The following is a 1,153,433-nucleotide window of genomic DNA, read 5'->3' on the forward strand; positions in this document are numbered from 1 at the left end:
GTACAACATCTAAAGTCGGACATAGACATCATATCGAAAATGCCCCTCCACATGGCTTTTGGTTAAATGAGCAGCAGATATTTTCCCCCTTGGGTTCTGGGCTTGGAAGGTATGTAGTCCATGAACACCTCTGAGCAAAATACCCTCAGACCTACTCAGGTCTGCTTCCCATACCAGGAGTCTGAGCTCATGGGGGAGGGGAAATTAGAGGAAGAGAGCCACCATGACATCCTGTGATATTTGGCCTCATGGCAGTCCGTTTTCCTTCATGAGGAGCTGTGATAGGGAATGTGTGACTGGCGTGGTCTTAATGGCAATGTCTCGATTTGGCATTTGACTCAACTTGCTCTGAGAGTCTGGACATACCTTGATGATGTCACCGGTCAACATGAAGCTGCAGTGGCTGCCATAACCAGCAGAAGAAAGGAGGTGTTGATGCCCCTCTACAAGTCATTGGTGAGGCCCCACTTGGAGTATTGTGTTCAGTTTTGGAGGCCGTATCTTCCTAAAGATGTAAAAAAGACTGGAAGCGGTGCAAAGAAAAGCTACAAAAATGGTATGGGATTTGCGTTGCAAACCGTACAAGGAGAGACTTGCTGACCTGAACATGTATACCTTGGAGGAAAGGAGAAACAGGGGTGAGATGATACAGACGTTCAAATATTTGAAAGGTATTAATCTGCAAATGAACCTTTTCCAGAGACGGGAAGGCGGTAGAACTAGAGGACATGAATTGAGGTTGAAGGGGGGCAGACTCAGGACTAATGTCAGGAAGTATTTTTTCACGGAGAGGGTGGTGGATAGTGGAATGCCCTCCCACGGGAGGTGGTGGAGATGAAAACGGTAATGGAATTCAAACATGCGTGGGATAAATATAAAGGAATCCTGTTTAGAAGGAATGGTTCCGTAGAATCTTAGAAGAGATTGGGTGGTGACGCCGGTAATTGGGAAACAAAATGGGAGCTGGGCAGACTTCTACGGTCTACGCCCTGATCGTGACTGAATAGATAGGGATGGGCTGGAGTGTAAATTTTTAGGGGCTTCGATGTTAGCTTCAGAACTTAGTACAAGAACAGTACTGGGCAAACTTCTATGGTCTGTGCTCTGAGAAAGGCATCACATACCATGTAAAATTAGTTTATCTTGTTGGGCAGACTGGATGGACCGTACAGGTTTTTATCTGCCGTCATTTACTATGTTACTATAAAAGAGTGGAGGAAAGGGTCAATGGATATTTAAAGGAGAAATGAGCACATCCACTCCCCCCTATGGCCTCCAAGCAAATGGCTCTTTGTGCTTGTAATTTTGTATTCTTTTTAATATATAATGTCAGTAGATAAATGTAATGCTTTATGCTCTGCATTCCTTTGGATCTTAACATATAGCAGTACATTGAACTGAAGAAAATAAATAAATAGACAAATTACTAAGGTCTGTGCCCTGATTGTGGTTGGATAGTTTTGGATAGGCTGGAGTGGGACTTCAGAAGGTTTAGAACAAGGAGAACAAGGATGGTGCCAGGCAGACTTCTATAGTCTATGACCTGAAAATGGCAAGGAATAATCAAGATCAGATGAAGCATCGCATCATACCTTCTGCTATGAGTTTATCTTGTAGGGCAGACTGGATGGACCATACAGGTCTTTATCTACCATGTCAGGCTCATTTTCAAAAGAGATGGACGTCCATCTCCCAGAGACGTTCAAATCGGTATAATCAAAACCCGATTTTGGACGTCTCTAACTGAAGTCCGTTGCAAGGATGTCCAAATTTCAAGGGGGCATGTGAAGGCGGGACTTGGGCATGCCTAACCCTTGGACGTCTTTGAGCCATAATCAAAAAAAGCAGGGACATCCTAAAGTAAAACTTGGACGTTTTCACCCGGACGTGTTTTTTTTTACGAATAAGGCACAAAAAGGTGCCTGAAATGACCAGATGACCACCGGAGAGAATCAGAGATAACCTCCAGTTACTCCCCCAGTGGTCACTAACCCCTCCCACCCTAAAAAAATCTTTAAAAATATTTTGTGCTAGCCTCAATGCCAGCCTCAGATGTCATACTCAGGTCCATGACAGCACATACAGGGTCCCTGGAGCAGTTTTAGTGCGTGCAGTGCACTTCATACAGGCGGACCCAGGCCCATACCCCCCCATACCTGTTACGTTTGTGGAGGAAACAGAAAACCCTCCAAAACCCACCACAAACCCACTGTACCCACATCTAGGTGCCCCCTTCTCCCGTAAGGGCTATTGTAGTGGTGTACAGTTGGGGGTAGTGGGGTTTGGGGGGGGGTTGGCGGACTCAGCACACATGGTAAGGGAGCTATGTACCTGGGAGCAATTTATGAAGTCCACTGCAGTGTCCCCTAGGGTGTCCGGCTGGTGTCCTGGCATGCCAGGGGGACTAGTGCATTACAAATGTTGGCTCCTCCATCCTCCCACGTCCAAATGGCTTGCATTTGGACGTTTTAACATGGACATCTTTGGTTTCGAAAATCGCCGAAAGTCAAAGATGTCCATGTCTAAGGACATCCAAATGCAAGGACGTCCTTGGTATTTTTGAAATGAAAGATAGACGTCCATCTTTTTTCGAAAATACGTTTTTTCCCGTCCCCGGATTTGGACGTTTTACAAAGATGTCCAAATCCCAACTTGGATGTTTCTTTCAAAAATGCCCCTCCACGTTACTATGGTGCTCATTTTCAAAGCACATAGGCTTACAAAGTTATACAAAAATCTATGTAACTTTATAAGTATATATGCTTTGAAAATGAGCCTCCTTGTCACTTGCCCTTTATCCATCTACTATGGAGGATCTTGTACATATTCTTTGTCTAAATAACTTAGAAGTGGGCTTATGCATTTGTGGTGGGGTCACTAAGGAGATCATTTTCGAAAGAGAACAACATTTAAAAAGTGTTATAAAACAGCATTTGGACGAAAATCTTCTGAAAAGGAATTGGTATTTTCAAAACCTGCTTTGCAAACGTCTATCTATACTGCTAGCAAACTATAAATGTTTCTCTTAGTCACTTTCTGAGAGGAAAATGACGTCAGATCCCCAGTACTATTTCATTCAAGTATTTCTAAAGTACCGCTCCGCTCTGCCGCTGATTATCTGGATTTCAGTGCGGCTGCTGGCGGGCATCCTCCTGAGTCAGTAAAAACCTCTCATCAGTGTTAATTCTAGATAAACCTTTCAAATATACACTATTCTTATATTGGAATAAGCACTTGTCTTGACTTAACTGGGCGTGTTCTAGCGGGTTCGCTGTACAGTGAGCTCCTGTTTTGCTTTAGCTTCATTAGGAGCTGAACCCCCAATCTCTGTGCCCTGTAAAATGAAAGAACTCTTAGTGCTGTGTGGAACAACTATAATGAAACCCATGTACTCACTTACTCGCTTCTATACTGCTTTTACCTCTTGCAGTGTCGGCTTCTTTTCCTGGCTCCACTGCTTCTCTATATGGAAAATGGCGCCCGTCTGTTGATTTAAAAAGCGGAACGCCAACGGCTTCATCCAATCAAAGGATAAGTACATAACTATTGCCATACTGGGATTGCCATACTGGGAAAGACCAAAGGTCCATCGAGCCCAGCATCCTGTTTCCAACAGTGACCAATCCAGCAAGATCCCAAAAATATACAAGATTGACAGATTTAAAGGGAACCTCTACATTTTTAATGGTTCCATGCTCTTCATCTTAAGTGGGAAGTGTCTCTTTTCCCTACCATCTTAGTATTCATAAAAAAGCTTTCCACTCTACCCTACTATTGAGGCCAACTGGGACTAAAGACCCTAATCTGTATATCCAACGTTGTTCTTTTTGTAATAGTTTCCTGTCTCTATCTCCCCACCCCCACCCCGTATCGACTCTGGTATGTGATCTATGATGGTACATTTATATTCACCAAAGTTATGAGATTTCTCTATATTATGTGTGACTATGGGGGCTTCTAGGCGCATGTACTTCAAATTATGTTTGTGATCACTTAAACTCAGTTTTAATGGTCTCTTTGTTTTTCCAACATATATTTTCAGACACGTACACATTAAAATGTAAACCACGTGAGTGGTATCACAATCTGTGTTAAACCTCAGCTGATATTTTTTCTTATCTGATGGATTGATGAAAACATCCCCAGGGGTCATCATAGTACAAAATTTACATTTCTCACAAGATTTATGTCCCATCAGCTTTTCAGTGTACTTCCCTGACATACTCCCTTGTAAAATCTCTCTCAGATTTTGATTCCGAGTATATGCAATCCTTAACTATTGATTTTAAAAGGCTGGGTGCATCTGCATTATTTTCCAATGTTTCCTAATTGTCTGTGCCACCCGACGATTCTCTTGTGAATATCTCAGAACGCAAGTTTCGACCTTCTCATCTGTAATCCCCTTTCTACTCACAGTCTGCAGTAACTGGTCCCGATGGTTATACTTTGCAAGTATATATGCTGGTCTTACCACTTGATCAGGATAGCTTCTGGTTTTAAATTTATCTATAAGTTGTTTAGCCTGCTCTTTAAAAATTGTAGTATTGTTACAGATTCTTCTGTACCTCAATAATTGCAAAAATGGTAAACTTTCTTTCGTTTTCATGGGATGATTGCTGTCAAAATGCAGTAACGTGTTTCTGTTGGTCGGTTTCTGAATACTACAATTTTTAAAGAGCAAGCTAAACAACTTATAGATACATTTAAAACCAGAGGATATCCAGAAAATTAATTTGGGCCTTTGAAGACTGCATAGTGAATTTTATGTTATTAATTTTCTGGATATTTTAATCACACAAGAACAGAACAAGTTGATAACTTTGGTATATTTGAATTAGCACTGATGAGAGGTTTTTACTGACTCACGAGGATGCCCGCCAGCAGCCGCACTGAAATCCAGATAATCAGTGGCAGAGCGGAGCGGTACTTTTCAATAATTTAATGAAATAGTACCGGGGATCTGAAGTCATTTTCCTCTCAGAAAGTGACTATGAGAAACATTTATAGTTTGCTAGCAGTATAGTTGAGAATTGAATTCAACAACAAACACTAGGTGGATTAAACGTCTATCTATGCAATTCATCTGCAGTGCATCCAAATCATAATGGGGCATGTCGGGGTGTTTTGAAGGTGAGATTGGAGCAGGTTAGAGCATGCCTAACATTTGGATGTTTTACAGCCATAATACAACAAAAAAAATGGTCTGGGCAAAAATCTAAACGATTTGGTCTAGACCTGATTTTAGAACGAATAAGGCACAAAAAGGTGCCCTAAATAACTAAACAACCACTGTAGGAAATCAGGGATGAGCCCCCTTACTCCTCCAGTGGTCACTGACCTCCTCCCATACTCAAAAAATGTGAATAGAAATATTACTTACCAGCCTCTATGACAACCACAGATATTATAGCCAGGTCTATTAGAGCAGCATACAGGTCCCTGGAGTAGTCTAGTGGTTGGTGCAGTGCACTGTAGACAGGAGAACCCAGGCCCATACCTCCCCCTATGTGTTTCACTTGTGATGGAAACTGTGAGCCCTCTAAAACTCACCAGAAACCCACTGTACCCACATATAGATGCCCCTTCACCTGTAAGAGTTATTATAGTGGTGTACAGTTGGGGGTAGTGGGTTTTGGGTGGGATTTGAAGTGCTCAGCAGTCAAGATAAGGGAGCAATGGTGAGATGTGTACCTGGGAGCATTTATATGAAGTCCACAGCAGTGCACCCTAGGTTGTCTCATAAAATATATTTAACGTACCAGTTACAGGATTCCTTTTATTTTGAGCAAATATTACTACATAATGCAAAGCTGATTGATAGTCATTCACTGCTACAGTTGAGATTAACAAATAGTCCTTTATTGTAAGGTCTTAATTCCCTCAGGTGGTTTTGGGAACTGGGAAGCATTTGACATAAAGGGGGAGATTCTATATATGGCACCTAAAAAATCAGTGCTGAATTCAGTGCCAACTAATAGTTGATATCTCAGCGCCTAAAACTACATGCATCCATTTACACCAATGAAAATGTGGCGCTAATCCCGTAGCGTAGATTTATGTGCACTGGGCCATATTCTATGACTATGCAAGTAAATTTCAGAACGCTTATGAAACACCCATTTTCCTGCCCACAACCACACCCCTTTCTGCCTGCGCATGTTAGAAGTTTAGCACACTTCGTTTCAGAATATACTTAGTAAGTTGTGCACGTAAATTCTAATCAGTGTCAATTAGTGCTCATTATTGCTTGTTAAGTGCTGTTTTCAGTGCTCATTAGCTTGTTAAGCTTGTTAAGTTATGTGCATTGTTATAGATTTTGTGCCAAAATTGGCACAGATCTCTGGGTGTGCTATATAGAATCCAGGGGAAAATACCAGAGAAACACAAGAAACCACTTCTGCTTCAGTTTTAACTGCTCCAGGAAAAAAAATGGAGAGCTTCACTCTCTACTGACAGCAGGCTGGTACTTCCTGAGCACTGAAAATTCACTTAAGTAGTAACCGTAGAACATTGTACAAAAAATGACAGGACTCTAATGACATTATAGTAAACCCTAAGAGCATTGTCATCTGAATAATGATACAGAATTGCTACTCTTGAATAGAATGTTTATTTTCTTGTTATTGCATCGAACAATATGTTGATCTTTAATATCTTAGCTTATAGTCACAGAAATCAATTTTCTTTGGGTTCATGTCCCTAAATGAAAGTACAATGTGCTAATCCATGGGATGACTTCAGGGCTAACAGTCTCTCTTCTGCAAGAATTTACTATGGATGCAAATAAGCTCCATTCATTCTATAAAAGCCCTCCTACACTCCCCAGCCATTAACCTACACTCCCTAGTAATCAGACAGCTTATTTATTGCAATGCTTTATACAGGACTCCATATCAAAGACCTTCGATGTTTACTGCTGATACAAAATACAGCTATTAAGTTAATCACTGGACATAAAAAATATAAAAATTTGACCAAGTTACCCATTAGTAAAGGTAGCACACTGGCTCCCATTGGCCCACTATATAACATACAAACTACAGTTTCTAGTGTACAAAGTCCATGTCTCTGGTGAACCAGCATATCTATCCCATTTTCTGACCCCTTATTGGCCCTCTGTACACTCAGGTCATCCCAACAGAATCAATTTATAATCCCTACTTATCGTGAAATCAGACATGACTCTACATGACAATCCATCTTTTTAGTCCAAGGCCCTAAGCTCTGGAACAAGCTGCCACTCCTCCATCTCTCAACCTCACTACAAAAATTCAAATCTGATCTCAAGTATTTCTTATATGCTGATGCCTATGGCTAGGGCAGCTAATATCTACACGCAAAGGTCAGCCACTGACCTGTGCTACACAATCCCTCTCCTTTTGTGTTCTATCCAGCTTTTCTATCAAATATTGTATTTCATTTCCCCCGTCCCTCACTGTCTATTGCTCTACTCTCTGTCTTTTTCCTAATTATCCCGAATTGTAAGCTGCTTAGACATTATTCTGATGAGCAGGATATAAGCTCTTAATAAACTTGGAAACTTGGATAACAAGAACATAAGAAGCCCATATTAGATAGGTCATGGAGAAAGCAATTGAGACACCTGGATCAGTACATGCTCAGCTTCTCCTGTATTTTACAAGAAGCTCTTCATTTGGCATATCCAGCCAGAGCTGCAACTTAAAAAAAAAAAAATCCTACGTGGGAAAAAAGATCTTCCCAAGCTCTTTAATAAAGGTTACTTATCCCAGCTTGGAAATCCCCTTTTCCTACCTGGATACCCCATGCAAATTTTGGCTTCACAGATCCATCTAGTCTCACATCCTGTCTGCAAATGTGGCCAATACAGAAAGGTGAATTAGGCAGAGAACACAAATCAAATGCTGGAACACAATTCACAGCTAAAGTAGAGATCTGTTATATTTCACCTGACAAATACAGTGGCCCTTTTACTAAGCTGCATTAAAAAGTGGCCTCCAGTATCAGTAGGGTGGAGCATTCCCTGTGCTGAGGCCACTTTTTGCATGGCTGTAAAATGGCCATACTTCCCATTTTCTGTATTAATGGCTATGAGCTAATTTCCCAATTAGTGAGTGGTCATTAGTGTGGGAGCCCATACTGCCACCTATTTACTAGGTGGTAAGGGCTCCCATACTAAGTACACGCTAGATGGTTAGTGTGCAGCGATGCAGCTGTGCTGATTAGCGCTAGGCATGCCTACTCTCTGCCCTCAAATACACCCCTAGCGCTAAAAAATATTTTCTATTTTTTTAGTGCATGGATAGCGTGTGGTGAACACAAAACTACTACAGGACACCTGAACGTGCTCCGTGGTAGTGGATTTAAACTTGCAGTAAGCACGCATTAGTGCTTACTGCAGCTTAGTAAAAGGGACCCTCAGTCAATAATACCTGTTGTTATTTTACTGTACGTACCATGCAGCAGAATATGATATGTCTGTGTCTGGACAGGTGAGCAGTTTATTGGCAGTCATGTTGCACTGTGAAATCACAGCACCTCAACATATAAAAGGAGCAAGAAATAGCTCACATGCTAAAGATTTTTTATGTTTTTTTCCCTCCTGTGACATGAATTGCATTATTAAAAAGCTCTTTCTAGGTCTGCTCTGTGATGCAGTGCATTAAGGAGTTATATTTAAATGCACTAAACCCGCATCTCAGTGCCACCCATTGTAGTCCCAGTTGGAATGCAGACTTTTGCTGCAAACCAGTTTATTTATTAATTTTTTCAAGATGAAATTACTAATGTTACACATTTGTAATGGAAAATGTGAAATACATAAAGCTACTGATTCACAGGTAGCAATTTCTGAGCCAGTACTGGAGCACCTGCAGTGACAAAACTACATTCCATTAGCCTGTGTTTCACAACTCAGTGAAAATTCAATTTAAGCTGCTGGTGTATAATTGTATTTTAACCTATTGATAATATTTTGGTTTAAAATGAAAATTTTCAGTTTGCATGCATACGACTAAATTCTATAAATGGCACCTAAAAAATCAGCACTGCAAAAAAGCACTAAGCACTATTCTATAAACTGTGCTCAAAGGTAAGCATTGTTTATAGAGAAGCGCTTAATGCCAGGAACTGTGACTACTTTTAGGCATGACCATTTACACCAATGAAATCCTGGTGTAAATTCCCGCACCTAAATTAGACACAGATCCCCTTTATTCTATAACAATGCATGTAAATTAAATGAATGCCCCTGATCCCCCATGACTCTCCCAGGGCCATGCCCTCTTTTTGGACCTGCACGTAATTTTTATGCACACATCTCGGTGTCTAAATTTATGCATTAAAAATTTTAATTAAACCCATTTAGCATTGATAATTGTTAAGGCCCTGTTATCAGCCCTTTTAAAACAATTGTCGTTATTCAATTAAATTGCACATGCAAATAGGGTGTGCACCCAAATTTGCATGCACAATTTAAAGAACCATTTATAGAATTCAGAAGATACTGTCAACAATTCAGTGGCATCATCATCGATACCATACCACTGAAAAACCCGCATGAGCAAAAGACCAGCCTGGATACACCCATCAAAGGTCGTACTTTTTCCATGGTTGACTTCAGAGGAAGCAGGCACATCCCTCAGCAGTAGGTACTGTCAAAATTAACACTGAATCGGGATTAGCTGGTGGGGGTGCACAAATCTAATAACAAATTTAGGGCCCTTTTACTAAGCTGCAGTAAAAAGTGGCCTGCGATAGTCTGAATGTGTGAAATTGGCACACACTAGGCCATTTCTTACCATGGCTGGGAAAAAAAGCTTTTATTAGTGGGGTGGTAAATGGCTGTGCACTAAAATTAAAAGTAACGTGCAGCTATTTACTGCCTGAGCCCTAACTGCCACTCATTGACCTAGCTGTAAGGGCTTTTGTGTTATTTGTGTGGTAATCAGGTGGCATGCACCAATGTTGCTGCACTGTTGATTACCACTGGGAATGCCCCCATGGTATAAAATAGAAAAATATTTTCTACTGTGGGAAACAGCGTGCGCCAACTTCGAAATTTCCGCCGGTTGCCCACGCTACCCCGGCACTAGTGTTGATTAGGCGCATGATACCCGCACATTAGCCCTACTACATCTTAGTAAAAGGCTCCTTAGTATGACATATTTGTGTCAGCTTGATGCTAGACCCCAAGAGACTAATACAGAGGCCTTTACCAAAAAATGGTTATCTTCTGTGTTCACTTTTAGTCTACAATATAAAGGCAGGACTAGGTGGTCATCTAGGGTGGTCAAAGCAAAATCATAGATCCTGACAACCACATCAACTCAAAGGGGTCGATATGCAAAGTGATTTAACCGGCCAGTCAAATCACCTGTCCGAGGCTAACTGGTCATATTCAGTGGCACTTAACCAGTTTGTGCTGCTGAAAATGTCCATTTAGTGCCCAGTGCAAAACTTCCTTTTTTGGTAGGCGTTCTAGGGAGGCAGATTCAGCACTTGGCCGGTTAAATGTCAATACTCCAACTTTCTCCATGGATAGAAGCACTAAGGTGCCATATATATGGCACCCAGTCATAACAGCCCTGACAAAATAGCTCCGACAAAAAAGCCCTGACAAAACAGCCTTGTAACAAAATAACCCTTGACATTTCACACTCTAACAAAATAGCCCTTGACAAAATGGCCCCTCCCACAAAACAACCCTTGACAAAATAGCCTCTACACAAAATAACACCCTTAACAAAACAGCCCCCTAAGAAAAAATAACACATCTCAAAAAATATGATAAACTACAACTGATAAAGACTCCTACCAGCATTCAATTGCATAAAGCATATATAAATAAACAAAATTCTATAGCTACAAACTGGTATTCATGATCTGTTCTGCTATTTAAAACAAATCATTCTTCCATCAACATGCTAATTGAAAAAAAACAATATTGTCATCATTTTCATAGTCTTACCAACCTTATCCTGCTTGGCAAGGTAAGATTATTAGGAAAAAATACAGTCCCAGATTCTGGGCATCCTAATTGGGCCCTTTTGTCGGGGGGCTAACTTGTCAAGGGTTTTTTTGAGGGCAGGCCGTTTTGACAGTGGCTGTTATGTCAGGGACTATTATGTCGGGAGCTTTTTTGTTTGGAGCTTTTTTGTTGGGGCTATTTTGACCAGGTACCCATATATATAAGGGGGGAATGACAGGATTGGAGTAGGGGGTCATCCGTCATAAGAACATAAGAGTATCCATATTGGGTCAGACCAATGGTCCATTTATACCAGTATCCTGTTTCCAATAGTAGCCAAGCCAGGTCACAAGTACCTGGCAGAAACCCAAATCGTGGCAACATTCCATGCTACCAATCCCAGGGCAAGCAGTTGCTTTCCATACCTGTCTCTTTCCGATTGACTGTTCACTTGTCTTTTAGATTGTAAGCTCCTTGAGCAGGGACTGTCCCTCTATGTTAAATTGTACAGCGCTGCATAACCCTAGTAGCGCTTTAGAAATGTTAAGTAGTAGTAGTAGTAGACTATGGTCTTTTCCTCCAGCAACTTATCCAAACCTTTTTTAAACCCAAATACACTAACCACTGTTATCACATTCTCCAGCAACAAGTTCCACAGTTTAACTATTCCTCAAATGAAAAAAATATTTCCTCCTATTTGTTTTAAAAGTATTTCCATGTAACTTCCTTGAGTGTCCCCTAATCTTTGTACTTTTGAAACGAGTAAAAAAAATTGATTTACTTCTACTCATTCTACAGCACTCAGGATTTTGTAGACCTCAATCATATCTCCCCTCATCCATCTCTTTTCCAAGCTGAAGAGCCCTTACCTCTTAAGCCTTTCCTCATACGAGAGGAGTTTCATCCCCTTTATCATTGTTGTTGCTCTTCTTTGAACCTTTTCTAATTCCAGGTGAGTCGCCCCCCCCTCCTGAATCCAAGGAACACTCTGGAGGCATATTGGTACTAGACAAGAGTGATTTTCAGCCAGGTCATGCCAGGCTGATGACTTTTGGAGCCAATATTTGGGCTCAGTGGCGTAGCCACAGGTGGGCCTGGGTGGGCTGGGGCCCACCCACTTTGGACTCGGGCCCACCCAAAATTGTGAAACTCTTGCTGTGGCTGGTGGGGATCCTCAAACCTTGCCAGCTGAAAATTTTGTCTCCTTAAGCAGCCAGTGCTCATCCAAATGTCAGCCAGCAACACTTGCCTTGAGCTGTCGCTGAGATCAGCCCTTCTGCACATGCTCAGTTTTCACACATGCAAAAGCACTGAGCATGCACAGCCTGGACAGCAGCATCAGTGTGAGGCAACTGCTGCCGGCTGCCAGTTGGAAGAGTGCTGGCTGCTTGAGGAGGAGGAGGAGGAGGAGGAAATCTTCAGTTGGCAGGGTTTGGGGATCCCCACCAGTTCAAGTATTTAATATTTGGGGTTTGTGGGCAGGAAGGAGTGGAGAGAGCAGCCAACCAGAGGGGGGCCAGGGAGGGTGAATTCCATGCCCACCCACCTTGGGCTCAGGCTCACCCAAAATTAGCCATCTGGCTACGCCACTGGCTGGGCTGTTTCCGGTGAACACCATTGAATATCCAGTTTATTTTTGGCTGGTTCCAACTTAAATGCCCATTTTTCTGAGGTCACGTGGTGCGATGTGGGAGTGAAGTCGCATTTGTATTAAGCTCCTGCTACCCCCCATCATCTTTTGTATTTATCTAACCCTATTGGGGCACCAACAAACTTTGGCTTGCCTGGACTGAAGAGCTGAAACAGCGGAATGGCGGCAAAACTCCAAAAAAAGGAAAAAGGCAAGATCGCAGAACCCAAGATGGCGCCCGTGCCGCAGTCGCCGAGTTCGAGCGTTTGCTCAACGTGGACAGCTGAGATTACGGCGGAGGTAACGGCGGCTGTAGAGGCGACCTTGGATAAGAAACTACAAGCGATATTTGATCGGGCGGACTCGGCCCACGAACGTTTGGATGGATTCCACCTGGATTTGGACCACATCCAGCAAAGGGTCAGCGATATCGAGGACCGCATGGGGAACACTGTTCAGCCGGTGGAGACCTTGCAGAAAAAGATAACAGCCCTGGAGGATAAGCTTGATGACCTAGAGAACCGGATTGTCTGAGCAGATTAAGGACTCTGAATTGGGCAGTTTTCTAGAGACATGGATTCCAACTACGCTGAAACTGAATAACCTGCCGGGCCCCCTGCGGATCGAGCGAGCACACCGACTGGGGCCGAGGAAACAAGGAGCGGCAAGACCTCGAGCAGTGATTTTGAAAATCCTTAACTATGGCCACAAGCAGGCCATCCTCCAAGCAGTGTGTGCCGGAGGAGAACTCAAGCATGATGGTCAACGAATTCTCTGTTTCCAGGACTATTCTGCACGTGTGGCGGTAGCAAGGAAAGAATTTGCGTCAGTATGTGCGGTACTTCATGAGAAAAAGATCAGATTCGCGCTGGTATACCCCGCAAAATTGAGAGTGCACCATGGAGATACAGCAAAGTTCTTTGAGGACATGACAGCAGCTAAAGACTTTATTCAAGGCTTAGCGCATGAGGAGGCGGACTGAAGGGAATAACAGGGATGAAGAATCCAAGCACGTGCAGTTTGCTGAGCCACGTCTGAACAGAACTGTTAGCTTTTGGGACATCTGCAGACTGGGCCAAGATAATGAGAAATTAACTAGATAGAAAGTTTGCCACTGTTAAAATGTCATTTACAGAGAGTATTTACCATACATACTAACATGGAGGGATGGTGGATGGTGGATAATGTCATGGTACGAATGGGGGTATAATCCTTGATAGAAATCTGGGAGGGCTCCTGAATAAAGAAAGGAATTATTCCAGTTGGGGGCCTGAGCACCTTTGCGTGACGAGTTCTTATGGGTACTCGAGGGAGAGGGATAGGGAGCGGAGGGGGATTAGAGGGGAGAAGATGAGGGGGAGGGTTGTGAAGGAAAGGGGGGAGGGAGGTAGGGTGGGCTGTGATAGGGGAGGGGGAGAATTTAGCCTGAGGGTGCAAGGGATAGAACTGAAAGGATGGAACTGGAGAGTGGTTGCTGTAGTGGTATATAGAGGGGAGAGGTGGAGGCTGGGACACCTTTCCCTTGATACAGATTACACCTGCTTTATGAGTCTGTTTCTGACGGATTATGGTTAAACTGGTTTCCTGGAATGTGGGTGGCATAACCTCCCCGATTAAACGCAGTAAGATCTTGCAAACCTTAAACAGACAAAAAGCCCACATAGCAATGCTGCAGGAAACCCATTTATCTTTGCAGGAACATAAAAAATTATGCAGCTGGTGGGTGGGTGATTATGTAGAAAGTCCATCCTCTAATAGAAAAGCGGGAGTCATTATACTATTTCACAGGGGGCTCCCCCTTGTCAGGAAGAAGGTGATTACAGATCCGAAGGGAAGATATGTCATGGTGGAGGTTCATGTGAACAATCAACCTTTGTTACTGGTGAATGTATATGCGCCGAACCAATATGATAAGCGGTTCTACCAAACCATAGTGAGACAGGTGCACTCTTTTGACCAAATGCCTATAATCATGGGAGGGGATTTTAATTCAGTATTTGATCCGCTAATGGACAGCATGGTCACCTCTAGGATAGGACCAGTGGATATGACGAAAGGAATCCCATGGCTCTGCTCTTTGCTGGACTTAGTAGACGCATGGCGTCTGTTCCACCCGGGGGAGAGGGATTATACCCACCTTTCTAGAGCGCACGGCACATTGTCACGCATAGATTATATTTTGGTTTCAGCTAGTAAAGTCACATCTCTATTACAGGTGGAAATAGGACCGACTCAGGTGTCGGATCACACCTTGGTGTGGGTTTCCCTCTCCTGCGGGGTGGATGGAGGTCAGAGAGCCCGCTGGCGTTTCCCCAGGGATCTATACTACGATGGGCAGTTTACCCCATATATGCAAGCTCACTGGCGGGATTATACAGAATTTAATGAAGATACCTATCAAAGGGATCCGGTATTATTCTGGGAGGCGGCCAAAGCGGTGTTGAGAGGCGCTATTATCTCATACCATGCCCACAAGAAAAGGGCTAGGGATGCAGAGATTCTCCATTTGGGGAAGATAGTAGGAAAGGCACGACAACGGTTTGGGTCCTAGCCCTCCAATTTACATAAATCTCAATTACTAGAGGCCCAGATGGCTTTGAATCAGCTAATACATGCGAAAGCAAAGAAATCTAATCAATATTTTCGATACCAATTATATAAACATGCTAACAAGCAGGGGAAACTGTTGGCCCACCTGGTGAAACAGGTGGGAGGATCACGTTTTGTATCGCAAATCAGAGATGCGAAGGGAGGGCTTCAGCACACCACAGAGGGAGTGAACGAGGTCTTTAAGCAGTTCTATGAGAACTTGTACTCAGTCCCTGAAGATCACGGGCTTCAGGCTGAGTGGTATTTAGCAGGCCAACAACTCCCCAAAATTACAGAGAAACAACAAGAAAGCCTTAATGGGGAAATTACAGAAGACGAGGTGAGCCGGGGTATAAGGGACAGTCAGTTGAACAAAGCTCCAGGAAGAGATGGGCTCCCCGCAGAATTTTACAAACTTCTTAGCCAGGATATAGTGCCTTGCCTAATGGTGGTGTTTAATAGGTTTGTCCAGCTGGGTATTTTGCCAGAGTCATTGCGGAAAGCGCAAATAGTGGTTCTATTAAAGCCAGGTCGGGATCCCCTGCTAGCTGGTTCATATAGACCCATTTCCCTATTGCCCTTTGAAACTACTACTACTACTACTACTTAACATTTCTAAAGCGCTACTAGGGTTACAACTGTTTGCCAAAATTTTGGCAAACAGACTAGCTAGAGTACTGCCAGAGATAGTGGAGGAGTCACAGGTAGGATTTGTTCGGGGTAGATCAGTAGCACGAAATATGAGGCAAATTTTGGGGGCCCTAGAGACCATACATCGTTACTCTACCCCAGCCCTGATAGTTAGTTTTGATGCCGAAAAGGCCTTTGACCATGTCAACTGGGATTTTATGTTTGCCATCTTACGGACATATGGTTTGGGGGGGTTCTTCCATGAAGCCATAAAGGCCCTGTATCATAGAGCTTCTGCGGAGGTTTTGGTTAATGGTCAGGCATCAGGAACTTTTGAGATAGCCCGAGGAACAAGGCAGGGATGCCCTCTCTCGCCGCTCCTTTTTGTCCTGGTGATGGACCCCTTAATTAGGGAAATCAGGCGGACGGTGGAGGTGAGAGGAGTGCAGATTGGAGTAGAATCTTTCAAGATCTCTGCCTTTGCAGATGATCTACTAGTAGTGTTAGAAGATCCCCAGACATCCTTACCATCCTTGATGGAGCTTTTTGCAGAATTCGGGGACTTTTCCGGATTCCGCCTTAATTTAGATAAATCAGAGGCTATGACCCTCCATATGAGGGAGGACCAATGGGAGAGATTACAATGTCCATTTAAAAGAGCTGGTGCTGCGTTCAAATACCTGGGAATCCTACTCACTAAAGACCCTAGTCAACTTGGAGAGATCAACATAGCGTATTTGTTAGCAAGCACAAAAGAAATTCTTGGAAGATGGGAAGGGTTGCCGCTGTCCTTGATGGGACGTATTGCATTGTACAACATGGTACTGTTCCCTAAGTGGCTATATTTCTTGCAAACAATCCCACTATACCTTAAACAACGGGAAATAAAAGCACTTCAAGGCATGCTTTCCAAATTTTTTTGGGCTAGGAAGAGACCTCAGATAAAGTTTGTGTACCTTATGGGGAAAGGGACAGAAGGGGGATTTGGGGTCCCAGATATTAAACTTTACAATATGGCCTGCATATTACATCATCTAGGGGACTGGTATCAACAAACAGAGGCCTACACCCCATTGTCCATGGAAAAAGAATTGTGTAGTTCTCTGAATATATTGTATATACTACACGCGGTTTTGAAAGAGCTGCCAACACACTTACGATCTAATGTTCTGATAGGTCCTATGAGGGCGTTGTGGAGAGATCTGTCGAGGATGTAGTCCTTTGATTGCAGGTGTAGTAGCTTACTTCCCCTGCAGGGAAACGACGCATTCCGTCCTGGCATGGATAACCCCAGATTGCGGTCATGGGAGGAGATGGGGATCCGATTCTTACATCATTTGCTGAGGCCCAATAGACTTGTTAGATCTATGGAGGAACTTAGTATAAATTCTTCAGATTGGGGAGCTTGCTTTGCATATGAACAAGTGAGACACTATCCAGCTTATAATCGAAAGACAAAAACGCCTATATTGCGACCTAAATCGGGAGATAGGCGTTTATCTCCCAAAAACGAATAACGCGGTATAATCGAAAGCCGAACTTGGACGTTTTCAACTGCACTCCATCACGGAAGCGTACAAAGTTGATGGGGGCATGTTGGAGGCGTGGTGAAGGCGGGACTGGGGCGTGGTTATCACCCGAACAGAGATGGGCACCTTTCGCCGATAATGGAAAAAAAGTATGTGTTTGTAGCTAGAATTTAGGGCACTTTTCCTGGACCCTGTTTTTTCACAAATAAGGCCCCAAAAAGTGCCCTAAATGACCAGATTACCACCAGAGGGAATCGGGAATGACCTCCCCTGACTCCCCCAGTGGTCACTAACCCCCTCCCACCACAAAAAATGATGTTTCACAACGTTTTTTTTTCACCCTAAAATGTCATACCCACCTCCCTGGCAGCAGTATGCAGGTCCCTGGAGCAGTTGTTAGGGGGTGCAGTGGACTTCAGGCAGGTGGACCCAGGCCCATCCCCCCCCCTACCTGTTACAATTGTGCTGCTTAATGCTTAGTCGTCCAACCCCCCCAAACCCACTGTACCCACATGTAGGTGCCCCCCTTCACCCCTTAGGGCTATAGTAATGGTGTAGACTTGTGGGCAGTGGGTTTTGAGGGGGATTTGGGGGGCTCAACACACAAGGGAAGGGTGCTATGCACCTGGGAGCTCTTTTACCTTTTTTTTTTGTTTTTGTAAAAGTGCCCCCTAGGGTGCCTGGTTGGTGTCCTGGCATGTGAGGGGGACCACAGAGAGATTTGGGGAAATTGGCAGCTAAGTGGACCGTGGACATGCAGATGGGGGTTTCGTCTCAGGAGCTTTTGAGGGGGCTGAGAGGGATGGGGAAATGGACCCAGAGCGTAGAGCTTCGGGAATGCCAGGCCAGAGTGATCTACCGAGCATACACATCTCAATCACGCCTCTGTAGTATGGGGTACTTGGATTCGGCTCACTGTAAGCACTGTGGGGCGAACCAAAATGATTTCTATCATGCCTTCTGGCTGTGCTCGGCTATTAAGGCATTCTGGTGTAGGGTAACTAGGTTTTTGGGAAGGCTTGGGGGATATCGGGTCAGACAATTGCCAAAATATATTCTATTGGGTTGTCAAACCCCAGTAGAGGGAGGAACAGTTCATCAGAGTGCACTTGCTCATAAGGCATATCTGGTTGGTTTGAAATGCATCCTGGTAAATTGGACTTTGGAGAGGGGCCCCTCTTTTGGCAATGGTGTAACCGCTTTCATGCCTTACTTTTGATGGAACTCCAGAATTCTTTGCTCAATTTCAAAAGACAAAACAACTTTTACTTAACATGGATAGGATATCTTAATGTAATGTCTCCTAAAGCTAGAAGTTATATTCTTAATAAACTTACAGCATTGGCTAGTCCCACTCCAGCAACTCAAGCTAACTAATGAGATCAATGTTCCTTGAATATGAGAGTTGGAGGTTACTCAGGCTAAATGGGGGAGGGAGGGGGGTTGGGAGGTAGTTTCTTCGTGTTATCCTATGTCAGACATTATTGAGAGAGGCACCTTACGGGGGTTGTGGAGAGGGCCAACAGATTTGGGGCCTTCTGTTCTAACTCAGGGGTGTGCATAGGGTAACCAAAAAAATTTTCGGTCACAGTTTGTGGTGGATTGTTGTAATTTAACATTTACATGCTGCTGGCTCCTGGCCGAGGGGCATAGAACTTGGTTTCAGATGACAGGGAAGGAATGATATTGGTAGTATGTATTGGCTATAGGTTATTAATATAGTATTGAGTTTGATATGTTAAAGCGGTCTAGGTTGAGGGTGGGGGGGAATTAAAAGATGGAAGGAATACAAAAATATTAAACACAGTCTGTGTATTGTTTTTGGCATGCATTTCTCTGTATGTGATATGTTCAATAAAAATTGTTTTAACTAAAAAAAAATGCCCATTTTTCTAAGCAGAGGTAAAAAGTGACCTACAGTAGTGTGGGCACTTATTTGTGGTTCACGCTGGGCTATTTTATACCGCAGCTGGGAAAAAAGCCTTTTTTAATGGGGGCACTAAATGCCCGTGCACTAAAATTAAAAGTAGTGCATGGCTATTTACTGTCTGAGCCCTTACCACCACCCATTGACCTATTAGTAAGGGCTCACATGCTACATGCACAGTACTCATACAGCGCATGTAGCATGTGGCTGCACTGCCGATTACCACCAGGAACGCCCCCGCGGTAGAAAATAGAAAAATATTTTCTACCATCAGAAAATAATGTGCCAACTTCAAAATTACTACAAGGTGGGTGCGCTAACTGGGCAGTAGTCTTGATTAGGCGCACGCTACATGCACAGTAGCCCTACTGCCGCTTTGTAAAATGGCCCCTAACTGGCCAAGCTGATATTCAGCGCTGACTGGTTAAGTTGGAAACCAGCCAAAGATAGGCCTGCTATTGATGCAGCCAAATTTGGCCACCAAGCTTAGCAGCAGTGTGACAAAAATCAGCAGATAGCCTGTTACATTGCACAATATAACCAGCTATCTGCTAGGCACTAACTGGCAATATTCAGCGGGAGACAATAATCAGCTACCTCCTGCTGAAAATCGCCAGACAGCCAGCTAAGTACCATTTAACTGGCCAAGTCAATAGGTATTTTGTTCAACTTATATTTTCATTTAGTTATAAATACTACCATTTGTTAGGATTATTTTATTATATTATTAAGTTTAATTTTTCAGATGATTTGAAAATATTATACATTTTTTTATTAGTATTGTAATTGATATGTTTTACTAGTACTTTGTTGTTGTCACCCACTTAGAACTTTTTGGTTAAGCGGGCTATAAATGCCATTATTAGATTAGATTAGATAACATGTTGATTAACTAGTCATATGTCTCAGCTAATGCAGTTCCAGAACTGTACCAACCATGTATCTACAGTGCAAGACTGGATCAATCAAATACCTAATTGATCTGCAAACCATCATAACCTGCAGCTCAATCAGTAAAGTGTACTTGATACTTTGCAACATGATCTCGAAACAATCTAAAAATATAATGACTAAAGTGTGCAACTTGATCAGGAACAGAGGCAAGAAACATTTGCTGAATTCATAACATATGCAGTATGAGCAGTAAAATATGTTATAGGTACAGGAGGAATAAAACTTGCAGTGGAAAGCACATCAATTTACAGGGCAAGTACAATTCACTGAAATTATTTCCCATTTGGTCAAGCTTATGCTAAATGTAGCAAGAAATACTGTACTAAGCTTATGTTCTCCATGACAATCAAATTAACTTTTAGGATTCTAATTCATGTGTTCTACCCTGGCACTCTATTCTCTGCATTCCAAATCTCTTATGTCCTTCAAGTTTCACCCATATTTATGGCATATTTATTCTTTGTTTTAGGAGTAGCCTAGTGGTTAGTGCAGCGGGCCTTGATCCTGGGGACCGTGGGTAGAAACAAAATATGCCGGAGCAGCCCTGCTGGCACCCACCCTTCACCAGATATTGTCAAGAAAAAAAATTACCCTTCCAAACAACAAACCCACAAATCTACAGATTCAAATAAATTTTGACCTTTCATCGTTTGATCGCTGACCGAAGGCAGTAAAATAGATTGGACGGCAGTTTTGGGGAAAATAAATCTATGCCAGCTTTCATACAGCAGCTTCTTTGCGTGTATGAAAGCCGTATACAAGCGCCACTCTGAGCATGAGCAGAGCAGTCACACTTAGCAATTGGCTGTTCTGTGCATTCTCAGGTGACCCCCCCCCCCCCCCCCTATTAAGCTGCTCGCTGCTTTTGCGAGCAGCTCATTTGCTTGTGAGTTGCTTTGGGAATCACTGTATTTTCAAATTGGTAATTTTTACCAAGGTGGAAATACATAGCAATTTTTTATGGGGACTTTTGTGCATCTGGGCCTAAATCCGTTAGCACACGTTAGTAAAAGGAGCCCTAATTGAAAAATTGTTTTTTCAATTAAATTAAAATAAATTTTGTGCAATTATTATAAATACAGGGATATGGCACTTTGGCACTTTTTAGTGCTTTTGCCATCTCAAATATGTTTGCATGACTATAAAAACTATATTATTTTTTTACATTTTAAATGTATATGTTTATTAGTGAAGGTTTTTTGTAGTAAATTTTAATGTGGCAACTATTGAGGATGTATTGTAGGTTGTGTGTTTAACAGCCAGATTACAGTCAGATTAACATGTTGTACTTGCTCCCAGATAATTTGGAGATGGTAAGCACTGTTCCCTCTAAGCTGAGCAGGAGTCCTCCACCTAGAGTCCTGCCAGTGGAGGGAGCTGTTTCGTGATCACTTTTTCAATAGTGAGGGACAAGCAAGCTCTGACTTTCTCTAGCCATTGAAAACACATTATTGAAATACCACCACCTACTGGCAGCAATGCAGTTGGAGGACTCCTGCTCAGCTTAGAGGGAACAGTGATGGTAAGTGGTCTCACGTTAACTGCAGGGTCCTTTTACAAAGCCGCTGTAAAAAGTGGTCTGTGGTAGTGTGGGTGCATCTTTTGGGTACATGCTGAGCTACTTTTTACTGCGGCTGGGAAAAAGACCATTTTTTAATGGGCTGGGAAATCGGCGTGTGCAAAAATTAAAGCTAGCAAGTGCCTATTTACGGCCTGAGCCCTTCCAGCCATTGACTTAGCGGTAAGGGCTCATGCACTACCCATGTGATAACCTTGCAGTACATGCCAATGTACTGATTACTGCTGGAAACAACCCCCGAGGTAGAAAATAGAAAAATATTTTCTTCCGTGGGATTCGGCACACACAAAACTCAGAATTTCTGCTGGGAACATGCGCTACCATGGCAGTAGTGCCGATTTGGCATGCGCCACCTACATGTTAGCCCTCCCGTGGCTTTGTAAAAGGGCCCCTGCATTAACTGTCAGCACCTTCCGTGCCCACTTTGTGCCCATACCATGACCCATGACACAAACAGCCCTCAGGAGTAGATTTAATAAAGAGCACCAAAGATTAGATTGTGCGTGAAATTGCCATTATAGAATAGAGCCTAAGTCTGCATGCACACAACAAACTTTAGGCCCGAGCACTTACGCCATGTCAAAAGCTGGTGTAAATGGTCACATCATGTAAGTGATAATATTCTATAACCTACACATGGAAACTGCAAGACACACCCCTGATCTGTCAATGTACAAACACACATTGTAGTTGTGCGCTAACCCTTAGATTCTACATACAGCGAACCAAAATTGCACATGCAAATCTAGTCATATTCTGGATTTGCACATGCAATTTAATTACTTAACAAGCCAATCAGTACTGATAATTGCCACCTAACAAGCAATTATTGACTGTAATTGGCATTAATTAGAACTGAGGTGCCCAACAAGCTTGGTATATTCAGTAAAGTGATGCATGAAAACTCTAATGTGCACTACCAAAAAGGGGGCATGGCCATTGGTGTGGAATGGGTGGACCATGCACATCCCAAAAATCTATGCGCACAATTATAGAATACACCTGCTCTACACCTAACTTAGGCACTGGTATTTATACTAAGGTTTACTTGGTTTAAATGAACATGCTTAGAATTAGGCATGGGCATGGCTTCTAGGCATATTCTATAAACCGCACCTAAATCTAGGTACAGTTTACAGAACATGCCTAGGTAGAAATATTTTCAATGCCAATTTTTCAGAATCTAGTCCTATAGCATTTAGACACTAATTTATAAAATAGTACCTTGCTGTTATGCATATAACTATGAATTAGTGCAAATTAGCACCAATTAATGCAACTTATGGGCTATTATTGGTACTTAAGGCCAATTTGTGCCTAATTTAAATATTAAGTTAGGTGCACAACTGGCACTATTCTACAACTTGTGCACCCAAATTTGCATGGCAGTCGAAAATTTGGTTATGTGCTAACTGCAAAAATACTGCAAAGCTACTTAATGCAGCTTTGCACTAGCAGTTAACATGGCATAAACCAGGCATTAACCTCGGGATTCTATATATTGTGCCTTAATTTCTGAGCATAAATCAAAGCATATCTATAACAATGTGCATAACTTAATTGTTTCACTAGTTAATCAGTGCACTTAATTGGATGTTAACAAACAATTATCAGCACTAATTGGCATTAATTAAGAATTACGTGTACAACCCACTTAGGGCCCCATTTACAAAGGTGCACTAGCGTTTTTAGCATGCGATAAAAATAAGCATGTGCTAAACACTAGAGATGCCCATACTTTCCTATGGGTGTCTCTAGTATTTAGCGTGCACTAATCATTAGCATGTAAAACATGGCATAAATAGCTGCAACTAAATTTAATCACGTGGAGAGGGGCTCGGTGTATTCTATATACTACATGGAAATGTAAGCCTATTATATAAAATTTAGGCATATTATTGAGAATATGCCTGGGCGTATTTTTTTTTGCGTGGAATTTTCACGCACCATATATAGAATCTAGCCCTAAGTGCTCAATGCAGTTTAGTAAAAACACAGGATTGATCCATCACTGGGCCGTGCAGGAAAAGTGCTTGCTTATCTAGAGTTCAATAGAAGTTACTATATTGTGGATGTCAGTGAGTTTCAGGGAGATGCACAATGGCAGACACAACAAGCATAGTATCACACAAAAAGGCTTTCCCCCCTCCTTTTCTCTCACATCCAGTACATCTTTGTCCAAAATGCAGCAAAAACAGCATGAATTCGGTGAGGGGCAAGATGGTTTTGCCTTCGTAAGATGCAGTTTCGGATCTCTCCACATTTCTTTCATTATCTCTTCTCCCATTGAGCCACTTATGAGATTTTTGGTCTTTCTTTTCTCTCTCTAATCTTCTTCTTATGGGGCTCTTCAATGCCTTAACATAAACGCAGCACACAAGTGTTTCTAGCTAAGGAGCAAATGCTTGCCAGATCAATGGTTTACCCTGTGTCATGTCCCCTACCTCAACGCAAGTGGCGGCGTCAGGCTGCGGGGGGTCCCGACGACACACACACTTGACCGACACTGCCCTGAGCCATGTGTGTGTGTGTAGTTCTTCTCTGGGTTTGTTCAGAAAGCAGTGGTGCAGGCTCCTTAATTGCTTTGCTTCCATGCACCTGTGTCTGCTCTCCCTCTGCCTGGCTTCCCTTGCTTCTCTCCTATTGATCTTCCACTTCCTCCTTCCCCTACTCTTGTCCTATGGCTGTGCTCCTTCTCCCTGCTGATTCATGCTGATGTCAGACGCCAGCACTTTATCAGCTGAGCTCTTCCTTGACTCCATGCTTCGGCTTCTACTTTGGTAGGTGTTACTTGCTCAGTAGTTTGCTTCTTATCTACTTGTCCCTCGCTGCTGACTTTGCCTGTACCGGGATCACTCTCTTGCCTGCTGCCTGCCTATTGACTTTACCTATGCCTGGATTACTCTCCTGCCTGCTGCCTGCCTACTGACTTTGTCTGTACCTGGATTACTCTCTTGACTTGCTGCCTGCTTACTGACTTTCCCTGTACCTGGATTACTCTCTTGACTTTCTGCCTGCTTACTGACTTTGCCTGTACCTGGATTACCCTCTTGACCTGTTGCCTGCCTACTGACTTTACCTGTGCCTGGATTACTCTCTTGCCTATTGTTTGCCTATTGACATTGCCTGTAGCTGGATTACTCCCCTACCTGCTGCTTGCCTGTTGACATTGCCTGTAGCTGGATTACTCCCCTGCCTGCTGCCTGCTTATTGACTTTGCCTGTATCTGGATTACTCTCTTGCCTGCTGCCTGCCTGGCCGATATGTTCACCATCCCGCTTCATAGTAACATAGTAGATGACGGCAGAAAAAGACCTGCACGGTCCATCTAGTCTGCCCACGATAAACTCATATGTGTATACTTTACCTTGATTTGTACCTGTCTTTTTCAGGGCACAGACCGTATAAGTCTGTCCAGCAGTATTTCCCGCCTCCCAACCACCAGTCCCGCCTCCCATCACCGGCTCTGGCACAGACCCCGTATAAGTCTGCCCTCCCCTATCCTAGCCTCTCAACCACCAACCCCTCTTCCCCCCGCCACCCAATTTCAGCTAAGCTTCTGTGGATCCATTCCTTCTGCAAAGGATTCCTTATGCCTATCCCATGCATGTTTGAATTCCGTTACCGTTTTCATGTCCACCACCTCCCGCGGGAGGGCATTCCAAGCGTTCACCACCCTCTCCGTGAAGAAATACTTCCTGACATCTTTCCTGAGTCTGCCCCCCTTCAATCTCATTTCATGTCTTCTCGTTCTACCGCCTTCCCATCTCCGGAAAAGATTCGTTTGCAGATTAATACCTTTCAAAAGGTTTCAGCTCTGTCTCGTAAGTCCTGCAGGCCGCTCACACCTAGGGGCTCAACCTCAGGGGAACAGCGGTCAGTGCAGGTGAAACCTGGGGTTGTCTGGCAGCCAAGCAGAACCTGGTTTGAGTACCAGGCTCAGCAGCGCTCTACTTGGTACAACAACTCACAAGTCTGACACCCTGGATAGCCCTGGTTTGAAGGCATCTCTGCTAGCTATTACTAAACTGTGGTCAAATTTGCAGTTACCTCAGCTTAACGTGGGACTTTACCATACGGTAGCTTCAAATATAGGGGCCTTTTTACCAAGCGGCAGTAAAAGGTGGGTTGTGGTGGCCACATTTTACCACAGTGGGTAAAAGGGTTTTTTTTGTTTTTTTTAAAGGAGGCAGTAAATGATCATGCAGTACTTTAAAAAAATTGCCATGCAGCCATTTACTGCTGGAGCCCTTACCACCTCCTATTTAGGAGGTGGTGAGGGCTCCGGCGGTACCTTGGCGATAAACGGGAAACACATAAAGCTGCCCGATTACCACCGGGCATACCTACTCCCCACCCACCAGCGCTAGAAAATAAAAAATATTTTCTAGTGCCAGAAATTGCGTGCGGCAGACCTGGAACTACTGCCAGGCTCCTGGGCGAGCTCGGCGGAAGGGCCAATTCACCATGCGCAAACCCAGCGGTAGCCTTACTGCCTCTTCATAAAAGGGCCCAATAACGCGGCAAACAATGGAGGCATTTCCAGTATTTGTTTTTACAGGTCCTGCATTATGTTTAGAGTTAGCACGGAAGCATTTAGCTCCTCCTATTTAGGAGACGGTAAGTGGTCCCGTATTAATCACGTTATTTATTGGGATTTATTAACCATGTTTATATTAGTCTGTTAGAATACAGTATTTGCAGCTAACTATAAAACACCTTCCATGCCCATTCTTACCTATGACATGCCCTCTCACACAAAAAGCACTTAACACTTGGTTTACCATAGGCTAACAGCAAAAGTACTACAAATCCTCTTTAATGCAGTCTGCACTAGTAGGTATCTGGCATAAACCATATGTTAACTGCTTAATGTGATTTAGTAAAAGAGTCACTTTGTTTTACAGCAGATTAAGGAGTGGGTTTTGAGGTTATTTTTATTTCAGAGTCTTGGTTTTATCCTTATGTCTCTAGAAAAAAATCATTTCAGAGTTTATCAAGAAGTTCTAAAGAGGAGGTGTAGATTTCTCCATGACATATGTTGCTACCTGTAAAGTTACAAAATTTTGATTATTGTTTAGGAGTCAGATCAGATTATTTTCCATTCAATATTCAGTTGGCAGCAGCCAGTGTTTTTTTTTTTTTTTATGCTGACCACCACAGGCAAAATTAGGCCCCGATATTCAATGCTGGGTCATGTCTAGGCGCCAGCACTGAATACTGGGGTCTGACTGGATTGAAAAGAGCAACTAGAACTTATGCTGGTCTTGACTGATATTCAGTTGGAATCCGCATAAGATACTTATATAGGTCCCAGTTGAATATAAGCTGAGACCTGAATGTGTAGGCCACACATTCCCCTGATCAGCACTGGAACCCCCCTCATGCAGAAGCGTAGCCAGGTGGGGTGCAGGGGGAGCAGTCGCTCCCCTAAACAGCTGTTTTAAAAAATGGCGCCTATGCGCCTCAACCCGATAAATATTTTATTTTTCTGCTCCCTCCCGCGTCCGTAATCCTTCCCTATCTCTTCTGCCTGTCTCTCCCGTCTGCATGAGTCACTTTTACTTCCCTTAGAGTTCTCCCTTGGGCACCGGCGATTCACAGAGTCAGCATTCTGTCAGTGTCAGACCTTCTCCTTCTCCTCAGGCGCGTCCGTCCCGCCTCTGCGGAAAACAGGAAGTTGCTTAGAAGAGGCAGGACCAGGACGCGCCTGAGGAGTAGAAAGACAGACGCTGACACAAGGCTGACTCTGTGAATCGCCGGTGCCCGAGGGAGAGAGAACGCTTCGGGAAGTAAAAAGTGACTCATGCAGACGGGAGACAGGCAGAAGAGGGGGTGAAGCCAATTTGAGTAATCCACACTTCCCCCCCCCCCTGCACCGTTCGGTTCAAAACAAGCAAGGAGATAGGGATACAAAAGAGGGCACTACTGGAAAGGGGGGAGTAGATAGGGACACAAAGGGGCACTACTGGAAAGGGGAAGGAGATAGGGACACAGAGGGGCGAAGGCACTACTGGAAAGGGAAGGAGGAGATAGGGACACAGGGGCACTACTGGAAAGGGGACAAAGGTGGCCCTTGCCCCAGAGCCTACTTTCAAATAGGGCTAGATACTTTGTGAAATAACACAAACCCCTGCAAAAAGACACCCAAAACCTATACTGAAAACTTACCACACCATAACAGCCCTAACCCATCTATGAAAAGACAGTGCTAGAAATATTACAGTGGGACCTTGAGAAGTGTTTCCCTAGGTGGTCCTGGAGTACCCCCTTGCCATTCAGGTTTTCAGGCTATCCACAATGAATCTACATGAAAAAGATTTGCATGTAATGGAGGCAGTATATGCAAATCAATGTCATGTATATTTATTGTGGATATCCTGAAAACCTGACTGGCAAGGGGTACTCCAGAACTGCCCTAGAACACAAAACTTACCACACCATAACAGCCCTAACCCACCTATCAGAAGACAGTGAGATACAAATTCAATAAATAAATAAATAAATAACCTCCCCTAAACTGAGTTTACCAATCTCTCCCCTCCTATCCAGTACATCCAGTGGTGTGCTGGTAAATTTTTAACAACAGGCTCTCTCCCTGGTCCACCTCTGCGCCCCCCCCCCCCCCCCCGTCCACCTCTGCGACCCCCCCCCCCCCCCAAAATTGCAGAGCTGGCTATAGCCGGGGGGGGGGGGGGGGCAATGCATTACTCTCTCCAGGAAAAAAAATTAAATGATCCCAGGTTCCAATCTAATTCATGTTTAATGTGGGATAAAATGCCATAAATAAGTAAATAAATATAAACTTTTAATGTTGAGCACCTGATTCTCAAAGTGAACATATTCCAAACACTATAATGAAAATAAAATGATTTTTTTTCTACCTTTGTTGTCTGGTGACTGTTTTTCTGATCATGCTGGCCCAGTATCCGATTCTGCTGCTATCTGTCCTCTTAACTCCGTTTCCAGGGCTTCCTTTCCATTTATTTCTTTCCTCCTTTCTTCTTCATTTCTGGTCCTCAGCTTCTGCCTATTTTCTTCATCCATGTGCAGTTTTTCTCCTCTCTTCCTTTTCCCTCATCTCATTTCCTTCCTTACTCTTCTCTCCCCTCCATCCATGTCCAGCATTTCTTCTCTCTCCCCTCCTCTCCCCTGCCCTGCATGCACCCATGTCCAGCAGTGACCCTCCTCTCCCCTGCCCTGCATGCACCCATACCCAGCGACCCTCCTCTGCCCTGCCCTGCATGCACCCAGATGTCCAGCAGTGACCCTTCTCTCCCCTGCATGCACCCATGTCCAGCAGTGACCCTCCTTTCCCCTGCCCTGCATGCACCGATGTCCAGCAGTGTACCCTCCTCTCCCCTGCCCTGCGTGCACCCAGCGACCCTCCTCTGCCCTGCCCTGCATGCACCCAGATGTCCAGCAGTGACCCTCCTCTACCCTGCATGCACCCATGTCCAGCAGTGACCCTCCTTTCCCCTGCCCTGCATGCACCCATGTCCAGCAATGTACCCTCCTCTCCCCTGCCCTGCATGCACCCATACCCAGCGACCCCCTCCATCCATCCATGCCCAGCAGGGACTCCCTTTTCCCCCCTGCCACCCCCTTCCTGAGTTGTTTCACGAATTCTTCTCCTCCCTCCCTCCCGATCCGGTCCCTCACCGCCCGCTTGTTTTTTGAATTCTTCGGGGCAGGCAGTCTTGCCTGCCCGCTTCCAGTGCTGACTGTTCTCCCTTGCCGATTCGTGCTTCAAAATGGCCACCAAGACTTCAGCCGAAGTCTCGCGAGGCTGCCTCTGGAAGTCTCGGCGGCCATTTTTAAAGTGCGAATCGGCAAGGGAGGACAGTCAGCACTGGAAGCGGGCAGGCAAGACTGCCTGCCCCGAAGAATTCAAAAAACAAGCGGGCGGTGAGGCGGATCCAGAGGGAGGGAGGAGGGAGGGAGGAGAGCCAGAGCCGGCACCTATTTTCAACAACCGGCTCGCAAGCTGGAAGAAAATTTAACAACCGGCTCTTTCGAGCCCGTGTGAGCCGTCTCCAGCACACCACTGACTGTACATATCTTTTTATTTCTGCACCCCAAGTGCATCACTCTGCACTTCTTGGCATTAAATTTTAACTATCCAAAAATATCACAGGAAAATATAAAAAAATATAATATTTATGTCATATAAAGCATAAATATCCCACATTCATCAAAACAAAAATATGAAAATAAATACAGTTCAGGAAAATGAAAGTATTACAAGCAATAATCTACAAATATCATGCTAATATTTATTATAAAATAGCAATCCACAATTGAATTTTAACTGCCAGATCCTCGACCATTCTTCTAACGTTTGGAGATCCCTTCTGTTGGTTTCTACCCCCTCCAGGGTATCCACTCTATTGTCTATCTTTGTGTCATTCACAAAAAAGGCAAACTTTTCTTTCTAACCCTTCAGCGATGTCTTTCACAAATATATTAAACAGAATTGGTCTCAGCACCACCCCTGAGGCACTCCACTACTTCCTTTCCTTCGATTCCATTTACCACCAACCTCTGCCACCTGTCGGTCAAACAATTTCCAATCCAGTTCACCACTTTGGGTCCTAAGTTCAGCCCTCTCAGCTTATTCATGAGTCTTCTGTGAGGGACCTTATCAAAGGCTTTGCTGAAATCTAAGTAGACCACATCTATCGCATCTCCTACATCTAGTTCTTTGCTCACCCAATCAAAGAAGTAAACCTTGCTAAACAAATCTGATTGACTTATTTGATTGGGTGATTTTCCTTTGGTAAATCCATGTTGCCACGGATATTGTAACCCATTGATTTCTAAAAAGTTAATTATCCTTTCCTTTAGCAGCGATTCCATTATTTTTCCTGCCACCGACATGAGGCTTACCAGCCTGTAGTTTCCAACTTTTTTTCTGTCTCCTCTTTTGTGAAGAGGGACCACATCAGCTTGTCTCCAATCCTGTGGAACCTCTCCCATCTCTAAAAAATCAATTAAATAGATAAGAAGTCCCGCCAGAACTTCTCTGAGTTCCCTCAGTATCCTGGGATCTATCCCATCCGGTCCCGTAGATTTATCCACTTTCTGATTTTCAAGCTGTTTATAAACACTTTCTTCTTTGAATGATGCTATATCTACTCCATTCACAGATATATCCTCGGCAGCCAACCAGGGTCCTTCTCCAGGATTTTCTTCCGTGAACACGGAAGTATTTGTTTAGCACATTTGCTTTATCCTCATCGCTCTCCACAAATGTATCTTTCAGACTTGCAATTCCATTCCTATTTTTTCTCCTTTCCCCAATATATCTAAAAAAGGTTTTGTCACCTCTCTTTGCATCTTTAGCCAATTTTCTGCTTTCACTAACTGTATTTTCCTCTTTGCTTCTTTGAATTTAATCCAGTAATTTTTTCAATGATCCTCTTGTTGTGTTCTGTATTTTTTGAACAAAGCCTCTTTTGCCCTTATTTTTTCAGCCACTTATTTGGAGAACCATATAGGCTTCCTGTTTCTCTTGTTTTTGTTTACTTTCCTTGAGTAAAGATCAGTTGCCATATTTATAGCAGTTTTCAGCTTGGACCACTGCGCTTCCACTTCTCCAATTCCTACCCCTGCCATCAGCTCCTTCTTCAAGTATTCCTTCATTTTACCAAAATCAGTACATTTGAAATCCAGTGCTTTACATTTTGTGCGTCCATACTCCGTTTTTGCTCTTACATCAAACCACATTGTGTGATGATCACTATTACCGAGGTGGGCACCCACATGGACATTGGAAACACTTTGTCCATTTGTGAGCACTAGATCCAATGTTGACCCTTCCCTCGTGGGTTCTGTCACCAGTTGTCTGAGCAAGGTACTTTGAAAAGTATCCACGATATCGCTACTTCTTTTCAATTCTGCTGACGAGTTGTTCAAATCCACATCAGGCAAGTTGAAATCTCCCAACAATAACACCTCCCCTTTTATACTAAGCTTATGAATATCTTCTATCAGGTCCTTGTCCAGCTCCTCTGTTTGTGCCAGAGGTCTGTAGAAAACACCCGTGTGGATACAAGTTCCACCTTCTCTTTCCAGGATGATCCACATAGCTTCTTTCTTTCCCCAAGTATCCTTTATTTCAGCTGCTCTGATATTGTTTTTCACATACAATGCCACTCCTCCACAACTTCAGCACTCCCTCTCCTTTCTAAAAAGATTATAGCTCAGTATGGTTGCATCCCATTCATGGGAATCATTGAACCATGTCTCTGTAATAGCAACAATATCCACATTTTTCTCAAACATCAAGGCTTGAAGATTTTGACCCTTTCTACTTAGACTACAAACATTTGTACTCATTGTTTTCCATGTGTGAATTGAGTTAGGATAGTTTTCGTTATTTACATGACCTTTCCCTCTGCCATCATGATTTTTTCTGGGGATGACTTTCTTAGTTTCCTTGTTTCCTTTTGTCACCCTCACCCGCTAGTTTAAATATCTAGAAACATTGACCACTGCCGTCTGATTATTGGCCAGATTATATTTTTACAAACTTGTGCTAAAGATCTACATACAAGTAAGAGTGATGAAATGCACTCTTCTAAACAATTATATTTTCATGCTTTCTTTTTATTTATTTCATTATGACATACTTTAGAACAACTAGAATGTGGCTGACGTGGTCAGTCAGTGTTCCTTTCAGTTTCTATTTTAAACACTTCTCTTTTGGTGTTATCTTTTCCCAGCCAAAAAAAGAGGAGTAGGGGAAGCTGGCTCTTCTCAAACAATGAAGGAGATGTGTAGATGGATTAAAAGCTTTATTTCATTAACATCAAATTCGACTCGACACAGCAACCGTGTTTTGGTGCCTAAGCGCCTGCTTCAGAAGTCTACAGAAACATGTTAAACATGGAGAAATAACATTCATAAGAACCAGTTGTGATAAACATACAAAAATATTAAAAATATATTAAAATATATATTGTAAAGCATATAATGAACAGCAAAAAAAACAACAAAAATCATCAAGACATGGTAGGAATATGTTCAATACGTATAAAAGAAATTTAGTTCAATACGTATAAGATACATATCATATAAATTATAATAACAGCACACAAAGCATATAATCAGCACAAAATGAAATACACATATATAAAAAGTATGAATTAAAAAAGGTTTTTACATAAAAGGGTATTAGTGAGAATTATAATGTACTAACCTTATGATGTCAGTTATATTGTCAAAGTAGTTAAGAATTGTAGATAAGAAATTTGTACATAAACGGGGTATCAAACTTAACCCGGTAAAAGGAAAACATACATAGCTGATGAACAAGGGGTTAAAAATCAATATAAACAGAAAGAAGTAGAGTGACTGGAAAAGCAGGTGCCAATTAAACTATAAAATGCAGTTTGAAAAAAGGAGCAGGGCACATGAAACGCGATTTTTCTGGACCCTTTTTTCACAAACAAGTCCACAAAAAGTGCCCCAACTGCCCAGATGACCACCGGAGGGAATCGGGGATGACCTCCCCTGACTCCCCCAGTGGTCACTAACCCCCTCCCACCAAAAAAACAGAACTTTAAAAACTTTTTGCCAGCCTGTATGCCAGCCTCAAATGTCATACCCAGCTCCATCACAGCAGTATGCAGGTCCCTGGAGCAGTTGTTAGTGGGTGCAGTGGACTTCACGCAGGTGGACCCAGGCCCATCCCCCCCCCACCTGTTACATTTGTGCTGGTAAATGGGAGCCCTCCAAACCACCCCCAAAACCCACTGCACCCACATCTAGGTGCCCCCTTCAGCCATAAGTGCTATGGTAATGGTGTAGAGTTCTGGGAAGTGGGTTTTGGGGGGGATTTGGAGGGTTCAGCACCCAAGGTAAGGGGGCTATGGACTTGGGAGGTATTTTAATTTTTTTAAAATTGTTACAAGTGCCCCCTAGGGTGCCCGGTTGGTGTCCTGGCATGTGAGGGGGACCAGTGCACTACGAATCCAGGCCCCTCCCATGACCAAATGCCTTGGATTTGTTCGTTTTTAAGCTGGGCGCCTTCGGTTTCCATTATCGCTGAAAACCGATACCGCCCAGCTCAAATCTGCCCAAATCCGATGCATTTGCCCAGCACAAACCGTATTATTGAAACAAAAGATGGACACCCATCTTTTTCAAAAATTCACGGACCCGTCCTCAGGGATAGGCACCCATGGAGATGGGCGTTCGCGTTCGATTATGCCCCTCCACGTGTAATTTTAATGAATGGAAACTGTTTTTTTTTTTAAACTAGAAAACATTTAGGTTCAAGACCGGGGGCGAAAGAGAAAAAATGTGTACAAATCTATTTCTTCTCGTCATTGAGAAAAAGTGAAAAAATATGAAAAATCATGAAAAGATTTTTTTAAAAATTAAAAAATATATTGGAAAACATTTGGGTTCAAGACTGGGGGCAAGGGAGAAAAATATGTGCAAATATATTGGTTCTAGTCATTGAGAAAAAGTAAAAATAAGAAAAATCATGAAAAAAAGTTTTCTTTTGAAATATAGTCTCCATTAAAAGGATTATGAATGAATGCATTTAAATAAAGATGCCATGTACATGAATATATGTAAGTTTTAAGTGATTAAAATCCAATGGAAAATAGCATATTGTAATAGCCTGGTAGCAATCCCACTGAAATTGTGGTCAGCTCACTAGTGCCTCTCCCTGCAGGACTGCAGGAAACCGGGTGGTCAGCAATCCAGCTTCCCCCCTTCAGTGGTCCAATCACAAAGTCTCTCAAGGCAACTGGGCAGTTAGTGAAAGTCTGTTTATTCCTCTGCACCCACATCCCCTTCCCCCCCAACACACAGTTCGCATAAGCAGTTGATATGGCAGTAACTGGTCCCACTCTTCATACTGTCACCACACAAGGCCCTTTCCATTGGGAGGTAAATTTATGGGGATCGGAGGCTGCCAGGCTTGAATTCTCCCACCTTATCACAATATACATGCCCATGTTTAATATTTAAAAAATAAGTTAAACATATATAAATCTTAAGGTATAGAAGCCATCAAATTAAAAGTAGAAATTACTGATGCGCAAGATAAAACCTCGTAAAAAATTACAGATGTGCTAGACAAAACCTTGTAAAAAATAAATAAAAAGAAAAAATATGGCGTTTATGTGTATATGTTAAAACGGAACAGTGAGGACACTGATGCGAATACGCAGAAAAAATGAATAATGATAATTATGGGACTAAAAGTAAACAACCAAAAACAGGAGCTAAAACCAAAAGACCATGAATCATGAACTGAAGCATATGTATTCTTCGAAAAAGAGAAGACAAAGTACTCTCGTAATGCTGTGAACAGACAAATGATAAGGATAAATGTAAATACAATTAGTGATAATCTGACTGATGACAATTTATACACATAAAGTACAGATAGTAATTGGATTATCTTAAACAGATATATCTGTGTCATAAATACTATGGATAAGGTGTAAGATGGGGTTAAGAAGTAATACCTAGATTTTACAGAATGTAGAGACGTGGAGGGGCATAATCGAACAGCGCCGGCCAAATAGATGGCCAGCCATCTTCAGGGCCGGCTCCACAAGGGGACGGAGCCAACTGTATTTTCGAAATATGGTTGGGGACAGCTGAATCGATCACTGGGTTTAGAGGAGATGGCCGGCTTCGTTTTTCAGTTATAATGGAAACCGGGCCCAGCCATCTCAAACCCGGCGAAATGCAAGGCATTTGGTCATGGGAGGAGCCAGCATTTGTAGTGCACTGGCCCCCCTCACATGCCAGGACACCAACCGGGCACCCTAGGGGGCACTTCTAGAAATTAAAAAAATAATAATAAAAATAGCTCCCAGGTGCATACCTCCCTTACCTTGGGTACTGAGCCCCCCAAATCCCCGCCAAACCCCACTCCCCACAACTCTACATCATAACCATAGCCCTAAGGGGTGAAGGGGGGGCGCCTACATGTGGGTACAGTGGGGTTTTGGAGGGCTCAACATTAACAACCACAAGTGTAACAGGTAGGGGGGGTGGGCCTGGGTCCACCTGCCTGAAGTGCACTGCACCGCACCCACTAAATACTGCTCCAGGGACCTGCACACTGCTGTCAGGGAGCTGGGTATGACATTTCAGGCTGGCATACAGGCTGGCAAAAACCTTTTTTTTTAATTTGTTTTGAGTGGGAGGGGGTTGGTGACCACTGGGGGAGTAAGGGGAGGTCATCCCCTTTTCACTCTGGTGGTCATCTGGTCAATTGGGGCACTTTTTTGTGACTTGGACCTAAAAATAAATGGACCAAGTGCAGTCGGCGAAATGCTCGTCTGAGCCAGCCATCTTTTTTCCATTATGGGGTGAAGCCGGCTGTCTCATAACCACGCTCCTGTCCCGCCCCACCCCGCCCCCGTCCCGCCTTGTGCACCCTCCCTTGAAGGTTGGCTGGCTCCGCAACGAAAAGCAGTTGGCACCAGCCAAAATCGGCTTTCGATTATACCGATTTGGCCAGGATCAGGAGATCACCGGCCATCTCCCGGTTTGTGTCGGAAGATGGCCAGCGATCTCTTTCGAAAATAAGCTCAATTATGAATAAAGCAACATCACTGATGTTTCAAAAATGTTTGTATTCAATATCTACATTCAAACCTTGGGGTTCAACAGTTTGTAATTGAAAAATTAATTTCTGCTCCTCTCGTAATAACATGTTATCTGTAACTTTCTACACCAATTGTTTCTGAGGACTCTGAAAACAAAAAATTTGTCAGATATAGAATGTCCAGTTTCATTCCAATGCGAGACCAAAGGAGCAGATTCGACACATCGTTCCAAACAGCTATGGTGTTCAATGATTTGTGTCTTAATTGACCTTTTGGTTTTGCCTACATAGGCATGGGGACATGGGCAGAGAATAACATAGATAACATTTGATATAGTGCAATTGGAATCATGCCATAATCTGTATTCTTTTCCACTACTGGGATTTTTAAAGTGTGTGATTTCTAAAGCATGTTCACAAACACTGCACTTCCCACATCTCGTATGTCCTGAAAAAATGTCTCTTGTATCTTCAGATGTAGTCTCTGGTAAACTTGAAGGAACCAGGATCTCTTTCATGTTCTTTTCCAGGTTGAAGGCCACCACTAATCGCTTGTTCTTAAAACATTCATGTTTTTCCAAGATGTGCCAATGATGCCTGATAGAGTTTCTTATGTGTCTCACCAGATGAGAGAATTTAAGTGTACACACAATATCTGGTGTTCGTTTTTCAGGCCTAGAGGATAGTAATCGATCTCTGTCTTCAAAAACAGCTCTTGCGTACCCATCTTTTACATATTTCATGGGATAATCCCTACTTTGGAATCTACGAGCCATTGTTTCTGATTGGTTAGTGAAATCATCGAAGTCTGTACAAATCATTTTTATACGTAGAAACTGGCAAAGTGGTAAATTATTTTTTAATGTGTGATGATGGTAACTGGTGTAATGAAGGAATGCATTACGATCGGTTGGTTTCCTAAAAAGGGTGGTTGAAAAATGAAACACGTCTTAATGAATAAGCAAATCTAAGAAACTGATTTCTTTTGCATTATACTATGTCTTAAAATGGAGATTCGTATCCTTAGTGTTAAGCCAAGTGAAAAACTCATTCAATAATGTTGCATCTCCTTTCCAAATGAGAAATATATCATCAATATATCTCTTATAGAAGAGAACTTGTTGCTTGAAAGGATGCTCCTCTAGAAATATTTTCTCAAAATGTGCCACATACAAGTTCGCTATATCGGGAGCCATGCTAGAAACCATGGCCATGCCTTTGATTTGCTAATAAAAGTTCTTTTATTTTATTTTTTGTTGCATTTGTACCTCACGCTTTCCTACTCATAGCAGGTTCAATGTGGCTTACATATTATATACAGGTACTTATTTGTACCTGGGGCAATGGAGAGTTAAGTGACTTGCCCAGAGTCACAAGGAGCTGCCTGTGCCTGCAGTGGGAATTGAACCCAGTTCCCCAGGACCAAAGTCTACCATGCTAACCACTAGGCCACTCCTCCACTTATTAGTAAGTGCCATGCTTGCAAGTGTAAGAATGAGCCTTTTGAGGGTGCACTTATAAGTAATACAGTCTCTACATGTTTCCTCTATAATCTGAAGGGCTTCAAATTGAGGGATATTCATGTATAATGAATCAATGTCTAAGGCAGGGGCGTAGCTACGGGTGGGCCCAGGCCAAGCACCACACAACTGTAGCAGCAGCACAGCAGACTAACGTGATGGGAGAGACGGCACCCACGGCGATCTGGCAGCTGATCTCTCCTCTCCACAGGCTCCGATTTCAGGCCCGTCCACCACCCAAGCGCGCACACAGCCTAGCGTACGTCACATCGCGGGCGTGGGCATGGGCACCCGCGCTCAGGCTCAGACATCATCATCGATGATCGATCAGATTCAGCCCACCTACCTTCGGGCTTAGAGAGAGTGCGTCGCCGTCGTAGTTATCTACACATCCATCCTCCTACGCAGTAGAGGACCCGGACGTGGCTGTGCACGGCGGCGTGCTCTCAGCCTCACTCTTGCTCCACTTGGCTCCTCCGCTCGTTCGTGATGTGGTCTGAGGGAGGGCAGGCTAAAAAAATAGGTGCACATGGCCACATGCACGCTCGCAGGGTTGTGCGAGCCTCAGCTTGGCCCTGCAGGGAGGGAGACAAATATGTATGTGTGTGTGTAAGGAGAAGGAGAGAGATATTGTCTGAGCTTAGGTTGGGAATATAAAGGGTATGCTGTTTGCACTTTAGTTTTGTGCTTTTAAAGTGTCATTAAGGAGGTAGCAGGAAATACGCCACAATTTCTGAGCCTGAAATGCCTCTCCTCAGTACTGAAATGGAGTTCCTCGAACAGCTGGATTGGTTGCTGGACAGTTATAAATATAAGCCACTTCCAGAAGCCAAAGACTGCAAATGTGCCTTTATCATGGTTTCTGTGACTTCTGCCCTTGCACGCCACTGGAGAGGAGTGGGAAATATAACCCAAACGCTATATTACCTGCTGGAATCTGCAGCTGCAGCTTTGTACCTTTCAAATAGCTACATGGTAAGCACACACTATTTCTGCCAGGTCTTGTTACACTTGTGTAGCTCTCTGATAATTACATGGTAATCACACACTGTCTCTGCCACTTCATGTTACACATATGTATGTAGCTCTCTGGTAACTACATGTAATCATATGCTATCTCTGCCATCTCATGTTGTACATGGCAGTGGCGTAGCCAAGGGCTCAGGCCTACCCAACAGTAGCACACATTTAATGGTAGCTGGTGGGGATGCCAATCTCCGCCAGCTGAAGGCTTCCTCCCGATGGTAACAAAAACGCTACTCTCCATGCTACTGGCATCTGCACATGCTCAGTTTTCAGCGCATGCCTGCTGCAGACTGCCAAGGTGGAAAGAAGCGTTTTCTCACCAGCTGAGATTTTTTTTGGTGTGGAGGGGAGAATACTTGGTGCCCACCCAGTTCTTGTCTAGGCCCACCCAAAATCTGTTTTCTGGCTACGCCCCTGGTCTAAGGTAACCATCAGAGTATTGTTTAGATCGCCATCAAATTCTTGTAACAAATTTATCATATGTGTTGAATCTCTAATATATGAAGATATCTTAGGAATATAAGGTCTTAGAAAAAAGTCCACAAAAATCAATACCGGCTCAAGAATAGATCCATTCCCTGATATGATAGGCCTGCCTGGAGGCTCAGTGAGAGACTTATGAATCTTTGATAGCACATAGATCGTAGGGATAGTAGGATCTTTGGTGTTAAGGAAGTGGGCCTCTTTTGGGGTAATCTATCCAGCTTTGGGTATAAATTCAACAATGGAATTAATGTCTTTTTGTAAGTCTGTTGTAGGATCAGAGAATAAAGGGGCATAATAATTTCTGTCATTAATTTGTTTCTCTATCTCAGCAACATAATCAGAGCAGTTGAGTATGACTATTCCACCGCCCTTGTCAGCCGGTTTGATCACAATCTGGGTATTCTTGGTGAGACTGTGCATGGCATACCTCTGCTCTTTAGTCAGATTGTAATAACGAGGTCTCTTCTTTTTTTTCAATCTTTAAAAGATCCTGTTCCACAGAAGAGTTAAATGCTTGAATTAGGGGATCTGTAGGGCCTGATGGAACCCAGGTGGAAGGTCTTTTGACCACTAAAGTGTCTGTATTGATAAGTTTTTTTGAAAAGCAATGAATAATTTGTAGTTTCCTCGAGAACTTAAAAAGATCTGCGCGTGTTTGGAAAGCATTGTATGTTGCTGTGGGGACAAATGAAAGGCCCTTCTGTAAAACTGATGTCTCTGTTGAATTGAGAGATATATTAGACAAAATGAAGACTGAAATATTTACCACCAACCATCCCGGCGGTGTCCCCTGTTCCCCAGTATGTATGGGCGGCCTATGCCTTTCCCTCTTCCTCTCCATGCTTCCCTCTGTAGAAACCTGTCCTGTGTCTGTAGATTCTGAAAATGTGGTGGAATCTTGCGAGTGTCCTTCGGACAGATTTTCTCCAAAAAAGACATCTGAAAAGGGGGAGCATTCTGAACAGGTGAGGACCGTATAGTTGTTCTATAAGGTTGTTCTGGTTGGATAGGGGATTCAATAGGGCTGTTTAGAGGTGATCTATAGAGATCTCCCAATTTGCTTCTAATGCTTCTCCTGCTCTGCTCAAAGGGGATATGTTCCCAAGTGGATTAAATGACAGGGTGAGTAGTTAGCTCCTGGGCAGTATTTTTCTTGGTGACATAATAAAGTCTAGCTTTAGAAAAAGGATAGATAAATCCCTTCTTATAGTCACCCTCATCTCGTATAAATTTCCTTTTTTAACTTCTTTCAAATCAGATTTGAATTTATGAAGTTTGTGTTCTATATTTGTGTTAACCATGTCAAAATTATGATCTTCTTTTTGAGTGTACTGAGTTTTGCATCACACTTTTCTTTCAAATTGACACTCTTATCTTTCGCTGTTTCTGCAATTAAACTCATAAGGTCTAAAGCACACTTATTCAAAATACAACACCATTTATCTAAGAATTTTTGATTATCTAAAAACATAGTAGGTTTTTTCATAATTTGAAGACCCTTGGGATCTTTTTTGCCCTACATTAGTTAATCATATAAACAAAGTGTAAATCATTTCTGATAATGTTCTTTTTCTGTTCTATGACATCTTTCCATAAGTCAACTATAGTCTCTTATGAATGAACATCATCCTCTTCTAAAAGATCTTGTATAAGATGATTCAAATACTCATCACTATAAGTAAGTACGTCATCCCACGGTTGGAAGGCCATTGCACTGGTCAATCACAAGGAAAGAAGGAAACCACAAAAGGGGTGGAGGTGCACTGATTCACTACGTATCGCAATCAAAGCCAAAAAAGGAGGAGTAGGGGAAGCTGGCTCTTCTCAAACAATGAAGGACACGTGTAGATGGATTAAAAGCTTTATTTCATTAACATCAAATTCGACTCGACACAGTAAACCGTGCTTCGGCACCTAAGCACCTGCTTCAGGAGTCTACAGAAACATGTTAAACATGGAGAAATAACATTCATAAGAACCAGTTGTGATAAACATAAAAATATATTAAAAATATATATTGTAAAGCATATAATGAACAGCAAAAAACAACAAAAATCATCAAGACATGGTGGGAATATGTTCAATATGTACAAAAGAAATTTAGTTCAATACATATTGTGACAAGGCTACATCCCAGATGTATAGAATAAAGCAACAAGACCCTAAACTACATCTCCCAGAATGCATTTCCAGTCCAAGCAGTGAGAGCCCAGGGGATAGGCAAGCTGGCCATATACCGTCTCTGACCACAAGAGGGAGGGAGAATGAAGGAGCCCAGTTTCCCTGGACCCGCAATCAGTATATCATGCTGCCCACCTGTAATAGGGAGGGGTGGGGTGAGAAGCAGGAGGAGGAGGATTGGAGAGATTGGATGGAAGAGGGGGGTTAATCAGGCTGAGCAGGGAGAAGAAACCAGAATGGAATGGGAGCTTGAGAGCCTAGGGAAGCAGCACCTGAAGGTTTGAAAATCCATATTGTTTTGAAAGTTATTTTGATTGAAACCTGCTTAAAGAGAGAAGCCTGGTTTCTTTTGGGTTGGACCTGTTTGCTGTGGGGAAACCCTGACTGTTGGGGGAGGTTGTTGGAAGAGTTACAAGCCTGGTTCCCCCCAAGCTGCACCCTGATTATTTTGGAAGGACTATGTGGAATCTGAAAGACTTGTTTGGGCAGGAGGGGGAAACCCTGCTTGGAGGCAAGTGCTGATTGTGCTACTGACTTTGAAAAAGAGGGATTTTCAAAGGACTATTGCAGCCCTTCAAGAAAGGGGCAGAGACTTTGTGTTGCTGGCTTGTACCTAAGAGAGGCAGAACAGGCCTGCCTGGGAAGCCCTAACCCAGGGCTCTGGACTGAAGTGTTTGTCATTAACTTGAAAAATAAAAGAATACTTTAAAGTATCCACTGGTGGCAATTTGTGGAGATCTGTCTATTCGTGGCAGGCGGCTTCCTCCCCCCCCCCCCCCCCCCCCCACACATACTGGAACAGCGGGCCCGTTTACAGTATAAGATATGTTTCATATAGATTATAATAAAAGAACACAAAGCATATAATCAGCACAAAATGAAATACACGTATATATAAAGTATGAATTAAAAAACATTTTTACATAAAAAGGTGCTAATAAGAATTATAATGTACTAACCTTATGATGTCAGTTATATTGTCAAAGTAGTTATGAATTGTAGATAAGAAATTTGTACATAAACGGGGTATCAAACTTAACCATGTAAAAGGAAAACACAAATAGCTGACGAACAATATCTACACTGATGGAACAGTTATCATGGACCCCATTTAGAGTTCTATGTACAATTCTGAAGCTTCATCTTTAAACAGGATGGAGTCGGCCCAAAGGGCAGCTATTATAATAGTTAGTGATCTTCAACATAAAGCAATAGTTCCCAAACCTAGTCCTAGAGGCATCCCAGCCGGTCAGGTTTTCAGGATATCCACAATGAATATTCATGAGAGAGATTTGCTTGCACTGCCTCCACTGCATGCAAATCTCTTTCATGAATATGCATTGTAGATATCCTGAAAACCTGACTAGCTGGGGTGCCTCCAGGACCAGGTTTGGGAACCACTGATATAAAGTGTATGGGGACAGTGTTAAAATCTCACCATGTATTCTTGGGAAGAAAGGCAGAAGAGGAGAAATATGATTGAAACATCTCTGTGGCAGGGGCGTAGCCAGACACCCAATTTTGGGTGGGCCTGGGCCCAAGATGGGTGGGCAGAAGAACCCCACCCCATCCCATAGGTGATTTGGTCTCTCCTCTCGCCTGCATGCCATATGGTCTCTCAAATGTCCCTCCTCTCCTGCACACCTTTTAAATTTCAGATTTTCAGTGAGGAGCAACTAATACACACTACTCATATAGGCCCCACATCTTTCCCACTGATGCAGCTTCCTGTTTCCGCATAGGTGGGAATACGTCAGAGGGAAGGCTGTGGGGCTGGTATAAGCAGTATGTATCAGTCGCTGCTTCCTGCAGGCGAAGATCTGCTATTTATAAGGTATGCAGGAGGGACAGTTGTTGGGAGTTTTCAGCTTGGGAATCTCTGCCGGCCACATCATAGGTGTGCTGCTACTGGTGGGCCTGAGCTCAAAGTGGGTGGGCCTGGGCCCACCTAAGCCCACCCTTGGCTACGCCACTGCTCTGTGGTATAAATACACAGGAAACAAGTCTCTTTCAATTGAAAGGAAAGTGGAATGAGGGAGCATAGGATGAAGGTGGAAGAGGACAGACTGAGGAATAATCTAAGGGGATGGGCAGACTGGATAAGCCATCATTTTCAATGTTTCACTTTGAGCTTCAAAATGCTTGGCTGTGTGCATTGCATTTGCTATTCATATATGCAAATATTTAAAACTGATTTTAACCCTCACACCAGCTCTGGGTATTCAGAGGTTAGAAGAATTGAATTGACTTGGTTGATTGTGGTCAAATAGAGAACAGTCTGTTTTAGGATGTACCTGGATAACATTGCACATATTTGGTAGGAATTAAGAGGAAACAAAATGAAAGATAATCTAGTTTTAAGTTCAAGAATAATTCTGTATAGTTTTGAGGAAAACATTCAAGTAACACTAGCTTTATTTAAATAAAGTAAGAGGAAAAGCAGAAAAATCCTATATGGGCAGAGCAAAGACTGACTATCATGCAGCCAAACATAGTATGAAGCCATAATTTGGGGCAAAATCTTATAACTGATGCAATACTCTATGATTTTCTCCTATACTGTTATTACTGCCTCCTCTCAGGCCTCTCCACATGCACTAACATATTGAGTCCCTTAAGATTCTGTATTATTGCCTCTCCTTTTCAATTTACTCTTTAGTCCGCTTGACACTTTAATTCAGTCCACCGGTGTGTCATTCCACTTTTATGCAGATGATATTTTGCTACTCTTTTCTATCACTCATTATAATCCTTCACTTGGTCCTCTCAAAGATTGCTTACAGCTCATTTCTGACTGGCTAGTTGCACACAAATTGATACTAAATAAGGAGAAAACCATAGTATGCTGCTTTTCTGGAGGCATTTCTGCGTCAACTTCACCTTTGGATTTCTTTGGAACATCTTTCCAACCGTTCGACTCATTCCATTAGTTAGGAGTTATCCTCATCTCACATCTTTCATTTGTCCCCCAGATCTCCAATTTTTGCAGAACTGGCTTCTTTATCCTCCATCAGCTTAGAGTTATCCTCTGTTACTTTAGCCTTGATATCTTTCATTCCTTAATTGGTTAGACTATTGCAATATAGTTTACCTCGGTTGCACCCAGGCTAACATTAACTGTCTGCAAACCTTACAGAATATGGCCTTCTGGCTATTATACACTTGATTAATATATTATTATAATACTTGATTACTACTGTAGTTATTATAATTGTTCACACACATATGGTATCTTCAGACCATCAGAGGCGGTACACCGTTTGTTGGCGGTACACCGTTATATATTCTCATACGGTGAATATTTCCCACCTTTCTCATCATCGGTCATGGTATATAATCCAGTTTTGTTCCTTGTAGTTAAGAATCTGCTCTAAATTACCCCCCTCCCTCCCTTTTACAACTGAATCTATAATTCTCCAGCGCATATCGGCTACGGTATGGTTCATCAGTATCCAATGTTGTACCAGTGGAACTTCATCTGCTTGTGTAGAGATCTTTGATTTATGCTCTGTTAGACAAATTTTAACTGGTCTGCTGCTTCTCCCTACATATTTTGTCACAATGACATTGGATTATATATACCACATTTCTAGTGGCACAATCAGTGTTTCTATATACTTGAATTTTATAGTGTGTATGAGGATCAATCCAGCTTGTCCCTTCCATAGTCAAAGCACACCATTGGCATAAACCACATCAACTGTGTTTAGTATCTAATGTCTTTACCATATTATGAGACTTATATTTAATCATTTCACCTACCGTTTTACCACAATAATAGGGTGATAGGAAAAACAAGGATCAAGTTGAAGCACATGCCAATGTTTGTGAGTAGCCCTTGTTACAGAACCGGAAGCATGAGAATATGGCATAATACAAATTAATTTATCCATATTGGCTGGACGTTTATATTGTAGTAAAGGGGATCTATGTACATACCAAGCACGTAAATATGCTTTCTTAAGTATTTTCATTGGATATCCCCGCTGGTTTTTAAACTCATCTAGTGTAGAACATATCCTATGGAGGCGTAAGAATTGACTAATTGGGAGGCTTGCTTTAAGTTTATATGGATGAAAACTATGAAATCACAGATAGTTGTTTAGATCTACATCTTTTGTGTACAGTGTAGTAAAGAAACTTTCAGGTCTCATTTTGGATCTGAAAATCCAGGAAATTAATGGAATTAGTAGAGTAATGTAATTCAAATTGTAAATTAGAATCTAGTTGATTCAACCATTGAACAAACTAAAGTAGTTGATCTTCCGTATTATTCCATAGAAAGAAAATGTCATCTAAATAATGCTTCCAAAGGCTAACATTCTCAAATTGAATAGATCCATATAGCTTGTTCTCTTCAAATTTAGCCATGTATAAAGTTGCCATGGCAGGGGCAACCATTGCACCCATGGCAACACCGTGGATTTGTTCATAGAAAGTTTCCTCAAACCAGAAATGAGAAGCAAAGATGATTCTTGTGGAATATTTGTATATAATGCAGACACATCTAAGGTAGCCATGATAATAGGTTGATCAGACAATCGGTAATCTTGAGTAGTGTCTTGTACAAAGGACTTAATATCTTTAACAAAAAGCTGTAAACAACGGTCCAATAGAATCAATAGTAGTTCTAATACTGAATCTTTTGTGGATACGATAGGTCGTACAGGTGGACATTCTATATTTTTATGGATTTTTGGTAAAAAAATAAATGTACAATATTCTAGGATGTTTACTTATAAGAAAAGTTGCTTCTTTAGTTGTTAGGCAGCCTATATATTGAGCCATCTGTATCATATTCTGAATCTCAAAGCTTGAAATACAGTGATATTTGAATTAAGAGCGGTGGGAGGATTCCAACAAGATTTAGATTTCACCAGGGAAATATCTGGGCCGGAAGGTTTGGTGTCAAAGTAACTCCTCAAGTGTAGTTTCCTCATAAAACGTTTAATTGCCAGCCTAGTTTTAAAGGGATCATAGGCACGGCTCAGGACAAATCCCAAGCCAAGATTTAATACATCATGTTGGTCCTGAGTTAAGCTATATTGAGAGATGTTAATTACTGCTGAATTGTCACTTTCCTCTGATGTGTATTGTATCTTGCTCCTCCCAGATTGTTGTTCGGCTGAAATCTGTTGCCTCGATATTGGCTCCTTCCTCACTCTCCACTGGGAAAAGATGGCTTCTGACCTCTGTTTAGAGCAAATTCTTAACCACAAGGAACAAAATTGGATTTTCAAACTTAATTCTGTTGAACCTAATGGGCTCAATAGAGAAATTGAATGGTTTTCTCTGATTTAACAAGTCCTTTGATTGATTGGTGGTGCCATGTGACCTCAGATTTAAAAACTGTGAGTTAAATGCCACGACCATCTTGACTGAAGGGGTTGAAAGACTAGGTACTCGTTTTTGAGACATAAAGGTAACAGACCACGGAGTTGAAATATAATGGATGATGATGAGATAGTTCCACTGCTTTTTCTGATATTGCACTGATCCAATCTTCTTTTTATAGGGGCACACCTTGAAAAAGCCGAATAAACGAAACACGTGTCTTGGTTTGCAGGCCCGATATCTAGCCTGATAACATACCAAGATCAGTTAAAAGATAAGTAAAGACGAATTGTTCTAGAATTTATTTACAAGTGGCATTTAAAGAAATCTATTTATGAAAATATATAATAAGAAATACATATAGGTATTATATACCATGACCGATGATGAGAAAGGTGGAAAATATTCACCGTATAAGAATATATAACGGTGTACCACCAACAAACGTAGTACCGCCTATGATGGTCTGATGATACCATATATGTGTGAACAATTATAATAACTATAATAGTAATCAAGTATATAAAGCAGTGTATTGTATACACTATTGTGATTACTGAATAGATAATCAAAGTGGGCATTAGACTTGACACTTCTGGTTATTATGCCACACCACACTCAATGACTTGACCATGTCAATCCATTACTTAAGAAATACCACTGGCTCCCATCCATCAGTGCATAATCGTCAAATTGCTAACACTTACATTCAAAGCCTAAAGCAGTAACGTAGCTAAGTTGAGGGCATGGAGGGAGCAGAGAGCAGACTGCTGATGGTGCCCGTGCGTATTTAAATGCAACAGATTGCATGAAAAATAGGCGCCGGCTCCCTTGACGAACCACCTAGCTACACCTCTGGCCCACAGATTTGGGTTCACACATTACTTATTTACTCTTACCATCCCATACCTCTAGTTCATCTCCTTCGATCATTAAATGACCACCAGCTATTCCTGCCTAGTCCTAGGTTTGCCCAACTAGAACTGACATTGTGCATTCTTTTTTGCTGCCCGTTCGTGTTGGAACTCCCTCCCCCTTCACCTCCACACAGAACTTTCATTTAAAAACTTTAAAGCAGGGCTTAAGGCCTGCGTTAAACTCAAGCATTTGATCCTAACAGGGAGTAACCACTAAGCTATCTGCCGATGTCCTGTACGCTATTATCCATTTTCTCCAGTCCTTCCCGTTCCTCCCCAACCTATTTACTCTTCTCCTCTTTCTACTTTACCCTATCTTTACTCTTTGAGCATGGTGTGTGTGTGAATTCCTTTCCTACCAATATATTGTAGTTCCTTTCCTTTTCTATGCTTTTTTTTATTTTGTATACCGCTGCGATCTGTGAGTTAGTCTTAGTGGTATAGCAAATTTGAATAAACTATAAACTATAGCTGTGGTCTGTATACGTGGATGCTCATTGTCAAAGCACATAGACTTACAAAGTTATATAGGTTACTATGGGCTCCTTTTCCAAAGCTACACTAGCAATTCCTGTGTGGCAAATGTGACGAAGCCCATAGGAACTGAATGGGCTTTGTCACATTTGCTGCACCAGAATCACTAGCACGGCTTTGTAAAAGGAGCCCATGGTAACCTATGTAAGTTTGTAAGTTTACATGCTTTGAAAATGAACATTAATGATTGTTATGCTAATACTTTTAAAGAAATCAAAAACTGTCATTTCATTTCACGAGAAAACCAATTAATTGCTGTAATAGATCATCCATCAATATAGCATGAATTAAAAACGTCTTCTTCTCCCAGATGATCCAAAAAATCCAATAATTCCAAGTGTCTGATATTAACCTACAAACAGATTTTTACTCATCTTTAAGAATCGTTCTTCAGTTTTTGAAAGAGCACACTCATTCACTGTTGTAATTATCTGATTTTTACAAATGCACGATGCAAGAAGGAACAAATATAGTAAGCTGTGTTCTACTTTCTATCAGCAACCTGAAAAATAATATTAGTTTAAGAAGACAGCACCCGCAACAGAACCCTTTGATTCCAGGACTTCACTTAAGCCACGACAAGCAAGTATTCCAGTTTCAGTTAAAATATCATTGTTCCGCCAGGCTTGCTTCAATGTTTAGTCATAAGATCTATACAAGAATAACAGAGCCATGGCCTATCTTGACCAACAGCACATAAGTTATTATCTGCAACACAAACACCTACTCTTTTGTACTAACATTTTGGCAGATAATCCAAACATAGCACTTAAAGCTACATCATAATTCTGAGATCTAACTGTGTCATTTTCCTTCCAGCTGGCACCACTAAAAAGTATTCTGTAAGAAAAAAGTAAATGGAACTTTTTTATGAGTTTCTTCCCTCCCCCCACCCCCCACCCCTTAACCCCTATCCCACCCATCCTCACTGAATGACAAAAATGCAAGTATGATTTCAGGCACACACAACGCATTATTCAAGGCCTGCTAGTGGTGATGCTAGCTGAGTGAATTACAGAAAGATTTATTGTTCAGTGGTCTATGTCTAATTTTCCATCTACTGCTGGGAGCTTCAGTTGGCGGGAACTAACAGAGGCGCCTATTATACACAGACCAGGTCCAAACTGTGGTTTTGGTGGAAACTCCCAAGAACAGAAACTTATCACACATTCAAGCAGGGGAACAGGGAGAGAGCCGGTGAAGATAAAACTCACTTCTCCAATGGTTTTCCAAATCTTTGTGTCCCCATGCCTTCTGCAAAATATTGTTTTGTGGTGAGAAGAGCTTAAAAACCAAAGTAGATTTCCCTGTCAAACTGGGGTTGTTTTTAGACTATTTGAAACAAAGCAGCTAATGAATGACCCTGAGGTACTTTACTGAAGTTGGATTTCCTGCTCAGTACACCAAGGGATGAGCAGAGCTGCAGAAATCTTGCAGCAAGAGGCAGGAAGGGTCTGGGGGTTTGGGAGGGTATTCATTATGTTGGGGGTGGGGGGCTAGGATTTTCTGAGGAAGGGTTATGTAATGATTTTACTACTACATTTACTAATCATTTTTATAGTGCTACTAGATGTATGTAGTGCTGTACACATTATATGCAGTTACTTTCTCTGTCCCTAGAGGGCTCACAATCTAAATTTTTGTACCTGGGTTAATGGAGAGTGACTTGCCCAGGGTCACAAGGAGTTGCAGTGGGAATTGAACCCAGGTTATCAGGATCAAAGCCTGCTGCACTAATCATTAGGCCACTCCTCCATTCCCAGGGATTCTGGGGAGAGGGTGAGAGGGGATCTGGTGATGTCAGGAGTGTCTATGGGTGGGGGTTGGGGTTTGTTTGGCCTTTGTACTTGCCACTGGGCGGGTGCAAAAGCCTTTATAGATTTTTTTCTATAAATATGGCTTCCCACTGTAAAATGGGATACCCACATCTATTTTTTTTTAATGAAGTAGAGGGTTTGTTAATGTTGAAATACACAGGACCTTCCCTGACGCAGAATTGAAATATGGTCCATGTCTGTCAGTCCAAAAACTTCAGATAAGTGCAATATATATAAATAAACATTTAGATTGTTGCAAAAGAATTAAAGTATAAATTGAACACTTCAACATGGGAGGACACTTGATTGTAAGAGAAGTTTAAGGATAATATGGCAACCACGAGTAATTTTTGAACCGATGAAGATTAAGGCGAGTCATGAGCTGTACTTTTGTCTGAAACAAGTTGCCACTGATAGCTCAATGTGGTTGAATTACATTTGTTAGTACTGGGATGTTTAACAGTAGACTATTGTGGCCCCTGCTAAAAGATCTACATAAGTACATATGTATTGCCATACTGGGAAAGACCAAAGATCCATCGAGCCCAGCATCCTGTTTCCAACAGTGGCCAATCCAGGTCACAAATACCTGGCAAGATCCCAAAAATGTACAAAATATTTTATACTGCTTATCCCACAAATAGTGGATTTTCCCCAAGTCCATTTAATAACAGTCTATGGACTTTTCCTTTAGGAAGCCGTCCAAACCTTTTTAAAACTCCGCTAAGCTAACCGCCTTTACCACATTCTCTGGCAACGAATTCCAGAGTTTAATTACACGTTGAGTGAAGAAACATTTTCTCCAATTCATTTTAAATTTACTACATTGTAGCTTCATCGCATGCCCCCTAGTCTTAGTATTTTTGGAAAGCGTGAACATACGCTTCACATCTACCCGTTCAACTCCACTCATTATTTTATAGACCTCTATCATATCTCCCCTCAGCCGTCTTTTCTCCAAGCTGAAGAGCCCTAGCCACTTTAGCCATTCCTCATAGGGAAGTCGTCCCATCCCTTTATCATTTTTGTCACCCTTCTCTGCACCTTTTCTAGTTCCACTATGTCTTTTTTGAGATGCGGCGACCAGAATTGAACACAATATTCGAGGTGCGGTCGCACCATGGAGCGATACAAAGTCATTATAACATCCTCATTTTTGTTTTCCATTCCTTTCCTAATAATACCTAACATTCTATTTGTTTTCTTAGCCGCAGCAGCACACTGAGCAGAAGGTTTCAACGTATCATCAACAATGACACCTAGATCTCTTTCTTGGTCTGTGACTCCTAACGTGGAACCTGGCATGACATAGCTATAATTCGGGTTCCTCTTTCCCACATGCATCATTTTGCACTTGCTCACATTAAACGTCATCTGCCATTTAGACGCTCAGTCTCCCAGTCTCGTAAGGTCCACTTGTAATTTTTCACAATCCTCCAGTGATTTAACGACTTTGAATAACTTTGTGTCATCAGCAAATTTAATTACCTCACTAGTTACTCCCATCTCTAGGTCATTTATAAATATGTTAAAAAGCAGGGGTCCCAGCACAGAGCCCTGGGGAACCCCACTAACTACCCTTCTCCATTGAGAATACTGACCATTTAACCCTACTCTCTGTTTTCTATCTTTTAACCAGTTTTTAATCCACAATAGAACACTACCTCCTATCCCATGACTCTCCAATTTCCTCTGGAGTCTTTCATGAGGTACATTGTCAAACGCCTTCTGAAAATCCAGATACACAATATCAGCCGGCTCCCCTTTATCCACATGTTTGTTCACCCCTTCAAAGAAATGTAGTAGATTGGTCAGGCAAGATTTCCCTTCACTAAATCCATGTTGACTTTGTCTCATTAATCCGTGCTTTTGAATATGCTCTGTAATTTTGTTCTTAATAATAGTCTCTACCATTTTGCCCGGCACAGACGTCAGACTCACCGGTCTATAATTTCCCGGATCTCCTTGGAGCCTTTTTTTAAAAATCGGCGTTACATTGGCCACCCTCCAATCTTCTGGTGCCAAGCTCGATTTTAAGGATAAATTGCATATTTCTAACAATAGCTCCGCCAGCTTATTTTTCAGTTCTACCAGTACTCTGGGATGAATACCATCTGGTCCAGGAGATTTGCTACTCTTCCAACTTTTGGAACTGGACACATCTATTTGTTAGGCATGCTCAAACCATAACTCTCACCATGTCCACTTGAAATCTCTGTATCCTAGAAGTTCTAGACATATAAATAGTGGCTTTCCAAATTTACGTTTTGCATGTAGATGCAATATGGATCTGTAACTGGTACCATTTACTAGTGATTTGCAGGCTAAACGTTTACATTGTATTTAATTTCTCATGTTGGTTAGGGAATTCTTCACTATATTTGAGTTGCTTTACACTTTTTTTTTCATTTCAGCAGCAATGACATCAATAGTGTGTGTTAATGCTCAACAGTGCACCCTATTTGCATCTATTGATAAATAATGACCATTGTTGAACAACAGTACACAATGGGGCTCAATTTCAAAGCACATGGATGACTCAAAATGGCCAAAAAAAAACCATCCATCTGCCAAAAAAGTCCAAATTGTAATTTGGAACATCAGGATTTGGACATCTACTCTTCAGTTTGTCCAAATAGCAAGGGAGCATTTTGTAAGTGAGAATAGGAAGGGCCAAAAATTAGGTTGTCCAACAGTGATAATGAAATGAGAACAAGCATCCAAGTCTAAAAAGAAGGATATTTTTATTTAGACTAGGACTGCACATTTAACACGTTAATAAAGTGATTAACGTGTTAAATGTTTAATATGTATTAAAAATGTTAATGCCCATTAACAGCAAGTCTCTCTCTCCCACCTGCAACCATCCATCCAGAACTGCAGGACTGGCTGCCAGGTTGGCCCTGCTGCTATAGTAAGAGGTAGCTGCTGGCAATGTGGGTGAAGAAGGGACTGGTGCAAGGCTCTGGCTGCAGTGTTGGAGCCCAGAAGAAGTGGCCTATGTTCTCTTACTCCTCATGCTGCTTCTACCTGCTCCTCTCCACTTTTGACTTTCCCTTTAATGCAGTGGCATAGCCAGACAACCAGTTTTGGGTGGGCCTGAGCCCAAAGTGGGTGGGCACAACATTTTCTCTGCTCCGCCCTACCTCCACCTCAAAATATAAATACTAGCTAATGAGGATCCTCAAGCTCAGTCAGCTGAAGACTTTCTCTGAAGGTGGCCAGAATTCTCTTTTACCAAGCTTGGCAGGCTGCAGCAATGACCCTAAGCCACTGATGCCAGCACCTCACGCATGCTTAGCTGTCGATGGCTCAAGGATGCTGTTGCCAGAGCTTGGTAGAAGGGAGTTCTGACCGCCTTTGGAGGAGGTCCTTAGCTGGGGATGCCTGGGAATCCTCACCAGCTATACAGCAAGGGTTAGGACTGGTGTTAGACCTGCTTGGGCCCAGGTCAGAAAATAAAGGAGGGCTCCCCTCCCTGATTCCCTCTCCTCTTTGCCTCCCCTCCGATTTCCTACCTGCCATTACTATCACACCAACAGACCCTCACCAAATACAGAACAAGGGATCACAAATTAGAAATAAAAATATTTAGACAAAAATTGAAAGGGAACCCCAAGAAGTTAAACATAGCATTACTGCAACACTGGAGACATAAAACAGAGATGCATTTCCTTTTCTACAGAACACAATACAAAGACATTTGCTATGCACATTTCCAAAAGCTAACATATTCCATTTAAAACATTCAAAATAAAATACTTTGTTTCTACCTTTGTTGTCTGGACATTTTATTTTTTCATCTTGCTGGTTCCAATTTCTCTTTTCTGCTTTCCTCTCTGTCGTCTGCTAATTCTTCTTCAAACGGCTGCAGTCCATTTGTCTTTTCTCCTGTCTGCTCCCTCACTATTCCTGCCTCTGACATATTGATCATTCCTTTTTAGCTCTTTTCTGTCTCTCTCTCACCCTTCTTCATCTCCTTTTTACTTTTCAACTACCTATCAAATTTCCATCTTCTTCTTTCATCCACTAGCTCTCACATTCCCCATCTTACTCCTCCCCATCCCTACTTTCTCTTTTATCTTTAATCTACTCCCCATTACCATATTTCTACCCTCTGTAATCACTATCTCTCATTCATTTCCTTGCCACCCCTTCCTCCCCCTCTTGGCCTCTCCCACTGGGTTCCACCATTCCCATCGTCTTCCTCCCTCCACCCTTCTAACCAGCATCTGATCCCCTCCCCACCCCACCCTGGTAGTCTTATATTTTCCTGCCCCTTCTCTCTTCATTCCTGTCCTCACCCCCATGGCCCAGCATTTTCTCGCCTTACCACCTTCTGTGTACCTCTCCCTCCCTCTCATCCACCCCCATGTCTATCTCCCCCTCTCATTCCCACTGTCCACCATCTCTCTCTCTCTCTCCCTCTCCTTTGTGTTCTGGGTCCAACATCTCTCTCCCCTTCCCATACAGCATCTCTACCTTCCTCCCCTCTACCATCATGTCTAACATTTCTCCCTTCCCTCCATCCCTATGCCCACTATTTCTCTCTCCTCTCCACCCCTATGTTCAACATTTCTCCCCCTCTCACCACCTGTCCCCTCTCTATGCAGCATGTCTCCCTCCCCTTCACCTCATATGCAGCCAAGACTTCTCCCTTCCTCACCCCTCCACCCCTTTGCTGCATCTCTCCCTTCTTTCCCGTGCAGCATCTCCCCCACCCACCATGCCATCTTTCTATCTTCCCTCCCCCCTGTGCAGCATCTTTCCTTCCATCTTCCCTCCCCCGTGCAACATCTTTTCCCCATCATCCCTTCCCCCCCGTGCAGCAACTTTCACCCCATCTTTCCTCACCCTTCTTGCAGGCCCGCCCAGCAGCATTGTTCCTGTAGCTCCTTGCAGCTTTTAAGCGCTAACCCGAAAGCCTCTCCTCTGCCACAACTTCCGGTTTCTGCCCAGTGAAGATGCGGCAGAGGAGAGGCTTTCGGGTTAGCGCTTAGAAGTTGCAAGGAGATTGTTGAGCGGCAGGCAGCAGCATGTGGGAATCGCTGCGAGCCGAGCCTGCGACCGGAATCGCTGTGCAGGAACACTGCTACTGGGCGGGCCTGACCCCAAATTGGGTGGGCCCAGGCCCACCCAGGCCCACCAGTGGCTACGCCCCCGGCTAACTGGTCATTTTCAGCATCACGGAGTAGCCTAGTTGTCAATGCAGTGTACTGTAAACCCAGGGTCCCTGATTCAAGTCCCTCTTTGGCTCTCTTTCTCCCCCCCCCCCCTTAAATTGTGAGCCCTCCAGAAACAGACATATACCTACTGTACCTAAATATTTATGACATCTGCAAGCCTGAGGGCTAATGAGGTGGTATACAGTCAGGTACAGTAGGCATTTTCCTGTTCCTGGAGGACTCTGAATTTAAAATAAAAAGAGTTGTAGGGGAATATGAACCTGGGTGCCCTGGTTTACAGTCCACTGCACTGACCACTAGGCTGCTCCTCTGTTCTGCAAGGATGTCTGTGTGGCCATTTCTGTAAAAATGCAAACAGACGTCCTTGTCCCTGGATTTTTGGCATTCATAATTTGGAGTTTCAGTTTGTAAAATGGCTGTTCATGTTGGACGTTCTCATGTATTTTCGAACAGGAAACCCCAACATATTTCCTGTTCAAAAATGGCTGTTTAGATTGAGGGTTTTTTTTTTTACAATAACCCAAATCTGACTTTGACATCCTTTTGAAAATTCTCCTCAATATTGTGCATTAGTGTATACTATTGACAACAGAAGGGAAAAAAACTAAATTTGCGGGTTTTCCTGTTATTTCAGCTTAAAAAATGATATGGGAAAATTTCTGTCACTTCAAATGAATGCACATCTCTACCATTTGCACATCTAGATGATTCTAAAATAAGGGCCAATGTATTTCATTCTTGTGTATTCCTAATCATATGTATGTGATTGGTGATAAGGGATAATTATTGTCTCTTTATTGTTTATGTGTCTACAATCATTTCAGCTATATTTTGTTAAATAATTGTTATTTCAATGTATCTACAGAAGAATGATGTAAATGGTCTTAACTGCTTATAGGAAACTATGGTTGCAGGTTTGGTTTATGGTGAGTTGCATTTCTCACATTTGACCTAATGTCTAACAATACACTTTAGGTCTGCTTATTTCTAGGATAAGCAGCATAAAATCCTTTTACTCTTTGGAATCTTACCAGGTACTTGTGACCTAGATTGGCCACTATTGGGAAACAGGACACTGGGCTTGATGGACCTTTTGACTGTCCCAGTATGGCAACTCTTACTTTCAATATTTAAAAGACATTACATTCTGCATCCAGCATAAGTACTTTTTTGTTTGTTTGTTTGTTTGTTTGTTTGTTTGGCCAAAATGTATCCATTCAAAGTGGGGTGGAATTTGGCTGCTCTCAGTATAACTTATGTGTTCAATCTGAAAGCAGGGATAATTTTTTAATGAGAAGGAATGTATATATAGTTACATTACCACAAATATTAGGCTATATTCTTATATCCCAAGCAGACTCATATATAAATTGCACATCTATTCAGGATCCTAAAATAAATCTATATCCTTTCTAACAGACCTCAACAGCACAACTCCAAGCTCCACTACTTCATTGCTCTAAGCTTTATGTGCTCTTTCATCATCGGACTTTCAGTATCAGAATTAGAAAAGGTTTAAAGAAGAGCAACAAAAATGATAAAGAAGATGGAACTCCTCTCATATGAGGAAAGGCTAAAGAGGTTAGGGCTCTTTGGCTTGGAAAAGAGACGGATGAGGGGAGATATGATTAAGGTCTACAAAATCCTGAGTGGTGTACAATGAGTAGAAGTAAATCAATTTTTTACTCATTCCAAAAGTACGAAGACTAGGGGACACTCAAGGAAGTTACATGGAAATACTTTAAAACAAATAGGAGAAAATATTTTACACTCAACGAATAGTTAAGCTCTGGAAATCTTTAATAGAGAAAGTAGTAACGGCGGTTAGCATATCTGGGTTTAAAAAAGGTTTGGACAAGTTCCTGGAGGAAAAGTCCATAGTTTGCTATTGAGACAGATACGGGAAACTACTGCTTGCCCTGAGATTGGCAGCATGGAATGTTGCCATGATTTAGGGTTTTGTCAGATACTTGTGACATGGCTTGGCCACTGTTGGAAACAGGATACTGGACTAGATGGACCATTGGTCTGACCCAGTATGCTACTCTTATGTTCTTATGTACTCTTTGGGATTCTGGGATTCCGATATCTTGCTACTCTTTGGGATTCTGGAATCTTGCTACTATTTGGGTTTCTGCCAGGTACTTGTGATCTGGATTGGCCACTGCTGGAAACAGGATGCTGATCTGACCCAGTAGGGTTATTTATACTTATGTTCTTAACTACCAAGACCTGTAACGGCCCCCATTAAACTCCTTACTGAAAAAGAAGGTCTTCAGGACAGCTTTAAATTTCATAAACTAGATTTCAAATGACTGCGCTTTGGAAGTAAGTTTCACAGACGCGGGACGAGAATATAGAAGGCAGAATCTCTAGTAGCATCCCACTGAGCTTTTGAAGTGGAGGGATGAACATGCTGTAAGCAGAATTGTTTTTTTACATAGTTCTGATAGACATGCTCCATGTCTATTGAATATTTCACCTTGAATACACCTCTAGTGTATTGTGCAATGTGATCATGGGGGGTAATTCTATAAAGTGGATGCTAACATGGACATGCTGATGTGCATAAATGTTTAAAATAATGGCATATGTGTGTTCATATTCGCTTAAATGCCAAAATTCCACCAAAGCTATATACTGTAAATATGTACATATCTTACAGGCATATGTACACATGAGCAGAGTCTAGGCGGGGCTCACACGCTTGTGACTTATAGAATACAATAAATTGTGTGTGCATCTTCAGCATTTAGATCACTAGCTCTCTGGGTACCTATACATAGACACACTGTTATAACATTAGCTCCAAAAAGGGTACTGTATAACAGGGTGGCTAGATTCTATGGGATATCAGGTGCTTAAAGTACTAATTGAAAAGGAGTTAACTGGATAGAAACTGCTGCATCTTGGCAGATAACTGGTTATTTTCAGTGACATTTAACCAGCTAACGCTGCTGAAAATGCCCGATTAGCGTAAAAAAAGGTGTGGGAGGTGTGTTTTAGGCGGGACAAGGGTGAGCCCCAAATTAGGATGTCTTTCAGTGGGTGACATCTGTGTGGCCATGTTTGTACAAATGATACCAGACAGACATTTTTGTGCTTTTGTTTTTGGTGTTCATATTTTAGACGTTTCAGTTTAGAAAATAGCTGTTCATTTTGGATGTTTTCAGCACAAGAACATCCTTCTCATGTATTTTTGAAAAGGAAATCCTGACATTTTTCCTGTTCAAAAATAGCTATGACATGGGCAGGGTGTTTGGCTGTGATTTTTTTTTTTTGTTACATTTGTACCCCGCGCTTTCCCACTCATGGCAGGCTCAATGTGGCTTACATATTGTATACAGGTACTTATTTGTACCTGGGGCAATGGAAGATTAAGTGACTTGCCCAGAGTCACAAGGAGCTGCCTGTGCCTGAAGTGGGAATCAAACTCAGTTCCTCAGTTCCCCAGGACCAAAGTCTACCACCCTAACCACATTTCCCCACCTATTTGCAGGCTCAATGTGGCTTACAATGTACCGTTATGGCATTCGCCATTCCAGATTGGAAGATAACAATTGGTGTTACATAGAGAACATGGATGACATAATAAAATTAAACAGTCAAATATAAGAAGAAAACAGTTCCGAATATAGGTAAAAATGGAGATGTTACATTTACAATTATTGATCGTTGTGATATGCCTTGTTGAAGATGTAGGTCTTCAGAGATTTATGAAAGTTAGGTAGTTCATAGATAGATTTTAGATTAAGTGGCAATGCGTTCCATAACTGCGTGCTTAGGTAAGAAAAGCTTGGCGCATGCGTTAGTTTGTATTTTAGACCTTTACAGCTGGGGAAGTGAAGATTAAGGAATGTGCGAGATGATCTTTTAGCGTTCCTGGGTGGCAGGTCTACTAGGTCTAACATGTAGGCTGGGGCATCTCCGTGAATGATTTTATGGACTAGAGAGCATACCTTGAATGCGATACGTTCTTTAAGTGGAAGCCAGTGTAACTTTTCCCTTAGGGGTTTAGCACTTTCATATTTTGTTTTTCCAAATATGAGTCTGGCTGCAGTGTTCTGGGCAGTTTGAAGTTTCTTGATGATTTGCTCTTCACAACCAGCGTAGAGTGCATTGCAGTAATCTAGGTGACTCAGCACCATTGACTGTACCAGGTTGCGAAAGATGGTTCTTGAGAAGAAAGGCCTTACTCTTTTAAGTTTCCACATTGAGTGGAACATCTTCTTGGTTATATTTTTCACATGATTTTCAAGTGTGAGATTTCAATCAATGGTAACTCCAAGAATTTTCAGGGTGTCTGAAACGGGAAGGGACAAGTTTGGTGTGTTTATGGTGGTGAATTTGCTCGTGTTATGTTGTGAGGTAAGTATAAGACATTGTGTTTTTTCTGCATTAAATTTCAGCTGAAATGCGTCCGCCCATGAATGCATGATATGGAAGCTTTGGTTGATGTCGTTGGCGATTTCTTTTAAGTCATGTTTGAACAGGATGTAGCAACACCAAAGGAAGTGGAAAACACAACTTCAAGAGATCAATCCGAGACACCAGGGTGAGATGCTCCAGAAAACAAAAGTTTGTTTTCTGGAGCATCTCACCCTGGTGTCTCGGATTGATCTCTTGAAGTTGTGTTTTCCACTTCCTTTGGTGTTGTTGAATTTTTTGTGGAAACTGCGAACCCCATCTGTTTCTGCGGTTGAACGGGATGTAGATCATTATGTCATCTGCGTATATGTATGGATTGAGATTTTGATTAGATAATAACCTGGCCAAGGGTGTCATCATTAGGTTGAAGAGGGTCAGCGAGAGGGGAGATCCTTGAGGGACTCCACATTCAGGTATCCATGTGGCTGATGTAGTCGAGTTAGATATCACTTGGTATGACCTTGAGGTCAGGAAGCCTTTAAACCAATTAAGAACATTACCTCCCACTCCAAAGTATTCTAGGATGTGTAGTAATATTCCAAGATCAACCATGTGATGAGCAGGACGTCCCAATTCTGACTTGGATGTTTTTTCGAAAATGCCCCACATGAGTGATCTGCGCACCTTTTGTGCACAGAACTCCAGGGGTTATTTTGTAATCAGGTTTCAGGTTTTATTAAAATTTGAAAAACTGCAAATGGATAACCATTTAGGTGGTTCACAACTTGAAAAAAAATTAAAATTGTAAACAAAAGTTTGAAAAGAACTACAAAGCCAATGGGACAGAGAAGTAATACAGGAGGAAGAAGACATTATAGAAATAGGAATAAAATAAATAAGGTTGGGGGGAACAGCAGATGTCAAGCTACTGTGTACTATTCCATGTTGTAATGTATGGTGTCAATGATTATGATATGCATCTGAAAATAGAAATATTTTTAATGCTACTTTAAATTGTGAAAGAGAATATTCCAAATGAAGGTGAAAAGAATGCATATTCCAGAGAGAAGGTCCATTAACACTGAATATTTTACAATGCATAGTTTCAAAGCAAATTTGTTAGTAAGTTGGTACAATGAGACAATTATGTTGTGAGAACAGAGGGATCTGGCTGGTGCATATGGTATTAGATAACGAGAAAGGTAGAGAGGGCGTCTAGAGTGATAAATTTTATAAGTCGGTAGTAGCCCTGAAATCCTTTATACGATTCACACCACAATATGCCCTATTGTCGTTAATGTATTTTAACAGCTCTGTGTCCAGAGATTCTATTTCTCCCAAAGCATGACTAGTTCCAGTCTTGTACAATGACTTTAAAAGGGAACGAGATGTCTGGCTCCTCTGATGGTTGAGAGCATTAATTATTCATGACAAAAGTGGTTATGATTTCAGCTCTTGGAAAGATATTTCTTTATGAAGAAGTTGGTAAGAAAGAACAGCCAAACTATTTTCTAACCAAAAGAATGCAGTGTGGGTTTCATAAAACATTTGATTACCAGCACAGCACTCTGTTGCACTTCATTGAAATGAGCAAATTAATGTAGTGCCAAATCATCAAGTTTATCATATTAGCTGCCTCACTGTTGGAAAGCAGAAATTATCTCATTAAAGGTAACGTAATGTTTGACAGGCGTAATTCAGCCCATACTAGAATACTAAATTGCAGCCCTCAACAGTCAACCACCTTGGAATACTAAGGACCCTTTTACTAAAGGGTGATAGGGCTGCAGCCATATTGGTGCACAACAAATTGGTCTTACCACCGATCTACTGCAGTCCTGGCCTCTGCTGCATTCCAGGGCATACTCGGTGGTAATCAGGCAGTGCCGCATGCTGCCCAGTTACCGCTGGAGTAGCATGGGAGCCCTTACCGCCTCCTCAATGAGTGGCGGTAAGGGATCTCCCAGGAAATGGCCACGTGGCAAGTGGCTCACTTACCGCAGGGCTATTTTCCTTTTTTAAAAAGCCGTTTACCCGCTGCGGTAAAAGGGGGCCTCAGTGCATGGTGAAACCATGCACAAACGATACTACAGGGCCCCTTTTACTGTAGCTTGTTAAAAGGGACCCTAAGCCCTGTAAAAGATGTAATCATCCCAGAAAATCTAGCATTACAAACACCAATAGCATGCACAAATTGATACAATATTAGCACTTGCGTGCGTGATTGGTGCCATAGCTGCTATTAAAACCGTGCACCAAATCACATAGGAGTCAGTATTCAGCCAACAGTAATGAGCATTTTGCTGACCACCGCCAGTGTTATTCCCGGATATTTAATGCCAGGCCATGTCTGGATTTCAGCACTGAATATCCAGTTTACGCAGAACCAATTAATGTATAGCCAGTTAAGTCAATATTCAGAACTTAAGCAGCTACAGGTTACTGCTTAAAGATAGGACTGATTTTTATGCTGTTACCCTGGCCAGTTAAGTGCTGAATATTGATGTTTATTTATTACTGAATATGTACCATTTGAATACAGAACATCAATTTTGGTTATATGCATGTTCTTATTGTAATTTTTGCAAGATATGTTTCCCTTTAGTTGTCCATTCAATCCATTTAATTATTTACTTATTTATTCATTATTGGATAAGCTTCACTCGAAAATAGTATAATAATATTGGTGAAATGCACATATTCTTTATGATTTTAACATTTTTATGTGGTTTTATATTTATTTATGTCTTTATGTTTTTTAAGTTCATTTCATCTTGTTTTGAATATTTTTATTAGACTCCTGAAGCAGGCCTCCACGGCCAAAACACAGGGTTATGTCGAGTCTACAGTTTACCAATAAATTCTTTAATATTGTGGAGTTCTACAGAAGCCAGAGTCCAATTCCCATTATCTCTGTTCCATTCAGTGTTCTTCATAGGACTAGAGTGTTCCTCTGCTACGGCAGACTTTCTTTATTTTATGAAGGCAACATAAGTTCCTATATGCTTTGTTAAAAATAGATTCCCAGATCCTGCTCCTTTAACAAGCCTATTCTGACACACAAATTTACTCCTGCTCCATAACTGGTATAGTGGTGTAGGTATACTTCACATATGCACTCATATTTTATAAAATATGCATGCCCACTGTAATTCCACTCTGCTCTGCCCAAACTACAGAGCAGGAACTGCCTACTCATAGTATATTTACTCTAAGTACTCACCATTTTGATATCATACATGCATAGCACTAAGCAATTGTTTAAAAGGTGTTTTGCATGTGTCAAACAGGCTTTAGACATGGGAAAAGTTTAATAATGGCCCCTTTAACGCAGCATTTCAACATGACTAATTGCAAATGTGAGCTGTGTGCTGAATGTTGTATTGTTATTCACTTTTTTGTCCTAAAATCAAAGCTTTCCAATGCCTTTCTTGGCCAAGAACCTGGGATCTTGCCAGGTTTTTGTAATCTAGATTGGTCACTGTTGGCAACAGGATACTGAACTTGATGGACCTTCAGTCTGTCCCAGTATGACAATGGCTATATTCTTATGTCCCTGACACCATGCTGCTTTAATCTACTCAGACAAAGCAGGAGGATTAAACCCCTTTCTTTAAAACCCCACAGAAAAATAAAAACATTTAACATTATTTCCTACAAACAAAGTTGTATTTATCCCCCATACAGTAGGCGCTGCTAACTGTAAACATATGCACTGTCAGGTTTTGCATACATTGTAAATCCATGCTCCTGGGTAAGCACAAACTTATGCTCTGTGTATGGATGATTTGGCATTATGAAATTTTTCATAGAAGAAAGAGGCCTATATCAAGTTTATCTACCAGAAAAATCTGTTTCCCTTTCTGGTTGACTGGATTCTTGTTCTTCCGTATATCTGGTCTTCCACCTAGATGACAGTTTGGCTAATTGCATTTCAGCCAGTCTGTCACTAGGAAAGATGACAAGTGCCACAATAGTAGATGAGTCTGCACACTGTACCCTAAGAAAATGGGCAAGAGAAGTTGTGAAATAGTAAGAGTGAAAATAAAGATTTTTTTTAAACACTAAGATATCTGATGATCTGAACCATAAAGGTGAAAAATAAAAAAAAGAAAGTGAAAGTTATTTGTGAAACAGTACTTTACCCACAGAAATATTTTTTATATTGCCAGAAAACTTATGCAACCACTGACCACACCTGTTATGCCTATAAATTTATCCAGGAGAAGCATGCAAAGGACTGGGTTACACCTACATAGCTATGTTCACAAATTTAAACATATATCAAAATTAACCCTAAGGGACCCTTTTACAAAACTGCAGCAAAAAGAGACCTTAGTGCACCCTTATGCTTGTCTTTCCCATACGCTAAGGCTACTTTTTGCCATGACTGAAAAATGGCCAATTTTACATTTTCTGGTCATGCGCCATTAGCACGCAGTCATTAGCAAAAATTAGCATGTGAGTCCTTACAGCCACCTATTTTAAGAACATAAGAATAGCCAAACTGGGTCAAACCAATTGTCCATCTAGGCCAGTATCTTGTTTCCAACAGTGGCCAATCCAGGTCACAAGTACCTGGCAGAACTCAAATACTAGCAAGATTCCAGAATCCCAAAGAGTAGCAAGATTCCAGGCTACCAATCTCAATAGCAGACTATGGACTTTTCCTCCAGAAACTTATCCAAACCTTTTTTAAACCCAGATACACAAATCGCTGTTACCACATCCTCCTCATTGAGTGAAAAATATTTCCTCCTATTTGTTTTAAAAGTATTTCCATATAACTTCATTGAGTGTCCCCTAGTTTTTGTACTTAAAGAGTAAAACATTGATTCACTTCTTCTTGTTCTACACTACTCAGGATTTTGTAGGCCTCAATCACATCTCCCCTCTTTTCCAAGCTGAAGGCCTTACATCATATGAGAGGAGTTCCATCCCCTTCATCATTTTGGTCGCTCGTCTTTGAACCCATTCTAATTTTTAGCACATGGGTAGCGTGCGCACATTTGCAATACCGTGGGATGCCTCAGCATGCCCCACGGTATGCTATTTTAAGCTGCAGTAAACATATATTAGTGCTTACCACAGCTTGATAAAAAGGCCTCTAAAAAAATGTGCTTGCCAAAGAGCAGGTGTGAATTTGTACACACAGGGAGCTAGTTATTAAGCTGTGTAAAATATTGGATTTTTTAACACAGTTAATTTATTACAGGATTTACTAACCTGAGGTTAGTACCACAGGTTAGTAACTCTCTCAGTAGAGTAGAGGAGTGGCCTAGTGGTTAGAGCACCAGTCTTGCAATCCAGAGATGGCTGGTTCAAATCCCACTGCTGCTCCTTGTGATCTTGGGCAAGTCACTTAACCCTCTATTGCCTCAGGTACAAACGTAGATTATGCGCCCTCCTGGGACAGAGAAATATCCAGTGTACCTGAATGTAACTCACCTTGAGCTACTACTGAAAAAGGTGTGAGTAAAATCCAAATAAATAAAATATATGAATAATGCAACTTGTGATCAGCCTTGCAAGCTGCTTTATTCTGCTCCTTAGGAGCACTGGGCCACTAAAGTGTGGCTTGATGCTCCTGGAGAGCCTTCTTGAATGACAAATGTGGACTGTCTTCCCTCCCCCTCTGCCCCAGCAAGGGACTCTTCCCCCAAACAGGAACCTCCACCCCACCCCATGAGGGCATTTAGGGGGGAAGTTATCAACATGGGCTACTGTTAAAATGGGTTATTTTACCACAAGTCATATTATCTTAGCACAGGGTCTCATTGCAGGATCTGGGAGACAGGCTGTCAGGAGTGAAAAGGGAAAAAAAATGAAGGTTTGTCAGGGGAGGGGGCTAAGTGAAGAAAATGGGCAGAGGGAGTAGGAGATGGGACTGAAAGAGAAATGGGGCTAGTACAGATTGAGAAGATGAGAGGGACCTAGGGGAGGATTAAGGAAGAAGGAAAAATAGCAAACTGAAGAATTGGATGGAGGATCAAGAGAGTTGAGAGAAGAGAGTGAGCAAGAAGAGAGAGATAGTGAGGAAAGGAAGAGAAGGAAAGAGGAAACCAAAAAGAACATAAGGGACAGAAACGGATGTTAAAATCTTGCAGCCTTCTGCAGGATAGAAGATTTAAGGTTCATCTCTGAAGTGGAATGGTGCATCAAGGGTTCCTTTCCTGTTGAAGACCAGAGAACTGTGAAATTCAGCAGTTTCACAAACTTGTCAGATGACTGCTGGGTTTTTAATGCTGGTCAATAATAAAGTGAATGTTTTTGCAGCCATAGAGCAAGCAGTTTGTCTTTTATTTCTGTTGTTTAAGTTGCCTTGGCAACTTTTCTCTGTATATATTACTGCCAGGTGCAGGCCTAGAAGTGTGACTTGTGACTGCTTCACAGTTTCCTGCCCCTCTTGTGTTTTGTCAGTGGTTACAGGGGTTTCATAATTTCCCAGTCAGTTGTTTGTGACTTAAATTACAGGATTTTTTTTTTTTTTTAAGTGTAGAAGCAAAACAAACTTGGAGTGGACTTTCTCATAAGATCTACCTGTCTATGCAGGCCACAAGGAAGCCAAGGTCCTTCTTTCCTTTTAAGACAGCTAGATCTAAAATTTTCAACAATGAAGCAAATGATCTCAAGTTTGTAAGGGTACTATATACTGGGCCCCAAACTTTATAAATGGCACCTAAAATTAGGAGTGCAATTGCACACCCAGTTATAAAATAGGGTCAGTTATGCGTGTAAAGTAATTAATTGGCACATAATTAGAGATAAATACCAATAATTGGTCTTAATAAGCACTAATTGGCATTAATTAGCAGTTGCAGGCATATTCTGTAAACTAAGGGGATCTTTTACAAAGGCACAGTAGTGTTTTTAGTGCGTGCTAATGATTAGCGCACGTTAAACACTAGAGACACCCATAAGAATATATGGGTGTCTCTAGCATTTACAACACTGTTATTTTTAGTGCACGCTAAAAACACTAGCATGCCTTAGTAGAAGGACCCCAAGTGCCAAATGTTTTTTGCATGTAATTGCAAAGTGGACGTTAACTGAGAATGGCATGGGCATGTCAGGGGCGTTCCCTCTAACCTTGCATGAACTCTATGTAATAGTTGCATTTACACACCCAACTGCCACATTAAGGCATTGCCATCTATGCCAAACATTGCCATAGTGTAAGTAGTCATACCTAAAGCTTGGCGTTTAACTGTGGACTTATGCTATATTCTATTACACATTTGCCCCCCGGATTCTATATATGGCAACTAAGTTGCACACACAAATTTGCATGCACTACATAATTGTTTAACAAGCCAACTGGCGCTGATTTTTGGCCACTAACAAGTAATTATCAGCACTAATTAGAATGTATGCACAATTTTCTAAGCATATTCTGTAAAGTAGTACACATAAATTCTAATATGCGGATCTCAAAAAGAGATTGTGGCAATGGGAGGGGCATGGGTGGGTTGTGAGCATTCCTATAAATTATGTACACTGTTATAGAATATGCCCAATTAGCGCCTGTTAGGCATGGGCATTTTCACCAGGTTTTAATTGGCATAAATGGTTATGCCTAAATTTTAGTCATGGGGCAAGAAAGTGTGCCTAACATTAGATGAGGTTTATAGAATAGCGCTAAGCAAGGGGGGGGGGGGGGTGTTGGTGCTGATTTTGTTAGGTGCCATATATTGAATCTGGTCCTCAGTGCGTAAGTCTGATGTTATAGAATACTAGCGTAATGCCCAGTTTTATGGCACCTAAGTTCTGAGAAAAGAGGACATTTCTCTGGTAAGTGAACGCTACTTTGCTTGTGCTTTGGGAACTTAAAGATTGGGGTTTAAAGGAGGAATTGTAGGTTAGTGTTCGGCAAAATTAAAAAGCAAATTTTAACAGCTAATCTCCATAGTCTTTTCCACTTAGTTTTAAAAACTCTTGGACCACAGAATTAACAGATAGAATCTAACAGCCACTGCAGGATCTAATTTAGTATTCCCCCCCCCCCCCCCCACCCTCCCCAACACCCACCCACCCCTAGGACAACTCCTCATTTATATTGAAATCTGTTTATTATGGAACAAGACATAGCATAACACATCAGAGAAAACATCCACCAATTCAAGCGCACATTGTTGCGATAGTTACAGAACTTTCAGCTGTCTATACAATAATCATCCTGTTCCATACGTTTTCCTATTCCCCCCCTCCCTCTATCACCCCTTTCCCCCCCCACTTCTTCCCTAACCCCCCCACCCACCCTCCCATGCCCTCCGAGACTACTGTTACACAATATTTCTCTGTCCTCCTCCCTTGACATTGTTATAGATTTAACAGGTGTCCCCGTGCTGCTGGCGTTAGCGTTTGCCAGAATGGTGCCCATCTCCGTTCAAACTGCTGTCCTCTTTTATTGTCCAACTGCACTATATCAAATCTCTCCATTCTCATTAAAGTTATCATCTGGGTCCTCCACTGTTGTAGGGTTGGAGCTTTTGATGCCATCCATTCCAGCAGAATCACCTTCTTGGCTGCAAAGACCGCCCTGTTTGTGAATTCTTTAAGTCCTTTAGGTTTTGGGGCCACAATTTTTACGTGGCCGAACAATAGTTTGTAGTCCAGAATCCAGCGAATATCCCACATCTGTGATATATTTGTTAAAAGTTGTCTCCAAAATTTTGCAATATGTGGGCATGTCCAAAACATATGTCCTAACGTGGCCCCAACATGATTGCATTTGGGGCATTCCCCTGCCGGGGACAAGCCTATGTGGAATGCCCGTCTGGGGGCTATATGTATTCGGACTGCAAACTTATATTGTAATTCCCAGCACCAAACAAAGCCTGTAGACTTCTTCAAGTTCAAGACATGGATTTTGAAGATATCTGTTGATAGGGTCGCCCCTAATTCCTCTGACCAGGCCTGAGCTAGCCTTTCATAAGGCAGTTCTGCTGCAGTATCCCGGATATGTCTATGGTAGAGCGATAAGGGAACTTTTTGTTGAGCAGATAAGGAATATGCTGCGGCCAGTTCTTCCTGTACATCTTCAGTCAAGTTTTGCCATTTCAGGCTATCAATGTAATGCTTCAACTGACTATAATGAAAGAGATCTGTATTTGGAAGAGAATATTTATCTTGCAGTTCCTTGAAGGGCAACAAGCGTCCCTGTTCATTTAAAATCTGATACACATATTGAATTCCTCGCTGTTGCCATTTCTTGAAGATATGATTCATATCTTCAGCTGGGAAAGCTGGGTTTCTGCTTATGGATAAAAATGGAGTTGCTTCCGCATTGAATCTATGAAGTTTGCAGACCCATCGCCAAACTTTCTTCGCTGTAGGCATTATCATTGATCGTCCAAGTTCATAAGGCAGGGCTCTCCCTGTTTCATGTAATATACAACTAAAATGTACATTGTCAGTCAGAGCCAACTCCAGCGGGGTGGCCGAGAAATCCTGCGTGTTCTTATTCCAGTCTGCTATGTGTCTCATCCCACTTGCAATTGTCATTTGCCTGATGCTTAAAAGGCCCAAGTCTCCATACTCAACAGGCACCTGCAATGTCTCCAAGGGGAGTCTAGCCCTTTTCCCATTCCACAAAAACTTTTGCAACTGCCTGTTGAGTTGCCTCTCATCCCTATATTTCAAATACAACGGCAGAACCTGAAAAACATATAACCAGCGAGGTACTATTGCCATGTTATATAAGGCAATTCTGCCCAACAATGACAATGGATATCCCTGCCATGTAGTCAGTCTATCTTTTGTATCCCGTAACAGCTTTTGAACATTACTATCATAAAGATAAGTTAAGTTCTGTGGGATATATACTCCTAAGTACTTCAAAGGCGCCCCCTCTGGTAACACTGGTATCTCCCCTCCTCCCCTTTCAGGTGGTATCCCATATACTGGAAGTGCCTGTGACTTCTGTTTGTTCAGCACAAACCCAGAGAGCCTCCCGTAGGATTCTATCTCCTGTAGTAATGCCGGTACGGAGGATCTAGAGTTCTTAAGAAGGACTAGTAAATCATCTGCGAATGCTAGTGTTTTAATTATAGTACCTCCCACGTCCACTCCCATAATGTCTGTCCTGAGGCATAGCCTCCTTAACAACGGTTCTAGGGACAATATAAATAAGAGTGGTGAAAGCGGACAGCCTTGGCGTGTCCCCCTACCTATGTGGAATGATTGTGTTTTAATCCCATTAACTAACACTGCGGCTGTTGGATCTGTGTATAATACTTGAAGTGCCCGAACAAACCAGCCCTGGAATCCCATAGTCTGTAGGGTAGCAAACAAATAGTCCCAGTGCAGCTTGTCAAAAGCTTTTTCTGCATCTAGGCTGATTGCCAAGGATTGTTGTTCATATCTTTGGCATGAGGCCATTCCTATTAGAAGTCTTTGGACATTTCCTACAGTTTGCCGCCCTTTAACAAAGCCCACCTGTTCTGTACTTATTACCCTGGGTAGTATCCTAGAAAGGCGGTTTGCCATTATCTTTGATAATATTTTTAAATCTACATTTATTAAGGATATCGGCCTATATGAGTCTGGGAGTTCCTCTGCTCTGCCTGGTTTCTTTATAAGAACTATTAGGGCTTCATTGGCATGATCCGCCACCTGTCCCTGCTGTACTGCCTGTTCGTAATTTAATATCAATGGCTTAACTAACTTGGCACTTAACCAGTGCTTTTTTTGTGCCGGTACGCAACGGTATGGTGTACCGGCACCTTTTTCTCCTCCTCTCCTCCCCTCCCATTATTTCCAGCGATTCTCCGCCTCTCCCCTGCCCTCCCATCGACGTCCAGCGATTTTTCCGTCCCTCCCCTGCCCTCACCTCTCTCATATCCAGCGATTCTTCGTCCCCCAGCGTCCTCCTTCACTGCCTGCCAACCAGTCGGACTCAGAAGCGAACGGTGCAGGCAGCGATTGGCTGGCAGCGTCGTAGCTTCCCTCTGCAAGTCCCGCCTACAACTTCCTGTTTACGCATAGGCGGGACTTGCAGAGAGAAGCTTCGACGCTGCCAGCCAATCGCTGCCTGCACCGTTCGCTTCTGAGTCCGACGCTGGCTGGCAGGCAGTGAAAGAGGACGGCTGGGGGACGAAGAATCGCTGGATATGGGAGAGGTGAGGGCAGGGGAGGGACGGAAAAATCGCTGCACGACGATGGGAGGGCAGGGGAGAGGCGGAGAATCGCTGGAAATAATGGGAGGGAAGGGCAGGGGAGAGAGAACTGCTGGAAATCAATGGGATGGGAGGGAAGAGCAGCGGAGAGAGAATTGCTGGACATAGGATGGGATGGGAGGGAAGGGCAAGGGAGAGAGAATTGCTGGACATGGGATGGGAGGGAAGGGCAAGGGAGAGAGAATTGCTGGACATGGGAAGGGCAGGGTAGAGAGAATTGCTGGACAAGGGATGGGAGGGAAGGGCAGGGGAGAGAGAATTGCTGGACATGGGAAGGGCAGGGGAGAGAGAATTGCTGGACATGGGATGGGAGGGAAGGGCAGGGGAGAGAGAATTGCTGGACATGGGAAGGGCAGGAGAGAGAGAATTGCTGGACATGGGATGGGCTGGGAGGGAAGGGCAAGGGAGAGAGAATTGCTGGACATGGAATGGGAGGGAAGGGCAGGGGAGAGAGAATTGCTGGACATTGATGGGAGGGCAGGGATGAGATAATTGCTGGACATGGAGGGGAGGGCAGGGAAGATAGAATTGCTGAACATGGAGGGGAGAGAGGAGAATCGCTGGACGGGGAGGGGAGGACAGGGAAGAGAGAATTGCTGGACATGGAGGGGAGAGAGGAGAATCGCTGGATGGGGAGGGGAGGACAGGGAAGAGAGAATTGCTGGACATGGATGAGAGAGGAGAGAGGAGAAATGCTAGAAATGGATGGAGAGGAGAGCAGGAGATAGAGGAGAATTGCTGGACATGGATGGATGGAGGAGTTGGCTAGGAGAGAGGAGAAATGCTGACTTGGATGGAGGAGAGGGGAGAGAGAATTATTGCTTTACTAGTAAAAAAGGCCCGTTTCTGACACAAATGAAACGGGCGCTAGCAAGGTTTTCCTCGGAGTGTGTATGTTTGGGAGAGTGTATGTGAGAGTGACTGTGTGAGAGAGAGAGTGATAGTGTGAGTGTGTGTGTGTGAGAGAGAGAGTGAGTCTGGGTGTGTATGTGAGAATGAGAGTGTTTGCAAGTGTGTATGTGAGACACAGTGTGAGACAGAGTGTGTGTGTGTGTGTGTGCGAGAGTGAGTGTGTGTGAGACACAGATTCTCTGTGAGAGTGAGTGTATGTGACCAAGCGAGTGTGTGAGTGAGTGTGTGGCACATAGAGAGTGAATGTGATACAGTGTGAGACAGAGTGTGTGAGAGTGAGAGTCAGAAAGACATTGTATATGAGAGAGAGAGTGTGTGTGTGACAGAGATACCTCCCTTCCTGTGTCTCTCTGGTGTCAGGCCCCCTCCCCTCTGTCTGTGGTGTCTGAGATTCCTGCCACTGCACCCAAGCAATTGGTGTGCTGGAGGAGGGGGAGGGGGGATGTGTTGGGGGGGTTCAGGTAGAAAGAAGAGGGGTGCGGGGGGTTCAGGAAGCGCTACCAGATGCGAGTGAAAGAGTGTGTGTGTGTGGGGGGGGGGGGGGGGTTCAGGAAGCGATGCCAGATGACTGAGTGTGTGTGTGGGTGGGGGTGGGCAGTGGGTTCAGGAAGCGCTGGCAGATGAGAGAGAGAGTGAGTGTGTGTATAGAGTTTCAGGAAGCGCTGCGAGATGAGTGAGAGTGTGTGTGTGTGTGTGGGGGGGGGGGGGGGGTTCAGGAAGCGCTGGCAGATGAGAGAGAGTGAGTGTCTGTGTGTGTGTGTACGGGGTTTCCGGAAGCGCTGGCAGATGAGAGAGAGAGAGTGTATGTGGGGGGAGGGAGTGTGTTGGGGGGGGCATTGAAGTGTGGCCAAATGAGAGTGAGTGTGTGTGTTTGGGGGGGGGGGTCAGGAAACACAGCCAGATGAGTGAGTGTGGGGGGGCAGGGGTTTCAGGAAGTGCTGGCAGATGAGAGTGTGTGTGTGTGTGTGTGTTGGGTGGGGTTCAGGAAGCGCTGCCAGATGAGAGAGAGTGAGTGTCTGTGTGTGTGTGTACAGGGTTTCCGGAAGCGCTGGCAGATGAGAGAGAGAGAGTGTATGTGGGGGGAGGGAGGTTCAGGAAGCGCTGGCAGATGAGAGTGAGAAAGAGTGTGTGTGTGTGTGTGTTGGAGGGGTGTGTTGGGGGGTGTGTGTTGGGGGTTTCAGCTTGGAAGAGGAGGGGTGTGTGGGGGTGTCTGTAAGTGCTGCAAGATGAGTGAGCGAGTGTGTGGGGGGGCGGTTTATCAAGTGTTTCCACATGAGAGTGTGTGTGTGTGGTGGGGGGCTTCAGGAAGCGCTGCCAGATGAGCGAGAGTATGTGTGTGTGTGGGGGGGGGGGTTCAGGAAGCGGTGCGATATGAGAGACTGAGTGTGTGTGTGTGTGGTGGGGGGGGGGTTGCCACATGAGTGAGCGAGTGTATGTGGGGGGCAGGGATTTCAGGAAGCGCTCTCAGTTGAGAGAGAGAGAGAGAGAGACTGAGTGTGTGTGTGTTGGGGGGGGGGCGTTGAAGTGTGGCCAAATGAGAGTGAGTGTGTTTGGGGGGGGGGGGTCAGGAAACACAGCCAGATGAGTGAGTGTGGGGGGGGGGCAGGGGTTTCAGAAAGCGCTGGCAGATGAGAGTGTGTGTGTGTTGGGGGGGGGGGGCGTTGAGGAAGTGTGGCCAAATGAGAGTGAGTGAGTAAGTGTGGGGGGGGGGGGGGGTAAGGAAGCGGTGCCAGATGAGGATGAGTGTGTGTATGTGTTGTATGGTTCAGTTTTTTGGGGGGAGGGAGGATCCTGCTTTTTAGAAGAAGAAGTAATGAAGCGTGTCCTCCGCGCGATGCCCCCCCTCCAGCCGCCATCCCACCCACAGCGATGCACCCGGTCGCCGCCATCCCACCCACCGTGGCCATCGCACCCACCATCGCGTAGTTTTGCTGGCGGGGGGACCCAAAATCCCGCCAGCAGAAGTCTTGTGTGTGTGCTGAGTGAGTCAGACTCCTCCAGCGATCTTCGGCGTTGCTAGCCTGTGCAGGGCGGGGTTCTTTGCTTCTGACGTCCTGCACGTGCAGGACGTCAGATGCACAGAAGCCCTGGCTGCCTGCACAGGCTAGCAACGCCGAAGATGATGCCGTAGTCAGCAGACAGGACTGCTGGCGGGGTTTTGGGTCCCCCGCTGGCAAAGCAACGCGAAGGTGGGTGGCTTAGTAGGGGGTTGTTGCGGGGGGGGGGTGTTGGACCTCCTTATTTTGACCTGCAGCTTTGGGGGGGGGGTCGGGTCGGGGCGAAGGTAGGCGGATCTATCATTATGTGGGTGGGGCTTCTAGTTTTAGACGTTTTACGTGCGGGGGGGGGGGGTGCTGGATGTCGGGACTGTGGACTCCGGAGCTTTGGAGGTGTTTTCCCTTTCCACGGGTGGGTCGGCAGGGGGAGGAGTAGGGAAACACGCTCCGCGTGTTTCCCTACTCCTCCCCTTGCGTGGGTGCGATCCGGTTTTTTTTTTTCCGCCCTCGACGTCATGACGTTTGACGCGAGGGCGGGGCAGAGACAGCTGGGTGGCTTCACACCACGAACACCACGAACCCTTCAGGGAGTGTTTTAGTGACTTCAGAACGTTGTCCTCATTAGAACGTTCACAGTGCGTTTTATTATATTAGATATGGATACAGAGGAGGGAAGAGAGATGAGAAATGCTGGACATGGATGGAGGGGAGGAGAGAGGAGAAGTGCTGGACATGAATGGAGGGGAGGAAAGAAAAAAGAAGATGCACATGGATGGAGATGAGGGAAAGGGAAGAGGAGAAAAACTGCACATGGATGGAGAAAATAGGCAAAAGCTGGATCCATGTTATACCTCCTCCAGTCAATTCCATGGAGGAGGACCCAGCTTTTACTTATGGATGCAGGGCAACAAAAGAAGAAGAAAGGAGGAAAGTAAAGAAATAAATGGAAAGGAAGCCCTGGAAACGGAGTTAAGAGAACAGGTAGAGAGCAGCAGAATCAGAGACTGGGACCAATATGGATAGAAAAACAAAGTCACCAGACAACAAAGGTAGAAAAAAATCATTTTATTTTCATTTTAGTGTTTGGAATTTGTCTTATTTTGCACTGGGTATACTGGAGCTGTAACAGCTTACAGAAATTATTTATAATGAAAAAAAATCACATTATTTTTTCTCCTATACTAGTATAATATTTTCAATGATGTCTGTTTATAAGGGGTGTGGCTAATGTGGGTATGGCTATAATAGGGGCGGTGCTATGTGTGGTGACCCCGCCCACAATGAGTACCGGCGCCTTTTTTTCTACAAAAAAAGCACTGCACTTAACAATTTGTAGAACTCTCCCGACAGTCCATCCGGGCCGGGCGCTGAATTTAGTTTTAAGAACTTTATGCATTCCTGTACTTCCCTGCCAGTGATTGGACCGTTCAAAGACTCCAGCTAATGTTGAGTTAGTTCTGGCAGATGGGCCTGGCTCAAGTATTGATTTATTGCTCCTATATCACTCTTACTTGGGGTTGAATATATCCCCGAGAAATGATGTCTAAGAATTTCCGCAATCTTTTCACTCGTATGATGTAGTTTCCCTTGGTCATCCTTCAATGCTGTTATTACCTGGTGGTTCCCCCATGCCTTAACCATCCCCGCTAACATTGGGCCCGTCCTATTCCCAAATCTCTGGAGTCTGTATTTGTTATATAAGAGTCCCCTTGTAGCTCTCTCATGTAGGAGGGAATTAAGTGTTACTTGCACCGACTGCATATTGTCTCTATTTACCCCTGTTGGTGATCTTATAACTTTTCTTTTAGCTATTCGTAATTTCATTTCTAGGTCTATAATAGCTTTAGAGATTTTCTTATTTCTACCATTTACATATGCGATCACCTCACCTCTCATCACTGCTTTTGCCGTAGCCCAAAACAAGGCGGGGTTATCTCTATGTTGTCCATTAAATTGCTCATATTCATCCCACTTTGCCTGTATGTATTTTACAAATTCCTGATTTTTATAGAGATAGGCCAGGAACCTCCATCCCCTTCCACGCTGTTGGTAGTGTTTTGGCGCCTCTAAGTCCAACCAAACCATGGCGTGATCTGATATGTCTGCAGCCCCTATTTCCACTGAGGTCACATTCGGAAACAATGAGCGAGTCACTAGAACATAGTCTAACCTGGAATACGTCCCGTGAGCTCTTGACAAATGAGTGAAATCTTTCTGCCCCGGATGCAGAGTTCTCCAAGAGTCAACTAGGCTCAAGGCTCGCATGAATAATGATAATGTCCTAGCCCTTGGGCCTCCCCTATGAGCCCTATTTGGATCTGAACAGTCTTCCATAGGTCGCGCTACCAAATTAAAATCTCCCATGACCATAAGCTCCAGAGATCTGTACGGCCTACAAAATTGTATCAAATGATAATAAAAGTTTTTGTCATATGTATTAGGCCCATAAAGGGCTAGCAGTAGTAGTTCTCTGCCCTGCAGCCATATATGTAATAATACATATCTGCCCTTCGAGTCTACCGTTATTAGTTCTGATTTTGATACTAGTCCTTTTCGTATGAGAACAGTTACACCCCTTTTTCGACCTTCTGCTGGGGAGGCATATACTTCGCCCACCCAGTTCCTTTTTAATTTCTGGTTTTCTATTTGGGACAGGCGGGTTTCTTGGATGCATGCTATATCGGTTTGCTTCCTACGTAGCGCTGTCAGCACTTTAGCGCGTTTGACAGGAGAGGTAATTCCTCCTACATTCCAGGTATTAAATCTAACGGTTTTAGCCATCAACATCCTTTATTAGGTTCCTGTATGAAAAAGTTCTGTAATGGAGGATCGGGCGCCCAGCCTCGCCCTGATCCTTTCTATTTTGTTTTGCCTGATCTGAGGACATCGGTTTGTATTGTGTACCTAAGGTGTTATCTGAAGGACAGAGCCTTCTTTGCTCACTTGAGTTCTTTTCCTGGTCAATTAAATGTAGTCCCTGCCCTCCCTTGCCCCCCCCCCCCCCCCACTCTTTTCCCATCCCTTCCCCATCCCTCTCTCTAAGCTCCCTCCCCTTCCCCCCATAAGTACCCCGAATCTTCCCTTACACCCCTCTTTACCCTTCTCATCTCCCCCTAGATCTTGGGTGAGCATGGGTCACTGTGATAGCCCCCCTGGTCCTCCCCCCGATCCTTTTGCTCTCATCATATGATCTTTGACATTTATAGACATTTTGCAATTACTCATAGTTAAACATGCTAACTTAACAAACACTTTCATGTAACTCAAACTTGAAAACCTTAAGCTTGTTTCATTTACAGTCTCGGCCCTTTTGCTCAGAATGGTATTATATTCCACCACCTCCCAAACCTGGTTTGCGGTGGGGATGGCTGTGAACATGTCTGAGTATAGCTGCCTGCCACCATCCACACTCCTGGTCGCTACCTCTTGGACTCATGGTCTTCCTCCATTGACTGTAATCCGCATGGTCTCCTTTTCCAGGGTACTGTGCTCGTGGATCCTATTTTAGTCTTGGTGAGATTCTGCTTTTACATGCATTGCTTTTTGAAAAACTGCTGCTTCTTTAGGTGTTATGAAAGCATGCCATTTCCCATTATGATGGATCTTTAATGTAGCTGGGTATACCAACATAAATTTATCTTTTTTGGTGTGTAGCGCGCTGCAGATAGGATTGAATTCTCGGCGACGCTGTTGTAATGCCCAGGAGTAATCCTGGAATATCTTCACAGTATGGCCCTCATATTGAAGATCGTCCTTTCTCTGCCTTGCGCCCCGGAGGATTTCCACTTTCTGTAAAAAATTGTGGATATTCACTATTATCACTCTGGGGCGCTGCGCTCCTTCTTGTTTACGGCCGAGTCTATGGGCCCGCTCCAGGCATAATTTTCCTATGCTGTCCGTCAACGCCAGTTCAGCATTTATCCAGCGCTCCAGAACCGCTGACAAATTTTGGTCCGGAACGGACTCCGGAAAGCCCACAAGTCTGATATTCGATCTGCGCGAGCGATTTTCCAGTTCGTCTATTAGTTGGCCCTGCTCCCTTACCAACTTTTGCAGGGCCTGCACTGACGACGCCATTGTTGTCTCTCGATCTTCCATCTCGGCCACTCTGCTTTCTAATTCTCCTGTGCGCCGCACTGTTTCCTCCAGCGTTTTGTCCATTATTGACATTTTTGTGTCAAAAGCACGAATTGCGGTTCTGTCGCGCTCTTAACTGCGGCTATTATTTGCTGCAGCTGAGGCTCACTGAACAATGATGGTTCGGCCCCGGGACTCCGCGCCATCTTGGCCTCGGGAGGCCCGCGTGTCTTCGCTGTTTCTTTTTTTCCTGCTTTGCTTGGCATGCCCGCCTCTGCTCGAATTAAGAAAGGATCCATATACTAGCAAAATGCTAAGCTTAATGTTTCTTCCTTTCCCGTCTCTCTTCGCATTATTTAAATTGGAGAACCGGGAAGGGGCTCAGGAGGAAAGACAACTTGCTGCTGCTCTCCTCTACTCCATCACGTGACTCTCCTGCCACAACTCCTCATTTATAGTCAGCTATTGTAATTAGGGTAACAAGCAAGGAGTGCTCTTACAGAGTTTTAAATACATTTCATTACCATCTAAGAAGGAAATACTAAATAAATCATACAATATACTATATAAAGTAAAAGACACTTTTATATTAGGCTGATATCCTTAATACTGTAGCAAGTTTTAAATTATTGAAAAACTCAAAAAACACTAAGATGGAGTCAGCAGTCCAGCAGCGAGAGGGGTGCTATCCAGTCTTTTGCACTGTCACATGTATGATTATCTCCCAGTTGGTGAGATGTCATATGTTTGCGCCCGATGCAAGGAGCTCCTAGCTCTTAGATAACGTGTCCGTTCTCTTGAGGCTAGAGTAGCAGACTTGGTGGAGCTGAGGGAGACAGAGAGGTACATAGAGGAGACCTACAGGGATGTTGTAGAGAAGTCCCACCTCCAGTCTAGTAGCCCTTGTGCTACCTTGGAGGAGGGAGGTCTCCTAGAAGGAGAGCATCACCCTGGTGAAGTAGGAAGTACTCCTGTAGCCAGGACCTGCCCACCAGGGGATGTACTATCCTCTCGCACTGAGGATATGTCTCCAAGTGCTGCCCGGGAGGGAAAGGTTAGGACAGCTACTAAATGGACTTGGGAAACATCCACAATTCCATACTGGGAAAAGACCAAGGGTCCATCGAGCCCAGCATCTTGTCCACGACAGCGGCCAATCCAGGCCAAGGGCACCTGGCAAGCTTCCCAAACGTACAAACATTCTATACATGTTATTCCTGGGATTTTGGATTTTTCCAAGTCCGTTTAGTAGCGGTTTATGGACTTGTCCTTTAGGAAACCGTCCAACCCCTTTTTAAACTCTGCTAAGCTAACTGCCTTCACCACATTTTCCGGCAATGAATTCCAGAATTTAATTACACGTTGGGTGAAGAAAAAGTTTCTCCGATTTGTTTTAAATTTACTACACTGTAGTTTAATCGCATGCCCCCTAGTCCTAGTATTTTTGGAAAGCGTGAACAGACACTTCACATCCACCTGTTCCACTCCACTCATTATTTTATATACCTCTATCATGTCTCCCCTCAGCCGTCTCTTCTCCAAGCTGAATAGCCATAGCCTCCTTAGTCTTTCTTCATAGGGAAGTTGTCCCATCCCCGCTATCATTTTAGTCGCCCTTCGCTGCACCTTTTCCAATTCTACTATATCTTTCTTGAGATGCGGCGACCAGAATTGAACACAATACTCAAGGTGCGGTCGCACCATGGAGTGATGCAACGGCATTATAACATCCTCACACCTGTTTTCCATACCTTTCCTAATAATACCCAACATTCTATTTGCTTTCCTAGCCGCAGCAGCACACTGAGCAGAAGGTTTCAGTGTGTTATCGACGACGACACCCAGATCCCTTTCTTGGTCCGTAACTTCTAACGTGAAACCTTGCATGACGTAGCTATAATTTGGGTTCATTTTTCCCACATGCATCACCTTGCACTTGCTCACATTAAACGTCATCTGCCATTTAGCCGCCCAGTCTCCCAGTCTCGTAAGGTCCTCTTGTAATTTTTCACAATCCTGTCGCGAGTTAACGACTTTGAATAACTTTGTGTCATCAGCAAATTTAATTACCTCGCTAGTTACTCCCATCTCTAAATCATTTATAAATATATTAAAAAGCAGCGGTCCTAGCACAGACCCGTGAGGAACCCCACTAACTACCCTTCTCCATTGTGAATACTGCCCATTTAATCCCACTCTCTGTTTCCTATCCTTTAACCAGTTTTTAATCCACAATAGGACATTTCCTCCTATCCCATGACCCTCCAATTTCCTCTGTAGCCTTTCATGAGGTACCTTGTCAAACGCCTTTTGAAAATCCAGATACACAATATCAACCGGCTCCCCTTTGTCCACATGTTTGTTTACTCCTTCAAAGAATTGAAGTAAATTGGTCAGGCAAGATTTCCCCACACAAAAGCCGTGCTGACTCGGTCTCAGTAATCCATGTCCTCGGATGTGCTCTGTAATTTTGTTTTTAATAATAGCCTCTACCATTTTCCTCGGCACCGACGTCAGACTCACCGGTCTATAATTTCCCGGATGTCCCCTGGAGCCTTTTTTTAAAAAAGGGGCGTTACATTGGCCACCCTCCAATCTTCCGGTACCACGCTCACTAGCAGTAGCTCCGCAAGCTCATTTTTCAGTTCTATCAGTACTCTAGGATGAATACCATCCGGTCCAGGAGATTTGCTACTCTTCAGTTTGCCGAACTGCCCCATTACATCCTCCAGGTTTACCGTGAAGTCAGTAAGTTTCTCCGACTCGTCCGCTTGAAATACCATTTCCGACACCGGTATCCCACCCAAATCTTCCTCGGTGAAGACCGAAGCAAAGAATTAATTCAGTCTCTCCGCTACGTCTTTGTCTTCCTTGATCACCCCTTTTACCCCTCGGTCATCCAGTGGCCCAACCGATTCTTTTGCCGGCTTCCTGCTTTTAATATACCAAAAATAAATTTTTACTATGTTTTTTTTGCCTCTAATGCTATCTTTTTTTCGTAATCCCTCTTGGCCTTCTTTATCTGTGCCTTGCATTTGCTTTGACACTCCTTATGCTGCTTCTTGTTATTTTCAGACGGTTCCTTCTTCCATTTTCTGAAGGCATTTCTTTTAGCCCTAATAGCTTCCATCACCTCACTTTTCAACCAGGCCGGCTGTCTTTTGGAGTTCCGTCTTTCTTTTCTAATTCGCGGAATATGTATGGCCTGGGCCTCCAGGATGGTATTTTTGAACAGCGTCCACGCCTGTTGTACAGTTTTTACTCTCTCAGTTGCCCCCCTAAGTTTTTTTTTTTTAGACATGTAGATGTGAATCCCATCCATGCTCCATCCAGACTCCAACTATATGAATACCCATCGGTAAAATATGCTTTATATAAGATATGCACTTATTTACAGAATAGCGCATAGGCAGAATTTTGGCATTTACATGCATATGTGCACACATGCCATTATTCTAATAAGTTATGTGCATGAATGTATAGGTATGTGTCTCAAAATTTTGTGAACTTCAGTAAATTAGAATTCTTCTGTTCATTATCTGTTTACATTTATACAAGCAAATTAATGTACGTCAAGTATGCTGGTAATGTTCGGAATCCGTTGATGGCCCATGTTTGAACTTTATCACAGTTGTAAACTTGAACACATCTGATTACATTGGTCTTTAATTTATTTATTTATTTGCTGCATTTGTATCTCACATTTTCCCACCTATTTGCAGGCTCAATGTGGCTTACATTGTTCTGTCATGGCGATCGCCATTCCAGAGTGAGAGATACAAGTGGTATTACATAAAGATCATGAGTGACATAGAGGGGCATAATCAAATGGCGCCGGCCAAATAGATGGCCGGTCATCTATTTGGCCGGCGCAGCAAAGAGCAGTCCTGAACTGTATTATCGAAAAAGATGGCCAGCCATCTTTCGTATCGATAATACGGTTGGGGCAAGTCAAATGTCACAGATGGCCAGGTTTGAGATGGCCGGCATCGGTTTTCGCCGATAATGGAAACTAATGCCAGCGATCTCAAACCCGGCCAAATCCAAGACATTTGGTCGTGGGAGGAGCTAGCATTTGTAGTGCACTGGTCCCCCTGACATGCCAGGACACCAACCGGGCACCCTAGGGGGCACTGCAGTGGACTTCAAAAATAGCTCCCAGGTGCATAGCTCCCTTACCTTGGGTGTTGGGCCCCCCAAATCTCCCCCAAAACCCGCTCCCCACAACTGTACACCACTAACATAGCCCTTAAGGATGAAGGGGGGCACCCACATGTGTTTACAGTGGGTTTTGGGGGTGGGGGTTTGAAGGCTTAACATTTACCACCACAAGTGTAACAGGTAGGGGGGGATAGGCCTGGGTCCACCTGCCTGAAGTGCACTGCACCCACTAAATACTGCTCCAGGGACCTGCACACTGCTGACAGGGAGCTGGGTATGACATTTGAGGCTGGCATAGACTGGCAAAAAAATATTTTTTTTTCGGTGGGAGGGGGTTGGTAACCACTGGGGGAGTAAGGTGAGGTCATCCCCGATTCCCTCTCATTTGGTCAGTTGGGGCACCTTTTTGAAGTGTTTATTTAGGAGTTGTTTTATCCACCCCTCTGTAGACCTCTGTGGAACCCCTTTCCACGGTGAGGTGAACAGGGGACCAAAGGACCGCCTTCGGACACGGAGGTGTAGAGGGGGTGACAGAAGGCGCAGTTCAAATTTAATTCCCATGACCTCGACTTTCTGTCTTCTAGGATCTATGTGAATCTTTGGCCATTTATTTTCCCACATAATGTCTACATGAGTGAAAGATAATTTACTTGTGTGTGTACTATTTGTGTGAGACAGTTCAAAGAGACAAATAGATAATGAAAAGATTTCAACTGAGGCTGGAGAAGTTTAGTGATAAAGATAGTCTTTATTCTCACCAAGTGAAACTGCCGGCTGGTGCACACATCAGTCATATTCTGGGTTCAACGGACCGTAGCTCCGCCGTCTGACTAGCGTTGGGGAAGGACTCCGATTTTAACTCAGATTCACAGTCCTTATATAGTATTTGCAGTCCATACAACTCAATGGAGAAAGACTTTTTTTTCTATTTTTTTTTCATCTGTGAATCATACTTAACCGCAGGTCAGGTGCCCACCTGCCCCTCCTTTCTGATATTTCTTAATAACGTCAATTTCCGGACTTGTAAACATCTCTCCTAATATAGAGAGATCAGTTTCTTTGTATCTTGTGACTCTGGGAGCCATTTTAACTGCAACAGACTCCATGTTCTGAACCAAACTTTTTAGGATTTTAGCCATCAATTCCTTGATCTTGGCTTTTGCACTGCTTTTGAATGTCACACTAAATTCTAATAAGGCTTATCAAGCAGTCCTGCTTCTGCAGGTGCTCAGCAACAAGGCCATCATCAGATTTTTAGGCCTAGTCAGTGCTTTTCAGCAGTTTAAGCTATGTAACTCGGCCTACCACTATTCCAGTGGATGGGTCTCAAGCTGGGACACATATTAACATTCCCCTCTTCACCCTATCTCATAGGGTGACACCAGGGTTATCTTACTATGGTACCATCCATTCCAGAAGGTATCTTGTAAAACTATCGGATTAGAGAGTCTGATTAAAAGCTGGTATGGCAAAGATTTTGGAATTCAGGTCACAACATAGACACTGTTTCTGTTATTCTAACCCTTCTTGGGGCTTACCCATATCTGCGATTAAGTAACATACTATGATTACAAAGATAATATCTTTCAACCTATTAATATGCAGGTTACATCTTGCTTTTACTTATGTATGTATATATATTGCTAACAATCATAAATTCTTTGGTTATATACTGATTATATGCTAAGTATACGTTTGCATTGATTACATAGTCATATTGATTATTGATCACATCATTTTATAAAGCCTTACATCATTATCTTGCATCCCTGTGTGCTCTTAATCGATTATACAGTTGCAGGTACCTCTACAATGTCTCTAACATTTGCATAGCGATTGGTCCATCTCATAGGGAGATAGTCCAATGTGTTGTCTCCTGTGGTATTGGGAAAGAGATTTTCGTACAGGACATATTGTCCTGTGGATGCTTTCTTGGTTATGGCAGTTTCAATTAAGCGTTCTACTAAGCCTCTAGCACACGGGATTATGCAGCATCCTACTAATACAAAAATTGCAACCACTATGATTATGGTGGTGGCTGCAGAGATGATAAATGTCTTCCATTTACCAAATGCTTTGTCCATCCAACCAGTCCAGGATGTATCAACACCCGAGTTCTCAGCCAATTCCTTTGACAGTGAGGTAAGGCCTTTCAAAGCTCTGGTAATTGACCCATCTGGGGCAGTGTTGTTGGGGATAAAGGTGCAACACTGTGTACCTATTTTGCGGCATATGCCGCCGTCTGCCGCTAGCAATTGGTCAAGCACTAATCAATTTTCAAGCGTCATTCTGCTAGTGGCATCTAACTGCGCTGCAATACCTTGAACCGCATCTCTGGTATAATTCACAAATCTCTGCTGATTGTAATATATGTAGTTAATCCAATCTACATTCTTGTTGATAGTTGACCACCAAAAGAAGGCAGATTCGAATCCTGCAGCAATCTGGTTTCTGGCTTTGAACTCATCAGGGACCCCTCTTGGAACTCCAATTGCATCTATATAGACCCGATCATCAAAAGATCCAGGCATTGCATGTCTCTTCACTCGTGAGGAAGAGCTGCTATGAGGAGGAATCAAAGATGCTATAATGATTGGAATTACCAATTTGACTAGGGCACATCTGCCTGTCCAACTTCTGTGAAGTGGATGGTGGATGGTGTGGGTTCCACAATACCACCATACATCGGCTGTAGCCTGTGAAAAGTCTGTGAGGTTCAGACCTCACAGAGCCCCCTTTCCTAGGGTGGTATTGCAATTGGTCAAATTTCCCAGAAACCGTGGGTTTTTAACTGCATGTCTGTCCAGACATGTATGATACCTTGTAGCAGGGTCTGGGATTCTGAATGCAGGTGGTACCCTCAGCCGAGGGGGCAAGTAGGGGTGATGTTTGTCAAGATGTTGACAAGACTGATTAATTTCTTCTTTTACCTGCAATAGCTCTAACATACACCAAAAACCATCTGGATCATTGTAAAGATCTAAAGGAAAAGGGACTACTGTAGGTTCTGCCCTAGCATGGGCGCAAAAATAACAGTTAGAAACGTTCAGACTCGCTGTAGTATAGTGGGCCCATTCGAGCCACAGATTTGTATCCCCAAACCCAGTTTCTAGTGCAACTAAATCTTCGGAGTTATTAATCGGTACAACTTGATAGGGAATCTTTTCTTCTGGGATCTTGGTTGGCATTAAGGGGTTTCTTTCAGGTTGGGGAGGGGGAATAATCTGAAATATGCCAATAGGATCCCTGCCTGTGGTATCTATTCCTAAGGAATAGGTTCTGTACGTAACAGCAGTTACTCCTCTGAAAGTGATAGCCACTTGATTGCATTTGGTCATTGGACAATTGGTAAACACTCGTGGTTTCATAATAGAAATACTCTTTTTAAGTTCTGGAATCTCTTTACCTGAATAGGGAACCCATGTACCTGTGTACCACCATACTTCTGCCCAACTTCCACATGTGGAAAAGGGACACAGGTATATCTCAAAAGCTGACAGATATAGCTGTACAGGATGTTCACCACACGCGGTGTAAGCGCACACATCGAGGGTTATTGTAATCGTCTCTTTAGTCGTAACTAATGTTATTTTGTTATTGGGTATCATTTTCTGAATTAAACTTTCTAGTGTCTGCATTCCTTGTACAATGGGCATGGCGAACACACATAATAGGAGGGCTAGGCACATCATGTTGGCAGTTTTCATGATTAAACACCGTATCAGGACTGTAAGAATGGCAATTGACGAGTAATGAATAGTGTGAGTAACAAAATTAATCCTAGGGTTTTAGCAAGGGCTGCAATTACAACAATCACTATCCCAAAATACACCAAGAACTGATATATCATTAGGTGTTACTTGTGTAAGGGGGATAGATTCTAGTAGCTCCTGTTTCGGTGGGACTACCTGTTTCAAAGAGGCTAAATACCTCCAAAGGTCTTGATCCTACCTCTCTAATAAATAGAAAGGGTATCCAATCAATGTTAAGCACACCGTATGTGATTAACCAGAAATCTACTACCTTACGAGTTCCTGGTCTCACTAGGGGCACTTCAGTCTGTTCCACTTGTAAACCTAAACTTCCTCCAAACAATGCAAGGGTATGAATGACAGTCCGACTGAGGCCAATAGTCCAACTTTCAAGTAAGGGTTCACACAGTGTATGATACCGGGTAAAGGGATCCCAACTGGGATCGTCTTGTGGAGCTGGGTCCCAGTGGGGATATCTTAACCCTCGAAGATCTGAAAAGTGAATCGGGGGTTCAGGAATTACTGAATCCCAGAAGTCGGAAGGTGACAGCGGTGGGAATTCAAGAGAAGGTACTGTTTGTGGCGGTGAATGCTGATTATCTATTCTTCTGTGGGACATATATTTATATGTCACGGGTGTAAACGGACTGCAGCAAATGAACCCTTGCCGTCTGGTGAGATGCAATACTTCTCAAGGGGTCTATTCCCGACTTTTCTGACGAAAAGCCAAGGCAACCAATCTGTACAATAAAGCTTATAAGTGACAATCCAAAAGATAACTTCTTCACCTGTGTGAGGTCTAATGAATGGGAGAGTACCTCGTGCTACCTTAACTGTAACTGCGTTGTTAAGTATGGAGGCAAGATGTTGTACGACTCTGGCGGGGCCTGGACCGGAGGCGTGTAATAGGGGTTCATACAACAGATGATATCTGTAATTGGGATCCCAAAGAATACAATCGTCGGGCGCTGGATCCCAATATCCAGCAACACTATGCTGGGGGTCAATCTGGCTCACATGGGGGCCTATTACACTTAATGAGAGCTTGTGGTAGGAAGGGAAAATTCAATTAGTTTGCTACAATGCCCAGGTTAAGTGGGAAGCCTTCTGAAGGAGATGAAACGGCGAGGTGGTCTGGGTGGGCGTGTATGTGAATCGGTAGCTGGGACTTCGGTATACTGGGTTGTCAGGGTAGTATTTGTGGAAGGAGGAACGCCACTATCAGGCACCAGAGGATAAGAAGGAGGGGTGGGTTGAAGTTCAGGCAAGGTAATATTATCCTCAGAAGTAGTTGCAAAAATGGGGACAATATGGTCTGAGCTACCGTTATTATTGGGAGCACTTGTAGGATGCAGAGTAGGAAAATCAGTGAGGACAGGAGTAGTCTCCGAATTTTCAATTTGCAATGTAAGATTTCCAGCCGGAAATTCAGTCGCGGCAGGTGTGTCTGCCAATGGGGTGGTGTTACTGGTGAAGATAGAACTAAACCTTATGGTCGTGTGGAGGGATGTGCTTTCAGGTATGTGTCTTGGTGTGGTGTTCTCTTTGGGCGTTGTGTAGGCTGCTGGAGTAGTTGCTAGTACAGTGGCGTCTCCAACAGGCAAGGTAAAGTTACCAGATGGAGAGGCACTGAGTGTGGACCAATAATCACTTAGGTTTCTGTTGGTAGTGAAGGTGAACAGTGCAGTAAAAAACAACACCAAACCTATGCAAAATATGATAAAACACACAAGTCCAACTGCAAACAACCGAACAGATGGGAAGCAGAAGAAGAGGGTATACTGATGTACCACCGCGACTTCTGCGGAGACAACACTTGCAGCGGTGCTTCCTTCGTCAGTGTCCTCAATGTCGTTGGACCACTGAGTGATGGTATCAGAAAACTGCTCAGAGTTACACTTATCAACAGGGTAAAGTTCAGTTTTACGTGGGTCAGGTTCCTTGATGTCGTCGAGGGCAGTTAGGTCCTCTGCAGTTGGTTCCTTGCGGAGTACAACACCAACGAGAGAAACTGGAGGAGGTGGTACCACAACTGGGATACACAAAGGCGGTGGTGATGGAATTGAAACCTTCTGCAAGGGAATAGCCTCTGAAGTGAACTGTGGCTTAGGTTGCTGTGGCATTTATCTGGCTTGGTTCGGGAAATACAGATGCAAAATATCGAGCAAGTCGGTGATGTTGCGGTATAGATTCTGCAGGGTAGAATACTCGGCAGACTCTGGTTCACCCAAATCCAATTCTGCCGCTAAATTGCGGATTTGGATGAGACGGATACGGAGATCTACGTAGGGAAGTGGAAATTCTGGAACACTAGAAGGTGGAGGTATGGATGCCCACTCACGGGGAGCAGGTACAAGTTGAGGTGAAAGGAGCGGTGGTGACTCAGGTGTATCTGCGATGTTCTGGACGGTGATGTCGGAGAGATCAATTAACTGCTGGACGGTGATGTCGGAGAGATCAACCAACTGCGACTCTGGGGAAGGTTGGTCAAGGTGATTAAGAAGAGTTGGGTGTGGTGTCGGAGGTCTTGGGCTCAGTGGCGGTGGAGATGGGGTCTGTGATGGGGCTGGTTTCTCCAGGGGCTGCTGGGCTGGCAACATCAAGAAGGCCTGACTCGATATCCGGATAGGCTCGTATATCTTTCAGATGGACCCAGGATGAGTGGTCCTCGAGCTTGGCAGCTGTAGCTGACACAGCTTCAATCTTGAAGGGCCCAATATAGATGGGATCTCTCCAGGTCTTGTGCGTATAATAACGCCGATGCACCAGATCACCCACTTTAAAAGGGGGGGATCTATTGGCATCACAATCCCCTCTTCTGTCCAAGATAGCCTGCGGAATTGAGGACAGAGAGCTTACTATCGTTTGCAAGACATCCCAATATACTGAGTACTGATCGGGCAATAGAGCGTCTGGATTGCCAGGTAGAAGTCGCATAGGGCGACCGGTACATAATTGAAAGGGAGTCAGCTTCAGGGAAGCGGATGGAGCGGCACGAAGGGATAAGAGTGCCAATGGAAGGGCATCAAGCCAATTTTTAATACCATTTGCCATAAGCTGTCGCAATTTGGTTTTTAGCAATCCATTGTACCGCTCAACCAACCCATTATGAAAAAAAAGGGACCAAGTGAAGCAGGTGAAATGCTCGTCAAGGCCAGCTTTCTTTTTTCCATTATTGGGCAAAGCCGGCCATCTCAAATCACGCCCCCGTCCCGCCTTCGCTACCCTACCGACACGCCCCCTTCAAGTTTGGCCAGCTCTGTGACGGAAAGCAGTTGGCGCCTGCGAAAATTGGCTTTCGATTATACCGATTTTGCCGATCGGAAGATGGCCGGCGATCTCCTTCGAAAATGAGCTGTGGTATGCCTTGTTGGTTAGGTTGCGCATTTTTTTTCACGTCAAGTGGTAGTGCATTCCATAGCTGCGTGCTTATGTAGGAAAAGCTGGATGCATGTGTTAATTTCTATTTTAGTCCTTTGCAGCTGGGGAATTGGAGATTCAGGAATGTGCGTACTGATCTTTTAGTGTTCCTGGGTAGTAAGTCTTTGAGGTCTGACATGTAGACTGGGGCCTCGCCGTAAATGATTTTATGAACCAGGGTGCAGATTTTGAATGTAATACGTTCTTTGAATGGAAGTCAGTGTAGTTTTTCTCTTAAGGGTATGGCACTTTTGTATTTTATTTTACCAAATGTGAGTCTGGCTTCAGTGTTTTGTGCTGTTTGAAGCTTCTTGATGATTTGTTCTTGACATCTGGCATAGAGTGCATTGCAGTAGTCTAGGTGACTTAGCACCATTGATTGTACCAGGCTGCGAAATATTTCCCTTGGGAAGAAAGGTTTCACTCTTTTGAGTTTCCACATTGATTGGAACATTTTCTTTGTTGTATTCTTCACATGGCTTTCAAGTGTGAGATTTTGGTCAATTGTAACTCTAAGAATTTTCAGGCTGTCTGAGATGGGAAGGGTATACTTTGGTGTGATTATAGTGGTGGGTTTATTCGTGTTATGTTGTGATGAGAGGATAAGACTGTGTTTTTTCTGCATTAAGTTTTAATTGAAATGCATCCGCCCATGAGTTCATGATTTGGAGGCTGTGGTTGATTTGATTAGTGATTTCTTTTAGATCATGTTTGAACGGGATTTAGATCGTGACATCATCTGCATATATGTATGGATTGAGGCCTTGGTTGGATAGCGATTTGGCCAGAGGTGTCATCATTAGGTTGAAGAGGGTCGGCGAGAGTGGTGATCCTTGGGGAACTCTGCATTCAGGTTTCCATGAAGCTGATGTATTCGAATTAGATTTCACTTGGTATGTTCTTGCGGTTAGGAAGCCTCTGAACCAGCTAAGAACATTTCCTCCAACTCCGCAGTATTCTAGGATGTTTAATAATATTTTATGGCTTACCATGTCGAATGCGCTGGACATGTCAAATTGTAGGAGAGGTATACTGTTACCAGTTGCAATTGCTTGTTTAAATTTAGTTAGAAGAGTGATTAGTACTGTTTCGGTGCTGTGGTTGGATCAAAATCCTCATTGAGATTCGTGTAGAATTGAGAATTTGTTTAAGTAATCGGTAAGCTGCTTGGTTACCATACTTTCCATTAGTTTGGTTACCAGAGGGATAGATGCTACTGGGTGGTAATTGGTTAAATCACTTGTTTTTTTTCTTTGAATCCTTAGGTATTGGGATGAGTAGAATATTTCCTTTATCCATTGGGAAGAGTCCATGTTGTAACATATAGTTCAGATGCATCGTGAGGTCTGTTATGAATCGTTGGGGGGGCACGTGTTATAAGGTTATTGGGGCATATGTCCAGTTTGCAGTGGGATTTGGCGAACCTGTTGATCGCTTGGGTGATGGTATCATCCAAGAGTGTGGCAAAGTTTGTCCAGGTTCGGTCTGCTGGGTGTTCATCAAAGGTTGGGTCTAGACAATCAAGGAATTTTTCATAGTCGGTGGTATTGATTGGTAAAGTGAATCGTAACTTTACAATTTTCTCATTGAAGTATTTTGCAAGGTTGTCTGCTGATAGGGTGTCTGTGATGTTTGAGGTAACCGGTGTGGTATGTAATAATTTGTTCACAAGTTGGAAAAGTTTATGCGTGTCTTTGTAGTCTGGCCCTATTTTAGTTTTGTAGTATTATCTTTTGGTTTGTCTAATTGTATATTTGTATTTTCTTTGCAGTTGTTTCCAAGCGTTGAGTGTGGAATCGTCTTTCTTTTTATTCCATGCTCATTTTAGCCTTCTAACTTGTGTTATTTGTTTTTTCAGTTCTTCATTAAACCATGGTATTGAGTTCTGTCTTCGTGAGGTTCTGGTTTGCAGTGGTGCTATGTTGTCTAATATGCTCCTGCATCTGTTGTCCCATTCTAGGAGAAAGTGTTTCGAGTCTGTTTGTGCTGTCCATTTGTTCTTGAAGATTTGTTGCCAAAATATTACTGGGTCAATTTGGCCTCTTGTGGTATATGTTAAACGTTCTTGATTATGGTGTGGGTCTTTTTTTCGCCATTGTAGGGAAAGGTTTAATTTGTAATGGTTAGACCATGGTATGTCTGTCCACTTTGTATCTGTTTGTATGAGGTTTAAATCTGAGGAGAATTTGCATGTGATGCTGTCAAGTGTGTGTCCTTTAATACGGGTTGTTTGCATATCTGGCCAGTAGAGATCCCATAGTTGGAAGAAATCCTTGCATTCATGTGCATTAGTTGATTTGGGGTCTTCTAGGTGAAGGTTAATGTCCCCTACTATAAGTAGGTTGAAGTTAGATACACATGTGTTCGATATGAAGTCCATGAAGTGTGGTTGGCAGTCATGCCAATTACCTGGTGGTAATAGGCGGTCAGTGGCCCAACTGTTTGGGGAGGCTAAAGGGGGCGGGGTTAGGGGTAGGGCCAGGGGTGGGGCTTACATCCATAATTGTCTGACAACACACAGAAAATAAGTAAAAATAAAATAATCACAATTAATACCTTTTATTAAATTTAGATATTAGATATGTATCATATGTCAAAGAATAAAGTGGTTGCTCAAAGCATATACTAACCACAATTGCTCAACTGCAAAACACTATGCACAATTTTGTGCAAAAACACACTCATAACCTTACTGTACCATAAATATTACACTGGGCAGACCTAATACACCAATATACCACCACACGGAAAATGCAGACCGTCAACAATATGGCACAAGGGATCATAATATCACAATTCTCATGTAGAGCCACAAAATACCCTTTTAGGGTGGATAGTGTTCACAATGAGCTCCTTTTATTAACAACCATATGTAGATCCTTCAAGAGGTAGTGTGTCATGATTTAGGCTCTACACCCTTTCTGATGTTTTGGTGCCACCTCAGGCCAACCATCTGTAGCCCTCTCCCTATCCTTCCTCAAGTTTCAGTATCTGCCCTTAAAGTGTTCCAAACCAGCCCTTAGTCAGCAGTTTTCCCTCCATCCATATCCAGCATTTCTCCTCACTCCCCTCCCCTCCATCCATGTGCATCCACTTCCTGTCTTCCCTCCCCTCCATCCATGTCCAGCATTTCTCCTCTCTCCCTTCCCCTCCATCCATGTGCATCTCCTTCCTAAGTTGTCTTTCCTTCCCTCCATCCTTGTCCAACATTTCTTCTCTCTTCCCTGCCCTCCACTCCATCCATGTCCAGCATTTCTCCTCTCTTCCCTCCCCTCCATCCATGTACATCTCTTTCCTGACTTCCCTCTCCTCCATCCATCCGTCCAGCAACTCTCCATTCTCCCCTGCCCTCTCCTCCATCCACCCATATCCAGCAAATGTCCTCTCTCCCCTGCCACCTCCATTAATCCATCCATGTTAATCAATTCTCCTCTCTCCCTTGCCCTGCCCTCCCCTCCCCTCAATCCATGTCTAGGAACTCTCCGTTCTTCCCTGCCCTCTCCTCCATCCACCCATGCGCGCACGTTTAGCCTTTTTATTTTCAGTGGCAGCAACGGCAGTAAAGAAGAAAGCACCATGCAGCTGTTCATCTCCAGATATCAGACTTTAACGGAACGGGGTGGGGCATCGGTGAGACAGGCTGTGCAGACAGGTCTAGATTGTAAGCTCCTTTGAGCAGGGACTGTCCTTCTTTGTTAAACTGTACAGCGCTGCATAACCCTAGTAGCGCTTTAGAAATGTTAAGTAGTACTAGATGTTCCCTGATACTGCCTGACTTGCTGTGTTCTTGGGCTGAGGCTGTTACTTAAGTCCATCCCACAGCTATCTGTCTCTCCTGCGTGTTACACACTGTAATATGAGTATAGGTGTGGTAGCCCTGTTAGTCCACTCAGTTAGCCAGTGCCAATCATATTACACTGTAATATGATACTAACGCTGTCCCTTTTTGTGGCCTGCACAACAGCTGATGATGTTTCCGGCTTCAGTGCCGAATTCTGTACAGCAGATGCAAATTTTGTATTGCACAGTCGCACAGAATTCCTCCCAGGCGTAACACACTTCAATACATTTTCTTAAGTATCTTCGTCTTTCCTGCTCATTAGACATCTCCTTCCCCTGGACTTTCTCCCTTGTATCTGCTCCCAGACCAATCCGTCACTCTCCCCATTCAAGATTGCTCAGTCTTGAGCCCCTTTCCCGCTATTGTAAAGACTTTCGTCCCGCGGCTGCTTCAGTGCAGAAATCTTTCCCAAACACTAGCTCTTCTCTCACCTGAAGGACTGTATCAGGTGCGCCTCTAGCTTCTCCCTTCCCTCACACAGTGTCCCGTCCGCCTTCTGCAATGACGTATTTCCTGTTTTCGCAAGGGCGGCGCGGGACACTGTGAGAGAAGGGAGAAGCAAGAGAGGCGCGCTTGCAGTGTTTTCTTCTTTTCTGCCCTTGCCACTCGCTGCCACTGAAAGTAAGAGTTAAACACGCGCCGGGGGGGGGGGGGGGGGGACGATGAAGAAGAAGAAGAGAGGAGAGCTGTCAATCAGGGAGCTCAGCTGAGGGCGAAAAGGAGCAGAGGAACCTTCCGAGAGCTGCCTGGCTGCAGCACTGCTGCGCCAGGCAGCCCTGCGTTTGCGGGGGGATACAGCAGCCAGGGGAAGGTCACATTTGAGCCTCTTATATGGGGCGCCTATGCTGGTGGTCTATAAAACAGGACATCATTTAGGTGGTCGAGCAGGTTTGTGTGGTTGATTCTAACTCAGGCGATTTCAAGTTGGGGGGTTATGGATTAGGCTGCTGTTGTTACGGTGAAGTGGGATATGTGGATTACAGCTATGCCTCCTCCTCTTTTTTTCTTTCCTAGTCCAGTGGGTGATTTTGTATCCTGGGGGGCATAGATCTAAAATTATGGGGTCTTTAAGATCATGAATCCAGGTTTCGCTGATGAGTAGAAGGTCAAGATTGTCTATTGTGATCCAGTCTGTTATTGTTAATGTTTTGTTGACTACTGATCTGTTGTTTATGTATCCCACTTGGATTGTTTGGTAGGGATTGGTTAGGTTCGAAGATGTGTTAATTTTTGTTAGTTGTCTAATCTCTTGGAATCTTGGTTTGTTGTGTCCTTTCTTTCCTTTATGTTGATTATGTCCGTATGTGGTAGATTTTCCTTTGAATTGGCTGCTGCTCTTTTGGTGAAGTGTATTATGTCTGGGTGGTCTGCTGGGTTTGTGTACTGTGGGTATATTGGTATCTGTGAGAGGGGTGGTCAGTGTGTGGTATATTAGGGATAGGGAGTAGATTATTAGGAGCAGTTTGGCGGTGTTCATTTTGGCGTTGATTTTGTACAGTGCAATAGGAGCTAATGGAAATCAGTGGTCAGCAGTACAGAACAGTAAGAGCTGATGGAAATCAGTAGTCAGCAGTACAGTGCAGTCGGAGTAGTTGGAAATCAGTCACCAACAGTACAGAACAGTAAGAGCTGATAGAAATCAGTGGCCAACTGTACAGTGCAGTAGGAGCTGATATAAATCAGTGGCCAGCAGTACAGAGCAATAAGAGCTAATGAAAAATCAGTGGTCGGCAGTACAGAGCAATAAAAGCTGATGAAAATCAGTGGTCGGCAGTTCAGAACAGTTAAGGCTGGGGTGGTCAATTACTTTGAGAGATAGGGTGAAGACAGTAAGAACTGATGGAAGTGCAATAAAAGCTGGGATGATCATCTGCTTCGGGAGATGTGATGAGACCCAAGGGAATGGCTGCCAATTCGTCAACGGACTCAGTGAACTTTCTCCCTCGAACTCCGCGGCTGGTAATAATGGTGATAACTGAGGAGTTGTTATTCACTGCTGAGGTCAAGCCATCTAGTATTAAATCAAGTAGTTTCCCACGGCGTCCGGATCCACGTGTAGGATTATATCCGTTATCATTCTCTATCCTAATGGCTGTCTTGCGGTGTTCGAGTCCAAGGGAAGCCAGTTAAGGTTGTCGGTGAAATTTCACGTATGATCTGCTGCACTTAATCTCCCAGGACCAACAGTAAATGGTTTACAGGGAACACCGACCTTATACGACCTGGGCCACGGCCTTTATCGGGGAGTTGCACTGGTGTGACCCTTCAAAAGGATCGTTGTGGCACAATCGCGGGATAATTGGGCTCCAGACTTCAGGTCATTTCCTTGCAGGTTAACTGATTGAGTCATTCATCCGGGTGTCGGCCTGTCTACAACATCTGGCGAGGAGGGAGTCAGAACCAGGTGGGTGTGTCGCAACCACAAGGTAAGAGAAAACCTCAAGCGGGCTACAATGCCGATTAGATCCGGTTAACCCACTAGTAGTCTGGGAATGTCCTCGGGTCGTTCCCTCATGAGTTACCTGATGAAGTTCTGACTAGATGTCAAGGCCGACCAACGGCGTTTGGCATGATGGGGAAGAGGCTGGGTGGAAGTGCCTCAACTACGAGGTATGGGGGAACTTCGGGCAGGCTCAGATGTCGATTAGCTCCGATAGATCTACTGGTAGTTTGGGACTGTCGCGATCCCCTCATTGGACTTATGTTCAGATCATTGCTTTTATTGAGTTGGCTCTGAAAAACTTTCTTGTTCAAAGAACAGTTGACAAAGCCAATGAGATGCTTCTTAACAGCTATTGTCCCAAACATAGGGTTCAGCATGGTGTACAGTAGGAGAAAATATCACAAAATTATACAAATACACTAATAACAATATAGCACAACATAACAGCATATAGCAAAGTCAATACAATAATTAACTCAGCCAAAAAGATATGTTTTAATAACTTATGGAATTTCAAATAGTTCTGTTCTACCCGAATGACTACAGGAAGAGAATTTAATTCAGGCATAATAACTGAAAAAATCATGTTAATTATCCTTAAAAAGTTCGGGGGGGGAGGGGTCTTTTACTAAAGGTTAGCTCAAGGTATCTGCAACAGGGCCCATAGGAAGAGGGACATTAAATTAGCTGATACCATAATGGGGGAGAGTGGAGGAGTAGCCTAGTGGTCAGAGCAGCAGTCTTGACATCTAGAGGTAGCCAGTTCAACTCCCACTGCTGCTTCTTGTGATCTTGGGCAAGTCATTTAACTCTCCATTACCTCAGGAGCAAAATTAGATTGTGAGCCCTACAGGGACAGAGAAATACCCAGTATACCTGAACTTAACTCACCTTGAGCTACTACCAAAAAAGGTATGAGCAAAATCCAAATAAATAAATATTAATAAATGAGAAGTAGAACCATAAACAGTCTGAAACAGCAGACAAAATGCCTTAAACAATATATGTTCAGCTACAGAGAGTCAATTCATCTTAGCTATGAACTTTGAGACACTGGTAAACTTGTTCACCCTAAAGTTTAATCTCAGAGCAGTTTTCTGAATCAACTGAAGCTTTTTAAGATGGTTAGAACACAACCCTAAGTAAAGTATATTGCAGTAGTCCAGATGAGGCAGTATCACCATCTAGACTGTAAGCGAAAATGCCTCCTGAGTGAAAAATGATCATATCAGCCACAGCTGCCTCAACTTAAATAATGTTTTCTTCCACAGATGATTGACCTGAGGGCCATAAGACAATGAGGAGTCTAAAATAACCCCTAATACTCAAGATTCTGTCTCAACAGTAAGTACCTTATTGTCAGACAATACCAAAGAAGAAGGTACTATTAATCTGGTCTTTTAAACCACAGAATCTTCATCTTACTTGGATTCAGTTTCAACTTATTAACAAGTGCCCAATTCTGAATCCTGTTAATTCCTGAAGAGGCAATAACAGGCAGATTTATAATATTAGAGGATACTGGCAAATGGAACAAAGTGAGGGGCATAATCGAACGCGAACGACCATCTCCATGGGCGTCTATCTCCGTTGACGGGTCTGCGAAGGGGCGGGCCAGACCGTATTTTCAAAAAAGATGGGCGTCCATCTTTTATTTCGATAATACGGTTTGTGCCGGGCAAATGCATCGCATTTGGGCGGATTTGAGCTGGGCGGTATCGGTTTTCAGCGATAATGGAAACTGAAGGCGCCCAGCTAAAAAACGAACAAATCCAAGGCATTTGGTCATGGGAGGGGCCAGGATTCGTAGTGCACTGGTCTCCCTCATATGCCAGGACACCAACCGGGCACCCTAGGGGGCACTTGTAACAATTAAAAAAAATTAAAATACCTCCCAAGTCCATAGCTCCCTTACCTTGGGTGCTGAGCCCCCCAAATCCCCCTCCCCCAAATCCACTGCCCACAACTCTACATCATTACCATAGCACTTATGGCTGAAGGGGGGCACCTAGATGTGGGTACAGTCGGTTTTGGGGGCGGTTTGGAGTGCTCCCATTTACCAGCACAAGTGTAACAGGTAGGGGGGGATGGGCCTGGGTCCACCTGCCTGAAGTTCACTGCACCCACTAACAACTGCTCCAGGGACCTGCATACTGCTGTGATGGAGCTGAGTATGATATTTGAGGCTGGCATACAGGCTAGAAAAAAAAAAGTTTTTAAAGTTCTTTTTTTTGGTGGGAGGGGGTTAGTGACCACTGGGGGAGTCAGGGGAGGTCATCCCCGATTCCCTCTGGTGGTCATCTGGGCAGTTGGGGCACTTTTTGGGGACTTGTTCATGAAAAAAAAAGGGTCCAGAAAAAGTGACCCAAATTCTCGCTTCTGGTGCCCTTCTTTTTTCCATTATCGGCCGAGCGCGCCCATCTCGCCTCAGCCGATAAACATGCCCCAGTCTCGCCTTCACCACGCCTCCGACACCCCCCCGTCAACTTTGTCCGTTCTTGTGACAGACTGCAGTTGGAGACGCCCAAAATCGGCTTTCGATTTTACCGATTTGGGCACCCATGAGAGAAAGGCGCCCATCTCCCAATTTGGGTCGAAATATGGGCATCTTTCTCTTTCAAAAATAAGCCTGAGTGTCATCCGCCTTGGATTTCAGCAATTCACCATTGTTCAAACAGATTTTTCCCAGACAAGACATAAAAAAATTAAATGAAACTGGGGACAGAGGTGAGCCTGAGGAACACCACAACCTGGGGACCAATATTTAGAAAACACTTTATTCTGATGCACACAGTAACTGTGGTTCCCCACTGAACCATTTGAGTACAGAGCCTGAAATGCCAATATCACATAACCTAGATAACATAAGGCTATGATCAACGACATCAAATGCCAATGAGATATCGAACTGAAGCACAATGATTTGTTTTCCAGCACCCAGCGAATATTTGCTAGGTTTTTCAAAACACCAGCTCTGGTTATTTTGATTATTTCTTTCTCTTTCTTCTAGTGTATTGTATTTCTTCTATTATTTTCACTATTTAAATTAAAGATGAACACCTTCGATTAAATCCCATACCCTCTGCTTTAAAAGAAAAACCTTTTGTTTATATTTACACCTGCCTGAATGATAGCCACATGGGGTTTAAAATAGCCTAATTTACTGTGATTCTCTCTGCGGAAGCCCTGTATGTTTGTAACATTCTTTCTCTTGACTTGCAATTAAATATGAAGGCTTCTGATAAGTTTAGAAAGATGCTGGACACATCTGTCTCAGACTACTTTTGATTCTGCAATGATGCCTTGTTTTGATATTAGGTATGTATGTGTTAGATATGTTGCTGTAATGTGCTTTTGATTACCTCAAATATTTTATTATAACCAGCCTAGAAGGTTCGACTGGTGCGCTATAATTTATAAATAAAAGTTGAGTGAGAGGGAGAATTTAAGGACAAAATCCCCTTTATTATCTAAATGTAAGTGCCATTTGTATGCTATGATTATCGAATGCTAGTACTTATCCATGTGAATGTAACATTAAGAGGGCCATTTTCAATATGACATCTAATTCCAACTTTAGACGTTTTGCAAAAAATATCCAGAATCTGAATAGGAAAGAAGTTTATTTTCATAAAAGAAAAACGTCTATCTTTTGTTTTCGAAAATATTGTTTCTAACAAGGTTTTATGCTTTGAATACTCTATACTGTATTCTTGGATAATTAAAATCTTGTATGGTATAATCCCTCAGTACATGCTACAATTTATTTGTAGACCAAGGATTAATTTGTTGTAATCCAGTATCCCTATCATTTCCTCAACACAAGGGTATCCATTCAAAGAAATCATCTTCAGCTTTATTTTCTTACCAAGCAGCAAACAATTGGTCCAGTTTGCCTAAAGAAATCAGGCTTTTAACTAATTATAATGTATTTAAAAAAAAGTGATCAAAACATAACTATTTCAGAATTATGTGCTCTAAGTAAATGGTATGTTTAATATTTTATTCGATTACACTGTATGTGTGTCTTTAGGTGAGCGATATTTTTGGCATTTTAATTGATGACGTTGGTATGGCAGATTCTATAATCATAGATAGCACTAATTTGAGGGAATGATAATGATATATATATATTTGTAATTATTCTAGATTATTGTTTTTTTTTCCTAGATTACTAATCTAGGGGCCTTTCTACTAAGGCGTATAGGCGTCTGTGTGCATACAATGCGCGTCAAATTGGAACTACTGCCCGGCAACCACCTGCCCTAGGCGGTAATTCTAATTTTGACGTGCGTTCAAAATGCGTGACAGAAAATAATTTCTATTTTCTACTGCGTGGCGCTAACTGGACGGTAATCGACTGTGTTCGTGCGCTGACAATTACCACCCAGTCAATGCGTGAGACCTTATCACTAAGTCAATGGGTGGCAGTAAGGTCTCAGGCCCAAAATGATGCATGCTGATTTTTGTTTTGATGCACGTCCATTTTCAGACAAAAAAAAGGCCTTTTTTGCAGGTACACTGAAAAATGGACCTGCGCGTGTCCAATACATGTGCCTACACCAGCACGGGCCATTTTTCAGCACGCCTTAATAAAAGAGCCCCCTAGCTTCTTTTATTTAAAATCCACTTTGAACTTTTAATGGCAAATAGCAAAATATAATAGTTGTACCTGTATATCATAAGGTCTTATGCCTGCACGCCTTAGTAAAAGAGCCCCAAAGTTAGGTGCAAAATGAGCATTAAGGTAGTATTCTAAAAAGGATGTAATGCTCCCCGCAGAGAGTCCTTTATAGAATTCTAGTTTAGGGGCCCTTTTGTTATGTGGTGGTAAGCCCACCGCAGGCTTATTGCATGGCAATCTGAAACTACCACCGGCCCATTGTGGGCGTCGGCAGTAGTTCCACCCCTAGCATGTGGCATTTTTTTTCGGTGCTAGTGGAAATATTTCTGCAGGGGGTTACCCAGTGGTAATTGGGTAGCGCTGTTACTGCCAGGTTAGCGTGGGAGCCCTTACTGCCACCTCGATGTGTGGCAGTAATTGCTACCCCCCGCATGGCCACGTGGTAAGTGCTATCTTACCGCATAGCCATTTCTTTTTTCTGCCTTTTTACCTGCTGCACTAAAAAGTACCTCAGCATGCAGCAAAAATGGCTGATGCAACTAGAAGGCGGCCTCTTTTACCACAGCTTGGTAAAGTGCCCCTTAGCATGGATCATCCAGGAACCTAAATTTGGGTGGTGTTCATTGAATCTAGCCCTATGTGCATGCTCAATAGTATTTTATTATGTGAACATGCAAGTTGCATAGCAACAACTGTTGCAAGGGGGTGTTCTCAGGGAGAAGAGCATAGACGGAGCAGGAGTATGTTCTAGAAGTCTGTCGTTTATGGGCTAAAGTGTTATATTTGGGTGCACTCATTTAGGAGCCCCTTTACAAAGCTGTGGTAAGCACTAATGCATGCTAACTGCAGCAAAAGATGGCATCCTGCGGTAATTTTTCCATGTGTGCACACTACCTTCATGCTGAAAAACATTTTTTTATTTTTGGTGAGGGTGTGTGTCTAGGGGCAGGAAGTGGGCATGTCCTATGCTAACTGATTAGCACAGGTTTAGTGTGTGAGTTCCTACTGCCTACAAAATAGGTGGCAATAGGTCTCATATGCTAATGGCCATGTGCTAATGTCAACTTAGCGTATGGCCATTGTTGAAAAATTCAGAAAATCGACCATTTTTCCCCAGCGACAAAAATGGCCTTATAAGGGTGTGCTAAAGGCCCCTCAGTCTGCTATTGAAGTGGAATAAATGGGCACATCTAAAAATTGGCATATAGTAAGTGTATAGTATTCTATAACAGAATCTGGGTGCACAAATGCCTTTATAGAATTTTGCACTCAGAGCTGCATTTTGGCCCCTAAATTTTGGTGCACTCTATAGATTTTCACCCAATGGGGGTCATTTTATAAAGTCCTTTTTGGGTAAATGTGGCTGCACTATGACATGACGGTTCATACTTTGACAGTAGGCATGTACGGAGTGGAGTTTGGGTGGAGTGTGGACACAGTTCGCAAGTGCAGATGTGGATTATAAAATATCCTAATCCAGTGGTTCCCAAGCCTGGTCTTGGAGGCACTCCAGCCAGTCAGGTTTTCGGGATACTCATAATGAATATTCATGAGAAAGATGTGCATGTACTGCCTTCACTGTATGCAAATATATCTCATGAATATTTATTGTGGATATACTGAAAACCTGACTGGCTGGAGTGCCTCCAGGACCAGGTTTGGGAACCACTGCCCTAATCTAATCTATACATGGACTTGAGTAATCTAGGTGCAGACAGTTACACCTGTTCTCACACTGCCTGCAAAGTAGGCATACGTTTTGCTGCTTAAGCTACAATCTATAAAGACACCTAGATACCCTCATGTGTTTGTAAAATAGCTCCTATGTAGGTGCCCACTTGCCCTCTTACACCAGGCACCCTGTTATAAAATTACCCTGCACCTATCAGCACCTCCTCAAGGCTATTATTGATTGAAGAGATGGGCTCTTTATAATTATGTTGACTTTTGTTATCCATTAAAAATAATTAACCACTGTTATTTCTGTAAACGGAAGCTAGTTAAATAAGGCATGTACTAAATAAAAAGAATAGAATATTGATTTCCCTTCTCTTCTAGAAATAGTAATATTAACTACATAAGACTTAGGTGATGCAGGTATATTATTATAACTTATTATTTATAAAATATGAATGATCTATATTGGACAGTCTGTATAACACATGGTAGAAAAAATTGACAGCAAATGTGCTTGCAATATTAAACCAATTTTAATAACATTTCTTGTAAAGTGCACAGTACCCAGAACATTCATTGCAGAACTCACAGTTATTACGCGTGTTTGGTTATTGTCCAAAGACTGTTATTAATAGTTATTTTAACTAATAATGGTTTTAGAGAGATTGGATTGCCTACTGCTAATCTAATGGACCAGAAGCTGCAATGCATAGATGTCTGAAGACAGCATTCCCTCAGAAAAATGAACAGGAAATCCAGACAGGCTATGTAGAAAATGCCACACACAGGAGTCATAAAACAAAATTTGTCTTTAATTTGTAAGTGTCAACAGCAGTACAAAAGATGGAGTGATGGTGAATAGATTAAGGGTAGAGAGGACAGTCTTGAGGTAAATGAGTATAAATAGGCAGTCCTATAGACACTCCCCTGAGGGGCTTTCAGAAACCCCTATCATGGCATATCCAATATCCCACCCAAAGATGGCAAGTCAAAGAAAGCACCTTGTGCAAAAAAAAAAAAAAGAAAAAAAAACATATGGGTAAGGTGCCAACATACACCAGAATCTATAAAGATGATGCTCTCTTTCATCATTGTCTTTCCCATGTCATTACTGAGGCAGAAGATGAAAAGACGTTTAAATGTACCACTGAAAAGTTCATTATTTAATTTATCTCACGTCAATACTGCACAACAAAGTCCAAAATGTCTGCTTATGCAATGAAGCAAAGCTAATAATCATAGCTTTTATTCCATTTGAGAGATTTTTTTTTATTAACATCCTTAGCAAACAGGGTTTTTTTTTTCTTTTTGCACTGCACCATTAAGAGAGTGTGAGAAAGATGTGATGGCATCCTTTAAGTTCATCTTAAAAACTTTACACTGGACTGTACAAGAATTTTTTTTTGATAAACTATTTACATTTTTAGACTTTAAAACATATTCAAAGCAGCAATAGACACTAGATTTTCCTCTAAACGCCCAAATAATTACCAGCCATGGGGGTAAGGTACCTGCATTGTACATAAAATTTCTACAAAGAAAACCTGCCAGTTAAAATCTGCTAGCGGGTGTATACATAGCAGCCCTAGCATCTTAAGAGCCACACCCACAATGTTGCTATAGAAACCAAAGCACAGTACCATGACAACAGAATCTCGGTTGTCCCAACAGCCCTACACAAACTTTACACTTTGAAACAGCAGCTAGCATGTCTGTCCAGCATGTCAGTGAATTGTGCTGATTAAATTAACATTTCACAATATACATCACAAACAAATTACAATGTCAGGAAAAAAAGACTTACAGTAAGATAAGTTATGTAGTAACAGCTTATAAGCTTGTCGTAATGTAATAAAAAAAATTTACAAGGCAAATACAAGTATGAGCGGACATAAATGCTGAGCATTCTATTTTGTTACAAAGCTGGAAAGGGGGTACATTAAAAACTGTGCCTTTTAAAAAAGCAGAACCCCCTCTAACAAATGACGGAAGGAGACAGACAATGCGCACTAGCGGATCTGCAATGTGCAGCTTACATACAGACAGTCAATGTTATTTGCACATTCCCCCAAAAAGCTCCAACAGCACCAAGAGCCTCACTTGTGGTTCTTAACACAGCAAAAATCACATAGCGAGTCCTGCCACTAACCTGTTTTACTGCTTCCACACTGCACAACACAGCAATTCCAGAACTTTTTAAACACATAACGTCACCACCCACATCCAGCTCTCACTACCAAATGTGACAAATATTAGAATACTTTTGTTTCAACACTTTTCTGCAAACACAAATTTGAAAAGAGGGGCATACAGTCAAAAAGACAAGGCTTATATATAAATAGACAAGAGCTTTTAGGTTTCTATCCATAACCAGGTAAAAATAAAAGCGAACAAGCAGGTGGTAGATGATACAATTTCAAACAGCTCACTCAATACATGCGAGACCATATTTTGCATAGCCGGTCCAGATAGAAAAGGAGATGTCCAACTCTGGATGTTCACAATTTACAGAGTAGTTTACAAAAGACTCACTGAACGCAGTCATTTGTAAAATACATCTAAGGCAGCAGGAAAATACATGCATTTTGTAGCATGTCCATAGGAACAACCATTTCACAAGAAAACATGACCAAAAATGTACCGGCACCACTTGGGCTTTTAAATGTGCAGATGCTGGCACTTAAGCATGTAAGCAGTAATATGTGTAAGTGCCACAACTTACAAGCATACATACTCAATTTTACAAAACTAAGGGGCTCTTTTACCAAAGGGTGGTAGGGCTACCACCGGCTTGGCCCCCGGCAAATCGATCCTACCGCTGGACTTGCCCAGGAGCCCAACACCTTTGTATTTTCTAACACTGGGGGTGTGCCCAGTGGTAATCGGGCAGTGCCCTCACCACCTCCTAAACAGGGGATGGTAAGGGCTCCAGCAGTAAATGGCCACACGTCAATGTTTTAATTACCACACAGCCATTTACTGGCCCTTTAAAAAAAGGGCCTTTTTACTGGTGGTGGTAAAAGGTGGCCTCAGTGCATGGCAATCCTATGTGCTGATGTCACCATGGGCCACCTTTTACCGTTCTTTGTTTAAAGGGCCCCTGAATGTTCAAGGGGAGTCAATTACGTAGCAAAATTATAGAACTTTAAATTTTGCAGTTTTGAGGGGGGGGAGGTTAATGCCAGAGAGGTATATACACTTGCACCCCCCTTCACACCTCCAAACCCCAAAACCTGATGCATATTTATCAGACACATTTGGACCTGGTGTCAATATGAGCATGTAGATTTTATTAAGAAGATGTGTATTTCCATAGGCATACTTTTCAGACCCACCTACACCACATCCAGAACTTGTCCCTTGTAAATCTGTGCATATCATGGACATAGACAGGCAAGTCACAGCTTTTCTAAAATCACTACTTAGACATGTTGGGTCATTTGCACATATAAATCTGCTATTTATAAGTGCAACTGCTATGCAATCCTTCTAAAACAAGCTCCTTATCATTTGTTTTAGAGACAAGAGAAAAACACGTTGATTTAGCTCATTAAAAATGTATCACCCACAACTTCATAATCTGTTTGCTCACCTTTGTTTCTACTTATCCAAGTGAACTAACGCAGCAATCACACTATTTAATCATGACCAAAACACAAACTGAAAAATATATATATGTATATTTAAATGAAAAGAAAAAAAGAAATGGTTTACAGCAACCAAAGGGGGAGAAAAGTCAACTGACTACTTCAACGAAATGTAACAAGTGCTTTTGTAAACTGAGGTCAATATATCAGGCTTATTCATACCCAAAAGGCCATACTTAAGTGCCCTACACCAGTCTTAAAAGTCCATGCAGATGTTTGGTGCATCTACTAAATTCAAATTAAAGTAAAAACATCTGTAGATCATCATAAATTCTACCAGATACACTACAACTGTAGCTCTTGATAATTCAGGACTTCCTAAGATAATTTTAATGGGAATATATTTGCCGAGGAGAGTTTTCAATCTTGAAATTTTCAGCAAAAAGACTGGCCAAAAAACCTATGATTTGGGAGGATGGGTGTCATTTTGTTGTGAAAAGATAACTCTTCCAAGAATGCTAATTAATTATTTGTTCTGACCATTTCTGATTTTGATAGTCAAGGTAAAAATAGTCTTCATTCACTTAAAAAAAATCATCTCTACCCTGCCATTTTGATGTTATCACCCACAGATTATTCCAGACTTCTCTATCAGCCTGGCCAGTTTATATTCAGCAGTTTTTTCCTCCTCCACTCAGATCTATACATTGGAATAAAAAGTCCTACTTTACATGAAATATTTACTGTTATCCAGTTATAATAAACTGATCATGTAATTAAAAAAAACAAATATTTGTCCTAGAAGTAAATTTACTTTGCTCTGTTGCCGCATTAGAAACAAAACAATTTTTTGCTGTAACCTCTGTCTGTTTTAATTCAAATTCAAATCTTGACAAATTGCTATAAATATTTGTTGGCATAAAATGGGCGATAATCATTTCTGAAACGTCAGATCCTAATAATAGCATTTGTTGCCTATAGATACAGCATTTGAAAAAATAATTTCTAAGGTACAGCTTGTAAGGTCCTATTTATTAAACTGTTGCAAGGTTTTGTAGGTATCTTACAGCAAATGCTAAAATTAACACACAATAGTTGCAAAACCTCTGCATTAACAGTTGGGGGTTTTCCCAGCATCATGCTGTATATACAGTTAATGCAGAAAAAAAATGAACACATGGTAACTAACTCCACATTAACTGTAATCTCCACTCATTCTTCACTCTGTTCCATGTTAGTTGTTGTTAACATGAAAAAATACCAACCACCAACTGCTAAGGTGCTACATTCACTGTTAGCGTATGTTAATTACTGTTAACAGCTACTGCAGCTTACTAAATAGGCCCTTTAGTGTTCAGTATAAATAGTTATCTGATTAAATCCAGATATGTTCATACTACAAAACATAACACATGCAGAAATAAGAGATTTCCATGATTAAATCTGATTACTAATACAAAGGTTCAGTAATAGCTATTTGATCATCTAACTTATCTTGGACTGAAATAATTTTTCTTTCCCCGTCATAATTAAGCATAGCTTTGGTTTGAATTCCCAACTATGTTGTCTTGAGAAACAGCTAAGACAGAGACCAGTTCTGTGGGCAAATCTGACTGGCTAACAAGTTGGGATTTTAGAAAAGAATAGGTTTGCCTGGGGAAGCACAAGGGGTTGCAGGAAAGGAACAGAGCAAGTGAGGCATTTTCTCTTCCCTAGTGGCAGGTCTAATACTGCTTTCTCATTGGGGAGGGGGGAGGGGGATGTAAAAATTCAGCATCTACATAAGGGACTCTGATCTGTCAGCTATTTAATATGGACCAGCGTACACTGATAAAAAAAAACAACATAAAACGTAAATACATAACTTCACTAAAAACTATCCATGAACAAAAAATAAAATTTCTATTTCCTATGTTATATTTACACAATTTAAAAAAATCTAGACTGAGATGGTAAATTCATCAAAAACTTTGTTTTGAGCTCTGGTTAAAGTGATATTACATTACCCCTCTGATTGTCTTTTGTATGTATGTATGTATTTTTTTCTTTTTTCAATTTTATTTCCACTGGTATTTTAGAGCCGATGTAGGCTAATAAATAAAGTTGAACATTATCAAATGCACAAATTTAGATTTAAAAATCTGTCATTGCATGTTTGTTTTTTGTTTTTTTTTGCAGTATAATAATTCCTCAAGTACTCGAAGGCCACCAAGAATGTGACTAAGTTATGGGTCAGCATCAACAACGAGGCAAGGGTGGAGCTCAAACAAAGTATTCATACATACTGTACATGGACGTTTGTATAAATAAATGAAATAACAAGACCTAAAATTGACTCAAAACCGGCAACTGTGAGGCAAGCCCACACGAGTCGAAAACAGATGACTTTTGTTCATGTAGTTTTCATACAACAGTTTCACATTAGTCAGAAGTGATAAAAAAAACTATCATTTTATATCCAGTGCTTATAACACTTATGAAACAACATGTGTGTGTGTCTTTTCTACTAAAAGCAAAAATCAAGTTTCAGTCCTAAAGAACAGTCCTTTGTTTTCTACCAGCCTGCAGCTACTATTTTGGCATGGTCATTAAAAAATTGTACTTAATCTAAATGTTTGCCTGTGTGTCGAAAAAAAAAAAAATTACATGAAACATAACCTAAGTAATACAGCTTTATACCTAGACAATAAAAACAAGCAAATTAAAAGAATGCTAAAGAAGTGCTGGCAGTGGGGGAAGGGGGAACTGGAAGGTTGAGGTTGGTGGGTAATGTTGACTGGAGAAAAAAAGTAAGACTTTAATAAATATTCAATCTCTAGAAAATAAGACAATGATATTCTAACCACCCTATCCTTCTTAATCTGAGCTATGTGTATTTAAAAAAAAGTCAAACTTCCAAAGAATCCAAAATATAAAAGAAAAAACTTTCTGTGAGTACTTGGATTGGAAGAAACCAAACATATAGGGGTTGCTGAATTCACCAGAAGATTTTAAGTTTTGGGAAAAATCAGCTTATTATTAGGGTTGAGTTGGCATGTACCAAGGGCATAATGGAGTTTAATGCCTGCTTTCTAGTCAGTAAAAGGCATCACATATTACAGTGCCGGCTTGTAGAAAGTGCCATGCATGTAGAAGCTGCTATGTGATGTGCAGAAATTCATACACAAGAATGATTTTTTCAAGGGACAAAGCCATATACAATCCTGAAGCAGGACCAATTTTTTTTCAGAAAGAGAAAAAATACTGCTTGTTTATTACATGGCACAATATTTGGGCCAATTGCAGTTGCTAACAATTGTATTTACCTTGAAAGGATGAATGGCTGAACAAACTAGTTCAAACTTTAAATCTGTAAATCACAGGCTTACAGATTAGAGTTAATTTTGTAATTGGCTGGCCACGTTAATTTTGTAATGTGCTACAGTATGCACATATTGGACTAGATTCTACATATGATACCTAAAAAATTGGCAATGAAATGAAACACACCTAGGCGTATTCTATAAAGTACGCCTAAATTTAGGCGTACTTTATAGAATAAGCCTAAATTTCTGCACAGCATATAGAATACATTTAGAAATGGCCCCATAATGGACTAGGTTCTGTAAATGGCGATGAGGAATTTAAGCGCTGAGAGCTATTCTATAAAGGATAGAATACTGGCTAAGGCGCCTGCAAATATGCCTGCTGAAAGCAGGTGTAAATGCCAGTGCCTAAGTTAGGCACCGATCGGGTCTATTCTGTAACAATGTGTGTAAATTCTGGAATATCCTCGGAATGCCCCCATTCATGCCCCCTTGAATTTACTTGTTATACATTCTGTACACATCGATGTGTGTGCAAATTCCAATTAAGGCAAATAATTGCTTGTTAGAAGCTCATTAATCAATTAATTAGCACATGCAAATTGTCAGTGCTTGCTGACTTGCAGATGCAAATTTAGTCACTATATGTCAGTATATCCATGAAGTTTTGAAAATATATGGATATGCAACGTATGTGTTCACTGGCCCCCAGCAAATGCTTCATTTGCTTTAAAATTTGCCTGACATATTTTTATAAATTATTCACATAAGTGCTGAACTGGAGTGGAGGAGTGGCCTAGTGGTTGGGGTGGTGGACTCTGGTCCTGGGGAACTGGGGAACTGAGTTCGATTCCCACTTCAGGCACAGGCAGCTCCTTGTGACTCTGGGCAAGTCACTTAACCCTCCATTGCCCCAGGTACAAATCAATTGCCCCAGGTACAAATAAGTACCTGTATATGTAAGCCACATTGAGCCTGCCATGAGTGGGAAAGCTCGGGATACAAATGTAACAAAAAACAAAACTCCATCCAACCCTGTCCAAAGAGTCAGGACAGAGAAATGTATCTGTATAAAGGAGGTGTGCACATAGGTATACATGCAATGGAGGCAGTGATTACAAATAGATCTCATACATATTCATTGTGGAAATCCTGATAAACAGGTTGGGTTGTGGACCTCGAGGACTGGATTTGAAGACCCCTGGCTTAGAACATTACCACCTTATGAGTGTGATTTCCAGTGCCAGAAACACTACCTATAGAAATGGGGTTTTATAACACTGCCCCCCCCCCCCAATAGGTGTGTGGGTACTATTTGTTTGCTCATATTATTACCTACAATGAGGAAAGGCATGCATGGGGTTTGCAATGATGCACACACTTCTGAAAATTCTAGCAAATATATATATATATAATGTAAGTCAGAAAATTTGAGCAGCCCCAACAGCAGGTGTAAACATAAGTACATTTTTCCTGGAGTGATTTTTAAAGTGGAAGTATATGAGCATTGCTTTTTAAATCCGCACAGAGAATATGCATGTACTTTTTATCCCCATGCATGCTTGCAATTTTTTAACTGCCTTCACTGTTGAAATGTTCATGCACAGTCCTCACTCTACAAACTTTGTAGAATGTTGCAAAGTACAAGTATTCACATACTTTCTCTTAGAAAATTATCCCAGGAAAACTACCCTCACACAAAGCTCTTTTTCAGTATGGACAAAATTCTCTCAAAAATTCACACTCATGCTTTCTAAAATGTAAAAGTGTGCATGTAGTTCCAAACCCTGCCCCATATCTACCAGCAAAGTGCTTCTGCTATAGTAGGTAAAAGTATGTGCAGAATCATACTACCTGCATATGTTCAGCCACATATATGACTAGCTTACTTATGGAAATGGATTTGAAAATTGCCCTCATATACTTACATATTCATATGTGTATATATGCTTGTGGACATATGTATACACAAGTTTCCCAAATATAAAGGAAAGTTCATTCATCCTTTCAATGGGTAGATACATATCTTCCCATGTCTTTCAATTTCTTCTATATTTCTAGCAATGTTCTTTTGATGTCATCGGGGCACAACATACTAGTTCTTTTAATATCATTATGGTTTATCTACCTTTTAAGCCTAATTTCGTAAGTGTCTAGTAACGGAAATCTTTGCTTTAAGGAGTTATACCACACAGTGTTATTCTACTTGACCAGCTGGGTCTTTCTATGTGGCAAGTTGTGTAAAAGTAATAGAAATCAACTGGACAAGACTATGGATCATCACAAATGACTAGCCATAACAGTGGTGTACCACCTGTTATATATAGGAAGCATAATATGATGTGCTGTGATGATTATTATTGACAATTGCTAAATCTGCAATTAAATAAATACAACTATAACTCCCGATAGGTTGGCCAGCATGGTACAACAGGTAGTTGTTGATGGGGTTCCATTTGGACAGATCAAACACAGCGAAGGTGACACCAAAAATGAAGCTAGATGATGTATAAATCATGCAGAAAGTTTATTCACACATCCAAAGACTTGACACAAATCGTGTTTTGGCCACAACAGCCTGCCTCAGGAGTCTTTAAATTGGATGCTTTCAAAACACTCTAGCTTTCAGTTCTAGCATTAGGTACCAATGCACCTTAAATCATACAATACTGTCTCATAGATAAACGTAACTTCTTGCTCACTCGTGGGTTGTTTTTTTTTTTGCTGCTCATGAGTAAGAAGAAGTTACTTCACCTTCGCTATGTTTGTCTGATTTGTATACGACATGGGGCTTTATTCTTCTGTTTTTTGCTGTCATTCCATTTGGACAAGCCATAGGGACCTAGGAGACTGGATGCTTTTGTGACATCCACACCAGCATGGGTGGCTATTTCATTTCTTAGGAAGCTTTGTGCTGAGACATGGGAAGGCATATTGGGTGAGAACTAAAGAAAGAATATTGTACCCTCAACTACTCAAGATGGTGGGGCACAGAAGAGAAAGAGATATCCTACAAGCAGTCAAGCTTCTTTTGCAGGCTGCTGGGATATATCCTTAGCAGTAAGCCCAGAAATAACTGGGCAGACTGAATGGGCCAGGTATTTTTTAATGCTGTAATCTAATATGTTACTATGATATGAATGATTGAACCACTAACATGTGGCTTTGTCACTTGTGAGTGATATGACATCCATAATACCTCCTTCAGGTGAGGTATTTCAGAAATGAAGTAAAAAAAATACTTTGTAGAATTTGAGTTAGACATTAGATACAACCAATGCCTTCATGTACACAGGGCATGAGTTCAACTTTTTTATGATTTTAGGCATCTGCATGATTAAGTCAAAAGAAAAAAAGCTTCTCAAGCACTTTAATGCCACTAACTATGCTGTAATTGCTTGTTTAAAAATATTAGTTAATTGGACCCTTGGCATTCTGGAATGAATAAATTATTTCATAGTAAATATGTTAAGACTGAATGCAAGGGTTAAAAACAAGGGGTAAATAATGGACTTAGTGGTGGCTTCATGGTATTAAGACATGTCCAGTTCATAACTGGTGATCAGTTTGTTATGCTATAATTTTCTGCAGCAGTTTACACTAATGGCATATCAAGAGGCCAAAGCAATTGAAAGAACAATGCAAACTCACTGTATAAGAATTATCCTGTCTCCACATTCCTGAGTACTTTGCCATTTTGTGGAAAATAAAATTCAGCATCTGCTACTGACAATGCCAAAAGATTGTCTAAGACTCTGTAGTGTCTCCCTTAAGACTTTTTAAAATGTTAGGAATATACCCCCCACCCCATCCCCTAGAAAGATCTGAAATGTTTGGCACATCAGATGTTCAACTATATGTATGATAAAGAAAAAAAAACAGAACTCAGGGACTTGGATTTTACGATTTCCTACCAGGTGCAGAGGTGCACACTTGTGGACTTGTTCAGATTCACAATATGAAAATCCGTAGTTCATTTCTAAAAGAATTCAGATCACAAACACATTCACAACCTGTTGTCTGGCACAGCATACCTGAGTGAGAATGTTTAACACCCCCCCCCCCCCCCCCCCCCCCCTAAAAACAGTAACTCAACCTTTTATCACATCCAAAACAAGGAAAAGACAAAATATTAAGACTTGTCAGACAGCAATGGATTCATAGAAGTTTTCAAGTCCTGATGTCTGATAGTTTATGTGTTCACCTAAATTTAAAAAACAAAAACAAAAACTGGTTCATGAAAAATTGAAGAAAACTAAATCAGTTTCACACATTTAAGAAACATTTAAGACCATTCTGCTGATGTAGTTTGTGGGGCCACACATGCATGCAGGCTCTTTAAGAACATTTTGTTCAAAACCCAAAAAATAGAATTAAAAAAAGGTCAAGAGAATTTTTTCCTCTTCTACCAAAAGTTCTCAGTTTGCACTGACTGCCTCAGGGGCTTCATTTTCACTGCTATAGTCTGATTTCGGGTCATCCTCAAAGTCCTCGTACATCTCCATTTCTTCCTCCCCATTTATCATGTCATTTCCAGTGAGGTTTCCGCCATCCATCTTCATGCCATAAGTGCTCTGGATGACAGGGATGCTGGGTTCTGGGCTGACAGAGGTGCTGGAGCAATCAGATGTCATCTGAGGTGATGGGCTGGTGGTTGCCATACTAATGGCACTGGGATATACGACGCCTGTTGATGTGCTGATTGGAATCTGAGGTTGTTGCCTGCAAAAACAAAGAGTAACAAGAAGTCACTCACCAGGAAGGGTGTACGAGTGTACAGAGTTTGGTGTTGGTACTTTAGAAGCAGGCGTTCAGGTTAGCTGGGAAAAATGAGCATGGAAACTACTACAAACCAGATTCACTGTAATTATACATTTTTGCAGCATACAAATCCTGAAGGATTTACTGATTTATTATAGAGAAATCTACATTGGTTTTTGGTTAAAAGTACAGCATCCTCTGGCCAAGCACTGGTGGAATGTGCCAGGTTAGCCATATTTAATTGTTCCTTTGAAATGTTTGGCATTACCCAAGCTTGCCAATAGTCTTCTATAGATGCCACTCTTCTCAACCATGTAAAAAATATTATATCACCCCTAGCACAATCTATGCTTAACTGAGATATTCTATACATGTGAGTCCAACTCCACCTCCAAATAAATACTAACCTGAATTGCTCTTTCATGTAGCCTACAAAAACCTGCTGCAATATTAATAAGAATCTAAGGGATCCTTTTACAAAGCCACAGTAAAAAGTGGCCTGTGGTAGTGTGGACACATCTTTTTGGTGCATGCTGGGCCACTTTTTATCATGGCTGGGAAAAAGGCCATTTTTTAATGGGCCAGGAAAAGGGCGAGTGCAAAAATTAAAACTAGTGCGCACCTATTTATGGCCTGAGCCCTTACCACCAGCCTTTGACCTAGCGGTAAGGGCTCACATGCTACCTGCACAGTAACCATGCAGTGTATGCCAATGTGGCTGCGCTGCAGATTACCGCTGAGAACGCCCTCTGCAGTAAAAAATAAAAAAAATATTTTCAACTGCAAGATTTGGCATGCGTCAAACTCGGAATTACCGCTGAGTGCACATGCTACCCCAGCGTTAATGCCGATTTGGCGCATGATAACGTGCCCTCCCACAGATTTGTAAAAGGGCTTTGTAATCAATATTACTATGATTCTTTGATATCATATTGATACAGTGATGCATAAACACTTAAAAATATTTGTGGTTTCACTAAACTCATTTTGTCAAACTTTTTCTCAGAAAAATCTGAGTCAAGGCCCTGGAACTGGCAAACCTACATTAGAGTTTGAGCACATTTGTTTGATTGCAAGGAATCAACAGCTGATTTAGGGGGGCAGTTATTAAAATGAGCTACTGTTAAGATGTTTTTTTTTTCTATTAACCCCAGGTATTAGTAACTAGGTCTCATTGCATATAATTGGATCTGTGTTAAAATTGCACAAATTATTAGTAAAATAACCTGACTTAATGGTAGTCCATGTTGATAATTTCCCCCTCCCCCACAACCTTAGTGCACATTCCCACATGGCAAATCTGAATTAAAGTTAGTGAAATATTCCGGTATTCACTGATAAAAATGTCAACAAATCTAGGAAAAATCCAAAACATCATGAAACTCAAAGAAATTGAAACTGGTGGGGTATGTCTTTACATCAGAACTATTTTGCAATTTAGTGGAATGGCCAGCAGGAAAAAGGAGGTGATAATGCTTCAATAAGTGTCTTGTGAGACTTCATTTGGAATACTGTATATAATTCTGGAGCCTGTACCTTCAAAAGGATATAAAGAGGATGGAGTCAGACCAGAGTGCAGCTACTAAACTGGTCAGTGGTTTTTGTCATAAAGTGCATGGGGACAGACAAGGATCTAAGTATGTACACTCTGAAAGAAAGACAGGACAGGGGAAATATGATAGATACATTTAAATACCTCAAGGGTATAAATAAATCCCTCAAGGAGGTGAGATTCTTTCAACTGAAAGGAAGCTCTGGAATGAGGAGTTACAACATTAGGATAAAGGGGATTGACTCAGAAGGTGTGGTGAAAAGGACACTATCTGAATTTAAAAAAGCATGGGGAGAGGAAGGGATTGTAGATCTTAGTATTTGGTGTGGATGAGCAGAGTGTAGGCTATAGATCTTATCTGCTGTTATTTCTATTGGGCCAATATTCAGCCCATAGCGTTCAGTCTTTTTTTTTTAAATGCCAACCACTGTGGTTAAAATGACATCAGATAATCAGAGCTGGTATCTGGATACTAGTTGGCACTGAATATCGGATTTCAGCACTGACCGTGGATGCTATCCAATTAGGGGTGACATTCAAACCACTAACTGGATAAAGTTGGGACAGCCTTTTTATTGTCCCAACTTTATCTGGTGTGTTATCCACTTACTGTTCTGAACATTGCCACTACGTGAATAGCCTCTGGCTTAGCTAAGCCCCACCCACGGACCATCTGAAACAGTCTGGATAGTGCCGAGGCAGTTAGAGGGCATAGTCAGCATCACTGTCTAGTTAGGGCCACCGAATAACCTTCCCGCCAACAGTTATCTGATTAGCAGCGCTTGTTAACCAGGTAAGTGCATTTGAATACTGACATCTATGTTTCTATTGAATTTTGGAACTTTTAGGTATTATATTTAATGAATTGTGGGGTCAATATCCAGTCAGCAGCGATCAGCATTTTGCAATCCACTGCCGACACTAAATCTTAGAAATTCAATGTTTGGCTATGTCCAGGCACTGGCAATGAATTTCTGGGTTTCAGATCCAGCTAACACAATATTCAGATAGGACTGATTTTTATGCTGTCCTATTTATGTGATTAACCAACCAAGTGCCAACTCCGTTCCTGGAATGCCCCCTAAATAGCTAGTTCTCAGTTCAGCGCTAACTGGCTGTTTTCAGCTGCGCTAATCACTCAAGTGTTGCTGAAAATGACCAGTTAGCCAGGGGCGTAGCCACGGGTGGGCCCGGGTGGGCCTGGGCCCACCCAATTTGGGGTCAGGCCCGCCCAGCAGCAGTGTTCCTGCACAGTGATTCTGGCCGCAGGCTCGGCTCGCAGCGATTACCACATGCTGCTGCCTGCCACTCAACAATCTCCTTGCAGCTTCCAAGCACTAACCCGGAAGCATCTCCTCTGCTGCATCTTGAGTGGGCAGAAACCGGAAGCTGTGGCAGAGGAGAGGCTTCCGGGTTAGCACTTAGAAGCTGCAAGGAGATTGTTGAGCGGCAGCTGGCAGGCAGCGTGTGAGAATCGCTGCAAGCCGAGCCTGCGACCGGAATCGCTGTGAGCTACAGGAACAATGCTGCTGGGCGGGCCTGCAAGGAGGGTGAGGGAAGATGGGGTGAAAATTGCTGCATGGGGGAAGGGATGATGGGGAAAAGATGTTGCACGGGGGAGGGAAGATGGGGGACAGCAGCTGCACAGGGGGGAGGGAAGATGGAAGGAAAGATGCTGCACAGGGGGGAGGGAAGATGGAAAGATGAGGCATGGTGGGTGGGGGAGATGCTGCACGGGGAAGAAGGGAGAGATGCAGCAAAGGGGTGGAGGGGTGAGGAAGGGAGAAGTCGTAGCTGCATATGAGGTGAAGGGGAGGGAGACATGCTGCATAGAGAGGGAATAGCTGGTGAGAGGGGGAAAAATGTTGATCATAGGGGTAGAGAGGAGAGAGAAATGGTGGGCATAGGGATGGAGGGAAGGGAGAAATGTTAGACATGATGGTAGAGGGGAGGAAGGTAGAGATGCTGTATGGGAAGGGGAGAGAGATGTTGGACCCAGAACACAAAGGAGAGGGAGAGAGAGAGATGGTGGACAGTGGGAATGAGAGGGGGAGATAGACATGGGGGTGGATGAGAGGGAGGGAGGGAGAGGTACACAGTAGGTGGTGAGGGGAGAAAATGCTGGGCCATGGGGGTGAGGACAGAAATGAAGAGAGAAGGGGCAGGAAAATATAAGACTACCAGGGTGGGGTGGGGAGGGGATCAGATGCTGGTTAGAAGGGTGGAGGGAGGAAGACGATGGGAAAGGTGGAACCCAGTGGGAGAGGCCAAGAGGGGGAGGAGGGGGTGGCAAGGAAATGAATGAGAGATAGTGATTACAGAGGGTAGAAATATGGTAATGGGGAGTAGATTAAAGATAAAAGAGAAAGTAGGGATGGGGAAGAGTAAGATGGGGAATGTGAGAGCTAGTGGGTGAAAGAAGAAGATGGAAATTTGATAGGTAGTTGAAAAGTAAAAAGGAGACAAAGAAGGGTGAGAGAGAGGCAGAAAAGAGCTAAAAAGGAATGATCAATATGTCAGAGGCAGGAATAGTGAGGGAGCAGACAGGAGAGAGGAGAAAAGACAAATGGACTGCAGCCGCTTGAAGAAGAATTAGCAGATGACAGAGAGGAAAGCAGAAAAGAGAAATTGGAACCAGCAAGATGGAAAATAAAATGTCCAGACAACAAAGGTAGAAACAAAGCATTTTATTTTGAATGTTTTAAATGGAATATGTTAGCTTTTGGAAATGTGCATAGCAAATGTCTTTGTATTGTGTTCTGTAGAAAAGGAAATGCATCTCTGTTTTATGTCTCCAGTGTTGCAGTAATGCTATGTTTAACTTCTTGGGGTTCCCTTTCAATTTTTGTCTAAATATTTTTATCTCTAATTTGTGATCCCTTGTTCTGTATTTAGTGAGGGTCTGTTGGTGTGATAGTAATGGCAGGTGGGAAATTGGAGGGGAGGCAAAGAGGAAAGGGAATCAGGGAGGGGAGCCCCCCTTTATTTTCTGACCTGGGCCCAAGCAGGTCTAACACCAGTCCTAACCCTTGCTGTATAGCTGGTGAGGATTCCCAGGCATCCCCAGCTAAGGACCTCCTCCAAAGGTGGCCAGAACTCCCTTCTACCAAGCTCTGGCAACAGCATCCTTGAGCCATCGACAGCTAAGCATGCGTGGGATGCTGGCATCAGTGGCTTAAGGTCATTGCTGCAGCCTGCCAAGCTTGGTAAAACAGAGTTCTGGCCACCGTCAGAGAAAGTCTTCAGCTGACTGAGCTTGAGGATCCTCATTAGCTAAAGTATTTATATTTTGAGGTGGCGGTAGGGCGGAACAGAGAAAATTTTGTGCCCACCCACTTTGGGCTCAGGCCCACCCAAACGCCACTGCAGTTAGCCCTAAACCATCCAGACGTCATTTCTGGCTAGTTAAATCATGTTGAATGTTGACCCCTGAATTTTTATTTCTGCTGTAAGGCAATTTGGGCAATATTTTGGGATATAGCACGGAATGCCAACTCAACAATGTGTCTACAGTCAACTACATAGATCAATTGTACTAACACAAAACAAACTTTGGAGTCAGAAGTAAGTTTTGGGCAACAGTAGGGAAAAAACAAGCAAGTCAATTTGTTTGACTATTTTGAAACAGAATACCTTTCAGCCTAAACCTTATTTTCCTTCAGCTCTGTAAAAGGAAAACTTTATCCAAAGAAAATATGGTACAAGTGACAGTTTAGTAACAAGCTCTGCAGTGGGACTTTTGCCAGCTTGGACAAAAGCTGTGCATCAGGGAAAGTCCCATGGTGCTCTGTGCATAAAAACCTTTTTTGCTTGCAGAATATTTTTTTTTTCCATAGATGTTTTTCCTCATGCAGAAGTTACAGAAAATTAACTTGTCAAGCAAAAGATGTTCTCTTATGAAATGGTCTAAGCAAACCGGCATGCGGACTCTTGGCCCTACTTTTGCCCAAAACTACTGCAAGCATGATTTTTAATCAAGCAGTACTATTGTTCCTTCTTGAAGCAACACATACATTCATTAGCTTGAACTGTGAGCAAAAACAAATGATTCTGATTTATTTTCCTCCAAGTTAGTGATGTCTCTGCTTTTTAGATCTAAGCATCACGTGTCCCATGTTTCCTCCATTGAAAGATGCAGCTTTGCTCATTTGATGAAACTGTTTTCCTCTAAGAGGGCTGTTGACCTTGGCCTCTCAGCTTAAAGACTCTGGTGCAAAGCTGATGAATAGCCACATTAGAGCTGGGCTGTTTTGCAACCTATACTTTGCCAGCCTAAAAGATTAGCCGCAGCTTTTGCTACAACGATCCTCGATTAAGATTTGATGTGTGCACATTAGTAAATCCTATTCACACTCATGCCCCTTAACCCCCTCACCATGTAATGTTTAAACAGAAGTATTTACCTGAAAGCCAAATCTATGGCTTAGCACATGGTTAGAGGATCAACGTGAGGTTGATACATACGTCAACAGTGTCATTTTACATATGTCACCACTATTTGAAATATTCAGAAAAAGACACCTCGAGTTAGATGCTTGTATGATACGCATTAAGCACAAATTCTATAAAGGCAGTTCCACGTGGAACTGGTGTTATAGAAAACTAGCTTAAGTCTTTTTCACGCCTAACTTTAGGCCTGAGCATTTACATCTGCCAAAGGCTGGCATAAATGCTCGTGCCTAGCTAGTGTAAGTTAGGCATGGAAATGGAAGCATTCTATAACTGCATACCTAAATCTTGGGAATGCCCATGATCTGCCCTTGCCTCTCCCCTGGCCATGCTCCCTTAGGAGTTGCACACAAGAGAAGTTAGGTGCTCAGTTTACAGAGTAACTGCCGGATTCTATATACTGTGCCTAGCATTCCGTGTCAAAATCCAAACGTATTCTATAACAACTTGCGTAACTTAATTGGCTTAACAAGCCAATCAGCATTTTTAACAGTACTTAATGAGCAAAAAATGAGCACTAATTGGCAATAATTAGAATTTACACGCATAACTCACTAAGAATATTCTGTAACGAACAGCACCTAAATTCTAATGCACAGAGCCAAAAAGGGGCATGGTTATGAGTGGAGAAATGGGCATTTCATGGGTGTTCCAAAATTTATGCTCACTGTTAAAGAATATGCCCCTCTGTGTCTAAATCTATGCGCCATGTTTCCTTTGGTGTAAATGGAGGCGCATAGTTCTAGGCACTGGGATATTAACTAAGCGTATTTAATATACCGCACCTAAATAGGCATCATTTATATAATACAAGCCGTTAAGCCCATTAAAACGGGCAATAATTTTTATTTCTGACATATAATGTAAAATTTGATGATCTTAATGTGTAGTGCTTGAAAGGGTGCGGGGGAAAGTTGGGGGTACAGAGAGAGTGACAGTGTGTATATGTGTGTGTGTGTGTGTGAGAGAGAGAGAGAGAGAGAGAGAGCTGCTAGGAGTCCCTGTGACAGTGGAAGGTCATTTGCTCCTTAGCCAGTTGTTTGAGGCAGCAAAGCAGGGCTCCTTGTTGAGTAGCCTGCCCCCCTCCCCCATACATGTTCCTGTAACCTATATGGGGTATGGTGCGTTATTGTTGGACTTCAATGAGTTCACTGTATGTGTGGTATGTGTGAGCGACGTGCTTGGGATACATTCTCGGCGTCGCTGTCCCGCTGTGTGTGAGAGAGAGAGAGTGTGTGTGTGTCTGTGTGAAAGAGAGAGAGAGAGTGTGAAAGTGAGTTCAGAGAGAGTTACAGACAAAGTGTGTGTGTGTCTGTGTGAAAGTGAGAGAGAGAGAGTGAGAGTGAATTGTGAGAAAAAGAGAGAGAGCCTCCGAGTTCCAGGCCTCCCTCCCTCCGAGTTCCAGGCCCCTCCCTCCCTCCGTCCCTCCGATTTCCAGGTCGCCCCTCCCTCCATCCCTGTTCCAGGCCCCTCTCCCTCTGATTTCCAGGCCCCTCCCTCCGAGTTCCAGGGCCCTTCCTCCAACCCAACCAGTTTCAGGTCCCTTCCCTCCCTCCCTCCCAGTTCCAGAGCGTCTCCCTCCCTCCAAATTCGCCACTGCCCCTCCCCCGAGGTTGCCGCTGTTGCTCTCCCCCTCCCCCCCCCCCCCCGAGGTCACCGCCGGCCCTCTCCATTGAACTCACAGTGCCTCACCTCCAAAAGCGCAGCAGACAGCGGCAGCTCACCTCCCTTCGGGCTTCCTTTCCTCCCCGTGTGCCGCCCTTGTGTGACGTAACTTCGGCGAGGGCGGGACACAGGGAGGGAAAGAAGGCCGAAGGGAAGCGATCTGCCGCTGTCTGCTGTGCTTTCGGAGGTGAAGCGCTGTAAGTTCAACGGAGAGGGCCTGGGTGGGGGGGGGGGCTGGCGGTGACCTCAGGGGGGGAGCGGTAGCGACCTTGGCGGAGCAGGGTCGGGGCGGCGATGTGTGACATGTCACACATGGGCGGGAGCAGGAGGTGGGTGTGTTCAGCAGTTGTGATCGTTTTTAAGGGGCGGGCGGAGGAGGTGCGTGTGGGTAAGTCTGAAGCGTTGTGTGACGCTGTTCTGTGCATGTGCGGCATGTCGGTCACTCTTCATTTATATAGTAGGATGCTTAGGCAGAAATGTATTATGCATGGAGTTTTCAAGCACCAAATATAGAATCTAGCCCTATGGGCTTAAGTCAGTTATGTGCGCAACTGCTAATTAGTACTTGTTAACACCAATTATTGATCTTATCATCAATTAAGTGACAATTTAGCACCAATTAGCTAATTATGTTATGCACGTAACTGACCCTATTTTATAACTGGGTGCACATTTATAGATTACTTCTACTTTGCATTTACATCAGATAGCAAGGTTGATAAGATCTGCCTCGGCTAATGCTTTAGACATCCCTTCTTTTAAAGCAATTCATTTAGATGAGTATAGAAACTCAGAATTTTATGTGGTAGGCCCTAGGTTGTAGAATGCCTTACGTAAGCATAGGGCCCTTTTACAAAGCAGCGGTAAGTCCACCACGGGCTTACTATGTGGCAATCTGGAAACACCGTCGCCCAATGCAGGCACCGGCAGTAGTTCCACCCCCAGCGTGTGATATTTACGCCACTAGCGAAAACATTTGAAAAAATATTTCTGCAGGGGGTTATGCTGCGGTAATTGGGCAGCCCTGTGTGCTGCCCGGTTACTGCCGGGTTTGCGCAGGAGCCCTTACCGCCACCTCAAGGGGCCCCTTTTACCACAGCTTAATAAAAGGACCCTCATGTGAGAGCCTTGAAACTCTTTCAGAATTAAAAAAAAATAAAACTCTAAAGTCTGTGTTGTTTCAATAGGCATTTAACCTTGTCACTGTATGATTGGTTTCTGTGAGTCTGATGTCCTGCACATACAACGTGCAACGTGCAGGACGTCAGACTCACAGAAACAGAAGCCTGCCCTTGCAGATCAGCAATGCGGCTGCACCTGAGAAGAGGACTTTGGCTGGCGGGGGTTGGCGACCCCTGCCAGTAAAGGTGCCCAACGGCGGCAGTGGCAGGGAAGGGTTGGCGGCGGGAGGGGGGGTCGAAGGGGTTGGCGGGGGGCAGGGCGAAATCTAAGGGGGCCCATGATCCCGTGGCCCCACATAGTAGGGTTACCATATGGCTCCAGAAAAAGGAGGACAAGCTACGCCCCTGCTCTTAGCTATCCATGAGTGAAAACAAATTCCACAACTTGGTCTCTGAAGTCAAACGAACAATTATGGATTCCAATTTACAAACTATCTTTATAAGAGGAACCTTCAACAACTCCCTCATCCCACTGAAGGAAAGTTCTTTAATGGCTCATAAAAAGACAAATCAGCAAAGACACATGAGGCAGATTTCAGCATAAACATGGACTTTTTGCTAGGCCTCACCCAGTAAAAGGAAACTACATTTGCTACTGAGATCTTGTCTTCTGATTTCAGAGGTGCCTTGATACTGTGTAAGCTTAAAGTGCTTAAAGAGTTTCGCTTTCAAGTTTTACTACCTTATAAATGAATAAGTATCCTGTCTTCTGTTCAGAAGAATCACATGCTGTAATTAGTCTTTCAAGCATTTAAGCAATTGACTTGAATCAATTTCATTGTTTTATCAAGGATCATTACACAGTCAAACTGTGACTAATCCCAAATCCAAAGCAGATTTTTTTTTCAAAGAAATCTGACAGCGGTAAAACTTATAACCGTTATATAAAAAATGTAATATGTTCATCATTCTCTTTACTGTTTTGAAAGTTTATTGTCTCTACTTTATTAAATTTGGTGTACTATGGACAAGATAGCAAGATTAAGATACAGGACAGGGACTTGGAAAAGGTAATGCAGAGTTAAAAGTTCCTTTTACCAATCTGCCAAAATACCAGCAGTCTGTTTTTATCAGAAGAGTGAATTAGCCTTCAGGCCTTTTCACAGTTTAAGTGTTTCAGCAAATGCTTGGGGATTATTAACAGCTGCCAGTCTAAGAGAAACATGATGACAGACAGGTTTGTTATTCTTTACAATGATACACTACTGTTCTGTATGTCTGCTTGCTTTTCAGCTTTGTTTCTTAAAACATGCAGCACAATTTCTTTATAATTCTGTAGAGGAAACAAGGGAACAATGGCATTGTAACTTGCACAGAACTGTCATATGTTACAGGCTGAGCATTGAACAGTAAGTTACTCAGCTCATAAACAGCCCATTACATTTCCTCTCCCCACCCCCCTACCCCATTGCAAAATGTTATAAAACTTCAAGTAACGCTACTTCTGGAGTAGAGGGTGGAGATTTGGAATACTTTGTCATGTTGTCTCTACATGATTTCCTCAGCCTTTATGCATTTTGTTGAAAATTTTTATTTTATTTTTTTGTATATTGAAGATCTTGCCTTATTTCTGAGGAATACTTCTCTAATTGTGGTCTTCTGAGCAGACTATTTTAATTATGTCTTATTTCTTTACGGGTCCTTTTACTAAACTGTGTTAGGCACTAAAGCACGTCTAGGGCAGCTTAAAATGGCATATTGTGGGAACTAAAGAGGGCATCCTGTGGTTACTGCCAAATTAGCATGCACTAACCAGGGCGCTAAAAATAGGTTTATTATTTTGGGAGGGGGCATGTCAGGGGGCGGACAGTTAGCCCATCCACATTAGCGCACGCTAACAAAATAGGTGATGGTCCCCTCCGAAGCGACACCACCTTGTAGTGGTGGAGGGGCTTCTGTGTTTCAATGATTCAGAGGGCTATGCTGAAGGGTTACCCATATCAGACAGGCCTCTGAAGAGAAACCAGACAAAGAGTGTCCCAAACTGGGAGAGTGGTAAGATGGCAACCTGAAGTTTGTATGCCCAACGGCCCAGCTGCCCTCTGAAGTTTCGTCTTCTTTACGTAAATTTCCTCTCTGCAATTGCAGTTACCTTAATTGAGAGGAAGGGGACAACCGGCGGTCAGCTGCCGATGGCCAGCGTTTTGTGGGACCGCTGCGCGACAAACTGCCCACAGATGAAAGGGTTGGCGAGTCCTTTGATTAGCGTCGGCGAAGGAGCGTTGACGCTCTTGGACCTGGAAAAAACAACTCCATCTCTCCTGATTATTCAACCACCATGTACAAAGGAGTGGAGGAGTGAGTTAGAGGCATATGCTGAAATGGAGGACGTTTACAGCAGAATCCGAATCGGTGGAACCACTTCTAAACACCTAAGAGAAATCAACTTGGAGTTTTTGGCTTCCATGGAGGTTACATTGAATACCATCTGGAAGGCGCTTTGGGACCTAACGGAGGCAGTAAATAATTTTGTTTCAGAAATAATTTTATTAGAGAGTTACATAGACAATTTAACTGAACCCTTTGAGAGTGAAAAATTGATATAACAAATGATTCTACATGAGCAAGAAGTGGTTATGATTTTGAAAATGATAATAGACCAGAAACTTTAAATAATAAAATTAATTTTATTATAGATGATTAATATTGAGATTATTGTTTTTCCCAGAGTTCCGGGTATGACTCTTAAAGTTTTCCTCAGAAATATTTCCTCAATTATTACTTTAAAAGGAGTGAAGCCTGTGAAAACTGTGATTACTTTAATCAGTGGGATTTGAATTAGAGACTTAAGTATATGTATTGTTAAATAACTTCTGGTTTTTGAAAGAGAAAGAATGTAATCAGATGTATTATTTCTAACTGATATTGGACAGTAAGTATGTTTTCAATGAAATGATTTGACTATACACCGTATTGGCCTTGAAGAAGCCAACCAGATGATCAATGTGGAATAATGAATTAGACGAGTAATATCTGGGGATAATCAGGTTAATACCATGTTTTTTTTTCTGTTTACTGTTTAATTGATCTCCTTGTTTTGTTTCACTCTCCCTATTTAGTGGTCTAAGGAAGAGAATAGAATTACCTGACTGAAATAATTCCTATATATTACTTTCTCTGTATTTCCAGCAAGTTGTTTTATCGCTTATAAAAGTTTAAATGGTTATAAAAAAAATAGGTGGTGGTAAGTGCTCGCATGGTAGCTATTTTTAACTGCCACTTGCTAATGGCAACATTAGCGCATGACCACTGATTCAGGCATTTTATAGCTGCAGTAAAAATGGCCTTAGTGCACGGGAAACACTCTGCAAGGACACACTAAGGCCACTTTTTGCTGCAGTTTAGCAAAAGAACCCTTTAGTCTATTGTAATTCATCAGTGTTAATGTTATTGGAAAAAAATGTCTGTGTATTTCCTCATTCAAGTGATTAATCTTGTAATATTTTATTAAAAGTTTGCATTAAAAAAAACCCCTTCTATAATGGCCCCACACCACTCAAACCTAAGGTGCGCATTTGACTTTGCGGGCAAGGCGTACCATGAAAATGATGTTTCACGTCTGCTCCTGCCAATGAGACCACTGAGGAGTCCCCTTCCAAAATGTGATAACTGTAAATTGTGCCAACAGGAGTATCTCTGACTCCTCTCACCAACCCAATATTTACTCATGTAATGGGCATGAAAATGTTACCATCTATTTTATAGAATTGCTCCCATCATTGCATTGCACCAGAAAATTTTATGCACACAAATTTACGTACGTGCATTAATTTGTAGATAGATGCATGTACAAGCAATTTGCACGCATTATTTTAGGCGAATGCATGCTCAAAAGTGCATGTACTTATTAGCTGTAGCTAAAATGGGCCTTCCCAAGGACAGAGCCAGAACAGGGGAGGGAAAATGCACATATAGGTCTCATTTTCAAGTATACATCTAAATCTTTGATTGAGATCCCTTCATATTGGTTAATTGCGGAGTACCTCAAGGTTCCCCATCATCACCCATACTCTTCATTATAATGATGTTCCCTTTGGCCAAATTCTTATCCAAAGACTTCACTCGTTCATTTATGTAGACGATGTTACAATTTATATCCCCTTCAGACATGACCTTTCTGAAATCTCCAATGAAATCACGTGCTGTCTGAACATCATGGATTCTTGGGCTAACTCATTTCAACTAAAACTAAACACCGAAAAAAACCATTGGCTTATCCTCTCATCCCCATACAATAATTATAAACCCTAAGCATTCCTGTTTATTCTCTTCCTATTTCTGATAACCTCAAAATCTTAGTTGTTATTATTGATAGCCATCTTACACTTGAGAGCAGTGGTGGGAGGGGAGGTAAACGGGGTAAGCATGACTTATGGTGCCCTTCTGCCATGCTTACCTCATTTACCGGAGCCGGCTCGCCCTGCAGAACAACCGGCTCACAAGATGTTAAAAAATGTAACACACCAACACACCACTGCTTGAGAGCCAAGTTAACTCCATTATAAAGAAGATGTTTCATTCTATGTGGAAACTTAAACGTATAAGACCTTACTTCCCGAGGGAAATTTTCCGTAACTTGATACAATCAATGGTTCTGAGCCACGCAGATTACTGCAATGGATTATATGCGAGATGTAAAGTACAGCTTATGAAGAAACTCCAGACAGCCCAAAACACAGCTGCAAGGCTGATATTCGATAAAACATGATTCGATAGCGCTAAACCTCTCCGATTAAAATTGCACTGGCTCCCAATCAAGGATCGCATTACCTTCAAAATCTGCTCTTTGGTCCACAAGATTGTCTATGGTGATGCCCCAGGATATATAATTGACTTGATAGATCTTCCGACCAGAAACAGAACCAGAGCGTCACGTACCTATTCGAACCTATTTTGGGAAGCTCGCCAGGTGCCCTTGGCCTGGATTGGCCGCTGTCGTGGACAGGATGTTGGGCTCGATGGACCCTTGGTCTTTTCCCAGTGTGGCATTACTTATGTACTGTACTTATGAACCTCCACTATCCAAGCTGCATTGGACTCAGATACAAATCAACATATGCAACAAATGTTTCTTACTTAAGTACACAAATGTGGAATGCACTACCAAAGAGTGTGAAAACGATTCATGACCATCAAAAGTTCAGGCGATCATTAAAGACCTATCTGTTTTGCAAGGCCTATCCTACTGGCCCTACTTAAATGCCTCAACTCCGCATCGTATTGGTCATTATATATTCCTTTATTTCCTTGTCCCTTTTTGTACCTGTTTACTCTAAACTTACCTGACCCTTATTTTAAACTGTATTTGTTTAACATCTACCAGACTTGGCAATCGCCTTTACAGTATAATGTAAGCCACATTGAGCCTGCTAATGGTTGGGAAAATGTGGGATACAAATGTTACAAATAAATAAATAAATAAATAATAACTGAAGATGTTCTCTGCCTGATCACCCATGAGCCGATTGAGCAGTAGGGAAGCCAGAAGCGTGCTTTTAGCTGCTGATGCCGGCACTTCCCGCACATGCTCAATTTATGAGCTGAGCATGAGCTGGGGACTGGCATCAGTGACTGCGAACATGCCGCTAGCTTCCCTGCTTTACAGATGGCACCGGGAGGGGGGGGGGGGGCTCAGCCAGAGAACATCTTCAGCTGATGGGGCTTGAGTATTCCCATTGACCATGTGTGCCATCTTCACACAGATACCATTAATAAGTAGGCACTCCCTCTGCAGAATTGGGCCCCTCAGTGGAGGCACCCTCATATATTTATTTATTTATTTATTTATTTATTTATTTATTTATTTATTTATTTGTAGCATTTGTATCCCACATTTTCCCACCAATTTGCAGGCTCAATGTGGCTTACATTATGCCGTGATGGCGATCGCCATTTATAGAATTGCCTCCTAAGTATTGTAACTAAACTTGGTTAGGTTTTTTAAAATCCTTGCATTACTCTTGAGGGAAAATAACCTGTGTCCTGCTGTTTAAATCATGCAATGTGTAAGCCTATTTGTGTTCCTTTTGAGTGTATACTTGAATAAAAACCCGTTTGGAATCTTTAATCCCACAGTGGTTTATATGTGCAGGTGCCCCTAACCTGATCCCTAACCCCCGATATTCAAAGCTAGTTAACTAGCCAGACACAATTGCTGACCAGTTAAATAGCATATTGGCACCTAACCATGGATATTCAGTGGGAGATAGTGAAGATACTTACCTGTTACAGGTACTCTCTGAGGACATCAGGCTTTATATTCTCACAAGCGGGTGATGCCAACCCGCATCGCCCAATTGAGGATTTATGAAAAGCATAAGCAGAGCTTTGTGGAGCACAAGACACACTCCACCATGCGTGCCTGAGTGCCTTCCCACATGCCGTGAGAATGCGGTCTCCTCAGCTTTATACTACAGAAAAAAAGTTAGAATAATAAAGGAGACAACTCCAAGGGGAGGTGGGAGGGATTGTGAGACTATAAAGCCTGCTGTCCTTGGAGAATACCTGCTACAGGTAAGTATCTTCGCTTTTTCCGAGGACAAGCAGACTTATGTATTCTCAGAAGTGGGGAATCCCTAAAATCCAGGTTCACCAAAAACAACAAACATTGATCAACTGGGCCTCGCAATGGCGAGGACATAACACAGATTAACCTGAAACTATATACAATCTGAATGAGAGTGCAGCCTGGAACAGAATAAAATGGACCTAGGAGGGTGGAGTTGGATTCTAGACCCCAAACAGATTCTGCAACACTAACTGACCAAAACCGACTGTCACGTCAGGTATCCTGCTCAAGGCAGTAATGTGATGTGATGTGAATGTGTGGACTGAAGACCACGTTGCAATTTTCTTGGGCTTGACCAGGACTGACAGAGGGAACCCCCAGTTCCTAATGAGGCCTTCTTGGAGAACCTCGTAGAGTAGGACAGTCACAGCCTCCCTAGGAGGAGACATGTAGTCCAGGACTTCAAGCATCTTCGCCCTGGACTCGTCCTCTGCTTTCAAATGGAATGGCATCAGCCATTTCCTTGAAAAAAGAAGGGAATGAAAGGCTCTCCAGAGAAGACTTTCTCCTTTCAAGTGGAGGGGAGGGTTCAGAGGGAATTTCATAGGACTCATCCGAGTAAAAATACCTTGCATCCTCCTCTGAATCCCATGAGCCCTCCTCTTCGGTGTCAGACAATACCTCCTGACTTCTGATGGGAGTATTGAGACCGTATCTGCCTTGATGTGGAGGAGCCGTGTCCTCGAGAATGGCATTGAGGTCGCCTCCCGCCTCGCCTCTGGTGAAGCTTCCTCCACTGACATCGAGGGAGTGCCAGTCGAGACTGGGGATGCGTAAGGCATTGGTGTCAGAGGCCACATCGCAGGCTGAGGGCCAAGTGGAGCCACAATGGGAGGCAGGGTAGGCATAAGCACTCCCGATGCGATTTACACCATTGCATAAGGCCATCCAGCAGCTCAGGGTGCAAGGTCCTGATGTGCTCATCTAGGGCCAACACCGAGAAAAGCTGGAGTGCCAGTTTAGGCACAGTTTGCAGAGCTGCTGCCAGGGTCGATACACTAGCTGGGTCTTGGCTGCTAGGAGACCAACACCTCCTGTATGAAGGGAGAGCGGTCCTCCGGGCGTTAATGCTTCTCGAGTGCCGAATCCTTCAACGCCCTGGAGCTCCTGGCACCATGCATCGAGGGCGACCGATGGCAATGCTTCTTGGCCTTCGCTCGAAGCGTGTCACTGAGGCTCCTTGGTGCCGACAAGGACAACATCAAATCCACACGTCGCCTCTGGGTCGGGTCTGACGATGGACGGTCCTGTGAGCCCTGTACATCAGGAGGCCTCGAGGCAGGTGGATACCCACTCGATGCTTCACTGCTCCTAGTATCTGTCTAGCAGCAGCCATGCTTACCGATGCTCCTGATGCCGATGTGACGCTCAACAGCGATGCCGACGCCTCTGACCTTGATACTGATGCCGACGTCGAGGAACTGGATTTAGCTCCAAAAATCCTCTCTCATTGAGCCTCTCTGGAAACCTGGGTCATCTTCTTCATGCAAAGACAGAGAACACAGTGAGTGGGGCTACGGTCGGGTGTCTTTTCCTGAGATAGTCTGATTGAACCGAGTACAGCGCTTAAAGCCTCTGGGAACCTTCATGGACATGGAAGGAAAAACTTCCATGGTTAAATTTAACAATGTGATGCCTGAAAAAGGGGCAAGGCATGGCAAAAAAATGAAAGGAAAAATCCCAGCTGAAGTCAAGGCATAAAAACAACTGAACAATGATGAAAAAGAAAGGAAACTTAAAATCGAGCAAAATAAACTAAAAATATAAGGGAACAAACAAATGGAGGGGGTTCCACAACCGGGAACACAATATAAGGACAAAAGAAATCACAAAAAGGCACTAAAAAAAACATGCCCTCTCCTCACTGCTGTAGAAAAACAACTGAGGAAACCGTGTTCTTGCAGCGGGCGGGAAGGCACTCGTACATGCACTGTGGAGCGTGTTTCGTGCTCCACAAAGCTCTGCTTATGCTTTTAATAAGTCCTGGACTAGGCGAAGCGGGTTGGCGTCACCCACCTGTGAGAATACATAACCCTGCTTGTCCTTGGAAAGTTGCTCATCGCCTTCTAAATATCCATGGTTAGTGGCTAGTGTATTGTGCAACATAGCTGGTTAGGCGCGGCTGTTTAGTGCTTAACTGGCTATGTTCAGCAGTTAAAATAGGCCACATAAATAGCAGGTCTATCTTTAACCATTAAAAAATTTAGCTCTGCCTGCACCTGGCTGAATATTGGGCCCCTTGTTTATACAAGCTGGTGTCCCTATTCATTGGAAAAAGGATCCTTTTTCCATGAAAATGTTTTGCAGGAGACAAGCTAGGAGACATATTGGAGACAGAGGTCAAATTCGATCTACACAGTGTGCACTGTATTATTCCTAAGCTATCAGTAGCATGTTAAACCCGAAAATTAAATCATAGTAACGTGGAGGGGCATAATCGAACGTCCCCGGCGAAATAGATCGCCGGCGATCTATTTTGGCGGCGGCGCAACAGCTGGCCGGAACCGTATTATCGAAAAAAATGGCCAGCCATCTTTTTTTTCGATAATACGGTTTAGCCCGGCCAAATGCCAGAGTTCGCCGGGTTTGAGATCGCCGGTTTTGTTTTTCAGCGATAATGGAAAAAAATGCTGGCCATCTCAAACCCGGCGAAATCCAAAGCATTTGGTCGTGAGAGGAGCCAGCATTTCTAGTGCACTGGTCCCCCTCATATGCCAGGACACCAACCGGGCACCCTAGGGGGCACTTCTAAAAATTTAAAAAATATATACAAATAGCTCCCAGGTGCATAGCTCCCTTACCTTGGGTGCTGAGCCCCCCCAAATCCCCCCCAACCCACTCCCCACAACTCTATACCATTACCATAGCCCTTATGGGTGAAGGGGGGCACCTACATGTGGGTACAGTGGGTTTTGGGGGGGTTTGGAGGGCTCAACACTTAGCACCACAAGTGTAACAGGTAGGGGGGGTGGACTGGGTCTGCCTGCCTGGAGTGCACTGCACCCATTAAAAACTGCTCCAGGGACCTGCATACTGCTGTCAGGGAGCTGGGTATGACATTTCAGGCTGGCATAGAGGCTGGCAAAAAAGTGTTTTATTTTTATTTTTTTTAGTGTGGGAGGGGGTTGGTGACCACTGGGGGAGTATGGGGAGGTCATCCCCCATTCCCTCCGGTGGTCATCTGATCAATTGGGGCACCTTTTTGAGGCTTGGTCGTGAAAATTAAAGGGCCAAGTAAACCCGGCAAAATACTGATTAACCCTGCTTTTGTTTTTTCCATTATCCGCAAAAGCCGTCATCTGGTATTTATTTATTTTTATTTTTTATTTTTGTTACATTTGTACCCTGCGCTTTCCCACTCATGGCAGGCTCAATGTGGCTTACATATTGTATACAGGAACTTATTTGTACCTGGGGCAAAGGAGGGTTAAGTGACTTGCCCAGAGTCACAAGGAGCTGCCTGTGCCTGAAGTGGGTATTGAACTCAGTTCCTCAGTTCCCCAGGACCAAAGTCTACCACCCTAACCACTAGGCCACTCCTCCACTCCCATGCCTGCCCATGTCCCGCCTTCGCTTCGCCGCCGACACACCCCCTTGAACTTTCACCAGCGCGGCGACGGGAAAGCGGTGATGGTGTCAAAAACACCGCTTTCAATTATACCAATTTTGCCGCTTTTGCGAAATCGCCGGCCATCTCTCGATTTATGTCGGAAGATGGCCGGCGATCACTTTCGAAAATAAGCCTGATAGTAACATAGTAGATGACGACAGAGAAAGACCCGCACGGTCCATCCAGTCTGCCCAACAAGATAAACTCATATGTGCTACTTTATGTGTATACCTGACCTTGATTTGTATCCGTCATTTTCAGGGCACAGACCGTAGAAGTCTGCCCAGCACTAGCCCCGCTTCCCACCACCGGCTCTGCCACCCAATCTCTGCTAAGCTTCTGAGGATCCCTTCCTTCTGGACAGGATTCCTTTATGTTTATCCCATGCATTTTTTAATTCCGTTACCATTTTCATCTCCACCACCTCCCGCGGGAGGATATTCCAAGTATCCACCACTCTCCGTGAAAAAATACTTTATGAAAATGGCCGCATGTTGTAGACCACTATGGCAAGCAATCCAGTGCAGAATAAAAGAACAGGAACTTTACAAAAGCATCCATTGTGTACTGATCAATTCACTAGCATTACTAGATGTACACAGAATTGCATGGCTTGTCCAATGTCACAAGCAGCTGCAGTGGGAATTGACCTGAGGTCACCAGGATCAAAGCCTGCTGCACTAACCATTAGGCTACTCCTCCACTCATTTGAAACCAGGTATAAATCCTGGTACACAAGTTGGGTGCAGATGCCCTGAATTCTATAAGACTGACCCTCCCATGGTCACACCCTTTATGCAAATCAACATGGAAACACTTAGGCGCTATTATATAAATGGGTGCATACGTGTATTTTTGCACGGATCTGCCATTTCTACCTCATTTAGGCACCTTGCAGCTGTTAGAACACTTTCTCATGCAGAAAATGTGGCCCAGAAGTAGTGCCTAATGTTCTGTGCTGTATATAGAATTTCCCCCCATAGCGGCTGCATATCACTACAATATGATAAATAGGCATTGCTGTCAATGTTCTGCCTTCTCTCTACCCAGGCACTAAGGGGCAATTCTATGAAGTGGGTGCTAACACTTAGTAGAGAATCCACAAACGTGGAGAATGCAACGAAGTCCCACGGATAGTCACAACACAACAAAGCAGTGGGTAAAAAACCAGGAGTTCCAGAGTGGAGGAGTGGCCTAGTGGTTAGGGTGGTGGACTTTGGTCCTGGGGACCTGAGGAACTGAGTTTGATTCCCACTTCAGGCACAGGCAGCTCCTTGTGACTCTGGGCAAGTCACTTAACCCTCCATTGCCCCATGTAAGCCGCATTGAGCCTGCCATGAGTGGGAAAGCGCGGGGTACAAATGTAACAAAAAAAAAAAGATGAACCAAACTTTATTAATCAGTATATTGACTCGACACAACGTTGTGTTTCGGCCAAAGGGCTAACACTTATACAACATTTACACTTGTTTATGACTCAAATACCAGCACACACACACATATGTGTGTTTACATACTCCTGTAAATGAGGAAAATCCACTCAGTGCCATTCTGTAAGTACAAACATATCTTACATAGGATGTACTGACAGGCAGATGTACACATGGATAGCTGCCTGGGCAGGAGGAAGAGGGTGTGGTTGGAAGCACACGCTGCAGGCAGCATTTGAAGGAGAGAGACAGAGCACAGAGGGGGGAGTATACATAGACTGGAATTCCTTGGGTAGTTGGTAGATCCTAAAGTATGAGGAGCACATGCAGGCTGAAATTCCTTGGGTATTGAATAGACCCTAAAGCATTAAATCTACCAGGAAGGTAAAGAGGCTGGGAGACAAAAGCCTTTGGGAAAGTTATTGCAGCCTAGAGAGAGAACCTGGAAGAAGGTTTGGGCTGGGCAAACACAGGCAGGCTGAAATTCCTTGAGTACTGAATAGACCCCAAAGCATTGAATCTACCAGGAAAGGTAAAGAGGCTGTGAGAAAAAAAGTCTTTGGGAAAATTATAAAATAAGGCATCAGTTTGAAGATGATTGCAGTGAGGTGAGCTCCGCAACCACTCCGAAATTGCCCTCCCGCTCGGCCCCAAGACCGGTCAGTCAGCAGCTTGTTTTGACTGGACGGAGGCATCCAGACACCTGGCTTCTCACCAGACTTCTAGGGGAACCAATGGGCGCCATTGATGCCGGCACAGCACAACCGAGGGGAGCTCCCTACCACCCTGCACGGAGGCCTAAGCTCTGACCTCGCTGATCCCGAGGCTACAGAGAGCCAGGTGAAGAGCCAGAGAGGGGTGCAGAAGGGCAGCGAACCCTCCCAACCCAAGTGGAGACAGAGAGTTGGTGAGTGGTGCCGAGCGATGGAGACAACTCCTGACCCATGCAAACCCGGGTTGTAGCACCAGGGACGATGGCCTGCAAGCCACACCGCAACACAACCCCAGAGGGCTAAGGGAGATCCAGGGGAATGAGCTGACCTTGTCAACAGGAGGAGTCCTTTAGAGTGGAGCCGGCAGGTGGAGCCAGCAGCACTGAGCGCGCGGACCACATACCTAGGGGAACTGCAGTGTGGACCGGGTAGCGGCATAGACCAGATGGTGAGCACAAAGTGCTGAGCAGTATGGTGAATGAGGTACCCCACAGCTGATTGGATTTCATGCCTGAAGAGACAGTTGAGGAGAGAGACCTAAAGAGAGGAACCCTCCATCACAGAGGGTGAGTCTACCGGCAGCTAGGACTGAACACCAGGGAACAGGAGTAGAAAAAAAAACCAAACAGAAAGGTACCGAGAGGAAATCCAAGTCAGGACCAAAACAGGACTCCTACATGCATAAAAACACACACTAAAAAGACCAAAGGGGATCTCCTACATTACACACACACATGCACCCATGTGCTAAAAAAAATGAAGGAAATTGACAAAAAACAAGGGTAAACAAATAGAGGAACCCACATAAGGTCACAACAAGGACCCTCACACCTGACAGGAGAGCAACTAGAGGGTCCCCATGAGGATACTGTACCAAAACGCAAGACAGAAGAAAAACCAGAGGGTCCCTACATAGGGTCCCCACAAAGACTCTGTGCCTAAATGTCCTATAGGCAAATAACAAAAGGGTATCTAAACAGGATCCACTTTAGGACTTCTGACAGGCAGCTCACTGCGCCCAAATGAACCGTAGAATGGTAAGCCTAAGAACATGGGCTACCTCTTACATGATAATAATATGGATAACAGGGATACTAGCGGCAGCACCAAATGAATGGAGCAAAATCCCCATATGTATCATTGATAAATGAAGACCTCACCAACAATTGGAAGTACCAAAATACAACCCTCACAACAAACTAGAGTCAAAACCAACAACCAACAACAAAAAGTCAAGTCAGAACAACACACAAGATCACAATCCAAAAATAGACAGACCACTCAGAGAACTGCAGACTATCAAACACAACAAAATCAGTTACGATACATACACCCAGATACCCACAGGATATATACACGCACGATCAGCAGTCAACAAAACAGACATACTTAGAGACTGGATCAAAACAGAAGAATTAGGATTACTATTCATAACAGAAACATGGCTACATCTAGAAGATGACCCAATACTGCTGGACCTATACCCTGCAGGATACAAAATGATGCACATAAACAGGAACAAAAAGAAAGGAGGAGGAGTCATAATAATATACAAGTCAACTTTCACCATTGAGACTGTCACTGAAATTTATCCTCAGAGATTGAAATCCTGGCATGCAAAATCATTTACTTAACACTAGCAGGTCAACTATGTATCATACTGTTCTACCGAAACCCAGGCAGCTAGACAAACAATCAAGATGATTTCATGGACTTTGTATCAAATACCTGCACAAACCAACAAAATGTACTACTAATTGGCGACATCAATCTCCACCTAGACAAACAGAATGACACTAACACCAAAACCCTAATCAACTTCCTAAACCAAAGAAACTTCACAACAGCACAAGGCACCACATCTCACACAAAAGGCCACCTATTGGACTTGCTAGCCCACGGGTTACCAGCAAACAACAATCACACAATAGAGAACCACAAATGGGAAGAAGTACCAGGGTCAGATCACAGCAAGCTCATTTTTACACTACAATGGAAAGTGAACAGAAAGAACAGAAAACCAAGCTCACCACATACACTCAAAACCAGAGGGAAGGTGGACAACCATACCTTCTGGAAAACAGTGTTGACTGAACATAGCAACCTAGAACAAAGACATTCACTTTATCAGGAACTGGGATGAAACATGCAAAAGACACTGGACAAAATAGCTCCACTTAAAACAAAAACAAGAAATAAACAGCACCCTAGACCCTGGTTCAACAAAGAGCTATATTGTACATGAAAAAACTGTTCAGGAGACTAGAAAAAAATGGGCCAAAAATAAAACAGAAATAAACAAAGACACATGGAGAAAAGCTATAAGAACATACAAACACAATATAAAGAAAGCCAAAGCGGAACGCTATAACACATACACAAACCCAGAACAGAACAATACGAAAAAAATATTCAAACTCATGAACAACTTACTGAAAACACAGGACACACTGGCATCAACTGACACACCACCTTTAGCAAACAAGCTAGTGTAACACTTCAAACAAAAAATAGCAAAGACAAGATCCAACCTCAGGGACCGCAAACTTCCATCAAAGACAACATACAAGATTGCAAAACCAACAACACCCACACCATGACAGACAGAATTTGGTCCGCATTTGAACCACCCAAAATGAGCACAGTAAAAACACTATTGACTAAATATGCACATGCTAAACGTCGCATATACTCACATCTCGATACTTTCAGCCCACTGGAAATATCTTCAGTTTTGATTGGGAACCCATCATTTTCAGTATCGTGTGTTGCCTTTTAGCATCTCATCAGCTCCCAGGGTCTTCACCAAGTGTCTAGCGGTAGTAACAGCATCACTACACAGACTGGGAGTCCATGTGTTCCCGTATCTCAACGATTGACTGGTGAAGAGCATCTCGGAGGGCGGTGCTCGAGAGTCCATGTGGATGACTATTCGGGTGCTCAAGATACTAGGATTCATTTTAAACTACCCCGTCCCATCTCCACCCTGTCCAGCAATTGGAGTTCATAGGAGCCCTGCTCAGCACATAGAATGTTTGAGCCTACCTTCCAGAAATGCGGGTGAAGAATCTTGTCTCGCTTATGTCCAAGGTTCATGCCTCTCAGCAGGTCACAGCTCGGCAAATATTGAGGTTGTTGGGTCACATGGCTTCCATAGTGTACGTTACACCCATGACACGTTTTCACTTGAGATTATCTCAATGGACCCTGGTTTCTCAGTAGTATCAAGCCACGGGGCATCTGTCATCCAAGTGTCCCTAGAGCTTGTATGCTCCCTTCAATGGTGGACAAACTTAATCTAATTTGACTCTGTGACTTCCATTCAAACTTTCTCAACCAGAAAAATGCTGCTGCTGCTGATGGATGTATCTCTGCTGGGATGGGGAGCTCATGTAGCCATATGGCTTCATGCTCAAGGTAATTGGTCCACCCAGGAAACAAATCTTTAGATCAATCTCCTGGAGCTTCGGGTGATCTGGAAAGCTCTATAGGCTTTCAGAGATCGGCTATCTCACCAAATTGTTCTCATCTAACTTTTCTTGGACTAGAAATTTGTTCAGGGCTCTTAGGTCTAGGATGGCACATATCCCCCCCCCCCCCCCCCCATCTTCATCTGCACTAGGAAGTATCTGGAATAGAATTCCTGCCCTACTTCCCCTGATGGAATGGGTTTGACCGCATGGGCCTTTAGAAGGGTGGAGAGTTCCTCTGCACGTATCTGCCTGTGCTGAGAGCTGAATGAATGAGCTCTCAGTGCGCAATTTGGAGGTTTGTCCCCCCCATCCGCCAGCTGCTGCTGAATAGAGTGTTCAGAAACATACAGCCATGAGAGTCTGCGCATTACTATACATTGAGCAGAGATCCTGGATGCCACATCAAAAGTGTCATAAGTGCCCCTGGCCAAGAACTTTCGACATGCCTTCTGCTGCTTGACCAACTGGCAAAAAGACTAGGCGTGTTACTGAGTGAGCATGTCAACCAAGTCTGACAGCTATTACACTGAATTTTGCAAGTAGATGCTCTTAAAGAGCTGGTAGAATTGTATACAAGAGATTAGAATTGAAGCCTGGTACATCTTCCTCCTATAAGAATCCAGGGTTCTATCTTCTCTGCCTGGGGGTGCCGAGGCATAATCCCTGGAACTCCTGGCTCTTTTGAGAGCAGATTCCATTACCATGAAAATATGAGACAACTGAGGCCTATCAAAACCAGATGTACAGTGGATTCAATACTGGGTGTCAATCTTCTTGGGTATAACAGGGACCAACAGAGGGGACTCCTAGTTCCTGACAGGGACTTCCTTTTGGAGAGGTGCAGTCACATCCTCCTTAAGAGGATCTTGAGCATCTTCGTCCTGGGCTCATGCTCCACTTCCAAAGGAAATGGAATTGCCTCAACCATTTCCTTTACAAAAGATGGAAATGAAAGGCTCTCCGACAGAGACTGTCTCCTTTCAGGTGGACGAACAGGTTCAGAAGGAATACCATAAGATTCATCTGAGGAAAAGTATCTGGGATCCTCCTCTGAATCCCATGAGTGCTCCTCTCAGACAATATCTCCCTATGGGACTGCCGAGACTGAACCTGCCTTGGTGCTGAGGAACTATGTCCTCAACAGCAGTGTCGAGAAGTTGACTCCTGCCTTGACTCTGGTGAAGCTTCCTCCACTGACACTGAGGATGTGCTGGCTTGGGTGACAGTCGACACCGGGGCCGCAAGTGGCACCAGCATTGGAGGCCGCACCACAGGCTGAGAGCCAGGCGGGGCCACAATAGGAGGTAGAGTAGGTGGAAGCACCGCCGATACTGATGCACACCATTGCATAAGGTCATCCAGCAGCTCACGGAGCAAGGTCCAGATGCGCTCATCGAGGGCTGACATTGGGAAAAGCTGGGGTGCTGGCTGAGGCACAGGTTGCAGAATCGCTGGGGTTGACGTGGAAGCAGTATCTCGGCTGCTTGGAGACAGGTGCATTGGCACCTCCTGTGTGGAGGGGTAGCGATCCTCCCGGCACTAACGCTTCTCGGGTGTAAAATCCTTCGACACCCCAGAGCTCCCAGCACCATGCATTGAAAGTGACCGATGACGATGCTTCTTGGCCTTCTCCTGAAGCATGTCACCAAGGCTCCTCGAAGCTCAAAAGAACTACGTCAAATGTTCATGCTGCCTCAGGGTAGGGTCCGACGATGGACTGTTCCGGGGGACCTGCAAGCAGGAGGACTCAAGACAGGTGGAGACCCACTCGATGCTTCACTACTCCCAGTGTCTAAGGGTCTAGAAGCAGCCATGCTTACCAATGCTCCCGATACCGGTGCAATGCTCAATGTCGATACTTATGCCTCCGACCTCCATGCTGATACTGACGTCAAGGAACCGGACTTGGCTCCAAAACTCCTCTCTCTTTGAGCCTCTTGGGAAACCTGGGTCCTCTTCTTCATGTGAAGACAGAGAACACAGTTAGCAGGGCTATGGTTGGGCCCAAGACACTGTAGACACCAAGTATGAGTGTCTTTTCCCGAGATAGTCCGATTGCACCAGGTACAACGCTTGAAGCCACTAGGAATCTTTGTGGACATGGACGGAAAAACTTCATCGGCTAAATTAAATGACTTGATGGTGCCTGAAAAAGGGGCAAGACACAGAGAAAAACAAAGGGAGAGACCCTACCAAAGTCATGGCCTAAAAGCGGCCCAATGATGATGGAAAAAATAATAAAACTTAAAACCGGGCAAAACGATTTTAAAATAAATTGAAGGAAGGGCACATAAAAGATTCCAATAAAAGGAGCCAAAGAGAGGATGGTAGAAAAATAGCCGGAAGGCACAAAATAGCTCTCAAAAACCGAGCGAGTGAGGACAGGACAAAAAAACAGCACCTTCTCACATGGGAAAAAAGAGAACTGAGGAGTCTGCATTTGCACGGCAGGTGGGAAGGTACTCACACATGTGCAGTGGAGCGCGGCTCATGCTCCACAAAGCTCTCGCTCTTTTACTATGGCAAATGCCGGACCGGGCAATGCAGATCGGCATCACCCACTTGTGAGAAGACAGAAGCCTGCTTGTAATCGGAGAAATAAATAAATAAAATAAATTATCTTAATTTTTAAGTTTAATTGTCAAAATCTCAGAAGGAGTTGCTAGGAGCTTCAAAGTTAATGGAAGGAGAGTGTGTGTGCGTGTGCGTGTGTGCATGCGTGCGCTTGTGTCTGTAAAACTGAAGCTTCACACAGGGCACCCTGTACTCTTGCATCAGCCCTATAAGCTTAAGAACATGACTTAGCCGATACATACCCAACAGTGAAGAACTGTCTCATCTCCTGTCTTCGAGACCTCATCAGTTGTTTGTATTCCCCAATACGCAGTTTCTTGCCATCCACAATGCAGGTGCGTTTTGGTCGGGGTTTGTACTTATAGTTGGGGTACTTCTCTAGATGAATCTTACTTAGTCGTGCCTGCTCTTCATAGTAAGGTTGTTTCTCTTGGTTTGACATAGATTTCCAACGTGAGCCTGCAAAGTATTGACATTATAAAAAGTTTAAATAGGTCAGTTTTTCACTTTAGGCATCAAGCAAACTGAAACATAACTATCAGCCAGAATTAGAAAAAGGTGCTACCATGCTACCACTCGCTAATATGCATTAATGTGTGTTATTTACTAAAGGTCCCATATTATGCAATAGGACCTATTTAATAATAGCTGTCTTGGCAGGGTGTGTTGGAGATTGGAGAAATTTGTGGTTCACTAAAGCCTGCATCAAGAAAACCAAGATAAGTGGTTGACTTATGAACATTACATGGAAAATTGTAAGCATTTTGATACATTTTTAGTGCCTAGAGAAAAAAATGGCCTAATGATTAGTCTGAAGAAGCAATAATGCGTAAATTAGTTTTTGCTTCATATATGATGGTCCTTAAAACATTTTCCAAATAGCTTGGTATAGAGAGTTTGAGAGTGGGGTTCTTTGGATATTGGCCTTTATTAAATGGGCATGACATATTTATATACAGTGGGGGAAATAAGTATTTGATCCCTTGCTGATTTTGTAAGTTTGCCCACTGACAAAGACATGAGCAGCCCATAATTGAAGGGTAGGTTATTGGTAACAGTGAGAGATAGCACATCACAAATTAAATCCGGAAAATCACATTGTGGAAAGTATATGAATTTATTTGCATTCTGCAGAGGGAAATAAGTATTTGATCCCCCACCAACCAGTAAGAGATCTGGCCCCTACAGACCAGGTAGATGCTCCAAATCAACTCGTTACCGGCATGACAGACAGCTGTCGGCAATGGTCACCTGAATGAAAGACACCTGTCCACAGACTCAGTGAATCAGTCAGACTCTAACCTCTACAAAATGGCCAAGAGCAAGGAGCTGTCTAAGGATGTCAGGGACAAGATCATACACCTGCACAAGGCTGGAATGGGCTACAAAACCATCAGTAAGACGCTGGGCGAGAAGGAGACAACTGTTGGTGCCATAGTAAGAAAATGGAAGAAGTACAAAATGACTGTCAATCGACAAAGATCTGGGGCTCCACGCAAAATCTCACCTCGTGGGGTATCCTTGATCATGAGGAAGGTTAGAAATCAGCCTACAACTACAAGGGGGGAACTTGTCAATGATCTCAAGGCAGCTGGGACCACTGTCACCACGAAAACCATTGGTAACACATTACGACATAACGGATTGCAATCCTGCAGTGCCCGCAAGGTCCCCCTGCTCCGGAAGGCACATGTGACGGCCCGTCTGAAGTTTGCCAGTGAACACCTGGATGATGCCGAGAGTGATTGGGAGAAGGTGCTGTGGTCAGATGAGACAAAAATTGAGCTCTTTGGCATGAACTCAACTCGCCGTGTTTGGAGGAAGAGAAATGCTGCCTATGACCCAAAGAACACCGTCCCCACTGTCAAGCATGGAGGTGGAAATGTTATGTTTTGGGGGTGTTTCTCTGCTAAGGGCACAGGACTACTTCACCGCATCAATGGGAGAATGGATGGGGCCATGTACCGTACAATTCTGAGTGACAACCTCCTTCCCTCCGCCAGGGCCTTAAAAATGGGTCGTGGCTGGGTCTTCCAGCACGACAATGACCCAAAACATACAGCCAAGGCAACAAAGGAGTGGCTCAGGAAGAAGCACATTAGGGTCATGGAGTGGCCTAGCCAGTCACCAGACCTTAATCCCATTGAAAACTTATGGAGGGAGCTGAAGCTGCGAGTTGCCAAGCGACAGCCCAGAACTCTTAATGATTTAGAGATGATCTGCAAAGAGGAGTGGACCAAAATTCCTCCTGACATGTGTGCAAACCTCATCATCAACTACAGAAGACGTCTGACCGCTGTGCTTGCCAACAAGGGTTTTGCCACCAAGTATTAGGTCTTGTTTGCCAGAGGGATTAAATACTTATTTCCCTCTGCAGAATGCAAATAAATTCATATACTTTCCACAATGTGATTTTCCGGATTTAATTTGTGATGTGCTATCTCTCACTGTTACCAATAACCTACCCTTCAATTATGGGCTGCTCATGTCTTTGTCAGTGGGCAAACTTACAAAATCAGCAAGGGATCAAATACTTATTTCCCCCACTGTATGTATTTATTTATTGGGCTTTATTAACCGCCTTTATGACAAGATTCACCCAAGGTGGTGTACGGCAGGTACAATTTAGCATAAAATTTACAATTTTGTTAACAGCATAACAATAGTAAAATAACCAATAAACATAAATACAAAAAATGAGGTAAACTTGAAAACAGTAAATTGAAACCTAATAATAGAATTACCATGAAACAGTATAAAAAATATATATATTTAACAGAACTGGAATTCAAATACCAGAGATATAATACAATGTTAGCATAATACTAATGATACACCCCATGCATTAAAACATTCAACTAAGATAGATACATGATGCTAAAGAGTTTCTACAATACAACGTATGTGCCTTTGTACCTTGATGGCTTATGTACCCCATTATAAAATTATCTTCCACTTATAAAAAGGGGAAAGGGAAAGGGGATGGGATTTGATATACTGCCTTTCTGTGGTTACAATAAAAGTGAATTATATCTTTTGTACAGGTACCTATTTTGTACCTGAGGCAATGGAGGGTTAGGTGACTAACCAGAGTGCACTAACCACTAGGCCATTCCTCCACTCTTAAATATCATATATAGGTACTTATTTGGTACCTGAGGTAATGGAGAGTTATACAATTGTATAATTGTCTTTGCATTTCTAAGCAATAATTTGCCCCACTGAAACATATTCTTACTGAAAAAACAACTACTTTTTTCAGTGATGTCACATAAAGTTAATAGATCAATATTGAAAAGAACTTATATTTTTGGAGGTTAATTTTATAATAGCTCATCTAGGTTTGGATTGTATGTGGGTTCCTGTTTGGGTTCTCGGTGGTTTTATAAAATTGTAACAGAAAAGCTGCAGAAATTATGACTAGAATGAAGCCATGGACATTTACATTGGCTTGGAAGACTACTGGATAGGGGTCATGGATGCCATTTTGAACCTGGGACCTGGACAGAGCAGGAGTGATTGGGGAATTGTATCTGTTTCACATTAGACACCAGGAACCCCTGGTAAGTGTCAGGAGTGAAATCAGAGGGTGGGGGTCATTGTGAAGGTGGTGATCGGATAGGGTATTTATTTATTTATTTATTTATCAATGTATTTATGCCCCACATTATCCCCACAAACATGCAGGCTCAATGTAGCTTACAAAACCAGAGAGAGAGAGAGAGTTCTCTGGGTGATATCAGAGACAAATTAGAAATGAAGAGCAAAAGTGCAAGAAAGAAAAGACACTTTACATAGAACGGTACAAAAGGATGGGTCCAACCAGAATCTACGTTTGCATGCTTGCAGGGGTTATAGTCCTACATAGGTCTTGCAGAAAATATTTGTGCAAACATATGAGTTTTTAGTGCCTTGCGAAAGAGAAGGTAGTCACTCAGACTGGTTATGGATCTGGGAAGTGCATTCCAGTTTTGCACACTGATGAATGGAAAGCTTGACGCCTGAACAGAGCCATGCTTACATCCTTTCCAGCTTGAGTAATGCAAGGTGAAATATGGATATGGATGGTGGGTATGGATGTTTTAGGGGGGCAGGATTGGTTGAAGCAACAGATATTGGGAATGATCGAATGAAGGTATAGATATTGGAGGGGAGAGTGGAGGACGGTTTGATGTGGGGGTGGTGGTCGAAAGAGATAGACATGTTAGAGGGGAATGAATGTGGGTTTGATATATTGGGAAGACTGAAGATGTGGTGGTGCCATTGGTGATGGGTGGGGGGAGGGTGAGAGCATGGCTGGTTTCAGAAGCATCAATTTCAAAATGTTGCTCTCAAGTTTAAGTGGCATAGTGCTGCAGGTTTTATTTCCCCATGTGTAGCTTTTTAAAATCACTGTTCCTGTGGAACATGGGGAGGCATGGGTGTGCACATAGTTTACAACAGGCTCTGTGTTTAGGAACTTGCCACATGCATTTCTAGACATCTTAATTCCCTTCTGCTTGACCTTTCTAAAATTGGGCTCAAAATCTACTCAAAGAGTCAGCTTCATTCAACAGCTATTAAAAAGCAAACGTTATTGCCACTAAAGTTCATGTGACATCAGCTTAAATATTAATTACTAGTAAAAAAAAGGCCCGTTTCTGACACAAATGAAACGGGCGCTAGCAAGGTTTTCCGCGGAGTGTGTATGTTTGAGAGAGTGTCTGTGAGAGTGACTGTGTGAGAGAGAGAGAGAGTGAATGTGCAAGTGTGTGTGTGTGACAGAGAATGAGACTGAGTGTGAGTGTGTCTGTGAGAGAGTGTGTGTATGTGAGAATGAGAGTGTGTGCGAGTGTGTATGTGAGACAGTGAGTGTCCTCCCCTCTCCCCTCTCCCCCCTCTCAGGTCTCAGGACCTCCTCCCCTGTGGTCTGAGTACCCCCCTTCTCCCCCTCCCAGGTCTCAGGACAAACCCTTCCCCCCCCCCTGGTCTCAGGACCCCCAAGACACATGTTGTGTGTGTGTGTATGTGTGTGTGTGTGAGATACACAGTGTGTGTGTGTGTGTGTGTGTGTGTGTGTGTGTGTGTGAGAGAGAGAGAGAGAGACAGTGAGTAGGCACTCCCTTCCACATCAATTCCCCCTTTTCCCATCATGTTCCTCAACCTCAGTGCATCATCCTTTGTCCTTGTAGCTCCCCATCCTGTCTTCCATTATCTCATTACCTGCTCACCCTTTTCACCCAATCTGCAAGTCCCCATCTCCATCCTCCCAATCAATCACTGCTGTTCCCCCAATCCCCAATCTGCTTTTCCATTCTTTCCTTTCTCTGTCCCCATCCCATGCTCCAGAGACAGTATGTGTGAGTTTTCTTTTGTGGGTTAGCTTTTTTTGCCGCTGCCATTCAGAAGCGGCTCCTGGTCTTCTTTTTTTCTGCTGCCGTATCTCCACTACCGTTCAGCTGTCCGAGAGCAACGTGTGTGCCCGAGAGCAACGTCTCTGCCTTTTCTGTTGCGCTGAAGCGGTTCCCGTGGCTGCAGATCTTCTATTTTTCTACTGCTGTTCAGAAGCGGCACCCAGTCTTTTTTTTTTCTGCTGCCGTGGCTCTGGTACCGTTCAGCTGTCAGAGAGCAACGTCTCTGCCCTTTCTCTTGCGCTGAAACGGCTCCCGCGGCTGCCGATCTTCTGTTTTTCCACTGCCATTCAGCAACATTCTGCCCTGCCCGAGAGCGTCTCTGCCCTTTGTCGCGGCTTCTGCGGCTGCTGGCGATCTTCTATTTTTCTACTGCCGGTCAGCAACATCTCTGCTCTTTCTCGCATGCTTCCCGCCTCCAACGTTTGAATGAGGCTACTTGCTCACGCGGCCCATAGACGTCAGGAGATGGTTACGGTCACAGGATCTCTAGATCATTTATAAATATGTTAAAAAGCAACGGTCCCAGCACAGACCCCTGGGGAACTCCACTATCTACCCTTCTCCATTGAGATATGATAGAGACGTTTAATTATCTCAGGCACATTAATGGACAGTAAGTGAGCCTTTTTCAAATGAAGGAAAAATCTGGAATGAGGAGGCATACGATGAAGTTAAGAGGAACTAGGCTTAGGAGGAATCTAAGAAAGTATTTGTTCATGGAAAGAGTGGTGGAAGTGTGGAATGGCCTCTTGGTGGAGGTTGTGGAGATGAGGACTGTGTCAGAATTTAAGAAAGGGTGGGACAAGCACATGGGATCCCTTAGGAAAAGGAAGAGTTAGTGGTTATGGAGGATGGGCAGACTGGAGGGGCCATTTGGCCTTTATCTGCCATCATATTTCTATTGGACTGCATTTAGCTATATCTATCTATCTATCTATCTATCTATCTATCTATCTATCTATCTATCTATCTATCTATCTTTATCTATATATAAAACAGAAAGCACATCTGTAATTATAAATCCCCCCCATCAACATTTAATGTTAATGTTACACTAATAACAAGACTTGAAACCTGAGCACAGTTTATACATGATGAGAAAAGGTATTCAAATCTGTAATAATGTTTATAAGGAAATATCTAAGCACTTGAAGAGATAGCCTTGTGGGGGATTTTTTAAATGCCGCAAACTGCATTTTCATGTCTCAAGGCATAATAAAACAGTTAACAGCTGCAAAATGATGGGAGACACTGTTCTTCCACCAAGGTCTGTTTGATATTTGCCATTGCTGTGTACAGCAGTTTCATGCCAGGATAGACCACCCTGGGGTTTCTGAGGACATCACTGGAAACCAGAAGACTGAAGGTGAATGGACTTTGTGATGTCATCAGAGTGAGTTGACTGAGACAAAGAGAACTATAGATTTCACTGTCTTAACAGGTACAATAAAAATATTTCAAGTCTGTTGCTGAGCATTGTGATGTCCTAACTATAAACAAGACTGTACTCACTTACTGTCCTATCTATATATTGTACCAGTTTGTCCCACCTATGCTGTAAACTGCACTGAACACTAAACAGGGGATATTAGTGGTATATAAGACCTGAACTGAATTAAATTGAATTGATGGCAACAATGGAAGCATGAAAGGCATCTGTTCATATAACTAACAATTACATCATGGATACAGCACAATGCTTTCAGGAATCACCTGCTTTATGTGTGGTAATACAAGTGAATGATTTTCCCATGGACAACAAAAGTATATTGTTATCATTCCAGTGTATCAAACCATTATGATGCCAAACCAATCTTTTTTGGTTATATGAACAGATACTTTTCAGCGAAAATGGCTGAAATGGCCAAGAAAAATCAAATCAGCTGTCTGATTGCCAGTTTAAGCTTCCCCTCCCCCACTCTGTTCAGTTAGTGGTAGCAAAAGCAATGTCAGTCAGTGCAAGGTCTGTGGGTTTGTGCACACTTCCATGTCGTGACCTTCAGAGGGAGCAGGAATGGAAGCCTTTGAATGCATACAAGTTCAAAACAGATATAGCCTTGGGTTCGCTAGTTCAGGCTTAATGGTAGGCAGCTCTGGCAGATCCAGGGAAATTACAAGGATTGTGCAGAGAAGTAGTCAGTCACAGGCAAGTGCTACCATTGCCTTCTGGCTGCAGAGGGGTGTCTGAAGGGCCCTGGAAATGAGGAAGGATAAGAAAAGGATCCTGGCAAGGAGGGGGCAACATGCAAATGGGAAGAGTAGGAAGCAATGAAGGCAGGACAAATGACTGGAGAAAGAGGAATGAGAAAGTCAGCAAATGCACTGGAGATCTGGGATAGAGTGAGGTGTTAGAGAAAGTAAGCGGGTCTGGAGCAGGGGTGTAGCCAGACAGCAGATTTTGGGTGGGCCTAGGCAAGAAGTGGGTGGGCACCAAATATTCTCTCTCCCACCCCCACAACAAAAAAATATCTCAGTTGGTGGGAAAATGCTTCTCTCCAGTCTCCACCTTGGTAGTCTGCAGCAGGCATGCGCTGAAAACTGAGCATGCGAAGGTGCCAATATTGTGGAGAGCAGCATTTTCATTACCATGTGCTACTGATGGATGGGCCTAAGCCCTAAGTGGGTGGGCCCCGGCCCACCTGTGGCTACGCCACTGTCGGGTAGGAGGGAAAGTTAGAGAAGCTGCATCCAGCTAGGGGGAGGGTTGGAAAATCAGCAGCATTGGAAGGGCAGGAGAGTTAGAAGCAGCATTGGAGGGGGGAGGGTAAGGTTAGAGAAGTAGGATGTGTGGGAGAAGGAGGATTACAGAAACAGCATCAGGTTGGGAGGGGGAGAGGGAGGGCTGAAGAAGAAGAAAAGAGCACAGAGCAGGGTAATGTTGGAGGGCAGGAGGGTGACGGGGGCAATGCTCAATAGATGGAAACCGGGCAATACTGGCTGAGGGAAAGGGGACAATGCTGGATGGAAGTGAGAGAGAGAAAGAGACACACACACACACACACACAACTAGAGGCAATGCTGGATTGTGGGAGGGGAGGAGAGAGATGGGCAATATTGGATTGGCGAAGGAGAGAGAGAGAGAGGCAATGCTGCATTGGAGGGGTAGGAGGAGAGAGATGGGAAGGGAAAGAGAGACAGGAATAGCTCCAACTAGCAATACTGGATGGGAGGGGGGAAGAGAAACAGGGACAATACTGGATGAGGAGAAGAAAGATGGAGCAGTGCTGAATTGGGGATATAGAGAGCTGCATGGGAGTGGGGAGTGAGAAAGACAGATAATGTTGGATGGAAGGAGAGAGACATATATGGGACAATGCAGGATGGTGAAGAGAATAGGAGAAGAGAGATGGAGCAGTGCTGCATTCCAGGGTGAGAGAGACAGGCAGGAGTAATCCTGGATGGTGTTAGGGGAGGAAACAAAAGAGGAGATCCTTGATAGTGTGTGTGTGGGGGGGGGGGGGGGGGGGGGGGTGAAAGACCGGGAAATGGGAGGGCCAGGGTGAGGGGAAAAGATGGAAAGCTGTAGGTACACTCAATAAAAAGTGGGAAATTGGAGACTGAATAATAAGAGTGAATGAAATCTAGACTCAGGCACAGATGCACTAAACTCCCCACAATTACCTCTTACCTTACCAATCCTCGTTGCCACTCACCTATTTATAAAAAACCGGGCATGCACGAAGAAAATCACAAGCAAATGAGCTGCTCACAGTTAGGTCATTTGCATGCAATTTCCTCTATAGAGGGTGAACCCAGTTGGTCAGCTGAGCATGCGTAGAGCAGCCAATCGCTAAGCGTGGCTGCTCTGCACATGCTTCAGAACGCTTTCATTCATGCAGACAAGCTGCATGTATGAAAGCCTTTTTGGGGGTTTTTTTGTTTGTTTTCTGCTCTTTCTGCTTGCTTGTCCTGGAATCCCTTGTCTTCTCATTCCTCCGGACAGGGAACCTTCCACTGCCCCTGATCATAGGTGCGCTTCTGCCAGGCCAGCTCTCACTGCAGCCTTTGCAGGTTTCCTTGCATTGCTCTTTTGTCCAGGTTGCTCCATGCTAGAACCTGAGGCTGAGGACAACAGCTCCTTGGTGACTCGTGGAAGGCTAATAAGAGTCAGGCTGGTCCCGAGCACCATTTCGCCCCAGCTACAGCAAAGCCGGAGCCGCAGCAATTGGCATCCAAGAGATTCCTCTTCCCTTGCAAGGCTCCGGTGCATCAACAGCAAAATCTTGTATTTAGGGAGTCCACTGGCAGAGTTTATGATCTTCCTTATCATCAGTATTATTTGATAACAGCTCCTCTCTCTTTGATACTGTTTTTTTTAACATGACAGTGGAGGTTTCCCTGGCAGGACTGGCCAGTCTACAGCTCTGACAGCTCTCCTCAGCCAGCCACTAGGCAGTATCGGCAGATCCTGACCTCACATTAAATTTTCCACGGTTAAGGTAGGGGCTGCTGATGTTCTTCACTTGGGAAATGGCTGTATATTGCTGTATATTGCTTTGACACCATCCACGTCTGTCAAAGAGGCTGTTTCTTCTTACAACAATACTCTATCCTCTGCCTTAGACACTCTTGCACCTTTGATGACCCACCCTATAAGGCATACAAAACCCCAACCTTGGCTGACTTCTAATATCCGCTACCTACGTTCCTGTACCCGCTCCGCTGAACGCCTCTGGCGGAAATCTCGGGCCCTTTCTGATTTCTTACACTTTAAGTTCATGCTGACCTCCTTCCAATCTGCTCTTTTACGCGCCAAACAGGATTATTATATCCAACTGACCAACTCTCTTGGCTCTAACCCTCGACTTCTCTTCACCACATTGAACTCTCTCCTGAAGGTGCCCCCTCCCCCAACTCCCCCTTCATTATCTCCTCAGACCCTTGCTGAATTCTTTCACGACAAGGTTCAAAAGATAAACCTTGAATTCTCTATCTCGACACCTCTCCCTCCACTAGTCCGTTCCCCTCTCTCTCCTTCCCCTCATTCCTTTTCCTCCTTTCCTGAAGTTACTATAGAGGAAACTACACTTCTCCTTTCTTCCTCAAAATGTACCACCTGTTCCTCTGATCCCATTCCCACCCACCTTCTTAATGCCATCTCACCTGCTCTTATTCCTTTTATCTGTCACATTCTCAACCTCTCACTTTCCACTGCAACTGTCCCTACTGCCTTTAAACATGCTGTGGTCACACCTCTCCTTAAGAAGCCTTCACTCGACCCTACTTGTCCCTCTAATTACCGACCCATCTCCCGCCTCCCTTTTCTCTCCAAATTACTTGAGCGTGCTGTTCACCACCGCTGCCTTGATTTTCTCTCCTCACATGCTATTCTTGACCCACTACAATCTGGTTTTCGCCCTCTCCACTCAACCAAAACTGTGCTTACTAAAGTCTACAATGACCTATTACTGGCTAAATCCAGAGGTCTCTATTCCATCCTCATTCTTCTTGATCTTTCTGCTGCTTTTGACACTGTCGATCACAGCATACTCCTCGATACCCTGTCCTCATTTGGATTCCAGGGCTCTATCCTTTCCTGTTCTCTTCCTACCTCTCCCTCCGCACCTTCAGTGTTCACTCTGGTGGATCCTCTTCTTCTTCTATCCCTCTGCCTGTCGGCGTACCTCAGGGTTCTGTTCTTGGTCCCCTCCTCTTTTCTATCTACACTTCTTCACTTGGTTCATTAATCTCATCCCATGGCTTTTCCTACCATCTCTATGCTGATGACTCCCAAATCTACCTTTCTACCCCTGATATCTCACCTTGCATCCAAACCAAAGTTTCTGCGTGCTTGTCTGACATTGCTGTCTGGATGTCTCAACGCCATCTGAAATTAAACATGATCAAAACCGAGCTTCTCATTTTTCCCCCCAAACCCACCTCCTCTCTCCCCCCGTTTTCTATTTCTGTTGATGGCTCTCTCATTCTCCCTGTCTCCTCAGCTCGAAACCTTGGGGTTATCTTTGACTCTTCGCTCTCCTTCTCTGATCATATGCAGCAGACCGCCAAGACCTGTCGTTTCTTTCTTTACAACATCCGTAAAATCCGCCCCTTTCTCTCTGAGCACTCTACCAAAACCCTCATCCACACCCTTGTCACCTCTCGTTTAGACTACTGCAATCTGCTTCTTGCTGGCCTCCCACTTAGTCACCTCTCTCCTCTTCAATCGGTTCAAAACTCTGCTGCCTGTCTCGTCTTCCGCCAGGGTCGCTTTACTAATATGACCCCTCTCCTCAAGTCGCTTCACTGGCTCCCTATCCGTTTTCGCATCCTGTTCAAACTTCTTCTACTAACCTTATAAATGTACTCACTCTGCTGCTCCCCAGTATCTCTCCACACTCGTCCTTCCCTACACTCCTTCCCGTGCACTCCGCTCCATGGATAAATCCTTCTTATCTGTTCCCTTCTCCACTATTGCCAACTCCAGACTTTGTGCCTTCTGTCTCGCTGCACCCTATGCCTGGAATAAACTTCCTGAGCCCCTATGTCTTGCCCCATCCTTGGCCACCTTTAAATCTAGACTGAATGCCCACCTATTTAACATTGCTTTCGACTCGTAACCACTTGTAACCACTCGCCTCCACCTACTCTCCTCTCCTCCTTCCTGTACACATTAGTTGACTTGATTTGCTTACTTTTTTTTTTGTCTATTAGATTGTAAGCTCTTTGAGCAGGGACTGTCTTTCGTCTATGTTTGTGCAGCGCTGCGTACGCCTTGTAGCGCTATAGAAATGCTAAATAGTAGTAGTAGTAGTAGTTTGCATGCACATTTGTATACTAATTAGCTCATTATAATAGCTTTGCATACAATTTTTGCTAGCTGCTACCATGACAGGAAAAGAGCTCGGAGAACCCTTTTATGCATGTCTTACTGTACTTCTCGTTCACTAAACCGGCTAGAACCAGTGTAAAAACTACGTTGCTGGTTTTGTGCATCTGGGCCAGAGATAGGAATAAAGCTGATAGGAAAAGATCAATATTGAAACTGAATGTAGTGGAGGAAGTAAAGAAGACAAAGGAAGAGCGAACAATGACAAATGGACAGGAGACCCTTTGAAAGACAAGAAAGCAGTAGCTAGAGATCAGGACCAACACAACTGGCAAAATTAAATGGCCAGACAACAAAGGTAGAATACATTTTATTTTTAATTTAGGATGAAGTAATATGGTAGCTGAGTTAGACCCCTTTAAGCATTGATAAAAGAAAAAAATGAAAAATAAAGTGATACCTTTTTATTAGAGTGACTCAATTTTTTGACTAGTTTTCATAAGTCAAAATATCCTTCCTCAGGTCGGGACAGGAAACTGCTTTCCCTCACCATCCAATAGAATGGTATTGCCTTCTTTTCTTTTGTTTGTTTGTTTTGTTAATTTTTTAATGTAGTGAATAGAATGTTTTAGTTTTTAAAATTTACATCTGGTATCTGTATATTTTGCACAAGCAGGACATGCATCACATTGGGCCCATTATTCAAAATGATTTAAACAGCCAGGAGAAGCTCCTGGCCAGTTAAATCTTCTGCCTGGGGCTAACCAGGCATTTTCAGCAGTACTTAACCGGATAGTGCTGCTAAAAATGCCTGGTTACTGCTCAAGGGGAAACCGGTTATTCTGAGGACATTCTGGGGGTGGAGTCAGTACTTAGCCAGACAATGCTTAAGATAGTCACTTAGGGGTCTTTTACTAAGCTGTGGGAAAAAGGGCCCTGTGGTAGCCACAGGGGCCGTTTTTTTCAGCATGCCAGGGCCATTTTTACTGCAGCGGGTAAAAAGCCCCCCAAAATGTCCACATGGAAAGATAACTCTTACCACGTGGCCATGTGGTGGGGAGCATTTACCGCCATCCATTGAGGTGGTGGTAAGAGCTCATGTGATAACCAGGTAGCGTACGGCGATGCCCGATTACTAATGGGTTACCACCACACTAGAAAAAAATTTAAAATTTCTGGAGTGCCGGAAATGGCGCTCACTCAACCCACAACTACCGCTGGTGGACCCATGAGGCTGGAGGTAGTTCAGATTTAGTGTGCGGTAAGCCCGTGTTGGGCTTACCGCCGCTTTGAAAAAGACCCCTTTAAACAGGCCTGCATGAAATGTAATCCTGTCTTTATGTGGTTCTTCATAGCTGGTTAAGTGTTGAATATCACACTTAATCGGTTTCCCTATATTCGGAAATTCAACGCTGGAGCCCAGACATGGCCCAGAATTGAATTTCTGGGTTTAACGCTAATGGCGGTCAGCAAAACGCTGATCACCGCCATTACGGCAAATGTAAGCCACATTGAACCTGCAAATTGGTGGGAAAATGTGGGATACAAATAAATAAATATCAGGTCCATTGTTTCTCTGTCATTATACTGTATACAAGAGTCTGGTTTCTTGGGGATTGAGTTCAGTTTTAGTTTACCTATTTTTAGTTTTGGTTAATTATTCTATATTTAGTAAGGGTCTGTCTGTTTGCTGCATGTGTGAAAGAGACCAGGTATTCTGTTAGCCAGTGAAGCAGAGCGCATGAGTGATTGTTCATACATTTTAGGAGCGTCGCTCACAAATTTTACATTGTTGCTCACAAATGTTTCTTTGTGCTACATATACAGAAATGCATTACTAATACTGGCACTCAAAAATTGTTGGTTTATTAACACTTATTGCTCACACACACACACACACACACAAAATTGTACACATCAGACCACTCCTTAGAGGAAACATTCTGTTAGCATCAATTTTCTGTGTAGAATTGATCTGTATTAATCCAGCTCAATTTTCCTGTAGGTATTTTGATGTACTGGCCACTGCAATGTTTATAATGCAGCATTTCCCTAGGTAGGCCTTTGTGTGACTCCTGGAAGTTAGTGCTTTTATGGTGGTAGTGACTTTTATAGGGTTTTGTATTACCTCTCAATATGCCTGATACTGGATTTTGGATTTGGATTTAAATCAGTGGTAGCTGAAAGCAAGTTACGTTCAGGTACAGTTGGTATCAGTGGCGTAGCCAGACCTGAGATTTTTGGGTGGGCCCAGAGCTAATATGGGTGGGCACGCACTGTCTATATAAGTATGAGTAGTGTCTCTTGGGATCCTACAAAATATTGCCTTAGAATTCACTTGATGCCCAGCAGCTGCCCTGCATCAGTATAACCACATACATACTTAATGGAAAAATTGATATTTTTAAATATAATTCATTATCCCACAATCTCTCCACTGCAAAATGCTATACACAAACTTGTGCAAAAACACACTCATATCCTTACTAAACCATAACAGCACTAATTCCAAGGACAGGACGAGCTACAACCTTATGCTTGAAAAGGCAGAACTGTAATTACACTAGGCTCTAAAACACCAATACACTACCTCGTGAAAAAAAAAAAGCAAAACAAAAAGGGCTGCAAATACTACACGCTAGCAGAATACTGCACCTTGATCACACATGAAAAACACATGACACAACAGACATGACACAAGGAATTAGAAATCAAAAAATATGAAGGAAAAATACTGAACTGGAAAGTTAACTCAAGAAGTCAGACTCAGCATGCAGCAATACCAGAAAAATTGAAACTTACATGCAAAATATCACAGATTCACATTTCCAAAAGCTGACATATTGCAATTAATAAATTCTGAATAAAATACTTTTTTCTACCTTTGTTGTCTGATCTATTCGCTTTGGTCCCAGTGTCTTCTGTTTTTTGCAGTGTCTTCTTTCCATCTGATATTTTTTCTCTCACCATGTCCACCATCCTCCTGTATCCTTATGTGTCCTGTCTACCATCTGTAGCCCTGTCCCTATCCTTCCTTGAGTTTCAGTATCTGCCCTCAACATGTTCCAAACCAGCCCTTAAACTCAGCAGTTTCCCCTCCATCCATATCCAGCATTTCTCGTCACTCCCCTCCATCCATGTGCTTCTACTTCCTCTGTCTTCCCTCCCCTCCATCCTTGTCCAACATTTTTCCTTCTCTTCCCTGCCCTCCACTCCATCCATGTCCAGCATTTCTCCTCTCTTCCCTCCCCTCCATCCATGCGCATCTCCTCCCTGACTTCTCTCCCCTCCCTCCATCCATCCATCCATCCATCCATCCAACCATCCATCCATCCATCCATCAACTCTCCATTCTCCCCTGCCCTCTCCTCCATCCACCCATATCCAGCAAATGTCCTCTGTCCCCTGCATTCATCCATCCATGTTCAGCAATTCTCCTCTCTCCCCTGCCCTCCCCTCCATCCATCCATGTCCAGCAACTCTCCATTCTCCTCTGCCCTCTCCTCCATCCATCCATACCCAGCAAACTTCTTCTCTCCCCTTTCCCCTCCACCAATCCATGTCCAGCAATTTTCCTCCTTCCCCTGCTCTCCGCTCCATGTCCAGCAATTTCTATTCTCTCCCCTGCCCTCCTCTCTATCCATCCATGTCCAGCAACTCTCCATTCTCCCCTGCCTTCTCCTCCATCCATCTCCAGCAAATTTCCTCTCTCCCCTGCCCATCCTGTTTCTTTCAATCCCCTTCCCCATTCTATACCCTCAAAAGAACGACAACGTGGATGCAGCAGCTCACAGGTTGGCTTGCCCTGTGTTTTGAGTGAATGGTGACGGCTGCGCGGGGGAGTGGAAACCAAATCGCTTCCTTCCTTGCAATGGACTAGATGGGCGGGCTGGCTGGTTCACTTCCACTCCACTTCCAAAGTTGCAGCATAAAAGCAGCAAGCAGCGAGCCAGTCTCGACTCCGTCCTTCGCTTCCTGCCCTCACTCTGCGCCATCCCGCCTTCCTCTGATGTCATTTCCTTTCGGGCGGGTGGGACGCTGAGAGGGCAGGAAGCGAAGGATGGAGTCGAGACTGGCTTGCTGCTTGCTGCTTTTACGCCCGCTTGCCACTGCGGGCAAAAAACTAAGTCGTCGTCGTCGTCGTGGAAGGTAAGGGTCACAAAAGACTGGGCGGGCCTGGGCCGAGATTGGGTGGGACTGGGCCCACCCAGGCCCACCCATAGCTACGCCCCTGGTCTGGAGGAGTCTGAACAAGTGACTGAGGTAGACTGAGATGTTGGGTGAGCAAGGGGTTAGAACTCACTCAATATTTAAAGTGTAACTCATGATACACAACTGTTGTTGCAGGCTTTTTAATTAGAAACCCACTGTCATTAGGCATTACTTGTCTATAAGAATATCACTAGTGTGGTTCAGACCTCTCTTCCTTGTACCCTACCCATATTAGCTTTGCCCCCCCCCCCCCCCCCCCATATCTAATCTGGCTATGCCACTGGTTCATGAGCCCTGCACTGACTGCTGCTATTGAGGACCATACCAAGCTGGAAATGTGTGTTGGGCAACATGGCCCCTGGTGTCCCTGCCCCGCCCATTGCATCATCGGGAGCAATTTTGGCAGCAAACAGGAAGCAATTTTAGTGCCTCTTCCTCCTTTGCACTCTGTGTGGCAGCATTGCTCACACAGAGCTTGGTACGGCCCTGCCACTATTGATTGCAGGACAGGAAGAAGGATAAGCATCTATGTGTCTTCCCTGCTAATGCACCCCATTAGAAAATGGCAATAACATAGTCTAGGTTAATGCAGGTCATTATCAAATGAAAATGAGCAGAAAAAAAACATAATTTCACATTTTGTTTGCAGATAATAGTGCACACTTTTTCAAAGAAGCACAAAATATTTGCAAAGAGGGTAATCATGGTGCATGTGGAAACTATCTTGCATGTGTGAACCACTGCATATGCACACTCTGTCAGAAAGAGTGCACCCTCTTTGCACATAGTCCCCCTGATTAGTCACAGAAAATTGTGCCTGCAAATTTAGGCATGGCCCCGATTTGTGTGCACCATTTAACAGAATAACAAGCCAATTAGTGCCAATATTGACTTTTTAACAAGCAATTATTGACACTAAGTAGATTTAATTGGGGCTAATGTGTGTAAGTTTAGGTGTGGGATCTGTGCCTAAAATGTACATGCAGTCCAAGAAAGAATGCGTGGAAATGGGAGGGCATTTTGGTGCAGAACGGAAGTGTGGTTTTGAGTTACGTGCACAATTACAGAATATGGGTGCTCCACACATAAATTTAGGCATGGCCATTTGCACCATATTTTCATTGGTGCAAATGGTGGCACCTAAATTCATGCACAACTTCTCTGCTTAAGTGGTTATTCTATATGTTCTTACTGTACTGTGCCTTCAGTGAATTTCTTCAAAAAGAACGTAAATAAATCCTAATAAATAAATAAACCATGCCGAAGTTTAGGCACGGCTTATAGAACACCGCTTAAGCAGGTATTTTTCATCGACAATTTTTTAAGCGTAATCCCCGGGATAGGATTCTATTTATGGCGACTTAATTTCCACATGGAAAATGAAGCATATTCTATAACAATGCGCATAACTTAATTGGTAAACTAGCTAATCAACTCTGTTGATTGGATCTTAACAAGCAATTATCAGCACTAACTGGCATTAAGATTTACGTGCACAACTCGTTAAGTGTATTCTGTAATGCAGTGTGCATAAATTCTAAGACACATAGTTGGAAAGGGGGTGTGGCCATGGGCGGGGCATGGGCATTTCTAAAATCTGTGCATGTTGTTATAGAATACACCCGCTCTGTGTCTAATTTAGGCATCAGGATTTAAACCAAGTAAAACATGGCGTAAATGGCCATGACCAAATTTGGTCATGTGGAAAGGCGCTCGGCATATTCTATATACCGTGTGAAAATTTAAGCCTATTCTATAAAATATAGGCGTATTTTATAGAATACAACTAGGAGTATTTTTTTCCATGAGGAATTTACAGGCGCCATATATTGAATCTAGCCCAGTGCTCTCTCTTTTAAAACAGTGTGCACTCAACAACTTTGATCCCATAATGAAAAAAATGTCCAAAGAACCCCAAATAAAAGTAATTTTCCCAGAAATGATACAGGAAATGGCACAAATGAAAATTTTCTGGCTGCCCATTTCCTAGTATTTATGTATATCAATATATATTTTATTACTGGCACTTCAAAATAGTCATCTTGAAATTGAACATTTGAATGAATCAACTTGCTATCCCCCTAATAGGTATGCAAATAACAAAGATCAGTTTGCCTGCCAGTATTGAAAAATGGAAGGATTTATAACATGACTGAGAGGCTATTCATGTAACTACTAAATAAGAGACAAAAACAGCAACATTTTAAGAAGAGGACTTCTATTGAACAGTGATTGAAAGAGTGAAAAACATAAAAATGGGGAGGGTAAAATAAAAGTCCTATTTCACTACAAAATGCATTATAAATGGTGTCTATTTTCTCCCCTATGATTTATCATGAATTATGGAACACTGAAAAAAAAATCAATTGTGTACTTCAAAGGGACGGAAGACAAGCACAGCTCCACTCATTCTTCCGTATGTTTCCAATTCTCTTGAGAGGTCAAGAGCTCAAACTGCCTCAAAATTCATTTATTTGCACAGTTGCAAATTACATTTGTTTAGGCACAGTCTTCATAAATGCTTATATGGTTTAATAGTGATCTATTGCAAGTACATTAAAATGAAATTGTAAAGTATACTTTAATTCTACTCTGAATTTAATTTTATAAAAATGGTGTTAATTAATGCTAGAAATGTTTCTTCACCGTGTTTCACCTCTGTAATAGGTTCAACACATGCAGGATTAGTATAAGTACTTTCCCCCTAATTCTATAAACTTGCATGCTCAGGTCAGTTGTACATCTAATTTAATTGAATAATTGACTGTTAATTGGAGTTGTTGAAAGGGGTCCGACTCAGGAATAATGTCAGGAAGTATTTTTTCACTGAGAGGGTGGTAGGTACCTGGAATGCCCTTCCACGGGAGGTGATGGGAATAGACTTCCTGAGCCGGTACGTCAAGCTCCATCTCTGGCCGTCTTCAAATCTAAGCTAAAAGCCCACCTTTTTGATGCTGCTTTTAACTCCTAACCCTTATTCACTTGTTCAGAACCCTTATTTTATCATCCTCACTTTAATATTCCCTTATCTCTTGTTTGTCCTGTTTGTCTGTCCTAATTAGATTGTAAGCTCTGTCGAGCAGGGACTGTCTCCTCATGTTCAAGTGTACAGTGCTGCATATGTCTAGTAGCGCTTTAGAAATGATAAATAGTAGTAGTAGTGATGGAGATGCAAACAGTAACGGAATTCAAAAATGCATGGGATAAACACAAAGGAATCCTGTTTGGAAGGAATGGCTCCAAAGAAGTTTAGCAGAGATTAGGTAGCAACACTGTTAACTGGGAAGCAAAGTCAGTGCTGGGCAAACGTCTACGATCTGTGTCCTGATCATGGTTGGACAGATTCAGGTTCAGAAGTTGGAGAACAAGGCCAGTGCTGGGTAAACTTCTATTAAGATCGGGTATGCATATAAAGTATCACATCACATCACACTATATGCAATGAGTTTATCTTGTTGGGTAGACTGGATGAACTATACAGGTCTTTATCTACCATCATCTACTATGTTAGTATCAGGGTTATTTTCAAAAGGGATGGTCAAATTTCAAGAGAGTGGAGGAGTGGCTTAGTGGTTAGAGCACTGGTCTGGCAATCCAGAAGTGGCCAGTTCAAATCTCACTTCTGCTACTTGTGATCCAAAATCCAAATAAACAAAGGGGATGTCAGAGGCATAGCAGGCATGGACATCCTTCTCACAGAAACATCCAGGCATAGACATCCTTCTCACAGAAACATCACATTTTGGACATCCTCAACTGCCATTGCAGGGGCGGAGGCATAGCGAAGGACGTCTTTCACCCATACTCTAAAAAAAAAAAAAGATGTCCCTGACAAGCACTTGGATGTTTTCACCTGGACTTGCATTTTTCTAAGGTTGTAGATGGCAATTTATTTAAGGTTGTAGACAGCTATTATACACACAGCTTGTCTGCATGTATGAAGCCATCTTTGGCATGCGCAGAGCAGCCACGCATAATGCTTGGCTGCTCTGCACTGGCTTCCCCTCCTTAGGAAGGAAATCATGTGCAAATGAGCTAACAGCGAGCAGCTCATTTGCATGCGATTTCCTTCATGCATGCCTGTTCCTTTCCAAATCGCTAAGGGATCGGTAAGGGAAGGGCTTTTTCTGTTCATTTAGTGGGACCAGTGCACTATGAATGCTGGCTCCTCCCACGACCAAATGGCTTGGATTTGGTCATTTCTGAGATGGGCGTCCTCGCTTTCCATTATCGCTGAAAATCAGAAACGACCAAGTCCTGGGGATGACCATCTCTAAGGTCAACCAAAATTTGCTGATTTGGGCGTCCCCGACCGTATTATCGAAATGAAAGATGGCTGCCCATCTTGTTTCGATAATACGGGTTTCCTTGCCCCTTGCTGGAGCCGTCCTGCAAGGACTTCCCCAGGAAAACTTGGGCGTCCCTTTTGATTATGCCCCGCCACGTGTTATTTTTGGAGTTAGCCAAATATTAGCTACTAGTAAAAAAGGCCCGTTTCTGACACAAATGAAATGGGCGCTAGCAAGGTTTTCCTCAGAGTGTGTATGTCTGAGAGAGTGTGTGTGTGAGTGACTGTATGAGAGAGAGAGAGAGAGTGAATGTGTGTGTGAGTGTGTGTGTGTGTGACAGAGAGAGAGTGAGTGTGGGTGCGAGTGTGTCTGTGTCAGAGAGAGAGTGTATGTGAGAGACAGTGTGTGTGAGACAGAGTGTTAGAATATGTGTGCGATACACAGACTCTCTGTGAGACCAAGAGAGTGTATGAGATCGAGTGAGTGTTTGAGAGTGACTGTGTGACACATAGAGAATGAATGTGATACAGTGTGAGACACAGAGTGTGTGAGAGACAGTGTATGAGAGTGAGAGAGAGAAAGACACTGAAGGAGGATAACCAGTGGGACACTGTCATACCAGGGTTCAAAGTATATCGTAGTGATAGGCTGGACCGGACTGGTGGAGGGGTAGTATTGTATATTAATGAGAGCCTTGACTCAGATAGATTACAAATTCAGCAGGACACAAATCACACCTTTGAATCATTGTAGGTTGAAATTCCATGTATAAAAGGGAAAAGGATGGTGATAGGAGTGTACTACCGTCCGCCTCACCAGGATGAGCAGGTAGATGCAGAAATGATAAAAGAAATCAGAGACGCAAACAAAATGGGCAATGCGATAATAATGGGTGACTTCAATTACCCAAATATAGACTGGGTACATGTAACATCGGGACACGCTAAAGAGGTACAATTCCTTGATGAAATCCAGGACAGCTTTATAGAGCAGCTGGTGCAGGAGCCGACGAGAGAAGGAAAAATTCTAGACTTGGTCCTTAGTGGAGTGCATGATCTAGTGAGGGACGTTATGGTACTGGGGCTGCTTGCTAACAGTGATCATAATATGATCAGTTTTGATATCAACCTTGAAGTAACTATATATAGGAAGTCAAATACGTTAGCATTTAACTTTAAAAAAGGAGACTATGATAGAATGAGAAGAACGGTTAAAAAAAACCTTAGAGGGGCAACTGAGAGGGTAAAAACTACAACAGGTGTGGATGCTGTTCAAAAGTACCATCCTAGAGGTCCAGGCCAAACATTTTCCACAAATTACAAAAGAAAGACGGAAGTCCAAAAGATAGCCGGCGTGGTTGAAAAGTGAGGTAAAGGAAGCTATTAGGGCTAAAAGAAACGCCTTCAGAAAATGGAAGAAGGAACCGTCTGAAAATAACAAGAAGCAACATAAGGAGTGTCAAAACAAATGCAAGGCACAGATAAAGAAGGCCAAGAGGGATTACGAAAAAAAGATAGCATTAGAGGCAAAAAAACATAGTAAAAATTGTTTTCGGTATATTAAAAGCAGGAAGCCAGCAAGAGAATCAGTTGGGCCACTGGACGACCGAGGGGTAAAAGGGGCGATGAAGGATGACAAAGCCGTAGCGGAGAGATTGAATGAATTCTTTGCTTCAGTCTTCACCGAGGAAGATTTAGGTGGGATACCGGTGTCAGTAATGGTATTTCAAGCGGACGAGTCGGAGAAACTTACTGAATTCACAGTAAACCTGGAGGACATAATGGGGCAGTTCAGCAAACTGAAGAGTAGCAAATCTCCTGGACCGGATGGTATACATCCTAGAGTACTGATAGAACTGAAAAATGAGCTTGCGGTGCTTCTGTTAGTGACATGCAATTTATCCTTAAAATCGGGCGTGGTACTGGAAGATTGGAGGGTGGCCAATGTAAGGCCAATTTTTTAAAAAGGTTCCAGGGGAGATCCGGAAAATTATAGACTGTTGAGTCTGATGTTGGTGCCGGGGAAAATGGTAGAGGCTATTATTAAAAACAAAATTACAGAGCGCATCCAAGGACATGGATTACTGAGACCAAGTCAGCACGGCTTTAGTGTGGGGAAATCTTGCCTGACCAATTTACTTCAATTCTTTGAAGGAGTAAACAAACATGTGGACAAAGGGGAGCCAGTTGATATTGTGTATCTGGATTTTCAAAAGGCGTTTGATAAGGTACCTCATGAAAGGCTACAGAGGAAATTGGAGGGTCATGGGATAGGAGGAAATGTCCTATTGTGGATTAAAAACTGGTTGAAGGATAGGAAACAGAGAGTGGGGTTAAATGGGCAGTATTCACAATGAAGAAGGGTAGTTAGTGGGGTTCCTCAGGGGGTCAGTGAAAGGACTGCTGCTTTTTAATATATTTATAAATGATTTAGAGATGGGAGTAACCAGCGAGGTAATTAAATTTGCTGATGACACAAAGTTATTCAAAGTTGTTAACTCGCGACAGGATTGTGAAAAATTACAGAAGGACCTTACGAGACTGGGAGACTGGGCGGCTAAATGGCAGATGACGTTTAATGTGAACAAGTGCAAGGTGATGCATGTGGGAAAAAAGAACCCGAATTATAGCTAAGTCATGCAAGGTTTCACGTTAGGAGTTACGGACCAAGAAAGGGATCTGGGTGTCGTCGTTGATAATACACTGAAACCTTCTGCTCAGTGAGCTGCTGCGGCTAGAGCGAATAGAATGTTGGGTATTATTAGGAAAGGTATGGAGAACAGATGTGAAGATGTTATAATGCCGTTGTATCGTTCCATGGTGCGAGCGCACCTTGAGTATTGTGTTCAATTCTGGTCGCCGCATCTCAAGAAAGATATAGTAGAACTGGAAAAGGTGCAGCGAAGGGCTACAAAAATGATAGTGGGGATAGGACGACTTCCCTATGAGAAAAGACTAAGGAGGCTAGGGCTTTTCAGCTTGGAGAAGAGATGGCTGAGGGGAGACATGATAGAGGTATATAAAATAATGAGTGGAGTGGAACAGGTGGATGTGAAGCGTCTGTTCACGCTTTCCAAAAATAATAGGACTAGGGGGCATGCGATGAAACTACAGTGTAGTAAATTTAAAATAAATAGGAGAAAATGTTTCTTCACCCAACGCATAATTAAACTCTGGAATTTGTTGCCGGAGAACGTAGTGAAGGCGGTTAGCTTGGTAGAGTTTAAAAGGGGGTTGGACGGTTTCCTAAAGGACAAGTCCATAGACCGCTACTAAATGTTGGGAAAAATCCACAATTTCGGGAATAACTTGTATAAAATGTTTGTACTTTTGGGTAGCTTGCCAGGCGCCCTTGACCTGGATTGGCCGCTGTCAGGGACGGGATGCTGGGTCGATGGACCTTTGGTCTTTTCCCAGTATTGCACTTATGTACTTATGACTGTGAGAGAGAGAGTGTGTGTGACAGAGATATCTCCCCCCCCCCCCTCTCTGGTCTCAGGACTCCTCCCCCTCTGGTCTCAGGACCCCCTTCCTCTCTGGTCTCAGGACCCCTCCCCCCTCCCTCTGCCCCCTCCCTCTCCCCCTCCTCCCCTCTCCCCCCTCTCAGATCTTTGGACCCCCTCCACTCTGGTCTCAGAACCACCCCTTCCCTCTGGTCTCAGGACCCCCTCCCCCTCCCTGGTCTCAGGACCCCCTCCACCCCCCCTTTCAGGACCCCCTCCCCCCTCTCTGGTCTCAGGACCCCCTTCCCCTCTCTCTGTTCTCAGGACCCCCTTCCAATGTCTCCCCTCTTTTTTTCTGCATCCTTCCATCCAGTTTCTTCCCTCTTTCTCTCCCCATCCTTCCACCCATCTATCCTCTCTCCTGATCCTTCCATCTAATGTCTCTCTCCCCCTCCTTCTATCCAGTGTATCTCTATCTCTCTACCCTTTTCTGTTCAGTGTCCCTTCTATCTCCACATCCTTCCAGTGTCTCCCCTTTCTCTCTGCATCCATTCATCCATCTCCCCCTTTCTCTCCCCATCCTTCCATCATGTCTTTCTCTCCTCATCCTTCCATCTGTTTTCCCTCTTTCTCTCCTCATCCTTCCATCTGTTTTCCCTCTTTCTCTCCCCATCCTTCCATCCGTCTACCCCTCTCTCCCGATTCTTCCATCCCGTGTCTCTCTCTCTACCCCCTTCTTTCCATCCAGGCCCTCCCACCCAACACAGACCCGCCAAGTCTCCCATGAAACACGCGGCGCCAGCTCCTATTTCTGGCCACTGCTGCTTCTCCTGTTGAGCAGCAGCGGCCAGTACAAAAACAAAAAGAGCTATTTAAAGCACCAAAACTGTTTTTAAAAAGCAGCACCGCAGGCAGCCATCAGGCATTGGCTGTCGGCTCTGCAGCCGCTCCTCTAGCCTCTCACGTCGCTGCGCTCCTCCGGGGTCTGCTCCAGGGGCAATGACGTGAGAGGCGAAAGGAACGGCTGCAGAGCCGACAGCCAATGCCTGATGGCTGCCTGCGGTGCCGCGCTTGCTTTTTAAAAGCATTTTTGGTGCTTTAAATTGCTTGTTTTGTTTTTGTAGCGGCCGTTGCTGCTCAACAGGAGAAGCTGCTCATCAGTATGAGCCAGCACACATAGATGCCTGGGGCAGTAATAGGATTTGATGGCACTCCCCCTTGACAAAGTGAACACGAAACAGGGCCCTGTCTGGGTTTAAGAGCGCACCAACCTGCCTAAGATAAGTGCAGTGTGCATTACCGCAAGTCACTAGTTACACACCTTTTTTGCTAGTAGATTTAGGATGGTGGAGGCTGAGTCAATGATTAAGATATGAACACGAATAAGCAATTCACCTGTTGAGTGAAAGAAATACTATCGTGTATTACATATGAGACTCTTCCTCACCTTAGTTAATAGCCCTTAGGGTTATTATATTTGCATTTATACACTTTGTGCATATTTTTTGTCATTTTGTGCAACAGGAGAAGCAGCAGTGGCCGGAAATGGGAGCTGGCGCCGTGTGTTTCGCGGGAGACTTGGCAGGTCTGTGTTGGGTGAGCAGGCCCAGAGGGAAAGTAGCTGGGCCTGGGCGGCAACCTTGGGGGGGGTGGAGGGGGGAGCAGTGGCTGTAGCGACCTCGTGGGGGATGGAGGGAGAGCAGTGGCGACCTCGTGGGGGGTGGAGGTGGGGAGTGGTGGTGACATCGGGGGGGGGGAAGGGGGGAGTGATGGCGACCTTGGGGGGTGGAGGGGGGAGCGGCGGTGACCTTGGGGGAGGGGCATGCCGGTGAGGGCGACAGGGGCGGGGCCTCATGCTGCTGTTGTGCGGTTGGTCAGTGCTGCATGTGACGTCAACCTGGGCTTCGGAGCCTAGCAGACCAACTCTGAAGAAAGCCACGGACACAGGCAGCCAGATGCATAGAACGTTGGAGGTGAGAATTATTATATAGGATAATTGACCTTAATTTGTGCTAATTAGCAGTTATGTACATAACTGCCCTTAGTTGCTATTTTATAAGTTGCGCATTCAAATTCCAGAGTGCACAATTTCAAAGGGGGAGAGTTACAACTGGGAGGGGCATGGGTGGGTCAAGGGCATGTCAGGAAGTTACTTGCAAGGGTTATAAAACAATCCTAACAGAGCCTGCATAAGTGCTCATGCCTAAAGTTGAGTGTGTAAATGCAGACTTATGCTAGCATTCTATAAAGGTAGTTGTGCGCACAACTGCCGTTAAAGAATTTGCACTTAATGTACATCATCCTGGTACCTAAATTTTGGTAACCTTCGAGAATTTACCTCTAGATATACTAGGTAAATGCCTAGAGCAGTAGAACTTAGGGAGAGGGTGGGAGTTCAAAAAAATTGCTGTGGAAAGGAGGAGAAAACTGGGTTAATTGGAACCCAAAGAAACTATGCTCACCCCACTGCCACAGGAAGGATCAGGTAGGCAGGCTGACCTCAGCTTGAGTGTGGGTGAGAGGACCTGTCTTCTACAACAGCTGATGCAATGAAAAGAAGAGGGATTGCTCATAGTTTCAGTTACTGTCTGCAGCAGTCTTTCCTCCTCATCCTCTGCACTATTCCCTCCAATCAGCAGGAGGAGTCAGTATGCAGTGCCTTTTACCTCCTGCTGCTGTCACCTCTTTTCTTGGCTGCCACTTCCCGAGTCTGAAGTTGGAATGCATCTGAGCAAACAATTTCATGAGAATGTGGAGCCGTACATGGTTCTTAGTTTATAGGGAAGCAGCCTCCAGTACTGTAGAGGAGGCAGCAGCTAAGAATATTGCTTAAGGGAGTCCTCATGCCAGCCAGTCACATATCATAGAGGCATACTCACCACCATATTCTGAGCCTCCAAAACGCATAGAGAATAGCAGTGATATTATTACCGAATCACCATTGGTTCAGCAGAGCTAGAGGAAGATACCCACAGACTTTACACATCTATTTGTTGTTTGAAAATTGCCTCTTGAGGATGTAATTTTGTAATGGGACACAGGCAGGGAAGACACCTAGGTGCATATGCTGTACTGTGACCTACAATCAAGAGTGGCAGTCAGTATGGGGGACTGGGGGCTAGTTATCATGCCAGGGGACTGGGTGGAAGATGGGAATGGTGCTAATAATAGGGGGCAGGGAAATGTGATCATATCAGGGGTGGGGATGGGGGCACCAGTTATAAGGTTTTTCTAACACACCAATTACTTTTGGATTATATCTGAGGATGTGCACATAATCCTATGTTGTAATTCATAACATGTTTATATCTTGCACTTTATGTATATAATCATACTGGTAAATCATATATCATATACTAGCTACATGAACTACCTCAGCTGATAAACTGCTACCACTGCTTAATTATAATTGAGTTCTAATGACCTTTTAAAAGTATGTATTTGGTTTAGTCATCAGTACTTTCGTATTCTTTACATTTTGAACATGTATAGATAGACTTAGGCTAACCATTATAATGACTGCTTTTCACCAGCACTCTCGGCATGTCAGAAAAAGTCCACAATCATCCTGTTACCACAAGTCCCCAAGATTCAAACAACAGAACATTTGGTGTAAATGTAATCAGTCTTTTTAGCTTCAAATATTTTGTAGTCAAGATTATTCATATCTGAACCCACTCTCTGTATACTACTGGGAACAGATCTGGTTTAATGGTTATTGAAAAAAAAACCTAAACTAAAATATAAATTATAAGTCAAGGGTTGCTCCACTGACTTCCTGTGTGAACCCAAGCAAATCACTTCTTCCTGTGCCTCTGCTCAAGCACTGGTAATCAAGTAATAATATCACAGCTTCTTCTCCTCCACCCCTTTCAGAAGCTCACAATGTGGTGGCGAGTATTAAATTGTAAATCACCTTGGGTTTCCTGTTTTCAATGGCAGGCGATGAATAACCAAAATTATAATTACGATGACATGTTCTTTATGTATCAATGTTTTTGAGCCTTTCGACCTATTGTGCAAATATGTTGTCTGTGATCTATTAGTGAAATTATGAGGGGTATGGTAAAAGTCACAATTTTTTCCAAGTTAACTAAAGACTAATTTCAAGGGAAATTTTCAAAGCAGTTTGTGTCGGTAAAATACGAAACATTTTACCATTGTTAATCGCCTATCTAAAAATTGTCCACCCACCATAAAGCATCTAAAAGTCCATATGTGGTTCTACTTTTAGCTGCACTTAGGAACAAAACAACACATTTTTGGTTGAAAGAGGTCCAACAAACCAATATCTGTCCTCCCTCTTCCAAGATTTCAAGTTGCTGGTGTTTTGTTGGACAAAGTATTGGTGGGACAATGGCCTCAATGGCGCAGCCTATTCTGCTGCTTTGGCTGCACTGAGAAGGTGTGTTCCCAGAGGTGCATAGAAATCAGAGGGAGAAAATATGAGGTAATTATCTGTGTGTAAAGCCTGTTTTACATATGGAAATTGACTTTGATAAATTGCATGGCTGCATGTACATGTGCCTAGTTTTACATGACCTGCACACAGTCATGTCCGGAGGTGTAATGTGGAAAAAGCGGAGGTGGAGCTACAGTGTGTATGTATATTTTATAAAATATGCAAGTACACGTTTAGCATACACTTCTAAATTTGCATCTTTTTCAGAGCAGATTTAAATGTGTGCATGAGAATTTGCATGCTCTTGGCACTGGTTCTAGAAGCCGTTTTTATAAAACCACATTGGGGCCTATTGCGACTTTCCTAAATGTGATTAAAATAGGTGCTTTTCTAGACTTCCCGTGTAGTATCCTGTAATAAAATTATCCCTATAGATGATTTTAAAATCCATGTGAATGCTCTTCCAGCAAAATTCTACCCACACAAAGTACCAAGTACAAGTTGCGTACCTTTCCTTTGAATATTAGTGCAAAGACTGCAAGTAAAGAATATGTATATGGACCTTGCACTGATGCAGGCAGTTTGACAATTAACTCATTATTCTTACAACTGAGATGAAATTTCCAGCACTGCAGATTCTACCAGCAATGAAACTTCCTGTCAGTGCTCTAAACCATGACTTGTATAATTTTTAAACTGCTGTCATTCATTGCTAATATTTTTTCTTTTGCACTTACCTAGGATTTTGCTAATGTTGGAATTGTGCATATCTGGAAAAGCCTGGAGAATTTTTCGGCGTTCGTCCTTTGCCCAAACCATGAAAGCATTCATTGGTCGCTTAATGTGTGGTTCACTGGTGCTTCGCCCACGTGTATCCCTGTAGACTCGGGCTTCAGCCACAGTAGCGCCTCCTGTTGGCCAACAATAATACTGCTGTAGTTTAGCTGCAGAGCCATTCATTGCTTTACTTCCTGTAATATCAGGGCAGGAAGAAACGAGACGTGTTGCAATGCATTATTACATAGTTCAGAAAATCACAGTGTCTTTTTCATTCTGTTTTCCACTTGTTTTTTCCTACCATAGCTCTTTGAGGGATATAAGAATTTAAGGCTGACACTTTCTATAGAATTTTCTGAGCCAGCAGCAACTCTCTCTCTCTCTTGCAAGGATGTAAAAGAAGTTGCATTTTTGATCCAATCTACAGGCTCATTGAACTCTCTATTGCATGACAAGTGTTCTGACAGTGCAAATCCACTCACTGCCCCCGTATTTGGCAAAAGAGTAGTTGAAAGAAAATGGTGGAAGAGTGGGTGGAGGTGGGGGGGAAGCAGCAGCTGTGTGTGTGGAGTGATGCAGTGGTTCCATGGAACAAAGAAAGAACGAGGCAGTATTTATGAGGCAGTAAGTGCATCTATGTTATCTGCAACCATTAAAGTCCACACCCATTCCCTGCCCCATAATAACCTATGTAGTTCCTGCATGAATTAACACACATTATCATGCCAGCATGATCATGGTTAATGAAGCTGTGAGCTGTTACCGCATGCTTAGGGGCTCTTTTGGTAAAAGATTCCCTTAAATTCACAATAATGGAGTAACTATGTAGAGGTAGCTCTCATCTAAACCCTCTCAACAAGTTAACCTGTATTTCAGTGCCTAATTTTATTAGCGGCTACTTGAATTTATAAAATACTAGCACAGATGCTACAGAATGCGTGCATACATAGGTGCTAGCAGTGTACCAGCTCGGGGGCTGGTGTAAATGTCAGCACACACTTTAAACAATAATGCATGTAAATGAAGCAATTTTATAATCTACTCTCCTAATGTGGACTCTGCCCGTGCTCTGCCCAAACTCTTACCTATGCACGCCCAAAGTGAAAGTATCCACTTATTTCACACTAATCGGTATGTTCTAAAAGATCATTTACATACATAAGTGACAATTTACATGCATACATGACTAAAGCACTGGCATTTGCATACATTCTTTCTGCCTAAAACTAGGTGACTCCATATAAAATTACCCCCTAAAAGTGAGACCAAAAAGAGGCATGGGATTTGTTAATGATTTTTTTTATTGTTTTTAATAGCTAGCTGAATAACTAAAATGTTCTGCCAAGATACAAAGAAGAGAAAAAATTACCAAAGATTACTCTGCATTCTACACTCTTCTAAAGAGTGAAAATATTCAACCAACACTGCACCAATATTTTGCAGCAGGTACTCAACCTTTTTAAGTGTCACACAGGCAATTTGTTTGCATAAATCTCACAACAGAGGATGAATAGCAAATGTACTGCCTTTTTGTCATCATACCCATGGTACATTAATTTAATTTCAAAAGCACTGACCATACAGGATAAATGGATTTCAGTATCTATGGTTTTGACAACCATCTTTATTGTGCAGTGAAATGTAGTGTTGCTTCAGACTGACAATATCCATCAATGTAGGGCAGTACACTGACTGCTGGACCAGATGGAGGCATACATTATCCATAAAGCGAAACACTCGTTCCAAGGCGACACTGTGCTCCCAAGGATCAACCTAGTAATTTATGAGGCTCACTGTCTCATTACTTAACTACTGACACTGATTCCGCAATTTAAATACTTAAGGTAAAACAAAATATAAGAACACAGGTTTGTGGTGAGTGTTTGATGCAAAATTGTCATATTTTTGGATGGTGTTTTGCTGCTGAACCACTGATTCTCTTCCATGAAACTTCACTCATCTCAGCTTTGAACAGGTAAACTGGTTCAGCTTACAAAGCAGGATGTGCTCTTCGTAGTCTGTGTACAGTCAACCGATATGAGGAAAATAAAGCTGTGTTATATCCTTGTCAATGCCTCATACAAGTTCACAAAATCAAAAATATCTTTCGCAAAGCTCTGAAGACATACTTCTTCAACAAAGCCTACAATGAGAACTGATAACCGATAACCTCATCAATTCACCTCACCAACCCACTCAGTTATGAAAATCCACCTACATAACTCCCAATTTCTCGCTCCCTTCTTCTCTCTTCCCTACTTAATCTCTGCACAATACTAACTGTATCTGATATCTTGTATTGACATTGTTAACAACATTATGTAAGCCACATTGAGCCTGCAAATAGGTGGGAAAATGTGGGATACAAATGCAATAAATAAATAAATAAAAAAATCTGGACTTGATATGATGGAAACCATAGAGCAAGACTTCAATTATGGTCTGACAAACCTCCAAAAGCAAAAGATAGCAAATACATTGTAGCTAAAATTTATAAACACAGCAGACTAAAATTCTATAAATGGTGCCTGCAAAATCAGCACCGGAAAAAATAGCGCTTAGCGTTATTCTATAAATGGTGCTCAGTTAGGCGCCATTTATAGAATAACACTTAGTGTCAGGAACTGCAACTACTTTTAGATGCAACCATTTACACAACAAAACCCTGGTCTAAATCCACGCATCCCCTTTATTCTACAAGAGCACTCATAAAATGTAGGACTGCACCCGATCCACCCACAACTCGCCTATGGCTAAGCCCAGGGCTACCTAGAGAGGGGGCAGGGGGGACAAAATTCCGCAGGCCCGGGCCTCCAAGGGGGGTCCTGCACCGCAGTCCCCGATCTCATCCGCCCTCGGCTCCGTCGATTGTCTGCCACTGGGCCCCAAGCATTGAAATCATCACAGCGCCTCACCTGTCACCTCTGTGACTGAAAGCGCAGCAGCAGCAGATCGGATTCGCCTCCCTTCGGGCCTTCGCTCCCTGTGTCCCGCCCTCATCTGATGTAACTTCCACGAGAGCGGGACACAGGGAGGGAAGGTCCAAAGGGAGGCAAATCCGATCTGCCACTGCTGCGCTTTCAGTCACGTAGAGAGGTGACAGGTGAGGCACAGTGAAGATTTCAATGCAGCCGGTGGTGGACGGAGGGGAGCGGGTAGGGACTGTGGTGCAGCGGCCGGGGAAGGGGGCGGCGGCGGCGACCTCGGGGGTGGGGGCGAGACCCGGCCCAGTCTCTCGGCGGCCCTGGCCATGCCCATTTCTTGGAGCCGGAGTAATATTTACACACAGATCCTGGCACCTCAAAATGCGTGTGTAAATTTTAATTTATGCCAATTAACATCAATAATTAACTGTTAGGGCTCAATTATCAGCACTATTTGGATCGTTATTCAATTAAATTGTGCAAATCGGGTATACACCCAAATTTGAGTTTTAGCACCATTCATAGAATTTGGGGGCGTATATGTCACAAAAGAGGTATACTTATTCATTCACTAGGGATTGCTTGATAAAGTGCTTTATTTCTAATTAGAAAAAAACTCAAGCATCTCATTTAAAGGGTTCCTAAATTAGTGGAAATCTCAAACCTTAGGAATGGATTCATAATTGCAGTTCTTTTAAGGTAGCTATTTTAATCCTGGACAAAATGTGTCTCTGTAGGTTGTGATGGCTTTTAAAGAACCAACTACAAAGACTATGATGCATGACCTTTGAAAACTACACAAAGCAATGGTTCTCCATGTGTTACAGTCTCTTTTGTTAGTCCTAAGAAAAGAATCACAAGGATGTAAATTTCAAATGGAAAATACAATATGTGCTTTCATAAATATCCTTAAGGGAAATTGGTGGGGATATATTTTCTCAAATTGTCAGATCTTCTGAACTTCTTGTGTAGATACAGCTTTACTTCAATATGCTCAGCCTGCACAAATTTAAGAGATCAACTACACAATACCAAAAAGAATCTAGAAGTCAAAAGAATCATTCAGACTAATCTGTATAATGCTACCACAATAGCATTATTTGTTGATGTTCACTGACTTGTGCAATGAATGACTGACTTATAAATAGCTGGGTGGCTGGTGGACATGAGGATCGCCTGGTGACTTGCCTGACTGGTGCGAAGGTGACGGGCCTCACGCTTCAAGATAGGATTTTAGATAGTGCTGGGGAGGAGCTGGCTGTCTTGGAACATGTTGGTACCAATGACAAAGGAAAATGTGGGAGACAAATTCTGGAAGCCAAATTTGGGCTCTTAGGTAGAAAGCTCAAATCCAGAACCTCCAGGGTAGCATTTTCTGAAGTGCTACCCGTTGCACGCGCACGGCCCAAGAGACAGGCAGAGCTCCGGAGTCTCAATGCGTGGATGTGATGATGGTGCAGGGAGGATGGTTTTTAGATTTCTTAGGAACTGGGCAACATTCTGGGGGTGAGGAGCCTATTCCAAAAGGATGGGCTCCACATTAACCAGGGTGGGACCAGGCTGCTGGCATCTGCATTTAAAAAGGAGATAGAGCAGCTTTTAAACTAGAAACTTTCAAAGATATCACCAAAACAGGAAAGATAGGATATCCCGATAGTGAGGTTGCAAAAGTGACCGTTGTATATCAGGTGTCCTTAATTAAAATAAAAATCAGACAAAAGATTGCAATTTAATACTGTCAGGTACTGAGCATGATGTAAATAGGAACAACAAACATAGTTTGAAATGTCTATATGCAAATGCCAGGAGCCTAAGAAATAAGATAGGAGAGTTAGAATATATTGCACTAAATGAAAAATTAGATATAATAGGCATCTCTGATACCTGGTGGAAGGAGGATAACCAGTGGGATGCTGTCATACCGGGGTACAAATTATATCATAGTGATAGGGTGGATAGAATTGGTGGAGGGGTAGAATTGTATATTAAGGAGAGCCTTGAATCAAAGAGATTGAAAATTCTGCAGGAAACAAAACACATCTTGGAATCCCTATGGATTGAAACTCCATGTGTAAAGGGGAAAAGGATAGTGATAGCAGTGTACTACCGTCCGCCTGGCCAGGATGAACAGACGGATGCAGAAATGTTAAAAGAAATTAGGGACGCAAACAAACTGGGCAACATGATAATAATGGGTGATTTCAGTTACCCCGATATTGACTGGGTAAATGTAATACCAAGGCACTACAAGAGTTGATGAGGGAAGGAAAAAATCTAGACCTAGTCCTTAGTGGAGTGCATGATCTGATGCGGGAGGTAATGGTGCTGGGCCGCTTGATAACAGTGATCATAACATCATCGAATTTGACATTAGTTTTGAAGTAAGTATACATAGGAAATCAAATACACTAGCATTTAACTTTAAAAAAGGAGACTATAATAAAATGAGAAGAATGGTGAAAAAAATACTTAGAGAAGAGGCTGCGAGGGTCAAAAATTCACATCAGGCATGGATGCTGTTCAAAAACACCATCCTGGAAGCCCAGGCCAAATATATTCCGTATATTAAAAAAGGAGGACGGAAGACCAAACGATAGCCATTTTGGTTAAAAAGTGAGGAGATCCAAGATGTCAGCATAGCATTTAATTGCACCAGACGCGCACAGTTACCTGATCGAAGCACTGTTGGGAGAGGCTCCGGATCCCCGCAGACAATGGGGAAAAGGAGAGGGAAGGTGCAGGAGAATCTCTCAACCTCCACCGGGACCCAAATCCACCATCAGAAGACCTTGGATCAGTTCAGGTTAGCGCCTGGACCCAGGCAAGCCTCTTCACCCGTCGTCGGAGCCGACACGTCAGCGCTGGCCAGCAGTGTTGACGGGGTCTCCTTGAGCCCCCTTCAATGTGCGGCTCCCCCTCAGCCAGGAAGGGGCAGCGTGGAGTCAACTCCGGCAGCTCAGGCTCTGAATGTAGGGGACCTGGGTGTGCAGAGAGGGAACCTGCCCACGCTGGGAGAAACGGATAGGAGCACCAGGCTGGAAGAACAACTAGCAATACAAACATTGCCATCACAGATAGTGAGTACTTTGAAACAGTCTATTGATGCTCCCCTTCCTGTTTTTTCTTCGGGGACTATAGCAAAACCAGCCGTAGTGACAATGGAGTCATGCTGGGACCTGATATTTAACATTCAATCTACGCTGCCAGCACGCCCCCTTGAATTTTCACCGGCGAGGCGACAGGAAAGCGGCGATGCTGTCAAAAAAGCCACTTTCGATTATACCGATTTGGCAGCTTTTGAGAGATCGCCGGCCATCTCCCGATTTATGGCCGGCAATCACTTTCGAAAATAAGCTTGTTAGGCATCCAAATCATATTTTAGTTGGTAAGTGTACACTTAGAGGTCCTTTTACTAAAATATGTTAAGTATTAATGCGCACTTAATGTGAAAAAGGCTTACTATAAAACATATTGAACTATTTTGCAGTAATTAGCATATAAGCACCCATTATGTGTTATTTTTTTGTCATTTTTTCAGAAGGGGGCATGTCATGGGTGGAGAATGGATGGGAAAGCGTTAGCTAGCTAGCGCTTTCACATTAGTACTCACTAAATGGCAAATGCGGAGTTAACACGGGAGCCTGCATTAACTTTTGTTAATGTTTGTATTAGCATGCAGTCGGCAAAAAAGGCATAATAAAAAGGTTGCAATTATGCCATGCTGAATCTGGTACTAGCACACAGGAAAGTCCCACATTAAAATGCACTAAGAACGCTTCTAGTGTGTTTTAGTAAATGACTCCTTAGGTGCCTGAATGTCATATTCTGTACATTTAGGCACACAGTTGGGCCTAGATTCAGTAAATCGTGCCAAAAAATTGATGCAGAAAAACGTATGCATACAGCACTATTCTATAAATGTTACCCCACTTTATAGAATAGTATCTAATCCGCGCCTACTTAGCTAGCTTATTTTCGAAAGGGAAGGACACCTATCTTCCGATACAAATCAGGAGATGGGCGTCCTTCTCTCAGGGTCACCCAAATCGGCATAATCGAAAGTCGATTTTGAGTGTCCCCAACTGCTTCCCGTCGTGGGGACTACCAAAGTTCCTGGGGGCATGTCAGAGGTGTAGCGAAGGCGGGACTGGGGTATGCCTAATAGAGGGGCATCCTTAAGCGATAATGGAAAAAAGAAGGGCGTCCCTGACGAACACTTGGCCGATTTTACTTGGTCTTTTTTTTATGATCAAGCCATAAAAAGGTGCCCTAAATGACCAGATGATCACCGGAGGGAATTGGGGATGACCTCCCCCTTACTCCCCCAGTGGTCACTAACCATCTCCCACCCTGAAAAAAAACAACTTTAAAAACTTTTGTTTTGTTTTTCTAGAGTATGGGTGAAGGACCTCCTTCGCTATGCCTCCGTCCCTGGGACGGAAGTTGAGGACGTCCTTCGATATGCTCCATCCATGCGACAGCAGTTGAAGATGTCCAAAATGTGGATGTTTGTGAGAAGGATGTCCATGCCTGCTATGCCTCTGACACTCCTTTTATTTATTTGGATTTTGGATCACAGGTAGCAGCAGTGGGATTTGAGCTGGCTATCTCTGGATTGCAAGATCAGTGCTCTAACCACTAGGCCACTCCTCCAATCAACTCCATTCCCTTGAAATTTGGTCATTCCTGTGTGTGTGTGTGGGGGGGCAGTATGCAGGTCCCTGGGGGGGAGGTATGTGTGTGTGTCAGCGGAGGCATAACGAGGGCGTGGACGTCCTTCTTTCAAACATTTTGGATGTCCTCAACTGCTAGCCCCCCCCCCCCCCCCCCCCACAGGGATGGCCAAATTTCAAGGGAGGAGTGGCCTAGTAGCTAGAGCACTGGGCTTGCAAGCTAGAGGTGGATGGTTCAAATCCCACTGCTCAGGGCCGTGCCTAGGGTCTCTGGCACCCCCCTGCAGACTATCAGTTGGCGCCCCCCCCCCATGAAAATGAACACCCCCCCCCCCCGGTGAAAATGATCGCTCACCACTTGCCACACTGACAGGAATTGTCAGCAATATTCTTAGAAACAAATTGCTATACATTGCAAAATAAGATAGCAGATGTAAATTCTCAAAGTGGACATATTCCAAACGCTAAAATGAAAATAAAATGATTTTTTTCTACCTTTGTTGTCTGGTGACTTTCTTTTTCCGATCATGCTGGCCCAGTATTACTACTACTACTATTTAGCATTTCTATAGCGCTACAAGGCATACGCAGCGCTGCACAAACATAGAAGAAAGACAGTCCCTGCTCAAAGAGCTTACAATCTAATAGTATCTGAGTCTGCTGCTATCTGTCCTCTTAACTCCATTTCCAGGGCTTCCTTTCCATTTATGTCTTTACTTTCCTCCTTTCTTCTTCATTTCTTGCTCTATATCCATTTCCAGCAATTTCTTCTCTCTCCCTGGGTCCTGTCCTCCCATCCACGTCCATCCTTGTCCCTTCTGCCCTTCCCTCCTCCATCCATAGCTAGCAATCCTCCTCTCTCCCCTCCCCTCCATTTCCAGCAAATTGTCCTCTCCCTGGGCCCCCATGTCCATCCTTGTCCCTCTCTGCCCTTCCCTCCTCCATCCATAGCCAGCAAGCCTCCTCTCTCCCCTCCCCTCCATTTCCAGCAAATTGTCCTCTCCCTGGGCCCCCATGTCCATCCTTGTCCCTTTCTGCCCTTCCCTGCTGCATCCATAGCTAGCAATCCTCCTCTCTCCCCTCCCCTTCCAGCAATTTGTCCTCTCCCTAGGCCCTGCTGCTGCCCTCCCATCCATGCCTCTCTGCCCTCCCATCCATGCCCTCCCATCCATGCCTGTCTCTCTGCCCTCCCATCCATGCTCTCTGCTCTTTCCTCCGCGCCCTGGGGCCTTTAAATCTTTTACTTCCGGTCGCAGCAGCGTCAGTGAAAGCGGAGCGCTGCCGACGTCTCCCTTCTCTTCGCGCTCTTGGTTCCCTCAGTGTCCGCCTTCTTCTGACATCAGAAGAAGGCGGAACACTGAGGGAACCAATGAGTGCAAGGGAAGGGAGACGTCGGCAGCGCTTTCACTGATGCTGCTGCGATCGAGGTAAAAGATTTAAAGTCCTCGGCGGTGCGGGGCGAGGGTAAACACCGCGGCGGCGCCCTCCAGAGGTGGGCGCCCCCTGCGGCGCTTACCCCGCTTACCACATCGGCACAGCCCTGCCACTGCTGCTACTTGTGATCCAAAATCCAAGTAAATAAAGGGGGTGTCAGAAGCATAGCAGGCATGGACATCCTTCTCACAAACATCCACATTTTGGTGTGAGCAAAATCTTAATAAATAAATGAATAGCAAAGGATGTCCTTAACTGCCATCACAGAAGCATAGCGAAGGACATCCTTCACCCATACTCTAAAAACAAGACAAAAGTTTTTAAAGTTGTTTTTTTGGGGTGGGAGGTGGTTAGTGACCACTCCATGCCTTTTTCCATTCAGTTAGTGCATCAGTTAGTCCACTGCAGTGCCCCCTAGGGTGCCCGGTTGGTGTCCTGGCATGTCAGGGGGACAAGTGCACTATGAATGCTGGCTCCTCCCAGGACCAAATGACTTGGATTTGGTCGTTTTTGAGATGGGCATCCTCGGTTTCCATTATCGCCAAAAACAGGGGATGACAATCTCTAAGGTCGACCTAAATGTTGAGATTTGGGTGTCCCTGACCATATTATCGACAGAAAAGATGGACGCCCATCTTGTTTCGATAATACAGGTTTTCCTGCCCCTTTACCGGGACATCCTTAGAGATGGGCTCCCTTAGAGATGGTCATCCCCATTTGATTATGCACTTCCATGTCACCTACATTTATGCCTTTTGAAACCAGGTGCAAATACTGGTGTCTACATTAGGCGTGGAATGTAACTGCCCCAATTTGACTGCCCCGATCGGACCGACCGTTCACTTGTCTATTAGATTGTAAGCTCTTTGAGCAGGGACTGTCTCTCTTTGTTAAATTGTACAGCGCTGCGTAACCCTAGTAGCGCTCTAGAAATGTTAAGTAGTAGTAGTAGTAGTAACTCATAGGAATAACCCTGAACACACCTCCTTGAAATTACGCACTACAGGAGTTATACACACATCATTGTAGAATGTGATATGTGCGTAACTCACAATTAAGGCCAATAATTGGTTGTTAGCAGTCAATTATTGGTGCTGATTGGCTCATTAATCAATTAATTTGTTTGCACAAATTGGCTATGCACGCTGATTTGCGTATACAACTTTAGCTGCCATATATGGAACCCAGGTTTGGTGCATAAATGTAAGTGACTTGCTATAGAATTGCCCTATTTTAGTCAAGCCACCTCATAGATGTGCACCAACAATGTATTCTAACTTTCATGTTAAGGGCTTAACACACTTTAGTATAGGGGCTCCTAGGTTTCTATGTGGGGAGGGGTGTAGGATATGAAGACAGAAGAAAGGTAAAAATGGAAAAAAGACTAGAAATATTTCACAGAAATCAGCTGAGGTCAAAATTCCAACAAGTTTAGTATAATTTTGGTAACAAAGAAACACTTAGAAGTTAGAATTAAGGAATTCATCTGCTATTTTAATATAATGCATGTATTTAAAAGTCTTTCTTGGTTTTGAGTACTGTCAGTGTATGACATCTGCTAATTAAGAAATATATTTATTTGAAGTTGACATGTTTTGGAAACACCTCATTAAGTTTTGGATTGTTTCACGTGAAATGTAGTTTGTTGACAACTGCATCTGCTGCTCTTTGCATAAAAATAATTAACAAGGAGATTTTTTATTTATAAGGTTGTTACATAACTGCAGGAACAGTCGATACCCCTGTTTTTTTTTTTTTTTAAACCAAAACAGAAAGATCTAAGCTTAATCAAAGTAATAAATTACAAAACACTCTTAGAAACAGTAATGTTGGAGAAAGTAACCACACCTGCGTTAGCAGGTCCACACTTGAAGAACTTCAGAAGGCAGCCAGAAAAAGCCACATTTCTCTGCTTCATTACAAAAGGTGTATCTGTGCCTGGGCTGAAATGCTGTCAGTGAAAAATCTGTGTAAAATCAGTTTTCGCTAATAATTAACAATCATGCACACCCATCTTTAGAAGCTTTTCAGAACTATAAGGACATAAGGTGCATAATGAAGTTATTTACTGCACATCTGACAAAATGAATTGCATTGGGAGTGAAAAAATCCTTCCTCGTTCACTCAAAGGATAGGTAATAACCAATGAGCTACTGCTACAATACAATGTGTCAATGCATTTTCTGCTACTTCTTTGATCAGAAATGTTGTAAACAGGGTATTAGGTACACTAGCCAAATCTTCAGCCTTGCACTTCAAGACACACAGGAATCCCCCTGAGATTTGTTAAGCTCAATAATCATGATCACCTCAATGTTACCTTTATGCTATGTATCCTGTATTTAAACTAAGAGGTCATACCAAAAGATTACGCCAACAACTGGAGGAAAGGGGAATATTGCCACAGCAAAAGCTGCAAAAAGTGACTGATGCAAATTTAAGATCCCTAATTTCACAGATCAAAGAAAAGAAATATGTGAGTGATAACACCTTAACATAACTGAGAGCTTCAGTGGAAGAGGAAATGGGGATATAAAGATTAGACCTAGGTGGGAACATCAGAGCAAGTTATATGCTGAAAAGGAAACAGGAGCTTCAGGGAGGAACAACAGGAGAAAGGGTTTGAAAACAAGCATCAGAAGAAAGGCTGACACACAGGGAACAGGAGGGGATCCAGAAAGGAAAATCAGGACAAAGGTTGATAAAAAGGAGGCTCAGAACGGTGTACTAATAGGAAGGATAAGGTAGTGATAGAGAAGATCCAGAACCTCAACAGAGTGAGATAAATGAAAGACAAGCCAAGATGTCAACTGAAGAGGAAGAAGAAAGGAAGGAGAAAGATTCAGAGGTGAGGAAGAATTAATGGCCAAGTTCTATTTGGAAATAGATAAATATGTCAGGTTCTAGGAGAGGAAAAAATTACCCAAGTTGAATTTAAACACCTAGAGTAAAAACAATGATGAATAAGGTTATAATCTGAATAAAGGGGCAATCTATTAAAATCACAGAAATGAATCAAATACAGTGCTGTGCAGCAAATATTATTACTGGGAAAATTTTACCAATTAGGATGCAGGGGCAGAGGAAGAAGAGAAAGATAAAAACCCCTCTTTGGAAAAAAAATGCATTGAAGGAAAAATAAAATCATTCCAAGCAGAGGAGTCCCTGATAGAAGTGTATCTACAAAGATTAAGATCAGTAAAGATAATGAGAGATTCAAAACATGAAACTGAAACATACTGCATTAACAGAGGAAAACCTTAAATTTATATGGTCCAATAATAAATTAAAATTAGCAGTTGAAATGCAAAAGCTGCAGATATATGAAGAAAATTAAAAAAAAAAGACATTAAAATAAAGTGTTTAGAGTCAAACCCACAATAATTCTGTAGGGAATTGGAAAAGAGCACAGGTACAGTGAAAATACCAGCAACTAACGCTGAAACAGAAACATTCTGTAGAAAATTATACAAGGATCCTGTACAGTATAATTGAGAAGCAGAATGGCCACATTGCATTCAACAAAATCTGGAAAAGGTGAATATCAAAGCTATTGAATGGCCTGATGTAAAAACAAAAGGGTTGGAAAATAGGTAGAAAAGAGCTCCAAATTGGAAGAGCCCTGGTTCAGATGGAGTGATCAATTTGTGGCTCAAACAAGACCTATCCAATTGGTCAGTCAGTCAGACTTAACATCACAATGGTTAATAATAGGCAGAACACTTCTTCCAAAGAGAGATCCAAGTAATGTTCCCAAAATCCTGCTGGAAACCTGTTGCAAAGAGGGGCATGTTTTCTGAGGAGAATAAGGTATAAGGAAATAGATAAGATGAGCAGGAGGCCTGGTGACTGTATCTGATGACACAAGACCAGAACTTTGTAGAGATTTCTGTATGTTACTGGAAGCCAGTGTTCAATCTGAAAGAGAGGGTTGACGTGGTTGAATTTCTTTTGAACATAAAGTAGAATAATGATGGTGTTTTGGACAAACTATAATCTGTTGTGTAGTTGGGTATGAGTCCTAGGAGGAGAGAGCTACAATAGTCTAGTCTAGTTTGAAGATTAAGACTACAAGTAAAATACAGAGGGACCGATGCTCAAAGCCCTAAAGCCCACAATGCAACAGTGCACAAGGCAATGACATCACAAAAGAATAGTTAAAGGATGCTTGAAGCTAATTATATTTACATTGTATGCGTGGTTAAATTGCGCTATGTAACCAAAGAAGGAATGTGCCTGGCACATATGCATAAGGGTTTTGCATTAAGCATAGCTCTTGTATGCATGTCCAGAAAAAAACAGAAGTGCAAGCACATATCGGCGCTGTTCTTCTGTGCTTTTACATATAAGCCTTTCAAAAATTGTTTGCAGTTTAAATTTTTGAAAGACTCATATTTAAGTGCAAATAACCAGGCGCCGATGTATGCCTTCATTTTTGGTTTTGCTTGGACTTGTGCATATGTTTGTTTCTCACTTCAGAATTTAAAACTTGCATGGGCTTGCTTCGGCTTGTAAAAGAGGACAAAACTGACAATTAAATCCAAAACAATGATGAGAAATCATCTCCTGAAAACCTTTAATGCTGTCCCTTATCCGGCATTAATTTTCCAGACTTAGAGTCCATCTTACCATTTTGGCTACCATCTATGCATTACGAAGAAATACTTGCTCACCTATTTACATACATTTAATACATTTCAATACAATTTGCAGCCATCTTTAGTGCTGAAGTTAACACCCGCGCTCAAGCCCTCTGTGCATTCATTGCACATTAACGTGCATGCACGTTCTGCACTAACTGCTTTTTACTGCTGGCATGAGTTTGGAGCACAGCCTCATGTTGAAATAATGAGCATACTGACTGAATCTGCCTGATTATTTTTCAGCCTGTTTGTGCTCTGTCGTACACCTTGATCTATATTCTATGGAGGGGCATGGGCAGGTCAGAGGAGTTCACTAAAGATGCGCACACTGTTATAAAAGTTGGGGAATCCACGCCTAATTTACACTTGAGGATTTATACTGGGCTTCAGTAGGCGTAAAACCTCATGCATAATGTCTGATTTTTGGCCTAATATTATCCAGAAGTTTTTACAATAAATGGATAGAGACACTACACTTTTACCAGCCACTGGGAAGTGTATAACTTCTTTTGAAATCAGGCTATAGATTTGTTTCATGTTCATTGCACTGAATTTCAGTTCCTGAGCCTGCCATGAGTAGGAAAGTGTGGGATACAAATGTAACAAAACAAACAAAAAAATAAATAAATATATATATATCTATATATATATATATCTATATATATATATATATATATATAAAAGCAGTGGAGGATTAGTGGTTAGAGCACCAGTCTTGATATCCAGAGAAACCCAGTTCAAATCCCACTGCTGCTCCTTGTGATCTTGGGCAAGTCACTTAACCCTTTATTGCCTCAGGTACAAAATTAGATTGTGAGCCCTCCAAGGACAGGGAAATACCCAGTGTACCTGAATGTAACTCACCTTGAGCTACTACTGAAAAAGAAGTGAGCACAATCCAAATAAATAAATAAATGCACAATAACATTCAGCTCTTCCAATAACATTCAAGCATCTCAAAAATCTAAACAGCTATATCAGGAGCTACAACAACGATGTGCCCCCAGGTGACAGAAATACCTCTGGTCTGTAATGAATAGTGAGAGTAAAGCATTCGTTGGGTTGGTAATCAGTAGGTTTCTATTCATGACAAGATATATTTCTAAAACAAAGAGAGAAACTTGTACAATAGAAACATAAATGTAGGTTTTCATGCAATAGTACTGAAGAAAATATGAGGATATGAATATATTGATACTACATTATCTTCACTTACAACTATGTTTAAACCATGTTACAGTAATATCTGCTTTAAAAAACAAGTTGTACATCTTTTCAGTACCAAAAAAGTGGGAAACATCTACAAACATATATAAAGTATCCTACTACAATGTAATTTTATTGCACTTACACAAATCTAGTGCAAATCCTAGACATTGCAACCAGCAATAAACAGTTGCTACCATAAGAACATAAGTGTTGCCATACTGGGAGAGACGAAAGGTCAATCATGCCCAGTATCCTGTTTCCAACAGTGGCCAATCTATAAAACTATGTTGCTTATCCTAGAAATAAGCAGTGGATTTCTTCATGTCCATCTTAATAATCTGTTTTTAATGTACACATTTATAGTGTACATTCATCCTCATCTCTTGTTTCCATGCATTTCATAAACAATCATCATGCCCTATTTTAAAGAATGCTTAGCTCAGAGGACCACCTATTTCAGGACCACTAAATAAATTCTCTATCAGTCTGGGGGCTCCAGCAGTGATATGCCCCACTCAGTAGTAGCATCTCAATAATGGTTTATTTACAGAAAGGATGTGCCTTTGTTAGAGCACCTTGGTTATTTAAAGAACTTTTCTTAAAGGGGCTGGAGCTCAACAAATAACAAAGTGCCCCCCCTCCTCACCTGTAGCCTTACCTAAACCTTCCTCAGTCAATCCCTGGTGGTCTAGGGGGTCCATGGCAGGAGTGATCCCCAGTAACTCCTTGTCCTGCCAGTGCCGGGTTCAAAATGGCACCAGCAACTCCTAGTCTCATAGTATTCTCACTTTTTGTCCTTATATGGGGTACCATTTTGAACCTAGCACTGGCAGGACCAGGAATGATTAGGAATTGCTCCTGTCTAGACCCCTTAGGCCATTAGGGACTGATTGAGATAGGCCTGGAGAAGGGGTCAGGAGGGGAATTTTCAAGGGGTGGGTCTATGCTCAGGAACAGGGGGAACACTCTTCTCTTGTTGAGCTCCAATCCCTTTAAGATGGCACCTGGGTGCATCAGACTGTGTGTTAGCTGTTTGAAGCTCCCAGGCAGGAAAAACAATGTCAGCTTTGAGCTGGTATTATTTTTCCACAAATAATGCAGCTTGCAAAGTTCAACCCAAGTTGTGTCATTCGATTTACATAATAATGAGGTGCTTTACATGCTTTGCATCTTACTATGATGCAGACCATGGTGACTTACACTAATGTGCATTTTGGTAAAATAATGCACAGTTTTGCTGTTTAACATACATTAAGAAGCAAACATCGCACATTATCCTCTTAACTATCCCCTGAGTGTGTCTTATGGAAAACTGAGTTCCATGTTCAATATACTTGCAGTGTGAGAGTCAGGTGCTGCTCTAGACTTTTTAAAAAGAAGTCATTACTGAGTACTATGGAGAGAGAGATTATAGCAAGAGCCTTCAACCTTACAGACACCAAGGTCATCCTCAGGCTTATTCTCTTATGATCTAACTCCAGGAAGCACATAACACCCTTTCTTTGACATCTAAATTACAGTAATTCAGGATGTGTCAAAAGATTGAATTTATCCCAGCAATAACCAGAGATGATGTATCAAAGTCATGAGTAAGGTAATGGTTAGCAGAGTGGGGCTAATTGGGATAAGACTCGGTTCATACGTATTATAAAGTTATTTTGAATTTTCCTGTGGAGCTGGATATTGTGAAAATTGCAGCACCCTGATGTGATCATGCTGATGATTTATGGACTTTGACCCTTTCAGTTAAGTAATTGCTGACCTTTCCAACCTTATATCTTAGTAAAAACAATTTTATGTCATTAGAAAAAGTTTTTTTTTAATTTACTTTTTTATAGTGGGACTGATGATTAAACTTACAGAAGAAAGTCCTATGGTAAGGAAGAAGCACTTTGGGTTAAACTGGTAAGAGGGAAAGGAAAATGTATTTACATTGGTGTAACATACAGGTCACCTTCACAGTCAGAAGAAATGGACAGCGACTTAATTGAAGACATCCACAAAACAGCTAGAAAAGGGGAAGTACTAATAACAGGTTATTTTAACATGCTGGACTTCGATTGGGGTGTCCCTGCTGCACAGTCATCTAGAAGCAAAGAGATCTTGAATTCTCTACAGAAAGAATTGTTTCAGCAGTGGGTAACAGAACTGAAGCAAGATGGAGCTATGCTAGACCTGGTGTTCACAAACAAGGAGAATGTTTCTGATGTTACAGTGGGAGAACATTTGGCATCTAGCTGAGATGGGGGAATTTCTCAGGAAAGAATTAGTTGGATGGGAACAGCTGAAGGAAATAGAACAGCAGTAGGCAAAACTGAAAGGAGCTATTTTAAAAGTGGCAAATCTTTATGTTAAAAAAATTACACAAAAGTAAGAGGAAAAGAAGGCCATGCTGGTTCTTGAATGCAGTAGCTGAAAAGGCAAGGGAAAGAAGGTTAGCCTTCACATGTTACAAGAACACTCAGAAAGAGGAAGACAGGGAAAATTACCTGGAAAGTTAAGAGAAGCTGGAAAAGCTGTCAGGAATGTGAAGAGACAAAGGTAGCTGATACGGTAAAATTGGGACACGACATTTTTCAAATATATAAATGACAGGAGGAAGTGTCATAATACCATTGTGAGGCTCAAAGTTGAGGGGAGAAGTATGTGGAAACTGATGGATAACGCTGAACTGCTCAACAATTATTTCTGTTCTGTGTTCATGGATGAAAGGCTGTGGGTAGGACCGCAGAAAGCAAATGCTAATGGGGATGGATGTAAGGTAGACCAGGACCAATTCTCAGAAGACTGTGTTCGTGAGGAGCTAGCTAAACTAAAAGTAGACAAAATGATGGGGACTGATGGGGTACATCCGAGGGTGTTCAAGGAACTTGGAGAGGTTCTGGCAGATCCGCTCTCAGACATCTTTAATCCTTCCTTAAAGTCTGGAGTGGTCCTGGAGGATTGGAGAAGGGCAGATGTGGTCCCTCTGCACAAGAGCTGAAGTAAGGAGGAGACTGGAAATTACAGATCTATCAGTCTGACCTCAGTGGTGAGCAAACTAATGGAAATGCTTCTAATGCGGAGGACTGTGAGGTTTCTTGAATTGAATGGACTGCAGGACCTGAGGCAGCATGGCTTCACTAGAGACAGGTTGTGTCAAACAAATCTGATTGATTTCTTTGACTGGGTGACCAACAGTGCGCTAGATGTAATGTACTTGGATTTTAGCAAAGCCTTTAACATGGTTCCGTTCAGACGACTGATAAATATACTGAGTGCCCTAGGTATGGGACTTAAATTGACTTATTGGGTTAAAAATTGGTTAAATGGGGCTTGCTCTGAGGAAAAGGATATTGTCAGTGATGTACCGCAGGGGTCAGTCATACGGCTGACTCTTTATAAAATCTTTGTGAGTGATATTGCGGAAGGGCTGTCTGGTAACATTTGTCTCTTTGTGGATGATACCAAACTGTGAAACAGGGTGGACACCCCAGAGGGTGTGGATGACATGAGGAAGGACATAGCAAAGCTTGACGAATGGTCCAATATTTGGCAACTAAGATTTAATGCTAAAACATTAAATCTTAGTCATGCACTTGGGTCACAAGAATCTGAGAGAACGGTACAATATAGGGGGTGAAGTGCTTCTGTGTACAAAGGAAGAAAGGGACTTGGGGGTGATTGTGTCTGATGACCTTAAAATGGCCAAACAGGTAGAAAAAATGACAGTCGAAGCCAGAAGGATGCTTGGCTGCATGAGGAAAGGGATGACCAGAAGGAAAAAAGAGGTGATAGTGCTCTTGTATAACTCTCTGGTGAGGCACCACTTAGAGTACTGTGTGCAATTCTGGAGACTGCACCTACAGAAGGATATAAACAGGATGAAGTCAGTCCAGAGGGCAGCTACAAAATTGATATGTGGTCTTAGTCATAAAACATATAGGAACATGCTTAGGAAAAGCGCATAGCACTGGGATCCGAGGTTTTACACCTACTGAAACCTGGTGTAAATTATCGTGTGTAAATTAGGTGCGGATTCCCCCAATTCTTCTATAATAGTAAGAACATCTTTACTGAACACCCCTGACCTGCCCATGCCACTCTCATGACCACTCATCTTTATAGAACAGAATAGAATTTGCTCTTGGAAATCCAATTATTGGTACTAATTGGCTCATTAATTAAATTGCACAAGGGGTCCTTTTTCAAAGCTGTGTGAAAAAGGGCCCTGCAGTAGCGACAGGGGCCATTTTTCCTGTGCACCAGGACCCTTTTTCCCGCAACGGATAAAAGCCCCTAAAAAAATGGCCATGCAGTAAAAGTACTCTTACCGCATGCCAATTGATCAAGTGTTCCTAATTAATTATATTTTTGTTAAAAGTTATAATTTGCTTTTATAAATTTGGCATACAATATGCACTTTTTTGGACTTCTCACAAAGGTGAGCTTTCAAAGACTCAGGCCCCAAAAAGTCTTGAAAGAAAATATTTCTGCAAAAAACATTGTGCAACTTTTGCATGAAAGTGCTAAATTTAAGAACTGGGCAAAAGTCTTTCCACACTTTAATCATAAATTTTTCCTTAGATTCTTTTTCTGTGTGAAATTTCTACCACTCAGAGGCACCAGTTTTTTGCTGGGTGAAAAGGATATACCCTCTCAAAGCAGTGCAGGCAAAGAGATTGCATTGTTTATTTTGAGCCTTACTATTGCTGAAAAATTAAATTCAAACCTATAAGTCTGGCACATGTCAAACAAAGTCAAATTAATTCTGTATCCAGCTATATTATAAGCAATTGTTCTTAGAAGTCCAGCTTTCATTTTTTTCCCCCTGCTATTGCCCCTATCAACAAGCAGAATCAACAGGAATTCCCTCAGGTCAGCTCTACGGAAGTATAAACCACTAATTCAATAACCCCTGCTACTGCACAGTAAAAGGCCTTATTATTGCAACAACCATATGGAGTCAATTGAACAGTAATGACTAATCAATCCCTCCCCTTTTCTATTCTGCTCAGAGTGTCACAAACGCGTTTAGATTATCCTATTTCCTGCTCAGGATTGCTCAAGATGCCTTTTGTTCTTTCAGAGCTGGCCTGATGAAGGCAGCTTAAGCAAACACAGGACCTGACTAGTGCAGGAGTTATAAACTGCCACATGTGCATGAACAAAGGGCCCATACTAAAACCTTTTGTGGGATCCATGAATGTTTTTCCATCTGAGCTGATGCAAAATGAAGGAAATTCTAGCTACTTATATGCTTAGCGTACATTTTCCTGACCCATGTCCTTAGGTTTTGTTTTACAGCAAATTGACATTGGTTAGTTTGAGATAAGCCCATTCCCCCAGATTCTGTATAGGTTGCCCAAATTCAGGCGCGGATCCCAGATCCACATGTAAACTAATTAGTCAATTAGGTGCTAACAATCAATTATTTGAGTTAACAGCCACTTAATTGGTAGTAATTAGGAGTTGTGGGTGGATCTACCCTATGTCCTATTCTATAACATGAATACCTAAACTTCATATACTTAGATGCTCAAAATTCTGGTGCTGTACTAAACAGCGCCGGAAAAATACCGCCACAATGGCATGGTGAAGAAACTCCCTAATGCTCAATGCTATTGACATGCAAATTTAGGCATGTTGTTAGCGTTGAACATTAGGGAGTTCAGTGGGAGGGCAGTGTCTTGTACATGCACTGAAGAGTTGGGCATTAAGCTCTGCTCTTTAGCGCAGGTCCAGCACGCCAGAGAGGACGAAGGAAGGAAGAGGTGCCAGTTGAGAGAGCTACACATAAAGGCAAGCCTTTCCTGCATGTTCTCTGACAAAAGCTTGAGATTTTGCAAAAAAAAAAAAAAAAAAGAAGTGAGACTCCAAAAAAAAAAAAAGAACTCATGGGCAGATCAGAGAGAGAAATACATTCAAGCACCGCAGGTAACTTCATCTTTAGCTACCTATCCAAATAAATGAGTATTTTGATGAAGGCATATAGGTGCCAATGGAAGCAAACCTTTGAAAGAGATGTGTGGGAGATTTGATCTGTGCAACCTCTGGGCATAAGATAGCCATCCTAAAACATGTTTGCATACTAATGCATTTGCTCCTATTCCTCCCAGCAGACAGACCTTGCTGCTGACAACTCTAATGCCAGCTTCAAGCTGGAGTAGGGTTTTCAGCAACAAGAGCACCCTTGTTTGGTGAGCTGTCCTCTCAGCATTGGGGAGAAATAGGGAGTGAGCTGACTAGCATGTATTTGCATGCTCATTGTGCTGGGAGCAAGCGAGCTCGTTGCTTCACACACTCATTGGCTCTCAGTGCTCACATTTGGGGTCAGAGGCATCCCAGAATTTAGGTACGATGTTATAACTGCCATCAGATGGGCACCAGCATTTACACCAGTTTTTGGCAGGTATAAATGCTCGCATCCAAAGTTAGGTGCAAAATGCATGCTAAAACAGTATTTCATAAAGGAAGCTCAATGCAGAGCGCTCTTTACAGAATACTAGCTTAGTGCAGAACATCCCAGTACCTAACTTTGGGTGCCAAACTTTGGGTGCCATTAATTCAATCTAGCCCATTGTTAATAAAATAAGATTGATTGAGAAAAATGGAACCTGCATTATTTAACGTGCATTAAATCACACTTCACAATTAGCAAGTGAGACTCTGAATTTGCTCTGCATAGTCCAAGAGATTATTATCCTGATTGGGCCATCTCACATCAGTGTAATTAAGGCACCTGTAGGCATCTTTATTCTCTTAAAAAAGATATAGACCATCATGCGATGCATTTTTTGCTTATTTTAATTTGAGCAATAATGTGTAGAAGGGTGTTAAAGATGTTCGTTCAATCCATCATCAGACAGGATGTAGGAAATCATCGTATTTTGAACCAGGAATTAATTAATTTCATTTCTGTAGTATTGATTATCGACATGTAGCATACTTTCACCTTATCCTGGATTACAAGGTAGAGTTAGCTCTTTGGCAAGCAGAAGATGGGTTAGGTTATTGGACCTCTAGGGTGTTAAAAAAATGCAGCATGAAAGTGTAAAATGTTTTGCTGTTCATGATAAAACTGCATTAGCATGCCATTCACTAAGTGGCTGATACTCAAGAAAAGCTAAGCATCTAAATTAGTTATTTATTTGGATTTTGTTCCCACCTTTTTCAGTTTTAGCTTAAGGTGAGTTATACTCAGGTACATTGGGCATTTTCCTGGAGGGCTCACAATCTAAGGGCCCTGTTTACTAAGCCGTACTGTAGGTGCACTAACCTTTTAGCACGCACTAATGATAGAGACACCCATTATATGCCTATGGGTGTCTCTAGTGTTAGCGCACACTAAAACGTTTGCATGGCTTAGTACACAGGGCCCTAAGTTTGTAGGTGAGACAATGGAGGGTTAAGTTACTTGCCCAAGATCACAAGGAGCAGCAGTAGAATTTGAACCAGGCACCTTGGAATGTCAAGACTGGTGCGCTGAACCACTAGGCCACTCCTCTACACCTATTTTCAGTTGAACTTAGGGGTTAAGGGCCAGGTTTACTAGAGCTTAGTGAATGCTAAGCGCTGTGCAGCCCATGTTATTCCTATGGGCCATACAGAACTTAAGGCACACTGAACCCCTTTTACAAAACAGCAGGTAAGCCCAATGCGGGCTTAACACTCGCTAAACAGGAAGTACTGCCGGGCTACCTCAGCAGCCCAGAGGTAGTTCCCATCCCCAGTGCACTGTCATATCCGGCGCTACAAAAGTATATTTATTTTTGTAGCACCAGTGTCTACCTTTCAGTAATTGGGAAGTGCCTTGCACTACCCGGATACCATCAGGTTAGTGCGGGAGCCCTTACCGCCAACTCAATGGGTGGCAGTAAGGGCTCCCCCCCCCCAAATGGCCAAGCGGCAAGTGCTTCACTTGCCACACAGCTATTTCTTGAAAAAAAGAAAGATCTACCTTTACCTGCTGCGGTAAAAGGGGGCCTCAGCGCGCATCAAAAACATGAGCCGATGCCAGCGCAGGCCCCCTTTTGCTGCAGCTTGGTAAAAGGGGTCCACTAAGCTTTAATAAACATGGCACTAAATTTTCAATGGAAAATTCATTTTCATTTATTAAATTATTAAAGTGCAGGAAGTTTTTGCACTTACATAAGTATTGCCATACTGGGACAGACCAAAGGTCCATCAAGCCCAGAATCATGTTTCCAACAGAGGCCAATCCAGGTCACAAATACCTGGCAAGATCCCCAAAAATGTACAAAACATTTTATACTGCTTATTCCAGAAATATTTTTCCCAAGTCCAGTTTAATAATGGTCTATGGATTTTTCCTTTAGGAAGCTGACCAAACCTTTTTTAAACTCTACTAAGCTAACCGCCTTTACCACATTTTCTGGCAACGAATTCCAGAGTTTAATTACACATTGAGTAAAGAAAAACTTTCTCTGATTCGTTTTAAATTTACTACTTTGTAGCTTAATTGCATGCCCCCTAGTCCTAGTATTTTTGGAAAGCGTAAACAGACGCTTCACATCTACCCATTCCACTCTACTCATTATTTTATAGACCTCAATCATATCTCCCCTCAGCCGTCTTTTCTCCAAGCTGAAGAGCCCCAGCCGCTTTAGCCTTTCCTCATAGGGAAGTCGTCCATCCCCTTTATCATTTTTGTCGCCCTTCTCTGCACCTTTTCTATATCTTTTCTGAGATGCGGCGACCAGAATTGAACACAATATTCAAGGTATGGTCGAACCATGGAGAGATACAAAGGCATTATAAAGTCCTCATTATTGTTTTCCATTCCTTTCCTAATTATACCTAACATTCTATTTGCTTTCTTAGCCGGCGCAGCACACTGAGCAAAAGGTTTTAACGTATCATCTTCCTTTCTTGGTCGGTGACTCCTAATGTGGAACCTTGCATGATGTAGCTATAATTTGGGTTCCTCTTTCCCACATGAATCACTTTGCACTTACTCACATTAAATGTCATCTGCCATTTAGACTCCCAGTCTCCCAAGGTCCTCTTGTAATTTTTCACAATCCTCCCGCGATTTAACGACTTTGAATAACTTTGTGTTTGCAGCAAATTTAATTACCTCACTAATTACCCCCATATCTAGGTCATTTATATATATGATAAAAAGCAGCGGTCCCAGCACAGACCCCTGGGGAACCCCACTAACTACCCTTCTCCATTGAGAATTCTGACCATTTAACCCTATTCTCTGTTTTCTATCTTTTAACCAGTTTTTAATCCACAGTAGGACACTACCTCCTATCCCATGACTCTCCAATTTCTTCTGCAGTCTTTCATGAGGTACTTTGTCAAACACCTTCTGAAAATCCAGATGCACAATATCAATTGGCTCACCTTTATCCACATGTTTGTTCACCCCTTCAAAGAAATGTAATAGGTTGGTGAGGCAAGATTTCCCTTCACTAAATCCATGTTGGCTTTATTTATTATTATTATTATTAATTACATTTGTACCCCGCGCTTTCCCACACATAGCAGGTTCAATGCGACTTACATAGTAAATAGAATTACAAAGTCTTGAAGGAGAATGTTACAAGTTGTAGTAAACATAGTAGTAGTGGGGTTTTGAGGATATGTAAATTGAGCATGGAGAGGTAAACAACGATAGGATGAGCAAAAGGAGAAGAGATTGGGAGGGGTAAGGAGTAGGAAGGATGGAGAGAAAGAGATTGAGGAATTAGCATAAGGAGATTGTGAGACATGGTCAAAGGTATAATAATTGTCGGGGCAGGAATCATGTGGGTGGGCTTAAAAAGTTAAGTTGGGTCATTAGGGTAAGTTTTCTTGAAGAGATGGGTCTTCAACATTTTTCTGAATGGTAGATGGTCGTTGATTGTTCAGATAGATCTTGGCAGAGCGTTCCAAAGCTGGCTGCCCATAAAGGATAAACTGGATGCATAGGAGGTCTTGTATTTAATACCTTTGCAGTTGGGAAGGTGTAAATTGAGAAGACGATGATCTATTTCTGGTTGGGAGGTCGATGAAGTTATTCATGTAGTTAGGGGATTCTCCATATATGATCTTATGAATCAGAGTGTGGACTTTAAAATGTATTCTTTCTCTGATGAGGAGCCAATGAAGCTTCTCTCGAAGAGGTGTTGCGCTATCGAATCTTGACTTGCCAAAGGTAAGTCTGGCTGCCATGTTTTGGGAAGTTTCTTCAGGATTAGGGTCTTACATCCTAAGAAAACACTGTTGCAGTAATCTGCATGTGTGAGTACTGTGGATTGTACTAGGTTCCGAAAGGTGTCCAGGGGAAGGTATGATTTCACTCGTTTCAAAATCCACATCATATTAAACATTTTTTTTGTGATGAATGTAGCATGGTTTTCGAATGAAAAATGGTTATCAATCGTTACTCCAAGTATTTTTAGGTTGTCAGATATGGAGAGTTTAACGTCTGGTGCTAAGAGTAGTCGAGACAAGTAGAGAGTATTGAGATGAAAGGACTAGACACTGTGTTTTCTCTTTGTTTAATTTCATCTTGAAAGCATTAGCCCAAGAGGTTAGGGTGGTCATGCCTATATTTATTTTATCAGAGATTTCAGATAGATTGGATTTAAAGGGGATAAATATAGTGATGTTGTCAGCATAGATGAAGGGATTAAGGCCATGTTTGGCTAATAACTTGGCTAGGGGAATCATCATGAGGTTGAAGAGTATCGGGGAAAGCAGAGATCCCTGCAGTACCCCGCATTCAGATGACCTTGGGGAAAGTATGTTTGTAGTTCCTTTGTCTTGGTAAGATCTTGTGGTAATAAGGCTTTTTATCCAGTTGATGATATTGCCACCGATCCCAAGTATGATCAATCATGTCAAAAGCGCTGGATAAGTCAAATTGTAGGAGAAGGATACGGTTTCCAATTGCTATTTCTTGTTTGAATTTGGATATTAAGGTAAGAAGAAATGTTTCAGTGCTATGGGCCGAACGAAACCTCGACTGCGATTCGTGCAGGATGGAGAATTTCTGAATATATTCGTTGAGTTGCGAGGTCACTCTGTTTTCATCAAGAAAGATGTCTGCAGTAGAATTGTCTTGAGAAATCGATTTGCGAAGATTGGTGATTTTGTCGTTGAAGTAGTTAGCTAATTGGTCAGCAGAAGAACGGTTTGAAGGTGAAGTTGTTACGTTTTCTGGTTTGTGACTTCAGGTTTTTCAGTAAATTGTTGAACCACGGTGAGGGGTTACGTTTACGTAAAGTTTTGGAGTGTAGTGGTGCAATTTCGTCCAAAATCATTTTGCGTCTATTATCCCATATAGTAAAGAAGAGATCTGAGTTAGGTTGTGTTGACCAGTTATTGGCGTAGATATGTAGCCAGAAATTATCATTATCAATCCGTCCTCTGGTGAAGATCGTTATAGGGTCATGTGATTTGGACTAGCCCTTTTCAAGCCATTGTAAGGTTAGGAAAGCTTTGTAATGGTCGGACCAAGGTGTAGGAGACCAATTAATATTGGATATAATGAAGTTATGGTCAGTGGAGAATTTATAAGAGATAACATCTAGCGAGTGACCCTTGATGTGAGTGGGTTGTGATGGAGGTAGGATAAGGTCGTATAGGTCAAGAAGATCCACACATTCTCGGGTGTTGACAGACTTGGAGTCCTCTAGATGTAGGTTTAGGTCACCTATTAAGATTACATTAGGGTTGTTGATGCACGAGTTAGATATAAAGTCCATGAAGGTAGAGTGGGGGTCTGTAAAATAAAATACAAGTTATGTGATCGCATAGTGTGGGGCTGTGGAGTTTTATTGAGGTAATTTCAATTTGCGGGGTAAAGCTTTCTGAGATGGGTTCAGAGGAGAAGTTGGATCTACAGATTAATGCTATACCTCCTCCAATTTTCTCTTTTCTAGGCCAATGTAGGATTTTGTAGCCAAGAGGGCAGAGGTCAAGTATGATGGGATCTTTGGAGTCACGGATCCAGGTTTCTGTGATGAAGAGCAGGTCTAGATTGTCAGACTTAATCCAGTCAGTGATAATTTCAGCTTTATTGACTGCTGATATATCCTACACGGACGGGTAAGTAAGGTTCTGTTGCATGAGATGACGGGCGAATATTTATAATTTGTCTTGTTTTTTGTATATTAGTTTTAGTTGTTTTAAGCGTTTTTGATGTTATAATATTTGTTAAGTTATCTTCAGCTTTTGTTGAGACTGCTACTGTTTTTAGTGATGATTGGTTGAGTGTTGAAGGATTTTTATGGTTGTGGGCACTTCGTGAAGAAGTGATTATCTTGGTTGTTCTTTTGTGGTAATGAAGAACTGGCATGATGTTGATTTCCGAAGGTAGGGCTTTGGAGGTTGCATGGATAAGAGCAAGGGAATGAATGACAATGAGTATTTTTAAGAAAATCATAGAAAAGGTAGGGGTAATTTGTTAATTAGGTGGGGGTGAGGCACAGGAGAGTAGAATTACAGGAATGGATGGACAAGTGTCACTTCGAGTGAGATGAGGGTGTGATTGTCTTGATAGTCTGGATGAGGTGGATGTGAAGGATGTGGAGGAATAAAAAGGCCAAAGGATTGGGAAAATGGAACGAGAAGACAAAGTGAGTATAAAATTATATACTGTGTATACAGATCAAAACAGACAGTATTAGCATACAGTTATATACTATCTATACAAATCAGTATCTATTAAATATAAAGCATATATGAACTTACATACACAGTAATATGTAACAGTATGGTTAATATTGGTAAACAGATATGAGCTGTGTAAATAAATCAGTATATAAAACAGTCTGAGGTGGGCAGTGATCCCTTATTAGCTTAGAATTCAGATTCAACAGATAGAGGTTATTTTAGTTAGTTAGCAGGTTGGTAGAGCCTCAGAAGCAAGCTGCCTATTATGGGAGGTGCTTTCTGGTATCACCAACCATCTGCCTGGTTTGAAATTATGTTGTGAAAGATGATGGCTGAGGAAAGCCTTCCCCAAGAGCAGGCTACAATAAAGGTTGAAGCTCAGCAGCTCTAATAAGATTGTAGACTGCTGTAAAAGTGAGAGTTTAACAGTTCTAAAGTAAGTGCAGGCTTACAGTGAGAGTGTGAGCTCAGCAGTTCTGATGGGAATACAGGCTCACAGGCTTTGTCTCATTAATCCATGCTTTTGAATATGCTCTGAAATTTTGTTGTTTATAATAGTCTCTACCATTTTCCCCAGCACCGACGTTAAGACTCACCGGTCTATAATTTCCCGGATCTCCCCTGGAACATTTTTTAAAAATCGGCGTTACATTGGCCACCCTCCAGTATTCCGGTACCATGCTCGATTTTAAGGATAAATTACATATTACTAACAATAGTTCCATAAGTTCATTTTTCAGTTCTATCAGTACTCTGGGATGAATACCATCCGGTCCAGGAGATTTGATACTCTTCAATTTGTCAAATTGCCCCAATACATCCTCTAGGTCTATAGAGATTTAATTCGTTTTCTCCGACTCGTCAGCTTTGAATACCATTTCTGGCACCAGTATCTCTCCCAAATCTTCCTCTGTGAAAACCGGAGCAAATAATTCATTTAATCTCTCCACTACGGCTTTGTCTTCCCTGATCGCCCCTTTTACCCCTCAGTCATCTAGCGGTCCAACCGATTGTTTTCCGGCTTCCTGCTTTTAATATACCTAAAAAAATTTTTACTATCAGGCTCATTTTCAAAGCACTTAGCCTCCCAAAGTTCCATAGAAACCTATGGAACTTAGCCTCCCAAAGTGCTTTGAAAATATGCCTGTGTTTTTGCCTCCAACACAATCTTTTTTTCGACGCCCCTCTTAGCTTTCCTTACCAGCGCTTTGCATTTGACTTGACATTCCATATGCCGTTTCTTATTATTTTCAGTCGGTTCCTTCTTCCATTTTCTGCATGCCCGCTCCTTTCCGGATCGGTAAGGGAAGGGCTTTTTCAATTCAGTTAGTGGAACAAGTACACTACAAATGCTGGCTCCTCCCATGACCAAATAGCTTGGATTTGGTCGTTTCTGAAATGGGCGTCCTCGCTTTCCATTATTGCCGAAAACTGGGGACGACCATCTCTAAGGTTGACCTAAATTTCATGATTTGGGCGTCCCCGACCGTATTATCGAAACAAAAGATGGATGTCCATCTTGTTTCGATAATACGGGTTGCCCCACCCCTTTACGGGGCCATCCTTAGAGATGGGCACCCCCGTTCGATTATCCCCCTCCACATTACTATGTTATCAGCGCTTTGCATTTGACTTGACATTCTTTATGCTGTTTTTTTAAATTATTTTCAGTCAGTTCCTTCTTCCATTTTCTGAAGGATTTTCTTTTAAATCTAATAGCTTCTTTCACTTCACTTTTTAACCATGCCGGCTGTCGTTTGGTCTGCCATCCTCCTTTTTTATTACGCGGAATATATTTGGCCTGGGTTTCCAAGATGGTGTTTTTGAACAGCATCCATGCCTGATGGAAATTTTTGACTCTTGAAGCCACTCCTCTAAGTTTTTTTTTTCACCATTCTTCTCATTTTATCATAGTTTCCTTTTCTTAAAGTTAAATGCTATTGTATTGGATTTCCTGTGTATACTTACTTCAAAGCTAATATTAAATTTGATCATATTATGATCACTGTTATCAAGCGGCCCCAGCACCATTACCTCCCGCATCAGATCATGTGCTCCAGTAAGGACTAGGTCTAGAATTTTTCCTTCTCTCTTCGGCTCCTGTACCAGCTGCTCCATAAAGCTGTCCTTGATTTCGTCAAGGAATTTTACGTCCCTAGCATGCCCCGATGTTACTTTTACCCAGTCAATATCGGGGTAATTGAAATCACCCATTATTTTTGTGTTGCCCAGTTTGTTTGCTTCCCTAATTTCCTTTAACATTTCTACATCCATCTGTTCATCCTGGCCAGGGGGACAGTAGTACACTCCTATCGCTATCCTTTTTCCCCTTTACACATGGAATTTCAGTCCATAGGGATTCCAAGATGTGTTTTGTTTCCTGCAAAATTTTCAATCTATTTGATTCAAGGCTCTCCTTAACATACAATGCTACCCCTCTACCAATTCGATCCACCCTATCACTACGATATAATTTGTACCCGATATGACAGTGTCCCATTGGTTATCATCCTTCCACCAGGGGTCAGAGATGCCTATTATATCTAATTTTTCATTTAGTGCAATACATTCTAACTCTCCCATCTTATTTCTTAGGCATCTGGCATTCACATATAGATATTTCAAACTATGTTTGTTCCTATTTACATCATGCTCAGTACTTGACAATATTAATTTGCAATCTTTTGTCTGATTTTTATTTTTATTTAAGGACACCTGATCTACTACAGTCTCTTTTGCAACCTCACTATCGGGATACCCTATCTTCCCTGTTTTGGTGATATCTTTGAAAGATACCTTATCCCGAACCATGCACTTTTGCGTGGCTGTCGGCCTTCCCTCAGTTTCTAGTTTACAAGCTGCTCTATCTCCTTTTTAAATGCCGATGCCAGCAGCCTGGTCCCACCCTGGTTAAGGTGGAGCCCATCCTTTTGGAATAGGTTCCCCCTTCCCCAGAATGTTGTCAGTTCCATAGAAATCTAAAATCCTCCTCCCTACACCATCGTCTCATCCACACATTGAGACTCCGGAGCTCTGCCTGTCTCTTGGTCCCTGCATGTGGAACGGTTAGCACTTCAGAAAATGCTACCCTAGAGGTTCTGGATTTTTAGCTTTCTACATAAGAGCCTAAATAAGGCTTCCAGAACCTCTCTCCCACATTTTCCTATGTCATTGGTACCCACATGTACCAAGACAGCTGGCTCATCCCCAGCACTATCTAAAATCCTATGTAGATGACGCGTGAGGTCCGCCATCTTTGCACCAGGCAGGCAAGTCACCAGGTGATCCTCACGTCTACCAGCCACCCAGCTATGTATATGCCTAATGATCAAATCACCAACTACAACAGCTGTCCTAGCCCTTCCCTCCTGGGCAGCACTTGGAGACATACCCTTGGTGCGCGAGGAAAATACATCCCCTGGTGGGCAGGCCCTGGCTACAGGAATACTTCCTACTTCACCAGGGTGATGCTCTCCTTCTAGGAGACCTCCCTCCTCCAAGGTAGCACAGGGGCTACCAGACTAGAGGTGGGACTTCTCTACAACATCCCTGTAGGTCTCCTCTTTGTACCTCTCTGTCTCCCTCAGCTCCACCAAGTCTGCTACTGTAGTCTCAAGAGAACGGACACGTTCTCTGAGAGCTAGGAGCTCTTTGCATCTGGCACACACATATGACATCTCACCAACTGGGAGATAATCATACATGTGATACTCAATGCAAAAGACTGGATAGCACCCCTCTCGCTGCTGGACTGCTGACTCCATCTTAGTAGTCTTGAGTTTTTCAATAATTTAAAACTTGCTACAGTATTAAGGATATTAGCCTAATATAAAATGTCTTTTAGTTTATGTGGAGGGGCATAATCGAATGCGAACGCCTATCTCCATGGGCATCTATGTCCAAAAACAGGTATGTGAAGAGGCGGGACAGACCGTATTTTCGAAAAAATGGACGTTTTTCAGCTGCTGGACTGCTGACTCCATCTTAGTAGTTTTGAGTTTTTCAATAATTTAAAACTTGCTACAGTATTAAGGATATTAGCCTAATATAAAAATGTCTTTTAGTTTATGTGGAGGGGCATAATCGAACGCGAACGCCTATCTCCATGGGCGTCTATGTCCGAAAACGGGTACATGAAGAGGAGGGACAGACTGTATTTTAAAAAAAAATGGATGTCTTTTTTTTGTTTCGAAAATACGGTTTGTACGGACCAAATGCCATGGATTTGCTCATTTCTGAGCTGGGCGTTTTTTTTTTTTTTTACCGATAATGGAAACTAAAACCAGCCAGCTCAAAAACGTCCTAATTCGAGCCATTTGGTCGTGGGAGGGGCCACGATTCGTTGTATACTCGCCCCCCTGACATGCCAGGACACCAACTGGGCACCCTAGAGGTCAGTGCGGTGGACTTCAGACAACGCTCCCACATGCATAGCTCCCTTACCACGGGTGCTGAGCACCCAACCCCCTCCCCCAAAACCCACTCCCCACAACTGTACACCACTACCATAGCCCTAAGGGGTGAAAGGGGGTACCTACATGTGGGTACATGTCGGCGGAGGTTTGCTCTGGGAGGAAAAATGCTGCTGAACTACAGTTATAAAACTAAGTTTTAGTAAAACCAAGTTATTGTTTGATATAGAATTATTTAGAAGTATATGGGAATTAAAAGCATAATGATATAATGAAGAAATGAAAAGGAAAGATAAAAAGTTGTACAGGTTGATCAATGAGGATGTAAGCAACACCAATAATATTTACGGAGACGAAGTTTCCGGATGGTGGAAGAGTTGTAAATCTGAAGATCCCCGTTTGTTAATCTATGAGGGTGAAGCATTGGGACATTTCTATATGGACATTTGAAATGAAGGAGTGTTTGGGATATTGTTATTATGTAGTTTGAATTAAATCCCCACACCTGTGAGTTATAGGTCTATTTAATTTGATGATACATGTAACACAAGCATTCAACCCCGCCCATAGCAATTAAAAAAAATCCCCTCATGGCACCTGCTCACCCAGCTCTCCTGATGCAGACCTTCTACTATATAACCTCCCTGTTGCAGATCCCCAGAAAATAAAACTACGAGTCAGAGCTGCCATTTTGAATCTCATTACCAGAAGGGACAGGAATAGAGGGGGACTGCTCCTGCACCCTACACTACACTACCAGGGAAAGTGTCTTAAATCTACTCCATGAAATCTTCACAACAAGTGTAAGAGCAGAAAGCAATGCCTATACGGCATTGTTTACTATATAGAATTGCTTTCCGCTCTTGCATTTGTTGTGAAGGTTTCATGGAGCGGATTTAAGACACATTGTTTACTGCATTTGTTTTTCTGCTGCATTTTACAGAATACCTGGACAAGTTCTCAATACTACATAATTCACAATCAGGATTCCGATCCCACCATAGCACCGAAACTGTCCAAGTCACTCTCCTGGCCAAATTCAAGCAGGAGATTGCTACAGGCAAAAGCATACTTCTCCTCCAGTTCGACATGTCGAGCGCATTCGACATGGTAAACCACAACATACTACTACGAATACTAGGCCACTTTGGGATTGAAGGAAATGTACTTAACTGGATCAAAGGCTTTCTAACCACCAGAACTTATCAAATAAAATCAAAGTCAAACATATCACCACCGTGGAAAGCAGTCTGCGGAGTACCTCAAGGATCACCATTATCACCAATACTCTTCAACATGATGATGATTCCACTGGCAAAGTCCTTATCCAACCGAGGCCTTAACCCATTCATTTACTCGGATGATGTTACAATATACATCCCCTTCAGACATGATCTGACAGAAATAACCAACAAAATCAATGATAGTCTGAACATCATGGACTCCTGGGCAAACTCATTCCAACTGAAACTGAACACCAAAAAAACACATTGCCTCATCCTCTCCTCTCCATATAACAAATACAAATCCACAACCATAAATACTCCATGACGTACCCTTCCTACCTCGGACAGTTTGAAAATACTCGGTGTCACCCTCGATCGCAACCTTACCCTCGAGAGCCAAGTAAACTCTGTAACAAAGAAAATGTTCTATTCAAAGTGGAAGCTCAAACGATTAAAACCTTTCTTCCCAAGAGCAACTTTTCAATACCTAATACAATCAATAGTCCTAAGCCAAGCAGATTATTGCAATGGAATCTACGTGGGCTGCAAAGAACAACTCATAAAAAAACTCCAGAGCACCAAAAATACAGCAGCCAGGCTGATATTCAGCAAAACATGCTTCGATAGTGCCAAACCCCTCCGAGAAAAGTTGCATTGGCTCCCAATCAAAGAACGGATCATCTTCAAAATCTGCACCTTAGTCCACAAAATCATGTACGACGTAGTCCCAGGACACATGACAGACCTTATAGACTTACCAATAAGAAACAAAGTCAGATCGTCAAGATCCTACCTAAACCTACACTACCCAAATTGCAAAGGACTGAAATACAAAACAACTTACGCAGCCGGCTTCTCCTACATAAGCGCACAACTATGGAATGGGCTCCCAAAAGCTGTGAAAACAATCCACGACCACTTGAACTTCAGGAAATCACTAAAAAAAGGCTTACCCCAACGACCCCACGTAACCCTCTTCACCTACCAAAACAGCATGACTATGATCGAACAGGACATCATGCAATCTTCATCCATTCCAACGCTCCACTTATATCTTATACGATCACTATACAACTTTGTATTTGTTATCCACCGACTGGGCAAACGCCTTTGACAGTACTATGTAAGCCACATTGAGCCTGCAAATAGGTGGGAAAATGTGGGGTACAAATAAATAAATAAACATTTTGCAAAGTGCTCATTTTGGCCAGGGCTTAATATGAGAAATTGAAGGGTTTAATGGTCTTGAATTGATCCCTTGTGTATTGTTTTTGTATTTAAATAAATATTAATAAAAAGCAATGTGAGGGAGTGAGTAGTATAGTGGCAGGTGTCCTTGAAAACACTCTCTCACTGATGCTTCAGTTAAGCTACCTTACGGCAGGTGATGCTACCCTGCCATGTCAGAGGTTGAGGCAAGATGGTAGGGCCCAGGTTAAATGCCCTGGAGTTGAGTAGTTCTGGGAGGCCCTGAGGGAAGAGGTCTTCAAGAGGACTGGGAGCAAAGGAATCATCCCAAGGTGTTGGCTGGGCTGCAGTACCTGTGGGGAAGCCCCATAGAAGCAAGAAGTGACCGTGTTTCCAAGGTTTGAACCTGAGGTAAAGCATAATTACCCAGGGGTTACAAGAGAAGGAATAGAAGACTGCAAAGGTAAAGAGTTCATTTCTTTATTTGTGAAGACTCAGACCTGAGTGTCCTAATTAGAGCCAGGCCTGGAATTATGCATGAGTGACTTGAACTGTGCTGTAGAAGCCTGACAATAACCTTTTGTGGCTTCCCTTGATAATTGGTGCCTCATATAAATATTGCTTTACATCAGGTAAATATTTCACTTATGAGTACCAGCGCATATAAATGGAAGCTGCTGAGTGATGCTGCTCAATTTTTCTACCTTATGTATTAGAGGGCTAAATTCACAACCTGGCACCTACTCTTTCAACATAGTACTATTTCATGCCTATTTTAAAAAGGCAACGTTGAGGGGCATAATCGAAAGGGGCGCCCAAGTTTTCATGAGGGCATCCTCGCAGGACGGCCCCGCGAAGGGGCGGGGAAACCCGTATTATCAAAACAAGATAGGCATCCATCTTTCGTTTCGATAATACGGTCGGGGACGCCCAAATCTCAACATTTAGGTCGACCTTAGAGATGGTCGACCTAAATGTTCAGATGGTCGACCTTAGAGATGGTCGTCCCCGGTTTTCAGCCATAATGGAAACTGAGGACGCCCATCTCAAAAACGACGAAGTCCAAGCCCTTTGGTCATGGAAGGAGCCAGAATTTGTAGTGCACTGGTCCCCCTGACATGCCAGGACACCAACCGGGCACCCTAGGGGCTTCACAAATTGCTCCCAGGTGCATAGCTCCCTGACCTTGGGTGCTGAGCCCCCCAACCCCCCCCCCAAACCCACTCCCCACAACTGTACACCACTACCATAGCCCTAAGGGGTGAAAGGGAGTACCTACATGTGGGTACAGTGGGTTTCGGGTGGGTTTTGGAGGGCTCACATTTACCACCACAAGTGTAACAGGTAGGAGGGGGGATGGGCCTGGGTCCGCTTGGCTGAAGTGCACTGCACCCACTAAAATTCCTCCAGGTACCTGCATACTGCTGTCATGGAGCTCGGTATGACATTTCAGGCTGGCATAGAGGCTAGCAAAACATTTTTTTTTAAAGTTTTTTTTTTTAGGGTGGTAGGGGATTGGTGACCACTGGGGGAGTAAGGGGAGCTCATCCCCGATTCTCTCTGGTGGTCATCTGGTCAGTCCAGGCACTTTTTCACAGCTTGATCACAAGAAAAAATGGACCAAGTAAAGTCGGCCAAGTGCTCGTCAGGGACGCCCTTCTTTTTTCCATTATCGGCCGAGGACGCCCATCTCCTAATCATGCCCCAGTCCCACCTTCGCTACTGTGCCGACACGCCCCTGTGAACTTTGGTCATCCCTGCGACGGGAAGCAGTTGAGGACACCCAAAATCGGCTTTCGATTATGCCGATTTGGGCGACCCTGAGAGAGGGCCGCCCATCTCCCGATTTGTGTCGGAAGATGGGCACCCTTCTCTTTCGAGAATAAGCCTGATAGGCACCTATGTGACTTTCGGGCTCATTTTCAAAAGGGAAAAATATCCAAAATGTTGCATGTCTGCATTTCAACGTTTTTCTCACAAAAAAACGTCCAAATCAGTATTTTTGAAACCTATTTTTAGACGTTTTTCTCTGAGGTCTGCCAGAAGTGTGTCTAAATCTCAAGGGGGAGTGCCAGGGGCGTGTTCAGGGCAGAATTTGGGCGTTCCTAAGACTTAGACGTTTTTCAGCCATAATGGAACAAAACAAAAACGTCCAGGACTAAAACGTAGTTTTGAGCTAGACCTGTTTTTATTACGAATAAGGAACAAAAAGGTGCCCGAAATAACCAGATGACCACTGGAGGGAATCAGAAATGACCTCCCCTTATTCTCCCAGTGGTCACTAACCTCCTCCCACCCCCCAAAAATGTGATGAAAAACATTATTTACCAACCTCTATGCCAGCCTCAGATGTTATACTCAGGTCCATTAAAACAGCATGTAGGTCCCTAGTGTTGGATGCAGTGCACTGTAGACAGGTGGACCCAGGTTCCTACCTCCACCTACCTGTTACACTTGTGGAGGAAACTGTGAGCCCTCCAAAACTCACCAGAAACCCACTGTACCCACATATAGGTGTCACCTTCACCCATAAGGGCTATGGTAGTGGTGTACAGTTAGGGGTAGTGGGTTTTGGGTGAGTTTTGGGGGGCTCAGCACACAAGGTAATGGTGAGATGTGTACCTGGGAGCAGTTTATGAAGTGCACTGCAGTGCCCCCTAGGGTGCCCTTTTGCTGTCCTGGTATGTCAGGGGGACCAGTCTACTAAAAATGCTGGCTCCTCCTACATCCCAATGGCTTGATTTTGTGCGTTTTGCACTTGGACGTTTTTTTTTTTTCCAAAAATGGACCAAAAAACAAAACATCCAAATCACAAAACGTTGTTCAGAACATTATTTTTGAAAACAAAAGATAGACATTTTTCTTTTTTGAAAATGACCTTCTTTCCTATTCGGATTTTGGACGTTGTCAGACTTAGACGTCATATCGAAAATGCCCCGCCACATAAATTAGGCTCCTACAGTCATTCCCTATAGTACATAAATCCACATCTGCATGCATTTTATACAGTGCATGCTTACATTACAACTGTGACCTAGCTCTGCCCACACTACCAGACTCACCTAAGTACATCTATACTCAAACTGCATAAAAATAGGCACCTACTTTGTATGTGTGTATACCCCTAGATAATTTTTAAAGAGCCATTTCCACGTGCAAAACATGTTTTACATTGGAAAATAAAATTATGTCCTTTGGTGCAATTTTCAAAATGTGTGGGCAGGTATATGAGCAGCCCACACAATGTACCCACATAGTTTTGCATATGCTTTTCCTGAGGCTACATTATTGGACCAAAACTATGCGTAATGTCACCTCCACTGGCCTCATATCACCCCAGGAATGCTTCTGCTAAAATGCAAAAAAACAACATGCATTCTTTTACTCACACACAGGGTGGACAATTTTCAAAAATCCCTTTTACTCAGCTAAGAGGGCAATTTTGAAACTCCCCACAGAGCTGGTAATTTGCCATAGAAAAAGATGTAAAGTATGTCAGTGAAGTACATGTGAAGATTTCAACTGATCATCTTCATGTGTACTGTTGATGCTCCAGATTTGTCCTCACCTGTATTGACAAGTGGTTAAGAGTAAGCGTGTTGGGAACAACACATGTACTTTGAGGTGCGGGGTGAGGGCAGGGCGGAAGCAGAAGCGGAGCCAGGTTGACGGCACGGGGGGAGCGAAAGTGGCGCGAGAGTGGACTTCCTCCGGTGCACATTTTCAATGCAACACGTTGAGAAAAAAATAGACACCGGCAGAACTCCATTTGGGGGAGCAGCTGCTCCCATGGCACCCCCCCTAGCTACGCCACTGGGCGGAAGCACAATTTTCAAGTTTTTTTGTAACTCGTTTTTGCATAAATCCTTCTGAATATAGTTCAATATACTTCCTTCAGTAAGATCACTAATCAGCAAAATGATTCTCTACATTAACTGGATTAAAAACTCATATGTAATACAAAATCTTAAAAGTATAAAAGTCAGACAGCAATAAGCCTACTTGCTGAAGGAAAAGAAGGCTTATGAAATCAGTGTCTGTCTGTCTGTGTGCGTATCCGTCTTTTGACCTAACAACTTTTTTGTTTGCATCCTATGCAGGCCAGATTTCCAGAACTCTGGCAAGGGTGGATTTTTCCATGCCTAAGTGTGAGGGTAGACCTGTATCCATCTTGTTCTGAGTGTAACTTCTTGTTCAAAGTTTATTACATTTTTCTATTGTAATTGCCTTCCGCTGCACTGATAAGCAAAGCAGCAGTTTTTATGGAAATAACACTGTTGTATGTGAGACAGCATATAGGGGTCCTTTTCCTAAACTGCAGTAAAAAATGGCCTGTGGTAGTATGGATGCATATTTTGAGTGCGCGCAGGGCCATTTTTTTTACCGCGAATGGGAAAAAAAAGCTTTTTTTAATGGGTGGGGAAATGGATGTGTGCTGAAATTAAAATTAGTATGTGCTTTTTTATGGCCTGAGCCCTTTCTGCCAGCCATTGACCTAGCAGTAAGGACTCATGCATTACCCACGTGGTAACCACACAGCGAGCGCAAACTACTGATTAGCGCTGGGAACACCCCGTGTGGTAGAAAATAGAAAATTATTTTCTACTGCGGGATTCAGCGCGTGCCAAACTCAGAATTGAAGTGGAGGAGTGGCCTAGTGGTTAGGGTGGTGGACTTTGGGCCTGAGGAACTGAGTTCAATTCCCACTTCAGGCACAGGCAGCTCCTTGTGACTCTGGGCAAGTCACTTAACCCTCCATTGCCCCATGTAAGCTGCATTGAGCCTGCCATGAGTGGAAAAGCATGGGGTACAAAATTTGTGCTACAAATGTAACAAAAAAAAAAAAAAAAAAAAGAATTACCACTGGGTGCATGCACTAGCCCAGTAGTAGTGCCAATTTGGCACACACTATCTGCATATAGGACCTCCTGTACCTTCGTAAAAAGGCCCCATGAAGCACTTTCACTATTTTCATTCTTGTTGGAGGAGGTAACCTCCTAATCTTCATATGGCCTTCAAAGTTTACCGTTCCTCATCTCACTAAATTACCCTTAGCAACTATTGCAAATATTTATGTGTGACAAATATTGGCACCCAGAGGCATTCTTTCCCAAGTTATTTATGAAGCAGTGTCACAAAAGTAGACAATGCTTTGTCATGCATGTACTACCCACTGTTTACAACTCCAGAGGAGAGTTTTAAACAAGTTGCCTCACTGGTTTGGACTGCACTGGGTGTCTGCCAATATTATCCCCTTGCACACACTGCCCTGTTTCTCTTATCTCTTTGCTAAAGGTCAACATTCACCTTCAATATAAGAAAGAATTGGGGCCTGCAGCATAGACAGCTCTCTTTCTCTCTTTCTATATGTCTCTTGTGTAAAAAAAAAAAAAGTATCATATTACAGTAGAAGCGGAACTTAATATTTTGCACAGTTATCAACTGACTTCTGTCTCACCTCTAAATTTTCCCTCCCAGACTATTTTCATACTTCCTATGGAACTGGCACCCATAACATTTACTTTGCACCAGCATGGGAACATGTGCAAAGTAGACATCACAAAGTACACATGGCAATTAGAAAATGAAAGCCCTGTGAATATTTTCACTCTTCTGATCTGTCCCTCAAGGCCGGTTAATTGGGGTAAGCACTGCAGGGGGGCGCCTGCCTTCAAGGGTGCCACTGTGGCACTGCACCGACATACCGCGCCACCCTTGGGGGTTTAAATCTTTAATTTACCTCCGTCCCAGCAGCCGCGTCATTTCAAAGCCCTGCCCGTCTCTAGCCTTCCCTCCCTTCATGAGTTCGTTCCCTCAGAGTCCCGCCTTCTGACGTCATTTCCTCTTTCCTCGAGGGCGGGACTCTGACAGAACAAACTCACGAAGGGAGGGAAGGCTAGAGACAGGCAGGGCTTTGAAATGATGCGGCCGCTGGGACGGAGGTAAATTAAAAAAGACAAACCACGCAGGGTGGCAGGAGGGAAAAGGGAGATGTTGGGGGGAGTCGGAGATGAGGGCAGGCAGGTGGCCATAAATGGGAGGGGGATGGGGGCGAAGGAGAATCGCTGGACATGGATGGGAGTGGGAGGGCAGGGGAGGGGACAGAGGAGAATCGCTGGGTATGGATGGATGGATGGATGGAGGGGCAGGGCCCAGGGAGAGAAGAGAATCGCTGGGTATGGATGGAGGGGGGACAAGGGAGAGAAGAGAAATGCTGGATATGCATGAAGGGCAGGGGAGAGGAGGGTTGCGGGACATGAGTGATAGAGGGGAGGGCAGGGAAGAGAGGAGGGTTGCTGGACATGGGTGGATGGAAGGGAGGGCAGGGGAGAGAGGAGGGTTGCTGGACATGGATGGAGGGAAGGGCAGGGAGAGAGGAGAAATGTTGGACATGGATGGAGGGAAGGGAAGGGAAGACAGGAAAGAGATGTACATGGATGAATGGGAGAAATTCTGGACACAGATGGAGGGGAGGAAAGACAGAGGAAGGAGATACACGTGGATGGAGAGGAAGGGAGAGAGAAGAAATGCTCGACATGGATGGAGGGGAGGGAAGAGAGAGGAAGGAGATGAGATGAGGGGAAAGGTAGAAAACCTACACATGGATGGAGAAAATAGGAAGAAGCTGGATCCACTGGACAGTCAAGTCTGCAGAGGACCCAGCTTTTACTTACGGATGTAAGGCAAGAAATGAAGAAGAAAGAAGGAAAGTAAAGAAATAAATGGAAAGGAAGCCCTGGAAACAGAGTTAAGAGGTCAGACAGCAGAATCAGGTACTGAGCCAGCATGATCAGAAAAACAAAGTCACCAGACAACAAAGGTAGAAAAAAATCACTTTATTTTCATTATAGTGTTTGGAATATGTCCACTTTGAGAATCAGGTGCTCAAGAGCTGTGGAGAAGTGGCCTAGTGGTTAGGGTGGTGGACTTTGGTCCTGAGGAACTGAGTGCAATTCCCACTTCAGACACAGGCAGCTCCTTGTGATTCTGGGCAAGTCACTTAACCCTCCATTGCCCCAGGTACAAATAAGTACCTGTATACAATATGTAAGCCGCATTGAGCCTGCCATGAGTGGGAAAGCACGGGTACAAATGTAAAAAAAAAAAATGTTAAAAGTGTATATTTATTTACTTATTTATGGCATTTTATCCCACATTAAACATGAATTAGATTGGAACCTGGGAGCATTTAAATTTTTTTTTCTGGAGAGAGTAATGCATTGCCCCCCCCCCCCCCCCCCCCGGCTATAGCCAGCTTTGCAATTTTTTTGGGGGGGGGGGCACAGGGGCGCAGAGGTGGATGGGGGGCAGAGGTGGATCGGGGAGAGAGCCTGTTGTTGCACATTTACCAGCACACCACTGACTGAACCGGACAGACTCAGTGTTCAGCACCGTGGTGGAGCAGGCAGAAGGCTGCAGCGCAAATGGTTTCCCTCCGCTCAGTCCGCTTGCGAGTTGCTCCTCCTGTGCATGTGGGTGGCGTGGCCAGCCTAGGCAGTCCCTATCCTATCTGCTAATTTTGTGAACATGAAAGCACGAAAAGCTAAGTGGTTGTAAACCTTCTATTTGTTCAGCAATCCCCCAAAGATGCACTCCATCCATAGGCGCCCGGTATAAGAGACTTGGGGAGGCTAAGCCTCCCCAGCCACAAGTTACAAACAGCAGCAGGATGGCTCCTGGATCCGCAGTTTCTCATTCTCCGACCATTGCCGTCTTTGTTCTTTTCCGTTCTTGCTGCTTGCGCCCCACCGTGGTTTCTCCTCTTTCCCTCCCCCGTGCCAACGCACACTCTCACACTCACTTCAGCTTTCAGGGATGCGCTGCATGATCGAGTCCTGCTGAGTGCTCCCGAGTCCCGCCTTAATTGCTAGCGGTACTGTAGTGAATAGCGATCATCGTCATCTGCTTCGCCTCAGCCAGTCAGAGCCAGCCTTCCCTACCAGGGCTCCCGACCTGTCATGATGCAACTTCCTGCAAAGGCGGGAACACACGGGCGGGGCCATTACTGAGTAGGGAAGGCTCAAGGCTGGCTAAGAATGGCTGTCTGAGGTGTTCCCACTTCCTTCCCAAACCAGAAAAGGAAATTGTGGCACGATTTCAGGAGAGGTAGTTGCTGACTCTGAAGGAGCTCATTGTTGTGAATACTAATCCACCCAGTGTAGCTGTTGAGCTTGAATACTAGTGTTCCCAGACCTAAATTGGATTTCAGGAGAGGTGCTGACTCTGAGGCAGGTTTTATATTATAAGTCAAAATAAAAAAATACATATTTTGTTTCATGCAGATCACTTTTGTTTAAACATAACTAAATGGGCTCTAAGCCCCTAATGCTTTTGGTTTTCTTATATTTTGTTTGTGATGACTTATACTGTGCCAAAACTGAAATTTGAAAATTATCTCTATCTGGTCGTTAATAGAAGGAGCTAATTGTGAATACTATCCACCCTAAAAGGATGTTTTGTGGCCGTACATGAGAATTGTGATATGATCCCTTGTTTCATATTGTTGACGTCTGTGATGTTGTCCGTTTGGGTGGTATATTGGTGTATTAGGGGCTGCACAGTGTAATATTTATGGTACAATAAGGTTCTGAGTGTGTTTTTGCACAAAGTTGTGCATAGTGTTTTCCAGTTGAGCGATTGTGGTTAGTATATGCTTTGAGCAACCACTTTATTCTTTGACATATGATACATATCTAATATCTAAATTTAATAAAAGGTATTAATTGTGACTATTTTATTTTTACCTTTTTTTCTGTGTGTTAGACAATTATGAATGTAAACTCCGCCCCTGACCCCGCCCCCTTTAGCTTCCCCAAACAGTTGGGCCACCGACCGCCTATGACTCCATCTCTTTCAGCTCCTATTTCCTTTGCATCTTGTGCTCCCTCTGCCTGCAGTTCTTCAACTTGTTCTTCAACTTTTAAGGCACTGGGCTGAAAAAGGGGGCAGGGTGGGAGAAGAGGGAGGGAGAAGAGAGAAAGGAGATGCTAGATGGGGGGGGGGGGGGGGGGGGGGGGGGAGAACTGATAGTCTGCAGGGGGGCACCAAAGACCCTAGGACCGGCCCTGCTGTCCCTGTTTAATAGTTTAAAAGATTTGATATACTACCCTTTTAATATAAAATTAGAGTAGTTTACAAATATCATAAAAAAGGAAAAGAACACCATAATTGATAGTAAAGAACATTCACCAATCAAACATACCATCCAAAACTACAGATACACCATTCATTCAAAAATATTTTACAGATCATCAAGCCAGTGCTACCACCAGTCAGTGCCCCGTCCCATTGACCTTTTAAAAACAAAACAAAAAACCTTTTTACATTAAACTGATTAAAATGGAAGTGGATTCTATAAAACTGGTGCGTCATCCACACATACCCATATATTCAATGTTTGTGCTTGGACATGGCCCAGCACTGAATATTGGGGCATAAAACCAGTGGCAGCATAAAAATTGCTGTCAGTGCCTGAATATTTACCCCAGTGTTTATTTAGCAAATGGTTTCCAAAACAGCTTCTAAGAAACCCTAACGCAGTTAGTAAGCAGTTAGCTTAGCGGGATTTAAAAAAAGGTTTGGATAACTTCCTAAAAAAAGGTCCATAAGCCATTATTAAGATGGAGTTGGGGAAAATCCACTGCTTATTTCTAAGATAAGCAGCATAATATGTATCATACTGTTTTTGGATCTTGCCAGGTATTTGTAACCTGGATTGGCCACTGTTGGAAATAGAATGCTGGGCTTGATGGACCTTGGTCTGTCCCAGTATGATAAGTACATAAGTACATAAGCATTGCCATGCTGGGACAGACCAAGGGTCCATTGAGCCCAGCACCCTGTCACCGACAGCGGCCAAAAGAACAAGCAATTTGTCCCGCCCATCCCAGACATAGTGGATTATTCCCACGTCCATTCAATAACATTCTATGGCGGTTTCCTCCAGGAAGCCGTCCAACCCTTTTTTGAAGTCCGCTAAGTTAACCATCTTAATCACTTTTTCTGGCAACAAATTCCAGAGTTCAACTACGCGTTGAGTGAAGAAAAGTTTCCTCCGATTCGTTTTAAATTTACCACACTGCATCTTCATCGCATGCCCCCTTGTCCTAGTATTTTTGGAAAGTGTAAACAGATGCTCCACATCGACCTGTTCCATTCCACTCATTATCTTATAGACCTCTATAATATCTCCCCTCAGCCGCCTCTTCTCCAAGCTAAAGAGCCCCAGCCTCTTCAGCCTTTCCTCATAAGGAAGTCGTCTCATCCCCTGTATCATCTTTGTCATCCTTCTCTGCACCTTTTCCAATTCCACTATATCTTTTTTGAGGTGCGGCGACCAGAATTGAACACAATACTCGAGGTGCAGTCGCACCATGGAGCAATACAACAGCAGAATAATATCCTTATTTTTGTTTTCCATCCCTTTCCTAATGATACCCAACATTCTATTTGTTTTCCTAGCCGCAGCAGCACATTGAGCAGAAGATTTCAACGTATCATCAATGATGACACCTAGATCCCTTTATTGGTCCGTGACTCCTAACGCTGAACCTCGCATGACGTACCTATAGTTTGGGTTCCTCTTTCCCACATGCACTTGTTCACATTAAACGCCATCTGCCATTTAGACGCCCAGTCTCCCAGTCTTGTAAGGTCATCTTGTAGTTTTTCACAATCTTCCCGCGAGTTGACGACTTTGAATAGCTTTGTGTCATCAGCAAATTTGATTACCTCACTAGTTACCTCCATCTCAAGGTAATTTATGAATATGTTAAAAAGCAGAGGTCCGAACACAGATTCCTGAGGGACCCCACTAACTACCCTTCTCCATTGTGAATATTGACCTTTTAATCTTACTTTCTGTTTCCTATCTTTCAACCAGTTTTTAATCCACAGTAAAACACTACCTCCGATCCCATGTCTCTCTAGTTTCTTATGTAAATGCCTATAATTCCAAATACAGATACATAGTAGAATGAAAAGGTCCACCAAGCCTAGCATCCCGCCTCCAACAGTGGCCAACCTAGGCCACAAGCACCCGACAAGATCCCAAAACAGCAAAATAGACCCCATGCTGCTCATCCAATAAACAAGCAGTGGATTTTCCCAAGCCCATCCAACCCTTTTTTAAACCATGCTAAGCCACCCTCCCCCACCACACTCCCTGGAAAGGAACTCCAGAGTCCAACCACATGCTGAGTGAAGAAATATCTCCTAAGACCTGTCTTAAATTCACCAATCAGTAGCCTCACTGCGTGTCACCCAGTCGCTGCACCCCTGGAAAAAGCAAACAAGCCACCTACATTCTCCACTCCACTCCATTTTTTTATGTACCTAAAAATGAACACACTCCCTCACTGAGGAAGCAATATCTAAGGTGTGTTTTTCCTTAGATTAACATGATTTCACCCATGTAAAAGCTTTGATTATTGTGTCCTGCCCATACACACATTAATAAGAAATTAAGTTAGTTATGACAGGTGGTACTTTTATTGTCATTTTCAGATGTATGTGCCAATATATATGCAAATAAAATGACACCACATATAAAAGTACACATACTTGTATGTATGTTTGGTGTAGGCGTGCTCTGGGGTGAAGTCTGAGCAGATTGTGGACAGATTTGTGATTTATAAAGATTGCATGTATTGTAAGTACTTAGTCATCTAGCAATAAATGGAATGCATATGTCAAATTATAGAAACAGTTGATTCTGGCAGAGCTATATGGTGCTACACTTATTGAATACTGTAAAAATGAATATATACCAAGAGGTTTACGTATAATCAAGGAACCCAGACTTTTCCCAGATTATGTATGGTTTATGAATAAAAGGAACTCTATTCTAAACGAATGCTCCCTGGATTTAATAGTTCTTATAATAGAGGACCACTGGAGATGCAGAAACCATGAAGGTCCAATTAGAAGAAATAGACATACAACTACAATTAGATCTACAGACAGAAAAGTTTGATCAAAAACGTTTGAGGTTTAAGAACAAGTTAGAACAGTTTCAAACTGAATTAAAGAGACAAAAATAGAGGATGCTTAAGAAGGATGAGGAAGATTATGCTTAACAGTGAGTATATACATGGAGAAGAAAACATAAAGATGATAAATCAAAAGTAGGAAAGAAGAAATGAGCATTTGAGGGTTCTTCTGAATCAATTGGTGACAAAAATTCTAGCTCTGATGAAGATGGAAAAACAGGTGTTTTTTTAGAAAGAGAATGAACCAAAAGGGGATATCGGAGACGTTATCAGAAATGATTGTCAGAATTCATATCTCAAACCAGACAGCAGAAAAAGAAGAAAATATAACTAAGGATGAAATGGTGATTAATTTATCATATCACTAATTAACAGAGAGACAGGTTTTAGCTAAAAGCTTATCATTTGTACCCACATAAATCTATTACCTCTTTTGTATAAGAGTTGACCTTGAAAATTTTACATCTAAAATAGATCTTCTATAAGTAGTCTAACCCAGAGATGGATATATTGGTAGTAAGGCCAAAATTTATCTGGGTCCCTCCAATACAGATGGGCCCAATTTTACAGGCATTTAAACATCTGGTCCTTAAGGATATTGAGGAAATGGAATCTTATAGAAAATAGTGGAATTGTTCATCAGAGGAACGTCAAGTATTTAAGAAGTTGCGATCAAACTCTGATATAGTATTAAAAAGGGCTGATAAAGACAGAGCTACAGTCTTAATGTACACAATTGATTATATAACTGAGGCAATGTGACAGCTGAAGAATAGGAATTATTACACAGAGTTGACAGTAAGTCCTACCCCAGAGCTACAACAAATGATTAAAAAGATTACACAAAAGGGAGTAAATGAGGGTTTTCTTATGGTGCATGAGCTTCAATTTCTCAATATGCCCTGTATTTCATATACTTTCAAAAATTCATGAAACTTTAAATCATCTACAAAGGGAGACCTATAGTCGTGAGTCATAATTTATTATTAGAGCCATTGTCAATTTTTGTGGACCGTTTTCTACACCCTTTGGTAAAACATTTTTCATATATAAAAGTTTCAACTCCTTTTTTAAAATAAAATCAGAGATATTAAATTTTGGGGTCAACAAGAAATTTGGTTACTCTAGATGTTCAATCTTTATATACAGTGGTACCGTTGGATGGCACTCTTTAAGTACTGGAATATTACCTTAATAATTGTAAAGGTTCATTACAAATACCTACTGGGGCTGATATTTAGACTGTGGGAGGTAGTCCAGCTAACTCCTGTGGTCAGTGGTCAGCCCGGATATTCAATGCCGGGCTGCTTCCATTGACCGGCATTGAATATCCAGTTTATTTTTGAAAGGTTTAAACTTAACCAGCTAAGTTAATATTCAGAGACAGCCAGTTAAGTTTAAACCAGCCAAAGATATTCCAGCTATTTACATGGCCCAATGTGGTTGATTACAATAGCCAGCTATGTGCTGCATATTCGGGAATAGCCATTTATATCACATGATATAGACAGTTATCTCCTAGCCATTAACCGGGAACATTCAGTGGGGGATAGCCAGTCATCCCCCACTGAATATCGCCGGTTAAATGGTTTTGAATATCAAGGGGGGTGGGGGGGAGACAGTGTTTTTGGTTCAACTCACAGAAATAGCAATGAAGAATTAATTTTTTTACAGTGTGAAGGTCATCTATATCAACAGACTTCAGGAGCTGCAATTTGGATTTAGCTTAGACCTTTTCAGTAGTAGCTCAAGCTGTTATATTCAGATGCCTCGCTTGACCGGAGGGACTGGAACAATCCCCTGCAACAACAGCAATCTGTCCAAGGTCTGCCTGACAAAGGCTGCCTTTGGAGCTGCCCTGCATGGTGAGAGAACAAACCGATTCAGCAGTTGATGGTGAAACTCCAGAAGATAACCAAACTGAATGACGTCCAGGACCCATCTTGATGTAGGCCCAGCTCCGAAAGAAGAACTGCAAGCACCCTCCTATGGGAAGGTCCAGAGCCAGGACCTCCACAGCCTCATTGCGCAGAGCGAAAAGGGATGGCAAGGTCCCTGAGTTCCATCCCAGCCCCCATGGTAACTGCCCAGAAAGGACGGAAAGGACTGGGACCAAAACCGACCATGAAAGGACCTAGTAAAATGACCCTGATGAGAATGCTGAGAGTTGCGGTCCCAGCCCTTAAAGGATCTCTGGGACCTGGAACGTGATCTTTTCTCTGGAAATCATGACACCTTGGACTCTCCCAAGTTCTCCACCAACTTTTCCAGAGTAACTCGTACAGGGTATCCACTAAGAAGGCAGAACCCATCTCCAAATTAGCCAGGTCATCAGCCAAATCTCCTGCAACATCCAGAAGGTTCTCTGCCCAACGAAAACAGACGTGAGCCAAGTAGCCACTGTAGATGGCTGTCTGCAGAGCCAAGGCTGACACTTCAAATGAGCGCATGGGAAGAGCCTCCATGCACTGATCTTGAGGGTCCTTGAGGGTGGCTCTGCCCTCTACCAGTACCACCATTTTCTTAATCACCGCAGTGACTAAAGTGTCCACCTTAGGCAACTGAAAATGCTCCATCTTAGCCACCGGAAGTTGATACAGATGAACCATGGCTCTCACCGTCCACATTAGATCATCTGGTCTCTGCCAGTGTGCCTTAACCAGCTCCCTAAGGTCCTCATTAAGGGGAAAACCCCATTGTGGCTTGCGGGTACCCTTCAAAAGAGAATCTCCCTTGAAAGGGACCGCAGGTTGATCCTCCTCAAGACCCAAATATTGAAGAACCTGAGAGGTTAGCCAGGGTAATTCCTGCCTGTGAAAGAGCCTGACCACAGAGAGATCCTCCCCCAGTGGAAACTCTGACTCAGGCTCCAGGTCCCCCAGTCATCCTCCTCTAGGACTTCCTCCTCCAAAAGAGGAGGAGAGGAGGCTGTAGCTTGTTCTGGGACACCCAGTAATGATGTCCTCAGGTGCTTGGGACCCAACAGAACATCCAATCTCTGAAGGCATATACCCGCTTGTTGGGAATGATCTGGAGAAGACGCCAAGGACTCTAAGTTTGTACTTGAGGCAATGGAAGATAATGCAATTTCCTCAGTTACAGTAACGTGTCTTTTGTTTGTTTTTTTGGTACTACATTTTTCATGAGCCTAAGAAGATTGTGTCAATAGCTGGGTACTGGCACTGAATATCCAGGTCATCGGCAATGCCTAGTTATGCGGGTATGGCTGATATTCAGTGCCGTATCCGTATAGCTAACTGGGCAATACTAATTGTACAAGTTAGATGCTTTTGTGCATCTAACTTGCCTGATTAGCAATGTATGCACTTGTACTGACTATTGCCATTGATTTAAACAAGTAGGAGCCTCTCCTGCCCGTTTAAGCCATGTTGAATTTTATAACAAGGCATCTATGATAAGTCACTTTTCTGCTTCTGGTAGTTTACAATAAAGTGTGCTTTTCAGAATTGATAAGGTTCATTCTTGGTTCAATCTTTCAGCACATGCATGTGCTATCACTTTATATTTGTGGTTTACTTAATTTATCAATATATTTCTTCATTTGATATTTTGGCTTCTCTTCCATTCACAAGCTGAATCACAAATCTATATTTGTTGAAATAAGCTAGAGTATAACAGACAACCTAAGGGTCTACCAATTAATTTTAGAGGCTCTTCCAAAATTGGACCTCATAATATCATCAGGTATCTCTAGTATCATATGTTGAGGTATTAGGGGGGAATTCATCAAGCAGCATTAGAGCATTAACATGCATTAAGGGAATTAACACATGATAAATGCTAAGAAGTCCATTTTATATCTAATTCCCTTAAGGCACACTAATGCCCTAATGCCCATGCGAAGGCCCTAATGCTGCTTGATGAATTCCCCGCTAAATTAAGACATTCATAAGCTTGTGATGTTTCATTTGAAAATGTTTCCTTTGCAGATTTGTCTAGCATGAAATGACAATCCTGCTTATTTTCAAAGGAGAAGGGCGGCCATCTTCCGACACAAATTGGGAGATGGCCGGCCTTCTCCTAAGGCCGGCCAAATCGGTATAATCAAAAGCCGATTTTGGCCGGCTTCAACTGCTTTCCGTCGCAGGGCCAGCCAAAGTTCAAGGGGGCGTGTCGGCAGTGTATTGAAGGTGGGACGGGGCATGGTTAAGAGATGGCCGTCCTCGGCCGATAATGGAAAAAAGAAGGCCGGCCCTGGTGAGCATTTGGCCGACTTTACTTGGTCCCTTTTTGTTCACGACCAAGCCTTGAAAAGGTGCCCAAACTGACCAGATGATCACTGGAGGGAATCGGGGATGACCTCCCCTTACTCCCCCAGTGGTCACCAACTCCTTCCCACCCAAAAATAAAAAATAAAAAAACATTTTTTTGCCAGCCTCAAATGTCATACCCAGCTCCATCACAGCACTATGCAGGTCCCTGGAGCAGTTTTTAGTGGGTACTGCAGTGCACTTCAGGCAGGCGGACCCAGGCCCACCCCCCCCCCCCCCCTTACCTGTTGTACAGTTGTGGGGAGTGGTTTTTTTTTTTTTTTTTTGGGGGGGGGGGCTCAGCACCCAAGGTAAGGGAGCTATGCACCTGGGAGCAATTTGTGAAGTCCACTGCAGTGCCCCCTAGGGTGCCCGGTTGGTGTCCTGGCATGTGAGGGGGACCAGTGCACTACAAATGCTGGCTCCTCCCATGACCAAATGGCTTGTATTTGGCCGGTTTTGAGATGGCCGCCATTACTTTCCATTATCGGCGAAAACCAATGGCGGCCACCTCTAAGGGCAGCCCAAATGTTGAGATTTGGCCAGCTCTGCCCGAATTGTCGAAATGAAAGATGGCCGCCCATCTTGTTTCAATAATATGGTCAGGTGCACCGCTATACGGGGCCGTCATTAGAGATGGGCGCCCTTATGGATGGGCGCCCCCGTTCGATTATGCCCCTCCACATGGTGTAGCATTTTGGCATTACAGACCAATGCTGTCATTAAAATGTGGTTCTGCTGTAGTTTGCCATAGGTAGACAAGTATATAAAAATGCATTTTAAACTATTCTCTATCTTCTATTAAAAAGACAGAATTTAACCTAGCATTTTGTATAACATTAGAAAGCAAAAATTGAAACTTGAGTGGTTTACTGTATATACTCCACTACAACTAGAGCCGATGCATAACTCAAGGGCAGTTTTAGACCTAAAAATGGTCAAAAATATGGTCACCCATGCATAAGTCGAGGCTCCTCTCCAACCCTCACCTGAGTCAGCACCTCTCTCACCCACCTCTAGGGTCCAAAATTGCTCCCTCTCTCTGTCCCCTCCTCTCCCCTCCCTCCATCAGTCCGTAGATTCAGCATGTCAATCCCCACCACCCTCACTGTGTACCTTCTAAAGTAGCTTCTATAGAGCTCTGGCAGTGCAATGGATCCTCCTAGGTTGCTTTTGGCTTGCCCCAGAGCACACTCTCTGATTTGTCCCGCCAAACATGAAGTTGAGTCAGTGGGGGCAGGACATGCGTATTTATGTCTGCAATTGACATGGTATATGCACACCTAAACATAACTTATGCTAGCATTCTATAATGAAATCTGGGTGTCCATATGTTATTACAAAATTGAGCTCAGCAAACTGTATCTAGGTACCAAATTTATGGCAACTAGTTATAGAATTGTCCCCTCTTCCATTATCCCATGAGGAAACTCAGAGGGTTCAGAGAGATGTCTTATGTTTTCCTTCTTTATACATTGTACATGGTGTTCTTTTTTATTATCAATGGTTTGTTAATTTACTTTGATTATTCCTGATTGTTGCTCAGATCTTTAATAAAAATGTATTTAAAAACAAATGCTATGTCCCCTATGGGTATAGTTTTTGCTATAATGTATGGTGAATTTATGGGATAGTGGTCTACCATCACCATCAAAATATGGACAATGTGAAGTATAAATACAAATCAAATCTGAAGAAACTTCACAAACACTTATATTACAGCATATATGATGCAGTTGGTACCCTAGCATTGAGGCTTTTTCCTCCTTATACACTATTATTGAGATTAATATAAGTATTTGTTTCTTCAGATTTGATTTGGGTCCTCCATTATCATCATACTGCTGCTATATTTGGTCAGCTGCAGTATGTGCACACAGAGTAAGAATGTTCACAGTAATGTCCTGGTAGGTGTCTCTTTATACAGATCTGATCGTTAGAAGGCTAAAGAGTCATACAAAGATACTATTTTACATAAGCAACTCACCCTCTGCATCCTCAGGCCTGGTGAGGTCAATGACTCCTGGACCCATCTTCACGTCTTCATGGGATTTTCCTGTTAACTGTGAGCCCAGGGTCTCAAAGCGTGTTCTCTCCTAGAAAAGCAAGATATCTTAATATACCTTACTGGATTCCACTTTTGCAATTTGTGCCTTTTTACCTTCTATCAGAGTAAATAAAAATCCTGAGGTTGATAGTCAAAAACACATATGCCATCAATATCAAGTGCTTTGATTTAAATTTCATGGATGCTAAATGAATATATTTCATTTGTATACAGCCAAATTGTATCTGTTTAAATTAGAAGACTCAGAGGCATTCTGAGTCTCGTCTTCTGCCAGGGTCGCTTTACTCATACTACCCCTCTCCTCAAGTCGCTTCACTGGCTCCCTATCCGTTTTCGCATCCTGTTCAAACTTCTTCTACTAACCTATAAATGTACTCACTCTGCTGCTCCCCAGTATCTCTCCACACTCGTCCTTCCCTACACCCCTTCCCGTGCACTCCGCTCCATGGATAAATCCTTCTTATCTGTTCCATTCACTACTGCCAACTCCAGACTTCGTGCCTTCTGTCTCGCTGCACCCTATGCCTGGAATAAACTTCCTGAGCCCCTACGTCTTGCCCCATCCTTGGCCACCTTTAAATCTAGACTGAAAGACCACCTCTTTAACATTGCTTTTGACTCTTAACCACTTGTAACCACTCGCCTCCACCTACCCTCCTCTCCTCCTTCCTGTGCACATTAATTGATTTGATTTGCTTACTTTATTTTTTGTCTATTAGATTGTAAGCTCTTTGAGCAGGGACTGTCTTTCTTCTATGTTTGTGCAGCGCTGTGTATGCCTTGTAGCGCTATAAAAATGCTAAATAGTAGTAGTAGTAGTAGTAGCCTAAAATTTATTTGAAACACAAAAAATGACAGCAGATAGAGACCATATGGCCTATCCAGTCTGCCCAACCATACCACCTACTACCTTCTGTGCTTGTCCCACACTTTTTTGAATTCAGATACAGTCCTCATTTTCACTCTCTCCATTAGGAGGCTGTTCAAACATCTACAACCCTTTCTGTAAAGAAGTGTTTCCTTAGATTATTCCTGAATCTATCCCCTTTCACCTTTATCCTATGCCCCCTCATTCCAGAGCTTCCTTTCAATTGAAAGAGGCCCGCATATATCCCTTCTCCTGCCTTTCTTTCAAAGTATACATATTGAGATCTTAAGTTTGTCCCCATATGCTGTTTTACTAGCGCCCTCTGGAATGTCTCCAACCTATTTATATCTATCTGAAGGTGCAGTCTCCTCCAGAATCGTATATAATACTCTAGGGCCCTCATGATCAAAAGCAAACTCTGGCGCTAGAGGTTGTTAACGCCATACTAGCGCCAGAGTTTGCAGCCGACCCATGATCAGAGCCCTCGAGCGCCTGAAACAGCGCGCTCGAGGGCTCTCAGTGCAAGTAGCATGCAAATGCATGCTAAACAGGGCTTCTAGCGCAATTAGCTTGCAAATGCATGCTAATTGGCGCTTAACGCATTCATCCCCAATGATCAGCGACCAGCGCGCCAAAGATTGGGTCGCTGGCCGCAGCAAAATCAACGCCAGCTCCGAGCTGGCGTTAGATTTTGCAGATCATTGGGGAGGAATGGTGAGCCCTGTCCAGCATGTCCACCCCAAATCCTCCCCCCAGCATTGTCTTTAAATTCTCTGGTGGTCCGTGGTGTCGTGACACCCCCCTGGCTCCGTCCCGGCCCCCCTACCTTTCTGTTGGAGGAGGGACGCAGCCTGCCTGCCTCCCTCCTCTTCCAGTCAGTCAACGACCAAAATGGATTCCCTTACATGGTCTGTAGCCCCGCCCAGTGCATCCCAGGATGCAGTGGGCGGCGCTGGGCACCGCCATTTTGGGCGTCGACTGACTGGAAGAGGAGGGAAGCAGGCAGGCAGCGTCCCTCCTCCAACAGAAAGGTAGGGGGGCCGGGAGGGGGCCGGGAAGGGGCCAGGGGGGTGTCACGACACCACAGACCACAAGGGAATTTAAAGACAACACTGGGGGGAGGATTTGGGGTGGGCTGGAGGTCCGGTGGACCGTCGATGGAAGAACGATTTCTGGGGGTTTCGGGGGCTGGAGACCCACCGGACCTCCAGCCCCCCCCCCCCGACACCACGGACCACCAGGGAATCGAAGGACAATGCTGGGGGGAGGATTTGGGGTGGGCTGGAGGCCCACCGGACCTCCAGCCCCCCCCCCCCCGTCGATGGAAGAACGATTTCTGGGGGTTTCGGGGGCTGGAGAACCACCGGACCTCCAGCCCCCCCCCGACACCACGGACCACCAGGGAATCGAAGGACAACGCTGGGGGGAGGATTTGGGGTGGGCTGGAGGCCCACCGGACCTCCAGCCCCCCCCCCCCCCTGTCGATGGAGCAACGATTACTGGGGGTTTCGGGGGCTGGAGACCCACCGATCCTCCAGCCCCCACCCCCCCACCCCCGTCGCTGGGTGGGAGGGTGGGAGAGGGTTTGGCCGGCGGCGGCGGCCAGGACGTTTTCTGGGGGGTTGGGGGGGGCCTCGTTGTTCGGGCCTCGGGCCAGGCTGTTTGACAGGTTTGGGCTTTTGACAGCCCAGACCTGTCAAAAAAGTGCGGGTGGAACATTAGAGCATTACGCCCGATATTCTGTAAGTTATGAGTGGGAGCCCATCTATACTCCACGCATGCTCTGCCCATGGGTATGCACACTGTCAGATATGGAAGAACACTTAAATGCTAATGTTCTATAATTATAGCATGCAAATGGCTCTTACATTTAGGCACTACAGTTATAGAATAACTGCGTTAACTGTGTGATAAGATGCTGGGCATACCCCCAAGACTTAAAACAGATGCTTTCCGGTTACTGTCCCTTAATTTTGGCCAATAAGGTGAAATGACTGCAACCTTTTAAGGCACTAAGAGGGGAAGTTATCAATATGGACTACCATTAAGATGGATTATTTAACCACTAACTCATATTATTTTACCACAGGGTCCTATTTTATGCAATGAAACCTAATCACTAATAACTGGGGTTGACAGTGCAATAAAATGTCTTAACAGTAGTCCACCTTGATAATCTCCTCTTTTAATTAAAGAAAAATAAATGTCTCCAGAAATCATAATCACTGCTATATGTAATACTAGTATAATAGGCCCGTTTCGGTAGGCAATGAAACGGGCGCTAGCAAGGTAATCCCCCCCCTGCAGCGTCCTTCCTGTCTCTCCTGCCCCCCCCTGAAGCCACCCATCTGGTCTCAGGACCCCCTCCCCACCAACCCTCCTCTGCCCCTGCAGCCACGCATGTGCAGCGGCCCTCCTCTCTCCCCTGCTCCCCCTGCAGCCACCCATGTCCAGCGACTCTCCTCTCCCCCTGCCCCCCCTGCAGCCACCCATGTCCAGCAACCCTCCTCTCCCCCTGCAGCTACCCATGTCCAGCGACTCTCCTCTCCCCTGCCCCCTGCAGCCACCCATGTCCAACGACCCTCCTCTCCTTTGCCCTTGCCCCCCCTGTAGCCACCCATGTCCAGCGACCCACCTCTCTTTCCTGCCCCCCCTGCAGCCACCCATGTGCAGTGGCCCTCCTCTCTCCCCTGCTCCCCCTGCAGCCACCCATGTCCAGCAACCCTCCTCTCCCCCTGCAGCCACCCATGTCCAACGACCCTCCTCTCCCCTGCCCCCCTGCAGTGTCCCTTCTGTCTCCCCTGCAGCCACCCATCTGGTCTCAGGACCCCCTCCCCACCAACCCTCCTCTGCCCCTGCAGCCACGCATGTGCAGCGGCCCTCCTCTCTCCCCTGCTCCCCCTGCAGCCACCCATGTCCAGCAACCCTCCTCTCCCCCTGCAGCCACCCATGTCCAACGACCCTCCTCTCCCCTGCCCCCCTGCAGTGTCCCTTCTGTCTCCCCTGCAGCCACCCATCTGGTCTCAGGACCCCTCCCCACCTCCCTCTTCCCTGCCCCCCTCCAGCCACCCATGTCCAGCGACCTCCCCTCCCCCCTCTGCGCATCACCCAAACCCCTACCCCCCCAGTGCATCATACAAGCCCCTACCCCCCCCCCCCCCGGGCACATCAACCCCCTCGCCACCCGCAGCCGCCAATACTAACGCTGTCCGGCCGCTGCTGCATCTCCTGTTGAGCAGCAGCGGCCGGTACAAAAAGAAAAAAGCCAAAAAAAGATTTTAAACCTGAAACACGGCTCTGTAGACAGCCATCTGGCATTGGCTGTCATCTCTGCAGCCGCTCCACCTCTCCCCTCTGACGTCGCTGCGCTCCTCTGGGGTCTTCCTGCAGGGGCAGTGACGTGGAGGGGAGAGGAGGAGCGGCTGCAGTGACGACAGCCAATGCCAGATGGCTGTCTACGGAGCCACGTTTCAGGTTAAAAATCTTTTTTTGGCTTTTTTCTTTTTGTACCGGCCGCTGCTGCTCCACAGGAGAAGCAGCAGCGGCCGGACAGCGTTAGTATTGGGGGCTGCGGGTGGCGAGGGAGTTGATGTGCCCGAGAGGGGGGTAGGGGTTTTGGTGATGCGCTGGGGGGAGGGGCTTGGGTGATGTGTCGATGGGGGGTAGGGGCTTGGGTGCTGCGCCAGGGCGGAGGGGCTTGGGTGTTGCGCCAAGGGGGGGCACTGAGAGCTGATTGGTAGGCAGGGGGAGGAGTAGGGAAACATGCTCCGCGTGTTTCCCTACTCTTCCCCCTGCCTGACTCGCGGTTTTGCAGGGCAGGGGCTTGGGTGTTGCGCCGAGGGGAGGGCACTGACAGCTGTTTCCCAGGCAGGGGGAGGAGTAGGGAAACACGCTCCGCATGTTTCCCTACTCCTCCCCTTGCCTTGGAATCAGCTGTCAGTGACATCACTGATGTCAGTGCATTCTAAACTGCCTAGCAGACCACCTCCGAGGGAGCCACGGTACCAGGCACATTAGAACGTTGGAGGTGAGAATTATTATATAGGAAAAGTGAACCAAGTACAGGGCAATCAAGCCATTGTGACATCACTGATGAGGTCAACTCTTAGGCATTGGTGGAATGAGGCATTATGACATCACAATATCAGTTCTACTTACCAGAGACTGAAACTCTTCACACTAAGGGGGAGAATTTATCAATGTGGGTTACTGTTAAGACATGTTATTTTACCACTAATCCGTGCTATTTTAGCATAGGTCCGATTGTATGCAATGAGACCTAGATTCTAATAACCTGGGTTAACAGTAAAATAACATATAAATGACAGCTCACGTTGAAAACTTCTCCTCTAAGTGAACAATCTGTAAGCAACCTTTTGTAAAGCATGGGCTTGTACAGAAACAGAAATGTGCAATTTTATTGTGGTTTGCACTGTAGAAATATTGGTTGTAAAAATTTGGAATGCACTTTTTGGCATATAACTCATTTGTATCCTCATAGTCTGTGATATAAAATGTAATGTACTATGACACACCCAGCAGTTTGTCAGTTGACACTCTACCTGGAATTTTATTTTTTATAACCACATTGTACAGATATTTTACTCAACCTATATGCCATTTGTTTTGCTATTTTTCTATAGAGCTCATTCTTTGTGCAAGAAAACAGTCATAGTACTATCTAGACAAAGAAAAAAAATTGGTGGCAAACTTCCGCAGCATTAATGTCCTCGAGGTGAGAATGCAGGTGATTGTATTAATATTGCAAGGCCAACCATTATGTTAAATCTGTAGAATGTTGCACAGTCCAACAATACCCTCTGCCTTTCTGAATCTATCTCCATTGTTAAACAGGAGAAATGGAACACAGGCTTTTTGAGAGCTCAGGTTAATTTTAAAGCCCGTTTTACGAGCAAAACAAAACAAGAGGTCAGTACTAAGGTATGAAAAGGGCAGTATCTAGATCCTTCCATATATTGTTTCCCACAAATATCAGCACCTGAATGCCTCCTTCTATCATATTTAAAATCAGATGTTGTTTCACTAAAATAACCTTTTACATATAGTGAATCAACAAGATTGGCAAAAGTATAACTTTACATAATGTGAGAAGGTATGAGGCTGTCCTATACGATGTAGGCCACTAGAGGGTGCTAGAAATAGGTTGAGGGCGCTAGGACCGGGGAGAGCCCTGGGAGGTCCACAGATGCAGGCGGTTGTGGGCTGGGTCCTGGGTAGCTAATTATCCACTTTATACCCCACCTGAGTGGTGAAAGGAAGGAAGTGAGCTAGCAGCAGAAGAGAGAGCCCCTGAAAGATACTGGCTAACCTTATGGACTTGGGGTGGACTGGGTGTCCAGAGGAGATCAGCAGGCTGAAAGTCCTGGGGTAAGAAGTCCCTAAAGCATTAGTGTTTGACTGTGTGTCCTCAGTACTTATAAGAACTGTGTGTTCAGGGGAGGGACTGTGTGTCCGAATAAGAAAAGCCTGTGTGTCTAGAACTGTGTGTTCAAAGAGGGACTATGTGTCCGAAGAAGAAAAGACTGTGTGTCTAGAACTATGTGTTCAAAGAGGGACTGGGTGTCCGAAGAAGAAAAGACTGTGTGTCTAGAACTGTGTGTTCAAAGAGGGGACTGTGTGTCCAAAGTACTGAAAGAAGCAGGCTGCAAAGCCTGGGGTGAGAGTCCCCAAAGTATTGGTATAGTACTGAGCCCATGTATCTGTGTGGGGAGGCTCAAGGTGAAGATCTATGAAAGCATAAAGTGTTAAGCTAGAAGAAGTGTGCCCAGGGGCTGGAATAAAGAGTTGCCTGAGAAATATGCAGTTGGTGAGACCTGCTTAATTTGCTGAGTGGAAACCAGGTCACCCTGAGTGAGAAGGGGTAGCACACTAATCTGCATATGATTTGCATATTGAGAACCAGGTCACCCTGAGTGAGAAGGGGGATATCACAATAGGAACAGTAATTTTCACAGGGATTTCTCTTAGTAAACGTAGGATTACTAGTGGGAAAGAATCCTATTTGAAAATTTCCTCCCTCAATGGTAGAAGTTTTCACAGTGAAAAAAGCATGCATAATTGTACTTACTGGTATGAGAAGGCAGATCCAGGGCAGAAGGGGACTAGAGAGGCTAGCAGGCTTATTTTTGAAATAGAAGGATACCTATCTTTCGACACAAATCAGAAAATGGGCGTCCTTCTCCCAGGGTCACCCAAATCAGCATAATCGAAAGCCGATTTTGAGCGTTCCCAACTGCTTTCTGTCGCGGGGATGACCAAAGTTCACGGGGGTGGGGGGTGTCGGAGGCGTAGCGAAGGCGGGACTTGGGCGTGCCTAACACATGGGCATCCTTGGCCCATAATCAAAAAAAAGAGCATCCCTGATGAGCACTTGGATGACTTTACTTGGTCCTTTTTTTGTTACGGCCAAGCCACGAAAAGGTGCCTGAACTGACCAGATGACCACCGGAGGGAATTGGGGATGACCTCCCCTTACTCCCCCAGTGGTCACTAACCCCCTCCTACCCTCAAAACATAGTTTAAAATATTTTGTGCCAGCCTCAAATGTCATACTCAGCTACATCGCAGCAGTATGCAGGTCCCTGGAGCAGTTTTCAGTCGACAACACCCTCATGCTCCCCGTCTCATCTGCCCGCAACCTCGGAGTCATCTTCGACTCCTAACTCTCCTTCTCTGCCCATATCCAGCAGACAGCCAAGACCTGTCGCTTCTTTCTCTATAACATCAGCAAAATTTGCCCCTTCCTCTCCGAGCACACCACCCGAACTCTCATCCACTCTCTCATCACCTCTCACCTTGACTACTGCAACCTACTCCTCACTGGCCTCCCACTTAACCATCTATCCCCCTTTCAATCTGTTCAGAACTCTGCTGCCCGTCTTATCTTCCGCCTAGACTGATATGCTCATATCACCTCTCTCCTCAAGTCACTTCACTGGCTTCCGATCAGGTACCGCATACAGTTCAAGCTTCTCCTACTAACCTACAAATGCACTCGATCTGCAGCCCCTCCCTACCTCTCTACCCTCATCTCCCCCTATGTTCCTACCCGTAACCTCTGCTCTCAAGACAAATCCCTCCTTTCAGTACCCTTCTCCACCACCGCCAACTCCAGGCTCCGCCCTTTCTGCCTCGCCTCACCCTATGCTTGGAATAAACTCCCTGAGCCCATACGCCAAGCCCCCTCCCTGCCCATCTTCAAATCCTTGCTCAAAGCCCACCTCTTCAATGTCACTTTCGGCACCTAACCATTGTACCTCTATCCAGGAAATCTAGACTGCTCCCAATTTGATTGACTGCACTTTTTGTCCTTTAGATTGTAAGCTCCTTTGAGCAAGGACTGTCCTTCTTTGTTAGATTGTACAGCGCTGTGTAACCCTGGTAGCGCTTTAGAAATGTTAAATAGTAGTTGTAGTAGTTTTAGTGGGTGCAGTGCACTTCAGGTAAGTGGACCCAGGCCTATCCCCCCCCCCCCCCCCCACCTGTTACACTTGTGGTGGTAAATGTGAGCCCTCGAAAACCTACCACAAACCCACTGTACCCCCATGTAAGTGCCCCCTTCACCTGTAAGGGCTATGGTAGTGGTGTACAGTTGTGGGTAGTGGGTTTTGCGGGGCTCAGCACACAAGGTAAGGGAGCTATGTACCTGGGAGCTTTTTCTGAAGTCCACTGCAGTGACCCCTAGTGTGCCCGGTTGGTGTCCTGGCATGTCAAGGGGACCAGTGCACTACAAATGCTGGCTCCTCCCATGACCAAAGGGCTTGCATTTGGTCGTTTCTGAGATGGGTGTCCTTAGTTTCCATTATGGCCGAAAATCAGAAACAACCAAGTCTAAGGACGACCATCTCTAGGGACGACCTAAATGTCAAAATTTGGGCGTCCCCGACCGTATTATCGAAATGAATGATGGACGCCCATCTTGTTTTGATAATATGGGTTTCCCCGCCCCTTCGCCGGACGTCCTGCGAGGACGTCCTCCGGAAAACTTGGGCACCCTTTTCGATTATGCCCCTCAAAGGTACAGTATTTTTGCATCTGCTTCAAAGCAGATGAATATTTACATGAATGTACTGACAGGGAAGCTTCAGCCTCACAACTGGCCACATTATCAATGGAGTTGAAAATGGACTTGTAGGTTTGTGGCAACAAGGTCTCCATGAGCCTTTGTATGCCATGTCTTGGTTTCAAAATTGCCCCCTATGGAAAAAATATTCTCTACAAAGGTCTGATTGATTGAAGAATCTTTCTCCTCATCCATCTTGATTGTAATGAAAATGTTCTTTTGTTTTTCTTTTATTAAAAAAATGTTTGCAAGGAAGTAAAGAAAGCTTTATGTGACCTAAGCAGTAAGAATAATGAATAAAGTATTTATTTCAAAGTATTGATTTCAAAGTCAGTAGATCAGTTCTAAGTGTACTACTAGCCCAGGACATTAGGTGCACTTTGGCATTTCATTCACTGCCATGATGCTAGATTTCCTTTCATTTCCACTCATATCTAAAATATAGAAAGATGGTACATATGGCAATTTTCATAGCAAATTTTCTTTTTTCAGCATGCTTTATCCTGTTTTAAAAATCCACAGTTTCCAGAGCACCTCTCCATAACAATGAAGAAGTATTTTTCAGACCAAAGGCTGTAATTCTATAAATGGGTTCAAAATTCAGCACCGGAAAAAAAAATCATTGCTAATGCACAGCTTTATAGAATAGCACTTAGAGTGGATTCCTGTGCCCAACTCTGGGTGCCGAATTTACACTAGCTGAAACTGGTATAAATCCTGACACACAAGTTGGGCACAAATCCCACATATTCTATAACACTGCACCCAACATTTTTGGAATGCCCTGACCCGCCCATGCTCCTCCCATGGCCACGCACCATTTTGAGTTACACAATATGGGATTTAAGTGCTCAGCATTATAGAATAGCATACAACCAGATGTGTGTGCAAATCCTTATTGGTGCCAATTAACATCAATAATTAGATGTTAGCCTACAATTATTGCTCATTAATGGCTCTGTGATACCCCAAGCGAGGGTTGAGGGTGGGCCTGCAAAATAACACGGCCGGACAAAGGTATATAGAGGAAAACAAGTATTTTATTAACTGAATTCTGAGGACTGTTACGTCACAGGGCCAAGAACACAAAGTGAAACAGCCTCTGTAGTTCAGTGCATACAATCTGAAGCAGGCCTCTGGTTGGCAGGACCAAAACACAGTGTGTGGCCTCCTTGTGTTGGCTCCCGTACCTGCTGCTTCCTAAAGCAGTCCTTGATTTCGTCAAGGAATTTTACCTCCCTAGCATGCCCTGATGTTATATTTACCCAGTCAGTGGATAGACTAGAAGAGAGGTCCAAGATAGTATGAAGGTTGATGGTGCTACCTTCTAGTTAGTTGTTACAGATTCTGTATGTATTTTCTGAATTTTGTATCAATAAACAGATTTAAACATATTTACCCAGTCAATAATGAGATAATTGAAATCCCCAGTTTGTTATCCTCCCTAATTTCTGATAACATTTCTACATCCGTCTGTTCATCCTGGTCAGGTGGACGGTAGTACACTCCTATCACTATCCTTTTCCCCTTTACACCTGGAAATTTCAATCCATAGGGATTCCAAGATATGTTTTGTTCCCTGCAGACCTTTCAATTTATTTGAGTCAAGGCCCTCCTTAACATACAATGAGACCCTTCACCAATTCGATCCATCCTATTACTACAATATAATTTTTACCCTGGGATGACAGTGTCCCACTGGTTATCCTCCTTCCACCAGGTCTCAGAGATGCATATTATATCTAATTTTTCATTTAATGCAATATATTCTAACTCTTCCATCTTATTTCTTAGGCTTCTGGCATTTGCATATAGACATTTCAAACTATGTTTGTTGTTCCTATTTATATCTTGCTCAGCAGTTGACAGTGTTAATTTGCAAACTTTTGTCTGCTTTTTATTTAAATACACCTGGTCTACTATGGTCTCTATTGCAACCTCGCTATCGGGATACCCTGTTTTGGTGATATCTTGTTCCAAACCCTGAGCTTTTGAATGACTGTTGGCCTTCCCCCAGTAGTTTAAACGCTGCTCTATCTCCTTTTTAAATGTCAGTGTCAGAAGCTTGGTCCCAGCCTGGTTAAGGTGGAGCCCATCATTCCAGAATAGGCTCCTCCTTCCCCAGAAGGTTGCCCAGTTCCTTACAAATCTAAAACCCTCTTCCCTGTACCATCACCTCATCCATGCATTCAGACTCCAGAGCTCTAGAGACTGCCTGTCTCTTGGGTCCTGCGTGTGGAAAGGGGAGCACGTCGGAAAATTCTACCCTAAAGGTTCTGAATTTCAGCTTTCTACCTAAGAGCCTAAATTTGGCTTCCAGAACCTCCCTCCAACATATTCTTATGTCATTGGTGCCCAGATGTACCAAGACAGCTGACTCCTCCCCAACACTATCTAAAATCTAGGTGACCTGTGAGGTCCACCATCTTTGCACCAGGCAGGAAAGTAACCAGGCGATCCTCACGTCCACCAGCCACACAACTATCTACATGCCTAATAATCGAATCACCAACTAAAACAGCTGTCCTAACCCTTCCCTTCTGGCCAGAAGCTCCTGGAGACATATCCTCGGTGTGAGATGATATTGCATCCCTTGGTGGGCTGGTCTTGACTACAGGATTACTTCCAGCTGCACCAGGGTGATGCTGTCCATTTAGAAGACCTCCCTCCTCCAAGGGAGCACAACGTCCCTGTAGGCCTCCTCTATGTACCACTCTGTCTCCCTCAGCTCTACCAAGTCTGCTACTCTATCCTCAAGAGAACAGACTCGTTATCAGAGAGCTAGGAGCTCTTTGCCTTGAGCACACACGTATAACTTCTCACCAGCTGGGAGATAATCATACATGTGGCACTCAATGCAAAAGACTGGATAGCACCCCTCTCGCTATTGGACTTCTGTCTGCATCTTAGTATTATAGAGTTGTTTAATTAAAACTTTTTAAGGTACTAGGGAAATCAGAAGAATACAAAGAACCTTAAGATTATATGGTGTAATATGTAATTTGCTTCTCAGAAACTAATTAAGTGTAATTAATGAAAACTCTCTTCTTGTTGTTGTTCTTGTTGTTGAGTGGAGGAGTGGCTTAGTGGTTAGGGTGGTGGACTTTGGTCCTGGGGAACTAAGGAACTGAGTTCGATTCCTGGCACAGGCAGCTTCTTGTGACTCTGGGCAAGTCACTTAGCCCTCCATTATCTGGCGCATTGAGCCTGCCATGAGTGGGAAAGCACAGGGTATAAAAATAATGAGAATTAACTATAAATGAAGAGTTGAGCTGTGGGTGGGAATAAGGACTGAACTAGGCCCTGCTGTTCCTTCTAGAGTGCTATGGCAGTAAATTCAAGTTTTAAAACTATGGGGGAAAGGGTATGGAGACTAGCTAATAAAGTTTGCTTCTTCTTTTTTTTTTAAACTCTAACTGTGTTTATCGGTATCCTACAATTGCTCTTTTAAACCCAACATTTAAGTTATCAAGCACAGAGCAAAATAATGTCACTTACCAGAGAAATGTCCTCTTACTTAGCGGTCAATTAAAAAAAACAAAACCTAAGTGCGTCAGATAACTAGTTAATTTTAGCCAGTCACCCTTAAGTGAATTTTTAGCTGAACCTAACTAGGTAGTATTTGAAAATGATCCTAAATCTGGCAAAGCAATTTTGTACGGCTGAAATTCACACAGCTGTTTGTGCAGCCAGGGTTGCATGGTTAAACTTAGCTGCTTAGCACTGAAAATCAGTTGACAATCTATCCTTGGAGCTGTTCCTTCATGATATGGCTACATTTTCCTGTCTTTTGAGCTTAGCTGAGGTTTGACTAAGTTCAGTCCTCAAGGGCTGCAGGCCAGTGGCATAGCTACGGGGGGCCATGGGGGCCTGCCCCCCCAAACCTGGATCTGTGCCCCTGGTTTGGTTGGCGGGGGTCCCCAACCCCCGCCAGCTGAAGCATTTTTTCCAGCACTGTTCTCTGGCGCCACCACATTTCCTGCCCTGCTCTCTCTTCCCCTCACATCCGGCACATTAAAATGAGCATGCCGGACATGACATAAAGGGAAGAGAGAACAGGGCAGGAAATGCAGCAGCACTGGAGACCAGTGCTGGAAAATGTGCTTCAGTTGGTGGGGGTTGGGGACCCCTGCCAGCCAAGGCATGTGTGGCAGCAGCGGCGGTGGCAGTGCTTCAGCTGGCGGGGGTTGGGGATCCCCGCCAGCCAAGGTAAGTGTAGCAGCGGCGGCGGTTGGTGGGTGGAGGGCAGCGGTGGGTGGGAAGCAGCAAGGCGGCAGTGGTGGGTGGCGGGGCGGGGCGGGAGACCAAAATATGCCCCCTCACTTTGGGCTCTGGCTCCCTCCCACCTTGAAGTCTGGCTACACCCCTGCTTCAGGCAGACCAGGTTTTCAGGATATCTCTAATGAATATGCAGGAAAAAGATCTGCATACAATGGATGTAGTGGACATGTGGTGAGTGGCTGAATATTGCCATATCAGGCTAAGGGCCCTGTTTACTAAGGCACGCTAGAGTTTTTAGCGCGTGCTAAAAATTAACACACACTAACCATGTACACACCCATAGGAATATTATGGGTATCTACATGGTTAGCGCATGCTAATCCTTAGCACATGCTTAAAAGGCTAGTGCAACCTAAACAGGGCCCTGAATGTTAGCTGGCTCAAAAAATGGATATTGAATGCCAAAGTCCGGACATGGCTCAGCATTGAATTTATGGGAATAACACTGGTGGTGATCAGGAAAAAGCTCACCACCACCGGCTGAAAATCTGCTGGTGTGTGTGTCTTTGAGCTGGTGTAAAACCCTATGGGGATTTTTTTCCCTTTCTAAAATGGGGACTACATGTGTAGATTTTTGCCTTCCAAAGGCATGCTCCCTTGAAATCTCTGTATGGTGTAGATATCCACGTGTAAATAGTGGCTTTCTGAAATTACCATTTGTACATCTACAGAAGCTACAAAATATAAATGTTGCTATTTACACATGGAAATCCTTCTAAAATAACCCCCTTTATGTACACTCTTTTTTTTAGCTGCACAAAAAGCCAAAAGTGCACTAAAGAATAAACATCACTGATGTAGTTTTAACTGGTCATAAACTGGCCTCTATAAACATTTGCCCACTGTTTTACTCTATACCACATACATATTTAATTCTACAACAAAGTCATGTCTGGTTATTTTTATAAAGTCTCTTCAGTAATGCTTCTCTGATTGGATATCTTCTTATAGGTTGTGGAGGAGTAGCATAATGGTTAGTGTAGTGGCCTGAGAATCAGAGGAACTATGTTTAATTCCCACTGCAGCTCTTTGTGACTCTGGGCAAGTCACAAATTAATCATTCATTGCACCAGGTACAAAACAAGTACCTGTATATATAATATGTACACTGCTTTGATTGGAAACATATCAATAGAAATCAAACAAAATAAAACATGGAAAAGAAAATAAGATGATACCTGTTTTATTGGACATAACTTAATGCATTTCTTGATTAGCTTTCGAAGGTTGCCCTTCTTCGTCAGATCGGAAATAAGCAAATGTGCTAGCTGACAGTGTATATAAGTGAAAACATTCAAGCATTACTATGACAGTCTGACAGGGTGGGAGGATGGGGGTGGGTAGGAGGTATGCATGGGGACATCAAAGCATATCACTGATATTCTAACAGGATGGGTGTGGATAGGTGAGGTGTGGGGTGATCAACAGAGACATACAGCTTTATGGTTTATAAAGGGCTAGGAACCCCAGATCCTTGTTAAGTCCTTTCTGTTGGGTGTTAAAATATTCAATCATTCTGACTTCAAAGGTCTTACGTTCTTGTATGGTTTTAAAGTTACCTTTCAGGATTCTCAATGTGAAGTCACTGGTATTAAAACCATACAAGAACGTAAGACCTTTGAAGTCAGAATGATTGAATATTTTAACACCCAACAGAAAGGACTTAACAAGGATCTGGGGTTCCTAGCCCATTATAAACCATAAAGCTATATGTCTCTGTTGATCACCCCACCCCTCACCTATCCACACCCATCCTCTTAGAATATCAATGATATGCTTTGATGTCCCCATGCATACCTCCTACCCACCCCCATCCTCCCACCCTGTCAGACTGTCATAGTAATGCTTGAATGTTTTCACTTATATACACTGTCAGCTAGCACATTTGCTTATTTCCGATCTGACGAAGAAGGGCAACCTTCGAAAGCTAATCAAGAAATGTATTAAGTTATGTCCAATAAAAAAGGTATAATCTTATTTTCTTTTCCATGTTTTATTTTGTTTGATTTCTATTGATAACCTTAAGAGTGGACTAACATGGCTACCCCACTCCTCTACTTAAGATTGGAAACATAGAAAGGCGGTATATCAAATCCCATCCCCTTCTCTTTTATGAGAGAAACCGTTTGACCAAACAAAAGTTACTACATTGCTTCAGAAACTACTCTCTCTCTTCTGCTATATAGAGATATTGAACTGAAAAACAATGTTTTTAATCTCCATGCACAATGATCCTCTTAGAAAACTGTCAGTTTCACAAGTACATTGTAAAATGAACATTGATTTATGGGGCACACAGATTTAATTGCATGTTCCTTTCAGGACTGAACTTCCTCTATTACCTGTGAGAAGATTACAGAAATATCTAGCACATTCTCATTGAATCACATTTGCATATACTAAAACAAAAGCTTTATATATTATAAGAACAGATGCCTGGGTGCTGGACAGGCAGAGTTTAGGTTAACCTAGTTGCAATGCTGACAATTGTAAATTGCATGTCATAAAATTTAGTGACAGTTTCCCAAAGTACAAAATAAAGTACATAAATCAATTTGTGTATAGGACTAGGACTAGGACAGAACTGCCACATAATTACAGAGAAAACTGGCATTGTTCATGCACATCTCAGGCTATTCTGCATTCTAATAAACACAATGAAAGAACAGTTATTTTGGTTATCTGAAAAATCAGATTGCTTTGCCATCCAGGGGCGTAGCCACGGGTGGGCCCGGGCGGGCCTGGGCCCACCCAATTTGGGGTCAGGCCCGCCCAGCAGCAGTGTTCCTGCACAGCGATTCCGGTCGCAGGCTCGGCTCGCAGCGATTCCCACACGCTGCCTGCCGCTCAACAATCTCCTTGCAGTTACTAAGCGCTAACCCAGAAGCCTCTCCTCTGCCGCATCTTGACTGGACAGAAACCAGAAGTTGTGGCAGAGGAGAGGCTTCCGGGTTAGCGCTTAGTAGCTGCAAGGAGATTGTTGAGCGGCAGCCAGCAGGCAGCATGTGGGAATCGCTGTGAGCCGAGCCTGCGACCGGAACTGCTGTGCAGGAACATTGCTGCTGGGCGGGCCTGCGAGGAGGGTGAAGGAAAGATGGGGTGAAAGTTGCTGCATGGGGAAGGGATGATGGGGAAAAGATGTTGCACGGGGGAGGGAAGACGGGGACAGTAGCTGCACAGGGGGGAGGGAAGATGGAAGGAAAGATGCTGCACAGGGGGGAGGGAACATGGAAAGATGAGGCATGGTAGGTGAGGGAGATGCTGCACGGGGAAGAAGGGAGAGATGCAGCAAAGGGGTGGAGGAGTGAGGAAGGGAGAAGTCTTGGCTGCATATGAGGTGGAGGGGAGGGAGACATACTGCATACAGAGGGGATAGGTGGTGAGAGGGGGAGAAATGTTGAACATAGGGGTGGAGAGGAGGGAGAAATGGTGGGCATAGGAGTGGACGGAAGGGAGAAATGTTAGACATGATGGTAGAGGGGAGGAAGGGGAGAGAGATGTTGGACCAGAGCACAAGGGAGAGGGAGAGAGAAATGTTGGACATGATGGTAGAGGGGAGGAAGGTAGAGATGCTGTATGGGAAGGGGAGAGAGATGTTGAACCCAGAAAACAAAGGAGAGGGAGAGAGAGATGGTGAACAGTGGGAATGAGAGGGGGAGATAGACATGGGGGTGGATGAGAGGGAGGGAGAGGTACACAGTAGGTAGTGAGGAGAGAAATGGGGGAGAGGACAGGAATGAAGAGAGAAGGGGCAGGAAAATATAAGGCTACCAGGGTGGGGTGGGGAGGGGATAAGATGCTGGTTAGAATGGTGGAGGGAGGAAGACAATGGGAATGGTGGAACCCTGTGGGAGAGGCCAAGAGGGGGAGGAGGGGGTGGCAAGGAAATGAATGAGAGATAGTGATTACAGAGGGTAGAAATATGGTAATGGGGAGTAGATTAAAGATAAAAGAGAAAGTAGGGATAGGGAGGAGTAAGATGGGGAATGGGAGAGCTATTGGGTGAAAGAAGAAGATGGAAATTTGATAGGTAGTTGAAAAGTAAAAAGGAGATGAAGAAGGGTGAGAGAGAGGCAGAAAAGAGCTAAAAAGGAATGATCAATATGTCAGAGGCAGGAATAGTGAGGGAACAGACAGGAGAGAGGAGAAAAGACAAATGGACTGCAGCCGTTTGAAGAAGAATTAGCAGACGACAGAGAATTTATATTAAAAGCCACTTACCACGGTCACAGTTACATCCAGTAGACACCCCATAGATAACCTACAAGAATTTCCTACCAACAAGAATATTCCAGGAGAAATCTTTTCTTGAAATACAATCAACCTGACCACAATTATTCCTACCTACTTCACCTTCAATGTAAAACATTAATGTAAAATGTAAAACAGGTTACACAGACACAGCCATGGACAAAAAAAAAAAAAAGAAGGAGAAAGAACTGCATGAATACTAACCTAGTCCCAATAAACATTAGCAGGTATGTGCTAAAATTAGCATAAACCAGCAAACAAAAGAGATTACAGTAGATGGAAATGAGGCTTTAGCAGGCACATGTGAAACAGCATGGTTTGGAGGAGTCGCCTAGTGGTTAGTGCAGTGGACTTTGATCCTGGGGAACTGAGTTCAATTCCCACTGCAGTGCCTTGTGGTTCTGGGCAAGTCACTTAACCCTCCATTGCCCTTGATACAAAATAAGTACCTGAATATATGTAAACTGCTTTGAATGTAGTTGCAAAAAACCTTAGAAAGGCAGTATATCAAGTCCCATTTCCCTTTCAGTGGGCTCATTATTTAATGTGCACTTGGCTGAGGCTTGACCAGGTATTAATTGCTTTTAGCATGCACTCTGAATCATGCTAACCAAACTACAGGAAAAGGCCAGGTAGCAAGGGACATTTTATCCCACCAATATAACCCCCATCAAGGTCAGCCCTTTCCGAGACATGGGAAGCCCAAGATCTCCCTTTAAACATCTGCACTCCCCCCTTCAAACTCTGACTGCCATTTCCTTCCTGTCAATCACCCAGACTCCCCTCTTCTCATGGCAAATGCCCCTCCACCTACACTGGAAAAGGTCATTACTGCTTCAGAGGGTCCCAATCTTCATCTAGCAGGAGGAAACTAAAGACCCTTCTGCCAGCACTGTTATAATCCCACTACTGACACCACTAGAAGGTGCTCACCACTATCATCTGTTTCTATACAACAAGGATATTACTTTCAAGTACATTTATGACCATCTCTGGGAAAACGTGACTAAAACAGCAAATCCAAAATGTTGAGAATGCCAATTTTTCATGTCATGGGTCCATAAGCAGTGTGCAAAAGTTACATGTTTGAACTTCTGTAACTAATTTTGGGTTTGGGTTGGGTTTGGACTGTTGTGTTACAAATTGTTTGCTCTAACAGAATTCATAAAACCTAATTTTTTATGAATGCCCTCTCTTCCCACGGGAGGGCATTCCACATATCCCCCACCCTCTTCGTGAAAAAATACTTCCTGACATTAGTCCTGAGCCTGCCCCCCTTCAAACTCAATTCATGCAGTGGCATAGCTAGATATGGCGCTGGGGAACAGTGGCTTCCCCAAACATGTTTCTACAAAAAATGGCGCCTATGCGCCTCTTGCCCAATAGTTTGTTCTGCTCCCTCCCGAACGAGTCTCCAATCTTTTCCTCTGCCCACTCTCCCTGTCCGCGTGGTCAGTCACTTTTACTGCCCTGAAGCGGCGTTCTCCCTCCGGCACCGGTGAATCACAGTCAGCCTTCTGCCAGTGTCGGGGCTCTCCTCAGGCGTGTTCCGCCTACTCGAATGCCACTTCCTGTTTTCCGCAGAGGTGGGACACGCCTGAAGAGAGGCACCGGCGCTGGCAGAAGGTTGACTATGAATCACCGGTGCTGGAGGGAGAACAACGCTTCAGGGAAGTAAAGTGACCACGGGAACGAGGAAGAGAGGGAGAAAGATGCAAAACTCGTGGGGGAGGGGGGGGGGAGGGAATGGAGAATGGAGAAAATGCTGCCGACAGCCGAAGACCAGAGTGGAAGTGAGCCCATCTACTCCACTGTAAGCAAGAAAGCCAATTGTTTCCATTTTCCACCCCCCTCTTCCTCCCCCACGCAGCCCTCATTTCAGTTCACTCAAAACAAAGCGAGCAAACTTATGAGATGCTGCACCCACCTTGTCATTCTTTATTGTTGCTCCATCTTAAAAGGTGGAGGAGAAAAGAAATAACAATTGAATATCACAAAAACAGCTTCAAAAATTATTGTAGCTGGTAGAAACTGCAATTATAAAGTCTATAGTTTGTGCTCATTTTTCTTCACTTCTTATATATACACGTCCAGATTTCAGTGAGGCTATCCTGTTTCCTGATGGGTTCATCTTAACTGTAGTTGTAATCTGCCTTCGGAAGCCTGGTGTTATAAAGATGATAAAATATACTGAAATTAAATGGAAGTAGAATTAAACTCTCCTTTCATTGGGGCACCTGGAATCACATCTTCATCTGTTTTGTAGACGTTTACCTTTTAGATACACAAAGGGATTATTGTGTTTTGAACGTGTTTCAGAGGCAAGTAGTTTTATAAGTCAAAATAAAAATAACTATTTTGTTTCATGCAGATATCTTTTGTTTAAACATAAATGGACTATAAGCCCCTAATTCAGTCCACTGGTTTTCTTACATTTTGTTCTTGTGATGATGACTTATATTGTGCTAAAACTGAAAACTCTTATCTCTATCTGGTCGATAATAAAAGGAACATTATCTGCCCTCAAAAAGTTGTTTTGTGGCTGTACATGAGGAATTCTGATATTGAATAAATAAGTGTATGTTTGTGCCCCTAGTCATGCATCCTACGTTTATATAATCCTTTCAAGAAATCCAGTTAATTGTTTGACATTAGTGGAACATAGCCACATAGGCATGGTATGGTTTCATTTTTAATATGGTAATACTAGGGCCCAGCTAAGAAACAGGTTATTTTAAGTTAGTCTTCACTGGCCCAAACTTGCTTTCCTTGTGCCATCACTATCCAGCAGGATAGGCAGTGTCTTAAAAAGTGGAGGATAAAGGATTTTTTTTTTTAACAATAAAGAGTGACAATGTGGATGCAGCAGCTCATATGTTTGCTTGCTTTGTTTTGAGAGTACAGCAATGACAGCTGTGTGGGGAAGGGGAAAGTGAGATTGGCCTAATTGGTTTCAACATTTTGATGTCACTTGGTCTCCTGTCTATTAAACCTCCTTGGAGCTGCCAGAGGATGGACCATGGGAGCAGGCCAAGGAGATATGTGGCCCCAAGGAGGATGGGGAATGCTGAAAGAGACTGGGAAGAAGGTTAACATGGGGAGAGGGAAGGGTAAATGCTGGACAGGGAGGGAGAAGGACACAGAGTCTACTGGACAGAGAGAGGAGGGGGACATTGGAACACAAAAAGGCAGTGCTGGAAAATGAAGAAATGGGGACACAGGGCACTACTGAAAATGGGGGGGGGGGAGATAGGGGCTCTACTGAAAAGGAGGGGGATAGGGGCACAGAGGGGCACTACTGAAAAGGGGAGGAGGAGATAGGGGCTCTACTGAAAAGGAGGGGGATAGGGGCACAGAGGGGCACTACTGAAAAGGGGAGGAAGAGATAGGGACACAGGGGCACCACTGGAAGGGGGAATGGAGATATGGGGACAATGGTGAAAAATGGGTGAGATGGGGACAAAAAGGTAATGCTGGAAAAGGGAGAAGATGGTAATGCAGGGGTAGTGCTGGAAAAAGGGGGAAGATGGGGACACAGGGCAATGCTCGAAAAAGGGAGAGATGGGGACACCTGGATGGCAGATGCTAGAAAAGGGGAAGATGAGGAGACCAGGTGGGCTTGTGCTTAAAAGGGGGGGATGGGGCACAGAAATGGCAGATGCTGAACTTGGGGGTAGGATAGGGACAAGGGACACAGAAGGGAGATGCTGGGCAGGACAAATAGTGGTGCAGAGGAAAGAAAGATGGTGCAATTGGAGACAGAAGAAATGTCAGATGGTCAAAAGACCCTGTAAAAGCAGAAGAAACAGAGAAAAACAGAAAAGAGACAGTGGGACCAAAGCAAATGAGAAAATAAATTGTTCAAACAACAGTAGAGGGGTCCGAGTGCATTTTCTTAAGTCATTTTGGATGTACTGCAGCACAGATTTTGATGGGTAGAATCAGGGACTGCAAATCTTCAACCAGTGTGAAACTAGGACTGGTTGAAAAATCTCCCTTCTGGAACTGGATCACGTGGCAGCTGTATACACAGCTATTTGATAGTGGGGACGTAAAATGTAAGATCAATGCCAAACAGATTTAGAGAAGGAAAGGAAGAAGACAAGAGGCAAGAGAAGAAATGGAAAGGCCAACCTGGAAAATAATTTGTAAGACTGACTCATGGAACATGTAAAAAAAAAAAAAAGACTGGCACCAGCCAAATTCCCAGACAACAAAGGTAGAAATTTTTATCTAATACGTTGTAAGGACTGAGATGTACCTGCTTTGTAAAATGTACAGGAGAAAATGCATTTCTGTCTCTTTTTTTACCAGTATTGCACTGTCTATAGAGTCTGGCTTCCTTGGACAGAGAGTGTGTGTGTGGGGGGGGGGTCTCTTATTTCAATTTTTTTTGTGGCTTCCTATTCTGTATTAGATTGGTAGAGTGGAATGTTGTCACAATTTCAGTTTCTGCCAGGTGCTTGTGACCGGGTTGGCCACTGTTGGAAACAGGATACTGGGCTAGATGGACCATTGGTCTTACCCAGTATGGCTAATCTTAAGTTTATATAGATGAGGGTCTGTCCTTGTTCTGCATGTGTGACTGAGGTGAAGGATTCTGCTAGCATATAGTGTCTGTGTAGGAATGTGTAACAGTGCAGTTTGTTCCACTTTCCCAATAGTAGGTATATTGGTGCTCCACAGTCCAGTGTAATATATATAGCACTGTCTTATGATAGGTGGGTTAGGGCTGTTATGGTGTGGTAAGTTTTGTGTTCTAGGGCAGTCCTGGATTACCCCCTTGCCAGTCACCACACAAACAAAAGCCCATCTGATTTAAACAAGGTGTCTAGCAGTGGAAGGAATGTGTGTGCTATTCTTAAATATTTTTACTTTGTAGTTAAGAAGACAGGTTGCTTGCTCTGGCCAGTCCAGGGACCTCTTCTGCATCCTGCCTCCTGGTGTAACTTACTGTTTCCTTGTAGGCAGGACGCAACAGAGATAGCCTGTATTAATCATTGCCCGCCATAGCACCTGAGCAACAACACAGACACTGCTGTCTAGCTGACACCAACCGGCGCCTATTTTATAAAAGTCTGCTCCTCCTGAGATCAGAACCTGGCTATGCCTCTGAATTCATGTCCTCTAGTTCTACCACCTTCCAGTCTCCGATAAAGGCAGGGAGGATCTTGACACGGTTTCGCTCCTGCTTTACAGATAAGTTCCCTTGAGAACGCCGTCATGGTGAAACTTGGCTCCATGTCAGGAATAGCAATGGAACACCATTTTTAATACACCTTAGCACTGTCACAAGGGTGTTAACAGCCACAGTCCGATACAATCCAGTGCTGGAATTGAACACGCATAACAGATAAGTGCCGCCACTATTAGTTTCATTTTTTCAAACTCAGAGAAAATAAGTTTAATCTTTCTGGAGTAGGTAGGAAGGCAGGCACAGTGCGATGATGGTTCAGGGTTGTCAGGCTGTATACTGTGATCATTCACAATGGTAATTAAGCACGATAACACACACTGAGCACTGCTTATAAGAAAAATAAAAATATACCTGATTGAAGAATTAATTGAATATCAACATACTGGTGAAAGTGAATTGTCATTATTATATCTTAGACCAGTTATCAATTTATTGAACCAGAAGAGAAATTGTGATCATTAAATTTTAACTGCCAGACCTTCGACCATTCTTCTAAGGTTCGGAGATCCCTTCTTATCATTTCTACTCCCTCCAGGGTATCCACTCTATTGGCTATTTTCGTGTCATCCACAAAAAGGCACACCTTTCCTTCCAACCCTTCAGCAATATCTCCCACAAATATATTAAACAGAATAGGCCCCAGCACTGACCCCTGAGGAACTCCACTGCTCACCTTCCTTTCCTTCGAGTGGATTCCATTTACCACCACTGTCTGCCACCTGTCGGTCAACCAGTTTCTTATCCAGTTCACCGCTTTCAGTCCTAAGTTCAACCCTTTCAGGTTATTCAAGAGTCTTCTGTGGGGGACCTTATCAAAGGCTTTGCTGAAGTCCAAGTAGATTACATCTAGCGCATGTCCTTCATCCAGTTCTTTGGTCACCCAGTCAAAAAAGTCAATCAGATTCGTTTGGGATTTTCCTTTGGTAAAGCCATGTTGCCTCAGGTCCTGTAACCCGTTGACTTCTAGAAAGTTAACTATCCTTTCTTTTAGCAGCGACTCCATTATTTTTCCTACCACCGACATGAGACTTTCCGGTCTGTAGTTTCCCACTACTTCCCTGTCTCCACTTTTGTGAAGAGGGACCACATCCGCTTGTCTCCAATCCCGCGGAACCTCTCCCGTCTTTAAAGATCTATTAAATAGATTCCAAGATGGCGTCTGAGAAGGTCGCATGAACGCCAGCTCCTGCTGCCCGTTGCGAAATTTCTAGCGGAGAACTTACCTATTTTATGATGGGTAAGAGAAAGGGGAAGCTTGGAACACCCTGCTCCACGGGTCAGGCGAATCCCCTAGCCGCTCGCCAAATGACGCTAGAGCAGTCGGGTCTGGTTGTTCAGAGGACCCAGGCCGGCGCTTCGAGCGGTCCAATAGAGATCTTGGACCTTAGTACAGAGGGAGTATCGTTGAGCCCACCTCTGAGGATAACCCCCCGAGACCCAGCCGATGGTGGTATCCGGAAGTGTGACCCCTGCGGCTGGTAGTGGAGACCCCGTTGCTACTTCATCTCCGATCGAAACATCATTGCAGGCAGGCTTGATGCCGAAGGCCTCTCAGCCTGCATGGAATCGAGACGAATCCTCTGTGGGAAATCGGGAGATAGTGAAACCAACGGTTATCACCATGGACTCCATTTGGGAGGCAATTCAAGGGTTAAACGCCACGCTACTCCAGGTAGCAGGTTCTTTGGAGAAGCTATCACAGGCTCAGATCGAGATATCCGGAAAGGTAACTGAGCAAATATCTAGGGTGGACTCCATTGAAACTGAGGTAAACTCTAATAAGAACTTTATTCAAACTTTAATGAAGGATAATAACGTCCAAAGGAAAAAAATTGAATATATGGAGAACCAGCAGAGGAGAAATAACCTTCGGTTTTTGAATTTCCCCAAGTCCCCATTAATCCCTGCCATAGAGATGTTAAAAAAGTATTTTACTGAAATTCTGGGGATTCCCTCAGAAGCTTTTCCTCCATTAACTCGAGTTCTTTACATCTCTGGGGCAGGAAAGGGGATAACTTCTTCACCTCAGCTAAACTTAACTCAGTTCCTTGAAAATTCAATGGAGGTTATCACAGAGAGGACGACACTCTTGGTAACTTTTGCTCTGGAACTGGACCGTAATAACATTTTTAGGTTGTTTTTCCGACATAATTCTACACTTTTTTTGGGCTCGAAAATTCAGGTTTTTCCGGATCTCTCTCGAGAGACTCAAAGAAAAAGGAAAGACTTTTTATTATTAAAAGCAAGGATCCTACAATTAGGTGGGACCTTTAATCTAAAGTTTCCATGTAAATGTTGTATTTCCTTACAATCAACTAATTATATTTTTTTCGAACCTGAAAAACTAAAAATATATATTGCTAGCAAGGAGTAATTTGGTGTTAACTTGAATTGTAATCATCGGCTGCCCCGACTTGTGTTCTCGCCCTTTTCTGATTTCTTTATATTTTTGAGTTTAAATACCTATATCTTGGATCAATAATATGTGGTCTAATATAATATATTGTTTGTTCCTTTCTTTACTTTGAAATTAGACTTTTGTAATACCGTTTATGTTTATGATGTAAATGTAAATGAAAATTAATAAATATAATAATTAAAAAAAAAAAAAAGATCTATTAAATAAATCTTTAAGAGGTCCTGCAAAGACCTCTCTGAGCTCCTTCATTATCCTGGGATGTATCCCATCCGGCCCCATAGCTTTGTCCAACTTCAGATTCTCAAGCTGTTTATAAACTCTTTCTTTCTTAAATGGCGCAGTTTCCACTCCATTCCCAGATATTCCCTCGGCAGCCAACTGCGGTCCTTCTTCAGGATTTTCCTCCATGAACACCGAAGAGAAATAATTGTTTAGCACGTTCGCTTTATCGTCATCATTCTCCACATAGCCACTCTCATTATCTTTCAGTCTCACAATCCCATTCCTATCTTTTCTCCTTTCTCCAATATATCTGAAAAAGGTCTTGTCACCTCTCTTTACATCTTTAGCTAGCCGTATTTCCCTCTTCGCTTCTTTGAGTTTAATCCGATAATCTTTTCCGTGAATGTCTCGTTGCATTCTTTTGTATTTCTTGAACAAAGCCTCTTTTTCTCTTATTTTTTCAGCTACTTGTTTTGAGAACCATATAGTAACATAGTAACATAGTAGATGACGGCAGAAAAAGACCTGCACGGTCCATCTAGTCTGCCCACGATAAACTCATATGTGTATACCTTACCTTGATTTGTACCTGTCTTTTTCAGGGCACAGACCGTATAAGTCTGTCCAGCAGTATTTCCCGCCTCCCAACCACCAGTCCCGCCTCTCATCACCGGCTCCGGCACAGACCCCGTACAAGTCTGCCCTCCCCTATCCTAGCCTCTCAACCACCAACCCCTCTTCACCCCGCCACCCAATTTCAGCTAAGCTTCTGTGGATCCATTCCTTCCTGCTTCTCTTGTTTTTGTTTACTTTCCTCACAAAAAGATCAGTTGTCATATTTAGAGCAGCCTTTAGCTTGGACCACTGTTTTTCCACATCTCCTGCGCCTTCCCACGCCAACAGCTCCTTCTTCAGGTATTCCCCCATTTTATCAAAATCAGTACATCTGAAATCCAGTAGAGTTTTGTGCGTCCGCACTCCGCCTTCGCCCTTATATCAAACCATACAGTGTGATGATCACTATTACATAGGTGGGCACCCACACGGATATTGGAAACACTACCCCCATTCATGAACACTAGATCCAGCATCGACCCTTCCCTCGTGGGTTCTATCACCATTTGTCTGAGCAAGGCACTTTGACAAGCATCCACAATCTTCCTACTTCTTTCCGATTCCGCAGACGGGACGTTCCAAACCACGTCAGACAAATTGAAATCTCCCAACAGTAGCACCTCCCCTTTCATACCAAAGCTTGTTACCCTTTGTTGTAACAAGTTGGAGATATAAAGTTAAACCATGTATAAAGTGGACAAGGGAGAAGTTCTTGTAATTGTTTGGACGTACTGTACCAGTATGAAAGACTAACTCATTTTTTTCTTTGTTGCCTTCAGTGTCTAAGGGACTTAGAAGAGGGACCCAGGTGACCCAGACAGCTTGATGCCTGGGTCATTTCTACACCAGTAGAAAGTGTGGTGGAGGTCACTCCTGATCCTTGGGTTTGATACAATTCAGTCTGATAATGGTCTAAGGATACAATTTGCCTAAAGTCAAATTCATCCAAAGAGACAATTCATCTAAAAGTTAATTAATCCACTGGAAAATTGGACTAAAAATTAAATAATCAAGATAAAGATATGAAGTCATACATTTGTCATGTGGCAGATCACGTTTTTAAAGTCAATAATGAAAATATACCACATGCTTTAATCTAATTAAGGCTTTAACCCTTATGACTGTGGCTTTGAAGTAGGCTTGCTTGTGAATGAGATGAAAACAAAGCTGTGAAATGAAATCATATGTTGCAATTCTATGACAGGTAGAAACTGTTATAAAAGTTTATGTTCCAAGTATAAAATCCAGAACTGCAGTTGATGTTCAGTTAGTGCAAAAAGTAGTGCTTGAGGTAAAATATTTCAGTTAAATCACAACTGTTACAGTGGATATATTAAGGAATAGAGTTTCACGACTTGGTAGTGTCACAGCCCTGCCATGACTCCTGGCTCAACCCCCTGACACACTCACCACTCTGTGGTGCTCCATGGGACGGCATCCTGCAGCTGCGTGCTGACCTCCTAGAGTGCACCTGTGTGCTGCAGCCCATAGTTTCTAGGGCTTGCGGTGGGAATTCCCTGGGGCACACTGGGAGTGACATCACGGGCCTTGGTGCATTTAAGAAAGGCACAGGTCCTCCTCTAGTGCCTTCACAATGAGTCCCATCCATGTCTTGTTTGCCTTGTTCGTCTCCAGCTTTGCCAAGCTTTGTCTTGTCTCCAGCTCTGACAAGCCTTGCTTTGTCTCCAGTCTTACCAAGCCTTGTCTTGTCTTCAAGTTCCAATCTAGCCTTGTCTTAGTCTCAACCCTGATTGTCTCCTAGTTCCTGTGTTGCTGTGTCTCCACTTCTTGCCGTGTATGCCTAGTTGTGTCTGGATCCAGTTCATGCCCTGTCTCCCTTGCCTTGCCTTGTCTGGGTCCAGTCCTAGCCCTGCTTGCCTTGCGTAGCCTTGTCTGGATCCAGTTCTAGCCTTGTCTTGCCAAGTCATAAGTACATAAGTAATGCCATACTGGGAAAAAACCAAAGGTCCATCGAGCCCAGCATCCTGTCCCTGACAGCGGCCAATCCAGGTCAAGGGCACCTGGCAAGCTACCAAAGTCCTGCCTGCTTTGTCTCGTCTCCAGTTCAAGTTCTGCCTACTCTTGTCTGCTTTGTCCATTTCAAGTCCTGCCTGCCTGACTTTTGCCAAGCCTTGCCTTGTACTCTGTCTAGTGCTGTGCCTAGCCCAAGTGACTCGCCTGCCATAACCGGTGCCTGACTACAGTCTAAGGGCTCACTTCCCCTGAGTTTGTGACAGGTAGATTCAGAAAAGGGGAAAGAGAAGTTAGTTGTCCAAGGTTATCTCCTGTGCTTGTAACATAAGTGTAGCAGAAAGATGATGAGAGAAATTGCTTACTAATGAAGATGCCAAGATTGAGACCATAATGGGTCAGCATGAAAATCAAGAACGACCAGCATGGGCACATCATGGGTACTTCACCTAATGGTACACGCAACTTATAGAATACTATAAGTTGTGCACATTGCATGGTGCACTTAGATGTGCCCACGTACGCTTGCTATTGAGATGACTTAAGTTGCCAGGCCTAAATTTAGGCATGTCAAAACAACTTTGCACTAGTATTCTATAATGGTTTAGGTAAAGCTTTAAGTTGTTATAGAATTGGTACTAAGTGCGTACCTTTCTGGCATCTAGCACCAATTTATAGAACTGTATCAGGGCTTATGCAATGATGAAGCATCACACACACAAATGATATACTTTTTCAATAAAAATACTATCTTACCTATCATTGGTGCAGAAGCAGCTGAAGAAGGGACCAATGAAGGTTCAAAAGACCACACTGAATAACATCTGTGTATAATATTTATTTAGAGGGCTAGGGAATTCAAGTAAAAAGCATTCCAAAGTATATGCTAAAAGCTAAGAGATAAGATTTCTACAAAGGCTCAAAGGCATTGATTTCATACTTTTCAAAGCAGGATTTGGTACCTTCCCCATTAAGTTTACTCCCTCTCCTATTAGCCCTCTCTCCCTGCCCCTATCTTTCACATAAAATGATGCTATCACTGGTGGCAATAAGATAAGAAACACCCTTTTCACTCCTTTAAGAAAAACATTTTGTGCTGGGCAGTCCCCCCAAAAACTAGAGGCCCTTTTACTAAACTCTGTTAAACTCTAATGCATGCTTAATGCAGGAAAATGGCCTATTGCAGGATGCAATAAAGCGTTTTGCATTAGTTTTGCCATTTGTGCAAGCTAACTGCAGAATTGGGTTTTTTGGAGGGTGCGTGTCAGGGGTGGAGAATGGGCATGGAAGCACTATTCAGCTAGCATGTGAATTAGTGCACGCTAACTGAATAACGCTGACTTAGTATGGGAGTCCTTTGCGCCTCCTAGATAGGAGGCAATAAGTGCCCCTGCATTAATTTTTTTTCAGTGGCTACTTGTTAATGCTAACATTAGCATATGGCCAGAAAAAAGATATAATTGAAAAAAGTCAAATAGGGACAGACTAGAAATGGGCTTAGTATACGGGAAAGTCCTGTGTTAAAATGTGCTAAGCCCATTTACTAGTGCAGCTTAGTAAAAAGGTCCCTAATTGTGAAAATGTAAGCCGCATTGAGTCTGCCATGAGTGGAAAAGCGCGGGGTGCAAATATAACAAACAAACAAAAAAAAAACTTCTACACCACTTTTTTAACCTACATATGTTAAACACCCCCCACTGGCATTGTGGCCATCGAGAGTTTCCCTTTGAAGACCACCTTGCAGGCCTGTGGATACAAAGTATTTTTAAGCTTGCTAGCACAACTGGCTCCTTGAAAATTATCCTAACTGTAATGGGAATATGACTTAGCTTATTTTCAGAAGTTTCTTAAATGCAGAGCATGCACTGAGAAGCTCGAAGAATTTCCCATGTCAGATGAAATAAAGCCAGCAATGAGAAGAGCATCTCGTCAGTCTGAGGAACTGCAGAACTTATTCCTCTCACTAAGCACCAGATTTCCATTAACTATTCAGTGACACAATTAGATACTTATTCATGCTCTGTCAAACACAAGTATGCAGAAATCATAAACGTTATGGAAAAAAAATGAAAGTCGACTTCTTTGTGCTGCTGGACTGTTGGCTCCCAAAGTGCATTGAAATGATGATGTATGAGGTTGACTTTGCATATTAAGTAAAGATATTTAAATGATAACCTCCTCCCCCTTAAAAAAACTAATGAATGCTAAATGATTCAAGCCAGAAGGTTGAGGAATTCATCATATTTACATATTATCACAGTCAATGACAGAGCTGCTCCAGTGATGACAGATAGAGTACGCGACTATTACCCCTTATTTCTAGAGTCACTGAACAAGCCACTCAGCTCTGCAGGCATTATTTGTTAACTTTGCATCAAATTAGTAACTTTTCCCATCACATCTGTAGTGAGGATTATCAATTCTCTTTTTGAATACATCAGGATAAAAAGAAAAAAAAAAAAGCAAGAAAAGAAGAAACAGGCACTTGCAAAGAAATGAAAGGAACTCAAACTGACCCTCACAGAAAGAATTAGAACAAGAAAACCTGGAAACATATACAGCTGGAAACACATTTAAAGACACAATTTCGGAGAAAACATCAGTAATGAAACCATAAGCACACTTAGATAATGGCTGAATTCTTGTTAAACCCAATATATATTTATAACATTTTATATACTGTATTTTAGACACTTATTGGATGTTCTGTAATAACATGAGAGCTATAGTAAAACTGTTGCTAAATTTATGTGTGTTATTTATATGCTCCCACCTAGTAATGCTTTTTGTTGTAAAAATATTCTGTATATTAATGTAACTTTACAACTACTACAGCCCAGATTCACAGTAAATTAATGACATTTTTATTATTTTATAGTGTCATTAAATTTTTACTGATCATTCTATCAACCGGGAGTGATAAAGACCCATAATGTAAACTGGGACACTTAGATCAAAAAATCAGGAATGCATTCAATTCCATGCAGTCTGAAGTAAACTGCTTGCTATAAACAATATTTATGCCATCTTCAAGAAGGAGAGGAGGGTTGGACATGTTTTGCACAACCTCTTGCAGCAGTACAATGGCTTGTGCACTCAAATGCCAGTTTTTCTTCTATGAAAATAAAGCATTCCATTTTTTTTCCAAAAGCCATATGTAAAGAGATGACTGACTGATTTCTGAAAAACAATACGTGAAATATAGTAATACGCCAGGCACCCTCCCTCCTTTGTGGCTTACCAACAAAGTACAAGGCTGTACTCTTTCCTGAAATCATTTCAATATGCTAACTTTTTCCACATCTGAAAAAAAATGGCTGGGAATGAAATGGAAAATGGTGCGCACACACCAGTCGCTGTGTGAGAAAGATTCCCCCCCCCCCCCCCCCAAGTTTTACAAATAAATACATTTTGTTTAAGTAGGCATGGTTGGACAATGTTGTCATAGCCTTTATTTCAACACTGTAGCTTAGAAGCTCTTACCAACCATTTCTCTGGCTGTTGTTTTGTAAAACCTCGTATCCAGAAACTGACTTTTTAATGGCCACATACACAGGAGCCACAGAGCATACATTCTCTGTGGACAATCATCTAAGTTACAAATGGTAAATGATCACATTTTATCTTGGGGTACAGTTATACTCCCTTATGCCAAACAGGCTTGTTTCTCAATTGCTGCCTACATTTATTAGGACAGGCACAAGTTGTTTAGTGTGGCTGCATCATATACACAAAATTATAGACCATAAATCTTCGTAATTCTATCAACAGCAACGGAACTATTACATTTAAAAGCACTAGCATATCAATAGAATCCAATTTGGAAATGTATTTTATGGATGCTTATGAATAGAGGGCCATCAGTCTACAATACAGAATACTGATTAGCTAAATAGAATATTGGCGCCTAACTGCAGATATTCAGCGGGAGATAACCAGTTATCTAAATATCTGTAGCTAGTGGCTACCTACTAACCGGCTATATCAACTGATATTCAGAGATATTCAGCACTTAACCGGCTATGCTCAGCGGTTAAAATAGGTCGCATAAATAGAAGGCCTATATTTAACTGCTAAAAGATAACCGGCTACCGCTGAATATCAGCTTAACTGGTTAACTTTTTAGTAGCTAAAAACATCCAAATATTTAATGCCAGTCACCATTGAATATCCGGGTTTAATACCGGTGGCGGATAGCAAAAGCACTGCCCGCCGCCAGCTTATTGGGCCCAATGAGTATGCCTGAGATAGATTAGCATATAATGGAAGTACTGCATGCAAATGTATCTCATGCATATTCATCACAGGTATCCTGAAAACCTGACTGGTTGGGTTGACCCCAAGGACTGGGCTGAGAACCACTGGGCAAAAGGAAGCACTAGGACAAAAATGAAATTTATAGCTTTTTATATAAATAGAGTACTGTCTGAACCTACTTCTACCCCCTCCCACCTTCCTTTCATCAACCTCGTTTTCCCAGACAAAAGATGCTTCACATTCCTCACAAAACAGATTTGCAAATTTTTTCAAACCAGTTAAAAAAACAAATTGTCTTCAATTATTTTAGTCCTGATGATATGCTGTGGTTTCCCACAGTACCTTGTACAATGAGTTTTTAAAGAAGAAATGTTCCATTGCATGCAATAGCATTGGAGAAAGCCACTTAATAAGAAATTCTAAGTATATCACTGACTAGAACCAGTTGAAAACTGATTTAAAACTGACCTCAAATACATTGATGGGAAAAGTTAAACAAAAGCTATTATAGAAGATGAAAACATAGAAAGACCTCACAGAAAGTTAAAGAAGGAATTAGAGGAAGTTTGACTTAAATGAGTGCAGATGGATCTCAAGCTTTACAGTTTCAGACCTGGGCCTGCTGACTTAGGGGTTCTTTTACTAAGGTGCGCTAGTGTTTTTAGCTCGTGCTACAAATCAGCTGGTGCTAAATGCTGGTATGCCCATTATATTCGTTCACCTTAGTAAAAGATTCCCTTTGTCATCCCATTTGGAGGCTGGTTATTGATGATGACAATGCAGATGCATATTTTCAGTTATTTTACAAAAATAAAGAGGGGCTATGTATTTCAATAAAATACTAGAGGTAAAAGCGGTGTAAGTTGAAGTTGTGGATATTTATGCCTACTTGGGAGCAGGTGTAAATGTTTTATGTGTGAAGCATGTGAATACACGTGTATTTTATAAACAATGCTTTTATGTCATGATTTCATTTGTGCTCTTATTAAACTCTACCCCGAGTGACATAGTAACATAGTAGATGACGGCAGAAAAAGACCTGCACGGTCCATCTAGTCTGCCCACGATAAACTCATATGTGTATACCATACCTTGATTTGTACCTGTCTTTTTCACGGCACAGATCGTATAAGTCTGTCCAGCAGTATTTCCCGCCTCCCAACCACCAGTCCCGCCTCCCATCACCGGCTCTGGCACAGACCCTGTATAGGTCTGCCCTCCCCTATCCTAGCCTCTCAACCACCAACCCCTCTTCCCCCCGCCACCCAATTTCAGCTAAGCTTCTGAAATTGTGCACCTACAATGGATCACATAAAACTATATACCTTGTCACCATGCATAATTTTATATTTATAACATAAGAATTGCCTTACTAGGTCAGACCAAAGGTTCATCTTGCCCTTTATCCTGTTTCCAAAAGTGGCCAGTCCAGGTTACAAGTACCTGGCAGAGTTCCAAAAACAGGGAAGATTCCATATTGTGTGTCTGGATTTTCAAAAGGCGTTTAACAAAGTACCTCATGAAAGACTCCAGAGGAGTCATGGGATAGGAGGTAGTGTCCTATTGTGGATTAAACTCTGGTTAAAACAGAGAGTAGGGTTAAATGGTCAGTATTCTCAATGGAGAAGGGTAGTTAGTGGGGCTCCCAGGGGTCTGTGCTGGGACTGCTGCTTTTTAACATATTTATAAATGATCTACAGATGGGAGTAACTAGTGAGGTAATAAAATTTGCTGACAACACAATTCAAAGTTGTTAAATCACAAGAGGATTATAAAAAATTACAAGAGGACCTTACAAGACTGGGAGACTGGGCATCTAAATGGCAGATGACGTTTAATGTGAGCAAGTGCAAAGTGATACACATGGGAAAAAGGAACCTGAATTATAGCTACGTAATGCAAGGTTCCACATTAGGAGTCATCGACCAGGAAATGGATCTAGGCGGCGGCGTTGATGATACATTGAAACCCTCTGCTCAGTGTGCGGCGGGGCGGCTAAGAAAGCAAATAGAATGTTAGGTATTATTAAGAAAGGATTGGAAAACAAAAATGAGGACGTTATAATGCCTTTCTATCACTCCATGGTGTGACGGTACCTCGAATATTGTTTATGGTCACCACATCTTAAAAAAGATATAGTCGAATTAGAAAAGGTACCGAGAAGTGCGACAAAAATGATAAAAGGGATGGGACGACTTCCCTATGAGGGAAGGCTGAAACAGCTTGGGCTCTTCAGCTTGGAGAAACAACAGCTGAGAGGAGATATGATAGAAGTCTATAAAATAATGAGTGGAGTGGAACGGATAGACTTACTCTTTCCAAAAATACTAGGATTAGAGAGCATGCAATGAAGCTACAAAGTAGTAAAAATTTAAAACAAATCAGAGAAAATGTTTTCTTCATTCAACATGTAATTAAGCTCTGGAATTCATTGCCAGTGAATGTAGTAAAAGCAGTTAGCTTAGTGGGGTTTTAAAAAGGTTTGGATGGATTTCTAAAGGAAAAGTCCATAAACCATTATTAAAATGGACGGGGAAAATCCACTGCTTATTTCTAGGATATATAACAAAATATTTAAACACACATGAATGCAAGTATGTTTTATACTTGCTTTTTTAATTGTCTAAAGTGGAGTGGTCTCATATTTGTCACACGAAACAAAATGATATTTCTTCACCCAATAACTGGGTGTATTACCCGTGTGTGTATTCTAATCATTGACTCTACCTCCACCAACCTTCACTATTCACTTATTTATATTTTAATTAGTATCTCTATGCCTAAAGATGAACAAACAAAGTTTGTGTAGCACTTAACTTGAGCGGGTAGGTGCTCTCTGAACCCCGACAGGTCCCCGTTTCGTAACAACTTTGTCAAGGGGGAGTCACCAATTCTAAGTGCGAAAGAAAAAGATATACATCTAGTAACTACTTACATACTAACAATACTTGCATTCATTTATTTATCTAAAACGCTGTTGGCTTACCCGGTAGCCGCCTCAAATGCATGTGCAATACCTCTCTGCCTGACTCAAAATGGCGGCGGCGTCCTTTTATTAATGAACAGCCGCGCCAGCTGGTTGAATGACGTCATCCAACACAGCTTCAAGAAAAAAGTCTGCACCAGAGACTTCTATCTATGCCAAAGACTAATGACAAATCTATGAGTGGCTTAAATGTGATCAAAATAAATTCTGAAAACAGACCAAATTGTATTTTATACTTATATAACGAATTCATTCTTAGAGACCAGGATTATTACTACAACTACAAAAGTTATTAACAAAGGATTATTGCATTAAAAAAGTTATTGCTTTTAGAAAAAGTTTTTGCTTTAGAAAAAAGATTATTACATCAGAAAAAACAACTCCACTGAGTATATGTATTAAGTCCCCTGGGTTCGATAGTGTCCAATGTGAAAATCCAAAAGGTCTCACGTTGTAAAATCTTCCTGTTTAGATCGCCTCCTCTGTCGGAGGGGATCACTTGTTCAATCACCATACAATTCAAATCTTCAATGGTGTGTTTTTCGGATACCCAATGTTGAACCATGGGTGCTCCAAAATTTTGAGCTTGGATCCGTGAACGGTGTTCAATGAGTCTGTCATGTAAGGACCTAGTTGATTTGCCAATATAGTATTTCTCGCAGGGACATTTGATGTAATAAATGATGCCCACTGACCGACATGTAGTTCTATGCTTTAATGTGTATGTCCTATCGTTGCAAACAAAATCTGAGCCTTCGATGGTCGTAAGGCATGTTTTGCAACGGGGTTTCATGCACTTGAAGTGTCCTGGATTAGCTATGTTTTCAATAGGAACAGTGGGTGGAACCGCGGGGCTTAAAAGTTCTTTAAGATTTTTAGAGCGCGAGAATGCAGTCCTAATGTTAAAATTTGCAAACACTGGATGTGCTTTGATGATATCCCAATGGCGTCGAATAATGGCCGCCGTCGCCTCACCGCCAGGAGTGTATCTTGTGACAAAAGTCATAATTTGTTCGTCATATTGTGTACGTGGTGTTGGTTGAAGTAACCACTCTCTGTTGTTATGCTTGGCCCTCGTATATGCTCTCTTTATTATTTTATGTGGATAGTTTCTCTGCGATAATTTAGCACCAAAGGTCTCTGAATGTGCTTTGTAGTCAGCATCTGTGGTGCAGATCCGTTTGAAACGAAGGAACTGAGAGAACGGAAGGCTTTGTCTTAAAGACTTGGGATGACAGCTTCCATATTCTAAAAAAGTGTTACGATCAGTACTCTTCACGAAGACTTTCGTGGTAAATTGTCTCTCAAATAAAAATATCTCTACATCCAAAAAATGAATCTTAGATTCTGACCAGGTTAAGGTGAATTGAATCCTGGGGTGTCGTTGATTCAACCAACTTTGAAAAGACTGTAATTGCTCTACAGTGCCGTACCAAATAACGAATATATCGTCAATGTATCTTCTCCATGTCCCTAACTAATCCTGGTCTCTAAGAATGAATTCGTTATATAAGTATAAAATACAATTTGGTCTGTTTTCAGAATTTATTTTGATCACATTTAAGCCACTCATAGATTTGTCATTAGTCTTTGGCATAGATAGAAGTCTCTGGTGCAGACTTTTTTCTTGAAGCTGTGTTGGATGACGTCATTCAACCAGCTGGCGCGGCTGTTCATTAATAAAAGGACGCCGCCGCCATTTTGAGTCAGGCAGAGAGGTATTGCACATGCATTTGAGGCGGCTACCGGGTAAGCCAACAGCGTTTTAGATAAATAAATGAATGCAAGTATTGTTAGTATGTAAGTAGTTACTAGATGTATATCTTTTTCTTTCGCACTTAGAATTGGTGACTCCCCTTGACAAAGTTGTTACGAAACGGGGACCTGTCGGGGTTCAGAGAGCACCTACCCGCTCAAGTTAAGTGCTACACAAACTTTGTTTGTTCATCTTTAGGCACAGAGATACTAATTAAAATATAAATAAGTGAATAGTGAAGGTTGGTGGAGGTAGAGTCAATGATTAGAATACACACACGGGTAATACACCCAGTTATTGGGTGAAGAAATATCATTTTGTTTCGTGTGACAAATATGAGACCACTCCACTTTAGACAATTAAAAAAGCAAGTATAAAACATACTTGCATTCATGTGTGTTTAAATATTTTGTTATATATTTCAAGCTCGACAGAGCGCAGGCACAGTTTTGTTTTGACAATTGTATTTCTAGGATAAGCAGCATAAAATATATTGTATTTTCTGGGGATCTTGCCACGTACTTGTAACCTGGATTGGCCATTGTTTGAAACAGGATGCTGGGCTTGATGGACCTTCAGTCTGTCCCAGTATGGCAATACTTATGTACTTATGTATGTAACCCCAGGGATTAGCAGTGGCTTTCCCCAGGTGTACCTTAATAATGGTCTACGGACTTTTCCTCGAGAAATTTGTCTAGACCTTTTTTAAGCTCAGATACACTAACAGGCTTATTTTCGAAAGAGAAAGGTGCCCATCTTTCAACACAAATTGGGAGATGGGTGTCCTTTTTCCAGGGTCGCCCAAATCGGCATGATCAAAAGCAGATTTTGGGTGTCCTCAAATGCTTTCCATCACGGGGATGATCAAAGTTCACGGGGGCGTGTCGGAAGCATAACGAAGGCGGGACTGGGGTGTGCCTAACACATGGGCATCCTCAACTGATAATGGAAAAAAGAAACTTGGTCCATTTTTTCTGACGACCAAGCCTCAAAAAGGTGCCTGAACTGACCAGATGACCACCAGAGTACAGTAAACAGCCTACTGCAACCCCCACAACAAAACCAGACTGCCCAGTCTAAACTGAACTGCAATGATTTTGCTGCATACTTTGCCAACAAAATTAAAAGTCTCCACCAGGATTTACAGGCAATCCCACCCAGTGCCCAACCAGTCAACCAGGGGTGCACAAACTCGCCCCCTCCTAACAGAGACAGATGGAACACTTTTAACCTAATGACAGAGGAGAGCCTTGACAAAATCCTAAGAAACCTTCGACTAACTACCTGCTCCCTCGATCCCTGCCCATCAAAGATAGTGCAGCAGGCAAATATGGGCCTTATAGAAGGCGCCACAAAAATTGTGAACACCTCTCTTTCTAATGGGCAACTACCAACAGCAATAAAAAGGGCAGTGGTTCGCCCTCTGCTGAAGAAAAACAACCTTGACCAGGACAAACTTGAAAGTTACAGGCCAGTATCCGACAACCCGTTTCTAGGGAAACTCATAGAACAAACAGTCTGTGTTCAACTTAATGAATGGCTAGAAAAGAGTAACTGGCTAGATCCATGTCAATCTGGATTCAGACCTGGTTATGGAACATATACGGTCCTCGTATCCCTGTTAGATGATCTTCACAGAAACCGAGACAAGGGATTTGCCTCGATGTTAGTACTGCTAGATTTCTCAGCAGCTTTTGACACTGTGGATCATGATATCTTGCTAGCACAACTGACAGAAACAGGTATCAATGGAACAGTACTTGCCTGGTTCAGATCCTATCATACAGGCAACAATCCATAATGTTTGGCAGCAACTCATCACCACCATGGACACTGACCTGCGGAATACTACAAGGATTGATACTGTCACCTATTCTGTTCAATATCTACATCAAGCCACTAGCTGAGCTGATTCGGTCAATGGACACTCAGTTCTACATCTATGTGGATGATGTGCAGCTACTCATACCCATTGAACCTGACTTACCTACAGCCTTGAATAAACTGATCACTTGTCTAACATCAATTCAAGAATGGGCTAAACACAACAAACTTTGCCTGAACCCAAGTAAAACTGAGCTTCTCTGGATCCCTAACACAAGTGGATACATACCTGACATCAAAATCCCGCTTGGGAAGTATGAACTCCCCCTCAAATCACTAGTCAGGAACCTTGGAATACAGTTAGATCCAACACTTACTCTGATTCCCCAAATCCTTTAAGAGCTGCTTCTACTATTTGCGACAGCTACGCTGCCTCTCTCCTTACATCGAGAAGGTAAATCTTATCCTAGTTGTGCATGCCATGGTAACATCAAGACTGGATTACTGCAATGCACTATATAATGATCTGACTACAAAGGGCTTGCACCAGCTCCAGTTGATTCAGAATGCAGCAGCAAGACTCATAGAAGGTTGCAAGCAACGTGACCACATCACACCATTTTTGCAAAAACTTAATTGGCTACCAGTACAATACAGGGCTAAATTTAAAACTCTATGTCTGATCTTCGAGGCCCTGAAAGGAAATGGCCCCGAGTATCTGAAGAATAGGATGATTCTCCACATACCGCCAAGGACACTAAGGTCCTCCCAAGGACTTTCACTAACTACACCCTCTCCAAAAGACATTACACGATGTGATACCCGCAAGCGAGCCTTCTCCGGAATAGCCCCCACACTCTGGAATGCATTGCCTGAAAGGCTCCGCTTAACACAAGACTACCTCTACTTCAGGAAGCAGGTGAAAGCTTGGCTCTTCAACCAAGCCTTTAATGGAAGAGGTAACTAACTTGTTAGTCTCACTCACACACACAAGGATTGACTTGGGCTGCACATACTGCAGCGGGACATGTATATCCACTCCTACCCTAGCTGAGATAATATTTAACCATCTCTCTGACATCACGTGAAACTTTCTTCAAAACAATCACCTTACTTTCTAATTCTTCCTACTTCTTACTCATCTATATGTTACAACTTTGCCTTACCCTTCACTACCAATTATAATGTTCTAGTACATATTGTGTAGTCATTGCAAGTAGTATACTATGCCATATTTTGTATTGTTCTTCGAATATTTTTACTGATCTAATTGCCTATTGCTCATGTTTGATCTATTCTTACTGTACACCGCCTTGAGTGAATTCCTTCAAAAAGGCGGTATATAAATCCTAATAAATAAATAAAATAAAATAAGGTAAGGGAGCTATGCACCTGGGAGCAATTTATGAAGTCCACTGCAGTGCCCCCTAGGGTGCCCGGTTGGTGTCTTGGCATGTCAGGGGGACTAGTGCACTACGAATGCTGGCTCCTTCCACAACTAAATGGCTTGCATTTGGTCGTTTCTGAGATGGTTGTCCTCAGTTTCCATTATCTCTGAAAATCATCTCTAAGGTCGACCTAAATTTCACGATTTGGGCGTCCCCGACTGTATTATCGAAACGAAAGATGGACGCCCATCTTGTTTCGATAATACGGGTTTCCTTGCCCCTTTGCCGGGACGTCCTGCGAGGATGTCCTCAGGAAAACTTGGGCACCCCTTTTGATTATGCCCCTCCACGGCACTCATTTTCAAGAGAAAAACATCTCAAAAAAGGCATAAAGTGGCAGATGGATTTTTTTCATGGAAAAATGTTCATGTTGCGATTTTTGAACCTCAGATTTGAGATGGGTTTCTCTGCAGTTCATCTAAATCGAAGGGGATGTGTTTTGGGTGAGATTTGGATGGACCCAGAATTTGGATGTTTTCAGGGATAATGAAACAAGATAAAAATGTCTAGGGCAAAAACTGAGACCTTTTTATCTGGACCTGTTTCAATCACGACTAAGTAACTAAAAGGTACCCTAGCTGACCAGCTGACCACTGGAAGTAATAAGGCATGACCCCATCCCAACTTAATACCCCAGTGGTCACTGATCTCCTCCCACCCCCCAAAGGTGTGACAGTCAAAGTACATACCAGGCCCTGTGACAGCTTCAGATATTATGGCCATTTCTATTAGCTAGTTCCAGGAGTAAACAAGTGGTCAATGCAGTGGACTGTAGAGAAAGGAACTCTAAGTAGTACAGTGGTGGTAGAAATTGTGAGCCTTCCAAAACCCAAAAAATACCAACTGTACCTATAGATAGGAGGCATGTGCAGACCTGAGGGCCTTTGTAGTTGTGTACAGTTAGATACAGTAGGTTGTTTAGGTGTTCCTAGAGGACTCACAGTACAATATATGTGTGTTAAATTGGGATTTGTACCTGGGTCCCTTTATGTGAAGTCCACTGCACTGACCACTAGGCTGCCCCTCTTCTCTGCTGGGATGTCTTTGTGGCCAGTTCACTAGGAATGGTGCCACACAACCATCCCTATGATGTTTCTTTTAATGGTATCTAAACAAATATGTCCTGAACACAAAAATATATGGACAATAGTGATTTTCAAAACAAAAACAAATAGACATTTTTTCCGGTTCGAAAATTGCTATGTTCAGGTTGAGAATTCTAGATGTTTTCAGCAAAACATCTACAATTGGGCATGAACGTCATATTGAAAATTCCCCTCCATGGTCCCTTTTACTAAAGTTTAACGTACTATAATGGACATTAGCATGTGCTAAATGTTGCACATCTTATTTTATGCTTATAAGTCATGTGGCACTTAGCGCATGCTAATGTCCATTAGTTTGCACTAAACTTTAGTAAAAGGGCCCCAAACCGCTTTTACTACTTGCATCGGCAAAGAGTTCCAGAGCTTAACTATATGCTGAGTAAAAAAACATTTTCTCCTATTTGTTTTATTGCCACTATCAGGCTTATTTTCGAAAAAAAAGAAGGGCGCCCATCTTCCGACACAAATCGGGAGATGTGCGTCCTTCTCCCAGGGTCGCCCAAATCGGCATAATCGAATGCAGATTTTGGGCATCCTCAACTGCTTTCCGTTACGGGGATGACCAAAGTTCACGGGGGGGGGGGGGGGGGGTTTGGATGCATAGCGAAGGCGGGACAGGGGCATGCCTAACACATGGGCGTCCTCGACCGATAATGGAAAAAAGAAGGCCGTCCCTGACGAGCACTTGAGCGACTTTACTTGGTCCATTTTTTCTTACGACCAAGCCTCAAAAAGATGCCCAAACTGATCAGATGACCACCGGAGAGAATCGGGGATGACCTCCCCTTACTCTCCCAGTGGTCACTAACCCCCTCCCACCCTAAAAAAAACCTTTAAAAATATTTTTTGCCAGCCTCTATGCCAGCCTCAAATGTCATACCCAGCTCCATGACAGCAGTATGCAGGTCCCTGGAGCAGTTTTAGTGGGTGCAGTGCACATCAGGCAGGTGGACCCAGGCCCATCCCCATCTACCTGTTACATTTGTGGTGGTAAATGTAAGCCCTCCAAAACCCACCAGAAACCCACTGTACCCACATGTAGGTGCCCTCCTTCACCCCTTAGGGGTACGGTAGTGGTGTACAGTTGTGGGGATTGGGTTTTGGGGGACTCAGCACCCAAGGTAAAGGAGCTATGCACCTGGAAGCAATTTGTGAAGTCCACTGCAGTGCCCCCTAGGGTGCCTGGTTGGTCTCCTGGCATGTCAGGGGGACCAGTGAACTACAAATTCTGGCTCCTCCCATGACCAAAGGGCTTGGATTTGGTTGTTTTTGAGATGGGCGTCCTCAGTTTCCATTATGGCCGAAAACCGGGGACGACCATCTCTGGTCGACCATCTGAACATTTAAGTCGACCATTTCTAAGGTCGAACTAAATATTGAGATTTATTTATTTATTGCATTTGTATCCCACATTTTCCCACCTCTTTGCAGACTCAATGTGGCTTACAATAGATCATGAGTAGTGGCAACATTTATAAAGTATACATTTAGCTTACAGGAGGGTCTTGATAACATGATAATGAAAAAAAAAAACATACTAGTAACATAACAAACATATATCGCAAGGCATTTCTGATATTTGTATAAGAGTTCACATCTGTTGGTCTTTATGGCATGCCTTGTTAAAGAAATGAGTCTTCAGTAGTTTGCGGAAGTTAGTTAGTTTATAGAGCATTTTTAAGTTCCGCGGTAGCGCGTTCCAGAATTGTGTGCTCAGGTTGGAGAAGGATGACGCATGCATTAGTTTGTATTTTAGACCTTTACAGTTGGGGAAGTGAAGATTAAAGAATGTGCGGGATGATTTTTTTTGTATTCCTGGGTGGTAAATCTATCAGGTCTGACATGTAGGCTGGGGCATCTCCGTGAATGATTTTGTGAACTAGGGTGCTTATTTTGAACGTGATGCGTTCTTTGAGTGGGAGCCAGTGTAGCTTTTCTCATAGGGGTTTAGCACTTTCATATTTTGATTTGCCGAATATGAGTCTAGCGCCAGTATTCTGAGCTGTTTGAAGTTTCTTGATTATTTGCTCTTTGCAGCCAGCGTACAGTGTATTGCAGTAATCTAGGTGACTGAGTACCATTGATTGTACAGGTTGCGTAAGACAGTTCTTGGGAAGAAAGGTCTTACTCTTTTTAATTTCCACATTGAGTGGAACATCTTCTTGGTTGTGTTTTTCGCATGACTCTCAAGTGTTAGGTGTCGATCAATGGTAACTCCAAGAATTTTTAGGGTGTCCGAAATTGGAAGGTTCAATTTTGGTGTGTTAATGGTGGTGAATTTGTTCGTGTTGTGTTGTGATGTGAGTATTAGGCATTGGGTTTTTTCTGCATTGAGTTTCAGCTGAAATGCGTCCGCCCATGTGTGCATGATGTGTAGGCTTTGGTTGATGTTGTTGGAAATTTCCTTTAAATCTTGTTTAAATAGGATGTAGATCGTTATGTCATCTGCGTATATGTATGGGTTGAGGTTTTGGTTTGATAGTAGTTTCGCCAAGGGTATCATCATTAAGTTGAATAAGGTCGGTGAGAGGGGGAGATCCCTGTGGAACTCTGCACTTAGGTGTCTATGTAGCTGATGTAGTCGAATTAGATGTCACTTGGGCGTCCCCGACCGTATTATTGAAACAAAAGATGGACGCCCATCTTGTTTCGATAATATGGGTTTCCTTGCCCCTTCGCGGGGCCGTCCTGTGAGGACGCCCTCATGAAAACGTGGGCGCCCCGTTCGATTATGCCCCTCCACATATATGTTACTAAGTCTATTACTAGATCTAGGGCTTTTGCACTTCTAGGGCAATTCAATAACGGGGTGTCTGCAAGGAGCCTAGTCTATAAAGGAATGTAGGTGCTTTTCTAGACTACTAGTGTAACTGAGTATATACAGGCCTAAAACATGCATGAGCACTTACTCCAGCCAATGCTGAACATATAACTTGTTTTATTCTGTAAGTTACATGCCTAAGTTTGAGCCCCATCCAAGCTCTCCCCACACGTATTTACATAGCAGTATAAAGTGAATAGTATTTTAGTGCTATTTTATACGATGATATAATTTGGTTTTAGTAAAAGATGTGAATAATAATAAGTATATATTTTCATATACTCACAAATTCCTGTCTTTTGGTCTTGATATTATATAGGTTCTGACATTTTAAGTTTTCATCCTGCTCCGACTCATATTTAACTTTCCTGTTTCAGGTTAGTTTTTTTCATAAAGATTATTTTATATATTTAATACACTTCTCTTGTTCCTTTTTCCTGTGCATTCAGTTTCATTAGTATATCATTCACATAACAGTTTTGTATTTATTGTATCAATCATTGCTTTGTACACAGTTTTGCTGTGATTTTTTAAGTGCTTATTAACTTTATTTTTTTATGTATTTGTTTTATATTTAGTGTGACCCCTAAGGCAGACGGCTGCTTCCAGTTGAAACACGGCCCCATGACAGGTCTGATGTATGAGTGTAAAGACTTGTATATTATCCACCTGGTTGAAATAGTCTCTTTGGTCCACCCCTACGTCTGGTTTGAATGTAATTTAAGCAAGCATTTACAGAGTAGTGCTTAGGTAGAATTTTGACAGTTACATATATATACATACACACACAGATGCACATAAATGCCATTATTCTAAACATGCATATAAATCATGCACAATCATTAGTATCCATGTATTGATTTCCCCCTGTGTAGTCCTATGATATGGAACAGTATTCCTAGTTATTTTTGGCTTGAGAAGGATGAACCCAATATTCAAAAGATTCATGCTCCTAATTTTAAGAGTTATTACTATTCATTTGGATTTTGCTTACACCTTTTCCAGTAGTAGCTCACGGTGAGGTACACTGGGTATTTCTGTGTCCCAGGAGGGTTCACAATCTAAGTTTGTACCTGAGGCAATGGAGGATTAAGTGACTTGCCCAAGATCACAAGGAACAGCAGTGGGATTTGAACTAGCTGCCTCTGGATTTCAAGACTGGTGCTCTAACCACTAGGCCACTCCTCCACTCCAGTTAGGATCCTAAACTGGCCTCTTTGAAATCTGCTGGATTGAGTATCAGTTTAGACTCAAAATTTCACTAAACTCCTAAATTTAGGAGCATAAAACAGATAGATTTAGGGTGGAGAAAAAATGTCAGTAGCTTAGCATTGATTTTAGGCTCATAAGCCAATGATTCCCAAACATTTTACTATAGCAAAGCCCCTAAAATATTTGTTCATACACTGAGGAACCCTTAATTTATATAAACATATATATGTTTATACAAACAGATTCTATAATATAATTTCTTGAGGAACTCCGGAAGAGAGTTCGAGAAACCCTAGGACTCCACGGAACCCAGTTTGGCATCACTGATCTAAGAAAATAAATGGCATAACTTTTATGCTCCTAAATTAAGATTCATTTTCAGTTCAAAAGTTAGAAGTGAAGTTATCGATGTGGGCTACTGTTACAACATGCTATTTTCTACTAACTCATGCTATTTTAGTAAAGGTCACATTTGATGCAATGAGTCTTGAGGGCCCTTTTACAAAAGCTTAGTGCGTGCTAACAGAATAAGCGCTTGCTAAATATTAAGACACTTATATTTATAAAACTGGGCTTCTTGGCATTTAGTGCACACTAGGGGCCTCTTTTACTATACCGTGCTAGCGATTCCTGGCATAGCAGCAGCCCATTCATTTTGAATGGGCTGTATCACATTTGCCGTGCGGGAATTGCTAGCGTGGTTTAGTAAATGAGGCCCTAATTCTGTTAGAACATGCTAAGCTTTTGCAAAAGGGCCCAAATGTTATTAATAATTGTGGTTAACAGTAAAATAACATGTCTTAATAGTAGCCTACATTGATAGCTCCATCCTCAGGCGTTTTTTTTTGAATATCAGGCCTATGTTTAGCCTTTGTATATTATGAAAACATATTATTTCGATCAAGCTCTCAAAAAAGACAGGATAGGAATTACTATTTGCTTTTCTTTATTTTGTGAAGTTAAGACTAGATTAATGTATAATGCCTGTGATTTTATGTATGTTTACTATGTGTGTATGTGGAGGGGGAGAGAGAGAGAGAGAGAGATGTAACATACAAAATTTAATATTTAATTTTTAAAAGTATGATGCCCATTTATGCATTTTTATAAGATTGTTCTGAGAAGGTGGTCTTGTGGTGATAATAATTGTTGAATTTAATTAACTAAGGAGCCCATTTACTATAGCGCATTAACCCCCCCCCCCTTTTTACAAAGCCACGCTAGCGGCTGCTGGTGCGGTAATGCTGACACAGCCCATTCAAAGTGAATAGGCTTGTCGGCTAGTGCAGCTCTGTAAAGGTGGGGGGGGGGGGGGGTAAGTTTTTGCACTTATTGTGCCTTAACAGCAAAACCAGGCAGTAAATGCAAAAGCTGCATGGTAATTGTCGGGGGCGTGCCTAGCATCTCCTCTGAAGTTACTGCACTGAAATATTCATTAGTGCTTGTTAAACCTGTTTGAAATTATCACAGATGTACTTAGCACCAGTGGCGTTCCTAGGGTGGCTGACACCCAGGGCTGATCGCCAATGCGCCCCCCCCCCGTGGGTGCAGCACGACCCCCCACCCCCGGTGAAAGGACACCCCCCAACCCGGCGAAAGGACACCCCCCCGGGTGCATTTTTACCTGCTGGGGGGGGGGGGGGGTGCCGCGCGCCTGTCGGCTTCACTCGTTCCATGCTCCCTCTGCCCCGGAACAGGAAGTAACCTGTTCCGGGGCAGAGGGAGCACGGAACGAGCGGAGCCGACAGGTTCACGGCACCCCCCCAGCGGCATGCACCCGGGGCGGACTGCACCCACCGCCCCCCCCCCCCCTTGGTACACCACTGCTTAGCACCTCTTATTGAACCCACACTAACTGCATAAGTAACACACACTAACTGCAGTATGCAATCCATGCCCATTCTCCACTCATGACCCATCTAGTTCCTTCAACTCTTCCCTCTCCTTCTCTGCACATATTCAGAAGACTGTTAAAACCTGTCGTTTCTTTCTCTATAATATCACCAAAATTCGCCCTTTCCTTTTTGAGCACACTACCAGAACCCTCATCCACACTCTTATCACCTCTCGCTTAGACTATTGCAACTTGCTTCTCACAGGTCTCCCACTTAGCTATCTCTTTCCTCTTCAATCTGTTCAAAATTCTGCTGCACGACTAATATTCTGCCAGTGTCGTTATGCTCATATTAGCCCTCTCCTCAAGTCACTTCACTGGCTTCCTATCCGTTTTCACATACAGTTCAAACTCCTCTTATTGAGCTATAAGTGCATTCACTCTGCAGCTCCTCAGTACCTCTCCACTCTCATCTCTCCCTACATTCCTCCCCGGGAACTCCATTCACTGGGTAAATCTCTCTTATCTGCACCCTTCTTCTCCACTGCTAACTCCAGACTCCGTTCCTTTTATCTTGCTGCACCATATGTCTGGAATAGACTTCCTGAGCCGGTATGTCAAGCTCCATCTCTGGCCGTTCTCAAATCTAAGCTAAAAGCCCACCTTTTTGATGCTGCTTTTAACTCCTAACCCTTATTCACTCGTTCAGAACCCTTATTTTATCATCCTCACTTTAATATTCCCTTATCTCTTGTTTGCCCTGTTTGTCTGTCCTAATTAGATTGTAAGCTCTGTCGAGCAGGGACTGTCTCTTCATGTTCAAGTGTACAGCACTGCGTACGTCTAGTAGTGCTTTAGAAATGATAAGTAGTAGTAGTAGTTCCTGCCCCCTAATACCTACAACATGCAATTAACATATGATTTGCACATGTAACAATTACCAGGTACTAATTCACAAGTTAAGGGCTAGCTTCTATAAATCACATCTAAAAAATCGGTGCCAAAAATATACCTAGGCGTATTCTACAAAACGCACCTAAATTTTGGCACAGTTGATAAAATACACCAGTGCCTGTCTGCATGACTAAATTTAGTCACAGGCAGTTATGCCAAGTAAAACTTGGTGTAAATGCCTTCACCTAAATTAAGTGTGGAGCGGGTGTATTTTAGAACAACACACACAGTTTTAAGAAACGCCATGACCCACCCATTCCGTACCTATGGCATGCTCTTTTTTCAACTAGACACCTTAGAATTTACGTGCACTACTTTACAGAATATGCTTATACAGTTGTGCACGTAAATTCTAATTAATGCCAATTAGTGTCAATAATTGCTTGTTAATTGGCAATTATCGGTGCTGATTGGCTCATTATTTAATTAAGTTGCACACGCAAATCCAGAATACGACCGGATTTGCATGCACATCTTTAGTTGCACTATAGAATCCTAACACACTTTAGTAAAGGAGCTCCTAAAGTTCCAGGGTGGGGGAGGGGGCAGTACGGGCATAAAAGTTATTTGAGGGCCCTTTTACAGAGCAGTGGTAAGCCCAACGCAGGCTTACTGCTTGCTCTTCAGGGACTATCACCGGCAGTAGTCCCACCCCAAGTGCACGCCATTTCCGGAGGAAAAAGAAACCCCCCCCCCCCCCCCCCCGGAAATGGCTTGTGTGCTGCTCGGTTCTGCAGGGTTAGCACGAGAGCCCTTATCGCCACCTCAGTGAGTGGCAGTAAGGGCTCCCCATTGCATGGCCACACAGTAAGAGTTCTCTTACCACATGGCCATTTTGTTGGGGGGGGGGGGGGGGGGCTTTTACCGGCTATGGAAGAAAGGGCCTTGGTGTGTGGGAAAAACGGCCCCTGCCACTACCGCAGTGCCCTTTTTCCCAGCTTAGTAAAAGGACCCCTGAGAGACGTGCAAAGCGGAAAGTTCACTTAAGGCACCTAACATCCTGGCACCGGCCCTGCAAATATTCAACTAACTGAAAACAACACACTGACACAAAGTTGTATCCATGCATACTCCTATTCAGGAGTTTTATACTTGCGTTATCCTTAACCACATTTTATTTATTTCTCAGTGTGTTTTTAATATGGTTTTAACCAATTGTAAGGTTATTTATAAGTTTGCAGCTCCCCAGTCCTTAAAAGTTACAAAGCATTCGGACTTAAGCATATCCAGTTGTGTGGTAACCCACAAACAGCTTTCATGCGGTTTCCAACTTTTTATTCATATACAAAGGCATGATGCATGCAGTATAAAAATGGTTACCCTGAATTCTTTGTTTTAGCAACACACTCAGACACAGCCCTTAATGCAAAGCTGTGAAATTCAATGTAAACATGACAGAGCCCAGAACAAAGCGTGGAGGCTTCCAGTAAATTTTGTAGTATTGAAAAAAAAAAATAGTTTGAATACAAAAGTTAAACAAAATGAATAGTTTCTTATTATGTTTCTGCCTTCTTTATGGGATTAGTTCAATTAAGCACTCTGTGAGGAATTCAGTAAATGGCACGCAAAGTTAGGTGCCAGGAAGATCCGCACTAAGGTAGTATTCTGGAAAGGGCAGAACACTACCTTAGCATGGATCTTGCACCTACTTTGGTCATGACACTTACAGTCCTGTTTACTAAGCCTCATTATAGGCTCGTTAACAATTTTAACGTGTGTTAACTATAGGCGCCTACACGGTTAGTGCGCGCAGGGCCCTTAGTCAGCTGAGACCTGGTGTAAATGCTGATGTACAACTAATGGCAGTTGGGTGCGTATATTACCCTATTCTATAACACTGCACCTAATTTCAGAGAATGCCCGACCCGCCCATGCCCCTCCTATGGCCATGTCCCCTTTTGAGTTGCATGCTATAAATTTTAGGCAATCTTAGACAATCCATAAGTAGATGTCCCACAACACTTATCATGCAGGGGTGTTCAAAACAGATAAAAGTATTCAACCCAACGCAAGAAAGCATTTTGATTAATGGCACATGAAATAACAATTACGAGAAAAACCTCAGCAGTGACTCATTTCATGTCAGAACCACTGCCCGATGACTCACTTATTTCATTACTTATCTCATCATTGGCTTTAAATTTTTCTCACAATGTAACAACTTTATTATCTTAAGTTACTGCAAAGGCCTTACAGAAAAGATGGTTTACTTATCTTAAAAGTTTCAATGAATTTGAAGCACTTTCAGCAATAGACTAGGACCTGCATCAAACTGTCATGTTTCGCTATGTTGCATCAGGGCCACGATCCTTATAAAAATGGCCACATCTCTCCGGCTTCAATGAATGTCTTTCAAGATGCAGCATAGCGAAACATGACATGTTGGCGCAGGCCCTAATCTATTGATGAAAGTGCTTCGAGTTCATTAAAACAATCTTTTCTATAAGGACATTGAAGTGACTTAAGTTAATAAAGTTACCAAGCTGATCCAGATATTCCATGTTGGTGCATTGACATGGCCTAGTGTTGAATATCTAGGCTTAATTAAATCCAGAGCTGTCAGCAGCTTAAAAACAGCAGACCATTGCGGGCTGAATATTGGTCCCGTTGATATTTAAATCCAAAGCTTGGTTTTCTTCCAACGGTTCAACGGTTACGTTAAATTGTCTTCTTCCATGTACAAAGTTGTCACACTATAGAGTTCATGCTTGTCTTCTCTACCAGTAACACTTACTAAACACATAGGTCAGGTAGTAAGTGCTCTGCTTTGCTATGTGGAAAGTGCCTGGTATTATCTCTGATTTGGTTTTCTGCAGTCTGGTTCACCTAAAGCTAGGAATGCTGTAGAGCCAAATGAAGGCTCCTGGCAGCAAGGATAATACTTGTTCTATTTCATCAGGAGACCATCTTAATCCTGTCTATATCTTCAAAACCTATCCAATTTATACAATGTACATGAATGGATCAATATGTAATGATTAGCCTCAAAAACATAAGGAGAAGAGGGATTTTTGCACAATGTCTGTATAAGATTCAGCATTGATTTAATACTATTTCACTCACACTTTGAATCTGAACATACATCTATGTGTTCTGTAGAAACACATGTACACCTATACCTTGAAGTTTCATTGCTGACATAAGCTCTATCTTATTTCGGCGCATACGACACAGCAGCTTCCATTTAGACTCATTGTTTGAAGACGAATATTACGAGTGAATGTATATATTGAACAAAATAGACTCCTGATGCAGGCCTCACAGGCCGAAACACAGCTGTCTTGTTCATCCTTCAATAAACAGTTATTTTTATCTTCGCTGTTTTATCTTACGCGCCTACATTTAGACATGCCAATATGATTTTTTATGCTAGTTTGCTATAACAAAATCTACATCTTAAGTGCCCCTTTATAGAATTGCCCCCACTGTGTGTATTGTTCTTTGTGAACCTATTCTTTGGAAGTACAGAAAACACGAATTAGAGAATCTGTTACAAATGTCAGGCTTTATTCGCCTGCCAATATCAGATCAGCTCCTGGAGATTTGAGAAGTTCTCTTGGATCATTACAAGCCTTTTTGTGGCACCCCTATAAGCATGTATGTTTCGGAAGCAGAGTTCAGCACTTGTACAAATTATTGTAAAGCAAATAAAGAAATGTGCTTATATGTACAAAAGGAACCCTACAATGTTTAATTTATCTACTTCCATTCATTATTACAATATACAGTCATCAGTACCTGACTCATTCCACGTATTAAGACTTTTGTAACAAAGATACAACTGTAAGTGCCTTTCCATACACAGATTAGATTGCTCCTATACTGTCTACTAACACCACACTTACTTTCCCTTTTCTACATGTGCTGCCTCATTTCAAGCTTTCACAAGTTTGGGCTATTGTGTTTTAGCTTCTTATGCACTGGGCTCTTTTGTTGTGTTCAGAGGGAAGTCAAGAACAAAAAAGGATGGATGACAAGAGAACAATAAAGGCAGCATCATTACGACACATTACTTACACTCCACATGTCATGGTCACATTTCTCTCACTGTTCCAGCATCAAGGAAATGTTTCAATTACTGTTTTGAACTAGAAAAGTGAAGGTGTTCATCTGAAAGCACAGTAAGTACTGGATGTACACCTTTTCAAACTACTAATTCATAAAACAAAATTAATCCATTTGAAACATCTCCATTTCTGATGCAGAGACAAGGTGGCCCAAAATTTGTGATCTATAATCTGTGAACCTCCAGTCTAGTGGTTTGTTTTGATTTTTGTGCTATGGCTCTGCAATTGTGACCTAAATTAAGATGTGCAGATAATAAGTCAAATGGAAGGAGAATATATTTTTGGCTATGTTTTTAAGGACAGATACATGAGCTAAAAAATCAAACCTTCTGGCTTTACAATATAGATTTAAAATATGAAAACCAGAATTCCCAGCACTCGACTACCCTCTGTAGAGGCCAATACATAATGGCTTGTAGGAACAGGCTAATGTTGGTGATTCTCCAGGACTGATTGCCCCTCCCCCATAATTAATCTCTTCCATGTAATGGACTTGAATTATCAATAGATTCCCCTCATTCTTTTTCAATCATAAAAGCTCTGATAAACAAGGCCTTCAAATATGACCATAATGACAGAACAGAAGAGGTACAAGAACTAAAGTTCAAGTCATTCTCAACAGCAGTACTCTCAAGACCTAAACTATATCCTGTCACTATCTACCACCCCACCCCTGCAGAGATGGGCCAGCTACTCACCTTGCTCTGCTCGGAGGACAGTAGGTGTCACTGAACCAGCTCCCTGCCCCCCAAAAGGTCCTCCATGGGTCTACTTGTAATTTCCCTGGTGACCTAGTGGCCTCTTTGGGCAGGAACTATCCTAATTGCTCCTGACCCTGCTGGTTCCTCCTTCAGTCTCGCAAGACTACTGCAAGATCTCTTGGCAGTGACTTTGATGGAGGAACCGGTGGGGGCAGGAGTGATTGGGATAACTCCAGCCCCAAAGAAGTTAAAGGTATGCCCAGGGAGGGTTTTTGGATGGGTAGGAGGCTGGCTTAGTAGCACTCGCTGTCCTCAGGGGGCGGGGTGGATGGCAGGCCTAGCCCAGCCTGTCTGGGCCAAGTCTCTGCAGGGGGAGAGGGGGCAGTGGATAGTGGCGGCAGTGGAGGCCAGAGACTGGAGGACTCATTCAGGTAGGGGGAGGGGGAGTTTCAGTTTCAGCCAAAAATGCACTTGCATTTTCCACAGAAACTCAGACTTCAGACCAGTTTCTGTGCCAAAATTGAAACCAAACCGAAATTCAATCAGCCTCTACAAGTGTTCAAGATGTTTAGAGTCATGAGAAGAGAGGACAACAATTCTGAAAAACTGGAAAATTGTTTAATCTTTTCCCATCTCTAGGATAATGGTATCTGAGGAAAGATCCTTTAAATACTAGCATAGGCATAAAATATACTAGACAATACCACTAACTTGCAATTATTTCTGTCTGAAAGGGAATATAATCAGGCTTTGGCAGGTATGCCAAATTTTAGATTAGGTCCCAAAGCTTAGCTTGGCAGTAATGAAACAGTAAAAGGCTTATGGTGTTCTATGCCAAACAGTTTCAATCCTTTACTCCAGAGCTGGACACATTAAGACTATGAATTGGGCAAAGCCTTCAATTGTGGATTTTTTTTATGTATTTTCCATACTTTTGTTTGAAATATGATGCTGAGTGCTCAATATCAATACTGTGGGACTTGACTGATGTAATGGGGCAATCCTTGATTCACATGGTAAAACAACCTATAGGAACAATTCAGTCTAAAATGTTAGTTCAAGATATACAATTTGTGGAGCCACTTGGTTTCAACTTGCTGCCACCACTTCCCTTCCTGTTTCTCAAGATTCATGTTGCTTTTCTGCTGAGCACAACTGAACCCTTTGTATGCCAGTTGAATTAATCTGACAACAAAAGAGTCTCTTTCCTACTCCAGGATAAATCAGTAATTAATATTCAATATTAAATGTTATGTTATGTTATACTCTTATACCACCTTCCTCTAAACAAGTTGGATTCTTAAAATCTCCTCCAGCTACTCCTGCAGACTATTTAAACCTTTTCTTAAGCCCCTGAAAGTTGTCTTTAAAACTATTTGAAATCAGGCTTCCATTAAGCTTTCATACAGATGGTTTCTCAGAAAAAAAACATTTACAAAGAGCTGACATTCATGAATTCATCTTGCAAGTAAATCTTAATTCAGTTAACTTTAACTTCCAAGTTCATTGTTGGAAAAATATAAGAGAAATGCTAAAACATGTTGATAGGCTAACATATTGACTATTCATTATATATTACTGTGGCCACAAGTAAATTCCTATCCACATTGAGGATCCCTTGCACTAAATCGTATTAAACACTCACCCACAAATTCTATTAATGGTGCCTAAGCTTAGGCATGCAGTTACAGAATAGAGCCAATTATGTGCATAACATAATTAACTATTTAGCACTAACTTTGCAAAGAATTAGTAATAACTACCAATAATTGGTGCTAATTTTAAGATGAACATGTAATAGACTTATGCCCATATTCTATAAACAGTGCACTTAAATTCTCTAATGTGCTAATGAAAAGGGGGTGTTAATGTGCGAGGGGCATGGGTGTCGACAAAGGAAACAGAAGACAAAGTTTTTTGTGTAATTAAGGTGTTATATGTATTACTTTTATCTAGTCATGTATATGTGTTTTACATTTATAGTTCTTTATATCTTATTTTCATTGATATGATTTATTATTGTATACAATTAGTTTAAGTATTGTTGATTCCTCTAGCAATGGATGAGGTATATATATGATTTTTGACTGTGTCATTTTTATCTATTTGATATGATTCAGTTATTGATATCAGTTTATTGTCATTGTTACTTTTAGACTCCTGAGGCAGGCCTTTGCAGCTGAAACACGGCTCTTGATGAGTCATTGGAAGTTCTAATAAATTTTTTATACTTTGAACATCGTCTAGTTTCCACTTTATTGTCACCTTCGCTGAGTTTGACAAATAAGGAGGGGCATGGGTATCTCAGGGATATTTTAACTATTCTTGAGCACACTTCACAGAATATTTGCACTTATGCACCCAACTGCCACATTTAGTCGCCAGCATTTATGCCAACCATACATATGGAAAGAACCCAGCCACACCTCTTAAAGGGAGGCTGGGCACAACCGGGCCGATGGCCTGCGACATTAGGGAGGGAGGGGGGAGGCGAGGGGAGGGTGCAGGGAGGATAGAAAAGTAGAGATAGGCAAGCAAAGGGTTAAGGCACGGAAGGGGAGGGGAGGGGCGGAGAGAAAGGAAAGTGAAAGGAAGGGAAGGAAAGGGGAATTTCCTTTCCATTCGGGACAGCAAGGAGAGAGCAGCGCTGTTACCTTTGATCCATCGGAGAGTACCGCTGTTGTCTTTTGATCCCCCGTCGCCGCGTGGGTAGACAAGCAGGCATTTCTAGAAGCGTTGTGGCGCAGCGAGGGGTGCTTGCAGAGCTCGAGGCAGGCAGGACGCAGCGCACGCGTGCCGTTGAAAACCCCGGGGTCGCTCCTCTAGGCAGGCAACGAGTGCTGACATCGCGATTCGCGACGTGGTGAGCGTCTTTTGCAGAGCAACTATGCCATCACAACGCGGCAAGAAGCAAGGGGCAGCGAGGAAAGCAGCCACAAAGGCAGCGTCGCACAAGAAGAGCAAGGCTATCCAGGAGCGAGATGGAGAGGCGAGCCGAGCGATGCCGCGATGGAGCAGTCAATCAGGAACTACGCAGCAGGCGCCGGCACCACAAGCACAACCAGCAACAGACATGGACGCTTTGATGGTCGAGCTCAGAAGGCAGATAGAACAGCATGGCGTGTCCACGGTCACGCAACAATTGAGGGACATGGGAGTACCGGCGTCGACTGAGGCCAGAGCTGATATGGAGCGGGCATCGCAGCTGCAAGATTCCAGGTTGCAGCATCTCCAGGCACGGACAACAGCGCAGACGGCGGCTATTCAGAATGCCCCGCGCACACCCGTAAGGGGTAAGTCGCAGGACAGCGCCTTACTGCACATGGCACAGGGCCAACACACTGCTTTCTTACAGGTCATTAGAAACGCTGTGCATGATTATGAGGCAGCACTGGTCGTTCCTACGGCAACAGTGCAGAGTGGACAAGCAGGCGAAGGTGGTGCGCTGGGTGCCACAGAGTCTGGTGCGCTGCAGAGCGTGCACCCAGCGATGGGTAGCGCGCCGAGCGCCGCAGAGTCTGGGGCGCAGTCAGTAGCTCCACATGAAGGGGTAGGCCAAGTATTCAATCCTAGCAGTGACGCTTTATGTGGGGTCTTTACCCTTTCTACCTGTGTTCCCAAGGCTATGAAAGAGAAAATTTGGAGGAATGAGTTCATCGACATTTTTTCTCTGTTGCTGCGGGATACCGAAGAGGAAAATAGCCTAGGGAAAGACAGCCTGATCCCGCCATGGGAGCGGGAAAGAAAACCAAAAATTTATAAATCCATTAGCAATTGGTTATCGGCTTTTCACATATTTATGACGGTTATAATTGAGAGGGAGCCAGAATTGGGACCATACTTAGTACGATATATGGATACCATTAACAGAGCACATAAGCGTTATGGGGGTTGGGCTTGGCTCAATTATGATATTAAATTTCGTAAGAGTATGGCAGAAAACCCTGCTATCTCATGGAAACACAGGGTATTTGACTTGTGGATGGATGAGATGGCAGTCAATAGACCCTTTGCACAAGACAAGGGCTTCAACATGGCCGATAACACAGGGAATTGGCAGGGGCAGTCCTTTCAGGCATTTCCATCAGGGCAGCGCCAATATAGCGGTCAGGCAGGAAAAAGAATATGCAGGCAATTTAATAGTGGGACGTGTACGTGGCATCCCTGTAAATTCAGGCATGCTTGCACAAACTGTGGGGGAGGCCACCCAGCAACATACTGCAGGAGCACAAAAAATAGGAGACAACAGAACTCCCAGTCAGGACACGGGTCAGACGCAAATGGCACCATCCCCCATCAGGCTTGAGGCCATGGAGTGGTGGTTATCACACTACCCGGATAAGGCCAGTGCGCAAGCCATAGCTTCAGGTTTCAGTTCAGGTTACGTAATTCCTTATAGAGGTCCCAAGCCCATGTCCATCACGTGCCCGAAGAATGCAGCCTCCATTAACACGCATTCACAGGTAGCGGAAGAAAAGATAACTAAAGAGTTGTCGCTGGGTAGAATGGCGGGCCCGTTTACGGACCCGCCATTCTCGCCCATGATAATATCTCCAATAGGGATAATTCCGAAAAAAGAGCAGGGAAAATTCCGTCTGATCCAGAATCTCTCTTATCCGCTAGGAGCCTCTGTCAATGACTATTTGGACCCGGATAGCTGTACAGTACATTATGCGTCAGTAGATAAAGCTATTCAAATAGTTAGGCAGCGGGAAGGGCAGGCCCACCTAGCAAAAGCCGACGTCGAGTCTGCTTTCCGCTTGCTGCCAGTGCATCCAGAGTCCTTTCATTTGCTGGACTTTACTTTTAAAGGCCACTTCTACTTCGATAAGTGCATACCGATGGGTTGTTCAATATCTTGCGTGTATTTTGAACAGTTCAGCTCCTTTGTACACTGGGTAATAGAGCAGATAGCCACAGAGGGAGCGGTGGTGCACTACTTGGATGATTTCCTGTTCTGCGGCACGGATGCGCAGGAATGCGCCGCCATGATGCAGGTTTTCATGCAGGTAGCGCAGAAATTCGGCATCCCTTTAGCGGCAGATAAGACAGTGGGCCCAGTGCAGGTAATTACCTTCCTAGGGATTGAGCTGGACGTGAGAGAACAGTGTTCTAGATTGCAGGTAGACAAAATTATTAAGCTGACTGACGCAGTTAATGCTATGATGCAGGCCAATAAAGCAACATTGAGGCAGTTTCAGGAGCTTTCAGGGCTATTATGTTTCGCCACGAGGGTGATGCCTATGGGGCGTATATTCGCTAGAAAGCTGGCCTTAGCGACCGCTGGAGTATCACGGCCGCATCATCACATCAGAGTAACAAAAGCCATTAAGCAGGATCTGGAAGTCTGGAGGCGGTTTTTAGTAAATTTCAACGGGATTTCATTTTGGCATGATGCCCCCATCCAAGCAGACGCGTTGCAGTTCTTCACAGATGCAGCAGGGGGGGAAGGTTTCGGCATTTATTTCCAAGGGGCATGGTGTGCTGCGCGATGGCCAGAAGCTTGGGTGGCAGCAGGGACCACTCGCGATATCACATTTTTAGAACTGTTCCCGATAATGGCTGCTTTCCACATTTGGGGACACAAGTTAGCGAACAGGGCGATTATTTTTCATTCCGATAATATGGCGGTAGTGCACGCCATAAATGGCTTGTCCGCGCACACAATCCCTACCATTAATCTGATTCGGGAGGTAGTACTGCAGTGTTTGGTACATAATGTGGCCATAAAAGCAAAACACATTGCGGGTAAGGAGAATGTACTAGCTGACGCTCTCTCTCGTTTCAAGTTCGCCGACTTCAGATCCCGGGCTCCCGGTGCGGAACCGTTCCAGACCCCGATCCCAGACAGTGTATGGAGTTTTGGACCACGGACGTCTGGGAATTGATTCTGCAATCCTTGTCAGACGCCACGCGGAGGAGGTACATGGCGGCATTACGGTCTTATGTTAAGCAGCTGAAAGAGATGGGACGCGCTGATTTTTTCACGTCATCAGCAGTAGTGCAATTTGTCATGGCATCTCGCAAACAAGGGCTAAGTAGAACACATGTACTAGTCACTCTAGCTAGCATCGCATTCTTTACCAAAGCAATGGGAATAGCTAACCCAACAAAACATTTCGCAATAACCCAGTTGATGAAAGGTTGGCACAGGACAGCAGGGAAGACAGCTGATAGAAGGCAACCAATTCTGCATCATCAACTGGTTAGTCTTTTTGCTGCTTTAGAGGAGATTTGCCCCAGTGCCCCGGAGGTCCGCTTGTTCAGATGTGCTTTTGCGCTGGCTTTCCATGGTGCCTTGTGCGTCAGCGAGGTAGTAGCAAGATCAAAGAGTGCCAGCCCGGAGATCGGTCTCCTTTTGCGTGATGTCACCATCACGGATTCAAACGTTGAGTTGCTGATACGCAAATCCAAGACCGATCAGTGGGCGCATGGGACCCGCATCCGGCTATGCCGGAAGAGCCAAGACATAACATGCCCAGTATCGAATTTGAAGGTATACTTAGCGGATAGGCCCACAGGGGAGGGTTGGCTGCTGGTTCACGCGGATATGACACCGCTGACCCGCTTTCAATTCACAGCCATGTTGAAGCGGTGTGTGCAATGGGCAGGCATGCCAACGGATGTCTATAAGACACACTCATTCCGGATTGGAGCCGCCACCGAAGCAGCAGCTGGCGGCATGCATCCGGAGGGCATCAGGCAGCTGGGTCGGTGGAGGTCAGACGTGTACAAGCGATACATTCGGCCCGCGCAGATGGCGCAACCGAGGCAGCTGTTCTGATGCGCATGAGATGGCACTGTGTAGGTATATTCGGTTATGCACATGTTAATGTTTGTAAAGTTTTTGGCTAACTTCTCATTCTCCCCTGTGCGTTGCAGGTCACCAGGGAGAGCCACAGCAGATTTGGATATGCGGTCACTCCTATGTACACTGGGCGCATAAGAGGGCAGCAGCAAGACCCGCTGGACTGAATCTGGGTTTTAACACTAATAAGATAGCAATAACGTGGCTGGGTAAAAGGGGAATGTGCTGGGCGCAGCTCATCCCAACCGTGCTGTGGACGTTACGGTCCATCGGGCAGCCTGACGTGCTCATTGTGCACTTGGGAGGCAACGATCTGGCCATGGTTAATAGTGTTCTGCTATGGAAAAATATGCAGCAAGACTTAGCGAATTTGGCATGTTGGTTCCCACGGTTGCGTTTGGGCTGGTCCAGCATCATTCCACGGAGGGTATGGAGAGATGAAAGATCACACAAGGCAGTGGATAGGGTGCGAAAGAAAATTAATATTGGGATGGCTAAGTTTATGATATCACTTAAAGGGCATACGATAACGCACGAACTGATCAAGGAGTCATGTGCAGGATTATACAGGGCAGATGGAGTACACTTGTCAGACATAGGGCTCGATATATTTAATTCTGACTTACAGGGTTATATCGAGGCACTTATGTTATGAGCAGGTCGCAGTCAGGAACAATTGGGGGACCACGGCGAACGAGGTGTCGTTGCCGTGGTCAGTGGCGGTAAGAGGAGAGGTGGACGCAATGACACCAGGGGGTACACAGCAACATAGCAGTAACAGTACTAACTGAGATGCTGATAACAGGGGCAGAAAGACCTCTTGCAAAGTGATAAGCATATGCAACAGTATGGCTGCATAGTGGCAGCAGGAAAATCTGGACAGCGTGTCTCCTGGCTTAGGCGGCCGGGGGGCCAGAATGCCGTTTTGGATATTATGGCTGGGCATCCTTAAGCGGGATGCGCCAGGAGTCTACGGGTGCTGGTAATTGGCACAGGGAACCCACAGGCTGCTTGGGCGGCAACCTGTGGGGCATACTAAGCATTTGCGAGACCCGAAGCTGTGTACCCCCAAGTTATTAATTGATGATAAATGTTAGTTATGTGGTTATGACAATAATTATGTTATAATATGTTATAATGTTGTTCTGAATTGTAATGTAAAACGTTCCTGGCTGCGGCCAAAATAAATCCAACCTTCTTCAAGATGCTTTTGGTGTGGTGTTTGCGAGTGAGGCAGAGCAAGTGCCGAGTGCACGAGTTGTAAGGTTTGGTGTGTGGGCTAATGCTATTAACAGATTTGGTGCATAGCTCTGCCATTATAGAATACTAGCTTAGTACCCAGTTTTTTGGCACCTAATTGTTAGAATCCACTAAACACACTTAGAGGTAGGGAGTGGGAAAATAAATCGACAGATTACAGAACTTCAAACTAATCCCACTTACAGGATAGAAACCCACTCGGGTTCTGAACGAACTCTCCGTTCTGGAAGGAAAAAGGCCTCAAAGAGCTCTCGGATATGCAATCTCTAAACGAACTAACCAGATCAATTCAATCCTCTCTTTATGATCGGCCAGAAAAAACTTTCCAAGTCCTCAAGCATTCTTTTTTTACTTTTTTTTTTTTTTTTTTTAGAAAACTAGTGTTACTTATTAGTGCTGTATTGCTTATTAAATACTGTGTTTAACTCCACAAACTTTTAAGCAGGAAACTCACATGCAGGTTCATCTATCCACAACTGAGAGCACTGGTAATATGCATCAAACACTTATCTTTTCTGTGTCCGTATTCTCAGTAGGCGGCACTCGACTACGGTGCCATTGTCTCTATCACATTAGCACTTAAAAACTCCTGTGCTGCAGCTTGCCCTCTTCACCCTTCTGCCTCCAAGGCCTCAAGCATTCTTTTTTCACTTTTTTTTAGAAAATTAGTGTTACTTATTAGTGCTGTATTACTTATAAAGTACTGCTTCAGGGTTCTTGGCAGTGGTGTTGATATTGGGACAGCCACCGAATCTCACTGCAGGACACTCCACACATGTGGCTGTCCCAATGTCAACCCTGCTGCCAAGAACCCTGAAACAGCAGAGTGAAGTGCTGGCCACCATCGGCTTGGAGGCAGAAGGGTGAAGCCAGCAAAAATGCCTCTGACACCCTCTTTATTTATTTATTTGGATTTTGGATCACAAGTAGCTGCAGTAGGATTTGAACTGGCCACCTCTAGATTGCAAGACCAGTGCTCTAACCACTAGGCCACTCTGCCACTCCTCCATTCTGCTCTACTCCCTTGAAATTTTGCCGTCCCTGTGGGGGGGGGGGGGCAGTTGAGGACATCCAAAATGTTTGAAAGGACGTCCACGCCTTCGTTATGCCTCTCCTGACACATACATACCTCCCCTCCCAGGGACCTGCATACTGCCCCCCCCCCCCCCCCACAAACATACACAGGGATGGCCAAATTTCAAGGTAGTGGATTGGAGTGGAAGAGAGGTGGAGTGGCCTAGTGGTTAAAGCACTGGTCTTACAATCCAGCGGTGACTGGTTGAAATCCTACTGCTGCTACTTGTGATACAAAATCCAAATAAAGAGGGTGTCAGAGGCATAGCAAAGGCATGGATGTCCTTCTCACAGAAACATCCACATTTTGGGACGGAGGCATAGCAAAGGACATACGCTAAAAAAAAAAAGACAAAAGTTTTTGAAGTTGTTTTTTTTGGGGTGGGAAGTGGTTAGTGACACTGGGGAAGTCAGGGGAGGTCACCCCCGATGCCCTCCGGTGGTCATCTGGTCAGTTTGTGCACCTTTTTGATACTTGGTCGTGAAAAAAATGGACCAAGTAAAGTCGTCCAAATGCTCGTGAGGGACGCCCTTCTTTTTTCCATTATTGGCCAAGGATGCCCATCTGTTAACCATGCCCCGTCCTGCCTTCTGTACACTGCCAACACGCCCCCTTGAACTTTGGTCATCCCCGCGATGGAAATGTGTTGAGGATGCCCAAAATCAACTTTCGATTATGCCGATTTGGGCGACCTTAGGAGAAGGATGCCCATCTCCTGATTTGTGTCGGAAGATGGGTGCCCTTCTCCTTCGAAATTAGGCAGGCTAGTTATCTACGTAGGGAGGCAGAATTTTGGAGGCCAAAGTGCAGCTCTAGCTTATGTCTTCCTCCTGCCACTTCTACTGCCTACCTACCCTCTCTCACACTGGCCCCAAAGCTTAAACAAGATTGAGCGTTCTGCAGGCCCTATAAATTCAGGCCCATGCTCAATTGCTACTTTGCTCTGCCCTCCACTGAGGCAGCATATTCTGTAGATTTAGGCACGACATATAGAATATGTTTAGTTGATATCTCAGCACCTAAAACTATGTGCCTCCATTTATACCAATGAAAACGTGGCGTAAATAGATTTACACAACTGGGCCATATTCTGTAACTATGCACGAACATTTAGGAATGCCCACTTCCCCACCCATAGCCATGCCCCTTTTGAGCTGCGTGCATTAGAAGTGCTGTTATCGATGTTGATTAGCTGGTTCAAGCCAGTTAAGTTACACACATTATGCCTGGATTTCAGCACGGATCTATAGATGCACTATATAGAAACCGGCAGTAAGCAGCTAGGTTTAGCGCATAAATGGGACCGCATAAAAGTCTGTCCTATCTTTATGCACTAACTCATGGCCACTTAAGTGCTTTATATTAAGTGGCTATGAGTTAGATGGCTCAAAAATAACTGGTTATTCAAAGCTGAAGCACAGACAGGGCCTGGCTTTGAATATCTAGGAATAACTCCGTTGGCAGTGAACAAAATGCTCACTGCCGCCGGCTGAATATGATTCCCCATAACTTTTAATCTCCCAAAGATGAATTTTCAGCTGAAAACTTGGGTTCCCAAGTTCAGCTGAAAATAGGGCACAAGGATAGGGGTCTAACTTAAAGAGCTTACATTTGTGAGCCATTTGGTTTAATTTTATATGTTTTAATGAGATTGTTCTTTGTGTGAGTGTATTCTTTCCTGTTAATATTGATGGCGTTCTGATTTCTTTTTTCTTCTTTGTATTTGTTATACAAGTATTGTACACCGCCTTGACCTATATTTTCAGAAAAGGTGATATAGCAAGTTTAAATAAACATAAACATTTAGGAGCTCAGCTTTTTTGAATATTTGGGCCATTTTTTTTTGGATTGACTGTGTGACAATTTGCACAGATTTCTTTGCAGATCCTTAACGCGGCATGCAACGCACTAGGCCATCATAAATTATTGATAATATGTGCAAATTAAATCCTCAAGTGGTGATGCAAGAGAATTTACAAATTTCGTGCTCAGTTATGAAAATAATGTAGACTCATTTACATATAAATCCAAGGAATACCTTAATTAACCACATAGCTGCGACAATTAAACTACCCAACCCCATAACATAACCAAAATTTGGAAGGTGGGAGGGACAGTAAAATACCTTTCTCCACAGCCAGCAAATGATGTGAATGGCACCTGAATAACCAGGCAGCTGATTGGCTACTGATTCTTCCAACCACACAGAGCCTGCTGAGCTTAAAATAAGACTAGAAAATATGGGGGATGGGATGTTCCCACCTTATGCCGCCCAAGTTAAATCTTGGGTTTTATTCATATATCTTTCTCAAGAGCAGACTATAGTTGGTTGTTGGAGTTATCCTCCTTGGGGGTCTCAGATGGGCAGATCTTTTCTGAGTTTTACAAACAGTAAGACTCATATTTTACTATTGTTGCTTTCTTGGTTGCTCCATTTGTACTTTTAACTTGTTCATTTAAGACTGCTTACAGTGATGAATGTTGCTCTCTGATTATTTTCAGATAGTTTGTGATTTTTGCAATCACTGCTTTACTGTAGCAATTTTCTTGATGTTATATTTGTTTTGTTTTGTTTTGCTTTGCTTATTGGTTTTGTAAACTGCTCTTGACCTTTTTGGAAACAGAAATATTAAAAACAGTAACAAATTAATATCTGTATACAGAGAGCTGGATAAACTAACCCAGGGGTCCTTTTACTAAACTGTAGGAAAAAGGGCCCTGTAGTAGTGGCAGGGGCTGTTTTTTCCACATGTCAGTGTCCAATGGACATGCAGTAAGATAACCCTTACCGTGTGGCCATTCGGCAGGGAGCACTTACTGCCACTCAATGAGGTGGCGGTAAGGGCTCCCACAGTAACCCAGTGGTAACCAGGCAGCACACAGCAATGTTCGATTACCACTGAGTTAGCACCGCGCTAGGGAAAAAAATTTCTCGGAGCACTGAAAATGGCACAAACTCCAGCCAGAACTACCGCCGGCAGCTGCACTGGTCCAGCGGTAGTTCCGTTTTAGCATACGGTAAGCCCATGTCAAACTGGAATGTGGCTTAGCATCTGACTGCTTCAAGTTTGACCTTGACCCTGACTTTTCTGCACATTTTGAGAAAGGAGCTAAGGAATAATAGCTATGCATCAAGTAAAGAAGTGTGTCCCTTTGCCTTAAGAGAAAAACAGTCCTACAACATGTGCAGAAAGAGGCAAAGCACAGAAGTCCAAAGAAAGCCACATAAAAAAAGAGTAGCCTAAGACAAGATTTTTTTTTTAATAAAGACTCTGCATCATATAAATAGTTAAACAGGGATTGGGCGATACTGGTAGACATGTCACAATAAATAGCATTTTGCACTTACAAACTGTATTTCTTCTTCTGGTTTTAGCTTACTTTATGGTGTCATCTGTGTGTGTGTGTGTGTGTGTGTGTGTGTGTGTGAGACCCTAATAAATTTTATGTTTGGTGTTCTATCCACAATAGGCCTGATATTCAGCTGGTATGGTGACCAAAGTAAGTTAAGTACAAGCCATAGCACAACGCCACAATACATACATGCAGCGGTCACTCTGGCGGCACTATAATGGCACTTCTATAACTGGCAGCTGCATTTACACACCCCATCACCATATAAATTTGCAGAATACTAGCACTTTTGTGGGTAAGTGTACACTTGTGTATGTAAATGCTAGCAGGGTGCATATGCTATTCTGTAAGAACATAAGAATAAGCATACTGGTGCAGACCAGTGGTCCATCTAGTCCAGTATCCTGCTTCCACAAGTGGCCAATTCAAGTCACAAGTACCTGACAGAATCCTAAAGAGTAACAAGATTCCAGAATCCCATATAGTTGCAACATTCCATGCTACCAATCCCAGGGAAAGCAATAGCTTTTCACATTTCTATCTCAATAGCAGACTATGGACTTTTCTCCAGGAACTTGTCCAAAGCTTTTTTAAACCATGATACACTAACCCTTGATACCACATCCTCTGGTAACAAGTTTCAGAGCTTAACTATTTGTTCACTGAAAAAATATTTCATCTTATTTGTTTTAAAAGTATTACCATGTAACTTTGGGCCCTGTTTACTAAGGTGCACTAATGTTTTTAGCGCACACTAAAAATTAGTGCACGCTAATGCTAAAGACATCCATATATCCCTAAGGGTGTCTCTAGCAGTAGTGTGTGCTAATTTTTAGCGCACATTAAAAACACTAGCGCACCTTTAGCGAGGTTTAGTAAACAGGGCCCTTTATTAGGGCACATGTAAGATGCATGTAGTGGAATTCTATGAATGGTGCTCAAAATTCAGCACCAGAAAAAATCAGTGCTAAGTGCAATTCTATAAAGAGCACATGCCCTTTATAGAAATGCGCTTAGTGCCAACACCTAGCTTTGCATGCCAGACTTATGCCTACTGAAACCTGGTGTAATGCTGTCACTCATGTTAAGTGTGCTGAGGCAGTATTCTATAACTTCACGCACAAAATTTTGGGATCCCCTGATATGCCCATGCCTATGCCTCTGTCATGGCCAAGCCCCCTTCTGAGTTACGTGCTAGTAGAGTTAGGCGCCATGCCTTTTAGAATAGTGTGCAGCTAGATACGTGCACAGATTTTAATGGGTGCCAATTAACTTCTATAACAGGCGCCAGATATTGAATCCAGGGGATAGCACATAAATTCAAGGGGGCGGAGCATGGATGGGATATGGGGGAGCTCTCACTTAAGAATGTAATTTACAGAATATTGTAAGTTACACACGTACCTGCCGCACTTATGCAACTGCACTTACACCGACTCTATAGCTGGTATAACTGTGGGCATGTAAATATATGGCGTGCTTATACCAGGTTATACTAGTATTCTACATTGGAACCTGTGCACCTCAATGCCGATACAGAAATAGGCTCTCATTATGTGTCTTCAGGATGCCTACTTATAAATTTGCCTTACACTTCTTTAGGAGGCCTAAACTAAAAGTGTATATTTTCCATTTTCACATTCGTATAATTGTTAACCTCACCCTCAATCTGCGCTATTGCCCATTTTATACAGATATTATCCAGTCATTCAGTTTTGGCCCCAAACTATTTGTATAAGTTTTAAAAATACATGGATAGCAAAATTATATATTTTCCATCTACCAGTGATTCCATAACTTCATTTGAATACTGGCCTGAACAAATTTTCAGGACATGTCGCAAGAATCCTGACCAGGATATTCATTTAGGGGTATTCACATGCTCATTCACATGCCCGGAACCTAAGCACCATTAGTTCTGCATGCAACTTCTGGTTTATCTCTGTATTACACTGCTTTGCTTTAAGTTGTTGGATTTTTTTATTTTTGGCTGTGCTTGCATGCAAACTTTTGTATTTTCTTTTTATTTGTTTCATGTCTGATAATTCATCATTAGTAAAATATAAAGAATTAGAAGCAAGAGTTAGCTGTCTCACTGGAATGTTAATGAAGAAAAATTTGTGTTTTGTTTTTCCCAACTCAGCAGGACAATCCTATCACTTTGGAGGCAGAAAGGCATGATATTCTCCCCAGTACCCTGATCTGTTTGTTCAAATAACACAGCATATTAACAATACAGGGTAACACCTTCAATCAGATATCTTAGGATGACAAATAGCTAATTTTACAATGGAAGTACAGGGTGACATGTCTCTGCGTGTGTGTGAGTGTGCTGACTGCCATTTGATTATTCTCAATAGAAACAAGAAGGTGCCCTCTTGTTGTCACAGGTGCAGAACAGAGGGCGCCCATTTAGAGATCTACTGCAAAAGAACATCTCAATCAGTCATGTTTAAAAAAGAAAATTCAAGTATCAATCACCAGCTAGGGGAGCTGTGCAAACATACACACACCTTATTAAAATAACAAAGCCTTCGGGGTACAAGGGCTGAGCAGGATGAACTGTTTATACACACCCTCCTGAACAACTTGTCCATAAAACGCCTTTCACTTATTGTCCTATAGGACCGTTTGTCTCATGTCTCAACATATCCAGTCATGCAACAATGACTCTCTAAACCTATTGTCTAGAAAAGATTGGGTTGGTCCAGCTATGATGCCAAGCAGCTCCGGCTAGGCTTGTTATCCATGTGTCATAAAAGGGGGCAGTATTTCATCAGCTGAGAAGTCAGGAATGGGCAAGCATCTATGAAATAAATGTTGCGTGTCCACTTAGTGCCTAATTCACTAAAAGGTTTTTTTTTTTCTTCCCAACCCCATAGAAACAAAATGAAAAAGAAGGCTAAGGGGTATTTTATCGTCATAAAAATATCCACTATTTTCTTCAACAAATAATGAAGGCTAACCCTTCAAAATGGACTGTTCACAGAATGAAATAGGAATTTGTGTTTATAAGAAAAGATGAGAAACACAATCTGCAGTGGCCTTGTTTTATGCAGGGAGCAGACTGGAACTCTGCTGTATTAAACTGAAGAGAACTATTTTAGAACTTACTGAAACTATCACACTATAGCAAGGGGTATTTGTTAAAGGACTATATAATCTGTAATAATACTTTATGGCCCTTATTTTGGAAGCGCTATTTGTGATTTACATATGCAAATGCCGGTATTTACAGATGCATCACATTTTAAACAAACACTCAAAATATTGACCTGATAATTAACCATCATCGTGAATTTTATAGCACAAACCAGATGTATATATCACTTTAAAGAGACACAAAATGAACACCCTCTATGAGAATAGAAAGTATTGACTAAGAAAGCTTAGTTATCCAAAAATGTATTGCATTTTAGGAAAATAGTTGCTTTTTATTGATTGGCATGATGTAAAACTGGTACAACAGACACTTCACACCCAGTTGCACTTTGCACCAATAAATGTGTTTCTTCAGTGTTCTTCTGCTTTTAGTTTTACATGTATAAGTCACCGGGTTTATCCATTTCATTTTTCAATGTTTATCTTAGTGAAATGGCTGCTTCTGCTGCACGTGCACTTCTGCATGTACTGTATGTTAGAAAGGGCTCTACATTGGCAGACCGTTTTCTAAAATATAACCCAAACTGGACGTATCAGTACTAGTTTCTACATTCTATCTAAAGTGGGGATGTACATAACATAACATAATCTGGTTCTTATATACTGCAAATACCTCTAAAAGTGGTTCACTGGGGTTTCCAAAACAAAATAAAATTTGGTTACAGTTACCATGAATAACAAATATGAAGAAACTACAGATTAAAATATATTTTAAAAAATTCATTCTCATTCTATAACTATGTGCATGTATTCTACACTTTGATTACATTTAATCTCAGCACTATAAATTATTCATAAAAAGGTACATTCAAACTAATATGGTAACGAGGACCTCGACTGTGACTCGTTTCATGCGAGGGACACAGACCTGCGAATCACATAACTCATCAAACTGAGAAAATGTTTCTGATGTCACAGTGGGAGACTATTTGGCATCTAGTGATCACTGAATGATGTGGTTCAATATTAAGACAGAGGAAAGAGCTTATTTGAGATTGAAGGTCCTGAATTTCAAAACAAATAACTTTGCTGAGATAGTGGAATTTCTCAAGGAAGAGTTAGCAGGATGGGAACAGTTGAAGGAAGTAGAACAGCAGTGGACAAGACTGAAAAGAGCTGTTTTAAAGGCAACTAACATTTATGTTAATAAATTACATAAAGGAAAGAGGAAAATAAGGCTGCTCTGGTTCTTGAACATAGTAGCCGAAAAGGTAAGGGAAAGGAGATTAGCCTTCATACGATATAAGATGACTCAGAAAGAAGAAGGCAGGTGAGAATATCTGGATAAGCTAAGAGAAGCTGGAAAAGCTGTCTGGAAAGTGAAGAGGCAAATGGAAGAAATGATAGTTAATACGGTAAAATTGGGGGATAAGACTTTTTTCAGATATGTAAGCGACAGGAGGACATGTCAAAATTGCATTGTGAGGCTCAAAGCAGAAGGGGAGGAATAAGTGGAAGCTGATAAGGATAAAGCTGAACTGCTTAACAATTATTTCTGTTCTATGTTCATGGATGAAAGGCTGGGGTGGGGGTAGGACCGCAGAAAACAAATGCAAAAGGGATGGATGTATGACAGACCAAGACCCATTCTCGTAGGACAGTGTTCGTGAGGAGCTAACTAAACTAAAAGTGATGGGGGCTGATGGGATATATCCAAGGATGCTCAAAGAACTCAGAGAAGTTCTGGCAACTCTGCTGACTGACCTCTTCAATGCTTCCTTAGAGTCTGGTGTGATCCCGGAGGACTGGAGAAGGGTGGATGTGGTCACTTTGCACAAGAGTGCAAGTAAGGAGGAGGTTGAGAATTACAGACCTGTCAGTCTGACCTCGGTGGTGAGCAAACTAATGGAAACACTTCTAAAGTGGAGAATTGTGAGGTTTCTTGAACTGAATGGAATGCAGGACTCAAAGCAGCATGGATTCACTAGAAGCAGGTCATGTCAGACGAATCTGATTGATTTTTTCGATTGGATGATCAAACAGTTGGATGTGGGAGGGGCTCTGGATGTGATGTATTTGGATTTCAGCAAGGCCTTTGACACGGTTTCATACAGGTTACTCATAAATAAACTGATTTCTCTCGGTATGGGACCTAGAGTAACTGATTGGGTTCAAAATTGGTTGAACCGAAGGAGACAGAGGGTAGTGGTAAATGGAGCTTGCTCTGAAGATAAGGATGTTATCAGTGGAGTACCGCAGGGATTGGTTCTAGGACTGGCTCTACTTAACATCTTTGTGAGTGATATTACAGACGGGCTGTCTGGTAAGGTTTGTCTCTTTGCGGATGATACCAAACTCTGCAACAGGGTGGATGCCCCAGAGGGTGTGGATGACATGAGGAAGGACATAGCGAAGCTTGACGAATGGTCCAATATTTGTCAATTAAGATTTAATGCTAAAATATTAAATCTTAGTCATGCACTTGGGTCACAAGAATCTGAGAGAACGGTACAATATAGAGAGTGAAGTGCTTCTGTGTACAAAGAAAGAAAGGAACTTGGGGGTGATTGTGTCTGATGACCTTAAAATGGCCAAACAGGTAGAAAAAGTGACAGTGAAAGCCAGAAGGCTGCTTGGGTGCATAAGGAGAGGTATGAGGAAGAAGGAGGTGATGGTGCTCTTATATAAGTCTCTGGTGAGGCCCCATTTAGAGTACTGCATGCAATTCTGGAGACCGCACCAACAGAAAGATATAAACAGTATAGGGTGGCTACAAAACTGGTAAGCGGTCTTGGACATAAAACATATAAGGACAGGCTTATGAACCTCAACATGTATATTCTGGAAGAGATGAGGAAAAGAGGAGATATGATAGAAACATTTAAATATCTCAGGGGCATTAATGTACAGGAAGAGAGCCTTTTTCAAGTGAAGGAAAACTCTGGAATGAGGGGGCATATGATGAAGTTAAGAGGAAACAGGCTTAGGAGGAATCTAAGAAAGTATTCATTTATAGAAAGGGTGGTGGAAATGTGGAATGGCCTCCCAGCGGAGGTTGTGGAGATGAGGACTGTGTCAGAGTTTAAGAAAGCATGGGACAAGCATGTGTGATCCCTTAGGAAAAGAAGGTTACAGAGGATGGGCAGACTGGATGGACCATTTGGCCTTTATCTGTAGTCATATTTCTATGTTTCTATCATCGGTCCCCCATTTGGACCAATGATGAGTTATGTGAGTTACGGGGCTGTGTCTCTCATGTGAAACAAGTCATAGCCAAGGTCCTGGGATTTAAGTTTTGGGAATTAATGTAATATTAGTGTTGATTGTCCCCTCTAAGCAAAAAATTCTGTTAATGTTTTACTATTATAGTCTACAGCTTATAAGACTGGTGTATTTTGTAGCTTTGAATGCTGCTATGGAAATGAGTAATTGTGATGGACTGTGAATGTCAGCAACAGAGTCAACCACAATGCAAGGTGGGTGTAATCACTCTCTGTGATCTATGACATATTTCTAACATACAACACCATGCAATCAATCAAGGCCTGATTCAAAATTACATGGCCAGGGTGTATTATATGAATAGAACCCTATCAAGTATCAATAAATTGTCAAAGCTGAGAAACTGGGGGGCCTTCTAACATTTCGCTTCTTTCAGCATCAGAGGCATGTACAGACCATTTGAATGTTGCCTGGTATTATTCAGTAGATTAGGTGTCAGACCTAACTCATACTACTAGGCTTGCCAAAAGCATGTTATTTATTTATTAGGATTTATTTATCTCCTTTTTGAAGGATTCGCTCAAGGCGGTGTACAGCAAGATTTTGATTGTGGGTAGACTAATTTCTTACTACTTATACAGATTTTTCATATAATTGAATACATGAACAAAAAAAAAGATCTTTGTTAGGATAAGAAAGTAATTGTCTTTTTGCTTGCATTAAAGCAGTATCTACGAACTGACCCCCAAGGCTCAATGGCAAACACTGTGTGCTGCCATGTGGAGGATATGGGCATAACTCCCGGGCCAGGACTCTGCTCCCTGGGCCGGGCTGGCCAAGCCTGGGGATTCTGTGAGGGTACTGAGTCCTTGTTATTGCTGAGCATTGACACCTAGTGGCCAGACTGAAGGCTAATGACTGCAGGATTTATTTAAGAGGGAGTGTTAGCATCCTTTTTCAAAGACTGTGAGATATAAATAGGGGAAACCTTTCTCCCTACCTGATATTTGTTCACGGCACCAGGGCCGGTCTTAAGGCGAGGCGACCGAGGCGGCCGCATAGGACCCCCACGCTCAGAGGGGCCCCGCGCACGCCTCAGGTCGCCCCACCCGCCCGAGCTCCAGTCCGTCCTTCCGTCCTCCCTCTCTCCCAATGAATCCGATGCTCGACGGCGGCGTGGTGGGGGCGGTCCGCCCCCCCGATGCCAGCGGGTGGGAGGGGTGCTCCGAGTCGCTGCTCTCCTGTCTCCTGCCTTTAAAAACGCAATTTGGAAGCGCCGAAAGTGACAGGCAGTGCCTCGCATCTGCCCGCCCTGCTACTAAAATCTGTTCGACGTCATTGGGCCTTCCCACATTGAGTCCCGCCCTCCTCTGAGGTAATGTCCAATTACCGCGAGGGCGGGCGGGACTCAATGTGGGGAAGGCCTGAACGACATCGAAGAGATTTTTAGTAGCAGGCAAGACGCGAGGCGCTGCCTGTCACTGTCTCTCCGACGCTTCCAAATTGTTTTTTTAAAGGCAGTGAGGGTGGTGGGCGGCAGAATGGAGCTCAGCTGGTAGGTGGGTCGGGGAGGGGGGGAGGGACTCAGATGGGAGAAGGGTGGGGGGTGGGGGTTCTCAGGTGGGGGAAGGGTGGGGGGGTGGGGGTTCTCAGGTGGGGGAAGGGTAGGGTGGGGGTTCTCAAATGGGGAGGTGGAGAGGGGGTTCACGGATAGGAGAAGGGGTGGAGAGGGGGATAGTTGAAGGGGACCGGGGTTGGGGAGGGGATTCTCGGATGGGAGAAGAGGACAGGTGGGGAGGGGACTGGGGTTCTTGAATGGGATAAGGGGACTGAGGTGGGAGGGGTATTCACGGATGGGAGAAGGAGTGGGGAGGGGAATGGTTGAAGGGGACTGGGGTTGGGGAGGGGATTCTCGGATGGGAGAAGAGGACAGGTGGGGAGGGGACTGGGGTTCTTGAATGGGATAAGGGGACTGAGGTGGGAGGGGTATTCACGGATGGGAGAAGGGGGTGGGGAGGGGGTTATTGGATGGTAGAAGGGGACTGGAGTTGGGGAGGGGGTCACAGATGGGAGAAGAGGACAGGTGGGGAGGGGACTGGGGTTCTTGAATGGGATAAGGGGACTGAGGTGGGAGGGGTATTCACGGATGGGAGAAGGGGTGGGGAGGGGGTTCTTGGATGGTTGAAGGGGACTGGGGTTGGGGAGGGGATTCTCGGATGGGAAAAGAGGACAGGTGGGGAGGGGACTGGGGTTCTTGAATGGGATAAGGGGACTGAGGTGGGAGGGGTATTCACGGATGGGAGAAGGAGTGGGGAGGGGGATGGTTGAAGGGGACTGGGGTTGGGGAGGGGATTCTCGGATGGGAGAAGAGGACAGGTGGGGAGGGGACTGGGGTTCTTGAATGGGATAAGGGGACTGAGATGGGAGGGGTATTCACGGATGGGAGAAGGGGGTGGGGAGGGGGTTATTGGATGGTAGAAGGGGACTGGAGTTGAGGAGGGGGTCACGGATGGGAGAAGAGAACAGGTGGGGAGGGGACTGGGGTTCTTGAATGGGATAAGGGGACTGAGGTGGGAGGGGTATTCACGGATGGGAGAAGGGGTGGGGAGGGGGTTCCTGGATGGTTGAAGGGGACTGGGGTTGGGGAGGGGATTCTCGGATGGGAGAAGAGGACAGGTGGGGAGGAGACTGGGGTTCTTGGATGGGATAAGGGGACTGAGGTGGGAGGGGTATTCACGGATGGGAGAAGGGGTGGGGAGGGGGTTCTTGTATGGTTGAAGGGGACTGGGGTTGGGGAGGGGATCACGGATGGGAGAAGGGGCAGGAAGGGGGTTCATGGATGGTTGAAGGGGACGGGTGGGGAGGGGACTGGGGTTCTTGGATGGGAGAAGGGGACTGTCACTGGGGTCTGAGAAGGAGCCATATGAGGCCTGGGGCTGGTGGGAAAATGGGGCATGCGTGGGTCAGGTGGGAGAATGGTTCTGAAAAGGGGGCCCTAATACAAGGCATGTGGATGAAGGGGGCTGGAACTGGGGGCTGAAAAGGAGGGTAGGTGGGATAAGGGGGCTAGTACTGGGACTGGAGGCTGAAAAGGGGACAGGGAGAAGTGGCTGGGGGGCTGAAGCTCGGGACTGGTGGGATAGTGGGGCTGGAACTGGGGGCTGAAAAAAAAGGGGCGGAGAGAGGGGCAGATCCTGGATGGGGGAGCGAGAGGGAGGGCAAACCCTGGATGGATGACAGAGGGAGGGCAAATGGTGGATTGAAGGGGCAGAGAGAGAGAGGGCTGACAGTGGATGGAAGGGATAGAAAGGGCAGACTGTGAATGGATGGGGGGGAGAGAGAGGGCAGACAGGGGCAGATGGTGGATGGATCATGGAAGGAGCAGAGATAGAGGGCATATGTGGATGGAAGGAGCAGGGAGAGAGGGCAGACATTGGATGGAGGGGACAGCAGAGAGGGCAGACACTGGATGGCAGAGAGAGACCGAAGACAGATGCTGGATGGAAGGAAGACAGTGAAAAGAAGATGAGGAAAGGAGAAACCTGAGACAACAAACTGTAAATAAAATATATATTTTTATTTTTTTGCTTTAGGATAAAGTAGTATTGTAGATGTGTTAATAAATGTTTATAATATAGAACATGTAAACAAGGTAATCTTTTGATTGGACTAATTTTAATACATTTTTAATACATTTTGTCTAACTTTCGGAGAACAAAACCCCCTTCCTCAGGTCAGGATAGGATACTGTAACAGTACTATACTATATTGACCTGAGGAAGGATGTTTTGGCCTCTGAAAGCTAAATCTATTAGTCCAATAAAATGGTATTATTTTATTTTCTATATTTGTTTTATTTCTATTTGTTAATTTGAAAAAGTGGTGATTGGTATTTGTTAGGTTTTTTTTCAAATTTACATCTGCTGTCTTTATATTTTGCACAGTACTAGGGGACATTTTCTGTTTCTGTGGTGTTGCATTGTATGCAGAGTCTGGCATCTTGGGGGTTCAGTTTAATTTTTGTCTAAATAGAAAGTTTTAATATTACTACTTATTATATAGTGGATTAGGGTGTATCTGTGTTTATGAAAAAGACATGGCTTTCACTTGGCATTGACTGTGCAGGATCGACGACGATCTGTACTATTCTGTCTGGTTTCATTTTACAATAGGTGAATTGATGCTCTAGTGCTCACTGTAGTGTTTTAAGATGTTTTCCTTTTCTTTGTGTGATTTAGTAGAAATGGCTGCTTATGGTATGGTAGAATTGCTCTATAGGTCCTGAGTGTTTTGTATTCTGGGCATACCTAATACTGGATTTTGGAGGGGGATGTTAAAAAATGACTGGGAGGGAGGGAGGGGGGCCTTGGAGCTGGGAGGGAGGGAGGCCATGGAGCTGGGGGCCTTGGAGCTCAGAGGGAGCGGTCTGGGAGCTTGGAGGGAGGGGTGACCGGCCCTGGAGCTAGGGAGGGGGCGGAGCTAGGGGCAGGGCTAGGGTGGGGCCCCATCAAATTGGTCTGCATAGGGCCCCGCACTTGCTAAGACCGGCCCTGCACGGCACTATGACTAAACAGAGGAGAGTGCTGATTGCTCTTATTAGGATTGTGCTGAAAGCTCAAAGAAGCAGGAAGAAATTTATGATTCAAAAATAAAAAGCAAATGAAGACACTTAAATAACATCTTGGAATCTTTGTGTGTATCTTAACGAGATGCACGTATTTTGTAACAGCTTCAATGACAATGTGAGCGGGTCCAAAAATACCCATTTTCCCCTGCTGGTCTGCATTTGGATTTATTATTTTTAATCCGCCTTTGTCCATGTTGATCTTCATTTGCAGATCTCAGGTAGAAGGTACCCATGAGTTTCTAGTACCTGTAACAGTTTTAAATTTCCCTCCCCATGCACAGTGATCTCTTCAGAAAGCTTGTGCTTTTGAAGTATGTTTGAAGCAGCACAAAAAAAGTGTTTAAGAACAAATACTGTAATTGTAGCCACACATCTAAATACAAATTCAAATATGAAAAAGTGTTGGGAATATTTACTAAAAATGAAGGCACTGGTCAATGGCTTTAAGAAAGGAGGCGTGTTAACCTCGGTGTCATCTTCGACCCCTCCCTCTCCTTCTCTGCGCATATCCAGCAGATTGCCAAGACCTGCCGCTTCTTCCTCTATAACATTAGCAAAATTCGCCCTTTCCTCTCTGAGCACACCACCCGAACTCTCATCCACTCTCTCATTACCTCTCGCCTTGACTACTGCAACCTACTCCTCACTGGTCTCCCACTTAGCCATCTATCCCCCCTACAGTCCATTCAGAACTCTGCTGCACGTCTTATCTTCCGCCTGGACTGATACACTCATATCACCCCTCTCCTCAAGTCACTTCATTGGCTTCCAATCAGGTACCGCATTCAGTTCAAGCTTTTGCTACTAACCTACAAATGCACTCGATCTGCAGCCCCTCCTTACCTCTCAACCCTCATCTCCCCTTACATTCCTACCCGTAACCTCCGCTCTCAGGACAAATCCCTCCTTTCAGTACCCTTCTCCACCACCGCCAACTCCAGGCTCCGCCCTTTCTGCCTCGCCTCACCCCATGCATGGAACGGACTCCCTGAACCCATACGCCAGGCCCCCTCCCTGCCCATCTTCAAATCCTTGCTCAAAGCCCACCTCTTCAATGTTGCCTTCGGCACCTAACCACTACACCTCTACTCAGGAAATCTAGACTGCCCCAACTTGACATTTCGTTCTTTAGATTGTAAGCTCCTTTGAGCAGGGACCGACCTTCTTTGTTAATTTGTACAACACTGCGTAACCCTAGTAGCACTCTAGAAATGTTAAGTAGTAGTAGCAAGTAGTAGTAGTTAATTCTTGAAAACTTATCTGTGGCTCTCACTATATGGTAAGGAACTATTTTAAATTTAAAATAGGAGTTTGTTAGATTCAGGAGAAGAGGAAATGTTGAATGGCTTTAAGAGGGGAAGGAAATATGAGCAATGGGCGGTGTCAGAAAAGGAGAAGTTACCTTGTCACTCCTGCAGTTGTTTAGCCCCATGCTGTTCAGGGACGGCAATTTTCCATCAGCACCATGTGTCTGCTGGTGCTGGTGCTGGTGCTGGTGCTGTTCTCTCTGGATCTGCTCTCTCATCTTACGTGCCTCCTGAATAGCTTTCATGACTGTGTCCTGGTCCCCAAAAAGGGCCGGTGAGTTAAGACTAGAGAGTATATCTGCAAACGCAAAAATGCATTAAATGTTAGTTATTTTATACCACAACCTGGCCAATGAAGTTTTCTTTAAACAAATCTTAAATTTAGGAGTCTAACATGCTTCTTTCCATACTAGAGTGTGCAGTTTTCACTTGTGGGGTTTTGATAACTTTCCAAGCTGTGAGACAGAAGGCCAAGTGCTTTATTTATGTCACTAGACTAAGAAGACAGAATTCTTCACTTGCAATGTTAACATTTCGGAATAGTTTATTCAATTTTGTAATAAAACGATGTAATTGCATTCCACAGATTAACATGTTTTATGGCTTGTACAGACATTGTATTTATTATTGCAGGTGCTCATTATCATAGTTATTTTGCTGTATATTGTAATCAGATCACCATGTCTCTCAGATTCAGGTGCATTCAAGCACTCTACTTAAATTATATAAAAGAGCAACTCCAAGACCTGGAATACGCAGGGGAGGACCATGTTCAAAAGTCATTTACCTTGTCTGAAAATTACTCAGCCTGTATGTGAATAATAATTGGCACTAGGAGCAGCAATGCAAGTAGAGGAATAGTCTAGTGGTTAGTGGAACTGGGTTTGATTCCCACTGCAGCACCTTGTGACTCTGGGTATGTCACTTAACTCTCCATTTCCCCAGGTACAAATAAGTACCTATATATACTATCAGGCTGATTTTCGAAAGAGAAGGACGTCCATCTTTCGACATAAATCGGAAGATAGACGTCCTTCTCACAGAGACGTCCAAATCGGTATAATCAAAACCCGATTTTGGATGTCCCCAACTGCAGTCCATTACAAGGACATCCAAATTTCAAGGGGGTGTGTCGGAGCCATAGCGAAGGCGGGACTTGGGCGTGCCTAACACTTGGATGTCTTTGACCCATAATCGAAAAAAGCAAGGATATCCCTGACAAACACTTGGAGACAAACAAAGCAGATCAATCAGTGATATGGTTCAAAACTTTATTTTCAGAGATTCGCCCGAACCATATCACTGATTGATCTGCTTTGTTTGTCTCCACGTTGGATTTTGCGGATCGTTTGCCATCTTGTTTCTTAGGTCCTGACAAACACTTGGACATTTTCACTCAGAAGTGTTTTTTTATTTTACGAATAATGCACAAAAAGGTGACCGAAATGACCAGATGACCACCAGAGAGAATCGAGGATGACCTCCCATTACTCCCCCAGTGATCACTAACCCCCTCCCACCCTCAAAATACATCTTTAAAAATATGTTGTGCCAGCCTCTATGCCAGCCTCAGATGTCATACTCAGGTCCATGACAGTGCATGAAGGTCCCAGGAGCAGTTTTAGTGGGTACTGCAGTGCACTTCAGCCAGGCGGACCCAGGCCCATACCCCCCCCCCCCACCTGTTACATTTGTGGAGGAAACAGAGAGCTCTCCAAAACCCACCACAAACCCAATGTACCCATATATAACTGCCCCCCCCCCCCCCATCACCCGTAAGGGCTTTGGTAGTGGTGTACAGTTGTGGGTAGTGGGTTGGAGGGGGGATTAGGGGGCTCAGCACACAAGGAAAGGGAGTTATGTTATTGGGAGCATTTTATGTAGTCCACTGCAGTGCCCCCTAGGGTGCCCGGTTGGTATCCTGGCATGTCAGGGGGACAAGTGCACTACAAATGCTGGCTCCTCCCAAGTCCAAATGGCTTACATTTGGACGTTTTTGACATGGACATCTTTGGTTTCAAAAATCACCGTAAGTCAAAGGCGTCCACGTCTATGGATGTCCAAATCTAGGGACATCCAAATTTATGGATTTGGACGTCTCTGACGGTATTTTCAAAATGAAAGATGGACGTCCATCTTTTTTTGAAAATATGGTTTTCCCCACTCCTGGATTTCGACATTTTTCAAAGACTTCCAAATCGCAACTTGGACATTTCTTTCGAAAATGCCCCTCTATGTAAACCATTTTGAAAGTAGTTGCAAAAAAAAAAAAAAAAAAACAGAAAGGTGGTATTAGCAAGTCCCTTTCCATTTCCCTTTTACCTATGGATAAAAGCAGTATCTCTTGAGGCGAGGTACGGTCAGGGGAAGTAATTTTTTTAAATGGTTATTTATTCATTTAATATATACTGCCAACAAGCCCGACAGTTATCAAAGAAGTGTGGATTCAGTTTTTGAACTACTTTCATCATTTGGAAGGGGAAAATCACCTGCAAAAAAAGCAAGTGAAAATCTCACTGATCTTTTTCCCCTAGATAGTTTTCAAAGGATAAGTACGCCCACACTTTCCCTTTGAGAACCGTGCAGAGTCTGCAGGTTAAAGAACCCATGAATCCTGTAATAATGTGAGCTTTTTTGAAATTTGCCTTCAAAATGATCCAATCAATTTTTTAAAAATAACTATCCAGCTTATAATCGAAAGTTATCGCCGGCCATCTTCCGACACAAATCGGGAGATGGCCGGTGATTTCTTAAAAGCGGCGAAATCGGTATAATCGAAAGCGGCATTTTTGACAGCATCGCTGCTTTCCCGTCGCTTCACCAGCGAAAGTTCAAGGGGGCGTGTCGGTAGATTAGCGAAGGCGGGACATAAGCGGGCATGGGCGTGGCTACCAGATGGCCGGCTTTCGCCGATAATGGAAAAAAAAAGCGGCGTGAAGCAGTATTTCACCGGGTTTACTTGGTCCTTTTATTTTCACGACCAAGCCTCAAAAAGGTGCCCCAACTGACCAGATGACCACTGGAGGGAATGGGGGATGACCTCCCCATACTCCCCCAGTGGTCACCAACCCCCTTCCATACTAAAAAAATAAAACTAAAAATCTTTTCTGCCAGCCTGTATGCCAGCCTCAAATGCCGTACCCACCTCCAAGACAGCAGAATGTGTTGTATCATCCGACAGCCTTTCCCTGGTTGCGATGTGGCTCTCGGGTGAGTGTGACACCTTTTCTGTTAGGTGCCCTGCAGAGTCACATTAGCAATGCATTGTGGTGGGTGTAGGGTACTGGGCTCTACTCCCATGGTGCTTTTCCCCCCTGCTAACTGGGTCAGAGTGTGCCCTGTTTTGTTTCCTGTTGTAGTCCATGCGGTAGTGCCATTTTTGTAAGCCAGTTTTAGTTCCCTTTCCTGTATTACCCACGTTAGAGAATGTAGTTCTTACCTTGAATGGTGCTGAAAGAGGGCATTGTACACCATTGTGCCAGCTCTGACCTACTGCTAATCTTAGTACCAGGGGACTCTTTGCCAATGGGGCACACCCTCTGATCTGCAGTTAACTGTGAGTAAACGTGGTTATTTCAAGAAAGGACGTTTTCAGAGAGATTAGTCTTCAGGTGTGAACTGGTGTGCCAAAGTTATACAGCAGCAATAAGTCCTAGAGGCTGTATGCAGGTCCCTGGAGCAATTTTAGTGGGTGCAGTACATTTGTGGGTAGTGGGTTTGGGGGGGAGGGTTGGGGGGCTCAGCTCCCAAAGTAAGGGAGCTATGCACGTGGGAGCTTTTCTGAAGTCCACCGCAGTGACCCCTAGGGTGGCTGGTTGGTGTCCTGGCATGTCAGGGGGGCCAGTGCACTAAAAATGCTGGCTTCTCCCACGGCCAAATGCCTTGAATTTGGCCGGGGTTTGAGATGGCCGACATAACTCCATTATCGCTGAAAAACAAACCCGGCCATCTCAAACCCGGCGAACTCCACGGCATTTGGCCGGGCTAAACCATATTATCGACAAAAAAGATGGCCGGCCATCTTTTTTGATAATACGGTTCCGGCCAGCTGTAGCGCTGCCACCAACATAGATCGCCGGCGATCTATTTGGCCGGCGACGTTCGATTATGCCCCTCTCTTTCTTATTTTAGATTTATAAGGGTGGCATTGGCAACCTCTCCACGTTTAGGGCCTGTTACTGCAACCATCACACTTGTGTGGCAGCCCCATAAGCCATTCATCATTTGCTGTTTGTGCGCAGTAGGTACAAGAGAAAGAGAAAGATTTAAGATTTATAAAAAAGGGATTTCAAACAAAATATACAGTCACTGAAGCCCAATGTTCCCCTAAAGATGGTTCAGCAAAATCACAGTTTCAGTCATACAGGGCAAGACTCCTAGGCAGGGCTTTTCTTGAGGGGGTACTGGGGGGTACTGAGTACCGGCACCTTTTCCATTGTCTGCTAAAATTGACACATGGACCCCAAGTTTTAATGAAAGAGCTCAGGCTCTACACACCAATTCTATCTTGTCATAGATTCTGTGACTGGTTGCAGGGGGCCTGGCTATTGTGAGGTGGGTTCCTCAGTGATCACCCCACCTCTGAAGGGCAGACTAGCATTTGAGTACCAGCACCTTTTTTGCTAGAAAAAATGCACTGCTCCTAGGGGACCTGCCTGCCTCATATGATTAAAACTATGCTGCACCTCTTCTGACTTAAGCAACACTGACTTAAGCATCATAAGATTCAGGGCTGCTACTGAGGTCTCCTCCCCCTCTCCTTTTCCTTTGAGCATGATGAGTTCATATCAGCAAACAATTATCCAAACATTGGTAGTAAAAGACTGAACTGGTTCCACCTTTCCGGCATGTTCGGTTGGATATATATCATTCTTGTACATTTTACATAGAGAGGGCAGTTCTGTGAAATGCACTACCTGAGGCACTGTGTAAGATTTGTTCTATTACGCAGTTTAGAAAAAAAACGAAAGGCATATATGTTCACTCAAGCATTTGCTGATATTTAAGACAGCTGCTACAATGGAGAATTGTATTATTTAATTGCTGCGGGTATATACTGTATTATGTTTTGTTTTATTAGTTTATGCTAAATTTTGTCAAAATGTTTCTTATGTTTGAATGTTTTTATTATGTATGTTGCTTTGCAAACTGCCTAGAATTGTATTGTAGGATAGAGCAATTTATACATTTTTAAATAAATAAATAGTGTTTCACATTGCCATGGTGGAGACCTGTGTTTAATTCCCAGGACAAACATCTACTCCTCCAGGTGTGCCAGCAGTGGGAACAATGCAGAACCATGGGGGGTAATTTTAGAAAGAAGGTGTTAACATGGGCACAAATGACTATAAGGCACATATGCATATAATTGCCAAATGTCCCACTACATGCTGTTCTGTAAGGAGCCCTTTCACCAAGCTGTGGTAAAAACGGCCTTGCGGTAGCAGCAGCAGCTGTTTTTGCTGCGCACCAGGGCCCTTTTTACCACAGTGGGTAAAAAAGTCCGAAAATCAAAATTGCCATGCAGTAAAATTGCATTTACCATATGGCCATGAAGGGGGGAGCCCTTACTGCCACCCACTGAAGTGGCTGTAAGGGCTCTTGCGGTAACCCAGTGGTAACCGGAGAGTGCACATAACTGCCCGATTACCGCTGAGTTAGCGCCACACTAATAATTACGGGAAAAAGTTCCATAGTGCTGGCAATGGCATATACTCAAGGCGGAACTACCGCTGGCAGGCTGTGTTGGACCAGTGCTAGTTCCGAGTTGCTGCATGGCAAGCTCTTTGCCACACAGCAACCCTTAAGTAAAAGGGCCCCTAAATACATGCATATCTTCCGTCCCGTACATTTAACAGGTAGTCGTATAAATGGGTAAAGTCTGGGCAGGGCACAGACAAAACTCAGACTTATGTGTGTAACTTACAGAATTCAGAAAGTTGTGTGTGTATCTCTGGCAACTAGGCACAAGCATTTACACCATCTCTACAACTGAAGTCCTGAAGCCTAACCGCATATGCACTTATATTCCCAGGATAGCTTAACACAGGCAAGTTACATTGATATAGCATCTTTATTTTTAAAAAAATATGGCATTTATTGTTAAATATTCCATGTTGATCACACATTGCCAGTGATCTTCACCACTATGGCCAGCCCATAGAATGGTATTAATAAATTTGACAGTTCTCACCATGATATGTTTAAATTTCTTCTGACTAGTTCTTTGCCTTTCTTGGACTGTCAGCTATTTCCAAGAAAAGTAAAACATTCATTTTAAAATTAAACATTCTTTTGTCATGTTAACAAAACCAACTTTACCTAAAGAGGATCCCCTTCCCAGGGGTCCACTGACAGGGCTGGGGTTGCTACTTTTGCATGGCAAGGTCACAGGACTGGTTTTGCTAACTGAGAAGAGGTTCTGTGTTGGCGACGTTGGGGACTTGACGGGCTCAGCTGTCTTGGGCCGGTTTGACAAATTCAGTGGCTGTGCCGCTTCATCCTGAAAAAGGATAACGTAAATAATTGTTAAAGCAAAACAAATGAAGCAGATTAGTCCTTAGCACGCCGCAGCGAGTTTGCACCTCCAAGACAATACCACATTCTTTTTGTGGCAATAACAAAAGAAGCTAATTATCCATCTCCTTTAGGATTCTCTGTGCTACACTTCTATTTACATTAACTGAGTCATTGGATGATTCTTTTTTGCCAAATTAAAATTTGAATTAGCTCACATTACAGCTTAATTTCCTAATGTGTTTTCTAAGATCTAAATTAACCTAGGGCATTTGCAAAGAATTATTTAAACATTTCTATCAGCTTGGTTGTGCTCTTTTTCTGCTAGTTCTCTTTAAAACATCTTTGAGCATACAAATACAGAGTGCAAGTTTAAAGTTGTTATTAACCGGGTGGCGTTGGACAACAGTACTGCATATATGCAAACATTTAGCTTGGGGGGAGTACACTTTACCAGATATTTCAAAAGGAAGGACAGGCATCATAGAATATAATAAAACACTCTCTCTGGGACCGATTTGTCATTCTGTGCCTATGGAAAAATCTGTTACACATCCAGCACTAAGTCTCTTTATTATTTTCTTAAATGGCGTGGTTAATACATGCCTGAAACTATATCACTCTATAATGCAGAGGATGCATGTGGATGGAAGAGAGAAAATGAAATATTTCTGGAGACAAATATCTAGTGCATTCCTCTATTATGTCTATGTTAAAGCAACACAGACTATTAGAACAGAATGCATAATATCTTTGAAGACTAGATTTAATCATTTTGGTGGCCATTTTGCAATGTCCATTTTATTTTCAGCATATTCTACCCACACATATGGCATTTGATTTTCAAAAGGAAACTATCTGCACTGTTTCCATTTGGAAATTAGCAGCTGCAAAGCATGCACACTAAAATTACCCATCTACTTTGCCCATTCTTTTATACAGAAGGCTGAACAGAGGCAAAACTGTACATATACAATTGAAAAACAAATGTGTAGGGCAGTCAGTGTTTACCAACATGGGGAATGTTTTTTTTAACCTGGCAAAAAATACACATATCGTGAAAGTCCATGTATAGTTTTAGAAAGGTCGAGGTACAATTTTCTAGCCAGGCCATTTTAGTTGAATAAAAGCTTTGAAAATCAGAAAAAAACTGGTTCATCAAACATAGCACAAAGGAAAGATAATGGAGATAATACAAGGCATGGTTTTCAAACTATGAAGTTACAAATAAGTGAGACTATTGTGCATTGGTGGTTATACTGGGGTTATAAATAAATAAATAATGACTTTTAAATGTGAGTTGCTATTGATTTCTATGAGGGTGAATATGTGTCTGATGATGAGTAACTTTCTATGGATTTGATTTACCCCATTTTTTTCAAAGTCTCTTGAGGTTAAATATCTGAAAACATCTAAATGATAACTGTCATAAAAGCAGGACTTGTAAAGTATTTAGAAAAAAAAAGACACTTATTCCAGTTGCAAAAAAAAAAAAAAAAAATCATATCACACAGGAGAGGGCACCACAGATGTTCTATGCCCTCTTTTCTGCACTCCTGTAGAAATTTTGCACAACAGTGCAACACAGAATTTATGTGGGAAATTCCCTCCCCTGCAGAATTTTAGGTGTCCATAAACACAAAGGAATCCTGTTTAGAAGGAATGGATCTATGGAATATTAACGGAGATTGGGTGACGATGGGAAGCAAGACAGAAAGTAAAGAGGGAAGGAAGGAGAGAGAAGGAAGCAAAGAGCTGCAGAAGAGAAACAAAATGTGGGGACAGGGGGAAAGAAAGTTCTAGAGAATTGAACAGAGTCGGAGAGGGCTGCAGAAAGACATAGAGACAGTGAGGAAAGTGGGGGAGGGAGCTAGAAATAGGGCAGAGAGACAGAGGTGGGATAATCTGAGGGTAGAAAGAGAACTGAGGAGGAGGGAGAGTTTAAGCTTGGGGGAAACAAAGAAAGAAAGCTAGGGGAGTTGGGCCTAAAAGTTGAGGGAGAGATCTAGCTTGGGGGAGAAGGGTAGGTTGAGCATGGGAGTAAGCAGGGAACAGGAAGACAGTGAGCTGGGGGATTGATCTTCAGAAGGGAGCAGAGTCTTATGGCTGGGGAATTCAGTACAAAGAGTTCAAATTTCTGCATCTATGAGTAACAAATGTTTTATGCTGATTGCATTCAAAAATGACTTTTTACTCAAAGTCAATGATTAGTTGTACAAATAGGGGGTAATTCTATAAATGGTGCTCAAAAAATTGGTGCTAAGCACTAACCTATAATGGGCACGTGTCCTTAATAGAATAGAAGTTAGTGCTGATTCCTGTGCCCTAACTTTGGACACCAGACTTACAGCTGTTAAAACTTCATGTAAATGCTGGTGCCCATGTAAGCACGCTGACACAGTATTCTATAACTAAACGTGCAACTTTTTGAAATGCCCCTGATACACCCATGTCCCTCCCATGGCCACACCTCCTTTTGAGATACACGTTATGGGATGTCAGTGCCCAGAATTATAGAATAGTGTGCTGCCAAATACGTGCATAAATTTTAAAGTTTAAAATTTAAAAATTTTAATGGCTTCCATTAAAATCAGGGTCAATTTCAAACCATGGGCCCTGTTTACTAAGGGGCCCTTTTACTAAGGTGTGCCGAAAATGGGCTGCGGTAGTGTAGTAGCGTGTTTTGGGCGTGCGCAGATCCATTTTTCAGCGCATCTGTAGAAAAGGCCTTTTTAAAATTTTTGCCAAAAAATGGATGTGCGGCAAAATTAAAATTGGTGCATGTCCATTTTGGCTCTGAGACCTTACCACCAGCCATTGACTTAGCAGCAAGGCCTCATGCGGCAAACGTGTGATAATTGTCTACGCACGCAGAATGACGATTACCGCCCAGTTTCTGCCGTGTGTCAGAAAATAAAAATTATTTTCTGGTGCACGTAGCGGACGCGCATCAAAAATGAAATTACTGCAAGGGCCACGCGGTAACCAGGTGGTAACTCCAAATTGACATGCATTGGGCATGTGTAGGCGCCTGCACAGCTTAGTAAAATGGCCCCAAGTGCGCTAGTATTTTTAGCACGCGCTAAAATTAGCACATGCTAAATGCTAGAGACACCTATATATTCCTATGAGTGTCTGTAGCATTAGCACATGCTAATTTTTAACGCACGCTAAAACTCTAGCGTGCCTATAGCGTGGCTTAGTAAACACTGGGGACTATGTGTATTTATCTTTAAAATGCTGTACGGTTTGACACCACAGTATATGCAGACTTTAGTGGATCTTCAGCTATGAAATTCAGTCCCAGGGATCAGAGATTACTTACTCCTTCACTTCCCCAGTTACAAGAAGGCAGTTTATAAATCGATTCTCACAGCAAGATTCACTTCTCAGAGCACCAAGTTATGGAATTCCTTCCCAAACAAATCAGATGAGAGAACAACTCCTTGTGACTCTGGGCAAGTCACTTAACCCTCCATTGCCCCAGGTACAAATAAGTACTTGTATACAATATGTAAGCAGCATTGAGCCTGCCATGAGTGGGAAAGCGCAGGGTACAAATATAACAAAAAAAAACTACTTATGTTTTCATAAATTACTTAAAACCTTCCTTTTCAGAAAATATCTAAAAGGTGATACCACAGGCATAGGAACACTAGGCAACATGCATTACATTTGTTCTAAAAGTTAATACTCCTAATCTTGATTTTACTCTATGATCTTGATATAATGTCATCTCTCTTAAAATATTTCTCTTATATATCTGTAAAACCTTGTTATCACTTATATGTTAAATGTTAATGAATAAAGTGTGCCAATTAACATTAATAATTGGTTGCTAGCACCCAATTATTGATGTTTCAGAGCTCTTTTTTCAATTATTTTGAGCACGTATCTCAGGCACAGACACAAATTTGGCACCATATATAGAATCCAGCAGATAGAGCATTCAGAATATTTTTTTGTTGTTGTTACATTTGTACCCTGCGCTTTCCCACTCATGGAAGGCTCAATGTGGCTTACATATTGTATACAGGTACTTATTTGTACCTGGGGCAATGGAGGGTTAAGTGACTTGCCCAGAGTCACAAGGAGCTGCCTGTGCCTAAAGTGGGAATTGAACTCAATTCCTCAGGACCAAAGTCCACCACCCTAACCACTAGGCCACTCCTCCATTGAGTATAGAGTATAGAATATTGAGTATAGAATTCCCCTAGAGTATCTGCCCACAGACTTGCTTACAGTTGCACCTTCACACAAATACATACGCAACTTTAGCTGTGTTTGATAGCTGAAGTTATGATACACGGTGTCCAGAAAAAATGAAACCCCTTACATACTTTCAAAATACTTTGCAATTGTTTAAACATTTAGGGGTCCTTTTATTAAGCCACACTAAAACGTGGCCAGCAGTAGGTTTATCACATGGGTTTCTCACTTTCTTTGGCCACTTTTTAGCGTGGCTCTAAAATGGCAGATTTTTTTATTTCTGCCATTAATGGCCACGCACTAATTTCCAAATTAGCACACGGCCATTACCACCTGAGTCCTTACCACCTCCTATTTAGAAGGTGGTAAGGGCTAACGTGCTACTCATGTGATAATTAGGTAGTGCGCGGTAACATGCCCACACTGCCAGATTACCACCCAGAACGCCCTCTCCTCCCCCCGAACTAGAAAATACAAATTGTTTTCTAGTGTAGGAAACAGTGTGTGGTGAATTCAGAACTACCGCAGGGCACCTGGGTGTGCCCAGCAGTACTGCTGTTTTGCTGCACACGTAGCCCTACCTGCTGCTTTGTAAAAGGGCCCCTTAGTATGACCTTTGAAAATACATTAGTATAATGTTTTTTTCTTAGTTAATTCATAATTTGTGTTCAGTGTTCTACTTCAACCTTGACACATTCATTGAGGGGCCCTTTTACAAAGCCACAGGAGGACTAATGCACACCAAATCGGCATTGGTGCGTGATGAATGCCGTGGTAGAAAATATTTTTCTATTTTCTACCGCTGGGGCATTCCCAGCAGTAATTGGCAGCATGGCCATGTTGGTGTGCGCTACATGGTTACCATGCGGGTAGCGCGTGAGCCCTTACTGCTAGGTCAATGACTAGTGGTAAGGGCTCAGGCCATAAATAGGCACATGCTAGTTTTAATTATTGCGCATGCCCATTTTCCAGCCCATAAAAAAAATCGCTTTTTTCCCAGTGCAGTAAAAAGTGGCCCAGCGTGTGCCAAAAAGACGCGCCCACACTACTGCAGGCCACATTTTACTGCGACTTTGTAAAAGGACCCTTAAGTCTTTGATGCCACTGAGCTGTTAGCTAAATGAATTCTAGGGTTTCATTAATTAAGAGCTCAACTGCTTTGTGAGCTTGATGCTTTGGAGCTCCATCTTGTTGAAAATTAAAGTACTCAGAAATGTCTTTCACTTCAGGTAAAGGTTTCTTTTGCAATAGGATGTTATGGGGTTATTTTGGAAAATGTTGGGTATCCCTTTTTTTCCACACACTCTGTATATGCAATCTGAATGGCAAAACCCTATTCTGTACAGTTTCAAAATTACACATAATAAACTAAGAATCAAGTATTTAAAATGCCCGTTTATTTACATATCGTAAATATTCAATCTAAAAAAAAAAATGTAGGGAAATCCCCTAAAATTTGCATTGGGTCAAGTCAGTAAGAGATGTGGTCTGGTTAACAGAGCCAGAAGGGTCCCAGCAGTCATTCAAGCAAATAGATGCTCAAAATGGTGCAGGGAAGATTTCACTCATTCTGTGGAGATCTGGTTTGGCACAGATCCAGTTTGGCTCATTCACTTTCAAAATGACTCTTGAGAAGTAAAAAGAATTGTCCAGTATACACTATATTTACTGCACTTTATGTCAACATTTCTGTGGAGGATATTTAAAGCAATTCCCTCTCTTCAAATCTACAAAATCTTTGGAACTTTATTTCACCACCTGTGTCTTGATTTTTCATATGTTAGAAATGCCACTGTACTTCTGGATGGGAATTTAAAAAATTGTCTTAGCCTTCACCATAGGATACATTTGCTATCTATTAAGATGTTTTAATGTCTATTGTGTTGACACTGTAAGTAACATACTAAGGGCCCCGTTTACTAAGATGCGCTGTAGGTGCACAAACTTTTTAGTTTAGTGTGCACTAAAGCTAGATACACTCATAGGAATATAATGGGTGTCTCTATCATTAGCGAAGAGTTAAAAAGAGAACACATCAATTATAGGAAAGAGTGCATTCAAACAATAAGAAAACATAAACTTCAAAAAGGAGACCATATAGCACCGAAACATCATGACATACAAGGTGTGGGATGGAAACCTATGATCCAACATGTTATGGTTTTGGCTGGGATCAGTACAAGTCTATGGCCAGCTAGCCAGTCTGCTAGCACATCCAAACAGATTTGTAAAAAAGTAAGATCTGTAGAGATACGTATGGGGGGGGGGGGGGGGGGGGGGGGGGGGGGGGGGGGGGGGGGGGGGGGGTAGGACAAATTAGCAGAATATCACCTGCACAGAAGAAAAACTTGATGTTATGATCCTGTACAAGAGTGTCTAATGGGTTACATAGTAACATAGTAGATGACGGCAGAAAAAGACCTGCACGGTCCATCCAGTCTGCCCAACAAGATAACTCATATTTGCTGCTTTTTTGTGTATACCCTACTTTGATTTGTACCTGTGCTCTTCAGGGCACAGACCGTATAAGTCTGCCCCGCACTATCCCCGCCTCCCAACCACCAGCCCCACCTCCCAACCACCGGCTCTGGCACAGGCACAGACCGTATAAGTCTGCCCAGCACTATCCTCACCTCCCCACCACCAGCCCTGCCTCCCAACCACCAGCTCTGGCACAGACCGTACAAGTCTGTCCAGCACTATCCCCGCCTCTCAACCACCAGTCCCGCTTCCCACCACCGGCTCTGGCACAGACCGTATAAGTCTGCCCAGCCCTATCCCCACCTCACAACCACCAGCCCCGCCTCCCGATCTTGACTAAGCTCCTGAGGATCCATTCCTTCGGCACAGGATTCCTTTATGCTTATCCCACGCATGTTTGAATTCCGTTACCGTTTTCATTTCCACCACCTCCCACAGGAGGGCATTCCAAGCATCCACTACTCTCTCCGTGAAGAAATACTTCCTGACATTTTTCTTGAGTCTGCCCCCCTTCAATCTCATTTCATGTCCTCTCGTTCTACCACCTTCCCATCTCCGGAAAAGGTTCGTTTGCGGATTAATACCTTTCAAATATTTGAACGTCTGTATCATATCACCCCTGTTTCTCCTTTCCTCCAGAGTATACATGTTTAGTTCAGCAAGTCTCTCCTCATACGTCTTGTAACGCAAATCCCATACCATTCTCGTAGCTTTTCTTTGCACCGCTTCAATTCTTTTACATCCTTAACAAGATACGGCCTCCAAAACTGAACACAATACTCCAGGTGGGGCCTCACCAACGACTTATACAGGGGCATCATAGATATTAAAGAGCAGAGGAGATAGCAGAGAGCCCTGAGGAACACCACAATTCAATGAATGTTGAGGGGAAGAAGAAGTAGCAGAACACACACTGAAAGAACAGTTGGTGAAATAAGAAGTAAACCAGTCTAATACAATACCAGAGAGACCAATTTCACAGAGATGAGAAATAAAAAATGGAGTGAGAAACCAGATCAAAGGTGTCAGCTAAATCTAAGGTTACAATGAGAATAATTTTGCCTTCATCAAGGATGGAATGAAATTCACTCAGGAGGGCAGTAATTGTAGTTTCTGTACTGTGGAGAGAACGGAAGTCTGTTTGACGAGGGTGGAGGACAGAGAGTTGATCACAGTGAGATTATAATTGATCAAAAATGAATTTTTCACATAGTTTAGATAAGAATGGGAGATTGGAGACAGGACGGTAGTTTGCAGGAATAGAAGTGTCTGAATCAGGCTTTTTAAAGATGGGAGTGACTACTGCCTGTTTCTAAGGAAGGGGAACAGAACTGATGACAAACTTTCAGTGATGAGCAAGTGAGAAAGTGCTACTAGACCGTGAGTAGAGTAAGAGGGGCATAATCGAACGGGGTGCCCAAGTTTTCCTGAAGCAATCCTCGCAGGACGTCCCTGTGAAGGGGCAGGGAAACCTGTATTATTGAAACAAGATGGGCGCCCATCTTTTGTTTCAATAATACAGTTGGGGACGCCCAAATCTCTACATTTAGATCGACCTTAGAGATGGTCGACATAAATGTTGAGATGGTCGACCTTACAGATGATCGTCCCCGGTTTTCGGCGATAATGGAAACCGAGGACGCCCATTCTCAAAAACGACCAAATCCAAGTCATTTGGTCATGGAAGGAGCCAGCATTCGTAGTGCACTGGTCCCCCTGACATGCCAGGACACCAACCGGGCACCCTAGGGGGCACTGCAGTGGACTAACTGATGTACTAACTGAACGGAAAAAGCCCTTCCCTTACCAATCCCTTAGCGATTCGGAAAGGAATGGGCATGCATGAAGAAAATCCAATGCAAATGAGCTGCTTGCTGTTAGCTCATTTGCACACAATTTCCTTCCTAAGGAGGGGAAGCCAGTGCAGAACAGCCAAGCGTTATGCGTGGCTGATCTGCGCATGCCAAAGATGGCTTCATACACGCAGACAAGCTGCATGTATAATAGCCATTTACAACCTTAAATAAATAACCATCTACAACCTTAAAAAAGCACAAGCCCAGTTGAAAAAGTCCAAGTGCTCGTCATGGACGTCTTTTTTTAGTATGGGTGAAGTGTCGGGCACCTTCGCTATGCCTCCGTCCCTGCGATGGGCAGTTGAGGACGTCCAAAATGTGAATGTTTCTGTGAGAAAGATGTCCATGCTTTTGCTATGCCTCTGACACCTCCTTTATTTATTTATTTGGATTTTGGATCACAAGTAGCAGCAGTGGGATTTGAACTGGTCACCTCTGGAATGCAAGACCAGTGCTTTAACCACTAGGCCACTCCTCCATTCCCTTGAAATTTGGCCGTCCCTGTGGGGGGGGTGGCAGTTCAGGACGTCCAAAATGTTTGAAAGAAGGACGTCCATGCCTTCACTATGCCTCCGCTGACACACACACACCTACTCCCCCAGGGACCTGCATACTGCTGCGATGGACCTGACTATGATATTTGAGGCTGGCAAAAAAAGTTTTTTAAATTATTTTTTTCAGGGTGGGAGGGGGTTAGTCACCACTGGGGGAGTCAGGGGAGGTCATCCCTGATTCCCTCCGGTGGTCATCTGGTCAGTTCGGGCACCTTTTTGAGGCTTGGTCGTAAGAAAAATGGACCAAGTAAAGTCGGCCAAGTGCTTGTCAGGGATGCCCTTCTTTTTTCCATTACCGCTTGAGGATGCCCATCTGTTAGGCACGCCCCAGTCCTGCCTTCGCTATGCCTCCGACACGCCCCTGGGATCTTTGGTCATCCCTGCGATGGGAAGCAGTTGGGGATGCCCACAATCGGCTTTCAATTATGCCGATTTGGGTGACCCTGATAGAAGGACGCCCATCTCCCGATTTGTGTCGAAAGATGGGCACCCTTCTCTTTCGAAAATAAGCCTGTAAGTGAACCATTTAGATGGAATGGGGTCTAAGGAACAAGTAGTTATTTGCATTGAGTGTAATAATTTTGTGAGTTGAGATACAGATGGAAGATTGAATGCACCTCACACTTGAGAACCAAAGAGGGAGCCTGAAGAAGGCATCTTAGAACTAGTAATAGGTGGAGGGGATGAACCTAGAACAGGTAAAGAACTAACCAAGGAGAATACTTTAGATATGAAAAAATTGGCAAGATCTGATACAGAAGAAAGTGCAGAATTAGTCTTGGGAGGACCCTGAGTTAAACAAGATACTACTGAATACAGAGATTTCATTGAGTTTGCGGACTTAAAGAGAAGCATCAAGCTGTATGATTTTTTGCTTCTTTCACCTTGGAGTTATAGAATTTCTGGCATACTCAAAATTTGAATTAAGTAGTTGAGCAGTTTTTACGCCAGGTACTCAGTGCATCTATCTTTTAGAACCATTTTCGAAAAAAAAGCGCACAAGGAAAAAAACACAAAAATCAAGCCATTGGGATGTATGGGGTGCTAGCATTATTAGTGGACTGGCCACAAAGACATCCCAGGAGAGCAGTAGGGCACCCTAGGGAGCACTGCAGTGGACTTCACATAAAAGGTCCAAGGTACACACCTCAAAGTTACCCCCTTATATTGTATGGAGAGCCCCCCTAAACCCACCAGAAACCTACTGTACGCAACTATACACCACTACAATAGCCCTTATGCCTGTAGGTATCACCTACATGTAGGTACAGTAAGTTTTTGGTGAGTTTTGGAGGGCTCACATGATCCACCACAAATGCACCAGTTAGAGTGGGATATGACCCTGGGTCCCCTTCTCTACAGTCCACTGAACTGACCACTAGGCTACTCCAGGGACCTGCTTGCTGCTCTAATAGGACTGGTCATAACATCTGAAGCTGTCATAGAGACTGGTATGTACTGTTTCTTTTATATCTTTGGGGGATGGGAGGGGGTCAGTGACCACTTGGGTAGTTAAGGAGCTTATGCCTTAATCCCTCCAGTGATCATTTGCACGCTTATTTTCAAAAGAGAAGGACGCCCATCTTTTGACACAAATTGGGAGATGGGCGTCCTTCTTGCAAGGTCGTCCAAATCGGCATAATTGAAAACCGATTTTTTGACACCCTCAACTGCCTTCCGTCGCGGGGACAACCAAAGTTCATGGGGGTGTGTCGGCAGGGTAGCGAAGGCGGGACTGGGGCGTGATTAGGAGATGGTCATCCTCGGCCGATAATAGAAAAAAGAAGGGCGTCCCAGACGAGCACTTGGCCGACTTTGTCCATTTTTTTTCACGACCAAGCCTCAAAAAGGTGCCCGAACTGACCAGATGACCACCGGAGGGAATGGGGGATGACCTCACCTTACTCCCCCAGTGGTCACTAACCCCCTCCCATCAAAAAAAAAAACAAGTTTAAAAATACTTTTTTGCCAGCCTCAAATGCCATACTCAGGTGCATCGCAGCAGTATGCAGGTCCCTGGAGCAGTTGTAGTGGGTGCAGTGTACTTCTGGCAGGCGGACCTGGGGGGGGGGGTTGGGGGGCTCAGCACCCAAGGTAAGGGAGCTATGCACCTGGGAGCAATTTCTGAAGTCCACTGCAGTGCCCCCTAGGTTGCCCGGTTGGTGTCCTGGCAGGTAAGGGGGACCAGTACACTACAAATGCTGGCTCCTCCCACAAGCAAAGGGCTTGAATTTGAACGTTTTTGAGATAGATGTCTTTGCTTTTCATTATCGCTGAAAACCGAGGATGACCATCTCTAAGGCCGACCTAAATGTCAAGATTTGAGCATCCCCAACCGTATTATCGAAACGAAAGATGGACACCCATCTTGTTTCGATAATACACGTTTGCCCGCCCCTTCGCGGCACCATCCTTATAGTTGGGTGCCCTTAGAGATGGTCGTTCCCATTCAAAAATGTCCCTCTTGGTCATCTACCTTTTGGTCACCTAGTTGTGATTGAAATAGGTCTAGCCAAAAATGTCTTCATTTTGGCCCTAGACATTTTCATTTTGTTTCATTTTTGCAGAAAAATGTCTATCTTTTTCTGCCACCCATGTCCAGCCCAAAACATGCCCCCAATACACCCCCTTGAAATTTGGACAAACTGTGAAGCAAAATGTCTAAAATTAAGGTGTTGAAAATTGCAACTTGGATGTTTTTGAGAGAAAAATGTCCTTCTGCCACCTTATGATGTTTTTTTTAATGAGCCCCTAAATAAATAGAACTTCAGAGTTTGTAGGGCAGGACTATCTAGTCTCATCCTGATAACCTCCACAGCTAGATAGACTTTCAGAATATCCACAAAGACTATGCATGAGAAAAATGTGTAGAACCTGGAAATCTAGTATATTATTATTATTAGATTTCACATTCTGCCTTTCTGTGGTACAGCCAATGTGGTGCAACCTAAGTGTTGGTACCTGGAGCAATGGAGGATTAAATGTCCAGGGTCACAAACCCAGTTCCCCTCTTTCTTAGGCCACTGCACTAACCATTAGGCTACTACTTCACATAGTCATGGTAACATCCTGAAAACTGGACTGGCTGCGAAGTTCTGCTGTAGGGAAAATCCCATTCAGAGTTGCTGAATTGACAACCTTTAACAACACCAAGATGCACAGTACAGTGCTGGGCTGGCATTTATATGTAAACAAACCAAATTACTGCTTAGTAAAAATCTGTCTATATTTAAGACATACATGATAGACAATTTTTATTTACTTTTTTGGCAGATCTCAGATACAATGAAATGTGGGATAACAGATGGCTGTATGTTGTGAGTACCAACCATGTTTTCTTTGTGGGAAGCCTCCACAAATTGATTTGGCACGCTATTATATGAATAATGTTTGTAAACATACACCGTTATTTAGTAAAATCAATACCAAACAGTTATGATCATCACATGGATATTCGATTAAACCTGAAAAATGAACTGGCGAGAAAGCTAGTCTGCTGTTCTGTGTATACAGTGAACATGTGATGGTCCATCTCCTCCAGAGTAACATTATTCATGGAAACAGGGATATGCTGGAATATTTACAGTGAAAGGAAAGAAGAAAAATGGCAAAAAGTAGGCTTTTTGCATGTGGGTGGAAAAACTGACAAAAAACAATCCACTTCCTGGGTACAAAACAAATTGGTGAAACTTGCAGAACTGACAAATTTCCTGCTTTGTAATCGTGTTGTGCTGTTTGTTGTACACAAATTTCCGTTAAAGTCTATGGTTAAGTTCTGCAAATTTGTAAGTTTTGCTAAAAGTTTGTTAGGCTCTTTGTAAATGTTATTACTTCTCACAAGTCCTTGCCCAGAATTAAGTCAGGAATTTTAAGATAAGACTTCTATTTGGGATGAATAATGCCTGATACCTAGTGCACACATGAACAGGGACTGAGGATCGGCAGATAGCAAGAGGATCAGAGCAGTTCTCAATGCTTAAAAACCAATGCAATGAGCTATTCTGATGGTCCAGTTGCAGTACTGTGCATTATTATTATTTATTATTTGTAGCATTTGTATCCCACATTTTCCCACCTATTTGCAGGCTCAATGTGGCTTACATTTGCCGCAATGGCGGTTGCCATTTCCGGGTATCAGGATTACTAATGGTGTTGCGTTAAGGTACATACATACATGTTAACCTCGATGGAACATCACATACGTGGAACAGATCATGGTATATATATATATATATATATATATATATATATATACTGTATGCTTACATACATGGTAGAGAAGTATACATTATGGTATTGCATGAGGGTTTCTGGGTAATAATTGGATTATATCATACATTAGGTCATCGACTATGGAGAGACCATGTTTGACACAAGGATTGTAGTAATAATGTTTGTTCATTAACGGCAAAGAGGTTAATCAGTCAAGTGATAGGATTTCAGTTGTGTCTAGGTCATATATAGTCTTATTATCTAGTATTTAAGATGGATGTTTATGGTACGCCTTCTTGATCAGATCTGTTTTCAACTCCTGGGTCTGGCTTCAACTTTCCGATGACTGAATGGGAGTGGGGATGCTGCAAGGCAGTGGTCATAGTTCCTAGAAGGGAGAATGGGGGGAACAAGGAAGGAATCCTAGCCACTGCTTAATGGCAATACCCAGATTTAGGGTTCATGTTCCAGAGTTCTGAAATGAGCTGTACTTTGTGATCTTTGGACTTGCAGTAGCTGGGCCAAGAAGGAACAAAGGCATAAAAACTAGACTTACATCTGCAAGTAGTCAGGAATGAAGGCTGATCTGGTGCTGCTCCCAAAAGGCGGGAGTACAGTTGATTTGGAAAACCAAAGATCTGAGTTAAACCAGATTTGGCATCAAAAGAAGAACATGTGCATCTCTACTCTGTGTCATATACAGAAAACAATATAGGGGTTCTCCACCCAGCCCTTGGGACACACCCAGCCAGTCAAGTTTTTAGGATACCCACACTGAATATGCATGAGATGCATTTGCATACAATGGAGGCAGTGCATGCAAATTAATTTCATGCATATTTATTGTGAATTTCTTGAAAACCAAACTGGTTTGGTGTATTCCAAGGACTGGGTTAAAAAGTTAAAATCCCCTGATCTAGGATAAGGATCAATATCTCATCTTGTGTCACATACAGTAGAACTTAGTCTAACAGCTGGTCACAGAATACTGAGTGGAGGAGTAGCCTAGTGGTTAGAGCACCAGTCTTAGATTTAGATTTATTATTTTTAACCCGCCTTTATCCAAGGTGGCTTATAAAAGTACCTACATAAAATTATGTAAACACATACATAAAATCTAGAAAATATACAGTGACATAGTACTCAATTATACTAAGTAATAACATCTTGACATCCAGAGGTGCCCAGTTCAAATCCCACTGCTGCTCCTTGTGATCTTGGGCAAGTCACTTAACCCTCCATTGCCTCAGGTACAAAATTAGATTGTGAGCCCTCCAGGGACAGGGAAAAACCCAGTGTACCTGAATGTAACTCACCTTGAGCTACTACTGAAAAGGTATGAGCCAAATCCAAATAAATAATAACACTGTAACACTCTATTATGTTATTACATAAGTACATAAGTATTGCCATACTGGGAAAGACCAAAGGTCCATCGATCCCAGCATCCTGTTTCCAACAGTGGCCAATCCAGGTCACAAATATCCAGCAAGATCCCAAAAATGTACAAAACATTTTATACTGCTTATCCCAGAAATAGTGGATTTTCCCCTTCAGCTGTGTTACTGGGCTGGTCCCTCTTTTTATTTATTTATTGCATTTGTATCCCACATTTTCCCACCTCTTTGCAGGCTCAATGTGGCTTACAATACATCATTAATATTGGAAATATATAGTAGAGTATACATTTAGCTTTATGGAAGGATTTTGGGTAACATGATAGTGATTTTTTCATTTTTCACCCCAGTAGGTGAGCGTGCCCCTGCTATATTGGGTGGCTGTGGCATTGAGAACATTTTAGCTCCTGCCCAGTGTACCTGAATGTAACTCACCTTGAGCTACTACTGAAAACGTGTGAGCAAAATCCAAATAAATAATAACACTGTTATTATAATAATAACTCTGTTATTTTATTACCTTCAGCTGCGTTACTGGGCTGGTCCCTCTTTTTTCATTTTTCACCCCAGTAGGTGAGAGTGCCCCTGCTGTATTGGGTGGCTGTGGCATTGAGGACATTTTAGCTCCTGGTGATACCTGCATGCTGGCCAGCTGAGCTGCATAAAGTTGCTGCAAAACAGAAAGACAGGACCCAATGTTATGATAGAAAATTCAAGTGGCTAATGTATGAAAGACCTGGCTAATTAATGAATGCTATGAAAACTACTCTGAAAGACTATAGGGCCCTTTCATTACAGTCTGGTAAGCAGTTAACATGGTAGATGTTACCACAGTGCAATCAGATACGAATAGAGTGGCATCCCACTGCAGAAAACACGTCACCAAAAAAAAGTAGTGAGTCCACAAAAAATACAGTCCAGGTTGCAAATTAGAATTTATTAAATTTCAAACTTCAAACCCCAAAATGTTTCAGCTAACCGCCTGCTTCAGGGGTACATCAGAACATCACTAATACACACCAAAAACTGGGTTAAATGAAAGGCACCAGCATCTCCATAGTAGATAGCAGTGCAGCAAGGTGGAGATGTTGATATCTTTCCCTTAATGCTTTTGTTTACGGGGAAGATCTTACACTCCATGGAATTCCTTTAAGATAAGGCCTGTCATGCAGTTCTTTTCTTTGCAAAGGGTCTATATGATAATGAACATTGTTTTCAGTGTGTGTTAGCAATGTTATGATGTACCCTTGAAGTAGGAGGTTAGCTTAAACATTTTGGGGCCAATCTTCAGACCGCAGGAGTTAGCCCGGCTAACTCCCGTGGTCAGTACTAAACCTGGATATTCAATACAGGGCCATTTCCGGTAACTGGCATTGAATATCTAGTTTATTTTTAGCTGGTTTGAACATAACCAGCTAAGTCAAGGATAATTTAGCCAAAATACTATGTTTACTATAGTTGTAATATTCTCCTTCAGGACTTTGTAATTTTATTTACTATGTAAGCCGCATTGGACCTGCTATGTGTGGGAAAGCGCGGGGTACAAATGTAATAAATAAATAAATAAAGGCAATATTCAGACTTAGCCGGTTATGTTTAAACCATCCAAAGATTTCCCCATGTATTCAAGTGGAAAAATATAGCTGCTAAAGTGGGGTTGAAAATCGGCAGACAGCCAGATGTATCTCCCAATATAACCAACTATCTTCTATCTGGAGATATTCAACGGGAGATAGCCAACTATCCACCACTGAACATCATTGGATAGACTGTAATCCTACCACTACTTATCATTTCTAAAGCGCTACTAGACGTAAGCAGCGCTGTACACTTGAACATGAAGAGACAGTCCCAGCTCGACTGAGCTTACAATCTAATTAGGACAGACAAACAGGACAAACAAGAGATAAGGGAATAGTAAAGTGAGGATGATAAAATAGGGGTTCTGAACAAGTGAATTAGGGTTAGGAGTTAAAAGCTGCATCACAAAGGTGGGCTTTTAGCTTAGATTTGAAGACGGCCAGAGATGGAGCTTGACGTACCGGATCAGGAAGTCTATTCCAGGCATATGGTGCAGCAAGAGTCTGGAGTTAGCAGTGGAGAAGAAGGGTGCAGATAAGAGAGATTTACCCAGTGAATGGAATTCCTGGGGAGGAATGTAAGGAGAGATGAGAGTGGAGAGGTACTGAGGAGCTGCAGAGTGAATGCACTTATAGGTCAATAAGAGGAGTTTGAACTGTATGCGGAAACGGATAGGAAGCCAGTGAAGTGACTTGAGGAGAGGGCTACAGAGCCGTAGCGAGGGGAGCTGACACCCGGGGCGGGGTGCCGCTGCGCACCCCCCCGGGTGCAGCACGGCGCACCCTCCTCCCGCTGGAGCGCACCCCCCCCCCCCCGGAGCGCATACCTGCGGTGAGGGACAGGCGGGAGGGCCAATCCGCTCCGACTGCATGTTGCTGGGGTGTGTCGGCTCCGCGCTGGTTCACTGCTCTCTCTGTCCCAGAACAGGAAGTAACCTGTTCCGGGGCAGAGAGGGCAGTGCACCAGTGCGGAGCCGACACCCCCCAGTGGTGTGCACCCGGGGCGGACCGCCCCCCCCCCTTCCTACGCCACTGGAGGGCTAATATGTGCATAACGACACTGGCGGAATATTAGTCGTGCAGCAGACTTTTGAACAGATTGAAGAAGAGAGAGATGGCTAAGTGGGAGACCTGTTGCAATAGTCTAAGCGAGAGGTGATAAGAGTGTAGATGAGGGTTCTGGTAGTGTGCTCAGAAAGGAAAGGGTGAATTTTGGTGATATTATAGAGAAAAAAATGACAGGTTTTAGCAGTCTGCTGAATATGTGTAGAGGAGGAAAGGAAGGAGTCGAAGATGACCCCAAGGTTACAAGCTGATGAAACAGGAAGGATGAGAGTGTTATCCACAGAAATAGAGAATGGGGGAGGAGGAGAGGTTGGTTTAGGGGGAAAGATGAGAAGCTCAGTCTTGGTCATATTTAGTTTCAGATGGCAGCCAGGCTGATACTTTGGCCTGGATTTCGGCTGAGATTTCTGGTGTGGAGAGGTAAATCTGGGAGTCATCAGCGTAAAGATGATACTGAAAACCATGGGATGAGATCAGAGTACCAAGGGAAGAAGTATAGATGGAGAAAAGAAGAGGTCCCAGGACGGATCCCTGAGGTACACCGACAGTGGGATAGAAGTAGAGGAAGATCCACTAGAGTATACTCTAAAGGTGCGCTGGGAGAGATAAGAAGAAAACCAGGAAAGAACAGGGCCCTGAAATCCAAGTGAGGACAGTGTATCAAGGAGTAGGCTGTGATCAACAGTGTCAAAAGCAGCAGATAGATCGAGAAGGATGAGGATAGAATAGAGACCTTTGGATCTGGCAGGAACAGATCATTGGAGACTTTAGAAAGTGCTGTTTCAGTTGAATGAAAGGGGCGAAAGCCAGATTGAAGTGGATCAAGAATAGCTTGAGATGAAAGAAAGTCAAGGCAACGGCAGTGAACAGCACGATCAAGTATCTTGGATAGGAAAGGGAGGAGGGAGATGGGGCGATAGTTGGAAGGACGGGTGGGGTCCAATGAAGGTTTTTTAAGGAGTGGTGTGACTACGGCATGTTTGAAGGCATCAGGAACAGTCGCAGTGGACAGTGAAAGACTAAGGATATGACAGATAAAAGGGATGACAGTAGGAGAGATAGTGTTAAGTAGATGGGTGGGAATAGGATCAGAGGAACAGGTAGTTAGTTTTGAGGAGGAAAGAAGATGTGTAGTTTTCTCTTCAGTGATCCTGGCTGGTTAAATTTTTTGAATATCTGGGGGTTTGGGTTTTTGAAGTTTGAAAATTAATAAACTCTAATTTGTATCCTGAACAGCATTTTTGTGGACTCACTGCTCTTTTTTGTTAACTTGAATTGTTACCAAAATGCCATGACAATAAGTTTGAGCTAATTCCCATGTTAATTGCACACTGTGTTAGGGGATGGGACTGGATGGGTTGCCTGCACTAATCCACAATAAACAAAACAGCTGCTAAAGAACTTTTTTAGTGCAGTAACTGCAGAGAATGTGCTGGCCACACCTCCAGTGGTTAGTGCACAGTCTTCGCTCTTACCATGCAATAATATTTGCTGTGAAAGCATGCTATGTGCTGAAAAGGGAGGGGGGAGAATGGGACTTGATATACTGCCTTTCTGTGGTTTTTGTAACTACATTCAAAGTGGTTTACATATATACAGGTACTTATTTGTACTTGGGGCAATAGAGGGTTAAGTGACTTGCCCAGAGTCACAAGGAGCTACATTGGGGATTAAACCTAGTTCCCCAGGATCAAGGTTTGTTGCATTAACCACTAGTCTAGGTTACTCCTCCACTCCACATTTTAGCATAGAGGCCCCCACATTTATACTCAGACACAGTGGTTAAAGTTTCTCCTGTTTGGGACTTCAAAACAACTGTAGAACACCCCTTAATATAATTAACCAAGCACATTTGTAAGCAAGTCTACAGAGGTTCACAAAATCCTTAATCAATAACAGTCTAAAATGTTTTAGGAATTAATAACAGTGACTTGCAGTGTCTCACTATCTTGTGGAGGCATGTAAGTTAATAAAACATTTCAAGTATTACTGTATACTGTTGACATATAACGCAAACATCATTTTTTTCAAGTGTTGTGTACTATATTTACTAGAATTGGAAAAACACAATGAAAGACACACAGCTGTGGGGCCACACAGATGACTTTGTGGTAATATGGAGCGTTGCCATGCAAGAGATCAGAGTTCACATCCTGCTTCCAGCTTCTGCTCTAGGACTAGCTGGGGTAAAGAGTGGATTTGAATTTTTAGATTGAATTGCTTGCCTTTTCCAAATTCCAGTTCAAGGGGAGTTACATATTTGGGTATAAAAGATAGGTTCCTGTCCAGGTGGGCTTACAATGTAACCTGCAACCAAAGCAATAGAGGCTGAAGTGACTTGCCCAAGGTCACAAGGAACATCAATAGGTGAAATGGGATGCAATTCCTATCTTCCCTTATTCTCAGCCCACTGTTCTAACCACAAGGCTGCTTCAATGGAGGCATTGATATAGGGGGAGAGGAAAATATCCAGTTATTACTCAAACACAACATCTGTCAACCAGACTCATGGTGCAAATGCACTGGGTTCCCTAGGGGGTTGTGGTATGTGGTCCCTGGCCACAGATTGTTGTACTAGAAAGGAGAGAAGCAGGTCATTGTGAATGAAGGCTCATGACATCATACAGATTAGCCCTGATGATGAAGGAGGCCCAAGAAAACTGAAAGAAACTTCATGCTCCACCCCCTACAAAAAAAAAAGAAAATATATACCTCTTGGGGATTTTAACATATATTTGAAAAGGAGAAAGTTAATTACAACTGCTATCTTGATTAGTCTGAAGAGTTTCTCCTGTTAGAGGATGGGAAAATATTTGTGCTAAAGCACTACCGCCTCATTGTTTTAACAGAACAGTTAAGTGGCAAATGGATAGGACTGGCTCAAGGAATTGTGGCACACTGAGCCAACTTTTGCTTTTGTTCCCTCATCTCGGGCTCAGTATTGCAGTATGAACAGTGCAGTTGGCCAGAATCATACCATTAGGATGCCCAATACCAGTTGGGTTGGTCCAGGTATCTCTTTACCACTTCTTCTTGTTGGTTCTCTCCTAAGCACGCTTCCAGATTTCATTTCCATTTCTCTTCTTTCCTGCACCATTTTCTCCTCCCAATCCCCCACAACTGTCTCGGACATTAATCCTTTTGATTAATCTTTTTTTCTCCATTTCTCTCAACTGTCATTTTATCTACACATAAAGATTTCCTTCCTCTGTCCTCCCCCCCACCTCTAGTTTTGAGTCCCCTTTTTTTCACCATTCACCTACTTACCATTTCTTACTCTTATTTTCCCCACTTTTCTCTCTCATTCCTTCCCTAGCCGCCTACCCCCTTCATTTTCCATCCACTTTCTAGTCCCTTGTTTCCACATTCTGTACTTATTCCTCCCCAGCCTCATGTACCTACCTCTGCCTCTCCACTCCAAACCAGCACCAGTGACTTATCCATCAACTTTCTATCACTTCCTTCAAAGATCAGTCAACTTCCTTTGTCTCTCACCCTTTCCACAACTCTTTGTCCTTTTCATCTGCCTCCCAACCCCTCCATGTCCTTCAAACCATCTTCCCTCACCATTTTCCAGCACTCAGTCTTACAGCCCTTTTCATAACAACACCAAATCACCTGGTACCCACTGTCCTGCCTAATCCCTGCTTAGTTTCCCTCCACCTAATCTCCATGTCCCCACTCACTCACAATCCTACCCAAGCCCTGAGTCCCCACTTATACTCTCAAAGCCAGAGTCTGTCTCCTTCTGATCTCCCTCTCAGTCCTAGAGTCTATATCTTTCTGATTTCCTGCTCTCCTGCATCCCTAAGTCCTCAGTTCTGCCCTCCTATCTCTTTTCCTCCTTTCATTGGAATTCATTGACCTGCCTCCTCTACCATACTTATTTCTCTCTTTTCCTGAATATGACCTTGCTTCAACCCTTTCATAGAATATCTCCTCCTCTCTCCCAGACTCATCACCAGCATCACACTCTAGCTTCTCATCCAAATCTCATCAGCCTTCAGCCCTCTTCACCCAGTCCCCAGCCATAGACAGACTCCAGCCCCCTTTTCCCAATCCCCAGCCCCTCCTCACAGCCTCCAGTTCCTTCTCATAGTTCCCAGCCCCAGCTCCAGAAGCAGCCTTCAGCAACTTTCTTCCAATTCCCCAGCCCTATCCTCCCAGCTCCTTTCTCCCAATGCCCAACCCCAACATCAGCCTACAGCCCTATCCCCCAGTCCCTAAGCTCTAACATCTGCCCCCAGCCCCCTTCTCCCAATCCTCCTCCTTCTCCTAGTCCCCAGTCTCCTAGCTCCTTTTTTCCAAGGCCCAGTTCCCCAACACAGCATCAGCCTCTAGCTCCCTTCTCCCAGCCCTACCCCAGCATCTGTTTCCAACTGTTTCTAGCTCACAGCCCCTCTGCTCTAGCATTAGTCTCCTGCCTCCAGTCCAGCTCCAGCCCAGTCCTCAGCTCTAGCATCAGCCCTCAACCATTAGCTCTAGCTCCTATTTGCCCCAGAAGTGTTAACATGTTCTTCCCTGCCATAGCTGTACTGTTCCTCTTCCCCAGGCTGCCAAGCAGGTTTTAAACATGAAGCTTAGATGTGGGAAAGAAGAACATGCTGTGAAAGAACTGCTGTGAAGGGGAGACTGGGAGACTGGGCGACTAAATGGCAGGTGACGTTTAATGTGAGCAAGTGCAAGGTGATGCATGTGGGAAAAAAGAACCCTTATAGCTATGTCATGCAAGGTTCCACGTTAGGAGTTACGGACCAAGAAAGGGATCTGGGTGTCGTCGTCGATAATACACTGAAACCTTCTGCTCAGTGTGCTGCTGCGGCTAGGAAAGTGAATAGAATGTTGGGTGTGAGGATGTTATAATGCCGTTGTATCGCTCCATGGTGCAACTGCATCTTGAGTACTGTGTTCAATTCTGGTCGCCGCATCTCAAGAAAGATATAGTAGAATTGGAAAAGGTGCAGCGACTAAAATAATACGGGGATGGGACGACTTCCCTATGAAGAAAGACTAAGGAGGCTAGGGCTTTTCAGCTTGGAGAAGAGACGGCTGAGGGGAGACATGATAGAGGTATATAAAATATTGAGTGGAGTGGAACAGGTGGATGTGAAGCGTCTGTTCACGCTTTCCAAAAATACTAGGACTAGGGGGCATGCGATGAAACTACAGTGTAGTAAATTTAAAACAAATCGGAGAAAATATTTCTTCACCCAACGCATAATTAAACTCTGGAATTCGTTGCCGGGAGAACGTGGTGAAGGCGGTTTAGCTTAGCAGAGTTTAAAAGGGGTTAGACAGTTTTCCTAAAGGACAAGTCCATAAACCACTACTAATGGACTTGGGAAAAATCCACAATTTCCAGAATAACATGTATAGAATGTTTGTACGTTTGGGAAGCTCGCCAGGTGCCCTTCGCCTGGATTGGCCTCTATCGTGGACAGGATGCTGGGCTCGATGGACCTTTGGTCTTTTCCCAGTGTGGCATTACTTTTGTACTTATGCTTAGTGAACCGTTTTGAGAATTGTTGATATAACAGTATATAAAAAATAAATACACCATAACTTTTCTTCAAAACAATACCGTAGCATAATGCTATTAATAATTTTTGTTTCTGAAAGTTGTTTTTACTGAATAACTTTACTTCAAACTTTCACCTTGGATAATTCTTCAACAATAGGCACAGAAGATCCAAAGCAATTATCCTCACATAAATCTTCTTAACAAACTTTGCCTTACTAGAGTATGACAGGTGGGTTGCATATTATTTCTAACATCACTATCTTTCAGATGGACAAGTAAATATGAATTACAATAACCAAAATCAGATCTTTTGATTCATATAATTAAATGAAAGCTTAATAAAGAATAACTTGCAAGAGCCAGATGTGTCCATGTCATAGTTGTCGCTGTCTTTGGAACAAAGTTTCTACTAAAACAAGCCTTGGAAGAAAAGGAAGTTACACAATATTGTGTGCTCAATGACTGAGTGGTTAAACAAACACATGTGTAGGCTCAAGTTCAAAAATTGGAAAAAGAAGCATTTGGTTTGTTGTCTTTGAATCTTACACTTTCCATCCTTAGTTACGTGGAGGGGCATTTAAAAAGAAACAAAAAATGTCTAAGTCAAGAAAAAAAAAAACCAAAACCCAGTCCTGCTCCTAATGTCCAAAAAACCCTTCCCACCATTGTGGGATTAAAAGGAGGATTAGACACGTTCCTGAAGGAAAAATCCGTTAAAGATTATCAGCCAAGTAGACTTGAAAGAGATATTGTTCATCCCTGGAAATGAAGAATGAGGAACAGATCTAATTTTGGGGATCTGCTGCGTACTTGTAACCTGGACTGGTTACTATCAGGAGACAGATGTGTCCACAGACATTGCTCTGACTAAGCTTAGCTTTTCTTATGTTCCTATGTCCTTCAGAAAATTAACCAGACATGAAATGTCTTGTGGTTCTTATCTGCTCTCATATTCCATATTTGTATGTAAGAATGCAGCATTATAGAAAAGATCTCATTTTGTTGCCATCAATTAGTTTCAACATTTAAAAAATTACAGCCGCTCAAAATTTAAGACTTATGTGGTAATTATTTACTTTCATGCCCCATTATAAACAATGCCAGTGACAGCTACAGTACTTGAGTTCATTTCTCTTTCTGCAAATGAAATATGTTGCGAACAGTACAATAGAAAAAAGGCAAGGAGGGCCAGAAGGATTTATTACTTAGGCTACACAAACACAAAAAAAAACAGACCAGTGAGGCATTATTGTTGACATGAAGAGGATGGGTAAAAGAATAAAAGACAACGGTCTGCCTGATTAATAGAACAATGATTAGAAGACTATGGGCTGAATTGTCAGTGTTGGGCAAACTGAAGGTTGTAATGACAGAGACATTTAAATACCTCCATGGTACAAATGTTCAGGAGGCAGGCTTTCTTTCAATTGAAAGGAAGCTCTGGAACAAGGGTGCACAGGATGAAGGTGAAAGGGGACAGACTCAGGAATAATCTAAGGAATTCCTGAAAGGATAGTGGATGTGTGGAACAGGATCCCAGCAGAGGTGATAGAAAACAAGGACTGCATCTGAATTGAAGAAAGTATGGGACAAGCACAGAGGATCCCTAAGGCAGAAGGAGGGATTATAGAGCATAGCAGATAGTATGGATGGGGCAGAAAGGATAGGCCATAGTCTTTTTCTGCCATCATTTTCTGTGTATCTTTGTTTATGTACTGCTCTAAAAAAAGTTGAGTGATGAAAATTAGAAGTGATACATACAGGTTTATTTTTAAAAGCGAAGGGCGGCCATATTCCGACCCAAATCGGGAGATGGCCGCCCTTCTCCCGTGGGCGCCCAAATTGGTATAATCGAAAGCCGATTTTGGGCGCCCACAACTGCAGTCCGTTGCGGAGATGAACAAAGTTCCCAGGGGCATGTCGGAAGGGTAGCGAAGGCGGGACAGGGGCGTGCCGGGGCATGCTTAAGAGATGGCTGCCCTCGGCCGATAATCGAAAAAAGAAGGGCGGCCATAGCGAAAATTTGGTCCGCTTTTTTTGGACCCTTTTTTTTTCATGACCAAGTCCCAAAAAAGTGCCCGAACTGCCCAGATGACCACCGGAGAGAATCGGGGATGACCTCCCCTGACTCCCCCAGTGGTCACCAACCCCCTCCCACCAAAAAAAAAAAAAAAAAACAACTTTAAAAACTTTTTTTGCCAGCCTGTATGCCAGCCTCAAATGTCATACCCAGCTCCATCACAGCAGTATGCAGGTCCCTGGAGCAGATTTTAGTGGGTGCAGTGCACTTCAGACAGGTGGACCCAGGCCCAAACCCTCCCCCCCCCCCACCTGTTACACTTGTGGTGGTAAATGGGAGCCCTCCAACCCCCCAAACCCACTGTACCCACATCTAGGTGCCCCATTTCACCCATAAGTGCTATGGTAATGGTGTAGAGTTGTGGGGAGTGGGTTTTGGGGAGGATTTGGGGGGCTCAGCACCCAAGGTAAGGGAGCTATGCACCTGGGAGGTATTTTAATGTTTTGTTTTTATTTTTAAAAGTGCCCCCTAAGGTGCCTGGTTGGTGTCCTGGCATGTGAGGGGGGACCAGTGCACTATGAATCCTGGCCCCTCCCATGACCAAATGCCTTGGATGTGTTCGTTTTTGAGATGGCCGCCTTCGGTTTCCATTATCGCCGAAAACCAAGGCCGACCATCTCAAATCCACCCAAATCCTAGGCATTTGGCCGGCCCCAACCGTATTATCAAAAGAAAAGATGGCCGCCCATCTTTTTCGATAATACAGTTGGGACCGCCCCTTCTCGTAGCCATTCCCGGAGATGGGCGGCCCCTTTCGATTATGCCCCTCATAGAAACATAGACTATGACAGTAGATAAGGACCATAACATCCACCCATTAGACTCTATTTACACACAATAAAAACCCTATCATGAAATTTGCTTCAAATGTGGATTGGAAATTGATTGTCTTGCAGTTATTATCACTGATAATAACAAATTAAGAAGCTGGTAAAAACATGGAATATTATCACTGAAGGTTGAAATGGGAAAACAACTTTTAAACATAGGGGCCTAAATATGTGAAATTAATGGATTCATAATTCTGTTCTTCCAAGGGTCACAAGCAGGTCTGGTTTCTAGGCACTGGGGGGGGGGGGGGGGGGGGGGCTGCTTCACTATCACATTTTCAATAGTGAGGGACAGACAAGCTCTCCAGGAATCCATGGAACCTGTCTGTCTCTATCAATTGAAAATGCAATATTGCAACACCATCTCCCACTGGCAAACATGCAGTTGGAGGACTCCCACTCAGTTTAGAGGGAACAGTGTTTCCAGGGTAACCAGAATGAATACTCACTCGTGACCTATATTTGACATACATTGGCTCTAAGAGCCAGTTTAATTTGCATAAACAGACCTGTCTGTGTCCCTAAAGACTGGAATTATGTGCAGATTTTTGAAGTGATGGCAATTCCTCATTACGAGGATGGCTTCTTCCATAGATTCACACATGATTATGAGATGGCTAGGAGTCCGAGGTGTAAACTTGTCCTCATATACTAGAACATTTTCCTTATATATTAACCACCCACTGACTAGGGTTTCCTCTCCATTCCCTCCTTCTTTCTCCCTTTTCAGGGTTATGTTCTTCTTGAAGTGAGCTGCCAACTGATGCCAGATGTATCATTGATGCTGGTTTTTGTCTTTCTCTTCCCAACGTGTGACATCCACTTCTATTATTCAGCATGGATGAAAACATGCCTGTATGAACCTTGAACTAAGACTAGTTTTCCCATCCCTCCTAATTTGTGAAAGGTAACAATTATGTAGTAAGGCTTCCAAATACAGTGTTATTATAGTTTTAGGTCACATCTATCAAGAACAGGGAGAATAAGTAAAAGGAATGGGTATCCCTAACCACACCTTCGCCAAAAGACATCACATGATCCATCAATGAGCCTTCCCCCAAACTCTGGTATGCACTCCCTGCAAGGCTTCACTCAGTGTAAGACTATCTCTACTTCAGGAAGCAAGTGAAAACTTGGCTCCTCTGTTAAATCTTTAATGGAAGAAGCAACTAAGTAGCTAGTCACATACATAAGGACTTACACTAGCTGCACATACTGTAGCAGGCCTTGTTTATCCACTCCTACTTTAGCTGAGATCATTTTCATGGAACTCCATGTGCAACTTGCTTTAAGTTAGTCCCCTTATTTTCTACCTAATTCCTGTTATTCTGCCTTATCTTTCAATGTATTTCACCTCCTTTTACATCCAATGCTGTCTATTAAGATGTTTTATTATGCATTGTAAGTAGCAATTCTATGCATGGGCCAGATTCTGTAAATGGTGTCTAAAATCTAAATGCATTTGATTAACGCGCCTAGTACAATTCTATATAGCATAAGGAATGGATCCTCAGAAGCTTAGCTGAAATTGGGTGGCGGAGCAGGTGGGGGGAAGAGGGGTTGGTGGTTGGGAGGCTAGGATAGGGGAGGGCAGACTTATACGGTCTGTACCAGAGCCGATGATGGGAGGTGGGACTGGTGGTTGGGAGGCGGGAAATACTGCTGGGCAGACTTATACGGTCTGTGCCCTGAAAAGGACAGGTACAAATTCAAGGTAAGGTATACACATATGAGTTTGTCTTGGGCAGACTGGATGGACCATGCAGGTCTTTTTCTGCCGTCATCTACTATGTTACTATGTTACTATGCCTAAAGTTAGGCACGGTGTATAGAATAGCGCATAGGACCAGGGAAAGTACCTATATTTAAGTGTGGATATTTACGCCACTGAAAACCTAGTGTAAATATGGTGTATTCCCACGAATTATATAATCCTAATAAATAAATAAATAAATAAACCATAATCTTTGGAGGTCAGCAAATATAGCTTTTCATTTAAACTGTTTGGGTACAACAAGAAATTCCTACGAATATTTAAAATGTTTAAAGAACATTCTAGTAATTACTGAAGCTTGCTGTTGAATTTGTTTAATTTCCAAAATCCTATCACATAATCCAAGATTATTAATTTTATTATTAAAAGTAATAAATAGAAATAAAACAAAACATAAAAAAGAAAATAAGATGATACCTTTTTTTCTGAGTACCATCTGATAACTCCCTGCTCGTAGTGAACTGAGCTACAAAATAAGAAGAAATCCATACATTCAAAAAGTGACTTAGACGGCAGTGGCCTTTAAAAGTGGACTAACACGGCTACCACATTACTCTAATTTTATTATAAAAGACAAGACAATGCAAACTCTTGAGAGTTTGCTGGGGAACCTTATTTGCCTCTGCTATAAAAAGAACAGAGTATTATTCAGCATTCAAAAGAGTGAGTGATTGGGGTTTCAGAAAAGAGAAATTCTAAGAGGTGACTCTATGACTGCTGAAAATTTGCATCAGATGAGTGGATGTGGTTGATTTCCTGAGCTGCAGTGGTACAGCAGACAAACCCCAGAAAAATCTTTCAGTTTCAGGATTTCCCTGCAGAATGTACAATTATGACTCATCAAGATTTGCATAACTAAAATTAAAAAAGGTACTCCAAATCAGAAAGAAAAGTCTTACAAAAGCACATCCAAAGGAAGAGAAGCTAACTAAACAGTGAAGACATGCTAATTCATACTACATATGAAAAATCAGAGAGAAGCAAGAGCCCCCCCCCCAAAAAAAAAAAAAAGAATAGATTTGCATCTGAAACCTGTATTACACTGGGGGAAGAGGTTTGAAAAGGTTCATTATGTAACTAATTAAAACTAGCCTTGGCTCAATCCTCCATGTATTTCTTTTCCAAAGGTGCTAACTTTACCCCTCACATGTGCCCCTCCTCACAGCATTCACCAAGTTTGAAGAGTGGAAAAGTCTGATGTACCCCAAAGGACATACCTTGACAATTTTGGTGGTTTGGTCCAGCTGCTGTCAAGTTATAAAGGATGGAGGGTGAGGGGGGGATGTATTTTTGGTAATTTTAATTTGTTTTAGCTTATCTTTTACATTTTGTTATTTAACTGTAAATTGCTTTGCTGTGTTTGCTGAAAAGCAGTATATTAATTGACAAACTAAACTGAACACAAAAACATAAACTGCATCATACACACTGAGTACCATCTGATAAGTCCCTGCTCGTAGTGAACTGAGCTACAAAATAAGAAGAAATCTATACAGTCAAAAAGTGACTTAGAAGGCAGTGGCCTAGTTGTATGGTATTTCTTGAAATCTACCTTCTATCAAGCACCAGTACGAATGTCTGCCAACAAAGGACACAACAGCATAATGAAGAGAGGGTTAAAGTATACAGCACAAAGGGCCTTCAAGACTGGAGTAGCTACTGGTACTTTATTCAAAGACCCGAGATGGGCAGTGTTTCGGCATCACAATGCCTGTGTCAGGGGTTACATAAGACCAGCAAAAACCCAAATAATGCCATTTACACCAACAGACCAGCTTGAATTGATGCACAGTGCTTCACAACTGCATTGCTGTTTTTTTTTTCATTCCCCAAAGGCACTATAGAGAGCATTGCTTTTTGCCACTCTGAGCTCTTTCTCTTCCTTCTTCAATCTCATGTTTGGCCTGTAGGGCTACTATAAATGCTTACAGGCCCATGAAAAATTCTGTAATCTCATTGGGATCTGTAGCACTGTGTGTTCAGATTTCAGACTGAAGCTGGCAAAGGAGAAGTGCCACTCACCTCCTGGAGGATGAGAGGATCACGCTGGGGGAGAGTCAGGGAAGGCACCTAGGAGAGTATGAGCCCTATACTTCTCCATTTCTTCCCTCTAAATTTTCCCCTTCCTGCTCTCTGTCTACAATTGTCTGGTTCCCTTGTCTCTCTCCTAATGACCACCTCTTTTCTAGCTCTCTCAAACACCTCCCCTCCAAATCTTGTCCACATTGACTCACTCTTTTCACCCATCCTTCTAATTGCTCCCAACAATTCCCTTCCAAGCTTTCCATGCTCACCAGTCACCCCTCTCATTCTCTCCCGTGCCCTCTGCCTTCTTGCTATCTTCCACCTATTTTATTGTCTTACACCCTTCTTTAACCCTTATCTTCAGTGTTACTCCTCTCCATCTCACCTCTGCTTCATATGCCTATTGTCCTTCCCAATCCTCAGTCACCTCTCGTTTTACATCTTGTGTACCTACCAGCTTTCCATCTACAACTTTCAGGGCTGTCCTCAGAGCTGTGTGAGCAGAGCTCATGGCAGACGGGCACACAAATTGCTCCCTGTCCATTGTTTTCTTTGCTCAGCTGTGGCACAGTGGGGGTACTAATGGGTGTGTCACACAGGCATATTTTGGACCCAGGACACTCCTGTCTCTAACCAGCTCATTTTCGAAAGAGATCCCCGGCCATCTTCCGACACAAATCGGCAGATGGCTGGCGATCTCCTGAAACTGGCCAAATCGGTATAATCAAAAGCTGATTTTGGCCGGGTTCAACTGCTTTCCGTCGCGGAGCCGGCGAAACTTCAAGGGGGCGTTTCAATAGGGTAGTGAGGACGGGGGCGGGATGGGGGTGTGCTCATGAGATTGCCAGTTTCGCCCGATAATGGGGGAAAAAAAAGGCAGGCTTGACGAGCATTTCGCTGGCTTTACTTGGTCCCTTTTTTTTCACGACCAAACTTCAAAAAGGAGCCCCAACTGACCAAATGACCACCGGAGGGAATCGGGGATAACCTCCCCTTACTCCCCCAGTAGTCACCAACCCCCTCCCATCCAAAACAAAAAAAAAAACCTTTTTTGCCAGCCTCTATGCCAGCCTGAAATGTCATACCCAGCTCCCTGACAGCAGTATGAAAGTCCCTGGAGCAGTTTTTAGTGGGTGCTGTGCACTTCAGGCAAGTGGACCCAGGACCATCCCCCCCCTACCTGTTACACTTGTGGTGGTAAATGTGAGCCCTCCAACCCCCCCCCCCAAAAAAAAAAACCCCACTGTACCCACATCTAGGTGCTCCCCTTCATCCCTAAAGGCTATGGTAGTGGTGTACAGTTGTGGGTAGTGGGTTTTAGGGGGGATTTGGGGGGCTCAGCACACAAGGTAAGAGAGCTATGTACCTGGGATCTAGTTTTATTTTTATTTTTTAATTTTTAGAAGTGCCCCCTAGGGTGCCCGGTTGGTGTCCTGGCATGTGAGGGGGGCCAGTGCACTACAAATGCTGGCTCCTCCCACAACCAAATGCCTTGCATTTCACCGGGTTTGAGATGGCCGGGCCCGGTTTCCATTATGGCTGAAAAACGAAGCCGGCCATCTCCTCTACACCCGACGATCGATTTAGCTGGCCCCAACCGTATTTCGAAAATACGGTTGGCTCCGCCCCCTTGCGGAGCCGGCCCCGAAGATGGCCCATCAGCTATTTGGCTGGCGCCGTTCGATTATGCCCCTCCATGCCTCCCGTTTCTCCATCTCTCAGTCTTTCCATGATTCAGTATAGAGATCACTGGTTTGAAATTTGGAAGCATTATGCGGCTAGAAGTGCAATGCAGCTGGCTTTGCTCTCCAGCCAGCTGGACCAAGAACAAGGGAAGACGGAAGGAGAGCACTGGCAGCAATTAAGTCCAGTTGGCCATAGATAGAGTGGGCCGACTGCAGGCACAACTACACTTCCTTGGTCCTGCATAGGGTGGAGATGGCAGTAGCTCAACTCCATGGGCTCTACTGGGAGACAGTGGCTCTTCTTCAACCCAATGACCACATAAGAAGGAGGTGCTAGCACCTCCTAGTGCTTGGCAGTCTGTGTGATCAAACAAGTGGCATATCCTAAAAGCTGGCCCTAATAGATGTCTGTTTTCTTTTTTTTTTTTTTGCTCTCATTATTCATTAACAGGACAATTTTCAAACACCATAGTTGCAAAGTACACAGAGCAAGACCTTGTACCTACAAACTACCAGGTCAATGTTTAAACCCAGCAGTGAAAATCGTGTTTGAACATTGGCCTTGGCAAAGGTAGCTGTATCTATAACAGCAACTCTATAACTGGGTGTCCACACTTATAAGTACATTATACAGGTAAATGTTTACAATACTAGCACTTATGTGCATAAGAATGCACATACCCATATGAGTGCTAGCAGGGCACCCAAGCAGTTTTCTGTAAATACCTACTTAACTTACACAGCACATATTTGCAAGAGAAGGAACATAGGCAGGACATAGCTAGGGTTCCCACTTAATTGTGTAACTTACAGAATATTGTAAGCTAAGCATGTCTGTGCCACATTTAGATGATGTAACTGTGGGTGCCTAAATGTTAGGTGTGCTGGTACCAGGTTATGCTTGTATTCTATAATAGAATACCTATAGGTATTATAATAGGTACCTAGGTTCCATTATAAAATAGGCAGCGACTACATGGTCTTAGGGTGCTAAAGAGAGGTGCCCAGTTACACTGTAGAATTGCCCATACAATGGGGCTCACTTTCAAAACAGAAAAACATCCAAAAAGTGGCACAAAGTGGCATTTGGATGATTTTTCCCCAAAACGTCCAAATTGCTGTTTTCAAAACCCATTTTAAAATGTTTTCTTATGCAGTTCATCTGAAGTGTGTCCAAATCACAAGGGGGCATGTTGGGGGCAGGATTTGGAAATTCCAAACACTTCGATGTTTTTCTGCCATAATGGAACACAGCAAAAACGTCCAGGGCTAAAAGTTGGATGTCTTGAGATAGACCTGTTTTAATAACTTAATAACTATCTCCAAGGTTTGATCTCTTCTGTATAGATACTCATGATCTCACTGTACAGTTGATGTTTGTCCTAGTTATATTTTATCCACAGCCACGGACCTTTTCATTGACATTTTCCATAAATATTTATCTTTTATGCTGAGTAATGGCTCTTTCCCGGTAGAGAATGGTAGTATAATACTAAGTCCTATTCCCTATAGGGAAGAGGAACAATGTGACCAACTGTAGGCCAGTCACGTCTATCCCCTGTTTCTGAAGGTCATGGTAGCCAAACAGTTAAAGGATTACTTATCTCACTTCTCCTTGTTACATAGATCACACTCTGGGCTCAGACCAAATTACAGTACAGAAACAGTGCTTACTACATTTTTCTCTAAATTCAGAAGTGGTGAGTACCAGAAAGAAAATTATTATCTTACAATTTGATATGTCTAGTGCTTTTGATATCATTGATCATAATATATTATCTACATTACTAGATGATATAGGCATCTGTGGAAATGTCCATAAATGGTTTATGGGCGTCCTCAAATCTAAATCGTATCAAATCAAAATGTCAGGATCTACATTTGATTGTGGAGTGCCTCAGGGCTCTCCTATTTCTCCTATCCTCTTCAATATTATGATGGAACCATTAGGTTGGCTCCTTGAAGCCAAAGGTTTCAACTATTTTATGTATGCTGATGATGTCACCATTTATTTACCTTGTGATATCCTTGACACAATCCAAAATCCTGGATCAGATGAAGGGCTGGGCATCCACTTTTCATCTCAAATCGAACAGGGGAAAAATGAATTTCCTTGAGGCCCTTTTACATAGAGGCGATAAGCCCAACGCGGGCTTACCACTCGCTCTTCTGGGACTACTGCCGACCAATGCAGCCACCACCAGTAGTCACGTCCTGAGCGTGCGCCATTTCCGGGGGAAAAACACCCCAGAAGTGGCTCGCATGGTGATAGCTCGGTGGTAATCGGGCATTGCTGCGTGCTGCCCGGTTACACCAGGTTAGCACGGGAGCCCTTATCGCCACCTCAATGGGTTGTGGTAAGGGCTCCTTACTGCATGGCTATGTATGTTGGGGGCTTTTTACCCTCTGTGGTAAAAATGTCCCTGGTATGCTGGAAGAACGACCCCTGCTGCTAGCACAAGGCCCTTGTTCCTGCAGCTTGGTAAAAGGACACTTTAGTTATTTCTAACCCTAATAGCATACATGAGCATAACAGTTTCACAATCAATCAGACAACTTACCATCTGCAGTCTAAAGTAAAAATATTAGAGGTCATTGCCAATCAATTCCTGACTTGTGAGGACCAAGACAACTCTGGATTTGCCAAGGCTTTCAAGACCCTCTGTAGATTAAAAAGAATCAGACCTCTCTTCCAACAATTACTTTCCGTTCACCTGTCCAAATACTTGTGCTATCACAGATAGACTATTGCAATGCTGTTTATTTAGGTAACAAGGAATTTCTAATAAAGAAACTACAAACAACTCTAAATACAGCTGCCAGACTGTTTACAAAGTTTCTAAATTTGACAGGATGTCTCCATTCGTTATTAGATTGCATTGGTTTCCTATCAAAGCTAGGATCATTTTCAAAACTTGCACAGAGAAACATAGAAACATCATAGCAGATAAGGGCCAAATGGTCCATCCAGTCTAACCTTCCTCAGTACCCACTAACTCCTCCTTTTTCTAAGGGATCCCATGTGCCTGTCCCAAGCTTTCTTAAATTCCGATATAGTCTTCGCCCCCATGACCTCCACCAGGAGGCCATTCCACGCATCCACCACCCTTTCCATGAAAGAGTATTTTCTTAACTTCCTCCTAAGCCTATTTCCTCTTAACTTCATCTTATGCCCTCTCATTCCAGAGTTTTCCTTCATTTGAAAAAGGCTCACCTCCTGTACATTAACGCCACTGAGGTATTTAAACGTTTTTAGCATATGTCCTCTCTCCCGCCTTTGTTCCAGCATACATGTTAAGGTTCATGAGCCTATCACTATATGTTTTATGTCAGAGACCACTTACCAATTTGGTAGCCGCCATCTGGACCAACTCCATCCTGTTTATATCTTTCTGTAGGTGCAGTCTCCAGAATTGCACGCAGAGCCTTATACAAGGGCATTATCACTTCTTTTTTCCTGCTGGTCATCCCTCTCCTTATGCACCCAAGCATCCTTCTGGCTTTCACCATCATCTTTTCTACCTATTTGGCCACCTTAAGGTCATACGACACAATCACCCCCGTCCCGCTCTTCTTTCATACACAGGAGCACTTCATCCCCTATATTGTATTGTGCCCTTGGATTCTTGTAACCCAAGTGCATGACTCTGCATTTCTTAGCATTAAATCTTAGTTGCCAATTATTGGACCATTCTTCAAGCTTTGCTAGATCCTTCTTCATGCCATCCACACTCTCCAGGGTGTCCTCCTTATTACAAAGTTTGATATCATCCGCAAAGAGACACATCTTACCAGACAGCCCTTCCACAATATCGCTCACAAAGATGTTAAAAAAGGCCGGCCCAAGGACCGACCCTTGCGGGACACCACTGATAACATCCCTTTCCTCAGAGCAAGCTCCATTTACCACTACCCTCTGTTTCCTCCCTTTTAACCAGATTTTAACCCAGTCAGTCACTTTAGGTCCCATATCGAGGGAACTCAGTTTATTGATCAGTTGCCTGTGCGGAACCATGTCAAAGGCTTTGCTAAAATCCATGTACATCACATCTAGCACCCCTCCCACATCCAATTGTTTGGTCACCTAGTCAAAGAAACCGATCTGGTTCATCTGACATGACCTGCCTCTAGTGAAGCCATGCTGCCTCGGGTCCTGCAGGCCATTCAATTTGAGAAACCTCACAATCCTCCACTTTAGAAGCATTTTCATTAGTTTACTCACCACCGAGGTCAGACTGGCAGGTCTGTAATTCCCAACCTCCTCCTTACTTCCGCTCTTGTGCAGAGGGACCACATCTGCTCTTCTCCAGTCCTCCAGGACCACTCCAGACTCTAAGGAAGCATTGAAGAGGTCTGACAGTGGACCAGCCAGAACACCTCCGAGTTCCTTGAGTACTCTCGGATGTATCCCATCAGGCCCCATCGCTTTGTCTACTTTTAGTTAGCTCCTCGCAAACACAGTCTGCTGATTATCTACAAGATAATTTACAGGCTAGCACTGATTATCTACAAAATAATTTACATACTGGACTTGGTAGACCTTACTGCTCGCAGTGCGACAACGAATGAAAAGACTACCTCATTCTACACTTCCCTAGTTACAGAGCTATCAAGTATAAGTCTGCACTAACTAGAGATTTCTCTCATTTAGGCACCAAATGGTGGAATTCTATTCCAACAGAAGTAAGACGTAACAGCAACTACCTGACCTTCCACAATTTCCTCAAGGTCTTCCTTTTCAATAAGTTCTTACATTAATTATTTAATGCAACTGTCTTAAATGCAAGGATTAAATCTCTCTTTATCATCTATCAACAATGTCTCACTATTTTTCTGTTTACTCTCTTTATATTTCTTACATTTTTATTTGTATGGATTATTACTATTACTGTAGGGAAGGAGACCCAGGACCATAATCAACTCTAAGTGTTATTCTTGTGGTGGAAAGTATGAGCCCTTTAAAACCCACCAAAATTCTACTATAGCCACATATAGGTGTCACTTACAGGCATAAGGGCTATTGTAGTGATGTACAGTTAGGTATAGTAGGCCTTTGGTGGGTTTTGGAGGGCTCACCATACGATATAACAGGGTAATGGTGAGATGTGTACCTGGGACCTTTTATGTGAAGTCCATTGCAGTGCCCCTTAGAGTGTCCCACTGCTCTGCTGGGATGTCTATGTAGCCAGTCTACTAAGAATACTGGCTCCTACTGCATCCCAATGGTTTGATTTTGTGCATTTTTCATTTGGAATTTTTTTCCGAAAATGGTCCAACACTGAGAACAAAAACATATAGCAAATGACAATTAAAAACAAAAGACCCCCCCCCCCCCCCTCGGCGCATCGCCCAATCCCCCCCCCCCCGGCATATCAAACACCCCCCAAGCACATCAAACACCCCCTCCCCCACCCAAAGCACATCAACACCCCCCCCCCCGCGCATCAAATCCCCATCGCCACCCGCAGATGCCAGTAGTAATGGTGTGCGGCTGCTACAACAACAAAAGAAGCGATAAATATTTTTAAACCCAGCCCAAATCATTCGCAAATGCCTGAGTCTTACAACGCAGTCTCTGCAGCCGCTCCTCCTCTTGCCTCCACGTCACTGCCCTGGAGTAAGACCCCGGAGGAGCGCAGTGACATGACAGGCGAGAGGAGGAGCGGCTGCAGAGACTGCGTTGTAAGACTCGGGCATTTGCGAATGATTTCGACTGGGTTTAAAAACATTTATTGCTTCTTTTCTTTTTGTAGCGGCCGCTGCTGCTCAACAGGGGAAGCAGCAGCGGCTAGACAGCATTACCACTGGCAGCTGCGGGTGGCGAGGGGGCTTGATGCGCCGGGGAGGGAGGGGAAGGTCACTGGACATGGGTAGCTAGAGGGGGGAGGGGAGGGTCGCTGGACATGGGTAGCTGCAGTGGGGGCAGGGGGAGAGGAGGGTCGCTGGACATGGATGGCTGGAGGCGGGGCAGGGGAGAGGGAGGTGGGAAGGGGTCCTGAGACCAGAGAGGTGGGGGTGGGGAGGGGGGCCCTGCGAGAGAGGGGGTGGGGGCTCACACTCACTCTCTCACTCTCACTGTCTCTCACATACACTCTCTCTGACACACTCCCTGTCTATCACACTCTATCTCTCTGTCACACACACACAGGCTCACACACAGACACTCTGTCTCTCACACAATCTCTCTCACACAAACACACACACACGCTGTCTCTGTCTGTCTCTCATTCTTTCTATGACACACACACTCCATCTCTCACACACACTCTCTCTCTCAAACATACACAATCTGAGGAAAACCTTGCTAGCGCCCGTTTCATTTGTGTCAGAAACGGGCCTTTTTTACTAGTCTACAATAAAGACTGTTGGTGATATCTCCTGGTTGTCCTTCTTTCCTTTGGCCACCTCCGCTCTTCGTGTGTGTGTTATACAATAGCACTAGTTGTACATCTACATCTGATGACATGAACATGTGTACTTTTATTGTCGACATTTCCAGGGGCATGATCTGGGCAGAGCATAGGCAGAGTTTATAAGTACACGCGTTGATTATAAAATACACTAATCAATGCACACACTTGCAAATTTTATATATGAACATTTACGCCTGCTATTGAGTAGGTGTAAAAATCTGTTCCTGCATTCAAGGCACGATTTCTACCATGCATGCTGCAATTTTATAAAAATACAAAGGTGCTTTATATGTCTTTCTAAAATAATACCTACGTAAGTGCTTACTTGGCCTCTTAACCTTGGTGTCCTGTTACAAATATACCCTCCACATGCACGTGTAAGCTTGTGAAATAGATGTTCCTGCTGCATGGAGTGGCAAATACATGTATATTTACCAGTGTCCTTCCATGTATTTCACAAAAGGCTTCATGTTTGGCAGAGCCTTTTGCAAAATACTGAGGGAACTTTGAATATCCTGTCCTGGACATTTCAATCCCTTCCCAGACATGCTATGTAAAATGGGTCTTTTAACTTATTTGTTATGTATTTATTTATGTATGTACTTTGCTAGCTGGCCTAGGCCTGCATGTCAATTAAAATTTTGATCATGATTAATCACTTGATTAAGTATGTTATTTATTTACTTTTCTTCCCACTGCAGCTCCATGTGACTCTGGACAAATCAATTAACTCTCCATTGCTCAGACTAACAAGGAACTGCAGCCCTAACTATATTAAAGAATAAAAAGTAATGAAAAGATAAGAAATATAAAATACAAATTAAAAAATTACAAATTAAAAAATCTAAAAGAGCATGCAGAATAGCTATAAACAGCCTTACAGTCTTCACAGCCTTCTTCAGAAAAGGAAACCTACTAGCTACAGATTTAATCCTCCTATGTAATTAAGCCCCCAGTGTGGACAGGTAGTATGGCATTTACCCACCATACCATAGGATACTCAGTCTCAACCAAAAGGGCATGAAAGGAACATCTTCCTCTCATAACTCAGGTCCTGCGCTTGAATCTTAGCAACATGCCATATAATGAATACATGCATATCAGAACACTCTTGACATAGCTGGCTTTCAAGATGGTTATACTAAACCTTCATTTTGGCATCTTCTTTTGTCTCACAGTGAGATAATAAAAATCCTAAAAATAAAGAATCAGCCATAAAAAGATAGAAGGCAACAAAAGTTCCTTGTGTATCTGAAATGTGCCAAGATCACTTCCAGCAAGATCCGGTCAACTGAGAGGAGTTCATTTATTATCTTCCACAAGTTGGACATTGTGTGTATAATAAGGTATTGTGTAGAATAATGATAGTCTGTTATCCCAGTACTGAATTCATCAGTCCTTCTTTTCTGCAGAAAAGAACACAATATATTTCCTGTAGCTTTACAAGGAGCTCACTGGAGAAGCAGACGGCACCCATTGCCTATGAGTGTGTTTGTTTTCCACCATTTTTGAAATTCTACTTCTTCTTTTTCACCTGTTTACTTGGTGTAGTTTTAGTAGTTGTGGTACAGTGAGGAGCACTCACTACCTCCTACACACAATCAGCCTAATTCTATAAATGGTACTAAAAACTGCATGTGAAATTTTGGATGCACGCCCAATTCCTGTGCTCAATTTAATTGAATAAAAGTCAATTAGCACTGATAATTGGATGCTAATAATCAATTGTCGGCACTAATTGGCATGAATTAACATTTACACACATATTTTTAGGTACTGGGATCTGTGCATAAGTTTTATATGTGGTTCCAAAAAGTGAGCATGGGCAGATCAGGGGCGTTACTACAATTTATGCACACTGCTATAGAATAAGGGGGATCCATGCCTAATTTAGACATGAGGATTTACACCAGGGTTTAGTTGGTGTAAATCTTTGTGCCTAAAGTTAGGCATGGATCCTGGCTCTAAGCATTATTCTACAAACAGCGCCTAACTTTGAATGTGTTTTTTTGTCGGCGCCATTTATAGGATTGATTTATAGCATTTTTGAAGTGCTATTATTAAAAGGTGAGAGTATTATGTGTTGATTTTGTGGATATATTGTACTTCACATCCTTTGAGGTTCTGATAGTGTAAAAGAAAAAAAAACAGTACACTACAATAGTAATGTCTCTTGCTACCATTTGAAATATGATTTCAAACACCAGACATTCAGCTGAAAACAGCCTATCAAAAGTTGCTCCTTAGAGGTCATTTTACCAAGATGAGTTGAGCGCTAATACACTCTTACCCCCAAAGTTGCCGAAAATTGCATGCATAAATTTGGGCATGCGCCCAATTTGTATGCACAATTTAACTGAAAGACAAGCTAACTTGCATCGATAATTGGCTTTTAAACAACCAATTATTGGCACTAATTGTATTTAATTGGGATGTACCTGTGTAAATTTAGGCACAGAATCTGTGCCTAGAATGTACATGCAATCTGAAAAAGAGGGCGCAGAAATGGGCGAATCATGGGTGTAACAGGGGCATTCCTAAAATGTACGTTTGTTGTTATAGAATAATGGGGATCTGCACCTAATTTAGGGGTCCTTTTACTAAGCTTCAGGAAAAAAGACCCTGCAGTAGTGGCGGGGGGCCATTTGTCCCGTACACAAGGGCCCTTTTTACCGCAGTGGGTAAAAAGCCACTAAAAAATGGCCATGTGGTAAGATAACCCATTGAGATGGCAGCAAGGGCTCCCATGCTAACCCGACAGTAACCAGGCAGCACGTGGTATTGTCTGATTACTGCCGGGTTAACAACACACTATAAAAAAATTTCCGGCGCACTGGAAATGGTGCACACTCAAGGCAGAACTACCGCTGGCAACCATGTTGGGCCAGCGGTAGTTCCGAGTTAGCATGCAGCAAGCTTGCGTTGGGCTTACCTACGCTTTGTAAAAGGGCCCCATCGTAATTATTTTTTCTTATTTGTTTTGAGGCGGCATATCAGGGTGGAGAGCAGGCATTCCTGCACTAACCACTTAGCGTATATACATTACCATGCATTAGCACACAGTTAATGTGGAAGCCCTTACCGCCACCTCAACAGATGGCAGTAAGTGTTCCCACTGTAATTTCTTTTATGGCCATGCGCTAATCATAAAATTAGAGCATGGCTATATATTGAAAAAATGGAAAAAAGCCATTTTTCAAGGCCATGCAAGAAATGAGCTTAGCATGCCAGAAAGACCAGTATAAGGGCACGCTAAGTCCATTTCATAGAACAGCTTAGTAAAAGGACCCCTTAGTGACAAACTTTGAAACTCATCAGAATTATGTGCACTGAATTTGGAGAACTGTTCACGAGTGTACAAGTCCTCTCTTTGTCATGCACACTTCAAAAGCCAGCGCTTAGGTCTCTAGCAGAGCAACACAAGCAGAAGGCCAAAGATTTATTATGACTAGTGTCATAATAACAAAGGCTGTTGTACTGATTAGCCAACGTACTCGTTCATTATGTGCTGGCATATTTATTACAACCTGCCATGTGCAAATGAACTAATTTTCTTTGTTAAAACATAAATGACAAATGTAAAGCTCATGAATGGAGATGGCAGGCGTACAAGCGACTTTCCATTTCTCTATATACCCATAGGTTAGGGGTAGTTCTATGGCCAGTCAATTCATGTACAATGTTTGGTGAAAGTGCATTAAATTATTATAAGGCATCGTGCAAGGTTTCATAGGCAGTGCACTGGAAATGAACTGGGAGAGATTATTGACTGATGCATTGAAAGCATAATTTTGCATCACTTGTAACAATAATATTCTTCCCTATAGTGCTGTTTATTTAGAAAAGGATCCAACATGTACTTTACAAACTTCTACTTCAGATAGAAGCATGCTGGGTAGGTGGTTTAGCACCTGGACTTTATGAAGGCTTTCCAAAAGAAAAATTAAATTTGCAGTCAGTGACAGTTGGGCAGAATGAAACATAGGGAGAAACATGACCAGGTTTAAGATTTTGTCTTCCCATAGGTATTGGGGCACTGAAGGCAACTCCAGCAGTTGGAGAAGAAGGCAGACTTCTATGGGCTGTGCCCTGATAATTGCTAGACAAATCTGGATGGGCTGGGGAATGGGGCTTCAATGACAACTCCAGCAGCTGGGGAATATGACCAGTGTCGGGCAGGCTTCTACAGTCTGTGACTCAAAAATGGCAAGCCAAAAGATAAACAAACCAGGTAGTGCAGGAACTAAACACTACTCAAACCCCTAAAGGTACTGTATGTATCCAGGATATGGATGGAGAGCTCAAAGGCCTGCCCCTTTCAAACAAATGAAATAATATATAATCTATTAAAAAATTACAAAAATTATTTGTGGTGAAGAGGAGAGATTCTCAGAGACTAAACTCACCCAAGTAGACAGCCCACAACGTAGCTTGTCCTAATGGGTGAATGGGGTTTCTCTATCATTGAGTCTCTCCTGAAATTCAATTTGGTGCCCGTAAGTACCCAAGAGCTCCCTTATGCTCTGCAATCCTAAAAACTCAGTAGTGAAACAAAATATTAGTTATCCGTGAAACTAAGTGGGCTTAAGCTCTCAATCCATGCCCTAGTACGAATCCCGCCTAAAGAGTGGTTCCCTACTAAATGTTTTGTGTTATTTTTTGACCAAAGAATGCATACCTATTACATACTCTGTGCCAATAATCAACATACATACATAAATAACTCTCCAACCTTAAGCTGGGCGTGCAGGACGTCAGACTCACAGAAACAGAACGAAGCCTTGCAGATCAGCCATGTTGGGCAGACTGGATGGACTGTGCTACCATGTTACTATGGGGTCGATATTCAGCCAGTGTGCTCAGCATTTTGCTGACCATCGTCAGCATTATACTTGGAAATTCAATGCCAGGCCATGTCTGGGCTCTGGCACTGAATTTCCAGGTTTACAGAGCCAGCAAAACCATAGCTGGTTAAGTGTGATAGTGTAACTGGTTATGGAGACCCACATAAAGATAGGACTATTGATATGGTTACCTTGGCCAGTGCTAAATACTGGCACTCAATCGGCCAAGTACTAACTCTGCTTTCAGAATGCCCCCAAATAGCCAATTTTGAGTTGGGCGTGGACATTTTCAGCAGCACAAACTAGATAAGTGCTGCTGAAAATGACAGGTTAGCCTCAAACAAGAGATTTAACCAGCTAAAAGCTGTTTCTGGCCAGTTAAATTGCTTTGAATACTGACCCTTCTGTTACTGAGTGTGGTGGAAGGCCGAGTAGTGGTCTTCATTCCAGTGGAAGCACATACCACTTCATCACACTATTTGGTGCCTTCAAACTTTGGTGTCTCAGGTAGTTGACTATCAGGTGAATTTTCGAAAGAGAAGGGTGCCCATCTTCCGACACAAATAGGGAGATGGGTGTCCTTCTCGCAAGGTCGCCCAAATCGGCATAATCGAAAGCCGATTTTGGGCGCCCTCAACTGCTTTCCGTCACGGGGATGACCAAAGTTCATGGGGTGTGTCGGCAGTGTAGCGAAGGCGGGACTGGGGCGTGCTTAGGAGATGGGTGTCCTTGGCCGATAAGAAGGGCGTCCCTGACCAAACACTTGAGCAACTTTTCTTGGTCCATTTTTTTTCACGACCAAGCATCAAAAAGATGCCTGAACTGACCAGATGACCACCGGAGGAATCGAGGATCACTTCCCCTTACTCCTCAGTGGGTCACTAACACCCCTGCCACCCTCAAAAAAATCTTTAAAAATACTTTTTTTGCCAGCCTCAAATGTGATACTCAGGTGGCATCGCAGCAGTATGCAGGTACCTGGAGCAGTTGTAGTGGGTGCAGTGTACTTCAGAGCAGGCGGACCCAGGCCCACCCCCCCCTACCTGTTACATTTGTGGTGGTAAATGTGAGCCCTCCAAAACCCACTGTACCCCATGTAGGTGCCCCCCTTCATCCCTAAGGGCTATGGTAGTGGTGATACAGTTGTGGGGAGTGGGTTGGGGGGGGGTTGAGGGGCTCAGCACCCAAGGTAAGGGAGCTATGCACCTGAGACCTTTTCTGAAGTCCACTGCACGTGCCCCCTAGGGTGTCCGGTTACTGTCCTAGCATGTCAGGGGGACCAGTGCACTACAAATGCTGGCTCTTCCCAAGACCAAATGGCTTGGATGTGGTTGTTTTTGAGATGGGTGTCCTCGGTTTCATTACTGCCGAAAACTACAGGTTTATTCTACAGTTTTTTTTTGCAACCACATCCAAAGCGATTTATCTGGGTCGACGGAGGGTTTAAGTGACTTTTACCCAGAGTCACAAGGAGCTTGCAGCAGGAATCGATCCCAGTTTCCCCAGCACCAAAGTCCGCTGCACTAACCGCTAGGCTACTCCTCCACTCCACTCCACTAGGGACGACCATCTCAAAAATGACCTAAGGACGACCAGCTCTAAGGTCGACCTAAATTTCATGATTGGGTGTCCTCGACCGTATTATTGAAACGAAAGATGGACGCCCATCTTGTTTCAATAATATGGGTTGCACCGCCCCTTTACTGGGCCATCCTGCGAGGACACCCTCATGAAAATTTGGGCGCCCCATTCAATTATGCCCCTCCACGTATGAATCCAGGCCTGGAGATAGACTGACTTTTCCAAACTGACACTAACGTTTTGTCCAAGATTTCTGCAACCACAGTTTAGTGCTTCAGCTAACAGAACGCACTTGTCCCTTCAGTGTTCATTCAGTTCTAGTTTTCTTTTAGGAAATGACCACTAGTTAAACTTAAGTGCAACAGTACAAATGAAAGAAAATGTGGTAATCACATGACAGAACCCCAAAGCATTAAAGGGCCCTTATACAAAGCGGCAGTAAGCCCAACACGGGCTTACCGCACATAATCTGGAGCTACCGCAGGCCCAATGCAGGCGCTGGCGGTAGTTCCAGCCCCAGCATGCTCCATTTTCCAAGCTAAGGAAAATTAGCCTGTATTTTTTAGCACCACGCTAACCCGGCAGTAATCGGGCAGTGCCACATGCTACCTGGTTACTGCCAGGTTAGCACAGGAGCCCTTACCGCCACCTCAACGCAGTAAGAGCACTCTTACCACATAGCCATGTCTTTTTTTCAGCCTTTTTACCCACTGCGGTAAAAAAGGTCTCAGTGCATAGCAAAAACAGCCCCCACCACTAGCGCAGGGCCCTTTTTACCACAGCATGGTAAAAGGACCCCTAAATTTGATGCTCCACCCATGATGGCTGCCAAATCCATGGGTGCAGTGGGTGCTTGGTCACTCCTAACATCACTCCTCATGTCACCTCTTCAATCTCTTCTCTCAGCTGCTATGGATCCAGGAGACTGATGAGGAGCTCAATGAGTCAGAGCTGATATGTGGTGTACTCAGGCATACATGGTGCCATGAAGATGGAACTCCCACCCATGATCTTCTTAAACCCATTCTATGGTAAAAGGAAGAACTCTATCAGCTATTATTCAGATCTACATTAGCAGCACTGTGGGGGGGGGGGGGGGGGATCAGGGTAATTCTATAAGGAGGGTGACAAGATTTAGATGCCAAGGATGCACATGCACAACCTGAATACCAGCATTTACAAACATATAAGAATTGCATATGTGTTTGCATGTCAAGTGGTGCTTAGATGACAACTATGGCTGTATTAACTAAGGCCGGTGCTGGGCTGGCTTGTATGGTCTCAGTCCCGAATGTAGCAATCCGGTTTAGAATGAGCTGGAGAGAGCTTCAACGGAAACTTCAGTAGTTTGGAATATGAAGAAAGTGTTGGGTAGACTTGTATGGCCTGCATCTTGCAAATGACAAGACAGATTTGGATAGGCTGGAGTGGGTTTTGACGGCATCTTTAATAGTTGCAACATAAGGACAGAGCCCGGTGGACTTCTATGGTCTATGTCCCAGAAACAACAAAGAAAGACCATGAAATCACGTTCATTCTTGATTTAATCTTGAATTGAGAGTGAATGTAACTTTTAGGCAGACTGGATGGACCATTCAGGTCTTTATCTGTCATCACTTACTATGTTACTATCAGGCTCATTTCGATAGAGAAGGATGCCCACCTTTCAACACAAATCAGAAGATGGGCATCCTTCTCCAAGGGTCGTTCAAATCGGTATAATCAAAAGCTGATTTTGGACGTCCCCAACTGCTTTCTGTCGCAGAAACGGCCAAAGTTCAAGGGGGCGTATTGGAGGCATAGTGAAGGCGGGACTTGAGCGTGCCTAACACATGGACGTCCTCGACCCATAATTGAAAAAAAAGGGCATCCCTGACAAGCACTTGGATGACTTTACCTGGTCCTGTTTTTCTTATGACCAAGGCACAAAAAGGTGGTCGAAATGACCACATGACCACCAAAGAGAATCGGGGATGACCTCCCCTTACTCCCCCAGTGGTCACTAACCCCCTCCCACCCTCAAAAAAACATCTTTCAGAGTATGTTGTGCCAGCCTTTATGCCAGCCTTAGATGTCATACTGAGGTCCATCACAGCAGTATGCAAGTACCTGGAGCAGTTTTAGTGGGTGCAGTGCACTTCAGGCAGGCAGACGCAGGCCCATCCCCCCCTCTACCTGTTACATTTGTGAAGGAAACAGCGAGCCCTCCAAAACCCACCACAAACCCACTGTACCCACATCTAGGTGCCCCCCTTCATCTGTAAGGGCTATGGTAGTGGTGTACAGTTGTGGGTAGTGGGTTTTAGGGGGGGTTGGGGGGCTCAGCACACAAGGTAAGGAAGCTATGTTTCTGGGAGCATTTTATGAAGTCCACTGCAGTGCCCCCTAAGGTTTGTGTCCTGGCATGTCAGAGGGACCAGTGCACTACAAATGCTGGCTCCTCCCATGACCAAAGGGCTTGCATTTGGTCATTTCTGAGATGAGCATCCTTGGTTTCCATTATCGCCGAAATCAGAAACGACCAAGTCTAGGGACGACTATCTCTAAGGACAACCTAAATTTCAAGATTTGGGCGTCCCCGACCGTATTATTGAAACGAAAGATGGACATCCATCTTGTTTCGATAATACGGGTTTCCCCGCCCCTCCATCGGGACGTTTTGTGAGGACGTCCTTAACAAAACTTGGGCATCCCTTTCGATTATGCCCCTCCATGTGCATAAATATCAATATTCTATGGAGCCTAAATGCAATGGTGCAAAGTTTGCAGGTGGGCATTCACATGGGCAAAGTCTGGGCAGATCAAGGGCAAGGCACACATTTATGCATACAGATTATAGAGTACTATAGTCTATGAGCATTCTCTTGAGATTTACGCATGACCATTTATACCAACTCTGGTTGGTGAAAGTGATTGCATTAATTCTAGGCATGTTTTTGACTTGTTCCACTGGTATTCTATAAAGAAAAGTGGGAACCTACTGTTTTTATTGAATTTCTAAGAAGGCTCACTGTAGGTGCCTAAAGGGGGAAGTTATTAAGGAGCAAAAAAGTCAATCTTTTACTGCACCATAAAATACCATGGGATTCAGCAACTTGCAGTATCTTAGTCCCGCAGATTGCTGAATATGGTGGTGAAAAAATAACACTCTTTGTGAGCCACTTTGCAAGCAGTGTTATTCCAGCAGTCCGGGAGCAGAAGACAATCCCCCCAGAAACATGAGCCCAGCGGAAGTTGTGCAAGACTACCACTAGGGGCACCATTTTGATGACAGCAGCAAACTGAAGACTAAAAACCCCATGACCACCAATGATCTAAATGGAGCCTTTTTTGGGGGGTGGGGGTCTGTACCTGAGGGGTGGTGATGCTCTGGAGCCTTTGGGGGAGTTGGGGGTTGGGATCCTTTGCGGGAGTGGGGTGCTTGTGCTGGGGGGGGGGGGGTTAGGTGTCTCAAGTCTTTGGTGGAGTGGGGGAGGGGCATCAGCAAGGGGGTTTTCTCTGCTGGCCTGGGAGCTTTGGGCCACGGTTTTGTGGCTGATGCTTCCAAGACATAAAATATCCCCAGCTAAAAACTGTGTGTGTGTGTGTTGGGGGGGGGGGGTTACCATGATATATGGGCCATAACATGACTTGCGGTGTGCACTTGATACACACCACAAGTCGCATTAGGGTTTTTACATAGTAACGAGCTGCTTCACATGCATTTGTATGTTAAGCATTTCATACTATGTAACCTAGAGCGACTTAAATACTGCCGCTGCATAATATGTCAAGCTGAGTTAGGGCCCTAAGTCCTATTAATGGGCGAATAACATGAAGTAAAGCCCTAATGCAGCTTGATAACTCCCCCCACCCCCCAAAATGTAGATATCCCTTTATAGAATTACCCCTGGGTGTCCAACACAGATTATGCAAATTATGGAAGACCTGCATTGTTTTTGAGCCCTATTGTGTGCTGCATTCTTGCTCTTGTTTCACCCAATGCCTGGCTCACTGGCTGCATATGCTGATGGCATGCTATTATTTGTTTGGTTTTTTTCTTTGCTGCTGATAAAAAATGCAACATTATCCATTGTCAGCCGTCAACTACAATAAATGATTAACATACCTCTTAGAGATACAGTGCACTGAAAGGGTTCACTGCCCTTAAAACCAGTTTGCAATCTGAGTGGGCAGGAGTCACCACAGCGGTAAACATAGGCAGGACTAGTTTCAGCTGAACACTGTGGACGTGTATTCATGTTAACTTACAGCATATATGTAGGTGGAAATTTTAGAGAGAAAATGTCCAGGAATTAAAAGGAAGGGATTAAGCTCTATTATAAGTAGGTGTTCAGAAATATCACACAGGGCCCTAAAACATATCATTTCTGAGCTATACATAAATTTCCACCTTTTTTTATTTATATATTCCAAGGAACAAATATAGAGTGGTGCCCCCTGCTGGTAAAGAGTGAGTGTGGGGTCCCACACTGCACCAGGTCTCATCCAACACATCATAAATTAGAATCTGACAGAAGGCAAAAGTTATGGGAAACTGTTGTACAGAGCTTCTGCTTCAAAAACTGCCGAAGTTTCCAAGTGATTGAAAATTAAAATATAAAGTTTTTGGTTCTTATTTTCCAGACAATCACAAAATTCACCAGTGCTTAAAACTATCCTGCATGTTGGGCTACAAAACACATCTTTTGTTTGTCCCAGGTTAGACCAAAAGAAAAAAACATGGCTGCTCAAGTTTTTTATACTAATTGAACCGAAAAAGATAAGTCTGAGAAAATGTTACCAAATATCAAATGTTTTTTTATATCTATGCACTGCGGTTTTGCACAGGGCTTCAGTATTTTGCTGATGAGAATTTAGATGCATGGATCATAGTGAAGAAGGGTTACAGTAAAAGAAAAAAAATTAAACATGTATGTTTCTATTACAGCCTTCTAATGTAAAAATAACAGCTTTACTTAGTTAAATGAGCTCAGCTCTATCCAGACCATGGAATATTTATGTCTCTCTGGTCTTTGAAGGAGTTGTCCAAGATTTTTTATGCCTATCATAGGTCAGAGGTTCAAATCATCACTTCTTCCTGTCACTCCTTGTATGTTTGACTACAATTTACGGCACAGCAAAAAGACTCATAAAACAAAAGTGTCTATTTTACTTCAGTCACCAATTCCAGCTAATCAAAGCTTTCTCGCAAACAGCCCAGCAGGAAACTGCCTGGAAAATATGCAGGAAACAAAGCGTTTTGTCCAAAAACACATCTCATGATGTAAACACATATGTCTCCTATTGGAAATTTTATCATTTCCACGGTATCGACACACAAAGGAGCATTCTTGTTGCAGACTTGGTGTGACTGTTGAGCCATCGTCATTGGAAACAAGGAGCCAGATTAGGTTCCTGCATAGATATGAATAGGCTTTCCTCTTTCAGGGTAATAATGGCTTCCCCCACTTTTTTTTTTTTTCAAACAGACTTGGAGCTGTGTCTGCAGAGCTAGTGAATTGTATCTACAAAGACACTGGCTACTTCATTCTTCCCTATTCTCTGTACTTTTTTTTTTTTTTTGCATTTTTTTTTGTGTTTGTGTGGATTTTATCTGCTCAGTGACATTCACTGTCCTTTTTACTTCTCCTTTCTGGAATGTCTGAGCTAATCCGCAGCTGTAAAGAATGAAGAAGGACCCAGCAGGCCCCAAGTCTGTTAGGGGTCTCCTGTCTGCTAATAAAGCTGGCAGTCTGCTGGACAGATGTTAAGAGAGTCTGTTAAATAAGTCAGTGGCAAAGATCCTGACCTCTACTGGGGAAAATTTTATTATTCCGGAAAGGCACATAATTGTAAAGCATTAACAATTAGAGGCATGATGTCTGCACTTCATAGATTTCCATTCTTCGCTTTTGCTTTTGGAAGAAACAAACACTTCTCAAAGTTTCAAAGTTGCTTCTGTAGCCAGACACAGTAGGCAGGACTTTGTGGTAATACCTTGGGCGAGTTCTGTGCTACAGATTCATGAAAAATAGTAATCTAACATAAAGGGCAGTCCTGAAAGTTAAATGTAGTCACATTTGTGTGTTTCTGTGTAGTGGCAGCAAATCTAAAACCCAACTGCAGTGATACAACTTTCATTTGTGCCACTTTACAGTTTACACCATAAACTACTTGTCTTTTCAACTCTAATGCTAGGTAAGTTAAAAACTAAAGATTAACTTAAGTTGGACTTTCTTTACAGGGCTATCATTCTGGTTTTCAGTGAGTGTTGGCTAGACATTTTTCATGCTTATATATTTGCCTATCCAATGATATTTAAGTGTATTTATTTATTTATTTATTTATTTTATTTGTTACATTTATACCCCACATTTTCCTACCTATAGCACCCTGAAAAGTACTTTAGGATAATATTTGTCTAAAATATTTGAAACCATAAGTGAATCCAAAAACAAGCTTTCTATTTCTCTATCTTAAGTAAAGAGGTGTGTTAGCCATGTTAGTCCACTCTTAAAGGTAATCAATAGAAAATCAAAAGAAAAATTTTGTTTGATTTCTATTTCTCTATCAAAACCTGCCCCCAGTGGCATAAGTTCATATTAAGGGCCCCTTCGGTTAAAACATCAGAATGAACCCTCAGGAGATGTGGGAGGGGTTATAAATTGTGCCCCTTCCTTCCCTGGTTTCCACTCCAGAATTTACAGCACTGTCTTCATCACACAACTTGACCTGGCACACACTCCTATTTGTTTTATAAAAGGAATTGTGGAGGCATTTTTTGTTACATTTGTACCCCGCGCTTTCCCACTCATGGTAGGCTCAATGCGGCTTACATGGGGCAATGGAGGGTTAAGTGACTTGCCCAGAGTCACAAGGAGCTGCCTGTGCCTGAAGTGGGAATCAAACTCAGTTCCTCAGTTCCCCAGGACCAAAGTCCACCACCCTAACCACTATATTGGAAGGATACAAATAAATACTAAGCTACAGTAAACACTAGTGTATGCTTACCACAACTTAAAAGGGCTTAACGCAGGACGTGCTCAAGTGTCCTGAGATAAGTTCCAAATTGGTGTGAGCTACCCATGCGCTATGAAAGATTTTTTTATTTTTTGGTTGAGGGGGCGTGTCTGGGAGATGGACAGTGGACATGTATGTGCTAATCAGTTAGTGTGTCTACATTTACAAAATGGGTGGAGGTAAGTGCTCATGCAGTAATTGTTTTTAATGGCTGCGCACGGCTGTTAGTTGAAAAAATATAAAATTGGCCATTTTACTGCTGCGGTAAAAATGGCCTTAGCACACAGAAAAAAACCACATAATATATTTCTTTTTTTTTTTTTTTTTCAGTTTTGGTCATTTGCCCTTGGATGCTGAAATAGGTAAGTGTCCAGTACTTTTCAGAATAGTGAATGGATGTGAGCAGTGACTAGAACAACTTTCTTTAAATTAGTCACCTTACTTTCTAACTCTTCTTACTCTCTTACTTATCTATATGTTCCACCTTTGCTTATACCCTTCAATGTCAGTTAAAATGTTCTATTACATATTATGTTGACTTTGTAAGTAGTATACTATGAGGGGCATAATCGAACGCGAACGCCCATCTCCATGGGCATCTATCGCCGAGAACGGGTACGTGAAGGGGCGGGACACACCGTATTTTCAAAAAAAATGGGCGTCCATCTTTTTTCCGATAACACGGTCTGTGCCAGCCAAATGCATCGGATTTGTGCGGATTTGAGCTGGGCGGTTTCGTTTTTCAGCGATAATGGAAGGCGCCCAGTTCAAAAACGAACAAATCCAAGGCATTGGGTCGTGGGAGGGGCCAGGATTCGTAGTGCACTGGTCCCCCTCACATGCCAGGACACCAACCGGGCACCCTAGGGGGCCCTTGTAACAATTAAAAAAAATAATAAAATACCTCCCAAGTCCATAGCTCCCTTACTATGGGTGCTGAGCCCCCCAAATCCCCCCAAAACCCACTGCCCACAACTCTACACCATTACCATAGCACTTATGGCTGAAGGGGGGCACCTAGATGTGGGTACAGTCGGTTTTGGGGGCGGTTTGGAGCGCTCCCATTTACCACCACAAGTGTAACAGGTGGGAGGGATGGGCCTGGGTCCACCTGGCTGACGTCCACTGCACCCACTAACAACTGCTCCAGGGACCTGCATACTGCTGTGATGGAGCTCGGTATGGCATTTGAGGCTGGCATACAGGCTGGCAAAAAAAGTCGTTAAAGTTGGGGGGTTTTTGGTGGGAGGGGGGTAGTGACCACTGGGGGAGGCAGGGGTGGTCATACCCGATTCCCTCCGGTGGTCATCTGGTCATTTAGGGCACTTTTTTGGGACTTGTTCGTGAAAAAAAAGGGTCCAAAAAAAGTGACCCAAATTCGCTGTAAAAACGCCTTTCTTTTTTCGATTATCGGTCGAGGGCGCCCATCTCTCCTCGGCCGATAAACACGCCCCAGTCCCGCCTTCACCATGCCTCTAATCAAATCGGCTTTTGATTATACTGATTTGGGCGCCCACGGGAGAATGACGCCCATCTCCCGATTTGGGTTGAAATATGGGCGTCTTTCTCTTTCGAAAATAAGGGGTATGTCATACTTTGTATTGTAACTTGAATAAATCAAACATGAGCCTAATACTCATGTTTGATTTATTCTTACTGTATACTGCCTTGAGTGAATTCCTTCAAAAATAAATCCTAATTAATCAATCAATCAATAAATAAATAGAACACTTTACCAGGATAGCTGTGAACTTTCACAACCAATCAGATCAATGAATTTCTCCGAGGAACAGTTTCAAAACTGGCAATGCAGCGAGTATGGCTAATTCTGTGACTGCAAGGCTAATCTGGATCTGCTTTTAAAACTTTCACAGCTAATCAACCACTGAATTTCTCCGAGGAATGGTTCCAAGACTGGCAATGCAGCAAGTATGCCAGCAAGTATGTGTGTCCACCTACAAAACATTTTAGAAGCACATACATGTGCATGGTGCATTCTGTAACACAATGTCGTATTCCATTAAGTGCTGAAGCAGTGATTCTGAACTGTACCATCACATGAATTTTCATGTGTCACACAGAGGGGCTTAATCGAACGGCGCCGGCCAAATAGATGGCTGGCCATCTATTTGGCTGGCGCCACAAAGAGCAGTCCCGAACCATATTATCGAAAAAGATGGCCAGCCATCTTTGGTTTCGATAATACGGTTGGGGCCGGCCAAATGTCAGAGATGGCCGGGTTTGAGATGGCCGGCATCGGTTTTCGCCGATAATGGAAATCAAGGCCGGCGATCTCAAACCCAGCCAAATCCAAGGCATTTGGTCGTGGAAGGGCCCAGCATTTGTAGTGCACTGGTCCCCCTCACATGCCAGGACACCAACCGGGGGCACTGCAATGGATTTCAAAAATTGCTCCCAGGTGCATACCTCCCTTACCTTGGGTGCTAAGCCCCCCCAAATCCCCCCCAAACCCACTCCCCACAATTATACACCATTACCATAGCCCTTATGGGTGAAGGGGGCACCTACATGTGGGTACAGTGGGTTTTGGGGGGGTTTGAAAGGCTTAACATTTAACAGGTAGGGGGGTATGGGCCTGGGTCCACCTGCCTGAAGTGCACTGCTCCAGGGACCTGCATACTGCTGTCACGGAGCTGGGCATGACATTTGAGGCTGGCACAGAGGCTGGCAAAAAAATATTTTTTTTATTTTTTTTTGGGTGGGAGGGGGTTGGTGACCACTGGGGGAGTAAGGGGAGGTCATCCCTGATTCCCTCTGGTGGTCATTTGGTCAGTTGGGGCACCTTTTTGAAGCTTGGTCGTGAAAAAAAAGAGACAAAGTGAAGCCGGCGAAATGCTCGTCAAAGCCGGCTTTCTTTTTTTCCATTATCGGGCAAAGCTGGCCATCTCAAAGCACGCCCTGTCCCGCCTTCGCTACCCTACCAACATGCCCCCTTGAAGTTTGGCCGGCTCCGTGACAGAAAGCAGTTGGCGCCGGCCAAAATCAGCTTTCGATTATACCGATTTGGCCGGCTTTGGGAGATCGCCAGCCATCTCCCGATTTGTGTTGGAAGATGGCCGGCGATCTCCTTCGAAAATAAGCTGGACAGTGGTGATGTGAAAGTCAATACACTTCTTTCAGTGCTACCACTACAGCCATACAAAGGTCTTTAAAGATTCGTACTTCTGTACCTATCCCTCTGCAAGTAGACAATGTTGTCTGAGAAAAAAAAAAAATCTATGTATTTGGGAGGCCTGCCTACCTGTAACAAAAAAATATAAAACACAAGAGCACACTAAGGTATTTCTAAAGAATGTTTGGTTTGTGCTTTTATCTTGTAAGTTGCAGTGGTCTGGGGAGGGCAGAGCCTTCCCATGGGTGGTGCAGCTGGACAGGGTGCAAGGGAGATGGGAGTGAAAAAACTGTTCCTTGTCCATTGCCTCCCCTGCAGTGGACAGGGTGGGGGTGATAGGAGACACGTTGCAAAGGGTGTGATTCTGGCTTGGGATGTATTTATTTACCAAGTACTGATATACTGCAATGGGCCAATGATGACTTCAAGGCAGCCTACAACACCACACAAAAAGACCCCCCCCCCCAAAAAAAAAGCAGTCAAGATAGAAGAGAAATAGAAGAGAAAGGGTAGTAGAGGGAAGGTTTCTGTAAAAAGGAGAGTTTTGAGGGAGGATTTGCATTTGGGGAGGATAGCTTGGGGGGGGGGGGTTCCATAGTCTGGGGCTGAAGTAACTAAGACGCCCTTTTACAAAGGCATGGTAGGCTCTACACGCATGCAGCATGTGCCAAAATGAGACTACCGCCAGGCTAGCATGTCCCCCAGTGGTAATTTTGGATTTGGTGCATGTCAATACTGCGGGTCAAATTATTTTTTAAAATTTCATACCATGTGCAGCACTTCTGGTGTTAATCAGCAGTTGGCGCATGCTGACCGGTCACCGCACATGTAGTGCGTAAGCCCTTACCGCTAGATTAATGGGTGACGTTAAGGGCTCAGGTTGTAAATAGGCCTTTTTCCCAGATGCCGTAAAAACTGGCCCGGCGTGTGCCCAAAACACGCGCCCACACTACCGCAGGTCACTTTTTGCAGCAGCTTAGTAAAAGGACCCTTCAGGGCAGTGACTCCCGTTACATCTAGACAGAGGACAGAAGAAGGTGCAAGAGTGAGTTGGCCTTTATGAGCAGAGCGTAAGGTCCTGGAGAAGGCATATAGAATGAGTAGTCTATTAATATAATCAAACTGGAGGGAAGGTGCCCCTTAAAGAAAAGGGTTTAAACTTGATGTTGTCCTGGTGGAGGGCTAGTCTGAGCTGTCAGGGGCCAGCAGGTCTGCTCAGCACCCAAAGAAACAGCTTTCCTAGAACTGTGCACATCAAGGCCTGACCAGAAATCTAACTTAAGACAGTTCAGCACAGTCTTTTAAAAACTGCTCATTTATAACTTAGATTAAAGCAAAGCTGAGAGTCCTTTTGTAAGGAGAAGAGCGGAAAACTGATTCTTGTCAGCAGTATTTTCACACTTAAAATACAAAACTGCAGTGGCATATCGAAGGTGGGGTGGTGGGGGCGGTCTGCCCCAGGTGCACACTGCAGGAGGGGTGCAAGGAGCAGCTGCGTGACTGTCGGCTCTGTTGGTTCCCTGCTCCCTCTGCTGTTACTTCCTGTTCCAGGACAGAGGGAGCAGGGAACCAGCAGAGCCGACAGCTGCGCGGCTGCTCCCAGCACCCCAGTAGGTGAGATGAATGCACCCGTGGGGGGGGGGGAAGCTTGGAGGCGATGCGCCCGGGGGGGGGGGGATGCTGCACACGGGGGGGGGGGGGGGTCGTGCTGCACCCGGTGGGGGACGACGACGCAGCACCTGGGGGGAGTGTGCAGTGGCATTCCACCCCAGGCAATAGCCAACCAAGGAACGCCACTGTAAAACTGTGCATGTAGTTTATAGAGTTCTGGCAGTTACACACATATGCTAATTGAAAAATCAGGAGTTAATTGATGCTAACAACCAATAATAGGCAATAACTGAAGTTGATTTCCAGTTATTGGCACTCATTTGCAGTTAGTACAGAGGGTATGCATGTGGGAGGGGCACTTAGGGCCGATATTCAGACTGGGAATTAGCCTGGCTAACTCCCACAGTCAGTACTAAGTCTGGATATTTAATTCCGGGCCATTTCCGGTGACTGGCATTGAATATCCAGTTTACTTTTGGCCAGTTCAAACTTAACCAGCCAAGTCAATATTCAGCACTGGCCAGTTAAGTTTGAACTGGCCAAAGATTGGCCTGCTATTCACGTGGTCAAATACAGTGGGGGAAATAAGTATTTGATCCCTTGCTGATTTTGTAAGTGTGCCCACTGACAAAGACATGAGCAGCCCATAATTGAAGGGTAGGTTATTGGTAATAGTGAGAGATAGCACATCACAAATTAATCCGGAAAATCACATTGTGGAAGTAAGTATATGAATTTATTTGCATTCTGCAGAGGGAAATAAGTATTTGATCCCCCACCAACCAGTAAGAGATCTGGCCCCTACAGACCAGGTAGATGCTCCAAATCAACTCGTTACCTGCATGACAGACAGCTGTCGGCAATGATCACCTGTATGAAAGACACCTGTCCACAGACTCAGTGAATCAGTCAGACTCTAACCTCTACAAAATGGCCAAGAGCAAGGAGCTGTCTAAGGATGTCAGGGACAAGATCATACACCTGCACAAGGCTGGAATGGGCTACAAAACCATCAGTAAGACGCTGGGCGAGAAGGAGACAACTGTTGGTGCCATAGTAAGAAAATGGAAGAAGTACAAAATGACTGTCAATCGACAAAGATCTGGGGCTCCACGCAAAATCTCACCTCGTGGGGTATCCTTGATCATGAGGAAGGTAGAAATCAGCCTACAACTACAAGGGGGGAACTTGTCAATGATCTCAAGGCAGCTGGGACCACTGTCACCACGAAAACCATTGGTAACACATACGACATAACGGATTGCAATCCTGCAGTGCCCGCAAGGTCCCCTGCTCCGGAAGGCACATGTGACGGCCCGTCTGAAGTTTGCCAGTGAATACCTGGATGATGCCGAGAGTGATTGGGAGAAGGTGCTGTGGTCAGATGAGACAAAATTGAGCTCTTTGGCATGAACTCAACTCGCCGTGTTTGGAGGAAGAGAAATGCTGCCTATGACCCAAAGAACACCGTCCCCACTGTCAAGCATGGAGGTGGAAATGTTATGTTTTGGGGGTGTTTCTCTGCTAAGGGCACAGGACTACTTCACCGCATCAATGGGAGAATGGATGGGGCCATGTACCGTACAATTCTGAGTGACAACCTCCTTCCCTCCGCCAGGGCCTTAAAAATGGGTCGTGGCTGGGTCTTCCAGCACGACAAGACCCAAAACATACAGCCAAGGCAACAAAGGAGTGGCTCAGGAAGAAGCACATTAGGGTCATGGAGTGGCCTAGCCAGTCACCAGACCTTAATCCCATTGAAAACTTATGGAGGGAGCTGAAGCTGCGAGTTGCCAAGCGACAGCCCAGAACTCTTAATGATTTAGAGATGATCTGCAAAGAGGAGTGGACAAAATTCCTCCTGACATGTGTGCAAACCTCATCATCAACTACAGAAGACGTCTGACCGCTGTGCTTGCCAACAAGGGTTTTGCCACCCAAGTATTAGGTCTTGTTTGCCAGAGGGATCAAATACTTATTTCCCTCTGCAGAATGCAAATAAATTCATATACTTTCCACAATGTGATTTTCCGGATTTAATTTGTGATGTGCTATCTCTCACTGTTACCAATAACCTACCCTTCAATTATGGGCTGCTCATGTCTTTGTCAGTGGGCACACTTACAAAATCAGCAAGGGATCAAATACTTATTTCCCCCACTGTATGGCCACTGAACTCACACTGAAAATCGACGTATAGCCAGATATATCATGCAATATAACCAGCTAGCCGCTAACTGCTCATTTTCAGCAGCTCATGGCTGGCCATGTCCCACTGAAAATTTTGCGGATAGCCGATTATAGGGCATTTAACCAGCCAGGTGCTGGCCGGTTAAATGCTTTTGAATATCGGGGGGGGGGGGGGGGGGTAAGATTCTAGAATGTTGTCATTTACACATGCAACTGCAACACTTAGTCTAGGCCATTTACACCTGCCATTGACATGGCTTAATTGGCTGAACTTAAATGTTGCCAATAAATGCCAACTTAAGCTAGTATTCTATAACAGTAATGACATGGGTAATTGCCAATATAGAATTCAGTCTTAGCATATAGCATCCTAGTGCCTAAATTTTGACGACCTTTTCAGAATTACCCCCTAATGATCTTGCAACAGAGGCAGCTCCCTGCTTTAGATGTCCCTGTGATGCAGTGGTACAATTCTACTTTAGAGCCTCAGGAAGCCAGTAACTGCATTGTTTGGGGTTTGTCCCGACCAAATGTAAACTTCCAGCACATTCCATTAACACAGAGAAATAGATAGGTACCTGCACACATATGCTGAACATTGCCCTCAATTCATTATTAAATCTATGATCAGTCTGCATTTACTTGTATAGCTCAAAAACTAAACAAAATCATGTTTGGGAAGTTTAGAATATTTATAAAAATACTGTCAAACCAAATGTTGATATATTCATCCAACTTGTATATATTTATATATAGATATAAAAGATAATTAGAAGAGAACAAATTAGTTAAGAAAATCTTTTATAAGAGGACATCTATTTATCCACAAATTGTTGCCTTATTTGGCAGACTGACCCCATGTAGTGTGTCCCAACACTTCATGCTGCCATTTTTCAAGACGGTGGAATGGAGCAAGTGGACACTGCTCTTGCATGACACAGTGGATTCTGGAGGTGGACCCACTTGAGCCACAAGGGACAGATGTCACGGCTTGGGGGTTTGCTTGTGCAGTCCCCAGTGTAATTTTTTGAAAGGAAAGGGAGAAGGGGAAGGAGGTACAAGGGGCTACTTAGGCCACTAGGGAAAATCTTTGGGGAGGACTATGAAGGCTGTGGGACACCAGGGACTTATGTATGGAGAGTCATAGGTATCGGGATCATCTGGGGGGGGGGGGGGGGGATCAGACAGTCAAGTATGAGATGTAATGAGGAATGTCAGGTCTGAACTAGTGTCAAATGGAGATCTTGCGCAAAACCTCTTGTTAACTCTCTAGTTGACACTAGTGTGGACCTGTGTGTGCTCATATCTGGTGTGTTCTGCTATGTTAGCACACACTTAGCAAAGGGCCTCCTTGTTCGCTTACAGCATCAACCCTTCTGTATTGTAAAGCACTGTGAGATACTTTTTATATAAAGTATTAACCTATAACACATAAATTTAAAATGTATCCTTAATATTTAAAATTGCTGTGCATTCAGTTCTTTCAGACAACTCTAGTATATAAATAATGTTGGTACTACTGAAAGAGAATACATATGCAGCTCCAGAAAGAGAGCTGCCTGTGATATTAAAATCAAAGTTCCTCTTTTCTCTGATACAGCTCAATCTGAAATCTAAATCTGTAGTACACAGGTATTTCCCTACCCACTCATCCCCTTCATCTCCTCAGTCCCCAGAGGGAAGGATGCATTATTGCCCAAGTCAGGACTGTACAAAAATCAAACCAAAAAGCCAACCAGATTGGGGGTTGGCAGGCTGGGTGGGGGAAGGTGGGGGGGGGGGGGCACATGACATGGATACTGGGGGGCATTAGAATTTCTTTGTTAAATACTGTAGGGATAGGTATTCAGATGGTCGTGATCAGTTTTGCTGACCCGCTCATTATTCCCAGAAATCAATGCATATCCAGGCTCTGGCATTGCATTTCTGGGTATATGCAGGGAATGAAAACATAACCAGTTAAGTGGGATATTCAGCACTTAAAACGGCTATGGTGAACCGCATAATATAGGACAGAGTTTTATATGGTCCTATTTATGCGGTTATCAGCACTTAACCAGCTAAGTGCCAACTCCACCCTGGGAATGCCCCACAAAAAACTGGTTCCAGCTTAGGCACTAATGGGCATTTTCAGCAGCACTGTCTGCTTAAGTACCATTGAATATGTCTGGTTAGCCCTACACAAGTGATGTAAACATACTGAAGCCATTTCTAGCTGTTTAAGTTGCTTTACCTACCCTGTATGTTATTTTGTTGCAAAACCTGCTATACTGCTCTCACAGGAGCATCAGAGCAGTTTACACAACAGGTAACAACAAGACATGTGGTAGGAGAGGTGGTTAACAAATAGAAGAGAAGGCAGACGGGGAGGACATCTGGCTACAGTTGTGAAAAGCAGTAGGTCTTTAGGTCTGACTTAACTCTATTTAAAAGGATTCAAGATGGAGGTACTTTAGCAAATTATTCCAAAGCAATGGTGCAAATATTAACAAGCAGACTGTTGAGGACATTCTATTGGGCTCGAGAAGGTGGAGGTGTTAACAGATTGTCATTCTGTGAATGGAATATGGGTGCAGGTATATACAATATCAGAGATCTAAAGAGAGAAAGTCAGAGCTGCCAAGGGGGCCTAATTTTCTGTGGAAGATTTAGGGCATGCCCTGAACCTGTTCACCAGCTCCACCCGTTCCTTCCCACAGCTCCGCCTAACCCCACCTACCGCTCCATCCATCCCCATCCACAGCTGTGCCCTGGAACACCCCAAATGTGGCCCATGGAACCAGAATTCACCTCCCCAATCCAGTGGCAGCAGGAGACGCCTTCATAGAACATCATCTCTTGTTGCTGTGGACCAGTCCCACAGCTCTTATCATGAGACTGGTCCCGTGGCAGCAGAAATGTCTCTTGCTGCTGTAGGAAGGGGAAGTTGCTCAGCGGAAGATCCCGCTCCTCGCCGGGAATGCAGGAGATGACCTGCAAAAGCGGAAGACTCCTGCCAAATGTGTGAGACTTTTGTTTAGGTATATTAAAAGCAAGAAGCCAGCAAAGAATCAGTTGGACTGCTAGATGACCGAGGGGTAAAAAGGGCAATCAAGGAAGACAAAGACAAAGCCAAAGTGGAGAGATTAAATGAATTCTTCACCGAGGAAGATTGGGAGATACCGGTGCCAGAAATGCTATTCAAAGCTCACGAGTCATAGAAACTGAATGAAGTCTCTATAAACCTGGAGGATGTAATGGCACAATTTGACAAATTGAAGAGTAGCAAATCTGGACTAGATGGTATTCATCCCAGAGTACTGATAGAATTAAAAATGAACTTGTGGAACTATTGTTAGTAACATGTAATTTATCTTTAAAATCAAGCATAGTACTGGAAGATTGGAGGGTGGTCAATATAACACTGATTCTTTAAAAAGTTCCAGAGGAGATCCGGTTAAATATAGACCGGTGAGCCTGATGTCGGTGCTGAACAAAATGGTTAAAGACTGTTATAAAGAGCAAAAATACAGAGCATATTCAAAAGCATGGATTAATAAGACGTGGAGGAGCATAATCGAACAGGGTGCCCAAGTTGTCATGAGGGCATCCTCGCAGGATGGCCCCATAAAGGGGCGGGGCAACTCATATTATCAAAACAAGATGGGCATCTCAAAAACAACTAAATCCAAGCCCTTTGGTCGTGGGAGGAGCCAGCATTCATAGTGCACTGGTCCCCCTCACATGCCAGGACACTAACTGGGCACCCTAGGGGGCACTGCTGTGGACTGCACAAATTGCTCCCAGCTGCATAGCTCCCTTACCTTCAGTGCTGAGCCCCCCAACACCCCCCCCAAACCCACTCCCCACAACTGTACACCACTACCATAACCCAAAGGGGTTGAAGGGGGGCACTTACATGTGGGTACAGTGGGCTTTGGGGGGGGGGGGTTGGAGGGCTCAACATTTACCACCACAAGTGTAACAGGTAGGCGGGATGGGCCTGGGTCCGCCTGCCTGAAGTGCACTGCACACACTAAATACTGCTCCAGGGACCTGCATACTGCTGTGATGGAGCTGGGTATGACATTTGAGGCAGGCATAGAGGCTGGAAAAATGTTTTTTAATTTTTTTTGAGGGGGTGGGTGGGAGGGGATTGGTGACCACTGGGGGAGTAAGGGGAGGTCATCCCTGATTCCCTCTGGTGGTCATCTGTGAGAAGGATGTACATGCCTTTGCTATGCCTCCAATACTCTCTTTATTTATTTGGATTTTGGATCACAAGTAGCAGCAGTGGGATTTGAACTGGCCCCCTCTAGATTGCAAGACCAGTGCTCTAACCACTAAGCCACTCTGCCACTTCTCCACTCCCTTGAAATTTGGCCATCCCTGTGGGGGGGGGGGGGGGCAGTTGAGGAAGTCCAAAATGTTTGAAAGAAGGACGGCCATGCCTTCGTTATGCCTCCGCTGACACACACATACCCCCCCCCCCTAGGGACCTGCATACTGCCCCCCCCCACAGGGATGGCCAAATTTCAAGAGTGTGGAGTAGACTGGAGGAGTGGTGGAGTAGCCTAGTGCTTAGAGCACTGATCTTGCAATCCAGAGGTTCCCTATTCAAATCCCACTGCTGCTATTTGTGATCCAAAATCCAAATAAATAAATAAATAAAGAGGATGTCAGAGGCATAGCAAAGGCATGGATGTCCTTCTCACAGAAATATCCACATTTTGGATGTCTTCAACTGCCGTCGCAGGGACGGCGGCATAGCGAAGGATATACTCTAAAAAAAATGGCAAAAGTTTTTGATGTTGTTTTTTTGGGGGTGGTCATCTGGTCAGTTCGGACACCTTTTTGATGCTTGGTCATGAAAAAAAATGGACCAAGTAAAGTCGGCCAAATGCTCGTCAGGGACGCCCTTCTTTTTTCCCATCTCTAAATCATGCCCCTGTCCCGCCTTCAGTAAGGTGCCGACACGCCCCCATGAATTTTGGTCATCCCCGCAACAGAAAGCAGTTGAGGACACCCAAAATCGGCTTTCCATTATGCCAATTTAGGTGACCCTGAGAGAAGGACGCCCATCTCCCGATTTGTGTCAGAAGATGGGCGTCCTTCTCTTTTGAAAATTCACCTGATAGCCAACATGGATTTAGTGAAGGGAAATCTTGCCTCACCAATCTATTACATTTCTTTGAAGGGGTTAACATACATGTGGATAAAGGTGAGCCAGTCGATATTGTGTATCTGGATTTTCAAAAGGCGTTTGACAAAGTACCGCATGAAAAACTCCAGAGGAAATTGGAGAATCATGGGATAGAAGGTAGTGTCCTATTGTGGATTAAAAACTGGTTAAAAGGCAGAAAACAGAGAGTAGGGTAAATCAGTGATTTTCAACATTTTTCAACTTGCGGCACACATATAAGGTGCAAAAACTGTCAAGGCACACTACTGGAATCTAACCTATACCTGCCCCATCCCACTAAGATTCATTCCATCCCCATAAGTAATTCTCAACATTGCAGACATTATTCAGTCACTAAACTGAAAATAAAATCATTTTTCTTACCTTCATGGTCTGGTGATTTTATTATTCCAATCATCTTGCTCCCAATCTCTGGTTCTGCTTTCCTCTGTGTTCTTAACTCTGTTTCCAGGGCCTCCTTTAACCTCTTTAACCACTTTTTTAAACCTAATTTCCACCCATTCTTCGCTCTGCTCACATCTTCCCCTCTCAGCATCTCTCTCTCACTCTCTCACTACCTTATCCAATCTCTCTTCTCTCCCGGTCACCTCCCTCTCCCTCTCCTTCTCTCCTTGCCTGCCCTATGGTCAGGCATCTTTGTTTCCCTACCCACCCTGCTCTACTCAGCTGATGGGCAGCTTTTTTTCTCCTTTCCTCCTCTACCCCCCCCCCCCCCACAAGGTCAGGCATCTTCCACCTGCATGTGCCACTCCTCAAAAATGGCATCTTGAACCCATGCCCCACCCTGAACTGGCATTTTCTATCCACACCCCCCTCCCCTCACTGAACCCTGCAACTTCCACCCATGCCTGCCCCCGAGAGCCTTCATCTTCTACATGCACCCCCCCCCCCCCCCCCCGATAACCATCATATTCCACCCATGCACGTCCTTCAAGAACCGGCATCTTCCACCCATGTCCGCCCCCAAGAACTGACATCTTTCATTCACCCCCCCGAGGTCCAGCAACTTTTTAAGCCTTTCCTCCTCCCCCCAATGCTCTTCCAACCTTCTCTTTCAGTGCCAGCCATCAGTGTCGGCAATCGAGGCAGACCTGTCCATGAATCTTTTTTCTGAAGCTCCCACCTACGTGGGGACAGGAAGTTGCATCAGAGCAAATGAGCGCTGCAGAAAGAAAGATTAAAGGATTGGCCCTGCCTTAATCACTGACACTGCAGTGCTGACACTGAATACGAAGGTTAGAAGAGCATTGGGGGGAGGAGAAAAGGAATAAAAACAGTTGGCAGAACTCAGGGAGGCTGGGTGGAAGATGCAGGTGCAGGCGCGGGTGCAGGGCGTGGGTAGAAGATGCAACTTATCCCCATGGGATTCCAACAGCACACCTGAGGAGCAGCCGTGGCACACTGGTTGAAAAACGCTGGGTTAAATGGTCAGTATTCTCAATGGAGAAGGGTAGGTAGTGAGGTTCCCCAGGGGTCTGTGTTGGGATCACTGCTTTTTAACATATTTATAAATAATCTAGAGATGGGAGTAACTAGTGAGGTAATTAAATTTGCTGATGACACAAAGTTATTCAAAGTTGTTAAATCACTAGAGGATTGTGAAAAATTACAAGAGGACCTTACGAGACTGGGAGACTGGGCTTCTAAATGGCAGATGATGTTTAATGTGAGCAAATGCAAGTGATGCATGTGGGAAAGAGAAACCCGAATTATAGCTATGTAATGCAAGTTTCCACATTAGGAGTCACCGACCAGGAAAGGGATCTAGGTGTCATCTTTGATGATATGTTGAAACTCTGCTCAGTATGCGGCTGTGGTAAGAAAGCAATAGAACTTTAGGTATTATTAGGAAAGGTAAGGAAAACAAAAATGAGGACGCTATAATGCCTTGGTATCGCTCCATGGGTGGACCGCACCTTGAATATTGTGTTCAATTCTGTTCTCTGCATCTTAAAAAAGATATAATGGAATTAGTAAAGGTACAGAGAAGGGTGATGAAAAATGATAAAGGGGATGGGACAACTTCCTTATGAGGAAAGGCTAAATGGGCAAGAGATCTTCAACTTGGAGAAAAGACAGCTGAGGGGAGATATGATAGAGGTTTATAAAATAATTAGTGGAGTGGATCGGGTAGACGTGAATTGCTTATTTACTCTTTCCAAAAATACCAGACTAGGGGGCACGCAATGAAGCAACAAGGTAGTAAATTTAAAATGAATCAGAGAAAATATTTCTTCATTCAATGTGTAATTAAACTCTGGAATTCATTGCCAGAGAATGTAGAAAAAGCAGTTTGCTTAGTGGGCTTTAAAAAAGATTTGAATAGCTTCCTAAAAGAAAAGGTCCATAGGACCATTATTAAAATGGACTTGGGGAAAATCCACTGCTTATTTTCTAGGATAAACAGCATAAAATGTATTGTACATTTTTTGGGATCTTGCCAGGTACTTGTAACCTGGATTGGCCACTGCTAGAAACAGGATACTGGGCTTGATGAACCTTTGCTCTGTCCCAGTATGGCAATACTTACATACTTATGTATTTATGACTTGACAAGTCTGGAAAGTGGCTGATCAGAATGCAGACTTCTAGAGGCCAGTATGAGCACTTTCGATTTAATTCTGTAAACTATCGGTAGACAGTGGTTCGCCACGAGCAATCAGTTTTAATGGCCGTTTTGCACTATTTTATGTCTTGTAAAGAAAGTCATACACACTTTGTTAATAGAGGGCATTACGGTAATCAAGGCAGCTGATCAACAAAGTATTAATCAGGATAAGCAAAAACATCCTTTTCAAGGTAAGGTCTGATAATCTAGTTTTTATGAGGAAACAAATATGATTTAACTTCATTAGCCTGGAGATTTAACAGAAAATCCAGAGGGGGAAAGAGAATTGTGGCCAAGATGGGAGTATGAGGATGTGGAGTACTGTACCCCTTAAATTAAACTGCAAGAGACCTCTGCAGTGCACAGCCTCTGTTGGTCATCTCATTTTACTCATTTTTTAAAGAGACTTACAGTCGCTTTTCTAAGATGATGCTCCTAGCCACTTTGCCTGTAGAGTTTCAAACTGGGCCTCTGAGAAAGGCTTTACTTACAATCCACTGACTGGAGTAATACCTTTGTTCATCTGAGCAATAAATGATCCATTGTAATACAGCTTAGTTCAAAGGAATTCAGTAAATTGTGCCTTCTTTCTCTCTCTCTCCTCTTAATCTCTCTCAACTTTGCTTTTTTTAAATCCCCCTCTCCCTCCCCTGCCCCCTACCTTCCATTTCTCTCCCAGCAGATTACTGCCTGGCTTGAAAAATGCTGCTCCATCATTTTCACTCCCCTTGCAGATCAGCCTTTAGCCAATGTTAATTAAATATATCCCCTAAAGAACACCAGTGGTAACACCATGGTTAAATGAGAGTTACAGCATTGTGCATGAATACACATACAGCTAGATAATATGTACACACACAAAGACCCTCCAAAACATACATATCTATCTATATTCTATTTCAAGTACCCTCAGTGTTTGATAATACAAATATGAACTGAACTGTGCAATGGACAAGGGGCATAATTATCCAATTAACACTCACATTAGAGCGTTCTGTATATTACCAGTATCCTACCTCTGGATTCTATAAAGGTCACCCAATTTTGGGCATAATCTCAAAATGCATGTGCAACTTAATTAGTTAACAATCCAATTACAGTCAATAATTGGATGTTAACAACCAATTATTGACATTAATTGGCACTAATGTGGATTTTGGGCACACATACTGTTCTATAACCCTGGGTGCCTACATGAGGGGGCCTGGCCAAGGGAGAGGCATGGGTGGGTCAGGGGCGTTCCAAAAAATTTGCTATTTATGCGTCCAAATACCTGAGTTGGGTGCAGGCATTTACACCAGATTTCAGCTGACGTAAATGCTAGCGCCCAAAATGGAGGGAGGGGTGGAACTCAATGCAATGAGCTATTCTATAAAGACTGCTCAGCATGGAGTGCCCTTTATAGAATGCCAATTTTTTCGGGAACGATTTTTGAGCACCATTTACTGAATGGCCCATTCTGTATATAAACCCTTATTTAATACAGTTTCTTTTCTTAGACAAATATGCAGGGAAAAGTAATTTTGAAGAAGACCCATATAGAGATACCAAAGAGATGGAGCGTGAGATGTACTGCTCTTGAGACATAGGGGTTCTTTACTTTTTGTCTTGCTTTGTATGGTTTAGGGTTTTTTTGGTTGTTTTTTTTGTTTGTTTGTGTTGGTTGGGTGTTTTTTGCTTAATTGATAGTAAGATCAGGCCATCACATACTGACTCTGTCCAGTTTGCCTGGCCTTTGACATAATAGAAACAACTTCAACTCTCTTGTTATCATTAAAAATGTGTATGCATTTCATAGTGTCACAAACTATGAAACTGCCAAGAAGCCAAGACACTTTTTTTTATACTAATTAGTTTGCACAGGTACGGTTTGTTTTCAGCCTATTTGCTTACTGCTTTAGAAAGCTGCGAGCACCATCCATAAGCAATTTTGAAATTAATTTTTTTAAGAAGCTCTTTAATAGCCATAATTAGCCTTGTCTCTCTGAGCATGACTTTATTGTAAATACTCCTTCTTGTCCCAGGATCCTTGGAAGAAAGCAACCAAGCGATAATTCAGCATTATGCCGCTTCAGTGCACTAATCATTTAAACAGCAGCACAGCCCCTCTGCTCACTGCCACTAGGCTCCTGCGGCCTCCTGGCCTAAGGCAGTTTCCTGAACCCAAGCAGCATCCAGATGTCAAGGGGAATATCAAGGTCCTGATGAAGCATGCCGCTCCATTCCAATATGGTCTAACATCTGTTTCATCTGTTGGCATGCAACCTGCTGAATACCCCCAGTCTCCAGCACAGACTGGGGACTGTGCATTGATGCTCTACATTTTCAGATAAACGCATGTCATTACTTAGTACACAGCAAATTACACGGACTTAAGCCGGTCCCTTCACAATCCAATGCCTACTAGTTAGAGCAATGTGTCTTCCCAAAGAACCATAGCAGGGGTTCCTTGTTTTTTTTTGGTTGCCATAAACTCTTTAACTGATCAATGAAACTCTTGCACTCCCTTCCCAAAGCCACATGACCACTAGTGATACTAACAGCTAAACATGTCACTGTTAGCTGCTAACAGTGGTAACTGCTAACATCTTTTTAAAATTACAATAGTATACAGTTATGCTGCCATTTACTGTTCCTAATAACTGCCTTCACTCTGTCTAGAAAGATTCAGAAAGTAACACAGATTTCAAGATCCTTCTCCACATCCCCATTTGACCTCTTCCCTGACTTCCCGCACCACTGGTTAAAAAATCCAGAACTATAGAAAGAAATAATGCACAAGTTGGAACCATTGCTTCTAGATGAACTCTGGGGGTGGGAAGCAAGGGAGTGGGAAGCTAACCAGCACAAGAAAGTTCTTAGTGGCAGTGTCCTTAAAACTGCAACCTGCTGGTGCTCTATTCCTATTATCAATGCAAAAATGTCTGGAAAAAAAATGACAAAACTTGACAGAAGAAATAGAGTATGGAAAAAATGAGGATAATGATGAGCAGATGATCAGAAGCCCCACGTTGTTCCAAATAGTGATCTAAAAATAGCGCTGGAACAGCGCAGGGCTTTACCGCCCCTATGATCAGAGATAATAGAATGCAAAATTTAAGCACGATATTCTCCCTGATCATAGGGTAAAAGTGTGAGAGGATTATACCTGAGCATGCACTCGGCACAATCCTCCCGCACTTGTTTGACAGGTCTAGGCTGTCAAAAGCCCAGACCTGTCAAACACAGGGGCTGAAGTCCATGGGACCACCAGACTCCAGGTACCCCCACCCTGAGCCAAGCGACATGGGGGCTGGAGGTCCGGTGGACTTCCAGTCCCCCTGACCCCCCCGACACAGTTTGGGAGGGCTGGAATCTGGTGGGTCTCCAGCCCCCCTAACCCCCCCCCACCCCCGGTATCCCCTCACATTGGAGCCCTGGTGGACCAGTGGACTGCAAGTCAAAAACCCCAGTCCCCCTGACCCCCCGATACAGAACTCCTTATATGGTGTGAAGTCCTGCCCAGTGCATCCCAGGATGCACTGGGCAGGGCTGGGCACCACCATTTTCGAGGCGGCGCTGATGGAAGAGGTGGGAGGCCACCTCCCTCCTCCAATGAAGGTAGGGGTGGGGAAGGCTGCTAGTCTATATCAGATGGGGGGGGGGAATTGACTCGCAGCCCACTAGGCCACCAGGGCTCCAATTTGAGGGGATGCCAGGTGGGGTTAGGGGGGCTGGAGACCCACTGGATCTCCAGTCCACCCCCAAACCTGTATCGGAGGAGTCGGGGGGGACTGGAGGGAGGGGGTCAGGTCAAGGATCCTGCTCCTCCTGCAGGGGTGGGGGGGCAGGCTGCTGCATTCGGGGAATGGGGGGGCCTGCTAGCCCTAGCCATGTCCCAAACACAGTCTGTAAGCTTCTCTCCCTAGGTTCCTGGGTCTGGCTTCAGCCAGACCTCAGAACAAGGATTCCAAGTCTTCAAATCAAAAGGTTGGCTTACCTCAGACGGGTCAATTTAACTAAATGTATGTTGTAGAATCGTATGCTGGGATTTCAGTTCTTCCTTCCCTGGACCTGCTTAACCCCACTCTGGCCCTGCCTTTTATATTTCCTGGTTCCTATCATTTTGGCTCCACCCCTCCCATTTCACTTCCTCTCTGGGCAGGACTAGTGGTTTTAAGTGGTTTAGACTACCTGAGGGACTAAGGGTGAGGGCAGTGTTCTATAAGCCCCCGCACCGGCACTAATTTGGACTTACATACGCATCTACCCTACGTGCTATTCTATACTCTGTGTGCCCAAGTGTCTCATGCACAACCCATAAGGCCATGGCCATGGGAGGGGCATGGGCAGCTTAGAGGTGATCCAAACATTTTAGTGAAGTGTTATAGAATACTGGGTTATGCATCCAACTTGTGTGCCAGGATTCACATCAGGTTTCAGCTGTCTTTGCGCCCAGTGCTGGGCCCAGGAATCTGCTCTATGTGCTATTCTCTAATGCACGCTCAGCCTGGAATGCCCTTTATGGGACAGCTCTTGGCGCAGATTTTTTCCAGCACCTAATTTTGAGCACCATTTATGAAATCTGGCCCACAGTGCTTATGTGCATTGGGGCAGTCACAGGAGGACGGCATGGGAAGGACATAGGCAAGAATCTCATTTATATGCATAAACTACACTTAGGCACTCACACGTACGCCAATTCTACAGCTCTATAGCTGGCATAAGTGATTATGACTAAATGATGGGCATGTTGATACCCAGTTACACTAATATTCTATACAGGAGTGTAGGCCCCCACATTCCTTTATAGAACAGACTCCTAACGCATGCCTTTCAAATGTCTGATTCTAGGCACTCTACTACAGAATCATCCCTGTAATTCTGGAAGAACACAGATGTAGTGAAGACCATGCAGAACAGGACTACCAAACAGCCACAGTGTCTTATAGTGTATGAGGACCTAAACACCTATGTCCTACAGACAGTGTGTGCTTTCTAGCAAAAAAGGTGCCGGTACTCGAATGCCAGACCACCCTTCAGGGGTGAGGTGATCACTGAGGGACCCACCCCACAATAGCCAGGCCCCCTGCAACCAGTCACAGAATCTATGAAAAGGCAGAATTGGTGTGTAGAGCCTGAACTCTTTTACTATAACTTGGGGACCATCAGTCAATTTTAGCAGACAATGAAAAAGGTGCCGGTAGTCCCCCAAGTACCCCCTCAAAAAAAGCCCTGCCTACAGAAGAGGAAGACAGGGGGAAATGATAAAGATATTGAAATACTTGAAAGTAATGATATGAGGTTCAAAAGGGGCAAACTTAAGAGCAACCTCAGAAAACATTCTATTATGGAAAAGATGGTGGATGTATGGATTATTAGTGGCAAAACCTGAAGAAACAAAGGCTAGAAGCACAAACTAGTGGTACATATTTAAGTGTTTAACATGCCCTAATTGAATGATTCAGCAACTAGTTTTAGGATTGCCAGAATAAATGACAAAGTGGGAAATATGAAACATTAGAAATCTTAGTAAACACCCAGTCAACCACATAGCTAGATAAGTCTGGCAAGCTGTACGTGCAGAAAGATCTAGAAATCCTAAGGCTCTCGCATATTTGGGTCTCTCTGGTAAACTACACAGGGAAACTAACTAGACATAGTAACTAGGGGTAAGGCTGACTCTTTGGCTTACTGCAGTTTTCTGGAAAGACATGGGAAATAATGGTTGCCGGGTGTGAAGTGAATGGGGTATTTTGTGTGCACATCTACCTAACATGGTGGTACTGTGTGAATGAAGAAGATGTCACAAACTGTTATGGGCAAGAGAAAGATATCTTACAAGCAGTCATGTTCTATGGCTGGCAGATGGGATGTATCTTTGCAGTGTGGAAGGAATAACAGAACTCTCATCTACTGTTATTATGGATGTCTTTCTAAAAAGATTTTACAGAATGTAAAGATCATGCATGCAGATAAGGAGCTTTTCTAAAATCACATGGCTGTATACATGAGTATATGTGCTGTCAACAATGCACACATTTATATGTGTCCTGCAAATAGGTGTACCTAGGGGCAAAGTTCAGGTAGAGTTGCATGTTCTTAACAAAATATACACATGCACACATAGAGCAGTAAATGGCACTCACATACTATATGATAAACTTCAGCAAAGCTTTCATACAAAATTGCAAGAGATATACAGTGTACATTCTACTAACTCACATGTTGGCATCCTAAATGCAAAAGGCGCCATGTTAGAAGACTGGCGTTGCAATTGTAAATGTAGAATTCTGATTCATATGGGATTTTCAGTACTTAGTCCCTGAAGAAACTTGTAAGAAAGTGAAATAGAGAGCCCCGTTGGGAGAAATATTTAAAAGCTAAGGGGGTCTTTACTAAGCGGCGGTAAGCCCAACACAGGCTTACCACTCGCTAAACTGGAAGTACTGCCAGGCTAATGCAGCAGCCTAGTGTAGTTCCTACCCACAGCGCATGCCATTTCCGGTGCTATTTTTGTAGCGATGGTGTTTACCCGGAGGTAATCGGGCAATGCCCATTTACCGCCGGGTTAGTGCGGGAGCTCTTACTGTCACCTCAATGGGTGGCAGTAAGTGCTCCCCCTTGAAATGGCCATGTGGCAAGTGCTTCACTTGCTGCATGGCCATTTCTTTAAAAAAAAACAGCCTTTTACCCACTGTGGTAAAAAGGGGCCTCAGCGCGTATCAAAAAACATGCACTGAAGCCAGCACAGGCCCCCTTAGTAAAAAGACCCCTAAGTGCTTATTACATTCTCCACAATGAGAAATTTAAAGTGGATGATTATGATGTAAAGTATTGCATCAAAAATTGTGTGTGAAATTTAGTGTACAATATTGGAATAAAAAGAGGTTTTTTGAGACCGATGAGAAAATGGAGTCCAGTAAATATTGGCACAAAGATATATTTACTTGCTGCCACAGTTTGGACATTTAAGGTCTTTTTCTTCCTTATTAGTATTTTTATTGAAATTGAGTGTGAGCTCGTGTATATGGAAGTCAGTAGAACATATATCTCTTCAGCTCACATTTAGGCACCAGGAAAAATCCACGCTAAGCACAATTCTATAAAGGGCACTCCACACTGTGTCTACATTTTGGGATGCCCCTGACCCGTCCATGGCCATGCCCCCTTATGGATTGCACATGAGAAAATTTAGGTGTGCAGTGTTATAGAATAGCATGCAAGCAGATGCAAACACAAATCCAAATTAGTGCCAATTAGAGAACATATATATTTTTACACCTGCATAAACGTGACACTGCATTTGCACATGCTTATGTTCATATTTATTAGAATTTAACTAACTGCCCTTTGGCAATACACAACAAGGTGGTATACCAAGGAAAAATGTCTAAATAAAAATATCTAGAACAGCAAATAAGAACAAGCCAAGCCTAAAAATAGCATGTAAAAAATAAATAAATAAAAGGGAAACAGGGGCACTGGATACAAAGAATATTAGAATTAAAAGCAATATATAAGGAGAAATTAGGGAAGGACAAGTATGGTTGGATCAACAGTATTGCTCCAGAGGCAGTCATTGTAAATATTGCCCTGACCTGTCCTTGTAGATATTGTCATTTTAGAAAGCAGAAAAAACAACTAATTTAAATTGTATGCTGGGGGTGGGGGGGGGGGGGGGGGGGGGGGACACAGGTTGTAGGCTTGCTTTACACTTGGGACTGTAAGGTTTCATTGGGATAGGGAGCTTATTCTAAAAGAAAGGGAACAAATATGAAAATAGAATTTATCTTGAAGGACAAATCCTAGAAGGAGTTGGAAGAAATCAGTCTCTCTTGGGAGGAAGGCAGGGAACGTAGAAGAGCACAGAGGAACAGCAAGGGAAAGATAATAAAAACAGCATGCTGAGTCACCATAAGATCTTTAACTTGCATCTGTAGGTAACCGGTAATCAGTGCTGATTAAATAGCAAAAGTGACACATGACCAAATCTTTGAGCATGGCATAGAAGTTTTAACAGATGTGTTTTGAATGAGTTGGGACCTCTAAAAGAAGAGGTCTTTTGACCATTGTGCAGAGCATTACAATAGTCTAATCTACATATATGAACAATTGAACATCCCTGTCCTCAAGGAAATGTCAAATCTTGTGAATTCTACAAAGCTCATGGAAAGAGGATTTTACATCCATAAGATCTAATATTCAAATGATAGAAGTCTAGGTGGACCCCTATTGTTATAAAAGATTCCTTGACAGGAATGACAATGTTCTCTAGATAAGCAGATAGAAGTCACGTGGATTGTTTTTTTTTTGACAAGTCAAATATATTATAACATATCATGATTAAGCCTGAACAGAGAAAGAAATTGAGCTATAACAGCTAAGCACCCATTTAAGCCAATAAGACAAAGAGAAATTGAGTTATTAGAGGTAATAAGCTGAATATCATCATGGTAGAAGAACCCACTCACTCCAGAATTGAGGACCAGTATTGCAAGTGGTGCTATAAATGGATTAAACAAACAGGAGCTAGAATCACTCTGGGTACTTCATTTATAACGTACATAGGAATCTAAATTTCCTTTATAAAATAAGCATAAGATTGGTGCACTATTAGCATTCTTTTAGGTGCCCTGTTATAACATTCTCTGTAGGTCTGTATCCAAATCAAGGAGCAGCATCATACACCAACAGAATGTTGTTAAACCCAGTGGTATGTTTTCTGGAAAAGTGTTTTTGCCCTGGCTGTGACAGCTTCAATGCTTGCTTTTGCCCTGATCAGAGCTGATAGTGATATGGGTGGACTACCAGCTGACCCACTCTTGCTCTTGAGAAGTATAGTTCCTGAACACTTAAATCCCTGTAATTCCATCCAGGTGATACTAAGAGCAGCATTAGTGGCCCTGGAGTACTCACCATTCAGTAGGTTGATATGTGTTGCTAATTTCAGAATCAAGACAGCCCCCTCTCCAGGATGGATCTTTAACTTACCAGGTATGTGGGCTATATTCTGCAAATGATTCTGTTTATTCTCAGCCCTCCCTACCTACGAAACTTTTCACCCAGACAGAAATTTTTCAAATTGAGTTTCTTGAAATATACTACCTTTTTTATATAATCAAAAAATATATATTTCTTATTAATAAATAGAAGGTTTATGCTAGTTATTTCAATAACCCTCTATTCTCCAATTTTCACATCCAGTTCCTTTAATTTAGGCTACCACTCAAAATCATCATAACAAGTATTCTGTTATAATATGCACACCTAGAGCTCAGTAGCCTTTGAATGTGAGACAAAAAAAAATCATTCTAGCAGGGCTAATGAAGACAGAAACTCTTGCCTGTAACAATATTAAGTTTGTTTTCTCTGGTGATACTCAGAAATGAGCAATCTGTCAGTAATACACTGAGTGAAATTACTTGTCATGTAGGAATTCCCGCTGACAGTCACTCACTCACAGTGCTGACCTAACATCTACCTGCCGACAAACAAATTATGCTGTCTAACTTTGAAAAGATAACCAATTCTTTTAATTTTGATTGGTCTTAGTGAATCGTTTTCCTCATTTATCCAATGCAAAGAAGAAAGTACAAGAGAAGAACTAGAAAGGATAGGGATAGGGATGGAGGAAAGAGGAGATAGGAAGGGGGAGAGGAGGCAAAAAATGACAGAATGAAGATGTGAAGAGAGAAGAATGGATGGAAAGAAAGAAGATAAAGAGTAAGTTGCAAGTGAAACCCCAAGAAATATAATTGCTGAAGTCCTAGGACATTGTGTCAGATAAAACCATTAAAGTGTGTCTAACCCACATTAAGACTGGCAGCCTTGCCAGTGACTGACTGGGTGAGTGAGCACATTACCAACAGAGCATTGTGGGAATTAATTTTCTTCAATAAAGTAATTTTTAAGGCTCATATATTTCACAATCTAAACAGATGTCACTGTTTCATAAACAAAATAAATGGATTAAAATAATGCACTACCAATACGCTGACACATGGAGATATTTTAATTAGAAATACTTAAGCTGTGTGAGTTTTAATGGCTATATTTGCTGAAAAGAAGCAGGCATCATTTAATAAGAGTGCAGAAGGCAGGTACATCACTTTGCATAATAGGGTACCAGGAGGGTCCAAAATCACATTCAGACTGAGCAGCAACAATTAAACAACATTATCCCTAATAAAAAAAATACACAGTTAATTACACTGTATTGGAAGAAACGATGAACTGTAAAGGAATCTATCCACAAACCCAGCTTTTCATTGAAATAAGTCACCTAGGGGTCCTTTTACTAAGCTGGGTTAAAAAGTGGCCTGCGGTAGTGTGGGTGCATGTTTTTGGTGCATGCCTGGCCATTTTTTACCATGTCTGAAAAAAAGGGTATTTTTTAATGTGCCGCGAAATGGGTGTGTATTAAAATTAAAACTAGTGTGTGCCTATTTATGGCCTGAGCCCTTACCGTCACCCATTAATCTAGAGGTGAGGGCTAACATGCTACATGCATGGTAACTGTTCATCGTACGCCAACTGCCGATTACCAACAGAAATCCCCCCATGATAGAAAATAACAAAAATAATTTCTACTGCTGGAATGAGCATGCACCAAATCTGAAATTACCACCAGGGGGTGCGCTAGCCTGGCAGTAGTCTCATTTTGGCATATGCTGCACGTACGTAGGCCCTACTGCAGCTTAGTAAAAGGGCCCCCAAGAGCCTAATTCCTAAGAATAATATTTATTTATAAAAGGCTACACTTAACAACTTAGCTATTTGAAGGCCATATTTACATGACAGTCACATTACTTTGGCCTCTTTCCTGCACATTCTTCTTGACTTACTTTAAGGACCAGCACTAAAATAGCTGAGGAAAGCAAATGTCAACTCTACCCTGAAATTTATATGTGTGAGAGAACTGAAATAAGTAGAAATGCAATATATTGTTTACTGTACTGCCTGCCCTCCGTTCTCTTAAAGGTCAAAAGCACTGTAACCTTTCCGTTGCAGTTTCTGATTGTTCCCAGGGTTAAATGCATTATCAAAATTAATGGTTCAAACCCCTCAACCTTCAGATATATGACTATTCATGCCTCCATCTGCTGGATTATTCAACTAAAAATAGCATTCTCTGGCCTTCGTGGGTTTAGCATCACTCCCTTAAGGCATTCTCTGAAGTGCTTCAGCTGAGCACTGGATCTGTAAATGGTGGCATAACAAAAGAGTATTACTTTGCCATTTGAAAAAAATATAAAGAAGAGACTGGGATAGAAAGAGATTCACGTTTTGGTTGTTGTTCCCTCCACTTCATAATAAAAGCATGGAATGCCCCGGTTCACAGCTGCAAACATTGTTAAGACTTGTCAAGGATCATGAATGGGAGAAGCGATAAACTTTGAAGGACACACTGTGCTGCTTATATCACAGGGAAAGGGAAAAAGTTCCAAACCATATTTTATCTCCAGCATTTACTTGGTTTATCATATAGTGCTGGACAGCTAGCAACATTTTCCCCTTTAGTATAATTAATCGGCCTACAGAAACAGCTTATCATAGATTTTGCAGATGAATGTATGGAACCTGAGTTGGAATAGCTTTTCCTAACTACTTGATGCAGAACCCTGTACAATGGAATGAAGAGCTGCAGGGTATTTTTTCAGGAACTCACATGTCTGAGTTCAAGAAAAAAAAAATCAGCTTGAGCTTTATGATACTGTTTTACTGTGCAGTAACAAGTTAGAAATTTCCACAACAAATTCAGTAGTACATTTGAATACTTTGCATATTAGCGACATTTATATTTAATAAAAATGTGGAGACAGATTTTAGAATGGACATACAAATTGGAATTGGAAGGACATCTCATGTTATGCTAATATTTTAGAAGAGGATCTGTTTTAAAATACATGGTGAAATGAGCATTTATGCATCTGTTTTAGAATAATAAATATCTAAAACATCAAATAGACGTTTATTTTATGAAAAGGTTTATTTTTCCTGAAGCCATCACAAAGTCCAGTATCCCCTGTAGTTTTATTTTTTTGAGAGAGGGGATGGGGAAACATCAGCCACCAAGTGATTAAGGGGGTGGCCTTTCCTAATCCCTTCAGTGGAGCACTGCTCAATAGGAGCACTTTTTTGACACATAGACGTCAACGGGTAGCAGGCATAAATCCCAATATTGATCTTTTTGGACTTAGGCATGAACCCCCCTCCTGAAATTAGGAATATACATTTATTTGTTAGGCTTACCCTAGTGCCACTCAAAACACACACACCCATGCCATATGTACATTTTTTTAGTTTTAGAAGTGGATATCCTGGGTTTGTAAAATCACAATCTAAATGTTTGTGTAAAATAAACATCTAAAAGCCTATCATCGATCGTTCCTATGGCTTTCTGACTTTTGGTTTCCACTTTGCAGAGTTCCTCAGGGCTCTTCCTTGTCCCCTATTTTGTTTAACATTTGTATGTGTTCTTTGAATTCTGTAACTTTGGACAAGGGAGATGACATCTTTATTCTAATGATGTTGCCTAAAGATTCGGTTTTATAGACTTTATTGACTGCGTTGATAAGGTTCAGTCATGATCTTCTCAAAATTCAACAGTGGTGAATCTTGACTATTGTGAATTCTTCTAAAGATCTGGGCTTCATATTTGACTCTGCTTTGTCCTATTCTATAATATCAGCACCTAAATTTCATAGCGCACAACTCAAAAGGGGGTATGGCAATGGAAGGATCATGGGCAGATCAGGGGTGTTCCCACAAATTAGGCGCACTGTTACAGAATACTTGGATTTCCACATCCAACTGTCATCAGTCGGGTGCGAGGATTTACACCAGGTTTCAGCAGGCGTAAGTCCTCTCGCCCACAGTTGGGCGGGGGAATCCACTCTAAATGCTATTCTATAAAGGTTGCTTAACACTAAGAGGGGCATAATCGAACAGGGCGCCCATGTTTCCATGAGGGCGTCCTCGCAGGACAGCCCCGCGAAGGGGCGGGGAAACCCGTATTATTGAAACAAGATGGGCGTCCATCTTTTGTTTCGATAATATGGTCGGGGACGCCCAAATCTCAACATTTAGGTCGACCTTAGAGATGGTCATCCCCGGTTTTCGGCCATAATGGAAACCGAGGACGCCCATCTCAAAAGCGACCAAATCCAAGTCTGCTTTACGTGGGAGCATATTTATATTTGACATTAATGAACTGCTGTGATCTAAATTTATATAAAGCAGCTCACTGATGCCAATATGGTAAAAACTAATTTGTAATAAAGGCGTCACAGGATAGATTCCTTTACAGCTCAAAGTTTCTTCCAATACAGTATAATTTAATAGCATTTTTAAAAATTAGGTCTAATGTTGTTTGATTGTTGCTGCTCAGTCTGAATGTGATTTTGCACCCTTCTTTTACCCTATTATTAAAAAAAAAAGATTATTATTAAAAAAAAAAAAAAAAGAAAGAAAGAGAGAGAGAGATTGAGGTTTAGCAATTCTTTGAAAAGTAAAGGGAAATTTAAGTTTATACTGCCGTTCAGCCATGCCATCAGAGCAGTTTACAGTAATAAATAGAAAATACAATAATTACTTTATATAAAAAAGACATTAGAATAGGAATACAAAAGAACTGATATTTGACAGGGTTTAAGTGGGAAGGGGAAGCTACTGCCTGATTAAAATCACTCAGCGGGTGTCACCAGATATTCAATGCTGCTGAATATCTCCTCTGAACGTGGCACTGTGCAATTCATGTGAGAGCAGTCTGTAGGCAAAGTTGGGGAGGAGCTGGCAGTTACATGGGCACCAGATAGATTCAGTGCCCACACAGCTAAGCAGAAAAGGCAGTCCTATCGTCATCCACATAAGGCCAGATTCTATATATGGTGCCTGAAAACTCCACGTGGAATAAATTTCCACCTAAGCATATTCTGTAAGTGGTGCCTATATTTAGGCATGGTATATAGAATATACTTAGTTGATATCACAGCACTTAAAACTATGTGCATCCATTTATACCATGAGAAACTTGGCATAAATGCTGGCGCATAGATTTAGGTGCACAAAGGCATATTCTATAACAGTATGTGTACATTTTGGAACACCCATGAAATTCCCATTTATCCGCCCATAACCATGCCCTTTCTGGCTGTCCACATTAGAATTTAGGTGCTCTGCATTACAAAATACGCTTAATGAGCTGTGCATGTAAATTCAAATTATTGCCAATTAGTGCTCACTATTGCTCGTTAAGACCTGTTATCAACACTGATTAGCTTGTTAAGACAATTAAGTTACGTACGTTGTTATAGAATATGCTTGGATTTCGGCACAGAATACTAGGCATGATATATAGAATCCGGGAGATAATGCCCAGATCGGCAATTGATCTGGATATTCAGTGTCGATGCCATGACGTGCCACTGGAATTGAATATCTAGGTTAGATTCAGCAAAGGGCAGTTAGCGACTTTAAAACCACTTACTGCTGTGGGCTGAATACTGGGAGGAAACCTCTTAAGGGCCCACTATACGCTGTATGAAAATGGATCCTGATCCCTAGTAGTAATGGGCAAGATTCAGTAAATGGCACTCAAAAATTGGTGCTCAATGGTATTCTATAATGGGCACTCAAAGATGAGTGCTCATTTTAGAATACCACCGATTTCAGTGCCCAAATCTGAGTGCCAGGACTTATCCTGCTGAAGCCAGATGTAATTCCTGGCACCCAATTTTGGCATAATTCCCCAGTATTCTATAGCACTGCATGCAAATTTTAGGAAGTCCTTGACCCGCCCATGCACTTCCCATGGCCACACCCCCTTTTGGTTTGCATGCTATCTGAGTGCACATTGTTGTAGAATAGTGAAAGCAATTATTTTCATTTGGCACTGATTGGCTCATTAGCCAGCTTAGTTCATTGCACATTTTGAATCACTGCCCAATTTTGGGTACTATATAAAGAATCCAGGAGAATATGTGGTACTATGCCCCTTTGAGTCTGAGACCCTTCTAGGTTGAGTCAAGGGCTTTGTAGACTAGTTTGCATAGGACCAGGGGATTTTTAGGAGCTAAATAGAGTGAGGCTTATGAAAGTGGGGGGGGGGGGGGGGGGGGGGAACATTTATGTACCAAGTCAGGGCTGGGGGATATTAGGGGTGGAGAGCACTAGAAGGCCTCTGAGGCCCCATTGGGTACAGGAAGCCCCAAGACTTTGCAGTGCCGTGTGAATCAAGGAACTTTTGCAAAAAGGTGTTTCACGTTTTGCCACAGCCGAGAATGCATGAAGTTCTCAGTCATGGCAACATTCAAAAACTTGTAAATTTACAAAGATATACAGATGAGCAAGAAGCTTATTTGCATATCACAGTTAAGTTTCATAAAAATGTATATTAAACTCATGAAAATATTCAGAACTTTATAACATAAAGGCCCTGATATGCAGAAGTCTAAGGCAAATCTGTTTGTGGAAATCCATGATGAGGGGGTCTTTTGCTAAGATTAGCTTGAGTTATTTGCAGCAGGGTCCATAGGAATAAATGGGACCTGCTACAGAAAACTCGAGCTAACCTTTAGCAAAAGACCCCCTGAATTTGCTTAAGAGCTGAACAAATCCTGCTGGCAATGGACTGTTGAACGGGTTGGAAACCTCTTTTTAAAAGATCCTTATGTAAAAGCAAAAAGAAATTCTGCATTTTAACAACTACACTTCAAGTGCTTCTGCAGTAAATATTTTTTAAAAAACAACTTCTTCAGTACCTAATTTTTAAAAAGGCCAACAAATCTTACGCCTGCAAAGCTGGAACAAAGACGCTTACAAGCCCCAAACCTTTATCATGTTTTGAACAGCCGGTGCTTTCTCAAGGGGTCACAAGTTCATAGCCTAGAGACCATTATGTAGCAAGTAATTAGAGGTGAAAGAATACATTTCACCAGACCAAAGATGGATGCCCACCAATAAATCACAATACTGTTATATGCTTAAAACTTGAATAATATCACTGAATTAAATGCATATCAGTGAGATAATTACCTATAACAAAGTCATTTTTATCAACTGTTTCGGCCTACCATAAGAGCCAATATAACATCTCACTTATTACTACTACTGCTATTACTACTTCTTATCAAGCATTCCTAAGATGTACGCAGCATTGTATATTAAACATGTAAGAGACAGTCCCTGCTTGACAGAGCTACAAGTTCATCAAGACAGACCAACAGGACAAATAAGGTATTAGAGAATTACTTATGGTGGGAATGATTAAAAGAGACATGGGTACTGAACAGGTGAATAGGAGTTAGGTGTTAAAAGCAGCCTCAAAAAGATGGGCTTTTAGCCTAGATTTGAATACGGTCAGAGACGTAGCTTGACATACTGACTCGGGAAGTCTATTCCGGGCATATGGTGAGACAAGATAAAAAGAACGGAGTCTGGAGTTCTCAGTGGAGGAGAAGGGTACAGATAAGAGAGATTTACCCGATGAATGGAGTTCCCAGGGAGGAGAGTAGGGAGAGATAAGTGTTGGGAGGTACTGAGGAGCTGCAGGTTGAATGCACTAGTCAGTAAGAGGCGTTTGAACTTATGCAGAAATGGATAGGGAGCCAATGATGTGACTTGAGGAGAGGGCTGATGTAGCAACACTGGCAGAATATAAATCGTGTAGCAGAACTTTGAATGGATTATTCTACACTGAGCCTAATTTTACCCCCCTCTCTGTTTCATGCTCATTCACATACTTCTCATAGCCTCATATTTTTGCACTCCACATGTTTTCTTCTTCTCTAATACACATATACACCTTCCGTCTACTCGAACACAACACACATCTATAGGATTATGGCTTCCCAGGGCTGTAAGGATATTAAAAGACTCATGCAGTACTCACAGACTCCTCTGCCACAGTAAATTGACAAGCAGGCCTTACTTCTAATGAGTACTCCCAGCATTAGTTATCATTAGTGCATACATTCATATTCAATAATTCACATCCATCCTTCACATCACACATAGAGATCCAGGTAATGAAAGTGCTGGCCAGGATTCCTATGGGTGGCGTGAAGAAAGGATCTGGGCATGATCCCCAGGCCAAAATCTTTCTGGGCAGGTGTGGAAGAGAGTCTTTGTGTGTAATGTTGTATGGACAACAACATTTATATTGTAATGCTATTTCCTTTTGTTTTGTATCTGTAGATGATCATGTGAATCCTTTCTTGCCCTGGGTCCTCATACCATTTCTATGACCTTATAAAGGGAAACTAAAGTTGAGAGAAACAAAGTTACTATTTAACACTTCAAAGAGATAGCTGTGCTTCATGTTTTATTGTCATTTGATGGCTCATAACAGTGCCCCTCACTGGAAGCAAGTTCACCCTGAAATTGTTCATATATCTTTAGCAAGCTTAGGATGGACTCACCCCACAGAAAAAGCTGGGTCAAAATGAAATTGGCTATTTTATTATGTTTAAAAGAAAAGGCAAGGAAAACTGATATAGACAGAAATAGGCGACTTGAAAATTCACAATTTTTAAGGGTTTGGCCAACTTGTTGTCAATGGTTTACTTCCAAACTACCTGAAAGGTAAAGATGTATGGAGTGGCCACTTCACAGTATTTGGAGGTAAAATTCCCCAGAAGATGTAGTGGAGGAAAATGGACCTGAAATAGGTAAACACCTCCAAATAGGACTGGGGCTTACAATGACTCTTTAAACAATTTGTAAAGTATTTTTCCCTTAAAATTGTCTTTCGAGTCCCCACCTCCCTCCTCTTCATTTTCATTTTGGGAGGGGGCGGGGGGGGGGGGGGGGGGGGAGAGAGAAAGATGCTGTTAACTGCAAAGTGTGAAGCATTCCCAGGTTTTTAGCATCCAAACTGAAAACTGACTTTGAATTGTCAGAGAAAGATATATAAGGGCCCATAGGAATATTATGGGCGTCTACACGGTTAGTGCGTGCTAATACTTAACACGTGCTAAAAATGCTAACATGCCTCTAGTGCGGCTTAGTAAATAGGGCCCAAAGTGTACATTACAAAGTACCGTTTTTTAGAGGTTTTGGACCCAGTATTCAGATGGTGATGATCAGCTGATTTATGCTGGAGTTAAACCTGGAAATGTAATGCCAGGCCATATTCTAAGTGCGATATTTGGCACTTAACCGGCTATAAAGAAACTTATAATGATAGGACTATGTTTTATGTAATCCTATATATGAAGTTATCTTAACCAGCTAAGTGCCCACTCTGCGCCCCCCCCCCCCCCGGAATGCCCCCAACATAACCAGTTTAAGCTTGAGTGTTAATTTCTTATTTTCAGCAGATTTATCCAGGTAAGTGCCTCTGAACATACCCAGTTAGCCCCGGATAGGTGATTTAAATGGCCAGGAGCCTCTCCTGGCTGTTTAAGTTGTTTTGAATATTGGCACCTTTCTTTTTAAATCACCTTCCCCCTGTTTACAGCTAGTGGCTGCTGGTGAACTATTGCTGACACAGCCCATTTACTTTGAATGGGTTATGTTGGCATTGCCGTTCGGCTTTGTAAACAGAGGGGCTTATTTGGGTAGGAGGATGGATAAGGTGGTATAACACCTGGTAGTGTCCTCTTGCTCCTTTAATCTTTCAGCTTAATTGGCAATGATTTTATTGGGCTACAGTACCATAAGCCTTCATGTGCAACTATCTAGGGATTTTTCACCCTCTTTTGCTTCTCCTCCCAACTTCCTTTGATTTAGTCATTACTCCTTCTGGGACCTCGCTTCCATGAAGGGCAATTCTATAACAAGGCGTTCAACTTTGTGTGAGTAAATGCACAAAAATTAGGCTCTCCATATGGAATTGGACAGTACTGACAAACAGCCATCAAACCAGACTAATCTTTTATTTAAAATAAAATAAATCTCCAAATGGGGTTCAGTGAAACAAGACCTTGGAAGTAATTTTGCAGGAAGGGCATACACTCTGGGCATCTCACTCAGAAGCTGCAAAGGACTCAAATACAAATCAACCTATGCGTCCAGCTTCTCCTACATAAGCACACAACTATGGAACGCACTACCAAGCGCCTTGAAAACAACATATGACCACCTAAACTTCCAGAAACTACTAAAAACTAACTTGTTCAAAAAGACATACCCTAATGATCCAACTAAAATGCCTTAACCCAGCGGCATGTCGAAACCAAAGCTATCTATGTGTCTATCACACATTGACCTTTACTCTATCACAACCTCACTGTATTTGTTCAAACCGGACTGGTGGTCGCCTCTATGGTACTATGTAAGCCACATTGAGCCTGCAAATAGGTGGGAAAATGTGGGATACAAATGTAACAAATAAATAAATAAAGAAGAAGGGAAACAATGTCACATCACTGCTTTGAGTCAGTTTGTGAGTCTATAAGTGCATAAGTCCAAAAGGGAAGGGACACTTCCAAGGGGTATCATTTTGCCCAGGGACTGTCCTCACAACGGGCTGATAGAAAAATAAATTAAGCGCATGCTAGATTCACCACTGATAGCTATGCATGTGGAAGGCAATTCTATATAAGAAGCATCTGATGCTCATAAATGCAGAATCGGGGCTGCTGAGAAGGGAGGATGAGGGAGGGCAAGATTCTCTGGGCCCAGCCTCCAAGAAGGGTCCAGTGCTGGCGATTGAGAGATACTGCTTTGCTAGCCATGGGTCCTTCTTCCTGTGCATCCTGTCTATGCAGAAACAGGAAGTTACTTGATAGGAGGCAGGACACATCAGGAAGAAGGACCCATGGCTGGAAGAACAGTCTGTCTCGATTGCTGCTGGGGGGGGGGGGGGGGGGAGTAGCAGAGGCGGGGTCCTGAAGATTGTTTGCCCCGGATCCGGCTTTGTCTCTAGGTGACCTCCATACATGTTTACTCACAGCGCTATTCTGAAAGCTTGTGCGTAAATGGCATAATGCACAATTGAAAAGGGGGCATTCATGCAGTAGGAGCATGGGTGGGACTTTAGGAGTGTCATCCATCAGTGTTCGCATCTTATAGAATACTATCAGATGCATGTGCTGATTGACAGATCTAGGCATGCCCTTCTACACCTGCCATTGACTTGACATAAGCGGGTATACGTTCTTTTTGCGCAGCATTGCCAGTTTGCACTAGTATTCTGTAACAGCATCAAGATGACTTGATGTCATTATAGAAGTAACGCTCCCCAAGTTGTATCAGGGCATCAAAAAGAATGCACCAATTTACAGAGTTGCCACCATAAACTTAAAAATTGATCAGCAAGAGTGCAAGATATCTACAACTTGAAACTGCATATCTGTTCTGTTTGAATATCACCAATGGCAACTCACCGTCACCTCTGCAGCAAGGTAAGTACACAAGGTTTTAATCCCTTTGGACTACACCTAAAAAAAATTATCTTTAACATTCAAACTATTATTTAGCATATAGCTGGTTAGCAGTTTTGCACTGAAACATTGGCTTCCATCCCAAATTCTTTTGTGTTTTTGTGTGTGTGTATGTGTGTGTGTGTTCTGGCACATACCTGGAGCTGTAAAGGGCTGAGTCCAGAAGCAGCAGCAGCTGCCATTGTTGATGGAATGAACTGCACGGGGTAGTTATCACCTGTCAAGGAGAACAATGCATGCAGGTTTAGACAATGAGTCAAGCAGAGTAGTAGACGAGTGTGAACAGGGCCTGAATGGGGGCCTGCTCTCTACAACACCGCTCTAAGCCCAAACATCTGCATAAACAAAGGCCCGATTTGGGCACAGACTTGCGCTACCTTGGAACTCAGCATCAGCACATCGCTGTTAGGCAAACTGGCAATACATATAATAGAATTCTAATGTTCCTATCAGTTTACTTTGAAGGTTGGAGATGTGTAATTCGGACATGCTTTCCTTTGTAAAGTTATGCAAGGTAAAGCCTTTTGACAAAAAATAAATGCTGGAAGGGCGGAGGTTTCAAATCATGCTTAGAATAATCAACTGCACTGAAATATTCTTTCACATACTGGAGAGTGAAACAAATGTTGAGATATTTTTTTCTGACCAGCATACCAAATCCGTTTTTAATAAGATTATACACTGTTAGCTCATAAAGAGACCAAACACAGGAGCATGGGTTCCCTGCAGATTAAGTCACAGAATTTTGTTTTTAAGCTTCAGAAATCTGGAAACACAGAAGCAAGATCTGATCCAGCTTCTGGCTCTTGCCCAGATTCGAATATACAGCATTTTCCCATATATGTTAAATATTTGCAAAGCATTTCACAGGAGGAAAATATATTAATGCAGAAAACGCAATAATATCATTGACACATGAATAAAAGTGATATGAAGACGCTGATCCAGAATGAAAGTGAAAGCCTACAAGAATGTTGTCAAGTTCCATTATTTATTCATTTATATGTTTATTTTTGCCATTTTCTCAGAAACATAAGCCTAGGTGAGTAACTACACAGGAGACATGATTGCAAAATCATACAAGAATCCATGCAGCATATTATAGGCTGAATTTTCTTGTACTTATTTTCAAGTTACGTTGCTGTCATGAAGAAATATGATGAAAAAGGAAAACTGAAATTGCTTACTTCATGTTATCAATAAGAAGTGTTAGCTAAATCAGAAACTGGCAACTGGACTCATATGAGTCAATTTACAGCTGGTGTGGTCACCGCAGGATGTAAGTACTGCCACCAGTGCTTATTTAATATGTATATTCAGTGCTGCTATTGATATAGATAGAATCTCAGTATAGATGTGTTGACCGGTTAATAAGCTGAACCTATTCATTTAGTTTAGGCTTGATGTTTGATCATTGGATCTTTTTAGTTCTTTTTGTGTTTTGTTCTGAGTGTTGTATTTTTAAGATTTGTTACTATGTAAGCCGCATAGAGCTTGCGATGAGTGGGAATTGTGCGGGATACAAATGTAATAAGTAAATAAATAAATTATGTATGTTTTTTTGTACTCCACCTTAAATAAAGGTGGAATAAAAGTAATGAACAATAAACTATAAAATATCTGCCCGATATTCAGCCGGTGGCGGTCAGCATTTTTTTGAAACACTGACCATCACTGGCTAGATTAGTCCTGAATATTCAGTGCAAGGCCATGCCCAGTATTCATATGGGGCCCGCATAAAACAGTTTTTTAGATTAGTATTAGCCAGGACACTCATAACTTATGTTTTAATTTTTTTTCCCTCTGAGCCTCCTCCCAGCCACCCTCCTCCCATACACCCTCCCTCCCTCCCTAGCTTACATCAGTAAGAACACCCCTCCCACTGGAACATCCCCCACCCCGGGTCTAGATAGGCCCCCATGGACCTTCCTCCTATCCCTGGTGGTCCAGTGGGTGCGATGGGGCCAAAAGTGAAGCCCGCTTGGCTCCTGCCCCTTGTGGCTGCCACAAGAAAATTGCTGCCATGACCTTTCATGGTACTTATTTATTTAGAGGCCCTTTTACTAAAGTTTAGCATGCACTAATGATAAATGCTTAGAAGCATATAGTTAGAAAATAGGTTTCTTAGCATTTAGTGCACGGTAATTCCATTAGCACTCACTAACTTTTAGTAAAAGGGCTCCTTAATTTCTTATATACTGCCTGCAAGCCTAATGGCTATTGAAGTGAGTATTTTTCTATCCTTGGAAGACTCACAATTTGAGTTTCTACCTGAGGCAATTGAGGATAAGTGACTTGTCCAAGATCACAAGGAGCTGTGTGGGATTTGAACAAGGCTTTCCTGGTACTTAGCCTGCTTCTTCAACCATTAGGATACTCCTCCACTAAACTTACCCATTGAGTACCTGACTAATGCCCTTTAAAGGTCAATTTGTGGCACCACATTCACTCCTTTCAACCAACATCTAATTAAGGGGCCTTTTTACTAAAGGGTTGGCCAGGCTACCGCAGGAGCCTGGTGGTAGTTCCTAACTCTAGCACATGCCATTTCTGGCGCTACAAAAATATTTCTATTTTTGTAGCACCGGTGATAATCGGGCATATCTTCCCCTTCTAGAATATATGTTTTTTCCTTTTTAGAAGAGAGTCTTTGAAGGTTTTCTTTGAGCATTTATGTAAAGGCAGCCATTTTGTTTTTGCTATTTTAATCACAATTTTTAGATGGTTTTAATTGTCATATTTTGTAGTGTTTGTATGCCTAGGAAGTTGTGCCCTCTTAGAATATGTTTTTCTTTTTCAAATTTTCATGTTTGAGAGATTTATAGATGTTTGGAATGCCTGCTGTTAGTGTAAATTAAGTTTTATGTGGCTGATAGCAAGCCATGTGTCACAGTTTGAGGAATATGAACCCTTGGACCGTAGTGAGGTTGGTACCACCTGTACTACGCAAACTCAGTACAGGTCCTCACTGACGATGGCTGATGCCACCACTAGACAAAGTCCAGGATAAGCTGCTGGCAAACTCAAACCAAACCAGTACCAGGGTCTAAAGCAAGGTCAGGAACAGGCCGGAGGTAAAGACTTGCAGCAGCCAAAGTCAGGAACAGGCCAGAAGTCAGGGCAGATGGCAGGCAGATGAAGTCAGGAACAGACCAGAGGATGGTTCTTAAAAGAACCTTTGGCAGGAACAGCAGGTAGGAAGACAGGAACAAGGCAAGAGAGGGATGGACAGGCAGGAACTCTGGAACACAGCAAGAAAGGAACAGACAGACAAGAACTCTGGAACAGGGCAAGACAGGAACAGACAGGCAGGGGCTCTGGAACAGGGCAAGGCAGGAACAGACAAGCAGGGACTCTGGAGCAATGCGAGGCAGGAACAGACGGATAGGGATTCTAGAACAGGGCAAGACAGGAAGGAATGCAGGAACAAGTTAGGCAGGCAAGAATACAGGTACAAGGCAACACCACTGGAGTCAGCAGGACACCAAGAGGCCTGTTGCTGAGGCACTGGCTGAGAGTGGAGAACTTTCTTAAATGCTCCTAGGCAGAACTTCCTTAAATACTCTTAGGCAGGATGTGATGTCATCAGTCAATGCCCTTTTGCAGGGCCATAAAAAAGAAGTGCAGAGTTCTTCTAGGAAGTAAAACATAGTCTTCAGAGGCTGCCAGAGCCTGTTGAGAGCTCCTGGAAACAGGTGAGGGGTATTACATCATGTGACTCAGCCTCAGTTTATAGCCAGTTTTTCCAGCCAGACACAGATATTTATGAATGAGCAGAGATCCCCCCCTGTGTCTGGAGGTTCTGGTAAGTTTCTCTTTCACTTTCTGTCTGATTTGCACAAATACTGTTTTTTATTCTAACTTTTTAAATATAATAACTTCTTTGAAATGACTATTCATGTGTATGTTTTTAATTGTTTCAGTTTTACCTGGGTGTACTGGCAGTAATACACCTTTGGGTTTTACCTTGAGTGACGTGGCAGTACCACACCTTAAGGGTATGTAACAATACCTTGACTGGTTCCAAAACATATTTTAATGTATTTATTTGTATTATATATATAGTGGATGCAATTATATTTATGTATATATAATTTTAAATTTTATGTTGACTTTATGTTTATGTTATACTAATGAATATGGCATTTTCAACAGTCAATTGGTTTTTAAGTTATACTTATCTATTATGTTTCTGGTTTTCTGGTGCTTTTATATTGGTTTATATTCACTAGTTATGTGTATATCTATTTTTATGCTTACTTACGTTTTTATATGTTTATTAGTATAATTATCACCCCTACAGTAGTCCTACTGGGCAAAACATGGCCATGTCAGGTGCCTTTTTATCCAGTTTTCTACAATAAAGGCTTTTTATCTACCTGTCATCATGTATGCTTCTTTATCTTCCATTTTACAGGAACTAGTGGACCGCTTGCCCATCTGTTTCCTAGGACCGGTATCATAATTGAGCCAGGTCTTCAGTCAGTCTTTCAAGAAGCTGATTGTCCCCTCCATTTCACCTCAGACCAATCAAGTTTGATAGGCAGTGACCACTATGGCCCTTGGTATCTCACCAAGTCACAGTCAATTCACCTGTGCTCATTTAGGAATTAGGGCAATAAAATGGTTTTGGAAAAGGCCCAAATTTTACAGTGGTTCAGACAACTTTCTGTGCAACTTGCCACCCTTAGTTCCATATGAAGAAGCTCTTAACTGCTATCTTCAGTTTCAAAAAAAATAATTTAACACAGGTTTTCAGACATCCTCCAGGAATACCTTGAATCATATCACTGTAAATTATTATATACAGTGCTGTCACTAAAAAGAAGCAAATTTCCAGTGGCAATCCACTGGTAGCTGTGGGATACCCATAGTTGGCTTGAACCCACTAAATGAAGCCTGCCGCAAGTCCCTTGCCAAGATGTGCCACCTATTCCCGATGAAATCTGCATCTTTTCAGCAGCTGACTGTAAAGCTGGAGAGAATCGAGCAAGTAAAGCACAAGGCCAAATTTTTAAGTAATGACACTACATCTGTGGAAAATGATTTAAGACTTTTTGCAAATTGCTGCAACAATCTCTGTCTTACAGGAACATTTACAAGTGAAGTCAACGGCTTGGAGAAAGCGGAAAGACTGGCAAAGACATAATGTTAATGGCCCTGCAAATCCTGGAATGCAAAAATGAATACAGCGATGGATAAATTACACAGCAACAGTGCTTTAATCAAGTATCAAGTTGAATGTGGCTTCTTATATAAAGTCAGAGTTAGGTACTCTCTTTAGGCTATATTTTAATGGCTTACTCTTCTGCACACATTTTGGCATTTATAATATTCCAGCTGTTTTGCATGAACTTTCTCACATGGCAACAAGCAGAACACAGTTAACAACAATGCAGTCTAAATGGGGCTTGTAATAGGTTAATCAAGAGATTCAGAGGGGTAGCCTGCCCCATCTTGATATACATTCTAGAAATTACTGTTCTTCCCAAACTCATGGAATTCTTTGGAACTCTCCCTCTGTTTTCCACAGGAGATGTCAAACAGCCATAAATGTTGTGTTGCATACCCCCTCCCCTTTTGAAGCACATTGTAGGCTTCAAATCCACAAAGCCTCTGTGCATCATCTCTATAATACCTCATCAGGCCATTGAGCACAGTATGTACTTGTACACAGTCCAGTAACAATTGGCTTCTGATTGCATATGAAGCTACAATGCATTCAGTAGTACTATATTGTGCCGGTGTCCTATGGGGCAACATTCAAAATATCTGATCTTATTTTTCTCCTCTCCAAGAGGCTGATTTTGGTTTGCAGTTTTGCTGAACACACAACAAGGCCAAATTATTTTCTTCACTATAATGGACTGAGATTTTTTAAAATATATTTTAATTGTTCTATTGATCTTCTTAATAATCTAATTAAATGAAAATTTTCTATACATATTTTATTAGGTTAATATATGCCGATTATAACATATGAAGAGATTATAATCTCTTCATATGTTATAATCAGCATTGCTAATTTGAAGAGATAATATTAATATTCCTCATTTGACATAATAATTAGGTTAATATACACATACATATAGAGTTGTGCATGAGTCTATGAATCTCTACTTCATACATACATACACATATAGAGACACATTTGATTATTCTTGTCAGCACATAAAGAAATGCATTTAAGCATTTAAGTGACCAGCACAGACTGTTTTTACTGAACATTCTGGAGGTAATTTTTCTGTGCAAAGTATGAATTATGCATTATTATGTGCACCAAACTTTCCCCCTCCATTTTTAAGTTCAATACCAGTTTCTTTATTTGTACTAAAACATTTTCTTCGTCAAACATTTTTCTTTTTCAAAAATCAGACTTTAAAAGAACTTCCCCTGGCATTTTTTTAACACAGGTGTTTTCTACAGTGTAAAACAGCTGGATTTTACACACACACACATACACACACACAAACAAACACATAAACACACACACACACACACACAAGTATATGTATATACATTAGGGCTATACCAAATATTTGTAATTGATTCAATTCGGCCCAGAATACGTTATTCGTATTCGGCCAAATAGTGACTTAAATTCCAATATGAATAATCTATGGCTCTACTGTGCTAAATCCTACTGAAAAAAAACAGTTGTTCTCTGATTTCACACTACTTCTTTCATTATTTGTTTTGTTAAAGCTGAATGCACATTATTCATATCCAACCAAATAATATTTTTCATTATTTGTATTCAGCCAAAAAGCTATTTTTATATCTATCTATCTATCTATCTATCTATCTATCTATCTAGAGAGAGAGAGAGAGAGAGAGAGAGAGAGATGCATAGTTTTTGGTGTCAGAGTTAATTTTATTTATTTATTTATTTATTTATTTATTTATTTATTTATAGCATTTGTATCCCACATTTTCCCACCAATTTGCAGGCTCAATGTGGCTTACATTTGCCATAATGGCGATTGCCATTTCCGAGTAACAGAATTACAAGTGGTATTGTGTTAAGGTGCATACATATATGGTAACATACATGGAATATAATATATAAGGAACAGATCATGGTATGTATATATATCATGTGCATACATACATGGTAGAGAGGAATACATTATGGTATTGCATGAAGGTTCCTGAGTAATAAATAAATTGGGTTGTAACATACATTAGGTCATCGACTTTAGATGTATCTTATTTGACATAAGATTTAATTGGTAGTGTTTGATCACTATTAGCAAAGAGGTTAAGTAATCGTGCGGTAAAGGTTCAGTTTTGTATAGATCGTGTATAAAGTCATTATTTGGTATTTAGGATGAATGTTTCTGGTATACCTTCTTGAACACATCTGTTTTCAGTAGTCTTCGGAAAATGGTTAGGTCTTGCGTTGTTTTTATGGCCTTCAGTAGTGCGTTCCACAGCTGCGTGCAGATGTATGAGAAACTGGTCGTGTATGTGGATTTATATTTTAGCCCTTTACAGTTAGGGTAGTGGAGGTTAAGGAATGTGCATGATGATTCTTTTGCGTTCCCAGTAGGCAAGTCTATAAGGTCTGACATGTAGGCTGGAGCTTCCCCATAAATGATTTTGTGGACCAGGTACAGACTTTGAATGCAATTCGCTCTTTTAGTAGGAGCCAGTGTAGTTTTTCTCTTAGGGGTTTGGCGCTTTCGTATTTCGCTTTCCCAAATATGAGTCTGGCTGCTGTGTTTTGAGCAGTTTGAAGCTTCTTGATGATTTGTTCTTTGCATCTGGCATAGATGGCATTGCAGTAGTCTAGGTGACTTAGTACCATTGATTGAACTAGGCTGCGGAATACTTCCCTTGGGAAGAAAGGCTTTTCTTTTAAGTTTCCACATTGAGTAGAACATTTTCTTTGCCATATTTTTCGCATGGTCTTCAAGTGTGAGATTTCGGTCTATTGTGACTCCCAGAATTTTCAGGCTGTCTGAGACTGGGAGTGTGTAGTTTGGAGTGTTTATGGTATTGGGCTTGTTTGTATTCTATTGTGAGGACAGGATGAGACATTGTGTTTTTTCTGCGTTTAATTTTAGTTGGAATGCGTCTGCCCAGGAGTTCATTATTTGGAGGCTGTGTGTGATTTCATTTGTGATTTCGGTTATGTCTTGTTTTGTTCGGTTATGTCTGCAGTGTTTTGTTAACCTGGTGGCTACAAACTGCTTCCCTTTTCTGCTGACAAAATGACTTTAAGGTGCCCTTTTCCACTTTCTTGGCTGAGATTTGAGCACTGTCTGAAACTATAATGGCCATACTTTTAGGTTAAATCTGTTTATTAACTTGGAAGTCAAAAGTACAAAATATGCAATCCAGTGGTTCCCAAACCTGGTCCTGAAGACATCCCAGCCAGTCAGGTTTTCAATATATCCACAATGAATATTCATGAGAGAGATTTGCATGCACTGCCTCTACTGCATGCACATCTATCTCATGAATATTCATTGTGGGTATCCTGAAAACCTGACTGGCTGGGGTGCCTCCAGCACCAGGTTTGGGAACCACTGCAATAAACAGAGTATACAGTCAGAATACAGAGCAACATTCCAAGCATATTTCAAACAAACAAAACATCCAGCACCCCAAAGTTCAAAAGTGAACGAAACCCCTCCAGTACCCCTGCATTAGTAGGAACAGGAACTGACAGGCACAATAAGGCAGAACAGAAAATTAACCAATAATATAGACATTAACCACAAAATATAAATGGGAGACAGGAGGAGCTATGTTCATACACTCACCAACTGGGCACTCTAGGGGGCACTGAAGTGGACTTTATAAATTGCTCCCAGGTACATAGCTCCTTTACCTTGTGTGCTGAGCCCCCCAACCGCCCCAAACCCACTACCCACAACTGTATACCACTACCATAGCCCTTACAGGTGAAGGGGGGCACCTAGATGTGGGTACAGTGGGTTTGTGGTGGGTTTTGGAGGGCTCGCTGTTTCTTCCACAAACGAAACAGGTAGGGGGGGTATGGGGGGGGGGGGTATGACCAGATAAGTCATCTAAGTGCTCGTCAGGGACTCCCTTTTTTTTCCATTATGGGTCAAGGACGTCCATATGTTAGGCACGCCCAAGTCCCACCTTCGCTAAGCCTCCGACATGCCCCCTTGAACTTTGGCCATCCCTGCGATGGAAAGCAGTTGGGGACATCCAAAATTGGCTTTCGATTATACCGATTTGGACGACCCTGTGAGAAGGACGCCCATCTTCTGATTTGTGTCGAAAGATGGGTGTCTTTCTCTTTCAAAAATGAGCCCAATAGTAACATAGTAACATAGTAAATGATGGCAGATAAAGACCTGTACGGTCCATCCAATCTGCCCAACAAGATACTTCCTTGCTTTTCTTAGGGCACAGACCGTAGAAGTCTACCCAGCACTGTTCTTGTACTAAGTTCTGAAGCTAACATCGAAGCCCCTTAAAATTTACACTCCAGCCCATCCCTATCTATTCAGTCATGATCAGGGCATAGACCATAGAAGTCTGTCCAGCTCCCGTTTTGTTTCTCAATTACCGGCGTCACCATCCAATCTCCGCTAAGATTCCGCGGAACCATTCCTTCTAAACAGGATTCCTTTGTGTTTATCCCACGCATTGCAGGGCAACCTCGTGGGGGGGGGGGGGGGGGGGGATGAAAGGGGGAGTGGCGGTGGCGGCGGTGACCTCAGAGGGGGCGGCCATGTGGGTGGAGCCCCTTTGACGGCCTTGCCCCGGGCCCGGCCCAGTGGCCATGCACGCATGTTTGAATTCCATTACCGTTTTCATCTCCACCTCCTCCCGTGGGAGGGAATTCCACATATCCATCACCCTCTCTGTGAAAAAATACTTCCTGACATTAGTCCAGAGTCTGCCCCTGTTCAACCTCAATTCATGTCCTCTAGTTCTACCACCTACCTACCAGCATTTCTACCAGCTTGATGGCTGGCTTAACTACTCACCTAAATACATACACACTTATATACTTGGTTACATTAGTATTCTCTAAAGGAAAGTCATCTCCTCCTTTCCTTTCTAGAATAAGCTCTAAATAGGCACCCTCTAGAGGCCCCTTTGCAGTATTGTCCTCTACATGCATATAATCACATTTCAAATAGGTGTGTAGTTTCTCTCCCTGGAGCCTTAACTGAATGGAGAGCAGTATGGAAAAAGTCTGTGGGCACTTTAAACCAGTGTAGCTTAATGTCTTCTTCAAGGAGAAATTACTCAGGTACAATCTCTTGAAAAAGTGCCTAAAGTTCCAGGGGTAGAATAGTATCTGCATCCGTTGCTAATACGCAGCTTTGTGAAGATTGCCCTCATAATCATTTATTGTATCAATTCACTGTAAAGAAAAGAAAAGAATATAGAAGGAATGGTTACATTGGGCCAGATGTACATACTGTTCCCATAGGCAGCAGTACACATCTGGCCCTCTGCCATCACCAAACTGTCACTGCCCACCAAAACCATGTGTCTTCATGTATTATTTTATCTAAAGGATCATGCAAGGACCAGAATTTGCTTTAATTTTAATTACAGAGGGTCCATATTTTCTCTTTAATTTACTCTGTGCAAGGGTAGAACAAGAAGGCTGTTGGTAACTAGCTTGGCAAGAAATCAGTCAGCAGGACTGTAGCAATTTTTATCAAATTTGTTTTGGGATTTGGAATGCTTGCTTCTCAGCTTGCAGAAAGAGAAGGTGGAACAAGTGGAGACCTGCTTCCCAGGGGTACCTGTGCATGCTGGGGTGCAAGACTTGAGTCTTAAGAATGAACATCCCAAGGCAAAGGTTTGTTATGCAAACCACCAGACTCTTGATTCCTTGCCTTTCTTTAGCTGCCTGTTTACCTTTTGTATTCCACTGCTATTGTCTGGTGTCTAAATTAACTTCTACAAGTTGGCAGCATAGACAGCCAGTTTTGTGCTTCATTTGTCAGCGTGGTCAACAATCTAACTGCATTAAAGGCAACATGATTGCAACACAGTGCACTGGACCTAGAGGAAACAACCATTCTCACTGCTCCTGGAGAGAGCTCAATGGTCTGTGGAAAAGATAAAAGACAGACATGTCCTTCCCTTAATGCAGGACTTCCCAAATCGGTCCTGGTGAACTCACAGTAAGTCAAGTTTTCAGGATACCCCCAATGAACATACATGAGATAAACCTGCATGCATTGGAGACCAAGTATATGCAAATTTATCTAATGCACATTCATCATGGGTATCTGAAAAACTAAATGGTTACGGAGTCACAAGGACAGGCTTGGGAAGCCCTGTATTAACCACTATATTACCCAGGTTATAATGCAACAGGGTGCAAATTACGGCAGCAGTGATTGATGGGATTTGGAAAGCATAATATCAATCTCCTGCTTTATGTTTTGCTGAAGTGTTCCATAAGGTGATGTTTTCACATTAGGTGCCTGATTTTAAAACGGGATTCTTAGGAGAAAAATCCAAAATGGTGCCATTTATTTTATAAGGGCAACATAAGTGCTTATGCACCTATATAAGGGGCCCATCAATTAAACTGCATTAGGCCCTTAAAGTGCGTTTAGCGCAGGAAAATGGGCTACCGCAAAACACTTTAATGTGTTTTGTGGTACTTTCTACTTTTCCTTGCACTAATTGCACCAGGGGCGTAGCCAGACAGCAGATTTTGGGTGGGCCTAGGCAAGAAGTGGGTGGGCACCAAATATTCTCTCCCCCACCCCCACAACAAAAAAATATCTCAGTTGGTGGGAAAATGCTTCTCTCCAGTCTCCACCTTGGTAGTCTGCAGCAGGCATGCGCTGAAAACTGAGCATGCGAAGGTGCCAGTATTGTGGAGAGCAGCATTTTCATTACCATGTGCTACTGCTGGATGGGCCTAAGCCCTAAGTGGGTGGGCCCCAGCCCACCCCGGCCCACCTGTGGCTACGCCACTGTCTGGTAGGAGGGAAAGTTAGAGAAGCTGCATCCAGCTGGGGGGGGGAGGGTTGGAAAATCAGCAGCATTGGAAGGGCAGGAAGAAGCAGCATTGGAGGGGGGAGGGTAAGGTTAGAGAAGCAGGATGTGTGGGAGGAGGAGAACTACAGAAGCAGCATCAGGTTGGGAGGGGGAGAGGGAGGGCTGAAGAAGAAAAGAGCACAGAGCAGGGTAATGTTGGAGGGCAGGAGAGTGACGGGGGCAATGCTCAATAGATGGAAACCGGGCAATACTGGCTGAGGGAAAGGGGACAATGCTGGATGGAAGTGAGACACACACACACACACACACACACACACACACACACACACACACACACACACACACACACCTAGAGGCAATGCTGGATTGTGGGAGGGGAGGAGAGAGATGGGCAATATTGGATTGGCGAAGGAGAGAGAGAGAGAAACAGAGAGAAAGAGAGAGAGAGAGGCAATGCTGCATTGGAGGGGTAGGGGGAGAGAGATGGGAAGGGAAAGAGAGACAGGAATAGCTCCAACTAGCAATACTGGATGGGAGGGGGGAAGAGAAACAGGGACAATACTGGATGAGGAGAAGAAAGATGGAGCAGTGCTGAATTGGGGATATAGAGAGAAATGGGCAATACTGAATGGGAGTGGGGAGTGAGAAAGACAGATAATGTTGGATGGAAGGAGAGAGACATATATGGGACAATGCAGGATGGTGAAGAGAATAGGAGAAGAGAGATGGAGCAGTGCTGCATTCCAGGGTGAGAGAGACAGGCAGGAGTAATCCTGGATGGTGTTAGGGGAGGAAACAAAAGAGGAGATCCTTGATAGTGTGTGTGTGTGGGGGGGGGGGGGGGGTGAAAGACCGGGAAATGGGAGGGCCAGGGTGAGGGAAAAAGATGGAAAGCTGTAGGTACACTCAATAAAAAGTGGGAAATTGGAGACTGAATAATGAGTGAATGAAATCTAGACTCAGGCACAGATGCACTAAACTCCCCACAATTACCTCTTACCTTACCGATCCTCGTTGCCACTCACCTATTTTAAAAAAAACGGGCATGCACGAAGAAAATCACAAGCAAATGAGCTGCTCACAGTTAGGTCATTTGCATGCAATTTCCTCCATAGAGGGTGAAGCCAGTTGGTCAGCTGAGCATGCATAGAGCAGCCAATCGCTAAGCGTGGCTGCTCTGCACATGCTTCAGAACGCTTTCATTCATGCAGACAAGCTGTGTGTATGAAAGCCTTTTTTTTTTTTTTTTCTGCTCTTTCTGCTTGCTTGTCCAGGAATCCCTTGTCTTCTCGCTCCTCCGGACAGGGAACCTTCCACTGCCCCTGATCATAGGTGCGCTTCTGCCAGGCCAGCTCTCACTGCAGCCTTTGCAGGTTTCCTTGCATTGCTCTTTTGTCCAGGTTGCTCCATGCTAGAACTTGAGGCTGAGGACAACAGCTCCTTGGTGACTCGTGGGAGGCTAATAAGAGTCAGGCTGGTCCCGAGCACCATTTCGCCCCAGCTACAGCAAAGCCGGAGCCACAGCAATTGGCATCCAAGAAATTCCTCTTCCCTTGCAAGGCTCCGGTGCATCAACAGCAAAATCTTGTATTTAGGGAGTCCACTGGCAGAGTTTATGATCTTCCTTAACATCAGTATTATTTGATAACAGCTCCTCTCTCTTTGATACTGTTTTTTTTAACATGACAGTGGACGTTTCCCTGGCAGGACTGGGCAGTCCACAGCTCTGACAGCTCTCCTCAGCCAGCCACCAGGCAGTATCGGCAGATCCTGACCTCACATTAAATTTTCCACGGTTAAGGTAGGGGCTGCTGATGTTCATCACTTGGGAAATGGCTGTATATTGCTCTGCATGCACATTTGTATACTAATTAGCTCATTATAATAGCTTTGCATACAATTTTCGCTAGCTGCTACCATGACAGGAAAAGAGCTCGGAGAACCCTTTTGTGCATGTCTTGCTGTACTCCTTGTTCACTAAACCGGCTAGAACCAGTGTAAAAACTACGTTGCTGGTTTTGTGCAAGAGTCTGGTTTCTTGGGGATTGAGTTCAGTTTTTGTTTACCTATTTTTAGTTTGTGGTTAATTATTCTATATTTAGTAAGGGTCTGTCTGTTTGCTGCATGTGTGAAAGAGACCAGGTATTCTGTTAGCCAGTGAAGCAGAGCGCATGAGTGATTGTTCATATATTTTAGGAGCGTCGCTCACAAATTTTACATTGTTGCTCACAAATGTTTTTTTGTGCTATATATACAGAAATGCATTGCTAATACTGGCACTCAAAAATTGTTGGTTTCTTAACACTTGTTGCTCACACACACATACAAAAATTGTACACATCAGACCACTCCTTAGAGGAAACATTCTGTTAGCATCAATTTTCTGTGTAGAATTGATCTGTATTAATCCAGCTCAATTTTCCTGTAGGTATTTTGATGTACTGGCCACTGCAATGTTTATAATGCAGCATTTCCCTAGGTAGGCCTTTGTGTGACTCTACTACTACTACTACTACTACTACTATTTAGCATTTCTATAGCGCTACAAGGCATATGCAGCGCTGCACAAACATAGAAGAAAGACAGTCCCTGCTCAAAGAGCTTACAATCTAATAGACAAAAAATAAATAAAGTAAGCAAATCAAATCAATTAATGTGAACGGAAGGAAGAGAGGAGGGTAGGTGGAGGCGAGTGGTTACAAGTGGTTACGAGTCAAAAGCAATGTTAAAGAGGTGGGCTTTCAGTCTAGATTTAAAGGTGGCCAAGGATGGGGCAAGACGTAGGGGCTCAGGAAGTTTATTCCAGGCATAGGGTGCAGCGAGACAGAAGGCGCAAAGTCTGGAGTTGGCAGTAGTGGAGAAGGGAACAGATAAGAAGGATTTATCCATGGAGCGGAGTGCACGGGAAGGGGTGTAGGGAAGGACGAGTGTGGAGAGATACTGGGGAGCAGCAGAGTGAATACATTTATAGGTTAGTAGAAGAAGTTTGAACAGGATGCGAAAACGGATAGGGAGCCAGTGAAGGGTCTTGAGGAGAGGGGTAGTATGAGTAAAGCGACCCTGGCGGAAGATGAGACGGGCAGCAGAGTTTTGAACCGACTGGAGAGGGGAGAGGTGACTAAGTGGGAGGCCAGCAAGAAGCAGATTAAAGTAGTCTAAACGAGAGGTGACAAGGGTGTGGATGAGGGTTTTGGTAGAGTGCTCGGAAAGAAAGGGGCGGATTTTACGAATGTTGTAAAGAAAGAAACGACAGGTCTTGGCGGTCTGCTGGATATGAGCAGAGAAGGAGAGAGAAGAGTCAAAGATGACCCCAAGGTTTTGAGCTGAGGAGACAGGGAGAATGAGAGAGCCATCAACAGAAATAGAAAACGGGGGGGGGGGGGGGGGGAGCGGGGAGGTGGGTTTGGGGGGGAAAATGAGAAGCTCGGTTTTGGTCATATTTAATTTCAGGTGGCATTGAGACATCCAGACAGCAATGTCAGACAAGCACGCTGAAACTTTGGTTTGGATGCAAGGTGAGATATCAGGGGTAGAAAGGTAGATTTGGGAGTCATCAGCATAGAGATGGTAGGAAAAGCCATGGGATGAGATTAATGAACCAAGGGAAGAAGTGTAGATAGAAAAGAGGAGGGGACCAAGAACAGAACCCTGAGGTACGCCGATAGGCAGAGAAATAGAAGTAGAAGAGGATCCACCAGAGTGAACACTAAAGGTGCGGAGGGAGAGGTAGGAAGAGAACCAGGAAAGGACAGAGCCCTGGAATCCAAGTGAGGACAGGGTATCGAGAAGTATGCTGTGATCGACAGTGTCAAAAGCAGCGGAAAGATCAAGAAGAATGAGGATGGAATATTGACCTCTGGATTTAGCCAGTAATAGGTCATTGGAGACTTTAGTAAGCGCAGTTTCGGTTGAGTGGAGAGGGCGAAAACCAGATTGTAATGGGTCAAGAATAGCATGTGAGGAGAGAAAATCAAGGCAGCGGCGGTGAACAGCACGCTCAAGTAATTTGGAGAGAAAAGGAAGGAGGGAGATGGGTCAGTAATTAGAGGGACAAGTAGGGTCAAGTGGAGGCTTCTTAAGGAGAGGTGTGACCAAAGCATGTTTAAAGGCAGCAGGGACAGTCGCAGTGGAAAGTGAGAGGTTGAGAATGTGACAGATAAAAGGAATAAGAGTAGGAGAGATGGCATTAAGAAGGTGGGTGGGAATGGGATCAGAGGAACAGGTGGTACATTTTGAGGAAGAAAGGAGAAGTGTAGTTTCCTCAATAGTAACTTCAGGAAAGGAGGAAAGGGAATGAGGGGAAGGAAGTTAGTGCTTTTATGGTGGTAGTGACTTTTATAGGGTTTTGTATTACCTCTCAATATGCCTGATACTGGATTTTGGATTTGGATTTAGATCAGTGGTAGCTAAAAACAAGTTACATTCAGGTATAGTTGGTATTTTCCTGTCCCTGTAGGTCTTGCAGTCTAAGGCCCCTGTTTACAAAGCTGTGCGGTAATGCCGACACAGACAGAATTAGTGCACTGCCAGCTGCTAGCGCGGCTTTGTAAACAGGAGGGTAAGTTTGTGCCTGGAACAATGGAGAGAGAATAGAGGGTTAAGTGGCTTGTTCAAGGTCCCAAGGAAGGGCAGTGGGATTTGAACCCTGGCTTCTCTAGTTATCAGGCTTGGGTCACAAGGCATTTCTTTCCTCTCCTATTTATTTTTAAGAATTTTCATGAGACAGAGTTTGACTGAAAGGATGTCCAAACTTTTACACCTTTCATATTCACCATTTTCATATTTTGAATCTCTATGCTTCTGCTTGCTGTTCTGCCAGGCAAAGCTGGCTAGGGTTTAGGTTTGAAGGACTCTCCCCTTACAGCAAAGGTGCAATGGCATGGGGGGTGGGGGCTGAACCAGAAGATAAACTTTGAGTCTGGGAAGGGGGTTTTATACTCCAGAAGCTCCCTCCAAAATCTGTCTCCACTTCTAGTTAGCATAGTGGTCACTGTACGCACCTACATAAGTACATAAGCATCGCCATGCTGGGACAGACCAAGGGTCCATCGAGCCCAGCACCCTGTCACCGACAGCGAACAAAAGAACAAGCAAATTGTCCCGCCTATCCTAGAAATACTGTATTCCCTCATCCATTCAATAACATCCTATGGCTTTTCCCTCCAGGAAGCCGTCCAACCCTTTTTTTGAAGTCAGCCTTAACCACCTTTTCCGGCGGCGAATTCCAGAGTTTAACTACGTGTTGAGTGAAGAAAAATTTCCTCCGGTTCATTTTCAATTTACCACACTGCAGGTTCATCGCATGCCCCCTTGTCCTAGCATTTTTTGAAAGCATAAACAGACACTCCACATCGACCCGTTCCATTCCACTCATTATCTTATAGACCTCTATCATATCTCCCCTCAGCCGCCTTTTCTCCAAGCTGAAGAGCCCCAGCCTCTTCAGGCTTTCCTAATAGGGAAGTCGCCCCAACCCCTGTATCACCTTTGTTGTCCTTCTCTGCACCTTTTCCAATTCCGCTATGTCTTTTTTTTTGAGGTGCGGCAACCAAAATTGAACACAATACTGTAGGTGCAGTTGCACCATGGAGCGATACAACGGCAGAATAATATCCTTATTTTTGTTTTCCATCCCTTTCCTAATGATACCCAACATTCTATTTGCTTTCCTAGCCGCAGCAGCACATTGAGCAGAAGTTTTCAATGTATCATCAACGACGACACCTAGATCCCTTTCTCGGTCCATGACTCCCAACGCTGCACCTTGCATGACGTAGTTATAGTTTGGGTTCCTCTTTCCTACATGCATCACTTTGCACTTGTTCACATTAAACGTCATCTGCCATTTAGACACCCAGTCTCCCAGTCTTGTAAGGTCCTCTTGTAGTTTTTCACAATCTTCCCACGATTTGACTACTTTGAATAACTTTGTGACATCGGCAACTTTGATTACCTCACTAGTTACCCCCATCTCTAGGTCATTTATGAATATGCTAAAAAGCAGAGGTCCCAGCACCGATCCCTGAGGGACCCCACTAACTACCCTTCTCCATTGAGAATATTGACCTTTTAGTCCTACTCTCTGTTTCCTATCTTTCAACCAGTTTTTAATCCACAGTAAGACACTACCTCCAAACCCATGTCCCTCTAATTTCCTCTGTAGTCTTTCATGAGGGACCTTATCAAATGCCTTCTGAAAATCTAGATACACAATATCAACCAGCTCACCTTTGTCCACATGTTTGTTTACCCCTTCAAAGAAATGCAGCGGATTGGTCAGGCAAGACTTCCCTTCACTAAATCCATGTTGACTTTGTCCCATTAGTCCATGCTTTTGAACGTGCTCTGTAATTTTGTTCTTGATTATAGTCTCTACCATTTTGCCCGGCACCGACGTCAGACTCACCGGTCTATAATTTCCCAGGTCTCCTCTGGAACCTTTTTAAAATATCGGCGTTACATTGGCCACCCTCCAATCTTCCGGTACCACGCTCGATTTTAAGGATAAATTACAAATCAATACCAGTAGCTCTGCCAGCTCATTTTTTAGTTCTATCAGTACCCTAGGGTGAATACCATCTGGTCCAGGAGATTTGCTACTCTTCAGTTTGCAGAACTGCTCCATTACGTCTTCCAGATTTACAGATATTTCAATAAGCTTTTCCGACTCTTCAGCATTCTTCCTGAAAAGTGCAGGAAAGAGCAAGGCCACTGCAGACTTTCTCTCTGACTACCAGTGATGTAACACTGCAGTAAAATCTGCACTGGTTAAGATACACTGCTTTCTTGGTAGTACTCTGAAGGTCGCAGGAAAAGTATGCATGCAAACTTGTAAGGCAGGGGTGGGCAACCACCCAATTAGGGTTTCAAGATTGCCACAATGAATATACATGAGATTTATTTGCCCACCCCTACAATTACATGTCATAAGATTCTCGCCAACTTCCACCCCCCAATTCTGTTCTGACTTAAATACCAACCTCCCATCCTTCTCTTTCCATCTCTCCTTAATTTTATCCCTCCTTATCCTTTCTCCCAAATTACACTATCCTATCTACCCTCTTTTATCCTAGTCATATATTATCTAGCTCAACTGATCATACACTACTAAGCCCAACTTTACATTGCTTTACTACTGTTTTATTAAAATTCTATTAACTTTGTATTTCAAATTACTATGTAAGCCGCATTGAGCATGTATTATGTGGGAAAGCGCGGGGTACAAATTTAATAATAATAATAATAATTCTAAATTGTATACAGGTTAAGTAAAATGATTGGAGAGCCTTCCTATCAATACATCTTCTAATCAGAAGGGACAGCAGTACTGGATGGATGCAATGGTAGATGTGACTGTGGTATCAAATGTATAAATGTTGAGTAAAACATTGATTAGTCCAAGATTTTGTTCATAGTGTTGAAAATGTGTACTACTATTAGTGATATTATTTCTTTAAATTATGTTTATTAAATATATGAATTTTCTGTAGAATGGATCCACAGAAGCTTAGCTGAAATTGGGTGGCGGGGGGAAGAGGGGTTGGTGGTTGAGAGGCTAGGATGGGGGAGGGCAGACTTATACGGGGTCTGTGCCGGAGCCGGTGATGGGAGGCGGGACTGGTGGTTGGGAGGCGGGAAATACTGCTGCACAGACTTATACGGTCTGTGCCCTGAAAAAGACAGGTACAAATCAAGGTAATGTATACACATATGAGTTTATCGTGGGCAGACTAGATGGACCGTGCAGGTCTTTTTCTGCCGTCATCTACTATGTTACTATGTTACTATGATACTATGTTCCAAGTACTGGGTATATGCATTTCAGTTTCATTACACTGGGCATTTTCAGACTTGGTTTGATTGTAAACTGATGTTACCTGTGTCTTAATATCTTCCTGATAAACTGCTGACTCTACCTGTTTCTATTTTATCTTATTTAAAAAAAACTGTCTTGTGTTTTGAACTTCTGTGCCAGTGATTTCATATTTTTATGCTGGAATTGTCTTAAAGATGCTCTCTTTAGAACTGTGTTTTGAACCTGTGCCAAGTGACTTAATCCAATCAATTTGGTTACACAGAATTTGGTGACTCTGGTGTCTATCTTAAAGGTGTGTTTATTAGAACTGGGTTTTGAATCTTCAGTGCCAGAGACTTAAATCAGTCAATTTGGTTACATAGCATCTGGTGACTGATAGACTGCATACCTCTGGAGGAGGGGCAATTTGTATACAGCTGTGTGGTAAAAGAAAAAACAGAATTTAAGTTTACCTTACGAGCTACGCTGGGCATTTTCAGGCTCGGTTTGATTGTAAACTGATGTTACCTGTGTCTTAATATCTGCCTGATAAACTGCTGACTCTACTTGCTTCTATTCTCTTATTTTATAAAACAAACAAACCCTGTATTTTCACTTGCAGAGGGTCTGACTCTAAAGTTCTACCCACCCCTATGTGAACACCCTTTATATAGGGCAATCAACAGACAAGTATCCCTTGATTGCCCTAATTGATCAATCCTACTCCTTGTTATCCCCTATCATAGTTCATCTTTTCACATTTGTGAATCACATCAATATGACCTTCATCCAGTGCAATGCTTTAATCCTAAGGCAAACTATCTGGAACCTTAGAGCTTGTCCTATCTTTCTCCAAATATCAACTTTGAAAGATGAGATCAACAAACGCAAGAAGGAATTAGCTAAAACTAAAAACGCATCCATGATTACTTAATTTCCAGCCAATTTACCACCACCACTGCCACAGAGAATGAAACAACAGAGGAATAGATGGGTCACAGTAGGCTCTGGTATACTTAGATCTGTGACACAGAAGCACTCACCCTCCTAAACTATGCCCCTGTCAAATTCTTTTGCTGTGTTGCATCATTATGATGCTGAAAAAAAGAAGTACTGAGGTGGAATCAGAGGCAATGAAAGTAGCACATCCCCCAAACAATGACAGATTGGTGAAAAGCAGAAAACTCTTACTGCTCAGAGACTCCATTATCAGAGGCATTAACTTTGGAACACAATTCAGTTCTAACCTAGTGAAATGCCTTACAGGATCTTCAGCTACCAGATGTACTGACCAAATACTGAAAGTGATCTGAGAAGAGAGCAAGGCTTCAAATACTGATGTTGTAATTCATCTGGGGACAAATGACCTGGCCAACAATAGCAAGTTTACAGCACAGAGAGGCTCCAGAAGCTTGGGGAGGGACTCAAATCTTTTGTTTTTCTGAAATCTGTGGCTTTTTCTGAAGTAATTCCCACATGGGGGAAGGGAGAGGAAAGACTACAAAAAACAGTGGATTTCAATAAGTGGCTTGAGTCTTGGTGTAAAGAAGAAGGTTTTAGATACATAGGAGCATGGGGTAATATGTGGAAAAATGACAGGCTGCACTGTAATAATGGGCTACATCTTTCTGTGACGGGAAAAGGGAACCTTGGGGAGATGTTCAGACAGTATGTTTCTAGACATTTAAACTAGAAGGCAGGCTGAATTCAGAAAGGTCCCCCCCCTCCCCCCGAGAATAAACAAGATGGCAGAGGGAAAGGTCATCTAAATATAGAAAACCACCTAAACTCACTAAGCACATGGAAAGCAATGAGCACAAATGCTCGTGGTCTAAGTAAAAAGGTTCAAGACTTGCAAACCCTGATATTTGAAGAAAACTTGGATATTGTTGCTATTACAGAGACATGGTTCAATGATTCCCATGAATGAGATGTGTCCATACCGGGCTATAATCTTTTTAGGAACGATAGAGAGGGCCAAAGAGTTGGAGGAGTGGCGCTGTATGTGAGAGACAATATCAGAGCGGCTGAAATGTGGGGAACATGGGGAAAGGAAGAAGCTTTATTGTTCGACCTGGAAAGAGAAGATGGAACCTGTATCCACAAGGGGGTTATACAGACCTCCAGCACAAACAGAGAAGCTAGACAAGGATCGATAGAAGATGTTCAAAAGATTGGTATGAAAGGGGAGGTGCTTCTGTTGGGAGATATCAGCTTGTCTGATGTGGATTGGAATGTCCCATCTGCTGAATTGGAAAAAAGTAGGGAGATTGTGAACGCCTGTCAAAGTGCCTTGCTCAGCCAAATGGTGACAGAACCCACGAGGGAAGGGTCGATACTGGATCTAGTGCTCACAAATGGAGGAAGTGTTTCCAATATCCAGGTGGGTGCCACCTATGTAATAGTGATCATCACACGATATGGTTTGATAAAAGGGCAAAGGTGGAGTGCGGACGCACAAAACTCAAAGTACTGGATTTCAGACATACTGATTTTGATAAAATGAGGGAATACCTGAAGAAGGAGCTGTTGGTGTGGGAAGGCGTAGGAGAAGTGGAAAATGGTTCTCCAAACAAGTAGCTGAAAAAATAAGAGCAAAAGAGACTTTGTTCAAGAAATACAAAAGAATGCAATGAGAGGATCACGGAAAAGATTATCGGATTAATAAATACATTTTTGTAGCACCAGAAATGATGGCGTGTTAGGGGTGGGAAGTACCACCAGGCTGCTGTTGCCACTCATCATTAAGCAGATATACCCTAATTCAGGGGCGTAGCTACAGGTGGGCCTGGATGGGCCCAGGCCCACCTAATCTCGGCTCAGGCCCACCCAAATGACTGGAACGGTGACTTTTTTACTCAGTCGCAGCGATGAACGGGCGGGCAGCGCTTCGGTAGTAAAAGCAACAAGGAGGCAGGTCGACTGCTCCGTCATTCGCTTCCCTGCTTGCCTTCTGCGTCCCGCCTTCCTCTGACGTCATTTCCTTTCGGGCACGCTGAGAGGGCAGGGAAGCAAAGGACAGAGTCGAACCTAGCTCCTTGTTGCTTTTCCTACCGCTGCCTGCCCACTCGTTCGTCGCTGCAACTTCGGGAGTGCAAACAGCAAGCAAACCTGTGAGCTGCTTCATCCACGTTGTCCTTACAGGTGGCTGGGAGATGCTGCAAAGGGGGAGGGGGGGAGACGCTGGACAGAAGGGGATGGGCAGAAACAGGATGGGCAGGGGAGAGAGGAGAACTGCTGGACAACAGGGATTGATGGAGGGGATAGGGGAGAGAGGAAATTTGCTGGAGATGGATGGAGGAGAGGGCAGGGGAGAATGGAGAGTTGCTGGACGGAGCGGAGGGCAGGGGAAGGAGGAGAATTGCTGGGGATGGATGGAGGGGAAAGGGGAGAGAGGAAATTTGCTGGAGATGGATGGAGGAGGGGCAGGGGAGAATGGAGAGTTGCTGGACGGAGCGGAGGGCAGGGGAAGGAGGAGAATTGCTGGACATGGATGGATGGAGGGGAAAGGGGACAGAGGAAATTTGCTGGGTATGGTTGGATGGATGGAGGGGAGGGCAGGGGAGAATTGCTGAACATGCAGGGGACAGAGGACATTTGCTGGATATGGGTGGATGGAGGAGATGGGAGGGGAGAATGGAGAGTTGCTGGACAGATGGATGGAGGGAGGGGAGAAAAGTCAGGGAGGAGATGCGCATGGATGGAGGGGAGGGAAGAGAGCAGACATGCTGGACATGGATGGCGTGGAGGGCAGGAAAGAGAGGAAAAATGTTGGACAAGGATGGAGGGAAGGAAAGATAAAGGAAGGAGATGCACATGGATGGAGGGAAAGGGAGAGAGGAGAAATGCTGGACATGGATGGAGGGAAGGGAAGACAGAGGAAGTAGATGCGCATGGATGGAGGGGAGGGAAGACAGGAAGTAGATGCACATGGATGGAGGGGAGTGAGGAGAAATGGTGGACATGGATGGAGGGTAAACTGCTGAGTTTAAGGGCTGGTTTGGAACACGTTGAGGGCAGATACTGAAACTCGAGGAAGGATAGGGACAGGGCTACAGATGGTAGACAGGACACATAAGGACACAGGAGGATGGTGGACATGGTGAGAGAAAAAATATCAAATGGAAAGAAGACACTGCATAAAACAGAAGACACTGGGACCAAAGCGAATAGATCAGACAACAAAGGTAGAAAAAAGTATTTTATTCAGAATTTATTAATTGGAATATGTCAGATTTTTTAAATGTGCATCTGAGAGCCCTGCTCCCAATGAATACTGGAGGAGGACTTCCGGTGGAGCCGAGCGGCAAGATGGCCGCGGTCTGAGAGAGCTCCGCGACACCGCTGACGGGTCCTCTACCCCCCCGCTCTCAAGACCCCCTCCACGGCAAGCTGGCGACACCTAAAGCTCCCCAACACATGCGGGCACCTACGGAAGTCTTTTTGGTAAGCCCGGGAGTGCAGCGCAGTCGAAGATAGTGACACGCGTGACCAGATCAAAATGGCGGCCGGAAGCTCAGCGCACAAGAAGACGGAGAGTTAACAGAGCAGATGACATAACACGCGGAGTAAGAACTCGAGGGCTTGATTTGAGGGAGTTTGAAGGAGGAACGGATTAGTGGATAAGGGGGAGAGCGACTAATTAAAATTTCATCTGCCTTCCCCGCGTCCCCCCCTCACCCCCCGACGAGTGAACAGTGATTGAGACACCGAAACATAGAGCGGCCCATAACTCAGCTCGCAATACCAGGGGCCAGGAACACTCGGACATGCATCACAATCAAAATTAGGCAATGCCTACATTTGCACACATATCTCAGGAGTGGGCGCCTCGGCAGCGTACTTTGAACATTTTCTCACGGAGATCGTAACTACCAGTGGAGAAAAGAAGAGCACCCCTCTTCGTGCTACAGGAGAGGTATAAAGCTTGAAGTATAAGCAAGACTATGGCACATAATTTGTAGAATTTGGGCAATTGTTTGCATACTATTACACAGGTGCATAGATAATCAACTAATAGCGGGTCGCTCCCACTGGCAGACTGAAGGAAAGTTTGAGAGGGGCTTGGACCCGCAGTCTGGTAGCGGGGGAGAATTGGCCCCCAGAACTAGCGGAAAACAGACGGAGGTGGGCTTGTGGGACCCAGGCACAGAGCACTATCGTAATATATACAGCAAAAGCGCCTACATTATAAGACCAGACGCGTAGATTCTGCAAAAGATATAATACACTCTGTATGGAGCAATTTCTGAAGCCTAAACTAACAGGAACAACCCGAAGCGGGACCAAATACGATAAAGGGAGGAGTCCCACATCGACCACAGGGGCCAAGATGGCAGAAGGGAAGCTTGAAAAACTTGGGGACTTTTCTGAAAAACAGTTAGCACAGATAACAATGGCAGTTAGTGCCGCACTTAACCCAAGGTTTGACCTGCTTGAACGCCAAATGAGCAGTTTAGAAGCTACCATGGCAGACACAGTGAGACGAGTGGGAGAGGCGGAAAGCAGAATTTCAGCTGTGGAAGATACGAGAGCACAGAATGCCCAAGACGTCACCCGTCTGATGGAACAACTTAAAGCACAACAAGACAAGATTGAGGATATGGAGAACAGAGCACGGAGATGCAATTTAAGAATTGTTGGCTTGCCAGAAGCAATCCCTGAAAAATCATTGGGACACCTGTTGGAACAATGGCTCAAAAAAGAATTGGCCCTGTCAGACAGCTATGGAGAACTGTGTATAGAAAGGGCCCACAGACTCGGCCGTTGGCAACAGGGACAACAACGACCCAGGTTGGTGATCATCAAAGTCCACAACTACTTACACAAAGAGGAGATTATGAGGGGCTTCCGACTGAAAAGGGATACCTTGAAATACGATGGGAACCTGATTAAAATATTTCAGGATTACTCGGCTGGAGTACAAGAGCAAAGACGCCGGTTCCATCCACTTTGTACAACGCTGGTAAATAGGAGAACACGGTTTATGCTGATTTATCCGGCTATTTTGAAAATCCAACATGAAAACCGATGGCGTTCTTTCCACTCAGTCCCAGAGGCTCAGCAGTTTATAGACGCAGAGTTACTGGCACCAGCGGAGGCACCTCCGTGAACGCACCCCCAAAAAACTCATGTTGGAGTAAAAAGCTTAGCTTTACTTACAGCCCCAAAAGAGGGCGGTGATGATGCAGGCATGCAAGTAATGTTATTTTTGTTAATAGAGTGTGGGTTAAGAATTGTTATGTTGAATGTTCCAAATGTATTAACTGCTGATAGAAGGTTTCCCTGAAGGTTCCTTAAGGTAGAGCAAGCGGGTCGCCTGGGGGGGGAGGGGGGGAATTCCAATTCCTTTTCCTTTTTCAGGTTGGGGGGGGGTGTGGGGTACGCCGGGGGGGGGGGGGAGTCGTATAGCGGTACTACATCCAAGGAAGAAGAGAAGTTAAGGGCTGGGATAGAGGGCAAGGGTCCTCATCTAATGAGGGGTAGGGGGTGGGGGGAGGGAGGGTTTAGAGGGGATTTCATAACAAGGGTGGGAGGGTTTCTGACAAAAGGGTATAGGTCTCTAATTCAGGTCAAACAAACGAACGAAACATGTGGGTGCTGTATAGGTCTAAAACACGGAGTAAGTAACAGAGCACAACTATCACAGCTGCTGGGGAAGGGCTGGGACCCAGTGGCTGAATTTTTCAAGTGTATTATCATGAAATCAGTAAGCCCAAGTGATAACACATTGTAAAATAGTCACTTGGAATGTGGGAGGCATTTCGTCTCCCATTAAAAGGAAAAAGATTTTAACGCATTTAAAGCGTCTCAAAGCAGATATTGCATGTCTACAGGAAACGAAATTGACAGCTGCAGAGCATGAAAAGTTGAGGCAGGGCTGGGTGGGACAAGTGATCCATGCATCCTCAGATGGGCGGAGAGGGGGTGTGGTAATTTGTATACGCCGGAAACTGGCTTGCACGGTGGAGACAATTCTACAAGATCCTAATGGGCGATTCGTATTGATTAAAATGTGGTTACAGGGGAGGGAATTATACCTGCTAAATGTATATGCCCCCACTCCCCCAGATGATTCCTTCTTTCCCAGATTATCACGGCAGTTGCTCCCCTATGAAAGTAAACATTTGGTGATTGCGGGGGATATGAATGTACTGATGGACCCAAGAATTGACTATTCGGAAGAAGGACACGGGGGGAGGGAGAACCGCAAGGGGTATAGAATGTTAAAAGAATTTAGCAATTCACTCTCTGTAATAGATACATGGCGGAATTTGCACCCGGGCTCGAGGGAATACACGCATCGATCCAGGGCACACGGGACTTGGGGTAGAATAGATTATATGTTTACTTCCCCTGCATTATTCACATGTGTCAGAGACACTAAAATTGAAGAGATATTGATATCAGATCATAGCCCTGTCTGGTTGGAGCTGGAGGCGCCAGGGAGCTACAAGCCGACCAGACGGTGGAGGTTCCCTAGTTATCTAGTAAAAGATAAGTCTTTTCAAAAATTCTTAGTCAAAAAATGGGAAGAATATGAATTGTTCAACAGGCAACATAAATCTAACCCCCAATTGTTTTGGTGTACTGGAAAGGCGGTTCTCAGAGGGGACATAATCGCCTTTGTTGCAAATAAGCGGAAAAAGAGCACAGCTAGCCTCTTACATCTGAATAGACAACTACAGAAGGCTAGAAGCCGCTATATGGAACGGCAAACCACAGCTAACAGGGACACCTACTTATCTATTCAGGCAGCTGTGAATTCTCTGTTACATGAAAGAGTATTAAAAAATAGGATTTTTCAGAAGTATAGTTTCCACAGGTTTGGGAACAGAGCCGGGGGAATGTTGGCTCGGATAGTCAGGAAGCGGGAGGGGGGCAGAACCATATCGGCCCTAAAAGAAAAGGCGGGAGGCCTTACTAATTGCCCAGATAGGATTCTCCAAATACTCCAGGAACATTTTGCACAATTATACACAGCCGAACATTCAGTTGGGGAGGCACAAATGAGTGACTTTTTGAGAAGGGCTCGAATGCCAAGGCTTGGAGAGTCAGATATAGCATGTCTAGAAGCCCCCATTCAGCCCAAAGAGTTAATAGAGGCCATAAAAGGGTTGAAGTCGTTTTCGGCACCAGGGGTGGATGGGTATTCAGGAGAATTTTATAAAATACTACAACCCCAATTGATACGGCCACTTTTCGAGTACCACCAAGCGGTGATACAAGAAGGGAAATTTCCCTTATATGAAAACACTGCATGCATATCATTATTGTTGAAACCTGGAAAAGTAGTCGAAGAACCAGAATCCTACAGGCCTATTTCGTTAATCAATGTTGATATTAAGCTCTTAGCAAAGATCCTGGCTTCACGGCTCGGTAGGTGTATACCCAGTGTGATTGAACCGGCACAAGTGGGATTTATTCGCAAAAGACATTCTGTCGTACATATTCGGAGAATATTGCTTGCAATGGCACAGTGTCGGTCCGATGAGACGCCTGGGATATTGGTGAGCCTTGATGCCACTAAAGCTTTTGACAGGGTAGGGTGGGACTTTCTGTTTTATGTGTTAGATTGGATAGGACTCCCTCCTGGAATAATACAAGCAATTGAGACTTTATATACTGGCATGGAAGCACATATAACAGCTAATGGGGGGCTCTCGACAGGGTTCAGGATAGGTAGAGGAACGCGGCAGGGATGCCCCTTGTCCCCACTCCTGTTTGACCTAACGTTAGAACCATTGCTACGCCTTCTGAACTCTGACCCCAGAATCTGTGGAGTGCAGTTGGGGGAGCAGGAGATCCGTGCTTTGGCTTATGCTGACGACGTTCTCCTGGTACTGACCAACCCACGGGAGTCATTTGAGGCAGCCTTGTCACTGATAAAGGAGTATGGGATGTTATCGGGATTTGATCTTAACCTCTCTAAGTCTTGTGCGATGCCAATGAATATGGGTACTGAATCGCATTGGCAGGGGGAGGCCCCTCTTAGGTGGGAGACAACAAAACTGAGATACCTGGGGGTGTACATTCCTTGTGATAGGTCCACTATGTATAGAGATAATATAGCCCCATTAATGGAGATGACTAAAAGTAAACTGCTGATGTGGAAAGAGCTGCCACTTACTATTTGGGGTAGAATAGCACTATTCAATATGGTGGTAGCCCCCAGGTGGTTATATGTTTTTCAACAACTACCACTCTTTTTGAAACACAAGGATGATAAACAGTTACAACGTTTACTACAAACATACCTGTGGCAGGGGAAGAAACCAAGAATACCGTATAACCAGATAGTGGCACCAAGGGAAGGAGGTGGCATGGGACTTTTAAGTATTAAATTTCTGGCGACTGCGTGTTCCATGCGACATATAAACGATTGGTATCGGGGGACATCAGATTTCTCCGTCACATCGGTGGAGACCTCGGTGTTTCCAGATATACATTTTAGCCATTTACTCCACACGGGTGCTCCGCTGCCCGCTTCAGCATTTCAGAGGCACCCACTTTTAAAATCTCTCAGGGATACTTGGAGATGGGTGTGTAGACGGTATCATTTCTCCTCCCGTGTGTCCCCTTGGATGTCAATATGTGATAACCCAGCATTTCCCCCAGGTCAGGGGGTTAGTACATTTAGTAGTTGGGCAAAAAAGGGGATCGTATATTTGGCACACATAGTTACAGAAGAGGGACGAATTCAGGAGTATTCAGAGCTCCAGGCCAGATATGGGATTCCCCCAACACATTGCTTTGCGTATTGTCAATTGAGACATTATGTAGCCTCATTAGAATGGACAGATCTTACGGAGGACGTGGTGGAGGTCCTCTCGGAAGAATTTACACTGGGAGCTCAACTCCCGGTACCGCTGAAATTTCACCACAGACAACTCAAAGATACCACAGCAGAGTTGGATTTTCGGCGGCTAGCAAGAGAGTGGTCAGGGGATTTAGGTTGCACACTTACTGAAGAGGAATGTAGGTCATATCTGAAATCTATTTATAAGCAGAGGCTTTCCATTCCGCAGAGGGAGCGGCTATATAGGTGGCTGCTTAGGACGCATATATCTCCGCAGAGAGCACAGAAAGCGGGATTTACTGCAACAGGCACATGCCCAAAATGTAATCAGAATGCGGCATCCCTAGGCCATATGTTTTGGAGCTGTTCTTATGTGGAGCGGTTCTGGAAGCAAGTTCTAAAGGGGATAGATCAATTATGGTATTGTACCCTTATGAGGGAACCTTTAATTTTATTTAACATATTTAAGTACACTACAGACCCCCCAGAAGGTTTCAAGGCATTTGCAAAGGTAGCAATTTATTTTGGAATAAACACCATATTGCAATTTTGGAGAGCACAAGAGGCGCCCCCACTACAGATATGGCGCTCACAATTAGTGAAGCAAATGAGAATAGATAGGTGTGGGGTACCTGATTTAGAAAGCACAGGGGGACTAAGGTTCAGGGCGCAGTGGGAGCCGCTTTGGGTCACACTCACACCTAAAGCACGTAGTCTACTGTTAAACTTCTGACCCTTCCTTGAAGCTCTTTTAACTTGTCATCTGGCAGGGAACTGGTTGATAGAGATATTATTGTGTATACTTTTTTGATAAATGGGACCTTCAGTGTAAATTATAACACTTTGAATATCCTTTAGGTATAAGGGATGCTGAGGCAGGACCATTGCATCTGTTACTGGTTGGAGACCTGTGCAATACATCATGTTGAAGTTGTAGAGACCGGGGGGATAGGGTGGAGGGTGGGATGGGGGGGATGGGAGGACAAGTTCTGGTAGGGAGGGAGGGAAGGTGGGGGAGAAATATAAAAGATGTATCGTACTTTATTGTATTGAGCATAAGATGTTAGATGACAACTTTTGATATGTACTTTCCTTGGCAAATATTTGTTTAACTGTCAATCTTTACTAATAAAAATGATTTAAACATAAATGTGCATCTGTGATATTTTGCATGTAAGTTTCAATTTTTCTGGTATTGCTGCATGCTGAGTCTGACTTCTTGAGTTAACTTTCCAGTTCAGTATTTTGCCTTCATATTTTTTGATTTCTAGTTCATTGTGTCATGTCTGTTGTGTCATGTGTTCTTCATGTGTAATCAAGGTGCAGTATTCTCTAGCGTGTAGTATTTGCAGCCCTTTTTGTTTTGCTTTTTTTTTTCACGAGGTAGTGTATTGGTGTTTTAGAGCCTAGTGTAATTACAGTTCTGCCTTTTCAAGCATAAGGTTATAGCTCATCCTGTCCTTGGAATTAGTGCTGTTATGGTTTAGTAAGGGTATGAGTGTGTTTTTGCACAAGTTTGTGTATAGCATTTTGCAGTGGAGAGATTGTGGGATAATGTAATTATATTTAAAAATATCAATTTTTCCATTAAGTATGTATGTGGTGATACTGATGCAGGGCAGCTGTTGGGCAGACTACTTAGAAAACCATCATCAAGTGAATTCTAAGGCATTATTTTGTAGGATCCCAAGAGACACTACTCATATAGACAGTGCATGCCCACCCATATTAGCTCTGGGCCCACCCAAAATCTCAGGTCTGGCTACGCCACTGCCCTAATTCTATATATGGATTTCAAAGTTGTGCATGCAAATTTGGGCGTGGACTCAATTTGTGTGCACAATTTAATTGATAAATGAGCCAATTAGCTCTGATAATTAGCATTAATTAAAATTTGCTTACACATCTTTAGACATCGGGATTATTTTTATTATTATGATTATTATTATTAATTTGGATTTTGCTCACACCTTTTTCAATAGCAGCTCAAAGTCAGCTGCATTCAGGCACACTGGAATTTGCATGTAAATTTTATGTGCAGATCTGAAAAGGGGCACGGTTATGGGAGGGGCATGGGCATATGAGAGGGTTTTCTAGAATTTGTACACAGTTTTATTTAGGCACAAAATTTAATACCAGGTTTTACTTGGTGTAAATCTTGCCTCAAATTGGGCACAGATCCTGGCACCAAACACTATTCTATAAATGGCGCCCGACTCTGAGCACCATTTAAAGAATAGCACTTAGCGCTAATTTTTAATGCTATCCAAATGTGGACACTATTTATAGAACTTGAGTCCAAAGTTCCATAGTAGTTTCTCCTGATTTTCAGTGGCATTATCTTGTTATGTACTATTGAAAATCCAGGGATCTCCCTATCAGTGCAACTTAATTGTCAGGCCCACTGTGTTCCAACCATCTCCAAGTCTGAACTCACCATTTACACATGTAACTAGATTGGTACATATATAAATGATGTAAATGCCCCTTCTCATACATGGAGATGCTTTTCAAATGACTTCCTATGTCTAGAGTAATGTTTCTCAACTAGTCTTCGGGGCATACCGCTTTTCAGGATATCCACAATGATATGTATTAGATTGATTTTCATACAAATCAATCTTATGTATATTAATTGTGGATATTCTGAAAACCTAACAGGCTAGGAGGGGAATAATCGAATGGCGCCGGCGAAATTGATGGCCGGCCATTTTTGGGGCCGGCGCCGTAAGCGGGCGGAGCCAAGCGTATTTTCGAAATATGCTTGGCCCCGGCCAAATTGCTCACCAGGTTTAGAATAGGATCGCCGGGTTTAGATGAGATGGCCGGCTCTGATTTTCAGCCATAATGGAAACTGGACCCGGCCATCTCAAACCCGGCGAAATGCAAGGCATTTGGGCATGGGAGGAGCCAGCATTTGTAGTGCATTGGCCCCCCTGACATGCCAGGACACCAAACAGGCACCCTAGGGGGCACTTAAAAAATCTTTAAAAAAAAAACAAAATTAGCTTCTAGGTGCATAGCACCCTTCCCTTGTGTACTGAGCCCCCTAAATCCCCCCCCCCCCAAACCCACTGCCCACAAGTCTACACCATTACCATAGCCCTAAAGGGTGAAGGGGGGCACCTACATGTGGGTACAGTGGGTTTGGGGTTTTTTTGGAGGGCTCAACATTAACCACCACAAGTGTAACAGGTAGGGGGGGATGGGCCTGGGTCCACCTGCCTGAAGTGCAGTGCACCCACTAAAAACTGCTCCAGGGACCTGCATACTGCTGTCAGGGAGCTGGGTATGACATTTGAGGCTGGCAAAAAATGTTTTTTTTGTGTGTGTGTGTGGGAGGGGGGTTGGTGACCACTTGGGGAGTAAGGGGAGGTGATCCCCGCTTCCCTCCGGTGGTCATCTGGTCAGTTGAGACTCTTTTTTGGGACTTGGTCCTAAAAATACATGGACCAAGTCCGCCCGGCAAAATACTCATTCGAGCCAGCGTTTTTTTTTTTCATAATAAGGTGAAGCTGGCCATCTCGTAACCCCACCCCGCCCCGCTCCCTTCCCGCCTTCGCTACCCTACCAACACGCCCTCTTGAAGGTTGGCCGGCGCCGCAACGAAAAAGCAATTGGGGCCGGCCAAAATCGGCTATTGATAATACCGATTTGGCCGGGATTGAGAAATCGCCAGCGATCTCCCAATTTGTGTTGGAAGATCGCTGGCGATCCCTTTCGAAAATAAGCCTGTAAGTGTACCTTGAGAGCTAGGTTAAGAAACATTGCTGTACAAAACCTATTTTTTGTGGGGAAGGAAAGTGGATGTCCACTGCTAGATGTCTAATTGTACTTTGGACTTTTACATTTTGGCTTTGAAAATTAATTAGTAATTTAACCAGGTTTCTTTACATCTCCCCATATTATAACTATAGAAACATGTCATTTATGCATTTCAAAATTTGGCTCAATCTGTTTTCTGAAATGACTGACATTTTTGGCCCTCATACAATTTAATTTTTATGAAGACTATTTTGATTAGCGTTTGTGAATAAATGGTTTAATGTTCAGGATGCTATTTTATCGTATAGTCGACGTTATGAAACCTTGGCTGACTTTGAAACCTCTAGGTTTTTCATTATTCTTTCCAAAGAGACTGCTGTGTTCAGAACTCCCTGGTTAATGTTCTCAGGTTAATGTACATTTCTTTTTAAAAAGAGCTTGGTGGGAAGTATTATTAATGAACAAAACAAGGTTACTGCTTCTGGAAAGAGATCACTTGTGCGACACACACAAAGAAAATACGGGTGCTTTCTATTTGCTTAACCAGCTTCTTTTCCTGAATTCCTTTGGCAGTATGTCTTTAAACATTTAGAAAGCCCTGTTTACAAGGAAGCTCTGAACATAGCTTCAAACCATTATATCGATAATTGAATTCCCCAGGAGTCCTATAAACCCAGAGGAAGAAGGGGAAGAAATCATAACATTCACTACATCATCTGTAGACATATTTCACAGCAAGGTGATGTGACCTGTTATTGGGCTGAATGATAAATTAGAATAAGTGCCTGAATGCTTTATTATTTCTGCCAAAGGAAAAAAAAATCTAAGCAAAAAGTTGCACATTTGCAGCACGTTAATTAAATTATGTGTGCTTTTTGCTTCTTTTTGTTCAGCCAAGGTGAAAAATCTTGCACAGATGATGAAGGGAGAAAAATGAGGAGAGATGGTGCAATATCATGTCCTAAATGCCAACAAGAATACACTTAGGGCCCCTTTTACTAAACTGCAGTAAAAGGGGCCCTGCGCTAGCAGCAGTGCGAGATTTTATCACGTGCAAAGTCTTCTTTTACTTCAGCGGGTAAAAAGGTTGAAAAACAAAATGGCCATGTAGTAAGTTCACACTTGCCATGTGGCCATTTCGGGGGGAGCACTTACCACCACCCTCTGATGTGGCAGCAAGGGCTTCTGTGCTAACTCGGCGGTAACTGGGCAATGCATGTCGTAGAGGCTGGTGAGTAGTATTTCTTTTTTCACATTTCTTTTTGGGGGGTGGGGGGTGGGAGGGGGTCCGTGACCACTGGGGGAGTATGGGGGGGGGGGGGGGGTCATCCCTGATTCCAATGATCATCTACTGTCATTTAGGGCACTTTTTGTATCTTATTCATTCTTAAAACAGGTCTAGCCAGTTTAGGTTTTCTCCCTGGACGTTTTTGTTTTGTTCCATTATGGCTGTGAAATGTCCAAGTGTTAGACATGCCCAAATGGTGCTTTATGACACTTTTTAATTGTTTTTCTCTTTTCAAAATGAGCCCCATAGATTCCTATGTGTCTTTATAAAATAGGTTTGAAATATGTGCTTACTTGGCCTTCACACATAGGTAACATGTTATAAAATTACTCTCATACTGTGAGGATTAATTTACTAATTACAAATTTGTTTTTCAAATAAAACATGTATAAAAAGGAGTTAAATTATCAAAACTCTGAAACATGAACAGTAGCAGCAGTTGTCGAACTTTACTACTGACCATTCACATATTTTTTTTGGTAATATTCATAATTCAAGTTTCAGACTTCTGCTAGTTCAGCTTCTTTATCTGTCCACTACTATGTGCTCAATCTTCACAAGACAAATAATAATTTTCAATCTTTTTTTTTACTTTCTGTTGAAGTTATAATTTTAGTGGCCTTAGGAAAGTCACTTCAGCCTCCATTGCCTCAGGTACAATCTTAGACTGTGAGCCCTCTAGGGACAGGGAAATACCTGGTGTACCTAAATGTAACTCACCTTGACCTACTACTGAAAAGGTGTGAGCTAAATCCTAATAATAGGGAGGCTATTGCAGACTGTCACTATCAGACTCATTTTCGAAAGGGATCGCCGGCGATCTTCCGACACAAATAGGGAGATCGATGGCGATCTCCTGATCCCGGCCAAATCGGTATTATCGAAAGCCGATTTTGGCCGACTTCAACTGCTGTTTCGTCGCGGCGCCGGCCAACCTTCAAGGGGGCATGTTGGTAGGGTAGTGAAGGCGTGTCGAGGGGCAGGGCAGGGGCGTGGGTACGAGATGGCCGGCTTTGCCTTATAATGGAAAAAAAGAGGCTGGCTCGAACGAGCATTTCACCGGCCGGATTTGGTCCATTTATTTTTAGGACCAAGCTTGGAAAAAGTGCCCCAACTGACCAGATGACCACCGGAGGGAAGCGGGGATATCTCCCCTTACTCCCCCAGTGGTCACCAACCCCCTCACACCCCAAAAAAGAAAAACTAAAACTTTTTTTGCCAGCCTGTATGCCAGCCTGAAATGTCATACCCAGCTCCTTGACAGCAGTGTGCAGGTCCCTGGAGCAGTTTTTAGTGGGTGCAGTGCACTTCAGGCAGGTGGACCCAGGCCAATCCCCCCCTACCTGTTCCACTTGTGGTGGTTAATGCAGAGCCCTCCAAATCCCCCAAAACCCACTGTACCCACATGTAGGTGCTCCCTTTCACCCCTTAGGGCTATGGTAATTGTGTAGAGTTGTGGCGAGTGGGTTTTGGGGGGGGGGGATTTGGGGGGCACAGCACACAAGGTAAGGGTGCTATGCACCTGGAAGCTATTTTCTTTTTAATTTTTTTAAGTGCCCCCTAGGGTGCCCAGTTGGTGTCCTGGCATGTGAGGGGGGCCAATGCACTACAAATGCTGGCTCCTCCCATGCCCAAATGCCTTGCATTTTGCTGGGTTTGAGATGGCCGGGCCCGGTTTCCATTATGGTTGACAAACGAAGCCGGCCATCTCATATAAACCCGGCGATCCTTCTCTAAACCCGGCAAGTGAATTGGCTGGCGCCAAGCGTGTTTCAAAAAAACTCTTGGCTCTGCCTGCTTACGGTGCTCGCTCCGAAGATGGCCGGCCATCAATTTGGCCAGCGCCGTTCGATTATGCCCCTCCATGTTTTATTAAAGCCATCATGTGACTGATGAGTGCTTTCTTGTGACAATATGGTTGAGAGAAGTGACTGTGTTGGTAGTGCCATACTTCTATACATACTACATGTACATGTCTCCAGAGTGAACTATCTACTTCTGACACTCATTCAGGGAAATACCACATAGAAAATCCTATGGCATTTCAGCATGCATTGAGTAAGCAGACAAAAAGATCCATCTGCCTTGCAGCTTTCCCACTGCAGGAGATGGAGGAAATGAAAGGTCCAAGTTACACCATCTTCTCAATTAGAAGGGCAGGTAATCTGGAGACCAAACCTAAGGTCATGGTTTCTCATAAAGCTCTGGCATGTGGCCAAGAGGAAATCTGCAACCAAGCTTAAACTGAATTCCATAAAAACCAAGGCTTTGAGGGGCATTTTCGAAAGAAACGTCCAAGTCAGAATTTGAATGTTTTATCCAAATTTGGAGGCGGGGAGAAGGTCATTTTCGAAAAAAGATGGACGTCCATCTTTTGTTTTGAAAATCCCAAGGACGTCCTTGGATTTGGACATCCTTAGATTTGGACGTCTTTGATTTTTGGCGATTTTCGAAACCAAAGGCGTCCAAGTCTAAAACATCCAAATGCAAGCCATTTGGACATGGAAGGAGCCAACATTTGTAGTACACTGGTCCCCCTGACATTCCAGGACAGCAATAGGGCACCCTAGGGGGCACTGCAGTGGACTTCATAAAATGCTCAAAGGTATATAGCTCCCTTACCTTGTGTGCTGACCCCCCCCCCCAAAAAAAAACCCCAAAACCCACTACCCCCAACTGTACACCACTACCATAGCCCTTACAGGTGAAGGGGGCACCTATATGTGGGTACAGAGGGTTTCTGGTGGGTTTTGGAGGGCTCACTGTTTCTTCCACAAATGTAACAGGTAGGGGGGGTATGGGCCTGGGTTCACCTGTCTGAAGTGCACTGCACCCACTAAAACTGCTCCAGGGACCTGCATGTGCTGTCATGGACCTGAGTATGATATCTGAGGCTGGCAATCAATATTTTTAATGATGTTTCTGAGGATGGGAGGGGGTTAGTGACCACTGGGGGAGTAAGGGGAGGTCATCCACGATTCCCTCCGGTGGTCATCTGGTCATTTTGAGCATCTTTTTGTGCCTTATTCACAATAAAAACAGGTCGGGTGAAAACATCCAAGTTTTAGTCTTGGACATCTCTGCTGTTTTTCCATTATGGCTCATAGACGTCCAAGTCTTAGGAACACCCAAGTCCCACCTTCACCACACCTCCGATATGCCCTCCTCAGATTTGGACGTCTTTGCGACAGACTTTCACTAGAGATGTCCAAAATCGGGTTTCGATTATACCGATTTGGACGTCTCTGAGAGATGGACGTCCAAGTGCCGATTTATGTCGGAATATGGACGTCCATCTCTTTCAAAAATGAGCCTGTTTGTCTCTTTCTAGGAGAAATAAGCCCCTTATCCATAATCTTAAAATTATTAATCAGCCTTGGAGTCAGATTGGACTCTTATCTGTCCATGACCCCTCAAACATCAGTAGTTCTTCAGTCTAAATCCTGTCAATTGTCCCAAATTTTCCAGATTTGACCCTACCTTGATTAGAAAAATCTTGCAACAATTATACACTCAGGGCTGGATTCAGTAAATGGCACTCAAAATTCAGTGCTGAAAAAAATCGGCGCTCAACGGTATTCTATAAATGCCATTCTGGGATAGACACCCTATATAGAATAACACATAGCACCAGGATTCACACTCAACTCTAGGTGCGATTATTATACCAACTGAAACCCCCACATCTTAAGGGAACACCCCTGACCCACCCATGTCCCTCCCATCATTACGTCCCCTTTGCAGATCCACGTGAAAACACTTAGGTGAGTAGGGTTAAATGGTCAGTATTCTCAATGGAGAAGGGTAGTTAGTAGGGTTCCCAAGGGGTCTGTGCTCAGACCGCTGCTTTTTAACATATTTATAAATGACCTAGAGATGGGAGTAACTAGTGAGGTAATTAAATTTGCTGATGACACAAAGTTATTCAAAGTCGTTAAATCGCGGGAGGATTGTGAAAAATTACAAGAAGACCTTACGAGACTGGGAGACTGGGCGTCTAAATGGCAGATGACGTTTAATGTGAGCAAGTGCAAAGTGATGCATGTGGGAAAGAGGAACCCGAATTATAGCTATGTCATGCAAGGTTCCACGTTAGGAGTCACGGACCAAGAAAGGGATCTAGGTGTCGTCGTTGATGATACGTTGAAACCTTCTGCTTAGTGTGCTGCTGCGGCTAAGAAAGCAAATAGAATGTTAGGTATTATTAGGAAAGGAATGGAAAACAAAAATGAGGATGTTATAATGCCTTTGTATCGCTCCATGGTGCGACCGCACCTTGAATATTGTGTTCAATTCTGGTCGCCGCATCTCAAAAAAGATATAGTGGAATCAGAAAAGGTGCAGAGAAGGGCGACGAAAATGATAAAGGGGATGGGACGACTTCCCTATGAGGAAAGGTTAAAGCAGCTAGGGCTCTTCAGCTTGGAGAAAAGGCGGTTGAGGGGAGATATGATAGAGGTCTATAATGAGTGGAGTTGAACGGGTAGGTGTGAAGCGTCTGTTCATGCTTTCTAAAAATACTAGGACTAGGGGGCATGCGATGAAGCTACAATGTAGTAAATTTAAAACAAATCAGAGAAAATTTTTCTTCACTCAACGTGTAATTAAACTCTGGAATTCATTGCCAGATAATGTGGTAAAGGCGGTTAGCTTAGCGGAGTTTGGATGGCTTCCTAAAGGAAAAGTCTATAGACCGTTATTAAATGGGCTGGGGAAAATCCACTATTTCTGGGATAAGCAGTATAGAATGTTTTGTACATTTTTGGGATCTTGCCAGGTATTTGTGACCTGGATTGGCCACTGTTGGAAACAGGATGCTGGGCTCGATGGACCTTTGGTCTTTCCTAGTATGGCAATACTTATGTACTTATATATATTCTATAAATGGACACGTGTTTTCGCACAGATCTGCTGTTTCTGCCCTGTTTCTGCTCCTTGCATCTATTATAATGCTAAAAATAGCTTTAGAAGACAGCAGTTGTCACAAGTTGCAATAAATAAATAGAAACCTCCTGACTCTCAACTGGTAGATGTAGATGAAGAGAGATCATCCAATTTAACCCAGACATATTGAGTCAAGGGAAAGCACCTGTACAGTTTTTTCTGCAAATGTTTCTTCCCGTGAAAACAATGCATGTAGGTTAGAAAATACAAATCTATGTGGGGTCCATGTGGTAAGTGCCCAAATTATTGAGAGGTGGAGGTAATTTTATAAAACCCTTTTCACGTGTCAAATGCTGCTGTACATGCTTAAAAGGGCTTTGATGTAATTACCTCGCTCTTAAAGGTACATGTGGTGAAATCAGATTTTAGAGCATGTGTGTTCAGGGGAGGAGTTTAGGTGAACTGCAGGTGGAGTCACAATGGAAAGGGAAAAGGGGAAAGGAGATGGGATTTGATATACTGCCTTTCTGTGGTTATAATCAAAGTGGGCTACATATTATATATGGGTACTTATTTTGTACCTGGGGCAATGGAGGATTAAGTGACTTGCCCAGAGTCACAAGGAACTGCAGTGGGAATCGAACCCAGTTCCCCTGGATATGTTAACATTACTGCATCTTCAATGCTGGTATGATTTCTGCAGGATTTGTGCTAATATCACACTGGCTTAGAAAAGACAAAAGAGGCAGAGGCATTGCACTCATTTACAGATCCAAATTCTCTGCAGAACCCTTCTCTGAGTCCATTTCACCACAACTCGAGATTGCTTCAATCAAATTCATTGCCCCACACTATTTGACCATTTAACCTGCATACTGTTTTACGACCTCCCAGCAACTGGAACAACAATCAAACCATATTCATGGACTTTATATCAAACACATGCATTAACAACTCCAATATATTATTAATTGGAGACTTGAACCTTCATCTAGAAGACTCCAACTCTGCCCACACTTGGGAATGTAAAGACTTCAACCTCCCTCCAATGCAACCAACCCACTTCAAAGGACACTCACTAGACATCATCGCCCACAAACACTCCACAGACGAAAACTTGCTCTTATCAGACATCCACTGGTCTGCTTCCCCCTGGTCTGACCATCACAAAGCGACCCTGTCCATATAATGGCGAAAAAAAGACCAGCCTAGAACACATGATCCCATAACAATTAGCACCAGAGGACGAATAGACAAATGGCAACAAATCTATGACAATGACTGGTCAACAGATTTGAATTCAAACCACTGGTTCACGGAATGGGATAATAGATGCAGCCTTATTCTAGATGAAATCGCTCCAATACACTCCAAAACTCTGCGTAGACAAAACCCTTCACCATGGTTTAACGACGAATTAAAAAATCTAAAGACACAAACCAGAAAACTTGAAAATACTTGGAGCAAATCAAAAAACAATCTCACCCTTAATGCATGGAAGCACACACAAAAGAACTACAAAAATGCCATTAAACGAGCCAAAAGATCCTATTATACAAAACAAATTACATCCACCGGAACAGACATAAAAAACAATATCAAATTATAAAGAATCTGCTCAATACCGATCCAGTCACAATTTCATCCTCAAACTGTACATCTGCCAACCAGCTGGCCAAATACTTTAACGACAAAATTATCAATCTGTGCAACACAATTCCCAAGACGATGCCAGCATCGACAGTTTCCTTGACGAACTGGACCCCAACATGGACGAAATCCCGGTAGACCGCTCCTGGACAAACTTCGTCCTCCTCACCACTGAGGAAATTTTCACAGTATTATCCAAACTCTCCAAGTCACACTGCCACCTGGACCCCTACCCCAACTCTCTAATGAAAAATGTGCCAGCACGATTCATTACAGACCTCACCACCCACTTAAACTTCCTACTTCAACAGGGCTCCTTCCCCACCGAGCACGGAAACATACTACTCACACCAATACCAAAAAACCCCAAGAAATCTGCAAATGACATCACCAATTACCACCCTGTGGCCTCCATCCCTCTACTGATCAAACTAATGGAAAACAGAGTAACCTCCCAACTCAACAAATTTATACAAAAATTCTCCATACTACATGAGTCGCAATCAGGCTTTAGGCCTGCACACAGCACTGAAACGGTACTACTCACCTTAATATCCAAGTTCAAACAAGAAATATCATTCGGAAATAACATACTTCGATATGGTTAATCATTGAATACTACTACACATACTAGAATACTTCGGAGTAGGAGGTACAGTTCTCAAATGGCTAAAAGGATTCCTGACCACGAATGCGGACACATCACTCCCATGGATACCTGAGTGTGGAGTTCCACATGGATCCCCCCCTCTCACCAACTCTCTTCAACTTAATGATGATACCTTTGGCCAAACTTTTAGCCAATCAAAACCTCAACCCTTACATATACGCAGACGATGTCACGATCTACATCCCGTTCAAACATGATCTAAACGAAATCAACCAAAGCCTCCAAATCATGCACTCCTGGGCGGATGTATTCCAGCTAAAACTCAACACAGAAAAAACACAATGTCTTGTACTCACCTCTCAACACAAGACAAACAATTACTCCACCATAACCACACCATACTGTTCTCTCCCCGTCTCACAAAACCTGAAAATTCTTGGAGTTACCATTGATCGAAACCTCACACTCGATACCCACGTGAAGAATACAACGAAAAAGATGTTCCACTCCATGTGGAAACTCAAAAGAGTAAAACCTTTCTTCCCGAGATACATCTTCTGTACCCTGGTACAGTCAATGGTAATAAGTCATCTGGACTACTGCAACACACTGTATGCTGGCTGCAAAGAACAGACCATCAAAAAACTCCAAACAGCCCAGAATACCGCAGCCAGACTCATATTTGGAAAAGCTAAATATGAAAACGCAAAACCCCTAAGAGAGAAACTTCACTGGCTCCCACTCAAGGAACGCATTGCATTCAAGATCTGCACGATTGTTCACAAGATCATTCACGCAGACGCCCCAATCTACATGCTAAACCTCGTGGACCTGCCTCCCAGAAATGCTATAAGATCAGCCTGCAAATTTCTTAATCTGCACTTCCCCAGCTGTAAAGGACTAAAATACAAGCTGACACATGCCACCACCTTCTCCTACGTGAGCACGCAGTTGTGGAACGCATTACCTACAGCCTTGAAAACCATTGACGAAATAGCTAACTTTCGCAAATCTCTGAAGACACATCTCTTCAACAAGGCCTACAAAGAGAACCCATAACCTCACATAACTACCTCTCCAAACCACCCAGTTATTAAAGTCCACCTTCAATATTATCCTGCAGTACACCTTCCTTCTCTCTTCCCTTACCAAATCTTTGTACATTACCAATTGTATCTGATATCCTGAAATGTCTATGTCATAACAAAACTCTGTAAGCCACATTGAGCCTGCAAATGGGTGGGAAAATGTGGGATACAAATGCAATAAATAAATAAATAAAATACTTCTCCTGCAGTTTGACTTATCTAGTGCATTTGACATGGTAAATCATGACATTCTTACAAAACTACTGGACAAACTAGGGATCGGCAGAAACATCATTAAATGGATAAAAAGTTTCATCACCACAAGATCCTACCAAGTCAAATCAACCACAACAATCTTGTCTGCGTCGCCTCTATCCCCGATCCTCTTCAACCTTATGATGATCCCCCTGGCCAAGACCCTATCTAAACATGGACTAAACCCCTTCATTTATGCAGATGACGTTACCATATTCATCCCTTTCCAATCCAACCTAGCAGAAATCTCTGATAAAATAATCACTGGCATGAACATCTTAGCCTCCTGGGCTAACGTTTTTAAGATGAAAATGAATAAGGAAAAAACACAATGCCTAATCCTCTCATCCCAATACTCTACACTCTTCCCAACTACCCTGATTACCCCTGATGTCTCAATCCCCATATCCGACAATCTAAAAATTCTAGGAGTAACATTAGACAATCACCTAACTCTGGAAACTCACCCAAAAGCCATGACGAAGAAGACATTCAACATGATGTGGGTGCTGAAACGAGTGAAACCATATCTCCCCCTAAAAGGTTTCCGCAACTTGGTACAATCCACTGTACTTACCCATGCTGACTACTGCAACAGCATTTTCATTGGCTGTAAGGCCCAAATCCTGAAAAAACTTCAGAGCGCCCAGAACACAGCAGCCAGACTCATTTTTGGTAAATCACGATTTGAAAGCGCAACACCTCTTAGTGAAAAACTCCATTGGCTCCCTGTCAACAAATGAATAAACTTCAAAGTCCAATCACTGATTCACAAGATTATATACGGAGAATCTACAAGCTACATGACCAACCCGATTGACCTACCAGCTAGAAACGGATCAAAATCCTATCGAACATATCTCAATCTACACCTTCCCAAATGCAAAGGTCTCAAGTACAAAATGTACTACACATCAAACTTCTCCGTTATAGGCAGCCAAATCTGGAATGCCTTACCAAGACCCATTACCTCTTCAAGCAAGCCTACCCAAATGACCAGACTTAACCTATGAACCAACTCTACACCACTCCTACCTCTCCTACCTCTACACCCCCTGCCCATTTCACCTATCTCAACCTATTTCCTAACAACCACATCTTACCTCTACTATTGCTACAAATATGTTCTTTCTGTGATACAATCCAGCTCATTTTCAAAAGAGAAAGAAGCCCATATTTCGACCCAAATCGGGAAATGGGCGCCCAAATCGGTATAATCGAAAGCCGATTTTGGGCGCTTCCAACTGCAGTCTGTCGCGGGAACGGACAAAGTTGACAGGGCATGTCAGAGACGTGGTGAAGGCGGGACGGGGGCGTGTTTATCGGCCGAGGAGAGATGGGCGCGCTCGGCCGATAATGGAAAAAAGAAGGGCACCAGAAGCGAGAATTTGGGTCACTTTTTTTGGACCCTTTTTTTTCATGAACAAGACCCCAAAAAGTGCCCGAACTGCCCAGATGACCACCGAAGGGAATCGGGGATGACCTCCCCTTACTCCCCCAGTGGTCACTAACCCCCTCCCACCAAAAAAAAATTTTTCCAGCCTTTATGCCAGCCTCAAATGTCATACCCATCTCCATCACAGCAGTATGCAGGTCCCTGGAGCAGTTGTTAGTGGGTGCAGTGGACTTCAGGCAGGTGGACCCAGGCCCATCCCCACCCTACCTGTTACACTAGTGCTGCTAAATGGGAGCGCTCCAAACTGCCCCCAAAACCCACTGTACCCACATTTAGGTGCCCCCCTTCAGCCATAAGTGCTATGGTAATGGTGTACAGTTGTGGGCAGTGGGATTTGGGGGGGCTCAGCACCCATAGTAAGGGAGCTATGGACTTGGGAGGTATTTTATTATTTTTTTTAATTGTTACAAGTGCCCCCTAGGGTGCCCGGTTGGTGTCCTGGCATGTGAGGGAGACCAGTGCACTACGAATGCTGGCCCCTCCCATGACCAAATGCCTTGGATTTGTTTGTTTTTGAGCTGTGCACCTTTGGTTTCCATTATCGCTGAAAACCGATACCGCCCAGCTCAAATCCGCCCAAATGCGATGCATTTGCCCGGCACAAACCATATTATCGAAACAAAAGATGGACGCCATCTTTTTCGAAAATACGGTCTGTCCTGCCCCTTCGTGTACCCATCCTCGGAGATAGGCGCCAATGGAGATGGGCATTCGCGTTCGATTATACCCCTCCACATAATCCATACTATGTAAGCCGCACTGAACCTGCTACCAAGCTGGAAAGAGCGGGGTATAAATGCAACAAATAATAATAATAAATAATACTAATAATATTTCATAAAGACACATAGGTGCCTATCAGGCTTATTTTCAAAAAAGAAGGGTGCTCATCTATCGACACAAATCGGGAGATGGGCATCCTTCTCTCAGGGTCAACCAAATCGGCATAATCGAAAGCCGATTTTGGGTGTCCCCAACTGCTTCCCGTTGCGGGGATGACCAAAGTTCCCGGGGGTGTGTCGGGGCCTTGGTGAAGGCGGGACTGGGGCGTGCCTAACACATGGGCATCCTCAAGCGATAATGGAAAAAAGAAGGGCGTTCCTGATGAGCACTTGGGCGACTTTACTTGGTCCATTTTTTCTTACGACCAAGCCTCAAAAAGGTGTGCAAACTGACCAGATGACTACCGGAGGGAATCGGGGATGGCCTCTCTTGACTCCCCCAGCGATCACTAACTCCTTCCCACCCTGAAAAAAACAACTTTAAAAACTTTTTTTGCCAGCCTGAAATGTCATACTCAGGTCCATCGCAGCAGTATGCAGATCCCTGGGAGGGGAGGTATGTGTGTGTCAGCGGAGGCATAGCGAAGGCATGGATGTCCTTCTTTCAAATATTTTGGATGTCCTGAACTGCCTCCGCCCCCCCCCCCAAAGGGACGGCCAAATTTCAAGGGAGTGGAGTGGAGGAGTGGCCTAGTGGTTAGAGCACTGGTCTTGCAATCCAGAAGTGGCCAGTTCAAATCCCACTGCTGCTACTTGTGAGCCAAAATCCAAATAAATAAAGGGGGTATCAGAGGCATAGCAGGCATGGATGTCCTTCTCACAGGAACATACACATTTTGGATGTCCTCAACTGCCATCGCAGGGACGGAGCAGAAGCATAGCGAAGGACGTCCTCAACTGTCATTACAGGGACAAAGGCATAGCGACAGACGTCTTTAACTGCCATTATAGGGACGGAGGCATAGCGAAGGACGTCCTTCACCCATACTCTAAAAAAAAATGTCCCTGACAAGCACTTGGACATTTTCACCTGGACTTGTATTTTTCTAAGGTTGTAGATGGCAATTTATTTAAGGTTGTAGACGGCTATTACACACACAGCTTGTCTGCATGTATGAAGCCGTCTTTGGCATGCGTAGAGCAGACACGCATAATGCTTGGCTGCTCTGCACTGGCTTCCCCTCCTTAGGAAGGAAATCGTGTGCAAATGAGCTAACAGCGAGCAGCTCATTTGCATGCGATTTCCTTCATGCATGGCCGTTCCTTTCCGAATCGCTAAGGGATCAGTAAGGGAAGGGCTTTTTCCATTCAGTTAGTGCATCAGTTAGTCCACTGCAGTGCCCCCTAGGGTGCCCAGTTGGTGTCCTGGCATGTTAGGGGGACAAGTGCACTACGAATGCTGGCTCCTCCCACGATCAAATGAGTTGGATTTGGTAGTTTTTGAGATGGGCATCCTCGGTTTCCATTATGGCCGAAAACCGGGGACAACCATCTCTAAGGTCAACCATCTCTAAGGTTGACCTAAATGTTGAGATTTGGGCGTCCCCGACTGTATTATCAAAACGAAAGATGGACGCCCATCTTGTTTCGATAATACGGGTTTCCCTGCCCCTTCACGGGGATGTCCTGCGAGGACGTCCTCAGGAAAACTTGGGCGCCCTGCTCGATTATGCCCCTCCATGTGTTTTTATATAAAAAAGCAAAAAACAGGCACCTTCATGCCCAATTAACCTAGGTGCCCTCAGTAAGTGTAAAGCTTGTGTGTAATTCTTGGGGGCATTTCCCGCATGTTCCCATACAGTTACCACACAGATAAAAGAAGTTACTATAAGTAAGTAAAATGAGGGCTCTTTTAGTAAAGCTTAGCGTGTGCTAATTGCCATGTAGCCCTTAGATATAAAATAGGAAGCGCAGCATTTTGCACGCACTAATGTCTGTTATTAGGTGCTAAGCTTTAGTAAAAGGGCCCCTTGGTTTTCCCAGAGGATAAGAAGGATAGCAATTCCTCACAGCATGGAACTCTGTAGCTAACAGCTGCCTTCAACAGAAAAAAAGGGGACAACAATGAATAAGGCACTTCAGATGCCAGATGCAATGAGATTTTTTAAAATATGCTGAGTAGAGAGGTGTGGTAGCTGTGTTAGTCCACTTTTAAAGGTAATCAATAGAAATAAAACAAAATAAAACGTGGAAAAGAAAATAAGATGATACCTTTTTTATTGGACCTCATACATATTTTGATTAGCTTTCGAAGGTTGCCCTTCTTCGTCAGATCGGAAATTATTATTTCCAATCTGATGAAGAAGGGCAACCTTCGAAAGCTAATCAAGAAATGTATTAAGTTATGTCCAATAAAAAGGTATCATCTTATTTTCTTTTCCAAGTTTTATTTTGTTTTATTTCTATTGATTACCTTTAAAATATGCTGAAAGGCAACTGTCTTTCCTTCCTCCATGGTACCAAGGGCAGTAACAGAACCAAGCATCAGCTTTAATTGTAGCAATACAAGGAAACTTATAAAAATAGCAATCAACTGGACATGTCACATAATAGCAACTAAACTGCATATAAATCATATGGAGGCCCTTTTACCAAAATGCGGTAAAAAGACGCCTTTGTGGAGGCACTTTAACCTAACAGCTTAGTAAAAGGATCCCATGGTAAAGTCAAGCGAACAGGTTGGGTTTTAAACGAAATCAATTTTTATTTGACCTGCACTTTGTAAAGTGTCCAGTTTTGTTTGGTTTCAGAGAAGCAGTAGAAAAGCCTTATACACTGGCCTTCCTATCCTTTGAAAATACTTAAAACAGAGTCTGTCTGATATCGGCCACTGAGATCTCTCAAAACAAGTGTTTGGAGCAGAAAACTTCTACTGCCTGTTTCTATTGTTATATTATACGTCCTGGTTGTCCCTGTTGACATACCTGGCTTGTATGTTATTCCTGGGGGGAAGAGGAATCCCTGCTGGGCTGCCGCAGCCGCTGCTAATGTCCGCTGGTCGTGTGGAAAAATTGGGATCATGAGCGGAGGTATGTGACCTTGAACCTGCTAAACAGAAGAGAGACTCTGATCAGACAAGGCACAGATTTGTCTTGACAAGTATTTCTCCAGTGCTGATGCTTGTTCTCGTGTGCATACGACCCCCTCCCAGAACCTTTGCTGAAATAATCCACACCAATTTCATGTCACCACATCAAAGTCCTCCTAAGGCTTTACTCCCTTGCAGTCAAAGGTGTACCCCTTTTTCTGAAACACACTTTTCATTGTTCTTTCCTGATTATGACTCCCTCTATATGCACGCTATTTCCTCAGAACTAAAAGGAAGGCAGGTCCTAGCACCCTGACATTAAATATGGACACATATTTGCAGTGATTCTGGCTTCCTTTTTACAGCCAGTGACTTTCCTGTTTTTATTGTATTTACTATCATTTTAATTGGGTTTCCTAAATCTTAAAACTATAAAATTACAACTGCATTAAAAGAGTATTCTCGGAGCAGAGTCAGGTATATTAAATGTGTTTCAAAGTCTTACCATAATGGGGCTAAATAGTTCTTAGACATCACTCAAGCTCTTCAGATTTAAAGCTACTATATCTTCACTTCCAATTAAACTAATATCCATTGCCATGCACCCTGGCAGTCTGAGCAGTTTTAAGACTTAATGCACTATTACGTAGTTTGATAATGAGATGGTGTATACAGACAGCATTTCTGAACACAGTCTTCTATATCAAATTTCATCTGATTTTAAGAAATGCACTAAAGTAGCAATGTCACACACCGTAGCTTGAATAGCAGTAGTTGACATGCTCTCAATAAGTAAAGTAGAGGGCTGGTAGCCTAGGTGATTAATACACCAGCCTTTCATCTCTGGAGCCCTGAGTTGATTCATTACTCAGATTCCAAGTAAACTGATGTTTTTTGTACTTTCAACTTAGTGCCTGATCTATTCTCTTTTTTTCTTGGTTTTTTTTTTTTTGCACTTAGATTTGAATTTTGTGGGTAATTTTATGTATAAATGCAGGGAAGGCCTTTTATAAAAGTATACAGCACATAGAAGGTACACACACACAAAAAAAAATCATGTCTACTTTTATGCAGACCATGAATAGGCATTCCTAGGGGTTTAGTTTATGCAGAGTAGAAGTGTGATGTATTTGCTTATTTTACAGAATAATGCAGGTACATGCCTAGAATATAGGCACAAATTTACACCATCTTTGGAACTGGTGACAATTTCTTTGTGTGAATTTGCACCCCACTGGGACTGGTTCTGGCTGCTAATTTTATAAGGGAACCTATGTTTAACGTTTCATCTAGGTATCATTTTACAAAATTACCTCCATTCGGGGCCGTCTATTTTTAAGCAGCAATAAGGCATGTAAATGGTGCTATTCTTGTAATTTACAACCTCTTATAGAACAGCAACTAACAGAAAAGTACACTGCAAGGAGTCCAGCACAATGCACTGGTCAAACCACATGATTCATGAAATGGTTCATTGACAGAACGTTTGCACAGTGCCTGTCTACTTCCTTCCAGGCTGAGCCAGTGCTATAATGTAAATTATGTGTTTAAGCACAGACATTTGCCGCCAGCACCCGCCTCTTCTTTTTGCTGAGGTTGCCTCTCTGATGTAACTTCCTGTTTCCTCAGAGGCAGCCGCAGTAGAGAAGAGGCTGGTGCCGGCAACAGGGCAGTGTATGGGAATTGCTGCCGCTGCCGGCTTTTAGAACAAGAAAAAATAAGATAAACTCAGGGAATAGAGTGAAGGAAGGAAGGGAGGGAGGAGATGGCAGAACATAGCCTAGGGGGGTGGCATCTCGGTCCGGGGGAGGGGCAGCATCTCAGCTCTGACTCGTGGCATCTTGCCTTGGGCCACCCCTGCCTAGGTTTGCCATTTATTTGCCTATATTTATAAGCCTAATCAGCAAGCTCCTAACTTTGTTTCCCCCTCCTAAATCCACCTCTTTTACTACCCACTTTTTATCTGCCTATATTTAAGAGTTTAGTGAAATTTTGAGTAAAAGTGTATGCTCTCAGCCCTAGTGGAGGAGTAGCCTAGTGGTTAGTGCAGCAGACTTTGATCCTGGGGAACTAGGTTCAATTCCCTCTGCAGCTCCTTGGGACTATGGGCAAGTCACTTAACCCTCCATTGCCCCAGGTACAAAATAAGTACCTGTATATATATCAACTGCTTTGAATGTAGTTGCAAAATACCACAGAAAGGCAGTAAATCAAGTCCCATTTCCCCTTTCCCTAGTAAATTTTCAAAGAGTCCGTTTATCCCAAGTTAGGAGCATAAATCCTGACTATCAGGCCCCCTGGAGTAGACAAGGCTAATGGAAATCTGCAATTTGAGTCAGGTCAGGGATGGGGGATGATGCTGGGTCACAAAGGTCACTAGCCTTGGGGTATGTATATAGTTTTAAGTGTTAGCAAGCAACTATTTTTTGCTGTTACTAGCCACAGAAAGCCCCTGCAGAGAAATCAGATTCTAAAATCACCCTTTTTCTGCAGTTCATAAAACAATTCCTACATTCATGTCTGCATTAGTAGTCCACAGATAGCACTGCAAATGAGCAAAATATTAAGATGGCACTGGTGGTTAGAAAATATTGATCAATGAGTTCTGGAGAAGTCCGGGACCTGCATTTGACTCTTCTACAAGGGCTTTCCATGCAACCTTGAACAAGTCATCTTATTCCGCTGCACCTCTCCAGTGGAAAATACCGCATTGTCTTATATGTCAACTGCAGTCAGCAAATTACAAAACAAAAAAAAAAAAGAGCTGTAGCTAATATTTAGTCCCTTTATTTATACTACACGTATACTATGATAACTAGGTAAAAATAAACAGTTTCTATGTCAGTAATACAATATCTTGAATGCTTAATCAACATCTTTTCTTCTCATTAAACAACAGTAAACATATGTAGAGTCAGACATCAAAATTAGTTACTTCCACGCAATAGAAGAATTGACTTCCTTCATCCGACACAGATGGCATTACATCCTACCTAAAAACAAAATAAAAATCAAACCAAACTTCAAATGCTTTATTTCATTTTGATTCCCAAAACACATTTGCACAGATCCCCATATGTTCACCTTTGGCTTTGTTTAAGCAGAGCCAAATTTCCTTGTCATATCTTGGTTCCTTTCCCATCCAGTGATGCAGGGCAGAAAGGCTACCGTGTATGTCTAAGAGAGTTAATTTACTGACAGCCCTTCTTCTCTGGGGATAGCCTTAAGAAGTAGGTTAATAAAGGTCAAACGAAAAAATAAATACTTTACAGTGTGTTTTTCTGAATTCATTTCTTGAGAAAATCAACTTATAATAAAAAGGTCTTTGTGCAATTATTGGTGTGGCGCTGGGGCGTGAAAGGAAGCAGCTTTGAACAGCTATTTCTTTCATTTTAGCTGAGGTAAGCCTAGGCTTTTGTACAAGTTTAACTTGGGTAAATTGAAGTAAGTCCCTGTGTAGCGCAAATGGCCTTTTACACCCAACAATGATGCCAGATTGCAAAGAAATGGCTCACATGCTCCCCCAAACCACCCTACCCCCATCCTGCCATGTTCAATTCAATACTTGAATATAAAAACTAAAAAAGAGGAAGAAAACAGTATTGCTGCCTGGCAAGAAAAAGTTAATTTTGAAAGAACAAAAATTAATATTTTACAACTGCTCGCTATGAGGAGATCTTAGGCAGAATGAATTCTTTGGACTTTAATTATTAAATAATATATCTGTTGTAGATGCCCTACATCCAGTTGAGAGACTGCTCTAAGACAAATGTGACAAAATTCTAGGAAACCTGGATATGAACTGAACGGAGATTTTTAGAAGAGAATTTTCATCTATGATAAGGATTTTGCAATAGAAAAGAAGGGAGTGTTTCAGGCATGCAGTAAACAGCAAGCTGAAAATAAGCATCATTTACAGGGGAAGTTATCAAGGTGCAGTAAAAGGCAGGCTTTTACCACACCTTGATTTACCGTGGGAATTACCAACCAGCAACATCTCAGTACCTCAGAATGCTGACTCCTGTGGCAAATGAATAATGCTGCTTGCAAGCCACCTCTCAAGCACTGTTACCATGAATATTGCGCCAAAATGTTGTAGCCTATTACTCCAGGGCTGTATTTTAAAGGGGCAGTGCACTTTAGTCAAAGTAGTGGGCAGAGTACCCCCCCCCCCCAAAGTGAAAGCCCCTCTTAGCCCCCTCCTCATAGTGCCAGCCCAACCATATTCCTCCCCAAATCAAAAGCTCCCCCACATCTAGAACTCCCCCCCCACCCCCACCAGCACCATCAGGCCTACCTTAGTTGAAATCCCTGGGTCTAGTGTTCCAGGCAGGAGCAATCCCCAATTGCTCCTGCCCTGTCAGCGCCTTTACACAAAATGGTGCCAGCAACCTCTACTGGGTCCATTCTGTTCCATTTTTCAATGTGTATATTGTAAAATGGCTGCTCCCAGTGCACAAGCAGGCAAATACATATGCACCCTGCATGCATTTTAAAAAAGGTCCTATATCTGTTTATTAGATTCTTGATATATTATCTTTCTGTGGTACAACCAAAGCAGTTTACATATTACTTACAATCTAAGTTGTTGGAGTTTTCTTTTTTTGTACCTGGGGTTGGCATATCCTTTTCTAAACATAGTAACGTATTAGCATAGTCTATGATGATAGATGAAGACCTGTGTGGTTCATCCAGTCTGCCCAACATGATAAACTCATTACTCATGTCTTGATCTGACCTTGCCATTTTCAGGGCACAGACCATAGAAGTCTGCCCAGCACTGGCCTTGCTTCCCAGTTACCAGTGTTGTCGTTCAATCTCTGTTAAGATTCTGTGGATCCATTCCTTTTAAATAGGATTCCTTTGTGCTTATCCGACGCAATTTTGAATTCCGTTACCATTTTCATCTCCACCACCCGCGGGAGGGCATTCCAAGCATCTACTACCCTCTCCGTGAAAAAATACTTCCTGACATTATTCCTGAGTCTGCCCCCCTTCAACCTCAATTCATGTTTTCTAGTTTTACCATCTTCTTGTCTCTGGAAGAGGTTTGTTTGCGGATTAATACCTTTCAAATACTTGAACGTCTGTATCATGTCACCCCTGTTTCTCCTTTCCTCCAGGGTATACATGTTCAGGTCGGCAAGTCTCTCCTCGTACGGTTGTAATGCAAATTCCATGCCATTTTTGTAGCTCTCCTTTGCACCGCCTCAAGTCTTTTTACATCTTTAACAAGATACGGCCTCCAAAACTGAACACAATACTCTAAGTGGGGCCTCACCAATGACTTGTACAGGGGCATCAACACCTCCTTTCTTCTGCTGATTATACCCCTTTTGATGCATCCCAGCATCCTTCTGGCCATAGACGTGTCACATTGTTTCTTCAACTTCAGATCCTCGGACACCATCAACCCAAGGTCCCTCTTCCGAATCGAGCTTTCTAATCTCTCTCCTCCTATCCGATAACTCTCTTTTTGGTTTCTGTACCCCAAGTGCATCACTTTGCACTTTTTAGCATTAAATTTTAACTGCCAGACCATCAACCATTCTTCTAATGCTTGGAGATCCCTTCTATTGTTTCTACTCTCTCCAGGGTATCCACTCTGTTGGCTATCTTCATGTCATCCGCAAAAAGGCAAACCTTTCCCTCTAAACGTTCAGTAATAACTCTCACAAATATATTAAACAGAATTGGCCCCAGCATTGACCCCTGAGGCACTCCAATGCTCACCTTCCTTTCCTCCGATCGAATTCCGTTTACCACCACCCTTTGCCACCTATCAACCAACCAGTTTTCTATCCAGTTCACCACTTGGGTCCTAAGTTCAGCCCTCTCAGCTTATTCACGAGTCTTCTGTGAGGGACGGTATCAAAGGCTTTACTGAAATCCAAGTAGATTACATCTAGCGCACGTCCTTCATCTAGTTCTTTGGTCACTCAGTCAAAGATATCAATAAGATTCATTAGGCAGGATTTTCCTTTGGTAAAGCCATGTTGCCTTGAATCCTATAACCCATTGGCTTCTAGAAAGTCAACTATCCTTTCCTTCAGCAGCTACTCTATTACTTTTCCTACCACCGACATGAGACTTACCGGTCAATAGTTTCCCACTTCTTCCCTGTCCCTGCTTTTGTGAAGAGGGACCACATCCGCTCATCTACAATCCCATGGAACCTCTCCCGTCTTAAAGATCTATTAAATAAATCTGTAAGGTCCTGCCAGGACTTCTCTGAGTTCCCTCAGTATCCTGGGATGTATCCCATCTGACCCCACAGCTTTGTCCACCTTCAGAGTTTCATGCCATTTATAAAGACTTCTTCCGTAAATGGCGCAATATCCACTCCGTTCCCAGATTATTCCCTCAGCGGCCGACCATGGTCCTTCTCCAGGATTTTCTTCCGTGAACACTGAAGAGAAGTAATTGTTTAGCATGTTCACTTTACCATCATCACTCTCCACAATGCCATTCTCATTATCTTTCAGTCTTACTATTCCATTCCTATCTTTTCTCCAATATATCTGAAAAAGGCCTTGTCACCTCTCTTAACTTCTTTAGCCATTTTTTTCTTCCACCTGTGCTTTTGCTAGCCTTATTTCTCTCTTTGCTTCTTTGAGTTTAGTCTGATAATCTTTTCTGTGATCCTCTCGATGCGTTCTTCTGTATTTTTTGTACGAAGCCTCCTTTGCTCTTATTTAGCTACTTGTTTGGAGAACCATATAGACTTTCTGTTTCTCTTGCTTTTATTTACTTTCCTCATGTAAAGATCAGTTGCCATATTTATAGCAGCCTTCAGCTTGGACCACTGATTTTCCACTTCACCTACAACTTCCCATGCCATCAGCTCCTTCTTCAGGTACTCTCCCATTTTACCAAAATCAGTTTGTCTGAAATCCAGTATTTTGAGTTCTATGCATCCGCACTCCACCTCTGCCCTTATATTAAACCATATTGTGTGATGATCACTATTATATAGGTAAGCATCAACCCAGATATTGGAAATCTCTCTCTCAAGTCAGTGTCTCCAAATTTGTTTATTTACCATAACTCTGGGACAAATGTAACTTGAAGCGAGGGAATGTGCCAAAGACAGCTTCCCTTTCTCTGTATTGTTCTCTCACAGCAGAATCTTAGGGAACTCAAAGGTGAAACTTTGGATGCCCATATTGATAAGAACAACGGACACTACAAATACTAATGTCTAGGTTACACTGCATTGGGGGGGGGGGGGGGAACAGAAGGAAGGACCATGTCTTTTTCTATTTTACCTTTCAACACTTGGGATAATCCCTGAGTGAGATTATATCCACTTTCCTCCTGCATTGGCCTCTCCTGGAGAGCGAGCTATAGGACACCACTGATGCAACCTCTTAACTTTATATTGTGTTCTTTTCTTTTTCTCTATTCTTCCTTTCTCCTTTATTTTATTTTTTTTTTCTGTCCCTTTCTATATTTTAATATTACATTTGTTGTAAACCGTTTAGATAGTGAGCTCATAGGCGGTATATCAAGAAAAAAATAAACTTGAAACTTGATGATTGCCCGGTTGACACTTTCAGGCTCATTTTCAAAAGAGGATGTCCATCTTTCGACATAAATCGGAAGATGGACGTCCTTCTCACAAGGACGTCCAAATCGGTATAATCGAAACCCGATTTTGGACGTCTTCAACTACAGTCCATCGCAAGGATGACCAAATTTCAAGGGGGCATGTTAGAGGTGTAGCGAAGGCGGGACTTGGGCGTGCCTAACACTTGAATGTCTTTGACCCATAATCAAAAAAAGCAAGGACATCCCTGACGAACACTTGGACGTTTTCACCCGGGCGTGTTTTTTTTATGAATAAGGCACACAAAGGTGCCCAAAATGACCAGATGACCACTGGAGAGAATCGTAGATGACCTCCTGTTACTCCCCCAGTGGTCACTAACCCCCTCCCACCCTCAAAAAACATCTTTAAAAATATGTCTTGCCAGCCTCTATGCCAGCCACAGATGTCATACTCAGGTCCATGACAGCACATGCAGGTCCCAGGAGTAGTTTCAGTGGGTACTGCAGTGCACTTCAGACAGGCAGACCCAGGCCCATACCCCCCTACCTGTTACATTTGTGGAGGAAACAGCAAGAACTCCAAAACCCTCCATTGCCCCATGTAAACCGCATTGAGCCTGCCATGAGTGGGAAAGCGCAGGGTACAAATGTAACAAAAAAAAAAACCCCACCACAAACCCACTGTACCCATATATAGGTGCCCCCTTCACCCTTAAGGGCTATGGTACTGGTGTACAGTTGTGGGGAGTGGGTTTGGAGGGGGGTTTGGAGGGCTCAGCACACAAGGTAAGGGAGCTATGTTCCTGGAAGCATTTTATGAAGTCCACTGCAGTGCCCCCTAGGGTGCCCGGTTGGTGTCCTGACATGTCAGGGAGATCAGTGCACTAGAAATGCTGGCTCCTTCCACGTCCAAATGGCTTGCATTTGGACGTTTTTGATATGGACGTCTTTGGTTTCAAAAATTGCCGAAAGTCAGAAACGTCCATGTCTAGGGACATCCAAATTTAAGGATTTGGATGTCTCTGACGGTATTTTCGAAATGAAAGATGGACATCTATCTTTTTTCAAAAATACGGTTTTCCCCGCCCCTGGATTTCGACGTTTTGCAAAGACATCCAAATCGCAACTTGGATGTTTCTTTCGAAAATGCCTCTCCATGACACCCATTTGTGCTATTCTTCAGCTATCAGATTTCACCCCTGCTGGGCATTTCATCAGGGGTCTCAGTGAAACCCATAACATGAGGGTCCGAACAAAACTGTCTGCTGGCTCTGACAGGACACTGCATCCACTTCTCCATCCCCCTCTCCACCACACATACACACACACTCTCTGACCTAAATTTTGCAATGGGTGTTTTGATAAGAACTCTGATCCCCAGATGGATATGTATCTGCATATATTGTTCCTATTCAAACAAACCCTCACAAAGAGCAACCATATCTCAAACAGCTAATTATTACCTGAAATGGTTTTACTCTATTACCTTAATGTTCTCTTTGCTTCATGTACAATTTCTCATTCATAATAGATTTTCTAAATGTTAAAACTTCCATAGTTATCCCAGTATGTTACTGTATTGGAAAATTGAATTCTTACAACAAATTACTTTCTTATGCATTATTCTTTGTTATGTATCCTATACTGTTTATTGTAAGCCACATTAAACTCAAACTTGTTTGGGATAATGTGAGATATAAATGTCACAAATAAATAAAATAAATAAATAAATACTGTAAACACATGCTAAATTGAAACAGGAGATTGGAAAATGCCTAAAAATCCATTTCTCTAGTGAGTTATGAATACGTTTCTGTTATTAGTTGCCACCCCATCCATTTGCATAGCAGTTAAGGCATAAAGCCTCATAATGCTTGTGTTCTTCATAATTCTCATGTCTTGCATGCTGACTGAAATAAATTAAAAATAGGTATGCAAACACAAACCATCTACAGCTCAGTGATACTAACTGGAACTTCAATAGAATCTTAGATGTGGAGAAGTATTTTTGTTATGATTTTTTCCCAAAGCTAAGCACCACCCCTAGATCTAAATGCACCCTTTGCGCCACAGCAATGATCTGGCATAAAATTATACAACAAATGAACATGTGGAGGGGCATAATCGAACGAAAACGTCTATCTCCATGGGTGTTTATCTCCAAGAACGGGTCCGTGAAGGGGCGGACCGAACCGTATTTTCGCAAAAAAAAGACGTCCATGTTTTATTCGACAATTTGTGAGCTGGGCGTTTTTGTTATTCAGCGATAATGGAAAATGAAAGCGCCCAGCTCAAAAACAAATAAATCCAAGGCATTTGTTCGTGGGAGGGGCCAGGATTCATAGTGCACTGGTCCCCCTCACATGCCAGGACACCAACCGGGCACCCTAGGGGGCACTTTTACAAAAACAAAAAAAAGGTAAAAGAACTCCCAGGTGCATAGCACCCTTCCCTTGTGTGTTGAGCCACCCAAATCCCCCTCAAAACCCACTGCCCACAAGTCTACACCATTATTATAGCCCTAAGGGGTGAAGGGGGGCACCTACATGTGGGTACAGTGGGTTTGGGGGGGGGGGGGGTTGACGACTAATAAGCTTTAAGCAGCACAATTGTAACAGGTAGGGGGGGATGGGCCTGGGTCCACCTGCCTGAAGTCCACTGCACCCCCTAACAACTGCTCCAGGGACCTGCATACTGCTGCCAGGGAGGTGGGTATGACATTTGATGGTGAAAAAAAAAGTTGTGAAACATCATTTTTTTGTGGTGGGAGGGGGTTAGTGATCACTGGGGGAGTCAGGGGAGGTCATCCCCGATTCCCTCCGATGGTCATCTGGTCATTTAGAGCACTTTTTTGGGACCGTTTTTCGTGTGAAAAACGGGTCCAACAAAAGTGTCCTAAATGTTCGCTAAAAACGCCTTTATTTTTTTGATTATCGCCCTAACGCATACATCTTTCCTCGGCCGATAACCACGCCCCAGATCCACCTTCGCTACACCTCTGACACGCCCCCATCAACTTTGTCCGCATCCGCGACGGAGTGCAGTTGAAAACGTCCAAAATCGGCTTTCGATTATACCGATTTATTCGTTTTTGTGAGATAAACGTCTATCTCCCGATTTGGGTCGAAATCTAGGCGTTTTTCTCTTTCGATTATAAGGTGGATAGTTTAACAAAAAACAATATTTACACAGGGCAAATGTTGATTTTTGAAAACTAAACACTGAATTAAACAGTCAATATCTTATAAGCATACTTGTGTACTTCCTCTGTGTGCTGAAATCTCACATTAGTACTCATTTGCATTATTGTTTTATTCTGTAATCATGCCTTTTAACCAACAGGAATAGGCATTATCCTTCAGATTTTATATAGTGTGATCTAAGTTGCACATGCAGATCTAGTCATTTTCTATATCTATGTGCCCAACTTAATTACTTAACAAGCCAATCAGCACTGATAATTGCCACTTAACATGCAATTATTTACACTAATCGATCAACTGAAAGGCCCAAGTTGATAGCTAAATGTAAATTAAAATCTCCCAGCAACAGGAGATGAGTAAAAGTAGTTGAATACTGAGAAACAAAGAGGGGCGTTTTCGAAAGGGACGTTCAAGTTGCGATTTGGACGTCCTTGCAAAACGGCAAAATCCAGGGGCGGGGAAGCCCGTATTTAAAAAAAAAAAAGATGGGCATCCATCTTTCGTTTAGAAAATACCGTCAGAGGCGTTCAAATCCTTAAATTTGGTCGTCCCTAGATTTGGACGTCCCTAGACATGGACGTTTCTGACTTTTGGTGATTTTCGATACCAAAGACGTCCATGTAAAAAACGGCCAAATGCAAGCCATTTGGTCATGGGAGGAGCCAGCATTTGTAGTGCACTGGTCCCCCTGACATGCCAGAACACCAACCGGGCACCCTAGGGGGCACTGCAGTGGACTTCATAAATTGCTCCCAGGTACTTAGCTCCCATACCTTGTGTGCTGAGCCCCCCAAAGCCCACTACCCCCAACTGTACGCCACTACCATAGCCCTTACGGGTGAAGGGGGCAGCTAGATGTGGGTACAGTGGGTTTGTGGTGGGTTTCCTCCAAAAACGTAACAGGTAGGGGGGATTGGCCTGGGTCAGCCTCTCTGAAGTGCACTGCATCCAGTAAAACTGCTCCAGGGACCTGCATGTGCTGTCATGGACCTGAGTATGACATCTGAGGCTGGCATAGAGGCTGGCAATCAATATTTTTAATGGTGTTTCTTGAGGATGGGAGAGGAATAGTGACCACTGGGAGAGTAAGGGGATGTCATCCCCGATTCTCTCCGGTGGTCATCTGGTCATTTTGGGCAACATTTTGTGCCTTATTCATAATAAAAACACGTCCGGGTGAAAACATCCAAGTGTTCGTCAGGGACGTCCTTGTTTTTTTCAATTATGGTTCAAGGATGTCTAAGTTTTGGGCACGCCCAAGTCACGCCTTCGCTATGCCTCCGACACGCCCCCTTGAACTTTGGCCGTCCTTGCGATGTCCTGCAGTTGGAGACGTCCAAAATCGGGTTTCGATTATACCAATTTGGACGTCCCTGTGAAAAGGACATCCATCTTCCGATTTATGTCGAAAGATAGACATCCTTCTCTTTTGAAAATGAGTCCAAAAGTCAACAAACTGATTCTCAACTGTCGACCAGTTTCCTGGTTGTCTATAGATCAACATAAAACCTAAAGAACCGGATACAGTATCATCACATAATTGACATAGAGGGGCATAATCGAATGGGACGCCCAAGTTTTGTTGCGGACGTCCTCGCAAAACGTCCCGGTAGAGGGGCGGGGAAACCCATATTATCGAAACAAGATGGACGTCCATCTTTCGGTTCAATAATACGGTAAGAGACGCCCAAATCTTGAAATTTAGGTCGTCCTTAGAGATGGTCATCCCTAGACTAGGTCGTTTCTGATTTTCGGCGATAATGGAACCAAGGACGCCCATCTCAGAAACGACCAAATCCAAGCCCTTTGGTCATGGGAGGAGCCAGCATTTCTAGTGCACTGGTCCCCCTGACATGCCAGGACACCAACCGGGCATCCTAGGGGGCACTGCAATGGACTTCATAAAATGCTCCCAGGAACATAGCTCCTTTACCTTGTCTGCTGAGCCCCCCAAACACCCCATAAAACCCACTACCCATAACTGTACACCAGTACCATAGCCCTTATGGGTGAAGGGATGCACCTAGATGTGGGTACAGTGGGTTTGTGGTGGGTTTTGGAGGGCTCGCTGTTTCCTCCACAAATGTAACAGGTAGGGAGGGGGATGGGCCTGGGTCCGCTTGCCTGAAGTGCACTGCACCCTCTAAAACTGCTCCAGGGACCTGCATATGCTGTGATGGAGCTGAGTATGAGATCTGAGGCTGGCAAAAAATATTTTGAAAGATATTTTGTGAGGATGGAAGGGGGTTAGTGACCACTGGGGGAGTAAGGAGAGGTCATCTGGTCATTTCGGCCATCCTTTTGTGCCTTGGTCATAAGAAAAACAGGACCATGTAAAGTCGTCCAAGTGCTTGTCAGGGACGCCCTTTTTTTTTCCACTATGGATCGAGGACGTCCATGTGTTAGGCATGCCCAAGTCCTGCTTTCTCTACTCCTCCGATACGCCCCCTTGAACTTTGGCCGTCCCTGCGACGGAAAGCAGTTGGGGACGTCCAAAATCGGGTTTCGATGATACAGATCTGGACAACCCTGGGAGAAGGACGCCCCTCTTCCGATTTGTTTCGAAAGATGGGCGTCCTTCTCTTTCGAAAATGAGCCTGATAGCATCATCTCTAATCCTGGAATACCATTGAATCTAATAATTTCAAATGGAAAAAACTTTTATATATTATACCAATCCCTTCCCCCTTTTTCACTTGATGGACACAATGTAAGATCTTATACCCCAATGGGGAAAATTCCAATATGATCGGACTATCCAAATCTGTCGGCCAAGTTTCTGTAATAAAATCTAACCCTATGTCGTTATGTGCAACTTTTTTAAAATTAGTCACCTTATTTTCTAACTCCTATTACTCTCGTGCCTATCTATGTTTCATCTTTGCTTATACCCTAAAATGTGTTATAATATTCTATTATATATTGTGTTGACATTGTAAGTAGTATACTATTGCCATACTTTGTATTGTTATTTGAATATTTTTACTGCTGTAATTGTCTATTGCTTATGTTTGATTTATTCTTACTGTACACTGCCTTGAGTGAATTATTTTAAAAAGGCAGTAAATAAATCCTAATAAATAAATAAATGAAATAATTGTCAACTAGAATTTATGCACACAACTGTCTAAGTGTATTCTGTAACGTGATGCACGTAAATTCTAAATTGCATAGTTGAAAAGGGGGTGTGGCCATTGTCGTGGCATGGGCAGGTTGTGAGCGTTTTTAAAATCTATGCGCGTTGTTATAGAATATACCCAGTCCATGCGTAATTTAGGTGTTGGCATTTATACCAAGTTTTACTTGATGTAACTGCCCGTGACTAAATTTAGTCACGCAGTCAGGCACTCTGTGTATTTTATAAACCACACAGAAATTTAGGCTATTCTATAAAGTATGTCTAAATTTAGATGTACTTTATTTTATTTCGGCACCAATTTTTTTAGGCGTGATATATAGAATCTAGTCGTATTTGTTTATAGGTGGAACTTCAATAGGCCTCTACTACCTCATATAACAATAGACTGCATCCCTGTAGTAACCAAAGCAGCAGCAACATAGGATCCTGTAAGATATTTTAACAAAGGATGTTCATGCAGAAATTCAGCTGCTCTGTATGTTTCCTTTTTACATTCCTCAGCGTACCTGTAGGTAAGAACTAACCTAGACAGCTCTCCTGCTGACTCAGACTGTGCAGTCAATGTAGGGGCTGGTTTCTGTTTATAACTGTTGAGCTATAGGCATTTTAGTGTGCTAATGTGTGTGACCCTAACAATCTGGAAACCTGTGTATCATTAGTGACATCATCAAGCAGTGATATTCGCATCACTGAAAGGCCTGCCTCCCGATGAAGTTCTAGTTTGCTACTAGCACAGAAGGAACTACCTGAGACTGTCTCCTGCTACAATCTGTCCAACCATAGGTCATTTACCCCCTCATTCAAGAAAGTTGTGTGCCCAAGTCACTTAACCCTCCATTGCCCCAGGTACAAATAAGTACCTGCATACAATAGGTAAGCCGCATTGAGACTGCCATGAGTGGGAAAGCGCGGGGTACAAATGTAACAAAAAAAAATCTCCAACTAGTGGCAAATTTGCACACGCAATTTATAGAATAGTGTCAGTTGAACACCTAACTTAGGCGGTCTTTTACAAAGCATTGGTAAACCCAATGCAGGTTTACCAAATGCTAAATTGGGACTACTACCAGCCCAACACAGCTGCCGGTGGCAGTTTCACCCCAAGCGCATGCCATTTCTGGGGTAAAAAGAAAATCCCTGGAAATGGCTTGTGCAGTGTTAACCCGGTGGTAATCTGGTATCCCCGTGCACTGCCTGATTACCGCTAGGTTACCACGGGAGCCTTTATTGCCACCTCAATGGGTGGTGGTAAGGGCTCCCTGCCGCATGGCCATACAGTAAGAGTTCTCTTACCACATGGCCATGTTTGTCTGGGGGTATTTTACCCTCTGTGGTAAAAAGGGCCCTGGTGTGCAGTTATTCTCCTCTCTTCCTTTTCCCTCTTCTCATCTCATTCCTCACTCTTCCCTCCCCTCCACCCATGTCCAGCATTTCTTCTCTCTCCCTTCCCTCTCCTCCACCCATGTCCAGCAACCCTCCTCTCCCCTGCCCTCCATCCACCCACCCATGTCCAGCAGCCCTGCTCTCCCCTACCCTCCATCCACCCACCCATGTCCAGCAACCCTCCTCTCCTCCATCCACCCATGTCCAGCAACCCTGCTCTCCCCTGCCCTCCATCCACCCACCCATGTCCAGCAACCCTCATCTCCCCCTGTCCTCCATCCACCCACCCATGTCCAGCAGCCCTCCTCTCCCCTGCCCTCCATCCACCCACCCATGTCCAGCAACCCTCGTCTCCCCCCCTGCCCTCCTCTCCTCCACCTGCCTTCTTCCAGCCCTCCCCACTCCTCTGGTCGTCCATCTTCCGTCTGCCCTCTGCAGCTCTGCTCCCCGATAGTAGCCCTGGTTTCCTTCTTGCTCCGCCGCCCTGCCTTTAAAATTTTTATTTTCCCTCGAGGCGCGCCAGCGTTGAAGCGAAGGCAGCAGGCTCAGCTCGGTTCCTGCTTTTGTTCCGTTCCTTCGCATCATGGCTCTGCCCTCCCCTGATGTATTTCCTGTTCGCGCGAGGGCGGAGCCATGATGCGAAGGAAGGAACAGAACGAAGGCAGGAACCGAGCTGAGCCTGCTGCCTTCGCTTCAATGCTGGTGCGCCTCGAGGGAAAATAAAAATTTTAAAGGCAGGGCGGCGGGGCAAGAAAGAAACCAGGTCTACTATCGACAGATCTGCAGAGGGCAGACGGAAGATGGACGAGCAGGGGAGCAGAGGCGAGCCGGCTCGCACGGGCCAACAACCGGCTCGGCTCTTGCGAGCCGGTGCGAGCCGGCTCCAGCACACCACTGCTTATACACCTTCCTGCACTTTACGAGTGGAGTGGAGGGAGTGGAGGAGTAGCCTAGTGGCTAGTGCAGTGGACTTTGGAACTGGGATCAATTCCCACTGTAGCTCCTTGTGACTCTGGGTAAAATCACTTAACCCTCCATCACCCCAGATAAACTACCTTGGATGTGGTTGCAAAAACTGTAGAAAAGCAGTATATCAAGTCCCATTCCTCTTAAAAGATAATAGATTAGTTATCCCACCTCCTTCCAAATCTACAAGGTCTAGTGCTCTTTTCTTTACTTCATCAGCACGCTGGAATTTACTACCAAAGCATCTTTGCTTGAAACATCTTATATTTGTTTTGTGCACAATTAAAGACCCGCTTGTTTCAGCAGGCTTTTTATGTTTAGGCCAGGGTTCAGTCTACAGCAGGAGGTCAGGGATGGATTTAGTTGTGTGAACTGTAAATTTATCTGACTCTGGTATGAGTTTTTAATCTCTCTGTAGGGATGTCTTTCATTATGTTTTTTGTATGATTTGGTTAGTGATTGAATTGTAAAATAGCTATGTGTCTATGTCTTTGAGTGTGTTCCTTGTATAATTGGGATAGTGTTTGTATGGTTAGCTAGTTAATTCTTTCCTATCTACAAATGGTGTTCCTTTCTGTTTCTACTTGTTTTTAATTTTTAAATTGTAAACCACTTTAATTTGCATTGAACTAAGCGGTATAGCAAGATTAATAAATGATAAAAGTGTGCAACTGCCAACTTTAGTCATGAGCATTTACACCAGTCTTTGAAATGGCATAAGTGCTCATACTTAAACTTAGGTGCACACATGCTGACTTATGCTCTATTGTAAACGGCAATTTTGCAGGCAATTGCAATTGTAGAATCGGCACTTAGTACCCCTATTTTTTGTGCCTAACTTTTGGCACACTTTCTTGAATCTACCCTTTAGTGTGCCAGTGTATGTGTGATCTCACATTCTTGGAAATCTGTTTATCATCAGCAACATTAGCAAGCAGTGACATTTGCACTGTTGAGAAAAACTACCTTCCATATGGACCTCGACTAGCAGGTCCCATCTAAGGTGCATATCCAAGGGGTATGCCCAATTATATGCCTCTTCAGAAGTCGATTGGGATGTGTTAATTTTGGGGTATTATTTGGGCCTCCTCTTGGCACTCAAGATTTATTGGTCTAAAGGGGTGACGGAGTATTTAATTGTGTTGTAGTCCATGGTTATTATGAAGAGGATAGTGGGAAGCAGGTATACAGATGAGGTGCCAGGCATCGTGTTTTGTATTATGTGCCACTGATTCCTTTGTCAAATCCTGTACAGTCACCTGTTATGAAAAAAAACAAATTGTTATTGAGGGATGAGATCCCTGGAGCTCAGTTATGCCCAGTTGATTAAGGATACATCCAGAAAACATGAATAGAGAAACAGGGAGAAAGGGGAACAGTGGGATAGTGTTTCTGTATAAGTTAGATCTCTCTCCTGCTTATAATCGAACGAGAAAAACGCCCAAGTTCCGACCTAAATCGGGAGATGGACATTTATCTCACAAAAACGAATAACGCGGTATAATCGAAAGTCGAACTTGGACGTTTTCAACTGCACTCCATCGCGGAAGCGTACAAAGTTGACGGGGGCGTGTCAGAGGCGTGGTGAAGGCGGGACTGGGGCATGGTTATCACCCGAACAAAGATGGGCGCCTTTCGCCGATAATGGAAAAAAAGTATGCGTTTGTAGCTAGAATTTAGGGCACTTTTCCTGGACCCTGTTTTTTCACGAATAAGGCCCCAAAAAGTGCCCTAAAGGACCAGATTACCACCAGAGGGAATCGGGGATGACCTCCCCTGACTCCCCCAGTGGTCACTACCCCCCTCCCACCACAAAAAATGATGTTTCACAACTTTTTATTTTCACCCTCAAATGTCATACCCACCTCCCTGGCAGCAGTATGCAGGTCCCTGGAGCAGCTGTTAGGGGGTGCAGTGGACTTCAGGCAGGTGGATCCAGGCCCATCCCCCCCTACCTGTTACAATTGTGCTGCTTAATGCTTAGTCGTCCAACCCCCCACAAACCCACTGTACCCACATGTAGGTACCCCCCTTCACCCCTTAGGGCTATAGTAATGGTGTAGACTTGTGGGCAGTGGGTTTTGAGGGGGATTTGGGGGGCTCAACACACAAGGGAAGGGTGCTATGCACCTGGGAGCTCTTTAACTTTTTTTTTTTTTGTAAAAGTGTCCCTTAGGGTGCCAGGTTGGTGTCCTGGCATGTGAGGGGGACCAGTGCACTACGAATCCTGGCCCCTCCCACGAACAAATGCCTTGGATTTATTCGTTTTTGAGCTGGGCGCTTTCATTTTCCATTATCCCTGAAAAACAAAAACGCCCAGCTCACAAATTGTCAAATAAAACATGGATGTCTATTTTTTTTTTCGAAAATACGGTTCGGTCCGCCTCTTTCGTTCAATTATGCCCCTCTCTGTGTTGCACCTGCCTTCATATGCACAAGGAGGATGTGTATGAATGCGGATTAGTTTGGAGGAGGATTCTGAGGTTGGTGTCAGCAACGGGAATAGGGAAATAGGATAAGGTACTGAAGTTGATTTTAACTTTTGCACTGGAATTTGATTCTCTTACCGTGTTATGAGATTTTAATAAGAATATGGATACAGCTACCTGTCTGGAGGCCACTGCCTTGCTGTTACACTTGAGGAAGTAGGTCTACAACAATTTGTGAAGTTACCGACTGCTACAGAATCATTTTTCATTTTCACCTGAGATGATGAGTTGTCTCAGCCTTCCCTTTGAAAGGGCATCAGTTGGAAAGGGGAAGAACTGACCCTGAATAGTTATTGGAAAAGATCTGAACTTGCAGAGAATGTGGGCAAATTAGTGGGTTCCAGGTGTAGTTCTTTTTCAGATGTACTGGACTGGGTTATACCACTTAGATCTTATTGTGATTCATCTCACACTAATTATGGCTGGTTTTCTACAAATCTAAAAACATCATAAATCATTAGTTGGGTGACTGAAGAAATGCTGAAAAAAAATGAAACCAGTGTTGTCAGATCTGAGTGGGTAAAAATAGCTAATAGATACTTGCCCTATATTAATGAGTCTAAGAAGGGATTTTTCTCTACCTTAATTCCGCAGGCTGAACACAAACCAAAAACATTTTTTTAATATGGTTTCCAATGTCTTAGGCAAAGTTTGTCTTGACAAGATTAACAAACTACAGCCAATGCAGCTGGTCTGGGCAACATGGTTGCTAGTATTAATACTGTTGCATCTCCCATTGATGATCAGGGCCAAGTGTTAGATGCATTCCACTAAGCAACTCAGAACTGCAAAACACTTTGGGGCAACTGAATAGTAATGGTGGTTGGTGGATCCTTTTCTACTGATTCCACTAATGTCAGTCCCCGTAGAAATGCTTTATTTTTTTTTTTAGATTAGGGCTGGATGGATGGATGAATGAATGAATCTTATTCCCCTTTGAAAGACACCCTCTTTAGATCATTTACTTTGTGCCACTTATCGGCCAGTTGCTAACCTTTCCTTTCTGGATAAGTTTATTAAGAGGCTGATTGGTACTCAGGTGAGAGTATGAGGAAAGGCTAAAGCGGCTAGGGCTCTTCAGCTTGGAGAAAAGGCGGCTGAGGGGAGATATGATAAAGGTAGATGTGTAAGCGTCTGTTTACGCTTTCCAAAAATACTAGGACTAGGGGGCATGCGATGAAGCTACAATGTAGTAAATTTAAAACACATTGGAGAAAAAATTTCTTTACTCAGCGTGTAATTAAACTCTGGAATTCGTTGCCAGAGAATGTGGTAAAGGTGGTTAGCTTAGCGGAGTTTTAAAAAGATCTGAACGGCTTCTTAAAGAAAAAGTTCATAGACCATTATTAAATGGACTTGGGGAAAATCCACTATTTCTGGGATAAGCAGTATAGAATGTGTTGTACTTTTTTGGGATCTTGCCCGGTATTTGTGACCTGGATTGGCCACTGTTGGAAACAGGATGCTGGGCTTGATGGACCTTTGGTCTTTCCCAGTATGGCAATACTTATGAGAGTCAGCTGGATTTAAGTCAGTTTCTGATATAAAATTGGTGCTAACAATTATCGATAAAGCCTATCATAGTCTGTACAATAACTACTCTGTTCTTTTAATTTTATTAGATCTATCCAGAGCATTTGATTTAGTAAACCATAAGCACCTGTTATGGCTTCATCAGAAAGGATCTTAGACATCATGGGACATGTTATCTACTTGCTACAACCCTGTCTAACGGAGAGAACCTGGTGGGTGAGTTCAGGAAAAGGGCCTTCATATGATGAGTTGTGGGGTTCCCCAAGTTTCCTTCCTCTCCCCTTTGTTGTCTAACATTTTTTTAGCAGCTTTAAGGGAATTGATTTACTCGTTTGGGTTTATTATCTACTTGTATGGAGATGACATTCACTAAGTTGTACCCCTAGTTGGAAACCCTGACAAGGTTCTGGCTCAGTTAAATTGTTCACAGATGGGTTGGAAATAAATCATCTCATTTGAAATAAGCAAAAATCAAACGTTTTGGGGACTGAATTGACAAGAAATCAAATGTAGCCTACGTTTAGAGCTGAGGATATTGCAGTGGTAAAGGTGGCTAGGAATCTGGGGGTGCTGATGAATGGAGATAATTTGTTGGGGGGTCACATATTTCTGCAGTGTTAAGAATAGCTTTTTTCAAATTGTGACTGGTCAAAAGCAGGTGATTCTTTTTGGGGAGTTACTCATACAGTGATGCATGCTCTGCTCTTCAGCTCCTTAGATTACTGCAACACCCTCTATTTTTGGCTGTCAGAGAAGATTTTTAAGAGACTCCAAAGGCTGTGAAATATTACTGGTTACTGGAATGTATTGATGTTAGTTTGGGCCCTTTGACAACTAGCCTCTACTGTTTGCCCATCAAGGAGTGCGTTCAGTTCAAATTGCTCTCATTGGCTTTTCATGTCCGACATTTCTATATGGTAAGCAAGCTGAATTTGAACCTTCTATGTAGATATGTTTGTTCTAGTCAAAGGCACTTGTTGGTGCTTTTGAGAGTGAGATAACACCCTGTACAACAATAAATACTTGGTATTTATTTCAATGGTATGCCAAATGGATACCACTGAAGAATAAGAAGTAATAGTATATACATTATTAACTATCACAATTACCAAGGATTATTCTGTGTAGGAACAAAAATACATTACAACTTATAAAAAATAATCTGACTGCAACTGTGCATGGCAGCCAAACTTATCTTGTTTTCAGAGATTTTTTTCCTACTTCTCTTTGGTCTTGCTAAAATCGGCTACATGCCCAGAAATTTTAATTGCTAGGATGCTCCTCAGATCTTAAAACCAAGACAACAGCAGATGCACGTGAAATACCACAGACCATCTCCTTCAGTTTGTAAAAGAAATAACGTATTGTTGCATCAACACTTTCCCCCTTTTGTCTCTTCTATGTTAAGTTGTGGAAGATGCCATTTTTTGCCATCTGCCCCAAAGCTTCATTAAAGATACATGAATGGGCTAACTGCCCTACTGTCTTGTGAGGAACAGGTGCTATTGTTTGTCCCTGAAGACTCGCAGTAAAGATGTGACTCAGAATACTTGAGAAAGAGCATCTGCAGCAGTCAGTCAGAAAGCAACTTGGCAGAGACCTTGCTATGTGCCAATATGCAAACAGAGTGAAACCCAGGGGGGCTCATTTTCCCTTTCATGAAGATTATTTGAAATCTTTTCTGATGAGCAGTAAGTACATGTAGCTGAAGATGATACTTACAAAATGGCTTTCACTGACTAGAAAAGTATATGCTTTGAATACATTTTCATAAAATATTTTACCAAAAATAAACCAATTCATGATGGGCATTTCTATGGACAGTATTATCTAACATTATTTCCATGAAAGAAAAATGTTTCCCTCATATTGGCTGCATTTGTTTACTTTTTCAAGGAGGCCAGATATCCAGTCCAAGGCCATACAGTAGAGATGTGTGACCTTCTTTAAAATAGGTTGACCTAGTTGTCTGACAAACTTGGAAACATTTCAAAGCTTCATGAAATTAGCACAACAAACATTTCTAAAGGAATTCAAACCAAATCACAAAATTTACTTTGCATTTTTGAAAAACTGGAATCAAATTTGTAGGTTTACTCAACATCTTTTGATAAATTTAAATCAAATACAGTTGAACACATTATATCCAAGGATTCTTTATCTGAAAACTCCCTCTGAATGTTCTGTTATCTGGAAAAGTATTTATTAGCCAAGAATTGACACTGCATAGACATCGTCATCAGCACTGTAGTTTCATCTTGCCTTGTCTACTAGCAATTCATTTGTAGACTTGGTCATAGTTGATATGCAGCATTGCTCTACATTCTTTTTGAGCAATTCTAGTCAAGCGATACTGACAAAAGAGGGGCTACAAAAACGTTTTGCCTAGAATTTGACAGTATTTCTGGGGTAGATATAATTAAATGCAGTGTATATATTATTTGGAACAAATATGGCTCCAACCATTTTCAGATGTAAGGTGCTCTACTGCACTTTTAATCTGATTTGTGTTTTTCTAATTTCATTCAAGTTTTCACCAAATCTGTCAAGTAAAAACTCACCAAATCTAGGGAAAATGTGAATATTCCTTATGGTCTTTGAATTGTTTAGATATCTCTACTAATCACCATAGGTCAACCCTCATCGAACAGCAGAAAAAGACATAGGCTAAACAAATCTTAAATTGTACTACATAACATGACTTTTATAAGAAATATTTACTAATATTGGTTTATGGGAGACCTATGGTCAAAGAGAAATCTTAGTATTCTATTTCATATATAATATTTTCTGAGTAATCAGGAGGGAAATCAACATGGCCCTCTGAAAACAATGTCTGCTTCTTGTTCTTTCCCATTCATAGATGGAACATTGCTATTTTCTATGAAAAGTATAGTCTCTATGACATCAATATTAAAGTTCAATTTGATGAGGAATGCCAGCAGTAGATTCCAAGTGTTTTCTGCTTGGAATCAACAAGTCAATGTGCATTTTTCTTTCTAACCCTATTGTATTTGAACAATCTCCCCTTAAAATTAAGAGCAAAAATGTCTATTAAGAAATTTAAGGTAACATAGAAACATGAAAGCAGATAAAGGCCAAATGGCCCATCCTGCCTGCATCTGTACCATCCACTATCTCCTCCTCTCCCTAAGAGAATCCACATGCTTGTCCCGCACTTTCTTGAATTCAGATATAATCTTTCGGACCAATATTCAGACCACGGGAGGGAGCCCGGCTAACTCCTGCTGTTGGTGGTCAACCCAGATATTCAATACCAGGCCATTTCCGGTGTCCAGCATTGAATATCCGGTTTATTTTTAACCAGTTTAGTTAACTGGCCAAGTCAATATTCAAAGACAACCAGTTAACTTTAAACTGGCCAAAGATATATCAGCTATTTAAGTGGCTGATGTGGCCACTTACAATAGCTGGTATGAATTGAATATTCAGGGACAGCCAGTTATATCACGCAATATAGACGGTTATCTCCTAGGCACTACTGGGAATGTTCAGCAGGGGATACTCGGCTATCCCCCACTGAATATCACTGGATAGCCAGTTAAGTGCCATTTGACCATCCAGATGCAGTTCCTGGCTGGTTAAATGGTTTTGAATATCAGGGAGTTTGTCTCCACACCTCCACCCTCCTTTCTGTAAAAATGTATTTCCTTAAATTAGTCTTGAGCCTACAACACTTTAACTTCATCCTATGCCCTCTCATTCTAGAGTTTTCTTTCAACTGAAATATTGTTTACTGTTTATTGCTTATTCCACCTTTACTATACTGCCTTGTCTGTGAAACAGGTCTAGATGGTTTACATGCCTCCTGCACATTAATGCCACAGAAATATTTAAATGTCTCTATCATATCTCTTCTCTTCCACCTTTCTTCCAGCGTATACATATTGAGGTCTATAAGTCTGTGCCACACTAACATTAATACAATGCCTTAGCAGTTAATGTACAGTAATTTTGCATCAATAGCAAATGTGAAATGGAGCAGAGAATGGGTGGCAAATGGGCACAAAATGGGAAAGGATCGTACATTACTGTTAACATGTGATGGGTTACTATGCATTAACTGTTACTATGGCAGATCACACAGCACAGCTGACACCTCCTGAACATAGTGTACTTAGGTAAATCACTTTTCTGTGAGTCATTGAATGGCATTATGTTGGGAACACCCCCCAACATATTGGCATTACACTTATAATTTAAACTCGTGATAAGTGCAACATCTTACTGCAGTTTAGTATCATGTAAACTTAAGCGTTATGTTTCTGTGCACCTATTTTTTATATGCATATCTTTCTGTTTAATAAAACTTTATTTACCACATATTCCAAAATACAAGGTTCTATGTAGTGTACAATTTAACTAGCACATAATAAAAGGAAAAAGAGCATCATTAAATATAGGACATGGTAAAAATATTCATCCAAGAGACATAATATTATGTTACTGCAGTCTAGGAACTGACTCACAGCTGCTAAAAACCTTAACCAAAAGCCTGTTGGTAATAATCCCCCTGATATTTGGTGCTATTTAACTGGTCAGAACAGCTGCTGACCAGTTAAATAGTGCTTAACCAGCTATCTGCTGATATTCAGCAGGGGATAACCAGCTCGATGTAACCGGCTATCCGCTGATTTTTAAAGCAAGTATAGCGGCCATATTTGGACGTGTGAAACCACAGAATATCTTTGGCCAGTTTCAAGATAACTGGCTAAGTCTGAATATCAATTTAGCTGGTGAACTTGAAACCAGCCAAAAATAAACCAGATATTCAATGCCTGTCACCAGAAACAGCCCGGCATTAAATATCCAGGCTCAGCGCTGACCTTGGGAGTTAGCCGGTCTAACTCTCATGGTTTGAAAATCAGCCTCAATGAGTTTTGAGAAAAGACTTACATTTGGGAAAAGATTCCTCATTATGAATATGACCAAGAAAACTATTCCAAAGCTTGGAGGCAAGGTAGAAAAAGACAGACTGATGTGTAGATTCATAATGAGTTTTGCCTAGGGTTAGGAAAGACTAATCAAGTGAACAGAGATTACGCGATGGTGTGTAGGGAATAGTAAGAGCCAAGAGATAAGAAGGGTCCCCAGTACAGTAAGCTTTGTGAATGAGTGTGAGGATTTTAAAGGAAATACGATATTTAATAGGGAGCTAGTGTACAAGGGGAAGCAACGGGGTCACATGGTCAAATCTCTTAGCGTTACAAAGAAAATGAGCTGCACAGTTATGAAGTGTTTGGAGTGTTTGATTTGTATGGAAGGAAGGCCAGCATAAATCGCATTACAGTAATCCAGTCAGGAAGTAAGAAAGACATGTAAAGCTGTATGTATAGAGTTATAGACCAAAAACAGGATGAACAGAATGCAAAAGATGAAGTGCTGAGAAACGAAGTGTAGATACTTCAGAAATTTTTTAATGAAACATAATTGTGAATCGAACCAGGCAACTAAATAATAAAAAGAAGATATGGGGTGGATTGGGAGATCAAAGAGGATTGGGGAAAGGGAAGGCTGAGGGTGAATCTACTTGAGCACATAAAACACTGTTCTAAATGCTTAAATGTCTTTGACAATGAACCCCATAAGGGCCATTGTACTAAACTGAATTAACACAGGGCACATATATTAACAGCTGATGATGATGAGAGGCAAATGAGATGTATATTACTATAAACAGGAAAGTGCATGCATTAAGTTTTTGCTTTATCATCCCATTAACCAAACCTCTCTAAAGTCTAATTAAGATTTTGGTATGTGTTCTTATTTTACATTATTTGCATTTTAATACACATACTTTTTCACTGTTAATAGGAAATAAACTATTTTGTATATGTTTGCATGCCATTGTATGATTAGCATATATTTTAGTTTTTGCACATGAACAGCTCCATTAATACATATTAACATGCATAAAAGGCAATTCTATAACAGGGTCTATAAAGGAACAGAGGCACCAACTTTCCATTATAGAATACAAACCTAACCAGGTCTAGATGTGCCCGGCATAAAGAAGTATGATATTCATCATGCCATTTAAATTTTTATTATGGTCTGGGTTTTATTTATTGATTAAGAAGCAATATATATTTCAGTAAGGTACGCTTTCTTCAAGTGCATAAAAGTGTGTATGTGTTGATAGAGAGATACATCATATCCATTAGTACACTTTTTATACCCAAATGTGGTCAAACCTATCAAAGCAAAATTCGCTTGGAGATTATTTTACTAACTTAAATGTATGATAAATGGTAATTAAATTTGCTTAAATTGTCTTACTGTGTTTTAAGAAACTGATACCAGGAAAGGAAGATGAACAACTTTGCCATAAATAAAACATGTTATGCAAACGTGAATTTATGACTCATCTGGAATTAGATACCAACCACCTTTTCAATCCATACAAATGCATGATCTTGTCAATTAAATATTATTGTTAAGGTCTAGTAGTATGTTAGAATCACTTTAAAGTGCAACTAAGGAAAATTCATGTGTGTTTATTACTCCTTGAGGATCTATTAGGGGTATTTTATTCAGATTCTTGTTGAAAAATCTGCATAAACTCAGCATATTGTGATCCCCTTGTGTGCATTTGTTTGGTTAAAGCAGAACAGCAAATCTCAATTTCTGCAACTTCTGGAAAAGTCTAGAGAAGTAAAACAGTCTTAATTTTAATCAGCTACAAACAGTTATCACTAAAGGAGTGAAGAGTTGACTATTATGCAAATGGTCACAGTTAGTGGTCACCGAGCCATCACAGAAGACTGAGCAAGTCAATTATTTTTGATATTTTCAAAGACTAGTGAAGACGTATGGCTCTAATTCTCATCCTGTCCTATTTTCACAGAAATATGGAGCAAATTGCAGTCTAATGATTGCTGTTTTTTAACATGTCTTGTCATTTCAGCATGCCTCCAAAATCTCTGTGCATGTATCAGATATTTCCTCATCAGTTCAGTTCTTACAGGCACACTTAAATTGCAATGTTCCAGACTGCAATAACGGCTCTTACTGATATACAGCTACTATGGATACCACATACATGCTCTTTACAAATCTCACCCATTCTCTGCTGTAATATTTTTAGACTACATAATCTTACATTAGTGCTGTTGAAACTATTTTATTGACCATGCTCTGTCTAAATCTACTGACAGAAATCATAGCAGCTGATATTACTAATCCCCAAATTTTATCCAAGTGATATGAAGCCAGATAACTATAGTATGCATGCACTGACCCTATGGCCAGCCTGATTCCCTAATCCAACAGAGAAAGAAGGGGGATACCAGATAATCTAACATTTTTATTGAGATCCATTACATCAGGGGTCCTCGAAGACTGGATCTGAGGACTCCTGCAATACATATTGGTGAGTAATACACAAAAGTTTTAAAAATATGGTTTATATTAGTTTACAAGAATAACTTCTGATTGTTACAAAGTTGGCATACATATGTACTGTGAATCAATTAAACTGCTCTAAGCAATGCTGCTATAGGCAGTGTTAAACCAGAAGACACACTGCAGCAGAATGGCACCAGGACAGTCCACTGTGTATGTTTGACAGGAATGCTATGCTTTAATGTTGCCTGGTTTATTGCATATTTATAGATGGGAAATATGAGGCAAAAAACTCAATGGAATTTGCTTTGTTGTTCTTAACTGTATCTGAACTTGTCACACATTGGTAGAATTTAATGTCAATACTCAGCAGCTGCAGTTATAATACATCCAGATTTTCAGTGCCGCTATTTGAATATTGAAAACAGAACAGCAAACACCAGTTTTATGCATATAGGGGGGTCAGTATTCAAAGCAATTTAACTGGGCAGGAGAGGTGTAACCACAGATGGCCCATTTTCACATCAAGCTTACCTAGTGGCGGCACTCATCAATAGTATAACTAGCGGGGATACCCAGGTCTCACTAGCTGAAGAGTTCTCTCTGGAGTCCCTCTGAGCAGTCTCATTCCAGGGGCAGTCAGCAGAGCATTTCCAGCTGCCAGTGCCAGCATTACCCTCCTTCTCTCACCCATGCTCAGTTCAATTGGCACCCTCATGCATGCGTGAATGGGGAGGGGGGATGTTAGTTGGTTAAACTGATCATGCACGGGGGGAGGGGCCAGTGCCAGTGTCAGCATCTGGAAACGCGCTGCTGACTATTGCAGACATGAGACTGCTTGGGGAAACTCCAGAGAGGACTCTTCAACTAGCAGGGCCCGGAGATCCCCACCACCATTTTTACTGCTTTGGGGAGGGGAGTAGCGGGCAAAGAAGACATGTGTGGGTCGTACCCACCCAAAAATTGAGGTCTGGCTATGCTACTATCCAGTGATATTCAGTAGCACTTAACTGGATAGTGCTACAGAATCAGCAGTAATCAGTCAAAGAAAAAACAACTATTTTGTGGGTGGTCCAGGGGCAGAGTCAGAACAGAGTCAGCACTTAACAGGTTGAGTTTAACTGGTCAATTAAGACCACATAAAGGCTGAGTATTGGCACTTAACCGGTTAAATGCCAGCAGGTCGCACATACCTAAATAATCAATGCTGCTGCCCAGACCTGGTCTGGCTTTGAATCAGGGCATAAAGCCAGTGGAGGTGAAAAAATTGCTGACTGCCACTGGCTGAATATTTACTCCATAGAGGCAATATTTGGCCTGCTCTCTGGATAACTTAGCCAGATAAATTAGGATAGCCTTTTTCTCCCATCATAAGTTATTTGGATAATTCCCGGGACTGCTCATGATCTGCCCTCAGTCTTCTAATCTAATCTAAATCCAATCTAAATTGACATTTGTAACCTGCTTCATTCCTATATAGGTTCAAAGCGGCTAACAATTGCAAATCGATACAAATACAAATGATAAAAAGAAAACATATATACATAAATCTAGTATAATAACTAAGGGGTATTTTACTAAGCTGCAGTAGTGTTTTTTTTAAACTTGCGGTAGAAATCAGTTGGTGGTAAACACTGAGTCGCCCACAGGAATATAATGGGCGTCTTGGCTTTTATTGACAGCTGAGTTCTGCCGTGGCTTAGTAAAAGACCCCCTTAGTTCCTAAACATATTAAATAAAAAAGTTTTCAAATTCTTACAGAATAAATTATAAGAAAGGTAACCTTTAAAAACTAGCAGTAAATCATTTCAACCTCAAGGAACTTGTAATAAAAAGAGGTTTGTAAAAATGTGATGAATTTAATGCCATCCAGTGTTAACAGTCTACTAGAACATAATCTGGGTGAGTGCAGAACTAATTGAGAAACCTGCAAAGGTATTAGACAATGCCACATCTTATAAATTAAGCAACACACTTTGAAGAGTATTCGTGCTTGTAATGGCAGCCAATGTAGTTCCTTGAGCAGAGAAAATGCATGCTGAAACTTACTCTTTTTAAATTTTATATGAGCTGCCATATTTGCAGCAATTGCAAATGATTCCTTAACTTTATCAATATTCCTAAGTTCAAAACATTACAATACTTTAAATGAGCCAATATAAAACTCTTAACTAGCAATTTAAAATGATGCTCATGGAAATATGATCTCACAAAGCATAGTTGTTTTCATTTCCAGAAAACCCTCCTGAATAAATTATCTGTGGTTCAAAAGACAACTTTGCAGCTGTCACGCCTAATACTCTTGATAACCATTCAACCTTTAATTTTTCATGTTGTCCTATATAGATTTTCATCTGGTAAACTGCCCACTTGATTAGTAAACCAGAGAACCTTGGTCTTGTTTGCATTTAGCTTCAACATCAGGGAACTAGCCCATGCTTTTAGATTCTATATACATCTTACTACTTTCCTCCAAGTATGTTGGTTATTACCTAATACAACTATCAATATAAAGGGAAAGGGGTGGGACTTGATATACTGCCTTTCTATGATTACAATTAAAGCAGTTTACATATTATATACAGGTACTTATAGTAACATAGTAAATGATGGCAGATAAAGGCCTGTATGGTCCATCCAGTCTGCCCAACAAGATAAACTCATTTTACATGGTATGTGATACTTTATATGTATACCCGAGTTTGATTTGTCCTTACCATTCTCAGGGCACAGACCGTAGAAGTCTGCCCAGCACTGTTCTTGTACTACGTTCTGAAGCTAACGTTGAAGTCCCTTAAAATTTACACTCCAGCCCATCCCTATCTATTCAGTCACGATCAGGGCGTAGACCGTAGAAGTCTGTCCAGCACCGGTTTTATTTCCCAATTACCGGCGTCACCACCTAATGTCCGTTAAGATTTTGCAGATCCATTCCTTCAAAACAGGATTCTTTTGTGTTTATCCCATGCCTGTTTGAATTCCATTACCGTTTTCATCTCCACCACCTCCCGCGGAAGGGCATTCTACATATCCACCACCACCCTCTACATTGTGGATTTCTAATTAGATTGTTGGGCTGCACGATTTCAGGGACTCTGGACCATCTGGGGCAATAGAGAGTTAAGTGACTTGTACAGAGTCACAAGGAGCTGCAGTGGGAATCAAACCCATTTCCCAAGGATCAAAGGCTGCTGTACTAACCACTAAGCTACTCCTCCACAAGATATTAGCTGCATAAGAATAGATAGTGTCACTGGAGGCCAAGGACAGAGACCAGAAATAACTCATAAAAACATTAAAAAGGATTGGCAATATATGGGATCCCTATCTTTTATCTTTATCATCCAGAGCACAGAGTTTTGTTTTGAACTCCCTATAGATACTACTGAAATGTTGGCCTAATCCGCCCCGAGGGCTCCAATGTAGTGTGTGTGGTTGTTTTTTTGTTTTTCTAAAGTAGACACTTACGGGAGAATTTCCATTATATGATGGTCAGTTGCAACTGAGGAGAAGGGCATAAGAGCACAGGTCCTTCCCCACTTTCTTTGACCGGCATTTTGGCCCTTACCCTGGCCAGACTGTATTACTAAACTTTTGGTTTTTGGATATCTAAGGGGGGGAAAGGTTTTGTTTTTTTTTCTTCTTGTCTGGTTGGAATATAGGTTTTCTGTGATTGGGGTCAGGGTGGGGGTGGGTTGTTTGGATATGGGGTGGGGGGAGAAGATCGCTGACTGGGGTTTGGTTGCACATTCCTTTCTTGACTTTGTTTGTTGCCAGGTTCTTTGTTTCACTTTTTTCTTGGTGTGTCATTGCTATACAAAATTAGGTCTTTAAGATATGGGAGGGGGGCAAGTAACTGATGGGTTGAGGGGGTTAGTTAGGTGTTGGATGTATTTAGTAATCAAAAACATGACATTGTACTGTTTACTTTACTGTTTATTGAGTTCCACAATAAAAAAAAAACACAATACAAAAAAAGGATTGGCTAAAGCTGAGACCCTTGTGGTATTCCACAATCAGGTGTTCAGACTTTAGAAATAGTCCCCTTTATCATCAGTCCACCCTCAGATTACCCTGGTGCTATCAGGATGGTGCTGGGGCAATCTGCAATGATTTGAAATGACATTGAACAGAAAATGCCACTGAAAATCAAACAGATTTTCCTATCACCATCATACAGGCTAATAATGTGAGCCAGGCACTTTCATGATGGGTAGGTATTCCTCACTCGATCCATTTCAGTTTTAAGAATTTTTAATTATTTTTCTCTTATACTTTATAAAATCAGTTCAAATTTCAATCAAAAATAAGCACTTAGCTCAACATTAGATGATCGCTTTATATTTCTTCTTTCATTTCAAGTGATTTTACCACTGAGCACTCATCTCGGAGATGTACACCGACATGAATTCACGTTTCGCAACTAGTGCTGTATCAAGGTATATCTCCTAAGATTAAAAGAGCATATATTAATCTCTATTATTTTAGCAATCCTCAATAGCAATTTTATACAAAAAAAAATACCTCAAACAGATCTGGAAACAGTTCTCTGCTTTCTCCATCTTGTTTCAAAGATGGCCACAGCGTTCTAGCTATTTAAATAGAGATTTTTTTCAAATTGTACGTCATTAATTTACTAGCACCAATCACAGAGCTCCACACTCTAACTCCTCCCCTTGTATTAAATGACTGACATCCACTCGATTTCTCGATTTAAACCCTTAGGGTATACCGAATTTAAAGAGAAAATCCATGATTGTTCTTTATAATTTAAGATATTTTCAATATTACCACCCTCCCACCCTACTATAACATGATCAATGATTCTCCATTTTATATCCGTAATTTTATGATCGTATTAAATGAACATAAATCTCAGATTCAAAATAAAAAGGAAGAAGCTCCTCTTGTACAACATTGGATAGAATACGATCATAAAATTACGGATATAAAATGGAGAATCATTGATCATGTTATAGTAGGGTGGGAGGGTGGTAATATTGAAAATATCTTAAATTATAAAGAACAATCATGGATTTTCTCTTTAAATTCGGTATACCCCAAGGGTTTAAATCGAGAAATCGAGTGGATGTCAGTCATTTAATACAAGGGGAGGAGTTAGAGTGTGGAGCTCTGTGATTGGTGCTAGTAAATTAATGACGTACAATTTGAAAAAAATCTCTATTTAAATAGCTAGAACGCTGTGGCCATCTATGAAACAAGATGGAGAAAGCAGAGAACTGTTTCCAGATCTGTTTGAGGTATTTTTTTGTATAAAATTGCTATTGAGGATTGCTAAAATAATAGAGATTAATATATGCTCTTTTAATCTTAGGAGATATACCTTGATACAGCACTAGTTGCGAAAAGTGAATTCATGTCGGTGTACATCTCCGAGATGAGTGCTCAGTGGTAAAATCACTTGAAATGAAAGAAGAAATATAAAGAGATCATCTAGTATTGAGCTAAGTGCTTATTTTTGATTGAAATTTGAACTGATTTTATAAAGTATAAGAGAAAAATAATTAAAAATTCTTAAAACTGAAATGGATCGAGTGAGGAATACCTAACCATCATGAAAGTGCCTGGCTCACATTATTAGCCTGTATGATGGTGATAGGAAAATCTGATGGATCCTAAATAAATGTAATAATATCCTCTTATAAAAGTATAGTTGAAGTATATTGAAGTATATTGAGAGCTGAGTTATACTTTGTGAGCTATAGTAAATACCCCCTCTATTAAGTATAGATTAAAAAGATACCATAGTAAGTGGATTACTGAAAATCAATGGCACCAGTCTGCAGCATTTGTTTGGGTAGCAACTGCTGTTATCTGCATAAATGCTTTTGGATATCAGGCCATAAGTGTCTCCATCTCCATCTATTATTTTGTACTATAATGCTTAGACAACTAGAGGTAAATTGAAGAAAGAGCACCAAAACTTAGACCTGAAAAATATGGGTGCTAAGTGCTAAGCGCCAATTCTATAACAGCACTTGTGCATGAAATTGTCATTATAGAATAGAGCGTAATTCAGCATGCCTAACTTTAGGCGTGAGCACTTACACCATGTCAAAGGCTGGTGTAAATGCTTGTGCCTAAATGTGGCAGTTGCGCACATAACTCAAAGTATCCCATAACTTACGCACACAAGTGCAAGACATGCCCCCTTTGCAGTTGTGCACTATAGCATTTAGGCACAAACCCCTGGATTCTATATAGCGTGCATAGAGATTTGTGCTGAAATCCAACCGTATTCTATAACAATGCACATAACTTAATTGGCTTAACAAGCTAATCAGCATTGATAACAGCTCTTAACAAGCAATAATAAGACCTAATTGGCAATAATTAGAATTTATGCATACAACTCGCTAAACATATTCTGTAATGGAGTGCACCTAACTTCTAATGCAAGCAGGCAAAAAGGGGCATGGTTATGGGCGGGGTAATAGGTGTTTCGTGGGCATTCTGAGATTTACATGCATAGTTATAGAATATGGCCCAGTGTGCCTAAATCTACGCACTGGGAGTTACGCTACATTTTCATTGTTATAAATGGAGGTGCATAGTTTTAGGCATTGAGATACCAATTTTGTGTATTCTATATACCATGCCTAAATCTAGGCCCCGCTTATAGAATATGCTTAGTAGGCACTGATTTCCATGCCGATTTTTTTGGCCCCATATTTAGAATCTCCCCCTAAGAGCCTTGTTCTATAAAGATTATGCTCTCAATTTATGTTCCTAGAATTTATGCTTCTATATTTATGAGCATAATTTATGCTCCTAAAATTATGCTCCTAAATTTACGCTCCTATATTACGAGTGTAATCTATGCTCCTAAATAGATTAGGTTCGTAATTTAAGAGCATACATTTAGGAGTGTAAATTTAAGAGCATAAATTATGCTCATACATTTAGGAGTATAACCTCTATAGAATAAGGCCCCAAGTTCATAGAATCGGGTCTTAAGTCCAGTTACACGCGTAACTACAAATTAGTGCCAATTAATGTCAATTAAGGACTGTTATTGGTACTTTAGGCCAAATGGTGCATAATTTAACAATTAACTTAGGCACACAACTGGCACTATTCTATAACTTTTCTATAAGTTGCGCTTGCAACTTTGTGTACTTAGGGCTAAATTCAGTAAATGGTGCTCAAATTTGGATGCCAAAAAGGATGACCGCTAAGTGTTATTCTATAATCAGTGCTCCAAGTTGGGTAGTATTTATAGACCACCACTTTGCATCAGTGACCAGAATCGAACACAATATTCAAGGTACAGTCGCACCATGGAGTGATACATAGGCATTATAATGTCCTCATTTTTTATTTCCTTTCCTAATAATACCTAACATTCTATTTGCTTTCTTAGACGCCACCACACACTGAGCAGAAGGTTTCAATGTATCATCAACGATGACACCTAGATCCCTTTCCTGGTCGGTGACTCCTAATGTGGAACCTTGCATTATGAAGCTATAATTCAGGTTCCTCTTTCCCACATGCATTACTAGAGGTGGTGGACATGAAAACGGTAACGGAATTCAAACATGTGTGGGATAAACATAAAGGAATCCTGTTTAGAAGGAAGGGATCCTCAGAAGCTTAGCTGAGATTGGGTGGCAGAGCCGGTGGTGGGAGGTGGGGCTGGTGGTTGGGAGGCGGGGCTAGTGCTGGGCAAGACTTCTACGGTCTGTGCCATGAAAATGGCAGATACAAATCAAGGAAAGGTATACACAAAAAGTAGCACATATGAGTTTATCTTGTTGGGCAGACTGGATGGACTGTGCAGGTCTTTATCTGCCGTCATCTACTATGTTACTATGTTATGTTTGCACTTGCTCACATTAAATGTCATATGCCATTTAGATGCCCAGTCTCCCAGTCTCATAAGGTCCTCTTGTAATTTTTCACAATCCTCTTGCTATTTAACACCTCTGAGTAACTGTCATCAGTAAATTTAATTACCTCAGTAGTTACTCTCATCTCTTGATCATTTATAAATATGTTAAAAAGCAGCGGTCCCAGCACAGACCCCTAGGGAACCTCATTATCTGCCCTTCTCCATTGAGAATACTGACGATACAACCCTGCTCTCTGTTTTCTATCTTTTAACCAGTTTTTAATCCAAAATAGGACACTACCTCCTATCCCATGACGCTCCAGTTTCCTCTGGAGTCTTTCATGAGGTACTTTGTCAAACACCTTTCGAGAATCCAGATACACAATATTGATGCCTCACCTTTATCCACATGTTTGTTCACCCATTCAAAGAAATGTAATAGATTGGTGAGGCAAGATTTCCATTCAATAAATCCATGTTGGCTTTGTCTCATTAATCCATGCTTTTTAATATGCTCTGTAATTTTGTTCTTTATAATAGTCTCTACCATTTTGCCATCACCAAAGACAGGCTCACCGGTCTATAATTTCCTGAATCTCCTCTGGAACCTTTTTTAAAAATTGGTGTTACATTGGCCACCCTCCAATCTTCTGGTACCATGCTTGATTTTAAAGATAAATTACATATTACTAACAATATTTCCACAAATTAATGTTTTTGTTCTATCATCTGGTCCAGGAGATTTGCTACTCTTCAATTTGTCAGATTGTGCATTACATCTTCCAGGTTTATAGAGATTTCATTCAGTTTCTCAGACTCGTCAGCTTTGAATACCATTTCTGAAACCGGTATCTCTCCCAAGTCTTCCTCGGTGAAGAACGAAGCAAAGATTTCTTTTAATCTCTCTGCTATGGCTTTGTCTTCACTCAGTGCCCCTTTTACTCCTCAGTCATCTAGCGGTCCAACCGATTCTTTTGCCAGCTTGTTGCTTTAATATACCTAAAAAAAAGTTTTACTATGTGTTTTTGCCTCCAACGCAATCTTTTTTTCGAAGTCCCTCTTTGCCTTCCTTATCAGCGCTTTGCATTTGACTTGCCATTCCTTATGCTGTTTCTTATTATTTTCAGTCAAATCCTTTTTCTGTTTTCTGAAGGATTTTCTTTTAGCGCTAATAGCTTCCTTCATCTCACTTTTTAATCATGCCGGCTGTCGTTTGGTCTTCTTTCCTCCTTTTTTAATAGACGGAATATATTTGGCCTGGGCTTCCAGGATGGTATTTTTTAACAGCATCCATGCCTGATGTAAATTTTTGGCCTTGCCATAAAAGGAGCCATACTGGGTCAGACCAATGGTCCATCCTGTTTCCAAACAGTGGCCAAGACAGGCCACAAGTACCTGGCAGAAACCCAATTAGTAGCAACATTCCATGCTACCAATCCTGGGGCAAGCTGTTGCTTCCCCATGTCTGTATCAATAGCAGACTATGAACTTTTCCCTCCAGGAACTTGTCCAAACCTTTTTTAAACCCAGATTCGCTAACCGCTGGTACCACATCCTCCATCAAAGAGTTCCAAGGCTAGGAATGCCCCTGACCTGCTCATACCCCTCCCATGGCCATGACCCCTTTCAGAATCTGAGCGTAAAAATTTAGAGGCACATCTTATAGAATAGCGAATAGGAAGATGCACACATAAATGCAAATTGTTGCCAATTAGCACCAATAATTAATTGTTAGCACCCAAATATTGGTGCTAATTGGCTCATTATTCAATTAAATTGTGTGTGCAAATAGGGCCTGTGCCTAAATTTGAGTGCCAAATATAGAGTTTGAGGTAAGTGTAAAATTGTGTATGCAAGTTTATAGACTTGTCCCCCTGTTTACTAAGCTGCACTAGCGGCTGCCGTGTGGCATTGTCGACACAACTCATTCAAAGTGAATGGGCTGTGTCGACATTAGCGCACGGCAGCCACTAGCATGGCTTAATAAACCGGGGGGGGGGGAGTTAGGGAGTAACATGTGCCTACATTTAAGTACCCCATTATAGAATTACCCTTTTAACCATCTATTATATTAGGTGCAAATTTAAATTGTAAACCCTCTAAGGAAAAGAAAAACTCTAAGTAACCTTGAGCTACAAATGAAAAAGGCATGGCCTAATTCCAAAATCCCTTCCCTTCCTCTACTAATATAAGGAACATGGGGCAAAATGATTGGAGGTGCCAAACACAATACAAATTACCCCTCTCTGGACACAATGAAGAAGGTTGCTCAATACTTGGGGGGGGGGGGGGTGCTCAGCACTCAGTGGCACCCACAAAGCTGGCTTCTATGCATAGGATGCATTGCACTCATTTTGAGGAATCTCGAGGAAATGTTACCACTCGCAACTTTCAAAAATGTACGTCAAATAGTGTTAAAAAAGGAGCTTGTTTTACATAAGACCTTCTTATCAGAAAACACTGTGAAATAAATGCATGTGAGGTTTTATGGGGTCAGATCTATTGGGCTCTTGCTACACAGTAAAAGTCAAAAACTAGTTTACACAACACTACCATGACCTACTCCTTTATTTATGTTAGATCATTGCTTATCAATCTTTTTGTGGCCATGACCCAATGATAGCAACCAGCCAAATAAAATTGTGTGATCCCCCGGAGGTACAGAATAATGATGCGCCTATGAAGAGCCCATCCAGGTTGTACCTCAAATGTGGGTTTTATGACCCCATTTGGGGTCCCAACCCACAGTTTGAGAAGCTCTGCATTAGATGCAAGTGATATTTCTTTCCAACATGGAAATCAAGAGTACCAGTTATGAGCTACCTGAAAAGGGCAATTCTATAACAGGGCGCCTGGTAGGAGCTTATTCTGTAAAGCAACTTTTCTTTGTAGAATACTAGCCTAATCAGGTACAGTGGCATAGCCAGACATGCCATTTTGGGTTTGCCTGAACCCAAGTTGAGTGGACACACAATGTTTCCCTGACCCCCCCCCCCCCCCCCCACCCACTGCAACCCCCAACTCAATAAATACCTCAGTAGGTGGGCAGCCCTCCTCTGGAGGCAGAACACTCCTGTACTCTCTGCAGTGGGTGGCACTCTCTTTGGTCTGCTTCCACACTGCCCTTTCTCCCTGCACATGCTGTTTTTGAGCAGGCATAAAACTGAGCATGAGCAGGGGACCGGCGCGGCCATAGATATTGCTACCAGCTGCAGAGTGCAGGAATGTTCGGGCCATCAGGGAAGGGGATCACCTCCGGCCTTAACAAGGGTGCCACAATTTTGGGTGGGCCCACCAATGACCAGGTAAATATGTGCTGAAAAGTTAGGTGCAAGCACTTACATCAACCATAGAGCTGGTGTGTTAGCGTTTAAATCCTCCCCACCCCCAATATTCAGAACTATTTAACTGGCTAAGAATGGCTCCTGGCCAGTTAATCAGTGCTTAACTAGCTATCTGCGGATATTCAGCAAAAGATAGTTGGTTATCTCCTGCTGAATATTCCCAGTCAGCACTCACCCCCCAGATTCTGTATATGGCGCCTGAAAATCTGCGCGGTAACCGAAGTGTTTTCTATAACAATGTGCGTAACTTAATTGATTAACTAGTTAATCAGCACTGTTAATTGTTAATTGTTAATATTAACAAGCAATTATCAGCAATAATTGGCATTGAGATTTACGTGCACAACTCGCTAAGTGTATTCTATAACATGGTGTGCCTAAATTCTAAGTCACATAGTTGAAAAGGGGGCATGGACAAGGGTGGTGTGTGGGTATTTCTAAAATCTATGTGCATTATTATAGAATACACCCGATCTACACTTAATTTAGGCATCGGGATTTACACCAAATAAAACATGACCTAAATGGATGCAACCAAATTTAGTCACGTAGCGAGCCGCTCAGCGAATTCTATATACTGCGGGGAAATTTGTCTATCCTATAAAATTTAGATGTGCTTTAAAGAATATGCCTAGGTGTAATTTTTTCCACATGGATTTTTCAGGTGCCATATATAGAGTTTAGTCCTTAGCGGCTAACCAGTTATCCAGCTTATTTTCGAAAGAGAAAAACGCCTATAGTGCGACCTAAATTGGGAGATAGACGTTTGTCTCGCAAAGGCGCCCAAATCGGTATAATCGAAAGCCGATTTTGGGCGTTTCCAACTGCACTCCGTCGCGGAAACGAATAAAGTTGATGGGGGTGTGTCGGAGGCGGAACTGGGGCGTGGTTATCAGCCAAGGAGAGATGGGCGTCTTTAGCTGATAATCAAAAAAAAAAAGGCGTTTTTACTGCGATTTTGGGTCACTTTTTTTGGACCCTTTTTTTTCCACGAACAAGTCCCAAAAAAGTGCTCCAACTGCCCAGATGACCACTGGAGGGAATCGGGGATGACCTCCCCGGACTCTCCCAGTGGTCACTAACCCCCTCCCACCAAAAAAAACCCCACTTTACAAACTTTTTTTCCAGCCTCTATGCCAGCCTCAAATGCCGTACCCACCTCCATGACAGCAGAATGTGTTCGATCCTGTCACAGCCTTTCCCTGGGTCAGATGTGGCTCTCGGGTGCAGTACAGGGTCACATCAGCATTGCATTGTGGTGGGTGTAGGGTGTTGGGCTCCATGATTTCATCAGCTTGTGTTACAGTCTCACGATGTTGGTAGTTGGTAGGCTCTTCTCCCATGGTGCTTTTCCCCCTGCCTACTGGGTCAGAGTGTGCCCTGTTGTGTTTCCTGTTGTAGTCCATGCGGTAGTGGCCATTTTTGTAAGCCAGTTTTAGTTCCCTTTCCTGTGTTAGCCACACTAGACAACTTAGTTCTTCCCTTGAATGTGGCTGAAAGAGGTCATTGTACATCCTTCTGCCAGCTCTGACCTACTGCTAATCTCAGTACCAGGGAGACTCGTTGCCAGTGGGGCACAACCTCTGATCTGCAGTTAACTGTGAGTAAAGGCGGTTATTCCAATAAAGGACGTTTTCGGAGAGATTAGACTTCAGGTGTCAACTGGTGTGCCAATGTTATATAACAGCAACCAGTCCTAGAGGCCTGCGTGTATGCAGGTCCCTGGAGCACTTTTAGTGGGTACCGCAGTGCACTTCAGCCAGGTGGCCCCAGGCCCATCCCCCCCCCACCTGTAACACTTGTGCTGGTAAATGGGAGGCCTCCAAAACCCACTGTACCCACATGTAGGTGCCCCCTTCACCCCTAAGAGCTATGGTAGTGTTGTACATTTGTGGGTAGTGGGTTTTGGGGGAGGGGGGTTGGGAGCTCAGCATCCTTGGTAAGGGAGCTATGCATGTGGGAGCTTTTTCTGAAGTCCACCGCACTGACCTGGGGTGCCCAGTTGGTGTCCTGGCATATCAGGGGGGGCCAGTGTACTACGAATCCTGGCCCCTCCCACGACCAAATGGCTTGGATTAGGACGTTGTTGAGCTGGGCGTTTTTAGTTTCCATTATCGCTAAAAAAAACAAATGCCCAGCTCAGAAACGTCCATTTTTTCGAAAATTCGGTTCGGCCCACCCCTTCACGGACCCGTTCTCGGAGATAAACGCCCATGGAGATAGGTGTTTCCGTTCGATTATGCCCCTCTATATCATGCATTATAACAGATTATCTGCTAATATTCAGCACATCGCCAGCTAAATTTGGTGGCCAATTTGGGCTACCAAAATAGCAGGCCTGTCATTGGCCAGTTTAAACTTAACTAGCCAGTGCTAAATATTGGATTGGCCAGTTAAGTTTAAACCGGCCAAAGTTTAAACCAGGTATTCAATGCTGGTCACCGTAAACAGCCCGGCATTGACTATCTTGTCTCACTGTCAACCGCGGGAGTTAACTGGGCTGCCTCCCGTGGTCGTAACTGACAGTATTTTGTAAATTAATGTATAAGTGGCAGATCTGCCCACATGAATGCTCCCCTTTCAAATACCTCCTGCTATGTACATTGAGTATTTCCAGAACAGCATTTTGTTGGAATTATGGCCTTTACATGCATATGTGCGCAATGCTAATGCCTGTGTTATAGAATTACCCCAAAGTGCTTTCAGCCGCTCTTATCCGGGCCTTGTGTAGTCCCTCAATTTCAGACATACAGGCTCACCACACACAGACAAGACTGCATTGTCTGGCACTCACAGGCACTTTACAATGAGTCTGCAAGCTTACCCCAGGTATTGTAACATTGTTATCACAGCCTTTGTTATTTTTCTTAAGTTCCACATGACAATCAGCAAGGATCAATAAGACAAAAGCCTCTGCTTCAGCTGCATTTTGCTTATGCCTGAGTGAACAGCGAGAGAGGCCAGGTTAGCTCCTTTGAAACCACACTGGTTATAACTTCCAGGATGGAACAGGCAGTCAAATCTGCATAGAAATTATGGGTCAGTAACAAAGGGGCTTTGTCCAGTGCTGCCTTCTTCCACCCCTCCTTCTCCCCACCACCCCCAGCCAGCCTTATCTGGCTCAGGAAATGCCTGCTTTAACTGACAGGTAGGAGATTAAATCTACAGCTGCCGAAACACAATCTCCGCTCTGTTAGATAGGCTTTCATTGAAAAGCACTACAAACACATAATTTGTTTATGTTGTACCAGCAATCTTTGACAAAGCAGCCTGTCTAGCTGAGACAAACGTGGTTAAACCCATTTATTGTATTATTTCTGCTACACAGAACAAGCTCTTAAAATGTAGAAACTAGGCAGGGCACAAAGCTCTAGCTGTCTAAAGAAATCAAGAATAGATGCCTTCTTGTTATACTAGCCCTTTATACAGTAAGGCATGTTCTCCCCTGGAAAACATCCATCTCACTTTCCCTTGTTTTTTAGCGTGGTGATTGAATACCAGTTATGTTTTTAATTTCTAAAGCTTCTTTTGTTTCTTTCACTGAAAACAGATACAAAATAGTTAAGTAAATCCCCAGGTACAGTAAGATCTATGGAGCTGGTAAAGAACTTTTCCATAATCGCAATCAATGAGGCAGTTTCTTCCTGAAAATGTCATCTTTGTGCAATTTATTTCCGTAATACTAAAATGGATTTTGGGGTAGCCAAACACCTTTGGTTTGTAGACAATGGGCTTAATATACTAGGTATTTTTCTCTTTGACATGAAATTGGAGAGATCCCTTTGTACATCTGGCCCAATGTTGGGTTCCATTGCGGTTAGCTAATGGCTGGCAAGGGATGGTAATTGTTTTAGATTGCCTTTGATTTGTAGTCCTGTGGGATGCAGCTGAAAATGTTATCAGCTATGTTAAGCATTGCTGTCAGGTGTACAGTGATAAATAGCTTCATTCACAATCTGGACAATTCCAATATTTTCAGTTTCTGATCAACAATGGATAAATTAACATAAAGAAATGTAGACTTAAAGGCTAGCACAAGATTCTGGCTTCTGTTATCCAGGCAGGGTATAGCAAACAAAATCTGTTTTACTATTTTGGGATCTTGCCAGGTATTTGTGACCTGGATTGGCAACTGTTGGAAACAGGACACTAGGCTTGATAGACCTTTGGTCTATCCAAGTATGGCAACGCTTATGTTCTTACGTACTGGTAACTTTATTCCACCTCAATCAAAACGGGAAGAGTGATACAATTTATAGAAGAACTGAAAGAAGCCACCAGTTAAAAAAACAAACAAACAAACAAACAAACAAACAAAAAACCTAGAAAGTGCTCCCATATCAAATTGGGGGTGGGGGGTAGTTATTAAGGTGTGTTACAACTATAACACATATCAAAGGGCAATAAATAAATAACATGCACTATATTACCATACCACTCATTAAATTAAGTTACCATGGGAGGCATGTTAATAAGAAGAAAAGCATTCAAATGCATACAAAACACCTCATCATTAACGGTCGATAGCCCAACTGTTTGGGGAGGCTAAAGGGGGCGAAGCTTACCTCCATACGCTCCGTGGCAGCGACGTCGATGAAGAAAAAGACACTACAGGCACGCCGCCAGCTTCTCCCTTCTCTCTGCACACAGTGTCCTGCCCTCGCGAAAACAGGAAATGCATCACTGCAGAAGGCGGGACACTGTGTGCAGAGAGAAGGGAGAAGCTGGCGGCGAGCCTGTAGCCTTTTTCTTCATTGACGTCGCTGCCATGGAAATAAAAGGTCAAAACGCGTGGGGCGGGGGGGCGGGCTGTATCACAAACGGAAGTCCACGATTGGGCTAGGGAGGCTTAGCCTCCCAAAGCCTCTTATACGGGGCGCCTATGCACCTCATTACTATATACTACTACTACTACTTATGAGGTACAGTGTGTAAAACTTGGGAACCACTGTGCTAGGTTCTTTTATAACAGCCCTTTTATGTGAGCAAAAAGGCCTTTAGACAAGTAAAATACTTTATAAAATTACCCCCTCAGTTCTACTTCTTGAACCCCTCTGGTCATGTACCCTTGATATCCCCAACTGCAGCCAATGAAGCCACAGCTACATCTTGCACATATATCAATCACTGTGTCAGACTTCTAAGGGAATTTCTCCTGCTCTACAGAACTTCTACTCTCAGTGCTCCCTCCCTCTACCAGAACTGGACCCACATTGTGGCCTTCAGGCCCAAATGTTTGCCCATCCATGATAAATGTTTTAGAATTTAGTAATGATTAGCGCTCTATCTGAATTGCAGAATGAACTTTAAATTGTTGTCATTGAGTAGGGGATGTGATAAGACAAAATTGCAGAAATAGTTGATGAGGAAGGCCCTACTTAAACTACTATCCAACAGAAACTGCAAATCTCACAATATTAGGTCTATATCACAATTTAAGAAGGTCTTATCAGTGATTATCTTTCATTTCACTATTTTCTTGCTTATATATTCTCTTTCTGCAGTCTGCTTATAGTCCTTCCTTTAGCCTTCATCATAATGCATTCAGTTCCTGGCTCGAGGGAGGGAACAGAACAGTCCAGACTAATGTAGGTGCTCCCACTCAATACACTGTGTTTGGTGTAAAGTTTTTAAAAAATGCAGTGAACTGGCTAACTCCCTTGGGAATCCCTCAAAGAGCATGGATAATGAAGGGAGTTGTCTAAGGCTTACATCATTATCTAAGAAATATGCCCCAGATAGATGGGTGTATATGTGAATACACAGCTTCAAATTCGAGACTCTATCAGATTGATTTGGTCACAGCATGGGGCCTAGTTAATAAACAAACCTTGCAGTTCGAGTACATTTGGGATTCAAAAGAAGATGTTAAACTCATAAGCCCAAGCATTTAAACATATGGTGCTTTGTTACCCTCTGACTTGGAGCTGTGTCACAGTGGATGTCACGAATGGCTACCATTCTTGCTAAGAAATAAATAAGGTTCAGTAGAAACATCAAAACTTTTGAACACAGTATGACCATTTTAGAAGGTCTTATCTTAAAATAGTGAGATTTGATAGCCCCCTTCATTTCCCACCTGTCACGTTATTGAATATACCACACATACCTTCTTCAAAGATATAAAACAATAAGGCAAAAAATAGCTTTTCAGTAATTATTAATGTCACTGCAGAAAAGATCCTCTCGTCTGTCTTCTTTTATCAAGAAATATCTTTTGCTCATCTTGGGATAAAGCATAGTGCTTTAATAACACACAGGCTCTGTTCTTTTTCAATGTTCTCTTCAATAATTCTTTTTTAAATTTGGATATTAATGCACAGACTGAAAAGGACTGAGGACTGAAAGCAGAATGGCTGCTTTTTTAACTTCTAGGCTAGAAAGCAAATAAAATGATTGAACACTGAAACACAGTGGTATAAGGAAAGAAAAAATATATAAAAAATATAGACAAGTGAAAGAGGAATAGAGAAAAGATTGTGAACTGTAGCTAAAGATTCAGTAGGTTTTCCTTTGTCATGTTCACAAGCTGCCCAAGTGTCTTCATGCATGACCTCTCTCCTACTGTGCTAGGAGGCACCACCTGCCTGAACCCTTTTGCACTCCTATAAATTCTGGTGTAGATTCTCCAATGGAGGAAAAGATTTACCTTATAGGTCCAAGGCGTAAGACTTGTGTTACACACAAAGACTTTGCACACTGGTGCTGGTGTTCCAAAATAAAAGCCTTAAACAGGTGGGAGTTGTGACTGTCTTTATTTCAAACTCAATGATACAATTGAACCTTGTCTGTTGCAACCTACTGGGATCCTCTTGCTTCCTTCCTTAGACTCAAATTAAGTCTTCTACCTTCTCGTTTTTGAATCCCTTTTCCAAATAGTTACATCTCAACTCCTTTTTCCTACCCATTGCTTCCTTGGATCAGCAAATAGAAAGGCAAAGCGGGGTTCACGCTCTCCACAGCAATCGAACACAACAAGGAAATGGGGTGGAGAGAGCCCAATATCAAGAGATCAGTCACCACATATAAGGGTAAGATGCTCCAGAAAAACCTTTATTAGGACCCAACACGGCCCGTGTTTCGGCTATATCAGCCTTCTTCAGGGGTCAATCAATAAATATATGAGGGTATACTGGTTGATGGAACACTTAATGATCGTTAATAAGAATCACAAAAACCGTAATAAGCACTTCATGTAACGTACTGCTGATATAGCCGAAACACGGGCCGTGTTGGGTCCTAATAAAGGTTTTTCTGGAGCATCTTACCCTTATATGTGGTGACTGATTCCTTGGATCAGCACCAGATGAGAGACTATCTCAATTCTCCTTGTCACCTGTCCACGCAGCTTGGCACTTCTGGATGAGTAATTAACCTACAATTCTCATTATTCTGTGATTATATATGTTCACTTTTTGACTTCAGAATGGTGCTTTCTTCCCCCTTAAAGACAGATTCTGAGGAGAAGGTTTACTCATCTACTCCATTCCTGGAACCCTTAGGAACAGCTACTTCAGTACTGTGTGGCCCTCTGAAGGAGGCAGGCTTTGTCCCTTTCTAACTCCCTTCTACATTTAGACCAGAATATTTATTGGGTCCCTTGAGTGAATTCTTTCAAAAACGCGGCAAATAAATCCTAATAAACAATCAACTTCCAAGATTGAACCATTCAGGCCATTCCTACAAGGGAGTGCTATAACAACTGGTTCATACTCACTACTGTGACAACCACAGTACGTCCTCTGCTGGGAGAAGCACAGACCCCATATGCCCTCTCTCTCTCTCTCTCTCTCTCTCTCTTTATATATAATCTTGTCTCTTTCTATGTGCCTGTGGGGTTTTTTTTTTAAAAATACAGTAGAATGCTTAAAATGAGGAAGGAATTAGGGATGCATGTTATCTGCCAATCCCATTCGACCCAGACCACCCAAAGTAAATGAGGGGAAAACCCCCTCATTGTGTGCAATAATACAGAAAGAAATTTAGTGTATATTCTGTCTCTCTCCTTCCACCCTCCACCACCCCCTTCCTGTATTTTCTAGCTAGATTAAGTTGTTGTCTTCACAATGGCCTCCCAGCTGCTGCGACTTGTGAGAATAACAGACCCTGCACTGTTGTCTGCAAAAAGCCAGGATTGTTAGAACTAACTTTATTGCAGGCACATGAGTGTGTTAAGACTTTAAAACACGCTCAAATGTCATGTGCACACCCAGTGACGGGCAAGAATAATTATGAAAAGAAAAAAAAAACAACAAGAATTCTATGTCTTTCTATGTCTATGAAATAGTGTTAGACAAAACGGGGCATTCATTGTGTTTCCTTTGGGAATGCTCGGGCTCTGCAGCCAGAATACAAAAAAAAAAAAAAAACACACTTTTTTCCTGCCGTGGGCTGAATGCTTCTCTTTGCCATCTGAGCCCTAAGAAAACATGGGCCCCCTCCTCCTATCCCTGCTAACTGCTGGCTCTAGCCTGCAAACAGTAAAGTGTATTAATGCCCACAAGCTCCCTCCTCACTCCCTTTTCTTCTATTTCCAGCAGTTCTCTCTGTGTAGGCTGCAGTCAGCATAAAGTCAGTGCAAAGACAAAACAGTTTGCTTAACATTAGCAACAACAGCAGCAAAAAAAAAAAAAAAAAAACAACCCTATCCTGTCCTTCTAGCAGAGTCTGAAAATTCTTCAGACACAGAGCTTTTTATTCTCAAGCAAATCTCCCCTCCCCCACCCCACAAGGTTTGCCTTGCTGGCTACTGTAATGCTTTTACCAGGTACTAAGAGTCACAGCTCAGCACAGACCTTGTTGGGTAGCTTCAGTTAAGTCACTGAAAGTCATTACATCTTTCCCAATGTTTCTAGTGTGACCAGTGACTTGAGGATGGCGTTTTACAGGAGGGAGGAGGAGAAATAAAGCATATCTCTTTCCCTGCCTGTGTGGCTGTGCAGTAGTACCAAGTTAACTGCCACATCATATTGGAACAAATTCACTGTGCAAATACATACCCTCATTGTACTCATCCTTCACATTGAGAACTTTGTCCCCATACACGTTATGACGAAGACCACTGACCATTTTAGTAGCCACCCTCTGGACCAACTTCATCTTTTTTTTATATCTTTTTGAATGTGCGGTCTCCAGAATTGTACACAATATTCTAAATGAAGTCTTACCAAAGTCTTATAAAGGGGCATCATCACCTCTTTTTTTTCCTACTGGTCACTCCTCTCCCAATGCATCCAAGCATCCTTCTAGGCTTTTCCACCTGTTTGACCACCTGAAGATCATAACATTTGATTACACCCAAGTCCTGCTCCTCTTTCATGCACAAAAGTTCTTTCCCCCCCTAAACTATTCCCTCAGGTATTTTGCAGCCCAAATGCATGATCTTGTATTTTTTTCAGTATTATATCTTAGCTGCCAAATTCCGGACAATTCTTCAAGCTTTGTTTGGTCCTTCTTCATGTTATCCATACCATCATGGGTTTCTAACCTATTTATTTATTTGTTACATTTGTATCCCACATTTTCCCACCTATTTGTAGGCTCAATGTGGCTTACATAGTACCGGAGAGGCGTTTGCAGACTCCGGTGTAAACAAATACAAAGTGATATTGTGGTTAGATAAAGTTCATGTGGCACAGCCACATTATGGAATCGTACAACGGAAGGGTTTTGTTATGTCCATTACGTACTTTAGTTTTGTTGTGTTGCAGATTTCGGTATTGTCCGCAAAAAGGCAAACCTTACCAGACAGCCCTTCAGTAATATTGCTTACAAAATGTTAAAAAGAACTGGCTCAAGAACCAAACCTTGCAGCACACCACTGATTAACATCCTTTTCCTTAAAGTGAGCTCCATTTACCACTACTCTCTTGTTGCCTTCCGCTCAGCCAGTTCCTAAACCAGTCAGTCAGTTTAGGGCCCTAACAAAGTCACCCAGTTTATTTATTAGTCGTCTATATGAAAGCATGTCAAAGGCTTTGCTAAAATCTGAATACAACCACATCTAGCCCACTTCCTCGATCCAGCTCTCTGGTCACCCAGCCAAAGAAATTAAACAGATTTGTCTGCCTCTAGTGAAACCATGCTGCCTCCAAGTCATTGGAGTCCAGAAACTTCACTATTCTCCGTTTTAAAATTGTTTCCATTAATTTACCTACCACAGAAGTCAGACTTACCGACCTGTAACTCCCACCTTCTTACTTACTTCCGCTTTTTCCTATATGCTCATCTTATAATGGGAGGGTTTAGATGTAGGAAATTTTATCATATACAATTAGGGGGTAAATGTTACACAATACGTTCCATGAATAAGCTATGTTTTACATGTACACAATGGCAATATTAAATTGCACGGATATAAACATGCATAAAAATACACATGCCAACCATGTGAACTGTGCATAAAAATTCTCAGAGGAATAGTTCGAGCAGATCAGAGATAGAACTGCAATGTATGCTGGCATTTTATAAAGAGTACATGGAAAAGGTGTAAATTTGAGCAAAAGAATTTGGCAATTATTCTAGGAATCGATTTCATAACGGTAATAAGGGACCCTTTTACTAAGCTGTGGTAAAAGGGGCCCTGCGCTAGCAGCAGTGTCAGTTTTTGCTGCATGCTAGGGCCCCTTCGAGTGAAAAAGCCAAAAAAAGAAATGCCCATGTGACAAGTTTGTACTTGCCTTGTGGCCATTTTGGGGGAGGGGAGCACTTACTGCCACCCTTTGAGGTGGTAAGGGCACTCACGCTAACCCGGTGGTAATCAGACAGTGTGAGATGCTGCCCGATTACCACCAGGTAACACCCTGTGGAAATACTTTTTAAATATCTCCACTAGCATTGCAATGGAACTATCGCCAGCTCCTGCGTTGAGCCAGTGCTAGTTTCGGGTTGCCATTTGACAACCCTTTGGTTAAAAGGCCCCAAAGACACCTACATTACCTTTATGAAGCAAGCTCTGTTCCTGATCCTCAAAATGTATACAAATAATAAAAATTGTCAATCATCACTTTCTTATCCGAATAATAAGACTTGCCTTCCTGGTTCTTCAAAATGGGAGAGCATGGTCCACTTTCTATCAGCTCACTTTCATCATCAGTACACTTTTTAAAATAGAAATTCCTTTAAACTATCATTCTTTTCATAATGTCAAAGTCTCTTCATTCATTATGTATCAAAATTCAATAAAACTTAACTTAAGTAGCCTTCTTCCAACTTTCTTCCAACATATCATCATGTTTCAATGAAATCACCTGCATCAGAGAATTCTTCCCCAGTGCAAAACATCATGATTTGATAGCGCCAAACCTCTCCGATTAAAACTGCATTGGCTCCCTATCAAGGAATGTATTACCTTCAAAATTTGCTCTTTGGTCCACAAGATTATCTATGGTGAAACTCCAGGATACGTGGAGGGGCATAATCGAACGCGAACGCCCATCTCCATGGGCGTCTATGTCCGAGAACGGGTACATGAAAGGGTGGGACAGACCATATTTTCGAAAAAAATGGGCGTCCATCTTTCGTTTCGAAAATACGGTTTGTACGGACCAAAATGCCATGGATTTAGTCGTTTGTGAGCTGGGTGTTTGTTTGTTTTTTAGCGATAATGGAAAATAAAAACGCCCAGCTCAGAAACGTCCTAATCCAAGCCATTTGGTCATGGAAGGGGCCAGGATTCGTAGTACACTCGCCCCCCTGACATGCCAGGACACCAACTGGACACCCTAGAGGTCAGTGTGGTGGACTTCAGAAAGCGCTCCCACATGCATAGCTCCTTTACCACAGGTGCTGAGCCCCCACCCCCCTCCCCCCAAACCCACTACCCACTAATGTACAACACTACCATAGCTCTTAGGGGTGAATGGGGCACCTACTTGTGGGTACAGTGGGTTTTGGAGGCCTCCCATTTACCAGCACAAGTGTTACAGGTAGGGGGAATGGGCCTGGGTCCGCCTGCCTGACGTGCACTGTGGTACCCCCTAAAAGTGCTCCAGGGACCTGCATACACGCAGGCCTCTAGGACTTGTTGCTGCTGTATAACCTTGGCACACCAGTTGACACCTGAAGACTAATCTCTTTGAAAAAGTCCTTTATTTGAATAAGCACGTTTACTCACAGTTAACTGCAGATCAGAGGTTGTGCCCCACTGGCAAAGAGTCTTCCTGGTACTAAGATTAGCAGTAGGTCACAGCTGGCAGAATGCTGTACAATGCCCTCTTTCAGCAACATTTAAGGGAAGAGCTAAGTGCTGTAACATGGCTAACACATGAAAGGGATCTAAAACTATGTTACAAAAATGGCAACTACCTCATGGACTACCGGAAACAAAACAGGGCACACTCTGACCCAGTAAGCAGGGGGAAAAGCACCATGGGAGTAGAGTCTACTAACTACCAACATCGCAAGCAGTTAACACAAGCTACTGGAATCACGGAGCCCAATACCCTACACCCACCACAATGCATTGCTGATGTGACTCTGCAGTGCGCATAACAGAAAAGGTGTCACACTCACCTGAGAGCCACATCAGAAGCAGGGAAAGGCTGTCACAGGATAGAACACATTCTGCTGTCATGGAGGTGGGTACGGCATTTGAGTCTGGCATACAGGCTGGAAAACAAAGTTTTTAAAGTGGGTTTTTTTGGGTGAGAGGGGGTTAGTGACCACAGGGGGAGTCAGGAGAGGTGATCCCCGATTCCCTCCGGTGGTCATCTGGTCAGTTGGGGCACTTTTTTGGGACTTGGACCTGAAAAAAAGGGTCCAAATAAATCGGACCAAATTCTTGTCAAAAACACCCTTCTTGTTTCGATTATCAGCTAAAGACGCCCATCTCTCCTCGGCCGATAACCACACCCCAGTCCCGCCTTCACCACGCCTCCAACACGCCCCCGTCAACTTTGTTCATTCCTGCGACGGAATGCAGTTGAAGACGACCAAAATCGGCTTTCGATTATACCGATTTGGTCGCACACGGGAGAAAGACGCCCATCTCCCGATTTGGGTCGAAATATGGGCGTCTTTCTCTTTCGAAAATAAGCTGGATGGTTGACTTGATAGATCTTCCGATCAGAAACAGGACCAGAGCATCACGTACTTATTTGAACCTGCATTATCCAAGCTGCATAGGACTCAGATATAAATCAACTTATGCATCCAATTTGTCTTATTTAGGCACACAAATATGGAATGCATTACCAAAGACTATGAAAACGATCTATGACCATCTAAACTTCAGGAGATCATTAAAGACCTACCTGTTCTGCAAGGCCTACTCAACCGACCCAACTTAAATGCCTCAACTCTGCAACACAACAAAACCTTAGATTGTATTGGACATTATATGTTCCTTATTATCTTTGACCCTTATTGTACCTTAATACCCTCCCCTTACCTGACCCTTACTTCAAATCATATTTGTCTACCCCCACCGGACTTGAGATATGCCATGAGACCCATTATGCTCTTTTTAAAAGGGCCATAAAAACTATTTTGTTCTGAAACCATATTATTGATAAAATTAATACTCCATCATGTTAATTTACTGAGGGGGTCCTTTTACAAAGATGCACTAGCATTTTTAGCATGCACTAATGATTAGCGCACGCTAAATGCTAGAGATACCCATAGGAATATATGGGCATCTCTAGCGTTTAGTGCATGCATATTTAACACTCGCACTACAAACACTAGCGTTCCTTTGTAAAAGGACCCCTGAAACTCTCTACTCTGTGGCATTACACATAATTGCTCTATTTTACACTCCTAGGTTTTATACCCTAGTTTTCTTCTCGTAATCTGCCTTGAATCCTGTATGGGTATACGTGGAATATAAGAGACAAATTATTTGTTACTCACACAATCATCACAGTTCTAGGCAAGGTACAAAAAGCAATCTCCATATAAAATTACAGACATGGACCTAACCAGAAAATAACAACAAACATCTCATAGAGTCTTCAATTTCTTCTGAAATGCATTCAAATCAGTCTATGCTCTGAAGTCATTGGGAAGTGCATTCCATAGATCAGGCACAAACCTAGATGTTTGAATAACTGCACATCCTCACTTTCCAGCCAGCTCATAAGTGCCTCCTATAGGTGGTGTGGTTCTACCACAGGATTCCCCTTGCTCTCTTCTCTCATCTTGTGCTCTGAGGGGTCCTTTCACTAAGCTGTTGTAAAAGGGGGTCTGCAATAGCATCAGCTGTGGTAAAAGGGAGTCTACGTTAGCATCAGCGTGCTGAGGACCCCTTTTACCGCAGTGGGTAACAGGCTGCCTTTTTTCTCAAAAAGAAATGCTTGTGTGTCAAGTGAACCACTTGCCATGTGGCCATTTCGGGGTGGGGGGAGCACTTACTGCCAGTAAGGTCCCCCACACTAACGTAGCGGTAACTGGGCAGCGCACAGTGCTGTCTGATTACCGTCAGGTAAGCACTGGTGCTACAAAAATAGAAAATATTTTTGTAGCACCAGAAATGGTGCGCACTGGGGGTGGGAACTACTGCTGGGCTCCTGCGGTAGCCCAATGGTAGTTCTGGATTAGCAAACGGCACCAGGGCCCCTGAATTTCCTTATCCCCTCTTTCTCTCTTTTCCCAAATTACATCATCCTTTCTAACCCAGTATTTCATCCCTCTTTTTGCAGTACCCAGTATCCTCTCTCATTCCACTCCCCCTCACCAACCCAGCATTCTCTACTTCTCTCCACTGCATTGCCCAGTAACATAATGTTTGTGGTCCATGTCATTCCTTGCCTAAAAGCAGCCAGGTGGCACAGCAGATTTCTGCAATTTTGCCAATCTCACAAAGCATACACACTTCAGAGAACTGGTAAATGCCATCACAGAAGATACCAAACTGTAAGTCAAGGATAGTTTTATCATGGGAAGTACCAACTCATTTTTGTCTTTCTGCATTCTGGGGGTCGTTGCAGAAAACTACCACAAGACAAAGTGTGCAGTAACTGTGGGGTGTAAGCACACGTTACTGGCTGCACAATGCAGAAAGGGTTTGAGCATAGGAGTTAACTCACGTGGTACACATGGGTGCATACTGCATTAAAATAAATGGTAATGTGATCAATAAGGGGGAAAGATATCAACATAGGCTACTCTTAAGAAGAGCTATTTTATTATTAACTAGTTTGTAAACTGCTTAGATCTGCAAGTTAGCTTAGGTGATATAGCAAGTTTTAATAAACTATAAACTAGGCCTCATTGCATACAATGGGACCTGTGTTAAAATAGCACGAGTTAGTGGTGGAAAAAAAACTATGCCCCTAAGTATTCGTCAGCAAAGCACAGAAAGAAACATTGACTTTTAATGTGTGCACAATGCAAGAAATTGGGGCAGCAAAGAAAGGTTGGTCAAGAGGACATAGTGCCAGTTTGGGGGGGTTTAAATCACAGTTTTGTATTTTTTTCAGTTATCAGAACAAGTATCTGAAACTTTAAAGTCAAACAGGAGGTAACAGCTCACGTGCACATGTCTGAAATAAAATAAAAGAGCTAGCACATATCTGCACCTGTTTTCCTGCACATACCAGCGTAACAAAAATTTTATGTGAGTAATTTTTATGAGGCTAATATTTATGTGCTGAGGAAGAGACCCAGATGTGTGCTGACGCTTTTGTTTTTGTCAGACATGTGCACGTTGAGCTGCCCTCACCGCAGAACCTTTCTGCACATATGTCTGGCACAGGGGTTCTCAACCCAATCCTCGGGACACACCTAACCTGTCAAATTTTCAGGTTACCCAAAATGAATATGCATGAGATAAATTTGCATGCACTGCCTCTATTGTATGCAAATTTATCTCATGCATATTCATTGTGGGTATAATGGAAGATGAAGAAACAGATGCGGTGGAAGATGAACTTACAAATGTTTATTGTAGAGAGAGCAGGTAAAAGGATTCCCGACACAACCGTGTTTCGCCCAGCAGGGCTGCTTCAGGGGTGATATAATACCTCAAGGAGATATCCTCTCACTTTCCCCAGTGAGGTATTATATTGCCTCTGAAGCAGCCCTGCTGGGTGAAACATGGCCAGTTTGGGCATAGTTTTCCCTGCTCTCTACAACAAAGACTTGTAAGTTCATCTTCCACCGTGTCTGCTTCTTCATCTTCCATTTTACTGGGACTAGAGGACCACTTGCCCATCTGTTTCTGGACCATCTTTATTCATTGTGGGTATCTTGAAAATCTGACTGGCTGGGTGTGTCCCGAGGACTAGGTTGAGAACCCCTGGTCTGGTAGAATTCCCCCCCCCCCCCCACACAAGTTCTGTACACTTGAAATTAGCATCTCATTAGCTTACTGCATCATATGGTTTTAATTTTATGGTAGAAGCTGTGTGCTCAGCTATCTGCACAAGGCTGTATAGCATGGCTTTCTGCATTGACCTCCCCCCCCCCCCCCCCCCCCCGTGGGAAATATCCTGTGCTAAGGGAGATTATTATCTTAGTACCAGCCAGTGATCAGCAAAGCACTACCAGTGTAAGCCCACTGAATCTTACTGCTGAATCCCTCATGTTCATATATTTTAAATTCCATTTTCTAAGATCTATCCATGCTGTACGAGCAGACACTCTCCCATTTAACCTGGAACAACCTAACAAATGGTACAATTAGTTACCTCATTGCTGTGCCTCCTCCCTCAGGCACTATCACACCAATACAATAGTGTTCTTATATTCACAAGCATTATATCCACACTTTAGCCCTTCTGCACATTAAAAGCTGTGACAGTCTCCTTCCCTGACACACACCAACCTCATCCTTCTCTTATTCCATTAAGATTTACCAGACGTGGATGGTGGGGAGGGCACAAGGGGGACTACGGTTTTCGATTAAATTGCTTTCCAAAAGTTTCACAGTTTATGAATTTGTTTTAACAATCCAACAACATCACCATCCCTCATTCATCCACTTAGCTTCATTTTCCTCCCATCGCTTTCATTGCTGAGGTTGTCTCTATTAAGCCATTTCTTGTGCATCATTAACTTTTAACCAGACATCGATAGCTTTATTGTTTAAATTGCGTATGGCTTTATTTAACGTCAGCATTTCCTCTGGCTTCTGACAAGAAGTTGCTTTTTATAACTAATTAAATTGATCCCTGGGAAGCAAAAGCCACTAAACGGAATTATTCGTACCCAAGTGTCAATACATTAAATCAAAGGGCTAATGAGTTAGGTCACTGCTTCTTTTATCTGAAGGCCACTACAGAAAAGGAATCATATCATCCTCTGTTTTCTGCATTATCAATTTTATTTAAAGTAGAAGAACCTAATTAATGGATTGTAGGATAGCAGTTAATATATGATTCATATCCCCCTCCTTTTTCTCATCCAACCTTTGTACATTTTAAGGCCATATTTTTGTGGAAAAGGGCTGCACGGTTGATATAAACTGCCTAGCAGTATCCTTCTTTGATGCAAGGGCTCCTTAGTAGGTGATGCCATTTGCTGCATCACTCATAATGTGGTTGCCTTTGATGACACGTTTGCACTGGGTTATATGCCATCTGCTTTAAAGCTGTCTTCAATTAATTTGATTGAGTCCATTACATTTAGTAATAGAGAGGCTTCCCAACACATGCAAGAATGAGATGTTTTGTTTCAAATGTTGCATACTGTACTGTACTGTATAACCATGAACCCTGCACAGAGCAGGCTATTTGTGATTTACACATATAAATACTGACATTTACACATGTGTACCACATACACTGCTTATACATGAAAAATCAAATTTCAGCAAAATGTGTTTTCGATCCAAGATGGCGACGGTGTAGGAAGCGTCGACGGACACGCTTTTGAGTCTGATCGAATCTCGCTGAAGCGAGCACCTTACCCCGTCCTTGTGATGGGGAAAAGACAAGGCAAACTTCGGGAGGCTCCCCTTGTCCCGGGCGGAATGCCCCAGCTCAAACAGACGACTTTGGATCGTTTAGGAGCAGTGCCCGTTCCCACGATGGTCTCTACTCCTTCTGCTCGAGTCAGTGCTTCGCCGCTGAACAGCAGTGGAGACGGGGCTTCCCTAAGCCCCGTCGAACGTGCGGCGCCCCCTCAACCCAGAAGGGAATCTCTCTTGGTGAGCCCTGAAACCATGGACCGAAGCGGGATACTGAGCATTCAGGGAGGGACCCTACCGGAGAGAAGAACTGGAGCTGACAGCCTAAGAGCTTCGGAAGTGCCATCAACTCATGCAGTTTTCTCTAAAACTGTGAGTATTCTGGAGCAGGCTGTGAAAGCCCCCCAACCGGAGGTTTTGTTGGGAGATATAGAAAAACCAGCCGTAGTGACCTTAGAGTCACTTTGGGACTTGACATTTAACACTCGAACTGCTTTACAAACTTTAATATTTCAAAATATAGAGACAATTAAAGCTTTGTCTGAGACTGCATTGAACCAACTACAAGTTAATGTTTCTCAAGCCTCTGAAGTCAAAAGATTGACTGAAAGAACTGAAAAACTGGAACTTTTTGAACAGGCTTCAATTAAGGAGAGAAACTTTACTCTTAGACGTTTGGAATATCTGGAAAATCAATCTAAAAGACTGTCTCTTCGTTTTTTAAGTTTTCCGAGATCACCTTTGATTTCTCCAGTCCAAATGCTTAAAAAATATTTAGTTGAGATTCTAGGAATGCAGGAGACATCATTACCCCCTATTACTAGAGCCTTTTACCTTCAATTAGATGTTAAATCATCTGAAAATGTACCTTTACAGGGGGCAATGAATCTAACTGAATTCCTGGAAACATCTCTTGAAGTAATTACACAGAGAACTACTTTGCTTGCAACGTTTGCGTTAGAAATGGATAGAGATGCAGTACTTAAACTATCTTTAAGGCATTTAGATTCTGAGTTTTTGGGTTCAAAGATAAGAGTTTTTCCGGATCTCTCCAGGGAAACGCAGAGGAGACGTAAGAGGTTCCTACTGCTGCGGTCTAGAACAGTAGCAGTGGGGGCGGAATTTCTTCTGCGGTTTCCCTGTATTTGTAGAGTTAAATTTCAATCAAAGCTATACCAATTCTTTGACCCAAAGCAATTAGAAGAATTTCTGAGTAGCAAAGAAGAGATTAGTGTACAAGTTTAATCCCATATGTACTACTGTATAGCAGGCTAGAGTTAACCACTTGGGATAGACGCTTCTTTAGTTATAGTTATATTGATAAATGACTGTTTATTATAAGCAGGACTATTTCATTTTCCTTATCTTGGATCATTTACTTTGTGTAATGTTGTGGACGATAGTAAAAGGGAACTTAGATATTAGTTGCTATTCTTATATGTGAAGAAATTTTCTTTTTGTGTATTAACACTCATATAATTTATTATGTTTGTTAAACACTATAAATAGAGATTAAAAAAAAAAAGAAAAATCCAATTTCAGAAAACTGGTATTTGCACATGTAAATCTGCACTACATGTAGGTTGCAAGGCGATGGGTGTCAAGAAACAGTGTGTTTTAAGCCTGTAAAATGTATTGGATATTTGCCTGCATTGATTATGTTCTAAAGTGTGTTTCTCCTATTTGGCCAGCAGGTGGTGTTTTATTTGCTGTAAAGTTGTTACAGAGAATTGAGGGGGTCTTTCACTAAAGATTAGATCGAGTTATCTGCAGCAGGTCCCATTTTATACCTATGGACCCTGCTGCAAATAACTAGAGCTAATCTTTATTAAAAGACCCCCTGAGTGTTTTTTCTTTAGTTTGACACAAACAGGAAGCAAGAAGCAGCATATATTTGAAATTTTGTTGACTGGGCTCTGATTGGCCCAGGAGCTCATCTCATTTGGACTTTACTGGTTTTGAGTTCAGTCTTAGCCTGGGAGAAAACAGAGATAGATCTCTTTGCTGAGGCTTGGTGAATTATATGTCCTGACCTTCCCAGGTACTGTTTAGACAGTATACAGATGTGTAGTTAGTTTTATAATCGATCCATATTTCAGTTACCTTTTATTGTTTGCTATTTGCACTATTTTGTTACATTGTTCAATTTTTTAGACAATAAACAATTTTGTTTGTTGACTCTGCTGACTGGACTGATAAAGAATTCTGGTGGTTTGTGTATTGGGTCTGTGAGTGCTCCTGTGCAGCCAGTCAGGTTTTCAGGATATCCATAATGAATATTCATGAGAGAGTTTCCCATGCAGTGGAGGCAGTGCATGCAAATCTCTCCCATGAATATTCATTTTGGATATCCTGAAAACCTGACTGGCTGGGGTGCATCCAGGACCAGCTTTGGGAACCACTGCAATAGCAAAATCCTGTTCCTGGTTTTGGTGTTTCATTTGGTTTAATGTGGAATTGTCATTTATATCTTGCTTTTGCTTTTATTTTTTACTTTTAACTGCAAGCATCAGATGTAACTGAGTTAAAGTAGTAAAAGTTGAAAAAATTATTACTTAGGTAAAAGTAAAATTAACAAATGTTATCCTGTACTTCTTTACAAGCAAAAGTAAAACAAATATTTTACTTAAGTACAGTAACTAGTTACATTTGCTTAGTTACTATACAACACTGCATATATGGCCTTCGCACATAGGGGACCTGTTATAAATTTATTCTCCACAGAAAACTTCAACACACGCTGGTCTGTACAAAATTGCTTGTTAGCATTTTTCTTCTCAATTCTCCATTTATGATGTGTTTTTGGATTGATTTATTTTGTATGTTTTTTGTTTTGTTAGACTATCACCAAAATGAAATATGCATCACCTTACCACTAGGAATGGAAACAAATGCAGGTTCTTTTAGACACACATTATTTATTCTTTCAGACCTGAAATTAGGGGTGTGTTTGCAGACACATTGGTTCTATTTCCAAGCAACATGAAACAGTCCCTTTTATTCATTTACAAATGCATACACATTTGAGGATCAACACTACATTGTTCATTCTTTTTCCACAAATGTTTTTCTTCGTTTCAGATGGTAGAATGTCAAAAGATTACCCGAGCCTTCTATACACTGTATTTACTATTTAAGGAAAACCACAAATATTGGTGTACCTAATGCTGGCATGAGTTTCTTTAAACAAGAGCTAGCATTTCAAAGGAGGTTTCAAAATGTTGAACTGAGTACAAAGAAAGCAGTAGTTATTCCCTTATGAATGAAAATCTTCAGTGGTTCAGGTAGAATGTCAGTATTATATAAAATAAGGCTTATTTTGTGTAAGCTGTCATATCCAGCCCATTTTATACCTGGTTAATCCTGAGGTGTTCTCTCTATAGGGTGTAGTTATTAATGTTGGCTATCATTAAGACGTGTTATTTTATCACTAACGTGCTATTTTAGCACAGGTCTTATTTTATACAATGAGATCTACTTAGTAAAAACTGGGGTGAACAGTACAATAATGGAAGCCTACATTGATAACTTCCCGCCTACGTATAGGCAGGGTCTGTCCATAATGCCTATACGCATTTAACCGTGATTTATCCAAAAGGTGTTTTTCAAATCTGGCTGATTCTTATTGTCAACGGCTACAGGTCCCAGTCTCAACATAGTCAAAACAAGTAAAGTAGTTAACCCAAATGGGTTCAAATATATTTCATTATTACACACTGTGGATGCCCTAAAACCCAGACCTGCATTCAGAGTTCACAGACTGGAGTTAGCCATTTTTGTAGTTCAAAAATTTCAATTTGCAAAATATTTTAGAAACCTATAAGTTTACCAATTTTTAAACATTACTAAAGAGAAAACAAGAGCAAACAAATGCCATGCATGAATTGATTTGAGCCACTTTTCAACATTCACCTTTTAAAAATGGCCTTATCTTTATCAAGTCAAGATCATTTCCAGTAGGTTAGATGTCAGGTTCTTTGGCGACCTTCACTTCTCCCTCTATCTCCCTCCCTAAATTTCACCCTAATTAATCCACATGTCCTCTGGGTCAATTTAACCACCATATTAGCCCTTTTCAACTTGAAGCTGAAAAATGCTAAAATAATTACAGCAAAAGACCTCCTGCAACTATGGCAGCCAATTTCTCTATTTTCTCTTTCAACATATGCTCACTTACACAAATGCTCTGGGGATAAGCCCCAGGATATGCGGGTGCTGGGTGCTGGCAATATTCAAAACGATGACCGCTGCCGGCTGAATATTGGGGGAGAGGATGACTAACTATACACCACTCTGCACCTGGACTAGCTTGCTAGAGACACTGTAACTTAGATCAGTTACATATATCTTGTTTAACTTTACAAAGAACTTGCCTTGAGTTTAGCCACCCATCTATTTATCCCAACTGACTGTGAGGCTTATTTTCGAAAGAGAAAAACGCCCAAATTCCGACCTAAATCGGGAGATGGACGTCTTTCTCTTGTGGGTGCCCAAATCGGTATAATCGAAAGCCGATTTTGGGCGTTTCCAACTGCACTCCGTCGCGGGAACGCATAAAGTTGACGGGGGGCGTGTCGGAGGCGTGGTGAAGGCGGGACTGAGGCGTGGTTATCGGCTGAGCAGAGATGTGCGTGCTCGGCCGATAATGGAAAAAAGAAAGGCGTTTTCAGAGAGAATTTAGGTCACTTTTGTTGGACCCATTTTTTTCCACGAACAGGTCCCAAAAAAGTGCCCTAAATGACCAGATGACCACCGGAGGGAACCGGGGATGACCTCCCCTGACTCCCCCAGTGGTCACTAACCCCCTCCCACCAAAAAAAAATGAATGTTAAACACTTTTTTCCCAACTTGTAAGCCAGCCTCAAATGTCATCCCCAGCTCCATGACAGCAGTATGCAGGTCCCCGAAGTAATTTTAGTTTAGTTAGTGCTGTGCGGGACCCATACAGAGAGGAAAAATCGGAAGAAAAAAAAAAAAACAAGGAAGTGCAGTCAGGGACGTCTAAATTACCAGGATAGTAAAAGGGGGAATCAAACCAACAACCTTCTGATTACAAGCTCAGTGCTTTAGCCAGTAAGCCACATTATTCAGGTGCTTAGATATCCTTCCCTTTCCATTAAGTCCCTCCAAGTTTCTGTCAGCCAATCACCGCTGTTTAGCTGACACAGATGTCAGCTAAATGAGCTGCGATTGGCTGACAGAAACTTTGAGAGACTTAATTAAGAGGCTCATTTTCAAAGCACTTAGCCTCCCAAAGTTCCATAGAAACCTATGGAACTTAGCCTCCCAAAGTGCTTTGAAAATGAGCCTCAAATTTATGGAAAGAGAAGGACGTCTAATCAGTGGTGCACTGGCTAGAGCACTGAGCTTGTAATCAAAAGGTTGCTGGTTCAATTCCCCCTTTTACTATCTTTTAATTTGGACGTCCCTGACTGCACTTGCTTGCTTGTTTTTTTTTCTTCCAATTTTTCCTCTCTGCATGGGTCCCGCGCAGCACCAACTAAAGTAAAATTGCTCTGGGGACCTGCATACTACTGTCATGGAGCTAGGTATGATATTTGAGGCTGGCATAGAGGCATCTCAGGGGGACCAGTGCACTACGAATGCTGGCCCCTCCCACGACCAAATGCTTTGGATTTGGTTGTTTTTGAGCTGGGACGCTTTGGTTTCGATTATCGCTAAAAAACAAAAACGCCCAGCTCAAAAAACGCCCTAATCCAATGTATTTTTGAAAAAAAAGATGGACGTCCATTTTTTTCGAAAATACAGTTCGGCCCGCCCCTTCACGGACCCGTTCTCGGAGATGGACGTTTTTACAAATGGGCGTTTGCGTTCGATTATGCCCCTCTGTATCACCCATCTTGTCCTCGTCTATATATCTGCATTTGTCCCCTCGGCTATATGGTACACTGTGTTGTAGAAAAGCATTAGCATCATATCTATGTTATTTGAATGTTCTAATGCATGACTATTAGATGTTTCATTAGTATTATACTGATATCATATTATACCTCTGTTATTTAAATTTCAGTGCTATTAAATGTGTATATTTTGATACTGTTTCATGGTAGCACTATTATTAGTTTTTAATCTGCTGTTCTCAAGTTTACCTCATTCATTGTATTAACGTTTATATTTGGTCATTTTTACTATTGTTATGCTGTTAACAAAATTGTAAGTTTTATGTTAAACTGTACCTTTTGTACATCACCTTGGATGAATCTCTTCAGAAAGACGGTTAATAAATCACAATAAATAAATAAATAAATAAATAAATACATACATACATACATATTTCTACTGCTGTAACTGCTGTCTGTGCCCATCTTAATTTTGCTATACACCTTTGGGTGAATGTCTTCAAAAAGGCAGTAAATAAAGCCTAATAAATAAGTAAAAACTATGGGCCTGGCTAAATCCTGCTAAGCAGCTCAGGAGAGGATATTCAGTGTTACTATTTGGAGAGTGCTGCTGAATACACTATCTGTCTCAGAGGCATTTATCTAGGAACAGATGCTGCTACTCAGGAAAATGCTTTTAAATACAGTCCCTGTAACATATACTACTACTTATCATTTCTATAGTGCTACTAGACATACGCAGTGCTGTACACTTGAACATGTAAGAGACAGTCCCTGCTCGACAGATCTTAAAATCTAATCAGGTCAGACAAACAGGACAAATAAGGGATAAGGGAATTACTCAGTGCAATTTTTCTAGCAAAAAAGGTGCCGGTATTCAAATGCCAGGCCATCCTTCAGGGGTGGGGTGATCACTCAGGGACTCACTCAGTGGTGTGCTGGTAAAATTTTAACAACAGGCTCTCTCCCCGGTCCACCTCGGCGCCCCCCGTCCACCACTGCACCCCCCCCAATCCACCTCTGCGCCCCCCCCCAATCCACCTCTGCGCCCCCCCCCCAAAATTGCAGAGCTAGCTATAGCCGGGGGGGGGGGGGGGGCAATGCATTACTCTCTCCAGGAAAAAAAAAATTAAATGATCCCAGGTTCCAATCTAATTCATGTTTAATATGGGATAAAATGCCATAAATAAGTAAATAAATATAAACTTTTAATGTTCAGCACCTGATTCTCAAAGTGGACTTATTCCAAACACTATAATGAAAATAAAATTATTTTTTTCTACCTTTGTTGTCTGGTGACTTTGTTTCTCTGATCATGCTGGCCCAGTATCTGATTCTGCTGCTCTCTATCTGTTCCCTTGACTCCGTTTCCAGGGCTTCCTTTCCATTTATTTCTTTTCTTTCCTCCTTTCTTCTTCATTTCTGGTCCTCTGCAGACTTGACTGTACAGTGGATCCAGCTTCTGCCTATTTTCTCCATCCATGTGCAGTTTCTCTCCTCACTTCCTTTTCCCTCATCTAATCTCCTTCCTCTATCTTCCCTCCATGTCCAGCATTTCTTCTCTCTCCCTTCCCTCCCCTCCATCCATGTCCTGAAACTCTCCTCTCTCCCCTGTCCTCCTCTATCCATCCATACCCAGTAATTCTCTTCTCTCCCCTGCCCCCCTACCCATCCATGCCCAGCAATTGTCTTCTCTCCTCTTCCCCCCTCTATCCATCCATGCCCAGCAATTGTTTTCTCTCCCCTGCCCCCCTCTACCCATCCATGCCCAGCGATTCTCCTCCCTCCCCTGCCCTCCCCTGCCCTCCCCTCCCGCTCCCATCCATGTCCAGCGATTCTCCTCCCTCCCCTGCCCTTCCCTCCTGCTCCCATCCATGTCCAGCGATTCTCCTCCCTCCCCTGCCCTCCCCTCCTGCTCCCATCCATGTCCAGCAATTCTCATCCCTCCCCTGCCCTTCCCTCCCGCTCCCATCTCATGTCCAGCGATTTTCCTCCCTCCCCTGCCCTCCCCTCCCACTCCCATCTATGTCCAATGATTTTCCTCCCTCCCCTGCCCTCCCCTCCCGCTCCCATCTCATGTCCAGTGATTTTCCTCCCTCCCCTGCCCTCCCCTCCCGCTCCGATCTTATGTCCAGCGATTCTCCTCCCTCCCCTGCCCTCCCCTCCTGCTCCCAAACATGCCCAGCAATTGCCCTTTGCCCCCACCGTCCCCTCCCGCTCCCATCCATCTTTTTTAAATACCTTCTCACTGTTGAAGCGCCGCGTTAAAGTCCTGCTGCCCGTCTCTAGCTTTCCCTCCCTGTTTGCTGCAGTTCGCGTGAACTTCGTGCCCTTAGTCCCGCCTTCTGACGTATGATGTCAGAAGGCGGGACTAAGGGCACGAAGTTCACGCGAACTACAGCAAATGGAGGAAAAGCTTGGGCAGCAGCAGCAGGGCTTTAATGCGGCGCTTCAACGGCGAGGAGGTATTTAAAAAAGATGGATGGGAGCGGGAGGGGACGGTGGGGGCGAAGAGCAATCGCTGGGCATGTTTGGGAGCGGGAGGGGAGGTAAGCATGGCGCCCTCCTGCCATGCTTACCTCCTGCAATGGATCCGGCTCGCCCCAAACAACAACCGGCTCGCAAGAGCTGTCAAAATTTAACAAGCGGCTCTTGCGAGCCGAAGCGAGCAGGCTCCAGCACACCACTGGACTCACTCCACAATAGCCAGGCCCCCTGCAACCAGCCACAGAATCTATGACAAAGGCAGAATTGGTGTCTTGAGCCTGAGCTCTTTCATTAAAACTTGTGGTCCATGGGTCAATTTTAGGAGACACTGGAAAAGGTGCCGGTACTCAGTACCCCCGAGTACCCCCTCAAAAAAAGCCCTCAATTACTTAAGGTGGGACTGACACAACAGACATGGGTACTGAACAAGTGAATAGGGGTTATTTATTTTATTTATTTATTTATTTGTAGCATTTGTATCCCACATTTTCCCTCCAATTTGCAGGCTCAATGTGGCTTACATTATGCCATAATGGCAATCGCCATTTTCCGGGTAGTGAATTACAAATGGTATTACATTAAGGCACATACATGGGAAAGTATAATACAATATAATATTGCGTAGAGGTTCCTGAGTGATAGAAGACCTTATAGCATAAGTTAGATAGTCATCTATAAAAAGTTCAGTTCAGAATTGAGAAATAAAGTGGTAGTGCGTATTGCGTAACTTTCATTAGTAGCAGCAAAGTTGTCAGTCAAGTGTAGGGAATTCGGTTTTGTCTAGTTCATGTAAAGTCTAGTTACCTAGTATTTAAGATGAATTGTTGTGGTATGCCTTCTTGAATAGGTCAGTTTTCAGTTGTTTTCGGAAGGTTGTTAGGTCGTGCATTGTTTTTATGGCCTTCGGTAGTGCGTTCCATAGTTGCGTGCATATGTAGGAGAAACTGGATGCGTATGTGGATTTATATTTAAGTCCTTTACAGCTGGGGTAGTGGAGATTCAGGAAAGTGTGCGCTGTTATTTTTGTGTTCCTGGCTGGCAAGTCTATGAGGTCAGACATATAGATCAGGGCTTCCCCATGAACAATTTTGTGGACCAGGGTGCAAACTTTGAACACGATTCGTTCTTTTAGCGGGAGCCAATGTAGTTTTTCTCTTAGGGGTTTGGTGCTTTCGTATTTCCTTTTTCCAAATATGAGTCTGGCTGCTGTATTTTGGGCAGTTTGGAGTTTCTTAATGATTTGCTCTTTGCATCCGGCATATATGGCGTTGCAGTAATCTAGGTGGCTTAGCACCATTGATTGTACCAGGCTTCTGAATATATCCCTTGGGAAAAAAGGTTTATTCTTTTGAGTTTCCACATTGAGTGGAACGTTTTCTTAACTGTGTTTTCACATGGCTTTCGAGTGTAAGATTTTGGTCAATTGTAATTCCAAGAATTTTCAAACTGTCTGAAATAGGAAGGTATAATCTGGGGTGTTTATGGTGGTGGGTTTATTCGTGTTGTATTGTGAGGAGAGAATGAGACATTGTGTCTTTTCTGCGTTTAACTTTAGTTGGAATGCATCCACCCATGAATTCATTATTTGGAGGCTTTGTTTGGTTTTATTTGTGATTTCAGTTAGATCATGTTTGAACGGGATGTAGATCGTGACATCGTCTGCATAGATGTATGGGTTAAGTCCTTGGTTGGATAGCGATTTAGCTAGTGGTGTCATCATTAAGCTAGTGGTGTCATCATTATGTTCTTGTGGTTAGGAAGCCATTAAACAATCTGAGAACATTTCCTCCTATCCCGAAGTACTCTAGGATGTTGGATAGTATTTGGTGGCTGACCATGTCGAACGCGCTTGACATGTCAAATTGTAGGAGAAGCACGTTATTTACGGTAGCAATTGTTTGTTTGAATTTGGTTAGGAGAGTGGTTAGCACTGTTTCGGTGCTGTGGTTGGACCGAAATCCTGATTGTGATTCATGTAGTATTGTGAATTTGTTTAAGTAATCGGTAAGTTGTTTGGTTACCATACTTTCCATTAGTTGACTACCAGAGGGATTGATGCTACTGGGCGGTAGTTGGTTGTGTCATTTAATTTTTTCTTTAAATCTTTGGGTATAGGGGTGAGTAGTATATTTCCTTTGTCTTTGGATAAAAGACCATGTTGTAGCATGTAGTTCAGATGTGACGTGAGGTCTGTTATTAAGCGTTGGGGGGCAAATTTTATTAGGTTGTTGGGACATATATCTAGTTTACAGTGGGATTTGGCGAATTTGTTGATTGCATGAGTGATGGTTTAATCGGATAGAAAATCGAAGTTTGTCCAGGTTTGGTCTGCTGGGTATTCATCGGCAGTTGGGTCTAGGCAGTCCATTAATTTTTCGTGATCAGTGGTATTGAGTGGTAGCATGGATCGCAGTTTTATAATTTTCTCATTAAAGTATTTGGCAAGGTTGTCTGCTAATGGGGTTTCTGTGTTGGTTGTGGTAACTGGTGTGAGTTAAAAGCCTAGATTTGAATACAGCCAGAGACGTAGCTTGATGTACAGACTCAGGAAGTCTATTCCAGGCATACAGTGCAGCAAGATAAAAGGAACAGAGTCTGGAGTTGGAAGTGGAGGAGAAGGGTACAGATAAGAGAGATTTACCCCATGAACAGAGTTCCCGGGGAGGGTGTAGGGAGAGAAGAGTGGAGAGGTACTGAGGAGCTGCAGAGTGAATGCACTTGTAAGTCAATAAAAGGAGTTTGAACTGTATGTGGAAATGGATAGGGAGCCAATGAAGTGACTTGAGGAGAAGGCTAATATGAGCATAGTGACACTGGCAGAATATAAGTTGTGCAGCAGAATTTTGAACAAATTGAAGGGGAGAGAGATGGCTTAGTGGGAGACCTGTGAGAAGCAAGTTACAATAGTCTAAGCGAGAGGTGATAAGAGTGTGGATAAGGGTTTTGGTAATGTGCTCAGAAAGGAAGGGACAAATTTTGGTGATATTATAGAGAAGGAACCGACAGGTTTTCGCAACCTGTTGGATACGTGGAGAGAAGGAGTGAGAGATGACTCCAAGTTTATGAGCTGATGAGATAGGGAGGATCAGTGTTATCCATAGAGATAGAGAATGTGGGAAGAGGAGAGGTGGGTTTAGAGGAAAGATAAGATATACCTACTTGGGCCAATATTCAGAACATTGGAGGCGGCCCAACTAACTCCTGCAGTCAGCGGTAAGGCTGGATATTCAATGTCGGGCCACTTCCAGTGACTGGCATTGAATATCCAGTCTACTTTTGGCCGGTTTAAACATAACCGGCCATGCCAATATTCAGTGCTGGCTGATTAAGTTTATAGCGGCCAAAGATAGGCCTGCTATTTGGGTGTGGTGATTTGGCTGCCAAAACTTAACCAGTGATGTGCTGAATATTCATGGATAGCTGGTTATATCGTGCAATATAATTGGTTAGCCACTAAGCACTGACTGGGAATATTCAGCGGGAGATAAACGGCTATGTCCTGCTGAATATTTGCAGATAGCCAGTTAATTACTATATAACCATCCAGGAGCCGGTTAAATAGAGTTAAATATCGGGGGGGGGGGGGGGGGGGGGGAACTGTACCTGAATGTACCTCACCTTGAACCACCACTGGAAAGGAGTGAGATAAATATTAAGGGGTCGATATTCAGTGGATGGCACTCAACAGGTTTGGCATTTAGGCACATAAATGTAAGTATTCTATAAAACTATGCCTAACTGCTGGGTACAGCCCTGACCCATCCATGCTCCTATTCTGACCATGCCCCCTTTGGAGTTGCATGCTATAATAATAGAATAGGGCATAGATCAGTTACTCATATAACTGCTAATTTGTGCCAATTAGCACTAGTTAAAGCCAATTATTGATAGCTATCACCAATTAAGCCACTTAGTTTATTTTGTGTAACTGATCCTGTTCTATAACTGAACACAGATTCTTCAAAATGGAGAGCGTCTCAACTTCACTTTACTAATCAGACCTAACACAGTCCGCATTTTGGCAACAAATGCCTGTATCAGGCATCTTTACGCTTTTGGCATCTCTTCATTAAGCTCCAAGAGAACCTTTTTCAAGACAAGTTTGTGTTTCATTACTGGATTATATCCCCCTGATATTCAAAACCATTTAGCCAGCCAGCAATGGCACCTCGCTGGTTAAATGGCACTTAATTGGCTTTACGGCAATATTCAGCCGGGATAGGCAATAATCTCCCACTGAATATCTATGGTTAGCATGCAGGAGATAACTGGCTATATTGTGCAATACAGCTGACTATTCTCAAATATCCAATTCACATCCAGCTATCATAAGAGGCCACATCGAGCCGTTTAAATAGCTGATATATCTTTAGCCAGTTTAAATTTAACTGGCAATCTTGGAATATCAACTAAGCCAGTTAACTTTAAACTGGTTAAAAATAAAACGGACATTCAATGCCTGTCACTGGAAACAGCCTGGCATTGAATATCTGGGCTGACCACTGACCGTGGGAGTTAGCCGGGCTCCCTCCTGCGATCTGAATATCGGCCCCTTTGTTTCTTTGGAATCAGATATCAGCTATAGACCCTTGACACAGGCATTTGTGGCCGAAACACGGACCGTGTTGGGTCTGATCAATAAAGTGAAGTTGAGACCCTCTCAATTTTGAAGGCTCCTTGTGCTTTTTTGGCTATTAGCTTTTGCTTCTTTGCTTTTGGACTCCCTCTCCTTTGTATTCTATAACTGCAGACCCAACTGCTCACCTAACTTCGGGTGCCACTTATAGAATTTGAGTTAAGTGCTTAATGCACCTTTCTGGAAGACCCCCTAAGTGACTGCTAGAAAATGTTTTAGGCAAATAGATATAAGGATACTACGGAGGCAGGATGGTTAAGTGTCACAATCAATATTGAGCCTGGATATTCAATGCTGGGCCATTTCCGGTAACTGGTATTGAATATCAATTTTTTTGTGGGCGGCTTAAACTTAACTGGCCAAGTTAATATTCAGTGCTGGCCAGTTAAGTTTATAGAGGCCAAAGATAGGTCTGCTATTTAGGCAGTCCGATTTGTTGGCTGCTAAACTTAACTTGTGAAGTACTGAATTGTTGCGGCTAGCCAATTATATCACGTGATATAGTCGGTTAGCCACTATGCGCTAACCGCTAATATTCAGCAGAAATAACTGGTTATCTCATGTAGAATATTAATGCTTAGCCGGCTATGCACTATTTAACCAGCTAGGAGCCGTTTAAATAGTGCTGAATATTGGCCGGAATGTTTTTAGCTCTGAGGGGCTCTTTTACTAAAGGGTTGGTGTGTGACAACAGGCTTGCCGTGCACCAATCTGGAACTACCACCAGGCTACCACAGGAGCCTGACGGTAGTTCCCACCCCCAGTGCGCGCCATTTCCAGTGCTACAAAAATATTTTCTATTTTTGTAGCACTGGTGCTTACCCAGTGGTAATTGGGCAATGCCATGCGCTGTCCCGTTACCGCCGGGTTAGCATGGGAGCCCTTACCGCCACCTCAATGGGTGGCGGTAAGTGATCCCCCCAAAATGGCCACGCAGCAAGTGGGTCACTTACCACACAACCATTTCTTTTCCAGAAAAAAACCCATCCTTTTACTCGCTGTTGTAAAAGGGGGCCTCAGCGCGCGTCTAAAATACTTTTACCGTAGCTTAGCAAAAGGACTCCTGAATAACTCAAAGAAAAATTTACTCCTTTTCAAGAGTGCAAGTTCATACCCATTTCTCTTCCTTCAGGAACAGGGCTCATCAATATTCAGAGAAATACTGTGCAAACACTTTCTCTCCTGGTACATTACTTGCAATATTTGCTATCATGGTGCAGCACACCCAAATCTCAAATACGAGAAGAAATAAATGATGTGAAACTTATTCTTAACAAACACAGTCTGAGATCTCCACATACATAAACCTTAATTATTTCAGCTAATTCAGAAATCTAACAGCTTTTAATGTAAATATGGATTTTTACCAACAAATTCACTGCCCTTGCCATGACAATTATACAAATTACTGGTTTCATCAACCCTATGTCTAAGATGGAAACATTCTACACCTGAGAATCACACAAGGGAACAAAACTGAAAATAATAATAATAATAAATGGTTGACAGATAAAGAAAATTAATGTGCTACTATTCTTAGTCAGAGGTATATCTATGGCTTTATTTCCAAAAGTGTTTCTCAAAAAGATGGTCAGGCCACTTTGTAATCTACTGGGTCTTAAAGAGGTCACTAGATTAATAATAAAAGAGTCCCAGTTACTCTAAAATCTAAGTTTATTTATTCTTTGTTAAATATTTATTCAAGCAGCAGCAGTAATGCCAAGAGAGAATCTGAATAATTCAGCCAGTTATTAGAACAAAATAAAATAGGGCTTCTTTTTATTATTATTATTTCTGATGTTTAATACAGACCTATTGAGAAATACATGGTTAGACAATTTTGAAAGTTCATACTGTAATAGATTTGCGTAAAACATGGTGCTGTTATATCAATCCATCCGAAATCTACACTACTGCCATTCTGATCAGCAGTTTAAATTTTGTCCAAGAAGCACCTACAGCACTGAGAGGAACATACAAAAAAAGAGGCAAGTAGGGCAGCCTTCTGTCTTGAAACAGCCAATCAACTGATCTCAACCTTCAAGTAGCAGTGACACCAGCAAAAGAAAGGAAAATTGGTGCAAGCCCCATCTCCCTGCCCTACATGAGCTTCCTATTACCAAGGAAACCTGTGTGAGGGCAAAGTTCAACACTGATTTTCCCTCCTGTTGCTGCTGTCTCTGCAACCGGAAGATGTCAGCTACCATCGGGTCCAGGACCAACCAGATGAAGTGAGGACTTGAGGTAGGAATGTGAACTCAGAAAGGGCTTTGAGCGCAAGGGTAGGAGCATAAAGACCTGAAAACGGACCAGGAACTGTTGCCATTTTCCTAGCCACTGTTATATCTTTGGAGGGATAAACCTCTGACCCTATCCATATCTCCTCTGGGGACCCTCTCCAAAATATGAACTTATGCCTCTGACTCCAAAACTCCATACTAAAATAATAAACATCAGCAAACAAAAATCAATGAACCCAGCTAGTGTGACTAGTTATCCCCTCTACACACTTCCAGCTAAGGATGACCAAAGAATAAATATAATAAATGTACATAGATTGGCCTCCCTCAGTGGAAAATGTTTTTAAAATATTGAGCTCCATTTCTAAAGGACAGGTAAATCCAATCATAGAGACCCATTTTATATAGAAGGTAGAGATGGGAACTCAGATGTCAGGTCAGGACATGCTCAGTTCCACTGATACATTAGAAAAGGTTCTGCCAAGGCCACACACAATGGGAACAGTAATTTTGCCTAACGGCATGCAGGGCATTTTTCTCTTTACATCTATTTTCTCCCAGTCCACTACTGACCTCACCCAATTATACCTAATTCTGAATCACGCTATGGCTCCTATACACATTCTCTTCCTTGCCCTGTCCCTTCCTAATCTTTTCCCTCACCCCCTACTTCTCTCCACTACAGGAACTCACTGCCCATCCATCGACTTCATCACCTCTCCTACTCTCCTCCGCTCTTTTTTACTCCTTCTCTTACTCTCAGCCGGTGACATCAATCCCAATCCTGGCCCTCCTCACCGACTATTATCCCAACTCTACAGATCTCACCGTGACCTCTCTAACCTCATCACTATTCCTCTACTCCCCTCCTCTTCTCTGCCCTTCTCTTGCGCCCTTTGGAGTGCCCGCTCTATCTGCAACAAACTCCCATATGTTCATGACCTCTTTATCTCACGTCACCTCCATCTGCTCGCCATAACAGAAACCTGGCTCCGCCCTGATGACTCTGCTTCAGTCGCAGCCCTCTGTCATGGTGGTTATCTTTTTTCACATACTCCTCGCCCTGCTGGTCGCGGGGGTGGTGTTGGATTACTTCTCTCTCCATCCTCCAGATTTCAACCCCTTCTTCCACCTCAATCTCACTGTTTTTCCTCCTTTGAAGTCCACTCTATCTGCCTTTTCTCTCCTCTGCCTCTTCGAATAGCGGTCATTTATCGTCCCCCTGGTAAGTCCCTTTCATCCTTTCTCAGTGACTTTGATGCCTGGCTTGCCTTCTTCCATGATCCTTCCTCCCCCTCTCTCATCCTTGGTGACTTCTAATATTCCTGCTAATGATCCTTCCAACTCTTATATTTCCAAGTTACTCGCTTTAACATCCTCCTTTAATCTCCAACTATGCTCCACCTCCCCCACTCATCAAAATGGTCACTGTCTTGATCTTATCTTCTCCTCCAACTGTTCACCCTCTAGTTTCCTTGCCTCTGACTTTCCCCTCTCTGATCACCATCTTATAACTTTCACACTTAAATCTCCTCCCTCCCAGTCTCGTCCTCTCTTATCTAATTTATCTAGGAATCTTCATGGTATTGACCCTTCATCTCTATCCTCCCATGTTTCAAACCTCCTCTCGACTGTGGCACCATCCACGTCTGTCAACAAGGTTATTTCTTCTTACAACAATATTCTATCATCTGCCTTAGACACTCTTGCACCTTTGATGACCCGCCCTATAAGGCGTACAAAACCCCAACCTTGGCTGACTTCTAATATCCGCTACCTACGTTCCTGTACCCACTCTGCCAAACGCCTCTGGTGGAAATCTCGGGCCCTTGCTGATTTCTTACACTTTATGTTCATGCTGACCTCCTTCCAATCTGCTCTTTTACGCACCAAACAGGATTATTATATCCAACTGACTAACTCTCTTGGCTCTAACCCTCGACTTCTCTTCACCACATTGAACTCTCTCCTCAAGGTGCCCCCTCCCCCAAACTCCCCCTTCATTATCTCCTCAGACCTTACTGAATTCTTTCACGACAAGGTTCAAAGATAAACCTTGAATTCTCTACCTCGCCCACCTCTCCCTCCACTAGTCCGTTCCCCTTTCTCTCCTTCCCCTCATTCCCTTTCCTCCTTTCCTGAAGTTACTATTGAGGAAACTACACTTCTCCTTTCTTCCTCAAAATGTACCACCTGTTCCTCTGATCCCATTCCCACCCACCTTCTTAATGCCATCTCTCCTGCTCTTATTCCTTATATCGGTCACAATTCTCAACCTCTCACTTTCCAATTCGACTGTCCCTGCCGCCTTTAAACATGCTGTGGTCACACCTCTCCTTAAGAAGCCTTCACTCGACCCTACTTGTCCCTCTTAATTACCGACCCACTCCCTCTCCTTCCCTTTCTCTCCAAATTACTTGAGCGTGCTGTTCACCACCGCTGCCTTGATTTTCTCTCCTCACATGCTATTCTTGACCCACTACAATCTGGTTTTCGCCCTCTCCACTCAACGAAACTGTGCTTACTAAAGTCTCCAATGACCTATTACTGGCTAAATCCAGAGGTCTCTATTCCATCCTCATTCTTCTTGATCTTTCCGCTGCTTTTGACACTGTCGATCACAGCATACTCCTCGATACCCTGTCCTCACTTGGATTCCAGGGCTCTGTCCTTTCCTGGTTCTCTTCCTACCTCTCCCTCCGCACCTTTAGTGTTCACTCTGGTGGATCCTCTTCTACTTCTATCCCTCTGCCTGTTTGGCATACCTCAGGGTTCTGTTCTTGGTCCCCTCCTCTTTTCTATCTACACTTCTTCCCTTGGTTCATTAATCTCATCCCATGGCTTTTCCTACCATCTCTATGCTGATGACTCCCAAATCTACCTTTCTACCCCTGATATCTCACCTTGCATCCAAACCAAAGTTTCAGCGTGCTTGTCTGACATTGCTGTCTGGATGTCTCAATGCCACCTGAAATTAAATATGACCAAAACCGAGCTTCTCATTTTCCCCCCCAAACCCACCTCCCCGCTCCCCCCATTTTCTATTTCTGTTGATGGCTCTCTCAATCTCCCTGTCTCCTCAGCTCGGAATCATTGGGGTATCTTTGACTCTTCTCTCTCCTTCTTCTGCTCATATCCAGCAGATCGCCAAGACCTGTCGTTTTTTTCTTTACAACATCCGTAAAATTCGCCCCTTTCTTTCTGAGCACTCTACCAAAACCCTCATCCACACCCTTGTCACCTCTCGTTTGGACTACTGCAATCTGCTTCTTGCTGGCCTCCCACTTAGTCACCTCTCCCCTCTCCAGTCGGTTCAAAACTCTGCTGCCCGTCTCATCTTCCGCCAGGGTCGCTTTACTCATACTACCCCTCTCCTCAAGTCGCTTCACTGGCTCCCTATCTGTTTTCGCATCCTGTTCAAACTTCTTCTACTAACCTATAAATGTACTCACTCTGCTGCTCCCCAGTATCTCTCCACACTCGTCCTTCCCTACACCCCTTCCTGTGCACTCCGTTCCCTGGATAAATCCTTCATATCTGTTCCATTCTCCGCTACTGCCAACTCCAGACTTTGCTCCTTCTGTCTTGCTGCGCCCTATGCCTGGAATAGACTTCCTGAGCCCTTATGACTTGCCCCATCCTTGACCATCCTTAAATCTAGATTGAAAGCCCACCTCTTTAACATTGCTTTTGACTCGTCACCACTTGTATCCACTCGCCTCCACCTACCCTCCTCTCCTCATTCCTCTACACATTAATTGATTTGTTTGCTTTATTTTTTGTCTACTAGATTGTAAGCTCTTTGAGCAGGGACTGTCTTTCTTCTATGTTTGTGCAGCGCTGCGTACGCTTTGTAGCGCTATAGAAATGCTAAATAGTAGTAGTAGTAGTATTAAAACCTGGCAGAGTCCATATAGAGGTGTCAGCGCTTACATGTAAAAGTGGCGATTTCATCACTTCAAAAGGAACACGAGAAAACAAAAACCTCCTGAGTATGTAGAACACCACCAAACAAGTGAGACAATGAAAACAAGGACCTTTAATATGATGAATAAATCCAACACATCAATAACGCAAAACAGCAGTGTTTCAGCGTGTGAGCCTGCTTCAGAGGACCTGTAGTGTGGGTTGGTACTATATGGTCTCATATACATGTGAGAAAATGCTTGTATTCAACCGTGCTGTGCTGCGAAAAAAATGAAGCGGTGTGCGTTCTGGCTGCATCTTCTCACATATATACAAGGCCATATAGTATCAATGCACAATACAGGTACTCTGACCCCTGAAACAGGCTCACTCGCTAAAACATGTTGGGTCAGTCATTTATTTATGCATTCTTGTATCCCACTGTTATCCAAGAACAAGTTTCAGTTCAAAGTGGCTTACAGTTCATATTTGGGTGGAGTTGGTGTGTTACATTTGTGACATAGAGAGGTTGTCCATAGTTTATATGGTTAGCTGTAGAATATTTTGAATAGTCAGTGAAACTTCTAATGGCTTTTGGTATTGAGTTCCACCACATGGAACCCTAGTAACTGAATCCTGCTGTGTAATGTTTTTGTAAGTTGTGCTTCTGCAGTTGAGTAGGTGGAGAAGTAGGTAGCTTCTGGTAGGTAACTTCTGGTTTCCGGGTTTGTGTTTCTTGGAGATAATATGATCAGTTTTGATATCAACCTTGAAGTAACTATACACAGGAAGTCAAATACTTTAGCGTTTAACTTTAAAAAAGGAGACTATGATAAAATTAGAAGAACAGTTAAAAAAAACTTAGGAGGGCAACTGAGAGGGTAAAAACTGTATAACAGGCATGGACGCTGTTCAAAAATACCATCCTGGAGGCCCAGGCCAAACATATTCCGCAAATTAGAAAAGAAGACGGAAGTCCAAAGACAGCGGCATGGTTGAAAAGTGAGGTGAAGGAAGCTATTAGGGCTAAAAGAAACACCTTCAGAAAATGGAAGAAGGAACCGTCTGAAAATAACAAGAAGCAGTGTAAGGAGTGTCAAAGCAATTGCAAGGCGCAGATAAAGAAGGCCAAGAGGGATTACAAAAAAAAAGATAGCATTAGAGGCAAAAAAACATAGTAAAAAAATTTTCGGTATATTAAAAGCAGGAAGCCGGCAAAGAATCGGTTCGGCTGCTGGAGGACTGAGGGGGAAAAAGGGCAATCAAGGAAGATAAAGACGTAGCGGAGAGATTGAATGAATTCTTTGTTTCGGTCTTCACCGAGGAAGATTTGGGTGAGATACCGGTGTCGGAAATGGTATTTCAAGCGGACGAGTCGGAGAAACTTACTGACTTCATGGTAAACCTGGAGGATGTAATGGGGCAGTTTAGCAAACTGAAGAGTAGCAAATCTCCTGGACCGGAAGGTATTCATCCTAGAGTACTGATAGAACTGAAAAATGAGCTTGCAGAGCTACTGTTAGTGATATGCAATTTATCCTTAAAATCGAGCGTGGTACCGGAACATTGGAGGGTGGCCAATGTAACACCGATTTAACGCCGATTTTTAAAAAATGTTCCAGGGGAGATCCAGGAAATTATAGACCGGTGAGTCTGACGTCGGTGCCGGGGAAAATGGTAGAGGCTATTATCAAAAACAAAATTACAGAGCACATCCAAGGACATGGATTACTGAGACCAAGTCAGCATGGCTTTTGTGTGGGGAAATCTTGCCTGACCAATTTACTTCAATTCTTTGAAGGAGTAAACAAACATGTGGACAAAGGGGATCTGGTTGATATTGTGTATCTCGATTTTCAAAAGGCGTTTGACAAGGTACCTCACGAAAGGCTACAGAGGAAATTGGAGGGTCATGGGATAGGAGGAAATGTCCTATTGTGGATTAAAAACTGGTTGAAGGATAGGAAACAGAGAGTGGGGTTAAATGGGCAGTATTCACAATGGAGAAGGGTAGTTAGTGGGGTTCCTCAGGGGTCTGTTCTAGGACCACTGCTTTTTAATATATTTATAAATGATTTAGAGATGGGAGTAACTAGCGAGGTAAATAAATTTGCTGATGACACAAAGTTATTCAAAGTCGTTAACTCACGACAGGATTGTGAAAAATTACAGAAGGACCTTACGAGACTGGGAGACTGGGCGGCTAAATGGCAGATGACATTTAATGTAAGTGCAAGGTGATGCATGTGGGAAAAAAAGAACCCGAATTATAGCTACGTCATGCAAGGTTCCACGTTAGGCGTTACGGACCAAGAAAGGGATCTGGGTGTCGTCATCGATAATACACTGAAACCTTCTGCTCAGTGTGCTGCTGCGGCTAGGAAAGCGAATAGAATTGGGTATTATTAGGAAAGGTATGGAAAACAGGTGTGAGGATGTTATAATGCCATTGTATCGCTCCATGGTGCGACCGCACCTTGAGTATTGTGTTCAATTCTGGTCGCCGCATCTCAAGAAAGATATAGTAGAATTGGAAAAGGTGCAGCGAAGGGCGACTAAAATGATAGCGGGGATGGGACGACTTCCCTATGAAGAAAGAATAAGGAGGCTAGGGCTTTTCAGCTTGGAGAAGAGACGGCTGAGGGGAGACATGATAGAGGTATATAAAATAATGAGGAGTGGAACAGGTGGATGTGAAGCGTCCGTTCACGTTTTCCAAAAATACTAGGACTAGGGGGCATGCGATGAAACTACAGTGTAGTAAATTTAAAACAAATCGGAGAAAATCTTTCTTCACCCAACGCATAATTAAACTCTGGAATTCGTTGCCTGAGAACGAGGTGAAGGCAGTTAGCTTGGCAGAGTTTAAAAAGGGGTTAGACGGTTTCCTAAAGGACAAGTCCATAAACCACTACTAAATGGACTTGGGAAAAATCCACAATTCCAGGAATAACCTGTATAGAATGTTTGTACGTTTGGGAAGCTTGCCAGGTGCCCTTGACCTGGATTGGCCGCTGTTGTGGACAAGATGCTGGGCTCGATGGACCTTTGGTCTTTTCCCAGTGTGGCATTACTTATGTACTTATGTACTTATAATTCTACCAGGTTTTGCATGTATTCTGGTGCCATTACGAATAGTATCATGAAAATGAGGGTGCTGGCTTTGAAGATTAGTCTTGTTTTGATTGGCAGTCAGTGTAGTTTTTCGAGTAGTGGAGTCAATGATGTGTTGGATTTGTTCATCATATTAATGGTCCTATTTTGACTTTTTGGAATCCACATTTTCATTGCCTCACTTCTTTGGTGTTGATTTAATCACTTCCACATGTAGTAGCCCCATTGTACAATCTACATCTGTAAAGGCCATAATTTTAACTTGGTTTCAATTTAGAGCTGGAAATTAACTACATGGGATTCAAGAAAATGACTTTTTAGCCTGTGTTTAATATTTTTTTTTAATGAATTATTCCCTTGTTTGTTTTTTGGTAGGATATTTTAATCTGATCTTTATGTAATATGGCAATTGTCTGTCTAATTTGTTTATGTGTATTTTATTAGTTATCTACCTTTGTAATACACATACAAGTTTATTTTCAAAAGAGAAGGGTGCCCATCTTTCGACACAAATCGGGAGATGGGCGTCCTTTTCTCAGCCGATTTTGGGCATCCCCAACTGCTTCCCGTCGTGAATACGACCAAAGTTCCCGGGGGCATGTCGGAGGCGTAGCGAAGGCGGGACTGGGGCATGCCTAACAGATGGGCATCCTCGAGCAATAATGGAAAAAAGAAGGGTGTCCCTGACGAGTACTTGGCCGACTTTACTTGGTCCATATTTTGTTACGACCAAGCCTCAAAAAGGTGCCTGAACTGACCAGATGACCACTGGAGGGAATCGGGGATGACCTCCCCTGACTCCCCCAATGGTGACTAACCCCCTCCCACCCTGAAAAAAACAACTTTAAAAACTTTTTTGCCAGCCTCAAATATCATACTCAGGTCCATTCCCTTTGATCTTTAATCAAATCTCCATTAACGTATTTCTGTGTCCCCCCCCCCCCCCCCCATAATCATTATCCTCCTCTCATTTGTTTCCTTGCCACCCCTCCTTTGGCCTCTCCCAAATAGTTCCACCATTTGCAGAATCTTCCTCCCTACAACCTTCTAGCCCAGTGCCTGTTCCCTCTTTCTCCCCTCCCCACCTTTGTAACCTGTCCCTTCCACACACACACACCAGCATCTTCCACTCCCCTTCCATTCCCTTTGACCTTTAATCAAATCTCCATTAACGTATTTCTGTGCCCCCCCCCATAATCATTATCCTCCTCTCATTTGTTTCCTTGCCACCCCTCCTTTCTCCCTCTCGCCCTTCCCTCCTGTGCAGCATCTCTCCCTCCCACCCCACCTCCAATAATTCTCCCTCTCCCTCTAACCCATGCAGCAGTTCTCCCTCCCATCCCATCTCAAGTAATTCTTCTCTCTTCCCCTATACCCCATGCAGCATCTGTCCCTCCCTCACCTCCAAAAACTAACCCTCGCTTTTCCCTTCCCCATGTGTAGCACCTCTTTCCTCCCTTCCCCTCCCCTCCATGCATTACTTTACCTGTGTGATCCTATGTATGAACCTCCCCTCCCCCTTCACAAACAAAGCACTGCAGCTTTGACAATGCCAGCATGTGAGGGAGCAAGCTGGCTTCAGAGGTTCCTGTGGTCCTGCATCTCCCTCCCTTTACAATGTTTCTTACATCAAAGGGTTGCCGCTGGCAGTGGTAGCGATTCGTATACGCTACCCACAGCTAACCCGGAAGTCTCCTCTCTGCCATGTACCGCCACCCAGTCAAAAACAGGAAGTTGAGTTGAGTGGGAGCTGTATGTGGCAGAGGGGCGACTTCTGGGTTAGCTGCGAGTAGCGTATGTGAATCTCTACCGCTGCCGGCAACCCTTTGATGTAAGAAACACTGTGAAGGGAGGGAGATGCAAGACTGCATGAGCCTCTGGAGCCCAGCTTGCTCCCTCACATGCCGACGCTGTCAAAGCTGCAGAGCTTCTGGGTGAGCCTGAGCCCAAATTGGGTGGGCCCAGGCACACCCATGGCTACACCCCTGCCTGCAATCCTAAAGTACAGGCAGATTATAATCTTAGTACAGGGCTTTTCAACCCAGTCCTCAGGACACACCTAGCCACCTAGCAACATTGATATCCACAATGAATATTTGTGAGATAGATTTGCACAGAATGGAGTTAGTGCATGGAAATGTATCTCATTCATATTCATTGTAGATATCCCAAAAACATGACTGGCTTGGTTTGTCCTGAGGACTGGGTTGAGAACCTTGCCCTTATAGAAGAGAGATAGCCAATATAGAAGGCACATTGAACAAAATATAATATGGGGACCTTTCACTAAATGGTGTTAAGCCCTTAACAGACAGCACATGCAAACAGGCTACCACAGAAATGCATTAAAGCATTTTGTGTTATTTTGACTGTCTGCATGCATTAATGCATACGTTACTGAATTTTAAAAATATTTTGGGGAGGCAGTGTGTCATGGACGGAAAGGAATGTGCAAGCTTTGACCAACCAATACGTTTCACTTAATGCCTTAGAGCTAAAAAAAAATCCTTCAGAAAATGGAAGAAGAATCCGAATGAAAATAATAAGAAACAGCATAAGGAATGGCAAGTCAAATGCAAAGTGCTGATAAGGAAGGCAGAGAGGGACTTTAAAAAAAAAGATTACACTGGAGGCAAAAACTCATAGTAAAATTTTTTTTAGGTATATTGAAAGCAAGAAACCAGCAAAAGAATCAGTTGGACTGCTAGATGACCGAGGGGTAAAAGGGGCACTCAGGGAAGACAAAGCCACAGCAGAGAGAAAATTTGGAGAGAAGTCAGTGCCAGAAATGGTATTCAAAGCTGACAAGTCAGAGAAACTGAATGAAATCTCTATAAACCTGGAAGATGTAATGGCGCAATTTGACAAGTTGAAGAGTAGCAAATTGCCTGGACCGGATGGTATTCATCCCAGAGTATTGATAGAATTGAAAAATGAACTTGCAGAACTATCGTTGGTAATATGTAAATTATCTTTAAAATCAAGCATGGTAACGGAAGATTGGAGGGTGGCCACTGTAATGCCAATTTTCAAAAAGAGGTTCCAGAGGTGAGTAAGCCTGATGTCAGTGCCGGGCAAAATGATTGAGATATTATAAAGAAAAAAATTACAAAGCATATTCAAAAGCATAGATTAAAGAGATAAAGCCAACATGGATTTAGTGAAGGGAAATCTTTTTTTAATAAATCTTTTATTAATATAGTCAAGCATACAAAGATCCATAAACTTGAAAAGATTGGAAAACAAAAGATGTGGCAGAGATCCAAGATGGCCGCGTAAATGTTTACTGCTTGGGACGTACCTTGAATCTTTCCTTAAACTTAGGCTGTGAGGTTCTCCGTGGGCCCTCTGAAAATGGGGAAGCAGAGAGGTAAAGTGCGGGAAAATCCCTCAGCCAGTACTGGGCCAATTCCTCAACAACAGCCAACGTTGGAACAATTCGGGTTGATGTCCACCCCCAGGCAGACTTCTTCTTCATCTATCGGAGCTAACGCGGAGGCGTTAGACAGCAGTGGTAACGGGGTTTCTCTAAGCCCCGTGCAGCGTTCTGCCCCCCTCCCCCCGCAACCAGGAGGAAGTTGAGTGGAGAGAGGTCCTGTAGCACGGAGCCCATTGGGCTTTGCGGAGGCTCAGGGAGGGAACCAGCCCGCTCTGCAGGGAGTGCTCAGAACGGTATCAATGGTAGAACAATTTCCTTTACAAACTTTGCCACTACAAACTGTAAGTACACTGAACCAAATTCTGAGTGCTCCGCCTCCTGTGTTTTCTGTGGGTGCTATGGAGAGACCGGCAGTGGTGACGATTGAATCACTTATTCACTCCATTCCTCTCTTTCAACAATGACTGAAAAAAACGCGCTTGAGATAAAAGTTCTTTCGGAACTGTTCTTTCACAGTCTCAGACTACCACTCAACAAGTTTCCCAATTAAATCAAATGGGGACAAAGTTACAAACTTTAGAAACTTTAAGTCAGACATCAATTAGAGAGCGGAACTATATGTTCCGTCATTTAGAATACCTGGAAAACCAAGTGAGAAAGCTAAATTTAAGATTAACTAATTTTCCACGTTCCCCATTAATACCATCTATTGAAATGGTGAAGAAATATCTGGTGGAAATACTGGGAATGTCAAGTGAATCTCTTCCCCCTATTGTGCGTGCACAATACTTGCAGTTTAATAAAAAGAGAGATGGAGATATTTTGCCTACACAAACAGGAGAGGGTATGAACTTGACAGAGTTCCTAGAGTCATCGTTGGAAGTAATTACTCAAAAAACTACAGTGGTGGTAACCTTTGCCTTTGAAATGGACAGGAATGCAGTCTTAAAACTTTCCTTTAGACATTTGGACTCCTTATTTTTTGGTTCTAAAATTAGAGTTTATCCTGATCTTTCTAAGGAAACTCAGAAGAGACGTAGGGCATTCCTGGCCTTGCGGGCGAGGAAACTGGTTCTTGGAGCTAATTTTGTTTTGTAATTTCCCTGTATTTGTTGTATATTGTATCAATCTAAACATTTTCAATTTTTTGAACCAAAACAATTAGAGGAGGTTTTGTTACATAGAGAGGAACCAGTGGTAATACTTGAATCACAGACGCACACTGCATAAGATAGGCTTGAGAAGAAGCACTGAGGAGCAGTATACACATCTCATTTTTCCTTCTCTAATTTTAATTCTCTTTTTCTTGGATCATATTACAATAATTTCTTTTGGTCGAAGTAATATAATATCCTTTCTGTCTATGTCTGTATTAAGACATTAGTTTATTTAGTCTAAAACTTGTTTTTGCCATATGTATTTCATTATCTCTGTTTGAGTTGTATTAAATTAAATTCAATAAAAAAAGCCAATTATTGGCACTAATTGGCTCATCATTCTATTAAATTACCAGCGCAAATTGTGAACACACCTAAATTTGCATGTAGAATTTTTGGCAACCTTTATAGAATCAGGTGATTAATGCCTACTTAATAACATGTGGTTAGTGCTCCTGCGTTAACTTGCAGGTACTGCATGCTAATTGCAACATTGGGGGGGGGGGGGGGGGGGGGGAGGAGAGGGAAATGGAACTTGATATACTGCCTTTCTGTGGTTAAGTGACTAGTCCACAGTCACAAGGAGCTGTAGTAGGACTCAAACCCAGTTCCCCAGGATCAAAGTCCGCTGCAGCTAACCACTAGGCTACTATTAGCACATAACCTACAATAAAATATCATTAAAAAATCCCCCCAAACTTCTGCATTCAATCTGGGCTTAGTACATAGTAAAATCTTGTATTACTACACATTAAGCTCAGATTCTAGCACATTTTAGTTAAAGGGCCCCTATAAGACATAAAACATCTTTGGAAGAAAAGGTAAGAAGGTGTAACTCAGAAAAATGAACAGAAACTGGCTGATAAGTAGATTGTGCTGCTGCTTGGAAAATGAACATTGGTTTCTCCATTTATAGAAGTCAAGTTTATTTGCATGTAGATTCCTTATCTCAAAAACATCATTTCTATATCACCGTTAATCTCTTGTGACTATTCCATCCACGTTCTGTGCCTGAATCGCCCCTAATCTTGCTGATTAGGGCTTTGGTGGTCAGAGGGGATATTCAGTGGCTCATAAATTATTAGGAAAGGAATGGAAAACAAAAATGAGAATGTTATTTTGCTCCATGGTGCAACCACACCTCAAATACTGTGTGCAATTCTGGTCACCACATCTCAAAAAAGGTATAGCAGAATTAGAAAAGGTAGAGAGAAGGGCAACAAAAATGATAAAGGGATGGGAAGACTTCCCTATAAGGAAAGGCTGAAGTGGCTAGGGTTCAGCAGCTTAGAGAAGAGACAGCTGAAGGGAGATATGATTGAGGTCTATAAAATGCAGTGTGGATTGGAGCAGGTAGACGTGAATCGCTTGTTTATTCTTTCCAAAAATACTAGGACTAGGGGGCATGCAATGAAGCTACTAAGTAGTACATTTAAAACAAACTGGAGAAAATATTTCTTCACTCAACGTGTAATTAAACTCTGGAATTCATTGCCAGACAATATGGTAGAAGCAGTTAGTTAGCAGGGTTTACAAAAGGTTTGGATTATATCATGAAAGAAAAGTCCATAAGCCATTATTATGATGGAATTAGGAAAATCCACTATTTATTTCTAGGATAAGCAGCATCAAGTCTCTTTTACTCTTTTTTGGATCTTGTCAGGTACTTGTGATTTGGATTAGCCACTTTTGAGAAACAGGATACTGGGCTTGATGGACCTTCAGTTTGTCCTAGTATGGCAATACTTATGTTCTTATGTTCTACCCAACTAAGTGCCACTGAATATCCTGGAATGGCCAGATCAGTAGGGGTATAACTGGGCTGGAGCCTTTTCTGCCTGGTAAAACCCTTTTGAATATCAACCTCTACATTTATGCATGCTCTGAGCTTCAGTCTAGCTGATTTACTCCTGGTATTTTATAAAGATAAATAGACACTGTTGTGTCTTTATAAAATAGGTTAGAAAGACACGAATTGTCACTTTCACCAGCTTTCATGCAAGTGTTTTTTCTATTCCCTTAACAAGCACCAAAACCAGCACTGTGAGTAAGGAAAATCAATCACTATTTTAACACTAGTCGAAAGATCTTGAATTCCTTGGAGAGATTTTTTTTTTCCTTTCAGGAATTCAAAGGGTTTGTTACAGCCTACATTCCTTATGCAAGAGCTACAATTCCTCATTGGAAATGTATGTATGTTCAGAGATAGGCAAACTCATTCAAATGAAATATGGATCCATCTCCCCATCCTCCACAAACAAAGAAGGGGCAGTATAGAAGGGACTCTGTTTGTAGAAGAAAGAAACAAGCTTCCTGGGAACCGATTTATTAGAGGTTTGCATTAGTTTAGCTCTGATACAGAAATTGGTGCCAGATTTAGCAACAAAAAAATCTCATTGTTTTCAAAGGAGAAAACACTGAGCAAAACTGATATAAACCTTGAATAAATCATCCTCTTTCTGTTAAGTCTGGATTCATTTTCACACCCTATTCAGTCTGAATCAAGACTTACAGAGCTACTGACAGTCCTAGTTCTTGACGGTAGGACATGAAGTCAGTTTTGACTTCATTAAAACCTTCCTAATGCATTTTGGTAAAGGTCATTCACATTCTATATGAAAAGACTGGAAATCACACAATGCAGTAGGATGCAGATTACAAACATTCTGCCCTAGTCAAATAACCCCCTCTAGAAACTGGTCACACTAGATCTGGAGTCTGGGCTAATTTGAAAGTTTTCATATTTCTCACCTAAGTGAACCTCAGAATACAATTGTGCCTTTGATCAACTCAGTTTATAGCCAGCTCTGGTTTATTGCCCAAATAGGCCTCATCCCAGGTTGTGGGATGTAAATTCAAGATAGATCATGGTCCGAGTGCTTGATCTATCAAGCATCAGTCTGTGTTTCTGAGCAAAGCCTTTTGCAAACTAAGGGGCTCTTTTACTAAGTGGTGGTAAGCCCAAGGTGGGCTTATCGCTTGCTAAACCAGAAGAACCACTGGGCTACCGCAGAGGCCCAGCGGTAATTCCCACCCCCAGCATGCACCATTTCTGCACCATTTGTAGCGCTGGTGTTTACCCAGCGGTAATATGCATGCTATCAGGTTGCCACTAGGTTAGCATGGGAGCCCTTACTGCCACCTCAATGGGTGGTGGTAAGTGCTCTCCCCCTGAAATGGTTGTGTGCCAAGTGCATTACTTGCTGCATGACCATTTCTCTAAAAAAAAAAAAAACTCAGCCTTTTACCTGCTGCGGGAATAGGGGGGCCTCAGTGCACATCAAAAACACACGCTGATGCCAGCGTAGGCCCCCTTTTACCACATTTTAGTAAAATGACCCCTAAGCCTTTAGAGGGTAACTCTGTATTGGTTGTCTAAGTGGGAAAACAGACATTTAGCTCTATGCATTTAAAAAAGCACTAGTATTTCAAAAGAAACAGCAAATGCAGAGCTTTTTCTAAAATACATATGGGGGCAGTTTGATGAGAAGACATTTACAATTAGGTGCTTAGTGGAGGTGCAGTAGGAGTCTATACTATAAAGGACTTTCCTTTATAGAATATCGACCTGATATTCAGACGACGGGAGTTAGTTGGACTGACTCCTGCTGTCACTGCTGAGTCTGGAAATTCAGTGTCAGGCTGTTTCTCGTGACCGGCATTGAATATCCGAGTGTTTTTTGGTTGGTTTCAACTTAACTGGCCAAGCCGATATTCAGCGCTAGCTAGTTAAGTTGAAACCGGCCAAAGATAGGCTTGCTATTTCGGGAGCCTAATTTGGTCACTAAACTTAGCTGGCTACATGCTAACATCAGAGGATAACCGATTATCCGCTAAGCACTAACTGGTAATATTTAGCAGGAGATAGCCAACTACCTCCCACTGAATACTGCTGGATAGCCGGTTAAGTGCCACTTAACCGACCTGGAGCTGTTGCTGGCCTGTAAAATGGTTTTAAATATTGGGCTAAGAATAGTATCTTCACATCCTCCGAGGACAAGCAGGACACATTCCCACATGTGGGAAACCTTTAGCATTTGCAACAAAGAGGGGCATAATCGAATGTCGCCGGCCAAATAGGTCCCCGGCGATCTATTGTGGCGGCGGCGCAACGGCTGGCTGGAACCGTATTTTTGAAAAAGATGGCCGGCCATCTTTTTTTTTTCGATAATATGGTTTAGGCCGGCCAAATGCCAGAGTTTGCTGGGTTTGAGATCACCGGTTTTGTTTTTCAGCAATAATGGAAAAAAATGCCAGCCATCTCAAACCCGGCGAAATCCAAGGTATTTCGTCATGGGAGGAGCCAGCATTTGTAGTGCACTGGTCCCCCTGACATGCCAGGTCACCAACCAGGCACCCTAGGGGGCACTTCTAAAAATTAAAAAAAAAAAATAGCTCCCAGGTCCATAGCTCCCTTACCTTGGATGCTGAGCCCCCCAAATCCCCCCAAAACCCACTCCCCACAACTCTACACCATTACCATAGCCCTTATGGGCGAAGGGGGGCACCTACATGTGGGTACAGTGGGTTTTGGGGGGGTTTGGAGGGCTCAACACTTACTACCACAAGTGTAACAGGTGGGGGGGGATGGGCCTGGGTCCACCTGCCTGAAGCCCACTGCAACCAACAAAAACTGTTCCAGGGACCTGCATACTGCTGTCAGGGAGCTGGGTATGACATTTGAGGCTGGCATAGAGGCTGGCAAAAAAGTGTTTTGTTTTTTTTGTGTGGGAGGGGGTTGGTGACCACTGGGGAAGTATGGGGAAGTCATCCCCCATTCCCTCCGGTGATCATCTGGTCAATTGGGGCACCTTTTTGAGGCTTGGTCGTGAAAATTAAAGGACCAAGTAAATCCGGCGAAATACTGCTTAACGCCGATTTTTTTTCCCATTATCCGCGAAAGCCGGCCATCTGATAGCCACGCCCATGCCCGCCCATGTCCCGCCTTCGCTTCGCCACCGACACGCCCCCTTGCACTTTCGCCGGCATGGCGACAGGAAAGCGGCGATGGTGTAAAAAACGCAGCTTTCGATTTTACCGATTTTGCCGCTTTTGCGAAATCAATCGGGAGATGGCCAGCGATCACTTTTGAAAATAAGCCTGAAAGTGGTTTACGAGAATTCCCCCCCCCCCCCCCCCCCACCACCACCAAAAAAAGGAATGATTAGAAAGGAACTCCAATGATAACAGTGAAAGAAGAAATTTAAGACTAGAACAAGAGAAGATAAAAGGGAGAAGGAAGCAAATAGCTACAATTAGATTCACGTTTCATTATCTGCTTCAAGGGCATTGGTCACCATCTCTAAATCTTTATCCTCACTTTGGCATATGTACCTATGTGCTTGTATAAAACAGACCCTCCAAGAAAGCAGGCACAGACACTTATACCTACTCTTAAGCAGGCACGAATGGATCGTCTAAGTTGGAATAGATATGCAAATATATTAAATTATTTATGCATTTATCTTGCAATGCTGTCCCTGCATAAAGATGATCTGCCCGATATTCAAAGCAATTATCCAGCTTATAATCGAAAGAGAAAAACGCCTATATTGCGACCCAAATCGGGAGATAGATGTTTATCTCACAAAAATGAATAAAGCGGTATAATCGAAAGCCGAATTTCACGTTTTCAACTGCACTCCGTCGTGGATGCGGACTAAGTTGGCGGGGGGCGTGTCGGAGGCATGGTGAAGGCGGAACTGGGGCGTGGTTATCGGCCGATCAGAGATGGGCACCTTTTGCAGATAATGGAAAAAAAATATGCGTTTTTAGCGAGAATTTATGGCACTTTTCCTGGACCCTGTTTTTCCACGAATAAGGGCCCAAAAAGTGCCCTAAATGACCAGATGACCACTGGAGGGAATCGGGGATGACCTCCCCTGACTCCCCAGGTGGTCACAAACCCCCTCCCACCACAAAATATGCTGTTTCACAACTTTATATTTTCACCCTCAAATGTCATACCCACCTCCCCAGCAGCAGTATGCAGGTCACTGGAGCAGTTATTAGGGGATGCAGTGGACTTCAGGCAGGTAGACCCAGGCACATCCCCCCCTACCTGTTACACTTGTGCTGGTAAATGTGAGCCCTCCAAACCGCCCCCCCAAACGCACTGTACCCACATGTAGGTGCCCCCCTTCACCCCTTAGGGCTATAGTAATGGTGTAGACTTGTGGGCAGTGGGTTTTGAGGGGGATTTGGGGGGGCTCAACACACAAGGGAAGGGTGCTATGCACCTGGGAGCTGTTTTACCTTTTTTTTTTTTTTTAAGTGCCCCCTAGGGTGCCCGGTTGGTGTCCTGGCATGTGAGGGGGACCAGTGCACTACGAATCCTGGCCCCTCCCACGAACAAATGCCTTGGATTTATTCATTTTTAAAGTGGGCGCTTTCCTTTTCCATTATCGCTGAAAAACAAAAACGCCCAGCTCAAAAAAAGATAAACGTCCATTTTTTTCAAAAATACGGTTCGGTCCGCCCCTTCACGGACCCGTTCTCGGAGATAAACGCCCATGGAGATAGGCGTTTCTGTTCGATTATGCCCGTCTATATGGCCCAGAGAGGCTCCTGGCCATTTAAATCACTTGTCTGTGGCCAACTGTGAATATTCCGCACTTAATCAGTTTGTGCTGCTTAATATTTGCAGTTAATGCCTGAGACAAAATCAGCTAACTTGTGGGTGTTCTGGGGCGGAGTTCACACCTCTGCAGTTAACTGCCAATATTCAGCCCTTAACCGAATAAGATAAATGCATACATTGAGCCGCATATAAAGCAGTCCATCTTATACAGTTAAGGGCTGAATATTGCACTTAACTGCATTAGTTTTAGCAGGCAACATACAACCGAATATTCAATGTTGGTACCTAGACATGGCCCCGGCTTTGAATATCCGGGAATACAGCCAGCGGCTGACATAAAAGCACTGACCGCTACTGGCTGAATATCTAACCTGATAATTTTACAACAGGTCATCTAGGTCAGGAGACCAAGTGGGTACTTATTTTAAGCTTATATTATAAAGACACATACCACCCAGTAGTTAAAACTATTTCACTAGACAGGAACGGCTGTGGGCCAGTTAAATGGCTCTTAACCGGCTATTTGGCAAAATTCAGCACATCGCTGACTAAGTTTGGCAGCTATATTAGGCAACCGAAATAGCAGGCCTATCTTTGGCCAGTTTCAGCTTAACAGGCCAACACTGAATACTGACTTGGCCGGTTAAGTTGAAACCAGCCATAAATAAAGCGTAAATTCAGTGCCGGTCACCAGAATATCCAGGCTCAGCCCCAATTGTGGGATGCAGCCCGGCTACTTCCCGCAGTCTGAATATCAGCCCCAAAGGTGCTAAAAAGTTGAAATTGCAGCTAAAATGCAGCCTTCTACATTTACACCTGCTTGGGAGCTAGTATAAATGTACAAGGCTGAAGTACCCTTACAAGTGTACATTTTATAACTTATGCATTTATTTGCATGTGATCCACTCAAGCTCCTTCCTCAAAAAAATACAAGTGTCCTAGTGATTAGGGTGGTGGACTTTGGTTTGGGGAACTGAGAAACTGAGTTTGATTCCCACTTCAGGCACAGGCAACTCCTTGTGACTCTGGGCAAGTCACTTAACCCTCCATTGCCCCATATAAGCCGCATTGAGCCTGCCATGAGTGGGAAAGCGCGGGGTACAAATGTAACAAAAAAAAAAAGAAGACTACACTTGGATCACTGACTTGTCATAGCATGTATCTGTACATGGAGTAATTTTATAAGAAGCATTTTACAAGCATATACTGCACTATATATGCAAAATATTCTTTATAAATTACCACATAAAATATATGCATTGCTGAAACATGCCCTAAATATCCTTCATCTTTAAGTATACCCCAGCCAATATTCAAAGCGATTTAAGTGAACAGGAGATGCTCCTGCCAGCTTAAATCGCCTGTTGCCGTCTAACCACCGATATTCAGCAGCACTAAACTGGGCAGTGCCACTGAATATTGCCTCTAATTGACCCCAGAAAAAGTGGGAGCGCCATTAGGGAGGAGCCCGGGGTTATTTAAGTGCTAGCAATATTCAGTGCCAGTCCCCGCCTAGCTAAGTGGGTGAATCTAGGAGAGCTCAAAAGCTATCCCAATTCAACCCGCTTAGCTTTGCAGGTGCTGGCTGGCACTGAATATTGGTTAGAATCCACATAACTTTTTTTGCTTTAGTGTCCTACTGGCATCCTCAGAAAGCCCCACTTCTTTCCACTCCCCCACCCCCCCGTTCATGCCATATATAAGTCCCCTACCCCTGGCTTATTGTCCCTACCCCCAACCTCTCTCCCCCCTCCCCCAGTGGTCTAGGGGTCTACCTCTGCTCCCTGGTGGTTCAGTTGTCACTTTGCTTTTGCCCCTTGTGGCTGGCCTGAGGAAATGGATGCCGTAACTTTTCCCTTCTAACAATCACAACCCCCTTCCAATACCCATGTTCAAAATACTACCCCCTTCTCTGAGTCTGACCCTCCTCTATTCCTGACCCCTTCCTTTCAGGATATACCCAGGAGTCTCCATGGTGGCCCAGTTTTATTTGTGTGGCAGCTGAACTCTCTGCTATGGCACGGAACTGTGCTGGGATCCAAAATGGCCACCATGACCCCTAGCAGTCATGTTGTGGTACTAATTAGGTAATGTCTACCACATGATACTAGCTACATTAGATGCTGAACGCAGCTTTAACAAAAGGAAAAAGAAATGGCATTTAAAACTGCCTTCATTATGAAGAACTTAAAATAGGATAGTGGAGCATGGAAAGCCCCTACCTGGCTATGAATGTATGAAAGGTGAATGTCCTTGGTATCTTTCTTTTGCCAGTAGAAATGTGGCAGTTCCACATTCAGAAAAAAAAACCTGCAACCCTATGGTGAGTATTTACACCTTTAACATCCTTACTGCTTCTCTCATATCTCCCTCCTTTTGGGGGTGGGGTGGGAGAGAAGAGAGCTTCTTTCCATGTAATTTCTTAAAGAACACCAGTCCTTACTGCTCTGAGCTTTGAAACTGTGCATATGTGAGAAATTAAGCCCTCGTTTAACAGAGACACATGCCTGTCAAGCACAGAGGAACAAAGGCTTGTCCCTGGGGCCTGCTGAGCTCCCCAAGGCTGCCATTCCTTCTGTTAGCAAAGCTCAGCCTTCATGAGCGTGTGTAAAACCAAATAAATCATTTCATCTGCTTCAGTAATGGGCTCATGGGCTTGGCCCTTTCGCCACAGTGTTCTCTACTTCTTGGGTACATTTATTTCCTTCATTTGTTTAGCATTCATGTAATATCTGTGTGAGCCAAATCATTTTGGAAGTAACTTTATATCTGTGCACACAAGTGAAAAGTACATAAATACTTTTATCTGTGCAGATTTGGCAGATTTTCAAAGCTAAAGTATGTGCACATTCTGCTTTGACAATTACCCCAGGAAAACGATGTGAATACACTTACCCCTACTCTTTGGCACGCATTAATTTTCAGGGTTAACTTACACATGAGTGCTCAAATTTTCACAGTGTAAATGCAAGTGAAAGTTATTCCCCCACTCTGCTCTTACGAATATCTTTGCTCAGTCTGGGTTAGCACAGCTGATGTGTATAAAATACCATTTTATCCGTAGGAATGCTTTTGAAAATCACCCTCTGTAAAGCAGCAAGACAATTTACATTACACCTGTTTCACACACACAGAACTTCTTTTTTTTTCATTTGGATTTGACTCACACCTTTTTTAGTAGTAGCTCAAGATGAACAACATTTAGGTAAATTAGATATTTCCTATTCCAGGAGGGCTTACAATCTAAAGGACTCTGTTATTAAAGTACATTAAACACTTAACCCTGGATTCTATAAATGACGCTCAAATTCAGGCACCCAAAATTGCTTGCAGTCCTGAGATCTGTTTGCAAATAAATAAGTTAACAAACCATTAACAATTAATAAATGGATGTGAACAATCATTTATTGATACTAAGTGGTTTATTTGAATTTGCACATGGATCTGGCTGAGCATGATTCTATAACGATCTGCACCCAAATCCTCTTATCCACCACCCAAAAGGGAGTGTGGCTATGACAGAGGTATGGGTGGATCAGGGGTATTTCAAAGAGCTACGCACAGTGTTATAGATTTTGGGGGCTGCGCATCAAAGTTGTGAACCAGGATTTAGTTTTATTTATTTATTTATTCATTCTCACCACTATTACTACCACTTATCATTTCTACAGCGCTACTAGACATGCATAGCGCTGTACACTAAACATGTAAAAGCAGTGGAATACTGAGGGTGGGGCGGTGGGGGCGTTCCATCCTGGGTGCACACTACAGAGGCGGTGCACGGAGCAGTCGCGTGGCTGTCGGCTCTGCCGGTTCCCTGCACCCTCTGATGTTACTTCCTGTTCCAGGGCAGAGGGAGCAGGAAACTGTAGGGGTATTTACCTGAGATCTCACCTGAGCTGGTCTTGGTTCATACAAGCCTGACATTCTGTTACAACAAGATGGATTTTACAACTTCTGACCTGAGCACATCTGTGTCAGCAAGATCCAGCTTTTCAGCTTGTGGAAAATCACTGGCATTCTGACATTCTGTGTAACCACCACCCTGTTATCACCCTGAGAAGCTGAGAGGGGAATGAGACCTGTGGCTCCAGTAAGCCTGGTGAGAGACAGATATGCAGACCTGAATGTAACACTTCAGGGACACAAACAAAGAACTCTTCATGCTCCTGGACTTAGCTGGGCAGGATTATGATTGGTTCCCTGCTGTCATCTGACAGAGAGGAACTAAGAAAGGAGGAGCTAAAGAAAAGACAGTTAGTCGGAGACCATCAGACAGTTGGGACTGACAAGAACGACCTAAGAAGACAAGCAAGGGAGCAAGAGACTGTGCTGTTCTAATGTTGTGAACTACATATCTGGTGAAAATACTGATTGGCTCAGCTAAATCAGCTCTGATATATGGCACTGAATGACCAACACCTGCTTTCAGAAGATAGACCTTATCGGAATCCGAGATTGAGACTCGCTGTGGATATAGCTAGAGTCTAAGAAGAAATCAGCACCTATCTCATCGAGAGACTGCCTAACAGACAGCATGGTGAAATTCAGGATTTACTTTCTATAGTCTGGGATTAGTAATTGTGTTTGTCTAAGATAAGACGGGTTACGTCATAATTCGTGGTCAGGGAATAAACTGCTAACCTTTGTATTTTGCATAAGAGGTGTAGGCTAAGTTTTCAGGATAACAAACAAATCAGGATTGTGTAATTGCTTAGTATTCCAGTAAGAATCAGTTGCATAGTCTTTATTTTGTAGCAATCTAAGTATATATATATATATATATAGTACTGTGCTAAGCCTTGCGGCAGAGCTATTCTATATCTGTATATTCTCCTTATCTATATAATAAATATAATATATTCCAGCTGGCTTTAGTTTCGTTTCTCTAACGGCAAGTTTGGCTAGGTGCCAAAAGCAAGGTCCTTGTATTTTCCCCTAGACAGAGTCCAGAATATTTGCTTGGGCAGAGTTCTATACCATAGGGCCTTGGCTAAATAATCTGTTGGGAGTTGTTTTCCTTTAAGAATTATTTAGATTGCACCTACATAATTGGTGGCTCGTCCGGGATCTCACATGTGCAGTTGGAAGACGACTGTTTTTTTTTTGTCTAGGAGGATGTCTTTACCCCAGAAGTCTAGAGTGGTGAATTCTGTTGAAACTTCATCTCTGCAGGAGGAAATTGAAGAGCAGGTGGAAATTCTATCCAACCAGCCTTTCTCAGAGTTTGATGCTATGGTGAAAGATCAAGTGGAACAGGCTGATGCTACTGATACAGAGAAGATGCAGTTGACTAAGTTGCTGTACAAATACAAGGACCTTTTTGCTGTAGACTCATATGATTGTGGGCTCACAGACCTGCATGTCACCAGAGTTCCTACGGAGCCAAACAGCAAGCCTGTCTTTGTGCGCCAGTATAAGATTCCATTGGCTTCCTACGAATCTGTGCAAGAGATGTTCAACACTTTGGAGGCCAGGGGCATCATTAGGCAATGCAACAGCACTTACAACTCCCCTCTGTGGCTCATTTTGAAAACGAACAACAGTTGGAAAATTGCCCTGGATTACCGCCAGCTGAATAAGCTAGTACCTTTGTCCAGGTGGTCTATGGCTCCTCTGGATCAGAATCTTGCTACCATCAAAGGGGCTAAGTATTTCACCAGCTTGGATTTGGCATCAGGGTTTTGGACAGTGCCTTTCCATCCCCATGATCAGTATAAATTGGCTTTCACGTTTGGGAAGAAACAGTATACGTGGAATAGAACACCCTTTAGTTTTCTCAATTCCCCTGCTGAATTTAATATCTTCCTACACAAAGCACTTCCAGATGCTGAGACTCGAGGAACTGTGGTCTATGTGCATGATATTCTGATCAAAAGCCCTACTTTTCAAGAACACTTGGCAGAGATTGATCATGTTTTCTTACAGTTGACAGATGCTGGAGCTAAATTGACCCTGGCCAAAGGACAATGGTGCAGGAAATCAATGAATTACCTAGGGTACGAAATTTCTGCTGAAGGTCTGCGACCTCAGAAAAAATGAGTGCAGGCCTTACAACAGCTGAAACAACCCACCAATCTCACAGAACTTTGTTCCTTTTGGGAATATGCAATTACTCCCGACAGTTCATATATGAGTATGCGGAGATGACCAGACCCTTGGTCAAGTTATTAAAGAAAGATAAGCCCTGTGCTTGGGGTCCAGAGCAGGAATCTGCTATGCAGGAGCTGAAGGATCAGCTTAGCTGCTTTCCATGCCTCGCGTACCCTGAGGGGGGTCGTGAGTTCTATGTTGACCTGGGATACTCCAAGCGCTCCATGAGTGCTGTCTTATATCAGAAATATGATTCTGATAAGCGGGTCATGGCCTATGCCAGCAAAGGCCTATCCGATGTGGAAAAGAAGTGTTCTGACTGTGAGAAATCGCTTTTGTCCACTGTTTGGGCTCTGCAACATTTTCGGAGTTATATCCAAGGCGAGAAGCTAATCGTGGAGACTTGTCACCAACCCATCAGTTTTCTGGGTAGCGACCGAATCAAATCCGGTCAGGTGTCCAACAGCAGGATAGTCTCCTGGACATTGGCTCTGCAAGGATGGCCTTTGGAGGTAAGGTATGGTCAGAAACATCATAATGTAGTAGCCCAAGGTATGGCTGACCTGCATGACTGTGCAGGACATGATTCCCTTGCAGGTATTCCTGAAACAGATGTTCCACCACAAGAGAAAGAACCGCATCAACACCATCTGTATGATGAGAAGATCTGGGATACAATGCCTAAGGTCTATGTGGATGGCTGTGCCTACCGCCGTGACACAGACCATGAGTTGGTTGCAGGTGTGGGAGTGGCATGGAATCCAACCATTCCCAAAGAGACTTTGCAGCATAGCTTAGGCTCACAGACAAACCAGTATGCTGAGATAGTTGCAGCTTTGGTGGTGGTACAGTCTGCAGTGCAGAAAGGAATGCAAGAATTAGTCATATGTACAGATTCAGATTATGTGAGACAGAACTTTGTCTCTCATCTATCCAATTGGAAGCAGAACAACATGTTAAACTCTAAAGGAAAACAGGTACATCATGGAAATTTGATTCTGGCCTTGGATCAACTGGTAAGGGACCGTGGCATGACCATCTATTAGAAGAGGGTCAAGGGTCATGCCAAAGTTGATAGTCCTGACAAGATAGGGAACGATCTGACAGATCAGTTCGCCAAGGAAGGTGTGCTCACAGGAGAATTATGGCAGTTCTCAGATTCTGTCACCCGACAGCAAACGAAACAGGCTAGTGAGACTCTTGTGTTCCATTGGTGTAGTGACATTCCATCATTTGATCTTGTCACGGCTCAGAAAGCAGATCCAGTTGTTGGACGATGCTATGAATACATCCAGAATCCGCAAGAACATCCATTGACAGAAGAGGAGTGTCAAGCTGAAGAACTGAGGATACTCTATACATCCCGAGAAGTTCCAGATCCGCTAAGACGTGCTTATTTGGACAAGTAAGCATTGAGCAATGGGTTGTGCCTCATGCTTATCGTGGCATCACGTTGCAACATGCTCATGATGAACCATGTGCAGGTCATCGAGGTGAAGGCATCACCTATGAGACCTTGAAGCAAGTGGCTTATTGGCCCCACATGCATCAGGATGTGCAGTTGTATACTCGAGGTTGTTTGACCTGTTGTCATTTCCAGCCATCTTCTCCATCCCATCGAGCACCACTCCAGAAGAAGGGTATTGCTATGCCATGGTCAGATATCCAGATTGATTGGATTGGACCTGTGGTTTGATCCACCCGTGGCAACAAGTATATGCTTACTGTCACCTGCCTGTTCACCAAGTGGGTGGAGTGCCTACCTGCACCCAATTGAACCACCGAAACCACGGCTACCTTACTACTGAATCGCGTTCAGCCGGTGGGGTTTGCCGATGCGAGTGGATTCAGACCAAGGAACTCAGTTACTGCAGAAGTAATCCAACATATGTGGAAGATGCTAGGCGTGAAGAGTAAATTGCACATTGCCTACCAACCTCAGTCCTTGGGACAAGTGGAAAGAGCTAATCGTACCATCATCACCATTCTGAAGAAGTATGTTTCATCTTCAGGTAAGGATTGGGACATGAAGTTACCGTTGGTCCTCATGGCCATTCGTGCCACACCTCACCATTCTACATAAGTACATAAGTAATGCCACACTGGGAAAAGACCAAGGGTCCATCGAGCCCAGCATCCTGTCCACGACAGTGGCCAATCCAGGCCAAGGGCACCTGGCGAGCTTCCCAAATGTACATTCTATACATGTTATTCCTGGAATTGTGGATTTTTCCCAAGTCCATTTAGTAGTGGTTTATGGACTTGTTCTTTAGGAAACCGTCTAACCCCTTTTTAAACTCTGCTAAGCTAACTGCCTTCACCACGTTCTCTGGCAATGAATTCCAGAGTTTAATTATGCGTTGGGTAAAGAAACATTTTCTCCGGTTTGTTTTAAATTTACTACACTGTAGTTTCATCGCATGCCCCCTAGTCCTAGTATTTTTGGAAAGCGTGAACAGACACTTCACATCCACCTGTTCCACTCCACTCATTATTTTATATACCTCTATCATGACTCCCCTTAGCCATCTCTTCTCCAAGCTGAAAAGCCCTAGCCTCCTTAGTCTTTCTTCATAGGGAAGTCGTCCCATCCCCGCTATCATTTTAGTCGCCCTTCACTGCACCTTTTCCAATTCTACTATATCTTTCTTGAGTGTCACCCTTTGAGATGATGACAGGTAGGGAAATGATGTTACCAATTCATTTGCTTTACTACTACTACTACTACTATTTAACATTTCTAGAGCGCTACAAAGTGTACGCAGCGCTGTACAAACACAGAAGAAAGACAGTCCCTGCTCAAAGAGCTTACAATCTAATAGACAAAAAGTAAAGCATTTAAATTTAAAATATTTAAGCAGTCAAGCACAAGAGAACAGTCACAGAAGGACAGAAGATGTTGAAGGGTGGTCAGTGTGATTAGGTGTAACTCTGGTTGGAGTAGTGGGAGAAGGTGATAGAAGAATAGAAATGGGTGAGGTAAAGTAATGAGTGGGTTGATAGGGAGGTTATATAAGACATGTCACTCTAGGGGTGGGTGGGTAGAGGGGTAGGGTGGGTGGGATTAAGTCTAAAGCAGGAGAAGGTATTCTCTGCAGCCTATCTGTGAGATGGAAAATGCTCTCTGAAGCTGCTGCTATAAGTTGTTAGTTTTCTCTCCCTGAAAGAGATCCAAGCCACACCCACGAAGTTCAAACTGTCAGTGGGGAGGGTGAGGGGAGGAAATGGCAGTGCTTGATGAAAAAGAGAGCTCAGTTTGATAGGAGATATACTATAGGATGTCATTCTGAGGCCAGGCTAAGTCTAAAGCAGGAGAAGGTATTCTCTGCAGCCTATCTGTGAGATGGAAAATGCTCTCATTACAGGACTAATGATGTGAACTTGTCCAGTGCTACTTCCTCTCATAAGTATGTCACCCATTTGCGTCAACATTTGCAAAGTGCCTTTGCCTTTGCCCAAAAGAACTTGGAAAGTAGTGCTAGAGGTAGGAAAGCCTAATATGATCAAGGGACTACCTTCAAAGAGTACCAAATTGGTGAAAAGGTATTCTATTTCAATTTTGCCAGAAATAAGGTGAAAGAAAAGAAATTTCTGCCCAGTTGGCATGGTCCTTTCCCTATAGTGGAAAGAGCTTCACCTGTGGCTTACCAAATTCGCCTCAGGAAAAATTCTCAAGGTGAAGATAACCTTAAATGGGTCCACACTAATCAGTTGAGACTGTGTCATCCCAGTCATTTGGTCCCAGCAGTGGTGTTCCTAGGGGGGCTGACACCCGGGGCGGATCGCAGATGCGCCCCGCCCACCGGGTGCAGCGCCCCCCCCCCCCCCCCGGAACAGCGCGACGTCCCCCCCGGCAAAAGAATCCCCGATCCCCCGGCAAAAGACCCCCCCGGGTGCATGCCGCTGGGGGGGGGGGGGGGTGCCGCGCGCCTGCCAGCTCTTCGTTTTCATGCTCCCTCTGCCCCGGAACAGGAAGTAACCTGTTCCGGGGCAAAGGGAGCATGAAAACGAAGAGCCGACAGGCGTGCGGCACCCTGCCCAGCGGCGTGCAACCAGGGCGGACCGCCACCACCGCCCCCCCCCCCCCTTGGTACGCCACTGGGTCCCAGAGGTGTACATTGCTGATATGAACTGTACTAACCAGACAACAGCATAGTCTGTATTCTTTGTTTTTGTAGATGCAGAAAAGAACGTTGATGACTTTGTTCCTGATCACGCTGCTGATGGGATCCATGTCCAAGATGATTGAACCTGGTCCCATGTCGGGAGTCATCCTATAAGATACACCTGGTTTCTTGATCGCCCAATCACAGATTGTTACTCAGAAAGTGGTTGTTTCCCTTGACCCCATGCACCTTATATTGAGACATTTTAATTTGACTATGCTGGGAAAGACCCGTTCCACTCAAACCTGTTTTTTCAATTATATGCAGTATGCCAGGGCCCAAGTTAAAAACATTTTGGGTCAGCTAGAGAAAGTGATGGTTCAACCTGTACAACCCCAGAATGCTAGCTCTAAACGTTTTATAGGTATTGTAGGTGGTCTGATCTTTTCCGCCTTTGGTTCACTTTTTGGTTCATCCATGTCTGTTGCTAATGCAATCGCTGTATGTCAGTTGCAAGCAACCATAAAAGCCATTGAAGCAGATTTGAAGAATGTTGAGACAAAATTACAATTCCAACAGAACAGCTTATTGCCCAGGATAAAGCTATTGCAAATACTGTTACCCTTGTTAACTTGCACACCCGCCAAATTGATATAAACACTGCAGATTTGTCTATAGTTAAAGGTGTTTTGAATGATGAACGTCTTTTTATACACCCTGTTAAGGACCTTATGCAAGATTTATTTAGGGAATTGGATACCAGTGTCAGTAATCTTATGCTAGGTCACATACCTACTTATTTGGTCCCCTCTGAGGTTATTCGGGATGCTTTTGCTAAAATTACCCGTTTCCCCATTGAACCCTTCCAGATTAAGACTGCCTTTCATTAGGTACGTCCCTTCCAGTACTTCTCAATATGGAGCGTATGGAAATTGCCTTTGTCCTACATTTACCTTTTATTGTACCCGAGAATGTGTACCAGCTTAAACAAGTTTTGAATGTGGGAACTTGGCATGATAACTTGTACCTTCGTGTTGAGACTCCTGAGTATATTGCTTACCAACAGGATGATCCTCAACATTATCTAGTTCCAAATTTGGATCTTTGTCAAAAAAACTAAAGATATTCATTGGCTATGCCCATGTAAACCCTTTTTGAAAGACACCACAGAAGCCCTTTGTGGGTTGTCCACTGAGAATGTTCAAGAGAAATGTAAGATTACCGTGTCTAAACATGATGATTTTTCTGATACCACTGTAGCTGTGGTTGATACTGTGTGGATGATTAGCACACCCAGTAATGAACTCACTGTTACTTTCCATAAGCATGATGTTATTAATCGTTTTTCTCTTCCTTGCAACGTTTGTTTGATTGCTGTACCCAAGTACTCTGTTGTTAATGTGGGAGGAGTTTCTTTGTTTTATCTTGATACAGATTCCTTTGTGTCCGAACTGGAGGTCCTGGATGTGTTTCAGGGCCACCCTATTGACTTTGCTGTGGACATTATGCCATTTTTACAGTCAAAAGACTCTCATACTATTGAACTGGCTGTCAACCATGATTCACTCCAAGTTGCTGACTATAAGCATCGTTCATCTGATGTTCCCATTGTCAACACCACCACTCATATCGTCATTCCACTTATCACCATCTTAGGGATCATCATGTTTGTCATGGTTGCTCTTTTGGCACGAGAAGTTTTCACTCAACGCTGCCTCATTCGCTAATCCTCATCCCCTGCAGCCATGAGGCTGAGAGATTTTGTGTAATCCATATTGAGTGACTCTACCTCATACATCAGTTTGCTTTCTATGACTGTATTAGGGACTAATTTAGTTAATGCTTTTGCAATGCATTCTATATAATGTTGATTATAGTTTCATGTGTTAAGACATAATCACTAACACCATATTGTTGATCCAGTATTCAGTGATTTGCTGTATTGGCATTTTTGAATTAATGTTGAACAATGTGCTATGATTTCATGAAGTATTTGTCGTAATTACTTCTAATTTTCATTGATAGAGTGTTAGTGTTGAGTTACTGACATTTACTGTTTCTGTTTCTCCTCAGTCTTGACCATGAGTCCTGGTTCTAACCTGTCTAGTTATATTGTTAGTAAGGTTGGAGAGGGCAATTACTCCTTTGTAGTAATTTCCATCTCCAAGGGGGAGAATCTGTAGGGGTATTTACCTGAGATCTCACCTGAAGATAGACCTTATCGGAATCTGAGATTGAGACTCGCTGTGGATATAGCTAGAGTGTAAGAAGAAATCAGCACCTATCTCATCGAGAGACTGCCTAACAGACAGCATGGTGAGATTCAGGATTTACTTTCTATAGTCTGGGATTAGTAATTGTGTTTGTCTAAGATAAGACGGGTTAGATCATAATTTGTGGTCAGGGAATAAGCTGCTAACCTTTGCATTTTGCATAAGAGGTGTAGGATACGTTTTCAGGATAACAAACAAATCAGGATTGTGTAATTGCTTAGTATTCCAGTAAGAATCAGTTGCATAGTCTTTATTTTGGTAGCAGTCTAACCAGCTTATAATTGAAAAAGAAAAACGCCTATATTGCGACCCAAATCGGGAGATAGACATTTATCTCACAAAAACGAATAAAGCGGTATAATCGAAAGCCGAATTTCAACTGCACTCCGTCGCGGATGAGGACAAAGTTGATGGGGGCGTGTCAAAGGCGTGGTGAAGGTGGAACTGGGGTGTGGTTATCGGCCGATCAGAGATAGGCGCCTTTCGCCGATAATGGAAAAAAAATATGCGTTTTTAGCGAGAATTTAGGGCACTTTTCCTGGACCCTGTTTTTCCACGAATAGGGCCCCAAAAAGTGCCCTAAATGACCAGATGACCACTGGAGGGAGTTGGGGATGACCTCCCCTGACTCCCCCAGTGGTCACAAACCCCCTCCCACCACAAACATATGCCGTTTCACAACTTTTTATGTTCACCCTCAAATGTCATACCCACCTCCCTGGCAGCAGTATGCAGGTCACTGGAACAGTTATTAGGGGGTGCAGTGGACGTCAGGCAGGTAGACCCAGGACCATCCCCCCCCACCTGTTACACTTGTGCTGGTAAATGGGAGCCCTCCACACCGCCCCCCAAACCCACTGTACCCACATGTAGGTGCCCCCCTTCACCCCTTAGGGCTATAGTAATGGTGTAGACTTGTGGGCGGTGGGTTTTGAGGGGGATTTGGGGGGCTCAACACACAAGGGAAGGGTGCTATGCACCTGGGAGCTCTTTTACCTTTTTTTTTTTTTTTTTAAAGTGCCCCCTAGGATGCCCGGTTGGTGTCCTGGCATGTGAGAGGGACCAGTGCACTACGAATCCTGGCCCCTCCCATGAACAAATGCCTTGGATTTATTCGTTTTTGAGCTGGGCGCTTTCATTTTCCATTATCACTGAAAAACAAAAACGCCCAGCTCACAAATTGTCGAATAAAACATGGACGTCTATTTTTTTCGAAACTACGGTTCGGTCCGCCCCTTCACGGACCCGTTCTCGGAGATAAACGCCCATGGAGATAGACGTTTTCGTTCGATTATGCCCCTCCACGTGTTTTTATTATTATCAGCAAGTTATATATTTTTTTTTCTTTGTTTTTTTTACTGTGCTAAGCCTTGCGGCAGAACTATTCTATATCTGTATATCAGTGCATTTTTCTAGCAAAAAAGGTGCCGTTACTCAAATGCTAGGTCATCCTTCAGTGGTGGGGTGATCATTGTGGGACCCACCCCACAATAGCCAGGCCCCCTGTAACCAGTCACAAATCTATGACAAGGCAGAATTGGTGTGTAGAGCTTGAGCTCTTTTATTAATATTTGGGGTCCCTGGGTCAAATTTAGCAGACAACGGAAAAGGTGCCAGTACTCAGTACCCCCAAGTACCCCCTCAAAAAAAGCCCTGCTGTATATTATCCTTATCTATATAATAAATATAATATATTCTGGCAAGTTTGGCTAGGTGCCAAAAGCAAGGTCCTTGTATTTTCCCTTAGACAGAGTCCAGAATATTTGCTTGGACAGAGTTCTACACCATAGGGCCTTGGCTAAATAATCTGTTGGGAGTTGTTTTCCTATAAGAATTATTTAGATTACTATACCTACAAAACCAGCACAGCCGACAGCTGCGTGGCTGCTCCCAGCACCCCAGGAGGTAGGAGCAATGCAGGGGGGGTGGGGATGACGCTGAGGATGATCCGCCTCGGGTGGCAGCAGACCAAGGAATGTTATAGTAGGAACACCACTGTGTAAGAGACAGTCCCTGCTCGACAGTGCTTACAATCTAATCAGGACAGAAAAACAGGACAAATAAGGTATAAGGGAAATAAGGGGTTAGGAGAGTGCTTGCTAAATTGCAAGTTGTCGAAAGCGACTACACGATTTACAACTCTAAAAACAATTGTGGTAAGAACTGGGAGACAGAAAGAAAGGGGAGACAAAATCAGGAGGTACTGGTAAAGGCTTCTGTGAAAAGTTTTTAATAAAGACTTGAACTTGGGATACTATCAGGCTTATTTTCGAAAAAGAAGGACGCCCATCCATACAAATCGGAAGATGAGCGTCCTTCTCCCAGGGTCGCCCAAATTGGCATAATCGAATGCAGATTTTGGGCGTCCTCAACTGCTTTCCATCGTGGGGATGACCAAAGTTCCTGGGGGCATGTCGTAGGCGTAGCAAAGGCGGGACTTGGGCGTGCCTAACACATGGGCATCCTCGACCCATGATGGAAAAATAAGGGCATCCCTGACGAGCACTTGGATGACTTTACTTGATCCCTTTTTTGTTACGAACAAGCCACAAAAAGGTGCCCGAATTGACCAGATGACCACCGAAGGGAATCGGGGATGACCTCCCCTTACTCACCCAGTGGTCACTAACCCCCTCCCACCCTCAAAAAAATAGTTAAAAAATATTTTGTACCAGCCTCTTTTGCCAGCCTCAAATGTCATACTCAGCTCCATCGCAGCAGTATGTAAGTCCCTGGAGCAGTTTTAGTGGGTGCAGCGCACTTCAGGCAGGCAGACCCAGGCCCATCCCCCCTACCTGTTATGTTTGTGATGGTAAATGTGAGCCCTGCAAAACCCACCCGAAACCCACTGTACCCACATCTAGATGCCCCCCTTCACCCGTAAGGGCTATGGTAGTGGTGTACAGTTGTGGGTAGTGGGTTTTGGGGGGGCTCAGCAAACAAGATAAGGGAGCTATGTACCTGGCAGCTTTTTCTGAAGTCCACTGCAGTGCCCCCTAGGGTGCCCGGTTGGTGTCCTGGCATGTCAGGTGGACCAGTGCACTACGAGTGCTGGCTCCTCCCACGACCAAAGGGCTTGCTTTTGGTCGTTTCTGAGATGGACGTCCTTAGTTTCCATAATCATTTAAAATTAGAAATGACCAAGTCTAAGGACAACCATCTCTAGGAATGACCTAAATGTCAAGATTTGGGTGTCTCCGACCGTATTATTGAAACGAAATATGGACGCCCATCTTGTTTCGATAATATAGGTTTCCCCGCCCCTTCGCCGGGACGTCCTGCAAGGACGTCCTCAGGAAAGCTTGGGCGCCCCTTTCGATTATGCCCCTCCATGTTTCAAGGCAAATCTGAGGGGGGAGAGAGAGTTAAAGAGCCTAGGCCCTTGAAAATTAAAGCTAGCCTCTCTAGAGATGGTAAGGCGAAAAAAGAGGGAAGAGAAGGGATCAGTAGAAGATTGCCAGAAGAGGAACAAAGCAAACGAGAGGGTGTGTAGGGGGTGATGAGAGGAGAGATATTGGGGGGCAGAAGGGATACGAGACTTGAAGACAAGACAAAGTTGTTTAAACTTAATCCTAGAAGAAACTGGCAGCCAGTGCTCGGTGCGAAGAAAGGGAGGGGAGGGTGACATGGTCAAAGCAGTGTGCTGAGTGTAAAACCTTAACAGCAGTTGATTGAACAAGTTGGAGACCTTTAAAGAATAAAGAGGAAGACCAGCGAAGAGACAGTTACAATAATAGTGTAAGTCCTCGCACCCAAAGTTGGGTGTCAGAATGCACGCTGAACGCTGTTCTATAAAGAGTGCTCAGCCAAGCTTAACTTTCGGTGCCATTAACTGAATCCAGCCCTTAATGCACAGTAACTGTTTGCACACAGCCACATTAAGGGACTTTGAGGTAATTTGGCAGTTATCGCATGGTAAACCACATGTTAAATGCTCTTTGTGGTAGGGGGCAGGGCATGGGTGGAGAAGTGCTAACCCACTGATTCCCAGTTAACAATGGAGCACTTACCGCCTCCTAAATAGAAGGTGCTAAGCGCTTCCATGTTACCTCCAAACAAATATGGCCTTTTACTAAGATGCGGTAACATTTTTGGTGGGCACTAAAAATAAGCGTGTGCTAAACGCTAGAGATGCCCATATATTCCTATGGGCGTTTCTAGCGTTGAGCATATGCTGAAAACGCTACCAAAGCTTAGTAAAAGACCCCCACAGCACTGCTAACAAATGGAACCTTTAACTTGGGACCAGTAAAATCCTGGGAAGGCCCCCAATGGTTGCAGTGTTAAAAGTTCTATTAGCCCACAGTAAATTCCTGTGTTAAGCCACAGTAAATGTGAATTTTACCACGGCTTAGTAAAAGGGCCCTAAGTTTGCAGCTCAGGCAATGGAGAGTTAAATGATTTGTCCAAGATCATATGGAGCTTCTCTGTTTGCCAGCCCAATTCTCTAACCAGTAGGCTACTCCTCCACTCCATTTGTTGGTAAGCCCAATCAACATCCATTTAGATTATGTCCAAGATTACATTCTTGTCGATATTTCCAAAATCAGTTTTGCAGATGTCTAGCCTTGCATTTCGTCTGCAATGTATCCAAATCACAAGGGGGTGTGTCAGGGGTGTTTCAAAGGCGAGATTAGGGTGTGCCTAACACTTGGATATCTTATAGCCATTATGGAACAAAACCAAAACGTCTAGGGCAAAAACTTCAATGTTTTGGACTAGACCTGTTTTTCTAAGGCATAAAAAGGTGCCCTAATGACCAGATGACCACTGGAGGGATTCAGGGATGAACCTCCTTACTGCCCCAGTGGTCACTATCCCCCTCCCACCCCCCAAAAATGTGAATAAAAATAGAACTCCCTAGCCTCTATGTCTACCTCAGATGTTATAACCAGGTCCCTAGAGTAGTTTAGTGGTGGGTGCGGTGCACTGTAGGCAGGTGGAAACAGGCCCATACCTCCTCCCACCTGTTACACTTATTTTGGAAACTGTGAACCCTCCAAAACTCATCAGAAACCCACTGTACCCACATATAGGTGCCCCCTTCACCCAAACGGGCTATTGTAGTGGTGTACAGCTGGGGATAGTGGGATTTGGGTGGGTTTTGGAGAGCTCAGCAGACAATATAAGGGAGCAATAGTGAGATGTGTACATGGGAGTATTTATATGACGCTCTCAGCAGTGCCCCTAGGTTGCCCCATTGCTCTCCTGGGATGTCTAAGGGACCAGTCTGCTAACAATGCTGGCCCCTCCTATATCCCAATGACTTGATTTTGTGCATTTTTAACTTGTGCATTTTTTTTTTTTTTGAAAATGGCATAAAAAGATAAATGCACAAAGCACAAAACTTTGTTCGAAATGGTATTTAAAAAAAAAAAAAAAGCTAGACATTTTTCTTTTTTCAACAATGGGTATATTTCCAATTCGGATTTGGTACATGTAGCATAAAACATCCAAAGTCCAACTTAGACACACTATCAAAAATGCCTCTCCCTTGGATCCTAATGTGAAGAATCCCTTTCCATTGGCTAATCCATGCCGGGTCCTGGAAAAAGTCTGTGAACCCCTAGCCTCTAATGAGTACTACACAAAAATTCAAACTTTGATGAATATTCACCAAATAAAACATTTATATACACTTTCATATTTCTTCAAAATAGCTTGTTGCTAAACAGAATTTAGTTGCCAATTTTTGGAATTCAAACTTACACAATATGGAATGTAGAAATAAGGATCAACAAGCAAGTTGTAGATGATAGAACTATCCAAGAGGCCAAACATGGCAACCACAATACTTTGCTCCCAATATACAATTACATTATATATCTGTATTTGCTTAGCTTTAGATTTGAATGATTTGCACACTTATAACATAGCATCCCAACTGGCAAAAGAATAAGAGAGATGACCCTGTCTTAAAGGAGTTTTAGAGAATCTGTTTATTTCTTGAACAGTATATTTACCCTAGCATTTTTCTTTGTAATGCCCTGCATAACTTCTATGTAATTTACTCAGTTCCATGCCCAATGGTTTTACAAGGTCAACATTTACTTCACAAAACATCACTAATGAATTGCCTAATAATATCTAATCCCCTTCCACAATCAGACCCTCATGGAATCAAAAAGGCATTTGATATCCATCACGTTTCTACAATAACCACAGAACAGGTCAGTTGACTGTCATCTTTGCTAAAATAAGAATCACTTCTGAACAATGAAAACTCAGAGTGCCAAAGGAGAAAATTCAAACAACCTCCCTCCCTCTCAAAAATAGGTTTTACCTTACAAAATTGATGAAATTGGATGGTCAGTTCAGTAGACTTCATAATGTAAATTCTACAGTAGAAGGCACTTGCCCAAGAGGAATACAAACTGTTTTAGAAGTATGTTTCAAGTTCTCTTCATATTTGCTTGTTCCATGATGACATCCACCTCAGACCTAATGAGAGGAGAGGTTCTCCATATTTTTTACTTCTGATAACACGATAGAAGAGATTTTTTTTTTTTTAATGGTTAAGGTACATCTAGCACAGAGCTTCCCAAACTGTGGCTCATGACCTCAATGGGGTTGTGAAACCTGCATTTGATGTCGAGGATTGGGTGGGCCTTTCATAGCGATGTCATTTGTCTGCACCTCCAAGGGTCACATACTTTCTATAATCATGATAATGGGGTCCTGGCCATGGGATGTTTGATCAGCATTGATCTAGTCATTGATTTGTTTGTGGACTTTTGAAAACCAAGTGTTAACCTTGGTGCTATATGACATATTTTTAAACATTATCTGGTCATTTCAATGTGCTTCTAAGAAAAGTTGGATTGGTAATCCAAAACCATAACTTTAATGCTGGATGAAAACACTTGGTCTGCCTTGAATTGACAGGAAATGATGTTAGAAGTAACAACGGTCTATCTAGTCTGTCCAGCAGTGATTTGTCCACATGGCGTAGATGGTCCTGCTAACCTAATATGTCCTTTTGAATATTGGTCTGTAATTATTTTTGTAACTTTGCCCCCTTATGTCCCCCAGGAGAAACTTTCTGGGTCAGGCCTTTTGCTCTTTGGGTTGGTTCAGACTCAGGATGCTGAGGAGGTAGCACAGCAGCTGGATTTAGTGGGAGGGAAGTCCCAGCAGCACCTAGTGGTTGGATTTGTGGCCCTTGAATTCATCATCCCCAGCTCCTAACTGGACTAAAACACACCGAGAGGAGATATAAAATAGGCAAGAAAATCCTGGGTAATTCCAGATGAAGGTCACAAATGTCTGATCCTACTCTGGTTCTATGTGAGCAAAGGAACTGGAGGAAACTGATACTGCAAAAAAAAAAAAAAAGTTATGGGCTGGCAGCCAACAAAAAATTTATTTTTTTGTTAACAAACAAATTTTTGCAACAGAATTTGACTGATAATGACAATGCACAAAAATTACTTTGAGAACAAGATTAAGGGTCTCTTTTATCAAGCCACGCAACAATGCTGACAGAGCCCATTCAAAGTGAATGATCCTTAAAGTCCTACTGCACACTGAATCCAAAACCTTCCATGATCAGAACAGTTATTCCCCCTATGCGTTTCCCTCCCCCCCCCCCCCCCCATGGACTGCCACCTTTTCAAAGGGATGATGGTGCAAAATACAGGCATCTCATGGCCTAAGATGTGTCTCCTGTAGGAAAATAACATCCCACTGCAAACGACCCAACTCCTTTAAAACCATGCTGCGTTTCCCCAGATTATTGAGACCATTGACATTCTAGGACCCGATCAGCACCTTATTCCCTTCAATCCCCTCACCCTTCCCCCAGTACCCACAGCACCATGTTTCCCCCCCCCCCCCCCGCAACCCAGCGTCCCGCTCCTTTCTCCTCAAACTCATTGATCTTCTCCCTCTCAGATCAGCCACCCCAAGAGGAACTGACACCTCCCCCCCAGAAGGCTATAGACTTCTCAAGTGAATTTGCACTAAATCCCCTCACACATCCACACTTATCCATTCACACATTCGTCCCTCAGCCATAAAATATTAAAGCCCTACTTCCAATATCCATCCTCAATTCCCTCCCTCCACCCTTACGGCTATATAAGGTCCGCTTTATCCCCAACTACCTTAGCAAAACTCTTCCCTCCCTCTGCAACCAATATCAGGCCCCATAGATACCTTTCTTCCTTGTGCTTCCTCAACAACAAAACAAAAGAGGAGGAGAGAGGGGGAGGAGGGCACTCCCATCACAGAAGAACATAGATGAATACATTCAATGACTCCTAATAGCAAACAACACATTTTCAAGTGTCCCTTTTAGGGGGATTCTTCCCTTGACGCACCACTGTCTGCCATGCTGAGTCTGCCTTTGGAGCACACTCTCACAGTGGGGATTTTGATACTGAGGGTAAAATGTCACATCCCAAGTTTCTCAGTGCTGAGCAGGCATCTGCTGCAGTTTTAACCTTAAATGCTTTCCTTTCAAACAGCCAACAATACCAGTATCCTTTCGCCCGCATAAATCGGGTAACTTCCTGGAACGAGTGGCATTTCTGTAGGATGGACCATGCTAAATCTTGGTAAATGTCAATCTTGCAATTCTTCCAAGCAATTTCCGGTGTCTTTTGTGGGAAAATCTCCAAAACAAACCACAATGTCTTGGAGGACCCCCTCACGTATAGGGCCCAAACTCCAATGTGCACGTGGAATATGGAAATTAATAGCCTCACTCTGCTCCGCTGGGTTCAATAAGAAGTTGCAAAAATTAGATACCACCTGCACACAGTCTTTCAATGCCTCCATCTCAAATTATATCTCTGAGATCTGTTCTCAAGGTCTTCTAGTTGTTCTCTCAATTCTTGTACTGCAGCACTCTCCTCAGAAATGGTGGTCTTAAGGGTTGTAACATCTCCACACATGGTGTCCATCGAATCTTCCACCGTAGCCATGCGGTTCCCCAACTCGCCAATCTCAACTTTAATGTCCTTCAAGGCAGCTTGTACATCTTTTCGAACCCCAGCCATGTCTGCCCGCAGCTCTTGCAGCCAGTCTACCATGTCCATTTTCGTGACCTCCGACTGCTCCGTTAGAGCTGTCGCATTCTCCTCATTTTCTGAGTCTGATGGTATCGCCACCATTTTGTGTTCATTCTCCACAGAGCACGACAGCACGTCATCTCCAATCGCAATTTTGCTTATTGTGCTGCTGTATAATGAAATTTCTCCAGGCTCCATCGTGGTGGCATACCTTCCCCTGCCTTTAAATTGAATACTCGGTGTCAACACGCTCGGCTTTCAGCAGGGATTGCTCAAATTCAATGCAGCCCCTTAGGAGCTACAAGATTATGCTGCCATCTGCCAAGGTGATGTCACTTCCTCTCCATCAATTTATTTCCTATTGTCTCAGGTACATATGTAGAAGCTTGACATGTAAGTTGCCAGATTTCCCAGACGTTAATGAACTCTTTCCCACACAGATTTACTATGGATGCAAATAAGCTCCACAGCAAACTTTGCTGAGGGACCTGGCAAAAAAAAAAAAAAGATAACTATCCATATCTCATTGAGAGGAAGTTATCTTTTTGTGAAAACTAGCATGTAAACAACATTTTCATGCTTTTACTTTTTATAAACTTTGCATTAATGAGCTGCTTTGCATTGTATTGCATAACAGCAGCTTATAAGAGAGATTTGAAATGTTGTTCTGCAAAAGGAATCTTCATGCAAAAAGAGGCACAACAAGTTAATGTCTGCATTTTTACACATTTGGGGGACATTTTTCCAGTTCTTTTCATGCAACGGTTCATTTTGCTAAACAGCTTTACAGCTACATGCAATAAGGCAGAGGCATAGCCAGATCTTGATTCTGGGGCGGAGGCTGAGTCCAAACTGGGAGGGGGGACATTTTGTCCCATCTTCCCGCCGCTCTCAACCCCTGCCACAACCCCACATACCTTGACTGGTGGGGGTCTCCAAGTCCCACAAGCAGAATGCTTCCTGCAGCGATATTTGATGCTGCACTGCTTGTCCCGCTTGCCTGCCCCAACATGCATGATTGGTTTTAGTACAATTGAGCATGCATGAGGGGGAGGGGAAAAGCAAGACAGGCAGCGTAGCGCAGAATATCACTGCAGGAAAGCTTCTGCTGGCAGGGATTGGGGACCCCCGCCAGGCAAACCAGCAGACCTCAGGAGCTCAAATCCAAAATTGGAGGGCACAATTAGCATGTGCAACCTGGCAAATTACTGCAAAATGCTTTAACAAGTTTTGCGATAAGCCATTTTCATGCATTAAATGTATGTTAGGGTTTAACACCCTTTATCAAAAGGGCTCCAGAGGCACCAATGTTGACTTTATAAAATAGATGCCTTATTATAAAATCACCCCCACATGAGTTTCCACACTTCATACAAAGGACTAATTATTACTCATAGGATATGGTTATATCTGAAAAATCTAGGTAGTCTTGGGAATGCATGTACAACATCTCTAGATGATTCTCTCCACTTGTTGGTGAAAAGGTATCATAATTTGCAAAATAATTCAGTGCATATATTTTGGCCTCATTTCAAGATTAAAAATCTAAAGTTTCCATTAATCATGTCAGGAGAGTTACTGTGCATGAATTTGACAGAGTGACGTCAATGTACTCCTTTGGAATTTAAAAGATATTTCCCTGTGTTATATCATGTCTCACAGTATATCAATGTAAATATTTTTCATCCAACAAGTGTGGAATGCATATGGTTTAAGTTCTTGAATTCTGAATATAGGAATGATTTACACAAGTTGTGCAAAAGCTTGACCAGCACTGAATGGTATAGTTAAGATTTATGCAATAATGCCTACTTTATTGCAAACCTTTGTATACACACATTGATACATCGGCCTTGATATGTGTTAAATTAAGCTTTGAATTGATGCTTCATGAGGAAAGTATGGGGGTAATTCTATAACCAGGCAGTAAATTTGGGCCCCAAATTTCATTGGCTGCGAGCTAATCCTATAACACCACTTATGAATGAACACTAGTGTAAGTCGGGATCAGTGTGGAATAAACATGGATGCTTAAATGTGATGGTTATATGCCTAAATGACAATGTTCTGTAACTTAAGCATGTAAATGTCAGCCCCCACCCATGTTCCTCCCTCTGTGAGGGACCCTTTTACAAAGTGGCAGTAAGCCCAACATGGGCTTACCACTCGCTAAATAGTAAGTACTGCCCCCAGTGCGCTGTCATATCCGGCACGCTGCCTGGTTACCGCCAGTTTAGAACTGGAGCCCTTACTGTCACCTCAATGGGTGGCAGTAAGGGCTCCCCCCCAAAGTGGCTGCGCAGCAAGTGCTTCACTTGCCACATGGCCATTTCTTAAAAAAAAGAAAGACCTACCTTTACCTGCTACAATAAAAGGTTGCCTCGGCACTTGTCAAAACACGCGCCAATGCCAGCACTGGCCCCTTTTGCCGCAGCTTGGTAAAAGGCCCTGAATGTACTAAGGCAGTTTTGTACGTATGTTTTAGATTACTGCTGAGCATGTAGCTAGAACTTTCTGCTTAACTGTAACAGTTGTGTGCATAAGTGCTAGTATTCTATAACTTATGCACACATTTTCGGTTTTCCTAACTTTAAGTGACCTATTAAAGATGAGGGGGTTAATTTTTGATATTTCATGAAAAGTTTTGTGATGTCGTTCACAGTAATAATAATGACTGTCATCATAAAGTGTGTCTGAATGAACTGTACTAAATTACATGATTTTGGGTCATGTGTTACATGTATTTTCCCATCGTTAGTTTATGGGGAAAAGATAAAACAGGGAATTCTACAATGTAAGCCTAACATAAAATGCCAATTTGTGTGCCAGATTTATAGAACAGCTGAACGTATGTGCATGATTGGTGCAATATGTTAGCAGTTATGCATATAAGTGCTAGGCATTATTCTATAATTGTAAGAAAAATGTCCAAATGCAGATTTATGCCACTTTTTGGACATTTTTCTATTTTGAAAATGAGCTCTGTCGTAACCTATGGAAATTTGTAATCTAAGTGTTTTGAAAATGAGCCCCATAACTATCTAGCAAGTGTAGCACTTACAAAGGTAGTTTGGCTCTGTGTAGCAAATCTGTTGAGAACAAATCACTATGAAAGAATTACACCAGTTTTAAAACCAATTTTTGAAAACCTATAGAGCATATTATTCAAATAACGGAAGCTCTTCCAGAATTATTACAAGCCATCTTTCCTTTTACACTCTAAGGAAGGAAAATCACATGGGTGGGCAACCTTTATACATAGAAGGCCACATAAATGTCAGTACTATCCCTGTCAGCCTGCAATGTTACACAATGTAAGAACCAGAAATGCACAGAGCTCCAAAGATCTCCTCTGATAGAGAAATAAGTAAGTAAAAGGATGGAACTAAACAGCTTGAGTGACTATTCTGAAAATATTTGTGAAATACAGTATTTAAAATTCCAATTAATACTTCCCATGGTCTTGTGGGCCACATTTGAGGGCTGCCCATCCCTGTCCTAAACCTAAGTTCACAGCGCAGGGGCCTGTATAATTTGCGATTTGTGTGAGAATTAGTGTGTGCCATTAGTGCATCCACATGATAATTGATAACATGGGGGTCCTTTTACAAAGGCGCGCTGAAAAATGGCTTGCGGTAGTGTAGGTGTGAGTTTTGGGCACGTGCCAATCCATTTTTTAGCGCACCTGTAAAAAATGGCTTTTTAAAATTTTTGATGAAAATGGACGTGCGACAAGATGAAAAATGCGACATGTCCATTTTGGTTCTGAGACCATACTGTCAGCCATTGACCTAGCGGTAAAGACTCATGCAGTAACCGGGCAGTAATGACCTATGTGCGCCAAATGCCACTTAGCATGCGTTCATTACGTGTGCACAAAAATAAAAAAAAGGTTTCAGACATGCGTATTGGACGCGCACCAAAAATGATATTACCACAAGAGTCACGCAGTAGTCGGGCGGTAACACTATTTTGGTGCGCATTGGGCGCATGTAGATGATTACACGGCTTAGTAAAAGCACCCCGTGCTGACTTTCCTCTAGACTTGGGAATTAGGCGACTATTCACTCTCTCCCCAATCTGATCATATTAGGGTTAGATTTGAAAGTCTGTGGAGGGTAACTCTATTCAGACTGCTTAACCTGAATGGCTACTGTGGAATTAAATTACACCAGTTCTAAATGGGAACATATGTGCATACTCTCCCTTTTCAAATTACACCACAGAAAGTACCTGCAGACATTTGCATCTGTTCTGAGGCATGTGTGAATTTTCTGTTTCAGTTTAAGTACTTATGCATGTATTTATATGTGCAAACTCTGCCTAAAGTCACCCCCTTTCTACACAGGCTATTTTACACCAGGAGATCTGTACATATAAAACACTGTTTTACAAGCATAAGCCTTTTAGAATTATCACCAAAATCAACAGTATGCTAGAGGGACCCTTTGCCAAATTATTTTAACAAAGAAAAGCTGGTAAGAGCTTCTTGATAAAGAAGTGACAGTGCATCACTGCTGAAAATGTACTTTCTGAAGACTTTCACCAATTTCTCTGTAGAGCTGCACTTCCTTATCCTTTTCCCAGATATATGCTCCTGCAAACAGGAACTTTGACCTCTGGTGTCGGCGCATTCCTCTGTGCATATCAAGTTCTAGAAAATCCTGTTCTATTACCCACATTCATTATTAAAACATCTTTTCCACCTTGCAATGAACTTATTTTGGAAGAGAAATTGAAAGAATCTTTATATGTCAGTTGTATTATACCAGCTATATCAAACTCATGACTAATGATGGGCTACTATGGCAGCTGTGCATTCAACAATGGGCCACACTAAAATAGTCATCCTCCCTATTCTCCTCATTACAATTACTTAGGAGCCAAATTTACATTATGTAATTAACCAGATGTTAAATTTAGAATGCACATTAGATACTACAATGTGGGCCGCATAGAACTTCCTAATAGGCTGCATGTTTGAGACACCTGTATTACACTGTTCAACATCCTAAGCAGTGTATCCTTTATTAATTAGGTGCCAGAGTGAAGATAGCACCATAGTATTTCAAACAATTGTAATCTTTCCACAAATCTCCGGTAGTGCATAGCGGAAATGTTACCTGCTATTGGTAGTCTGTCTGACCTCCCTCCTCCCTTTCCAAATACATTCCAAAAGGACCAGGCAGAGCCACTCCTGGTTTTCTTCCTATTGTATATATGGAAATGTAGTTGCAGTTTCTTAATGCAATACTCCTAAAGATCAGTGAACAAGGTCACAGTTGTGTTTCATGCAATCTCACACATTATTATCTGGTTAGCAATACAAGGAAGTCGTAACTCCCCAAGTCTGCTGAATACCACTTTCTGAAACGTGTGCTAACATTTGGCCAACACCACCACAGGATCATTCTATTAACTTGTAACTTGTTTCATAGACTCCTGATCACGTTGCTGGCATTTGCCACCCTATGATTTCTTGGCTCATAATGAGAAAAGTCAGATGGAAGAGATACATTATATCCAATATAAAACAGGAGAGTCATTTTTTAAGTTGAAATCCTAGAAATAAGGAGAGATGTATGCATAAGAAATTCTTGTTAGAATAAGATTAGTAAAAATATAATTGGCAAGCAATCCACTAAGGGTCAGATTCTGTAAATGGCATCTAAAAAATAGGCGAGTCCAAAAATAGCAGCACTATTCTATAAACCGCGCCTTAAGTTAGGCACAGCTTATGGAACAGCGCATAGGACAGGGGAATGCACCTAGATTTAGGTGTGGCCATTTATTCTACAAAAAATGTAATTGCATTCCCCAAAATACTATACCCACGTGCGTAAATTTGTGGAATGTCCCCAACACGACCACGCCCCCTTTTCAGATACATGCGCTAGGATTTACATACGTCTCTTTTTAGAATATGCCTAAAAATGTGCACGTAAATTCCAATTATTGCCAGTTATCACTGATTTGCTCATTAGTCAATTAAGGTGTGTACATTAAATTGGATGTGTGCCCAATTTAACACATGCAACTTGCCGCAGCTTATATGGAATCCTGGGGTAAGAGGGGAAGTTATCAAGGTGGGCTACCGTTATGACATGTAAAATTGGACCTGTGCTAAAAGAGCACAAGTAGTATAATAACATGTCTTAACAGTAGCTCATGTTGATAACTATGCCTATAAATCTGCACAATATTTGCCATAAGGTCATGGACAGAGTAAGAAAATAATAACAGTAATCTAAAGGGGAGAAAAGATCTCAGTTCTGTTGCAGCACAACTGCTACTGGCTAGTGCATCTAGAGCAGAAAAGTACAATCATCGATCAGAAAAATTCCTTAACAGAATTAACCAAAGTTATTTTAAAATGTACACTTAGCTTAAAACTTCAAGTTAACTGCATCAGCTCTTCAAACCCTGTTTCTCCAAAGTGGTTTCACATAACAATTCATCTTTCAAGTTGCCATTCCCTGCTTTAATATAGCCATTCCTTATGCACCGGTGAACTGGAGGAGTAGCCTAATATTTAGAGCTGCGGGCTGACTACCAGAAGCACCAAGTTCAAATTCCACGGCAGCTCGTTGTGGACTTGGGCAAGTTATTTAACCCTTCATTGCCTTCAGTCCAGTGCTGGGCACGTTCTGGCAGCAATGCCAGTCTGGGTCCATGAGAATATTTAGTGGCATTATCTGGAAAGTGCTGCTGAAGAGCCCGCACGTCTGCACTTATTCGCTCCGCAGCACCTGCTAACCAGACAAGTGCCTTTGAATATCCACTGGATGGTGTCTTAGATGTGCAATTTTGACAGTTTACATGAGTTATAACTTAAACCTGAAGCTGTGGTGGCAAAAAAAAAAAAAAAAAGCAACACATTTGATAGCCTGATATGGTCATCCTTTGACTGCACAGACTAACATTTCTAGTTGTGATCTCATTCTGTTATTTTATTGATTTGAATCCCTTTGTAATATTACTATTATTCTCATGTGTAATTCTGTCTATCTTATATTTTGGATTGGCTCTTTGTTATGATTTCTGTTCTTTCATAAAGGAACAAGCTTCAAAATATATACAACTGTGATACCTTATTAGGCAAACAACAGGAACACCTTAACTTAATGCATTAAGAGAATGTAAAGAGAGTTTTTAAGTGGTATGGTAAATAAAACTGTCAAACATGGTGCAGCAGAACTATAAATAATCAAATATCTCAAGTATGGTGAAATATAATGCTTCAAGAATGTACTGAACCACCAATATGAAGCACATTTTTTACCTGCAAAAACATTCACTCCATAAGCCAATTCAGTTTTCACCTTTGAACAGCAAACTCACTGATTAAAATATTTCAAGTGGGCTCCAGTGCCTATCCCTATCCTTACTTTCAAACATTTAATTAGCTAAGATAAAAGAAATAATTAGATTTGCATTTTTTGTGTGTGATTTATGAATATCCAGAGCAGATCACAAGAGTATGCCTATGGGTGATTAAAACAGCAACATATACTGTATAGACGTGGATTAGAGAGAGAAGGTAGGCTCCCTTTCCTCCTGGCTAATTCATAATTGAAGATACAATTACAAAATAGTTGAAGGGTCTAATAAGGCTGGGGCCAATTTGTAGACTTCTGGGCTTTGTTTATAGCCTTCATTCTCTTTCACAGAAGCATCAGAGTTACTAGCTATGCCAATACCAGTATTATGTTGCCTTCCTTCACAGAGTTTATCTAGTCCTATTTAGAGCCTGCTGAATGGGATCATTTTTCTTGCAAGCATCCTACATACAGCTCACAAAGCATTTTATTCTACAATAAGGATCCGGGCAGAATAACTCCTTTATGGATATGTGTGTGTGTGTGTGTGTGTGTGTGTGTGTGTGTGTTTTTTTTTTTTTTTTTTTTGGGGGGGGGGGGGGGGGCTATCCAACCTCCATCTCTGACCCCCAAGCTCCCCAGTTGCTGATCCTGTGTGGGGCAAATGTTGGTTGGGACATGGCCCTTGTGGCCCATCCTATTCTACTATCTATGATATGGAGAAATATTAAACAGGTATATACCAGAGTACATAAAAAATATGCGAGGTTCAGACCTGGAAGAATCTAAGATGGCCGCTCTGAACATCTCCTAAATACAGTGTTTTATATTGTTTTGCTTTTCCATTTTCACTCTCATCTATTTGACAATGTAGTTAAATGTAAAGGGTAAGTGAGGGTTTACCCTTTGGATTTCCCACCAGAACTGTGGGGAGGGGGAAGGGGGAGTTAATTCTATAAAAGTATGCCTATATTTGGATACCTATACAATAAAACTGGGAACCAAGCATATACACTTAGGTGTGAGCATTTACACCAACCATAGAGCTAACAGTATTCTATAAGTTACACATGTTGAGCACTGCCCAGACTCCATCTATGTATTAGCTTACTTATATAAGATATGTGCATATTTACAGAATAGCACTTAGGTACATTTTTTACATGAATGCATATATGAATCCAATTAAAGTTCCAAATACTTCAAAGCAGGAGCCACTCAGGTAATACTGACATTGCTGAATGCAATCATCACCTTACATCTCAAATTCAATCAGGATATGCATTATCAGACTCTTAAAGAATCTTCAAGACCTCAGTAGTAATTTGTTTCACATGGAGGGGCATAATCAAATGGGGGCGCCCATCTATAAGGGCACCCATCTCTAATGACAGCCCCGTAAAGCGGCGTACCCGACCGTATTGTCAAAACAAGATGGGTGGCCATCTTTCATTTCGATAATACGGTCGGGCCCGGCCAAATCTCAACATTTGGGCCGCTCTTAGAGATGGCCGCCATTGGTTTTCGCCGATAATGGAAACTAATGGCGGCCATCTCAAAACCGGCCAAATCCAAGCCATTTGGTTGTAGGAGGAGCCAGCATTTGTAATGCACTGGTCCCCCTCACATGCCAGGACACCAACCGGACACCCTAGGGGGCACTGCAGTGGACTTCACAAATTGATCCCAGGTGCATAGCTCCCTTACCTTGTGTGCTGAGCCCCCCAACCCCCCCCCCAAAACCCAATACCCACAACTGTACAACACTACCATAGCCCTTAAAGGGTAATGGAGGGCACCTAGATGTGGGTTTCGGGTGGGTTTTGGAGGGCTCCCATTTACCACCACAAGTGTAACAGGTGGGGGGGGGGGGGGGGGCCCGGGTCTGCCTGCCTGAAGTGCACTGCAGTACCCACTAAAAACTGCTCCAGGGACCTGCATAGTGCTGTGATGGAGCTGGGTATGAGGCTGGCAAAAAAATGTTTTAACATTTTTTTTTGGTGGGAGGGGGTTTGTGACCACTAGGGGAGTAAGGGGAGGTGATCCCCGATTCCCTCCGGTGGTCATCAGGCACCTTTTCAAGGCTTGGTCGTGAACAAAAAAGGACCAGGTAAAGTCGGCCAAATGCTCGTCAGGACCGGCCTTCTTTTTTCCATTATGGGCCGTGGACGGCCATCTCTTAACCACGCCCCATCCTGCCCTTGGTACACTGACGACACACCCCCTTGAACTTTGGCCGGCCCTGCGACGGAAAGCAGTTGAGGCCGGCCAAAATCGGCTTTCGATTATGCTTATTTGGCTGCCATTAGAAGGGCGCCGGAAGATGGCTGCCCTTCTCCTTCGAAAATAAGCTGGATAGGAACACAGTCCTATGATTTACCCACTTCCTCATCGGTCTTACAATCTTATTCACTTATGTCTTATTTGGCATTTATAGAAATTTGTTAGAAATGTTTTAAATTTTAAATAAAAAACCTTTACATAACTTGCATAGCGAGATCCACAACCAATATGAATCACGTTTCACCAAACAGGCTGCATTAAGATTAATCCTCTGTCTGAACACATTTCTCCATATGAATCAAAAGAGCAGATGCCATTTTTGATTCATATGAAGAAATGTGTTCTTCTTTCCCACATGCATCACTTTGCACTTACTCACATTAAAAGTCATCTGCTATTTGGATGCCCAGTCTCATAAGGTCCTCTTGTAATTTGTCACAATCCTCTCGCAATTAAACAACTCTGATAACTGTGTCGTCAGCAAATTTAATTACCTCACTAATTACTTCCATCTCTAGATCATTTATAAATATATTAGAAAGCAGCAGTCCCAGCACAGACCCCTGGGGAACCCCACTATCAACCTTTCTCCATTGAAAATACTGACCATTTAACTATACTCTTTGTTTTCTATCTTTTAACCAGTTTTTAATCCACAATAGAACACTATCTCCTGAGGGCAAAGATCCAAGATGGCGACTGGAGCAGCTGTGCATTTTTTCTGCTCTTGAAACTCTCTGAAAGAGCCTGGCGTTAAGAACTTTCCCTGTTTTGTATTATGGGGAAAAGAAAGGGGAAAGCTAAGGCTCTTACCTCCTCGAGCCTGGCAACAACCCCTTCTTTGCGCCAAACTACATTGGAGAACTTTGAGGTGAGAACGCTTGGGGAGCAGACGCCCGCTTTGATGGGCTCTGCGTCTTTCCACGCAGCACAGAGGGAGTGTCATTGAGTCCTCCCTCCAATACAGCTCCCCCCCCCCCCCCCCCCCGCCGTGACCATGGGCAGATTAACAACGGAGGGGATGCAGGCAATTCAGCTCTCCTCATCTTCTACCCAGGGCTTAACTTCCAGGGGAAATGGAGGATTGATAAGACCGGCTGTGGTGTCGATGGAGTCGCTATGGGACGCTATCCAAGGTTTGAATTCTACTTTGTTATCCATATCTAGCTCCTTTAAGGGAGAGATTCTGGAACTTAAACAATCTTATCAAAACCTGTCTGACAATATTCAAGATCAATCCAATAAAACTATTGCATTAGAAGGGAAAATTACTCAGCTACATACTGTTTCCTCAATGCTTATTAAAGAGAGAGATATTCAAGCTCGTAAGCTTGAACATCTAGCCAATCAAGGACGAAGAAATAATTTGAGGTTTTTAAACTTTCCAAAATCACCTTTAATACCTGCCTTGGAAATGCTTAAAAAATACTTTGGAGAAATATTGGGAATACCAGTGGAGGGTTTTCCGTCTATAGTTAGAGCCCAATATATAACGAGGACTTCAAGATCTTCTAACGAACAACCTCATCCTGTTTCTGATATAAACTTGACTGAATTCCTGGAAAGTTCTTTAGACGTTGTGACAGAATGAATTACTCTCTTGGTGACTTTTGCCTTAGAGCCAGACAGAAACAATATTTTCCGCTCCTACTTCCGTCATATAAATGCTCTTTTTTGGGGATTTAAAATCCAGGTTTTTCCTGACCTGGCCAGGGACGCACAAAAAAGGAGAGAATTCTTGGCTTATAAACCAAGAGTTCTCAACTTAGGTGCATTGTTTGAGTTAAAATTTCCTTGTATATGTTTGGTGTCTCTGGATTCCATTAATTATGTTTTCTTTAACCCAAAGAAACTGCTAGAATTTATTAATTCTAAAGAAAGTACTAGGGTTCCCTTGGCTACACCCATTAGTTAAAATGCTGTTTCATCGGCTGCGAGTATTGTCTTGCTCCCAAATGCTTCAATGATATATATAAGTTTTCTCTTTTTCCTAGCATCCTAGGGTGCCCTATTGGTGTCTTGGGATGTCAGGCATGATTTTGTGCATTTTGCACTTGGACATTTTTGTTTTCCGAAAAGGGACCAAAAAAGAAAAGTCCAAATCACTTTAAACGTCCAAAAACCAAAACATCCAAATCACAAAACAGTATTTTCAAAAAAAAAGATAGACATTTTTCTTTTTCGAGAATGACCTTCTTTCCTATTTAGATTTTGGAAGTTATTTGCAAAGTTGGGCTTAGATGTCATATCGAAAATGCCCCTCTATATCTCATTAATCCATGCTTTTGAATATGCTCTGTAAATGCTCTGTAAATGCCCGTCAGACTCACCGGTCTATAATTTCCCGGATCACTTCTAGAAGTTTTTTTTAAAACTGACATTACATTGGCCACCCTCCAATCTTCCAGAACCATGCTTGATTTTAAAGATAAATTACATATTACTAACAATAGTTCTGCAAGTTCATTTTTAAATTCTATCAGTACTGTGGGATGAATACCATCCAGTCCAGGTGGTTTACTATTACTACTACTACTAGTTATCATTTCTGCAGCGCTACTAGATTTACTACTCTTCAATTTGTCAAATTGTGCCAATACATCCTCCAGGTTTATAGAGATGTCATTCAGTTTCTCTGACTCATCACATGCCTAAATGTGGTACTTTAGCACATAACACCCCTTGCATTAATGTGCTAAAATTATAGCCTGGTGCTAAGATTCTTAGTATTTTAATTTTAGTTTGCAAATGGCATGTATATTTAGGTGGTAAAGAGGGGCATAATCGAACGTCGCCGGCGATCTATGTTGGCGGCGGCGCTACAGCTGGCCAGAACTGTATTATCGAAAAAGATGGCCGGCCATCTTTTTTTTTCGATAATACGGTTTAGCCCGGCCAAATGCCTTGGAGTTCGCTGGGTTTGAGATGGCTGGGTTTGTTTTTCAGCGATAATGGGAAAAAATGCCTGCCATCTCCAACCCGGCGAAATCCAAGACAGTTGGTCATGGGAGGAGCCAGCATTTGTAGCGCACTGGTCCCCCTGACATGCCAGGACACCAGCTGGGCACCCTAGGGGTCAGTGCGGTGGACTTCAGAAAAACCTCCCACATGCATAGCTCCCTTACTTTGGGTGCTGAGCCCCCCCAACCCCCCCCCCCCCAAACCCCTCTACCCACAAATGTACAACACTACCAAAGCTGGGTGAAGGGGACAACTACATGTGGGTACAGTGGGTTTTGGAGGGCTTCCATTATCAGCACAAGTGTTACAAGTAGGGGGGGCTGGGCCTGGGTCCGCCTGCCTTAAGTGCACTGCGGTACCCACTAAACGTGCTCCAGGGACCTACATACACAAAGGTCTCTAGGATTTATTGCTGGCACACCAGGTGACACCTGAAGACTAATCTCTTTGAAAAAGTCCTTTATTTGAATAAGCACGTTTACTCACAGTTAACTGCAGATCAGAGGTTGTGCCCTACTGGCAAAGAGTCTCCCTGGTGCTGAGATTAGCAGTAGGTCAGAGCTGGCAGAATGGTGTACAATGCCCTCTTTCAGCCACATTCAAGGTAATAACGTTCTCTAACATGGGTAACATATGAAGGGGATCTAAAACTGGCTTACAAAAATGGCCACTACCTCATGGTCTACCGGAAACAATACAGGGCACACTCTGACCCAGTTAGCAGGGGGGAAAAGCACCATGGGAGTAGAGCCCAGTACCCTACACCCACCACAATGCATTGCTAATGTGACTCTGCAGGGCACCTAACAGAAAAGGTGTCACACTCACCCGAGAGCCACATCGCAACCAGAGAAAGGCTGTCGGAGGATACAACACATTCTGCTGTCATGGAGGTGGGTACGGCATTTGAGGCTGGCATACAGGCTGGCAAAAAAGGTTTTTAGTTTTATTCTTTTAGTATGGAAGGGGGTTGGTGACCACTGGGGGAGTATGGGGAGGTCATCCCCCATTCCCTCCAGTGGTCATCTGGTCATTTGGTGCACCTTTTTGAGGCTTGGTCATGAAAATAAACGGACCAAGTAAACCCGGCGATATACTGCTTATCGCCGTTTTTATTTCCATTATCGCCGAAAGCCGGCCAGCTGGTAGCCACGCCCATACCCACCCATGTCCCGCCTTTGCTTCGCCGCCGACACGCCCCTTTGAACTTTGGCTGGCGACGCGACGGGAAAGCGGCGATGTTGCCAAAAAAGCGGCTTTCGATTATACCGATTTGGCCGCTTTTCCGAGATCACCGGCCATCTCCTGATTTATGTCGGAAAATGGCCGGCAATCACTTTCGAAAATGAGCTGGAAAGTTATAGAATGAGGGGGTTGTTGAATAAGTTCCATATTTGCAGATTATCAGTGACACTATAAGAATGGCTTTGAGCTGGTGTTTTCTCTCTAGCAACATCGGGTGGCTAACACATCACCTAATGCTCTTGGGGGGGTCTCTTAAAGAAGCCAGTGTTGTAAATAATAACTTACCACCCCCGCAATACCCAACATCAAAAGCTTCCTACTCATTAACCCTATTCCTCCCTCAGCGACTACCAGTGCTTGCCTGGTACCTTGTGGAAAGGACTAATTCCGAATACTGGCACTGTTCAATTCCTAGCAGTAGCCTAGCCGGTAATACTGCTAAGAGTAGACTGCAAAGTTGGAGTACTTACTTTACAGTCTGACCCTTAGCGGTACTTCTGCAAGAATATCATTAGGTATCAAGAGCTATGTTCCCTCTAAGTTGTGTGGGAGTCCTCCAACCGCATTCCCGTTAGTGGAGGGTGATGCTTCAATACTGTGTTTTTAATCACTAGGGACAGACAGGTCCTCTGGAGTTCTGCAGAACTTGCCTGTCCCTTGCTACTGAAAATGTGACGTTGATACAGCACTGCCACTAGCAGGAATGTAGGTAGAGGACTCCCTCCGACTTAGAGGGAAAACTGGTCAAGAGGAACTATTTTGCAACTGGTCACTGACAAGAAAGAAGCAATTAGGGATCAGCCCTGTTCAACCAGTAGCCATGAGGGAAACCCTAGGTAGATGCTAAGGGGAGTTTGAGGTGGGGAAGGTAAGCTTTGGCTGTCAGGTATCTGTTGCAAAATTTCGTGTCACCTGCAAAAAGGTAAAGTTTTCCTTTTAGCCATTAGCCTCTGAGCTGCCTGAAATAACTTTATATGCAGTTGAGAAAAAAGTGCTGTAGGCCAAATATCTCCCAATATTTATCCATTATCATGGCTCATGAATTTCCCAGGGAGAGGGGCATAAGGATAGTGAAAGCTGACAAACAATAACAATAGAATTTGATTCTGGTTCATTCCTTTCAAATGCATTGCCAGTAGGTTTAGCCCATGTCCAAAATGGTAATAAATGAAAGGTTCTGTTCTTAAAATTGGGGGTCAAGTAAATACTTAATGATGAAACATATCTTTAAATATAGCTCTGCTATTATTATCCTAGCAAAAAAAATAATAATAATTAAGCAGGTCATGCAGGCCACGAAGGGTAATGTAGAATGTAATTATTCCTGATCTTTAGATATATACTTCACATAAAGAGATACTCCTTATTCAATACACCAAGTACTTGAGCTTTCTGTACTTAATCATGCATAAAATAAAAAAAGAGGGCCCTTGTTTCAGCTTCCTGAAGTTCTAAGTGTAATTCAAGTTATTCATCTGCCTGAATACAGACCTGTTATGACACAGAATATTAGATTACTCCCAAATTCATTAGATAATTTTTACTGTTTGGAGATGCAAGTTCACTAATATAATGCCACTACTACAACATGAAATATAAAATTAGAAAATGGATTATATAAAAAACAAAATGGATTATATAAAAAACAAAACTTAAATTACCGCATGTGTGTGATGTGTCGAGTGGTGCTTAGATGGCGACTCTGGACTAAGGCCAGTGCTGGGCAGACTTGTACAGTCTGTGTCCTGTATATGGCAAGACAGTTTAGGATGGGCTGGAAAGGGCTTGAACAGCAACTCTAGTAGTTGGAATGTAAGGCTAGTGCTGGGCAGACTTCTATGGTCTGTGTCCTGTATATGACGAGATAGATCGGATAGTAGTGGGCTTGAACAACAACTCCAGTAGTTGGAACACATGGACAGTGCCAGGTGGACTTTTATGGTCTATGTTCCAGAAATGGCAAAGAAAGAACAGGATCAAGCATTTTATACCACATTCACTGTTGGTTTAACAATGGTTTAACAATGAATGGATAATGAGTGTGAATGTTGAGCAGACTGGATGGACCATTCAGGTCTTTATCTGCCATCATCTACTGTGTTACTATGTAAAATGGCAGTGGCACCAGTGATCAGTGCTGCATTTTTTTTTTTACTAACACAAACTGCAGAGAGGAGTGCACCAAGTGTTTTGTGATTTTTTTGTTATACGTTTACGTTTTTTATGTGATTTACAATGATGCACATTATTATGTCCACCACATAGGATAGTCTATGGTCACATCCTTCACTTTCAAAAACAGAGGTAAAATAGGCACATGTAGAAGTGAGTTATCTAAGCACGACTTTACAAAATTATACTCCATGTTATAATGACAATGCTGTTGAAGATAGCTTAATAAAAGCTGTATTCACTGAACTAACCAACTGTCAGTACCAGTCCTTTAGAGAGACTTGTGGTGAGGGCTCAAAACAAATACAGAAACTAGCATCTTTCGGACTGGTGAGTCAGGAATGCAGCTTTTTTTTTTTTTTTTTTGACTGATCCATTTGTACACCAAGCTGGGAGTATTTACTGTAGCTACTTGAGAGCAACCTTTCAAAGACCAGTCTTCATGCTTCCTATATTGTTGCAAAGTCTGTGCACCAATTTTAAAAATAAAAGTATGTGCATGCTTTGACCTTGCAAACAGTACCTAGTAGAGGTAGCTGCAGAGACCTGCACCTAAAACAAAATGTATGGCTTTGAAAACCCAAACCTGCATGCTTTGTTTTTCCTTCTGACCAATCTCTTACTCTTGCCAGAATTCTCCAGTCACACAGAATCCGTGAAAGGACAGATCCCCCCATGGCACAGCTGATCCCCCCACCTGCTTGCCTGAATCTCCACCGCTGCTACCAGGCCTGCCTATGCATTCCCTAGTGGTCTAGTTGCCTTTGGGGGGATAGGAAAGAACCCCACTGTTTCCTGCCCTGCTACCGCAGCTGTCTTGTTGGTGCAATGCTTTTTCAAAATGGCTGCTGAGACTTCAAGCAGTAATCTCATGAGACTACTACTTGAAGTCTCAGTGGCCATTTGAGAGAGGGTTAACGTGTGGGTAGCATATGCCAAATCAGCACTACCACCGGGATAGTGCGTGTGCGGCTTCCACCAAATCCCACAGTACAAAATATATTTTTATATTTTCTACCACGGGGGGCATTCCTGGCAGTAATTGGCAGCACAGCCATCTTGATGCACACTGCACGGTTACCGAGAGGGTAGAACATGAGCCCTTACTGCTAAGTCAGTGGCTGGCAGTAAGGGTTCAGGCCGTAAATAGGCACACTAGTTTTAATTTTTGCTTATGTCCATTTCCCAGCACATTAAAAAAGGCCTTTTTCACAGCTGCGTTAAAAAGTGGCCCAGCGTGCGCCTAAAAGATGGAAGGCTCGCTGTTTCCTCCACAAACTTAACAGGTAGGGGGAGATGGGGGCTGGGTTCGCCTGTCTGAAGTGCACTGCACCCACTAAAACTGCTCCAGGGACCTGCATACTGCTGTCATGGATCTGAGTATGACATCTAAGGCTGGCACGAAATATTTTTAAACATGTTTTTTGAGGGTAGGAGGGGGTTAGTGACTACTGGGGGAGTAATGGGAGGTCATCCCTGATTCTCTCCGGTGGTCATCTGGTCAGTTTGGGCACCTTTTTGTGCCTTAGTTGTAAGAAACACAGGTCTGGGTGAAAATGTTCAACTGTTCATCAGGGACGTCCTTCTTTTTTCGATTATGGGTCAAGGACGTCCAAGTGTTAGGCATGCCCAAGTCCCGCCATCGCTACACCCCCGACACACCCTCTTGAACTTTGGCCGTCCGTGTGACGGAGTACAGTTGAGGATGTCCAAAATCGGTTTCGATTATACCGATTTGGACGTTTGTGAGAGAAGGACGTCCATCTTCCGATTTATGTCGAAAGATGGGCGTCCTTCTCTTTTGAAAATGAGCCCACTAGTCACCTGTACCATCTACATAGTCAACATTTATATAGGCATGTGAGCCAATTAGTCCATGTACCATATATCAATTATTGATAACACAAGTTAACAAAAGTATGGAGCTTCTGACCAAAAACTGTCAAGGTACTGTATGTAAATATTTTAAACAAATGCTTCCATAGCAGTGAAGTTGTCTTTGTTAACTAGACCTGATGTTAAGTTTCTAAAATCTGTTTTGGGGTTGATGTGCAATATATTTCCAACTATGGTGTAGCTGTTCAGCTCCATTCAGCATCAATTTCCCTGCTCCTGTTGGCTTTCCTATAGGACTCCAGCACTGACATCGAAAGTTGAATCAACTTTATTGTCTCTATATTAAAAGCAAACATTCTTCTGAAAAAGAGAATGAATGAATGTACTCCAACAAATGAAAACATAACAGAAAACTATTAAATCCACTCTATATCAGTATTGAGCTCATGAGGCTTGACAGCTTTGCTTTCAAATATCCAATACTGTTCACACCAGGCTAGAGTAGCTCTTATGTTCAGTCCAATTACCCAAAAAATCTGCAGGAATAAGCCCATAATATGTGCATCTTCTTTTCTGATATATGTGATGTGGAGGGGCATTTTCAATATGAATTCTAAGTCTACGTTGGCCTTTGGATGTTTTGTGCTAAACGTCCCAAATAGCAAATGTAACTGTTTTCAAAAAAGCAAAACATCTTTTTTATTCCTGAAAATACTGTTTGTAATAAGGTTTTGTGATCTGTGCATCTATCTTTTCAGGCAATTTTTGAAAAAAAAAACCCCACAAATGAAAAACATAGATACTTAACCCATTGGGATGTAGAAGGGGCCAGCATTTTTAGCAGACTGGTCCCCCAGACATCCCAAGAGAGGAATGGAACACCCTAGGGGACACTGCTGTGGACGTCATATAAATGCTCCCAATTAGACATCTCACCGTTGTTTTCTTATTTTGTCTTCTGAGCCCTCCAAAACTCACTACTCCCAACTATACACCATTACGATAGCCCTTATGGGTGAAGGGGACACCTATATGTGGGTACACTGGGTTTCTGGTGAGTTTTGGAGGGCTTACAGCTTCCACTATAAGGTAGGAGGCGGCATGGGCCTTGGACCACCTGTCTACAGTGCATTGAACCCACCACTACACTACTCCAGGGATCTGCGTGCTGCTCTAATGGACCTGGCTATTACATCTGAGGTTGTAATAGAGGCAAGTAAGTACTATTTTTTGTGGGAGGGGGGTCAGTGACCACTGGGGGAGTAAGGGGGGTCCATCCCTGAATCCCTCCAGTGGTCATCTGGTCATTTAGGGCACCTCTTTGTGTCTTGTTTATTGGAAAAACAGGTCTAGACCAAAACATTGAGATTTTTGCCCTAGATATTTTCGTTTTGTTCCATTATGGTTGTAAAATGTCCAAGTGTTAGGCACACCCTACGCTCACCATAAGCCCGCCTTTGAAATGCCCCCAACACACCCCTTTGTGATTTGGACGCACTGTAGACGAAATGCATAGATAGACGTCTGCAACACAGGTTTCAAAATACCAACTTGGACGTTTTGAGAAGAAATCCGTCCAAGTGGTACTTTATGACACTTTTTGGACGTTTTAAAATGAGCCCCCAAGTGTCCTTCTGATACAATTTACATTGTATGAACTACTAGAAAAAAGTTACAGCACAGCATAGTTGACAGAACATAACAGCCACATCATTACAGGAACTATAACTGCTCCTATAGTGACCCTTCTGAATGTAAAAATCTCAGTTTTAATGAATTACAGTCATTTATAATAGACCAGATCTTAAAGACTAAAGAGAGGAGTGGAGGGAGATTGAGTGGTTGCTGTGGCCTGGTATGACCAATATTGGATATTTGAAAGCAAAACCGTCAAGCCTCACTGGTTCAATGACGATGTAGAGTGGATGAGTATAATTTAAATAGTTAGCAGTTATGTTTTCAGAATAAATGTTTATTTTTTTATGGTGAGACACCACAGTTTATTCAATTGCTAATGTTTGCACTTAGATTTTTCTATAAAAATGTCAATGGGAGCAGGGAGATTTGATAGTGGATGTAGCTGAACAAAGGCATTACGGTTAAGCAGTTGGAAATTCAAGAGTATGCCACAGTGGCGTAGCCAGACCTGACATTTTGGCTGGGCCCAGAGCTAATATGGGTGGGCACTATATATAGTAACATAGTAGATGATGGCAGAAAAAGACCTGCACAGTCCATCCAGTCTGCCCAACAAGATAAACTCATATGTGCTACTTTTTGTGTATACCTTACCTTGATTTGTGCCTGTCCTCTTCAGGGCACAGACCATATAAGTCTGCCCAGCACTATCCCTGCCTCCCAACCATCAGCCCCGCCTCCCACCACTGGCTCTGGCACCCAATCTCGGCTAAGCTCCTGAGGATCCATTCCTTCTGAACAGGATTCCTTTATGTTTATCTGACACGTTTGAATTCCGTTACCATTTTCATTTCCACCACCTCTCGCGGGAGGGCATTCCAAGCATCCACCACTCTCTCCGTGAAGAAATACTTCCTGACATTTTTCTTGAGTCTGCCCCCCTTCAATCTCATTTCATGTCCTCTAGTTCTACTGCCTTCCCCTCTCCGGAAAAGGTTCTTTTGCGGATTAATACCTTTCAAATATTTGAACGTCTGTATCATATCACCCCTGTTTCTCCTTTCCTCCAGGGTATACATGTTCAGGTCAACAAGTCTCTCCTCATATGTCTTGTAACGCAAATCCCATACCATTCTCGTAGCTTTTCTTTGCACCGCTTCCATTTTTTTAACATCCTTCACAAGATACGGCCTCCAAAACTGAACACAATACTCCAGGTGGGACCTCACCAACGTCTTATACAGGGGTATTAAAACCTCTTTTCTTCTCTCTATACAGCCTAAAAGTCTTCTAGCTACGGCCACCGCTTTGTCACACTGTTTTGTCGCCTTCAGGTCCTCAGATACTATCACCCCAAGATCCCTCTCCCCGTCTGTACCTATCAGACTCTCCCCGCCTAACACATACGTCTCCCTTGGATTTCTACTCCCCTGCCCTCACTCTCCCTAAATATATACATATAAGTAGTGTTTCTTGGGATACTACAAAATAATGCCTTAGAATGCACTTTATGATAAGTATTCTACCCAACAGCTGCCCTGCATCAACATAAACCACATACTTACTGGATGGGGATGAGCTCATCATTGCCTATGTCCTGTCCCAGGCCCCTACCTGTGCTCCCGGGGGGGGGGGGAGCGATGGTCGTCGGGCCCCGCGGGGTCCAGGGCGGCAGAGACGGATCGCCGACGGAGCCGACGCTACCGCAGGTCGGACCGGGGCCGGTGACCCGCTGGAACGAACGCCGGCCTTGGAGAAGGAGGGACGCCGGCCAAGATGGCAGCGCCGGCGTCGACGTCTCCCTGGCCCGGAGCGGACCAGCGAGGAAGCTCCGCCTACTCGCGCCGGATTGGGGCACCGAAACTGAGACTCCACCTGCAGGGCAGGCCGGCCAATCCAGGCGCTCCTTGCCTGCTAGGGCCGGGGGGATTGGCTCCTCTTCCAGGAAGGGGGCGGACTGGCGAGAGATTTAAACCACGGAACTGGAAGGGTTCAGTGCTTCCGTTTCAGATGTCAGAAGCCGACACAGTGGATCTCGGAGTGCTGCTCTTCAGAGACTGTGTTCACCTTCAGTGCTAGCCGTTCTTGCTAGCTGCCTTCAGAGACTGGGTCCATCTTCAGTGCTAGCCGTCCTTGCTAGCTGCCTTCAGAGACTGGGTCCATCTTCAGTGCTAGCCGTCCTTGCTAGCTGCCTTCAGAGACTGGGTCCATCTTCAGTGCTAGCCGTTCTTGCTAGCTGCCTTCAGAGACTGGGTCCATCTTCAGTGCTAGCCGTCCTTGCTAGCTGCCTTCAGTGACTGGGTCCATCTTCAGTGCTAGCCGTTCTTGCTAGCTGCCTTCAGAGACTGGGTCCATCTTCAGTGCTAGCCGTCCTTGCTAGCCACCTTCAGAGACTGGGTGCCTCTTCAAGCTAGCCGTCCTTGCTAGCCACCTTCAGAGACTGTGTTCCTCTTCAAGCTAGCCGTCCTTGCTAGCCACCTTTAGAGACTGTGTTCCTCTTCCAGCTAGCCATCCTGGCTAGCCACCTTCAGAGACTGTGTTCCTCTTCCAGCTAGCTGCCCTTGCTAGCCACCTTTAGAGACTGTGTTCCTCTTCCACCTAGCCGCCCTTGCTAGCCACCTTCAGAGACTGTGTTCCTCTTCCAGCTAGCCGTCCTTGCTAGCCACCTTCAGAGACTGTGTTCCTCTTCCAGCTAGCCGTCCTTGCTAGCCACCTTCAGGGATTGTGTTCCTCTTCAGTGCTAGCCGTCCTTGCTAGCTGCCCTTCAGAGACTGTGTTGCTGACTACCAGCCAGGCCGGCCGTCACCCCGCGGTTCCAGCAGTCCTGCTGGCCGCCTGCAGCTGGGGGCTCAACCCTCGGTGAACGGTGGTCGCCGCGGGTGAAGATTCGGGGTGCGCGGCAGTCCTCTGAGGTCTCACCGGGCCTCAGGGAACCTAAGGGCTCACCAATCACCGGAGCAGGACAGCCTAGGCCAGGGCAAAAGAGATATATTTAATAACTAAATACATCTTTTTTTTGCCCTAGGCAGTGAACAGTCTAACCCCCCCCCCCCCCCCCATCCAGCGTCTGCCCCCTCTCTCTCCCCTTTCCTTCCAGCATCTGCCCCCTCTCTCTCCCCTTTCCATCTAGCGTCTGCCCCCTCTCTTCCCTCTTTCCATCCAGCATCTATTTTGTCCATCCATGTGTAGTTTTTCTCCTCTTTTCCCTTTCCCTCATCTCTGTCAGTATGCATCTCCTTCCTCTTTCTTCACTCCCCTCCATCCATATGCATCTCCTTCCTCTCTCTCTCTCTCTCTTCCCTCTCCATCATCCATGTCCACCATTTTTCCTCTCTCTCCGCCCCGCCATCCATGTTCATCTCACTTCCTCTCTTCCCTTCCCTCCATCCATGTCCAGCATTTCTCCTCTCTCCCCTCCATGCATGTGCATCTCCTCCTGTCTTCCCTCACCCATCCATGTCCAGCAACTCCCCTCTCTCCCCTGCCCTCACCCATCCATGTACAGCAACTCTCCTCTCTCCCCTTCCCCTCACCCATCCATGTCCAGCAACTCTCCTCTCTCCCCTGCCCTTCCCTCCCCTCCATCCATGTCCAGCAACTGTACTATCTCCCCTGCCCTCTCCCCCCATCCATATCCAGCAATTCTCCTCTCTCCCCTGCCCTCTCCTCCATCCCATCCATGCCCAGCGATTCTCCTCTGCCCTCCCCCCTCCATGTCCAGCGATTTCTCCTCTCTCCCCTGCCCTCCCCTCCATGTCCAGCGATGCTCCTCAGCTCTCCCCTCCATGTCCAGTGATGCCCCAAACCCCACCTGCCCCTCTGAGTTCCAGTTCCAACCCCCTGCCGGACCTCTTCTTCCTCAACAGCCCTCCTTGCTTTCCTGCTGCCCAGCCATAGCTTAAAACTCATTTTACTAACCTGACTGAAGTTGTGACTGCAGAAGCAGAGTACAGCCAGCTCAGCCTGCCTTCCCCTTCTCTCTCAGTGTCCCGCCCTTGTGTAAACAGGAAATGAGGGCAGGACCACAGCTGAGAGAAGGGGAAGGCTGAGCCGGCTGTACTCTGCTTCTGCAGTCATGACGTCAGTCGTTAGTAAAATGATTTTTGGATGTTGTTGAGTTGGGGCTAGTTATGGTGGGTGGGCCTGGAGCAAAAGTGGCTGGGCCTGGGCCCATCCAGGCCCACCCGTGGCTATGCCCCTGGTACGCCAACCACTGATGCAAATTTTTAAAACTTAAAACAAGAAAGTAGACTATACATAAACAAAAAAATAAACTAAAAGAGAAAAAACTTTGTTGAGAACAATAAAGTTTTTTCTCTTTTAGTTTGTTTTTTGTTTGCTTTCTTGTTTTGTATTTTTGTATTTTTTACATCAGTAAGCAGACGTTTTTGCGATTTTTAAAACTTGACATCAAGTAGTGTTACGATGGCAGCTTGACAGCGATATGAGCATTTGTTTGAGATAAGTATATAAAGGGCTAAATTCAGAAAATGGTGCTCAAAATTTGGCACTAGAAAAAATTGGTACTCAATGCTATTTTATAATGGGCACTCAACGATGAGCATTAAATACCAATTTTGGTGCCCAAACTTATGCCTGCTGAAACCAGGTGTAAATTCCCGGTGCCCAATTTAAGCGCACATCCTCGATGCATTAATGCCCCATGCTGTTCTGATGCAAACTTTAGGAATGCCTCTGACCCACCCATCCCTTGGCGATACTCCTTTTTGGGTTGCATGCAATGGGATATGGGTACACATTTTTATAGAATAGTGTATAGCAAAATGTGTGCACAAATTTAAATTGGTGCCAATTAGTACCCAAGCTCTTTGAGCAGGGACTGTCTTTCTTCTATGTTTGTGCAGCGCTGCGTATGCTTTGTAGCATTATAGAAATGCTAAATAGTAGTAGTAGTAGTAGTAGTAATTCTCTCATTAGTCAATTTAGTTGAGTGCACATTTTGGATCAGAGCCCAATTTTGGGTTCCAAATATAGATTCTGGGGGAAAGTTTTTACCGACTGTCTCTGGATTTTTATTAATTCACTTGTGTTATCAATAATTGATTTATGGCACAAGAACTGATTTTTTATCACTGAAGCAGAAAAATTATTGATATATGGGGATGGGGAATGAAAGGTAGAGCTTATGAGACAAGCTGGAGAAAGTCTCTATAATTTTTCTAATGGTCTCTAACAGTATTATTAGTAAGTACACAACCATGATCTATAAAACAGAAGGTTGGACTGTTTGTTCTACTAAGATGTGGGCATCAGTACACATGTGATACAACACAATTAATTTACCTACATACAGAGTGTGCAGTATTCAAGTAGCCGAATTGCCCAGTTACACCCAGATAAATAGCTTTTGGAAATTGCCCACTCCATGACAGAAAATCTTTTCCAAAATAAAGAACACAGAGCTATTAAACAATGTACAAACCTACTGGTAAAATCTGACTTATATACAATATGCTCCTGAGCTATTGCTTTAAATCATTTATTTTTTAATTTCCATAAATACAACAGCCTGTGTAACTATACACTGGTACAGAGCAGGATTGCACACTTTTAGTCCTCCAAGTCTGACTTTCAGGTGGGTCAAAATGAATATTTATGAGACCCATTTGCATGTGCTTAGTTTAAGAAATGGGTTAGTTTGCATATTATGGTTACTCTGAAAACCAAACCTGTTCATGGCTCTCTAGGGACTTGAGTTGTGCACCCCTGGTTCAGAGTGTCTCTGTCTATGTTCAGCATTAAGAAGCATTGTTCTACTATTCAAATGCAGCACTGGGACTGCTTGGCGACAGAAAAGGATCTTGTTTGGGTCCACCCTGATGGAAACATTTCTTATGAAAAGCTAGGAGATGAAGCAGCAGTTTAGTCCTCAAGCTTGTTTCTGAACACAATACTGGAGTTCTGTATCTATCCCAGGAAACCTTACACCGATTTGCAAACAAAAGTCATTTTCCGGTGGCTACTCTTAAAACACAATGAAAAGCTGCTAAGACAAAAGCTGTTAGAACATATAAGAACTCCACTGAGATGAAGAAAGGAGATAATGTCCTTTTCAAATATAATAATTTCTACCAAATAAACTCAAAATTTCTTTAGAAAAATAAATTCTTACTACTCTAGCTTTGCAATGGGCTTTTGCTCTCTCTGCTTCTGACTGACTGATTCCCATGGCTTTTCATGAAGTTGTTGCTGGAGAATCCAGTTGAGGCGAGAATCACCATGAAAAGTAGACTGAAGCTCTACTCCATATCAGAAAGAAAACTTCAGGCATAGTAAATGTTTTATATGTGGCTTGGCTCATTTTCTTTCACTTCTGAGTAACTTTCCTCAGTTTTGAGCTGGTAGCCCAGTTGGTGCTACTGATTCCTTGACATTTACAACCAGGGGATGAGGGAAAAAAAAGGCTACAAAATTAGGGAACTAAGGACCTGCATTCACAATCGCTGGTAGTTTTGACCCATTTGGGTGTCACCTTTCTTCTACTACCCAGTTCACACCACAGTAGTCCTCACTATGGGCTTCTTTTACAATGCCAAGCTAGCGATTTCCATGCGGCAAATGAGAGAAAGTCCATAGGAATTGAATGGGCTTCCTTTCATTTGCCACACAGGGAATTGGTAGCGCGGCTTTGTAAAAGATGCCCTAAGAGATTATAGACCATAGTTCCTGCCAATACCCAGTATGGATGCACCCTGAATCCATCGGTCAAATGTCAGTTTTGAGTGTGTCTCTTCCAGATATCTGTGAGCACTGCCTGCACAGCACCCTCTGTGCTTTCTAAATGAAAGAGCGAGAGTCCATTCTGGATATTGCTCCCAAGTCTCTCACATAGACTACTAGCCAACATTATAATGACTTTTTTCTAATATTTCTTTCCTTTCCAAGTGTGCAAAATTGCATGTAATAAAGCATTTTAGTACATCTTTGATCAGTTATGTTGAAATGCTGATTTTAAGTCACAAAGTTTCTATATCTGAATAAATATTTTGTATATGATAAACACTGATATTCAGGGGCCCTTATCCAGGTAGGAGCAGCTGCTACTCAGATAAGTGCTGTTCAATGGAGTCATACCCATACTTTCAGTGGCATTATCCGGACAATACAATAGCTTTCTTAGCAGAGATGAAGAAACCTCTATGGCCCCTCACTATTTTACTATCTACAGTAAGAAGAATTTAAGGAGAATGACTGGAATGTGGCAAACACACTGACCTGAATTTGCTGCTGCAGTAGGTTGATTTTGTGCTGCTGTTGCAAAAGCTGCTGTTGTTGTCTTGCAATCTGTGTGAAACACAATAACATTAAATCAAAACTGAATTTCTGGACCAGAGATGGAAAACCCCACTGGGGGGCAGGGGTTATTTTATAACAGGCCTGCTATAAAATTTTCCAAAAACTCACCTATTATATACCTACAAGCCATTAAGCCCATTAAAACGGGAAAGATTTTTTATTTCTCAAATGTTATCAATAGAAATCAAACAAAATAAAACATGGAAAAGAAAATAAGATGATACCTTTTTTATTGGACATAACGTAATACATTTCTTGATTAGCTTTCGAAGGTTGCCCTTCTTCGTCAGATCGGAAATAAGCAAATGTGCTAGCTGACAGTGTATAAAAGTGAAAACATTCAAGCATTACTATGGCAGTCTGACAGGGTGGGAGGATGGGGGTGGGTAGGAGGTATGCATGGGGACATCAAAGCATATCATTGATATTCTAACAGGATGGGTGTGGATAGGTGAGGGGTGGGGTGATCAACAGAGACATACAGCTTTATGGTTTATAATGGGCCAGGAACCCCAGATCCTTGTTAAGTCCTTTCTGTTGGGTGTTAAAATATTCAATCATTCTGACTTCAAAGATCTTACGTTCTTGTATGGTTTTAAAGTTACCTTTCAGTATTCTCACTGTGAAATCACTGGTACAGTGTCCTGGTTCTGTGAAGTGCTGTCCCACCGGGGTGGGGGCTCTACTGGCTGTATTGTTCATGTGATGTCTATGTAAATTGAATCTTGTCTTAAGCATCTGGCCTGTTTCTCCAATAAAGCATCCTTCGTTACATTTTTTACACTGAATGATATATACCACATTGGAAGATGAGCAAGTGAAAGATCCCTTTATGTTGAATATCTTTCCTTTGTGGATAACCATACAAGAACGTAAGACCTTTGAAGTCAGAATGATTGAATATTTTAATACCCAACAGAAAGGACTTAACAAGGATCTGGGGTTCCTGGCCCATTATAAACCATAAAGCTGTATGTCTCTGTTGATCACCCCACCCCTCACCTATCCACACCCATCCTGTTAGAATATCAATGATATGCTTTGATGTCCCCATGCATACCTCCGACCCACCCCCATCCTCCCACCCTGACAGACTGTCATAGTAATGCTTGAATGTTTTCATTTATATACACTGTCAGCTAGCACATTTGCTTATTTCCGATCTGACGAAGAAGGGCAACCTTCGAAAGCTAATCAAGAAATGTATTAAGTTATGTCCAATAAAAAAGGTATCATTTTATTTTATTTTCCATGTTTTATTTTGTTTGATTTCTATTGATAACCTTAAGAGTGGACTAACACGGCTACCACACTCCTTTATTTCTCAAATGTAATTTAAAAGTTGATGAGAGAATGAGAGTGTGTATATGTGTGTGTTAGAGTGAGTGTGTGTGTGTGCGTCTGTCTGAAAGAGAAATAGAGTGTGAGAGTGAGTTCAGAGAGAAAGTGTGTGTGTGTGTTTAAAATTCTGAAAGGAACAGCCGAACCAAGCTGGATCCAACAGCCAGCATGCGATGACGGCAGCTTTTTGTAATGTTTTTAGTAGTAATCCATGTTTCCCCTCCCTCCCTCCGGTTCATCCCTTCTTCTCCAAGCCTAATGCGATGGTGTTGGGGGGGGAGGCAAACTATATCCTCTGTTGTTGAGAGGTGTTTAGTTTCGTGGATGGAGGCATTGTCAGCTTTCGTTGAGAAGAATCTGTTGGAGCTGGAGTGACGGGAGGGGGGCGGTGCAGAGTGGCACTGGGGTAGATGAATCATTGCGGAGACAGAGAGCGTGTATATGTGATGGAAGCTGTGTGTGGCGCCGACTCCAAGCTACAGCAGGCGTGGCGGTTGCACCGAGCCCCCTCCCCGGCGCACCCCTTCCTGCGGGACCCACGCACCTCCCCGGACAAGCTTCCTCCACCGCCCCCCAAATCCTCGCACCTTTCCGCTAAGCCGCCCCGCCCGTCCCGCCGCAGCACTCCCAGTGCTAAGAATAAGCCCAGCCCGCCCAGAAGCACCGTCAAGAAAGCGGTCCGAGCCCCGCCCCCGCCCAGGAAAGCCACACCGGGGGATGGTGGCAGAGGGAAGCGCCTGGCTCCCAGCATGGCCTGCGGTCACAGCAGCAGCGGCGGCGGCAGCAGGTCATCGGACCTGTCGGACTGTGCCTCGGAGCCGCTGTTAGACGATCCCCGGCTGGTGCTCGCCGGTCACCCGCAGCTTTCTGTCCCCGCCGGCAATGATCGTCCGCAGCAGCCGGTCAGGAGCGCTGGCATGGGCTGCCCTAGTGTGACTAACTCCAGCTTTTGAGGGCGGGCCGCGGGCGTAGGAGGTGACGTGCTGCACATGCCCAGAACAGCTGCGCTGTTCTGCGCACGTGCGGCACGTCGGTCACTCTTCATTTATATAGAAGGATTTTATAAAGGTCATATAAACACTCAGAACTATCTCCAGCTGCATGCAAACAAATATTGCACAAATTTGCACCTGCTCCACTCAGGTGCAAATATGTGTGCACACTCTATGGGGGGCAAAGCCACTGCTGGGTGTCTCTTTAGGAACCCACAGGGCACACAGTAGGAGTCTATTTCATAAGGGCACCTAGGCACCCAGTTTCCATAATAGACTACTAGCATAAATTGGTATCAGTTACACGCCCACGGTTACATCAGCCATAGACCTGGCATATCTGCAGGTTCCTAGATGTGGCAAGGACAAGTGTAACTTACAGTAAAGACATAATTGGGAGCGCTGCCTACACTCTGCCCATGTCTACATTCCCTTGTCTTTATGTGCTATATAAGTTGCGTGCACCATAATAGAATAATGCTAAGGAGCCCTGCAGACACTTTTGTAGGTTAAGTAGGGAATTCTATATATGTTGTTGAAAAAAATTGGCATGAAAAAAAATGTGCTTAGTGCTATTCTATAAACCTCGCCTAAAGTTAGGCATGGTTCATAGAATATACGTAGCATTGTCCCTATGACTAAAGTTTAGGTGCAGCCATTTATACCAACTAATACCTGGTGTAAATGCCCCTACCTAACTTAGGCATATCCGTTAACAGTGCACAGAAGTTTTAGGAATGTCCATGACCTGCTCATGCCCCTCCCATGGCCATGCCCCCTTTTGAGATCCCTGTATTAGAATTTATATGCACCACTTTACAGAATATACTTAGAAAGTTGTGCGCATAAATTCTAATTAGTGCCGATAATTTCTTGATATTAGCCAATTATCAGCACCAATTGGCTTGTTAATCAATTAAGTTGTACATGCAATTTAGCCACACTGCCAAATTTGTGCACACAAGTTTAGTCACCATATATAGAATTCCCCCATAAGTGTGAACTTATGCACATCAGGTTCCTATTCTATACATTCACAGGCACAAAGTGCGCATAAATGCAAGCACCTAGATTACTGAATTGCCCTTCATGTGTGTATACATATATGTTAGAATGTGCACAACTACAACAAAACTCCATCCAAACTAAACTCCCAGGAAGGTCTACTTGTGTACTTTGTAAATATATGAATGCTCTTGCTGGCTACACGCTTGCACATGTGTATTCACCTATACAAGTTTACAAGAGCTATTTTCTATGGCTAGAACATGACTTACAAAATTACCTTGTTAGTAGTAAACATAATATCCTCGTGAAAGATTCTTCACTCAACATTATCAAGAATTTAGGCCTAACCCAGGTGATCGCAGGTCAAACATACCGAGACAGCTTCTTGCACTATGGGGATTATTTTAAAAGCATCTCCACAGATAAATATCAGCATACGTTTACACTGAATATGCATCTATGTGACAGTTTCCTAAAGCCAGTATTTACACGGGGAAATCCACACCACTTTAGGGGAGTGTGGTAGGGGTGTGGTTTGGGTAGGACAAAAATCTACATGTGTATTCCCGATTTTACTAAGGGAGTACACATTTACAGGAAAAACATTTCCCTTCATGGTTCTGAAAAAATCTAGTTTCCAACATTCATTATCATTATAAAGGAATAATCTCTACTTAAGGCCTCCCCCCACCTAATTCATTTAATTTTTTGTTGGCCTAACATGGTGCTCTCTCTCTACTGACATAGGGGGTCTTTTACTAAAGATTAGCTTAAGTTATCTGCAGCCGAGCCCATTTTATTCCTATGGGCCCTGCTGCAGATAACTTGAGCCAATCTTTAGTAAAACACCCCTATAGTTTATCAGTTACAGATGTGACGTCTTTATGGAGTCAGAGTAGATGTGATGTAAAAGCTAAATTGTTCAGGGAACAGACTATACATATTTAAAGGAACATAATTTCAAGTATGATTTTTTAAAAATCTTAAATGGAAAAATAAGTGTCTTTATCAATTTAGCAGACAGACACTTAAAACAATTTATAAAAAAGGTCAAGGATCTTTGTAAGTGATTGTGAAGGGATCACTGCTGCATCACAAAGCATACGATGTGTGGATAGTGTTCCTAAAGCATGCCATTGTGTACGTGATGTATCTTAAACATCGTTATACAATTACTATACACTGTAGATGTATAGGCATCCAAGCACCATGTGGCTCAAATTCTCAATTTTATTTGGCAATTGGTTGAGCTACAAACTCGCTTCATTGGGCATGACAACCTAGTTTTAAGTGTCATTTAATTTTCATTTTGAAATATAATTACAAAGTGTTCACTGTAAGATATCACTCGTCTGCAAATGTGTCAAGATTAATTTGTGCTAGCTTATTCACAAGTGTCAATAGTTAATTACTGTGTCGTCTCTAGATGGCTAAATGACATTCTAACTTCGAATTTTTTACAGTGCTCCTTTATATTATTTTCCATTAGGGGATGAGTCCATATTCCTGCATGTGGGCAAATATTCAAGCGCATAAAATACCAAAGTCACAACTCATTAAAATCAACAGAGCGTATATCGCTCTGTACCTCTATAAAACACATTTAACAGAAAAGATAATTCCAGTAATAATGTCAGATTCCTAAAAACTGCACATTAATTTGGATCAGCCTGATGTAATGCCCAAGGGACTTCTGCTGTATAGGATCTTTGTTGAACTGCTGTACTCTGAGGCAGCTCTTCCTAGCAGAAGAGCAATGGCTATGGAAAGCATACATTTGATGCATACAGCTCCTAGAAGTACTTTGGAACTTCAATGGTGGCTTATCTTTGAACTTTGATGCTCAGTTGTGAAGAAAAAAGGCTTTAAATTAAACTGTGCTAACTAATCATTCACTAAAGGGTCAGAGGGAACACCTTGATTATTGGTGAGGCCAAACAAACCAATCTCCATTTTGACCTCCAAGCTCCCTAGTTTCTTATGCTGTGTGGGGTAAATAATTGGTTGTGCCATGGTCCTATTCAGGACTGCTGCAAAGATATTGGCAATCTAGATGAACCTTGAGGCTTAGTTTCCCATCCCCACCCGACTTCAATTTACATTCAATCCTCTAATTCCCCCCCCCCCCCTCCAATATTTTAATAACAATCATGATCATCCCAGCTGAAAAATCTAACATTTGGAGGGCAAATTTCAAAGGGATTTTTGTGGGTTAAGAGAATTCTGCCTATGTAAATCAGCTGTCTGAAAATTATACACCTTATATGCCTTTACCCCCAAATTCTATATATGGCACCTTAAGTTGTGCATGGTAATTTGGCCACATGGCCAAATTGTGCGCACAATTTAATTGATTAACAAGTTAATCAGCACCAATATTTGATACTTAACCAATTAGCAGCACTAATTGGCTTAATTTAGAATTTACGTGCACAAATTTCTAGGCATATTCTACAACACAGTGCATGTAAATTTTAATGCATGCAGTCGAAAAGGGGGCCTGGCATGAGCGTAGAATGGGTGGGTTGTGGGCATTTCAAAAACCTATGTGCACCATTATGGAATACACCAGATTAAATGAATTCTTTGCTTCAGTCTTCACCAAAGAAGATTTGGGAGAGATGCCATTGCCAGAAATGGTATTCAAAGCTGACGAGTTGGAAAAATTGAATGACATCTCTATAAACCTGGAGGATATAATGGCTCAATTTGACAAATGAAGAGTAGCAAATCTCCTGGACCGGATGATATTCATCCCAGAGTACTGATAGAATTGAAAAATGAAATTGCAGAACTATTGTATGTAATATATAATTTATCTTTAAAATCAAGCATGGTACCATTAGATTGGAGGGTGGCCAATGTAATTTTTAAAAAAGGTTCCAGAGGAGATCCAGGAAATTATAGACCGGTGAGCCTGACTTTGGTGCTGAGAAAAATGGTAGAGACTATTATAAAGAACAAAAATTACAGAGTATATTCAAAAGCATGGATTAATGAGACATGGAGGGACATAATCGAACGGCGCCGGCCATCTCCGTGGCCGGCTCTGCAAATGGGCGGAGCCAACCGTATTTTTGAAAAAGATGGCTGGCCATCTTTTTTTTTTCGATAATACGGTTGGGGCCAGCCAAATCTCGACATAATTGTTGAGATCACCGAGTTTGAGATAGCTGGCATCGGTTTTTGCCAATAATGGAAACCGAGGCCGGCCATCTCAAACCAAGGCATTTGGTTGTGGGAGGAGCCAGCATTTGTAGTGCACTGGTCCCACTAACTGAATGTAAAAAGCCCTTCCCTTATTGATCTGGAAAGGAATGGGCATGTATGAAGGAAATTGCATGCAAATGAGCTGCTTGCTATTAGCTCATTTGCACACGATTTCCTTCCTAAGGAGGGGAAGCGTCTGCAGTTCAGGATGTCCAAAATGTTTCTGTGAGAAGAACAGCCATGCATTTGTTATGCCTCTGACACCCTTTTTATTTATTTAGATTGTGGATCACAAGTAGCAGCAGTGGGATTTGAACCAGCTACCTCTAGATTTCAAGACCAATGCGCTAACCACTAGGCCACTCACCATGCTGCCATACTACTCCACTCCCTTGAAATTTGGCCATCCCTGTGGGGGGCGGGCAGTTGAGGACGTCGAAAATATTTGAAATAAGAACGTCCATGGCTTCCTTATGCCTCCGCTGACACATACATACCTCCCCCAGGGACCTGCATACTGCCCCCCTCCCACAGGGATGGCCAAATTACAAGGGAGTGGAAGAGTGGCATAGTGGTTAAAGCACTGGTCTTGTAATCTAGAGATGACCAGTTCAAACCCCACTGCTGCTACTTGTGATCAAAAATCTAAATAAATAAGGGCATCAGAGGCATAGCAAAAGCATGGCTGTTCTTTTCACAGAAACACTTTGGATGTCCTCAAATGCCGTTGCAGGGAAGGACATCTTCAACTGCCGTCACAGGGACAGAGGCATAGCAAAAGACATATTCTAAAAAAAGACAAAAGTTTTTGAATTTGTTTTTTTCAGGGTGGGAGGTGGTTAGTGACCACTGGAGAAGTCAGGGGAGGTCATCCCTGATTCCCTCCAGTGGTCATCTGGTCAGTTCGGGCACCTGTTTGATGCTTAGTCGTGAAACAAAATGGACCAAGTAAAGTCGGCCAAATGCTCGTCAGGGCTGCTCTTCTTTTTTCCATTATTGGCCGAGGCCGGCCATCTCTTAACCACGGCCCCATCCCGCCTTCGCTACCCTGCCAACACGCCCCCTTGAACTTTCGCCGTCCCCACGACAGAAAGCAGTTGAAGCCGGCCAAAATCGGCTTTTGATTATGCTAATTTGGCCGGCTTTGGGAGAAGGGCGGCCATCTCCCAATTTGTGTCGGAAGATGGCCGCCCTTCTGTTTTGAAAATAAGCAGTAAAGTCAACATGGATTTAGTGAGGAGAAATCTTGCCTCACCAATCTATTACATTTCTTTGAATGGGTGAACAAACATATGGATACAATTGAGCCAGTCGATATTGTGTATCTGGATTTTCAAAAGGCATTTGAAAAACTACCTCATGAAAGACTCCTGAGGAAATTAGAAACTCATGGGATAGGAAGTAATGTCCTATTGTAGATTAAAAACTGGATAAAAGATAGAAAACAGAGAGTAGGGTTAAATGGTCAGTATTCTCAATGGAGAAGGGTAGATAGTGGGATTCCCCAGGGTTCTGTGCTGGGACCGCTGCTTTTTAACATATTTATAAATGACCTAGAGATGGGAGTAACAAGTGAGGTAATTAAATTTGCTGATGACACAAAGTTATTCAAAGTTGTTAAATCGCAAGAAGATTGCGAAAAATTACAAGAGGACCTTATGAGACTGGTCATCCAAATGGCAGACGACGTTTAATATGAGCAAGTTCAAAGTGATGCATGTGGGAAGAGGAACTTGAACTATAGCTATGTAATGCAAGGTTTCCACAATAGGAATCTAGATGTTATCATTGATGGTACGTTGAAATCCTCTGCTCAGTGTGCGGCGGTGGCTAAGAAAGCAAATAGAATGTTAGGTATTATTAGGAAAGGGATGGAAAACAGAAATGAGGACATTATAATAAGTATTGCCATACTGGGAAAGACCAAAGGTCCATAGAGCCCAGCATCCTGTTTACAACAGTGCCAATCCAGGTCACAGATACCCAGTAAGATCCCAAAAATGTACAAAACATGTTATACTGCTTATCCCAGAAATAGTGGATTTTCCCCAAGTCCATTTAATAACGGTCTATGGACTTTTCCTTTAGGAAGCCTTCCAAACCTTTTTTAAACTCCGCTAAACTAACCGCCTTTACCACATTCTCTGGCAACGAATTCCAGAGTTTAATTACATGTTGAGTGAAGGAAACTTTTCTCCGATTCGTTTTAAATTTACTACATTGTAGCTTCATCGCATGCCCCCTAGTCCTAGTATTTTTGAAAAGCGTGAACAGACGTTTCACATCTACCAGTTCAACTCCACTCATTATTTTATAGACCTCTATCATATCTCCCCTCAGCCACCTTTTCTCCAACCTGAAGAGCCCTAGCCGCTTTAGCCTTTCCTCATAGGGAAGTCGTCCCATCCCCTTTATCATTTTTGTCACCCTTCTCTACACCTTTTCTAGTTCCACTATGTCTTTTTTGAGATGCGGCGACCAGAATTGAACACAATATTTGAGGTGCGGTTGCACCATGGAGCGATACAAAGGCATTATAACATCCTCATTTTTGTTTTCCATTCCTTTCCTAATAATACCTAACATTCTATTTGTTTTCTTAGCCGCAGCAGCACACTGAGCAGAAGGTTTCAACGTATCATCAACGACGACACCTAGATCCCCTTCTTGGTCCGTGACTCCTAACGTGGAACCTTGCATGACATAGCTATAATTCGAGTTCCTCTTTCCCACATGCATCACTTTGCACTTGCTCACATTAAACGTCATCTGCCATTTAGACGCCCAGTCTCCAAGTCTGGTAAGCTCCTTTTGTAATTTTTCACAATCCTCCCACGATTTAATGACTTTGAATAACTTTGTGTCATCAGCAAATTTAATTACCTCACTAGTTACTCCCATCTCTAGATCATTTATAAATATGTAAAAAAGCAGCGGTCCCAGCACAGAGCCCTGGGGAACCCAACTAACTACCCTTCTCCATTGAGAATACTGACCATTTAACCCTACTCTCTGTTTTCTATCTTTTAACCAGTTTTTAATCCACAATAGAACACTACCTCCTATCCCATGACTCTCCAATTTCCTCTAGAGTCTTACATGAGGTACTTTGTCAAACTCCTTCTGAAAATCCAGATACACAATATCAACCAGCTCACCTTTATCCACATGTTTGTTCACCCCTTCAAAGAAATATAGTAGATTGGTGAAGCAAGATTTCCCTTCACTAAATCCATGTTGACTTTGTCTCATTAATCCACGCTTTTGAATATGCTCTGTAATTTTGTTCTTAATAATAATCTCTACCATTTTGCCCAACACCGACATCAGAATCACTGGTCTATAACTTCCCGGATCTCCTCTGGAACCTTTTTTAAAAATTGGCGTTACATTGGCCACCCTCCAATATTCCGGCACGACGCTCGATTTTAAGGATAAATTACATATATCTAACAATAGCTCCGCAAGCTCATTTTTCAGTTCTGTCAATACTCTGGGAAGAATACCATCCGCTCCAGGAGATTTGCTACTCTTCAGTTTGTAGAACTGCCCCATTACATCCTCCAGGTTTAAAGAGAATTCATTAAGTTTCTCCGACTCGTCAGCTTCAAATACCATTTCCATATCATCAAGCTGATCAATCCATAGACTGGTGGGTTGTGTCCATCTACCAGCAGGTGGAGATAGAGAGCAAACTTTTGCCTCCCTATATGTGGTCATGTGCTGCCGGAAACTCCCCAGTATGTTCTCTATCTCAGCAGGTGGTGGTCACACACAGCAGCAGCTCTGGCTAGGCCTCCAAGCCTAATTTTTAGGTTTTGTTGAGTGCCTGGGGTTGAGGGCTCTTTTGAGCAAGTGCAAACCTGGTGGTGCCAGGTCCCTCCTTTTCTCCCCCCTCCCGCTGGCTCCGTTAAAAAAAAAAAAAAAAAAAATTTTGAACGGCCTTAAAGGCGTTTATTTCGACGTTTATTTAAGCGTCTATTGCAGCTACTCACTGAGACACCAGGTCGTTACAACTCGGAGCGGACAGCAGGTAATTTTACCTTTTTATAGCGGGCGGGGGTTCCCCGATTCTTCTCCTCGTGGCTCATGGCGTCGGAGGGCGAGGGCGCAAAGGGTCGCTCCCCGGGTCGCTCGAGCGCTTCTAGAGGGGATGCGGGGGTCTTCAAGCCGGATTCGCCCTTGGTGGGTGACAGTTTCGCGACCGATGCATGTCCCGGTCCTTCCTCCGGCGTGGCGGTTTTTCCCGCCATAAACGCCCATCCCCCGCTCCTCGCCTCCGCCATCTTGGCCGGCCACGCGGCTCGGACGGCTTCTTCTTGGGCCGCCCTTGAGGTTGGAGACATTAATGCCATGAACGCCCTTGATTTGGGCGACGGCACAGAAGCGGCTAAAGTTAAGAGCCGTTCTTCCCGCGCGGCTCCTTCGCGGAGTTTCGTGCCGGACGCCATTTTGGATGCGCAGCATGTCTCTCCCCCGCTATTGCGAGCGCCGGTTGAGAGCGCGCCTAGGGCTGTTGCCCAGGCTGCGGAGGTGCACAGTCTGGGGGGTTTCTCCCCCGAGTTTGTTTTGCTGCTGCATCGGGCCTTCCTCATGCACAACGCTGCCCCCGCTCCCTCCTCTGGTAAAGAGGTTGAGGTTCCCAGAGGTAAACGCCCTCGGGTTGATTCCCAGGCCTTGGAGGAATTTGTCTCCTCCGATGTAGATGAGGGCAGCGTGTCTGAGGTCTCCCAACGGTCCTTTGCGGATTCCTTGGTGGAGACGGATCCCCGCTCGGATGGAGCGGATGACCCCTCTGCAGCGCGGCTTTTTCGCCCGGAGGATTTGCCCAACCTGTTGTTACAGGCCATGGACACTTTGAAGATATCCTCTCCGGAGGACGTCTCTCCCTCAGCCCCTGTTGGCTCTGCCATTATGCTGGGGACTAAGCGCCCGCCTAGAACCTTCCACGTGCATGATGCCATGCACACCTTAATTGCGGCTCAATGGGATGTCCCAGAAGCGAGCCTTAAAGTGGCTAGGGCTATGTCCCGCCTCTATCCTTTGGCTGTGAGTGAACGTGAGGCCTATCTGTGGCCTACCGTGGATTCTTTAATCACTGCGGTGACTAAGAAAACGGCATTGCCGGTGGAAGGTGGCACGGCCCTAAAGGACGCCCAAGACAGGAGATTGGAGGCGGCCTTAAGGTCGTCCTTTGAGGCGGCTGCTTTAAGTTTGCAGGCCTCAGTTTGCGGCTCCTATGTGGCCAGGGCGTGCCTGACTATGGTGCAGCGGGCTTCCCCCTCGGATCATTTCTTGAGGAATGATTGGCCAGCCCTGGAATCGGGCTTAGCCTATTTGGCAGACTTGCTGTATGATGTCTTGAGAGCCTCAGCTAAAGGCATGGCTCAGACTGTCTCTGCGCGGCGGTGGCTTTGGCTGAAACATTGGTCTGCTGACCACGCCTCAAAATCCCGCCTGGCTAGATTGCCTTTTAAAGGCAAGCTGCTCTTTGGGGTCGAGCTGGACAAAATCGTGACTGATCTCGGCACGTCTAAGGGCAAGAAGTTGCCGGAGGTCAGGGCTCGGGCGAGTGCTCGTCCCGGTACCTCCAGAGGACGGTTTCAGGAAGCCCGTCGGTACCGCCCGGGCAGGTCGGGTGCTTCTGCCCCCACTTCCTTTAAGAGGAATTTCTCCCCCAAGCAGCATTCCTTTCGCAGAGACCGCCGTCCCGGAGGTGCTCCCTCCGGTCCTCCCCCAGGGTCTCGTACCCAATGACGGGGTATTGGTCCACGCCCCAGTGCAGATTGGAGGACGGCTGTCCTCGTTTCTGGGCGAGTGGACCACAATAACTTCAGACGCTTGGGTGCTGGAAGTCATCAGAGACGGCTACAAGCTGGAGTTCTGCCGACCCTTAAGAGACGGGTTTGTACTCTCTCCCTGCAAGTCTCCGGTCAAAGCTGTGGCTGTGCAGCAGACTTTGGACAATCTGATCCGCCTGGGTGCGGTCGTTCCGGTGCCAGAAAGTCAGCTTGGCAAGGGGCGTTACTCCATTTACTTTGTGGTACCAAAGAAAGGAGGTTCGGTCCGGCCTATCCTCGACCTCAAAGGGGTCAATCGGGCCTTGAAAGTGCGGCACTTTCGCATGGAGACTCTCCGCTCTGTTATAGCGGCAGTGAAGGCAGGGGAGTACCTGGCATCCTTGGACATCAAGGAAGCGTACCTGCATATTCCCATCTGGCCTCCTCATCAACGCTTTCTGCGTTTTGCAGTCCTGGGCCGACACTTCCAGTTCAGAGCCCTCCCGTTCGGGTTGGCTACTGCTCCGCGGACCTTTTCCAAGGTAATGGTGGTCATAGCGGCCTTCCTGCGAAAGGAAGGAGTACAAGTCCATCCTTATCTGGACGACTGGTTGATCCGAGCCCCCTCTTATGCAGAGTGCGGCAAAGCTGTGGACCGGGTAGTTGCTCTTTTGAGCTCCCTGGGATGGATCATCAACTGGGAGAAGAGCCAGCTGCGCCCGACTCAGTCCCTGGAGTATCTGGGAGTTCGATTCGACACCCAAGTGGGCAGAGTGTTCCTGCCAGACAATCGGATTGTCAAGCTTCAGGCTCAGGTGGACCAGTTCCTAGTAGCCTCTCCTCTTCGGGCTTGGGACTATGTGCAGCTGTTGGGCTCTATGACGGCCACGATGGAAGTAGTGCCCTGGGCCAGGGCTCATATGAGACCACTACAACACTCTCTGCTGCAGCGCTGGACTCCGATGTCGGAGGATTATGCTGTGCGTCTTCCCTTGGATCCAGCAGTGCGCAAGGCGCTGAGCTGGTGGATGCAGACAGACAAGTTGTCTGCGGGAATGCCTCTGGTGTCCCCAGAGTGGATTGTCGTCACGACGGACGCCTCGTTATCGGGCTGGGGAGCCCACTGCTTTGGAAGGACAGCGCAGGGGCTCTGGTCTCCTGCAGAGGCAAAGTGGTCTATCAACCTCCTGGAACTCAGAGCCATTCGGTTGGCGCTTTTGGAGTTCATCCCGGTACTGGTGTTCAAGCCTGTACGGGTCCTGTCGGACAATGCCACGGCTGTGGCCTATGTCAACCGCCAGGGAGGTACCAAGAGCGCCCCTCTAGCCAAGGAAGCTATGAGTCTATGCCAGTGGGCGGAAGCGAACCTGGAACAGCTGTCAGCGGCCCACATTGCCGGAGTCATGAATGTCAAGGCGGACTTTCTCAGTCGCCATACCTTGGAGCCCGGAGAGTGGCAGCTATCTGCTCAGGCGTTCTTGGACATCACGAAGCGCTGGGGCCAGCCGAGCCTAGATCTGATGGCGTCATCGGCCAATTGCCAAGTGCCGCGCTTCTTCAGCAGAGGACGGGACCCTCGATCCCTGGGAGTAGATGCTCTTCTCCAACAATGGCCGACACAAGAGCTTCTCTATGTGTTCCCGCCCTGGCCCATGTTGGGCAGGGTACTAGACCGGGTGGCAAAGCATCCCGGCAGGATAATCCTGGTGGGTCCGGATTGGCCCAGGCGTCCCTGGTATGCGGACTTGATCAGGCTCTCAGTCGACGATCCTCTGCGGTTGCCAGTGGAGCAGGGCCTGTTACATCAGGGTCCCGTGGTGATGGAGGATCCCTCCCCCTTTGGTCTTACGGCCTGGCTATTGAGCGGCAGCGTCTGAGGAAGAAGGGCTTCTCAGACAAGGTCATCGCCACTATGCTGAGAGCGAGGAAACGCTCTACTTCTACTGCTTACGCCAGGGTTTGGCGTATCTTTGCAGCGTGGTGTGAAGCAGGCTCTCTTTCTCCTTTCACTGCTCCAATTTCTTCAGTGTTGACGTTCCTGCAAGAAGGTCTGGACAAAGGCCTGTCGCTCAGTTCCCTTAAGGTCCAGGTAGCGGCTCTGGCTTGCTTCAGGGGCCGCCTGAAGGGTGCTTCCCTGGCTTCGCAGCCAGATGTGGTGCGCTTTCTCAAGGGGGTTAATCACCTGCGCCCTCCTCTGCACTCAGTGGTGCCTGCGTGGAATCTCAACCTGGTGCTAAGAGCATTGCAGAAGCCGCCGTTTGAACCCTTGTCAAGGGCATCTCTGAAAGACCTGACGTTGAAAGCAGTCTTTTTGGTGGCTATCACTTCAGCCAGAAGAGTTTCCGAGCTCCAGGCGCTCTCGTGTCGAGAGCCTTTTCTACAGTTCACTGAGGCAGGAGTGACTATTCGCACAGTGCCTTCCTTCCTGCCCAAGATTGTTTCTCGCTTCCATGTGAATCAGCAGCTATGTCTCCCTTCCTTTCGTAGGGAGGACTACCCAGAGGAGTACTCTGCTCTTAAATATCTGGATGTGAGACGAGTCATCATCAGATACTTGGAAGTGACCAATGATTTCCGGAAATCGGATCATCTGTTTGTCCTGTATACAGGTCCTCGTAGGGGTCTGCAGGCTGCTAAGCCTACAGTGGCAAGATGGGTCAAGGAAGCCATTGCAGCGGCTTATGTGGCCGCGGGGAAGGTGCCGCCTATCCAGCTGAAGGCTCACTCTACAAGAGCTCAGGCGGCCTCGATGGCAGAGGCCGGTTCCGTCTCCTTGGAAGAGATATGCAAGGCGGCAACTTGGGCTTCGGCCCATACATTCTCCAAGCATTACCGCTTGACTGTGGCTGCTCGGGCGGAGGCCCGGTTTGGAGCTTCAGTGTTGCGGTCAGGGATTTCTATGTCCCGCCCTGGGTGAGTACTGCTTCGGTACATCCCACCAGTCTATGGATTGATCAGCTTGATGATATGGAAGGTAAAATTATGTATAATCATACCTGATAATTTTCTTTCCATTAATCATAGCTGATCAATCCATAGCCCCTCCCAGATATCTGTATTGTTTTTATTCTGGTTGCATTTCAGGTTCAAGTTTAGTCTTCAGTTACTTCAGAAAGACTTCGTGTTCAAGTTTTTTCACTTGGATTCTTCAAGAGTTAAGACGAGTTTGTGTTACAGTGAGCTGCTGCATTCCTCTCCCCTCCGTTTTACGGGGCTGGATTGAGACTTAAAATTCTGCCGGCACTCCCTCCCGCTTCGTGCGGCTGTAGGGCAGTTTTGTACCCCTCCCGCTTCGGCGGTGTTAGGGTCAGTCAGCTCCTCCCGCGGTTGCGGTTGCAGGATAAGCCAGATCCCCCCGCATCGGCGGGTGTGGTGTCCCTCCCCCGCTCCGCGGGGATGAGCTGGACGGATTCCCCTCCCCCGTTTCGGCGGTGGTGAGCTGGGCAGAGTGTCCCTTCGTGGGTGTAATTCTCTAAGTGCTGAGTCCTGCGGATGGAGCTTTGATATCGACATACTGAGGAGTTTCCGGCAGCACATGACCACATATAGGGAGGCAAAAGTTTGCTCTCTATCTCCACCTGCTGGTAGATGGACACAACCCACCAGTCTATGGATTGATCAGCTATGATTAATGGAAAGAAAATTATCAGGTATGATTATACATAATTTTACCTTCCGGCACCGGTATCCCACCCAAATCTTCCTCGGTGAAGACCGAAACAAAAAATTCATTTAATCTCTCCGCTACGGCTTTGTCTTCCCTGATTGCCCCTTTTACTCCTCGGTCATCTAGCGGTCCAACTGATTCTTTTGCCGGCTTCCTACTTTTAATATACATAAAAAAATTTTTACTATGTGTTTTTGCCTCCAATGCAATCTTTTTTTTCGAAGTCCCTCTTAGATTTCCTTATCAGCGCTTGGCTTTTGGCTTGACATTCCTTATGCCGTTTCTTATTATTTTCAGTCGGTTCTTCCATTTTCTGAAGGAATTTCTTTTAGCTCTAATAGCTTCTTTCACCTCACTATTTAACCATGCCAGCTGTCATTTGGTCTTCCGTCTTCCTTTTTTAATACGCGGAATATATTTGGCCTGGGCTTCCAGGATCGTGTTTTTGAACAGCATCCATGCCTGATGTAAATGTTTGACCCTCGCAGTCGCTCCTCTAAGTTTTCTTTTCACCGTTCTTCTCATTTTATCATAGTCTCCTTTTTTAAAGTTAAATGCTAACGTATTTGATTTCCTATGTATACTTACTTCAAAGCTAATATCAAATCCGATCATATTATGATCACTGTTATCAAGTGGCCCCAGCACCATTACCTCCCGCACCAGATCATGCGCTCCACTAAGGACTAGGTCTAGAATTTTTCCTTCTTTCGTCGGTTCCTGTACCAGCTGCTCCATAAAGCTGTCCTTGATTTCATTGAGGAATTTTACCTCCCTAGAATGTCCCGATGTTACATTTACCCATTCAATATCAGGGTGATTGAAATCACCCATTATTATTGTGTTGCCCAGTTTGTTTGCATCCCTAATTTCCTTTAACATTTCTGCGTCCGTCTGTTCATCCTGGCCAGGCGGACAGTAGTACACTACTTTTCCCTTTTACACATGGAATTTCAATCCATAGTGATTCCAGGAAGTGTTTAGTTTCCTGCAGAATTTTCAATCTATTTGATTCAAGGCTCTCGTTAATATACAATGCTACCCCTCCACCAATTCGATCCACCCTATCACTACGATATAATTTGTACCCCGGTATGACAGTGTCTCATTGGTTAGCCTCCTTCCACCAGGTCTCAGAGATGCCTATTATATCTAATTTTTCATTTAGTGCAATATATTCTAACTGTACCATCTTATTTCTTAGGCTCCTGGCATTTGCATATAGAGTTTTCAAACTGTGTTTGTTGCTCCTATTTACATCATGCTTAGTACTTGACAGTACTAATTTGCAATCTTTTGTCTGATTTTTATTTTTATTTAGGGACACCTGATCTACTACGGTCTCTTTTGCAACCTCACTATCAGGATACCGTATCTTCCCTGTTTTGGTGATACCTTTGAAAGATACCTTATCCCGAACCATGTGCTTTTGAGCGACTGTCGGCCTTCCCCCCATTTCTAGTTTAAAAGCTGCTCTATCTCCTTTTTAAATGCTGATGCCAGCAGCCTGGTCCCACCCTGGTTAAGGTGGAGCCCATCCTTTCGGAATAGGCTCCCCCTTCCCCAGAATGTTGCCCAGTTCCTAACAAATCTAAAACCTTCCTCCCTGCACCATCGTCTCATCCACGCATTGAGACTCCGGAGCTCTGCCTGTCTTTTGGGCCCTGCGCGTGGAACCGGTAGCATTTCAGAAAATGCTACCCTAGAGTATCTGGATTTGAGCTTTCTACCTAACAGCCTAAATTTGGCTTCTAGAACCTCTCTCCCACATTTTCCTATGTCATTGGTACCCACATGTACCAAGACAGCCGACTCCTCCCCAGCACTATCTAAAGTCCTATCTAGGTGACACGTGAGGTCCGCCACCTTCGCACCAGGCAGGCAAGTCACCAGGTGATCCTCACGTCCACCAGCCACCCAGCTATCTATATGCCTAATGATCGAATCACCAACTACAACAGCTGACCTAACCTTTCCCTCCCGGGCAGCACTTGGAGACATATCCTCGGTGCAAGAGGATAGTACATCTCTTTGAGGACAGAAGCCTTTGTATCTCTCCATGGTGCGACCACACCTCGAATATTGTGTTCAATTCTGGTTACCACATCTTAAAAAAGATATAGTAGAATTAGAAAACGTACAGAGAAGGGCAACGAAAATGATAAAAGGGATGGGACGACTTCCCTATGAGAACAGGCTAAAGTGGCTAGGGCTCTTCAACTTGGAAGAAAGACGGATGAAGGGAAATATGATAGAGGTCTATAAAATAATGAGTGGAATGGAACGGGTAAACATGAATCGATTGTTTACTCTTTCCAAAAATACTAGGACTAGGGGACATGCAATGAAGGCACAAAGTAGTAAATGGAGAAAATTTTTCTTCACTCAACATGTAATTAAACTCTGGAATTCATTGCCAGAGAATTTAGTAAAAGCAGTTAGTTTAGCAGGGTTTAAAAAAGGTTTGGATGGCTTCCTAAAGGAAAAGTCCATATAGACCATTATTAAAAAGTACTTGGGGAAAATCCACTGCTTATTTCTAGGACATGCAGCATAAAATGTATTATACTTTTTGGGGATCTTGCCAAGTACTTGTGTCCTGGATTGGCCACTGTTGGAAAGAGGATGCTGGGCTTGATGGACCTTCAGCCTGTCCCAGTATGGCAATATTTATGCACTTATTTTATAAAATCATTTTTGGCATTTCTGGTCACATAGGTGCTTATAGTATGTGTCTTTATAAAGCAGCAATTAAGGCCCTGTTTACTAAAATGCACTAGCATTTTTAGCACGCGCTAAATGCTAGAGACACCCATATATTCCTATGGGTGTCTTTAGTGTTTAACACTCACTGTTTAGCATGTGCTAAATACGCTAGCGCGCCCTTACTGCTACTTAGTAAACAGGTCACTTAAGTAGGTGCCTACTTGCCCTCAATGTTTTTAATTTTTCATTTTCAAAGGTATGTGTGGTTTTGTATTTTTAAAAAGTATGCAAGTGTGTGAAAATATGTTTTTCTTTGAAAATGTTATTTGAAAATTAATGTAACATACACAGTTAACGGTATTCCTAATTTCAAAATCACCACCTAGATTGTGAACATGCACCTATGACCATTTCCTACTTCACCTGGAAGCAATGCAATGCTAAATCTGTAGTATGAAATTCCATTAAGCCTTAGGTCCTACCAATATCCACAACATATTATGTAACCAAGAATAGGATTGGCTATGGAAACATCACTGTTATTACAAAAAAATACAAAACTTAAATCTTCAAAAATATATTGCATTGGGTGCTTGCTGCATAAATACTTTGGGGTCAAAATGCTGAACGCCGCCGGTGTTTTTCCTGGATATTCAATGCCGAGCCATATCCAGGTCAAGACAACTATTTGATTTCAGATATTTCTGAAATATCTGAGCAACAGGGCTCCAAACAAGAAAGCCTCTTCCAATTTGAAAACAGTTTGGTACTGATCTCTCACTTGGGGAGAAACTCACCTGTTCCTGCTGTTGGCGAGTAAGGTCCATTTGCTGCCGCTGTTTTTCAATCTGCGAAGCTGCCAGCTTTTTCTGTTCATCGTGCGCAGACAGGAGCTGCTCCCGTAAACTTATTAACTGGGTGATCATTGTGGAAAGCTGCCGTTCTTTTTCTGCCAGACTCTCTGGTGTACCTACAGGAAGAGGAAAAGATACTGTCGATATAAACATTCAAGGTACAGTAGAAAATATATAAAAGTTCTAAAGAATAATGAATTCTACATGCCTAGCTTCTGAATTTTCATTTTGTTGGAAGATGGTTAAACATTGTCTTAACTACAATTCATGTACACCCAATTCTTCAGGCTTAAGCCTAATTCCTTAAGGGGTAGAAATTCAGGGCTATTTAACATGGCAGGAGAAGTTCCTACTCAGTTAAATAGCACTGATGTCCAGATAACTAATCAGGCAAGTAGGACCAGATACAAAACAATCCTAACTATGCCTGCTTAGTGATCAGAGTTTAAAATTAGTCAATCCTGTCAATAACAAAAGATCATATGTAATGGCTAAAGTTTTTTTGTTTTATATTTTGTGTTTTTGCTTGAAAAGAGAATTCAGTTTAGGCTGTGCATACAGCCGAGCATGTCTTTCAGTGAGCCTAGCCGCTGGGCAGCGGCTCACTTTTAAGCACTATACATCATGTAGTACTCTCTTAATTCAACCCCCCAATATTTTAGTGATAAAAAGTTAATTCATTAAATTGTGTAGTATCCCCAGGGCAATTTTTGAGAGGGTACTTGGGGGTACTGAGTACCAGCACCTTTTCCATTGTCTGCTAAAATTGACCCATGAAACCCAAGTTTTAATGATAGAGCTCAGACTCTACACACCATTTCTGTCTTGTCATAGATGCTGTGACTGGTTACAGGGGGTCTGGCTATTATGGGGTGGATACCTCAGTGATCAACTCACTCCTGAAGAGTGGCCTAGCATTTGAGTACCAGCACCTTTTTTGCTAGAAAAAAATACACTGAATATTCCACACCTATCTATAAATTCTTTTTTTTTTTAATATAATGTTTTTTTTTGTTCTGAGACATTCAATACAAAAATAGACTCTCAAAAGAGGGCATCAGCTAGACCCAGAAAACTCCTGGGAGTTGCCAGAGACCAAAATATTAAGTACAAGTATCCAAATATGGTCCAGCACTAAATATTTGGGTCAACTTCAGCCTATGGTGGTCAACGTATAAAATGCTGACTACCGAGGGTGAATATTGACTGCTCCGAGTTTTTCATAGAAACACTACAGGAAATAACTCTTCTGATGAATCAAACCCCTTAGACTATGGAGTAGATTTTCTGAGTAGTGATGTTAACTGGTTGACTAGTTAACTTTGTCTGGATATTCAGCCAGATATTTAGCTAACGAGCAGAAAGTCACAGCTCAAAAACCACAAAAAGAAACAAATAAGGTGAAGAATGATGTGGAGGGACATTTTTGATAAAATGTGTAAGTCCAATTTTGGACATTTTGCTACAAACATCCACAAATTGAGTGGTGAACACAGCCATTTTGAACAATGTCTATCTTTTTGGTTTGAAAATCGTTTTGTGCTCAGTGCATTTTTTTTTTTTTGGGGGGGGGGACTATGTTGGAAAATAAAACCTCCAAGAGAAAAATACCCAAAACCCAGCCATTGGGATGTCTTAGGGCCATCATTCTTAGTCGACTGGCCACACAGGCATCCCAGCAGCGCAGTGGGGCAGCTTAGGAGGCACTACACTGGATATCACATAAAAGGTCCCAGGTACATGTCTTACCATAGGCCCCTTTTATTGTACAGTTAGTCCTCTAAGAGCAGAAAAATACCTACAGTACCTCACTGTACTCCACTACAATTGCTCTCAAGATTGCAGGAATCACCTATACGAAGGTACAGTAAGTACTTAGTGTATTTTGGAGGGTTCACACATTCTACCACAAGTGTACCAGTTAGAGTGGGATATGGGCCTGGGTCCCTTTCTCTATAGTCCATTGCACTAACAATCTGGTTTTCGCCCTCTCCACTCAACGAAACTGCGCTTACTAAAGTCTCCAATGACCTATTACTGGCTAAATCCAAAGGTCTCTTTTCCATCCTCATTCTTCTTGATCTTTCCGCTGCTTTTGACACTGTCGATCACAGCATACTCCTCGATACCCTGTCCTCACTTGGATTCCAGGGCTCTATCCTTTCCTGGTTCTCTTCCTACCTCTCCCTCCGCACCTTTAGTGTTCACTCTGGTGGATCCTCTTCTACTTCTATCCCTCTGCCTGTCGGCGTACCTCAGGGTTCTGTTCTTGGTCCCCTCCTCTTTTCTATCTACACTTCTTCCCTTGGTTCATTAATCTCATCCCATGGCTTTTCCTACCATCTCTATGCTGATGACTCCCAAATCTACCTTTCTACCCCTGATATCTCACCTTGCATCCAAACCAAAGTTTCAGCGTGCTTGTCTGACATTGCTGTCTGGATGTCTCAACGCCACCTGAAATTAAACATGACCAAAACCGAGCTTCTCATTTTTCCCCCCAAACCCACCTCCCCACTCCCCCCGTTTTCTATTTCTGTTGATGGCTCTCTCATTCTCCCTGTCTCCTCAGCTCGAAACCTTGGGGTCATCTTTGACTCTTCTCTCTCCTTCTCTGCTCATATCCAGCAGATCGCCAAGACCTGTTGTTTCTTTCTTTACAACATCCGTAAAATCTGCCCCTTTCTTTCCGAGCACGCTACCAAAACCCTCATCCACACCCTTGTCACCTCTCGTTTAGACTACTGCAATCTGCTTCTTGCTGGCCTTCCACTTAGTCACCTCTCCCCTCTCCAATCGGTTCAAAACTCTGCTGCCCGTCTCGTCTTCCGCCAGGGTCGCTTTACTCATACTACCCCGCTCCTCAAGTCGCTTCACTGGCTCCCTATCCGTTTTCGCATCCTGTTCAAACTTCTTCTACTAACCTATAAATGTACTCACTCTGCTGCTCCCCAGTATCTCTCCACACTCGTCCTTCCCTACACCCCTTCCCATGCACTCCGCTCCATGGATAAATCCTTCTTATCTGTTCCCTTCTCCACTACTGCCAACTCCAGACTTTGCGCCTTCTGTCTCGCTGCACCCTACGCCTGGAATAAACTTCCTGAGCCCCTACATCTTGCCCCATCCTTGGCCACCTTTAAATCTAGACTGAAAGCCCACCTCTTTAACATTGCTTTTGACTCGTAACCACTTGTAACCACTCGCCTCCACCTACCCGCCTCTCCTCCTTCCTGTACACATTAATTGATTTGATTTGCTTACTTTATTTTTTGTCTATTAGATTGTAAGCTCTTTGAGCAGGGACTGTCTTTCTTCTATGTTTGTGCAGCGCTGCATATGCCTTGTAGCGCTACAGAAATGCTAAATAGTAGTAGTAGTAGTAGTACTAAGCTACTCCTGGGACCTGCTTGCTGCTCTAGTAGGAATGGCCATCATATCTGAAGCTACTACTACTACTACTATTTAGCATTTCTATAGCGCTACAAGGCATACGCAGCGCTGCACAAACATAGAAGCTGTCATAGAGCCTGGTATGTAGTATCACTGTAACATCTTTGGGGGCTGGGAGGGGGTCAGTGATCACTGGAGGAGTAAGGGAGGTTATGTCTTAATCCCTCCAGTGTTTTTTTTTTTTTTTGGTCATTTAGAGCACATTTTGGTCACTAACCAGCTTATTTTAGAAAGAGATCGCCAGCCATCTTCCGACACAAATCGGGAGATGGCTGGGGATCTCCTGAAGCCGGCCAAATCGGTATAATCAAAAGCTGATTTTGGCCGGCTTCAACTGCTTTCCATCGCGGAGGCGGCCAAACTTCAAAGGAGCGTGTTGGTAGCGTAGCGAAGGCGGAATGGGACGGAACGAGGGCGTGCTTTGAGATGGCCGGCTTCGCCTGATAATGGAAAAAAGAAGGGCGTCCCTGGCGAGAATTTGGTCCACTTTATTTGGTCCCTTTTTTTCAGGTCCAAGTCCCAAAAAAGTGCCCGAACTGACCAGAAGACCACCGGAGGGAATCAGGGATCACCTCCCCTGACTCCCCCAGTGGTCATTAACCCCCTCCCACTCTAAAAAAAAACAACTTTAAAAACTTTTTTTGCCAGCCTCTATGCCAGCCTCAAATGTCATACTCAGGTCTATCGCAGCAGTATACAGGTCCCTGGAGCAGTTTTAGTGGGTGCAGTGGACTTCAGGCAGGCAGACCCTGGCCCACCCCCCCACCTGTTACACTTGTGGTGGTAAATGGGAGCCCTCCAAACCCCTCCACAACCCACTGTACCCACATGTAGGTGCCCCCCTTCACCCGTAAGGGCTATGGCAATGGTGTAGAATTGTGGGGAGTGGGTTTTTGGGGGGATTGAGGGATTTCGGGGGCTCAGCACTCAAGGTAAGGGAGCTATGCACCTGGGAGCTATTTTTATTTTTAATTTTTAGAAGTGCCCCCTAGGGTGCCTGGTTGGTGTCCTGGCATGTCCGTGCACTACAAATGCTGGCCCCTCCCACGACCAAATGCCTTGGATTTGGCCGGGTTTGAGCTGGCTGGCCTCGGTTTCCATTATGGGCAAAACCCAAGGCCAGCCATCTCAAACCCGGCCATCTCTGACATTTGGGCGGCCCCAACCGTATTATCGAAAAAAAGATGGCCGGCCATCTTTTTCGAAAATATGGTTGGCCCCGCCCCTTCACAGGGCCGTCCTCGGAGATGGCCTCCCTTAGAGATGGGCATCCCCGTTCGAAAATGCCCCTCCACATTGTGATAGAAACAGATCTAGCCAAAAAAACATTTTAATTTTGGCCCTAGACATTTTCATTTTGTTCCATTATAGCAGAAAAGGTCCATCTTTTAGTGACACAATGAAGCCCAATGTACTTCTATTAATCATAGAACTCTCCCCCACTCCCCCCTTATAAATTCTTAGGATGGGCATTTTATATACCACCTTTCTGTAGCTACAATCAAAACAGTTTACATATCATATACAGGTACTTATCTTGTACCTGGGGAAATGGAGAGTTAAGTGACTTACCAAGAGTCACAAGGAGCTGCAGTGGGAAATGAACCCATTTCCTTTGGTACTGACTGGGTGGGAACACTGTATGCTTCTCCTCAGGTCCATACAAAAGTTAATGGAGGATATTTATCATATCTATGTTATAATAAATGTTCTAATGTATTGCCTAGGCGTTTCATTTGTATTGTGTTGACATTATAAGTATCATGTGTATTTTATATGAATGTTCTTCCATGCTGCCTATTATGGTGACATTTATGATATTTCTGTTATAGGATTGTTCTCCTGTGCTTTTTTAATCTGTATATATCTTACACTTTAGCATGTTATTCCTATTACTAGGAGTCAACTTGCTTATCTCTAAGTTTATCTTGTTGACTGTATTTATGCTTATATGTGTTCATGTTATTCTGCTGTTAACAAAATTGTATGTTTTATATCAAGCTATACCTGCTGCACACTGCCTTGGTTGAATCTCTTCATAAAGGTGATTAATAAATTCCAATAAATAAATAAATAGAACCAAGCAAAGTTTAGAAAAGACCGAGCAAGGAAGGATGGTTCCTATATTTCCTTGGATACAACTAACGCATTTCCTTCAAACCGAGTGTGTGTGCATTTGTGTGTGTGTGTGGGGGGGGGGGGGGGTCCTCCAGACCCAATAGAATCGGTATCTCTAAAGAAAAAAGGAAGTAAGGGGTTGATGCTTCGCTTTTATAGGTCACTCCAAGAGAGGGAGGTAACAATAAACTAACATTCCAACAGAGGTGGAAGAGAGAACGGCAAATGTCCTTATCTGATCAGCAATGAGAACAAATTTGGCATTATATATCACCCAATATAACTGGCTATCTGCCAATTTTCAGTGTAAGTTGGTGGCCATATTTGGCTGCATGACTACCTGGAATATCTTTGGCCGGTTTAAACATAACTGGCCAGCACTGAATATCAACTTAGCGGGTTATGTTTAAACTGGCCAAAAATAAACCAGATATTCAATGCTGGTCACCAGAAATGACCCGCATTGAATATCCAGGCTCAGCGCTAACTGTGGGAGGCAGCCCAGCTACCTCCTGTGGTCTGAATATGGCTTCATTATGTGCCAAATTATGATCCAGGGAATGCATCTCTTTACTAAGGATAGAAAGTATGCATGTTGCACTTGTTACCATATAATATCCACTTCAATGGATTTAGCTAGTCTGCCTGTAAAAGCCTTGATTCTACCTGCAAATTCTTAAATATGCCTTGAAAAATTGCCCCCATTATTATTTTGTTAATTGCTTTCAAAGTTTGAATACTAACAATACTAACATTAGGAGGAGTAGCCTAATGTTTAGAGCAGTAGCTGGAGAAACAGGAAAACTGGGTTCAAGTCCAACTGTAGCTCCTTGTGACTCTGGGCAAGTTATTTAACCCTCCATTGCCCCAGGTACAAAATAAGTACCTATATACAATTTGTAAACCACTTTGACTGTAACCACAGAAAGGTAGTATATCAAATCCCATCTTCTTTCCCTTATTAATCCACCTACCATAATAATTATATTGATCAAAACTAAAATAGGCATTACACAAATTGATCACTGTCTTCAAATATTTTGATCCCAAATTGATCACTCCCAATATTTATTTATTTTTTTTTTTTTATTGCATTTGTATCCCACATTTTCCCACCTATTTGCAGGCTCAATGTGGCTTACATAGTTTGTTAACATTGTCATTACAGGATATCAGGTATAATTAGTAATGTGTAGTGATTAAGTAAGGGAAGAAAGAAGAAGGAAGGGAGTGATTAGGGTAGTTATAGAAGGTGGGCGTTCATAATTGAGTGTGTTGGTGAGGTGGCTCAGTGAGGCTATAGGTTCTCATTGTAGGCCTTGTTGAAGAAAAATGTCTTCAGCGATATGTTGCAAAACAGCAATGGAAAGCAGAAGCGTAGCCAGGTTTTGATGCCAGGGGGAGCAGACCTTTTGTAAAATATGTGTCAGTGTGAAGCTGAAGGGCTGATCCAAATAGATGCTATTTTATTCAAAATCTGTTTTGGAGAGCAGTCGCTCCCCTTGCACCCCATCTAGCTACGCCTCTGATGGGAAGACCCTGGTGCCAAACACACAATCCTAAAGTGGCAGAGAAATCTAAATACAACTGCTCCAACAGATGCTTCATTTTGCTTATGGCAGGCTGAATTGCAGTAAATTATCAGCCCTCCCCCCCCCCCCCCCCAATATTCAAACCATTTAACCGGCCAGGAATGGCACCTGGCCAGTTAAATGGTACTTAACCAGCTAAGCGCTAATACTCAGTGTGAGATAGCCAGCTATCTCAGCTGAATATTAGCGCTTACCTGGGGATTCTATATAGCATGCATAGAGATCTGCACCAAACTCAAGGCGCATTCTATAACTAGGTGCATACCTTAATTGGCTTAACAAGCCAATCAGCATTTTTAACAATGCTTAACAAGCAATAATGAGCACTAATTGGTAATAATTACAATTTACACGCACATCTCTCCAAGCGCATTCTGTAATGAACTGTGCCTAAATTCTAAAGTGTGCAGTTCAAAATGAATGCACACAGTTCAAAAGGGGTACGGTTATAGGTGGGGAAATGGGTGTTTCATTGGTATTCCAAAATTTACGCATGCAATTATATAATATGGGCCAGTGCGTGTAAATCTATGCACCGGGATTTATGCCAGCCTTTCATTGTTTTAAATGAGTGCATGTAGAGTGCATGTAGGCACTATGATATCAACTAAGTATATTCTATATACTGTGCTTATAGAATACGCTTAGTTAAAAATGTGTTCTGTGCGGATATTTTTAGGTGCCATATATAGAATTTGGCCCTTAGTGGCTAGCTGGATGACCAGTTATGTTGCATGACACAGCTGGTCAGTGCCAATATTCAGCATCTGGCAGGCTATGTTTGGCCCAGCATTGAATATCCAGGCTCAGCGCCGACTGCATGAGACAGCATTGCAACCTCCTGTGGTCTGAATATCGTGCCCCTGGTTTTAAAGAAGAAAAACTACCATTAAAGAATATATATATATATATATATATATATATATATATATATATATATATATATATTCAGTACAAAAATAAATAATTGTCTACAAGATTTTCTGAGGGATTCCTATGCTTTGTTTTACATCCTGTAATCTGCCCATGTGTTTTTCACAATAATTTATCGGTACCCTTCATTTGCCTCAGCATTCCTCAGGTAACCAACAAAGGTCAATAAAGCAAAACATTGCCCCCTGGATTGTATATTTGGTGCCCAAAATTATGTGTGCAAATTTGAATAGGTGCCTCATTTGTGATGCAATTTAATTGAGTAATGAGCCTATAACTAGCAATAATTGGGCACTAACAATTAATTATTGTAGTTAATTGTCTCCAATTAGGATTTGTGTGTGTGTCTTGCTATAAAAATGCACACACAAATCTTTCAGCATACAATTGAAAAGGGGGCATGGCCATGGGAGGGACATAGGCAGAGTCAGGGGCATTCTCTAAAGATGTGTGCAGTATTATAGAATTTGGGGGATCCACACTTTTACTGATTGTCACCCGGTTTCAGTATTTACTGAAGTAGTTCTTAGAAATAAAGATTTTTATTCGTCAGAAAGCTGAAATAAAACCAAACCCAAGGACTTCTGCAGCCATACAGCACTAATTATTTCCTATGGGTGTTATTCTGACAAAGTTAAAACATAAGACATCATACCTCCCTGTGTTGAGCAGTAGTGACATGGAGGAGCATAATCGAAAGGGATGCCCAAGTTTTGCTGAGGACGTCCTTGCAAAATGTCCCGATGGAGGGGCGGGGAAACCTGTATTATCGAAACAAGATGGACGTCCATCTTTCATTTTGATAATACGGTCAGGGATGCCCAAATCTTGACATCTAGGTCGTCCCTAGACTTGGTCATTTCTGATTTTCGGCGATAATGGAAACCAAGGACGCCCATCTCAGAAACAACCAAATGCAAGCCATTTGGTTGTGGGAGAAGCCAGCATTTGTAGTGCACTGGTCCCCCTGACATGCCAGGACACCAACCAGGCACCCTAGAGGGCACTGCAGTGGACTTCATAAATTGCTCCCAGGTACATAGTTCCCTTACCTTGTGTGCTGAGCCCCCCCAACCTCCCCCAAAACCCACTACCCACAAATGTACACCACTATCATAGCCCTTACAGGTGAAGGGGGGCACCTATATATGGGTACAGTGGGTTTGTGGTGGGTTTTGGAGGGCTCGCTGTTACCTCCACAAATGTAACAGGTAGAGGGGTATGGGCCTGGGTCTGCTTGTCTGAAGTGCACTGCTCCAGGGATCTGCACCACTAAAACTGCTCCAGGGACCTGCATACTGCTGTCACGGACCTGAGTATGACATCTGAGGCTGGCAAAGAGGCTGGTAAAAAATATTTTGAAAGATGTTTTATGAGGGTGGGAGGGGGTTATTGACCACTGGGGGAGTAAGGGGAGGTCATCCCTGATTCTCTCCGGTGGTCATCTGGTCATTTCGGGCACCTTTTTGTGCCTTGGTCGTTAGAAAAACAGGACCAGGTAAAGTCGTCCAAATGCTCGTTAGGGACGCCCTTTTTTTCCATTATGGGTCAAGGATGTCCATGTGTTAGGCATGCCCAAGTCCCACCTTTGCTACGCCTACAACATGCCCCTGTGAACTTTGGTCATCCCTGTGATGGACAGCAGTTGGGGACATCCAAAATCGGTTTTTGATTTTACTGATTTGGGCGACTCTGTGAGATGGACGCCCATCTTCCGATTTGTGTCGAAAGATGGGCATCATTCTGTTTTGAAAATGAGCCTGATAGTGTCTCTCACATTGTACAGAAGAAGGCAATGGCAAACCAGTCATGTATCATGTCAAGAAAACCACAAGTGGGGTCACCAAAAGTCAGTTCAACTTCATGGCACATCAGGACCTGGATTAACTTGTGCTACACCAACGGTTTTATAAATCTCCTTTATGGGGGATCACGTGATGCACTGATGGGGACAAACATGAGTTAGTCCCTCTCCAGGATCCTGCACCTTCAAACCCTGCTAAAATTGCTTTTAACATTGCTAAGCAGACAGATGATGATCTAAAACAAAAGGCTGGTTAATGGACAGATACCTTGTTCATCAGAAGCCTGTGGTGTCTGGCAGATCTACTAAATAAGAACCAACTCAGCAGTGTGGCACTGAGAACAAAATGGCACCTGCAGAACAACTAAATGTAGTAGCCTTCAAGGAGCATCAGCTAACGTAATTAACTGCAGCAGTAGTGAAAGCCCTAGAACCATGGTTACAGTACCTATCTACACAATTAGCTAATGTTGAAAATTTGCCGGCTGATACCACTCGACACACAGGAGAGGTCAAGCAACTGAAGCCACCAAGAAAGCACTGGAGTTTTGAACAACAGGCACAGATGCATGAGTAGCACTTGGATGACCTTGAAAATCACTTTCGACTGAGCAATATTCGCATAGTGGGAATCCCTGAAGCTCTGCCGGAGAGCAATTTGGGACCCATGTTGGAGCATTGGCTGAAAGAAGAATTGGCACTCTCGGATAGTGTGGGGCCCCTTTGTCTAGAGCGTGTTCACAGGTTGGGCCACTTACAAGAGGCGGAAAAGAAGCCTCACATGGTAATTGCAAACATTTTAAACTACTAGCATAAGTTGGAGATCCTGCACGAATTCTGGAAAGAGCGAGACTCATTAAAATTTGTAGAACATTCAGTCCTCATCTTTCAGTATTATTCAGCATCACTTCAGGAGAGGCGACGGAAATTTCAACCAGTCTGCGCCCGATGTCATGACAAAGACCTTAAATTTATGCATTTGATACTCCCTCCTCCGCATTGGAAATCTTGAAAGACTGCAAGGTCTCTCAGTGCCCTGTGAAGGACTAATGTTGTTATCTATACATATATCTTCTGTAATTATCTGTTTAATTAAGGTTAGATATTGTTCTGAAATAGTTGCTACTGTTGAATGATACTTTATACCATGTCTATTTGGTGTGGTTTGGGGTAGCGGGACCCCTATCTGCCCTATTGGTTATATTATTAACTATTAGTTTATCTTGTTGGGCAGACTAGATGGACTGTGCAGGTCTTTTTCTGCCGTCATCTACTATGTTACTATGTTAAAAATGCATCTGCTGCCCCTTTCCTGTTGATATAGGTGTTGACCCCTAAGGTTTTTAATTTGGCCCCGTCCACCTTAGCCAGGGGTGTGCTGGTAAATTGTTAACAGGGGTCTCTCTCTCGCCAGCAAAGTAAAAGAGAATTCAGGAGGGGCCCAAGCCCACATTTTGGGATCCATTTGTTAAAGTAGCCATGGAGAACAGGCTCCCAAAATTCTTAAAAACTTAACAAACGGCTCTCAAGAGCCTCTGAGAGCCTGCTCCAGCACATCACTGACCTTAGCCTCCCCAAACAGGGTGAGGGTGAGATGTTAAGGGTTGAACTCTGGTGGGAGGGGATATGAGAAAGAAAGAAGTTCTTTTAGTGATGGGGATAAGATGGTGACTTCTCTGTGGGATTGTTTCTGTGCTGAAAATGTCCACACTAATAAATACTATGGATGGGGTGAAGGCTGGGCATGTGGATAAAGGTGAGCCAGTCGATATTGTGTATCTGGATTTTCAAAAGGCATTTGACAAAGTACCTGGTGAAATACTCCAGAGGAAATTGGAGAGTCATGGGATAGGAGGTAGTGTCCTATTGTGGATTAAAAACTGGTTAAAAGACAGAAAACAGAGAGTAGGGTTAAACGGTCAGTATTCTCAATTGAGAAGGGTAGATAGTGGGGTTCCCCAGTGGTCTGTGCTGGGATAGCTGCTTTTTAACATATTTATAAATGATCTAGAGATGAGAGTAACTAGTGAGGTAATTAAATTTGCTGATGACACAAAGTTATTCAAACTTGTTAAATCGCAAGAGGATTGTGAAAAATTACAAGAGGACCTTACGAGACTGGGAGACTGGGCATCTAAATGTAAAATGACCATAGGCAGTCGGTGACTCAACTGTTTGGGGAGGCTAAGGTCAGTGATATGCTGGAGCAGGCTCTCACAGGCTCTTGAGAGCCGTTTGTTAAGTTTTTAACAATTTTGGGAGCCGGTTCTCCATGGCTACTTTAACAAATGGATCCCAAAATGTGGGCTTGGGCAATACTAGGAAGAAAGCAGGTATGGAAGATCGGGCTGGGGAGGCTTAGCCTCCCCGAGCCTCTTATACCGGGCGCCTATGAAAATGACATCTAATGTGAGCAAGTGCAAAGTGATGCATGTGGGAAAAAGGAACCCGAATTATAGCTAAGTAATGCAAAGTTCCATGTTAGCAGTCACTGACCAGAAAAGTGATCTAGGCGTCATCATTGATGATACGTTGAAACTCTCTGCTCAGTGTACTGCTGCGGCTAAGAAAGCAAATAGAATGTTAGGTATTACTAGGAAAGGAATGGAAAACAAAAATGAGGGCGTTATAATGCCTTTTGGGCTCATTTTGAAAAGAGAAAAATGTCCAAAAAGTGGCATATCTGCATTTGGACGTTTTAATCTGAAAAACGTCCAAATTGGTATTTTCAAAACCAATTTTTAGATATTTTTCTATCAGTTCCATCAGAAGTGCGTTCAAATCACAAGGGGGCGTGCTAAGGGTGGAACTTGGGCGTTCCTAACACTTGGACATTTTTCAGCCATAATGGAACAGAACAAAACCGTCCAAGTCTAAAACTGAGATGTTTTGAGCTTGACCTGGTTTTATAATGAAAAAGGCACAAAAAGGTGCCCTAAATGACCAGATGACCACTGGAGGGAATCAGGGGTGACTTCCCCTTACTCCCCCAGTGGTAACTAACTCCCTCCCATCCTCCGAAAATGTGATTAAAAACACTACTTGCCAGCCTCTATACCAACCTCAGATGTTATATACTCAGGTCCGTTAGAGCAGTATGCAGGTCCCTGGAATAGTCCAGTGGTGGGTGCAGTGCACTGCTGACAGGTGAACTCAGGCCCATACCTCTCCCTACCTGTTACACTTGTGGAGGAAACTGTAAGCCCTCCAGAACTTACCAGAAACCCACTGTACCCACATATAGGTGCCCCCTTCACCCGCATGGACTATGGTAGTGGTGTAAAGTTGGGGGTAGTGGGTTTTGTGGGGCTCAGCAGACAAGATATGGGGTAAATGGTAAGATGTGTACCCAGGTGCATTTAATGGTCCACTGCAGTGCCCCCTAGGGTTCCCTACTGCTTTCCTGGGATGTCAGAGGGACCAGTCTACTAAAAATGCTGGCTCCTCCTACATCCCAATGGCTTGTTTTTGTGCGTTTTGCACTTGAACGTTCTTTGTTTGAAAATGGACCAAAAAAACAAAACGTCCAAATCCCCAAACCTTCTAGTTTCGAAAACAAAAGATAAACCTTTTTCTTTTTTGAAAATGACCTTCTTTCCTATTCAGATTTTGGACGTTTTTTGCAAATGTCCAAAGTCGGACTTAGACGTCATATTGAAAATGCCCCTCTTTGTATCGCTCCATGGTGCGACTGCACCTCAAATATTGTGTTTGATTCTGGTTACCACATCTCAAAAAAGAAATAGTGGAATTAGATAAAGTACAGAGAAGGGCGATGAAAATTATAATGAGGATGGGACAACTTCCCTATGAGGAAAGGGTAAAGCGGCAAGGGCTCTTCAGCTTGGAGAAAAGATGGCTGAGGGGAGATATGATAGAGGTCTATAAAATAATGAGTGGAGTACAACAAGTAGACATGAATTGCTTGTTTATTCTTTCCAGAAATACTAGCATTAAGGGGCATACAATGAAGCTACAAATTAGGAAATTTAAAACGAATCGGAGAAAATATTTTTTCACTCAACATGTATTTAAACTATGGAATTCATTGCCAGAGAATGTAATAAAAGCAGTTAGCTTAGTGGGGTTTAAAAAAGGTTTGGATGGCTTACTAAAGAAAAGTCCATAGATCATTATTAAAATGGACAGGGAAAAATGCACTGCTTATTTCTAAAGTATCCAAGGGAGTTATGTGTGGTATCTTCTCCCCTGTGAAAAGAACAAAACTATTAGCTGCAGTCAAATGCCAGGAGGTAGATATAGCATGCCTCCAGGAAACTCGTCTCACTGATAAAGAACATCTAAAGCTGAGACGGGCATAGATGGGGGAAGTCCATTGCATCCTCTGGGGGTAGGAGAGGGGGTGTAGTGATATTGAAGCGCCAATTTAACTTTTGCCGAGTGGGATGGGGGATGAAAAGGAAAATAGGAACCACACGAAGGAACGAGATTTACTAGAACTTCTGTTGGTCGTGGCAGAGGACGTGGTAGATCCTTCCACGTGACACAGAGGTGGGCAGCGATGTAGACTCGATGGTGAAGAAAAGGGAACTGATTCCGTTACCGGCGGCGATTACAGCGACCCTGTGTACAAAGAGCTGGCAGCTACCAACGGCCGTGTTAACAGAATGAGCCGAAAAGACCTGAGGCGCAAATTGGATGAATTAAAACTCAATACAAGTATAATATCCCTGGATTCTGTTAACTATATATTTATGGAACCCAAGAAGTTGAGAGAATTATTATCAGCCAAAGAAAGTAGTGATAGATTAACCCAGGACGCCCAATAGAGAGTGAAAGTGCTGAGTTCTCCGGCTGTGGGTGTTCCTCATGCCTCTGTTGGTTTGCTCTTTTTTTATTTTTTTCCTATGAGTTTACTCAGAAATTTTTACCTTGTATCTTGTCCTTAAGTTGTGGTCTACAAGATGTAAATTTACCTATGTATAATTGATATTATTATTTTTTTTTCTTCTTTTTCTGTAAATAACATTTCATGTTATCTTTGATGACTAAATGAAAATAAAAAAAAATAAAAAAAATAAAAAAAGAAAGAAGGCTTGCAAAAGACTTAATATAACTTCTGTGGATGCCTGCCTCTGGCTTCATTTGTTCCATCTGGGCCTATTGCACTCCCGACTGGGATCGACTTGCTGGATCCATCTGTGTCAGCCTAGACTTTCATCTTTCCCCTTGGCCCACCAGGACTTTTGCTGTTCATCTTTGCCTCCCTTTGCCTCCATTATTTTTCCCCTTCTTTCCCTCTTTTCCCTCTCTAATTACTAAAATGTAAGTTTAATGTATTTATTTTAATTGGTCCATTGTAAGCCGCTTTGGGGCCGCATCACTGTGGCAAAAGGCGGGGTATAAATGTACTTAAATAAATAAATAAATTGATACATAAGTCCTTAGCTTGTACTTCTGAAGTCATTTTGAAGGATCGAAAGGGTAAAAGCTCTGGTTGCAAGGTAGGGAAGTATATCTACTCAATATATATGGCCCCTCTCCTTTCGATAGTCAATTCTATCCCTCTTTTCTTGCAAAATTGTTGCCTTATCAGGATGAAGAACTATTAGTGCTTGGAGATTTCAATTTATTGGCAGATCCTATGGAAGACAGTAATACGTGGCTGCTGTCATCAGGGGTGTTGTGGCTGGAACATGAGGCCCTCTCACTTTTCTGTTCTGCTTTATCTCGGAGAGTGCTTCACCGTAGGGAACGCAACTACACACATAGATCACGGGCCCATGACACGATGATTTGGTTAGATTATATCTTGGTATCCTCTATCTTGTTTCTATCAATCGTAGTGGCAGTAATTGGACCAGAAGAGATTTCTGATCATTCGCCCATGTATGTAAATCTAGAGGCAACCACAAGAAGCAAAACTATTAGAGGGTGGCGCTTCCCCTCATATTTGCTGCCTAATAAGGAATTTCATTCACATTTAATTACTCACTGGATGGCATTACTAGAGCATAATCAGCACCATCAAGGCCTGCCACAACTCTCTTGGTGTGGCACAAAAGCAGTGATGAAAGGGGAAATAAATGCATACATGGCAGCACGCCGTAAACAGGTAGTGGCAAATATTTGCACGTTAGAATCTCAATTAATAAGGGCAAAATGAGCTTAAATACGAACTCCCTCTTTAAATAATAAGAAATAGTATTTATCTATCCAAGCAACTTTAAATTCTCTTATTCACGAGTACACAAGTCACGGACTGATATATCAAAAGTGTTGTCTTAATAAATTTGGTAATAAACCAGGGAAACTACTTGCATGTCTAGTAAATATCACTCCTTTATTAGAAGATACTAAAAGCAAGCTTTGGCAAGCATATCCTTTGTCTGCTTGGGGTCATGTACATCTCTTTAACATGATACTAGCCCCTCGCTAACTCTACATGTTTCAACTGTTACCTTTATTTTTGAAGGTGCAGGAGGAATGTAAATTACAGAAGCTGCTACAAACTTACATATGAGGCAGAAAGAAGCCTCGACTCCTGCTGGCCCTGATTCAAACTCCTGTGGCACATGGCAGAATGGGTCTTTTAAGTATCCGCTATTTGTCGGTGGCCAGTGGAATGTAACATATACATGACTGGTATAGAGGAACAGCATATTTTTCTCTAACAGAAGCAGAGACAAGTTTAATTCCCGGAGTACATTTTATCCACATTTTACATACAGTCAGTAAGTTACCAACAGGAATAATATCTAAGAATCCATTGCTACAATCTGCAAGGGCAGTGTAGCGTTGGATTTGTCGGAGACACCATTTTTCAGCATCTGTAACGCCCTATTTGTCTATCTGTAATAATCTAGCATTCTCCCCTGGGCAGGGTAATAGTAATTTTACTTACTGGGCACAAAAAGGTATCATCTATTTAGTGCATGTACTGACAGATGAAGGATGACTATAACCTTTTGAGGTATTGCAGCAAGAATACCAGTTGCCACCAAAACATTATTTTGAATATTTACAGCTGAGACATTATTTATCCACATTAATTTGGACAGATCTTACTGAAGATGTCCAAGAGACTTTATCAGAAGCTTATACTCTTGGGGCACAACAACGCATACCCTTGACTTTTCATCACCAATATTTAAAGAACAGAACTCCAGACTTACACTATGGACATTCGAAGGTCAGCAGACCTGCAATGTTCGCTATTGGCAGCCAGACTTCAACACTTTGTTCAAGGAATACTTCAACAGACTCAGTCAATGATCCTCAGAGAAATGCTCTATAAATTTGCTTTGAAACTGCATATATCGCTCATTAGAGCACTTCAAGCGAAAATTGCATCAGAGTTTTTTACCCCCCCCCCCCCCCCCCAGTGTAAGCGGTTCTAGGCCAATCTGGGTCACATGTTTTAGAGTTGTCCGGTAATAGCAGCATTTTAGAGTCTTGTCTTCAATGCCTTAAAAGCTTATTGGGATTGTACTGTGAAAAGAAATCCTTTAGTACTCTTTGGTAAGTATCAGCCTTATTTTCGAAAGTGATCGCCGGCGATCTTCCGACATAAATCGGGAGATGGCCAGCGATCTTGCAAAAGCGGCGAAATCGGTATAATCGAAAGCTGTTTTTTTTACACCATCACCGCTTTCCTGTCGCCGAGCCGGCGAAAGTTCAAGGGGGCATGTTGGCGGTGAAGCGAAGGCGGGAACTGGGCGGGCATGGGCGTGGCTACCAGATGGCCGGCTTTTGCGGATAATGGAAAAAAAAAGCGGCGTTAATCAGTATTTCGCCGCTTTTACTTGGTCCTTTTATTTTCACGACCAAGCCTCAAAAAGGTGCCCGAAATGACCAGATGACCACCGGAGGGAATGGGGGATGACCTCCCTGTAGTCCCCCCCTCCCACACTAAAAAAATAAAACCCTTTTTTGCCAGCCTGTATGCCAGCCTCAAATGTCATACCCAGCTCCCTGACAGCAGTATGCAGGTCCCTGGAACAGTTTATGTTGGTTGCAGTGGACTTCAGGCAGGTGGACCCAGGCCCATCCCCCCCTACCTGTTACACTTGTGGTGCTAAGTGTTGAGCCCTCCAAACCCCCTAAAACCCAATCTATCCACATCTAGGTGCCCCCCTTCACCCATAAGGACTATGGTAGTGGTTTGAGTTGTGGGGAGTGGGTTTTGGGGGGATTTGGGGGTGCTCAGTACCCAAGGGAAGGGAGCTATGCACCTGGGAGGTATTTGTATATATTTTTTAAATTTTTAGACGTGCCCCCTAGGGTGCCTGGTTGGTGTCTTGGCATGTCAGGGGGACCAGTGCACTACAAATGCTGGCTCCTCCCATGACCAAATGCCTTGGATGTCGCCGGGTTGGAGATCGCCGGCATTTTTTTCCATTATCGCTGAAAAACAAAACCGGCCATCTCAAACCCGGCGAACTCTGGCATTTGGCCGGGCTAAACCGTATTATCGAAAAAAAAAGATGGCTGGCCATCTTTTTCGATAATACGGTTCCGGCCAGCTGTTGCGCTGCCGCCAAAATAGATCGCCGGCGATCTATTTCACCGGCGATGTTCGATTATGCCCCTCCACATCTATGTGGAGCCTCTTCCAGCTGGTTTCCGGAATTTTCTTTCCCTAGCAATTTTTTTTCGCTTGAATGCGATCTTTTATTCATGGCTAGAGGCAACTGGTCCTACGTTACAGAAGTGGCGCTTAATATTATTGTGGCAACTATGTTTAGATCGACAAGGTGTCCTCTCTCTGCAGTGAGGTGGGTATTCGATTTCAGGAGACTTGGGAGCCCTTTTGGCTTACTCTTTCATCTAAAGCACGTAATTATTTGTTAAATAGCTTACTATTTGTAGACAGCTCTGAGGTAATAAGAAGAAGCCACTGTATGTTGGAAGAGGGTGGGTATGTGGTGTGGGGTATAATTGAGGTTAATTCTATGTAATTTGGAAAACTCAATTCACATTGTATGTTATGGCTTCTTTTCTGCTTGAATAAAAATGATTTAAACATAAAGTTCCATTATATCACTTCTCAATTGCCTCTTTTCTCCAAGCTAAAAAGCCCTAAACTTTCCATTCTCTTTATCATTTTTGTTTCCTTTCTCTGCACTTGATCTCTAATTGCAATTTTTTCAACTTATGGAAAGCTGGGTGTATCAAAAGGCTCCTTTTGCTAGGGTTACCATATGGCTCCAGAATAAGGAGGACACATTGATTCAGTCCAGGTTTTGCTTCCAAATGGAAGTAAAACCCACACTGGCTCAATCTGTCCTCCTTTTTCTGGAGCCATATGGTAACCCTACCTTTTACTAAGCTTCAGTAAGTGCTAGTGTGCGCTTACCACAACATAAAAGGGCTTACCATGGAATTCGCTCAGGTGTCCTGCAGTAAGTTCCTAATTTGCATGCGCAAACCATGCACTAAAAATATTTTTTATTTTTTCCACAAAGGGGGCATGTCGGTGTGTATGGGGTGGGAGGGGAGAGCGGACATTTCTGCATTAATCAGTGTAACTACATTAGCGTGCACCAATATATCAACCATCTCCCTTATCCTTTTCGATATCTGGTTTCATTTACATTTACAGTGTTAATATCTCACTCTCACATACTAGTTCAGTTACACCTTACATACATTTAAAATTTGAATGCTTCATTCATGCATACAAATTCTTGCAAACTCTTTTACACATGTACAATGCTCTTCCAGTCAAACAATAATATTTGGATTTAGCTTACACCTCTCTGTTGGTAGGTCAACCTCAAATAGAGCACTCATCAGTGAGACAGCAGATCCCCAGAATGACAAAGATATTATAAGCGAGATACAGAACAATTGTATTGTATTGGTGCATTAGCAAGGAAGACTCATTTGTTCTGATTAGTTGTACTAGACACAGTCATTTCTCAATCACACAAGGTAATGTACACATATATATTACATACCCCTTCTTCATACATCCAAAGAACACAAGGTTATGGATATGGTGGTCCTTTCACAACACATACATATTAAGGAAGAACAAAGTACCTCATGAGAGGCTACAGAGGAAATTGGAAGGTCATGGGATAGGAGGAAAAGTCCTATTGTGGATTAAAAACTGGTTGAAGGATAAGAAACAGAGAGTGGGGTTAAATGGGCAGTATTCAATGGAGAAAGGTAGTTAGTGTGGTTCCTCAGGGGTCTGTGCTAGGACCGCTGCTTTTTAATATATTTATAAATGATTTAGAGATGGGAGTAACTAGCGAGGTAATTAAATTTGCTGATGACACAAAGTTATTCAAAGTCATTAACTCGCGAGAGGATTGTGAGAAATTACAGAAGGACCTTACGAGACTGGGAGACTGGGCAGCTAAATGGCAGATGACGTTTAATGTGAGCAAGTGCAAGGTGATGCATGTGGGAAAAAAGAACCCGAATTATAGCTACGTCATGCAAGATTCCATGTTAGGAGTTACGGACCAAGAAAGGGATCTGGGTGTCGTCGTCGATAATACGCTGAAACCTTCTGCTCAGTGTGCTGCTGCGGCTCGGAAAGTGAATAGAATGTTGGGTATTATTAGGAAAGGTATGGAAAACAGGTGTGAGGATGTTATAATGCCATTATATCGCTCCATGGTGCGACCGCACCTTGAGTATTGTATTCAATTCTGGTCGCCGCATCTCAAAAAAGATATAGTGGAATTGGAAAAGGTGCAGCGAAGGGCGACGAAAATAATAGCGGGGATGGGATGACTTCCCTATGAAGAAAGACTAAGGAGGCTGGGGCTTTTCAGCTTGGAGAAGAGACGGCTGAGGGGAGACATGATAGAGGTATATAAAATAATGAGTGGAGTGGAACAGGTGGATGTGAAGCGTCTGTTCCCGCTTTCCAAAAATACTAGGACTAGGGGGCATGCGATGAAACTACAGTGTAGTAAATTTAAAACAAATCAGAGAAAGTTTTTCTTCACCCAACGCGTAATTAAACTCTGGAATTCGTTGCCGGAGAACGTGGTGAAGGCGGTTAACTTGGCAGAGTTTAAAAGGGGGTTAGACGATTTCCTAAAGGACAAGTCCATAAACCGCTACTAAATGGATTTGGGAAAAATCCACAATTCCGGGAATAACATGTATAGAATGTTTGTACGTTTGGGAAGCTTGCCAGGTGCCCTTGGCCTAGATTGGCCGCTGTCATGGACAGGATGCTGGGCTTGATGGACCCTTGGTCTTTTCCCAGTGTGGCATTACTTATGTACTTATAACATGCATGCATGGTTATGACTCCAAGTGAAGCTGTACTGGTCAATGTGGAACAGAACGAGTTTCAGTCTTTTGAAGGTTACTCTCTCTTACCATCATCTCCATTTGTACACTATTCTGTTGGCTTAGAAAACTGCTAGAATATTGCTCATCAGCCAACAGAGCACTTAGAAAGCACATTGATTTCCCAATAACCCTTTTGCATTGTCTGAACCACAATATAGGCTTTTTGCTACTGACTTCTGCTAAAATGTGCAATGTATATAAAAACCTTTTTAGTTTATTTGCTGATTTTAACATATATTAGACACTTCCCTTATAAATATAAATGGATCTTCCTAGTAAGGTGATATATTTATAACTGCCCCAAACCTGGTAAAAGTATGTGTATACTTTTCACTTTGTGGACACTACTGGATTTTCAAAGCCAAAAGTCAACTCAGGAAAACTATATACACATTTAAATCTACTATTTAGTATGCATAAGAGGACTTTTACTAAAGTGTGGTAGGCAGTTAGGAGGCAAATATATAAACAGATGCCTGCAGTTAGGTGCCAGAAGGTGTGTGATAGGAATCTATTGCATAAAGGAAGCTAGGCACCTGCATTCCAGTATAGCAGGGGTTCTCAACCCAGTCCTCAGGACACTCCTAGCAGGTTTTCAGGATATCCACAATGAATATGCATGAGAAAAATCTGCATACAATAGAAGTAGGGCATGCAAATCTATCTCATACATAATCATTGTGGATATCTTGACTGGTTAGGAGTGTCCTGAGGACTGGGTTGAGAACCCTTGAGTTATAGAATGTTAGTGCAATCAGCTATTAGTGCACCTATAATTTAGGCACTTGCACATATTTCATCCACAGAGCTGGTGTAAAGTGCACAAGTCTAATGGGCCCTTTTACTAAGCTGCAATAAAAGGGGGCCTGCACTAGCATCAGTGTGTGTTTTTGATGCACACTGAGGCCGTGTGGAAATTTCAGGAGGGGGGGGGGAGTACTTACTGCCATCCACTGAAGTGGCAGTAGGGGCTCCTGCATTAACCTGGAAGTAACCAGGCAGCACGTAGCGCTGCCATATTACTGCCGGGTAAACACCGGTACTAAAAAATGTAAAATATTTTTGTAGTACCAGAAATGGCATGTGCTGAGGGTGGGAACTACTGCCAGGCTCCTATGATAGCCTGGTAGTAGTTCTGGATTGGTATGCGGCAAGCCTGTTACCGCATGCCATCCCTTTAGTAACGGGCTCCTAAGTGTGGCAGGGATGCACGTAATTTATTGTATTCTATAAGTTATGTATGTAAGTGGGAGCCATGTTCTACCTGTTTGGATGCCCCCCTTTCAAATATGTGCTATGTAAATAAGTGGGTATTTGCAAAATATCGCTTAAATGCCATACTAGCATTTATGCACATAATTGTGCACATATGCCAATAATATGTGTGCAAATGTGAATGCCTAGGTTAGGAATACAGCAGTTCAGACCTTGAGTGCTACAAACAGGCCAGTTTTTCAGGATTTCTCTAATGAGTATGAATGATGCAGATCTGGATACAAAGGAGATAGAATCCATGCAGATCTAGCTCATGCATTTTCATTAGGGATATCCTGAAAACCTGGCCTGTTATAGGCCCTTTGCACATAACTTCCCTATGCAAAGGGTGAAAATTTTTATAAAACCCCATTCCCACTGATAAAGTACTCCGTAGGGTATTTCCCTTTAAACAGAGGCTTGCATGTTTGTACATACAGGACTGAAATCTCCATTGTGGGGACCTAAAGTTGCCCTCTTAATTCTTTTTATTTAGAAATGGAATGAAGTCGGTGTACTTTTGTGCTAGTGTAAGTGAGAGGCACTGGATTTGGACAAAAATAAAAAAAGGCGTCTTCCTTGAAACAAAATGGGTGGGAGCCTTTTAAAAATAACATTCTAAAATGCAGATTGGCTGAATTCATGGTGAAAAGGAAGAACAGAAGCATTTTAGATAGCCTCACCACATCAGCACCATCACCCTCTTTCATCTCAATCCGTAACAGCAAAACCCAACAAAACCCAAGTGCAAACAGAGTTTTCAAATAATAGGGGCCAAAAGGAATAACATCAGGCAAACAAGCAGTAAACACATCTGTTTTACTAACACTTATCCTTACATCAGCTTTCCTCACTACTGAATGTAAACTGAATCTATTCTCTCACTGCCAACAGTACTGGGCCTTTTTGTTCCATGGGGTCTCCTTTATCCCCCAACCACATCTGTCTTATGTTTCATTCAGATTTGTCAGGTGGATCAGTGCTCCCTGGGGCCTGCTCCAGCTGAAGCATTTTAATTTGACTAAACACCTGATTTATTTTATCTCCCCGATGAGAAAGGCAGTTTGTCTTAATAGAACCTGTCAACCCATAGTCCCATTCACAGCAATTTACAGGCAGTCAGGGATGCTGGAAGAGCGCTGTGATTCTCTGTTTCATCCTCCTCCAGAAAGCACCTAAAAGCCTCTATTCACTGCTACTGTATGTGGCCTTTTAGAACTGAATTAACTTTTTATTCAACCAACTATATTTGTTGTGAATAGCTTATCTATAAAATTGCTACATTCACTACTGATTTTATTAACCTTTGGCTCTGTCACAAAATGGTCTTCAGTATGGCAGGGCCTTCAAAACCTGACACTTTTACTTAGAGATCTTTATTGCCTGTATATTCTGAGTAACTGAATATTGCCCATTGAGTTCTTTACCCCTCATGTGAGAAGCTGTTGAGTTACACAAAAATGCTTGAGAAAGGAGACACACAAACCTAATGACAAACTTCCTGACACAAGTTTCGGCCTGAAGGCAAAGGTCTTCTTCACAACATAGTTTTTATTCCCTTCTTCCTCCCATGTTTTACCAGAATGACTCATTCAGTACATCATAATTCCCTACCTCTTAGCCTCATGAAGGGAAATTTCATAATGTAGGTGCCACATCTTCTATCAGCTAATAAATGTGTCCTTAACCCCTCGAAAACTACAACATGCTAGATTACTGGACTATATTCAATACCTTCCTTAGGGATTTCTCTATTTGATCTTTCTGTTACTTAGACATCTTCATCGACAGCAGCCTCACTTTCAATAAGCAAATTTCCCAACAGTTAGATCTGGCTTTTACTGGCTGTGCCATCTTCAGTCTATTGCTCGTTATTTAGACTTCTCATACATACATAAATACAATCATACTGGGATAGACCAAAGCTAACTGCTTTTACTACATTATCTGACAATGAATTCCAGAGTTTAATTACAGGTTGAGTGAAGAAAATTTTTCTGTAATTCATTTTAAGTTTACTACTTTGTAGCTTCATTGCATGTCCTGTAGTCTTGGTATTTTTGGAAAAAGTAAACAAGCGATTCATCTCTACCTGTTCTGCTCCACTCATTATTTTATAGCCCTCTATCATATCTCCCCTCAGCCATCTTTTCTCCAAGCTGAAGAACCTTAGCCACTCTAGCCTTTCCTCATAGGGAAGTCATCCTATCCCCTTTATCATTTTTGTCACCCTTCTCTATACCTTTTCTAATTCCATTATATCTTTTTTGAGATGTGGTGACCAGAATTGAACACAATATTACTACATGTCTTCATTATACCTGATTGGATTACTGTAATATGGTCTACAACAGCCTCCCCTGTAGCCACCTATCAGGCTTATTTTCGAAAGTGATCGCTGGCGATGTTCCGACATAAATCGGGAGATGGCCGGCGATCTCTCAAAAGCAGCAAAATCGGTATAATCAAAAGCGGCTTTTTTGACACCATCGCCGCTTTCCTGTCGCCGCGCTGGCGAAAGTTCAAGGGGGCGTGTCTGTGGTGTAGCAAAGGCGGGAAATGGGCGGGCATGGGCGTGGCTGCCAGGTGGTTGGCTTTCATGGATAATGGAAAAAAAAAGTGGCGTTAAGCAGTATTTCGCTGGGTTTACTTGGTCCTTTTATTTTCACGACCAAGCCTCAAAAAGGTGCCCCAATGACCAGATGACCACCGGAGGGAATGGGGGATGACCTCCCCATAGTCCCCCAGTGGTCACCAACCCCCTCCCACACTAAAAAAATAAAATAAAAACCTTTTTTTACCAGCCTGTATGCCAGCCTCAAATGTCATACCCAGCTCCCTGACAGCAGTATGCAAGTCCCTGGAGCAGTTGTTAATGGGTGCAGTGCACTTCAGGCAGGCAGACCCAGGTCCATCCCCCCCCTACCTGTTACACTTGTGGTGCTAAGTATTGAGCCTTCCAAACCCCCCAAAAACCACACCATACTGTTCTCTTCCCATCGCACAAAACCTAAAAATTCTTGGAGTGACAATCGACCAAAACCTCACACTTGATACCCATGTGAAGAATACAACGAAGAAGATGTTCCACTCCATGTGGAAACTCAAAAGAGTAAAACCTTTCTTCCTGAGATATATCTTCCGCACCTTGGTACAGTCAATGGTAATAAGTCACCTGGCCTACTGTAATGCACTATACGCTGGCTGCAAAGAACAGACTATCAAAAAACTCCAAACAGCCCAGAATACTGCCGCTAGACTCATATTTGGAAAACCTAAATATGAAAGTGCAAAACCCCTAAGAGAGAAACTTCATTGGCTCCCACTCAAAGAACGCACTGCGTTCAAGATTTGCATGATTTTACACAAAATCATTCACGCAGACGCCCCAATCTACATGCTAAACCTCGTGGACTTGCCTCCCAGAAACGCTGTAAGATCATCCCGCAAATTTCTCAATCTGCACTTCCCCAGCTGTAAAGTACTAAAATACAAGCTGCTACACGCCACTACCTTCTCCTACTTGAGCACGCAGCTATGGAACGCTCTACCTACAGACCTGAAAGTTACTGACGATATAACAAACTTCCGCAAATCTCTGAAGACACATCTCTTCCAAAAGGCATATAAAGAAAACACATAACCTACAAACTACCTCAACAATCCACACAATTAATACAGCTCTCCTCTATCCTACCTAACAACTTCCTCTATCTTCCCTCACCTAACCTTCAAACTTTAATAATTGTTCCCGTTATCATGAAGTGATTCTGTTGACCCTCCTTTACCTAATCTTCAAACACTAAGAACTATACCTGTTATCATGAAATGAAATGATTATGTCATTACCATACTCTGTAAGCCACATTGAGACTGCAAATAGGTGGGAAAATGTGGGATACAAATGCAATAAATAAATAAATACCCACATGTAGGTGCCCCCCTTCACCCATAAGGGCTATGGTAATGGTGTAGAGTTGTGGAGAGTGGGTTTGGGGGGGATTTGGGGGGCTCAGCACCCAAGGTAAGGGAGCTATGCACCTGGGAGCTATTTGTGTATTTTTTAAACATTTTTAGAAGTGCCCCCTAGGGTGCCCGGTTGGTGTCCTGGCATGTCAGGGGGACCAGTGCACTACAAATGCTGGCTCCTCCCATGACCAAATGCCTTGGATGTCGCCGGGTTGGAGATCGCCGGCATTTTTTTCCATTATCGCTGAAAAACAAAACCGGCAATCTCAAATCCGGCGAACTCTGGCATTTGGCCGAGCTAAACCATATTATTAAAAAAAAAGATGGCCGGCCATCTTTTTCGAAAATACGGTTCCGGCCAGCTGTAGCGCTGCTGCCAAAACAGATTGCCAGCGACATTCGATTATGCCCCTCCATGTCACTTACAAACCCTACAAAACACAGCTGCTAGGCTACTTTTTAATACCAAGAGATCAGAAAACATCACTCCACTACTTATTCAGCTCCATTGGTTTCCTGTATAATTCCGGTCGCAATACAAGATTTTCATTCTTACACTCAAGGTTCTGCATACAGGCAAACCCTCTTGCCTTTCTTCCTTAATCATTCCCTATCTCGCACCTCCACTCCCTCGAATATCATTGTTTAGTTATACCCCCTCCCAGACTGGCCCATTACGAAACTACTAGGAAGGCGGCCTTTTATTTCTTGGCACCATACCTTTGGAACAATTTGCCTCCACCTATCAGAGCCAAGATTTCTTTTGCCTGTTTCAAAGTTCTACAAAAAAACACATTTTTTAAGTTTAGCTTTTAATACGCTTGGTACTTGGTGCACAGTTTGCACCCTATCCTGCAGCATAGACCATGGAGCCTATGCTTTTTTTTCTCTCGCTTGCTGTTAGGGTGTATATGTTTCCTTGCCCCTTGAGATGATTGAGTTCATCCTATTATTAATGGAGTTCCTGACCCACTTTAGTCTCTAACTTATTGATTTTAATAGTGTACACCGCTGTGATCTTCACCAAAGTAAGGGCGGTATATCAAACCTTGATTTAACTTAAACTTACAATGTAAATGTATAGAATTCTAGTACTTCTAGTACTTACATGTTAAGTGTACACTTAACCAGTGGCGTAGCTAGGTGGGGCATTAAGGGAGCAACCACTCCTCCAAACGGACTTTGGATGGCGCCGGTGCCTATTTTTCAGGCAGTGTCGCATCTATGTAGTGAGCGCATGCGCCTCTCTGCTACTCCTGGCATCACAACCTGGCTATGCTTCTGCCTTTAACCCGCAAAAATGCCAGCAAGGTGCCTAAGTGCTGCTCTGTAATAGAGTGCTTACTTTACATCGCATATAAATGCAAGGGGGCACACACATCGGCGGAGCATGGGTGGAACATGGGCGAGGCTCCTGCTTATGTGCATAGCTTACAACTCCCTAAAGTTTGATGCTATCAAATTCTTTTTCATTAACAATAGATCTCTGTGCTCATAATGCTAGCAACAGATCTGCAAATATTTGCTGTGTTATATCCTTCCCAATCACAGATTTGCACTAATACAACCACACAGGTTAATTAACATCTTAATAGGACATGCTACAAAGTATTCTGTGACATATGGCAGTACATTGCATTAACTGGAAGATATTGTTGTCATAGGGAAGTGACTTCTGGTTGTGTTAACTTGAGTTAATAGCACATCAACCTTGTCACAAAATATTACAGCAAGTTGGCAATTAACCTTTGTTGCATCTGTATCAACCAATAAGATGTAACCCAGTAATGCTTATTAACCCACAACACAGTATGTTCAAACTAATCAGATCTTCTGATGGAAAGGCAGCTTGCTGTCTGGTTCTGAAAATATTCATTCACTGCTTAAAGTGGAGATTTCCCAAGCTGTAAAGCATAAAAATAAAATGTCTTCCCCTTTAGATTTGTTGGTTATTTTGATAATAGGCTTGTTTAATAAATAAATAATGACTTATTTAAAAGGTATTGAAAAGGGAACCCACATGGGCTCTTGTCTATCCCCAACAGCCTCTAAAGCCAATAATGCCAATGTTCTTGATGATGATGTCACATGCCATAGCTAGATAAGTTAGTTACATGAAAAGCAGCTGTTAAAAAAAACCTTGGAGTGGAGATATTAAGGGGGCAATTCTATAAGGTGGGCACTTCTTTTTATATGCTCTGATGCCACATGGTGAGAGCCTATTCTAAACAGAAAAAAAGCACAATTGGACCTCCAGGGACAGGACAATGGACAATCTTTATTGAGAAGACCCAACATAGGCTATGTTTCGGTGACCAAGCACCTGCATCAAGGGTCACAACAAGTTGCAAATAGCTTTAATGAAAGAAATGTGAGATCCGTCACTAGATTATACACAGATAGTTCATGCCCATTCCTAATCCATTGATTAAAAGCTCATTGGAGAAATGTGAACTCCTCAGTCCTACTGTCTCACAAATTGCTGTCTGAAAATACTGCCTGTGTCGGGTCTTCTCAATAAAGATCGCCCATTGTCCTGTTCCTGGAGGTCCAATTGTGCTTTTTTTTCTGTTTTGTTCTTTTTATGTGCTTGGAACCCTCTTTTTGTGACTGAGAGACTATTATATAACTCAAATAAACACAATACCATAAACACTCCAGAATACATTCTTCCGGTCTCTGACAGTCTGAAAATTCTGGGAGTCACAATTGACCGAAATCTCACACTAGAAGACCATGCGAAAAATACAGCAAAGAAAATGTTCCACGCAATGTGCAAACTTAAAAGGATCAAACCTTACTTCCCAAGGGAAATATTCCGCAGCCTGGTACAATCAATGGTGCTAAGCCACCTAGACTATTGTAATGCCATCTATGCCGGATGCAAAGAACAAATCATTAAGAAGCTTCAAACCGCTCAAAACACAGCAGCCAGACTCATATTTGGGAAAATGAAATATGAAAGTGCCAAACCCCTAAGAGAAAAACTACATTGGCTTCCATTAAAAGAACGAATTGCGTTCAAAGTCTCCACCCTGGTCCACAAAATTATACACGGGGAAGCCCCGACTTACATGTCAGACCTTATAGACCTACCTACTAGGAGCGCAAAAAGATCAGCACGCACATTCCTCAACCTCCACTACCCCAACTGTAAAGGATTAAAATACAAGTCCACATACTCAACCAGCTTCTCCTACATTTGTACGCAAATATGGAATGCACTACCGAAGGCCATAAAAACAACGCAAGATCTAGCTACCTTCTGAAGGCTACTGAAAACTGACCTGTTCAAGAAGGCATACCATAAACAACCATCCTAATTACTAAACAATAAGACTGATCACGAACGAGACAGAACCGATCTCTCATCACATGACTGATTAACCTCATTGCTATTAATGAACAAACACTACCATTTCTACCCTAATGTCGAAAATGATTTCTTTATAAATGACGACCCAACATATGTTACAATCCAATCTATTACTCAGGAACTTATATGCAATACCATAACATATTTTTCTCTACCATGTATGTACGCACCTTAATGCAGTACCACTGTAACCCTACGTCGAACAAGATCTCTCTATAATTGATGACATAACATAAGTTACAGTCCAATCCATCACGCAGGAACCTATATGCAATACCATAATGTATTCTTTTACCATGTATATACACACTTGAATGCAATATCATTTGTAATTCTGTTAACCGGAAATGGCAATCGCCACTACGGCAAATGTAAGTCACATTGAGCCTGCAAATTGGTGGGAAAATGTGGGATACAAATGCTACAAATAAATAAATAAACAGCCCCATTTTAGAAAGGTCAGATAAGTAAGAGTTGAGACATGCAGGTCAGTGTATCTCAAGTTCCACCAACATTTTTAGAACAGAATCTGCTGACATACAACCTGTCCTAAAATATAAGAGAAATGTCCTATGAGATCAATGTTAGGAGTTACACCTCATATCAAGCACATTTCGGTTTTGGCAAACTGCTCCTATTGAGCAGCCACTGGAGAGATTAGGGAAGATTGTTCCCTTAATCCCCTAGTGGTTTTTGTCCACCCAGCCCCCTACCCAAATGCCAAACTGGCAAAGTAAATCAGTTTCTCTAACAGTGTTAGGAAAATACACATTTATTTTTCTATAATGGCAAAGATACACATACACGCTAATGTTGTTATTCTACAACATAAACATGTACATGCTGGCCCAAACACATTTATGGACTGGTTTTTAACCCATTGAAATTTTCACCTTTTTTTTTCTAAAATGGATGTTTATGCCATCTGCACTCGGTGCATAAACATATATTTCTCCTTTTTTTAGAACAGCCTCTACATCAGCAGATTCTTTTCTAAAATACAAGTGAAATTTCAGATGTCCTGGCCTAGATGCCTCTGTTCTGATATCTAATTCAATTCTAAAATGGGGCTGCCCATGTTTTGCAGTGTTTTGCCCAAAGTTCACATTTGTCCCTGAGAACCTTATTTCAAACAGGTTTTATCTCTTTTTCACAGATTATGCCATGTTCAAATAGACCAATCAATATACCAAAGCTCTCTATACTGAATAAACATGCTTGAATTTAATATATGCATACCAGATCTTGATCTGTCCTTGTCATTTTCAGGATACAGACTGTAGAAGTCTGCTCGACACTGGTCTTAATTCCTAACTACTGGAGTTGCCATCAAAGTCCAATCCAGCTCATCAAGATCTGTCTAGCCATATTCAGGGCACAGACCGTAGAAGTCTGCCAGGCTCTGACCTTATTTCCCTATTACTAAAGTTGCCCTCTAAGATCCTTTACATTTATTTTGATGGTGTTATACATGAACTTTTGAAATCATATAACATTTATTTTACTTAATTTTTTTTCCATGGACAGACAGGATCCAAAGTCACACCGTTGATGATGACATCAACCATATAGTCACAGTCAGAACTCATCTCCTACCTGCATAGGCGGTCGGTGGCCCAACTGTTTGGGGAGGCTAAAGGGGGCGGGTTAGGGGTGGGGCCAGGGGTGGAGCTTAAATCCATAATTGTCTGATAACACACATAAAAAATAAATAAATAAAAATAAGTCACAATTAATACCTTTTATTACATTTAGATATTAGATATGTATCATATGTCAAACAATAAAGTGGTTGCTCAAAGCATATTCTAAGCACAATCGCTCAACTGCAAAACACTATGCACAACTTTGTGCAAAAACACACTCAGAACCTTACTGTACCATAAATATTACACTGGGCAGAACCTAATACATCAATATACCACCCATACGGAAAATGCAGACTGTCAACAATCTGAAACAAGGGATCATATCATCACAATTCTCATGAAGAGCCACAAAACACCCTAATTCATGTTTAATGTGGGATAAAATGCCATAAATAAGTAAATAAATAAATATAAACTTTTAATGTTGAGCACCTGATTCTCAAAAGTGGACATATTCCAAACACTATAATGAAAATAAAATGATCTTTTCTACCTTCGTTGTCTGGGGACTTTTTTTCTGATCATGCTGGCGGCTGGCCCAGTATCTGCTGCTATCTGTTCTCAGTGCAGGTCAGGAAGTCATCCTCGTTAAATATCTCCCTGGCAACCCTGGACACCCCCCTCCCCCCCTCTCCCAGCAGTAAGGTAAACAAACCATAAACCAATTTCTACAATTGGTTACACAAGGCTAGAGGGCTTTCACTGCAGCTCCTGCTGTGAGGATGGAGGTAAATCAACAATTTAAACCCCTCAGAGCACAGCAGGGGAGGCTTAGACTGTCCAAGCCTCTTATACCGGGTGCCTATGCCTACCTGCCAATTCAAATGATGCCTCCATCCCATCCATCCCCATCTCCTTGGACCCACAACAGTTAGTACCTCTAGTCTTTTGTTATCTGCCGTGTAGTGTAGTCACGTTTCATTCCGGTCTGGATTAATTTTTTGTTTTCCGGTATGTCGTTTTCTAAGCTCGGGTTCAAAAGGTTCCCACAATGCAATGGGAATATGTCTAAGTTGGACACCCATGATTTGTGTGTGAAATGTATGGGAAAGGGCCATCAAGTTCAGGATTTTATTTATTTATTTATTAGGATTTATTTACCGCCTTTTTGAAGGAATTCACTCAAGGCGGTGTACACTAAGAATAGATCAAACATGAGCAATAGGCAATTACAGCAGTAAAAATTTCAAGTAACAATACAAATTATGGCATGGTATACTACTTGCAATGACTACACAATGCGTAATAGAACATTATAATTGGTAGTGAAGGGTAAGGCAAAGTTGTAACATATAGATGAGTAAGAAAGTAGGAAGAATTAGAAAGTAAGGTGACTGATTTGAAGAAGGTTGCACATGAGGTCAGAGAGATGGTTAAATATCATCTCAGCTAGGGTAGGACTGGATAAACATGTCCCGCTGCAGTATGTGCAGCCCGAGTCAATCCTTGTGTGTGTGAGTGAGAATAACAAGTTAGTTACTTCTTCCATTAAAGGCTTGGTTGAAAAGCCAAGCTTTCACCTGCTTCCTGAAGTACAGATAGTCTTGTGTTAAGCGGAGCCTTTGAGGCAATGCATTCCAGAGTTTGGGGGCTACTCCAGAGAAGGCTCGCTTATGGGTATCACATAGTGTAATGTCTTTTGGAGAGGGTGTAGTTAGTGAAAGTCCTTGGGAGGACCTTAGTGTCCTTGGCGGTGTGTGGAGGCTCATCCTATTCTTCAGATACTCATGGCCATTTCCTTTCAGGGCCTTGAAGATCAGACATAGAGTTTTAAAATTAGCTCTATATAGTACTGGTAGCCAATGAAGTTTTTGCAAAAATGGTGTGATGTGGTCACGTCGCTTGCAACCTTCTATGAGTCTTGAGCTGCATTCTGAATCAACTGGAGCTGGTGCAGGCCCTTTGTAGTCAGACCATTGCATAGTACATTGCAGTAATCCAGTCTTGATGTTACTGTGGCATGCACAACTGGGATAAGATTTACCTTCTCGATGTAAGGAGAGAGGCAGCATAGCTGTTGCAAATAGTAGGAGGAGCTCTTGAAGGTTGCTTGGATTTGGGGAATCAGAGTAAGTGTTGAATCTAACTGTATTCCAAGGTTCCTGACTTGTGATTTGAGGGGGAGTTCATACTTCCCAAAAGGGATTTTGATGTCAGGTATGTATCCACTTGTGTCAGAGACCCAGAGAAGCTCGGTTTTACTTGCATTCAGGCAAAGTTTGTTGTGTTTAGCCCATTCTTGAATTGATATTAGACAAATAATCAGTTTATTCAAGGCTGTAGGTAAGTCAGGTTCAATGGGTATGAGTAGCTGCACATCATCCGCATAGATGTAGAACTGAGTGTCCATTGACCGAATCAGCTCAGTTAGTGGCTTGAGGTAGATATTGAACAAAATAGGTGACAGTATCGATCCTTGTGGTACCCCGCAGGTCAGTGTCCATGGTGGTGATGAGTTGCTGCCAAACATTATGGATTGTTGCCTGTCTGATAGATAGGATCTGAACCAGGCAAGTACTGTTCCATTGATACCTGTTTCTGTCAGTCGTGCTAGCAAGATATCATGATCCACAGTGTCAAAAGCTGCTGAGAAATCTAGCAGTACTAACATCGAGGCAATTCCCTTGTCTCAGTTTCTGTGAAGATCATCTAGCAGGGATATGAGGACAGTTTCTGTTCCATAACCGTGTCTGAATCCAGATTGACATGGATCTAGCCAGTTACTCTTTTCTAGTCATTCATTAAGTTGAACACAGACTGTTTGTTCTATGAGTTTCCCTACAAACGGGATGTTAGATACTGGCCTGTAACTCAAGTTTGTTCTGGTCAAGGTTGTTTTTCTTCAGCAGAGGGCGAACCACTGCCCTTTTTAATGCTGTTGGTAGTTGCCCATTAGAAAGAGAGGTGTTCACAATTTTTGTGGCACCTTCTATAAGGCCCATACTTGCCTGCTGCACTATCTTTGATGGGCAGGGATCGAGGGAACAGGTAGTTGGTCGAAGGTCTCTTAGGATTTTGTCAAGGCTCTCCTCCGTCATTAGGTTAAAAGTGTTCCATCTGTCTCTGTTAGGAGGGGGCGGGTTTGTGCACCCCTGGTTGACTGGTTGGGCACTGGGTGGGATTGCCTGTAAATCCTGGTGGAGACTTTTAATTTTGCTGGCAAAGTATGCAGCAAAATCATTGCAGTTCAGTTTAGAATGGGCATGCTGGTTTTGTTGTGGGGTTGCAGCAGGCTGTTTACTATACTGAACAGCTGCTTGGTTGAATTGGCAGCCTGTGCAATGCATTGAGAGAAATACAGTTTTTTTGGTTGCTGTTAAGACTTGGCGGTACTTTACCATGTGCTTCCTGCAGTTTAGCCTGTCTTCATCCAGGTGAGATTTGTGCCATCTCCTTTCCAGTTTTTGTCCTTTGCGTTTAAGGATTCAAAGTTCTGGAGAAAACCAAGGTGAGCGTTTGTGAGTGGAGCATAAGACCTTTTTTAGTGGTGCTGTTTTCTCGAAGGTCTTGACTAAGTGTGTATTCCAGATGTCAACTTGTTCTGACACTGTTGTCTTTTCATCCACATGTAGATAGTCCAAGGCCTTTAGGAAATTCTCAGCGGTCAGCTTTCTTTTGTCTCTGATCTCCTTCCAAACTCTGGGAGGTGCCATTTGTTTCAGGTGGGCAGTTAGGGAGAATTTAATTAGAAAATGGTCTGACCATGATAGGGGTGTTATTTCAATACTGTTACCCCAGAATTCTGAGATATCCACCCCTTTGTAGAATACCAGGTCTAGTATGTGACCCTTTTCATGGGTTGGAGACTTGATTACCTGTGTAAATCCTAGTGCTGTCATCGTATCCAGAAAGGCAGCTGTGGTGGTATCTGGGGTTTTGATGTGTAGATTGAAGTCTCCCATGATCACCAGCCTTAGTGTAATTCAGGGTCACTTGAGTAATCAGGTCTAGGAGTTCTTGCACAGATAATGTGTTGTTACGAGGTGCTCTGTATACCATGAGCAGCCAGACTGGCTTCTCTTCTTCAAATTGGATTAAAAGAGATTCTGATCCATGTAGCTGGGGATGGATATTCTACACAGTTTGATTGTGTCCTGAACCAAGACTGATGTTGGATGTTGAAACCTGTTGGGCATAGTTCAGCCAGTGGTAAACCCCCACTTTCATCTAGCCAGGTTTCGCTTATTCCTAGGATGTTAAGATGCTGTTCATTTATGGCATCATGGATCACCGAGGATTTCTTTGCAGCTGATCTGGCATTCAGCAGTCCTATAGTTCCCAAGGGTGGTCTGGGGGTGCTGTGGGTAGCTTTGGTGTGACAATATGGTGATCTTTTAAGTACTGTTATATAGGTGTTTGACCTCTTGCACTTTTGCCTTCTCTTTGGTTTGTGAGGGTTATGGTTTCCTCTCCCACACACCACTGGGATGCTTGCATGACACATTTTTGTGTCAGAAGCTAGTTAGGCAAAATTTCACTGTGTGGTGCTGCAATCCACTCTTTGGAGTACACCCTGTAGATCAGCAGTCTTCCTAGTTGGCAATGCAGGGTTAAGGCCTTTTAAAGTTGTAAATTCAGACCAGGCCTGTAAGATCAATGTTTTCCATCAAATAGAGAAACAAATGGCTGCACTTAGCACTTCTACGTGAAATTCTTGGAGACAGTGCATAGGTTTCCTTTAGTTTTAAGGAATCTAAAAGATTCAGAGTTATAGAAGTAGATAATGTAGTTAAAATAAAATTTTAACTCACGGATTGCAGGTATGAACTTTAGAGTTTCTGGTTCTGATATCCTTGGATGGTCCAATTGATACAGGTTGCTGTAGGCATTTCCTTTATTGTCCCAGAGGAAGGATAGATGTAAATAAGGATCCAGCTTTTATCTCAGAGCATGAGGAGAGTTATTTAGGGGAGATTAAATTTCCTTTCTCCAGCCAAAAATAAATGAAAGAAGTTCCGAGTAAAATTGAGGACTGGTGCCTCAACATGAAATGTGCCAGAATGTCGCTTTGGGCCTGACAGATGTGAGAAATAAAACTAAGAGTTTTTACAGGACAATGCTACCAGCAAATCTAGCAAATATAAGCACAGCTTACCAGTTGTCTCTCATGCTGCACAGCCTTTCTAGCAACATTTGATGCCAAGTCCCTCCACAAGTTCAGCTTTGCCAACTGAGATGAACAGCCATCCCTCCCCAGTAAGAAACAACAGGGGGAGGAAGGGGGCTTTTGAAGCCAGCATCCAATAAACCTTTGCAGGCAGTGGCCTTTGGCTGAGCCAGTTGTAGCTGGTGTGGCACTTCAGTCATCAGCATCAGCGTCTGACATCATGGTGCAGCAGTGCCGAGATATGCTGTAGGGCTCTGGTGTATCAATGTGTTATTGAGGCGATAGTGCAGGGAGGAGGGTTTTAGATTTGCAATGAAATGGGCAACATTCTGGGGAAGGGGGAGCCTATTACAAAATGATGGGCTCCACTTTAATTAGGGTGGGATTTACAAAGGTGATACAGCAGCTTTTAAACTAGAACCTGGGAGAAGGCCAACTGTCATTGAAAAGTGCATTTCAGAACAAGGTATCTTTCAAAGATATCACCAGAACAGGGAAGATAAGGCATCCCGATAGCGAGGTTGCAATAGAGACCATAGTAGACCAGCCAGCTTATTTTCGAAAGAGAAAGACGCCCATATTTCAACCAAAATCGGGAGATGGGCGTCTTTCTCCCGTGGGCGAACAAATTGGTATAATCGAAAGCTGATTTTGATTGTCTTCAACTGCATTCCATCGCAGGAACAAACAAAGTGGATGGGGGTGTCGGAGGCGTGGTGAAGGCGGGACTGGGACGTGGTTATCGGCCGAGGAGAGATGGGCATCTTTAGCTGATAATCGAAACAAGAAGGGTGTTTTTGATGAGAATTTGGTCCATTTTATTTGGACCCTTTATTTTCAGGTCCAAGTCCCAAAAAAGTGCCCCAACTGACCAGATGACTACTGGAGGGAATCGGGGATCAACTCCCCTGACTCCCCCAGTTGCCACTAACCCCCTCCCACCAACAAAAACCCACTTTACAAACTTTTTTCCCAGCCTGTATGCCAGTCTCAAATGCCGTACCCACCTCCATGACAGCAGAATGTGTTCTATCCTCTGACAGCCTTTCCCTGGTTCTGATGTGGGTCTCGGGTGAGTGTGACACCTTTTCTGTTAAGGGCACTGCAGAGTCACATCAGCAATGCATTGTAGTGGGTGTAGGGTATTGGGTTCCATGATTCCACTAGCTTGTGTTAAATGCTCACGATGTTGGTAGTTGGCAGGCTCTACTCCCATGGTGCTTTTCCCTCTGCTTACTGGGTCAGAGTGTGCCCTGTTTTGTTTCCGGTAGTCCATGAGGTGGTGGCCATTTTTGTAAGCCAGTTTTAGCTCCCTTTCATTTGTTACCCATGTTACTGAAAGTGGGCATTGCACAGCATTCTGCTAGCTCTGACCTACTGCTAATCTCAGTACCAGGGAGACTCTTTGCCAGTGGGGCACAACCTCTGATCTGCAGTTAACTGTGAGTAAACGTGCTTATTCCAATAAAGGACGTTTTCAGAGACATTAGTCTTCAGGTGTCAACTGGTGTGCCAAGGTTCTACAGCAGCAACAAGTCCTAGAGGTCTGCGTGTATGCAGGTCCCTGGAGCACTTTTAGTGGGTACCGCAGTGCACTTCAGGCAGGCGGACCCAGACCCATCCCCCCTACCTGTAACACTTGTGCTGGTAAATGGGAGGCCTCCAAAACCACTGTACCCAAATGTAGGTGCCCCCTTCACCCCTAAGAGCCTATGGTAGTGTTGTACATTTGTGGTAGTGGGTTTTGGGGGAGGGGGAGAGGGTTGGGGGCTCAGCACCCGTGGTAAGGGAGCTATGCATGTGGGAGCTGTTTCTGAAGTCCACTGCACTGACCTCTAGGGTGCCCAGTTGGTGTCTTGGCATGTCAGGGGGGCCAGTATGAATCCTGGCTCCTCCCATGACCAAATGGCTCGGATTAAGATGTTTTTGAGCTGGCCAGTTTTAGTTTCCATTATCGCAAAAAAAAAAAAAAAAACACGCCCAGCTCAGAAACGAACAAATCCATGGCATTTGGTCCGTACAAACCATATTTTTGAAACAAAAAAAAACATCCATTTTTTTCGAAAATACAGTCTGTCCCTCCTCTTCACATACCCGTTTTGGACATAGATGCCCATGGAGATAGGCGTTCGCGTTCGATTATGCCCCTCCAGGTGTATTTAAATAAAAAGCAGACAAAAGATTGCAAATTAACACTGTCAACTGCTAAGCAAGATATAAACAGGAACAGCAACATAGTTTCAAATGTCTATATGCTAATGCCAGAAGCCTAAGAAATAAGATGGGAGAGTTAGAATATATTGCACTAAATGAAGACATAACAGGCATCTCTGAGACCTGGTGGAAGGAGGAGAACCAGTGAGACACTGTCATAAAAGGGTACAAATTATATCATAGTGACAGGGTGGACTGAATTGAGGAGGGGTAGCATTGTATGTTAAGGAGGGCCTGGAATCCAATAGATTGAAAATTCTGCAGGAAACAAAACACATCTTGGAATCCATAAGAGTTGAAATTCCATGTGTAAAGGGGAAAAGGATAGTGATAGGAGAGTACCACCATCCACCTGGACAGGATGAACAGATGGTGAAATGTTATCAGAAATTAGGGAGGCTAACAAACTGGAGAATACAATAATAATGGGTGATTTTAATTACCAAACTAATCAAAAAATTCTACAATCATGAACCTCGAGTATTCAAGGGTGGATGAAAGCTAGGTGAAAAATAGTGGAGAAAAAAAAGACCTCAGTGACTACCGGACACACCTCTTTTTAAAGGACACACCTTTTAGATAGAGAGGGGACCTCCTTAATCATCAGTCTTTGAAAAAAAACTCCACTTAAATTACTTTCATCTTCATTGTGCCATCACACCCTTTCAAACACTCATAGGGGCATAGGAGAAGAAGGCCACCATCCAAGATAAGTAGTAAAACATTTTGAGATATTGCATATAGCAATGCATTCGTGACTGTTGCCTAGCGGTGGGACTGCCTGAGTCACTACATATGGCTCCACTTCACATTCTCCTCCTAGTTCTGTCCCTTCCCAATCTACTCCTACGCACTGATCTACTCCTCCACCCGAAGCCACTGTGCACTACAGTTATACATTGCCCTTTCGTTGATTTTATTACCTCACCATCTCTCTTGTCCTCTCCCTCCCTCCTTGCTTTCTGCCTTCAACACTTCATCCCTTCCATTGCATCTTCCCCTTTCTAACTAAGTTCATCTCGCCTTCGTCGCCTTCATCACCACTCCTCTCCTACTCTCCTCCGCACTCTCTTACTCCTTCTTCTTCTTTCTGCTGGAGACATCAATCCCAATCCTGGTCCCCCTCACCAACCTTCATCCTATTTGTGCAGGTCGCACCGTGACCTTTCCAATCTCATCTCTATTCCTCTCCTCCCCCCCCCTCTTCTCTGCCCTTCTCATGCACCCTATGGAATGCCCGCTCCATCTGCAACAAACTTTCTTATATCCATGACTTTTTTATCTCTCATAGCTTCCATCTGCTCGCCATAACAGAAACTTGGCTCTGCCCTGAAGACTCTGCTTCAGTCGCAGCCCTCTGCCATGGTGGTTATCTCTTCTCCCATACTCCTCACCTTACTGGCCGCAGTGGTGGTGTTGGACTATTACTCTCACCCTCTTCCAAATTTCAATCTCTTCTGCCACCTCAGTCTCTCTGCTTTTCTTCCTTTGAAGTCCATTCCGTCCGCCTATTCACTCCTTTGCCTCTTCGAATAGCAGTTATTTATCGTCCCCCCGATAAGTCCCTTTCATCCTTTCTCAGCGACTTTGACGCTTGGCTTTCCTTCTTTCATGATCCTTCTTCCACCTCCCTCATCCTTGGCGACTTTAACATTCATGCTAATGATCCCTCCAACTCTTATGTCTCCCAGTTCCTTGCCTTAACATCCTCCTTCAATCTCCAACTATGCTCCACCTCCCCTACTCACCAAAATGGTCACTGTCTTGATCTCATCTTCTCCTATAACTGCTCTCCCTCTAATTCTTGCCTCAGATCCTCCCTCTCTGACCATCATCTAATAACCTTCACACGTAACTTCTCCTGCCCAATCCCGTCCAATCTTAACCAATTTATATAGGAATCTCCAGGCCATTGACCCTACTACCCTATCCTCCAATGTCTCGAACCTTTTCTCTACCACTGCACCATCCAAATCTGTCAATGAAGCTGTCTCTTCCTACAATACTATTCTATCCTCTGCTTTAGACACTCTTGCACCTCTCATGCCCCGTCCTGTAAGGCATACCAAACCCCAGCCTTGGCTGACCTCTAAAATCCGCTACCTACATTCCTGTGCCAGCTCCGCCGAATGCCTCTGGCTGAAACTCGTGCCCTTGCTGACTTCATACACTTCAAGTTCATGCTGACCGCCTTCCAATCTGCTCTCTTGCTTGCCAAGCAGGACTCCCAGCTGACTAGCTCTCTCAGCTCAAACCCTCGACTTCTCTTCGCCACACTGAACTCTCTCCTCAAGGTGCCTCCATCTCCAACTCCCCCCTTACTATCCCCTCAGGCCCTAGCTGAGTTCTTCCACAACAAGGTTCAGAAGATAAACCTCAAATTCTCAACCAAGCCACCCCCACCTCTCCCTCCACCTCTCCCTCCCCTTGTCTGTTCCCCTATCTCCCCAACCCCTCCGTCCTTTTCCTCCTTTCCCGAAGTCACTGATGAAGAAACAACTCATCTTCTCTCCTCCTCAAAACGAACTACCTGTTCCTCTGATCCCATTCCTACCCACCTTCTTAGCACCATCTCTCCTACTCTCACCCCTTTTATCTGTCATATCCTTAATCTTTCACTTTCCACTGCGACTGTCTATTATGCCTTCAAACATGCTGTGGTCACACCACTCCTTAAGAAGCCTTCACTTAACCCTACCTGTCCTTCCAACTATCGACCCATCTCCCTCGTCCTCTTCCTCTCCAAGATACTTGAACGTGCCGTTCACCGCCGCTGTCTTGATTTTCTTTCATCTCATGCTGCTCTTGACCCACTCCAATCTGGCTTTCACCCTCTTCATTCAACTGAAACTGCACTTACAAAAGTTTCCAATGACCTGTTTCTGGCCAAATCTAAAGGTCTCTATTCTATCCTCATCCTTCTTGATCTATCCGCTGCTTTTGACACTGTTGATCACAGCTTACTCCTTGATACGTTGTCTTCATGGATTCCAGGGCTCTGTTCTTTCCTGGTTCTCCTCCTATCTCTTGCTTCGCACCTTTAGTGTACACTCTGGTGGATCCTCTTCCACTTATATCCCACTACCTATCGGTGTACCTCAAGGTTCTGTTCTCGGTCCCCTCCTGATCTCCATCTACACTTCTTCCCTTGGCTCTCTGATATCATCCCATGGCTTTCAATACCATCTCTACGCTGAGGACTCCCAGATCTACCTCTCTACCCCTGAAATCTCAACCAGTACCCAGACCAATGTTTCAGCCTGCCTATCTGATATCGCTGCCTGGATGTCTCAATGTCATCTGAAAGTTAACACGGCAAAAACCGAGCTTCTCATCTTCCCCCTAAACCCTCCTCTCCTCTCCCCCCTTTCTCTATTTCTGTGGATAGCACTCTCATTCTCCCTGTCTCATCAGCTCGTAACCTTGGGGTCATCTTCAACTCCTCTCTCTCCTTCTCTACTCACATTCAGCATATTGCAAAAACCTGTCGTTTCTTTCTCTATAATATCAGCAAAATCCGTCCCTTCATCTCTGAGCACTCTACCAGAACCATTGTCCACACTCTCATCACCTCTTGCCTAGATTATTGCAACCTACTTCTCACCAGCCTCCCACTAAGCCATCTCTCTCCTCTTCAATCAGTCCAAAACTCTGCTGCGCGACTCATTTTTCACCAAAGTCGCTATGCTCGCATTAGCCCTCTCCTCAAGTCACTTCACTGGCTCCCTATCTGTTTCCGCATTCAATTCAAACTTCTCTTACTGACCTATAAGTGCATTCACTCTGCCGCTCCCCAGTACCTCTCCACTTTTGTCTCTCCCTACGCCCCCCCTCGGGCACTATGCTCTACAGATAGATCTCTCGTCTGTCCCCTTCTCCTCTACTGCTAATTCCAGACTTCATTCCTTTTATCTCGCTGCACCTCACGCCTGGAATAGACTTACCAAGCCTGTACGTCTAGCCCCATCTTTGGCCGTTTTCAAGTCCAGGCTAAAAGCCCACCTCTTTGACACTGCTTTTGACTCCTAGCCACTACTCACTTGCCCTGTACCCCACCTCTTTAATTCCCTTACCTCTTAATTGTTCTGTTTACCTGTCTTATTTAGATTGTAAGCTCTTTGAGCAGGGACTGTCTTTTCGTGTATGGTGTACAGCACTGCTTATGCCTTGTAGCGCTATAGAAGTGATAAGTAGTAGTATAGTGGGGTTCCCCAGGGGTCTGTGCTGGGACCGCTGCTTTTTAACGTATTTATAAATGATCTAGAGATGGGAGTAACTAGTGAGGTAATTAAATTTGCTGATGACACAAAGTTATTCAAAGTTGTTAAATCGCAAGAGGATTGTTAAAAATTACAAGAGGACCTTGGGAGACTGGGCATCAAAATGGCAGATGATGTTTAATGTGAGCAAGTGCAAAGTGATGCATGTGGGAAAGAGGAACCTGAACTATAGCTACGTAATTCAAGGTTCCATATTAGGAGTCATCGACCAGGAAAGGGATCTAGGTGTCATCATTGATGATACGTTGAAACCCTCTGCTCAGTGTGCAGCAGCGGCTAAGAAAGCAAATAGAATGTTAGGTATTATTAGGAAAGGAATGGAAAACAAAAATGAAGATGTTATAATGCCTTTGTATCGCTAGGACTAGGGGGCATGCAATGAAGCTACAAAGTAGTAAATTTAAAACAAATCAGTGAAAATATTTCTTTACTTGATGTGTAATTAAACTCTGGAATTCGTTGCCAGAGAATGTAGTAAAAGCAGTTAGCTTAGCGGGGATTAAAAAAAGGTCTGGTTAGCTTCCTAAAAGAGAAGTCCATATGCCATTATTAAAATGACTTAGGGAAAATCCACTGTTTATTTCTAGAATAAGCAGCATAAATGTATTGTACTGTTTTGGAATCTTGTCGTGTACTGGATTGGCTACTGTTGGAAACAGGATGCTAGGCTTGATGGACATTCTGTCTGTCCCAGTATGATAATACTTATGCACTTATGCTGAGGCTGTCAAAGCAGTGCAGAGTGGAGCCTCAGGAATCTGAATCTCTGCCAACATCTTTGAGTTTGATGCAGCCTGATGGGCCTCATTGTGATGCAGCTTGTGGCACCTCCATGGCTTTTGTTGCAGATCGTATTCCTCAGCCTCATCCCATTTTCCAGCATATGTAGAAGGAGTTCCTGCAGCAGCACTGTGCAACCTAGAATGTGCATCCTTCTTCCTCTACACCAATGGTTCCAGTTCAACCGAGGTCTCCGTCTATAGTGTCCTTGAATCTGGATGAAGGTGGTTTGGGATCCTGCTGCCAATGGAGAACAAACCCGACTATGATTACATGGATGATGTCATCATCAACAGTGTGGCTTTTCACCCTGCTGTCCATGGAGAACATTACAGGTGAGCAACTTGCTTTTCTATACTGTCTAAAGTTCTAGGGGGGGTTACCTAAAGTATAAGAAATAATAACCATAAGCAAACAGAATATAAATATGTAAAATTCATACAAATGAAAATAAAATCCAACATTCATGTAAAAAAAACAACAACAGACCAACCAACATTAATCTGAGCAAATAATAAAAACTACATTATCATTAGTAAAAGAGATAAAAGAAACACCATTTAATTCTACTTAGATCTTCTGGTTTTATAAAAAGAAGCCAAGGGGTATATAGCAGGCTGTAAAAACCTGAGAGAAAGGTACAGTTTAAGGGGTGACGAACTTTTGTGGAGGAAAGAGGAGCAGGACTTGGGTGTGATCATATGTGATGATCTTAAGGTGGCCAAACAGGTAGAAAAGGTGATGGTGAAAACTAAAAGGATACCTGGGTGCATAGGAAGAAAATGGTCAATGGGAAAAAGGAGGTGATGATGCCCCTGCATAAGACTCTGGTGAGACCTAATTTAGAATATTGTGTACAGTTCTGGAGATCGCACCTTCAAAAAGATATAAACAGGATGGAGTCCGTCCAGAAGGTAGCTACTAAAATGGTCAGTGGTCTTCATCATAAAGTGTATGGGGACAAATTTAAAGGTGTCAATATGTATACTTTGGAAGAAAGGTGGGAGAGAGAAGATATGATAGAGATGTTTAAATTCCTATGTGGCATAAATGCACAGGAAGTGGGTCTCTTTCAATTGAAAGGAAGCCCTGGAATGAGGGGCATAGGTTGAAGGTGAAAGGGGATTGAATCAGAAGTAACCTGAGGAACTGCTTTTTTCTCGGAAAAGGTGGTGAATTCATGGAATGGCTTCTCAGTGGAGATGGTGGAGACAAAAACTATATCTGAACTCAAGAGAGCTTGGAACAAGTACGTAGGATTTCCAAGGGAGTGATCAGGAGACCAGATGGCATGGATGGGCAGACTGGAAGGTTCATATGGTCTTCATCTGCCTCCATTTTTCTATGTTTCTGTGTTACCATAGCTGGCACTTACCACATTCTACAAAGTAGCATGTGCAGTAACTGCTTGGCATGGAAGGGTGCAGGAAAGGAGTGAATAGATAGGCTATGGGCATATTTTGCGGTTGTCATAAGGAAGGTTACCATACACTGCTACCACTGCAGATAATGCAGCAACTCTTTACCACCTCTTGCAAAGGAAGAAGTGCATCCTCGCTATCTATAATGTCCTTACCGTGGGCGAATAGCCCTCTGACATCTATAACCAAGTTCTGCTACCTCCAATAGCCCCACAACATTCATAAGAAAAGCTCCTAATCCCCTAATACCCTTTCAGTTCTTATCAGGGGGCACCTGGTGGCTAGTCAGGGGTAGAAATGATCCCCTGATGCTCCTTCCCTATCTGCCAAATGGCAGCTCTGACCCCTACTAGCAGTCACTATCATTAGAGATCAGAGTCTCCATTTTCTACCCATGTAGCTAGGGCAGTAGTGTACAGGGAGCTTTCTTTTCTCCCATTAGCCTTCAGGGACCTCCACGTAAAAGCCAGTGATGCTGTCAGGGGTTGGAGAACTCTAGTTATAGATGTCAAGGTCTGTCACCCCATGGAAAAGGCATCACTGATAGCACTAATGTACTAACTATTAACTATTCAGGAGGTGGTAAGTGCATCCGCATTATCAAAAATGAATTTATCATGCAGTAAAAATATGTCCTGTGCAGTAACTGCATGAGCTGATGTTGGCCATGCTTCAAACAGATACTGCTCAAGCTTTGCAGTTACTGTGTGCTAATATTTGTGACTAACACACTGTAAATGCAAAACTTTACAACACTTTAGTAAATAGGCCATGAGTTCCCTATATACTAAGTACTTCTTCCATAGACATGGGAGAAAACATTTAGTACACAAGTCCCTAAATGTTACAGAACTTTTATATAAAAACACTATGTAGCCACAGGGGCCCTTGGGGGCCTGGGCCCCCCCAATTTGGGTTTGGGTCCCCCAAGGTCTACTGGTTTGGCTGGCAGGAGTCCCCAAGTCCGGACAGTGATATTTGCCGCCATGCTGTCTGCTCTGCTTTCCCACCCCAGCACGCACGCTCATTTTTAGTGGCATTGAGCATTCACAAGCTTTGTGCGTACTCAATTTCACTAAAAATGAGCATGCGTGCCAGGGTATAAAAGCAGGGCAGGTAACGTGGGGGCCAAGAATGGCAGGGAGGCAGGGCAAAGTGTGCCCCCCTCCACTTTGGGCTCATGCCCCCTCCCAAATCGGGGTCTGACTACTCCTCAATCTATTTTTAAAGATCAACGGTTAAAATGTTGCTGAGAATACATCAGATAAAACTTGAATAAGGAGATTAACCTGCTCTCTTGCCCAATGATACCTACTCTTACCAATCTATGGAACTACAGTCAATTTCCAGTAAATCTATTTCATCCAGAACTGTCGTCATATCTTTTCAAACACAAAGAAACTATTAAGTGACAGCCACAAAGAAAAGCCAAATTCAGAAGAATACAGGCTTCATGAAGTCAAACATATTAATGCAATAAAAAGGAATCATCTATAATTTCTTTATTAACCTGAATTTCTAGTGTTTAATTGAACTAATACAGAAATCAGAGTACTACTACTACTTAACATTTCTAAAGCGCTACTAGGGTTACGCAGCGCTGTACAATTTACATAGAGGGACAGTCCCTGCTCAAAGAGCTTACTTTACAGGGTAAAATAAAGAAAGCCTTTTAGCCAGTTGACTTCTAGGAATGATTCATGATTTTCTTTAGTAATAACAGATATCTCTGTAAAACCATATCAAGCCACAAAGAAACAGTGACAAAAACTCTCCCCTTTTAGTATCTATGGTTAAAGAGAAATAGTTCACACTCTGTCCTTAAGACCCCAATAAAACAGAAGCTGGCAGTTACTGATGCATTGCTCAAATACAAGAAAGAGAGGAAGGAATGGAGGAAGGAAGGAAGGAAGGAAGAAAGAAAAAGACTTTTGTCATCTTCTAAAGAAGGAAGGAAAAATACACAGCACACATTCCAGATACAATCAAGTGAAGCAATTCAAGCACCAGTCAAAACAAGCAATAGATTACAGTTAAGCTTTGTGTGTGTGTGTGTGTGAAAAAACACTTTCTGTGTCAAGTCTCATAGCTAGTCCAGTAAGCAAGAATGTGTATATATTTATATATTGATATCTAGATCTAGAGATAGATATACAAAGACACAAAAGGACACATACACTCACACACACACATTGAGACATTTATTTTTTATGAACATTTTTGAACATGAAGGTAAAACACAATGGTAGAGAGTGGAGACGTTTCTTTGATCTTAGCTGCCCTGAGATAACCTGTCTGACAGGGCAGTCTGCAGCACACATCAGTTTAAACTGTGATGTCTCCACTTCACAGGCTCAGTCCAGCATTTAGCATTTGCTTTCTTCATTATTTCATCTTCTTTTAAATGTCACAAAATAGGGCAGCAAAACCCAACAAAAATAAACAGAGGGGGGAAAACATAGTAGAAAGTAACAATTGAATTGAAGGTCCTTCAAGATAAAAGTCACTTTGTGGTGCTCCCTTCTAGCACACTAGCATCTAATTTGAGTTCTGAAACCAGCAAGAGTTGGAAAAAGCTTTGCACTCCAAAAGGCCCCAAGTGTACCATAAAGATAAAGGAAAATAACCACAAAGGCCTCTATTATCTTATCGGCTTCTGCTTACAACAGCTGAACCAATATAACTAAGTTCTGAATGACTATTTTAATACCAGAATACTGGAATTTTTTTGTCTTACATCAGATGGGCATTGTTGATGTTCTCATATGCTTCTGTCCAGCGCCTGGTAAATGAAAAGCTTTATAATACTGTAACTGTACTTTGTCGCAGTCATGGGCAGACTGGGGCCTAGCAAGTATGCTTATTGTAGAAAAACTAGAGACAAGTCTCTTCAAAGAAAGGTGTTAGATTTTTTTCTGTTTCCAATTTGGAACATTTCACAGTTTATGTCTCAAAATTCCTGTGTACCCTGGTTATCAATAGAAATCAAACAAAATAAAACATGGAAAAGAAAATAAGATGATACCTTTTTTTATTGGACATAATTTAATACATTTCTTGATTAGCTTTCGAAGGTTGCCCTTCTTCCTCAGATCGGAAATAAGCAAATGTGCTAGCTGACAGTGTATATAAGTGAAAAACATTCAAGCATTACTATGACAGTCTGACAGGGTGGGAGGATGGGGGTGGGTAGGAGGTATGCATGGGGACATCAAAGCATATCATTGATATTCTAACAGGATGGGTGTGGATAGGTGAGGGGTGGGGTGATCAACAGAGACATACAGCTTTATGGTTTATAATGGGCTAGGAACCCCAGATCCTTGTTAAGTCCTTTCTGTTGGGTGTTAAAATATTCAATCATTCTGACTTCAATGGTCTTACGTTCTTGTATGGTTTTAAAGTTACCTTTCAGGATTCTCACTCTGAAGTCACTGGTACAGTGTCCTGAAAGGTAACTTTAAAAGCACTCAATCTACAACTTACCCGCCTCCTCATCGGCCGCTCTTTATTAACTTCAAACAATTCCTGTATTCTTAAATATTCACAAACTAAATTATAATTGTACTTATCCCAACTACAGGACCCACTACCAATGTAGGCCATGTTTTGCCATTGGCTGCGTCAGGGTGTGGTCCTAATGTTCTTTGGTTTGGTATTGCTTAGCCAATGGTGAAACATGGCCTGTGTTGGCAGTGGGTCCTGTAGTTTGGATAAGTACAATTATAATTTAGTTTATAAATATTTAAGAATATAGAAATTGTTTGAAGATAATGTCACAGCATACAAGAATAGCGCAGAATGATCATATGTAAAAAGGGAAAGGCTGATCCACTATATGTATTGAGATGTATTCTTACTTTTCCAAGGAAAATCAAAGTTCCATTTCTAGGCATGCAACTGGGTAACACAGAATCAGACTAGTCCATCCCTTCTGATACAGCACTGTGTTGTTACCTTAGAACACTACGAACTACAGTACAAAAATCCTACACAGCAAATGATCTCGTAGACTGTCATCCAATTCAAAACAAATTGTACATCCATTTATCTTATTTGTTTAACAGGTGTACACCCAAGAACACAATTCTATTATAGAGTGTAAATAGTATATAAAACTATAAATAGTTTAAAAATGAAGACGAAACCCTCAAGCAAAACAACTAAGAAAATAAAATGAAAAAACAAATGGGGGATGACCAATCAAATTCCAACTCTAGAGTATAAATGTTTTCTTGATATTAGCCCCCGTTTACTAAGCTGTGCTAACGGTTGCCATGAGCTAATGCTTATACTGCCCACTTTGAATGGGCTGTGGCGGCATTGCTATGCGGCTTTTTAAACAGGGGGGTTAAATGTTTATACCCTAGAGATGGAATTTGATTGGTTGTCCCCCATTTGTTTTTTCACATGAAAACTGTACTCATGTTTTCCATACCTTCCAGAATGTCTACCCTATTGCAAATTTGGTGTCATCTGCATGACACATAATTTTTTAAAGGCTGATAAATTTATTAGGTGTATTGAGGAGGGAAAGTCACTCTGGAGACCTTAAATATCCACTCACCTAAATGTCCACAAAAATTTATTCATCTATGGACACCCTGAGATATGACTATAGGAGCAATTTTCACAGATACGTTTTACCTGTGCCCTTTGCATTAATTCTCAGGGTAAAAGTACAGGTCTATTTTCATTTTGAAACATCTCACAAGTATAAAGTAGGCATGCAGGCTCATTGTTGAAAGAGATAGACGTCCAAAAAGTGACATAAATCGGCACTTGGACGTCCATCTCACAGAAACGTCCAAATCAGTATAATCGAAACCTCATTTTGGACGTCTTTCTCGGAAGTCCATCAGAAGGACGTCCAAATCTCAAGGGGGCATATCGGAGGTGTTTTGAAGGCGGGACTTGGGCGTTCCTAAGATTTGGACGTCTTTGAGCCATAATGGAACAAAGCATAAATGTCCAGCTTGGACATTTTGAGCTGGACCTGTTTTTCTTACGAATAAGGCACAAAAAGGTGCCCCAAATGACCAGATGACCACTGGAGGGAATCAGGGACGACCTCCCCTTACTCCCCCAGTGGTCACTAACCCCCTCCCACCCCCAAAAGTTGTGGTGAAGAACATTACTTGCCAACCTCTATGCCAGCCTCAGATGTCATATTCAGGTCCATGACAGCAGTATGCAGGTCCCTGGAGTAGTTTAGTGCACTTCAGACAGGTGGACCCAGGCCCATCCCCCCACTACCTGTTACACTTGTGCAGGAAACTGTGGGCCCTCCAAAATCCATCAAAAACCCACTATACACACATATAGATGTGCCCTTCACCCGTAAGGGCTATGGTAGTGGTGTACAGTTGGGGGTAGTGGGTTTGGGGGGGGGGTTGGGGGGTTCAGCACACAAGGTAAGGGAACTGTGTACCTGGGAGCATTTTATGAAGTTCAATGCAGTGCCCCCTAGGGTACCCGATTGCTGTCCTGGCATGTCAGGGGGACCAGTCTACTAAAAATGCTGGCTCCTCCCACATCCAAATGGCTTGACTTTGGACATTTTAGATTTGGACGTCTTTGTTTTGAAAATGGCCAAAAATCAAAGACGTCCAAATTGCAAAACGTCCAAATCCAAGGACGTCCATGTTATTTTCGAACACAAAAGATGGACGTCCATCTTTTTTGAAAATGACTTTCTCCCCACCTCGGACTTTGGACATCTTTGTAAAACCTCCAAATTCTGACTTAGACGTTTCTTTTTCAAAATGCCCCTCATGGTCACTTACATCTGCTTTTTCTGTGGTAGAATTTCCAGGAAAACACCTCTGTTCAATCCAGCTAAAAGCATGTCAACTGTGGAAAAAAGTGTGGCCTTTCAGCCACTTTGAAGAATGCAATTTTTACAGAGCTGATTGAAGGTCCCTTTTACAAAGCTGCAGGAGGGCTAACACATGGGTAGCATGCGACAAATTGGCACTACCACCGGGGTAGCATGTGAGCCCATTGGTAATTCTGAGCTTGGCACGCGCCAAATCAGATGGTAGAAAGTATTTTTCTATTTTCTACCAGGGGGTCATTCCTGGCGGTAATCGGCAGTGCGGCCATGTTGGCACACGCTGCATGGTTACCGCACGGGTAGCACATGAGCCATTACCGCTATATCAATAGCTAGCGGTAAGGGCTCGGTAACGGCTTGGGTCGTAAATAGGCATGCGCTAGTTTTAATTTTTGCACACACCCATTTCCCAGCCCATTAAAAAATGGCCTTTTTCCCAGCCACGGTAAAAAGTGGCCCAGCATGCACCAAAAACACTCGTCAACACTACTGCAGGCCACTTTTTACCATGGCTTTGTAAAAGTACCCATAATTTAGGTAAAACAAACTTTAACCATGTAAATCTATTTTAAAATTGTCCTCCCAATATACCCTTGATCTGAGCCAGAACATTGCCACTGCCATGAAGCCACCATTACTTCCCATGAGAGCCAATCTGACATTTGTAAAACATTTTTACACAGAAGGGCAAAAGAGAAAATAAGCACTATTGAATGACATCCCTAGAAACATTTTTAAAGAATCATTTCCTATTTTAAACATGCAATCTTCCCCTGCCAAAGCAGCTGTTAAACGACCAATGTTGCTTTTCCTCTCAAGGCTGGCAGTGCTCACCTTTTAAAAGCTGTTTTGGTATATTATAATGGCTAGAATGTCATGTACAACATGTACAGTGATGAATTAGAGGGAATCAACAACACAGCACACCAAGAAAGTGTAATCAGCCACAAAGGTGTAGAGGAAGCAAATTTTACTGAGGACCCGACATGGCCCCTGTTTGGGCGAGATGCCTACATCAAGGGTCATTCATGTTAAGGAGTTCTATTTCACTGATTCCTAAAAATATTCAGAGTACTGATCTGATGGAGAACATAAGGTACTGGCAACAGTTTTCTTCTCCTCCTTTCTGCTCTGTGGAATTATCTCATGCAGACAATAAAAAGAAGCACAAAGGGAATAAAAGGCTGATTTGGTACTGCAGATCACAGGTGGTTGCTCAGAGAAGGAAGCATCGGAGAATAAGAGGACTTTGGGTGCCTGCCAGTACCACAAAGTGCCTCAAGATACCGAGACTTGGAAAGATACAGGACTTGTTTGGCTTGACAGTAAAAAAAACCAAAGCAGAGAATAAATAGATACCGAGGGAGAAGAGGGTTACTCCCCAGCACAATAACCTGAATGACAAGCTGCCATAGCACACGAGCCCAGAACACTAGACCCACCCAAAGAACATAAGCCTATCATGTACCCAGTCATCACTCCAGTCATCAGAACAAGGTCTTCTTAGCAACCCACAGTACATAAAAACCCAAAATGAACACCTTTAAATTACTCCTAATAATCTACTCCTTAACACTGATCCACTCTACACTAACAACCCCTCTCATGGAACATAACACTATACGCATACTGTTCAATCACCGAAGACTGATCAGATCCACCACACCTCATCAAACTGACAATAATTTAAACAGAGAAAGAACTCCAACATGCGAACAATCACTACAGAATGAAAAGAAGGGTCCAAATAAATGTACCACAACAAGCAAATGACAACTAATAAAAGTCCACACAACACCAAACGCAGAAGACCCATATCAAACAATCCAAGTGGGTTACATCAACGCCAGATCCGCAGTAAACAAAACAGAAATATTAACAGACTGGATCATGACAGAAAACTTTGACCTACTCTTCATCAGCGAAACCTGGATCCATGACCAAAAGGACCCCATAATCCTAGACCTGTGCCCTCCAGGATACAAAATCACACACTGGGCCAGAAAGGAAAAGAAGGGCGGAGGCATAGCACTAATCTATAGATCCCACTTCACCACCGAGATCAATGCCGAGTCCATGGCACCCCAACTTGAAATAGCATCAATTAGAATCCACAGCAAAACACTAAGCGACCATCTGAGCTGTGTCTTGTTTTACAGACCTCCAGGCAACTGGAACAAAGTTCAGTCTAACTTCATGGACTTCATTTCAAAGACATGTGCAGACGAATCCAATGTACTAGTACTAGAGACATCAACCTTCACCTAGAAGACCCAAACTCAATCAACACATGACAATGTAAGGAATTCCTCCACTTATGGGATCTAAAATGGCTGCAAATGCAAGCAACCCACGTCAAAGGGCACACACTGGATCTCATCTCACACAAACTTTCAACAGACCAGAACTTAATAATAACAGATATTAAATGGACAGAAACACCCTGGTCTGATTACGACAAACTAAACCTATCCCTACACTGGCGGAAGAAGGGATCACGCCAAACCCAAGAACACATTTCCTACAGAACAAGAGGTCATGTAGACACGAAAACATTTTGGCAACTGATATATAACAATGAATTTGTCAACAGAAACAGAATCCATACACTATCTCTTGGAATGGGACAAAAGATGCAAATATATACTTGACGAAATAGCACCTCTACGAACAAGAACATCACGTAAGCATAACTCGATACCATGGTTCAATGATGAACTGAAAAAACTAAAGACACAATCCAGGAAACTCAAACGAGCATGGAAAAAAACAAAATATGAGCACACACTCAACACATGGAAACAATCACAAAGAAAATACAAATACGCAATAAGACAGACCAAAAGATCATACTATAAAACTAAAATAGGGACAGATTACAAAGACATGAAGAAATTATACCAACTCGTGAACAAACTCCTAGACACCAACTTGGTCACTACAATGAATACAGACATTCCATCTGCAGACAAACTTGCAAAGTACTTCAATGAAAAAATTATAAACCTATGCAACATACTACCCCATGACAATACTGACATCGAAAACTTCCTTAACGAACTGGACCCAACTACTGGAGAATACCTGGCTGACTGAACCTGGTTAAACTTCGCCCTCCCTACTGTCGAAATAGTTGCACAGGCGATCAGAAGGTTCTCCAACACTCACTGCAAACTAGACACCTGTCCCAACTACCTTATGAAATCCGCCTCTGACCTCACATGAAGATAACTGACCTCACATCACACATAAATTACATGCTTCAGCAAGGTATCTTCCCTAAGGAAAATGGCAATATTCTACTCACTCTGTTACCAAAAGACTCCACAAAAAAAATGAATGAAATCACTAACTACCGTCCAGTAGCATCCATCCCAAAGTCACTCAAAGTGATGGAAAGTGTGGTAGCCAAACAACTCACAGAATATATACACAAATTCTCAATTTTACATGAATCTCAGTCAGGTTTTCGCCCCCTCCACAGCACCAAAACAGTATTACTCACACTCCTTTCCAAATTCAAGTACGAAATAGCAATAGGCAAAAACATCCTCCTACTCCAATTCGACATGTCTAGTGCATTCGTCATGGTGAACCATTATATACTACTAAGACTACTAGATAAGTTCGGGATAGGTGGTAATATACTAAGCTGGATCAAAGGTTTCCTAACCACAAGAACATATCAAGTAATATCAAATTCAAGCATATCATCACCATGGAAAGCAGACTGTGGAGTACCACAAGGATCACCACTATCACCAATCCTCTTCAACCTAATGATGACCCCACTAGCCAAGACCCTATCCAACCAAGGTCTTATTCCTTTCATCTATGCAGACGATGTCACAATATACATTCCTTACAAAACTAATCTGACAGAAATCACCAATGAAATCAAGACATCATGGACATTTGGGCAAATGCATTCCAACTAATGCTCAACAAAGAAAAAATACATTGTCTCGTTGTCTCATCCCAACACAGCGTGGACAACCCCACAATTATCAACACCCCAGACTACACCCTCCCTATCTCAGACAGCCTGAAAATCCTCGGTGTTACATTGGACCGGAACTTAACACTAGAGAACCAAGTGGCATCCACAATGAAGAAAATGTTTCACGCAATGTGGAAACTCAAACATGTGAAACAATCCTACCCGAGAGAAACATTTCGCAATATGATACAATCAACGGTACTAAGCCATTTAGACTACTGCAATGGAATTTATGCGGGACGCAAAGAACAATACTTAAAGAAACTTCAGACCACTCAGAATACGGCAGCCAGACTTATCTTCGGAATAACCCGATTTGATAGCGTAAAACCCCTCCGCAAAAAATTACATTGTCTCCCAATTAAAGAATCCATTGTTTTCAAGATCTGCACACTGGTCCACAAGATTATCTATGGTGAAGACCCAGGTTACATGACAGTCTTGATCAACCTACCAATGAGAAACGCATCCGAATCAACACGAACGTACCTAAACCTGCAGTACCCAAGCTGCAAAGGACTCAAATACAAATCAACTTACGCATTCAATTTTTCCTACATAAGCACTCAATTGTGGAATGCCCTACCAAAAGCCTTGAAAACTATGTACGGCCACCTACACTTCTGAAGAACACTAAAAACTAATCTTTTTAAAAAGGCATACCCTACCAACCTAACATAAATGCATGATCTCTGCAACACAACAAAACTAAAACACGGAATGGACAAAACACAATTCTCTCGCTGCACGATGACCTTGTGTGGCTGTACCACATGAACTTTTTCTTATCTCAACATCACTCTGTATTTGTTAACACCGGAGTCTGCAAACGCATCTCCGGCACTATTTAAGCCATATTGAGCCTGCAAATAGGTGGGAAAATGTGGGATACAAATGTAACAAATCTACTATAATAATTTGCACCTCCAATGTTCTGAAGCTGACTGCCAGGAAATTGAAGCCCGGTTTGTAATGTCTGAAGCTTCCGGTGACGTCACCATGTTGCCTGGGAAACCACGACACATCTCAAGCACGGACACTACGAGTTCGTACCACCATCTCCATCCCCTCCCAGTTCAGCAGTCCAGCCCCCCCACCCTCCCCTTCCGAGTTGCAGGACGTCCCCTCCCCTTCAAGTTGGAGGACGCCCCCTCCCTCCCTCCTTCCACTCCCCTCTGAGTTCCATGGCCCCCCTCTCCTCCGAGTTCCACGCCCCCCCCCCCCCGCCTCCCTCCCTCGAAGTGCAAGCAGGACCTGTCCTCCAGCAGCCCCTCGCCTTCCTGCGTGCCGGATCTAATTTAATAATTGTTACCTCGGGGTCCGGCGTCAGCATTGAAGGCGAGCGGCGCTTCACACTGCCTTCCCATCTGTCTGAGCTCTGCCTCTGGTCCCGCCCTTCCGGAAACAGGAAATGAGGGCGGGACCAGAGGCAGAGCTCAGACAGATGGGAAGGCAGTCTGTAGCGCTGCTCACCTTCAATGCTGACTCCGGACCCCGATGAAGGAATATCCGAAATGCGGTCTCACATTGAGGAACGGCAATGAATAAATCCTTGCTCTTTAGCACGGGTTGTTGGTTTTGTGGCGTTCCAGTACCTGCCAAAGTGACCCGTGACTCATATGAGTTGGATGGTACAAGTGACAATCAATATCTGAGTCAACAAAGAGGCATACCCTTTTTAACGACTGAATAGGTTGTGCCGATTGACTGTGAGCCATCTTCATTGAGTTGGTGTAATAAGGGTTGGAATATGGGTACATGGGAACCCTGCATAATATGTGTGTGATTTAAAAATGTATGTGGATGTTTATGCACTGTTATATTAAAAAGTTTGTATATTTACAATTGGAGTGCACTTGGGATATAGTTATATAGTACTGTACTCTGGTTTAAAACAACATTCCCCTGTATTTGTATATTGGTAAAAATATTTTGTGCCAGACTCTATGCCAGTCACAGATGTCATACTCAGGCCCATGACAGCAGTATGCAGGTCTCTGGAACAGTTTTAGTGGGTGAGTGCACTTCAGACAGGTGGACCCAGCCCCATCCCCACCCCCTATCTGTTACGTTTATGGAGGAAACAGTGAGCCCTCCAAAACCCACCGGAAACCCACTGTACCCACATCTAGGTTCCCCCTCTTCACCCGTAAGGGCTATGGTAGTGGTGTACAGTTGGGGGTAGAGGGTTTGAGGGGGTGGGGGGCTCAGCAGACAAGGTAAGGGAGCTGTGTTCTTGGGAGCAATTTATGAAGTCCACTGTAGTGCCCCCTAGGGTGCCCGGTTGGTGTCCTGGCATGTCAGGGGGACCAGTGCACTACAAATGCTGGCTCCTCCCTTGACCAAATGGCTTGCATTTGGTCATTTCTGACATGGACTTCTTTGGTTTCGAAAATTGCTGAAAATCAGAAATGTCCATGTCTAGGGATGTCCATCTCTACGGATGACCAAATTTAAGGATTTGGACGTCCCTGGCAGTATTTTCAAAACGATAGATGGACGTCCATCTTGTTTCGAAAATACAGGTTTCCCCGCCCCTGGATCGGGATGTTTTGCAAGGATGTCCAAATCGAAACTTGGACGTCCCTTTCGAAAATGCCCCTCCATGTGACCTCAATTGGCTTCCAGTTTATTTAGAGTGAAATTTATGAGTTTGTTATTAACATGTAATATCTAAGAATGACACTCCTATGAATTTAAGATCTAAGTTGAGCACATATTCCCCAGGATGTCAGGTGAGATAAAGTCCAGAGCATTTAACTGAAATTCTGCCTGTTGCTGAAGTGAGAGGCGAGAGGTTTAGATCAAGAATATTTTCTGTAATGGCATCAATTTGGTGGAATATCTTACCGAGGGCCTCTTTTACAAAGCTGCATGATTCCCGCATGACAAATGAGAGGATGCCCATAGGAACTGAATTGGCTTCCTCTTATTTACCACACAGGAATCACTAGTGCAGATTTGTAAAAGAGGCTCTGAAGGAAGTAAAGCAGAAGACTGATGTTAAGAAATTTTTTTTTTAAACACTGCTGGCTATTTCCTGTATAATAGATTGTTTTTTATGTTATGGTAATACTATTGTAGATTGTTCTCTGTTATTGTACTAAAATAGTAGAATAGATATAAAAGGAATGTTTTTATATGTTTTATGTTCTGGTTTTAATACTTTTATGAATGTATCATTGTAAACCAATTTGATTGAGCAGTAGTGTTCATTAAGCGATATATAAACTTTTAATAAAGACATGGAAGGATACAGAGATATATTTTTTGGGATTGCTTTTTTAACAGGTACTTCTTTAAATAGCCACCTACTGTGCTAAAAATCCCGATTGCCCATTCATAGCATTTCAAAATGTTTGGACAAAAAGCAGGCACTACAGAATCAAATAGGCAGCAAAAGCTTTCTCTGAGGCATTAGCGAATCCACCAATGAATATACCAGCTGCTACAATTAGAGGTAGAAACCTCCGAAACTTTCAGATGCAGAAAAATCAAAATAGTGCTATCTTTACAATGTTTCAGTGCTTCAAGGGTACAGTGAGTAAAACACACTGGAGACAATCATCTGTGCTTTCTCACTCTCTGAAATTTACAGGAAAAGAAGCCCAAATTTAGCAAATAATGTTCTACAGATGGCAAAGATTAAAAAAAAATGAAGAACACAAAGTGAGTATTGCAGTAACAGCAAGATATGAAAATGATATTCTTGTTTATACAATTTATAATGTGGAGGAGTGAGAGGTTGCACCTGTGACTGCACAGTCTGGCTGCTATCTACAGAAATACAACTTTTCTGTGTTACTCAACTTCTTTTATCAGCAAAGCTACAATTCAGGGTACTGAAATGTTTAATCAAATTTTTGTGATTTCTCTGACCACAAGTTGTAATTTTACTGGTTGTGCCTAAATATGGCAGTAGGTTCAATACTATTGTATTCTATATTAGAAGGCTTTTTCTAGAGGGAGGAGTGAAGGGGTTAACAATTTTCTCCTGCCCTTGGGGCTTCCAGCAAAACTATAATCAGGACTGGGATAAAGGCCTTAAGCTTTCATTCACTGCTATTTTGCCGCCTCTTTTATATTCTTTTCCTGAAGAACTTCACTAAGTCATTGTACTAAGAGTCCTCTGCTGGAAGCCCATCGCCACAGCTCCTAGGATCCTGCGATTTGGGGCTGTTAGTGTTATCAGTAGGTGCAGAGTGCCTCCATTGCACTCTGTTATTTTCAGGTCCATTTGGTGTAAATCCTTGTGCCCAAAGTTTGGCATGGAATTCAGCTATTCTATACATAGCCATTTATGGCATAGCATTTACAGAATAGCTGTTTATGGAATAGCACTCTATCCTGCTTATAATCGAACGAGAAAAACGCCCAAGTTCCGACCTAAATCGGGAGATGGGCGTTTATCTCACAAAAATGAATAAAGCGGTATAATCGAAAGCCGATTTTGGACGTTTTCAACTGCACTCCGTCGCGGATGCGGACAAAGTTGATGGGGGCGTGTCAGAGGTGTGGCGAAGGCGGAACTGGGGCGTGGTTATCTGCCGAACAGAGATGGGCGCATTTCACAGATAATGGGACAAAAGTATGCGTTTTTAGCTAGAATTTAGGGCACTTTTCCTGGACCCTGTTTTTTCACGAATAAGGCCCCAAAAAGTGCCCTAAATGACCAGATGACCACTGGAGGGAATCGGGGATGACCTCCCCTGACTCCCCCAGTGGTCATAAACCCCCTCCCACCACAAAAAATGATGTTTCACAACTTTTTATTTTGACCCTCAAATGTCATACCCACCTCCCTGGCAGCAGTATGCAGGTCCCTGGAGCAGTTGTTAGGGGGTGCAGTGGACTTCAGGCAGGTGGACCCAGGCCCATCCCCCCCTACCTGTTACAATTGTGCTGCTTAATGCTTAGTCGTCCAACCCCCCCAAACCCACTGTACCCACATGTAGGTGCCCCCCTTCACCCCTTAGGGCTATAGTAATGATGTAGACTTGTGGGCAGTGGGTTTTGAGGGGGATTTGGGGGGCTCAACACAAAAGGGAAGGGTGCTATGCACCTGGGAGCTCTTTTACCTTTTGTTCTGTTTTTGTAAAAGTGCCCCCTAGGGTGCCTGGTTGGTGTCCTGGCATGTTAGGGGGACCAGTGCACTACGAATCCTGGCCCCTCCCACGAACAAATGCCTTGGATTTATTCGTTTTTGAGCTGGGCGATTTCATTGTCCATTATCGCTGAAAAGCAAAAACGCCCAGCTCACAACTTGGCGAATAAAACATGGACGTCTAATTTTTTCGAAAATACGCTTGGGTCCGCCCCTTCACGGACCCGTTCTCGGAGATAAACGCCCATGGAGATAGGCGTTTCTGTTCGATTATGCCCCTCTATGTGGATTTTTTTAGCATCATTTTCTGAACCTAGTCTGAAGCGCATAAACGTTTGCACTTACTGTATTCTAATAGCATATGTTAATATACAGTAAGTGCAAAGGCTTGTATGGTAACTGTTTGGGGTGTGCCCAGCTTGTCTTCTTCAGTTACCCGCACAGAAAAGTCCTTCACCAGTCGTTATGATTATTTGCAATTAGCACAGATGCATTTAACACCTCCATTTGAGGAGGCAGTAAGAGCACTTGAATTAACTGTACAAGTAACAGCATGTGAGAAGTACCATGCATAAGAACATAAGAATATAAGAGTAGCCATACTGGGTCAGACCAATGGTCCATCTAGCCCAGTATCCTGTTTTCCAAACAATGGCCAAGCCCAGTATCCTGTTTTCCAAACTGGCAGAAACCCAAATCGTGGCAACACTCCATACTACAAATCCCAGGGCAAGAAGTTGCTTCCCATGTCTGTCTCAATAGCAGACTATGGACTTTTTCTCCAGGAATTTGTCCAAACCTTTTTTAAACCCAGACACACTAACCGCTGTTACCACCTCCTCTGGCAAAGTGTTCCAGAGCTTAACTATTCATTGAGTGAAAAATTTTTCCTCCGATTTGTTTTAAAAGTATTTCTATGTAACTTCTTCAAGTCTCCCCTAGTCTTTGTACTTTTGGAACAAGTAAAAAATCGATTTACTTCTACTCGTTCTACACCACTCAGGATTTTGTAGACCTCAATCATATCTCCCTTCAGCCTTCTCTTTCCAAGTTGAAGAGACCTAACCTCTTTAGCCTTTCCTCATACGAGAGGAGTTCCATCCCCATTTATCATTTTAGTCACTCTCCTTTGAACCTTTTCTAATTCCACTATATCTTTTTTGAGAGATACGGTGACCAGAACTGAACACAATACTCAAGGTACAGACACACCGTGGAGCGATACAAAGGCATTATAGTATTTTCGGTCTTATTCATTATCCCATTGCTAATAATTCCTAGCATCCTGTTTGCTTTTTTGATTTCCACCGCACACTGAACAGAAGATTTCAGCGTATTATCTACAACGACACCCAGATCTTTTTCTTGAGTGCTGACCCCCAAGGTGGACCCTAGCATCAGGTAACTGTGATTCGTATTATTCTTACCAATATGCATCACCTTGTAGCTGTCCACATTAAATTTGACCTGCCAATTGGACGCCCAGTCTTCCAATTTTCTAAGGTCTTCCTGCAATATTTCACAGTCCGCATTTGTTTTAACAACCTTGAATAGTTTTGTATCATCTGCAAATTTGATCACCTCACTCATCGTTCTGATTTCCATATCATTTATAAATATGTTACATGGTGCTGGTCCAAGTACAGATCCCTGTGGCAATCTACCCTCCTCCATTGAGAGAAATGACAATTTAACCCTACCCTTTATTTTCTGTCCAATAACCAATTCCTAATCCACACCAGAACCTTGCCTCCTATCCCATGACTCCTTATTTTTCTCAGAAGTCTCTCATGAGGAACTATCAAAAGCTTTCTGAAAATCTAGATACACTACATCAACCAGCTCACCTTTATCCACATGTTTATTCATGCCTTCAAAGAAATGAAGCAAGTTGGTGAAGCAAGACTTCCCTCAGCTGAACCCATGCTGACTCTGTCCCATTAAAACTATGCTTGTGTATGTGTTCTATAATTTTATTCTTTATAATAGTTTCCACTATTTTGTACACTAACTGCAATGGACAGTCCAAGCCCATTCTCTGCTCATAACCCACGCCTTAACATATCATGCAGCTAACACATGAATCCACTGTCAGGCCAATGTGGTAGCAGTTAATGCGCTCATCATAAGAGCATAAGAATAGCCATAGTGGGTCAGACCAATGGTCCATCTAGCCCAGTATCCTTTTTCCAACAGTAGTCAATCCAGGTCACAAGTGCCCGGCAGCCACAGTGCACATACATTCATGAATTACTTCTTAACACACTTTAGTGCACGGGCTCCTTAACTTTTAAAAATACAGCTATTTCTCCTTTCCTTGCAAACTTATCAGGTTCAGGTTTGCTTTATTTGATATACCGCTAAGGAGAAAATCATCAAAGCGGTTAATAATACAAAATAAACGAAAGTCTCAATCATAAAAAGAACTACAATAATAGATAATTAAGAATAGAGGAGGATGAAAGAGTAAGAAAATAAGAGAGAGTCCGGCTTATCACTTTCTGCTCACCCCGGTACTAATCAAAGTAGGGTATACACAAAAAGCAGCAAATATGAGTTATCTTGTTGGGCAGACTGGATGGACCGTGCAGGTCTTTTTCTGCCGTCATCTACTATGTTACTATGTTACTATAAGGAGGTAATTCTAGCGGAACCTGGTAGATACACACATATGAGCTTAAACGCGAGCACTTATGCCAGCCATAGAGCTTAAATGAGTGAGTGCACGTAAATTCCAGTGATATATGCATAACTTATAGCATTCTGAAAGTTACTTGTGTAACTTTGCGCTTCACTTAAGCTCCGCCCAGACTCTGCAGATGTGTCTGCCTACCTGTAAAATCATGTCAAATAACAGACATGCATATTTATAGATGCCAGTGCGATAGTCTTAAATAATGTTAGACTAAAGTAAAGGAGAGTCTCATATATAATTTTTTAGTAATATTCTTTTCACTCAATAGGTGAATATATTACATATGTTCATGTCATAATCATTGACTCCGCCTCCACCATCCCTTTTATAATAGCAAAAAACAACTTGCTCTGCTTTTTCTATATTGAATGTCTGTAAATGTGTATTTATCAAACAAACACACTACACTTATCTTAGGCAAATTGGTGCCCTCTTAAAACCCCGACAGGTTCCCGTTTCGTATAGACTTTGTCAAGGGGGAGTGGCTACAATTCTGTCGAAGAGAAGGAAAAGACAACAAAAAAAACAGACGTCAAGTCTCTTATGTTTATATCTTAACCTATTGTTAAACTTCTCTAAATCATCGCAAAATCTTTCTTAAAGCGGCTCTAGGCTTACCCGATTCATGCCCCAGGCTTTTGTGTGTGTTGATTTGTATCCTTTGAAATGAACAAAATGGCGATACCGTCCCATTTAATAGCAACTCAACAGCTGGTGATGTTGCGTCAAACGTACATACGTCAGAAACGTCAGAAACTCTTAAAGGTCTAACGAATCAAACAAACTAGTAACTGCGGCATGTATTAGAAAACATCATGGAAATACGTTGTTAGAATACTCAAGACGTTAGGTTCAAAATTTAAAGGAACCAAACGAAAAAATGTACTCTCAGTTTTTGAGGTTTAAGCGCATCTGCACTATCGAGGATGATTACAAAGCACACTCTGAGGAATTTGGTATCAATTTGTTACAAAGAAATTATCCACGTAAAGTCATCAAGCGTGCATACACCAGGGCAAAGTTTAACAACAGAGATCTACTACTACAGGGATCACAACGACGTCAGCAAGATGACCACATTATGACATTCGTAACTAGATACACACCAGGCGGTGAATCAACAGCAGGGATAATCAGGACACATTGGGACATTATTAGATCCCATCCTGTGTTTGCAGATTATAACATTAGAACTGCATTTTCACGCTCCAAAAACCTTAAAGAGATTCTGAGTCCAGCTGTTTTGCCGACTGTATTAAAGAACGAAGAGCAGTTGAAATCCACAGGACATTACAAATGCATGAAACCACGGTGCAAAACATGTCCGGCCACCATTGAAGGCACAAGTTTTACCCTCAAAGATAGAACAATCACATTGAAAAGTCATACCACCTGCCGTTCAGTGGGTATTATTTATTATATAGTTTGTCCGTGTGGTAAATATTATATCGGCAAAACAACTAGATCTTTACATGAAAGACTGATAGAACACCGCTCACAAATAAATGCTCAAAATTTTGGAGCACCTCTTGTCCATCATTGGGTGTCTTTCAAACACACTTTAGAAGACTTAAAATGCATGGTAATTGAACAGATACTCCCCTCCAAAAGAGGAGGTGATCTCAACAGAAGAATTTTGCAACGTGAGACTTATTGGATTTTCACATTAGAAACAATTGAACCAGCAGGATTAAACACATACATCCAATGGGGAAGTTTTTTCTAAATTTTCTATTTTTTCTAAATTGTTATTTTTCCTAACTTACCCCCTGTAGATGTCCTACTGCTTCATTAAGTACATTTTTCTGCCCAAGAGTACATTTTTTCGTTTGGTTCCTTTAAATTTTGAACCTAACGTCTTGAGTATTCTAACAACGTATTTCCATGATGTTTTCTAATACATGCCGCAGTTACTAGTTTGTTTGATTCGTTAGACCTTTAAGAGTTTCTGACGTTTCTGACGTATGTACGTTTGACGCAACATCACCAGCTGTTGAGTTGCTATTAAATGGGACGGTATCGCCATTTTGTTCATTTCAAAGGATACAAATCAACACACACAAAAGCCTGGGGCATGAATCGGGTAAGCCTAGAGCCGCTTTAAGAAAGATTTTGCGATGATTTAGAGAAGTTTAACAATAGGTTAAGATATAAACATAAGAGACTTGACGTCTGTTTTTTTTGTTGTCTTTTCCTTCTCTTCGACAGAATTGTAGCCACTCCCCCTTGACAAAGTCTATACGAAACGGGAACCTGTCGGGGTTTTAAGAGGGCACCAATTTGCCTAAGATAAGTGTAGTGTGTTTGTTTGATAAATACACATTTACAGACATTCAATATAGAAAAAGCAGAGCAAGTTGTTTTTTGCTATTATAAAAGGGATGGTGGAGGCGGAGTCAATGATTATGACATGAACATATGTAATATATTCACCTATTGAGTGAAAAGAATATTACTAAAAAATTATATATGAGACTCTCCTTTACTTTAGTCTAACATTATTTAAGACTATCGCACTGGCATCTATACACTCTGTGTATTTTGTTTGTTATTTCTAGGATAAGCAGCAGTACTGTTTTGGGATTTTGCCAGGTACTTGTGACCTGGATTGGCCACTGTTGGAAACAGGAAGCTGGGCTTGATGGACCTTCAGTCTGTCCCAGTATGGCAACACTTATGTTCTTATATTATAGAATTGCCCTTCACATTTCAGAATATCATCATTTTAAGTTACAATAGGATCACAGTAAGTTGAAAAGAAGTAGAAAAATTTAAATTCTTGCAATTAAGACTAGAGTCAATATTCATCTGACAGTGGTGAGCATTTTGCTGACCGCCGCTGGCGTCATTCCCAGATTTTCAATGCCAGGCCATGTCCTGTTTTTGTGGAGCTGGTAACACAAAGTCAATTAAGTCGACATTCAATCCTTAACTGGCCATGGGTTACTGCATAAAAATAGGACAGCCTTTTATGCGGTTATCTTGGCCAGTTAAGTGCTGAATAGCGACTTAACCAACTAATTGCTACCTCTGCCCCCAGAATGCCCCCAAAACAGCAGGTTTTCATTTAGGTACTAGCCATTAATTTTTTAGTAGTGCTAACCAGTTAAGTGCCATTGAAAATTACTGGATAAGCCTGAATAGGTGATTAAACCAGTCAGCTGCCATTTCTGGCCAGTTAAATCATTTTCAATATCAACCCCATTGTTCAGACAGCTGAAGATTTATTTTATTTAGATTTTTGCTCATACCTTTTTCAGTAGTAGCTCAAGGTGAGTTATATTCAGGTACACTGGATATTTCTCTGTCACAGGAGGGCTCACAATCTAAGTTTGTACCTGAGGCAATGGAGGGTTAAGTGACTTACCCAAGATCACAAGGAGCAGCAGTGGGATTTGAACTGGCCACCGCTGGATTACAAGACCAGTGCTCTAACCACTAGGCCACTCCTCTACTCCAATGATTTAGTTCCCCACAAATCAAGATAAAATTTAGATTTCTTTCACTAGTCTTCTAATCCTATATAATAAAATGCACCTCCAACATTCTGAAGCTGACTGCATGGCTGAGGCATTCCTACTCTCTGTATCCATCTCCTCAATTGACATCACGTACTTCCGGGTTCGTCACAAGCAGAAGTGACCAACCACACGAGGTTTCTCGGCTTCAGAATGTTGGAGGTGCATTCTATTAAATAGGATTGGTCAGTTCCTTGAAGCACAGACAGAGCTCAGCGTCCTGCACAGTAACGCTCAGACTGGGGTGGGGGGGACTGATACCAGAGAGAGGGAGGGAGGGGGGGGCCTGACACCAGAGAGGGGGGGGGAGGTATCTCTGTCACACACACATACTCTGTCTCTCACACACTCTCTCTCTCACTCACAGTCAATGTCTTTCTCTCTCTCACTCTCACACACTGTCACTCACACACTCTATGTCTCACACTGTATCACATTCACTCTCTATGTGTCACAAAGTCACTCGCACACTCTCTTGGTCTCATACACTCAGTCTCACAGAGAGTCTGTGTCTCACACACCCTCTCTCTCTCTCTCGCACACACTGTATCTGTGTGAAACACACACTCTCTCTCTCTCTCTCACACTGTGTCTCACATACGCACTTACACATACTCTCATTCTCACACCCCCCTCTCTCACAGACACACTCGCACCCAGACTCACTCTCTCACACACACACACTCGCACAGTCACTCTCACTTACACTCTCTCAAACATACACACTCCGAGGAAAACCTTGCTAGCGCCCATTTCATTTGTGTCAGAAACGGGCCTTTTTTTACTAGTATATAAATAAAACATCTGTGCACAACTCTATACAGAAAACACATTCATTTCGGTCTTAATAGGGTTGCCTACATTTCCAGGGCCAAGGTCCACCTAGGTTATGAACAGTATTCTTTCCTAATTATTGTCCAAACCACAAGCATGAGTTTCTATAGCCCAGATGCTCCAAGCAGCAGCTAAAAAGCAGGAGTTTGGGGATTTCCTTAATTCAATTTTATTTCTTCTTGTCTAATTCAGTGCAAGCCAAGCACATTTATAAGAAGCATTTAGGATCCCATGTAATTAAATAGCCTCAAATTCCAGAGCAGAACACTTTATTATGTTTCTCTGATGATTCAAGTTTTAAAGTGATATTTAGGGGAGGAAACTAGTTTGAGAAAATAAACTTGAAATGTCAATCACTTTTAGGCAGGCTGCTTTTTCTCAGGTTACCTTCTCTACCGAGCAGTCCATTTCATAATTGTCTACATATACTTCCAACACCACCATGGGTGATTCTCTTCATAAAGGTGGTTAATAAATTCCAGCAAATAAATAAATATGTTGTGCCTATGGATGCTGGAAGGCTGATGCAATCTGCCAGAATTGCTTGAAGATAAACAGTCCTCTCTGCAGGAACGCATGCAAGGAATGAGATCTGCCATGTGTAAGATGAGAACCAATGCCAATGCTTTCTTACCTACTGTATATACCAGAGTGAGAGCAAACGCCTGTGTACAGTGTTAGCACTGTATTTATTTATTTGGAATTAACACATCCTTTTTCAGTAGTAGCTCAAGGCATGTTATATCAGCTATACTAGGAATTCCCTGTCTCCTGAGGGCTTACATTCTAATTTTGTAACTAAGGGAACAGAAGGTTAAATGACTTGCTCAAGATCACAAGGAAAAGCAGCAGGATTTGAATCCTGGTTTCCCTGGTTGTCAGTCTACCATTCTAACCACTAGGCTACTGAATTCCTTACTGTGAGAAAATGTGGCAGATGATTATAACCAGTGAAAATTCCATATGCTCAAAAGAACGACAACCATTCTTTAAACTCACTTGAGATAATGTCTCTGAATTGGTTTCTCCATCACAAGAATGAACCTCACTTCTATACCAGCGTATGCCGGAGACAATCTAAAATTTTCAAGCATAGTACTAGTGCTCATCTCAACTCTTGCACTGTGCCAAAGACAACCCTCTTCTGGAGTTCATAAAATGCAACCTATCAAGGTGTACATGGAAATTCTTTTTAAATAGGCTAGTGAAGCTTATTGGTAGGAACGGGAATGTCCAGGGTAGTCTGAATTTCTTCATTTTCCATAATTCTGTCAGGACTTTGATCAAAGGGTTTTTCTGGCATAGTGATATTATAGTGAATGAGATATGCTGCCTCACTCTGACTTTCTATGTACAGAGTAATGCAACAAGTCAGAACATGAACAAAAACATCAAATGCTATTATATGACAGAGTAAGAGCATGGGTGACAGGAGACCTCACAGAGTGGCGGGCATGGCTCTGGCCACCTTGTTGGACAGACTGGATCGACAGTGCAGGTCTTTATCTGCCATCATTTACTGTGTTAATTCTTTTAATATAGCAATATAATTTCATCATTGTGCAATCATATAGGACCACATTCTATAAATGGCACCTAAAAAATTGGCACCAAAATAAAGCCCTATACTATAAACAGCACTTTAATTATGAGCCGATTATAGAATAGCACTTAGCACTGGGAACTACATTTAGGCATGACCATTTACACTAACGAAACCTTGGTATAAATCCTCGCACCTAAATTAGATATGGATCCCCATTATTCAATAACAATGCGCATAAATTGTGGGAATGTCCCCAATCCGCCCATGACCCTCCCATGGCTGCGCCCCCTTTTTAGATCCGCACATATAATTTACACACAGATCCCATGCATATATTTATGCAAGTAAATTTTAATTAAATCCAATTAGCTCCAGTTATTGCTTGTTAAAATCTCAATTATCAGAGCTAATTGGCTTGTTATTCAATTAATTGTGTGTGCCCAAATTTGTGCATGTAATTTTTAGCAACTTTTATAAAATTCAGGGGATAATGCTTCCAAATATTAATAAACTTATTTGTGCTCACAGAAATATTCTTTAGTGAATATGGTCTTTGGCTTTTCAACAAGGTGAGAATAATTTAAAGAAATTTCTGCTTCAAGTAAAGAATGCATGACACTAGGGGGTCCTTTTACCAAGCTGTGGGAAAAAGGGCCTTGCAGTAGTGGCGGGAGCCATTTTTCCTGTGCGCCAGGGTCCTTTTTATTGCAACGGATAGAAAGCCCCAAAAACAAAATGGCCATGCGGGAAGAAACGTCTTACCATGTGGCTATGTGGTGGGGAGTCCTTACCGCCACCTATTGAGATTTCTCTCAGAAACGTCCAAATCAGTATAATTGAAAGCCGATTTTGGACATCCCCAACTGCACTCCATTGCAGGGACGGCCAAAGTTCAAGGGGGAGTGTCAGACGCATAGCGAAGGCGGGACTTGGGCATGCCTAACACTTGGACGTCCTTGACCCATAATCGAAAAAAAGAAGGACGTCCCTGACGAGCACTTGGACGTTTTCAATTGGACCTGTTTTTCTTGTGACTAAGGCATAAAAAGGTGCCCGAAATGACCAGATGACCACACGAGAATCGGGGATGACCTCCCGTTACTCCCCCATGGGTCACTAACTCCCTCCCACCTCAAAAAAACATCTGTAAAAATATGTCGTGCCAGCCTCTATGCCAGTCTCAGATGTTATACTCAGGTGCATGACAGCAGTATGCAGGTCCCCGGAGCAGTTTTAGTGGGTGAGTGCACTTCAGACAGATGGACCCAGGCCCATCCCCCCCTACCTGTTACGTTTGTGGAGGAAACAGCGAGCCCTCCAAAACCCACCAGAAACCCACTGTACCCACATGTACCCCATAAGGGCTATGGTAGTGGTGTAAAGTTGGGGGTAGTGGGTTTTGGGGGGCTGAGCACACAAGGTAAGGGAGCTATGTTCCTGGGAGCATTTTATGAAGTCCACTGCAGTGCCCAGTAGGGTGCCCGGCTGGTATCCTGGCATGTCAGGGGGACCAGTGCACTACAAATGCTGGCTCCTCCCACATCCACATGGCTTGCATTTGGACGTTTTTGACATGGACATCTTTGGTTTCGAAAATCTCCGTAAGTCAAAGATGTCCATGTCTAGGGACATCCAAATTTAAGGATTTGGACATCTCTGATGGTATTTTCGAAACGAAAGATGGACATCCAACTTTTTTTTAAAATACAGTTTTCCCCGCCCCTGGATTTCGACGTTTTGCAAAGACGTCCAAATCGCAACTTGGACATTTCTTTTGAAAATGCCCCTCTATCCAGCTTATAATCAAAAGTAATCGCCGGCTATTTCCCGACACAAATCGGGATATGGCCTGCGATTTCGCAAAAGCGGCGAAAAGCGTATAATCGAAAGCTACATTTGTAATAGCTTCACCGCTTTCCCTTCGCCTCGCCGGCGAAAGTTCAAAGGGGCGTGTTGGCGGCGAAGCAAAGGCGGGACATGGGCAGGCTTGGGCGTGGCTACCAGATGGCCGGCTTTCGCGGATAATGGAAAAATAAAACCCAGCGATAAGCAGTATTTCGCCGGGTTTACTTGGTCCTTTTATTTTCACGACCAAGCCTCAAAACGGTGCCCCAACTGACCAGATGACCACCAGAGGGAATGGGGGATGACCTCCCCTTACTCCCCCAGTGGTCGCCAACCCCCTCCCACACTAAAATTATTAAAATACAAACCTTTTTTGCCAGCCTGTATGCCAGCCTCAAATGTCATACCCAGCACCCTGACAGCAGTATGCAGGTCCCTGGAACAGTTGTTGTTGGTTGCAGTGGACTGCAGAAAGGCAGAGCCAGGCCCATCACCCCCTACCTGTTCCACTTGTGATGGGTAATGTTGAGCCCACCTAAACCCTCCAAAACCCACTGTACCCACATGTAGGTGCCCCCCTTCAGCCCTTAGGGCTAGGGTAATGGTGCACACTTGTGGGCAGTGGGTTTTGGGGGGGATTTGGGGCACTCAGCACACAAGGGAAGGGTGCTATGCACCTGGAAGCTAATTTGGTTGTTTATAAAAGATGTTTGAAGTGCCCCCTAGGGTGCCCGGTTGGTGTCCTGGCATGTGAGGGGGACCATTGCACTACAAATGCTGGCTCCTCCCATGGCCAAATGCCTTGGATTTCGCCGGGTTTGAGATCGCCGGCAGTTTTTTCCATTATCGCGGAAAAACAAAACTGGCGATCTCAAACCCGGCGAAATCCAAGGCATTTCGCTGGCCCACACCGTATTATCAAAAAAAAAGATGGCCGGCCATCTTTTTTGAAAATACGATTCTGGCCTGCTGTTGCGCCGCCGCCAAAATAGATCGCCGGCGACCTATTTCACCGGCGACGTTCAATTATTCCCCTCTATGTAAACCATTTTGAAAGTAGTTGGTATCCTGGCATGTCAGGGGGACCAGTGCACTACAAATGCTGGGTCCTCCCACAACCAAATGGCTTGCATTTGGTCGTTTCTGAGATGGACGTCTTTGGTTTCGAAAATCGCCGAAAATCAGAAACGTCCATGTCTAGGAACGTCCAAATCTAGGGTCGGCAAAATTAAGAATTTAGACATCCCTGATGGTATTTTCAAAATGAAAGATGGACGTCCATCTTGTTTCGAAAATACGGGTTTCCCTGCCCCTGGATTGGGACATTTTGTAAGGATGTCCAAATCGAAACTTGGATGTCCCTTTTGAAAACGGCCCCCTATGTAACATTGTAAGTCTAAGTGCTTTGAAAATACGTCTCATTATGAGTGTGCATTGGAGATGTTCTTCCCGGTCTCAGGCTGAAAAGGGTCCTGATCATCCACGCATGTCACCTGGCAAAAGAGTAGCAACAGAAGTGCATGCTCTATTATTTATGTTTACGTATTTTATGTTTTATTATTATTTATGTTTTCGTGATTGTATGATTGAGATTTATTATCTGGTACACCACGTAACCGCTGGATAAAATAGTGCAGTTTAGAAATGAAAGGCATATGTGTACATGTGCAAAGCTAGGGCAGATCAATTATCTGCAATTTAGTACCAGTAAGTAGGATGCTATGCACAATAAAAGAAAGAAAATTGCTACTTACAGACACTGGTAGTAGTAAGACCCGGGGGACCTATTCTGTGTCCTGGCAGTGCACAAAATGAGTATGCTGGAGGAAATGGTGAAGCATTTGTTGTACAGCTGCTACAGACTTTGTCATAGTTGGCCGAACAATGAGGAAACCACATGATGGCCATGTTTTTACAGTAGGGATACTGAACAGATACTCACATTACGCCTGCAGTATAAAATCTCATTCATACTGCTACTACCAGCACAATAAAAGGCAGAAAGGCAAAAATACTTCTATCTCCAATAATCGGCTGACATTTCAGAATTGCATAGTATCCTCACACAGATGGAAAAAACTATGAAGTGCAGTAATATATCTCTGACATCGAACCAGTGTCTCCTGAGAGAGGAATCATTTGGCCCTCAATTTATTCACAGTACTTCAGATGAAGCGGTGCAAAAATTTAAAATAGGCACTACAAAATGTGAGGGAGGAAAGGGACAAACGCACTGAGAGCCAACAGTGGGCATTGTTTCATATATAAAGCATATGCCTCAAGAGAAAACACTAATTTGTATCCATAGCTCCTCACTTAAGTTTCAAATACAAATTCAGATGAACTCAAACATCTCTGTATGTACTTCTTCCCCCAGAGAGGGAAGGAAAGTGTTCAAAGGGGCCTTCTCTGTGGGCATGCTCCTTTACCCATGGAGATTCTCTTTAAAAGGTGCCTCCTTCAGGCACTGCAACACGTTTGTCATCATTGTGAGACCTAAAATGTACCGTCTAGACTAGGGGTTCTCAACCCAGTCCTCAGGATATCACAGTGATATGCAGGACATACATTTGCATACAATGGAGGTAAGCAAGCACATTTATCTCATGCATATTCATTGTGGTATCCTGGAAACCTGACTGGCTGGGTGAGTCCCAAGGGCTAGGTTGAGAATCACTGGTGTAGACTATACTCATACAAAAAGCTAATAAGAATCATAGCTCTGCACACTCCACAAGGAGCAGCAGAACATCAAGGGAGTATGGTGTGGGTGTGCCTTGGCAGGACAAAAATCTATACATGTATTCCCTATTTTACAAAGAGAAAAAATTCCCTGTTGAGTTTTATACTAGCTCAAAGGCATGCCCAGATTTTCTTAATGCTGTTTTTAGCTAGGCTTTACTCAAGAGATTAAGAGAATAATTCTCCTTAATCCCTCATTGTTTATTTCTGCCTTCAAAATAAAGAAAAATACAAATTGCAACCTCACTACTTAATTTGCTACACTTACACATCTAGGTTGGTGACATTAGACAGCTACGAGTCAATTTTTCAAAATTATTAGGGGTGCTAAGTCCAATGGAAATGACCTCTACCTGGACACACAGACATTGTAAATGTTCAATATCGAGCGTGCTCAAGGACCCATAGAGCTGGCTCCAATGGCTATATGTAGAAATAGCACCACTTCTACATGGAAGCTGCCAGGTTTGTGCTGCTTATTTTTTCCACACCTATATTGGCAAAATAGCTGCTTCTACTATGCATGCTGGGAAATACACATGCACTCTTGTATGCCCTTCTAAGTATTTTGCAAAAGGCTTCATGCTCAGCAGAGCCTTTTGTAAAATATCGCCAGAACTGAGCACTTCCCAACCCAGAGGTCTGAATTCCGATTCCAACTTCTACATAAAATAGGCCTTTATGTGACAGAGCAGAAGCCAGTCTATATAGCAGTGAAACGGGGGTTTATACAAGTTTTCTGACTCACAATATTTTAAACATGAGACATGCTCCTTTTTATCTGTTATGAATAACTTTTTGAAGGAAAATTTTCTAAGTCCCAATTTTGGGAGCCTCTTGTCTCTATAAAACGTCTATCCAAAATGTAATCTTGATAATGCTGACACATGTAAATATGATCTTCTGAGAGAAAACCAGTTTAAAATTCTTGTCTTTCTTAAGGATCATTCAAAATTGTAATATGAGAGAGTGCATTGTACCCAAATGTAATTTCTTGTCACAAGTAATATATTTTATTAAATTATGACCATGAAGCTCATATCGTTTGCTCTGTTTTCACTCTTACAAGTAAAATGTAGACTTAGATCAAGTAAAATTATATTCCAAGCTTCAAAATGAGTTTTAGGAATCCATGTCTTTGATTCTGTGCACATTTACACGTCTGGCACTGAGAAATAGGAAGGGAATCCACTCCAGACAGACCAAATGAAAGTTGTATAATGAATTAAACTATTGGAGTTGGTAAATGGCAGGCACTAAGGCAGGCACAAAGTCAACCAGTGTCAGCTACTAGACTGTTCTGCATTTGGAAAATGCCTACTGGCACCAAGGTAAAGCAGCTACAGTACAAGAGCCTCTTTCAGTGGCAAGTTAATAGCAACCCAACAGTTCTTCGTGGATCTGAAACTTTATGTTTGGAAGAAACCACAGAACAGTTATGTTCATGTCATTTTCTTCACCCTTCTTGTTAATAAATTCCTGTTTGCATTATCTTAATGTTACCAATCAAAACCATAGGGTCCCTGTAGGCTTACCCATATTCCAGTGTCCGAACATGTCTTGCTCTGCCCAGCTTATATAAAGCACTCTCTGTGCACTGCACTGTCTTTTCAAATTCCACAACCAAAATGCAACAGCTGCAGATATGAAGAGTGGAAGTTCTTCCACTATCTTTAGTTAGATTATGTTCTAAATCAGGGTTGTCCAACCTCAGTCCTCGAGGGCCGCAATCCAGTCAGGTTTTCAGGATTTCCCCAATGAATATGCAAGAGACCTATTTGCATGCACTGCCTCCATTATATGCAAATAGATCTCATTCATATTCATTGCCTCAAGTACAAACTTAGATTGTGAGCCCTCCTGGGACAGAGAAATATCCAGTGTACTTGAATGTAACTCACTTTGAGCTACTACTGAAAAAGGTGTGAGCAAAATGGAAAAATAAAACAAATTGGGGAAATCCTGAAAAACTGACCTGGCAAGGGTTGAGGCTGGACACCCCTGTTCTAAATGGAAAGTTCCTCATGCACAGCTAACTTAAATTTTCTTAACTGAATCCTGATGAAGTAGTAGATAGCTTGGACTAACACTTGGGGCCCTGTTTACTAAGCCGCGCTGTAGGCATGCAAACTTTTTAGCGCATGCTAAAAATTAGCATGTGCTGGGTGTCTCTATCATTAGCGTGAACTAATTTTTAGCACACGCTACAAAGTTAGCACGCCTACAGCACGGCTTAGTAAACAGGGCCCTCAGTTTTTAAAAAACAGAATCACGTCATTATGTGTATGATGTGCTAATGCTTCCCATCTTTTATATGTCTTATTCTTCCATGTTAACACTGCCCTCAACATACCACAGCAGGCTATCATACCCTTAAAAGAAATGTAAATGCTGTTTTGTTATTACTGCATTAAAATATTAACACATTAAACAAAAGTTTTCTGTTAACTATACTTTTCAAAATGTTTTTTTAGAACTCAACCCAACAGATGTGTATGAGTTACTATTATTATAAATGAATTCTATGTAATTATAAAACACAAATTAAAACATATTGCTGAAGAAGATAATTAAAACTCCATTATTCAGCAGTGATTTCATTGATGCAGCCAGAGTTATTTATATGATCTGTGCTGTCTGTTCAGGCAGCAGCCATAGTCAGCATTTACAGTCTTTGTTCCTTTGGTTCTTCCTTAATTTTTGTGGCTTGGATCTCTTCCAGCTGCTCTCTTTCTCTTACTTTGCGGTTATGTATTTGAGATCCCATCTCCCGATTCACTGCTTTCCCCTGACTGACAAATCAAAATAGCAAAACAAACAGTTACCTACATGTAATTTGCTGGCTGACACTGGGTGCTACCGTTACATTTTTCAAAGTCTCAGAGAAGTCTCGACTCTCGGCAAATCTCCTGTTTCAGGCCGTATCCATTTCTCGCGTCTCTCCAGTTGCTATTTGCTAAGCTCCTCAGTAACTGATGGCATATGTGATTGCCACACTCTGAGCTTCATTTCAAAAAACAGATTTTTTTTTTTTGGGGGGGTTCTCTCCCCTTCCTAAAATGAATTATTTAAGAGGAACAAAAACAGCAACACTGAGTATTATATTTCTAAACTGATGTGATTTCTAATTGAATGCAGATCCATCTAAAAATATTTTCCACTAGAAGTCCTTTTTTCTGATTGACTATACAGTATAATATCTTTATTGGCATACTGAAGCTGTAAGACTAGAAGCCAAACCCATTATTAATCTATTTTTTTAAAGAGTTTCACTCCTTATAGAACATACGCTGAATTATGTAAAACAGCCCAAACTGGGTACAGCAGAAAGGCTGCTACTTCCATCCTGACATCGGCTTTCTGCTGAGAGATTGGGAGCCTAGCTCTTAGCATTCCTGAAGAAATCAAGAGCAACTTAAGTACCGCTGCTGATTATATAATCAGATGACTTCCATCTTGCCCAGGTTAATTTCTCTGCCTGATAATATTTTACTCATAAAATAACCATGCACCTGTTGGGCTGGAAACCTATTCAGACAAATGCTAATAAGCACAAGGATTCATTTCCCGAAGGGTTGTAGGGCCTCCTGGTCTTTCATATTTCTCCCATCAAGGATACAATGAATGTTTAAATGCCTGGATTATATGTGTTAAACACTGAAGGCAACATGAGTGCTACACTGTGCGGCAGTATGCTTTCTTTCATTAATCCAATGTAAGAATAATCCCAAAATGATTGCATACTATATTTATTTAATTTTAAAATCATTCTTTTAAATTGCAGATTAGGTATAATGTACCTCACATTTCACAAAATATGCAAAATAAAATACGCATAAATCAATCATTTAAACAGTCAAAGTATATAAAACTATAATGTATCAAATAATTATCTGTGTAACAAAGAGAGGGAACCAAGTACAAAAAGACCAAACAAAAAAGAAGAGCACAAAGGGCCTTTAAAAACAGGAAGTAACACAGTTTTTTCATTAAAATAATCCTTTAATGGTGAACTTTGATTGAAGAGAGACCCGACACGGGCCGTGTTTCGGTGCTGCTGCACCTGCGTCAGGGGTCACACCAATGATAAAGGAGGCTTCAATAGACTAATTCTTTCCGAAATTTTGTATAATATATTCCTCCTCCGAATAAATTGGCGAAACTCACACAACAGCATCATAAGTCGTAATGACTTACGCTGCTGTTGTGTGAGCTTCGCCAATTTATTCAGAGGAGGAATATAGTATACAAAATTTCAGAAAGAATTAGTCTATTGAAGCCTCCTTTGTCATTGGTGTGACCCCTGACGCAGGTGCGGCAGCACCGAAACACGGCCCGTGTCGGGTCTCTCTTCAATCAAAGTTCACCATTAAAGGATTATTTTAAAGAAAAAACTGTGTTCCTTCCTGTTTTTAAAGGCCCTTTGTGCTCTTCTTTTTTGTCAAATAATTATCTGAACACAATTCTAAATAAGGGGCCCTTTTACTAAGCTGTGGTAAAAGGGGACCTATGCTAGCATCAGCACGTGTTTTTGATGTGTGCTGAGGCCCCCTTTTACCACAGCGAGTAAAAAGCTGTCTTTTGGGGGGGGGGAAAGAAATGTCCTTGCGGTAAGTGAAACACTTACCATGCGGCCATTTTGGGAGGAGCCCTTACTGCCACCTATTAAGATGGTGGTAAGGGCTCCCACTCTAACCCAGTGGTAACTGGGCAACACATGGCACTGCCTGATTACTGCTGGTTAAGTTCCGATGCTATGAAAATATTACATATTTTTGTAGAGCTGGAAATGGCGCACGCTAGGGGAGGGAGCTACTGTCAGGCTCCTGCAGTAACCCAGTGGTAGTTCTGGACTGGCATGTGGCAAGCCTATGGTGGGCTTACCGCTGCTTTGTAAAAGGGCCCTAAAGTGAGCTTTCAGCTTCTTTCAAAAAGACTCATAGCTATAAATCCTATACATCGTTCTCAAAAATGGGTGCCAGAAAAGATCAGCGCCCTTTACAGAATCACACTTAGTGCCGATTCCCATGCCCTAACTTTGGGCACCAGGTGTAAAGGCTGCTGCCCAAGTTGGGCACTCTGAGTCTCTGAGCTAGTATTCTGTAACAACACACTCAATTTTTCGGAACTTCCGACTCGCCCATGCCCCTCCCATGGTCATGCCTCCTTTTGGGTTACGCACTATGGGGTTTGGGTACCCAGCATTATAGAATAATGCACAGCCAGATGCACTCGCAAAACCTAATTGTTTCCAATAAACGTCAATAACTGGTTGTTAGCACCCAATTATTGAGAGCTGATGGCTCATTAAACAATTAAGTTGCTCACACATCTCGACAGTGCACCCAAATTTTGATGCTATAGATAGAATCCAGGGGTACAGGAAGTTCATTCCATAATTTCACAACAAGTACCAAGGAAGCCCTTGCTCTAAACATACAGGGCATATTTCTCTAAACAACACAGAATGCAAGAGTAGCCTAGTGGCTACACCACCAGGCTTGCCATCCAGGGGTGCCTGTTCAAATCCTACTGCTGCTTCTTGTGATCTTGGGGAAGTCACTTAACTCTCCATTGCCTCAAGTACAAAAATTATATTGTGAGCCCTCCAGGGACAGGGAAATACCTAGCGTACTTGAATGTAACTTACCTTGATATACTACTGAAAAAGGTATGAGCAAAATCCAAATTAATACCAATAAAACAACTCAGCATTTTGAGAATGTATAAGGCATGAAGGAACATACCTGCTAATCTTATTCTGTACATATACAGGCCCCAAACCTAACCTAAACTTGAAAATTAAGCTTAACATATATATTGAATACTGAATTGCACAGGAAGGCAACTGAAAGACAGTGCAGTACTAATAACATTTGCAACAATTGATCATACTTTTTTAAACTTCCACTGATCGTAACAGCCATATTTTGTATCATTTGCATCAGTGAACATAGGGATCCTTTTACTAAGCCATGTTAAAAAGTGGCCTGCAGTAGTGTGGGTGCGTGTTTTGGGTGTGTGCTGGGCCATTTTGTTTTACCACAGCTGGGAAAAAGGGATTTTTTTCAATGGGCTGGGAAATGGGCGTGCACTGAAATTAAAACTAGTGAGTGCCTATTTATGGCCTGAGCCCTTACCGCTCATACGCTGTGTAGTAACCATGCAGCGTGCGCTAACTGCTGATTACCACTGGGAACACCCCCTGCGGTAGAAAATAGAAAATTATTTTCTACCGCAGGATTTGGTGCATGCCAAACTCAAAATTACCACCAGGCACATGCACTAGCCCAGCGTTAGTGCCAATTTGGTGCACATTGCCCGCATATTAGCCTTCCTGCACCTTGGTATAAGGGCCCCTTAATCTCTGGGAAAGACCAACCAAGATTCCATTGTGTTAATCTAGGTGAGTCAATATCCATGCTTGAGTAAAGACATCACAGATTACGCTGATCTAAATATGGATGCAAGTGGCATACAGTTTGTAGATATACAAATGATGCCTGAAATATGAATTTTCAGCTTCATGAACCAAATCTTTTACTACTATCTGTTCCATCCTAAAATCTATAACTTTTATCGTATTCGCTATTTTATCCTCAATTCATAATGCTTCATTTTCTGTAATATTTAATTTTAGCTTATGTTGCCAAAACTACTACTGAACCAGCTTCATAATAGTTTTGCTCGACTTCACCATAGAACCCTCACTAATAGGAAACAAAACTTGGAAATTGACGGCAAACACAAAACTGAACTCCCAAAGTACACAAACAGTCCATAAAAAGGGCAAAAACTATTAAATATAATGCCAAGTAGAACCTTGAGATACTCCATTCTTTAATGTCCAAAATGCTGACTGGTCTTCCCCACCAATACTTGCTATTGGTGATTAGCGAACAAAGATAGCTAAAACAGAATCCCGCATTCTCAAATGAAGTTCTTTCACTAACAATTATTAATTTGCTAAGGGGTCCTTTTTCTAAGCTGTGGGAAAAAGGGCCCTGTGGTAGCGGTGGGAGCCGTTTTCCTGCATGCCAGGGCCCTTTTTACCACAACTGGTAAAATGCCCCCCCCCCAAAAAAAAATGGCCACAGGGTAAGATAACTCTTACCGTGTGGCCATACAGCTGGGAGCTCTTACTGCCACCCATTGAGGTAGCAGTAAGGGCTCCAACAGTAACCCGGCACTAACCAGGCAGCATGCGGCAATGCCCAATTATCGCCAAGTTAGCGCCATACTAGGGAAAAAATTTCCTGGAGCGCAGGAAATAGCTTACGCTCCATCCAGAACTACCGCCGGTGGCCACGTTGAACTGGCAGTAGTTCGATTTTAGCGTGTGGTAAGCCTGCATTAGGCTTACCACTGTTTTGTAAAAGACCCTCTAAATAAATACATTATTAAAACATCATAACTATTGCTCAGTGGTCAAAACAAATCATCCACCACAAAAATTAACAATGTCTCTGTACTATGCCCGCTCTGAAAACATGATTGACATGGGTCAAAATATTTATCCTAGATATAAAATCTATCAACTGAACTAATACTTGTTGCTCTATTAATTTACCCAAAAAAATGAGATTGGAAATGGATCTAAAATTTTCAACTTGAGCCATTTCCTTACCTACTTTCCTTAGAGATTGACCTAATCACAATTTACTTCAAGAAAGCAGGAAACACTCCTTCCTGTAAGAAACTATCAACTCCTTCAACCTAGTCTTTAAGCCTTCAAAAGCAACATGGCTTTAATGTTGAAGGCCATGGGTCAAATACACAAATAGGAATATTTGTCCTCTTAGGTAGGACGTTATCAACACCATTACGATGGAATATTTTACTGTTAACCCCAGTTATTAGTATCTATGTCTCATTGCATAAAATGGGACCTGTACTAAAATAGCACAAGTTAGTGGTAAAATAACCCATGTTAATGGTAGTCTACATTGATAACTTTCCCCACTTGGTAATATAGAAAACCTCTTCTTCTGACACTAATGCAAAACTCTCTCAAATAGAAGTAACTTCTTCCACTTGGGACTGAAATGCATGAGGTCTTTCTTCTCAACAGGACAGCTAGAAAACTGAGCATCTACAGCCAGATTCAGGAAATGGTGCTCAAAAATCAGTGTGAAAAAATCAGTGCTGAGCACCCTTTATAGAATAACACATAGTGTTGACTTCCCTCCCCCTCCCAAATTTGGGTGCTAGCATTTACACCAGCTGAAATCTAGTGTAACTGCTGGTGTCCAATTCATGGCATGTGGGCACATAAATGGAATTATTCTATAACACTGTGCCCAAATTTTCAGAATGCCCCTAACCCGTCCATGCCCCTTTTGGGATGTGCGCTATGGGATTTAGGCACACAGGGTTATAGAATAGCATGCAGGCAGATGTACCCACAAATCCAAATTAGTGCCAATTAATGTCAATAATTGATTGTTGACATCCAAAAATTGACTGTAATTGGTTGGTTGACTAATTAAGTTGCATGTGCAGCTTGGGATCATGCCCAAATTTGGGCAACCTTTATAGAATCCAGGGGATAGTGGTTGAAACAGAAGGAAGTGCTCTGCCTTTCATCATGGAGGCAACAATGATATACCATCTCTGATAGCTCAGCATATGACCCTCTCAGAGGCTCCTAGATTGCTGCAATACCTGAGTTATTCTTCTGTTACTTCGGAATCTAATGGACTGAGAAATGGCATTATACTCTATAAAGAAGCCATTGTTTTCCAAGGTCACTACAGCTATTAAAACTCTGTTCCACTAAACAATACACAAATGATATGGAAGCAATATGTTCAATGCCTGTCATCTACTGCATTATACAATATGGCAAAAGTTAAAAACTTGGGGGGACTTTTACTAAGCCATGATAGATTTTTTTAGCTCATGGTGGAAATCAGCTGGTAGTAAATGCCGAGACACCCATTATATTCCTATGGGTGTCTTGGCGTTTACCGCCAGCTGATTTCTATTGAGCTAAAAATTCTACCGCAGCTTAGTAAAAGACCCCCCCCCCCCAGGGACTTATTCTACACAGTTTATGATCCTGAAATTTACACTCCTAAATTTATGAGCATAATTTATGCTCCTAAATGTATGCAGGAGCATAGATTACGCTCGTAATTTAGGAGCATATATCTAGGAGCGTAAATTTAAGAGCATAACCTTTACAGAATAAGGGGGTCTTTTACTAAAGATTAGCATGAGTAATCTGCAGTAGGGCTAATTTTTTGTAAAAATCCCTCTAAGGGTCTAAATCCAACAAGCTCTGTTCTCAAAAGTGGAAAAGACATAGGCTTGGGTAATTGAACAAGCAATGCAGTTGTCTCAGTCATAGGTGTACCTTTTATTTATTTTTTATTTTTTTTGCTGCGTGATTATTTTTTCTTTTGGAGCATGTGCCTGTTTCAGTTGGAAACTGCACTTAACAGAAAAAAAAAGGAAACAGACAAAAAAGTGTGCAATCCGTCTCTGAGCATCTGTTTTGGAAAGCAAACCATTGTTTCATCATGTGGCTGGATGATCTGCTCAAGTGAAGGTCACTGGCCCTATTGTTCAGTGAATGACTTGTGCTGAACTCTTTAGTGAAAATCATCTGTTGTGTGATTTATTCCCTACATGCTGTAACTATATTTTTTACATTTTTTAACACAGATGGCAAGTGCTAAATCACATTGCTGATGATAATCACTGAAACATATAGGCAGATGACATATGCAGCAAGCAGTAAGACAAATAGTTGTTTCATTTTATAGACACCAGTACACCAGTTTGCCGTCTTGTGGTGGTAAGCTTCTCAGCATAAAATTACAGATTTTTTAAAAACAAGGTAAAAAGCAATGCAATGTTTGCTCACATCAGATACAATCTCAACACTGGTGTAGTGTGTACCGACTTCAGTGGTGACTTGATTCACATGGCCCAACTACCCATGATTCACCAGCTTCTTCATTGGTCATTAACACTTTATTTAAATTATTCTAAATTATTTTACATATATAAATGAATTACTGCACTTATCTTTGTGGTTGGCAGTCAGATTCACAGTATTACCTCAGGCCTCAAGGGTAAAAACTATTGGTACACACCAGCATTGAGCACAACTTTTTAGATGTGTTAGGAGCTCCCACTAACAAAATTGACCTGTTAAAGTCTGATTTAGTCACATCAGATATAATAGCAACACATCTGACATATATGTGCCCTTCAATGTAATTATAAGGGCTGTGGATTAATCGCATTACCTAATGCAATTATCTGTTAATTTTCTGTGCAATTAAAAATTTTAATCATACCAGACTAGCGCAAAACGGTATGTGTAGTAGGGGATGCTGACCTCTTGGGGGGGCACCAAAAGCCGCCGCAAGCTGTACTACCTGAGTTGTGCCGGTCTACTCTCTCCCTTCCCTTCCCCAGCTCCCACAGGTTCAGTATTGCATCTCATGCTATATCTCCAACAACACCTCCCCCCATCCCCAGTGGTCCAGCAGTTCTCTCTCTCCCTTCCCTCTTCCTCCTCTGGCCATTTTCTAAACTTGCCTGGGTAGCGTCCAGAATCTGCAAAGCAAGCAGGCTTCCTCTGCCAGCTCTGAGAGCCTTGCTGCAGATGCATCCCGCCTCCACTGATACAGCTTCCTATTTCTGTGAGGGGAGAAGGTCGGGGGTACAGTGTAAGATGTGATGCTGGGCTTGTGGGAGCAGGGGAAAGGAATACTCTCCTATTGGATCTCAGGACTCAACTCTCTCACCCTGTCTCTAAAAACTGCTGAAGACTTGGCTCTTTAATCGTATATACCCATTAAGAAGTATTTAGCCCTCCTCTTCTTTTCTTTTCACTCCTCTCTTCTAACTTCTTTAGGTCCCCTTCAACCATTTTTAATTGTAAACCACTTTGCTGTATTTGTAATGCGAATAGCGGTATATCAAGTGCAAATAAATAATTAAGGAGTCCTTTTACAAAGGCGCACTGAAAAATGGCTTGAGGTAGTGTAGGCACCGGTTTTGGACATGCACCAATCCATTTTTCTGCATGCCTGTGAAAAAGGCCTTTTTTTGCCTAAAATGGATGTGCAGCAAAATCAAAATTGCTGTGCGTCCATTTTGGGTCTGAGAACTTACTGCCAGCCATTAACCTAGCAGTAAAGAATCCAGGTGGTAATGACCTACGCGCGTCAAATGACATTTGGCATGCATCCAAAAATAAAAATGATTTTTCAGACATGCATATCGGATGTGTGCCAAAAATGAAATTACCATAAGAACCACGCGGTAGTCAGGCGGCAACTCTATTTTGGCATGCGTTGAGAGCGTGTAGATGCTTACGTAGCTTAGTAAAAAGACCCCTAAATAAATAAGGGAGAGAGTGGATCAGCAGGAAGGAGTAATATCAGAATTGGGGAAGATGGAGGGTAGAGTGGGATGGAGTACTAAAGTTAGCGCAAGACTAATTTTTTAAATTGTGAAATGAATTGCGGTTAAAACTTTTAATCATCCAACAACCCTAGTAATTATGAATATAACTAACATAGAAACAAAGGGAGGTGTGAACATTTAATGATGCCTTCTTTCTTCTTTTGATTACAGGCACTGACCAAGAGCAGGGCATCTTTCAAAACATTCAATGGCATTATAATGTGCTCTAACCTCCCTGAGACTTCAACAGAGGTGTCCTGTTTCTCAAAAGAAAAGGAAGTAGTGATTCGAACAGTAGGCATCGACGGTACATGGAAATAAGTGGAACTTAAATGAGATCATGGGGTGCTTTACTATCTATGGGGCCCTTTTACTAAAGGGTTGTCACGTGGCAACCCAGAACTACCGCCGGCCCAACGCACCTGCCAGTGGTAGTTCTGCCTTGAGCGCACACTATTTCCGGTGCTACAAAAAATAATTCTGTAATTTCTAGCACAGCGCTAACTCAGAGGTAATTGGGCAGCATGCCTTACTGCTACCTCAATGAGTGGCGGTAAGTGGTCCCTCCCCATGGCCACATGGTAAGAATAATCTAACTGCATGGTCATGTCTTTTTTAGAGGCTTTTTACCCACTGCAGTAAAAAGGGCCCTGGCGTATAGCAAACATGACCCCCACCACTTGCCTTTATAAAATACTAGTGGATGTGGCAGAGAACACGCCTGGAACGGAGATGTAATCACTTGCATTAGCTCAAGAGCTGGTGTAGGTGAATGTGCATACTTTATGCATGTGTGCACAAAGATTAAAGTATTTCATAATCCACATGCACACTTATAAACTCCACTCAAATGCCACCTCTGTTTACACCCACCAGCAAAGTATGTGCTATCATGTCATGGCATGAATTTTTATGCCATCAATATCTTATGAGGCCATTTACAGGCGTACATGACAACATACATGTAAAACTTATTTTATAAAGTTACCTGCATAGTGGTGAGAGAAAAGTGGACAGATAGGATAATTTTACAAGGACAGTTTCATTATAGGAGACAAGACTAGAAATATATAACCTATATATCTGGCATAGAAGCACTGAAATTCAAAAGAGTTTTTATTTTGGCCCCATCTCTTCTAAACCCCTCCTCCCCCCCCCCCCCCCCCACACACAAATTCTATTATAATGTCATTATCTATTATACCTTGTATATGTGGCTCTCTTTCTGAAATGGTCATGTGGAAAGCAATCAAGGCATGTGATTAGCTGAAGTTCTCATTCTGATTTATAATTCCCTACCATACCATGCTGCAGGGCTGCCATGAGTACAGCTGTTTTTCAGAGCGTGTTAATGAAGTGCTTGCTGGAAATCCGACATTCAATATCAAGGGGAAGAAGAAAACAGACTTAAGCATACTGACATATTTATCCACCATGCACTGCATTGGTCTACGCCCCATTCTTTGTCTCTCAAACTAGCACAAAACAAAATCAGATTGCTTAGCAAAAAATTATTGCTGACTAAAGTGTATCAGTGAAAAAGTATAAATGAAGTTTTTTTCTCCATTCCCAGAGTCAAATCCATTGTTAATTATTTGCTATAAAAAAAGGTCATCAGCAAAAGTTGTGAAATTAATTTCAGAGTCAAAATAAACAATTCTACATTAACCAAAAAAAGGTTTTTTGGAGCTCATTTACATGTATGTAATATCTTACATATTCAAGGATATCAAGACAAAGGTAGGCACATAAGTCTGCCATTATCAACGGAGGACAGCGTTAGCAATACCAGTTTCTTCATGCTTGCCTTAAATGCTTTACCACCCTGTTCTTAAAGAACGTTTTCAGAGGGTAACAGGACAGATATCAAGACTCCTGCCTGTGCACTCCACTATAGTGCTCTTCTAACATATTGCAAATGCTGTTAGTAGACAGAAGCACAGTCATCTAATACTTTCAGGATTCATAAGGCACACTTTGCAATCTTGTATTTTCAATCCAGCTCTGCAATCACAATTTAGTTTGAGAATTGTAGAATGCAATTCACATTTGGCAAAAAAACAAAACAAAACATTTTAGGTCATACATGAGTTCATTAAGAGATCAATTTTCTAAGCCACTTAGGCAACTAAGCAATGATTTACTCACTTGGGGGTTCTTTTACTAAGCTTTGGTAAGCACTAACGTGTGCTTACTGCAGGTTAAAATCCACTACCGCAGGGCGTGCTTAGGTGTCCTGCGGTAGTTTTAAATATTATAAAATATTTTTAGTGCTAGTGGCATGTTTGGAGGCAGAGAGTAGGTGTGTTAATCAGTTAGTGCACCAATCAGTGCATGGTTAGCACTTGAGCCCTTACTGCCAAGTAAATAGGTGGTGGTAAGGGCTCTCTTGCTAATGGTCACACACTAATTTGGAAATTAGCACGTGACCATTAATATAGGAAATGCGGCCATTTAACAGCTGCTCTAAAAGTGGCCTCAGCGTGCGAGAAAGCCCTGCCCTACTGATACTGCAGGCCACTTTGTAGCACAACTTACTAAATGAGCCCTTTCCCTTGGGTTCTTAATCTTGAACCTGCAATTCATTTGACCTGATCCTATGGGTCATTTTCTACAGCATTTTCCACATGCAAAGCATGTTTTTGATATGAGACAGGGCTCTTCTAAAATCATATGGTCAAATATGCTTACATACATATGTGCAGTTATTCATATGGCATGCATGGGCAGTGCTAGGGATGTCCTTGGGTGGAGCAGGGATAGAGTTGTAACATATGCATCATGTATCTTATATACTGTGCAATTACATGCATAAATGACTCACATGCGTGTACACCTTCTTTGGAGCTGGTGTAAATTTGTGTGACAGAACTTGTGGCCTTTTAGGGATAGTTTTGAGAACCTGCTTCATAAAGGCAAATATGTGCTCATGTTGTTTGTTTCTTTTTTCTAAGGGAAAGGGAAGGGGACTTGATATACTGCCTTTCTGTGGTTATGATCAAAGTAGTTTATCAAACATATAAATGGCAAGTGACCGACTCACTTGCAAATGCACAGTAGAGACTCAGCTCTCTGTCCCGCCCCCACGTCAAGACGTGATGACGGAACAGAAAGGGAAGCTGCGCGGAAGGGAAGGGAGGGAACTGCCGAGGTTGCTACCGCTCCCCCCCCAGGTCGCCGCTACCGTCCCCCCCCACCCCCCGGAGTCGCTGCCGCCCCCCTCCACCCGGGCCGGGCCCTCTCTTCTCCACTGAACTTACATCGCCGAAACCGCAGCAGGCAGATCAGCTCCCGTCGGCCTTCCTTCCCTGCCTGTGTCCCGCCCTCGTGTGATGTAACGTCGGCGAGGGCGGGACACAGGGAAGGAAGGCCGACGGGAGCTGATCTGCCTGTTGCGGTTTCTGTGCTGTAAGTTCAATAGCGAAGAGAGGGCCCGGCCCGGGTGGAAGGGGGGCAGCAGTGGCGACTCTGGGGGGGAGGGGTGGCGGCGACTCCGGGGGAGGGAGGGGAGGGCAGGAAGGTCTCAGAAGGAGGGGGGCCTAGGAGCTGGCTGGGGGGAGGGACAGAGGGGGGCCTTGGAGCTGGGAGGGAAGGAGGGAGGATGCTGGACATGGGAGGTCAGAAGGAGGGGGGCCTTGGAGCTGGGAGGGATGGACAGAAGGGGGCCTTCGAGCTGGCTGGGAGGGAGGGAGGGACGGAGGGGGGCCCTTGCAGCTGGGAGGGAATGGGGTCTTGGAACTGGGAGGGAGGGCAGGGGGCCTTGGAGCTGGGAGGGGGGCCCTTACAGCTGGGAGGGAATGGGGCCTTGGAACTGGGAGGGAGGGCAGGGGGCCTTGGAGCTGGAAGGGAGGGACGGAGGGGGGACGTAGAGCTGGCAGGGAAGGAGGGAGGGGGGCCTTGCAGCTGCGAGGGGAGGGGGGAGGGGGGCCTTGCAAAAAACCATACTAATACTCGCCCGTTTTAAAGGGCTTAACGGTTAGTATATTATAAACAGGCGCTCATTTTGTACTTGGGGCAATGGAGTGTTAAGGAGCCCTTTTACTAAAAGGTACCCCGAGTGCACACCATTTCTGGTGCTACCTGGTTTCCGCTGAGTTGGTGCAGGAGCCCTTACCACCACCTCAATGGCTGGCAGTGGGTGCTCCACCCCCACCCCCCACCCCCAAAATGGACACACGGTAAGTGGTTCACTTACCACATGGAAATTTCTTTTCCAAAAAAAAGGAAGCCTTTCACCCGCTGCAGTAAAAGAGGACCTCAGTGCATGTCAAAAGCACATGCTGACACTAGTGCAGGTCTCTTTTACTGCAGCTTAGTCAAAGGACCCCTTGGTGACTTACCCAGAATTACAAGGAACTGCAGTGGGAATTGAACCCAGTTCCCCAGGTTCTTAGGCTGCTGCACACACCACTAGTCTATTCCTCTACTCCAAAAAGAGAATGTAGAGTTTGAATTGGTTTGGGTACTGAAGATTGAACCAGAATGATTAATAAGTTTTGAGATATTTTTTATATTGACGACAATTTCAATGTATTATTTATTTATTTATTTAGATTTTGTTCACACCTTTTTCAGTAGTAGCTCAAGGTGAGTTAGGTACACTAGATATTTCTCTGTTCCAGGAGGGCTCACAATCTAAGTTTGTACCGGATGCAAAGGAGGGTTAAGTGACTTGCCCAAGATCACAAGGAGCAGCAGTGGGATTTGAAGTGGCCACCTCTGGATTGCAAGACCGGTGCTCTAACCACTAGGCCACTCCTCCACTCCAATGATTGAAGTTATAACTTGTGGACCAATGAATGAAGTATTGAGACTTGCTAGTTTTCCAGTGTGTTAGTACTCTTGTCTGGTGGTCCTTTGACATCATAGACTTTAGAAAAGATAGAGTGATAATGATCAGCTGGATATTTTTAATATGAGAATTTTTGTTTTGTATGGCTTCTACAAAATAGGCATAATCCCCCAAAATCTATATGTGGGCAATAAAAATTGCATGTACAAATTTGGGCACTTATCCAACTTAATTGAGTAACAAGCCAAGTAGAACCAATAACTGGCCGCTAACAATAATTATTGGCATTAATTGGCAACAATTTGAATTTGCACCTGCACTGAAAGGGGGTGTGGCCATGGGAGCACCATTCACTAAATATGCGCACAGTATTATAGAATTTGGGGGATCTGTGCACATGTATGTGGAGTCTATTCTGCATTTACGAGTGTCAAGTGTGTCTTGTATCAAATTACCCTGTTTACTAAGCAGCGCTAAGGGCGTGTTAGCTATTTTAGCAACCCTTAACACTAACAGGCTTATTTTCGAAAGAGAAGGATGCCCATCTTTCGACACAAATCGGAAGATAGACATCTTTCTCACAGGGTCACCCAAATCGGTATAATCGAAAACCGATTTTGGGCATCTCCCAATTGCTTTCCATCGCGGGGACGACCAAAGTTCACAGGGGCATGTCTGAGGCGTAGCGAAGGCGAGACTTGGGCATGCCTAACACATGGGCATCCTAGAACCATAATGGAAAAAAAAGGGGCGTCCCTGACGAGCATTTGGACGACTTTACCTGGTCCAGTTTTTCTTACGACCAAGGCACAAAAAGGTGCCCGAACTGACCAGATGACCACCGGAGAGAATCGGGGATGACCTCCCCTTAATCTCCTGGTGGTCACTAACCCCCTCCTGGCCTCAAAAAAGAACTTTAAAAATATTTTGTGCCAGCCTCTATGCCAGCCTCAAATGTCATGCTCAGGTCCATCGCAGCAGTATGCAGGTCCCTGGAGCAGTTTTAGTGGGTGCAGTACACTTCAGGCAGGCGGACCCAGGCCCATCTCCCCCTACCTGTTACCCTTGTGGTGGTAAATGTGAGCCCTCCAAAACCCACCAGAAACCCACTGTACCCACATCTAGGTGCCCCCTTCACCCGTAAGGGCTATGGCAATGGTGTACAGTTGTGGGTAGTGGGTTTTGGGGGGCTCAGCACACAAGGTAAGGGAGCTATGTACCTGGGAGCTTTTCCTGAAGTCCACTGTAGTGCCCCCTAGGGTGCCCGGTTGGTGTCCTGGCATGTCAGAGAGACCAGTGCACTACAAATGCTGGCTCCTCCCATGACCAAAGGGCTTGCATTTGGTCGTTTCTGAGATGGGCGTTCTTGATTTCTATTATCGCTGAAGATCAGAAACGATCAGGCCTAAGGACGACCATCTCTAGGGACAATCTAAATGTCAAGATTTGGGCATCCCTGACCATATTATTGAAATGAAAGATGGACGCCCATCTTGTTTCGATAATATGGGTTTCCCCGCCCCTTCACTGGGATGTCCTGTGAGGACGTCCTCAGGAAACCTTGGGCGCCCCTTTTGATTATGCCCCTCTATGTCACCCATAGGAATATATGGGCAACTCTAGTGTTTAGAATGCGCTAATATTAGTGTGCACTAAAAACGCTAGTGCGGCTTAGTAAACAGGGCCCTAAGTTTGTACTTGAGGCAATGGAGGGTTAACTATCCTGTCCAAGATTGCAATGAGCCACAGTGAGATTTGAAAATGACTGTATCTTCCTTCTGTGTGCTTAAGTAACCTCAGCATACCTTTATCCCATTGTAGGAATATGTATTATCAAAGCCTTTACTTTTAAGGGCTATGTGATCATAGGCCCCAGCATTGTGGGTGCTCGAGCACCCCCAATATTTTGGGTTGCGACCAGTCTGACAGCAGAGAGCCTCAAACCACTGCCAGCCCGAAGTCATCCAAAACTGATGGAAGAACTGAAAACATAGCTCCAATGTTTATGCCACTGTCCCAGCACAGCCACACATAAAAAGCTGGCCCGGTAGCACCATAGTGATTTAGACAGGCTGCTTCCCTTTCCTCCCTCTGTCCCCGCAGTTCGATGTTCCATATGACTTGCCTTGATCTCTACCATACAGCAATCCAGACAGGCCTTCCCAGTGATGCACCCCACCCCCGCGGGAACAGGAAGTTACGTCAGAGAAGGCAGGATGCATCACCGGGAAGACTGAGGCCCTGAAACAGCCTGTCTGGATTGCTGTATGGTAGAGATCAAGGCAAGTCAGATGGAGCATCAAACTGCAGAGAGAAAGGGAGTAAAGGGGAGAGAGGTACTGGACGTAGGAAAGGAAATGTGCAGGTGCTGTTCTGCTGGATTGGGGGGAGGTGACAACTGGAAGAGGTGCTGGACTCAGGAAGGTTAAGAGAGGGAAAGAAAAGGATACATGATGGACCAATGGGGGGGGGGGGGGGGGGGAGAGGACAGAGAGAGAGAGAGAGAGACTGGACTACGAGAGGAAAAAAGATGGGGGAGAGAGGGGGAGAGACATTGGACCATGGTGGTGAGGAGTAGGAAGAGAGAGGGAGAGATACTGACCCCAAGGAGGAAGATAAGAGAGAGAGGAAGTATAAGCAGATAAAGAAGAGATGGTGGCCTGGGTATGGGAGAGAGCATAGAGACAGGGACACAGAGGGGGGCAATGATGGACTGAGATCAACAGGGTTAATGCTGGACAAGGGGTGGTGGATACAGAGATACAGGGTCAAAGTTGAATGTGGGGGATAGGGACACAGAGGGGCAATGCTGATGGGGACACTAGGGAAATGCAGAACAGATCAAGGTACAGAAACATTGGAGAGATGCTGAGTATAGGGGAAAGGGAAATGGGACTTGATATACCACCTTTCTGTGGTATTTTGCAACTACATTCAAAGCAGTTTACATGTATACAGGTACTTATTTTGTACCTGGGGAAATGGAGAGTTAAGTAACTTGCCCACAGTCACAAGGAGCTGCAGTGGGAATTGAACCCAGTTCCCCAGGATCAAAGTCCACTGCACTAACCACTAGGCTACTCCTCCACTCTAGGGGAGAATAGGGACACCAAGAGGGTAGATGTTGAACATGGAGGGAAGGATAAGTGAACAAATACAGAGGGAAGATGCTGGAAAGGACAGATAGGGATACAGAGGGAAGATGGGTAGTGGACATGTCAAATGGACAGAAGACCCTGTAAAGACAGTTAAAAACAGAGAAAAGCAAAGAACAGCCAATAAAATTATCAGACATCAAAGGTAGAAAAAGTATTTTATTCTGAATGTAATAATTGGAATATGTCATCTTTTGGAAATTTGCATGATATTTTGCATTTAGTTTTTATTTCTCTAGTATTGCTATACATGCAAGTCTTACTTCTTGAAGTTTCCAGATCAGTTTTTTTTACTTCATATCTGTATTACTGATCTATGGTCCCTTGCTTGATATTGCTACTACTACTTATCATTTCTATAGCGCTACTGAATATTTAAAATTCTAATTTGTGGTTACTTATTCTGTATTTATTGAGAATCTATGTTCTGTTTGTGACTGAAATCTTCACTCATGCGCATGCCTAATTGCAAAGTACACACCATCAAAACATGGTGCATACATTTCTGCTAGTTGGTGCATTCCTCAATCGTTTTGAAAAGTCGGCTCCTATATATGTGATGGTCCAGTTTACCAGCTGATTAAATAATATGTTGACCTGGCTCTCACAATTTTTTGATATCAGGTTTAATGATGGGTCACTGGGATAAATATTACTCAGCCTTTGAGACTCAGGAAGATTATGCTATTTACACCAATTTCATTTATTGAAACCAAGTGATCTTTCTGTAACTTGTGCATTGGCTTTTTTGTTCAGTCCTAGTACTGTAATAATGATTCTAATGTATCATAACATTTTGGATCTTAATCATATAGGGAAAGCTTTCTTCTGTCTTTTTTTCACTTCTTTTGCCTGTAGCTTTTGTTTGAGTTTTAATTAAGAAGACCTCATGTCTCCAGTCCTCAGCTACCTTTTAATTGTCAGTATGTACATGGAGCAGACTTCAAAAGAAGTAGGAGATATTTAAAACAGAGTCACAAAGGGGGGATTTGAAATGTCTACGGCTATACAAAGCAATATGATAATTAAAAACCTGTGACAGCTTCTGGGATACAAAACCCATATATTTAGAAAGTAAGCTGCTGTATATTCTCAGGAAAAAGGGAACATTCTTCAGTAATACAAATAAGTAGGAACAAACATTGAGCCCAATATAAAATACATAAGTTGACTGGTGGGAGTGTCACTTTTCATTTTTTTTATATTAAAGGGCAGTTGGTGAAGCTGCCATTTTTAAAGAAGTTGTATGAAAAGGCCAGCAAATTGTGCATGGAGTATGATTAGTTACAGCTAGATTTTGGATTATTTTTATATTTTAAGTAAGGAGTTTTAACATGATATTTGTTTTTCTATGTCTGCACCCTGACGAAGAAGGCTTAATGCCTAGCGAAACATGGCCTGTGTAGGCGGTGGATCTACAAACAGAAAAAAACTAAGTTGACGTTTACTGTTTGCTACAAGTGGAGGAGTGGCCTAGTGGTTAGGGTGGTAGACTTTGGTCCCGAGGAACCGAGTTTGATTCCCACTTCAAGCACAGGCAGCACCTTGTGACTCTGGGCAAATCACTTAACCCTCCATTGCCCCAGGTACAAATAAGTACCTGTATACAATATGTAAGCAGCATTGAGCCTGCCATGAGTGGGAAAGTGTGGGGTACAAATGTAACAAAAAAAACAAGTAAGAAAATCAGTAGGTCAAATAAAAGTATTTGGACTGATGAGGAAGCAGGCGAGTCATGGGTAGTTTGCCCATGTGAAAGGTTATCAAACAAAATAAAACATGGAAAAGAAAATAAGATGATACCTTTTTTATTGGACATAACTTAATACATTTCTTGATTAGCTTTCGAAGGTTGCCCTTCTTCGTCACTGCTGAGTGCTAAGCATTGAAATTTATTGATTTTTCAAGGAGTTGCAGCCTAATCTCACTGAAAATATTTTTTGTATTTACTAAGTGTTCTTGAGCTGTTGTGCTACGGTTGATAATTGCTTTCATCACATATAAAACCTGATGATTTATTGTTAATATCACTTCCATTGCTTGCCATATGGAGTCTGTGGCCTTGTAAACCAATGGCCAGCATCATTCCTGGATAATTCTCTGCTTGTCCCTGGGATCGGTAGCATGTAATCTTGCAACTATTTGGGTTTCTGCCAGATACTTGTGACCTTGATTGGCCACTGCTAGAAGCAGGATACTGACTAGATGAACCATCGGTTTGACCCAGTATGGCTATTTCTATGTTCTTATATTCTTATGTTTATCTTAGCCCACTAAAAGGTATCATCATAGTCTGCAATAAATCTCACTGGGGTTTTTTTTTGTTAAGAACAATATGGCCCACTGAAAGCTTCACAATTCATCTCAACAATTATGATCACCTCAACACCATTCATTCCAGAACAATCCTGTAAAACACATACGGGGGGGGGGGGGGGGGGGGTCATTCAATAACAGTTATCACAAAGTACTGCTGTTACCACACATTATCTGCCACAGTGATAGCTTTATGCATTGGGTCCTGTGGCAGATAATATGTCATAATAGCACTACCACATGATAACCATTGAAAATTGAGCCCCATAACTGGATATGATACTTTTGTTTCTTACGCATGTACACCAGGAGGACAATTTTCAAAAGCCATTTATCTGCTTAATTAAGCAATTTGATTATTACCCTGTGGGTAAAAGTACACATTGAAGGGGTAATTTTATTAAGGTTTTTCTGTGTGTAAAGTTTGATATATATGTGGCAAAAGTATGTGCATGAAAAGTATGCACAGGTGTTATCAGGGGTATAGACTGGAGCAAAGATGGAGGTGTGATGTATGCATAGGACCAGATTCAGTAAATGGCACCCAAATTTGGGCACCGCAAAAATTTTCATGGAGTGCTGTTCTATAAAGTGAGTTGCATGCTCTTTATAGAATAATGCTTAGATCCCATGCCCACTCAAATTTGGGCACCGGTACTTACGGCAGCCGAAATCTGGTATAAATGCTGACACCCAACTTTTAGCATTTGGGCGTGGGAATGGCGCTGTTCTATAACTCCATGCACAATTTTTTGGAATGCACTTGCCACTAGCCACACCCCTTTTCAGTTACAAACTAGGGGATTTAGGTGTGCGTGGTTATAGAATAGCGCCCAGGAAGATGTGCAAGCAAATATTTAATAATGTCAATTAACTGCAATAATTGATGTTAACATCATTTTACTGCAGTTAATTGGCTCCTAAGCTCATTCATTTGTGTTAGTCCATCATTTACATGCACACCCAAATATGTGTCAGCATTTGAGTCAGGGGCGTAGCCAGACAGCAGATTTTGGGTGGGCCTAGGCAAGAAGTGGGTGGGCACCAAGTGTTCTCCACCCCACCAAAAAAATATCTCAGCTTGTGGAAAAATGCTTCTCTCCACCTTGGCAGTCTGCAGCAGGCAGGCGCTGAAAACTGAGTATGTGCAGGTGCCGGTATCGTGGAGAGTAACGTTTTCAGCTGGCAGAAATTGGGATCCCCACCAGCTACTGCTAAATCTGTATTACTGTTGGGTGGGCCTGAGCCCTATGTGGGTGGGCCCTGGCCCACCCCAGCCCATCTGTGGCTACGCCACTGATTTGAGTGCTTTGGGGGTTGGATCTGGGAGCCTGGGACCTTTTCACTGAAGTGCACTAAGCAGTATGGGGCCAATATTCAGAGAGAGCAGATCCAGGCAGTGTACAAAGGTATGTTTTGTCTCCTTCATCACTGACAACAGTAAATATTCTACTGTACTGATGAGGCAGGATGGGAAAAGAACATAGAGGCCCTTTTACTAACGTCCATTAAGCAGTTAGGGGGTAATTCTATAGAGAAAACATTAACATTTATGTATCAAATGCACATGTAAATGATTAGAATACTCATATACAAATGTGTATACATGCCAAAAATCGTGATATCTGTATATAAATATATATATATATATATATATATATATATATATATATATATATATATATATATATAGTGAGAGGATGTATTTTATTCACCTGCAATGTGAATGTTAGAGAAATTTCTGTCAAATATTATCACACTATTGACTTCTTCTAGGTGCATCAGGTCAAAAATACTAGCATTGTATTTGTAATGTTGGAAATTACTTTTTTTTAATTAAATGACAGCTTGATTTTAACACAGTTCAGTTCAACCCCCACTTTAGTTTACATGTATTTGCTAACTGAAATTTACAGGACTTATGGTACGCTTATGAACCCTATTAATGCAGTATAAAAATACTTAAATATTATTTGACTAGCTTCTGATATTAATATAGAACTGCAGCACCTTTCAGAAGTCATTTTGAATCTCATAGTGCTGCCTTTGTCGTTCTCAGAATTTATTTAGGAAATATATATTTGGATTCATCTCTGTACTTTTTCTTCTTTTTTTTTAATAGTACTGTAGTATTTTGTAATCAACAGTGTTCACAGCAGTGGGTCAAGTTTAAGAATTTGATTTTATTATCACCACATTATCACCCTAATTTTATATATGGTGCTCAATATTGCACACACAAATTTGGGCACACATCCAATTTACACGCTCAATTTAACTGATAAATGAGCCAATTAGCACTGATAATTGGGTGCCAATAATAAGCTATTGGCATTCATTAAAATTTACGCACGTATATTTAGGTGCCGGGATCCGCATGTAAATTTTACACATGGATCAGAACAGGGGGCATGGCCATGGGTGGATCAGGGGTATTCCTGGAATTTGTGCGGTGTTATAGAACTTGGGAGATCATGCCTAATTTAGGTGCGAGAATTTATACCAGGTTTCAGTTGGTGTAAATCCTTGCACCCAAAATGGGGCACAGATCCCGGTGCCAAGTGCTATTCTATAAGTGGCACTCAACTCTGAACACCATTTATAAAATTGCCCAAATTTGGGTACCATTTACAGAATTGAGTCCCATATGACATTTAAGGGCTCGAGAAGGCCAAACTAGCCGACCAGAATGGTCCATTTGATTTTTTGAGGTGTAGAACTGTATAACAAGGACCTTACTAAAGGCACTTATTATGGTATCTATTTTAAGCCTCTTCGATAAAGAAAAGCAAGTGCCTTCATGTCTTTACAGGATACTAGTGCAAGTGGATGAAAAATGTGCTTACATTTAAGGCATGAGCAGCTATACCAGCTCTATAGCTGGTGTAAATGCCAGTGCCTAGTTGTGAGTTACAATGGGCAAAATTTATAGTATTCTATAACTGGCGTGCACTCTGCCCATGTTCTACCCAAACTTTGTCCATGCGTACACACACTGGCACAGTGCACACCATCAGATCATAGCACAAACTTTGTCACAAGTTGGAATTTATAGGAGGTCATTTATGTGCGTAAATGGCCACTTATACATGCGACTAAAATAGCCTCATTTACATATCTTCATACTGTCTCCAACTAGGGGGCCTTTTTACTAAACTGTGCTAAAAAGGGCCCTGCGCTAGTGGCAGGGGATGTTTCTGCCAAGCACTGAGGCCCTTTTTACTTCAGTGGGTAAAAAGGCCGAAAATAAAACATGGTCATGAGGTAAGATCTCTCTTATCACATGGCCATGCAGGGTGAGCACTTACCACCACCCACTGAGTTGGCGGTAAGGGCTCCTGTGCTAATCGGTGGTAACCGGTAGCGTGTAGCAATGCCCAATTACTACTGGATAACCCCCTGTGGAAATAGTTTTTGAATATTTCTGCTAGTGCCAGAAATGCCATGCGCTGGGGGTTGAACTACTGCTAGTGCCCATGGTGGGCCGGCGGAAGCTCCAGATTGATGCACGGTAAGCCCACGGTAGGTTTACCACCACTTAGTAAAAGGGCCCCTAGGTGACTCCTTATAGAATTGCTCTTTGCATGGCCAAATAAAACATCTTAATGATGACCCATTCTGATTAGTGTAGATCCCCAGGACTGCCATGACTAATATGCTTCAATAGGGTGAACAAACATGACTTATCTCCTACTGTAATTGGCTGCAGTGTAGTACATAGTGAAGCTCATCTTAGAGCATCTGTATGAGTAAATAGCAACATTTATATAAATAGATTGGACACACATGAAAATGGCATTTTCAGAAAGCCACTATTTACATGGCCAAAGGAACTATTAAACAAACTAGGTAGCTGTCTAGAACGTCAAAATTTGTGGGGCAGCATTAGCAGCAGATCTTCTATAGTGCTTCCACTAGCCCTGGCTCAACCTTTGCAAGAGGGATATCACTAAATGAGGGAGAGCGTACATCCATGATTGTCTGACAACACACAGAAAAAAAATAAGTAAAAATAAAAGTCACAACTAATACCTTTTATTAAATTTAGATATTAGATATGTATCATATGTCAAAGAATAAAGTGGTTGCTCAAAGCATATACTAACCACAATTGTTCAACTGCAAAACACTATGCACAACTTTGTGCAAAAAGACACTCAGAACCTTACTGTACTATGAATATTACACTGGGCAGACCCTAATACACCAATATACCACCCATACAGAAAATGCAGACCATCAACAATATGAAACAAGGGATCATAATATCACAATTCTCATGTAAGCCACAAAACACCCTTTTAGGGTGGATAGTGTTCACAATGAGCTCCTTTTATTAACGACCATATGTAGATCCTTCAAGAGGTAGTGTGTCATGATTTAGGCTCTACACCTTTTCTGATGTTTTGGTGCCACCTCAGTAAGGCCAGCACACAATCTCTCCTCTGCAAAACACTACACACAAACTTGTGCAAAAACACACTCATAACCTTACCAAACCATAACAGCACTAATTCCAAGGACAGGACGAGCTACAACCTTATGCGTGGAAAGGCAGCGCTATAATTACATCGGGCTCTAAAACACCAGTACACAACCTAATGAAACAAAAAAAAGGGCTGCAAATACTACACGCTAGCAGAATACTGCATCTTGATCACACATGAAAAACACATGACACAACAGATATGAAGTCAGACTGAGCATGCAGCAATACTAGAAAAATTGAAACTTGCATGCAAAATATCACAGATGCACATTTCCAAAAGCTGACATATTCCAATTAATAAATTCTGAATAAAATAATGTTTTCTACCTTTGTTGTCTGAGCATTTAGTTTTTCTATTAGCTTTGGTCCCAGTGTCTTCTGTTTTATGCAGTGTCTTCTTTCCATTTGATATTTTTTTCTTTCACCATGTCCACCATCCTTCTGTGTCCATCTGTAGCCCTCTCCCTATCCTTTCTCCAGTTTCAACATCTGCCCTCAAAGTGTTGCAATCCAGCCCTTAAATTCAGCAATTTCCCCTCCATCCATATCCAGCATTTCTCCTCACTCCCCTCCCCTCCATCCATGTGCATCTACTTCCTATGTCTTCCCTCCCCTCCATCCATGTCCAGCATTTCTCCTCTCTCCCTTCCACTCCATCCATGTGCATCTCCTTCCTTTGTCCTTCCTTCCCTCCATCCATGTCCAACATTTCTCCTCTCTTCCCTCCCTTCCACCCATGTGCATCTCCTTCCTGACTTCCCTCCCCTCCATCCATCCATGTCCAACAACTCTCCATTCTCCCCTGCCCTCTCCTCCATCCATCCATATCCAGCAAATTTCCTCTCTCCCCTGCCCTCTCCATCCATCCATATCCAGCAAATGTCCTCTCACCCCTGACCCTCCATCCATCCATGTCCAGCAATTCTCCTCTCTCCCCTGCTGTCCCCTCCCCTCCATCCATGTCCAGGAACTCTCCATTCTCCCCTGCCCTCTCCTCCATCCACCCATATCCTGCAAATTTCCTTTCTCCCCTGCCCCCATTCATCCATCCTTGTCAAGCAATTCTCCTTTCCTCTGCCCTCCCCTCCATCCATCCATGTCCAGTAACTCTCCATTCTCCCCTGCCCTCTCCATCCATCCATGTCCAGCAATTCTCCTCTCTCCTCTGCCCTCCCCTCCATCCATATCCAGGAACTCTCCATTCTCCCCTGCCCTCTCCTCCATCCATCTCCTGCAAATTTCCTCTCTCCCCTGACCCTCCATCCATGTCCAGCAATTCTCCTCTCTACCCTGCCCTCCCCTCCTCTCCTGTCCAGCGATCTCTTCTCTCCCCCTGCCCTCCCCTTCTCTCCTTTCCAGTGATCTCTTCTCTCCCCTGACCTCCCCTTCTCTCCCCTGCCCTCCCCTCCATCCATCCATGTCCAGCAATTCTCCTCTCTCCCCTGCCCTCCCCTCCATCCATCCATGGCCAGCAATTCTCCTCTCTCCCCTCTTCTACAGCGATCTCTTCTCACCCCCTGCCCTCCCTTTCTCTCCCCCTGCCCTCCCCTCCTCTCCTCTCCATGTCCAGTGATCTGTTCTCTCCCCCTGCCCTCCCCTCCCATCCATATCCAGCAATTCCCCCTGCCCTCCCTCAGCTCCCCGACAGCCTTCCTCTCCTTCGTCCTGCCCCCCCCCACACATTTAACCCTTTTACTCTCTGTGGCAGCGACATCAGTGAAGATGCCTCCAGCTTCTCCCTTCCCTCTTCACAGTGTCCCGCCCTCGTGGAAACATGAAATGCATCATCGCAGAAGGCGGGACACTGTGTGAAGAGGGAAGGGAGAAGCTAGAGCTGGAGGCGAGCCTGCAGTGCCTTCTTCGTCACTGACATCGCTGCCACGGAAAATAAAAGGGTTCAAACACATGCACATGTGGGGGAAGGAGGGCTGCCGTTCGGGGAGCCAAGAGCGGGAAGGAAGGAGGGACCATGCCTGCGCATGTGGGGGAAGCATCCAGGGGAAGGTCATGGCTGGGCTGGGGAGGCTTAGCCTCCCTAAGCCTCTTATCCGGGGTGCCTATGCAAGGAGCTGCAGTGGGAATTGAACCCAATGCCCCATGATCTCAGCTCCCTGCACTAACCATTAGGCTACTCCTCCACTCCATAAGACAAACCTTTGACAGCGTCGCAGGTTAACTGCTGCCACTTACACATACAATTTCATGAAATCAGGCATGATTGTGTATTAAGTCCCAGGTCTTTCACATGGACGCAGCTGAATGGTGCCACTCTTGTTTTCTACATAGTGTTTTACAAAATTGCTGCTTTCAATGTATATGTCAGCAAATTCGCATGCATTTGCCAGCATCCTTGCATGCATTTTACAAAAGGTTTGGCAGAGCTTTCTGTAAAATACTGAGAAATGTGAACATCCTAATTTGGATGTCCCACTTCCCACACTGAACCCCTATGCAAAATGGGCCTTCCCATATAAATCCTTTCAAAGGTTCTGCTGACATTCTTTTTAGAAATACTCAAATATTATAATCTTTTCATAGCCTTTAAAGGTTTCAAGAAATACAAAAAGCTTTGAAAGATAAGCTAAAAGAAGATTGAATTACGATAGTGTTTTATAATTTAATATGTATTTTTTAAAAATAATTTATAGTCCATCAGTTCATTACAATGCAATATCCTAAGGTCTATTTGATAGGCATGTGCATGAAAATATTTTTGTTTCATTTTTGGATTTTTCCTCAATTGTCAGAATTACTTCAGTTCATTTCATGCATATAAGGGGACTTGTACAAAGCCACACTAATGTTTTTAGCTCATGCTAAAAATCAGCTGGCAGTAAATACTGAGACGCCGACAGAAATATAATGGGCGTCTCAGTGTTTAGTGCCAGCTGATTTTTACTGTGAGCTAAAAACGCTAGCATTGGTTTGTAAAAGACCCCCATAATAAATGTAAACCACTTTGGTTGTACCACAGAAAGGCAGTATATCAAGTCCATTACCCCTTACCTTTATTTTAATATAAAATTTTTAACACACATAAATTTAAAATATGTGTTATTAACACATATCAATTCACATGTATTAAGCCAATTTAGCATGCAGTACATTTTTTAAGTTGCAACAATGAACAGAACATGTACTAACAACAATGAACATCCTTACTGTATGATGTTATTAATTCATACATTATGATTCAATAAAAATATGAAATCCTAATGTACTCTCATGGAACTTATCAGTCTCAGTACTTGCAAAACTGCTCTTACAAAATGATGCATACCTGGGGTTCAGTTTACTAAGCAGCGTTATAGGCACGTTAACATTTTTAATGCACATTAACCATGTACGTGCCTACAATATCCTTATAGGCGCCTACATGGTTAGCACGCGCACTAAGTGTAGGCGCGCTAAAAACACTAACGCACCTTATTAAACAAGGCCCCTGGTGTTAATGCATGCAAGATTGAGTCTGGTGGTCTGCAGCTAATCATGGCAGCTAAATTGCATGTTCTTTATAACTCTTTATTTAACTAGGCAGACCAAGATGGGTTTCATAATAATGTCAGTGTGGTAAACTCATATAAATGGCAAAATATCAAAGACCATCTAAGTACAAACAAAATGCATTCAGTGATCCCACCAACCAAAACCCTTGACCAAGACATATGATGATCTAAACCAAAGTTTGCCTCCAACTCCAATAGTTACTACTACTACTACTTATCATTTCTAAAGCGCTACTAGACGTACGCAGCGCTGTACACTTGAACATGAAGAGACAGTCCCTGCTCGACAGAGCTTACAATCTAATTAGGACAGACAAACAGGACAAACAAGAGATAAGGGAATATTAAAGTGAGGATGATAAAATAAGGGTTCTGAACGAGTGAATAAGGGTTAGGAGTTAAAAGCAGCATCAAAAAGGTGGGCTTTTAGCTTAGATTTGAAGACGGCCAGAGATGGAGCTTGACGTACCGGCTCAGGAAGTCTATTCCAGGCATATGGTGCAGCAAGGTAAAAGGAACAGAGTCTGGAGTTAGCAGTGGAGGAGAAGGGTGCAGATAAGAGAGATTTACCCAGTGAACGGAGTTCCCGGGGAGGAATGTAGGAAGAGATGAGAGTGGAGAGGTACTGAGGAGCTGCAGAGTGAATGCACTTATAGGTCAATAAGAGGAGTTTGAACTGTATGCGGAGACCAAATCTTGTCATAATCCACTATTTCCCCATAAGCATGCTCATGATTGACTCCAAAATGACACTATCCTTGAGTATAGCCTTCCAAAAGACCATCTTGGGCTACATTTCCAGAAATATGCAATTTTCAGCTTCAATGCATGAAGGCAATGCACAATTCCGTATTTTTACTTACTTACTTTATTGTTATTTAGTAGGTAACCTAAAAATTTCTAACCCAGCTTTTTTTCTCAACTCTAGAGTTAGCCACATTTCAGCAAGATGATTCAACCACAGTGCAGGTTCCAAAAAAGTATTCAAGTGAATGCTGCAGAAATCACTCTCACCTACTGCAAAAGTATTAAATCTTCAAAAAGTTTCCTGTTGTAACCTCATACAAGCATTAGCGTATTCTGTGCCTCTCAAATCAGCAGTTTAAACAATACCTGGATGTCTGATTTACCTTCACTTTTATTGATATTTACTTTTTTAATGTAAGTCTCAAGAATTGCTTAGATTTCTTCGATTGTAAACTAAATTGAACATTTGCTTGGCGCTTGCAATATGTAAGTTAATGTATTGTATTATATTGTGTTATTTTAAGTGATGCTTTCCTAAGCAACAAGTAGTAATTACAATGAATGATATAAAGTAAATGGCAAATCTTGTATATATGAGAAAAATAGTTTTCCTGAGACTAGACAAGGAAATAATTTCTAAAGAATCTGCTCTGCTCACTAATGACTACAGGCTCTAGACTGAGAAACTGAAAAAAATCCAAAACATTTTAAATCCAGAATTCTTTGTGTTCCCAGGGATGACTTCTGGGATGTGTGCCTCCTGCTGTCATACAGAGTGACATGCACTAGCAGGTGCTGACATACAGACATTCCCCACTCCACCTCCCCATGTTCTTCCACAACATGAGGGCAGGCGGAAAAAAAGCTGGTTTGTGGGAAATAATGAATTTGAGCAGAAGATGGGGGAGAGAGAAAACAGATACTGGATAAAAGAAAGAAAATAGGATGCCATGCTACAGCCACTCCCACCGAAAATGGGGATATTGTGCCAGAACTGATATCACCATAGGGGGAGGCTGCAAATTTCAGGCACCAGTTAGCCTAGAACAGGGGTCCTCAAATCCAGTCCTCGAGTCTACAACACAGCCTAATTTTCAGGATTTCCACAATGAATATGCATGAGATCTATTTGAATGCAATGAAAGCAGTGAATGCAAATAGATCTCATACATAACTAGTAACTAGTGAGGTAATTAAATTTGTTGATGACACAAAGTTATTCAAAGTCATTAAATCGCGGGAGGATTGTGAAAAATTACAAGAGGACCTTACAAGACTGGGAGACTGGGCATCTAAATGGCTGATGACGATTAATGTGAGCAAGTGCAAAGTGATGCATGTGAGAAAGAGGAACCCGAATTATAGCTACGTCATGCAAGGTTCCACGTTAGGAGTCACGGACCAAGAAAGGGATCTAGGTGTCGTCGTTGATGTTACGTTGAAACCTTCTGCTCAGTGTGCTGCTGCGGCTAAGAAAGCAAATAGAATGTTAGGTATTATTAGCAAAGGAATGGAAAACAAAAATGAGGATGTTATAATGCCTTTGTATCGCTCTATGGTGTGACCGCACCTCGAATATTGTGTTCAATTCTGGTTTCCGTATCTCAAAGAAGATATAGTGGAATTAGAAAAGGTGCAGAGAAGGGTGACGAAAATGATAAAGGGGATGGGACGACTTCCCTATGAGGAAAGGCAAAAGTGGCTAGTGCTCTTCAGCTTGGAGAAAAGGCGGCTGAGGGGAGATATGACAGAGGTCTATAAAATAATGAGTGGAGTTGAACGGGTAGATGTGAAGCTTCTGTTCACGCTTTCCAAAAATACTAGGACTAGGGGGCATGAGATGAAGTTACAATGTAGTAAATTTAAAACGAATTGGAGAAACTTTTTGTTCACTCAACGTGTAATTAAACTCTGGAATTCTTTGCCAGAGAATGTGGTAAAGACGGTTAGCTTAACGGAGTTTAAAAAAGGTTTGGACGGCTTCGTAAAGGAAAAGTCCATAGACCGCTATTAAATGGACTTGGGGAAAATCCACTATTTCTGGGATAAGCAGTATAAAATGTTTTGTACTTTTTTGGGATCTTGCCAGGTATTTGAGATCTGGATTGGCCACTGTTGGAAACAGGATGGTGGGCTTGATGGACCTTTGGTCTTTCCCAGTATGGCAATACTTATGTACTTATGTACATATTCATTGTCGAAATCCTGAAAACCAGTGTGGGCTGTGGACCTCCAGGACTGGCTTTGAGGACCCTGGCCTAGAGTCAGTCCTGTATGTTTTGCAGCTGTCAGCAAGTTCCTCAACTAGGATTTAGAGAACAAATTTCTCCCACTGGAATAGAATCCGCTTTCTATTGGCTCTAATCCTTACTGGGGAAACCCCTATCTGTTGCAAAACAAAACACTGTAATTCTGAAAAGGAATGTTGCACTAACTGTAAATCAGACTATGTAGTGTATTGTCTGATCTGCCCATGTCACAAGCTCTATGTAGGGCAGACCTCGCGTACACTGTATGTTCGTCTGATAGAACATCGTAGTGTGCTTAATACTAACAAAGTTGCTACTCCATTTGCTTATCATTGTGAAAGAATGCAACATTCCTTTTCAGAATTACAGTGTTTTGTTTTGCAACAGATAGGGGTTTCCCCAGTAAGGATTAGAGCCAATAGAAAGCGGATTCTATTCCAGTGCGAGCAGAAATGGATATATCGTTTGAATTCATTGGCTCCAGCGGGTCTTAATGGAAAAATCGAATGGGGACATTTCTTTTAGTTATAAAGATCTGGTCCCTTTAAATGAAAGAAGACTAGAAGTCTTTTTGGTTGTGGAAGTGTCTGTCTACGAGCTGATTGGTCAAGTCTTAGCCTGGCGTCTGACGTAATTATACATTTAAGCCATAGCGGCCATTTTTTTCTTTTACTGGCTCGTTGAAGTTGAGGTTTCTTGGAGCTAAGGTATTTAAAAAATAAAAAGAAAAATGTTTGCTTGTTAGGAGGAGTGTTGAATTGTAAAGTTTGGAGTTCTCACTACATTTCTTTCCTTATAGATCGACGCAGACCACGTGACCCTGAGGCAGATAACGAAACGCTGGCCACTGTTGGTCGTGGTCATAATTCAGCGTCTTGATTTGAGCTAAGTGTTTTGTAGAATGAAAATTTATAAGTAAAGGACTAGCAATAAGTAAAAGAAAAGAAAACTATTAAAGAAAAATGTATATAGGTGACTGCCTATGATGAAGCAGCCCAGCCCCTGTGAGCTTTCAAATTGTGTAGCCGGGGGCTTCGTGAGGCGTCACCTGTATCATCCATAAATCCAAATAAGGTCAGCTGAATCACCAGTAGACATTTTGACTGTTCCTTTCCATAAATTTATATTGTTGTTGTTAAAATATAAATGTGCTCAGTGAGTTACTGATGTCGAGATATTAGAAAGAAAGAAAGTACTGATAGAGGCTTTTTGAGTAAAACAACATTCAAAATACAATGTACTTCTCCGGATTATATAGGTGCAAGGTTAATGTAACTGAAAGTAGGCAGGAATTCACAAATTCTACCAGACCCGATATTCTGCCCATGGTGGTAAGTGGCTTGTAGGCCACTCACAGCCACTGGCTGAATATATTAACATAGTACTATAGTATTATGTTACTATATTCAGCCAGTGGCATTCATTGTAATTAACACTTGTTGCTTAGGAATACATCAGTTTAAATAATACAATACAATACTATACTATACATTAACTTAGAAAAAACATGGATATTCAATGCTGCTAGGGTATGTCCAGCCTCTGGCACTGAATATCCGGGTTAGTTCAGCAACCTAGATGTTAACCAGACACCAACCGATATTCACACCAGTGCCCAGTTAACACGGTGGATAAAGTTAGGTCAGCCTTATTGCTATCCTAACTTCATCCCCATACTTGGATTGTTTGTGGAAAAAATATCACTGCTAACTGGCCAAGTATCTGTGTTTAAAAAAGGTTTAGACAAGTTCCTGGAGGAAAAGTCCACAGTCTATTATTGAGATAGACATAGGGAAGCCACTGCTTGCACTGGGATTGGTAGTATGGAATGTTGCTACTATTTGGGATTCCGGAATCTTGCTACTCTTTAGGATTGGTCTGACCCAGTATGGCTGTTCTTATGAACTGCCCCAATGGTTTGCATATGGCCGGATAGAGGCAATATTCAGCGGCAATACTGAGGGCATCTTTTACAAAGGCATGGTAGCGTTTTTAGTGCACGTTAATGATTAGTGCATGCTAAACACTAAAGATGCCCATAGGAATATATGGGCATATCTGGTGTTTAGCGTACACTTATTTTTAGCGTGTGCTAAAAATGCTACCGCGCCTTTGTAAAAGGCCCACCTAGTTAAGTACAGTGAATATCGGCAGCCAGCCAGCTCAGCAAGGTTTAACAGGCCGATAAACCCTTTTGAATATTGACCCCATCATCTTCAAAGCATCCATTTTTAGGTATAAAAGCACTGCATGGTTTAAAATCATTAGCACTATACCTTTAATTTCTCCCAAGAGCTCTGTTGTATTTAGTCTTTCCATTTTTTCCTTCCAGTCTTTAGAAAGTAGTTTTTCCACACAAGAGGGATCTGTTCCCAAAGAAAGAGAAATAGATTGAATTTAGAAAACTAAAGAAGCATTATTATCGTTTCAGACTTTCCTTCATTTACCAAACATCTCTGTACATTGTATTATGAACCTGAAAAGAATTTCCAAACTACTGCTTGGTATACAGAAGAATAGACCTCTCTGCTCATTGGAACACAGATATTTGACCATCTCTGGAAAAAGGCGACTAAAGTCTCTAGAAACAAAAAATGAGGGTTGAATGAATTTTGTTAGAACAATTTGTAATACAACAGTCCAAACCCCATCTTTTTACATGAAATAAATTTAAAAAGTTACAGGAGTTCAAACATGTAATATATACAGACTTTGTAGACCCATGACATGAAAAATTGGCTAGTCTCAACATTTTGAATCTGTTACTTTAGTCACCTTTTCCTAGAGGCAATAAGCATATTATCATCTTCAAAAGTGTAAGAACATAACCTTGATGCCAAGATAATTTCCAGGAAAAGAGAAGTGGAAATTAAGGTCAATAAATGAAAAATGTAAGGTGACACCTTATAACAAGGCTAACTCAATACCATTTTAAATATCTTTTGGAAGCTATGCTCCCTTCACCAGCTCTAAACAAAACGAGCCATTCAAGTGAACCAACAGAGCAACTATACTACCACAATTACAAAGCAAGTTTGTATCTTGTTTTCTGAAAGGTTTAGCACTCTAATTCCTCTGAGTTTTCTATTCTGAATATTCTTTTCTTCCACGACGATACTTCAGAAATACTTCCAACATTGTTCCTTGCTGCTAGTTACTTGGCAGTAATTTCTAAAAACTTTCAAACACAACCTGGATAAGTTTGGGCCCTTGTTTGTTGAACTAAACAGTCACCAAAATGTGTTATAAAATTATATCATCTGGACTCAAATGAGGTCAAATCTGACTTAGATAAGTCTTGCATTCCAACCTTTCCTGCTGATAATACCTTTTAGTTTTGAATCAACCCATCAATATAAATCAGTGGTAAAACAATGGAAAACAGATTATTACCTATTACCATCACGTGCTATACAAAAGCATTTACAAGCACATTTTTATTTTCAGATATATTTTAGACATCAAAGTATTTTTGTTGTTATCAAATGCATAACCAGAATGTGCAAACATATTTAATATGGTTCATATAAATACCTACATGAAATTAATTTAAAAAACAGAGAGAATAAATACTTGGGGTCCTGTCTACAAAGATGTGCTAGCGTTTTTAGCATGTGCTAACCATGTAGATGCACATAGGAATATTATGGTTAGTGTGCACTAATTTTTAGTGTGCACTAAAAACGCTAGCGTGCCTTTGTAAACAGGGCCTTTGGTCCTTTCTAAAATGTAATAGCTTATATACATAAATTGTTAATTACCAACCAGATTTTATGCTGCTCCCTTGGTAAAGTAATAAAGAATAATACAGCCTTAATATTTTTAAACTTAAGAACAAATATGGATTTGAAACTACAAATTTCTATTAACTTTGCTGATATGAACATGGCATGTCTTGCATGTAAACAAACCTTGCAGCCATCAAAAGATTAAGTAGGTTCTAATTGAAACATATTTAAACAAGTTTCACTAGAAAGACAACACAGCTTGAAAATGTTTTGGGTGATATTTCAGTGGAAAAGGCAATTTATTTTGTAATTATATCTTTCAGTGAGTGAGACAAAATGAAGAAGCTGTAAGTTGTTATAAAGGGTATTAAAGTACTTGTTATGCAATAAAAACAAAGAATTTAATTTTAACAATTACAAGAATATATTATTTTTTATGGGCTTTGGCCCAATAACAGAAGAATCAACAAATAACCATCAATTACCGTTGGAACATTATAATTTGTCCTTTCTAGTGATATCATCATCTGATGAAAAAGATGTCTCGCTGTTGTTCCCTTGCAAGAATTTCAGCCATCATCCATGCAAAACAACATGTCTTGGCATTGGTCCTAACAGTTAGGTTATAGAGCTCATTGCTTTTAAACCAGAGCTATTTCTACTACTTGCAAATGTACATAAAATACTGGTGGGGGAGGGGGAGCAAAACCAACAGCACAGTCTTTGAAAGGAAATGGAAATGTGTTAATCAAAGTGCTCAATTTAAAAAACACGCTCCACTTTATTCGTTTGCAAGTCAAGAGCAGCTTATGACTTTTCTAGAAAGATGATGCTACTTCCACCTGACTCCCCAAACATTAAGATTGTTTCCCATTGAAAAAGAATGAAAGAAAAGCTCCAGTCTAGGAGTGGGTGTTCCTACTCAGTGAAATATTGCATGGAGACTCACATTCTGCCCCAGTCTAAGTCACGATACTGCTTCAGCAGGCCCATGGATGGAATTGCCACCTCTCCCACAAGCCAATAGAAGTGATGTTGCCACTGTAAGCCAGAACGTTCATGCCATGGACACCTTGGACTGTATGTGGCCCACAAGCTGTAGTTTGTCCACCTTTGTTTTAGCAAATTAGGCCCCAAGTAGCTTCATTTGCTCACAAAAAATATGTCAGGTCACAAAGTTATAAACATATTTAAAACTATATCAGATAACATGCACTCCTTTTCTTTATCATTTATGTATCTGTGGTCTCTATGTTACGTTTCCTTTAAAAGATTTCTTCTACTAAGAATTTTCTACTTCCAAATGCTTACACAGTGCAACATGATAAAACAGATGCTCTTGTTCACTGAGCATGAGGCTAACAGCAGAGTTATGAAAGGCTAAATAACACATTTTATTTCATGCATAAAAAATATAGATTTCTATGCTTTTCATGGGGCCTATTTAGTAACCTGTGCTAATGTTTTGCACCTGAAGTGTATTAACAACCAAAAGTAAGGCATGTTAAATGCAAAACCTCTGCATTAACTATTGGGGGTATTTCTGGCACATTGGGATAGGAAGTTGTGCAGTAAACATAGTGCAATAATCATTATCTTGTGTTAATGGCACAGCCAATAACACAGACTCATACCATCTGCTATGTTAACTACAAGGCACAGGATCCACCCATGCTCTGTGTTAGGAATTTAACATCCAGTTACAGCACACTAAAAGTTAATGCACTGTGTTAACAGTTAGGGCCCTGTTTATAAAGGCGGCTAGCACTTTTAGCACATGCGCTGTGAAGACGCCCAGGCATCTACACGGTTAGCATGCGCTAAAAACGCTAGTGCACCTTTGTAAACAGGGCCCTTAATGTGACGTCATGCTATTAGTGTGCATTAAAAGCCACATTAAACACCTAACACTGCTTAGTAAATAACACTTAGGTATTTTATCTGAACATAGTATTTTGCAAGTCATAACCAGAGTATGAGAGAAATAAGCAGGTGCAGTACTTAGAGGTGAAACATCACATACAAATCAGTAGAGGATGTGGAGAAGAATGCTTCACACAATTTTATTAATCACTTCCAAGGAGCAAAAATACTCTACATCCTGCCGTTGTTTTGACCAACAACTTACCTCCTGAGGCATTAGTAATTCCTAAACTCCCTGATATGCTGTATCAGAAACACCAGCACTGACACAATTAAACCTGAACTGTGCCCGCTTTTCCTTTCATCTTCCCTCTGCTCATGCATACTAGTGACAGGTAGAAGGGGCTTCCAGGAGCTCTTGGGAGCCCCTTGTTAAATCGCCCTTATTGCAACAAAGAGTGTCTCACCACATGGAACAACAGTGCCATGAACCTCAGGACAAGAAATTAGCAGTCCATTGCTGATACACACATAACAGTCATACAACAATATATAGTTTTATCCATGATCACTCTCCTTGGGAACAGGAATTAAACCCTTAAAATTACAATCATAGCTCGAAATCATCTATTTATATAGAATAGCAGGCTGATGCCTGCTGCTGCTGATGCTGCTGTTTAATTTGATTGTGTCCCATCCCTGCTTTCTGGTGGCTACTGAAGGACATTCAGTAAGATTGTTGGAGGTATGGAGGACTTGCTACTGGGCAACGACAAGATTCAGGGAGGGAGAAAAAGAACCAGTTAAAAGTAGTGAATATAGAGAAAGACAGACATTAGGCAACCATGCATGTTATAAATTCTAGAATCTATTGATTGGTACCTGTTTGGTTTCAGTTTTGTTGTTGTTGTTGGGTTTTTTTTTTTTGAAGAGCAGAGGGAATGATTTCTTAAAACCTTTAACAAAGAAAACTTTTAAAAATTAAACTTTTTGTGTCAATGTAAATTGGGAGGACTATAGCGTTAGAGACATAATAATATCAGTTTTTATGTCAACGTGACTCTCATACATTTTTGACTGCTATAAAGGTTGAGTAGCAAAGGATGCCAAGTTTTAGTCTGCTAGTTCTATATGTATCTACCCTTTCAAGTTCAACAAATTTTAATGCCCTCTTAAAGAGGAAGGAAATTAACCCATATAAAGGGCCATAAAAAGTCTGATTCCTCCAAATTGTAAATCACGATCCTCTGTCTAAATCATACTAAATAACAGGACTATATTTCAAAAATGAAACAAAACTCCACACTAGTAGGTTCCAGGACTGAAATTCTAGGTTGCAAATCAATATTAATTATATTAGTACTACCAACTTAAAAAATGGATTTCAACCATAGGCTACTGAAAACAGTAGAAATTTTAACCCTGGATTCAAAACATCCCTAACTCATGATACTTTGAGACTAAACGAATATATGTTAAGGAAAGAAAAACTCTATGGGATAGATTTTATAACAGAATGTCTATGTGGAAGGTCTACAATGGCTCCAATTTGAAGCCAGTTCTAGAAAAACTGTACATTAAGGTCTCCTTTTACTAAGCTGCAGTAACTGCTGACGTGCACTTACGCAACTCAAAAGGGCTTACTGTGGGATGCACTGAGGCATCCTGTAGTAAATGCCCAATGTTTACAAGAAAACCACATGCTAAAAATGTGTCTTTATTTTTCTCTAAGGGGTATACCTGCGTAAATGAAAGAGTTAAGGCCAAGATTGGAAAGGGACTTGGCTAGTGGGGTCATCATTAGGTTGAAAAGAGTTGGTGATACTGGTGATCCTTGACGTACTCCGCATTCTGCTGTCCATGGTGATGATATGTTCAAATTTAATTTTACCTGGTATGTTCTGGTGGTTAGGAAGCCTTTAATCCAGTTAAGTACACTTCCGCCAATCCTGAAGTATTCAAGGATGTTTAGTAATATTTTATGGTTAACCATGTCAAATGCACTAGACATGATGAATTGGAGAAGTACGCTTTTGCTTTCGCAATTTCTTGTTTAAATTTGGCTAGTAGGGTAATTAGAACTGTTTCTGTGCTGTGGATGGAGCGGAATCCTGATTGTGATTCATGTAGAATTGAGAATTTATTATGTAGTCCGTGAGTTGTTTGGTTACCAAGCTTTCCATCAGTTTGACTGCCAGTGGGATAGATTCTACTGGGCGGTAATTGGTGATGTCGTTTTTTTTTTTTTTTCTTGTTGTCTTTTGGTATTGGGGTGAGTAGGATATTGCCGTTGTACTTAGGGAAGAGACCATATTGAAACATGTAGTTTAGGAGGAATGTAAGGTCTGCTATGAAGCGGTGGGATGCGGATTTTATTAGGTAACTGGGGCAGGTATCCAGTTTACAGTGGGTCTGTTAAAAATCAGCTGGTGGTAAATGCTGAGACGCCCATAGGAATATAATGGGCATCTCAGTATTTACTGCCAGCTGATTTATACCGCAAGCTAAAAGCACTAGTACAGCTTTGTAAAAGACCCCCCATAGGAATCTAGATACACTCCTGTATTTTACATAACATGAGTGTACATTGCAACCCCCCTCCTAGGAATGCCTACATGCAGACTGAGTAAAAGTAAAGTGCAATCTTTCTTATGCTTAATTTGTTATGTGCACACATTACTGCATAATTTTATAAAAGTCCTAAAACCAAAGTTTGTGTGCACATAAACTGGGGGATTCTATATATGATGCCTAACATTATGGAAAAGAGTTCTAACAGATGCAAGGTATCGAAATGAGGCAGAAATGGCAGAACCACACACACTCCCATTTACAAAGTGTTTCTGCGCAGATCTGCAAAGGGGGCGTAATAACGGGAGGGACATGAGCGGGGCAGGGGCATTCCCTTAAGATGCACTCAGTGTTATATAACAGTGCGGATCTGCGCCCAACTTGTGTGCCAGGATTTACACCTGGTGTCAACTGGTGTATTCCTGTACTCAATGTTGAGTGAGGATCCTGGCGCTATGCACTATTCTATAAAGGGCACGGATTTTCTTTGGTGCTGAATTTTGAGTGTCATTTACTTAATCCAGCTTTATAAAATTATCCCCTATATAGGTCCTGATTCTAATACATTTTCTCTAAGCACCCACTGCCAGCCAGTGGTGCAGAATCAAATCTGGAATCAGTGGACTTTTGATCTGACCCAGTATAGTAATTCTTATCTAACTGAAAAGGCTAAATAGACTAATCTGCAATATCATGCATTTTGGCCTTCTAATCTATTACAGCATATATCTGTAGAGGAACACAGCGATCTAGTTAAGTCCCTGGAGTTGTTCCAGAGTGTTGTCTCAGTATCTGCAGGTTGCCACTGCTGTCAGCGCTGTATAGCTAAAAAGTTTCTGTTTCTCAGGAAGTGAAGCCACACAGCTTCCCAGCATTTTTCTTTCAAGCTGTAAGCAGTTTACAGTATATGTCCTCACAACAGGTCACCATAACTGCACCTCAAGAAAGTAATTTTATAATAGGGCACTTAGATCAGCAGGGTGTGGCCTATTTCATGCCTGTTTTATAAAAACAGATAGGCACTGATATGTCTTTAGAAAGTACTAGCCAAATATCCTGCAGAAACTGTCTCTCAAGAGCAGGTGTAAATATATGCATGTAAATTGTGACTCCATCCATGCTTCATCCACTGAGTACGCATTAGCTTACACAGCATATTCTTTTAGGCATGATTTAATTTTATAAGACAACATTTACAGAAATACATCAGCCTTTTATGTGTGAAAATGGTTTATAAAATTATTCTCTACCAAGGCAACTTTAAAAACATAAGGGCCCTTTTACTAAAGGGTTGCCACATGGCAACCTGGAACTACCGCCAGCCCAATGCGGGTGCCAGTGGTAGATCCACCACAGCACATGCCATTTCCGGCGCCGGCAGTAATCGGGCAGCGCCGCTGACCTTAAAAGAAGTGACAGCATTCCTGAAGTCATCCTCTCAAATAATTAAATATTTCTACAACATAGTATGTGGTGAATAATACATATTTGGAACTTACTATTGGGAATTCATAGTGCATTCTAATGGCAACATTAGCACGTGGCCATTAACAAAAAAATTAAAGTTGGCAATTTTACAGCTGTGGCAAAAATGGCCTTAGTGTGCAGGACAAACCCATGCAAGAACACTTTCTGCCACAGTTTAGTAAAAGGGCCCTTAAGATTCATATGTTTGTATTTTATTTTGCAGATATACCGGGCCTATCGAATAAATGCTCTAAATACTAAACAAAGAATCTTAAAACTAATTCAAAATTCTATTGGGAGCAACAACAAGTTCTTTCCCATGATCCCCTATAATTCACAATCTTAACTGCTAGGTTTTGCACTCATTATAATCTAGCTAGCAAACCCTCAGGCAATTCTAACTAGATAGCACTACTATCTACATCACTGCTTGATCTTCCTGTGGCCTAAGCAGTGGGCTTGTAGTCACTGATTTCAGTATTACAGTACGTGCATACACAAAAACTCACAATCAAATTTTCGAATCAGCTCTGACAATGGTTGTACAGTAAGGGGTAAATTCTCAAAATGTCGCCAAAATTTAGAAGCTAGGATGATGCATGCTAAGTTCAAATTCTGTAACAGCAGTTTTGCACGCAACTGGTATTATGGAATACTAGCGTGTCTGCATTTAAATGCCTAACTTCAGCGCAATAGCTGGTGTAAATGCCCGCACCTAAGTGTAGGCAGTTAGGTGTGTAAATGATAGTATTCTACAGCCCATGTACATAACTGCTTGATATGCTCCCAACCCACCCATATCACTCTCAAGTCCATGCTCCCTTTGAAGTTGCGTGCTCCAAAATTTGTGCATACAGCTTATAGAATAGTGACTAAAGACAGTTATGACAAGACAGTTATGCATGCCACTGCTAACTGGTGTCAATTAACAGCCACTTATTTAAGTATGCTACTCGCACAACTGACCTTATTCTATAACTTTTATGCTCAAATTTGCTTTCTAGTTGGAAATTTGAGCGCACAACTTTATAGAATAAGGGACTAAATGGATGTTAAACAGAAATGAGGAGAGTGGAGATCCCTGTGGCCATCCTTAAGGCAGATTCTGCTTACTACTATAAATGATCTCTCCATCAGAAATAACTTCAATCAATCCCATTCCTGCTCTCGTATCCTTGACTGGTAAAATCTGTCAGGTAAGATACCATGTTTGCATGACAGCTGAGAAATTGAGGAGTATTTTTACTTAGGAAGCAGTAAATGCACCTGTGCTAACTGCACAGTTATAGGGTAATTTTCAAAAAGCCTAAAGTTAGGAGTCAGGAAGATGCACACTGAGGGCTAGATTCAATATATGGTGCCTGGAAAATCTGCACGGAAATCAGTTTCACCTAAGTGTATTCTACAAAGATTTCCATGCGGTTTATAGAATACACTGATGGCCATCTGTGCAATTATATTTAGTAACAAGGAATTATACCAAGTAGAACCTGGTGTAAATCCCGATGCCTAAAGTAGGCGCAGAGCAGGTATATTCTATAACAACTGCACATAATTTGTTGCAACACCCACAATCTGCCCACAACCTGCCTATTTCATGCCCATGTCCATACCTATTTTTGACAATGTGCATTACAATTTACACACATCACATTATAAAATATGTTTATCGAGTTCTGTAAGTTCTAATTAATGCTAATTAGTCCTCCTAATTGCTTGTTAACATCCAATTAACAGAACTGATTGACTTGTTACCTAATTAACTTATGCGCACTATTATGGAATATGCTTGAATTTCTGCACAGAAATCTAGGCACGATATATAGAATCCGAGGGTAAGCATGAATTTAGGTGCGAGCACTTACACCAGCTCAATGACTGGCATAAAAGGTCACACCTAACTGTAGGCAGTCAGGCATGTAAATACTAGTATTCTAAAACTGCACATGTAAATTGCCTGACATGACCCTGATCTGCCCATGCCCCCAAGATCCACGCCCCTCTCGAAGTTGCGCAAACTGGAATTTGAGCATTCAACTTATAGAAAACTAAGGGGTCCTTTTACAAAGGCACACTGAAAAATGGCTTGTGGTAGTGTAGGCGGGGGTTTTGGGCGCATGCTGATCTATTTTTTAGCAAGCCTGTAAAAAATGCCTTTTTAAAATTGTTGCCGAAAACGAACGTGCAGCAAAATAAAAATTGCCGTGTGTCCATTTTGAGTCTGAGACCTTACCACCAGCCATTGACCTAGCGGTAAAGACTCCATGTGGGTAACCGGGCAGTAATGACCTAAACACACCAAATGCCACTTGGTGCACGACCGTTACGCATACCTGACAATAAAAAATACTTTTCGGACACGCGTATCGGACGCATGCCAAAAATGAAATTACTGCAAGAGACACGTGGTATTCAGGCGGAAACTCCATTTTGGAGTGCGTTGAGCACACGTTGGGATCACGTAGATGCTTACGCGGTTTAGTAAAAGGGCACCTAAGGGCAGTTACACGCATGACTGCTAACTGATTCCAACTACCACCAATTAAGGCCTATAGCTTATTATTGCTCATTAATACCGATTATCAGCTCATTATTCAATTAAGTTATATGCACTATTGACCTTATTCTATAACTGGGCATGCAAATTCGCATGCTAGTTACAAATCTGGCCTCACAACTTTCTAGAATTAGGGGTTTACTGCTCAGTAAAGTTCCATGCAGTAATTGCAACATGCAATCCACATCCATTCCTTGCCCATGACCATTCCATTTAATACTCCATACACAGTATTCAGTTAGCGCATGAATTAGCGCGTGTTGTCATATCAGTGCATTAATGGTTAAAGTGTTCATGGGCTGTCAGTCCATGCTAATTCACTCACTAAGGGCCAGATTCTATAAGGCATGGTGAATAGTGCGTGCTAAATTATGCTAATAATTGGTTGATAGCAACCAATTATCACTAATTGGCAATAATTGGAATTTACACATGCTTCTTTTTAGGCACATTTTAAAAAGAGGCGTGTATAAATTCCAACGCATGTAGCTGAAAAGGGAGCACAGCAATGGGAGGAGTGTAGGTGAGTCAGGGGTGTCAATCAAATGTATGCATGTTGTTATACAATTCAAGATAGTCCTATTATTAGGTTTCAACTTGCTGTTTTCAAGTTTTCCTCTTCACTATATTATGTTTATACTTGTACATTTTACTATTGTTATGCTGTTAACAAAATTGCAAGTTTGATATTAAACTGTACCTACTGTACACCACCTTGGGTGAATCTCTTCATAAAGGTGGTTAATAAATCTCAATAAATAATAAATAAATAATACATTTAGGCGCAGATATTTACACCACATTTTCAATGGTGTAAATGGCTGCGACTAAATGTATGCACATTCCCCCAGCCTATATGTTATTCCATAAACTATGCCTTACTGTAGATGTGGTTTATAGAATAGCACTATGCACGTTACTCCGGCATGCCTACATTTTAGACATCATTTAGGGGTCCTTTTACCAAAGGGTTGCCACGCAGCCATGTGCTTTTTTCAGGCTTTCTACCCACTGAGGTAAAAATGGCCCCGGCGAGCAACAAAAATAACTGTCGCCACTAACGCAGGGTCCTTTTTACCGCAGCTTGGTGAAAGGGCCCCTTACTGAATCTGGCCCTGTTTACCACACTTTAGTAAAGAAGCCTCCAAAAATTATTTTCTATTCTTCCCTCAGAAAAAAAATGTGGCAAGTATCCATGGATACTCTAAACACAGTAATTTACAAAATTAAAGTGCATGTATGACTGCATTTTAGAAATTGGTTCAAAGGCCATGGTTAAAAAGTGACCACAGTTTTTGCAGCCATGTGGGCAGTATAGAAATTACCCCATAAACACAAGCACTGATACATTGATATTGGTGCTCAGCAAGTGAATCACATTCTCCAGAAGGAAAGAGTATACTGACAGGCTTATTTTCGAAAGAGAAGGACACCCATCTTTCAACACATATCGGAAGATGGGCGTCCTTCTCCCAGGGCCGTCCAAATCGGTATAATCAAAAGCCAATTTTGGACGTCCCCAACTGATTTCCGTCGCAGGGACGGCCAAAGTTCAAGGGGGTGTATCGGAGGCATAGCAATGGCGTGCCTAACACATGGACGTCCTCAACCCGTAATGGAAAAAAAGGGCGTCCCTGACGAGCACTTGGACAACTTTACTAGTTCTGTTTTTCTTAGGACTAAGGCACAAAAAAGTGGCCAAAATGACCAGATGACCACTGGAAACAATCAGGGATGACCTCCCCTTACTCCCCCAATGGTCACTAACCCCTCCCACCCTCAAAAAACATCTTTAAAAATATTTTGTGCCAGTCTCTATGCCAACCTCAGATGTCATACTCAGGTCCATCACAGCAGTATGCAGGAACCTGGAGCAGTTTTAGTGGGCGCAGTGCACTTCAGCCAGGCGGACCCAGGCCCATCCCCCTCCCTACCTGTTACGTTTGTGGAGGAAACAGCGAGCCCTCCAAAACCCACCACAAACCCACTGTACCACATCTAGGTGCCCCTTCACCTGTAAGGGCTATGGTAGTGGTGTACAGTTGTGGGTAGTGGGTTTTAGGGGGGGTTGGAGGGTTCAGCACACAAGGTAAGGGAGCTATGTTCCTGGGAGCATTTTATGAAATCCACTGCAGTGCCCCCTAGGGTGCCTGGCTGGTGTCCTGGCATGTCAGGGGGACCAGTGCACTACAAATACTGGCTTCTCCCACAACCAAAGGGCTTGCATTTGGTCGTTTCTGAGATGGGCGTCCTTGGTTCCATTATCACTGAAAATCAGAAACGACCAAGTCTAGGGACGACCATCTCTAAGGACGACCTAAATTTCAAGATTTGGGTGTCCCCGACCATATTATCGAAATGAAAGATGGGTGTCCATCTTGTTTTGATAATACAGGCTACACCGCCCCTCCATTGGGATGTTTTGCGAGGACGTCCTCAACAAAACTTGGGCATCCTTTTCGATTATACCCCTCTGAGTAATGCATTTGTGAAAAAAGTACTAGATCCTAATGGCCTCTTCCTGTGCAAAGCTGCTACTTGATTATGGGGAGGTAGGCTGAATCTTGCTGATTTCAAATTATAATACTCAAATAAGTGTTTTATGAGGAATAAATTGGGGAGAAAATTTTTTTTATATATCAGTTACATAAAATAAAAGTGAGCAACTGAAAGTTTGAAAGCTTGATATAAAAATGGATTTTTGAAAAGTTGTGGTGACAATATCTGTCCTGAGTTGTATAGACAGTCTCATCTCTGATGATCTGATTGATTTCAAATAACAGTAGGTGGAAGGTAATATATTGATACCTGTAAATGCCTTGCTTCTATACTTGATTTAGAATACTTCCCCCATACTGGTACAAAGTCCTTTCTATTGCAGAATAGCATGACACTCAGAAGTTGACATATTCAGTCACAAGCGTGCAGCTATGGAAGACGTATGTCTTCTCTTATCACAATACATTCCTGGTCTTCTCAATATCAACAAAATGAAAGTAAAAAATAAAATAAAATTCTTTATTGTAATATTTTGCTAGAGACTGGTGAACCAATCCAGATTAAACCTGAGCCCAGTCCAAACTATGGGTGGATAGGCACATAATTACTGTCAAACTGGACCGTTCAGTCTTATCTCAAATCTCCATGTCCATCATGTTCAGATCTTTCTCACACCATTAAAATGTCCATATTAGGGAATGGATTCTTACATTCAGAATATTCAAAGACTGGCAGTGACTACATTGAACACATCAAATCAGATATGAACCAATCTTGAGCAAGCTTGTATTTTTTAAAAAGAAAATCGGCCAGATTCCAGCCAGGTCAAAAGTGACTTATTATTCAGAATCAAGGCAAACTGACAAAAATTAAAAAGTTAAAACCTAGATTTGAACAAGGTCAGAGGAGATGGGAGCTCTCTAATTTTAAAAAGGAAACAAATCTTAACAAATTTCTTGAACCAGGTATCATGATCCTCTTCCCCTTTGGCACTGAGAAACATTGTGGGGGCAATTGTGAAAATACTAGGGTAAAGTTATATGCCTACTTTGTAAATAGTGTAAAGTACTTGCACTGAAACAGCTCATTTAGAGCACTTCTGCACCTAAAGCATAGTTCTATGTGCGGCCTAGAGAAGAGCAACACCACCCACCAACAAAGCGCATCTAAAAGAAATTCATATTTTGACTGGAAAACATATTTTCAAACCAAAGAGACACTAATACATATTTATCAGGGTAAATAGCTTTGAAAATAGCCCTCTCCTGGAGTAATTTTATACTACTCTGCCTCCCTCCCCTAAGAAACACTGCTTTTCTCCCAAAACAGACTCCTCTTCCCCATAAGACAACCTTCATCACCCCTCCCCCAATTCATCTTTTGGACTTCCCTGGGTTTTGGGTTTCTGATTCAGAATGGTGCCAGTTCACCCCTAGTAGTAGTCTTATGGTACTACCATTAAAGGGCAAGCAGTGAAAGGGAAGTGTTTTGGATTTAGCTCATGCCTTTCTCAGTTGTGCTTCAAGGCAAAATTACATTAAGATAGCGTAGGTATTTTCCAGTCACTGGAGAGGTTATGATCTAACTTTGTACCTGAGGCAATAGAGGGTTAAGTGAATTGCTCAAGATCATGAGAAGCCACACTGGATTTGATTCTGGCTTCCCTGGTTCTCATCCCACTTTTCTAACCATTAAACTACTTCTATTGGTTAAGGATAAAACAGCGTCATTTTAAACCCAGAAACCGACAGGACAGGAGCAACTGGGAATCAATTTTGTCACAGCTACTAGGTATCATGTAACTCCTAGTAGGTCTTGGGAGGAGAGATGCTCAGGGGAAGACTTCAGGGCTTGGGAGTCTGGTTCTGGAGGCTGTCTTCTAGAGGGAAGAAGGAATTTATTCAAGGGAATAATGCGGCTTGTGAAATTCAAAGCAAACATATCACAACACATTCAATTTGCATAACAAGGTTCTTTGCATGCATTTGCATGCTTTACATCTCATTATATAACTTGTCTTATGATAAACTAAAGGGTGTTCTGGTAAAATAATGCACAATTTTGCCATGTGAAGGGCAATTCTAAGACAGGGCACCTACAATTAGGTGCATAGTAGGAGCCTATTCTATAAAGAAAAATAGGTGTCTACTTTCCTTTGTAGAATACTAGCATAACTGGGTATATAAGCACGTAGGTGCTTAAGCATGAGCACTTATGCCAGCCATAGAGTTGATATGTTAGCACCTAAGTGTTGCATATCCACATAACAAATTATTTTGTTAAGATATGCACATAGGTTTGAGCCCTGCCTATGCTCTGCTGAAGCTCCGCCCATCCAACCAAGACAATGCTCTAACACCAGTAAGGTATTCCCCTTTGTTAATAGGGTAATTCCACAGGTGCTGTGGTGACCATGGCAAGGATATCTATAGTGAGTCTCTTCCAGTACAGTAGGTACTTAGCAGCTGCAGTAAAATCATTCATGTAGAGGTGGAACCATTTTGCTTCAGCCTCAATTTGCCTGTGTCAGGTCTTTCTTGGAGCACTTTTTACAACCTTCCAGCCAGGTGGTTGATGCCACTGAAGTAACATTCTTTGTAGTTGCAATGCCTCCATTCTGTAGACATGGCCAACCAGTGGAGGTGCAATTGTCTTATCTTTTCTTCCACTGAAGATTGCTTGTTGCAAATGTCTTGAATGGTTTCACTGTACCCATGGTCAAGCTGCAAGATGCGAAGAATCATATACAAGTACTTCATCTGGAACACTGCAACTTGCAAAAGTCCTCAGCTAGCTATGTCCATGTTTCTGATGCATACAGAAGGACTTGCAAGATTGTGGCATTAAATACTCTCATCTTGGTCTTAAATGTAACACTGTGCTTCTTCCACAGGCACCATTTTAAACTAGTGAAGGCCGCTTGGGAGCTACCAATTCTGGCTGCAATATCAGCAGTTGCAGCAATTTTCAAAGCAAAGATCAATAATCCTAGATATTTAAATTCCTTTATCTAGTCTATTAGCTCACCATAGACTAGTGGGCCTACTTTTGAATTGTCTGAGTCATACACTTGGTTTTCTTTCTACTGATCTGTAGCCCTACCCTAGTTTTCCTGGTCTTTCTATGATTTATATCGAGTAGCTCTTAAGCCTTGGATTCTGATTCTTCCATGAAAACAATATCATCAGCATATCCTGCATTTGTAAATGTCAGGCCATCTGCATCACATTCCATGCCCGTGTCCTTTGCTTCAAGACCCAATTTTTGATAATATCGAATAGAGATGGTGACAACACACGTTCATGACTTACACTTGTTTGTACAGTGAAGCTGTAGGATTTTTCACCTTGCACCTTTATTCTGCAGGGAGTACTTGAGCGTTTTCAGTTTTTTCTATAAATATGCAGAACCATCTTTCAGGATATTTAAGACTTTGAGCAAATAAGCAACAATTTAATATTTGCTGTAAGAAACGCGTTTTGAAGGCGTTTTTAGAGGGGTGATCTTGAACCTGTCTTGTTAAGTTCTATTGAGAGCTAGAAGGAATTTTTGTCAATATCAAATGGTTAATTGTTTTTTGTATATTTCATTGCACCCTGCTTTGGATTTAAGGTGGGTTATAAATATTGAAAATAAATAATAAATAGAAGGCAGAAATAATTCAGTCTAATTTCTGTGGGGTTCCAGTCACCTAAAGAGCTTTCTATATAAATTCCCTATGGACATTGTTGAAGGTATTTTTAAAGTCAATGAATATTGTGATTCACTACCACTATACATTGGTTCTGAGATTTCTACTTGTACATTTAAAACAACACTAAAAACATATTATTACAATCAAGCCTTTTCTTCTGAGTAAATTTCTTGGGGCTATGACCTTGTTTGTGGTGTAGTAGCCTTCTTTCCCCTATTCCTAATCACATGAGTTCTTGTGTTTTGCATTCTATTCCTGGTGTTTCATTCCCTTTTCCTTAATATAGTGCTATCTATGCAGTGTATTGGAATGAATTGTAACTTTTACCTTTTGTGGTCCCTAATCTATGTCTTTTTCATTTAATTCTAGTTATCATTTTTATGACCTTGTAAACTGCTTAGATATTTTTTTCCCTTTGTGGTATCTCAAATAAAGTTGATGAGATTATGATTTATCCTCTCTTCAAATATTTGCCTAACAAAAAGGACTCCAGCCTGGTCTGAAGCCACATTACTCCTCTTGGATGTTCAGTTCCCACATTTGAATAGGCAGCCTCTGATAATTTCAGAAAGCACGCTACAACCACATTACTCCTCTTGGATACTGAGTTCCCACATTTGCAGTAGGCAGTGTCTGATTATTTCAGAAAGCACATTACAGCCACGTTACTTACTCCTCTTGGATGCTGAGTTCTCACATTTGCAGTACGCAGCCTCTGATTATTTCAGAAAGCACGTTACATGCTAAGTAAGTGGGTATTTGCAGAATAGTGCTTAGGTGGAAGTTTTTGAAAGTTATGCGCATATGTGCAACCATATACTCGCATAAATGTCATTATTCTAACCATTTACTTGCATAATGGATCCATAAATGTTAATGCTTATCCTATATAATAATTCTCACTTCCAACAGGATGTGCCTGGGACCGTGCCTGCCAAAAGTGGTCTGCTAGGCAGGCACGCACTGACCTCAGTGACATCAGTGACGGTCAATTTGGCAAAGCAAAACAATCTGAGTGCTGGCCATTAGGACACAGGGTTGATAGGAGAGTTTTAAAAGACTGAAGGAACCGAAAGTGTTAAATGGGGGGAGGGGGGAGTTCTGAACGACTGAAAGACATGAACATTTGGGAAAGGAAAACAATCTGAGTGCTGGCCATTAGGACACAGGGTTGATAGGAGAGTTTTAAAAGACTGAAGGAACCAAAAGTGTTAAATGGGGGGAGGGGGGAGTTCTGAACGACTGAAACACATGAACATTTGGGAAAGGAAAACAATCTCAATGCTAGCCATTAGGACACAGGGTACATAGGAGAGTTTTAAAAGACTGAAGGAACCAAAAGTGTTCAGTGGCGGGGCAAGTTCTGAATGAATGAATGAAAGAAATGAAAATTTACGAGAGGAACACAATCTGAATGCCAGGCATTTATACACAGGGTAGATAGGACACTTTTTTTAAAAAATGAAGGACGTGAAAGTATTACATCTTGGAGGAGGGGTGAGGAAGAAAGCGGTGGCTTATCCAGATACTGGGCGTTAGGGACACAGGGGTACATAGCCTTTTGAAAGCCTTAAGGAACCCAAAGTGTGGGAAGGAGGAGGAAAAGGAGGGGAGGGAACGGGGTGAGGGGCATTAGGAACAGGGGAGGGGGCCCTGTCACACACTCTCATTCTCACACACACACTGTCACACAGACAGTCTCACTTTGTCACACACCCGCATATTCACTCTGGCTCTCTCTCTCAAACATACACACTCCCAGGAAACCCTTGCTAGCGCCCGTTTCATTCGTTCCAGAAATGGGCCTTTTTTACTAGTGTTATATAATTAGCCCCTTAATACCCCGGATTCTATATAGGTCATCCAAAGTTGGGCGTGAATCACAGATCCATGTGTAAACTAATTTGCTAATGAGGCATTAATGGGAGAGGCATGGGTGAGTCAGGGGTGTTCCCAGAATTTAAGCACAATGTTATAGAATATCAGCGCCTTTGGCAGGTTTGAGTGCTCACCCAAAGTTAGGTGTGAGATGCATGTTAAGCCAGTATTCTGCAAAGGTTGTTCTACTCAGAGCACCCTTTGCAGAATACTGGCTTAGCATGGATCTTTCCAACACCTAACTTGGAAGGAATTCAGTAAATGATGCCCAAACGTGTGTAATAAGAGGCAAATATTATATGTTATTCCTTTAAAGCAGGTTAGTTAATGTCAATGTCAGTCATGACCCTACCATTAGGCCAACTGAGGCGGGGGACTCAGGCGGCACTCTTTATGGAGCAGCATCTCCCTCCTTCCTTCCTCATCTCCCTTCCTGAGCCTGTCTTTTTTTTTTATCAAAAATTGGCAGTGACAGCGATTCCTATACCCTGCCCTACCGCTGGCACCAGTTTCTTCTCTGTACTATAGCCTGCCTCTCTGACATAACTTCCTGTTTCTTCAGAGGCAGGCCGCAGTAGTACACAGGAGAAGCCAGTGTCGGCGGCAGGGCAGCATGTGTCACACAACACAGGATGGGCAATTTTCAAATAGCATCTTTCCAGGGGCAAAGCACTATTTACCTGAAGGAATAGCTTTGAAAATCATCCTCCCTGTGTCTTATACTTTAACCATTCAGTTTCTTTGGTGACCTCCTGAGCAGCAGAAGTTTACATTTATTCAGGATGATGGAAGAACATGGTCTCTGAACTGAAATTTCTTTTATAGCATATTCTCCAATCACTGTCATGAAAGAAGAAAAATTCAGAGCACCAAATTTAATTTTAAGCGAGCAGTGTCATTAAACACAAGCCTAGGTTGAAAGACTGAATCCAGTGAAAGCTTCGTTATGGAGATAAGTTATGAATGACTCCTTTTTAAGCCACAGGTCCAATAGTATCATTTTGATTCATCCATGAAAAATCTGAATTATTCAGACAATGAAGTAGATTTTATTATGGGATGGAATGGTTTAATTTATGTGGGAAGATTGGTTGCACCTTTGACTAACTGATCTCTCTTGGACTGCAGGAGAACAGAGTTGATTATATTCCTTTAGTGAAGTCTATGCCCTCTAGATTTCCTTGAGATAACGAACCACTTAGCATAGCTCTATATCATAGGAAAAAAAATTTCATGGCCAGTCATAGTAATATGTATATTAACATTAAACACAAGCTGTAAAAAGCCCACTTTTAAAGGAAGAAATGCAAAGATTAATTCCATTCCCTCTGAAAGAATTACTAGCCCTAAACCTGTGCCAATTCAAACAAAAAGAAATTGCATTTACATTCATGATTTGATAAATAGAAAACATAATTTAATGAATCATGGCCTTCATAAATTTAAGGTGTCTATTCTTTTCAATGGGAGGATTTAAAATTTGTGTCCCGTAGGTTCCAGAAACAAAATTCTTTCCTTCTGGAGCTGCCTCTCTTCTTTTGTATATGTCATCATTCTTTAAAACAAGTATTTTCTGAAAGGCATGCAATGAAGGAAAGTGGAGGTCAGAAATAACAAGAATAAAAGTTTGACATAGCATTTCCATCACTGTACAGCAACCAGTGTAATTTCTTCATAAGTAACAAGATTAAAGCCCTTTGACCAATAACAATGCAGGTAATATGCATCATCAAAAGTGTGATCAATCTTCATATTTAAGGGTCCTTTTACTAAGCTGCGATACAAAGTGGCCTGTGCTAAAAACTGCTGTGCGCTAGGCCACTTTTTACCGTGGCGAGAAGGGATGGGATTTGACATACTGTCTTTCTGTGATTACAATCAAAGGGGCCATTTTACAAAGGTGTGCAATGGCCTATGCGCATCCATGTGCCCCGGGTAGTAATTCTGAATTTGGTATGCCGAAAACACGCAGTAGAAAATATTTTCTATTTTCTACCATGTGACGCTTATCCAGCAGTAAATGGCAGTAGATGTACACTGCATGCCTACCGCCTGGGCAGCACGAGACCTTACCACTAAGTCAATGTGTGGCGGTAAGGTATCAGGCCGAAAATGGACGAGTGCTGGTTTTTATTTTGCCCCATATCCATTTTCCGGCCCCTTTAAAAAAGGCCATTTTTCCAGAACATGGCAAAAACTGGCCCAGTGCATGCACAAAAGACATGCTTGCACTGCCGCAGGCCACGTTTTGCTGTGGCTTAGTAAAAGGGCCCCGTAGAGGGGCATAATCGAATGGGGCGCCCAAGTTTTGCTGAGGACGTCCTCGCAGGACATCCCTGCGAAGGGGAGGGGAAACCCACATTAACGAAACAAGATGGGCGTCCATCTTTTGTTTTGATAATACGGTCGGGGCCGCCCAAATCTCAACATTTAGGTCAGCCTTAGAGATGGTCGTTCCCGGTTTTCAGCGAAAATGGAAACTGAGGACGCCCATCTGAGAAATGACCAAATCCAAGCCCTTTCGTCGTGAGAGGAGCCAGCATTCGTAGTACAATTTGTGCAATTTGTGAAGTCCACAGGGACATGCCAGGACACCAACCGGGCACCCTAGGGGGCACTGCAGTGGACTTCACAAATTGCTCCCAGGTGCATAGCTCCCTTACCTTGGGTGCTGAGCCTAGGAGGAGGAGTGGCCTAGTGGTTAGGGTGGTGGACTTTGGTCCTGGGGAACTGAGGAACTGAGTTCAATTCCCACTTCAGGCACAGGCAGCTCCTTGTGACTCTGGGCAAGTCACTTAACCCCCCATTGCCCCATGTAAGCCGCATTGAGCCTGCCATGAGTGGGAAAGCACGGGGTACAAATGTAACAAACAAACAACTGTACAACACTACCATAGCCCTAAGGGGTGAAGGGGGGCACCTACATGTGGGTACAGTGGGTTTCTGGTGGGTTTTGGAGGGCTCGCTGTTTCCTCCACAAACATAACAGGTAGGGGGGGAATGGGCCTGGGTCTGCCTGTCTGAAGTGCACTCACCCACTAAAACTGCTCCAGAGACCTGCATACTGCTGTCAGGGACCTGGGTATGACATTTGAGCCTGGCATAGAGAATGGCACAAAATATTTTTAACATTTTTTTATGGTGGGAGGGGGTTAGTGAACACTGGGGGAGTAAGGGGAGGTCATCCCCGATTCCCTCCAGTGGTCATCTGGTCAGTTCGGGCACCTTTTTGAGGCTTGGTCACAAGAAAAAATGAACCAAGTAAAGTCGGCCAAGTGCTCATCGGGGACGCCCTTCTTTTTTCCATTATCGGCCGAGGACACCCATGTGTTAAGCACGCCCCAGTCCCGCCTTCGGTATGCTTCCGACACGCCCCCATGAACTTTGGTTGTCCCCGCGATGGAAAGCAGTTGAGGACGCTCAAAATCGGCTTTCGATTATGGCGATTTGGGCGACTCTGGGAGAAGGACGCCCATCTCCCGATTTGTGTCGCAAGATGGGTGCCCTTCTCTTTCAAAAACAAGCCTTAAAGTGTTTTACATATTATATACAGGTAATCATTTTGCACCTGGGGCAATGGAGGGTTAAGTAACTTGCCCAGAGTCACAAGAAACTGCAATGGGAATTGAACCCAGTTCCTCAGGCTACTCCTTCAATGGTCTTGTTTTTCAATGGAGCATTAAATAGCCATGTGCTAATATTAAAATTAGTGTGTGACCATTTATTTATTTATTTATTAGGATTTATTTACTGCCTTTTTGAAGGAATTCACTCAGTGATTGATTTAAAGAAAGTTGCACATGAGGTCAGAAAAAAGGTTAAATGTTATGTCAGCTAGAGTAGGAGTGGATAAACATGTCCTACTGCAGTATATGCAGCCTGAGTACTCCTTGTGTGTGTGAGTGAGACTAACGAGTTATTACTTCTTCCAGTAAAGGCTTGGTTGAAGAGCCAAACTTTCACCTGCTTCCTGAAGTAGAGATAGTCTTGTGTTAAGCACAGCCTTTCAGGCAATGCACTCCAGAGTGCGGGGGCTACTCCAGAGAAGGCTTGCTTGCGGGTATCACATGGTGTAATGTCTTTTGGAGAGGGTGTGGTTAGTGAAAGTCTTAGTGTCCTTGGCGGTGTTTGGAGGATCATCCTATTTTTCAGGTACTCAGGGCCACCCCAAACTTGTGTCAGGGCCCCCGGGGAGTCAGGGAACTGGAGGTCTACCAGACCTCCAGCCCCTGTGTCGCCTGGCTCAGGGTGGGGGTACTTGGGGTCTGGTGGTCTCATGGACCTCCAGCCCCTGTGTTTGACAGGTCTGGGCTTTTGACAGCCTAGACCTGTTAAACAAGTGCGGGAGCATTGTGCCTGAGCGCATGCTCAAGTACAAGCCTCCCGCACTTTTACCCTATGATCAGAGATAATAGTGTGCTTAAATTTGCACGATGTTCCAGGGTCACAAGGAGCTGCAGTGGAAATCAAATACAGTTCCTCTGGTTCTCTGGCCATTGCACTAACCATTAGGCAACTCCTCCACTCCCAATAAGATCTACAACAAAGTTTCATCTGGTGGGAAATAATTTACCATCACAAAGGCTATCAATTCTTTTGACCTGTGCTGAGCTTGTGAAGGACTATGCAGTACCTCAATCTAATATCAAATGCTGTAAGAGGGTTTTAAAATTCTCATTATTTTGGCAAAACCTGGTTCTATAAGAACTTCATCAAAAGTCATATGGTTTGTGGTTCTGAAGTCTGAACTCAGTTTTCTAGTCTGTTTTAGATGGCAATTTATAAGTGGTCATGCAATCAACAGAAGAACAAAAATACATTTCCTATTGGGAGGAATATGGCATTAGTTCACATGATCTTACATTGCACTTTTCATAGGAATAGGATGCAGGAGTAAAGAATAAATGCAGGCACAACAAGCCTGATTTTACAAACATTTTCCCATAGAAACAAAAGCAGAAAAGCCCCCTCTATAACTCAGGACCTGTATATTTTAGTGGAGGCAAGAATTCCACTCTACGATAAGATATGCACCATGTGCCCATCTTTGAGAAAAAGTGCTGACCTTTTTGTCAAAAAAGAAAATGGCAAGAAAAACCTTTAACCCCATAAATGTTTTTGTTATCCGAAAATAACTCTTACAATGCCATATTCCACACTATTTTTAGATAAGCAAGAAGAGAAAGCAAGCTTTTCCCATAGAGCAGGGCACTGTATAAACAACAACACAGATGCTTCGTGAGACAGGGCTGGACTTCTCAGGCACTTGATCAGAAAGGAATGCACCAACTGTTTCAGATAATCTTGTGCCAGTTCCAGTTCTGTTCTGTACTCCCCTCTGGGAGTGGTCAGGCTTGTCCTTCTCCTAATTTTTCATTTTCCTAATTCCTCTATAACTATTTTTTTTCTTAAATAAAACACAAAGGGAGAAGAAGAAAAAACCCATAGAGGGCAAACTGAGAAGGTTTTGCTAAGTGTAAAACACAGTTTTACACGAGAAGTGTGGATTTTGCAAAAATCTCCACCATATACACATATAAATACCAGATTCTCTATAGCAGCCTAGAGATCTGTATCGAAATCCAAGCAGATTCTGTAACAATGAACATAACTTAACAAGCTTTACAAGCTAATGAGGACTGTCTTTTCATGTATGGTGTACAGCGCTGCATATGCCTTGTAGCGCTATAGAAGTGATAAGTAGTAGTAGTAGTAGAGATAACAGCACTTAACAAGCAACGAGTACTAATTGACACTAATTAGAATTTAAGCGCACAACTCGCTAAACGTATTCTGTAATGAAGTGTGCCAAATTCTAACATGTGCAGACAAAAAGGGGCATGGTTATGGGCAGGGAAATGGGTGTTTCATGGGCGTTCTGAAATTTACTACTACTATTTAACATTTCTAAAGCGCTACTAGGGTTACGCAGTGCTGTACAAGTTAACATAGAAGGACAGTCCGTGCTCAAAGAGCTTACAATCTAATGGGCAAATGTACAGTCAGTCAAGTAGGGGCAGTCAAATTGGGCAGTCTAGGTTTCCTGAAAGGTATAAAGGTTAGGTCTAGATTTCCTAAAATATGGCCCAATGTGCATAATCTACATGCTTGGATTTATGCCACGTTTTTCTTAGTATAAATGGATGCGTGTAGTTTTAGGCACTGAGATATCAACTAAGGGTATTCTATAATCAGCATCCACATCTAGGGGCCAATTATAGAATATGCTTAGTTGGCACTGATTTTAGTGCAGATTTTTTAGGCACCATATATAGAATCTCTCCCATAACCTATTAGTTTCTATTTTTGTAGTGCCGGGGCTTACCCGGCAGTAATTGGCTTGTAGCGCTATAGAAATGCTAAATAGTAGTAGTAGTAGTAATTGGTGCTGCCCGGTTAATGTCGGGTTAGCACAGGAACCCTTACCATCACCTAAATAGGTGGAGGTAAGGGCTCCCCCCCCCCCCTGGAAATGGCCATGTGGCAAGTGGTTCACTTACCAAACAGCCATTTCTTGAAAAAAAAAAAAAACGTTTAACTGATGCAGTAAAAGGGGGCCTCAACGCACATCAAAAACATGCACCGATGCCACCGCAGGCCCCCTTTTACCACAGTTTGGTAAAAGGGGCCCTAAATAAAATAGTCTTTAAATGTTTATTTATTTATTTATTTATTAGGATTTATTTACCGCCTTTTTGAAGGAATTCACTCAAGGCGGTATACAATAAGAATAGATCAAACATGAGCAATAGACAATTACAGCAGTAAAAATATTTAAAAATGATACAAAGTATGGCATGGTATACTATTTACAATGTCAACACAATACGTAATAGAACATTATAATTGATAGCGAAGGGTAAAGCAAAGATGTAACATATAGAAGGGTAAGAAAGTAGGAAGAGTTAGAAAGTAAGGTGATTGATTTAAACAAAAGTTGAACATGAGGTCAGAGAAATGGTTAAATATTATCTCAGCTAGGGTAGGAGTGGATAAACATGTCCTGCTGCAGTATATGCAGCCTGAGTCACTCCTTGTGTGTGTGAGTGAGACTAACAAGTTAGTTACTTCTTCCAGTATAGGCCTGGTTGAAGAGCCAAGCTTTCACCTGCTTTCATAATAATTCTGAGATCTTAAATTAGGTGGCTAGCCAGCTTATAATCGAACGAGAAAAACGCCCAAGTTCCGACCTAAATCGGGAGATGGACGTTTATCTCACAAAAACGAATAAAGCGGTATAATCGAAAGCCGATTTTTGGGCGTTTTCAACTGCACTCCGTCGCGGATGCGGACAAAGTTTATGGGGGCGTGTCAGAGGTGTGGCGAAGGCGGAACTGGGGCGTGGTTATCTGCCGAACAAAGATGGGCGCATTTCAGCGATAATGGAAAGAAAGTATGCGTTTTTAGCTAGAATTTAGGACACTTTTCCTGGACCCTGTTTTTTCACGAATAAGGCCCCAAAAAGTGCCCTAAATGACCAGATGACCACTGGAGGGAATCGGGGATGACCTCCCCTGACTCCCCCAGTGGTACCTAACCCCCTCCCACCACAAAAAAATGATGTTTCACACATTTTTATTTTCACCCTCAAATGTCATACCCAGCTCCCTGGCAGCAGTATGCAGGTCACTGGAGGAGTTGTTAGGGGGTGCAGTGGACTTCAGGCAGGTGGACCCAGGCCCATCCCCCCCTACCTGTTACAATTGTGCTGCTTAATGCTTATTAGTCGTCCAACCCCCCCCAAACCCACTGTACCCACATGTAGGTGCCCCCCTTCACCCCTTAGGGCTATAGTAATGGTGTAGACTTGTGGGCAGTGGGTTTTGAGGGGGATTTGGGGGGCTCAACACACAAGGGAAGGGTGCTATGCACCTGGGAGCTCTTTAACCTTTTTTTTTGTTTTTGTAAAAGTGCCCCCTAGGGTGCCCGGTTGATGTCCTGGCATGTGAGGGGGACCAGTGCACTACGAATCCTGGCCCCTCCCACGAATAAATGTCTTGGATTTATTCGTTTTTGAGCTGGGTGCTTTCATTTTCTATTATCGCTGAAAAACAAAAACGCCCAGCTCACACATTGTTGAATAAAACATGGGCGTCTATTTTTTTCGAAAATACGGTTCGGTCCGCCCCTTCACTGACCCGTTCTCGGAGATAAACGCCCATGGAGACAGGCGTTTTCGTTCAATTATGCCCCTCAAAGAATTCCAGATACTAGCAGCCTGATAAGAATTAGATTGTTCATGATTTCTCTTAGATACTACACCTCGAACAGATGGATACAGAATATAGTTGTTATTCTTAAGCTTAAATGTTAGCTAAGGGCATTGGTGATTAAAAGTGGTCTACAGGTTAAGCCTTTTCTTCTCCCCTTCTTCCTCCTCCCCTTCCCAGCATTGCTCCCTCCCCCTCCCCTCCAGTGGTCCTGTAAAGTTTACATTGATCAGCAGGGGCAGCAGCATGACAGGCTGCATTCAGCCAGCCCTGGGTCTTCCCTCTCCCACATCCTGCCTTCTCTGATGCAATTTCCTGTGGACAAGATGTGGCAGAGGGACCCAGGGGCTAGCCAAAGGCAGCCTGTCATGCTGCTGTTGCCACCAGCAACTGATGTAAATTTTACAGGACCGCAGGGGAGTGAGAGAGGTAAGGAAGTAGTGCTGGACCTGCGGGGAGGGGGACAGAAAGACTGGATCAGGAGGATGGGGAAAAATGTCAGCCCAAGGTGGGGAGAGATGCCAAACCTGCAGAGGGGGAGGGGGTGCCAGAAGCAGTGCAAAAATGGGGCACCACCAAAGCAAGCTGACTCGGGGCGCCGCCACAGCAAGTTAGCTCAGAGCTTCACTATCCTTTAAGCCAGCCCTGCTGCTTAAATGCCTTTGAAAATCTACCCCAAATCTTTTTCCTTCTACCAACCCCTTGCCCAGAGGCAAAAAAAATGTTTGTATTCCTGGACCCGGATCAGAGAATTCTCAAAGAAACTTTTGTGCATGGTTTTTCTTTGCAGATTTTCTACCAGGTCCACCAGTATGCAGGTAAGTGTGGTCTAGGTGGGCTACTGAAAATTTAGCTTTAATTCTTGATCTGTATTTAGGAATTAAAAACTGTACATTTTCTTCACAGAAATGTTCAGTTACTTTCATTGCACAATTGTTTATTTTTTAAATGTGGTTTTATGAAATATGCAGCAGAAGTTCAACCCTGGTCATCAATGGCCATAAACAGGTCTGGATTTCAGGATATCCACAATAAATATTTATCAGTAGAGGGCTGCAAACTGTTCAAAGTTTGCAAACTAGTTTCGTAAATCTACAAAAGATTTTGCCAGTTTGAAAAGCATTTTTTTAAATTCACCATATATTTCCGTGAATCAGCATCAGATTTTTCAAGTAAATATACTGTGCAAATTATTGATGAAATGTCAGTAAATTTCTGGAAAGATGACTGGATCAATATTCATCATTAAAAATTATATTTAATTTTCCTGGTCAATCTAGATGAATTGGGAAACTTATTAACCACAAAAACGGGCTGAGTTTTGCTTTAATTTCTTCATTGATTATTCACACATCTCCATTCATCAGGTATACTTGCAGAGATTGATCTGAGAACAAACTTAGTGGCCCTTTTACTAAGCCACGGTAAAAAGTAGCCTGCACTAATTTTGGTACGTGAAATTGGCATGCACTGGGCCACATTTTACCATGGTGGAAAAAAGGCCTTTTTTAAAATAGGGCAGGAAATGGCTGTTATCTAACTTCAGAACTACCTCCTGGCTCTCGTGCTATCCTGCTGATAGGGACAATTTGGTGTGTGCTATCTACATGGTAGCCCTACTGCGCCTTTGTAAAACGGTCCCCTAATTTGCATAGCTTGGCTACCTGGAAAATCCAGACCAGTTTGCAGCCTTTCAGGACCAGGGTTATGCACCTTTGTTTTAAGTAAATGACGGTAATTTCAGAAAATACTTTGCTAGAGTGAAACACATTTTTCTATGAGGCCCTTTACAAAGCTGTGCCACAAAATGGTCTTAGCACAGCCTTACCCAGGTCTTTCCCATATACTAAGGCAACTTTCTGCCGTGGCCAAAAATGGCTGATTTTCTATTTTTGACATTAATGGCAATGTGCAAATGTTGCCATTAGCATGTGGGCCCTTACTGCCACACATTTTGTAAGTAGTAAGGGCTCACACACTAATCAGTTAGGTGTGGCAATCTAGCTGCACTAACTGATTAGAACAGACCTACCCACTCTCTACTCCCAGACACACCCCCTCAGCCAAAAAACAAAATTTATTTTTTAGCACATGGGTAACGCGTGCACATCAGGAGTTTACCGTGGGATGCCTCAGTATGCCCTGTGGTAAGCATGCGTTAGTGCTTACCACAGCTTGGTAAATGGAACCACATGTGGTTATAAGCATCTTATCTCTTGACCTTCCCAACAGCACCTGAGGGCATAAAATGACATCCTTTGGTGGCTTTTATAATGAGAGTGCTAAAGAATGATTCTGTCACAAGGGTTCCTCCATACAAACAAATAGGGACAGAGAAAGAAAGACACATTGTTTGTCTTTAATGTTTTCTGGCTCCAATTGTCTGGAATTCACTTCCATCCGTGATACAGTCTGAGGTCTCCCATGTCAGATTTAGGAGTTCCCTAAAGGTTTTTGCCTGGATATGGGTGGTTGTACAGGGCTGAGGCCAACCCTAGAATATTACCTCTAGAGTTACTTTCTCATTCTTTATTACAGGCTTTGATTTGAATGGCTGTAAAGGTAAGTGTTGTGGTCATGAAGATCCACACAAGTAGAACATCAGGAGTGGCCAGAATCTCAAAGAAAGATTTTGTTTCTATTGCTTTAAATTCTTGATATACAACCAAAATGGTTTACATGTAACACACAGGTACTTTCTCTGTCCCTAGTGGGCTCACAATCTAAGTTTTCCTACCTGGGGCAATGCAGGGTGAAGAGACTTGCCCAGGATCGCAAGGAGTGGGAATTGAATCCAGTTCCTTCAGGTCTCAGCCCACTGAACTAACCATTAGGTTACTCCTCCACTTCATGGTGACCCATTTGTTCCCTCCTGACTCATCTGCTGTATATAGTTAATGAAATTTATTTTTCAGCACTATAGCTGCTCTAAATTTTAATTCTGCCATCCTACATGTGTAGGTCTTCTTGAGTGTTTCCTGCTTTAAAACTACCTCAGATGCACCTTGTAAAATTATGATCAGAATGCAGTTACTTGAAATTTTGTAAAATCTTGAAAACGTGGCTATTTGCCAAATATTTAGAAGGGTCTTTCCAATTCATTAAGGGATCCTTTTACAAAAGGCGCACTAGTGATTTTAGCGCACACTAAAAATGCTAGCGTGCCTTTGTTAAAAAAAAAAAACTTTTTTGAGGAATTGTAAGTAAAACGATTCTGTTTTATTAATGATGTATTTTTCTTATTGTAAACTGCTATGAACTAATGGTGTAGGCAGCATAAAGGTATTGATTGTATTGTACTGCATGCACCATAGACATTTTCTCCCGGTGTGAGTGAGTGGTCAACTTCTGAACATGGATCTCCTCCATCTCAGTTAAGAGCATCCATTCAAAGATAAATTTGGTACAAGGTGACTACATACAGCAGAAAGCTAATCCAGCTTTCATTTTATCATCCACATGGGTGCTGCAAGTACCAAAATGAGGAACCAAGTCCAGTCAATAAGCTCAAGAAACACAAAATGCGTTATAAACAATCTGTGCATTTTTTTGTGTTGATCTGGAGTGTCCTGCTCACCCATTGAGCCTGTACTTCCACAGTTCTATACCATGCTGTTTCCTGCAGGGTACAATACACTGCACAACTGTATGCTCAAAGGTCTGTTACTATCTCTTAGTCTGAATGACTGTTTTTCCCTGTGGGAAAGAAGAACTGCTTTAAAGTGGTGTACATAGTTTTGTTGTCACATGAAACAGCCAAATTAAACTTAAAGCTTCAGGTCGAACCTAATGTGCAAATTCATAGTGAGGCAATGATGTGTGGAGAGGGCTCCAAAGACCTTTGGAAGGCCCTGGTTAAATTATTTTATGAAAACAACGTATCTCGCCAAGTGGAAAACAGCTGGTGAGAACACTCAATAAGAAACTGGTAGTGGTGAGAGATATTTGATGAAAAATTTGTAGGAAATTGGTGCACTATAGCCTAGCAGTTAATGGATAAAGCGGGGGGAGATGAAGGTTTGGGTACACAGAAGGGTAGCCAGTGGTGGAATGGAGAAAACAGAAGAGAGTTGGAGAGATCAGAGAAAGATGGAAAACTTGGAAAAATGAAGCAATAGAGAGGGTATAGAAGTGGAAATAAGAGATGTGAGGGGGAAATGCTGGTAAGATGAAAATAGAACATTAGGGGATGGAGGGAACAACAGAAGTCAGAAACACATGTTTGAAATGAAGTTGCAAGACATACAATGGGAGGGAGAGGAGAAGCCAGAAGGAATGGGAGGAAGGGTAAAATTATGAACAAAAGGAGTGTGTAGGAGCAGAAGCGGAGCCAGGATGAGGCAAGTTAACAGCGCGGGGGGAGTGAGAGCGGACTTCTGCCGGCACACATTTTCACTGCAACAGGACGAAAAAATAGGCGCCAGCACCAACAGAACTCCGTTTGGGGGAGCGGCCGCTCCCCTGGCGCCCCACCTAGTTACGCCACTGTGTAGGAGGAGTGAAGGATATGAGTGACACAGGAGACTGATTGGAGGGACCTAATAGATGAAAATAAGTTATTAAGAGGTTTTAATATGTCCAAAGCCGAGAACCACTGTTGTAGCATCTACTTCTCAGCAGACTTAATTATTTCTAACAGCAGTGTTTCTCAAGCCAGTCCTGGATGGCCCCTCAGCCAGTCTGGTTTTCAAGAAATCCACAAAGAATATTCATGAGCTGTATTTACAAACATGTGGTCTGAGAACCAGATGAATTTGCATATTCTGGTTACATGCCAATCCAGATTTCTTTGTGACCCTCAAATACCACAGTTGCTTTCCTGATCTACCTTATAGTCGTTTCTTCTTAAAGAAACAAAAACTACAAGTTCATAGATGCAGTATAAGCAAACCCCTGAAAGGCTTAGCCTGTCCTTCATGGCAAACAAGTACTTGATAATCTTTACTGTGTGTTCAGAGTGAAGAAAGGGAGTGGCAGGGGAACTGTTTCCCTTCATTACCACCATTTTCTCACTACTCTAAGGAAAGTAGAAGAAAATTACACTAAATTCCATTTGCTATTGTGCAGCCAGGTCAAATATGCCTGAAAAGGGTTATTTTTTCCTCTTGGCCCATAACTGATTTCTACAGACAAATTTACATTCTTCTGATCCCTGCCTACACAATCTCACTGAAGGGGAAAAAAAAACACATTCATGAATAGAGCTCCTTCCAGGTTCCTTTGTATGTAAAACCATGCTACATAGAGGGCTAAAGAATATGCTTTTGATTTAAAATGACTTCAAACTAGGATGAGGAGGAATGAAAACAATAGCTGAAATCGCAGTTTCCCAAGGTCTCAATGGCATAGCACGTAGAGGTAGTTCCTTCTAGGACACTCCACCAGCAAAAGCACTTCAGCAGCCGTCCTTATAGACTGTCTTTAAACTTTTCAAGTTCTGAAACCATATTGTTGGGCAGTGTTATGCATACAATAGTATAGATAAAATAAACAGATACAGATGGAGTGAAAGATGAGTCTGTGAAAGTTGAAACGTCCTGACATCACTGATATTAAACATTTGGACACTGTAGGTTCTGAGCATCAGTCAAAAAATCTTCCCCCAATGACTGAATAAATGTTATTTTCTATGGTTAGTTTAAGTTTGTTATGCTTATTTGAACTGAGAAGCTTTAATTTATGAAAATATAGTATTATGTTTGTCGCCATAATAAGGTATCTTTATTGTTGTTAATTTTCCAATGCTCTATCCATTTCTGATAATGAGAATGGCCATTTTGCTTCATTCAAGTGCAATGAAATATGAACACCAATTAAATATTCATTTTGTTTTGTTTTTATTTCATTTTATCATTCAAAGACTTTGGGCTACCAAAATCTATAGGCAGAGCACTGTTTAACGCAGTCAACTAGCCAACAGTGAGGGAAGGGGACATAAGCAGGACCAACTCCTTACATGCAGGTTTTTAAGCAGGATTGAGTTAGGCACACGAGTAAGCAACATTATCCAATGGTGCTGGAACAGAACTGCTCTCCCAAAGCTCAGAACTTTAATGTAAATGTTCTGAGCATTTGCTGCCCTTCCCACACACAGTGGTCTCCATTAGCTCCACACTTTTGTTTTATCCACTCAGATGAATGGATGCAAAACAAAGCTCTCCCATGTTGTTATTGTTTTTCAATGCTATTTTCATCATGTTTACTTAGAACCCTTTCCTGTAAAAGAAGACTATGGGCCCAATATTCAGCCAGCGGCAGGATAGTGCAGTTCCTGTCTGCTGCTAGTGTTAAACCTGGATATTCAATTCTGTGTTGTATCTGGCAACCAACATTGAATATCTGGGTTTATTGGCCACTAAAATGTTAACCGGCTAACTGGTTTACTTTTTAGTGGTGAAATATAGGCCTGCTATTTAAGCGGCCTAATTTTACTGTTCACTATAGCTGGTTTGATGCTGAATATCCGCACCTAACTGGCTATGTCGCTAAGTGGGAGATAACTGGTTATCTCCTGCTGAATATCAGTGGTTAGGTGTTAACCAGCCATGAGCCGTTCCTGACCAGTTAAATAGTTTTGAATATCAGGGGTTATGTCACCTAAGTCAGGATTTCATCCATGCCGAAATGCGTCAGAAAAATCCAGAACTTCATAGTAAATGCATCTTATGCCTTGGTCCAGACCGTGATTAAAAAGACGTATGAATTGTGCTCAAATGTCACTGAGGACAGGAAGAGGCCATTAAAACTGACAGAATGCATTTAGATGCTGAATAAAGTTGTTAAACTGTTTGTGAGCCCTTGTGCCCAGGCCGAGGCTTAGGAAGGACCTTGGCCAAGGCCTAGGGTGGACCAAACAGGAGCTAAGCAAAACCCCGAACACAAAACCCCGCACACTCAGGACAAACAGCTAGCACCACCAGAAAATGGAGATAGACCACTCGGGCGTACCGAATGGCCGAACGGGAACCCACTCGTATAGTGTCCAAGCGTGCGGGCCTCACGGCTGAACTGGAACCGAGCCACACAGTTGGGAAGGGAAAAAGAACAACGAGGGGGTCCCAAAAGGGACTGGCGCACATGCAACACACACAGCACTAGCTAGTGACACAAGGGAAGGGTGACAGACAAGAAGCTGGCAGGTACAAGCTACAACCAGGGGAAGAGCAAGTCAAGGACAGAATGGGACACAGACTCTATAAGAGCGAAGCTCCACAGGAACACTCTAGGCTGCAGCATACAGCACACAAATATACTAGGCTGTGTCACACAGCACCCAAAGGAAAAGGGAAGTCTCCTAAAGGAATACACAAGACTGTGCTACACAGCACTGAAGGAGAAGTGAAACCACTATAGGAATACACAGGACTGTGCCACTCAGCACTCAAGGGTCAAGGGAATTCACACACAAGAGTATGCAAGGCAGTGCCACAGAGTCAGATAACAGATACTAGAAACAAAGGGAAAAGCAAACAAACAGGAAAGGCTGTCTTTACATACACCAAACAGATAAGGGCAAGGTTCACAAGAATCAGGAGACAAGCACAGCAGACACAGCGTAAAAGCAGGCTAAAGAGAAGGGCTGCTAAACTCAAGTCAGGGAGAAGCAGGCTTACACTGCAGTTAAAGGATAAAAGCTAACAAAGGGGAAAAACAAACAACATTCTTACCAGAACTCAGCACACAGAGACAGAGTAACAGAGCACCCACAGGTGCAGGGAAGTAAGGTAATCAGGGAAAGCAGCTTAGCCAGGGAAACAAACAAGCATACGCTGGGAGCAACCAGCACACAGAGACAGAGCAACACAGCACTCACAGGTACAGGGAAGCAAGGTAATCAGGGAAAGCAGCTTAGCTAGGGAAACAAACAAGCATACGCTGGAAACAACCAGCACACAGAGAAGTTATGAGCAATGAGAGGAGTAAACAAACTCCCACGAAAGCACGGGGTGCATAAGCACAAACAGAGAGAGGGTAACAAGCTTCAGCTGACAGGGATCAAACGCTAAAGCATGGTCTGTAGGGAAAGGTAGGTTTAAATAGATCTGACTTCTGACGTCTGCTGCCTCAGACGTCAGCTCAATCCCTAACAGACCAATCAGAGGCGAGTCCCAGTCATTCCCCTGCCTGTCTAGCAGAATCATAACACAAGTTGCTCTTAGAAAAGTCCAGCAAAAAGGCATCCTCTGTGCAGAAACCTCTAGTCCAGCACAGACCAGTTGAGAATCTTCCAAGAAGAAGCCTTCAACCTCTAGGCACAGTGACCCTGAGCCAAGTCACCCAAAGGGCAGACTCCCTTGAAGTATCCAGGCTCACAGTGCACCTGCTTCTTGAATGCCTGCAGATGCCTGTGTAGAATTTGCTTGCATCAGCTCCAGCTACTAAGCTAGTCAAGTACCAACAGATGAGTGCAGATTCTCCTTCCAAAAAAAGGAAATGTTTGGATTCACTCTCTGTATAAAAATATCAGTGTAATGCTATCTGTTCTATGCAGCCACTCGACACTGCAAAGGACTTCTCCAGCACACTGTCCTCCCACGGCACAATCCTCTTCACAATGTCCTACTCCTAATACACTGGTACTGGTTACAGTAGCAGATGAGTCTTCCTCATTGACATCTTTTCAGTTCCCTAAGCATTCTCATTCTTTTATTCAGAAGATGAAGGGATATATCAAAGATGCATATGATGCTCTTTCTCCGCCATGACCTAAAGAGCAGTCATACTCCTCTAGTGTTACTCCTGCAAGAAGGCATGTTATTCAGATCTTATTGTCTCATTATCCTCTTCAGATTCGGAGTATGAATAACTTATTCCCTTCCTCCGTCCTCTCCAGATTCACTGCCATCTAATGTGGAGGGCCTATTAGATCCTTCTGATATTCAGCAACCCCCTACAGGACAGGAAGAGGATGGATCTACCCAGCCTGTCTGGGTTGATCCAGGTGAAGCAGCAATTGCCAAACCTGTCCTGTTGACCCCAGAATCAGTCTGAGTTTGCACAATACCCACAATAAATATGAATGAGATCAATTTATATAGAATAGTCATAGAAATATAGAAATATGATGGCAGATAAGGGCCAAATGGCCCATTCGGTCTGCCCATCCTCAGTAACCACTAACTCCTCCTTTTTCTCTCACGTGTCTGTCCCATGTTTTCTTCAATTCTGACACAGTCCTCGTCTCCACAACGTCCGCCGGGAGGCCATTCCATGCATCGACCACCCTTTTCATGAAAGAGTATTTTCTCAGATTTCTCCTATGCCTATTTATTCTTAACTTCATCTTGTGCCCTCTCATTCCAGAGGTTTCCTTCATCTGAAAAAGGCTCACTTCCTGTATATTTACGCCACTGTCTCTATCATATCCCCTCTCTCCCGCCTCTCTTCCAACATATACAAGTTGATGTTCATGAGCCTGTCCTTATATGTTTTATGACAGAAACCACTGACCAATTTTGTAGTTGCCCTCTGTTTATATCTTTCCATAGGAGCAGTCTCCAGAATTGCACACAGTATTCTAAATGGGACATCACCAGAGATTTGTACAAGGGCACTATCACCTTTTTTTTTCCTGCTGGCCATCCCTCTCCTTATGCACCCAAGCATTCTTCTGGCTTTGTGCATTGCCTTTTCTACCTGTTTGGCCACCTTAAGTTCATCAGACACAATCAACCCCAAGTCCCGCTCTTCTTTTGTACACAGAAGCACTTCACCCCCTATACTGTATCATTCCCTTGGGTTTTTGTGACCCAAGTGCATGACCTGCATTTCTTATCATTAAATCTTAGTTCCCAAGTTTTGGACCATTCTTCAAGCTTCTCATGCTATCCACACCTTCCGGGGTGTCCACCCTATTACAGAATTTGGTATCATCCACAAAGATACAAACCTTACCAGACTTTCTGCAATATCGCTCACAAAGATGTTGAAAAGAGTCGGCCCAAGGACCGACCCCTATGGCAGACCAATGATAACATCCTTTTCCTCAGAGCAAACTCTACTACCCTCTGTCTCCTTCCACTTAACCAATTCTTAACCTAGTCAGTTACTTTAGGTCCCATACAGAGGGCATTCAGTTTACTTAACAGTTGCCTGTGTGGAACTGTGTCAAAGGCTTTGCTAAAATCCAAGTACACGACATCTAGCGTCCCTCCCACATCCAACTGTTTGGTCACCCAGTCAAAGAAGTCAATCAGATTTGTCTGACAAGATCTGCCTCTAGTAAAACCATGCTGCCTCGGGTCCTGCAGTCCATTCAATTCAAGAAACCTCACAATCCTCCGCTTTAAAAGCGTTTCCATTAGTTTTACTCCCAATTGAGGTCAGACTGACTGGTCTGTAATTCGCACCCTTTTCCTTACTTCCATTCTTGTGCAGAGGGATCACATTCACCCTTCTCCAGTCATCTGGGACCACTCCAGACTCTAAGGAAGAACTGAACAGGTCACACAGCTAAGCCACCAGAACTTCTCTGAGTTCCTTGAGTGCCCTGAGATGTATCCCATCAGGCCCCATTGCTTTGTCTACTTTTAGTTTGGCCAGCTCTTCATGAACACAGTCTTCTGAGAATCAGTCCTGGTCTACCATACATCCTTCCTCATCAGCATTTGTTTTTTGCAGTCCGTGGTCTCCAGCATATGCAAAGTGATCTCATGTATGTTCATTGTAGGTATCCTGAAAACCCCAGTGGCTGTGGGGTCAGGTTTGGGAAGCCTTGTACTATGTAATCTATTAAAGTACGAGTCTCTTAAGGATAAGAAGGACACTTCTGTAAACTAGATGCTAACATATTCACATGCGTTATCTGCCAGATTCTATATATCGTGCATTAATTTTCATGGGAAAATTGAAGCATATTCTATAACAATGGGCCTTATTCTATAAAGGTTATGCTCCTAAATGTATGATCCTAAATTACAAGCGTAATCTATGCTCCTAAATTTATGCTCCTAATATAGGGCCTATTACACTCATAGATTTACCATATATTTAGGAGCATAAATTACGCTCATAAATTTATGAGTGTAAATTTAGGAGCAAAACCTTTATAGAATAAGGCTCAATGTGAGTAACTTAATTGGTTAAGTAGCTAATCAGCGTGGTCAACTGATGTTAACAAGCAATTATCAACACTAATTGGCATTAACATTTATGTGCACAATTCGCTAAGCGTATTCTGTAACATGGTGCACTTAAATTCTAAGTCGCATAGTTGAAAAGGACATGGGCAAGGCATAGGTATTTCTAAAATCTATGTCATGGTTATAGAATACACCTGCTCTGCACCTTATTTAGGCGTCGGGGATTTACACCAAGTAAAACATGGCATAAATGGCCACGACTAAATTTGGTCGCATGGAGAGGTGCTCAGTGTATTCTATATACCGCGTGGAAATTTAAGCCTATTCTATAAAATGTAGGTGTACTTTAGAGTATACGCCTAGGTGTATTATTTTTCTGTGCAGAATTTCCAGGTGCCATATATAGAATCTAGCCCTTTGTGCATAAACATTTAGAAACTAGCATACACACACATATGTATGCCCTAAGTGCATATATGTCAATATTCCACCTAAGTGCTATTCTCTAATCACACACTTATCTTGCATAGCGTGTATTTGCTAGGGGATATACAGATGGGCAGAGCATACACAGAAGATAAGCAGAGCTGTATGTTACAGGCCCAGCATGCACACTTACACTACCTCTATAGCTGATGTAAGTGCAGGTGTTTAAATGTTAGTCGCATCGATACTGGGTTATGCTAGTATTCTATAACAGAACCTAGGTGCCTAGGTTTCTTTACAGAATTTTCTCCTACCACATGCCCTATAGAACCTAGATGGAGGTGTCCAGTTACAGAATTCCTCCCAAACTGTCTAAACCATTCAACCAACCAACTAAAACCATTCAACATCCATGGTTTACAATACACCACAAGGACTCATAGCATCAACTATGCTCACAGTTTTCTCAACCTTCTCCTGAAGCACATCTAAAATACCTATGGCATGCAAATCTATCTCATCTATATTTATTGTGGTAATTATGTGGGTGTCTCCAGAAAAGAGCTGATGAACACTGAGCTACAGTAATTTATTTTTTTTTTTATTTAGATTTTGCTCACTCCTTTTTCAGTAGAATCTCAAGATGAGTTACATTGAGGTACACTACAATGTCCCTGTCCCTGGAGGGCTCACAATCTAATTTTGTACCTGAGACAATAGAGGGTTAAGTGGCTTGCCCAAGATCACTCTGGCCAACTTAGAATGAAAAATCTAAGGGGCACCTGTAACAAACAATGAGGACATCATGCTATTGATGACAAGATAAACTGATCTACAAAAGTCAACAAACCTGTACATTTAAAAGTAACTGGCAGTTATGCAGCTTTATCACCTTAATATTATTTAGCTGCACTCAAGTACTCTCAGTTTTGAAAATCTAATTTATAAACAAAAAGTTATCTCAAGCAACATTTTAACATCACAATTTGTTCTCTGTAAGTTAACAATAGGGTTGATCTTTTCAAGGTTCATTTGTGCAGTCAGGAGGTTGGGGAAGCTGCTTTATAGTTCAGCTTCTCAGATGCAAAGTCACCAGTTCTCTGGCATAATTCCTTACAGCACACCTGAGGCATTTAACTGTACTGCAAAAGGCATGTTTTGTCATGCCTTACAGCTCTAATCATGCCCAGAAATTACAATTAAACACTGATATAAACATCACATTTCATTGAATTAAACCACAAAAGGAAACTCTAGAACACAAAGAAAGTTCCAGAGACAACCAAAGGTGTGGCCCACCAGCCAATACCTCCAACAGGGCCTCTCTCCAGCACATGACTATTTCTATATCTATATCTATCTATATTGTAAATTCTTCTTTTACATTAAATATTTAAAACTTTCCCAAGCAGAGCATCCCTTTCTAGCCTGATAAAATCAGACCTACAAGTGCTCTCTTGTTCCTATGCTAGTTTTATTTTAGAAGCAGCAAAGTAGGAAATACAAATACACAAATATACACACATGTTTGTCTGTATTTCATTGGATAAAAATATGTAATATAAATATTAGTAATTAAATAGTAATTAGCAACATAAAACATGACAGTAAATAAGGATCACAAGGCCCATCTAGCCTGCCCAGTTCACTTCCTGGTGCATGCCACAGACCCTGGTTATCTCAGATTTTCCCTTCACTCCCTCACAGCTAAAGATCTTTGAGACTTATCCCATGTCTTCATGAATTCGGTTATTGTTTTTGTCTTTGCCATCCCCTCTGGGGGCCCATTCCTTACATCTACCACTTTATCCTTGCAAAAAGTATTTTCTGAGGTTACACCTGGGTTTGGGTCTCATATCATGAACTTTTCTTTTGGCATTCCTTTCCACTGGAGAGACTAACTTCTTGCGCACACCTCCTTTGAGGTAGCTAAAGATCTGTTTTACTACTGGAGTAACAGAGAGAAATGATTTATTACAGCTGGATTTTCTTATTTTCTACCACACTGGCTGATGACTATCTTTTGATAGAATACTTCAAATGTGTTATAGCCTATCATCCTATCAGGAAAAAGTAGCCTTCCATATTAATCATATTAAATCAAGTAATGCCTGGATGCAGCTAAGGCATTTGATCAAGTTAGGTGGGGGTTCCTTTTTCAGGTCCTCGACTGGATTGGGCTGCCCAAGGGCTTTATAGAAGCGTTGAAAGCGCTATATGAGGGTATCGAGGCACGTATTGCTGTCAACGGTGGACTCTCAGAAAGTTTTAAGATTGAGCGGGGAACCAGACAGGGATGCCCTGTATCACCAATACTGTTTGATCTTACACTAGAGCCCCTACTTAAACTACTAAATTATGGTGATGAGATAAAAGGGGTTCAAATGGGGGAACACCAAGTGAAAGCACTTGCATATGCGGATGACATATTGCTGATATTAACAGACTCTCAACAATCACTCACGGTGACTTTAGATATGGTACACGAGTTTGGGTCTCTGTCTGGTTTCTCACTTAACCTCCACAAGTCATGTGCAATGGCGTTTGACGAGGAAACTAAAAATTTATGGAAGGGACCGTTCCCGCTTCGATGGGTTGTCACCAAGATGAAATACTTGGGGGTTTATCTCACTAGGGATACGGCTTCACTATATAGGACCAACGTAAACCCATTATTAGATTTGACTAAAAATAAACTGACTATGTGGAGGAGTCTGCCGTTGACGGTATGGGGCTGGATAGCATTGTTCAATATGGTAGTTGCACCAAAATGGTTATATGTGTTCCAACAGTTACCTCTCTTTCTTAAACGAAAAGAAGCTTCTACAGGTTTTTCTCTGGCAAGGAAAGAAACCACGGCTACCTTTAAAGACCATAGCTGCGCCTAGAGATGGGGGGGGGGGGGGGTATGGGCCTCCTAAATATTAGATCATTAACAATAGCATGTGCAATGCGCCACATTAATGATTGGTATAGAGGGACATCTGATTTCTCATTTTTGCCGATGGAAAGGTCTTTATTCCCGGCAATACATTTTAGTCATATTCTGCACTCGGGTGGACGACTGCCTCCGCGAGCTCTCTCATGACACCCGTTACTATACTCTTTGAGGGCGACATGGCGTTGGATATGCAGGAAACACCACTTTTCAGCGGTAACCTCTACCTGGCTATCAATCTGCGATAACCCTGCCTTTCCAACGGGTTAGAGAGGTGGGGTTTTTCATCAATGAGCTAAAAAGGGCATAGTATACTTGGCACATGTAGTTATGGACGAGGGACGTATACGTACCTACGCTGATCTGCAGAATTCATATGGTATAACATAAAGGTTGATAAAGGTTTGACATCTCAGGACCTTTATTTTGGTGGTTCTGATGTTGTCCCCTTAATTATGCTAGATGTCAAAGGTATTTAATGTACTTAATGCTGCTTGTCATCTATAAATATGTTGATGTACATATAAGAGAGATGGGGGGGGATAAAAAGGGGAGAAAAGTTGATGAATAATTGTATAATTATGTTAGGGATGAGCACAAGTTCATATCTGAGTCTTTGTCTGATATACCACGTGGATGTGTTCACTTTTTTGGAATTTATCAATAAAAAAATTATTGAAACATAAAGTAATAACTCTGGAGGGAAAAGACCTCAGTAACAGCTGATCAGTCCAGCTTAAAGAACAGCTGATGAATTTGCCTAAAACATTAGTAGATTTTGATGCTTCAACTGTCTATGGTCATATTTTGATTGATTGTACACCCTGAAGCAGCCAAATATCGATGAAACAGTGGCCACTGTTAGTACGAAGTTCAGTTTTGAACATTCTGCTCACCATCTGAATCAAGACCTCTGTATTGCTCCATGATGCAGTTCTGGTTACCATATATGAGAAAGAGGAACCTGAATTATAGCTACATAATGCAAGGAGTCACCGACCAGGAAAGGGATCTAGGCATTATTATTATTATTTGTTACATTTGTATCCCACATTTTCCCACCTATTTGCAGGCTCAATGTGGCTTACATAATACCGCAATGGTGTTTGCCATTTCCGGTTGAAACCCTCTGCTTAGTGTGCGGGGGCAGCTAAGAAAGCAAGTAGAATGTTAGGTATTATTAGGAAAGGAATGCAGAACAAAAATGAGGATGTTATAATTCTTTTGTATCGCTCCATGGTGCAACTGCACCTTGAATATTGTGTTCAATTCTGGTCACCGCATCTCAAAAAAGATATAGTGGAATTAGAAAAGGTATAGAGAAGGGCGATAAAAATGATAAAAGGTATGGGACGACTTTCCCATGAGGAAAGGCTAAAGCAGCTAGGGCTCTTCAGCTTGGAGAAAATACGGCTAAGGGAAGATATGATAGAGGTCTATAAAATAATGAGTGGAGAGGAACAGGCAGACGTGAATCGCTTGTTTACTCTTTGCAAAAATACTAGGACTGGAGGGCACGCAATGAAGTAACAAAGTAGTAAATTTAAAATGAATCGGAGAAAATATATCTTCACTCAGTGTGTAATTAAACTCTGGAATTCATTGCCAGAGAATGTAGTAAAAGCAGTTAGCTTAGCAGGGTTTAAAAAAGGTTTGAATGGGTTCCTAAAGGAAAAGTCCAGTATCCTGTTTCCAACAGTGTCCAAAACAGGTCACAAGTACCTGTACCTGGCAAGATCCAAAAACAGTACAATACATTATATACTTATCCTATAAATAAGCAGTGGATTTTTCCAAGTCCATCTTAATAATGGCGTATGGACTTTTATTGTATGAAAATATCCAAACCTTTTTATTTTTTAAATCCTGCTAAGCTAACTACTTTTACCAAACCTTTTTTAAATCCTGCTAAGCGAACTGCTTTTACCACATTCTCTGGCAACAAATTCAAGAGTTTAATTACACATTGATGAAGAAATATATTCTCCAATTAGTTTTAAATTTACTGCTTTGTAGCTTCATTGCGTGCCCCCTAGTCCTAGTAATTTTGGAAAGAGTAAACAAGCAATTCATGACTACCCCTTCCACTTCACTCAGTATTTGATAGACCTTTATCATATTTATTTATTCCAAACTTTCTATTCTGCCTTAACTGACTAACTGGGCAAAGTGGTTTACAAAACTAAATAATAGAGAAAACAGAAAAAAGGAACTACAATCAAAATAGCAAAGGATCACAACAGGCACACAAGAACAATCCAAATAATCAATGCATAACCTACAGGCAGTTGGCGCCAAAACAGTGCCTGTCTGAGCTCACTGATTTAATATATTATTGTAGGCCTGCTTGAATAGCTAGGTCTTAAGGGAAGCTTTAATCATTTTTAAAGAGAGTTCACCACACAACAATAAAGGCATCGAGTTCTACAATGAAGATGCAGTGAAAAAGAATGTGGACTGGCGAGTTCTCTCCAGCTGGGCTTGACAGGGCCCAGGCAGAACCAAGCGATGGGCATTTACTGATCTCAGGATACATGCTGGGGAATAGGGAATAGTTAGAGAAGAAAGGTATGATGGAGTGCCGTGACGAAAAGCTCAAAAAGTCAGTAAAAGTAGCTTATATTGAATGTTGAAATGGACTGGTAACCAATGATGATTTTTTAAATAGCGGGTAACATGATCATTTTTTCAAAGGTGACACAATAAGCGATGTTTTGCATGGTTTGAAGTTGTTTGAGTGAAGATTGAGATATACCTAAATAAACAGAGTTACAGTAATTGAGCCTGGTCATAAACAAAGCACGGATCAAAGAATGAAAGACATCATGGGTAAAGAGAGGTCAAAGAGTGCATAGTTGCTGTAAAAAAGTGAAAAATCCTACTTTACATAATGAAGGTCCAAAAGTGAAATGAGAGTCTATTATTATACCCAAATACTGAAAACTAGGCATGGAAGAGATACTAGTTCCTAGCAGAGGGAGAGGTCCTGAAGGAGGTGTCAGGTGACCAGTCAGCCAACAGGCCATGGTTTTCTCATGATTCAGTATGAGTCTGTGTTTGAACAACCATTGAGCAATAGCTTCCAAACAGTGCTGAAGGAGGGTCAAATCAGACCAGGGGTCAGCTTTTGAAAGTAACAGTATATTAACTATGTAAGTGTGGAAAGAATATTGTGACTGAATGACAGTGGCTAAAGGGCTGAGAAAGATATTGAATAAAATTGGCGAAAGGATGGTTCCTTGAGGTACTCTGCATGTTAAAGTCTGTCTGAGGATGAAGCATGAGCCAATGTTACATAAAAAGAACGATAAACCAATTTATGAACCAATTTATCACAGTATGAGAGATGACTAGGGTTTGTAACTGAGTTAAGAACAAAGCGTGACTTACAGATCAAAAGCCGCTGATAGGTCGAGGGAAACTGCTAAGGCGATGTAATGATTATCAAGATGAGAGTGAAGTTAGCTGAGGACTGAGGTCAGAATGGTTTTGGTGCTGAAATTAGCCCAGAATTCAGATTGATGAGGGTGTAAAACTTGTGTTTCTTCTATTAATTGATTCAGTTGAACATAAACCACCTTCTCGACCACTTTGGATATAAAACTGTCACAATTGTGGTTGTGACCCCTTTCAGACTCACCTTATTTCCGGCGGTCAGTTTCTGAGCTGGCTTCTGTCTGTTCTTCCTGAGTTAGTTCTGACTCTGTGTGCTGGCTGCTTCCAGCACGGCTCTGATTACTCCACTATACTGCACCTGTGTGTGTTAAGCCTCTCTGTGCTTCAGTATGCTTTCTGCCTGTGTCTTGGTTTGTGTTCCTCTTGCCCTCTGGTGGCCAGAACCGGTGGCTGCCATAGACTTTCCAGACTTTCTTTCTGGTCCGGTCCGGTCCAGATATTCCAGCCCTCCAGACTTGGTTTGAAGTTTGGCAGCTAGCCTCACCCGTAGCTGTCTCATTATTCCTGCAGCTGAGTTTCAGCTGCTGATGGGTTTATTACCACCTGGAACCTTCTGAGTTTGCCTTTGCATTGTCTAAGGTCCCTGGTTTGTTGGTGCTTTGTTGCACTTCTGCCTAGTCTGGTTTCTTGTTTAGTTCCTTGCCTGATTCTAGTTATCTGTATGTAGTTTAGCTTAGGTTTATTTGCTTATTTCCCTAGTTTTGTTTCTGGTCTGTATTCCTTGTCTAGTTTCTGTTTGTCTGTGTCTCTTGCTTAGTGACTGCTCTGCAGCTTTCAGTCCTGTCTCTTGTCTGTCAGTATTTGTAGCCTGTTTTAGTGGCTGCTCTGCAGCTTTCAGTCCTGTCCTTTAGCTTGTCCATTTCCTGCTTTGTGTAGTATTGTCTGTCTGTGAGAATTGAAGTCTCGGCGGCCATTTTGAATCTCGCCGAGACCGTCAGGCTGCATACAGGAGGACGGAGAGCAGCGCGCTGGGCAGGAAAGAGGGGGCTCTTTCCTGCCCCGACGTCACTAGACCACCAGGGAAGATCGCGTGACGTGAGTAGGGAGAAGTGGTGACAGGGCCGGGGGGAGGGCGATCCCGAACTCGGAGGGAGGGCGGGCGATCCCGAACTCAGAGGGAGGGAGGGAAATCTCTACCTTCGGACTATAAGACGCACCCCCCATTTTCCTCCCAAATTTTGGGGGAAAAAAGTGCGTCTTATAGTCTGAAAAATACGGTAATTTGTTTTGATGGGCCCTAAGCAAAACAAGTGGGTTGGGCTTCCCATAATAAAATGTATAAATACATTTTAAAATTCCTACAAAGAGCCTGGTTCTGACTGCAGGGGAGGAAGCACTGGGTAAGAAGTGCTTCTTACTGACTCCTCCAACCCACTGGAGGAAATGCATGGGGGAGGGGAGAACAGACAGACCTTTGCAGCCAGTGGTAGCTCTGGTCTTCCCCACCTCCTCTTCTTTTTAATAGCAGCTGACTTGACAGCCACTGGATCAGCACTTCTGAGAGAGCCCCTCCTAAACATTTGGTCTCTGGCACTTGCCTAGTTTGCCTAGACCTTAATCCTGCCCTGATTAGAGCCACTGAGAAGGTACAGGAAGTAGTCAGACCTTATACATTAAAGCAAAAGAACCTGAAAAATTCTCAACTTTCTTACAATAAAGCTCTAGAAATCTGGTCTGTTCTCATGCAAGGTAACTACAAAAAACCATATACAGCAGTTCCCATCTAGAAGAAAAATAACATTACTGTTAATAATATCAACAGCTCTATGATAATTACCATAGGTGAGCATTATTTCATATACAAGCAGATATAATAAATCTCTTACTTCTGACCTATGGTTCAAAAATAAAACAATAAAAGTTTCCTTCCTACAAATTCTTTGGATCAATTAAACTACACCATAAACTAAAGTAAACTGCTCTTGGTTACAGATTAAAAGACAATGCTCTATTCCATTTTATTACTGAACATTGGAGTAGAGCTCCATTGCAGATATATTTTACTGAAGCTTACTTTGGGGTTCTTTTATTAAGCTGCAGTAAATTGGGGTCAGTAGCTGATCCAGAAGTCAGGTTCATCCTTTTCCTTAACTATCTGAGGGATGTTGAGTTTTGTCTGGTAAATGTATATGGACTGAACAATGCCTCAATAGCTTTTTTCTCTGCTGCATGGTAAATTGCAAGGGTAATCAGATTTGCTCCTGATTATGGTAGGGGATTGGAATGTATTTCTGAGGTGAGTTTCCATAATCAAAAATACCTTGATGTGAATGACGTGTGGCAGATGTTCCATCTAGATGTAGAGACTACACACTCTTCTTGTAATGGCATAATTCATACCCTAGGCTAGGTTTATTCCTGTGTTCCTCACATCCCAGTATCTCTGATGGGGTGCAAGATCCCTTTTAGTCACCTGTCAGACCATCATCTCAAAGACCATCCCATAGAGATGTACCTAAACAGAGTAGTACCTGGCAATTGAAGGCCTCCCTGCCGGGAAAAAAATGTCTCTGTAGTGCAGTAAGAGATTTCAGAGTTTAATGGTGTTCATGACCCTATCCTATGATGGAGGATGTTAAAGGTGATTTTCAAGGTCAGTCATCATTTTTTGCCAACACACAAAAGAAACAGAATAGAGAGACAGCATTCAAACTGGAAGAATTTAGGTTCTAGATCATCAGTATAAACAACATGGTCCCCCCTAGAAAGTATCTACAATTATGTTTAGCAGGGGATCAACTTCAGGAGCTGGAGCTGTGTAAGGAGGATACATCTCTGAGGTTTTCCAAACTGAAATATTATTAGCATTGAACAAATCAGGGAAGTTGCTGGCCATAATCGTGCTGCAGTAAGTGGTGCTATGATTAAGTAAATTAAGGGATAACACAGGAAGGGTATATTATTCTTCAAAGGCCTTCTGGCCCACTTTAAGGAGCTCTATGCTGCCCTGGCAATTCCTATGAAGTCTGCAATTTGAGGGTTTTTGGATAAGATTTCCTCCCTTCAGCAGGGGATGCTGCATTGCCTAAGATGATTAACAGAAATGCAAAGAGCAATCAGTGGATTGCAGAGTGGAACAAGAACAGGGCTTAATGGATATCCTATAGAATGTTATTTAGAATATTAAGATGATCTTTTCTCACTTCTTTGTGAGACATTTGCTTATCTAGGGATGAGTCTCACTTCAGCAGGGGGACTCCTTGATGCTACTTGGTGTTACCACCTTTCTGTAGATACAGTCAAAGTCATACAGAAGCCATTATAACCCTAGATACTAATAAAGTATTTGACCGGATCAAGTGGCCCTTTTTTCACTTCTATGGAGGATGGATCTTCCTGAGGAGTTCTCCATTATATTCCATTATAATGGAGTGTTGTCAGACTCATTCCCAATATTTTGCAGGACAAGACATGGTTTTCCCTTGTCTCCTATTTTATTTGATTTCACTATTGAACTTTTAGCTTAGAGCATACAGGAGTTTTCTGGTATGTCAGGGTTTAGAACTTAGGGAATTGAACATAAAATATTTGTGCATGCCAATGATGTATTATTATATTTGAGTCAACTGAATACCTCGGGACTGGCTGTGATGCAGTTGTTAAAGAAGTAGTAGCTGATTATCAAATTAATATAAATAAGTTAGAGCTATATCTGTTATGACTTCATATGACTTTGCCCCCTTCCCTTCAGCAGTTCTATAGGGTGCAGGGTTTCACTTATTTGAGGCTTTTATATTCCAGCTGTGAGACCTGTTTTGGATAAATTACAGTCTGCTGCTCAATAAGATCCAAACAAATGTGAGGCTTTGGATGGACTTCCTGCTCTCACAGAGTGGGAACATCAACCTGGTTAAGATAAACATCCTCTGTGTCTTCTATATTTGTTTCAGCATTTAACTTTCTCAGTCTCCTGTTAGGTTTCCCAGACTTTTAATGGCAAGATCTCTAGTTTCATCTAGCATATCAGACTTCCTAGGTAAGGCTTGGATATCCTCTGTAGACCCAAAGCAGAGGATGGGATGAGATTGCCTAATCTGGAAGTCTATTATTGGGCCTCTCATCTCTAGGGGGTCAAGACATGGTATAGGGAAAGAGAAGAGCCAAGTTGGGATCAATTGGAGAGTTCACAGATTGAAGATTTCTTCCTCCCTTTGCTTCTCACAATACCTGCCCATGCATCTGTTGTGTGCAGAATTTTGAGGCAGAACCACATTGGCATCAGGTCTGTCAGTTCTTTTATATCAGGGATAACACAATCTTGCCAACTGCCCCATCAGCCAAAAATCTTGATATTTCTTATTGTTCTTCTTTTTCAGCAATGGTAGAATGGTAAAGTTATGGACTGAAGTTTATGTAGCAATTCAGGGATGAGGCGAGTGTTAAAGAGTTTAATGCTGTAAAAGCGGAGTTTAAGGTTCTACAAGAGACTCATCAATTATACCTTCAACTGCAGGGGGCACTGGCATGGTTGCAAAGGAGGAAATAGAGAGATTTGCCCCCAAGTCTCCTGAAAATCTTCCTAACCACAAGAACATATCAATTAAAATCATCACCATGGAAAGCAGACTGTGGAGTACCGCAAGGATCGCCGCTATCACCAATCCTATTCAACTTAATGATGACCCCCACTTGCCAAGTCCTTATCCAACCATGGCCTTAACCCTTTCATACATTCCTTACAAAACCAAACTGACAGAAATCACCAACGAAATCAAGCTCGGCCTGAACATCATGGATTCATGGGCAAATGCATTTCAACTAAAACTCAATAAAGAAAAAACTCATTGTCTCATCCTCTCATCCCAACACAGCGCGGACATCCCCACAAGTATCAACACCCCAGATCACACCCTTCCTATCTCAGACAGCTTGAAAATCCACTAGAGAGCCAAGTGGCATCCACAACAAAGAAAATGTTCCACTCAATGTGGAAACTCAAACGCGTGAAGCAATTCTTCCTGAGGGAAACATTTTGCAACCTGATACTATCAATGGTACTAAGCCACTTAGATTACTGCAATGGAATTTATGTGGGATGTAAAGAACAAACCTTAAAGAAACTTCAGACCGCTGAAAACACGGAAGCTAGGCTTATATTTGGTAAAATGCGATTTGAAAGTGCAAAACCCCTCCGCAAAAAACTACACTGGCTCCCAATCAAAGACGCATCGCCTTCAAAATCTGCACCATAGTTCACAAAATCATCTACGGAGAAGCCCCGAGTTACATGACAGACTTGATTGACTTACCAATTAGAAATACATCTGAATCAACACGATCTTATCTAACTCTGCACTACCCAAGCTGCAAAGGACTTAAATACAAAACAACTTACCATCTAGTTTTTCCTACATAAGCACACAACTGTGGAACGCATTACCAAAAGCCTTGAAAATGACGTACAACCACCTAAACTTCCGGAAATCACTAAAAAACAACCTCTTTAAAAAGGCATACCCTACCGATCCAACTTAAATGCCTAATCTCTGCAACACAAACAAACTAAAGCACGTAATGGACATAACACAACTCTTCCGTTCTCCGATTCCCTAATGTGACTGCGCCACATGAACTTGATCTTACCACAACATCACCCTGTATTTGTTCACACCGGAGCCTGCAAAGGCCTCTCCGGTACTATGTAAGCCACATTGAGCCTACAAATAGGTGGGAAAATGTGGGATACAAATGTAACAAATAAATAAATAAATACAATCTATACTTGTCGCTCTGGTGGTGATAAGAGGGAAATATGCTGTCTCTATAACATTCTAATGGACTCTGATGATTCTTGGTGAAGCTGCATAAGTTGATAAAATGATAGAATGAGGAACTGCAGGTGTCTTTGAATGGTATTGACTGGGATGGTATTTGGGAGTCAGCCCATTCTGTCTCTCTGTGTTATAAATTTGTCGAGATGATGGTCAGGCTCCTTCATTGCATGTATAGATTCCATTTGCTTGCTACCAACCTTTGGGAGCTGGTGTTGGTGCAGCTGTGGGCTCTTCAGACATCAGGGTGGCACAGTTCTGGAGGCTGGTGGTAAAGAAAATCAGAGAGATGCTGGGTAGAGATGTGGAGTGTTGCTTTGCCAACTGGGGTATTGGTGGGATATGAACCTTTCTCATGAAAAGTGTCTATTAGTTATCAGCTACTCCTTTCAGCCCATTTTAATATAGTCACCTTCTGGAAAGAGGTTCCCAAACCTACTCACTGGTATAAGCAGGATTCTGAGATCGCTTTGATTGGGAAGCTTTCTTACTCACTAAAAGAGAAGATTGATATTTACAACAATGTACGGGGTAAATACTGGTGGTAGAGAGACTGATTGAGATTAATGTTGTGAGACACAGTGATTCATGTTCCAGAATGACTGGCTGAGGCGGGAAGAGCCCGATGGAATAGATTGCTTCTGCCTAAATATTAAATTGTATTGTTATTTGTTCAATGTATTGCCTGCCAATTACATAAACAGTTAAAAGAAAAAAAAAAAGATCAGTGCTACTTTTTCCTCCAAGGCTGGCAGTACTGAACTCTTAAAAGCTGCTTTGACCACTTCTAACATCTAGAATATCATGTATACCATGCTCACCAACTCTTTTATCCTCGTATATTAACTACTCTACCTTTTCCCCAACTTGAATAGGAAAACAAATCCATAAACAAATGCATTTTTAAAAAACTGCTAAAAGTGAAACAGGACTCGTATAAGATCCAAGAACAGAGCAAAAATGCTGCAGCACCTTCTGAACAATGCAATATTGGCACCAGTCATTGCATTTGGAATTTTCTTCTCTTCAAGAACTGTGAAGGAAATTATATCCTTGTGCAAAAAAAAATGCTATTTCAAAACTGTGCAAGCAAACTGACTTACAGAGTACTGTGCTTCTCTTCTTCTGGGGTACTTTTACTAAGGTGCGCTGAAAAATGGCTTGCGGTAGTGTAGGCGCGGGTTTTTGACATGCACCAATCTATTTTTCAGCGTGCCTGTAAAAAAGGCCTTTTTAAAATGTTTGCTGAAAATGAACGTGCAGCAAAATCAAAATTGTTGTCATCCATTTTGGGTCTGTGACCTTACTACCAGACATTGACCTAGTGGTAGTTTCACGCGGTAACCAGGCGGTAATGACCTACATGTGTCAAATGCCACTTGGCACGCGTCTGATATGCGCATCTGAAAATAAAAATTTTTGGCTGTGTGTATCAGCTGCGCACAAAAAATGAAATTACCACAAGAGCCACGCGGTAACTCCATTTTGGCACGTGTTGGGCATGTGTAGACACTTATGCGGTTTAGTAAAAGGGCCCCTCTGTTTTTGCCTGAAACTTAAATCTGGTTCCATCACTTGAAAATAACAATTAACATTCAGTTGTCACATTATGCAAAAACATCATAAACCTGCATTAGTATACAGCCATTAATGAAACAAACTGAAAAGGTTCTGTTTTTCCAGTCTCATGGGCTTAGCAAGCGGGAAAGACCCGCATAAGGGTACACTAAGCCCATTACTTAGCATTGCCTACTAAAGGGATCCCTGACCAAATAGCTCCTAAGGGGGCAGGAAAATATTAACTGTACATGAATGTAACCAGGGACGTGCTGGTAAATTTTTAACAACGGGCTCTCTCTCTCTGGGCATAGCCAGCCCTTCAATTGGGGAGGGGGCATGGGTGGACTGGGGGGAAAACGCATGCCCTTCTCTCTCCACCACAAATAGTCATGCTATGGACTGCCACCACACCCCACTGCTTGTTTCTGGCTCTGAGCATCAAGCTGGGACTTCTTGCACATGCAGAAGTCCCAGCCTGCTGCTCAGAGCTGGAAATAAGGAGCGGGGAGCAGCAGCAGTCTATTCACTTGGCTGGTGAAGTTCAGCATCCCCACCAGCAAAGTAAAAGAGAATTGAGGTGGGGGCCCGAGCCCACGTTTTGGGAGCCAGTGGTTAAAGTAGTCATGGAGGGCCTACTTTAACAGCCGGCTCCCAAAATTCTTCAAAACTTAACAAACTGCTCTCGCGAACCCGTGAGAGCCTGCTCCAGCACACCACTGAATGTAACTCATCTTGACCTTCTACTAGCAAAGGTGTGAGCTAAATCAAAACATCCTACTTTTAACTCTCTGTACCATTCAAGCAAGAATATTTAAGTATAGTGTCATATTTGAAATGTTATAGTAGAGATTAATTTCTCTTAGTGAAGTTCAGAACCAGTGACAGAAATACAGGGCTGCATTAGTCTAATGTATTACATATTAGGGACAGCCAGCCAGAACATTTCCCTTTCAGGATGATTCCTGTATTATTTACAGGAATTTTCATTTTATTCATTTTCATTTGGCCATTTTGTCATTTTGACAGTTGCTGGTAATAGTGTGCACTCTTTGGAAATGGTGTGCACTATGAGGAAAGAGAGAGCAATTTCAGAAACAGGGCGCACTCTTTTCCCGATAGGTCATGCATGTGTGCACAAGTCTGCATATGTATGGTGGTTCACTATCAGGAAGGAGTGTGTTGTCTTTCTGAAATAGTGCAACCTCTTTTCACATATACACACTGAGGGGCATATTCAATATGATATGTAAATCCTATGTTGGATATTTTGTGGAAAATATCCAAAAATCCAGTAGTGAACATGGACATTTTCAAACCAGAAAAACATCCAACTTTTTGTTTCGAAAATAGCCATTTGCTAGATGTTTTTGTACTTAATGTGTCTGTCTTTTTGGACCATTTTCGAAAAAATAAAAATAAAAAAACAACATCCAAGGGAAAATGGACACAAGCAAGCCACTGGGATGTATGGGGGCCAACATTCTTAGTAGACTGGCCACACAGACATCCCAGCAGAGCTGTGGGGCACCCTAGGGGGCACTGCAGTGGACTTCACATAAAAGGTCCCAGGTGGAGGCAAGATGGCGTCGTGAGAGGAGTACAGAGAAGTTGCTCTCAACATACCTCTCCCACTCTTGAGTGTATAGCTTATTTTCCTTGTTTCTGATGCCTAAGAGGACAGGTAGACAGCGCGCTAGCTCCACAGCGCTTGTATCGCCGGTGGAGGGGACGTTGGATTGCTTCTTAGTCCCAGCAACTTTATCGGGAGCACCTTTGCTGCTGGAGAGTGCAGGGAGAGGGTTGCTACACTCCCAGCTTGAAGCAGAGATATCTTTGAGTCCCAAACTGCGGAATCCTCCTCCCATGCCGGCAGACGTACCAAGAAGGGACCAGGAGACCCCGGATCTTCAATAAACGATGGGGTCTCCTGGCATGGGCGCCAACTCAAGTGCAGCAACACCATCTATCCCCGCGCTGGAAGCGACAGATGAAGGAGGAGAGAATGAGCTTGGAGGAGACAACATGGCATTGGAGGGACAACTACCGAAAGATTCCACACTTGAATTAGACTTACTATTTCCTCAACTCAACAATTTAACTCTATGTCTGAAAAAATTCCATTAATAGAAAAAAAAAGTAGCAATCCTGGAGAAAGAAATTGAAAATAACTCTAAAATAATTCAGAACTGTCAACAAATTCAAGTTAATTTGATAAAAGAGAATTTATACCTACAAAATAGGATTTAAATTTTGGAAAATAATCAGCAATCTAACATGCTTAGGTTAATACATTTTCCTAAGCAGGTTTCAATCTCACCTATTATTACCTTTAAAAAATACCTAACGGAAATTTTGAAAATTCCTGAACAATCACATACTCCTATAGCAAAAATGTACTATTTGTTACCTTTTGTAAAGAAAGATTTAGAACATGGAATAGGAGTTGGTGTCCCAATGGAGACTTTAGATTTGAATTTAACCAAAATAATTGAAGACGACAATGTGGGATTGACAACAGCAACACTAAAAGTAACTTTTATATTACAACCTCATAGAGACTGGATTCTGAAACAATATTTTCTTCATAAAGAACAAGTTTTCGTGAATTGTAAAATAAGAATGTTTCCAGATGTCTCTAAGACAACACAGAAAAGGCAAGAGTTTCTAAAACTACGCTCTAAAGCTTTGCAATTGGGCACTTTATTTTGGTTAATTTTCCTTGCAAATGTGTCTTAAAGTTAAATTCTATTAAATATGTATTTTTTGATTCAAACTACTTAAACTCTTTCTTGGAAACTAGGATAGCTGACTCACCAATGCCACAACCAAGGACTGTAATCACTTCTACTCCGTAATAAGTATTAGTATGCACTACCTACAGCCCTGAAAACTATTGACGAAATAACTAACTTTCGCAAATCTCTGAAGACATATTTCTTCAACAAGGCCTACAAAGATCAGGGCCGCCAAGAGGAGGGGACAGGGGGGACAAAATTCCCAGGGCCCAGGCCTCCGGGAGGGGGCCCGGCTCCGCCGCCGCAGTCCGACCTGCCCGCCCTCCGTCACTCCCTGGCATTGAATTTAAGCACCTCACCTTTGAATTTAAGCACCTCACCTTCGAAAGCGCAGCAAGCAGCGGCAGACCACTCCTTCCTTCCGTGTCCCACCCTCGCCTGACGTAACCCGCGAGGGTGGGACACGGAAGGAAGGAGTGGTCTGCCGCTGCTTGCTGCGCTTTCGAAGGTGAGGCACTTAAGGTCTGTGCAGAGGGCCCGGGGGTGGAGAGAGGGCCCGGTGGCAGGTGGAGGGGGGCCTGGGGATGGCCTTGTCCTGGGCCTGGCCCAGTCTCTCGGCGGCCCTGACAAAGATAATCCATAGCCTTACAAAACTACCTCACCAACCCAGCCAGTATTATAGTCCACCTTCTATACTATCCTGCATAACATCCTCCTTCTTTCTGCCCTTACTTAAACCTTATTACCAATTGTATCTGATAAAATTGTATCTGATAACCTGGAATGACTATGTCATAACAAAACTCTGTAAGCCACATTGAGCCTGCAAATAGGTGGGAAAATGTGGGCTACAAATGCAATAAATAAATAAAAAATAAATAAATAAATTAGTATTACTGGGCTCTCTCTCAGACGTGTAAATTTGTATGGTAGAGATATTAATTTATATTTCCTTAAGTATTGTGTACTGCCTCCCAATATAGTGGACTATAGATGAGTAAAGGACCGTGTGCTTGAAATAAGTTGATATAATAACAATTTCTGTTAGAATTTATTATGACAAATAGTCATCTTTTCATTTTAAGATTTGTACTTGAAGTTAAAATGTAAATGCAATAAAAAAAGAAAGGTCCCAGGTATACATCTTACCGTTACCCCCCCTTATATTGTATGATGAGCCCTCCAAAATCCACCAAAAATCTACTGTATCCAACTGTACACCACTACAATAGCCCTTATATCTGCAGGTGTCACCTATATGTAGGTACAGTAGTTTTTTGATGGATTTTGGAGGGCTCACTTTCCTTCACAAGTACTAGGCTACTCCAGAGAACCTGCTTGCTGCTTCAACAGGACTGGCCATAACATCTGAAGCTGTCATAGAGGCTGGTATATACTGTTTCTTTCACATTTTTGGTGGGTAGGAGGGGGTCAGTGACCACAGGGGGAATAATGGAAGGGTCATGCCTTAATCCCTCCAGTGATCATTTGGTCATCTTGGGCACCTTTTTGTGCCTGAGTTGTGATTGAAACAGATCTAGACCAAACCATCTAACTTTTAGCCCCGGATGTTTTTGTTTTGTTCTATTATGGCAGTAAAAACGTCCAAGTCTTGGGAACGCCCAAATCTCACCCCCAAGAAGCCTCCTTGTGATTTAGGTGCACTGCATATGAACTGCATAGAAAACCATCTTAAGATGGGTTTCAAAAATAGCAATTAGGACGTTTTGGCAAACAAAATGCCCATCTGCCACTTTGTGCCACTGTTTGGACATTTTTATGTTTTGAAAATGAGCCCCACTATTTTCAAAGTGTGTGTAGTATTATTGATTAACAACAAAACACAAAAGGCCCTGTTTACTAAGCTGCGCTATAGGGGTGCAAGTGTTATCAGTGCAAGCTAAAAATTATCATGTGCTAAATGATAGAGAGGGGCATAATCAAACAGAAACGCCTATCTCCATGGGCGTTTATCTCCGAGAATGGGTCCGTGAAGGGGCGGACCGAATCGTATTTCGAAAAAACATGGACGTTTATCTTTTTTTGAGCTGGGCGTTTTTGTTTTTCAGCGATAATGGAAACCGAAAACGCCCAGCTCAAAAACGAATAACTCCAAGACATTTATTCGTGGGAGGGGCCAGGATTCGTACTGCACCGGTCCACCTCACATGCCAGGACACCAACCGGGCACCCTAGGGGGCACTTTTACAAAAAAAAAAAAAAAAAGGTAAAACAGCTCCCAGGTGCATAGCACCCTTCCCTTGGGTGTTGAGCCCCCCAAATCCCCCTCAAAACCCACTGCCCACAAGTCTACACCATTACTATAGCCCTAAGGGGTGAAGGGGGGCACCTACACGTGGTTACAGTGGGTTTGGGGGGCGGTTTGGAGGGCTCCCATTTACCAGCACAAGTGTAACAGGTGGGGGGGGGGGATGAGCCTGGGTCCACCTGCCTGAAGTCCACTGCTCCAGTGACCTGCATACTGCTGCCAGGGAGGTGGGTATGACATTTGAGGGTGAAAATAAAAAGTTGTGAAACGGCATATTTTGTGGTGGGAGGGGGTTCGTGACCACTGGGGGAGTCAGGGGAGGTCATCCCCGATTCCCTCCAGTGGTCATCTGGTCATTTAGGGCACTTTTTGGGGCCTTATTCGTGGAAAAACAGTGTCCAGGAAAAGTGCCCTAAATTCTCGCTAAAAATGCATATTTTTTTTCCATTATCGGCGAAAGGCGCCCATCTCTGATCGGCAGATAACCACGCCCCAGTTCCGCCTTCACCACGCCTTCGACACGCCCCCATCAACGTTGTCCACATCCGCGACTGAGTGCAGTTGAAAACGTCCAAATTCGGCTTTTGATTATACCGCTTTATTCATTTTTGGGAGATAAACGTCTATCTCCCGATTTGGGTCACAATATAGGCGTTTTTCTCTTTCGATTATAAGCAGGAGAGACACCTATATGGGTGTCTCTAGCAATTAATGCGTATGCTAATTTTAGCACACACTAAAAATGCTAGTGCACCTTAGTAAACAGGGCCCAAGGTGTCATGATTTTTTCAGCTCATTTTCATGTAGTATATAGCTAATAAAATGACAGGATTTACTATTGCAAACATCAGCCCATCCCACTTAACCCTCCATTGCCCCAGGTACAAAATAAGTACTTGTATATACTATGTAAACCGCTTTGAATGTAGTTGCAAAATACCACAGAAAGGCAGTACATCAAGTCCCATTTCCCTTTCTCTATTAAATGCAGTAGACAGCTACAGAATAGTGTGAGGACAAAGGATTCAAACAAAGAATGGAGAGCGGGAATCATGAAAATTTCATTCTCAAGGAATATAAAAATACAAATAAAATTAGGCCACAGATATCTAAAATTATGATGTCAGTTTTACTAAAGTGCAGACATGACATTTTTTTAAAGCCATCTACAGCTAAACTTGAGTTTCCCACATCAACTTTGGTTTGCTTCTAATTTATCAAAACCAGAAAAATCTGAAAGAGGGGATCCAAGCTGGTAAGCCCACTAAAATTAAGCAAAAAAACCCATTGCTTGGCCTGCTCTCTAAGGACTTGTTTTTATAGGAACCGTATGCAGGAGTTTCATTCTCTGAAAGTGGTTTCCTCTTGAACACACATCAGAACTGGCAGCATAAAATAATTGCAAGTTGTCAGTCAGAGCCGCACCCTTCACACAATGGCAAGCCTCCAAAACATCTGTCAGATGCTACCGTGTGTCACTGTAATCTCCTAAAAATGGATCAAGCTCTTTCTGAAAGTCTCTGTTTTCCAAGTGGAACAATAGCATGTAAAAGCACTCATCCTAAGAGTACAAATACTATCAAGACTTTTAGAAAGTCAAGCTCCTGATATACCAGTAGAATATTATGTTGAACCATAACAAATATCTTTCGTGACCTTTTTCACTGTGCCTCAAGTCTGATTGACTGCCATTTCATGAGGCATATGAAAAAGGTCATAAAAATATATGGCCATTACTTTCTTTTACTCCTACTGTCAATCCGAAAAGGAAAACTAGTCTTCAGTGCAGTACAAAGGGGGAGGGGAGCCTTCTTCATGGCCAAGTCCTTAAGCGCCATCCTCCAGATTCTATATATTGCGCTGAGATTTCCGCATGGAAATCTAAGCATATTCCATAACAATGTGCATAACTTAGGGCCCTGTTTACTAAGGTGCGCTAACGTTTTTAGTGCGTGCTAAAAATTAGCACACGCTAACGCTAAAGACATCCATAGGAATATATGGATGTCTCTAGCATTAGTGTGCACTAATTTTTAGCACAGTCTAAAACTGCTACCACGTCTACAGCATGGCTTAGTAAACAGGGCCCTTAATTAGTTAACAAGCTAATCAGCACCATTAAGTGGATGTTAATAAGCAATTATCAGCACTAATTGGTATTAATTGAGATTAACATGCATAACTCGCTAAGTGTATTCTGTAACTTGGTGCACCTAAGTTCTAAGTTGCATAGTTGAAAAGCGGGCATAGCCATGGGTGGGTGTTTCTAAATCTACGCGCATTATTACAGAACACACCCATTCTGCGCCTAATTTAGGTGTCGAGATTTATGCCAAGTAAAATGTAGCCTAAATGGATGAGACTAAATTTGGTTGCATGGAGAGCCTGTAGGCGTATTCTGTACAACATGCAGAAATTTAAGCCAATTCTTAATATTTAGGCGTACTTTAGACAATACAACTAGGTGTATTTCTTTTCCACACAGATTTTTCTGGCGCCATATATTGTGATAGAGTCACATCCAGGATAGTTGGGTTAAGGCAGTTTCAGTCTGAAATACAAGTCCCAGAAGGCATTGCAGGCAAGGAGCCAGGGGGTGAGATGAAGAACCCGGACTGGACTCCTAGCTGCAATAGGAGAAGACATGGGTGTAAGCTGGCAGGACGTATAGATTGGCTGCCACTAGGGGTAAAGAGAGATAGGAAACCCTGTGTGCAGGAGCTCATCATTAGTCTAATGCTCAACTCAGCTGGTATGGGTGTGGGGGAAGCTAAGGGAAGGAGAATGATTGGTTGTGGTAGCAGAAGCCAGGTATTGACTAGGCAGGTGGGAAGGAGTCCCAGGGAAGAGTAAAGCAGATGCAGGGTGAAATCCCTTGGGTGTGAGAAAGTCCCAAGAGTATTTGTAGGCTGAAAACCCTTGGGTAATATAGGTACCTAAAGTATTGAATCTACCAGTGAAGCTGATGTAAAGGGGAATCCCTTGGGGTATGAGAAATTCCTAAAGTATGGAACCCCTCCTGAAGGTAAAGAGAGTAGAAGGTAGAAACTGCTGCTTTGTGATTTAACTGTGATGATGAACTGAATGAACTGCTTCTATTTGGAATTGAACTACTGTTTATTGTGCACTGGATAAAGTGCCCAGTCTGGAGCTGACTGTGAGCCTGTATTGAATCCTGGTATGTGCTGATAGCCTACTGCTTAAAGGGGACTATTTGCCACATACTTTCAGGTGACTTACAGTGGTGGAAATAAGTATTTGATCCCTTGCTGATTTTGTAAGTTTGCCCACTGACAAAGACATGAGCAGCCCATAATTGAAGGGTAGGTTATTGGTAACAGTGAGAGATAGCACATCACAAATTAAATCCGGAAAATCACATTGTGGAAAGTATATGAATTTATTTGCATTCTGCAGAGGGAAATAAGTATTTAATCCCTCTGGCAAACAAGACCTAATACTTGGTGGCAAAACCCTTGTTGGCAAGCACAGCGGTCAGACGTCTTCTGTAGTTGATGATGAGGTTTGCACACATGTCAGGAGGAATTTTGGTCCACTCCTCTTTGCAGATCATCTCTAAATCATTAAGAGTTCTGGGCTGTCGCTTGGCAACTCGCAGCTTCAGCTCCCTCCATAAGTTTTCAATGGGATTAAGGTCTGGTGACTGGCTAGGCCACTCCATGACCCTAATGTGCTTCTTCCTGAGCCACTCCTTTGTTGCCTTGGCTGTATGTTTTGGGTCATTGTCGTGCTGGAAGACCCAGCCACGACCCATTTTTAAGGCCCTGGCGGAGGGAAGGAGGTTGTCACTCAGAATTGTACGGTACATGGCCCCATCCATTCTCCCATTGATGCGGTGAAGTAGTCCTGTGCCCTTAGCAGAGAAACACCCCCAAAACATAACATTTCCACCTCCATGCTTGACAGTGGGACGGTGTTCTTTGGGTCATAGGCAGCATTTCTCTTCCTCCAAACACGGCGAGTTGAGTTCATGCCAAAGAGCTCAATTTTTGTCTCATCTGACCACAGCACCTTCTCCCAATCACTCTCGGCATCATCCAGGTGTTCACTGGCAAACTTCAGACGGGCCGTCACATGTGCCTTCCGGAGCAGGGGGACCTTGCGGGCACTGCAGGATTGCAATCCGTTATGTTGTAATGTGTTACCAATGGTTTTCGTGGTGACAGTGGTCCCAGCTGCCTTGAGATCATTGACAAGTTCCCCCCTTGTAGTTGTAGGCTGATTTCTAACCTTCCTCATGATCAAGGATACCCCACGAGGTGAGATTTTGCGTGGAGCCCCAGATCTTTGTCGATTGACAGTCATTTTGTACTTCTTCCATTTCTTACTATGGCACCAACAGTTGTCTCCTTCTCGCCCAGCGTCTTACTGATGGTTTTGTAGCCCATTCCAGCCTTGTGCAGGTGTATGATCTTGTCCCTGACATCCTTAGACAGCTCCTTGCTCTTGGCCATTTTGTAGAGGTTAGAGTCTGACTGATTCACTGAGTCTGTGGACAGGTGTCTTTCATACAGGTGACCATTGCCGACAGCTGTCTGTCATGCAGGTAACGAGTTGATTTGGAGCATCTACCTGGTCTGTAGGGGCCAGATCTCTTACTGGTTGGTGGGGGATCAAATACTTATTTCCCTCTGCAGAATGCAAATAAATTCATATACTTTCCACAATGTGATTTTCCGGATTTAATTTGTGATGTGCTATCTCTCACTGTTACCAATAACCTACCCTTCAATTATGGGCTGCTCATGTCTTTGTCAGTGGGCAAACTTACAAAATCAGCAAGGGATCAAATACTTATTTCCACCACTGTATATGTGCTTAAGACTGAAGGTGAATGCTGCTGTTGGAACTGTACTGTATATCAGGTCTACTAGAAACCTGCATGGAATAAAGTCCTTAAGACCGAAGTTGCTGGTGGACAGTTATTTCTTGATTGTACCGGGAGCCTGCATTACAGACGTTCAAAAGCATGATCCTCAAAGATTTAGAGGATTTAAAAGCGGAACGAGGTGTTTTACATCAAAAAAAATTACAATATCACTAGAGATGAGATGAATGCACTAAAGGACCTTAGAAATGATGACAAGATCATCATAAAAAAAGCTGATAAAGGCGGAGCGATTGTTCTTCAAAACCGGAGTGACTATATTGCTGAGGGACTTAGACAATTGAATGACACCAGATATTATAAAAGACTGACTTTAAATCCAACTAAGAGATTATAGTCGCTCATCAACAGAATCACCAATAAAGCACTTAATGAAGGCTTTATCTCTCCGAAGGACAAAAAATTTTTATGTTGTCAACATCCTATTATTCCAACAATGTACTTTTTGCCTAAAGTACACAAACGATTGATCAATCCTCCAGGCAGACCCATTTTGTCCAGTAGAAATTTCATTCTAGAACCATTGTCAACCTTTATTGATACTTTTTTAAGAACAGAAGTATCACAATATCCATCATATATCAGGGACACAACTCATTTCCTTTGTAAGCTTCAGGAGGTGGGCTTTGTCTCTGAGAATGTCCTGATGGTTACCCTGGACGTGTGTTCTTTATACACCACCATACCTCAAAATGAGGCACTTGATACAGTCAAATTAACATTGGACAAAAGAGTCAGACCGCACGCTATACCCACTGAATTTTTATTAACATTGGCAGGGATAGCGATGAAGGAAAACTACTTTCTGTTCCTTGACAAGATGTACCTACAAACCAGTGGGGTAGCGATGGGGGCAACTTTTGCCCCATCAATAGCAAATCTCTATATGTCTAATTTTGAATCAACATGGATTGCTTGTTCCCCATTTCACCGTGTTATTTTACACTGGTGGAGGTACATAGATGACATTTTTATGCTTTGGGGGGGTTCAGAGCTAGACCTTCAGCGGTTCATGCACTGGCTGAACAGCTGCCATCAGGATATACAATTCACTGAACAGCATTCATATGACTGCATTCATTATTTAGATGTGGAGATCAATATTGTTTCTAATAAATTTGTCACCAAAGTATTCAAGAAAAGTACGGATCGAAACACATTTCTCCACAACTCAAGCTGCCATCCTAAACATCTTAAAAACAGCCTCCCGTTTTCTCAAATGCTAAGGCTAAGACGCATTTGTTCTGATTCAATTGTGTTCAAAATCCAGGCGGAAGAATTAATGTCTAATCTATTGAAGAGAGGTTATTCCAAGTCTGTCCTCAAAAAGGCATATCGTAGGGCCAAGTGCAATGATAGGGACCTTCTTCTGAGAAGTACATCAAAACATCAAACAGAAGAGAATAACTTCACCATGGTTATGCGATACACCGAACATAGTCCCCATCTTGCAAATTTGATTAAAAATAAATGGGACATCATGAGATCAATGAGTGCCAGACGCAAGTCTTTCCATCGCTAACAAGAAACAAGTCTTAGGACATTATAGATGCGGACATTGTCAGATATGCCACATCACTGAACAAATCAAACAATTTGTGAATCCTAAAACTAATAAGATCCATAAGTTACTGCAATTCACAAATTGCTCTTCTGACCATGTCATATACTCTTTACGTTGCCCTTGTAATAAGATCTATATTGGCATGACAACCAGACCACTAAAAGTGAGAATCATGGAACACAGATCCAACTTACGTAGATCAGCTGTCAAAGAACCAATTGTTGAACACTGTATCTCTTTAAAACATAAATTTGAAGATTTACGATGTTCAGTATTAGATCAGGTGGTAGCACATCATCGAGGAGGTAATCGTAAGCTTACTTTATTAAGAAGGGAAGCAAGGTGGATTTTTGAATTTAACACCCTAGAACCTAATGGGCTGAACAATGCCATTGATTGGCACAACTTCTATTAACATCTGATACGTAACACGCACGATAGTATTTTAGTCAGCTGATTGTACGTGGACGCTAAGGCGCCATTTTGAAGCATTGCAGACGTCCGTTGATTAGTATGTTTGACCGTGGTGTGAATTTTGGGTGTACAATTATTATATTATTTTCTTTCATATTTTGAGCCCCCTTTTTTAAATGGAGTTTTTTGGCCCAATGATCGAACTGTAGCGTGTGTTACAAGCCGATGTAAGATCATCTTTAACCACGCTCAAAACCTTTAGGCGATTGGCCTACGGTTTCTGAGAGCTTTTTTCTCCATTTTTTTTCAAATAAACACCAACTAGTTGATTTTTTGCCAGGGCAGTTTCTTTGGTATTAGGTTACTTTTCTTGCTCTAGCACACTGCTTTTTGTCCAGTTGGATTGTATCTGCACTTAGAGGTCCCTGGTTACAATATATAGAATCTAGCCCCTATTTCTACAAACAGAAGATATTGGAAGCTATACATTATTTATTTATTCATGTATTTATTTAACACATTTATACCCCACATTTTCCCACTAGTTGCAGGCTCAATGTGGCTTACACATTGGGTAGGCTACAGTTCAGTATAATATCATTAAACAATGTCATAGTAAAAAAATTGATCGTAAACGTATCGTCTAAGACAACACAGATAATAAAAGATAATGGAAAAACATTAGGGTCCTTAAATTTTGCTGAACAGATAAGAAATGAACTAAGTAACGTCTGGATGGTACGCCTTCTTGAACAGGGTGGTCTTCAATAATTTCCTGAAGTTAAATGATTCTGAGTTGATTTTAAGAGTTTAGGCAGTACATTCCATAGCTGAGTTCCTATGAAGGAGAAGCTTGATGCGTAGGTAGATTTGTATTTGAGGCCATTGCAATCTGGATAATGTAAAATTAAATAGGATCGGGAAAGACTGGAACTATTTCTGGGTGGTAGATCTATAAGATTTAACATGTATCCAGGAACTTCACCATAAATGATCCTATGAATCAAGGTGCAAATTTTAAAGGCAATACGTTCCTTGATGGGAAGCCAATGTAATTTTTCTCGAAGGGGCTTGGCAGATTTGAATTTAGATTTTCCAAAGATCAATCTCGCTGCTGTATTCTATGCGGTCTGAAGTTTCTTGATTAGTTGTTCTTTGCAGCCTGCATAGATGCCGTTGCAGTAATCTAAATGGTTTAGTACCATTGATTGTAATAGGTTGTGGAAAACATCTCGCGGGAAGAAAGGTTTTATACGCTTAAGTTTCCACATTGAGTAAAACATATTCTTTGTGGTGCAATTTACTTGGGTTTCCAGGGTCAGGTGCCGATCAATTGTGACACCAAGTAGTTTTAGACTATCAGAAATAGGGAGGGAGTAGCTGGGGATATTTAAAGTTGTAGGTTTAAATTTATTATGCTGAGAGGATAAGATGAGGCAATGCGTCTTCTCAGTGTTCAGTTTTAGTTGAAATGAGTTAGCCCACTTGTCAATAGTACTCAAGCCTATCCTAATTAAATTGGTAATTTCAGTCAAGTCCTGACTAAAAGGTATACAGATAGTCACTTCATCAGCATTAATAAATGGATTTAAACCTAGGTTGGATAAAGAATTAGCCAAAGGAATCATCATAATATTAAAGAGTGTTGGAGATACAGGTGAACCTTGAGGGACTCCGCAGACTACTTTCCATGAGGATGATATAATTGAATTCAATTTCACCCTATATGATCTACATGATAGGAAGTCCTTAATCCATCTAAGTATGTTTCCACCAATCCCAAAATAGTCAAGAAGATGTAGTAAGATGTCATGGTTGACCATGTCAAATGCGCTGGACATGTCGAATTGGAGGAGAAGTATACTTTTGCCACCAGCAATTAATTGCTTGAATTTGGCCTGACTATTATTCTGGAAAACTCGGTTAGATCATATAACTTATTTGCTGGGCGCATTGCATTGGTTGCCTGTGCAGTCTCAAATTATTTTTAAAGCACTTTGTTTGGTTTTCAAACTTTACAATGAAACCTCTTTGGAAGGTGGATCTCAGTTGTTAAATTTGTTAAAATTTAATATAACCTCTAGGAGATGCATGGGTGTAGACTGGGGGAAACAACTTACGTCATGATGACTTACAACTTTCTCACCCGAAGTCGCAGTAAAAGCACCAACAAACAGGCAGGCTCGACTCCGTTCTTCGCTTCCCTGCCCTCTCTGTGTCCCACCTTCCTCTGATGTCATTTCCTTTCGGGCGGGCAGGACACTGAGAGGTCAGGGAAGCAAAAGACGGAGTCAAGCCTGCCAGTTTGTTTATGTTTTTGCTGGCGCTAGCTAGTTCGCCGCTGCAAGTCTGTCCCAAAGATGGTACGTGAGTGGAAGTGACTGAGCTTGAGGCCCTGAGCCTATAGTCCTGAGACAGTAAGGATTAAGAAGAAGATGTCATTATTTGATACGTCTCATTTTTTCCACTCCCCCGCGCAGCCGTCGCCATTCACTCAAAACACAGCAAGCAAACCTGTGAGTTGCTGGTGCTGCTGCTGCTGCCTGCATCCACGTTGTCGTTCTTTATTGGTCCATCTTTACTAAGTCTACTACTTACAAGTGTTAGAGATCTGGCCATCTTGTAAGGCACTGCCTACCCAACAAAACAGTGTCAGAGATCTGGCCATCTGAATTGATTTATTTTCTCTTGGAGAAAATAAATCAATTCAGATGGCCAGATCTCTAACACTGTTTTGTTGGGTAGGCAGTGCCTTACAAGATAGAGGGAGTGTTGGGTAAGGAGGAAAGAAGGAAGGGAGGGAGAAAGAGCTGGCTTGATATCTCATACATATTCATCATGGTTATTCCCAAAAAAAGCCAGCTCTTTTTCCCTTCCTTCCTTCCTTCCTCCATATTAGCATATTCATTTGTATATATATATATGCAAATGATATGTTAATATGCTCCGCCCCATCCTTTGCCTCCCCCCAAATGAAACAGTCAAACTACACCCATGAGGAGATGTAATTATCTTGTGTTAGCTTTTCCATCAACTAAAGGTATATGATTTAAAGCAGCCTTTTCTCAATTTTTTTTTGTAGCAGTGCATTATTGGAAGAATCTTCCAGCATGGATTTAGTGAAGGGAAATTTTGCCTCACCAACTTATTAAATTTATTTGAAGGTGTGAACAAACATGTGGATAAAGGTGAGTAGGTCAATATTGTGTACCTGGATTTTCAAAAGACATTTGACAAGATACCTCATGAAAAACTCCAGAGGAAATTGGTGAGTCATGGGATAGGAGATATTGTTCTATTGTGGATTAAAAACTGGTTAAAAGATAGAAAACAGAGAGTAGGTTTAAATGGTCAGTATTACCAATGGAGAAGGGTAGATAGTGGGGTTCCCAAGGGTCTGTGCTGGGACCGCTGCTTTTTAACATATTTATAAATGATCTAGAGATGGGAGTAACCAGTGAGGTAATTAAATTTGCTGATGACACAAAGTTATTCAAAGTTATTAAATGACAATAGGATTGAGAAAAATTACAAGAGGACCTTATGAGACCCGGAGACTGGACATCCAAATGGCAGATGACGTTTAATATAAGTAAGTGCAAAGTGATGCATGTGGGAATGAGGAACACGAACTATAGCTACATAATGCAAGGTTCCACTTTAGGAGTCACCGACCAGGAAAGGGATCTAGGTGTTATCGTTGATGATATGTCAAAACCCTCTGCTCAGTGTGTGACGGCTAAGAAAGCAAATAGAATGTTAAGCATTATTAGGAAAGGAGTGGAAAACAAAAATGAGGATGTTATAATGCCTTTGTATCACTCCATGGTGTGACCACACTCGAATAACCGTAACTCGAATATTGTATGCAATTCTGGTCACCGCATCTCAAAAAAGATGTAGTGGAATTAGAAAAGGTATAGAGAAGGGTGATGAAAATGATAAAGGGGATGGGACTTCCCTCTGAGGACAGGCTAAAGTGGCTAGGGATCTTCAACTTGGAGAAAAGATAGCTGAGGGGAGATATAATAGAGGTCTATAAAATAATGAGTGGAGTGGAATGGGTAGACATGAATTGCTTGTTTATTATTTAAAAAATACTAGGGACTAGAGGGCACGCAATGAAGCAACAAAGCAGTGGCGTAGCTATGGGGGGGCATGGGGGCCTGCCCCCCCAAATTGGCTCTGGGGCCCCTGGTTTGACTGGTGGGGGCCCCGACCCCAACCCCTGCCAGCTGAAGCGTTTATCTGTCCCGCGCTGGTCTAGCACTTGCCACCTCTCTCCTGTTTCCAGTCGTGCCGTGCATGCTTTTATTTTAATGCTCAGTTTCATTAAAACGAGCGTGCAGTGCACGGCACGCTGAGAACAGGAGAGGAAGCAAGTGCAAGACCAGCTGGGCACAGATAAATGCTTCAGCTGGCGGGAGTTGGGGGTCCCCACCAGCAAAGTTACCTTGTGGTGGCGGCAGAGGAGGGGGTCAGAAGCGGCGGGGGTTGTCGGAAGCGGTGGCGAGGAGGTCGGAAGTGGTGAGGGAGGGGGTGGCGGCTGGGGGAGGCAGGCTAAAATATGCCCCCCACTTTGGGTTCTGGCCCCCCCTCCCGCCGAGGTCTGGCTACCCCTGCTACAAAGTAGTATTTTTAAAACGAATTGAGTGGAGAGGAACAGGCAGACATGGATCGCTTGTTTACTCTTTCCAAAAATACTAGGACTAGGGGGCACGCAATGAAGTAACATAGTAACATAACATAGAGGGGCATAATTGAATGAAAACGTCTATCTCCATGGGCGTTTATCTTCAAGAACGGGTCCGTGAAGGGGCGGACCGAACTGTATTTTCGCAAAAATAGACGTCCATGTTTTATTCGACAATTTGTGAGCTGGGCGTTTTTGTTTTTCAGCGATAATGGAAAATGAAAGCGCCCAGCTCAAAAACGAATAAATCCAAGGCATTTGTTCGTGGGAGGGGCCAGGATTCATAGTGCACTGGTCCCCCTCACATGCCAGGACACCAACCGGGCACCCTAGGGGACACTTTTACAATAACAAAAAAAAGGTAAAAGAGCTCCCAGGTGCATAGCACCCTTCCCTTGTGTGTTGAGCCCCCCAAATCCCCCTCAAAACCCACTGCCCACAAGTCTACACCATTATTATAGCCCTAAGGGGTGAAGGGGGGCACCTACATGTGGATACAGTGGGTTTGGGGGGGTTGGACGACTAATAAGCATTAAGCAGCACAATTGTAACAGGTAGGGGGGGATGGGCCTGGGTCCACCTGTCTGAAGTCCACTGCACCCCCTAACAACTGCTTCAGGGACCTGCATACTGCTGCCAGGGAGGTGGGTATGACATTTGATGGTGAAATAAAAAGTTGTGAAACATCATTTTTTGTGGTGGGAGGGGGTTAGTGACCACTGGGGGAGTCAGGGGAGGTCATCCCCGATTCCCTCCGATGGTCATCTGGTCATTTAGAGCACTTTTTTGGGACCTGTTCGTGTGAAAAAAGGGTCCAACAAAAGTGGCCTAAATGTTCGCTAAAAACGCCTTTATTTTTTCGATTATCGCCCTAACGCGTACATCTCTCCTCGGCCGATAACCACGCCCCAGTTCCACCTTCGCCACACCTCCATCAACTTTGTCCGCATCCGCGACGGAGTGCAGTTGAAAACGTCCAAAATCGGCTTTCGATTATACCGATTTATTCATTTTTGTGAGATAAACGTCTATCTCCCGATTTGGGTCGAAATCTAGGCGTTTTTCTCTTTCGATTATAAGGTGAATAGTAACATAGTAGATGACGGCAGAAAAAGACCCGCATGGTCCATCCAGTCTGCCCAACAAGATAAACTCATATGTGCATACCTTACCTTGATTTGTACCTGCCTTTTTCAGGGTACAGACTGTACAAGTCTGCCCAGCAGTATTTCCCACCTCCCAACCACCAGTCCCGCCTCCCATCACCGGCTCTGGCACAGACCATATAAGTCTGCCCTCCACTATCCTCGCCTCCCAACCACCAACCCCTCTTCCCCCACCTGCTCTGCCACCCAATTTTGGCTAAGCTGAGGATCCATTCCTACTGCACAGGATTCCTTAAACAAGGTAGTAAATTTAAAATGAATCAGAGAAAATGTTTCTTCATTCAATGTGTAATTAAACTCTGGAATTCATTGCCAGAGAATGTAGTAAAAGCAGTTTGCTTAGTGGGCTTTAAAAAAAGATTTGAATAGCTTCCTAAAAGAAAAGTCCGTAAGCCATTATTAAAATGGACTTGGGGAAAATCCACTGCTTATTTCTAGGATAAACAGCATAAAATGTATTGCACTGTTTTGGGATCTTGCCAGGTACTTGTAACCTGGATTGGCCACTGTTGGAAACAAGATGCTGGGCTTGATAGGCTTTCGGTCTGTCCCAGTATGGCAATACTTATGTTCTTACGTATTCTTATGAATTACATTTGATAAGAAGTTATTTCTTATTTTGAAAAGTTTTTAAAAGTTTTATGTGATGTATTGATAATTGTTTTTAGGGACATAATTTGAATTGAGCAGGGGCAATGTTGTGATATACTCACATTCTCAACAAAATACACACATACATGCATAGAGTACATGCACACTGGGGATAGTTCTGGGAACCCATTTTATAAAGACACATCATTGCCTATATTGTCTTTATATTACAATAAGTATAGAATAGGTGCATTTTTGGAAATTTTTATAGGTGCCCTATTATATCATTATCCCCTATATGTGAATAACAAGAATCTCCTGTGTTTGAAAAGCTGTTAATTAGAAGTTGATTGACAGCTGTTAGCATAATACTTGAACAATTAGACTTATTCAAGAGGCAATGGCTGCTGATGAGGTGATAAATGCCATATTTCCTCACAATAATTGTGTACCCTGCTCTGTTTTCACCGCACCACTAGGAGATTACTTGACAATTACTGCTGATTTTAAAAAAAATTAATCTGATTTTTTTAGCAGTACAATAGGCTGGATTTCACATTAAAGGAGTTGATATCAACAAAGCTAATGTGTATTAGCAGAGTAGAAAAGGGAGTGATGTTTGGAGACATGTGATGACATGTGACAGAGTATGTGCCCCAGGCAGCCCTCTAGTGGATAAAGCCATTGTAATGGAATGTAAAGCTCAGGGTAATCATTTTAGATGACATTTTCCTGTTGCCTGATGTCAGCTCCTGACTTAAGAACATAAGACCTGAAATGTAATCACCCTAAATCTAAATATATTTTTGTTGCGCAGCAGCTTAATGTGCAATTAAACTAAATATTTTAAGCAGCCAAAAATACATATGTGATGTATATATCACAGAGCACCGAGAGCTACTACTACTACTACTACAGGTCTCTTTGGTGGTAATTCGACACAGCCATGACACGCTCATGCTCCGTCCATGTGTACTATCCCCTGACAGGTGTGTGCTATGTAATTTAGGTGCACTATTTATAGAATAACACTTAGTACATACACACGTAACTGCCAATATTAACAACAATCACATGCGTAAGCACTACTATTCCATAAACTAGGTACATTCTGCCGGATTCTATATAGCACACCTAGAGATCCGCGCAAAATTCCAGGTGTATTCTATAACAACACGTGTAACTTAATTGGCTTAAACTAATCAGTGTTGATAACAGTACTTAACAAGCAATAATGAGCACCAATTGGCAATAATTGAAATTTACACGCATAACTCACTAAGTGGATTCTGTAATGAGCTGCACCTAAATTCTAATGCGTGCAGTTCAAAAGGGGTGTGGCTATGGGCATGGAGCATTTTGTGGGCATTCCAAAATTTATGTGCATAGTTATAGAATATGGTCCAGTGCACGTAAATCTATGCATGGGGATTTATACCACATTCTCATTGCTGTAAATAGAGGTGAGTAATCTTAGGCATTGGGGTATCAACTAAGCATATTCTACATACCATGTCTAAATCTAAGTGCTTGTAGAATATGCTTAGGCAGAAATATTTACCATGCTGATATGTTAGGCGTCTTATATAGAATCTGGCCCATTATGGGCAGGTAATATTTGCAAAATGATTTTAATCTCTAAAACCATATTTTAAAAAAGACGCTCATATTACATAAGTACACAAGTACATAAGTGTTGCCATAATGGGACAGACCAAAGGTCCATCAAGCTCAGTACCTGTTTCCAACACTGGCCAATCCAGGTCACAAGTACCTGGCAAGATCCCAAAACAGTACAATACATTTTATGCTACTTATCTTAGATGTCACGATCCTGGAATATCAGACGTGGAAGTAGAGGTACATTCCTGCAATGCTCATAATACCTCTCTCCTGAGTATCTCCACATTGGTGCGCCTACACTCTGTGCATGCCTACGTCTGGGTGCCTACACTTTGTGCATGCCTATGTCTGGGTGCCTACACTCTGTGCATGCCTACATCTGGGCATCCACACTCTGGGTGCGCCTATTCTGATGTTAGTCGCCATTACTTTATAACCAGGAACTTCTCACTACTTCCTCGCCTCATCTACAACCTTCCTGGTGTCTGGTGCTGTTGCTGTTCTGCCTGACCTGACTACTGCCTGGACCTGGCCACTGCTGGACCACTGCCTGTCCTGACTACTGCCTGGACCTGACCACTGCTGAATCGCTGCCTGACCTGATTACTGACCTGACTACTGCCTGGACCTGACCTCTGCGGGATCGTTGCCTGATCAGACTACTGCCTGGACCCGACTACTGCTGGATCGCCACCTGCCTTGACCACTGCCTGGTACCGATCTGTTCTGTCTTTGCCTCCCTCTGTCTGAGCTGTCCTTTTCCTCACCCGACTTCCTAAGTCCTGTTGGCCATCTGAACCCAGGGGCTCAACCACTGGGGAACAGTGGTCACCACAGGCGAAGCGTTGGGTTTCTGACTGCTGGTCTCTGGATCAGCACAAGGGCTCACTTCTATTCCTGACATTGTGACACTAGAAATAAGCAGTGGATTTTTCAAGTCCATTTTAATAATGGCTTATGGACTTTTCTTTTAGAAAGATATCCAAACCTTTTTTTAAATCCCGCTAACTGTTTTTACCACATTCCCTGACATCGAATTCCAGAGTTTAATTATGCATTGGGTGAAGAACTATTTTCTCTGATTCATTTTAAATTTACTACTTTGTAACTTCATTGCGTGCCCTCTAGTCCTAGTATTTTTGGAAAGAGTAAAGAAGCGATTCACGTCTATTCGCTCCACTCATTATTTTATATACCTCTATCATATCTCCCCTCAGCCATCTTTTCCCCAAGCTGAAAAGCCCTAGTCATTTCAGCCTTTTCTCATAGGGAAGTCGTCCCATCTGCTTTATCATTTTTGTCGCCATTCTCTGTACCTTTTCTAATTCCACTATCTTTTTTGAGATGCGGTGACCAGAATTGCACACAATTTTCAAGGTGTGGTTGCACTATGGAGCAATACAAAGGCAATATAACTTCCTCATTTTTATTTTCCATTCCTTTCTTAACAATACCTAACATTCTATTTGCTTTCTTTGCCGCTGCAGCACACTGAGCAGAGGGTTTCAAAGTATCATCAGTGATGACTCCTAGATCCTTTCCTGGTCGTTGACTCCGAGTGCAGAACCTTGCATCACGTAGCTATAGTTTGGGTTCCTCTTTCCCATGTGAATCACATTGCACTTGCTCACATTAAACGTCATCTGCCATTTGGATGCCCTGTCTCCCAGTCTCATAGGGTCGTCTTGCAATTTTTCACAATCCTCTTGCGATTTAACAACTTTGAATAACTTTGTGTCATTGGCAAATTTAATTACCTCACTAGATATTCCCATATCTAGATCATTTATAAATATGTTAAAAAGCAGCGGTCCTAGCACTGACACCTGTGGAAGCCCACTATCAACCCTTATCCATTGAGAACACTGTTTTCTATCCTTTAACTAGTTTTTAATCCACAATAGAACACTACCTCATATTCCATGACTTTCCAATTTCCTCTTGAGTCTTTCATGAGGTACTTTGTCAAATGCATTTTGAATATCCAGATACACAATATCGACCAGCTCACCTTTATGCACATGTAGTAGATTTTGTTCTTTATAATAGTCTCTACCATTTGAAGTCAGGCTCACCGGTCTTTAATTTCCCGGATCACCAATGGAACCCTTTTTAAAATTTGGCGTTACATTGGCCACCCTCCAATCTTCCAGTACCATGCTTGACTTTAAGGATAAATTACATATTACTAACAATAGTTCTGCAATTTAATTTTTCAATTCTATCAATACTCTGGGATGTATACCATCTGGTCCTGGTGATTTGCCACTCTTCAATTTGTCAATTTGCCCTATTATATCTTCCAGGTTTACAGAGATTTGATTCAGTTTCTCTGACTCATCAGCATTGAATACCATTTCTGGCAGCGGTATCTCTCCCACATCTTCCTTGGTGAAGACCGAAGCAAAGAATTCATTTAATCTCTTAGCTATGGCCTTGTCTTCCCTGAGTGCCCCTTTTACCTCTCAGTCATCTAGTGGTCCAATCAATTCTTTTGCCAGCTTCTTGCTTTTAATATACCTAAAAAACATTTTACTATGCATTTTTGCCTCCAAAACAATTTTCTTTTCAAAGTCCTCTTTGTCTTTCTTATCAGCGCTTTGCATTTGACTTGTCATTCTTTATGCTGTTTCCTATTATTTTCAGTTCGATCCTTCTTCCATGTTCTGAAGGATTTTCTTTTAGCTCTAACAGCTTCCTTCCCCTTACTTTTTAACCATGCTGACTGTCGTTTGGTCTTTCTTCCTCTTTTTTTAATACATGAAATATATTTGGCCTGGGTTTCCAGGATGGTATTTTTGAACAACATCCATGCCTGATGTAAATTTTTGATCTTCACAGCTGCTGCTCTAAGTTTTTTTTCATCGTTCTTCTCATTTTGTCTTAGTCTCCTTTTTGAAAGTTAAATGCTAAAGTATTGGATTTCTTGTGTGTACTTACTCCAGAGCTTATATCAAATCTGATTATGTTATGATCATTATTATCAAGAGGCCCCAGCATCATTACTTCCTGCACCAGATCATTTGCTCCACTAAGAACTAGGTCTAGAATCGTTCCTTCTCTTGTTAGTTCCTGAACCAGCTGCTCCATAAAGCAGTCCTTGATACAATCAAATAATCTCACCTCTCTAGCATACCCTGATGTTACATTTATCCAGTCAATATCAGGGTAATTGAAATCACCGTGTTCCCCAGTTTGTTAGTTGCTGTAATTTCTGATAACATTTCTATATCTGTCTCTTCATCCTGGCCAGGTGGACAGTAGTACACTCCTATCACTATCCTTTTCCCCTTTACACATGGAATTTCAATCCATAGGGATTTCAAGATGTGTTTCGTGTCCTGTAGAATTTTTAGTCTATTCGATTCAAGGCCCTCTTTAACATACAATGCTACTCCTATCACTGCAATATAATTTGCATCCTGGTATGACAGCGTCCCAATGGTTATCCTCCTTTAAACAAATATGGCCATTTGAAAGTTCTAAATAAATTACTATTTTGCAGCTGACAGCTGCCCAGTAATAACTTACAAAATAGTTACAAATTGGTTAGGGGAAGTTTCAATAAAACTGTTAAAAGGTCATCTAAAATCTATGTGAAAAGGGTACATCAAGAATAATTGGGTCCTTTCACTAAATTGCACTAACCAATTTAGTGTGTGCAAAATGCTAAGAAGTCCATTTTATACCTATGGGCTTCTTAGCATTTAGCGCACCTTACTTAAAGGACCCCAATGTTTGAACAATCAATGTTCAACCTGGATTTTGAATATCAGAATAGGATAAGTGCATTTATGAAGTAAAGATCTATAGTGTATGATTTTGAAAAAAAAAAGAGAAACATGAAAAAAAAGGAAAAACCTCGAAAGCAATAGATCAGCTAGTAGACTAATGATGAAACCACAATGACAGGCTATTGTTTTGTGTTTTGCTTTCGGAATAGACAGTTGGGTTTATTAAAGAATAATCTGTCATTTTCTGTTCCCCTCCAGCACTGATAGGATGGTGCCAGGTAGGAAGAAAGAATGGGAGCACAGAGCACCTGATGCCAGGGTTAGGCATGGTTCTGACTGACAGCAGAAATCCATAGAGCTTTTAGCTGTTTGGTAATGCAAACTCCAATTGTGTCTGACATTGTAAGTTATGACTAGGCTGCACCTGGTTAACTATTAATAACTTATAAAGGGCCTTCGTAAGGCTGTATTTACCAAAGGGCCTCTTGAACATGGAGTGCCCTCTTAATATTGGTGATGTGAGCAGAAGTGTACATCCAATAGCTAATCTTAATAGCCAGGTGTTCTTCACTGGCCAGTCAGTTTAAATACAGATAGCAATTCTGCACTGTGCATGATTTAAAGCAGTCGTTCCATTGGGTTTTCAGGATATCCACAGTGAACATTCAGGAGTTAGATTTTCATGCAATTGAGGTAGTGCATGCAAATCTGTCTCATGCACATTCATTGTAGATATCCTGAGAACTTGATGGGACTAGGTGTGCCCAGAAGACTAGGTAGGGAATGGCTGATTTAAAGATATACATTTGCCCCCTCATTCTATAACAGGTCACCTAAATTTAAGCACCATGGGCCAGATTCTATATATGGCGCCTAAAAAATCCACATGGTAAACATTTCCGCCTAAGCATATTCTACAAGTGATGCCTAGATTTAGGTGTGATATATAGAATATGCTTTGTTGATATCCCAGCGCTTAAAACTATACACATCCATTTACACTAATGAAAATGTGGGTAAATCCCTGCGTGCAGATTTACGCGCACTGGACCATATTCTATAACAATGCACATAAATTTTGGAGCATCCACGAAATTCCCATTTCCCCACCCATTGCCATGCCTCTTTTGAATTGTGCACTTTAGAATTTAGGTGCAGTATATTACAGAATCCGCTTAGCAAGTTGTGTGCATAAATTCTAATTATTGCCAATTAGTGCTGATTATTGCTTGTTAAGTGATGTTAAATACACTGATTTGCTTATTAAGCCAATTAAGTTATGTGCGTTGTTAAAGAATATGCCTGGATTTTGGCGCAGATCTCTAGGTGCGCTACATAGCATCTGGCACCATTTGTGCATGTAAATTATAAAATACTAGCACATATGTGTGATACTGTTGCAGTTAGCATGTAAGTGCTAGTTGGGCGCTAAGTGGTATTCTATACCTTTACTGCGCAACTCGCTTAGAGTGTAAATTTAAAGGCACATGCACAAGGGAGGAACATGGGTAGGGCATGGGTGGGTCACACATTTATGCATGTAACTTACAAAATACTATAAGTTACCTGCTAAAGTGCTCATTTAGACATGCACTTTATGCCTGCTATTGATTATGTGGGTGCACCTAAATATTGATGTGAGTAAAAGTGAATCAATTTTTCACTCTTTCAAAAAGTACAAAGACCAGGGGAAACTCAATGAAATTACATGGAAATATTAAATAGGAGGAAATATTTTTCATTCAAAGAATAGCTAAGCTCTGGATGCGGTAATTGAAGTTAGCATATCTGGGTTTAAAAAGGGTTTGGGCAAGTTCCTGGAGGAACCGTCCAAAGTCTGCTATTGAGATAGACATGGGGAAGCCACTGCTTGCACGGAATAGTGCTACTATTTGAATTTCTGCCAGGTACTTATGACCTGGATTGGCCACTTTTGTAAGCAAAACACTGGGCTAGATGGACCAGTGGTTTGACCCAGTATGACTATTCTTATATTCTTATAATGGAATCTGGGTATCCAGATGCCATTATAGAATTAGCACTTAGCATGCTGCATCTTGATGCCTAACTTTGGATGATCTTTACGGAACTTCCCCCTTGCTGTCTTAATTAAAAGTCATGGTACACAATCTAAATAATACAGCTCATTATCCAGCAAGGATTTGAGTTCTTTTGCATTTTCAAATCTTAAGAACCTAGAAAGCCTAGTGCCTCAGCAACAACACCATGCAGAGAACCTGGTCAGCATGTCCACAGTTATATCAGACATAGAGCTGTCGTGTGAGTGCCTACATGCACAGTGTTTTGTAAGTGAGAGCCCTGTCCATGCTAAGTCTATGTGCATGCTTCCTTGCATTTACATGCTATGCTAATGATGCACATAGTAGCATAGCTAGGGGGTACAGGGGGAGTGGTCACACCCCCAAATGGATTATTTTTAAAATGGCGCCTATGCAGTTCTCAACCGACAGGGCCAGCACACTGCAGCAAGGATTTTTTAAAAAATATTTGTGGTAACTTTCTCCCCTCCCTTTCCTTCCCTTCCCACCCCACCATTCCACGGCATGCCTCCCTCCACAGGTCCAACACCACTTTCTGTTCAAGTATTAGTATCGTTGTGTTGCAGGATTCAGGCATTTAAGTTGGATCGTTAGGGTATGCCTTTTTGAACAAGATAGTCTTTGGTGATTTCCGGAAGTTTGGTAGGTCATACGTTGTTTTCGCAGCATTTGGTAGTACGTTCCAAAGTTGTGTGCTTATATAGGAGAAGCTGGATGCATAGGTTGATTTGTATTTGAGTCCTTTGCAGCTTGGGTGATGAAGGTTTAGGTATGAGCGTGTTGATCTTGTTGTGTTTCTGGTTGGTAGGTCTATGAGGTTTAACACGTATCCTGGGGCTTCACCTTAGATGATTTTATGAACCAGAGTGCAGATTTTGAACACAATACGTTCTTTGATTGGGATCCAATGCAGTTTTTCTCATAGGGGTTTGGCGCTTTCGAATCTCGTTTTACCAAATATAAGCCTGGCTACGGTGTTTTGAGCAGTTTGGTTATTTCTTTACATCCCACATAGATTCCATTACAGTAGTCTAGGCGTATTTTCAAAGCACTTAGACTTACAAAGTTCCATAGTAATCTATGGAACTTTGTAAGTCTAAGTGCTTTGAAAATGAGCCCGTAGGTGGCTCAGTACCATTGATTGTACCAAGTTGCAAAATATTTCCCTTGGGAAGAAATATTTTACTCGTTTGAGTTTCCACATTGAGTGGAACATTTTCTTTGTTACAGTTTTCGCTTGGCTTTCTAGCGTGATGTTTTGGTCTATTGTGACTCTGAGAATTTTCAGGCTGTCTGAAACAGGAAGGGTGTAGTCTGGGGTGCTTATGTAGATGTAAATATCATGAAATAACAATTGAATATCACTAAAACAGCTTAAAAGTATTGTAATTGATAGAAACAGCACTAATAAATTCTTTATTTTGTGCTAATTTTCTACACTGTTCTATACAATACAGATGGCCAAATTTCAGTGAGGCTATCCTGTTTCCTGATGGGTTCAACTTTATGTTAACTATTGTAATCTGCCTTGGGAAGCCCAGTGTTATAAAGATGGAAAGCAGGAAGAGGAAGATGGCAGACCAATAGGAGGAGGAGGAGGAGGAAGGAGAGAGTAAGAGAAGGGGAGAGATGCTGGACCCACAGGAGATGCAGCTACACAAACCCTGATGGCTTGGTTCCTTCCTGGATTGTGTACACTTAGTAGGCTTTCTATTCTGATGTGCAGTTTGCTGTCTATACAACCTGGAAGGCACATGGCATTGGGGATTTGTGTAGCCATGTCTCCTGGCACAATAAGGAGGAAAGGGGGAGAGAATGGACAAAGGAATTGCTGGACCATAGGGGTGGAGGGAACAAGAAGAAGGGATAGGGAAATGCTGGACCATTGGGGTGGAGGGGACAGGGAGAGGGAATAGGGAAATGCTGGACCATAGTGGTGGAGGAGAAAGAGAGAGGTTGGGGGATAAGGAGATGCTGGGTTACAAGGGTATAAGAAAGGAGACGGAGGGGAGATATTGGCATGATGGAACAATGTGGGGAGAGACCATGGAGGTTCTCAAGGAGAGATGAGTGAAAGGAGGATGGTAAGTACATAGGGTAGAATTATATAATGGGGAGTGGGTGAAAAAGAAGGGAATATGAGTCTAGGGAAGGAGTGAGACAGGAGAGGTAGCGGTGAGAGGAGAAGATGGATAGGTACTGGTAAGTGAAATATAGGTGGAACACTGAAGAGTGAGAAGATAAAATCTGAGAGGAGAGACAGAAAACAGAGAAAGAGGAAATGTGTCAGAGACAGATATAGTAAGGGAATAGAAGAAGATAAGATGGAAATGGAGAAAGGACAAATGGGCCACACCCACTGGAAAGAGAGCAGAAGACAGACAGGAAAACAGAAAGAAGAAACTGGGACCAACATTTATTTATTTTTATTTGTTACATTTGTATCCCACATTTTCCCACCTATGTGCAGGCTCAATGTGGCTTACATCGTACTGTAAAGGCGATCGCCAATTCCGGTAGGAACAAATACAATAATGTTTTGGTGGGGGTAAGGTTCAAGTGTAGCAGTCATATAGGGAATTGTAGAGAGGAAGAGAATCGTAGAGAGGAAGAGTTCTTATGTGTCCATTACGAGCTTTGGTTTCATTGTGTTGCAAGGTGCCGGCATTTAAGTTGGGCCAGTGGGGTATGCCTTTTTGAACAGGTTGGTTTTTAATGTTTTCCAGAATTTTAGGTGGTCATATGTTGTTTTCACGGTTTTGGGTAATCATATGTTGTTTTCACGGTTTTGGGTAGTGCGTTCCATAGTTGTGTGCTTATATAGGAAAAGCTGGATGCATATGTTGATTTGTATTTGAGTCCTTTGCAGCTAGGGTAGTGGAGATTTAGGTATGTTCGTGTTGATCCTGTTGTGTTTCTGGTTGGTAGGTCTATGAGGTCTGTCATGTATCCCGGGGTTTTGCCATAGATGATTTTAGGGACCACAGTGCAGATTTTGAAAGCAATATGTTCTATGATTGGAAGCCAGTGCAATTTTTCACGGAGGGGTTTGGCACTTTCTTATCGCGTTTTTCCAAATATAAGCCTGGCCGCCATGTATTGAGCAGTCTGGAGTTTCTTTAAGATTTGTTCCTTGCATCAGGTGAATGTTTCCCTTGAGAAGAATGGTTTCAGGCGTTTGAGTTTCCACATTGAGTGGAACATTTTCTTTGTTGTAGATTTCACTTGGTTCTCTAGTGTGAGATTGCGGCCGATTGTTACGCCAAATTTTCAGGCTGTCTGAGATCGGGAGGGTATGGTGTGGGGTGGTTATTTTTGTGGGTTTGTACGTGTTGTATTGGGATGAGAGGATGAGGCAATGTGTTTTTTCTGTGTTGAGTTTTAGCTGAAATGCATTTGCCCATGTGTTCATGATATTCAAGCTGAGCTTGATTTCATTGGTGATTTCTGTCAGATCATGTTTGTAGGTAATGTATATTGTGACATTGTCTGCATAGATGAAAGGGTTAAGCACATGGTTGGAAAAGGATTTGGCTAGTGGGGTCATCATTAGGTTGAAGAGGATCTGCGATAGTGGTGATCCTTGAGGTACTCCGCATTCTGTTTTCCATGGTGATGATATATTTGAGCCTGATTTCACTTGATATGATCTAGTAGTTAGGAAGCCCTTGATCCAATTAAGTATGTGTCCTCCAATTCCGAAGTAGTCCAGGAGTATTAGTAGTATTTTATGGTTTACCATGTTGAATGCACTAGACATGTTGAATTGGAGAAGTATGCTTTTACCTGTTGTATTTCCTGCTTGAATTTGGCTAGGAGGGTAATTAGTACTGTTTCCGGGCTATGGAGGGGGCAGAATCCTGATTATGATTTGTGTAGTATTGTGAATTTGTGTATGTAGTCAGTAAGTTGTTTGGTTACCATGCTTTCCATCAGTTTGACCACCAGTGGGATTGATGCTACTGGGCGGTAGTTAGTGATTTTGTTAATTTTTTTCTTGGGATCTTTTGGTATTGCGGTGAATAGGATGTTGCCGTTTTCCTTAGAGAAGAGACCTTGTTGAAGCTTGTAGTTTAAGTGGGATGTAAGGTCTGCTATGAAACGGTGGGGGGAGGGTGAATTTTAGTAGGTAGCTGGGACAGGTATCCAGTTTGCAGTGAGAGTTGGAGAACTTATTGATCGCCTGTGTGACTGTTTCGGCAGTGAGGGCAAAGTTTGACCAGAATCTGTCCACTGGGTATTTGCCAGGGGTTGGGTCCAGTCCAGTGATGAAGTTTTCAGTGTCGGTATTGTCCTGGGGTAACGTGTTACGTAGGTTTGTAATTTTTTCATTGAAGTATTTAGCAAGGGTGTCTGCAGATGGGATGTCTGTGTTGGTTGTAGTGACCAAGGTAGTGTCTAGTAGTTTGTTTACGAGTTGGTATAATTTTTTCGTGTCTTTGTAATCTAGTCCTATTTTAGTTTTGTAGTATGATCTTTTGGTTTGTCTTATTGCGTATTTGTATTTTCTTTGTGTTTGTTTCCATGCATTGAGTGTGTGTTCGTCTTTTATTTTTTTCCAAACTAGTTCAAGTTTTCTGGATTGTGTTTTTAGTTTTTTCAGTTCTTCGTTGAACCATGGTATAGAGGTATGCCTATGTATGGTTCTTGTATGGGAGGGTGCTATTTCGTCCAGTATGCTTCTACATCTTTTATCCCATTCTGAGAGGTAGTGTGTGGAGTCCGTTTGTGGTAGTCAGTCGTTATTATATATCTGTTGCCAGAATGTTTCCAGGTCTATTTGGCCTCGTGTGCTGTAGGTTATGTGTTCTTGTGTACGGTGTGATCCCTTTTTCCTCCATTTAAGGGATAGGTTTAGTTTGTAGTGGTCAGTCCATGGTGTTTCTGTCCATTTAGTTTCTGTTATTAGTAGGTTCTGGTCTGTGGACAGTTTGTGTGAGATGAGGTTGAGTGTGTGCCCTTTGTTATGGGTTGCTTGCATGTGCGGCCAGTTAAGATCCCATAGGTGGAGGAATTCCTTACATTCTCGTGCATTTGGTAGAGTTTCGGTCTTCTAGGTAGAGACTGATGTCTCCTAATACCAGTATATTGGAGTTGCTTGTACAAATGTTTGAGATGAAGTCCATGACGTTTGACTGGCTTTCATTCCAGTTGACTGGTGGTCTATAAAACAAGACACAGTTTAAGTGATCACGCAGGGTTTTGTGGTGGATTCTGATTGAGGCGATTTCGAATTGGGTTGTTATTTACTCGGTGGTGGTGTCAACGGTAAAGTGGGATCGGTAGATTAGTGCTTTGCCTCCACCTCTCTTTTCCTTTCTGGTCCAGTGAGTGATTTTGTATCCAGAAGGGCATAGGTTTAGGATTATTGGGTCTTCTTGATCATGGATCCAGGTTTCATTGATGAAAAGTAGATCAAGGTTTTCTGACATGATCCAATCTGTTATTATTGTTGTTTTGTTTACTACGGATCTGGGGTTGATGTAACCCACTTGACTTTTTTGGTATGGGTCATCTGTGTTTGGTATTATGTGAATTTTTGTCAGTTGTCGTTTCTTTGTTAGTTTGTTATGGTCTTTCTTTCCTTTCTGTTGAGGTTGTTCGTATGTTGGTGTTCTTCCTTTGTTTTGGTTGTTGTCTGTTTGATGAGGTGTGGTGTGTTTAGGCAGTCTTTGATGGTTGTGTAGTATAGGTATGATCTTATTTTCTGCATGTGAGGTAGTAATTGTTAAGTGGATCAGCGATAAGGAGTAGATTGCTAGGAGTAGGTTGGCAGTTTTCATTATGGTATCGATTCACTTGGGTTGTTAGTAGATCGTGTTTGATAGGGTGTGTGATAGGACTGTGTTCTTTGGCAGGAGTGTGGCGTGAAGGAGCTTCAGTCGTAAAGGTGGCTGTAGGCAGGGTCCAGTGGTGTGGACAAGGGTCCAGTGATTCGAATGAGATCCGCTTTAGACTTGGGATCTGTCCGGAAGGAGTATCCGTAGAGGCAGGACACTAGGGGCCAGTGACCATCTGTAGGTCTCCTCTGTATCTAGAGCGGTGTTATGCAATCCTCATGTTCCGGTTCTGCTAGATGGTTCTCAGCAGGCCAACGTCGGGTGGGCGATGCGGAGCGCCCACAGGTTTTGGTCACAGTAGGTCAGGGCAAGCGAGGAGAGGGCCTTTTTACAGGTGCACTAAGAAATGGATCAGCGCGTGGCCAAAACCCGAGCCTACACTATCGCAAGCCATTTTTTAGCGCGCCTTTATAAAAGGACCCCTATGTTTGTACTTGGTCATTTTACTATTGTTATACTTTTAACAAAATTTTAAGTTTTATGTTAAACTGTACCTGCTGTACACCACCTTGCGTGAATCTCTTCATAAAGGCACTTAATAAATCTCAATACATAAATACATGAAAATGAAAAAAAAAGAATGCACACCCTATACGATTACCACCTGAACTATTACATTTGAAATATGCCACTGAAAATAAATCTTGTCAGCTTAATAAATAAGGGGCCCTTTTACAAAGGCAAGCCAAAAAGTGGCCTGTGGTAGTGTGCCACGTGTACTGAATGCGCACTGGACCATTTCTCCACAGCGACTACAAAAAAGGCATTTGGGGGGGGGGCTGGGAAATGGACGTGCAGCAAAGGCAACCATCAGAAAAGTGGCTATTTTATAATGACAAAAGAGAGATGGATTATAAAGGGGTCCTTTCACAAAGGCGTGCTAGTGATTTTAGGGCACACTAATCATTAGCATGCACTAAATGCTAGCGACACCCATAGAAATGTATGAGTGACTCTAACATTTAGTGCTTGCTCATTTTTAGTGTGCACTAAAAACGCTAGCACGCCTTTGTAAAAGGACCCCAAAATTTATTTAGAACAGAAAAAATAACTGGAATCAACACATATGAAACAGTGGGGAGGAGGAAGAGCTGGGGCTGGTCTACAAACACTGACATTGACGCATGCGTAAGCATGTACACACACACACAAAGGTCCCTTTAAAAGAATGGAAGGTTACCCGGATCTTTACTTGATAAAGAACTGCTTTAGATTAAAGGTTCAATGGGAGCAGGTGTAGCTTGATCCTTTGTGTGCAAGATCAATCAGAGAAAAATCAATCCCTGTTTGAAATAGCTAAGAGGTTAATCTGAAGTATGATTACAAATCTCATACAGCTCTAATGACTTGTCATACAGTAACTACGCCTTAGGCTCTGCCACAACCTTCAGAGATCTGGTCTACTTGCAGCAGGCTACTGGCTTTTGCAAGGACTGGTACCTGCCCTCTAAATAAAACACTTCACTGTCACCTCTGAGTCATAGACAATGTGCATGCGTATTGCATTCCTGAATTTGAAGGCCTGCTTTTAAGAGACCCATGATAGGGGGAAAAAGGGTATTCATTGTTGTTGTAATCCCTGGAATATGAGGCATGCTACGTTCATAAGGCATGACTGTTCTCTCATTGTTCTGGCTGGAATTTTGGCCAACACCTGAATGTTTTGATTCTGTATGTTTAAGACAAATGTGGAATTGTTCAAGTGATAAACTTCCCACCTATTCATCTGTCACTTTGTTCGCTTATCTCATGACTAACACCTTGGCATTGAAACAAGTACTGTGCTGAAACAGAAAAAAATAATAAAAATAAAACCTGTATAAATGACAGAGTGCTCAACCATGAACACATTGTCTTTTATGAATATTATAATCACAGAATCAATAAGCCCACAAAGAAAAAATAGGACACAAAATGTGTTTTGTCATTTCTGACGAAGTTATAAAAACAACAGACATTCAATATGCCAAGTGTTCTTCAATCCTTCATAATCATAGCCTTATTGAAGTGAGGACAAAAAGGGTCTAATTGCATAGGAGCAATCTCAATGTAATAGGTTATACACCCAGGCACTGGTGCACGATATAACAAAAACAACGTTCCCTGTGTATAGCAGACTGTCATCTCTCATTTTCAGGCAATTACCTTCTTTCTTGTCAACAGTTTTAATAACCTCCATCATCTCTAAAAGACTTTTGCTTCAGTTAAATAATTTTCAGCTTTTTAATATGCAAATGTACTTGTTCATATGCATGGGTGAAGTGGCGCTGCTACTTGAAATGTGTCAGTACATTGTGGAGCACCTGCACCTCGGGGAAGCTTGCTTTAATTGACACCTAATACTATTCATTATTCCACTTAGTGAGCAACTCCTATTAGTCACCTGTAGGTTTTCCTATAAGCACTGAATTTGGCCACCAATGAAAATATGAATATTGCTATAAATAGAAAGGACAGATTTAGCAGAAGGGTATGCACTATCAATGACACGGGGGCATGTATATTATTTTTTTACTTTTCTCAATAAATATGTTGGCAGCATACCCGCCCTTTATAACTATGAAATGGTTCTTCAGTGATGTTCTTCTGACCAAGGAAATGTTCTGCAGAATATATGTAGTCATATCAATTTGGCCAGAAAATTCAGCAGAAGAAAGACAAACAAAACTACTATATTCTTGCAATAAGTAGGTCTTAAAGAGCCACTTTGGACCTCATTTTCGAAAGGGAAAAAAATCTAAAAAGTGGCATAAAGCAATATTTGGATGTTTTTTCTCACAAAAACGTCTAAATTGGTATTTTCAAAACCTATTTTCAGCTGTTTTTCTATGCTGTTCATCTGCAGTGCATCCATCCTCAAGGGTGCATGTAGGGGGCGGGATTTGGACATTCCTAAGATCTGGACGTTTTTCAGCCATAATAATGGAACAAAACAAAACCATCCAGGATTATAACTAAGATGTTTTGAGACAGACCAGTTTTTCTAACAAATGAGGCACAAAAAGGTGCTCTGAATGACCAGATGACCACTGGAGGGAATCAAGGATGATCTTCCCTTACACCCCTAGTGGTCACTGACCCATCCCACCCCCCCCCCCCCACCACCACCCACCTCCCCAAAAATGTGATTTAAAACAATCTTATCAGTCTCTGTGCCAGCCTCAGATGTTATAGCCAGATCCATTAGAGCAGCATACAGGTCCCTGGAGTAGTCTAGTGATGGGTATAGTGCACTGCAGACAGTTGGACACAGGCCAAAACTTTCTCCTACCTGTTATACTTGTGGTGGAAACTGTAAGCCCTCCAAAACCCACTGTACTCACACATAGGTGCCCCCTACACCCATAAAGGCTATTATACTGGTGTACAGTTGGGGGTAATGGGTTTTGGGGGGCTCAGCAGACAAGATAAGGGAGCAATGGTGAGTTGTGTACCTGGGAGCATTTATATGAAATCCACTACAGTGTCCCCTAGGGTGCCTCATTGCTTTCCTGGGATGTCTGGGGGACCAGTCTAGTAAAAATGTTGGCCCCTCCTATATCCCAATGGCTTGATTTTCTACATTTTTCATTTGGATGTTGTTGGGGAGGTTGTTTTTTTCAAAAATGATCTAAAAAACAGTATAAAGCACAAAACCTTGTTCAAAATGGTATTTTAAAAAAAAAAAAAAAAGATAGACTTTTTTTCAAAAATGACCTTCTTTCCTATTCATTTTGTGCAAAAAGTCCAAAGTTCGACTTAGATGTCATATCGCTTTGTGCCTGAAGTGATATGTGCCTGTTATGAGTCCCATTTTACACAGAATGTAGAGATCAGAATTAAGACGTCCAGGTCAGAACATGCTCGCTGCTGGTGGTATTTTAGAAAAGGATCAGCCAACATAGAGCTTTTTATAAAACACCTGCAAGAGTACACATGTATTTGCTGGCTTATGCAGTGGGAGCAGCCATTTTACTAATCGACATCTGGTAAAAATCAATGATGAAAACTCAGCAATTACCCTAGGAAGTGCCAACACATCAACATACATGTGTGTCAGCATTTCCATGTGGAATTGCACCACTTACACGTGTATGTAAGCCATTTTGCAAATGTATGCTGCTAATTAACTAGAGAGGCTGCAATCTTTCTTTATAGTCAATTTGGAAGGGGAAATATCCAACAGAGGATGCAAGAGGGTAAATCCTCATGTAAAGAGTTGGTCCAGCTGATCACTTCTTACAAATGTATATGTGCCAGGGAGCAGTTGGAAATCCTGACATGGACATAGTAGGCCATACACTGCATTCCCTTTATGAAATGAGAAATAAGAAATACGCATGTAGATTTTTGATCCACTCAGACCATGCCCAAACCATGTCTCAGCACACCCACTTGCAATTTTTAAACTCAACATTAACACATGAATGTTGTTTTCATGTGTAAATGCCAGGATTTTCACATGGAAATTGAAAATAAGGTGTCTAAAATAACCTATAGCTCAAAGTATGCATTAAAAAACATCAGTTCCATTAAATTCAGTTTTACAAAGGAACAGTCTATGCTCTCGTGAATTCTGCAACAGCCCCGGTCATCGCTATTCTGTAAAATGTCGAAGAAAGTCTTCAAGATATAACATGATTTGGGTATTTTTTGCCATCCCTGCACTACAGAACACATACCACAAATATTTGCATCTTAAATCATCTCCTTTTCTCCTGGCTCTGTGTGGTAAAGCTCAGCCTTTTTCATTTTCTACACACTCCCTGACAGTACTAGGCCTTTTTGCCACATGACTTGTGACCCCATAGTTCAGGCCACATTACTTTTCAGCATTAGAACCTTGCTAGTCCTGGAAGGCTTAATCTACAGATGTTTAACATCCTATTTATAGGCAGATCATCTGGAAATGAAGTGAGAAATCTATACCGCTTATTACTATATGTTACGAGTGTAACCAGGATTTAATAAGCAGGTCACACTAGACTTGTGAAATAATAACTTGGAAAAAATATAACAAGAAAAAAAAACAATAAAGAAGGAGCCAGATGAGCAAAATATTTTTGTATTTTTGGATTCAGTAGTCACTTTTCAAGAAACCAAGAAGAATTTAAACTGTTTGGCTAATACCATAAGCAAAATTTAATTGTAGCCCTAAAACCCCCTTTTACGATAACAAAAAAGATTTAAAAGTGCATTGGAAATCTGAGCTGTTTGAAAGCTTACCTGATGGTAACTGAACATAATAATAAATCCAATTACAGCTGGTGAAGGGGAGAGAGGAGAAAGGAAAAGACTTTGGCATTTCTGTCCCCCAGATTCCATCCTTTTGAATGCTAAAAGGGCGAGGGAAGTCAACTAGATCCTACATTGGTATCCCCAAAAATGTAATCTCTGAGCTAAAGAATAGCAGCTGGCATAACAGCTGGTGAATAGGATTAATGTCAGAAAAAAAGAAATAAAACTCAACATATGTCCAAGTCTACGGTGCAGGGACTGAGCATGATTGTACCCCGATGGATACCATGTGTCCAGCTGGAAAGTGCCACTGTGCCATGCTCCTCTGCCCAGTAAGGTTGTTGAAAAATCAAAGCTATTATCAGAACACCACACTCAACTTTTCTATGAGAACTTCATGGTGGAATATGAGGAGCCAAGAGGCTAGCACAATTGAATTAATGGGGGTAGAAGGTTCCAGCCATTTATCGTCTACCCTTTGAGTCACACAAAGCTCCAACTAGGTCCCTGAAAAATGTTACATAATCTCCCATTGCAAGCATGTTTCTGAGGAGCTGTGCATATCTAGTAACACTAAATATATGATAAATAAAACACCAGGAATAATAGGATTATTTTATCTACAGAAGAACAGTTGCCGATCCATCTAGCCCAGTATCCTGCTTCCAACAGTTGCCAATCCAGGTCACAAGTACCTGGCAGAATCTCAAAGAGTAGCAGCATTACTACTACTACTGATCATTTCTACAGCACTACTAGATGTACACATTATATATAGGTACTTTCTCTGTTCCTGGGGGCTCACAATCTCTGTTTTTTGTACCTGGGGCAATGGAAGGTTAAGTGACTTGCCCAAGGTCACAAGGAGCTGTAGTGGGAATCAAACCCAGGTTGCCAAGATCAAAGCCCACTGCACTAACCATTAGGCTACTCCTCCACATTCCCAAAAAGTAGTAAGATTCCATGCTACCAATCCCAGGCCAAGCAGTGGCTTCCCCATGTCTACCACAATAGCAACTTCATTAGCAAAATATTTTAAACCAGAAAATAAGATTGGTATGGCATCTTAAATATGTTTCAACTATTTCATAACTTCCCATTAATAAAATTACAGTGAAAAAAAAGGCAGACTGACTGGTCTATATTCAAAACTATTTAACTGGCCAGGAATGGCTCCTGGACATTTAAATAGAGTTTTTGTGCCCAACTGTGGATATTCAGTGGGAGATAACTGGTTATCTCTTGCTGAATATTTGCAGTTAGCAGCTAGCCACAAAACTGACTATATCCCGTGACATAGCCAGTTAGGCGTGGATATTCAGCACCAAACCAGCTATGTTTAGCATTTAAAATAGGATGCATAAATAGCACGCCTATCTTTAACCACAAAGCACTTAACCAACCGGTTAGCACTGAATATTGGCTTGACTGGTTAAGTTTCCGCAGTCAAAAATGAAACCGGATATTCAATTCCGGTCACCAAAAGCCCAGCATTGAATATCCGGGTTTAACGCCAACGGCGGACAGCAAAAGCACTACCCACCACCGGCTGAATATCGGGGGAAACTGAACATCTAGGGGTAATTTTATATAGTTATTTCCACATGTATGTGGCTGCATACATACACAAATGATTTCATATAATACTGATATGTGCAAAAGTAAGCACAATGACATGACGGTGTGTACTTTGCTGGTAGGTCTGTACAAGGCAAAGTTTGGTCAGAGCATGGGGGAGATTGTAAGTATATGTGTAGATTATAAAATGCACTAATTTATGCATATACTTGGTGAAGATGAGCAGGTGTAGATGTCTGTATTTGCAAGGTAAACAGAAAAGCAACACTGGGCCTTCAAGAAAGAGATAACAGCAACGTTATCCCAATTCTTGAAGGCCATCCCTCACTTGTGTATACACAGTCACAGAAGAGAGGGTTTTGCAGCATACAAGGCCCAGTGTTGCTTTTCTGTTTGTGTTGTATGCTTGTATGCTGCAAAACCCTCTCTTCTGTGACTGTGTATCTGCAAGGTAAGCATGATTTCAGCAGCATATGCTAGTATTTGACAAAGACAGATAGGCACCTATAGATCTTTATAAAATAGCTCGTAAGTAGGTGTTATTTGGCCTCTTAAACTAGGCGCCCCGTTATAAAATTATACTCTACAGTGAACAATATAAATGGGATACAACAAAAAATCAAGCCTAGAAATAAATAAATACAATACTTTGGGGAGAGAGAGTGAGTATAATCCATTTTGGTTCTATGTATCTGATAGGGTACTGATTGGTATGGAGTATTAGTATGTTCTTTGCAGTTATGTTGAAACTGTAATAAAATGATTTAAACATAAATACAAAAATTAGTAAAGGCTAAATTCAAAAGAGCAATGATACAAACTTTATTCAATTATACAAAAATATATATAAATGCAATGAAAAATCCTTTCAGCACAACAAAATCCTGAAAATTAAATAGACAGGTAAAATACATACCTATTCTAAACTAGATAAATCAAACTTAACAGAGCATACCACCCAATTAGTAATGACCCATCTCAGTTGCCCCAAAGGGGCTCATTAAATAGTCCAGGACAGAAAAACCTCCACCAGAGATGGTTAGAGCAAAGTTCCAATCAGAAAAAAACTCAGTTCCTTCACTCAAAAAGTCATAATCCCAAAGGACCAGGGGCTAGCCACCACCATAAATATGTAAGAGTTCTTAGTCCTCACTCTACATAGTCTGTGTTTCATTTGTCGTCCTCAGAAGCGATATTCTAAGTAAAGATTGACAGCGCTAGAGCGGATATCCAATCCTCCCACCAAAGTGGAATGTCACGCCCCATTATCTTGCTGATGACATTCCACTTTGGTGGGAGGTTTGGATATCTACTCTAGCGCTGCCAATCTTTACTAAGAATCTCACTTCTGAGGATGGCAAACGAAACACAGACTGTGTAGAGTGAGGACTGAGAACTCATATATTTATGGTGGCTGCTAGCCCCTGATCCTTTGGGATTATGACTTGTTCCAGGAAACTGCTGTGATAAACGTTGACTATTGTCAGTATATGGGAATTGAGCATCAGCTGAAGAGACTCGTCAGATTTCTCCACTTGTTGGTATCTACACGTGAGTGAAGGAACTGAGTTTTTTCTGATTGGAACTTTGCTCTAAACATCTTCGGTGCCTTTGGGGCAACTGAGATGGGTCATTACTAATTGGGTGGTATGCTCTGTTAAATTTGATTTATCTAGTTAGAATAGGTAGGTATTTTACCTGTCTATTTAGGTTTTGGGATTTTGTTGTCCTCAAAGGGTTTTTAGTTGCATTTATATATATTTTTGTATAATTGAATAAAGTTTGTATCATTGCTCTTTTGAATTTAGCCTTTATTAATTTTTGTATAAAATTATACTCCACATGTAAAGCTCAAATGGATATCATCCCACATATAACACTCACAAAAAGCAACTGTATGAGTTCTGTCAACTATCCGAAACTTTCATAGCTGATTAGATTGAAAGAAAACCTAAGATCCATTGAGGCCAATCTTCTTTTGCTTATCTAAAAGTTCTCTCTATGTCAGGGATGTACTAGTTCAGCCTTTGAGGGCTACAAATAGAATATTCTTAATGAGTATGCAAAAGATAAAGGTGCATGCATACTATTCATACTGTATGCAAATCTCTCTCATGCATATTCTCTGCAAATATCCTGAAAACCTGCCCTGTTTCCAGAACTTGTGTACCCGTGCTTTATGCGGTCAGTCAGGGAAAAACAAACAAAAATTTTATATGGATCTGCCTAGTTGGAGACAGCAAGAAGGTATGTAAATGGTGGTATTTTAGTCATTTATGCATGTAAGAGGCCATTTATACCCTGAAATAACCTCTTATAGAATACAGACTAGCATAAAGGTACGCACCATGATTTGAAGGTGCATATTTTGCCGATGGGCATGAGCATGCACATGGGCAGAGTGTGGGTAGACTGCAGAAGTGGGCGCGTAAATTATGGAATGGTTTGTGTGTGTTGATGCCCTAGGTGAATGTTCAGCTTTAAAAGCCTTTAATTAACTTTGATGCCTCTAGCCTGCAAACCCTGCCCTCTTCTCCCAAGATTTTGATCATTAAACTCAACAATCATGATCACATAAATATCTTTTAAAAATTCAGGTTAAAGAATGTGCTGAAGGTTCTTTGACTTTTTTTCGGGGGGGGGGGGGGGGTTGCTTCGGGACCTATTGTTTTGCTTTGACTACTGATGCTTGTTGAAGCTGCTACCCTAGGCCATCAAACAGTCTTGCCTAATAGGTGTACCAGCCATGGTTCTAGCTCACAACTAGGTGTGAACATTTATACCAGCTACATAACTAGTGTTAAGTGCTCACACCTTAACCCCTTGATTCTGTAAAGGTCATCAAAAATTGTGCATGCAATTTAATTGAATAACAACCCAATTAGTACCAATAATTGGCTTTTTAACAAGCAATTATTGATATTAATTAAACTGGGACCAATGCATGTAAAATTTGGTGCAGGATCCACACCTAAAATTCAAGTGTGTTCCAAAAAAGGGGGCATGGATATGAGAGAGCCATAGGCATTTTGGGGCAGAATGGGGACATGGCCTTAAGTTATGTGCATAATTATAGAATAATGGTGCTCCATGCATAAATCTAGGCGCAGGTATTTGCATCACAATTTCATTGGTGCAAATTGCCGCACCTAAATTTACATGTAACTTTCCACTTAAGCGTGTTTTCTATAATAAGGACAAACTTTAGGTGTGGCTTATAGAATATCGTTTAAGCATGGTTTATTCAGCAACAATTTTTTAGGCACCATTTATAGAATTTACCCTAAAAGTAAGCATATTTACCACTACTTGTGCTAGTATTATATGGAGAAAAGTAGACTTAAAATAGGAACCATAACCAGCATCTTTGTGAGGTGCTCTTTTATAAATCACCCTCCATGTGTCTGTCACCAGTTCTATAGCAGTGAAAGAACTCCCACCTGAACCCCTAGTATGGCAATCAATTCAGAATTACTGGATTAGCACCTTCTTAAATCTAGCGTACTACAGTTCCACCTCTTTACCCCTCTAGTTTGTGCAATTATAATTTCCCTAGTTACTCCAGCAAAAGGAATTCATTCCCTGAAGCAATGCCTATGCAACATTTAAAGAGAACATGAAGGCAAATAGTGACCTTAGCCTAAGTTCCCAGTAATTTTATTTATTTATTTATTTTACTGTATATGCGTTACATTTAGGAACAAAAGAACTTGATTGTGAAACTGTCTCTAAACAATCAACTGGTGATAAACAATAAAGGCATCCACACATTACTGATTCATGGGAAAGGCGTTGCTTATTTATCAAAGCTTGAATAGCATAATCTGTCCAATCTTCAGCATTGTGAAGGGATCACTTTAAATCTATGTTATATGAATATATATCATCTAGAGGACGATTGTCCTGTAAGCACACACTCCTCATGTATACAAGTCCAAAACACAGCATGCTCGGCAACAGAGAAAGAAAAGGCAAAAGAGAAAATTATGGGCGATACTTTCTAATTAGATTAACTTACAACATTGTATTTATGTGGTTACTTTTACATTCATCTGTACTAATATCCCCCTTGAAGCTCCATTTTAGACAGAATGTAGAAACAGAAAGTGGGACATTCAGTTAGAACATCTCAAAGTTCACTAGTATTTTAGAAAAGCATCTGCTTATATAGAGCCTTTTCTAACATATATGCAGAAGTGCACATGTATGTACTGGCTACATGGATGGGATCATCCACTTTTTTCAAGTGATACTTTTGATGAAGATTTCTTGTTTTGTATAATTATTGTAGTGTACAATTGAAATGCTGAAGGATTCCAGTGAATGTCTGAAGCCATCAGAAGCATGCGTTGTTACGATTTTAATTAGATTTTTTTGATTTTGCAGATGAGATGTGATCTAAGATGAATGCTGTGTACTTATAAATGATAATGATATTGGGCACATTTACTCCCTTGAAAAAGCTATGACAAGTTATGGACAAAATGGGATCCCATCAAGATGATAAGATAAATGTGCTTAGTTGTCTTAGCTATCTGTAAAATGGATGTTGTATAACAAAATTATATTTACAATATTTGAAGAAATAAAGAAGAAAACAATATAGAAGAAAGAAATATTTGGTTTTTTTGGCCAGTGATGAATTGAGGTTCTGCTGGTTACTGTATTTATTGATGAAAGAGTGAGTACCACAGAATTACAGAGGCCTTTTTCCTCCATTCTTTCTTCATTGTTTTTGTATATTAAATAGTTGTAACATAAGTTGTTTAAACCACAGTATTTGTTTTTTGAAATGATTTTTCAATATGTTTTGTGGAGTGTTCTTTGCTCTTCAGGTATTTTAGAACAGAGATGTATTTGTGTGTCATTTTAGAACATAAGCGCCGCCACACTGGAACAGACCAAAGGTCCATCAAGCCCAGTATCCTGTTTCCAACAGTGGCCAATCCAGGTCACAAGTACCTGGCAAGATCCCAGAACAGTAAAACAGACTTTATGCTGCTTATGCTAGAAATATGCAAAACAAAAAATAGTAGAGTATAAAGCAAAAGCACCTTAGAATTTCAAGATAGGTTATTCAGGGCAAGTCTCATATAGTCACAGGGGTTAATCTCTTATCACCCATAAGGTGTACCCCTATTTAATGACAAATTTAATCATAGACTACCCCCAACCTTCCTTGATGTGTAGTCCAACTTAGTAATTTGTGTGACAAAAAAAATTTCTTTTTCGTAAGTTTAATATTTTTTTTAATTTTTCAGATTTTTTCAATTTTGTTGATCTTCTTCGTTGCTACTGCTCACCATGCTATTGCAGTGCTTTTAACGTCCCACACATTTCTTAACTATTACTTAACATCCTTTACAGTAGAAATGCATTGTCGATTAATGCTAACGAAGGTAACTTTACTGCACTTATCTGCGTGCCCATGTGTGGCTGCAACCCGACAGGTGCCTTTTTCGCAATTCCAGCTTTCTTAAGGGTTAATATCACACCGGACCTGTAAAAGCAAGACAAGATCCCTTTAGCATGCTCTGTAAATAAGGTACTCTTGCTGGTAAAATCTCGCTCATGACTTACAATCTTTCTGCCTTCTTATCTGCCTCCTACCATGGATCAAAAATCATGGTGGCGGCGTTTTTTTTTATATAATGCTGGAAGCGTCCAACTCATGATGACACTTCCGGGTGCTGCAAAAAAAATCACATGAAACACCCCCAATGTATATACGTATTGAGCCCCTTGGGTTCTGTAGTGTCAAGGTGATAGATCCAATATGTTTCTTGCTGCAATAATTTTCTGTTCCTATCACCACCTCTAGAGATTGGGGTAACATGGACAATCACCATACAGCGGAGAACCTCTGCTGTATGGTTATTTCTTATGCAGTGCTGCACAAGCAGCGCTCCTAAGTTCTGTGCTGTAATCCGCGACTGGTGTTTTGCCATCCTGGCGTTGAGGGACCTGCTTGATTTACCCATGCAAACTTTGTTACATGGGCAGATAATATAATATATCATATATTTTAATTGTTGCATTTGTATCCCACATTTTCCCACCTCTTTGCAGGCTCAATGTGGCTTACAATGCATCATGAGTAGTGGAAAATATATGAGAAAGTATACTTTTAGTGATAGCAGAAGGATTTTGGGTAACATGATAATGATAGAACATGATAGTATTTTAACAAGCAAACATAATAAGAAATATATAAGAATTATATAAGAAAATATACATTTAGTAATAGCAAAAGGATCTTGTGTAGCATGATAATGAAAAACATGTTAATATTTTGGCAAGCAGATATTATGGAGGCAGTTCTGGATATGTGTACAGCAGGTTGTGTGATGTCTTAAATGGTAAGTCCGACTGTTGTGATTAAAGGTAACTGCCTCTATAGTCTGTTCACATGTCTTACAGCTGGTCTTATTGCATTTAAAGTGTCCATTCGTTATTAATATAAAATCTGGGTTATCAGTAGGTTACTCGGCAGGACTTAGCAATGCCTTCAAATTCCTCGCCCGCGAAAATGCTGTCCTGACACGATGCGTGAACAACGGATGGGATTTCATCACATCCCAATGCTGTCTTACAATTCTGGCTGCCACCTCTCCTCCAGGTGCAAACCTCATAACAAAAGTCATAACTGGATCTTCCGGTTCCCATTGCCATTTTGTCTGTAAAAGCAAGTCCCTATCATTGTACTTTGCTCGAAGATACGCACGTCTCAGTGTCTTATATGGATATTTCCTCTGTACAAGGTTCTCACTAAAAACCCGAGCCTGAGATTTAAAATCCTTATCAGACGTATATATCCTTCTAAAGTTGAGGTATTGGGAGAAAGGTAAGCTATCACGTAGCGCCCTAGGGTGGCAACTGCTGTATTCCAGAATCGTGTTCCTGTCAGTTGGTTTTGTGAACACTTTTGATATAAATGTACGATGTGTCAGATATACTTCAACATCTAAAAAATGTATGGATGTTTTAGAAAAAGACAGCATAAATTGAATCCTGGGATGATATCGGTTCAACCACATCTGAAAATTGTCCAACTCTGCAGGGCTGCCATTCCACAACATGAAAACATTGTCGATAAACCGGCACCACAAAAAAATCTTAGATCGATACGGGGACTGATCTAGTCATTTATCCTCAAAAGCTGCCATAAATAAATTGGCCAATGTGGGGGCAAAATTCGCCCCCATGGCTACTACAGAGATTTGCAAAAAAAGTCTGTCTTGGAATCGGAAAAAATTCTTGCACAGTGCCAACTCTGTCAATGTTAGTAAGAACTCAGAGGGGACCTTATGCGGTCTAGGTCGCTTATCTAATATGTTGCTGACAACACATAACAGCTCATCTTGAAGAATCATAGTATACAGTGATTTGATGTCTAATGTGACCATCAATATCTCGGTTTCTGGTAATTGAATGTCCTGTAGAACAGTTAAAAAATGCGTTGTATCCTTAAGGAAAGATTGGCTGTTCAAAACGAAATCCTTAAGAAATGTTTCTACATACATTGAGAGGGATTCTAAAAGGGAGCCCCTTGATGACATAATTGGTCGCCCAGGGGGGTTGACTGGATCCTTGTGTACCTTAGGTAATGTATATAATACAGGGATCATTGGAGTTCTGCTGTTAAGATATTGATATTCACACAACCTGCCGTACTCCGTATATTATATATTATATTATCTGCCCATGTAAAAAAGTTTACATAGCTAAATCAAGCAGGTCCCTCAACGCCATCCTGGCAGCCAGAATTTTAAGACAGCATTGGGATGTGATGAAATCCCATCCGTTGTTCACGCATCATCGTGTCAGGACAGCATTTTTGCGGGCGAGGAATTTGAAGGAGTTGCTAAGTCCTGCCAAGTTACCTACTGATAACCCAGATTTTATATTGATAACGAATGGACACTTTAAATGCAATAAGACCAGCTGTAAGACATGTGAACAGACTATAGAGGCAGTTACCTTTAATCACAACGGTCGGACTTACCATTTGAGACATCACACAACCTGCTATACTCCATATATTATATATTATATTATCTGCCCATCTAATAAAGTTTGCATAGGTAAATCAAGCAGGTCCCTCAACACCAGGATGACAGAACACCGGTCGCAGATTACAGCACAGAACTTAGGAGCGCTGCTTGTGCAGCACTGCATAAGAAATAACCATACAGCAGAGGTTCTCGGCTGTATAGTGATTGACCATGTTACCCCAAACTCTAAAGGTGGTGATAGGAACAGAAAATTATTGCAGCAAGAAACATATTAGATCTATCACCTTGACACTACAGAACCCAAGGGGCTCAATATGTATATACATTGGGGGTGTTTCATGTGATTTTTCGCAGCACCTGGAAGTGTCATCACGAGTTGGACGCTTCCAGCATTATATAAAAAAAATGCCGCCGCAATGATTTTTGATCCATGGTAGGAGGCGGATGAGAAGGCAGAAAGACTGTAAGTCATGAGCGAGATTTTACCAGCAAGAGTACCTTATTTATGGAGCATGCTAACGGGATCTTGTCTTGCTTTTACAGGTCCGGTGTGATATTAACCCTTGAGAAAGCTGGAATTGTGAAAAAGGCACCTGTCGGGTTGCAGCCACACCTGGGCACGCAGATAAGTGCAGTAAATTTACCTTCGTTAGCATTAATCGACAATGCATTTCTACTGAAAAGGATGTTAAGTAATAAGAGTTAAGAAATGTGTGGGAAGTTAAAAGCACTGCAATAGCATGGTGAGCAGTAGCAACGAAGAAGATCAACAAATTGAAAAAATCAGAAAAACAAATTGAAAAAATCGGAAAAATTAAAAAAAATATTAAACTTACAAAAAGAAAAAATGTTTTTGTCACACAAAGTACTAAGTTGGACTACACATCAAGGAAGGTTGGGGGTAGTCTATGATTAAATTTGTCACTAAATAGGGGCACACCTTATGCGTGATAAGAGATTAACCCCTGTGACTATATGAGACTTGCCCTGAATAACCTATCTTGAAATTTTAAGGTGTTTTTGCCTTATACTCTACTATTTTTTGTTTTGTATATGAGAGTTTCAGTAGATTGACGCCAGTTTAATTTGACAATATCCTAGAAATAAGCAGTGAATTTCTCCAAGTCCATCTTAATAATGGCTTATGGACTTTTATTTTTTCGCAACTTTTATAAAATTTAGGGAAAAATGCATGCTAATGCCATTAGCATAGTTTAGTAAATCTAGCCATTATACAGACAATAACTTTACTAAAAGACATCATTATCCAAACACCTCAGAGAAGAAGAGGGCTTTAAGCTATTTTCAGGTAAGTTTCAAGGAGTTATAAACCTTTGTCAGGCAAGAACCAGCTATGCTAATTTTTTTTATTAATCTCTCCTGGCTTCATAGGAGAGTAATTCTTAAAGCTCAGATGATAGTGTTTTCTTCCTTTCAAAACTATGTTTTGAGTTCCTTCAGTGCTCATAAAAGTGAAAAACCAGTAACGTTGGGTAGAATTAGGCATTTTTCAGCAGGTTTTCTGCACACTTCTGTATTCTATTTTGCCAATACACCTCAGTTCTGGCGTGCAATTCTAGTCCCAGGTCAGTTCTGAACAGAGTCTGCCATTGTAACTGTGACAAATTATGTGGTGCTTTTGTTAGATCAACAAATGTCTCTGAAGGATTAGTCTGAAACCACTATACTTGACACCACCTGGTACATGAGTGTAGATCTCCAGAAGTAACAGGCAGAAGGGCTCATACATTATTATGCTTAGTTTCCACCCAACTGAAAATATTCTACCTTAGCCTACAAGAGAGATATTATTTTGCTGCCAGCTTTATGCTTCTTTCTGCAGCTCCAAATGATCTAACACTGTATTTTTTTTTTTTTGTTACACTTGTACCCCACGCTTTCCCACTCATGGCAGGCTCAATGCGGCTTACATGGGGCGATGGAGAGTTAAGTGACTTGCCCAGAGTCACAAGGAGCTGCCTGTGCCTGAAGTGGGAATCGAACTCAGTTCCTCAGTTCCCCAGGACCAAAGTCCACCACCTAACAAAGTATCAGCTGTGCCAGAGGCATTAATCTACATCCATTCTTAAGAACACATTTTTAAAAGCCATCTGCTCCAGGTAAAAACAGAGTTAACATACAAAAGTCAGTCAAGTAAAAGCCAGTTCTATAAATTAAGCACCAGCATTTATGCACCCCTTGGGCATGTAAATGTATTGATACTAGCACTTTCTGTACAGCATGGTGCCTAAGCACTATGCAGTAACAGCATGCATAAGTGGCATAATGCATAAGTACAAGTGGGGCAAGTATAGGGGAGGAGCATAGGTGGGACATGGGAGGGACTCCCACCTACACACTTAACTTACAGAATACTGGGAGTTACATGCATCCCTGCCACATTTATGCATCTAAAGTTCTCTGAGGACAAGCAGGCCATATTCTCACATTTGGGTGATGTCATCCATGTTGCCTGGTGTGGAGCTTAAACAAGCTAATATGGCTTTAAGAGCAGGAGCAGTGTCCCCACTGGTATGAGAGCATGGAACCTTCAGTCTCTTCTCATCTGCAGTGAGGAGAGAACGCAATTGTCCCATGCTCCTTACAGTGTCTGGTGCGTGAAAATGGGTTTATTGGTTTTGTGCCTTCCCTTCGGGTGGGGGGGGGGGGGGGGGGGGTTTGCCCTGATTTTTGTTTTATTTTCTTCTGGAAATTTTCATTTCCCTTCATTTATAGTTTTAGTTCAGTTTTCCCCACTTTTAAGTTTCCTTTGCTTTTGCCATGCTCAGTAGGCTGCTTAAGCCTGTGCTCTGGTCAGGATCTATTTTTCTGGTGCTTGACCTTTGTTTCCTTTACCATTGAGCCATTTGATTTGGCCATGGCTGTTTTCCCTTCCATGTTATCGAAGGTTCCCAGTGGCTTTAAGCAATGTAACCAGTGCAATAGGACCATCTCTGGCAAAGACACTAATTTTTGGTGTCTTCAGTGTTTCAGGCCTGAACATACACCTTCCAGCTGTGTTCTTTGCCTTTGTAAAAAGGCTCAAAGAGAGAAACTTTTTGGATCCTGGTCTGAAACCTCGGTATCAGTATTGGCATCAGTGTTGACATCAGCATTGACGTTGGGAGTTGCATCAGCATCAGGTGCATCAGTCTATATGGCTGGTCAGCATCAGACCCAACCACGAGGCAATGTGGGGATTCAACATCGTCCTTGTTGGCACCGAATAGCATCGATGACCGACATCGGGCGAAGGCCAAGAAGCATCAGCATTGAACCCTCTCAACGCACGGTGCTGGGAGTTCTGGGGTCCTTTAGAAGCATTGGGGCCAGGAGGACCACTCCCCCTCCATATAGGAGGTGCATACGTGCAGGTCTCCATGCAGCCAGGACCAGTCACCCATCTCGACCCCTGCAGTTCAGCAGTCTGTCTCTGAACCAACACCCCAGCCTTTCCCAAAAGTCTCTTTCAATGAGCGAATCCGGGTCATGCTCCCTGAGCTCTTGGCGGGGCTTTTACAACAGTGTGCATCGGCGTATGGACTGCTTGCACCAGCTGTGACTCTTGCTTCTACCCCACAAGGCCCTCAGCCTGTGCTGAAGTTCTCCGATGCCGGTGTCATGTGCGGCACCGATGTCAACAGCCGCTTGTGTTGGAACTCCCTCAACAACGGTGGAGGAAGCTTTGCTGTAGTCGAGGATGGAACCTACACCTCAACACCCTTCTCAAGGACATGGCTAGTGTCAGTCCTCCCATAAGGAGTTTTTTGCTGACACCGATGAGAAGCGCTCATGGGAGTCTGATGACGATCCATGGTACTTTTCAGAGGAGGAGTCCTATGGTATCACATCTAACCCCTCCCCTCCAGAGGAAAGGAGGAAGTCTCCATCTGAGTGCCTTTCATTCCAAGGTTTTGTACAGAAAATGGTGGCTGCTATTCCCATTCATTTAGAGACAGAGGATGAGCCCAGGGCTGAGATATTGAGGTCCTGGACTACGAATATCCTCCTAGAGAGAACTTTGGATGTGATACATGGTGTCTATCTTTTTGGGCAGGACAGGGATCAACAGAGATGACTCCTAGTTTATCACCTGAACATCTTTCAGGATCTGGTGAAGGGGTCCATCTAGCCATTAAACAGACAATAACTTTACTAAAAGACATCAATATCCAAACACCTCAGAGAAGAAGAGGGCTTTAAACTATTTTCAGGTAAGTTTCAAGGAGTTATAAACCTTCTCAGGCAAGAACCAGCTATGCTAATATAGTATAGTATAGTGGTTTCAGCCTAATCCTTCAGAGACATTTGTTGATCTAACAAAAGCACTACATAATTTGTCACAGTTACAATGGCAGACTCTGTTCAAAACTGACCTGGGACTAGAATTGCACGCCAGAACTGAGGTGTATTGGCAGAATAGAATACAGAAGTGTGCAGCAACCCTGCTGAAAAATGCCTAATTCTACCCAACGTTACTGGTTTTTCACTTTTATGAGCACTGAAGGAACTCAAAACATAGTTTTGAAAGGAAGAAAACACTTTATCATCTGAGCTTTAAGATTTACTCTCCTATGAAGCCAGGAGAGATTAATAAAAAAAAATTAGCATAGCTGGTTCTTTCCTGACAAAGGTTTATAACTCCTTGAAACTTACCTGAAAATAGCTTAAAGCCCTCTTCTTCTCTGAGGTGTTTGGATAATGATGTCTTTTAGTAAAGTTATTGTCTGTTTAATGGCTAGATGGACCCCTTCACCAGATCCTGAAAGATGTTCAGGTGAAAAACTAGGAGTCCCCTCTGTTGGTCCCTGTCCTGCCCAAAAAGATAGACACCATGTATCACATCCAAAGTTCCCCGGGGTTTGACAAGCATCAGATGCCTCATCATTCCCTGGTGGATGAATCTGCACTCAAAAGAGCCAGGAATTCTAGGGACTATGCTTTGGCGCCCCCTGGCAGAGAAGCTAGAACCCTAGATTCTTTTAGGCGGAAGATGTATCAGGCCTCTATGCTCATCTCCTATATTCAATCTTACCAGCTCCACATAAGCCTATACTTGCAGAACTTGGTTTACAGTATTTCTGATTTGGTGGATTCTCTCCCACAGGAGCAGGCCGAATCTCTTCGCCAGTTGGTCAAGCAGCAGAAGGTGATGTGAAGACTCTCATGGCTACATGTCTCTGACTTGTACCCTGTGGTCCAGCAAAGGTTGCTGGATACCATGTAACAGGGAAACAAATGTTTTGGAGAGAAGGTGGAGGAGGTCACTGACCTCATCAAGAAACACACTTACACCATTGACACTCTCTCCTGCCAGACATCTTCTGCACATTCCTCCTCATCTAGGTTTTTGGGCAAGTTGACAAGGGGTCCCTATTACTCTCAGAGATGTAGGTATGTTTCTTCTTCTTGCCAGCCTCAGAAGGCTCAGTCCCAGCATGCTTGTTCACATCAACAGCACACGCCTAAGCCCAGCCAGCTCCCCAATCAAGCTGTGGATGAGCTTTTGACTGGCTCCAGCAGAGCATAGCTGCAGTCAAAGTGACCATCCCAGATAATCTACCAGTCAGAGGAAGGATGAATTTTTTTCCAAGAAAGGTGACCCCTTGTAACCTCCGACCGGTAAGTTCTCCAATAGTCCATGTCGGTTACACACTGCATTGGCATCAACGACCACCAAATGGCCCCCCAAGAGCATCTCACATCAACTCTCAGCACAAGCAGGTACTTGCAAAGGAACTCTCAGTCCTTCTACAGGCCCATGTGGTCAAGCCCATTCCACCAGGGGAAGAAGAGCAGGGATTCAATTCCAGGTACTTCCTTGTGACCAAGAAAATGCGGGAGGCATCCCATACTAGGCCTATGGGCCCTTGAAAAATTCCTGGTCAAAGAAAAGTTCAGGATGGGTTCCTTGGGCACCCTTCTCCCCATGATTCAGGAAAATGATTGGCTGTGCTTTCTGGACTTAAAGGGTGCTTAACTCACATCCCTATACTTCCAGGTCACAGGAAGTATCTTTGCTTTCAGCTGGGGACACATCATTTCCAGTACTGCGTGCTGCCTTCTAGCCTAGCATCAACTCCCAGGGTATTCACCAAGTGTCTTGCAGTAGTCACAGCATCGCTATGCAGACTGGGAGTGCATGTGTTCCCCTTTCTGAATGACCGGCTGTTGAAGAGTACGTCAAGGGACACCACTCAGGAGTCCATTCAGAGAACTATTAGGGTGTTGGAGTTACTAGGGTTCATTTTAAATTACTCCATCTCAATCCTGTTCAGCAATTGGAGTTCATTGGAGCTCTGCTAGACATGCAGCAGGCTCAGGCTTTTCTCCCTGTGCCAAGGGCAGACACTCTTGTTGTTCTTGCTGCTCAGGTTCAAGCTAGCAGGCAGGCCACAGCTTGGAAGATGTAGAGATTGTTAGGCCACATGGCCTCCATGGTCCATGTCACACCCATGGCATATCTTCACATGAGAACTGCCCAGTGGAACCTAGCTTTCCAGTGGTGCCAAACCTCGGGGGAAACTTGTGGATGTTATCTGAGTAAAGCCAGAGTTGATTCAATCTCTCCTTTGGTGGAAAATTTGGTCCAATTTAACTGCGGGACTTCTATTCCAAATTCCTTAGCACCAGAAGGTGCTGACAATGGATGCATGGGGAGCTCATGTAGATGGGTGTCACACCCAGGTACACTCAGGGTACTTGGTCAGCTCAAGAATCAGATCTTCAGATCAACCTCCTGGAGCTATGAGCAATCTGGAATGCTCTAAAGGCTTTCAGAGATCAGCTGGCCAACCAAGTAGTACTCATTCAAACAGACAATCAGGTTGCAATGTACTACACCAACAAGCAGAGAGGTAATGGATCATGCCCATTGTGTCAGGAGACCATCCAGATGTGGCACTGGGCAGTCCAGCATGGGATATTACTCAAGGCCACTTACCTGGTGGGCATACTTAACAGCCTGGCTGACAGACTGAGCAGGGTCATGCAACTACACGAGTGGTCACTCAGCATGGGCATTGCCCACAAGATCTTCCGAGTGTGGGGCACCTCCTTGGTGTATCTCTTTGCCACTTAAATTAACTACAAAGTCCCTCAGTTCTGTTCCAGGCTCCAGGCATCCTGGAGACATCCTCAGAAAGATGTAAGGAAGCAAATTCTAAGTCTGTGAGGGCCAGAGACTGGAGGTTGGGATGTAGAAGAGATCCCTCATTCTGCATGATGAAGGTTGGAAAACACTCCAATCTCCAAGGTTCTTCGGAGGACAACTCCAGAAGAAGAGGAAACCAGATCTGCCTGGGCCAGTATAGAGTGGTCTTGCTTGAGTTTCAGCAAAGTCTTCCCCACAAGAGAGATAGGAGGATACATATACAGAAGACTAGACCCCAGTGTTATGGTATGTTATATTACATGAATTGCTAGTTCTATGCAGATCACATGACAAAATAACAGGATCAATATCCCGGAATTTAAAATTAATGTATAATTACATAGTTAATATTATAATTGAAAGTGTTTTACAAGTCATTCATTCCCACATACCCTCCTACCTTCCCTTGGAGTTGATTCCATGCTATATTGCTATACTGATGGTTTCATGCTCTTGCAACAAGCGGGAAGGCACTCGCGCATGTGTGGTGGGGATGTTGTATGTTCTCTTAAAGCTGTATTGGCTTGTTTAAGCTCCGCAACGGGCATGGATGACATCACTCATGTCAGAATGAATGGCCTACTGTCCTCGGAGAATACCTGTTACAGATAGGCATCTTCACTTTACACCAGGTCTATGGCTGGTGTAACTGTGGGTGTGTAAAAATAAGGCACCCTGATACTGGCTTACACTGGTATTTTATAGTGGAATCTGGGCATCCAGGTGTCATTATAGAATTGGCTCCTATGGCACATCATCCAAGTGCCTAAATGGAGACATCCAGTTGTAGAATTGTCCTCACATAGTGGATTTTCAGCCATCTGAAAGTGTAACACACACGTATTTGTTTGCACTAAAAATAGGCATCCTGGAAGGCATTTGGTGGGTATGCATTAAATGCTCGCATGAACTTACACAAAGATGCCTAATTTAACAACACTATTTTACCTTGCCTAAATGTGTATACATACACTTGGAGTGGCATTTTAGAAAGAACATACAAATTAGAATTGAGTCATTCAGGTCAGGATGTCTCAAACTCTCCTAGTATTTTAGGGCAGGATTTGCCAACGTAGAGCCTGGTCTACAATACATGGAGAAATGGTCATTTATGCACCGGTTCTATGTAGCACAAACATAATTTTAGAAAAATAAATGTCTAAAATATCACAAAATGAGAACATAAAATGTTTATTTTTTTCCTAATACGTTACAGAGCTAGTGTACATCAGCATGTGGATCTATGTATTAGGACATGACATTCATTCCCCTAAATGTTTATTTTTTAGGCCCGCCCTAGTCTTGCCCAAAATAGACCCAGATCATGCCCCCTTGATATCTGTCTGTTATATTACTAACTATTTCTATAGCACTAGTAATGTATGCAGAACTGTACACATTATATGCAGGTACTTTCTCTGTCCCTAGATGGCTTGCAATCTAAGTTTTTGTACTTGGGGCAATGGAGGGTTAAGTGACTTGCCCAAGGTCACAAAGAGCTGCAGTGGGAATCAAACCAAAGTTGCTAGGATCAAAGCCCGCTGCACTAACCATTAGGCTACTCTGTTCTCTGGTTTTAGATGCTTCCTTGGCTCCCTATCCATTTCTGTATATAGTTCAAACTCCTCTTACAGACTGCAGCTCCTCAGTAGCTCTCCTCTCTTATCTCTCCCTACACCTCTCCCCGGGAGCTCTGTACATCGGGTAAGTCAGTTTTATCTGTACCCTTCTCCTCCAGATTCCATTCTTTTTATCTTGCTGCACCATATGCTTGGAATAGACTTTCTGAGTCTGTATGTCATGCTCTGTTTCTGTCCCTATTCAAATCTAGGCTTAAAGCCCACCTTTTTGAGACTGCTTTAAACTCTTAACCTCCAATTCACCTGTTCAATACCCATCTTTGTTTTAATCATTTCCACAATAAATAACTCCCTAATCCCTTATATGTACTGTTTTTCTGTCTTGATTAGATTGTAAGCTCTATAGAGCAGGGACTGTCTCTTACATGTTTTGTATACAGCACTGTGAATGTCTAGTAACACTATAGAAATGATAAGAAGTAGTGGTATTGTTTATCATTTTTCATTTAATTAAGCTTAATATACCGCCTTATATGCGGAGCATGTCAAAGCAGTTTACAATATATAAAATAATTTTAAAAGAAGAAAAAGAACTCTGTATCATCAATAGGAAAAAGACCAATCACTCAGAACACACATTCCATTTCATGGATGTAGTACATGTATATACCAGCTTGGTAACATCAGGACAGACTTTTATGCAATATGAGCATTTAAGTGCCAGTTTATGCACATTAAAATGCAAATGGTACTTCCAAAATAAGCACCTTAGTTATTTTATTTATTTAGGGTCCTTTTACTAAAGGGCCTTAAGCTCTAGTGCATGCTTGACACACAGAAAAATGCTTATCACCCAATGTATTAAAGCTTTTTGCGGTAATATCCCCTTTTCCACATGCTAACTGCCACTCCTTTCTATTTGGCCTCTTTGATCATTCCTTACACCCTCCCATACCCTCCATTCACTCACTGACAACAGGTTTGTTTTATCTAACCCCCACAAAGGCATGTTGGGAGTCCACCCAGTCATCTGCCTTTTTCTTTCGTGCACCCGGGCTTTGAAACACACTCCCCCAATATTTGCAACTTGATGTGGAATGGAGGAGTAACCTACTGGTTAGTGCAGTGGACTTTGATCCTGGGAAACTGAGCTCAATTCCCACTGCAGCTCCTTGTGACTCTGGCTAAGTCACTTAACCCTCCATTGCCCCTGGTACAAAATAAGTACCTGAATATATGTAAACCACTTTGAATGTAGTTGCAAAAACCTCAGAAAGGCAGCATATCAAGTTCCATTTCCCTTTCCCTTCCCTTAAACTTCCTTTCGGAGTGTCACTGAAAGCTAATTTCTTTAAATTGGCCTTTGGACTCTGATGTTCAGTCTGGTTGGTCTTCCTGCAGCAAGGTGGATGGAGAAAGCTCATTTTTATGATAAATTACTACTTGTGAGGTTGTAGTAAAGTTTAATCAAGGTTTAATGAATGAGGAACCTTTTTAATTGTTTGACTGGTCTAGAGTGATTGTGCTTTCCGATCTATTTATAATCCTCTACAAAACACACGCAGTGGGAGTGGAGTCAAAAGAAATCATACACTTAACTACATCTAACACAAGAGACCCACAATAATGGCAAGTAAGTGTACGTGAGAACACTGCACATTAACTTAAAAAGAAAGAAAAAGCCTCAAGGAGCTCCTGACCAACAGGTCTAGAGAGTTCCCGTCGATCATAATGACCTATAGTATGGTCAATAAGATCTGTTCCTCATTATCGGCTAAACACCTTCTTGTGTCCTTCCATATTAATCTTCAAGAAAAACAAAAACGTGCAAAAAGTAGTGTTTTCAAACATATGCACAGCTTCAAACTTCAGAGTAATATAATGTACTTATATATTTCTCGTGGGCACAAGACATGCTCAATCTATCTTATATCAATATTTCTCAATAAATCCGCTTGAAGCTTAAAGATGAAGTACTTAGCTTAATTACAGTCGTCTCTCTTGTAGTCACAATATGCGTTACTGCGGTCACATATCATGATCTAAGCAACCCTGGATCTATTTACAGCATTCCTTTATGTTTTTAGTTTTGTTTTTATGGCACTGTAAACTGGTTAAATTTGGGTTCATAAGATGTGGTATGGCAAACTTAATAAACAATAAACTGCACTTTATTTTTTTTTAAATATTTCTTGAAAGGGGCACGTCATGGGTGGAGACCAGGCACAGAAACATTAACGTTAATGTGGATGCGGTAATTGCTCCTGCATTAATTTATTTGCAAGTCCCATGCACTAATGGACAAATTAGCTCAGAATCTGCAAAAATTTATCATCAGATATAGGGTAAGTGATTGCACCTTAATCCCCGGATTCTATATAGTGTACCTAGAGATTTTGGTGCGGATTCTATAACAATGTGCATAACTTAAGCTTAATAAGCTAATGAGTGCTGATAATAGCACTTAAGCAATAATGAGCACTAATTGGCACTGATTAGAATTTAGGTTCATAACTCAAGAAAGTGTATTCTGTAACGATGTGCGCTGAACTTCTACCATGCAGTGGCAAAAAAGGGCATGGTTATAGGTGAGGAAATGGGCTTTTCGTGGGTGTTCTGAAATTTCCATGCCTAGTTATAGAATTTGGCCCAGTGCGCCTAAATCTATGTGTCGAGATTTACATCACATTTTCATTGGTGTAAATGGATGCGTGTATTTTTAGGCTCTGAAATATCAACTAAGTGTATTCTATAATCGGCGCCATTATAGAATACGCTTAGTCGGCACTGATTTTAGCGCCGATCTTTTAGGCACCATTTGTAGAATATCCCCCTAAATGTAAGTATATTTTCAGTCACTTGTACTAGTATTCCATAAAGGTAGGCACCTATTTTTCTTTATACCAGGGGTCCTCAAATCCAGTCCTGAAGGTCTACCACTCAGTCTGTTTTTTTTAGGATTTCCACAATGAATGAATATATATATATATATATATATATATATATATATATATATATATATATATATATATATATATATATATATATATATATATATGAGATCTACTGGCATGCAATGGAAGCAGTGAATGCAAATAGATCTCATCCATATTCATTGTGGAAATCCTGAAAACGAGGCTGAGCCAAGGACTGGATTTGAGGACCTCTGCTTTATAGAGTAGGCTTGAAATAAAGAGGGCTGCTGCCATTCCCATCAGGTTTTCAGGATATCCACAATGAATATTCATGAGTTAAGATTTGCATGCAATTGAGGCAAGCATGCTTCTGTTCTACAGAGGAAACTAATGTAATCTTGTGCATATTCATTGCAGATATCCTGAAAACCAAATGGGACTAGTGTGCCCTGAGGACTGGGTTAGGAATGATGTAATATTGGCACATATGTGCATAGGCGCCCCGTATAAGAGGCTTGGGGAGGCTAAGCCTCCCCAGCCCAACCGTAACCTTCCCCTACCTCCTCAGGAACAAAATTGTTGTATCTTCCGCTCCCCGCCGGCACCCACCCCACCGCTCATTTCTTTTCTTACAGGCTGACTGCCTGCCTGTCTGACTCGCTATCTCCCTAAGCCTCCTTCCATAGCAGTTCCGGCTCTGCCGGAAGGGAACCTCCTTCCTGCAGCTTCTCACTGGGGACACGGGCCTGTCGCTCAGCGAGCGCGGTGAAGTGTGCCGGGTTCCATCCCATTCTGCCTGTTATAGTGTCTCGGGGAAACAGAGAGAGGTGCAGTGGGCCTAATCAGTGTCCAGGGGCCTAGTCGGTGTGTGACATCCCTTTTCCCTTCACCTGTTTGGTCTGTGTCCGCTGCTCACCCCGCCCCCCCCCCTCCCAGCCCCTGCTCAGTGTCTGACCCTTTTCTTCTGCTCCGTCATCATCCAGGCCTGCTCGCTTTCTGTCCTCAGCTGACCCCCGAGGCCCGCTTCATGTTTCTCTTCTGGCTCCCGATTCCGAATCATGCGGGGGAGGGGCGGAAGTATCAAGGCAGCGGGAGCAGCAGCTGCAGCGCGTATGCGGCTTGGCGAAATTCCCTTTGCTCTAAGAAACGTTTATTTTATTTTCTTGAAGGTTGGTAGTTTTTTTTTTTTTTAAGATCTCTGGGGCGTTGTTTCCAATCAGCTTTAGCAAGTTAACTTCGATTTCCATGCAAGTTTGCTAATGATTTTGTAAGCAGTGTATGTAAGTAAGGTGGGTTGTTTTGGAAATTGTAGCCAGTGTAGTGTTGAGAGGGGTACATCCCATTGCATATTAGTGTCAGTTGAAGCAGCGATAAAATGCTTGTATGGTAAGAGATATTTGCAATTCACTGTATGTTATAAAGGAGATACAAACGAAGACATAATCCTGGACAGTTTCTGGCTACTGGGATCAATTATGAATGAGAAGGGCTCCAGTAGTCAAGAAATACAACAGTGACTGGCATTTGGCGTGGGATAAACATAAAGCAATCCTGTTCAGAAGGAATGGATCCTCAGAAGCTTAGCCGAGATTGGGAGGCGGGGCTGGTGTTTGGGAAGCGGGGCTAGTGCTGGGCAGTTTGTGCCCTGAAAATGGCAGATACAAATCAAGGAAAGGTATACACAAGAAGTAGCACATATGAGTTTATCTTGTTGGGCAGACTAGATGGACCTTGCAGGTCTTTTTCTGCCGTCATCTACTATGTTACTATGTTTCTGTGACCCACTTCCGGTGGCAGAGCCTGGCTGTGACTGTGAGCCTGAGTGTTGCAACACACGGTTCTTTTCAATCAGTCACTGACACCGACCAAGCCAGGGAAGGAGGCAGCAGATCGAGCAAGTGCCAATCAAGTAAGGCGTATTTGATCTCTTTGCTTTGCTGAACAGGAGACTGGTGAGAGTTGATTATGCTGGATGATGAAGGGAGGAGAAAGAGATGGAGAAACATAGGGGCAATGTTGGATGATGGTGGGGTCAGGGGGCAAGACAGTGGGACAATGTTGGATTGGGGCAGAGAGAGAGAGAGAGAGATTGTATAAGTCAAAATAAAAATACATATTTTGTTTCATGCAGATCTCTTTTGTTTAAACATAACTAAATGGGCTATAAGCCCCTAATGCAGTCCATTGGTTTTCTTATATTTTGTTCTTCTGATGACTTATACTGTGCCAAAATTGATAACTCTTACCTCTATCTGGTCATTAATAAAAGGAGCTCATTGTGAACACTATCCACCCTAAAAGGTTGTTTTGTGGCTGTACATGAGGAATTGTGATATTATGATTCCTTGTTTCATATTGTTGATAATCTGTGTTTTCCGTATAGGTGGTAATTGGTGTATTAGGGTCTGCCCAGTGTAATGTTTACAGTATTAATTGTAACTATTTCACTTATTTCTTTTTCTCTGTGTTGTCAGACAATTATGGATATAAGCCCCACCCCTGACCCCGCCCCCTTTAGCCTCCCCAAACAGTTGGGCCACCGACCACCTACGCATATGTGTGTGAAAGCCAAAATTCCACCTAGGTGCTATTCTGTGAATACTCACATTTCTTTGTAGCGCATACTTTACAGGTAGACATACATATGGGTAGAGTGTGTGCTGAGTGTGGATGATACTCACACTTAGGTGCATAATTTACACAATATGTAAATCTCTTGCATTTAGCATGAGCACTTACACCAGCTCCATGGCTGGCATAAATGCTCACTCCTAAATTATAGGCATGTATTTCACCTGTTATGCTTCTATTCTATAGAGGAAACTAATGTAATGAGCTTATCTTCTTGGGCAGACTGGATGGACCATACAGGTCTTTATCTGCCGTCATCTACTATGTTACTATCTTACTATGAAAGGATGCACCTACTTTCCTCTATAGAATAGGTGCCACATAGGCATACTGTTTATTACCCTTTTAGGAGGCAATTCTGTATCAGGGTGCCAATATTTAGGCACAATATTTGTTTGGACACTTATGTGGGTAAGTGTTCTTATAGAATATTAGCATAACCTGGCATTGGCGTGCCACCAATTTACACCATGTCTATTGCTGGCATAAATAGGCATGCCTAAATGTGGTATTTCTATGCATAATTTATAGTACTCACCCGCATGAATGACAGTATTCTATAAATTTAAGTACACAAATGGCACTTAAATTTTGCTAACCCATTATAGAATAAAAGGATTTCTTTATTTTCTGTGGGAAGCTTAGCTTATTTGCCACTAAGGATTGTATCTTAAAACATTTTTTCAGCCTAAAAAAAAAGACATAGCTTCTTTTTTAGATGTCTTCATGTTTCCTTTTACTTCTGATTTTACCTCTACTTTTTCTACTAGATGCAATGGGCCCTTCCAGATTTTCTGGCTGGTGGACAGTGAGATGAAAAAACTTCCTCTATGGTAGAATTATGCCAGCTGAAGAGTGGCCAAGCTTTGTTCCACAGGCCGCCCCTTAGAATGTGAATTCAGCATCATCACAATAAGCCCAAACTTTGTTAACTCAAGAGACAAAAGACCTGGTTGGATCTCCTAAGCCAACCTGGGTTGTGGTACTGGCAAACAGTGGGTAGATTTATGCTTTTAAATTCTGAAAACAGGTCATAGTCACTTCCTGCAAAACAGAACCACTGCAAAAAAACAATCTGTCAGGGCTCTGGCCACTTTTAATGCTATTTTGATAAATGGATCTACTTTCATTCTATTTCAATGCTGCATTAAGTAGAGCTTCAATGAGTTTCATGCACAGTGTTTATCATGTATTATTATATACTAACATAAATGTTCTTGTTTGTCCTCACTGTAAATGGGAAAAAAACCTACACAGCGTCTTAGTATCTGCTCAATTAAGAGGAGGTTTAAGATATCATTTAAAGAGTTTCATAATCTTAATTTCAATTTCTCCTTTTCATTGAATAGTAGACATTCATTAGGACCCACATACTGTAATAAATTATAATAATTTCAAACAAGAATTAAATTACTAGGTACCTTGTGAAAGAGCCATTTTTTCTTAGGTACCCTATAATCTAACTGTCAGATTTAAAATCTATTCCCAATCAACTCCTCACAACATTCACATTTATTCATCTATGTTAAATTAATAAAAGGTGTGAATAATGCTGACAAAATTGATCATTATTGCTCATGTAGATTTACAAAATTATAAGGCAATCTAAATTGTAAAAAGAATTGAGGGAAACCATTAAGGTTCTTATAAATAAATTCCTCCTATGCTATTTTGTGTGAAGGTTTTTTTTTCTCTTTTGAAATCAGCACTGAAACTGAACAAGACATTTGAAACCATACCAATGAAATTTGATCAGCTACATATCTCTAGTACATTGTGCTCATTTTATTAAAATATTAGCATGTGCTGATGGCATTAGCACATGCTTCTACTGCCATGGTCCATTTTATTCCAATGGGCACAGCAGCAGATAGCACATGCTAATATAGGGCTGTACCGAATATTCAGCCCCCTGTGTGTCCCGAATGCAACATTCATATTCGAGCTAATGCGCATTCGCATGTGCTAAGGCTAGGAAATGGGGCCCTAAACTATTTCAATTTTTTTCTTTAATTGATAAAAAGCGCACATTTGGAAAACATAAAAAGTAAGCACAAGTGTGGAGTGTTCTCTTGGTCAAAACCCAAGACCCTAGACAACAGGAACATTGGAGACATGGGAGTTCTGGTTCTAGCTGTGCCCCTTACGTCATGTGGAGTTTTGCGTAAGTCATTTCATCATTAAATGCCTCAGTTAGTCAACTGCTGTTTGGTAATAAAACAATTTGCTCTCCTATTTTGGAAGTTAGCATACAAAGGTTAATATTCAAAATTACTCATATATCCAGTGCACTTAAGTGATTTATTTCAAAATATTCCTGGAGGCTGTCTGGATAAAGCATTATCTCTTCATTCTAGAACCTGGTACCTAATGTAGGCACCATTTGTATGCTTGAAATTATAGAATAATTGTTGATGTATAATTGTTAGATTCTTTTTGTTTCTATTCTTCTCTTTTTTGTGATTTTATATTTTTTATTATGTTATTATTTATATTCTAAATCTTTATTGTGACCCACTTGAAACTTGATAGTTAAGCGAGCTGTAATCACTGGAATTAACTTACATTAAATTAAATTACGCAGGTAGGTGTACACTGCATTTGTAAGTGCTGGGTATCTGTGCATTGAATTAACATAGCCCATAACAGAAGGAGGCATTTGCAAGGGAGGAATATGGTGGGGCATCTACACGTATAATTTACAGAAGTTTCATGTTAAATGATGCACTGAAGCACATGCAATTACACCTGCTATTGACATGGTGTAAGTTGGTGTACCTAATCTAGGTGTGTTGATGCCACTTTATGCTACCGATCTATAACAGAATCTTGGCATCCAGATGCTGTTACAAAATTAGCGCTCAGTATGCTACCTATAGGCACTTAAATTGAGGTGCCCAGTTATAGAATTGCCTCCTATATTAAAAGAATGCATTACGATACATTTCTGGAAGTGTTACTCAGCCACCTTCATGTCATAAATTATCCATTCTGAAAGGAGGAAGGATTTTGGGTATTCCAGGGGTGGCACCACTTAGATATATAACTTTAGAGGTACTATTCAGCTGCTAATGAATAAATTATGGGATTAGCTCTACAGGAGTTCACCTAGGTGTAGGTGTTAATGCCAACTACAGAGCAGATTAAGTGCTTGGGCCTAAATGCTGCAGATGGCATCCAACATGATATTCTATCAGTAATTCACATACTCCACCTAAGTGTACACTTGCCTGTATCATGTGCAAAACATTTACATACACAATCGGTGTAAATGTTAGTGCCAAGCTTATAGAAATGCCCCCTATATCTCTGCATGGGAGATCATCGAACTTATTTCTTTTGGAAATTCAGTAGTACCACATACCCAAATACGCGCTCATTCTATAACTTGGCACCTAAATTTAAGCACTATTAGTGCACTTAATTTACAGAACATTAGCACTTACGCACGGCTATTAAAATTAGACATATAAGTGCTAGGTGCACACTCAGTGCTATTCTATAAATGACATGCACAACTCACTTAGCACATAAAAGCAAGGGGCCATTCACAGGGAGGGATATGGGCAGGACCAACATTTACGCACATAGGAGAGAATTCTGTAAATTGATCCTGAAAATTTCAGTGCTAAGCGCTATTCTGTAAAAGGAGTGCAACCTTTATAGAATAGCGTTCAGTGCAGATCTTGCACCTAACTTCTGAGCACTGTAATGCCTGCTAAAAGCAGGTGTAAATGTCAGCATCCAACTTAAGTGCACTTTGGGTAAATTCCATACATCCGCATACAGAAGTTTGGAACACCCCTGACATGCCCCTCGTCACAGGTAGGTGCAGTTGAAGTTAGGCAGCAAACTTTATAGAATAGTTCACATGGAGATGCGCACGCAAATTTTTAGGAATGCCAATTAACATCAATAATTGGTTGTTAGTACCCAATTACTGATGTTTCTGAGCTCATTTTCCAATTTATTTGTTTGGGCATCTCCGATGTGTCTGCAAAGTTTGGCCCTGAACTTTGGGCGCCATATACAGAATCTGGGGATAACTTACAGAATATTGTAAGATACACACTAAAGTTTCCCATTTAGGCACAACATGTATGCCTGCTATTGACTTACATTAGTATTCTGGATTGGAATCTTGGCGCCCAGATGCAATTATAAAATTTGCGCACATCGCCTAACTTGTGGCACCCAGTTATAGAACTCTCCCTATAATCTTGCTGAATACAGATACGATTTAAAATATATAAATGAGACATTTCAAATTATACATTGCCTAAATGGCTGACTATTGACCTCCTGATAACTAAAGGGCCCTTTTACTAAGCTGTGCTATTACTAAAGCATGGGTTTCCCACACGCTGAGGCCAGCTTTTAATGCAGGGGCAAGATGGCTGATTTTAGTATACCAGCAATAATGGCCACATGTTAATTTGTCTATTAGCGAATAGCCATTAACCCATGATCCCTTAACTACACTTATTTTCTAGGCAGTTACGGGCTCATGCACTAATCATACGCTAATGGGTTAGAACATGGCAATGCCCACGCACTAACCCATTAGCACTGAACATGCTTCTAGTGCTAAAAAATAAAAATTATTTTTTAGAATGTGGGAAGTATGCGTACATGCCAAATCTACTGCAGGATGTCCCGTGGTAGGCGTTTTTAACCTGTGGTAAGAACGCTTTAGTGCTTACCACAGCTTATTAAAAGGGTCCCTAAGTCAATTAATCTCTATGGTCATTTACCTGAAGATTATCTGCATATACATTTCTTGATTTTCATGACTGGAACACATACGGAGACCCTGTCTGTACAAGTGTTATATACTGTAGTACTGAACATATTTGCTTAACAAACGTTTTGTTGAACTAGGTCCAAGGCTGATGACACAGTACACTGACCAATCTCAATTGTATTGTAATTAAATTCAACTTTAATTATTTTCTGTAAACATATTTTCACAGGAAAAAAATACCTAAGTAAACAGAAAAAAACTTTCCTGTTACAACAAAAAAGCAGCTCTGCAGCAGGTATTTATTATTTATAGCTGTATTATTACATTGAAAGGGTCTACACAACTTACTTAATCAATAAATTCTGTAATACATAACACAGAATTTAGATCAACCTTGTATATTGAAGAACTCTACATTTCAACAGTATTACACTCTTGTTAATTTACTACACATGGAAAACATTTGACTTTGACAATAATGTGACTTTAAATTGTTTCTAGGGATTTCAATTTGGTTTACTTGGAATCTTCAGAACACACTCAATGCACATATAGAATACAAGAGTCCTTTGTCATTTGCACATTTGCCACAATTCCTGCCATCTAACCTTACTGATCCCTTCCCCTCCTCCAGAACTGAGATCTCTGCCGATAAAAGGAAGTATGTCAACATCTGTTCTTATTCACACTGATTTTAATTTACAAAAAAAGAAGAAGAGCTTTGCTATTTTCAGAACAGGCTCCAGAGTACAATGGCAGTTTCAGGGCCTTTAATGGAAGTTGCATTTTAGCATGTCAGCATTTCATGCACACTATCTGTAACTAGATTCTATCAGGTTGCCAGGGCTCTAATAATCAAAGATTAACACTATTTAATGGAGAATTGAAGAAGGAACAAACTAATTTAACAGAATTCCAAGTGTGTAAGTTTATGCACTGGGGATTTTCTTTCTCTTAAATCACTTTTCTCCTACCTGAGTCCAAATCCTATGACTGGCATAAGGCTTCTCTTCCTAAGCATATTCTCTACCAATTACAGCAGCCTTACCATGTAAGTTTGCATTTATTGTCCTAAGCACTTAATACACAGATTCATTTTTAAATGGTATTAATTCCAGGCTCCATAATATAAGTCTGACAAAAGTCATGCTTGGCTGGCGAGGTTTAGGGAGGGTGAGAAATAATTCTGTCAAATAAAAGGCTAGTTAGAAGCATAATTACTGCAAATAGGAGGGTAAATGGGATGAATGACTCTCAGCCCAGAAGCACCTTAACATCTTTCATTATCTTTTGTCCTGAAAGGTTCGATCTAGATGTTCCATACATATAGCATACATATATACACACACACATACATACATAATTACCCTAAAAGTAGCTCTTGTCATTCTTCTTCCAGGGTCGCACATTACTTCTGTCAATACTTTAAAAGAAGAGTTAATTTGCAGTGGCTTAGTATAAACTTGCCTGTGTTCTTCCACTGGCTTCTTCAGCGCTTCTTAAGACATACAATACGAGGAGCAACTTGGGAAAACAATGCTCAAGTTGTGTTGTAATCAAATAACAGTTAAGTCTTGAGCAGCTGAGCTGAAGGAAGATGGGCATTGGAATGGCATGCAGCAATCAGCACTGTTGACTAATCAGAATTTGAGACACTAGAAGGTAATAAGGGTATTATAAAGAATGCAGTATTGATGGAGCAGCTGTTTATGCTAAGCTCACTGTTTAAATGAGTTCCAGTAGATTGTCATAGCATTGCTTAGGTGGAAGTGCTCAAACTCGTTAGAAAATGTAATTATCATTAGCTCAAGGAGAGCAAATGCAGCTAACCAGTGAGAAGAGTCATGATATCAAACTACCTAGTAAAGTGCATATCCCAGGGGACTTGACAAGAAGAAGGAGGACCTCAAAACCTTTTCATTCTTCATCGTTTTATGACTGTGGTCGCCAAAAGTCACTTAGCCGATGACATGTTTACTGAGCACAAAACACTTTCAGACATTCTTTTCTGCAGGTGGGTTTGTTTCTGACTGTACTTTGTAGGCATAATGTGGGGAAGGAGTGGTTAAGGCACAGAATTGACTCCCTCCCCTACTGGTAATATGACCTCCTTATTCCTTGCTCCCCCCCTCCCAACTAAGCAGGGAAGCATATCTATACCATTCTTATAGTAGATACACAGTATCTTTAATTTATAATGCCAAAATATACAGATCAATAGTCAGTCATTTATGCTGGTGGCAAATTTTTTCTAAAGACCGATAGCATTTATATGGATAACGTTTGGTTGTATAAATTGCTATACGGGCAGAGTTAAACACTTAAAAGTAAAGGCAGGATCTAGGGTGGGCTTGGGACAGAACTAAAAGTTATTTCTGGAGTGACAGTAGTTAGTGACTAAGCAGATAACTTTGTTCAACAGTGAATGCCGACATGGTAGGGATAACTTTATTCAGATAAGTTATCTGTAAAAAAATTATGCACTCATTTTCAGAGTTCACAGTTGAATACAGTGCCTGGCTGAAAGTCTGCATAAATTTATACAGATAAATTATGTGTACAACTTCATACGGTCAGCACCAAAGTGAGCACTGTCGCCATTTATTTTAATTATAGATTTGTCTCTGCTCGTTATAATGTTTTCTATGTGCTTTTAGTATCAGTACAATTCCTGCCATGATAGTAAGCCAACATCAGTGAGTATTCCAGTAGGTAGAGGAGATGGACAGAAGAGACACGGATAGGAAAGAATTTAGTATGCATAAAATTGATTCAACATGTTAGCCTACAAATTAATTATCAATAAGTAGACTTGCGCATGTTAAATATTTTTATTAAAGGAATATGCAGAATGCACTGGGAAAAAATCCAAAAATTGGGAAAAAAGGATAAATGAACTGAAAACAATCTGAATGTTTCTGTCCTGCAGGTCTAATTTTCAGAAATAACAAAAGTATGCAAATTGATTAGGTTTGTAGACCAACACAAAGACATATGATTAATATTCATGTTTAAGAATATTTTAACAGGATTCTTGAGGACCAGAGCTTTCTATCCATGTTATAAATAATGGGATTAATAGAAGAAAAAAAAACAAGGGACCTTCTGTAACAGCTGTGCACTGTGTGATATTAGACTCAAGTGAAAAAACTGGGAACGGGTCTCAGCATATCTCAGAAGCATTTCAGCTGCAGGAGACATGACTGTAGGAGTGAACTGAAATGATTCAGTTTCCGAAGATGCTTCCCCTACACCTTCTCTTTCTACTGGGGACCTAAGGGAGACTCGCTGTTCTGCAGGGAATGAATGGAATCCGAAATTTAAAAAAAAAAGAAAGCAAAGCAAGAAAAAGAAATCAAACCTAAGCACTAATATGCCATATCATGTGCAATACTAAAGACTATTACATTTATAGATTTATCTCAATTTCAGAGTCAGGAGCTAACCACAACTTGCTAAGATCAGAAATAAATTTATAGCCTTGAGTTCAACTTGGAAATGCACTGATCACTGCCAGGAAAGAAACAATACCCAATTTGCACAGCATTAATAATAGACCATTCAAAAGATTTAAACATCTTGTTTAAATCAATTTGTTATTCAGTTTTCAAAACTTTTTCTTCCTTTTCTTCCTACATCCGTGCTTTGCCCCCCAGGAAATCAGTCTAAAATTTTGATTCCAACCCTATTTCTGAAGTCCATGGAGCATGAAGGTGGCTGAGTAACACTTCTGAAAATGTATCATAATGCATTTTTAAATATATTCGCCTTTGGAGAGCTAGGGTATAGTAATAGTTAAAGGCAGTCTACAAAACACTGGAAACTCTGATATCTTTTGTAACAGTTTGCATGTCAAGCTGGCAAAGTGCCCACAGTGTAGGGCAGGAGAAAATATCTATTTAATGTCTGCCTCACAAGGCGACATGAGGTTTGATTGGCAGAAAGCAGAGAGTGGCTTTTGATCATGTGTCCTTTACAGTAACTCAAGTTCGCTTCTCTTCGGCTGAGCAACTCCACATTACCTATTCAAACAGAAGTGACAGGACCACTGCAGTACTCAATGGCTCTAGTTTCACACAGTAGGAGCTACACTAGAGACAGAGACATTGATTAAATAAATAGGGAGGGGGCAGCAAGACAAAATTGTCCGAATCAAAGAGGGACAGAATAGACTCCACATTATTAAAACAGGATAAAAAGGGTGGTGGGATGAATGATGCTAGGCCAGTTAGAGCTGCTTTGGCGATTCATGGACTGACAAGGGGAATAAGAAACAGCAAGGAAAGAAATTGGCTGGGACATCTTGGCTGTTTTCCCACTTCTTCAGGCCTATGGTGTTTCAAATTCTGCTGCGTGGAAAATACATACATGCCTATGAGGAAGCACTATAGTTATGAAAATAGACTGAGATCAGTATTCCTGAAATCTGTCATGCAAAGCTTTTGCATTCCCTAAGAAACTAAACAAATCATATTTATGTTTCATATCTTTTTTCACCCCCTTTTTTGTCTAATGTTTGGTATTAGCTAAAATAACCAAATCTATATAATGCTACATTATCCTATCATTATGTTGCTGGTATCTCTATTAAAGATATCACCAATAAAATCAGAGTGTATCGTGAGAAAGGAGATGTGCAAAATGCTGAATCAGGGAGTTGATTTTCTTTTTTGTTAATTAAACAGAATAGATCCAAGTGAATTCCTTAAGTGATTCTGTTTTTATTTAAGCAGTATAGAAATAAGAATATTCTGGCATAACATGGGATTTATTTAAGAATTAAATTGCTAAGGAAAAAAAACCCCTGACAGATGAGTGTATATGGAAAATAATAATTACTGGTCTAATCAAAGATTCATTATAAGTTTCCTATTTCTGATATGCCATTGAACAAAAATATAGGCATAAGAGTCACGGAAATAATCAGAGGAATTGAAAGTAAAAAAGGTTTATTGAAAATAAGTGTAAGGTGTAGGCCTTTCGTCTTTCATATTCTAAATGGATATTCTGATTAGAATAGTAATGTAATAGTGGAAACAGCGATAACTAGGAAGATTAATACACAGACAGACCAACCTGCAGTGAGACAGATAGCATACTGAATTATTTTACCACATGCCAATGATTTCACCAGCACAAGATACTTTGCCAAATAGTGTTTAACAATAACTTGATTGGAATGTGCCTAAGATGGAGGAGATTCACACAGTGGTAGCCGTATATCGAAAAGAAAATCCCTGGTGAAGAACTTCTGCAGAATAAGGTGAAAATGTTGTGAATGGCTACAGCACAGATATGATGTTCCAGGGCTGGTACGCCAAAGAAAGTTCCAAGGTAGCTGTGTAAAACTAATAGTAATATAGTCTCTTAGAAAACTAAAACCAGATCCCCATTGTCAGCTCCAAAGAAACTTTCTCTCATGTTTGCTGCTTTATGGGATTGTTCAGATATTATGAGATTGTTGTCTTTCTATTTTAAGAGCTTCTCACACTAATGCCAAATGACTGTCAAATAATGCTAATACTTAATCATTGTAAAGAGACTGCATTTTTAAAAATCCTAGTAGGAACACAGAAGCACATATGCGCTAAAGGTTAGCTTGCATGTGGAATAACAGGCAAGGCACTGTGGAGCCCTTTTACTAAGGTGAGCCGAAAAATGGCCTGCGCTGGTGTAGGTGCGTGTATTGGACGCATGCAGGTCCATTTTTCAGCACGCCTGCAAAAAAGGCCTTTTTTGGCAGAAAATGGATGTGCGGCAAAATTAAAAAGAGTGCGCGTCCATTTGGGGCCTGAGACCTTACTGCCACCTATTGACTTAGCGGTAAGGTCTCACACGTTAACTGGGCGGTAATCGTCCGTGCGCATACACTGCCAATTACTGCTCGGTTAGCGCCACGTGGTAGAAAATAGAAAATATTTTCTGCCGCATGTTTTGGACATGCATCAAAAATAGAATAACCGCACAGGGCACGCGGTAGCTGGGCAGTAGCTCTAATTTGACATACACTGGATACACGTATGTGCCAACTCGCTTTAGTAAAAGGGCCCCTAAGACCCTACCGTGCATGCTAAATCCATCTTGGAAAACAGAGAATGATGGATATGTCATCATTATTGAGGTTATGTTGATGGTATTATACTGTTTTAACTTTTCTGTAAATTTATGTTTTACTGCATCTGTTTTGGTGCAAATTTTCTATTGGATCAATTTTTAGTGGTAGCTGCAATCGTATTTTTGTAAACATCAGTCATGGTGTTTAAAAAAATTACACATCTTCAGTGCTGATATACGGGTAGGTGGCGGCATTGAATATATGCAGAATGCACTCACTGCCAGCAACTATACAGGTGAAGAGCTATTCTTTAAATGGGCACCTTTTTGTTAAAGGACAGTAGGTGCCTAATTTCATTTCTACAATACTAGCATTGTAGCACAAACATACAGTATATATGTTTTTTAGGCACAACCACTTATATCAGCTCTAGAGCTGGTGTAAATGCTCACATCCAGATAGTTAAACAAAATACTGGTAAATTACCCAGTCAGGTTTTCAGGATATCCACTCTGAATATGCATGAGATAGCTTTGAATAACTATCTCTTTCATATGCAAATTATCTCATGCAAATTCAGTGTTGATATTTTGAAAACTCAATTGGCTGGGTGTGTCCCAAGGACTGGGTTGATAACCATTGCCATAGAGGGCAATTCTACAAAGTGGTACCATATTTATGTACAAAGAACACAGGTGAAAAATTAGGACATTGGCTTATACATTGCATCCTTTTGTGGCACTACCAGCAAGTTTGTGAGCAAGTGAATCCTAAAGGAAAGTGAAATGTCGAATATAATCATTGCTCAGGGTATCATTCTGCTCCGTGAATGCCCCACTACTAAACTATGGGATTCTTATATGTCAGGAATTCAGTTAGAACAGCCGGCTGTTCTAACTGCCAGCACACCATATTTCTCTTTGTGTGTCTGTGAAAGCTACGCAGGCCTCGGCTCCTGAAGAAACCTGCATGATCATACCTTCTACTTCATGTAAAATCTGTTTGAGGATATACTTGCTAAGAAATAATTGTAGGAAATGTTATTCCTAGCTATTGATGCAGCTCCCTTAGCACACAGCCATTGCTTGTGGGAAGAGGTGCCATTTTGCAATTTCAGACAAATCATGCAGGTGAGAACAGCTGCTCTCTAGGCCAGCAGAGTTGGATACTCAAAGATGTCACTTCCTCCTCTAGGAGGTCCCTCAATATAGCTCTTACGGCAGAGCAAATGCAGCGTAGGCAAAATTCTTTTAAAGCGTGGATGGTATATCAAAACCAAATATCATGCACAAGGCTGATGGGAGGAGAGAACATATAAACTTGGAAAATGCAAAATTGGACAGGTTTACTGTTGTTTCTTTAAGAAAAGCAGGGTCTAATTAGTTGTATCTGCAAAGTACGTGCCAAGCATTTTTATTATGTATTATAACATTTTGCTCGGAGCTGACATTTTTATTCTGACAAGCACTGTCTGGAGAGCTCTCAATAAATAATACATTTACAATTTTCAGTAAATAAGCAGTGGACACAAATCGTTATCCTTACTTACAGCTGCCCCTCTCTAATAGTGCTTTTACAGGGAAGGTGACTATTCAGTCTAATGCAGTACCCTTAGTGCTGGAAAGCCATTTTCATTCATTACCACGGTCACAAGCACTTAAAGCACTTTTAGACCCTGTTGCAAAAACAGCGGGAATGGCAGGGGAAGTAAGGCTAACTAAAACCAAAGTTCATCACCAGAGAAACCCAAGGTGCTTCACCTCAACAACTTGACAATTCATTTGTATCAGATCCATCTGAAAACTAGCAGATTTACAAAATTAGTGAAAAGGTATTTTCTCTGGAGGGTTCTATGAAGGCTAACGAGCACAGAAAACACTGGCTAACATTTCACGCCGAGAATTCTTTTTCTTTCGCTGTAGATGGAGACACAGATATCTCGTTTGATTAATTTAAACGACTTTTCTGATCCTGGCACATTTGCTGATCAGCACAATGCAAACTATGTAACAGTCTTTATCCAGATCAGCTGCACCCAATGCAGTATATCTAATTATTTACACAGTCATGGTTGGTGGCAATCTCTTAATTAGAACTATTATGAGTAAGCCAGCAAAGACACTCATGTGCACAAACTTTCTCATTATCACACATTCTGAAATCATATTCACATTTTTATGTACGTGAACACCTGGCAAACTGCTTACCATAACCAATGGGAAGACTGTTCTCACATAGACACAGGTACATTTCTACGATACAACGAATAGCAAAGCAACCTTCCCTTACAATTTTGCTCACCATAACCAATGGAAATATAGCTTTTACCTTCAAGCATATTCGCATGCTATAACCAATGGCAAAGCAGCTTTCATTTACATTTTCAATCTACACCTCTTCCCTGGGCTCCCTGATCTCATCTCATGGCTTCCAATATCATCTTTATGCCGATGACACCCAGCTTTATCTCTCCACACCAGACATCACTGCGGAAACTCAGGCCAAAGTATCGGCCTGCTTATCCGACATTGATGCCTGGATGTCCAACCGCCACCTGAAACTGAACATGGCCAAGACCGAGCTTATTGTCTTCCCACCCAAACCCACTTCTCCTCTCCCTCCACTCTCTATCTCAGTTGATAACACCCTCATCGTCCCCGTCTCATCTGCCCGCAACCTCGGAATCATCTTTGACTCCTCCCTCTCCTTCTCTGTGCATATCCAGCAGATAGCCAAGACCTGTCGATTCTTCCTCTATAACATTAGCAAAATTCGCCCTTTCCTCTCTGAACACACCACCCGAACTCTCATCCACTCTCTCATTACCTCTTGCCTTGACTACTGCAACCTACTCCTCACTGGCTTCCCACTTTGCCATCTATCCCCCCTGATTTTCAGCGATAATGGAAACCAAGGACGTTCATCTCAGAAACAACCAAATGCAAGCCATTCGGTCATGGGAGGAGCCAGCATGTCTAGTGCACTGGTCCCCCTGACATGCCAGGACACCAACCGAGCACCCTAGGGGGCACTGTAGTGGACTTCATAAATTGCTCTCAGGTACATAGCTCCCTTACCTTGTGTTCTGAGCCCCCCCCCCCTGAAACCCACTCCCCACAACTGTACACCACTACTATAGCCCTTACAGGTGAAGAGGGGCACCTAGATGTGGGTACAGTGGGTTTGTGGTGGGTTTTGGAAAGCTTGCTGTTTCCTCCACAAACGTAACAGGTAGGGGGGATGGGCCTGGGTCTGCCTGTCTGAAGTGCACTGCACCCACTAAAACTGCTCCAGGGACCTGCATACTGCTGTGATGTAGCTGAGTATGACATCTGAGGCTGACATAGAGGCTGGCAATCAATATTTTTAAAGATTTTTTGAGGGTGGGAGGGGGTTAGTGACCACTGGGGGAGTAAGGGGAGGTCATCCCCGATTCTCTCCGGTGGTCATCTGGTCATTTCGGGCACCTTTTTGTGCCTTGGTCGTAAGAAAAACACAACCAGGTAAAGTCATCCAAGTGTTCATCAGGGACATCCTTGTTTCTTTCGATAATGGGTTGAGGACGTCCTAATGTTAGGCATGTCCAAGTCCCGCCTTTGCTACGCCCCTGATACGCCCCCTTGAACTTTGGCTGTCCCTGCGACAGAAAGCAGTTGGGGACATCCAAAATTGGCTTTCAGTTATTCCGAATTGGACGACCCTGTGAGAAGGACGCCCATCTTCTAATTTATGTCGAAAGATGATCATCCTTCTCTTTTGAAAATGAGCCCATTTTTGTAATATATTCTGAAAAGATATAAATTTAAAAAAAAATTAAGACTGGACTCAAAACATACTTTTTTGAGAAAACCTTTATTGATAAATATTCCTCTTTAATAAGTGTGATGGCAGCAGTACATGGTTTGTGGCATTAGAGCAAACAGAGCTAGGTTTTCTGTCCTTTTTACTTTTTATTAATGACGTTCCTATATAAGTTTTTTAATTTTATTGTAAACTGCATAGATGCCTCATGACACCCAGTGTATCAAACATGAATAAACATGAAATTTGAATTACCCATAGAGTGGCCTTCTTTTAATAGCCCCAGTGCCATATAATGGAAGCTTGTTCTATAATGGCATCTGGGTGCCTGGATTCCAACCTAGAAAGCTAGCACAACCCAGTATTGGGGCACCTAAAATCTAGGCATCCATACTTACACCAACCACTATTTCCTCTAAGCTGCGCAGGAGTCCTCCAATTGCACTGCTACCAGTAGGAAGTGGTGCTTCAATATTGTGTTTTCAATTGCTAAAAACAGGCAGGTTCCTTAGAGTCCTAAAGAGCTTGCCTGTCCTTCACCACTGAAAAATGTGATAGTAAAACAGCATCTCCCACTGGCAGGACTGTAGGTGAAGGACTCCCACACAGCTTAGAGGGAACAGTGATACCAACCATAAAACTGACATAACTGCGGGTGCCTAAATGTTTAATGGCATGCAAAATGTATATGCCCCTCCCATGCTCCAACCATATGAACACCTTCTTGCATTTATGTGCTATCCCAATTACATGCACCAGGGGCATAGCCAGACACCCAACTTTGAGTGGGCCTGGACCCAAGATGGGTGGACAGAAGAACCCCTTCCTGTCCCACAGGTGATTTGGTCTCTCCTTGTCTCACCTGCATGCCATCTGCTATTTACAAAGTACGCAGGAGGGACAGTTGTTGGGAGTTTTCAGCTGGTGGGGCTTGGGAATCCCTGCCAGGCCCACCCTTGGCTACGCCACTGACATGCACCTTAGAGAACAGTGCTTAGCCGCTTTGCTGCCACTTAGCCCAAAAGAGTACATTTAGCCACAACAATGCAGTTATTTCATACATTCACATACACAAGTGGCATTTAAATGTGGGCACCTGTATAGAATTGCTCTGAAAATGTGTAAGACATTTGTGCAAGCCTCAGAGCAGGTATAAATATTTGTAACTACTTTCTGGGGGTTCATTTTCTAAAGGCACTTGTGTGTATAATTTCTTTTTTATAAAACAAGCATTCATTAGCCATGGGACTCTTTATATGGCGCCTTAATTTCCATGCAGAAATTGAAGTGTATTCTATAACAATGTCTGTAACTTAATTGGTTAACTAGCTAATCAGCGCTGTTAATTGGAAGTTAACAATAATTGGCATTAAGATTTACACGTACAACTCTCTAAGTGTATGCTGTAATTTGGTGCATGTAAATTCTAAGTTATATAGTTGAAAAGGGGGCATGGCCATGGGCGGGACATTTCTAAAATCTATGCGCGTTATTATAGAATGTACCCGCTCTGTGCCTACTTTAGGTGTCAGAATTTCCGCCAAGTAAAACACGGCATAAATGGCCGTGATTAGATTTGGTCGCATGGAGAGGCACTCAGCGTATTCTATATACCACATAGAAATTTAAGCCTCTTCTATAAAATTTAGGTGTACTTTACAGAATAGAATTTTCAGGCAACATATATAGAATCTAACCCTATAGGACAATTCTATAAACAGCACTCAAAAATGCACACCAAAAAAAGGCACTAAACACTTGCCCTTTATAGAAGAGTGCGTAGCACCGATTTCCATGCCTAACTTTAGGTACCAGACTTACACCTGATGAAACCTGGTGTAAATGCTGGTGCCCAAATTAGGTGCGCAGAGGCTGTATTTTAGAACTACACGTGTAACTTTTCAGAATGCTCCCGACACCCATGGCCACATCTCTTTTGAGTTATGCACTGAGTTAGGCGCCATGCCTTATAGAATAGTGCATAGCCAGATGCATGTGCAAATTTTAATGAGTGCTACTTAATTTCAATAATTTGTTAGCTTCCAATTATTGATATTTACTCAATTAATTTGCGGACGCACAAATTTGGGTGTGCAAATCTGGGCACCATATGTAGAATCGGGGGTGCCTACCTGTCACACAAGGCAAAAGTCCTATTCTAAAGTTAACTTATAGAAGGTTGAACTCCTGAAACTATCTACCTGAGTTATAGGGGTTGAATATGACTTCAATTACCCCAAGCCACTGTGTGCAAGAATAGAATTGACAAAGAATAACAAATGTTTCAGCAAACTAAACTTCTTGTCCTTTGTATTTGTATTTATGTTGAATAGAAAAAAATTGCTTAGCTTTTGGCTTTTATCTTGAGACAAAGGACCCGCTGCCAACATGGCCAGGCTTCACCTGGATCGGCCACAAGCTTCATCAGGGAAGCAGTCCATTTCAGTACTCAGGTTCTCTCATAATGAATCTCTCTGAAATAGAATTGACCATCCTTGCCCTAGCAAAAAAACATTCCAACCTATCTTGACACAGTGAGCTGAGATAATAAGGCCTTCAGAGCTGGACTTTTATATACAGCTGACCGCAGTAAATTGCTCAAAACGAGTGAAAAAATGTTGCAAACAACTTCAGGAAGCCTACATAAGGAGCTGTGCAACACTCATTTATTCCAGAGACAAAGAGAAAGTGTGCCAAATTCTGGATGCACTGACTATTGGGTAGACTAGACTGGACAAAAGAAATACCTTGCGAACTACATAAAATATGTTGAAACGGCATTAAAAATCAAGCTTGTGAGACTTGCTGCACGGGGGCGGAGTTTCAAGATGGCGGCACACTAGCCTCGCGGCATACCTCCGTTAGTGAACACTGCGAGTTAAAAAGATTTTCCTGTTCTCCAATATGCCTCATACAAAACGTAAAGGATTGGTAAGAACTGCTGCGCCTTCAGTTCGAACCTCCTCTCCATCGCAGCGAACTATTGAGAGCTTTGTCGTGAGGACCCCAGACTTAGAAACCGGAGGATGCCCTGCTGTCTCTTCGGTAGGAGAACTGAGAGATTTAGGGCTGGACGTTTCTTTGTCACCTCTGTTTCTCAATCCGCCGCCTCCTCCTACTGGATCATCATCTCAGCTAGTGATTCCTCCATCGGGAAGCGATGTAGGAGGTATCCTCGAAAGGGGCGCTGAGCAGATGAGTTCCAGCAGAGAATTGGGTTCTTTGAGCCCACTCAACCAACTTAAGGTGCCACTAATGAAGCCGACAACAGTTACCTTAGAGAGCATCTGGGAGGCGTTACAACAACTTGACACCAAATTGACCAGCACAACAGAGGAAATTGCTTCATTAGTAAGTACTGTTGATTTATTCTCCAAATCGTTAGAAGCCATAAAAAAAGATTCTTACAACCTAACCAATGAAATAAAGGAAGAGGTAAAGAAATTACAAGAATTTTCAACTTTATCTATTAAGGACAAGAATTGGACGCACAGGAAAATAGAACAAATTGAAAATTATAATCGTAGATTGAATTTGCGATTTCTTAATTTTCCTGTGTTTATGGGGGTTTCCCCTCTAGATGCCCTTAAGAAATACCTAATAGAAAACTTAAAGTATTCTTCAGAACATATTCCTCCAGTAAATCGAGTATATTATATAATGAATAAAAAAAAATCGGATGAAGCATTAAATATGGAACAACAGACTGAAAAAGAAAAAAATCAAGATCAATTGAACCTAACGGATATTCTAGAATCTTCTTCATTTGAAATTTTGGAACGTAAGACTTTAATAGCCTCTTTCATTTTTGAACAAGATTTAGAAGCGATTAAGTGATTATACTTTAGAAATTCTCAACTTCAGTTTTATGGCGAAAAGATTTGGATTTATATGGACGTTACAAAGCAAACACAAGATAGAAGAAGACTTTTCTTGACTTTAAGGAAAGATGTTTTGGCTATAGGAGCCTCATTTCATCTTAATTACCCCTGTAAATGTGTGGTAAAATATATTGGGCTCAAATATATATTTTTTGATCCAGAACACTTAAAGACCTTTATAAATGATAAGAAGCTGAGATCAAATTGATGTCTAGATTGAGAATATGAATAATTAGTCTGTGTGGGTGCAAAGCATTTCTTTGATTTCATACCTAATTTATCCCCTGAAGGATGTTTATACTCTTCCCCCACTTTTTAAGGTCTAAAGAAGACTAGTACTACAATATTCTTTGTTATAATTTTTCTCTTACATATATTTAATTTTCCTCATGTATTTCAATGGGTTACTGTAATATATAGAAATATTTAAGTCTGATTTTCTCTTCAAGTGTAATACTTGTAATTATATTGTAAAGCATAAATAAAAATTAAAAAAAAAAATCAAGCTTGTGAAAGGCAGCCTAGAAAACACTTCCTCCCCTTTCAGTTCTGTGTCTGGGCATCACATGAAACACTGCTTTTACCTGTGTTAGTCCTCATCTCTGGAACTCACTTCCTTGGGAACTCAGACTTGAAACTTCTTACCCTAGTTTCAAAAAATTGATCAAAACATGGCTTTTCACTGAAACTTTAATTTCCTAGTTGTACTGTCACCCCTTCTTTTGTTTATATGTGCATTTAATCTTAACATGTACTTTATGGAGCAACCGGACGTATATCAAGAAATATCAAATAAATTAATACACTAAAGCAAAGAACATGATTAATCTGAGCACACGTGGAACATGTAGTTAAGCACCAAGGAAGTAATTCTATAAGAAGTTGCCTAGATTTAGACAGCAAGTATGTGAGTAAGTGTTGGCATTTTACTCAGGGGTCCTTTCACTAAGACGTGATAAAAGGGGACCTGCATTTGCTTTAGCATCAGCACTGTTTTTGATGCATGCTGAGACCCCCTTTTACTGCAGCGGGTAAAAGGCTGTTTTTGTTTCCCGAAAAGAAATGGCCATGCGATAGGTGAAACACTTACCATGAGGCCATTTCAGGAGGGAGCACTTACTGAAGGGCTCCTGCGCTAACCCGGCGGTAACATATGCTGCCTGATTACCACTGGGTAAGAACCGGCGCTACAAAAAACAGAAAAATATTTTTGTAGCACCGGAAATGGTGAGCACTGGGGGTGGGAACTACCTCCGGGCTCTTGTGGTAGCTCAGCGGTAGTTCTGGATTGGCGTGTGGCAAGCCTGCTGCCTCGTGCCAACCCTTAAGTAAAATGGTCTCTTGGATATGTATGGATGTACAAGCGCATAAATGACCGTTTTCTGGATATGTGATTTTCTATAATTACATACTTATCAGGTGAGCATTCACATGGGCAGGGCACATATTTATCTCCCAAGAATATAAAATATTAGAATCTATACATAGACTTTCACCATCTAAGCATTAGCATTAGTGGATAAAGGTGAGCCGGTTGATATTGTGTATCTGGATTTTCAAAAAGCATTTGACAAAGTACTTCATGAAAGACTCCAGAGGAAATTGGAGAGATATGGGATAGGAGGTAGTGTCCTAATGTTAAAAGATAGAAAACAGAGTAGGGTTAAATGGTCAGTATTCTCAATGGAGAATGGGTAGTTAGTGGGGTTCCCCAGGAGTCTATGCTGGGACCACTGCTTTCTAACATATTTATAAATGACCTAGAGATGGGAGTAACTAGTGAGGTAATTAAATTTGCTGATGACACAAAGTTATTCAAAGTTGTTAAATCGCAGGAGGATTGTGAAAAATTACAAGAGGACCTTATGAGACTGGGAGACTGGGCGTCTAAATGGCAGATGATGTTTAATGTGAGCAAGTGCAAAGTATTGCATGTGAGAAAGAGGAACCCGAATTATAGCTACAGAATGCAAGGTTCAATGTTAGGAGTCACTGACCAAGAAAGGGATCTCAGCGTCGTTGTTAATGATACATTGAAACCATTTGTTCAGTGTGTTGCAGCAGCTAAGAAAGCAAATAGAATGTTAGGTATTATTAGGAAAGGAATGGAAAACAAAAATGAGGACGTTATAATGCCTTTGTATTGCTTCATGGTGTGACCACACCTCAAATATTGTGTTCAATTCTGGTTACTGCAACTCTAAAAAGATATAGTGGAATTAGAAAAGGTACTATATAATTGGTGATTGAATACGGGTATTGACATGAAATGCTGATGTTGTTCTGTCTTTTCATTTTTGTTTCTTTATTTGCCATGGATTATTGTTGCTTTTGTTTTGTTTTTTTTCCTTTTTGTTTTGTGTTATGCTTGAGAAACCTTAATAAAAATATGAATAAAAAAAAAAAGAAAAGGTACAGAGAAGGGTGACGAAAATGATAAAGGGGATGGGACGACTTTCCTATGAGGAAAGGCTAAAGAGGCTAGGGCTCTTCAGCATGGAGAAAAGGCGACTGACAGGAGATATGATAGAGGTCTATAAAAAAATGAGTGGAGTTGAACGGGTTGATGTGATGCATCTGTTTACGCTTTCCAAAAATACTAGGACTAGGGGGATGTGATGAAGCTACAATGTAGTAAATTTAAAACGAATCGGCGAAAATGTTTCTTCACTCAACGTGTAATTAAACTCTGGAATTCGTTTCCAGAGAATATGGTAAAGGAGGTTAGCTTAGTAAAGTTTAAAAAATGTTTGGATGGCTTCCTAAAAGAAAAGTCCATAGCCCATTATTAAATGGACATGGGGAAAATCCACTATTTCTGGGATAAGCAGTATAAAATATTTTGTACTTTTTTGGGATCTTGTCAGGTATTTGTGACCTGGATTGGCCACTTTTGGAAACAGGATGCTAGGCTTGATGGACCTTTGGTCTTTCCCAGTATGGCAATACTTATGTACAAAAATACTAGGACTAGGGGGCATGCAATGAAGCTACAAAGTAGTAAATTTAAAATGAATCAGAGAAAATTTTTCTTCACTCAACTTGTAATTAAACTCTGGAACTTGTTGCCAGAGAATGTGGTAAACCTTAGCAGGGTTTTAAAAAGGTTTGGACGGCTTCTTAAAGGAAAGGTCCACAGACCATTATTAAAATGGACTTGGGGAAAATCCACTGCTTATTTCTAGGATAAGCTCCATAAAATGTTTTGTACTTTTTTGGGATCTTGCCAGGTATTTGTGACCTGAATTGGCCACTGTTGGAAACAGGATGCTGAGCTTGATGGACCTTTGGTCTGCCCCAGTATGGCAATACTTGTGTACTTATGTAGCATTTACATCAGCTCTATGACTGCTGTAAGTACTCACACTCAAAGTATAGGTGTTGTATTTGACCTGTTGTACTATTATTAAGTAAAGAAAAGCAGGCACCTAGTTTTCATTATAGAGGATGAGGCAGAAAATATTTTTTTCCATTTTCTCAGCAACCACTTTGAATTTCCAGTGAGACATTTTACATACTTATTTAGTCATCATACTTATGCATTACTATTAAACTACCTAGTGATTTTTGGGGCCCTTTTACTAAGCCACGTAAGCATCTACGCGTGCCCAATGCATGCCAAAATGGAGTTTCCGCCCGACTACCATGTGGCTCTTGCAGTGATTTCATTTTTGGTGCGCATCTGATATTCGCGTCTGAAAAATATTTTTTATTTTCGAATGGCATTTGGCGCACATAGGTCATTACCACCCGGTTACCACATGAGTCTTTACCACTAGGTCAATGGCTGGGGGTAAGGTCTCAGACCCAAAATGGACATGTGGCAATTTTCATTTTTCCACATGTCCATTTTCGGCAAAACTTTAAAAAAGGCCTTTTATACAGGCATGCTAAAAAATAGATCGGCGCACACCCAAAACCCATGCCTACACTACCGCAAGCCATTTTTCAGCGCGCCTTTGTAAAAGGACCCCTTTGTGCATTAAAAATGTTTGAACTAAGACACAGTAGTATAATGTCATTCAAATGTTACAATTGACAATGTGTCAGAATTTCGCAGTCACTATGAATGCTCAAAATTTTCACCCCAGTTTTAACACAGGCCTTTAAGAAGTTCTTAAGAGCCTTGTCAATCAGTCCCTGTGGCAGGCTGTCCCAGATCATCTGCAGCACTTCTTTGAGTTCAGCAATTGTTTGCGGCTTTGGGTGGAGCTTGTGATAGGCCTCTAATATTGCTCACCAGACAAAAGTGTATGTCACTGTGACATCATTACAAGTAAGCTTGTATCCCTTTTTTTTTTTTTTTGCAAATTATGGTAGTTTTACACAGCAAACATTTTTGAGCATGTGAAAATCGTTGGATGGTCATGCTAAAAAGTCTGTAACTTTGCCATGTTTAAAGATAATCCCATTCCACTTGACACATAAACACAGATAGTAACAACAAATAAAGCTGTAAAGTTATATGTTGAAATTCCAAGCAGTTGCTGAGAAAACAGCAAAAAGCTCTAAGGGGTACTTTTTTTTTGCCTTACCCGATAGAATAGGAACCAATTAGGCACTTCTCGGCACCTAAAAGCGGGTGCCCCCTCTACAGAATTACCCTCTGAGTGGCAAGCAATGGAGCATCTCCTCCAAAGGAAATATCTAGCTATTAAAGGGCCTAGGTTGATCTCTTCTAGGACCTTTAAGATATCAGGCTATATGATATACCTGTCTATTATTATTTAGAAGGCACAGAACAGAAAAAGCATTTCCTTTTTTTTTGTTTGTTTGTTTCATTTATTTTAATTTTAGAAAAAGTACTTCTCATTCAAACGATTAATTCCTGCTCCACAGGTTTATCACTATCCTTAGCCATTCCTCTTAGTATTAGATACTGTAATTTGAAAGAAAATGTTCTCTGAATACAGATATAATTGAATATTAGCAGGGTACATGCTCTCTTTGATTTAAAAACATTTCACCCTGTTCTATTTTCCTCCTTTTGAAAATAATGTGCTATGTTAAGGTGCAATCTGAAGGCCCGATGAAGAAATACAAAGCAAGGGGGTAAAAAGCCATTTTAATTCTCTCTTAAGCGGTCAGTCTTTCATACTCCCATTTATTTACCTAGCTACACATAGAACATTAAAAAAAAAACAACCTACCAACTATAATCTATGTAGAGCTATATTTATCCCCTTAAAGAGACATTTAATATTTTGGTACAAGTGTGATACACTGGGCACGATAATGACCTACTACTACTATTTAGCATTTCTATAGCGCTACAAGGCGTACGCAGCGCTGAACATAGAAGAAAGACAGTCCCTGCTCAAAGAACTTACAATCTAATAGACAAAAAATAAAGTAAGCAAATCAAATCAACCAAACCAGAATTATTAAAATGAGATTAAAACAGGGTTTATCACTATCCTTAGCCATTCCTCTTAGTATTAGATACTGTAATTTGAAAGAAAATGTTCTCTGAATACAGATATAATTGAATATTAGCAGGGTACATGCTCTCTTTGATTTAAAAACATTTCACCCTGTTCTATTTTCCTCCTTTTGAAAATAATGTGCTATGTTAAGGTACAATCTGCAGGCCCGATGAAGAAATACAAAGCAAGGGGGTAAAAAGCCATTTTAATTCTCTCTTAAGCGGTCAGTCTTTCATACTCCCATTTATTTACCTAGCTACACATAGAACATAAAAAAAAAACAACCTACCAACTATAATCTATGTAGAGCTATATTTATCCCCTTAAAGAGACATTTAATATTTTGGTACAAGTGTGATACACAGGGCACGATAATGACCAAACCAGAATTATTAAAATGAGATTAAAACAGCTGTACATGATGCTGAAGCACTTGTTCTACCCTTTAGAAACAGACTGTCCTGGATTACAAGCAGTACTTGACCATTTAAATCAAAACAGCAGCCAAATTCAACCAGCTGTGCCATATTCTTTTAGGTAATGACTATTGACCTCCACAGTCACTGTTGTGCACACCAAGTTCTCATTAGATGACTTATCTTCAACAACCAGGGGACTCTCTTGATTAAATATTTGGGCTCCACATACAGAGCACGTGTTCTGGCATTTGCCAGTTCTAATGAGGTCTGACAACTCTAGAACTGTGATGAAGGAAGAAAATAGGCCAGTTTTTATGGATCAGACACTGGGGAGACTATGGTTTATTGTGTGCGTACTATGGCTTCATGCCTGCGAGCCTCAGGAGCCAACAAAAAGGTGGCTTTTTTTCACTCTCTTTTGCAAATGTGATAAAATAATCTAAAAGGGGCCACAAATAGGATTAATTTTCAGAATAACTTGTATATGAAAACTGAGCTGATTCTCATAGCAAATGCATAAATAGATATAGATATGAATATGGATTGGAAATATCCTGGAAAGATCCATCATATAGCTATTGAACATCAGCACTAAACACCCTAATGATGTACTGTAAAAACTGAAGGAAAGCATGCCTTGAGTGTTTCAAGACAAATGTTTCTCCTCCTGCCCATCCTTACACGAATAAATTCTTAAAGTATATATATATATATATATACAGAGAGAGATACTCTATAAGAAATATCACACTCTGCTATATGGAATTAGAAAACAAAACCAGGATGGGGGAGGCACATTTCTAAACAATAAAATATATAAATTCCTTAAAGAGAAGATAGTCTCAAATTAACTCCACTCACTCTATGCCATCCTACCAAGCACAAAGTGTATTAGTGAATTTAGAAGAAGTGCTCTATTCAGTGAACACTATTTGAAAAAAAATATGCCTCTTTGGTTTTCCTGAATCCTGTATTTTCAGACAGAATAGCTCACTACTAGCCAATACCAAATTTATTTAAATGATCACTTCCACAGCAACATATTGTCCACATTCAGAGGAACACAAAAAGGCTTGAGGACAGGAGAGGAGACTCCTGAGCATCCAAGGACATTTTGGATAGACAATGCCAGACAACAAGGAGAAATCTCAGATCACTGACTAATAAATCAAACAAGAACACAGTATAAACAACAAGAACATGATGGTGGTCAATTTGGGCCTACTAAGATTATAGAAGCAGAGTAGAGTACATGAGGCCATGGTCCCTTTACTCAGCGTAATAAAATCCACTTATAAACTAACTCTTCCTAGAACAAACTTAGATTAGTTGCCATTTATAGCTTAAATTCCTGCATCTCATTTATAATAAGCATCACCTAATTCACAGAAAGTTTTAGACCAGCATAGAAATTGAGATATCTGTTTAACTCCATTAATACATCTCAAACTGTCATTACCATGGTAACCTATGGAGAACTTCGTTGTTTTTATTTTCCAGCTATTGCCAATTATGCACTTCTCAGGTTCTCAATATCCCACACATTTTTTTTTTTAAGGAATGGAATCTTTAGAAAAAAATGACAATTCTAGCCCACACGTACCCTCCTGCTCGGTCCTTGTCATTTCTTCTAGTTTCTTCTGTTTTAGTATGTCTACCACATCTGCGAGGCTTCCTTTACGACGTTCCGGGGTTCCAAAATTAGCGCTGGCCATTAGCTCACTGCGCTCACGACCCCCTTCATCGGCTTTGTGTGGTGAGGTAGAGGTATTTCGGAAGGAGTACAAGGAACATAACTTATTGCTGTCTGATTCCTGTAAAGAAAAACACATCATAAGAACATAGGCAAGTTCTAATTTTATCTCAACAGTTTCCAGTGAAATACTATAATAATAACACAAAAAAAGAGGCAAGACTTAAAGAGCCCCTCCAATGAAAAGCCATTTAGTAAAGCTGAGACTCTCAAGGGTTTTAAATGTGTTTGCTTAATGGCTTCCTACCCATATATGCTCAGTTTGCTTCTTGAAAAAATTCAGTTTTACACACTCAGTTACTACAGTATCAGGCAAGTATTGTCCATTGTCTGTTAATGTCATGAAAGGAAGAAAAACGGCATGAAGTCAAAAAGATTCAACTGTGCAGTAAGTGAGAAGGGTAAAAAGCCATTTTAACTAGTGAAATGAGACAATATGACATAGTTACAAAGCAGGCATTAGCAAGCCACTCCAAAATCTTTTCTTAATAAAGTAACATAGCAAAACAGTTCCAAGCTGGCATTCATAGAAACTCATATATTCACTGGCAGCTGATGAACATATAACTTCCCTATCCATGGATTTTTGGTCTCTAGACAGACAGCATCAGACCAAAAATCTGTCTGAATAGCCCATATAGTATGAGGCCAGGTTTTGAGGCAGACTGGGGGAGAAGGGAGGCTTTGAAGTTATCAGAATGGTGGTGAGATTCAACCACTATTCAGATAAGTTATATGTTATATGTATACTAGCCAACCCATAGCAGATCATTTGTGCTAGGGATATTCTAAACATGTATATCCAATCAATGACCCAAAGCAATAATAATCTTTACTGCATGCCTCAGAAGTGTAACTCACCGAAGACCAGCTTTCAACAACAGTGAGATTTACAACACCAACCTCATCATCGGCATCACAGGAAAATTATTTTATCTCAACCTCATCAATAAACTTTAATTCTTAAAAAATATCATATGCACTTGTTTGCTTTTTTATTTTTAAGTTTTAAATAAATACTCCTGAATTAATGCTCCATGGCCGGATTGGGGACACATTCCGGCACGACTACTACTACTACTACTACTATTTAGCATTTCTATAGCACTACAAGGCATACGCAGTGCTGCACTGTCTCACTTAAAAAGCTGTTTCAAGGAGAGTCCCTTACTTAAATTGAAACGCCAGCTGAACCGATCAGTGTTTTAAACCATGGTCTATTGTTATAGAATAAAGGGGACCCGTGTCTAATTTAGGCACAGGGATTTACACCAGGGTTTCATTGGTACATATTGTTGCGCCCAAAAGTAATTGATTCCTAGTGCTAAGCACTATTCTATAAATGGCACCTAACTTTGGGGTCCTTTTACAAAGGTACGCTAGCATTTTTAGCACAAGCTAAAAATAAGAATGCACTAAACATTAGAGATGCCCATATATTTCTATGGGCATCTCTAGTGTTTAGTGTGCCTTTGTAAAACACCCCTTCTGAGTACTTTTTATAGAATAGCACTAAGAGCTACTTTTTTCGGCACCGATTTTTTAGGTGACATTTATTGAATTTAGTCCAAATAACTAGAAGATGGAGTTTTGGCCAATAGGCAAGCAAAATATGTGCGATATTGAATTCGATGTGGGGCTTTCCCACTCTGAATGAGGTCTCTGTTAGAACTATCCATTTCACCATTAGCAAAACATATGAGCTGTTCTTTCCAAACAAGGGAAGTGATGGCTAGCAAGCAGTAGGATAACAACCAAGTATGTTTTGGAATCCGTTGAAAACCCAAACTTTGACACAGTCATGATATATATCCTGATCATCTGCATTTACATACAAACATGAGCTCATGGTGAAGCTCCTTCAGGGATAGATGACCATATATATATCGCTTCGGATGCTATAAAATAAATTTGAAGGGAAGATTGCAAGAAAAATATAATTTATAGTGTTATTATTGCAATGAATAATGATAATAACCAATTACAGCTGGATAAACTAAGTACAGGGAAGTAAATTAACTTGTCTAAGAGCTTATAAGAGAAATAAAAACCAGATTATGAGAATGAGGGGTGACAAGTGACTTTTTTTTTCAGAACTGACTGATCCAGTCTTCATGTTACCCCACTGCATAAATGCAGATGGTTTCCTGCTTTTCTCAGGGGAATTGGAACTAAAGCACATGTATGCAAATGAGTAACAGCACGACTGAATCAGACTGTCTGGAAACTGAAATGGGCTTAGTCGGTAGCCCTAACCCAAACTCTTAATCCAGTTCTCTGAAAACTGAAGATAATTTCATTTTACCACCAGCAAACATGACGATATGACTCTCAAGCATATGCTCACATCCAATAGCACCAGCTAATAATCATCTGGTCAATATTCAGCTGACGGCAGCCAGAGTTTTCCTAAAGGTTCAATATTCAGTGCCAGCATCTATCCATGCTGGTATTCAGTGCCAAACCTGAATAGCTAACCAGGCATAGCTAGGACTGCATTATCACCATAATTCTATATAGGGCACTCAAAAATGGGCACACAAACAGGGGTGCATTCCTTATTTGAGTGTGCAATTTAATTAATGAGCCAATTAGCATTGATAATTGGTCACTAATAATCAATTATTGACACTAATTGGCATTAAATAAAATTTGCTCACACATTTTTAGGCTCCAGGATCGTGCATAAATGTTATGCCTGGATCTGAAAAGGGGGCATGGCTATGGGAGGGACATGGGCAGATTAGGAATTTGACCACAGTTTTATAGAATTAGCGAGATCTGCGCCTAATTTAGGCACAAGAATTTCCACCAGATTTTACTTGGTATAAATTATCTTGCTCAAAATTGGCTGTGGATCCTGGCACCGACTCTGAGAGCCATTTGTAGAATAGTGCTTAGTGCTAATTTGGGCAACATTTACGTCTAGGGTCTCTTTTACAAAGCAGTGGTAAGATCAATGCGGACTTATCGCTCGCTAAAAATGAAGTACAGCTGGGCTAATGCAACAGCCCCACGGTAGTTCCCACCCCCAGTGCACTGTCATATCCAATGCTACAAAAATATATTTATTTTTTGTAGCTCCGGTGTGCACCTGGTGGTAATCGAGCAGTGTCACGTTCTGCCTGGTTATCACCGAGTTAGCATGGGAGCCCATACCATCACTTCAATGGGTTGCGGTAAGCGTTCCTCCCCCCCCCCGAAATGGCCTGCAGCAAGTGCTTCACTTGCTGCATGGCCATTTCCTCAAAAAAAGAAATGGCAGCGTGGGTCAAGTTACAATATACATTGACGCATATGGGCAGACATAAGACATATTGAGAAATCTGGCAGAGTTACTCTCAGCTATATGATAAAGGGGGTCTCCCAGTAGCCACAAATGCAATGGTTTAAGAGACAGTAAGGTAAAGGCAAAGCTCAGCACCTGGAGAATGGGGGGGGGGAGGGGGGAAGGGGAGAGGGGAGGGAGGGAGGGAAGGGGGGAACTAAAGGGAGAAAACAAGAAAAGGAGGATGATGCGCAAGGAACCACAATGATAGGGACCGCAAATATGTGTTGCCTAGTTATGCATAAAGTACACATGCCTGCTTATAATCAAACAAGAAAAACGCCCAAGTTCCGACCTAAATCAGGAGATGGACGTTTATCTCACAAAAACGAATAACACGGTATAATCGAAAGCCGAACTTGGACGTTTTCAATTGCACTCCATTGCAGAAGCGTACAAAGTTGACGGGGGCGTGTCGGAGGCGTGGTGAAGGCAGGACTGGGGCATGGTTATCACCTGAACAGAGATGGGCGCCATTCGCCGACAATGGAAAAAAAGTATGCGTTTGTAGCTAGAATTTAGGGCACTTTACCTGGACCCTGTTTTTTCACAAATAAGGCCCCAAAAAGTGCCCTAAATGACCACATTACCACCAGAGGGAATTGGGGATGACCTCCCCTTACTCCTCCAGTGGTCACTAACCCCCTCCCACCACAAAAAATGATGTTTCACAACTTTTTATTTTCACCCTCAAATGCCATACCCACCTCCCTGGCAGCAGTATGCAGGTCCCTGGAGCAGTTGTTAGGGGGTGCAGTGGACTTCAGGCAGGTGGACCAAGGCCCATCCTCCCCCTACCTGTTACAATTGTGCTGCTTAATGCTTAGTCGTCCAACCCCCCCAAACCCACTGTACCCACATGTAGGTGCCCCCCTTCACCCCTTAGGGCTATAGTAATGGTGTAGACTTGTGGGCAGTGGGTTTTGAGGGGGATTTGGGGGGCTCAACACACAAGGGAAGGGTGCTATGCACCTGGGAGCTCTTTTACCGTTTTTTTTTGTTTTTGTAAAAGTGCCCCCTAGGGTGCCCGGTTGGTGTCCTGGCATGTGAGGGGGACCAGTGCACTACGAATCCTGGCCCCTCCCACGAACAAATGCCTTGGATTTATTCGTTTTTGAGCTGGGCGCTTTCATTTCCCATTATCGCTGAAAAACAAAAACGCCCAGCTCACAAATTGTCGAATAAAACATGGACGTCTATTTTTTTCTAAAATACGGTTCGGTCCGCGCCTTCACGGACTCGTTCTCGGAGATAAACGCCCATGGAGATAGACGTTTTCGTTCGATTATGCCCCTCATGGTATGTTTGTTAATTGATCAGTGGTATATCCTCAATGTTGTTTAACCACCTTTTGGAATGCATTATCCTTCAATAAGGATATTTAAAAAAAAAGACTAACCTTTTACCCACTACAGTAAAAGGAGGCCTCGGTGCACGTCTAAAACACGCCAACACCAGCGCAGGCCCCCTTTTGCCGCAGCTTGGTAAAAGGGGTCCCTAGTTAGCTATCCAAACTCTAGCAGTGAATATCAGCAGTACTCAGATTACTGCCCAGTCACTAACTAAATAGTGCCACAGTGGTCAGGGCTCATATTTAGTGGCACAAACCAGTGGTTTGGTTCGTCAGTGTAATTTAACCATGCAGGAGCTTCTCCTGCCTGGTTAAATCTTTAATATTAATCCTGATATGACTTGTCATTTTTATTCTGTTACTGAATATATGAGGCACTATATGGTAGTGAGAAGCATTCACATATAATATATACCTGCCCCAAAGAGGTTCCAATCTAATCTCTCATTCTATAAATTGCACACAGTTAGAGAATGCTATCACTAATACTAACAATTTATTATTTGGTCCTTAATTGGTGTTTATCTGGCACTAAGTACCAATGATTGGCATTAATTACCACTAATTGGCACTTATTAGATTCACATGTAAGTGGGTTAGGCACATATCCCAAACTCTATATAATGTGACTTAAGTTGTGCGTGCAACTTAATTAGTTAACAAGCCAATCAGCACCGATAACTGCAACTTAAGAAGCAATTATTGCTAATTGACTTTAATAAGAATTTACACACACAACTTTCTAAGCGTATTCTATAAAGTGATGCATGTAAATTCTAAGACGCAGATCTGAAAGGGGGAGTGGCCATAGAATGGGCATGTTCAGGTTGTGAGCATTCCTAGAATTTACACGCAGTTTTATAGAATATGCCCATTCTGCACGTAACTTAGGCATCGGCATTTACACCAGGTTTTAGTCGGCCTAAATGGCCATGACTAAATATAGTCACAGAAAAGAGACACTGGGCATATACTATAAACTGCGCCTAAATATCATATCCTATAAACTGCACCTATCCTTAGACACAGTTTATAGAATATGCCTATGCATATTTTTTCAGCGTTGATTTTTTTAGGCATAATAAATAAAATCTAGCCCATAACTTCTACAGTACACATCTGAAAAGAGGGTTTTCAAAAGGGTGGAGTATTGGTAGGTCATAGGGGTTCCAACTGTGTTGGGCACACCTTATAGAATCCTGTCACAAGTGCTGCATTCAGGCATAAACATTTACATCTGCCATAAAGCGAGTATAAGAGGTCACACCTAACTAGGTGTGTGATTTTTGAGTTATGCTAGTATCCTATAACGGCTTGTATACACAAATGGACGGTAGAGAATACTGGCTTCGCACGCAGATCTTTAGCGGCTAATTTTTGTCATCCTTCGTAGAACTGTCCCCTAATCCTCAGATTCTACAAAAGTCACCCAAATGTGGGCACAGATGCCAGATCTACGTGCAAACTAATTAATAAATTGTTCATCTGTCATTGAGATTAATTGGCACTAATTAGGGCACGCACGGCTCTGCCTATGCGCTATTCTATAATGCTGCATACTGAAATTGTCTCACATGCAACTCAAAAGGGAGTGTTGCCAGGAGAAGAAATTGTTTGGGTGGGTTAGGGACACTCCCAAATTTTAGATGCAATGTTATAGAATAGGATCATTTATGCATCCTTTGGTTGCACACCAGCATTTACAGAAGGTTTCAGCAGGGGTAAGTCCTTGTGTCCACAGTTGGGCATGGATATCCATGCTAAGCATTAGTCTATAAAGGGTGCTTAGTGCAAAGCAACCTTTATAGAATTGGTGCTTCATGCAGATCTTCCCAGCACCTAACTTTGGGTGCCATTCACAGAATTCCCCCCTGTGAGTATCTGAGGCAAGGGTTGATACAGTGACTTTCCAAAGGTCAAAAGGAATGTGTCACGGTTGTGGCCATGTCCCGTGTCTTCACTCACCTCTCCTTTCAGTAATCAGGCCCTTTGGCTGCCTGTTCCCTGTTTTCCAATCATGTTCCAGAGATCGTTCCAGTCCTATTCTAATGGTCCAGCATTCAAGCCTCATTCTTGGTTGTGACATCATCGGTAAATGCCTTTATAAAGCGCCTTGGAACCTTCCTGCTTTGCCTTTGCAAGAGAGGTCTTCAGATGAGTTCTCGTCTGTGTGTGTTTGTTGCAGTTTCAGCCCTGCTTGTTCCAGTTCTGCCAGTCTTCAGATTTAATTCCAACACTGCTTGTACCAGACTTGTCTGCCTTCAGTTTCAGTTCCAGCCTTGCTTGTTCCAGTCCTGTCTGCCTTCAGCTTCAGTTCCAGCCTTGCTTGTTCCAGTCCTGCTTGTCTTCAGCTTCAGTTCTAGTCCTGCCTGTCTGCAGCTACAGTTCCAGTCTTGCTTGTTCCAGTCCTGCCTCTTCAGCTTCAGTTACAGTTCTGCTTGTTCCAGTCTTGCCTGTCTTCAGCTACAGTTCCAGTCCTGCCCATCTTCAGCTTCAGTTCTAGTCCTGCTTGAATCAGTCCTGTCGGTTTTCAGCTTCAGTCCTTAGTTGGGTGGCTCCCCTACGGCTGCCGTTCATTGACAGCAGCCCAAGGGCTCACTGTCCTTGGATCCGTGACAGAGTGTCAGAAAAAAGGATTTGAACCCTTGTTTCTCTAGTTCTTAGTCCATTACCCTTATCACTAGGCTACTTCCTCTCTAGCTGTTTAAAGGACACTGATGAATATACATACAAGAAGGAGGGGCCATGTCACTCGTCATCTGTTTATTTTTAGACCTGCACTTTCTATGGCCTAACTTATTTGTACAAAATATAAGCACAGTGACTGAATTTTTTTAGCTTTGCATACAACTTTGAATGAAGGAGTAGCCTGATGGTTAGAATAGCAAGCTGAGAACCAGAAAAACCCAGTTCAAATCCCACTTCAGCCCCGCATGACCTTGGGCAAGTCACTTAACCCTCCATTGCCTCAGATACAAACTCACCTTCTGTATACTTGGTGCCTCTATTGATGTGTCATTTGTGTGCTTAAATTATAGAATAGCAGCACTCAGACGTGTAAGTGTACACTTGAGTAAGTGCTAGGTGTACACTCAGGGCCAGATTCTGTAAATGGCGTCTAAAATCTAGACGCACCTGATTAAAGCGCTTAGTGCTATTCTATTTAATGCACCTAAAGTTAGTCGCTGTGTGTATAATAACGCATAGGATCAGGGAATGTACTGACATTTAGACAATGAACTTGTGGAACTATTGTTAGTAATATGTAATTTATCCTTAAAATCGAGCGTGGTACCGGAACATTGGAAGGTGGCCAATGTAACACCGATTTTAAAAAAAGGTTCCAGGGGAGATCCGGGAAATTGTAAACCGGTGAGTCCTATGTCGGTGCTGGGCAAAATGGTAGAGACTATTATAAAGAACAAAATTACACAGCCTATTCAAAAGCATCGATTAATGAGACAAAGCCAACGTGGATTTAGTGAAGGGAAATCTTGCCTTACCAATCTATTATATTTCTTTGAAGGGGTGAACAAACATGTGGATAAAGGTGAGCAGGTTGATATTGTGTATCTGGATTTTCAGAAGGCGTTTGACAAAGTACGTCATGAAAGACTCCAGAGGAAATTGGAGAGTCATGGGATAGGAGGTAGTGTCGTCTTGTGGATTAAAAACTGGTTAAAAGATAGAAAACAGAGAGTAGGGTTAAATGGTCATTATTCTCAATGGGGAAGGGTAGTTAATGGAGTTCCCCGGGGGTCTGTGCTGGGTTTGCTGCTTTTTAACATATTTATAAATGACCTAGAGATGGGAGTAACTAGTGAGGTATTTAAATTTGCTGATGACACAAAGTTATTCAAAGTCGTTAAATCGCGTGAGGATTGTGAAAAATTATAAACGGAGACTGGGAGACAGGGCGTCTAAGTGGCAGATGACATTTAATGTGAGCAAGTGCAAAGTGATGCGTGTGGGAAAAAGGAACCCGAATTATAACTACGTCATGCACGGTTCCACGTTAGGAGTCACCGATCAAGAAAGGGATCTAGGTGTTGTCGTTGATGATACATTGAAACCTTTTGCTCAGTGTGGTGTGGTAGCTAAGGAAGCAAATAGAATGTTAGGAATTATTAGGAAAGGAATGGAAAACAAAAATAAGGACATTATAATGCCTTTGTATCACTCCATGGTGCGACTGCACCTCAAATATTGTGTTCAATTCTAGCCGCCACATCTCAAAAAAGATGTGGAGGGGCATTTTCGAACAGGGACGCCCATCTCTAAGGGCGCCTATCTCTGAGGACTTCCCCGCGAAGGGGTGGGGCATCCCGTATTATCGAAACAAGATGGGCGTCCATCTTTCGTTTCGATAATACGGTCGGGGACACCCAAATCTCAACATTTAGGTCGACCTAAGAGATGGTCAACCTAAATGTTGAGATGGTCAACCTTAGAGATGGACGACCTCGGTTTTCGCCGATAATGGAAACCGAGGACGCCCATCTCAAAAACGACCAAATGCAAGCCCTTTGGTCATGGGAGGAGCCAGCATTCGTAGTGCACTGGTCCCCCTCACATGCCAGGACACCAACCGGGCACCCTAGGGGGTATTGCAATGGACTTCACAAATTGTTTCCAGGTGCATAGCTCCCTTACCTTTGGTGCTGAGCCCCCAACCCCCCCCCCCCCAAACCCACTCCCCACAACTGTACACCACTACCATAGCCATAAGGTGTAAAGGGGGTACCTACATGTGGATACAGTGGGTTTCGGATGGGTTTTGGAGGGCTCACATTTATCACCACAAGTGTAACAGGTAGGGGGGGATGGGCCTGGGTCTGCCTGCCTGAAGTGCACTGCACCCACTAAAAACTGTTCCAGGGAACTGCATACTGCTGTGATGGAGCTGGGTTTGACATTTGAGGCTGGCATAGAGGCTGAAAAAAATGTTTTTTAATTTTTCTTTTTGGGTGGGAGGGGGTTGGTGACCACTGGGGGAGTAAGGGGAGGTCATCCCCCATTCCCTCCGGTGGTCATCTGGTCAGGTCGGGCACCTTTTCGAGGCTTCTTCATGAAAAAAATTGGACCAAGTAAAGTCGACCAAATGCTCGTTAAGGACGCCCTTCTTTTTTCCATTATCGGCCGAGGACGCCCATCTCTTAACCACGCCCCCATCCCGCCTTCAGTACACTGCCAACACGTCCCCGTGAACTTTGGTCATCCTCGCAATGGAACGCAGTTGAGCATGCCCAAAATCGGCTTCCAATTATGCCGATTTGGGTGACCCTGAGAGAAGGACGCCCATCTCCCCATTTGTATCTTTCAATATGCCACTGATAGTGGAATTAGAAAAGGTACAGAGAAGGGCGACGAAAATGATAAAGGGGATGGGACAACTTCCCTATGAGGAAAGGCTAAAGCGGCTGGGGCTCTTCAGCTTGGAGCAAAGACAGCTGAGGGGAGATATGATAGAGGTCTATAAAATAATGAGTGGAGTGGAACGGGTAGATGTGAAGCGTCTGTTTACGCTTTCCAAAAATACTAGGACTAGGGGGCATGCGATGAAGCTACAAAGTAGTAAATTTTAAATGAATCTGAGAAAATGTTTCTTCACTCAACATGTAATTCAACTCTGGAATTCGTTGCCAGAAAATGTGGTAAAGGTGGTTAGCTTCGTAGAGTTTAAAAAAGGTTTGGACAGCTTCCTAAAGGAAAAGTCCATAGACCATTATTAAATTGGACTTGGGGGAAATCCACTATTTCTGGGATAAGCAGCATAAAATGTTTTGTACTTTTTTGGGGATCTTGCCAGGTATTTGTGGCCTGGATTGGCCACTGTTGGAAACAGGATGCTGGGCTTGATGGACCTTTGGTCTGTCCCAGTATGGCAATACTTATGTACTTATATAAGTCCACTCCAGGAGTACCCCTTGCCAGTCAGGTTTTCAGGATACACAAATTAAGTATGCATGAAAGAGATTTGCATATAATAGAGGCAGTGTATGCAAATCAAGTTCATGCATATTCATTGTAGATATCCTGAAAACCTAACTGGTAAGGAGTACTCCAGGACTGGACATGGGAAACACTGATTTACGCCACTGAAAACCTGGTGTAAGTAATTGTGCCAGAATGTAGGTGCAGTTCCCAAGTTATATAACAACACATGTAAATTTGAATAACACCCCCAACATGTCCACATGGCTGTGCCCCCTTTTTAGCTACACATGTTAGAATTTACGCACACCTCTTTCTAGAATTGATTATTAAATAGAATAGATATATTAAAAGAAGCCTGTATAAATTCCAATTATTGCCAATTAGTGTTGGTTGTTATCAGTCAATTATCATCACTGATTGGCTTGTTACTCAATTGAGTAGTGTGTGTAAATTGGTCGTCTGCACAATTTAATGCATTCTACTCGCTGAGCTTTATATAGAATCTGGGAGTTAGTGCAATTCTGTAAATGATTTACACAACTCGCTTAAAACAACACAAGGGGTCCTTCACAGAGGAGGAGCAGGTGCAGGGCAAAAACAGGACCAAGATTAACTGCGCATAACTTACACAGTACTGTAGGTTAGGTGCTAAAGTGCTCTATTTAAGCATGCTCATTTATGCCTGCTTTTGACGTGGCGTAAATGGGCATGCCTAAATATAGGCACACAGCTGCACTAGATTCTGTAATAGAATCTTGGTGCCCAGATGCCATTATAGAATTAATGTTCAGTGCTCTGCATCTGGGCACCTAACTTGTGCACCCAGTTATAGAATTGCCCCCTTAGATTGTAAACCCCTCCAAGGACAAGAACGAACTTACTGTACCTGAATGTAGCCTTGAGTTACAACCAAAAAATATGTGATACAAATCCAAATAAATAAATGAACTTTTGTGTCTCCTGAGCCCAACCCCACCTTCCAGCATGTGTAAAACTGGCAATGGCCTGGTCTATGCATTAAGGGGATCTTTTACTAAAAATGAGTGCATGTCATCTGCAGCAGGGCCCATAGGAATAAAATGGGTCCTGTGCCAGATACCTTGACCTAATTTTATTAAAAGACCCCCCTAAATTTTATGTACAACGGAAACAAATTTAAAAAAAATGTATGCAATCAGTATCAGCACTGAGCACATAGGGGCCCTTTTCCAAAGTGTTGGTAAGCCCAATGCAGGATTTCCTGATGCTAATTCAAAACTACTGCCAGCCCAACGCGGCTGCCAACAGTAGTTCTGCCTCGAGCGCACACCATTTCTGGTGTGCTGTAAACATTTTTTTATAGTGCAGTGCTAACCTGGCAGTAATGAGGCATCACCGCATGCTGCCCGATTACAGCGGGAGCTCTTACTGAAACCTCAGTGGGTGGCGGTACGTGCTTCCCCCCGCATGGCCATGTGGTAAGAGTAATCTTACCGCATGGGCTTTTTTTAGGGGCTTTTTACCTGCTGCGGTAAAAAGGTCCCTGGCGCTTGGGATAAATGGCCTTCGCCGCTACCACAGGGCTTTTTCCCCGCAGCTTAGTAAAAGGACCCCATTATTCTTTTTTAGTATTAGACCCAATGTTCTTATACATTAGAAATAAAAATATATGAAGCATGTGCCAAACTGAGATTGCTGAATATATTATTACTGCTGAATGTCACCAGTACCAAGTAAAATGTAAAGATTTGTTTCTTTAATGTTCACATATTGGAAATGATTAATGGCATTAGCCATTATCATCCAAAGTGACACACAGTATCCCACTGCTGGTCACTGGGAATTGTGCCAGGACATTCCAGCTTATGGTATTTGGGAGTTAAGAAACAGCTGGCCAGACATAGGAGACATACACAAATCTGAACAGTGGAATAAGCAGTGGGCAATTACACATACAGACGTATTCCTCAATTCGAATGTTGCAAAGCTTTGCTGTACACTGATTGATATTTTCATGGGTCTCTAAATTTGTTTGCACTAGAGGTGTGCACTTCTAGAGCAAGGCCTTCAGTTTGCCACATTATACCATTTCCATTGTCCCCACTGCTTTTCACATTTTCCTTTGTCAGCCTCTCCAGACCCATTTGCACCTTCAAGGTACTGGCTGTCACCAGCACTACCTCACTCCTTTGCAGAAATCCTGTGCATCTGTAGCTGTCTCTTTGATCCTAATTACTAACATACACCTCAGCTCTGATGAACCTTATGACCACTGTACAGTCTTATCTAAGGGGTTTAACAGTGAGGATCCATGGTGCACTGTTTTATGACACAGCCCCAAAGGAAGTCCTGGGAGAAATGAGGCACATAGAACCCTTTGGCCTCTATTTACTAAACTGCATTACGGATTTGCACCTAATGCCCATTAATGGCAAAAGTTAAAGCACTCTGAGGGGAAATTTAGAAAGCAGCATTTTACTTTAAGTGGTAAAGTACGCACTGACTTTGGTGGTATTTTACTCATTTATATGTTGACATGACCATATATGTGCACATATGATCTCATAAAATACCGACTAGCGCAAAAGTACATACTTTGAAATGATAGTGTGTACTTTGCCAGTGGACATGCACAGGATTGGAGGTTGGGCGCAATGCCCAAGTACACACAGAGATAATAAATTATTATAATTTATGTGCATACTTGAAAACTATTGGTGTGGGGCTGGTATAAATGTCCGTACCTAGCATTTACACTATAATAAGCATCTACTTGTCTTTAGGCTTAACACAGATGCCTTAAAATGTGCTTTAGCTTAGTGCCCCCTTATAAAAACTATTTCCTTAGGTGCAAAAATTCTGCAGTAATTTCTGGCGGCATTCCCAACACTTTCAGAAGAGTTGCTGTGCAGTTAAAGGGCAATTCTACAGTGTCAGGAAAAAACAAGACCCCACATAACTCCAAAACATCCTACTGCAACAGAAACTTCTATTTGAAATTCAAGACATTTCTAATTTATTTTTCAACAGTGCATTGAGCTCGCATAACAGTTAAGCTCTTAATTAAGGAAATCCCAGAATTCATTGAGCCAACAGCTCAGTGGAATCGAAGACTTCATGAATGTGTCAAGTTTGAAGGAGGACACTTTGAACACAAATTATGAATTAACTAAGAAAATCCCCCATTATACTAATGAATTTCCAAAGGTCATACTAAGAGTCCCTTTTAAAAAGCGGCGGCACCCGTATCGCCGCTTTGCTGTACACCAATCCGGCACTACTGCTGGGCTAATGCAAGAGCCCGGCAGTAGTGCCTGCCCCCAATATGCACCAGGGGCTTACCCGGCAGTAATCAGGCAGCCCTGTGTGCTACCTGCTACAAAGGTCTCTATTCTATCCTCATCCTTCTCGATCTATCCGCTGCTTTTGACACTGTTGATCACAGCTTACTCCTTGATACATTGTCTTCACTTGGATTCCAGGGCTCTGTTCTTTCCTGGTTCTCCTCCTACCTCTCGCTTCGCACCTTTAGTGTACACTCTGGTGGATCCTCTTCCACTTATATCCCACTACCTATCGGTGTACCTCAAGGTTCTGTTCTCTGTCCCCTCCTGTTCTCCATCTACACTTCTTCCCTTGGCTCTCTGATATCATCCCATGGCTTTCAATACCATCTCTACGCTGAGGACTCCCAGATCTACCTCCCTACCCCTGAAATCTCAACCAGCACCCAGACCAATGTTTCAGCCTGCCTATCTGATATCACTGCCTGGATGTCTCAACGTCATCTGAAACTTAACATGGCCAAAACCGAGCTTCTCATCTTTCCCCCTAAACCCTCCTCTTCTCTCCCCCCTTTCTCTATTTCTGTGGATAGCACTCTCCTTCTCCCTGTCTCATCAGCTCGTAACCTTGGGGTCATCTCGACTCCTCTCTCTCCTTCTCTGCTCACATTCAGCAGATTGCCAAAACCTGTCGTTTCTTTCTCTATAACATCAGCAAAATCCGTCCCTTCCTCTATGAGCACTCTGCCAGAAACCTTATCCACATTCTTATCACCTCTCGCCTAGATTATTGCAACCTGCTTCTCACCGGCCTCCCACTTTGCCATCTTTCTCCTTTTCAATCAGTCCAAAACTCTGCTGCGCATCTCATTTTCCGCCAGTCGCTATGCTCACATTAGCCCTCTCCTCAAGTCACTTCACTGACTCCCTATCCGTTTCCGCATTCAATTCAAACTTCTCTTACTGACCTATAAGTGCATTCACTCTACCGCTCCCAAGTACCTCTCCACTCTTGTCTCTCCCTATGCCCCCCCTAGGGTACTCCGTTCTGTGGATAAATCTCTCTTCTCTGTCCCCTTCTCCTCTACTGCTAATTCCAGACTCCGTTCCTTTTATCTCGCTGCACCTCACACCTGGAATAGACTTCCCGAGCCTGTACGTCTAGCCCCGTCTTTGGCCGTTTTCAAATCCAGGCTAAAAGTCCACCTCTTTAATGCTGCTTTTGACTCCTAACCACTACTCACTTGCCCTGTACCCTTTTATCCCCACCTCTTTAATTCCCTTACCTCTTAGTTGTTCTGTCTGTTTGCCTGTCCTATTTAGATTGTAAACTCTTTGAGCAGGGACTGTCTTTTCATGTATGGTGTACAGCGCTGCGTATGCCTTGTAACACTATAGAAGTGATAAGTAGTAGTAGTAGTACTGCTGGGTAAGTGCAGAAGCCCTTACTGCCTCCTAAATAGGTGGTGGTAAGGGCTCCCCCAAGAAATGGCCACATGGCAAGTGATTCACTTACCATACAGCCATTTACTTTAAAAAAGAAAAACTTTTACCCTCTGCGGTAAAAGGGGACCTTGGCACGTGGTAAAGTCACAAACTGATGCTATCACAGGGCCCCTTTTACCGCAGCTTTGTAAAAGGGGTCCTAAATGTTTAAACAATTGGAAAGTATTTTGAAACTATGTAACGGGTCCCATTTTTTGTGGACACTAGGAACGTACACGATAAAATGTGTGGTCATAAGTGAAGGGGCATATAAGGCATCTGAACGCCCATGGGCAGGACATGAGCATGTCTCCCAGTTACGCACATAACTTAGAATTCTATAAGTTATAGTGCACCTGCTGCATTTAGGAGGGGCTCAGTTGCACCAGGGCTGATGTAACTCTGGATACCTAAATATCAAGGGTGATCTATAACAGAATCTGGATGCCCAGATGCGTTCATCGAATAGATGCTCCCTGCACGCTACAGGGAGGCTCCCACTTAAATAACTGCCACCTTCAAGTGCAGCATATGTTAACTGCACATTAACATTCCCCACCAATTCCACACCTCCCACTGGTGATTTTTGTGGTAGTTGTTGGACACAGCAATTAGTGTGCTCTGTTAATGTGCTGTGTTAACTGTTAACATGGTACCCAGCCTCATCGTTAGTGTGTGTTAATTCCCATATTAAACTGCTAGTGCAACCTAGTGAACAGAGGTCTGTATGTGTTTGTAAATTATAGCCAGTTTGTTTTGACATGATGAGAGTAATTTTATTGCAGAGCACCATGGGTGGGTGGTTTTTGAGCCGATGTCTGAGGAGAGCGTAGAGTGTTGAATTTACTCCATTTTCTGAAGCTTTTCCTCCCCAGATAAAAATTAAATAATGGTTGTTAAGAAACATTAATAACAGTAAGGACTTTTAAGAAGAGTGGTTATAATTTACAGTGGGTTATTGTTAATTTAACACAAGTGGCAGAGGTAATTGAAGATGCCTAGTTTATGCACATGCATGCTTAGATTAAGGTATTTCATAATCTATACATCTACATGCTAACTCTACTTAGGTTGTGCCCAAACTACTTCTCATGCACACCCACCAGCAAAGTATGTACTACCATGTCATGGTTTGTAGTCTTAAGACAGTCGGTGTTTTTTTTAAAGAGGTCCTTTATGCAGATATGTCAGCACACTTGCATGGGAATGACTTTATAAAATTACCTCCATACACCAAAGAACACATTGGGGCAATTCTTTAAAGGGCACCAAATGTTAGGCACCAAGGTACAGTGCACTACATGCTAATTCTATAATGGAATCTGGAATCCCAGATTCCATTATAGAATACCAGCATAGGTCAGCATTTACATGCCAACTTTTAGGAGAGCCCACTTATTCCATTACAATAGAAAGAATAAATACGCTTCCCTAAATGTAGCACATTAGCGCCTAATTTACAGTATTCCGTAAGTTATGCATGTAAATGTGGGACCCACCCTTACATTTATGCGCCAGACTACATTCAGTAAATGGTGCCCAAATTTAGCCACTCAGTGCTATTCTATAAACAGTGCTCCGAGTTGCGTGCTGTTTACAGAATAGCGCTCAGTGCCAGGATCCATGCCCAACTTTTGGACCAAAGGATTTACACCAATTGAAATCCTTATGCGTAAGTTAGGCGCAGATCCCACAAATTCTGTAATACTGCATGCATCTTTAGTGAACGCCCTGACCCACCCATGCCCCTCCCATGGCCACAACTCATTTTCAGTTGCATACTAAAACATTTACATGTGCATCTTTATAGATTAGCTTTTAGCAAGATGCGCAAGTAAATCCAAATTGTTGCCAAATAACACCAATAATTGTTAGCACCCAATTATTGGTGCCAATTGTCTTGTTACTCAATTAAACTGCGCGTACGCCCAAATTTTCATGTACAATTCTGAGTGCCATTTACAGAATTTGGGGGTAAGCAAGTTGCATGCTAAAGTTATACATCTGAGTGCCCAAAATACATTATAGAGAACTCGCATGAGTCAGCATTTATGCACTAAGATTTAGGTGCACCCACTTATGCCATGTCAATAGGAGGCGTAAATGTACTCACCTAGTTGTAGCACTTCAGTGCATATCTGACAGTATTCTATAACCTATGACCATCAATGTTTGACATGCCCATGCACCTCCCCCTGTGAATGTCCCCTTCATTTACGTGTTATGCAACATGAATTCTCGCAATATATACCACTGAGTGCAGACCTAACACTTACGCGTGTGAATGTTACATTCATGTGCGCAAGTACCTGCATTCTCTAATTTTAGCTTCACAGCTGCATAGGTTCAAAAATGATAGTTAACAAATTAAGTATATATTTACATGGAAAGCACCTAAGGAGACAACCTCCTGGTACAGAGCAAAAAAACTTTTTTCTTCTTTTTTGTGTTAAATGTGACACATCATGAAATATTAGGACTCTGACCCCTAAGAAAGGGAGTCCTTAAATTCTATAGTCGAAATAAAGCAGTGCTTCCTTATCTTGAGACAAAATGAAAGATGCTAATAGAGTGTCTCTATAAGATATCTCATCAGGTGAAGACTCCAAGATTGAAATTAAATTCAAACTATCAAAGGAAAGTTCTTCTACCACCTAAGGTGAAGCATCTGAAATGGGGTGAAAAGTAACAGGAAAATGGTAAAGTTTCTATACTGGTGGACATCCTGATTGTAATAATTACATACATCCCTTAAGAACCAAATTTCAGGCAAGGAAAGTTTAAAAATCTGAGGTTAAGGCCTTAGCCCATTCTTCTAATTTTCAATCTTGCGAGTTAATACAACTTTATCCTGCAGCACTTGATTTTCTACTTCTTTAAACTTTGATAATGAAGTATCCATATCTGCCACATTTTTTTTCCTGAGCAAGTGTCCAAATCCTTATACTGTGAGAAAATCCCTAAGGAATTTGAGAAAACAGTCACACAAACCTTATGTAGATTCTCCACTGCAGCCCAGATAGGCTCCAATGTGACAACCGATGGTTTACTCAACTGCTGCATCAACTCTGAATCTAACATTAAGCTAATAACAGAGCTTAGCGTCTCACCTTGTTCCAACACTTGTATACTTAATGCCTCCACTGCTCTTTCTGTCAAAGAACCCATTGCTCCATCCTTAGGGATAGCCATAGCTCCTGAAACATCCTCATAAGGAAGAGCTGGCAGCTGCCTCTCCATAACTGTGAAGGTCCTCGGAATTCTACTGTCTTTGCCCAGCTCAACTCTCAGAAGTCCCTGTTGAACCAGAAGAGTATCTGGTTCAAAAAGTTGCTTTCCAAGTCAGGGTTCTTCTCCACCCCAGACAATGCAGAAGTGCTCAACTCTACTGGATTAAGGCTTGTGAAAGTTGTTATGGGAGCCTGCTTGAGCACCAGCACATCCCATTTCGGGGAGAGAGGTCCCTTCACCTTGACTTTGCACTTAGGCATCAAGGAAATCTTCCAAAGGTAAAGGAAAAAAATAAAACCAAGCAAAGCTCTCTCTCTGATGTCCTACCAAGATGCTATCTTGATCATCCCCTCCTTTAACAACAAATATTAATGCAGGTCAAGTGCAAATGCTGTGTGTTATTGATCTTCCATTGCCTCAAGTACAAGCTTACTCCCCTGTTTACAAAGCCGCGCTGTTTTGGCATTACTGAACCGACAGCCACTAGCAGAGCTTTGTAAACAGGGGGTTAGGTTAGAAGCCCTCTGAGAACAGGGACATAACTAGTGCAACCGATTGTAACTCACCTTGTGCTAAATCCCCCCCCCCAAAAAAAAAAAAAAAAAAATTCTATACATTTCTTGTATTCTGCTATTTCACTGTCAATAACAAAAACAGAAACCAGTCAAACGCTGGAAAGTTATAATCATCAATCAATAAATTAATGCATGCTATCATGCCACATGGTAACAGTTACCACACTCATGTGCTCACAGTTATTTTGCACTAGTCTGCAGGTCAACTGCTTAATGCACTTCAGTAAAAGGGTCCTTAATCATTTTTCCCACCAAAAAAACCTATCATAAATAAACGCCTCAATCTCCTTTTTGAGATCAATATAGTGTCAATGTTAACACTATAGTAAGGAGAGACATTTTCCTTTACCTAAGATTCCTCATAAAAGTCCAAATTCACCAAACCCAGGCAGTGATTGCAGGGGGTTGCATTGTTGTGCATTTGTATGAGAATGATTGCAGATAAAATTCAAAGACAGCATTTGCAGCATGCAAAGGTATCACAGAAATGGGCCTGTGAATACAAACTGTATTGGCCAAGTCCCAAAATAGATAATCCTTATAAACATGCAGGAATGTTGTAAGCTGTAAGCGAATGTCAGTAGTACATTATCAGGCTCAGTTTACAATCAAGCTTCAGCCACAAAGATGAAAATAAAATGGAACAGGAGAGGAGGGAGCCTTCCCTGGTTCTTTGACTCTGTTCACTTAAACTGCCTTATTAAATAGAACCAAGATACCAGAGTTTGACTTTCCTCAAGCTGTTAAAGTACAATGGAAATGGAGAAATTGCTTGCACAGATGTAGCGAAGTGGTGGATTTTTATCTTTTGGCATGGGTTCAAGATACAGCCCACATAATCATATGCTTGATGTGTGTGTTAATCAGTCCACATACCTGATTCTTTCTTCTCGGAGAATCAAATAAAGTAAAAATACTTCTAAGAGAATGTCAAGTTTTTGGAGACATCCTCCAAGAACACTGAAACCAGGGCATTCATGGTAAAGTAGGAATGCGCAAAATAATGTGTGATGATTGGAATGTTCAGAGATTTGGACAGACCCAGCTAAGACCTGGGTTTGGTCTCGAGTTTCAACCTAATACATTCCAACGACCTTTCCTAGTTAAAGCAAAGGCACTAGCACAAACATTTTTTAGATAAGTCAGTTGGCAGTGAAAGCAAGTAAATCAGTAGGTGCCCTTGTTATCATTTTGGAGTTTTACTTCATTCCTCAGGAAAGGTTGGCTTTGAAAGGTTTTGAGAATTCCTCCCTGCCTAGCCACTCTTGTTTTTCAGAACTGAAGTAAATCAAGATACTTTTCCTCGCCTACATCTCACACAAACATTGCAGTACATGGTAAGAATAAACAAGTGCAAAGTATTGACTAGAACAGAAACAGCAGCACGGTGGACTGAGGGAGGAAGAACTTTAAAGAAAAAGGAGGCAGCTCCATAACACGAACTCATGAAAAGGAAGCAACCCTAAGAACAACACTGGAAGATAAAGCAAAGGAATAAAGAAAGAAGGTGATAGTCTTATGGCTGTAATTACTGCCAAGGGAGGATCTATTAAGGAAACATAAAGACTTCAGATCTTTGAAGGGGAGCAGACTCAAGAAAAATGTCAGGAAGCATTTTTTCATGGAGAGAGTGGTGGATACTTAGAATGCCCTCCCGCAAGAGGTGGTGGAGATGAAAACAGTAACGGAATTCAAAAATGTGTGGGATAAACATAAAGGAATCCTGTTCAGAAAGAATGGATCCTCAGAAGTTTAGCGGAGATTGGGTGGCAGAGCTGGTGGGGGAAGGCGGGGCTGGTGGTTGGGAGGCGGGGCTAGTGCTGGGCAGACTTCTACGGTCTGTGCCCTGAAAATGGCAGATACAAATCAAGGTCAGGTAACACAAAAAAGTAACACATATGTGCTTATCTTGTTGGGCAGACTGGATAGACCGTGCAGGTCTTTCTCTGTCGTCATCTACTATGTTACTACTATGATACTATGTTAAGATCAATGTTTTTTCAAGGTGTACCTTCTACTTGAATTCCTCTCTGTATTTTGCTAACATTGAACCAATATAGTAACCAACTTGTTTCCCTAAGAAAAGCTAGGATCCAAGTAAGGAGTCTTCATGGTCTTTTTACTAAGCCATGTGCAAATGGTTCAAGGTTACATTTATTTGATTGACTGTCTAAAGACAAGCCATTAAAGCAGTTTACAAAGTTCAATAATAAAAAGAAGGAAAAGAAATACAAATATACAGAAAGGACAAATTGCAAAGTTGTAATCCTAAAGAGCCCCAAAAGAAGAAGAACCTGATGCAAAATAATCAATTTCATATCTTAAAAGTTAAGCTAAAAATAAATGTGTCTTCAGCTTGGCTTTAAACACGGGAAGGGCTTCTTTTATACAGCTATGCTAGTGATTCCTGCGCAGCAAGTGAGAGGAAACCCATAGGAATTGAATGAGCTTCCTCTCATTTGCCACACTGAGAATCAGTAGTGCAGCTTTGTAAAAGACACCTGAAGAAAGCCCTCCAAAGGCATTCCACTGTGTTGGTCCAACAACACTGAACATTGATTTCCTGAAGGTAACCAATGGAACCTCTCGGACAGAGGGAACAGTCAAAAAAATGCTGCTGACTGGAATGCAAAACTTGAGATGGAACTTAGGGAAAAGATACAAGAACAAAAATGATGGGGACCCTGATTGTAAGATCATAAAAATCAAAAGCATGACCTTGTACAAAATACAATGTTCCACTGGAAGCCAATGTTCCATTTTCAACAATGGTGTTACGTGGTCAAACTTCTTAGCATTAAAGAGAAGCTTGACTGCTACATTCTGAATGGTCTGAATAGAATTTTTAACAAAGGACCCATAAAGACAAAAGCTGGGAATGTCCCCAGTGGTTGCCACTTTTTTTTTTTTTTGCAGCTATCTCGCAGTAAAATACCACATTAAGTCATGGTAACTGTAAATTTTACTGCAGTTTACTTAAACAGCACTTTCATTACTATTGCATAAATGTGAACCTGTTTTTTGCCTGCCACAGAAGAGTAACGGCTTATTGAAAAGTGTTGCACCTTCAGGAGGTCACAACAATCTCTATAATAATAATTAGTATATGGCATCCTTTAGGTTTTGATGGGTAAAGAACTGGTCCCGTTTCTTGGTTTGACATACAATATGTCCTTTCATTTGTTTCTCCTGTATGTACAATAGTTTGGTGAACTGATACTCGCAGTATAAGCCTTGGCAGGTTTGGCATTCCAGTTGTTACAAATTGCTGGATCTGTCAAATAAAAAAGAAGCACAAAGGGGATTTCCAAAAGGCAGCTGCTAGTTCCCATTCGTTAAATCCCTTTATTACACTGTAAGTACACAGCTGGGAAATACTAGAAAGTGGGAGTTGCAGTAAAATATTTTGACTTCTAGACATTCAGAATACACAAAGTCCCTTGTGGAAAGAATACTTGATATCAAAAGGGAGTAAGAGTTTGAAAGAGTTTCCAGCCAATGCATTTTTTGTCATGATAAGGCATACCGTAAGTTCAAAGCACAGGTGTTAGCAGGCTGCCTACTGTACACAAAGAAGGCCATTTTAGAAACATCTACATGTGGAATCAACACCATTTATATGTACAGACCACATTCATGATTTCAGAGAGCCACTATTTCCACAGGTACAGGGACACAGAGGTTTGAAAGTGCATTGTTTGGACAAGCTGAAATAAGATAGCGTAGTTCCCATTGTACAGAAAGATTGGAAATCAGGCTTATTTGTAAAAATGTCCATGCTGGCTTTTGCACATTCTCCAAGACTTGCACAAGTGCCAGCTCTCTGATCATTTGGACCTGGGGTTTCCACCAGTCTGCTATGGTATCTAACACCACTTCAACATTTCTGGATCCTCTTGCACATGCAATTGATTTTATTGATTGTCTCTATACTTATGTGGTGCTTTTTAACATTGTATATTGATATATTTTATTTTGGTTTTTGTATATAGCTTTTGTCACTCCTGAAACATGGCTCCATGTCGCGTCTGTGATTAGATCTGTGCTTGAATAAAGATTTTCCTCTGGTTTACACTGGATCCTTTGGACTGACTCTGCCTAGGAGGCCCACTGCTCTTCCCTACTCTGTTTGTTACTCTTTTGTTGGAGTACATAAGGTGGTTCTTTTCCCTTTGTTTGCATTGTTGGCTTTTAAGAAATCCAGCATATATGTATGTACACGGGGAACTGGGAAAATCAAAAGCAGCAGCTGAATCTCTTTATGAAACTATCTTGGCTTCTGATTTGTAGTCTGTCCATCTCATGGGGAGAGGGAAAAGCTGAAAAGCAGAGCCAACACAGAAGAGAAAAATAAGATCAAAGACAGAAGGGAAAAGGATAGGGAGTAAAATTCAAGAGGGAAAAAGATCATTTTGAAAGAGATATACAGTAGGGTGCAGAGTAACAGAGGTCACAAGGCCCAGCTAATGTTCAGGAACCTAGAAAGTTTAATAAAATAAGAAAATCGGATATAGAAATGAAATAATTCAGCATATACTTTGTTTAATATGTGACTTCCAGGGCTTTTTTGAGGGGGTACTTGGGGGTACTGAGTACCGGCACCTTTTCCATTGTCTGCTAAAATTGACCCATGGACCCCAAGTTTTAATGAAAGAGCTCAGGCTCTACACCCCAATTCTGCCTTGTCATAAGTTCTATGACTGATTGCAGGGGGCCTGGCTATTGTGGGGTGGATCCCTCAGTGATCACCCCACCCCTAAAGGGTGGCCTAGCATTTGAGTACTGGCACCTTTTTTGCTAGAAAGAACGCACTGGTGACTTCTAACACTGAGAGTGATTGTTAGCTGAAAAGATTTTAGAAAAGCCATTATTAATTTGTTGTTTTGGAGTATCATGGCACTGGGGGAGTAGGCAATATATCCATGGCAGGGGAGACAGGGCTGGGAAAGACAACACTAAAAATTCTGGATGACTAAGGAGCTGGTAGCAAAATAATAAAATTCAAAGTTGTTGTTTTGCTTCTTGTGGCAAGTCATGAATTTTATCAGAGTGAAACCGAACTCTCCAGAACAAATCGGGACAAATTTTCAAACTACTGCCATTTCTTATCCTTGGAAATGTACTTGTGTCCCAGACTGGCCATTGTTGGAGACAGGATGCTTGATTTGATGGACATTAGTCTGACTCAGCATGTCTTATCTTATGTTCCTATGTACCATTGACCTTCATATGATTTTTACCTTTTAATTTCATTCCCATTTTATAGATCAGTATTTCAGCTTTTAGCTAAAGATGTTTGCCAACAAGACTAGTAAAATTTTGCCACACAAGAAGAAAGCGTTTCTCAGAATACGGGAAAGTAAATAGGCAGTGAACCTGATGCAGAATCATGTTGGGGTGTGGAGAGTGACTCGTAGTTCATTAGGTTTTTTTTTAAGTTTCTTTATTTAATAACCGATAATAACTATAACCTCCAACATGTAAGTTTTCCCCCGTGAACATCATGACAAAGTACACCAAAAGAGACAACATCCACAATATTTTTTGTACTCTCCCATACTCAATTCTACACCCCTCCCCCGTATACCCCACAACAATATCATGTGTCACAGTTCATCAATTTTATCTCCATGAAGATGTTTATGGTATGGTGCTCACACATTTAAAAAAAAATACTTGAAACATGAATATAAAAATAAATGGTAAAAATGGAAATTTGTGCCAGGTGGACCTGGAAGTCAAACTGTAGAATTTAAGATAAAATGATAAAATTAATTATTTTGGGGAAAATTTCCTCTTGGGTGTATGGAGGTAAATTCTGAAGGTTTATTTCTTTGTTATTGGACAAAACTAAGTACAGATATGCAAGAGATGTATTTACACTACAATATACAGCCTTAACCAGCAAGCCCTGCAGCTTAATTGAATGATTGGCAGCTATGAGCTGAGCATTGCTATCTGAGATTAATGCTGAGGTAAACATGTCATAAATCAACAATGGCTAGGAAAATAAGTCAAATCCATACATCTCCACACGGAAGGTGAAATCATCAGGTGACTTCATCCACACAGATACCTATACTTAGCAAGATTGGACAATTGTGAAATATTTCTTACAAATAACCAAACATCAATATTATTGTGATGTCTGGAATCTTATTCTTTAAGAATGGTTGAAATCAGGCTTGTTTCCAATAATGGATTTTTCTGGATAATTTAATTTATATATGTGACCATCTCTGGGAAAAGATGACATTAAAAGGTGACTAAAGTAGCAGATCCAAAATGTTGAGAATGGCTGATTTTTCATGTAATGAGTCTATAAGGAGTCTGAAAAAGTTACATATTTTAACTTCTGTAACTATTTTATTTTTTCACATAAAAGGATGGGGTTTCTACTGTTGTGTAACAAATTGTTTGCGCTAACAGAATTCATTAAAACTTCATTTTTTGTTTCTGGTGACTTTAGTTGCCGTTTCCCAGAGATGGTTACATATAATGAAAGTTTTCTGATAAAAGAATTTCAAATAAAGGGAATTTCATTTTACAGATTATGGAACATATGAAGCCAACCAACTTTCAGATAATAGACAGTTTTCCAGATGATTTATCCTCAGCTGCTACCTCTCATTCTTTCCAAATAAAGGAACTTTGCGTATTAAGGCTCCTGTTTACTAAGCCACGCTAGAGGCGTGTTACCATTTTTAGTGCACGCTAAACATTAGTACGCGCTGTGTAGACACCCATAATATTCCTACGGGTGTCTATACGGTTAGTGTGTTCTAAAAATGTTAGTGCACCTTAGTGAACAGGGCCCTACGTGCTCTACTGCATCTATTTCTATTCAGGGAAAAAACTAACATTTTCATTGGACAGACATGTGAAGGGCAATTCTATAAATGGTACACAAAATTGCATGCCATTCCAAGATGCACGAACAACTAAATTAGCCAACGAGCCAATTAGCACCAATAATTGGGTGCTAATCAATTAATATTATTATTATTATTTGGTACATTTGTATCCCACATTTTCCCACCTTTTGCAGGCTCAATGTGGCTTACATATAACCGTTAATGGTGTTAGCAGATTACGGTTTGAACAAATACATAGTATGAATGAATATTACTACTACTACTAATAGTGATATTGTGGTATAAAGAGGTATATGTATGGTAGGAAAAAGTTGGGGGGAACATAGAGAGGGAAAGGGGGAAGAAGAGTCAGGTAATGTCCGTTGCAGTCTTTGGTTATGTTATGTCGCAAGTGACCGGTATTTTTATGTTGGGTCCGTGGGGTATGCTCTTCTGAACAGGTCTGTCTTTAGTGCTTTCCGAAAATTTAGGTGGTCAAGCGTAGTTTTTACTGCTTTTGGCAATGTGTTCCATAGTTGTGCGTTTAGGTAGGAAAAGCTGGTTGCATAGGTGGATTTGTATTTGAGTCCTTTGCTGCTTGGGTAGTGGAGGTTTAGATATGATCATGAAGATTTTGTGGAGTTTCTGGTTGGCAGGTCGATGAGGTCTGTCATGTATTCCGGTGCCTCGCCATAAATAATTTTGTGAACAGTCATGCAGATTTTGAAAGTGATGCGTTCTTTGATTGGTAGACAGTGCAATTTTTCTCTGAGTGGTTTGGCACTGTCAAAATGTGTTTTTCCAAATATAAGCCTGGCTGCTGTATTTTGGATGGTCTGAAGTTTCTTTATGATTTGATCCTTGCATCCCGCATAGATTCCAATACAGTAATCTGCGTGGCTTAATACCATGGACTGTACCAGGTTACAAAATATTTCCCTCGGGAAGAATGGTTTTACGCGTTTGAGTTTCCACATTGAGAAAAACATTTTCTTCATGATGGATTTCGCTTGGGTCTCTAGTGATAGGTTACGGTCGATTGTTACTCTGAGAATATTCAGGCTATCTGAGACAGGGAAGGTGTATCCTGGGGTGTTAATGTTTGTGGGTTTGTATGTATTGTATTGGGATGAGATGAGATGATGAGACAGTGTGTTTTTTCTGTATTGAGTTTTAGTTGGAATGCATTTGCCCATGAGTTCATGATGTTTAAGCTTAGTTTGATTTCGTTGGTGATTTCTGCCAGATCATGTTTGTATGGGATGTATAATGTAACGTCATCAGCATAGATAAATGGGCTGAGGCCTTGGGTGGATAGGGCCTTGGCTAGTGGAGTCATCATGAGGTTGAAGAGGATTAGTGATAGTGGTGATCCTTGCGGTACTCCACAGCCTGGTTTCCATGCTGACGATATGTCGATTTCACTTGATATGTTCTTGTGGTTAGAAAGCCCTTAATCCAATTCAGAGTGCCACTACTGATTCCGAAGTATTCTAGGATTCTTAGCAGTATGTTATGGTTAACCATGTCAAATGCACTTGACATGTCAAATTGGAGGAGGAGAATGCTCTTGCCTATTGCTATTTCCTGCTTGAATTTGGTTAGGAGAGCGAGTAGTACTGTTTCGGTGCTGGTTAGGGGTTGAAATCCTGACTGTGACTCATGTAGTATAGTGAATTTGTTTATGTAGTCATTGAGTTGTTTGGTCACCAGTCCTTCCATGAGTTTGACTACTAATGGGATAGAAGCTACTGGGTGGTAGTTGGTAATTTCGTTTGTTTTTTCCTTAATGTCTTTTGGTATTGGGGTGAGCAGGATGTTGCCTTTTTCTTGAGGGTATATACCCTGTTGTAGCATGAAGTTTAAGTGGGATGTAAGATCTATTATGAAGTGTTGGGTGGCAGATCGTTTTAGGTAGCTGGGGCAGATGTCCAGTTGACAGTAGCTGTTTGAGTATTGTTTAATCGCCTGGGTAACTGTGTCGGCGGTGAGTAGAGCGAAATTGGACCATATTCGGTCAGCAGGGTATTCACCAGGGGTTGGGTCTAGACCATTAATGAAGTTTTCTATGTCCATGTTGTTCTGAGGTAGGGTTTTGCGTAGGTTTATGATTTTTTCATTGAAATATTTAGCAAGGCTGTCTGCAGATGGGATGTCAGTATTGGTTGTGGTAACCGGTGTTGTGTCTAGTAGTTTGTTCACGAGATGGTATAGTTTCTTTGTGTTTTTGTAGTCCAGCCCAATTATTGGTGTTAATTGGCAATAGTTTGGATCTGTGCGTGTATCTTGCTAGGCGCTATTCTATAAAGATCCGTGGGCAAATCTAGTGTGCAACTCAAAAGGAGGTGTGGCTACGGGAAGCACATGGGAGGGTCAGGGGTATTCACCAAAGATGCAAGCAGTATTACTGAATAGCAGAGATCTGCGCCTAACTTATGCACCCATGATTTGCACCTGATTTCATGCCCGAAGTTGAGCATGGATCCTGGCCATCCTGGATTGCCTTTTATAGAATACTGCTCAGTGCCAATTTTTTTCAGCACCATTTAGTCCATACTGTAGAAGACTATAGAGGTCTCTTTTCAGATATTCTCTACAGAAATAACATAAGAATTGCCATACTGGTTTGGACTGCAGGTCTATCTAGCCCAGTATCCTGTTTCCAACAGTGGTCAATCCAGGTCACAAGTACCTGGAAGAATCCCAAACAGCAGCAAGATTCCATGCTACCGACCCCAGGGATAACTAGTGGCTTTCTCCATGTCTACCTTAATAGCAGTTTATGGACTTTAACTCCATGATTTTGTCCAAAACTTTCTTAAACCCAGATACGATAACTACTTTTACCATTTCCTCTAGCAACAAATTCCAGAGCTTAAGTATTTATTGAGTGAAAAAATATTTTCTTCTATTTGTTTTAAAAGTATTACCATGTAACTTCATGAAGTGTCCCCTAGTCCAGGCCTACTCAACCCAGTCCTTAGGGCACACAAAGTCCCATCTGTTTTTCTGGATATCCAAAATGGATACGCATGAGACAGATTTGCATACCAAGGAGGAAGTGCATGCCAGTCTATCTCATGCATATTCATGGTGGATATCCTGAAAACTCAATGGGACTTGGTGTACCCCAAGGACTGGGTTGAGAAGTCATGCCCTTGTCTTTGTACTTTTTCAAAGAATAAACAATCGTTTCATGTTTACCCATTCTACTCTACTCCGGATATTGTAGACGTCTATAATATCCCTCCTCAGCCATCTCTTCTCTAAGCTAAAGAGTCCTAACCATAGGCGCCCGGTATCGAAGGCTTGGGGAGGCTAAGCCTCCCCAGCCGCAGCGAGCCGGCTCCTCCCCCTCCCTCCGGATCCAGTCCCGGTCCCTCACGTTACCGACCTGACTCTTCCATCTTCGGAGCTGTCAGCGCTAACTCTCCCCCGCTGTGCTGGCGCTGCCGGCGTTCGCGCTTTAAAAATGGCCACCGAGACTTCTAATGAAGTCTTGGAGGCCGCCCTGTAAGTCTCGGTAGCCATTTTGAAGCATGAACGCCGGCAGCGCCAGCGCAGCGGGGTAGAGTTAGCGCTGACAGCTCAGAAGAGTCAGGTCGGTGACGTGAGTGGACCGGATCTGGAGGGAGGAGGGAGGAATTCGCCGAACAACTCGGGAGGGGGTGGCAGGGGAGAGAAGGGAGTCGCTGGGCATTTGTGGAAGGAGGGGAGAGAAGGGTCGCTGCGTATAATGGGTGCATGCAGGGCAGGGGAGAGGAGGATCACTGCTGGCCATGGGTGGGTGGATGGAGGGCAGGGGAAGGAGGGTCACCGGGTATGGGTGCATGCAGGGCAGGGGAGAGGAGGATCACTACTGGACATGGGTGTATGGAGGGCAGGGGAGAGTAGGGTTGCTGTGTATGGGTGCTTGCACGGCAGGGGGAGAGAAGGGTCACTGGACATGGGTGGATGGAGAGCAGGGGAGAGGAGGGGAGAGAGAAAAATGCTGGACATGGATGGAGGGGAGGGAAGAGTGAGGAAGGAGATGAGATGAGGGAAAAGAAAGAGAGGAGAAAAACTGCACATGGATGAAGAAAATAGGCAGAAGCTGAGGACCAGAAATGAAGAAGAAAGGAGGAAAGGAAAGAAAGAAATGGAAAGGAAGCCCTGGAAACGGAGTTAAGAGGACAGATAGCAGCAGAATCGGATACTGGGCCAGCATGATCAGAAAAACAGTCACCAGACAACAAAGGTAGAAAAAAAATCATTTTATTTTCATTATAGTGTTTGGAATATGTCCACTTTGAGAATCAGGTGCTCAACATTAAAAGTTTATATTTATTTACTTATTTATGGCATTTTATCCCACATTAAACATGAATTAGGGTGTTTTGTGGCTCTACATCAGAATTGTGATATTATGATCCCTTGTTTATATTGTTGACGGTCTACATTTTCCGTATGGGTGGTATATTGGTGTATTAGGTTCTGCCCAGTGTAATATTTATGTAAGGTTCTGAGTGTGTTTTTGCACAAAATTGTGCATATTATTTTGAAGTTGAGCGATTGTGGTTAGTATATGCTTTGAGCAACCACTTTATTCTTTGACATATGATACATATCTAATATCTATATTTAATAAAAGGTATTGTGACTTTTATTTTTATTTATTTATTTTTTCTGTGTGTTATCAGACAATTATGGATTTAAGCTCCACCCCTGGCCCCACCCCTATCCCCGCCCCCTTTAGCCTCCCCAAACAGTTGGGCCACCGACCGCCTATGGTCCTAACCTCTTAAGCCTTTCCTCATATGCAAGGAGTTACAGCCCCATAATCATTTTGATCACCCTTCTTTGTACATTTTCTAATTCTGCTACAGTGGTGGAAATAAGTATTTGATCCCTTGCTGATTTTGTAAGTTTGCCCACTGACAAAGACATGAGCAGCCCATAATTGAAGGGTAGGTTATTGGTAACAGTGAGAGATAGCACATCACAAATTAAATCCGGAAAATCACATTGTGGAAAGTATATGAATTTATTTGCATTCTGCAGAGGGAAATAAGTATTTGATCCCCCACCAACCAGTAAGAGATCTGGCCCCTACAGACCAGGTAGATGCTCCAAATCAACTCGTTACCTGCATGACAGACAGCTGTCGGCAATGGTCACCTGTATGAAAGACACCTGTCCACAGACTCAGTGAATCAGTCAGACTCTAACCTCTACAAAATGGCCAAGAGCAAGGAGCTGTCTAAGGATGTCAGGGACAAGATCATACACCTGCACAAGGCTGGAATGGGCTACAAAACCATCAGTAAGACGCTGGGCGAGAAGGAGACAACTGTTGGTGCCATAGTAAGAAAATGGAAGAAGTACAAAATGACTGTCAATCGACAAAGATCTGGGGCTCCACGCAAAATCTCACCTCGTGGGGTATCCTTGATCATGAGGAAGGTTAGAAATCAGCCTACAACTACAAGGGGGGAACTTGTCAATGATCTCAAGGCAGCTGGGACCACTGTCACCACGAAAACCATTGGTAACACATTACGACATAACGGATTGCAATCCTGCAGTGCCCGCAAGGTCCCCCTGCTCCGGAAGGCACATGTGACGGCCCGTCTGAAGTTTGCCAGTGAACACCTGGATGATGCCGAGAGTGATTGGGAGAAGGTGCTGTGGTCAGATGAGCCAAAATTTGAGCTCTTTGGCATGAACTCAACTCGCGGTGTTTGGAGGAAGAGAAATGCTGCCTATGACCCAAAGAACACCGTCCCCACTGTCAAGCATGGAGGTGGAAATGTTATGTTTTGGGGGTGTTTCTCTGCTAAGGGCACAGGACTACTTCACCGCATCAATGGGAGAATGGATGGGATCATGTACCGTACAATTCTGAGTGACAACCTCCTTCCCTCCGCCAGGGCCTTAAAAATGGGTCGTGGCTGGGTCTTCCAGCACGACAATGACCCAAAACATACAGCCAAGGCAACAAAGGAGTGGCTCAGGAAGAAGCACATTAGGGTCATGGAGTGGCCTAGCCAGTCACCAGACCTTAATCCCATTGAAAACTTATGGAGGGAGCTGAAGCTGCGAGTTGCCAAGCGACAGCCCAGAACTCTTAATGATTTAGAGATGATCTGCAAAGAGGAGTGGACCAAAATTCCTCCTGACATGTGTGCAAACCTCATCATCAACTACAGAAGACGTCTGACCGCTGTGCTTGCCAACAAGGGTTTTGCCACCAAGTATTAGGTCTTGTTTGCCAGAGGGATTAAATACTTATTTCCCTCTGCAGAATGCAAATAAATTCATATACTTTCCACAATGTGATTTTCCGGATTTAATTTGTGATGTGCTATCTCTCACTGTTACCAATAACCTACCCTTCAATTATGGGCTGCTCATGTCTTTGTCAGTGGGCAAACTTACAAAATCAGCAAGGGATCAAATACTTATTTCCACCACTGTATGTCTTTTTTGAGATCTGGAGACCAGATACTCAAGATAAGGTTTCACCAAAGAACAATACAGAGGCATTATAATATTGTTTTATTTTCTGTCCCTTTCCTAATAATTCCTAACATTCTGCTTTTTGGCTGCTGCCATACATTGAACAAAAGATTTAAATGAATTGTCCATGATGACATCTAGACCCTTTTCTTGGGTGATGACTCCTAATGTGGAACCTAGCATCATGTGGCAATGATTTAAATTATTCTTCCCAATGTGATTCACTGTGCACTTGTCCACATTAAATTTTATCTGCCATTTGGATGTCCACTCTTCCAATCTCTTAAGGTCCTCCTACAATTTCCTATATATGGTCTCTGAAGCTCATTTCCAACATCATCCTTTCTTACATTGATCTAATAAAAGGTCACCATAGCTGTCAATGAATCTGATTTCTCAGAGTTTTGAGCTGAACCTGCCATGTATTTACAAGCACAGGTAGTTGCATATTTTCTTGAGTAATAAGGAGAAGATATTTCTTTTCCATATTAAAATATATCACCTACTATTATAGCATTGGAATGAATTGGATGGTTACCTCTGGTTACTCCCACACTTTCTTTTGTGGAATGCTGTGCATTCTAGAATACAGCATAATGATCAGAGACAGATATTAGAAACCTGGAGAATCACGTCAGAACGCACTTCAGCAAATCATTTCATTTCCATTGTTTCTACTCATTTTATCCAAATCTCCCCAGGAGTTTCTATAGGTTGCCCAAATCTGGACACCCAGTTTTGGGCACAGATCCCTGATCTGCACATAACAATTATTAGCAAGCACTTAATTGGCAGTAATTAGGAGTTACCACAAGGATCTGCCCTACACCCTAAAATATGTGTGGCCTAAATTTCACAGCACACAATTCTAAAGGGGGTGTGGCCATTGGAGGGGCATAGGTGGCTCAACAGCATTCCCAGGATTTAGGCACAATGTTATAGAGTACCTGGATTTGTGTGCCTAACAGTTGTGTGCTAGCCTTTGGCAGGTGTAAGTTACCACGCCCTAATTTAGGCCCAACATGTATACTAAGCTAGTATTCTATAATACTAGCTTAGTGCAGATCATCCTGGCACCTAAATTTGGGTGCCATTTATTGAATCTAGCATTCTGTATCTATAGAAAAAAAAAACCTTTGGAAAACAAGATTTGGGCTAGAGCTCTTTTATTTCAAGTGCTTTGTAGCCATGTGATTTCTCTTCAAGAGTGCTACACAAGTAATATTATCTAAACCAGGGGTGGGCAACCTCGGTCCTCGAGAGCCACTACCCAGTTGTTTTTTCAGAATTTCCCCAAAGAATATGCATGAGATCTTTTTGCATGCACTGCCTCCATTGTATGCAAACAATCTCATGCATATTGTGTGTGAAAATTCTGGAACCCTGACTGGGTTCCAGCCCACAAGAACCAAAGTTGCCCACCCCTGATCTAAACTAATAGGTAAACTATCCATAATATCTCAAAGAACGGGTAAGGCAAACAACAACAAATACATATTCTTTTGGCGCCATGATATGTGGCTTACCATTCTATGCTGGGTGGAAATCACACTGTCCCAGTCAACGTCTGCTTGGATGGTGGTGACGAGGGTAGATAGCTCCTCAGAGTGAGGTTTGTTGTGCATTATGGTATGGAGCGGCAGATGGGTGGCCATGTGCTGATCGCTGCCCTCTTCCTTGTCTCTTGATACCAAGTCCTGGGTCATCGCTTCATCTCCATCAGCAGCACAGGCAAATGGAGAGACAGCTTGCTTGGAAGACATTCTTCTACATAAATAAAAAGAGAAACATTTATTAATTAAATTGATGATTAGTAATTGAAATGGATCTGACACACAAATATCCAGAAATTAAAGGGGTATATTATTTGAAATACAGTACTGTGAAGGCTCTCTAGAATAATTTATAGTTTAGCTACAGTTTAGAGTGGAGGAGTAGCCTAGTGGTTAGTGCAGTGGACTTTAATCCTGGGGAGCTGAGTTCAATTCCCACTGCAGCTCCTTGTGACTCTGGGCAAGTCACTTAACCCTCCATTGTTCCTGGTACAAAAATAAGTACCTGAATATATGTAAACCACTTTGAATGTAATTGCAAAAACCTCAGAAAGGCAGTATATCAAGTCCCATTTCCCTTTCCCTTTAGTTGATTTTCAGTTTACTTGTACCACTATGGTGAACAAGCCAATCCTATATAATAAAAAGCACCTCCAACGTTCTGAAGCTCAGAAAGTGAAGCCTTGAAGCATTCGTGCTCCTGCTGCATCCATCTCCTGAATTGACGTAACCTACTTCCATGTATGTTACACACAGCTCTGACCAACCGCACGCTACCAGCACGAGGCCCCGCCCCTGCCGCACTCACTGCCACGCCACACAGGCAGCAGTGAGGTAGAAGGTGGTAGGCGGGTTTCAGCGATGTCACGGCTTTGTACAACAGGAATACTGGGAATTGTGGGCTGTGTACGCACGGGTTGCTGGCGTCCCTGTGCAGTTCTTTATGACCTCACTGGCACTACCTGCGTGGGAGCAGCACATTTTCGGCGACCGCAGGTAAGGTAAGCAGCCTGTCAGTGCTCCGGTCTTTGCAGGGAGTAGAGGCCGGGGTACCTACCATATGACCCGCGCGTGGAAATAGGGCCTTTGCAGTGCAATGCTTGCATGCTTTTATGCTGCTATTAGCATGTGATGTCAGACTTCTCTTACAGTATAAAAGTCATGGGTGTAGTGGCCAGCCTTTGTAATTGCATGAGTGTTGTGCATCTCAAAAGCTGTGGGGTGATCCTATGTGTACGGGGATCCGAGGCTGCTCCAGTCGCACACACTCTCATTCTCACACACTCTCTCTCTCTCTCACAGACACAATCGTACCCAGTCTCACTCTCTCTCTGTCACACACACATACTCGCAAATCCACTCTCTCTCACACAGTCACACTCACACACACTCTCTCAAACATACACACTCCAAGGAAAACCTTGCTAGCGCCCGTTTCATTTGTGTCAGAAATGGGCCTTTTTTACTAGTGTTAAATAATCAGTAAGAAATATAACATCAAACTAACACTCCTTAATTTACCGTATCAGCTAAAAATCAATGTTAAGAAGTTTTGCATCTGCCATTTAAAAGACCTACAAGACCCATTTGACTAGCTGTGAGGGTCACAGCCAATCACAGTTCCCAGCTTCATACATTTCATACATCTAGTTCCTCTTTCAGCACTATCCAATCAGCAACTGAGGAAGCAGTAAGTATATATGAAATATTAAAGCTGGGATGTCATCCGGGCTTGTGATTGACTCAATTGTGACAATTAGCTGCTATGAGCTAGTTTTCTTATTAGTAAATTTTCAAAAGATATTCTTAGGGGCCATTTTACTAAAGCATGTTAAAGTGTAGCACAGAGTTTAGTATGCACTAACAGCTAACGCACACACATGCTTACCAATTTTTAAGTGTTTTTAGGTAGGACTGCATTTCGATTAGAATTTTAATTGTGATTAATCACGTGATTAAAGGTATAGGGCCCCCCCCCCCCCCCCCCCCACTGCAGCTCCTTGTGACTCTAGACAAATCACTTAACTCTTCATTGCCCAGAGTCACAAGGAGCTACAGTGGGAAATAAATAAATAAATGATATACCTTTAATCGTGCAATTAATTGCAATTACAAATTTTAATCAAAATGTAGTAACATAAAGAATAAAAAGTCATGAAAAGATAAGAAATACAAAATACAAATTGAAAAATTACAAATTCAAGAATTTAAAACAACATGCAGAACAGCTATAAACAGCCTTATAGTTTTCACAGTCTACTTCAGAAATGCAAGACTATTTTTAAGGCTGCCATGTGCTAAGTTATGCTTTAAGGGAACTTTGTTTTAGGGGGAAGAAATAGGTGGGCATAGGTGAAGAATGAGTATGGAGAGGGTACAGCAATTAACACCCTGCATTTACCATGCGTTAACCATCTAAGGTGTAGTTAGCGTGGGACCACTTACCACTTCTTAAATGCCTCCATGCTAACTTCAACCTGATTACAACATGCTAATGCAGAGGTAGGCAACCTAGCTATGCCCCTGATAGAAAGTCTGAAGAGTCTGATAGTCTTTGGTTTATATATAAACATTGAGGGGCCCATTTACTAAGCTGCGGTAAAATGTGGCCTGTGCTAGTGTGGGTGCGTGAAATTGGTGCACGCTGGGCCATTTTTTACTGTGGCAGGTAAAAAGGCCTTTGTTAAATGGGGAAGTAAATGGCCGTGCACTACTTTTAAAAGTACTAATAAACTATTAAAAGTAGCGCATGGCTATTTACTGCCTGAGCCCTTCTCACCACCTATTTACTTGGCAGTTTGGGCACCTGCACTACTCGGAGATTGGGTGGCAGAGCCGGTGGGGGGGGCGGGGCTGGTGGTTGGGAGGCGGGGCTAGTGCTGGGCAGACTTCTACGGTCTATGCCGTGAGGATGGCAGATACTAATCAAGGTCAGGTATACACAAAAGGTAGCACATATGAGTTTATCTTGTTGGGCAGACTGGATGGACCGTGCAGGTCTTTCTCTGCCGTCATCTACTATGTTACTATCGGGCTCATTTTCAAAGCACTTAGCCTCCCAAAGTTCCATAGAAACCTATGGAACTTAGCCTCCCAAAGTGCTTTGAAAATATGCCTCTATTTGGGCCAAATTTGGCCTGCCATTGAATTTTATGCAGTACATAAGACCATGGGAAGTATACCCAGAAAATGTTATTAATCAGAGTTTTGGAGATTTTAAATACTGTATTTCACAAATATTTTCAGATCAGCCACTTTAGCAGTTTGTTTCCATCATTTTTAGTTAAGTTTTTACTTCTTTATTTAGTTATCACAGAAGGTCTATGGCGCGCTGTGCATTTTTGGTTCTCGTGTTATGTAAAGTTGCAGCCCACTAGGGACAGTACTGACATTAATGCGGCTGTCTATGTATAAAGTTGCCCACCCCTGCACTAATGCAAGTGTTAAAACATGACCTGCAGTGGAAAATTCTGGGCATGCCCCAGTAGTTCCTATGTTACAGTTGCAGCTACCAAGTGTTAATTTTCTCTGTTAAGCCTCAGTAACTGCTAAATCTAATGTGTTTTATAAAGGACCACTAAGTTAATATTGGTTAGCATTCCACCGTTCAATAATAATCTATATAGGACTATCAGTTAACAATGGGGTCCTTTTATACTACGACACGCTAAAAAGTGACCAGCGCTGCTGTGAGTGCATGGTTTTCCCGTGTGCTACAGCCATTTTTAGTGCAGCAGTAAAATGGCCGCATTTGGAGTTTTTTTGTAATGACCATGTGCTAATTTCCTCATTAGCATGTCGCCATTACCGCCAGAAGTCCTTAATGCCACCTATTTTGGAGACAGTAAGGGCTCCTGTGCTAGTCCCGCACTAATCAGGTAGTGCAAGGTAATGTGCCTGCATACCCGATTAGTGCAGGCATGTCTACTCTCTACCCCCCAGACATGCCTCCTGCGCTAGAAAATAAAAAAATCGTGCAGGATTAGCACGCACTAAGCAGAACACCACCATGGGAAGCCTCAGTGCATCCTGCAGTAGTGTTCTTTTATTGCACAGTAGGTCCATGGTAGGCCTACTGTGCCTTAAAAAAAGGGCCTCCCCAAAATAAAACATGAACATGGAATGTCCCTCTACATATGGCCTTGTTACAAAACAATATTTTGGATTACTATTTCCTCTTTTCATTGGAAATCATTTTGTCTGTTCATTTTCTCCATTCCTTCACTGCTTGAACTTATTCCAAATTCTGTTTTCTTTTTTTATTTCACAATTAATTTATTGCTTCTATTTCTAGACTTTTGGGTTGAGTAAATGGGTGGTCCTCCCATTAGAATAATAACCAACATTTTGTAACATTTCTCCAGTGAGGTCACTTTTCAGCTGCTTGTGTTTTGTCCTTGCATTTTTGATATATCAGTGGAAACTTCTAGAGGTGTCTGAATTAAACCAGCCTACAGTAATCTCATTTATTTAGATCATAACGAGGCTTTCCAGTTCTAAGAGAAAAAGGAATGAAAGGTTCCATGGGATGAAAAGTTAGGCAGCTATGTTTTGTATACTGCGCTGCTGTTTTTCTAATGAAATTGCAGTGTAGTAAATAAATCATAAGCCATCTATGTGGGCCACAGCTAGGATAATCAGATAGCTTCGTTTTGACAAGACAGGCAGAACCAGTCTTGCTTTTACCCTATCATATGTCTGTACTGATGGCTCTGATTATGCTGATAAAGGAGACCTACATATCCAAGCATGTGATGGAATAAGAAAAGGACTCAGTGAGACTGTCCTGGTAAAATAAGTGCAGTTTGCCAACTAGTCATAGACCTGCTCTCCAACTAAGCTTTACTGCAAAGATTGAAGCCTACAATTTGCATACAGAGCTGGTTAGAGAAGGGTGCTGCAAAAGAGCCAGTTGGAAAGTTTGCTAAGTATAAGTAAGACAAGAGGCTTTGCATGATAAATGAAAAAGTCCCTGGGGGAACATCTTAGCCAAGTAATGACATTTTATAGTAGCACTTATTCACTAGCCTATTTCAGCACTGGAAGGAGTTCCCTAGGAAGCTGCATCCTGCTTCCTATAATCTATTGAGTGATTGCAAGCATCACAGTTCTCCCTAGTAAGAGCTTTAAGGGATGACTAAAGTGCGAGGATTTCTGAAACAGAAAAATAAATAGAACTGCAGAATAAAAAAAGCTTTTTTTAATTAAGAATTTGAATCAAGGACAAGTCATAGTCATATTCTAAAGACACAGATTGTGCAATGCAAGATGGTTGAAAACTTTTTGCTGGAGTTTGTAATAAGTTTACAGTACCTTTCCTCCAAAAATATTTTTTTAAACCCATCGTATTACTAAGAGAATGAGATCTCCACCTTAATTGCTCTTTAGAATTAATTGATTTCATACCATTTCTTACAAAATGCACAAATCAGTTAACATATGAAACCACACAAGCATTTTTCAAATTAGCAAATCATTAACTTGCTAGTACTGTTTCTACAGAAATAAATACTGATTAAAGGGGCTAGAAATCTGAGACTAACAGTTAAAATTACAAATCTGTCACATGCTTTCATGAATATTACAGTGAAGGAAATATCAGGTGCAAAAAAATAATTAAGTTAATTCCAATTTAAACAGTAGTTTTTATGTAGCAGCCCATGTTTCACATAGGATTTAACAGCTAATGTTACATTTCTCACAATTAATGAGGGGGCTCGGATATAGTATCCTACAATGAAAAAAATTAATATAAGATCAGCTAATCTAATTATGTGCAGTTCTCAATAAGAGTATTATGAGCTTCCTGAAAAGAATTGGAACATATTAAAATGTCCATAGTATACAGACCTATGTGCTTGAATTTACATTCAGTGTAAGTGCACGTCAATCACTGTCCTTCATTAGCACAGAGGGACCTTCCTAGAAAGGACTGATTCAGCTCCAAATCCATTGAAAGTTACAGAAGTTTCCCAAGTCAGTCCTGGAGTACCCCCTTGCCAGTCAGGTTTTCAGGATATCCACAATGAATATACATGAGATTTACTTGCATAAACTGCCTCCACTGTATACATATTCATTGTGGATATCCTGAAAAACTGACTGGCAAGGGGGTACTCCAGGACCGACTTTGGAAACACCAAGGGGTCCTTTTACAAAGGCACACTAGCATTTTTAGTGTGCCCTAAATGCTAGAGATGCCCGCAGAAATATATGGGCGTCTCTAACGTTTAGCGCGTACTTATTTTTAGCGCACACTAAAAATGCTAACGTGCCTTTGTAAAAGGACCCCTGAGCTATAAAGACCAGACATTGAGGTACAAGTTTAAGCAGTAGGTAGCAAAAAATTCTAAATATTATGGCAAACAGCCTGCAAATTGGTTTTTCTGGGCAATTTGAAACAGTGCATCTTTAGCCTGAAGTCTTCGATACAGCAGCTTTTTTAAAGGTAATAAAATTCAATGTTGAAAAAAAAACTGTAGATGCATAAAGAAGAGTGTGATTTTATTTCTACTGCAAGGCTAAATTTAAAACCCCATAACACCTTCTGCATAAGTCTTTGTTGGCACCTTTTTTCCTGTACAATATTTTCCCTTTGAGAAGTTGCAAGAAATAAAACCTTGGAGAAACTGATGCAGAAATGTCTAAATTGTGCAAGGAAAACACTATGTCAGGCTTTTTTGAACCGTTGTTTTTTAAATTGGACTGCAGGAGTGGGAACCTAAGGAATGTGACCGGAAAATACCTGTAAAAGGATAAGCAAGCCATTTTAGAAGCATCTACAAGCAGAAGCGGTGGCATTTACATGTGTAGATGGCATACACGTGTACCGGGTGATTTCAGAAAGCCACTATTTCTGCGTATAGATGACTGGGACAAGCGTACCTACATTTCTTTGCCAGCTTTTGAATCTGTTCCAAGGCACGTGCAAGGACCTGATCCCTGTGACTTGGGGTCACCACTAGTGATATTGCACCAGTTGTACATGCTGGCAAATACATGCATACTCCTGCATGCCCTTATATGTATTTTACAAAAGGATCTGCATTCTGAAGTGCCTTTTGTAAAATAATGGTGGGATAGAGCATGTCCTGACCTGTACCTCTCAACTTCTAACTCAATGAATTATATAAAATAGGGCTTCATGTCTCATATTCACTTCACAATACCACAGCATCTCAGAACGACATGTGGGGAGTAACTTTATAATACAACACCTATGTGAAAAATCCAAGAAAATCCCTATTTAATCTCAACTTTATAGAAGCAACATAGGGGCCCATGTATCTTTATAAAGCAGGCTCTTAAAACCAGTCCCAACATCACCCAAATTGAAATGCACACACTTCATCTGCTCCAAAACTGGCGTAAATCTCTGTGTATATATCCTAAGGGGTAGTTTTGCTAAACTGTGGTAAAATCTGGGATTAACACGGGTTAATGCAAGAGTTTCATGTGCACTAAGCCCATTTAGAATATGGCATGTTTAGGACTTTTTCTGTTATGGTGATTGCAGGTCATGCCCATTTAGCATGTGGTACCTGCAAAGATTTAACAAGAGAGAACTTGCCGGCTCCTATTTAGGAGGTGCTAAGTGTTCCCATGTTAACTCTACATTATTTGGATAGCGCACGCTGATCATAATGCACCAGTCAGGTAACATATTCTGCCCATGACACCCCACTCAAAATATATATTTAACAACTTACTAATGCACGGGCTAGTATGCACAAACAAGCAAAATACCACTGTGGGGGGGGGGGGGGCAGTTGAGGACGTCCAAAATGTTTGAAAGAAAAACGTCCACGCCTTCGTTATGCCTCCACTGACACACACTTACCTCTCCCCCCCCCCCCCCCCCCCCACAGGGACAGCCAAATTTCAAGAGAGTGAAGTAGAGTGGAGGAGTGGCCTAGTGATTAGAGCACTGGTCTTGCAATCCAGAAGTTGCTGGTTGAAATACCACTGCTGCTACTTGTGATCCAAAATCCAAATAAATAAATAAAAGGGGTGTCAGAGGCATAGCAAAGGAATGGACATCCTTCTCACATAAATATCCACATTTTGGACGTTCTCAAATGCCGTTGCAGGAACGGAGGCATAGCAAAGGATGTCCCTTCACTCATACTCTAAAAAAAAAAGTAGAAAATTTTTAAAGTTGTTTTTTTTCAGGGTGGGAGGTGGTTAGTGATCACTGCATGCCTTTTTCCGTTCAGTTAGTGCATCAATTAGTCCACTGTAGTGCCCCCTAGGGTGCCCCCGGTTGGTGTCCTGGCATTTGAGGGAGACCAATGCACTACAAATGCTGGCTCCTCCCATGACCAAACGACTTGGATTTGGTCATTTTTGAGATGGGTGTTCTCGGTTTCCATTATCGCTGAAAACTGGGATGACCATCTCTAGGGACGACCATCTCTAAGGGACAATCATCTCTAAGGTCGTCCTAAATGTTGAGATTTGGGCGTTCCCGACCGTATTATCAAAATGAAAGATGGCCGCCCATCTTGTTCCGATAATACGGGTTTCCCCGCCCCTTCACGGGACGTCCTGTGAGGACGCCCTCAGGAAAACTTGGGCGCCCTGTTCAATTATGCCCCTCCATGCATTCTGCGGGAGCCTGTTAGCATGCTCTAACCACATGTTAAGGTTTAATACCCTTTAGTAAAATGACCCTTAAATATGTACCTGTGTATTTTATAAAATACATCAAAACTCCACAAAAAAGCTTTATACAATGACCCCCCTACCAAGTTTATGCTAGTGCCACTTCTCTGGCTGATTTTATTCCAAAAAACTTCGCTTACTGCAATGACAAAAATTATGGCTAGTTGCTGTCGAATAAATTAATCATGACACAATACCAAAAAATGTAAAGAAAAAAAATGAGTCTCTCAAGAATAATTTCAGCTATAAATTGCGCCAATGAACAATGGTGCCCAATCTCAATTAAGCTTAACTGTGCAGCTGTAAAAATAGACTAAGTCTGCCTGAAACGTAAAGGCTGGTTTTGTAAGGAGACTATTTTCTTAAGGAAGGCTGGGCTCTCTGTCTTAATCAGCCAATAAATTATTTCCTGCAATTACATTAAATGGAAAATTATCTTTAAATTGGGAGTGTTAATTGAAAATCAAAATTCTGACTGAAGTTTAGAAATTATACTCAGTATGTAATTATTCTGGAAAGACTTTATTTCTATTTCACAAACAGGCTTTTGGTAATTCCTCAAGTGACCATTTAGAAAGACTACCTGCTCACTGTGCGGCACATATCTAACAAAAGCATCACTTCTGTGTTATTAATGGAAAATCAAGCTCTATTATTTCATATGGCTTTCCTTTGCAGGAAACTGTGAAAGCATGAGAAACTGCTATGCAATCAAATATGGCACATTTGACTTTTGTGGAGCAAGTGTCTGAAAGGGTCTCATCTTAAATGGAAAAGGTCTGTTTTATTTGACAGCTGTTGGAGGGCAGTACAACACGGTTCTCATATTAGGGCAGGATATATTATCAAAAGTTCACATCTGTTAACAATGACTAGTTAAGTCTGTTAATGGCTTAACTGAAGCCAAGCTGGTGCCAAGAATGTTAGGCAGGCGGTCTGCCCTCACAATAATATTTGTATCCATGAAGCAGAAGGGCTCTCCATAGTGAACAGAATTTATCTAGTTTCCACAAGAATGGAAACAGGAGACTGAAAACTACAGGCTAGTAAGCCTTATCTCATTGGTGGAAAAATTCATGGAGGTTCTACTGAACGAAAGGGTAGTGAACTATTTACATCCAGTACGTTCCAAAATCTGATTTTATAACAGACAGGTCTTGTCAAATGAATCTGTGTGCTAAAAATAAGCACGCACTAAGAACGCTAGCGTTCCTTTGAAAAAGACCCCCTGAAGCTCTAAACGATAATACACTGATAAAACTATTAAAGAGTGAATGAGGCATATTTTCAAAGCACTTAAAATTGCAGAGTTACACAGTAACTTATGGAACTTTGTAAGTCTAAGTGCTTTGAAAATGAGCCCCATTGGCTCCTAAATCTTCTGCTTATAGTAGGAAAGTAATACAAGGAAAGTCAAGTAATCCTAAAACACCCTAATGAAATCTAGGAACTGTCTTGTTTCTCTGCTATTTGTATTGCAAAGTGATAAAGCCAAAAGCAGAACAATATGTAATAAAGGTTTAAAGAAAAAGTACGTGGTGGGTAATTTAATAACTAGGAACCTAGATTAAGACAGCCAAATTGTACCTATTTTAAGCCCATTTTATAAAGAAAAGTAGGCATCTACTTTTTATTATAAAATGGTATTGTAAGTAACCAAAAAGTGATCACTTACACTAGCGCTAGAGCATATAAAGTGCCACATCAACATTTTGCAAGTACAGTGCAATCCGCTTAAGTGCAAGGGTCTGGGACCAAAGAAATGTATGCAGTTAACCAGAGTGTGCATTTAACCGTTGTGACCCAAAGAAGCTTGACATCTGATAAACGTATGTACAGTACTATTTATTTTAACTTCTTTAGCCACTGCTTCCAAATTTCCCCAGTCATCCATGAATTTGCATTAGCCTTGTATGACACAGGAAGTTGCTTAACTTTCTTGAAGCAACGGGGCTGTTTGCTCTTTCCAATGACGAGGGGTTCGAACTTCTCACTCCCATCCATATTGCAGCAAAGGAGGATTGTCAGTCGGTCCTTCGATGTTTTACCTCCAGTAGTTTTGGCATGTTTGAATGCAAGTTTTCCATCAGGAATCGCTCGCCAGTAGAGACCATTTTCATCAGCATTGAAAATGTCACGAGGTGCAAACTCATTCAAGATGGTAGGAAGAACTGAAACAACCCAATTTTCAGCACCAAAGTCATCAGTGTCTTGTTTCTCACCATGCTGTTTCTTGAATTTTATGTTGTTCCTCTCCTTCCATCTTTCCAACCATCCAACAGTGGCTTTGAATTCAGTCAGTCCAAGACTTTCTGCTACCTGGTTAGCTTTCTCTATAAGCAGTGGACCACTGTTAGGAAACTGTCTGCTGCTGACTCGAGAAAACCACAGAAGAAGAGCATCTTCTACCTCCTCAGCTTTTCCCGCCCGTTTTCGTTTCCGTTGTGGATTTGTATTGTTATGCCAGTCTTCCAGAAACTGGCCTTTCTGCTTCAAGACACGTGAAATTTGACTGGGATTGACACCATATTCTTTAGCAATAGATAATTGACTTTTTTGTTTTCTAATTTTTTAAGAACTTCTATTTGTTCAACCAGTGTTAAAGTCTTACAGTTCCGCCATGACGACGACCCCGGTGTATGCCCTAACAACGTTCTTTCGCTTATTCTGCCTGTGGAAGTTAAAGAGGCAGTAAATTTGAAATCTTGTTGGTTGTCACGCGCCAATCGACTTATGCGGAGTCTTTCCTGCAGAGAAGCGGTCTTGAACCATGCATATAAGCGAATCTTGCACTTATCAGTGGTGCGCTAAAACGAAGTTTGTCCCCATAGAAATTGATGGTGCCAAAAACGGGACCGAAGTACGGCATGCAGGTAAACAGAGCATGCTCTTATCCGACGTGCACTTAAATGGAGTGCACTGTATATGTGCAAACTACCATATTTCGTAATAAACACACATACGTGCTTGGTCTGCCCAAGCTTCACCCAAATTCTACTCATGTGCACACTCACAATGAAAGTGCACACCATGCAAACAGGTCACTTATGTATGTAAATACCCAAATAAGCATGGAAATGATTGAAATGCCATCATTTATGCGCATCTTGGTGCCTAAACCTTCACAGCTTGTTATAGAATTCCCCCTTATGTCCAAGGGGAAAATGCACAAAAACAAGCCATTGGGATTTATGGGGAGCCAGCATTCTTAATAGACTGGTCACACCGACATCCCAGCACAGCAGTGAGGCACCCTAAGGGGCACTGCAGTGGACTTCACATAAAAGGTCCTAGGTACTGTGTAATCTCACCATTACTCCCTTATATTGTATGGTGAAATGTGTACCTAGGACCTTTTACATGAAGTTCACTGCAGTGCCCCCTTAAAAACCCACTAAAAACCTACTGTACCCAACTGTACACCACTTCAATAGCCCTTATGCCTGCAGGTGTCACCTATTCCACCACAAGTTTACCAGTTAGAGTGGGACATGAGCCTAGGTCCTCTTCTCTACAGTCCATTGTATTTACCACTAGGCTACTCCTGGGACCTGATTGCTGCTCTAATAAAAATGGCCATCATATCTGAAGCTGTCATAGAGCCTGGTATGTACTATTACATCTTAGGAGGATGTGAGGGGGTCAGTGACCACTAGGGGAGTAAGGGGCGTTAGGCCTTAGTCCCTCCAGTGGTCATTTTGTCATTTAGGGCACCTTTTGGCCACTTAGTCATGACTGAAACAGATCTAGCCAAAAGCATCTTAATTTTGGCCCTAGTTGTTTTCATTTTGTTCCATTATGTATTTATTTTATTTATTTATTTGTTACATTTGTACCCCACACTTTCCCACTCATAGCAGGTTCAATGCGGCTTACGTAATAAAAGGATTACAAAGCAAAGTGTAGAGAAAAACAGGTAAAGCTTAGCAGAGTAGTGGAGATGCAGAATAATGGAGGTGTGTGGCTAGATAATATTATTATTAATAATAGTAATAATATTAAGAGCTAGTTTTAGGCTAGATAGAGATAATTAGAGAAAAGGTCGAGGTAAGTATAGGGAAAATTGGAGGAGGTGTGATATGAGTTATAGCCGTTGTTGCAGGATCAGGTGATGAATAGATGGGATAATAGGGTTAGGACGAGGCGTTTGGGTAAGCTTCCTTGAATAGATGGGTTTTCAGAGATTTTCTGAAGGGTAGGTTGTCTTTGATAGAACGGATAGGTCTGGGTAGAGCATTCCAGAGTTGACTACCTTTGAAGGAGAAGTTGGAATCAAACGAAGATTTGTACTTGAGACCTTTGCAGTTGGGATAGTGCTGGTCAAGGTAATTTCGTGAGGATTCTGAAGTGTTTCTGGTGGGTAGGTCGATCAAGTTGGTCATGTAGCTCAGGGAGTCTCCATGAATGATCCTGTGAATCAAAGTGTGGACCTTGAAGTTTATTCATTCTCTAATAGGGAGCCAGTGAAGTCGTTCACGAAGGGATGTTGCACTCTCAAATCGTGATTTACCAAAAATGAGTCTGGCTGCCATGTTTTGGGCAGTCTGAAGATTTTTCAAGATTTGAGCCTTACAGCCTATGAAAATGCTATTGCAGTAGTCCACGTGGGTGAATACGGTGGATTGTACCAAGTTACGAAAAGTTTTCAGGGGGAGATATGGTTTAATACGTTTCAGAGTCCACAGAATTTTCAGGTTGTTGGATATGGGGAGAGTGACATCAGGGATATTAAGAGTAGTTGGAAGGAGTGTAGAGTGTTGGGATGAGAGGATAAGACATTGTGTTTTCTCTTTATTCAATTTCATCATAAAGGCGTTGGCCCAGGAGGTTATGATGTTCATGCCAGTGATTATTTTATTGGAGATCTCTGATAGATTGGATTTGAAGGGGATGAATATAGTGACATCGTCAGCATAGATGAAAGGGTTGAGCCCATGCTTAGACAGGGATTTAGCCAGGGGGATCATCATAAGATTGAAGAGGATTGGAGATAGAGGAGATCCTTGGGGTACACCACAAACTGATGACCATGGAGATGAGATTGTTGAAGTTGATTTAACTTGGTAAGATCTGGTTGTGATAAATCCTTTTACCCATTTGATGATATTACCACCAATTCCTATTTTATCCAGAAGTTTTGTTAGAATGTGATGATTTACTATGTCAAATGCACTGGATAGGTCGAATTGTAGAAGAAGAATGTTATTACCGAATGGTATTTCTTTTTTGAATATAGATGTTAAAGTGAGTAGCACAGTTTCAGTGCTGTGGGCAGGGCGGAATCCTGATTGCGACTCATGAAGAATGGAGAATTTGTTAACATAGTCGTTGAATTGAGAGGTTACCCTGTTTTCCATGAGTTTGATAAGTAAGGGGATAGAAGCGACAGGTCGGTAATATCGCTTGTTGAGTTCTTGGGGTTTTTGGGTATTGATGTAAGTAGTATGTTACCATGTTCTGTAGGGAATGAGCCTTGTTGTAGCAGGAAGTTGAGGTGGGAGGTAAGATCTGTAATAAATGCACAGGGGCATCTTTCATTAGGTAGTTGGGACAGGGGTCAAGATGACATTTAGATCTGGAGAGTTTGGAGATCGTCAGAGAAACTTCTTCAGTGGTGAGGGGGGTGAACTTCATCCATGAGCGGTCTGCCGGGATTTCCTCCATTATTGCAGAAAGATGTCTATATTTTGCTGCCACCCATGCCCTATCAAACACCCCCCTTAAATTTGGATGAACTGTGAAGTAAAACATCTAAAACCGTGGTGCCAAAAAGAACAGCTTGGACGTTTTTGAGATAGAGACGTCTTCTGCCATCTTATGACGTTGTTTGGACTTTTTTTTAATGAGCCCCTGTTTATCCTAAATTATGAAATTGGTGCAGCATCCAGAAAGCTGTAATATGTTTCTTAACTGTTAATTTCCTTTCTTTGAATCCTACTATAGTAATCCAGATGTATGGGTTATGGTTCCTTACCAGCAGATGAAGGCAGAGACCTTGAAGATTCCAATTACAACATTGCTATAAGGAAAGAGACAGCTAGGAACATTCTAGTATGCTAATGCCAAAGCAGCTAAAAGACTTGGAAAACATTTAAGGACAGAAGTACAAAAAAATCAACCCCACCCCGTGAAGAAAGAGGAGGATGTTTCCAACAGAGAAGAAACTATAAATTCACCAGTGGCAGACCAAGGCCACAAGAAACTGCAATATTCTTCCATCTTCCATGGCAGGACCTAGACTGGTCTGTCATGATTCAAGGACTTTCATATTCTTTATCATCCTGCTAGACCACTTCAGACCTATGGAATGCACCAAAGCTCTTGTTATCCCAATGGGAAGAATTAAGACTGTCCTGCCAAAAGAAAAGTCCCACCTAGCCTAGATATCAAGCTTGAAATGCTTGACAAACAAATCCAAAGAAGATGATATCATTGCCCTACAAATATCCCTGGTAGTCATAGCTCTTGCTTCTGCCCAAGACATAGCCTGAGATCTGATAGAATGGGCTCTAAGGCCCTGAGAAACTGGCTCACCCTGAAGAATATGGGCTAACTCAATAAACATAATCCAATGTGTAATCAATGTCTTAGAACAGTGATTCCCAAATCTTTCCCCAACTGGTCACATTTTCAGAATATCCACAACGAATATTCATGAGATTGATTTGCATGCATTACCTCATTGGTATGCAAATCTATCTCATGAATAGTCACTGTGGTTATCCTTAAAACCTGACCGGTTGGGGTTCCCCCAGGATAGGCTTCGGAATCACTGCCTTAATAGCATAACACGAGGACCATAGAAGAGGAAGAAAAGATAATCTGATAGACAAAAAAGATTAGTTGCTTCCAGTTTCAGGTAACACTTTGAAAGGATTTGAGAAGAACCGGATGCTATGGACATTCAGAAGAAAGGCAGGACCACTGCCTGATTTAAGTGAAAAGACAAAACCATCTTTGTGAGAAAGGAGGAAACAGTCCTCAGTGAAACTAAATCACTACCTTGGATGAATCTCTTCAAAAAGGCGGTTAATAAATCACAATTAAAAAAAAACTAAATAAGGATGTCTACAAGAATGTGCCTGAGGCTCAGAGATCTTCTAAGGAGAACAATCCAATTCAAAAGCTCAAAAAGAGACTTAGCAAGGGCTGACAGGACTAACTGAAGATCCCACTGCCATCATGCACAGACCAGGTGTTAGATCAATTTAGAAAATGTGATGATGGTCCGCAACAGAGAAACCACCCACTTTGCCTCTGAAACAGGTTGGTGCTACTACCTAAACCCTGATCAAGGCTTCCTTGTAAAAAGGTCAAAATGGCTAGAACGTCCGCTCACCAAAGGCAAACACCCTGATTACAGCACCAGGACTCAAAACACCTTCCAGACCCTGACATAAACCAAGGAAGTGGAGGACTTCCACACTTTCAACAGAGAAAATGCCTTATCAAAGGCCATGCTGTAAGCCAGAAGGGATTCAGATCTTCCATGAGAATCGTGCTCTGAATAAGAATCCCTGGGTTTCTCAGCAGGAGAAGCAGAGCACAAAGAAAGAGGCAAAGAAGATCCACTTACCAAGGTATGTGAGGCCAATCTGGTGCAATTTGAATGACTAGAAATGGATGCCTCTTGATCCTGTGAAGCAGTCGACCCATTAAAAACCAAGGAGGATGTGGTTACAGCAGTTAGCATATCTAGGTTTAAAAAAGGGTTGGACAAGTTCCTGGAGGAAAAGTCCATAGTCTACTGAGATAGACATGAGGAAAGCCACTGCTTGCCCTGGGATCGGTAGCATGGAATCTTCCTACTATCTGGGCTTCTGCCAGGTACTTGAGACCTGGATTAGTCACTGTTGGAAGCAGGATACTGACCCAGTATGGCTATTCTTATGTTCTTATGTAAAGAGGCAGGAGTTTACAACACCATGGTTGCACCAGAGCATCCAGGCTGCATGACCCAGGCTCCCTCCTGCCAGCTGAAGAGCTGGGACACTTGACATTGTGCCAAGTCACCATCAAGTTGAAGGCTGAAGTACCCAAACATCAGACCACCAGCAGGAAGACTACCTGACTGAGCTCCCATTCCTTGGAAACAAGAGTCTGATGTCTGAGAAAGTCTGTATGTACACTGCTCACTCCCACCATAAGAGCTGAGAGATAGCAGGGAGATTCACCTCTGCCCATACACAGAGTTCATCAATTTCCAAGGAGATTGCAGCATGCTTGATCCCCTTTGCTTGTTGAGATATGCCACAACTATAGCATTGATGGACAGAACATGCACCACCCAACCCTAAAGAAGAGGAAGGATGTGTAGTAATGCCAGATGGATCACCCTCACTTCCAGGTGACAGTTGGACCCTTTGGCTTCCACCAGCAACCAATGTCACTGAGCTAACCTCTCTAGTAATGAGCTTCCCAGCCCCTAAAGCTGGCATCTGTAGACACTAGAGAGTCCAAAAGAACATCTCTGAGTAGATGGTAGAGAACCAACAACCACTCCAGAAAACTGGAGATAGAGGTGCTGAACATCAAACTGGTAAGACTAAGGAGACCAGCAAAGCAAACTGAAGGGAACACATGTGGGCCCAGACCCATGGCACCACCTCCAAGGTTGCCAACATAGACCCCAGCAACTACAAGTAATCCTAAACCTTTGGTGCTAGAAAGCACAGAAGGCCTGGAGCTAGAACTGAAGTTTGCTTACTTGAGCCTGGGGAAGGACGACTAACCCCTATTGGGTATTAAAACAAACCACCATGTACTTGAGGACTCTTGCAAAATTGACAGTCCAACTGAAACCCTGCAGAAAGGAGACCACTCGAGCTGTTGCTCTTCTGGGCTCTAGTTCCTAGTCTGCCCAAATTAACCAATCATTAAGATAGGGTTGAACTCTTATCCCCTCCTTGTGAAGAAATGTCAGCACTACTACCTTCTCCTTAGTGAAAGTGTGAGGATCTGTGTCAAGACCAAATGGGAGAGTTCTGAATTGAAAATGCTCCCTCAAAACAAAGAAATGCAGGAAGCACTTGTAAGCATCTAGACATTACCACTATTCAGGTAACCTCCAGCACTGACTGCTTTATCCAAATATTCAGCATTAGTGGCACTGGTATTTGTTGAACACCACTTTAAAAAATAATACTAATTGAGAGAACTTAAAACCCCTAGAAATACCCTGGACCGATCACTACAAACTAAATGTATTCCTACACTGGCGGAAGAAGGGCTTACACAGAATACAAGAACACACATCCTTCAGCACAAGAGGTCAAGTAGACACGAAAACATTCTGGCAACTGATATACAACAACAAATGGACAGCACAAACGGACTCCGATACTACCTCTTAGAATGGGATAAAAGATGCAAAAGCATACTAGATGAAATAGCACCCTTACGAACAAGAACCTCGAGTAAGCATAACTCGATACCATGGTTCAACAACAAACTGGAAAAGCTAAAAACTCAATCCAGAAAGCTCGAACGAGCATGGAAAAAAACAAAAGATGAACAAACACTCAAAGCATGGAAACAAATACAAAGAAAATACAAATACGCAATAAGACAGACCAAAAGGTCATACTATAAAACTAAAATAAGGACTGATTACAAAGATGTGAAGAAATTATACCAGCTCGTGAACAAACTCCTAGACACCAACAAGGTCACTACAACGAACACAGAGATCCCATCTGCAGATAAACTTGCTAAGTATTTCAATGAAAAAACTGTAAACCTACGCAACACGCTACCTCAGGACAACACTGATATCGAAAACTTCCTTAATGAGCTGGACCCAACCATTGGAGAATACCCGGCAGACCGGACCTGGTCAAACTTCACACTCCTCACCGTCAAAACAGTTACCCAAGCGCTTAGCAGGTTCTCCAACACTCACTGCAAACTTGATATCTGTCCCAGCTACCTAATGAAATCCGCCCCTGACTGCTTCATAGCAGACCTCACATCCCACCTAAATTACATGCTTTAGCAAGGTCTCTTCCCCAAGGAAAATGGCAATATCCTGCTCACCCCGATACCAAAAGATACCAAGAAAAATATAAATGAAATCACTAACTACCATCCAGTAGCATCTATCCCATTGGTAGTCAAACTGATGGAAAGCATGGTAACCAAACAACTTACAGACTATATAAGCAAATTCTCAATACTACACGAATCACAGTCAGGATTTCACCCCCATCTACAGCACTGAAACAGTACTACTCACTCTCCTAGCCAAATTCAAGCAGGAAATAGCAATAGGCAAAAACATCCTTCTCCTTCAATTCGACATGTCCAGTGCATTCGACATGGTAAACCATAATATATTAATAAGATTACTAGATAACTTCGGGATTGGTGGAAATATACTTAGTTGGATCAGGGTTTCCTAACCACAAGAACATATCAAGTAAAATCAAACTCTAACATATCATCACCATGGAAAGCAGACTGTGGAGTACCACAAGGATCACTGCTATCTCTGATCCTCTTCAACCTAATGATGACCCCACTAGCCAAGTCATTATCCAACCAAGGCCCCAACCCTTTCATCTATGCAGACAATGCCACAATATACATTCCTTACAATACTAAATTGACAGAAATCACCAACGAAATCAAGCTCAGCTTGAACATCATGGACTCATGGGCAAATGCATTTCAAATAAAACTCAACAAAGAAAAAACACGTGTCTCATGCTCACATCGCAACACAGCACGGACAACCCCACAAGTATCAACACCCCAGATTATACCCTCCCTTTCTCAGAAAGCCTGAAACTCCTCGGCGTTACAATGGACCGCAACTTAACACTAGAGAGCCCAGTGAAATCCAGAACAAAGAAAATGTTCCACACAATGTGAAAACTCAAACGTGTGAAACAATTCTTCCCGAGGGATACATTTCGCAACCTGATACAGTCAATGGTACTAATCTACGTTGACTACTGCAATGGTATTTATGCGGCATGCAAAGAACAAACCTTAAAGAAACTTCAGATCGCATAAAACATGGCAGCTAGACTTATATTTGGAAAAACACAATTTGAAAGCGCAAAACCCCTCCGCGAAAAACTACACTGGCTCCCAATCAAAGAATGCATTGCTTTCAAAATCTGCACCCTGGTTCACAAAATTATCTACGGTGAAGCCCCGGGATACATGACAGACTTGATCGATCTACCGGCTAGAAACACATCCGAATCAACACGAACATATTTAAATCTGCACTACCCAAGCTGCAAAGGACTTAAATACAAATCAACTTGCTCATCCAGTTTTTCCTACATAAGCACACAACTGTGGAACGTATTACCAAAAGCCTCGAAAATGACAAACGACCACCTCAACTTTCGTAAAATGCTAAAAACTAACCTGTTTAAAAAGGTATACCCTACCGATCCAATGTAAATGCCCGATCTCTGCAACACAACAAAACTAAAGTACGTAATGGACATAACACAACTCTCCCGCTGTATGATTCTCTAATGTGGATGTGCCACACGAACTTTACCTACCACAACATCACTTTGTATTTGTTCACACCGGTGTCGGCAAATGCCTCTCTGGTACTATGTAAGCCACATTGAGCCTACAAATAGGTGGGAAAATGTGGGATACAAATGTAACAAATAAATAAATATGCATCCTATTCTTTCTCTGCTGATAGACAGATTTTATGCAAAATGTACACATTAATCAAGTTAATATAAATTAATCCATAATTGGACCCCAATCCTCCTAGTATTTACTATTTTTTAAAATAATACCCTTGCTATAAGGATTTATTTAAACAATGACATTTGTAAATGTGAAGCAAATAACCAATCTGATTGTCCATAAGACTGATTTACTATACCATTCAAAGCATAAGCATCCATATCTAGAGAAGGAGAGAATCCGGCATAGATGGATGCTATTAGTGAAAATAAACTGATATTTCTTCTTGTATTACACCGGTGAAGAATTTCTAAATGTTTATTCAGCTTTTTAATAAATGTCTAGACTTCATGTTAAGTGTTATTATCAGATCTGTAACACACTAGGAGTTACACATAATAGGCATTGGCAACATTTTTTTCAAATCATTAAATATGCATTAAAATGTATTAATGTTCTATATTGTGTCTCCATTTAAATTGTTCGACTCCTTTCCTGCTTGTAACAAGATAATGGAAAGTCTATATATTTAATGGGAGAGGGATGGGATTTGATATACTGCCTTTCTGTGGTTACAATCAAAGTGGTTGACATATTATATACAGGTACTAAGTTGTACCTGGGGCAATGGAAGGTTAAGTGACTTGCCCAGAATCACAAGGAGCTGCAGTGGGAATCATCTCAGGCCACTCTACTAACCATTAACTACTCCTCCACTGGGATTTAACTAGGTCACCCAAGGATTCATTTAAAATTGCTAATTATTTTAGGAAAGATTCCTCTAAATTAAGTATGTGTGCTTTATATAAAGCAAAAAAAAAAAAAATCCAGGTTGCAGATCTTCACATCTTATCATGAGGCAGAAAAAAAAAATGGCTGAACTGATACCAAAAGTGAATTGAAGGTGTCCTGTCAGGTTTACCTACCATCTCCTCTAATATTACCAAAATGCTTTTATCAAGGGGAAAAAAATGGTTCAGTGGAAACATAGTAGTCTTGAAAATATCAGACTTTCTATTTATCAAATGTATTTCTCTCTCTCTCTCTCTCTCTCTTCCTTCTAACACTATTACTAACACTATTACTGCTACTTTCTACATGTGGACATGTTAAGATTACATTTGAAGAAGAAGAAGAAGAAGAATAGAATTGCTTCCATTGTTATGACCTCTCTCTCTCTCTCTCTCTCTCTCTCTCTCTGGTTGTTCTTCAGTTGTTTATGCTCTGGTCATAGTGTAGGTTAGTCTGGATGGTGTCACTTGTCTCTGATATGGTTATTGTATTACCCCTTCTCTAGAGGAAAGGAGGGTTGAGAAAGATACAGACTTTCAAATACCTCAGTGGTACAAATAGTGTACAAGAGGAAAGAATTTTTTTTCAGTTGAAAGGAAGTTCTTAACCAAGAAGTCATGATCAGAGAGAAAGGTGTGCTGAGAGCAGATTCAGGAGTAACACACAGAAATGTTTCTTTATAAAACGGTGGACAATGTGTAGAAAAACATCCCAGTGAAGGTGATGGAGGCAAAACCTGTGGCAGAACTGAAGAAATATTGGGCCAGGAACAAGATCTTTAGCTGTGGGGAAACCAGAGTAAAGTCAGAGATTAATCAGATCTTAACAGGATGCAAAAACAAATAAGTAAGGGGGGTTGCATGAGGTGTTTATCTGCCATCAGGTTCTATGTTTTTATGATAACTAACAGCAGAACAAAACATCAAGGATCCCTAATTGGATAAAAAGTGGCTAATAATAGAAGTTGAAAAAATTCTCTGGAATGGAACAGAAAACAAAAGTGAAACACTTTTATCATATGGTATGTGATAAAAGTGAAACACTTTTATCACATATCATGTAAATATCACATACCATGTAAATGAGTTTATCTTGTTGGGCAGACTGGATGGACTGTACAGGTCATTATCTACCGTCACTTACTATATTACTATCACATTTATATGGAATCCAGAAGTGTTCCTTAAATATATTTTACACTTTTTTGACCTTTTATTTTCCTATTGGGCTTCCAGATCAGGCAGGACCAGGGATCTGGTGGCAGAAGCTTTCATTTGTAAGGATCTGGAGATTTCACATCCTCTCTAACCAGTGGTGTGCATTACTCCAGGAAAAAAAAAATAATGATCCCAGGTTCCAATCTAATTCATGTTTAATGTGGGATAAAATGCCATAAATGAGTAAATAAATATAAACTTTTAATGTTGAGCACCTGATTCTCAAAGTGGACATATTCCAAACACTATAATGAAAATAAAATGATTTTTTTCTACCTTTGTTGTCTGGTGACTTTCTTTTTCTAATCATGCTGGCCCACTATCCGATTCTGCTGCTATCTGTCCTCTTAATTCCGTTTCCAGGGCTTCCTTTCCATTTATTTCTTTACTTTTCGCCTTTCTTCTTCATTTCTTGCCTACATCCGTAAATAAAAGCTGGGTCCTCCACAGACTTGACTGTCCAGTGGATCCAGCTTCTGCCTATTTTCTTCATCCATGTGCAGTTTTTCTCCTCTCTTCCTTTTCCCTCATCTCATCTCCTTCCTCACTCTTCCCTCCCCTCCATCCATGTCCAGCATTTCTTCTCTCTCCCTTCCCTCTCCTCCATCCATGTCCAGCAACTCTCCTCTCCCCTGCCCCCCTCCAGCCCTCCAAACCCACCCAGCAATTCTCCTCTCTCCCCTGCCCCCCCCTCCAGCCATCCACACCCACTCAACAATTCTCCTCGCTCCCCTGCCTCCTTCGCAGCAGCCGCAGTGAAAGCCCATCTCTAGCCTTCCTTTCATTTCCTGTCAGTGTCCCGCCCTCGCGGAAAGAGGAAATGACGTCAGAAGAAGGCGGGACACTGATGGGAACAAAGGGAAGGCTAGAGATGGGCTTTAACTGTGGCTGCTGCGAAGGAGGTATCAACAATTTAAACCCCCCAGAGCGGCGGGGGATGAGGTAAGCATGGCTTGTGGCGCCCTCCTGCCATGCTTACCTCACTTACCACCGGGTTGCGCCACCCCTGGGAGCCAGCTTGCCTGCCACAACAACCGGCTCGCAAGAACTTTAAAAATTTAACAACCAGCTCTTGTGAGCCGGTGCAAGCCAGCTCCAGCACACCACTGTCTCTAACATACATAGTCTAGTCCAGAGGTTTTCAAACCAGTCCTCAGGGACCACCTGGCCAGTAAGGTTCTCAGGATAACCTCAATCAATATGCACAAGATAGCTTTGCATGCACTGCCTTTTTTGGTATGCAAATCTCTCTCATGTATATTCATTGTAGATATCCTGAAAACCTAATTGGCTGGGTGATCCCTGAGGACTGGGTTGAAAGCCACTGGCTTAGTCAAGGCAGTAACAATTCCTTACATCAGTGCTTCTCAACCCAGTCCTTGGATCATACTCAGTTAATTGGATTTTCAGGATATCCACAAAGAATATGCATGGAGATAGATCTGCATGCACTGCCTCCTGACTGGCTGGGTGTGTCCCAAGGACTGGGTTGAGAAATACTGCTTTAGATGGGGCTGATCTATATCCCAGAGCTTGATCCAGAACTCTGTAATCGTGGATCCTGGATCTGGCCACTAGGTGTCAGTCTCCCAGGGGCTATGAATGCTGCCTTTGCAGCACTCCCAGTTCCAGCTAATTGGGAACTGAATGGCCACTAAGCCACCAGTTCAGCCCAAATATATATGTTTTCTCTATTGCAGCAGTGCCTCCTATATAGAAAGCTGAGGGAGAAAATGGGAAATGGAAACACTTCTCCTAGATATCTTTTTAAGATGGACTAAGGGGGCTTTTGCTAAACTGTGCTATTAAATACGTATAGTGTATCCTAACATGGGACTTTCCTGCTCACTAAGTCCATTTCTAGTATAGCCATAAATTCAGTCATTTCAAATTATATCTTTTCCTGGCCATGCACCATTGTTAGCATTAGCGTGCAGCCACAGAAAAAAATTAATGTGGGAGCACTTACTGCATCCTATTTAGGCGGTGCCAAGGGCCCCTACATTAAGTCAGTGTTATTCAGTTAGTGTGCGTTAACGTCATTCTCTGCCCAACATACCCCTTCTCACCCCCCCCCCCCCCAAATAAAAATAAATAAATATGTTGAAGCCATTTTTCAGAACAAAAAAACAGCACCACGGGCCTTTAAAAATGGAACACAGTTCTTTAATGAATGAGCCTTGACAAAAAGACCCGACACGGGCCGTGTTTCGGTGACTAGCACCTGCGTCAGGGGTCACAGTGATGACGTGATACAGAAAGTGAAAGTGCCTTGGTGCTTTGTAGCTTTTACTATATGAGACGTGGGGTAAGTAATAATATATTGTAGAGGAATATATTCGAGTTATTCCCCAAGTTTTCCACGTCATCACTGTGACCCCTGACGCAGGTGCTAGTCATCGAAACACGGCCCGTGTCGGGTCTTTTTGTCAAGGCTCATTCATTAAAGAACTGTGTTCCATATTTAAAGGCCCGTGGTGCTGTTTTTTTTGTTTGGACTTTAGTTTGTACTTCGTTCCCTCTCTTTTGTTATATCGAAGCCATTTTTCAGACCACAGGAGTTAGACCAGTAACTCCCGCAATCAGTGCTGAGAGCCGATGTTCAATGCCAGGCCATTTGCAGTGACTGGCATTGAATATCTGGTTTAACTTTAGCCAGTCAGATTTTAACCATCTAAGCCAATATTCAGCACTGGCTGGTTAAAGTCAGACCAGCCAAAGATATTCCAGGTTTTCACATGGCCAAATATGGCTGCCAAACTTGGCCGGTCTGACTTTAAAAATCAGCAGATAGCCTGTTATATCATCAGATATAACTGGCTAGCTGCTAACTGGCAATATTCAGCAGTACAAGGCTGGCCATGTACCGCTGAATATCAGCGGATAGCTAGTTATCCCGCATTTAACCAGTCAGGTGACAATCCTGGCCAATCAAATGCAGTTGACTACTGAGGAGCTTGTGGTTAGTGCATGAAAATGGCAAAACTCATGCAAAATGCCTTACTGCATCCTGCATGGGGCCATTTTCCCCATATTAAGAGCACAATAGTGTTTAACGCAGTTTAGTAGAAGAGTTTCTAATAAAGCTAAACTCCAAGCTCCTAGAAAAGCCTGAGCTCTGGTTTTACTCTTGATCAGTCGTTTGAAAAGAACTCATTTATATTTTGGATGTTACATGAAAGTATAAGTGTCAGGAGTTTCTTGGACTCAAACTTTATTCTGCTTGAGGGTAGGCTGCCCTCATTACATTCTAAGATACATAATTATAATATGGTGAAATAGAGCAACGGAACCCACCAGAATCTGAAGCAGGTCCCACTGCAGTAAAAAAAATATATATTTTCTACCACTTAGCTGACAATGTTGATGCCACCTTATTTATGCAGCTTAAGATTGCTCATTGGCCTGGAGCTCAAATACTTTGGAATGCTTTGACTCATGAATTGTTAGTCCTGATAATGTTACATCACGCAAACCACCTCTGTTTAATTGGTTGGTATTAACTTCTCTGTAATGGTTGCCTTTAAAGTCCTATGCCATGTGTCTTTGCATATCCAATTTCTTTCTGTTGCAAAAAGTCTGACCTCTGATCTGCCCATTGACTTTTTATAGACTGGAACAATAGTGAATTACCAGCAATATCAGCACAGTACAGCTTGTGAACTTGTCTATCAGTAACTTATTAGCGTTTGCTTTCGGAAGCAAGTTATGGAGCTTACAAACAAATGTAGAAAATTAACAATTGCAGGAAAAAAACAATGGGTGCTATATATAGACATTAACCTACAATTTGTTTTATCATATTGAAGGACTTAATTGTTTTTAGTTGAAAGATTAGCATAAATGTTTCTGCACTGGGTGCCAAAATCATTAGAATTGAAAGTATTGTTTAAAAAAAAAAGTTTATTATATTAATCCCATATAAACTTCAGTACACAGAGTTTCTATACGCTAGAGTTTAGCATATATGTAAAATCTGCATACGTGCTAAACTCAATCATAACCCATAGTTTGTCCACATTAAAAACAACCTGCACATACATTAGTGTCCAAAATGATATGCACAAAGCCTTACGCAAATTAGCACAAGGCCCTCTGGGCCATAATATTAGAACCTGCTCTGGCTATGTGTTAAAAGTTAGTATTTGCAGGACTAGTACACTAATATTTAAAACTGAAGAAGGCCAAGACCTCAGATCTTGCCAAACACAGATCAGAGCTTCCATCCTTCAGCGAAGAGTGGACATCCCCAGTAGATACTGTACCCCCTCATACCTATCTACAGTGTTCTCCCCAGAAATTTTTGCCAGCTGGGTGGCATGAAAAATATCCATGTGGGGGCAGGGGAAGTATCGCACAGTATTACAAAAATTTCTGCGCACAGTATTATAAACATTTCTGTTAAATTAGCCGGGTGTTCAGTGAAATCAGCTGATAGCTTAGGGCCCACCCACTTAGGGCTCAGGCCCACCTAACAGTAGCACACATTTAGCGGTAACTGGTGGGGATCCCAAGCTCTGCCAACTGAAAACTTCCCCCTGATGGTAACGAAAATGCCACTCTCCACGTTATCAGTACCTGCGCATGCTCAGTTTTCAGCGCATGCCTGCTGCAGATTGCCAAGGTGGAAAGAAACGTTTTTCCACCAGCTGAGATAATTTTTTTGGTGGGGGGGGGGGAGAACATTTAATGCGCACCCACTTCTTGCCTAGGCCCACCCAAAATCTGTTGTCTGGCTACGCCCCTGGCGTATGTGAGACACAGTGTGAGACAGAGAGAGTGTGTTTCACACAGATACAGTGTGTGTGAGAGAGTGTGTGTGAGACACAGACTCTCTGTGAGACTGAGTGTATGAGACCAAGAGAGTGTGTGAGTGACTGTGTGACACATAGAGAGTGAATGTGATACAGTGTGAGACATAGAGTGTGTGAGAGAAAGACATTGACTGTGAGAGAGAGAGAGAGAGAGAGAGTGTGTGTGAGAGAGAGAGAGTGTGTGTGTGTGTGTGTGTGTGAGACAGAGATACTTCCCCCCCCCCTCTCTGGTGTCAGGCCCCCCTCCCTCCCTCTCTCTGATGTCAGCCCCCTCCCCCTCTCTCTCTCTCTGGTGTCTGAGCGTTACTGTGCAGGACGCTGAGCTCTGGCTGTGTTTCAAGGAACTGACCAATCCTATTTAATAGAATGCACCTCCAACATTCTGAAGCCGAGCAACCTCGTGTGGTTGGTCACTTCTGCTTGTGACGAACCTGGAAGTACGTGATGTCAATTCAGGAGATGGATACAGAGAGCAGGAATGCCTCAGCCATGCAGTCAGCGTCAGAATGTTGGAGGTGCATTTTATTATATAGGATGCTTAGATTCTATGTATCCCAATTTCTAAGAGATCACAGTATAACATAAAAATAATAAACAGGCATATAAACTAAATTAGACCTTTAGAATGGTGGCATAATTATCACTTCTCCTGCACACTATGTGATAATTAGGGCTCCTTTCAGGTGTTAACCAACAGACATCAATAAGATGGGAAGTTGATATTGTGAGCTATAGTTGAGGCGGGTCATTTTACCACAAGTCAGGTTATTTTAGCCCAGGGTCCCATTTTATGGAATGAGACCTTAAGCTAAAATAACCCATCTTGTGATAAAATAACCCAGTAGGCCATGTTGATAACTCTCCCCCCCTTTATTAATTTATTATTTTATTTATTACTTATTAGATTTATTTATCACCTTTTTGAAGACATTCATCCAAGGCAGTGTACAGGAATAATAAGCCAAACATAAGCAATAGAAAATTACAGCAGTAAACATATTCAAACAACAATACATATTATAGCATAGTCTGCTATTTACAATGTCAACACAATACATGCAAAAATACCAAGCAACACTGCTATTTTGTACTCTCGAATTAGCTAGAAGCTAAACACCTAATAAAAATACACTCTCCAAAGTTAACAGAAAGAAAAATGTCTTAAGTTTGTTTCTGAATTCTCTGAGATTAATCCCTAAATCTAATTCAGTTGGCTAAGAAATTCCACAATAAAGGGCCCTCAATAGAATACGCACAGTGCTGAACACATACTAAGTGGGCTTGTTTAACAGAGGGGACACTAATCAGGCCCTGGAGAATGAAGCATGCATCCCACACTATGAAATCTGTGGTGTCTGACCTCTGATGGGGAGCAGAGAATGTAATCACTAGTGCTAACCTTTCTTTTCACTTTGAGAAAGTTAGCATGAGAGATTTCGAGATGCAGTTCATGCACAAGTGAGAGAGCCCCTGTTCTATTTAGCATGTACCTTATAGCCTGAGCACATATTTAATCTCATTAACTCAAGGGCCCTTTTACAATAATGGCTGTGTGATCATTTCTACATTAGTACGTTGACCCTTATTGCCACCTATTTTGTAGGTGGTAAGAGCTCGCATGCTAATTAGCATACCCATACCCATGCAAAAACTACAAAGGGATGCCTGAGCGTGCCCTGCAGTAGTGCATGTTAACCTGTTGTACACACACTTTAGTGCTTCCTGCAGCTTAGTAAAAAGACCCCTTAGTGAATTGCACACTGAATCAGTGTGTATTTCAGTGTAAAGGCCTCAAAATACAGAAAATTCATCAATTCAGTGTGGTTCTTTTCTCCATCTGAATTCTGGCTTCAGATATCCAAACTGTTTGACCATGGTAATACTTTATAACATCTGCAAGTTGCCTTCATCTACAGCAACATACGTTATATTAAAATATCAATCTGCATACGGTTTCCTGCAATTTTGTGAACCGGTGCAGGGAAAGGAATGAACTACACATTCATAAGAAGGGTACGGTTGTAAAACAGAAGCTTCACGTGCCATGTCACCGTGTAGAGCATATGGTAAAATACTTGGCTTACAGCCCAATTTGTTTTCTTCTAAAATATTTTGGCACTCATTCCCAAGCCAAGTGCAGAACTTCAGTGATTTTTTTTTTTTTTTTGGCATCTTAGGCCATGAAACAGATATCTGTATCTAGCCAACTTTCACTAAATCATTTAGCAACTCTGCATAGTAAAATGAAAGACAGGAAAAAAAAAAAGGTTGTCGGTTCAATAACTGTTTTTTTTTTAATTTAATGAAAGCCCTTCTGTGCTGTGTCTTCAAGCAGTGAGGTCTGTCTGATTCAATAGCGTTGCACAAGCATCAAAGCAGTTAAATATAGGTGCCAAACCACATGGCCAGGAGCTCCTTGTACTGTGAGTTAGTGTTACCTGACAGCTTAGTGAATGTAAAATTACTTGTTTCTCTAATGGAGGACAATCAAATTGTCACCCATTGTAATAACACATAACTGGTGATCATAAGAACATAAGCGTTGCCACACTGGAACAGACCGAAGGTCCATCAATCCCACTATCCTCTTTCTAATCCAGGTCGCAAGAGACAAAACAGTAAAACAGATTTTAATGGCTTATGGACTTTTCTTTTAGGAAATTATCCACACCTTTCTTAAACCCTGCTAAGCTAACTGCTTTTTACCACATTCTCTGACAATGAATTCGAGAGTTTAATTACACATTGAGTGAAGAAATATTTTCTCTGGTTTGTTTTAAATGTACTAAGTAGCTTTATTGTGTGCCCCCTAGTCATAGTATTTTTGGGAAGAGTAAACAAGTGATTCATGTCTACCTGTACCACTCCACTCAGTATTTTAGAGACCTCTATCATATCTCCCCTCAGCCGTCTCTTCTCCAAACTGAAGAGCCCTAGCCACTTTAGCTTTTCCTCATAGTGAAGTCACCCTATCCTTTTATCATTTTCATCGCCCTTCTCTAATTCTGCTATATCTTTTTTCAGATGTGGTGACCAGAACTGCACACTGTTCCTGATGCCTTCAAACATACCGTAGTCACACCACTCCTTAAAAAACCTTCATTGGACCCTACCTGTCCTTCCAACTATCACCTGATCTTCCTCCTCCCTTTCCTATCCAAGATAACTTGAACATGCTGCTCACTACAGTTGTCTTGACTTTCTTTCATGTCAAGCTATTCTTGATCCACTTGAATCTGGCTTTTGCCCTCTTTATTCAACTGAAATAGCGCTTGCTAAAGTCTCCAATGACCTGTTCCTGGCCAGATCCAAAGGTCTCTATTCTATCCTCATCCTTCTCAATCTATCTGCTGCTTTTGACACTGTTGGTCACAGCCTACTCCTTGATACGCTGTCCTCACTTCGATTTCAGGGTTCTGTTCTTTCCTGGTTTTCTTCTAATCTTTCCCATCGTACTTTTAGTGTACACTCTAGTGGATCCTCCTCCACTTCTATCCCACTGTCAGTTGGTGTACCCAAGGGATCCGTCCTGGGACCGCTTCTTTTCTCCATCTATACTTCCTCCCTTGATACTCTGATCTCATCTCATGGTTTTCAGTATCATCTTTACGCTGATGACTCCCAGATCTACCTCTCCACACCAGAAATCTCAGCAGAAATCCAGGCCAAAGTATCAGCCTGCCTGTCTGACATTGCTGCCTGGATGTCTCACTGTCATCTGAAACTAAACATGACCAAGACTGAGCTTCTTATCTTTCCCCCTAAACCAACCTCTCCTCTTCCCCCCCCCCCCCCCCCCCACATTCTCTATTACTGTAGATAACATTCTCATCCTCCCTGTCTCATTCTCATCCTCCCTGTCTCATGAGCTCGTAACCTTGGGGTCGTCTTCGACTTCTCTCTCTCCTTCTCTGCACATATTCAGAAGACTGCTAAAACCTGTCGTTTCTTTCTCTATAATATCACCAAAATTTGCCCTTTCCTTTCTGAGCACATTACCAGAACCCTCATCCATACTCTTATCACCTCTCGCTTAGACTAATGCAACTTCCTTCTCACAGGTCTCCCACTTAGCCATCTCTCTCCTCTTCAATCTGTTCAAAATTCTGCTGCACGACTTATATTCTGCCAGTGTCGCTACGTTCATATTAGCCCTCTCCTCAAGTCACTTCACTGGCTTCCTATCCATTTCCGCATACAGTTCAAACTCCTCTTATTGACTTATAAGTGCATTCACTCTGCAGCTCCTCAGTACCTCTCCAATCTCATCTCTCCCTACACTCCTCCCCGGGAACTCTGTTCACTGGGTAAATCTCTCTTATTTGCACCCTTCTCCTCCACTGCTAACTCCATACTCCGTTCCTTTTATCTTGCTGTACCATATGCCTGGAATAGACTTTCTGAGCCGGTATGTCAAGCTCCATCCCTGGCCGTCTTCAAATCTAGGCTAAAAGCCCACCTTTTTGATGCTGCTTTTAACTCCTAACCCTTACTCACTTGTTCAGTACCCTTATTTTATCATCCCCATCTTAGTAATTCCCTTATCTCTTATTTGTCCTATTTGTCTGTCCTAATTAGATTGTAAGCTCTGTTGAGCAGGGACTGTCTCTTCCTGTTCAAGTGTACAGTACTGTGTACGTCTAGTAGAGCTATAGAAATGATAAGTAGTATTAGTAGTAGTGTGGTCACACCATGGAGTGATACAAAGGCATTTATAACATTCTCATTTTTGTTTTGCATTCCTTTACTAATAATTTCTAACATTCTATTTGCTTTCTTGGCCACTGCTGCACACTGAGCAGAGTTTCAATGTATCATCAACAATGACACCTAGATCCTTTTCCTGGGTGGTGACTCCTAATGTGGAACCTTGCATCAAGTAGCTATAACTTTAGGTTTCTCTTTCCCACATGCATCACTTTGCACATGCTCAGGTTAAACATCATCTGCCATTTGGATGCCCAGTCTCCCAGTTTCCTAAGGTCCTCTTGCAAGTTTTCACAATCCTCTTGAGATTTAACAACTTTGAATAACTTTGAGTCATCAGCAAATTTAATTATCTCACTAGTTATTCCCACCTCTAGTTCATTTATAAATATGTTAAAAACAGTGGTCCCAGCACACATCCCTGGCAAACCCCACTATCTACCCCTCTACATTGAGAATACTGACCATGTAACCCTACTCTCTCTGTTTTCTATCTTTTAACTAGATTTTAATCCACAATAGGACATTACCTCCCATCCCATGACTTTTTAATTTCCCCAGGAATCTTTCATGAGGTACTCTGTCAAATGCCTTTTGAAAATCCAGATACACAATATCAACCACCTTTTATCCACATGTTTATTCACCCCTTCAAAGAAATGTAGTAGATTGGTGAGACAAGGTTTCTCTTGACTAAATCCATGTTGGCTTTGTCTCATTAATCCATGCTTATGTATATGCTCTGTAATTTTGTTCTTTATAATAGCCTCCACCATTTTGCCCGGCACCAATGTCAGGCTCACCACAGTGCAAACGTAAATACCAGGAAGAAAACACCAAATGAAATCTAAGTCTCTAGAAACTGTAAACACATTTCTTTGGCTTCCTCATGAGAGTAATGAATGTATTCCTCAACAGCTAGAATTAGACTATAGTTGCCTGGATATTATTCAGCAATGAGGCTTAGTAGCATGACAAGAGGTGTACAAGGGGAAAACAGGAAAAGATGTCATATAAACAAGACAGTATAAATGCATGAGCACTTTTGCTATTGGCACTGTTTCTCCTTTAGACCTACAGCTGTAATTTCTGCAATTGCATTTTTGTACTAGTGAAGCATTTGAAACTATAACATGGCTATTATAAAAAAAAGAACATAGTTTTCCAAATATATAGGGAGGGGATCATTTACTAACAGTAAGCTCATGCTACCTGCTGCAGGGCCAGTTTTATTCCTGTTGGCCCTATAGCACTTAATGCATACTAACTGTTAGTAAATGGCCCCATAAAAAAAGCTAAGTATCTGTTCTTTGCGTTTAGAAACTCCTACCATAATGAACTTCGGAAAATCTAGGAACTGGTGGTACACATATATTAGGGCAAGGAAGAAAATGGACCTACAGAAAATGACCTAGAAAAAGAAAATCCCAGAGGCAAGTTAACTTCTGGGACTGCTAATTTATTTGATGCTTTGTCATGTCTCTCCCTCTCTCTTTAATTTAATCATGTTTTTGTCTGTCTTCTTACTCTTAAATCCCTCTTTTTGCTTTCAGAATTTCCCTTCCCAATGTCATTCTTCAAGCTATTTCTAAATGCTAGATATGCATTCATACATTAGATCTATTTTCTGTTCTAATGGAAATTTATGTAGTGGATCAGAACTTGTTTCTGATGACAAATAGAGCAGTCATACTTTAAGTTACATAAGTCCACAACAGTGGGGGAACGTAAGTGAGAAAAAGTATCAAAAACTTGAGGAACTAGCAAAATGTAGAACCTAAAGCAGGATTTCCAATGATTTTGTTGGTAGTTGCTACTAATCAGCTTGTTTTGGTTCATTGTGGTTTTGAGAGAAGTGGGGCAAACCCCATGGCATACATAGATTTGTCACTCTGATTTCCCCAATAAATGGAAGACTAATCAATGGAGTACAAACCAGGACTGGTTCTGCCTTAGCTGACAAATTGGATCAACCTCTGAGTGACCTAGACAAGAAATGGTCAAAAGATTGTTGTCCACATAGTCCACAGGAAGCAAAGTGTTGGGTGGAAGCAATAAGAAGGGAAAATAAAGCTACAATGAATATGCAGTGGTAGATCAGTGGAAGAGAGTTGGAAACATGCAAGAAATACTGAAAAGATGGACTTTTCATTTCTTAACAGCTTACAATAGAATGTATCCAGAACCAAAAAAGCATTACCAGTATCAAATCCAAGTTGCCTGTTCTAACTTTGAAAATAGATCAGCACATGGACCATCCTTCGTCAAAAAGAAATCAGGCTGTTTTCAAAAGAATCAAGCACAACTTTAGTTGTAAGCTCTTCTTTTTATTTCATATATGATCTTTCAGTTCTACCACTTTTTACCTTTGCGTTTTTTTTACTTATATGATTTCCAGTGGAGGAGGAAGCACCCTGGACTCTCTCTCTCTCTCTCTCTCTCTCTCTCTCTCTCTCTCTCTCTTTCTCTTTTGCCTTTGGCCTTAGGCTACATGTTGTCAGTCTTTCCCACTTCTGTTTGCTGCAAATAACAGATCAGAGGCAGGCAAAAAAAAAAAATGTGTAGCGTTGATTATTTCCTCTTGACAGTACAATAAAATCAAATTGTTTCCACTCAATTATTGATATTTCTTGCAGACATGCCATGGTTGAACACAAATCACTGCAGGTAAGAAATAAGAACTGAAAAAAGGGGTAATATTCTATAACTGAATAATAACAAAAAATATTTTCTGTAAAAAAAAATAGAATGACTAACAAAATGTATGGGTACATTCTGTACAAATGATGTCTTAGTTCATTTATGGAACTGTAAACTTCTATCGGAATCACAAGTGAATCGTGATTACTGAATAAATACTGCCAAGAAAGCTTCCATAAAAATGTCATGTGCCCTTTAACTTTTCAATTCCAACTATTCAGAGTCTGCAGATAATCACCTTCAAAGGTGAAAGCCACAATAAGGAGAGTTGCCTATTTATCTATCGACTTGTACATATAACCAATGGTACACCAGTGGTCAAGATGTTGTTGAATTCTCCGCTCTGTCTCTATTTCCCTTCCCTCCAACATAAAGCATGTCATGCTTCTCCGTATCTAACGATAAAGCAATGCGTGATGATAGATAAGTGTGGGAGAATTGATACCCAGAGAGATATACAAGCAGAGATATAAGTGAAAAAGTTTATTAATAAACAGTGATACTGAGCTGTCACTTTTTCAGATTGTAGAATACAGTCAAGAGTGCCATTTGCACTAGTTGAGATGCTGTCACTTGCAGCACAGGCAGTCCATGAGCAGAGTACAGCACTGCATTGTGAATGTAAAAGTAATAAATAGTAAAAAGGGGAACAAGCTTTCATGTGCACTAAGAAATAATATCTTAACTCAATGTTTCAGCGACAAGTAACCAAGAGCATGTCTTCTTTAGGAAACTGGCAGGACACGGAAGCCAACACAATGGGTCAGCAAACACTTTCTCTGCCCTTGGCAGCACTCACCTACAGCCTGATTCTGCTTTCAGCATCGCTGCTTGGAAACATCTGAGCGCACTACTGCGTTCGAACTAGAATCGTTTTTACAGTGCTGCTGACAATAAATGTTATGAGAGCTGCCAATGAGGATCATATTCCTGGCACATTACATCAAAGTCACATATAATTCAGTTCTGTTACAAATCCTAGAAGCGCAAAGTCATCTCTACCAGATATAAATGTAATTATCAGAGTAATGGCTTGCCGCTCTTTGTAGCACATTTTAGCTACGTTCCTTAAAAGTATATTTGGGGTTGGATATTTGTTTCAAGTATTGTCTAGTATTATATCAATAGCTTAAATAAACATTGACCAAGAACATGTTTAAAAACCTTTGTCGTTAGAATTAACCATACATCTGTGGAATTTGGGTTTCTGCTCTTAATTGTGTGACTTTGTTTTTTCTGTAAAAATATACCACTTACACGCATACAGGTAATATTAAAGAACTTGAAAAGTCGTACGGACTCACTCACATATAGCCGTTGTCCTTCCACTCGTCAGTCCTACGTTCTCCTATCAAACCAGTCAGAACTTCAGAACTTGATGGCATAACACCTCTGACACCTTCCCAAAGCACCAGGGAAGCCACTGCCGGAAAACCGCATTCAGTTAATCTCTGCCAAGTCCCAAGCCGGCATATCCATCCACAAGCATCTGTAATTTATAAGTCGTCGTACGAGTTCACCAAATTAAATACTTAAAATCGGAAAAGAAACTGAAGGACTTGGAGGAGTTGGGGCCTTTTGGGAGATACTGTACCCAACATGCCTTCTGCCTCTGCTGCTGCAGTTAAGCAAACTTTTCAGCCAGGCAAGGCATCATCCAGTGGAACCTATTTGCTGAGTAACAGTGAAGCTTTGTGGTTTGCTTCACAGTTGACAGTAAGTTATGAGCCCTTTGTGAGCACAGGGGAAGGAAAACAGAGATCGGAATTTGGCAGGAAAATATAATACAGAATTCTCCTGCCTATGGAACCTGAATTTTTGTGAAAACAATCAAGCATTGTTGAAAGAAAGAAAAGCAACTCTGACAGATGAAATATAGAGGGGCCCCTTTTAGGAAAACAGTAAACAAAGCGCCATTCAGGCCAGGTCCATTCTGTCATTCATAAAGATAGTTTCTTCTGTGTGGTGAGAGTTTACAGCAAAGAGTTCAGATTCAACAAATCAAGTGTAAAATCTCCCACAGTCCGCAGTGAAACTGCCAGCAAGGAAAAGGACAGGAATGACAAAGAGAAAAATATCACAAGTTTAGGGGGACGGGGGGGGGGGGGGGACGGGGGGGGGGGGGGTTCTGTTTGGGAAAGGGAACACAATGTCATGGGGTAAAAAGAGGATCTAAGAAAAGTCTAAAAGACAAGTTAAAAAAAGCCAACAATTGTTAATTATAAAGACCTAATTTTGTCCGAGACAGGAAAAGAGAAGGACAGTGGAGATCAGTCAATAGAAATATGAAAGGAAGGAGCCGTTCTTGGTGATTGTCAGAGAACTGTGTCTCTATTTCTCCAGGCTGGTCCTCATGAGGTCATCATTGGCATGGAAAGCTTAAAAACTTGGGCTGGTACAACTATAGTTTGGACATCTGGAATGTCAGTACACAGTGGGCTACTTTCTCCAAAAGTATCTTAATTCCTTTTTTTTTTTTTCCAAAAATAGGCACCCAAAGCCAGCTTTAGTCACCCAAACTGGAAAATGTACAGCAGAGAGTGAAATGAAAAGCATTTTTGTTTCCTTACACTCTTCGACTAGTAATAAGATTTCTGCAGGGGCAAATTAAGGAAATTGTGTTCCACATAACTTTGATTAAGAGAGGCTATTTTTTGCTACATGTCTGGCAATTGTTTCTCAGTTATGACTGACATGAATTTCAGACAGGACCAGGATTCTTTATCCATGTGTTATTGCAGCCAACACAGTAATTGTTAATACTTTAAAGAGTAGGTTGGGACCACAAGCCAATTAGAGGCAAATCACAAGTGGAGGCTCATTTTCAAAGCACATAGACTTACAAAGTTTCATAGTAACCTATGGAACTTTGAAAGTCTAAGTACTTTTAAAATGAGCACCATTATTGCACATCATTTGGAAAATATGAACAGAAGTACATGCTTTCGCTACACCCAGCTAAAGTAACAGCTTTTATTAAATCGTGTTTTCACTTGGAGCCAAACCAAACCACTCCCAAGCGAGTACTGCTTGGTAGAGGTAAAATAATACAAATTGCTTTATTTAGACCAGTCATTCCTAACACAGTCCTTGGGGCACACCTAATGCCATCGGGTTTTTGGAATATCCACAATAAATAATAAATGAGATAGATTGCATACACTGCCTCAGTTGAATGCAAATCTAATCATGAATATTCATTGCAGATATCCTGAAAACCTGATGGAACTAGATGTGTCCTGAGGTCTGGCTGATTTAGACAGTGGAAACTATAGTTTGTAGGTGAAACCACATAACTACACTTTTATCAGTTACTCTAAAACAAAGTCTACACAGACAGTAACCTTATAGCAGATCATCCAGGTGCGGAGGCCCGTGGATGATTTTTTTTCGGCCTATTTCATAAAGACACATTAGGTATCTAGAAAGTCAATAATCGGTTAGCAGTGGTCAGCAGTTTTTTCTAACTACCGACCACTGCAGGCAGAATTTGGCTCTAATATTCAATGCCAGGGACCATGTCTAGGCACCGGCATTGAATATCAGGGTCTGACCAGTCTGAAGATAGCTGTCAGTACCCATGTGGGTCCCAGCTGCTACTTACCTAGGACTCGCATAAGATACTTATATGGCTGAATATTGGCCTGGACCCACTTAAGCAGAGACTACACCATCTGATGGAGCTCAGGGAGGAGGGGTCTTGGATGGTGGTCAGGGAGCAGGAGAGGGTTTTGATGGTCCTTGGGGAGGAGGGGGGTTGGATGGTGATCAGGGAGCAGGAGAGGGCTTTGATGGTGCTCGGAGAGGAGGGGGTTGGATGGTGATCAGGGGCAGGAGAGGGTTCTGATGGAGAAGAGGGTTGGAAAGTGATCGGGGTGGGAGAGGGTTCTGATGGTGCTTGGGGAGAAGAGGGTTGGATAGTGATCGGGGCGGGAGATGGTTCTGATGGTGCTCGGAGAGGAGGGGGTTGGATGGTGATCAGGGGCAGGAGAGGATTCTGATGGTGCTCTTGGAGAAGAGGGTTGGAAAGTGATCGGGGTGGGAGAGGGTTCTGATGGTGCTTGGGGAGAAGAGGGTTGGATAGTGATCGGGGCGGGAGATGGTTCTGATGGTGCTTGGGGAGGAAGGGGGTTGGATGGTGATCGGGAGGTGGGAGAGGGTTATGATGGTGCTCCGGGAGGAGGGGGTTGGATGGTGATCAGGGGTCAGGAGAGGGTTCTGATGGTGATTGGGAAAGGTTTGGACCTTATTACAGGAGATCAAGCAGAAGTTCAGTGATGAGCTTAATGCGGGTATAGGCCGATATTCAGTATTGGCACCCGCACAGCTAAGTGGCCAAAGTTAGGACTGCTATTTATGCAGTCTCATTTAGTTACTTTGCTACATAGGCACCAGCGCTGAATTATCCAGACACCCTACAGCTCCTGGTTCTTCCCTGACTCTGCCTCCAGAAGGCTTCTCTTCTGACCACTTTTAAAATGAGCAGTAAGTGCTGATATTCAGCTGCACTGCCCAGTTAAGTGCTGCTGAATATCAGGGACCAGTCCACTGAGCTTCACCTGCCCACTTAAACCACTTTGAATATTGACACCTATGTGTCTTTACATCAGAGGCAAGCAATTCCGGTCCTTAAGAACCCCAGAAATCATGTCTATAATGAAGCCACGTACATTTATATGAGCTCGGGAGCAAGTGTAAATATACATATATACAATATGTGCAACCAAAAGCAATTAATAAAGAACATGTGTAAACTGCAACAATTTTCTATGGGGCCCTTTCACAAAGATGCAGTAAGCACTAACACATGCTTCCCGTGGCAAAAAGTGGCATCCCACAGTAATTTTGGAATGTGCAAATGCTACTCATGTGCTAAAAAATAAAAATTAGTTTTAGGTGCAGGGGGTGTGTCTATGGGGGGGACAGAGAGTGGGTGTGTTCTGCACTAATTGGCTAGCGCAGCTACATTGCTGCATACTAATTTGCAAGTGCTTAGTGCAAGAGCCTTTAACACCTATATATGGGGGGTTGGTAGGGGCTAATGCATTAATTGTCACACACTAATGGCAAAATTACCGTAATGCGTGGCCATTAATTAAAAAAAGTAGAAAATTCAGCCATTATACCCGAGTGGTAAAAATGGCCGTAGTGCCCAGGCAAGACCTGCTTTTTACTGCTGTTTGGTAAAAGGGCCCCTAGGTGTCATTTTACCTGTAAATACTGGGCATATATATGCAAAAAAGCATTTATAAAATTACTTCAAATGCTGAAATGGACCAATAGATGAAAATTACTAACCCCCTCTGTTTACTAAGCTGCGCTAGTGGCTGCCGTGCGCTAATGCTGACACAGCTCAGTCACTTTGAATGGGCTGTGTTGGCACTGCCATGCAGCTTAGTAAACAGGGGGGTAAGAAAGCATATTTACATATATATCCAGTTGACATGCATATATTAAGCACAGGTTACATAAATACATAAGTATTGCCATACTGGGAAAGACCAAAGGTCCATCGAGCCCAGCATCCTGTTTACAACAGTGGCCAATCCAGGTCACAAATACCGGGCAAGAGCCCAAAAATGTACAAAACATTTTATACTGCTTATCCCAGAAATAGTGGATTTTCCCCAAGTCCATTTAATAATGGTCTATGGACTTTTCCTTTAGGAAGCCATCCAAACCTTTTTAAAACTCCGCTAACCTAACCACCTTTACCACATTCTCTGGCAACGAATTCCAGAGTTTAATTACACGTTGAGTGAAGAAAAACTTTCTCCAATTTGTTTTAAATTTACACATTGTAGCTTCATCGCATGCCCCCTAGTCCTAGTATTTTTGGAAAGCGTGAACAAATGTTTCACATCTACCCGTTCAACTCCACTCATTATTTTATAGACCTCTATCATATCTCCCCTCAGCCGCCTTTTCTCCAAGCTGAAGAGCCCTAGCCGCTTTAGCCTTTCCTCATAGGGAAGTCGCCCCATCCCCTTTACCATTTTCGTTGCCCTTCTCTGCACCTTTTCTAATTCCACTATATCTATTTTAGATGCGGCGACCAGAATTGAACACAATATTCGAGGTGCGGTCGCATCATGGAGCAATACAAAGGCATTATAACATCCTCATTTTTGTTTTCCATTCCTTTCCTAGTAATACCTAACATTCTATTTGCTTTCTTAGCCATAGCAGCACACTGAGCAGAAGGTTTCAATGTATCATCAACGATGACACTTAGATCCCTTTCTTGGTCTGTGACTCCTAACGTGGAACCTTGCATGACGTAGCTATAATTTGGGTTCCTCTTTCCCACATGCATCACTTTGCACTTGCTCACATTAAACGTCATCTGCCATTTAGACGCCCAGTCTCCCAGTCTCGTAAGGTCCGCTTGTAATTTTTCACAATCCTCCCGCGATTTAACGAATTTGAATAACTTTGTGTCATCAGCAAATTTAATTACCTCACTAGTTACTCCCATCAGTTATTCCATTGAGAATACTGACCAACATCAGTTGAATGGTACGCATTTTGAAAAGTATCAATTCTTATAATACATCATATAATACTAGGTTGAAATTTAAAATGAGCTATTTTAAAGTATGTCAACAGTACAATGCTGGGGGAATTCTGACCTTCACCTTTGATTATCAGAGGCATCTTTTTGAGATGTTGTAGAAAGTTGGAGTTTTTGTAGTCAAATTAGTCGTGCTGAAAATTATGGTTGAAATGTTAGAATAGCACTGATTAAGCTGTCAAAAGGTATAACTCTGGTAAACTAGTATGAATTCCAGTAATGCTCTTGACTTCTTGGCTTATATGCAATAAAAGATTACAATGAATTAAGTTCATCTCTTTTCTTGTAATGTTACACAAAATTATGTACATTTTCAGTGGCAATGAATGTATTCTGTATGTAAAAGTGGCACTATATTATTTTCCTTAACCAATCAGCATGTCTGTTTGTTATCTTTATCCTTGTTTTCTGTTGACCTATTCCTAGTCCCCTCTTTTAAGTTCATTTAAATATGTTCATATCATGCAGCACAGTGGCCTGGCATTTTTCATTATGAATGACTTTATTTAAATAAAAATCTTCGCTTGGTTCTCTTTTTTTACTTATTATTTGGATGCTGTAGGGTGGTTATGCAATAGATTTCTGGTGATGAACAGCACAGCAGAATCCTACTCATGTATCTGACTAGTCCCAGAAATAAAGGCACTGATCACATAAGTATAGCTTTTGGAACTTCAGTTAGGGATGGCATAAAAATGATACAAAAAAAAACTCTTCAGTTTCAAATTCTGCATTAAAAAAACTAAGAAGATACAGCAAACTTCATGAACAAAACAATAGTAAATTTATAATTAAATTAATTTTATTTATTTTGACATTTAAACCCCACATTGAAATAAGGTGAAACATTTAAATTCAAGGTTTTATTTCTTCAAAAAGGGTTTGGCTCCATCCATGCCTTGGCAGTAGCTGAGGCACATGGGTCAAGGAAAAAACAACCAGCGCCCACTCAAAGCAGAGTCTTAGAGCAGACTGGAAGAGGATTGCCCAGTTGCTTAGTGGCAATACTCTTCATTGCCAGGCACAGAGTCAAATTTGACTCCTGGATTAGGTCTTCCACTTTCTGGGTCAGTCAAAGGAGGGGGGGAGGGAGGGAATCCCAGTCATTATACAATGGTGACACCTAGTGGATGGATTTAAGTGCCATGACTGACGAACCCTGGAAAGAGCCCTGCCATTACAAAGCTCATCTCATGGTACCACAGCCTAATAGAAACCAGTTCTGATTGAATTGGAAGCCCACGTGAGCAAGAGGAAACCTCTAGGTCAAATAAAGGAGACAGGAAAAGGCTACGAGAAAAAGATTTAGCATATGTAAAGAACTAAATTTATCCCAGCGCATTATCAGGCAAACTAAAACTCCCAATATGTTTAAAAATAAAAAAGCAGATTATTGCTTGAAACCTTTCATTTTTTAGCTGCTTACCAGAGAATATAATTGAATGGGGCCAATATTCAGACCACAGGAGTTAGACTGGCTAACTTCTACGGTTGGCACCAAGTCTGGATATTCAAGGCCGGGCCGTTTCCGGTGACCAGAATTGAAACGCCGGTTTATTTTTGGCCGTTTTAAAGATAAATGGCTAAATCAATATTCAGACTTAGCTGGTTATCTATAAACCGGCCAAAGATATTCCACATTTTCACAAGGCCAAATATGGCCACTAAACTGTCTTTAAAAGTCAGTGGATAGCCAGTTATATTGGGCGATATAACCAGATATCTGCTAGCCGGTAACTGGGGATATTCAGTGAGGGATAGCCGGTCAACTCCCACTGAATATCAGGGGAGAACCAGTTAAGTGCTGTTTAACTGATCAGCAGCTGTTCTGGGCAGTTAAATAGTGCTTATTGGGGGGGGGGGGGGGGGGGATATTTTTAGCCTTAAAGTGTGCACTAATGGTTATATAGAAAATCTGGGTAAAAGTACCCTAGCAGAACTTTCAAGGGGACAGTGCTAATGTTCATATGTGCATATTTAGAATGATGGCATTTATACACATATGTGCACATGTATGCCAGTAAGTGTCAAAATTCTGCATAAGTGCTATTCTGTAAATGCCCACTTAATTTACTTAGGAGAGAATTCAATAAACAGCGCTGAAAACTGGGCACTAAAGAAAATTCAGCACTATTCTATGAAAAGGAAGGGAATTGAACTTAATATACTGCCTGTTTGTGGTTTTGGCAATGACATTCAAATCAGTTTACATGGTATATATGGGTACTTATTTGTACCTGGGGCAATGGAGGGTTAAGTAACTTGCCCAGGGCAGTGGCGTTCCTAGCCTCGATGGCACCTGGGGCGGATCGCGGATGCGCCCCCCCCCCCCCACGAAATGACACCCCCCCCCCGGGTGCATGCCGCTGGGGGGGTGCCGCAGCGCGCGCCTGTCTGCTCCCAGTTCGCTACGCTCGCTAAATTCTCTTGTTCGCTGCAGCTCCCTCCCTCTGCCCCGGAACAGGAAGTAACCTGTTCCGGGGCAGAAGGAGGGAGCTGCTGCAGCGAACGAGAGAATTTAGTGAGCATAGCGAACTGGGAGCAGACAGGCGCACACTGCGGCACCCCCTCAGCGGCGTGCACCCGGGGCGGACTGCCCCCTCCTTGGTACGCCACTGGCCCAGAGTTACAAGGAGCTGCAGTGGGAATTGAACTCAGTTCCCCAGGATCAAGGTCTGCTGCACTAAGCACAAGGCTACTCAGCCACTTTCTGCAAAACAGTGTTTAGAGTGGAATCCCACGTCTAACATTTGGGAGCCAGATTTATGCATGCTGAAGCCTGCTGTAAATGCTGGCAACCAAGTTAGTCGCAGTTAAGTTAGTATTTTGTAATTCCGCATGTAACGTTTTAGAATGCCCCCGACACACTGCCTTTTCAGATACACACCATGGGAGTTAGGCACCATGCTCTATAGAATTGTGCACATCCAGATGCATAAGCAAATTTTAATGAGTGCCAATTAACATCAATAATTGGTTGTTAGCAGCTAATTACTGATGTTCACAGCTCATTATCCAATTTGCACACACATTCTGGAAGTGTGCCCACAGTTGGGATGCATAACTTTGAGCGCCATATACAAAATTCAGGGAAAGTGTGTATTTGCAAGGGGGTGTGCATAAAGGCAGAGCTTAGGCGGAACGTGAGCCTAGGCACCTATATTTCTTTATTAAATTATTTTGCATATTTTGCATGCACAAGTGACCTTATTCTATAATTTGTGCACACTAATTTGCATGCTAAGTGTAAATTTGGGTGTGGTACGTTCTAGAATTTTGGGGTATGTGCATAAACGTTTAGAGTAACAGCACATACATGCAAAAATGCCAAAATTCTACCTAAGTACAGTTCTGCAAATACCTACTTAACTTACCAAGGGCCCTGTTTATTAAGCCACACTAGCATTTTTAGCGAGTGCTAATGATTATAGCGTACTAAATGCTAGAGACATCCATAGGAATATATAAAAATTAGCATGTGCTAAAAATGCTAGCACACCTTAATAAACAGGGCCCATATAGTCTGTATTAAAAAGGGTGTGTACACATGGGCAGGGCCTAGGTAGGGCATTGTTGAAGCTTAAACCTATGTTGCAGCATTTCAAATTAACTGTGTAAATCTGAAAGGGTTTCCAACTTGCTTGTAGTTTCAGAATTATTTTGGATTTCAGTTTTGAAACTTTTGCACTCACTAAAGCTCACTGGAACATCAGAAGTGGTGCTAATACAAGAGATTTTCCCAACCAGATCTAGGGAAAGATCAAGAGACTCCTGTAATACATTTCACTTTTTTGTATGCATTAGTTAGGGGGGGGGGGGGGGTTGTATGGTATTTTTCTCCTATACAAAAGAGGCAGGTAGTACAATGGAAGGTGAGATTTAACTATGTAAATTTCACAAAACAATACTACTAATCATTTCTATAGCGCTACTAGACATATGCAGTGCTGTACACATTATATGCAGATACTATTTCTGTCCCTAGAGGGCTCACAATCTAAATTCTTTTGCCTGGGGCAATGGGCCCTGCTGCAGATAACTGGAGCTAATCTTTAGTAAAAGGTTCCCTAAGTGACTTGCCCAAGGTCACAAGGAGCTGCAGTGGGCACTGAACCCAGGTTGCTAGGATCAAAGGCTGTTGTATCAACCATTAGGCTACTCAAGTACTCCACTGGGTTCTGCAAACTCAATTTCATGTGTAGCTTAATTGCACAATAACAGTTAGTTGCTTTATATGATTTTGCATAACAGAGGTGTATAAACTATTAATCTGAATACAATTTCACACACTGTAAGTTACATATGAAATTTTTTTCACTGCAAATGTGAAAAATGTTACAAATGATAGGAAGATTATAACTGAATACATGGAATTAAATGGTGCGTCATGTGCTGAATTTTCCAAATAGCATACAATGTTTGATGCTCTACCATGTGAAATGCTGTTTACTAAGTTTTTCACAGTTGAGTGCATAGCTCTCTGTGATCTCCTGAGGAACATGAATGAGCCTGAAATCTGTCTGGTTCAAATGCAACTTCAAATTGTTTGCACAATTCTTCTCTTCCCATAGTTCTAGAGAAAAACTACTAGAATTTGTACTTGGAGGCCTCCTAAGAGCTGTACCTTCTGCCACATGCTTCTAGGCACCTAGAGACGTTATCATCTAGTCTCCTGTTTTCCAGATTGACTGATGGATCTCCAGATCTTATCTATGCAGCAGATAACATATTGCAATGTTTCTGTGCCACACTGAAATCTGAGGTTGGTTTTCCTGTTTTATTCCCATCTGCTTGTTTTTTTTTAGTTGAAGTAAAAATGTTTTTGTTTTTATTGCTGTGGTATATTATAGCTTCAGGGATATAGGGCACATTAGGTTTCCATTATTGATTAAGATAATAGACCTCTTCATATATACCATACAACAAAGTAAAATGGTATTTTCTTTAGCAGATGCAGCAATTTTTTTCTGCTCCTTTGGGCTATCAGCTCAACTAGAACCATTGCTTACTAGGGCTTTGGGTCAATGACATTTGTATTTACAAGTATCCAGGGCATTCACATTTTTTAAACCTCTCTGCCCAGATGCCCACATCAGCCAATGAGAATTCTTGGTCAAGCACCAAAGACAACAGCCCTCGCAGAACCATTGCCCCCAAAGATTATGAACATTGCCCTTAGAACATCCCCAACCCCAGCCAGTTTGAAGAACAGAAGCCAGGTCTCCATAATGGAAGAATATAGCCTTCCTAGCAAAACATCAAACTGACCCATTAAAGTATTTACTGAAATAATTTACTTAGGGGGAGAAGTTATCGATGTAGGCTACTGTTAAGACATGTTGATTTACTATTAACCCCAGTTATTAATAACTAGATCTCAGTGCATAAAATAGGACCTAGCACAAGTTACTGGTAAAATAACATCTTAACAGTAGCTCACGTTGATAACTAGAAAACTGGTAGACAGAGAGATATACACAACACTAAGCAAATTCATGCAACTCACATCAGTGGTGTAGCCACAGGTGGGCCTGGGTGGGCTGGGGCCCACCCATTTAGGGCTCAGGCCCACCCAACAGTAGCACACGTTTAGTGGTAGCTGGTGGGATCCCAAGCTCTGCCAGCTGAAGACTACGAATGTTCAGTTTTCAGCACATGCCTGCTGCAGACTGCTAAGGTAGAAAGAAGCTTTTTTCCACCAGCTGAGCTATTTTTTGGGTGGTGGTTGGGGGGGGGGGGAACAAATGGTGCCCACCCACTTCTTCCCTAGGCCCACCCAAAATCTGTTGTCTGGCTACGCCCCTGACTCACATAGGGGCGTATTTATATGCTGTGTTAGCCGTTTAATGCAGGAATTACTGCAGGATAATAGCTGTTAGTATGAGCTAATTCCTGCATTAAACAGCTAACATGGAAATGCCATTTTGAGGTAGGAAATGGGCGGGGACTGTGCCTTACAGTTAACACAAAGGTTGTTACTGTGCATTAATGCATCAGATCATGCTGCTCAATTAACAATACCACAAAAGATGTAGCTAACTGCATTACACATTATCTGATGTGCAGTTAACATGTGGAAGTAATCTTTTCTCTATGCTAACTGCATGGCAGCCCTCCCAAAAAGATGAGCCACACACATAAGAAGAACTGACCTCCACAGAACAAATCACCCACAAAACACAATGGAGATGTCCAGTAAAGTCAGTGGTGTAAAGCTGGCTTTTATTGATTATCTTCAGAAATGACTCGACATGGGTCGTGTTTCGGCAGTATAGCCTGCAACAGGAGTCTGCACTCATATTTGTGTGGCAACTACCAAAATATCATAAATGATCATGTTGATCCAAAGAACAACAAAATCTATCAATCACCAATAAATAAAATGATGTATCAAATGGTTTCTCTGTTACGAGAAAATCGATGCTCAACTTGACTCCATAGCTAATAATGCAGGTAGCGTTCCCAATATTTAGGGGTCCTTTTACAAAGGCGCGCTGAAAAATGGCTTGCGGTAGTATAGGTGTGGGTTTTGGGCACACACTGATCCATTTTTTAGTGTGCCTGTAAAATAAGCCTTTTTTGCTGAAAATGGACATGTGGCAAAATCAAAATTGCTGCACGTCCATTTTGGGTCTTAGACCTTACCACCAGCCATTGATCTAGCGGTAAAGATTCCGTGTGGTAATGACCTACATGCATCAATTGGCACTTGACGTGCATCTGTTACGCTTGCCCAAAAATAAAAAATATTTTTCAGACGCATGTATCGGACGCGCGCCAAAAATGAAATTACCGCAAGAGCCACGCGGTAGTCAGGTGGTAACTCCATTTTGGTGCATGTTGGGTGAGCATAGATGCTTACACGGCTTAGTAAAAGGGCCCCTTAATGCAAAGGTTTTGCAGTTAATGTGTGTTAATTTTGGCAATTACTGTGCAACAGCAAAAACTTGCTGCACTTCAATAAATAGGGGTTATATTGGGAGTAAATATATAGAGATTGGGGGCAATCCCCCAGATTCTGCATAGGTCACCCGAAGTTGGACTTATAATTTTGGCCATGGATCACAGATCAGTGAATAAACCAGCTAATTAAGCACTAACAACATTGAAGTTACCAAGCACTTAATTGGCAGTAATTAGGAGGCATGTGTGAATCTGCCCTACACCCTGTTCTATAACATGAGTGCCTAAACTTTATAACCTACAACTCCAAAGGGGGAGTGGCAATGGGAAGGCTAATCGTCTCAGGGGCATTCCCAGTAATTACATGCAATGTTATAGAATATCTATATTTGTGTGCCTAACTACCATCAGTTGGACATGAGCATTTACACCAGACTTTGACAGATAGTAAGCCTTCAGAATTTGTATATATGGAAATCTGTCATCCTCCGACAAGTTGTACATGGAGCACAGGGTCTCAAAACTCTTCATCCTCCCCTTCTGTAGCACAGCCCTAAAGTTCCTAATGCCCACTTGCTCCCATCTCACAAACCTAGCATTTACCCTCCCCGCCCCAAATTTTGGCTCCCATCGCAAATGCGCCAGTGTCAACACCCCCCCAAACTGCCTCTAGTTCCTCCTCACTCTCCCCCATACTTCCCCCAAATGCCTCACAAACGGATTCTGTATCCCTGCCAAGAACCCCCCCCCCCCCCCACACACTCCTTCAGTAGTCCATAAATATGAACTCAACGATCTATGTGGGCTATATGATTGTTCCACTAGACTAGCAGGCTTATTTATCCCCCCTCTCCCAATCCATAATCATCCGCAATTGAGCAGCCACATAATACCACTCAATATTAGGCACTGCTCTACCCCCCCCCCCCCGGGGGGGGGATCCCCATAACACCCTTTGGGCTAGTCGGGGATGCCTGCCCCCCCCCCCCATATAAATTGGGCCACCAAACCCTGCAATTGTTTAAACACCCATTTTGGAACCGCCACTGGAAGCGCCTGAAACAAAAATAACAATCTAGGTAACACATTCCTTTTGTTATCCCATCTTTGCTTGCATCTATATTCAACTCACATTTTCTCAAACCTCACAACTACTGCGTTTACTACAATTTGTAATATTCTCCTCTAGACTTTGTAATTGTATTTACTATGTAAGCCGCATTGAGCCTGCAATATGTGGAAAATCACAGGGTACAAATGTAATAAATAAATACAATAAATAAATATAAATGCTTATACCCAAAGTTAGGCGCAAACACCTGAATTCTATATAGTGCAACTTGAGTTGTGCACACAAATCCAGGCATATTCTGGATTTACACATACATCTTAATTATCAGCACAGATAATTGAACTTAAGAAGCAATTACTGACACTAGTTAGAATTAATTAGAATTTATGCGCACAAATGTCTAAACAACTATTCTATAAAGTGATGTGCATAAATTGTAAGATGCAGATCTGAAAAGGGGGCATGGCCATGGATGGGTCGTGGGCATTCCTGGAATTTATGCACACTGTTATAGAATATGCCCGTTCTGCATGTAATTTAGGCAGCTACTTTTACACCAGGTTTTCATTGGCATAAATGGCCGTGACTAAATATAGTTGCAGAAAACGGGTGTTGGGCATATTCTATAAACTACATCTAGATTTTGGCGTATTAGTACTCTATAAAGGTTGTTCCATGCAGAGTGCATTTTTACAGAATACTAGTTTAGCCTGTATCATTTTGGAGCCTGTCTTTGGGCACTATTTACAGAATCTATCCCAAATAGATTAAATTTGCACTTAATATGACAGTAATGAACCTCACTCCAAAGCCAGGAATATTGATTTATTTTATGTGTTCTTGTATCCCACTATTATCCAAAAACAAGTTTCGGTTCAAAGTGGCTTACAGTTTACAGTTAAGTGAGATTACAGTAATGTTATACAGTTAGAAAGTGGAGTGGAACATTGATAACTTAAGTAATTAACTATAGAATTTTTTGAAAAGGTAGGTCTTCAGTATAATCTTAGTCTCTCAAATTTACTGCTGATGTGCACTGTAGTACTTGCATTGTGCCAAAAAGAACTTCTGGAGTTCATAAGATGTAACATGTATCGGCAACATATCAAGGTGTGCTTGGAAATTCATTTTAATCAAGCCTGTGACACCTATAAATGAGCTAAAGGTGGTCATATCCAAATCCTGCAAGCAACACTGATTTTACATTTACGTGGCTGGCATGATCCAACTGAAAATTATTCTAAAGCAGTTTTATAGGCAAAAAAAAAGACTCTAGAAGGTAAAAGTCATTATAACAAGGTTCTGCTATGCAAACTTTCAGCCTGAAATGCATGCTTTATTTAGTTAAAGCAAGGGACAGAATAGCCTTTCAGTGAGTGTTATGACCCATAATCATTTAACAACCTGAAAGTCACTTGAAGAAGGTCTCAGAATCACTGAGGAGAGCAACAGAGAGAAGATTCAATGCCTCCTTTCAACACTCTTGTATGTTTTTATATGGAGCAGAGTAAAGAAATAATACACACACACAAGGCTGAGGACAATAAGAAACTATTCAATCTGAACAAAACCTCTGTGTGTACCTTTTCACACTGAACCACTAGTCAGAGCCTCGGACACAAAAAAAACTAGGCTTCATCTGTTACATCTGGATCCAGGCGTTTTTGAGGTCTCCATGGCACAAGTCCAGGAGCAGCAAATCCTGACTAAAGAGACAGATGGCATCCTTTCGACAATCATATGCCATCTCTGTTTGAATGTGGGCTTACTGCATGCTAATCTGGAGCAACCTCCAGCTCAATGTAGGCGCCGGTGGTAGTTCCAGCTCCAGTGTGCACCATTTCCTGCGCTAGGGAAAACTGGCCCAAATTTTCTAGCATGGTGCTAACCCGAAGGTAATTGAGCAGCAATCTTACCGCATGGCCATGGCTATTTTCAGCCTTTTTTTTACCCCCTGCTGCATCGCATGGAAAAAGCAGCCCCCACCGGTAAAGCAGAGCCCTTTTTACTGCAGCTTGATAAAAGGACCCCTAAATGATTCCTTTAGCATACAACAGTGGGAATACAAGAAATTACCTGTCATCTTGGGGGTATTATTCTTTAAGAATAGGCATGGATATGTTTCTTTGTGTTTTCTATTCCAGTATTAACAATCTACTATAATAAAAAGCACCTCCAACGTTCTGAAGCTGACTCCATGGCAGTGAAGGGTTGTAGGGTTCGTGCTGCCTGTAACACTGTATCCATCTCCTATTGTGACGTTAGCGAACTTCCTGGTTTGTCACACGCGACGTCACATGCATGAGGGTGTCGTCGTCCCTCACTTCCTCTCTCCCTCCCTTCCGGTTCCATGCCCCCTCCCTCAGATTTTTAAAAGTCATCTTCACTTACAAAGTCAGGGTTACAGCGGACAGCAGCAGCGGTAAAACACGTGCAGGCTCGGCCCTTCTCTCTCTCAGCTGTGGTCCCGCCCTTGCGGAAACAGGAAATGAGGGCGGGATCACAGCTGAGAGAGAGAGAGAAGGGCCGAGCCTGCATGCCTAACCCCAACGAGGTAAGTGAAGATGACTTTTAAAATTCGTAGGGAGGGGGCCTGGAACTGGAAGGGAGGGAGGGAGAAAGGGAGGGACGACAAACCTGGAACTGGGAGGGAGGGAGGGAGGGAGAGACGAAGGGGGACCCTGGAACTCAAACGGAGGGGGGGGGGACTCTGAAACTCAGAGGGAGGGGGAACCCTGAAACTCGGAGGGAGGGGTGGACCCTGAAACTCAGAAGGAGGGAGGGATGGACCCTGAAACTCGAAGGGAGGGTTGGACCCTGAAACTTGGAAGGAGGGGCCCTGAAACTCAGAGGGAGGGGACGACCCTTGAACTCGGAGGGAGGGAGGGAGGGGACGACCCTGGAACGGAGGGAGGGGGATGACCAGGGAACTCGGAGGGAGGGGGGGACGACCCTGAAACTCGGAGGGAGGGACGACCCTGAAACTCAGAGGGAGGGAGGGGGGATGACCCTGGAAATCGGAGGGAGGGAGGGAGACGACTGGAACTCGGAGGGAGGGGGGCCCCTGGCACACACTCTCAATCTCACACACACACTCTCTCTCTCACAGACACACACACACTCGCACAGTCACTCTCTCTCTCTCACACAGTCACTCTCACACACACTCTCTCAAACATACACACCCTGAGGAAAACCTTGCTAGCGCCCGTTTCATTTCTTCCAGAAACTGGCCTTTTTTATTAGTTTACTAATAATTTACACATGTAAATGATTAGCATAATGGCATATACCACATATTACTACTACTAATCATTTCTATAGCCCTACTAGGCATATGCAGTGCTGTACACATTATGGGCTAGATTCAGTAAACGGTGCTCAAAACTTTGCATCAAAACAAAATGGCACTCAATTACCCCCTTTGCTTTGAGAAATTATAGGAAAGGGATGCATCTCTTTTTCCTCTTACTATACCTTCCAGACCCATTATGAAACAGAACAATGAAAATGTGAAACATCTAAACCCAATGTCGATGGAGTTTTCTGTTCTTAGGTAAATCATCCTGAAGAACTAACATGAATAAAACATCTCTGAGCATGATATTCAAAGTTGTAGGTGCTTATCTTTAACAGGCAGGCACCTAGATCTGGCACTTTTTTTAACATTTTACTGGATCAGTTCCTAAATTTAGGATTCTACAAGTGGATATGGAGAAGTTTTTTTAATCATATGACCCAATTGCGCTCACACAATTCACCCCCTTCTGCAGAGAGAGTACATTGTTAAAGGTCACAGATCTGATTTCTGCCCCTCACTGAGAATTTAGAAGCAAGCTTGCATCGGTTACAAAACCATTTTCTTGTTGGGCATCTGCCTACCATAAATATAGAAAATACATGCACAGACTGGGTCTATTCCAAATAAAGTCATACATCACAGCTGTGATGTCATTATGTTGTAAATCATGGTTATTATGTAATAAATGTGATTTATGATGCTTCTTCTCTCAGTCTGACAATTAAGGGTCCTGTTTACTAAGGTGCGCTAGAATTTTTAGTTCACGCCAATGCTAGAGACACCATAGGAATATATGGATGTCTCTAGTATTAGCGTGTGCTAAAAATGCTAGTGCGCCTATAGCACAACTTAGTAAACAGGGCCCTTAGTCTTGCAGCCATTGTTGCCCAACCCACCCTTCAATTTTTTTCACTCATCTTCCTAGTAGCTTTGGTGCTAAACCGCCTTTCTCTACCCTATTGTATCTAATTAAAACTCACCTTTTCTATTTGCACACTCTGGGGTTTAGCTTCTTGTTATTATCCTGTTTAAGATATTTATCACATACCAATGTTTCACAAATGTTTGTTCAATTGTATCATTTTTATATTTTAAGTACCTTTTTTAACATATTATTGTATGGATTTAGCTTATTTTATGCACTTTATTCATATAAGGGCCCTTTTACTAAGCTGCGTAAGCGTCTACGAGTGCCCAATACATGCCAAAATGGAGTTACCGGCCAACTACCACGTGGCTCTTGCGGTAATTTCATTTTTTGAGTACATCTGAGATGCACGTCCAAAAAATATTTTTTTATTTTCGGGTGTGAGTAACGGACGCACACCAAGTGGCATTTGACGAACGTAGGTCATTACCACCTGGTTACTGTGTGAGTCTTTACCTGCTAGGTCAATGGCTGGTGGTAAGGTCTCAGACCCAAAATGGACGCACAGCAATTTTGAGTTTTTTACAGGTGCGCTGAAAAATGATTCTGTGCACCGAAAACACATGCCTACACTACCGCAGGCCATTTTTTAGCGCACCTTAGTAAAAGGACCCGATATTGTTTTGACATATATCTGTTCTTTTTATATTTAAATATCTTTTTAATGTAATATTCTATGGACTTATTTTATATACCAAAACCCCACTAAGTTACACAACTAAAGCAAAAATAATGGGTAAAGAAAACACACTCAAAAATAGTATAGGAGAAAAAGACTTCAGTGACTGTTCATGGCTGAAATATAAACAAGCCAAAGTCAGACACATCATCAATCTAAAAAAAACCCCTGTTTCATCAAAACGTAATAATTTTTATTCTTTAAACCAATTATCATTTATCTTTTCAAATTTAGTAAAGTGGCCCAGCATCAGCCATTATGCACTTATCTTTTTACATAGAAGCTCATTTCATTCTCTATGGAACTGTCTATTTCACAAGACTGCTTCTTCAGGAGAAACTTCCATAAAATACAGGAGCAGAAAATGTGGTAGCTAAGAGCATGTATTCAGCATGGAGGGGTCCTTTTACAAAGGCATGCTAGCGTTTTTAGCATGCACTAAAAATAAGCATGCACTAAATGCTAGTGATGCCCATATATGGATTGCATTGCCAGATCGAGTGCTCAGCCATGCTATCTTCGCCCTCTAATCCCAAGCCGATGGTGACCAGCGTTTTGTGCTGCTGCTTCAGGGTCCCGGTGCTAGGGCTAGTGCTGCAGACAAATCAGAAAAACATAAAATTACAAAGGAAGTGTGTCTCTCTGCTTACTCTTACACCTTGCAAGCATAGATTATCAAAACACAAGCATTCACAGTACTTGGGACGGCCACAACTCATCTAAACAAGGTTCCACACGACATCTGACCAAGCGCAGTGGACCTGTATGATACAGCTGATATGACACCAGATGCTGTCAAAAAATCAGCCAATCAGTGACTCAGAAAAAATGGCACCATTCTACGTGGGACAAACCATCTGTCTCCAGAGAGCGTAATTTAAATATCCACTTTTGCTCTTGCTGTAGCCGAACTCGACAGTGATTTCCGCCCTGTTGAGAACAGTGCACTACTTGTAATACCACACATCTAAGATCCTCGAATGCGTGCGAATGCCAATTGCAGTGCGCCACTAGGGGCAATCCAATCTTCTCAGTTTGTATAGAACTCTCATGTTCTGTGAGGCGAATAGGCAGTGCCCTAGAGGTCTGAGGTCTGGCCCACATAGATTTTGTTGCAAGGGCACTTCAAGCAATAAATCACATAACTCGATCTGCAGGAAGTACTGGCTTTAAGGGTGTACTTTTTCTGGTCTAATGGATTAATAAACATTGAGGTTTCTTCCATTATAGATTATCAATAGATATCTATTGATAACCTTAAGAGTGGACTAACACGGCTACCACACTCCTCTTCCATTATAGAGCAACAGGTACAGCTGCCACATTTGAAGTGGCCAAAACTGCCAGTCATTTGGTTAGTTATCTCAGTGGCAATGGGTAAAACAGCGGGGCTCAAAAATTATTTAAGGTTTTTACATCTACTGTAGGCAAAACGTATCCGTGCATCTCTGAACTGTGGTATAGTTTTTATCAACGACCAATGCTTCTTGAGGATAGATGTTATTTGTGGTGAAGTAGGATTATACCACATTAAATAGGTCAATGCTCTGTCCTCTTCCAGAGAGGTGGTGAGTTTCGGTGTGAGTAGTAAATCGCAGTGATTACAGCGTGCTCTGCGGTAAGCACTATGTACAACTTGATCAGGGTATCCTCGAGATATTAATTTATCTGACTGGATTTTAGACTGTCGCTTGAAGTCTAAGTCAGTGGAACATACCCAACAGTGCCTCAAAAACTGGGAGAATGGCAAGCTGTTCTTCAGTGCCATCGAGTGACAGCTCCCATAGTACAGAAAGGTGTTTCTATCAATCTTCTTCTGAAAAATAGTAGTGGTGAAGCCTTCCCCTGTGTTCTTAATCAATACATCTAGAAAGGATATTTCAGAAAGATCTAGGTGTAATGTGAACTGAATACGAGGGTGACAACCATTCAAATCTGTAACAAATTGGTGCAACTCTTGCTCACTACCTGTTCACAATAAAAAAATATTGTTGATGTAGCAGACCCACAGACACACTAATTGGTAAAGCTCGGCAGTGTACACAAATCTTTGTTCAAAAGCTTTCATATAGAGATTAGCCACTGACGGGGCCATCGTGACTCCCATTGCAATACCGGAGATCTGTTGAAACAATTTGTCTTCAAACAGGAAAAAATTCCTCTTCATGGCCAGGCTTGCTAGGGCTAGAATGAAAGAAGTGGGTACGCAACCCGGTTCCCTAGTTTCCAAAAACAACTCTAAAACTTCCAAAGCTTCATCCTGGGAGATGACAGTATACAGGGAGGTCACATCAAGTGTTGCCATGATGGAACCACGTGCTTTGTTTTCATGGGCTGTCAGTGTTTGTAGGAAGTGCATTGTGTCCTTCAAATATGAAACTCCTTCCTTCACTAATGGCCGTAAAAAGCAATCCACAAACATCGATAATGGTTCTAAGATATATCCTGTACTGGAGATAATCGGTCTTCCAGGGGGGTGTACTCACAGAACATAAGAGTTCTATACAAACTGAGAAGATTGGATTGCCCCTAGTGGCGCACTGCAGTCGGCATATGCACACATTCGAGGATCTTAGATGTGTGGTGTTAAAAGCAGTGCACTGTTCTCAAAGGGGCAGAGATCACTGTCGAGTTCTGCTACAGCAAGAGCAAAAGTGGATATTTAAATTACGCTCTCTGGAACCAGATGGTTTGAACTCCTGCGTAGAATGGTGCCATTTTTTTCTGAGTCACTGATTGGCTGATGTTTTGACAGTGTCTGACATCACATCAGCTATATCATACAGGTCCACTGCGCTTGGTCAGATGTTGAGTGGAACCTTGTTTAGACAAGTTGTGGCCGTCCCAAGTACTGTGAATGCTTATGTTTTGATAATCTATGCTTGCAAGGTGTAAGAGTAAGCAGAGAGACACACTTCCTTTGTAATTTTATGTTTTTCTGATTTGTCTGCAGCACTAGTCTTAGCACCGAGACCCTGAAGCAGCAGCACGAAATGCTGGCCACCGTTGGCTCGGGATTAGAGGGCGAAGATAAAGTGGCTGAGCACTCAATCTGGCAACGCAATCCATAGACCAGTACTACTACTACTACTTAGCATTTCTATAGCGCTACAAGGGTTACGCAGCGCTGTACAAGTTAAAACATGGGGAAGGACAGTCCCTGCTCAAGAGAGCTTACAATCTAAAGGTAACAAGCTATGTAGTCAGTGTAGGTATCATGAATGGAGAAGGTGGTTAGGCGCCAAAAGCAAGGGAGAAGAGATGGGCTTTGAGTAAGGACTTGAAGATGGGCAGGGAGGGCGCATGGCGTATGGGCTCGGGGAGTCTGTTCCAGGCATAAGGTGATGCAAGGCAGAAGGGGCGGAGTCTGGAGTTAGCGGTGGTGGAGAAGGGTACAGATAGGAGTGATTTGTCCTGAGAGCGGAGCTTACGGGTAGGGACATAGGGGGAGAGGAGGGAAGAGAGGGGGGCTGCAGATTGAGTGCATTTGAAGGTCATTAGGAGAAGCTTGAACTGTATACGGTAGCGGATCGGGAGCCAGTGAAGCGACTTGAGGAGAGGGGTGATATCAGAGTATCGGTTCACGCGGTAGATAAGTGTTGGTACTTCTGCTGAGTGCAATATATAATAATACTAAAAGCATATCAAATTCTAGGAAAACATTTACAATATTCAAGCAATAGGAAGTTGTAATGACTGAAGATTTTTTAGCCAATGATGAAGGGAAGATCATAAAGATCTGTTCTAGCTCCGTTTGATCTAAAAAATCTAGGAGCTCTTTGAGGCCTTTTTCCTTCATGCAAGGTGCTATATGTTTTTTGACAGTTGACACAGCCCTTTCTTTGTATTGAACTGACTTAGTCATTTTTGTCTAGTGGAAATCCTTAATGTGAGTTTTCTAGTGACTACAAGGATATACATTTCGTGATCTACAATGAACATTTGGTTTTAAACTGATTGGAGGGATGGAATATGTGCACTTTTTATTGCGTGTTGATTAGCTGATACATTTTATTTATTTATTTATTTGTTACATTTGTACCCCACATTTTCCCACCTATTTGCAGGCTCAATGTGGCTTACATAGTACCATGAAGCGATAGCCACCTACGGTGAAGAAACAAATACAGAGTAATGTTATTGTCAATGAAATAGATATGTACAAACACATTAGGGAATCATAAAGAGGGAAGTTATTTAAAGTTCATGATGTTCAATTACAAATTTAGGTTTCTTTGTGTTGCTGAGTTCAGGTACTTAAGTTGGGTCAGTGGGATATGCCTTTTCGAACAAGTTGGTTTTTAGTGATTTCCAGAAGTTGAGGTGGTCGTACGTAGTTTTTATGGCTTTTGGGAGTGCATTCCAGAGTTGTGTGCTTATATATGAGAAGCTGGATCCATAAATTGATTTGTACTTGAGTCCTTTGCAACTAGGGTGGCGAAGATTTAAGTAAGTACGTGATGATCTGGTTGAGTTTCTAGTTGGCAGGTCTATGAGGCAGTGGCGTAGCAAGGGGGGCTGCCACCCGGGGCGGTTTGCCATTGCACCCCCCCCCCACCCGGGTGCAGGACGATGACATCCCCCCCCCCAAACCCAGTGCCTACCCTGAACTCCGTCTAAGCTCCCATACCCTACCTTTATAAAAGCTCAGAAACCGAGGCGAGGTGCAGCGCCTCGTGCCTGCAAGTAAAAGAATTATGGATGGATCATCTCATCGTCGATCGGGCCTTCCCTCGCTCTGTCCGTCCCGCCCTTGCGGAAATAGGAAGTTGCGTCAGTGGAGGGCGGGACAGACAGAGCGAGGGAAGGCCCGATTGACGATGAGATGATCCATCCATACTTCTTTTACTTGCAGGCGCGAGGTGCTGCACCTCGCCTTGGTTTCTGAGCGTTTTTAAAGGTAGGGTGCGGGAGCTTAGACGGAGCTCAGGGTAGGCACTGGGTCTGGGGGGGGTGTCATCGTGGTGCACCCGGGGGGGGGGGAGCTGGCAAGAAGCACCACCCTTGAGCTCACACCCGGGGCGGACCGCCCCTCCCGCCCCCCCCCCCCCCTTGCTACGCCAGTGCTATGAGGTCAACAAACCAGCAAAAGTAGAGGCTGACAAATGTACAAACCAATAGGGAAATAATATCAAAGAGCAGTTTATTCAGAATATTCATATCAAGGACCCGACACAGTCCGTGTTTCGGCACCAAAGCACCTGCCTCAGAGGTCACAAACAACTTTCTCTGAAAAGAAGCTGATTGGCTTGGATAAATCCTTTTTGTATGCACGTGGTTATATAACAGTTTAATCCACGGAGAGAACAAAAAAACAGCAAATCTGCTGTGTTTTGAGCGGTCTGAAGCTTCTTTATAAGATTCTCTTTGCATCTGGCATAAATCCCGTTGCAGTAGTCAGCATGGCTTAGGGCCATTGATTGTACCAGATTGCAAAATATTGCCCTCGGGAAGAACGGTTTCACTCATTTAAGTTTCCACATTGAGTGGAACATTTTCTTGATTGTATAGTTAACTTGGCTCTCAAGTGTAAGGTTCCTGTCAATTGTGACACCGAGGATTTTCAGATTATCTGAAATAGGAAGGGTATAGTCTAGGGTGATTAGGTTTGTGGGTATGTTTGAATTGTAGCGGGATGAGAGAATGAGGCACTGTGTTTTTTCTGTATTGAGTTTGAGTTGGAATGCATTTGCCCATGAGTTCATGGTATGCAAGCCGAGGTTGATTTCGTTGGTGATTTCTGATAAATCATGTTTGAAGGGGATGTATATTGTAACGTCGTCAGCATAGATGAATGGGTTGAGGCCCTGAATGGATAAGGCCTTGGCTAATGGAGTCATCATTAGGTTGAATAGGATTGGTGATAATGGTGATCCTTGAGGTACTCCACAATCTGCTTTCCACAGGGATGATAAATTTGAATTTGATTTTACTTGGTATGTTCTGGTGGTTAGGAAACCCTTGATCTAATTGAATGTATTTCCACCAATCCTGAAGTAATCTAGAAGTCATGGAGGGGCATAATCGAACTGGGCGCCCATCTTTAAGGGTGCCCATCTTTACGGGTGCCCCGGTGAAGGGGTGGGGCATCCCGTATTATCGAAAAAAGATGGGCATCCAACTTTCATTTCGATAATACGGTCGGGGACGGCCAAATCTCAACATTTAGGTCGACCAAAATGTTGAGATGGCCGACCTTAGAGATGGCCAACCTCGGTTTAAGCCTATAATGGAAACCGAGGACGGCCATCTCAAAAACGACCAAATCCAAGCCATTTGGTCATGGGAGGAGCCAGAATTTCTAGTGCACTGGTCCCCTCTCACATGCCAAGACACCAACCGGGCACCCTAGGGGGCACTTGAGTGCTGAGCCTCCCAACCCCCCCCCCCAAAACCCACTACCCACAACTGTACAACACTACCATAGCCCTTAAAGGGTAACAGGGGGCACCTAGATGTGGGTACAGTGGGTTTCGGGTGGGTTTTGGAGGGCTCACATTCACCACCACAAGTGTAACAGGTGGGGGGGGGGGGGGTAGGCCTGGGTCCACCTGCCTGAAGTGCCCTGCAGTATCCACTAAAAACTGCTCCAGGGACCTGCATACTGCTGTGATGGAGCTGGATATGACATTTGAGGCTGGCATAGAGGCTGGAAAAAATGTTTTTTAATTTGTTTTTTTGGGTGGGAGGGGGTTGGTGACTACTGGGGGAGTAAGGGGAGGTCATCCTCGATTCCCTCCGGTGGTCATCTGGTCAGTTTGGGCACCTTTTCGAGGCTTTGGCGTGAACAAAAAGTAAAGTTGGCCAAATGCTCGTCACGGACGCCCTTCTTTTTTCCATTATCAGCCATCTCTTAACCATGCATTCGGTACACTGCCAACACGCCCCCTTGAACTTTGGTGGTCCCCGCGATGGGGCCGCCCAAAATCGGCTTTCGATTATGCCGATTTGGGCGGCCCTGAAAGAAGGACGCCCATCTCCAGATTTGTGTCGGAAGATGGGCGCCCTTCTCTTTCGAAAATGATCCCGTTAGTAATATATGATTAACCATGTCAAATGCACTAGACATATCGAATTGGAGAAGAAGTATGTTGTTGCCAATTGCTATTTCCTGCCTGAATCTGGCCAGGAGGGTGGTTAACACTGTTTCGGTGCTATGGCGGGGGCGAAATCCTGATTGTGATTCATGTAGTATAGAGAATTTGCATATGTAATCAGTAAGCTGTTTGGTTACCATACTTTCCATCAGCTTGACTATTAGTGGAATAGATGCTACTTGGCGATAATTGGTAATTTTAGATTATGTAATAAAGGCTTAAACACATTTTTAGTTCTATGATTTTTGTAAAGCTTTCTATTGCTTATTTCATGTTTCTTGTTTATATTTCAGCCAAGAGCAATCACTGAAGTCTTTTTCTCCTCATACTATTTTTGAGTATCTTTGAAGACTTATTTTTTAGACTACATTCATATACTGTTTTTATTATTTATTATTCTTTTTCAGTCTTATTGTAAATATATCTGTTTTAGACCTCTGAGGCAGGCTTTCAAGTCAAAACACAGTTCCATGTGAAGTCTTCAAAAAATATACACAAGTGCATCAACAATCAATAAAGACTATTTTTATTGATCGAAGGTTCCATGGCTTTTTTGTGAAGTGCCACCTTTCATTCCCCACTCTCCTGTTTTTTCATTGTACTTCTGTGATGTTACCCGTGTTTCTCCACTCTGTTGGTAGTCCTCCACTGTGATTATTCTTCATTTCTTGTTGGAACTTCCATGATATGGATCACACAACAGGGTGGGGTTAAGTAAGAAAAACTAGAAAACATAAAGGGTGCCTATATAGAATATGCTTAGTTGATGTCACAGCGCTTAAAACTATGTGCATCCATTTATACCAAGGAAAACATGGCGTAAATGCCAGCGCATAGATTTAGGTGCACAGGGGCATATTCTATAACAGTGCGTGTAAAATTTGGAATGCTCACAAAACGCCCATTTCCATGCCCATAACCACACCCATTAGAATTTAGGTGCAGTGCACTACAGAATAAGCTTAGCAAGTTTTACGTGTACATTCTAATTATTGCCAATTAGTACTCAATATTGCTCATTAAGACCTGTTATCAACACTGATTAGCTTGTTAAGCCAATTAAGTTACCTGTGTTGTTATGGAATATGCCTGGATTTCGGTGTGTAATACTAGGAACAATATATAGAATCCAGGGGAAAGGTGGGAATTCTCTTTAGATCTCCTGAACTTAGGCGCTGGGATGATACGCACTAAGTGCTAATTCTATAACAGCAGTTACACATGTAACTGCCATTTTAGAATACTAATGTAAGCCAGTGGTGTACCAAGGGTGCAGCGATGGGGGCGGTCCGCCCCGGGTGCACACTGCAGGAGGTGTGCAGGGAGCAGTCACACGGCTGTTGGCTCCTCCAGTTCCTTGCTCCCTCTGATGTTACTTCCTGTTCCAGAGAGAGGGAGCAGGGAACTGGTGCAGCCAACAGCCGCGCGGCTGCTCCCAGCACCCCAGGAGGGGGGTCAGAAGGTGATGTGCTGGAGAGGATGGGGATATTGATGATGCACTGGGGAGGGGGAATGACACTGCACCCAGGAAGGGTGTGCAGCAGCGATCTGCCCCAGCTGGCAGCCGACCAAGGAACACCACTGGCGTAAGGTTACATTTATGCGTCTAACTTTAGGCATAAGTGCATACATCAGTTCAATGGTGCGTTGACCGCATAACTGTTGGTATTCATAACCTGAGCGTGTAAGTGCTAGGCATGCCCACTGACTTGTCCATGCCTCTCCCAGGTCCATGCCCCCTTGCAGATGTTACTATGAATTTTGCATTTGCAATCTGCAGAATCAAGACTAAGACAGCTACATGCGTAACTGCTAATTAGTGCCAATTGGTAGTTAACACCAATTAGCAGCTCATTATTGAATTAAGTTACATGTATAAACTGCCAGCATTCACAACTTTGCAAGCTAAATGTCATAGAATTGGGGGGAAAGAGGACAATTTTATATCAGTCCACCAAGGTTGAGCAGTTAAGAAATCGCCTATTGTAGCCTGTTTTATAGAGACACATATGAACTTATGTAGGTTTATAAAATTACTCCAGAAAGCTGCTGAAATCACAGCTAAAATGAAGTTAAGGACATTTGGAGGGTAATTTCAAAAAGGAGTCGCCGAGTATTAAGCAGTAAAAATGTGTGTACATGCTGGTATTTTAGTGATTTGCGTGTGTGTATGGACAAATACACAGATAAATGACCATTTTCCAGTCATGCTGTTTTCTGTGAGTACGCGCCAAGATGCGATAGCACATATTTGGTAGGTGGGCTTTCACAAGGGCAGAGCATAGGTGAGACACACACTTATGCACACACACTACAAAGTCTTATTTTCCATACTTGTTTTGTAATCTAGGTGCAAGCATTTATATAATTTCTATGACTGGTGTAAATGTCTGCACCTGCATAGCAGGTATGTGTGTGTGGTCTAGGCATCTACTTTTCTTTATAGAACAGGCTTCAAATAAATCTAGGTACCCCCTTAATGCCCTCTTTAAGCCTGTTTGAGTATAAAGTATGTGCAAAGCATATACTTTATAAAACACATGCATAAATCGTGATTCTGCCTATGCTTCACCCAAAACTCACTTCCAAACGGTTGAAAAAACTATTTGCACTAAATTATGGGAAGTGCTTGAGTGGATTTTATGAATGGAGGGGAACAATTTATAAGTTCATCTGATGTTTCAATTCTCTGTTTCCTGTTCTATGTATGTCTTGTTGTTAACCACCTAGACATTTTTTAAAGGATTTTCTAAAAAATAAAAATGTAAAATTAAATTAAACTGTTAAGAGCCATAATCCTATCCTGTCCTGTGCTTGTCCCATGTTTTCTTCAATTTAGACATTATTCTTGTCCTCTCTACCTCCACTGGGAAGCTGTTCCATGCATCTGTAAGGAAATATTTTCTGTAAAGAAATATTTTCTTACACTACTGTATCTCATTACACTCTCACAATATTCTCCTGTTTACTCCATCTTGGACTACCGGCTTTCTTTTTTAGCTCAGAGAAGGCCCTCAATGTACATAAACAGCACACTCTTTCCTTCCATTTCATTATTCTTTACAATATTATGCTCTGCAGAGGCAAAACTGTGCTTAAAAATGAAATCTAGTGTAAACAGAAAAGGCAAATAGTGCTGAAGGCCAAACAAATATTTGAAAAGCGGAAAAAAAAAGATATTTTGTTTCTCTCTGTGTGTCTCATCTTTAACTCTTCTGGAAAGGTTTGGAGGATTTTGGTTCATTTGTGTTGCTATTTTTGTTTTTCAGGGAACACAATAACACGAACCAATATGTCCTTCATGGCCTATGGAATGTGTATCCAATTCTCAAACAAGGCAGGTGACGTTTACAATACGGTGTCTAAAAGTCTTCACACACTTGTACATTTTTCACATTCTGCTGTCTAAAAAATACAATTCAAAACGCATTAAAGTACGAGTTTGAATCACTGACCTACAGTGTGGTGCAGAAATCAGAACTGTATATTCAATGTCAAAAAAAACAATTTAGAACTATACAAAAAGTAATTAATAATCAGAACAAATAAGTCTTGAGTGCATATGTCTTCATACATCTTCACAATACTTGGTGGAAGCTCCTTTTGAAGCAATAACATCTATAAGTCATTTAAGATGAATCTACCTACTTTGCACAATAGGAAGAAGCAGTTTTTGTTCATTTTTCTTAGCAGAATAGTTCGAGATCTTTCAAGTTAGCTGGTTATCATCTATGGACTGTGGGCTTCAAGTCTTGCCACAGATTTTCTACTGGATTCAAGTCTGGGGTGTAACTGGGCCACTCATGGCCACTCATCATCTTCTTCTTCCTGAACCACTTCATTGTTGTTTTTGTGTTTGTTCTATGCTTAGGATCATTTTCTTACTGAAAGATGAATCTTTTTCCAAGTCTCAGGTCTATAGCAGCCTAGAATAGGATTTCCTCCACAATCTACCTGTATTTTGCATGATCTTTTCTCCTCTATTCACAAGTCTCTCTGTCTCTGCTGCTCTAAAATACCTCAAAACCTAATGCTGCCATTTCTGTACTTCACTGTAGGAATGGTGTTAGCAAGGTGATGTGCTGTGTTTATTTTATAACATACATAAGAAGAGGTGCAAGGCGCAGCCACACTACTGGCAGTCTGGTAGTGTGGCCATAGACCAACAGGTTTAGGTTCTCACCCCCCCCCCCCATCTGATCCCCCCCCCCCAACACCTGATTTCCTCCAATCCCCTGATCCCTACAATCACTTCCTCCAACCTCCCTCTCTTCCCCGATCACTTCTCCCAAACCCCCTGGGCCCATCACTGCCATAACCCCTTCCCTGATACAAAGTCTGACTCACATAACAAGGAAACCCTCCCCTCCCAAAAAAACATTGGCCCCTTTGTAGTTTAGTGGGCTAGGACAGGAACAGTCCCTTTCCACTCCTGCCCCGCCAGCCTCAGAAATCAAAATGGTCACCATGACCCCTAGTGGCAGTCTTGCAGTACTAGTGGTACAACTGAAGACTACCACTAGAGGTCATGATGGTCATTTTGATTCCTGGAGTCAGAAAGGGCAGGAACAGAGGGGGACTTTTAGTCAATTGTGTTTTAAAAATTACATCCCTCACTGCAAGTGCCAAAAGGCACTAGGAGGAGTAGTGGGTAACTTGGGAGCTCTCCAACTTTAACCAATAAGCTACTCCAATTGAAGCTTGTGCTTGTCTAATTCCCATGCTCACTAACAAACTATTACTGCTGCCATGTCCACATATAGGCTCTGCACTTTTCGCTGCTACTTCTAGAAAGACAATTCTATACTCATGATAGGAGGAGCCTACAAATATATGTTTGCCTAGGGCCCAATATAGTGTTAATCTAACCCTGTAATGCCCATCATTTTAACATTAAAAAAGACAACACTGAAAAGGCTGCTAAATCCATGTGTGGAGAGTTATTTTATAACAAGGCACCTGGTTTAAGGGCAAGTCAGTGCCCACTTAGGCAACCACATGTCTTCTACTGCTTAGCCAGGAAGACTAGTACTCTGTCACTCATATTCCCCCATTACCAAGTTACAGGTAGAAATGTTAGGAATAGTGGAGAGAAACTTGCCGCATAGGTTAAAATTCACAGATCATGAAGGAGCAAAAGGGGCGCTCAGGGAGGACAAGGCCATAGCGGAGAAACTGAATGAATTCTTTGCTTCTGTCTTTATGGAAGAAGATGTAAGAGATCTGTCTGTACCGGAAATGGCTTTCAAGGGTGATGATGATGCAGAGGAATTGAAAGAAATATCAGTAAACCTGGAAGAAGTACTGAGCCAAATTGACAAATTAAAGAGTAGTAAATCACCTGGACCAGATAGCATACATTCAAGGGTACTCAAGGAACTCAAGCATGAAATTGCTGATCTGCTGTTAGTAATATGTAACTTGTCATTAAAATTATCTGTAGTACCTGAAGATTGGAGGGTGGCCAATTTTGAAAAAGGGTTCTAGGGGTAATCCGGGAAATTATAGACTGGTAAGCCTGACGTCAGTGCTGGGCAAACAGTAGAAACTATTATAAAGAATAAAATTATAGAACACATAGACAAACATGGTTTAATGGGACAGAGTCAGCATGGGTTCAGCCGAGGGACGTCTTGCCTCACCAACTTGCTTCATTTCTTTGAAAGTGTGAATAAATATGTCGATAAAAGTGAGTTTGTTGATGTGGAGGGGCATAATTGAATGAAAATGTCTATCTCCATGGGCGTTTATCTCCGAGAACGGGTCCGTGAAGGGGCGGACCGAACCGTATTTTCGAAAAAAATAGACGTCCATGTTTTATTCGACAATTTGTGAGCTGGGCGTTTTTCTTTTTCAGTGATAATGGAAAATGAAAGCGCCCAGCTCAAAAACGAATAAATCCAAGGCATTTGTTCGTGGGAGGGGCCAGGAGTCGTAGTGCACTGGTCCCCCTCACATGCCAGGACACCAACCGGGCACCCTAGGGGGCACTTTTACAAAAACAAAAAAAAAGGTCAAAGAGCTCCCAGGTGCATAGCACCCTTCCCTTGTGTGTTGAGCCCCCCAAATCCCCCTCAAAACCCACTGCCCACAAGTCTACACCATTACTATAGCCCTAAGGGGTGAAGGGGGGCACCTACATGTGGGTACAGTGGGTTTGGGGGGGTTGGACGACTAAGCATTAAGCAGCACAATTGTAACAGGTAGGGGGGGATGGGCCTGGACCCACCTGCCTGAAGTCCACTGCACCCCCTAACAACTGCTCCAGGGACCTGCATACTGCTGCCAGGGAGGTGGGTATGACATTTGATGGTGAAAATAAAAAGTTGTGAAACATCATTTTTTTGTGGTGGGAGGGGGTTAGTGACCACTGGGGGAGTCAGGGGAGGTCATCCCTGATTCCCTCTGGGGGTAATTTGGTCATTTAGGGCACTTTTTGGGGCCTTATTCGTGAAAAAACAGGGTCCAGGAAAAGTGCCCTAAATTCTAGCTACAAACGCATACTTTTTTTCCATTATCGGCGAAAGGCGCCCATCTCTCCTCGGCCGATAACCACGCCCCAGTTCCACCTTCGCCAAGCCTCCGACACGCCCCCGTCAACTTTGTATGCTTCCGCGATGGAGTGCAGTTGAAAACGTCCAAAATCGGCTTTCCATTATACCGATTTATTCGTTTTTGTGAGATAAACGTCTATCTCCCGATTTGGGTCGAAATCTAGGCGTTTTTCTCTTTCAATTATAAGGTGGATAGTATATCTAGATTTTCAGAAAGCTTTTGATAAAGTTCCTCATGAGAGACTCCTGAGAAAAATAAAGAGTCATGGGATAGGAGGCAAGGTTCTGGTGTGGATTAGGAATTGGTTATTGGACAGAAAACAGAGGGTAGGGTTAAATAGTCATTTCTCTCAATGGAGGAGAGTGAACAGTGGAGTGCTGCAGGGATCTGTAATGGAACCAGTACTATTTAACATATTTATAAATTATTTGGAAATTGGAACAACGAGTGAGGTGATCAAACTTGCAGATGATACAAAACTATTCAAGGTTGTTAAAACATGTGCAGACTGTGAAATATTGCAGGAAGACCTTAGGAAACTGGAAGACTGGGTGTCCAAAGGGCAGATGAAATCTAATGTGGACAAATGCAAGGTGATGAACATTGGAAAGAATAATCCGAATCAAAGTTACCTGATGCTAGGGTCCACCTTGGGGGTCAGCGCTCAAGAAAAAGATCTGCGTGTCATTGTGGATAGTGAGCTGAAATATTCTGCTCAGTGTGTGGCGGCAACTAAAAAAGCAAACAGGATGCTAGGAATTATTAGGAAAAGGATGATGAATAAGACTGAAAATATTATAATGCCTTTGTATCGCTCCATGGTGCGTGCGCTCCTTGAGTATTGCGCTTAGTTCTGGTCTCCACATCTCAAAAAGATATAGCATAATTAGAAAACGTTCAAAGAAGAGCGACCAAAATGATAAAGGGGATGGGAATGCCTCTCGTATGAGGAAAGGCTAAAGAGGGTAGGGCTCTTCAGCTTGAAAAAGAGATGGATGAGGGGAGATATGATTGAGGTCTGCAAAATCCTGAGTGGTGTAGAATGAGTAGAAGTAAATCTATTTTTCACTCATTCCAAAAGTACAAAGACTAGGGGACACTCGAGGAAGTTACATGGAAATACTTTCAAAACAAATAGGAGGAAATATTTTTTCACTCAATGAATAGTTAAGCTCTGGAACTCTTTGCCGGAGGAGGTGGAAACAGTGGTTAGTGTATCTGGGAATAAAAAAGGTTTGGACAAATTCCTGGAGGAAAAGTCCATAGTCTGCTATTGAGACAGGCATTGGAAGTAAATGCTTGCCCTGGGATTTGTAGTATAGCCCAAATAGTATAGCCAAATCGTGTAGCCACGATTTGAGTTTCTATCAGGTACTTGTGACCTGACCTGGCCACTTTTTGGAAAACAGGATACTGGGCTAGATAGACCAATGGTCTGACCCACTATGCTACTCTTATGTTCTTATGTAGACAATGAGCTTAAACATTAAGCATTGAATTATATAAAGAGTGTTGAAGAAGCAGGGTCATAAAAACATTTAACATAAGAATTGCCATAATGGGTCAGACCAAAGGTCCATTCGGCCCAATATCCTGTTTGTAACACTGGCCAAGCCAAGTCACAAATACCTAGCAGGATTCCAAGCTACAGACCCCAAGGATAAGTACGGGCTTTCCCAGGATCCACCTTAATGACAGTTTATGGACTTTAGCTCCATTTAAAAGAAGCTATTTATTTTTCCAAAACTAGTAATATAAAACAAAATTTTCAAACATTTACATTTCTAAGAAAAATCATGACTTTTAAAAACTATTAATCCAGTTGCAAGAATATTCCACTTCATATTGGCAAGTCTCCTCAACTGAGCTCATATCTTCTACTCACATGTTTAGTCTGTATAGAGAAAAGACGGATGGGGTGACACAGAAAACTCCAATAGCTAAATGAGACTGGAAATGGATCACTGCTGGTGACATGATCAAAAATCCTAATATGGCACTTTTATATCATGGTCAGGAGATCCCTATGCCCTAAAACAGGAAGCCTAATAGCTCTTTGACCTGGAACAGAATATGGCTGCCACATTTCCACACCTCTTTTCCCTACTTTATGGACTTGTAGTGCTATTTTTCTCTGTGTGCTCAATAGGTCAGAAGCAGGCACATCATAGCCTTCTCCTAATAGTTCATGTCCCATATCATATTCTTGCTCCATGGACAAGCAGAGGCTAGAAATTCTGGGGGAAAGTTATCAATATGAGCTACCGTTAAGGCATGTTATGTTACCACAACTTGTGTTACTTTAGCACAGGTCCCATTTTATGCAATGAGACCCAGGAGTATGAAGTGTGCTAATGCACACTAAGGACCAGATTCTATATATAGCGCCTAAAAAATCCACGCAGTAAAGATTTCTGGCTAAGTGTATTCTATACGCGGTGCATAGATTTATGTGCAGTATATAGAATACGCTTAGGTGGGAATCCTAGCACCTAAAACTACATACATCCATGTAGGCCAACAAAAATATAGCCTAAATCCCTGCACGTAGATTTACATGCAGTGGGCCATATTCTATAATTGCGCGAGTAAATTTTGGAACATCCATGAAACACCCATTTCCCTGCCCATAGCCATACCCCTTCTGAACTGCACGCATTAGAATTTAGGTGTTCATTATAGGATATGTTTAGCAAGTTGTGCACATAAATTCTAATCATTGCCAATTAGTGCTCAATATTGCTTGTTAACAGCCAATTAAGTTACACCTAGATATCAGTGCAGATATCTAGGCACGCTTATAGGAGCCAACTTTTCAAAATGATTGGGGGTGCTAAGCCTAATGGAAATAACCCCTCCCTGGACACATAAAAGGAATTTTCTCAATATTGGGGGTGCTCAAGCACCCACAGCACCCACAGAGTCGGCCCCAATGGGCACGCTAATAGAATCTGGGGGTGTCTATTTCTAGTTTGGCCAAGAAATAGGGCATTTTCAAGTATTTCTTTTTCAGGTTGTGCGCTAATGTGTGCATTACAGCATGTAGCTGAAAGAAATGACACAAGAGTACTTATTGCCTCCTATTTAGGAGGCGGTAAAGGCTCCCATGCTATGGATGCCCAGGTAGCGCACACAAATTTTGAAATACTACCTGAATAACACTTTTAAGCCCATTCTCTGCCCTGACATGCCCTCTCCAAAACCTAAATGCAAAAATATAAATAATGTGCACTCCCAGGTCATTTCAGATGATATATGAAGACTCACTGCTTTGTAAAGGCTTTTTTGGAGGGATAGTTTTTGACTGTATTTAGAACTAATTAATTGATGTTTGTCTGATTTTCTTTGATTTTAAATTATGTATGCTGGGTTGTTACCCGCTTTGGTTAAAATGAAATACAAATATAAAAATAAATAAAATAATTACTTACAAAAAAAACGCTTTAATGTGCTCTGTGTTAAAGATTTTCATGTGCGCTAAGCACCTTTTAGGAGACATACCCCTTTGTTACTGCAAAGGCCTCTCCGGTACTATGTAAGCCACAATGAGCCTACAAATAGGTGGGAAAATGTGGGATACAAATGTAATAAATAAATAAATAAAATAACCCAGATTAATAGTAAAGTAACACATCTTAACAGTAGCCCAGGTTGATAACTACTACTACTACTACTTAACATTTCTAAAGCGCTACTAGGGGTACGCAGCGCTGTACAATTTAACAATAACTGCCCATCTCTGTGGAGGCAACAATCAGACTCCAGGATAGAGTCCTAGCCACTACACAAGAACACATTTATGCCTGAGGTTGAGAGTGATACCTCACTGGGAGGGAGGGCTGTCTGTATAATGGTAGGGTTAGATAGGTCAACAGCAAGGAGTGAGGAAACAGAAAAATGAGGAAGACCAAACTGAATAGCAAATGTAATCCTATTTATTATTTCCAAAGTACTACTAGCAAACAATCAAAGGACTTGACATGGCCTTGTTTCAGCAGGCATGCCTTCATCAAGAACCCTAATATCAAAGAATCAGAACATATATATAAAAATAAATGTCATAAAGGAAAAGTGCAGTACATTAAAGATAAACAATAATAAAATAGTCCAATAATATACTAAAAAAGATAAAACGATTGATAAATATTGATAGGATTGCACTTATCATTCAGCTTGGGCTTCCTTATTATTTTTTTTTGTGTGTTTCCTCACTCTTTGCTGTTGGCTTTCCGTACTTGTGAGGGCTGGAGTTTCTCATCTTTCTGTTTGTTTGGTTTTTTTTTTTTTAGGGTTAGATAGGTAAGAGGGAGAAGGAATAAAAATAGTGTGGGGAGGAGGAACCCCTTAAGTAACTGCAAATGTCAACTCAGAGTCACATAACCCATTCAGAGGAGGATCCAAATGAAGACCCAAGTTGTTGGAGAAAGCTGCCAGGAAGAAAAAAAAATACTCCTTCTGTTTTCACATATTCTGCCTACAAAGCTTCTGTGATACAGAGATAAAAATACATTAAAGTGAATGATTACAAGAAAAGAAACTGTTCTTAATCAAGCAACATCCTTGGTGCACAATGTATGTTCTACATTAGACGTGCCCTACTGTACTGAATTGCTTTTATTTGGCATCTCCTTTAATTGAGCTGTTATTGCTGCATTTCATTCTTTCAGCATACCTTTGTGTCAAGACCATCTTTGCAAACATCCCTGTCATGCCTTCTGCCCTCTCTGTTCTGTAGTTTAATCCTTTGGCAAAGGTAACTGAGATTTCTGATGCCAGATATCAATATGAAACATTGTAGCGGTGCCCAAGGCTAGACATTAATATACTTAATATTCCCTTATCTCTTGTTTGTCTGTCATAATTAGATTGTAAGCTCTGTCAAGCAGGGACTGTCTCTTCATGTTCAAGTGTACAGCGCTACGTACGTCTAGTAACGCTATAGAAATGATAAGTAGCAGTAGTAGTATACTATGGTTCACAAGAGGTAAGGTTAGAGAGCAAGGTATCAAACATAACTGTAAAAGGCAGGATGGAGGCAAAAGTGGAGCCCCTTAATACAGAGCTTCCAAGTTACACAATTCCAGGAAGCAGATTTTAGGTTACTTGTGGATTTCAGCCAACCTCATCATAATGCGTTATGGCATAGGTTCCCAAAACAGGCAAACTACACCCATGTTTTGGGTTCATTTTTCCTCTCCATAACCATTTATTTGTCCCTGCGGTTGGTGCTGAGCCCAGATATTCAATGCTGGGTCATTTCCAATGACCAGCATAGAATATCTGGTTTATTTTTGGATGGTTCACACTTAACTGGCCAAGCCGATATTCAACATTAGTCGGTTAAATTTATTTATTTAAAGCATTTATATGCCACAATTTCCCACCCACGGGCAGGCTCAATGTGGCTTACAACAGTCTGTAAAAACATATATCAAGTCAGCAATCAAACAATCAATTTCTTAGAAGTGTAAGAGAGAAAGGGTAAAAGCAGTGCAGTAAGCGAGGGTGCCTGACACCCGACGCGGGTCGCCACTGCGCACCCCCCCCCCCCGGGTGCAGGGCACGGCGCACCCCCCCCTCCGGAGTGCACCCCCCCCCAAAGTGCACCCTCCTCCCCTGAAATGCACCCTTACCTTGCAGCGGAGGGCAGGGGGGAGGGCCAATCCGCCCCCAGTGCATGTCAGTGAGAGCTGCGTCGGCTCTGCTGCTTCCCTGCTTTCTCTGCCCCGGAACAGGAAGTAACCTGTTCCAGGGTAGAAAGAGCAGGGAACCAGCGAGCCAACACCCCCCCCCCCCCAGCGGTGTGCACCCGGGGCGGACCGCCCCACTGCCCCCCCCTTCCTACGCCACTGGGTAAAAGCAAAGAAGGGAAAAAGAGAAAAAGTTGTGGTGATCAATATGACGCCGTGACAGAAGTTAGAGATGCTAGGCAGGATTTGAGCATAAGCTTTTCCAAATAAAAAGGTCTTGAGGCGTTTTTTGAAGGTTGGATGATCAGGAGTAAGTTTCACCAATTTAGCTAGACCATTCCACAGATGAGCACTAATATAGGAGAAGGTAGATGCATAGGTGGTCTTGTACTTGAGGCGACTATACACTGGGTAATGGAGATTTAGGTACAAACGAGCTGATCTGTGAGAGTTCCTAGGTGGCAAGTTGATTAGGGTGTCCATATATGCTGGGGCTTCACCGTAAATGATTTTATGCACCAGAGTGCAAATTTTAAAAGTGATTCGGTCCTTGACAGGAAGCCAGTGCAGTTTCTCACGAAGTGGTCTTGAACTTTTGAATCTCAATTTACCATAAATTAGCCTGGCAGCTGTATTCTGGGCAGTTTGTATTTTTTTTAGAAGGATATCTTTGCACCCTGCATATAATCCATTGCAGTAATCAAGGCGGCTTATGACTAGTGATTGAACTAAATTGCGAAAGACTTCTCTAGGAAAATAAGGTTTTAGACGTTTAAGTTTCCAGAGAGAGAACATGTGTCTGATAGTAGAGTTCGTATGTTGTTCCAGTTTCTATCAACAATCACTCCTAGTATTTTTAGGGTCGCAGATATTGGTAAGGCAAGCTCAGGAGTGATTAATGTTGGGGGTGCGTATTTGTTATAGGGTGAGGAGAGTATTAGGCAATGAGTTTTCTCAGTATTGAGTTGGCCCAATCTAAGTCTTATTTCGTTGGTGATCTCGCTTAGGTCTTTTTTTTAAAAGGAATAGAGATTGTGATGTCATCTGCATAAATAAACGGGTTGAGACCAAGATTGGATAGGGCTGTGGCCAGAGGAATCAGAATTATGTTGAAGAGAGTTGGCAAAACTCCAGAAGAAAGACTCTGTGGCATGACACAAGTACTATGGTGAGCAAATTTGAGACACTGAGATCATACTCCATATACCCTGGCTTAGGAATGAGGATAATTACTGTCATGGTATGCATAAAACTAAGGGCCCTGTTTACTAAGCCGTGCTATAGGTGTGCTATCATTTTTAGCTCACACCAAAAATTAACGCGCACTAACGTTAGAGACATCATAGGAATATATGGGTGTCTCTAGCATTAGCACGCGCTAAAAAGGCTAGCACACCTTAATAAATAAGGCCCTAAGGCATTTAGAGACTGCCCTGGGACTAAAAGTGGTGAATCATTTCTTAGTAGCAAACAAACCCTGTACTGCTGGACACCAAGAAAAAGTTCAAGATTCATCAAATTTGAATGGATAAACAGGATCTGGGAGAGTCATGAAATGAAAAACCCAGATTTAAGCTTTGCATGAGATTTTTATATAGCAATTGGGATGTTGGAATAATGTTTGTGAATAAGAGTTCAAGGGGGGGGGGGGGGGGGTTCCAAGCAATCACTAAGGGTAATAAATTCTGTGTTGAATTATTACTTAGGGATACTGATTTAAGTTTTACCCGATAAACACCAATAACATCCCTCCTCCCAGGATTTGTTGGAAAACCACTAGAAAATGCCAGTGGGATATACACATCAAAAACTCTAAAACATGCATATGGCAAGAAGGCATGATCTGGGTATAGTCATGAATGCGCTAGGTGGGCCTAAAAATAAATGCATATTCCTCATTTTAGATGGTGAATGTACGTTTATGACCAAAAAGACTGAGCTTGAGATTTGCACCTGCCACCCAGGATGTCTAGGTTCCAGAAAAGTGCTCATATTGATGATCCACTTGAGGGATTAGGGAAGATTGCCCCTTAGTCCTCCAGTGGTTGATGTTCCCCTCCCCCAAAAGCAAAACTAGCAAGGGAAATCAGGGGGTCCTTTTACAAAGGTGCACTGAAAAATGGCTTGCGGTAGTGTAGGCACGGGTTTTGGGCGCAGGGCAATCCATTTTTTAGCATGCCTGTAAAAAAGGCCTTTTTAAAATTTTTGCCAAAATGGACTTGCGGCAAAATGAAAATTGCCAAGCGTCCATTTTGGGTCTGAGACCTTACCACCAGCCATTGATCTAGCGGTAACCGGGCAGCAATGACCTTTGCGTGCCAAATGCCAATTGGCATGCGTCCGTTACACGCATCTGAAAATAAAAAATAATTTTCAGATGCGCATATCGAATGTGCACCAAAAATGAAATTACTGCAAGAGCCACGTGGTAGTCAGGTGGTAACTCTATTTTGGCGCATGTTGGGCGCACGTAGATGCTTACGTGGCTTAGTAAAAGGACCCCCGGGATTTTTGACAATTTGGGGGAAAATAAATGTTTGTTTCTAAAATGGCTGACAAACGTTTATGTGATTTGTTTACTTTCTTGAATTATGCTGCTTGATCTGAGTCAATCAATGTGATATTGCTCAACTGTAGAGATAATATTTTTGGAAAAGCTAATAAAAAGTTAAAATATAAAAAAGAAAGTTATACTAATTCTTAAAATGAATATAATATAAAAGAAAAAAAGTTCTACAAAACTATAGACACAGAGGGGCATTCTCGATATGATGTCTAAGTTGGACTTTGGACATTTTGCGATAAACATTCCAAATCTAAATTGCAAACATAACCATTTTTGAAAAAAAGAAAAAAAACTATCTATTTTTCAAAAATACCATTTCAAACAAGGTTTTGTGAGTTGTGCGTTTATCTTTTTAGGTAATATACGGGGAATAGAACACACAAGTTGAAAACACACAAAATGAAGCCATTGGGATGTAGGAGGGGCAAGCCTTTTTAGCAGACTGGTCCCCCAGACATCCCAGGAGAACAATGGAGCAGCCTAGGGGGCACTGCTGTGGACTTCATATAAATGCTCTCAGGTACACATCTCACCGTTGCTCCCTTATCTTGTCTCCTGAGCCCTCCAAAACCTACCCATAATCCACTACCCCAAACTGTACACCACTGCAATAGTCCTTATGGGTAAAGGGGGCACCAATATGTGGGTACAGCGGGTTTTTAGTTTTGCAGGGCTCACAGTTTCTACCACAAATGTAACAGGTAGGGGGAGGTATGGGCTTGGGTCCACGTGTCTGCAGTGCACTGTACCCACCACTACACTACTCCAGGGACCTGAATATTGCTCTAATGGACCTGGCTGTCATAGAGGCTGGTAAGTACTATTTTTATTCACATTTTGGGGTGGGGGTGAGAGGGGGTCAGTGACCACTGGGGTAGTAAGGGGGGTCATCCCTGAATCCCTCCAGTGGTTTTTGGTCATTTAGGGCAACGTTTTGCATCTTATTCATTAGAAAACCAAGTGTAGACCAAAACGTTGAAGTTTTCACCCTAGACATTTTGGTTTTATTCCATTATAGCTGTAAAACGTCCAAGTGTTAGGCATATCCTAATCCCACCTTTGAAACACCCCCAACACACCACCTTGTGATTTGGACACACTGCTGACAAATTGCATAAATGTCTGCAAAATAGGTTTTGAAAATACCGATTTGGACATTTTGAGAAGAAATGTGTTCAAATGCTTATTTATTACACTTTTTGGACATTTTTCTCTTTCGAAAATGAGCAACATAGTAAAATAGTAGATGAGGGCAGAAAAAGAGAGATCTACCATTCAGTCTGCCCAGTTCCTACACTGCCAAAGATACCTTCCTTCTTCTAACCACAGTGTGGATGCCTGTAAAACATCTCTCCTTCTCCAGGATAGTCTTTTTTCTCTTCTTTCTCAGTACACCACTATCTTAGAGAATGGGTGACAAAAACATGTGCTTTGATATATTAATGAGATTTCTTACTACTGTGTTCACCATGGTTTCAAAAATAGATAAAACAGCACTACTGCACATTTCCACATGGGAGAACTAGGTTCTGTTCCAAAGCAAGGCCCTGTTTCTTCAGCAAGCAGGAGCTTTCTTCAGTTACAGTCTCTGAGAGGGAGGGACCTCAGCCATTGTACAACTGTGGCATTTACTGGCCAGATTCAGGGTGAAATCTGAAAAAAAAGCCTGGATGACATTATTGTTGTTGATGTTGTACTCTTTTGGGATCTTGCCAGGTACTTATCACCTGGAATGGCCACTGTTGAAAACGGGATACTGGGCTTGATGGACCTTCAGTCAGACCCAGTATGGCAATGCTTATGTTCTTACCAGTGGCGTAGCCAAGGGAGGGCCCGGATGGGCCCAGGCCCACCCAGTAGCAGCACACCTATGATGTGGCTGGCAGGGATCCCCAAGCCCCACCAGCCGAAAACTCCCAACAATTGTCCCTCCTGCATACCTTGTAAATAGCAGGTCACTGATACATACTGTTCGTACTGGCCCCACAGCCTTCCCTCTGATGTATTCCCGCCTATGCGGAAACAGGAAGTTGCATCAGAGGGAAGGCTGTGGGGGCCAACATGAGCAGTGTGTATTAGTTGTTGCTCGCTGCCGGTGAAAATCTGCTACTTAAAAGGTATGTGGGGGAGGGGGGATTTTTGAGAGATCATATGGTATGTAGGCGAGAGAGGGGAGACAAAATTACTTGTTGGACAGGGCGGAGTTCTTCTGCCCACCCATGTTGGGCCCAGGCCCACCCAAAACTGGGTGTCTGGCTACGCCCCTGGTTCTTACTAGTAAAAAAGGCCCTTTTCTGACACAAATGAAACGGGCGCTAGCAAGGTTTTCCTCGGAGTGTGTATGTTTGAGAGAGTGTATGTGAGAGTGACTAAGTGTGAGAGAGAGAGTGAATGTGCGAGTGTGTGTGTGAGAGAGAGAGTGAGTCTGGGTGCGAGTGTGTGTGTGAGAGAGAGTGTGTGTGAGAGAGAGAGTGTATGCAAGTGCGTATGTGAGACACTGTGTGAGAGAGAGAGTGTGTGTTTCACACAGATACAGTGTGTGCGAGAGAGAGTGTGTGTGAGACACAGACTCTCTGTGAGACTGAGTGTATGAGACCAAGAGAGTGTGTGAGTGACTGTGTGAGACATAGAGAGGGGCATAATTGAACAAAAACGCCTATCTCCATGGGCGTTTATCTCCGAGAACGGGTCCGTGAAGGGTCGGACCGAACCGTATTTTGGGAAAAAATAGACGCCCATGTTTTATTCAACAATGTGTGAGCTGGGCGTTTTTGTTTTTCAGCGATAATGGAAAATGAAAGCGCCCAGCTCAAAAACGAATAAATCCAAGACATTTATTCGTGGGAGGGGCCAGGATTCGTAGTGCACTGGTCCCCCTCACATGCCAGGACATCAACCGGGCACCCTAGGGGGCACTTTTACAAAACCAAAAAAACAGGTAAAAGAGCTCCCAGGTGCATAGCACCCTTCCCTTGTGTGTTGAGCCCCCCAAATTCCCCTCAAAACCCACTGCCCACAAGTCTACACCATTACTATAGCCCTAAGGGGTGAAGGGGGGCACCTACATGTGGGTACAGTGGGTTTGGGGGGGTTGGACGACTAATAAGCATTAAGCAGCACAATTGTAACAGGTAGGGGGGATGGGCCTGGGTCCACCTGCCTGAAGTCCACTGCCCCCCCTAACAACTCCTCCAGTGAGCTGCATACTGCTGTCAGGGAGCTGGGTATGACATTTGAGGGTGAAAATAAAAATTTGTGAAACATCATTTTTTTGTGGTGGGAGGGGGTTAGTGACCACTGGGGGAGTCAGGGGAGGTCATCCCCGATTCCCTCCAGTGGTCATCTGGTCATTTAGGGCACTTTTTGGGGCCTTATTCGTGAAAAAACAGGGTCCAGGAAAAGTGTCCTAAATTCTAGCTAAAAACGCATACTTTTTTCCCATTATCGGTGAAATGCGCCCATCTTTGTTCGGCAGATAACCACGCCCCAGTTCCGCCTTCGCCACACCTCTGACACGCCCCCATCAACTTTGTCCGCATCCGCGACGGAGTGCAGTTGAAAACGTCCAAAAATCGTCTTTCGATTATACCGCTTTATTCGTTTTTGTGAGATAAACGTCCATCTCCCGATTTAGGTCGGAACTTGGGCGTTTTTCTCATTCGATTATAAGCAGGAGAGTGTGTGAGAGACAGTGTGTGAGAGTGAGAGAGAGAAAGACATTGACTGTGAGAGAGAGAGAGTGTGTGTGTGACAGAGATACCTCCCCCCCCCCTCTCTGGTGTCAGGCCCCCCCTCTCCCTCCCTCTCTCCCTCTCTCTGGTGTCAGGCCCCCCCTCTCTCCCTCCCTCTCTCTGGTGTCAGGCCCCCCCTCTCTCTCTGGCGTCTGAGCGTTACTGTGCAGGACGCTGAGCTCTGGCTGTTCTTCAAGGAACTGACCAATCCTATTTAATAGAATGCACCTCCAACATTCTGAAGCCGAGAAACCTCGTGTGGTTGGTCACTTCTGCTTGTGACGAACCCGGACGTACGTGATGTCAACTCAGGAGATGGATGAGGAGAGCAGGAATGCCTCAGCCATGCAGTCAGCTTCAGAATGTTGGAGGTGCATTTTATTACATAGGATGTTCAAGTTTTTCTGAGAGAATCTAATGAGCATGTAAGTCTACCGAGTTTCTGAGGGAGCCAAAGTCTATGGATCATGACAAAGGACTCTTGCTGCAAAGACTGGATTAAACAAGGAGGGGAAAAGGTAAGAGGATCAGAAATGGACTGTGAATGAAGGGTTACTATTCTGCAGGGACAGCAATGGCTACTTCTTATTGAGTCCGGAGAAAGATGCTGGCCAAAAAATAACTATAGTGATAATGCCAAAAAGAAGTTTCCCTAACACAGATGACAAATCATCTATGTCAAGAAGATCAGTAATTTTCATCATGTATTTATTTTTATTGGGATTTATTAATAGCCTTTGTACAGAGATTCATCCAAGGTGGTATACAACAAGTTACAGTGTAACATAAAACTTACAATTTTGTTAAAGCATAACAACAGTCCAAGTATAAATACAGTCAATGAGGTAAACTTGGAGATGGCAAATTGATCCTAGTTCTACAGCATTTATGCCTGCTGCAAAAATATTATTCTAAAAAACTCCAAACAGCACAGTCACATATCTAATTAACGGAAAGTCATGCTTTGAAAGAGCCAGTCTACTGCTACAAGCCTTGCACTAGCTCTCTATCCAGGCAAGGATAGCTTTCAAGCTCTGCACGCTGGTATACAGAATCATTTTTGGTATTGCTCCAGAATACATGTCGGGCCTAATAACCCTACCACTACACAACATACAAACTGAAGCAAGGAACCAACCTCACACTCCACTTCCCCAACAAGGTCAATGATACAAGTCAGTCAGGGGCGTAGCCAGACTTCAGCGGGAGGGGGTCTAGAGCACGAGGTGAGGAGGCACATTTTACCCCCCCCCCCCCCGATGCTGATGACCCCCCCCCCGCCACTTTTGACCCACCCTCCTACGTCCCTCCCCTTTCGACCCTCCATTCCCGCCGCCACCAATTATCCCCCGCCGCCGCTGTCAGGTACCTGTGCTGGCGCGGGTCCCCAACCCCTGCCAGCTGGTCCTCTTCAGCGCCGGTCTCTGGGCCGGCGCATTGCTGCAGCTGCTCTAGATGGAAGGATTCTGTTTCTGTGTGAGTCTTCCTGTAGGAGTGTGCAGGACGTTAGGACAACTCACACAGAAACAGAATCCTTCCATCCAGATCAGCTGCAGCAACGCGCCTGCCCGGAGACCGGTGCGGAAGAGGACTTCGGCTGGTGGAGGTTGGGGACCCCCACCAACATAGGTACTTGACGGTGGTGGCGGGGGAGGGTTGATGGTGGGGGGGGGGGGCCAGGGCCAAATCTGGGGGAGCCCATGCTCCCGTGGCCCCATGTAGCTACGCCCCTGAAGTCAGTCTACTCATCTGCTTGACTATCTATGCACTAAGGGCCCTGTTTACTAAGCCGTGCTGTAGGCACACTAACTTTTTAGTGCACGCTAATGATAGAGATACTCATTATATTCCTATGGGTGTTTCTAGCGTTAGCACGTGCTAATTTTTAGTGCACACTAAAAAGTTTGTGCGCCTACAACGCATCTTAGTAAACAGGGCCCCAAGAGTTGGAATGCACTCCCTAAAGCATTAAGGAGCTTTCAAAAGCAACTCAAGGCCTACTTCTTTAAAAAAAAATCCTTCCACAAAGCCCCATTATGAAACAGCTGTGAATAGACATCTCTCTTACTTAGTAGCATCCCCTCCACCTCTAGCCTGATCCTGACTCAGCATTAGCTTCTGCTAACAGATCTACTACCACTACCCTGACCCAGCTCCCTGTTTCTGTATGCATATCCCTGTCTTACTATAAGCCACACTGAAACAATGTTAATTGGAAATCCCTGTTCTAATGTAAATCCCTTGTTCTATGTAAGCCACATTGAAACTATTTTAATTGGAAAACGTGGGGTAGAAATGCCAAAATAAATAAATAACATAGATTTAGAAACACAAACATCTAAATCATATTACAGAAATATGATAAATGTAAACTTAATACGAATGATATCATAATAAGCAGCATAGAAGAACATTCATATAACATAGATATGATACTTAAGATGTCAGCACAATATAAATGAGACACTTTAATAGGCACACATTAGAACACCTTCCAATCCTTCCACAAAAAGATGAGATTTTGGGAAGAAGCTGCTCGTAGCATGTAACAGTTGATTGATATTTAGCTGTTTTAAATCATGTCATTTATACGCACAGAAAAAAAATGGCATACACTAAATTATAACAACTCTCGAATAGTCATAGCTTATGCTATAAAGCAGTAGCTGAGTTAAAGCTTTCTGCAAAAAATCAAAACTGAAGCCATAAGCTTTCTGAATCTCAGCTAATAATTTTATTAACTCCCTTTTAATATTACAACACAGCACACACACAACAAAACTGAATGTTTAATCTGCTATTCAAGGTCCAAAAAAAAGCGGATGGCTTCATACTATGAAGTAATTTATAAAGTGCAAACAGAAATATTAGGACTATTAAAATTATGGTGAGAATCTGATGCACTGGAAATAGCTCACAAAAAGGTAATGGTAGAAACACAACGGTCTCTTTTCTTTGTGATTGGGCTCTTAAATGTAAGGTAATTAAATTCGCCGATGACACAAAATTATTCAGGGTCGTCAAGTCGCAGGAGGAATGTGAACGATTACAGGAGGACCTTGCGAGACTGGGAGAATGGGCATGCAAGTGGCAGATGAAGTTCAATGTTGACAAGTGCAAAGTGATGCATGTGGGTAAGAGGAACCCGAATTATAGCTACGTCTTGCAAGGTTCCGCGTTAGGAGTTACGGATCAAGAAAGGGATCTGGGTGTCGTCGTCGATGATACGCTGAAACCTTCTGCTCAGTGTGCTGCTGCGGCTAGGAAAGCGAATAGAATGTTGGGTGTTATTAGGAAGGGTATGGAGTCCAGGTGTGCGGATGTTATAATGCCATTGTATCGCTCCAAGGTGCGACCGCACCTGGAGTATTGTGTTCAGTACTGGTCTCCGTATCTCAAAAAAGATATAGTAGAATTGGAAAAGGTACAGCGAAGGGCGACGAAAATGATAGTGGGGATGGGACGACTTTCCTATGAAGAGAGGCTGAGAAGGCTAGGGCTTTTCAGCTTGGAGAAGAGACGGCTGAGGGGAGATATGATAGAAGTGTATAAAATAATAAGTGGAATGGATCGGGTGGATGTGAAGCGACTGTTCACGCTATCCAAAAATACTAGGACTAGAGGGCATGAGTTGAAGCTACAGTGTGGTAAATTTAAAACGAATCGGAGAAAATTTTTCTTCACCCAACGTGTAATTAGACTCTGGAATTCGTTGCCGGAGAACGTGGTACGGGCGGTTAGCTTGACGGAGTTTAAAAAGGGGTTAGATAGATTCCTAAAGGACAAGTCCATAGACCGCTATTAAATGGACTTGGAAAAATTCCGCATTTTTAGGTATAACTTGTCTGGAATGTTTTTACGTTTGGGGAGCGTGCCAGGTGCCCTTGACCTGGATTGGCCACTGTCGGTGACAGGATGCTGGGCTAGATGGACCTTTGGTCTTTCCCAGTATGGCACTACTTATGTACTTATGTACTTATGTACCCTGCTGCAGTCATACAGTCTTCTATTTTTGTTTCAAGTCCTGTTTTATGAGGCAGCCTCTCATCCATGGAACACAATCCCACTGGTTTCAAATATACTAAAGAAGGCAATAAGGATTTATGCAGACATCTTCTATAAGTAGTCTAAGAAATGACTAAGATACCCAAGTGCCTAAGGGGTTCTTTTTCACTAAATATTCCGAGCTCTGTTTTCAAAAGCCAGTGAAACAAATGCTGAGCAATTGTGCAAGCTGCACATTTCTCTTGCATCGCTTATGCTAGTGCATTTCTCTGTGCTGGTGGCTTTGCATGAAATCCCAGAACTTGGCTTTGGGTTTCATATGAACGGTAGACTGCCCGGGCCGGGACATGCCAAACAAAGGAAGCTTATCTCCTTGCCACGAGAACACTCATTCCTTTTCTAAGAATAAACTTACAACAAGCAAAGGTCAGTGCAAAGGTCTGGGCTTTACAATGACCAATGACCATCAGAAAGCAGGTATGGCAACCAACTGTAGGGGTAAGCTACATGGTTCAGCTTCAGTTGGAACTGACTGTAATGTGATGAGAGCAGGGTGGGAAGCAAGCAATGAATTATGCTTGAAAATGACTTGTAAAAGCATCGAGAAGATAGATTCAGCTTCTCAAGTGATATGCCATTTCAATTCCAGTAACAAATGCTAGGAGTCTAATTTTATAAGAGCACATGCATGCACCATGAGCAACTCATATTTAGTTACACTTTGTACTTGTTTTATAAGGAATAAGCAGACAATTAGCCAATCATATCACCTCTTTTTCCGCAAAACAAGGTTGCCCCTGGCAGTGTATCAGCCATGTGGTGCTTGTTATTAATTCAACAAATAGCTCATGTAAATATTTCTTGTGGTACTGTCTAATGGGAAAAGAAACTTCTATAGGAAAAGGCATCAGCCATTTTGGAGGCTACTCCTAGGGATTTTATTTATAGTAAATGTTGAAGTTCCAGCTTCCGTGCCCATAAGATGGTCATTTACATTAACATTCTAGAAGCTAGATTTATTAAAGTATGCTACCACATTAGCATGCTCTATCACTGTTAACATGTGCTATTAGTAAATAGGTCCATGCTAATGTTCTATCATGTTTTAGTAAAACTAGCCTGTATGTATAATAAATTATTTTATTTATTTATTTAAAAATATCTATTCTGCCTACAATATATTTAAAGACTGTAAGGACTATGCATGCCATTAGGGTGTTAGGAAACATGGATCAAGAGCAGCAAATAAAAGGAAAAGGCTCACACAGACTATTCATTAATACATTGATCCTACTGTCTTCATTTGTTATGTCTGTTGAAATCACACTTAATTTCTGCCAAATCCATAAGGCAATACTGAATTAATTTCTATGCAGCACACGTTTTTGTTATTTTTGGTTTGGGCACTGACAAATGTATAACACAATTGCCAACTGATAAATCCCCATGAAACCAGATGTCCTAAAACACTATTGAGATTGGCTAACAATCTCACAAAGCAACCTCCTGGACACTAGGGGGTCCTCAGGAAAAAGAATCCTGAGCTAGTGGTGGGGGCTGTTTTTCCCGTGCACCAGGGCCCTTTTTACCACAGCAGGTAAAAAGCGCTCAGACACACATGGCCATGCAGTAAGAGAACTCTTACTGCATGGCCATGCGATGGACAGCTTTTACTGCCACCCATGGAGGTGGAGATAAGGGCTCCCGCACTAACCCAGCGGTAACCAGGCAGCATGTGGCGATGCCCAGTTACTGCCAGGTTACCGCTGCGCAAGCTATTTCCGAGTGTTTCCTTTTTCCCCTGGAAATGGAGCGCTCTCAAGACAGGACTACCGCCAGCAGCCACATTGGGCCGGTGGTAGTACCGAAAGAGCGAGCGGTAAGCCACCATTGGGCTTACAGTCACTCTGTAAAAGGCCACAGAAGGTGTGGAATGGAAAAAGAAGAACCCCATTTCAATAAATGCATGATGGAATGGGAGACCATCAAGCTTTGCTTCTTGGTTTTTAAAGTGGCAAAGATACCTTCAACAACGGGGTCTTATTGGTGGGAAACACAGTTTAAATGCTCACCTCATAAAGAATCTGACAGTCTGGGCTGTCAAATATTAGCTGTGATGGCCATCTAGCCATCTGGCCAGTTTAATCTAAAGTAGTAGAAAAATATAGAAAATAGAGTTTAGCTCTCTGATAGCTACTCATACTGAGGCCTGGTAACATGAACTATTTAAATCAGCAGTGTCTCTCTATCACCACAAAGATTTAAATTTTGCAGCAAGTAGGGACCAAGACAGGAAGTGAAGACACTGCTTGAGTCTTTTTCTTAAAGCAGTGTATTAGGAACAGCATTCAAGGGCCAGTGTAACAAGGAGCAGGAGGCTCAGCACAGAGCTAAGTGCAGATTCTGCACACAATGTTCTGTGTTGTTGTGGCTGCCTTATGCCCAGAGGAGTTTAGCGCACCAGGGGGCCCTTTTACAAAGACACATAAAGGCCTAAGCGCATCCAGTGTGCGCTAAATCAGCATTAATTCCCAGCTACCGTGTACTCTGGGCGGTAATTCTGAATTTGATGTGTGCCGAAAACATGAGGTATAAAATATTTTCTATTTTCTACAGTGTGGCGCTTACCAAGGGTCTCAGGCCAAAAATGAATATGCACTGGTTTTCATTTTGCTGCATGTCCATTTTCCGACCCCTTCAAAAAAGGCCCCTTTTCCAAGATGTGGTAAATACTGGCCATGCACGCACTCAAAAGACACGCTCGTACTACCACAGGCCACTATTTGCCGCAGCTTAGTAATAGGGCCTTTAGAAGTGTGTAGACATTAGCACACTGTTCATTTAAATCCAATGGTAATAAAGGCCAGCTACTAAACACAGATGCAAAGAAGAGTGCACAAGACCCAAAGGCTGAGGATTTAGGCATAGATGGCTACTGTTAGTGAGGGTTTTGTGTCAGTTTCTTTTCTTGCTCCAGTATCAACTACCTGAAACTATTTTTTATTTTATTGAAGGGAATGCATGGACAATCTAATGAATAAAATGAAAAAGAAAAATCAGCAGGGGGCTGAGACACAGAGGTAACTGTGTAGCTGAAAAAAGGGTTAAAGGGAAGGTGTTGCAGCTGTGAAATGTGCTCAACTGCAGAAGCTGATATGATAATAATATTTATGCATGAGAGGTATGCATGTACAACAGCTTTGTAAATGCTTAAGTAGGTTCTTATTAAATTCCTTTGGGGGGGATATATACACACACAAAACTATGTGCTACACATGTAGGCATTCTTGACGAAAGAGAATAGGTAAAGTTGGTGTGAGATCAGCAGTTATACACATATCTTTTAAAATATACATATATGTTCTCATTCTTACTAGACATGGTTGTGTTTTAGAACATACCTGCGTCAGGAGTCCTATTAGAAGGAATAATCATATATAGCACAAAAAAATACATCTTAAACAAAAATAAGCTCATTTATGTACATTTGGTGGGCATGCCTCATAGTTCTGAGTTTTTGGACACAAGTAATAAAGGTGTGAAGGGGCATTTCCAATTTGATGTTTAAGTCAGACTTTGGACGTTTTCTACTAAACGTCCCAAATCTGAATAGTAAATATAACCGTTTTCGAAAAAGCAAAACGCCTAGCTTTTTTTGTTTGTTTTTTTTCGAAAATACTGCTTGTAACAACGTTTTGTGCTCTGTGCATTTATCAATTGAAGCCATTTTCAGAAAAAAGAAACCACACAAATGAAAAACGTAGAAAATCACGTCATTGAGAAGTAGAAGGGGCCAGCATTTTTAGTAGACTGGTCCCCCAAACATCCCAGGAGAGCAATGGGGCACTCTAGGGGGCACTGCTATGGACTTAATATAAATGCTCCCAGGTATACATTTTTTTTTAATTTATTTATTGCACTTGTATCCCACATTTTCCCACCTTTTTGCAGGCGCAATGTGGCTTACAAAACATCATGGATGATAGAAATGAGAAGAGAATAGGCACTTCGTTACAGAAGAATGTTGGATTGCATGGTAATGGAATACATGATAGTAATATAATAGAAGGCATTATTAATATTTCTGGAAATATGTAGGAGTTTCACATGATTTGGTCTTAGTTGTATGTCTTGTCGAAGAGATGGGTCTTTAGTAATTTGTGGAAGTTGGTCAGTTCATAGGTTGCTTTTAGGATGCATGGCAATGCATTCCAGAATTGGGAGCTCATAAAGGAAAAGGTTGATGAGTGCATTAATTTGTATTTTAGACCTTTGCAGTTAGGGAAATGAAGATTAAGGAATGTGCGAGATGATTTTTTAGCATTCCTGGGTGGTAGGTCTATCAAGTCTGACATGTAGGCTGGGGCATCGCCATGGATGATAATGAGGCATATTTTCAAAGCACTTAGCCTCCCAAAGTTCCATAGAAACCTATGGAACTTAGCCTCCCAAAGTGCTTTGAAAATAAGCCTGTTTGTGTACTAGAGTACATATTTTGAACGTGATACGTTCTTTGAGTGGGAGCCAGTGTAGCTTCTCTCGTAAGGGTTTTGCACTTTCGTATTTTGATTTTCCAAATATGAGTCTGGCCGCCGTGTTCTGGGCTGTTTGGAGTTTTTTGAGTATTTGTTCCTTGCAGCCAGCGTAGAGTGCGTTGCAATAGTCTAGATGACTAAGTACTAAAGATTGTACCAAATTACAGAAGACGTTTCTTGGGAAGAATGGTCTTACTCTTTTTAATTTCCACATTGAGTGGAACATCTTTTTGGTTGTGTTTTTCACGTGATTCTCAAGTGTTAGGTGTCGATCAATGGTGACTCCAAGAATTTTCAGGGTTTCCGAGATTAGTAGATTTAGTTTTGGTGTTTTGATGGTGGTGAATTTGTTCGTGTTGTGTTGAGATGTGAGTATTAGGCATTGGGTTTTTTCTGCGTTGAGTTTTAAGTGAAAGGCGTCTGCCCAGGAGTGCATGATATGTAGGCTTTGGTTGATATCATTGGAAATTTCTTTTAGGTCTTGTTTGAATGGGATTTAGATCGTTACATCATCAGCGTAGATGTATGGGTTGAGGTTTTGGTTTGATAGTAGTTTTGCCAAGGGTGTCATCAATAGGTTGAATATGGTCAGTGAGAGGGGAGATCCCTGTGGAACTCCGCATTCAGGTGTCCATGTGGCTGATGTAATCGAATTTGATGTCACTTGATATGAGCATGTGGTTAGGAAACCTTTAAACCAATTAAGAATGTTGCCTCCGATACCGAAGTATTCAAGTATGTGTAGTAGAATTCCATGGTCAACCATGTCGAAGGCGCTTGACATGTCGAATTGTAGTAGTAGTATATTCTTGCCGGTTGTAATCGTTTGTTTGAATTTAGTCATGAGCGTAACTAGTACTGTTTCTGTACTGTGATTAGAACGAAATCCTGATTGAGAGTTGTGTAGTATTGAGAACTTGTTTAGATAGTCTGTGAGTTGTTTGGTTACCACCCCTTCTGTTATTTTGGTTATTAAGGGAATGTATGCTACTGGTCTATAGTTGGTTAGTTCACTCGCGTTTTTCTTTGCACTTTGGGTATGGGGGTGAGTAGAATGTTTCCTTTCTCCTTTGGGAAGAGTCCATTTTGTAGCATAAAATTCACGTGTTCCGTTAGATCTGTTATAAAGTGTTGGGGGGGCGATTTCATAAGGTTATTTGGGCATATATCTAGTTTGCAATGAGCTTTGGCGAATCTTTTAAGCGTTTGGGCAATGAGATCTTCCGATATTACCTCAAATTCAGTCCAGATCCTATCTGCTGGGTATACTCCAGGGTCTGGGTCTAGGCAGTATAGGAGTGCAGCGTATTCGATGGGGCTGGCCGGTATTTTAAGTCGCAGTTGTATTATTTTCTCTTTGAAGTACATCTCACCATTGCTCCTTTATCTTGTCTGTTGAGCCCTCAAAAACCCACCCAAACCCCACTACCCCCCCCCCCCCCCCCCACTGTACACCACTACAATAGCCCTTATGGGTGAAGGGGAACCCTTAATGTGGGTACAGTGGGTTTCTGGTGAGTTTTGAAGGGCTGGGGCCTGGGTCCACCTGTCTACAGTGCACTGCACCCACCACTATACTACCTTGGGGCTGGGTATGGGCCTGGGTCCATCTGTCTACTTGCGCCCACCACTATACTACCCTGGGGACCTGCATGCTGCTCTAATGGGCCTGGCTATAACATCTGAGGCTGTCATAGAGGCTGGTGAGTACCATTTTTATTCACATATTTTAGGGCTAGGAGGAGGTCAGTGACCACTGGGGGAGTAAGGGGGTAATCCCTGAATCCCTCCAGTGGTAATCTGGTCACTTAGGGCACATTTTTGTATCTTATTCATTAGAAAAACAGGTCTAGACCAAAATGTTGAAGTTTTCGCCCTAGGCATTTTGGTTTTGTTCCATTATGGCTGTAACACGTCCAAATGTTAGGCATGCCCTAAGCTCACCCTAATCTCACCTTCAAAACACCCCGACACGCCCCCTTGTGATTTGCAAATGAAATGCAGAGTTAGACATCTGCAAAACAGGTTTCGAAAACACCAATTTGGACATTTTGAGAAGAAATCAGTCAAAATGGTGCTTTATGACACTTTTTGGACATTTTTCTCCTTCAAAATTAGCCCCATAGAATTCTAAGGGGGGTACGGTAGCAAATAAAATATTGATGATATGCCTTTTGGGGTAGAGGCCAGGGGAAATGGCAAAAATGGGAAGGAAGACTTCAAAGAACAGGGTTGTCTTCAGTATGGTGTGAAATAGCAGCCCACTGGAAATGGTCGGAGGGTCCCATGATGCATGATTGGAGAAATAGACTCAGTTTTAGGGACAATGGAAAAACTGACAGATAAATGAGTGGGATGGAAAACAATGGCTCTGTCTTAAACAGCTGTTAGAACCAGATTAAGAACAGTCCATAAAACTATGGGAGGATTAAGAAGGGAGGAGGGGGAAAGAGGAGATGGATTGGGGATGGGGAATAAGGTATGTATAGGGTCCAGTAGCCTGAAGGAACCATGGACTACTGGAGGTTCGAGTAGAGTATATCTTACAGGCGGAACTGTGACAGGGAATAAGAGGGAGGGAGGGAAGGGAGGAGGGGTAGGATAAATGAGATGGGATGGGATGGGGGATTAGTTGTGAATAATGTTTCCATTAATAAAATGTTGATGTTCATGATTATTGAATGGCACGTGACTTTTGTTAGGAATTTGAGATCAGAAAATGTCAAGAAAAATTTAATGATAAAAAACATTATAAAATTACCTTGATGTACACAGATTACATACACAATTAATAAAAATAATATATTAAAAAAACATTCATAGAAAGATATGAAGAAAAACAGGAAAACTGACCACAGAGAACTTACATATAAATGTAAGTTGAAACCTTACATTTATATGTGGCCTAGTGGTTAGAGAGGTAGACTTTGGTCCTGGGGAACAGAGTTCAATTCCCACTTCAGGCACAAGCAGCTCCTTGTGACTCTGGGCAAGTCACTTAACCCTCCATTGCCCCATGTAAGCTGCATTGAGCCTGCCATGAGTGGGAAAGCACGGGGTACAAATGTAACAACAACAAAAAAAAACCTCTGTGATCAGGTATGACATTTTAAAAGTTGTTTTCTGCATTATGGGGTGAATTCTATAAATGGCACCTAAAAAATTGACACCAAAAAAATGCTTAAACGCTATTCTATAAGTCGTGCCTAAAATTACTAATAACACCCAGATCCGGTGTTGTCGATTTAATATGACTTGCACAGCTAAGTTTCACTCAAATCAGAGACAGACAATACAACAATGCTGTCCTAAAATTGCAAGCACTGTGGACATTTATATTACTAATGTATCATTAGCAAATGTCTACACACTTTTTTGTGTAAATGTTACAGCTATCAAGAACCGTACTTGGTGGGTTGATTATGTTACTATACTTGACTCAAATCCAGGGGTACACTTTGGAAGAACCAGATAATTGCTCAGGTTTGGCGACATGGGTGCACCAGAAATGTGGAGACTCAATGTGGAGTACCTCAAGGATCACCTCTCTCCCCAACCCTATTCAATCTAATGTTGACCCCTCTGGCAAAAGCATTTGCCAAACAGGATCTCAATCCATTTATTTATGCAGATGACGTAGCTATTTACATCCCTTTCAAATCTATGCTGACAGAGATCTATGAGAAGATCGAGGCTAGCTTTTCTATCCTAACCTCATGGGCTTCAGTATTTCAGTTTAAGATGAACAAAGACAAAACACATTGCCTTATGCTTTCGTCCCAGCACAATAAAGTAATTCCAACTTCACTTGATGTTAATGAGTTTAAGCTACCAATCTTAAATAGCCTGAAAATCCTTGGCGTCGAGCTAGACAACCACCTGCTTTTAGACCATCAAGTGAAGGTTGTCGTGAAGAGAATGTTTTTTGCAATGTGGCGGCTGAAGCGTATCAGAAATTGCCTGCCTAAAGATCTATTCCGCACTCTCGTTCACTGGCTGGTCCTTTCACACCTGGACTACTGTAGCAGGATTTATGCTGGTTGCCATGACTATCTACTATGAAAACTCCAGACAGCCCAGAACACGGCTGCTAGATTAATACTAGGCAAATCGCGCTTTGCCCATGCACAACCATTGCGTTTTGACCTGCACTGGCTCCCAGTCAAAGATCACATCATCTTTAAAGTCTGCTCTTTAACACACAAGATCGTATACAGAGAGGCCCCTGAATACATGCTTGACCTAACTGATCTGCCCCCAAGAAATGCTTTGTCAACATCGTGCAACTTTCGCTGTCTTCATTATCCCAGCAGTAGGAAAGTCAGATACAAACATATGTTTGCATCGTCTTTCCCATATACCAGTGCTAAGTCTCGGAATGAACTGCCGAAGCAATTAAAAGGGATATTAGATCATCAATTATTTAAGAAGTTCTTAAAGACATTCCTATTCATGAAAGCCTATTCCTTAACGACCCCACCATTTGACTCTCCCGTTGCAGTTTGAAGTGGGACTCTAACCCACTTGCTCTTGTTGGACAGTTTTTTCTTCCCATGTCTTTACTGTGTATTCATCCAAACTCTGTCATCCTATGCTTATACCTTTCTTTTATTGTAATTTTTCTTGAGCTACTGTACACCACATTGAGCCTGCGCGTGTGGGAAAATGTGGGATAGAAATGCACTAAAATAAATAAATAAATAACAACCTAGTCCATGTACCTTCTACCTGTATAAATACTGCTATAAATCATCAGAAGAATGTTATTCATTTCAATATTACTTTTCCTCAACTGCCCAAATGTAGAGTTAAACGAGCTTGGTATGACACATTATTGGGAGCTTTTGGTGCAAGTGCAGGAGTAATAAATGCTATTGATTCTGAGACTTTAGCTTATAAAGCTAAGCGTATTGGAACTGACATTAATCAGCTTATTACTTTGCAAGCTCAGTGGATGCCAACAGTGTTTGAACCACAACAGATGACTTTACAATATGATAAAAGTTTTCTAAACCTTTTCAATTAAACTCAAATAGCCCAATTACAAGTAGATGTCAATATAATATATTTTATGAATTGGACTACATGCACGTTGCAGCATTTATTTGCCCTCATACAAAGGAATAAGGCTCAGGATGATTTAATGACTAATTCTGAATATTTGTGGAGGCGAATCTTTCACCAGTGGATTCTTTCCACAATTTGGATTTTAATAACTCCAAATACTGTAATATGTACTGACCTCTTTTGTTCTGGGCAAATTGTGTATTTTAATGTAACCAAGCAACGTGTTTTGTGTACATTTATAATTTTGCCCATTGTTTTTGCTAATGGATTTTGGTTACCATATTTTTCTGGAAATTATATTGGGACAGATAATATTACTTATAACTTAGAATTTTGCCAACATACCATTCATGGGGCTGTGTTTATTACAGCATTCTATTAATGTTTGCCCTTGGACCATACTCCCTACTAATTTTAGTATGTTTATTGAAATTAATGCTCAATACATTTGTTTAGCTTCTTATGATGTCAATGTAACCCATTTATATAATTTATCTTATCCTTTTTCTGGTTGTTTTACCAATGTCACTCATTTATGGTGGCATGGACAATTATATACCTTTGTACCAAATATGGAGCAACAATTGACCCTATATTGGTATCCACAAGTACTGAATATAGCCGTCATTTCATTAAGTTTACAGCCTTTGAGAGATGCTATACAAAAAACTGAACTTTTACAACAATATTTGCAGAAGCACAATAAAATTTTGCTTCAACACCAGATTGATACAACTCTCACTGGAGATACACTTGTGGACATTTCTTCATGCTTGCAAAAAGCTACCGCCCATAATTGGTGGGACATTTTCTCTGGACATTCACCTTCAGCTACCAAAGCATTACATTTGCTATTTCACCCTATCTTAATCATACTTTGCATAATCATTATTTTGACTATATGGAACTGTTATCTTACTCATTATATGCGAAGAATATCTCATAGTTATTCTATTATACCATTATCGTATAAGCAAAATTGAAAAGAAAGAACCAAATGTGATGGAAAATATTAAGGATTGGTTTTCAGTCTTGCTTTAATCGATAATACATTTTTAAAATCCCCTATCTTTGACCCAAAAGTGACTTTCCTGGTATATCTCAAAGAACAGGCTGGAATGTAAGGCACATCTCAAGAACAATGTATGAAATAAGGCACCTCTCAAAAACAGGTTGGAATGCCTCTGAAGCCAGCTTGTGCAGGAGGGAGGCGGGGTATGCTTGAGGTTCGAGAGATAAGCCACCTGGCCAGTGATTTGTTTACCTGAACTGAGAGCATATGACTGAAACCTCATGTACATTCCTGGATAAGTTTTAGCTAAATAAAAAGGGGGCTTTTTACAGCAGAGCCTTGGGGCTCATTCTGTGGATGGACACATTGTGCAGAAAAGACTTGTTCCTGGTCATATGGAGACTTTGGGCTTTCGCTGCAACGGGCCCCCAGCTGATGGGATAAGGGCCTGAATGATGTAATTCCTGACCAGTGATAATGTATATATATATATATATATATATATATATATATATATATATATATATATATATATATATATATCTTATTGTACTTTTCTATAGCCTTCCTTTAGTAATGTACTCGATTAGTGTGTGTATTTCTTAATCATTGTGTAGTTGGAACAATAATGGTTTATACACTACCCAATTAAAGTGCAAATAAAGAGTTTCATTTACCCAATATGAATCTAAAAGAATCTGTAATATTTTAGTCTTTGAGCACTCTGTGGTGATCAAGTGAACAGGCTGCAATACCGAAGCAATACAGACCCAAAGTAGTGAACTGGATTGGAAACTAGTTGAATGAGAGGCAACAGAGGGGAGTGGTAAATGGAATCCACTTAGAGGAAAGGAAGGTGAGTAGTGAAGTGCTAATTCTGTTTAATATATTTGCGAGAGACATTGCTGAAGGGTTAGAAGAAAAAGTTTGCCTTTTTTTCAGATGATACGAAAATAGCCAATATAGTGGATAACCCAGAAGGAGTAGAAACCATGAGAAGAAGTCTCCAAAAGTTAAAAGAATGGTCAAAGGTCTGGCAGTTAAAATTTAATGAATGGGTATAAAATGTCAAAATTTAATGCCAAGAAGTGAAGAGTGATGCACTTTGGGTGCAGAAATCCAAATGAGATATACCATATAGGAGAAGAGAAATTGGTAGGCACAGCTCAGGAGACGGACCTTGGGGTGATGGTGTCTGAAGATCTCAAGGCGACAAAACAATGAAACAAGGTGGCAGTGGTGGCCATGGCCAGAAGGATGCTAGGCTGCATAGAGAGGGGTATAACTAGCAGAAGAAAGGAGGTGTTGATGCCCCTGTACAAGTTGTTGGTTAGATCCTACTTGTAGTACTGTGTTCAGTTTTGGAAGCCATATCTAGCTACGGATGTAAAAAGACTTAAAGTGGTTCACAGAAAAGCAAAGAAAATGGTATGGGATTTGTATGAGGAGAGACGTGAGGACCCAAACATGTATACCATGGAGGAAAGGAAAGACAAGGGTGATGTACTACAGGTATTCAAATATTTGATAGGTATTAATCTACAAACAAACCTTTTCCAGAGATGGGAAGGTGGTAGAACTAGAGGACATGAATTGAGGTTGGAGGGGGGGTCGACTCAGGAATAATGTCAAGAAAATTTTTCATGGAGAGGGTGCCAGATACCTGGAATGCCCTCTCACAAGAGGTGGTGGAGAAGAAAATGGTAACAGAATTCAAAAATGTGTGAGATAAACACAAAGGAATACTGTATAGAAGGCATGGAACCAAACAAGCTCAGTGGTGATTAGATGGCAACACCAATACTTGGGAAGCAAAGCCAGTACTGGGCAGACTTCTATGGTCTGTGCCCTGATCATGGCTGGATAGATTCAGCTTCTGTAGCTGGAGAACAAGACCAATGCTGGGCAGACTTCTATGGTCTGGGCCCTGATCGTGGCTGGACAGATTTTGATGGGCTGGAGTGGGGCATTGATGACAACTTCAGTAGTTGGAGAACAAGGCCAGTGCCGGGCAGAATTCTATAGTCTGTGCCCTGAGAATGGCAAGGACAAATCGAGATGAAATATACATATTGCATCGTACCTTATACTATGAGTTTATCTTGTTGGGCAGACTGGATGACCATAGAAGTCTTTATTTGCCATCATCTACTATGTTACTGTATATGTATATTGTTTCACTTTGACTGCAGTTGCTCTTTGCTGTCTCCCTCCTCTCCCCTCCCCAAAGCTGCTGCCCTTAGTGATTAGCAAGCCTGTTTAATGGTTAAGCTGGCCCTGGACATATAGAAATACCTGAACGCTTGTTTTAGGATAATGATTTAAAATTATAATCTTTTCTTTCCATTCTCAAGGAGGGTAGAATTTTCATTGATACCAGGTTTTTTAATTGTTTACAATCCTTTTTTTAGAGGCAGTGTCAATTACCTACTGCAAAAGTTTAATAGGAGCCTTGTTAAAAATTGAACTGGATAGAAAATGAAGGCATCTATCTACTTATTTATTTATTGCCATTTTTGGTAACTGAACAAGAAAGCTAAGATCAGAATTCTGGTTAATGAATTAACCAGGCTTAACAGTAAGTGTGTAATTCTATAACTGTGTACCCATGTAGAGGGGGGTATAGGAATACTAGCATAACTGGATATATACACATATTTGAGATTAGGTTTGTAACTGTGTAAGTGGGAGATCCACCCATGTTCCATCCATATGTATGCCAAGCTGTCAAATATGAGCTATGTAAGATATGTGCATATTTAGGTGGATTTTTGGCACTTACGCACATGCGTGCACATATACAGTATGCCAGTATTCTAAACACTTACGTGTGTAATTGGCACCTAAATGTTAGTACCCACTTTATAGAATTACCTTGTAATCATCTGACCTGCAACATCTCATTAATTAATATATACTTAGGCATGGGCATTTATACCAGCTGTAGAGCTCATATAAATGATTGCACATAAATCAAAAAAGACCATGCACAGATTATAGTGTTCTATGATCTATGCATGTATATAGGCACCTTGCACACTACATGCCATTGTAGTTAGGTGCCATTTTGTAGAATCGTGCGTAGCAGAATATTGACATTTACGCACATGCATGTGCACATCTGCAGGTATATGCTGGTATTCAAGTTATGTATAATATTCTTAATGCTTAATCTTGATACATTCTTTAGAGAATTAGCCCCTGTGCTGGTAATTCTCTTTACATCACCTAAAGTTAGGCGCCAGGATGATGCACACTACGTGCAAATACTATTTCGACAACTGTGCACAGAACTGCCTTTATAGAATACTAGTGTAAGTCTGCATTTGCATACCTAATTTTAGGTGTGAGCACTTAGCTAGCTCAGTGGGTGTCATAAATGTTCTTGCCTAACTATAACTATACGCAATTAGGTGCATAAATGCTAGTATTTTACAACCCACGTGGGTAACTGCCTACATGCTCCGACCCACCCATGCCCCTCCCAGGTCCACTGAACAAACAATTTACAGAATACCAAGGGGCAGTTAAATGCAAAATTGCCAATTAATACCCAATAATTGGTTAAAGCCAATAAGCAGCTAATTAAATCATTAAGTTACACGTGCAACAGGGGGTATGTGTATTCACATCTTTTACAAAATGTGTGCATACATCGCTCCACCCAAACTACACCCCCAGGAATGCCTAAGCATAGTGCATGCCATTTTGCCAGCAGATGTGCTTACATGGCTGAACTACTTTATCAGCAGGGGTGCTTACATAGCTGAGCTATTTTATAAGAGCCATTTCTGCATGTAATATTAAACATAAGAACAGCCATAATGGGTCAGATTAAAGGTCCATCTAGCTCAGTATCCTGCTTCCAACAGTGGCCAATCCAGGTCACAAGTACCTAGCAGAAACCCAAATAATGGCAACATTCCATGCTAAAAGAGTTGAAGCAGGACGTGAACCTGAGTCCCTTGGTTCACAGGCCACTGGACTACACTGGGCTATTCCTCTGGCTTTGTAAAATTACCCCCTTGCTCAATCGTGTGTATACGTATAGTGTTTAAGTGTCTAACCACAGATATTCAGCAGGAGATAACCGTCCATCTCTCACTGAGTATCCTGGTTAGTGGCAACCACTAACTGGATATATCATGTGATATAGCCGGTTAGGCGCAGATATTCAGCGCCAAACCAGTTATATTGAGCGACCAAAATAGGCTGCTTAAATAGTAGGCTTATCTTTGACCGTTAAAAAGGTAACTGGTTAGCGCCGAATATTGGCATAGCCAGTTAACTTTTTAGCAACCAAAATAAACCCAGATATTCACTGCTGGTCACTGGAAACAGCCCAGCATTGAATATCTGGGTTTAACGTCAGAGGTGAACAGCAAATGTGCTGCCTGCTTTCGGCTGAATATTGGGCCCTCAATGACAATGATGTATTTTTACAGGATTGCTCTAGGAGGGAGTTGTTGGGCTGATCATGACAGTTGAGTTTAATTAACTCAGAAGGGGATGTAAGGGCCTGAATTGAATTGACAGGAAGTGCAAGTTTGAAGGTTTGCCTAGAGACTACCTAATATCCTCATATGGACTCTGTGCACATATTTTTCTGTATAATAGGAAAGAGAACATTTTCAGAAGGGTCTGATGAGAGACTAGTTTGCAGTTTTGAAACAAATATGAAAGAGTAAAAAGCCACGATGTGGTAGACAGCAATGGCTAGCATTGGTTTGGCAGATTTAAAGGGCTTGTGATCAGTGGCATAGCAAGGGCGGGGCGGTGGGGGCGGTCCACCCCGGGTGTAAGAGAGAGGGGGGTGCTCCGCTTCCGCTGCACCTGACCGAAAGGCTGCTGGCACCGCAGTCAGCTCCTTCGACAGCCCCCCAACCCGCTGCAGATTAAAAATCGCTGAAACAGCGGCGCAGCTCTAGCATGCAGTGAACGCGCCTCTGCCTGTAAAAGAAGCGGATTGCCTCGTCGGGCCTTCTCCACTGTGTCCCGCCCTCCTCTGATGTAACTTCCTATTTCTGCGAGGGCGGGACACAGTGAGAGAAGGCCTGACGAGGCGATCTGCTTCTTTTATAGGCACAGGCACATTCACTGCACGCTAGAGCTGCGATGCCGATTCAGCAATTTTTAAACTGCAGCGGGTTGGGGGGGGCTGTCAAAGGAGCTGAATGTGGTGCCAGCAGCCTTTCGGTCAGGCACAGCAGGAACGGAGCACCCTCCCTCGCTCTTACACCCGGGGCACCGCCGATTCAGCAATTTTTAAACTGCAGCGCAGCCAGTCGGGTGGCAGAGAGAAGGGGTCTGTTGAGGGAGCTGACGGTAGGCAGGTGGGGACCGGGTCAGGGGATGGGCTCAGATGGGAAAAGGGGACTGGGTTGGGGGGGCTCAAATGGAAGAAGCCTTCTCCTCCCTGTGACTTCTTAACCCACTCCCTCAACCAACCTAACCCGGCCTCCTTTTCCTCCTTCCCTGAGATCACCGAAGAGGAAACTGCTCGCTTTCTTTCTTCCTCTAAGTGCACCACCTGTTCCTCGGATCCCATTCCCACCAATCTGCTTACCAACATCTCTCCTACAGTTAACCCCTTAATCTGTCACATCCTCAACCTCTCTCTCTCCACTGCTACTGCCCCTGACACCTTCAAGCACGCAGTAGTGACACCACTTCTCAAAAAACCATCACTTGACCCCACCTGTCCTCCAACTACCGCCCCATCTCTCTTCTACCCTTCCTCTCCAAATTACTTGAACGTGCTGTCCACAGCCGTTGCCTTGACTTCCTCTCCTTTCAGGCTGTCCTCGACCCGCTTCAATCTGGCTTTCGCCCACTACACTCGACAGAAACAGCACTCTCTAAAGTCTGCAATGACCTGTTCCTCGCCAAATCCAAAGGCCATTATTCCATCCTCATCCTCCTCGACCTATCCGCCGCCTTTGATACCGTCAATCATAATTTACTTCTTGACACACTGTCCTCATTTGGGTTCCAGGGCTCCATCCTCTCCTGGTTCTCCTCGTATCTTTCCCAACGCACCTTCAGAGTATCTTCTAATGGCTCCTCTTCCACCCCCGTCCCGCTCTCTGTTGGGGTTCCTCAAGGATCTGTCCTTGGACCACTTCTCTTCTCGATATACACCTCTTCCCTAGGCTCGTTGATCTCATCACATGGTTTCCAGTACCATCTCTATGCCGATGACACCCAGCTTTACCTCTCCACTCCCGACATCACAGTTGAAACCCAGGCCAAAGTTTCAGCCTGCCTTTCCGACATCGCTGCCTGGATGTCCAACCGGCATCTGAAACTGAACATGGCAAAGACTGAGCTCCTTATCTTTCCACCCAAACCCTCTTCTCCTCTTCCCCCACTTTCCGTCTCTGTTGACAACACCCTCATCCTCCCCGTCTCTTCAGCACGCAATCTCGGAGTCATCTTCGATTCCTCCCTCTCCTTCTCTACCCATATCCAGCAGACAGCTAAGACCTGTCGCTTCTTCCTCTATAATATTAGCAAAATTCGCCCATTCCTCTCTGAACAGACCACCCGAACCCTCGTCCACTCGCTTGTTACCTCTCGTCTTGACTATTGCAACCTTCTCCTCGCTGGCCTCCCGCTTAGCCACCTATCCCCCCTTCAATCTGTCCAAAATTCCGCCGCACGTCTTATCTACCGCGTGAACCGTTACTCTCATATCACCCCTCTCCTCAAGTCGCTTCACTGGCTCCCAATCCACTACCGTATACAGTTCAAGCTTCTCCTATTGACCTTCAAGTGCACTCAATCTGCTGCCCCCCATTACCTCTCTACCCTCCTCTCCCCGTAAGTTCCCACCCGTAACCTCCGCTCTCAGGACAAATCACTCCTATCTGTACCCTTCTCCACCACCGCTAACTCCAGACTCCGCCCCTTCTGCCTCGCAGCACCTTATGCCTGGAACAGACTTCCTGAGCCCTTACGCCATGCGCCCTCCCTGCCCATCTTCAAGTCCTTACTCAAGGCCCATCTCTTCTCCCTTGCTTTTGGCGCCTAACCACCTTCCCCATTCCTGTTACCTACACTGACTACGTAGTCTGTTACCGTTAGATTGTAAGCTCTCTTGAGCAGGGACTGTCCCTCCCCGTGTTTAAACTTGTACAGCACTGTGTAACCCTGGCAGTGCTATAGAAATGCTAAGTAGTAGTAGTAGTAGGTCAGGGGGGGCTCAGATGGGAGACAGGGGCTGGAGCTGGAACTGGGGTCTGAGAAGGGGGCAGGAGGGAGAATGGGGCCATGCCTGGGACAGGGGCAGGTGGGACAATGGGTCTGGGGCTGAAAAGGAGGGCAAGTGAGAGAATGGGGCTGGAGCTGAAAAGGGGGGCCCTAATGCAAGGCAGGTGGATTAAGGGCATTGGCATAGGAAGGGGGGCGGTGGGGCGGTCCGCCCCAGTTGCACGCCGCTGGGGGGGGTGTCGGTTGCGCTGGTTCCCTGCTCTCTCTGCCCTGGAACAGGTTACTTCCTGTTCCGGGGCAGAGAGAGCAGGGAACCAGTGAAGCCGACCCAGCTCCCAGCGACGGGCACTCCGGGCGGAATGGCCCTCCCGCCCACCTTACCTGTTTTCTATGGTAGTGGTAAGCGCTCCGGGGGGGGGGGGGGTGCGCAGCGGCGACCCGCCCTGGGTGTCAGCCGCCCTCGCTACAGCACTGATTAAGGGGACTGGAACTGGGGGCTGAAAAGGAAGATAGGTGGGATAAGGGGGTTAGTACTGGAACTGGGGGTTGAAAATGGGCAGCGGATGAAACTGTGGGGACTGGGGGCTGAAGAGGGGACAGGGAGAAGTGGATGGGCTGAAGCTTGGGACTGGTGGGAGAAAAGGGCTATACTATATTGACCTGAGGAAGGAGGTTTTGGCCTCTGAAAGATAAATGTATTAGTCCAATAAAATGGTATTATTTTATTTTCTATATTTGTTTTATTTCTATTTGTTAATTTGTAAAGTAGTTATTGGTATTTGTTTTTTCACATTTACATTTGCTATCTTTATATTTTGCACAGTACTAGGGGACATTTTCTGTTTCTGTATGTTGCATTGTATGCAGAATCTTGCATCTTGGGGGTTCAGTTTAATTTTTGTTTAAATAGAAAGTTTATGATTACTTATTCTATAGTGGATTAGGGTGTGTCTATGAAAAAGACAGAGCTTTTGTTGGCATTGACTGTGCAGGATTGACGATCTGTACTATTCTATCTGGTTTCATTTTACAATAGGTGAATTGATGTTCTAGTGCACACAGTTGTGTTTAAGGTGCTTTCCTTTTCCTTGTGTGACTCATAGAAATTACTGCTTATGGTATGGTAGGATTGTTCCGTAGGTCCCGAGTGTTTTGTATTCTCGGTATGCCTAGTACAGGATTTTGGAGGGGGGTGTTAAAAAATAACCAGCCCCGGGTGTCAAATACCCTAGCTACGCCACTGCTTGTGATGCTCCATAAGGTAGGTGTATACAATATAGCTGCATCAGCTGGCATAGCTTTAATACTGTACCAATAAATAAGATCATATAAAGGACTGCAAACTGATACAATCACTGCAAAGATTTTAAATTACAAATTAAAGGACATTTTTTGAGCAAAAAAATGACATTCAATTTAAATCAATATCCTAGAAAAAAGAAACTTAGTCTATGATAAATTGCCCTGACACTTCCTATTTAACTTTCATTTCCTTTGTGGTATAGTAGCATAGGAAACCAGACTGAAGCAACACCATCACTCCAGCTAAATGAGTCCATGAAGAACAGCTTGACTTGAGCCTCTGTTCCTTCAATTCATCTTTGTTGTTCCTCACACTTGGAAACAAATTCCTGTCCTTCCCATTTCACAGCTCTGATAGTACTGAGCTCACCATCCAAAAGACAGAGAATGTGTTTCATGGTAGACTCATGTTAGTCACTCACCAGCTGAAGGATAACCGGAGGCAAACTTTCCCATCCTCAAACTAACCAGTTTGGATTACTTCCTGAGCATGTCTGAAGTTTCCTAGGTACATATTTTTATTTTTTTCATTTTCACTCACTTTATCATTCATCTTTTAGTCTATTCACATTAACTAAGATATAGTGGAGGTAATATTCAGCCCACAGCGATCAGCAATTTTTAAACAATCGATCATCATAGGCTGAACTGAGCCCAAATATTTAATGCCAGGCCATGTCCAGGTCACAGTAGCCATCCAGAAGCTAACCACATACCAGTTGATAATTCAGACCTGTGCATGGATAGCTTGTTGGATAAAATTAGGACAGCTAATATTCAATCACACTACCCAGTTAAGTGCTGCTGATTATCAGTAGCCAGGGGGCTGAGCATCGTTTAACCAGACAGGAGCCTCTCCATAGAGCTGGTGTAAATGTCTGCATCTAAATTGGAAAAGAATGCGTGTAATAATTTATGGGGACAATTCTATAACGTGCCACCTAAATGCAGTGGCGTAGGAAGGGGGGCGGGGGGCGGTCCGCCCCGGGTGCACACTGCTGGAGGGTGTCGGCTCCGCGCTGGTGCACTGCCCTCTCTGCCCCGGAACAGGTTACTTCCGGGACAGAGAGAGCAGTGAACCAGCGCGGAGCCGACACACCCCAGCAACGTTCAGTCAGGGCGGATCAGCCCTCCCGCCCATCCCTCGCCGCAGGGGGGGGGAGGTATGCGCTCCGGGGGGGGGGTGCAATCCAGCGGGAGGAGGGTGCGCTTCAGTGGGGGGAGGGGGGTGCGCAGTGGCGACCCGCCCCGGGTGTCAGCTCCCCTCGCTACGGCTCTGCCTAAATGTAGGTGTGACAATGAAGCGTGCTTAGCACCAAAGACATGCCCCTGGCCTGCCCATTGACACACCCCCTTTGTAGTTGCTCACTACAGCACTTAGGTACTATGGGGGAAATTCTAGATATGGTGCCTAGAAAATGTACGCGGAAAACATTTCCATCTAAGCATATTCTATAAGGGGTGCCTATATTTAGGTGTGGTATATAGAATACACTTAATTAATCCTAGTGCTTACAATTACATGCCTCCATTTACACCAACGAAAGTGTGGTGTAAATCCTGGCAAATAAATTTAACAATGTGCGTAAATGTTGGAACGCCCACAAAACACCCATTTTCCCACCCATAATCTTGCCCCTTTTTGCCTATGCATATTAGAATTTAGGTGCAGTGAGTTATTGAATATGCTTAGCAAGTTATGTGTGTAAATTCTAATTATTGCCAATTAGTGCTCATCATTGCTTATTAAGTGCTGTTAACAACGCTGATTAGCTAGTTAAGCCATTTAAATTGCAAGAGTTGCTACACAATATGCTAGTATTTAGTGCAGAACGCGTGGAGGGGCATAATCGAAAGGGGCGCCCAGGTTTTCCTGAGGATGTCCTCGCAGGACGTCCCAGCGAAGGGGCGGGGAAACACATATTATCGAAACAATATAGGCGTCCATCTTTCATTTTGATAACACGGTCGGGGATGCCCAAATCGAGAAATTTAGGTCAACCTTAGAGATGGTCGTCCTTAGAGATGGTCATCCCCGATTTTCGGCGATAATCTCAGAAATGACCAAATCCAAGCCATTTGTTCATGAGAGGAGCCAGCATTTGTTGTGCATTGGTCCCCCTCACATGCCAGGACACCAACCGGGCACCCTAGGAGGCACTGCAGTGGACTTCACAAATTGCTCCCAGGTGCATAGCTCCATTACCTTAGGTGCTGAGCCCCTCCAAACCCCACTCCCGACAACTGTACACCACTACCATAGCCCTAAGGGGTGAAGGGGTCACCTACATATGGGTACAGTGGGTTTCTGGTGGGTTTTGAAGGGCTCACATTTACCACCACAAGTGTAACAGATAGGGGGGGATGGGCCTGGGTCCGCCTACCTGAAGTGCACTCACCCACTAAAACTGCTCCAGGGACCTGCATACTGCTGTCAGGGAGCTGAGTATGACATTTGAGGCTGACATAGAGGCTGGCAAAAAATATTTAAATATTTTAGGGTAGGCGGGACCACTGGGGGAGTAAAGGGAGGTCATCCTCGATTCTCTCTGATGGTCATCTGGTCAGTTCGGGCACCTTTTTGAGGCTTGGTCGTAAGAAAAAATGGGCCAAGTAAAGTTGGCCAAGTGCTCACCAGAGACACCTTTCTTTTTTTCCATTCTCGGTCGAGAACGCCCATGTGTTAGGCACGCTCCAGTCCCGTCTTCGCTATGCTTCCCGTGAACTTTGGTCGTCCCCACGACAGAAAGCAGTTGAGGACTCCTAAAATCGGCTTTCGATTATGCAAATTTGGGCGACCCTGGGAGAAGGACGCCCATCTTCCGATTTGTGTCGAAAGATGGGCGTCCTTCTCTTTCGAAAATAAGCCTGTAGGCGATCTATATAGAATCCAGGGGTATGGGCCCGATATTCAGCCGGCGGCACTCAATGTTTTGCTAATTACCACTGGCATTAAACCTGGAAATTCAGTGCCAAGCCATGTCCAGGCTTCAGCATTGAATTTCCGGAGTTGCAGAGCCAGTTAATGCATAACCACTTAAGTGTGATATTTAGCAATTAACCAGTTATGGGCTACCACATAAAGAGGAGACTGACTTTTATGAGGTCCTATTTCAGCTGTGACCTTGGCTGTGCTGAATATTGGCACTTAACTAGTAAAGTGCTGTCTCTGCCCCTGGAATGCCCCCAAAATAGTCCGTTTTCAGTTTGCTGCTAACCGCTAATTTTGAGTGGTACTAGCCAGTTAAATACCACTGAAAATTAGTGGTTAGCCCAGAACAAGCAACTGGCCAGAAGCTGTTTCTGGTCAGTTAAATTGCTTTGAATATCGACCTGTATGTTATATTCATGCCCCAATTTGCATGTTAATTGGAAATTTGGGTGCCCGACCTGTTAAAATCTGGAGGTATATTTGTATGTGTGCACCCCGCCCAAGCTCCGCCCAAACTCTGCCCATGTGACTGCCTAAGTTTCCAAGTTTATTGATTATTTTCTACCCAGTCATACAGCTGTACCATTTAGACTGCTTACAATCTAAACAGTAAAAAAAATAAATGTGATACATACTGACAGACAATGAGGGTCAGGGGCAGAACTACAATAAATGAAAGAAAAAAGATAGGGGAAGATACCCACAAAAGGTGTCAGTAATCAACCAAGGAAATTATAAGGACCAGGCAAGAAGTTAGCGAAAAATATCAGCAAAAAGAAAATTTTTCAAATCTACTTTAAATTGCGTAAGAGACATTTGCAACTGTAAGTGGAGAGGCAACAAGTTCCACAAATACTGAATCTCAACAGAGAAAATAGGTCCCTTAATATACTCATGAATTATCTTTCTATGGTCAGGTACTATCAATCTAATCTGAGCAAGAAAACTAAGGGAGAGGGATGGCACATAGGGGGATATTCTATATATGGCGCCTAAAACAATTGGCACAGAAATCAGTGCCTACTAAGTGTATTCTATAAGTGGCACCTAGAGTTAGGCATGATATATAGAATACACATAGTTGGCATCCTAGTGCCTAAAACTACGCACATTCATTTATATCAACGAAAATGTGGTGAAAATCCCGGTGCATAGATTTAGGCACACTGGGCCATATTCCATAACAATGAGTGTAATTTTTGGAACGCCAATTTCCCCACCTATAACCACACCCCTTTTTGCCTGCGCACGTTAGAAGTTAGGCGCCCTGCATTACAGAACACACTTAGTGAATTGTGGGAGTAAATTCTAATTAGTGCCAATTAGTGCTCATTATTGTTTAAGAGCTGTTATCAATGCTGATTACTTGTTAAGCCAATTAAGTTGTGTGTGTTGTTATAGAATACTCTTGTATTTCAGTGCGCTATATAGAATTCAGGGGATAGTGAGTAAGGTGACAGGAAAGATAGGCAGCTCCCCAGCTTGCAATATTTTAAAAACCAAGAGGAACGGTATATATGTTATCTTATGTGTTACGGGCAATCAACAAGCTGCTTTAAGATGGGAGGGGTAATGTGATCAAATTTCCCAATGCAATTAACAAGTCAAATTGCCATATTTTGCACCAACTGCAGCTTCAGGAGATCCTTAACCCTTTATAGAGCGACTTACAATAATCCAATTAAGAACTAATGAATGCACCAAAATATTCAGGGCCTGAAGCTGCAATACAGACCGAATAGACCTAATAAGGCGTTCCTACAAAGTATGCACCATCACATCTTGGTGTGTACTCAAGGAAAACCACATAGCCGTAAAATAGTCATGTGTCCACATATGCATGTAAATGATTAGAATACTGGCATTTATGTCTGTTCCTGCCATCTTAAACTAAACAGCTCCTTAAAGGACTACCCCATAGTGGCTTATCTTCTGTCCATTCTTGTCCATTTTTTTCACTATCTATTCCTTGATCTACTCCTCCCCCAACTCAGCTTCTACTGAAGTCCAGAATATAGTTATCTCCGCAAATATCAATTTTCGTTAATGATATGTTGACAGACAAATCACTACTACCAAAGGGTACAGGGAGACATGTGCTCCCTCTCAGCAAAATCCTCTTATTTGGGCCATAAAATCTGTGTTATCTTTTTGTCCTATTATTACTGCAATTGCTATAGAATAATCTATCACCTCAAGTACACAGTTCTATATTTTATTTTAAAAATAGGTTTAAATTCAAAAGTTGGCGGAAACAGAGAACTTTATGCTAAAGCCAACAAGACAGCAAAGAATTTTCAGCACAATTTTCAAAGCCATTAATGTAGATCAACAGCACCTTGGTTGAGCAGCTAAAGGGTAAAGACAGTCAGGGGTTTGATATACCACCTTTCTGTGGTACATCCAAACCGGTTTACTATTATTACATGCAGGTACTTTCTATGTCCCTAGTGGGCTTACAATCTAAGGGGTCCTTTTACTAAACTGCAGAAAAAAGTGGTCTTAGTGTGCTTTTATGTGGGTTGCTAAGGCAATTTTTATATTTTCTATTTTTAGTATTAATGACCATGCACTAATGTTACATTAGCAAGGACTAATGTAAATACACTAACTGTTTAGCACAAGAATGCCCACTCTCCATCCTCTGACACACCCCCTCCCAAAAAAATAAAAATATTTTTTAATTTGGCAGTTACTACAGGACACCTCAGTGCATCCCACAATATGCCATTTTTAGCTGCGTGGTAGCACCTAACGCAGCTTAGTAAAGGGGCCCCTACATTTTTTTACTTGGGGCAATGAAGGATCAAGGAGACACAGTGAGAATCAAACCCAGCTCTTCAGGTTCTCAGCCCACTGTGCTAATCATTAGGCTACTCCTCCACTCACTATAAGCTAAAAGTGCACATGGATTTGAATAAGAAATGTACTTTTAAGTAACTTAAAAAGCAGTTTCATTGTGGAGGTGTTAAGGTTGGGGGAAGAAAACAACACCCCTACATTGAATAAAGTATGTGTGATAAAGCTGTCCCCATAATTTTCATCTAAGAAGGTTATCTGAGAATTTCTCCTTATAGATTTAAGACATTAGGGAAAACTACATCCATGATTCAATCTGGTATCAGACAAATTTGTAAATACACTAATGTCTTCCATGAATTTTACCAACACCCCACTATAATTAATCCCAACATCAATAGACATCTGCACTGGCGTAGGAAGGGGGGGCGGTGGGGCGGTCCGGCCCGGGTGCACGCCGCTGGGGGGTGTCAGCTTCGCTGCTTCACTGCTCTCTCTGCCCCGGAACAGCGACATGCACTCGGGGTGGTTCAGTCCTCCCGCCCCGCTTTCAAAGTAAGTACACGCTCCAGAAGGGGGGGTGCATTCCAGAGGGGGTGGTGCGTTCCGGAGGGGGGAGGGTGCGTCATGCTGCACCCGAATGGGGGGGTGTGCATCGGCGACCCGCCCCGGGTGTCAGCTGCCCTCACTACGCCACTGGACATCTGTGAGAAAGGATGTGCTGCAAAATAATATTCAGGAGAGGATATGATAGACACATGTATGGGCCCTTCTACTAAAAGGCATTAATCCCTGGATTCTATCGTGCCTAGTTTTCCACACTGAAATCCAAGCGTATTCTATAACAATGTGTGTAACTTAATTGGATTAACAAGCTGATAAGCATTGACAACAGGTCTTAACGAGCAATGAGCACTAATTGGCAATAATTAGAATTTATGTGCACAACTCACTAAACGTATTCTGTAATGCACTGCGCCTAAATTCTAATGCACGCAGCCAAAGAGGGGCATAGTTATAGGCGGGGAAATGGGCGTTTTTTGGGCAATCCAAAATTTATGCGCACTGCTAGAGAATATGCAGTGCCTAAATCTGTGCGCCGTCATTTACACCACGTTTCCTTTGGTGTAAATGGATGAATGTAGTTTTAAGCACTGTGATGTCAACTATGTATATTCTAAATACCGCATGTAAATATAGGTGTCGCTTACTGAATACACTTAGGTGGAAATTTATTCCGCGTGGGGTTTTCATGTGTCATATATAGAATCTGGCCCTAAGCACTTACACTTGGATTCTATATAGGTTGCCTACAGTTGAGCACCAAGCCCACATGCACATCCAAACTAATTAGTCTGTTGTATGCTAATAACCAATTATTGAGGTTAACTGGAGTTAATTGGCACTAATTTGGATTTACGCACATATCTGCCTACACATTATGCTATAATGCTGTGTGCCCAAAGTGTCTCACGTGCAACTCAAAAGGGGGCATGGCTATGGGAGGGGCATGGGTGAGTCAGGAGTGGTCCAAATTAGAGACCTGCACAAGAGCGGGGTTTGTGGGAAAACTGCGGAACCCGTGGGATTCCTGTGGAGACAGAAGCAGTTCTGCGGGGATCCCGTGGGGATGGAAGCAGTTCCTGCAGGGTTCCCGTGGGGACGGAAGCAGTTCCTGTGGGGTTCCCGTGGGGACAAAAGCAGTTCTTGTGGGGTTCTCGTGGAAGTGTATGCTGCACTTGCGCCAGCCTCTCACCTACGGAGTACCAAGTTCTTTGAGTGCCATCTCCTCCTCCTTGCTTTAACAGCACAGATGCAGAAAGTCTCCATTAAGAAGGTGGTAGAGATACAAATGGTGATGAAATTCAAAAAGGCATGGGATGAACACAGAGGATCTCTAATTACAAAATGGAAGTTATAAAAAACCTAGACTTAAATGGCTGCTTCTGTGTGGATGTGTCGAGTGACATCTGGATGGCGACTCTGGCTGTGATAAACTAGGGCTGATACCGGGAGACCTGTTCAGTCTGTGTCTCATATATGGCAATCTAGTTTAGGATGGGCTGGAAAGGGTTTAGACAGCAACTTTATTGGCTAGAACATGAGGACAGTGCTGGACAAACTTTTATGGTCTGTGTCCAGGAAATAAGAAGATGAATAGGCTGGAGTGGGCTTCGAGGGCAACTCCAGCAGTTGGAATATAAGGATAGGGCCAGGCGGACTTCTATGGTTTATGTCCCAGAAACGCCACAGAAAGACCATAATTAAGTATATAATATCACATTCATTGTTGATTTAAGCATGAATTGATCATACATATACGCAGACGACATAACGATCTACATTCCATTTAAACAAGATCTAAAGGAAATTTCCAATGACATCAACCAAAGCCTACACATCATGCACACATGGGTGGATGCATTCAAGTTGAAACTCAATGCAGAAAAAAACCAATGCCTAATACTCACCTCACAATACAACACGAACAAATTCACCACCATTGGCACACCAAAACTGAATCTTCCAATTTCGGACACCCTAAAAATTCTTGTCGTTACCATTGATCGACACCTAACACTTGAGAGTCACGCGAAAAACACAACCAAGAAGATGCTCCATTCAATGTGGAAACTAAAAAGAGTAAGACCTTTCTTCCCAAGAACCATCTTCCGCAACCTGGTACAATCAATGGTACTCAGTCATCTAGATTACTGCAATGCACTCTACGCTGGCTGCAAAGAGCAAATAATCAAGAAACTTCAGACAGCTCAGAACACTGCAGCTAGACTCATATTCGGTAAAACAAAATACGAAAGCGCCAAACCCCTACGAGAAAAATTGCACTGGCTCTCACTCAAAGAATGTATCACGTTCAAAATTTGCACCCTAGTTCACAAAATTATTCACGGAGATGCACCAGCCTACACGTCAGACCTGATAGACTTACCACCCAGGAATGCTAAAAAGTCATCCCGTAAATTCCTTAATCTTCACTTCCCAAATTGTAAAGGTCTTAAATACAAACTAACGCTTGCGTCTACCTTTTCCTACCTGTGCACACAATTCTGGAATGCGCTACCGCGAAACCTAAAAATGACCTATGAACAAGCCAACTTCCGAAGTCTACTGAAGACCCATCTCTTCAACAAGGCATACAATAATGATCAACAAATATGAATTCCTGTACATACATCCAGAATTGCCCGTACAATATTTGCTTGCCAAACTACTATCATGTTTTTTCATTATCATATTACCCAAGATCTTCTACTATTACTAAACGTACATTTTCTTTATAACTCTTATATATTTCTTAAATATCTCTTACAATGTTTGCTTGTTAAAATACTACCATGTTTTATCATTATCATGTCACCTAAAATCCTTCTGCTATTACTAAATGTATACTTTCTCATGTACTCTCATTATTCATGATGTATTGTAAGCCATATTGAGCCTGCAAAGAGGTGGGAAAATGTGGGATACAAATGCAACAAATAAATAAATAATGATTGTGACTATTGGGCAAATTGGATGGACCGACCCGGTTTTTATCTGCTGTACTTTACTATGTTACTATTAATCCTCTCTGCTCCTGGGCTGATGCACAGACCTCAGCTCCGACATAGGCACAAGAATCAGATGTCACCTGACCTACTGCCGCGTGCATGTGGCAATCTCTTAGCACACAGTGCCAGTGAATCAGAGAAGTCTTACATGTGCGCACCACAGTGGTCCAACTTCCAACTTCCGTTCCTTCCTTGCCTGCAGTGCTGCGGCTCAAACCCAGAGAGAGACTGAGAGAGCCGACAGCAGTTTTTTTATGTACCATTAAATTCTCACAGGACTGGGTGAGGACAGGTTAAATTCTTGCGGGGACGGGTTAGATTCCCAGCAGAGACGGGTGAGGATGGGTTAGATTCCCTACATGGACGAATGGGGATGGGTTGGATTCCAGTGGGGACGGGTAGGGACGGGTTCGATTTCTGTCCCCTTGTAACTCTCTAGTCCAAATATAGAATACTGGGGTTACGTGCCAGGATTTACACCAGGTTTTAGCTGGTGTTACTCGCACCCAAAGTTGTGCACAAGAATTTGCTCTAAGCACTATTCTATAAAGGATGCTCAGTCTGGAGAACCCTTTATTAAATAACGCTTAGTGCGGATTTTTCCCGTGCCTAAATTTGAGTGCTATTTAATGAATCTGGCCATTAATGCTTGGTTAATGCACTGGAACAGGCTACCATGCAATGGCGTTAACACAGTTTTGCAGTAGTTTGTCTATTTCTTCCCATGCAAACATGCATGGCTCAATTTTTCTGTCAGGGGGCTTGGCACGGGCAGAAAGTGAGTGTGGAAATGTTAGCTAGCAAGTACATTACACTTACTGTGCGCTGAGTGGCTAACAGAGTTAACGCGGGACCCCTTACCTCCTAAATAGCAAACGGTAAGTGCTTCCGCGTTAACCAGGAGTAGGTACCACTCATTAATCTGAATGTCAATACACAGCCTGCAATAAAAAATAGTGAGCATGCCCTTTCTTGATGCAATGTTCGTTTTGGACTTGCCATGCATTAAATCCCGCGCTATAGTGCATTAAGCCCAAAACTTAACATTTTTTGTAGAAGGACTCCTTAAATACTTCCAGGGTATACCGTAAACGCATAGGAGGCAGCCTGAAGAGTAATAGGATGAAGGTGAAAAGAAACAGCCACAAATAATTTAAGGAAATATTTCTTTCTGGAAAGTGGACACATGAAAAAAGCCTCCTAGCAGTGGTGCAGATGAGGACTGTAACTAAATTCAAAAAAGCAGAATACGCTTAGAAAGTTGCACGTATAAATTCTAATTAGTGCCAATTAGTGCAGATAATTGCTTGTTAGCAGCCAATTATTGGCACTGATTAGCCTGTTAAACAATTAAGTTGCGTGCACAAATTGGCTATGCGTGCAGATTTGCACATACAACTTTAGTCACTGTTTATAGAATCTGGGGGTTTATGAAAATGTATCATTAAGGATCAACAACCTATCCTGGACATAAACACAAAGTGTTAAATACCGACATCCACTGAGGGATTAGACCCTGCCAGAAATCCAGATGACACCTTGTCCCCACATTCACCCAGATAACACTATCACAGGACCCATCAACAATAAGAATTACAGCATCCAGGGCTCATTTACTTGCTTTCTTGCTACATACCATCATCCGCAAGCAATTTCCATCTGCTGTCTACAGGGACAAGAAACTTAGATTGTGAGCCCTCTAGGGACAGAGAAACTACCTGTATGTAATAAATAAACCACTTAGACTGTACCACACAAAGGTAGTATATCAAATGTATGACCCATACCTATAAGACAAACAGTACAGTCCTTAAGAAGTTACAGAAGTCATTTTGAAAGTGAAACCCTTCAGAAAATCGCTGAAAACCCATCTATTCAAGGAGGCTTATCCAAATGTCATGACCTAACTTTATGTACCCACCTATTCTCCACCTGACCCTGTGACAGTCAATGTGGCAGACCACACCTCCTCCAATTTTTCCCTATGTTTACCCAACCCTAACACCTGATTATCTCAATCTAGCCTAAAACTAGCTCCTCCTCCTACCTCTTATACCCTTCTCCCTTATAATGTTACCTATCTACACATCTCCTGTACTCTGTTAAGCTTAGACTGTATTCTCTCCACTATACTTTTTAATCTTACTACTATGTAAGCCGCATTGAACCTGCTATGAGTGGGAAAGTGCGGGGTACAAATGTAACAAATAAATAAACCAGCATGGGCAGGAGCAACTAGGGATTGCACCAACTTCATTACTAGATCACCAGGGACTGTAAGATAAGCCCAGGGTAGCCCACGAGTGGATGTAGGAGGCACTTGGGGAGTCCGGGAGGATGATCTAATTCAGTTCGGGAGGCATAGAGGTGCGGAGCACAGATTACCAGCCATCAGATAACCAAAGGTCAGATAATCGGGACTCTACTGTACTTCATGTTTGTATCCCTCTCCCTCCTCCATGCATCTTCCTTACATATACCCATGTCCTGAACTTCACATTATTTATCTGATGAAGTGGACTCTGGTCCTGGAAAGCTCATGCTTCAATAAATAGACAAGATGCCACCTGTCTCTGTAAGTTTTTGCTCCACCAGACTAAAACAACTACCCCTTTTAAGGTTAATACTGAGATATAAAGATTTTTTCTAATTCTGATTATACCCGCCCTGACAACTTCCCTTTAAACAGGATAATACTGCATCATAGTTTCTATATGTCTGCTTTACAGATAGGCTTGTCATCTCACTCAGGTCAAACAAGAGGAACTAGTTTTGCCCCAGTACACTCAGAGAACTCTAGCTCTGATTTTCCTAAGAAAAGCAGGACTACTTTTTCATGTAAGCAATAGGGTCTAAATAGGTCTAGATCAGCCTTCCCAAGTTGACCTGGGGGTGAGATGGCAAAAAAAAAAAAACAACGACATAGAGGTTTAAACAGGGCATTAACGGCACACCACAAGCCTTCCTTCTTGCCTAGCTGAGTATGTTTACAGATTTTTACTTCATAGCTGTTGTGCTGAAACAATCCTCCATTTTCACTGTCAGTTTCATGTGGTTTTCCAGTGATTCCTTTAGCTCAAGATGCTGATGTTCAGTCACAGTCATACTCATAAACATACATTATTATGGTGTCAAGAGTCTGCTTGTATAATACATCCTTGAAAAGCAGCTTTCTTGAACAATAGTTTAGATTTTTTTTTGTTATGAATAGTCATGTTTTCTGTTAACTTTGGCAAAAATCAAATTTTATAGGACAAGATACCACATCAAAGAAAAAGCTTTTATTAATACAAAGCCTATGCCCTTTCAGTAGCAACACTACATTAATTCTACCAATGAGAATGTTTGCACCAAGAACATTCCACTGCTAAGAATAGCTTTTCAAAGTCTAAAAGTTTGACTTCCTCTGGAAGTACTTCTTGCTCTAAGGGCATTGAACTACAATCTAGGCACAAGTGTGTTTTAAAGTGGAAGCCGCTTTAATTACAATAAAAACACTAGCCAAAACAAAAGAGTTAATCAGTGGAAAGATGCCTCGCTTACCAGACAATGCCATTCCACACCTGCAGCTTGAACAATATTATCAGTTTCGAAGGTACTAACTTTTTGCTTACTGGAATACTGCTTTGAGTACTGGATTAATGATCAACTTCTTAGATAGTTAATTTGTAATTCTCCACTGATTTAACCCTTCCTCTTGCTGTTTGATACTCAACTACATAAACCATCTAGTCTGTTTCAATGAGTGTGGGAAATGGAATTAGCAGTATGTTATAAAAAATGATGCATGAAAAAAATCATATCATGAAATAAAATCCGTTAATTTCACAGATTCCCATCAACAATGTTTTTTCTGCCTTTTAATCAATATTCTTTAGCCCTCTGCAAGTAGTCAAAATAGTTATCAATAAAGAGATGGCGGATGGGCCTGGCACAACAACATAGTGACACTATTGTAGACTGCTATGAGATAGGCCTGGATTTAATCCCTGGACCTTATTTCTACTCATCAGACCAGCAGAGGGCAGGGGTACTGTGGAGGCAGTATCCACAGCCTTTGCAACAGGAAAGATCTGTATCACATAAAAACATTTGTGTGTGAGATTTAAGGAAGTGTGTAATAGGATTTTAAAGGACCCATGATGTGTGTCCCTTTTCAGGGTCTGTTGCTAGATTGATGAGGGAGAAAATCCTAGGTAACTGTTGAGGAGAAGGTTCTGACTGCACTGAAAGCCCAACAATGCAACAGGAAGTTGCCAAAACCCAAAATAACTTGTGTCAGTGCAATTTTGTTATGAAATTGAGAACAATTTTTGAAGGCTGGGTAAATAGCCCTCCTGAAATGTAACTAAAAGTCCAAGTGGGTTCTATGGCACATATACCTTAGTTATAGAAGAAGGAGGAATTCCTGTGGATGTCTTTAGGTCAGGAAAAAAACCCAGAAAGTATACATTCACTTTTCAAATTAACACACACTGTTTATGCCATTTCCTTCTTTCCCTCTCCTCCTCTCCAATGCCATTAGCATGTTTACTGTGTAACACCATTCACTCTGACAAAATAACTTCAAAAACAAATAGTGGTGTTCTTGCACCTGTCAAACAAACTTTTCCTAAATCAGACTCTTTCTCCATGGAAATGATTAGAAAGCAGCCACAATTCTGGGTGAAATCAGTGTTGGACTTCTCTTTCCTCTAAAAGCTAAGAAAAGCCCATGCAGGAGGGGCATCCTAAGCATGCACTGGTATTTCCATGCCAGTAAGTGCCTCCTTCCCCTCCATTTTAACCTCATCTACAGCACTGAAAGACACACAAAGTGGCTCTCCTTACATTACAAAAATTTAAAATCATAAAGGAAAGAGCATTAATATAGCAGGTACAGGCTCAAGTACCGCCAGGGCCAAGCATTGGTACCTGCAGAACAAAACATTAAAAAATAAAAGTTGGCCCTCTCTTCTCAGGGAATCCACTAAAGTCCCAACATGAGCTGTTTCAAGCCCTTTGAAAGCTTTAGACACTCTGGGCTTAAAAGTACCAAGGTCTTTAAACTTAATAACAATTTGTAAGGTGGGTTGTTTACATGGTTTAATAAAGGTTACTATACCACTCATACTAACTCGCAGAACTGAGCAGTGTAAAATCTAATAAAAGCATTGAAAGGAACCATACAGATTCAAAAAAGACAGTTTAAAAGAAGCAGAATTTTAAAAAAGAAGAAGCAGAGTACAGTACGGTGGCAGTAGAGGGGGACCTTGATCCTCATCATTGTTATATGCTTGTTATACTGATAAGTGGCTCCAAAGGAGCCAAGTTACAGTTGTTGTTCTTCTACTCCTTTTACCCCTTGCTCTTCCTATCACACCCAGTTAGAGTAAGCATCATAAAAAGTTATCAAAATCCAGCTCTGCAAAACAGATGAATTCCTCTACACATTTCATTAAAAAATCCAAACATTTAAAAAATAGACAAACAGAGCCAGCCCCCCCCCCCCCCCCACCACAGCAACAGCATATAGTACTGAAACAAAAACAAATCAACATTCTTCCTGCTCTATGGGTTCACCTCTGCCAACCCATCTTCTGTGCCAAGCACATCACAAGGCACCAAGAGGATACCCATTACACATAGAGAACATTTCTGCTCTAACACTAATGAGAGAGGAGCTCAGCTCCTTCAACTAATGAAATGATTTTTTCAAAATACTTCTACTCTATTGCAACCTGCAACCGAATCCTCTACACCATTACTTGTACAAGACTCCAAGTACCCAGACTTCAATAGTCTTATTCGTGCATCCTATCATCTTCAGGATTCTCTCAAGCAAATAGAGCAAGGATGGGAATCCCCAGATTATTATTCTGCAGAACTTTACTCAGAAAACCAGATGTGCAGCAATAAAAAGAACTTTAAGATACATTTTCCCACAGTCTTACAGAAATTATCAAAGGTACTCTCACTCGTTAACAGAAATATGGCACAATAGACATGATTTTGGTACTATCTTACAGTTTATGGGTGTTCCTTGGAAAACAATTACTTTGCCAGTACATCAGAATTTTTAAAGATTTACAGCTGAAAAAATGATAGACATTTCTATGTATCCAAGCTACAAAAGATTAGATCTAAAATATAATGGACAACCCCAATTCTAGACTTTTCTATGTATCCAAGCTACAAAAGATTAGATATAAAATATAATGGACAACCCCAGTTCTAGACCATGTAAACTCACAACTCTCATACCAATCAAAGGTAGTAGAGATAGTCCTAAAGAAAATGAAAGACTATTTCTCTCAGATACCTCTAGGAAAGCATCACAGAACCTTAGATGCAGTAGGCTAAAAGGTCTCCCAAATATCTATGTTGATTTTAAACATCATAGCTTGCTAACTACAGAAAACAAAGCATAAGCACCACCTCTGGAACTTTCATCTAAAATACTGCCACTCCTCAAAAAACTCAGTGAGTGTCAATTTCTTCTAACAGAATCAACCTATGATGCTTATGATACATTGTCTAGAACAGCAGCAATAGCAATAGCTGCAAGTAGGACAGCATGGCTCAGGCTTCAGGCTTCTGTGAAGAGCTGCATTACAGGATAGTAGATGCACTTATCTGGGAGACAACTTATTTGGAGAAAAGATTAAAGACAGTCATACTGATTAAAGATAAGTTTATACCTGGGACTTGTCTGCTCAACCTCCAGATTAGTCAGTGACCACTCACCAGTTACAAACTGTTTATTATAGGAACCCTTATCAGCTCTAGTATCACACTCGTAGATGGTATTAACCATACGTCGAGTAACCTCTACAGCACTAAGCAATGCACACTTATACACAAACCCCCAAATTCTATAGCTGATGCCTTATGTTGTATGTAATAATTTGGCCACATGGTCAAATTGCACATACAACTTAATTAACATGCTAATCAGCGCCAATAACTGGTACTTAACAACCAATTAGCAGCATTAATTGGCTTTAATTAGAATTTACACACACAAATTTCTAGGCATATTCTATAATGTGTTGCATGTAAATTCTAATCCATGCAGCTGAAAATGGGGCATGGCCATGGGCATGGAATGGGTGGGTTGTGGGCATTTCAAAAAACTAAGCGTACTATTATAGAATCAGTGCTTTTTTTGTAGAAAAAAGGTGCCGGTATTCATTATGGGCAGGGTCACCACATATGGCTCCACCCCTATGATAACCACACCCACATTAGCCACACCCCTTATACCAGCCATAGCGCATATAAACAGACATCATTGAAAATATTATACTAGTATAGGAGAAAAAAATAACATGATTTTTTTCATTATAAATAATTTCTGTAAGCTGATACGGCTCCAGTATACCCAGTGCAAATTAAGACAGCAGATGTAAATTCTCAAATTGGACATATTTCAAACACTGAAGTGAAAATAAAATGATTTTTTTTCTACCTTTGTTGTCTAGTGACTTTGTTTTTCTATCCATATTGGTCCCAGTCTCTGATTCTACTGCTCTCTATCTGTTCCCTTAACTCTGTTTCCAGGGCTTCCTTTCCATTTATTTCTTTACTTTCCTCCTTTCTTCTTCATTTCTTGCCATACATCCACAAGTAAAAGGTGGGTCCTCCTCCATGGAATAGACTGGAGGAGATATAACGTGGATCCAGCTTCTGCCTATTTTCTCCATCCATGTGCAGTTTTTCTCCTCTATTCTCTTTCCCTCATCTCCATCCATGTGCATCTTCTTCTTTTTTCTTTCCTCCCCTCCATCCATGTCCAGCATTTCTCCTCTCCCCTGTATCCATATAAAGCAATAATTCTCTCTCCCCTCTCCTCCATCCAGCATTTCTCCTCTCTCCCCGCCAACCTCTCCATCCATCCATGTCCAGCAATTCTCCTCTATCTCTTGCTATCCTCTCCATCCATTTCCAGCATTTCTCCTCTCTTCCCTGCCCTCCCCTCCCATCCATGTCCAGCAATTCTCTCTCCCCTTCCCTCCCCTCTCATCCATGTCCAACGATTCTCCTCTCTCCCGTGCCCTCCCCTTCCATCCATGTCCAGTGAATCTCTCTTCCCTGACCTCCCCTCCCATCCATGTCCAGTATGTCTCCTCCTTCCCCTGCCCTCCCCTCCCATCCATGTCCAGTGATTCTTCTCTGCCCCCTATCCTCTCCTGCCATCCATGTCCAGCGATTCTCCTCTCCCCTGCCCTCCCCTCCCATCCAGCAATTCTCTCTTTCCTGCCCTCCCCTCCCATCCATGTCCAGCGATTCTCCTCTCTCCCCTGCCCTCCCATCGATGTCCAGCGATTCTCCTCTCTCCCCTCCATGTCCAGCAATTCTCTCATCCCTGCCCTCCCCTCCCATCGATGTCTAGCAATTCTCTCTTCCCTGCCCTCCCCTCCTATGATGTCCAGTGATTCTCCTCTCTCCTCTACCCTCCCCTCCCATCCCATCGATGTCCAGCAATTCTCTCTTCCCTGCCCTCCCCTCCCATGATGTCCAGTGATTCTCCTCGCTCCCCTGCCCTCCGCTCCCATCATTGTCCAGTGATTCTCCTCTCTCCCCTGCCCTCCCCTCTCCCATGTCCAGTGATTCTTCTTCCCCCAGCCCATCCTCCTTCTCCACTGCCTACCAGCGAAGCAATAGAAAGGCTGCCAGCATCAGACTTAGCAGCATGAACGGCATAGGCGGTCGGTGGCCCAACTGTATGAGTAGGCTAAAGGGGGTGGGGTTAGGGGTGGTGCCAGGGGTGGGGCTTACATCCATAATTGTCTGACAACACACAGAAAAATAAATAAATAAAAGTAAAATTGTCACAATTAATACCTTTAACAATTCAACATCAGATCCTCCAAAATATTATAAAACCATGTCTGATGTTATGACAAACAAACTAAAATTAATTTAAAGTGTTGATGTCACTTTAGTATGGCCAACACACAATCTCTCCACTGCAAAACACTATACACAAAGTTGTGCAAAAACACACTCAGAACCTTACCAAACCATAACAACACTAATTCCAAGGACAGGGCGAGCTACAACCTTATGTGTGGAAAGGCAGCACTGTAATTACACCAGGCTCTAAAACACCAATACATTACCTAGTGAAAAAAACAAAACCAAAAGGGCTGCAAATAGTACACGCTAGCAGAATACTGTACCTTGATCACACATGAAGAACACATGACAACAGATATGACACAAGGAACTAGAAATCAAAAGATATGAAGGCAAAATACTGAACTGGAAAGTTACCTCAAGAAGTCAGACTCGGCATGCAACAATACTAGAGAAATTGAAACTTACGTGCAAAATATCACAGATGCACATTTCCAAAAGCTGACATATTCCAATTAACAAATTCTGAATAAAACACTTTTTTCTACCTTTGTTGTCTGAGCATTTAGTTTTTCTATTCGCTTTGGTCCCAGTGTCTTCTGTTTTATGGTGTCTTCTTCCATTTGATATTTTTTCACTCACCATGTCCACCATCCTCCTGTGTCCTTATGTGTTCTGTCTACCATCTGTAGCCCTGTCCCTATCCTTCCTCCAGTTGCAGCATCTGCCCTCAAAGCGTTCCGATCCAGCCCTTAAATTCATCAGTTTCCCCTCCATCCATATTCAGCATTTCTCCTCACTCCCCTCCCCTCCATTCATGTGCATTTACTTACATAGTAACATAGTAACATAGTAGATGACGGCAGAAAAAGACCTGCACGGTCCATCCAGTCTGCCCAACAAGATAACTCATATTTGCTGCTTTTTGTGTATACCCTACTTTGATTTGTACCGTATAAGTCTGCCTAGCACTATCCCCGCCTCCCAACCACCAGCCCCTCCTCCCAACCACCGGCTCTGGCACAGACCGTATAAGTCTGCCCAGCACTATCCTCACCTCCCAACCACCAGCCCTGCCTCCCAACCACCGGCTCTGGCACAGACCGTACAAGTCTGTCCAGCACTATCCCCGCCTCCCAACCACCAGTCCCGCTTCCCACCACCGACTCTGGCACAGACCGTATAAGTCTGCCCAGCACTATCCCCGCCTCCCAACCACCAGCCCCGCCTCCCGATCTTGACTAAGCTCCTGAGGATCCATTCCTTCAGTACAGGATTCCTTTATGCTTATCCCACGCATGTTTGAATTCTGTTACCGTTTTCATTTCCACCACCTCCCGCAGGAGGGCATTGCAAGCATCTACTACTCTCTCCGTGAAAAAATACTTCCTGACATTTTTCTTGAGTCTGCCCCCCTTCAGTCTCATTTCATGTCCTCTCGTTCTACCATCTTCCCATCTCCGGAAAAGGTTCGTTTGCAGATTAATACCTTTCAAATATTTGAATGTCTGTATCATATCACCCCTGTTTCTCCTTTCCTCCAGAGTATACATGTTTAGTTCAGCAAGTCTCCCCTCATACGTCTTGTAATGCAAATCCCATACCATTCTCGTAGCTTTTCTTTGCACCGCTTCAATTCTTTTTACATCCTTAACAAGATATGGCCTCCAAAACTGAACACAATACTCTAGGTGGGGCCTCACCAACGACTTATACAGGGGCATCAACACCCCCTTTCTTCTGCTGGTCACACCTCTCTCTATACAGCCTAACAACCTTCTAGCTACGGCCACCGCCTTGTCACACTGTTTCGTCGCCTTCAAATCCTCAGATACTATCACCCCAAGATCCCTCTCTCCGCCCGTACCTATCAGACTCTCCCCGCCTAACACATACGTCTCCCGTGGATTGCTATTCCCTAAGTGCATCACTTTGCATTTCTTCGCATTGAATTTTAATTGCCAAACCTTAGACCATTCTTCTAGCTTCCTCAGATCCTTTTTCATGTTTTCCACTCCCTCCCGGGTGTCCATTCTGTTACAGATCTTAGTATCATCCGCAAATAGGCAAACTTTACCTTCTAACCCTTCGGCAATGTCACTCACAAATATATTGAACAGAATCGGCCCCAGCACCGATCCCTGAGGCACTCCGCTACTTACCTTTCCCTCCTCTGAGCGAATTCCATTCACCACCACCCTCTGGCGTCTGACCGTCAACCAGTTCCTAATCCAGTTCACCACTTCAGGTCCTATCTTCAGCCCCTCCAGTTTATTTAAGAGCCTCCTGTGGGGAACCGTGTCAAAAGCTTTGCTAAAATCTAAGTAGATTATGTCCATAGCTTGTCCCTGATTCAATTCTCCTGTCACCCAATCAAAGAACTCAATGAGATTCGTTTGGCACGATTTCCCTTTCGTAAAACCATGTTGTCTCAGATCTTGCAACTTATTGGCTTCCAGGAAATTCACTATCCTTTCCTTCAGCATCGCTTCCATTACTTTTCCAATAACCGAAGTGAGGCTTACCGGCCTGTAGTTTCCAGCTTCTTCCCTATCACCACTTTTGTGAAGAGGGACCACCTCTGTCGTTCTCCAATCCCTCGGAACCTTTCCCGTCTGCAAGGATATATTAAACAAATCTTTAAGAGGACCCGCCAAAACCTCTCTGAGCTCCCTCAATATCCTGGGGTAGATCCCGTCCGGTCCCATGGCTTTGTCCACCTTTAGCTTTTCAAGTTGTTAATACACACTCTCTTCCGTGAACGGTGCTCTATCCACTTCATTCTCATTTGTACTTTTTCCAGTCCATCGCGGTCCTTCTCCAGGATTTTCTTCTGTGAAAACAGAACAAAGTATCTATTTAGCAAATTTGCTTTTTCTTCATCATTTTCCACATAGCGGTTCGCAGTATCTTTTAGTCTCAAAATTCCCTTTTTAGTCATTCTCCTTTCACTAATATACCTGAAGAAATTTTTGTCACCCCTCCTTACATTTCTAGCCATTTGTTCTTCCGCTTGCGCTTTTGCCAGTCGTATCTCTCTCTTGGCTTCTTTCATTTTCATCCGGTATTCCTCCATGTGTTCCTTTTCTTGAGTTTTTCTGTATTTCTGGAATGCCAACTCTTTAGCCTTTATTTTCTCAACCACTTGCTTGGAGAACCATATCGGTTTCCTTTTTCTCTTGCTTTTATTTACTTTCTTTACATAAAGGTTTGTGGCCCTATTTATAGCTTCTTTCAGCCTGGACCACTGTCTTTCCTCTGTCTTCTTTCCCCTCCATCCAGCATTTCTCCTCTCTTCCCTGCTGTCCACTCCATCCATGTCCAGATTTCTTCTCTCATCCCTCCCCTCCATCCATGTTCCATGTGCATCTCCTTCCTGTCTTCCCTCCCCTCCATCCATCCATGCCCAGCAACTCTCCTCTCTCCCCTGCCCTCCCCTCCATTCATCCATCCATGTCTAGCAACTCTCCTCTCTCTCCCCTGCCCTCCGTCCATATCTAGCAAATCTCCTCTCTCCCTGCCCTTCCCTCCATGTCCAGCGATTCTCCTCTGCCCCTGTCCTCCCCTCCATGTCCAGTGATTTCTCCTCTCTCCCCTGTCCTCTCCTCCCATCCATGTCCAGCGATTCTCCTCTGCCCTCCCCTCCCATCCATGTCCAATGATTCTCCTTTACCCATGCCCTGTCCTCCCCTCCCATCCATTTCCGGTTACTTGTCTCAGCCCCGCTTTTCAGCACCCCAGTTCGAAGTGTAACCCAGCCCCACTTGCCTGTCCTCAGCTCCCCAACAGCCCACCATTCCATTCCTGCTGCAGTCGCCCTGCTTTTAAAACCTGTTATTTTAAGTCGCAGCGGCGGCTCGCCTCAATGTCCCACCCTCGTGGAAACAGGAAATACCTCATCAGTGGAAGGCGGGACACTGAGCGGGAAGGGAAAGACTGGACTCGAGCTGCCTCTGCGACTTAAAATGACAGGTTTAAACGCAGGGCAGCTGCGTTGGCAACGGAATGGAAGGCATGTTGGGGAGTTGAGGGTTGGGTCAGCTGGGGGTGGAGGGCGAAGGTGGAAGATACAATTTTTTCTTGGCTGTACCAGTGGGGCCACATTGGAGGAGAAAGCAGGTGGGGAAGGTCACAGCTAGGCTGGGGAGGCTTAGCCTCCCCAAGCCTCTTATACAGGGCGCCTATGGTGAACGGTGCAGGCAGCGATTGAGAGAGGCTGGCAGCGTCGGAGCTTCCCTCTGTGAGTCCCGCTTATACAGAAACAGAAAGTTGAAACAACGTAGGCGGGACTCACAGAGGGAAGCTCCGACGCTGCCAGCCTCTCTCAACCGCTGCCTGCACCATTCACGCTGCCGAGTCCGACGTAGTAGTAAGTAATTGAGTGAGAGGAAGGGTACAGGACTCGCCGGGGGGAAAAAAGGTGCTGGTACGCCGTACCGGTGTGTAACAGCACAAAAAAAGCACTGTATAGAACACACCCAATGTGCACCTAAGTTAGGCACAGGTATTTAGGCCTGGTTTTAGGTGGCCTAAATAGGTACACCTTAATTTTAGTCGTAACAATGGCACATGGGCATTTTTTATAAACTACGTCTAATGCCTAGAATTGTGCTAAGCACCTAGTTTTTCCGCACCAATTTTTAAGGCACCATTTGTAGAATTTGGACCAAAAGGCAACAACCACAGAAAAGAAAACAGCAGCCTACTACGTCTGTACCTAGTCAAAAGACAACACCAGGTTTTTGACAATCAGCTGGTAGGAGAAAGAATTCAATAGTTGAGAGAAGTATGGTAAGAAAGATTGTTAAATTCTCAAGATCCTATCCCCAGGACAATAAATTGACCCCCATATTTACAAAGTCATGCTAGCGGCTGCTGTGCACTAATGCCGACACAGCCCATTCAGTTTGAATGGGCTGTGTTGACATTGCCACGCAGCTCAGTAAACAGGGGGGTAAATTTTTCTCACCTTCCATCACTTTTATATCCCCACTACTCAATTCAAACCATCTAGTGTATCATCTGTACTACAAAAGGAAGTGCAAAGTCTCCTCACACCAAAAGCAACAAAAAGAGTACCCCTTCCTCCCAAGAGATATATTCTAATTCTCTAAAAGCAGAGCTTTGACCTACACTGGATCTAAGAGACATCAACATATCCTTTAAAAAGGAGAAACCTTCACATGGTAACCCTCATGTATTAAATCCATACCAAATCTTAGTAAGGCAACACTACAGAAGAAATAAGGTAAGAAAGAAAAAGAAGATATATTTTGGTCAAAAAGGTGCTCACCACAGTTTATGCACAAGGGTTAAAGATGGTGGTAGCAATAGTGTAAAACCTTCAGGAGAACATAACATTCCTGGTGCAGCCACAGACCATGGTGAGCATATTCATAGACCCACTGCAGTAGGAGATAGACCACAGAATCTAATAAAAAAGTTAAGAGGGCTAAAACTGTTAAGCAGACTTCTGAAGATAAAAAGGATATAATAAACTGCTGCTATTGTGCTGCAAATGCTGTATGTGATTACAGAAAGTATACAAAGAGAGTTCACCTAAAATGGAAGAGGAAGCTCTCTTTGGCACAACGCAAGTACTATGGTGAGAATTAGCAGTAAATTGAAAAGACTGAGATCATACTTCACATACCCTGGCCTAAGAATGAGGTTCATTACTGTCATCGTATGTACATGGAATGATTTCATCTGTTGTAGCTCCTAATTGGTTGTTTATTTGTGAAGCATGCTGATTGACCTGGAGTATTTGTATATAGCTCTTGGGTCCTTAAGGGCATTGAAAGAGTAGAATGGATTTATTGCATGCCTCTGATGCTGCAAAGGTTTCAAACAAAGGCTTCTGTTTGGCATTTCATGGAAGCTACATATTTGGTTGATTTATATGAATGGACTATTGAATCACAATATTAGAAGGTTGCTATTTATCGGGTCCTTTTACTAAAAAGCGTTAAGAAATGGGCTTAGGGCATTTTAACATGGGACTTTCCCATGTGTTTAGCCCATTTTAACGTGGACCAAAAATAGGGCTGTTTTTTTTTTCTTTTGCAGATCCTGTGCTAATTTTTCCATTAAAGTGCAAGACCTGCAAAAATATTAAGTGCTCCTACGTTAAGTCTGTGTTATCCAATTAGTGTGCTTCTAGCCGGATAAAGCTTCCACACCTATTTCCCACCACCTCAAAAAGAAATTGTGCACAATTAGCACTCGCTAACAGGCAAATTACCACAAAATGCTTTTCAACACATTTTGTGGTAAGCCTTTTGTTAAGCTTGCATTCGCACTTAATGTGGTTTAGTAAAAGGGCCTCTATGTCGTTTAAGGTATAGAACTATAGTATATTCCATGTTTCCTTTAAACGTATGCATTTATTAATAGCAGGGCTCTGTAGGACCACTTTATCTTCGTCTGCACCAGTTCCTCAACTATTTCCAGTGGTCTTGCCCACAGGGGGGTCAATTTACTACAGCATTGTAAGTTATGGCACTTGTATAAATAGAAATTCCCCCACAAAAGCACAACAGAAGTGAATGAGAATTAAGAAGAGCGGGGAAGGGTGTGGGGGTAGATGGAAGAGGGAAGGGGAGGGAAAGAAAAGCTTTGGATGAGAAGGTATAGAGTCTCAGGATGAAATTGCACATACAAAGATCATTATACAGTAAAAGGAAAACAGTTATAAACATGATGTATTTGATGCCTGTCATTCAACAATAAAAATTTCTCTCCCTCCCCCCTCCCAAAAAAAAAGAATATTCCATGTTTATTCTGTGACAATTTGGACTGTGAATTGGGAGGAGTTTTCTTTTTGTTTTCTTTTTTTTTAGGACAGATGAATGAGGTTTTTACTGTATAAGGCTTGCAGTCTGAAGTCCTTTTTTCCTCTTAGTAAAAGAAATCATGGCATTTAATTGATACTATGATTCAATTGTGTATGAGAAAAAGAAACAAATTTCTTCTTCGTTCATTGAATTTTTTTTTCCTTTGGTATGAGTAGCAAATTTTTTGTATGATTATTGGATGTACAAAACTAACCCATTTGGAGACCTTGCTCCAAAGAGAAATTTAAGATGAATTTGTTGACAACAATATTACCATTATTTCGCCAGAATAACTGGCTAAACTCTCTGGACCTCAAAGAAGCCTACATTCATATACCACATCACTGGAAGTACTCAGATTTACTTTAGAAGCTCAACACTACCAAAACGTCAGTTCCTCTTCAGCCCCCAGAGTTTTTGCAAAGTCCCTAGCTGTTGCCTTTGCACACCTTTGCAGACAAGAGATAATTCATCTTTCCTTATTTAGATGACTAACTTATAGTGGCAAGGACTCATAAGAATGCCCACCAACCACCAACACTCTGAAAACCCTGGTGTTTCAAATAAATACTGAAAAATTTAATCTACTTCCAGTTCAAAAATGGCAGTTTATTGGAACACTTCTAGATGTAATCAAAGATAACAGGAAACTCTTGTGAATTTCTACAACCAAATTTCTACCATCAGCTTCACATCCACGTGCACTCTGTTCAAAGTTCTAGGGGATATGTTTATGTTTATTATTTATTCGATATACTGCACAATTAGCAGACTTTCTGAGCCATTTACAATATAATTTAAAAAAACAATAAGTGAAATAAAACGAGTGATAGGAAAATAAAAACAAAATGCAATACCAGCGGAACCAGCCATAACTCCCTACCTATCCTCTCTGGGAGCAGGAACACAGGAATATGGGGGACCTAGGGTAACGAAAAATCATCAGGTTGAACCAAACGCATCTTGAAATAGGAGTTTCTTTAGTTTCTTTTTAAACACCCATAGGAGGAGCATTCCAGAATGATGAGCCTGTCACACTAAAAATCCAGGACCTGGTGGAGGGGCATAATCAAACATCGCTGGCCAAATAGATCGCTGGCGATCTATTTTGGCAGCGGCGCAACAGCTGGCCGGAACCGTATTATCAAAAAAGATGGCCAGCCATCTTTTTTTTCTGATAATACGGTTTAGCCCAGCCAAATGCCACAGTTCGCCGAGTTTGAGATCGCCGGTTTTGTTTTTCTGTGATAATGGAAATTTAAAATGCTGGCCATCTCAAACCCGGCAAAATCCAAGACATTTGGTCATGGGAGAAGCCAGCATTTGTAATGCACTGGTCCCCCTCACATGCCAGGGGGGCACTTCTAAAAATGTTTAAAAAATACAAAAAAAAGCTCCCAGGTGCATAGCTCCCTTACCTTGGGTGCTGAGTCCCCCAAATCCCCCAAACCCACTCCCCACACCTCTATTCCATTACCATAGCCCTTATGGGTGAAGGGGGGGCACTTACATGTGGGTACAGTGGGGGGGGGGGGTTTGGAGGGGGGGGGTTGGAGGGATCAACATTTAACACAAGTGTAATAAGTAGGGGGGGATGGACCTGGGTCTACCTGCCTGAAGTGCACTGCACCCATTAAAAACTGCTCCAGGGACTTGCATACTGCTGTAAGGGACCTGGGTATGACATTTGAGGCTGGCATAGAGGCTGGCAAAAAAAGTGCTTTATTTTTATTTTTTTTCGTGTGGGAGGGGGTTGGTGACCACTGGGGGACTACGGGGAGGTTATCCCCCATTCCCTCCAGTGGTCATCTGGTGAGTTGGGGCACCTTTTTGAGGCTTGGTCATGAAAATAAAAGGAGCAAGTAAACCCGGCGAAATACTGCTTAACGACGCTTTTTTTCCATTATCCGCGAAAGCCGGCCATCTGGTAGCCACGCCCATGTCCCGCCTTCACTTCGCCGGTGACATGCCCCTTTGAACTTTCACCGGCGAGGCGACGGGAAAGTGGCGATGCTGTCAAAAAAGCAGCTTTCGATTATACCGATTTCGCCGCTTTTTCCGAGATCGCCAGTCATCTCCCGATTTATGTCGGAAGATGGCCGGCGATCACTTTCACAAATAAGCCTGATAGTGTCCAAGCAAATGACACAAAAACATGGCACCACTAATTGATGATGTTGGAAAGAACTCAGCATCCAAGATGGAACACAGGGAATCAGCAAACAGGACAAATACTTCAGGAAACCTGAATGATAAACCTTCCAGCTTATAATCGAAAGACAAAAACGCCTATATTGCGACCTAAATCGGGAGATAGGCGTTTATCTCCCAAAAACGAATAACGCGGTATAATCGAAAGCCGAACTTGGACGTTTTCAACTGCACTCCATCGCGGAAGCGTACAAAGTTGACGGGGGCGTGTCGGAGGCATTGTGAAGGTGGGACTGGGGCGTGGTTATCACCCGAACAGTGATGGGCGCCTTTCGCCGATAATGGAAAAAAAGTATGCGTTTGTAGCTAGAATTTAGGGCACTTTTCCTGGACCCTGTTTTTTCACGAATAAGGCCCCAAAAAGTGCCCTAAATGACCAGATTACCACCAGAGGGAATCAGGGATGACCTCCCCTGACTCCCCCAGTGGTCACTAACCCCCTCCCACCACAAAAAATGATGTTTCACAACTTTTTATTTTCACCCTGAAATGTCATACCCACCTCCCTGGCAGCAGTATGCAGGTCCCTGGAGCAGTTGTTAGGGGGTGCAGTGGACTTCAGGCAGGTGGACCCAGGCCCATCCCCCCCCACCTGTTACAATTGTGCTGCTTAATGCTTAGTCGTCCAACCCCCCCCCCCCAAACCCACTGTACCCACATGTAGGTGCCCCCCTTCACCCCTTAGGGCTATAGTAATGGTGTAGACTTGTGGGCAGTGGGTTTTGAGGGGGATTTGGGGGGCTCAACACACAAGGGAAGGGTGCTATGCACCTGGGAGCTCTTTGACCTTTTTTTTTGTTTTTGTAAAAGTGCCCCCTAGGGTGCCCGGTTGGTGTCCTGGCATGTGAGGGGGACCAGTGCACTACAAATCCTGGCCCCTCCCACGAACAAATGCCTTGGATTTATTCGTTTTTGAGCTGGACGCTTTCATTTTCCATTATCACTGAAAAACAAAAACGCCCAGCTCACAAATTGTCGAATAAAACATGGACGTCTATTTTTTTCGAAAATACGGTTCAGTCCGCCCCTTCACGGACCCGTTCTCGGAGATAAACGCCCATGGAGATAGACGTTTTCATTCAATTATGCCCCTCCTTGTGTACTAACATAAGGACCTTAAATGTTATTCTATGGTTAATAGGCAACTAATGCTCCTCACGAAACAAAGAAGTTACAAGCCAATATGGCAACTGCAGTTCACATTTTCCCTTTAGCAAGACTGCACACAAAGCCTCTTCAATAGTACCTGAAATACCATTGAAACCAGTTCTGCCAGACAATGTCTTCAAGAATACAAATAAAATTTGACATAAAGCAGGCACTTTGCTAATGTCAGACACCCTCCAACTTACAAGGCAGATGCACATTCCAACTACCTCAGTATCTCTGATCCTAACAACAGAAGCTTCCACATTGGGATAAGGAAAACACCTCCCCCACTTTTGCACCCGGGTCTATGGACAATTCAAGAGAGAAAATGCCATATCAACTTGTTAGAACTTCAAGCAATTTTCTACAGTCTCTGAATATTCTGAGAATGGATAATAGGACAATCAGATTACAATTTTCTATATGAAATAGCAGGGGGATCCAGCTCCTGCGTATTGTACAGAAAAGAGGTAAAGATATTCTCTCCAATATTCAAAACTATTTAACCGGTCAGCAGCTGTTCCTGGCCGGTTAAATTGCTTTTAAGAACCTAACTGCGGATATTCAGCGGGAGATAACTGGTTATCTCCCGCTGAATATCTCGGTTAGTGGCTAGCCACTAACTGGTTATATCATGCGACATAGTCATTAGGTGCAGATATTCAGCGCCAAACCAGCAAAGTTGAGCAGTCAAAATAGGCCACTTAAATAGCAGGCCTAAAACGTTAACCAGTTAGAACTGAATATTGCCATTGCCTGCTAACATTTTAGTAGCCAAAATAAACCTGGATATTCAATGCCGGTCGCCGGAAACAGCCCAACATTGAATATCCAGGTTTAACACTAGCAGCAGACAGCAAACAAGCTGCCTGCTGCTGGCTGAATATCGGACCCACAGAATTTGTTAATCCCAATTGGAGCATGTTGCGCTTATACAGCATCTTCAGGAAGGTGCCTGTGATTTAAAAAAAAAAACTTAGCAAAAAAAGAGCAATAAACATCTCAATTCTCTTAGGGCCCTCTTTACTAAGGTGCATTAGCATTTTTAGCAAATGCTAAACATTAGCACTCGCTAAAGCTAGACACACCCATATATTTCTATGGGTGTCTTTAGCATTAGCACATGCTAATTTTTAGTGCATGCTAAAAACAGTAGCATGCCTATAGTGTGGCTTAGTAAACAGGGCCCTTACTGTCTTTTACACACTTTATATACATTCAATACTTTACAACTGAGCTAATAGGCACAAATAATTCTTATACTCCAATAACTTTAGAAGTAACTTCAAAAATAAATGCTTAGCAACCTACCAGCTGGGGCACTCATCTGGGATGCAGCAAAAGCAACTGACAAAAAGCTCCAATGTTTTATATGCTGGGAATGAACTACAAGCAGCTTATCTACTGAGGGGCCCTTTTACTAAACCACGTAGGTGTCTCACGCGTGCCCAATGAATGTCAGTTTTGAGTTACCACCCAGCTACCGCATGGTCTTTTTGGTAATTTCATTTTTGATGCGTGTCCGCTATGCACTCTGGAAAATAATTTTATTTTCTGGCGCCCGGCAAAAAAACGAGCAGTAATCATCATTCTACATGCGTAGACGATTACCACATGGTTACTGCATGAGAACTTACCGCTCCCCTCCAAAAGGACACCACCTTGTAGGGGCTTTTGTGTTTCAATGACTTAGAGGGCTATGCTGAAGGGTTACCCATATCAGACAGGCCTCTGAGGAGAAACCAGACAAACAGTGTCCCAAACTGGGAGTGTGGTAAGATGGTGACCTGAAGTTCGTATGCCCTCTGAAGTTTCGTCTTCTTTACGTAAATGTCCTCTCTGCAATTGCAGTTACCTTAACTGAGAGGAAGGGGACAACCGGCGGTCAGCCGCCGATGGCCAGCGTTTTATCCCCTGAGCAGCAAGTGCGGGACCGCTGCACGACGAACTACCCACAGATGAAAGGGTTGGCAAGTCCTTTGATTAGCGCCGGCAAAGGAGCGTTGACGCTCTTGGACCTGGATAAAACAACTCCATCTCTCCCAAATTATTCAACCACCATGCCCAAAGGAGTGGCGGAGTGAGTTAGAGGTATATGCTGAAACGGAGGACGTTTACAGCCAACCCGAATCGGCGGAACCACTCCTAAACATCTATGAGAAATTAACTTGGAGTTTTTGGCTCCCGTGGAGGTTACATTGAATACCATCTGGAAGGCGCTTCGGGACCTAACGGTGGCAGTAAATAATTTTGTTTCAGATATAATTTTATTAGAGAGTCACATGGACAATTCAACTGAACCCTTTGAGAGTAAAAAATTGATATAACAAATGATTCTACATGAGCAAGAAGTAGTTATGATTTTGAAAATGATAATAGACCAGAAATTTTGAATAATAAAATGAATATTATTATAGATGATTAATATCGAGATTATTGTTTTTCCCAGAGTTCCGGGTATGACTCCTAAAGTTTTCCTCAGAAATATTTCCTCAAATTATTACTTTAAAAGGAGTGAAGCCTGTGAAAACTGGGATTACTTTAATCAGTGGGATTTGAATTAGAGACTTAAGTATATGTATTGTTAAATAACTTCTGGTTTTTAAAAGAGAATGTAATCAGATGTATTATTTCTAACTAATATTGGACAATAAGTATGTTTTCAATTAAATGATTTGACTATACACCGTATTGGTCTTGAAGAAGCCAACCAGATGATCAATGTGGAATAATGAATTAGACGAGTAATATCTGGGGATAATCAGGTTAATACCACAGTTTTTTTTCTGTTTACTGTTTAATTGATCTCCTTATCTTGTTTCACTTTCCCTATTTAGTGGTCTAAAGAAGAGAATAGAATTACCTGACTGAAATAATTCCTACATATTACTTTCTCTGTATTTCCAGCAAGTTGTTTTATTGCTTGTAAAAATTTAAATGGTTATAAATAAATAAATAAATAAATAAATAAAGAGAACTTACCGCTAAGTCAATGGCTGGCGGTAAGGTCTCAGACCCAAAATGGACATGCGCCAATTTTTATTTTGCCGCACATCCATTTTCGGCAAAAATGTTAAAAAGGCCTTTTTTACAGGCTCGCTGAAATATGGATCTGTGCATACCGAAAACACGCACCTACATTAGCACAGTCATTTTTCGGTGCACCTTAGTAAAAGGGCCCCTTAGTGAGTACGTTGAATTGGAAGTTAGATCCTCATAAATGGTCCCTCAAAAACTCCACAATAGAGACCAAATTCATTCACTGAGGTACACCAATAATAGAGTTTTCTGCTACTCATTAAAACAGAAAATGTCAGAAGACCAGCCAGCTGGAGAATTGAACATGATGCCCTTGAAATCCGTTGGAATCAAGGCCTTCTATTCGTGTTCCCTTTAAATCCTTTGATATCCAAAGAAGATCATTCAAGATTGGGCTCGTACTATCTTTTTGGCCTCATCTCAAGCAGGACTGACCAATACACCTGGGAATGCAGGCCACAGAACACAGAGCAGTGTTTTTGTAATTAAATTTGCTGATGACACAAAGTTATTCAAAGTCATTAACTCGCGACAGGATTGTGAAAAATTACAGAATGACCTTACAAGACTGGGAGACTGGACGGCTAAATGGCAGATGGTGTTTAATGTGAGCAAGTGAAAGGTGATGCATGTGGGAAAAAAGAACCCGAATTATAGCTACGTCATGCAAGGTTCCACGTTAGGAGTTATGGACCAAGAAAGGGATCTGGGTGTCATCGTCGATAATACACTGAAACCTTCTGTTCAGTGTGGTGCTGCAGCTAGGAAAGCGAATAGAATGTTGGGTCTTATTAGGAAAGGTATGGAAAACAGGTGTGAAGGTGCATCTCTCACGGCACCCTATGCCTGAAATAGACTTCCTGGACCTATACGTCTAGCTCCATCTCTACCTGTTTTCAAATCTATGCTGAATACCCACCTTTTCACTGCTGCTTTTTAGCTCCCATTACTTCCCTCACCCGTAACTGTCTTGTCTATCTGTATTGTAAGCTCTTTTGAGCAGGGACTTTCTCTTTGTATCAGGTGTTCATCGCTGCGTGCGTCTGGTAGCACTATACAAATGCTAACAATAATAATAATGTTATAATGCCATTGTATTGCTCCATGGTGCGACCGCACCTTGAGTACTGTGTTCAATTCTGGTCGCCGCATCTCAAGAAAGATATAGAAGAATTGGGAAAGGTACAGCGAAGGGCGACTAAAATGATAGCGGGGATGGGATGACTTCCCTAAGAAGAAAGACTAAGGAGACTAGGGCTTTTCAGCTTGGAGAAGAGACGGCTGAGGGGAGACATGATAGAAGTATATAAAATAAAGAGTGGAGTGTAACAGGTGGATGTGAAGCGTCTGTTCATGCTTTCCAAAAATACTAGGACTAGGGGGCATGCGATGAAACTACAGTGTAGTAAATTTAAAACAAATAGGAGAAAATGTTTCTTCACCCAACGCGTAATTAAACTCTGGAATTCGTTGCCGGAGAACGTGGTGAAGGCAGTTAGCTTGGCAGAGTTTAAAAAAAGGGTTAGACGGTTTCCTAAAGGACAAGTCCATAAACCACTACTAAATGAACTTGGGAAAAATCCACAATTCCAGGAATAACATGTATAGAATGTTTGTACGTTTAGGAAGCTTTCCAGGTGCCTTTGGCCTGGATTGGCCGCTGTCGTGGACAGGATGCTGGGCTCGATGGACCCTTGGTCTTTTCCCAGTGTGGCATTACTTATGTACTTATGACCACACAGCAAAACAGCATTTTTGCCACACAGAATGGCTTTTTGTTCCATCCCAATATCAAGTCCATGCCTCTTACAGCATATATCTTGAAAATAAGATGATCTCTGATTTAAACATCAAGTAGCAAGTAACCAAGTGTGCATTGGCTAGCTGGATCTCAGATAGTATAATTTTTTTTACTATTTAGCTGGTATCCCAACTCCTCAATGTCACAATTCATCAAAGTTAACAATGATAATGAACCTTAGTATGGCTGTCATCTCAGAAATCTGCAAGGCAGCGACATGGTCATCAGTCCACACTCACTTCACACTACCACTTGGACTTGTCCTCTTAACTGGACAGTACTTCTGACCATAATGTACTGAAAATCTTTTTTTCTTAATAATCTAATTATCTTGTCACCATCCACCTGGGAAACACCAGCATGAGTTGTATTATAAATAAGAAATTCAGAGCAACATTCTGCTTGGGAGTCACCTGGAAGTGTGGCTACTTTCTGAGGCTGTCCACAGAGAATGCAGTATTAATATTAATGGGGGGTTTCTGTGGATAGCAGGAGGAAAGCAATCACACTATCCCTCCCGTTGTCCTCACTGACCCTGTTTTCCAGCTCTATTATCAACTGAGAAGGAGTTTGTTACTGGCATGAGAATACTTCTGCAAACATTTCTGAGCTTTTAGAGCAGAGAGATGTTCGACATGAGAACTGTCATAAATTACATGACCCAGAAGTATGGCTGTTATCTGTCTGTAGTCCACAAAGAAACTCATTACAGGTAAGCAATTTCGCTATCACTTTAAAAAGAGAGCTTCTCAAACTTGCTCTGAGGACTCTACTGCTAGAATATCCCATGAGTATATATGACTTAAACATATATTATGCTGGGAACTCGGTATATGCTGATTTATCTCATACATATTCATTATGGATATGTGAAAAACCCAACTGGCTGTGGAACCAGCAAGACAAATTTGGGAAGCCCTGTTAATATATCTTTTTATTTTCCAATGGTTGAAAAATAAGGTAGACTGATGAGGAGGGCAGCTTCTTAGAACAAGGGCATACTTTTCTTGCTCATATTTCCTCTTTTGCAGCCACTAAACTGTGATAAACATTGTATAAACCATGTCCTAAGATTCATGGGGAGATGCAGTAAAATGTCTATGCACATTTCTTCCGTATTTGCAGTTATTCTCTTACAGAGCTTATTTGAAGAAAAACCTTTTAGGAATGGCAATGATGTGAAAGCTACAACAACCAAACTCATTGTTAAGTTTCACATCACTGGTACTCCTGGGGGTTTCTGTTCATGGGAAGACAGCTTTAACAACATTTTCTAATACATTGGAATGCTTCCCAGAGATACAAGGCCTATCGAAGCAATGCTGTGTAAAGTACACTTGAATGACAGATCAGTGAGTAGGCTTCTTATTTTTATTCAGAAGATGGATGCAAATAAATATAACTTAGTTCAATAAAAAAGCAAATCATAGCTCTATTGTTCCATACAAGGTACAATATATCTTTCTCTTGTTTCACCTGATTAAACGCGAGGTATTTGTTTCATTGCCTGACCTAGTGGCTGGCTAAAAATAATAGAACAAAACAGTCTACTATTGTTAGGTGAGACAACGACCTTTAGTGTCCTTGAGTCTCACCATGACCTTTCATCTTCCCTATCCCCCAATGGTCTCTCCTAACAACTAAAACTATAGTCAGTTAGGCTGAATTCCAGATTGTCATAAAAAAAGGTCCTGTCCTTTCAAAACAAAACCAATTTTTACACCAAGGTGGGAGAGAAACACAAGTTCATTGTTCCCTCACAGATGGAAGTTGGAGTTACTACGGCAACAGCTCTAATCCTCCTTTTTACCACCTTTTTCACATCATTGGCCTATCAAGTGTGCTACCTTTTAACTCATAAGCTCAAAAGCTGGTAGTCTAACTGGCTGCCTTAATTAGCTACGATTTTCACAGTACAGACAACATGATGAGCTAATCGAAATTTGCAAAATAATGACGTACCTCCAACAAATATTCCTCCTCCTGAGGCCCAGTTTTAGAATAACAATAATGAGACCATTATTAGCGAAGGGCATTAAAATGCTGCACTGCTGCTAAACAGAGAACGTAATTGTTCCGGCCTTGTCCATTGAATCAACAACCTATTGTTGTGGACTTGAAAAATAAAGGGCCAGAGAATGGGTGCCATAATGATTGGTCTCTGCTGCCATACCGGCACTCAGTGGAATTGTTTTCTTTAGAAACTCTTGATGGGCTAGTAGTTTTGTTTAAAACAGTAATATAAAAAGGTGATTGTCTGGATGGAAAAAAAAGTCTTACTTATTGAAATATTTCTAGCAGTGGCATGGATTTTCTTTTCTAACCCCTGGGGATAAAAGCACAGTGGTCATATTAATACTGTGCAAGACAATCAATTCGCACAGGCATAGATAAGATACAGGCTCAAAGAAGGAAGTAACATCTTGGCATATAGCTTGGCAGAAGGTCAAAGAGAGCCTAAACTGAAGCCATCTACACAGAGGTCTTCATATATATAAAACAAATATTCATGAAATACTGTAAACTGAATAGCTTACCATTATAAAATGTGCAATAGAGGTTTTCTAACATTTTCAGGGTATTGTATATGGGAAACATTGTATATGGTATTGTATATGGGAAACATATATCTGTCTAGTTGAAATGTGTATTATTACTCCTAGGGGAATTCTGAATCAAAAATTAAAAATTATGTGCACAATATTTTTTTTAATTCTGCAAATTTGTGCACCTTTTATTTGTCAAATTAACATATTACATACATTTTCCATGGTAATGGTTAATTTAAAATAAAAAACAAAAGTGTTATTGCTTAAAGATGATAATTGTTCTACTTTTGAAGTTAGAATTCCCCCAGGAGGCAGTACATTATTTTCTCTCTCCTCCAGCCTGTCCACACCAGTCCTCTTCCCTCATCACCCTGTACAGGTCATCCCTGCCAATGTTTCCTCTAAGTTGTGTACAGCACAGTTAACTGTCGAGTTCCAAAGAAGCTTTCAAACCACAAGATGGCTACAGCACTTCTAGTAGATAAAATGTAATCAGCTGTCCACTGTGCAGCTTAAAGGGAACAGAGGTACCTACAAATGGATTCCCGTTCCTACAGCTCAGCCCCACCAAGTTATTTCTCCTACCCTCCTAGACTATCTTCAAATTAGTTCATCCTCAACAGTCTTCCTTCCATCTCAGTTCAGCCCCACAAGTCTCATACCTCTTTCCAGCTCATCTTAACTCTTCTCTAACCATCCAAGCTTATCCACATCAGTGTCTTCCTTCCATTCCTCTTTCTCCCCTCCCTCATTCATCCCCACCAATTTTTTCTTTTCACTTCCTCAGCTCATCCTCACCAGTCTCTTCCTCCCAACCCCTCTAAGCTGGTCCTTACCCGTCTCTTCTTCCCACTTCCTCCAGTTCATCCTCCCATCATCCAAGCTCATTCCCATGTTCTTCCTTCCACCCATCACAGTTTGTCCCAACTAGGCTCTTACCCCTATCTCCCTCAATTTGTCCTAACCAATCTCTTCTTCCTACTTCTCCAGCTGGTCCTTAAATCCCTCCTCCTCCTATCTTCTTTAGCATATCCCCACCAATCTTTCTTACTTCCTCTTCATTTCCATTTTACTCTCCCCTTCTCATCCTCCTCCCTCCCAACCTTATGCCACTTTTTTTCCTTTTCCAATCGTATACCACTTTCTTCTGACTAGATCTAAGCTGCCACTCCTTTTCATGATCCGGGTCATTGCTGTCTCTCGGAAACATCAGACAGATTTATGCTTTTACCTCAACATGCTTCCTAGTACCCTGTTTGACCCAACATAACCGATGGCTCATGCAGCCCAATGAGTGTCCTGCACAGTCCAATGCTTTTTCTCTGATGGTCCATGCATACCTAGTACAAGGTGTTTGAGAATGCTAAGCTTTTCCAAGACTGTGGCTGACAGACAGGAACAGGAGCCAGATCATGTTCAATTGATGGTTCAGACTAAGAACAGGGCAGGCACTAGGATGATGACTGTGGGAGGAAGCCAGAAGAAGCTGCAACTACTAATTCTCTACCTCCTGGTCCAGGACAGCGCAATAAGCCAATAAGCAATCAAAGGTAGGGAAAGATCTTTTTTAAATTCCTGCAGAAACAAGGGGTAGAGGAGGAACCGAGAGAAGGTTGCAAAAGAGTATTGTGTGAGAGGGGAAGAGCTGTAAAAGGAATGAACAAATACATAGTAACATAGTAACATAGTAGATGACGGCAGAAAAAGACCTGCACGGTCCATCTAGTCTGCCCACGATAAACTCATGTGTATACCTTACCTTGATATGTACCTGTCTTTTTCAGGGCACAGACCATATAAGTCTGTGCAGCAGTATTTCCCGCCTCCCAACCACCAGTCCCGCCTCCCATCACCGGCTCCGGCACAGACCCCGTATAAGTCTGCCCTCCCCCATCCTAGCCTCTCAACCACCAACCCCTCTTCCCCCCGCCACCCAATTTCAGCTAAGCTTCTGTGGATCCATTCCTTCTGCACAGGATTCCTTTATGCCTGTCCCACGCATGCTTGAATTCCGTTACCGTTTTCATCTCCACCACCTCCCGCGGGAGGGCATTCCAAGCGTTCACCACCCTCTCCGTGAAGAAATACTTCCTGACATCTTTCCTGAGTCTGCCCCCCTTCAATCTCATTTCATGTCCTCTCGTACTACCGCCTTCCCCTCTCCGGAAAAGATTTGTTTGCGGATTAATACCTTTCAAATATTTGAACGTCTGTATCATATCACCCCTGTTCCTCCTTTCCTCCAGAGTATACATGTTCAGGTCAGCAAGTCTCTCTTCATACGTCTTGGAACGCAACTCCCATACCATCCTTGTAGCTTTTCTTTGTACTGCTTCCATTTTTTTAACATCCTTCGCAAGGTATGGCCTCCAAAACTGAACACAATACTCCAGGTGGGGCCTCACCAACGTCTTATACAGGGGCATTAAAACCTCCTTTTTTCTGCTGGTCACACCTCTCTCTATACAGCCTAGCAACCTTCTCGCTACGGCCACCGCCTTGTTGCACTGTTTCATAGGCTTTAGGTCCTCAGATACTATCACCCCAAGATCCCTCTCCCCGTCCGTGACTATCAGGCTCTCCCCACCTAACACATATGCCTCCCTTGGATTTCTACTCCCTAAGTGCATCACTTTGCATTTCTTCGCATTGAATTTTAATTGCCAAACGTTAGACCATTGTTCCAGCTTCTTCAGATCTTTTTTCATGTTTTCCACAAATGAGAGTGCAGGCACAAAGAGGATATTGTTTGAGGAGTCCTTTTTATTAAGGAGCGCTGAAAAATGGCCTCCAGTAGTAGGCACGGGTTTGGGGCACATGCAGATCCATTTTTCAAGCATCTGTAAAAAAGGCCTTTTTTTATTTTTGCCGAAAATGGACGTGCGACAAAATAAAAATTGGCGCGTGTACATTTTGGATCTAAGACCTTACCGCCAGCCATTGACCTAGCGGTAAGGTCTGACGTGTTAACCAGGCGGTAATGACCTACGCGCGTCAAATGCCACTTGACGCGCATAGCTGACATGCGTCAGAAAATAAAAATTATTTTCAGACACGCATAGCAGACGCACATCAAAAATGAAATTACCACAATGGCCATGCGGTAGCTGGGCAGTAACTCCAAACTGGCATGCGTTGGGCATGAGTAGGCACCTACGCGGCTTAGTAAAAGGGCCCCTGACTTTGATAGTTGTCTGGTGGAGGAAGTGAAGAAATAAAGAAAATCTATGTAGCCTAGCACCACTCCTTCCTCCCCCACCCCTACACCTCTGCTTCTGCCTCCTCAAACAAGTGAAACACAAGCCACCTAGAGTACATCCTGATGCTCCTCTTCCAGCATGCACAAGGGAAAGTTCTATCATCTTTCTACAACATTAAGCAACCTGTATTCAAACTCTGATTCATAAGAGGAAAGGTTTGCACAATTTCTCATTGTGAGTGATACAGAATTTTTTCTGGACAAGTGCCACTTACTAGGATATTCAGAAGCACTACCCAGATAGTGCTTCTAAATATCCTTAGAGACTGCATCAATCCTATCCAGATAAAGGCAATTCTGGGCATATGGTAGGAGGCAACTCTATAAAGGAAAGTAGGTGCCTCCTTTCCTTTATAGAACACTGGGTATAAATTCATGTATACGCTTAAGTGTAAACACTTATATGAGTTATAGACCTGGTATAACTGCTGCAAGTACCTGTGTAATTTGCAGTATTCTGTATGTTACATACATATGTTAGAGCCATGTTCATGCTCTACCCACGTACACACACCCTTGCAAAAACATTCTATGTACGTTAAGCAGGTATTTACAGAATAGGGCTTAGGTGAAATTGTGACAATTATTTTGTTTTATGTTATTTTTGTTTATTTGTTTTACAATGTTGTTGATTTCATTTTTTAAAATTTAGAATGTATGTGTGGGCTTTCCTATATATTTTGTAATTCTTTTCCACTTCCAAATTTGTTTTTAATTATTGTAAGCTCTTTGAGCAGGGACTGTCTTTCTTCTATGTTTGTGCAGCGCTGCGTACGCCTTGTAGCGCTATAGAAATGCTAAATAGTAGTAGTAGTAGTAGTAGTAGTAGTAGTATTGTGTTCAATTTTAGAGGCTGTAGCATGCTAAGGATGTAAAAATATTAGAAGCAGTCCAGAGGAAGGCGACAAAAAATGGCATGGGGTTTGCACCAAAAGACGTATTAGAAGAGACTGGAAGACCTGAATATGTATACCCCAGAGGAAAGGGGAGACAGGGGATATATGATATAGGCATTTAAATACTTGAAAAGTATTTAATATAGAAACAGATCTTTTCTGGAGAAGGGGAAACAGTAAAACTAGAGGACATGAATTAAGGTTGCGTGGTGGTAGACTTAGGAGTAATGTCAGGAAATTTTTTTTCACAGAGAGGGTGGTTGAAGCCTGGAATGCCCTCCTGAGGGAGATGGTACAGACAAAAATGGTGACAGAATTCAAAATGGCGTGGGATGAACACAGAGGATCTCTATTAGAAAATAGGTGGTATTAAAAAAACCTAAACTTAAATGGCTGCATGCGTGTGGATGTGTCAAGTGACTCTTAGATAGTGACTCCGGCTGTGTTGAACTAGGGCTGCTGCCGGGTAGGCTTGTACGGTCTGTGTCCAATATATGGCAATCTGGTTTAGGCTGGGCTAGAAAGGGCTTTGACAGCAACTTCAATGGCTGGAACTTGAGGACAGTGCTAGGCAGACCTTTACTGTCTGTGCCCTGCAAAGACAAGCTAGATAGGCTAGAGTGGGCTTCAACAGCAACTCCAGTAGTTGGAACGTAAGGACAGGGCTGAACGGACTTCTATGATCTATGTCCCAGAAATGCCAAATAGCATGAAAAAGTATTTTACATCACATTCATTGCTGATTTAATCATGAATTGATAACGAGTGTGACAGTTGGGGAAATGGATGAACTATTCAGGACTATCTGCCGCCGCTTACTACGTTACTATGGGTGAAGAATGAGCAAGGACTGCACACTGTTGCTGCATAGTACTTACCGCATGCTGTCAATTGTACAGTTAGCATAGGTGCACTTAACGCTTCCTCAATAGGAAGTGCCATGCTAACAGCAAACAGTCTTGGGAGGAAGGTATCAACATGGGCTACCATCAAGACGTGTTATTTTACTGTTAACCTCAGTTATTAATAACTAGTCTCATTGCATAAAATGGGACCCTGTTTAAAGATAGCACAAGTTAGTGGTAACATAATACATCTTAGCAGTAGCCCACATTGATAACTACTCCGTTTAACAGAATATTTCAGTGTAGTAACATCAGAGGATATGCTGGGCATGCCCCCAACTACCACATAGCCATGGAGCCTTAATTGGCCAGGGATAGCCAGGCATTCGGTGGGTGAGCAGAGCTGCCCACCTTGGGATCAGAGCACAGGGAGAACCCGGTGCTAATTCTGGATGTTAAGGAATGGTAAGTGCAAAAACTTACTGCATTGTAGTAAAAGGGTCCATAGAATTATGTCTATTATAATATACCAGTGCCGGACAGAGTATTTGAAGCTGAAGAGTTGGAAAAAATTATTGAAATATCTGTAAATCTGGAAGACGTAATAGAGCAGTTCTGCAAACTAAAGAGCAGCAAATCTCCTGGACCGGATGGTATTCACTCTAGGTTACTGATAGAACTAAAAAATGAGCTGGCAGAGCTACTGTTATTGATTTGTAATTTATCCTTAAAATTGAGCTTGGTACCGGAAGATTGGAGGGTGGCCAATGTAACGCCGATATTTAATAAAGGTTCCAGAGGACACCCAGGAAATTATAGACCGGTGAATCTGATGCCAGTGCCAGGCAAAATGGTAGAAACTATTATAAAGAACAAAATTACATAACATATTCAAAAGCATGGATTAATGAGACAAAGCCAACATATATTTAGTGAAGGGACATTTTGCCTCACCAATCTGCTGAATTTCTTTGAAGGGGTAAACAAACATGTGGATAAAGGCGAGCCGGTTGATATTGTGTATCTAGATGTTCAGAAGGCGTTTGATAAGGTCCCTCATGAAAGACTACAGAGGAAATTAGAGGGACATGGGATCAGAGGTAGTGTCTTACTGTGGAGTAAAAACTGGTTGAAAGATAGGAAACAGAGAGTAGGATTAAAAGGTCAATATTCGCAATGGAGAAGGGTAGTTAGCGGGGTCCCTCAGGGATCGGTGCTGGGACCTCTGCTTTTTAACATATTCATAAATGACCTAGAGATGGGGGTAACTAGTGATGTAATCAAATTTGCCAATGACACAAAGTTATTCAAAGTAGTCAAATCGCGGGAAGATTGTGAAAAACTACAAGAGGACCTTACGAGACTGGGACCCTGGGCATCTAAATGGCAGATGACGTCTAATGTGAACAAGTGCAAAGTGATGCATGTGAGAAAGAGGAACCCAAATTATAACTACGTCATGCAAGGTTCAGCGTTGGGAGTCACGGACCGAAAAAGGGATCTAGGTGTCATCGTTGATGATACGTTGAAAACTATCACTAGTTACCCCCATCTCTAGGAGTGGCCTAGTGGTTAGGGTGGTGGACTTTGATCCTGGGGAACTGAGGAACTGAGTTTGATTCCCACTTCAGACACAGGCAGCTCCTTGTGACTCTGGGCAAGTCACTTAACCCTCCATTGCCCCATGTAAGCCGCATTGAGCCTGCCATGAGTGGGAAAGCACGGGGTACAAATGTAACCAAAAAAAAAACAAAAAAACTTCTGCTCAATGTGCTGCTGCGGCTAAGAAAGCAAATAGAATGTTGGATATCATTAGGAAAGGGATTGAAAACAAAAATAAGGATATTATTCTGCCATTATATCGCTCCATGGTGCGACCGCACCTCGAGTATTGTGTTCAATTCTGGTCGCCGCACCTCAAAAAAGACATAGTGGAATTGGAAAAGGTGCAGAGAAGGGCGACAAAGATGATACAGGGGATGGGACGACTTCCCTATCAGGATAGGCTGAAGAAGCTGGGGCTCTTCAGCTTGGAGAAAAGGCAGCTGAGGGGAGATATGATAGAGGTCTATAAGATAATGAGTGGAATGGAACGGGTCGATGTGGAGCGTCTGTTTATGCTTTCCAAAAATACTAGGACAAAGGGGGGCATGCGATGAAGCTGCAGTGTGGTAAATTTAAAACAAATCAGAGGAAATGTTTCTTCACTCAATGCAATTTTAAACTCTGGAATTCGCTGCTGGAAAAAGTGGTTAAGGCGGTTAACTTAGAGGGGCATAATCGAACGTCGCCAGCGAAATAGGTTGCTGGCGATCTATTTTGGTGGCAGCGCAACAGCTGGCCAGAACCGTATTATCGAAAAAGATGGCCGGCCATCTTTTTTTTCGATAATATGGTTTAGCCTGGCCAAATGCCAGAGTTCGCCGGTTTTGTTTTTCAGCGATAATGGAAAAAAATGCTGGCCATCTCAAACCCGGCAAAATCCAAGGCATTTGGTCATGGAAGGAGCCAGCATTTGTAGTGCACTGGTCCCCCTGACATGCCAAGACACCAACCGGGCACCCTAGGGGGCACTTCTAAAAATTTTAAAAATATACAAAAAAAGCTCCCAGGTGCATAGCTCCCTTACCTTGGGTGCTGAGCCCCCCAAATACCCCCCAAACCCATTCCCCACAGCTCTACACCATTACCATAGCCCTTATGGGTGAAGGGGGCACCTACATGTGGGTACAGTGGGTTTTTTGGGGGGGATTGGAGGGCTCAACACTTAGCACCACAAGTGTAACAGGTAGGGGGGGGGATGGACCTGGGTCTGCCTGCCTGAAGTGCACTGCACCCATTAAAAACTGCTCCAGGGACTTGCATACTGCTGTCAGGGAGCTGGGTATGTGAGGCTGGCATACAGGCTGGCAAAAAAGGTTTTTATTTTTATTTTTTTAGTGTGGGAGGGGGTTGGTGACCACTGGGGGACTACAAGGAAGTCATCCCCCATTCCCTCCAGTGGTCATCTGGTCAGTTGTGGCAACATTTTGAGGCTTGGTCGTGAAAATAAAAGGACCAAGTAAACCCAACAAAATACTGATTAACACCACTTTTCTTTTTTCCATTATCCGCGAAAGCCGGCCATCTGGTAGCCACGCCCATGCCCGCCCATGTCCCACCTTTGCTAAGCCACCGACACGGCCCCTTGAACTTTTGCCGGCGAGGCAACAGGAAAGCGGTGATGCTGTCAAAAAGCCACTTTCGATTATACCCATTTCGCCGCTTTTGAGAGATCGCCGGCTATCTCCCGATTTATGTCGGGAAATGGCCGGCGATCACTTTCGAAAATAAGCCTGTTAGTGGACTTCAAAAAAGGGTTGGACGGCTTCCTGGGGGAAAAAGCCATAGAATGTTATTGAATGGACGAGGGAATAATGTAGTATTTCTAGGATGGGCAGGACAAATTGCTTGTTCTTTTTGCCGCTGTCGGTGACAGGGTGCTGGGCTCGATGGACCCTTGGTCTGTCCCAGCATGGCGATGCTTATGTACTTATGTACATACTATATTATATTTATACAGTGGTGGAAATAAGCATTTGATCCCTTGCTGATTTTGTAAGTTTGCCCACTGACAAAGACATGAGCAGCCCATAATTGAAGGGTAGGTTATTGGTAACAGTGAGAGATAGCACATCACAAATTAAATCCGGAAAATCACATTGTGGAAAGTATATGAATTTATTTGCATTCTGCAGAGGGAAATAAGTATTTAATCCCTCTGGCAAACAAGACCTAATACTTGGTGGCAAAACCCTTGTTGGCAAGCACAGCGGTCAGACGTCTTCTGTAGTTGATGATGAGGTTTGCACACATGTCAGGAGGAATTTTGGTCCACTCCTCTTTGCAGATCATCTCTAAATCATTAAGAGTTCTGGGCTGTCGCTTGGCAACTCGCAGCTTCAGCTCCCTCCATAAGTTTTCAATGGGATTAAGGTCTGGTGACTGGCTAGGCCACTCCATGACCCTAATGTGCTTCTTCCTGAGCCACTCCTTTGTTGCCTTGGCTGTATGTTTTGGGTCATTGTCGTGCTGGAAGACCCAGCCACGACCCATTTTTAAGGCCCTGGCGGAGGGAAGGAGGTTGTCACTCAGAATTGTACGGTACATGGCCCCATCCATTCTCCCATTGATGCGGTGAAGTAGTCCTGTGCCCTTAGCAGAGAAACACCCCCAAAACATAACATTTCCACCTCCATGCTTGACAGTGGGGACGGTGTTCTTTGGGTCATAGGCAGCATTTCTCTTCCTCCAAACACGGCGAGTTGAGTTCATGCCAAAGAGCTCAATTTTTGTCTCATCTGACCACAGCACCTTCTCCCAATCACTCTCGGCATCATCCAGGTGTTCACTGGCAAACTTCAGACGGGCCGTCACATGTGCCTTCCGGAGCAGGGGGACCTTGCGGGCACTGCAGGATTGCAATCCGTTATGTTGTAATGTGTTACCAATGGTTTTCGTGGTGACAGTGGTCCCAGCTGCCTTGAGATCATTGACAAGTTCCCCCCTTGTAGTTGTAGGCTGATTTCTAACCTTCCTCATGATCAAGGATACCCCACGAGGTGAGATTTTGCGTGGAGCCCCAGATCTTTGTCGATTGACAGTCATTTTGTACTTCTTCCATTTTCTTACTATGGCACCAACAGTTGTCTCCTTCTCGCCCAGCGTCTTACTGATGGTTTTGTAGCCCATTCCAGCCTTGTGCAGGTGTATGATCTTGTCCCTGACATCCTTAGACAGCTCCTTGCTCTTGGCCATTTTGTAGAGGTTAGAGTCTGACTGATTCACTGAGTCTGTGGACAGGTGTCTTTCATACAGGTGACCATTGCCGACAGCTGTCTGTCATGCAGGTAACGAGTTGATTTGGAGCATCTACCTGGTCTGTAGGGGCCAGATCTCTTACTGGTTGGTGGGGGATCAAATACTTATTTCCCTCTGCAGAATGCAAATAAATTCATATACTTTCCACAATGTGATTTTCCGGATTTAATTTGTGATGTGCTATCTCTCACTGTTACCAATAACCTACCCTTCAATTATGGGCTGCTCATGTCTTTGTCAGTGGGCAAACTTACAAAATCAGCAAGGGATCAAATACTTATTTCCACCACTGTAAATATATATATAAATTAGCCTAAGTTTAGTTTCCAACTATAGACTTGTAGCCTCAATTCCTCCTCTTGTTAAAGTAATAGAAGGGCTTGTCATGCGCCAACTTATGGAGTATCTCCAGCTTCATGCCATTTTGCATAGTTCACAATCTGGTTTTAGGCCCTCTTACAGTACAGAAACTGTGCTTACCAACTTCTTAGCTAACTTTAGGAGATAATTGTTTTGGCAACAAAATATTGATACTTTAATTTGATCTATCCAGTGCCTTTGATACTGTTGATCATAACATTCTTTTAAATATTCTTGACTAGGAATCTGTGGAGTTGTCCTGAAATGGTTTTCTGACTTCTTAAGATTTAGGTTGTATCAAGTCAAACAAATCAGGTGTACTTTCTTCCACTTTGTCTCCTGGCTGTGGGGTCCCTCAGGGTACCCCTCTTTCCTCCATCTTGTTTAACATTATGATGATACCTCTTGGTCATCTTTTAGAAAAACATGGTCTTTCAATATAAATATATGCTGATGATGTCACCATTTATATCCCATTCTCTAAAGAATTACTTGACATAACTCACATGATTAGTCTAGGGATAAAACGTATGGAATCATGGGCTTCTAATTTCAAACTGAAACTTAATACGGATAAAACTAAGTTTCTAATTATAATTAACCCTCACCATACTATGAATCTTAGTAACTTTACTATTAAGAACAAAACCTTTTCCCTTGAGTCATCAATGAAAATCTTGGGAGTCACCCTTGAAAACCAAGTCTCTAAGTTGACATCGAGTGTCATTCACTCACTTTGGAAGCTAAAAAGATTGAGACCATTTTTATCTAAATCTGTCTTTCATACTTTGGTTCAATCTCTTGTCCTGACCAAATTCAAGTATTGCAATTCCATCTATGCTGGACTTAAAGGTGGTCTTCTCAAAAAATTACACACAGCTCAAAATACTGCTGCACGTCTTATATGTAGATCTCCTCGCTTCACAAAAGCCACTCATCTTTTATATGAGCTACATTGGTTACCAATAAGAGATAGAATATCTTTCAAATTATACATTTTCATTCATCAAATTCTGTTTGGTCAAGCCCCATCATATATGAATAATCTTATTGAATTACCCCCTCGTATTGCTGTTTCATCATCTAGAGAATATCTTGTCTTACATTTCCCTATCTGTAAGAATGTTATATATAAAACAATTCACTCTGCTAATTTCTATCAAGGCACCAAAATTTGGAATTCTCTTCCCAAATCAATCAAGTTTACAGATGATTACCTAACTTTTAGAAGTCTTATAAAAACACATTTCTTCAGTCTGGCCTTTCTGAATACAAAGAACTCTATTTGAATTTTACCCACACCCATTTCTTAATCTCATTTACCATCTAGTCTTGCCTAATTATGCTCTCACCTATCTACCCTTAATTATTTGTTTGTCCTTGAGATAGTCTAAATCCCTGGTTACTTACAGTACTGCACATGTACTGATTTGCATCTTGAACTAATTGTAATTTGTGTTATATTCTGAACATTATTATGTTTTATTCACTTTACTGTTTTTTGTAAGCCACATTGAACTTGAGTCTATTTCAGGCTAATGTGGGGTATAAATGTCATGAATAAATAAATTAAATAAATATATATGCAATATGACACTGTATAATATTGCTACAGTATAGTCCAGCTACTCTTCCATACCTAAGAAGTTCAGCATCCCTAATTATTTTTAGTCAAGTTGAAGTTCTGTTTTAAAATAAACCAAGATAAATTGGACATTCAAGCCCTACAAAATACTGCTGGGAAGGATTCTAAAATGAACACAGCATTAAGCAACCTTAAACAAATGATTTGTTATCACTGTTTATTAACAATGAAAAGGGAAACAAAATTTAACTGCGTCAGTGTATGAATTTTAGTCACAGTCCATTGTGTTTATAATACATACAGGGGGCCTGATTCAGTAAGGCATTTCTTCCCATTCTGTGTCTATGGGGAGAAAGCTTCAGTGTATCCAGCATTCTGAAGGATGCAAACAGATGATCATAAATAGACATATTTTCTTAAACTATGGAAACCTACATCAACAAACATAAGAAAATTAGACCAAAAAAAGGGATTAAATTGTAAATGAAACCTTTTGCATGGCTCAGCCCTTGCTTTGCTTCATTAATCTTCATCTTGTTAGGCTAAATTAATTAACAATCTCTGTGCTGCGCACTTTCTCTTCTCATTACATCAAATAATGGCATGGATCACGGAAGGAAGGCAACACCAGAGAGATCCGGCAGCGCTAACCCTTTGCAAGAATTTCTATGAATGCACTAGATTACTTTACTTGTATTAACTGGATATATTTAATCCATCAGCATTTATTAAATACACACTTCTCACTGCATAACAGCCACAGAGGAACTGAATTTTGCAACCCTTTCCAGAAACATGGCTTCAGGACATGGTAATATTATTCCCATCACTATGGACTATTTAATAAATTTAAAACAAGGCTGTAAATCTTTTAACTCTTCTAGTAAATATGTTCCCTTGGCCTAGTGGTTAGAGCACTGGTTTTGCAATCCAGAGGTGGCTGGTTCAAATCCCTCTGCTACTCCTTGTGATCTTGGGCAAGTCACTTAATCCTCCATTGCCTCAGGTACAAACTTAGATTGTGAACCCTCCTGGGACAGAGAAATATCCAGTGTAGCTGAATGTAACTCACCTTGAGCTAGTACTGAAAAAGGTGTGAGCAAAATCTAAATAAATAATGTGGGGCTGATGTAGTACATATTTTTAGTTGGATACTTTTTTCACTGCATCTAGTACATGAGGTCAATGTTTCCAACAGGGAGGAGGATAGGGGTGGAGAAATTGACATTGGACAAACTTGGACACTTGGGAGTTTGGCACAAATGAAAATTGTCAACAGCTCTCACTGCCCACTATCCATCACAGTGGGCAGTGATGGGTGTATAAAGAATTAAGTCCCAAAACTTTGAATTCTTGTTGCCTCATAGAGGTCTTGGAAGTACAAAATGTTTTGATCATATCCAAGGTACGATTCTAGAACAATTACACTTTTCTTTTTTCAGGCCAACAGGGACAACTTAAACAAGGAGACTGAAAAACCAGGGAATATGCTGTCAGGTTTTTCAGATACCCTAAATATGTTAGGGTTGATATTCAAAAGGATCTAACCAGGCAGGAGAGGCTCCTGCCTGGTTAAATGCCGCTGAAGCGGCTAGGGCTCTTCAGCTTGGAGAAAAGATGGCTGAAGGGAGATATGATAGAGGTCTATAAAATAATGAGTGGAGTGGAACAGGTAGATGTGAATCGCTTGTTTACTCTTTCCAAAAATACTAGGACTACGGGGCATGAATTGAAGCTACAAAGTAGTACATTTAAAACAAATCGGAGAAAATATTTCTTCAATCAAGGTGTCTGAAATTCATTGCCAGAAAATATGGTAAAAGCAGTTAGCTTAGCGGGGTTTAAAAAAGGTTTGGCTAACTTTCTAAAAGAAAAGTCCATAAGCCATTATTAAGATGGATTTGGGGAAAATCCGCTGCTTATTTCTAGCAGCATAAAACGTATTGTACTCTTTTGAGATCTTGTCAGGTACTTGTGACCTGGATTGGCCACTGTTTGAAACAGAATACTGGGCTTGATAGACCTTTGGTCCGTACCAGTATGGCAATGCTTATGCTCTTATGTTCACTTAACTAGGTGGTGCTGCTGAATATCTCCTCTGACTGCTAAAGCGCCAATCAGCTAGGTTAGGGATGGTCTGGGGGCAGGACATGGGCAGAGCCAGCATAACTAGTTAGTGGCAATATTCAGTCCACTAGTCAGTTAAGAGGCCCTTTTACTAAGGTGTGGTGAAATATGGGCTTAGTGCTTTTTAATGTGGGACATTTCGTGAGCTAAGCCCAGATTTACAGTGGCATTAAAGGAAGGCATTTTTTTTGTAGGTGGTGAACTAATGTTCCCATTAGTGCATGCTGTGCTCTCGTGTTAACCCAGCATTATCCAGTAAGCGTGTGGTAATCCTAAGGGGCCCTTTTACTGCCATTCTTCATTCCAGAACTACCGCTGCCTCAAAGCAGGTGCTGGCGGTACTTCCACCCCCAGCCCACGTCTTTTTTAGCACTAGCTGAAATATTTGAAAAATATTTCCACAGGGGGTTACCCGACGGTAATTAGGCATTGCCGCACACTGCCCAGTTACTACCAGGTTAGCGCAGGAGCCCTTAAGCCACCTCATTGGGTGGCGGAAAGTGCTCCCCTTGCATGACCACACAGTAAGTTTGATCTTACCACATGGCCATTTCTTTTTCGTCCTTTTTACCCGCTGCAGTAATAATGGCTTCAGTGAGCAGTAAAAATGGTCCCCACCACTAACGCAGGGCCATTTTACCACATTTTAGTAAAAGGGCCCCTAGCTGAATAATATGGGAATGCCCACTCTCTACCTATGACACACCCCCTCAAAAAATGTTTAATTAGTTAACATGCACTAGGGGGCTCTTTTACAAATGCACATAAGGCCTATGCGCATCCCATGCACTAGGGGGCCCTTTTACAAAGGCATATAAGGCCTATGTGAATCCAGCATGCACGAAATCGGCATTACCACCTGGCTACTGTGTGCCCCAGGTGGTAATTCTGAGTTTGGCATGCACAGAAAATACACAGTAGAAAATATTTTCTATTTTCTACCACGTGGTGCTTACCAGGTGGTAAACAGCAGTGGGCATGTACTGCATGCCTATTGCCCAGGTAGCGTATGAGACCTTACCGCTAATTCAATGGGTTGCAGTACGGTCTCAGGCCGAAAATAGCCACATACTGGTTTTTATTTTGCTGCACGTCCATTTATCAGCCCCTTAAAAAAAGGCCCTATTTCCAGGATGCAGTAAAAACTGGCCCGGCACACACCTATAAGACGTGCTCGTACCCCCACAGGCCACTTTTTGCCATGGCTTAGTAAAAGGGTCCCTTAGAGCACAAAAACAGGGAAATTACTGCAAAAATGCTTTAACAGGTTTTGCTGTAAGCCTTTTCATATGCGCTAACCGCACGTTGGAGCTTAACGCCCTTTAGTAAAAGGGCCCCTAAGTGAGTAGATAAAGTTAGGACAGCTGAAAGGCAGCCCTTATTTGATTCGCCAAGCTAACCACACAGTAGTCTGAATATCGGCCGCTACACAGTTAGCTTCTGGGTTGCTGCATTAAGATGGTTATTCAATACTGGAGGTCGGACATGTCCTGACATTGAATATCCAGGGTTAAATCACCCTGCGGCCGTGAACAGCTTATAAGCTAATTACCGCTGCGGGCTCAACATCAACCCCTTCAGAATTAATCAGTCCTACTGGAACCTCTGCTAGAGTGTACTGTAATTCTGACAGACTCCTGGAGTACATAACTGAATAAGGGGCTTCAGAGGCAACAGCCATGGCTATATAAATTCTGATTGTGTTGTAACTTGCACAGAGGAATAACTCATGGTGATCTATTAACAGATAATTTTTAAAACTTTCTCCATCAGTAAACAGCTATTTATCCACTGAAAAGACTCACCAAATACTAGCCCCCACCCTCAATGTGGGAAAAGTGAGAGGGGTTAGGATGATGAGTGAGATAAAATAATGTGTCCGCATAGCATTGATGCAGAGACATTGTTTATCTCACTCACTGTTTTTTTTTTTACCAAAGGTCTTTTTAAGACCAACTACATACTACAATATCTTAAGGTAACCATCCTTTGGAGGTTTACCCATTCACACAGCAACCAAGACTCCTGAGGCAGGCCTGTGGCCGAAACACAGACCTGTGTTGAGTCTTCAGTAAATCAATTTAGATATTTGTCTGTTGCCCTGGTCTCTTGAGTCATTGACCCACTTCCCACAGCCTTTTTACCTCAAAGCAGGTGCAAACACATGCACTGAGAAGAACATCCTATCCCCTCTTTAGGCCTCATTTTCAAAAGGAAGCTTTGTATGTGGGTTCCTTTTGAAAATAAGCTTACAATCCTGTGGTATAATATGCCTATAGGACTGCAAAACCTGCATGGGGTTTTACAATTACCTGCTAAATCCACTGTCTCCTACTGCTGCTCTTCTGGAGATGTCAGTAGTAGGGGGATTAGTCGGCACTGCCTTTTAACAAAGATCCAGGCCTGCTTTCACCCCATTCCCTTTATATGCTTGAGCACACTTTCCTGTTAATTTGTAAAAAGGCCAGAACTACAAGTTCAAGCATGCAATAGGCAGTGGCGTAGCCAAGGGTGGGCTTGGGTGGGCCCAGGCCCACCCACTTTGAGCTCAGGCCCACCAGTAGCAGCACACCTATGATGTGGCCGGCAGAGATTCTCAAGCTGAAAACTCCCAACAATGTCCCTCCTGCATACCTTATAAATAGCAGATCTTCGCCTGCAGGAAGCAGCGACTGATACATACTGCTTACACCGGTCCCACAGCCTTCTCTCTGACGTATTCCCGCCTATGCGGAAACAGGAAGCTGCATCAGTGGGAAGGATGTGGGGCCTACATAAGTAGTGTGTATTAGTTGCTCCTAACTGCCAGTGAAAAACTGAAATTTAAAAGGTGTGCAGGAGAGGGGGGATATTTGAGAGACCATATGGCATGCAGGCGAGAGGAGAGACCAAATCACCTATGGGATAGGGTGGGGTTCTTCTGCCCACCCATCTTGGGTCCAGGCCCACCCAAAATTGGGTGTCTGGCTACGCCCCTGACAATAGGGCAAAATCACCAAGAATGAATCTGTCACTCCCACAAAAACGAAGTCAGCCAGTGACCATTAATCACCAGATTCGCCACACAGCTCTAACTCAAAAGCAGCAACAACAATAATAGAGCCCTTTTCAGCCCATGCAGCCTACATCAGACTGTCCCTCACGCTACACACTGCTCTGCCACACATTTTGCACTGTTTCCTTGAAAATATACAAAATCCTACTACCCATAGACATCATGGGAGAATTAATAAGACTAGATGTTTAAATACTTTAACAGAAAACATAACATTATACTGCCACGCAAGCTTCATCCATTAACAAGCATCACCACTGCATCTGCAGCTGTATAAATGGACAAAAAAGCCACAGTTTTAAAAAAGCTTTTCTGCTTTAATCTTACCCCAAGTAGTTAGCCCTTCTTCCTCCAATCACAGCTCCATGCGCGCTATCTTTCTGCTAGCATTTCTTTTTTAATTAAAAGAGACACTGACAGAAGGACATGGATTAGGACTGTAATGATGCATTTACTTAGATTAATCAGAGTCTCCTTTTGGAATAATGACTTAAACAAAGAACAAAAGGAAATTGTTATGAAACAGCCTTTTATCCCAAGCAAAGGTCACATTGCGAGGTTGTTTAATTTTGTCAGTCTCTGGTACACTAGGCCTTGCTACAGGAACACGAGAAGGGCTTTCTTTTTTTTGTTTTCCTTTAATTCCAAAGCCAGTTATTATAATACAGTCATTAGAGCTGCAAATTAAAATGTCTGATTTTAAAACAGGTTGCTTAGCTCTCAGAACCCTCTAATTAGCATGATGTGCATTGTTTAGAAGAAAATGAAGACGGAAATGCTAATGACCCGCTGCCAGGTGACCAAGCTGCAGTGTAAAATAACAAGGTTTATTTCTTGATCACACAGGTCCTTCTGACTGGAGGAGGCAAGAGAAGATGAAACAAAAAAGTGAGGAGAATGGATGAGGATACCAACTGTTTTATATTTATATTTATTCACTTAATAAATACTCCTCACAATTTGCCGATAACTCTTAGGAGAGGAGTATTTAGATGCTCGTTTTTAAAAAAAAAAAAATATATATCTCATATATATTATTTTTGAAGAGAGGAGACCAGAGAGATTTGTTTCCTGTTATTTCCCTTGGAACAAACATTCTAAACTACATCATTCAAGGTTATAAAGACCCCCCCATTGTGCCGAAACACGGCCGTGTCGGGTCGCTGTTTATGCACATGTAATTTTTTAAGTGAATTTTTTAAGTGAATAAATATAAAACAGTTGGTATCCTCATCCATTCTCCTCACTTTTTTGTTTCATCTTCACGGTGTCGTGAGGATTTTTTACCTCCTTTTTTGCCTTCGGAGGCAAGAGAAGCCCAGAAAAAAGTTCAGAACTTTATTTTTCCTTCAAAAAATATTTAAACAGTACAAAACTATTTTTCTATATCACTTTAAAATGCAGCAGTCAAAAAGAACAGCTCAAAGGGTTTTCCATTTTGTATTCTGGAAAGCTGATTAGAACAGAAAAGAAATTGAGACCTGGGCAAACAAAGTCTAAGATAATTTGCAAGGAAAGGACAAAACTAGGCTTTTCACCTCTGAAGTAAAACAGCATTCAAAACAGTTTTTGTCATGAAATTCCAGGTCAGGTCAAGTGAATAACGTGGATGGCAAGGATAACATTTGCCTTTCTTACCACATTCAGAAACCCTTCTTCCTTGTAAAAAAAAAAAAAATAAAATAAAAAAAAATATATATATATATATATATGCAAGATGCTAAAAAACTGGTGCATTTCACCTTTTCTCACAATTTGCCTGGAAACCTTTCTGATACAGCCTCTAGCTAAAGTTTTTGTAAGCTTGAGAATTTGCCTGAATATTCATGAAATAACTTTTCCTCACTCCCACACACCCTTTACTAGCCACCATAGGAGGAGTGGCCTAATGTTTAGTGCAGGGGGCTTTGATCCTGGCATCCTGGGTTCGATTCCCAATGCAGCTCCTTGTGACCCTGGGCAAGTCACTTAACCCTCCATTGCCTGAGGTACAAAAAACTGAGATTATGAGTCCTCTAGGGACAGAGATAGTACCTGCTTATAATGTGAGATTGTTCTCTGATTTGAGCTTGATGGTTAAGTGGATTATAAATGCCAGAATTAAAATTTAAAAAAATTAAATTGAAAAATAGGAAATGATCAACAGTACAGTTTAGAGGCTGAAGGAATTTCACACCAATCAGAAAGAATTCTATTGACCATATGACTCCAGGTCATACATTGGAGTATGTAGGTCTATTCATGCAACAAGGCAAAATCAGTCTGAACTCAAGTTGTCCCTTATGACCTTGAACATACTAGTTACTAAGGGCCCTTTCACAAAGCTGCACAGCAAAAACTGGCATACTACAAGGCACACTAAGGCATCCCATAGTAATTTTGGCATGTGTGTGCCTGCTACCCATGCACTAACAAATATTTTTTATTTTTTGGTGCAGGGGGTGTGTCTGGGGGAGCAGAGACTGGGTGTGTTCTGGGCAAATTGGTTAGCGTAGCTATTCTGCCACACACTAACTGATTAGCGAAAACTTAGTGCGTATGTCCCTACTGCCAATATAATAGTTGGTGGTAGGAGCTTACATGCTAATGGCCACGTGTTAATATCAACATTAGCACATGGCTATTATTGAAAAATTCAGAAAATTGGCTAATTTGCCCCAGTGGTAAAAAATAGCCTTATCGCATGGGACAGACCCATGTAACGGCACACTGAGGCTACTTTTTAGCACTGTTTGATGAAAGCGCCCCTAAGTTCTCTGTAGCATTGCAGAAGACATAAGCTTCAGTAAGTTGCCTCAGTTCCCTTGTTCTTTGGTTTACTTGGTTATTATTAGTAAAGCTATAGGTCGCATCCTCAAAATTCACTGGCATTTTGCTCCAACACATCTTTTCTGGCTCCCTTTCTCCTCCATCTATGGTTAGCAGAAGTGGGAAGTTAACAAAACACAAATGAAAGGTGTTGCACAAAAACCCAAGTCCATTTTAGAGACAAACTAGGAATTTCTTACTGACATATTCTTTCATACTTGCTTATTTTTCCTGATAAACATGTCAAGTTCTTGTATTAGCCATTTATGGTGTCTTTTGCTTTGTGCAAAATCATTTTAAGTCCACAAGATGTAGTCCCACAGGAAAAGAAATAAAATAGGCTAATTTCCTAATTAATCACTTCACATGCACAATATTTTTATATCTGCTAACTACTGCTATAATTAATTTTAGGTCAATTTAATTAATTTGTAGTGATAGTTTTGTGCAGTAATACATGTTTGAGCCCATGCTTTATTAAGCAAGTGCACGCTAGCCTTGCTGATCATTTAGCGCTGTGAGGTAAAGCAGTCCTTTATGTTTTTGAGCATGGTGGCCGTAAGTGAAAATGTCAAATTATCCTGCCAAAATATTGAAAAACGAAAATGTGATGACAGCAACTATAAATGAACTGTAACAAAAATTAAACATGCGAAGAGAGAGGAATTTGTGAATGGAAAAGGGCAGACTGAACCATAGAGGTCTACTAGCCCTACAACTTCCACTCTATGGATGGTTTAAATGACCAAAGTAAGCAGGAAATCCTTTCAACTCTGGAACCGGTCTGCCCTTGAGAATATAGGTTTAACTAATCACCTCTTTAATCTACCTAGCCAGCGTAGCCTTAGAAGATACCAAACCTTTATGACCAGCACCAAGCAAGACAAAAAGACGGTCAGACCGGCGAAAGTCCTCCATCCGATGTACATACTCCTTCAACACCCTACGGACATTGAACTTATGCAACGACCTTTGCTCCACTGATCCCCCCCCCCCCCCCCAGAAGCACCGAGGGTTGGAAGGACCAATGACTGAACATGAAAGGATGATAATACTTTTGGAAGAAAGGATGGAACCGGCCTCAACACTATCCGATCCACTAGGAACTCCAAAAAGGGAGCTCGACAAGAAAGAGCCTGCAATTGTGATATATGTCTCACTGATGAAATGGCCACCAAGAACACCGCTTTTAGGGGAAGGTTTTTAATGGTAATTGAAGACACCGGCTCAAATGGAGGACAAATGAGAGCCAAAATTAAGATCCCAAGATGGAAAAGAAGAACGCATGGATGGGCGCAAAATATTCACACCTCTGAAAAACCGTACCACATCTGGATGACTAGCCAAAGAATTGTCTTTCACATGCCCCTGAAAACACGTCAATGCCACCAACTGCACCTTAAGGGAGGCTAACACCAACTCTTTCTGCAATCCATTCTGTAAAAAATCTAACACTTGTGGCAAAGAAGCATGCAATGGGGCGATTTCCTAATCATGACACCAGATCTGAACATACACCAATGAGGTGGATCATCGGCGAGAATGCAACATCGTACCGATCACTCTAGCAGAATAACCATGCTTCTTCAACCGTGCCCTCTCAAGAACCAGGCCATAAGACAAAACTGAGCTGGAATTGACATGATTATCAGACCCTGAAACAGAAGACTGACCAACTGGAAAAGGGGAAGCTCGGGCGCCACAAGATGACACCTAAGATCTGCGTACCATGGACGCATTGGCCAATCCGGAGCCACTAGGATCACTTGCATGTCATTCTATGCACTGAATGATTCAACCTAAGAGAGGCCATGGTGGAAACACATACAGGAGACCCACTGACCATGAGCAAAGCAGGGCATCCTACTACTACTACTATTAAACATTTCTATAGCGCTACTAGACTTACGCAGCGCTGTACAAATTAACATGAAAAGACAGTCCATGCTCAACAGAGCTTACAATCTAAATTGGACAGACAAACAGACAGCTAGGGGTGGGGAAATTGCAGTGGTAGGGGTGATAAGTGAGGGTGTTGAGTAAGAGAGTCATGGTTAGGAGTCGAAAGCAGTAGCAAAGAGGTGGGCTTTAAGCCTAGACTTGAAGACAGCCAGAGACTGAGCCTGACGTACTGGCTCAGGGAGTCTATTTCAGGCATAGGGAGCAGCGAGATAGAAAGAACGGAGCCGGGAGTTAGCAGTGGGGGAGAAGGGGTATGACAGGAGACATTTACCCAGCGAACGGAGTTCACGGGGAGGAGTGTAGGGAGAGATGAGAGTGGAAAGGTACTGAGGAGCTGCGGAGTGGATGCACTTGTAGGTCAAAAGGAGAAGTTTGTACCGTATGCGGAAGCGGATAGGGAGCCAGTGAAGCGACTTGAGGAGAGGGCTAACGTGAGTATAGCGACTCTGGCGGAATATAAGACGCACAGCAGAGTTTTGGACAGATTGAAGAGGAGATAGATGGCTGAGCGGGAGACCAGCGAGAAGCAAATTGCAGTAGTCTAGGCGAGAGGTGATAAGGGTGTGGGTAAGGGTTTTGGTAGCGTCCTCGGAGAGGAAAGGGCGAATTTTGTTAATATTATAGAGAAAGAAACGATAGGTTTTGGCAATCTGCTGAATATGAGCAGAGAAGGAGAGAGCTGAGTCAAAGATGACTCCAAGGTTGCGCGCAGATGGGACAGGGAGGATGAGAGTGTTATCTACCGAAATAGATAACACTTGGGCATCCAAGCCCAAGTCCTGAATCTTCCTGCGACTGAAGAAGCAAGGCACCTTGGCATTCCTTTGTGTTGCCATCACCGGCAAGCCCCACGTGTGGACTATAACCTCAAATGCCTCTGCACTGAGCAACCATTGCTCTGGATCCAGAGTCTGACAACTAAGAAAATTTGCCTGTATATTGAGGATTCTCCCGACGTGGGAGGCCGACAGATTCTGGAGGTGCCGCTCTGCCAAGATATGAGCATAGCCGTCTCCTGTGCCAACCTGGGACATCTCATGCTGCCCTGACAACTGATGTATGCCATCGCTGTAGCATTGTCCGACAGCACTCTAACCATTTTGCCTTCCAGGAGACTCTGAAATTCATACAAGAGACAAATTGCCTTGGTCACCAACAGATTGATGGAATAACTCAACTCCTCCACAGACCACCATCCTGCAGAGAGCTCTTCAGCCACTGAGACCTTCAGGATGGAGGGTCCAGTGGTAAACCTCACCAAAGAACAGCGATCCCTGAAAACGAAACTTACTCAGCTTCAACTTTGACTCTAAATCCACTGACCAGCCCCAAAGCCAGAGAGATCTCCTTGCCACCACACTTAATGCCATGGACTTCGCAGATGCCTGCAGCAAGTCATAAAGTGCATCTGATAGAAAAGCCGAACCCATCTCAATCTTAGCCACCTTAAGGAAAAGTCATCCAAACCTCTGTCCAACACTCTCCAACCATCGGAAGCACGCCCGTGCCACCAATACCCCAGGAATGCCCGCTTGCACAGCCAAGACCAAGACGTCAAAACAATGTTTTAAAAGAAACTCTATGCAATGGTCCTGAGGGTCTCTGAGAGCTGTATCACCATGTACAGGTACAATACTTTTCCTGGTCACTTCAGAGACAATTGCATCCACCAATGGGGGTTTGAGCCAGTCCTTATCCTGCTGTGGCACCAGATAAAGCCTAACCATATAGCGAGTTAAGCAGAAGGGGGCATCTGGAACATAGAAAAGGGCCTTCCTGACCTACGGACTCCTTTAGCCAAGGGATCCACTTTGCGCTACACCAAAACCTCCTGTACATTCTCAAAATTCAATGTAGGAGTAACTAGCACAATAAGCTTCTGCAGGTTCTCCTTATGGAAGGCCTTGTCACCGAAGGGTCCTCACCAGTAGGTAAATCCGTCTGGGAAGTGAAAACATCTTCCTCAGCCCCAAACTCCTTAGTGTCCATGTCCAAGTCCACCAGATCCCCCCCCCCCCCGCCCCAGGGATTCTGCCTCAATGTGCAAAAGGAACTCCTGACCTTCCCAGGACACTCAGGCCTGTTTGATCCCAGAGCCGGTTGCCATGGGAGCCTTGGTAGCCACAGTAGCCAGAGGAGAGAATTGTTTCATCAAAAATGCCCTGTGCATTGCTAAAACAAATTCTGGAGGAAATCCCCCCTCAGGATCCCTCCCTTCAGAGCTGCAGACTCCATCGCTAACTCCTGAGCCTGCTGTGAAGGCCACGCTGTGGGCTGCACAGAGATAATTGCCGAATCCAAGATGGTGGATATTCCCGCCTAAAGCGGACCCAACTCACCAACTGTGCTCTGAAGAAACTGCCATCCCAATGGCCGCTATAGAGCGAGGTCCTGTGTCAGCTGTGAAAGTCTGAACCGTGGACTCCGACGTGATGTAGATTTTACAAATGCTGGTCACAGAGAGACCACAATGTTGACATACTGAACACCGGTGCAACTTTTCAGCCATGATGGTGGAGCTCAGCTCTAGCCTCTGAGGGAAAACAGTCACTAAACAAGGAAACAAGAAGCGTCACGTTGGTAGTTATTTTTTTTTCTTGCCCAATTAAACTCCGCTAAATCCTGTAATGGAAGTCAATGTGGGTTTTTTTTTTTTTTTAACACGCTAACGTGGCTGTTCTTCTCAGCACTGCAACACCCTGCGTACGCCTTGTAGCACTATAGAAATGCTAAATAGTAGTAGTAGTAGTAGTGGAGGCCAGTCTAGAGCAGGACAGCCCGGGAAACAGGGGAGGAGGGACTCAGCCACCCGAGTGTGCACCCTTGAGGCAACAGAAACCCCTGCGGGTCTCAGCCTCAACCCGCTACTACAAACCCAGCGACACACAGAGAGAAAATACTATTCTACCAAGTACCTTTTTTTTTTTTTTTTAAATAAACATAGAAACAAAGACTGTGACTGAAGGGCTCACCACATATTTCACCTGCTGGAGACTGAGAATACTGAGGCTTACAGGGGCTGAGCTGGGGTTTTCTTGGCTATCACAAAAGTCAGGGTTCTCAGTCTCCACCTATTGGAATGCGTGCAAAACCTACCAGTCTTCTGGGATGGTCCAGAAGGATGCTAAGGAATGCATCGTTTTTTCAGAGCAGGTGAAAATTGGTAAGCCAGCTTTTGCGTGCTATTGAAACTGATTCTGGAAGCCTATTTTATCACGACATATAGACATTAGGGATATGATGGCCAAAAAAATTATGTTTTCTTTAGTTTCCTATGTTATTTGTGGGGTTTTGCTTGTTTGTTTGTTTTGTTTCAAGGTTGGTAATTTTGTTTACAGTGCATAGTATTGTGCAATAGTGCATAGTATTCTTCAATAGGCACCTACTGAGCAATATTGAGTACTTTTCTTTAATAGATGTCTACTGAAGAAATAGGTGCCTACAGAGTGCAACAGGAGCCTTGCAAAGCAACAGGCACCCCCTGAGCACTCCATTAGGTTCCTACTGAGCAATAGCACAGATTTAATGTCATAGGAAAAAATATAACTTCAATGTTTCTCCTGTCTCAGGTTAAAACCTGTCTAGTCTATATAAAATAGACTTAAAATAGGTACTGGTTTAGACTTTTCAACTAGGCATTCTGTTATATAAATTAAGCCCTCAGGCCCTTAAATGTTCAAATTTAGCATCCTGTGGCTGTTATATAAATTAAGCCCTCAGGCCCTTAAATGTCCAAATTTAGCAGTTTAAAGGACATGGATTTTTTTTTGAAAGAAGCAACTGCGCAGTCAGTGCCACCTGACTGCATAGGTGCTTTTAAATATCAACCTGTTTATTTTTTATTTTGATTTATAAGGGATCAATATTCAAAGCAATTGAAGCAGACAGGAAATTGCTTGGGGCAGCCTATCCACTGATATTCAGTGGAACTTACCCAGGCAGTGCCACTGAATATTGGCACTAAACATTTATAGGGGAATCAGACCACACAGGGGAGTTACGGAAGCAGGAGGAGATAGTGGTTATGTTGGTGCCAGCAATATTCAGTGCCAGTGTACATATAACTAAGTAGGCATATGGGACTGAACATAAAGACATCCTTACTGAGTGGTTATGTTGGTGCCAGCAATATTCAGTGCCAGTGTACATATAACTAAGTAGGCATATGGGACTGAACATAAAGACATCCTTACTGTGCCTGCTTAGCTATGCGAGTGCCAGCACTGACTATCGGCCAGCAGTAGCATAACTTCCAGAAGACTTCCCATCACCCTTCCCTCTCTCCCACCCCTAGAACAGCAACAGACCCCCCCCCCCCCCCTTCTGATTCCTTTCCCACCCCCTGGAACATACCTCTCCCCTTCTGCTCATCCCTTCTTCCCTATCATCCCTGGAACTGCAACTGAATACCCCCTTCTGATCCTCCACCCTCCCCTCAGAACTGCAAGTGACCCCCTCCCTCCCTCCCTCCCTCCCTCCCATCTCCCAGACTGCAACTGATCCCTCCTTATGATTTCCCTCCCACCACCGGAATTGCAACTGACTTCTCCTTCTGATCACCTCACCTCTCCCTCCCTCCCCCTGGAACAGCAACTGACCTCCTCAAGAAATTTCCCACCCCCAAAAGGGCCCCCCAGGCCTACCTTCTTGATTTCTGGTGGTCTAGCAGTAGAAAAGGCAGGAACAATATGCACTTGTCCCTACCCATTGCGGCTTCCCCCTTCGAAATGATTGCTGTGACCTCTAGCTGCATCCTCACGGCAGCAGCTTCCCAGATATTCAATAACAGTGCTTACATATTGCCCGGTATTCAATATGCAGGTCTAAATTAGCCAATAACAGTAAGATGCCCTTTTATTAAGGTGCACAGGCACCTATGTGCATCCAAAGTGTGTCAAATTTGAACTACCGCCTGGCTCCGGCAGTAATTCCATTTTTGACGCATGTCCAAAACACACAGTAGAAAATATTTTCTATTTTCTACTGCGTGGTGCTTACCCAGCAGTAACTGACAGTTTATGCGCGCTAACACTTACCACCCGGTTAGCATGTGAGACCTTACCACTAAGTCAATGGGTGGCAGTAAGGTTACAGGCTGAAACTTTTGCTGCACGTCCATTTTCTGCCACAAAACAAGGGCTTTTTTTCCAGGCACGCTGTAAAATGGACCGGCACGCATCCAAAACACCTACACCAGCGCAGGCCACTTTTCGGCACGCCTTAGTAAAAGGGCCCCTAAATGTTTAAAAAAATGCTTACTCTCACGGGCTGAATAATAACAGGATAAATCTTGTAATATCCTTAGTGAGATGCAGCCTCCAAAACTGAACACAATACTCCAAGCGGAGCCTCACCAACAATTTGTACAAGGGCATCAACACCTCCTCCCTTCTGCTGGTTATGCCTTTCTCTATGCCTCCTGGCATCCTTCTGGCTTTGGCCTCTGCCTTGTCACATTGTTTCATCACTTTGACATCCTCAGACATTATCACCCCACAGTCCCTCTCTTGGTCCATACACATCAGCCTCTTTCCTCCTATCGCATAAAGCTCCTTCTGATTTTTGCACCCAAAAGGAATTACTCTGCTTTATTCACAAGAAGCTCAGGCTTCTGATTTTTCTAAATCACTTCTCATGTTGTTCACTTACTCCAGGGAGTCCACTGTATTGCTTATCTTCATGCCATCCTCAAAAAGGCAAATTTTCCCCTTAACCCTTCAGAGATATCGCTAATAAAGATGCTGAACAGAATTGGTCCAAGGACCGACCTTTGAGGCACTCCACTACTCACGTTTCATTCTTCCAAATGAATGCAACTTACCACTATCCTCTCTTGTCTGTAAACCAATTTTTTACCCAGTTGACCACCTTGGGACCCATTCTCACGTTAGCTAGTTTGTTTGTACACCTTCTGTGGACAGCCATATAGTAACATAGTAACATAGTAGATGACGGCAGAAAAAGACCTGCACGGTCCATCCAGTCTGCCCAAAAAGACAACTCATGTGTGCTACTTTTGTGTATACCCTACTTTGATTTGTACCTGTGCTCTTCAGGGCACAGACCGTATAAGTCTGCCCAGCACTAGCCCTGCCTCCCAACCACCGGCTCTGGCATAGACCGTATAAGTCTGCCCAGCACTATCCCCGCCTCCCACCACCGGCTCTGGCACAGACCGTATAAGTCTGCCCCGCACTATCCCCGCCTCCCAACCTCCAGCCCCGCCTCCCACTACCGGCTCTGCTTTGCAGAAATACATGTATATTACATCCAGTTTATGGAATTTCTCTAGATCTTTTGTTACCCAGTCAAAGAAAGCAATCAGATTGATTTGGCACAATTTGTTCCTGGTAAAAACCATATTGTTTTGGATCTTGCGAATAACTGGACTATAAAAAATTTACTATTCTTCAGCAGCATCTCAGTTACTTTTTCAAACATTGAGGTGAGGCTTAATAGACTGTAGTTTCCCCATTCTTCTTTACTATTATTTGTCTGTAGGAAAGAAAAAGTAGGAAACTACATGACAGTAAAGCTTTACAAAAAGAAATGAAAACACCATGGGTCAATATATGAAGATGTTCAACCATTGACATGAACTAAGAATTTTGCAGACAAGAGATCAAGGTGTCTACCTGACTTTACATCATAAGAAAAATCCTGGTTTTTCATTCCAGTCCCTAAACATTGGTCCGTGTCAACCATTCTTCATGATCAGGGGCCACCTGTTCACCTAAGTTAATATGCAGCTGCAGCATGACAGTAAAGTTTCTTGGAGATCCTGTTGCTACCACATAAATTCCAAATTATACTATTATTGTTGTTCTAGAGCTGTTAAAACTCATAATTTATTGGGAGGAATATTTGTGCAGTGAAACGATGACTGCATGTTAACGGTCTGTTGAAATATACTAGACAGGATGGCATTTTTGAACAGACTATAAAAGACTTCTATATTTTTTTTATTTACACAAAAAGGATTGTCCTGCCAAAGTAGAGGCGTTTGGCAGTTCCTTTTCTAATGCATAGAAATACTGTATAGACCACACGAGCACTACCGTAGATATTTATTTGGAGCAATATGGTTTAAAAGAAATCACACTCTTTGGTACCCTGTGGTAATATTTAAGCAATAAGAGGAAACACAGCAAACATGTAGCAGCTTAGAAAGGATCATAAGGGAGCTTTGGCTTGGGTATGTAACAACACCACAGTCAGGAAGTTGGCAGGACATATAAACTCCCACATTGTTTCATTGCAATTATTGCAATTATGAGGTTTGTAAGACAAAAAGCTTGACAAATGAGTAACAAAACCTCAGGTTAATGCAATATATATTTCTAAGAACATATTGTAAAAGAGCAAAATCTCCCCTGAAAGATTGTGTTATGGAAAAAGTGAATAGATGGCTCAGATGCAGTGCTTTGTGCTGCCATGCAGGAAACCCAAGTTTGAGTCCTAGAGCCTGCTCCTGCTCCTGTGCATTGTTTCATTAGTGTCTGGGAGTCCTGTGAAGGCAGTACAGCCCCTAGGAGAAAGGGAGTCCTAGCCAGTCAACAGAAATGTCACCTACTGGCCATACATAAGATCCATCTACACTAAGTTCTGATAGGACTATGATTCAAGACCAAAGGACTTGAGCTGCAGTTATGATTAAAGGGGAAGAAGGTATAAGAATGGGAGAAGCCCTGGGCTTAAAAGAATATTGAAAATTGGTGAGCTAGATAATTACTGCACAGCAGTGCAATTGCTTACAGCAATAAAGGTAGCATTACTATAGTCCTTAAGTCAGTTGAACAGTGAGAGAAAAGTTCAGGAGATGATGTAAGAGTAACTAATAAATCTGAAATCCATAAATATTTTCATCAAAAGCATTTTTTAGAGGGAGGATGGGGTATTATACCTATCAGGGATGGGCAGCCAAAACATAACAGACTAAATTCCGTAAATGACGCCCAAATTTGGGTGCTGAAAAAAATGCACGTTGAGTACTATTCTATAAACGGTGCTTTGAGTTAAGTGCTGTATATAGAATATAGTATAGCACTGGGATCCATGCCCAACGTTCAGGTGTGAGGATTTACACCAACTGAACCCTAGTGTAAAACCCTGCACCTAAATTAAGTTCAGATCTCCACAAATTCTATAATAGTGCGCACATCTTTAGTGAATGCCCGGACCCGCCCATGTGCCTCCCATGGCTATGCCCCCTTTCTAGTTGTGTGCTAAAGAATTTGTGCACATGTAACCAGGGTGGAACCAGGCTGCTGGCAGAACATTTAAAAAGGAGATAGCGCAGTTTTTAAACTAGAAACTGGCAGAAGGCCAACAGTCACTCAAAAGCACATGGTTTGGAACAAGGCATCTTTAAAACAGGGAAGATAGGGCATCCCGATAGCGAGGTTGCAATACAGACTATAGTAGACCAGCCTGCTTATAATCGAATGAGAAAAACGCCCAAGTTCCGACCTAAATCGGGAGATGGACGTTTATCTCACAAAAACGAATAAAGCGGTATAATCGAAAGGCGATTTTTGGACGTTTTCAACTGCAATCCGTCGCGGATGCGGACAAAGTTGATGGGGGCGTGTCAGAGGTGTGGCGAAGGCGGAACTGGGGCGTGGTTATCTGCCGAACAGAGATGGGCGCATTTCACCGATAATGGGAAAAAAGTATGCGTTTTTAGCTAGAATTTAGGACACTTTTCCTGGACCCTGTTTTTTCACGAATAAGGCCCCAAAAAGTGCCCTAAATGACCAGATTACCACCAGAGGGAATCGGGGATGACCTCCCCTGACTCCCCCAGTGGTCACTAGCCCCCTCCCACCACAAAAAATGAAGTTTCTCAACTTTTTATTTTCACCCTCAAATGTCATACCCAGCTCCCTGACAGCAGTATGCAGGTCACTGGAGGAGTTGTTAGGAGGTGCAGTGGACTTCAGGCAGGTGGACCCAGGCCCATCCCCCCTACCTGTTACAATTGTGCTGCTTAATGCTTATTAGTCGTCCAACCCCCCCAAACCCACTGTACCCACATGTAGGTGCCCCCCTTCACCCCTTAGGGCTATAGTAATGGTGTAGACTTGTGGGCAGTGGGTTTTGAGGGGGATTTGGGGGGCTCAACACACAAGGGAAGGGTGCTATGCACCTGGGAGCTCTTTTACCTTTTTGTTTGGTTTTGTACAGGTGCCCCCTAGGGTGCCCGGTTGATGTCCTGGCATGTGAGGGGGACCAGTGCACTACGAATCCTGGCCCCTCCCACGAACAAATGCCTTGGATTTATTCATTTTTGAGCTGGGCGCTTTCATTTCCATTATCGCTGAAAAACAAAAACGCCCAGCTCACACATTGTTGAATAAAACATGGGCGTCTATTTTTTCCCAAAATACGGTTCGGTCCGCCCCTTCACGGACCCGTTCTTGGAGATAAACGCCCATGGAGATAGGCGTTTTCGTTCAATTATGCCCCTCCAGGTGTCTATATATAAAGACCAGACAGATTTTCAAGACTGCAAATTATCACTGTCAAGTGCTAAGCAAGAAGTAAATAGGAAGAACAAACACAGTTTCAAATATCTGTATGAAAATGCAAGAAGCCTAATTAATAAAATGGGAGAATTAGAATATATTGCACTAAATGAAAAGATAGATATAATAGGCATCTCTGAGACCTGGTGGAAGTAAGATAACCAATGAGACACTGTCATACCAGGCTACAAATTATATCATAGTGATAGGGTGGATTGACTTGGTGGAGTAGTATTATATGTTAAGAACGGCCTTAAATTGAATAGACTAAAAATTCTGCAGGACACAAAGGGAGAAATTCTAGATATAGTACTTTAAAAATCGGTGCCGTAAATCCACGTGGTCAGCATGATTCTATAAGCTAAGTATAAAGTTAGGTATAGTTTACAGAATACACTCATGCACCATTCTTACGCCTAAAACTTAGGCACATCCATTTAGGTCACCTAAAACTAGGCTTAAATACCTGCAGCTAAGTTAGGCATAAATTAGGTGTATTCTATAATAGTGCACCTAGGGGTCCTTTTACAGAGGCACACTGAAAAATGGCTTGCGGTAGTGTAGGTGTGGGTTTTGGGAACTCGCCGATCCATTTTTTAGCGCGCCTGTAAAAAAGGCCTTTTTAAAATTTTTGCCAAAAATGAATGTGCGGCAAAATGAAAATTGCCGTGCGACCATTTTGGATCTGAGACCTTACTGCCAGCCATTGACCTAGCAGTAAAGACTTACACAGTAACCGGGTGGTAATGACCACACACGACAAATACCACTTGGTGTGCATCCGTTACGAGCACCCGAAAATAAAAAATATTTTTCACATGCGCATATCGGACGTGTGCCAAAAATGAAATTATCGCAAGAGCCACATGGTAGTCAGGCGGTAACTCCATTTTGGCACACATTGGGCACGCGTAGATGCTTACACGGCTTAGTAAAAGGCCCCCCATAGTTTTTTTAAATGCCCACAACCCACGATCATGGGCACACCTCCTTTTCGACTGTGCACATTAGAATTTACATGCATCGCGTTATAGAATATGCCAAAAAGTTGTGCATTTAAATTCTAATGAAAACCAATAAGTGCTGCTAATTGGTTGTTAAGTACCAATGATCAGTGCTAATAGGCTAGTTAATCAATTTAGTTGTGCACGCAGTTTGGCCATGCAGCCAAATTAACATGCACAACTTAAGGCGCCATATATAGAATTTGGGGGGAAAACACATATTGGAACCCTATGGATAGAAATTCCATGTGAAAATGGAGAAAGGATAGTGATAGGAGTGTATTATGTCCACCTGGCCAGGATGCAGAAATGTTATCAGAAATTAGAGAGGTTAACACACTGGGGAACACAATAATAATGGGTGATTTCAATTACCCCAATATTGACTGGGTAAATGTAACATCAGGGCTAGGGAACTAAAATTTTATGGAGCAGCTGGTTCAGGAACTAAGAAGAGGGGGAACAATTCTAGACCTAGTCCTCAGTGGAGTGCATGATCTGGTGCAGGAAGGGTGCTGGGGCCAGTGGCGTAGCCAAGGGTGGGCCCAGGCCCACCCACTTTAGGCTCAGGCCCACCCAGTAGCAACACACCTATGATGTGGCTGGAAGGTATCCCCAAGCCCCACCAGCCGAAAACTCCCAACAACTGTCTCTCCTGCATACCTTGTAAATAACAGATCTTCGCCTGCAGCGAGGAGCGACTGACACATACAGCTTCCCTCTGATGTAGTCCCGCCTATGCAGAAACAGGAAGGCTATGGGGCTAACACGAGCAGTGTGTATTAGCTGCTGCTCGCTGCTGATGAAAATCTGCTATTTAGAAGGTATATGAGGGAGGGGGGATGTTTGAGAGACCATATGGCATGCAGGTGGGAGAGGGAGAGACCAAATCATTTGTGGGACACGGCAGAGTTCTTCTGCCCACCCACCTTCGGCCCAGGCCCACCCAAAATTGGGTTTCTGGCTACGCCTCTGGCTGGGGCTACTTGATAACACTGATCATAATCTCTGGAGTAAGCACACACGGGAACTCCAATAAGTTAGCATTTAACTTTCAAAAAGGAGATTATGATAAAAAGAGGAGAATGATCAAAAAAAAAAAAACTTAGAGGAGCAGCTACAAAGTTCATAAATTTACATCAAGTGTGGATGCAATTCAAAAGTACCATACTGGAAGCCCATATCAGACATATTTCATGTAATGAAAAAGGAGGGAGGAAGGAAGGCCAAATGACAGTCAGCATGGTTAAAAAGTGAGGTGAAGGAAGCTATTAGAGTTTCAAGAAAATCCTTCAGAAAATGGAAGAAGGATCTGACTGAAAATAATAGGAAACAGAATAAGGAATGGCAAGTCAAATTCAAAGCGCTGATAAGGAGAAGACAGACTTTGAAAGAAGATTGCGTTGGAGGCAAAAACACATAGTAAAAACATTTTTAGGTATATTAAAGCAAGAAGCCGGTAAAAGAATCAGTTGGACCTTCAGATGACCGAGGGGTAAAAGGGGAACTCAGTGAAGACAAGGATATAGTGGAGAGATTAAATGAATTTTTTGCATCAGTTTTCAACGAGGAAGATGTGGGAGAGATACCAGTGTCAGAAAAGGTATTGATTGATGATGAGTCAGAGAAGCTGAAACAAATCTCTGTAAACCTGGAAGTAGTAAGGGACAATCTGACAAATTGAAGAGTAGCAAATTGACTGGACCACATGGTATACATCCCAGAGTACTGACAGAATTGAAAAATAAACTTCCAGAGCTATTGTTAATAATATGCATTGGCGCCCGGTATAAGAGGCTTGGGGAGGCTAAGCCTCCCCAGCCCGACCTTCCACGCCTGCTTTCTTTCTAGTATTGCCCCTCTCTTCCCCCCCCCCCACCGCCCCACCTCCTGCCTTACGCTGTAGATGTTTTCATTCCCTGTCTCCTGTTTCAACCTCTGCCGTTCATACAGTACTAATTATAAAGTAAAGCTGCGTGGAACCATGTCTCTGCATGCTGCAGGTGCTATCTCATCTTCTGGCTGACCTCCTTTGAAAGAGGAAGTTATAGCAGAGGAGGCGTGGTCAGCTAGAAGTGGTAGCTGCAGTGTGCAGAGACCCGCAGTCCCACAGAGCTTTGCTCTATAATTAGCGAGGCAGAAATGGCAACAGGAGGGAGGGAGTCTCTGCTTTCATAGGCACGGCTGGTCACACTCCCTCTGACATCAATTTCCTGTTCCAGAGGGGGAAGGACTGTCAGAGAGCAGCCACACCTATGAAAGCAGAGGTTCCGCGGTGTTTTTGTTTTTTAAATTGCTGCTGCAGTGCTGCTCTTTTGAGGAGAAGCAGAAGGCTCGGCAGGAAATGGAAGGGAGTTCAGAGAGAGAGTAGAGGTGCTGGTTGAATGAGGGCAAAGAGAAAGCAGGGAGATTCTGTGTGTGTATGGGGGGGTGGGAGTTGGAGAAAGAAGAGGCTAGCTGCAAGGGGATACAGAGAAAAGGGACATTGTGGCTGAAAAGGTAAGTGGGGGAAGGGAGAAAGGTGGGAGAAACACTTTTTATAAAAGGTGGAGAGAAAAGGGGATATGCTGAATGAAAAGGGGGAAACAGAGGGGAGTTGCTGGATGAAAGATGGAAGAGAGGAGACATTTTGTCAGGAAATGGGTAGAGAGAGAGGAAGACACTGGCTGGAAAGGGTGGGGGAAATGCTGCTTGGAAAGGCTGGAGAAAGAGAGGGGAAGATGCTGCATTGAAATGAGGAGAATGGAAGGATGCTGGAGGGAAGAGAGGAGAAATACTGGCTGAAAGGAATTGAGAACATGGGGAGATGCCAGATGGAAAATGGTAGAGAGGGGAGATATTGAATGGGAGGGGGAGAGGATAGAATTAGTGAAAGACTGGAGAATACGAGGAAGAGGAATAGAAGAACTGGGCTGAGGGAAAGAGTTAGAAAGCTGTAGGTAGATGCAGTAAAAGAGAGAAATTGAATAGTAAGAATAAAAGATTTGGACAGAGAGGTGGAAAATTAAATAGAATAAAGCTGATAGGAAAAAAAATCAATGTTGGAGACAGATCTATTAGAGGAAATGAAGATGACAGCAGGAGAGAGAGAAATGACAAACAGAGAGAAAACCCTGTGAAGAGAGCTAAGAGAAGACAAAGGAAAGTGAAAACTAAAAACTGGGACTGATACAATGAGAAAAATTGGCCAGACAACAAAATGTAAATAAAAAGAAATGTATTTTTATTTTAGAATACATCACTGTTCACATGGCCAATACGAATATGCTAGACTGAGGAGCTAGGACTGACCAAGAGCCAAGTGTTAAACTACCTCCATACTATTCTCTTTAGTATATTTTATTATTTTAAATTTTTTGGTACATAATTTCCTGGAGTGTACTCAGTGTGCATGATACCATCAGTTACAGAGGTACTAGAGGGAAGCAGCTGGTAGGGGTTCTGTACTGTGCATAAAAATGCATCTGCTGTCCCTTTCCTGTTGATATAGGTGTTGGCCCCTAAGGTTTTTAACTTGACCCCGCCCACCTTAGCTCCACCCACCTTAGCCTCCCCCCAAACAGTTGAGTCACCGGCCGCCTATGATAATATGTCACTTATTACTAAAAACAAACATTGCACCAGAAGATTGGAGGGTAGCCAGTATAACCCCAAATTTTTAAAAAGGGTTCCAACCTTACGCAGTGATGGGTGGGGGGATGGGTGGGGGGGGAGGATAGGGGGTGGGGTCAGGATAAGTTGAGATGTTCATTGTATCTTCTGGCTGCTTATTTCTCTTTTAACTTGCATATTGGGATAGGCAGTGTGTTATGTTTTGTTGGTGTTTTTTTCCATTGTTCACTGTTCTATCTGTTCAATAAAAATGATTTAAAGATAAAAAAGGGTTCCAGAGGTGATCCGGGAGATTATAGACCAGTGAGCCAGACATCAGTGCTAGGTGAGGGGGATGGCTGGGGGGGAGGATAGGGGGTGGGGTCAGGTTAAGCTCAGTTGTTCATTGTATCTTCTAGCTGCTAATTTCTCTTTTAACTTGCATATTGCGATACGCAAGTGTCTGTTATGTTTTGTTGGTGGTTTTTTTTCATTGTTCACTGCTCTATCTGTTCAATAAAAATGATTTAGAGATAAAAAGGGTTCCAGAGGTGATCTGGGAGATTATAGACCGGTGAGCCAGATGTCAGTGCTGGGCAAAATGGTGCAGACTATTATAATGAACAAAATTACAGAGCATATACATAGGCATGGATTAATGAGACAAAGCCAACATGCATTCAGTTATCTCGCCTTACCAATCTACTACATTTATTTGAAGGAGTGAATAAACATGTGGATAAAGGTGAGCTGGTTGAAATTGTGTATATGGATTTTCAAAAGGCATTTGACAAAGTACCACATGAAAGTCTCCTGAGTAAATCAGAAAGTCATGGGATAGAAGGTAATGTCCTATTTTGTCCAAAGGTCCATCGAGCCCAGCATTGTGGACAGGATGCTGGGCTCGATGGACCTTTGGACTTTTCCCAGTTTGGCATTACTTATGTACTCATGTGAATTAAAAACTGGTTTAAAAAAAATAGAAAGCAGGGTTAAATGGTAAATATTCTCAATGGAGAAGGGTAGATAGTATGGTTCCCCGCTTTTTAACATATTTATAAATTATCTAGAGATGGGAATAACTAGTGCGATAATTAGATTTGTTGATGACACAGACAGGCTCATTTTTGAAAATGATGGACGTCCATCTTCCAACATAAATCGGAACATGGACGTCCATCTCCCAGAGACGTCCAAATCGGTATAATTGAAACCCGATATTGGACGTCTCCAACTGCAGTCTGTCACAAGGACGTCCAAATTTCAAGGGGGCATGTCGGAAGCATGGTGAAGGCGGGACTTGGGCGTGCCTAACACATGGACGTCTTTGAGCCATAATCGAAAAAAGCAGGAACGTCCTAAAGTAAAACTTGGATGTTTTCACCTGGACGTGGGTTTTTTTACAAATAAGGCACAAAAAGGTGCCCAAAATGACCAGATGACCACCGGAGAGAATTAGGGATGACCTCTCCTTACTCCCCCAGTGGTCACTAACCCCCTCCCACCCTCAAAAAACAACTTTAAAAATATGTCGTGCCAGCCTCTATGCCAGCCTCAGATGTCATACTCAGGTCCATGACAGCGCATGCAGGTCCCTGGAGCATTTTTAGTGGGTGCAGTGCACTTCAGACAGGCGGACCCAGGCCCATACCCCCCCACCTGTTACATTTGTGGAGGAAACAGCGAGCCCTCCAAAACCCACCACAAACTCACTGTACCCACATCTAGGTGCCCCCCTTCACCCGTAAGGGCTAAGGTAGTGGTGTACAGTTGGGGGTAGTAGGGGTTTTTTTGGGGGGGAGGTGGGGGGGCTCAGCACACATGGTAAGGGAGCTATGTACTTGGGTGCCCGGTTGGTGTCTTGGCATGTCAGGGGGACCAGTGCACTACAAATGTTGGCTCCTCCCACATCAAAATGGCTTGCATTTGGACGTTTTAGACATGGACATCTTTGGTTTTGAAAATCTCCGAAAGTCAAAGATGTCCATGTCTAAGGACGTCCTTGGTATTTTCCAAACAAAAAATTGGCGTCCATCTTTTTTCGAAAATATGGTTTCCCCGCCCCCTGGATTTGGACGTTTTACAAAGACATCAAAATCCCAACTTGGACGTTTCTTTTGAAAATACCCCTCAATGTTATTCAAAGTTGTTAAATCTCAAGAGGATTGTGAAAAATTGCAAGAGGACCTTACAAGACTGAGAGACTGAGCATCCAAATGGCAGATGACGTTTAATGTGAGCAAGTGCAAAGTGATGCATGTGGGAAAGAGGAACCCAAACTATAGCTACATACTGCAAGGCTTCACATAAGAAAAAGGATCTAGGTGTCATTGTTGATGATACGTTGAAACTCTCTACTCATGAGCAGTGGCGGAAAAGAACGCAAATAGAATATTGGGAATTGTTAGGAAAGGAATGGAAAACAAAAATGAGAATGTTATAATACCTTTGTATCACTCCATGGTGCAACTGCACCTCAAATGCACCTCGATTACTGTGTTCAATTCTGGTCACCAAAACTCGAAAAAGACATTGTGGAATTAGAAAAGGTACAGAGAATGGCAACAAAAATGATAAAGTGGATGGGACAATTTCCCTATGAGGAAAGGCTAAAGCAGCTAGGGCTCTTCAGCTTGGAGAAGATATGGCTGAGGGTAGATATGTTAGAGATCTATAAAATACTGATTGGAGTGGAAAGGGTAGACATGAATCATTTGTTTACTTTTTCCAAAAAATACTAGGACTAGGGGGCACTCAATGAAGCTACAAAGTAGTACATTTAAAACAAACTGGAGAAAATATTTCTTCACTCAGTGTGTAATTAAACTCTGGAATTCATTGGCAGAGAAGATGGATATGCAGTTGGGTATATAGAGCTGGGCTTTTTTTGAGGGGGTACTGAGTACCGGCACCTTTTCCATTGTCTGCTAAAATTGACCCATGGATCCCAAGTTTTAATGAAAGAGCTCAGGTTCTACACACCAATTCTGCTTTGTCATAGATTCTGTGACTGATTGCAGGGGGACTGGCTATTTTGGGGTGGGTCCCTCAGTGATCACCCCACCCCCTGAAGGGTGGCCTATCATTTGAGTACCGGCACCTTTTTTGCTAGAAAAAACACACTGGCTTAGAGGGTTTAGAAAAGATTTGGATAATTTCCTAAAAGTTCATAAGCCATTATTAAGCTGAACTTGAGAAAATCCACTGCTAATTTCTAGGATAAGCAGCATATAATCTGTTTTACTATTTTGGGATCTTGCCAGGTACTTCTGACCTGGATTGGAAACAGGATACTGGGCTTGATGGACTTTCGGTCTGTCCCAGTATAGCAACACTTACGTTCTTATGTTCTAAATTGTTGCCAATTAATGCCGATTATTGTTAGCACCCAATTATTGGCGCTAATATACTTGTTACTCAATTTAATTGTACGCACAAACTGGGCATGCGCCCACATTTGTGTGTGCAATTTTAAGCATCATTTATACAATTTCCTTGTTTGTGCTGTTTTTTTTCAGGGTTTATTTGTTTCAGATCAAATGCTGTCAAGAGTGTGCTCTCTTTGCAAAGGAGCATGTACTATGTGTAAAGAGGATGCACCTTCCTTAAAGAGTGTGAACTATGTGAAAGAGAGTGCACACTCTTTTCCAGATAGTGCACACATGCATGAACTGTCATATATGAGTGAACCATTTTGCAAGAGTACACACTATTTAAGAAAAGTGCATCCTTTTTACATGGGCAGCCCCATATTAAACAGGACATAGAAGTTGGAACTGAGACATCCAGGTCAGGACGTCTCAAGTTTTACAAGTATTTTAGAACAGACACAGAGGAGAAATAGACATTTATGCACTGAGTGCAGGCAACATAAATATTCATTTTAGAAAAACAAAATTTGAAAATTTTGACAAGTTGAAACCAGTGTGCTGGCACATACATGTTTTTCTTTGCCATTTTAGAAACAGAAACACGTATTTTCCCTGTGCTGACACAGAAACCGGTATCCCTTCCCAGTTTGGCTTTTGGTGGGTGACAAACTCAGACAACCTCCCCTAATCCTTCTAGTAGGAGCAGTTTGCCAAAACCTAAATGTGCTTGGTGGCAGGTGTAACTCCCAACGTCAATCTTTTAGGATATACAGTGGGGGAAATAAGTATTTGATCCCTTGCTGATTTTGTAAGTTTGCCCACTGACAAAGACATGAGCAGCCCATAATTGAAGGGTAGGTTATTGGTAACAGTGAGAGATAGCACATCACAAATTAAATCCGGAAAATCACATTGTGGAAAGTATATGAATTTATTTGCATTCTGCAGAGGGAAATAAGTATTTAATCCCTCTGGCAAACAAGACCTAATACTTGGTGGCAAAACCCTTGTTGGCAAGCACAGCGGTCAGACGTCTTCTGTAGTTGATGATGAGGTTTGCACACATGTCAGGAGGAATTTTGGTCCACTCCTCTTTGCAGATCATCTCTAAATTATTAAGAGTTCTGGGCTGTCGCTTGGCAACTCGCAGCGTCAGCTCCCTCCATAAGTTTTCAATGGGATTAAGGTCTGGTGACTGGCTAGGCCACTCCATGACCCTAATGTGCTTCTTCCTGAGCCACTCCTTTGTTGCCTTGGCTGTATGTTTTGGGTCATTGTCGTGCTGGAAGACCCAGCCACGACCCATTTTTAAGGCCCTGGCGGAGGGAAGGAGGTTGTCACTCAGAATTGTACGGTACATGGCCCCATCCATTCTCCCATTGATGCGGTGAAGTAGTCCTGTGCCCTTAGCAGAGAAACACCCCCAAAACATAACATTTCCACCTCCATGCTTGACAGTGGGGACGGTGTTCTTTGGGTCATAGGCAGCATTTCTCTTCCTCCAAACACGGCGAGTTGAGTTCATGCCAAAGAGCTCAATTTTTGTCTCATCTGACCACAGCACCTTCTCCCAATCACTCTCGGCATCATCCAGGTGTTCACTGGCAAACTTCAGACGGGCCGTCACATGTGCCTTCCGGAGCAGGGGGACCTTGCGGGCACTGCAGGATTGCAATCCGTTATGTCGTAATGTGTTACCAATGGTTTTCGTGGTGACAGTGGTCCCAGCTGCCTTGAGATCATTGACAAGTTCCCCCCTTGTAGTTGTAGGCTGATTTCTAACCTTCCTCATGATCAAGGATACCCCACGAGGTGAGATTTTGCGTGGAGCCCCAGATCTTTGTCGATTGACAGTCATTTTGTACTTCTTCCATTTTCTTACTATGGCACCAACAGTTGTCTCCTTCTCGCCCAGCGTCTTACTGATGGTTTTGTAGCCCATTCCAGCCTTGTGCAGGTGTATGATCTTGTCCCTGACATCCTTAGACAGCTCCTTGCTCTTGGCCATTTTGTAGAGGTTAGAGTCTGACTGATTCACTGAGTCTGTGGACAGGTGTCTTTCATACAGGTGACCATTGCCGACAGCTGTCTGTCATGCAGGTAACGAGTTGATTTGGAGCATCTACCTGGTCTGTAGGGGCCAGATCTCTTACTGGTTGGTGGGGGATCAAATACTTATTTCCCTCTGCAGAATGCAAATAAATTCATATACTTTCCACAATGTGATTTTCCGGATTTAATTTGTGATGTGCTATCTCTCACTGTTACCAATAACCTACCCTTCAATTATGGGCTGCTCATGTCTTTCTCAGTGGGCAAACTTACAAAATCAGCAAGGGTCAAATACTTATTTCCCCCACTGTAGATGTATAGGGCTAGATTCAGTAAACGGCACTCAAAAAAATCAGTGCTCAATGCTATTCCATAATGGGCACCCAAAGATGAGCATCCATTAAAGAATAGCAGTGAGTGTCAATTTCCATCCCAAATTTGAGTGCCAGGACTTATGCCTATTGAAGCGAGGCTTAATTCCCGGTGCCCAATTTGGGCAAACTTCCATGATATTCTATAACATTGCGTGCAAATTTTAGGAATGTCCCTGACCTTCCCATGCACTTCCCATGGTCATGTCCCCTTTTGGATTGGGTGTTATGGAATTTGGGCATACATTGTTATAGAACAGCTCATAGCACTAATTGGTTCATTAGTCAAATTTAGTTGGGCATATGTCTTGGATCGGCATCCAAATATCGGTGCCCAATTTTGGGTACCATATATAGAATCTGGGGGGTAGTCCGTTCTGAAATGGGGAATAAATGCCTATTAGCTTGCCACATCCTCGCCCCATCCAACACATACCCAGACCATTGCCATTACCATTTCTACACACTTAGGTTTGAGACATACAAATCCCGGCTTTGTTAAAATGGAGACTTAGACATTTATGCAAGATAAACATTTAAGTGCTGGTTTATGCATGTATCAAACATGAATAGCCCTTCTAAACTGACCACTATAGTGTGGATTCTTTAAGAAGAATGTGCACTATTACTGATAAACAGCATTTCATTGCAAAACGACAGCCCGTCTCTAATATCTACTGCACATGTTTGAGAGCAAGATTGATATTTTTCAGATTGATATCTAAACACATTTATGCAGTCCATACTGGCAGCAGCCAGCATAAATGCATTTAAAAAGTTGCTGTTTCATACAGGGCATGGATAACAGGAGTGAAGGAGTAGCCTAAGAGTTAGAGCAACAGGTTGAAAACCAGGGAAGCCAGGATTCAAATCCCACTCTGTTTTTTTGTGATCTTGGGCAAGTCACTTAGGGGTCCTTTTACTAAACCACGGGTAAAAGGGCCCTGCGGTAGTGGCGGGGGTCATTTTTCCTGCACGCCAGGGCCCTTTTTACTGCAGCCATAAAATGCCCCCCAAAAAATGACCACATGGTAAGTTAACTTTTACAGTGTGGCCATGAGGCGGTGAGCACTTACTGCCACCCACTGAGATGGCGGTAAGGGCTCCCACGGTAACCCAGTGGTAACCGGGCAGCACACAGTGATGCCTGATTACCACTGGAACAGCACCACATTAGGGAAACAAATTTCCCGGAGTGCCGGAAATGGCACGCAGTCCATCTGGAACTACCACCAGTGGCCGCATTGGGCCAGCAGTAGTTCCATTTTAGCGTGCGGTAAGCTCATGTTCGGTTGCCACTGCTTTGTAAAAAAAACCTTTAACCCTCCATTACCTCAGGTAAAAAATGAGATTGTAAATCCTCTGAGGTCAGGATAATACCTATTGAACTTGAATGCAACTCACCTCGATCTACAATTGAAAAAGGTGCATGCTAAATTTATCTGTCTGCAAAATGGATGTGGTGTGGGAGAAGTCTCTGAAAAAATTATAATTCATCCATTAAACATATAACATCTTTTGAAGAGTCAGTGGGTAAGTAACAGGTCTAATTTTAATCCCTTAACCTAACATTTAAAGTTATACACAGATTTTCAAAGTTGGAACTTATACAGATGTTACCACTGAAAATACATACAACTTTAAACATTTTATTTAGTGTTTGAATGTTAAATGCTGGCTGAAGCACTAAATATTTACTCCTTTCATTCCATTCCTTCTTCTTATTTGTGTAGTTTGGGGCTGGGGCCTCACAGCATAGTAGTGGAAATTAAACTCTGAAAAGAAAAACACCTCAATGAGTGTACATGAGTGGGTGGAAAAGGAGAAGGAAGAGTGTTTCATGGTTTTGTTAAACTATGCAAAGATGCAAGACAAATGGTGTGTTGCTTGCTTATGAATCAAGGCCTATAACTGGTTTATGCTGCAGTTGGCAATCTCCAATTTACATATTTGTTTGACTTGCACCAAGTCTAAAATCAGGCTTTAAATGGAAAAGATTTCATCCTGTGATTCTAAATCGAGAGCTTCTGTGGTATAATCAAGCCTGAAGAAAGTAAGAGCGGAACAATGGGAACAGTTTTTAAAACAAAGCACAGTATTCTCCCCCCTCCTTTTATGAAATGTGAGCTGGGAATACCATTCTGCCTGAATCTTTTTTAATCATGTTGTCTCTGGACAAGAAAACATGAATTGAAAAGAAATTAAATCTAACTGATTTTCAGGGAAAAGGTAGGTTGTCATCCTTGCTGACTGGAGGATGGGTTTGAACCACCAGAAAACAGCAACTGCAGTGGAGGTGGGGCTTTCTAATCCGTGATCTCCAGTAACCCCTGCTTGATGACATCTTCCTACAATGGGGGATATTTAAATACCAGACTACCATAAAACACTTGGGAGGTGCAATTTATCATCCTTGCTGATCTGAGTGTGGAGTTGGAGCCACAGGAGAATAGTAACTGCAGTGGAGGTGTGGCTTCCTAATTTGTAGCATCCATTGACTCCTGCCTGATGTTAGCTTCCTACAACAGGGGATATTTAAATGTTGGACTACTGCAAAATATGGCCGCGAGTATGTGGCTGTGGTTGCATGACCAATGGAGCACATCTTGTCCCTTGGAAGCCCATTTGGAGCCTGGAGGAGCAAAGGAACGGAGAAGTCACCTGAGGTGTGAGGTGTGAGATGGGGAAAGGAAGATCAAAGAAAAGATAACTGTGAAAGAAGAAGCTGGATTGCTTAAAGAACCTATGGAGCAAAACAAAAGAGTGAGGTGGACTCAGAGAGGATTTCAAAGTGTAAAAGTCTTTATTGTAAAAGGCATAAAACTGAAATGACATGGCTGTGTTTTGGCACAAAAGGCCTGCCTCAGGGGTCAAACAAATCTGTTATATTATGGTGAAAAAACACTTGACTTAAAGAAGATGTCAAGATCCTGGCTGCTAAAATGCCGTGTGGTCTGAATAAAAAATGGTGCCAAATGCAAGCCCTTAAAAGTTGTGGATAGCCTTAGAGCAGGCTTCCGTTGGTTCCTGTCCGCTACGCTCTTTAATGTGGCTTCTGCGACATTATCGTACTATGAACAGGGATATCTGCCCATCGATTCCGGTGACCTTTTCCTATTGGGATGGTCTCTTTGCCAAGCCTGACTCCGTTTTATTGTGATTGTGTCTGATGACCTTAAGGTCTCCAAACAGGTAGAAAAAGCGACAGTCAAAGCCAGAAGGATGCTTGGCTGCATAAGGAGAGGGATGACCAGCAGGAAAAAAGAGGTGATAGTGCCCTTCTATAAATCTCTTATGGGGCCTCATTTACAGTACTGTGTACAATTCTGGAGACCGCACCTACAGAAAGATATAAACAGGATGGTGTGAGTCCAGAGGGCAGCTATGAAATTGGTAAGCTGTCTTGGTCATAAAACATATAGGGACAGGCTTAGGGACCTCAACATGTATACACTGGAAGAGAGACAGGAGAGAGGGGATATGATAGAGACATTTACATACCTCAGTGGTGTTAAAATACAGGAGGTGAGCCTTTTTCAAATGAAAGAAAACTCTGGAATGAGGGGGCATATGATGAAGTAAAAAGAAACAGGCTTAGGAGGAATCTAAGAAAATACTCTTTCACAGAAAGGGTGGTGGATGCGTGGAATGGCCTCCCAGTGGAGGTCGTCGAGACGAGGACAGTGCCAGAGGTTAAGAAAGCGTGGGACAAGCATGTGGGATCCCTTAGGAAAGAAAGAGTTAGTGGTTACTGAGTATGGGCAGACTGGATGGGCCTTTTGGCCCTTATCTGCTGACGTTTCTATGTAATTTTTCAATTTATTTTGATCATTATTTACTTCTCTATTTATTTTATTTTGAAAACATTATGGGGTCCTTTTACCAAGCTGTGGTAAAAAGGGCCTTGTGGTAGCAGCGGGGGCCGTTTTTGCTGCACGCCAGGGTCCTTTTTACCACAGCGGGTAAAAAGCCCCCCCCCCCACCAAAAAAAAATGGTCATGTGGTAAGATTACTCTTACCACGTGGCTATGCAGCAGGGAGCACTTACCGTCACCCACTGAGGTGATGGTAGGGGCTCCCATGGTAACCCAGCAGTAAATATTCCAAAACAAATTTCTGCATGCTGAAGCTGGAACTACTGCCAGCGGCTGCATTGGGCCAGCAGTAGTTCCAGGTTGCCACATGGGAACTCTTTCACAAAAGGGCCCCTATATGTTGCCTTCCTGTAAGCATTCAAGGAAGTTTATAATACATATATATAATAAAATATATTTAAAATAAATCACTTAAAAACATCCTCTGGGTGTCGTCGTCGATGATACGCTGAAACCTTCTGCTCAGTGTGCTGCTGCGGCTAGGAAAGCGAATAGAATGTTGGGAGTTATTAAGAAGGGTATGGAGTCCAGGTGTGCGGATGTTATAATGCCGTTGTATCGCTCCATGGTGCGACCGCACCTGGAGTATTGTGTTCAGTACTGGTCTCCGTATCTCAAAAAAGATATAGTAGAATTGGAAAAGGTACAGCGAAGGGCGACGAAAATGATAGTGGGGATGGGACGACTTTCCTATGAAGAGAGGCTGAGAAGGCTAGGGCTTTTCAGCTTGGAGAAGAGACGGCTGAGGGGAGATATGATAGAAGTGTATAAAATAATGAGTGGAATGGATCGGGTGGATGTGAAGCGACTGTTCACGCTATCCAAAAATACTAGGACTAGAGGGCATGAGTTGAAGCTACAGTGTGGTAAATTTAAAACGAATCGGAGAAAATTTTTCTTCACCCAACGTGTAATTAGACTCTGGAATTCATTGCCGGAGAACGTGGTACGGGCGGTTAGCTTGACGGAGTTTAAAAAGGGGTTAGATAGATTCCTAAAGGACAAGTCCATAGACCGCTATTAAATGGACTGGAAAAATTCCTCATTTTTAGGTATAACTTGTCTGGAATGTTTTTAAGTTTGGGGAGCGTGCCAGGTGCCCTTGACCTGGATTGGCCACTGTCGGTGACAGGATGCTGGGCTAGATGGACCTTTGGTCTTTCCCAGTATGGCACTACTTATGTACTTATGTACTTATGTACAAAATACATAACACCACACAGAAGAGCTTTTTGTGAAAGGATGTCCAAGTCAGAATTGGGATGTCCTTCTTATAACATGCAAGAAGAAACCATCCAACAGCCATTTTCAAATAGGAAATATGTCAGGATATCCTGTTCAAAAATACTTGAGAACATCCAAAATGAACAGCCATTTAATAAACTGAAACGCCCAAATTATGAACGCCAAAAATCTAGGGGCAAGGATGTCTGTCTGGCAGCATTTTAACAGAAAGGGCCACACAGACATCGTTGCAGAGCAGAGGGGCAGCCTAGTTGTCACTGCAGTGGACTGTAAACCAGGGCACCCAGGTTCATATCCCCCTACAACTCTTTTATTTTAATTGCTGAGCCCTCCAGGAACAAGGAAATATCTATTATACCTGACTGTGCACCACTTCAATAGCCTTCAGGCTTGCAGGTGTCTTATATATTTAGGTACAATAGGCATATTTCTATTTCTTGTGGGCTCACAATTTAAAGGGAAAAAAAAGAGAGCTGAAGTGGAAATTGAACCTGGGTCCCTTGGTTTACAGTCCACTGCACTAATCACTAGGTTACTCCTCAGACCTGCTATCTGCTTTGCTCAGAATGCCCATAATACCTGATGCTGTCATACAACCTGGTATTCCTTTCCAGTTTCACTTTCAGAGGAGAGGGAGGAAGACAGCAACCACTGGGGGATTCATGAAGGGGTCATGCCTTAATCCCTCCAGGGGTTAGCTACTCAATCAGAGCACCTTTTGTACCCTGGATGTGACTGAAACAGGTCTAAATAAAAATGTCTTTTTTAAAGACTTGAATATTTCTTCCCGTTCAATTATTACAGTTTGATGTCCTAACTTTGGGCCCTCCCTGATCCCTCCCACAACATGCCCCCTTGTTAACTGAATGAACTGCAGCATAGGACATCCAGATTCTGCCATTCCAAAATCTCAGTTTTGACGTTTTTGACAGATGGACTTTTTTTTGCATTTTGAGTAGTTCATGTGCTTTGAAAATGAGCTCCATAGATTTCTCCTAGATAGAGAAACCCAACATCCCCAAACAGTCTCCTCAGAAAGGAAAAACTAAGCTTTCAATCTTTTCAAAAGGAGAGATAATTTAATTCACATTGAACCTCCAAAGGCAGACTATTCCATAATATTGGGGCTGCAACAGAAAAAGCACGCCTCTGCCAACTATTCTTCCTGATTATCTATATACAGGAATTACTAAGCAGATACCTTGACCTGAACACAATGGCCTAGCTGGCAAATACCAGTATAATATTTCTTCTAGATACACTGGCTTTTGATTTTGATGGTGGGTGTGGCTAAACACGTGGAACAATCCAAACTTTTAAACACTAGTATCTCTTCAGTAAGAAAATATAACTCAGAAGACAAGGGTGATTTTATCTTGCTCCAAGAACAGACTTACTCAAAATCATTTACCTAGTATTGTTATTTTAAAGGAACATTTGACCTTTCTTTCTACAAGGTCACCCCTATTTCATGGCATATGCAACACTAAATGTATAATTTCTAATGCATTTCCACCACTCATGATGTATTGTAAGCCACATTGATCCTGCCAATAGGTGGGAAAATGTGGGATACAAATGCAATAAATAAATAAAATAAATAAGTATTTTCTATAAATAAAACTGTATGTCAATTATAAAATCCTAGGCTCAATTCCTATCACAAAAAACTGTCTTTCTATATAACTCTGACAACTCAGAAACTGGAATAAAATAACTGATTATTGTGCTGTTCCAAGTCCAGTGGAAGAAATGGATTATTGCAAATTCCAAAAACCTGATCTGTATCATTAAGCAGAGTTGACAGGTTAACTTTACGAAGTTTTCTAAGCTTTATTTCTAGTCTGGAAAGCTGTCCCTTATATAGAGGACCAAAGGAATCCTCTGATTACTTGATCCTCATTTGCGAGCATACTATCAATGTATCACCTGCACTGTCTCTAAAATGATATTTCAAAGAAAGGCATAATGCTATTATGTCTTAACATTTGGAATATATTATAAGGACAATTCTATAACTGGGCTCATACAGTTACATATGTCTTGAGTGCATAAGTGGCACCATAATTATAAGGGAGCACATAACTACTATACGACTCCTTTCATAAAGTCGCGCTAGCAATACTGGCACAGCAAACTCGATGAAGCCCATTAAATTCCTATGGGCTCCATCATATTTGCCACACCTCTTTTGTGTGGGTCTTATAGAATACCATAAGTTGCGTGTACCTCATGACGCACTTTGTCGCTCCAATTTACACCAGCCATAGATCTGCGTAACTGGGTGCACCTACATGTAGAAACATCAATGCTGACTTACGCTTATATTATATAATGGAATCCTGGTACTAGAAAGTCATAATAGAATTGGTGCTTAGTGAGGCACTGAGGTGCCTAACTTGAGGTGCCAAGTTTTAGAATTGCCCCCTGTGCCATGTCTTGGGTTTCAAACTGACAGAAAGACATTTTGTCTTTCTCTTTCTGTCTCCCCCCCCCCCCCCCCCCCCCCCCCCCGGATTAATTACATAGATATTTCCATTCTCTTCTGGGCAGACTGTGTTGGCTATGTTTTATCTGACATCATATACTATGATACTTCTGTTCTCCAATGTAGTATGCTAAGATGGATTGCCTTCTTATATATTTCTGTTTATTTTAACTGTTTCTCCCTTTCCCTTTCTCTTCCCTTGCTCCCTATTCCTTCTCTTTCCTATAAATATTGTAGTTTCTTCTTTGTAACTCCCTTCTCTACCTATTGGTTTAAATTTATAAACCGCTTTGATAGTTATTACCCTTTAGCAGTATATCAAGTAATAAAGAAACTGGGAAACTTTATGTTCCACTAAACTTTATTTATAATAACATAGTAACATAGTAGATGACGGCAGAAAAAGACCTGCACGGTCCATCCAGTCTGCCCAACAAGATAACACATATGTGCAATTTTTTGTGTATACCTTACCCTGATTTTTACCTGTTTTTTTCAGGGCATAGACCGTATAAGTCTGCCCAGCACTATCCCCGCCTCTCAACCACCAGCCCCGCCTCCCACCACCTGCTCTGGCACAGACCGTATAAGTCTGCCCAGCACTATCCCCGCCTCCCACTACCAGCTCTTGCCACCCAATCTCGGCTAAGCTCCTAAGGATCCATTTCTTCTGAACAGGATTCCTTTATGTTTATCCCACGCATGTTTGAATTCCGTTACCGTTTTCATCTCCACCACCTCCCGCGGGAGGGCATTCCAAGCATCCACTACTCTCTCCGCGAAAAAATACTTCCTGACATTTTTCTTGAGTCTTCCCCCCTTCAATCTCATTTCATGTCCTCTCGTTCTACCATCTTCCCATCTCCGGAAAAGGTTCCTTTGCCGATTAATACCTTTCAAATATTTGAACGTCTGTATCATATCACCCCTGTTTCTCCTTTCCTCCAGAGTATACATGTTCAGGTCAGCAAGTCTCTCCTCATACATCTTGTAACGCAAATCCCATACCATTCTCGTAGTTTTTCTTTGCACCACTTCCATTCTTTTTACATCCTTAGCAAGATACGGCCTCCAAAACTGAACACAATACTCCAGGTGGGGCCTCACCGTCTTATACAGGGGTATTATAACCTCTTTTCTTCTGCTGGTCATACCTCTCTCTATACAGCCTAGCAACCTTCAAGCTACGGCCACCGCCTTGTCACACTGTTTCGTTGCCTTCAGGTCTTCAGATACTATCACCCCAAGATCCCTCTCCCCGTCTGTACCTATCAGACTCTTCCCGCCTAACACATACATCTCCCTTGGATTTCTACTCCCTAAGTGCATCACTTTGCATTTCTTCGCATTGAATTTTAATTGCCAAACGTTAGACCATTCTTCTAGCTTCCGCAGATCTTTTTTCATGTTTTCCACTCCCTCCGGGGTGTCCACTCTATTGCAAATCTTGGTGTCATCCGCAAAAAGGCAAACTTTACCTTGTAACCCTTCGACAATGTCACTCACACATAAATTGAATAGAATCGGCCCCAGCACCGATCCCTGAGGCACTCCACTACTCACCTTTCCCTCCTCCGAGCGAACTCCATTTACCACCACCCTCTGGCGTCTGCCCGTTAACCAGTTCCTAATCCAGTTCACCACTTTGGGTCCTATCTTCAGCCTGTCTAGTTTATTCAAGAGCCTCCTGTGGGGAACCGTGTCACACTTTTTATTTGTAATATTTTGATAAGGAATGTTTTGGGAATGCACAAGAAATGACACTGACTGGAGAAGGCCTCAGCTCTTACAAACATAGGGAGACCCACAACACAAAAAACAAAAAATTGCACATTTTACATGCTGTTTATAATATAAAGCATTGTGTCCATACGTCTACAGAAGCCTGTGAAATGCACAGATTACAGGAAAATTAATTTGCTTTTGCAATCATGGTCCAAGTGTTTTCAGCTCAATTATGTAACAGGATTTGTGCTACAATTCTCGGCAGCTGCTTTCAGGTTGTTTTCAAAGCTGTAAAAGCGATCTGTATGCAAATGATATTGAATGTGATATTTGATATGGAGATGTAAACTACAAATGTGCCGAATGGTCTGGATTAATTTACTTAGGAATGTAGAGCACCAAACAATAAGTAGGTTCGGCTGGCAGGGTGTTCCCTGTCACTGCACCGCACTAGTGTCATTACTAACTGAAAGAATTAGATGCTAGTTTGCGCATGAATGCTTGCATGGGTAACAAGCTCTCCTGCAAGTTTGAGGCTGCAGAACCGTCTTTTGCAGTGTTTCTGGAAACCTAGACAGCAATGCCACATGAGTACACCACCATTTTTTTGTAGCCACCACAATGAAAAAAATCAGCGAACACTAATTATGTCAGGGAAGAAAAGTCAATGTGGCCATTGGTGAAGGAACTCTGAGGCTAGCAAACATTTGTTGTGAGAATCTAACTTGCCTGTCTTTTGGCTATATTAATCCTTTTCAATCCTATTCTTTTTATGTTACTGTATTATTTATTGTTTGGCTACAAACTGGTTAATTGTTTTGTATATACGGTATATCATGGAATGGAATGGAATTCGCAGGTTTGTAAACTTTTTGTCCTAATACATAATTTAAGGGGATGGGGGTAAGAAAAAAAAATACATACCCATTATCATAGTCACATCCTTTGTTTTTAAACATCCCCTCCCCCCCCCCCCCGAGTCTGCTCCACACTTTCTATGCTACATTCCTGTGTCATTGCAAAGCCTAAAGGGGGTCTCATGAAGATTAGCACCCCTTACTTGCTGAGATTCTTAACAAAGGGAAGTAGTTCTGCAAAAGAAATTTTCAAAAACTTCAAATACCACAATCCCTACAGGCATGAAACAAAAATAGGAATAGAAAAGGGGAAACTAGAAGAATAACCATAACTACTGGAAAGGCCAGGTAGGTCTCTGTTGGCAAATCACTCCTAAAAGGGCAAACCAAAGGGGAGAGGAAGAAGACCCTGAGGATGCTGGCCTTAAATGCAGTAAGTAATGCAATGTAACTGAACAATGTGCCTCTTAACTACCAGCTGAATGACTTAAAACACTGCTTGATTCTCAAGTGTCTTTTTCCTGGGTAGAAGTTGAGGGGAGAGAAGTAAGATTGTGAATCACAATTAGTTAGGTCAGACAACATGATCTTAGCAGGTTTCAACTATAATGAACCTTAATTGACTAAGACTATTACCACGAACTCCTGATTAAAACTGATCTTCACAACCAAACATATTTCATGGTAACCTTGCAAAAAGATTACACTTCAGTAAGGAGGTAAGGGATCTTACAGGAGTTAAAATAAAGCATGAAATGCTAGCTCCATGCATCTAATGTCAGCATGCAGATGCAGAAAGCTCCCAGCTTCCTTGTAAATGACACACACACACACACACCCCTGCTCTTATCCCTGAATATTGGCATAAGATTACTTGAGAGATATGCAAGATGGACAAAACAGCATAATTGGCACATCTCCAAAAGAGAAATTCAGTAAATAAAAGACAGAACCACCAGAGATGCTCCCTTATCATCATTAACATCCTCCACTTTGCCCACATACCTACCCATGGAGAGGTTATTCCTTCATATATTAATATGGATTTTATTCACCCACAAAGACCTCAACCTCAAATATATTTTCTCCTGCCCATGGCAGGAGTATGCCCTAGAATGTCCGCTGCCTCTGTTGCAGAGTTCCCATTCAAGTCTATGACAGCGATTTTAACACTTCCTCTCTCAAGGCCAAATCATCAAACCAATCTACAATGAGTCATATTGTCTTATTGTATCACATACCATGAAAGGGCAAGGCATCAAAACCAGAGGGGGATCTTTTACTAAGCGGCGGTAAGCCCAATGTGGGTTTACTACTCACTAAACTGGAAGTATCACCAGGCTACCGAAGCCCGGTGGTAGTTCCCACCCCCAGCAAGCACCATTTACCCAGTGTTTACCCGGCGGTAATGAGGCAGTGCCGCGTGCTGCCCAGTTACTGCTGGGTTAGTGTGGGAGCCCTTACTGCTACCAAGTGTTCCCCCCTGAAATGGTCACATGGCAAGTGAAGCACTTGCCGCGTGACCATTTCTTTTTTTTTTAAAAACAACCTTTTACCCACTGTGGTAAAATGGGGCCTCTGCACACATCAAAAACATTTTACCACCGCTTAGTAAAAGGAACCCTTAGTCTTTAAAAAGTACTACTTCCGCTTTCTTGTGGCACAGTCAGTATGAGTTGCTCTGCAACAGACTATGGAGATCATTTTAGAAAGGCTTTCCACATGTAAAATTGTGTTTTACATGTGGATAAAGCCATTTTTTTTAAATAAGGTGCTACATCCTTATTTGTGGAGAATTTATTTATTTATTATGATTTATTTACCACCTTTTTGAAGGAATTCACGGCGGTATACAGCAAGAATAAATCAAACATAAGCAACAGACAATTACAGCAGTAAAAACATTCAAACAGCAATACAAACTATGGCGTGGAGGGGAATAATCGAACTGCGCCAGCGAAATTGATGGCCGGCCATCTTCGGGGCCGGCACCGTAAGCAGGCTGAGCCAAGCGTATTTTCAAAATATGCTTGGCGCTAGCCAAATCGCTCACCGGGTTTAGAATAGGATCGCCGGCAGATCGCCGGGTTTAGATGAGATGGCCGGCTCCGAGTTTCAGCCATAATGGAAACCGGACCCGACCATCTCAAACCCAGCGAAATGCAAGGCATTTGGCCATGGGAAGAGCCAGTATTTGTAGTTCACTGGCCCCCCCTGACATGCAGGACACCAACCGGGCACCCTAGGGGGGCACTTAAAAAATCTTTAAAAATAAATTAGCTTCCAGGTGCATAGCACCCTTCCCTTGTGTGCTGAGCCCCCCAAATCCCCCCCAAAACCCACTGCCCACAAGTCTACACCATTACCATAGCCCTAAGGGGTGAAGGGGGCACCTACATTTGTGGGTAGTGGGTTTTGGGGGGATTTGGGGGGGCTCAGCACACAAGGTAAGGGAGGTATGCACCTGGGAGCAATTTTCGAAGTCCACTGCAGTGCCCCCTAGGGTGCCCGGTTGGTGTCCTGGCATATGAGAGGGACTAGTGCACTACAAATGCTGGCTCCTCCCACAACCAAATGCCTTGAATTTGGCCGGGTTTGAGATGGCCAGCATCGGTTTCCATTATCGACGAAAACCGATGCTGGCCATCTCTGACATTTGGCTGGCCCCAACCGTATTATCGAAACGAAAGATGGCCGGCCATCTTTTTCGATAATACGGTTCGGGACCACTGTTTGCGGCGCCGGCCATATAGATGGCCGGCACTGTTCCATTATGCCCCTCCACATTGCCTTTATGAAATAAGCACATTTTTAGACATTTTATAGATGCTCTGTTATAAAATTATCCCCTTTACTGTATTAACAGCATTTTTTTATCCTCAGCGCACCAAATTATAAAATTATAGGGTTGTTTTACTAAGCTGCGCTGAAACATGGCCTAAGCTATCTCCAGCATGGGTCTTCCCCCACACTGAGGCTACTTTTATCACATCAGTAAAATGGTCCCATTTTCCATTATTCCCATCAATGGCCATATGCTAATTTCCCCATTAGCACATGGCCATTAGCGCGTGAGTGCGTACCAACACCTATTTTCTAGGTGGTAAGGACTCATGTGCTAATCCTGCGCTAATAGCTTAGCACATGGCCATGTTGCTGCACTAACCAATTAGCACAGAACACACCTACTCTCCACTGCCAGACATACTGGCACTGCCAGTGCTAGAAAATAAATTCTATTTTTTAGTGCGTGCGTAGTGCACACCGATCCTGAAACCACCATGGGATGCCTGAATGCACCCCACAGTAGTTGTTTTTCAAACAGTATTTTTATTAATTTTCTTTTTGCCTGATTATGACATGAGCCAACACAACATTTATCAAGGTAGTGTGCATGAGTTTTTCAGAACACCTGGATCCTTTATTTTGCCTGGGCTGTGAATGTAAGAAATGTTTTAGAAAACAGAACCTGTGTCATATTTAGATTATCAATTTTTATGTGTCATCCACTTTGATTTGACTTGAATGTCATTCAAGTTTAATAACATTTGATATACCGCCCATCAAACATTTTCTTCTAGGTGGTTTACAACATATAAATGAAACAGATATAGGAAAATGCAATGAATTCAACAGTAGAGAAAAGTAATAGAGAAGATTAGATCAGTAGCTGCATCTGAAATAAAGGCAGATGGCTAGGAAGGATATGCATCCTGAAAATGTTTTCAGGCCAGATTTGAACCTTAGAAAGGACTCCTCAAGCCAAGTATTCCGCAAAGTGGAACCTACCACAGTAAAGATACGGGAATGGGAAAAGTTTGGGAAAACGGTATGGAGGGAAGAGACTGTGAGATTATTGGTCTAAAAGGAATGAAGGGTCCTGACAGGAGCATATGGTAAAAGTAAACGGGAAAGATAAGGAAGAATGCCAGAGTGAAAAGGCTTTATGAACCAAAGTAAGCAGTTTGAAAGTAATCCTGTGGGCAATAGGTAACCGATGCTCACCTATCTTTAGTGGTGTAACATGGTCGTGATATTTTGATCCTATTATAAGCTTCACTGCTGAGTGTTGAACAATTTGTAGATGATGAATATCCAGTTTATGCAGTGCATTTTGTCTAGCAAAAAAGGTGCCGGTACTCAAATGCCAGGCCACCCTTCAGGGGTGGAGAGATCATTGAGGGACTCACCTCACAATAGCCAGGACCCCTGCAACCAGTCATAGAATCTATGACAAGGCAGAATTTGTATGTATAACCTGAGCTCTTTCATTAAAATACGAGAACCATGGGTCAAGTTTAGCAGACAGTGGAAAAGGTGCCGGTACTCAGTACCCCCAAATACCCCCTCAAAAAAAGCCCTATGAGATCCATAAACGAAGGAGTAACAGTAATCTAATTGAGTCATCACAAATGAGTGGATTAAAATACAAAGAGCTGGCTTATCAAAGAGGTAATACACAGAGTAGATGTATCTAAGTCTGAAAAAAGGATGTTCTAATGATGTTACTAAATTGTGCTTGGAAGCTCAAAATATCATCAAGAAAAACTCCTAGGATTTTCATAGAGGTAACAAGGGTTATAGGCAACCCTGCTAATGGAATAAAGGCTATCAAAGTGGCAGTAACTGTGGCCAAAGGGTATACTTTCAAACCCAGGCATGTTCAACTTAGGTTTATGGGTTTGGAACCAATCCATAACACAGGACAGGTTCTGATTAAGGGCTGCAATTTCATTTGGATCGTCATTGCTAATACTAGCCAGAATTTGGATGTCATCATCAGCACAGACAAATGGAAGTAGACTAAGACTATCAGGCTCATTTTCAAAAGAGAAAAACGTCCAAAATGTGACATAAGTCTGCATTTGGACGTTTATCTCACAAAAACATCCAAATCAGTATTTTCAAAACCTCTTTTTAGATGTTTTTCTCTGAAGTCCGTCAGAAGGACGTCTAAATCTCAAGGGGGCATGCCAGGGGTGTGTCTTGGGCATTCCTAAACCTTGGACGTCTTTCAGCCATAATGGAACAAAATGACGTTTTGAGCTAGACCTGTTTTTATAATGAATAGCTGCAGTGGGAATTGAGCCCACTTCCCCAGGCTCAAGGTCTGCTGTGGTAGCCACGAGGCTACTCCTCTACTCCACACAAGAGACCACTGGAGGGAATCAATGACCACCTCCCCTTACTTCCCCAGTGGTCACTAACCCCCTCCCACCCCAAAAAATGTGATTAAAAATATTACTTGCCAGCCTCAGATGTTATACTCATGTCAATTAGAATAGCATGCAAGTCCCTAGAGTAGTCTTGTAGTGGTGCAGTGCACTGCAGATAGGTGGACCCAAGCTTCTACCTCCCCCTACTTGTTACACTTATGGAGGAAACTGTGAGCCCTCCAAAAACCACCAGAAACCCACTGTACCCACATATTGGTGCTCCCGTCACCTGTAAGGGTTATGGTAGTGGTGTACAGTTGGGGGTGGTGGGTTTTGGGGGGCTCAGCAGACAAGGTAAGGGACCAATGGTGAGATGTGTACCCGGGAACATTTTATAAAGTACACTGCAGTGCCCCCAAGGATGCCCTATTGCTTTCCTGGGATGTAACGTTTCCACTATTCTACCTGATGCCAAGCTTTCTATAACATCTGAGCCTTGTGTATATTGTTTACTAGTAAAAAAGGCCCGTTTCTGTATGAAATGAAACGGGTGCTAGCAAGGTTATCCCCCCTCCCTCGCTCTCTCCCTCTGTCCCCTCCAAGTCTCATGGCCCCCTTTCCTCCCCTCCGATTTCCATGCCGTCCTCCCTCCCCTCTCCCACTCCCCTGCAACTCACCACTTTGTCCATAAGTTTACAGGTGTTGTGTACGGGCCTGATTTTCTTTTTAACAGGTGGTGCATTCCCCCCTCCCCCTCCTCCTCCGAGTTCCAGGCCCCCTCCCTCTCTCCCTCCCTCCCTCGGTCACTCTCCTTCCCTCTATCCGTCCTTCGAGTTCCAGTCCCCCCTCCCTCCCCCCCCCCTGAGTTCCAGACCCCCTCCCTCCCTCCAAGTTCCAGTCCTCCATCCCCCCTCCGAGTTCCAGACCCCCCTCCATCCATCCCTCCCTCGCCGCTTTTGACTTGCAGCGGTTGTGCATGCGATCTGGCGGTTTATTTGGGTTTGTTTGTTTTTCTGGGCGGGCTGGTGTTTGCGTGCGCGTTCCTGTGCGGGCTGGCTTTGGCCTGCTGTATTGCGCTGCCTAGAGGGAAACGTGGGCACTGAGCCGGGGACCCTGGGCTGCATGCTGTAGGAAGCGTGGTGCAGTAGCATTGGCGACCGCCATTGGCGCGTGAAGGGTTCGAGGCGGCACAGGAGAGAGCGGCTCGTGAGCCAGGGAGTCTTTCTCTGGTTTTTGCCCTTTCTTTTTCTTTGCTTTTATGTTCCCTGTATATTTGATGAAGCTGCCTGGGCCCGTACTGCTGTTGCTTGGGCTCTCTGAATGACGTCGTCCGAGGCTTCAGTCCCAGGCACAGCCAATCAGAATGGAGGCACGGACCCAGGCAGCTTCATGGAACGTTCATGGTGCAAATTATTATATAGGATCATTAGATTTGGGCTTTGAATTCAGATCTATAGATGAAAAGGAGGTCTCATTACATATAATGTGGGATACAAATGCAATAAATAAATAAATAAATATCTAAATACCAGAGTGCTATTTTTCCATATGTCATAGCAAAAGTATACATTCCCTAATTACCTGTCCCAATGCAACTGAAGCTTTTACCTCCTCAGTGCATGTAAATGGTTTCATCCCTGTGTGGATTCTCTGATGCCATGTGAGGCTTTCTTTCCAACCAAAGCTTTTAACAAACTCAGGACATGTAAATGGTTTCACTCCTGTGTGTATTCTCTGGTGCACTGTGAGGTTTACCTTCTGACCAAAGCTTTTACTAGACTCTATACATACAAATGGTTTCTCTCCCATGTGAACTTTCTAATGCACTTTGAGATTTACATTACAACCAAAGTTTTTACCACACTTAGAACATATGAATGGTTTCATTCTATTGTGGATTTTCTTGAGTATTTTGTACGTTTTGCATTTGGATATTTTTTGTTTGAAAATGGACCAAAAAATATAACATCCAAATAACAAAACATTTTTTCCAAATAGCATTTTCAAAAGGAAAAGATTATTTTTTTTGTAGAAAATGGCTTTTCCTGTTCTGATTTTGGAAATTTTACAAAAATCATCCAAATTCAGATTTAGATGTCATATCCAAAAATGCCCCTTGTGCATTTGACTTGCCCAAAATCACAAGGAGCAGCAGTGGGAAATGAACCCATCTTGCCAAGATCAAAGCCTGCTGCACTAACCATTAAGCCACTCCTCCTCCATTTTGGACATTTTGCATTTGGACCTTTTTTGTTCGAAAATGGACCCAGAAAAAGACGTCTAAATCACAAGGCGACCATAAATTTTTGAACATATAAGACAGACGTCTATCTTTTTCGAAAATGACTTTCTTTCCTGTTCAGAATTTAGACGTTTTTGTAAAACGTCCAAATTCTGATTTAGACGTTCTATCAAAAATGCCCCTCCACATGTAAGAAGGGGGGTAGAACGATATTAAGAGGGTCAGAGCCATTGATAGTAAAACTAATTGAAAGTATGGTAACCAAACAACTCACCAATTACCTAAACAAATTCACAATACTACATGAATCACAGTCAGGATTTCGATCCAACCATAGTACTGAAACAGTGTTAACCACCCTCATAACCAAATTCAAACAACTAATTGCAACAGGAAACATTGTGCTACTCCTACAATTTGATATGTCCAGCGCGTTCGACATGGTCAGTCACCAAATACTCCCGAACATCCTAGACTACTTCAGGATTGGAGGAAACGTACTAAGATGGTTTAATGGCTTCTTAACAGCAAGATCTTATCAAGTGATCTCAAACTCAAAAACGTCAACACCATGGAAACCTGAATGTGGTGTGCCACAAGGATCACCGCTCTCACCAACCCTTTTCAACTTAATAATGACACCTTTAGCCAAATCGCTATCCAACCAAGGACTTAACCTGTACATCTATACTGACGATGTCAGAATATACATACCATTCAAACAAGACATAACCGAAATCACAAATGAAATCACATACAGCCTCCAAATAATGTACTCATGGGCGGACGCATTCCAACTAAAGCTAAATGCAGAAAAAAACACAATGTCTCATCCTGTCCTCACAATACAACACAAACAAACCCAATACCATAAACACTCCAGACTACACACTCCAGGTCTCAGACAGCTTGAAAATTTTGGGAGTCACAATTGACCGAAACCTCACACTTGAAGACCATGCGAAAAATACAGCAAAGAAAATGTTCTACTCAATGTGGAAACTTAAAAGAATCAAACCTTTCTTCCCAAGGGAAGTATTCCGCAACCTAGTACAATCAATGGTACTAAGTCATCTAGGCTACTGCAATGCCATCTATGCCGGATGCACAGAACAAATCATCAAGAAACTTCAAACCGCTCAAAACACAGCAGCCAGACTCATATTTGGGAAAGCGAAATACGAAAGCGCCAAACCCCTAAGAGAAAAACTACATTGGCTCCCACTAAAAGAACGAATTGCGTTCAAAGTATGCACCCTGGTCCACAAAATCATCTACGGGGATGCCCCGACCTACATGTCAGACCTTATAGACCTGCCTACTAGGAACGCAAAAAGATCATCATGCGCATTCCTCAACCTCCACTATCCTAACTGTAAAGGGCTAAAATACAAATCCATTTACGCGACCAGTTTCTCATACATCTACACACAGCTATGGAACGCACTACCAAAGGCCATAAAAACAACGCAGGACCGAACCATCTTCCGAAGACTACTGAAAACAAATCTTTTCAAGAAGGCATACCATAAACATTCATCTTAAATACTAAATAATAACATTATACACGATCTATACAAAACCGAACTTTTATCGCATAACTGTTTAACGTCTTTGCCATTAATGATCAAGCACTACCAATTTAAACCTTATGTCGAATAGGGTCTCTCTATAGTCGATGACCTGTTACAACCTGATTTATTACTTAGGAACCTTCTTGCAATACCATAATGTATTCTTCTTTTTTACCATGTGTGTATGCACATGGTATATACATATACCATGATCTGTTCCATATATATGATGTTCCATGTATGTTCCATGTATGTATGCACCATGTGTGTTACCATGTATGTATTCACCTAATGCAACACCATTTGTAATTCTGTTACCCGGAAATGGCAACTGCCATTATGGCAAATGTAAGCCACATTGAGCCTGCAAATAGGTGGGGAAATGTGGGATACAAATGCTACAAAATAAATAAATAAATAAATAAATAAGTATTATGCCAATGAATCGAGTTGATTCTGTCAGATATTTGCAAAAACTCCTTCTGAAATATTCACTGTAATAATTCACCATCTTGTTTATGTCTTATGTCAGAAGACAGGAGGAGCCTCCATGGAAAGTCAAAGCAAAACAGCAAAAGTAGAGGCTGACAAATGATCAGGATAAATATATATGTAAATATGTCGATGCTTCATCAGCCTGACCTATGCCTTTCATTTATCAGTCATTTGTTTGACAGTTATCACTTTTCATTGTTTGGTGTTTATCTGTCCACAACATCTACTCACATAATTATAATATATTAACATGTTTTTACATAATTGATCATTATATATTTACAAATGTGCAATACTCTTATGAATGACCGTATATGTTTGGCTACATATTTTATTAAGGCAGATATATTTTATTTGAAATCTCTTAATATTATGTTTTTAATTTGTCCTGTTTTTCGTAGAAAGTTGATTGTGACCCCTGAGGCAGGCGCTTTGGCGCCGAAACACGGACCGTGTCGAGTCCTTGATATGAATATTCTGAATAAACTGGTTTTTGATATCATCTCCCTATTGGTTTGCGCATTTGTCAGCCTCTACTTTTGCTGTTTTGTTATGTCTTATGTCACCACATCAGTCCTGCACTGAACCAAAACTCAATGAGTGGCGAAAAGGCTACACTATTAGGGAATAACTCAAGCGTGCACATGAGGAGAAGCCAGAGGAGGAGCCATCCTAGATGAATAGAACAGCTCGTTTTCAAGTTCTGGCTTCTGAAATTCCTTAATTGTCCTTCACACCTCAGAGAAGGAATGTTTGCTATAGTAAAAACACTGATCTTTTTCATGTGCAAAACATGCATTATGTACCACTTCCATTGAAATAAAAATATTTCATAATTATACTATACCATCAGTACAAACAAAACAGTTCTCACGCCAACATTTCTTGCTAATCTTGGGCAAGTCACTTCACTCTAAATTGTTACAGGTGGAAACAGTGCACAGGGGTACCTTTTATACCCTATGTTATCTATTCTATTAAGATGTTTTATTCTATATTGTGTGACATTGTAAATAGCATACTACACCATAATGTGTACTGTTATTTGAATATATTTACTGCTATAACTGTCTATTGCCTAACTCCGGTTTATTCTTTCTGTACCCTATCTTAAGTGAATTTCTTCAAAAACGCAGTAAATAAATTCAAATACATACATACATACATACATACATACGTTCACGATATGACATCAAATTACAATTAGGACTGTACCAAATATTCATATTCGGTTCAGCCCCGAATAGTGCCCTGAAAACATTATTCGTATTTAGCCGATTAGTGATTTAAATTTGAATACGAATAATCCAGAGCTCAATTATGCTGAATCCTACTGAAATAAACACTTGATCTCTGAGTTCACATTGCTTCTTTTATTATTTGTTATGTTAAAGCTCAACGCCCATTATTCGTATTCAGTATTAATATTCGGCCACATAGTAAAATATGCTATTCAGTACAACACTAACTACAATATACCCAGCATACTATGAGCACTTGCAGTTTAAAGGTCAATTGCAGTTCCAATGACTCCCAGTGTCATCAAAGTTTAAAGGTTGCTGGTGTTAAGCAAGGGCTCGATATATTAAAAAAAAAATTATCCCCTTGATATTCAAAACTATTTAACCAGCCAGGAACAGCTCCAGGCTGGTTAAATTGCATTTAAATGCCTATCTGTTGATATTCAGCAGGAGATAACCAGTTATCTCCTGCTGAATATCCCTGTTAGTAGATAGCCGCTAATCGGCTATATCGCATGACATAGCTGGTTAGGCGTGAATATTCAGCACCAAACCAGCTATGTTGAGCAGTCATAACAGGCCTCTTAAAGTTAACCGGTTAGCGCTGAATATCGCCATAGCCAGTTAACATTTTAGCAGCCCAAAATAAACCCGAATATTCAATGACGGTTGCTAGAAACAGCCCAGCATTGAATATTTTATTTATTTATTTATTACATTTGTATCCGACATATATATCCGGGTTTAACACCGGCAGGAGACAGCAAACGCACTGCTCACTGCCGGCTGAATATCGGGCCCTATGCTTCTAAGTAAGACTCCTAAATTTGTGCTCTATTTTCTTCCAAACTTAGGGTCCTATTTACTAAGATGCGCTAGCATTTTTAAAGCTAGAGATGCCCATATATTCCTATCGATGTCTTTAGTGTTACCGCACGCTAAAAACATTAGTGTGCCTACAGCGTGGCTTAGTAAACAGGGTCCTTAGGAACCTAGCTTTACAGCTGAAAAGTCATTTTAATTTCAGGAGTTTAAAATTTATGCTTATAAATTTAGGCCAGCCATTCATTTGTGAATCTAATTTATGAGCTTAAAGCTGAAAATCAGTACTGAGCTCTTACTTCTTTTCCCCATCCTAAATCCACCCCTATTGCCACTCACTTTTTATGCTCAGCCCTAGAAACTTTTCAAAGAAGCTTATTTATGAGCATATCTCTTAAGGTTAGGAGCATAAATTCTTTGTATATTGGGCCTAAATTATGTTCTCACAAACACTGATACCAGTTTTCAGGTGCCATTCATCCAGTGGCCGACTAATCCTTCTCTGGGAGCTAGGGTAGGACTCATTAGTTCTCTAATAGGATTTGTAGAAAGGAAACAACCATTGGAACAATCTGAGAATTTTTACACCCTAAGAAGGTAAATTTATATAGGATCTTTTTGTGCCTACATGGTAGTACAAACATGTAAATATCCTCTTATAAAACTGCCTCATATGCAAAAGTAGGCATACTACAAATAGGCACACACTTGAAGGCATGTTAAGGGGAGGATTTGGGGCAACTACTACTACTACTACTACTATTTAGCATTTTTATAGCGCTACAAGGCATACGCAGCGCTGCACAAACATAGAAGAAAGACAGTCCCTGCTCAAAGAGCTTACAATCTAATAGACAAAAAATAAATAAAGTAAGCAAATCAAATCAATTAATGTGAACGGGAAGGAAGAGAGGAGGGTAGGTGGAGGCGAGTGGTTACAAGTGGTTACGAGTCAAAAGCAATGTTAAAGAGGTGGGCTTTCAGTCTAGATTTAAATGTGGCCAAGGATGGGGCAAGACGTAGGGGCTCAGGAAGTTTATTCCAGGCGTAGGGTGCAGCGAGACAGAAGGCGCAAAGTCTGGAGTTGGCAGTAGTGGAGAAGGGAACAGATAAGAAGGATTTATCCATGGAGCGGAGTGCACGGGAAGGGGTGTAGGGAAGGACGAGTGTGGAGAGATACTGGGGAGCACCAGAGTGAATACATTTATAGGTTAGTAGAAGAAGTTTGAACAGGATGCGAAAACGGATAGGGAGCCAGTGAAGGGTCTTGAGGAGAGGGGTAGTATGAGTAAAGCGACCCTGGCGGAAGATGAGACGGGCAGCAGAGTTTTGAACCGACTGGAGAGGGGAGAGGTGACTAAGTGGGAGGCCAGCAAGAAGCAGATTGCAGTAGTCTAAACGAGAGGTGACAAGGGTGTGGATGAGGGTTTTGGTAGAGTGCTCGGAAAGAAAGGGGCGGATTTTATGGATGTTGTAAAGAAAGAAACGACAGGTCTTGGCGGTCTGCTGGATATGAGCAGAGAAGGAGAGAGAAGAGTCAAAGATGACCCCAAGGTTTCGAGCTGAGGAGACAGGGAGAATGAGAGAGCCATCAACAGAAATAGAAAACGGGGGGAGCGGGGAGGTGGGTTTGGGGGGGAAAATGAGAAGCTCGGTTTGGTCATATTTAATTTCAGGTGGCGTTGAGACATCCAGGCAGCAATGTCAGACAAGCACGCTGAAACTTTGGTTTGGATGCAAGGTGAGATATCAGGGGTAGAAAGGTAGATTTGGGAGTCATCAGCATAGAGATGGTAGGAAAAGCCATGGGATGAGATTAATGAACCAAGGGAAGAAGTGTAGATAGAAAAGAGGAGGGGACCAAGAACAGAACCCTGAGGTACGCCGACAGGCAGAGGGATAGAAGTAGAAGAGGATCCACCAGAGTGAACACTAAAGGTGCGGAGGGAGAGGTAGGAAGAGAACCAGGAAAGGACAGAGCCCTGGAATCCAAGTGAGGACAGGGTATCGAGAAGTATGCTGTGATCGACAGTGTCAAAAGCAGCAGAAAGATCAAGAAGAATGAGGATGGAATATTGACCTCTGGATTTAGCGCAGTTTCGGTTGAGTGGAGAGGGCGAAAACCAGATTGTAATGGGTCAAGAATAGCATGTGAGGAGAGAAAATCAAGGCAGCTGCGGTGAACAGCACGCTCAAGTAATTTGGAGAGAAAAGGAAGGAGGGAGATGGGTCGGTAATTAGAGGGACAAGTAGGGTCAAGTGAAGGCTTCTTAAGGAGAGGTGTGACCACAGCATGTTTAAAGGAAGCAGGGACAGTCGCAGTGGAAAGTGAGAGGTTGAGAATGTGACAGATAAAAGGAATAAGAGTAGGAGAGATGGCATTAAGAAGGTGGGTGGGAATGGGATCAGAGGAACAGGTGGTACATTTTGAGGAAGAAAGGAGAAGTGTAGTTTCCTCAATAGTAACTTCAGGAAAGGAGGAAAGGGAATGAGGGGAAGGAGAGAGAGGGGAACGGACTAGTGGAGGGAGAGCTGGTGAGGTAGAGAAAGCAAGGTTTATCTTTTGAACCTTGTTGTGAAAGAATTCAGCAAGGATCTGAGGAGATAATGAAGGGGGAGTTGGGGGAGGGGGCACCTTGAGGAGAGAGTTCAATGTGGTGAAGAGAAGTCGAGGATTAGAGCCAAGAGAGTTGGTCAGTTGGATATAATAATCCTGTTTGGCACGTAAAAGAGCAGATTGGAAGGAGGTCAGCATGAACTTAAAGTGTAAGAAATCAGCAAGGGCCCGAGATTTCCGCCAGAGGCGTTCGGCGGAGCGGGTACAGGAACGTAGGTAGCGGATATTAGAAGTCAGCCAAGGTTGGGGTTTTGTACGCCTTACAGGGCGGGTCATCAAAGGTGCAAGAGTATCTAAGGCAGAGGATAGAGTATTGTTGTAAGAAGAAACAGCCTCGTTGACAGACGTGGATGGTGCCACAGTAGAGAGGAGGTTTGAAACATGGGAGGATGATAGAGATGAAGGGTCAATATCGTGAAGATTCCTAGATAAATTAGATAGGATAGGACGGGACTGGGAGGGAGGAGATTTAAGTGTGAAAGTTATAAGATGGTGATCAGAGGAGGGATGATCAGAGGCAAGGAAACTAGAAGGTGAACAGTTGGAGGAGAAGATGAGATCAAGACAGTGACCATTTTGATGAGTGGGGGAGGTGGAGCATAGGTGGAGATTAAAGGAGGACGTTAAAGCGAGTAACTTGGAAATATAAGAGTTGGAAGGATCATTAGCAGGAATATTAAAGTCACCAAGGATGAGAGAGGGGGAGGAAGGATCATGGAAGAAGGCAAGCCAGGCGTCAAAGTCACTGAGAAAGGATGAAAGGGACTTATCAGGGGGACGATAAATGACCGCTATTCGAAGAGGTAGAGGAGAGAAAAGGCGGATATGAGAGGCAAAATGAGAATGAAGTAGCAATTTAAGCATGAATAAATGTCCACAGCTTCAATCTAGCCAATATTTCTGCAGGATTTTTGTTAGCATTTTATAAACACACATAAGTGCCTATGAGCAACATTTTAGAAAGGACGTCCAAATCAGAATATGGATGTCCAATCTGTATGACACATAAGAATGTTGATTTCTCATTATTTTAGAACAGGATCTGCCCATATACATCCTGTTCTAAAATACATGATAAATGGACGTTCAAATGCTGGCTATCCAGCTTATAATTGAAAAAGAAAAGCGCCTATATTGCGACCCAAATTGGGAGATAGACGTTTATCTCACAAAAACGAATAAAGCGATATAATCGAAAGCCGAATTTGGACGTTTTCAACTGCACTCCGTCACGGATGCGGACAAAGTTGATGGGGGCGTGTCAAAGGCGTGGTGAAGGCGGAACTGGGGCGTGGTTATCGGCCAAACAGAGATAGGCGCCTTTCGCCGATAATGGAAAAAAATATGCGTTTTTAGCAAGAATGTAGGGCACTTTTCCTGGACCCCGTTTTTCCACGAATAGGGCCCCAAAAAGTGCCCTAAACGCCCAGATGACCACTGGAGGGAGTCGGGGATGACCTCCCCTGACTTCCCCAGTGGTCACTAACCCCCTCCCAAAAATATGCCGTTTCACAACTTTTTATGTTCACCCTCAAATGTCATACCCACCTCCCTGGCAGCAGTATGCAGGTCACTGGAGCAGTTATTAGGGGGTGCAGTGGATGTCAGGCAGGTAGCCCTCCACACCGCCCCCCAAACCCACTGTACCCACATGTAGGTGCTCCCCTTCACCCCTTAGGGCTATAGTAATGGTGTAGACTTGTGGGTGGTGGGTTTTGAGGGGGATTTGGGGGGGATTTGGGGGGCTCAACACACAAGGGAAGGGTGCTATGCACCTGGGAGCTCTTTTACCTTTTTTTTTTTTTTGTACAAGTGCCCCCTAGGGTGCCCGGTTGGTGTCCTGGCATGTGAGGGGGACCAGTGCACTACGACTCCTGGCCCCTCCCACGAACAAATGCCTTGGATTTATTCGTTTTTGAGCTGGGCGCTTTCATTTTCCATTATCGCTGAAAAACAAAAACGCCCAGCTCACAAATTATCGAATAAAACATGGACGTCTATTTTTCCACAACATACGGTTCGGTCCGCCGCTTCACGGACCCGTTCTTGGAGATAAACGCCCATGGAGATAGACGTTTTCGTTCGATTATGCCCCTCCACGTCTAGCATGAAGATCCATTTTACAAACTGAAATGTTCAAACTATGAATGGGACAAGAGACGTGGGCATCTTTGTGGTGGCCAAGAAATGTCTCTATTTTACAATGACCACACAGACATCTCTATAGAAAAACAGCTTAATGGTTAGAGCAACTGGCTGAGAAACTAGAGTAGAGAACCAGAAGTTGCTGGTTCAAATCCCCATGGAGCTCTTTGTAGCTTTCTTTTCCTTATTTTTTAAATTGTGAGCTTTCCAGGGACAGAAAAATTCCTACTGTGACTTCCTTTACTCCATCCTGTGAAGAACTGTTTAATCAGAGCACCTTTCTGTAACCTGGATGTGCCAAGTTCCAGATCTAAAAACAAATGTTTATCTTTTTGGACATGGACATCCCTTCTCCTTCTTCTCCTTCTGCAATCAGAGTTGAGCATCCATATTCTGGTCCTTCCCTAGTCCTGGCCAAAAACGCCTAGATCAAGCCCCCCTGCCATATGGGCATACTACGGTTTTAGACATCCTTATCCTGGCTTTATAAAATTGGGATTTGGTCATCCATGCAACATGGATGTCTAAATGCTAGTGTTCAGAATTCCAAAATGTGAATAAAGTTTCTAAAATAACCACCTATGCATCTTAATAAAATAGGCCGGTTTTCCCCAGAGCCGCAACGCTTAGTCCAATACGGGTTTTTCTGTCTAGCAGGGTTCATCAAATGTACTTCGATACACTTAGATAGGACCACAGTGCAGGAATATATGCTACAGGTTCTTTGACCCCTGAAGCAGGCTCACACTCTGAAACACGGCTGTGTCGGGTCCCTGATATGCTTCCATTGCTGACTATATTAAAGATCCTACATACTGAGACTTTTGAATCCTTGTTTTTGTGGCTTCACTTCTTTCGTTTTGTTAAAAATTGATGTCTACAAGGCCTTCACGCATAGATAACCTGTTACAAAATTACTCTCTGAATCAAAACCATGGGGAATGAAACTTAATTTAAAAGTTATTTTCTTCATTCAAAGGTGAAAGGCCCTATATTTTACAGCAATTGAGCTTAGCCTTCACCAACTTTCTCAATCTGTGTCATTGAAATATCTAGTTCAGTGACTTGCTCAAGGTCATACAAAAAGCACTGGGTAGAGCACTGTGAATCCCTAGGTCTACTTTCTATCCACTCTGCCAGAGGTTATGTGTCACACCATTGTCAATATCAATCAGATCTGTGCGAATGTTGCAATGGGTAACAATACTGCCAACATACTGTGGCTAGCCTCTGGAAGAGAGGAGATCAGTAAAGTAAAATGAAATTTTAAAAAGTAAAAATTAACAACCCAGATATGAAATATTTATCTTTAGGCTTGTTATATGTCCTTTTGAAGTAATGGGCAACATTTTCCATGCTTTTATTATCAAAGAAACAGAGAGCTGAAACTGTGAGACCTAAGACACATTCACCAATAATGGAAAATTAGACAGAATATGTTTGCAGCCTGGCACCCACACTATAATGAGATGCATTGTGAGCACTCACTTAGTGAAATATTTATGTTGCCATGCAGCTAAATAGAGGAGAATCTTTTTAACCATTTTCTTTAAAGACAGTTTCCCACCTACAGTTCTGTAAACAGTGCCAGCCAGTCAAGCTGAACAATGTTCTATGTCCAGGGAAACAATATTCTGCAGTGTTGCCCAGTTAACCTGTATATACACATATACACAATGCCTTGTAAAAGTCTTCACATCCTGTTGCCTAAAATATACAATTCAAAATGCATTACAGCAGGACGTTTTCACTGCCCTACACCTCATGCTAAAATAACCACTGCAAGAGCTATTCAAAAAGTAATTAAGAATTAAAAAAAAAAAAAAAAAGCCTTGATTGTATATCTCTTCATATCCCTTTACTCAGTACTGGCAGATCCACCTTTGCAGCAATAATAGCCATTAGCCATTTAGAATAAGTGTCTACCAACTTTGCATAGCAGGATGAGGCCATTTATGCTCATTCTTCTTAGTAGAATAGCTCAGGCTCTTTCAAGTTGCTTGGTGATCATCTGTGGACTATGGTCTTCAACATTTTCTATTAGGTTCAGGTCTGGGCTTTGATTGGGCCACTCCAGGACATTCACTTTCTTCTTGCTGGGTGACTCCACTGTTGTTTTTGCTTTGTGCTCAGGTCACTGTCCTGCTGAAAATGAATCTTCTACTCAGTCCCAGCTCTATGGCAGACTGGAACAGGTTTACTTCAAGGATCAGACTCTATTTTCCATCATTCATCTTTCCCTCGATCTTCACAAGCATCCCTGTCCCCACTGCACTAAAACAGCGGAAACTGATTTATCTTTGACACTCCAAGTTAGATCTACTGTCCTGAAAGTTTTCTTTAAATTATGACTAATTAGAAGATTGAAACGTCTGCTATCTTTTGCTAACTTTCAAACTGTGCTACAGTGTATAATCACATCTTTGTTGGATTATTGTAATTCTCTATATTTAGGGTTACTTGCATGCAGAATTCGATCTTTACAAGTAGCACAGAATGCCACTGCACTTTACTTACTGATACACCCAAGTTTTCTCAAATTACATCTACTCTTAAAGATTTGCACTGGTTGCCCACTCAATGGAGAATTAGATTCAGAATTTTTAAAGCACTGAATAATGAGGTCCCAGTCATTGCTGCAAGTTCCTTGAGAATTTATCGCCCCTCTCAAACTTTGCACTCTGCTGATACATTACTTCTTGATATCCCTTCTTTTCATCACATCAGATTAACAGTATATCGATCTTCTATATTTTATGTTTGGGGGGAAACAATGGAATTCTTTACCTTTTAATTTTCAAAGTATTACTTCGCTCCTTCAATTTTGTAAACACCTTAAAGCACACATATTGCTTAACATAAAGACTCTAACATTCCACCGTTATATAATCAATACATAAAAGCAAACAATATGTGATGTTGTGATTTGCCAAATGTTGCAGGATAATGTGGAATATACATTTTTAAAATAAATAAATAACAGTCCTGTCACAGTCATGCTTTACTGTAGGAACAGTGTTAGCAGGATGATGCACTGTGTTGGTTTTATGCCACACATATTGCTTAACATAAAGACTCTAACATTCCACTGTGGTCTTATCACACCACAAAACTTCCTTCCACCTGCACGCAGGGTCCTCCAGGAGTTTATTTACAAATGCTAGGCAGCACATGGTGTGACTGTGGCTTCCTTCTTGCCTTCCTCCCATACAGGCCATGTCTAGGGGGTAATCTTGAAAAATTTTAACAGCCGTCATTCCCCCCCCCCCCCCCCCCCCCCCCCCCCCCCCCCCCGTCTCAGCCAGAAGCCTCTGTAGGCTCTTTTAGAGTAAGCTTAGGTCTCACAGTGACATTTCTCAGCAGTTTCCTTGATTCACAGCTACTGATTTTGGTAGGCCACCCTGACTGAGGCAGTGTCTTGATGATGTCAAACTGTTCCAATGACAGACCTGACAATGCTCCAAGGAATAGTCATCCACACTGAAATTTTATTACAGGCTACCTCTACTCATTACCATTGAATAATTGTATCCTTTGGTTCTGTATTCACCATGTTTAGACCTTTGCTTCATACAGCAGAAACTGCTCGACTCTTCATCCAGGATTATTTGAATCAGAACAATGACTGTGTCTGGACATAGGCGGGCACTATGTACCATATGAAGGGCAATTTTATAACAGTGCACCTAGAGGGTAACTATGTAGTACTTATTCTATAAAGGAAAGTAGGCACATCAACCACTGGGGGATTAAGGAGATAACCTCCCTTAATATCTCTAAAAGAGTGCTGCTGAATAGGAGCACTTTTCTGAAACCTAGATATCTCACATAGCAGGTATAAATCCTGACATCGATTATTCTGCACATAGGCATGCATTCCCCTTCTGAAATGACGAATACATATTTATTTTTTAGGCCTTCCCTAATCCTGCCCCCTGATATTCAGCGGCATTTGACCAGCCAGGATTGGCACCTGGCTGATTAAATGCCTGAAAACCGGCTAGCTGCCGCTACTTTGTGGTACATGGCTGGCCACATACCACTGAATATTGCTGATTAGCGGCTAACGGATAGCTGGTTATATCGGATGATATAACCGGTTATCCGGCAATTTTTAAAATTTGACTAACCATATTTGGCCATGAGCAACCTTAGAATATCTATGGCCGGTCTGAATTTAACCAACCAGGGCTGAATATCAGCTTGGCCAGTTAAATTCTGGCCAGCCAAAGCTAAACCAGATATTAAATGCCAGTCACCGTAAACGGCCTGGCATTGAATATCAGATCTCAGCACAGACCGCAGGAGTTAGCCGGTCTAACACCCGCAGTCTGAAAATCGACCTCATTAAAATCAAGATCCCTTGGATTAATGAAACAAAGCCAGCATGGATTTAGAGAAGAGAAATCTTGCCTCACCAATCTATTACATTTCTTTGAAGGGGTGAACAAACATGTGGATAAACGTGAGCCTGTCGATATTGTGTATCTGGATTTTCAAAAGGCATTTGACAAAGTACCTTATGAAAGACTCCAGAGGAAACTGGAAAGTCATGGGATAGGAGGTAGTGACCTATTTTGAATTAAAAACTAGTTAATAGATTAAAAAACAGAGAGTAGGGTTACATGGTCAGTATTCTCAATGGAGAAGGGTAGATAGTGGGGTTCCTCAGGGGTCTGTGCTGGGACTGCAGCTTTTTAATATATTTATAAATGATCTAGAGATGGTAGTAACTAGTGAGTTAATTTGCTGATGACACAAACCAGCTTATAATCGAAAGTGATCGTCGGCCATCTTCCAACACAAATCGGGAGATGGCCGGAGATTTCTTAAGAGCAGCGAAATCGGTATAATCGAAAGCGGCATTTTTGACAGCATCACCGCTTTCCCGTCGCTTCGTCGGCGAAAGTTCAAAGGGGCGTGTTGGTAGACTAGCGAAGGCGGGACATGGGCGGGCATGGGCGTGGCTACCAGATGGCCAGCTTTTGCCGATAATGGGAAAAAAAAAGCGGCGTTAAGCAGTATTTCGCCGGGTTTACTTGGTCCTTTTATTTTCACAACCAAGCCTCAAAAAGGTGCCCCAACTGGCCAGATGACCACTGGAGGGAATGGGGGATGACCTCCCCAAACTCCCCCAGTGGTCACCAACCCCCTTCCATACTAAAAGAATAAAACTAAAAACCTTTTTTGCCAGCCTGTATGCCAGCCTCAAATGCCATACCCACCTCCATGACAGCAGAATGTGTTGTATCCTCCGACAGCCTTTCCCTGGTTGCGATGTGGCTTTCGGGTGAGTGTGACACCTTTTCTGTTAGGTGCCCTGCAGAGTCACATTAGCAATGCATTGTGGTGGGTATAGGGTACTGGGCTCTACTCCCATGGTGCTTTTCCCCTAACTGGGTCAGAGTGTGCCCTGTTTTGTTTCCTGTTGTAGTCCATGAGGTAGTGGCCATTTTTGTAAGCCAGTTTTAGTTCCCTTTCCTGTGTTACCCACGTTAGAGAACGTAGTCCTTACCTTGAATGGTGCTAAAAGAGGGCATTGTACACCATAGTGCCAGCTCTGACCTACTGCTAATCTTAGTACCAGGGGACTATTTGCCAGTGGGGCACAACCTCTGATCTGCAGTTAACTGTGAGTAAACGTGGTTATTTCAAGAAAGGACTTTTTCAGAGAGATTAGTCTTCTGGTGTGAACTGGTGTGCCAAAGTTATACAGCAGCAATAAGTCCTAGAGGCTGTATGCAGGTCCCTGGAGCAATTTTAGTGGGTGCAGTACATTTGTGGGTAGTGGGTTTGGGGGGGGGGGGGGGGTTGGGGGGCTCAGCTCCCAAAGTAAGGCAGCTATGCATGTGGGAGCTTTTCTGAAGTCCACCACAGTGACCCCTAGGGTGGCTGGTTGGTGTCCTGGCATGTCAGGGGGGCCAGTGCACTAAAAATGTTGGCTCCTCCCACGACCAAATGCCTTGAATTTGGCCGGGGTTTGAGATGGCTGACATAACTTTCCATTATCGCTGAAAAACAAACCCGGCCATCTCAAACCTGGCGAAATTTGGCCGGGCTAAACCATATTATCGAAAAAAAGGATGGCCGGCCAACTTTTTCGATAATACGGTTCCGGCCAGCTGTAGCGCCTCCGCCAACATAGATCGCCGGCGATCTATTTGGCCGGCGACGTTCAATTATGCCCCTCAAAGTTATTCAAAGCTGTTAAATAGCAAGAGGATTGTGAAAAATTACAAGAGGACCTTACGAGACTGGGGATCTAAATGGCAGATGACGTTTAATGTGAGCAAGTGTGGGAAAGAGGAACCTGAACTATAGTTATGTAATGCAAGGTTCCACATTAGGAGTCACCAACCGGGAAAGGGATCTAGTTCTCATTGTTGATGATATGTTGAAACCCTCTGCTCAGTGTGCTGCAGCCGCTAAGAAAGCAAATAGAATGTTAGGTATTATTAGGAAAGGAATGGAAGACAAAAATGAGGATGTTATAATGCCTTTTTATCACTCCATGGTACGACTGCACCTTGAATATTGTGTTCAATTCTGGTCACTGCATCTCAAAAAAGATTCAGTGGAATTAGAAAAGGTACAGAGAAGAGCGATGAAAATGGTAAAGGGGATGGGACAACTTCCCTATGAGGAAAGGCTAAAGTGGCCAGGGCTCTTCAGCTTGGAGAAAAGATGGCTCAAGGGAGATATGATAGAGGTCTATAAAAGAATGAGTGTGGGGGGGGGGGGGGGAGATATGATAGAGGTTTATAAAAGAATGAGTGGAGTGGAACGGGTAGATGTGAATTGTTTGTTTACTCTTTCCAAAAATATCTAGGACTAGAGGGCATGCAATGAAGCTAGAAAGTAGCACATTTAAAACAAATCAGAGAAAATAGTACTTATCATCATGTAATTAAACTCTGGAATTCGTTGCCTGAAAATGTAGTAAAAGCAGTTAGCTTAGCGGGGTTTTAAAAAGGTTTGGATAGCTTCCTAAAGGAAAAGTCAATAGACCATTATTAAAATGGGGAAAATTCACTGCTTATTTCTAGAATTAGCAGCATAATTTTATTGTACTGTTTTGGGATCTTGCCAGGTACTTGTGACCTGGGTTGGTCACTGTTGGAAATTACTACTACTACTAATTATTTCTATAGCACTACTAGACATACGCAGCGCTGTACACTTGAACATGAGGAGACAGTCCCTGCTCAACAGAGCTTACAATCTAATTAGGACAGACAAACAGGACAAACAAGAGATAAGGGAATATTAAAGTGAGGATGATAAAATAAGGGTTCTGAACAAGTGAATAAGGGTTAGGAGTTAAAAGCAGCATCAAAAAGGTGGGCATTTAGCTTAGATTTGAAGACGGCCAGAGATGGAGCTTGACGTACCGGCTCAGGAAGTCTATTCCAGGCATATGGTGCAGCAAGATAAAAGGAATGGAGTCTGGAGTTAGCAGTGAAGGAGAAGGGTGCAGATATGAGAGATTTACTCAGTGAACGGAGTTCCCGGGGAGGAATGTAGGAAAGATGAGAGTGGAGAGGTACTGAGGAGCTGCAGAGTGAATACACTTATAGGTCAATAAGAGGAGTTTGAACTGTATGCGGAAACGGATAGAAAGCCAGTGAAGTGACTTGAGGAGAAGGCTAATATGAGCATAAAGACACTGGAGGAATATTAGTCGTGCAGAATTTTGAACAGATTGAAGAGGAGAGAGATGGCTAAGTGGGAGACCTCTGAGAAGCAAGTTGCAATATTCTAAGCGAGAGGTGATAAGAGTATGGATGAGGGTTCTGGTAGTGTGCTCAGAAAGGAAAGGGCAAATTTTGCTGATATTATGGAGAAAGAAACGACAGGTTTTAGCAGTCTGTTGAATATGTGCAGAGAAGGAGAGGGAGGAGTCGAAGATGACCCCAAGGTTACCAGCTGATGAGACAGGAAGGATGAGAGTGTTATCCACAGAAATAGAGAATGGGGGAGGAGGAGTGGTTGGTTTAGGGGGAAAGATGACAAGCTCAGTCTTGGTCATGTTTAGTTTCAGATGGCGCTGAGACATCCAGGCAGCAATGTCAGACAGGCAGGCAGATATCTTGGCCTGGATTTCTGCCGAGATTTCTGGTGTGGGGAGGTATATCTGGGAGTCATCAGCGTAAAGGTGATATTGAAAATCGTGGGTTGAGATCAGAGCACCAAGGGAGGAAGTATAGATGGAGAAAAGGAGAGGTCCTAGGACAGATCCCTGAGGTACACCAACTGACAGTGGGATAGAAATAGAGGAGGATCCACTAGAGTGTACACTAAAGGTACGCTGGGAGAGTTAAGAAGAAAAGGAGGAAAGAACAGAGCCCTGAAATCCAAGTGAGGACAGTGTATCAAGTAGTAGGCTGTGATCAACAGTGTCAAAAGCAGCAGATAGATCGAGAAGGATGAGGATAGAGTAGAGACCTTTGCATCTGTCCAGGAACAGATCATTGGAGACTTTAGCAAGTGCTGTTTCAGTTGAATGAAGGGGGCGAAAGCCAGGTTGAAGTGGATCAAGAATAGCTTGAGATGAAAGAAAGTCAAGGCAATCAAGTATCTTGGATAGGAAAGGGAGGTGGTAGATGGGGCGATAGTTGGAAGGACAGGTAGGGTCCAATGAAGGTTTTTTTAAGGAGTGGTGTGTCTACGGCATGTTTGAAGGCATCAGGAACAGTCACAGTGGACAATGAAAGATTGAGGATATGACAGATAAAAGGGATGACAGTAGGAGAGATAGTGTTAAGTAGATGGGTGGGAATAGGATCAGAGGAACAGATAGTTAGTTTCGAGGAGGAAATAAGATGTGTAGTTTCCTCTTCAGTGATTTCAGAAAAGGAAGAAAAGAAGGCAGGGGTTGGAGGGTTGAGAGAATGGACTAAGGGAAGGAGAGGTGGAGAATTCAAGTTTAATCTTGTGAACCTTATCATGAAAGAACTCAGCCACAGTCTGGGGGTAAAGTGAAGGGGGGGTTGGAGGTGAAGGCACTTTAAGGAGAGAGTTCAGTGTGGCAAAGAGACGTCGAGGGCAGGGGCGTAGCCAGACACCCAATTTTGGGTGGGCCTAGGCCCAAGATGGGTGGGCAGAACTCCGCCTTGTCCCACAAGTAATTTGGTCTCTCTCTCTCTCTCTTGCCTGCATGCCATATGGTCTCTCAAACATCTCCCTCCCCCGCATACCTTTTAAATAGCAGATTTTTGCTGGCAATGAGCAGCAACTAATACACAGTGCTCATGTTGGCCCCACAGCCTTCCCTCTGATGCAACTTCCTGTTTCTGCATAAGCAGGAATACACCAGAGGGAAGGCTGCTGGGCCGGTGCGAACAGTATGAATCATTTGCTGCTTGTAGCAGGCAAAGATCTGCTATTTAAAAGGTTTGCAAGAGGGACAGTTGTGAGTTTTTGGCTGGTGGGGCTTGGGAATCCCTGCCAGCCACATTATGGATGTGTTGCTATTGGGTGGGCCTGGGCCCACCCGGGTCCACCCTTGGCTACGCCACTGGTCGAGGGTTTGAGCCAAGAAAATTTGTCAACTGGACAACTGGATATAATAGTCCTGTTTGGCAAGTAAAAGTGCAGACTGGAAGGAGGTCAGCAAGAATTTGAAATGTATGAAGTCAGCATGGGCAGGGGATTTCAGCCAAAGGCATTCGGCAGAGCGGGCACAGGAATGTAGATAGCGGATTCTAGAGGTCAGCCAAGGCTGGGGTTTGGTACATTTTACAGAACGGGGAATGGGAGGAGCGAGAGTATCCAGAGCAGAGGAGAGAATAGTATTATAGGAAGAGACAGCCTCATTGACAGACTTGGATAACATAGTGGTAGAGGAGAGATTTAAAACATTGGAGGACAGAGTAGAAGGGTCAATAGCCTGAAGATTCCTAAATGTATTGGTTAAGATTGGACAGGACTGGGGAGGAGGGTGCTTAAGGGTGAAAGTTATCAGATGATGGTCAGAGAGGGGAAGAGTTGAGGCACAGAAACTGGAAAGTGAGCAGTTTGAGAAGAGGATAAGATCAAGACAGTGGCCATTCTGGTGAGTGGGGGGCAGAGGAGCACAGTTGAAGATTGAAAGAGGATGTTAAAGCAAGAAACTGCGAAGCATAAGAGTCAGAGGGATCATTAGCATAAATGTTAAAATCCCCAAGAAGGATGGAAGGAGATGAAGGTTCAAGAAAGAAGGAAAGCCAAGCATAAAAGTCAGTGAGAAAGGAAGAAAGGGTCTTATCAGGGGGTCGATAAATGACTGCTACTCGGAGAGGCAGAGGAGCAAATAGACGGATGGAGTGGACTTCGAAGGAAGAAAAACAGTGAGACTGAGGTAGAAGAAGAGGTTGAAATCTACAAGAGGGTGAAAGTAGTAGGCCAACACCACCTCCGCGGCCAACCGGGCAAGGAGTATGGGAGAAAAGATAACCTCCATGGCATAGGGCCACGACTGAAGCAGAGTCTTCAGGGTAAAGCCAGGTTTCAGTTAGGTCAAGCAGATGGAGAGTATGAGAGATAAAGAGGTCATGGATGTACGAAAGTTTGTTACAGACAGAGCGGGCATTCCACAGAGCGCAAGAGAAAGGCAGGGAAGGAGGGGGGAGGAGAGGAACAGAAATTAGATTGGAGATGTTATGGTGTGACCTGCACAAATAGGATGAGAGCTGATGTGGAGGGCCAGGATTGGGATTAATGTCCCCAGTGGAGAGCAGGAAAAGGAGAAAGAGAGTACGGAGAAGAGTAGGAGAGGTACGATGACAGCAACGAAGGCGAGATGTACTCAGATAGAAAGGAGATGGATGAATGGAAGGAAGGAAATGATGAAGGTTGAGAGCTGAGAAAAAGGAAGAGGAAAAAAGAGATGGTGAGATGATGAATACAGAGGGTGGACAATGTGTTCCTGCAGTGTACAGTGGTTTAAGATGGAGAAACAAATTAGGGAAAAGTGTGCTGGAGCCATAGGTAGTAACTGGGAGAAAAATAAATGTAAAGAGAAAAATGGCCCGTGTGCCGCAGCTAGAGCAGATGCCCTGAGTGGATCGGAGTGGACCTGGGAGTCACCCCAGAGAAGGCTGTAAAGGATATGCAGATGAGCTGCAAGTCCTCCACAGCACCTGAAAGGCAGCCGGTGGTAGAGCTGGGCACCTCTCAGCTGAGGAAAGGCTTACCAGGGGTAAGCCAGCATTCCTCCGCCTGAGGGGGTAAGCCAGCATTCCTCCCCCTGAGGGTCGCCTGAGAGAAACAGGATGCTGGGCTTGATGGACCTTCGGTCTGTCCCAGTATGGCTATACTTAAGTACTTATGCCATTTGCAAATTGTTCAGTTTTAGGTGTGTCTATCCTGGGTTTAGATATTTATGCGTTATAAACATCTAAATGATTCTTTCCTTTGTTGCTATGTATAGGATTATGTTTTTTATTTCATATTTTGTACTGTCTTCTTGTAGCTTGTTAGGCACATTGAACTCGAATTTGTGCAAGAAAATGAGGGGTATAAATGTCATAAATAAATAAATGTTGGTTTATGCAGGTCTAAAATATGACTGGTGCTTCCAATATAAGCATCATCACTCCTGGTACAAGATCTTCTTCTTCCATTCCTTCTCAAGGGCAGTGTTCCCTCCACAGCACAAACAAATTTTGTACACAGAGCTATTTTATCAGCTTTTAGGGGTGTTTTTTTAATATGGATAGTCTGGGTAAATTATATTAACACTAGCAAACAAACAAGAAAAGGGCAACAATTCTGTGATTATCTCTGTGTAACCATAATGCACACTGTTTTTCCATACATTTTTTCTCTTCAAAATTCTCAGTCTGAAATATGAAGTATGATTGCTAACATTATGGCATACACTTGCTACACCAACTCACTGCAATCTCCCACTTCTTTGCCCTGCGGTGTCAGCAATTTGCATAGCGCTTAAATGAATGTATGTCTATCCAAAATATGCTTAAAATATTATTATGCTTATGTGATTTTCTATATAAACCAGTAAGGAAATCATGCTTCCTTTCTTCTTTAGGGCAATGTTTTATCACAATTAAATGGAATGCTCAGTTTTATTACCTCTGTGAGAAATCAGGATCAAAAACAACCCAGTACCTAGAACAAGATATATCAGATGAGTCTGTCTATAGAAGATATCACTGACCTGTAGATAGGACTTTTCCCATTCGGTATCTACAGAAAACAATTTTATCAAGTGAGGCCTTAATTGTTCATAGGGAGGGCAGTTTTCAAAAGGGGATTAGCCAGTTAGCTAAACGACCAATAATAAAATGATTTCTGCAGCTACTTTTTGGAGTTAGCTAGAGGAGCAGTGACTGGAAGAGCACAAGGAAATGGTTGGTGAACTGAGGAAAGTGATAGAATAACCTTAAGGGAAATGGACCAAGGTAGAAGATCTTGAAAACAGATCAAGGCAGAAAAATATTAGAATCTGGGGAGTGCCAGAAAAAGAGAAGAGGAGTCTGGGAATGTGACAGAGACAATTCAGAGATTCTACAAGAACAGAATGTGCAAGGAAGAAGCTGGAGACCTGGATAGTAAAATAAGAGATTTAAAAATAGTTAGAATTAATAGGGCATGATGACCCTTGAAAAATGTACTCCCATGTGATATAGGGACTCATTTCCAAAACAGACAAAAATGTCCAAAAAGTGGATCAAAGTGGCAGATGGACATTTTGTTTTCCAAAATGACCAAATCATTCTTTTCAAAACCCACTTTAAGAATTTTATATGCAGTGCTTCCAAATCACAAAGGAGTATGTTGGGGGTGGGAATTTGGGCGTTCTCAAAACTTGGACTTTTTTGTCATAATGGTACAAAACAAAAATATCTGGGGCTAAAAGACAGTTTGGCCTAGACCTGTTTCAATCACGACTAAGTCACAAAAATGTGCCCTAGATGACCAAATGACCACGGGAGGGATTAAATCATGACCCCCCCACCCCACCCCCCCAAAGATGTGAAAGAAACAGTACATACCAGCCTCAATGACAGCTTCAGATGTTATAGAAAGTCCTATTAGAGCAGCAAGCAGGTCCAGAGTAGCCTAGTGGTTGGTGTAGTGCACTGTAGAGAAGGGGACCCAGGCCCATATCTCACTCTGTTACACTTGTGGTGGAAAGTGTGAGCCGTTCAAAACCCAAAAACCTACTATACCCACATATAGGTGACACCTGCAGACATAAGGGCTATTGTGGTGGTGTACAGTTGGGTACAGTAGGTTTTTGGTGGGTTTTGGAGGACCCACTATACAATATAAGAGGGTAACTATGAGATGTGTACCTGGGACTTTTTTATATGAAGTCCATTGCAGGGCCCCCTGGGGTGCCCCATTGCTTTACTGAGGTATCAGTGTGGCCAGCCTACTAAGAATGCTGCCCCTCCCCCACCAATGGCTTGTTTTTCTGCATTTTTCCTTTGAACTTTTTTTTTTTAATGGTCCAAAAAGATAGATACATTGAGCACAAAGACATCTAGCAAATTGCAATTTTTGAAACAAAAGGTTGGACGTTTTTCTGGTTTGAAAATGGCCATGTTCACTTCTGGATTTTTGGAATTTTTCCGCAAAATATCCAAAATCGGATTTAGACATCATATCAAAAACGTCCCTCCACATCTGCCTCCATAATTTTGTAGAGAAGGAGAGGCTAATCGACAGAGTTAGAACACTTGAGAGCATAAACTCAAATAACATGAAAGTAGAAATTTCCGAAGACCTCTCACAAATTAGGCTGCAAAGAGGGAAAGACATCTGGGACATAATGAGCCTCCTGAAGAAAGAAGGGCTGTGTTACAAGTGACTCTACCTTTTGTTCTGTTAATTGCCATCAGAAGGGTCAGTAAAAGGTGACTATGAAGGAGGAAGCATGGAAAACTTTGCAGAAGGAGAACCTGTGGATCCTAAGCAAAGACTGGCAGCCTTTCATTGGCAATGATCAACAGGGAAAACAAGAGTCTGCTATGATAACTGCCTAAGCCAGCAACTGAACAGCCATGAGAAGCAGCATGATACACTCAGTGAGGAGAACCAACACTGAAACAGGAATGGCAGCTGAGAATAAGGAGAGACTAGTAAGGGGGATTGTTGTACAATAACCATGACTAATACAGACTTGAGGACTGGAACCTAGGAATGAGAAAGAATGAACAATGGGGGGAGGGAGAAGAGAAATAACTGTGAATTTGAATGGGAAAGGAGGTATGAGATGTAAAAGGGATGAATGGGAGAGTGAATGGATATATGAATGGGGAGGAGTAATGTGTCATAAGGGCTGTGAAGGGATAAGTGGTGGGGGGGGAAAGATGAGACAATGAATGCTTGAAAGGTATAAAAGGAGAGGATGTTGCGGGAAGGTAGTAGGGGGAATATGTGGATAACTGAAAAGGGGAATTTCTGATAGTGTTGATTACTAAAAGGGCAGGCACAATGGGCGACATATACATTGGGATTGTGCATTGAACAAGGGGATCGAGAGGGTGGAGAATGTCCTTTTGTTTTTTATTTTTATCCTTTAAGAAGGTGTGATGATATTGGGTCCCCTGCAGCTTTTACAGGTTCAAATAAATATTTTTGTGTGCTTTTATTTCTCACGTTAAGAGGTTTATTATGGTTTGGTCTTGAAATGAAATAAATAATTGAGAAATGAAATAATGAGTGATAAAAATTGCTATTTAAAATAAGATGTATTTTTTTTCCACTTAGAATTGGTGATTACCACAAAAATTATTACTATTTTCAATAAATGAAGTGCTACTATCTAGAGACAAAGACTCAAAAAGAAAACACAGCTAAACTGAAACCACCCTTTTTTACATGGGCACCACCACAGGGGTGCTGACTCCTAAGGTGGACCCTAGCATCAAGTAACTATGCTTTGGATTATTCTTCCCAATCCGCATTACTTTGCATTTGTCCATATTAACTTTCATCTACCATTTGGATGCCCAGTCTTTCAATTTCCTAAGGTCTTCCTGCAATTTTTCGCACTCCACATGGGTTTTAACAGCTTTGAATAGTTTTGTGTCATCTGCAAATTTAATCACTTCACTTGTCGTTCCGATTTCCAGATCATTTATAAATATGTTAAATAGCACCGATCCCAGTACAAATCCCTGTGGCACTCCACTATTCACTCTCTGTTTCCAATCCATTAACCAGTTCCTAATCTACAACAGAGCATTGTCTTCTATCCCGTGGCTACAGAACAGTGGCTAATCAACAAAACTTTAAAAAGTTCAGTAATTTTTTGGATCCACAAATTGTTATTCCTGTAAAGTTTTAGCAATAAACACTATAAGAGATAAGGTTTTTTTTTATGCCGATGAAGAAATTGGACCCTTGATATTTCCTCCATACCCTATTCCAAAAAATATATAGGGTGGAGGCTGGGGTACAGAGGCTTTTTCTCTTTCTCATTAATTATTTTGTTGCACTTCACAGGTATATAGTATTATACAAAGTATCTTGCAATTTATCCAAGAGAGGTTTTTTGTACTTCTATACAGAATAGTGCCTAACACTTACATGTGTAACTGCCAATTATTGGTGCCTCTGAAAAATGCAAGTGCTATTATTTTATAACATACTCTTACCAAGTTAGAGAATGAGGGGATAGTGAATAATGAGGCATACACTGTAAAATCAGGTTAGGGGGTCATTTTACAAAGACATGGTAAAAAGTGGCCTGTGGTAGAGAAAGGAAGTGATGTCACTGCACCAAATGGCTGCCTAGCCCGTTGCTCCTGCCTCGACCACACTATTACTAGCATAATCCTGCTCCATCCTGGAATACAGAGAGTTCTACTTGGTCGTGACTGCTTTGGTGAACCTGCTTAATCATGAGCAAGGCGTCTCTCTCGACTAAAAAAGACAGTGAACGTACCTTGGGTAAGACAGTGAACGTACCTTGGGTAAGACTGCGGCAAAGGCCCCTCTGCACCATGATTCCCTGGCTTCTATTTCCCCGTCTGATTCTGACTCAGCGCTATACTTGGCAGATAATCAACCACTCCCGACTCGGAAGGGTATCTCTAAAGAACTGCAACAATGGCTTGCGAGACCTGGGAGGGCACGTGGAGGAAGTAGAACTTAAAATAGATGAACACGCGGACTTAATTGCAGCTAACTCTTCATGTTCTCAGCAACTACTGAAGCAAAATGTGGACTTTCTTTACAGACTGGATGATTTGGAGAACTGAGGGCGCAAAAAAAATCTGCATTTTTGAGGTGTTCCTGAGGGCAGCCCGATCGAGGACGTTTCTGCTATAATTCACTCACTGTGTTGTTGTAGGTTTTTGGGCACAGACATTTCGGATACCCCAATACTTCTGGAGAGAGTCCATCATGCCTTGGGGCCACAATCTGACAGTCGACCTAGGGACAAAATTGCTTGCTTTCCCAACTACATGGATAAGGAGCGGGTGATAGTACGGGCGCAGCAAGAAACATCTCTGGATTACAACAGCGCAAAGATCTTTGTTTTCCAGGACATTTCACAATTTACTCTGTATCCGAGGAGCTTAATGAAACCAGTCCTGGACACACTAACAAAAGAAAAGATTCCATACCACTGAGGATTCCCCTTCTCTCTTTGCTTCTTACTACAGGGTAAACAGCATCGAGTGCAGTCATTAGCTGCTGCAAGGAAGTTGCTGCACCAACCTGGTTTAGCTGTATCAACCTCCCCTTCAGGCTTGGTTGCCCCCGCCACTAGAGCGAAGCTTCAAAAGTGGCAAAGGGTGCCTGGACAACACAAGAAGAAGAACTCAGAGGAGGTTGCACAGGCGTCTGTCAACTGATGTTTTGACCTTGACATCTAGGAACCTCTGTTTCACTGCAGTATAGTTCCTGTAGTACACGTGCCATTGACCAAAAGCTCTATGCTTGCTACTTGTAATATTCATTACCTTGAGGCTATGTCTCAAAAGAGATTGCTGCAACTGCAAATACACTATGGATATGATGCAAAGTTGTATGTGACACTCTCTATGGACTTTACGTCCACTATTTGCAATAGTATGAATGGGATGTGGGTTTGTGGGGGGGGGGGGGGGTGTAGTGTGATAGGAGGAGGTGACTGGTAGGATGCATGGGTAAAAAGTAATTGGCTATCTTTATGGGGTGGGGGGAGAATTTGGATTCAATTGCTTGCTTGAAATGGAATAGGTGTGTGTGTGGTGGATGTGGAGGTGCTTGGAGGCTGGTTGGTTACGTGAGTTTGGTCCCCTAGGTCCCATTCAGAGGGCTTTTTCGGTGTTCTGTTTAGTGCTTTTGGCTTTCATTTTTGGGTGGGTACTAGGGTAGGAATTGAGTTTTGGGATGATGTTTATACTGAGGGATATGTGTAATTTTTGTCTGTCCAGGAATAGAAGATTTGCGATTATCATTTGCCCTGTTCACTTATTCAAATGAATGCTGATGTAAAATTTGTGTCTTACAATGTGAAGGGGCTGAACTCACCTCAAAAGCATCAGAAACTGTTTAAAGAACTGTTATACCTAAAATCACAAGTGGTTTTCTTACAGGAAACCCATCTCCAGCGTGTGCATGAAAAATTCCTCATTCAACCTCGTTTCCCAATGGTGTACTGTGCATCTGCAGTGGGAGATAAAAAGAGAAAAGGTGTCGCCATTTTGCTGCACTCTTCCCTTCAAACCTAGGTGATCAGGTCCAAGCGAGACCCAGATGGTCATTAGTTATTTTTGCACCTCCTTCTAGACCAAGCTGAGGTTACTCTTGTCTCAGTTTATGCTCCCAATGAACACCAGGACTCCTTCTATGTCAAAGTGTGTGAAGCTCTCTCTCCCTTTGTAAGGGGTAAATTGATAGTGGGTGGTGACTTCAATGTCACCATTAATGCAGCTCTGGATCATTCAGGGGGTGTTTCTAGTTCCGACTTTAAGCTGTCAACTGAATTATCCTCCTTTTCACACTTATTTGGCCTTATGGATGTCTGGTGTATTGCTCAACCCAGATATCATGACTATACTTACTATTCTCCTACACACGACACATACTCATGTATAGACTCTTTCTTGATAGACACACAACTCATGACAGGAGCTGTTATCTGGCATGGCAGTATAACTCTTTCTTACCACGCCCCAGTTTTGGTCACTGTCCCCAACCTAAGTAATGAGAACAAGGATCGACGATGGACCTTGAATGTGCTGCTTTTGTGGGACGCTGCAATATCAGATGTTTACCGTTCTTCCTTAAAGAATACTTGGAAATTAATCTGTGTTCCGGGCCCAATATGGTATGATTTGGGATGCCTTGAAGGCGGTCTCTAGGGGCTATTTTTTGCAGCAAACAGGTAAGCATGCCCATTCACAGCGAATTCAAGTTTCTCGTTGCTTGGACAATATTAGACGGTTGGAAGAATGCCATAAACTTACAGCTTCAATTGAAGTACTTAGTGAACTCCAGGCGACCAAATTGCAATTGGATGATATTTACTCTGAACAACTGCAATACTTGCAATCACGTCAAAAGTTACATCATTATGAACTCACCAACAAAGTAGGTCACTCGTTGACTTTGAGGCTAAGGGCCATGCGTGTCAGTCGCACGATTCCCCTAATGCAGAACAATTCAGGCTTACTGTTAATTAAATCATCCCAGATTAGGCAACAATTCCAGGCCTTCTATGAGACTCTCTACTCTCAGGACACTAACATTCAAACAGATGCTATTGATTCTTACTTGGCTTCATGTGATCTCCCAATGCTTGCTCCCGACCAGTCCGCTGCTCTCAAACGTCCGGTGATCCCGTTAGAGGTTCAACAAGCTATCCAGCAGCTCCTGGTAGGGAAATCTGGACTAGATGGCCTTCCCAATGACTTCTATAAATGCTTTGCCTCTGACCTAGCCCCTATCTTGGCTGACCTTATCAATGGGGTACACACAGGGGATTCCTTGCCTCCATCTATGATAGAGGCTTGGATTACTGTCATACCAAAGCCGGAAAAGGACCACACTTTATGTGCCTCCTATCGCCCTATCTCAGTGCTGAATGCCGACGTCAAGCTCTTAGCAAAAGTACTAGCCAATCGCCTTCCTAATGTTCTACCAACTATTATTCATCCAGATCAGGTTGGTTTTGTTTCCAATTGTCAGGCTATGGATAATGTCCGTCGGATGACAGACTTACTCTACTTGGCTAGGCAGGAGAGTATTCCTATATGCCTTCTTGGTCTAGATGTGGAAAAGGCTTTTGATCATGTACATTGGCCTTTTATGTACCAGGTAATAAGGAAGTTTGGTCTTGGGTCTGCCTTCTGTCAATGGATACAGGCATTCTACTCCTCCCCCAAAGCTTGTGTTCGTATCAATGGGGGCAACTCAGCACTATTCCCCTTGATGCGTGGTACCCGTCAGGGTTGTCCTCTATCTCCTATGTTGTTTGCCATGGTAATGGAGCCCCTGGCGGTTGCGATATATGCACACTCTGACATCTCTGGTTTTAAGTTTGGTGACTGCGAATACAAACTGGCTCTCTTTGCAGACAACATCCTCCTCTCTCTGACTAGTCCACTTGTTTCTTTCCCCAACCTATTGCGGGTTATTGAAAGCTATTCTCAGGTCTCAGGGTTTAAGATTAACATGAGCAAATTTGAAGCTTTACATGTCACTCTGCCTGGTGTAGTCCAGCAGTCCCTTCAATCTTCTTTCTCGTTGCGATGGGTTGCACACAGTATTAAATATTTAGGCATTTACTTAACTCCATCTCCCTCTGATATGTTTACAGCCAATTATCCTGGCTTGATCAAGAGCTTCCTCGGAGACATGGAGTGTTGGGAAGGACTCAAGTTGTCATGGTTTGGGCGTCTTCCATATCTCTTTCAGATTCTCCCCATTCGGCTTTCCCGGGGGGGTTTATCTCATTTGCAAGACCGTTTGCTTAGATTTATTTGGAACCATAAGAGACCTCATTTGAGGGGAGATCCGGGAAATTATAGACTGGTGAGTCTGACATCGGTGCCGGGGAAAATGATAGAGGCTATTATTAAAAACAAAATTACAGAGCACATCCGAGGACATGGATTACTGAGACCGAGTCAGCACAGCTTTTGTGTGGGGAAATCTTGCCTGACCAATTTACTTCAATTCTTTGAAGGAGTAAACAAACATGTGGACAAAGGGGAGCCGGTTGATATTGTGTATCTGGATTTTCAAAAGGCATTTGATAAGGTACCTCATTAAAGGCTACAGAGGAAATTGGAGGGTCATGGGATAGGAGGAAAAGTCCTATTGTGGATTAAAAACTGGTTGAAGGATAGGAAACAGAGAGTGGGTTTAAATGGGCAGTATTCACAATGGAGAAGGGTAGTTAGTGGGGTTCCTCAGGGGTCTGTGCTAGGACCGCTGCTTTTTAATATATTTATAAATGATTTAGCGATGGGAGTAACTAGCGAGGTAATTACATTTGCTGATGACACAAAGTTATTCAAAGTCGTTAACTCGCGACAGGATTGTGAAAAATTACAGAAGGATCTTACGAGACTGGGAGACTGGTTGGCTAAATGGCAGATGACGTTTAATGTGAGCAAGTGCAAGGTGATGCATGTGGGAAAAAAGAACCTGAATTATAGCTACGTCATGCAAGGTTCCACGTTAGGATCTGGGTGTTGTCATCGATAATACACTGAAACCTTCTGCTCAGTGTGCTGCTGCGGCTCGGAAAGCGAATAGAATGTTGGGTATTATTAGGAAAGGTATGGAAAACAGGTGTGAGGATGTTATAATGCCGTTATATCGCTCCATGGTGCGACCGCACCTTGAGTATTGTGTTCAACTCTGGTCGCCGCATCTCAAGAAAGATATAGTGGAATTGGAAAAGGTGCAACGAAGGGCGACTAAAATGATAGCGGGGATGGGACGACTTCCCTAAGATTAAAGACTAAGGAGGCTAGGGCTTTTCAGCTTGGAGAAGAGACGGCTGAGGGGAGACATGATAGAGGTACTGTATATAAAATAATGAGTGGAGTGGAACAGGTGGATGTGAAGCGTCTGTTCACGCTTTCCAAAAATACTAGGACTAGGGGGCATGCGATGAAACTACAGTGTAGTAAATTTAAAACAAATCGGAGTTTAATTACCCAAAGCGTAATTAAACTCTGGAATTCGTTGCCGGAGAATGTGGTGAAGGCGGTTACCTTGGCAGAGTTTTAAAAGGGATTAGACGGTTTCCTAAAGGACAAGTCCATAAACCGCTACTAAATGGATTTGGGAAACATCCACAATTCCAGGAATAACATGTTTAGAATGTTTGTACGTTTGGAAAGCTTGCCAGGTGCCCTTAGCCTGGATTGGCCGCTGTCATGGACAGGATGCTGGGCTCGATGGACCCTTGGTCTTTTCCCAGTGTGGCATTACTTATGTACTTATATACTCTACCGAACAAAAGGAAGGGTGGCCTGGGAGGTCCCTGTTTTGTGGTATTACAAGGCAGCTCAGGCATGTGCAGCCTTGGAATGGTACCAGGCCCTCCCACAGAAACTGTGGGTCCATATAGAGCAAGCAGACATAGGCCCTCAACCCCTGGGGTCCTTGATGTGATTAATTCGCAAATACCAGCGGCTACGTAATGACATGTGCCCCTCAGTCCTTAATACTTTCTACTACTGGGACAGTCTATTTAGTTCCCAGGATCGTATTCTGTCTCACCTTTCCCCCATTGCCTTTAATCCTTTGTTCCCCCCAGGCCTTGCGGCAAGTCCATTTACTAGGTGGCTTTCCAAAGATCTTAAGACATGGGGGCAATTGTACGATGATGATTCTTTAGTATCATTCCCTTCTCTCTGTGAGATCTATTCAATACCCTCAGGAGACCACTTTGTATCTACAACTGTCTCATTTCCTCTCCTCACATACTATACATACTCGGATTACACAAGATGATTCTTTTTTAGAAGACTTATGCAAGGACTCTAAAAAAACTAAGGGTTTGATCACCTGTGTTTATAAATATATTTTTAACACCTGCTTATACTCTGCATAGGCTTAACTGGCAGCACGAATTGGGGGATAGTGGTGACCGAGGATGACTGGAATACACTGGAAAGAGCTCTACACGGGATTTCAATGTCTTTGCCACTTAAAGAAAATGCGGTTAAAGTTCTGTTTCGTTGGTATTTCACTCCAGCCCGGTTACAACACATTTTTCCCAGTTCCTCTAATCTGTGTTGGAGAGGATATGGTGAAGTTGGCACTATGGGCCATATTTGGTGTACCTGTGTCAAGGCCCAGGCTTTCTGGAGAGTGATCCAGACTCAAAAAGACTTCAAAAGTGGTTATCATGTGCAATTCAATGGTCCCCACTATATTGTCTATTTCATAAGAAAGTACCGGACTTAAGAAAGCAAGCACTCCTGATGAGACACGCTATGTGTGCTGCATGAGTAACCCTAATATTCAAATCATAAAAAACCAGGGTTCCTGTCAGTGCAGGGAATCAATGAGAGAACTGGTATAATACAGCAGCTAAACAGCTGAAACAATAATTGATGTATTTATTGGAGTGATCTCAGAATAAAAACTCACCCAAGCGAGGATACACCGTAGCGATTTAAACCTCTAAGGGTGGACAAGCTTCTCTATCATAGATGCACTCCGTGATTTTCAATTTTCTCAAGTGAGCAAAACACCCAGTGTTCATAAGTAGGCTTTCATACTCAAATAACTATTCTCTCATGTTCCCGCACTGGCGAACACATACTAGCGCCAAACCTCAAGGGTTATATGTCTGTTCTATTTTCTTTGTTAAATATGGGGCACTTAACTTGAGTAGGAATAGTCCATATTGATGTCTTCCTTATAATTCAAAGTGCCTCCTCTCAGTAGCACGTTGTGGGGTAGTCACAAACATTCATGGGACTCCCTCGCGATGTTGTTACTTCTGATGTCCAGTCAAAAGTTCCAAATACGTATAATTGTAATCCACCTCAAACCTCTGCAAGATCAACTCTGCAGGGTTTCGATTACTCTTCGTCAGGAACTCCAGATATATAAAGGTAGAACTCAAAATAATGTGCCTTTCCGACATGAAAAAATCTTTCTTGTTGGTCTAGTAGTAACCATTTAAATGCTCCCTGGCAGGAAATGATGTCATATCCCAGACTCCACCTCAAAATACTCACAACTGAGCAAAAATAAATCAGTTAATTAAATAATGGTGTTCCATTCAATGCAATCATTCAGTCCATTAGGGGTCAATGTGTCCAATTCAAAGATCCAAAATTGTTCTTTGTAGTTCAAACTTTGAATTAAATCACCTCCCCTTGGAGACCGAATCGCCTGATCAATGATAAGCCATTTCATCTGAGAAAACTGATGACCCTTCTCTATGCAATGGGCTACCATAGGAGCTGTCAAAACCTGGTTTCGCAATCGACTCTTGTATTCCGTTAATCTGATTTTCACTGGTCTCTGGGTGCGTCCCACGTACCACAGGCGGCACGGACAAATGATGGCATACACTACATATGTAGATTCGCATGTGGTATCAGTTCTGTATCGATATTTCCTATTGGCATTCTTAGGATGTTGCCATTGTTCGCCTGTGATAGTGAGATCACAAAACTGACAGTGACCGCACGGTGTGTGACGATGGTTTTCAGCATTCCACACTTTACTCCCACTTGTGTGAACTAATTTATCACGTAAGTTAGGGCCCCTGCGATAGGCTATGCAACCCTAGCAGCTCAATAGAAGCAGACAACGGTCCCTTCCTTGGTTAAATGGCTCACTAAGTTGTGGTGTATATATGCGATATGGCACGCTTACGTCAACACACTTTTACACAAGTAGGAAACCACCTGGGAACCATTTCTAACACATTGTTCAGCTTAATTTTTAGCAGGATTTGATGTTTACTCGCCTTGTTTTTCCTGGACAATAGAATGTAGGGAAGGGGGGAGTTGGAGAAAATGGGATTATTAAAAAATTGTTAAAATGTGTCGAGGTTACATGATCATTATATCTTGTTTGAATAAGAAGAAAATATTATGTCTTTTTCTTAAAGTATACAGGGAGGTTCTCTGCTTGTAGGTGGGAGGTGCAGGTGGGGGGAAGAGGGGTTGGTGGTTGGGAGGCTAGGATAGGGGAGGGCAGACTTATACAGTCTGTACCAGAGCCGGTGTTGGGAGACGGGACTGGTGGTTGGGAGGCGGGAAATACTGCTGGGCAGACTTATACGGTCTGTGCCCTGAAAAAGACAGGTACAAATTCAAGATATGAGTTTATCTTGGGCAGACTAGATGGACCATGCAGGTCTTTTTCTGCCGTCATCTACTATGTTACTATGTTACTATGTATGTTTTCAAATTCCTTGCTTGGATAACAATAAAGACCTCATTAAAATTAAAAAGTGGCCTGCGGTAGTGTAAGGTTGTCTTTTGGGCACGAGCTGGGCCACTTTTTACCGTGGCTGGAAAAAAGGCAATTTTTTTAATGGGCTGGGAAATGGGCGTGCACAAAAATAAAAACTAGCACGAGCCTATTTAGGGCCTGAGCCTTTACTGCCAGCCATTGACTTAGTGAAAAGGGCTCACGCACTACCCGCATGGTAACCATGCAGCATGTACTAACGTGGGCACACTGCTGATTACCTCCGGAAATGTCTCCCGCGGTAGAAAATAGAAAAATATTTTCTACTGCAGGATTCGGCACGCGCCAAACTTGGAATTACTGCTGGGTGCGCGTGCTACCCCGGCAGTAGTGCCAATTTGGCGCATGCTACTCGTGCGTTAGTCCTCCTGCGCCTTTGTAAAAGGGCCCCTAGGTGAGCGGATAACGCAACATCATAAAGGGATAGATGGGATCAGTGTTGGATTTATGCCATATCCTTTATGGGTCTGTAGTCTCTAAAGGCAATGGGAATAACAAGAGAAATGACTCAGCTTATACTTGTTGTGATAGACAAACATTCAGTGTGTTCAGAATTGACAGATTCTATGGTCAAGAAAATGAATCTCCAGCAAATGATGCATCCCTTCTCATGGGATACATGTACCTGACACTTCTTAGGGTTTAGCAATATTGCTACTTCCCCTTTAATGGTTTGGCTAAACACACACTCAAACCCACTCTCAACCCACACACACATGCACAAGTAATTTGTTTACCAAGTTGAATATGCAGTCATCACTCATCATCCTGGGTTCAACATGCATATAGCAAAGATAAAGGTGTGTGTGTGGGGGGGGGGGGGGTAGACATAGGAGTAATATCAGAAAATTCTTTTTCACAGCGAGGGTGATGGATGGCTGGAATGAACTCCCAAGGGAGGTGGTGGAAAAACAAACTGTGGTGGAATTCAAAAAGGTGTGGGAAGAACACAGAGGATCTTCTGTTCAATGTGCTGCTGCGGCTAGGAAAGCAAATAGAATGTTGGGTATTATTAGGAAAGGGATGGAAAACAAAAATGAGGATATTATTCTGCCATTGTATCGCTCCATGGTGCGACCGCACCTCGAGTATTGTGTGCAATTTTGGTCGCCGCACCTCAAAAATGATATAGTGGAATTAGAAAAGGAGCAGAGTGTTGGAATGTAATTGTATTTTTACATGCATTGCCTGTCACCTATTATTTCTCTGTGATTACTCTGTGACCTCTGATGTGAATTACTTAGAGAGGTCACACTGCTATGCAACTTCCTGTGGGGGGTTAGACACAGCACATGCAGCACATGAAGCACATGGAGCTCATGATCTCTCCTAACCTGAGAGGATCTATGGTGGTGTGAGCATCCATTACCATCTAAGCACATGGAAGGAGCTGATAATACAAATGTATAGTAATATGTATATATAAGCCTGTCTGATTATAATCTAACTACAAACTGTGAGTAAACAGATGTTTTGTTACTTCAACTTTAAAGTGACTCAGCAGTGAATTATTCAGGGGTGAATGAGAGAGAGATGAAGAAAGAAATTAACATTTCTAAAGCTGAAGCTGTGTGTACTAAAATCTGCTAATTATTTACTACAAATAATCCAACAAAAAGGGTTATGGGCCCAGGGTCCAGGAATTGAAAAAGAAGAGAAATATTACCAGGCAGAAAAAAAGGCCACATTTTTCTCTTAAGTTTTAAAGGAAAGATTCAGTCTGTCTCTCTCTCCCCCCACACAGCAGACAGAAGGCTAAGAAAATGGCTGAGGGAAGAAATTCACCATTTTTCTATTCTCTCAAGGTGCCTAAATTAACTGAGTTTAATTATCGGCAGTGGGAACTAAGATTCATATGTCTCCTTCGAGCAAAAAGATTAAATATATGCTTAGACCAAGACAGAACAGCTGAAAATATGGCTGAATGGGACAATGCAAACTATTATGTGAAGTGCATGCTTTTGGAAGCTCTCTCAGAGAAACAAGCCATATTAGTGGAGGGAAAAGATACACCAAAGGACATTTTATATAAACTGAGAACTATGTATGCAACTACATATGCAAAGCAGCAACCAATTTGGCTGGCAGAGTTGAATGAAACCAAATTAAGGGATAAAAGTAAATGTAATGATCACATTATGCATCTTATGTCTTCATTTCAAAAGCTAGAACTTTCTGGAATTCCCATGTGTGATGCATTGAAAAGAGCATTTCTTTTTACCTCACTATCAAAGAAGTTTGATGTTTTTAGGTCTGTAAATGAGGCCATTGAAGGGCAATCTTTTGAACAGACAACATCAAAACTAAGGCAGGAATGCATAATAAATGATTCTGAGGAGATGTGTTCTCAAAGCAAGTCAGAGAGAAATGAAACAAATTTCTTGGCAAAGAACAGAGGAAGGCGGAGCTATGGGAAAACTCCACCCAAGGGCAAGCTGATTTGCTACTCATGTGGAAAGGAGGGACATGTATCTAAATGGTGTAAGGAAACACAAAACACTCCCTCTAGCTCACCTAAGCCAATGGAACTAAAGAATTTTCAAACCAGGAAATGTATGAAGGACAAAGATAAACACAAGGGCTTTCTAATGGCAGAAAAATCTTTGACTATGGTAAATAATAATTCAAATGAAAGTACTTGGATTTTGGATTCGGGGAGCACATGCCATTTAACCAATTGTAAGGATTTCTTTCAGGAAATGTGTCCAGAGGAAGGTATTCTTAAAACTGCAAACGCAGGGACTGCTAAGATCCAAGCAAAAGGTATTGGATTCTTAAAATGCAAAGTGTCTAATGAAGTTAAAGAAATTCCTGTAAGTGATGTCTTGTATATTCCCCAAGCAGTTTGCAATATGCTTAGTGTATCTACATTAGATAAGAAGGGATTTGTGATTCATTTTGAAAACAGTAAGTGCACAATCTCTAAAAATGATGAAGTGTATGCTGAAGCTTTTATGCATAATGATGTTTATAAACTGAGCATTTCAGGTGAAGCCTCACATATGGCGCAAGTAAGGAAGAATGATGGTAAATGTAGTCTGGAAATCAGGCATCGCCGCCTGGGACATCGTGATTCTAAGGTGATCCAGGATCTTTACAGTAAGCAACTAGCCACAGGCATTCAGATAAGTGCAGATGCTGGTAAAATGGAGAAATGCATAGACTGTGTTACTCAAAAAGGTGTGAGACCCTCATTTCCTGCATACACAGGAAATAGGAGTAATAAAGTACTGGACTTAATACACAGTGACTTATGTGGACCGTTTAATATCCCATCATTGGGAAATAACAGATTTGTGCTAATATTCTTGGATGATTTCTCTAGATATTGTGTGGCCTATTTGCTGAAAGAGAAAAGTCAAGTCACAGACATGCTGAAGAAATACGTAGCCATGGTGAGCAATAAATTTGAAAGAAAACCAAAGGTTCTTCAGACCGACAATGGTGGTGAGTTCACTTCACAAAGCATGCGCACATTTCTAGAACAAGAAGGCATTCAACATATCACAACAGTAGCTTATACACCAGAGAAAAATTCTGTTGCAGAGAGAAAATTTAGGTCACTTGTGGAAATGACCAGATGTATGCTGTCAGATAGCAATCTCCCTAAAAGACTATGGGGGGAAGCCATTCTCACAGCAGTGTACCTACAAAACAGAATGCCAACTAAAGGCGCTGAGCGCACACCACATGAGACATGGCATGGTAGGAAGCCAAACCTGTCACACATAAGAACATTTGGAAGTACAGCATATGCTCATGTACCAAAGCAAAGAAGGCATAAGCTGGATTCCACAACAGAAAGGGGCATTTTAGTTGGCTATACTCCAGGACACAAAGGATATAGAATTTTGAATCTGAAAACTGGCATTGTTGGCATAAGACATGTTACATATTTTGATGAAAACAAAAGGGTTGATAAAGGCTGGATTATCCCAGATGAGCCTTATCATCCAGAATATGAAACTAGAACCATAATAGACATGCCAGTGTATATAAATGCCATACCAAGGCAGATGTCTGAAAGCAACTCATCTGTATCTAACGAGGAACAGGCAGAGGAAACAGACACAGAAAGGATCATTGAAGAAGACAGTACAGTTGGAGAAGGGGAATCAATTGGAGAAGGACTCTCAGATTTAGAGGATGCGGAAAGGTCAGACCAACTTGTTGTCAGACGCTCATCCAGGGAAAACAAAGGTGTTCCACCCCCAAGACTGTCTTACCTAACAAAGTCAGCAGAAGCTCAAGAGCCCTTAACATGGGATGAGATTGAGAAAATGCCAGCAGAAGAAGCTGCTGAATGGCATAAAGCTGCACAAGAAGAAATTGATGCATTGGATAAAAATAATACTTGGATTCTTACAAAATTACCTCCTGGCAAGAAAGCTATAGGATGCAAATGGGTATTCAAGTTAAAAAGGAATGCACAAGGAAAAGTGGAAAGGTATAAAGCCAGATTAGTGGCAAAGGGATATCTTCAAAAATATGGAGAAGATTTTGATGAAGTGTTTGCACCTGTAGTGAAACACACGACAATCAGAACACTTCTGAGCATTGCAGTCTCAAAAGGCATGCAAGTCAAACACATTGATGTGAAAACAGCGTTTCTTCATGGAGAAATAACTGAAGACTTGTACATGGAACAGCCAACAGGTTTCATAAATACAAAACAAAGACAGCTAGTGTGTAAATTAAACAAAGGTCTTTATGGATTAAAGCAAAGTGCAAAATGTTGGAATGATAAATTGCATGAAATATTGACAAATTTAGGATTTAAGCAAGGTGAAGCAGATAAATGCTTGTACACTAGGTGCACAAATGGACAATATGCATACATTTTAGCTTTTGTTGATGATCTGCTCATTGCAAGCAAAAGTGAGCAAGAGTACAAGGACATTGTAAAGTGTTTAAACCAGAATGTTGAGATAAAAGAACTTGGTAATGTGTCATACTATCTTGGTATAGAAATTGAGAAACAAAATGATGGTTCTTATCTTCTAAGCCAGAAGCAGAAAATAAATGAGCTTATTGAAAGTTTAGGTATGCAAGATGCCCAAGTTGTAAGCACTCCCATGATCACTGATTTTCTGAAGGATGAAACAGTAAGAGAACCTTTACCAGATAACATCCAATATAGATCAGCCATAGGTAAGCTTTTATATCTAGCTACCACATACAGGGCTGATATAGCAAATGCAGTAGGAATTTTGAGCAGAAGGGTCAGCTCACCTACCAAATCAGATTGGACTGCAGTTAAAAGGATGGTAAGGTATTTAAAGGGTACCATTGATTGTAAATTAAAGATTTCAGCCAATAGTAATCCAAAACTAATATGTTACTGTGATTCAGATTGGGCAGGGGATCATTCTGATTATAAATCCACAAGTGGATATGTGTTTATGTATGGAAATGTACAAATTTCATGGGCCAGTCATAAACAAAGTATTGTGAGTTTGTCTTCTACAGAAGCTGAATATGTGGCCGTATCGGAAGCGTGCAGAGAACTGATGTGGATTGAAAAACTTTTGCTGGATTTTGGAATAGCTGAAAAGAGACCAATCCAGATAATGGAAGATAATCAGAGCTGCATCCGACTGTCACAGAATGACAAGGTTCAGTCACGCACCAAGCACATCGCAACGAAATACCACAACGTGCGAGAGTTGGCGAAAGAAGGGGTCATCAGTCTACACTATTGTCACACCAGTGAGATGACAGCTGACATCATGACCAAACCGTTACCCAGAGAACATTTTGTGAATCTGCGTATAAAGCTTGGACTTTGTATGAATAAATAATTGCATGACAGTTATGCATGAGAAGGGGTTTGTTGGAATGTAATTGTATTTTTACATGCATTGCCTGTCACCTATTATTTCTCTGTGATTACTCTGTGACCTCTGATGTGAATTACTTAGAGAGGTCACACTGCTATGCAACTTCCTGTGGGGGGTTAGACACAGCACATGCAGCACATGAAGCACATGGAGCTCATGATCTCTCCTAACCTGAGAGGATCTATGGTGGTGTGAGCATCCATTACCATCTAAGCACATGGAAGGAGCTGATAATACAAATGTATAGTAATATGTATATATAAGCCTGTCTGATTATAATCTAACTACAAACTGTGAGTAAACAGATGTTTTGTTACTTCAACTTTAAAGTGACTCAGCAGTGAATTATTCAGGGGTGAATGAGAGAGAGATGAAGAAAGAAATTAACATTTCTAAAGCTGAAGCTGTGTGTACTAAAATCTGCTAATTATTTACTACAAATAATCCAACACAGAGAAGGGCAACAAAGATGATACAGGGGATGGGACGACTTCCATAAGAGGAAAGGCTGAAGAGGCTGGGGCTCTTCAGCTTGGAGAAAAGGCAGCTGAGGGGAGATATGATAGAGGTCTATAAGATAATGAGTGGAATGGAAAGGGTCGATGTGGAGCGTCTGTTTACGCTTTCCAAAAATACTAGAACAAGGGGGCATGCGATGAAGCTGCAGTGTAGTAAATTTAGAACGAATTGAAGGAAAGTTTTCTTTACTCAACGCATAGTTAGACTCTGGAATTCGTTGCCAGAAAAAGTGGTTAAGGCAGTTGACTTAGCAGAATTTTAAAAAGGGTTGGACGACTTCCTGGAGAAAAAGGCCATAGAATGTTATTGAATGGACGTGGGAAAAATCCACAATTTCTGGGATGGGCAGGACAAATTGTTTGCTCTGTTGGCTGCTGTCGGAGACAGGGTGCTGGGCTCGATGGACCCTTGGTCTGTCCCAGCATGGCGATGCTTATGAACTTATGATCTCTAATTAGAAAATAAATTATATGAAAAACAAAACTTAAAGGGTTGCATATGTGTTTGCATGTGAAGTGGTGCTTAGATGGTGACTCTGGCTGCATCAGCTAAGGCCAGCGCTGGGCTGGGTTGTACAGTCTGGGTCCGGCATATGGCGATCCATTTTAGAGTGGGCTGGAGAGAACTTCGGCGGAAACTACAGTGGTTTGGAACTTGAGGACAGTGCTGGGCAGACTTTTATGGTCTTTGTCCCGCAAATGACAAGACAGATTTGGATAGGCTGGAGTGGGCTTTGACAGCAACTCCAGTAGTTGGAACATAAGGACAGAGCCGGGCGGACTTCTATGGTCTATTTGCCAGAAACACCAAAGAAAGACCATAATCAAGTAAATATCAGGTTCATTGTTGATTTCAGACATGATCTGACAGAAATAACCAACAAAATCAATGATAGTCTGAACATCATGGACTCCTGGGCAAACTCATTCCAACTGAAACTGAACAAACACATTGCCTCATCCTCTCCTCTCCATATAACAAATACAAACCCACAACCATAAATACCAGAACATACCCTCTCTACCTCGGACAGTTTGAAAATACTCGGTGTCACACTCGATCGCAACCTTACCCTCGACAGTCAAGTAAACTCTGTAACAAAGAAAATGTTCTATTCAATGTGGAAGCGCAAACGATTAAAACCTTTCTTCCCAAGAGCAACTTTTCGATACCTAATACAATCAATGGTCCTAAGCCATGCAGGTTACTGCAACGGAATCTATGCGGGCTGCAAAGAACAACTCATAAAAAACTCCAGACCGCCCAAAATACAGCAGCCAGGCTGATATTCAGCAAAACACGTGTCGAAAGTGCCAAACCCCTTCCGAGAAAAGTTGCATTGGCTCCCAATCAAAGAACAGATCATCTTCAAAATCTGCACCTTAGTCCACAAAATCATATACAGTGTAGTCCCAGAATACATGACAGACCTCATAGACTTACCAATAAGAAACAAAGTCAGATCATCAAGATCCTACCTAAACCTACACTACCCAAATTGCAAAGGACTGAAATACAAAACAACTTATGCAGCCGGCTTCTCTTACATAAGTGCACAACTATGGAATGGGCTCCCAAAAGCTGTGAAAACAATCCACGACCACTTGAACTTCAGGAAATCACTAAAAAACAACCTCTTCAAAAAGGCCTACCCCAACGACCCCATGTAACCGTCTTCACCTACCAACACAGCATGATTATGATCGCACAGGACAACACGCAATCTTCATCCATTTCGACCCTCCACTTATACATCATACGATCACTATACAACTTTGTATTTGTTATCCACCGACTGGGCAAACGCCTTTGACGGTACTATGAAAGCCACATTGAGCCTGCAAATAGGTGTGAAAATGTGGGGTACAAATGCAATAAATAAATAAATAAATAAATTTAAATCTTGAATTGATAATGAATGTGACTGTTGGGCAGATTGGATGGACCATTCAGGTCTTCATCTGCTGTCACTCATTTACTAAGGACTTCCTTTATAAAGCCGCGCTAGCGATTCCCGCGCGGCAAATAAGAGGCAGCCCATAGGAAATGAATGAGCTTCCTCTCATTTGCCTCATTAAGAATCGGTAGCATGGCTTTGTAAAAGAAGCCCTACGTTACTATGAGTTGCCAGTAATGTCTTAACATAACAATCTTTGGAAGGACTTCAGAATGTTTTTAAGCACTTTAAAATGTGCTATAAAGTTCCGTGCACTTCTTAAGTTTCTAGCCTGGGGCCTTGCTACTTAAAGATGATAAAACCACAAAAATACAAAAACAGGGTTTAGGTTGGTTTGAGGTAGGAAAAACACCCTTATAAAACCACATGACTTTCTGTAAATTTTTAAAAATCACAACAACCAGGTGGAAACCCTAGTGACCACAAGAATATTTATAGAAACCTTCAATAAGAAATAATCTACTGCCACTTGAAACAAATGCTCTAAATCTGTTCCAACATATGACTTTGACAGAATTACATTTGTTCTTGAATAATTTGCAAACTGATCTATTTTTAGGGACTGCCAGTCTTCCGTGATACAGCAATAGCAATTTTGCCGTCTGACATTTCTGCACCCACATTTTTCTTTTCTGTGCACAGCTAGACCAAACTAGGAACAAAACAAGCACAGCAAGACTTAAAATAATAAGCAGAACAGGATGCTGCAGCGGGCAAAGCTACAAATAAAAAGTCAGAAAATGACTTCTAGCAGAGGAAGGATGATACTTGAAAAGATGTAAAGACAAAGCAGTACTTCATCGTTTGACTAAAAACCCAAACTGGGGGGATGGGGGAGCAATAACATCTGACCCGAGTTCAAATCCTGGCTAAATTCTCTAATAGAGTTCTCAGAGGACTTCGACACAAATCGGGAGATGGGCGTCCTTCTCCCAGGATCGTCCAAATCAGCATAATTGAAAGTCGATTTTGGGTGTCCCCAACTGCTTTCCGTCAAGGGGATGGCCAAAGTTCACCGGGGCATGTCGGAAGCATAGCGAAGGTGGGACTGGGGCATGCCTAACACATGGGCGTCCTCGACCGATAATGGAAAAAAGAAGGGCGTCCCTGACAAGCACTTGGGAGACTTGGTCCATTTTTTCTTGTGACCAAGCCTCAAAAAGGTGCCCGAACTGACCAGATGACCACCAGAGGGAATCGGGGATGACCTTCCCTTTCTCGCCCAGTGGTCACTAACCCCCTCCAACCCTAAAAAAAAAAAACTTTAAAAATATTTTTTGCCAGCCTCTATGTCAGCCTCAAATGTCATACCCAGCTCCCTGACAGCATTATGCAGGTCCCTGGAGCAGTTTTAGTGGGTGCAGTGCACTTCAGGCAGGCGGACCCAGGCCCATCCCACCCTATCTGTTGCATGTGGTGGTAAATGTGAGCCCACCACAAACCCACTGTACCCACATCTAAGTGCCCCCCTTCATCCCTAAGGGCTATGGTAGTGGTGTACAGTTGTGGGGAGTGGGTTTTGGGTGGGGGGTTCAGCACACAAGGTAAGGGAGCTTTTTCTGAAGTCCACTGCAGTGTCCCCTAGGGTGCCCGGTTGGTGTCCTGGCATGTGAGGGGGACCAGTGCACTACAGATGCTGGCTCCTCCCATGACCAAATGGCTTGGATTTGGTCGTTTCTGAGATGGGCGTCCTCGGTTTCCATTATCACTGAAAAACGGGGACGACCATCTCTAAGATCAACCTAAATGTTAAGATTTGGGCGTCCCCGACCATATTATCGAAACGAAAGATGGACACCCATCTTGTTTCGATAATACAGATTTCCCCGCCCCTTTGCGGGGACGTCCTCCGAGGACATCCTCAGGAAAAGTTGGGCGCCCCATTCGATTATGCCCCCCCCCCCCCACATCAACTAAGGCAAACTGAGTGGGTCTTGGGTTTCACTACCATTCTATGCATGGACATCGATTTATTCATTAGCACTTGTAATCCATTTATATATCATTCTATGATGAGTACAATGAAAACATCAGAAATAATAAAACACTCAAAACAAATAAATAAAAATGAAATATATCAAGAAACAAGGCAATATATGAGATAAAGAACAACCAAACTTCCTCAATGAAAATATCTAACCACCCCAACCCAGCATTGCATAGCTGCCACAATGGTAACCTACCATGGTTGCCTGTGAAATATCGAATACAACATAAAATTTTGGTTTTGATGTCTCAAAATTTATTTTGCTCTGCTTGAGAAGCATAGCACAACTTTATAAATCTAAGAGATCATTGAGATCAAGGGCCTCTGTTATCAAGTTCTGCTAGTGGTTCCCGCATGGCAATGCAATTCAGAGGTGGCCGGTTAAAATCCCACTGCTGCTCCTTGTGATCTTGGGCAAGTCACTTAACCCTCCATTGCCTCAGGTACAAACTTAGATTGTGAGCCCTCCTGGGATAGAGAAATATCCAGTGTACCTGAATGTAACTCACCTTGAGCTACTACTGAAAAAGATGTGAGGAAAATCTAAATAAATAAGTAATGCTGACCAAAATCATTAAAGTGAATGGGCTTTGTCAGAATTACTGCACTGGGAGCCACTAGCAAGGCTTAATAAAACAGGCCCCAAATATGGAAAGGAAGGCAATAGTTCCAGATTTGAGAAGACAGACTATACTGATACAATTAAATGTGCTTTCTCTATTGCAAGGCTAGTATTATGAAACACTTTCCCTAGCACACTGCATCTTTGTTCATATTTACTGCTATTTAAAAAGGCATTAAAAACATATCTATTCATGCAGGCTTTTATGGATACGTAATTCATGGTTACTTTTAAAATTGTTTATTTTATTGATGGATTGTTATGAAAATATGGGGGTCTGTTTACTAAGCCGCACTAGCAGCTTCTGCGAGGCATTGCTTACACAGCCCATTCAAGGTGAATGGGCTGTGTTGGCATTAGCGCACAGCCAGCCATGCTAGCGGCTTAGTACACCCCAGCGATGGTATTTTGTTTTATTTCATGTAAATTATTCTGTGTATGTTTTTTTTCTTGTAAGCCACTTAGGGCCCTGTTTACTAAGGTGTGCTAGTGTTTTTAGCGCATGCTAAAAATTAGGGTGTGCTAACCATGTAGATGTCATAGGAATATTATGGGTGTTTACATGGTTAGCATGAGCTAATGCTTAGCATGTGCTTAAAACGCTAATGCGCCCCTAGAGCAGCTTAGTAAACAGGGGCCTTAGTTTTTTAGGTGGGGTATACGTTTTGAAAAATGAAATGAAAAAGAAATGGCATACAGAATGCCCAAGCAAAGGAAAATGCCTTCAGTGTTTTGCTAAAAGACAACAAACTTTCCTCATGTCACAATACAATCCATAATAATGGACCTGCAACCAAAAATGCTTTGGCAAGGGGCATGCAAGTGCCATATTAATCTCTACTATAATAAAAAGCACCTCCAACGTTCTGAAGCTGACTCCGTGGCTTCACTGAAGTGAAGGGTTCTTAAGGTTCATCAGATTCGTGAGTCTGTCACCATCTCTCTCGGCCCTACTACTACTACTACTACTACTACTATTTAGCATTTCTATAGCGCTACAAGGCATACGCAGCGCTGCACAAACATAGAAGAAAGACAGTCCCTGCTCAAAGAGCTTACAATCTAATAGACAAAAAATAAATAAAGTAATCAAATCAATTAATGTGAACGGGAAGGAAGAGAGGAGGTTAGGTGGAGGCGAGTGGTTACAAGTGGTTACGAGTCAAAAGCAATGTTAAAGAGGTGGGCTTTCAGTCTAGATTTAAAGGTGGCCAAGGATGGGGCAAGACGTAGGGGCTCAGGAAGTTTATTCCAGGCGTAGGGTGCAGCGAGACAGAAGGCGCGAAGTCTGGAGTTGGCAGTAGTGGAGAAGGGAACAGATAAGAAGGATTTATTCATGGAGCGGAGTGCACGGGAAGGGGTGTAGGGAAGGACGAGTGTGGAGAGATACTGGGGAGCACCAGAGTGAATACATTTATAGGTTAGTAGAAGAAGTTTGAACAGGATGCGAAAACGGATAGGGAGCCAGTGAAGGGTCTTGAGGAGAGGGGTAGTATGAGTAAAGCGACCCTGGCGGAAGATGAGACGGGCAGCAGAGTTTTGAACCGACTGGAGAGGGGAGAGGTGACTAAGTGGGAGGCCAGCAAGAAGCAGATTGCAGTAGTCTAAACGAGAGGTGACAAGGGTGTGGACGAGGGTTTTGGTAGAGTGCTCGGAAAGAAAGGGGCGGATTTTGCGGATGTTGTAAAGAAAGAAAGAAACGACAGGTCTTGGCGGTCTGCTGGATATGAGCAGAGAAGGAGAGAGAAGAGTCAAAGATGACCCCAAGGTTTCGAGCTGAGGAGACAGGGAGAATGAGAGAGCCATCAACAGAAATAGAAAACGGGGGGAGCGGGGAGGTGGGTTTTGAGGGGAAAATGAGAAGCTCGGTTTTGGTCATATTTCATTTCAGGTGGCGTTGAGACATCCAGGCAGCAATGTCAGACAAGCACGCTGAAACTTTGGTTGGGATGCAAGGTGAGATATCAGGGGTAGAAAGGTAGATTTGGGAGTCATCAGCATAGAGATGGTAGGAAAAGCCATGGGATGAGATTAATTAACCAAGGGAAGAAGTGTAGATAGAAAAGAGGAGGGGACCAAGAACAGAACCATGAGGTACGCCGACAGGCAGAGGGATAGGAGTAGAAGAGGATCCACCAGAGTGAACACTAAAGGTGCGGAGGGAGAGGTAGGAAGAGAACCAGGAAAGGACAGAGCCCTGGAATCCAAGTGAGGACAGGGTATCGAGAAGTATGCTGTGATCGACAGTGTCAAAAGCAGCGGAAAGATCAAGAAGAATGAGGATGGAATATTGACCTCTGGATTTAGCCAGTAATAGGTCATTGGAGACTTTAGTAAGCGCAGTTTCGGTTGAGTGGAGAGGGCGAAAACCAGATTGTAATGGGTCAAGAATAGCATGTGAGGAGAGAAAATCAAGGCAGCGGCGGTGAACAGCACGCTCAAGTAATTTGGAGAGAAAAGGAAGAAGGGAGATGGGTCGGTAATTAGAGGGACAAGTAGGGTCAAGTGAAGGCTTCTTAAGGAGAGGTGTGACCACAGCATGTTTAAAGGCAGCAGGGACAGTCGCAGTGGAAAGTGAGAGGTTGAGAATGTGACAGATAAAAGAAATAAGAGTAGGAGAGATGGCAATAAGAAGGTGGGTGGGAATGGGATCAGAGGAACAGGTGGTACATTTTGAGGAAGAAAGGAGAAGTGTAGTTTCCTCAATAGTAACTTCAGGAAAGGAGGACAGGGAATGAGGGGAAGGAGAGAGAGGGGAACGGACTAGTGGAGGGAGAGGTGGTGAGGTAGAGAAAACAAGGTTTATCTTTTGAACCTTGTTGTGAAAGAATTCAGCAAGGGTCTGAGGAGATAATGAAGGGGGAGTTGGGGGAGGGGGCACCTTGAGGAGAGAGTTCAATGTGGTGAAGAGAAGTCGAGGATTAGAGCCAAGAGAGTTGGTCAGTTGGATATAATAATCCTGTTTGGCACGTAAAAGAGCAGATTGGAAGGAGGTCAGCATGAACTTAAAGTGTAAGAAATCAGCAAGGGCCCGAGATTTCCGCCAGAGGCGTTCGGCGGAGCGGGTACAGGAACGTAGGTAGCGGATATTAGAAGTCAGCCCTCGCACCTCTGATAGGTCCGCAGCCCTCGACGTCATCAAGTTTTGACGTCCGCGACGTCATCACGTTTTGACTTCGAGGGCGGCGGACCTATCAGAGGCGCAAGGGCGTGGCCGAGAGAGATGGTGACAGACTGACGAATCTTACCAACCCTTCAATGAAGCCACGGAGTCAGCTTCACAACATTGCAGGTGCGTTTTGTTACACTACACAGCTCCCTAATTTTTCACTTAAACATCGCAGGGTGGCTGGAGGGGGGGTGGGGGAAGAGGGGGGCAACTACCCTGAAACTGGGAGGGAGGGGGAGAGGGGGGCAATGACCCTGGAACTGGGTGGGTAGGTGGGAGGGAGGGCGGACCCTGAAACTGGGAGAGGGCCCCTGGAACACACTCTCATTCTCACAAACACACACACTCACAGCTCCCTAATTTTTCACTTAAACATCGCAGGGTGGCTGGAGGGGGGGGGGGAGAGAGGGGGGGCAACGACCCTGGAACTGGGTGGGTGGGAGGGAGGGCGGACCCTGGAACTTGGAGGGGGGCCAGGTGGACCCTGAAACTGGGAGGGAGAGGGAGGGCAACGACCCTGGAACTGGGTGGGTGGGTGGGAGAGAGGGCGGACCCTGGAACTTGGAGGGGGGGCGGGCGGACCCTGAAACTGGGAGGGAGGGAGGGAGGGAGGGGGCCCCTGGCACACACTCTCATTCTCACACACACACACACTCTCGCACACAGTCTCACTCTCTCTGTCACATACACTCATACATTCACTCTCTCTCTATCACACACTCACTCTAACACACACTCTGTAAAATACACACACTCTGAGGAAAACCTTGCTAGCGCCAATTTCATTTGTGTCAGAAACGGGCCTTTTTTCCTAGTTTAAAATAAAACCATGCTGATTCCAAGATCAAAGTGCATGTCATCGACTGTAAAGGGAAAGAGTTGTTTATTAATATTTAGTTGGACTTGATATACTGCAGATGGCCAAAAAGTATGACTTTTATGTGGTTTACATACAAAAAGCAAAAGAATTTGTTGTTGTTTTTTTTAACCCAGAGCAGTAGATGAGGAAAAGGAAGAAGAAAGAAAAAGAAGAAGGGAAGAGCAGGAGTACATAAGAAGACAAAGAAATTTAGCAAGGAGAGAAGGAGAGAACTAGCCACAGCTGACCTGAAAAAGGTGAGTCTTTTTACCTCTTCCTTTGTTAAGGAAAATCAGAATTGTATTTTCATGCATGCAATAGAGAAAACCTGGATGAAATCAGCCTGTCCCACTAGTCATCTAGCAACATGACTGCCTGCAGCAGACAACATGTCCCCTGGATTTTATACTAATATTACTTTGGATTGTATAGTGCTACTGGACATAGTGGTGATAAATATTTGGATATAATTTTTTTTGTTACATTTGTACCCTGCGCTTTCCCACTCATGGCATATATATAATATACCTCTTCTCCAGTGGTATCTCAGGGAGTAGGAGATGAAGTAACTTATCCAGCGTAAAAAGGAGTGTCAGTAGCAGAACCAGGATTTAAACACTGGCGTTCCTGGTTCTCAACCCATTGCTCTAACCCAGGGGCATCCAAGTTTTTTCAATAGGTCACATGATCAGACATCCATGTGTGTGCATGCCACATGATTATTTCAGCCTGATAGCATGATTTATGCTTACCAAAATCTGTGAATATTTTCTGAGAATATGATTTGATATCTACCAAATGCTGTGCAATGCTTCATAATCATGTTTTCTACCTAATTAGAAGTAAAATTATTTTTTGCTAAAACTGGACCCAAGGTCAGGATGGCTGCATTGAGCTCTTAGGCCTCACATCAGATGCCCCTGCTCTATCCATTAGGTCACTTTCACGTTCTGTAACTATTTGTATGATTTAAGGGGGATGGGACTTGATATACCACTTTCTGTGGTTACAATCAAAGCAGTTTACATATTATATACAGGTACTTATTTTGTATCTGGGGCAATGGAGGGTTAAATAACTTGCCCACAATCACAAGGAGCTGCAGTGGGAATCAAAGTCAGTTCACCAGGATCAAAGCCCACTACACTAACCACTAGGCTACTCCTCCACTCCACTAGTTTTTGTACATCTCTATTTCTTTTGTCATACCCAACTGAAAAGTTTCCTGCAGGAACTTACATCTGCTAACCCCATTCACAAATGACTTTTATTATCTACATCTCCTTAATAGCCCCAGAGTCCCAATACTCTTTCAGTGGTCCTTTTACTAAGGTGCGCTGAAAAATGGCCTGCGGTAGTGTAGGTGCGGGTTTTAGGCGCGCGCAGAATCATTTTTCAGCACACCCGTAAAAAAGTCCTTTTTAAAATTTTTGCCGAAAATGGACGTGCATCAAAATGAAAATTGCAGCGCGTCTATTTTGGGTCTGAGACCTTACCACCAGCCACGTGGTAACTGGGCGGTAATAACCTATGCGCGCCAAATGCCACTTGGCACATGTCCGATATATGCGGCAGAAAATAAAAATTATTTTTTGGCTGCACATATCAGAGGTGCACCAAAAATGAAATTACTACTACTACTACTACTACTACTTCTTAACATTTCTAGAGCGCTACTAGGGTTACGCAGCGCTGTACAGTTTAACAAATTACAGTAAGAGCCACGTGGTAGCCGTGCGGTAGCTCCATTTTGGCGCGTGTAGACACTTACGCAGCTTAGTAAAAGGGCCCCCCAGTCACCAAAATCCAAGGCTATACTAAACCACTAGCACTGATTTCTAAATCAAGTCAGTCAAATATAAAAGGTGACAGTAAATAAGGATCAAAAGACCCATACCGTCTGCTCATTTTACTTCCTGTTATAGTATTATAAATCTGAGAAAGCAGGTGAGCTTAGATCTGACTGGAAATATTGACCTGACCAATGTTATTGTATTCTGCTGAGATAGCTTAACAATTCAAAGGACCCTCCAAAGTAAACCATGTAATAAATGTATAACTGAGATTTTGTCATCTATTTCCTAATTTTCTTAGGCCAAGGGCAGGAGTCTCTTTAATAACTGAACTCTGTTATCAGGATCTAATAAATCCTGCCCAAGAATGGGTTTGGGAATCACAACTTTTTCACCAATCTCTACTGAAACTACAAACTAGCTTGCACATGGGATGTTATTGCAAACTGATATGTGTCTATAGGTAATATATGGCACATGCATTAAACAAATAGCAAGTGTGACATTCTATCTAGATAGCCTCGGGTTCCCCTTTCCTATAACTTACTCCCCAAATCATACACCAACTTTAAAAAGTAGAAGTCTAAAGTTCACATACCTCCAAAAGATCTACCTCCATGCAAAGGTTGGGGCCAGGGTCGTGCCAAGGGTTTCTGGTGCCCTCCTTCAGCCTATTAGTCGGCGCCCCTACCCATCCAGGGGCAGGATCACTATGGTTCCGCCCCTACAGTAGTCACACCCCTTTTACCTGCCATGGCATCATTGAAAATATTACACCAATATAGAACAAAAATAACTTGTGGGGTTTTTTTGTTTTCATTATAAATAATTTCTGTAAGCTGTTACAGCTCCATTATATTGCTATACATTGCAAAATAAGATAGCAGATGTAAATTCTCAAAGTGGACATATTCCAAACACTAAAATGAAAATAAAATGATTTTTTCTACCTTTGTTGTCTGGTGACTTTCTTTTTCTGATCATGCTGGCCCAGTATCTGATTCTGCTGCTATCTGTCCTCTTAACTCCGTTTCCACAGCTTCCTTTCCATTTATTTCTTTACTTTCCTCCTTTCTTCTTCATTTCTTGTTCTATATCCATAAGTAAAAGCTGGGTCCTCCGCAGACTTGACTGTCCAGTGGATCCAGCTTCTGCCTATTTTCTTTATCCATGTGCAGTTTTTCTCCTCTCTTCCTTTTCCCTCTTCTCATCTCCTTCATCTCTCTTCCCTCCCCTCCCCTCTATGTCCAGCAATTTCTCCTCTCTCCCTGGGCCCTGCCCTCCCATCCATATCCATCCATGCCCATCTGTCCCCTGCCTCCTCCATTCATGTCTATCCAGCAATTCCCCTCTCTCCCTGAGCCCTACCCTACCATCCATCCATGCCCATCTGTCCCCTGCCCCCTCCATTCATCCCTATCCAGCAATTCCCCTCTCTCCCTGAGCCCTACCCTCCCATCTATTCATATCCATCCATACCCATCTGTCCCCTGCCCCCTCCATTCATCCCTATCCAGCAATTCCCCTCTCTCCCTGAGCCCTACCCTACCATCCATCCATATCCATCCAGGCCCATCCTGCTCCCTCCCATCCATTCTCCCCTGCCCTCCCGCGCCCATGTCCCAACTGCCCGCCCTCTTCTCCACCCCCCCCCCCCCCCCCACCAAGATCCCTTTCCTTTTTCTTTTCTTTTAAATTTACCTCCGTCCGGCAGCACAGGCACAGCGTCAGTGAAGGAGGCGGCACTCCCGACGTGCTACGTCTCTAGCCTTCCCTTCGCTCAGTGTCCCACCTTCTTCTGACATTATTTCCTTGATGTCAGAAGAAGGCAGAACACTGAGCAAAGGGAAGGCTAACGACGTCGCACATCGGGAGCGCCGCCTCCTTCACTGACGCTGCGCTGCCGGATGGATGTAAATTTAAAAGAAAAAAAAAGGAAAGGGATCTTGAAGGGGGAGAAGAGGGTGGGCAGTTGGGACATGGGAGCAGGAGGATGAGGTAAGTATGGTGCGGCGGCACCTCCCAGAAGACGGTGCCCCCCTGCGGTGCTTACCCCGCTTACCGTGTTGGCACGGCCCTGGTTGGGGCAGCTAGGTCTAGCTCTTTTAAAGTTATAAGGAACACACACACACATACATATACACACACACAAACCACTACATGCAGGGGCAAGCTACTAAGCTGTGAAAAATATGGCTTTTTCTGCAGCTTAGTTTACTGCAGGAGACACTAGCCAGTGGTTATACAGTATAATTAAAAAAAAAAAAAGACTTCATGATCCCAAATATGACACTTGGCTTAGAAGTTCTGGCTTTGCACTTTTCCACTGCTACCTTTTTCCTGTAAACACTTGTTTGACTTAAATTTCAGTTACTGTGAAGCCACATTTTGCACATGCAGGAAATGGGACATCTAGGTCAGGACATTCACTTAAGAACATAAGAATAGCCATATACTTATAGCCATATTCTTATAGACAAAAGCCATAGTCAGACCAATGGTCCATCTAGCCCAGCATCCTGCTTCCAACAGTGACCAATCCAGGCCACAAGTACCTGACAGAATCCCAAATAGTAGCAAGATTCCAGAAATCCCACAGAGCAGCAACATTCCATTTCCCAAAACACATTGCCAAACCTGAAGTCTGTTGTAAAATATGTATAAGGACGCTGGCAAGTAGATGCTTATTTGCTGACAGGTACAATGAAAGCAGCAATTTCATAAAACTGCAAGTAGAAAAATACTGCAGCATCACTCAACCACTTTTAGGTACAAGTGCCCGTAATTATAGGAGGGAGTGATGATTATTTCACAATTTCCACGTGATATATGTATTGGCAATTATATGGATTATACATATAACTTGAGCCAATTAAAGAGCGACGTCTCAAAGAAGGTTTGTTGTTTTTTTTTAAATTATTTTAATGGGAAAAAATAGTGAATTAAGGTCATTTACCCCCCCCCCCCCCTCAATTTCTCCTTTTAAACCCTGGCCAAAATGGGTACTTTAATGAAATTACATTTGACTTGGAAGAGCTGCACAAGCTGATGGAGTATACATGTTTCTCACTGTAAAATGGGAAATACACCAATACTTTTTAGGTTCGTCCAAAGCACCCCCATGACTTAGCCCCTTAGATGTGTTTTCTGGCCTCTATAGATGTGCATAGTGGCTTTCTGAAACTACCATGTATAGATGTAGACAGTCTAGCTATGTAAATGCCATTATTTATAAATGTAGAGGCTGTGCACGGCTACTAAAATGATCTGTTTGGTGTTGTAGCCATATCTACTTCCACTGGCAAAATGTTTCCACTTGTAATGTTTTGTTTTGAATGAAGAGGGCAGTGGGAGAAGAAGGACCAACACACCTAGACTTACTGTGGTAATCTTGAAGGAAATCAAGGAAAGGCTAGAGGGCTGATATAACATTACTATGTTAATTTGCATCCAAGTATATGTATCTACAGGTCCATGTGTATAACTGAAACCACATCTCAATCTTATTTTTAAATATGAAACCATTTGGGACGTGTCACAGAATAAGAATACACTTGTTTAAGTAGTGCAGAAATAAAAGCTTGTTCATTAGTATTTCTATTTTTCTCCACTTTTACATAAAGGACCCCTTTTAACAAGCCACAGTAAAAAGTGGCCTGCAGTTCTGGGGCGCATAGAATTACCGTACACTGAGGCCACTCTTTACCACAGTGGGAAAAATCATATTTTTTGAGGTCCTTAATGGCCATGTGCTAATTTTCCAATTGGCGCACTGCCATTTAGTACCTAAGCCCTTACCGCCACCTATTTAGTGGTGCTGGCCTTGCAGAGCCCAATTACTGCTGCAAATGCCTACTCCCCACCCCCACACTAGAAAATAAAAATTATTTTCTAGCATGGAGAATGTTGTCTGCCAAAAACAGAACTACCACAGGGAGCATGGGAGCGCCCGGCAGTAATGTTGTTTTCCTGCGCGCTACCCGAACGGTAGACCTAACACCCTTTTGTAAAAGGATCCAAAGGTTTTTTATACTAGCCCTTTACCCTCCCTAGTTTTATATGTAAAAAGCAACCAAAACAAAACAAAACAAAAGAACACTGGTCCAAGGACATGATGTCTTTCAGGCTCTATAGCACTTAGCAGGTTATTGGGCCTCCAAGGCATAACAGATTTAAGCAAGACTTTTCACACAGTCAGGTAAAGAAAGCTAGGCCAGTCAGCAGATGTCCCATTCAGATAACAAAAAGAATATTTTAGTGACAATATTTTAGTGACAATGTGAGAAAACAACAGAAAAAAATGGTACAAAGTCACTGAACCATGTCTCCTCTTTGCTCTGCTAAGATGACTCCTAACAGCAGCTTGACAATGACATTTTGCTATAGTCATCTTGTAAAAAATGTGGAGACAGCTTAATATGCACTGACAAAAAGCATCAAAATACTTTTTAGAAATCTGTATACCAAAATGGTACATCCATTAAATACTTGCTACAAACCAAATGGCTTAAAGTGGGCTTTTATCATAAACATTTTAGTTCTAGAAAAGCTTGATATATGGCTAAACAATGGTCTGAAGGGGTGTGTTGCAGGGCAATTCTATAAATTGGCGTCTTAATTTAAGCACCCCAATGCCTTGCGCATATCATCAATTCTATAACAGCATCTTGGCACCAAATTTCCATTATAGAATACTAGTGGCGCACCCATATTTAGGCGTGCCTTTTTATGCCATGTCAATGGTATGTATACAGTTGATACGCATAAGTGCACCAAGTGACATTCATAATTTATAGTATTCAATAAACTAAGCATGTAACTGGGAGACACACCCATGGCCCACACATGCTCCACCCCTTTATATGCCCTCTTGCAGAACAGCACTTAGTGCACACAGGTGCCTAACTTTTCATTAATGACATCTTTGACATACATGTCTGTATCCTCACGAAAGTACCTCAACCTGCACTACCCCAGCTGTAAAGGTCTCAAGTACAAAACTTATTATGGATCCAATTTCTCCTTCCTGGGCAGCTGTCTATGGAACACTCTCCCTAGACCTATCCGAGCAATCCATGACCACCTACCATTCAGAAAAGCACTAAAAACCCATCTATTCAAACAAGCCTACCCAAAAGACCCAGAATAATCTCATGAACCCATCTACCTTACATATACTGAAGAGAAAACGACATTGACCCAGAATCTATCTCCCACCTTACCCTCCTCTCTCTATCACCTGTCTCTACCTACCTACCCACCCATTTACTACCCATCCATCCTTCTATTATGTTATACTTAATTTCCTACTTTACATAACAAAATTCTGTGTTACCTATTACTATGTAAGCCGCATTGAGCCTACATTTGGTGGGAAAGTGCGGGATACAAATATAATAAATAAATAAATACATACATAAGTGGCATGTACTTCTAGACACCAGTTTATAGAAATGCCCTGTAGATTTTAAAATACTCATTTAGCTATTTGTGGGAACTGAGGGCCCTGTTTAGTAAGGTGCACTAGTGTTTTTAACGCGTACTAAAAATTAGTGCACACTAACCGTGTAGACACCCATAGGAATATTATGGGCATCTACACTGTTAGCGTGTGCTAAAAACGCTAGCATACCTCTAGCACATCTTATTAAACAGGGCCTTGTGTTTGTAAGGATATGAATCAAGCATCAGTGCTTCCACAATTTTTCCCAACTGTGATCTCATTTTAGAGGCTCTAAAAATCATATGACTCCATCCCTACCTCTCCACCTGCACCTTTACTCCAGGCTGGCTTGCAGCATGAACTAATAATGATTCTGTAGGTCCCGCCTCATGTCAAGTCTGCATAGTTGAATTTGAAGCATCCCGTAGGCCTGCGCAGGCTGATGAAGCTACTGCCTAATTTATTTTTCTTTTTATTGTTACAGCTGTGGTTGCAACCCCAAATGTTCAAATTATGTAAAACATTATGGATGGCTATCGGTATAGCCATCCATAATGTTTTACATAATTTGAACTTGTTGGATAACCCACAAGAAACAATATATTGTTTCGTGGGGATCAAGTGCACCTCCGCACTTCGTGTGGCTTCCTTTTTTGGATAACCCCCAAGAACATGTCTAACACTACATAAAACAAATCAAGAAATCATGAAAAAAAGTGCAAATGTCACATTCTTTAATAAAAATAACAACAATGGATCCCTTTTCCTAAAGTATGCTAAAATTGTACATTTACTGTGTGTTAGTGGACAAAGTTAATATACTGTAACTGCAAAGCCTATGCTTTAACTGTTAGGGGTGTGTTCAACATCAAATGAGCTCTACATAGAAAGAGAGTGAAATCAAAACAAAACCAAGTAGTGCTTGAGATGGTACTCCAGTGGATGGAAAATAAAGCCAGTATTGGGCAGATTTCTGTGGTCTGTGTCCAGAATATGGCAAGACCGAACTGGATGTACTGAAGTGGGCTTTTATGGTAACTCCAGTAGCTGGAAAATAAGGCCAGTGCCAGGCAGACGTCTATGGTCTGTGTCCCAAAAATGACAAAGACAAACCAGGATCAAGTATGCATATTTATATCACATTACTATCATATGCTATGAGTGTGGGTGACGTGTATCTCAATAGGGGAGGGAATGGCATCTTAAGGTTCAAATTATCAAATAAAATGTTGATAGCATTTTGGGATTATTGGTTTAATCATGAATTAACAATGAATATGACTATATTGCAGACAAAATACAAATTGAATCTTACAAGATTGCATCATATATAACTGTCTATGTGGTTGGTATGATGGTGAATTGCCAGTTGCCCAGGCTATGATGCCAGTGTTTAATCATGAAGCAGTTGAACCTGCTCAGAGTGGCAGGTGCAGCTCTGGCCACTTTGATGGGCAGACTGAATGGACTGTGCAGGTCTGTATTTGCTATCATTTACTATGTTACTATGTTCCCATACAGTTAAGGCAAAGAAAATACACTTACTCCACGTTAGCAGCATTACAGATACAGTGAAACCTCGGTTTTTGTTGACTTCAGATTTCGTCGGTTTCGGTTATCGTCGATTTTTTTCGCGAAATTTTCGTCTCGGTTTTCGTCGATCGCCTCTGATTTCATCGGCGTGCCCACACAGCTAATCTTGCATTCTTTTTTTTTTTTTTAATTTATAATTTTACTATACATTTAACAAGGTAATCCTTGCAAGAAACACAGGCAAATAATATACATCTTAACATTCTCATCCAGTGTTTTACCAGTAAATAAGGAAAAACTTCAAAAAGAAAAATCTTACAATGGACAAGAAGATTAGGGAATAATTATACATTAAGACAGAGAATAGTTTAGCCTTTCTTAGACCCCAGTAGTGAGGGGGGAGTGATAAGAGTCAGAGAAGTTTCAAAAAGAAAAATTAAACAATATTGTTAAGTAAAAGCTGTCTTATGCTCCAGGTTATTATATTAATTCAACTGTTTCATATCTAGAAATGATTTCATTTGTTCCGGTGAAAAGAAAGTATATTTGTTCTGACCTAACTTAACTACACATTTAGATGGATATGCCAAAAAGAAAGATCCACCACTATCAATTGTCTTCTGCTTCAAAGCAAGAAATGCTTTTCTTTTTTGTTGTGTTTGTTTAGTCACGTCCGGATAAATCCAGACCTTAGATCCACAGAATTGAGCCTTAACATTGCGAAAATATAGTCTTAATATGTTATTATAGTCCTGTTCAAATACAAAAGAAATCAACAATGTAGCTCTATCAAGTATTATTTCTGAGGATTGTTCCAAAATGTCAGAGATATTTTGTAGGTCCGGAGTAATATTTTCAGTTCCTCGCAGTTCCCCTTTTGGTTTAGGAATAAAATAAATTTTGTTCACCGGAGGAATAGCATCCAGGGGAATTTTGAGAATCTCATTCAGATATCTTCTAAATGTATCTATCGGGGTTACCCCCGATAGCTTAGGGAAATTTAACAGACGGAGATTAAGCCGTCTGTTATAGTTCTCTAATTGTTCAATTTTTCTTCTCATATCCATGTTATCTTTGACAAACATAGTCTTAAACTCCTTAAACGATTCTACTTCTTTTCCAAGATTAGCCACTTGCTTTGTTAAGTTCTCTTTAACAGATTCAACAGTTACTTTTAGCTCTTCAAACTTGGCATTTAAATTTAGCACATCACCTGAAGTTTTTTGTAGTGTAGTATTCATCCGGTCCAACATCACCCCAATCGTTTCCAGTGTCACCTCCGGATTTTTCACTGAAGGAAACCAAGTTCCTTCAGGCTTCAGAGTCAATTTTTGCATGCCCAAGTCCTCGCTGGTTACCCCTGCTGATACACTTCCGGGATCGGCGGGGTTTCCCTCCAGGGACGCCGTCGACGCTGGACACGGAGGAATCAGCAGCGTTGATGGTGGTGAAAGGGAGGTTTCCTCTCCCAGCGGGGATCGCGCTTCTCCGGGAACTCCCACTATGGGATCCTCCTCCCTCTGTAGCCTGGAAAAAACAGCGAAGTACCGCTCATGAGACGCTTGGGCTGGGGAAGATGTCAAGGTAGGCTGAGGATCTAACCTTAGCTTCCCCTTTCTTTTAGAATGAGGCATTTTTAGAAAAAGAAGAATAAATTTCCTCCCCAAACGCTCAGAGCTCTCTACCGTCCGACCGGTTAGGCAGCCATCTTGACACGCCCCCCCTAATCTTGCATTCTTACGTGTCGTTCTTCTGGGGCGTTGTTTCCGGTTGTGGGATCACACTGCTGCTGTTTTCGGACCCAAATTTCGTCGTTTTGCCACAATACTGCTGCTGCTGGTTGAGTGCCTGTATCAAAGTCCCTGCAGATATTAGGACCCAAATTTTGTCGTATTGCCACAATACTGCTGCTGCTGGTTCAGTGCCTGTATCAAAGTCCCTGCAGGTATTAGGACCCAAATTTTGTAGTTTTGCCACAATACTGCTGCTGCTGGTTGAGTGCCTGTATCAAAGTCCCTGCAGGTATTAGGACCCAAATTTTGTCGTTTTGACACACTACTACTACAGCTGGTTGAGTGCCTGTATCAAAGTCCCTGCTCTCATCATGGCACCCAAAAAGGTTTCTATGGGCAGCAGTCCTTCAAAGAAGAAGGACAGGAACACGATTGAGTTGAAGAAGGAAATCATTGAAAAATATGAGAGTGGCATTAAGATTGCTGAAATCGCCCGCATGTACGAGAAGTCACCATCCACGATGTTCAATCGTTGCAAAAAAGGAAGCAGTAAAGGAGGCAAAAGTAGCAAAAGGTGTGAATGCGATAACAAAACAGAGATCACAAACAATTGAAGATGTGGAACAGTTATTATTAATTTGGATCAATCAAAAACAGTTAGATGGTGATACTGTTTCTGAGGCCATCATATGTGAAAAGGCCAGACTGCTGTATGCCGATCTCATAAAGAAAATGCCCGGGACGAGTGCTACTTCACTAAGTGATTTTAAGGCCAGCAGAGGCTGGTTCAAAAAATTCAAGAGGCGCACTGGCATACACAGTGTTACTAGGCAAGGAGAAGCTGCGAGTTCGGACAAGTCTGGTGCTGAAAAATTTGTGTCTGAATTCAAAGATTACGTAGAGGCTGAAGGATTCATCCCCCAACAAGTCTTCAACTGTGATGAAACTGGCCTGTTTTGGAAGAAAATGCCAAAAAGAATGTTCATTACACAGGAGGAAACGGCACTGCCAGGACATAAGCCTATGAAAGATAGGCTTACTCTTCTGTTGTGTGGTAATGCTAGTGGTGATTGTAAAGTGAAGCCCTTACTGGTGTACCATTCAGAAACTCCTAGAGTATTTAGCAGAAACAATGTGATCAAAAGTAAACTGTGTGTGATGTGGAGAGCAAACAAGAAAGCATGGGTCATGAGGGCAATTTTCATTGAGTGGATGAATGAAGTGTTTGGCCCGAGTGTGAAAAAATATGTCCAGGAAAATCATTTGCCCCTTAAGTGCCTCCTGTTAATGGACAATGCTCCTGCACATCCTCCAGGTTTGGAAGATGCACTGTTGGAGCAGTTCAGTTTTATCACTGTGAAGGTCTTGCCCCCTAATACCACACCATTCATCCAGCCCATAGACCAGAATGTCATTTCCAGTTTCAAGAAACTATACACAAAAGCATTGTTTCAAAGGTGCTTTGAGGTGACATCAGATACAGAATTGTCCTTAAGAGAGTTCTGAAAAACCATTTCCACATTCTCAACTGCATCAGCCTCATAGATAAGGCTTGGCAGGGAGTGATATCCAGGATGATAAACTGTGGATGGAAGAAATTATGGCCAGGATGTGTGCATGAGAGAGATTTAGAAGGGTTAGATCCTTCACCTGATGACCCTACACATGTTGTGCAGTCAATTGTTCATTTAGGTAATTCCATGGGTTTGGAGGTAAGTGGTGAGGATGTGGAAGAGTTGGTGGATGACCACAGAGAAGAACTCACCACTGAAGAGCTGCAAGACCTTCAACTAGAAGTGCAACAGACGGCAGATGAAGAAGTTGCTTCGGATAATGAGGAAGAAACAGTAGAGAATGTGCCTTCTTCAGAGATTAAGGACATCCTCTCCATGTGGAGTAAAGTACAGGTGTTTGTGGAGAAAAATCACCCAGACAAAGCTGTTGCAAGCCGTGTCTGCAACTTGTTCAATGATAATGTGTTGCCCCATTTTAGGTAAATCTTAAAGAGGCGACAGAAACAAACCTCTTTGGACACATTTCTTGTGCGGCATGGGTCCACAGACTCTGAAGCTGGTCCTAGTGGCAAAAGAACAAGAAGGGAAGTGCCCCCCCACCAGAAGCTGGTCCTAGTGGCAAAAGAACAAGAAGGGAAGTGACACCCCCCCCCCCCAGAAGCTGGTCCTAGTGGCAAAAGAACAAGAAGGGAAGTGACCCCCCAGAAGCTGGTCCTAGTGGCAAAAGATCAAGAAGGGAAGTGACCCCCCCCCCCAAGATAGTGCCCTTATGGAGGGGGATCCCCCTTCCCAACAATAATCTCTGCTCCTCTTTCTCCATCTTCCATACACCAAGAAGAGTCTTCAGAAAGGTAAATGCCATGTTAAATGTTCATTTATTCTATACACTAGTCTTTTTTATTCATTTAAAAGAAAAATTGCTTGTTGCCTCGGTTTTCGTCGGTAGTTTTCGAACGAATTATCGACGAAAACCGAGGTTTCACTGTAATGCAAATACACTTAATGTCACCTATTGAGATGGCGTCAAATGTTCTGTATTATTTGATGTAAAATTCACAGTTAATAGGTGGCACTATATTGCGTGTTCAGTGTAAGGCTCAGTCCCCACCCCATTCTGCATGTTTCAGTTAATATGAGAATCAGCACAAATTAGGGAGGAGATTTTATGTATGGTGCCTAAAAAATCAGTGCCAACTAAGCATATTTTATAATCGGTGCCTAGATTTAGGCACCGATTATAGAATATGCTTAGATGATTATTTCAACGCCTAAATCTACGCACATCCGAAAATGTGGTGTAAATCCCGGTGCATAGATTTGGGCGCACTGGTCATATTCTATATGTAGGCTCGTAAATTTCACAATGTCCACAAAACACCCTCCCCGCCTATAACCACGCCCCTTTTTGTCTGTGCTTGTTACAAGTTTGGCGCACATCATTACAGATAGACTTAGTGAGTTGTGCGCCTAAATTCTAATCAGTGCCAATTAGTGCTCATTATTGCTTGTTATTATTATTATTATTAGCATTTTTATAGCACTACCAGACGCACACAGCGTGAACACCTGACATAGAGAGACAGTCCCTGCTCAATAGAGCTTACAATCTAAAGATAATACAGACAGACAAGACAATAAGGGGAGGGAAGTACTGGGTGAGAAGGAACAAGGGGGAGGCAAATGAGTAATGGCTAGGAGCCAAAAGCAGCAGTGAAAAGATGGGTTTTCAGCATAGATTTGAAAACAGGTAGAGATGGAGCTAGACGTACAGGCTCAGGAAGTTTATTCCAGGCATAAGGAGCGTTATCAGTGCTCATTAGGTTATTAAGCCAATTAAGTTGCACACATTGTTACAGAATCTGCGTTGATTTCAGCACGGATCTCTAGGCACACTATATAGAATCTGGGGGTAGTTGACAAGCCACTGCATTAACTGTTAATGCAAGCTAATTCTCATGTTAACATCTTACCACAGTTTAGTAAAGTGTCCAAATGTGTTCTGTACAGTACTTTTCTACAAAGTATAGAACTTATTACCCAGTAAAAATTAAGTCACCCTTTGCCTATGCCTGAGTGATAAACTGGTGAATCGACTATGCCCAAGTTCTGGGTCTGTGAACCAGATGTTAGAGGCACGTGCTTTAGATTGCAGAGCAAATCACCTGCAGGACTGCAACTTTATTGGTTAAAGGACAAAGAATCCAGAAGCTATTGAATTTTAGATGATTTGTGATGCCATTTGCGGTCAATTGGGTATAATTTAGAAACACTGGAATGTTGTATCTTGGAAGCTAACTTTGCCCTAGTATCCCCTATAGTATCAGCAGGGGCGTTGACAGTGTGCTTTTAAGCATAAATCACGTCACATTTTATTTACTTAGAAGGGTTTCTTGACCTGACACACAATACTGAAAATACTGCAGACGGGAGCCTGGTATTAATATTCTGCAGAGTCTGACATGACTGCATATGGTCCACATCAACAGAGTCGTAGAAGTGCTACAGCAAGAACAAAGCCTGCTTCAGTCTTTGTTAAAGACCACTTCACTCTCTTCAAGTGTGCTTCCTTGGACACAATTATCTTGGCTAAATGGGCTCTGAAAAACCATAATAATGATGGAGATATCCAGAGAATACGTCTAAAGAAACCAATTTTAGGTACGGGCTTGATTCTGAATCAGGGGTAAAGATGACTGCATGGTCTAGTCCATTCTCTCCTCCCAGGGCCAAGTTTAAAGAAAGAAGAATTGTCTTGGGCCCCACTATTCAATGGCAAGAGAACTGTGAATGAAAGAACTTTACAAAGGAGACTGTTAACCATTAAAGTATACTATAATCACTGTATGAATTAGTCATAGCTAGTTTAGAGAGGGACCTACCCACTTTCCAACCATCTGCAACAAATGTGCTCCATTAAAACAGAACCATATGGAAAACAAGCTAGCAATTAACACAGCTTCTGCACATACCACTAATACAGCACAGATTTCAAACTTTGACTGAAACTGACTGCCGAATTGCTTCCATACTGTTGCTGCTGCTACTCTTGGAAAGGCATATTTATCCTGACCCCTGTGTTATCTTAACTTCTTAAAACACTATTGTATATTTCAAACTGTGTTGGCTGCCTCCTCTCTTAACTTACAGTTGCAGATCATGTCAATTTAGACTTTCTAAGCCCCAGCTATCAAGGTACAGTCTATTTTTAAAGTACAGTGGATTCCTTATGTTAAGAGCCTGTGTCTAAGGGTATTGTGCCTCTAAGAACATTATTTGGAAAGCCTTGTTACTTATTACCCCTAATAATTTTGTAGTTATAGTACACTATGCTCATATCCTAAGATTTTAGAAGGCTTTACAGATATTTTGAGGGAGTAAAGAGGTGCTGATAGGGATATTGTTTATGTTTGTATGTATTTGTATATACGGAGTAGAGGAGTAGCCTAGTGGTTAGTGCAGCAGACCTTGATCCTGGGGAACTGGGTTTGATTCACAGTGCAGCTCCTTGTGGCTCTGGACAAATCACTTAACCCTCCATTGCACAGGTACAAATAAGTACCTGTATATACTATGTAAACAGCTTTGAATGTAGTTGCAAAAAAAACCACAGAAAGGCAATATATCAATTCCCATTTCCCTTTCCCTTGTGATTTGATACTTGTTTTAGATTATTTTATGTGTATTTATTGTAATCTACCTAGTTTTAGGTGGACTACAAATATGCAATAAATAAAATAAATATGTTAGATATTATTCAGGGAGATAGTCAGCAGCACTTATCCTGGTAGAAGTGGTTCCTATCCAAATAAGTCCTGCTCACTGGGGCTATGTACGGATTTTTATCTTTCCTTTCTGTCCACTGTGGCACTATCTGGGTAGCACTGAGGTGGTCTGGGGGCACAGCCTGAGCAGATTTTATTTCTTTAGTTTAAGTATTTATAGCCCTGCTCTCTTACAATTCTCAGTGGGTTACCTGGTTAGTGGTGATAGTTTTAAGATTCAAGTTTATTTAGGACTTGCTATATTGCAGATCGGAAGCCATCTAAGCAATGTACAATACTAATAATAAAGACAGAGAGAAGAAAAAAAAAGAAAAGTGTAGAGGACACTGTAGGTGGAAAGAGTATGAGAAAGAAGAAGGGGACGATAGAGAGGGGTAGAAGAGGATATAAGGAACTAAAATAAGTGATAGGAAAGGAACAAAGAGAAGCAGTGGTTGTGTTGAGCAGGTCCCCTCCAAGGAGGACCATTGCATATCTATGAAAAAGCATCAGTGAACAGTGTAGAGAGTCAAGCTGACATAGGTGAGAGGGAAGTGAAATTCCAGAGAGTCGGCCCAACAACTGTGAAAATAGGTAACCCATGAAACTGCATGTCATTCTGTCTGAAAGAGGGGACTACCAGAAGATTCTGTTGAGAGGAATGAAGGCCCCTGGAGGGAGATTAGGGTATCAGACAGCCAGCTAAGGAAGCTGGAAAGCCAGTGGTCCTAATTTTGAAAACCAGGAGAAGGATTTTATAAGAGAGTCGATGGTTAATGGCTGTCCTAACTTTATCCGATGAGTTATGTGGGCACTGGTCTGAATATTTCCAGCACCTGAATAACTGCAATGGGCAGGTTATACATGACCAACTATTTCATGGATCTCTGTACCATGTGTGTGCAGTAGAGAATTTCTATAATAATAATATGGTGTTATAATGCAGTTCTCTCTCCCTTGTCTGTATTCATCACAAAAATGGAGTGGAGTGGAGGAGTGGCCTAGTGGTTAGGGTGGTGGACTTTGGTCCTGGGGAACTGAGGAACTGAGTTCGATTCCCACTTCAGGCACAGGCAGCTCCTTGTGACTCTGGGCAAGTCACTTAACCCTCCATTGCCCCAGGTACAAATAAGTACCTGTATACAATATGTAAGCCACATTGAGCCTGCCATGAGTGGGGAAAATGCGGGGTACAAATGTAACAAAAAAATGCAGAAAATGAAAAAGAAAAAATAGGAGGAAAAGACCTCATTTAGACCTTAACTCACGAATTTGGGAACAATGTTTCCTTTGCGTGTAACATACGTGGAAGGAGAGGGACATAATCGAAAGGGGACGTCCATCTCTAAGGATGTTCCGGTGAAGGGGCAGGGAAACCCATATTATTGAAACAAGATGGACGTCCTTTGAGATGGTTGACCTTAGAGATGGTCGTCCCCGGTTTTCGGCCATAATGGAAACTGAGGACACCCATCAGTCTGCTAAAAATGTTAGCCCCTCCTACATCCCAATGGCTTGATTTTCTACATTTTTCACTTGTATGTTTCTTTTTTCAAAAATGGACTAAAAAGTTATAAATGTACAGTGCACAAAACCTTGTTACAAAAGGTGTTTCCTAAAAAAAAGTTTAAAAAAAAAGACGTTTTGAGGTTTCAAAAATGGTCATGTTTTCTATTCGGATTTGGGGCCTTTAGCAAAACATCCAAAGTCCGACTTAGACATCATATCAAAAATGTCCCTCCACATGTACTACTGTCTCTTGTAATAACACAATCAAAGTGGTTTACAATAACAATCATAGCAGTTTATAATAAAACAAAAACCAAATGACTAACCAAGGTGAAGTGAAAGAGGCTATCAGAGCCAAAAGAGCATTGTTATGATTCTGTTAGAATTCTGCTAGTCAAACAGGGGAATGCTTGGAACCGCTCCTGATTGGTCCATCAGGGGCTGAGCTGATGTCAGTCTGATCTACTTAAGCTGACCTTTCCCTACAACCCCTGCTTTGGCGTTACTTCATTTCTGCTAAAGCCTTACCTTTGCTCTGTCTGAGCTATTAGCTCTGTGCTTGCGTGGAGTTATTACTCCTTTCCTTTGATTGAAGTTTCTGTTGCTCTGTCTGCCGGCTGATGCTTGTGTCTAATTACCTCTCTCCCTGCACCTGGGTTTCTCTGTTTGGGCTGTAGTGCTGTGTGGTGAGTTCCTACCTCGTTCTGTTCCAGTTTGTTTGTTTTGTTTCCCCTTCCTTCCGAGTTCCCTTTATGCCCTGTTTGTTTTCTGCATGACAGGTCCTGCCCTGGTAGCAGACTCAGGACCCTTTTGTTTCTCTCCATGGGGGTTGTTTGTTTGCTCTTTCATTGTACTCCCGATTAACCCATTGTCTGCAGTCTTCCCTGCCTCTGGTTGCTGTGTGTGTGCTGAGCTTGGTTTAACCCTTTGTCTGCAGAGCTTCTCTGCTTCTGGCACATGTTGGTGTACTGCAGTCTTCCCTTTGTGACTATTTCAGTCCTTTCTTTGCTGTTCTACCTCCTGTATTACAGAACATTGTCCCTTTCTGTGCGGGGCAGTGGCGTAGCCAGACAGCCAATTTTGGATGGGCCTGAGCCCAAAGTGGGTGGGCACAATATTTTCTCTGCCCTGCCCTACCGCAAAATATAAATACATTAGCTTTAGAGCCATGAAATCAGACGTTAAAAAAAAACAAGGCTGTAGAGAAGTTTCTTGTGGCCACCAAGAGTTTTCTCTAGCAATCCTGTGCCCTTTTCTTTTTATAAAGCACTGTAGTTTTAGCAATCCAAGGAATCAGAACAGAAAAAGGAAGCATGGTTAGGAACGAAGAAAATTCAAAGAATGAGATTTGAACAGAATTCAAGTTACATAAAAATATTTTCCCTAATAGAATAGCAATTATTTAATTACGAATTTTTGTGAAATATGAGTGCTCCTTATCTCCGATCAGGATCCATTTATTAATTGCTTATTTATTTATTTATTTATTTATTGCACTTGTATCCCACATTTTCCCACCTATTTGCAGGCTCAATGTGGTTTACAAAGACCTATTATGGCATCGCCATACCAGGGTAAAGAATGCAATTGGTTTACAAAGAAGTCTAGGAAGGTAAGAGGATCTGGTCAATCAGTTAAAGAAAGATATATTCTGAATAAAGGTGGATAAGTGTTGTGTTATAGTTAGTTAAGGGTTCTCGTGGTAGGCCTTGTTAAAGAGATAAGTTTTCAGGGATTTGTGGAAGTTAGTTAATTCATTGATCGTTTTCAGGTGAGTTGGAAGTGCATTCCATAACTGCGTACTCATATAGGAAAAGCTGGCCGCGTTTGTTAGTTTGTATTTTAATCCTTTACAGCTGGGGAAGTGTAGGTTAAGAAAGGTGCGAGAAGATCTTTTAGCATTTCTGGGTGGTAGGTCCCTGAGGTCAAGCATGCAGGTCGGGGTGTCTCCGTAAATGATTTTATGAACAATCATGCAGATCTTGAACGCGATGCATTCTTTAAGTGGGAGCCAGTGTAGTTTCTTTCTTAGGGGTTTCGCACTTTCATATTTTGTTTTTCCAAATATGAGTCTGGCTGCGGTATTTTGGGCCGTTTGAAATTTCTTGATGGTCTGTTCTTTACAGCCAGCGTAGAGTGCATTGCAATAGTCCAGGTGACTTAATACCATTGACTGTACCAGGTTCTGAAAAATGGCCCTTGGGAAGAAAGGTTTTACTCTTTTGAGTTTCCACATGGAGTGGAACATTTTCTTAGTTGTATTCTTCACGTGGTTTTCAAGTGTGAGATTTCGATCGATGGTAACTACCTGATGCTAGGGTCCACCTTAGATTAAGTTCCCAAGAATTGTAGACAATATGCTGAAATCTTCTGCCTAGTGTGCGGCGGCAGCCAAAACAGCAAACAGGATGATAGGAATTATTAGAAAAGGGAGTCAAAATAAGACCAAGAAAATATTATAATGCCTCTGTATCGCTGCCCATGTTGTGACCTCACCGTGAGTATTGCATTCAATTCTGGTCGCCGTATCTCAAAAAAGATATAGCAGAATCAGAAAAGGTTCAAAGAAGAGCAACCAAAATGATATAAGGGGAAGGAACACCTCTCAGATGAGGAAAGGCTAAAGAGGTTAGGACTCTTCAGCTTGGAAAAGAGATGGCTAAAGAGGGATATGATTGAGGTCTGCAGAGTCCTGAGGGTGTAGAACAGGTAAAAGAGAATCGATTTTTCACTTTCAAAATGTACAAAGACCAGGGAACAACTCAATGAAATTACATGGAAATACTTTAAAAACAAATAGGAGGAAATATTTTTTCACTCAAAGAATAGTTACGCTCTGAAACTCATTGCTGGAGGATGTGGTAACAGTAGTTAGCCTATCTGGGTTTAAAAAAGGTTTGAACAAGTTCCTGGAGGAAAAGTCCATAGCCTGTTATTGAGATGGACATGGAGGAAGTATAGAATGCTGCCACTATTTGGGTTTCTGCCTGAATTGGCCACTGTTGGAAACAGGATACTGGGCGAGATGGACCATTGGTCTGATCCAGTATGACTATTCTTATTTATTTAAAAAAAACGTATATACCACCTATAACTAGGTGGTTTCCATAAAAACATTCATGATCAATCAATGTTCTTATGTACTATAAAAAACACATAACAACTGATAATTGGTAATATCTAGTATCATCAGGGAGCACTCCTTCCTAGGCCTCTACAAACCCCCTACCCAGAACTGCTTCACTGCAATCAGTGGAAAATAAAAGAGCATCATAATCAAAGAGAATCATAATCAAATCAAGGTATGCTGGCAGGTGGCAAAAGCATCACTTGCTTATGTGTGCACTTTCACCCCTTACATGGCAAAATGATTATGGTTTATTAGACTTAATATACCGCTTACATTGCACGCAAATCAAAGCAGTTTACAATAGGAAGAAATCCACACTTAAAGACACAGGAAAAGAACGCTGATAGGAAAGAGCTAGTAGACATTACATCTGTAGATGAAGGGGCCAGCACTGGGGAAGGCCAAAGTGAACCTGGCACTTAAATGTTTAGCGTGAATATTCAGCAGTTAAATGGATAAGTTATTCTTTTAAAATTAGACCTGCTAAATAGCAGACCTACTCTTTAATGGATAGACACCAGCTCAGTCACCGGTCAGATGCAACTTCAGTGCTGCTAGTTAAAAGGATAGCATCGCTGAATATAGTGAAGTACTAGTGCCACTACTGCTCCTGGAATGGCTGAAAACCAGGCCCAAAAAAAGGCCATTAAGACTGAACTCACATTGAATCTCAACCTTTTCCAGAACCAAAAAGCTATGACCCTCCTGCACACTTTTCTAATAGCTGTCACAGATGGATTCGTCAACAAGCAGCCCTAAGTAGAATGCAGAGGTCTCACTAGAGTACACTATTCAATCTTATTTCTAAAATATGCTGCAGAGATGCCAAGGGTGAACTATCCCAAAGAGTGAGAATTGCCATGCTAAGCAGTGAGATTAAAGGCAGGTCAAAGAATTAGATTTTTCAGATGGTAATCCAGGGTATAAATCTAGAATGATTTATGTGTAGTATTGCTTCGGAAATAAATTGAGGCAGTATTACATGATATTGGCTTTTCTTTGAAGCCTCTGAAAGAATACAAAAAAGTAGGGAGCAATTTGGGTAAAATTTTTTGGCTGAAAATTGTCTTCCTCCCAGTAGCTTAAAGTATGTACATTGGTTTCAGAGCACATGTACTTGCAGTAAAAGGAAAAGGGAGAGGTCAAGGGGAAATAGTAGCAGAAAGGTAGCTCAGATTTCTTCCTATTGGCTGGACCACCTGTTTTACTTGTCTAAGGTCCCCTCTCAAGAAAGCAGTGATCAACATCAGTGTACTGGTACTGAAGCTCTGATGAGAGAGAAATAGGGCTCAAAGAGTGTGAGAGTTAGAAAGTTTTCAAATGAGTGTGACACACTCCTAATGAGTGAGACTTGGCATCTCTGAGGCTGTACAGTTCATACGTAGGACTTTAAAAGTCAATACCAGTATCATGAACTACACCCACTTCACCACAGAAAGCTAATGCAAATGAATCCACGAAGACCAAGTATTCTCTCTCCTGCTCTGGCCCATTACCAATAGTGAAATAGTATCCTGAATTACATAAAGCCTCTTCATGAGCTTCACTGGCAGCTCAACACAGAGGACATTATAGAAATTTAGAATATTAATCACCTGGGACTGTACTGCTGAGTGGAGAGCCAACATCTCTAGAAATGTTCTTAGATGTTTCACCATTCACACAATATGCACAGTTTTCTGAGCATTAATGACCAACCCTGGCTTGCTTTTGGCTATTCCTCTATTATTGATATTTATTAAGGTTATCATTGGTCTCAGCCTTTACCAAAAGGGATGATTAATTGTACATCATTCACATACATAAATGGAATTGAATCCTTTGACACAGGGATTTCTGGAATACAAAACACATCCTGTTACATACTTGCATCTTGAAAGTCAGTGACAGGGGGAACCTGAAAACCCTCTATAGACTGAAACATTGTAAACCTATCACCACCTTAAGCATTCCATCCCATAAAAATGAATCAATCCATTCCAAAACATTTCCTTTCAGTCTTAGTGAACCACCAAAATATCTGGATCTACTAGAGCAAAAGCATTTGAAACAGTGATGTGCTGGTAAATGTTTAACAACAGGCTCTCTCCCCGGTTCACCTCTGCGCCCCCCCCCCCCTCCACCTCTGCACCCCTCGTCCACCTCTTTGCCCCCCCCCCCTCCAAATTGCAGAGCTGGCTATAGCTGGGGAGAGAGCCTGGAGGGGGGGGGGGGGGGAATGCATTACTCCAGGAAAAAAAATTAAATGATCCCAGGTTCCAATCTAATTCATGTTTAATATGGAATAAAATGCCATAAATAAGTAAATAAATATAAACTTTTAACGTTCAGCACCTGATTCTCAAAGTGGACATATTCCAAACACTATAATGAAAATAAAATTATTTTTTTCTACCTTTGTTGTCTGGTGACTTTGTTTCTCTGATCATGCTCTCCCAGTATCTGATTCTGCTGCTCTCTATCTGTTCCCTTGACTCCGTTTCCAGGGCTTCCTTTCCATTTATTTCTTTTCTTTCCTCCTTTCTTCTTCATTTCTGGTCCTCCGCAGACTTGACTGTACAGTGGATCCAGCTTCTGCCTATTTTCTCCATCCATGTGCAGTTTCTCTCCTCACTTCCTTTTCCCTCATCTAATCTCCTTCCTCTATCTTCCCTCCATGTCCAGCATTTCTTCTCTCTCCCTTCCCTCCCCTCCATCCATGTCCTGAAATTCTCCTCTCTCCCCTGCCCCCCTCTATCCATCCATACCCAGCAATTCTCTTCTCTCCCCTGCCCCCCTACCCATCCATGCCCAGCAATTGTCTTCTCTCCTCTGCCCCCCTCTATCCATCCATGCCCAGCAATTGTATTCTCTCCCCTGCCCCCCTCTACCCATCCATGCCCAGTGATTTTCCTCCCTCCCCTGCCCTTCCCCTCCCGCTCCCATCTCATGTCCAGCGATTCTTCTCCCTCCCCTGCCCTTCTCTCCCGCTCCCATCCATGTCCAGCGATTCTCCTCCCTCTCCTGCCCTCCCCTCCCGCTCCCATCCCGCTCCCATCCATGTCCAATGATTTCCTCCCTCCCCTGCCCTCCCCTCCCGCTCCCATCTCATGTCCAGCGATTCTCCTCCCTCCCCTGCCCTCCCCTCCCACTCCCAAATATGCCCAGCGATTGTCCTTCGCCCCCACCGTCCCCTCCCGCTCCCATCCATCATACGTCAGAAGGCAGGACTAAGGGCACAAAGTTCACGTGAACTGCAGCAAACAGGGAGGGAAAGCTAGAGACGCAGCAGGACTTTAATATCGCACTTCAATGGCGAGGAGGTATTTAAAAAAGATGGATGGGAGCGGGAGGGGATGGTGGGGGTGAAGGACAGTAAGCATGGCACCCACCTGCCATGCTTACCTCCTGCAATGGAGCCGGCTTGCCCCAAACAACAACCGGCTCGCAAGAGCTCTCAAAATTTAACAAGCGGCTCTTGCGAGCCGGAGCGAGCCGGCTCCAGCACACCACTGCTTTCCGCCTTTCTTCATTACTTGTCCTACATCTGTAATTAAAAGCTGGGTCCTCTACAAACTTGATTGTCCAGTGGATCCAGCTTCTGCCTATTTTCTTCATCCATGTGCAGTTTTTCTCCTCTCTTCCTTTTCCCTCATCTCATCTCCTTCCTCACTCTTCCCTCACCTCCATCCATGTCCAGCATTTCTTCTCTCTCCCTTCTCTCTCCTCCACCCATGTCCAGCAACCCTCCTCTCCCCTGCCCTCCCCTCCATCCACCCATGTCCAGCAACTCTCCTCTCCCATGTTCTCCCCTCCATCCACCAATGTCCAGCAACCCTCCTCTCCCCTGCCCTCCCCTCCATCCACCCATGTCCAGCAACTCTCCTCTACCCTGCCCTCCCCTCCATCCACCATGTCCAGCAACTCTCCTCTCCCCTGCCCCCCTCCAGCCATCCATACCCACCTAGTGATTCTCCTCTCTCCCGTGCCCCCCCTCCAGCCATCCATACCCACCCAGCAATTCTCCTCTCTCCCATGCCCCCTCCAGCCATCCATACCCACCCAATGATTCTCCTCTCTCCCGTGCCCCCCCTCCAGCCATCCATACCCACCCAGTGATTCTCCTCTCTCCCCTACCCCCCTCCAGCCATCCATACCCACCCAGCGATTCTCCTCTCTCCCCTGCCCCCTCCAGCCATCCATACCCACCAAGCAATTCTCCTCTCTCCCGTGCCCCCCCTCCAGCCAAACATACCCACCCAGCGGCTCTCCTCTCTCCCCTACCCCCCTCCACCCATCCATACCCACCAAGCGATTCTCCTCTCTCCCGTGCCCCCCTCCAGCCATCCATACCCACCCAGCGATTCTCCTCTCTCCCGTGCCCCCCTCCAGCTATCCATGCTCACCCAGCCATTCTCTTCTCTCCCCTGCCTCCGACGCAGCAGCCGCAGTGAAAGCCCGTCTCTAGGCTTTCCTTCGTTTCCTGACAGTGTCCCGCCCTCGCAGAGAGGAAAAAAGTCAGAAGAAGGCGGAACACTGACGGGAACGAAGGGAAGACTAGAGATGGGCTCGCTAGGTGCCCTTGGCCTGGATTGGCCGCTGTCGTGGACAGGATGCTGGGCTCGATGGACCCTTGGTCTTTTCCCAGTGTGGCATTACTTATGTACTTATGCTGAGACTGAGGTAAATCAACAATTTAAACCCCCCAGAGTGGCGGTAAGCCCTCCTGCCATGCTTACCTCACTTACCGCTGGGTTGCGCCGCCCCTGGGAGCCAGCTCGCTTGCTACAACAATCGGCTCGCAAGAGCTTTAAAAATTTAACAACCGGCTCTTGCGAGCCAGTGCAAGCGAGCTCCAGCACACCACTGATTTGAAAGACCAGCGACAATTCTGAAAGACTGAAACTCTCAAGATGTATATAACTGTCATTAACAGTGATGTCATACCTAATCCTGCTCTAAATCCTGCCTGACTAGGATCTAATGAAACAATTCCTTATATGGAAATATGACACCTAGAGGCAGTTGTGCGAGACTACCACTAGGGGTAACATTTTAGAAGTGGTGATAGACTAGGCAGGAATAATTGAGCATTGCTCCTGCCTGAAGACCTCCAAACCACTAATGATGTTGAGGTAGCCCTTTGAGTGGTCAAGAGCTACCTTTAAAATAAGGGAGGGAGAGTGGAGGGCTTGATGTTGTGGTGGTGTGTAGGGCTTGATTTGGGGGCCCTTAAACCGGGGGTGGGGCCCTGCTCTGGCACCCTAGAAGCATTGGGATGCTACTATGTGGCTTGATGCTCCCAGACACTTAGAATAACGCTACTTGAAAGATGGCTCACAAGTAGCATTATTCATTTACTATGGGATTCAGCAACCTGCAGTACCAGGATCTCACATGTTGCTGAATCCAACGTAAAATCAAGGTACGGTAAAAAGCAAACATTTACCACACTAAATGGCAAGGACAAATCAAGATCAGGTATATGTATGAAGTATCACATACCATATGTAATGAGTTTATCTTATTGGGTAGACTGGATGGACCATACAGGTCTTTATCTGCCATCATTTACTATGTAATGAATCCCCTCTAAATGAGATTGAGAAATAATCTGACCATGGAATTAATAAATATTGCTCCAGCTCCAACTTTCCTTTGCTCGTCAAAGGACAAAAACAAAAAAATGATATGGAAGGCAAAGATGGACTTTGAAAAAAAGATTGTATTGGAGGCAAAAACACATAGAGGGGCATAATCGAAAGGGACGCCCAAGTTTTGCTGAGGACGTCCTCGCAAAATGTCCATCTTTCATTTCGATAATACGGTCGGGGACGCCCAAATCTTGAAATTTAAGTTGTCCTTAGCGATGGTCGTCCCTAGACTTGGTCGCTTCTGATTTTTGGTGATAATGGAAACCAAGGACGCCCATCTTAGAAACGACCAAATGCAAGCCCTTTGGTCATGAGAGGAGCCAGCATTCGTAGTGCACTGGTCCCCCTGACATGCTAGGGCTCCAACCAGGCACCCTAGGGGGCACTGCAGTGGACTTCACAAATTGCTCCTAGGTACATAGCTCCCTTACCTTGTGTGCTGAGCCCCCCTAAACCCACTACCCACAACTGTACACCACTACCATAGCCCTTACGAGTGAAGGGGGGCACCTAGATGTGGGTACAGTGGGTTTCTGGTGGGTTTTGGTGGGTTCACATTTACCACCACAAGTGTAATAGGTGGGGGGGGGGGGGGGGGGGTGGGCCTGGGTCCGCCTGCCTGAAGTGCACTGCTGTGATGGACCTGAGTATGACATTTGAGGTTGGCATAGAGGCTTGGCACAAAATAATTTTTAAGATTTTTTTTGAGGGTGAGTGGGGGTTGGTGACCACTGGGGGAGTAAAGGGAGGTTATCCCCGATTCTCTCTGGTCGTCATCTGGTCAGTTCAGGCACCTTTTTGTGCCTTGGTCGTAAGAAAAACTGGACCAGGTAAAGTCGTCGAAGTGCTCGTCAGAATGCCCTTTTTTTCCATTATTGGTCAAGGACGTCCATATGTTAGGCACGCCCAAGTCTCACCTTCGCTACGCCTCCGACATGCCCCCGTGAACTTTGGCCGTCCCTGTGACATAAAGCAGTTGTGGACGTCCAAAATCTGCTTTTGGTTATACCGATTTGGATGATCCTGTGAGAAGGATGCCCATCTTCCGATTTGTGTCGAAAGATGGGCGTCCTTCTCTTTCGAAAATAAGCCTGATAGTATATTAGGTACATTAAAAGTAAGAAGTCGGCAAAAGAATTGGTTGGACCACTAGATGACTGAGGGGTAAAAGGTACAATCATGGAAGACAAAGCCATAGCGGAGAGATTAAATGAATTCTTTGCTTTGGTCTTCACCAAGGAAAATTTGCGAGAGACACCGGTGCCAGAAATGGTATTCAAAGCTGAGAAGTCAGAGAAACTGAACAAAATTTCAATAAACCTGGAGGATGTATTGGCACAATTTGGCAAACTGAAGAGTAGCAACTCTCCTGGACCAGATGGTATTCATCCCAGAGTACTGATAGAATTGAAAAATGAACTTGCGGAACTAATGTTAGTAATATGTATTTTATCTTTAAAATCAAGCATGATACCAGAAGATTGGCCAATGTAACGCCAAATTTCAAAAAAGGAGATCTGGGAAATTATAGACCAGTGAACTTGACGTCGGTGTCAGGCAAAATGGTACAGACTAATGTAAAG

General features: G+C 42.6%; 1 protein-coding gene and 1 long non-coding RNA gene across 2 annotated transcripts; one reads left to right on the forward strand and one right to left on the reverse strand.

Annotated features, from left to right (window-relative positions):
* Nucleotides 1-112,779: 112,779 nt before the first annotated feature.
* Nucleotides 112,780-915,693, reverse strand: SOX6 (SRY-box transcription factor 6). Its single transcript, XM_030201055.1, has 15 exons — nt 915,636-915,693; nt 879,740-879,980; nt 845,542-845,752; nt 707,503-707,592; nt 599,133-599,305; nt 579,551-579,619; nt 441,232-441,352; nt 393,109-393,188; nt 321,999-322,148; nt 306,575-306,755; nt 300,349-300,551; nt 222,545-222,653; nt 169,936-170,169; nt 140,934-141,150; nt 112,780-113,437 (listed from the first exon to the last, which is right to left on the reverse strand). Exons 2-15 carry the CDS (start codon nt 879,974-879,976, stop codon nt 113,134-113,136), a joined length of 2,379 nt encoding a protein of 792 aa, XP_030056915.1. The 5' UTR covers nt 879,977-879,980; nt 915,636-915,693; the 3' UTR covers nt 112,780-113,133.
* Nucleotides 576,797-582,035, forward strand: LOC115468913. The gene is made up of 3 exons (XR_003941929.1): nt 576,797-576,807; nt 581,012-581,016; nt 581,948-582,035. It is a non-coding gene; the product is annotated as an uncharacterized LOC115468913 (long non-coding RNA).
* Nucleotides 915,694-1,153,433: the final 237,740 nt, after the last annotated feature.

The sequence above is a fragment of the Microcaecilia unicolor genome, chromosome 4 (genome assembly GCF_901765095.1).
Source record: "Microcaecilia unicolor chromosome 4, aMicUni1.1, whole genome shotgun sequence".
Taxonomy (NCBI): domain Eukaryota; kingdom Metazoa; phylum Chordata; class Amphibia; order Gymnophiona; family Siphonopidae; genus Microcaecilia; species Microcaecilia unicolor.

Bases quoted from the DNA above. Each gene is read 5' to 3' on its own strand.
- SOX6 (XM_030201055.1), bottom strand. From the start codon at position 879,976: ATGTCTTCCAAGCAAGCTGTCTCTCCATTTGCCTGTGCTGCTGATGGA. The intron at 599,306-707,502 runs GTATAGTGCTAA...CTCTTCCTGTAG, and splicing joins GCTCTTGGGAGAAATTAAAG to GTACACCAGAGAGTCTGGCA. The intron at 113,438-140,933 runs GTATGTATCGGC...TTGTTTTTGCAG, and splicing joins AGACAGTTCTTCACTGTTGG to GCAACAACCTCAGATTCCAA.